Consider the following 1,153,433-nt stretch of genomic DNA (forward strand, 5'->3'; position numbering starts at 1 on the left):
GGTCTCTCCACACTTGACAGCCACAGTACATACCATTCATTGTAGTCTACAGTGGTCCTTTGAAAGGCCCATAAGTACTTAATTCTGAATTTAAATTTAAATTCAGAATTTAATTTGACTCAAGTTATTAATGATAATTAGTGATGATAATAAGTCCCAGATTACTGATGATAATGAACAAATCTAGTCCTTAAAATCCAACCAAATTGCTCTGTTAAATGTTATAGATTTTAGCTTTCAAGTTAGGTAGCATTTCTTGAAAAATTTTCTATTCTTTCTCACTTTAATATTACCTCAATACAGATTAACATCAACCAATTTTTTTAACTTACAACTTTTGTTCATATTATGCACTTGCCAAGGTTCTTGTACAATTTGAAAATTCCATTTACAAAGGAATTAAAGAGTTTATATATGCATTGATGTGAGAATTCGAGGTATAAAATAAAGAGTTATATCCAAGCTTTAGCATGGCATTTCTGTGAAGTGACCTCAATCCTTTGTGAAATGTACCATTTTGATGCTAGGGTCATGATTAAAAATTATAAGAATAGTCTTATTTTTGTGTGTTTTCCCGTGAGTTAAAGTAAATATTAATAAGAAAAGAACTAACTTTCATATTATTCAGCCTAAATGTAATAATCTTTTATGTGAAACACAATGCCTAAACTATAATAGATAGTGGAGATAAAAAATAAACATAATCTGAATTTGCAACGTATACTGAAATTCTTAAAAATTAAGCTAATATAATCTCATCAAAGCATATAGTTGATTGCAAATACCACTGAGGTAAAAAAAAAAAAATGTGTGGGTGTGTATGTGTTCAACTCAATAGTGTTCTTCAGTCTGTAACTTTATATATTAGAATTGAGGTTTTGATTCTTTTTTTTTAAAGATTTTATTTATTTATTTGACAGAGATCACAAGTAGGCAGAGAGGCAGGCAGAGAGACAGGGAAGCAGGCTCCCCGCCAGGCAGAGAGCCCAATGAGGGGCTCCATCCCAGGACCCTGAGACCATGACGTGAGCTGAAGGCAGAGGCTTAACCCACTGAGCCACCCAGGTGCCCTGAGATTTTGGTTCTTATATCTTAAAGCTTATGTACATATTTTAAAGAAAATACATTTGAAAATCCTCTTCAGTGCACGTCCCCTCACATACACATAAAGTGCATTTAAGATGGAAATTCTGGGGGCACCTGGGTGGCTCAGTGGTTAAGCCTCTGACTTCGGCTCAGGTCATGATCTCAGGGTCCTGGGATCGAGCCCCGCATCAGGCTCTCTGTTCAGTAGGGAGCCTGCTTCCCCCTCTCTCTCTCTGCCTGCCTTTCTGACTACTTGTGATCTCTGTAAAATAAATAAAAATCTAAAAAAAAAAAAAAAGATGGAAATTCTGCATTAGCTAAGATGTGTAGATATAAACACATTGTATCAACACGCCAACATTCTTAAATACTGTATTTAAATATCCTAGAACACAACAGACATATCACTAATAAACATTTTATTAATAGAATGTTAAAATAAAAGATAGGTAGAGAGAAGGTCGTAAGAATGTAAAGCTTAGAAAGAAGTAGGGGAAGGAAGTAATGGATGTAGGAAGAAAAACAGTAGAAGTAAGGGAAGAAAAATATATTTTCAAGTGTCATATATTCAAATAATGTGGCAAAACACTGCATATCTGGTTTTTGGAACTGTTATTAAAAAGCTAAAAACCAAGAGCATATATTAAATTTCAGGAATTATTTTTTCCTAAGGACTAATTTTTAAGTGCAGGTTTCATGCTTTAAAAACACTATGGGCATATAATATGTCAGGAGGAAAGCACAATTATATGGAAGCTCACATTGCAAGAGGGTTGAAATCTCTAAGATAGATACATTTTGTGCTTATGTTATAATTTTATGACTCTTTAATTAAGAAAGGCTTGGTCATTTGTGGTTCTGATATTTTTTCCTGGGCCTTGCTTTATTTTGATCTCCCAAAATTAAGAGTGAAAATTACTTAGCATAAAGTAGTGAATATGGGCTTTTCAAAATAAGCATATTCTTAATTCACAGCAAACCTTCTCATAATTGATGCAAAAAGAGAAATTAACAAGGCATACACTGTTATTATCTTTAGAGTATTTATATTTCTGATGTACTACAAATACATTAGAATAATTATAATTCGAAAAGGAGCTTGTAAAATTTGATGATGCTACAGAAGCCCAAAAATAAAGAAGCAAAAAGCAATATGATTAAAAGGTAAATCTTATATACAAGTATAAATACACATTCACAAGGCAACAACACAATGAGCTTCATAATTTCTGTGTATTACATTTTAATATGTTCATGTAAATTACTTAAATTAAAATCCCTGAGTACATGTTGGTCATTCAGCTTTAAGATATTTTCCTTGTTCATATTTACTTAATATTTTAGTCATCTTTCCCATGACAATTTACAACTAAAAATCCACCTAATGACTTTGCATGCATTACATTTTATTGTTGCTTTATAATTATTTAAATATCCTAAACAGTAATTATGAGTATATGTGAGGATATTGTAATATTGCTTATATAAAAGTAACTAACAGACTCCTCCAGTCCTCTCTTACCTATTCTGGATAGGTAAAATTTATTTTTTTTACTTCTTTTAACCTCATCCTTTGTCCTAGTTACTCATCTTCTTTGCACACCTCCCAAACTAATTACCCTAAGGTACCATTTTCACAGTCTTTGTAACCAGATGCCAATTTATCCTACCTAAGGGGAAGGTTCTTGAGATCTTGAATTCTATCACAGTATCACTATAGTATAGAAATTTATGAAGTTTTAAAATTCTACTGTAGAATCACAGGATGACAGATATGTAAGGAACTTTAGAGATAATTTAGTACAATAAAATCCTCAAATTTTACAAATGATGAGTATGATGTAGCAGTTTAAATAACTAGATCTTGGTCAAACAGCTAATTTATGACAGAACAAAACCTAGAATCTCTTAGGAAGATTCAGCCCTCCTAGTTCTATTTCTTTTCTTTTTTTTTTTCCCTTTTATTTTCTCCCCCACCCCCAACACAGTAAGAAAAATGGTTCCTTTTTTTTTTTTTAATATTTGAAACATATTTGTTTTCCTGTTTTATCCCCCTAGGCTTTTGAATAATATTATGCTTGCCTTAATTTAATTCATAGCCCCAAACAATAGATTACTGAAGTGAACTAAAAAATAGTGTCTATTAAACAGCATATGACACGGGCTTTGGTGAAATTTTATAAGAATTTTTATAATTCACACTATATATTTTCACAGTGAACTTTTAAGTCTTCTTGCCATTTTGGCATGCTGGCATGAAGCAGACCAAAATATGCCATGTGACATTTCTAAAAGAAGCATGACATGTGTGCTTTGATCAGCCTAAGTACAGAATATTCATTGTAATTATAATTGTAGAATGCCCTTCTACCCCTAAATACCATCTTTTATGCCCTACATTGGTGTCTGACACCTTTATAAAATCACTTTGGGAACTGAAGTGCTTTTGGGATGTTTGTGTATGAGTGTGTGTGTGTGTGTGTGTGTGCAATGAGCAGTGCAAAAAGGCATTGCACTAGTCATTTATATATTTATATAAAATCAATAGCAGTCAGAGGAAAATAAAATATTGCAGATTACCTGGAATGCAGCCATTACTGCCTAGATATGTTGGGGGATACTCCCAGGGAACTTAATATTTAGGAAAGGAACTGACAAATGCTTTAATAAAGCTGGAAAGGAAAGTTTATGTGAATGCAAAGGAGAAAAAAGATGTTCCCTCAGAAGTAAAGCTATCGTATTTTTTTTCTCAACTTAGCTAACTAACTTTCAGGAAAGGATTTGGGTAAATATACCCACACAATAAATATTCTTCCTCAAATAATTTCTTAAATACTGCAGAAAATCAATTTTATTAATTATGTTTCTTCATAGGAAAATAAACAACTGTACTAATTTCATCAAAGTCCCTGAAAACACTCATGGGTGGATACAGTGCAGAATTGTATTAGACTCTGGGAATATCAGGGTATATATTTTGATGGAAAACAATGTATTGAGTGCTATGATATTTCTTGAATAAATAACTTTGTTTATGAAAATATTTTTTATCCAACTTAAAAAAAATTGGGCTTGATTTTATTTGTCTATTTCTTTGTACAAGTAAGTCCTGATGGCTGTAGGTGAGACATGTGGACAGGATGTGAATAATGACCTTTCTAGATGACTGATTGCTTCAGTTCACTAAAAGTGTTTGTTTACAAGTTTAAGCAGTCAGGAATCTGGCATGGCAACCCCCCTTTCTCTTGCTGTCAAGGCCCTAGAGCCTCAAAGGAACAAGAAACATCACATACACTGAGAGGATTGCTAAAGGCTATGAAGTGCTTCCAGCATACCCCCATCTTTCATAGAACAATTGATATATTAGACATAATAAATATTGCATAACCTTCAGGATTTTGGCAGTCGAAGTTGAAGCTGAGAACTTTCACTTTTTTCATTATTAAATGATTTTTTTTAACCCTGGAATCTCCAACTTCACATAGCTTGATGATGTATTTAAATCATAAGAATGAAGAGGGAAGCTTCCACAGATTTTATAAGAACACGTGAATACTTGATATATACTATACAGCATTCACATAAAAAATAAGAAAAAAATGTTTACGAATGATGATAAGTATAGCCAGTTTTCACATTTTTTTCCAGTGCTCAGAGCATTTTTTTTTTTTTTTTTCCCTCCAGGACAAGTTTCTGCTGCAGCGACTCCCTCTAGCAGCTCCGTGAACCGTGGAAAGGGAACGGAACACCAAACCCATCCTTTCCAGTAAACAAATGGTAGGGAGCAGGAGGAAAGTTTAGCCAGGGAGATCAAAAAGAGCGGGGATTTTTTTTTGGAGTGGTTGGATGGATTCATTCCAATCCCAAATCCCTTCTCCTCCCGCCTCCCCAGCCTCTCCTCTCAGTGCTCCTTTGCCCCCATCCTCCGCCCCTGCTTTCTGCCAGAGCTGTGCCAGCAGCGATCTTTAGAGCGCACAGAAACGGCAGTCCCAGCGAAGGGAAAAGCTCAGGCCACGCCAAAAGCATTTAGTTTATTCAGGACCGATCATGAAGTCCAATGAAACCAACGTTGGTCAATAACCTGGATTTTGTCGTCTCGATTGCCTCAGCTGACCCTAGCAGTAAGCCCAGTCAAAGGGGCGGCCCCGCACCTCTCTGGGAGTTGGTATGCAAAATAGTTACGTCAGATGATGGGGGCGGGGCACGCCCGGGTTGAGTGGCAGCAGCTTTTGCTGTGGGAGGAGGCGCGAGAATCAGCCTGGTTCAGTGACTGAGACAAACTGGAGGTGAGAGGAGCTGGTGCTGTCCACTGCGCTGTCGGTGCTGAACCTGGACGCGAGCGGACGGGTTGCTCTAGCACCTTGAGGCAACGCCCTCTTGCACTCTCTGTGCCCTGCGGGACCCGCTTCACCAGCAGGACCATATCAACTTGACAAAGGAGTGTGGTATCCGACGTGGGAGAGAGTCCTCTGTTTGCCACCTAGGCTCCCGTTCAAGCGTGACTTTGGAGATTTCTATAGTTTTAGACCAAACTATTTTCCTCTTTTCCCAGCTGAAATGATCTTTTAGGGTTTTTTTAAACTATTGTTATTATTGTGATTTATATATCCACACCGTTTAGGAATCTTTCTGGGAGACTTTTCTGACTCTTAAAATAAGGTAAGAAAAAGAATATTATAAATTATTACAAATGGGGGAGAATGCAGAGTACTATAAAAAATTTAAAAAGCAAGTTGTGATTTTTATAATTTGAAACGGGACCTTTGGCAATGATTGCAATAATTATTTTAATAATTACTACTATTGTTTTTATTACAAGAACATCAGTTGGTGATTAAGCACTGAATCCTAGAGGGGAAGTTGAGGTTGTGTGTGTGTGTGTGTGTGTGAAGTTAATGTCATCAGGTTACATCCTGGTTTATAAATACAAATTTGTAGAGCAACACTTCCAGCATGGCTCGAGAAACAAGAAACATTCAATGCAAGCCCCAAATATGTTAGTAAATTACATTAAATAAATCAACCAACAAGTTGTTTAAAACAAATGTAATCTTAAAAAATATTTGAGTGGATTAATCTCTGATTAATCAAGATTACTTCTGAGATCTATGGCATAGACTGCAAAGTACAGAGCTTTCTTAACATTTTTGGAGGGGAGGTCGGAGGGATAAGAGCATTTATACCATGTTGGGTGCATTAGATGTGTTATTATGCAGTAGATCCAAATAAAACTTGTGAAACTCATTCTCTGAGAATTCTACACCCCAAGGTCATGTGTATTTCCAAGTTGGGGGCTGTTTATTCTGCTATTGACTAGTAAATGTCTTCCCCTCCCCACCCCCTCAGGTTAGAGGTGGATGTAAATGGGAAGCTCTGATTTAATAATACAGTATTAGCTTGTATTATAGCCGCTACTGCTGTTGGTAATTGAATGGAACTGGGAAGCGTGGGCTGAGAAAATGTCTCGCTATTTCAGCAATGTTTAACCTCTTGCATGTTTAAGAGAGCTTTTCTCTACTTAGGAGATTTTCTTTTGAAGCTATGTTCCTTTTGTCAATTGGCAATGTGTTTTGAGTGTGTATGAAGAAAGAATTCAGTACAGAAAACCACTGAACAGTACTTCTCATAGTGAACAATTATTAAATGATGGAAGTTAACTGTGCTCTGTGTATTTCTTATTACTATTCATTACTTTATTTGACAGGCATGATGTTTGTCTGAAAAATAGAATTATTAATTTTTGTTTATGTCATTTAGTGACATTAGATTAAGAATAAATGATGGCTGGAAAAATATAGAGGAGAGGTTTACCTTCCAGGGAGAGAGTTCAGGTTGCAACTAGACATCCTATCTTAATAGGAACATGTAAAATATAAGCTGTTTCAGACTTAATAAGTATCATTCAACTGACTAGGGCTATGTTTTTCAGCAACTCAAGAGTATGCTAATTTAAGTGTATATATTTGGCTATTTAAAATGATCATAAAAATTTCTGCTCTAGTTGCATTACACTTACCAAGTATGAACTTTAGCTTTAAAGTTTATGACTTAAAATAGTTCCACTGCATAGAGATTTTTCATTTTATTTACAGCACAGTCCTACATGAGAGTGATTGTTACAGGAAATGGATATTATTGCAAACACTACAGGCTAAATGTAAATCCCCTTAAGTTGTTCTCATGTTTTACCCTGAGCAGATTGTTCTTTGTAGGATTCCTGTCAGTCATGTGATCTGACATTAAATATTGATACAAAATTTTTAAACACTGAACAGGTAGAGAGGCAAAGGAGGATATATGAAACACTGGGTCATGAAACTCCTACCAAACATCCTCCTTTAAATTAATTTAGAATAATTATTTTCTTCAATACATTTTGAAATTTTCTTTTTAAAACTATGTGAGTATAAGCACTCTGACTATGGAATTTCAAATGGCTTCTTTTAATTTCAGTTTTCTTTTCTTTACTGAAATATCAAATGTATTTTTAATTTTATAACTTACTGGAAAGGCAAGAACAGAAATAAACACTATGCTCACCTAAATGTATTTCAGTATCTCATTGATTTCTTTTTGCATAAAGTTTTTTAAGATGTGTATCTTTGTTTGAGTATAAACAGTTCCCCTGATCTACCAGCATCAGAAATTCTTTCAGATGAAGTTTAGTGTTGTCACAGTGAGATGGTTAAGCACTAAAATCAAAGTATGCTATTGTCAATCATGAAACTAGTAAAGTAGTTTCAATGAGATTTAACATTTAAAATATTAGAAACATTTTTCATGATTTTTTGTACATTATTAGCTTTTATATCTTAGTTCTGAGGTAAGGTAAAATTAGATAATTAGATGACCATGATAAGCCCAAACTTAGCACATAAGGGATGCTGTTTGGATACAGAATACAACTCTTACTGTAAACAAATAAAATTGCCAACTTTGAGGACACCTATTAAAGATATTTAAATGTGGTGACTCTTCATAAATTTTTTGCTACACCAAAAAATGACCGTATTTTGGAGTTACAACTTGTCCATGTGAAATTCAAAGGAATATTCAATGGCACTATAGATAGCCTGCTAAAGCATGAATTCATTTCATTACATAGGTTCTATTAAGTACCTGCAGCAGTTTTTACTCCAAGATGATGAAGTTTTACCAAATGTATAGAAAAATTACTGAACTAATATAATCATATGTCACATGACAAGCTCAAGTTGTCTTTCTTAATTGCATCTTGGTTTTCTTAAAACACAGTGAGCTTCTCAAAACTTTAAAAATGATATTACTGGGTAGATGTCTTTTTTTCTTATAGATAAGATGAATAACTATGCAGTTTGATAATATTTAAGACAAAGATGAAACAGTTGTTTTTTTAAAAAATCTATTAACTAACATGTACAGTAGAGAATTAAAGAAAATAATAATAAACCAGAAATGTGTTAAAAAGTTTTAGGGGATTGACTTTTTAAAAGTAATTTTTAAATTATACTTAAGAGATTATGCAAATTATAGTTTATTGAGAATTTTCTTTGAATAATAGCAATTTTTCATGTTTAATTCTCATTTATAAATGAGACCAAAACACCTTCAATAATATATTTCTATCAATTCTGTCCCAAACCCAATCCCCCTAATAACTCTAGTATTTTTATTACTTAATGTATTATAAAGTTTTAAACCCTCATGTGAACTAATTGGCCAGAAAAAAAAGCTTCTTGTTGTTAACATTATTGTAACAGCCATGTGACCAATTATCTTACCAAACAGACTTAATCACCTTCTGCTTCAACACCTCCATTGTCCTTTGGGCCTAGACTAGTTAAGGTGAACTGTGGGGTCCCTTGTGGAAAATCCTAATTTTCCCATTAAATTGGTCACCACACCACAACATTCACAACAAAACAATTGGTCCCTTTGTGCTTTAATCACCTTAGTACTGAGGAAGTTAATATTAGTATAGCAGATGAGAGAGTATTTTTGATAAATTCAGAATTCCAAGGAGTTTTAATGTTTTTTAGAGACAGTATTAAATAATAGTATGAGTGTGTGATATAATGAGTATGTATGTGTGTACATTGTGTGTACAGTGTGTGTGTGTGTGTGTGTGTGTGTGTACATATATATTTCTTGGTGTACTCTACTACAAACCTGCAGTGGGAATGATCTTAAACAAGCAAGTTCAAGAAATGCTACTTAATACAAAAAAAATTCACTTAACAAGCTATAATGCAATATAGATTTTTAGTAGCAAATGTGTCTTTTTGTTGTTATTTTTATTTAGGCTGTTACGCTTTAGTACACACCAATTTTTTGCCATGAAAATGTCATTCATAAGCTCTCATGGCGTGATTGGCAAGGGAAGGGACAACTGGAAATGAAAATTTGCCAGAAATAAAGCAGCAGAATTGATGTGTACGTAATAAAGAGTTTATAGTACCACATCAATTCTGAAAAAAAAAAAATGAGTGCTGGTAAAGGTTTTGAAAGTTTCTATCTCTAAAAGAGATACATCAGGTTTACTTCATATACATTTTGGGGTAATAAGCCATGCACTTCTAAGGGATACAGCTGGAATATCCCTATACCTAAGATATTTTGATTCCTTGTATATCAGTGTTTTCATGCATAGATGTCATAAAATGTGGGAAGAAGAGCAGCTTAACTCTGAACTTTCTTGCTCTAAAACCAAGTAATTAATATTAATTTAATGTAGCTTTTGGTATCAAATTATGTAAATCTCTAAAGCAAAGTAGTTGCTTAGTGAGTTCATTTGCATGTCAATATAGAGAATATTATTCCAACTCATAACTGGTTCATAGCACTGCTAGCAATTCTAAAACACAATGCAAAAGATTTGAAAATACTTTTCTCATTCAGTTTTATTTAAATATATCCATTGTAATTGACAGTTAAGAGAAACTTACTTTAGTGATATATTTTTTCTATGTTAGTAGCACTAAGGTAGCAATTAAAACATACATACAGTAGCAATTAAAACATACAGGTCTGAACTACGTTCCCCAAAGATGATGATGAAATGGAAATAACTTGCCTTTCATGATTGGACCACTTCCACAAAACACATTAGGTAGTGTTCTAATGACCATCAAGGCTTTATCTTTTATAATTTCTAAAACCCTCAAAGTAAAGATGTTTTACTAACATGAAGTGGCAATGCCCCCCCAGGTACTCTGTAGATATGTGCCCCATTTTCTCAAACTATAGTAATTGCTGTGATCCTGACATCAACCAGACTCTGAACTGCCTCATTTAGGATTAAGGAGGGGGGTTCCATTCATCTTTCCGAAGAAAGAAAGAGAGTGATTTGCGACTAATAAACACATTTGCTGTCTCACAGTAAATTGTGTATTGATACTTGAACATAAAGTTTTTGAGCCTGGAGCCTTGCTTATGACAAGAAGAAGACAGAAAGAGATACCATTCAAAGTATTAATACATATATATATATTTTATTCACATATATGTACATACATATTTTACTCATATTAGGCTATTTTATTTACATTAAGTCTAACATTTGTATAACTGAAAAATTCATATTGTCCTCATTTGAAATATGAGAAAATAGACGCTCAGATCAAAATTGTACGCCTCTCCACGTTCTGATCACACAACTAGGAACAGGTGGATTAGACAATCATACCTAATTCATCCCTTTTGCAGCTATACTGTGCACTCCAGCACCTCTGTTTAGGTCAAATATTCAACTTGGTGTGTCTTATTTAAAACTATGCATTTTTTGTGAGACTTTCTTTACTAAACGTGAATCCATCTTTACTCTTTCCCCAAGTCTTTCACTTAATTATTAAGTTATATAGAAATGATTTTATGGCATTTATTTTTTAGTATACACACTTTAGAATGCACAAAGGTTTTAAGAAGTTTTTCCTTTGTATTTAATATTAGAAAGATGCTACATTGCTTGATATCATTTACCATTAATAGCAGTAGGGACAGACAATATTTCCCTTTCCAAGTTAAATAGAATAAGAACAGTAGAATACACTTTAATATGCCCAAAGAGTTCTAGGTTCCCCCCCTAAAAAGTCCTACTGAATATCAAATACAAAGACATCTTGAACTTCAGCCCACTTCAAGCAATTACCACTTGTGTCCTATTCAAACCTTCAGACTAGTTAGCTACTAATATTTTAAATAGACTGTGAGATGAAATCAAGCAATCAAAATAAAAAGAGGTGGTCTAAAGTGGGTTCTTGAACACTTAGGAAACACTAAATACTGCATTTATTGTTTTTTAACTCTATTTGAGGTATGAAGGGAAACATTGACCACTAGCTGATGCTCTTTGTTTTTATAGAGGATTAAGCTCACTGAGTAGAAGAGGTGAATACTGTTGGCCATAATTATAACACACTTCCCAGGTGAGCCACAGAGTTACATCAGATTCCCTAGTGAATCCTCATTACCCAAGTTTTGGGTTGTCCTTATTAAATGGATCCCAAAGGAGATAGAAAAGTTTGATTTATAGAGGAAATTAACTTAAACGTGAAAGACAATACAGCTTTTATTAAATATTTTACATATCAGTTAGCAATATTGGTGCTTTACTTTTGAAATGAAGCCTGGTATAAAAGTTTTTAATCTTGACATTTCTGAACTATTTTGTACACTATTCATTTGACTCGCTGTTCCTCATTCTCTGTGGAGCTCTGCAGGAAGTCTGTTCACTCCAACAGTTACAATTATTCTCTCTTCATAGATATCTTCCAAATATATAGCTCTGGCCCAGATCTGAACTCCATTAATATATTTACAAAGGTCTGCTGGACATTTTAACTCTGATTTCATGGTGACAGCACAAACTCGATGAACTTATCATCTCATCCTTAATGTGGTCTCCCATCCTAATTTTTTTGTCTGTCAGTTAATGACACACTTACCTATTCACCTAGGTCTGAAAAACTCACAGGTGTTTTAAACATACATCATTCTTACCAAACTATATGCAGGGACTCCCCAAGTTTTGACATTCTTCCCTTTGTTATAACTTTACCTAATTCCTATTTGCTATTCCCTCATCTTATCACTTTTACCTTGACCCACAATATCCCATCTCAATAGAAATTATTTTGACACTCTCTACATTGATCTCCCTGATTCTTATTTCTTCCTGCAGTGATAATTACAGATGACAAAAATAGAAAGTAAATTTTTTTAGCAATTCATAGTGTATTATACAATATGCTAAGTATTTATAAACATCATTACATTCTATATGCACAACACCATAGGAGGTAGACAGCAAAAGACCAAAGCTTAAAGAGTGACATTGCCTACAGAGTTGGGACTCAGACCAAGCTCTGTCTGAAACCAGCTGCCTGATTAGTATCACTATTCTCGCTGATACAGACTTCATATCTCTTCTAGATTCCTCTCAGTTAAAGTAAGCTTTTAACTGTCACTGTGTTCTTCAGAAATCATCAGTGGATCTCTACTTTTTACTATATTAAGTTGAAATTCTCTATTTGTTGTTGTTACTGGTTCTATAGCCTGCGAGTAATCAATTTGATTTTCAATTTTCTCATGTGTGCAATGCACATATGTAAAACAGAGATGGATCAAAATATAAAGTATGATTCCTTTCCTCTGTACAAAACCAGTGTCCTGTCTGCACTGTTGTGTGTTCAAGAATCTCCACCTACATCTCACTTCTTTATTTCCAGCCAAGTTTTTTAATAATATAAGAGCACATTGTGCTCATATGTGCTTTCCAGAGGCTCCAGTTTTTGTTGCAATTAATGTCAAGTCAGCATCACCTTGGATATCACCAAGATCTGTATTTTTTTCACATGTACATATTTGTTTTCTATTGTTGTATAAAAATTGCCATAACCTCAGTGGTTTAAGCATTTATTATCTCAGTTTCCATGAGTCACAAGTCTGGGTTCAAACTAGCTGGGTCTTCTGCTTAGAATCTCACATCAAGTTTTCAGCCAGGAATGGGCTCTTATTTGAGACCCAGGTTTCTCCTCTAAGATCACTGGTCATTGGTAAGATTTTTTTCTTCCTCCCTCCCTCTTCCTTTCTCCTTCCTTCCTTCCTTCCTTCCTTCCTTCCTTCCTTCCTTCCTTCTGTCCTTCCTTCCTTTCTTTCTTTCTTCCTTTCTTCTTTCTTTCCTTTTCTTTTCTTTCTTTTCAGCTCAGAATCCATAAAAGTTTATTTTGTCAAGGCCAGATAAAACTTCAACTGATTCCTTCAGTTTCTGATCTATAAATCTGCTTTTAAAGGGCCCACCTCATTAGGTCAGGTCCAACTACAATAACCCCCTTTTTGATAACATAAGGTTAGCTGACTTGGAACCTTAATTATGTCTTAAATCTCTCCTCCTTTCCATATAATGTAATAACCACAAGAACACTGTATCACTTTGTCATCTTCCATTGGTCAAAAGCAAGTTAAAAGTTCTACCTACACACAAGATGAGGGGATTATACAAGACTGTGGGTCATTGGGATGCATGTAAGAATTCTGCCTACTATACCTGACTCAAGTTCTGCTTGAACCTTATAACCTTTTCTCTATTGCTGTTGTCCCACGAATCTCTAGCATTTATGACCTGAACTATGCAATGAACAGTCTGGTGTGGCTTTTGGATTTTTTATGTGTCTTAGGTTGTTCTTCCTAATTAATCTTAAGGTCTTTTTAAAGGAAGAATCCTAGGAATTCCTTCCATGTGTGCAAAACTTTGTGGTTTAAAATTACTCCATTTACATATTTTACAATCATCATTGAAGTTTATCCTTTATGTCTGCCTCTATTATGTTTTGTACATCTAATTTATGCTCATGAATTGGTTAATGTTTTTAGATTCTAGGTTTTGTTAATCTATTCTGTTTTTACTTTTTATTTTTTGGCCTTTGGTCTCTGATGAATTGAAAACCACACAAAGGGTTTATTATTATTATCTTATTTATGCCACATAGAATCTTTCCATGCAAATCAAGGATTTATATTTAATATTATGCTTTATATATTATATGGAAAGTGAAAATGATGCAATAAATTATATTTACTTTGAAAGAAAAACTTTACATTTTAAAAGAATGTCATCTTCAAAAGAATATCACATTTATGATACTAATAATTTTGTTCTTATTTATTTGGTCTAAAAATTGGCAAATATTTAGGTAATTATTTTTATTTACATTTGTTATACAAAAAATTTTATTGTACTTACATCTTTTATAGTTTTCATACAATTATGGTAATTTTATCTTGACAAAAGCTAAAGAAAATTAACTAGTATATCAATTCAATTTTAAATTTAATAAACAGTAATTTTCTTAAAAACATTAAAACATATTTAATATAAAATAATCATTTCAATAAATATAATTAAGTGCTTACTGTGTTTCAGGTGCCCTTTGGGGTGCTGGGAATTGAGTGAGAATGATAGAAAGTTCCCACCCTATTCTTTCTGTGGAAAGACAGACAATAAGCAAACTAATATAGACAGAAGATCATGTTTGTTAGTGGTAAATGTCACAATCAAAAGTTAAACAGGTAAAGGATTACTAAGGAATAAAAGTGGTATCTAAGGTAGGGGTTATCTTGGGTGCAAACTCTGGCATTCTGTGGTGCCCATTAAGTAGTTTCTGATAAACTGACATTCCTTATGGATATTGTGAATAATGTTGCAATGAATGTGAGGATGCATATATCTCTTTGAGATGCTGCTTTTAATTTTTTGGATAAATAGCCAGAAAGAGTTGGATCAGTGGATCATATGATATTTATATTCTAAACTTTTAAGGACTATCCATACTGTTTCCCATAGCACCTGTATCATTTTACATTCTTGTCAACAATGCACAGGGTTATTGTTTTTTTTTTTTTTCTTGTTTGATAATAGACCTCCTAACAGGTGTGAGGTGATAGTTCATAGTGGTTTCAGTCTGCATTTCCCTGATGATTAGTGATGTCGAACAACTTTTCATGTACTGTTGGCCATTTATATATATTCTTTAGCATATCTCTTCCATTTATGAATGTCAAATTATTGCCAAAATCCAAAGGCTCCCATCATGATGAAAATTATTATTTTTTAAATTTTTTTTTTGTTAGTGAAAATTAGCATTCTTCTTTGCTTGGCACTACAATATTTTGAAATGTGTTATTTAGATTAATTTTTCCTTCCACTTTTAAATACACTATACAGAACAGATATTGCAACCAAATTCTGGGATTTGAAGCTAATTTCTGAAAACTAGTTTGTACTCTGTGCATTGTATAGCTTATTTGTTCAGAACTTCACATTCTTTCATAGAAAACTTAAGGGCTTTAAAATCTATGGTCCTTTGAGGCAATGATCCAGTGAGCTGGTATTTATGTCAAGTGATTCATTATCCTAGACACTATGGCATTATTAGGGGAAGAGAAATGCTTAGCATGCCTTTTGCATTTGTGCACATGCTTGAGAAACCACAGTGTTTATTAAAAAGTATGACATCATGGGACCATGTAAGGAAAATGCAAAAGAAATGTGATCTAGATACATCCACAACTTTATGAAATAAATACAGCAATTAGATGCACAACATCTCAGTCTTTTGGCAGAATCTCAAAAGTTGGTGCATTTACAAAAAAACAAAAAGTATGACTTGAAAGAAATTGCACAAATTGTGGCAATGCTTTCCCTAAATTACTTCTTTTGGTGAGATTTCTCATAAAGTTATAATTAACTGAGCTAAAAAATTTTTAAAATGAAGAGAAAAATTCTAGAAATGCTTTGCATTTTAAGTCTATATATTTACAAGTAATGACAACAAATATTTAAAATAAATACCCTCTATGTTTATTTTCTTTGGACAAGTGTCCTATTTTTTATTTACTGAAGCCTGAGGATGGGGAAAATCCTTCATTGAGTTTGTTTTCATGTCTGTGCACAAATAGTACAATTTAATTGATAATGTCTGGAGTAGAATTCTGTGCCCAGCTGTGAAAACAACCCTTGATTTTGGCACTCGATTGGACATCTCGATAATTATATATGTTTTGTTAAAAAATCTCTGTCAGGTTAACAACTATCTAAAAATCAGTAGAGGGAGCTCAAGAAGGCATTAAGGATATTTTGATACTACCTTTCTTTTTTTTTAAGATTTTATTTATTTATTTGACAGAGAGATATCACAAGTAGACGGAGAGGCAGGCAGAGAGAGAGAGAGAGGGAAGCAGGCTTCTTGCTGAGCAGAGAGCCCGATGTGGGACTCGATCCCAGGACCCTGAGATCATGACCTGAGCCGAAGGCAGTGGCTTAACCCACTGAGCCACCCAGGCGCCCCTGATACTACCTTTCTTAGTCACTATACTTTCCTTCAAAAATTGTCTTTTTCACAACTATCATATGATCTCCCTGATATGAGGGAGAGGAGATGCAACATGGGGAGTTAAGGGGGTAGGAGAAGAGTAAATGAAACAAGATGGGATTGGGAGGGAGACAAACCATAAGTGACTCTTAATCTCACAAAACAAACTGAGGGTTGATGGGGGGACGGGGGTTGGTGGGGTGGGGTTATGGACATTGGGGAGGGTATGTGCTATGGTGAGTGCTGTGAAGTGTGTAAACCTGGCAATTCACAGACCTGTACCCCTGGGGATAAAAATATATTATATGTTTACAAAAAAATAAAATAAAAATATACGTAAAAAATTGTCTTTTTCATATGCAGGGAATGGATATATCTTTAAGTGCAACATAACCTTTTTGAAATTGTGAGATTCATGGTTATTTAAACACTTAAAGAATCTTCACCATTTCTCCCAATTTTGGGGGGTCCTATTTGAAATAGAAGGTAAACAGGTTTGATTTATAAATTGTTGGAACACGATAAAGACCCCACTCTGTGATAGCAAATCTTTCCTGACCCAGTTTTTAGATCTTAGCACAGGGTCCTTGATCCAGAAAAAAGAACATCAGAAATAGATGCCTAGTATGCTTGAATGCTTTAATACTATAAAGCATTAGTTGGCTTGAATTAAATCTGTGATAGTCTTTTAAAGATTTTATTTATTTATTTGACAGAGAGAGTACAAGCAGGGAGAAAGTCAGGGAGAAGGAGAAGCAGGCTTCCTTCTGAGCAAGGAGCCTGATGTAGGACTCAATCCCAGGACCCTGGGATCATGACCTAAGCTGAAGGCAGATGCTTAACTGAATGAGCCACCCAGGTGGCCCAATTCTGTGATAGCCTTAAGAATAAATTGGGTCCTCTCCGAAAATGTTACTGGTTAGCTTAGATATACTGGACTTACACATAGGTTTGTGTTCTAGCCAGGACCTGTGGCAGCATCCTTCTAAACTTCCAAAAACCAAAAAGCACAAAGGTAAGGACATCCATCCTTAGAAATTCCTAAGCAGTCCTGATGTTTTCAATTAGCAATTTCATACTGAGAGTCAAGTCCCATTTTTATATATTTCATAAATTTGAAATTAGGAACTCTCAGGTTGTTTTTGATTGGGACTTGCTCCACAATTTTCCAGAGTTTTTCTGAAAATATAAAACTCGGTAATTTAAAACATTTTTTCAAATTAAAATTTTAATTTTTTTTCTCTGCATCAGAAAGTATTAAATATATCCCAAAGGTTCAACTGAAAACTTAGCATGGATTTTTAAGAATGAGTTTTTATATAGCAGCATTCTTGAAAAGGAAAGCAAATTTTATTACTAGTAACTTCTTTTTATTTTATTTTATTTATTTATTTAAGAGAGAGAGAGGATGAGAAAGAGAGAGTATGAGAGGAGAGAGGTCAGAGGGAGATGCAGACTCCTTGCTGAGCAGGGAGCCTGATGTGGGACTTGATCCCAGGACTCCAGGATCATGACCTGAGTCAAAGACAGTTGCTTAACCAACTGAGCCGCCCAGGCATCCTGTACTAGTAACTTCTTAACATGGTTTCAGTGTGATAGTATTATTCTGTCCTGACTAATGATAAATTAATAGATTCTTTTCTTTCATAATGATATTTTTTGGAATTAATTGCCATTTTCCATGGGACAGTTAAATTTAATAGTAATATATATGATTTATTGAGATCATATTAAATATGCATTTTAGTAAAATTTACATATAATTAATTGTTTGCATGCAGTTTTATAATTTTTTTTTTAATTTATCAGAGAGAGAGAGGGCGAGAGAGCGAGCACAGGCAGACAGAATGGCAGGCAGAGGCAGAGAGAGAAGCAGGAGAGAAGCAGGCTCCCTGCCAAGCAAGGAGCCCGATGCGGGACTCGATCCCAGGACGCTGGGATCATGACCTGAGCCGAAGGCAGCTGCTTAACCAACTGAGCCACCCAGGTGTCCCTGCATGCAGTTTTATATGAATGTTGAGTGATGTATAAACTTTGAAAAGGTGTATTTGAAATCCATTCAAAGCTTTTATTGTTATTTTAAAATTTCCCCAGAAGTTGAATAACTTGGTAAAATCAACTGATTATACTTAAGTTTAGAAATGGCTATTGCTGGGCACCTGGGTGGCTCAGTGGGTTAAGCCCCTGCCTTCGGCTCAGGCAATGATCTCAGGGGTCCTGGGATCGAGTCCCGCATCAGGCTCTCTGCTTGGCAGGGAGCCTGCTTCCCTCTCTCTCTCTCTCTCTCTCTGCCTGTCTCTCTGCCTACTTGTGATCTCTCTCTGTCAAATAAATAAATAAATAAAATCTTAAAAAAAAAATTCTCTTAAAAAAAAAAAAGAAAGAGCTATTGCTATATTATTTTCTATAATGATTACAATAGATTTAAGCTAGTAATGCTTGAGATATTTGATCATAGTGTTACATCTTATGATTTTGATAATTTAAGAGCAAAAAAGGTGTGTGCTCTAGGACGATATACTAAGAATTCTATAATTTTAGTCATATTTTCCATGCAAGCTGATTTTTTTCAGTGTTTAAGGTCTTAAATAAAAATACATTAGGCCCACCACATTTTTCTAGAAAGCACTTGGGTTTCTCAAGTAGGTAAGATTTCCTCAAAATGACTCATGTCTTGAATATCTAAGATTCTAAACAAAGATAGTATACCAGTGCAATCTTGGTTATTCATTATTTTTTAATAAAGAAATTCTACAGTTTTGCAAAAGCAAAATCACCATGCATTAAAACTTTCCCTAATTTAAAGGAAAATAAAACTAGATTTATTTATTTATTTATTTATTATTTGAAAGATTTTATTTATTTATTTGACTGATGGAGATCACAAGTAGGCAGAGAAACAGGCAGAGAGAGAGGAGGAAGCAGGCTCCCTGCTGAGCAGAGAGCCAGATATGGAGCTCTGTACCAGCACCCTGGGATCATGATCTGAGCTGAAGGCAGAGGCTTTAACCCACTGAGCCACCCAGGCACCCCTAAAACTAGATTTATTAATGTAATCTTATTTGGGTTTTTCATTCAATTCTTATCATTAAATGAGGGAGTATCAGGACTTCTATTTCTAATATATTTTAAATATTTTATCTTAGAAATATGTCAGACTAGACATTATATTGAAACTGACTTACAAATTAAGTACAATCATAAGGTGTTTTTTTATAGGAACAAAAATATTCTTAAAAATTTTATTATTTTTCTAATAAAAATCAAATATGTATGTATCTATACCAATGTATATAAAATATATAGAAAAATTAACTGAATCTACATTGACTTTTCAGACGAAGGAATCTTTATTATCATCTAATTTAATAATGAGAAAACAGAGATTAAGCCATTTAATTTTAATTGAGGTTAGACTCAGCTGTGTATGGAGTTCATTCCAGTCACTGCACACTTCCAGATTTTTGTGTATAATCCCAAACAAGATACTTTCAGACATTTCATTTCTGGGGTAGAGTTGTACTTGTGAATGCCAGAAGTCTGTTTGTGAACCTTAAACCTGTAATCATATGGTGAAGGTACATACAGAAGGTTTTGATTTTTAATTTGCAATATTTTTCCTGACAAACTTTGGTAGAGTAATGTCAAACACTTTTTTTTTTTTTTTTAATATATATGCTTTTCAGGCTGGGTAATACATGTGGTACTTCTTCAGAATTTACCCTTTGTAATCCTTACAGCACTTAGAATTCAAATTATATAAGTTGTATTCATTTGTAAAGTGGCTTGGTAGTCATTCCTCTGGAAATATAAGTGAATAATGCCTAACTCAAAAATCCAAAGTATGGTACTAAATCACATGGATTTCAAGAAATTTCAGATCATTTTTTTGGCTACCTTGTGGAATACTTTTATATGCTTAAGATAAAAATGATTATTTCTTTGGGGGTTTGAAGGGTGAACTACATACATGATGATTTATTATAGATAGTAAATACTCTTCACTATTATAGATTGTGTATACTCTAATCATGTTTACCTTAAAATAAGTACTATTCTATTTTATATTATATTTATTTATATTTATATGTGATATATCCACTAAAATCCCCAAGTACATTGAAATTTTTATACCTACTAATATGTCAATAAGTACATTTTCAATGGAATGTATTAAAAGTTGATGAGCTGGGGGAACCAGGTGGTGGGTATTAGAGAGGGCACGGATTGCATGGAGCACTGGGTGTGGTGCAAAAACAATGAATACTGTTATGCTGAAAAGAAATAAAAAATTTTTTTAAAAAAGTTGATGAGCCACTAGAGTCATTCACATACTAAATATAATGGTTGAAAATGCAATAGAGTTCTAACTAACTGGAGATATAAAAGGAGTTAATATGACACAATAATTATCACACTAAAAAATACTAATAGTGCATCTTATCTCATTTCATTTTGAATTTTTTAATGGTACACTTACTGTGTTTATCTGAGGGGAGAATTGGTTAACTAGTATGGAATGATCTTTTATAAACTCATCTAGAATGGTAAAGTTCTGATAGTTTCAATTTTTAAGTATATATGTATTAGTTTTAGTTATCAAATTTAGCTTAATGTTGACCAGTAATCTGCCATATTCTAGGTAAGTCAGATTGTGATTTAGGTAATGAGGGTGGGTCAATCATACAGGTACAAATGACTGTCACTTACCTAAGTGGTCTATATAGTTAGAACATTAATTTTGTAAATACAAATGAATAAGAAATAGACAAACTAAGGAAACAGTACAAATAATAAGAAATTCTTCTAGAAAACCTCTTCAGAGAAAGGATAGTGGATTGATATCAAATAGAATTTTAACTTAAATGATGCATAAAAATGTGAATTCAATTTGTACTTTTCACTCTATTTTTAAATTTTCTCATGGCAATAGAGTAAATGTATAATTCTGTACTACAAAGCAATCTTACAGCTTTTATTATAGGACCATTTGGAAAAACCAAGCATCAAAGAACCACCATAGTTTTAAAATCCAGTTTTTGCTTGTTGTTGTGAAAACAGCTTCGTGTGAAATGTTTCTTAATGTTAGACTTGATTGGTATTATTTGAAAAGAAACATTTCAATGTTAAGTGATTCAGAGTGACCTAAAAAGATGTTTGGAAACTAATTGCCAGCTAAGAATATTTACTAAATTTTGAAAAAGTAAAAATTAGAAAATTAGTGAAATCACAGTTAAGAAGGGTCTAGAGAAACATAATAACTAAATGTAATGTGATGTCCTCAATGAGACCTTAGAAAAGGAAAAAGAGGGGTGCCTGGGTGGCTCAGTGGGTTAAAGCCTCTGCCTTCAGCTCAGGTCGTGATCCCAGGGTCCTGGGATCGAGCCCCGCATCGGGCTCACTGCTCAGCGAGGAGCCTGCTTCCTCCTCTTTCTCTGCCTGCTTCTCTTCCTACTTGTGATCTCTGTCTGTCAAATAAATAAATAAAATCTTAAAAAAAAAGAAAAGGAAAAAGACATTAGGTGAAACTAAAGAAGTCAGAATAAAGTATGGACTTTATTAACTTTGGTTAATAGTAATATATTTGTCTTGATTTATTAATTGTGACAAATGTGTCACACTAATATAAGATGTTTACAATAGGGGATCGAATGTTGGCTGGCTACATGGCTATCTAGCATGGGATATGTACTATTTATGCAACCTTCTGCAACCTAAAACTTATAAAATGAGCTAGACATTAAGATAATGTAAAACAAAGCTATTTTTAGCTATAAAACAAAGCTATGTTTAGCTATAAACATAGTGATTTATTTTATGGGTAGTTAGTAATTTTATGGTAGAAAATCACAGATCTGAACATATTTGTTTTTACTCCTCTTTATAAGGAACATGGGAATTATGACAGAATATCATTATTAAGGACTTTATTTTAGAAAGGAAACTCTATATTTGATTTTTCCAAAAAAATAGATTCACCCCAAAATTTAGTTACTTCAGTTAAAGAGGAACCATTCTTTAGATACATTCAGTGATGATGATGATAGATAGAGAGATAAACAGAGACACAGAGAGAGAGATGGAGATGATATAGATATATAGATAGCCCTATTCAAGTATAAGAAAGAAAATAACATTACATGCTTAGTGGGTTAAGGTCTGAATTCCAGAAAATCATTATAATTTCCTTCACTATAATGCTATATGAATAAGGAATTATTATAATTTGATGCATTTCAGTAACAAAAAAGTAAAAATTGTAGTTACTATAGTGCAATTGTAACATATTTTTAGTTTATTTATCTCTATGTTAAAATACAGCATAAACTACTATTTCTAAGTATATTCACAGATATTTAGTGCAAAAATATCCCACATAAAAAGTCATCTTTTTGGGGGTGCCAGGGAGCCACAGTTAGTTAAGCCAGACTTGGTTTTGGATCAGGCCATGATCTCAGGATTCTGATATCAGACCCCACTTCTAGCTCCCTGCTCGAGTTTCCCTTTCCCTCTGCTCCTCCCCTCCATGCTTGTCCTCTGTCTCTGTCTCTCTCAAATAAATAAGTAAATCTTCTTAAAAAATCACTTTTTAAGAAAGTTTAGGAAATCCAGTACAGTCTCACCACAGCCTTTAAGAATCATAATACATTTTAGGGCGTTAAAATCTTTACAATGCAAAAGGGCCTGAGGGGCAACTGGCTGGCTCAGTGGGTAGAACATGCGACTCTTGATCCTGGGGTCATGAGTTCAAGTTCCATGTTGGGAGTTCAGTTTTGTTAAAAAAGAAAAAGATCTTGAAGTATGGTAGAAATTATTATTTCTCACCAAAGTTTTAAAATTCACTTTACTATTTGAGCATACACAGAGATTACACTGTCTCATCCTCTTGAAGTTAGGTGTGTTCATGTGACTTGTTTGGCCAGTGAAAAGGGCACAGACGTAATAGGAGAACTCCTATCTGCCAGTGTTTATTAGCTGGTGCCTGATTGTCTATGTTTTCTTCCCCTGCAATGGCATATCCTGATGCTCATGTTGAGTGACGGTGTCATAAGATGGGGAACTCTTCGTCAGGTCATTTTTATTTATTTATTTATTTTAGTAATTCCACAAAAAGACTTTTTTTCCTGCCAACAATTAATGGATATATAGCACAGGCAAATATTCACTTTGAAAAACAAATAGGTTTCTGAGATTTGGAATTCTTTGTTGTATAAGGTAGGCAATCTAGACTATAAATACTATATAAAAACCTCTATAAACTTGCCCTTTTAAAGATATTTTGAAAATAAAGTTTTATTTCTGTCATATGTACCAACACTATTCTATAAGTATTTTGCCCTAAATATTTCTAAATAGTAATTTTAATTTTCATTTCTTAAAACCCATTAAAATGTTGAGATCATTATAATACTTCCATTTCATTATTTGTTAAAAAATAAATTCCAATTTTATGTGTATGTCTATATATGTAAATATGTATGTTTGTATGGATTTGCACTTGTGTGTTTGTGTGTGTGAATGTGTGTGTACAGGTGCTAGATGTGGGTTTATTCAAAATACTATTGTTGGGGCGCCTGGGTGGCTCAGTGGGTTAAGCCGCTGCCTTCGGCTCAGGTCATGATCCCAGGTCCTGGGTTCGAGCCCCACATCGGGCTTTCTGCTCAGCGGGGAGCCTGCTTCCTCCTCTCTCTCTGTCTGCCTCTCTGCCTACTTGTGATTTCTCTCTGTCAAATAAATAAATAAAATCTTTAAAAAAAAAATACTATTGTATTATACAGAAATTTATGTTTTTTAAAGAATTTTTCAGGATTCTCTCTTCTTAATTTAAAAACTATAACAATAATTCTGTGTGGATATCTCCTTTTTAGAATTAACTTTGCATTCTAAAACATATACTTTTGGGGTCCCTGGGTGGCTCAATGGGTTAAAGCCTCTGTTTTTGGCTCAGGTCATGATCCCAGGGTCCTGGGATTGAGCCCAGCATCAGGCTCTCTGCTCCTGCTTCCTCCCTCTCTCTGCCTGCCTCTCTGCCTACTTGTGATCTTTGTCTGTCGAATAAATAAATAAAATCTTTAAAAAATAAAAATAAAACATATACTTTTATAAGCTTTGTTATAAGAAAACTCCAAAACAAAGAAATAGATTTATAAAAATAAGTTTAACAAGCAATATTACAATAATATGTGTACCATATATCAGATTTTACCCAATTCTTTTTGCTTTTCTGCATTGGTTCCTTGATGAAATATGAATTCACTTTTTTCCTATTGATCATTAGATATGTCTAATCAAATTTTCAAAATAATCATAATGTTTTTGATGTTTACAACCTCATCATGATGAAGCACACCTTTGAATTGGTGTCATTTTCCAGAGCTGACAAAGTTATTTAAAAAATTAAGTTGAGTTTGGTTCCATACTAATCACACAGTCTGAGTGATTGTATGCAACATAGTACACTCTGACATGTTTGATTGTAATGAATGGAATACAGCTCAAATAGTAACGTAGAAATAAATTTCCATTTGGAATAGCCTTGTGGGAGAAAAGTTCAAATTAAATCCTCTTAGTGCATTAAAATGCAAATATAAGAAGGCAATCCAATTGAGTTACATCGATAATAGAACATATAACACAAATGGAAATTCCTCCCAAATAATTAAGTTATAGCTATATAAATCACTGATGTGTGCATTTGAATTTTGTTCCTTTCGTGCATGCTTGAAAGTTCATTAACTTTGGATCACATTAGAATACGTTTTGTTTATCTCCTTCAGACCAGTCACTAGGCAAGTCCTTTCCCCCACTGAAGCCAGTGAAGGCCCTTCGCTGCATTTCATTGCATTCAAAATCCAATAACTTTGAAATCCTAAGCTTTGAACTCTGTCAGCAGGTTCTGCTTTAGACATAATTATGGACCTTCCAAAACTGGGTCATCACCCTGATAGTTTCAATGTCTTGAATTTTCTCAGTAAATAATTTTGACTCCAAAATAGGCAGATATTGTGAGAATAGTAAAGTTTATATACCAATTGTGTAATCTTGAGAGAAAACAAAAAGCTTTAGAGAAATTCTTCTTAGAAACTGTAAAAGCAAGCACTTCCGTGTGTGTGTGTATGTGTGTGTGTGTGTGTGTGTGTCTTTTAGAAGTCAGATAAAATGTCATCTTAGCTGTTGGGATTTGAGATTCTAAGGCTTAGTCTTTTAAAGTGTGTATGATGATTCAAAGATTCAAGTACTTAAAAAATATGCAACTTATAATCACCATGAAAGCCAAGGTACACTTGAAGTAAGAAGAGAAAAATGGAAAGGAAATAATATGCTTTGGACATTTAAATCAGTAATGCCAATAATATGCAATTAAGATGGAGCATTTATGGTTTTTTGACCACTAAATATATATGATTGTCTTTGGTACAAATTCTGATCTTGAAAAAGAATCATCTGCTCCCAGATTTAAATTCTATAAGGAGCACTGGAAGGTAACAATGTGAGCTTATAATTAAAATTTTAAAATAAAATAATTGAATTAAATCAAGTTAAATTTGATGTATAAAACATATATAAATGCCTTGCTACAAATCAAGCTATAGTCAATAACTTTTAAAAGTGGATTTTTTTGGATCATTGCAATTTAATATCTTATAGTGGAAACAAAATGACCCAATTAAGTATAATTTGCAGATGGTTAATTATGAAACATGTAGGTGTTGTTTGAGTTAATATATCTAATGTTATCTATCACTGGATATCAGTATGTGTGTTTTCTTTTGTTTTGTTTTAGCAGAACATAGCCTGTTTTAAGAAACTGTTAAACTGCTATAGACATTGCATTTGAGTCTTTAACTGATTATAACAATCAGAGAAATAGTTCAAGGATGAAGTAATTGATTCTCTCATTAAAAATCAGAATACTAATAGTTGTCATTATTTCAGAGCCCAATGTGTGTCAGAGCAAATTTTTAGGTGTTGTGCATATAGTATCTTATTTAATTCGACAACAGCCTCATAAGATGGTATGATTGCACAGGTGAAAGCTAAAGTAGAGAGAGGCTTAAATAATATGACTAACGTTTTATTATTAATAATTGACAAAAGTCAAAATCAAGTTCATGCATGTCTGAATGCATAGGAATGATAATGCTTATTCTTTCATTTTCTACTTAAAAATACTTTGGAACATATTAATTACTGTATCACATCTTCTCTTAGTTCTCAAGGACATTGCTCACTCTTTCAGCCTCATCATTAGGTTCTGCTTTACTGGATTATTTTTATCAGCATAAAAGAACAATGTAATTTTTCCCATCTTCAAAATCAACAAACAAGCAAAAACACCTTTGACCATGATTATCTTTCATTCTATTTCTCTCCTTTGTCTTGTGGCAAAATTCTTTGTAAATTTCTACCACTCTATCAAATTTCTCTCTTTAAATGTGTCCTCTCTTGAATCTACTTTATTGTTCTCTGAAATCTATCACAAAGTGAGCAATATCCTGCATATTACAAAATGCATGGCTTAGGTTTAGTCTTCAGTATGTTTGAACTATTACATGATTCGTTACTGTCTATCATTTCACTCTTTAAACTTTTTCATCACATCCACACCTAGTCCTCTTTCAGGGATTTTTAGATGTCTTGCCACTTTTTATTTCCATATGCAATGTAAAATCAGCTTATCAAGTTCTGTAAAGAACCTCAATTGGATTTTCATTGGAATTGCACCGATTCTATAGCTCAGTTTGAGGAATAGGGATATATTAATGATGGAGAATTCTTCTTTCCAAAATATTGTCAGTGTTGCCATGTATTTACTTTGCTTGATGTTTTCAGTAAAATATTTAAGTTTCTTCTATAAAGGAGTTTTCTATGTTTTTTATTGATACTCTAAATCAAATCTTAACTTAAAAAATACATTTTCTAACTGAATGTTACGGCCTAAAGAGTTACAATTTTATGTTGCATGTGGACTTTTTCTTTTGGTTCAGCAAATTATTTATTCTAAGAATAAAAATGCAGGGGCACCTGGGTGGCTCAGCAGGTTAAAGCCTCTGCCTTCGGCTCGGGTCGTGGTCCCAGGGTCCTGGGATCGAGCCCCACATTGGGCTCTCTGCTTAGCAGGGAGCCTGCTTCCCTTAAAAAAAAAAAAAAAAAAAAAAAGAATAAAAATGCATTTGGCAGTTTCTATATGGAAAATCACATAACTAAAAGTAGACTTTTGCCTTAACTTTCCGATTATAAGTTTTATTTTATTTTAATTTTTTTAAGATTTTATTTATTTATTTGACAGGCAAAGATCACAAGTAGGCAGAGAGGCATGCAGGGAGAGAGGAGGGGAAGCAGGCTCCCCACTGAGCAGAGACCCGATGCGGGGCTCCATTCCAGGACCCTGGGACCATGACCTGAGCCGAAGGTAGAGGCTTTAACCCACTGACCACCCAGGCGCCCCTATAGGTTTTATTTTATTTTTACTTTTTAATTACATTGACTAGGACTCCAGTACAATCCTTAATATAATTGATAATAGCAGCATTTTTTTGTTGCTGATCTTATTAAGGTTTATTTCAGTAAGTATGACATTCTTAATATTTTTTTTTAAATTGGATGTCCTTTTTTAGGTTAAGTAGTTTCCATCTATTCTTAGTTTGCTAAGAGTTTTTATCATGCATTATCTTAGATTTAATCAAGAGAATTACATCTGTGTGTACTAAGATGAGCTCCAGTATTAGTATCAATGGTCTTTAATCTTTAAATGTGCAGTTATAATACATACTAATCAAATTAATTAATTCGTTAACTACTTAATTGAAGTTTCTATAGCTCTGAAGTGTTCTTTACATCACACCATTATTTATCAAAAAAATTGCTTCATATTTAGATTAGTGTTAATTTGTTGAAGTGCATATATTATTTAGTACATTTAAGAGAGAGAAGGCTTATGTTATATTTATTTATATTCATATCTACTATGTGAATGTGTGTAGAACTGACCCTTGAACAACACAAGTTTGATTTGAATGAATCCACTTATATGTGGATTTTTTAATTTCATTATTATTATTTTTATTTATTTAGAGAGAGAGCACACTAGTGGGGAGAGGGGCTGAAGGAGAGGGAGAGAGACAATCTCAAGCAGACTCTGCCCTGAGCACAGAGCTGGACACCGGGCTTGATCTCATCACCTAAAGGTCATCACCTGCGATGAAATCAAGAATTAGTCACTTGACCGACCGCCCAGGCACCCCATATGTGGATGTTTTGGTAATGCATGTTAAAATTAGGGGGCACATTTTATAATTATTCTCTATGTAGAAAATGCCCACCAGCTTTTATTTATTTTTTGATGGGAGAATTATGATAATAGCTATTGACTTAGAGCCAGCATAGAAAAGTAGCTGAGAAAAAATTAAATTATATTTTAAACATGTTTTTTCATTGTTTGGTATACTCTATTTTTTAAGATCTTATTTTGCTTAGTACCCACTATATGCAACTGGGCTTCATACATTTATTTATAGCAGTCTATTTCAAAGTTTAATCACAAGTCTATTTATCCCTTAATATATTCTTTTTTAAAAAAGTAAGAATTGTTAAGAATATTTAAGAAACCGTGCATACTACAGCTTCCTCTTGGAGTTTCCAATACACATTATCATTTGAAGTCCCTGAGAAATCTTTTATAAAATTATTTTTTATATCAGCTTCCCTAAATTTTATTTGACCATCTAAGTCTGTTTCCTTCTTATATAAACCCAGCTAATATGTCCCTAGTACTCTGCAGGATGCATTTTGGAAAGCATAGTTTGGGGTAAGAAATATATAATTTTTCACTAAAACTTTAAGTTAGATTACTTCCTTTTTGTATATAAATGGCTATATTCACAGGCTAGATTTTCTGGTGGAGTTATAGCTTTTTGTAGCTTGTTTGGCTTATTAATCCAGTATATTGCTGTAGAGTTCTGTTTAGATTTTTGGGTTAATACTCTAACCAAGTCCCTGTTTCAAGGAATTTTTATATCTACAACTTCCCCAACTCAAGAAATACAAAACCTAAACTTAACAGACTCTTAGTAAATAATTTGGTTTGCCCCTACATTTACCTCAAAAGTAATTATCAAGGACATGTCTCTTGACTGTCTTCAATCCCTCTTTTTTTTTTTTACTTTAACTAGGATCTTAACATCTCTCAAAGCCAACCCCACTTCAGTTATGATTATTTCTTAAAGACCTCACAGAAAGATGTAGTTGTTTTTAGGGATGCGAGAGGGTAATTTTTTTGGCTTAGAACATGTTGCTTCTGGGATGCACATGTATCAAAATTTAAAACTACAATAAACAGATACATTTATGAATCTGACAAGGGAATATCTCTGATGGATATTGATTTAGGAAAGATAACAACTGAAATCATAAGATTGCATGGAGAGCCAGATAGAGTGGAAAGATGAAGATGTTGAACAGAAAGTCACTGGTTTTGAAAGTAAAGAAGAACAAGAGAAAAATGAAAGAATTTTTTTTTTAAGATTTTATTTATTTATTTGACAGAGAGAGATCACACGTAGGCAGAGAGGCAGGCAGAGAGAGAAAGGGAGAAGCAGGCTCCCTGCCAAGCAGAGAGCCCCATGCGGGGCTCAATCCCAGGACCCTGAGATCATGACCTGAGCGGAAGGCAGAGGCTTAACCCACTGAGCCACCCAGGCGCTCCAAGAAAAATGAAAGAATTTTAAACACCTTTCTAGATAAGTAATGGAAAGTCCACAAAAGTTATTGCCATAAAATAAAATGGAGGTATTGTTTGAAGATGAGGGATATGATTGTTTATTCAACAAACTATCCAGGGACTTATGTGCCGCGCACTCTACTAGCACTAGACCACAAAGGTAAATAGGATGGGACGATCCCTGACCTCATAGAGTTTGAAATACATAATAGCACCCAATTATTTAGGGAAAGCCAAGGCAGATAAGAAAGTATAAAGAGGTTTTCATTAAAATTAGCAACAATGAGTACGTAAGAGACTCAGTAAGATATGTTTTTGTGAAATAGAAGGGGAAGAAGTCATAATTAAATGGGTTGAACTGTAAGGCATTTATTTTAAACTATATGCATATGAAAAGATTGAAATACATCAAAATATTAAGCATCTTCACTCTGGACTGTGGAATTACAAGTAATTTTTATTCTGTTTTCTCTCATATTCATTTTATAAATGCCTACAATCAAGACACGTCTGTTTTATAATAAGAAAAATTATTTTAGAAATGAACTTTCCAATGATTATTGTAATTAAATTTTAAATGTAAATGTAATGGAGATATAACATTTACCTGAATAATAATATGATAAATATGAAGGAATTAAATAAAATGATTCAAATACTGACAACAAAACCTTGGTAAACTTACTTTGAGGACTTCATTATTCTGATTGGCTCCATAATGATCTAATTAAGTCGATAATTGCCAAAACTCGTTGTTCTATGCTGACGACACATATCTACCAAAAAACTAGAGATGCTTGAATTGCTAGAAGTTTTTAAAAAGTGAAAAGCAAAGCATTAATTTATGTAGCTACTAAGTTGGCACATGCTAATGCTTTAAAAATGTAGAATAGCTTCAATTCCCACCAGTTTAGCAGCTGACATGATTATGTACATGAATCCTCTAGGAAATTGAAGAAACAGTAATAACAAGCCCAGTTAACAAGAGAAGAAAAGGACTGCCTGGCTGACTGTCTAAGTTTCCTGTGTTAACACTGATTATAAACATTAGTGGTGGTAAACACAGCCATTCCATGAGATTGAGCTGTGAACATTTATGGGAAAATGAGATCAGCAGCCATGATTCCATTCTATTAAAACAATTCCTCTGAGGCCTGTGTAGGATAATACCTTTGTTATTCTCCCTTCCCTTCAGCATGGGAAAGGGCTATGGAATTAAAATTTCCAGGAGCTAAATGAGAAGGGGCTACATTGTTAATTTCTCCCAATGTTTTTGTATTGTTAGAAAAAATACACCTTGGAAATCAATGAACTACTAAGTTCTTTTATATTTGTTTTGTTTTCTTTCAGATACCTTTCACAAACAAATTAAAGCATTTTTGAAATATTCTCAGGTGGTTTTCCATGTCATTTAATAGAAAAGAGTGTGTAATTGCTAGCCTGAAGCTCATCAACCAATTACGGATTAAAATACACCTTGTGAGTTGGGAAACTTCAGGGGCAGGATAATCACATATTTTAAAATTGATTATTTAGTATTACTGAGTACACCTCTAAGTCCCCTGACTTTATTTATTTATTTATTTATTTTTAAGATTTATTCATTTATTTATTTATTTGACAGAGAGAGATCACAAGTAGACCGAGAGGCAGGCAGAGAGAGAGAGAGGGAAGCAGGCTCCCTGCTGAGCAGAGAGCCCGATGTGGGCCTCGATCCCAGGACCCTGAGATCATGACCTGAGCCGAAGGCAGCGGCTTAACCCACTGAGCCACCCAGGCGCCCCCAGTCCCCTGACTTTAATTTATTCTCCCCCAAAACACTTCCACGAGGCCTCTGTGGCCGAGATACCACTGTGCTTAAAATTCTCAGGATTATTGTTATTTCTCAATATTACAGTACAGTGTCCCAGAGGTAGACTTGTGAGAAAATCAACTGTACATAGGGAAGAGGGAAGAGAGTGGAAACTATGGATTAGAAATCAGAATTTTGAGCTCCAGGAGACCCAAAGATCATCCATTCCACATCTCATGATTGATCAAAACAATTTCAATGATCTCCCTAACATGACACAAAGCTGGGGCAACACCAGAAGTTCTTCTAGCCATCAGGATTCATTGCACTTCCAAAGTAAGCACAGTAAGTCTGTTTCCTTTAGAGAGAGACAAAGAAGCCAAAGAGCCTGGGAGACTGGCCAGTAGCCCCAGGCCCCCCGTGAAAGTCAGTCATGCCAGAGAAAAAGGGGCTTAATGTGTGTTGTGATCTCCACTCCTTTATATTTTAGAGCTGCTTATGTGAATTCCTTAAAAGGAACTTTACGGCACCAGATATCACAAATATGGGAAGATTCATAGGTCCAAGGGAACTACTTTGACAGAGTTTTGTTTTTTTCACTTTTCAAATATTCAGGGAATCTCCCACCAGCTAAAACACTGATCTAGTCTGAGAAAGGCTACATTTTAAAGTGAGTGTTTTCAGTATTTACATGAAAATAAGATGGTACAGGCCTTCAAAAAGAAAAGAGGAAGGAAGGAGGAGAGGAAGTACAGGGAGTTGGGGGGAAAAAAAGCCATCCATAAACAAGGGTACATGTCAATTTCTTCAATTTCTTCTTCATATGCTGTGGAAAAGATAAGTAAGGAACCATAGAGCTGAGACTGACCTTACATACTCCCTGTATAACCTTGAGGTGGTACTCATCTACTTGTCAGTAGACAACTCAATTGTACACTCTGCAAACCAGAGTTCCAATACTCCCTTACTTGCACTGTTTTTGAGAATCACAAATGCTGTTAAAATGTCAAATGCATGTAAAAATATATTAAGTTCAACCCTAAGCTTTTGAACAACTATTAGAATTATGTTACCACTACTTCTCTGCTACATATTGAAATGATTTTGATCAATTTCTAATAATGAAACAAAAATCAGATTTAAAAAAAAAATAGTTACATTCTCTTAACAGCATCTAAGAGATCAAGGTCGACAATCTTGGGGGACCAAACAACTTTCTCCTCTAAAAGATAAGAAGGAATTTGTTCCTCCTGCAAAGCATATGGCGAAATCTCGACAAAAACAATATAAATAAATATCTGCAATTGTCTTTTTTTTTTTTTAAAGATTTTATTTATTTATTTGTCAGAGAGAGAGAGAGAGAGAACACAAGCAGGGGGAGCAGCAGGCAGAGGCAGAGAGAGAAGCAGGCTCCCTGCTGAGCAAGGAGACCGATGCAGGACTCGATCCCAGGACCCTGGGATCATGACCTGAGCCGAAGGCAGCGGCTTAACCAACTGAGCCACCCAGGCGTCCCATGCAATTGTCTTGATTGTAACTTCTCCTTCATACTTCTGAAGATGGTTTCTTATGCCACCTACGGCAAAGATGCCCTATCTCTAAACTCGGGAACAGTTGTTTTTAATGCCACTAACGATTTCATCTCCAGTTAGAAAGATTATATTTTTAAAAATTATTATTGAGGTATAGTTGACACACAGTGTTACATTAGTTCCAGATGTGTGACATAGTGATTCCACAAGTATATATGTCCATACTATGTTTTCCACAAGCATAGTTACTGTTGTTCATCATACAACACTATCCTAGTACCATTGACTATTCCCTGTGTCATACCATTTACCCCATCATTTATTTCTTCATTCCATAACTGGAAGCCTGTTCCTCACACCCCCATTCACCCTTTTTGCCCCTCCCTCTACCTTCCATCCCTCTGGCAAAATGAGAGATTAAATTTTAAAAATTTTAATGTGCACAATATTTTGCCTCTGTAGTCCCAACATCTTTCCCCCCACTGACCCCTAGCCCTGTAAATGAGAGTATTGAAATAAATGCAATTGTGCCTACCCCTGCTAAGATTAAGAACAAAACCAGTAATCAGGCACTGAAATACCACACTCATTTTCATTAATGAAACAAAAAACAAACAAACAAACAAATAAATACTCCGCTAAGCCTTGGAATGCAAATACAACTGATGTGCTTTGAGGTTAACCTGTTTCCTAAAGCAATGTTTCATAGGTGTGAGGTTTGTAGTCCCAGTGTTGGGATTCCTCTGTGATGCCTGTTTAAAATGCAGATACTTGGATTTTTCTCTAAGACCTCTGGAATCAGAATCTCTCTGGTGGGGCCTAAAATTCTCTTGCCCACCAAAATCTGACAGCGGTAGACATAGTGTAAGGTCTGCTGTTTTAGGAGTGCAGAGAAAGGGAAGCCAAAGGCTAGGAAAGTCAGTGAGCTGGAAACTGGCACAGAACAATGTCAGTACGGACACCCCTGGGCCCTCTCATTATGCCTGCCATTTTTTACTTTTATTCTCATGCTGCTTGCATCCTTCCAGCCCAGGGAACCTTCTCTCAGTGAGAAGCTCCTGCTGTAGAAGGTACTCTCCAATTCCATGGGATAATTTTATATCATTGTGACATTTGATTACTATAATTTCTGGAAATAGAGTTGAATGGCTTAGCCACATCCTCAGAGAATCACAGTACATTTTTTAGAACATGACTTCAATTTGAAATGATGCCACCAGATGGCCAGCTTTAGAGAAGATCAAATGAACTGTCCTTCAGTGGCCAAAGAGTCCCAAATTCTAAAATGTAGTTGCTTTTGATATTAAACAATGTGACCTTGTTATAACCACAATCTATAATTTTTTTTTTTACTATGTGAGTGCAAATGAGTACTGTAGTGTATTAATTCTTTTACTATAACATATTCATGGAGCTCTATTAGCCCACAAATAATGGAACACCCTACTCTATCTCTCCAAAGAGAAATCGTGTTCCATGTTTACTTAAATTACCCAGATGATGTCTGAGATTCTAATTCTACATAAGAAGTGACTGCAGTAATGTGTCCCTGCTTGTTTATGTATGTTCTTAAATCTTCTAGTAGGATTATATTATGGTTACCATGGCAGACAATAGTACATAAACCCATTGGATCACCACATTTGCAGTGAGCATAATCCAAATTGTATTCTAATTCAAATGATATATTTACATAGGGTATAAGTCTTTGCACTAGAAAATGTGGCTCTGTGATACAATAATGATATTTAAAAGTATTTTCCTTTTACACTTAATATGATTCATATATGTAATAAGAAACATGGCTTAAAGTTACCACAATGGTAGGATTGACATGCATGTATTAATACAGAGTAATATGTATGTCTAAGGGAATAAGTCATATAAATAAGCAGGGAAATAGTTTCAATGCATAATTATTTACCATTTTTAGTACTTTATGCCATATTTATATTATGGAAATGCTGATAAGGTGAAGATTTAAAAGTATATAGCCAGTGCCTGTTCCATAGTGAATTGATAATTAGAATCCTTGATTTTTGGTTATCATGAGTAACCAGAATCCAGATCTTTCGTCAATGTAGTCATCTTGGACAAATCACTACACATCATTCTAAGTTGTTTTGTTTGAATTGTTCATATAACCTGCTTAACATAAAGTCTGCAATAAGTAATAATTCAACAAACTTTCGTTATTGTTACTAATTCTTTATTTTTAATTTAAAAAATATTTTTAAAATAAAAAATATTTAATTTTTATTATTTTAATATGTAGCGCTTGACATATTTGGAAGGGCTTTTTCTATAGTTCTCTATGAGATGACACAGCTTATTTAACCACAAAACTAGGAAAAAAAGAAAAACACATTCACTTGGAGTTTTTCCTTATTTAATGTCGACTATCAGTCATTTGAAAAAATCTGATTGTAAAGATAATTAGCTTTTGTTTACATAGGTCATGGAAATTTAGTTCATGCACCTTCCTAATCAGTTGCGTAGGAAGTGCTTACCATCTTCAGTCTTGATTGAGCTTGTTTTAAAAGACTGTAATTTTCAAACCCATGAAACTATTTATTATGCATTTGATGAAGGGTGAAGTTATAGTTATGATGAAACATTTTGTACAGGTAATACTTCACTTACAGATATGGTATATTCTTCCTTCTGTAGAATGAACTCTTATAGACACTGAAAACCCAATACACAGTTAAAGTTTCTCAAAGACCAGACACTGATGATTTTTTCCTAAACTCTTTATCAGATGGTCAGGTAAAGCAGAATACAATCATTTTACTAGACCTTCAGTTTGTTGCTTCAAAGGGCAGGATGATTTCAGAAAATAAAAAAAAGTTCAATACCTGTATGGACTTTATCCCGCTAGGTTTTACAATTCTATTGCTTCATATTTTTAATTTCACTGTATTGTCTTCATAAAATATATTTATAGCACTAGCGTGTTGCCTCTTAAAAAAAAAAAGAATACATTTTGGGCGCCTGGGTGGCTCAGTGGGTTAAGCCACTGCCTTCGGCTCAGGTCATGATCTCAGGGTCCTGGGATCGAGTCCCGCATCGGGCTCTCTGCTCAGCAGGGAGCCTGCTTCCCTCTCTCTCTCTCTCTGCCTGCCTCTCTGTCTACTTGTGATCTCTCTCTGTCAAATAAATAAATAAAAAATCTTTAAAAAAAAAAAAAAAGAATACATTTTAAATCTTGTGAAGAGTAAATCCAAAAGGAATTGATGGTTTTGTTTGATTAAGCTCTTCCCTTCCTCCTTTCATAGCAGGCATGTCATTGAGCACTATTTCTGAGGCTATAAAATTTGGAAAATTATTATTTTTTTAAATTTAGCACTTGCGTAGATATTTATACAAAAATGTATTATTTAAGTTACATTAAATTATTTAATTCAAAGTAACTGTTTTTTTTTTTTTTGTATTCATTTTATTTTGTTTTTTACATGGAGCTGAGAGATGCCCCCACTTTTTTTTGAGAGATGCCTTTTCTTATTAGTACTGCCATGATATAGTTTGATGCCAAATTTGAAAAATTTCACAATCACACAACTTTGGGTTAAGATTCTCAGTGACAGACTATAAATAATATCCTTTTTTTTATTATTATGTGACTGTTGATGACTACATTTTAATTAAGAATTTGTTATGCAACATCAAAGGTATCATCAAAAGTTTTTTTATTACTTTTGCTAAGAATATTAAAACTTGCAGAGATTTACTTGGAAATCGTAAATTCCAACAATTCTCTGGGAGATATTTTCTTTCTTTCTTTTTTTTTTTTTAAGATTTTATTTATTTATTTGACAGAGAGAGAGATCACAAGTATGCAGAGAGGCAGGAGGGGTGGGGGGGCGAAGCAGGCTCCCCGCTGAGCAGAGAGCCTGATGCTATTACCAAGTAATTAGCTAAGTACCATCAGAGTTCAGCTCATGATACTGATCTTGTCCTTCATCTGTGAGAAATGACTTTGGACTACAAAATTCTAATGTATCTTTCAAATATAAAATTCTAGTTTTTCAGGTTTCATGAGACTGGATTTATGTTGGCATTAGATTAAATTTAGCATGTTAATTACTTGCTCTGTAGTTTTTGAGAATTAATACAAATAGAGGGAAATGTTGAAAAAAAATTTGTACGAATCTCCTTAGTGGATCATTTGAATTATTTTCAGGGTTGTAGATCAAATCAAGTCATGATTTTCAAAAGTTCTCACCAATTTTTACCACCCCAGCATTTTTGTTAGTGTAAGAATTTAATAATTATATATCAATTCTTGTCTAATATTTATAAAAGACTCCATTGAGATTGCACTTCTTTTCCCTCTCAGATTTCCTGGTTATATGGCCTTATAGTATGTATACATTAGTGTTTCGGTATTTACATTTGTATTTTTAAGAGCTTAATAGTGCAAAAAAAATTCCACTTAACTTTTATCATGAAAAAGTTAATGAAAATGCTACTAAATTTATCTAAGTAAATTAGAAAACCAAATGGTTTCAAGATATATGTACTCATTAAATGACTTGCAAATGGTATTTCTGTGAGATCCATTTGTTTTTTGAATTCTTGACAACTCAATTTTTTTTTTAATTTACTGAATAATTAGTTAATATTGGTTCTATCCTTGCAAGTCCAATAGTCACAGATAGATTACATTGTGAGCATGCCTTAGGCACACTCAAAAACAAACAAAACCCCATTTCCTTGTTTATCTCGTGAGGGTATTCCTCAGCATAAAACATATAATAATTAAAACAAAAAGGGGGACATCAAAGAGGCATACTTTTGAAGATAAGCAGAAGGTGTTGGTGGCAAAAGCCAGGTTTATATAGGGAAACTGATAAAGTTCCCTGGAGAGTAAGTTCTTTTGGTTAATGGGAAAGAACTTCCAGGCAAATTCTTGAGAGGTGCTGGAACCAAACTGTTGGAATTCAGGGTTTAAGTTAGTATTGTTGTGAGATGGAGGAAAAAAGATTGGTCAGTGATGCAAATTAAATAAAGTTTCGCATTGAGAGAGGGGACTGCTTTAAAAAAAGAAAAAAGACCGGGGCACCTGGGTGGCTCAGTGGGTTAAGCCACTGCTTTCGGCTCGGGTCATGATCCCAGGTCCTGGGTTCGAGCCCCACATCGGGCTTTCTGCTCAGCAGGGAGCCTGCTTCCTCCTCTCTCTCTGCCTGCCTCTCTGCTTACTTGTGATTTCTCTCTGTCAAATAAATAAATAAAATCTTTAAAAAAAAAAAAAAAGAAAAAAGAAAGAAAGAAACCCTCATGATCAGGCAAGCTAATCACAAGCTTGATGACTTACCACACTGCTCTCAGCATAGTCACATGGAAGAAGCCCAAAGCTGCCAGTACTAGACTGGGGATGTAGAATGAGACACAGCAAAACATCCATTTCATCTTGGGCACATGCATGCACACACATCCAACAACATGACAAATAAAGAAGTAAATACATAACTGAAGGTGATTATGTTCCAGAAGAAATGCTATTTAAGAAAAAGGATTGTCAAATTTTTAAATAAATACATTGAGGAACATCAAGTAGATAAGTCATAATGTCCAAAAATAATACATTATAAAATGAAATCAGAGCTAACTAAATAAAAATAAGAACACTTTTAAAGGACAAAATAATTTGAAATCTTGGCAAACATACCTATAAGCATTTAAATAAAAGTTAAATGGAGAAGTTAACACACTAGGTTATACAGAAAAACAAAATATGATGAATTGTAGAATACTACTGAGAAATTTATCAAGAATAAAGTGCTAAAAATAAATAAATAAATTTAAAAAGGAGGGTGTTAAAAGCTACCAAGGAAAAAGAACACATTCCCTACAAAGGAATGGCAAATAGATTAACAGAAGTCTTTTTGTTAAATTAATATAAGCCACAAAACATTTGAAGGTGTTGGAGAGAAAGTATTACCAATTTAAAGTTGCTTACCTATCTAAAATATGATTTAATATTAAGAACAAGATGAGATTTTAAGACACAAAGAACAAGACAATTTGCCTCTATTGACCCACACTGAAATATTTTAGAAAGGTTTTCCTCAACATAGAAGTAAACCATTAGAAATGTATGGTGTGCAAGGAAAAAATGGCAAATACAGAAGTTAAATTAACTATTGACATTAAGTGTAATCTAATATCCTATTGTCTTTTAAAGGTGAAGCTTTTATTATCATTAATTTCATGTAAGGTCTTATATTTTGGAAACATGTTGAAAGCTTAAGTTTTGTTTTTGTTCAGAGGAAAGTCATATTGAATATTTTAGACAGGAGAAATTCATCTTCAGCTTCTAAATAAAGTGAGGAAAGAAGGGAATGTATTAAAAATACATTCAGTCTAAAAGAAAGTATGAAAAGAAACGAAGTAATCAAAGATATACAACAGTTAAAAAATAACAACACACACATATATGGAATAAAAAAAGCTAATTGTAGAAATGTTAGAATATATCAATAATCTTAATAAATGTAAAACTATTATATTTACCTACTAAGGATAGATTTTCATTAAGGTTAACAAAAACATCATGTGCTGCTTTGAAAGTAAATACCTAAAGTAAATTACATTGACAGTCTAGAGGTAAATGCAAACTTAAATATGAATCACAACAAGCTCTGATGAAGAAATTTATATGCTCATTTTTAAAATGGATATGGAAGAGAAAAGAACCAAAGGTTTTCCTTACTCTATATCAAGAATTGTTATCAGCGGGCTCAGTGGGTTAAAGCCTCTGCCTTTGGCTCACGTCATGATCCTAAGGGTCCTGGGATCAAGCCATGCATTGGGCTCTCGGCTCAGCGGGGAGCCTGCTTCCCCCTCTCTGCCTGCCTCTCTGCCTGCTTGTGATCTCTGTCTGTCAAATAAATAAATAAAATCTTAAAAAAAAAAAAGAAAAAGAAAAAGAACTGTTATCAGAGTCTAGTAATTAAAGTCTGTGCTATCTGCATAGGAATAAGGGGGTTAATAGGATCAAATAGAGAATTTAAAAACATAACCATGATACAGGGAAACCCAACATTTAATCAAGACAGAGTTATAAGCCAGCTAAAGTTCTTAAAAAAACTTTGCTTGAGGGACACTGGGTGGCTCAGTTGGCTAAATAACTGCCTTCAGCTCAGGTCAAGTTCCCAGGGTCCTGGGATTGAGTCCCACACCCAGCTCCCCTCCTCTGTGGGCAGCCTGCCTCTCCCTCTCCCTGCCACAACCCCTCTCCCTCTCCCTGCCACAACCCCTTCATTAGTCAAATGAATAAATAAAATCTTTATTTTTTTTTTTAGTTATGTAGAATACAAGTAAAGGTAAAAATAAAATTCAAATACAAAAAAAATTAAAAAATAAAATACAAGAAAATACAAGAAAAATAAAATAAAATCTTGCCCCCATGAGATGCCTCCAAATTAATTCCAGATCTAGAAAAAACTGTAGTGAAAAACTACACATGAAAATATATGTATGAGAATATTTTTATGAAAGGGAGGTTTTCTTCTTAAATAGTAGTTTTATTATGAGCCATTAAACAATAAATAATATACATTATAATTAGAAATTATATATATTAAAAGCAGAAATAGAAAATATAATTAAAATTTTATTTAAAAAGAAATAAGAGGGTGCCTCAGTGGATTAAGCTGCTGCCTTCAGCTCAGGTCATGATCTCAGGGTCCTGGAATCGAGTCCCGCATCGGGCTCTCTGCTTGGCAGGGAGCCTGCTTCCGTCTCTCTCTCTCCGCCTGCCTCTCTGCCTACTTGTGATCTCTCTCTGTCAAATAAATAAATAAAATCTTAAAAAAAAAAAAAAAAAAAAAAAAAAAAAAAAAAAACAAAGAAAGAAATAAGAAGTTCAGAAGCCAAAGTTGAGGGGACGCTATGACCCCTGAGTTAGTTTCCCTTTATGGTTTATAGGCAATTACGCCCCCTTGGGGTTGGCCTCAGCTATTTTTGTGTTTACTGTAGGACAATAAGTGGGCTGAGTCGAGCTTGTAGCTTGCTTTTTTAAGAAAAGTAATGAAATAAAAGAAGCATTTAAGTGTGCTTGAGGGAAGTTTTGATAGATTTTCTAGCTACCGCCCAGTATTTTCTTGGCTGCTCTCTGGGTGTTCAAGGAGCCATTTTGCAATAGATTCCCTTATTAAAGAAGCTTGAGAGGCATTTCTCTCAGCCTCCAGCAGCAGCAAGGAATCATTACGGTCATTTCTGGTTCTAACTCCATGAGAATGGAGGAAGGGAGGTAAATTTTACTGGCAGTCTTGAGCCCAGCCAGTTCTGTTGAGAGTTTGATATTCATTACCCAGAAAAGAAAAATTGGAGAACCAAAGTTGCTAAAAAAAAAAAAAAAAAAAAAAAAAAAAAAAAAAAAAAAAAAAAAAAAAAAAAAAAAAATGGTTGTCAGGGTTACAGGATTTTTGCAAAATTGAAAGTGTCCTGAAGCAGGCCATCTGAGGTTTGGATGTTGCTACTAAATGTTGTTACTTACCTTTAGACTAGACACAGTATCCAGATGGAGTTGCAAGCGAATACCAATTCTATATGGGTAAATTCCTTGAAGTATTTGCCCCTAAATTTAATTAGAAAGAGATACCCCCAAAGACCTCATATGTGAAATTCTCAGATATCAAACTGATACCTGTGCCTTGCCTGTATTTTCTCCTCAAAACATTTGCTTCAAAAGATGTATACCCTGGGAGGTTGATAAGGATGTATTACCTGGATTCACACGTCTAGTCTACCTAAATTAGTGGATTTTGTCTTGATAGATTGTTACCAAGAATGTGAAAGCACATAGTATACTTTGCCTGGAGCACCATAAATATCCAATAAGCACTTTTTACTGTTAATCATAAAACATCCTGTCACTGCTCTTTGTTTTTCATCTTCAGTTTCCTTTCTTTTCAAACTTATTAAGCTTTTTTTCTTAAATCCAACCTTTTACCTGTCATTTATTTTCCAAATCTCAAACACTGGTATAAAATAAAATTCAGGTTCTCTTATGTCACTTAAAACTAACTCAACTTCTGTTGTGTGTTTGCTCATGACTCAGGTTTTAATCCCCAGTCACCATTGCCACATAACTAGCTAGTACAGTTTCTGTTAATTCCTGTTAGACATTTCTTGGAAAGTTTCAACTACTCTTGTCTACATTGGTTCCAATCACTGGCAGTGAATTGAAGTCAACTTCAGTTGATTTAGCTATTTACCTTTACGCCTGGTTTACCCACTGCTTTCTCTATTTTTCATGAAAGCATGGAGATTTTGCTTTTGAGAAACTTTGTGAAAATCCTCATGGTAGAACTAGATCCCATTAATCCATTTTCCCTCTTTCCCTTCCACATCATGGTGGCCTAGACCTCTCCTTCTGAGGAAGCATTAGGTTGTTCTGGAAAATATTCTGGGTCTCCATGACTTCTGCTACTAATTGTGGACTCCATCCTTGGCCTTTACCATATTTGTCTGAATATGAAGTAGAATACCTCTGAGATTCAGCTGACCTAAATGATTGGACAAGTTTTCCCCATGGCATTTCAGTTTTAAATACAGAAGAAATTAAGTTGTTCCCTGTGCAGCACTTCATTGTTAAACCGTGACAGATTTCTTTCCTGTACAATAAATGTAGTCCCTGATTTAAAGAACATAGGCTGCTAGAAACCCTGGTATGGAATAGGTTGAATTTAAAATCTGACATTGACAAAATTGCAATGATTTTTTTTTAATAGCAAATAAAATCTGTAACATAGTACCTTTGGGATTTTAGACAGAGTCAATCCTAAGAGCTGCATTCTTCCTTAATTTACATTTTAAGTGCTCATCAAGGTAGAAGGCAATGAATTCAGAAGACAGTGCCTATAATGATTTTCTCTTCTCTTGAACTAGGGCAATATCCTCAAAGTCATATAACATATTATTATTTTTTAAACTTTAAAACATTATTTTTCGTATTTTGTCAGGCAAACTTACCACTACAGCTTAGCTACAAACTAAGGTAATAGGACTTTAACACCAAACATAACATGAAATTACTTATCGTTAACTAACATTTTGCAAAGTGCAATAAAGTTACATCCAGAGTGTTTAGGAGAAAAAAGCAAACAAAACAAACAATGATCAATGTGATTGATTAGTTTTAGTTTCCATGATTACTTCCAGCTGGTACTTACTTTGAAAAGAAAAATATATATATATTTATAACTCTCCCTTTATATTGCCATGACATATAGATGTTGTTCCTTAAATTTTTCTTGAGAATACAAATTAGAAGACAAAGAAAAAAATGAACTTTATCATTGTGATTAATTTTTTTTAATTTAATAAACAATACCTGTGAGATACAAGCTTTAGAAGAGCAGATTAATGAAGGAGAGTGGGAAAAGAGACTTCAGAAGGATGGCTAGGAAGGTGAAGGGAAATCATGAGAATTTTGTGTGACGGAAGCTAAAAGGAAGAGAGGTCAAGTAAAGCGGTCACTTTCTTGAGAGCAGTTTCAATGGATTAGTTTGGTAGAAGCTGAATTACAGTGGATTGAGACTTAAAGAGCAAGTGTTAAAAAAATCAGTTTATGAACACAGCCACAGGTAGAATCCTTATCTTTTGACTTTAGCTATTCTTTCTGTTACAGCATTCTGCCGCTCAGCATTAAAGATACTTTTGGTACAGTTTTTACAAATGAATGTTTTCAGGTTATCAACCACAAGAAGAAAATTGCCTGTTTGATGTCAGATTTCTCTAAAATTGAGCTAAAATTGAGAAATTCATCATGTCAAATAAACTGCATACAAAAATATAGGAACAATATTGAAGTTGCTTCTTTTTTGAGTTTTCACACGTAAGCCAGGGGGATTTACAGTCCCGAAAAGCTAAGTGAAGTGCTTCATACTATGTTGGTCATATTAGTACATGATTTTCACCAGTCATTTTGCCCCATGTTACAGACTGCGGCTTTCAACAAGGTGGGAAATTGATGCCCTTTTTAAAAAATTGTTCCCTTTTAGGTGTGCATACCAACATATATAATCCAGAATATTGTACCAAATTTATTTAAAAATAACTCCCTTCTGTTCATTTTTCTTAAATTTAATTTTTTCAGTGTTCCAAGATTCATTGTTTACACACCACACCCAGTGCTCCATGGAATACGTGTCCTCCTTAATACCCATCACCAGACCCTCCCAACTCCCCAACCTCCTCCCCTCCAAAACCCTCAGTTTGTTTCTTAGAATCCAAAGTCTCTCATGGTTCTTCTCCCCCTCTCCCAACTCACTTCTCTTCTTCACTCAATGTCCTCTGTGTTATTCCTTATGCTCCACAAGTAACTGAAACCATATGATAACTGACTCTCTCTGCTTGATTTACTTCACTCAGCATAATCTCCTTCAGTCCTGTCCATGTTGATATAAAAGTTGGGTATTCATCCTTTCTGATGGAGGCATAAAGCTCCATTGTAAATCTATTCATTTTGAAGAAGAAACTGACAACAGAAGTTTTGATAAACTGTAAATAAATAATTGCATAAAGTTTATTTTTTAATATCATCTACTGAAGGTCATCATAAAAACTGACATATGGAATTAATTTAATTTCAGCCTACACATAATATACGTTTTTGCTATTGAATCAAAAATGTATTATAAAGTCAAGTCTGGGGACCTGTTTTGGGAGATAGAATATGAGTCATGGGTCACTGTATGTTGTCTTGTTTTTCTGCCTCAGTTTGAAGCACCACTACTTAACAATTTGAAGTCCAGGCTACCATAAGGTTATATAATTTAATAAAATTCCTTGGTAAAGTCAGCTAGACCCAAAGTTTCATTCTGTTCCACAGTTGTCAAACACACTTTTAAAAATATATATATCCTGTACTGTATGTAACCACCCATATACAACTATAAACATCTATAAGTTTATGTATGTTACTATATCTCTCAGAAATTTTATATATATTCATGAAAATTGTTTATTTATATAAAAGTACATATTTATTTATATATAATAAATATATATATATATAAAACTACTGCATCACTACAATTATATAAACACTGCTATAACCATCTATATATAACTTTAACCATAGCCATATATAACTATCTTGCCAGTGAAGATCATTGTGAAAAAATAAATGTACAAAGCAAAAAAAAAAAAAATTCTGAAAATTCTACTTAATCCATATGATTTTGTAGAGATGGTGATGCTGATGTCCTTTCTGTTGGCTTTTGGAAACTCTAGAGAATACTAAATACAAAGTTGTTGGGGTTCACAGAACTGTGGCTTCTAAACAGTGCCTTAGACACTGAAAACAATTGAATGTGTGTGTCCTTTCTTTCCACAGTGAATGGATTCTAGTCAAATATATTGTAGCATTTAAAAGAAAAATATTATATTTGGAATCAGGACAGTGACATTCCAGGCCAGTGATTACCTTCATCGTGGGCCCACCAGTTACTCCTGCTGCGTATCATATTCTTCCCATATAAAAAGAAGGGGTTACACTACATCTCTAATATGATTTTCAGTTCTGTTATCTTATATTCGATGTTGTAGTTAAATTTTTTACTTCAAAAATATTTTAGTGCACTAGAAGTATTAATAGTTTTGTATAAATATTGCAGTATGAATTGTTTTAATAAATAAATAAAATAAAAAAAGATTGCAGCCTAAATAGTTTTGTAAAGCAAAGATAGCTTTGGGAAACAAATATTTACCACCCAACATGCTTTTCATGATGTGGGATTTTCATTTTTTTAAAGCAGAGTACACACATCTTTTTTTGTTTTTAATTAAATGGAATTCAGTGTGAATACTTTCTCCTAATGCAAGCTTAAATTATTATACATTTCACACTGCAGTCCTTCCAAAATGCCAATAAATATATTTTATCTATATTTAGCTTCCTTCTTTTTCAAGTTAAGCTGGCTATTGAAAGGTATAATTGGTGAGAAGCTGGACAGTTTTTGTTCATCCAAATTAATGACTTCGATGTCATTGAAATAGAAGTTCTTCCTTTGAATGTTAAATTAATTTGATGGTCATCATTCTTATTATTTAACAATTATAATTCTATTCTTATCTCAGATGTTAAAGAAAAAGTGTACTGCACATAATATCATCTTTCAACAAGGTATGACATTTCAAAGTTTTGGTCTCTTTCACAATATAAACCAATAAGATAGGGTTAAGAACTAAAGAAACTTCCATTTTTATGTATGTGTCTGTATAGAATTGAAAGACACTTACCCATGAAGTATGGACATAGAAGTCACATAGCTACTGCTCTCTCATGATCCCTGCCTTTGTTTGTTGTATCTGCCTTTGCATTGATCCAAAGTAAATGTAAAGGAAAGATTCTCTCTTCCAGTAGTTTTCAGTCTGATTAAGTAGTTGTTTGCTGTCTATGGCTACTACTTGTACAGGTTTTTCTTCTGTATCTGTGTCATATGTGTGTTTTAAAGGTAGAATTATATGACAGAACCATGGGTCAAATTTGAGTGGAGTCAGCCTTGGATTCAGATACCAGTTTTGACAATGACCAGCTTTCTGAACTTGGACACTTTATCCTGTTATGTTTCTCTTTCATTATATTTAGTTCAATATAAGCAATAATACTTACCAGAAAAAATATTTTTGGATAATTAAGTACTATATGGTGCTCTTCTAATATGCTTAGTAGGATATGCATGATCTATTTTTCCTTTACTATTCTCCAGTATGGTCCTACAGTGTGAAGGCAGTGACTTGTAGCTGTTTTTGTACTGTTTTTAATTATGCTTGTTAGGATGAACATTTGAATATGGGACAATCATTAGGAGAATCCATTGCTCTCATAAGGGTAACTAACTGCTAGGTGAAAAGAATCTACTTCTGTGATAGGGAGAATCCATTGCCCATAATGGAAGTAGATTCTTTAGAATTTTTTTTTTTTCCTAAGAGAGGTATTAAATTAGAACTCAACCACAGAGTTCGAAGTAGTAGGTATGAAGTTAAAGTGGGTCAAAAGATAAAAACAGTTACTCAAGAGATTTGCTCATAGAAAATATTCTTTTACTCCTTTTAGTCTCTCAGGTCCTTCCAATTTCAGTTGAGCTAAAGGAATGAAAAACTCAGTCCTTGACAAAGGAACCTTTTCCACAGGAACTTCTCACTGAAAACCTGGTTTTGATCCAGGTGTAAAAGAAAGGCTTTTTGTAATAATAGCCACTTGAATTCTAGATTGATTTCATAGTCAGTTTTAATGAATATTTTCAATTACATGAAGACTATTAAGAATCCCTTAATGTATACCTACTATTTCAAATTAATTACTTATCACCATTAATTTATTCATTCATTTATCTATCTAAAAATATTTATTGAGCTCATGCTGTCTGCCAGGTACTGCTCAAATTCACACAGGTAATTAACAAAGTCCTGTCTTTATGGAGCTAACATTCTGGTTGGAAACGGAGAATAAACAAACCAGTAGAAATATAGCATGCCAGATGATAAGAGCTATGACTTCCAGTCATTCCATTTCAATGAAAATTTCCATGCATCTTTTTCTCCAAACTTAAAACTTCACTATTTTCATTTTCTCTATCTCCTAGCAGCATTTGATCTTCTGTTTTGACTAAACCTGCCTGAGAACTTAGTCTTTGGACCTTTTCTCTTTTCCAATTTTTTCCTATCTCATACCTAGATTAGATGACATATAAATGCTAAGAACTCCAAATAGGTATATCTAACCCATGCCTCTTTGCTGAACTTCAGGTTCCTATATCCCATGACTAGCTAACATCTCCAGTAGGACTACCAAAAGGTCTCTCAAAAAAGGAATGATAGTTTTGCCCTCAAACCTGTTCTTCCTCATATCCTTTTCCAGATCAATAAATCTACTCAGAAGCAATAATCTGGTACAGATGCTAGACTATATAGGGTCATAAATCCCTTCCTACAGATGAGGTCCAAGTAATGCAATTGGTTTTGCTTAGGTTATACAGTGTGACAGGGTAGGTTAGAAGTCAATTTCTCTGTCTCATAGAATTATAGAATACCAAAAAGGAAAAAGGCACTGGTAATCATTTAGGCCACTTCTCTATTACAGAAGAGAACAAAGGTCTGTGGAATTTAAGAAAGAGATTGTGATAGAACTGGTTTAATGTACACACACATACACACACACACACACACACACACACACACACACACATATAAATCTTCTTAAATCAGTAATCAGCAGTGCAAGGTGAAAAGACACATGAGAGATGTGTGTAAAAATTGCAGCAGAGAGCAGTCAAGTCCAGGCAAAATTGACAGGGAAGATTTCACCAAGCAAGTGGCTGGAACTATCTTGAAAGACCTACAATATTTTTCTAGGCTGGAGTGAGAGGCAGTGAGGGCACTCCAGGAGAAACCCTCAGATACTTGACTTCTCTGCAACATTTGAGAATGTTGTGAATTTGCTTCACCTTGACATTCTTTTCATTCGTATGCATGATACCACAGTTTCCTTCCCCATCTCAAATGCTATATTTCATTCTTAAGGCAGTACTTTAACACTCTTAGTTTGTTTTCCCAAGTGAGGTGAAATTCTAGAGAATGTGTAAACAAATCAAAATCCCTGAAATTTGAATCTTCTAAATCATATAACTAGTCTAAATCCTACTGCCATGAGCTGCACAGCATGTTACACCATATGGTGAATAAAATAGTTTGATTCAAAGATAAACATTATTTTTTGAACAAGAGAAACCTTTTTCCATTCCCCTTACTATTTTCAAGTGTAACTTTGTTAAATCTAATGTTAATCAGATACTTTTTAGATTTGTAAACATTTTGTTTTCTCTAAGCTAATAACGAGGTTGTTTTCTGGTGCTTCCATATAAACGTTGAGGTTGTAAGGAAAAGTCATAGGATCATTATTGCACCATCTGTTCCAGCTGGTTTTGTTTTAGTCATGTGCTTTTCAGTGTTCTTACTGAGCTATCAACAAACTGCCAATTAATTATGAAAACCTAACACGTCGTCAAAGGTTATAGTACTGAGAAAGTGAGATCATGAGTCAGTATATCATGGAATTGATTACTACTGATTTATAATTTCCAGAACACCTTCTGTGAAGGAGTGAACTTTAAAAAACATAATAATGACATCTTTGGATCCTGTAGCTAAAGAGAAATAAGAAAATAATTATTTTCTGAGCGTCTATCAAGAAGTGTCATCTTTTTATTTAGGTTGCTAATTGATGGCTATCTAATTGGATTCAATTATTTTTCTTACTAATATCTTAATGAAGAAAATCTTGCAAGGTAGTCATTCACAGAAGATAAATGATGAAACTTGTCTTTGTTTTTGTCTTGTCTAAAACTTACTGCTGAGCTCAATGCCTATCTACAATAGAAATCAGGGTTCTCCCCACCCTCCCAAAAAGTAGCTGACCTTTTTAAAAAAGATTTAATTAATTAATTAATTAATTAATCTGAGAGAGAGTAGAGGAGGGGCAGAGGGAGAAGAAAAGATAGAGAATCTCAAGCAGAGTCTTCACCTAGTGCAGACCTGACTCACGGCTCGATCTCATGACCCTGAGATCTTGACCTGAGCCAAAACCAGGAGCTGGATGCTCAACTGACCAAGCCACCCAGGTGCTCTGGTATCTGACTTTTAATATCAGTTGTTTCATTTTTTTCTGTGACACCAAATAAATCACTCCAGTTGTCTGATAGCTTTTGAGGAGATAAAAAATATATATTTTTATTTTTATATTTTAAATTTTTGTATAACTTTGTATTAATAAGAAATTTTAGTAATGAAAATATAGGATTATCAATGAAAAAAATTAATCATGACTAATAATATGAGAAGTAAATTAAAATGGTATAAATAAGTTGTATATAATACACTGAAGATTTGCATGTTGACTTGTTATCAACTTTTTGTGAAATTTCTTAAAGCAGACATTCCTAGCCTATTGCTTTTTGGCAGAAAAAAATACCTCAGGAGATTATCGATCTAATTATCAATATGTGGAAGTTTTCTCACCCAAAATTTGTGAGATTTTCTTTTGTCATCTATTAAAATTAAGTAATTGTTTATTTAATCTATATTTTATAGTATATGAAATATTTGTAGCTGTGCAGAGTATATGGGTGTGTGAATGTGTGTGTGTGTGGTGGGGGAGAGAGTGAGAGAGGAAGAGAGAGAGAGGACAGAAAAATAAAAACCCTTAAATGAGGAGCTTAAGAAATTTATGACCCAACATTTACCCTGTCATAATGAGACAAGGTTGTTGCCATGCCTCTTTCCTACCTTTCCTGTTTGACAACCGAAGAAACATAGTATTCAGAACCTCTAATAAAATATCCCTTCAGCTGAGTTGGTCCTGTTTGCTTTATTCTTGGGCTCTATCTTAGATTTAAAATATTCCATCCAGTTGTCTTATAAACAAATATTTACCTCTGAGAGAAGTATTAGACTATACATCAAAAAGACAGCAAAGAAATGGATTGCAAATGAAATTATTTAGTTTTCTGGTTCGGTTTCAGATGTTTTGTAGTGGTAGTGAAATAGGAATTGTATTCAATATTGTCAGAATACAAGAAAACACAATCTTTTTTTTTTTTTCTTGAATGCAGGATGACATTCACTTATGCATTCATTTATTGTGTGTCTAGTAGGTACCAGAAAACTTGCTAGGCCCAGATGATATAATGCTGAGAAAAACAAATGAAAAACCAATCACCAGATCCCTGTATTCATGAAGTTTGAAGGAGAAGAGAGATATATAATGTAGTGAAGAAGTCCACCATTATTTAAATAATCATATTAATGATGTATAATTACAAATGGTTGTTCTGAAATGAAGGAAAACTGATCTATGAGCATGAGTAACTAAAAAATGTAGTTCAAGCTTGATATTAGGGGAAAGATTCTTAAGTGATATGTCTGATATGTGAAGATCTTTGGGAGATAAATGGGGTGGGAAAAGGTATACTTCCAGTAGACGGAAGTAAGGTACAAAAGTCTCATAGTGAGAATGGACCAAGTTCAGAGAACTAAATGAAGGTCAATGTGGCTGGAGAGCAGTTCTCTAGGAAGAGAGAAACATTCAGAGCCTAGACTTTGTGGGCACTTGCAGGATAGGTCAAGGATTTTGGTTTTTATCTTAAGGGTGAATGAGTATATCCTAAAGTTAATAACAAGGGCAATAAAGTTATAATATTTGCCTTTGGCATGACCATGTGGGCTATTGCATGGGGAATGATTCAGGGTGCATAAGCATGAATGGGGATGATCAGTAAGGTTGTGCTTGGGGCAGTTTAGGGGAGATGTGGTGGGGATAGCGTGAACTCAGGTTTTGACAGTAGTCTGGAAAGAAACTGATTTTGGGAGATACATTTTGAAGGCAGAACTAACAGAGTTTAGGGATGAGTTTAGTATGAAAGTTAAGGGAGTCAAAGGTGTCTCTTCATTTCTGGCTTGACTAAATGGGTGAATGAAAGTCTGGGAAAGGGTGACTTTATGTGGGGCTTATATACCATGAGCACTTTTTGAAATATACATGTGGTTGACTCTTCTAATCTGGAGTTTGGATGAGAAGCAATGATGCAAATGTTCCCCCTGCTATCCCAAACTACAGCATACCTATGTATTCTTTCATAAGAAAAAAAAAAGCATAGAAAGAAGCAATTATCATTAATTTATATGAAAAATTTTTGAGTGTTCTCAGACCCCCCTCTTAGGCTTTTCTGATACCTTAGGACATCTCTTACTACTGGATGCCAAAATAAATCCAGATAAAACACAGATGCTCACAGGCACAGTTCAAAAACCTGGTGGCTTGGTGCTGGGATGCTGAGTGTAGTTCTCCCTGGGAAGGAGCTTGGCAGGGCAACACTCTCTACTCCACCTTCCGGAGGAATGCTGCTTCTGGGCTGACTTCAAAACAAATGCTGAGCACTATTTTTAATTCTCATATTTTTGTTTGTTTGTTTGTTTATTTTTGTGAAAACAAAAATCCTTTTCAGATTTCTTTTGGGTAGTAAAAACAGGTACTGCTAGTGTAGTTGTTCCTTAAAAACAAAGTGGTCTAAAAGCATGAGGTAGCTGTAATTAAAATGATAGATGATGTTGAAATGTCTGGCTGGATGGAGGGAGCAGATAAGTGGCTAAGAATGAAATTTGATAAGCTATAATATTTAATGGTGAAGCAAAGGAGTGGGATGAACCTACACAAGGACTGAGAAATTTTCATAAATTCTAGAGAGACAGAAGAGAGGGGTATCTTAAACACCAAGTAAAGTGACCATTTCTTGAAACAAATAAATATTACTCTGTTTTTTTAATTAACATATTTGTTTCGGGAGTACAGATCTGTGAATCATCAGTCTTACCAAAGAAATGTTACTTTGATAGAGTGATAGAAACATGCTTGAGTGAACTAGTTTCGGAAATTAGCTAGAATGATATACACAACTCTTTCAGAATATTCAGGAAGTAGAGGAGAGAAATTATCTTAAAACCTGGATGATTTGAGCATCTTTTAAGATGGAAGTTAATGACTGGGTGGGGACGTTTAGACAACAATAACTATCAGAGTTAATTAATTGGTTAAGTTTCTCAAGAAGTCATATGTACAGAACAGGGGGAGAAAGAGCTTCTTTATTGTCACAATAGGGACAAAGATATGTTGTTGAAAGTGATAAAATGGGATATGGTTTAATTCAAAGCATAGATTTATTTTTTGGAAGAGGGCTTAGAGTTTATATAATAAATTCATGCCATTTTACAATTTCTCTGGTATATTTAAAGACACAGAGCTGTGGACAGACTCACATGGCTTTTAGTTTAAAACACTTAAGAAATTTTTTTTTTAAAGATTTTATTTTTATTTATTTGACAGAGAGAGATCACAAGTAGACAGAGAGGCAGGCAGAGAGAGAGAGAGAGAGAGAGGGAAGCAGGCTCCCTGCTGAGCAGAGAGCCCGATACGGGACTCGATCCCAGGACCCTGAGATCATGACCTGAGCCGAAGGCAGCGGCTTAACCCACTGAGCCACCCAGGTGCCCAACACTTAAGAAATTTTTAGGAAAATATTCTTTTAGCTAGAATTGGGAAAATGTATTCATAACTCAGTATAACCCTCTGCCTTATTTTTGTTGTACCTCAGTTTATTAAGTACCTACCATAGAAGACCACCTTGTCAAACTCTTACCAGCCTTTGCTAGTAAATTATAATAGCTATAGTTTTATTAAGTGTTATTCATCGAATGTACTCAAAAACAAGTTCAAGATTTATAAATATGTTGATAATTGTACTCTATATGGATGCTTAGAAATTTAGCCATGGTTTAAAGTTTTGGGGTTTGGTTTTTTTTTTTTTTTTTTTTTTTTTTTTTTTCATTTTCTTTCAGCTTAATTTTAAAATATTTTTTTAAAGATTTTATTTATTTATTTGAGAGAGAGAGAGAGCATGAGAAGTGGGAGGGTCAGAGGGAGAAGCAGACTCCCTGCCAAGAAGGGAGCCAGATGCAGGACTCGATCCCAGGACTCCAGGATCATGACCTGAGCCGAAGGCAGTCGCTTAACCAACTGAGCCACCCAGGCATCCCCAACTTCATTTTAATTAATTTTCCTTCATAACTTTTGATTGGCATTTATATCTCTATGTATTTAATGTTGCGTAAGGCTGTGTGAGTGAACGAAACAGTGTTTGTTATGATCAAGGGTATCATAATCTTTATTTGGAGATGCTTACCTATTATGGATTCAGTTGGCAATTGCCTACAAGTTTTGATTAGATCTGTGGAGATTTCTATGCACTATTGAATACTTCTTGAAGAATTTTTTCAATATATGAAACATTTTCTGATTACTTCCAATGCTAATTTTCACAGGTGAGAACCAATGAGAATGTTTAAGTGCTGGTCAGCAGTTTTGGTTCTTGGATTCATTTTTCTGGAGTCAGAAGGAAGGCCAACCAAAGAAGCAGGATATGGCCTTCAATCCTACCAACCTCTAATCAGATTGCGACACAAGGTACAGTCAGCATTCTGAATTTGCTCACAGTGCCTAGCAATTATGAACTGAACTATTAGGTGTCTGCCTTATTATTCACTTAGGAGCACTTATTGCAGTATATGCCTTCAGAATATAATTTCTGTATAAAAGTGCACATTTTAAAACATGAAATTGTAGCAATTAGGAAATTTATAATTTGAGGAATTAAATATTTCTTAAAGTATAGAGATGACTCATTGAAAAAAATCATTTAAATTTACATTAAGTCATGGTAATAGTGACATAAAAATAAGTAAATATGTTAAGACCCTATCAACTAGACAGACTAGATAGTTTCTGTTATTTCCATATTAAATTTAGAACTTTTTAAACTAAAACCTTTTTATGTTTTTTAATTTGAAGTAAAAGTAAACAAAAAAGATGTCTATACCATCTGGAGTTATATAGGCTGGTAAAGAAATTAGTATTTATGGAAATCATTAAACGTTTTAATTTCATAAAAAATCATAATTTTAAGTTTTTAATATTGAGGAAATACTTCACTTCCTTATGTTAAATATTTTCAAGTATAAAATAAATAGGCTTTAGGCATACTATAAATTACGTAATGTACTTATATTAATTAAGCTGGTACTTTTATTTTAATAATAGGGCAACTTTAATACTAAAGTAGCTATTTATTCAATCAAATTAAAAGTTTATAATACATTTTGATTTTCATTGAAAGTAGGAATCAAGATGAAAAATGACATATTAATTATGGAGAAAATATATATCTTAAAATTTCTTGTTATTTGTCTTAAAAAAAAACTTGAAATAAATATAAGTAGAGTTGCCCCCTCAACAATATTAAGTGTTAGGGATGCTGGCCCCTGCATAGTTGAAAATCCATGCATAACTTTTTTTTTTTTTTAAGATTTTCTTTATTTATTTGACAGAAAGAGAGAGTGAGAGAGCACAAGTGGGGGGGCGTCAGGCAGAGGCAGAGGGAGAAGCAGGCTCTCTGTTGAGCAGAGAGTCAGCATGGGGCTAGATCCCAGGACCCTGCGATCATGACCTGATCTGAAGGCAAGTGCTTAACACACTGAGCCACTCAGGTGCCCCACACATAACTTTTGACCCCCAGTTCTTAAATATTAATAGCTTACTGTTGACTGAATCCTTACTGATAATATAAACAGTTAATGAACACATATTTTGTATGTTATGTGTGTTATATAGTATATTCTCACAATAAAGTAAGCAAGAGAAAAGAAAATGTTATTGAAAATTAAAGAAAAAATACAGTTATAGTAAAGTACCATATTAATTTAAAAAATTGTGTGTAAGTGGGCCATTCAGTTCAGACCTGTGTTGTACACATACATGTATAATACACATATATTTACATTGCATCTGTACACATTGCATATATTTTGCTGAAATTCTTTCATATTCTAATGTTTTGATAAAATCACTAACCTTGACTGGAATTTTTATGTGCCAGATCATAGGGTAAGCTCTTAAATGTACTATTTTATTTAATCTCCAAAATAGTATTATAAAGATGTACCTTTTTCATTTGATATATGAAAAGCTGCAATTTTTAGAAATGTTAAGGGATTTTATGAATGCCTACATTTATGAAGTATATTAATTGACTAAGGTAACATTCAGTACAGTTTTGATAGCCAGAAAAGAGTAAAAAAAGTAAAATATTTAAATATACTTCAATTACAAAAATCATTGTTGAAATTTAGTTACATGTAAATGTAAGTAAGTTTCTGGATAAATGCAGCTGGAGAATTGACCTTGTTTCACTATCTTTCAGTTATCATTTGTGTCCCCTACCTCATAGACTAACAATCAGTTTTATCCTATTCCAAAGCATAGAGATAAGAACTCATTTATGAACACTCTCAAAACATATTATTAATGCAATATATTGGCTCATTTTGTTGCATACCAATGAGTATGTATTCTGTGCTGTTTGTCTACCCTAAGTTATGTGTCTTGAGGTCAGGAACTATGCCTTTCTAATCCTTTCATTCCTGATGCTCTGAACATAATAGATAAGGTTTAATTGTCTCCATGGCAGAAAAGTAATGGCAGAATGTATGGCTATGCAGTTTTTATTATTCTCCTGCTAAATATAATACCACAGGTTTTTATGTGTCAGTGTACATTTATAAACAAACTATTTTGAATTAAATTTGGATGTTGAAGATAAATTATCATGCATTGCTGTGAGATTTAGTAAACCTTTATTTTTTTTTTAATTTTTAGAAGATTTTATTTATTTATTTGACAGATAGAGATCACAAGTAGGCAGAGAGGCAGGCAGAGAGAGATTGGGGGGAAGCAGGCTTCCTGCTGAGCAGAAAGCCCGATGCGGGGCTCGATGTGGGGCTCCATTCCAGTACCCTGGGATCATGACCTGAGCTGAAAGCAGAGGCTTTAACCCACTGAGCCACCCACGTGCCCCTTTAGTAAACCTTTAAAGAAAAGAAACAACATAATGAATTAAGCCTATTTTAGAAACACTAATAATTACCAAAAATGATCAAAGTTACCTCCCAATCTTTTCCATCTATGTGGCTCTTACCTCTAAATAGTTAAAAGTAATACATGATTACTGGTATTTAAAAGCAGAGAGGTAGAATGTTAGTAATACCTAACTACTAAATGATTTAAGACAGAGGTAAAATTAAGCTATTAAAGTCATTTGTGAAAATGTGTATGTGAAAGCTTGTATTTGACAGGAGTAAAGAAGTACCCAGAGTTGTACAAGTTCCTTTCAAAACCTCACCAAGTACTCTCTGCTCACTAGCAACATCCCCATGCAACTGGGCTCATATGCAACGTTATTGGTGAAAGCTCCCCAAACCGTAATTAAAAATAGAACAGTCACAGACATTGCTTACCTCCCTTTTGAAATATATTTTCACCATTTGTCATGGTTATATGATATATGATATATATATATATGATTTGTTTATTTGTTTTTTGGATGGTTCCTTCCTTCCATTATGATGTGAACTACTACTCATCTTGCTATACCATAACATCTAGAATTGTGTTTGGCCCATAGTCAACACTTCATAAATACATATGGAATTAATGATTCCATCTGCTGACTAGAATAAACTGAAATCATATATATATATCTGATATATAATTATATTATATAGTTTATTATATTATATAGTTTATTACAATGAATAATACATTAATTAGGTATAATTTGTTCTGTTTATGAGAGTAAAATCAACAGAGCAATATGTAATAAAATATTTTAAAATAAATTATTTTAATATCATTACAAAGATAAATTCCCTATTCTTTGTTATTTTTTAACCTTCAGTTTCATTGAAATTGCAAAGAATATGTCTATATTTTTGTAAGACTTAGGGAATGGATAAGAAGATTTTCTATTTGGATTAAACTCCACTGTTTTGAATATATTTATTGACTAGAAAACAATAAAATAAACTAATACATATGATAGATCTTGATATATATTAGCTATTTTCCACATTTTTCCCAGAGAGGTGTCAGTACTTTGGGTGTGAACAAATACACATTTAGAACTCATGTTTACCAAATATTTGCATGCCAACTATATAATGAATCCTCTCTAGGGACCAAAAAGTGAAATGTGGTTTATTTGTCAGATTACATAGAAATGTTGTAGATTTAAATATAAATATATATGTACAAATTTATATCATTTACAACTCAGGTATACATAAATGTGACTGAAAACATGCTTGTGTCATAAATATGAATACCATATACATCCATCATGTTATAGTCCACAGTATATCTGAAGGAGTTGATCATGTGTTTCATCTTTGTGTTTCTCCAACAGGCATTTATGGAATATCAAATGTAGGAATGTAGTAGCTTTATTTTATACATTAGGTCTTTTGATTATTGAATATTCCTAAGTGCTTTTATGGTTTTTCCATAGATGAGGAAACTGGAGTTCACAAATATATAGTAATTTTTGATGCCACGTATCTAGAAAGTCAGAGAAAGGATTTAGGATTTAATACAAAAGACAAAATACTTTTTTTTTTTAAGATTTTATTTATTTATTTGATAGACAGAGATTAGAAGTAGGCAGAGAGGCAGGCAGAGAGAGGAGGAAGCAGGCTCCCTGCTGAGCAGAGAGCCGGATGCGGGGCTCAATCCCAGGACCCTGGAATCATGACCTGAGCCGAAGGCAGAGGCTTTAACCCACTGAGCCACCCAGGAGCCCCTAGAGACTAAATACTTAATGCAGAGTATGCAATGAGAACTTTTCATAGTAATTTGACCTATGTACCATATATTTCCCATTCTCCCCACGTTTTTATCACATGTAGGAAGATGGGATTCTATGTCTCTTTGTGGTTGGATGGGACTATGTGTCTAGTTGTGGCCAATGAGTTAAGAGACGTGCCATGGAATGCATTTGGGCTGAATATTTGATTACAATTATAAAATGTTCCTGAACTCTCTTTTTCATCTAGCATTAAAAACAGCATCTGTTCAAGGTAGTAATTGCTTAATCATCCCAAGTTTCTAAATAACTAGGATTAGTAAAACACCCTGGCAATTAGTGATTGTCTTGAAATGTGAAATGAGAGGGAGAAAAAAACAAAACAAAACAAAACACTTTTGTTTTAAACCACTGAGATTGGGAGTTGTTAACTCCACATTGACTGTAGCCCATCCTCACCAATAAAGACAACTAGAACTTAGACTCACATCACCTCATCAGAAATCCTGGGCTCCTTCTCTGTGCCATCTTGGCTTCTTGTTTCATTTCCACTCTTCAGATTTTTCTTACACTCTTTTCTCTACTTCTATTTTGTCTCTACTACTTGCTGGGTCGTAATGGCCCATCACAATGTAACTTCCTGTTGTATTTACAACCCTGCAATAGGCATGTCCTAATATTCTAGCATATTGTCCCATACTCTGATTGATCGGCTATGAATCCTGTTAGAAACAGGATCATGTATATATTATCTATATATATATATATATCTTACATTGCTTTTCTCACATCATACCCATCACACTGCTGCATTGTTTGCTGCTGATGATAATCAAAGTCAGGCCTGAAAGATGTTATGAAGACAATAGGAATGTTCTTGAGTATACCTAGTGGGACCACTTAGAGACCTTAAAATTCTTACATCTTTATGTGACCAGGGAATGCTATGTCCATTTTATGGTACAAAGCTACCCCTGCAAACCTAAAGTACCCTGTGATTCCTTTACCTTCTGAATCAAAATGTTTGTCTATGAGAGTAGTTACTGTGTAAATGGGCAAAGAGTTGTCATAGCTTAATAAGTCCAGAGAGTGTTGCTATGCCCCATTGTACAGTATAATTCAAAGACATCATTTGTGGGAGAGGATTTTTGACTTTTGGTATAAAAGAATGATAGCTGTGGATTGGTGAAGAGTGGGCAGAAGAGAACTCTAGGGAAAGAGAGAAACATTAAATAATACATCAAAACCATGACCGCTTAGAGCCTGGAAACCTTTAGGCAAACCCAGGAGCATTATTTCCTGACTGAGGAAAAATTGTACCCTTCTATCTGAAACCTCTGACTGCCTGCAGCATGTTCAAGGGAAGGCCCTTAACATGTTAATATATTTTTGTGGAGGTCAGGAAGCAATCTGGCACACTATCTAAGAGCAAAAATGATGGCGATGAAGGGAGTGAAAGACTACTGGTCAAATAATTAAAGACTGTACTGATTAATATATATATTGATATATTTATCCCATATTCATCATAATGGTTGAATATTATTAATAAATCTCAGATTTTTTTCTAATCAAGGAAGTTATGTTTGAAAAATCAGAACATTTTTGAAATTTTATTTCTGAGAAATGGGATTCTGATATTAATTGAGCTAGTTCCTGCAGCCCAGTTTCCACAAGGCAGGATAAATAGGACGAAGTTCCACCAGCACATACCACCAGGAATGTTACATGATCTCTGAGCCGAAAGACACCAGCTTTACTGCATGGGCCATGAGCCTGCCTGTTCTTTGTACCCAAGGAAGACATTATCTCTATAGGAGACAGTAAGCATTCCTGTTTTTTGTTGTGAACGGAGATACAATCTCTCTCTTCTAAGGCTGTAAAGACACTTGCTCTTCTCTCTAGAGAGAGACTTTATCTCCGAGTTTCAAGGAAGTTTTTTAAACAAAAGCCTTGAACAAATGGCAGTCAGTGTCTCAGTTCCTGAGGCCTCAGAACTATGAGGTGCCATCAGGGTTTCCTGATGCACATGGAGAGGACTACCTTTAACAGGAGGTGAGAGTTGCCATCAGGTATATCTATCTAAGGCCTGAAGTAAAGCTGTGTGTGCTTCAAAGTTGATTTGTACACTAAATACATGGTACATGGTTATAACTTCATCCCGCTTTTTGCGTGGTTAACCTTGTCTTTTCTGGAACTTTAAGGGGAAAAATATTTTGCTCACCTTTGGATGTGTTGCATGCATATTTGTTCCTTCAAACCAGGGGCAATTTGATAAACTGGAGGAAATTGGCATGCAATGGACTGAATCATTTTGCTTAACAAAAATAAATAAACAAAGGGATATATTTGCCTTCTAAAATTCTTAAGATGAAGACCTACGATAAAAAGTTGTCATTTGATCTCTTCAAGAACGGATTCTCAAAGCAGAACTATTATTATTGTTTTGTAGGGTGGTGTGCAAGAAGGATGTTCCCTTACACTTCTCTGACTCTACATTAAACTATTGTTATAAAGATTTAACAGTAGCTATCGCTTGAAAAAATAGAGCTACTTTCCATTGAAGATTTAAAGTTTTGAAATATTAAAAATGTGATGTCTTAGTATTCTATTACACCCATTCACAAAGTGTAATAAAGTATACAAATAAAGTCAAATTTATATAGTACATTAAAGCCAAGCTTGTCAGGATTTCAGAAAACTCTACTTATGTGTAACCCTTGGGCACATATCATGCTTTCTACCATCCCAGTATGGATTTTCAAGTGATTTGAGTTACAGTGCTTCCTTTTATCCAATGCCATAATTTAAAAAGATTACCCCTATAGTTAAAAAGCAGCTTTACTGCTGTTTTTCTGAACATTGATCCATCTATGCTGATCAAGAAACACCAGAATGTTAGGACCTAGGTGCTATGAAATAAATTTATCATTACTGTTCATTTTCTTTAGATTGAGTTCCAAAGCTTCCTTATCTTTAGATCTAGTTGTCTTTTCTCACCATTTTTGTCTAAAGGATGTTAGCTATATGATATTAGTTTGCTAGAAAAACAAACTATTAACACACCTTCATTATCTTCTAATTAAGCACATTATGCTACCTCCTATCTAAAAAATAAAATAAATAGGGGAGAGGAGTCAAGATGGCGGAGAAGTAGCAGGCTGAGACTACTTCAGGTAGTGGGAGATCAGCTAGATAGCTTATCTAAAGATTACAAACACCTACAAATCCAATGGGAGATCGAAGAGAAGAAGAACAGCAATTCTAGAAACAGAAAATCAACCACTTTCTGCAAGGTAGGACTGGCGGAGAAGTGAATCCAAAGCGACGGGAAGATAGACTGCGGGGGGAGGGGCCGGCTCCCGGCAAGTGGCGGAGCAACAGAGCACAAAATCAGGACTTTTAAAAGTCTGTTCCACTGAGGGACATCGCTCCAGAGGCTTAACCGGGGTGAAGCCCAGGTGGGGTCAGCATGGCCTCAGGTCCCGCAGGGTCAGAGAAGGATCGGGGGTGTCTGAGTGTCGCAGAGCTTACAGGTATTAGAACGGGGAAGCCGGCTACAGAGACAGAGCCGAGGAGTAAGCTCTAAGCTCGGGGTTACCTTGAACCGGTCACAGGCTTGGTCAGCTCGGAGTGCGGCCGGAGGCCAGGGTGACAGGAGTAATTGGGCGCTGTTCTCTGAGGGCGCACTGAGGAGTGAGGCCCCAGGCTCTCGGCTCCTCCGGGCCAGAGACTGGGAGGCCGCCATCTTCATTCCCGTCCTCCAGACTCTATGGAAAGCACTCAGGGAACAAAAGCTCCCGAAAGCGAACCCGAACGGATTACTCAGCCCGGCCCAGGGTAAGGGCAGTGCAACTCCGCCTGGGACAAAGACGCTTGAGAATCACTACAACAGGCCCCTCCCCAAGAAGAGCAACAAGAAATCCAGCCAGGACAAAGTTCACCTACGAAGGAGTGCAGTTTTAATACCAAGGAGAGCAGCAGAATTCCAGAGGAGGAGAAAGCAAAGCCAGAGCTCATGGCTTTCTCCCCATGATTCTTTAGCCTTGCAGTTAATTTTTTTTCCTTTTTCAATTTTTTCCCTCTTCTTCTGCTAATTTTTTTTAAACTTTTACCCTTTTCTTTTTTAACGTTTTTTAACTAGTTTATCTAATATATTTTTTCCTTTTTATATTTTTCTTTATTCATTTTCCTCTTTTAATTGATTCTTTTTTTTTTTTTTTTTTTTTTTTTTTTTTTTGTCTTTCTGAACCTCTTTTTAATCCCCTTTCTCCCCCCTCATGATTTGGGATCTCTTCTGATTTGGTTAAAGCATATTTTCCTGGGGTTGTTGCCATCCTTCTAGTATTTTACTCGCTCCTTCATATACTCTTATCTGGACAAAATGACGAGGCGGAAAAATTCACCACAAAAAAAAGAACAAGAAGCAGTACCAAAGGCTAGGGACCTAATCAATACAGACATTGGTAATATGGCAGCTCCAGAGTTCAGAATGACAATTCTCAAGGTTCTAGCCGGGCTCGAAAAAGGCATGGAAGATATTAGAGAAACCCTCTCGGGAGATATAAAAGCCCTTTCTGGAGAAATAAAAGAACTAAAATCTAACCAAGTTGAAATCAAAAAAGCTATTAATTAGGTGCAATAAAAAATGGAGGCTCTCACTGCTAGGATAAATGAGGCAGAAGAAAGAATTAGTGATATAGAAGACCAAATGACAGAGAATAAAGAAGCTGAGCAAAAGAGGGACAAACAGCTACTGGACCATGAGGGGAGAATTCGAGAGATAAGTGACAGCATAAGACGAAAGAACATTAGAATAATTGGGATTCCAGAAGAAGAGGAAACAGAGAGGGGAGCAGAAGGTATGTTTGAGAGAATTATTGGAGAGAATTTCCCCAATATGGCAAAGGGAACAAGCATCAAAATCCAGGAGGTTCAGAGAACCCCCCTCAAAATCAATAAGAATAGGTCCACACCCCGTCACCTAATAGTAAAATTTACAAGTCTTAGTGACAAAGAAAAGATCCTGAAAGCAGCCCGGGAAAAGAAGTCTGTAATGTACAATGGTAAAAATATTAGATTGGCAGCAGACTTATCCACAGAGACCTGGCAGGCCAGAAAGAGCTGGCATGATATATTCAGAGCACTAAACGAGAAAAACATGCAGCCAAGAATACTATATCCAGCTAGGCTATCCTTGAAAATAGAAGGAGAGATTAAAAGCTTCCAGGACAAACAAAAACTGAAAGAATTTGCAAACACCAAACCAGCTCTACAGGAAATATTGAAAGGGGTCCTCTAAGCAAAGAGAGACCCTAAAAGTAGTAGATCAGAAAGGAATAGAGTCAATATACAATAACAGTCACCTTACAGGCAATACAATGGCACTAAATTCATATCTCTCAATACTTACCCTGAATGTTAATGGGCTAAATGCCCCAATCAAAAGACACAGGGTATCAGAATGGATAAAAAAACAAAACCCATCTATATGTTGCCAACAAGAAACTCATCTTAAACCCGAAGACACCTTGAGATTTAAAGTGAGGGGGTGGAAAAGAATTTACCATGCTAATGGACATCAGAAGAAAGCAGGAGTGGCAATCCTTATATCAGATCAATTAGATTTTAAGCCAAAGACTATAACAAGAGATGAAAGGACACTATATCATACTCAAAGGATCTGTCCAACAAGAAGATCTAACAATTTTAAATATCTATGCCCCTAACGTGGGAGGAGCCAACTATATAAACCAATTAATAACAAAATCAAAGAAACACATCAACAGTAATACAATAATAGTAGGGGACTTTAACACTCCCCTCACTGAAATGGACAGATCATCCAAGCAAAAGGTCAACAAGGAAATCAAGGCCTTAAATGACACACTGGACCAGATGGACATCACAGATATATTCAGAACATTTCATCCCAAAGCAACAGAATACACATTCTTCTCTAGTGCACATGGAACATTCTCCAGAATAGATCACATCCTCGGTCCTAAATCAGGTCTCAACCAGTATCAAAAAATTGGGATCAGGGATGCCTGGGTGGCTCAGTTGGTTAAGCAGCTGCCTTCGGCTCAGGTCATGATCCCAGCGTCCTGGGATCGAGTCCCACATCGGGCTCCTTGCTCATCAGGGAGCCTGCTTCTCCCTCTGCCTCTGCCTGCCATTCTGTCTGCCTGTGCTTGCTCTCTCTCCCTCTCTCTCTCTGACAAATAAGTAAATAAAATCTTTAAAAAAAAAAAAAATTGGGATCATTCCCTGCATATTTTCAGACCACAACGCTCTGAAGCTAGAACTCAATCACAAGAGGAAATTTGGAAAGAACCCAAATACATGGAGACTAAACAGCAGCCTTCTAAAGAATGAATGGATCAACCAGGAAATTAAAGAAGAATTGAAAAAATTCATGGAAACAAATGATAATGAAAACACAACGGTTCAAAATCTGTGGGACACAACAAAGGCAGTCCTGAGAGGAAAATATATAGCGGTACAAGCCTTTCTCAAGAAATAAGAAAGGTCTCAGGTACACAACCTAACCCTACACCTAAAGGAGCTGGAGAAAGAACAAGAAAGAAAGCCTAAACCCAGCAGGAGAAGAGAAATCATAAAGATCAGAGCAGAAATCAATGAAATAGAAACCAAAAAAAAATAGAACAAATCAATGAAACTAGGAGCTGGTTCTTTGAAAGAATTAATAAGATTGATAAACCCCTGGCCAGACTTATCAAAAAGAAAAGAGAAAGGACCCAAATAAATAAAATTATGAATGAAAGAGGAGAGATCACAACTAACACCAAAGAAGTACAGACAATTATATGAACATACTATGAGCAACTCTACGCCAACAAATTTGACCATCTGGAAGAAATGGATGCATTCCTAGAGACATATAAACTACCACAACTGAACCAGGAAGAAATAGAAAGCCTGAACAGACCCATAACCAGTAAGGAGATTGAAACAGTCATCAAAATCTCCAACAAACAAAAGCCCAGGGCCAGATGGCTTCCCGGGGGAATTCTACCAAACATTTAAAGAAGAACTGATTCCTATTCTCCTGAAACTGTTCCAAAAAATAGAAATGGAAGGAAAACTTCCAAACTCATTTTATGAGGCCAGCATCACCTTGATCCCAAAACCAGACAAGGATCCCATCAAAAAGAGAACTACAGACCAATATCCTTGATGAACACAGATGCAAAAATTCTCACCAAAATACTAGCCAATAGGATTCAACAGTACATTAAAAGGATTATTCACCACGACCAAGTGGGATTTATTCCAGGGCTGCAAGGCTGGTTCAACATCCGCAAATCAATCAATGTGATACAACACATTAATAAAAGAAAGAACAAGAATCATATGATACTCTCCATAGATGCTGAAAAAGCATTTGACAAAGTACAGCATCCCTTCTGATCAAAACTCTTCAAAGTGTAGGGATAGACGGCACATACCTCAATATTATCAAAGCCATCTATGAAAACCCACCGCAAATATCATTCTCAATGGAGAAAAACTGAAAGCTTTTCCGCTAAGGTCAGGAACACGGCAGGGATGTCCGTTATCACCACTGCTATTCAACATAGTACTAGAAGTCCTAGCCTCAGCAATCAGGCAACAAAAGGAAATTAAAGGCATCCAAATCGGCAAAGAAGAAGTCAAACTATCACTCTTCGCAGATGATATGATACTATATGTGGAAAACCCAAAAGACTCCACTCCAAAACTGCTAGAACTTGTACAGGAATTCAGTAAAGTGTCAGGATATAAAATCAATGCACAGAAATCAGTTGCATTTCTCTACACCAACAACAAGACAGAATAAAGAGAAATTAAGGAGTCAATCCCATTTACAATTGCACCCAAACCATAAGATACCTAGGAATAAACTTAACCAAAGAGACTAAGATCGATACTCAGAAACTATAAAGTACTCATGAAAGAAATTGAGGAAGACACAAAGAAATGGAAAAATGTTCCATGCTCCTGGATTGGAAGAAATAAATATAGTGAAAATGTCTATGCTACCTAAAGCAATCTACACATTTAATGCAATCCCAATCAAAGTACCATCCATTTTTTCAAAGAATGGAAACAAATAATCCTAAAACTTTATATGGAACCAGAAAAGACCTTAAATAGCCAAAGGAATATTGAAAAAGAAGCCAAAGTCGGTTGGCATCACAATTCCGGACTTCAAGCTCTATTACAAAGCTGTCATCATCAAGACAGCATGGTACTGGCCACAAAACAGACACATAGATCAATGGAACAGAATAGAGAGCCCAGAAATAGACCCTCAACTCTATGGTCAAACTCATCTTCGACAAAACAGGAGAGAATATCCAATGGAACAAAGAAAGCCTCTTCAATAAATGGTGTTGGGAAAATTGGACAGCCACATGCAGAAAAAATGAAATTGGATCATTTCCTTACACCACACACGAAAATAGACTCAAAGTGGATGAAGGACCTCAAGGTGAGAAAGGAATCCATCAAAATCCTTGAGGAGAACACAGGCAGCAACCTCTTCGACCTCAGCCGCAGCAACATCTTCCTAGGAACATCGCCAAAGGCAAGGGAAGCAAGGGCAAAATGAACTATTGGGATTTTATCAAGATCAAAAGCTTTTGCACAGCAAAGGAAACAGTTAACAAAACCAAAAGACAACTGACAGAATGGGAGAAGATATTTGCAACGACATATCAGATAGAGGGCTAGTGTCCAAATCTATAAAGAACTTAGCAAACTCAACACCCAAAGAACAAATAATCCAATCAAGAAATGGGCAGAGGACATGAACAGACATTTCTGCAAAGAAGACATCCAGATGGCCAACAGACATATGAAAAACGTGCTCCACATCACTCGGCATCAGGGAAATACAAATCAAAACCACAATGAGATATCACCTCACACCAGTCAGAATGGCTAAAATTAACAAGTCAGGAAATGACAGATGCTGGCGAGGATGCGGAGAAAGGGGAACCCTCCTACACTGTTGGTGGGAATGCAAGCTGGTGCAACCACCTCTGGAAAACAGCATGGAGGTTCCTCAAAATGTTGAAAATAGAACTACCCTACGACCAGCAATTGCACTGCTGGGTATTTATCCTAAAGATACAAACGTAGTGATTCGAAGGGGCACGTGCACCCGAATGTTTATAGCAGCAATGTCTACAATAGCCAAACTATGGAATGAACCTAGATGTCCATCAACAGATGAATGGATAAGAAGATGTGGTATATTACACAATGGAATACTATGCAGCCATCAAAAGAAATGAAATCTTTCCATTTGCAATGATGTGGATGGAACTAGAGGGTATCATGCTTAGCGAAATAAGTCAATCGGAGAAAGACAACTATCATATGATCTCCCTCATATCAGGGAGAGAAGATGCAACATGGGGGGTTAAGGGGTAAGAGAAGAGTAAATGAAACAAGATGGGATTGGGAGGGAGACAAACCATAAGTGACTCTTAATCTCACAAAACAAACTGAGGGTTGATGGGGGGAGGAGCGTTGGGAGAGGGGGGGTGGCATTATGGACATTGGGGAGGGTATGTGCTATGGTGAGTGCTGTGAAATGTGTCAACCTGGCGATTCACAGACCTGTACCCCTGGGGATAAAAATATATTATATGTTTAAAAAAATAATAATAAAATTTAAATTAAAAAAAATAAAATAAATAAACTATAGGTATGTTGTTTTAACAGGGTTCAGTGTGGCTATGCTAAACTGTAGATGTAGGAAAAAAGGTTGTGAGTTAGCAGGTGAATGAAGTAAAAATACATTTATCTAATCATTAATATTAATGTATTGCAAGCTAGCATTTGCGTTCACTACTTCAATGTGTAAATTAATTATAAGTTGTTTTGTACATCTTTAATTATTAAAATTCTATTGTGAATTCAATTAGCAAAGCTGTATATTATAAATGAAAGAGAATATCCTGATTTATGAGCTTGACATTCAGCATGTCTAAACAATAAACTACCTATGGTATATGAGCCACAATTGGAAAGTGTGGTATTATTTTTAACTAATATTACTTACTGGTTATTTTGGGCATCAGTTCCCTGTATATGAGCTGAGAGTTAGGTTTTTAGAGTCATATGATAGTGGACAATGCTCATTCCATTTAAATATATATATACATATAATACAGATAAGAAAGCTGAGGGTCTGGGAGGCAAAGTTCTTCATTGAAGTTCATGCAGGTGGGTGCTGCTCAGCTAAGATTAGAACCCGGGTTTCCCATCATCCAAAACAGTTCTGTTTTCCTTTAACATACTGCCCACTTAAATTAACATGTTTTTCGAGTCCGTTTTTTGATCAGCACAAACATGCATTCACTCATTATTTCAACAAGTATCTCTTAAGTAGCTGCTACACACAAGAGACTGACAAAATGATTCAAATTAAATTCTTAAGTACATATGTTGGTTTGCCTGTGATTATTGGTTGAAGTAAATATCTAAATGATTGACTGAAATACAATAAAAGACCTTATTTAATACCCAGCAAGGGGACCAGGCTTCAGGGACAAGCAGAGTTTGCTCCATAGGGTCTAGTCTACAGGGAAATAAATGGGGGTGACTATACGTATTTGCCAGACGAGGTACTGGGAAAAACTTTGCGTGGTTAAGATGTTGAACTAGTCACCAGGCTGTCTGAAAGTGATTGCGAATTTATCAGTTGTGTGGGTTAAACAAACAGCGCATTCAGATATGGGGCCATCAATCGTTACACTAACAATTGGTAGAAATAACGAACAAAAAACAAATGTCTATTTTCAACATTCTGTCAAAAGTTTGCTTACATATGTTATAAGAAATGCTGGCATTGTGGTTTTATTTTCTCCTGAGGTAGAGGCCTCTTTCTCAATTTTTTTCTCAATTTTAATAGGCTTTATTCCCCCCAAATAATTCCTTTTTTATTTATTTTTATATTTGATTGTGGTTGACACACAATGTTTTATTAGTTTCAGGTGTACAGCATAGTAATTCAACAACTCTATATGTTATGCTATGCTCACCACTATTTTTAGAGCAGTTTTAGGGTAACAACCAGTTTGAGCCAAGAGTTTAGAGGACCTATATTCCTCTTGGCACCACACCTGTACACCCCCTCCCCGACTATCAACAATTTGCAGGATATTTTGCCAATGAGCTTTCAAATCTTTTATAAAGACCTCACAAAAATGAGTGTTCTGCCAATGCTGAAACAGATAATTAAACAAATACAACAACATAAAGTTTTAAGGTATATTATTTAAAGTAATATAAACACTTCTCTTCATTGTGTAAAGGTGCAGAAAATTCTTGAAGGGAATTATGTATCCCTTATGTTTTAGTTTTCCCAAATTTGGAATAAAATTTTAAGCATATAGCAAATTTCAGTGAACTATATAATGAATACCCATGTAACCAAAACCTAGATAAATATTTTATTATGCTTGTTTCTCACATATATATGTGTTTGTGTGTATCACCATCCCTCTTTTCATTTATTTATCTATCCTATTTTTTATTCATGTCAAATTATATTATAGACATTAAGATTTTCTTTCTTAAATATTTTGGTACATATCATTAAATTAGAGTTAAGTATTATTTAGAGGGTTTTTTTTTTTTTTGAGATACATTTCATACTCAATGGGAAGGCCCAATCTTAAACCTTTATTTGAATTTTGACAAATGTGTATACTTCCCCAATAAACATCAAAATACAATTGTATCAAGATATTGAAAGTCATCACCAACCCCTGCCGAAAGTTGCCTCATGTCTCTTCCCTGTCAATCTCTGACTCCCTCATTCATTTTGAGCCAACAATATCCTGATATTATTTACCATAGTATAGTTCTGTTTTGAAGTTTCATGTACATGGGATCATGCCATACATACAGATTTGTGTAATATTTGTTTCACTAAAAATACTGTTATTGATATTAATTTATGTTATTGTTTCTCAATAGTGCATTCCCTTTTATTGCTGAGTAACATTTTATCATATGAATGTATCACAGTATTTTGTTTTATTTTTAAATCCATTTCCTGTGGATAAAACCTGGTTGGAAGTCTTATGAATGAAGTGTCTATGAACATTCTTGTACAAGTCTTTTTGGTTATATATTTTCATTATCCTTGGGTTAATAGTTATTAGTGGATTGCTGGTTTGTAAGTTTGGTATTCTTTCCTTTAAAAAGAAACCCCCCCCCCATGGGGCGCCTGGGTGGCTCAGTGGGTTAGGCCGCTGCCTTCGGCTCAGGTCATGATCTCAGGGTCCTGGGATCGAGCCCCGCATTGGGCTCTCTGCTCAGCAGGGAGCCTGCTTCCTCCTCTCTCTCTGCCTGCCTCTCTGCCTGCTTGTGATCTCTCTCTGTCAAATAAATAAATAAAATCTTTAAAAAAAAAAAAAAAAGAAGAAAAAAAGAAACCCCCATGGAGCACCTGGGTGACTCAGTGGTTCCAGCTCTTGATTTTGGCTCAGGTCGTGATCTCAGGGATTGGACCTACCTCGGGCTCCACACTCAGTGGGCAGTCTGCTTGAGGATTCTCTCTCCCTCTGTACCTCCCTCTACATGTTCTCTCTCTCTCTCTCAAATAAATAAATACATCTTTAAAAAAGAAGAGAAAAGAAACCATCAGAACTTCTTCTAAACAAGATGCACAATTTTACATTCTCAACAGAAATGTATAAAATTTCCAGCTACTTTACATTTATGCAACTTTTGCTGTTTTCTGTTTTTAATTTTAGCCATTCTGGAGTGGTATTTATTGTAGTTTTAATACAATTTTTTTAAATTCAAACTTTTTTGATGACTGGTGGTGACATTGAGAATTTTTTCATTTGTGTACTATTCATAAATTTGTTTATGGAGTGTCCGGAATTGTTTGCTTTTTTTTTGTAATTTTTTTTGTTTTTATTTTACTGTCATTCAAATGCTTTATATTTCCTCAGTACTTCAAAAATATGTGATTATTTTATGGAAATATTTATATCATTGTTAAATTTTAAACTACATATAGCCACTGTTGGAGTCTTTAGTGTGATTTCATTAAAAAAATGTGAAGACAATTAAAAAAAAATCTTCCTCTGGACAGAGTTATAAATGTTTAACTAAACAAATAATAATAATCAAAAGCTATAACAACACAAATTAGATGTGGCTAAAATAATGCTGTATTTTATAACAATGCATCTGAAGATATACATAGATATACTTTTAAAATTATGTATTATTATAGATTATATAATTATTATTAATATAAAAAATATATAATTTAAAATATGAGGGAGAGGAGATGCAACATGGGGGGTTAAGGGGGTAGGAGAAGAGTAAATGAAACAAGATGGGATTGGGAGGGAGACAAACCTTAAGTGACTCTTAATCTCACAAAACAAACTGAGGGTTGATGGGGGGAGGGGGGTTGGGAGAGGGGGGTGGGGTCATGGACATTGGGGAGGGTATGTGCTACGGTGAGTGCTGTGAAGTGTGTAAACCTGGCGATTCACAGACCTGTACCCTGGGGATAAAAATATATTATATGTTTATAAAAAATAAAATTTAAAAAAAATCACATTTATTTCACTCATGTTTCATTTTTAACAAATTTAGGAACTTATCTATTGCAGTTAGTCTATGAGCCACTTAAATTAATCAGTCACACCCAATTTAAAATCTAAAAAAACATTTTCCTAGTATATCATCTCTATAACTCACTTTTGTGATATTAACAATAGGTAAACCAGAAATGGCAGAATTAACATTGACAAGAAGGAATTAAAACTCCAGTTAGGAAAAGAAAGAATAAAAGGACATATAAATACTGTAATGAGAAAATATCTCCTGCTTTATCACATTATATTAGAATTTTAACAAGTCTTAAAAATAAAGTGCTATTTCATCTTTGAAGAATAAGAAAACAAAGGATATTTAATCCTACTGGGTTCTACATTCCTGTCAGTACCACAGGTATGTAGCAAGTGTTAATATAGCTTCAATAATACATCACTAATTATATCAATTCTGTTTCAAGTGAATATTGTTAAGTTTTTTATTTTTGTATTTATTCTTTAAGTTTATTTTGGATTTATAGATGTTTAAGAATATATATGATTAAATTTTATAACATTTTTTTCAAGTTTTTAATTTAAATTCCAGTTAACATACAGTGTATTATCAGTTTCAGGTGTGCAATATAGTGATTCAGCAATTCCATGTAACACCTGGTACTCATCACAAGTGCTCTCCTTAATCCCTGTTTAACCCATCCCCCCTGCAAACCTCCCCTCCTGCAACCCTCAGTTAATTCTCTATAATCAAGAGTTTTTTGTTATTCCTCTCTTTCCCTCCCCCATTCATTTTTTTGTTTCTTAAATTCCACATATGAGTGAAATCATATGGTATTTGTCTTTCTATGACTGACTTTGCTTAGCATAATACTCTAGCTCCATCCAAGTCTTTGCAAATGGCAAGATTTAAATCTTTTTCATGGATGACTAATATTCCACTGTGTGTGTGTGTGTGTGTGTGTGTGTGTGTGTATGCATAGGGGTGTGTATATGTGTGTGTGTGTGTGTGTGTGTGTGTGTGTGTATATATATATTATATATATATATTATATATAAATCGATATTGTTTTCCAGAGTCGCTGCACCAGTTTGCATTCCCACCAACAGTGCAGGACAGTTCCCCTTTCCCCACATCCTTGTTAACCCTTGTTCTTGTGTTGTTGGTTTTAGCTCTTCTGACAGTTGTGAGTTGCTATGTCATTGTAGTTTTGATTTTTATTTCCCCAATGATCACTGATGTTGAACATCTTTTCATGTGTATGTTGGCCATCTGCCTTCTTTGGAGGATGTCAATTCATGTCTTCTCTTCATTTTTAAATTGAATTATTTGTTTTTTGGGTGTTGAGTTTTATAAATTCTTCATATATATTTTGGATACTAACACTTTATCAGATACATCATTTGCAAATGTCTTCTCCCATTCCATAGGTTGCCTTTTAGTTTTGCTGATTGTTTCCTTCATTGTAAAAAAGCTTTTTATTTTGATGATGTCCCATCATCATCATTTTTGCTTTTGTTTCCCTTGCCTCAGGAGACATATCTAGAAAGAAGTTTCTATGGCCAATGTCAAAGAGGTTACTACCTGTGTTCTGCTCTAGGATTTTTATGGCTTCAGGTCTCACATATAGGTCTTTAATCCATTTTTAATTGATTTGTGTGTATGGTATAAGAAAGTGTTCCAGTTTCATTCTTTTGCATGTTGCTGTCCAGTTTTTCCAGGGGTATTTATTTATTTATTTTTAAAAGATTTTATTTATTTATTTTGACAGAGAGAGATCACAAGTAGGCAGAGAGACAGGCAGAGAGAGGGGGAAGCAGAGTTCTCACTGAGCAGAGAGCCCGATGTGGGGCTCAATCCCAGGACCTGAGACCATGAACTGAGCCAAAGGCAGAGGCTTAACCCGCTGAGCCACCCAGGTGCCTCAAGGAGCATTTATTTTTTGAAGATACTTTTTCTCATTGGATTTCCTTTCCTGCTTTTTCAAAGATTAATGGACGATACAGTTGTAGGTTCATTTCTGGGTTTTCTATTCTGTTCCATTGATCTACAGGTCTGTTTTTGTTCTATACCATACTGTTTTGATCACTACAGGTTTATAATGTAACTTGAAGTCTGGAATTGTGATGCCTCCAGTTTTGCTTTTCTTTTTCAAGGATACCTTGGTTATTCACAGTCTCTGTGGTTCCATACAAATTTGAGGATACTTGTTCTAATTATGTGAAAATGTTATTGGTATTTTGATAGGGCTTACATTAAATGTATAGATTGCTTTGGGTAGTATTCACATTTTATTTTATTTTATTTTATTTTAAGATTTTATTTATTTATTTGACAGATAGAGATCACAAGTAGGCAGAGAGGCAGGCAGAGAGAGTGAGAGGGAAGCAGGCTCCCTGCCGAGCAGAGAGCCTGATGCGGGGCTCGATCCCAGGACCCTGGGATCATGACCTGAGCTGAAGGCAGAGGCCTAACCCACTGAGCCACTCAGGTGCCCCAGTATTGACATTTTACAATATGTATTCTTCCAATATATGACCATGGAATGTTTTTCCATTTCTTTGTGTCCTCTTCAATTTCTTTCATCAGTTTGATAGATTTCAGAGTACAGGTCTTTCACCTCTTTGATTATGTTTATCCCTATATATCTTATTGTTTTTGGTACAATTGTAAATGTGATCCATTTCTCAATTTCTCTTTCTGGCTTTGTTATTGATATAGAGAAATGCAACAGATTTCTGTATGTTGATTTTGTATTTTGCGACTACACTGTTTTGTTTTTCAGTTCTAGCAGTTTTCTGGTGGAATCTTCTGGGTTTTCTACATAGAGTATCATGTCACCTGCAGCTAGTGAGTTTGACTTCTTCTTTGCTGATCTGGATGCCTTTTATTTCTTTTTCTTTCATGAATTGTATAACTTATTAAGCTTATTTTTCTGTTAAGGCAATATTATTTTGGAAAAAAATTAAGGCTACAATGTCCATGAAATTATTTCTTTCCTTTGAATGGAGAACATGTATTAATCAGGTATTAGAGGTACTACGGGAAAGAGAATGTAGACATCTATGAGTGACTGTACCAGATTACTAGTTTCCATTCCATTTTATGCTTAGCTTATGGTTACAAGGATATGATCAAGAGATAATACATGAAAATGAAAGGCAAGCAGAAGGTTGAACAGAAAGCCCTCCTTATTCTACTCCCTTTTCACCTAGAACATTTCTGATTTATTTTTATATTTATTTTGAGTTATAAACAGTTTCATTTGGATAAAATATGCTTGTTGAATAATAAAAATTATATATTGAAATGGATGGTCTTAATTATCTAGTGATTTTGTGAATTATGGTTTCAAGTGTTTTAGCTAGTTCCAGAACTCAATTTTTTTTTTTAAGATTTATTTATTTATTGAGAGGGAGAGAGGGAGAGCAGAGAGGAGAGGTGGGGAAAGGCAGAGAAAGAATCTCAAGCTGACTCTCTGCTGAGCACAGAGCTTGATGCAGTGCTCAATCCCATGACCCTGAGATCATGACCAAGCTGAAATCTAGAGTCAGATACGTTACATAGACTGAGCTTCCTATGAGCCCCCCTGAACTCAAATTTATCCCCCAGGGATGAAGATGAACTAAAACCAAATATGTTTTAATTAACTGATTAATTAATTTATATATATATATATATATATATATAGAGAGAGAGAGAGAGAGAGAGGAGAGAGAATGTGCAAACAGGGGACAGGGAGAGGAGAGAAGAGATAATTTTTTTCTTAAGATATTATTTATTTATTTGAGAAAACACAGAGCAAGAAAGAGATAGCGAGAGTGGGGCGGGGAGAGGGAGAGGGAAGAAGCAGACTCTATGCTTAGCAGGGAGTCACCTAGGGCTCCCAGGATCCTGAGATTATGACCTCATAAGCCAAAGGCAGACCTGAACCACCCAGGTACCCTGAGAGAGGGAGAGAGAGAGAGAGAGAGAGAATCTCAAGCAGGGTCTGCTTAAATAACTAATGTGCCAAATAACCATGTGTTCTCAAAGGAAAAAAAAAAAAAAAAAGCCAGCAACAATAACAATACCTTTTAGTTCTCCCTGTGGAATCTCGGCCATTGTTTAAGTCCAACATTATAATAAAACCAGCCTCTTTAAAACATAAATAGAATTGGTTTGTGCTATAGTTCAAACCCTGTCATTGTGTCTAGTGTCCTTCTTTTTGGAAAACTGTTCCTTAAGATCTTATGATTTTTACTTTTGATTGATAAAGTCCCTTATTCACCTCTCAGAAGTCTATATTCATTGCCCTTGAGAGCATTATTTCTGTGAAATGTTCTGCTGAAAATGAATTCTAATGACCAAGTCATTTGGTGAAAACTGCATAGTATGTTTCTGTGGAAATCTACAATGCACAAGAGCATATTAAAGTCTGAGAAATATTCTAAACTTTGCTTAACCTAGAATTTCCTGACTAAATGGACTACAGAAAATTTTGAATGCTTTCTGGTATTCTAGGAAACACAATTTGAGGAACTATACTCCAGTGGCTTTAGAATTAATTGTTGCTATACACAACGGCCAGTTATGGCTTCTCTTGAAACTAACAGTATTAAAGATCTGACTTGCTATCATTTTATAGTTATAATGATAAAGTATTATAAATCCATTTTTCCTCTTTTTTAAGAGCCTCTATTTTAGGGTTTATTTTTCTAGAAAGGGAATGTTGACATTATAGTTTAAGAATTATGATACATATATCTTTTCAAATTAATGTTTTTGTTTTCTTTAAATCACATGCTATGTATTAATCACCATTCTTCAAAATCTTGCTATCAGTAATTAGGCTGTATTCTTAAATTAAAATATGAAAATACACCAATTTTTATAATTTTAATTGAGGTAACTTAGTTGCAGTGACGTATACAGATCATCACTGTACACTTAAATACATATGTACATATTTGCAGTGCCACCACTGAGATTATGATACAAAATATTTCTTGCAATCCAGGAATTTCCTTTTGTCAAGTCTAATCAATGCCATCTCCTGAAGGTAACCACTATCCCAGACTTACTGTCATCAATCAATTTTGTTTTCAAAACTCCACATATAAATGGGATCCTGCTACAGGTATTCTTTCATGTATGGCTTTTTTGTTTGTTTATTTTGCTAAACACCGTGTGATGTTTATCCACATTGATAAATGTAACAGAAGCCTATTATTTTTAGTGCTCTGTAGTGCCCTATTACACAAAATTCACAACTCGTTATGCATTCCATTAATGATGGATATTTGAGACTAATATGACATCCTTACATATGCCTTTTGTTGGAAAATATGCATTTATTCCTCTTGAACTGGAGGAATAATTATTTATTTAATTATTTAATAAAAAATAATTAATTGTAAGATCATGGGGTTGGCATATATTTAGCTTTAATAGATAATGCCAGAGAGTTTCCCAAAATGTTTGTTTAACATATTTGTTTTGTAAAATATTTCAGAATGACATAGTGATTATTTTAATTCTAGGATTTTTCTTTTGTCTACCTAGATGGAAAAAAATGAGGTGTGAGCAGATGTTATATTATTGTTGCTGCTGACTAATGGTTGAACAAAACAATTACAGGATGATTAAGTGACTGAATATTCTGCTTTCAAGAAAAAAAAATACTAAAATTGAGGCTCCAAAATTTCTTATTAAGTCCATTTTTGAAAGTTTAGTACAATGTGAATTAGTATTCAGTGTCTGACTCAAAAAGACTCATTCTTCCATTGCGAATTTACTAATTATAAAAAATCACAGAACTATGAGTTTAAATTTTTCTTATATTTTCCCTTCTTGACATGTGAGGAAAATTAATGATTAAAGCTTCCTACAGTTTTTGTACATAATGTAAACACCAAAGTTCCTATTATCTACTTATTTAATATAAATCTCTCAGATATGGCATTTTATATTTATATTCTTCAAAGTGAAGCACTTCAAGCAGTTTCCATCTCTCCTCAATCCCTAGTAAGAATGAATTCAACATCTTATTTTTGTAGTGTTTATTGATAATTAGCAAAAATCGGACTTTACTATAGAAAACTTTATATCTCTGAGAAGAATATTTACCACTGGAAAGGCATAATACTTCATATGTGAGAAGTCTGGAATTTCTCAGCACACATTGACCTGTTACCTCATAGTTTATCACAATTCTGAAGGCTAGAAAGTGAAATATCAAAGTGCCAGTAGATCTGGTGTCTGGTGTCTTACTGGTTCATAGACAACAGTCTTCGTACTATGTCTTCCAATGGCCAAGACAGAGATTGAGGAAGCAAACTCGCTCATATTTCTTTTAATAAGAGAGCTAGTCCCATTTATGAGGGCCCTATCTTCATGGCCTAATTACCATCCATATCCTGCATCTCCAAATACCATTAAACTGGGGATGAGGCATGAACATATGGATTTGAGGGGAAGAGACACACAGATATCAGTCCATAGCAATGATCTGAAAATTAGTGCCATCGTTGTGTTCTTGCTGTTATCAGGAGCATAAGCCATATGAAATGAAATTCTGGCAACAGAAGATCATCTGTTCTGGTAATAGATTCTACTGACTTTTAGCAGAAAACTTGTATTTAGTATCCTTATGATGAAACAGTACACAAACCTGTAGAAGAAGATTGTATATTTCTGTCAAATTTGTTTCTTTTTAACAATAAAAAATATTTCAAGAAAGCAATTATAGGTAGAGGGTGATTCTAAGGGCCTCTAAAGCAATGGTTATCAATCTTGACTGCATATTAGAATCACCTAGGACCATATAAACATGCAGATGTCTTGTCCACTCCCTTAGGAAATTAAATCAGAGCTTCTGGGATTAGGTCTCAGAACATGGATGTTTATAAAGTTTCCTGGATGATTCTAAAGTGTAGTCGGGGTAGACAACCACTGTGCAAATGGCTTAGAAATATTGAAAATTCTATATGATTATAGATTTTATGTTCTTTCCCCATGTATTCTTATTATATCATATAAGATATGATATATATATCATATATATCTCTATATACAATTTTATATCCTTTTTCCATATATTCTTTTCTTCCCATATATTCTTATTGTATAAGAATTTTATATTCTGTCTCCATATATTCTTATAAGACATATATCTTATATAGCTTATATAACATATTCTTATTATTTTCTACCTACAGCACTAAGAAAATTCACAAGCATTACAAAATTTTCACCAAAGTGGGTTTCCTTTTGGACAAAAACATTGAATAATACCAGCAAATAAAAATGTTTTTGTACAAAAAGAAATCCACTTTGGTGAAAATTTTGTAATGCTTGTGAATTTTCTTAGTGCTGTAGGTGTTGGAAGACCAAAGAAAATAATAATGCAACAACATTAAGCAGATAGAATATTTATGTGCAATGCATGAAGTAAGAAGTTGACTATAATATGTTTATGACATTAGCAGAGGAAAATAAAGTCTATAATCTGTCAAGCCACAAACAAGGCCTGGGAGAATGAAGCCCAAACAAATAATAAATACAGAACTTCCAGAGGGAATGTTTGGATCATCCCTTTAATTAACATCAATTTAATTGCAAAGTTGGCTGGGGGAAAATGCTTAGAGACTTTTAATGGCAACTTATGGTGAAAGAAATTCCAGAAGAAGCTAACCCCCTTGTTTAGGATAAGTTGGTTCTGTTTGTAATTAGGAAGTATCTGGTTTAAGCCACAACTGGTAGGGGTTGAAGATTATGAAACACATGCCTATCTAAGGCTTAGATATTTAAAATCTTCCAATATTAATATACTTTTATTTAAGTTTGTATTAATACAGACATTTGGCAGTATAGTACTTACGCCTTCAAGGAGATAATGTATTCACCAAAATCTTGAGGTAACCTTCAGGGTGCAATGGAAGTGCATGGGATGGTCGTTCAACCATCTGCAGAGGTGGCATAAGTGAAGAAATAACTTAGGAAGAAAAAAATGCTGGTGTTACTTCGTAAAAAGAAGGGATGAAAGTGTTCTAAGAAGCAGGAAAGATATATCTGTCCAAAAACTCTGAGAATGGGTTCAGGTGTTTTAAGAATTAATGTATTGGGAAATGTATAGGGAAATGACTCAGTTAAAAAAGTGAGGAGCAGGGGTACCTGGGTGGCTCAGTGGTTAAGCCTCTGCCTTCAGCTCGGGTCGTGATCTCAGGGTCCTGGGATCGAGTCCCACGTCGGGCTCTCTGCTCTTCAGGGAGCCTGCTTCCTCCTCTCTCTCTCTCTCTCTCCTTGCCTCTCTACCCACTTGTGATCTCTCTCTGTCAAATAAATAAAATCTTTAAAAAAAAAAAAAGTGAGGAGCAGAGATGTGATAGAGCTTACTATATAAGCAGTAATAAGAGTTTTGAATTTTAGGGGCACCTGGGTGGCTCAGTGGGTTGGGTCTCTGCCTTTGGCTCAGGTCATGATCCCAGGGTTCTGGGATCAAGCCCCGCATTGGGCTCTCTGCTCAGCAGGGAGCCTGCTTTCGGCTCTCTCTCTGCCTGCCTCTCTGCTTACTTGTGATCTCTCTCTGTGTCAAATAAATAAACAAAATCTTTAAAAAAAAAAAAAAAGAGTTTTGAATTTTATTATAGGATTGACAAAGAGCCAATGGAAAGTATGACTCAGAATCAACTCAATCAACATCCCTTGGGAGCTTGTTAGAGATATGAATTCTCAGATCCCACCCAGATCTGCTAAATCAGTCTTCCTGGTAATTCTAACTCTTGATAAAATTTGAGAACTCTTGCTTAAAGGGAAAAGCATAAGTCAAAGTGTTGCAGTTTTCTTCACATGAGGATTTTAACATAACAATGTAATTCCCTTTCCCCAACATAACAAATAATAATTTCTAATAATAAGTATCTAAGAATTTAAGTCATAATTGTTCCTTCTCTTAACATAAAATAGTTGGCTTATATTATGTCTTTCGGATATGTTAAAGATCATCCAGTTTACCAGATGATTATCCTTTTCTAGATTGAATGCTCTGAAACATGCCTGTTAGATAGTCATTCTGCTTGTACTGTTACTTGTAGTAACTTGCAACCACCTGTAAGTGGGTGAAACTCCTCATTGCAACTTTGAAAATATGCTATTTTGAACTGAAATGTATGTCCTTGTAGCTTTCAATTACTGGTGCTAATTTAACTTTGCAGATTTTTCATAAAGTATCTAATATCCTCTCCACAGAGAAGCCTTGAAATATTTGAACACCGCTGTCATAGCCCCTGAAATTTTCTATTCCTCAAGCTAAACATCTCTTGTTCTGTTAACCATTTTTCGTATGACTTTGGCTTCAAATTCCTCTGCGTTCTTAACTCTGCTGACTGGAGTTCATTTTATTCCTTCCCTGTGAAATGTGGTGCCCGGACTAAAACTCACTTCTCTAGGTGTGATCTTCCTCTAACTAACTCAAACTTACTTCTGAATGTGACATTTGTATCAAATGCTGAGTTATTAATAATGAACTAGTTATTTCTTTTCCTTTTTTCCCCCATCTTACTAAAGACCATCCACCTTAGGAACTCCAGAATTTACAATTCAAAATCTAATTTTGTGGGTTCTCCCCACCCCATGGCTTTTTGTTTGTTTAAGCGGGGATGTTTTTCCTACCTTGTTGTAAGTCTGTTTTATTCTGAATTGGGTAGACCTTGTATATTGAGAATTAAGCCAGTACCTCACTTTTATTTTCATTAAAGATAAAAAATCCTGTTTCTTACATTTTTCTATTTTCATTCATTTTATTCTCAAATCAATATGTCACTTTGTATATGCCTAAGACAATTACTACAGTTTAGAAATTATTGATTCAGCTGTTGATATTGAAAATGTGAATAATTATTCAAGTAAATGCAAGGCACTGAGTTGTTCTAGAATCAACCTGTGTAATTCTGTGTTCCTTAATGATATTATAAAATGTATTCATTACTTTACCAAAATGAAGATAGGGGGAAATAAAGGGAAAATAAAAAAAAATAATATATGGTAACTTTTACTCAACCCATTCTGCTTTTTATAGAATCTCAGCTTCTAGGTGTCCAAAGTATCATTCAATAATTTCTTTTTAAAAAATTGTTTGAAATTAAATTTGAACTTTTCTGTCTGTGATTTTATAAGTCTGTATTTTATTTTGTTTTGTTTTTGGAAGGGAGAGAATGGAAAGGATGGGATTCACTTAGACCACTAAGTTTGAATTCGACTGAAATAGGAATGCTAGTTTTTTTAATTCCTTTAGTATTCCTGAGCTTTTACCTTTTATGAATATTTTTCTAAGATTTCATTCTCTTGATTGAACACAAAATGAAGCAAAAGCAAATTGAGGATGTTTTCTTTCTGCATGACGATCATGACAAAACAATAGACCTGTTATTTGCTTGATTTTCTCCAAATACAAGCAAAATTATAAACCAATAAATAACCAAATGGATTTTTCTCACCCTAACTTTGATTAATTGGAGAAATCTTATGTAGGCCACTATAAGAAATTATCACTGAAGTGTTTCATTTGGGCAGAATATGAATTGCTTTTAAAGTTCTATTATTCAAAGAAAATTTAAAAAATGGTTTATTTCCTCTGAGTAGCAGTAAGGTAGTCATGATGGTGAAGAACTTGAGAATCTAGAGAAAGTTCTAAAAATCTCTGAGCAGGGAGCCTGCTTTCCCCTCTCTCTTTCTGCCTGCCTCTCTGCCTACTTGTGATCTCTGTCAAATAAATGGATAAAAATTTAAAAAAAAAAAAAGATTTTACTTATTTATTTGAGAGAAAGCACAGTAGAGAGAGTGGCAGACAGAGGGAGAGGGAGAAACAGGATCCCTGTTCAGCAGGGAGGTTAATGTGGACTGGATCCAAGGACCCTGGGAAAATGCACAGAGCTGAAGGCAGATGCTCAGCCTACTGAGAAACCAGACACTCCAGAATGCTGAACTTTATATACTCAACACTAGTACATTTATACATAGATTTACTCATATTTGGAGCACTAGTAAATTAAGTCTTTATAGACACAAATGAAAGAAATTTTCTATCAGAAACAAGTTATGTTAAAATCTCCAAAGAATGATTATCCTGATAATTCACAGGATAATGTGCAATGCTTAAATATTATGACATATTGAATTTAACCAAATATTCAGATATACCTTATTCCATTTTCTTTAATTATAAAACATTGCTGAAATATTAACTTAATCTTTTAGAATCTTAAATTATGTTACTGTTTTCTTAAATAGAAGTGTTTATTGAATACATAGGAATGAAGTTTTGAGGTCTTTGAAAAAAGATAAAAATCTATAGCTCCCAGATCAATAAACATTTTAAAAGACATAGGGAAACTAAAAGGGGAAAACTAAATCCCTGAGGCAAAAGACATTTGGAATAAACCACAAAAATTGCCACAAGTTCAGCATTACAAAAGTAATAAAAAAGGAATTACATTTTAGATAGTGTCAATTTTCAAAAGCATCCCACAGAGATATAAGCCATAATGCTTAAAAAATAAATATATAATAGCATCCCACATAGTCAGTTTGCCAGAACTGAAAGTTTTACAAATATTCTATATATTGTTAATGTTGCCAGTGAAATACTAGGTTAGGATGTAATTGAGTAAACAACACCCATTATCAAAACTGAAGCTGGAGAAAGAATAGCATAGGTAAATTTGGGGATATTTAAGAAGAAGGAGAAGGGAGAAGAAAAGAAAGAATGTAAAAGCAAAGGCAACGATATGGGAGGTGCAATGATGTAAAGGAGAGAAAAAATTGGAATATGTTTCCTCTAATTTATGTTATGTTAGTTTGAGAGTTAGCCTGGTGCCGTGTGAAATTAGATATGTGAAACACATATTTTGATAATGATTGAGTAAAGAACACATTAAATTTATTAACTATTAAGGAAAAGAGGGAAAAGTATATTAAATATTGCATGCCTACTTTGACAATGCCCTGAAGCTAATAACAGATTCAATTTCAGAGACCACCTGCTAAACATGCTGTAAATTTTTTTTTCAAAACACGGATTACATTTACACTCTTTATTACTTTGCTTCAGGAGCCCCTATTTAATGGAAATATGATAGTTTGCGATGTAAATTAAATTGTGAAATTTTGTAGAACAAGATCACATAGCATAAGAGTTGGCTATCTTAAAGGTATCCAATTCAAAGTCCTGTATTTTAGTGTCCAGGAGACTGAATCCTTAGAAATAGAATAAACCATCACCCAGGTAACAGAACTATTCAATGGCAGGGCCACCAGGAACAGGCAGGAATTCTGGCTGCCCCATTTCATCTACACAAGTACTGTTCTTTATTTCTCATGCTCCATCCCTGATAACATTCCCTATTAATGACTCAGATGATTTAATACCTAGCTAATGATAACGATCATATATAGGTGTGTGGGTGTGTATATGATCATTATATTATATATATTTTATAAATATATTATAATATAATAGATATTATAAAATATATATTTTATAATATATTTATAAAATATATATAATATGTAATTATGCCATATATAATTATACATGATATACTATATTTATATATGATATATATAAAATGATCATATGCACAAACACACACCTATATATGATCGTTATTATATTATATATAATGACCATATACATACACCCCCACACACAAAGATTATACATTACTCTGACCAATATAATTATGAGAAAATAAATATCTGGTTGATTTTGTTCAGAAATTATAAATATCAGTATATTTTTCTAAGCTTTCCTTATAATGAACCTGAAAATAATCTACTTTATTTATTTTAAGTGACAGTAATTTTTAAATATTTATTGGATACTTAAATTTTCTTTGCTACTTTTCCCTATAGGTATTTTAACTTTTATTAGTTTATAGGAATTACTGCAATATTAAAGACATTTAATCTTTCAGCCCTATTTCTTTTTTCTTTTTTTTTTTTTAGATTTTATTTATTTATTTATTTGTCAGAAAATGAGAGAGAGAGCACACACACAGGCAGAAAGGCAGAGAGAGATGCAGGCTCTCTGCCGAGCAAGGAGCCCGATGGGGAACTCAATCCCAGGACCCTAGGATCATGACCTGAGCCCAAGGCAGCGGCTTAACCCACTGAGCCACCCAGGCATCCCTCAGTCCTATTTATTACAGAAATTTTTCCAGTCTGTTAAATAGCTTCAACGTCTTTTAGTGAATAGCATTTTTAGTGATGGAATTTCAAAATATTTATTGTTCACACTAAATCCCTTTATGTTTTAAAAATATTTTGTCCTATTTACATAAGAATGATTCCCAGTATTTTAGTCCTTATGACAACTGTTATTTGTTAAGAGGTTTTTGTTTTTCTTTTTCCTATGTTGGCACTATGCTATAGTTAAATATTATTCTGGAATATTTATCCTAGAATTAATACAATTTTATAATTTGTATTTACATTTGAAAGGGTAAATATACATTCCAAAAAGTTTGGAATACATTTTGTTGTTTTTGTGTTGATTTTTGGGTCAGAAATCCATTTCTTTTATCCAAACTATTAACTACCTTTTCAAATTTTATTTATAAGTGATTCATATTTTCCAACCTCTTTGAATGCTATCTAACTTATAAATTATATTGCCAGATAAACATGATTCCAGGAGATAATATTCTAAATGTTCAAAAATAAATATGGTATGAGCATATACCAATCAGAAGGACTTTTGTATGGATTTATCAGCTAATAGTTAACCCTGGAAAACTGTATCTAAAATTTATAATTTATACCATTGATGTGTCTGTTTACTCTGGGATGGGTGCAATAGCTTTATTTACCATAGCTTTAGGATATACTTTAATACCCCAATGGACACACATCCACCTTGCTATAATTCATTTTCAGAATGTCTTCTACCTATTGATACTTCCTTCTATGAATATTTTGGAATAATTGATTTACAGAATGATTTATTGATATATTGCATTAAAACTAATAGTTAACTTGTTCTTATATCAAACATTTGTTTACAGCCATGTCAGTCAGTTTTACTTTGAGAAGAATTATCATCTTATAATGAATTTAACTTTTTACAAGAAGAAATAAATATCTCTCAATTAACCTCCTTTTTTATCTCTTAACAATGTTTCACAGTTCTCCTGATATTGGTGCACACATTTTGTTAAGTTGACTTCTAAGAGTTTCATATTTTCTTCTACTGGACATTGGTCTGTTTTGGTAATATTTTGAACATTAAAATTATATTTCTTTAAATTATTCCTTGCAAGGGTATAAAGATCTAGATTTTGTTATAATCTAGATTGCAGTTACTTCTGTTCTTGGATTCTCCTATTGGTTCTGTACATTTTTTTTTAAGATTTTATTTATTTATTTGACAGACAGAGATCACAAGTAGGCAGAGAGGCAGGCAGAGAGAGAGAGAGGAGGAAGCAGGCTCCCCACCAAGCAGAGAGCCCAATGCCCGGCTCGATCCCAGGACCCTGAGATCATGACCCGAGCTGAAGGCAGAGGCTTTAACCCACTGAGCCACCCAGGCACCCTGGTTCTGTACATTTTTCATTGAATATCTTTCTAGGGAGAAAATCTCTTCCTATCAGATGAGATTTATCTGCATTAACTCATTTATTTCTTTCAACAAAGTTCTGTTATCTTGAACTAGCTATTAGAAAGGCAATATTTTATATCCTAAAGCTAAACTATCTCAATTTCTTCGTGCTTTAAATGAAGTGATTTATATGACGTTCATTTCGGAGAGAATTAGAGCATGTCATTTGGTAATGATTGTTCATTGGTTTTTATGATTTCTCCATTTGAAGACTTTCATTACACTTGCTTAGCCATTAAATACAAGACAAGCATCAAATAAATGTTATAGGCCTATGTTTTCTGCATGTTTCCAATAGAACTACCTTAAATCAATATTGGAAAAGAAGTACCCACACATTTTGTTCAAAATGTGAAAAGGGGGATGGCTCAATTGGTTAAGTGTCTGTCTTTAGCTCATGTCATGATCTCAGGGTCCTGGGATCAAGCTCGGAAGGGAACTTGCTTATCCCTCTGCCTCTGCTGCTCCCCTGCTTGTGCTCTCTCTCCCTCTCTCTGTCAAATAAATAAATGTTTTCTAAAAGTGTAAAAAGGAATAAAATAATACATTATCTCTGACATGAATATCTTTATTATAAGCTCTTTTTCAAACAAATGTATCACAAATTTGCCGTTGAGTAAACACTAAATACTGGCAGTAGCTTTTCCTGATACTACCCATTTAGCAGGCTTATACAAATCTCACTATGTGGTGCCTTCAGAATTTTCATTTAGCATTCTATTTGATATTGATTTACTTTGTAGTATGTACTGAAGCATTTTCTCAGTGGTTAGTTTCTGAGTGTGTTTGGATGCCACATGAAGTTGAAAGAATACTTTGTTTTGTCTCAAAAAAAAAGGAAAAAAATATATGTATATTTTATGTGTCTTGGGCTTGGATAGGTATGGATTAAATTTAATATGATAGTAACATCAAAAGACTTACATATTTAATATGCCGGGAGCCATAAGTTCCCATAAATTGATGTGTCAATGTTCAGGACTTAAAAATTCAAATGATTCTGGAAACTAAATAAGTGACAAAATGAACAAATTGGGCCTAGTGAATATTGTAAGAAACTAGAATACTTAAAAAAAAAATATATAGATAATCGCAAATACTGTCTTTATGGCAGATTTTGAAAAAATTAATGACCTTGTTTAGCCTAAAATTGGACAAAGAATAAATCAAATAAAATTAATAATATAGAATTTATAAAGTAAAACAGAAATTGATGTGCTAGATGATAAAAGTCAATAGAATAAGTAAATATATCCAAATCTCTTTCTTTAACTTACTAAGAAAATATGTTATCCCCTTTTAAGCCTGACCAGTATATAAGTGAGCAATAGTAGGAAATATCAGGAGAGATCTAAAGAATCATAAGCAATTTTTAACAGGAATTCAGTTACACAAATTTGAAAATTAAGATAAAATTAGTGATCTTAGAAAAAGGCAAATTTTCAAAATCAACTAAAACGAAGGTGGAAAACTTATTCTCCCACTACTATAAAAGAGATTGGAAAGGAAATTAGAGATCGACATTGATAAAGGGACCAGAACCAGATAGCTCCACAGCTGAGCTATCTATCTATCTAGCTTCATAACTACTTAATTTTTTAAAACCAGGTAATGTCAATGGTATTAAAATAATTCAGTTTTTCATCCTGGTTTAAAAATCCTCCATTGTTAAATGTTGAAATTAACTCAAATTTTATTAAATATTCTGGGCTCAAAATAATTTTGTTGAATGTATTGATTACTTACTTGAAATGTTATGTCATCGGGACTTAGGATTGCTTATTGATTACCGAACTCTGTTTGGGGAATCTTCGAAGTATATATTCTTGCTAATTTTTCTGCCTAAGAAAGTGTGTGTGTGTGTGTGTGTGTGTGTGTGTGTGCACTCACACACACGCGGAGAGAGACAGGGAGAGAGATGGAGAAAGTAAAGAGGATTAAGTGACTTTTTTTCCTGGTTCTGTTTTCATATTATAGACTTCTTTTTTAGTTTATGGTATCTATGGGCAACTAGATGACATGGTATAAATGTGCCCTGGTTTACCAAATTATTATGTTGACTCTACAGTGTTGTAAAATAATACATGGAAGTGGCCTCCTTAGAAATAAAGAAGAGTCTAACAACTTCTCTATAGCCTGACCCCCCTGAGAAAAGTGTGAGCTTTGTTTCCCACCTACGTGTATTTTGCTTTTGGGAAAGCAAAGAGAAAAGATGGACTGTTTTCACTTTCTATATATATTTGATTTACCTGAGTTGTGTTCACTGATAAAGAGAATCACTTTACAAATTGGCCTTTTACTAACCGATTGCTGGGCCAGAAATAAATGAGAACCAAATTGTCCTTACTGGATACCTGCTTCTGATCTGCTTCATTAGCAGAGGACCCTCTCCAGTGGCCCTTTGAACTCCTAGTTACTGTGATCCACTATATTATGTGAGTTGTGATCTACCTACCTGTTAAGAGCATTTTGGTGCCACTGACCCAGGAAAACTCTGGTTTTGTATATACTCCAACATTGCTAGTCTTTGAGATGCTGGTATTAGATGAAAAGTGATTAAATATTCATCTTTAAGAAATTACAATGCTTCCTACAGTGAAAATTATTTAGAGGGCAGGCATAAAGATATTCACTAAAATTAACTTTCTAGATTAATCTAGTGTTATATTTCAATCTTGGAATTTCAGTTCTTATTTTGGACAAAAAATAAGTCCTGTGGACGTAATTTGTGCAGACTAATATTGTCTAAAGCAACAAGGATTATATATGCTTAGTTGATAGCAATGCTTTTAAATTTTGACAATTAAAATACCCTAGGGTTCTTTTAGTCAGATTTTTTTTTTTTAGGAATCACCAGTAAAAAATTATGCTCTGCAAGTCCCTATATTTAATCCACTGCACAAAATTTGTTAAAATCACATTAAAAACTTCAATAGCAGAAAACTTTAGCAAATTTGAAAGCATGAGTAATTTTGCTTAGATTCACTTTCAAATTATTGATACTTAAATTAAACTAAAAAGTAATAATATAGAAACAAGATAATGAAATGAACCATATAATAAAAGAAAGTAGAAAAACTTTGAGAAATTGATTGTTTTATAATTAATTTAAAAGAAAATGCCAATCTATGATACATTTTTAAAGAATATACTTTGTAACACTTTATAAAATGTCTAGAATGGGATGCCTGGGTGGCTCAGTTGGTTAAATGTCCACCTTCAGCTCAGATCATGATCCCAGGGTCCTGGGATGGAGTCCCGCATTGGGCTCCTTTTTCAGTGCAGAGCCTGCTTCTCTCTCTGCCTCTGCCTGCCACTCTATGGGCTTGTGCTCTCTCTCTCTCTCTCTCTCTGACAAATAAATAAATAAATCTTTAAAAAAAATGACATAAAATGTCTGGAATGAACCGCTCCTATAGAATTTTCCAGATTAGTGCTTATATTTCAGTACTTACAGAGTAATGAACAGCAGATTCTCCCTCAGATACCCCTTTTAATTTGTCAATACACAGTTTTGTGCACAGAGGGAAAATACCTCTTTAAAACGCTCTAGCCATCACTGGAAAAAATTAAAAAATAAAAAATAAAACCCTCCAGTGATCAGCTTATGCCCTGCACAATGAGATTTAATTATTCTTTGCAGTTTTAGGACACACATTAAATATATTAACAGAATAAATCCTTATACAATTCACCATAGAAAAATATAATGAAAAATATAAGTAAAATGATCCTTAAAAGTGATTGAAATAAGTCGTATTTGAAGGGGCTTTGGGAACCTGACACACATAGATAACCTCAATACCATGTTGTTTGAAGAGATGTTGCTCAGGTAGTGAGAAATAAGACAGATTATGGAGGTCATGTAGAGCAGCGAAAAAAAAAAAAAAGGAAAAACATTCTAGTATTCTAGGGAGAGGGGTACCTTTTTTCCTGACTGCAATTTGTATCATTTTACTTTTGGAAAAAGTTCTGACACCTTTAAGAATATACACATTGTGGGACGCCTGGGTGGCTCAGTTGGTTGGACGACTGCCTTCGGCTCAGGTCATGATCCTGGAGTCCTGGGATCGAGTCCCGCATTGGGCTCCCGGCTCCGCGGGGAGTCTGCTTCTCTCTCTGACCTTCTCCTTGCTCATGCTCTCTCTCACTGTCTCTCTCTCAAATAAATAAATAAAATCTTAAAAAAAAAAAGAATATATGCATTGCCTTTTTTGTCAACTAATATCATCTCTTGTCTGCTATAATCCCTTAATCATTGTTTTCCTGAAGTGTATACTGTACTCTTTTTTTTTTTTTTTAAGATTTTTTATTTATTTGTCAGAGAGAGAGGGAGAGAGAGCGAGCACAGGCGGACAGAATGGCAGGCAGAGGCAGAGGGAGAAGCAGGCTCCCTGATGAGCAAGGAGCCTGATGTGGGACTCGATCCCAGGACGCTGGGATCATGACCTGAGCCGAAGGCAGCTGCTTAACCAACTGAGCCACCCAGGCGTCCCGTGTATACTGTACTCTTATCTCTTCAACTAGTGTAATGTGTTCCTAATGTTGACAACTTCTTGTTCCTTCAATCACATATTAGTATTACATTAAATCCAAAGAACACTTCATTATTTTAATATTTCTTCCCTATTTTATTGTACTGTATATTATTATTAGGCAATTTCTTTCATTTTTCTTAAATGAATTGAATTTACCTAAATCCTGCTCCAATTCTCATTTACATAATTTTTCTCTTTGGAAATTTAAATGCTTTGAAGTTGCCCTGCTCTCGTCCTGAAGAATTCACCAATTAAAGGGTGGGGCATCTGGGTGGCTCAATCATGTAAGCATTGGACTGTTGGTTTGGCTCAGGTCATGATCTCTGTGTGAAGGGATCAAGCCCCAAGCCAGGCTCTGCACTCGGTTGAGTCTGCTTCAGATTCTTTCTCCATCCCCCTCTGCCCCTCCCTGCTCTCTCTTTCTCCCACTCAAATAAATAAATAAAAATTTAAAAAAATAATTTCACTTATCCAAATACATGCAAGTTTAGGGATAAGTAAACATGAATACATCCTTATTATAGTTTCGTTGATTTTTTTAAAACTTTCAAACACATAGAACAGTACAGAGAAATATGTACTAGAAACTCACACACTCATAACCATATAAGGAGACATTAATGCTTTTCCAGGTTGCTTCCGTATTTCTGTTCACAAAAAAAATAGAAAAAAAAACTCTATTTACCTAAAGACCCTCTCTCCATTCCCCTCCCTTCTCTTCTTCTCCAGAAGTTCTTTTCCCTATAGTGTAATGCAACTAATTATCTTAACAACACAAATCCATATACCTAGAAGGAGACACACTGAGTTCTTTTAGTCATGGAAGGCATCTTGAAATGGAAGGCATCATTGAGATGATAATTAATTCAGTCATACCCTCAACTTGGTGTGCTCTCACCTTAAAGCTAAATTAGAAAGTTAACCATAACCTATATGCCTTGTGTAAAATCATAGAAGAGAGGTAGATTAATAAAAAAAAAAAAAAAGGTTGATATTTACAGGAAGCAAAGAATAGAGCAAAGCAGGAAATACACGGAGTTTCTATAGTCTATAATTTTCAGCCGATCACAATATCATGGTTAGTGTTTATAACCTTCCTCTGTTAACTGTTTCATGTTTTCCAGATCTCTCAATAATACTTCAGCCAATAGAGTCCCTTTGGTATTGTTTTCTCCAGTAAGCTGGGTTCTAACTTCTTTTCTGAAGGTCCTGAGTCTTAAGTGATTTTTTAAAATCTGTATTACGTTGCCATAGCCTTCTTTCAATATTTGGCAGTGTGTATGAAAATACCGAGCTAGTCCAAAGGACCTTCTGAGTTTCAGACAGATGTTTTGTGCCTGCAGCCCTGTTCCCTTGATAATCATAATCAGTCTCCTTATTTTCAGATATACAGTTGTCAAGTAGCAATTTAAACATCTAATTCAATGAAAGAATTTTTTGTGCCTTAGTGAGAGCATTTCTCCCTTGAATACTAAAATAACACAGCTTGAAGTTAGAAAAAGAGTGAACAAAATTTTGAGAATAGATTATTAAATATAATAGTAAGAAATACTTCTCCCATTTTTATTCCTTTGTTCCCTGGTATTCTGATATATGAGAGAACAGCATCATATGTTGGTTTTCAATTGATAATATCCATTTCATCTTGAACCATTAATTCACAAACAATTGTTTCCTCCTATTGGGAAACATAACTAAACACTCAATAAAATAAACCTTGAACTAATCTATAAAGCCAGGTGCTTCTGAATATTAGGATTCATGATAAGGTCAGAGAATTTCATAGTTATGGTAATCATTTCTCTTATATGAAAATTAGTTATTTGGTCCAAAATAATATTATGTAGGATATACAGTAATAAATAAGACATTGGTGACTCCAAAGAAGGTCACAACTTCAAAACTACTGTTGACAGAAAAGTTAAATCTATATCCAGATTACTGTCTATTCCAGTGTGGAAAATATCTACAAACTTCATAATGCAATCTGACCAATGTAATTAACCTACCCCAGGTAATTGGCTGGTTCATCTAGATACAGACGACATATTAGAGACTTAAAAGTCAATTTCTTCTTTGGCATAACCACAGAACTTTTCAAGGGTGCTGGTGATCAACTCAATGCCTTTATAAAGAGTTCACACTCTGATCTTGAGGGGGCATCATTACAGAGCCCGATTATGTACTTTAAGATAAGTCTATTCTAACTTTACTACAGTTTGAGTGTTTTATTTAGCCTTTTGGACTATATAAAAAAAATTTAGGACTTGCAACATTATTCAGTATAAGGCACTGATGAGTATTCTAGTTTTGGTCAATAAATCAAGCAAAATAATCAACTGTCATATTCTGAAGGTAATCTAATAAATCAGAACATTCATAATTATATCCATATTGAAAAATATGACCTAATCTAGTTATTTTCTTTCCTATGTAGGTCACCATTCTTAGACTTCATTTCCACATGTGCCATCCAGGTTTCTGCTGGTATAAATTAGCAACATTTTACAATTATTTTTATGTGTTAGTTACTTCCTCTTTAGTCAGATTTTGTTATTGTTCCCTCTGGGGCATATGGATCTGACAATCAGGGATAGGAAGGGGGTAGAAAAATATTGGTATGTCATTGTAAAATAACTATTACAAGCGAGGTTACTATAATGTCTTAAGCATCTCTGGAGTAATTGGATATGGAATTGATTTTTTGGCAAGGGAGGTACTATAGTGTATACCTGAAACTCTCCATTTGGGCCCATTCTAAATTTTGGAGACCTACTTCCACTTAGTTGTCACATTTAACTTTTGTATGAGAGGCGTGCCTTAGATCCTCATGGAGATGACAGGTGGATACTGAAATGCTAATTCTGGTCACCTCAACTCTATCTATCACTCAATGGCCCACATTGCTTTCTGGCAGTAGCAGGATAAGAAAGGTGGCCTGTGCTATAGCAATTTTGTTCCAAATCTCATGCAAGTGTATCTAATTGGAGAACCCAATTCACATTCAAACCTTCATGGGAAAGAAAGTTTGGGAACTATAAATATATTTCCTATCTATCCAACCAACAGTATGGACAGGAGGTTGAAAAGAGAACTATAAATAGTTCAAGAGAACTATAAATAGTCTGGATATAAATATCAAGGGAACTATAAATATTATATTTCCTATCTATCCAACCAACAGTACGGACAGGAGGTTGAAAATCAAGAGGCTCTGATACAAACTGTTGGAAACATCCCTCTGGAAATCTTTTGCTTTTTATTCTATCTGGCACCTTAACAATATCTAGCCAGGGCCAAACCTACCCTGGTGGGTTTATAGTTATTATTATGTGTTTTCAGAGATTTCCTCAATCCCCTAGAAATCAGAGACAGTTGCCTTGGTTTCTTCATACTCCAGTGGAGACTGTGTGTGTGTATATATAATATTTAATACATTATATATAACTATATAATATATATAAAAATATAAATTATATATAATTTATATATAAATTATATGTAAATTATATATACACATACATAAATATAAATATAAATAAATAAATACATAAATAAATATATATGTATAAAATTTTTCCCCCCTAGTTCAGACTTTCATTAATTGTATAGCCCACTGAAGGTGCAGATTTTTTGCAATCATCGTAGATATGAACCAGTTTTTGGAAGGCCAAAGCTTTATCTCCTGCTTCATATGGGTAATATATTTCAAGCCCCAGAATTGCCATACCAGCATCTTATGGAATGTGCAGTATTCATCTTGAGACTTGCAAATTGATTTTCATTTTCCTATTTGTTTCTAGTACCTTTTGTTTCTCTTTCTTTCTTGAAAGCTCAGATATGCATTTAAATAAAATTTCTCGTGTTTTTTTCCAGAATGTCTACGTGTTCTATGAAGGGGTATGTGTGTGTGTGTGTGAGACAGAGTACTGAACAGATTACTGAAGCTAGGAGCCAAATTAACTTTATTGTAATCATTTCATCCCACTTTGTGGTGCCTGGTAAGTTTCCTTCATCAGATATATATATATATATGTGTGTGTGTATATATATATATACACACATATATATGTGTGTATGTATGTGTGTATATATATATATATACACACACATCAGATATATATATGTATATATATATGTGTGTGTGTGTGTATATATGTGTATATATATATATCTGATGAAGGAAACTTACCAGGCATTTTTGTCTGATGGGAAATTGGTAGTTTTCCCTATAGTTTTCTCCTAAAATGTTTTCTTAATTTTATTACTAGGTTACTTGATATCAATTTCCAGTAACAAATGATTTTCTTTATCAGCTTTGGACCATTTTCTCATTCACATATGGGACAAGTCAAGGGAAGGCAAGCTCTAAAACATGCAAGCTCTAAAGCATCGTACTCGCAACATGAATTCCTTGGAAATATTCTGCTGAAATAATTTCTGATCTACCTAAAGATGAAAATAATGGCTTCCTTTTATTAGTAGTATTTTTTGTTGGTCTCTGATGCTGCTTATTTTGCCATAATTAAAAAGATAAAGGAAAAAATATAGGGAATTTGCTTACAGAGAGTTTATAAAATGGTAAGATAATGATTCTAATAATATATAGTAGGTACACAGTAGGAAGAACAATTTGGTCATATTTTATGGAATTTAATTTTTAATAATTAAGATAATATCTATATATTAATGTTAATTCAAAAGATATTCATTAACACTTGGTACATGGTACCATTGGTATTTCATATGAAATTTACACTCTTTACTGAAAAAATCCTTTGGTTATAATTATAAAATCCACACAGATAAATTTAGGAAGGAACAAAAAATTCAAATTAAAAATAAATAAAACGTAGTAAGCTTTGCTAAGAATACCATCATTTAAATGATAAATACGCAAAGGAAACTGCACAAACAAGTGATAAATGCAAGTGATAGAAAAGTGATTTTAAAATCTCCTTAGGAAAGGAAGAATGACAAATCTATAAATTACTAAATGGTGAGCAAAATACTTGTATTTGGGGAATTAGTTGATGTCACTAAAGGCATAATTTAGAATCACCTAAAATTGGAAAATAGCTGTGTGTAATCCAGCTGATTTTGTAAAGGGCTAATTGTGCTGAACTAATTTAATTTCCTTTTATAGTGGAATAAGAGTTTTCATAAGCAAGGGCCAACTGAGACTTAGAAATACAAGTAAAAAAGGTAGATTTTAGCAGATAAGCCTTCTTACTGACAAGCTGAAATTTATAAAATGCATCATGTTTGTTTTTTAAGTGTGTTGGCTCAAGAATCTCAGATTTCTCTAGAGGTAGCAGTATTGCTTTGCCAAAACTTGAAAACACTGCAAACATTGCCTGACCTATCCTGTCTAATTTTGAAGGGGAGGAGTACAGCAAGAATATTTAATTTTACATATGGGATACAGGAAGAAGTAGAGCATTTTATTTAGAACCATTAATTTCCCTACAACTTTACCCCCTTACATCTTATCATGACAAAAAATAATTCACCAAAGTGAACTATAATACAACAAATATTCATTTTTTATACTTGCTATTATGTCAAATATTTTCTATATACTTTTTAATCGTAGCATGTTTTCAAAGTACAGCACTTAGGTCCTATGCTATGCTGCTTCTTGGCTATTTCTTGATGTAAAATTTTTCTGTTTTTGCAAAGATTAAAGATATATCACAAATAAATATATCACAGTTTGCCTTTATATGAAATAGCTTTACTGTGATGTTTGCAACTTAATCAATTAAATATTTTACTAAAAGAAACAAAGTAACAAGAGAAAATGAGTTTCTTAAACTGGTTAATGTTAAAGAAGTTATTCTTTTTCAAATCAATATAATATTATTATATTGAATTTATACCCATAAAACACACACATGCACATGATAGTGTAATAATGAACCATCATTTATTAGTAACATGCATTTTTACATTCTGTATTAGGGTTCTACGGGGAAATGGAACCAGTAGGTTGTATATTTTGACAGAGATTTATTACAAGGAATTGGCTCACATGATTTAGAGACTGATAAGTCTTAAGTCTGCAGGGTGAGTCAGTAAGCTAGAGACTTAGGAGAGCTGGTGGTGTAGTTCAGAGTCTGAAGGCTTGAGAACCTGAAGAACTGATAGAACAGTTCCTGTGCAAATTTTAATAGGCTTGAGAACCAGAAAAAGCCAATGTTTCAGTTCAAGTCTAAAGGCAAGAAAAAGCTAATGTCCCAGATCTAAGGGAATCAGGCAGGAGAAATTCTCTTTTCTTTGGGGAGGGTAGACCCTTTTGTTCTATTTAGGTCTTCAACTGATTGGATAAGGCTTACCTGCCTTAAGGAGGGCAGTCTTCTTATTCATCCTACCTACTTACGTGCTTATGTCATCCAAAACACTTTATGGAAACACTCCAGGATAATGTTTGACCAAGAATGTCAACTAGGTTTTAACTCAATATATCTTATGTTTCAACACTATTATATTATACACAGCAATTATTTGCTATTGTACCAGAATGCAATTATATTATTAAAATTGTCTTCATTGAAGGGTGTCTATATTTGTCATATAACTATAAAACTTATTTCTGTTCAAAGAACTGATTCCATGCTTAGAAACAAAATCATGTTGTATATTTATCCCCTAAATTAGTAGTGAACAAAAAAATAATTAGTGAATAAATGAATCATTTTTTAATGTATGAGTTCTTCCTTTATAGTAATCCAATAGATTTCAGAGCAACATTATCTTTATCTATAATTTATTATATATTACCTTTTGTTTAAAGAGTAATTCATTTATCATTAATTAAATATTGAACCAAGTTTTTAAGTATTTCAGTAGTAAAGGGCCAGTTATTTACCCATAACATCTTAGAAACTTAATCACACCTATACAAATGCTGGATTCAGTTTCAGAAATTACACAGAAAAATTAGAGGAAAATTTGATTTGAAAATTTTATCTCTACATTTGAGAAGAATAACCATAGCTGGAATTCTCATGGTAAGATTTCATCTTGGTTTTGTTCTATGTGTGTTAATGGTGGAAAAAGAAAGATAAACTTATTAAGTAAGCACTTATACTTTGTTTGTTTAGATGTGAAGTAAAATTATGAGCTCTGATTAGGTATCCCTTATTAACTATGCATTATTCAGTCTGTTGAACCAATATCAACTAAACTGATTTCATTACTGGAAAAAAAAATGACAAGGACAGGCTATTTAAGACTCCTGAATGTATCTTCCATCTAGTAAGACTCCTGGGTATCTCTCCATCATCACTTGCTGTAAATATTTTTGTTATGATATCCTTGTGGCATATATAGTATCTAACCAAACATGCCATTTCATCATAACAGATGCCAAACCTCACCTAATTTTTTTGTTAAAATATAATATCAAAAGTTGATTATTTCATTGTTCTGGTTCAGAAAAATATGCTATATGCATATTATAAATAAAAGGAATAGTGAAATGAGAAACAGAAAAGTCACATTTGAGTCCTATGTTCCCCTAAGCTGCTGGCTGGTTTCTTATAAACCAATGTTATATGTACCAAGTCAGGGTACATTTTCATATGTGGAATATGTCTTTGCAGCTTCACTTTGCATCACCAACTTTGAACTGAGAGAATTTTGCTTCCTCTCAGTGTCTAATCTTTTATTTACTGGCACTTTCTGTTTCCAGGGTTACACCAGACCAAATAGCTGGTATACTTAGAAATTATTGATTTTGGAAACTAAAAAGTGAGAAGTTGTGGAATAGAAATCATATTAATAAATTAAGTGTACACTACTTGGGATGAATTGTGATTGTGTTGAGAACTCTCAAACATGTGTTTCTTAAGTATGCCAAGGAAATCTTAATAAGCCAATCTCAGAAAGAATGAGACCAAGAGGACTCTTATGGGATAAATATGGCGGCAGATATAGTTATGGTGGAGGAAGAGAGAAAGAGTGAGGCTTTTGTACATTCTACCTCTCTATTTATTTCCCTTGCATTCCCATTATACAGTGCAACTCTGAGGAAAGAAAGAAGTTTCATTTTTAAGAAATGAAAACACTATATTTAAAACTGATATATATATATATATATATATATATATATATGCCCATGTGCATATCATTCCCATTGCTTTTTGTTCTTTTATTGTAGATCCATATTTCCAACTAGTGTTGTTTCCTTCTGCCTAGAAGACTAACTTATAACATTTTTTATAGTGAATGAGTTATTTCAGCATAAAGGCTAGAATGCGGAAAATAGGTGTATATTATTGTAAGGTTCTCTTATAGAAGACATAGGTAATATGACTTGATGGTAGATATGTTCAAGCTGTGCATATCCCCCTAATAACCAATAAAATATTTTAAAAGGTGGGGCGCCTGGGTGGCTCAGTGGGTTAAGCCGCTGCCTTCGGCTCAGGTCATGATCCCAGGTCCTGGGTTCAAGCCCCACATCGGGCTCTCTGCTCAGCAGGGAGCCTGCTTCCTCCTCTCTCTCTGCCTGCCTCTCTGCTTACTTGTGATTTCTCTCTGTCAAATAAATAAATAAAATCTTTAAAAAAAAATATTTTAAAAGGTGAAAGAGTTGTAGCTAATAAGCTAAGAATGGAGTTAACTCGGAATGGAATATAGACCAAAATGAGAAACATAAAACTATAAGACTTATAGAAGAAAACATGGAACACTTAGGAGACCTTGGATATGGTGATGGCTTTTTAATTACAACACCAAAGGCACATTCCATGAAATAAATAATTGATAAACTAAACATTAAAATTAGAATCTGTGCTCTTCAAAAGACTCTTGTCTGTCAAGAGAATGAGAAAACAAGGCACATACTGGGAGAGATATTTGCAAAAGACATATCTGATAAAGGCCTTATTTCCAAATATTCAATAATTCTTGAAAGTCAACAATTAGGGGGTGCCTGGGTGGCTCAGAGGGTTAAGTTTCTGCCTTCAGCTCTTGTCATCATCCCAGGGTCCTGGGATCTAGCCTGCATCAGGCTCTCTGCTTAGCAGAGAACCTGCTTCTCCCTCTCTCTGCCTGCTTCTCTGCCTACTTTTGATCTCTGTCAAACAAATAAATAAAATCTTAAAAAAAAAAGAAAGTCACCAATTAGAAAACAAACAACCCAATTAAAAATGACAAAATACCTGAAAAGACACCCTACCAAAGAAGATAAACAGGTGGCAAATCAGCATATGAAAAGATGTTCAATTAATCCAAAAGGAGGGAAAAAAATAAGAAAGCAATCAAACAACAGAAAGGATAAATGCAAAAAATAGTGAGATAAATTCAAATCTGAATACATTAGTGATCACATTAAATATAAATTGTCAAAAAATTATAGTTCAAAGGTAGAGATTGTCATCATTGGATTAAAAAGCAATAATTATATGCCACCTATAAAATGCAATTTAAATATAAATATCCAAATAGATTAAAAGTTAAATGATAGAAAAATGTATCCCATGGTAACATTAACTAAAGAAAAAAGCTAGACTAGCAATATTGTAAGCAGAAAGATTTAGAGGTCTCTGGACAAAGAGAGATAAAACTTTGACAGAAGAAAAGTCATTTTAGGCCCCCAGCTATTTCCCACTCCCACCATTCTATGCCCTACAGGGGTCTACTTGCCTCAGTACTCTCCTTACAGAATTTCCAAGGAGGTGTCAGAATCACAAAGACATGCAAAATCCCAATAGTTAAAGATTTGTGGGGAACAGAGAGAATGCAACAGCTAACACTGTCAGAATTACAAAGAAATGCTAAACCCCAATATTTAAGGATTTGAAGGGAACAGAGGCTAACAGTCTCTACCAGACCAGGAAATAACTTCCAGCAAATAACCTAACTATATCAGAGACAATAAATCAGCTGTTTCAAAGCTAATCAAGACAATAGTGAGCCCAAGACCCTATCTGATTTATACCAGCTCTCAGAATGTGACCAAAGGCCTTTCCCCCTCATCTGACAGTTACCTCTGCTTTATGTTATTATTAAAATCTCTGTTCAAGAAGGAGCACAGGTTTCATTAATATAGCATAAGATACCTGTATCGGCATGTTTTCTAAATATGGGTGAGCAACTTTATGCCTGCCTTTATGTGTAGTGACAAAACTTCTTTTCTGAATATTCATTCTAACCCTAAATAAAAGGAACCCATTCATCCCTCAGGGAGTCATGGCTTGGCTTTGGTAGTTAGTTCCCATGAGTTCCTCATTTGTTGCAAACAGTTTCCTTTGTGGGACAAGTCTACCTGGTGTAGTCTGTCTACCTGTAACTTATCAAAGAGAGAACTCACATTAGTTCAGTTACAATATCACTGTGAGACAAAGCTGATTTCAGGGTAAAGCAGATTACTGTTGATAAAGAAAGTCATTTCATAATGATAAGGGGGTCAATTTATCAAGAGGGAAGAACAATCCTTAATATTCAAGTGTCTACAAATGAAGCTTCCAAATATACAAAGCAAAAAGAGAGAGGGAGAGAGAGGAAGACACTTATCATTAGGAATTGGTTCACAACATTATGGAGGCTAAGTCCCAAGGTCTGTGGTTGGCAAGCTGGAGGACCAGGAACTCAAGAAGAGCCAGTGTTTCAGTTTCAGTGTGAAGGCTGAAAAGACACATATCCCAGGCCAAGTGGTGAGGCAGGAGGATTTCCCTCTTATTCCAGCCTTTTTATTCTGTTTAGTTCTTCAACTGATTGATGAGGTCAGCCACATTAGGGAGAATAATCTGCTTTATTCAGTTCACCAATTTAAATGTTATTTTCATGTAGAAACACCCTCATGCAGAATAATGTTTGAACAAATGTCTGGACACCCTATGGCCCAGACATTTTGACACATAACATTAACTATCACATGTGCCATCTGCTGATAAATGTTCACCTCTTCTACTAACAAGCCAGATACTAACAGCAAAATATACAGTTACTCAAGGGTTACCTTTTTCGGGGGTGAGAGGGAAGGGCAGAAGGAAAAGGAGACAGAAAGAGAGAGAGAATTCTAAGAGGCTCCATGCCCAGTTTGGAGCCCAGCCACTGTGTCACAACCCTGAGATCATGACCTGAGCTGAAATCAAGAGTTTGGTGCTTAATTGACGAACCACCCAGGTGCCCCCACAAAGGTTACTTTTGATCAATAAATTTTCCTCACTAAATAACACTCTTATTTTAAGAACAACTGGGCTGAGGATGAGCAGAAAGGCATATGAGCATAGCAAAAGCTGTTAAAGATTTTTAGACAGGGAGGCCAAGAGAAGGAGAATGAAAAGACCAATGGAAAAATAGCTGAATAATGAAGAAAGAAAGAAAAGATAGAAAAATGTAATTAAGGTAAATAGTGTGGAGGAGAAAAGAAAGAATGTATGTTTCTCGATTTCCTGGTCTGTTTTTTATTAGTCTGCATGATGAAACATAGATTTGGAAAGTTGACACATGTCTCTGAGAAGAAGAACGTAGGACAGGAAAAAAAAAAAAAAACACTTTCAAGGAGAGTTTAATTTTAAGAATTCGCTTCATAAGTAATGAGAATAGCTTCCTAGAAAAGTCTTATGAAGTGAGAACCTTGTTTAATTCCAGAGAGAAATTAAAGGAACATATCTGTCCAAATATAAATCTCTGAGTAAAGCATTTGCTGTTTTAGAAGAGTACAAAAATTCATTTTTTAAAGAGACCACAGTTAGTTTTGATCAAATAATAACAAATCAACAAAATTTTAGAAAAAATAAAAAAGAAATTCAATGATTTAACTGTCTGTGTCAAATTTAAGATAACTAAGTCTTCCATTATAATGATATAAGTTGTTTATCTTAGAAATTAACACCTAAATTTAGAATTTTTACTATGCATCCTAAGATTTGAAAGGATGGTTTTACTGTGGGTTTTTTTTTGTTTGTTTGTTTTTTAATTTCAGTACAAAGTATTTTAGGTGATACAGCACATTGATCAATACAGGCTATCAGTAAAACTCAGGAAGCCATTAAAGTAGGCCTTTGGAGATTAAAATGCAATCATTGTTTTATATGTGGAAAACAGGATCAAGAAAATTCTCTTATGTAAAAAGAAGTATATAAAAACTTAATTGAAAGAGGTTTTACTATGTAAAACTATGTGCATTCAAGTTTGAAAATAGATGGAAAACAAGTATTTCCAAAACTTGTTCATAATTTTACAGATGAGATAAATGAGAAAACAGAGAAAAAATAATGGAACAAGACAATAATAAATGCAAACAGTAATAACCACGCTGTAGTTAAAAGACTAATCCCAGGAACATTAAGGACACTGGTGATTAAATAATGTTAAAATGTAACAGTGGAATTAGAGGAGTCAGTAAGATAATGAGAGGGAATTCAGAATATATCTTGACAAACAAAGGGAAAAGGCCCAATTTAAAATAGTAGCATATAGGGACACCTGGGTGGCTTCAGTCTGTTAAGCATTGAACTCTTGATTTTGGCTCAGGTCATGTCTCAGGGTCGTGAGGTCTAGCCCCAAATTGGGGTCTATGCTGGACATGGGGCCTACTTAAGATTCTCTCTCTCCCTCTTCTTCTGCCCCTACCCAACTCACACCCACCGCTCTTGTTCTTTTCCTCTGACACACACACACAGTAATAGCATATAATACAAATAATAAAGAGGTGAATTTTATGAAGTTAAGGCACTATAATATCAGTATCATTAATAAGAAACTGGATAGAATTCAGATATGAAAATATCTTGTTTTATAGAGAAAAAACGGAGGACCATTTGCAATACTTATGAAAAGAGAATCACATGATTTGTCATTACTTTTATTAGAAAACATGAAGGAATTTGAAAAAATTGCTTAGTATGGGCAAAAAAACTATTATCCAACTAAATTATATAAGTAAAAATACATTTTGTAAATATTATACAAATAAGCTTTATTTTATCCTCCCTTTTAATTACAAAGAGGGGTTGTGAGGAACATAACAAAAATATTATTCAATATTTAATTATAATAACAATTCTAAATTGATTTCTTATTTAGAAGATATATGACAATGGATATGAAACAAGGGCAGGAAATATCAGATTGTGTGAATATAAATTGTTAGAAGAAATGTAAAAAAGGAAAAATATGTTAAGTTTTTGTTTTAGGCATTTACTAAAGCAGATAAAGCAGGCACAGTGTTGAATAGGAAAGATTTTGTTTCTTTTGGGAAATTCTAATAGAAATTGAACTAAGCAAAAAACAACATAAGGATCCTGAATCTCAAGGAAGTGTTAAAAATTCCTATTTCTGTCTATATGGCTTGTCTGCCTACTGTATCTCCATGCTTGAAATAAGAGGACTCAACTACCGCTTAGAATTCATATCAGAGACAGCAGTAAGTTCATGATAAGATAAACAATTGGTTTCTGTTTGCTTCATCTATTATGAAAATGTCAACTTTGTATAAATGTTGCTAATCAGAAATAATATGTGCTATATATCAATTAAGAAGATGTTTGACTTCATGCATATAATTCAGGTAGAGTTTAGAAAACACTTCCTTATTAAATAGTCATTTTAATAAAAAACTGGAAAATAAAATCTCAAAATAGTGAGTCTTTTATTTCTTTAATGCTTTAAAACATATTCTTGAGAGGGACACTCTAAGAGATTCACTATTTTAATTTTTAAGCCAGTTAAAAAACAAAATTAAAATTCCATGCCTTTAAATACTATCATACTTACTAAATAGAGGAATTACAGGGAATTGATAGCATGTTTAATGATAATTTCATTTTGTTATACTGGTATATCATATCAGTTCCTATCCCTTATCTGTCTATCTATGAATCATGTCCAGGGAAGGTGCTTTATGGGCATGTGACCTGTATGATTGCTTGAAACCCCATGCTAGGCCAGGCCACATGTTTGGGTTTATACCGTATGATCACTATTTTGAAATTCTTAATAATTTCTGAGCAAGGGGACTTGTGCTTTCATTTACACAGAACCCTGCAAATTACATAGCTGATCCTGTCTCCAGGCCACAGATATCACCTTCCTTTATTTTAGGGAGTCTTAGGGTGACAGTAGCTTCTGTGTGCTGTCGCTGTGGCTTTTGCTTTTCCATGAGAGCACAAATGGCAGTAGGAAGGATGTTGTTGCTCACTGCTCCTGACATCAGTTTTCAATTGTCTGAATGCCTGAGGTTTGTTGTCTGTTGACCTGGAATGGAGAGAATGAGTCTTCACATATCCCACCTTATTCCAAAGCAGACTCTCAGAAAATCGCTCATCAAAGCAGCGCCTTTGGATTTATCATTCCCTTTGTTACTCTTAGGGAGGCTGGGCAGTGATGTGGCCTCGGTCATAATTCCTCCATTACCTTGGAGGCTGTTCTTTTGCCTTTCATTTTTTCTCATATTCCTCTATCTTATATTTCTTTGTCCCTTTTGTGTGTTCCTTTTATTTTCTACTTCCTCCTTTTCTATTGTGGCATCTTCTTACCTTTTATCTTGAACCAGAACCCTTCATTTTACTTCCAGCAAAACAAAATAAAAAAAACAAAACAAAACAAGCAAGAAAAATAACAACTCAAAACCATCAAAGCATATAAACTCATGTGTAATAGATCTTTAGAAGAGGAAGAACATTGCTCCAATCTTCAAAAATACTCAAGACCCAATTTAGTCACAGGAAAGTTAGTTTGTTACAGTAGCATACACAGAATTTTAAGTGTTTCCTAGATAAATATAAACTGAAAGTTAACGAGTACTTAAAAGGGGAGTATGTTAATTCTCCATAATATTTCAGAAAGTGTTAGTTTTATATACGATGATTTATTGGTTCCAAGCAATAGAGGTCACTCAAGTAAACCCATGTTCCACTTAATAAAAAGGATCATACGGTGTATTCATTTGCTAGACTGCTGTAACAAAATATCATAAACTGCATGGCTAAGAACAACAGAAATGGATTGACCAGCACTTTTGAAGGCCAAGGGTCTGAGACCTTAAAGGAAAATCTGTTCAGTCCTTTCTCTGGAGGTTTGCTTGCAATCTTCAGCATTTTTTGTAAATGATCTTCTCTCTGTATCTTCATATCATATTCCTTCTGTACATGTGTCTCTGCCTGTCCAAGTTTTCCAGTACACCAGTAATATTGGATTAGGTCTACCCTAATGACTCCATTTTAACTTGATTATCTTTGTAAAGGCTCTCTCTCCAATTAAGGTCACATTGAGAAGTACTAGGGTTTAGAACCTCAACATACGCACACAATTCAATCTATAATACATGACAGCATACATAGAAAAGAGGGAAAGGTTCCATATAAATTTTAGGATTATTTGTTCCATTTCTTTGAAAAAAAAATGGATGTTACTTTGATATGAATTGCATTAAATGTGTAGATTGCTTTAGGTAGCATAGACATTTTCACAATATTTATTCTTCCAATCCAGGAGCATGGAACATTTTTCCATTTCTTTGTGTCTTCCTGAATTTCTTTCATGAGTACTTTATAGTTTTCTGAGTATAGATTCTTAGTCTCTTTGGTTAGGTTTATTCCTAGGTATCTTATAGTTTTGGGTGCAATTGTAAATGGGATGGACTCCTTAATTTCTCTTTCTTCTGTCTTGTTGTTGGTGTAGAGAAATGCAACTGATTTCTGTGCATTGATTTTATATCCTGACACTTTACTGAATTCCTGTACAAGTTCTAGCAGTTTTGGAGTGGAGTCTTTTGGGTTTTCCACATAGAGTATCATATCATCTGCAAAGAGTGATAGTTTGACTTCTTCTTTGCCGATTTGGATGCCTTTAATTTCCTTTTGTTGTCTGATTGCTGAGGCTAGGACTTCTAGTACTATGTTGAATAGCAGTGGTGATAACGGACATCCCTGCCGTGTTCCTGACCTTAGCGGAAAAGCTTTCAGTTTTTCTCCATTGAGAATGATATTTGCGGTGGGTTTTTCATAGATGGCTTTGATAATATTGAGGTATGTGCCGTCTATCCCTACACTTTGAAGAGTTTTGATCAGGAAGGGATGCTGTACTTTGTCAAATGCTTTTTCAGCATCTATGGAGAGTATCATATGGTTCTTGTTCTTTCTTTTATTCATGTGTTGTATCACATTGATTGATTTGCGGATGTTGAACCAGCCTTGTAGCCCTGGAATAAATCCCACTTGGTCGTGGTGAATAATCCTTTTAATGTACTGTTGAATCCTATTGGCTAGTATTTTGGCGAGAATTTTTGCATCTGTGTTCATCAAGGATATTGGTCTGTAGTTCTCTTTTTTGTTGGGATCCTTGTCTGGTTTTGGGATCAAGGTGATGCTGGCCTCATAAAATGAGTTTGGAAGTTTTATATGGAACCAGAAAAGACCTCGAATAGCCAAAGGAATATTGAAAAAGAAAGCCAAAGTTGGTGGCATCACAATTCCGGACTTCAAGCTCTATTACAAAGCTGTCATCATCAAGACAGCATGGTACTGGCACAAAAACAGACACATAGATCAATGGAACAGAATAGAAAGCCCAGAAATGGACCCTCAACTCTATGGTCAACTCATCTTCGACAAAGCAGGAAAGAATGTCCAATGGAACAAAGACAGCCTCTTCAATAAATGGTGTTGGGAAAATTGGACAGCCACATGCAGAAAAATGAAATTGGATCATTTCCTTACACCACACACGAAAATAGACTCAAAATGGAGGAAGGATCTCAATGTGAGAAAGGAATCCATCAAAATCCTCGAGGAGAACACAGGCAGCAACCTCTTCGACGTCAGCCGCAGCAACATCTTCCTAGGAACATCACCAAAGGCAAGGGAAGCAAGGGCAAAAATGAACTTTTGGGATTTCATCAAGATCAAAAGCTTTTGCACAGCAAAGGAAACAGTGAACAAAACCAAAAGACAACTGACAGAATGGGAGAAGATATTTGCAAATGACATATCAGATAAAGGGCTAGTGTCCAAAATCTATAAAGAACTTAGCAAACTCAACACCCAAAGAACAAAGAATCCAATCAAGAAATGGGCAGAAGACATGAACAGACATTTCTGCAAAGAAGCCATCCAGATGGCCAACAGACACATGAAAAAGTGCTCCATATCACTCGGCATCAGGGAAATACAAATCAAAACCACAATGAGATATCACCTCACACCAGTCAGAATGGCTAAAATTAACAAGTCAGGAAATGACAGATGCTGGCGAGGATGCGGAGAAAGGGGAACCCTCCTACACTGTTGGTGGGAATGCAAGCTGGTGCAACCACTCTGGAAAACAGCATGGAGGTTCCTCAAAATGTTGAAAATAGAACTACCCTATGACCCAGCAATTGCACTGCTGGGTATTTACCCTAAAGATACAAACGTAGTGATCCGAAGGGGCACATGCACCTGAATGTTTATAGCAGCAATGTCTACAATAGCCAAACTATGGAAAGAACCTAGATGTCCATCTACAGACGAATGGATAAAGAAGATGTGGTATATATACACAATGGAATACTATGCAGCCATCAAAAGAAATGAAATCTTGCCATTTGCGACGACGTGGATGGAATTAGAGGGTATCATGCTTAGCGAAATAAGTCAATCGGAGAAAGACAACTATCATATGATCTCCCTGATATGAGGGAGAGGAGATGCAACATGGGGGGTTGAGGGGGTAGGAGAAGAGTAATTGAAACAAGATGGGATTGGGAGGGAGACAAACCATAAGTGACTCTTAATCTCACAAAACAAACTGAGGGTTGATGGGGGGAGGGGGTTGGGAGAGGGGGTGGGGTTATGGATATTGGGGAGGGTATGTGCTATGGTGAGTGTTGTGAAGTGTGTAAACCTGGCGATTCGCAGACCTGTACCCCTGGGGATAAAAATATATGTTTATAAAGCTGTAAAAAAAAAAAAAAAAAGAAAGAAAGAAAGAAAGGATGAATACCCAAGTTTTGTAGCAACATGGATGGGACTGGAAGAGATTATGCTGAGTGAAATAAGTCAAGCAGAGAGAGTCAATTATCATATGGTTTCACTTATTTGTGGAGCATAACAAATAGCATGGAGGACAAGGGGAGATGGAGAGGAGAAGGGAGTTGAGGGAAATTGGAAGGGGAGGTGAACCATGAGAGACTATGGACTCTGAAAAACGATCTGAGAATTTTGAAGGGGTGGGGGGTGGGAGGTTGGGGGCACCAGGTGGTGGGTATTGTAGAGGGCACGGATTGCATGGAGCACTGGGTGTGGTGCAAAAATAATGAATACTGTTATGCTGAAAAAATAAAAAATTAAAACCAAAAAAAAAAAAAAAAAAAAGAAAAGAGGGAAAGGAACACAAGGTGTATAATGGAAAAGACTTTAATATTACAATGTGGAGTAACCTTATTTTAAAAGAAATCACTAATAGAAAAACCTTAGGTTCACAAATATGTAGTGAAATATTTTATCATTCCTAGTCTCCAATTCATAATTTGGATTCTGAGAAATTGAATATGACTATATTGAAGCAAGAGTATCTCTTTCAGAAATTTTGCTACATTTAAATAATTTTATCAGTAAAAGAACAGTTAACTTTTATGATGTTAAAGTGTGGTCAGATATGTTGAAAAAGTTTCTTAATTTTTTTTCAAAAATGTGTAAAGATTTTAAATAGGATACATGATTTATCTCATGAGGAAATAACTTTTTTTTAAAAGATTTATTTATGTATTTTAGACAGGTAGAGCATGAGTGTGCAAGTGAAGGGAGGTGCAAAGGGAGAGAATCTTCATGCAGGCCTGCCAAGCACACAGTCTGATGTGGGGACTTGATCCGATGACCCATGAGATCATGACCTGAACTGAAACCCAGTTGGATGCTTAACTGACAGCCATCCAGGCACCCCAAGAAATATGGCAAAAAATAGGCAAAAAACAAAATTAATAAAAATCAAGTATCAATCCAGAAAAATTTTAAAAATGTAATACAGACAAAGCCTATAAACCAAAGAAGAACCAATGTAGTATCTAGAGTTCTTATATTCTGAAAAGAGAGGCTAGGGCCTAAACTGATTTAAGAAGTAAAACAAAACCATTGCAATCTGAGCCAACTGAGAAACTCCCAAGATTAAGGAGAAATTCTTGTCAAAAGCAAAATCAGTCAAGATGGAATAGGGTAGAGTTGCAAATTTATCTGGCCTATGGCTACAAATTTTATTTTATTTTTTTTAGGCACATTGAAAGTCAGTGGTTTAAAACCATTCTTTTGTAGCTATGAGTTAAAAATGAAGTAATTGCACATCAAGCAGGGAGAGAAATCATAACTATCACATTTTTCAATATTGATACTACAAAAGGAGAATTTCAATCCTCAGTATTTTAGAAAAAGTGGCCAGAAGGGATATTTCCAAATGCACTGTGAAGACTTTTAGAATGTCTTGATGTGGCTAAACATGGGATCTCAGACACTTGGAAACTGTTTTATGATTGAAGACTTCACATTGTAGCCATGCAATCTTTTGCTTTACAGTCATTTGCTAACTTAGGATGACATAGTCGTCTAAATAGCCTGTACTATTCTGTCTTTACAGATGGGAGGACAGCTTATAAGAACAATGCTTATTGAAACATGACATAATTTCAGACATAGCTGAGATCTAAAAATGACCACTATCAGAAAATAGAAGTAAATGGATGTTATCTAATAAATAGATAACTGCATAAATAAAATTTTAAAAATGTATTTAGAAGTTTAGAAGTTTGTATTTAGAAGTTATAGATATGTACATAACAAAGTTGGCTTTATTCTTATCAGAAACTAATCAGAATACTCTGAAATTTATTTGAGAAAGCCAATCACTATTCCAAAACTCAAAGAAGATACTGTGAAATTCAGAATACTCTGAAATTTATTTGAGAAAGCCAATCACTATTCCAAAACTCAAAGAGCCTCTCCTATACTGTGACATGTATAGTTTTACCAGTTTATCCACAGATTTGCATATAAATCTAACATGAGTCCACTATTACTTCTAAAATTTTACAACTAAAAATTTCAGCTAAATTTTTAAGAAACTTATGGAGTGAAAGACGTTTGGGGACCAGAAAAAAAATAGCAGAACTGAAAATAAGGAATTAATTTAATCCCAAAGAAACAAGCTGATTGCAACCTTCAATTGTGGTATGTTTTTATTCTGTACTTCCAATTTAATCTTGAAAAAACTATAAGAAATGGCTCCCATGAGGAATTTATTTTAAAGATATTTTAGACGAAGTGTACCGAATCAATTCACTTCTCTTAAAGTGGAATCCAGGGAAGTCTGTGGTTTAACAAGTTCCCCAGTGATTCTTATGCACACTAAAATTTGAGAAATTTCAAACTTTTTCCAGACCTGTGACCTTTATTCAGAAGTCAGGCGCCTGTGTGTGTTTCTGATCTCTTAACCTTGATCTTTTTTGCAGCCCATCTTTCCCCACAGTCTACTTAAATTTTGAGCATGATCTTGCTTTGTCTTCCTCATGTTTATAACATAACTGTTTATTTACCTAAGTTATAGATTATGCTATTTATAGACTATTATTAGCATTCTCATTCCACTGTGAGTCTTGACTTTTCTTGACCTTTGTGATTATTTGTGCACTGACATAGCAGATTAATATGTTACATAGTACTTGAAACAGAATGTGGTTTTCACATTGTACTTGAAAATGCTGATGATATTTAATAGACCTGGTAATTTTATTTCAATTTTCTTCTCAGTTTCCAAGATGAAGCTGTAATTTAGAGATTTAAACCTAATATGATTTAATTTATTGAAAATTAATAAATCTAATAAATTGGAAATATGAATGTTTGAACACAACCACAACACTAACATATAAGAATGTATGACTTCTATATATGATGTTCTATAACTAATATTTCACTTTTGCAAAAAGAAAATTTTTGACTACTAATAAGTATCAAATATTAAAATATGACTCCTGGGAGGGCGCCTGGGTGGCTCAGTTGGTTGAGCGACTGCCTTAGGCTCAGTTCATGATCCCGGACTTCCAGGATCGAGTCCCACATCAGGCTCCCAGCTCCTTGGGGAGTCTGCTTCTCCCTCTGACCTTCTCCTCTCTCATGCTCTCTCTCACTCATTCTCTCTCAAATAAATAAATAAAATAAAATAAAATAAAAATAATAAATAAATAAATAAATAAAATATGACTCCTGGGTTTTCCCCTTTCTTCTTTCGCTCCTGTTGTATCACAATATTAGGCACTCAAAATTTGTTGGGATTTAAATATCAAATAGTTTTAGGCTGTCTCAAGCTTCTGATACTTTCTCAGACTTTCAGAAAATTTGGCTATTACTTAAAAGATACACATGTAGCCCTCTGACTAATAAGTCTAAATGTTATGAGATCTCTATGATATTTTAAAAGGATTTCAATTATTTTGAAATGGTATTTCTTTTCTTAAATTTAAAATGGATTAAATCACACCTGTTCAAAGGACTAATAATTAGTGAACTTGCTTTCCAATACAATTATGCCATTCCTTTTGGATATAATAATAAGTTATATCTTTAAAAGCCAATAGGCTCATTGATTTTTTTCTTTTTTTTTTTCTTTTGCCTCTTAACTAAGGGCATATTGTGAATATAGCACACATTCTTTTGACTCTAGTCTTTGATACAAGTAGTATATCCTCCTTGTATTAGTTTACAAATTTAACTCTAAATGTGGGATGTCAATTCTAAATTGTATAACAACATAAAACATATTCTAATCTAGCTTTGTCCCTAACTCTTGGAAAATGAGTTTGGTTCCCCATCACTGATCAAGTAAAAGAGCAAACTATATGGGTTCTTCCTGGGGCGCCTGGGTGGCTCAGTGGGTTAAGCCGCTGCCTTCGGCTCAGGTCATGATCCCAGGTCCTGGGTTCGAGCCCCACATCGGGCTTTCTGCTCAGCAGGGAGCCTGCTTCCTCCTCTCTCTCTGCCTGCCTCTCTGCTTACTTGTGATTTCTCTCTGTCAAATAAATAAATAAAATCTTAAAAAAAAAGATTTATATGGGTTCTTCCTCTATTAATACCCTCACCATTATATATCTCACTACTTACACCCATACTCACAATCATTGTATATTATATCTAATCTAGCCTATAACCATGAATGAAATCAATTGGAAATGCACACACATGTGCAGTTGGTAAAATACTAGAATTTTCTTATAACTTCTATAAAACATCACACTAAGAATGCATTTGTGGTATACTACCTTGTTATTGCCAATACCCCAGCATTGTATCTTTCAAATAAAAAATATTAAATACAAAGTGAAATTAAAGCTAAATTTAAAAGACCAATTGTGGGATGGTTTAGTAAACTCGTGGGTGCATTTCTATTGTGTCTTTAAGCAAAATAGTCCAAGTAATCATAAATGTATTTAAGTTTGCATATTACATTGTGCTTAATGCAAAAAACATTAATGATAATAGAAAATTATAAATTTTAAATCTTCTTAAAATTAGTTTTTACCAGTCTGGATTATTGTCAAATTATTCTTTTTCTTTAATTTGATCTCAGGTTTTTGTTTTGCTTTGTTTTGTTTTTGTTTCTTTTTCCCAGTGACCTAGTGACAGAGGATATAAAGAATATCAGGATTGTAGCCATCTATGAGAAGAGCTCTTGAGAGAAATCTAGATTAAAAAGGAATAAGCAGAGGGAAAGCTTTTACAATCCTACTCGAAAGCTATGATTTAGTGAAATGAGGTTCCTGGAATTTAAAGATTAGATAAAAATAGAAGCTGCTTGTCAGCTCCTTTCAGCCACAGTGCTAATCAGGCAGGTGGGCCACACACTCCAGCTGGGTTGTTCTGTCCCCTCAGGACCTATTTGCAACCTGCTGTACACAGGTCTTTTTTAAGCATCAGTTTAAATCATATGCTTGTGTAGTCACACCATACCAAATGTCTGCATGTATCTATATATTTTTCTCTATGATAATAAAATTAACAATAGCTGTTTTAAGTAAATTATATTTTATTAGTTTATTCCTATTTGTCATTTAGATAAATTTTCTTTCCTTTTAACTTAGTAGAAAATATTTCTGATGTACAATAATGTATAAAAATAATTGAATAAAACTCTATGAATCCAAGACCAAAGTAAGAAATAATATACTGAAAATACTGTTTAGCTCCCCCAAAGCTCCCCCAATCATATTCTTTACCTGACTAACTCTTCAAAAAAAATGTTTTCTTGATTTTGTTTTAAGCACCCCTATAATATGTTTTATCAGTTTAATATATATGGATATTTTGATAATAATAATAATGAGTTTGCATGTTATGAAACTATAAATTGTAACATATTATTTATTCATAGTGATTCCTATAGTTTTATTTATTTATTCTAGAATTAATGCTCCACATATAAATATGTCACATTTGCCATATGAAGGATAGTTTGTTTCACATTTTTGTTATTACAAAGAGTATTGTTAGGAGCATCTTTAGACATTTTTACAAGTACAAATATGCAAAAATTATTCTCGGATACATTATTAAAAGTAGGTTTGTTATCTCATAGGTTATTTGTATATTCAAGCATAACTGATACTCACAAATGACTCTAAGAAATTTTCTCAATTTTTCCCAAATGACAATACTTCTTTTTTTTTTTTTTAAAGATTTTATTTATTTATTTGGCAGACAGATCACAAGTAGGCAGAAAGGCAGGCAGAGAGAGAGGAGGAGAAAGAAGGCTCTCCTTTGAGCCGAGAGCCTGATGTGGGGCTCAATCCCAGGACACTGGGATCATGACCTGAGCTGAAGGCAGAGGCTTTAACCACTGAGCCACCCAGGAGCCCCCCCACACACTTTTTTTTAAGATTTTATTTATTTATTTGTCAGGGAGAGAGAAAGAGAGCACAAGCAGGCAGAGTGGCAGGCAGAGGCAGAGAGAGAAGTAGGCTCCCTGCTGGACAAGGAGCCCGATGTGGGACTCGATCCCAGGAGCCTGGGATTATGACCTGAGCGAAGGGCAGCGGCTTAACCAACTGAGCCACCCAGGCATCCCGCAAACGACAATATTTCTGATCATCCAGTGGAAATCATCTGCTTTGATTCCAATGTTTTTGATGGACCTCTTCAGATTTGTCTCCCAGTTATCCAGTTCTTTTCAGCTTGTTGCTGTTCAACATGCTAACTTATTAGTTTACATTGAACTAGCCTATTCATTTTAAAAAGTATTTAAAAGGGTCCCTTGCCTTTCTTTTATATTCATAATTCTTTACAACTCCCTAAATATTTTTAATTTCCTCAATTTATATCCAATAACCCCAATGTTTGAGATTTGGGACAGCATACTTACTCTATTGTTCCCTCCACTGAGATGTATTTATTTTTAAAGATTTGTTTATTTGTTTGAGAGAGAGAGTGTGTGTGTGTGTGAGTGGGCAGAGGGGCAGAAACAGAGTGAGAAGGTGGGAATCTCAAGCAGACTCCCCACTGAGTGTGGAGGATCCTGATGTGTGATTCAGTCTCATGCCCCTGAGATCATAATAATACATGGATTGCAGGGGATTATTGCTATTTGATTATTCTAGTCTTACACCAAAAACAGTGAATATTTTATATATTTTTTAATTTTTAAAAAAATTTCCTAATACACAAAACATTTACTTCCTGAATGTCTAGTAGAATTTATTCACAAAGGTTTGGGGGTCTGGGTATTTGGAAAGAGATTTTTCATGGCCATTTCAGCCATTTTTTCTTTTGTTTTTGTGCTACTATTTTTACATTTTACTTTTCACTTATCTATGCAAGTTTTCTTATTCTGTGCCATTGTGGTATTTTTAATTTTTTCAGAATTGTATCATTTACATCTAAGATTATTAGATGAGATTTATTAGAATATAACATTTGCCCTTTACATTAAATTACTGCTTTCTATATTTCTAATTTTTTGCATACCACATTCTATTTACTCTAACAGTCTACCTTTTATTTTCAAATTCAGTCTTGGGAAAGATTTGTCAGGGAGAGTTTATTAATCTCAACAAAAAAGAAAATCTTAATTGAAATTGTATTTCTATTCTTCATTTATTTTTGCTCCCTATTTCCTGGATGCCTATTCTTTTGTTTCTTTCTGTTTATGCTGTTACTATCTTTTAACCTCTGAAGTTGAATTCTTATGTTTATATTTTATAACTTTTCCTGTTTCCTGGTAATTAAAGCTATAAATTTCCCACAAATATTGTGTTCCCAGGGTTCCATGACTTTTGTCATGCAGTGCTTTCTTTTGCTTCCATCTAAGTATTTCAGAATTACTGCATGGAATTCTTATTAATCAAAGGATTACTTAGTAATCTAATATTTGTATTCTAGCTGTAGGGTACTAATTTCAGCATGCTTGTGATACTATTCTAATATTACTGACTATTATCTGATAAATTATATGAATAATTTTCCTATTTTATAGTATTTTTATTGTCTTTGTTATTGAGTTATTATTAACATACAATATTATATTCGTTTCAGGTGCACAACATAGAGATTTAATATTTTTATATATTATGAAATGATCAACTTGATAGTTCTAGTTATCTGTCACTATACAAAGTTTTTATAACATTATTGAGTGTATTCCTATGCTGTAAATTGCACACCTATGACATTTCTTTTATAACTGGAAGTTTCTACCTTTTAATCACTTCATCTATTTTGTCTCTCTCCCCTTCACCATACCGCCAGCAACCACTGATTTACTCTCTGTGTCCACAAATCTCTTTCTTTTTGTTTTGTTTGTTGTTTTGTTTTTAGATCAATGGACATATTTTCATCATTGTTTTAGATTCCACCTATAAATTAAGTCATATGTTATTTGTCTTTCTCTGCCTAACTTATTTCACTTAGAATAAGATCCTCTAGGTCCATGTTGCTGCAAATGGCAAGATTTCTTTCTTTTTTATGGCTGAGTAATATTCCATTGTGTATGCATATATCACATCTTCCTTATCTACTCATCTTTTGACAGATGCTTAGGTGCTTCCATATCTTGGCTATTATTAATAATGTTGCAGTGAACATTTAGCTACACATATCTTTTTGAATTAATGTCTTTGTTTTCTTTGGATAAATATCCAGAAGTTGAATTACTGAATTATATGGTAGTTTTATTTTTAATTTTTTGAGGAATTTCTATACTGGTTTTTTAGAGGCTTCAACAATTTAATATTCCCACCAAGAGAACGACAGGGTTCCCTTTTCTCCATAGTCTCACCAATGCTTGTTATTTCTTGTCTTTTTGACAACAGCCATTCTGACAAATGTGGTGTGGTATCTCATTATAATTTGATTTTCATATCTCTGATGATTACTGGTGTTGACTATTTTTTCATGTGTCTGTTGGATATCTGTAGGTCTTCTTGGAAAAATGACTATTTAGATCCATGGTCCATTTTTTAATCAGGTTATTTTGTTGTTGTTGTTGTTATTGTTGTTATTTAGTTGTATGGGTTTTTCATATACTTTAGATTTCAACTTCCTCTCAGATATATCACTTGCAAGTATCTTCTCCCATTTGGTAGATTCCTTTTCATTTGGCTGATTTTTTTTTTTTCTTTCTGTATAAAAGCCTTTACTTTGGTATAGTCCCATGGTTTATTTTTACTGGACTGAGGAGAAACATAAAAATATATATATATTGTTAAACTGATGTCAAAAAGCTAACTGCTTATGTTTTCTTCTGAGAGTTTTAAGGTTTCAGGTTACAACTCTTTAATCTGTTTTGTGTTTATTTTTTTATATGGTTTGAGAAGGTAATCCAGTTTCATTCCTTTGCTGTCCACGCTTTTCAACACCATTTATTGAAGAGATTGTCTTTCCCTCATTGTATTCTCTTGACTCCTTTGCCATAGATTAGTTGAGAGTAACAGGGTTTTATTTCTTGGGTCTCTATTCTGTTCTGTGATCTATATGTTTTTGTGCTAGTATCATTCTCTTTTAATTATTATAGGTGTGTAGTATAGTTTGAAATGGGGGAGCATGATACCTCCAACTTTGTTGTTCTTTCTCAAGATTGCTCTTTTTTCTTTACTCTTTTGTGGTTTCATATGAATTTTAAAATTCTTTCTTCTAGTTTTGTGACAAATGTTATGGGTATTTTGATAGGAATTGTATTAACTGTGTAGATTCCTGGTGTGATAAAGGCAATTTTATAAAACTAATACTTCCAATTCATGAGCACAGTATATATTTTCATTTATTTTTGTTGTCTTCAATTAGTTTCATCAATGTCTCATACTTTTCAATATCTGAATCTTTCTTGCTTAAATTTATTCCTAGGCATTTTGTTGTTTTTTTAAAAGATTTTATTTATTTATTTGACAGACAGAGATCACAAGTAGGTAGAGGCAGGCAGAGAGAGAGGGAAGCAGGCTCCCCACTGAGCGGAGATCCTGACACAGGGCTTGATCCCAGGACCCTGGGATCATGACCCAAGCCAAAGGCAGAGGCTTTAACCCTCTGAGCCACCCAGGTGCCCCCATTTTGTTATTTTTGATGCAATTGCAAATAGGATTATTTTCTTAATTTCTCTTTTTGATAGTTCATTAGTGTATAGACATGCAAGAGATTGCTGTATATTGATTTTGTATCCTGCAAGTTTACTGAATTCATTTTTTAATCCTTGTAGTTTTTTGTAGTCTTTAGGGTTTTCTATATATATAGTATCATATCATCAGCAAATAATGAAACTTCCATTTCTTTTCTTTCTTTCTTTCTTTCTTTCTTTCTTTCTTTCTTTCTTTCTTTTTTTTTTTTTTAATTTGGATGACTTTTACTTCTTTTTCCTGCCTGATTGCCATGGCTGGAAATTCTAATACACGTTGAATAAAAGTGCCAAGAGTGAGATTCCTTGTCTTGTTCTTGATCTTTGAGAAAAATCTTTCACCTTTCACCATTAACTATGATGTTAGCTCTGGGTTTTTTGTATATGACCTTTGTTACGTTAAGGTAGATTCCCTCAATGTCAAATTTATTGAGTATTTATATAAAAAATGGATGTTGAATTTTGTCAGCTGTTTTTTCTGCATAGATTGAGATGATTATATAATTTTTATCTTTCCTTTTACTAATGTTGTATATCATTTTGATTGATATGTGGATGTTAAACAATCCTTGCATCCCTGGAATGAATTCTACTTAGTCATGGTGTATGATCCTGTTAATGTATTGTTAAATTTGGTTTTCTAAAGTTTTTCTGAGTGTTTTTGCATGTATCTTCATCAGAAATGTTGGCCCATAATTCTCTCTCTCTCTCTCTCTTTTTTTTTTTTTTTAAGTATCTTTTGTTTTCTTATCAGGGTAATTCTGTCTTCATAGACTCAGTTGGAAGTGTTCCTTCTTCAATTTTTTTATGGGGGGTAATAATTTGAGGATAGTTATTAACTATTAAGTGTTTGGAAGAACTCATCTGTGAAGTCATCTGTACCTGGATATTTGTTAAGAGGTGTTTTTTGTTTTGTTTTTTTTTGTTTTTTGTTTTTTCTTCCTGATTCTTTATTAAAAATAATTAGTCTATTCAGATTTTTTTCTTTATTTCTTCAGGATTCAGTCTTGGAAGATTATATGTTTCTATTAATTTATCCATTTATTCTAGATTGTCTATTTGTTGGCATATAATTGTTATACTATTCTTTCCTAATTCTTTGTATTTCTCTGCTATTAGTTGTAATTTCTTCTCTTTCATTTCTGATTTTACTCATTTGGGATTTCTTTTTTTTTTTTTTTCTTGATGAATCTGTCTGTAAGCCTATTGATTTTGTTTCTTTTTTCAAAGAACCAGTTCTTAGTTTCATTGATCTTTTCTATTGTATTTTTAGTCTCTATTTCATCTTTATCCACCCTGATTTGTATTGTTTTCCTTTTTCTACTACCTTTGGACTTCATTTTTTTCCTTTTATTAGTTCCTTTAAGTGTAAAGTTAGAGTGTTTATTTGAGATTTTCTTGTTTCTTGAGGTAGGTTTGTATTGCAATGAACTCCCTCTTTGAACTGCTTTTGCTGTGTCCCAAAGATTTTAGAATGTTGTATTTTCAATTGGATTTATTTAATGTATTTTAAAATTTTTCTTTGGTTCATTTATTGACCCATTGTTTAATAGCATGTTGTTTAATCTCCACATATTTGTGTTTTTTTCCAGTTTTCTTTTTATAATTGATTTATAGCTTCATACTGCTTTTCTTCTTATAATTGATTTCTAATTTCATCCTATTATGGTTGGAAGAAATGCTTGATATGATTTCAGTCTTTTTAAATATATCAATTCTTGTTTTATGGCCTAGCATGTGATTTCTCCTAGAGAATGTTCCTTGTGCTTTTGAAGAAGATATATATTCTTCTATTTTGGTTGGAATGTTCTGTGTATATCTGTTAAGTCCATCTGGTCTAATGTGTCATTTAAGGCTAATGTTTCCTTACTGATTTTCTGTGGAACAATCTATCCATTGATATAAATTAGAAGTTAAAGTCCCCCATTATTATTGTATTGCTGTCAATTTACCACTTCTCAATGGATTTTTGCCTTTATCATTATGTAATTCCCTTCTTTTTCTTTTATTACAGTTTTGTTTTAAATTCTATTTTGTCTTATACGAGTATAACTACACCAGTTTTCTTTTTGGTTCCATGTGTGTAGAATAAGTGAGTATCTTGTAGGAAGTATATAGATGAGTCTTGGATTTTTGTTTGACACTCTATATGTACTTTGATTGGAGAATTTAGTCCATTTACATTTAAAGTAATTATCATAAATATGTACTTATTGCTATTTTGGTCATTGTTTTCTGGCTGTTTTTGTTGTTCCTCTCTTTTCTTTCTCTTTTCTCTTGTGGTTTGATTGTTTTCTTCAATGAAATGTCTAGAATCCTTTATTATTTTCTTTTGTGTATTTGCTATAAGTTTTGTGTGTGTGTGTTTGTGTAGTTAACATGAAGTACACATACAACATATAACATCTTATGTATATAATAGTCTCTTTTAATTTGATAGTAATTTTGAACCCATCCAAAGTTTTATATTTTTGCCCCCCATTTTATATTTTTGATGACATGTGTTGCATCTTTTTATTTTACATATCTCTTAACTAGATACTGTGTTTTTAAAAGGTTTTATTTATTTATCTGAGAAAGTGAGAGAGTATGAATGGGGTGGAAGGGCAGAGGTAGAGGGAGAGGTAGAAGCAGACTCCTGGCTGAACAGGGAACCCAACTCAGGGCTCAATCTCAGAACCTTGAGATCATGACCTGAGCAGAAGGAGACTCTTAATTGACTGAGGAGCCTAGGCACTCCTCCCTTAACTAATTACTGTATTTTTAATTAATTTTATAAATTTTGTCTTTTACTCTTTATACTTGTTCTATAAATGATTGATCTACTGCCTTTATTACTTATTTAACTTTTCTGATGAGTTTTTTGACTTTCATATGTTTTCTTAATTAAATAGTACTTTTTCTTCTTAGCTTGGAGACGTCCTTTTAATATTTTTTGTAAAATTAGTTTAGTGGTGAAGAACTCCTTTAGATTTTGCTTATCTGGAAAATTCTTAATCTCTCCTTCAATTCTGAATGATAACCTTGCTGGGTAGAGACTTTTCAGTGGCTTTTGTTTTCTTTTTTTCCATTTCAGGTTTTGGAATACACTATGCCACTCACTTTTGGTTTACAATATTTTTGCTCAGAAATCTGCTGGTAGCCATATGGGGTTTTCTTTATACATAATATATAACTTTTCTCTTACTGCTTTTAAGATTTTTTTTTATTATTCTTAAATTTTGCTGTATAAATATAATGTCTCTTGATTTGTTTCTCTTCGTTTTCATCTTATTTAGAACTCTTTTGTCTTCCTGGACCTGGTAATTTCCTTCCCTAAGTTAGAGGTGTTTTCAGCCATTACGTCTTCAAATATTTTTTTCTGACTTTTTCTTTTTCATCTGGGACCTATAGTGTAAATGTTACTCTGCCTGATGTTGTCCCAGGGGTCCCTAAAGATTTCCTCATTTCTTTCTTTCTTTCTTTCTTTTTTTTTTTTTTTTTGATTTTATATATTTGACAGAGAAAGAGAGACAGCAAGAGAGGGAACACAAGAAGGGGGAGTGGGAGAGAGAGAAGCTGGCTCTCCATTGAGCAGGAGACTTGATGCAGTGCTCAATACCAGGACACTGGGGTCATGATCTCAGCCAAAGTCAGATGCTTAAGGACTGAGCCATCCAGGTGGCCCCTCCTCATTTCTTTTAATTCTTTTTTCTTTCTTTCTTTTTTTTTTTTTTAATTTTGCTGCTCTGTCTGGGTATTTTCCATTGCTCTATCTTACTGCTTACTGATGCAGTAAGCTTCTATTTCATCCATTCTATTGTTGAACTACTCTAATGCATTTTTCAGTTCAGTCATAATTTTTTGGTACTTCTTAATATTTTCTTTCTCTTTTTTGAAGTATTCTCTGTGTTCTTTCATTTTTTCTCCTGAGATCAGTGAACATCTTTATGACAGTTACTTTGGAATCTTTATCAGTGAGGGTGGGACTCAGGGGGCTTGCCTCACCCATTTAGGTCTCAGCTGCTGAGAAAAGAAGGCAGGGCTCAATCATCCTGGTTGTGTCTCAGTCTCTGGGTGGGTTGAGCAGTACTCAGGTACACATCCATCTCTGTTATGGTTTACATGCAGCACAGGATGGGTGTGAAATTGGGCGGATAGTGCATACCTTCCATATACTAGCATACTAGAGGGAGGTCACCAAAAATGATGCTTATGACTCCAAACACCAGCCAGTTAGAATGAGATTGCAAAAGTGTTGTCTACCAATGCTTCCACCCCTAGAAAAGTTTCCTGCCTTTCCAGAAACCACCATAAAATTAGTAAGTTGGTCCCTTTTCTTACAGCCTAGGCACTTATCTATCTGTTTCTCTTGTGCTGGTTGTCAGGGTGAGTAGATTTGCATATAAGCCCTGAAGAGTGGAATCTTTATCCTCTATAGTTCTATGATTCTCCTGGTCTTCATCTCTGTTGATGTTGAAAAACCAGAGGTTTTTGGGGTTTCCCTTTCTGGCACTGTCCCTCAGGATCAGGGTGCCCGATGTGGGTCATAATAATGTCTTTACTTCTCAAGGAAGGGGTCCATATTTTTTTTTTGGATCCCTCTTAATTGTGGGGTCACCTCATTTGGGATGGTGTACTGGAAGAAGCTATGTCTTTGCTTCTCCTACCCTTCTTGATTTGTCTCTTTTTTCTTTCGTTGTGAAGGTGCTGTTAATCTAGTTCTCAGGCTGTTTTCAGAGAAAAATTACCCCATATGTAAAAGCAAGATTTTTGTGTCAGTGGAAGGTGAGTTTAGGGTCTTCCTAGGGTGCCATCTTGAACCCTTCCTTCTGTCTTATGAAGCTTCCTTTAATGCATTCAGTTTGTTTTTTTTTTTTTTTTAAGATTTTATTTATTTATTTGACAGAAAGAGATCACAAGTAGGCAGAGAGGCAGGCAGAGAGAGAGAGACGGAAGCAGGCTCCCTGCTGAGCAGAAAGCCCGATGCGGGACTCAATCCCAGGACCCTGAGATCATGACCTGAGCTGAAGGCAGTGACTTAACCCACTGAGCCACCAGGCACCATAATGTGTTCAGTTTTAAAGCATTTCAGTTTTTGTAAATGTCACATATGTGGTTTAAAATAATGATATTTTTCTTTATTGAGTATAAGCTTTTTATATAATTGCTCAACCTGATTCTCCATAAAACTCTTAATATGGATTATTCTTTATTCTTCACTTGAATTTTCTGTTTCTGGGACGTTGTTAAAAAATGCAACATAACTTGGTTTATTTGTTTGTGTGTGTGTGTCTGCATGTGTATAATCATTTTATATAATTAATTTATATATTAATTTAGCATTGAGTCTGTTATTAGATGAAAATATATTGGCAATAGTTATATCTTCTCATTTTATAGTTCCTATTAAAACTAGTTTTTTTCCCCTAAATCTCTTACCATATTTGTCATATTTTTTATCTGCATTTCATATCAGATTCTAGTATGAGATATTGCATAAAATATCTTCTGTTTCTTGCTTATATATGGGTATACTTATATACAAATATGTACATTTGGGATTACTTGTATATAAATATATTTTTCATATATACTTTTTTCCTTTTAAGTACTTCTTGAAGATGACATATTGCTAGACCTTATTTTTGACCCTTTGGAGTTTTATTTATTTTTTATTATTAACATATAATATGTTATTTGTTTCAGGGGTACAGGTCTGTAAGACTCATCAGAGTTTTAAAAAGTGAATTTAGAACACTTAGTACAATTACGTTTGGTTTTGAAAAGGGAATTTATAGTTATTTGGGGTTGGATAGATGTAGAAGTGAGAGCAGATCTCCAAAAGTTTCTATTAATTTGATATCCAGCCACTTTTCATAAGTCTTCTACACTAGTGATGACAATCTTTGATATTCCCAATAGATTTTACTTTTTTTGGACCCCATAACTCAGAGGTTGGCTTTTTCAGAACATTTAGTTTATATTAGCATAGCTCAATAGCCCCAATACTTTTATGTTACTCATTATTATTATTTTGTTATTTATAATTTTCTTGGTGACCTAAATGTTTTGGTGACTTGAAATCCATAGAAGCTGTGGGTAGAATATTATATGTTTATAAATTCAAAATATTTTAATTGTCAAATTGGAATATATGTGTGTGTGGATGTGTTTATATGTGTGTGTAATGCAAAATGTACTTATGAAGTATGCATTTTCCTAAAAGAGGGGAAAATAATGCTGACAGCAGTGAAGGAATCAGATGAATTATGCACCACCCAAAATGTTTCTTTGTCTACAACATGTTATGGAGTATCACCCATATAAACTGTTCTGAGATTTAATTTTTTCTCTATGTTACATATGTTTTAGTCCTTAGAGTAAATTGTAAGTTTTTTGAGGAAAGAGGTTTTGACATCAGCAACTGTAAATAGAAGATGATGTCAGCAAGATGGAGGTCAAGGAGGGCCCAGTGCAATAAAAATAGTAAATAAACAACCACAAACTGATGAAAAATAGCTCTAGGAAAGCTCTGGACTGTAATGAAGAAACAGCAGAAATCTTATGGAGCTCAAAAACTGAGAGTGGCCACAAAGAAAAGTATAGTAAGGATTTTACTTCCATCACTATGTTCTCAAGTCCAGAGCAGCTCAACATTAAGAGAGATCCCTTGGAAAGATTTTACACAATGTGGAAAAGCAGTCTATTTGTCAACTATTCTTCCATAAAATTGAAAAAAAAGGAAACAATTGTAAACATAATGCCCTAGGCCTCACTCACCTTTCAGTAAAAATTAGTTTGATATTATAATAGCTGCTACCACCCAACTACCCAAGAAGGACTGAAAATCCTATCAAATATTCTTTTACTTATTTTAGGGATATCTCACTTGGGGAATTCGTATTTTTAAAATGGCAGTTTAACCCATGGTTTTGGCTCTGCTCTCATGTTAATCACATTTGCTTGAAAATGGTTGCTGTATATACTATGGTTATCATCCCCTAGAGCCCTCCATGAAACCATAGGTTAAGGATATAAGTAGGTGAGGCTAGATCAGGACTTTTGGTCACCTCAGTGAGATAATATATGCAAAGAACTTAAACATTTCTTGCCATGTAGTAAGACTAATTATGTGTCTTAATCTTTCTCTCCTTTCCCTTCCCCCCAGTCTCCACTCTCCCTTCTAGCGTCCTCTCCCTCCTTTCTCTATTTTTATTCCCAAGCCTTAATTTTTTCATAGACACTTGCAACCAATTTATCCATCCATTGGATAAGCAATGGTTGCATCTATGCTTAGAGACCATCTATTGACCTCTGTTTTGCTTATCTTCCCTAGGAAGTCTTTTCTTTGCTTGTGCCCAGAGTATCCTATACTTTGGGATACTTGGCTGTAAGTCTTTATATTTTCTACATTGCAAAATGTAAATATATTTTTACAAAGTATATTTTCAATATACTTTGTTATACTTCAATATACTTTGTTAGTTATTGGTAGTCTCAGTAAAATTTATATTACTAGAAAAAGTATACTATGCTCCATTGGAAATTTAAAAATCAAATCATTCGATTCTTTTTTTTAAACGATTTTATTTATTTATTTGACAGACAGAGATCACAAGTAGGCAGAGAGGCAGGTAGAGAGAGAGGGGGAAGGAAGCTCCTCGCCGAGTAGAGAGCCCAATGTGGGGCTTGACCCAGGACCCTGGGATCATGACCTGAGCTGAAGGCAGAGGCTTTAACCCACTGAGCCACCCAGGTGCCCCAAATCATTAGATTCTAATAACAAAAATAACTTAGGATCCATTTAGAGACTTGATAAGTTATAAATTGAATCTATTGAGGGATAAACATAGAGAATTGTAATGCAAATGTGTGCATTTTAAATATACAAGTTCACTAATTTCCATGTCAAAATCATTATTAATTAGTGATTTATATTTCTATTTATTCCAAATCCTTTAATTAGTGATTCGTTTTAGGAAAATCATCATTATTTTTCACACTCCAAAAACACACTGAAAACTGTTATAATAAATTGGCATGTTTATTTAATTTATATGGCTCTTTACCAAATAGCTTTAGCTATAACACTTAAATGGGTATAAATTTTCTTCTGGAAATGGGAGAGAAGTTTCTTGAATATATTTTTATATAATCCTCATGTTTAAAGAAGTATGTAGTTGAGCTATGCTTACCTATTCACTATTTCTCCCAAAGGACTAAATATTTTATAATTCTGTGCCTTTGCACAGCTTAATACTCTTTTCCAGAGCAAATTAGTTATACTTTTTCTTTGCTGAAGCAACAATTTTCATGGTGAATTCTCCCTTTGCCCCATACTCAGCATAGACAATTGCTCCTCCTATTCTTGTTTCCAGATCATCCTATAAATTTTTTATCGGTGTGTTATAATTAATAACTATCAGTCTCCTCAGATAGAATCTGAGATAAAAAATTTATATTACCTATCTTTCATTCCTATCTTATAATGTAATTCTGGCCATGTATATTCCAAACAGACCTGTATTCAAGGAGTGAGTTAATATGTTAACACCTTATTAAAGTAGTAACATGATCATAAGATTAATATGTTCTAATTATACTTTGAATTTCTTCACATATTAATGAGATAAATGGATAAAGCAGTTATAATATATATTATCAATTTAAAAAACACAATTAACTCAATATTTTAGAAAAAAATAATCAATATTTCAAAAATTAAGTAAGTATATCTTTTAGATGTTCCCATATTTATGCTTAATATCTTTCACGGTGAAGTATTATCTATAATACAGAACTAAAATTGTCAAAAACTATTTTTTATTTGTTTTTTTTCCATTTCAAATTATAGCTCAAAAAAAGTAGACCATCAACATATATTAATTTTAGATTTTCCCATATTTCCACTCAAAGTCTAATGACGAAACAATGATGCTGTAAGAAGGGACAACAGAATTATCACTTTTATTCTAAGATTGTAGGTTAAGTAAAAGAACATTTTTTTCCTTGTGATTTTTTAAATCCTCAAATCTTATCTATTGTAAAATAAATAAGTAATTTTATACTTTATATGGAGAGGAGTACTCATATATATGTACATCATGTATGGAGTTTTTAGTGAGTACTTTCTTCTTTGACTATTTTAATTATCTTGAGTATTTGCATTATTTTCTACCTAAATGTTTCACTACCTAATTCCTCAATGTCTGCAGGCTGTTTTTTTTTTTTTTTTGCCCTAAATGCCCGTAATGACTTCATCTACTTATATCCAGCTCATCTTTTAAGATCCAGTCTGTTTATGTTTTTCATGAGTGTATGAACGAAAGATGTCTTTTGTGATACATTTGGAAATTCTTATTGATTGTATTTGACGCAATATCTGGTGATAGTTTATGCATACATCTTACCCACTTAACTTAACTACACATTTAAAAAATCAGACAAAAGTATTTCTGGTATTTACATTAGATTTAAACCATGAATGTAATTATATATATTCCATAATAATAATAGATTTTATTTTAAATGTAAATACATATAAATTTCCATCATAAAACTTCTAAATTTAAGATTAAAATTATATGTAACAAAAGCATAATATAAATATTATTAAATATGGATTTGATTTATAAGTAAATTCTGTTCTAGTTTGATTTTTTTTTTTTTTTACTTCCAGTGTATATCTCTTGTTACCTTGCTTAAGGACTTCAGAATTTAAAGTAATACTGAAGATGTCCATCAATGCAATAAGAAGTTCTTTTCATTTTTTTTCTTTAAAATCACATAAATATATCAAATATAATATGAATCTACAATAAGAAGAAACTATGATTTTGACATTGGAATTAATGACCTCACATCAACATATTAAGCCAAATAAGAAGTAGCTCTAGATTGACAATCTATAGCTTTTACAGGTCATGTTTTGAATATCTATATATCTATATCTATACCTATCCATATTAATCTGAATAATATATAATATAACTTATAGCATACATTTCTAATCAAATTATACATATGTTATATATTACTAATATATGTAATAATTCTTTAAAATTCAGAAAATTATATACTTCTTCATGGAAAGGTGAAATCTATTAGTTGGCCAACTGGAATAATTTTATCATCCCATTGTGCACTTAGCACAACACACTATTTCCTGTCTTCCACACACTCTCATAGATGCCTAACTTTGTTCAAGCTATGTCTTCTGATAGAATCCTCTCCTTTCTTTTGCTGTAGAGATCAACTTCTTATTCTTACTATCTCATCTGCTCTCTCATATATTTCCCAGTTCTTCACATTCTCAAAGCTTTCTTTGGCCTACAAAAGAATGCATTGTTCCTTTAAGTACTCTCTAGATTTTATATGTAATCCCACATGCATTCCAGTAAAGGGAACATAAAATGGGCAAATAGGTAACATATTATTCCAGGAAGTAGCAACCTCTGTGCGAAATGAATAAAAAGTTAAGAAAAGCAACTAGTAATGGGTGTGCTGTTTTATAAGGGGGAAGATTATTGGGTGTTATATGCAATTAGTAAATTATTGAACACTACATCGGAAACTAAAGAGATACTGTAAGTTGGCTAACTGAATTTAAATTAAAAAACAGAATGATGAGGGTTGAGGTTTGTTGAGAAGGTTATGATATCGGATCAAGAACATGATTCAAATTCTAAGGGAAGTATTTAAAATAAAAGATGGGAGGATTGATTAAATTAAGTAAAACTGAAAATTCACCATTAGAGTTTACTGAAAACATGTCTGTATCTCCAAGATTTAGGAGACTTAATATACTGCATTTTAATTGCAACTATTTCTTATTTTCTAGGCATTTTATAATTAAATTGCCATGAGCAAAATATTTTTTTGAGAAAGTGTGAGCATATGTGTGTATGTGTGGATATGCACACACACTTGTGCATTGAGGGCCACAGGGAGGAAACTCATGTGTTCATGTGTATGCTTGCTTCAGAATTGAAGAGATTTGCTACAAGATTATGGTGGAGTGGTCTGCTGAAAGTCTCCTATTCTCAGCCTCCATGAATTTAATATTACTTAATATTAAGCATAAATATTACTTAATAGCTCTAATGTTAAAATTAATATTTTATGTTTTAATCACCTAGCACATGGAAATAAAGAAATATAAATGAATATGTAATATTTATATGTAATTACATATATATATATATATATATATATATATATATATATATATGAAACATAAGTATTCCACTGCAAATCAATATTTCACAACTTTTGTTTGGTGGTATTTGTCTGGTAAACAATGACTGCATCAAAGAGAAAGGAAGAATCCTGAGAAGCAATTTAAAATAGAAAACCTTCTAAAATTAATAACCTTAACTTTATGCTTGTTTGCCACAAAAATTTATATTTGAATATCCTTTCTTTCCATCCATTGACTATTTTCACTGTTAGAATCTCTTGGTCTTTATTCTTGACTTTAAAATTATATACTTAAAATTATATAAAATTATGTACATCATACACATATAGAGACATGCATTATATACATATACACAAATTATATATGCATACAAGTATATACATTAGCTTTTATAGCATTACTGTATATAAATACATTATATAAAATATATATGTAAATACAATGCAAATAAATACAAATACAACAGAACTTGCAGCAAATATTTCTAATCAAATTTTATGTGTGCTGCATGTTAGACTACTAATAAATAATGATTCAGCTTTGGCAAATGATGACATCTATTTACTTCAATAACGAGTATGGATCATATGGATCGTGAGCAAGTTTACTTTAATCAAGGACACATCACTTTTGGATACTAATGACTTATTTTTCTCTTTTGTTAATCTTTAAATTTTAAGATTCATTATGGACTTGAGTAAAATTATTCTGCATATTTGATTTGGCTTTTCTTAAGTCCTGTGACTGAAGGTTTATTTTGTTTGTTTTCTCGGTACATGAGTAACCTAAACACAGTCTGAGTGTACTTTATTGTATAATTTGGGCAATGAGAAACAAATAAATAAAAATATCTTCCCCCAATGACTTTAAAGAAGGTCTATAGTCTCTCAGAATGTGTCACCCATTCAACCAAAGGCACTGATATCTTTAAGGGTGAGTCCTTAAGTAGAAAATAACTTTTTAATACTATCTTTGTTATCTAGGTAGCATAGCCTTACCATATGGCTTTTTATTAATGCCCAAAGGCAAACGAGGTCACAGAGACGACACAGTAACCTAGAATCTTTTCTTAACACTCCTGTATTGGAGGGGGAAAGATGCTGCATTTTATAGATGTTCCCTAAGTCCTTCCTGTAGTATAGATGTTATTTTTAAGTACATTCAAAAGAAAGTCTAAGTACATTCTCCCAAAGTAGAGGGAGAATTGTTTTAGCTCTAAGGGACTTGGCACATGCTTCATTCTTATATCCTTCCATGTGAAGGGAAGCTTATGGGATGACCAAAAGGCACATAAGTAGCTTCATTAATCTAGATTTATTCATATGCAAATTTAAAATAAAAGAATATCCATGGATATTACTTGTGTGAGGTTTATGTCTTTTTTTTTTTAAGTAATTTAAGTTTTATAGTATGGAATGAGAGGACAATTCACTATCTAACGTTTATAACTCAATGCTGTTATGATGGAAATGGCTCACTTAGTATTTAGATGGTTTCTTCTCTTTCTAAAGATCTTGTACTTCTTAGTAAGAAGGAAGGAACCAAGTAAACTATGTTTGAAGATATTGTGACCATTTAGTTTTAATGCTGATGAAGAAAGATCAACTGTTATGTTAGAAGCATCATGAGATGTTAGTATATGCCATGCTAAAATGAAAATACTAGATAAGCAACATTCTTTTTAATATCTTCTACAGTGATAGCATTCTGCCTTTAAGTGGTACTAGCAACCTATGCATTAGTGTTATTTGTTATAGTCTTGTTTGCCTAGATGCGTTAGGACCATTGCATCTTATTTTAGAATTACTGTGTACCCCAATGTGACTTAATTTTATGCTAGTTTAGTTAAGTTCCATTTATCATCTTGTATTTTTTTAATATTTGAGACATTCTGTTATACAATCATGTGTTCTTTCTGAATCCACACTACTGCCCAGACTGCCTTTGCCAATCTTTATCATATGGTCTGCAAGGATCTATTTACTCATTTCTACCATTGAGCTGGATGTCATAGAGTCTATTTATGTAATTAATGTAGCACTTTGGGATTCTTCCAAGAAATGGTGTAGTACAAAGTAAAACACAAATGGTTTGCTATTATTTAATTTTGATATGTAGCCAAAATATATTTCTTATTTTAAGACAGGATCAATTAATCAGAAAATCTTTTGAAAGAATATTAAAATTGAGTTATACCAAGGGATTGGGATTCTACCATTGCAGACAAGATCTAAGTTTTCTTAATGTAGGAATGTTTTTCAAATGTATCATGAGGACAGGATAACAAATCTTTCTGACCTCTTAGGAGATTTCACATAATTAAATAATCACAATTTTCTCCTTAACATTTCCCTATTAAAAAAATTAACATTTAAAACATGAAGTAATAGTTTATAAAATAAAATTGAAAAAATATATTGCCAGGTGAATAATACAACATTTTAGACATAGAAGCAAGTTGGAATAGTTATTACTTTGAAAATCCTAAATAATGTTTATTAAACACCTACTGTCATGGTTCTATTTTTTAATATTTTATTTGTTTATTATTTTTAAATATTTTATTTATTTATTTACTTGACACAGAGAGAGAGACTGAGAGAGAGAGATCATGAGCAGGGGCAAGGGGTAGAGGGAGAAGCAGACTCCCTGCTGAGCAGGGAGCCCAATGTGGGACTCGATTCCAGGACCCTGGGATCAAGACCTGAACTGAAGGCAGACTCTCAACTGACTGAGCAACCGAGGCACCCTTCTGTCATGGTTCTAATACAAGTTATGCAGTGAATGAAGTAGTTTATGCTTATTTTCTTCTTACTTTGCAGCTCTGTTATTCTCAGTCTATTAAAATAATTTCTATTTTTTCTTTAAATACATGCTTCTTGAACATTTCCAGTTTGTAGAATATTTAAGAATATTTTCATTGGTAATTTATGACTATATACAATTGTATAAAGAGAGAATTAGGTTTTAAGAAAAAATAAAATAAAATATATCAGTGAGTATTAAACTTATTTGCCTATAATTAAAGTAAGGCTAATATCAATATTATACAAACTTATGATGGCAAATCTGAATTAAGATTTTGACAATACCAGGGGCGCCTGGGTGGCTCAGTGGGTTAAAGCCTCTGCCTTTGGCTCAGGTCATGATCTCAGGGTCCTGGGATTAAGCCCCACATCGGGTTCTCTGCTCAGTCGGGAGCCTACTTCCTCCTCTCTCTGCCTGCCTCTCTGCTTACTTATGATCTCTCTCTGTCAAATAAATAAATAAATAAAATCTTTAAAAAAAAAAGATTTTGACAATACCAAGCTGTTCTACTCACCTACTCTCACAAAAAGCAATGCGTTTATAATCTTCTCTATCTCTTTAAATATCTGAGAAATCATCCTACTTCACCACTCATCTGACTTTCCTTCTAATAGATAAAGAAAATAATCCTCACAGACTAAATTTTTAAATTTAATCATATCAAACTTATAATCGTTTACATCTATGACCCCACTTTTCTGTGTCTACATGTTACATAGCAGGAACTGGTTTTTCTCCTATCTAAATGTTTCCACTTATGTTCTGTGTTACATTCAATAACCTTATGAAATCCATCATATCATCTCTCCCTTTTATCACAATCCTCTCCATTTCTATTATGTATCTCCCACCATTTATATATTCTCAATTCTCATTGATTTAAATAATATATAACTAAAGATGAAATACAGAGATGAACAAAAAACAAACATGATACTTGCGTGGATTTCACTTAATGTCCAGACACATACCGCACCAGGGCTTTCTTTCCTATTTATTTTTCTCCCATTACATTTTTATTAGGTCATACATTTCTCAATTTCCCTCTTTTTCCTTGAGTAACTTCAGTTTTACTTCCAAACATATAACACCACAAAAATGCTTTTTCTTTGAAGTAATGATTCCATCTGTGCCTTTTTTTTTTTTTTTTTAAGAAAGGAAGAGGAGAGAGAGAGAGAGAAAGAGCTAGTGGGTGTAGGGGAGGAGGTTCAGAGGGAGAGGGAGAAAAAGAATCTTAAGCAGGCTCCACACACAGTGCAGAGCCCAAGGCAGGACTGTAGCTCAGGACCCTGAGATCATGACCTGAGCTGGAATCAAGAGTCAAATGCTTAACTGACTGATCACCCAGGCACCCCATACCACTTTTTCTAATGGACATTGCCTTGGATATAATTGTCTTTGATCTGTCAGAAGAATTCTGTGCTATTAAAAACCTCCCCCTACATGATATATTTCCCGAGTTTTTATGATTCTATATGCTATTTTATTCTCCTGTAGTCTATCTTTCTATTCTCTTCTGTTGGCTAATTCACTTAATATTTTTCTCATATTATTTCCAATACTTAGTTCTAGATCATTCAACTCTACTATGTGTTCTCCAGATGCAATACTGATGATTTATACACATGGTGGTGATTTCTAAATTTATATGTCTTGCCGAAATAGCTCTCATGAGTTCCAGACATTTTAACCATCTGCCTACTTTGCATCCTCAGAGTGATATTTAAAGTAAAATCAAAGTCAGCATGTTCAAACATCAAACCTATGAAAAATTCAGACTTTTTACTCTTAAAAGAGGGGGTAGACAAGGATTACTTTAAGTGTCTGAGCACTCGGAGGAGGAAGAGATGAGGAAGATGAAGAAGATGAGAAAGATGGCCAAAGAAGTAAGGGAAGATCAGAAGTTCAGTTTTGGATGTGATAAGTAAGCTGTTATTAGATATCCAAGTAGAAATGTCAAAAATAAAGTCAAGTCCATGAGGCTAAAGTTCAATGGTGAAAATTGGCTAGAGATATAAATTTGAGAGTCTTTAGGAAAAGGATGGTATTTAAGGCCAGAAGACTAGATAAATCACCAAAGCAGTGAAGTATATATGGAAGAAAGGTAAGGGCTCAATGTCTAGGAAACCAGGCTTTAGAAGTTCAGGGGAGGAGGCATCAGTAAAGCAGATAGGAAAGGGGTGGCCAGACAACAATAGAAAAATTCACAGCATGAGGCAGTATTAAAAATCAAGTAATGAAGTATAAAGGTGTTTTTTTTCTTTTTTGCGTATCTTTCTCATTTTACAGGCAACTTCATCCTTATAGTGACTCAGATTCTTGAAATCACCCTCATCTATCCTGCATCTCATATCCCAAATTTATTCTATTGACAGTTCTGATATTCCAACTGCACTGCTACCACACTGTTCTATGCCATTCTTGCTTCCCACCTGGATTGCTGCAATGCCCTTTCCACTAGTCCCTCTAATTTTGTCCTTGCCCTGTTAAACCCATTTTTAATACCCAGAATAATTCTTCCTAAATGCAGTTCAGATAATATTATTCCTCTGAGAAGAAACTTTCAATGTTTTCTCAGCTGTCTCAGTGTAAGAACTAAAGACCCAACAAATGCCCCAGGTGCTAATCTATCTGACCCTTATTGGCTCCCTCATTGCATTTCCTATTAAACTCCCTTACTCAGTCTAGTCTAATCACACTGGCCTCCTTGGTAGTTTTGACAATGCCAAAAAGTTTTGTACCTCGGGAAGTGTGCCATTTTTTTTTTAATCTCCTAGCATATATTTTCCCCAGATAAATCCTCAGAATAGCCTCTCATCTCACTCAAAATTTTATTCAAAAGTCAGTTTTATCAGTAGATTACATTTGGGCACTTTCCATAATTTGACTATTCTTGATAATGCTGCTATAAGAAGTAGGGTGCGGTACCCCTTTGAATTTGTATTTTTGTACACACTTTGGGCATATACCAAGTAATGCAATGCTGGGTCATAGGGTAGTTCTATTTTTAACTTTTGAGGAACCTCCATACTGTTTTCCAGAGTCGCTCTTGCCATTTCCAATGACATGGCTGGAGCTAGATTGTATTATGCTCAATGAAATAAGTCAGTCGGAGAAAGACGGATACCACATGATTTCACTCATGTAGGACTTTAAGAAATAGAAATAATGGATGAAATAGGGGAAAGAAAAAAAGACAGGGAGGCAATCCATAAAAGACTCTCATCTATAGAGAACAAACTGAAGATTGCTGGAGGGGAGGTGGGCTGGGGAATAAGCTAAATGGGTGAAGGATATTAAGGAAGGCACTTGTGATGAGCACTGGGTGTTATATGTAAGTGATGAACCACTAAATTCAACTCCTGAACCTAATTAATACAGCATATATTAACTAACTAAAATTTGAATAAAAACTTAAAACATAAAAAAGTCATTTTGTCATGTAGAACCACGTAAAATTGCAGTCACTTACTCTAAAACTACCTTCTATGTTAGATCTTTTTTCTAAATAGAATTTTTTAACATTTATGCACTATGTTACTTTAAGGACACTTTTTTGGTTTTGTTTTGTTTTATTTATTTATTTTTTGGTTTTATTTCATTTCACTTTTGTGTTGTTCATCCCTTGTAGCCTGATCACCTGGAGAAATGTCTGGCACATAAAAAGCAATCTATACATATTTACTCGAAGACTAAATGACTAAATGAGTGAATGAATGAATGATGAAAGAAAAGGAAAGAAGACAGACATTTTTTTTTCTTTAGTAAATATCTCTTTGGAAAGCTTAAGTTTGCTTATCCTATATCATGAATGGATAATTTATTTTTAAATCAAGTAATTTATATTTAAATTTTAGTTTTAATGAACAACAGTTACTCTAAATTAAAAATAAATCAGGACTGGAAAAAATAAATTAATTAACAAAGGACAGTACAGGAGCCAAAACAAAAGCTGGATAGATTAGGACAAGTGAAGTAGCACACAAAGTATTAGAGTTTAATAGAATCATACACTGGATAAGTGTGTTCCATAAATATACATTTGTCAATATGCATTTTTGTTCTCAAATCTGACTCTGAGATTTATGCTTGCAGCAAAATAAATTCTTTGTATTTTTCACTATTTTCATAAATTGTATCAATATTTATTGGCATTTATACAATTCTGAAGTTCTATTTATATGTATCTGTCATTTTTTATTAGAAATGCGTTTCATAATTATTTTTAGTGTGAGGCCCTGAAACATACACATAGCAAACTGTGCTTGAATATTAATTGAGAAGGTATAGAGAGCACAATTTCTACTTAAAAACTTGAAAGCAAGCTAATTCTTTTGGGGTTGCCTGGTAACTAATAAGGAGTATGTCAAATTGAAAGACAGGTCTGACTGAAGCAGCCTTTGAATAAATAATAGAATTGTTGTCAACTTTAGCCTTCAAGTAGTGAGGAGGGGCCAATTCTTAAAGTGAAGGAAGGCAGTTGAAATGTCTTTTGTGGTCTTTTAGTGAATTGTCCACTCTTTGCCCTTAAACATTTTTCCTCACCAACAATTTCAACGCAGAGATGTTGAAAGTAAATTCTGAAGACATCACTCAATATCTGTTGAAATTAAATGAAATGGCTTAAGGCATTTGAAAGGCATGATTATTTACTATTCATTACCATTTATTTTGAATCCATATTAATATAATGTATTTATTTCTTAAAGAAGTATGTGTACAGTAAGAATGATTACTACTCTGATAAAAGATTGGACATAAGTGTTTTTTTAAGTTGAGATTTGTGTTACAGTGACTCCAGGGTATATGTAGAACAAAATATCTTGACAAGTCTTTAGTTACCATGATCTGTTATATCAGGCTGTTGATCACATACTCAGAGATTTTGACCTATTTCTTTTTAATTCCAGCAGGAAAAGAGTCAAGACAGTTCAAGAATCAAAGGTAAGCAATGACTGTTTTAAGATCATAGTTTCATAAATTCATATAAGGATAGAAGAAGAAAAAAATTGATTTAGCTTTGAAAATATAGCTAAAAATGAGAAAACATTAAGAACTCAAAATCTTCAATTTGGTTTTAAAGCCATCGTGAGCCTTTTGGGAATCCTGCAAGGTCACTGGGGGTCCTCCACTGAGATTTCCTTTCTTCATATAGTGCTATTGGAAATTTCAACACAATTTTTTCTTAACTCTCTGAGTTGTTCTCGTGGAATTCCTCCGTCAGTATTGCCCATAAGAGTTAATATTCTGTTTTATCTAGGATTTAGCAGATGAACTTTAAAAAATATGTCTCATGGGAAACCAAGTATTTAGTTACTGCTATCTCATTATATTTTCTATGAAAAAGCAAGACAATAAATGTTCAAATTTGATGGTGGCTAAATGGCATAGTCAAGTCTAGTCAGACATAGGGAAACAGTTTTCCCCACAATGACATTATTATGTTTTGATGTTTATTGTTGAAATAATAAATTGCTCTAGATAGATTATATCATATAGCAAAATACTTCATTAATTTGTGTGCCCGCTGATTATATAGTGAAATTTAACAATTTTTTCCTTGGTTAATCCTTCTGGGCTCTCCCTTCATGTCCTGGCCCTTCTTACTGTACAAGTTGGATATCCTCACCCATCTATCCCTTTAGTATTTAGTAGTATTTAGTCACAGGCCTGACTATGGAATGAAGGATGATTTCCCTATTTCATTGCATCCTGTTTTGCATAGAAAGTTAGGTTTATTTTTACTTTCTTTTTTTTAGAGTTCTACAAAACCAAAACAAACCAAAATAATAATAAAAAGTTACCACATTTACACATACTTCTGAAAAGATGAAAGACAGTTATTCTTTTGAGGGTCTCTAAATTAACAATATCAGTCTTGCTTATTAATAACAAATCTGAACATAATCTCTGCACATTTCCCTGTAACTAACTGAATTACACAATTTGTTTTCCATGTCCAGTCATCTGTGTGTGCCTGTATCACTGAAGAATGTAAAAAGACATACTTTTTTATTTTGTTAGATATATTTTATTCAAATGAATTATGTAAGACTGCCCTTCCAGGGATTCCCAAACTGTATGTTCTTTTTCAGCGAACTGAAGTATGTCTTGTTATTTTATATGTGAAATTATTACACTTATTTATCCTCAGAGCAGTCATATTAACTCAAAGTTTCATACCTTTGTGTTGCAAAGGGGAATTTCTATTCCAAGATGGGCTGTATGGTGTACATTTAAATGATATATACATTTTAAGCATACTGAGTACACATCTTCCTTCTCAAGAAGGGTCCCAATATTTCAGGTTAATCTTAAATCATATTTATAATTCTGTTACAGTTGAAATAAGTTTAGTATAGCATTCTTCTTGATGCTATATTGTCTTGAGACATATAAATCCTATCATCTGAAGTAATAGAAATTATGTTTTTTCAACTACTGCCTAGAAACATGTTTTCTTTTATAATGTAATAAAATTTCAAGATGATTCTTGTCACTTCTTTTAAGTGGCTGACACATGGTTTCAGAACTCTCACATTATGGCTTCTAGGCTACAGAGTTCTAAGTAAATCAGAGACATACTGTTTTGTCAGGACCTGTTCCCTAACTCTACTTAAACTCAGTATTTTTCTTAACTTTTTATAAAAATCATCTTGAAATGTTGTTTTACTGAAAATTATAAATGATCACTAAAAATGTCTTTAGGGACACCTGGGTGGCCCAGTCGGTTAAGTGTCTGCCTTCAGTTCAGGTCATGATCTCGCGTTCCATATCAGGCTCCTTGTTCAGTGGGGGGTCTGCTTCTCTCTCTCCTTTACCTCCTGCTTATGCTCTTGCTCTCACCCACATAAATCATTAAATAAAATCTTTAAAAAGTCTTTAAATGTCAATATTTGAAAAAAAAAAGAATAAAAGCAAGAGCTTATCCATTAATAGATGAGAAAAATTCTGAAAATGAAGTATTGTACATATTTTGGTAACTAATGATTGAAATGTGAGTTATGTCCTCACTTGACATTAATAATGAATTCTCAAGTAATAATTCCCAAGACTTCCTGATCAGAACATGTTTATTACATAGTTAGCAATGTATGCAAAGGAAGTCTTTAACCATCTAATTTTCTGCATTCTGTGCCTATTTCTGCTTATGACAACAATCCCACCTACATTGTACCAGTGACCTGAAATCACATTAATGCACAAAGCAGTCCAATGAAAATTGACCAGTCTTTCCTCGGTGTACATGGAAATATACGTTGAAATGTTTGGAATTATATATATGTATATGTATATACATATACATATATATATATATACATATATATATATATATATGTATATATATACACACACACACGGAATTCAACTAACAAAATAAATTTTGGTTCAATAGTTAGTAAACCATCGAATTCTCAATTGATTTTCATGTTTAGATTGCCTATTGTTAAATGAGTTAGAGCCTAACCTGTAATTAGCACACAATTTTGAGGTTTACAGTTGTTAGGATGTCCTTTATTAAAATTACATTGACAATTAGTAGGAAAATAAAGATAGTCCTAACAAGCTTAGAAGAATGACCAACTATTCAGAAAGCTCTATTTCCCATTGCTTTTCAGTGATATTACAAATATATTATGTTTTAAAATCCATTAACAATTTGATAAATACTATTAGGAAATAATTTCCTTTGAAGAATCGTTCTAATATAAGGAGCACAAGTCAGTTATCTCTACAAATATTTCTCAGGGGAGTATTTTAATTTGTGATTTGTTTATTCATTTATTTTTTTTTTGTTTATTCATTTATATTTAAGATCATCTCTCTGTAGTTCTCAGTGATAAAACAGTAACAGTTCTTGACAAAAATTGAAATGATTCTTATTTTACAAAAAGCTTAAAAATTCTGTCAGCTTAGTCAAGTTTTTAAATTTCCAAAAATAATTCAAAATACTTACTATAGTCAGAAGGATAATATCACTGTGGAAAGTTTGCATATGATTATGCTGTAGTGTGCTCCTGAGTATCTGCTTACCTCTCACTCTGTCATTAAAAGAATGTTTGTTCCTTCACCAAAAAGATTCAGTTCTTTTATAACGAAAATTTCCCTTCCTCTCTTTTCAAGGGAGACTCTTGGCTCTTCTCATTCAGAAGTGATAATAAAATATATTCTCCTTATATTGCTAGTTACATGTTAGGAGACAAAAGTTGGTTCCCTAATAGTCACTTATATGGTATATTATTGAAAATTTTTTTTTCCATAGCACATGCTATTGACATCTATCTTTTGTTAAGTATCTACTAGATGTCAGACACTGGGCTGAGCTTTTTACATATATTACCTCATTGTAATCCTCAAACATACATTATAAGGTAAGATTTAGCATTCAAACATGCCAGCACATTGAGAAATCACATCAAAAGTAAAAAATTCAGACCAATATTATCATTTTGTCCTATTTTTAAATGGGTCATGTTTTATTTAACCATTTTACAAATTATATATCAGGTACATTTAGCATGTTGTTATTAGCAATGTTTTTGACATTTTCATGAATTTGATATATATGAATTTTATTATTCATACACTATTTTTCTTTGATGGTATGGTGTTACAAATATTTCCCCTACTGCCAATTTGTATAAATACTGCTCAGGGCTTTGTAACATTAAGAAAATTTTGATAATAATAAATGTGGTATAGTAATGTTCTAGGGGTCAGGTGTGAGAATTGTGTCAGTTTGTGCAATAAATGCTTGTGATCTTTGACAAATGACTTAATCCTCCAGAAGTAATTTCTCTTTTATATAATTTCTCTCTCTTTTATAGTTTATATTAACAAAACATACCGTATGATATCAAATGTCCTTTCACATATATAAAATTCTAATGCTTATACTTCCATAAAGACACTGGACAATGCTATTATTACAAACATCTTTCAAAATTCTTAATTCTAAATATGTTCTACGTGGCAAATATTATGTCTTATACATTTGTATATAAGGAAAAGGTAAGCTGCACAATTGTTCTCCCTATGGTACATACATACATTCTTGTATATAGTGAACAAGGAAGAACACTATTATGCTAAGATCATATCTAATCAAATTAAAGATGTGTGTTTGGGACAATGAATGATATTAAAATACTATGGAGCCTGTAGTTTTTACATGTAAACACACACACACACACACACACATGCTATTTACTTTTATACAACCATGCATTCAGACTCTCTTTTATTTCCAAAATTGTCAATTGAGGGCAATGAAAGTGATTGATACATGCAGGGATATATAGATATAGATATAGAGATAGAGAAATAATATAAGTGTGTATGTGTGTGTGTGTGTATGTATGTGTGTGTATCCATGTTATATATATTATATTATACATGATTTTATTATGTATTATATCTAATGTATATTATATTAATTTATATTATATTATATTATATTATTTCTATATATCTGTGCATTATATATATACATATGTATATATTTCTATATAACATAAAATAAAAATATATATGTATATATGTTTGTGTGTATATAAATGTATGTATGTGTGTGTATGCATGTATATGTATGTATGTGTATGTGTGTGTGTGTGTGTATATATATATATATATATATATATATATATATTATATATATAATTGAAATGCTAATAAACTCCTAACCTGGGTTGCCTGACTATTCAGAGCTCTTTTCACTAGACTAATCTTACAGAGCTCCTGACATACATTGACATTAACTCACTTCTTCCAGGTTAGGTATCTAGTCAAGAACAGTTATTAGGTAGGAATAGACCTTCAAATTTGTATTCCTGAAAGTTACTGGACACATTCATTAACAAATGAAACTATAAAACTGAAAGATGCTAATTCTTATATCTGAGACTTTTATGGGACTCCCTCTAAATGTTAGATATCTTTCTGTTTAGGAAATAAGATATAGCCAGTACAATACTAATGCTTGAAATGGAGACTGTTACCACTATAGAAATTCAGAGTTGCTGTATTTTTAATGAATTACAGTATCATACCAATGAACGTTAGGTTTTTTGGTATTCAGTTTATAAAGCTATTGCCGAGACAAATAATTGTAGGATTTACAAAAACTGTGGGTTTTGTCTATCGTTTTCAACAGTTATAGTCCTAGACGGTTTAAGTATCTAAAAGGCAGGAAAACTCACTTCTAGAAAATGTCAACCAAAGGATTGTTTTGTTTATTTATTTGTTTGTTTTGGCAAAGAGTAATGTTGGATAAACCCCAGGCTAGTGGACTTACAGCAATCTGGTGATAATAATTATTGAAAAATAATTAAATGCTGTAAAAACATGTAAGGGAGTGATAATATTTTTATAATAGAATATACCTTGTTTGTTTTATTACACTTCACTTTGTGCTTCACAGATACTGTTTTTTGTTTTGTTTTGTTTTTTATGAATTAAAGGTTTATAGCAACCCTGTATTGAGCAAGTCTATTGGCACCATTTTTCCAATAGCCTTTGCTCACTTTGTGTAACATTTTGGTAATTCTTGTAGTATGTCAAATTTTTTCATGATTATTGTATTTGTTATGGCGTTCTGCAATCAGTGATCACAACTCACTGAAAGCTCAGATGATTTAGTATTTTTTTAGCAACGAACTATTTTTTTTTTTTAAAGATTGCGTTTATTTATTTGAGAGAGAGAGAGAGAGCACGAGGAGGGAGGAGGGGGAGAGGCAGAGGCAGACTTCCTGCTGATCAGGGAGTCCAATATGGTACTCAAACCTAGGACCCTGGGATCATGACCTGAGCCAAAGCCAGACGCTTATCCAACTGAGCCACCTAGGTGCCCAACAAACTATTTTTTAATTAAAATATGTACATTGTTTCTTCAGACATGCTATTGCACTGTTAATAAACTACAGTATAGTATAAACATGACTTTTGCTTGAACTGGGGAATTAAAAAATTAAACTGATTCACTTTACTGCAACATTTATTTGCTTTATTGTGGGTGGTCTGGAAACTAACCCACTGTATCTCTGAGGAATGCCTAACATGTTATAACACAGCAATTGAATTACATCAAAAAATTCTATTTTCACTCTATTTTATTAAAAATGCACTTTTAAAATTAATTGGGGGCAAATGTATTCTCATGAATGATTATAGGTTACCTTGCTGCAAAATATCAATGTCATATATGGACCACTTCTTAGTTTATGATTGACTAACAACTCTTTAATTATTAATATGGGCATATCGCATATTTCAATCTATTTCATTTTACACCCAAAAAAAGTATAAGTATGAAATGACTGCTGAAAAAGAGATAAATTAAAAATGTAATTTCTAGTCACTCTGCCATACTTTAATGATTTTATTAGATGAAGTTGTTATATTTATGATTTTTATTATTAAAAATGGTCATAATTCTTTATCTGAGTGGTGTTTTATGATAATGTGAGTTTCAAAATAAAAATAATAATACATAGATGCAAATTCTAGAAGCCAAATTACTATCATCATGATAGTATTCTTTACTTTGACAAACTTTCAAAAATAAAACAATTTCAGTTCTATTGTATAACTCTATAGAAAAATATAAATTAATAGATATATATTCGTTGTAAATAATCTAAATGATGCTCCCAAATATCCTACTAAATAACTTTTAATTAGTATAGATTTCAATATGAGTACTAACTTTTCTCAGGGAATTAAGATGATATTTGTTATTCATTCTTTAAACTCCATTTGACCAACTCGGTACAATTTGAAATGATTGTGGTGCATGTCCTCCTGCCATGGCAAACAGGAAGACAAACCACTTCACTACCTAAAGATGCTATTATCATCACCCAAAAGAGGTGTCAGAAAGTATCTGATTCTCTATCTATTTCTCGTTTATGCCATGAAGGGCTCATTTTCTATTATGTGAAACACATCACCCCTCTCCCCATTTCGCATACATTCTCTAGCTTTTAAAAGGATACTAATAAATCATCTCGTCCAATAGATCATTTATTTTGGTTTCAGGGTGATTAATTTTGCCACTCACTTTGCCCACCAGGAGGCATTACTAACTAAAAGAGATGGAGACATAATTCTTTTGTTGATACCGGGAAAACAATCCAGAACACTTGCATCTAATTTTTTAAATAAAATAATTAAAAAAATAATAATCTAATGTTGAATGTAATATCAAATTAATATTGTTCAGGTTTTTCTTTATATAACTCAATATTTTATATACCTGTACACTAACATCTCAACATTGATTTTTTCAATCACCAACACAAAATATTTTTATTATTTAGATTTTGCAGAGCTAAATATTTCTGAAGTTTTTAAAAAAAATTCCACAGTCTGAAACAGTTGAATGCCATGTTTCAAGATAAATGAAGTAACATTAACCAAAATGTGTTGATGGTTTCATTTATTTAGTTTAATGAAATCACGTCACTTAGCTGCACTGGGTGGCCTTAATGAAATAGTAATTCCTGAAATTGTTTAGAACATTACATATTTTTTTTGGCCAAAATCCCTGCTTTATCTACCAATGAAAAACTATCAGGTTTCATTTTTACTTTGTTTCCTCACTTTCTATAAACATGAAATTTGACTTTATTAAAGAGACTATATTTACTTAGTTTTTAAAATATATGTTTCGGGGCACCTGGGTGGCTCAGTGGGTTAAACCTCTGCCTTTGGCTCAGGTCATGATCTCAGGGTCCTGGTATAGAGCCCCACATTGGGCTCTCTGCTCAGCAGGGAGCTTGCTGAGGGGGGAACCCTCTCTCTGCCTGCCTCTCTGCCTACTTGTGATCTCTCTCTCTCTGTAAAATAAATAAATAAAATCTTAAAAAAATAAATAAAATATACGTTTCTTCTTTCTTCCCATTTAATATAATAATATATTAAGTATTTTGTGACTATTTGATTTTTTAATTATAAAGTTAGAGATTTTATATAAAATAAGTTGTTACTTTGTGATGTTATTATACTCAGTGACTCCTATGAGGTGGAATAGACATACAATTCTTTGTCTAAAACTGTGATAGATAAGTCAATTTGGAGTTTTACTTATTATGTTAAAGACCAAATAATTTCCCTTTTAAATAATTATAAGATATATTTTGTAGTTTTAATTTTTATATGGGTAACATTTTTTTCAATTACTTAGGTAGCTAGATATAAGTATTTTTATTGGAGAATTCATGCCATCCTACAAAAATAATATCATTGTTTCTTAAATTCTTGGTGCATGGAATCCTTATCCAGTAGACCCTGGAAAACAAGGGAAAATTTTGGCCAAATATGCATTTTGATGCTGCAAAATTTTTACATAGTCCTTTAGTGATGCCTATCTTTGCATCATTAAGCATTTTCATTGTATTTGATCAAGGATCTATTTTCCCCCATCACAGACCTTTCAAGAAACAGTTATTTTGATTCAGAGCACTAAAATTATAAGAACAACATTCTGAAAACTACTGATTTGTGTAACACTTTTTTAAAGATCTATCACAGGGTTTAGACTCAGCATAGCTAGGATCAGTTATTTACAAAAGTCCTGAAAAGAAAGTTTGGAATAATAAAAACAAAACAAAACAAAAAACAAAAAACAAACCCAGAGTGTCTCTTTTTTCAAGACATGCAGAAATGGGACATGCAGGGAAAATTGTCTCTTAGAGCAGTTAGAATAATAGGGGTTTGGAAAAACCTACCCAATAAACATTTTTAACTCTACCACCACTGCCACCACCATCATCATCATCATTCAGAATGTTTTTCTTTTCCGCTTGGTTCTCTTCTGGGGTGCAGTGATATAAAATATAGCAACTGCACTGTTCTCTTGTTTATAGCCTCTCTGTTGATGTTTCATGGAAGGGTACATGTTTCTGAACTTGCTTCTAGGGTAGAAGAACTGCATATGTATATAGGAGATAGATGCAGAGAAAAACAATGATATTTTTTCTTTATATAATGTTAATGCAGTCATTTTGAAAGTCACATTCAGAGAGTGAAAAATAATTACAGTAATTAATGATTGTTGCATAAATAATAAGTGCCAGCCATGTCATTACAAATGGTAAGATACCAAGTTTCTTTGCTGGCTAATACACCAATGTTAATTAATTAAATTTAAATTTAAAATAATAATAATAATGATAAGTGCCAGGCCCTGTGTAAAGTTCTTCACTTGACTTATCTTGACTATATATATTTAACATTTATGAGTACTTCCTTATTGTCAGGTCTTCTGCTCATTGCTTTCCACATATTATTTAATATAACCCTCAGAAGAATTTTATTTACTTAAAAGAGAATAAATTTTGCTGTCAATCCATCTATCTAAAAATGACCATCATTACCCTTTTGGTATATGTGAATTCAAACATTTTTTACATATGCATATATTTCAGCAAAACAAAACAAAACAGAATGAAAAACAACCACCAAAAAAAACCCCACCAACAACTTTGTATTCTTTTGGAAGTGTTAATGGATAGCCTTATATCTGAAAAGTTTGCAAATGCTTTGTGATGGATACCATGAATTGTTCACTCAACAACCATTTCAAACACCAATTAGCATACTTTCTTTTTATAGACTTTTTACAGAATCCAGTAAATTAAAAGCTACATTTCCCAGATTTCCTTATAGTTCGCCTTCTGGATATGTTTTAAGTTCTTCCCATCACATTTCATACCAGCATGGCCTTTATGAAATTCTTATTATAAAGCAAGCACGGTTTTGGGGAAAGAACTTTTCCTTCACAGACAATGGGGAAGGCTGTGTGGTTCTGAACCCAGCAACTAGGGTGACAGCTTCCTTATGTATTTGTTCTGATAATCACAGAGGTAGTGAGCCTTTTGTTACTACAGGTCTGTGGTGGGATTTTAGAAGTTGTTTCTAAGAGCTCAATATACAGCCCTTTCCTTCAATCCTGAACCATTTTCTATATCCTTTAATATATCTCTTTTACTCAAATAGGGCAGAGTCTTTTGTCTAACAAAGAGCCTTGATCCTTGTGTTGTTCCGTCCTGGGATTAAAACAACTAGGGACCTGATATGGATGAGCGTAAGCAAGCAAACCTACCTGCAAGGCAGAAGCCCGCAATGACAGCCAGGGGGCAAACGTTATGCTCAAATTGCAGCGCAAAAAGGCATTGTTCAGGCACATAGTAAAACCAGGTGGTCCTATCTCCCTTGCAAGCAAAGCAGTAGGAAATTCTTAAGTCAGAAGTCATTGCGGTTCATACAGTTGCTTATTCAAATTATTCAAACTATTCAAACTCTTGTGTTGAGTATCAGCTGTGTGCCAGACACAGCTATCCTAGTTCTAGGCACCGGAGAGATAGTAGCCGGTAAACCAGGAGAAATATTCTGCCTTCCTGGATCTTAGATTGTAGTTGGTAGGAAATCTACCCATAGCACAGGATGGTTGGTATCTTCAAAGAACAGCTAAAATCTCATGAAAATCACAGACAACTTTTCTTCTCTGCTTGTCTTCTTACCATCTCCTTTCTCTTCTTTACCCCAGCACCTCTCTAAAATTTAGAGTAAGACACCAGTACCAAAGGGAATGAGGCAGGAGGGTAAAGAGAAAGTGATAAATTAGAATCAACTTGATGAAGGATAAACTCCCTCTCTGAGAAGTTTAACTGCTGCTACGTCTGATATAAACCCCTCCTCCCAGACCTTCAGACCTTAGCAAGAAATAATTTCTGATTAACCAAAATATGTGTTTTTTAATCTTGCCCCCAAATCTCTTCCCAACAATTCAAAATCAGGGGGATTAAGTGGTAATTTTCATGATGTAATTCTCATGAATCCTTAAGAGGAAAGAATTGCATGTCATTTTTTGGGTTTATTTGGTTTTCAATTAAATATTCTCTCAAGGAAATGAAGCAGCAATGCTTTCACAGGATGACTTAGAGCGCACAGCTGTTGGGCTTATGGTTTACCTACAGAGGTGTTGTTACTTATCTTGGTTTCTATGTGGTAATCTTTCTGCTTTATTATGTACATTTCTATCCTCTCACAGGCATGGGAGAATATTATTACCCCAGTATAATTTTTAATAAATAAGGTTTTAAATTTTTCCTTGAAAAATCTTGATGTGGAAGGTACTATATATCTATCTATCTATCTATATATATATATAGTATATATATAGTATATATATGGTATATATAATCATATATATGTATATATAAATGTTAACATAAAATGCTAATAAATAATGTACAGACCATATATGATTTATATGATATATGATGCTTATCATATTATATAAACAATATAATTAATGCCATCATACTATTAAGTGATCATAGATGTGATTTATTTTATATTTGTGTATTTTTTTGTTGTATTTGTGTACAGACTTGAAAGGAGAGCTGATATAGATCAATCTTTTACCATGAATCACACATCTATTTATTTTATTTTTTCAGCTCATTGTATCTATAAAAAAAGATCTGAGAAGTAAGCATCATTTCATATGTATTGAAAATTAATCTTGAAGGTTAAATAGTTCATTGAATATTATCCAGCTAATAAATGCTTAATTTAAAATAAAGGTACTGCTTTTACTTGCTATTGTCATTCTGTTATACATCCTGTTGTATGTGAAATTTTCTATTTTTGGATAAATCTATATATGAGAATATGGTCATTGCAAATGCATTGTAAGTAACATAAACTACATTGTTGCAAGATGGAAAGTCTTGTCTCCTCAAAAACTAAATAAATAAGTTATTTAAATAACAGAATTCAAATGAAAAAATCATGCTTCATAGCCAATAAAAAAAGTGCACAGGTTGGACAAATTAAATGGGAGATAAACATAAACCTTTGTCCCAAAATAGAGAATTTAATTGTTCTATGATTTAAATAAATGAAAGATTTATTTTATTTATGGGGGGCCTGATAAGGCAATAATCACTTGGTTCAATCAGCAAAGGGCACATGCTAAATACATGCTGAAAAAGTGTAACTTTTATTGGAAATACTTTTTGGTTTGTTTGTTCTTTGTGTAGTTTGTTGATGTTATTTTTGTCGAATGGGAAATACCTTCATTCTCTTTTTTGCCCAGTTAAAATACTCAAGTCATAATGCCGTGTGATTAGGTCACACTACCTAGGTGAAACCCGACTTTAACTTTCACTAGCCATGAAACTGTAGACAAATTAGCTCATTAGTTTAAGTCTTATTTTCCTTTTCCTTAAATGAGGGACAGTCAAGAGCACTCATCTAATTAGGCTGATGTGAGGATTAACTATGATTACGTACGGAAGTGTCTAGAAAAGTTTCAGCACGTAGTTGAAACCTTATAACTGTTAGTTTAAATACTATTATACATTATTGAGTGATCTGACATTTGAATTAAGATTTGCCTATATTGTGAATTATCTTGGATAGGAGTAGAAAATATCTGTCATAAGGAAAAGGATTCTTTCCACATTCATATCATTCACAGCAGTAAACTTAATCATCTATTTTTTTCTAAATATTGGATTTAATTTTGATGAAACATTTTTTCAACAACTTAAATCATTAGTTTTTTTTTTTTTTTAAGATTTTATTTATTTATTTGACAGAGAGAGATCACAAGTAGGCAGAGAGGCAGGCAGAGAGAGTGAGAGGGAAGCAGGCTCCCTGCCGAGCAGAGAGCCTGATGCGGGGCTCGATCCAAGGACCCAGAGACCATGACCTGAGCCTAAGGCAGAGGCTTAACCCACTGAGCCACCCAGGCGCCCCTTAAGTCATTAGTTTTACCTATACTGTGAGTTTATCCATAGGATTTGTTTTCTATGGCCCTTGTTAATCAGGAGATGAATGTTAAGTAATATTTATTTAAATTGAGAAAAAGTATAAATCATATATTTTTTTCATTTTCTTTATAAATTTTCTCATTTATAATTTGGGTTTTTTTATAAGTTTTTCTGAGGGTCAAATAAGATAATGAATGTAATAATATATAAAAAGTACTTAGCACATTACCTGGAATCTCATAGGTATTCAATTAATCTTAGATAAGCCTAAATAAAATTATAGTTTATGAATATATATATAGATAACTGTATATGTAAAAATATAGAGTTAATATTATATAGAGTATTAAATACATATAATCCATAATAATTTCAATAAACATCTATAAAATGAAATAAAATTAAAATAAATTGGTTTTTTTTATACATATATTCTTATATAGAGAGAGGTGTAAAATTAAACTACTTTCTACCTTTGGAGAAGCTACTTATAACACACACACACAAACAAAACTAGTTTCTTAATGGTTAAAATCAGAACTTAGCTAGTTTTTGTATCTCTGTTAAAATACTGGAAGTGTATTTTTCATAAAAGCTTTTCAGGAAATATTTGTGAATAAATGATGAATGAACTAAAAGCCATATTCAGTTACAAAATGTCAGTATAATTTTATATAAGAGCATTTCATGCAATCCATGATGAATTATTTAGAATATATCTAATTAGTAATGTGATACATTATTTTTTCTCAAAATTAATTACTTTCACTAGTGTTCTTTGTTAAACAGTAGCAAATATATTACTTTTTCAGTTATCAGTGTATAATCTAGACAAGCAACAGCATAGTTTATTTTTAGCTTTTTGTATTTATGGTCATGCATAGTTTTCATTTAATTTCAAGAGTTGAGGTTCGCAAATGAGGCACACATTTTCATCATGAATTTAAAAAGAATGAATAGGTATGTATGTCATATGTTTAACTAATTTTTTTTTCGTTTTTTAGTTTTTATTAACATATAATGTATTATTAGCCCCAGGGGTACAGGTCTGTGAATCGCCAGGCCTACACATTTCACACTCACCATAGCACATACTTTCCCCAAAGTCCATAACCCAACCACCCTCTCCCCATCTTTAGCTAAATTTGTAATAAGTAATGTAAAAATTGTGATCAGTGGAAAACTTTTTACTTTATAGGAAAATTTAAGGATGATATGTGTATTACCAAAATTTAATTTTCCCCAGTTGAAGGAAAATACGTGCCTTATCATTAAAAAATTCCAAATTTCAGGGGCACATGGGTGGCTCAGTGGGTTGGGCCTCTGCCTTTGGCTCAGGTCATGATCCCAGGGTCCTGGGATCGAGCCCCGCATCGGGCTCTCTGCTCAGCAGGAAGCCTGCTTCCCCTCCTCTCTCTATCTCTCTCTCTCTCTCTGCCTGCTACTCTGCCTACTTGTGATCTCTCTCTCTCTGTCGAATAAATAAATTAAAAATATTAAAAAAAAAAATCCAAATTTCAGATGCAAAGAAAAAAGCTTTATTCATGGCGGACTCACAAAGTCAAATTTGCAGGCCAAAAACAATTTGTGATAACATTAAAGAACTATAGAACCAACAATAGGAAGTTGTTTAAGTGTTGGATTGGGATAAAGGTTTTTACATATCAGTGGAGTAATTACTGCGGCAATGCAAAAAAAAAAATATGTGAACAAGTTAGACTTTTAACAGATTATTTATTTTCATGTTCCATTATTGGAGATATTATTCAGTATGGAATTGATGGAGATAGGAGTGAAAAAGGCAGCTCTATCTACAATGAAATGCAAGAGAGGAAATTATGTTACTACCTCAATATGAAGGATTAACACTGGAGCCCCTAAAGAACAGAAACTGGGTCCGAGCTTATTTAGAATGCCTTCTCAAGTTTTCTGGAATGTAAGAAAGAACACTGAGTTAGCAGATGGCATTGATATATTTTTAATTTTTTATTTAAGGAAGTGCAAAACTACTGGACACAAAACAGAGAAATATTAAGCAGACAGGCAACAAAAAATATGGTAATCTGACTTTAGTACCAATAATAGCAAAGTGAGGAATGATCTAGATTGCATTTATGATTTCCATTATGTACCAAAATATATCGGCAAGAACATCTTACAATATTTAAGAGTTATTTTTTACCCTATATGCTGCAAAATAAGAAAACAATTATTCACAAATAAAATGATTATTGAATTACTGTCACAAATTAATACAATGTTAGGTGTCAATAGGATTTTTGGAAACTAATAAAAAACAATATTCTAACAACAAAAACCTACAAAGTTTGGCTCAACCTGTACTAATTTGCAGTCTTCCTTAATATGTGTTTTAAATGGATCCCACTCTAAATTTTGTGGGCATGTGCCAGGAGCACAGATAAAGCATTTCAGCCACTACCACCACACCTTGGTTTGTTCTTTTCTTCTTCTCTTATACATAATTGCATGCACTTTTTTTATCTTTCCACCTCTCAGAAAAATTTTAAAAACAATATTCCCTGAGAAGTGAACTGGGCAGGTCCAGGAAGCAGGCTTAGAGTCATTGTTAGGGAATTTTGGGGTCTAATCACCATGAGTAAGGCCTGGAAGAGAGCAAGATACATACTTGGACATAGCCCCAAGAACTGCTTGCCTTGCAAGAGATGAACAACATAAGGAGGGCCAGAAAGTTTCTCTAATGCAAGGGGCTCATGACAGTAACCCACTGCCTACTCCCAGTCAGTACTGCTTTAGAAGGGGAAATGAACTGGAAAATACCACTTAGAAAGGGTATGGTGAGTTAGGGAAATCTGCATTAGAGGAAGCTAAGGAAAGTGGACTACACTTAGAAGAACAATGGTTTCCATGAGATAAACTAATATTTTGAAAAACTTCAGAGTTTGATGACCTATTATTAAATCATTCTACTACATTAGGAAAAAGTGCTATCCACTGTTATCTCATTCTTCAACATATTTTACAGTTCTTGCTGACCACATTCTCTGTTGATTTTATTAGGCTGACTTAGAAGTGGTCTGCTGTAAGTGTGAAATAAATAAGTTAATTAAAAAGTGCACAAGATCGGGTGCCTGGGTGGCTCAGTTGATTAGGCATCTGCTTTCGGCTCAGGTCATGATCCCAGGGTACTGGGATCGGGGCCCATGGGCTCCTTGCTCAGCAGGGAGCCTGCTTTTCCCTCTTCCTCTGCCACTCTCCCTATCTGTGTTCTCTGTGTGTGTGTGTGTGTCAAATAAATAAATAAAATCTTTTAAAAAATGCATAAAATCATGAGCCTGATGGCATTGGTATTCTAGGATGAGCCCACTTTAAAACGCTCAAAAGGGCAGTAGAAACTATATGTTGGGTCAGTGTCTTCATTGCATATCTGACACAAGTTCCTCTTTACACGGTCATCTCTCAGGTAACATATCTTTTATAATAATTTTGGTGTGATGTAATAGAATTCAGAAACATTAGGAGATAGTTCATCAGAGAAAAATGCTTTCACTTTACTGGAGAGCTTTGCGTCTTCAGTGAATTTATCTGAAAACAAAACAAACAAAACCAAGGTCAGGTAGAGATGTTGCAAAGAGTTTGGCTATAGTCTGGTCATTCTGGAAAGAACATGCTGGCAGATAGAACATGCAGGATAACAGCATACAGCCCATCTGGTGTGTGGTCTGCACACTGCAGGCCCTATGATCTCAGTCACAGCAGGAACATCCCACACAGAGTAACTACATGGGCACCTGTGAAGACTGACTCGAAGGGAAATTTACTAGAGAATAGGAGGAGAGAAAACTTCCACACTCTCCATCTAGCTTGGTTTTAGCTTTACTTTTAAACCATTTAACTAAATTACTAAACCTATGTTCAATATGCACTGTGAGCATCCTCATTGAAGTTTATCAGGACAGTTACAGGACTTCAGGAAATCAAAACCCACCATCAACCAGGGCTCCTGATGTCTTGGGGTTAGTGTAGATTCTGTCCCCAGAAGATGCCGAAATGAGTCAGAAAAAAATAGCTTTAACTCTAAGACGATTCCCTCCAAACTGAAAATTCATTCCAATTCTCTCACACTTCCTAAACTATGCCCAGCCATGTTGTGAGCTATGTTTCATCCAAAATTCTATATTAAGATTATGTAACATTATAAAGATACTCCAAAGAACGCCAACACCACAGAGATACTCAAATATAATTATAAATCTCATTCTTATTTGAAGCCTGGGGAAGCCATTAGAGAAACTTAATTGGAAAACTAAATTCCCATTTAAAGTTAAAATCCAAAGACACTAAAATCCAAAGGAATTAAAACACCCCAAAATCAATTATTGAACCCCTTTAAATCCAAAGAAAATAGAATGTTCCCTACTCTTCATCCTGCTCAGCATGCACCCTAGGGGAAGCCAGAGCCTGCCTGTAATGCGACTGCTTTCAGCACAGTCTGGGCATCTGTTTTCCACAGGGTTACTGTGGTTCTCTCACAAACTCAGAATCTCAATTAGATCAATATCAGGTCTGATGTGCCTTTCTTTTAGAGAGCCTGAAGACTATCATGGTCTGTATTCCTAGCCAATACATTTGTAAAGAAGCTTATTTCTAGAATGCGAAGTTATTCCACTCAGAATCATATTTGTAGAGCCTAGGACTTAGGTTTGGAAAAGACCCAAACGGAAGCTCAGTTTTACCTGAAGAAATGAAGATAGAGCACAAAAATAAGCTTTGTTTCACCTGCTCTAGAATGCCACTTAATTAATGTCAGTTGCCCACACCTATGAACTTAAATAATTTCAACCAGAAGAAGACTGTGATCAAGAGGTTAAGTATGGCACAGTATTTACCATATCTGGGAGAAAACTAAGCTCTGGTGAACACTCTGTCCTTTCTCGTTAAGGGCCGAGACATGACCATTTTCTCTTGAAGTTTGGAATTATACGATAAAATGGTTTTAGAGAGTATTAATTTGCATAGCTTTCTCTCTCATCCAGCATATTGAACATCTTTTAATTTTCTGTCATCCAAATTTCTTTTAACATGAGAACCTTTGGAAAGGCTTATGTGCTACCATTTAGTGGTGAGGACATCCCCAGCCACTGAGGAGTAAAGGATAAAGTAGAGAGAAAGATGTTGGAGAGCCATAGATGGCAGTATTCTACCAAGCTGGTCATCACACCTCATACTAAGCTAGTTATCTGGTCTCAAAGGACATCTTTAGTGAAACCATATGAAAGTACTCTATCTTCAAATAATCCATCCATGGGAAAGAAGGGAGAAGAATTTATCTGAACTTATCCACTGACCTCCATTAGTCAAACTTGTCAAGAGATGTGAACTGCCCCTCCCTTTCAGGCTGCCTAGGTGTGTATGCAGAGCTGACTCTGGTGCCTTGGTGTACAGTGTGTAGTATGGCATGACATATTATTTTTTTTAAAGATATTTATTTATTTATTTATTTATTTATTTATTTATTTGACAGAGAGAGATCACAAGTAGATGGAGAGGCAGGCAGAGAGAGAGAGGGAAGCAGGCTTCTTACTGAGCAGAGAGCCCAATGTGGGACTCGATCCCAGGACCCTGAGATCATGACCTGAGCCGAAGGCAGCGGCTTAACCCACTGAGCCACCCAGGCACCCGGCATGACATATTATTGATGCAGATGCATGAACATCAGAGAAAAAGGGCAGGAACCAGTGGCTGTGCCAAGGACAATGGCTACTTGCCCCATGACCAGGAAACAGCTAAGTTGGTGTTTGAGTCCCTCAGTCAGAAACCAAATCAAGTAGGCATATCTGGAGCAAGGAATAAAGCGAAATCGGGTACCTTTCCGTTTTCTTGGAGCCCTGTGTTTCCAGCCTACCAATGCTGCAATGAGTGTGCAATCTTTTTAGTGACCAAGACTCCAGCCTCTCTTGTGGACTAACATTTATAGAACTCGGCCACAGGGGGCTCATTATACTGTCTTGTTACTGCAAAATTGTTCAGACCTATGAAACTACTCTCATGGGAAGATTTTACTCCTATTTATGTTCTAACATGACTCTCAGAAGATTCCCAACTTTAACCTACTGTTAATGCTTCAGAGTTTGCACTAAGAACAGTGTGGACAATAGGGCTGCCATGAGTTCTTCAGGTCTCTCTCATCCCTCATATTTTGAATGTTTTAGATCTTGAGTGTTATTTCTAGTTGATTTTTTAAAAATTCAATGATGGAAGATAACTTCTATTGTTTTGTTTTCCTACTCTTTCTCTTCTCCTTTTAGAAAGGCCATCGGTAACCTGTTTATTATAAAGTTGGTCTTTTTCCTTGTCTACCATGTAAAAAAAAAAAAAAAAGCATTCTGTTTCTTGGCTCTAAATGCTTTGCTCTTTTACCATCCTTATGTTTCTGTTTCAGATTTTGTTTTAGGATCTTAAACTCCGTATATTCTGACTCTTCCAAATGCATCCATTGTTCAAGCAAATCTTGTGTACTTTGACTTTCTTGTTTTGGACAATCCCACCCAGGAAATATTGTCATCTCACCATAGCATGAACTGAATCTATCATCATCCCATCTGCCTTCCTGTCATATGCTTCATTTTTATTATGCTTTCATTTAGGATCTCAGTTCTACAGATTGATCATTCATGTCCTCCCAAGACAGAGAAAATTCCTGGATAGCCAACTAAATGTAACTTCATTACCTAAAATTATTTTATTCCTTTTCAAATCTCAGGCATGTGGATTAACTTCATGAATTCAAGCTTCGTTCTTCTATCATTTCCTCTTTAGCCTTGAAAGCAAAATGAAATTTCAAGCATCAAACCTAAGCCTGACAATCATAATTTAAAATCAGAACCTCTTTAGAATGATGCAGCATGCTTGGAATCCAGCTGCTTTGCAGTCTAAAAGTCATTCCCTGTAGACAAGACAGAAAAGCACAGTGCAAATGACAAATAACTTGCTCTGCTTTTTAAAATGTAATGGTAGGTGTTATGGCAAGATTCCCTTTTCCGCACAACTAAACTTTCCCTGGAGTTAAGTCTCATGGCTCAGGCCTCCGTAGCCCCCTGGTGGCATTACCCAGACACCACTGTCTTCACACCTGCACTGAGGCGCTGCAAGTGAGACTGCGCTCAGAGCCAGGATTCAACAGGATTGCCCCTTTACTGAGGCCTGTGAGGCTTTTGAGTGTGCTCTGGAATTTTCTGCCTACAGAGAGTGCATTTTGGTTTCAGAGATCCATGTGGCTTCTATTTTGGTCAATTCCAGGATGCCCAGTACCTTGTCAAGGTCAGAGCACCTTTGCTTAAGACCTGGCGTTTGCAGGCATGTCTTTGAATCTCTTTTAGAAATTGCCCATGGACAAATCCTTCATAAGCTGCAATGACCAGCCAAGGTAGAAAAATAAGCAGAAGTGCTTTTTAAGGCTGTTGACAACCTAAAATTCATTTACATAACCTAATCGAAGCCTCTACAAAAGCAAAATACCTCCTTTTTTTTTTTTTAATTTTATTTATTTATGTGACAGACAGAGATCACAAGTAGGCAGAGAGGCAGGCAGAGAGAGAGGAGGAAGCAGGCTCCCTGCTGAGCAGAGAGCCTGATGCGGGACTGGATCCCAGGATCCTGGGATCATGACCTGAGCTGAAGGCAGAGGCTTTAACCCACTGAGCCACCCAGGCACCCCAAAAGCAAAATACCTCTTGTTTACTATTGTGTGAAGCAAAACCATGTGTGATGATCCTAAGTTGTAAAATAAAAACCATGGAGAGCAGAAGAAATAATAATAATCATAAAAAAAACAAAAAACAGAAAAAACCAACAAACAAAATCAAACACAAAAAAGAAGTAAAACAGAACAAGCCCAAAATTCATCTGTCACATCAATCCTGCTTTCTTCTAAGGATGGATGCAAGGGAGCAGTAAGAAACCAGGAGTAGCATGTGTTGTATTAATGGAGTTCCTCTATATGGAGAGAATATCAGGAGAGGAGGAAGATCCTTCTGCTTCGTCTCTACTCCCTGGTCTTCAACACTATCAGTCTCTAAATCTCAGGAGAACAAATTCACTCCTGAAATGGGCACTGAATGTTTGAAGCATGATAGACACTTGTGAAGCTATTCTGAGAGGTTATATTTTACTGGATAAGATTCATAATACTATAATATTCAAAAATTCTAATAACATATTATACCACATTGAAGAAGGTAGTGAAAAACATGATTCCCCATCCATTCTGGGAAAAAGTCTATAAGTTTCCAATTTAATATTATTAAGTGTTCAGATATTTGGCATTCACTTGAAGTGCATTTGATATATCTAAGTTTCTTCCTATATAATTTAACTTAGAGATCAAATAAACTTTCTATGAGATTTTCAAGTTTTGTCAAATCGGGATTTTCCTATCAAAACTCAGAAAAATTGAATTAAAATTCATATGCTTAGGATTGTTTTGTTTTAGGTAATATTATTCTACAGATTTTTTTAATTGAAGAAATAATCAGAATGTTTTGAATGATGGATTTTTGGGGTCACAGTATTTCATTTTAACTCTGATTTCCTGTTTTCACTAATAATCCATGTTCACTTGAAGAATTTTTGTATCCTGAGAAGGATATCTGAGATTGTATTAAGGTAAGAGAATCAAGTGTTGATAAACTGAAGTTGAGCTAATGTTATTAAAATTCAGTACTTGCACCTCTAGGAAATCATCAAGATTTCCGTGGGTAGCATGTTCCTCAGGATAAACTGCATTTTTCCTTTGCCCTAAACTGAAAGGCGATACTGAAGTTTATGTCTCTCTTCATTCTGCTGCCTTCCAGAGATACCCCCACGGAGGACTGATGCACGTTGTATATCAATATTTGATGTGTGCTGGAGAGTGCTTTTCTGGCTATTACCCTTTGAACACAGTGCATCACACAGGGATTTAGAATCTATATACTTGTTGAACATCAACCTAAGTGCAAAGTACTCACTGAGGCATACCAAAGACACAAACTCATGAAATATTTTACCTGTCCTCTAGAAGATTATGAGGAGTTTATTGCACAAATTCAAGTCAGATCTTTCAGTACATAACCTACTGTAACCCTGGGGGTGAAAATCTTAATGGTTTGATGATGAAAAGATCAAAAGCTCAGCACAAAAGTGACACTTACTTTCTGGCTTGAAAGTTCCCCTAACTCTGAACCTCCAAATTCCAGGCATCATTGTATTCTAGTTTTTGCTGTCATGCACACTTCTCATAACACTATAGCTTGGTAAAAAGACAGTGAAACAGGTGTTTTCTTCCTTCCTGGGAGCAACTATAATCTGATCTGGTGTTTTTGATTTTTATTGTGCTATAGAACATTCCTCAAAATGTGATTAATTTAAATGGTACTACCATATGGCCCAGCAATACAACTCTTAGGTATATATCCAAGAGAATAAAAATACACATCCGGACAAAACTTGCACGCAAATGTTCTTAGCAGCATTACTCCTAATTGGAAAAAAATTGAAATAATCCAGATGCTCACCAACTCATAAGCAGATAAACAAATTTGGTATAATGTAGTGAAATACTATTCTGTAATAAAAAAAGGAATGAAGTACTGATATATGTTACAACACGGATAGATGAGTCTTGAAAACAGTGTATGACATGAAAAAAGCCATGCATGAAAGGCTGTACGTAGTCTGATTGCATTTATATGGAATGTCCAGAGTTGGAAAATTTATAAAGACAGAAAGTGAATTAGCCGTTAATTAGGGAGAAGTATGGGAAGAGGTGGAGATTGAGTGCTGCTGGGTTTGGGGTTTCTTTTCAGGGTAACAAAAATGTTTTAGATTGTAGTGACGGTTGTACAACCCTGTGAATATATTAGAAGACATTGAATTGTGTACTTCAAATGGGTGAAGTGTATTCTGTGAGAATTGTTTCTCATATGTTCCTTCAGCATTTTTTCTCCTTAGCATGATGATCACTATTATATAGGATTATATTTCTTCTTTAACTTCTCTCTGATCTTTAGCATTAATGCATCACCATCTTAGGGTGCTTTGACAAATTTATAATTTTATAGGCATATAAGGGCCTTAGAAAATGGAGAAATAGGTGTGAGACATATTGCAAGATACAACTTTGTTATTTTGAAATAGTGTTGCCTGGTAAACTCCCAAGTTTGGTGTGTTGAACTTTATAAAAAGTGAATTAACCTGCAAGTAGGAAAAAAGCATCAAGAAATGGTTCAGAATCACCACTTATGTTTATATTCTAAACTAGTAAAAATATAGGAAAGTTGTCAAAAAGCGTAATAGGTTCTATTTCTTAAAACAAAACAAAACAAATACCAAGAAAATTTGTCTAAAATTGCAAGTCAAAAACCCAACTCAAACAATAGCATGCTTCTTTTCATCTTTACACACCTAATTTTTAGAAAACTGGTCAGAAGTGTGTTAAGGTGAATGATTATTTATTTATATGGTGTCCGTAGGAAGAAACAAAGTACTAAATGATAACAAAACTTTTATATAGCCACAGAGTAATGTAGGAATAAAAAAATAATTCTTGTTTCCTGTACATAGCAGTTTTATTATTCTTATTTTTATACCACCTATTAGCTTCAAGTCCATGAGTTAATGCTTTTTTTTTTAAAAGATTTTATTTAGTTATTTATTTGACAGACAGAGATCACAAGCAGGCAGAGAGGTAGGCAAAGAGAGAGAGAGGAGGAAGCAGGCACCCCGCTGAGCAGAGAGCCCTGGGATCATGACCTGAGCCGAAGGCAGAGGCTTTAACCCACTGAGCCACCCAGGCGCCCCGAGTTAATGCTTTTAAATATTATTAATTATATATTAAGAAGTATTATTTTCTCTTCTATCGTCTACCAGCAATTTAAAGGGCAATCAGAGCTCACATATAACCTTGAAATATGAATCTAAGGAGTGCTTTTGGGGTGGTATATTTTTACAGTTGTAGCCTTCTGCATTATGCAGGTTTCCACTGAAACAATTATTGTAGTCATTTTGTGCTCTTGCCTTTTCATACAACTGCTGCATTTCATTAACAATTAAGGTCATATTCTGGTTCATTCCAACTATATTCCTTTGCCCTTACCCCAGATCCTAGCATGCTATTAATAGTGCCAGCTCTGGTTAACATTTACGTCAGACTTGAGAGGAGATATTACAGTAAAGTGCAAATTAAAGCCTGCTAAAATGCTGCTGCCAACAATTATACTGGGGCACAAGCACATTTTTCATTTATTTCAATGGGTCACATTAACAAGGCTGCATGCCACATTATCACAAAAGGTGGACCAGGCTGTCGGTTCTGATTATTGTTAAAGGAATGGCATTCTAAGAAGGCTCTGCTAAAAGAGAACACATCCATTGCTAACTAGTAGTTTAAAGGTTTATAATTATTGGACACTTTTTGTAGAATGGTAGAAGTGTCTGTCAATCAAAGGTCAATTTTTTATTTCCCTCCTTTTATTTATTTTTTTCTTTTCAATTTAATTTCTCTACAAAATTAAATCCCTTTATGTAAGCTAAATAGATGGAATAGAAAAAGTCTTTTATTTCAATTGCTTCCTGAATAGTTGAGCCTGTTTAATTTAAAATACTACAATACAAATTACTATCCTAGTAGAGGATTATGTAAATCGAGCCCAAGTTTAGGCAATTTATCCTCCATATTAAATGTTAAAAAAAAAATAAAGAAAACAAAAGAAAAGAAAAAAGGATGACTTAAAATCATTCAAGCTTCAGGAAATTAGAACCCAACACTTTTTTTTTTTTAATCTAGTTTATTGTCTTTTAGGTAAAGATCTCTATTTGTTGGAACATGGATGGAAATTGTATTTAGAAACTCATTTTTTTATTCCTATATAATATGTGCAAGCACCATAGTGATTTTGTCATTGTTTCTACAGAACAGGAAATTCAGATATGATTTTTATGTTCCTGTCAGGAGAAGAGTGCATGAATTATAAACCATCTCTATATTAAAACAAAATTAAAGATGACTTTCCTATTGAATTAACTTTAATCATATAACCACCCTTTACCAAATAGCACTCTTTCTTACCAAAATGAGTTGAACCCAAATATTTGAAAACATGAAAAGATACTGTTGGCAATGAGTAATGGATCTTAAAGTTAGATTTTTAACTTTTTTTCACTCTGTCCAAGCCTTGTCATGGCACTATGGTTCCTTGATCATCTAACCGTTACTACCACTATGTAGAACACTTGCATTTACTTTATTCTATACCAATTTTTTTTTAATCTTGTAAAAATAAAGGTGAAGACAGTTGGAAAGAGTTATCTCATTCAAAGTCATTATGTTAATCCAAACACTCTGAGTTTAAATGTTCAACAATATACTTACAACCAATTTCTAATTATATACAATTTTCATAATATATTTAAATGAATAACTTATTATAACATATTTTATATAAGCAAATAAATAAATATCAAGTTTACAATTTGATGTATACTGCATCACTACGTAGAATATTACCAAAACCCCCTGAGCTCCTCCCATGCCACCCTCTGTCCAGTCACCAGCAAGTTTAAAAGTTAGACATGACTATAAGTTCTAAAATTGAGTTGAATTGTACCTGTTTTAGCCATATATAAGTGAAAAAATTTAATTATTTCATGATCAACATTCTAAGATATTTATTACACTTGTTGCTCAAAGCTGTATTTTGTTCATTTTTATTGCTATTTAGTATTACACTGTATGAACATACCATGTTGTACTTCACCCACTGTGCTGTTGACCAGTATTTGGCTAATACAGAGCAGGGATTCAAACCCAAGCTTGTCTGTCTTTTGAGCCTGCACTATCTCTTCTACACTTTTACTTTTTTGAAAATAAGTCAAATATGATGAAATATTTTATTATGGGCATTGCAGAGTTAACACAAGGAGATAAACATAGCCATACTACGAAACTTACCCAACCACAAAAAAATATTTCAGTGCTAATATTTTTTCCCCCAAATCTAAGTATTCCAAAAGCTGGTGTTCTTATATATGTTTATTGTATACTTTTCAGTATTGCAATTTTAGTAAAGATTTCATTTATTTGTTTGAGATAGAGAGAGAGAGAGGAGAGCAGGAGCACCTATGGGGGGGGCAGTGGTGGAGGGAGAGGAGCGGGGAAACCAAGGGGGGGGCCTCAATCCCAGGACCTTGGGATCATGACCTGAGTTGAAGGCAGATGCTTATCTGACTGAGCCACCCAAGGGCTCCTACACTGTAATTTTATTTGAAAAATAAACTTCCTTGAATTTAAAATATCTTGGTATATATAATGCTTATATATACTATGATTCTTTATAGCGCCTGCATATTAAGAACTTCAGAATGTTGAGTGGAAGAATTATCTCTTTCATTTCCTTCTTTATAATAACTAATATGTTATCAACCACTCATGAAATAGGTTGGCTAATTGTGAGCCTGGCAACAAGTTACAGATAAATGGGGCTATGTCCTTAAATTTCTTGGTGCCTAATCATCTGAAAATAAGGTTCTGATTAGCTATGAGAAAGTCAAAATATTCCAAGGACTGACATGGTAACTAACAGATAGTATACACATCTATATTTTTAATTTAAAAATACTGATCCAATAATGTAAAGATTTTGGCAATCCCCTTCCATAACTATGAGACTATTGTATTGTTTTTGCCACCGTGCATTATTTGAAAAAAAAAAAAAAAAAAACTGCCACAAAAATAGAAAATTGCAATATTGCAAATAGGATCCATAGGAATGGAATAATTTTCAAAGCAGGAAATCCTACTTGAAAAACAACATGAGCATGGCAAAATAAAAGAAATTGTGTTGGCTTATTATTAAGCCACTTAGGGCAGTGAATAACACTGGAACTTAGAAAATATGATTTATTTCTTGTTACCAAAAGAATATGACTTCTAACTCTTGAATAGTCATTCTGCTGTAGAACCATAAGAAAATTGACTTTCATCATATTCTTTGCTTATAAAATGATAACATATAAAATTTCCTTACAAGAAACCCAGAGGGCATGTATAATCTAATATATTTTATGTAATTGGATATTTGATATAAATTATTCATTTATCTGGTTCTCATTTTTTAAGTACCACAATGCCTGATTATTTACCAGTTTAACTTTCCAAATGAAGGTCAGAAAATTATTTTTTAAAACTATACTATTATTTCAATTTCTTCCATTTCCCCTGAATTTACAGGAGTTCTTGGTTAAAAAATTATATTTAGAATAAACACTAATTATGTTTAGAAGAAAACTTTTTAAATATTTAGTCAGGATAGAAATGTTATCAATAGTAAAATTAAATGTTGTGTCATAATAATTATAGGAATCTACCCCCCAAATATAAATCATATGCAATTATAATTATAGCTTTATAGTGGGACACTATAGCAAATCATTATCATAGTTTTTTTTATATTATTCAAAAATAAAAGCTTATGTTAAATTTGATATATGTGATGAAAACTGATAATGCTTAATGTTTATATATATCTGCCACCAGTTAATTGAATGTGTTTGTCTTGGGAGGAGGAATGTGTGTGTGCGTATACACAATGTGAGAATAAAACATGAAAACAGCACAACTCATAGAATTAAAATTCTATAAATTGCAGCAGAAGAAGCAGTGTACAAGGGAATAAGAATCTGCGTTTCTGGGTTTAAATCCTATTTTAGCCACTTACTGAAAGTCTTCCTTTAGGACCCTCCTCTGCCTCAGTGGAGGTATAAATAGTCCCTATCCCACAGTGACACACTGAGGGTTAAATAAGAGAAAATGCATACAAGGATTTAGAATTGTACCTGACACTTAATACCAATATCAGTGTTTCTTCACTTACCAAAACAGGTGAGGTGGAGGAATTAAAAGAGGAAAGAACTAATGTTTTTAGGATTCTCATCCCAAAGTTCTTTGTTTTCTGTATTTCTCCCCCATTTCTTTCACTGACATTAAAGACTTCTCAAACTGAAGGTTCTTGGGCTCCCGCATCCATCTCAGTACTCTCCTCATTTAACTCTCTCTCAGGCAATCTTATTCAATCACATGATTATATCTACCACTCATCTATTTTATAATGCATTAAATAATGCAATAATACAGATAAGCAACTACCAATAATATAGTAATATATAGGATATGACTCATTTAAGTTGTGGTTTAGTAATAAAGATATAAAATAAACACATAAGTGAAGGGTTTTATAGAAACATTAAACATAAACATAAGGGTGTAACCTAATCAGAGAATGTAATGCCTCTGTGTGGAATTTTTATTTAAAGTTGTATAAAGGATATAGCAGGAATGTACTTTAATGCAATAAAAGCCATATATGACAAGCACACAAATAACATCATATTTAACAATAAAAAGTGGAAAGCTTTTCTTCTAAGATTAGGAACAAGACAAGGATACCCACTCTTGCCATTTTTATTTAATATAGTACAGGAAGTTCTAGCCAGAGCAATTATTCAAGAAAAAGGAATAAAAGATATTGAAATCAGAAAGGAAGAAGTGAAACTTCTGTCTCTGTTCACAGATAACATACTATATACAGAAAACCCTGAGGACTCCACCAAAAAGCTATTAAAATTAATAAATGAATCCAGTGAAATTGCTGAATACAAAATCAATACATAGACATCAGTTATATTTTTATACACTAACAACAAACTATCAGAAAGAGAAATTTAGAAAATAATCCCCTTTACAATAGCATCTAATTCAATGTTAATCTCTTCTGGAAACACCTTGAAAACACCCAGAAATAGTATTTTTTTAAAAGATTTTATTTATGTATTTGACAGACAGAGATTACAAGTAGGCAAAGATGCAGGCAGAGAGAGGAGGAAGCAGGCTCCTCGCTGAGCAGAGAGTCTGATGTAGGGCTTGATCCCAGGACCCTGGACCATGATCCGAGCCGAAGGCAGAGGCTTTAACCCACTGAGCCACCCACGTACCCCCAGAAATAGTATTTAATCTGGGCATCCCATAGCCAGTCAAATTGGCCCATAAAATTAATCATGTCCAGTTTGCCTTTTGTCAGCTTACCACCTATATGCATTTCAACCCATACTTGATCTCTACATAAAGACAGTAGCAAAGCTGTAATTCCACCTAACAGGACAACTATGCTGCATAAAACTGAAATGCTCTAATTCCTTCCCCTGAAGAGAAGTTAAAAATCATTGAGTGGTGTTTGCTTTTCTCTTTGATATCCTGTTATATAAATAACATCAATACATTTTATGTTATTTGATAAGGGGATAAGAGAATAAAGAAAGCAAAGATATGATGGGTAGATAGACACATAAATATATTCATAGCAAAATAGGGAGAAAATACTCATGACAATTGCAATACTTATTTCTGTAACTGGTCAGATGATCACAGCTAGTATTTGTAACTACCTTCTTTCATTATTCATTCTGTGTTCTCTTTGCCTTCAGCAAGCACCTCAGTGGGGTGGCCCAGGTTCCTACCTGGGCCATTAATAGTACTTCTTGGATTGAGTTGTGGTTTTACTGTTGACCTTAATCACAGAGCAAGATGATACTAAGTGATGATTTAAGGCATCTCTTATATTCCAGACACACTCTTTATTCAATTATGGAGTAGTAGTCCAATTTATCCTTCATTGTCAAGACCAGTCATGCTAGCTAATATTGTACCTTCCTTTTTACCCTGTTAATTCAGTGGCACGAGAAGCCCAAAGAGCCAGTTGGTGGTTTTAACTTCCAGTTCAATGGAATCATTATTGTGTCTCCTAGTGGAAGCTTATCTCCCTCTGGACTAAGACCGTTAGACCTGAAGAGCACAAGGTGATGGCAACTGGAAGCAAAAATTTTGCTAGTGCATCATTAGGGGTAATGGTGAGTGGTGCCACATCTATTTTCAGCTCTTAATTCGTAATTCCATAATTTATATTATGGCTCTGGAAAAAATAGCACCATATATCAGACGACGTTTCAGAGCATATACAGTCTTCTGGAAAACGTTGCCTCCATCCTACAAGATATTAGCACCTAGTTTTTGTATCTGAGTCCTCAAAAGGCCATCCCACCATTCTTTCAAGCCAACTGCTTCATGATGAGGGGGAACATGGTAAGACCAGTGAATTCTTGCTGTGAAATAAGTTGGATCAGAAGCAATAATATGTGTCATGCATGACAGTGAATAAGGCATTCTGTAAGTCCTAGTTTTGGCAGAAGAATTATATGAAAGAGAAGGCAAATCCTTATCTAAAATAAGTAGCTATTCTAGCAAAAACAAAATGTGACCCCTTCCATATTGGATGCGGTCTGATGTAATCAGCCTGCCACCAGAGAGCTGACTGATCGCCACAGAGAATAGTGTGGGTTGAGAGTGCGGCTCAGTGTTGGTTTCTATTGCTGGCAGAAAGGACGTTCAGCTGTGGCCACAGCCAGGTCAGCTTTGATGATTGGAAGTCCATATTGCTGAGCCCATGAATATCTCCATCCCCACCACTATGGCCAATTTTTTCATGAGCTAATTGGGCAATGATAAAGGTGGCTGGGAAAGAGGTTAATTGTAGTTTAATCCAAATCCAGAGTATATACAGTAATTTTGCCTTCCTTATTATTAAAATCCTCTTCTACTGAGGTCACCCTTTAATGAGTATTCATATGAGACACAAATGTCTTCATATTTTTTGCCTATTTTCAAAAGTCCATCTATGTAACTCTGACCTAATTTTTTTTTTGTAACCAATTTTTCGACAATGATCCTCCGAAGTCTCTTATCATTTAGTCAAACCATTACCCATAGTCCACAAATCAGTCTATAAACACAACTGACCATTCCTTCTTCCAAGCAAAGTATACAGCCAGGTGAACTTCTCAAAGTTTTTTTTCCACTGGGAAAATTCACTTTAGTCCTATTCTTCAGGGATGTCCCCGAAAGAGGCTGTATTACTGTTAGCTATCTACTTTGGGGTAGTGCCTGCATATTCCACTGAACCATCTGTAAATCAGGCCCAAGTTTTCTCTTCCTATGTCAACCTATGATAGGAAACTCCCCATGAGGCTATAGGTGCAGGCTGGTAAAGAGAAGACAATGTAGTAAGCCTGAGAACCATGGGTGCTTGAGCTACATCCCCATAAAACTTGTACCTTCAGGGCTCACTTGGTCCCATTCAAGTACATATCACTCCATTTAATGATGTAATGTTTCTGTATATGCTCAACTTTATGACATGGTGGATCAGATAACACACAGTTTATGATGGGTATCCCAGGTCACACAGTAACTTTGTGACCCATGGTTAAGTTTTAATTTCTAGTAAAGCCAAGTACATTTCAAGAGTTGTCTCTCAAAAGGAGAGTAGTCCTTTGTGGATGATGGCAGGGCCTTATTTCCAAATCCTAAAAGCCTGCACTGTGAGTCACTTATAAGGGCCTTTCAAAGCCTCCAAACAGCATTGCTATCTGCCACTAAGGCTTGAAGCACTATTGCATCTTCTGGATTATATAGCTCAAGTGGTTGATCAGCTTTATAGATTGCCTTACCTCCACAAACTTCTTTTCTGACTGTGGGCCATGGTGACCTTTTGAGTCTTATGAAATTATTGTCAGTGTAGACCCGGTATCCAGTCATCCCTGGAAAGTCCGATTATTTACTTTTCCCTGATATAAAGTTATCTGAGCTGTAGGTCCCTTTGGGAAAGGGTAGGGGAAAGATTAACAGTAAAAATTTTCAATAGTGTCCTTCCTCAAGGTGACCTGGATTCCTCATCATTCCAGGAGTTAGGACACTGTAAATTATCTCAAGTCTAGGAATTGATTGAGGTCCCATGACTCTCTGTTTTTATGATTCAGGTTGGACTTTGTTCACTTGAACTAGAACTTTTTTTTTTGCTTATATAGATCAAGTAAGGATTTAGTAAGTTTCCTATATCATTTATAGGAACACCATAACCAACTCACCAATGCCACAGTCTGCATATGTTGGGTTAATCTGATTGCTAATTTGACTCTGCTATCCATCACAGTAACCATGTTCACCTTGCCTTAGGCAGTTGAGTGCTGCCACTAGGCCCCTGCCACCCCAGGATGCAATTACTCCTATCATATTTAGGTTTCCCAATTCAGAAACTATGGTTCCCATATGAAGTCTCTTCTACAGAGAAATGTTATCACAGAGCTCTTCAAGGATATCAGGACTTTCCTCACAAATCTATTCTTCCCAGCATCAGTAAAAGATATTCTAGAACCTTTCCATTGTAACATTTCAATCTTCCTTTGAATCCCTTTTTCTACGTTAAACCGAGGCATGTCTAGCACTTCAGATTCACTCATGGAGGGACCACCTTTTGGTCCATGTTTCAATCAACCAACCAAACAAACTTTTAGAGCTCTTTCTAATTCTAACAGTCAAAATGACAACATTAAATGTGTAATATCTTCTTAGTGAGCCCAGGTCAATAAATTCAGCCTTATTCAACCTTATGTTCTGTCACCATTATCTCCCACCCTTAATATCTATGCCCACACATGTTCTGCAGATATCTGTCTGTATACACTAGAAAACTCGAGTTGTTCTTTTGGAGTGTAACACACCTCCTTGTGGATCACATTTTGTGCCTTGCCTTTAGGGGCTTGTTGGGACATAAGTGTAGTTAAGGTCTAGAGGCAGAAAAGGTGTGGTGACGGGTGATACTGGGGAGAATTAGGATTGTCTTGTAGGAGGCTGCTATAAATATAGGGTTAATCCCCTACCCCAGCTATATAGCTTGAATGACCAATGGTATTTTAGGTCATTTATGTAATGTTTGAGTTGGAAATTCAAATCCCAGAACTTATCCTTTTCTTTCACCACTTTGTCCAATGACATTAGGAGCAACAAACCAATGACACTGTATTCATCAGTTTAAAAAAAAAAAAAAGTTTGAAAGTATCATACACTAAATCTCCTAGCTCAGAGGTAGGGGGATGAGTGAGCCTGGTGATGGGTATTAAGGAGGTCACAGATTGCACGGAGCACTGGGTGTTTTACACAAACAATCATGGAACACTACATCAAAAACTAATGATGTACTATATGGTGACTAACATAACATAATAAAAATAAAATAAAATAAAGGGTAGTATCACCACAGGTCACTCTTTAAAAAAAAATCTCCTAGCTCTTTGTTTTTTTTTTGTTTTTGTTTTTTGTTTTTTGTTTTTTTTTGACAGACAGAGATCACAAGTAGGCAGAGAGGCAGGCAGAGAGAGAGGAAGGGAAGAAGGCTCCCCACTTAGTAGAGAGCCCGATGCGGGGCTCGATCCCAGGAACCCAAGATCATGACCTGAGCCGAAGGCAGAGGCTTTTAACCACTGAGCCACCCAGGTGCCCCTAGCTCTTTGTTTTTTTATAAGTAGTTGATTAGGAGTATCCTGTAAAATGTGTAGATATTTTGCATGTCTCTATGAACAGTTCGTGCCATTGACTATCAGTATCCCTTTACTGCTGAAACATAGTCATGAGTGTCTTTAAACTTAATCAGCCAACTGGAAATCTCAAAAACCAATTTAGAAAACCCATTCTTACATAATTATGTAGGCGGAGGGGTTGAATAATCTGTTATTTGCAAGCTGGAGACCCAGGAAAGCCATGGTATAATTAATTCTGAGTCCAAAGGCTTGAGAACCAGAGGAGCTGGTGATATAAATTCCAGTCCAAGGACAGGAGAAGATGAAATGATGTCTCAGCTCTAACCATAAGGTAGAAAAAAGAAGTGAATTCTTCCTTTCTCCCTCTTTTTTTCTGTTCAGGCCTTCAGTGGGTTGGATGGTGCCTACTCCCATTGAGAAAGGCAATCTACTTTACTAAATCTACAAATTCAAATGCTTATCTCATCTAGAAACATCTTCAGAGACATTCTGAAAAGTAATATTTAATCTGACACCCCATGACTAGTCATGTTGACACATAAAATTAACTATCACAAGAAGTTTATTTCAAATAGTGATTCAGACCATAAAATAATTAACATAATGTGATTTAACTAAAAAAAGGAAAGAAAAAGGAGATGTGTGATGTTTTAAGTAAATCTCCTCTGAAATTATTTTCAAATGGAATTTTTGAGTTAGTTTGTGAGTTATAACTATTTAATGAAGTAGGCATTCTCATTAGTTATAAAAAGGTGTGTATAAAATCATAATATACCAATCTCTGAGTTTGTGGTAGAGCTGATTTAAATATAGAATTTTTGTATATCATCAACTAAGTACAATATTCCTATAAAAATGTTGAATTTATAACAATTGATCAAACCAAATAATGATATACCTTTTAACAAATGAGTAGGTATTTTCAACTCTATATTACAACCATATAAAATTATGATTACCTTTGTAATAATTTTTTTTGTCCTAATGGATAGACAGTGTCTCCTTATACTTCCTTAAACTATGACAGTATCTGAAATGATATATCCAATTAGGTATAGAATCTTAAATAAAAATGAAGGGAAAGGGGCACCTGGGTGGCTCAGTGGTTTAAAGCCTCTGCCTTCGGCTCAGGTCATGATCTCAGGGTCCTGGGATCGAGCCCCACATCGGGCTCTCTGCTCAGCGGGGAGCCTGCTTCCTCCTCTTTCTCTCTGCCTACTTGTGATCTTTGTCTGTCAAATAAATAAATAAAATCTTTAAAAAAAATGAAGGGAAAGAAGAATAAATCATTTTTCTTAATCTGCATCAAAGCAGTTAAGACAATGAGCATTTCTGGCTTTGGCACTAGTGCAGTGAAAATACTGGTTTGGGTGTAAAAATAATACTGGGCTTGAATCCTGGTGCTAACATTTAGCAATAATGCTATGATTTCCTGAAGTACTGAACATGTTACTAAATGTAACATTTAGTAACCCACAGTTACTGAATGTTATCCCTGTGTATACACAGGCATACAAACATAAGTGCCCTAGGCATGAATTATTTTTTTAAAGATTTTATTTATTTATTTGTCAGAGAGAGAGGGAGAGAGGGAGCACAAGCAGGGAGAGTGGCAGGCAAAGGGAGAAGTAGGCTTCCCACTGAGCAAGGAGCCTGATGTGGGACTCAGTGACAGAACCCTGGGATCATGACCTGAGCCAAAAGCAGATGCTTAACCAATTGAGTCACCCAGGTATTCCTAGTCTTATGCCCTTATCGGGAAACTTCAGTGTATTATGCAGTTGACAGCTCATAACAGATAAATATGCTCACTATCATACACTTCATGTATAATGAGGAAAATGAAAAATCATAGACACTATGCAATGTGTCTTAAGATCTAATGGCCACCAAATGACCGAGTTGTGATTCAAATTCATGACTATGTGGTTCTTTTTTTTTTTTTTTAAAGATTTTATTTATTTATTTGACAGAGAGAGATCACAAGCAGGCAGAGAGGCAGGTAGAGAGAGAGGAGGAAGCAGGCTCCCTGCCGAGCAGAGAGCCCGATGTGGGGCTCGATCCCAGGACCCTGAGATCATGACCCGAGCCGAAGGCAGCGGCTTAACCCACTGAGCCACCCAGGCGCCCCGACTATGTGGTTCTTATCTGTTATTCAGCAATGCCTCATTTTCTCAGTCCTTAGTACTTACTGTGTTCTCGGTTTTACTTCATATCTATGACGTTCTTCTTGTATACAAGAGGAAATAACACCAATCACCTTTCCACGCATGTTGTTAAAAATAAAGGTGATAAGCAGACACACACTGGGGTTTCCACCTATAATTATTTTAACTGGATTGTAATCTTACATCGTATCCAATACACTTTAAAACTTGCTGAGGAGTTTCCCTCTTTAAAAATGATTGTGATACAGATAATAAAGTACAGTATTCAGTTCCCGGCCTGTAGTAGGTAGATAATAACAAGTAGCTACTAATTCTTATTTGTTAGTTATTGTGAAACTAAATCAAGATTTTAAATCTCAGGCTTATCATTATTGTTTGGTATTTTGGGGGATCAAATTAAAAAATGAGCTTATTGATCCACTTAGTTTAAAATATATAGTTTCTAATAGATGTGAATCAATGGAATATCAAGTTAAATTATCTATATACAATTGTATGCTACTTGTACTAACCTCTTTCCAACACTTCCAGTTTTGATAACTTTGGAAGCATTTCCAGGCATATTCTGCCCCCCCCTTTTTCTGTCTCTCTATTTTGGTGCTCCCTGAGATTGTACCAAGGGCTATAATTTCTGCTTTACATCTACTTCCACAACCCCTGTAAGACAGTTAATAATTATGACCCACTTATAGAAAATAAAAGCACGCATTTTAGTAAGAGCTTCTCAATCCCAATTAGACTAGCAAGGTCATTTTACAAAGGTGGTTTTCCACAATAAATCCAAGAATACTACCTTAGCTTCCATAGATATGGAAGTTTTCAGAAGTTTACACTTAAAAAAATGCAGCAAATATGGCATTTTTAGTTCCTTTAAGTTTGTAAGTAGTACAATTTTTTAAAAAGGAAAATATTCAGTGTTCAATTTTAAAGCATGAACTATTGAACCTATGGATACTTGTATCTCTGTGCCTGGCAGGCATCAGTGTAAGCACATGGATTTTGGCTGATGCTTCCAAAAGTCAAACCTCTTGACATCTGTTCTCCTGATAGCCCCTAAGCAAAAGAACTTCAAATCCAATATATCAAATCAGCTTATCAGAATCAATTTCCATCTTCAATCATTTAGTGCAGGCTAGCCTTACGATGCCTGAAATATCCAGCAAAAACAGTTACTTGCGTTGAAAAATCTACTTGTTTTATCTGGGAAATAAGAGCTGGGTTTGACTTCTAAAATCTTTCCTAACTTTTGACTAGACTAAAGGTGACTGTAATGGTTTTCACATGAATTATCTAGACAAGGAGGATAAAAACTATGCCTTTTACATCATTATTTCATGTAGGCTATTAAATTTATAAAATTTATGGATTATACTTGGATTTTTCATTTCTAAAATTAACATATAACTGAGGCATAAATGAAATTTGTTGGCTATCATGGTATTAATTCAGCCACATTAAAATGTTTTATCCAAATGATCATTTGTGCATACATAATGCATTGTAATTTTCCCAGAAGAGTGTAATTCTCTTATTAGACTTTTTTAGACAATCTATTTGCTGATTAGTACAAATATCTTAGTGGCACCATAAAGTGTTTACTATACACAGTTAATTAGAAAGAGATTTACTATACACAAATGAAGATAATTTCAAAGTGAATTTGTTTTCTCATTAATTATCAATTTATATGACCAGATTAAAGTTAATATTCTATTTTCAATGTTTAACTTTATTTTCAGGGGATTGCTTGTTTTTTTTTTTTTAATTATTATTGGTATTTTAAATATCCAGGTATTATGTAACTTTTGGTCCTTGTGGCACAGCATTTATCTATGCAGGTAATATATTTTTATTAAAGCATATAATCTTTATATTAAATAGCTAACTTCATATTACTTTCAGAGTGGAAATAAAATAAATTAATGTTTTTATAAATAACCTTTATTAAAACATGAACATGTCTGAGCACTTGAAATGTAGCAATAATTTGTTATTGATATTTTGGATATTGGACATGCTTTTAATAGAATTCTCAGTTTATTTTGATCAATATATGTTACCTATTATTTTTATAGAAAATAGAAAAATCACATATGCTCTTTCTTATTAGAGTATATCATATTTTTGTATTTTTAGCACCATAATGAATCCAAAGCTCTAACCTCTGCCATCTTTGACATCATCCCAGACATTTCTGAAAGCATTGTTTTAATTTAAACAATATTTTCAGCCCATTGATTTCTTCTTCCCAGATCTTGAATAATTTACTCTTGATAGGAAGCCTCATTCCTTTAATGAAGGTAGTATATGGTAACATAATAATCACAGGTGTATCATCCAATTTGGTTATTGGTTACTGGCAGGGCTGCACCCCTGGTAATTTAAGTTATTTCAGAGACTGGAGTAGGAAAATTTCAGTCAAGAGGGCTTGCCAGTATTCTCGATCTAATTATAGCCTCATTTGTTTTCTTATGTTGTTCTGTAAAGCTTTTTCTCAAGCACTTCACAATTGGCTTTGCATCTAAGCTGTCAGGTGATATTTTATTCTCATTTCTATGTTTTTAATTTTTTCCCTAAAATTAAGTTAGCCAGAAGAGGTAGAATATTTTAAAATAGCTTGTACATGTAGCTGATTTTTTTTTTATGCCTATCTTGGACTATATAACCTTTTGGAAGTTTCATCTAGTTGTATGCCATTGTGGTAATAAACTTATACACCAGAGTAGAAGTCACAAAATCCTGTCACTCATAGAACACTGTGCTTAAAAAACAGTGCAGTTCACAGAAAATTGGAGATAATTTACCTAATAAAAAAACACAGTTTATAAATAAAGCCAGAATTAGAATTTAAAAAGCCATAGATCACCCGCAAACTTATCCAAATAATTGGGAATATTTTTAGAGTGGTATGTTAAAAAGTAAATTTTCTACAAAATAAAGTAATATGACATTTATGTTGAAATGCAACTATAAAACAGAAACAATATAAGAAAAAACATTTAGAATCTAATATTTTATTATAGATATTTCATCTTAATAAGTAAACTGTTATAATTTATTTAATAACATACTAAAAATTATTTATTTCACTTGTACTAGTAAAACGACTTTGCAAACTTATTTTCTAACATGCCACTTTTTGGGGAATAATAGTGTTCATTAGCACATTTGTTCAGGGTTAATCACTTGAACAACTGACAAATAATTTTTTACCTCTTTATATTCCTTTGAAAAATATTTTTGTTTAATAAGTAAATACAATAGTACATATTTCTTTGTGCAATTTATGTTGTATAGAAGGAGCAGCTACAACCTATTTAAGGCCCTGTTAGCATGAATGAATCAATTGACTGAATTGACTGGTTATTCATCTAAAAGCAATTCAATCAAATACTCTTTTAGCTACATGTATTGAATAATTACTGTAAAACAAAGTGCAGTAGATACTTGTTAAAAATGGCAAAATTTTATTTAAGACATTGCAATAGGGGTTAAGAACCTTGCAATAGGGGAGAAACTTCAAACTCAACTTCCCTAAAGCAAAAGGTAAGAGGGCTGTAAATGGTGGAGTGAAGTAATGGAAAAGTACTGGAGGATCTCTTCACAGGAAAGTTGGTCAATGGGATTAGGCCATCTGCATTTGCTAACGTTGCTTATCAAAGTTAGGCCCCTACCTTCTGGAAGTGAGTAGGAGATAAGGACACTAACTTTCTTGACGATGGCATTTTAAAGAGGTAGCTCCCAGGTCCTTTAAAAAGACATTCCTTGACCACTTTCTTACATTATACAAAAATAAATTCAAGGGGCGCCTGGGGGTTAAAGCCTCTGCCTTTGGCTCAGGTCATGATCCCAGGGTCCTGGGATTGAGCCCCACATCGGGCTCTCTGCTCAGCAGAGAGCCTGCTTCCTCTGCCTGTCTCTCTGCCTACTTGTGATCTCTATAAATAAATAAAAATCTTAAAAAAAATAATAAATAAATTCAAAATGGATTAAAGACCTAAATGTGAGACAGGAAATTATTAAAATCCTAGAGAACATAAGAATTATCCTCTTTGACAACCACCATAGTGACTTTTTACTGGATATGTCTCCTAAGGCAAAGGAAACAAAAGCAAAAATAAACTATTGGGACTTTATAAAAATAAAGACTTCTGCACAGCAAATAGTCAACAAAGCTAAAAGGGGACCTACTGAATGGGAGAAGACATTTGCAAATGACATATCTGATAAAGGGTTAGTATCTAAAATATATAAAGAACATATAAAACTCAACACCCAAAAAACAAATAATCCAATTTAAAAATGGACAGCAGACATGAATAGATGTTTTTCCAAAGAGGACATACCGATGGCCAAAAGGCACATGAAAAGATGCTCAACATCATTCATCACCAAGGAAATTAAAGTCAAAACTGCAATGATATGTCAACTCACATGTGTCAGAATGACTAAAATCAAAACCACAAGAAACAACAGGTTTGGCAAGGATGCAGAGAAAGGGAACCCTCTTACACTATTGGTGAGAATGCAAACTGGTACAGCACTCTGGAAAACAGTATGGGATTTCCTCAAAAAGTTAGAAAATAGTACTACCCTACTATCCAGCAATTACACTACTAGGTAATTACTCAATGAATACAAAAGTACTCTTTTAAAGGGAAACATGAATGCTAATGTTTATAGCATCATTACTTACAGTACCCAAATTTTGGAAAGAACCCAAATGTCCGTCTATTGATGAATGGATAAAGAAGAGGTTGTGTATATATACAAGGGAATATTACTCATCCATAAAAAAGAATGAATTTTTGCCATTTGCAATAATATGGGTGGAGCTAGAGAGTTTAATGTGAAGTGAAATAATTCAGAGAAAAAAAAATACCCTATGATTTTTCGTATGTGGCATTTAAGAAACAAAACAAATGAGCAAAGGGACCAAAAAAAGAGAGAGAGAGGCAAACCAAGAATCAGACTCAATAATGGAGAATAAACTGATGGTTACCAGAGGGGAGATGGGTGGAGGAATGAGGGAAATAGGGGACGGGGATTAAGGAGGGAGGGCACTTGTGATGAGCACAGGGGGCTCTATGGATATGTTGAATCACTAAATTGTATACCCAACTAATGTTACACTGTTTGTTAACTAACTGGAATTTAAATAAAAACTTTAAAGCGAAAAAAAATAGAGTCTCTTCCATTGGGCAACTTTAGATAAAAGATTATGACTGACATCCATTATTTATTTATTTTTTCTATGTATGATATATATTTTTTAAGATTTTATTTATTTATTTGACAGAGATCACAAGTAGGCAGAGCAGCAGGCAGAGAGAGAGGGAAACAGGCTCCCCGCTGAGCAGAGAGCCCGATGTGGGGCTCGATCCCAAGACTCTGGGATCATGCCCTGAGCTGAAGGCAGAGGTTTAACCCACTGAGCCACCCAGGTGCCCCAATATTTATTTTTTTAAGTTTATTTTTTAATTTTTTAAATTTTTTCAGTGTTCCAAGATTCATTGTTTTTGCCTGGTTCTAACTGGAGGTATCAAGACAACTGTTGCTTCATTCCTGAACATGGGGCATAATATAGGCCCTATGACCTACACTCACATTCATGCACTTACATGTATGTGCACACACACACATGTGCACACATTGTTAAGTATAGAGACATAAAAAACTTTGTCATTTACAGTATGGTTTATTTGACTTTCTTTCAACTGAAATATCCATTGCAAGGAACATATATACATACATGAGCCTGTATATATATATATCTGCTATAAATGCAGAAGATATTTGGAATTTACATAGGTTGCCTACATTCTTTAGGGATTGAGATTGGATATGTGTTTATCCTGCATTCCTTCCTCAGTGCTTCATGTAAGTTATTCTTTTGTTAATTGTATCCATTTGCACTACTCATCCTCAATATATTCTAAAACTAATAAGGAAAATCTATTAAACCATAAAACTTTTATATGAAAAAATAAGTTGTTTAATTCATCAAATAAGTCCTGTGATGAAAATTATGTTCATAAATATATTTATATTTCCAATCTGAGGACTTCTTTAGCTCAAAATAATTTAAAAAATTTAACTTACGTACTTTATTTGCTCCTCAAAAACGTAATAATAAAAAGTTAAATAAAGCACTGTAAAAGTATAAATTAATAAAATGTACAGACAATATACATTTGTCTGACTCATCCCATGAAAGATCTAATTAGCATGTGTTTTGACTGTACTCACATAAATTTTATTGGAATGGTGATTTCACACTTTAAATATAATTGCCTACTAAAATGTGGTACATATTTTTAACCATAAAAATAAGATTCCCCTGTCATAACAACTATCCCGAGAGAATGATTTTTGTGAGGTTAAAAATATTTTCTAATTAGCAATAGATATTCTTCTTGAAGTACAGTTGGATTCCTTATTTATAATCAAACGTTCAAGACACACAAAAATATAGCCATTCAGTACAATAATTGCAGAAAGCAAATAAAGTTGGCAGATTTATTAAGCAATAATCTGAGCCAGTGGTTCCATAGTGGCGGGGGGGTGGGGGAGGGAGAGTGCACAGCAGGTGGTACATGAAAGGGTGAATTTCCATTTCAGAGGGGGGAAAAAAAAAAGATCCTGTAGGGCAAAGGTTATTGAACGTTTTTTTTTTTTTTTTAAAGATTTTATTTATTTATTTGACAGAGAGAAATCACAAGTAGGCAGAGAGGCAGGCAGAGAGAGAGGAGGAAGCAGGCTCCCTGCTGAGCAGAAAGCCCGATGTGGGGCTCGAACCCAGAACCTGGGATCATGACCTGAGCCGAAGGCAGTGGCTTAACCCACTGAGCCACCCAGGCGCCCCCTATTGAACGGTTTTAAATATAATCATTTTTATATATCCAAAGGAACATATCAGCAGCTATGTGGAATATGGATGAAACAAAGGAAACAGACAAGACAGTTGAAGGGGAGGCTTGTGAGAAATATGAATTCCTAAGTTATGACAATAGCAATGAAATTCGACTGGAGTAGAAGTTAGAGTCGATGGTAACATTTGGATGGGGGAGGACAGGAAAAGATGCTGCAGGGGACGAAAGTGGCGGATGTTCACTGTACATTGTGAAGGTGAATCTTGGAAGGAAAGCACGTTCTGGAGAGAAAAATTATTTCACTGGTGATCAACCTTAGTTTAAAGAGCCTACAGGATACTCACAGATGTTAGATAATTCATGGCTAAGATGTGGCTTGGCCATACACACGATATATTACCTTGGGCTGTTTATGTAATATGTTTGAGTCTCAGGTCCCTTTCTGCATAATGGAGATTGTAGGTGCTAATTCATACAGTTGTTCTCAGGATTGAATTTCTTAGCAAAAGTTACCTTTTTCTAGGCGCCAGCCTTTACCTCTCTGGCACTTTGGGGCCTTGGTTAGCAAGTAATTTTAACAGCCTTAACTCTTGTGTATTTCTCTCTCTCTAACAAAGTGGTTTCAGATCCATCTGAGGTGACTGCTGTTTAAGAGTACCAAGTGGTCTTTCTGGGAGAATAGCAGACCTTAAGATTCTGATAGGTTATCTGAAGTGTGGTATGGGTCACCAGAGAGTTCTTTCGGCTAACTAAAAGTAGTGTGTTTTCATTAGATATCAAAGGGAATATATATCCAAATATCAAAAAACTCACTACATGTTAAATATTTCGGGAACTGTCAACATATTGAAGGAAATATTTAGAAAATGCAAATTAACAATTCATTAACAACTTAGTGGTTTATTCTATTTTATATATTTGATGTGATATAATGTCTTCTGTACAAAAGTACTGATGCTGATTTTTCATTACTGTATTCCTTAGTGCTGACAAATTGGTTAACTCTGGTCCATCTGTTTAAGGCTGATAAGAATAATCTTCCCCTCATGTACTAAGGGAGCATTTGTTCACAGAAGATAGGTCACCCAAAGGATATAGGTAATACATAAAGTCGTGACACATTAATAGCAAGTCAAGTACAGGCTTTAGCGGTAGGCTGTCTGGTTTAGAATCCTCATTCCATTGTCTCTCCACTATGTGAAATTGGACAAGTCACTTTCTTTCTCACTTTTTTTATTGGCAAAAGCACAGAATTCCAAATTTATCTATAGATTGGTTATCAGTAACCCATGCTGTGCATATGAAAGTATGTGTAATCTTACACAGTTTCCTTGGTGTACGATGTATAAAGTATCAATATTATTTTGTCATCATCATTTTTTTTAACTAGAGTGAGAATTGGATTTCCCTCCCTAAACTTGCATCCCAACAGAGTAGCCCTCTTTAAATAACATGTAATCTTAATGCACAAATTGCTAACATTTTGAGTCAATTATGTATTCCAAATAAAACAACTACCTTACCCACAGTCATCTGCACACCACACACAAACACATGCACATACACACACACATTCACACACATTTACAAAAACTGCAAATCAGGTCAAAGTAAATGTAATGTTAATTTTATTCACCACCACTCCTGCCTTTCCCCAACCTACACAAAACAGCATTCCATGGAAGACATTCTTAATTTCAAAAGCCAAGTTTATTTAAAAAGTCTTTCTCTGGTGAGCCTGTAATAAAGTGTGACAAAATCCTATAATCACACAACTTTGAAGTTTTTGATTTCCATACACACTGAAAGCAAATGGTTTATTGTTTTTACTTTTAACTAGTTTACTTTTGACTATTATTAAGATTAAAACTCATGCAAAGGTAAATTTATTGTGTACTATTGAGAAAGATATGAATTTACAGTTTTAAATCATATTCTGTTTTTTCAAACATTATGTACTTTCAAGTATTTTTTTCCTTTTTTTAAGTTGACTTGTTGCTATTTAGTAATAAAGTTGACTCATAAAATAAAGTTGACTCATAAGCCTTTCTTTCTTTCTTTCTTTGAAGCATAATCTACTAAGAGCCTCTGAAATGAATTCTGGAAATGAATTCATATAATGGTATCATGATTTTTTTTCAGTTTGTGCACCAATCATATCGCTAAATTATTAAAAAAATAATTGTTGACAAATTTTGAAAAACATTCATTTACATCTGACATCCAAGCCATAGAATGACCACTTGATATCAAAGGTAGAAAATAAAACATACACACCATTTGTGGGACATATTGAAAAATATCTGTACAGGAACGTCTAAAGACTTCTCAGATTTATTCTATCCAAAGTAGAATACATCTTCTCTTGCTATCTTTCCCTTCTCAATTAATGGCTACTTGTTCCTTTCATGTGTTCAGTCAAATCTTGCAATCAACTTAGATTCTTTTCTTTCACTTAGTCTCTTGGGAAATCTTAGTCTTTATATTCAAAAAATATTGTTGGGGTGCCTGGGTGGCTCAGTTGGTTAGGTGTCTGCCTTGGACTCATGATCTCAGAGTCCTGGGATGAGCCCTGAATGGGACTCTCTGCTCAGTGGAGCCTTTGCTTCTCCCTCTCCCTCCGCCCCTTCCCCCTGCTCATGAGTGCTCTCTTTCTCTCTCACTCGCTCTTGCTCTCTCACTCTATATCAGATAAATAAATAAAAGCTTAAAAACAACAAAAAAACACTCAAAGCTCTGAGTTGCCCCACCAATTTATCGCAGCTGTGTTTGTACAAACCACAATCACCTCTCCTGAGCTTACCCCAATTAGCTCTTCTTGTGCCTGACCTTTCCTTCCTTCAAACTCTTCCCAATTCAGCAGCCAGAGTGATTAAGATGAAGCCACTGCCCTGCTCAGCCCACTCCCAGAGTTCTCCACTGGGCCCTGCAGGAAGGCCAGATCTACTCCCAAGGTCTTGCAGGATGGGCCCCCCTGCCTTTTCTCCCTTACCGCAATCCTATTCTCTTTTCTTTCATGTTGTTCCTGCCACGCCATCCCCCTTGGGACCCTTTTCTTAAAAACTGAAACTTCCTATTCTCTCACTTCCTCTCTTCTATCCCTGTTTTTCTCTTCCTTCATGGCCTTAATCACCGTCTTAAAAAACTATGTATTTTGTTGGTTTATCCTGTTTCTTGTTCACCCCCTCACTATAATGTGAGCTACCTGAAAGCAAGGATTCCATCAGTGTGGGTCACTGTACACCCTGCCTTTAGAATATTAGTAATAAAATGGATCTTTGATGAATATTTTTAAATGGTCAATAATATAGAGGCTTGACTTATATTTATATTTTAAAATATTCAATAGAATACATGAGGAATTTGTCCACATAATTATCTGCCAACAGAAACACTAAAATGACCAAGTGAGAGAGAAGACATGCAGAGTTGAGGAGAGCTGGTGCTCTAGCCACTGACATGATTTTATAATGTTGGTATTCTTTATTCTCTAGGAACTCAGTACTTTCTGCTTTCCCAAAGTTCAATTACCCTAGATAGAAGGTTGGATGCAGATTATAAAATAACATTGATTATTCACAGGTATTAGACAAACAAATTGCATTATGTGAGCTATTTTATGTTAAAATGAAATGAAAATTATATGAAACTAAAACATGGTATTTCCAGTTTGAATGTCTTCATAGCCCTTTTATTTTTAAGTCTTGGTAGTATTTTCAAATCAAATAACAGTGTAATAAATTTTCTTTAGGAAGTTAATATTGGGAATTTAGACCACATGTAGAGGGTTCTCGTTGTTTTGTTTTGGTTTTGTTTTGTTTTGTTTTTTACAAAGTCTATTTCCATTCTCTCACTTCTGGGACTCCATTGTTAACATCCTGATAGTAGCTGCTGTATTTTGACCTGTAGGTCAGTGGAGATAGCAAGTTTGGACATGCATGTCTAACACCCAACTAAAGGAGTAATCACTTGGTAGCTGTGATTCAATTTAAAGCTTTGGGGGTTGTAGCTCATAAATTTCATTCACTAGAAAGAGTTTAGAAGTAAGTTGTTGATTCAGTCATCTCTGACTAAGGTTATGATGCTTCCACAAGGAGCTAAACTAAAAATGTTTGTACAAGAAAATAACAAAATAGTGGCTAAATAGCCTTTCAGTGTAGTATTTATGGTCTTGTCATCCTATGACTTTTCATATCTAATTGTATCATCCATTGTATATCTTGATGAACTATGATGGAAAAAAATATACATAATGGTAATAGAGTTTACATGTATATGAGTTAATGTTAAATTTATAAAAGAAGAATAATTGAGGGGTGCCAGGTGACTTATTCTGTTAAGCATCTAATTGTTGGTTTCAGCTCAGGTCAGGTTCTCAGAGTTGTGAGATTGAGCCCCAAATCAGGCTCCATGCTCAGTGCAAAGTCAGCTTGGCTCTCCCCCTCCTCTCCTTCTGTTTCTCCCTTCCCCAACTTGCTCTCTCTCTGTCTCTCTCAAATAAATAAATAAATAAATAAATAAAATAGAATAATTTATATACTTATCCTATTTTCACCTACTATGTTACATTTTTTATTTTATATATATTCTTTTAATAATTCACTCACATTTATTCATTAACTTTATTGATAATGATTTTATAACATCATTTTTTACGGTGCATCAAAGGAACCCTAAAAATAAAGCTGAGCAGATTTGTTAATAAAGTGTTTACCTAAAGAAGATATTTTATATATAGTCTAATATATCTCTCTTGCAAAAATATCTTATTTTATAGTTTTATTGCAAAATAAAGGTCACATGGAAACTGCTTTAAGATTGTATAAATGTCTAATTTTCTAAAATAGAATTAACTAAATAAACATCCAGCATCACTAGTTTGAATAGAAACCATTAAACTGTGAAGCATGTAAACTTCCTCTTGTTTTGAGTATTTAAATTTTCCTTTAAAAGTATGGGAAGAGATTATCTAAAGTTATTTTCTATATATCTAAGTCTTTTCAATATGCTTTAGTAACAACACTGAGGTATAATTAAATTATTGGTATTGGTAAATACCAATATGACATGCATACAATATTATTGTATATGACATGCATACAATATTATTGTCTCTATACAGAGTAATTCCATTGTAGTTTTGCCTTTTCCAGGATGTCATTTAGTTAGAATCATACAGTATGTAACCTTTTTAGACTGGTTTCTCTTACTCGATAACATTTTCCTCCATGTCTTTTCATGACTGAATAGCTCATTTCTTTTTAGTGCTGAATAATATTCCATTGTTGGGATATACTACAATTTATAAATCTATGTACCTAATGAAGGACATCTTGGTTTCTTCCAAGTTTTGGTAATTATGAATAAAATTCCTGTAAACATTCATGGGCATTTTCTATGAGTTTGACAACATATTCTCATGTATAACCACCATCAACATAATCAAGGGATATATGAGTAAATATCTTTCTTTATCTACCTCTATATTTCTATCTACCCATACACATATACATGAAATGTATCACTTTCACTTATTTTCATTCATTCACAGAGCTGTTTAGCATCCTGTAAATACCACCAAAATCAAGGTACTGAACAGATCCATTACCCAGTAATAACCTGTAATGCCTATCCTTCATAGCCAGATCATCCCCACAACCTCTGCCAACCACAGACTTGTTTTTCTGTCCTTATTCCTTTTCTGGAATAACCTATGAATGGAATCATGTAGTATATATCTTTTTGAGATTGGACTGGAACTTTTACTGTCTAATGCATGTAACATTTCAATAAAATAGCATTTGTTTTTTATTTGTCAGAGTACCTATATCTAAGTCTATTTTCAGTCAGCCATATTTCTTTAAGCTTTGAATCCATAGCTATGCTTTAGCTGCTATTTGAAACATGATAAATCTATGTTCATGAAGTGTAAAACATGTGATATTTTTAACAATATCTTGATTGAAATGTACTAGGATATTTTTCTCATTGAAACATTAAATACTTTAATTGTGTATTATATTTCCAGAGCATATTGATTCCTTGGTTTACAATTGGCTGACCTTTTCTCTTCTCTTCTGTTTATTCAGAGGGAGGAAGATTTTCATGTGCTAGTTTATCTTTTTGAAAAGTCAATCGCAACCTTAGGCCTCCTTGCTTTGGATTGCCTAAGAAACATTGAAACATGAGGTCTGTTTATTTCTTCCAAGCCTTTGTTGTATTGGCAGTGACTGCCATTTTCCAGTTGTCTATTTTATTTCTCAAGTTGTGTAAATTGTTTGAAGGTTAGCAGAATCAGAGATTCAAGTATAATATACCCTTGGCATAGGAGGTATGAAGGTCATTGCTGCATTCCACAAAATGATTATAGTTTCCCATCAGACACTTTTCAATCTGATCCACTTGCTATCAGAAAAGTCAATATTTGCATTCTGTTGAATATGCATAACCACTAGTGTTTGAAGAAAGGGCTATTTGATATATGCACTTCTATGATTATCTTGTTTGCATTCACAAGAAATTATCTGAAAATCCTCTAATCATTCAAAGACTTGCTGTAAGGGATTATTTCATTATTAGAATTAGTTCTACTGAAACTTTAAGCGAAACTGACTTAGCATTTTATATTGCTTAATTTTAAATAAATCATGAGGAAAGGGAAAATTTAAATAACTAAAAATAACTTCTTTATTCATAAAATTTTGGATGTATGTATGGAAAGAACTTTTCAAAATTTTCATATTTCTTATTTTTTAAATCTTAAATGTATTTATTGAAGGAGGTCATTTTCCCAAGGGGACATATTTTAATAAATCCAATTATTTTCTACTAAAATTATAACATGGCAGTTTTTTATTGATAAAATATTTTTCATGCTTTTTTTCTATAGAGTTTTCTTCTCTTAGAGATTTTAACATCTTTTTGAGAATTATTAACTGTCACTATAATTCATTTACATATATTCTGGATTTTTGTTGTTGTTATTGTTTTACCCTGCATGAGGGCAAGTGATCCATTTTTTGTTGTCAGTCATTCTGTGAGTTTAAACCGTGGGAATATATTTGCTTGCTTGGTTGTCTTTGACTTTCCCATTCTAAGCCTCCTATTTTGTGGTTTGTAACCTATGAAAACAAAAAAAATCTTGTAATACCTCATTAACACCAATTTTTTCTACCTTGTCTAGATCCCATTTCCTTTCCAGTTTTGTGAAATCGAAGAAAATACTATACTTTATCTGAAATGGGAAGCGTATTTCAACTCTCACAACTTACCTCTGTTTTTCTTTTAGTAGTTTCTGAATTCACTTATTCTCTCACTATAAAATATGTAGAACCCTTTGTATCTTCAGTTTGAAACTTTAAACTGAAATAACTTAGAAATAGGTTCTTTAGTTCTCTGACATTCATTTTCTAAATTTGTAAAATGATCAAGTTTGAATAGATAAATTCTAATTTTTATTATGACATGGCAGTCTGTGTTTTATTGATCTCTCAAAGTCAAACTAAAGGTGGCAAATCTCTTGCTTAGAGGATATTTTCATGGAAGGCATGCTCAAGTACAGAGTCTTTCACTGAGAACTCAAAGCCTTACAAATTAGAATTTGTTGGAGCCACTGAGTAGGAATATTTCTCCAGATTCTGATTTATTCTGTTAGGCTTCCTAAGCCACCTGGATTCCCTTTTTATGTAATATTTAAGAATCATAAACTTACTCCTGTATTTAGGAATTTTCTTCTCCTTCCCTTACTGTTCCAAAATATCTTCTTCACAGCTTCCTTAACTGTTTCTGAAAATCTGCTAGAGGAGCTATGTTTATTTGGGTTATAGAACTGCTTTTGTGAAGATGAACAAATGAAAACAATCATTACCACCATCATCATGATCTGTGAGGTATAGAACAGAAAGATATAAGTAATTAAAAAAAAGAAACTGACTTATTTTTTAAAACAGGTTTTCTGTATGTGAAAGTTAATGGCTTAACTTTGATACATTAAAACTAGGTGTAGGGCAGGAGATAAATTGGGACAGGAGTAGGAGATTCAGGGAATGTATGCTTCCTTGGAATTACTGCTTCCAGGCTCCCTCCGTCAATGTCAATTTCACAACTTTTAATTTTCAAATATATTTTTAGGATTTAAATTCTAAGGCTTATGATCAGTCTGTGGCAAGATTCCCCAAACTTCAAGTGTTAATTAAATCTGTCAAATAACAAAAATTGAACTAAGTTTTGAAGATCTAATTGGTTTCAACAAACAATTCATGAATCAAGCAGCATACCATCTAGCAAGTAGAAAGGATCATCAAAGGGCTACAGGAAGGGAAAGATTTTTATAGATAGGACAAGGAAGTCTTAAACAACAACAACAAAAGGATATTTTGGCCAAGGTCTCCTCCTTTCAGGGGACAGTGAATCTTATTATGTGGATTACCTCACCAGCAGAGACCAGGAAATTCCAGACTGACCAGTTAAGATTACATTCTTGGGGAACGTTGAAATTGCAGTTAGGATAGGTATTAAATCTCGGTTTTGGTGACATGTGCCTACCACAAGTAACTCTGTTTTGGGCCTGTGGCTTATTTTTTAATAAATCTCATGGTTGTCTCCAGCAGTTACTTGAGCAAGAAGCGCAGACCAGAGCCATAAATGTTAACGGTGGTCCTTGTATCCAGCCTTCTAAAATCTTAGTCACAATCACGTTATGTTTTCTACTTTTCAGAAAGCTTTCGAAGTGAAAATTTTTACCTCCACTCTCCATTCAGTTATCTTAGTTCAAACTAAATTTGAACAAAAATGCCCCTATATTTCAAGAAATTGTGAAACCTCCCAATTATTAATTTTCAAAACTAACTTAATCTGTACATCTTTCCTTATAATTTCTTTAGTCATTCATTCTTTAAATAAATATTTACTTGATGTTTACTACATACCATAATCTTTGGTAAATACTAAGATTACAATTGTCATAGGTCCCATTCCTTACCTCCAAAGACCTTATATTTCAACAGCAAAGGTGTATAAAAATAGCTGTGTGAGGTAATCATGTTAGTACAAAAGTGTGTATATAGGAGCTTGGAGGAGCATGGTCACATTTTTCAATTAAAAATGTGAAACGCTTTGGTTGTCTGGGTGGCTCAGTCAGTTAAGTGTCCTAGTCTTGATTTTGGCTATGGTCATGATCTCGGGGTCATGGGATTGAGTCCCACATTGGGGCTCTGTGCTGAGTGTGGAGCCTGCTTAGGATTCTTTCTCCTACTTTCTCTAAAAACAAACAAATAAACACACAGGCAGACAGACGAAAACATTAATAGCCTTATAAAGAGGTGACAAATTATGATAGATACACATGCTAAGATTAAGTGGTGGAGGAAAATAGTTTCATGGAAGACTTATGTCTCAAGGGAAAGAATGTTAAAATAATGTTTGTTTTATTTAAAAAAATACATGTTCAAACTATAAATATACATGGGGGTGCAGAAAAGTGGATAATAATAAATACTTTATATGCAAATGTTCATAAAATTACCCTTTGCTCAATAATTTTGATGCCATTCAACTTAAGAAACATAATGTGCCATTAAAACCCATTATTAAGTGCCTACAGAATGGCATACGGATATTTAAAAGTATAGTTATAGTCAAAGTTAAATTTATGTATATAACCAAGATTTTTAGCTAGTCTTTGTTTCAGTGAGGTTTTGAGTCAATTATATTTTTAAGAAAGTTATTTTCTTCAAAAACACACATTCACTTATGTCAACAACTGAAATTTGTGGTGAAACTATGCAGTATTAATAATGGAATAATTGGGTAAACCACAAATTTGTCTTATAAAAAATACAAAGTTTTCAAAATAAATACACCCTATTTCCTTTCTTTTTCCTTTCCTTTCCTTTTTTTTTTTTTTTGGTTTACCAATCAATGATGTATTAAACCTTGGTTAATTGAATTTAAATTAAAAAAAAATAAAATACACCCTATTTCTTAAAATGATTCATAACTAACATTATTTCAATAGAGTGTTTCATAAAGTTGCCAAAATGTTAATATTCTTGACAGTGAGATTAAAGAATTTTAAAATATGTTTTATTTTATAATGAGATGTGAAAACAGTGAATCTAATCAATCTTGATGGTACTTTTGGTTTACATGGTGACTATTGTTAGTATTATTTTAATCATTTGGAAATGACTGAGAATCTGGAAATTAAAGTCAGTTAAAAATAGTGAATAGCATTATAGAAACTTGATTGTAAACTGAATGAGATTATTTCTAGGGTTTTCTTTTTATTTGTCCTTATCAAGGTTTATCTAAAAATAATTGGCAGAATAAATAATAAATGTATAACATTCATATTGTAGGTTCTGATTATTGGCATAGTATCTGTAATATAAATAAAATTAAGTATATATCAAAAAAAAGTGAAGTGAAACCTGTAGCAGAAAAGCTTACAGCAAAAGAAAAATAAACAAAGATATGTAGTAGGTGCATTTGAAAGTATATAATACTGATTAATTGCTAATTGATTTCACCTTACATATTACTTGATTAGAAAAAAAAGGCTTTGGTGATTTTGACTCTAAAAATTAAAAAAATATGGAGAAACACAAATATTAAATAGCATCATATGGAAAATAGAAGTTAAATTTCTTTTGTAATACTATAAGATATTACAGTATTTATTATAATTCTTTTAAACTTCATTATGGAAAATTTAAGGAAATATGTTTATCAGAAGTAAAAGAATTTAGGCCTTGGATATTTTGTTGAAGAATAAAAAATTATAAGAGAATGGTATTATATGACAGTTGACTATGGACTCACTTTGTGAGGGGATTTTCTATAGATAGTCAAATACAAGAGGTAAACAATGAGAATATACTTTAATCCAAACAATATAGTTTTGTGTCCTGAGGTTTCAAGAAGTTTGCTTTGCATGTCCCAGGGTTTTCTTGGTGAAAGGCATAATACTGGAAAACAAATAAATTAATAACTTATATTTCACTTTTTTTTTTGGTTGTATAAATGAGTGTCATGGTTCCTAATTTTAATCACCTTTCTGCCCTTTCCATGAAATTTATATATCTTTAAACCTCTCTTAGAGAAGACACATACTTTACATTAGTGCTAAAATAGCAAGTATGTATCTCAAACCACAGACACAAGTATTAAAAATGCACTGATAATTGATATGAATGATGCATGGTTTCCATAAGTGTTCATTCTTTCCCATACTGTAAAAGCCTCCTTGAATATTTTTTCTCTTGTTTTATCCTAATTTTTCAGTGCAATTCATGCAAAAACTTGTATGTTCCTGAATCCTTTTGTTAACTTACTACTTGCTCTAATAATATCCTCCTTTAAAAAAAAAAAAAGATTAAAATAAAAAAAACATAGTATTTGAGTTAGCCTGGAATAACATAACATTGTAGAAGCTTCCAAAACCTAGGGAATGCACTGTATATTTTGATGATATTGAGTACAAATATAGTATCTTTTTTTCATAATACAGTATCTTAAACACTGCTATAATATAGTTAGTATGTTGTTAGCAATATCAAATTCCTAAAAAGTTAAAAAAAATACTACACAGACTAACAAGTAGCCCATAATTATTTCTTAATGAATCAATGACTGAAGAAACTGGCAGTTTATTTTGTAAGTTTTCTTAATTTATTATCAAAGTTAACCATAATAGAATATGAAAGCCCATAATTATTGTGCATATAAAGGAATACTATATTTTTCCATGTTACATATGGAACACCTCTCAAGCATTATTCAAATATTATTAATACTAAGAGAGATAGTCTTTTACAGGTATAGGACAGTTATTCCTAAGCAAAAGAATAAATAATAAAATACAAACGTGGATGTATAAGAGTTAGTAGAACTCAGCAAAAAGGCAGGAGTAGGAGACCATTAATTTTTCTTTTTAAAGATTTATTTATTTATTTATTTATTTATTTAATTATTTCAGAGGGGGAGAGAGAGAGAGAGCATGCACACACATAGACCAGGGGAGGGGCAGAGGGAGAGAGATAAAGAATCCTTAAGCAGACTCCCTTCTAAACCCAGAGACCAACAAGGGGCTTGAACACAAGACCCCAAGGTCATGACCTGAATTGAAATCAAGAGCCAGCAGCTCAACCCACTGAGTCACCCAGGTACCCTAAGCATTCATTTTCCCAAGTGCATCTTTGTTTCCCTTGTCAGTATCTGTGTTGCAGAAAAAGGCAATTATAAATGCAGAACCATTCTGTTTTCTAAAATGAAGTGCCTTTTATCCTTCAGTAGACACTTTTACAATATTGGTCTCCACTTTTGTGGATATTGTTGGTAGAGGAGGGCCAACAACTATTTTCAAAAACAAGACTTAGGGGCACCTGGGTGGCTCAGTAGGTTAAGCCTCTGCCTTCGGCTCAGGTCATGATCTCAAGATCCTGGGATCGAGCCCCACATTGGGCTCTCTGTTCAGCAGGGATCCTGCTTCCCCCACTTTCTCTCTGCCTGCCTCTCTGCCTACTTATGGTCTCTCTCTCTCTCTCTCTCTGTCAAACAAATAAATAAAATCTTTGAAGAAAAAAACAAACAAACAAACAAGACTTATTTCCAAATATTCAATCATTTGGGCAGATCCATTTTTTGTGTAATCCATTCTCACAAGGTGACTTCCTCACCCACCTTCTTTTCTTCCCAGACCAGGTCTCAATCTGTTGTGGCTTTGTTGTTATTTATGAAGTCATGTGTAATAGTTGAAAATCACAGCCTAAACTTCAACAAAATTGCTGTAGCTTAAATTTGATTCTGAGTACCCATTAGAGGCATAAGCATCACAAGGCAGGCTCTAAAATTCCAGTAATCAGGGAGAAATAAATCAAAATTAATGAACTTGTTTTATTGAGGATTTTATAAAAGTTAGATACAACTTACTTCAAAATGTATCCATTTCTAACTGAAGAAAACCAGGACCAACTTAAAGGTACCTATAGAATTGTATATAAATCAATTGTGTTTGCAATTATTATATAAATAAGTCATTTAAATGTATAAAGGGTATATTAACTTTAAAGAGCTCATTCTATATAAACACTAAAATATCAAGTTGAAGCCTATTCCAAGGACCTGAGAGACAAAATCCAAACATTTGTTACAAAGTATCATCAAGATGAACTAGTCGTGTGCTCTGAAGTGAAACTATAATTATATATGATAAGGAAAGATAAGGAAGTAATGGTATATAACTAGGGTGAAAGAGGAAAATATGGGAGAAATATGGCATATATATTTATATTTGTATATTTAATGCATATTTATTTAATTTATACATACACATACATTATATATATATGTATAAAAGTGTGATATTTTATACCAGTTACCTACACTTCCAGAATTACACAAAAACTTCTGAATTAAACAATATACTGAGGATATGAAAGTTTCACATTTTTGGTGTAGCATATCAAAAGGCAGAGTTTTGCTAGATAATCTATGGAAGTCTTCTCACTACTCTGATTTCTTATTGGAAAGTTACTATAAACTGCAAGATCATCATTATAACAGTAAAACATTTTCATTATCTTTTAATGGATCTAACTTCTGGTTTAGAATGTGCACTGTGCATGGTAGTGAATTTCAATTGAAGATGCTAGAATTTTATATCTGTATTTTAGTAAGGAGGTAACAAACGTGTTTTAGTTAGTTGTCTCATCAAATCTTTCCCTATACTAACATTTTAGGAAATGTGTATCTTAGAACTATAAAGTGTTATTTTGATTTTGGCAGAAAAAAAAGAGCAAAGATTTTATACATGCTAAGTTTGTCAAAAATTACTAGAATAAATCACAATCATATTACAATTTTATTAAATGATATGGTGTTAGTTTCTTTCTTTAAGTAACAATTACTATTATAAATTATATAATAATTATAATAATAATATCTTCAGAAGGTTTAGGTGCCCTGAATAAACTAATTTATAGAACAAGCTAGAGTATAAAAATACCACTCACTTTCCCTATAATTTCCATATGATACAGATGATGAATGAGGAATAAGAGATTAAACAAAAAATTATAAGTAAACAAAAAGAAGAAAGAGAAGATGAAAATCTAGCGAAGGAGTCACAATGAGCAAAGAAAGAAATAAATGGGAGAGGGGAAGAAAAACAGCCATGTTTAGGAATAAGGGAAAAGAAAGAACAAATGCCATGGATATAACTTGTCATTTGTTTTTTGGTCTTAAGCAGCTGCTCTTTCCCAGTGTTTCTTTCTAAATCCACCTGTCTCTGGGCGATTTATGCAGTCCTTAAACTTTCTTCTTTCTTTTCTGATGGGAAATGATTCAAGTATATTTCTCTAGAAAATGTTTTGGCCTTTAGATTAAAAAAAAGTATAATGTTGGATTTGCATGAAGGCATTTATATGAAATCATGCATTTTTTAAAAAATATACATTCCTTAGCTCTGTCTTCCAATAGGACTAGAACAATCAATTGCAGTAAGACAGAAGATATATAGAGCCCATATCCTGATTTTTAAATACCATTTCCTACTATCATGGATCAGAGAAATGTGTGATTTCAGGTCTGGGCATCAGTGAATATGCTATTAGTACAGAAAGCAAAGAATTGCTTAAAGACAATAGGGTCATGTTAAAAAAAAAACTAATAATTTATATCTTAAAGGTATCTACTTGTTCAATTTGAGATAATTTAAGTTTCAAAAAGAATTATGATAGAAATGAATATAATAACATATTAAATAAGAAATCTTGGAATTCATAATGACTGATTAAAAAAAACAAGAAGGGGGGCCCCTGGGTGGCTCAGTGGGTTAAAGCCTCTGCTTTCGGCTCAGGTCATGATCCCAGGGTCCTGGGATCGAGCCCCGCATTGGGCTTTCTGCTCAGCGGAGAGCCTGCTTTCCTTCCTCTCTCTCTGCCTGCCTCTCTGCCTACCTGTGATCTCTGTCAAATAAATTTAAAAAAAAAAAATTAAAAAAAAAACAAGAAGGGGGGTAGAGAGATTTTTTTGGGGGGGGTAAGTTAATATGGGGGGGAAGCAAATTTAGAGAATCACTATTTTTCAAACCCCAAAGTAATTACTAAATGAAGTAAAGGTCGTCAGCATTTGCTACATTCGAAGTTAATGCAGTCTTATGTTGCAACATATACAAAGAACATTTATTTCTCCATCATGTGTTTCTTATTCTCCTGGATCAGTGGCTATCTGAGTCACAATTTTTATTTCATGGTGAGAGACAGGAGTGCAAAAGGATAAGCACAGTTTGGCAACAACATTTCAAGCCTCTGTTTTCATCACATCCACTGACATCTCATTGCCAAAGCAAGCCACACAACCAAATCCACATCCAAAAAGAAGAGATAAACACTTTTTTTTCTTTAAGATTTTTATTTATTTATTACAGAGAGAGCACGTGAGCCCATAAGTGGGAGGAGGAGCAGAAGGAGAGGGAGAAGCAGACTCCCCACTGAACAGGGAGCCCAATGAGGAGCTCAATCCCAGGACCCTGAGGTCATGAACTGAGCAGAATGCAGCCACTTAACTGGCTGAGCCACCAAGGTGCCCCAGAAATAGATCATTCTTCTATGATTTATCTATCACAGATTAGATAGATCTAACTAATTAATAGTCTGAAAGCTTGGTGGACATCAGGATATTTATATTCAAACATTACAAATGGATTACTTTTTTGATTCAGAGAGAAAAATAATAATTCAGGGAAGACATCTTGCCATCACCATTTAAGTGATAAAATCAACCTATTACATATCTTCTAAGATGATGTAATAAGTACATAAATAACCTGCATGGTAAACTTGTCCAAAAAAAGTACTTAACTTTAACTTAAATTAACTATGAGAAATCAATAGGCAAATCGAGAATGTAAAATATTCTAGAAGACAAGCAGCATATAGTTTTCAAAACACACTAGAAGATGGGGCTATTACTGTGAAGGGAAAGAAACTAAGGAGCCATACAATGAAACAGAAGATATGCAGCTTGATTGGATCTTGGGTTTAAAAAAAATCAAGGATACTTTGGAAAACTTTGAATACTTTGAAAAAAGGTGTGAACTCTATATTCCATGATATTATAAACTTACATCAATTTCATATGGTGTTATAATAATGCTGTATTATATAGAAGACCATCCCTATTCTTGGGAGATACATGCTGAAATAATTAGGGGTGAAATTCATGACATCTCTGGCTTATTTTCAAATGCATTAGATAGATAGGTAGAATAGATAGATGGATGAAAAGATAAAATAGGGCAAATGTACTGAAATTTAAAATTGTTTTTATATTATGAGTAATTAAATAAGACATTACGAGGGACGCCTGGGTGGCTCAGTTGGTTGGACAACTGCCTTCCGCTCAGGTCATGATCCTTGAGTTCCGGGATTGAGTCCCGCATCGGGCTCCCAGCTCCAAGGGGAGTCTACTTCTCCCTCTGACCTTCTTGCTCATGCTCTCTCTCACTGTCTCTCTCTCAAATAAATAAATAAAATCTTTAAAAAAAAAAAGACATTACGAGCGAATTAAACACTTTGGGGGGGATATTTCTGAATACCTACTTTGTACTATGTCTAAGACTAGATGCTTTCCACACAAACTCATTTTATCTTCAGTATACCTTAAGTGTTATATAAATATAAAGTATTTTTATTGCTAATGAAGAATTCTTCGCTTGTGAAGATATTGAAGTTTTATTGATTTTATTTCTCCAATATTTTGAAATACTTTATTTCCCCATGCATTAAGGATACCTCTTAATTTTATGCTGTTTGTAAAATAAATGTGTATTATTTCCAGTCTCTCTTACATGTTATAGAATATTTAAGAGAATAGGTGAAGCCTATCCTAGAACCCAGTGATATTTTTACAGACACTGCAGGCTCATTTGACACTGTTTATGACAAAATCACCTTTCTTTTCTATGCTTATATCTCAGCATTTAAAACCCCCATGAAACATAACTTTCATTAAGTAATATAAAATATATGGGACACTTTAGCAAATGATTTCTGACTTTGACTGCATGACAGTAAATGGATCTGAAAAATCTTCTCAAGTAAGAATGATCAGACTGGAGACTTAGATGAAGGTCACAGATGTGAGATTTTTAGGTCCTATTGAGGGAATATCATTGGGGTGCTTGGGTGGCTCAGTACATTAAGCATCTGCCTTCAGCTCAGGTAATGATCTCAGGGATCTGGGATTGAGCCCCACCTCAGGCTCCCTGCTCAGTGTGGAGCCTGCTTCTCCCTCTCATACTCCCTCTGCTTGTGTGCTCTCTCTCTTTCTCAAATAAATAAATAAATCCTTAAAAACACTTATTTAAAAAGGGAAGGATTTTAAGCAGTTTGTGGAAAAAGAGAAGGTATTGTGATCAGATTTGCATTTTGTATGAACAGTTGTTGCTGAGTAGAGGAGAATGTTTTGGTCAGTGCTGAGGAGAGGCTATTAAAACATCAGAAGTCCCGGGACTCTTGGGTATCACAGTTGGTTAAGGGTCTGCCTTCCCCTCAGGTCATGATCCCAGGGTCCTGGGACTGAGTCCCATATCGTGCTCCTCTCCCTCTGCATGCGCTTTCTCTCTCACTCACGCTCTCTCTGACAAATAAAGAAATCTTTCGAAAAACAACAACAACAACAGAATATTAGTAGTCCATGTGAAAGTGATGGTAATTGTATTATTTATTTGTCGTGGTGAAGTATCACAGGCAAAGGAGCTTATAATGAAATACATTTTTATCTAACAATTTCTGTGAGTTGAAAGCTGAACTGGGGTCTCTGCATCTGCATCTCTCACATGCAAGGTGTAAAGCATGGCTGGAGTCTCATCTGAAACTTCAAATGGGGAAGGATCCACTTATAAGCTCACTCTGTTGTTGATAGCATTTAGTTTCCTGAGATATTAGAAGCCTGTTTGAATGAGAACCTTGGTTTCTTGCTGTCTTTTAGTCAGAGTGTCTCATCTTCAGTTGCTTGCCACATGTCTCTCCATAGGGCAGCTCCCACCAAGAGAACTTGCTTCAGCAAAGTCAGCAGGGGAAAGATGAGACAGATGTTGGTATCTTATGACATCCCAAAACATTTATCATACTCTATTGTTAAGAAACAAGTCATAGTTTCCTCCCACAGTTAAGCAGGGAGTGGAGGGCAGAGAGAAGGAATTACACAAGTGAGTGAATTCCAGCAGGTAGGGACCATTGAGGACCATCTTAGAGTTTGTGTCCTACAGTATCTTTGACTTGATACAGTTACTATGATGGATGGAAAATAGTATAGAAGAATTTTTGAGATTATTTAATAGGATCCTCAACTTGGCAATGAATTGGATGAGGTAAGAGTAGGGGAATGATTTCAAGAATATTCAGCAATCAGTTGGAGGAAAGATGCTGGTATTTACTGATATATAAATCAATGTTTATTTCTGTGACTGCTTATTTGGATTTTTTGTTTAAGACATGCACAGTTTATAGCTAGAGTTTTTGCATTATGTCAATTGATAGACTATGACTGTTGTCTTTTGCATTCTGACATTTTAAACTCAGGAAATTTATAGTTTTTAAAGAGGAAATCCTTATTATTTATTTCAACATTTTCCTCAAGAATCTTAAGGCAACCAAAATTCTTATTCCATTATCCCAGTCACCTCCTTATAGTGTATTCATGTATGAACATGGTTCTTGGGTTCCTGAGGGAGAATATTTCTGAATATAATTGTTATATTACATCATCCAGGAGTATATAAAATATGTTAGAATCCTTTAAAATAGCTTAGGAATACTTTAATATAGGATTTGTAAAATTAATTTATTGTATATTAAACTAGGACTATATGGTATTTCTTCTATTTCCACTTGTGACCTATTAAAAAGTATTTTTGTATAGTTCAGTATGACATTACACTGCAAGGATCATTGACAATTTGTTATCTGATTTGAGAACTCCTCTTTTTCTCATGAAACTCCATTCTGAGCCATTTTATATCAGCAAAATATAAAAAAAATAAGTGTTTCATGTTTACCACTGCTATTATTATATTATGGCAGTAATTGATATAGGCATTAGTAGAAAGCTATTATTGTTTCCTAGTAAAATAATTCACAGGCCAGGTAGAAAAGTCTTTTCTTAATGATGAACTAGCTCTCTTTTATGTAATTACATCACTTAGAGAGAGTACACAAATGAAATAGAATCCATACCAGGTATTAACTCTAATTTCTACACGATTCGCTTGAATTTCATTGTTCAAATATAACTGATATACTCAGAGTTGCTTGGAATATAAATTAATTTTCAACCATCTATTGAAATCATGTTATTCTTTTTGCATTTCAGAGGTTGTATTATGAATATTTGAATGCATTACCATAGGGATTTTGTTTCTAATATTCTGTCTTTAATGGTCTTTTCCTTAAACCAGGATTAAATCTGTGCCTTTTAGAAAACTTTCTGCTCAGTTTTACAGCCTGAGAGAGTTTTTGTACAGGATGGAAAATCTCTGTTTATCATTGCACAGATGCATTCTCCATAAGGCAACATTTGCTTTTTTTCCTCTTAGTTCAATCTGGGCACCAGATTCCTGAATATTTAAATAATATAATCTTATGTGAATTAACCCTTAAAAATTTTTTTTGTCTTGAGGGAAATGTAATGTGCCCTAATGAATCTTTAGTTGTCACCACAATATTGCATTTCAAAACACTTAGTGCATAAGTCTCTATTCTTATTATTGCTCTTTTCTTCCTAAATCCAAACTCAACTCACAGATATTCTGAATCAGTTAAGGTGTTTCTACACTGCAAAGTTCAATTACTATCTTGAAAAATATTATTATTGATATAGTCAACATAAACTTGCTAAATATAGAACATATTGTGGGATTTTAAATTTTTAGTATTTTTAAAATCTGTTCTTAAACTTTTTTTTTAAAATTTCTACTACCATGATCTTGTTTCAGGTCCTCATTTTCTACATCTGGACTGTTTTATTAAACCAGTTATAATTCACCCTCTCCCCCTCAAAAACATTTTCTACATTTTACAACTATTCTCATTTTTTAAATCACATAATCTTCCTGAATTTCCATCAAACCCCGTCCAAATTTCTTAGCCTTACATGTGAGAGTCTTGTCCTCATCAATTTCGCCAGCTCATGGCCTCTGCTTCTCTGCACTGATACTTACACTATAGGAATAATGAACTAATTACATTTTTTTAAACACACACCATACCCTTTTTCTCCTCTAGCCTTCCTTCATTTCCTCTGTATGTATTACTAGTCATCATTACCACCTCCCTTATTCATTTTTTTTCCTCCTCCTCCTTTCCCTCCTCCTTCGGTTGGGCTAATCAATCATTTCCTCCAAAGAAAGACTTTACTCATGCTGAGACCAAGTTCTTCCTCTTCTGTTTCACTACAGCATCCTATAATACTTCTAAATTAGCAGGTGTTCTCTTTCTTCATTCTGCTGGAAATAAAGGTGTACCGTATAATTGGTTGTATTTTAGATTCGATGAAATAGGGGAAGACATAGTACTAGATTTTGAGGAGTATTTTGTGTCATTGTATTTTCCTTCTCTAAGCCTAACTGCTTGCTTGGCTGGAAGTATAGCACCTTGATTTCTTCCAAAGCAAAAGCATAAATTGATATTTTCATCTTTATGCACTCCCTAACAAAGTCTGCTATTTGGCTTCCTTTTTTCAAAGATTGATTTATTTATTTACAGGAGAGAGAGAATGGGGTATGGCAGGGGGGCAGAGGGAGAAGATGAGAGAAAATCTCAAGCAGATTCCCCGCTGAGTGCAGAGCACAACACAGGGCTTCACCGGCTTTCATTTCCCCCCAAATGCTGCAAATCACAACCAAATAGTGTTGGTTATTATTTTTATTGTGTGTTTCTTTCTTTGGGACAGGAATCTATTTATTGCTTTGGTCCTATCCTCTGCTCTTTTGAACACACTGTCCTATAGACTATAAACATAATCTTAATTATTATCATTTTACTCTTTATTCCAAATGGTTGACTCACCAATGCTTTAAGGTAGGCTTTTGTTAGGAGAGACAGGATATCCATATGATGTATTGATCATTTTCTCAAACTTTCACTGCTTGTTTCCCTTTACCAACATCTGTATCAACAGAGCCCATATGCCAGCTTGTTCCTCTTTATGTCTTCAACCATTCTATTGATGCTATAATGAAATATGTCCTCTGTGCATATGTTATTCTTTCATCTATTACAGGCTGAGTTTCTTAAAGAACTAACTATGATACTCAGTTAAGTATCTTCTGTGTCTGTGATTTTAGCTAATCTCTCCCAATGATACATATGGCCAAAATACATTAAAATATTTCCTTATAAATGCATTTATTTCAAATGCATTTCTTTCAAAATGAAGTATATTTGGACATTTGTGATTTGGTGTTATTTCATATTTTTAGATTACAGAGGAAATGCTTGCCAAATTTGTGTATATCTTGAAATTCTGATAGAAAATAAACTAGGTAAATATTTTGTAGCCTTAAGCCTGTCAACATCTTGGCAAAGCAGTTTTAGTATAACCAGAAAAAATATGTTAGTTCCAGCACTTGGTGAAGAGAACAACTCAAGAAATGTAGAGAAGGCAAACAATGAAGTAACAGAAGAAAGAATAAATAAGACTATTTGTACATACTTAATAGGTCACATAGCAGAATAGGTAAACTGAAAACTGCACTTTTTACCAACACTAAATACAGAGCAATATTTTTACATATAGGTAGGCCTAACTTCCAGGATCGTATAACCTCCCTTCCCCACCCCTGGAAATTGTACAGATAATACCAGTCAACATGGTAAAATGTTTCACAGACAACCCATAAATTCCTGGTTTGTAGACATTTCTTTTGAAGATAAAATACTCTGTGTGTGTGTGTGTGTGTGTGTGTGTGTGTATGTGTGTGTGCACGCATGTGTGAGTGTGTGTGTTATGGGTGTTAGGGGAAATGTTGTTGTCTTTCCTTATTTAAAATCTGTTATGACAAGAGGGATTGGTCCTCTCTTTTAATACCAACAGGATTTTTTTTTTAGGACTTTATGTATTTATTTAGGAGAGAGGGAGAGAGAGAGGAATACCCAACAGGATTAATAAGCAGAGGCTAAGTGAATATATTCTGCTCTATATAAATATTAGCTTTAAATAATTGGGATGCCAGAGACAAACTTGGATGTGTTATTGCTTGTTAGAACAGGTGTTCAAACATATATGGAATAATTGCTTGGCTGAAAAGCTTTGGGGAAGATTAAAATATCAAATGAGTGGCTTGTTTTAGAGTGTCTTTGAGGTCCCTTCTAAACCTCAGATTACCTATTTAAAAAAAAAAAATTATCTTCCCAAGTGGCTAGTTTAAATATTAAATAGGAAATGCCTGTCCTAAATTTCTGGTATAAGAAAAATCTAATATTTTACTTTATATTTATGTGGGTAGTATGTAATACTACATGTATAAAATAATGTATTTATTTGATTTATAAATACACTGTTTTTCAAGTACATGTGTTTTTACCCTTCATAGACTATATTACTTATTTCATTGGTAAGAATGACATTTTTTTAAGAATAGTATGTTTATATTTTATACTTGCATTTAATATTACCCACGTACTTAACATAATAATGAAGGTATATTTCTCCATTAACCAAGTTTTTCTAAAATTTTGCCAGACATTGAACTCTCCTTGTATCCTATCCTATCCTATCTTAGTGTATCATGTAGGTTTAAGAGCAACACATTTTACAGATGAAACATGTGCAGATTAATAAACTAATTACCGGGACGCCTGGGTGGCTCAGTTGGTTGGACAACTGTCTTCGGCTCAGGTCATGATCCCAGGGTTCCAGGATCGAGTCCCACATCGGGCTCCCAGCTCCATGGAGAGTCTGCTTCTCCCTCTGACCTTCTCCTCGCTCATGCTCTCTCTCACTGTCTCTCTCTCAAATAAATAAATCAAATCTTTAAAAAAATAAAATAAAAAATAAACTAATTACCCATAGTCCCTCAATTAGTAAGAGGGTATTTTTTAAAAAAAATCAGAAGTACACCAAACACTTGTTCTTAACAATTACATTGTTTTATTTTATTTTATTTTTTAAAGATTTTTTTTTTTAATCTACTTATTTGAGAGAGAGAGAGAGAGAGTGTAAGCAACAGAAAGCAAGAGCACAGGAGCCAAAGGAGGGCAAAGAAGCATACTCCCTTCTGAGTAGGGAGCTTGATGTGGTACTGGATCCCAGGACCTTAGGATCATGACCTGAGACTAAGGCAGAACTTAACCAACTGAGCCCCCCGAGCACCCAACAATTACATTGTGTTTTAAACAAACAAATAACAACAACAAAGTAGCATTTGTTTTCTTTTTGAAATACCCATAAGCACAAAAGATATTGAAGGCAAACTCTTGGAAAGTTCTTTAGTTTATTTTCAACACAAAATATTCACTTTACTAAAATTGTCTGAAAGAAGATATTTCTTTAAATATGAAGGGTTGAGATTCCTTATTACCCTTTTCAATAATTTCTATTAGCCTTAAAAAATAGAAAAAAAAACTTTTTATTTTCAGAATAAAAAATTAAATTGGGAGCTTCTTTAAACCAGCTACTTCCAATGATTAATAATTTTAAAAAAAGAAAAGTTAACTTATTCTACATAAACTGACTCTTAATAACAGTTTGAGGATGATTTTGTTCTGCTTTTAATTTAAAACTTTTCAATTTAATACAAAAAGTTATCTTTAGTTCCTTTATATCATTTAACGAATCAACAACTTACAAATTTATTTTATATAATTGAATATTTTTTCTCCATCCCTTAGAGCTAGGACCATCCTGTTTTTACTTTTCCTCTTCTTAATGTTTTTCCCCTCCTTTTCTTCTTTAATTTCTTTCCTTTCCTTCCCTTCTGTCTCCCATTTCTTCTTGCTTCCTTTCTTCCCCTTCCTTCATCTTTCTCTCTTTTTTGGGGGGGGAGATGTTTTTTTGAGTAAAGTATAGATTTTATTGATGGTGTACAAAGGCAGCCTTCTTATCTTGTTTCTAGCTCAATAAATCTTTAAGATGATTGAAAAAGAAATTCAGTAAGATGGAGTTTCTCAACAGTACATGACAGAAACATGTCAAACTTCCCTCAAAACTGTGATTGTAAGCTGGAAAATTTTAGGATAGATGTAACTAGATGACTATCTCAGCTAAACTAAAGCCAAAAGTTTTCTTCAAATTTCTATATTTAGATAATTCTATAATGTGGCTTAACTATGAGATATTTTCTGTGTGTTTTAGATATAAAATCTCAAATTATTAAATTAACCAACTTTGTATGAATCTGTTATTTGTAAAAATTAAATATTGAGAGGATTACCTAAAACACAACTTTAATTTTAAAATAAATTTATCTGTATCACCCTTAGCACAGTCAGTAATCTGGTTAGAGACATGAAACTTGATGAAATATGAGAATGTTTATATATATAATAAATTATTCTTATTCATAGAATGAGTTAATTTATTCAAAAATTGTCATGGAATCATTCAAATATAAATCAAGAGAGGGAGTACTAGAATGTACTATATTTTGTTGTATTTTAGTGATGTAATTCCTGACTTTAGAGAGCATACTCTAGTTTTTTCTCATTGACATTTTGAACTCATGAGGCTAGGCTAGTAACTGATTCTATATACAGAATAAAAGGCTGGAGGGGAAATAGAAAACAAGTCTGTTAATCCTATATTATTTTTATGTGGAGATGATTAACAGTTTTTTTATGGCAAAGCCAGTTGTGACCAAGTCCATCCTGTTTAAAAATATTTCCACTGAAAAATTAGATTTTTTTGCATGTCAAGCAATGAGTAGGTCATTAAATGAAATTAAATATTATTTTATAAGGATGAAGTAAATGTACCCAAATGAAATCATGATGGCAAGGAATATGTTCTTATTCTTATAGCTCAGGCTACCATAGCAACGTACCCCAAACAGAGTGGCTTGAATAACAGAAATTTAACTGTCCATTCTCCTGTTAACTTTTCAAGCAAGTGCTTATGAGTATTGCAGTTTTGCCCAGTCCAAAAGTCCAGTTTGTTCAAAACAAACCAAAACAATACAAAACAAAATACAGTTTCTCTTCAGTGGCCACTCAAACTCTATTTTAAAATAGCTCCAGTATAGGGTGCCTGGGTGGCTCAGTTGTTAAGCACCTGCCTTTGGATCAGGTTGTGATCCCAGGATCCTAGGATCAAGCCCCTCATAAGGCTCTCTGCTTGGCAGGAAGCCTGCTTCTCCCTCTCCCACTCCCCCTGCTTGTGTTTCCTCTCTTGTGTCTCTCTCTGTCAAGTAAATAAAAATCTTAAAAAAAAAATAATAATGGCTCCAGTCTTGTCTTTTTTTCAAAATAAGAATAAAAAGTGATGGCCTCCTCAGCAGATATATAGGTCATATTTTTTTTCCAAATTTATTTCTACTGGGCATAGCAAATGCATATCTCAAGACAAATCCCATCTGGACTTACATAAACTCTGAACGACCACTTATTTGCTCTCTCTTTTTCTCTCTCCCCCTCTCCTACACCCCCCACACAAATTAAATGAACAATTAATTACATAAAAAGTAAAAGTGAACAATATCGAGAAATGTTCATTCTCTCTCTAGTTCAGACAAAAGTCCTATTTACTATTCCAAGGGGAAGTTACCAAAACTCTTTGAGCCTCTCTTGGGCTCAAATGAGACTGCTACAAGATATACTCCCTATAATATGTAGAGGTAGACCTATTCTCTAGTCCTATACATTTGAGACACTTGAAAAAGTGTCTGGAGGGTGACTATATGCTTGAGATTCTGAATATAATTTTAAAAGGGACCACAGATATTGAATGGAAGTTAAGGTCAAGTAACAGAGGTAATAGGCCCATTAGAGATATGAAGGATTAAGGTGTAATAAAAAATTCTACATTCTCATGAATAAACATGTGTTTAAAAATATTCAAAACAATTAATGTATGCTTACTAATAGTCAGCTCTCCTTTAGATGCTATAATGCTTTAGGGTATATCTTAATAGTTTTACATTGACTCTGGTTGCTTCCTTGTAATTAGATAAGCATTATCCTACTCTAGAATAAAATGAAACAGTGTAATGAACCAACAGTTAAGGATGGTCTTATTTGTTACAGAGAAATTATTAGCTTTTCTAGGAGCTCAGAAGAAAAAAATCTGAGAAATAGTGACCATATGTGTTATAAAATTAGGAAATGTTTTATTCCAAATGTAACTGTTATAACTAGAAGCCAAAATTCGTGTTTCACAAATTTCTATTACTATCCTGCTGTGTCCTAGAAGGCAAACACAGGAAGCTATTAATATTTATAGACTAAGAATGAGGGAAACATTATAAATTAAATATTACCTGTTTTCATAGAAGAGCACAGTAAACTGACCAAAATCTGGCAGACGATTTCCTATGGTAACAGAAAAACAAGAACCACAGGGAGTCTTTAAAACAGTTAACCTTCCATATTACTAAATCTTTCACATTATTACATGCAAGAGCCTGAGATTTCTTTTTTTTTTTTTTTAAGATTTTATTTATTTATTTGACAGAGAGACATCACAAGTAGACCGAGAGGCAGGCAGAGAGAGAGAGAAAGGGAAGCAGGCTCCCTGCTGAGCAGAGAGCCCGATGCGGGACTCGATCCCAGGACCCTGAGATCATGACCTGAGCTGAAGGCAGCGGTTTAACCCACTGAGCCACCCAGTCGCCCCAAGAGATTTCTTGAGGTAAATAATAAATAGCTAATCCCTAGAATTTCAGCTAAAACTTAGTATTCTTTAATGTAGCTTCATTGTACTATCTGGTTTTCCTCTCAAAATCTACATGTAACTTGTGAATCATATTTAAGGAGTGCTGCAAAGCTCTGTAGAGTCTAATAAAGACTTTGATAAATTGGTTGTTAATTAAATAATTAAAAACCATTATCAGTGAGATGAAGTGTGAAGATGTCATTTACTGCTAGAGGTGAAATCTGACTTGAAATTTTCCACCTCAGTCAAATGATTGCCAATCCAGAACATACTCTCAGAGATATTCTTCAAATTATTATAAAAGCCACCTTCAGTGCAGTGTCTTTACTTGATATCCATCATATTTCAGGGTCACATTAGAATTCAATAGGGATGAAATTCATTCCAAGTGTGAATAGTTAGTATTGAACATTCATAAAATTTAAATAAGACTCGAGAAAAAAAAGGATACTACCTAAAAGTTATCTTTCCTGAAATCTTTTGTCCTAATAATAATAAAAAAAAAACTGTACATAATTTAGAATTCATGGAGATATATTATTATATGAAAGTGCTCTCCTATCACTATTGCAACCAATTTCCAAAGTGTTTTAGTAAGTTTAGAAGTTACTTAAATCACTTATCAGTATATTTTACAATTGGCCATGTGTTAAGTGTGAGTGGGAGAAATGCCTTAAATTTTTTCCACATAGCATAGTATCATGATAATACTTAGGCCAGGCCATTAACTGGTAATAATGTTTGCACTTTGTATTAAAAACAATATTTAGCCAAACTTCTGTGAAAAATATAAACTTTAGGAACTCTTTCTATTAAATTGCATCAATCTCTTGCAAAAGTCAGACATTAGAAATGGAGAGTTCATAAGAGCATACAGTTTAAAGAACCTCATATTTTATGTTACAATTTTCTTTATATGACTTTTCAAGTATAAATCCTAATTTAAGTTTCTGCAATATAATGTTTTGCCCTTTAAAGTTGAAAATGTATTAGAGGGTAGTTAAATTATCTAAGGAAGAGCTGAAGTTACTGTAGTATTTTAGTAGCAGCAAGCATTATGCATAATAAATTGTAACCCTGCAAAGGAGGAAAATAGCTGTGAGGACAGTTTTGATTTCTATTTTAAAAAAAAGAAACTCGAAATCATCTTTTTAAATATACCCTACTTATAAGTATATATAATATATGTGAGATTTCAAAAAAAAAGTATCATCTTATCAAAAAACATTTTTGGTGTCTTGAATGTGACTATTAACTTGCTAAAACAAAGACTTATTTTTTTTTAATATTTTATTTATTTATTTGACAGAGAGAGATATCACAAGTAGGTGGAGAGGCAGGCAGAGAGAGAGAGGCGGAAGCAGGCTCCCTACCGAGCAGAGAGCCCAATGTAGGGCTCAATCCCAGGACCCTGGGATCATGACCTGAGCCAAAGGCAGAGGTTTTAATGCACTGAGCCAGCCAGGCACCCCAAAGAAAGACTTCTTATTTTACATTTATTTTGAATTCATTTAAAAGAAAATACAAGAAAAAAATAGAAACAATCATCTACTATATTCAGATGTCCTGCATAATATTTCACTAAAATGATTTCATTTAAATTTACCACAGATCTGTGCGTTATTGTATTTCCTCTCTATTAGTAGTAAATTGGGCTGGAACAGAATGCAGCTAGCAAGTGGCATAGCTGGAATTAGAGCTTTGTTACATTCCAAAACTTATGCTTCCTTTTTCATAATAAGAACTACCTCTCAAATTACAGTATACAACACACCATACACACCTTTATTTCCTCTCTTGAAATATCCTTGTAATTTAAAACATTCCTTAACTGGGTTCTAAACTTTTTTATAACAATATTTACATATGTACAAACAGCATTTCAAATAATTATATATAGTAACCAAACAATGTCGGTTAATTACATACACACACTTATGAAAATACATATTACTCTTGCTGATAAGATTCAGTTTTTGGAGAAATGGCCACTTTTATCTATAATTATAATAGGGGGGTTAGTTTAGAGGATGGAAAAGTGGATTCTGATCTCCAAATCTCATGTCTAGAATATAAAATTTTTACATCAATTTCCCTCAATTGGAAAATGAGTGTGTTTAAATGATAGTCCTTCACGTGCCTTGAGAAGTGAAAGTCCTTTAGTTCTATGGACATGCCTGAAATTGCAGTTAGTGATTATCTAAATAGTGGTTTAAAGAGTATTAAGGATTCAGTTAATAAGCAGTCTCAGTGACAAAATTCAATTTAATTCATGGGTCCTGCCCTAAAGGAACTTAAAAGACTGGGCATCAACTTATGAAAATTAAAAGACAGATAATCAACAGTAAAGGTAATAATAAAAGATGCTATCATACAATGCCTGTAATCCATTTCAAATGAGCAGCATGGGCAATTATTCTTCCAAGTTCATAGGAAGGTACAAATTGGTATATTGGAGGGTTACAAAGAGGGAAAGAGATTTATTAGATCTCAAAAAAGGAAGCCTTGGCTAGAGTAGTAAGCAGAAAAGACTTTCTAATTCATATCAAAATAATTACACATTGACAACAATGTTAGGTTCTTAGACAAAATATTTAAAAGAACAAATGGGACTCTATTCTTAGGGAGCTTACAATCTATTTAGGAATGTTTATAGAAATAGTCCAATTTTATTGTGTAACTTTCTTAATATTTTAATATAGTAAAATGTTATTAAATTTGAGAGTACACAAATACTTAAGTGCTTCATTTATTAGATTTTACTCACTTTTGACTTTTTCTGTGAATGTTTGGGGCTCAATTTTCATAAAATAGAAGGATTCTATTGCAATAAATGCCAATATTCTGTGCATTAATGTATAATATCAACATATATTGTTACATTTAGTATAAAACAAATGTCAGACTAGTTGGTAAAGAATTAACTTATTTAAAAGTCTGTAAACTCACCCAATTGGGGCAATTAAATAAATTCCAAATTTCAGTGTATGTTTTATGGATTTTAAAATTACTTTGGTGGAATTAGTCCATATAATAAAAATAAGGACCATGATACAGTTGTTTACCAAAGTTGGTAGGAAGAATTTTTTTTATTAGTATTCAAGTACCAATTGACTTCTACAATATGTAAAAAATAAAATTAGCTATCACCAAATTATCACCAAATCATCAACTTTGGAGACATTGATATTGTTCTGTTCTATGGAGAAATCTTTGCTAACAGTTTTGGGGGTGGGAAGAGAATTCACAAGGTTAAGATAATTTTAATTTAGTAAGAAATTATGGCTATTTAATAAAGAGAAGATGTGCTTCAGAATTCAATCTTTATATATATAAAATATTAACATACGTTCCTGTCCAGGGTAAAATGATGAATATAACATTATTTATTTGCTTATTATTTCTTTGGGGCCAAATGTACCCATTAAGGTGGTAATGATGCAATGGTATCATTTAAAATTTTAAGATCTTTTTTAACCAAAGTTATCTCTTAGATTTTGCTTTCCTTTAGAAAATAAAGAGCAAAATAAAACCAATTAAAAACATATAAGCCATATAATCAAATGAATATATTTAAGAAAGCTTCATCAAGTAGTTATATTTAATTAGATATACATGTAAGGTGATAATGAAAGCTTAAAATTTTTTCTTATTCAGGGCGCCTGTCTGAATCAGTTGGAGCATGCGACTCTTGATCTGGTAGTTGCAAGTTTGAGCCCCACACTGGGTGTAGAGATTACTTAAAAATAAAATCTCAAAAAAAAAAAAAAAGCTTTTTATTTACAAATGAATTCACTGTATTTCTTAATTTGTTTTCATCAAGGGTTGATGAATCTTCACAATTTGAGTTGTTAATTTAGTTTTCCCATTCATATCTGAATCTACTAAAATTATTTTTGCTTTAAACTTTCTTCTCAAAATTTCTTACTATTTTAATGCTGTATCAGGCTTGCATTTTTTGGAAAATAGATACTTCAGCAGTAGGTTCATTTCTGTCCATATATATAAAGTATAAATATACTTTATATATAAAATATAAATATATATAATATACTTTATATATAATATAATATAATATAATATATATTTCTATTTATATATAAATATTTATATATATAGCATAAAGTATAAATAATTATTTAGTAATAAATATTTAATTATTTAATGGTAGATATTTAATTATTCAATATTGTTTAATAATATTTAATTATTATTTTAAAATAAATTAATCAATAATAAATAGTATTATTAAAATATTTAATAATAGTTTAATTTACTGAAATGGTTTAAAAATAATACTAGGTATAGATAGTATATAACTATATATATATACTTTATTATATAGGGAGATTTCATTGTTAGTATATTAAAATTTTAAGGGTGCCTGGGTGGCTCAGTATGTTAAGCATTTGCCTTCAGCTCACATCATGATCTTGGGGTTCTGGGATCAAGGCCCACATTGGGCTCTCTGCTGAGCCTGCTTCTACCTCTCCCTCTGTCCCTCCACTCATGCTCTCTATGTCAAATAAATAAAATCTTTAAAAAAATAAAATAAAATTCTGTATATCACCATCTGACTATTTCTGTTTTAGCATAGAACTAAATATTGGAAAAACAAATAAATTGAACATTCAAGTGCCAAACCTATTTTTACTTAACTACATTGTAGATAATAAATGTATAATCTGCTTTCTTTTGTTTGATTTGGCATTTCAATGTGATTTTAGTTTGGGGTTTGGGAATACTTTGAAATGCTAGCTTTCTCATGCTGAGCATACAAGAAGCCAGAATTGGTCTTCTGTGTAAACTGCTCCCTGGATGTAAATTTAAAACATGGTTCATTCTTCTAGGCAACCAGGACACCACTTAGTGAATTACTGCTTGTGTTAAAGGCCAATTCAATAGCACACCTCTGAATTAGCTTTCGCAGACAGCCAATTCTCACCCAATAAATTGTGAGGCACAGAACTCTGAAGGATGAAACGTTTTTGAAAAAAAATCTCCCAAACCATTTATATACCAAGAAACATCTCTAAATAGATGACATTTCTCTCGCATATAAGCTACTTTTTGTTAATGTAATTGGAAATTGTTGAGATTATTAAAATATACTAATTTAAAAGCTTGACTGAACTTGCCATCGTTAACCATTTTAAATCATTATTAGAAGTTCTGTCATATAAGGATCTACATATTTTTAACATGGAAGAGTAGTCATCATGCACTAAATAGTTAAAATGGAAAATAAAATCTGTAAATTAAATCATTATATCTATATTAAAATGTGGGATATTGTGCACCTTAGAATCAAGTAAATGGGTATACTTCTTTGAGAGAAAAGTTTTTCTTCACCATAACATAACAAAAATTCTCATCTTAAATAAAATAAAGGCTATGTAAGAATAAGAATTTAAACCCTATGACAAAACCTGTGCTTCCAGCCAAGATGAAGGACCAGGAGGAGGGTTCAGCCTCCTATATGTAAGGACTAGAAAATCAAGACAAAATATATGACTTTTTTTTTTTTTCCCTAAGAACTTGATCCTCAGGGAACAAAGGACAGTGATCCCCAATTGACCAAAAATCAACAATGTGAGGACTATTCTCTGGCTGTGAAGTTTACATATCATGGCCAACTGAAATTTCAAGAAACCAGAGAAAAGATTTAATGTGTTAACTAGAAATATGGAAGATTTAACTAGGACCCAAATTGACCTTCTAAAGCTGAGAACCACAATGCCTGATACGAAAAATGCAATGGAGGGATTGACAGCAAATCAGACTGCAGAGGAAAAGATTGCTCATATTGAATATATATTAATAAAAATTATCCAAAAAAAAGTTTAGCAAAGGTAGAAATTGGATTTAAAAAAATATTAAGAACATCATTGTACTCTAAGGCAACTTCAGGCAGCCTAATATATGTGTAAATGTAGTCCTAGAAATGCTGTGTAATTGGAGCCCAGAAAATTATTTTTCAAATCTGATGAAAATTGTAAACTAACATATCCATGAAACTCAACAATCCCTAAAGCCTGGAAAAATAAAAATAAGTGTGTATGTTTGTCAAAAATTACAGTTGAATTTTTAAAGCTTATATGTTAAGCTGTAATTTTTCAATTTATAAAATTTTGCAGAAAAATTAAAATTGTATACTTTATTTTTTATTTTTTTTAAAGATTTTTATTTATTTATTTGACAGAGAGAAATCACAAGTAAGCAGAGAGGCAGGCAGAGAGAGAGGAGGAAGCAGGCTCCCTGCTGAACAGAAAGCTCGATGTGGGGCTCGAACCCAGGACCTGGGATCATGACCTGAGCCGAAGGCAGCGGCTTAACCCACTGAGCCAACCAGGCGCCCCAAAATTGTATACTTTAAATGTATGTAGTTAAATGTATGCCAATTATACTTCAAAGCTGTTAAAAAATTACCAGCATACCATATAATGGTTATCTTAAGTACGTATTTCAGGTAGTAGGACTTACTTTATTTTGGCTGCTTTAGGACAGCCTTTTCTACCCCCACATGTCTTTCTTATCCCTTTAGTTGTTATTCTGGGCATGTTTTCATTCATTAAGAAGCAAGAGAAACAAGAGAACAGGACTTTTCAAGTCCCTGTTTGCATCTTGATTTCTAAAAATTCTGTTAGCTAAAGAAAGACATGAATAAGAGGAGCAAAACATATCACCTACTTGTTTTGAGGACTGATATGAGAGTTTAAGTACTACAACCACAATATAAAATGGAAGAATAACATAGTTATGCAAATGCCTGGATTTATGCAAATGTAAATTGTGCTATATGATATGTGTTTATACAGTTTTTAAATTATGTTCATTTACAGAATTAAAAACTGAAAAAAAAATTACCATTCCATCTATCCATTCAATCCAACTATATATTTTCAGAATTTTTTAACTGTTGTTTTTATAGGCCAAGAAAATCTTTTTATCTTTGCAAAACAGTTCATAAAAATCTAATTTAATTTTGTTAAATCAAATACTTTATATAACCAGCCATTTCCCCATGGATATTTTTCACTATTAAAAACAATATTGTGACAAATTCCCTCATGCTTATGCTGATAAAGCTGAGTTATCATTTTTTTTCTGTCAAGAGAGTAAAAGAAAAATTTTCCTTATAGACTTTATGTACTTAAAATTTTGCTAAGTAGTACCACATCACTCTAATAAATAGTACCAACTTAAATGTGTCATTATTTGAGAAATGCCAGTTTAAATACATTTTCTTCAAAATTTAGTGTTAACACCTTTTAAAATTTTAGCCAATCTGACAGATCAGTTTGCATTATTTTGCATGCCTTTATTAGAAATTGTCAGCTTTTTTCACATTGACTTAATGTGTCCTCTTCTATGCATTATTTGGCGGCATCACTTTCATCATTTTTCACTGAATTATGTTAACATTTGTTTGTAAGAATGATTTCTATATTGCAGATACTAATCCTTTGTGTTTTACGTGTCATACATATTTTTTTCTCTTTTTGTATTTTTTGAAATACAGAAATATTGAAATTTCTTTTGCTAAAATCTGTCAATGTCCCCCTTTTTAACTTTGGAGATTGGATGCTTTCATGCATTCCTAAGTATTATTTTTTGTTTCATAGTAGATATAAAGTCATTTTGTGTGTCACTTATCAATTTTCATATATTTTGTCTATATTTCAATTTTATTCTCAGTTTTTATTAAGCAACCTCCAGATTTACATTTTTAGAGAGCTAGACTTTTTGGTATTCCATTTACTTTAGAAATTCATTTATTTCTATCTTACTATTCATTCCTTTCTCAGTTCTACTCAGTTCATTTGGCCATTTGTAATCTAAATTTTTATATAGACTTAAATGAATAAGAGGCTTCATTTGTGTTTCCTGGTAATAACAAAATAGGTAGCTGGGACAACAGCTTCACTATGACGTCAGTCTCCCAAGCTCTTTCTCTTTCTCTGAATGTTATTCTCATTCTTCCGGTTTCAAGGCTTCTGCACTTTCAGGCATTGCTCTGTGTTCCAATAATAAAGAAGGGTAAAAGACAAGCATCTATTTAAATGGTCAAATTTTTTTTTTTAAGATTTTATTTATTTATTTGACAGAGAGAAATCACAAGTAGGCAGAGAGGCAGGCAGAGAGAGAGGAGGAAGCAGGCTCCCTGCTGAGCAGAAAGCCCGATGTGGGGCTTGAACCCAGGACCTGGGATCATGACCTGAGCCGAAGGCAGCGGCTTAACCCACTGAGCCACACAGGCGCCCCTCAAATTTTTAATTCTCTTATCTCTCTCTTATTAATCAAAACCTTGTCACATGAGCACCCCAGCTTCTGGTTTCCAGATGCTGAATATCCTAAGCTTGACTCATATACTCCAAATGCAGGTTCTGTTGGCAGAAGAACAGGTTAATCCTTCCTAGCTAGGCTGTGTCTTTTGCTAGTTGTATATTTTCTGGAGATTCCCTCTTAATATATTTTGTTATTCAATATTTATTTGCATACAAAAAATAATAAATACTTGCTTATTTATATATGAAATTATAATCATATAAATAAAATACTTATTTCAAGATTTTCACTGAACATTAAGGATATAAGGATAAACATTTCCCTTTGTGTGTGATTTCTACATTCTTTGAGTATTGTTATACAGTGCTATTGCTTTGCATTGATTTCTCAAAAGTTCTAATTTTAGTTTTTATTTTTATTTAATGCAAGATTTATTGAGAATGGAGTTTTGGGTTTTATTTAAATTATTTACTTGAACATTCTTCTTCTTATTATTATTATTAATTTACCTTTTAATCATCTTGAGGTCTAATAATATTATATGAAGGAATTCAGGCCTCTGTACTTAATTAAGGGGCCGTATGTGTTTTTGTGTGTATGTTTATGTACGTAATTATTTTAACTGTTCCTTACATATAAAAGAACTTCACTTTTTTGTAAGGGACATAGTATCTCTCTCTCTCTCCCTCTCTCTCTGTTTCTTTCTCCCAGGGATAAATATTGCCTGTAGAAAATTATACATTTTATAATTTTTTAAAGATTTTATTTATTTATTTGACAGACAGAGATCACATGTAGGCAGAGAGGCAGGCAGAGAGAGAGAGAGGAGGAAGCAGGCTCTCCACCGAGCAGAGAGCCCGATGCAGGGCTCGATCCCAGGACCCTGAGATCATGACCTGAGCCGAAGGCAGAGGCTTTAACCCACTGAGCCACCCAGGTGCCCCACATTTTATAATTTTTTAAAGATTTTTTATTTTAAGTAATCTCTACACCCAACATGGGGTTCAAACTCAACCCTGAGATTAAGAGTAGCATGCTTCACAAACTGAGTCAGCCTGACACCCTATATTTTATAATTTGACTCATAAATTAAAACTATAATACTCAAAATACTTTGATGTCAATTGTGGCATAAAATTTCCAGAAGAAAATGTTAAAATTTGGGAGTATGTCTTTCTTTTATTTTTATGCCTTTTGTTCTTGAATGCTTGCAGTTCTCAGTAAATTTTCCTCATGTATTTAATTATATTTTCAGTCTTTTAATATGTATTATGTTTTCATTACATATTAAAACTTTTATCATCATGAAATGTTGCCTCTTTTCCCATTTGCTATCTGGCCCTAAATTCCACATTATCTAACTTTAGTCCTTTCATGTCTTATTTTGTTTATTATATCCTTTTTAATTTTTAATTGCCTATGATATTTATTGAGACATATTTTAAGTGGTGGAATAATATACATATGTATATATACATATATTTATATATGTGTATATATATTGATATGTGTGTGTATATATGTACATATATGTGCATGTGTTTATATGTGTGTGTGTGTATATATATATATATATACATATATCTTATTTTTATTTTTATTTTTATTTTTATTTTTTTTAAAGCAGACTCCACACCCAATGTGTGGTTGAACTCAACCTCGAGATCAAGAGTCACATGCCCTACCAATTGAATTGAGCCAGCCAGGTGCCCCTAGACATATTTTCAATGGTAGACATATTTAAATGATAACTAACTGATTTCACTTCCAGGAGAAATATGTAATATGTTTGACACAAGTTAATAAAACATTGAAAAAAGAAGTAAGAAAGGAAAGATGGAATTGCTTTACAGGAATATAAAACGCAGGCTTGTAATGATGATAGATAGATAGATAGATAGATAGATAGATAGATAGATGTAGATAGACAGATAGGTAGATAGAGATGGATGCATAGATACATTTCATACACAGAGAGACACAAATAAACATGGATACTTTATATGTAGACTCAATCATATAATATATGGCTTGAAGATATCAATAGAATGAGAGCTGAATTTATAGGCACTAATTTCCAAGTAGTTTATAGAAGTATCTGTGCTAATTATACATTGCAAGAAACTGGAGGTATTTGGTCTATGGATACTTTTGGAATTTTGAAATAAATTTTTAAAATATTTTAATAATTTGTATGTATTCTAGTTCTTAATATGTAACTAACTTTATCTTGCTTAAATGATCCATTTAGTAAAATCTACTAAATTAAGAATAATTCATTTCTGTGAAAAATGTCATTGGAATTTGATAAGGATAACACCAAATTTATAGATTACTTTGAGCAGTATAGAAATTTTAGCAGTATTAATTATTCTAATCCATGAACATTGGATATATTTTTATTTGTGTCTTGATTTCAACCTACAAAATTATAGCAATCAAAACAACATGGTACTAGGATAAAAACAGACACATATACCAATAGAACAAAATCAATAGCCCAGAAATAATCCCACAAATATATGGTAAACTAGTATTTGACAAGGGAATCAAAAATACTCAGTGGGGAAAATGTAGCCTCTTCAATAAAAGATATGGGGAGAATTGGATATTCACATGCAAAAGAATTAAATTGAACCCTTACCTTACAGTATACACAAAAGTTAACTTGAATTGATTTAAAATACAAATGTAAGACCTGACAGCATAAAATTTCTGGAAGAAAACAAGGAAAATTCTCAAAGTATTGGCAAAGATTTTTTGGATATGACAACAAACCACAAGCAACAAAGTAAAAACCTTCAAGTGGAATTATGTCATATTAAAAAGTTTCTGCAGAGAAAAAAAAAATCAACACAATAAAAGGACAATTTTACAGAATGGGAAAAATATTTGATAAGATACTAATATCCAAAGTATGTAAGGACCTCCTATAATAAAATAATAAAAATAAGCAAAAAATCCAGTTACAAATGTACAAATGACCTGAATAGACATTTTTCAAAAGAAGATATACAAATGGGAAAACCTACCAACAGCCAACAGGAACTTGAAAAGATGTTCAGCATAACTAATTATCAGGGAAATGCAAATCAAAGCCACTATGGTACATCACCTCACACTGTTAGAATGACTATTATCAAAAAGATGAGATAACTGATGGCAAGGATGTGGAGAAAAGGGAACCCTTGAGCAGTGTTGGTGAGGATGTTAATTGGTGCAGCAGCCATTATAGAAAACAGTATGGAGTTTCCTCAAAAGTTAAAAATAAAACTACTGTATGATCCAGCAATCCCATTTCTGGTTATGTATATGAAAGAAGGAAATTGTTATCTCAAAAAGATCTTTGCAATCCACTCCTATGTTCACTGAAGCATTATTCACAATAACCAAGATGTGGAAACAATCTCAGTACCTGTTGACAGCCAAATGAATAATGAAAATGTGATAGATAGACATGGTATAATATATATGTATACATGCCAAAGAATACTCTTCAGCCATAGAAAAGGAAGGAAGTCTTGCCATCTGTGAGATGAATGGACCTTGAGGTAATTATACCAAGTGTGATAAGCCAGAGAAAGACAAACAGACAAAAGACTGTACTGTATAATTTCACTTATATAGGAATCTAGAAAAGTCAAATTCATAGAAACAGAGGGTAGCATGGTGGTTGCCAGAACCGGGAGGTTGGGAAAAATGGGAAGATGTTTGTAGAGGGCACAGATTTTCATTTATAAGATGGATATGTTCTGGGGAATATAATGTATAGCATGGTGACTGTGGTTAACAATATTGTGTTATATACTTGAAATTTGCTGAGAATATAAATCTCAAGTGTTATCTCCTGGCCCCCACCACATGCATACAAATAGTAACTATGTGAGGTGATAATTGTGTTAACTAACTTTGTCGTGGTAATCATCCCATGATATATATTCATTTGATACATGCTTTTTTATGTTTTAATGATATTATTATTATTATTATTATTATTCTAATGTTTTTCTGTAATATAGATGAATCTTGTAATATGGTCATTTTACATTATTCTCTGATATATAGCACTTAACTGAAAAATGAACATTAATATTCAGTGGACCATCTAGTATATAATATCTCAGTAACTTATATTGCATCATCAATACCAAAATTATTTTAGTTATTAGTGTTATAAGCAATGGATATAAATTACTTACTCTTTGGCAATACAAAGCTCAAATTTAAATGCATTTTTTAAAAAGTGTTCCAGATTGGTGCCTGGGTGGCTCAGTGGGTTAAAGACTCTGCCTTCGGCTCAGGTCATAATCCCAGGGTCCTGGGATCGAGCCCCGCATCTGGCTCTCTGCTTACAGGAAGCCTGCTTCCCCCTCTCTCCCTGTCTGCCTCTCTGCCTACTTGTGATCTCTCTCTGTTAAATAAATAAATAAAACATAAAAAAATAAATAAAAGTGTTCCCAGATCTACCAAGTTTTATACCGTATATCGAAAACAGTTGAAAATCATTAGGAAAAAGAAATTGTGGGATAATTATGGGGTTTGAAATACACAAAATGAAACAATTTTGTTTTTGTTCCCTCTGAATTTAAATTATTTCGACCTAGTTTTTGAAAAGATATGTTTGGTAATTCTGTGGTGACCTAAAATTGTGCAATTTTATTAAAGTAACATAAAATTATTTTTATTTTTCTCTATTGAGGCAAAACTATTTACTTAAAGAAGTATGTCAGTTCTGTTAAATATGTGATGGATTCGTGAATTGAATTCACATAGATCCATACAGTTTATAAGCCAGCAGTGTCCATAATACACTGTCTCATACAGAAAATAAAGGTCCTAAAGGTAAATTTTCCCATAATTCATAATATTTCAAATAACATAAGCATAACTTGCCACAAATTAATGGAATATAGAGTTAAATTTTAAAGTTATGAATAAAAAAGTTGTAGAATAATTTATTTTTTATAGTTATCCAATGAGTTCATTTTAAAGTTAATAGAAAGACTTGTGACATTTATTCTTAAAGTTGTATACTTGAATTGAATCCACAGACTCACACATATTACAGATTAGAGGGCAAACCTTCTAAGTACAGAGAGCAAACAGCCATATTTTTTAAGGTTTGGTGTAAAGGACCTACTTAGATTGCCTGTGATAATACATTCTTAAGGGGATAAAAAGAAGTAAAATAACCCTGTGATAAGCTATCTATCTTTAGGACCTTCAGGCAGATAAAAGTCTAAATCCTTCCTAAGAGTTGTATCTTGTATTCATGAAGATAGGGAACCTTGCCTTGAGCCAACAGTAAATGGTCATATAATTTAATGTATGCTTAGCTCTCAATAAACCCATCATATTTTTGTACATGGTTATGTTTTTAATAAAATGATAATTCTTAAAGTTATGACTGTAATGTCTAAATTTGATTTACATAAAGATATTTTCAGAAGGAGTTAATAGTAAGATTCCATTTACCTGACCTGATCAAAATTAAAAGGTATCATTTAACACTGTGATCATTTTATTCCTTTACTGTGCTTAGTCAATTCTTACATGTTTGCTAAATGAATGAATGAATTCAATTAATGCATTGATTTTTTTAAATTAACCTAAGACATTAACCATATTTATTTCCAAAATCATGTAGCATCTTTCACTGCATAAAAATGTTTATGTTAAAAAAATGAGATAATTTCTTAAACTTTCTAAGTTACTATCTAATACATGAAATAAAGCTTAACTAGAAGCTTTAGATGTTTTTCAAGGCTTTGGCCAAGAGCACTATGCAGTATTTTTATTATTATTATTATTATTATTATTATTATTATTATATGATGAGTTAAGCTATTTTTCAATGACCCCAGATCAGTCTGTAATGATCACTTGAAAACTACTACATCAAATCCTCCCTTCTTTCCCTTGTCCAGATTTTTATCTTCTCTCACTTTCCATCTCTAGTTCTTCTGAGACATATTTTTTAATAAGGTCAAATATAGAACCATTGATTGTGTCTGACAAGTGTTAAAAGTATTTTCTGTTAAAAAGAACAGAAGAGAACAATACCTAAAAGTCTAATCAAAGCTAGTGAGATGGATGGTGTTACATTAGAAAGGAAGATCCATTATTTCCCCACTTACAACCCTTAACCCCTCATTTGTTATATTTATTTGTTATATTTCTGTAAAGCTTTCTTTTTTCAGAGATAATTTTTATTTTAACATTCTATCAAGGAACTTATATTTTCATTATATTCCATGAGTAAACATATAATGCCTTGAAGGCTATATATTACAACCAAATAAGGAATCAGTCAATTTGGCTATACATACATCTAAATCTTTCTTATAAAATGTGAAGCTCTGCTTGATATAACTGAGTTGAGAATTATGTTGATAAAGACATTTCTAAGAAAGGTCATTATTTTCCCAATGTTATTATTCTAAAAAAATGTAATTCTCTTTTAAAAATAAACTGTATTCCCATGTAAAGACATAATGCTATATGAAAATTCCCATGTACAAAATAGATAAATTTAAAATCTTAAAATGTATTTCAATAATTTTTCAGGAAAATATTTTATGAAATTCTTTAGTCAAAAGTTCTAGATCTCAACAAATTTAGTTATTTGACTTTTAAACCTTATTTATACTATTATTTTTAATTTATTTAATATTAATAACTAAGTTAATTTTGATGATAGGCCTTCAGGTGAAAATTACTACACACTTAATATCAAACATTGCAGACTTCTGCTTCTCAGTAAGACATAGAATGTTTCAAGAGAACATCACTTTTACTTTGATAATGAGAAAAAAACTATATAACCTACAAAATCATAGTTTTAACAATCCCTTAGAGAAATGAGGATGCAAGAAATTTTAATGAATGAAAATGTATGAAACAACAAGAGCATCCTAGGGGAAAAAGAGATTCAAGTCTGCTTTTATCCCTGGTGGAGTGGATGGAGCGGGAGGAATTCACCAGAGAATGGGGTAAGGAGAAAGGAGCCAAAATTAAAATACACTAGTAGTAGTAGTAATAGTAGAAGTAGTAGCAACAGCAGCAGCAGTAATGGTGGCCAAGTGGTGTCTGGCATGATGATTTAGAATCCTCAGGAGCTCCACCCTCTAAGCAAGTCTTCATCTACTTCCCAACTCTCCAAATTCTTCAGCGAGACGTGGAGATGGAGCCAAAAGGCTAAAGACAGCAGATGAGTGCCTAGAGAAAACTTTCCTGAGGCATTTGGAATACACTGGAGACTGAGGGCAGGTCAGGATAACTGAGGGAAACCAAAATGAGGCTTCCTGGGTCTTCAGGAACAAGGAGGCTAAGGCTGTTGAACACTGTGGGAGGGAAAAGCAATTAAGATAAACTCCATGGAGGTAAACATTTTGGAAACTATCAGGCAGGGCTGCTATACTGTGTAGCTCCTGAACTGAAGCAATGTCTCTGAGAAGACACAATGTGCCTGTATCCTAAGAATGTGACAGAATAGGAAAGTTTAGAAAAAAATTTTTTTCCAAGACTTTCACTGAATGCTGGACCATAGCCTTTCAAATGGTAACCTCAGGGCAGCAGGGCAGAGGACAGCAAGCAAGAGACGACACCTGAATATCTTATGGACAGAAGTAGGAGTAGATAGCAAATAGAATTTCTTATAACCCAAATAGTTGAGAACCAGATCTCCTGTGGTTTAGAGTGTTGGTTTTGTGTGTAAATCAACAAAGAGATTTTTACAGTGTCCTTGGTAGTAAGATCCCGTGCCCTACTGAAGTAATGAACTTCATCAGTACTGAACTCAGTCTAAGCATTAGTCTAGCCTAGAATTTCTCAACAATGCATTTATTGTCTCAGAGACTCACATTATTGTTCAAAAAGAGAAAGGATTTGCCCTTTTCTGGAACTAATATTATTTCTTTCATTCTGTTTCTAATTTTTTTTAACTTATGAAAGTAGCCATAAAATATAACATCATCAAGGGGTGAAACCATTAATTGAGACCAATGTAGAGATGGCCTAAATATTAGAATTATCAAACAGAGAATTTTAAAAATCTGCAGTAAATATGTTTAAATGTATAGCTGAAGAGAAAATAACTTGAGTGAACAGAGGAAGAAATGAAGCAGAGAATGTCAACTATTTTTAAAAATCCAAATAGAGATTTTAGGAAAGACACATTTCAGTTTGGATATCAGAAAAAAAAAAATGGATGCAGGAAAGGAAATTTGAATAGTGACTTTAAGATGATCTAAACTGAAGCATACAGACTATAATACAAAATATAATACAAATACAAATACAATATAATACAAAATATAATACAAAATATAACTATAGACAGAACATTTTGAGACCTTTTGAGCAATAAGATATATTCTATATTTGTAAACTTGAGCTCCAGAAGAAAAAAGAAGACTGGAATAGGAAAAAATGAATGAAGATATGATTGCTAAGATTCTCAAAATTTGGAAAAGTGCTTGTAGAATCAAGTGTCTCAGCAGGCATTATGGAGGAGGGAAAAAAATGAAACCATACACAGCTATATCAAAGTCAAATTGAAGCAAATCAAGTATAAAGAGAATATTTGTAAAAAGCAAAAAAAAAAAAAAAAAAAAAAAAACCAAAACCAAAACAAAACAAAACAAAACAAAACAGAAAACAACAAAAACAAACAAAACTGTGTGTAGACACAATAGTAACTCCCCAAAGATGTCCATATGTCAATCTCTAAAACCTGTGAATACCTTATGTGGCTAAGGAACTTTGAAGATGACATTGAGAAGGATATGGATATGGGAAGATTATTCTGGATTGTTTGGTAGGCTCAATATAATCACAAAGGTCCTCCTTACAAGGGAAAAAGTGAAACAAGAACATGAGGGTCTAAGAGGAAAGCTGAGAACAGAGAAGAGAGATATTTGAAGATGTGTTGCTGGTTTTAAAGACAAAGGAAGGGACCACAACCAAGGGAATGCAGGCAGTCTCTAGAGGATGCAAAAGGCAGATACTCCCCTACACCCTCCAGAAGAAACACAATACTGCCAGTGGTTAAATTTTAACTCAATAGGTTTGAACTTCTACTTCCAGAATCTTTTTTTTTTTTTTCATTTTGTATCAATTTTATTATTTTTTCAAAATTTTATCTTATTTTTTCAGTGTTACAAGATTCATTGTTCATGCACCACACCCAGTGTTCCATGCAGTACGTGCCTTCCTTAATACCCATCACTAGGCTCACCTATCCCCCACACCCGTCCCTTCCAAAACCCTGTTTGTTTCTCAGAGTCCACAGTTTCTCATGGTTCATCTCCAGCTCCCCTGATTTCCCCCAGTTCACTATTCTTTCCTTCTCCTAATGTCCGCCATGTTATTCCTTATGTTCTGCACGTAAGTGAAACCATATAATTGACTTTCTCTGCTTGACTTATTTCACTCAGCATAATCTCTAGTCCCATCCAGTCCACGTTGATACAAAAGTTGGGTATTCATCCTTTCTGATGAAGGCGTAATATTTCAATGTATATATGGACCATATCTTCTTTAACCATCAGTCTGTTGAAGGGCATCTTGGCTCCTTCCACAGTTTGGCTATTGTAGCCACTGCCGCTATGAACATTGGGGTACAGGTGGCCCTTCTTTTCACTACATCTGTATCTTTGGGGTAAATACCCAGTAGTGAATTCCAGGATCATAGGGAAGCTCTATTTTTAATTTCTTAAGAAATCTCCACACGGCTTTCCAAAGTGGCTGCACCAACCTGCATTCCTGCCAACAGTGTAAGAGGGCTCTCCTTTCTCCACATCCTCTCCTACACTTGTTGTTTCTTGTGTTGTTAATTTTGGCCATTCTAACTGGTGTAAGGTGGTATCTCAATGTGATTTTGATTTGAATTTCCCTGGTTTATTTGAGTCATCCAGTTTGTGGTAATTTGTCACAGTGTTAATAAGATAGTAATATAATCTACCAAAGGAGATTGTATACCACAGATCATATTGAAAAATGTATTGTATACCACAGATCATATTGAAAAATGGTAAGAAGAGAAAAATGACAAAATTTTCAATAGAAAGAATGAATTAAGAATGCGGTGGAATTAACATCTTTAAATGGCTAAATTAAAAAAAAACAAATAAAAATTCAATAACTAATAAACTGCCTATCCAGAATTCAATTTTTAGTAAAAATATAACTCAAAAAAATGTAAAAAACAAGACACTTTCAGAAGGATGAAAAATGAAAACAACTTTCTTTCCTACAGATCTACATTACAAGAATTATTAAAATAACAGAAACAATAGCAACAAAGTTTTACAGGTTGAAGGATAATTGTATTTGATCAAAACCTAGATTTTCAGAAACAAAATAATGAAGAATATTAGAATCAATCTCTTTTTCTTTTTTACTTAGAAGATAAAACAGCATCTAAAATTGCTTTACCATAAATTTAACAAAGCAGTAAAAGACCTCTCTATAGAAAACTTAAATAATGGAAAAGCATACCGCATTAATGGATTGAGAAACTTAATTTTATTATACTGTTTATTCTTCCATATCAATCTATAGACATAAATAAAGCTCAAAATCCTAAAAGAAAGTTTGTTGGTTTGTTTTTTTCTTTCATTTCAATATGATTCTAAATATATATATATGGAAATACAACAAATTTGAGCTGAACAAAACTATTTTGAGAGGAAAAAAAATGAAATGAAACAAAATGCTGTAGCCTTCACTCTACCTCTTAATTTTGATATAGGCAAGAATATCTTATTAGCACCCAAAAGGCAAAATAAAAAGAAGACAAACAAATTAACAGAACTTCATAGAAAATAAATTTATGTTAATTAGAAGATTCCATTAAAGAAATTAATAGGCATAAAACCCCAGAATAGGATACACACCATACATATATATCTGCCAAAGGAATATATACAGAACTTAAAAAAAATCACTATAAAATTATATATGATCCAATAAATATGGACAAAAAGCTATTGAATAGAAACTGAACAATGAACATACAGATGTCCGATAACTACATTAAAAGATGCTCATCATCATCATTCATCAGGAAAGTTACAATGAATATAACTATGAGACACCATTGCACATCTATTGGAAAAGCTAAAATTCAGAGGGATGATAATATGATTTAACAAATATGTAGCACATGTGGAACTCACATGTGAGTGTAAAATAAGCTACATTGAATATTAGCTTGGTAATATTTTATAAAATTTAATATACATCTATCTTATGACAAAGAAATTCCCCACTAAATATTTATTTAATAAATGAAAACATAGTTCCAAAAATATGTGTCCATAAGTGTTCATCACAGCCTTGTTCATAACAGCTCCAAACAGGAAAACAAGTAATTGTCCACAGGAGAGTAGATAAGTAGATATTAATATATTTATATAATAGAATATCACTCATCATTACAAATGGAAGAAAAGATATGGAAACATGGATAATTCTTAAAAAAAAAAAAAAAAGTCTTGAATGAAAGATGCCAAACACGAAAGAAAACATATGGTATGATTGATTTCGTGAAGTCCAAAGAAGACGAAGTTTTCTATGGTGAAAGAAATTGGTTGCATTATGACTTTTGGGGTCTTAAATACATTTACCTTGATTATGGGTTTTTTACCCCACTTGCAAAAAATTAAAATTAAAAAATATATATATACACACAAACACATTTACACTTTATGACTCTTCTAGTGTAATGTCAAAAATAGTAATAAATTTGGCTTAAAACTTATTTTTCTTTCTTGATTTAAAATAAAACATTTCCATGGGCACCAAAGAGTAGAGAGAGCACCAAGCAGTATGTCTTGAATGATGCTTCTGCCTGAGGTTGGGAGTTGAGCTTGGAATTGACAAGACAGATCAGACGTGAGCTTGATGTTGATGGAAATATTATATATAAAGGTAGTGTTGATAGTGTGTAAGATTGTCAACACTCCATTACTTGAGATCTATGCACTTTCTAATATGTAAATTTGATCTCAAAACAAGCTAAATATATAAATCAAATACCCAAATTCAAATTTATCATATACCCAAATATATGCCTAAAGAAAATTATAATAATGGGTGGCATTAGAAATTAATTCTTGCCTTCCTGAAAGACCATTTTATCCCTCATGGCTCTGTGCTTCTTATCCCAGATCTCCCAAGAAATGTTAAAGCCTCACAAAGGCCATGCTTTTGGTCCAGTTTAATATTGTCTGTGTGTATATAATATGATCATTTCAGAGTGGAAACCAATGGCTTAATCTTTATAATTTAGCAGAACTAAACAATAATAAATAATTTAAAAGGAATTTTTCTTTACTTCTCTTTCTCAATACAGAAAATGTGATACTCTTTTTTTTTTTTTTTTTTTTGGTCCTATAATACTTATTTTTAGAAATGGCTGGGTCAAACTGATAAGGCTCTGTAACAACCTGTTTGAGCTTTTTTATAAAGAAGGGGAGTGTATGCCACTCAGCTGACCTATCAGATTACCCCTTTTTTCTAGATAAATGGATTAATCAGGCATGGACATCTGATCCAATTAGGACCAGTTAGAATTATTTTGAAGAGGTTGATATCCCAAATGATGGCTATAGCTTCTATTTAGATAAATGGTGGTTAGCCCCAGGTAAGTCTACAGACACTTGGAATCACCATTTCTGCTGTGTGGAAGGACTACTGCAGAAAATGAGGCCAACAGCAAGCAAAACAGGTTTAGAGGAAAAAAAAAAAAGATTCATGATGGCGTTGAAGAGTATTTGAAAAGAGCATGTCTAATATTAGAAACAACCTTGGGCTTTGAGTTACAAGGGCCAGAGATTCTCTTTTGTGTAGAATGAAAGGAAGGCCATGCACATTTCTACATAATTTTTCTGTCTCTTTTCTTGCAAGAATTGTTAGAAATATAATCTTGTTTACAGCTATAATCATCATTAGCTATTTATAATAAATTCAGCATTGAAATATAACACACATGGCATTTAAAATTTTAATCTTAAATAAGATATATGCAAAAATACTAGTATGAACAATAATTTATGTTTATTTATATGTTTATGCACATTCATATGGGTATAAATAAATGGCATTCATGGGTAAGATATATTAACATATTTGTCATCTATATATTGTTTAAAAATGAAGTTAGCTTTTCTCCGCTAAGTACATTTACATTTTAATTTTTCAGTAGATCCTAAATTTCTATGGTATATTTTATAAACTTTTGCAGGTAAAATTTTAAAACAATATGAAGCAGAACTAAGCAACCATGTAGATACATCAACAGAAATAAACGTGTGGCTTTGTGATGTTATTAGGAGGAAAATTTCTTAACAAGAAAGGCTAAAAGATAAACTATTAGTCCTTGAACATTTTTGTGTGTGCTCTGTACTTCCACATCCATTATGTATATTAGAGTACGGTTTATATTTTTATATCCCAGATATTTATATCCCAGTTCTTTTATATCCCATATTCCTATAGGTATGCTGAACTCAAGGAATGTTATACACATCTAAAGTGTAATATTGAGAATAATTTTCTCCATAGTTACATTAATATAATCTAAAAAAAATGATTGTATTTGCAGGAACAGAAATTAACTCAATTTGTTTTAAGTGATAGCAAGAACAGGAGAATTGTGAGTTAAGCTTGTCTTATGAAACCAGCCAAAGGCATGATGGAGAACTGTACCTGATCCACAAGTAGGGACACGAACAAGGATACATAGAGTTATTAGATATCCAGATAGTATTTATTTTTTTGCCATTGTCAATTCCCTCAGCAGAAAGCTGTCCATGCTTTGTATAGAAGAAGCACTGATAAGTCCATATCCTCCAATTTGCATGTTCGATTTCCTCAACCATGCATAAACCCACATGCATCAGCCCCAAGTTGGACTGAGTCTCTCAGTTCCAATTCCAAATTAGACATAAAACAAAATCTAATGAAGAGATTTGGGTAAGTCCTCTCCCTTCATTAAATTAGCTTATAATCCAGGTGTGTACATTCTTATCTGAGGTTGTTGTAAGACATCTCATACCCACTGCTCATAAATTACATTCTGTAAACCAGATCATATAGTATTAAAAACAAATCCACAACAATCAAATAAACCTATTTTCTCTTTTTGCTAGGTTCTGAATGTTGGTTCTTCTCTAAGCATTCTATCATACGTAAAGTTCAAAATCTGAAGATTAGTTACAACTCTATATAGAACAGTACAGTCCAAACACCTCCCCTTTCCAGATGTGCCTATTAAAGCAAGCAAATGGAATGACTCATTATGTTCTACTTAGAGATTCCACAGAAGGTACGCTAACATGATTTATAGTCAGCTGTGAGACATTTTTATTCTTTGTGGACTTGTAAATTAATAGTATTTTAAGTATAGAATGGAAACAGAATTAGATCTTAAAGAATGGATCTTCAGTCTTCTTGGGTGGTCTTCAAAGCTTTGAAATTGTTACAAGTTACAATGACAATATTTCAAAAAGACAAAGTAATTTAAACTCACAATCTGATTTCATAAAAGTATCTGGAATTCAATAAATATTTTGCATTAGGTAACTCAGTTTTAAAAAACACAGCAACTCTTAAGAGAGTAGCATAAAATCATAGTAATGCTTTAAAGTATAAGAGAGGAAAGCAACTTTACCTCTTTCCTTTTATTTCAGTACCTAGGTGCCTAAGAATTAAGTTGAAGAAAAAGATTAACAGGAAAGAAAGGTTTTTATATATGCATTCTATGCATTAAGGCAACAAAAGAAATAACCCGTTCCTTAAATGATTAGAGTTGCAAGCTTATAGACCTAATGTAGTACGTAAAAAGGAAGGAGAAAAAAGGCTCATTCGTATAAGAATAAAAAGGTTTCTTTAAGAAAGATAAATGGGTCCTTAGGAGAACAAAGGGAAGAATAAGAAAGCTGATACTTGTCTATACAGATATGAGAGGTCTTGCTCTCCTTTGGTGCTTTATGTAGGCTTATTTTTATTCCTCCTTCGGGAGTAGACTCACCTTGAAGAGGGAATTTACAGCAGCCTCATTTCTAGGAAGTTGCTGATTTTAGTCAAATAAGAGAAGCTCAGAGTGGGCTTTCTTCTGCATGTGTTGAATTTCAAATGTCTTCAGTTTAAAAGTAATCTTCATACCAACTCTGGGACTCCCCATAGGTTTTTGCAGAAACAAATGGAAAACACTGAGAAAAGGTAAACTGAGGAATACTAAAAAAATTTCAGTTTATTTGGACAAAATTCAGTTTGAATTGTAAAAACTGGAAGTGTTTAGCAACATTCCACCACTGACAGCCAAGAAAGAATGATAGAGGGAAAGTATGGAAGGAAAGAAAGGAAATCATTTGATTGTTTGTATTCAAAGCCTAGTTGTTTGTGATTGTGACTGGTTATCCTTAGTGTTTTAATTTTGGAGCTTTGAGTCATTTACAGGCTTAGACTTTTGGTTTGCTTATGTAAGCTGTCACAGCATTAGAGCTACCTCAGTCTAATGGTCTCCATGTTTAATTTATTTAACATCTATGATGTAAATTTGCTCATTAGAGTCTTACATTATTTAAAAACTCTATGAAAGTTTTATATCTTCTGAAGCCATATTAATAGAAGAAGGTGAGGGAAGGATAGCAATTAGTGAATACAAAATTAATCACTTAAGACTCAAAGTTCCAAAGTTACCAGGCTGAACTGGAGACCATAAAATTTGGATATGTCATTTTTACTTATTATTAACATATAATGTATTATTTGTCTCAGAGGTACAGGTCTGTGAATCATCAGTTTTACATAATTCACAGCACTCACCATAGCACATACACTCCCCAGTGTTCATCACCACCCCTCCCCCCTTTTACAGCACCCTTCAGTTTGTTTCCTGAGATTAAATGTCTCTTATGGTATATCTCCCTCCCCAGTCCCATCTTGTTTCATTTTTCCCTCTCTGCCTCTCAAATTCTTCATATCAGAGAGATCATAGATAATTGTCTTTCTCTGACTGACTTATTTCGCTCAGCATAATACCCTCTAGTTCCATCCATGTCATTACAAATGGCAAGATTTCTTTTTGATGGCTGCATAGTATTCCACTGTGTATATATATCACATCTTCTTTACCCATTAATCTGTTGATGGACATCTAGGTTCTTTCCATACTTTGGCTATTGTGGACATTATTGCTATAAACATTCAAGTGCATATGCCTCTTCGGATCACTACGTTCGTATCTTAAGGGTAAATACCCAGTAGTGTGATTGCTGGGTCAGAGGGTAGCTCTATTTTCAACTTTTTGGGGAACCTCCATATTGTTTTCAAGAGTGGCTCCATCCGCTTGCATTCCCGCCAGCAATGTATGATGGTTCCCCTTTCTTCGCATTCTCACCAACATCTGTCATTTCCTGACTGGTTAATTTTAGCCATTCAGACTGGTGAGAGGTGGTGTCTCACTGTGGTTTTGATTTGTATTTCCCTGATTCTGAGTGATGTGGAACACTTTTTCATGTGTCTGTTGGCCATTTGGATGTCTTTGCAGAAATGTCTGTTCATGTCTTCTGTTCATTTCTTGACTAGACTCTTTTTTCTTTGGGGGTTGAGTTTGATAAGTTCTTTATAGATTTTGGATACTAGCCCTTTATCTGATATGTTACTTGCAAATATTTTTTTCCTATTTTGTCAGTCTTCTTTTGGTTTTGTTGACTGTTTCCTTTGCTGGGCAAAAGCTTTTGATCTTAATGAAGTCCCAATAGATCATTTTTGCCCTTGCTTTCCTGGCCTTTGTTGATGTTTCTAGGAAGAAGTTGCTGTGGCTGAGGTCAAAGACGTTGCTGCCTGTGTTCTCCTCAAGGATTTTGATGGATTCCTGTCTCACATTGAAGTCTTTCATCCATTTTGAGTCAAATTTTTGTGTCTGGTGTAAGGAAATGGTTCAGTTTCATTTTTCTGCATGTGGATGTCCAATTTTCCCAACACCATTTGTTGAAGAGACTGTCTTTTTTTCCATCAGACATTCTTCCCTACTTTGTCGAAGATTAGTTGACCATAGAATTGAGGGTCCGTTTCTGGGTTTTCATTTCTGTTCCACCACTGTCTTGGTGATTACAACTTTTAAGAGCGCTTGCAGTCTGGAATGGTGATGCCACCAACTTTGGTTTTCTTTTTCAACATTCCTCTGGGTATTTGGGGTCTTTTTTGGTTCCATACAAATTTTAGGATTATTTGTTCCATTTCTTTGAAATAAGTGGATGGTATTTTGATAGGGATTGCATTAAATGTGCAGATGGCTTTAGGTAGCATACACATTTACATAATATCTGTTCTTCAATCCATGAGCATGGAACATTTTTCCATTTCTTTATGTCTTCCTCAATTTCTTTCATGAGTACTTTATAGTTTTCTGAGTACAGATTCTTTAAATCTTTGGTTAGGTTTATTCCTAGGTATCTTATGGTTTGGGGTGCAATTATAAAAGGGATCAACTCCTCAATTTCTCTTTCTTCTGTCTTATTGTTGGTGTATAGAAATGTAACCAGTTTCTGTGCATTGATTTTATATCCTGGCACTTTTCTGAATTCCTATATGAGTTCTAGCAGTTTTGGAGTGGTGTCTTTGGGTTTTCCACATAAAGTATCATATTATCTGCAAAGAATGAGAGTTTGACTTCTTTGCTGACTTGGATGCCTTTTATTTCTTTTTGTTGTCTGATTGCTGAGGCTAGGATTTCTAGTACTATGCTGAATAGCAGTGGTGATAGTGGACAGCTCTGCCATGTTCCTGATCTTAGGGAAAAAGCTCTCAGTTTTTTGTTTGTTTGTTTTTTTGTTTGTTTTTTTTCCCCATTGAGAATGATATTCACTGTGGGTTTTTCATAAACGGTGTGTATGATATTGAGGTATCATGCAAGCTATCCCTCTATCCCTACACGATCCCTACCCTGTGAAGTGTTTTGATCAGAAAAGGATGCGATACTTTGTCAAATGCTTTTTCAGCATCTATTGAGAGTATCATATGATTCTTCTTCATTTATTAATGTATTGTATCACATTGATTGATTTGTGGATGTTGAACTAAACTTGCAGTCCAGAAATAAATCCCATTTGATCATGGTGAATAATCCTTTTAATGTACTGTTGGATCCTATAGACTACTATTTTGGTGAGAATTTTTGCACCCATGTTCATCAGGGATATTGGTCTGTAATTCTTTTTGATGGGGTCTTTGTCTGGTTTTGGGATCAAGGTCATGCTGGCTTCATAAAATGAGTTTGAAAGTTTTCCTTCCATTTCTATTTTTTTTTTTTTTTTTGGAACAGTTTCTGCAGAATACTTATTAATTCTTCTTTAAATGTTTGGTAGAATTCTCCTGAGAAGCCATCTGACCCTGGGCTCCTGTTTGTTGGGAGATATTTGATTATTCCTCAATTTCCTTACTGGTTATGGGTCTGTTCAGGTTTTCTATTTCTTCCAGTTCATTTTAGGTAGTTTATACATCTCTAGGAATGCATCCATTTCTTCCAGATTGTCAAATTTTGCTGGTGTATAGTTGCTCATAATATGTTCTTATAATTGTTTGTATTTCTTTGGTGTTGGTTGTGATCTCTCCCTTTTCATTCATGATTGTATTAATTTGGGTCCTTACTCCTTTCTTTTTGATAAGTCTGGCCTTGGGTTTATCAATCTTATTAATTCTTTCAAAGAACAAGCGCTCAGTTTCATTGATCTGTTCTACTGTTCTTTTGGTTTCTATTTCCTTGATTTCTGCTCTGATCTTTATTATTTCTCTTCTCCTGCTGGGTTTAGGTTTTCTTTGCTGTTCTTTATCCAGCTCCTTTAGGTGTAGGGTTAGGTTTTGTATCTGAGACCTTTCTTGTTTCTTGAGAAAGGCTTGCATTGCTATATACTTTCCTCTCAGGACTATCTTTGCTCTGTCCCAAAGAGTTTGAACAGTTGTGTTTTCATCTTCTTTGTTTCCATGATTTTTTAAAAATTCTTCTTTAATATCCTGGTTGACACATTCATTCTTTAGTAGGAAGCTCTTTAGCCTCCATGTATTTGAGTTTTTTCCAACTTCCTTTTTGTGGTCGAGTTCTAGTTTCAAAGCACTGTGGTCTGCAAATATGCAGGAAATAATCCCAGTATTTTGGTACTGGTTGAGCCCTGATTTGTGACCCAGGATATGATCTATTCTGGAGAATGTTTCCTGTGCACTAGAGAAGAATGTGTATTTGGTTGCTTTGGGATGGAATGTTCTGAATATATCTGTGATGTTATGATGTCCATCTGGTCCAGTGTGTCATTTAAAGCCTTTAATTTCTTGTTGAGTTTTTGCTTAGATGATCTGTCATTTCAGTGAGGGGGGTGTTAAAGTCCTCTACTATTATTGTATTATTGTTGATGTGTTTCTTTGATTTCATTAGTAATTGGTTTATATAATTGGCTGATCCCATGTGAGAGGCATAGATATTTAAAATTGTTAGATCTTCTTGTTGGACAGACCCTTTAAGTATGATATAGTGTCCTTCCTCATCTCTTATTATAGTCTTTGGCTTAAAATCTAATTTATCTGATATATGGATTGCCACCCCAGCTTTCTTTTCATGCCCATTAGCATGGTAAATTGTTTTCCACCCCCTAACTTTAAGTCTAATCCATATTTCAAGTTCCTTTGTCAAACTGGATTATACTATACAGGGAGGAATATATGGTGAGTTTCTAAAGAAACCTTTGACAAACTTGGGTTATATAGTTTTTGTGTAAGTATATACAAAAATTATTTTATTTGTACAAATTTTAATATTAGTAGCATTGATTAGAACAGAAAAAAATTTGCAAAATTTTAAAGAAAATTATAATATGACAATGTTCAGAAATATTCCAAAAAATGTCTTTCACTCCTTTCTTCTCTCTCCTTCCCTTTCCACTTTGAGGTCGTCTCTCATTTTGCTCTTAGTTTTCTGACTCAACTCGAAGAATGTTGTGACATGATGCACCAGGATTTCTTGACTCCTCATCTGTAGTTTATAGATTTGGAAAAGGGAAAAGAAATGTGGATGGTATTCTCCCTCATGTAAAGGAAATCTAAAAATTAGCAATTTTGGTGTTTGACCATGGATAAATTCTAGGAGGAAAGGATTCCAGACATACATATGAGATAGCAGTTAGCTTTGGAAAAGAATATAATAGTTGCCCATTCTTTGACTAATCAGAAGCCTTTAGCCTTCAGTTTTTACTGGATTATTTTAACAACAACAACAACAAAATTTTTTGTGACATAGAGAGTACATTTTTCTTCGATAAAAATAAAAGTGTCACCTGAGATAAACACTATGGAAAGACAGAACTGTGCTAGTTTCCCTATCCCTACTCATTGAATGTTTGGGAATTTTCTACAAACAAAACAAAACAAAACAAAACAAAACAAAAACAACTCCCTACTGCTAGCATCATATCTACTAACCAAATTATAAAGCCAGTAGTATCAAATTTTATATCATTAACTTAACAAGCATTATTTTGCTGAAATAAAATCATTATTTTCAAAATGATACATGATACCATGACAATAGCTCTGAGTATAAAATATGTATGTTCACTTTTTATAAAGCAACTTTTCTACAAGTTTCTCTATTTATAGAACTATATGATGCTTATTACTCTAGCATTCTGTGACACCATGTGTCCTTGTTTGACTAACACACATACTAAATTCTTTATGTCTGCTTCCATACTTTTCTAATTAGCTAAGAAGAGCAAATGAATTACTTCACCATTATGTCATTTCATGATGTCAAATACACCTTATTTTATGAAATAATATAAGATAATGTTTTCATTTTTGAAATTGCTGTTCAATTTTTAATTATACATGTAAAATAGACATTTGTTTTTTAAATTGGCAAAAATATTTCAACATGAGTTCTGAGGCTAATACAGATGATTACTGGCAGTTGATATTAGGGTTTACAAGTATAATGAAAACCATGATTAAATTCTGGAGTCTTTTTGCAAAATAGGTAGATTATGTTGTTATCAGCAAGCAACTTTTTAGCTATAAAAACATTAAATTTCAGAATGAAATACAAGTTGATATAGTGAACCCAAGAGTTTCATATCAAGATAGATAGAATATAGAAGCTGATATTTGTCATTTCAGAGAAAAGAGCAATTAGTTTATACATTAGAAGACTGGAAACTAAGAAGTTGTAGTCCTGAAGAAAGAATGAAGGCTTAAATTGATTCTCTGCCTGTTAAGAGACCCAGAAAAATTCAAAAACTCCAATCCTTAACGTAAGGCACTGGAAAAAGAAAATCAATTCTATTTATGAGAAGTTGATGAAAAGGAAAATTTAAAAAAAGAATAGTTAAAGAGTAAGTAAAGATAGAGAGGTTTTGGTGGGAAATAACCAATAGAAAACTTTAGGACTTCTGGGAATGTGATTGAAGTAATAGCCCCAAGGGATATGAGTCAGTAATTTTTGAGATTTTTTTCAAAATGTGTCAATCATCTAAATGATCATAAAAGAAAACACTTGAGCAAAATAAATGAAAACAAATTCCTATTTAACCATAGCAGGTTAAATCTACAAAAATAACCAGAATATCTTAAAATTAATGACAACTATGCTATAAGCATGTTTCTCATCAGCATTAAAAAAAAGGGGGGGGGGGATAAAACAGGGTCACCAGGGTAGCTCAGTCAGTTAAGCATCCCAGTCTTGATTTCCACTCAGGTTATGATCTCAGAGTCTTAAGATTGAGTCCTGTATTGGGCTTGCACTCAGCCAGAAGTAACCTTCTGATTCCCTCTCTCCCTCTCCTTCTGTCCTTCCTCCTACTCCCCACCGCATATAAATTAATTAATTAATACATAAATACATTTTAATGTTAAAATAATGTAAAATAATAATAATAGCTAGCCACAATGGAAACTTTGGGTACTATTGTGATCTTAACAATATTTAGTCTTCAAATCCATCAACATAGAATATCTTTTTATTGAAGTTGTATCAACCTAAATGCGTCATTTTAAATTTCAGCATTGTGTTTCATTTCTATTGTGTAAGGACATTAAACAAATATTCAAACAAGTAGCCTTATAACCATAATTTTGTTTTAGGTGTTATGGAGAAAAGGCACAGAGTTCTACAAAAGTACGTTGGCACTGATGCCCAGTGGTGGAATTATGTTAGTAGTTAAGTAAAGACAGATGTAAAAAAAGAGTGTGAATGAAAGTCTTTTTGATGAGAAGCCATGTAATGTGAGACCTGTGTAATGAGTGGGAGTTAGACAAAGAATGTTGTGTGTTGGTAAGTAGGTTAGATAATTTTAAAGAGATCACCATATTAGAATATCTAAAGGACCAGGGAGTTTGCAGTAAGGCAGGTGTCAGGGCTGTAGTATGAACCAAGTATTGAAATGCAGCAGACATATGGGCAGAGAGGTCTTTGAATTTTTTTGCTTCACATTTTTCTGTTCCCTAACTCCAGCTCTCAGAAATAAGTCAAAGCAGAAATACCTCTATGGAGAGAAAGAGGTGTCCTCAGGAGCAGGATATGGAGAGGAGAGCAGGTACAGGGACAGCATCCATACAAGGTCCTTTGTCCTTCAGAATTTTATAGTGCTTTATGGACTTTTTGATTTCCCTGTTACTGCTGGGAAATCAGAAGCTGTTCTGTTCCTAATCCACGTTGTGTTACTGAACACTTTTTTTCTTCTCTTTGGGAGCTTGTAAAAAATTCTCTTTGTTTTCAATATTTTTAAATTTCACAATGTCATTGTATTTGTCTATTCTAATTTCTTTTACTGGGTACTGGGTGAACACTGTCAATTTGGAGATAAATGTCCTTTAGTTCTGGGAAATATTTTAATAATTTTATTATTTTCTACCATCTGTTTTTCTTCCCTCTCCATCTGGACCTTCTATTATTTGGACTTTGGAATTCTGGAAGTGGTATCCATTTTGCTTTAAAGTTTTATCTTTTTTAATGTGTTATTTTTTCTATTTATTTTCTGTAAGTTTTTCTTAACTTTCTTATTCAGATTTCCTCTTGAAGTTTTTAATTAACTATCAGAGTCTTAAATTCCAATAACTCTTTTGGTTTAAAAAAATCTTCTTGCTCTTACTTTAGGGATTAACTATTATCTTTTATTTCTATCAGAATATAAATTACAGGTTTGGTTTGGTTTGATTTTTGTGATATTTTTCTCCCTGCACATTCTCATTTCACACTATCTTTGTAAGTATGTTTATTTTGGCTTTATTATCTATGTTAGTTTACTCAGATGTCCAGTTAATGTTGGCTTTCTGCTTCAGATCATAAGAGAGATATCAAAAAGCTGACTTGTAATTTCTGAGTACTGGGTAAGGTTTTTCAACTGTAAATTTCTCTGTGAATGACTGGGGTGGATCAATTTTAGGGAACTCCCAATAGTAGGTTATAAATCCCTCAGAGAAGAATCTTTGAATCACCTGCTTGAGGGCTATGCTTATGATTGCTAATATTCTTGTATGGTGTTAGGATTGAATGTATTGTGGGGAGAGAACTTTTCTTCACTGCATTCAACATTCAGTATTCTTCAGGTACCATATAGTATGATAATGTGGACAGAAAATCTTCTACAAAAGAAGAAATATGGTCATAAGATCCAAAGTTAAACTGTTGGCCACATTTTTGTTGGAGAACATTTTCTGTAATATCAACAATATGGTACCATACTAGTGAGTCATTAAGGGCTAAGTAGAGTTTGTGGGATAGCCTGAGAGGTTATCTTGTTAAATATTGTTCCAGTGAGTATTAAATAGCACATAAACTTTGGATTGCTACTCTTTTGAAAATCTCCTCCTTTTTTGGTTATCCATTAGAATGAAATAAAATAACAATAATAACAACAGTAGTAATAATATTGATATTAATAACAACTAACAGTAGTATGGTATTTATTAACAGACAGGTAGTATTTTAAGGTCTTTACATGCATTAATTTATAATAAATCTATGAAATGAAATAAGTTTTATTACCATCTCCATTTTGCGGATGAGAGAACAAAAGTAAAAAGAAACCAAGAAAAGTTTCAAGATCATATGAGCAGATACTGATGGAGCCAGGTTTTAAACTTAGGCAGTGGGACTCCAGGTCCAATGCTCCTAACTACTAATGAGCAAATAGGACTTTTTTTTTTAATTACAAGTTCTTTTATGACTAAAAGTGAATGTACTCTAAGTTTGTGAAAAACTTTCCAAAATCCAAATTGCTATAATTCCAACTCACCCTTCTATATATACTTTTTACCTTACATTCATTCAGGTTATCACCTATCATTTTATATAGATGACTGTCAAATTCAGACTCCTAGACTTTCTATTAAGCTCAAGTTTTACTTTTTCAGTTGTGTATAATACATACCTCCTATATATAACACCAGAATTCTAAAATACAATAGGAACAAAATCCAGGCAAAATGATGTAATGTTTGAAAATGTGAGTTTGAAGCCTGGTGTCATTGCTTACCAGCTGTGTGACCTAGGACATGATAAGTAACAATTTGAGCTATTTTCTTTTTTATTTGGAAAACAGAAAATGAATAAAACTTAGTTCATAGTTCACAAAGATTAAGAAAGGGAAAATAGGAAAATGCTTTAGTTCGTATTTATAAATGATAGTTATTAGAAAAGAAACTTAGTTTGTAGGTGTTTCTCTGTTTCAGAGCTACCACTCAAAGAACTACATAGAAAAAAAAAAACATATTGTTGCTTTTTATGTAATTTTAAAAATATATGGTGGATAATTACCTAAAAATAAATTATTTAAGAAAAGATATCATAAGTTCTGTTAGCTTTCTTTCATTGGGACAATGATAAGGATTGACTTACCACTTTAGGAAATTATCATTCTGAAACTACTTGTAAGGTTCATATAAAAATGATACAACAGCCAAGTTTTGTGGGACATAAAATGTTGCTCTTTAGTCTTCCCATGCTCTAACTTTTCTAACCAATTTCCACCTGTCAAAATCCTAGCCAATTTTTTAAACTCTTTGATCAAATATGAGTTCTATTAGAAAGCTTTTGTTATTTCTTTCCCTCAAAATAAATCTCCTGCTCTAAAATTTCATATTATCTTGTATTTTCCATGAGATAAGGCTTTTTTTTTACCTTACAAATATTTATGTTTTAATTATCTCATATCCTTATTAAAACATAAGATCCTTTGGAGACTAAATACAAATGACACGTATGTTAGCATACTTTCTAGGACTTGGCTGGTCATCTTTTTGTAGAGAGTTCTGTAACAAAACCTCTACATCCAAGAAAGAGAAGACAGGCAGAGGAAAGAAACAAGGATAGTCATCAAGTTATAAAAACCATATAATATCAGTCCAATGAGATCATGTGGCACTGGTGCCTACAAGCCATAATGAGAGAGAAACCATTGGAAAAGAGTATCAGTGCCAGGTATGTTGGCAGGGTAGGAAAAGTGAGTTGCCAGATCATGAGATAACTTCTAAATTTACACCAAATCTGCCATATCTGTCTGCCAGTGGTGTAAAATGGAAAAGCAATAATATTATCTAAGCAAATTAGACATGATATAAAGGTGTGTGTAGAGATTATCATGTGCAAATGGAAATTAAAACATTTCTAAAACGATAAAAATTTTTTGTATATTGTAGTATAATATTGTCCTTTGTTATATAACTTATAAAGAGTTTATCAGTGCTTTGAAAGTAACCAACATCCAGTGACTAGGAAAACACCAGAATCAAAATATTTGGAATGCTGAGAGAACAACTCACTTATCTAATAAAATTAATAAAATAATCTTTAAAAATAACTGAAAAAAGCTTTTGTATTAGTCACACAATGAATTAAAATATTTATTTCATTTTGTGGAAAAATGAGATTGCAAATATGCAGATGTGATAAATATAGAATGAGCTGAAAAAACAAATTGGTTTTTTAGAAAGTGTGAAATAATAAACAGTGATATGAAGCAAAACAATAACAAAAAAATACATAAACCTAGAAAATAGAGGTAAATTAGTTAAGACCAAAGACCTAAAAATCATAGTGGAACATAGATAAATGAGATTTTAAATAGAAATACATTAAGGTAATTTTAGCCTCATAGAATGAATTTGGAAGTTTTCCTTCCTTTTCTATTTTTTTTTTAATAGTTTGAGAAGAATAGTTATTAACTCCTCTTTAAATGTTTGGTAGCATGCCTCTGTGAAACCATCTGGCCTTCGACTTTTTTGGGGGGAGGCAAATGAGTTCTTTTATTACTGATTCAACTTCTTGGTTGATTATTGGTCTATTCAAATTTTTTTTTTTTTATTTCTTCCTGTTTCAGATTTGGTAGTTTATATGTGTCTATAAGTTTATCCATTTCTTCCAGGTAATCCAATTCATTAGCATAGTTTTTCATAATATTCTCTAATAATTGTTTGTATTTCTGTGGTGTTGTTATTTCTCCTCTCTCATTTGTGGTTTAATTTATTTCAGTCTCTCTCTCTCTCTCTTTTTGATAAGTCTGTGTAGAAGTTTATCTTTTTTTTTTTTTTTTTTTGGTCGAGAACTAACTCCTGTTTTCATTGATCTGTTCTATTGATTTTTTTTTTTTTAGTTTCTATATCATTTATTTCTGCTCTAATTTTTATTATTTCCCTCCTTCTGCTGGCTTTAGATTGTGTTTGTTGTTCTTTTTCTAACTCCTTTATATACAAGGTTAGATTGTTTATTGAGATTTTTCTTGCTTCTTGAGGTGGGGTTGTATTGCTGTATACAATGAGATATCTTTTTATAACTGTCAGAATGGCTAAAATCAACAACAATAAAAGAAACAACAGGTGTTGGGTGAGGATGTGAAGTTAGAGGAAGGAAACTTCTTGCACTGCTGGTGGGGGTACAAATTGGTACAGCCAATCTGGAAAACAGTATGGAGTTCCTCAAAAAGTTAAGAATAGAACTACCTCCAAATCCAGTAATTTTATTACTAGATATCTACAAAAAGGATACAAAAATATTAATTCAAAGAGATATATATAAGAGATTAATTCAAAGAGATATATATGTGTTTATAGGAGCATTATCTGTAATAACCAAATTATGGAAACAGCACGAGTGTCCATCTACTCACTGATGAAAGGATAAAGAAGTGATAGAAGTGACTTATGTATATATTATATACATAATATGTATGTATATATATACACACATAATACATACATATATATGTGTGTGTGTGTGTGTGTGTGTGTATGGCTTCAGTTTTTATAGTTGGTATACATACACACAATGAAATATTACTGAGCTATGAAAAAGAATAAAATCTTGCCATTTGCAATATGGATAGAGCTAGAGAATATTCTGCTAACTGAAATAAGTCAGAGAAAAAGATAATATGTGGAATTTAAGAAACAAAACAAACAAGCAACTGAGAAAAAAGGCAAACAAAGAGGGAGGCAAACCAAGCCCACTGATGATTATCAGAGGAGGAAGTGGGTGGAGGGATGGGTTAAAGAGGTGACAGGGATTAAGGAGAGTGCACTTGCTGGGATGAGCGCTGGGTGTTTTATGAAGTGTCGAGTCACTGTATTGTGTACCTGAAACTAATATTACACTGTATTTTCCTTAATTGGAATTTAAATAAGAACTTATAAAAATTTAAATAAGATTTTAAAACAAATATATTAACAATTCTAGTATGACAATCATTTTTTGTTAGGATAATTAGTTTTAAGCTATGTAAATTATATTTCTGCTATATACAGCTTAATTTTTGGACACATGAAAAAAGCACATATATATTAGAGCTTCCTAATATAAAGGAAATAAAAAACAGTAACTTAAAAAAATAGAACCTCAAGACCTTGGCAATTTTATATATAAAAAGTCTCTTGTTATTTTAGTGGATAGAAAGAGAGTTTTTATTTTCTATATGTATTAGAGAAACATCATGATGGATTGTCATTTCAGCTGGAAAAGAATATGCTAGACTTAACTCTGTGACTATACGTGATATTAAAGTACTAAAACAATTTACCAGGCAAGAACTCAGAAAACTGCCTTTTTCTTCGTATCTGTACTCTTCTTTGTACCTTATTTGCAGCACTTTCTTATAGTTGCTTCTGCTTTTCATACATTCAAATCCTTCCACCACATCATCCTCATCAGTATCATGGTGAGTATCTGTGCATGTCAAATCCTTTCACCACACTTAACAAGTAGAACTATTACTCTGAATAGTGTCATAGTCTTACTTCCTCACTCTTCTATGTGAGATGACAAAATATTGATGAAAAATAATACAATAATGTAAATTGATGCAATTAAAGATATTTGAATTCCACCCTCAATTGTGTTACTTTAATCCAGAACCCATTATTTATTGTGCTTACTGTTATTATTATTCAAGAATATTGAGACTGCTAAGAATTTCTTCAATGGCTTACAATGCTATTCACAAAGTTATCTTTATTTATAACTACTTCTAAACTCTTTCTTCTAATATTCAAAGCTACTCTTTTTGCCTCCTCTCTTTATGACTGATACTATACTGCTCCATAAATTGATTTGCTTATAGCTGTCCTTGTTCTGACTCACATTAGTTCCACAAAGGCCAGGCTGGTAGCTTCCTGACTATTGTTTCTTTTCTATCCAGCATATCGGATCTTTCTTAAAACTATAAAATACCAGCCTCCACTGCCAGAGTAGAACATCCCTAACATAGCGTTCAGGGCTGTTCATAATAATCCTTTTCTTTTTTTTTTTTTTTTAAATACTGAGAACCATATTCTAGTAAATTTTTCAGAGTTCTCTTTTTTTTTTTTTTTAAAGATTTTTATTTATTTGACAGAAAGATCACAAGTAGGCAGAGGCAGGCCGAGAGAGGGAGGAGGAGGAGGCAGGCTCCCTGCCAAGCAGAGAGCCCAATGCGAGGCTCGATCCCAGGACCCTGGGATCATGACCTGAGCCGAAGGCAGAGGCTTTAACCACTGAGCCACCCAGGTGCCCCTTATAATCCTTTTCTAATATGCTAACCACATCTTCTAACAATCTCTGCATTCTTGTAACATGGAATCATCGTGTGCATATATCTACACCTTTGTTCAAGATCTCCTTTTTGGATTCTCTTCTTTACATGACTAATCCCCATACAGTGCCGGCCTTTTCTCCTCCAGAATACTTTCTAGAACCCTACTGGTCTGGATTGCGTGTCCTTCCATTATAAGGTGGTGACATAATACATTTGAGGTAGTATTTTATTTCCTCCTTGAACTTTGTCCAGTTCAAGCTGTGGATTGAACCTGTGTCTGTTACTGCTAAGATGTTAAGTGCATGAAAAACCAAAAACACCTGCTTTTATTGCAAACACCTACATCAGGGGAACTGACAGAATTCAGAAGATAAGATTTATGAAAAAATTGTATAGGAAGCAGATTTAAGCCAGAGTTGATGGAGGGGAGAAGTAAATGGTTTGTTGAAAGAAAATAGTTGATGCAAGTAGAGTGTCTTGTGTTTTCTTTTTCTTTTCTTTTCTTTTCTTTTTTTTTTTTTAACGTGCAAAAAATTTGAGTGACCATGGGAATAGGAGTTAGAGTTGTAAAGTAATGAACTGTGTATTCTGAACTTGACATCAAATGTATTTGATCTCTCATGCTTTGCTGTTTCAGAAAGCCCTCCCTTATGTTGACTTACACCCGCAAAGAGGAAAAAAAAAAAAAAAAAACACAACAAACTCTAAAAATGACAGAGATTGAAGTTTTATAACTTAATCATAGAAGTATAGTGTCCTGGATGTGGTAATAAATTGATTTTTAGGAAACAAAGGCTCTTTGTTGCGAATAGTGGATGATCAAGTTCTGTTGATGGTGGAGAAAGTTGTGTGTTTCGGAAGGAGGGGATATATAGGAACTCTTTGGACTTTCAATTTTTTTCCAAATTTTTATTGTTGTCAAATACATATAAAATTATCTTTTTAATCATTGTTAAGTGTATAACCCAGTGGTTAACTATGCAACCATCACCACCACACTTCAGAATTCTCCAAATCTCTCTTTATTTTTTTTAAGATTTTATTTATATATTTGACAGACAGAGATTACAAGTAGGCAGAGAGGCAGGCAGAGAGAGAGAGAGAGTAGGAAGCAGGCTCCCCGCAGAGCAGAGAGCCCGATGCGGGGCTCGATCCCAGGACCCTGGGACCATGACCTGAGCCGAAGGCAGAGGCTTTAACCCACTGAGCCACCCAGGTGCCCCTCCAAATCTCTTTTCATCTTGCAAAACTGAAGCTGTACCCATTAAGCAACAACTCCCCATTCCCCCTTCCCCAGCCTATTGTCAAACTACCATCCTAGTTTATGTCTGCATGTTTTGTTTCCCTAGGGATCTCATAATTGGAATCATATTGTATTTGCCTTTTTGTCATTATGGAAGTCTATACTTCCACACAATTGTAGGAGGGGCAGAGGGAGAGGGAGAAGTGTATCCCAGCCTAACCAACTGAGCTACTCAGGCACACCAAGAAAAATAATTTTTTCAAAGGAAATGAAGCATATTAAAAGCAATTTATTGAAGTAGATTTTAAATTGGAAACTTTTAAGGTCTAAAAGCAATATTCTTCTAGCAGTCATTCTTACAGTTCTAATAAAAATTTCTGTCTTTTCTCCCTCAATTCCTATTGGCCATTTGGCTGGTCTGACTCCAGCAATCAGCATTATAATTAATCTTTAGGTTTTGTACTCAGATCTATTACAATGTTTGACCTTCCATTACAATGTTTGACCTTCACTTTAAGTATTTTATTTTGTTATTTAATATTCTTCTTCTTCTTTTTTCTTTTTTTTTTTTAGATTATTTATTTAAGAGAGAGAGAAAGAGCACAAGCAAGGGGTAGAGGCAGAGGGAGAGGGAGTAGCAGGCACCCCGTGAAGCAGGGAGATTGATGAGGGGCTGGATCCCAGGACTCTGGATCATGACCTGAGCTGGAGGCAGATGCTTAACCAACAGAGCCAGCCAGGAAGCCATAGTCATTTAATATTCTTTATCAAGTGTGAAAATATCTACATTGTTTGAGAATAATCCATCTACAGCTTTAATTTTTTAAATAAATAAGAAATAAGATATTTTTAAAGTTTTGGGTTTATTCCAAAGCCTGAAATACTTCAAGTATCACAGATGATTGAGCATATGTCTTTACTCTCATTGCATATACTTCTATAAAATAAAGCTTTTATATTATGTCTGCTAATTGATTTATTTTATTTGCTATATCAATCAACATCATTTGTAGAAGACAGTAGCAGCTATTAAACAAAAGAAATACTTCTTTCCTTTAATATCACTCAAAATCTTTACAGAACTAAAATATCTAAACATAAATGTTTTGCTTTTAATTGTCACTGCTATGTAAAGGAAAGGTCTCAAATGCCATATACACACCTACGATCTTTCTGTCTGTTTCTCAAGTTATCTGTCTACTAGCATATCTCTAATGCCATTGCATTCCTAGCTACTGAAGGACACTATTATCAAGTACAGTTTAGCTTCCAACCATTTCCATGATCTAAAAATATCACAGAGAAGATGAGAATATTTTTATTTGCTGAAGTGTATAAACACAAGTTCTCAACAGGATAGAAATATTAAGTTATTAGAGAAATCATGGCTCCTAGATGGGACACGGGAAAAATAAAATTAATGATGAGGAAACATTTTTGTGTGCTCTGTTATCAAGGTCACTAGTTGGGGTGAAAGATTTCTGAGTGCATCTAGCCTCTTTCAGTGTTCTGATGTTGGAATTATACTGCAGTTGAGGACATCAAACAAGAAGTAAATAACTGTTAGCATATTAGCTAGTGATAACTTCTTAAAACAACACATCAAAAATCACCTGTGCTTTCTTTGATTTAAACAGAAACTATATTTTGGATCGTTGGAACTTAACTGAATTCCTGGTTTTGTTTTGTTTTGTTTTACTTATTTTTTTTCATATTTACTTCTTTTAAAATCAATCTGATTGCAGAATTACATGAAGGTGCTTACAGAATTCCAATGAACTGTCTAAAATAAGATGGGGAAGAAGTTTCCAAATTCACTGGAGTACTGACATGTGACCATTTAAACTGTCTTTCAGTAGTAGTGCACTGGGCAAACTATCATTCATGCAGACTTATTTTGATTGACTTCACAAAGCAGCAGCAGGATATACATATCTCAATCATTAAAGGTCATGAAAATATCATATTGTGCTCAATCTTCTGCAGGCATTGGAATATTTACTTGAACTGCTACTTGCCATGAAGTTTGTAAGGACTGACTGTGTTTTGTTAGAGTTTGCCGTGTGCAACAAAAAATTGTATTTTGTATTTACTGAAGAGTTTTGTGATTTTTCTATATGTGGGTAACAAAACCATCACCAAAGTATTATACTTATTTATAAAGCAAAATGTTGTTATATAAATTTGAGGGTGTCTTGTTTTTGCAGATAAGGGAAATTTTTATGAAATGGATATTCTTGAAAATTTTAGACATGTTACTTGGGAAAAACATATTTCCACACTCCCATAAATTCATTCCTAATAGACCTATTAAAGCTAGAGTTGTCAAAAGCTGTTCTTTATTTATTCCAATGATTTTAAGTCAATATATTCTATATGCCAAGTCTACAGTAAGTGATAGTTCTTAATAATTATAACTATATTTGTTAAACACAAACTCTTAAGCCAAGCACGTGCAGTGCATTATCTCACAGAATCCTCTTGTGGGATCAATCATATTATCCTATGGCCATTATTATTATCCTCATTTTATTTATTCATTAAATAATACTTCCAGAGTTTCTTCTTTGTTCTAGTTAGGGAAACTGAGGCACACCAATTTTAACTAATAGCCTAAAAATTGCACTTATAGTGACTGTTGGAATACAAATTAAAGGACTCTGATTTCATGATCCATTGTTGTAATTATTAACATGATTAAAAAATAGAATATATAATGACAAAATCTTAGAAAAGAGAAATTAGAAAATCTAAGTGAAAAATAATTTCACATTTTATATGACTGAGGCTATTTTTAGAATATGAAAATATTTAAACTAGACAATTATATGATTATTCAATGTAGGTGAGTTTAAATATGAAGCATTCTAGAGAAAGCTTATTAATATATTTCTCAGATAACAGCTTTTATTAAAATCAAAATCGTGTTTTGCCAAGCATTCTTAAATGAAGGGATTAGATGAGAGTAAATCTGAAGATAATTTATTACTTCCCTCTTATCTAACTATTTGAATATCGGGCCTGAAGACATTACAACCTGGATGAGGTCAGACAAATAGGTAATAGAAAAGCAAAGACTCTAACCCTGTTCTCTAGCCAAAAATCTTCTGTTTTGTTTAACAAATCAAAGTTATCCTAATACTCATATTTTGGACTCGAACATTATACATTTTTATGAGACAATTAACACCTCAATAACTCGGCATTCTAAATTAATTATGTTTCTATTCCACTGGAATCATTAGAGGTAGTCATTAGCATATCAATATCTGGTTTTTTCCTTCCTCTGCTGTTCCTATTTTCAATTCAGTATCAGTCTATTTCCTACCTTGTCTATTCCTAGAGCAGCCTTCTGAATGTCTAACCCATTTGTAAGACATTACCTCAACTGCGACATGATACATTGCTTGTTAGGTTTTACCTGTTAGTATCCATCTCACTCTCCTTTGTGCCCCTAAATTTTTACCTCACTACTTTGACACACTCAAATTCTGCCATATGCCCTTTGTGAGCCACTAAAAAAAGTGTCAACAATTATCATTTTCGTCTATCCTATAGCAAGTAACATAGAACCTTGCAAATAATAAGTAGAGTTTATTAAAGTTTATTTCAATTTACATCAAATCTATATTAAGTACTGTTTGATAAATTGCATATTTCATATATAAATGACTTGAAGAGGAGTGCATCATGATTGGGAATCTGAAATGACCATCTTTAGAATTCTATATAATTATTTTGCTTTATAATTTGGTGTCTTTTATCTTTTAAGGTTTCATTTTAGTTTTAAATCTGAGGAGTTTTTATAAAGCTCTGAAGGCATAGAATTTATAAAATGATGTAAGTGTTAAATGTACAACACTTTTTTTGGAACAAATGCTATTTTATCAAGTTATGAGAGAGCAGGATATAAGTTCTTGATTAAAATTCATTTAGTGTGTCATCTGACTGAATGTACTTAAAAGAAATCTTTGACATGTTGATCAGATTAAATTGATTTAATCTCAGCTGAAACTTAAGTTCAGCGTTAGTCATGGATAATTACTGTCAGAAAGGATATGTTCTAGCTATTCATTTACATAATATGAGCCTTCTTTTGGATTGCATATGAATTAATTAAATTTCCTTTAATTGTAGCAACTACATGCAACATGCAGCTTCTAGCTAGTTCATTAACTCCTAGAAAATGGCCAATATCCTAATACAAATCTCTGAGCTGGAGTACAGGCTTTGAGAGGAAAAAATTAAGAAGAAAGACTCTAGGAATGCAATTTACCAACCTAGATATATGAAAAATGACTCCATTTTTAGCAGACATTCCTCCCCAAAATGAAAACTACTAATTCAGTTAGCTAACTCATTTGTAACTAAAATGTAAAATGATCAGACTTTCAATAAACATTAGACTCATTCCTTGACAGTAAAAAATTATTCTCTTGATAAATCCTAAACTATTTGATGGCAAAAAAACAACCACTTAGAATTAGATAGTAAGAACACAAAGGAAATATAAGGTATACAAATATGTGAGTCAGATTCCTGAAGTCACATCTTGGACTCTATAAACATTAGATCAACAATTGGCATAAATACTGGCATAAGGATGAGGAAAAGTATTTTCCAAATTGAAATCAGTCATTATTTTACAGTCACAATTGAAATAATTTTCGACTTTTTAAAAATGGAATGCATTGAACATTAGAAAGCAGTAATACCAAGAGAAAACTTTGCCTAGTATTATATCCACCTAGCTGTTTGCTTTTCTCTATCTTTCCTTAGTTAATTCTAAATACTTGCATTATTTTATGCTTTTACTCATAGCTAACCTTCTCATCTTTTCCCTTTAAGAGCATTACCTAATTGTTTACCTAGCTTTTACTTGTGTTGTATTTATTTTAAATATAAATAGAATTTCAATAAATCAAAGACCCTGAAATATGATCCCAGAAACAGCAGTGTAATCATTACATGAGAACTTGGAAATATAAATTTTGGGCTACACATAGTCCAGATCACTGAATTAAAAACTCTGAGGTGGCTTGGAGGCTGAATCAATGTTTTAACAACTATACTAGGCCAGTTTAATGCATGCCAAATTTTAGGAACTACCACATTAAGTATATTTTACAAAATTTACTAAAATATTTCAGTGAGTTATCATATAAAATAACACTATATCGAGAAGATCTATTCAGAAAATTATGTATCTTTTTATTTCTTTTAATTTTTTTAATTTTATAGATTGTTTTCTCAATAATTGGAATGTGGTATCAAAGTTCAAATACTTAAAAATTGCTTTTGAGAAGATTTATTCCAATTTATACCCGTATTAAAAGACATGCTTTTAAAAAAACATAGTTGATAGTATTGGTCTTTTCTTTTTGTAATATTAAATTTGCTACACTCCATTTGGTAATACATGTATATAGTAAAGTAAACTGCTTTATAGGTTTCATTTAAAAACAAATAAATATGATTTTTAAAATACTTGTTCCATTGTATATATCTGTCCTTATGAAAACTAGTCTTTAAAAAGGTAGTTATAATAATAATAATAATAGGCAATTGAATGGAGTTTTACATGTGCCAAGCCCTTTAATTTTGATAATCCTATGAGAATATGGTATTATTCCTATTTTACAGACGAGGAAACTCGGATGTTTAGGTACTTGCCCAAGGTCCTAAAGGTTGTAACTGGTGGGGTTATGGTTTAAACTCTGGATCAGAATCTATGTTCTTAATTATTATGATGTCGTCATGTGGAGAGATGGTTTTAAATCAACAAGCTAAAATTATACACTAAATATCTAAGGAAATTACTGTAGTATATTACCTCACAAATCTTTTCATATGTATATGTATATACACACATGCATTCGTATGTATATGTATATATTATATCTGTGTGTTTTTATATCTTATATCTGTGTGTGTTATTATATCTGTGTGTCTATAAATATATATACTTATATATAAATATATAAAAATAGATATGATATATCTATTTTAATATATTTTATAATTAAATATATTTATAATTAATATATCAAAATATGTGTATAATTAAAATTAAATTAATTACATTAAATTAAAAATACATACACATATATTTTTAATGATTTTTTTAACTTTTTTTTTTTACTGATTTTTTTTACTTTCCAGTCAGATAAATTCTCAAAGGATAAAAGCCAAATCTGGCTTAAAAGTATAGTGATTCAAGCTGATTAGTTTGGTTTTAGTACAAGACTGCTGGATCTACTTACTCTTTTCTGATGCCAATGGAGATTGTTAAACTGAATATGTAGCAATAAAATTGAATTCTTCATGATTTATTCATTTAGTTAAGAAATGTATTTGTAATTGTCCAGTGGCAAAGGTCAAACAAGAAAAGATCAGTACCAGAACCCACCAAGAAGTTTTCAAGGCACAATTATTTCCCATTCTTATTTCTTGCTTTATATACATACATGTCATTTTTCCTACGATTAATGTAAAATTTGACATTTATTTAACATTCACTATATGACAGGGAAGTGATTCCTGTGGATTCTTACATGTAATATTTTGTACAACTTTAGGAGGGAGTCCATACTATTACCATCAGTAACAGATGGGACAACTTGGCACAAAGAAGTAATTTGTCCAAAGACATATAGCTAATAAATGGTAGAATCAGTATTTGAACTCAGGCAGTTCAATTTTGGAGATCATGTTCTTAAGGACCACACTACTCATTGAAGAGGGAGAAAAGAGCTCCACCACAGGGGGGTAGGAGGGAAAGACTATTGAGAATGCTTTCAAAAGGCCATCTACCTGTCTAATGCAAGTCTCTTTTGTATTGAGAACAACTGAACCCTGATTATACTATATTTCTCATAGACTTTTCCTTATTTCATATTTTGACATGCACGTATTATTTAAACATATAAATGCAAATGATTTTCCTCTTCTTTGTCTTCAGGATTCCTGATTCAGGATGGCACTCTGGGGTCTTGTGAAAATAAATACTGTGGTTTGGGAAGGCACTGTGTCATCAGCAGAGAGACAGGGCAACCAGAATGTGCCTGTATGGACATTTGCAAGAGACACTATAAACCTGTGTGTGGATCTGATGGAGAATTTTATGAAAACCACTGTGAGGTGCATAGAGCTGCTTGCCTGAAAAAGCAAAAGATTACCATTGTTCACAACGAAGACTGCTTCTTTAAAGGTAAATACAGGGTGAACCTAAAGTGTCACCTTCTATTCCTTTCCTTCTCTCAACTACTGCCTTTAAGTTTAAACTGTAGCATGATTTCATATCAGCAAGTATTTAAAAAGAGAAAGAAAAAAATGTGAGTTTAATTACATCAATAAGCAGTAAGTATATAGAAATGTACATGGACACAATTCTGAATCTCAATTACGAGTACAAAGTTGGCCAAAATATGACTCAAATTTAATATAGCTTACAGCATTGCACCATATGGCTTCCCAATCACGGCAGTTATCTTAGGACACAGGGAGGCCAATTCAGCCAACAGGCCAAATCTACCCAGTGAAAAGCACCTGGAGTGGAATTGAGTGAATAGTGAATGCCAAGCCATGCTGGGATAACATCTCATTTCTTCCTGATTAAAAACGATGGGTTTCAGTTTGCACCACATAATTTGGGTTAGATGGAACCTGTAAATGTCCATTGAAATAACCCTGAAGAACTCTGCTAAATTTACATAGTAAATGTGGGATTACAACAACCTAAAACCTAAAAATATTGGTATTTATTTTCATGGTACCCAAAACCACTGGTTACTGTTTATGAAAAAGTATTGCTGAATTAGTAATTTTAGAAATTATTTTAATGTGCTATATAAGTACATAAATCATTGAACATTTCTAATGTTATTTATTCATAAGCCTATTTTGTCTTTATTTGTTTCTACTGGAGAAAATATTTGCTTATTTATAGTCAAAACTCAGACTGAAATTCTGAGATGTTAAATATACAGAACATTCGAATAGGTTGGTGATCAACCTGATTTCTAATCTTCACTTGGTTCCCATCCCATTTTTTCATAACTTTCCTCAAGTTTATTTACACCTAAGACTTTTCTGATATTAAGTAAAATGGCTAAAAACTTGCCTTTCTCAAACATGGTAGAATAAATAAAATATTATTTCCAAGGTGATAATAAAATGATATACAGAGCTTTTCAAATGATATAAGGTGAAATACTCTGTAGTCAGTGTGGCTGACTCTGTAGTCAGTGTGGCCCATTGATATAATTGAAGTAAAATGTTAATAGTTTCTTTACGACCGTGAACTAGGTGCACCTTGAATTCATGCACAGAGTATTTTATGATATCAGGTTCTCTTCTTGTACAGAAAGAATAGCATATGTTTTGGCTTCAAGTTCAATTTATTCCCTTCTTCTATCAAATCTATTTTACAATTAACTAAAATTAATTCTATTAGCAATGTGCTTTAAAATTCATGGAAGAGTATGTGTGTGTGTGTGTGTGTGTGTGTGTATTTATTCTGTCATTTCGACCTAAGATGGTATGGTAACAATATTGCTGTGCCACTGATGCATGACATCATACAACTATATACATAATATTCTATTAAGGTAATTTAGATACATTCTCAAAATGAGGTTTTGTCCAACTGACACCCAGCAATCAGTTATGTGAAAACATATGATATTAGATATCATGTGAGAAAAAAACATTTGGTATATTCTAATGTTCAACTTTATTGATGGATACTTAGGCATAATATAAGTCAATGTGTATATCAGCACAGACATAGATGAACTGGATATAGCTAGGAATCTTTTCTGCCCTATGAGTTCACAAAACAATGGTTTGAAAAACTTTTGTCTTTCAGACTTATACCGAGTATATTTATCAAATTTATTGATTTTTTTCAAAAGACTTTCTCATCATATGTAAGTCAAAATGCCTCCTTCACTAATTACACCTAGTATTAAAATTTCATTAGGGGCGCCTGGGTGGCTCAGTGGCTTAAAGCCTCTGCCTTCAGCTCAGGTCATGATTCCCAGGGTTCTGGGATCGAGTCCTGCCTTGGGCTCCCTGCTCACCAGGGAGCCTGCTTCCTCCTCTCTCTCTGCCTGCCTCTCTGCCTACTTGTGATCTTTGTCTGTCAAATAAATAAAATCTTAAAAAAATTTTTTTCATTTATATTATCTGGGTTAATTACCAAGGGTTTATGCATTACTCGGGTCTCAGAATTTGTGTCTTTGGATTATTTATTTTGGGATTTTGCCTAACACATGTATACCTCACAAGAGGAATTTATTTCAGCAGAAAGGAACTAAGTGACAACCAAACAATAAGTTACCTGTCTTACTGGTGTGCAGTTGACCAAGTTTAAGGTGCAAAACAAGATTCATGACAGCTAAATGCCTGACATGGTTGGTTGTCATGGCCCAAATTAATCCTTGTGATTATGAACTTTATTTTCCATAGAATTTCTGCAATTATATAATGGCCCAAAAGAAGAAGCAAATTAAAATATTAAGTTCAAGAACTGCTAAAACCTATGTTTAATTAGATTTTTAATAGAAAAAAATCAAAACAAACTAAATAACAGGAATGATTTTTCCTCCAAAAAAATTTTTGTTTTTAGATCTAATAAAAGATAATTATGAAAGCCTTAGAATAAGAGTCAACAAACAAGAAACTAATGGCCAAACTCAGGTTACAGTCCACTTTTTTTAAAACAATGTGTTATTGGAACAGAGCCACAGCTATTTATTTAGGAATTTCCTTTGGATGTTTTTGCAAAATGAAAGGAGATTTGGGTATTTATAACAGAGATAGTATGGTCTGCAAAGCATAAAAAACATTTTGTCTGGATCTTCCCATAAAAAGTTTGTCAACATCTGCTATAAAAGATTACCAGTGCCTTAAAATTAATTTTTAAAAATACTGAAAGTTCTTCTCTATGTCTTCGTGGTTGTGGTGTTAAATATAGGGACCTACTCATGTGTTACATTACATTAAACTCATGTCCACACACAAATGGTCACATATAAAACAGGAAATCTGAGTAAGATCAGTGGGTAGCGTTAAAGATGATATCCTGGTTATGATATTGCACTAAAGTTTTCAAAATCTTACTATTGGTAGAAACTGGGTAAAGAGTACATAGAATCTCTATTATTTCTTACAACCTCATATGACTCTACAGTTATCTCAAAATAAAAAGAGTTTAATAAGAAAAACTACTGAAAATATGAGCAAATAAGATAATTTTAAAGAAATATGGTTTACATTATTCATTAATTATTTCAACTTTAAGGTTAAGTCCTATTTTACATATCAAATTTATCAGGTTAATGTTTGTCATTTATATTACACTTATTAAAATGAGTTATATCTGTACAATCATGTTTATTGATTATATTAAAATTAAGATTAGAGCTCAAGTTAGGGAGATTTATATCTATATTTACTTTTGCATCTTTATATCTATGCATATGTCTATACCTACAACTGTATCTATTTCTCTCCCTTCTACTGTATGTGTTAAATATTTAAATACCTCAGTAGTGTGCTTAGCACTTGCTATTACTAACTCTTAAATAGAGACAATGATTCACTAAGAATTTTCTTTAGTGATTTATGATATGTGGAACCATAAATAAAACATATAATAGATCTAAGAATATAGCATCTTTAAATTTATTTCTATTCACATTTCTGTGATTACAAAGAAACTGACTATAATAGGATATAGAATATTACAGTATTTTTTTACTGGCACCAAAAACTTTAAGATGATACTTGGCGTATGTTGGGGAGGAAAAAAGTTTTTCTCTATTTCTATTCTTCTGGCTGGCCTAATAATCAAATTGACATGAGACAGGTAAGAGGAGAAAAATAAATTCAATTACATATACATGGGGACCCATAAGAAAATGAGACTCATTGACAGGGAATTGAGGTTTATATGCGTCCTGAAGTAAGAAGAGGGTAAGGGTCTGGGACTTCAAACTGGAGAAGACAATCCACAGGGCAATGGAAGAGAAGAAGTTTGGTCAACAAATGTTTGCCATGTCTTGCTGAGAAGTTTTCCTTATGTTACCAAAAAACCAAAAACAAACAAAAAACCTTCTGTAATAAATACTACTGGTACACGCCCCCTTATCTCAATTCTTTTACGCAGCTGAGGGGAGGAGGGGACCAAAAAGGTCTTCGTGGGTCTGTAGGGCCTTTGTTGTCTTCAAATAAGATTGTCTGGAAATAATCCTCATGCCAAAGTGACACATTCTGAGGTGAACTGTACTGAACCCCATCACATAGCATAAAACACTCTATTTTTGTGTAAGGCCTAGCTGTTCCTTGTGATAGCAGTTTTGGCTTAAAGTCATTTCCCATCCCCACTCTACCCCCAAAGGGCTCCCGCTTCTGCAATTCATGTCATTAATAACAAGTATAATTTTCTCTTACACTTACTCTGGGTCTGTCTGTCTTACACAGCAGAATTTATTTACTCAGACAATAGATATAAGCTAGAGTAAGAAACTCAAGATATAACTTATGCCAAAATGAGTAAGAAATTAAACCTTTTATGAGAAAGTCAATTGAACAGAAACCCTTTTGCTATTTACTGTGCTGAGAATAAAACCGCCATAAAAGCAAATGTTCTGTGCACTTAAATGTGCATCACAAACAATAACAACTTGGGAAATATGGTTTTTATGGCTATGTGTGCACTATGTGAATGAGATCTGACATTGTGTTCTTTTTCTTTGGTATGATTTGGAGAGACATTCATATTCCATTTTTTAATTGGTTCTTTTACCTGATTTTTTTTTTTTTAAAGACAGGATTCCAGAACTTGAGCTAGAAAACTAGGCTGCCAATGATACAATGCTATTTTAAAATATAACTGTAATTATTTTGTTAAAACACATGGGATTTTAGATTACCTTTTCTTTTTTTGAAGGAAGGCTTTGTAAAGTTTCTATTTTATGTTTGTCTTTTATGCCATTTCATGAAAAATAGTAACCTTGATAAATATTTAAACTGTGGAAAGCAACACCTAGATATGTGTTTCTTTGCTTTGGTTTGGGTTTTGGGCAGGATTAGCCAAGTGAAACTGCAGGATGGTAGTGAAATTAATGAATTGGACGACTACAAATTAATGAATTGGACGACTACAAATTGGTTAAGACCATAACATACACACAGATGCTCTAGATCTCTTGAATGCCCTAAGCACAGACAACATCAAACCAATTTGATTAATCCCCGGAATTGGGGTAGATTTACAGTGAAACTTTCTGAATTTGGTGTTATGAAATTGAGTTGTGTTTCACTTTCAAAATTTATCTCACATTTAACATTTAATTAAAGTTAATATAGCTTTGTTGCCGCTCTAATCAAAATGTGAAATACAGAATTCTGTGCATTGCTCATTATATCTGTAGAAATCATTGTAATGTGTACACTCAGAAAGTTACCATTTGTTATTAAAATAATACCAAATGTTTATTTCTCCTCTAATTTTTTAAAATTCTATAAAGGACTCTGTAGACATTATGTATTATATGGGATTTTTATATTTAAAAATTTATTTTTAAATAGTTTTATAGATAGTGGATAAATGAGATTTTACATATAATATGAAAATGATCTAAAAGAAAGAGATTTGGATATTGACTACTTAACAAATACATTAAAAAATATTACCAGAAAGAAAGAGAATATAGGTGATAATAATAGTAATTTGATTATTATTTATTTCAAAACACTGTCACGGTGTTTATTATTATTGGTGTTTTTTATTGTTCCATCATAATAACAATCCAGTGTACTATAAAGAAGGTGAGATTAAGACTTTAAAAATGGCCTGCAAAACACTTGCATAGCAAGTTAATGCTACTTTGTTAAGAACCAAGGGATTCTGTCTTCTTTAGTGCATGTATGCTCCAAATATTTTGCTGAAATATATACCATGATATCTTACTTGCCTAAGATTTTTAAAATTTTACTTTTAATAGTGATTTCCATGAACATGTGACATTATTTAGAAACATTTTTGCTCACTGTGGTATTTTGAAGGATTGATTAAGTAACACATTTGATATAGTTCTTAGCCAACTGAAGAACATAGTAACAGATAATAATTATTTAAGACTGTAACTTTTATACAATAACTGTGAACATTTGATTGCAATAAATTCTCAAATTTGAAACTGTAAAGACACATATATTTTCTTTTAGGCTTATATTAGTTTATAATCTTGCATCAAAAGACTCTGTTGAATTACTACATTATTAAATTTGCCAGGTTATAACAGGTTAATTAAGGTAGTAAATTTCTGATTGTAGGTAAGACTACTTAAAGAAAAAATAACTTGAGGGCGCCTGGGTGGCTCAGTGGGTTAAGCCTCTGCCTTCGGCTCAGGTCATGATCTCAGGGTCCTGAGATCGAGGCCCGCATCGGGCTCTCTGCTCAGCGGGGAGCCTGCTTTCTCCTCTCTCTCTCTATGCCTGCCTCTCTGCATACTTGTGATCTCTCTCTCTGTTTCAAATAAATAAATAAAATCTTAAAAAATAACTTGAGTTTAGAAATATATTTATTATTAATTTCTTGGTTGACATTTGAAGAGTTATCTTATAATAACCTTCCTCATAGATTTTGTTTAGGCTGATTTTGTTTATCTTATGCTATAAATAGAATATCTATTAGATAGGTGACAATGTTATTTTACTCCCCTACCCTCTTCAAACCAAAACTGTAGAAATTAAGTGCATTTCTTGATGCATTTAATTTTTACCAAAATTTCCCTTTTGTTTGCTGTTATAAGAATTTAATTTAACATTAAAAAACTTGGATAGTTTTGTTTTTATATATTTTCATGTGATATAATTTTTCTTCAGTTTCAAGCTATAGAATAAATATTTCAGTTTAACATTTTAGTGTTAAACTAAGCACTTTCAGGTGCAGGTAGATGGACCTATTTTATGATGTAAAAGTTGTTCTTATCTGGTTGCATATGTATATATGCACATACATTCAAATGTACAGATGCAACCAGATAAGAGCATGTTTTCATGTTTTCTATGATTATATGAACATTCCATTAGTAGCTATAAGCACAATATTCAATAATGACAAAAAATGAAACATTTTAACCTTTTATTAGTTCAAATAATGTTTCTTCTATCTTGAGACTGTTGAAATATTTTATCAGTCATTACCAGTCACTGACACCTTCACTTATAATGTTTATTTTCTCAGTATCGTATTTTCAAATGCAGAATGTGACATTTCTGTACCTTACCAAGTGAAGAACATTTTTTACAACCATTATTTTTTTAATGCAATTAAAAATCTTCTCTTTAATATTTCTGTGCAAAATAGGATGATGGAAAACTTTCCATTGATTACATTCAGCATATAAAATTGGGGATAAAATGTTCTAGAAAATGCAACTGAAAATTTTTCTCTATTAGGCTGATTTATATTTCACTTTTAAAATGCCTTCCGAGTGGGTGGTGTCTGGGTGGCTCAGCCAGCTAAGTGTCCAACTCCTGATTTTTGCTCAGGTCATGATCTCAGGGTCATAAGATTGAGCCCTGTATTATGCTTTGCACTGGATGCGGAGTCTGGTTAAGATTCTTTCTCTCCCTCTTCCTTTGTTCCTCCCCTGCATACTCTCTCTGTCTCATAAATAAATAGATAAATAGATTTAAAAAAAGGTAAATAAATAAATAAAATCCTTCCTGAGGAGTGTCTTTAGGTACTTTAGAGGACATTTAAAAAACCTATTAATAATGAAAATTTTAAACCAAATGGGAAAAATGAGAAGCTTTGCCTATGGTTATCATCCAGATAATTACATGAAAAAAATATTTGGAGGGAATCACATTGAAGAAAGGAGATTTGGCATTTTCCAGCACAATGTAAGGCATAGGTAATTAATGATGTTGCTCTTTTGATAACTGGTTAAGGAAAGTATAGGAATTTCAATTAATAAAAAATGTAATTAATTTAATGCAGGTAATATGCAATTTTTTTTTAGTTCATGACACACCATCATCTGGCTATAAATTACTTAGCAACCTCATGGTTACAATAGAGGGTGGTGTGTACTCAGACAAATGTGAAGCATTTCATGTGTTCCTCTATGTGATAATCACTTTAAAGACTTGTTCCTATGTTTCTTTGATCAATATATGAATTTCCAATGATTTGTAGAATGTCTCTCTAAAAGTCTCCCACCAAAATCTAGACATGAGTTGTGATTACATTTTGTCAGTATTTTTTTCCTCTTGATGACAGGTAAAGAGATGTTGGATGAGAATTCATTAGTACAGAAAAGTAAGGTGTAAATTAAGCAAGCAATTAATATCTAGTTGTAGTTACCCAAAAGAGAGATAGATGAGGGTAGTTTGAATCAAGATGACCGCAGTGCCATTGGCAGTACAAAGTTGTCTGGCTATCTGACATATTTTGCTGTGAAGTGGGCATGGAGTTTATGGGAATTAAGAAAAAACAAGCTAACCTAAAAAAAGAAAATTTGAGGAGTCATTTATGGAAATGTGAAACACTGGGGGACTCACACTTTTGAAAGTGGATGTGAGGGGAAAATGTATACACATACATATGCATTTAAGGTTAGTGAAATTTAAATCCCTTTTAGACAAGCAAGGAAAATGCCATTTATTCGGTGGAATATGAGTCAGGAAATCAAAGGAAAATTTGGAGGAAGATATGTACATATAGGATTTTTTAGTATACTAATAAAGAGACAAGGTAAAGGACTCCATAGTTGAGATAAACTAGAGACGGAGTGCGCACTAGGAAGCAAAGAGTGCAGGGATGGAAGTCTGTTGTACTTCAACCTTCAGGGGTCAGAAGATGGAGAAAGACAGGTAAACCAGACATATACATAGTCTGCAATGATAGGGGCAGGAAATCAGGAGAGTATAGATATATAGAAACTAATTAAGAAAGTGTTTCATGGAGGACAGAATAATTAGCTGAATTAATGTTGGTGAAATCAGGTATGATGGAAATTAGGAAATGACCATTGATTTAGTTAACTTGGTTAAGAGAGTCTGTAAAAGAAAATAGGAGCCGAGGAAGTAAGATAGCAAGCACTTTCCAGAAAGCTCTAAAGAGGAGCAGATACATACAGTGATCAGGAGAGAGAGACATGTGGATAGGAATAAGGGAACAGAAAGAAAGAAATTTCATAGGGCAAGAGAAAGTGGAGGTAGCTGTCACAACAGAAGCATTGACTAGGCCAGAGAGAATGGGCTCCAAAGGACAAGGGTTATATTTGACTTTAGATGAGAGCTTGGATTCTTCATTCATTAAACAGACAAGGATTGGAAAACTAAGTACTTCTAGGTTGTGGTAGATGGACCTATTTTATGATGTAAAAGTTGTTCTTATTTGGTTGCATATGTGTATATGCACATACATTCAAATGTACAGATGCAACCAGATAAGAACACATTATGTCTTATATATTTCACTATTTCAAATATATTTCATATATTTTTTTATATGAAATAAGAAATGAAGCATCAGTTGAAAGTGACAGAGGAAAAGGTTTTGGAGATTTGAGAAAAACGAACAAAAGAGCTCGTGAAAAAAATAAAGACAACAGGAGAAAAAAATTAAAGAAATATGGTAGGATTTCCAGCAGTTTTGAAGAACTGCATATCTCTGCTCATAAATTTAAAGAGAGTAGTCTTTTGTGGTTGTGTACTTTTCTACAAATATAGTCAACTTCTTAGATTAAGGCATTGAACAGATGAAAAATTAGGTTTAATCAGACTTTTTTTCACCCAGGAAAAAAGTATACATAAGAATCCAAAGTCAGGGGCGCCTGGGTGGCTCTGGGTTAAAGCTTCTGCCTTCGGCTCAGGTCATGATCCCAGGGTCCTGGGATCGAGCCCCACATCGGGCTCTCTGCTCAGCGGGGAGCTTGCTTCCCTTCCTCTCTCTCTGCCTGTCTGTCTACTTGTAACCTCTGTCTGTCAAATAAATAAATAAAATCTTAAAAAAAAAAAAAAAAGAATCCAAAGTCATATTTTCCATATGGGGCAGTATGATTATGTTTCAGGGTCAGTATGATTATGTTATCTCTGCTCTTTTTTTGTATACCTCCTCTAGTATCCAGAAATCTCCTGGTGGGTATCTTTTGCCTAAGCTTGCATATAGGCGAGAATGAATTTCCCAACCACTTCTACATTCTGGAAATTGTATCACATATTTTGGCTTAACTTCCTTATGCTAACATTCAGTTTACATCTGTGACTCTTGGTCAAAATTTCCAGTAATGGAATCTGTTTAAACTAGTTAGCCAAGTCATACCTTTCCATGATCTTTGGAAAAGGATATAGGCCTATAATAGCTATTTTATTTCAATGACTCTCTACCTCTCTGATCAATTAGCAGTCACTGTGATGGGCATGAAAACAAGATATTTACAACTCTATCTATCTATATCATCTATATCTTTATTTTTGGAAATCTATATTTTTGGAAAAAAAGAGGGACAATTGGAAGGTAATTCTCTGAAATAGAGTGTGGGTGGGAAATTACCTTGAAACATATCTAACATAAGATGACTTTATTATTAATTCTGTAAGTCAGTGTTTTTGATGGTGGAAACTACTTTATTTAGCTAAGCAAATCATTTGAAAATTTGAGGCGGCTCAAAATTTTCTACATAATGTTTCTACATTTGAACATATTCAATTTAACCATTCAAGCTGTCAATAATGTTAGAATATAGACTAATTTAATGTGGATATTTCTGGGGTTGTTGACATTAAATTCATTTTTGAAATTTTTTTCCTAAAAGAAGATGAAAGTGTTACTAAAAATTCAGAAAGATGCATGAGCATTTGATGAATTTAATTGATTATTAGTGTAATTAATTGAAAGGAACAATATGACATGTGCTTGATTTTTTAAAATGCTCAAAATTTTACATACTTGTCAAAAGACTTTAGATAATAATAATATGAAATATCTGTAGAAATGAAATATATACACACACACACACATACACACACACATCATGGATTGGTATGTATGAGCAAATATGATTCTTTTAGCCATTCACAGTGATTATATATTGACATGTAAACCTGTGGCAGACCCACTCTTAATGCTGTGTCCAAAATGTAGATGACAAAGTTGTTACTTTTGCTACCTGGGTGGGATGAGTAGCTAGACAAATCAATTAATGACCAATAGTGATTTCCATTATTTCTGGACTCATGAGGTTAGATTAACATCTATACCTAATATTCAAGTACATGAAATTATTCTGTGTCAAAACAATCCCATTTGCCTTTTGTTTAAGTGAAACATTTTTCCCCCCTCATAGAGTATATGTGCCATATTACATTCAATTGTCTATGGTCATTTAGGGTTTTTTTTGTTTTGTTTTGTTTTGTTTTGTTTTTCCCCTTGGCAGTTTATTCAGTATGCAGTCCAAGTTAAAAGAGAGATCAGGGATCCCTGAGAAATGTATTCAGCAAGAAATAAGAATCAAATTAAAAAAAAAAAACAATGACAGAGAAGTTTGAACTCAAAAAGAATGTATGGAGAGCTCATTTTGCCTTCTCATCCTGTATGTTAACTCCTGCAGCTTCCAAAGTACTGCATATGGTTCTAATTGGCAGACAGTGTTTTTTTATAAGCATTTACATCTTCAGCCCAAGTTTGCTCTCACAACCTAGAAGATACTGGCCATTCACTCTACTTTCAGAAAAGTGACGATATCAAGTAAGGTATAGTAATATTGTATACCCTGAGCTTAATGGATGTCTATTAAAAACCCAGAGAACCTAATGCTGCATATGTAGTACATGGCTTATTTTGACTAAGGGAATATTCCAAGGAGGACAAAGACATTTGGGGCTATTTATTGACATTTTATCTCTGGTCATTAGACCTTTATCTGCTCCCAAACAAGCATAGAATATTAACTCTAGAACTCTAGCTTTGAGGCGGAGTTTTTATGCCTTATCAAAACTCATCATTTCTTTTGTGTATCCCCACATTAACATATTTCCAAAATGAACACGTGCATAAATTAATTATATAAGATAAAATGACTATTGTTTAATTTTCACTCAAAAAACACTGATAGGTCCACAACTACTGCACTTTTAGTGAAACACAAAGGAACCTGTAGGTTGGTATAGGATGTGTTTTCCAGTATTCAGAATAATAACTATGGCATTTAGCTGTGATGACAGTCTACAAAACATAAGAGTAGGATTTGGGGGTTTAATTAAATTTATGTCAAAATTACTTTCAAATCCGGGGGAAAAATATGCTTGAATAATACAGCACATGTTTTGGCCTTTAAAAATTTTAACAAGTGGAAACATTTACATGACACATTGGCACAATCTCCATAGCTCAGAAGCAGCTAGTGTACAGCATAGCAACAGTTTTGTTCATTAGTTCCATGGTAAACACGCACACCGACTCCTGTATAAATTTGTCAGGGCTGTGTCTACCTCCACAGGAAGTAGCAGGCACGGAAGTGAGTTTCATCTCCACATATCAAATAATATATGAAAGAAATATTATGCCATGCCCTTTCTATGTAATTCTAATTATTTCAACATCCGAATACCACAACAAACAAACAAACAAATAAGTATCTTATTTGGACAACCAGACATGATACAGCAAACAATAGGGAGGAGAAGCTTACTATATTTGACCCCAGGTTATCTTAAATATTTAGAAAATTTACTTGTGGATACAGAAAACGTTTTGTTACTCAAAGCCTCTTGTCACCCTATCCTCGCCAGTCCTCCTCGCCTTCCAGCCCAAAGGATTCCATTGTACTCAGACACTTGAAACCAGGGGCCCTGACAAGGAAAAAAAAAAAAAAAGTTATTACACTGTGGCTTTTGGAAGAGTCAAAGGCATCAACCCCATTTATAACCCAATCTCCTGACCCTTTTCATAAGAAAAGTTCAGAAGGAACAAACTGTTAAATTAATAGAAAGCAGTCTCTATTCCATCCTTATTTCCAATCAAATTAAAGTGAGTGGATCAATTTGAGCTAGAGCCTTTAGCTGTTTCAAGGATGTATCTTCTTACAAAAGTGCTTAACCTGAATTCCTTTGTTTTTGTCATTCTACTGTTGTGATTTTTCCTATCCTCGATCAGCATAGTCTCATTACTTCCTCTTGTCACTGACCGCTAGGAATAAAGAAGAAAAAGATAGTTATCGTTAATGGTATCAGTGAGCATTCGTAGGGTATGACTTGGCTGGTTTCTTGTTATTTTCTTGGGCCACTTAAGCACATGTTCTCCTCAAGACACTCAAGTCTTTTTTTTCTACTCTTCTATCACAGAATTTCTGTCTTTTATACTCACAGAGGAGTTTGGGATTTTGATTCTTTGAACTTATCTCAGGTCTGCACATGTTGGGCTCTAATTTCAGAGTTCATATGGCAACATCACAGGTTAAAACATTGTCCAAACTCAGGTTCCCTGGAAACTTTCCATCTCAGCCACGTTCTGGATCAAAAAAGAAAGCCTCTCTCACAAACCTCTCCATTCCTCCTCTTCTGCTTGGTTGTGTTTTAAAGGTCCAGTGTCCTCTGCAGTCAGTAAATCTTAACCAGGACACTACTCGTCCACTTCATCAGGGTGTTCTTTTGAACATCAGTGGTAAAGGTTATGCCTTTCATTCTTACCCACCCGTATATCCTCAGTGTCTCACATCAACAGAGAAAACAGTGTTTTGTGGGAGGTTTTCTTCTTCTTTTTTTCCTTCACATATTCACTAATTTTGATTATAATCCTCTTTCAAAATAAATGTGGCTTTTGAGCTTTGTATTCATATTTTAAAAAGAGGCCACTCAAGGGTCTTTTTCCTGATTACAGAACCTCTGTGACTTGTAGCAGCATCTCTAGGTAAACACACGAAGTTCAGGTATTTCTGACCCAGTATCTATTACACATGAAGTTTCATTACAGATAGATTTTATTGTCTACCACATTTGTCTATGATAATTATATATATAAGTTAAACAATATTTTTAATTTTAAAGGAGCTACAATGTAAAAGAACATATCCTATAAAATGAAAATTACTTAGCAAAATGATCATTTTCTCTTAATTTATTATAAAGTGAATTTTTATATATCAAGTTTTTTAAAGGATGATGTCACCCGACTGACTGTTATTGTAATAGACATATAATAAATTTGTAACAGGAGACAGGTATTAAGTTATTCAAGTATAAATTGAGAAATAAAAGCTATATGTACTTACATACACATTTATATGAAATTATAAAATGTATAGTAATATTGTTAAAATCTTTATTGTTCCACATTTATAACAATAGAACAATAACTTTTTCAAAGACTGCCATCCATGTATACTGATATGCCTCAATGCTTGACTGACTGAGGATCCAGTGATTTTTTAACATGAAATATCAAATTAAATGAGCAGGTATGTTAACATTGGTATTAACACTCAAGCCATTTTTTTTTATGGGGTGAAAATGTGTGTGTAATTCATGGGATTTTTTGTTGTCTTTGGTTTTCTAAGACTAACATATAGTCATCTTTCACTGGTCTGAGTTTCTGTGAATACTAAACATGCCCTCAGCTCTTTAAAATAAAAAGAACTTTAGGAATGCCTGGGTGTCTCAGTCGGTTAAGTGTTCACCTCGGCTCAGGTCATGATCCCTGGGTCCTGGTATGGAGTCCCTGCCCAGTGGGGATCCTGCTTCTCCCTCTGCCTACTGCTCCCCTTGCTTGAACTCTCTCTCTATCTCTGATAAACAAACAAACAAACAAATAAAAATCTTAAAAATAAGATTTAAAAATGCTGGTGGAATTTTGATTGGGATGGCGTTGAAAGTATAGATTGCTCTGGACATTATAGACATTTTAACAATGTTTATTTTTCCAATCCATGAGCATGCAATGCTTTTCCATCTTTTTGTGTCTTTCTCAATTTCTTTCATGAGTGTTCTGTAGTTCCTCGAGTACAGATCCATTACCTCTTTCATTAGCTTTATTCCAAGGTATCTTATGGTTCTTGGGGCTATAGTAAATGGAATCAATTCTCTAATTTCCCTTTCTATATTTTCATTGTTAGTGTATAAGAAAGCAAATGATTTCTGTGCATTGATTTTGTGTCCTGTCACATTACTGTATCCTGCCACATACTTGCTGTATGAGTTCTAGTAATTTGTTTGGAATCAGAAAAGAGCGTGAATCACTAAGGAAATATTGAAAAAGGAAAACAAAGCTGAGTATATCACGTTGCCCGATTTCAAGTTTTACTACAAAGCTATGATCACCAAGACAGCATGGTACTGGCACAAAAACAGACACATAGACCAGTGAAGCACAGTGGAGAACCCAGATATGGACCCTCAACTCTATGGTCAAATAATCTTTGAGGGACACCTGTGTGGCTCAGTTGGTTAAGCAGCTGCCTTCGGCTCAGGTCATGATCCCAGTGTCCTGGGATCGAGTCCCACATCGGGCTCCTTGCTTGGCGGGGAGCCTGCTTCTCCCTCTGCCTCTGCCTGCCATTCTGTCTGCCTGTGCTCGCTCTCTCTCCCTCTCTCTCTGACAAAATAAATAAAAAAAATCTTAAAAAAAAAATAATCTTTGACAAAGCAGGAAAAAATATACAGTGGAAAAGACAGTCACTTCAATAAGTGGTGCTGGGAAAATTGGACAGCTAGGTATAGAAGAATGAAACTCAACCATTCTCTCACCTTATACAAACTCAAAATGGATGAAAGACCTCAATGTGAGGCAGGAATATATCAAAATCCTAGAGGGTAACATAGGCAGTAACCTGTTTGACATCAGCCACAGCAACTTCTTTCAAGGCTCATCTCCAAGGGCAAAGGAAACAAAAGCAAAAATGAACTTTTGGAACTTCATTAAGATCAAAAGCTTCTGCACAACAAAGGAAACAGTCAACAGAACAAAGAAGCAACCTTCAGAATGGGAGAAGATATTCACAAATGACACTACAGACAAAGGGCTGATATCCAAGATCTATATCGAACTCCTCAAACTCAACACCCAAAAAAACAGATAATTATGTCAAAAAATGGGCAGAAGACATAAACCAACACTTCTCCAAAGAAGACATACAAATGGCTAACAAACACATGAAAATATGTTCATCATCATTAGCCATCAGGGAAATTCTAAACAAAACGATACTGAGATACCACCTTATCCCAGTAAGAATGGCCAAAATTAACAGGACAGGAAACAACAAGTGTTGGAGAGGATGTGGAGAAAGGGGAACCCTCTTACACTATTGTTGGGAATGCAAATTGGTGCAGCCACTTTGGAAAACAGTGTGGAGATTCCTTAAGAAATTAAAAATAAATCTACCCTATGATCCTGCAATTGCACTACTGGGTATTTACCCCAAAGATACAGACATAGTGAAAAGAAGGGCCATTTGTACTCCAATGTTCATAGCAGCAATGGCCACAGTCGCCAAACTGTGGAAAGAGCCAAGATGCCCTTCAACAGAGGAATGGATAAAGAAAATATGGTCCATATATACAATGGAATATTGTGCCTCCATCAGAAAGGATGAATATCCAACTTTTGTATCAACATGGACAGCATTAGGGGAGATGATGCTGAGTGAAATAGGTCAAGCAGAGAAAGTCAATTATCATAGGGTTTCACTTACTTGTGGAGCATAAGGAATTACATGGAGGATATTAAGAGAAGGAAAGGAAAAGTGAATTGGGGTAAATCGGAGGAGACAAAACATGAGTGACTGCGGACTCTGAGGAACAAACTGAGGGTTTTGGAGAGGAGAGAGTTGGGGGGTATGGATAAGCCTGGTGGTGTGTATTAAAGAGGGCACGTATTGCATGGAGCACTGGGTGTGGTACATAAACAATGAATCTTGGAACACTGAAAAAAAATAAAATTAAGATGTTAAGAAAAAGATTTAGAAAAATAAATAAATAAATTAAAAATAATTTTATATAAATTGAACACTGTTAGTATTGCTTTGCATGAATTATTTAAAATAAAGTTTTAACAAATTTTCTTATTCTGCAAAAAAGAAGAAAGAGATATTTTAAGTAATTGGCTCTCAGCACTTGCACAAATTAAATTGTGAACCCATTTAAGAATGATCCTCTTGAATCCTTCACTGTGTTAAGGAAAAATCATCATATTCATGTTGTACACCTGTAATTTCATGCTAAGATTGATACTAAACTGCCAAGTCCTGTGAGTTTAAAAGTGACAGAATTGGGGTCTCTGGGTGGCTCAGTCAATGGGACATCTGATTCTTGATTTCTGCTCAGGTCATGATCTCAGGGTCATGAGATCTAGACCTGTATCAGGCTCCATGCTCACAGACTGCTTGAGATTCTCTCTCTCCTTCTCCCTCTGCCCCTCCCCCATTCATGCATGAATGAATAAATAAATAAATAGGGAAAATCTTTGAAAAATAAAAGTGACAGAATTCATCAGGATTTTTTCTGCTTATGAATCTAAGTTAACAGGTATGGAAATTGTAATGAAAGTTGAGAAAGCTTATTTCTTGAAGTTTTAGAATTTAAGACTATCAACAAAAGTGAGCATTTTTTTTTTCGTATAGAACTTTTCTTATGCACATTAGGATATTGAGGAAATTTTTCTTTTTCTTGACTTTTTTCTCCAAAAATTTGGTCCGAGTTTGTCTAGCAATACTGTTTCTATCATTGTCATAAAGTTCTCTTTCACATTCTGCTATCTTTACATGATTGAGGCAAAGATTGATGACTTGGAAGATAAATGAAGGGCCCAGAGTAACACTTTAAGGGTCTGTGTGGCCAAGACATGCAGGGTCCGAATTTTAGTTAGTGATTGATACATGCATATTAGGGTTTTGGGGAAAAAAAGACAAAGTACGCTTTGAGAAAATGTACATACTATTTCCCAAAGAGAAACTTCTTGCCTATAGCTACCCACCCCTCCCCACACACGCCCCATGCCCTCAGTAAAACACTAATGTCTACTTTGGGGGAAATCCACTGTGACATCAATAATTGAGTGATCTGGCTTTTGATAAGAATTTAAGAATATTGAGGTATTTTGCTTAAAATTCATGATGTGTGACTGTAGTTGTTAAAAAAAAACACATTCTACTAATGGTTTATTATAGTTACAACAAGGATGTTTCAATCCATTGTAACTAAAATGGAGTAGGAGTAAAGAAAAAATAAATGAAAGGATGGTTTCACATAATCATAATTGAGGAAATGAATAAAAAAAGGTTTCTTATTTTTCTTATTTTTATGGGACAATGGTGTAACAGCTTTTGAGGGGTCTAGAAAAAGAAAGTTCTTAAATATTATCTCTTTATGCCAGAAGGAAATGAAAATTATGGTTGAATAGAACACTTGGGAGCAGTCACATCAATAGTGTCTTTTAAAATGTGTTAAAAGTGCTGGCACATAAAATAGGAGGGAAAGTTATAGAAGACTTAATAATCTGATCAAAAGGAAAAAAAATGAATGAACTACATGAAAAAAAAATGTTAGAGCTTGGGATTTGATATCCTGTAGGAATAACACCTATTAAAACCATCACAATAAAAATCCTGAAAAGGTGTTTAATATAGTCTACTGTCAACTCTCACTAGGGTGAGTAGCCTGACTTTGCTGATTAATTAGACCTCACCGTTCAAACATCTCAAAGCAGTTATCAAAATCTTAATATTGGTGGGCAAGCTAGCAAAATGCAAGAGAGCAGATATGAGAGTAACAAGGATTAAGTATATTCACAAAATGTATTCTTTTGGAAATAGAAATTTCTTTTGGAAAAAGAAAAGCTTTATGCATTAATCCTTTCATCCACACTTTAATAAGACACAAATTCATTGAAGATGAAGAAAAAAAAAATCACTGTTACATTTAGATTTAGCCTTATTGCCTTTATCTATTTTTTAAATAGGCATATGTTCCTTCCCTGACCATTTAAATATTATGTATTAAAAAAATCTCTACCACTGTAGCACACAGAGAAAAATAATTTGGCTAAGGCTTATTAACACATGAAACATGTCTATGGGATTCTTCGTCTTCTCTTAGTGGACTTGAATAATTATTTATCAGATTAGATATCATATGATTTTATATATCAAATGGATTTTACAGAGTGTCTTTTAGGTAGGTACAATAATCATTAAACTTATTAAAAGCTAGGCAAAATACTGTCGTGGATAATTTATAATTGGTAACCATGTTAAGTTGGTAGGTATTTTAAAGGACTGAGAACAACTAAATTTATCAGAGTACATGTAACAGAGGATATATAAATTTAGAAACTAAAGATAAGACTGGAAATATTCCACATATATACTCATCTTTAGTGGGGGTAATTTATGTAAACCTAGTCTTACCCTAGGTTTTTATTTTCCTAATTACATACCCATTACAAAGACCAGAATAAAATTTATAAAATACAAAATTATGTTACTCTCTCTCTTAAAACACCCCAAATTCATTTTGATACTTCAAACAAAATACAATGGCTTAGCCACAATGTAGAAGGTTTCATGTGATCTGATCAATACCCATATCAATGCCCATCCTCTTTTAGAAGTTTTTCTTTCTTTTTTTTTTTTTTAAGATTTTATTTATTTGAGGGGCGCCTGGGTGGCTCAGTGGGTTAAGCCGCTGCCTTCAGCTCAGGTCATGATCTCAGGGTCCTGGGATGGAGTCCCACATCAGGCTCTCTGCTCAGCAGGGAGCCTGCTTCCCTCCCTCTCTCTCTGCCTGCCTCTCTGTCTACTTGTGATCTCTCTCTGTCAAATAAATTAAAAAAAAATCTTTAAAAAAAAAAGATTTTATTTATTTGACAAACAGAGATCACAAGTAGGCAGAGAGGGAGGCAGAGAGAGAGGAAGGGAAGCAGACTCCTTGCCGAGCAGAGAGCCCGATGCAGGGCTTACTCCCCGGACCGTGGGATCATGACCTGAGCCCAAGGCAGAGGCTTTAAACCACTGAGCCACCCAGGCACCCCTAGAAGTCTTTCTAAATGTTTACTCATTTCAGCCTTCAAATCTATTTTCATTGACACTAAAACAGAGCAAGCTCATTCCTATCTAAGAACCTTTACATTTCCCATTTTTGGACTACTGATAATATTCTTCCTCAGATCAGTGCGTGGCTCATTCCCTTATTCCATTCAGCTCTCATATACCACCTCCTCACAGGATGCTTTTTATAAAATACCTTTGATACATTCTTCAAAATACATTAAGTGTTCTGACTTAATTTTTAAAATACAACCATTTTAAGTATGCATTTAAAACGTTGCCAGAAATGTGACTCTCAATTTACATCTTTTTTTTGGCAGGCTTCACTACTAAGATATAATCTCAGTGAGGGTAGGGACATCTTTCTTGTAGATCATCTATGACAAGTCTAGAATTGAGAGAGTCACTCAGTTAATATGTGATGAATGAAGGAATGAAGGAATGAATGAACACATATTCAAAACTATCCCTTCAGATGTCTTTAATAATGATAATAAAAGTGGTGTAGGAAAACTGTGACAGATTGTGAATAAATGACTGACTGACTTCTAAAGAGTTAAATAGCACAGATAGTATTGAACATATCTAACTATTCGTATGATCTTCTTATAATTAAGAATTGTGCTAACTCATCACAAAGAACCAGACAAACACCACAGTTCTGTTTTGAGTATATTTGCATCTTCTGAAGTTTCAAGGTATACACAGATACCTTTAGCAAGGCTCAGTGTTCACCCATTGCTATCCTTATTAAGGGTCTTCTGTTCTTTCTGAGAACTCATTTTTAGTCACTTTTTTTGGTGGTTCCTGCTACACCCTATGCTTCATTTATTATGTGGTTTTGTTCTGTGACTCTCCAAATGTGTCTTCTGTGGACAACACGACATGCTTGTTCAACTACTGTTTAAAGCTGAGATTTTCTAAACTCACTCTATAGGCTCACTTTTGCATTCCTGGGTTCAGAATTTGGTGGTAATGCTGCTAACATTTTTTTTTTAATGTGGAATTTCTTATCGGCAGGTAGTTTTTGGTGTTTTTTGTTTTGTTTTGTTTTGTTTTGTTTTGTTTCCCACAAAACTCTGGTTATACCAAAGAAGGGATTTACTTGTCTTTGGTTTATTTACCTATTGACATACACTGTCTGTTTTTCTGTTTTTATTTTTCCCCATGAAAATGAAATTTCATGAAGTCAGAGACTTTTTTTTTTAAATTTTTCATCAGTATGTCCTCAAACCCTTGAATAGTGTCTGACACACGGCAGATGTTCAATAAATAAGCATTGGCTTGAATAGCTAGATGAATAGGAAGAGAGAAGCCTCCTGGAAGTTCTACTGTGACTGGCAGAGAAATTTTAGGCCTTCTAATGACACCTATGTTTGAATGTATCTGTTAATAAGAGCTTTCAGAATTGAAAGAAAAATCCAGTGGATTGGATTGAGCAAATAATATGAAATTTAGTGGTATATACAATTAAAATTGCATGAGTAGACTACAGCTGGATACAGGGGTTCTAATAATATCCTAGTGTGTCCACTGTCCATGTCCTGCCTCTGTTCTCCTCTGCATCAACTCTACCTGAGAGGCAGGAAGTAGACATCTCAGCAGAGATTTTCTCATATGTCTGCAGCACCTTGTGACTTTGTTTTTCCTAGTTTCCTGTCCGATGGAAAGGTAGCTTCTCTTTCACATAAATTCCAATGAGAATGTCATAGTTGACAGCGTTGGGTTATATATTATCCCTAATTCTTTGCCTACCACCTCGTTCCCTATGCCAGGCATGCTTCAAACATTAAAGATGGAATTACTCCATCCAAAAGGTTATAGAAGGGAGGAAGAGTATCTTCCTAAAAGAAAACTGTAGTGTAAGTGGCTGAAGAAAAGGGACAGAGATTGAGCAGTGATGGACACCTCAATCAAGGAGATAAGCAGGTGGCAAACAGCGTAAGAAAAGATGCTAGGGTGCCTGGGTGTCTCAGTGGGTTAAGCCTCTGCCTTCAGCTCAGGTTATGATCTCAGGGTGCTGGGATCAAGCCCCGCATCAGTCTCTCTGCTCAGCGGGGAGCCCACTTCCCCCCCCTTCTCTGCCTTCCTCTCTGCTTACTTTTGATCTCTCTCTCTCTCTCTGTCATATAAATAAAATCTTTAAAAAAAAAAAAGAAAAGATGCTAAACATCATTTTTAATTTGGAAATTGCAAATATATAACAAGTAGATACTAATACATGCCTATTTGAATGGCTAAAATAAATAAATACACCCTCAAACTGACAATAACAATGGTGATTTTTTTCTAAAGGACTTGACATAAATTTGAATTCAACATAAAATAGAACCCTTCCAATTTGCTGCCACTTTTGCATTCTGTTAAAAAAAATAAGAAGAATTACACTTTACACTTGAGATCTTGTAGTAATTAAAATCTCAAGACTGAATTACACTTTCTTGCAATCTGAATATAAGAAGATTGAATTACTTTCTGTATCTGTGCAGGTAAGCGTAGACCTGATTTATTGCTGGTAATCGTATTCAATTGTAGATTCGCACTCTGAATATTCAAAATTTAAACACATCTTAATAATTGTTGAAAGTCTCCTGAACTATTATCTGATCTAAAAAAATAAGAAAGCATACTTTGGGTTGACAGATGCAGGTTTTAAAAACATAAATATGTAGACCAGCCAGAAATGTACCCTACTGTTACAATATCCAGTGCTTCAACATTTCAAACTCTCTGACCACAAATAGTTGACAGTTTGGCAGTTTCTTACAAAACTAAACATGCTCTTACCATATGACCTAGGTATTTGTCCACTTGAGTTGAAAACTTAAGTCCACAAAAACAACAAACGTTGCACACAAATATTTATAGCAGTTTTATTCACAGTTGCCTCAAACTGGAAGTAATCAAGATATCTTTTAATGGGTGAATGGATAGAGTACCATATCTTAATGATAAATGCATATATGCATATATAATATAAATATGAATATAAGATATGGATCAAAATTTTAATATATAATACTTATATTTGTTTCATATATTTTAATTATACAAATGATATATCTATACTATATAAAATGTTTATATATTATATATACTTTTAACATGAATACCATAATATCAATAAAATACAATGATATATATGATATATGCATATAAATAATGTATATTTATATATACACATAAATAAATTAATATATATATAGATAAATAAATAAATAGATAAATAAATTATATAGAGAGATATATAGATATATCTATCTAGATAGATAGATATATCTATATTAATATATATATAAAAGATTCCACATGCCAATGGAGTCCTTAACACCTAAGGAAAAAAAAATATATATGTATATTATATATAAAAGATTCCACATGCCAATGGAATCTTTAACAGCTAAGGAAAAATAATTAATACATTTCAGGGTGTAAAATTCATTGATGTTTTCACACTGGAATTAAACATGTGGAATATAAACATAGCACAATAAAATCTCTATCATACAAAAAGTCTTAAGGGAATTAAAAAAAAATATGGAATTGTGTAGATGCCCAATTATCTAATTAAAGATTTTATTTATTTATTTGACAGACAGAAATTACAAATAGGCAGAGAGGCAGGCAGAGAGAGAGAGGAGGAAGCAGGCTCCGCACGGAACAGAAAATCCGATGTGGGGCCGGATCCCAGGACCCTGGGATCATAACCTGAACTGAAGGCAGAGGCTTTAAACCACTGAGCCACCCAGGCACTCCCACCCCTGATTATCTAATTAGAAAAAAATTGGTATTTTTTCAGGTTTAAGATTTTGAAATTCTCATGTTTTATCACCTTTTATGCAGCTGCAGCATTATTAGATGAAAACTCCATTATATATAATTATTAATATTTATTGTGAAAAGAAAACCAATTCTTAATATGATATAAAACAAAACCAAAGATTTTACTTTTATCAGTTGCATTAAACTGCTTTAATACTAATTTGGGTATGTGGGCAGTGGGGTGGGAAACACCTCTCCAGCATTTAAATTAAAACTTTCATAAAACAATATATTAGTGAAGGTCAATTAGGAAAGCACTACCTGATAATCAAGGTTAACATGAACACTTTAGGAAATAATATCATCAGTTCTAAGCCTAAGAAATTGCTTATATTTACCGTTTTCACCTACAAAACAATTTTGTTTGTTTCAGTTTAACTTGTAACATATCATTTTATCATTAAAGAATGAAATAGTTCAAGTAGCAAAACAATGAAGATGTCAAAAGATGTATAAATTATTATTAGCAGTATCTTTGAGAGTTTAGCATTATTATTGAATTCAGAGGTCATTACAATATATCAAAAATATTGTCTAAACTGATATTTAATGATTATCTAGACACATACTGATACTATGTATCAACTGTATATTTCCATGACCATATAGATGGAGGGGGAAAATGCTTTTGTGATTACTCTTTTGTGATTCAGGTGGCTGTTCTGTGTCAGTGAGAAAGTACAATATTATCATATATCTAAGGGAAAATAATATAGGAAGAAAAGCAGTAGATGTGTTCCTCTGTATTTTTGTTTGTTGCTCACCAGAAAATGCAAGCTCTGGATTCCAACATACTCCTTCTGAGACCCACCACTGCCACTTAGAAGCCAGTGGTCCTCTGGTCAATGATTAAGACAAGCAAAAAATATTGTGCCATGTAAAAATAATTGTAATAGTCTGTAGTGAGGACTAAATGACATAACGTGTAAACACCTTTATTATGGTGGCTGGCATAAAGTTAAGCACACTCTAAAGTAAATTAAAATAATTAATGTCATTATTTTCTTTTTTGCTCTTTGCTGTATTTCTGCTCTGATATATGATAGATAGCATCACAGTTATACCTGCTTTGGATGGAGTCTCAGGCCACTCCAAAAACTGTATAAATTTAACTTCACATTTCTTTATTTAAGATAGCTCTGGACTTCAACTCAGAAGATTGGGTTCAGTTTCTGTCCTTGCTACTTATTAACAGTGTAGAAAGTCTTGCAACTTAATTGAGCTCCTCAATTAAATGGAAATCATAAATCTCACTTTAAACCTGTTCCAAATAAAAGAACATGACACATAATAGGTTTTTTCTTAATTAATGCTTCTTTGAGAGGTAGAAAGAACTGTAGCAATAGATTTTTTTTTCTAATTTATGCAGAAAAAAAGGACTTTTTTGGATTTTAAGAGTTTATTTATTTGACAGACAGATCACAACTAGGCAGAGAGGCAGGCAGAGAGAGAGAGAGGGAAGTAGGCTCCCTGCTGAACAGAGAGCCAGATTCAGGGCTCGATCCCAGGACCCTGGGATCATGACTTGAGCAGAGGCTTAACCCACTGAGCCACCCAGGTGCTCCTGTTTTTTGTTTATTTGTTTGTTTTTCAGATTTTTTTATTTGTTTTAGAGAGAGAGCACAGGAGGAGAGGCAGAGAGAGGGAGAAAGAGAATCTCAAGCAGACTCCACGCTGAGCACAGAGCCCCAAGGGGAGCTCAATCTCACTACCATGAGATCATAACCTGAGCCCCCAAAAAAGTCGGATGCTCACCGGACTGCACCACCTAAGCACTGGAGAAAGGACTTTTCTAATATACAATATTGAAATTTTTTAATGGAATTCAGAGGAGCTAAGTGGATAGAAGAAAGGACGCTGGAGTCTGATCACACCTGGTTGTTGTGCTCCTTCCTGTTCCTTCTTAGCTGTGAGATCTTGGGCAAGTTTGCCCACATTCAACTCAGACTTTTCTTATCTGGAAAATGGAGATAACAATACTTATCCCACACAGTTGTTGTGTTGGCTGAACACTCTCTAAGAGTGGAGCTCACAAATCACAGCCCTTGTCACATAGTAAGTACCCTGTACATGCAAGCTATCATTATTATTGATTTCTCTAAGCATTGATTTATTTGTGGCAAGTTCTGATATAGCCAAGAGAGCTTTACTAAATAATGTACACATTCTTGAAGAAAATAATTTCCTGTCTTAGAGAAACTTCCTATACAACATGGGATATAGTATAAATATGCATCACATAAATTAATGTGTGTGCATGCATGTCTCATAAGTATATTGTGAAAAAGCATATGCATCTTTGCCCACAGGCAGACACACAGAAATGACCAAGAAATGGTGTGTGTGTGTGTGTGTGTGTGTGTGTGTGTGTGAGTTGCCCAAATACTACACTCAAATGGATACTGATAGAGGTCCAGTAATAAGGAGAACATGAACCAAGAAGAATTCTGACTTTTCTAAAGTCAGAGCTAATATTTGATAATGTAATGGAGAGGAACTGGAACTCTGGAGTCAGGGAGGCCTGACATTAATCCATGCTCTACCTCCTACTGTGTAATTTTATCCGAACGCTCATCTCAGACTTAAATTTCCACATTTGTGGACATAACTTTGGGTCAGATTATTAATATCCTCTTCCTGTAAAATTCTATAACTGAGAACATATACTAGCCTCTGACTTCATTAAGGTTATAGTGCAGCCTACATAGAAAAACATACCTGTTTTTCTACAATGGATAGAATTTAAGCTCTGCAGGCATTCCCTGGGAAATTCTGACTAACAAGCTTGTGGGAGTAAAAAGGTGGTTTTACCCTCCAGTCTGGAACATCATTAAAATATTTAGGCACTTGTATTATTGAATCTTTACAGAAAGAAAAACTACCAATTAATAAAAATTGCTGATGTCAATTTAGAGCACCAGAAACTCTTAAGTGTGATTTCTAAGGGATTACTGTTCGTATTGTAAATCAGTCAGCAGTATGTTGTGCTCATTTGTTCTGTTTTAATGGACCTTATATAGCTTCTCAGGAATTATCCTGTTAACAGAGAACCCAGTAAATATTCAGTGTTCAGAAACAGCTTTGAATTACCTGATAAGAAAACAAAAGTGAATATCTGCTTATTTTTTTACTAGGCAAAGACATTTGGGGTTTTCTTTCTCTATTGTATTATTTAATTGGAAATATTATGAAAGCATTCTGGTAATTTCAGCGGTTTGGCAGTTAAGGATTATATGATAGCTTTAGCTTACATTGACATTAGAAAAATGAAGCAAAACCATAATCAAAGAATTATGGTAAGATGACAAGTTTAAAATATCAGAATGGAATATAGAACTTGAAATCAATCTTTCCAATGTTAAAAGCTAATTATGACTTAGAAGTTCCATTATCTATCTTAAATTTAAAACAACTGCTAAGTGGATCATTTCTTTTTTATTTAGCCATTCGAGTTCTCTTTGATAAAGGTCCTTGACATCCAAACGGAACATAAAGATTTTATTGGTCTCTAATGATGCCAACTACAGCTGTACAATCATCATTTTAGAGTCCAAGCTCTGTCTGCTCTTAGATCTGCTATCACTTGATCACAATTGCAGAAGTATCTTTAAGTGTATTTGTTTAACCAGATGGTAAATGGCTGTACTGGGATTACATCAATCTTTTTTACTGTATGACTAAGTGTTAAAACAGAAATTTGAGCTATGGTGGCAAAACACAGACTTATGTCATACAAAAGATAGTTTTTCTTCATTTATTGCAAGAAGATATGAATATTTACAGCATAAGAGTACAATATTATGGAAAATATTTTTATAATATGTACTTAAATATATGAATAATACTTTTAGTAAATATTTAAGTAAAGCATAGAATATTGCTATGAAATATTATGCAATGCCTGGCATATTTTTTCAAAAGGAAACCTAAAGAATTTTTACTTACTATATTCTTCTTCTATTGTTAATTTATTGGAATGATAGACTGAGAAATCATGATACTCAAAGCATTTTAATTTTCTACATATAAATAATGACATCTCACATTTGTAAAAGTTAGCAAATAAACTTATATAGTGTGATATGCAAATTATTAAGAGTTTATAGTAAGTACTTGCAGGTGATTCAGAGTTAAGTCCTCAAATTTGAAAAGCTGTGGAAATATGTGCATAGATATATTCAATATATATTTAAGCCTATAGAATTCTACATGGTTTATATATTTTGAGACAGGTAGGACTAAAATCTCTGTGGCAAAGATGAAACTTTGGTGGTGTTCTTTTTTATCATTTTTTTAAATTTAAATTCAATTTATTAACATATAATGTATTATTGGTTTCAGAGGTAGAGGTCAGTGATTCATCAATCTTACATAACACCCAATGCTCATTACATCATGTGCCCTCCTTAATATCCAAAACCCAGTTACCCCATCCTCTCACCCCCCTCCAGCGACCTTCAGTTTTTTTCCTATGATTAAGAGTCTCCGGAGCACCTGGGTGGCTCAGTCGTTAAACGTCTGCCTTCAGCTCAGGTCATGATCCCAGGGTTCTGGGATCGAGCCCCGCATCGGGCTCTCTGCTTGGTGGAAAGCCTGTTTCTCCCTCTCCCACTCCTCGCCTCTCTGCCTACTTGTGCTCTCTCTCTCTCTCTCTGTGTGTCAAATAAATAAATAAAATCTAAAAAAAAAAAAAGAGTCTCTTACAGTTTGTCTCCCTCTCTGATTTCATCTTGTATTGTTTTTATCCTGTGTTCCCTTATTATCTTCTGTTTTGTTTCTTAAATTCCACATGAGTGAAATCACATAATTGTTTTTCTCTGATTGACATTTCACTTAGCATAATATTCTATAGTTCCATCCACATTGTTACAAATGGCAATATTTCATTTTTGATGGCTGAGTAGTATTCCATTGTGTGTGTGACACACATACATCTTCTTTATCCATTCATCTGTCGATGGACATCTGGGCGCTTTCCATAGTTTGGAGATTGTGGACATTGCTGCTATAAACATTGGGGTGCAGGTGCTCCTTTGGATCAATACATTTGTATCTTTGGGGTATATACCTAGTAGTGCCATTGCTAGGTTATAGGGTAACTCTATTTTCAACTTTTTAAGTCACCACCATACTGTTTTCCAGAGTGGCTATACCAGTTTGCATTCCCACCAACAGTGTAATGGAGTTCCCTTTCTCTACATCCTTTCCCATATCTGTCATTTCCTGACTTGTTAATTTTAATTATGACTGTTGTGAGGTAGTATTTCATTGTGGTTTTGAGTTGTATTATTTCCCTGATGCTGAGTGATGTTGAGCATTTTTTTTTTTCATGTCTGTTGGCCATTTGTATGCCATCTTTGGAGAAGTGTCTATTTATGTCTTCTGACCATTTCTTGGTTAGATTATTAGTTCTTTGGGTATTGAATTTGTTAAGTTCTTTATAGATTTTGGAGACTAGCCCTTTATCTGATAAGATGTTTGCAAATATCTTCTTACATTCTGCCCTTTGTCTTTCGGTTTTGTTAACTGTTTCCTTTGTTGTGCAAAAGCTTTTTATCTCGATTAAGTCCTAATAGTTCATTCTTGCCTTTGTTTCTCTTGCCCTTAGAAGCATATCTAGCAAGCAGTTGCTGTGGCCAAAGTCACAGAGGTTGCTGACTGTGTTCTCCTCTAGGATATTGATGGGGTGCTGTTCTATAGCAAGAAGTATGAAATGAAACATTTACAAAATGTTAAATAAACTTAAAAACTTTTGTCCCTTTTTTTTAAAAACTGGGCTAATAGAAGTATAATGTAATGGCAAATGAATGTATCTTGAATTATGTTAATAACTAAAGTAATATGACCAGTAATTTTTATTCCCACATAACTGAATGAACATCCAGCTTCAATAGAGCTATCATTGCAAATGAAAGCAGATTTAAGGTGAAAAGTTAGTAGAAAATGAGAAGGTTATTGGTGGTCAAATTAAAGTCTAAGCTGGTAGTTGTTCAAATAATAAAGTGATTGAAATAAAAGCACAGCAATTTATAATCATAGGATACTGGAGTGTGAGATATTGGAGAACAAGCATATATCAGAAAAACAAAATCCACGATGCATCCATGAACATGGATAGCTAATATGGACTGGAAATAAAACTTCTCAAGTATGAGGGAGTCAAGGAAAATTGAAGTTACACTGCCAATTAAAGTTGGTCATTCAAACGGGCTTCTCTGATGGCAGAAACTCATGTTGAAGGGAAAGATTAATATTGTTTAAACCTTGACTTATGAAAGAAAGTATCAGGCATTTATGAGGTAAATAAGAGAAACACTACACACCTTTTTTCTTCTTGCTGGGCATAAAAAGGTCTTTAATTATCAGGATACACTCAGATTTTTGCAACATTGCTTAAAGTCATACTTTAAAAGTTGGATATAATGGAATCCCTCCCTGACTGGATGAATTGTGCAACATTAGTATTTCGCCAATTCAATCAGAATAAGTAGCCCAAATATGGAATAATTTATTTTTTCAAAGTTTTCCCAAAGTAACTGATAATACATCTATAATTTATTGACTTCTAATTATATGGCTACAAGTGTGATTTTGCCTAAAACTCAAAACATCATCATAAGTTGAGGGTATTATCCACATTTACTTATGAGAGATTATTCCATTTATAAGGGATCAAGTACTTACTACAAGATCAAGAGCTAGTAATTTGAGTAAGTAGAGAAATAGAGATTTGAAATCAGATATGTGAACCATCTTTTTGCATTACTAATATTATTATACCAGACTACTTCTCTAGCAAGCAAAGTGTCTTTTCCCCACTTTGCCCTGATATTTCTGCAAATAGAAAAAGGTTTTGTCTCTAAAGAAAAGAACTTTCTGAATTCTCTTAATCCAATTCTGGGTCTGTAAAAGAACAATTACAAAACTAAGGAAATAAAATTCTAAAATAAGGAGTAAATTCCTCAAGAATGGCATAAAAATAATGAATGAATTAAACAGGGAAATTTTTGATCAAATAAAACAAATAAGATCAAAACAGAATAAATAAAGTGTAAATAAATACAAGCTGCAGGGAAGTACTGAGAACTAAAAATACAAATATGGAAAGAATCATAATTAATGATGATAAAAATATCAAACTGATTAAAGTGATTAGGAAACCGCAGTATTTTAAACTGATAAGTATGTCAGATATTTTTTTCCTGCTCTTGTCCCTAAATTCTATCTTCCAAGTTTTTATTTAAATTCTAGTTAGTTAACACACAGTTTAATATTAGTTTCATGTGTAGGATCCAGTGATTCATCAGTTATATACAACACCCAGTGCTTATCACAACAAATGCTCTCCTTAATACCCATTACCCAAGAATGTCAGATTGTAATGGAGGAAGCTCAGACAACTCTAGTTACTTTATCTATGGACTCAACATTATCAGTAGCCCTACTTGTCAATAGTTGCTTTGCACTTAAGGACACAGCGTATAATTTTATTGTTCAACTGAAGGAAAGTGACAGATAGAAAAAAAGTGAGGGACACAGATGGATATTATTTATTCTAATATAAGTCTTTCTATGATTTTGAATAACTGATTTTTATAAATCATTTTACTGGTTCCAAAGTATTTCCATACATCTTTTTCTTAATTTATGCCAAATGATCCTAGAAATAAAAGAATAGATACATTTTTCTTAAGAAGATTTGTTTCATATTGTTAGTTAATAGGGAAATAAGATTTATTCTAAGGCTCATTCAAACTGAATTTGTGATGTTTGACCTCATCTTACATCTGAACTTTAATATGCCATCAACCCATAGCTTAATAAAGTACATCTATTAAGTGCCAATCAGGCAAATAGTGGCATGTGAGTCTCCTTGGTTTATTTATTTATTTATTTATTTAATTTTTTAGAGAGAGAGAGCAAGAGAATGTGTGTGCAGAGGGGAGAGGCAGAGGGAAAGGGAAAGAGAAAAATCCTAGGCATGCTCCATGCTCCGTGCAGAGCCCAGTTATCTCAGGACCCTTGATCTCAGGACCCTGAGATCATGACCTGAGCCAAAATCAAGTGTCACATAACTAATCAACTGGGCTACCCAGGTGCCCCTGAACTTCTGTTGTTTTATACCTTAACAGAGATCATTGGAACTGATTATGAATATGTTATATAGATGGATTCATTTCCATTTGCTGACACAGACAGCAAAGAGGGACAAAACTGGAGATGTATTACTTTGTAAATTTTTATATTATTCAGAACCATATCAACTAGAATCTCCCCTTCATTGTGTGTGTTACTGACACTAACTCTCTTACCTGCTGATATACTTAAAAAAATTATGAGATCGGGGGATGCCTGGGTGGCTCAGTGAGTTAAGCCTCTGCCTTCAGCTCAGGTCATGATCTCAGGACCCTGGGATCAAGCCCCACATCTGGATCTCTGCTCAGCGGGGAGCCTGCTTCCCCTCTCTTTCTGCCTGCCTCTCTGCCTACTTGTGATCTCTCTCTCTCAAATAAGTAAATAAAATCTTTAAAAAAATTATGAGATCAGGTTATAAACCATAGATTTTGTTATAACAGAAATAAACGACTAAAGTTTTTTTTTTATTTCCTTTTATTAAAAAAAACATCTTATGGTTGTAGGAAAGAGGCAATATTTTTCGTGGAAAGTATAGTAGAGAAAACTTCTGTTTGCAGGTAGGCAAAGATGGCAGGTATTCTTTTTCTTATTAGAGAAATAAGAAATGAAAATATTTCTTCTTCTTTTTCAAACTTTAAGTTCCAGTCAGTTTACATACAGTGTAATACTAGTTTCAGGTATAGAATTTAGTGATTCAAGATGGCAAGACTTCTTAGGCCATTTAAGTCCCAAGTCTATCATATTTTTCAGCTTGCTGGACTACAACCATGTACATCAGAAACAGGAGCAGAAACAACTTACTTACATATAAGTGAATTCACCAATAAGGTTATCATCCTCTTAAAACATACTTATTTTTTGCTTACCCAGAATGTTCAAGGACAAACATGAATTGCCTTCGCCCTGGATATCTTCAGCCAAATGATATACAAATGATTTCATTATATTTCTATAAGATAGAACCTTTTGTCTTTCAACAGACCAAATATTTTTTAAAGAGGCTTCAGACCTTCTCCATGTGATGTGATCATAACTTGCCTTTCAAAGTTTTGCTAAATCTAGGATAGTTTGACTGCTATCTAATTCTGAATGAAAAACAAATTAAATATTTTTCATTCTTCTTAGTTACAAACAAAAAAGGCCACATGTATTTTGTAATCACATCCATAAGAAATTACTTTTTACATCTATAAATAAATCTTAATTGCTACTACAACCAATATCAGAAATTCAAATAATATCTGTTGTAACACAGGAACAGTTCTCTTCATGAAATATTTTATGAAAAGATTAAAAAAAGAATATCCTGTATTCATAGATGACTCATAAGGAAATCCTGAGTTAATTATTCATAAAGGAAATTTGAGTCATCAATGAATTAATTTAAAGTTATAAAAATAATAATCATTTCCCAGTATTTATATCTTATAAGATTCTTTCTTTCTATTGTGTTTTTTTTCCTGATAAAGGATACAATAGTTGAAATGTATAGAAAACTAAACATAAGATCTATAGAAAAATACATATATATTTAGTACTTTATTTTAATCATTCTTATTGTGTAGACAAAACAAAAAGATAACAAAGCTACCAAACATGTCAAGCTAATGGCATTAACTAAATATTTTGTGTTATTTTGTGTTATATTTGTGTTATTGCTTGAGTATAGTCATACAACAAAGCAGTTACAAAATTTGTCACTAATTTGTCTGCCAAAGCATAAAAATTAATTATGAAAATTTGAGTATATATTACATACAATTTCACATTTATGTTGCCCATTTTGTATTAGGATATCACTATTTTTTAATAAAGATAGCATATTCATTAATGTATACTTCAATGAAAGTTTTGACTCCTAAAAATCACCCAGGGCAAAAATCCAAACTAATGTGTATTATCAATACAGATTTATTACTCAAGTATGCTACTTTCTATAACAACAACAACAAAAAATCCCAAATCAGTTGTGATGTAACACAATAATATCACCCAGGGCAAAAATCCAAACTAATGTGTATTATCAATACAGATTTATTACTCAAGTATGCTACTTTCTATAACAACAACAAAAAAAATCCCAAATCAGTTGTGATGTAACACAATAATATGTTATTTCTTATACCTATTATAGTCTGGTATGCATTCTAGGTTTAGATGGACTCTGCTTCATGTTGTAATTCAGAGACCCAGGTTTCTTCCATCCTAGACCCTTGATCTATATTAGATGCTCTAAGTTCTCTCCATTCAGTCAGTGAATGGACAAAGAATGAAGATCACTGCTGGGAGATTCTAATGAGCCAAACTGAAAGTGGCACAGCACATCACATTGACCAATCTTGGTCATTTGGCTGTAGCTCACTTAAAGGGAGGCTGGGAAATGAAGCTTGGTATATACACAGAAGGAAGAGAAACAGGTTTGAGAAACATCAGTTAATGTCTAACAACCACGTGACCTTATCTATTTTACAAGAGTAGAAGTGGGACAACCTCCAGTTGGCCTTTCGTGAAATCAATGGGTTAATGGGGGGGGAAGACAAATTAAAAATAAACTTGAACAGATATTGTACTCAAGGACTGAGTGAGTATTGATACATTAACAAGGCATTAACCTTTCTCGACTTAGATGTCCGCACCTGTGAAATGAATGAACTATACTGTGCCTGTTCCCTACTGAACATTTTTCTGTGGAAGATTAACTGTAGTTAATCAGTCTTATGAAAACTAGTCTAGAGGTGTCTGGATGGCTCAGTCGGTTAAGTGGCTGCCTTTGGCTCAGGTCATGATCCCTACGTGCTGGGATCCAGCCTCACATCAGGGTCCCTGCTGAGCAGAGAACCTACTCTTCCCTCTTCCTCTGCCCCTCCCCCTCCTCATGCTTGATTCTCTCTCTCTTTCTCTCTGCCAAATAAATGAATAAATAAATCTTAAAAAAAAAACTAGTCATAAGGAGAAAGTGAATTAAATTGGAAGATTAATAGTTAAATATGAATGCATAATGCATATTTGGTCAGCTAGTGAGATTGCTGATCAATTTTGCTCATGTATATATTAAAGTAAAAAAAATATCAGAGTAAACTCTAGAAAATATTAAGTGAGATGAATCTATTTTAAAAAAAAACTTTTAAAAGATGCTGTAGGTACTATTAAAAATATTATAGCAAAAAATGAAAAAGGCTGAGAAACATTTAAAATTGGAAAAGTAAGGAGACCTAATAGTATAAACAGGATGGATGGATATATAGATGATGTTAGATAGATAGATATAACAGGTTCGGAAATAGAACACTCATTCATGGAAGAAATTGTAATTGACCAAAAAATGTTCCTACATTTTGGTAAGGGAAGGTTGGCAATAATGGGTAAAGTAGCATTGGTTTTTTTGCTGTTTTTCTTTCTGCTGGGTCTTTCTTTCTTTCTTGGTCAGAGGTCTAAATGTTTACTATAATTTGACTGCACTTAAATAACTGTCAGTTACCCTTGAAAACAAGCAATATTAATTTGGGTTAAATGACTCACAGCCTTACCTGCTAATGCTGTTATGGGATTGGGATTTGCAAATTTGCTGCAGACTTCCTTCAGAACCATTAAATATTGCATTGCTTGTAAATTACCAACAGAATGTTAGTAGTCATGAATTTTCCTATTTTAGAGGTTAACTTGACCGTGCTTGAAAAATATGTTTAAACACTGAAGTTCCAGTCAGTGCTACAATCATTTTGTAGAGGATAGCTTACATTAGGATTGCTTTATTGACAACCCAGGATTCTTGAACTGCTATACAAATGTTCATGATGTCTGTTCATATGAGAGTTAGTATGTGTATATCCTAAAACAGCATGTTCTTTTTCTTCAGTATGAAGCATGTAACACTAGAATATACCACAAAGGTGGTGGGCCTTTCACAATATACTGAACTTTATGATAAATTAATTATTATTAGTGATGACCTTCAGATTCAGATTAAAGTAAATGTGTATGGAGATGTAGTCATTTCTTGTTGTCTACCTCACAATCTATTTATATCTTTTAAAGTACTCGCCCTATTTTATCTAAATATGATTAAAGAATGTGGAAGATGTTTATCTTGAGGACCTCTTGTTTATTAAAATAAAAATTGCTTCTAATGTAAATTTGGATTGATCAGGTATTCATCAATATGAATTATAAAACTTTATTTAATTGTTTCTTTCCCAAAACTAGATAGTCATTTCCTCAAAGCGGGATTTTTATAGTATCCTCAGTTACTTAAACAGTGCCCAGTCCAAGATCTGGTATGTAAAATGTGTTTTAGATAGAACTATTTATTAAAGGAATTAAACAAGAACTGGTTAGGTCTTCTGGCTAATCAGTTACATTATTCTATAATCCTTCAATAACTCTCGGTATTGTTCCTCTGATAGCTTTCATGTTGTTATAACAGTAGAATCCTGTGACAGTAGTTGTGGTTAAATAAACTAAATCTTGCCCAAAGTAAAACACATACACATGCACATACACACGTAGAGCAAAACTAGGAAAGAAACAAAAAGATTAGAAATGCAGTGATTTTTTTATTTGTTGTGTTATTTTCTTGTTTTGTCATTGTATATACACTTCTTCAAGGCTTAATTTGTCTGTGGAATACAAAATGGAGTTAGATTCCCAAAACTCAGTTATACCAGAACAAATGTACTGAGGAAAAAAAATAGCTCAAGTGTCTTCCCTTGTTTACTTTTACTCATCATCCAAATTATATAAATACAAATCAAATATGATTTTAGCTGTTTATTTTTTTTATTTCCAGCTCATGACAATTTAAGTGGCAAGTTTTATAAAAATCATTCTTGAGCATGTTGAAATGCATTGATTTAGACTATACTGCACCCTTCAAGTTATTATACTCAATAATTTTGTTGATAATAACTGCCTTTTACTTTGAACATTTTGGGGAATAGCTGTCAATCAAAATGTTCCCTTAATGGTTATTTATATCGTTTGCACTGATCACTCTTCTTCAGTCATAGAAATTATTCAAATATTTAAAATTGAGATGAGCTGCAAAGGCAATCACAGAATAATTCACCTAAAACTTTCTCCTGAATTTTCTTAGTTTTCAATTGCAGAAATTGAATTCAAACTATATTGTTAACATCTCAAAATATGACAAGGATCAGTTAAAGATTTTTAAAAATGGGTGGTAGACTGACATAAAGACATTCCTGTTTTACTACTGTGTCTGAAAACTATTGACTACCCACAATCTTAAATTCAACTATTATTTGTAAATTAAAATTCTATAGTTTCCATTTATCATAGCATCTTTTAAGGATAAAGTTAATTTAAAATCAAAAGGAAGTATAATTCAAGTTTCAGTTTCAATTTCTACCTGCAACTTTATAACTGACTAGATACAGAAAAAGTATGGGAGTACTTGGGTGGTTCAGATGGTTAAGCTTCTGCCTTTGGCCCAGGTCATGATCCCGGGGTCCTGGGATTGAGCCCCACATTGAGTCTTGCACTAGGCTTCTTGCTCAGCATGGAGCCTGCTTCTCCCTCTCCCTCTGCCTACCTCCCTGCCTACTTGTGCTCTCTCTCTCTTTCTCTGTCACATTAAATAAATGAAGTCTTAAAAAAGAAAGAAAGAAAGAAAGAAAGAAAGAAAGAAAGAAAGATGAAAGAAAGAAAGAAAGAAAGAAAGAGTATGTAAATTCTCACTATTGTTTTGCAGAGTGATTATTTGCTATATAATTTTCATAATATACTGATTTCTCTTTTAATTAAAAAAGTGCTTAGTAAGCTGACGAGAGATAGGAAGACTTCTGTTAACATTTTATTTATTTTTTTTTAAAGATTTTATTTATTTATTTGACAGACAGAGATCACAAGTAGGCAGAGAGGCAGGCAGAGAGAGAGGAAGGGAAGCAGGCTCCCTGCTGAGCAGAGAGCCCGATGCGGGGCTCGATCCCAGGACCCCGGGATCATGACCCGAGCCGAAGGCAGAGGCTTAACCCACTGAGCCACCCAGGCGCCCCATCTGTTAACATTTTAATACTTTTGGAAAATTCTCGTCATAGATACCACACAAACACACATACAAGTATACGACATAGATATAAACAATTTCTTCCATTTGTTCAGTGCAGAAGATTAAGTTGATAAGGATCTATGGCAGTGGTGGCGTAATGACCTCTCTAGAGATTTTTAATTTAAGTGGAAAAAAAATAGGTTTGGGAAATGTGGTGTTATCTAAATATCTTAAAAATGATACATTTACTTAAAATGCATTTTGTTTATAGATATATCTCATTCCTGGAACATTAGATTTTACATAAAAGATGCCTTCTATTAATGAATGCCCAATTAAAATGGTATTTTATATGTTTAAGTAAAACAAGTACATAAATTCTATTGTTTAAACTTATGTCTATGCTCTTTTACTTTCGCTAGAAGGTGAACTCCCTTTTATATTGCATTTTACTTCATTGTGCATAGACATTTCCTAGGAAACAGAATGGAGGAAAAGAAGAAGGAAAGGAGACTTGTTTCTGAAACAGATAGTGGACACATTGTATAGATCTCTTGTCTCATTCTTTTACATCTGCTACCTCATAAGATCCCCAAAATATTTCTATCAGTGTAGATGGGATAGATGCAGACTGAGAATCATGGTGATCAAATCTTATCCTAAGTTCCTCATCTAATAAGAATCAAGTTTAACTATAATTCTTGCCTGTAAGTCTCAAATTCAGCATTCTCTCCTTCCATCTTTTCATTTTAGTTTCCAATGGAGACAGAATGATGCCTGACAGAAACTACATAAATATATTAAAACAATCAGAAATTCAAAGGAATTTCAAAAATTCTGAGCTCTAAGCATAATTTCACAGAAAAAAAATATTGAGTACATTCTGAAATATGTAAAAATTTCTCTTAATAATACCAGAGAAATCTCAGAGAAATAGTCAAAGAAGTGAGGAAAAAAATTATGATACAGAACAAAGAATGATGCATCCTCCACTGTGAGCAAGCTCTTGCCATGCTTCGGAAATCTCTCGCTTTACTGGCAACATCAATCGTTAATGTCAGGGATAGTCTTGGACATACCAACCTCTCATCTCTGGCCTTAGGGAGCTTAATATATCCCTTGGTTTACCAGCACCTGTTTTTGACCCGTAAATGAATTTTTATCTCAGTTTAATTCATTTTTTTTATTAGTAAGTTCTTAATAAAATTTGATTTCAATTAAATGCTAACACAGTCCATGATTATTAAATTTGATATTAGTCATACTGAAACATTTCATTATCCCAGAGGGTTATTTTTGTTTCCTCTTCTCATTATAGCACATATCAAGGGAAATTTTTATTTTTATTTAGATTTTAAGTTACTTAGCAAACAGCTTCATGAGACCAACATAGGACTCGTAATGATGACAGAGTTAATGTGACATTAAGAAATGAAATGGATAAAAGACATCATTTATATATACTTAATACAAAAAAATAAATTGCTGCTATATTAGGAACTTAAAGAATATTTTGTTACTAATTCTTAAGTTATTGTGTCTTGTTCAACCTAGTTTCCTTATTTCTATTCAGTTCAAAATAAATCCTTACTGACATTATCAATGGAGAGTTGAAGAATTTATGCTGTTATTTTCTTAAGAGTATTTTTAGAGCAGTTTTAAGTTTGCAGCAAAATTGAGCTGATAGTACAGAGAGTGCCCATGTTCCTCCTGGCACCATGGCCGGGCAGCCTCCTCCACTAGCAATACCCTATACCAGAGTAGTACATTTGTTACAATCCAGGGACCTGCACTCACCTATCATTATCATTATCATCCAGAATCCATGATTTACCTTAGAATTCACCCTTGGTGTTTTACACTTCATAGATTTTGACAAATGTCTAATAACCTGTATCCACCACTGTAGTGTCACCTATAGTAGTTATATTGTTGTCTGGGCTCTGCCTATTCTCCCCCCTTCGCCCCCACCCCCGCCAATCCCTGGCAATCACTAATCTTTTTTTCTGTTTCCATAGTATTTCCAGAATGTCAGTTAGGTGGATTCATATTGTATGCAACCTTTTCAAATTTGCTTCTTTTAGTTGATATTATGCATTTAAGATTTCTTCTTGTCTTGTTATGGCTTGAGAGCTCATTTCTTTAAAGCACCAGGTAATGTTCTGTTGTCTGGGATGTATCCATTTACCCACAGAAGGTTATTTGATGCTTTCAAGTTTTGGAAATTATAAATAAAGCTGCTATAAACATTTGTGCACAGGATTTTTATGGACATAAGTTTTCAGCTCATTTTGATAGATGCCAATGAGCACACTTGCTGGATGATAGGCTAGGAGTATTTTTTTTTTTAATTTAATTTATTTTATTTCTTTTCAATGTTCCAAAATTCATTGTTTATGCACCATACCACACCCAGTGCTCCATGCAATGGGTATTATGGAGTATGTTTAAATCTGTAAGAAAATGCCAAACTGACTTCGAAAGGGGCTGCACCAGTTAGCATTCCTTCCAATAGTGAATGAGTTTCTGTTGCTCCACATCCTTACACACATTTGTTGTTGTCAAAGTTCTGGATTTTGGCCTTTCAAAATAGGAGTGTAGTGGTACCTGTTCTTGTTTATTTTGCATTTCTCTGATGACATATGATATTTATCATTTTTTCATATGCTTATTTGCCATATGTGTATCTTCTTTTGTGAGGTGGCTGTTACTGGTACTTGGCCCATTTTTTAGTCAGTTTGTTTATTCTCTTATTGTTAAAATTTAAGAGTTCCTTATAGATTTTAGATAACAGTTCTTTTTGAGATGTGTTTCTTGTAAATCTTTTCTCCTATAGCTCTATAGCTTGTCTTCTCATTCCCTTGATACTGTCTTTTTGCAGAACTGAAGTTTCTAATTTGAGTGAAATTCACCTTCTTTATTTCTTTCATGGATCATGGCTTTGGGGGTTGTAACAAAAGGCCATTGCCATACCCAAGGTTATCTTGGTTTACTCCTATGTCATATTTAAGAGTTTCATTGTTTTACATCTTACATTTACATTCATAATCCATAGTTCATTTTTTAGTTAATTCTAGTGAAGCTTGGAAGGTCTGTGTCCAGATTTTTTTTTTTTTTTTTGCATGTGGGTGTTCAGTGTTTCCAGCACTGTTTGTTGAAAAGACATCTTTTTTTCCATTGTATTGTCTTTGTTCCTTTATAAAGATCATCTGTGGGGGTTCCTAGGTGGCTCAGTGGGTTAGGGCCTCTGCCTTCGGCTCAGGTCATGGTCCCAGAGTGCTGGAGTTGAGCCGTGCATTGGGCTTTCTACTCAGCGGGGGCTTTCTGCTCAGAGGGGAGTCTGCCTCTCCCTCTCTCTCTGCCTGCCTCTCTGCCTACTTGTGATTTCTGTCTGTCAAATAAGTAAATAGAATCTTTAAAAAAAAAAAAAGATCATCTGTGTATAGTTAGATGGGTCTCTTCCTGAGCATTCTAGTCTCTTGCATTGATCTACTTGTCTTTTCTTTACCAATACCACACTCTCTTAATTACTGAAGCTTTACAATAGGTCTAGGCATCAGGTTATCAGGCCTCTTCTTCTTCAATATTGTGTTGTCTACTCTGGGTCTTTTACCTCTTCATATAAACTTTGAGCCATTTTGTCAATATTTACGAAATAACTTGCTGGAATTTTAATTGGTATTACATTGAACCTATGGATCACATTGGGAAGAATGGACAGATTGATAATATTGAAGGTTCCTATCCATGAATATATCTTCATTTTTTTAGTTATTCTTTGATAAATTTATTGTAGTTTTGTAGCTTTTCTAAGTATTTCATTTTTGAGGTGTTAATGTAAATTATATTGTGGTTTAATTTCAAACTGTTCATTGCTATTACTTAAGAAAGTGATTGGCTTTTATAATCCACATTTCCTGCAACTTTGCTAAAATGGCTTATTCGTTCCACATTTTTTGTAGTTTCTTTCAGATTTTCTATACAGATGATCATGTCATCTTTGAACAAAGACAGTTTATGTTTTTCTACCCAATCTTATTTCTTTTCCTATGTTATTGCATTGTTAGGAATTCTACTATGACATTTAGGAGTAGTGGTAATAGGAGTCATCTTGCCTTGTTCTTGATTTTAGTGGGAAAGTTTCTCACCATTAAGTATGATGTTAGTGATAGATTTTTGGTAGATAATTTTAAGTTGAAGAAGTTCTTCTCTTACTAGTTTCCTGAGAGGTGTGTGGGTTTTTTTTTTTTTTTTAATCATGAATAGGTGTTGCATTTTGTCAATAACTTTTTCTGCATTTATTGATATGATCATTTTCTTCTTTAGCTCATTTATTCATGAGAGATACTGGTTTGTTGCTTTCTCTTCTTGTAATATCTTTGTCTGGTTTTGGTTTTAGGGTAATGCTGGCCTCACAGAATGAGTTAGGAGTCCTGCTTATATAAGCTCCGAAAGACTGTATAAAATTAATATAGTTTCTTCCTTGAAAGTTTTCAGCAATGAACATATATGGGCCTTGTCCTTTCTGTTTTGAAACATTTAAAATTATTGATTAAATTTTTTAGCTCTATAACTACTCACATTGCTTATTTGTTCTTGTGTGAATCTTGGCAGATTATAACTTTCAATTTGGTGGGCCAATTGTTGCTCATAGTATTACTTTATTAACATTTTAATATCCATGGGATTTGTAGAAGTATCTTTCATTTCTGATGGTATTAATTTGTGTCCTTTCTTCTCTCCCTCTTTCTTGCTCTCATTTTTCTATTTCTCTCTTTCTCTTTTCCCTAAGCCTGGATGGGAACTTACTGATTTTATTCATCTTTTCAAAGAACTAGCTCTGGTTTCTTTGATTTTTTTCTATTTATTTTCTGTTTTAATTTTTTTTAAAGATTTATTTACTTAGTTGAGAGAAGGAAAAGAGGGAGAAGGAAAGAGAGAATCTTAAGTAGATTCCATACAGCGCTCAGCACAGAGCCAACCTGGGGCTCCAGACCAGGACCCTGAAATCATGACCTGAGCCTAAATCAGAAATAGGATTCTTAAACAACTGAGACACCCAGATGCCCCCCATGTTTTCAATTTCTTTGATGGCTGAATTATTTTTATTATTATTTCTTTTCTTCTGATTAATTTAGATTTTTTGCTCTTTTTGTCAAATAGTTCAAATTTCTAGTTATAAGATGAATAAGTTCTGAAGACCTAGTTTCCTGAAGTAGAAACTCAGGTTATTGATTTTAGATATTTCTTCTTCACTATTATATGCATCCAATGGTATGACTATCCCCCTAGAATACTCTCCATCTCCTTTTATGAGGAAATATTATCCAGAAACCAAAGACAAATAATGCACAATAAGAGATCTATAGGTTATATCTCTAATGGACACACACACACACACACACACACACAAATATTCCAAATGAAATACTAGCCAACCAAAATCAACAGCACATTAAAAGATCATACAACATGATCAAGTAGGGTTTATCCCTGAGATCCAAGGATGGGTCAACGTATGCACATTGATAAACTTAATATATCACATTCATAGAATGGAGAATAAAAATCAGAAATAAAGGACCCCCCAAAACACCTATGTATACATAGTCAAATGATATTTGATTAGAGAACCAGGAATACTCAATGGAAAAACGATAGTCTCTTCAAGAAATAGTGTTAGGAAAACAGGATATTCACATGCAAAGGAATGAAATTGAACCCCTAACTTATATCACTCACAAAAATTAACTTAAAATTGATTTAAAAAAAAAAAGCCTACCTTAAATAAGCCATGAAACCATGAAACTACTAAAAGAAAATAGAGAAAAAGCTCCTTGACATTATCTTAGCAATGATTTGCTTGGATATGATAGCAAAAACAGAATAAAAAGACATTAAAGGGAACTATATCAAATTGTAAAGCTCTGCACAGTAAAAAAACAAAAGAAATAAAACAAACAAAAAAAAAAAAACAAAGACAAAACACACACACACACATGCACAATAGTGAAGAGACAACCTAAACAATGGGAGAATATATTTGCAAATCATATATAAGTGGTTAATATTCAAAATATATAAGGAATGCCTACAACTCAATAACAAAAATACTAATAATCTGATTTTTTAGATGGGCAGAGAATTTATTTATTTATCTATTTATTTATTTATTTATTTTTAAGATTTTATTTATTTGACAGAAAGAGAGCACAAGTAGAAAGAGGGGGAAGCAGGCTCCCCGCTGAGCAGAGAGACCGATGGGGGGCTCAATCCCAGGACCCTGAGACCATAACCTGAGCAGAAGGCAGAGGTCCAACCCACTGAACCACCCAGGCTCCCCTGGGCAGGGAATTTAAATAGACATTATTCTAAAGAAGACATAAAAAGGTCAATGAGTACATAAAAAGGTGCTGAACACTGCTAAGCATGATGGAATGCATTATCAAAACCACAATGAGAGATCACCTCACACCTGTTTAGAATGACTGTTATCAAAAAGAAATGAGATAACAAGTGTTGGCAAGGCTGTGAAGGAAAGAGAATGCTTGTGCACTACTGATGGAATTATAAATCAATACAGTCACTATGGAAAAGAGGATAGTGGGTCCTCAAATAACAAATATAAATCAATCAAGCAATCTACCATATGATCTAGTAATCCCACTTCTGGGTATGTAACCAAAGGAAATGAAGTCACTATCTTGAAGAGATGTCTGCATTTTAATGTTTATTGCAGTAGTATTCACAAAACAAAACATGGAAACAACCACAATATGTCTCAGTGGATGATTGGATAAGGGGAATGTGATATTTTCTGTCATTTGTGGCAACATGAATGGAGCTTGAGGGCATTGTGCTCAATGAAATAAATCAGAGAAAGAAAAATTCTGTATATCTTTTATACGTATGTGGAATCTAACAAAAGCCAAACTTCTAGAAACAAAGTGTAGAACATTTCTGTATTATATATTTGGAAGTTGCTGAAAAAGTTAATCTTAAATATCTTCACTATAGTGAGAGGATGGAAATGTTAACTAACCTTATTTTGGTAATCATTTTACAATTTATGCATGTATCAAATCATTACATTGTATACCTTAGACTTACACAATGTTATGTATCTATTATATCTCAGTAAATCTGGAGTAAAAATCCTCTAAGCACTGCTTTAAGAGCATTGCACACATTCTGATAAGCTGTATTTTCATTTTCATTTAGTTCAAAATAATTTTTTAAATTTTGTCTTGAAATTTATTCTTTGATCCAAGTGTTCTTTAGAATTATGTTGTTAATCTCCAAGTTATCTTTTATTTATTGGTTTGTGGTTTAATCCTGCTATGGTCTGAGAGCAGACATTGTATGACTTCTGTATTTTTAAATTCGTTAAGGTGTGTTTTATGGATTAGAATGTGATCTATTGTGTTGAATGTTCCCCAAGAGCTTAAGAAATTTGTTTATTCTGCTGCTTTGGATGAAGTAGTCTGTAGATATCAATTATATCCAGTTGATTGATGTTGTTCTTCAGGTCAACTATGTCCTTACTGAATATTTGCCTGTTGGATTTATTTCTTACAGTGGGGTGTTAAGGTCTCCAGCTTGGAGAGTGGATTCATATTTTTCCTTGTATCCTATCAGTTTTTGCCTCACAGAATGTGATGCTCTGTTGTTAGGTGCATTCACATTAAGGATTATTATGTCTTGGAGAATTGACTCCTTCATCATGACATGGCCTTCTTTATTCCTGACAACTTTCCTTAATTTAAATTTTCTCCTGTCTGAAGTTAATATAGGTATCCCTGCCTTCTTTTGGTTAGTGTTAACATGGTATATTTTCTCCATCCATTTAGTTTTTTTAATCATATTTGTCTGAATTTAATAAATTGAAGAAGAGGAATAAGCTTATTACTTAGTATCATTGATATTACCTCAGATAGCTGAGAGGATGGATTAGACACAAAATTGCTATTTTTCATGAGAAGCTATTCAGTAATATTTAAAGATTACATTGATAATTTTTTTTCTGGTGTTGATTTTATTTTTAATTTTAATTCCATTATAATTAATATATAGCATTGTACTAATTTCAGGTATGAAATATAGTGATTCAACAATTGTATACATTATTCAGTGCTCATCACAATAAAGTTACTTTTAACCCCCTTCACTGATTTTACTCATCTCCCTACTCACCTCCCGTCAGGTAACTACCAGTTTGTTCTCTATAGTTAAGACACTGAGTTTTTGTTTGTTTGGCTGGTTGGTTTTTGTTTTGTTTTGTTTTGTTTTATTTTTCGGTTTGTCTTTATTTCTTCATTTATTTGTTTTGTTTCTTAAAATTACATATAAGTGAAATCATATAGTATTTGTCTTTCTCTTAATGACTTATATCACTTAACAGTTTACACTCTAGATTCCTCCATATTATTGCAAATGACAAGATTTCGTTCTTTTTAAGGTGACTAATATTCCATCATGTATGTGTGTGTGTGTGTATACATATATATGTGTGTGTGTGTGTGTATGTGTATATATATATATATATACATATATATGTGTGTGTGTGTGTGTGTGTATATATATATGTATATATATATATATATATATCTATATATATATATATATATACTGCATCTTCTTTATCCATTCATCTATTGATGGACACTTAGGTTGCTTTCATAATTTGGCTATTACAAATAATGCCATAGTAAACATAGGGGTGCATATATCTTTTCTTTGTAGTTTCAAGGTCTTGTTTAATTTCCAGTTAGTTAACATACAATGTAATGTTAGTTTCATTGTAGAATTTAGTGAATCATCACTTACATACAATAACAAGTGCTCATCACAAGTGTCTTCTTTAACACCCATGACACATTTAACTCATCACCCTGCCCACCTCCCAGCAACTCTCAGTTTGTTCTCTATAGATAAAGTCCATTTTATGGTTTGTCTTTCTCTTTCTCCCCCACCATGTCATCTGTATTGTTTCTTAAACACCACATATGAGTGAAATCATATGGTATTTCTCTTTCTCTGACTGACTTATTTAATTTAGCATAATACTCTCTAGCTCCATCCACATTGTTGCAAATGACAATATTTCATCTTTTTTATGGCTAAGTAATATTTCATTCATATGTACATATGTGTGTGTGTGTGTGTGTGGTATTATTTCAGACAAGTTATTATCTGTTGGATAACTTAAGAATAAGAAAAACAAAAGTTTTTATTTTATTTTTTATTTAGTCCTTTTTGATACTTGCTTTTATCATGTAGATCCAAGATGCTGATCTTTATAATTTTCCTTCTCTCTAAAGAACTATTTTTTTTATTTTTATTTTTTAATTTATTTGACAGACAGAGATCACAAGTAGGCAGAGAGGCAGGCAGAGAGAGAGGAAGGAAAGCAGGTTCCCTGCTGAGCAGAGAGCCAGATGCTGGGCTCAATCCCAGGACCCTGGGATCATGACCTGAGCTGAAAGCAGAGGCTTTAACCCACTTAGCCACCCAGGTGCCCCTAAAGAACTACTTTTAATATGTCTTGCAAAGTGGATCTGTTGACAAGAGATTTCTTCAATTTTTGTTTGTCTGAGAGTCTTTATTTCTCCTTCAGTTTTGAAAGATAATTTTGCAAGATGCAGAATTCTAGGTTGGTGGATTGTTTTTCTCTCAACTCTAAATAAATCACTTCACACCCCTTGCTGTATGGTTTCTGAGAAGTTATCAAATATAATTTCTATCTTTGTTCCTCTGTAGGAAAGGTGTCCCTATACATACACCTTATTTCAGGCTTTTTTTTTCTTTTTCTTTGATTTTTTGTAGTTTGAAAATGATATGCCTAGGTCTAGAGATTCCATTACTTCCTCCCCTCCTCCTTCTCCCTCCTCTTCTCCTTCTTTCTTCTTCTTCTTCTCCTTATTTATTTTGCTTAGTATTCCCTGAGCGTCCTGGATCTATAATTTGGTATCTGTCATTAATTTGGGGAAATTCTCAGTCATTCATTGTTTCAAATATTCTGTTCTTTTTTCTAGTTCTTCTCCATCTGGTATTCCCACTATGTATACATTACACATTTTTGTATTTGTCCCACAGTCCTTGGATATTGGACAGTCTGTTCCTTTTTTTTTTTAATTCTTTGTTTACTTTCCTTTTTAGTTTTTGAGGATTCTAGTGACATAACCCCCAGCTCAGAGAATTTTTTATTCTTCAGCCATGTCCAGGATATTAATAAACCCATCAGAGGCATTCTTCATTCCTGTCACAGTGTTTCTTAAACTCTAGAAATTCATTTTGTTTCTTAGGATTTCTATTTCTCTGCTTAAACTGCCCATTTGTTCTTGCATTCTGTCTACTTTATCCATTAGAGCCCTTAACATATTAATCATAGTTGCTTTAAATTTCTGGTCTGATAATCACATTTCTCCCATGTGTGATTATGCTATTTCTTCTATGTCTTCCACTTCTGTTTTTTGTTTGTAAGTATGCCATGTAAATTTTGTAAAATATTTTTTGTAAAATTTTGTAAAAATTTTGTAAAAAATTTTATAAAACAGACATGATGTACAATGCACTGGGTAAAGAGAAGTGCTGTAATTAAGCCCTTAATAATGTGGAAGAATAATCTAGAAGGAAGAAAATCTTCTATACTCCTCTGATAAGGTCTCAGGCTTCTAGAGAATCTTTGCCTCTGGATTATCAACCTCACATATGCCTCTCAGTTTTTCCCCTTTTCTTAGGTTGGAGAGGATGGTTAGAGTGGGCTAAAGTTGGGTATTTCTTTTTGGCAGGTTATTTAGGATCTAATAAAACCCCAGCAGATTGGGCTACCCTTAAGCAGTTGATTGTGAGGGCAAACGTCATTAAGAAGAACAGAATAGGGACGCCTGGGTGGCTCAGTTGGTTAAGCAGCTGCCTTCGACTCAGGTCATGATCCCAGCGTCCTAGGATCGAGTCCCACATCGGGCTCCTTGCTTGGCGGGGAGCCTGCTTCTCTCTCTGCCTCTGCCTGCCATTCTGTCCGCCTGTGCTCGCTCTCTCTCCCTCTCTCTCTGACAAATAAATAAAAAAAAATCTTAAAAAAAAAAAAAAAGAAGAACAGAATAATTTCTCATTCTTTCAAAGTGGTAGTTCCCCGCCAAGCCCCCCCCACCCAATACTGGAAGCATGGGGAGTTTTTCGCCAATATTTACGGTGAAAATCTGGTGAAGCTCCTACAGATAAAACTCACAAAAAAGCCCCCCTATTTGTGGGTTTTCTGGAAGTTTTTAACTCTCAAACTTGTCTACAGTCAGCCTCAGCAACTTACCATTACAGCTTCAATTTTGGTTTTTGTTTTTTTCTGGCACTCCTTTGGTAGCTTCTGCCAGTGAGTCTCTGCTCTGGAAAACTGTGACTCCCTACACTTGCCTGTCTGTCTTCCCAATCTAGAGGTAGCAATTTCATCGGTATCCTACCTTCTCTAACAGATCCAGAAAGAATTGTGGATTTTTTAATCTGTTCAACTTTTGACTGTTTTTAGGACAGAGTGGTGACTTCCAAGCTCCTTAAAAGAGGGACTAGAAACCAGAAGTCTATATATCCTGGTTTAAAATTGATCTTTCACCCCTTGATTTCAATTTCAATATTGTATTCTAAGCAGGAAGGAAATAATCACACTCCCCTGAATATTATGTGCTTTCCAAACATCCAAAACACATTTTTAATGGCCTTTACCCACAAATAGATCATTCAGTAGTGTTCTCACTGAAAATCCATAATTCAGTATTGACCCAAACAGGATAATACATGGGGCATGTTGGAGTGGTATCTTTTGGAGTCAAAATGAAACCAAACTATTTATACATTTCAGTGAACCATTTAGCAATGAGCTTCATACATGGTTAATCAGAGAATTCTACTGATAATGCTGTCTACTCCATTATGTAGAGTCTGTGGCTCTTTCCTCAACTGGAAAGATAAGTTGAGTTCTGTAAAATGATGATTCCACTATAAATGGAAATAGAAATGTGTAGAAGAAATAAAGATTAAATATGCTTAAAATCATTTTTATTTTTAATTAGTTTTTTTTGATCTATCTAAATCAGAAGTATCCTAGATATGGTATTCTTGTTCATCATTATTTGAAGTTTTTATGTTTTCTTAATAAAGAACTTGCCATGATTACTTCAGATTTATGGATAATAGCTTTGGGTTGAAACATTTAGTCTGGATTTTTAACATAATACTATTGGGATAAACAACTATAAAATAGCAAACAGATAAGAAAATTCTTAGTTAAAAGAGATGCCAAAAGCTGTATGAATGTTTTCAATTTTCCAAATATTACAATTTTGTTTTGGTACAGCAGATGAAGTTTCCAAATAATCTCATGTCAGGAATTAGTTGAGGATTTATGGTTTTCAAGTAGCAGGTCACTAGTGATTTGAGAAAATCCTGAATTAGAAAGGAACAATTTAAGATAAGACAAGTGATCAGCTTAAAGTCCATTACTGTTGGTTTAGGTCTTACAAGATGAAAATAAATGCCTGTATTTCTGATTGCTGTCTTCAGAATCAAGGAATCTTGCAGGAGAAACCAAATAGAGAAAAAAGTATTTTCCGACCCTGACTATAACACAGGATACATGTTGCTTGTGTAACACCTAGTGTGACTGTAATCAAACCAGATGACCTGAGATAAGCCAATGAAAGAGAAAGGAGTTTTCTTTCACAAAAGTAAACAAACCGTTTCAGACAAAACAAAAGGGCAGTGACCTGAGTCCTTTGCCACTATTAGCAGAATGTCTGGACTTGTGCGCTTCTTCGCCAGGGGTATTTTGAACAACACATGGGGTTCAAATGTCAGGATCAGAAAAATCAGCATTTATTTAAACAATAATTTCTAAAACTTTAAAGTGAATGAGAAAGATAGTTGTATACATTTTGTTTTTTGTGTTACTGTCTTATATGGTGTTCCAGGTAATTAGTATAGTGTGCTCTTAAAAATACAAAAAGTACTTGCCAAATACTTTTGAATCCCCAAGTCTTGAAGTTTACTGATGCCACTTCCGTACGTAATTACTCTTACCCTAAGAAAAAAACTGTGTATGCATGTGCGGTGGCTGTGCATGGTGAGTAAACAACAGAATGCTGAGTTGAAACAGTTAACATACTATTGGCTGGATATACTAAAGAGCTAAATTATTTGCTCTTACCAATCAGAGTTGTTAAAATTAAGTTCCATTCCCTAGCAATATTGCAGATTACTATATCATAGAACATTATAAAGATAATATTTTTAAATTTTACAGAGTCAAATTTACTTTTAAATTTTTTGGTGCACAGTCCTATGAGTTGTAATGCATTTATAGATTTGAGTAACCACCTTCATTATCAGGATCCAGAGGAGTTCCCGTATGCACCCCAAATCCCCTTGCTCACTCTGTTGTCACACCTTCTTCCTACCCCAACCTGAGGACAACCGCTCATCACTTTCCCTACAGTTTCCCTATAGTTTTGCCTTTCTCTGAATGTCATATAAATGGAATTATAAGGTATGGGACCATTGAAACTGGCATCTCTCACCAGCATAATGCCTTCAAGATTCATTTATGCTGCTTTGTATTGCAATGGTTTGTTTCTTTTTACTGCTGAATAGTATTCCATCATATGGCTATTGCAATCTGTTTATCCATTTACCCACCAAAGGACAGTTAGGCTGTTCAAAAGGTGAATAAGAGGGGCACCTGGGTGGCTCAGTGGGTTAAGCCGCTGCCTTCGGCTCAGGTCATGATCTCAGGGTCCTGGGATCGAGTCCCGCATCGGGCTCTCTGCTCGGCAGGGAGCCTGCTTCCCTCTCTCTCTCTCTCTCTGCTTGCCTCTCTGTCTACTTGTGATCTCTCTCTGTCAAATAAATAAATAAAATCTTAAAAAAAAAAAAGGTGAATAAGAATAAAGCACTTATAAACATTTGTATACAGGCTTTTGCATGGACATCAGTGTTTATTTCTCCAAACTAAATACCTAGTAAGGATTTGCTAGGTCCTATGGTAAGTGTATGTGTAACTTACTAAGAAACTGTCTGTTTGTCAGTGTTTATACTATTTTACAGTTTAGCAATATATGAGTGTTTGCCTAATATATTTTTTAAAAAGATAAATTTTAGATAGATGAGTCAAGTTTCTAATATATTTAATAGTTCTGTTTTTTGTTTAATCAAAGTGCTAGACAGAATAATGGGCTCCAAAAGATATTTAGGACCTAATCTATAAAAACAAGAAATATTACCACATACAGAAAAAGGTCTTTGCCAATGGGATTAAGGAACTTGAGGATCTATTGATTTGGTTAACAAATAATCATTAATAATTAATGAAAATTAACATTTAGGCAGTTCAGAATCAGGCAGAAGAAACATTCTATTCTTTCTGTAGAACTAATATTCTACTGAGAGAGAATGGTCTAGAAGGAAATAATTAAATATTAAATATAATAGTGGTAAGTATAAGAAAAAGACTTATTTTTAGGATAGGAAAGTGTCCTAGGGTTGCAAGTTTTTGGATGGTCCATCACATAAGATGACATTTGAGCAGAGAACTGAATGAAGTGAGCTATGCTAGTCATGTGACAATACAAGAAAAGTAAGTTCACTACAAAATGTAAAGCTACTGAAAAAGTTCTGAGGTAAAAAACATATGGCATATGTCAGAAAATTACTCCAAGGTCTGTATGACTTGGAGAAGAGTGAAGAGGAGGCTGAACAGAGATGATGTTGGAGGTCTGCCTAAGATGAGCTCTTGCAGAGACCTCGACACTTTCCTGAACAGTCTGTATTTATCCCTTTATATGAGAGAAAGTCCCTGAAATGTTTTGGCTAGGGAAGTACAGTGAATAGATTCAGACAGCTGACTCTTGAACAACCCAAAAGTTAGGGTCGCCAACCACAGCAAAATTGAAAACCCCTGTGCAACTTTTGACTTTCCCCAAACTTTACTGAACAGCCTACTATTGACCCAGAAACCGTACCAATAAATAAAGTCAATTAACACTTATTTATTGTTATATGTATTATATCTTTTATATTCTTTAAAATCTTTTTTATTTTTTATTTTTTTTAAGATTTTATTTATTTATTTGACAGACAGAGATCACAAGTAGGCAGAAAGGCAGGCAGAGAGCAGGGGAAACAGGCTCCCCGCTGAGCAGAGAGCCCAATGTGGGGCTCGATCCCAGGACCCTGGGATCATGACCTGAGCCGAAGGCAGAGGCTTTAATGCACTGAGCCACCCAGGTACCCCATATCTTATATTCTTACAATCAAGTAAGCTGGAGAAAAGAAAATGTTTAAGAAAATCATGAGGAAGAGAAAATACATTTACAGTCCTATACGTAAAAAATCCACACTGTGTGGATCCTGATCTACACAGTACTAACCTATGCTATTATGATAACTAATTTGCAGCTTGAGGAGAGTGAAAGGAAGGGGCCCAAGTAAGAGGCTATTAAAAGTCTATTCACTAGGTGAGAAATGAGGCTGGCTTGAAGCACTGTGATAGCAGTGGGGTGAGAAGAATTTCTTGGGTTCTGAATATAATTTGCAAGTAAATCCAATGAGATTTGCTGCCGCTCGTCAAATATGGGGTGAACGTGGAGTGAGACAAAGATAAAATCAAAGTTTCAGACCTCAAAAATCAGCTAGCTATTTCTCAACCAAGGAAAGAATGTAAAAGAACAAATTCAGGAAAGGGAGAAAGCCACAGTTTGCATTTTATAATGAATATTATATATTCAAATGAAAGTTTTGAATGGGCAATTCAAAATATAAATCTAATATTTAGGGAAGAGATCATCATTGCAGAAAAAATTGAGAATCACCACAAAACATAAATTTCTGGGCCCAGTGACATCATCTGTAAGTTTAGGGTGTTAATATCCATGTTAAAAAATCAATGGCAGGGACGCCTAGGTGGCTCAATTGGTTGGATGACTGCCTTCAGCTCAGGTCATGATCCTGGAGTCCTGGGATCAAGTCCCGCGTCGGGCTCCCAGCTCCGCGGGGAGTCTGCTTCTCTCTCTGACCTTCTCCTCGCTCATGCTCTCTCTCACTGTCTCTCTCTCAAATAAATAAATAAAATCTTAAAAAAAAATCAATGGCAAAATTATTTGAGATTTTATAGAGAGAAGAAATTTCTAGAATTTGCTATCATTCTTATTAATTTCATTTAAATTTATATCCATAGGAATGGACATTAAAATTGAAGAAAACATAGGGACACCTGGGTGGCTCAGTCTGTTAAGTGTCTGACTTCAGTTCAGGTCATGATCTCAGGTTCCTGAAACTGAGACCCATGTGTGGCTCCCTGATTAGCAGGGACTCTGCTTTCCCCTCTCCCTCTGCTCCCCACACTGTGCTCTCTCTCTCAAATAAATAAATAAATAAATAAAATCTTTTAAATATAGAGAGGTGTTTAAATACAAATAGAAATATACTTAACAAAACTGAGCATTGGATTAAATTGTTAGCAAATTACTCAAGACAAGAATATTATTAAATATTTTTTTTAAGTAGAGAAGTATGGAAAATTTAAATGTTTATTTAAGGTAGAAATATTTTCCCACTTACTGGATAAAAATATATTTCTCCACTATATTAATAATGTAATTATATGTAAGCAGAAATATAGAAACACTACTACATGCGTTTCTTATTTATAATAGTGTCATCCATTTTGTGCAGTAACATATAGGAGAAAGTGATAATGGTTTTATATAAGAAATTTAAATAACCTAACTACTATAATTTTCAAAAAATATTAAAATTATTATAAAATGAATGTTTTGATTAGTAGCCACTTTATTTACTTATTTTTAAGATTTTATTTTTATTTATTTGACAGAGATCACAAGTAGGCAGAGAGGCAGGCAGAGAGAGAGAAAGGGAAGCAGGCTCCCTGAGGAGCAGAGAGCCAGATGCAGGGCTCAATCCCAGGGTCCTGGGATCATGACCTGAGCTGAAAGCAGAGGTTTTAACCCACTGAGCCACCCAGGCACCCCTACTAGTCACTTTAAACAACAATGCATTTAAACATTGCACTGGAGCGTAGACATTTTAGTTGTTGTTTTTAGTTAAGATTTATTTTATGATATGAATATTTTAGCAGTCCTAGAGTGCTATTCAAATAGAGATAATTATTGGTGCAACTAACATAAAAGTTAGACAAAGGCATACCATAGTACCCCAATCATCTCTTGAAACTTTTTTTTCTTTATTTAATATTTTTTCATTGATCAAATGTACTTTAATATTTCCTCCTGGTGATAATTTTAAAAATGGATTCAAAAATTATTTGAATGCCATATACACATCCTGTAAAATATTCAAAACAGAACCATAAGTTTGCCTACTGAAATATCTTTAAGAATATTTTTGATGATTTACTTAATAATTCAAAGACTGCTTTTATATAGAATGATAGTTATTTTGCTTGGATTTATGTCTAAAATTCTGTGGTTTTAATTAAAATATTTAATTTGTAACAAATTCATAACAAATTTCATGTTTTCATATCTTTACAGTTTTATGAATAGCGTTATACCAGAAATGAGAAGATACTAATGAATTGAACATTTCTAAAATAGAAAAGGAATGACTTCCAGTTTTGGCTATGTGATGCAATGAATAACATGAACAACCATCCAAATCAAACGTAATGTCACAAATGTCACATTAAAACCCAAAACACTTTTGTAAATCAATTAGTTATATGGCAAAAAAAAAAAAAGGTAATCGCTGTCTTTCAAAATCCATAACGAAATGAAATAAAAATATATCTGCTTTTCAGAGGAAGCCATAAATAACTGTCTGTCTTAATCTTGGCAATAGGTAAGAAAGAAGAAAATACTCTTAAAAATAATCATTACAAACTATCTCTCCACTGAGATTCTGGTTTCAATTCACATAATAGCCACAGCTATGAAAAATATCAGTGACTCCATTTTAAAAGGGATTTGGGATGGTAGTGCCAGGAAATGCAAACAAAACAAAGACTTTCTTTACAAACATTTACCTTAGGCCTGTACGCAGTTCCACAGAGGGGAAAAATATATACATATAACTCCTATTTCAAAAAATATTGTTCACATAATGTCATAAGAGAACTTGAGTGAGAACCAAGAGAGTAAGATATGGTGTAATCATCTCTGCAGATATACAAAATCAAATAAGTATTTTTAATACATATATAAAGAAAAAAGTTATGAAGCATAATAAAAGAAGAACAGAAGCCTATAAAATGAACAAGGAGTTTTTAAAATTAGGTAGAAATTATAGAATCTATACAGTATATATATATGTATATATATATGTGTGTGTGTGTGTGTGTGTACATATATGTGTGTATGTCTATACACATTACATATACATATACATATAAATACATATATATTCTGGTTGAATGGTACATATGCTATCCAACCAGGAAGCTGAATAGTATAAATTCTTGAACAGTACTTTCTCAATCAAATCTTTTCAGAAAAGTGTGCAGGAACATGAAATTTTATAAAGGTCTTGAGTGGATTCTCAAGCATTCTTAAAGCCACCACATTAGACTTATGAAAGGTCTTTTTGGAATAAATAAATTTTGTTTTTCTACAAAGCAATATATTTTGGTGTGAATAAAATGTGTAGTTGTTAAGGGGAGCCTGGGTGGCTCAGCTGGTTAAGCATCTGACCCTTGGTTTTTGCTGAAGTCATGATCTCAGGGTCATGAGAGCCAAGCCCTGTGTTGGGCTCTGCACTCAGTGTGGAATCTCCTTGTCTTTCTCCCTCTGATCCTCTCCCCTCTTGAACTTTCTCTCCACTACCTCTATTTTTTTTTTTAAGTGTTGCCTTTTTTTTTTTTAATTATGTTGTCACTCTAAAAGAAATGAATAAAATCTTTTAAAAATGTGTAGTTGCCAAATGGACAATCAGTAATAGTTTTGTGGTTAAAAAGTTAATCGTATTACATTCTTGAAATAATAATAATAATGATTGTAATACTAGCCTTCAGACTGTGCATTTATGATTGCCAGACACCTTTCTGTGTGCTCTTCAAGAATGAAATGACTAGCTTCATGCAAACACTTTATAAGACAGACACAATATTTATCTCTGTCTTACAAATCAGAGAAGTAAGGTATATTTTAACCTGCCCAAAGTCACACAGATAACAGAAGCAAGAATCATGATTTAAACCTGTTCCTTAGTCACAAATACAACTTACATATTCATTATATTAAAAAACAAATCAGGGGCGCCTGGGTGGCTCAGTGGGTTAAGCCGCTGCCTTCGGCTCAGGTCATGATCTCAGGGTCCTGGGATCGAGTCCCACATCAGGCTCTCTGCTCAGCAAGAAGCCTGCTTCCCTCTCTCTCTCTCTCTCTGCCTTCCTCTCCGTCTACTTGTGATCTCTCTCTGTCAAATAAATAAATAAAATCTTAAAAAAAAAAAAAAACAAATCAGTATGGAAAGTGGATAATCTGCTTGCAGGTGGTCAAATAAACCTTTAACAAGCATTTGTTAAACTTTCCATAGCTAAGGTTTTCCCTGAAAATGGAGATTATTAATCCCTGGGTAGTACATAGTATATTGGGAAATGTTATGATGATCATATGTAAAAATATATGAAGGATTATATTATACATAATATATTTGGTAACTGTCCATTATCATTACTGCACTGCCTTTTGAAATGTTTAGGCAAATTTGCAATTGATGACAGTTCTAATAATTTTTTTTTAAATCACAGATAAAAATTTTCAATACTAAATTTCCCACAAATTAAGAATTCATTTACCTATAAAATAGACTCAGAAATTATTATTGATTTTGAAAGTTGAAAGTAGTTAAATAAATCTATGGAAAATTTTCATTACTGAGAATGCAAAGATGTACAGACTTCAGCTAACATCTGTTACGTTCTACATTCATTACGTGGGGTAAAACTATATTAATGGTATACAGCATGTGCTAATAAATCTCATTATAGAAATTCTTTATAATACCAAACAACTATAATTCATTCATAAAGCCATTTGCTTTTATGAATTGGATAGTTGTACATCACTTGTTTGAAAGATTAATTAGATATTTCTATAATAGTTGATTGTTCTTGACTTAGAAAAAGTAATGTGGATATAGTGTTTTTCTTCTAAGTCCATGATTTTCAAAGATGTGGCTACACATATGTTTTCAAATAAAAATTAAATTATAATTTATTTTTAAGTAAGATTACTGCTTTAAAACATATTTATGAAAAAAATACATATTTATGCATCAACAAGTTTTACTATCTCTTGAGTCTATCAATCCTTTTGGGCTTGTTTTCATTATGTGAAAAATTTGACCCATTTAGTACACTTGATTAGCATCCAGCTGTCTGAAATGTTTCTCAAGCAGAAAATTGTTTGCAAAAATAAAGACAGAAAAGGAATTAATATGTATTGAGCACTTGTAATGTGTCTAATGTTTAGCTTACTTTAATTAATTGAACGAATCCTAATAAAACCTGTAAGTATTGTTAGCCTTATATTACAGAAACAATCATGGCTCAGAAAGGTTAAGTGATTTTTATTAATCCATTAAGAATTTATTGAGGGCCAAGTATATGACAGACATGTCTTCTCCCAGACATTTGGAATACATTGCTTAAAGGAAAAAGAAGAAAAATGTCCTGCATGCATGAACACTATGATGTGATAGGAAATGGGCAAGGCCAAGATCAGAAAGCAGTTTTTTTCTGTTTTGTTTTGTTTTGTTTTTTAAGATTTTATGTATTTACTTGAGAGAGAGAGACAGCATTAGGAAGGGGAGGGAGAGAAACAAACAGACTCCTTGCTGAGCAGGGAGCCTGGTGTGGAACTCGATCCCAAGAATCTAAGTCAGACTTAGTCTCAGATCCCTGAGTCTAAGTCAGACGCTTAATGGACTGAGCCACACAGGCTCCCCTAGAATACTTAGGTTGAAAGTAGTTCAACCTAAAAGTGGTGAACAAATACATGACCTCTCTTACAGCGTTTAGTCTAGGAAGGGCGGTAGCTCATGAAGTCAGTGAGGTCATCAGAAACCCCACACTCTCCCGATCTCTTTTCTCTGTTGTTTCTGCTATAAGAGATTCCCCTTGCAGCCTTAAAGTGAGCGTTGGTATTTATCAGAGCTACAAGACTTCTCGTTCACCTTCAGTGAGAGGATAAAAAATGGGGAAAAGGAGATGGAAGGAGGGGGGAGGGAGAAAGAGATTGAGGAGAAGGGAGGGGGTGGAGAGGATAAGGCAGAGACTTTACTCTGAAATATAATTTTGCATGTAAGTCCAATTATATCAACTTAAGCTACATATAATCTGGACAAATACCTATCTAGGAGAATGCCATGTGCTGATATCTTAAAACTGGCACAGTTCCTAGGATATTCATGATTGATTATTAGGTCATGGTTTCTCAAGCTTTGCAGTATTGATATTTGGAGTTAGAACATTCTTTGTTATGGGAGGCTCTCCTGTGCATTGTAGGAGATTGTCGGCATCCCTGATCTCCACTTATTAGATGCCAGTAACACTTCCAAGTTTGTGACTACCAGGAAGGTCTTCAGACATTGTTAAAAATTCTCTGGAGAGCAAACTCGCAATTGGTTGTGAATCACTGCTGTTAGAATAATCAGAACTTAGACCTGGACATGTGGGATGGGTGGTGGAAGTCAGCATGTCAACAATAGCAGCATTATTTCTCTTTCACTAATAAAGAAACTGAGACTTAGATAAGAAGCTTGTTGTGATTGCATGACTAGCAATCTGAGATCTGCCTAAAAATGAAGCCAATATTCTAATAACTTTAATATATTTTCCCTCCTTAATAGTTATCGCTCTCTAAGTATATTTTATGTTCTAAAACATTTTCATGTAATTACTACATTCTTCCTCACAGGTGCCCAGTGAAATAAGCATCATTATCTTTTCAGAGTCAGATCATTACTGCATGAGATGATTGAGAATACAAGAGTAACACTGTCAAAATCTCCCCAGGAGATGAAAGAAGGTTGCTAAAGGGGATGATAGTTTGTGAGACTAGAGACTAAGTATGGCCTGGAACATATCAAAAAAGGCCATACCAAGAAGAAGGTCTAGGTCTAACATTTGCAAATAGACACAATTGTGAGAGGGTGTTGTATTAAGGAATTACCAGAATTTATTGCAGATAGATTGTACATAAGAGAAGGTGCTTGGAAGAGGCAGAATGTACAATGACCTACATCATGCTGATGGGTTTGGATACTATCCACTTGGTGAAAAGGAGTCACTGAAGGAATATGAGCAAAAAATTAATAGTACCAAGTTGTTAGAAAATAATTTTGACAATATTGTGGAAATTAGATTTCTGAAGGAGATGGGGATAATTTGGCGGAGAGAATAAGAAGCTTCAGACAGGAAAAGGTAAAGGGCGATAAGCACCTAAACTAAAATGACATCAGTGGAATTGAAGAAAAAAACCAAGTTCTAGGCAGACTGAGAAAAGATCTATAATAGATATGAAATAATTTGAAATAGTAAAAGAGAGACAAAGTAACACCCAGATTTTTGGCTTGGCCATCTAATTGGTACAATACAATGATAATGAGATATTGAAAAAAAAAAAAGATGGTTGTGGGGAAGGCGAGGGCTGTTAAGAAGGCACATGGTCATAGACAATGACTAGAAGGAGGAATGGAGAACTTTCTCACGAGGTACTCTTGTCTCATTTGAAACACTATGTTCATTTATCACCCTAATTAAAAAAAATATTTCAGTTAAAATTATGCAATTTCTGCATATATATGTAGAAATGTAAATATACATAATATACAGATAATCACATATATATATTTGATTAGAGTTTGGGTTGGTTACCTTCATCATTTTTTGATGCAGCTTTTGTTTATGTGATGTAGTTGACAGGGTACTACAGGGAGAAATTTGTAGTGTGCTTCTTTCACTTTGCATTATATTATATGTAAATCCCTATAGCCAATATTTCATCTTCTCTAAGCTTTGCACTATAAAATCCTGAAGTAAATATCTTAGAGTATGATTTTTCTTTTTTTCTGTATGTAGAACTCTTTCCTAAGGATAAGGTCTCGGTTAGTTTATAGAACCAAAGTTTACGGATACCTATTGTTCCTACTCTATATCAATTCCTTTCTTTTATAAAGGACTTTGTTAAATTATTTTCACACAAATAATATTTAATTATCCCATATACTTTTCTCCATATCAAATATTAACACAATTATTTTTCATTGTTTAAATGATAGCCAAATACTTACATGCAAAAAATGTATATATGAATTTATGTATATATGAATATATATATTTGATTAGTTCTGAAGTAAAACACAATTTCCGCATATATTTAAAATATCTATATTTCTTTATGTCTAAGTTGCCTGCTCATGTTTTTGCTCAAATGTCCATGTGTCTTTCACATAGAAAGTGCTCATCAAGTTAATTAGTAATTAATGATTTGAGACAATGTTAAATTAAATATATTAATACTGTGTATTACTTAGATCATTAATTTTAAAAGGGTATATTATGTATTTAGAAACATAGATTATAAATAAAAGATAATTTCAAGATGACAATTAAGCAGGAAAATAGAATAATATTGTAAAATTCACAATTATTATGTATATAAATTAAAAGTCATATGGATGAAACTGAGACCACTTAAAAAGTGCCCTCAAATAATAAAGCAAAGGGCTGGGATTTTAACTAAAGCCTAGAATACCTCATACTATTTCTGTCTCTCTCTCCTCCTGAATTAACAATAAACTTCAGTATTTCCAGAGGCAAATAAGAAAAGGCAAAAAGACATTTTATTATCTAAGTATAAATCACACTTGATGCTTGCCTTCATGGTCTTCTCCTTTCTTAGAGCTTAAGACAGGGTGAGAAAAATTGCCATTTAGTTGCATAACACAAATTAACAAATGTGAAAATCATCATTTTTCTAGACTTTTTAGCTTCCTTTATTTGCCCAGCTGCAATATACTGCAAAATGGGTTATTTTGGCATTAGTCTTGTACAGTGGGAAGTAACAATTTAGATATTAGATATTTAGATATTAGATATAACAATTTAGATATTAGAAAATTATTGAAAGAATTTTAATATATAGGAAGGAAAATGTTTATGTAACTAAATATGTTTTATGTTTTGATTTAATCACTACATTTTGACAGCATAAAATATAATTTCATTACATTGCAACCTATGTTAAGGTTACATTGAAAAATGCATCCATTGTTTAGGTACTACATGCTAAGTGTCAAAATATTGTAAAGGCCCATTTTTTTCGGTTTCTCTTTCTCACTTTCCAGTCTTTTCTAGGGTAATAGTTGATTCTCATCTAATGTTATGCTAATTTATTTGGTCCTCTTACATAAATCCATAGGTTTTACCCTTATTATTATGCATCTATACGTGTCTATGGTTCCTGTAACATTCTACAACCCTTTATCTTATGTTTTATTGCCAGAGATCTATTCTGAGATATTTCACCAATATTATAAATATAGTACAACCAAAATCGAACTCATTATTCACCCTTGTTAATATTTTTAAAACAATTTCACTCTGATTTATTGCATTAGCTTCCTACCTTTCCTCCTATATTCAGCTTGGCTTATTCCATTCATTATTAATAACTGTCTCTACTTTAATCTATATACCTAGCTCTGGACTAATTGTTACATGTATGTCATCTAATCCTCACAACTTGTGAGATGTCCTGATACCCCCATTATATTGATGGATAAACTGAGTGTCACGTGTCTTAGATGGCTTATCTATAGTCACCTAGGCAGTCAGAGTCAGGGATGGGATTTGAGGTTTGGTCCACCTGACTCCAAATCCTGAACCTTGGCTGCCAACTACATATTACTGCCAGAATAAAGCTGAAATAAATGTTATTCCTCTTCATAACAGCCTTCCGTGACTCCCATAGTGTCCTCAGAATTCCATAGTGCCCTCATTCATTGGATTAAAAGGCATTTCAGGATATACCTCGAAGGAATTTGTTCCTAAAAGAGGAGTACAAAATACTTTGCTTCACAGCAAACTAACCCACAGGAAAATAAAGGTTGAGACAGTTCCTGGACTCTTCAGGGGGCAGAGGAGGTCCATCTAAATAGAATTCGTATTCTCCACTGGAGTTGTAACAAATTTTAATTCAAAACAAAACAAAACAAAAACCAAAAAAAAAAAAAAAAAAAAAAAAAAAAAAACAACAAAAAAAAACGGAGGCTTTTCTTTCTTCCACTGACAAAATTACGGTTGAAAGACACGGCTTGCAATGTGGAGCCTAATGGTCCTGAAAATCCTGACCACAGAAATTCACCAGCCCTGTCCCGGCGGTGCTGACATCCTTCTCCTGCAGAATGCAAGCTCCTGCCTAAGGAGCTGAGTAGGCTCGCTGCTGGCAGATGTACAGATCCCAGGGGAAAAGTGAGTGGCACTGTGACAAGTTTGCCAAATTATACTTTGTAAATTTACAAACAAGATAAAGAACTCTACTTCCCAAGAGTGGACCAGGTAGGAATGAGAGGGTGAGGTAAATCGCTTCTCATGGAAATCAAGAACTAGAAAAAGCAAACACTCTTATCCCTCTTACACGAGCTGAATTTCTCCGACACCTTTCTTTTTGTTTGCTCACATCATATCCAATCTGTCAATTCTGCTGCCGGCATGCCTAGCACATCTCATTCGGCCTCTCAGTGTACTCTATTTCTGTTGCTGTAACTACTGCAACAACCTCTAACTGATTCTTCTGCTTTTCCCTTTCTTATTCTGTGCCAGCTTTCTCCCTGAGCTGAATACAGACATTCATCCACCTACAAGTGTTGATGCTGAAACCCCTTGATCAAACAAACAAACCAACCAACCTGATCTGTCATCACCTGTAACAAAAATCCATCTGCGATCCAAGGTTTCTATCCTCTGACATCAACCGACCTGTTCTATTATCATTATTCACTGTTTACCTCAAACAAGATCATTTATTTACCCCTAAACACAGCCATTCATTTCCTGAGACATGCCCCTTGATTGTTCTTCCTAGATACTTGTAACAATGCAACAACATAGAGAATTTGTATTTATATTGAAATATGAATACTTAAATGTCATAACCAACAGAAAAATGGCAGGCTGCTTTGTTGCATATAGATGAGGAGTAGGGATTTCTGTAAAATGAGCTTGATGTGTATTTAGGGATTATTACATATGAGAGCCAATTTAATCAAGTCAAATTGTGGCATTATCACAGCATTTGGTACAGAGAATATTTTGTAGTGAATGGAGAATTTATGACACACACTGTCTTCACTCATTCGTAGCTTTATCACTTTTATTTTTCAGAGTTTAAATTACAATACAAAAGCATTTGTAAATTCTCTACTTACTTTCTGAAAAGAGAGAAAGGAGAGCAACTTAGATTTTCCAAGTTCTTTGCAATTTCCAATCCTCTTATACTGGCTTCTTGTAGATCATTCCTGCACACATTGAGTATGGTATCTACACACATTAAATATTGATATTACATGCTTGATTTTGGCTGTGATGTTATTACTTCTTTAAAATTGACATTCTAGCAAAGTGTTGAACTCCTTTTACTGTACCCAAGCTATTAATTGCCTAATAATTATAGATTCAAGTCTTTCATATTCACTCATAGGCGTAATGATTATTTTTTCTCTTTGTTGTATTCTATTTTACTTTTGAAAACAAAAATGAAATACCACTACTTTTAAAAAAGGAATGCATTTCATAAGGTTTTCAAAAGTATATTTTATCTATACATAATTAAATGAATTATTTAAAATGTTTTTTTCTATAGTATTTATCAAATGGGAATTATTTGCATAAAGAATTCATTCCCATTGGCAGTTGATTTGATCTCTGTATTACAGTTCCTTCTAAAGTAGGAAATTGAATTCTCCTGCATATGTTATATCAGTTTTACCAGGTAAAGAAAGACTAATGATGTCAGATTACTTTTCAGTGGGATAGAATGAACTAAATTTGCATCAAGGGAGAAATGATTTCTTAGCCACAGACTCATGCATTGATCAGATTGTCTGTGAGTAGCTTATTCTATGTATTTATATATTTTCTTTCCATCTTCCTGTCAACTATTATTATGCCACATTCATCATCAGAAAATTAAGGGAGAAAGCCACTTACAAGGACTGGTGAAATGAGTTGAAGTTTGCCCACTAAATCCTCCAGCTGCTTCTCTAACAAGAATCCAGAAGGAAGAGTCAAACTCTATGCATGAAAAATATGATACTATCTGAATTTTTTTCTCCAAAACTTGGCCTGCTGAAGTTCTGGTATCATATTTGAATGTGGATTAATATAAGAATGATTCTTTTTTTTTCTTTAATTTGAATGGTGTCATCAAACTATCATTTGGAATTTCTGACAAGAAAAGAAAATTACCTTCTAGCGGAACTAGTAAATAGGCGGTACCAACACAAATATTTACAAATATAACATATAAATCACTGAACAAAGAAATGGCAATTAAGAATACTCATTTGTAATATTGTCTTCAATGTTGTATTTTTGAGAACTATAATATGTTGTGTTGGTGGAGGGGAGGATAGTAATCAATGCATTAATATCCACCCAAGATCTCCTGGGCTATAAAGCAAATAACTTGCACTGTTGTAGGTATATACCTGAGTATTTATCCATTGCTAAACAATAAACTGTCAGCATTTCTTGCAGTGCGGGCCTTGTAAATATAGTAGTATTATGAGATGCTCTGTGGAAAACAAGGAAGGCAAACATGTTAGAAATGTTATATAATGTATACCCTTCTTAGAGATTCACCAGAGAGAATATAAGTGCACAAAACAAGAGGAATTGTTAAATTAAGTTTTATCTATTCCCAGAGTATTTTAGAGCCCCATTATTACTACCTTGATTTATGACACTATTACCTTTAATATGAATTCTTCTTAATTCAGCTTCTTTTTTTTTTTTGATTTTTTAAAAAATTTTATTTTATTTATTTTTTTAAACATATAATATATTTTTATCCCCAGGGGTACAGGTCTGTGAATCACCAGGTTTAGTCTTTTAACTACAGCGTGGTTATCACTACGTTTGTATCTTTAGGATAAATACCCAGCAGTGCAATTGCTGGGTCATAGGGTAGTTCTATTTTCAACATTTTGAGGAACCTCCATGCTGTTTTCCAGAGTGGTTGCACCAGCTTGCATTCCCACCAACAGTGTAGGAGGGTTCCCCTTTCTCTGCATCCTCGCCAGCATCTGTCATTTCCTGACTTGTTAATTTTAGCCATTCTGACTGGTGTGAGGTGATATCTCATTGTGGTTTTGATTTGTATTTCCCTGATGCCGAGTGATGTGGAGCACTTTTTCATATGTCTGTTGGCCATCTGGATGTCTTCTTTGCAGAAATGTCTGTTCATGTCCTCTGCCCATTTCTTGATTGGATTATTTGTTCTTTGGGTGTTGAGTTTGCTAAGTTCTTTATAGATTTTGGACACTAGCCCTCTATCTGATATGTCGTTTGCAAATATCTTCTCCCATTCTGTCAGTTGTCTTTTGGTTTTGTTAACTGTTTCCTTTGCTGTGCAAAAGCTTTTGATCTTGATAAAATCCCAATAGTTCATTTTTGCCCTTGCTTCCCTTGCCTTTGGCGATGTTCCTAGGAAGATGTTGCTGCGGCTGAGGTCGAAGAGGTTGCTGCCTGTGTTCTCCTCAAGGATTTTGATGGATTCCTTTCTCACATTGAGTTCCTTCATCCACTTTGAGTCTATTTTCGTGTGTGGTGTAAGGAAATGATCCAATTTCATTTTTCTGCATGTGGCTGTCCAATTTTCCTAACACCATTTATTGAAGAGGCTGTCTTTTTTCCACTGGACATTCTTTCCTGCTTTGTCGAAGATGAGTTGACCATAGAGTTGAGGGTCTATTTCTGGGCTCTCTATTCTGTTCCATTGATCTATGTGTCTGTTTTCGTGCCAGTACCATGCTGTCTTGATGATGACAGCTTTGTAATAGAGCTTGAAGTCTGGAATTGTGATGCCACCAACTTTGGCTTTCTTTTTCAATATTGCTTTGGCTATTCGAGGTCTTTTCTGGTTCCATATAAATTTTAGGATTATTTGTTCCATTTCTTTGAAAAAAAAATGGATGGTACTTTGATAGGAATTGCATTAAATGTGTAGATTGCTTTAGGTAGCATAGACATTTTCACAATATTTATTCTTCCAATCCAGGAGCATGGAACATTTTTCCATTTCTTTGTGTCTTCCTCAGTTTCTTTCATGAGTACTTTATAGTTTTCTGAGTATCGATTCTTAGTCTCTTTGGTTAGGTTTATTGCTAGGTATCTTATAGTTTTGGGTGCAATTGTAAATGGGATGGACTCCTTAATTTCTCTTTCTTCTGTCTTGTTGTTGGTGTAGAGAAATGCAACTGATTTCTGTGCATTGATTTTATATCCTGACACTTTACTGAATTCCTATACAAGTTCTAACAGTTTTGGAGTGGAGTCTTTTGGGTTTTCCACATATAATATCATATCATCTGCGAAGAGTGATAGTTTGACTTCTTCTTTGCCGATATGGATGCCTTTAATTTCCTTTTGTTGTCTGATTGCTGAGGCTAGGACTTCTAGTACTATGTTGAATAGCAGTGGTGATAACGGACATCCCTGCTGTGTTCCTGACCTTAGCGGAAAAGCTTTCAGTTTTTCTCCATTGAGAATGATATTTGCGGTGGGTTTTTCATAGATGGCTTTGATAATATTGAGGTATGTGCCCTCTATCCCTACACTTTGAAGAGTTTTGATCAGGAAGGGATGCTGTACTTTGTCAAATGCTTTTTCAGCATCTATTGAAAGTATCATATGGTTCTTGTTCTTTCTTTTATTGATGTGTTGTATCACATTGATTGATTTGCAGATGTTGAAACAACCTTGCAGCCCTGGAATAAATCCCACTTGGTCGTGGTGAATAATCCTTTTAATGTACTGTTGAATCCTATTGGCTAGTATTTTGGCGAGAATTTTTGCATCTGTGTTCATCAAGGATATTGGTCTGTAGTTCTCTTTTTTGATGGGATCCTTGTCTGGTTTTGGGATCAAGGTGATGTTGGCCTCATACAATGAGTTTGGAAGTTTTCCTTCTATTTCTATTTTTTGGAACAGTTTTAGGAGAATAGGAATGAGTTCTTCTTTAAATGTTTGTTAGAATTCCCCTGGGAAGCCGTCTGGCCCTGGGCTTTTGTTTGTTTGGAGGTTTTTGATGACTGTTTCAATCTCCTTACTGGTTATGGGTCTGTTCAGGCTTTCTATTTCTTCCTGGTTCAGGTGTGGCAGTTTATATGTCTCTAGGAATGCATCCATTTCTTCCAGATTGTCAAATTTGCTGGCATAGAGTTGCTCATAGTATGTTCTTATAATTGTCTGTATTTCTTTGGTGTTCGTTGTGATCTCTCCTCTTTCATTCATGATTTTATGTATTTGGGTCCTTTCTCTTTTCTTTTTGATAAGTCTAGCCAGGGGTTTATCAATCTTATTAATTCTTTCAAAGAACCAGTTCCTAGTTTCGTTGATTTGTTCTATTTTTTTTTTTTGTTTCTATTTCATTGATTTCTGCTCTGAACTTTATGATTTCTCTTCTCCTGCTGGGTTTAGGGTTTCATTCTTGTTCTTTCTCCAGCTCCTTTAGGTGTAGGGTTAGGTTGTGTACCTGAGACTTTTCTTGTTTCTTGAGAAAGGTTTGTACCACTATATATTTTCCTCTCAGGACTGCCTTCGTTGTGTCCAACAGATTTTGAACCATTGTGTTTTCATTATCATTTGTTTCCATGAATTTTTTTAATTCTTCTTTAATTTCCTGGTTGACCCATTCATTCTTTAGAAGGATGCTGTTTTGTCTCCATGTATTTGGGTTCTTTCCAAATTTCCTCTTGTGATTGAGTTCTACCTTCAGAGCGTTGTAGTCTGAAAATATGCAGGGAATGATCCCAATCTTTTGATACCAGTTGAGACCTGATTTAGGACTGAGGATGTGATCTAATCTGGAGAATGTTCCATGTGCACTAGAGAAGAATGTGTATTCTGTTGCTTTGGGATGAAATGTTCTGAATATATCTGTGATGTCCATCTGGTCCAGTGTATCATTTAAGGCCTTTATTTCCTTGTTGATCTTTTGCTTGGATGATCTGTCCATTTCAGTGAGGGGAGTGTTAAAGTCCCCTACGATTATTGTATTATTGTTGATGTGTTTCTTTGATTTTGTTATTAACTGGTTTATATAGTTGGCTGCTCCCACGTTAGGGGCATAGATATTTAAAATTGTTAGATCTTCTTGTTGGACAGTTCCTTTGAGTATGATATAGTGTCCTTCCTCATCTCTTCTTATAGTCTTTGGCTTAAAATCTAATTGATCTGATATAAGGATTGCCACTCCTGCTTTCTTCTGATGTCCATTAGCATGGTAAATTCTTTTCCACCCCCTCACTTTAAATCTCAAGGTGTCTTCGGGTTTAAGATGCGTTTCTTGTAGGCAACATATAGATGGGTTTTTTTTTTTTTTTTATCCATTCTGATACCCTGTGTCTTTTGATTGGGGCATTTAGCCCATTAACAATCAGGGTAACTATTGAGAGATATGATTTTAGTGCCATTGTATTGCCTGTAAGGTGACTGTTATTGTATATTGTCTCTGTTCCTTTCTGGTCTACTACTTTTAGGGTCTCTCTTTGCTTAGAGGACCCCTTTCAATATTTCCTGTAGAGCTGGTTTGGTGTTTGCAAATTCTTTCAGTTTTTGTTTGTCCTGGAAGATTTTAATCTCTCCTTCTATTTTCAATGACAGCCTAGCTGGATATAGTATTCTTGGCTGCATGTTTTTCTTGTTTAGTGCTCTGAATATATCATGCCAGCTCTTTCTGGCCTGCCAGGTCTCCGTGGATAAGTCTGCTGCCAATCTAATATTTTTACCATTGTATGTTACAGACTTCTTTTCCCGGGCTGCTTTCAGGATCTTCTCTTTGTCACTAAGACTTGTAAATTTTACTATTAGGTGACGGGGTGTGGACCTATTCTTATTGATTTTGAGGGGGGTTCTCTGAACCTCCTGGATTTTGATGCTTGTTCCCTTTGCCATATTGGGGAAATTCTCTCCAATAATTCTCTCCAGTATACCTTCTGCTCCCCTCTCTCTTTCCTCTTCTTCTGGAATCCCAATTATTCTAATGTTGTTTTGTCTTATGGTGTCACTTATCTCTCGAATTCTCCCCTCGTGGTCCAGTAGCTGTTTGTCCCTCTTTTGCTCAGCTTCTTTATTCTCTGTCATTTGGTCTTCTATATTGCTAATTCTTTCTTCTGCCTCATTTATCCTAGCAGTGAGAGCCTCTATTTTTGATTGCACCTCATTAATTTTTTTTTTTTATTTCCACTTGGTTAGATTTTAGTTCTTTTATTTCTCCAGAAAGGGCTTTTAGGTCTCCCGAGAGTGTTTCTCTAATATCTTCCATGCCTTTTTTGAGCCCGGCTAAAACCTTGAGAATCGTCATTCTGAACTCTAGATCTGACATATTACCAATGTCTGTATTGATTAGGTCCCTAGCCTTTGGTACTGCCTCTTGTTCTTTTTTTTGTGGTGAATTTTTCCGCCTTGTCATTTTGTCCAGATAAGAGTATATGAAGGAGCAAGTAAAATACTAGAAGGGTGGGGCGCCTGGGTGGCTCAGTGGGTTAAGCCGCTGCCTTCGGCTCAGGTCATGATCTCAGGGTCCTGGGATCAAGCCTCGAATCGGGCTCTCTGCTCAGCAGGGAGCCTGCTTCCTCCTCTCTCTCTGCCTGCCTCTCTGCCTGCTTGTGCTCTCTGTCAAATAAATAAATAAAAAATCTTAAAAAAAAAAAATAAAATAAAATACTAGAAGGGTGGCAACAACCCCTGGAAAATATGCTTTAACCAAATCAGAAAAGATCCCAAATCGTGAGGGGGGAGAAAGGGGATAAAAAGAGGTTCAGAAAGAAAAAAAAAAATGGAACAATTAAAAGAAGAAAATGAATAAAGAAAAAATATAAAAAGGAAAAAATATATTAGATAAACTAGTTAAAACACGTTAAAAAAGAAAAGGGTAAAAGTTTAAAAAATTTAGCAGAAGAAGAGAAAAAAATTGAAAAAGAAAAAAAATGAAAAAAAAATTAATTGCAAGGCTAAAGAATCATGGGGAGAAAGCCATGAGCTCCGGCTTTGCTTTCTCCTCCTCTGGAATTCCGCTGCTCTCCTTGGTATTGAAACTGCACTCCTTGGTAGGTGAATTTGGTCCTGGCTGGATTTCTTGTTGCTCTTCTGGGGGAGGGGCCTGTTGTAGTGATTCTCAAGTGTCTTTTTCCCAGGCAGAATTGCACTGCCCTTACCAGGTGCCTGGCTGAGTAATCCGCTTGGGTTTGCTTTCGGGAGCTTTTGTTCCCTGAGCACTTTCCGTAGAGTTCTGGAGGACAGGAAGATGGCAGCCTCCCATTCTCCTGCCCGGAGGAGCCGAGAGCCCGGGGCCCCACTCCTCAGTGCGCCCTCAGAGAACAGCGCCCAATTATTCCCCTCACCCTGCCTCTGGCTGCGCTCTGAGCTGACCGAGCCTACAACCGGTTCAAGGTAACCCCGAGTTTAGAGCTCACTCCTCGGCTCTTCTCTGTAGCCGGCTTCCCTGTTCTAATACTGTAAGCTCTGTGACTCTCAGACACCCCCGATCCTTCTGTGACCCTGCGGGACCTGAGGCCATGCTGACCCCGCGCGGGGTTCACCCCAGTTAAGACTCTGGAGCGATGTCCCTCAGTGGAACAGACTTTTAAAAGTCCCGATTTTGTGCTCCGTTGCTCCGCCGCTTGCCGGGAGCCAGCTCCTCCCCCCGAGGTCTATCTTCCCGTCGCTTTGAATTCACTTCTCCGCCAGTCTTACCTTTCAGAAAGTGGTTGATTTTCTGTTTCTAGAATTGCAGTTCTTCTCTTCGATCTCCCATTGGATTTGTAGGTGTTTGCAATCTTTAGATAAGCTATCTAGCTGATTTCCCACTACCTGAAGTAGTCTCAGCCTGCTACTTCTCCGCCATCTTGACTCTTAATTCAGCTTCTTGTCCCCATTTCTAAGCCCCTGGAAACTTTCTCTACCATAAAGCAAAATTGACTAATATAAAAATTTGACCCTAGTATTTCTTAATTCCTCAAAGCCTCGCTGTGCTTTTGTTTTAACATCCAGACTCCTTACCTTGACATGCAATAACATTATTCTTTATTCAACTTCATCTCTCACCTTTAGCTCTGCATTTCAGCCAAACTTGGTTTTCGATCCCATACTCCCTTAAACACCCTGGAAAGCACTGCTGTTTCCTCACTGCCATCTCTCTTTAACACATTCTTCTCATACTATAGCCCTTAATTTAATTGGCATTTAGTCTTAAAAGCCTTCATTGACATCCCACCTTAACCTCTCATTCTGGTTTCCTTTTCCCTCCAACATGTCCCATAGCCCTCTGCACCTGCATATTATAGTTTTAATTGTTGGAATATGACTGTCTGCTTCTGTAAGCCTAGCAATGGTAGGAAACAGGCCTGTCTCATTCATTATTTATTCTCAACAGTTAGTGTTATGCCTTTTACATAGCTGACTTCCCCCCCTCCCAAGTTTTTATTTAAATTCCAGTTAGTTAACATACATTGTAATATCAGTTTCAGGTATAGAATTCTGTGATTCATCATTTACATACAATGCCCTGTGCTCATCACAAGTGCCCTCCTAACATCCATGACCTATTTCACCCACCTTTCCTCTGGTAGCTAACAGATTGTTCCCCATAGTTAAGAGTCTGTTTCTTGGTTTTCCTCCTTATGTTCATTTGTTTTGTTTCCTAAATTTCACATATGAGTGAAATCATACAGTATTTGTCATTCCCTGACTTATTTCACTTAGGATAATACACTCTAGCTCTATCCATGTTGTTGTATTTGCCAAGATTTCATTCTTTTTGATGGCTGAGCAATATTCCAGTTGTGTTGGATGTGTGTGTGTGTGTGTGTGTGTGCGTGTGTGTATCTTTATCCATCCACCAGCTGATGAACATTTGGGCTCTTTCCATTTGGACATCTTAATTTGAATTCATTTCCTAAAGTTTTGAAATTGAACAAGTGTAGCTATTAAAGTAACAAAAATAATTTTTAAATGTTAAGGAAAATAACAAAAGATCTATGAATTGGGAGTTCATATTTTAGAGTAAGATTGTAGAAAACAACTTTAGATAGTTATCATTAAATAAGCTTACAAGGAGATTTAGGTAACCAGATGAGGAATTTGGTAAATGTACTAAAGGTTTAAATAAAATGTTGGAAGTTTTTGAACATGGATGTAACCCAGTGAAATACATTTTACCAAGGTTAGTCTGGTGGTGAGAGGTATGGTTAATGAAAAAGATAAATTCAAGAGCTGAGAGAGCACGTATGAGGTTTGCAAATTAACATTTGTGTAAACCTTAAGAATGTTAATGCAATGTGAAAGAGGGGAGAAGTACCCATCTACTCCTCCAGGATAGAAATGAAGGCAATGGGGAACATTGTGACTATAAGATCGTAAGCAGGTACCAGAGTAAGAAGTTAAGCATTTTGCTTTGATAGGCCAAATGTTCCAAGTAGTGGAGGTAATATCATCTTCAAAGGACTAGGACACAGTATTATGAAAGCTTCCTGTAGGGAGTAGAAATTAGAGGGAGAACTGACAAGGAATACCTAAAAAGTCTACTGAACAACATTTGTCTGAATGGAGATGAGAAACCATAAATTTGCAAACCCACTGATTAAAATTTTTATAAAATATTATCCCTCAGTGTTCAACTGCTCCCAGAGACATGGAGAATGAAAGATACATAAGTGTTTTATAGATTGGGGTTTGCTAAGAATTTGTGGCTCAAAGCAGAATCAAAGGAAATAAAACTCTAAGCAAGAGAGAAGCTCCAAGGGATATCAAGGAAAGAGACAACAGAGAGAAAACCCAGGAGCAATACACTCCTTTAAGAGTGGAAGACATGACCATGAACTAGACATCTCAGTGTATTAACGGAGCAGAACAAGTAGAATGAAAATAGTGGAGGGGGTCAATTTCATGGTCTGAGAACGAGAATTAGAATTGCAGTTAGAGAGGTGAAGCAGTTCAAGGCAGTATCTATGGAAAAAGGTAACCAAAGTAGACCAGAGGTCAAAGTATTTTATGGGATTTTTTTGCTAGTATCTGTTTACTACAATGGAAGCTGATTTGCATAATGACAAAGATTATGTCTGCTTGTGCTACTATGCTATCCTTGGTGCCTATCAGAGTACCTTGAAATAGAAAATGCTCCCTAAATAAGCCTTTTGTGAAAGTGAATGATGCAAATAAATCAAGGACTCTTAGTTTAAGGTATGAATAGCTGCCCAGAAGACTTTAAATTTTGTAGTTGCTTGAAAGTTAGACTAGCAGCCCCTTTGTCACCAACATTGATTGGTAGTTGACAAAAATAGGAAGAGGTAATAGAATAGGTGACAGAAACAGATAGCAGGAGCTCCCATATAAATGAGTGGGGGAAAATAGGAGAAGATACAAGAAGGAGAGGCTTACTTACTCACTCAATAAATATTTATTGGCTTTCCACTGTCTGCAAGGTCCTGGTATTCAGAATAATTTGTAAATATAACAGACACAGTTCCTCCCCTTCTCTCACAATCATAGAGGGGATGCAAACCTTACATTATTACATTTAATTATTAAATTAAAACTCAAGTAATTAAGACAGAGACAGATGCGTTAAAAGATACTTATGTAGGCTTGCAGAGAAATAACCAGTACGAAGATATATTTACACTGAGTAATGAAGATCAAGTAGCAGTTAGATTTATGAGAGGGGTGGAGGTGGCCTGGGAGGAGGTACCATTCCAGGCAGATAAGTATAATGCAGCAGTTAAGAATGTTACAAATAATCACCCCCCCACCCAAATTGTCTTTTGGAGATGTTAAGGGAAAAAAATTCTTAATGGATTGAAATATATTTTCACTAAGGTGCTTAGACCAAAATACAGAAACTATTGTTACTCTGTTCTTCCCTTTTTATCTCACATTCGATCCATCATCGGCTCTTAATAGAAACATCTTCCAAATACATATCCAATTTGAGAATCTGATCAATTCTTATGTCTTCCGTTGCAAGTCACTTCCATCTCTCTCCTGTACTGTAATAGTAGGTTTTTAAATACTGCTCCTCTCCTTCCAGCTTTTACATCAGGTGATCTTGTACAAAGGCAAGTCAGACCATACCACTGCCACTTGTGATCATCCCAACCAATAACTTCCCAACTACTCTGAGAGTAAATCCTAGATTCTAGGCAATGATCTGCAAAGATAAGATATCTGGCTTCTATCTTAATCGCAGAATTTTTTTTTTTTTTTTTTTGCTCTGAATGTATTATCTTTATTTTTTCATTATTATTAACACTCAATGTATTATTTGTTTATTCTATTCTTTAACATGCAAAACTGATTCTGGCCTCAGGACCTTGAGGACTCTTCCCCCACCCTCTTTACTCAGGTCTTTGCCAGTTGCCTTCCTCCTGTCAGTCAGGTTTCTGGACTCATTTATGCCTTCTGTCTTTACTGCCCAACAAAACTTTCAATCCTCCTTCTGAGTTTTATTCTCTATGATACATACTAATATTTGAATTTACATTACTTATTTACCTGAGGATACACATATATACTCATTCATAAATACACAAGCATGCAAATAAATAATAGACACACAGACAGAAAGAGAAACAGTCTTTCTTCCACATTAGAATATACACTCCACTAAGAGACACAAGACTTTGGCTGCTGTATTCATTCTTGTATCTCAAGTACAAGAACTGTATCTAGTCCAGTGTATGCTTAATAACTGGTTGATGAATGCACTTGATTAAACCAAAGGGTATTTCAAAATGGCTTTTTAAAAATGACTACTTTAGGGGAGCCTGGGTGGTTCAGCAGGTTAAAGCCTCTGCCTTCAGCTCAGATCATAATCCCAGGGTCCTGGGATCAAGCCCCGCATAGGGCTCTGTGCTCCGCAGAGAGCCTGCTTCCTCCTCTCTCTCTGCCTGCCTCTCTGCCTACTTGTGTTCTCTGTCTGTCAAATAAATAAATTAATTAAAAATAATAATAATAATAAAATAAAAATGAATACTTTAATGTAGACCTTCCTAAAATCATTATTTTCTTAATTTTATAATTAAATATCTATTAGTATTTCCAAATATCAGTATATTTAAAATATATCTTTGAAAACTATGCATTTTTTTGGTTGTGATAGTCTCCATTCCCTTAATCACACACATTTGCCCACCACCATACCTTTCTCTATGCTGTTCCTCCTCCTTTCCTACCAAGACATTAGGCCTGAATTATCTCTTAAGGAAAATTCATCCTCCTTGTGATCCATGAGAATTTTCCCATCCTCCAAATGAAAGTAATTCGCTCTTCCTTCAGCATTAAAATATTTTGCCTAAGTTTTCACTAGTTATTAGTTCTTTACTATAGATAGATTAGTTACTATGGCTTATATGGTGTTCCTATAAGACTGTAAGCTTCTTGTAGGCATGATGCAGAAAAACATTTAAAAACAAAACAAGCAAACAAACAGCAAGATTTTAAATATCTTACTCTTTATCTTCCTGTTAAAACTTAATTCCTTGTTTGAACCTTAGGATTCGGCCTTTAGCGCCTTTGCCTGCCCTCTGTTGAATCAACCCTTCCTGAGACAGCCAAATTAATACATGGTTTTATACATACAAATATCTACCAAAAAAAAATCCATTGACCTGACATTTCATTCAGTTTTGAAATGTCTATTTACCAATCTAAATGAAACAAATTAAATATGTTATTAAATTAATTTCAGTGTAATATGAATAGCACAATGATCCAATTGCTGCTGTATGACCAGTAAACAAAGTACAGAACAATATTTGAAGTAGATGTTCTACTTTTTCCATAAATTTCAAATATAGTCCTGGAACCAAGTACTGTGCCTCTTTATCTTTTCCTGCACTTCCTATATTTTTTTGGTATTGATGTGATGAATAATTAGGAGCAGATTTCTATGCATTTCTGTGAATTTCCAAACTATAAATTCTGAAACAAATGTGATTCAGTTCTCTGATTGCAAACAAGTGCACATTATATTGAAATAAATGAGTCTTTTTATGCTCAAAGGAGAGGTTTGTTTTGTTTCCATGTATTCCTTATGGACCAGACTATATAATTTTCTTCTATTGTGAAATTTCAAGGGAATACAGAATAACTCTGAATAAACCCATTAGAAAGCTCTCCAAAGATACCTTATGGCAATGTTATCCTATGTTTACATAGCCCAGGGCATAAAACTTCGCTAATCTTAATCTTTGTATTTATTGCAATATAATTAACTTACCCCAAATAACACAATTAGGGCTTAATCAGACTGTCTTCTCTTTAGTATTATCGCCTTGAGTCAAATTTCTGAGAACATTCTCAATCTTTTCTTCCAAACTGTAGAATTTAACGGTAACAAAAGACTAGAAAGAAAAAGACAAAACAAAATCCACAACTATATTTCTCAGGAGGGGAAAAAAAAGGATTGATTTTAGCTACAGTGTTATTTCCATGTTAATTATTAATTAATATCAGGTTTAGATTTAGAAAAATGATTTGGCTTTTCTGTTAGTTTGGTTTGAATATTTTCAAAATCACCTTCTGAGTTTTAGTAATATGTTTGAGGTTACATCTATAAGGTAACTATATGCCTATTTCTTTAAATAGACGTATATAAAACATATTGCATTTTATTTCTTTTTAAATTTATTTTTTAAAGATTTTATTTATTTATTTGACAGACAGAGATCCCAAGTAGGCAGAGAGGCAGGCAGAGAGAGAGAGGGGAGGCAAGCTCCTTGCTGAGCGGAGAGTCTGATGCGGGGCTCGATCCCAGGACCCTGAGACCATGACTTGAGCCGAAGGCAGAAGCTTAACCCACTGAGCCACCCAGGTGCCCCCATATTGCATTTTATATATTATAGTTTATATGGTTCATTATGTCTTACAATTTTTTTAAATATTTCTCATGACCCCTAGATTTTCATTAAAGCCAGTTACTATTTTACACAGTAGCTTTTCCTCACCCATTCATTTGTAATATTTCTCATTTGAGTCACATTCTCTGACTCAAGAAGTCCATGCTTGTCTATAAAATTGGAGTTTTTGTTAGAGTAACATTTGTAATCCCCATGGAGAGTTAAAACCTCCCATCACCCCTATTTGATTTGATATTAAATCAAACATCTTTTGTTCTCTTAGGCCACTGAAGAGGCATGTAATCATTCTCAGTGAATGTGAATGCTTATAATCAAAACCCCTGTCAAGAAGAATTATTATGTAGGTTCTCCCCAGCAGTCCATGGCACTCATCCAGAGAACTAATACTGCCCTTTCCTCTATGCTGAGTGCTGAGACTGTCTACTGGAAGACTCATTCAACACCACAAGTTCCTTCCTAGGACTGAATGTACTCATTTGGGCGATGGCGCTTCTCAATTCAGAAGTGAATGTTAGTCATCTTTTTCCTTTCCTTAATGAAAATAGAACTGTCCAAATCATGCTGAGCTACTCCCAACAACAGCCTCCTTCCTAGGGTTCCAGTAAGTCTTTTTCCTCACATCCTAGACAGCCTATCCTCACCCAACTCTGAGTTCCAGAATAAGTTTGTGTTTAACTCTAAACTCATCACTACAAAGAAATGTATACAGGTTCTGATCTACATTTATAAATATGTCTTCTGATTGTAGTTTTCTTACTTTCTGTCTTATAATGTGGATTTTTTTAAATTTTTATTTATTTGAGAGAGAGCATGAGAGAGCATGAGAGAGAGCACAGGAGGGCCGGTAAGAAGATGCCTGCTGAGTGGGGAGCCCCACACTGGCTTGATCTCAGGAACCTGGGATCATGACCTGAGATGAAGGCGGACATTTAACTGATTGAGCCATGCAGGTGTCCCTAATATGGATTGTTTTATTCAAACCTCATCCTAAGCATATAAAATAAAGATTATCATTTTCATTGAATTAGTGAGGAGAGTCTCAACAATATAAGTTAATGTTACAGAGACAGTGAGTTGTAGAACCTAGTCTTTTTTTTTTTTTTAATTAACATATATTGTATTATTTGCCCCAGAGTACAGGTCTGTGAATCATTAGTCTTACACATTTCACAGCATTCACCATAGTACATACCCTCCCCAGTGTCCATAGCCCGGCCACCCTATCCCTACTCCCCTCACCCCCTAGTAAACCCTCAGTTTGTTTCATGAGATTAAGAGTCTTTTATAGTTTGTCTCCCTCCTGATCCCATCTTGTTTCATTTTTTTCCCTCCCTACTCCCCAAGAACCCCTGCCCTGCCTCTCAAATTCATCATATCATATAATCTCTCTGATATGAGGAATTTGAACCTAGATAGTCTTATCTAATCCCAGAATCCTAATGTTCCCTTGTTTTCTGTCAGAACCTGAGTCAATTATATTCAAATGAGTAAGAACATTTGAAATTGGTACTGTATTTTTTTCTGACCAGGATGAAGAGGAGTAAATACTTACCCAAGAATTAGTTTTGCACCCTTTATCATGTCAATAATATCAAACTTTTCAAAGTGCAAAAAAGCTAACAAGTGTTGGCATATACCCAAGAAAAAGCAAAAGATAAGTAATTAACTTTAAAAAAAATTATTCATTTATTTGAGATAGTGAGAGAGAGCACGAGGTGGGACAGGGCCAGAGCAAAAGGAAGAAGCAGACTCTACAACTGGGCAGGGAGTCTGATGAATGGCTCGATCCCAGAATCCTAGGATCATGACCTAAGCTGAAGACAGATGCCTAACCAACTGAGCCACCCAGGAGTGCTGATATGTGATTAATTTTAAGAAAGACTTTTTAAAGTGAAATGTGAATTTTTTTTAAAAAACAGTAAGTCACTTAACATTCATCTATGTGGTTAAGTTGTATGTTTTTTCTTAAAACTTCCCTTAAAGTGAATTATATTATATTAATATTATTATAGTTAGAAAATTGATGGGCTAGACAAAATGAGAAGCAAATAATTTGATGGACTTTTTCAGAATAATTGTTAGGAAACCAATTTTTTTCTCATTTCAGTAATATAAATAATACATAAATGATGTAAAATATGAGAAAAGAACAAGATTAGATATTCTTTTTTTAAGATTAAAATATTATTAATTTCACCTTTGTTTATTCTGAAGGATAGGATGCCCGCTGGTGTTTTTTTTTTGTTGTTGTTGTTCTTTCTCTTTGTTTGTTTGGCTTGGTTTTTAAGTAATTCCATCATTTTCAAATAAGTTATTTTAGGTCCTCTAGTATTTGGCAGGCTTTTCCCTTAGAATTTATCTGTATAATCTCTAATACATGTATATATTTTACATCTGCTTAAGTTCAAAGAGTGCACTTAATGAGCACTTTAAAAGGTTGAGAGGTCACTTACTAACTTCAATTAACAAAATAAGAAACTATGGTCATTCTTAAAGAAATATATTTCTTAGATAAGTTTCAAAGATGGCATAAATTAAATAATGAACAGTGCATTTTCTAATGTTGTAGCATAACTAAGTGACCAAACTGTCATGAAGAGAAAATACTCATGAGAATGAAACAACATTATTATAAGTTAAATGCTTTGAAAATTGTGTGTGGTCCATATTATAAGCTGGACTTTCCTTTATACTATTTTTCTTTAGCACTTAAGATGGTTGTAGAAGAAAGTAAAAGTATCTTTAACTTAGGTAACTTTGAAAGAAACTAAAATTATAAATAATATAACATTCAAAGCAAAATATACTCAAATAATACGGGGAATATCTATAACATTTGTTTTCTGGGTTACTCTACTGTTTCACTAGCATTTAAATATTCTAATAGTGCCTACACTAACATCCAGAATTGTTATTTTAGATATAAGAATAATCACTGAAAATATATATAATAGTGCTATACATTATATATACACATATTATATGCATATATATAAAATATATGTGTGTATATATGTGTGTACCTTTTGTTTTGCTTTGGAAGTTTGTCATTAGGAAATATATATTGAAATAGTATTTCAATATGCTTGTGACCATGTGCACCCATGTTTGTGTGCTCAGGTAACCTTCAATCTTCATTCAGTGGTGCTGGTTCGAAAACACATTTTTATTAACTGGATACTATTGAAGATACTCTAGACAGATAGGCTTAATGGTGACACTCCAATGACAACACAGACTATATGACAAACTCACATCTGGATTTATGTCCGAAACATTTCGTAAGAAAGTAGTTTCTACATTTCTATATGTTCTGTATGACAGAGAACTAGGGAATCAATATGATCAACTTCCAAATCTTAGTTCTCTCAGTTTTGTTTTTTTTTTTAAGATTTTTTTTTTATTCATTTATTTGACAGAGAGAGATCACAAGCAGGCAGAGAGGCAGGCAGAGAGAGAGGAGGAAGCAGGCTCCCCGCTGAGCAGAGAGCCCGATGCGGGGCTCGATCCCAGGACCCTGAGATCATGACCTGAGCCGAAGGCAGCGGCTTAACCCACTGAGCCACCCAGGTGCCCCAGTTCTCTCAGTTTTTAGCTAAATTATTATGAAAAAGGTATTTACATTTTCTAAGTTTCAACTTTGTCAAGTGCGGTAAATGGGAATAATAATTTCTATCGTAAACAAGATTTTTACTTGAATCATTCTTGCCCTTAAATATATGGGGAGACTTAAAACTTCCAAAATCATATCATTGCTCCTCTTCAAATTTATAGATTTCTGACTTTATTTGTTTACAGTCATTTTGTCTCTTTTCATACTAATACATGGTTCGTAGATTTCCTTTTCTGGTTAACGCTTGAAGATCTTGGGTTATTGGAAGAAGTCACTTTATTTGATGCATAATCAGCACTCTCTCAGGCTTGGAGAGAAGGGGCTGATTATTGTCATCTGGTGGTCTTTGCCACATTCTCCACAACCCCCCAAATGTCTTCGGGCGAGACCCATGATTCTCCTCTACTAAGAAGAGTAGCAGAGTGCCATGCCGACCTCACTCAGCATGCAAGCCCATGTATGTGCACACATAAACATCTCTACTTTGAATGAAACCATTCAATTGTGTTAAAAAACAGTCCCCTCCATCTTGTTTTATTACACTGAATGGGCACTTGGATAATTAAATGGGCTAATGTTTTAAAGCTTCATAGCAGTATACAGCAACACAATCAATGCATTTTAGTTTCCTTTCCCTTCAGACACTGCAGTCTTCATTCAGTGGTGCCTATTCTAAAACACATTATTAATCTTTGTAATTAACAGCTTCTCCCATTTTCTGGCTAAAATCCCCTGAAATCATATCATTCCTTTCTCTAAATAAAAGAATATGTTTTAACTCTGTATTTGAAATGGGTGATGAAATAAATATAAACTGTTAGAACTGAAAGTTTGCATACTGAAAGATACTCATAATTACAGCCTTAGTTTTCTATAATACATATTTTTACCAGCCATTATAGGGTATAAGTATTGTACCACATTTACATAAAATTAACCTTTCCTTTTTTGATCTTGGTGATATCAAACAGTTCAATTTTAGTGGAACAAAATGTATATATTGACACAGAAAATTATTTTCTTAACTTTGTCATATTAAGACCTAGAAGAACTGCTTTTGCCTAGGGATAATTTATGACAGCAGTAATGATATTAAAGAAAACAAAGATAACAGTTTCATGACTATAAAAGATCCTAGACATTTACAGATTATATAGGTTAAATAGGCTGGCAGTATGTTAAAGACATCAATTATTAATACTTTATATTGTTAGAAGCTTTTTTTTTCTCTTATTCAATTAGCTAATTATAACATCTTTATTTCTGTAACATATAGAGAGCTTACCTAATTTTTATTTATAATTATTATCATTAAATAGTGCTATTCTTGTTTAGTGAAGAAAGAAACAGAGAAGGTAAATATACAGTAAATATATACAGTAAAATATCAGGATCCTGTGCATGTGTGTGAGTCATATACAGTAAAATTTCAGTATCCTGTGCATGTGTGTACGTCAAAGAGATAAGATCATGTGAAAGCTCATACCCTATCACTGCTAGATGTTCTAGGGGGCAGAGATCCAAGAAACACTGTCATGCTAGTAGGCGTCATTGTGGCTTCCTTTCTGAGGACACCTCTAGTTTTTCTAGTTTCCTCAGATTTAAAGGTCAATGGACACTTTTTCTAAAGAAAATCTCTTTAATATAGAAACAATTTTACCTTAGTATTGATTCACAAATATTTATTTAGCAACTACTGTGTTGAGTTAGGTACAAATTTGTCACTAACCCCTTTATAAAGGCAGTGGTAGATTGTAATACGTTTAATATATTTCTTATCCCTTAACCAGTGATGGCAGTTCTCATCACATGACTTGCAACATCTCTCAAGCGTCAATGATTATACTTCCACACCCTAATGAACTCAGAAAGTCTATTACTTGCCTTCATAATTTTAAGGGAAGCAAAAGTGATATATGTGTCACATTGTTAGTAGATTAAAAACTGGTTCGTGGTTTGCCAACACTCTCTTTACCTAACTCTGTCATGAGAACCAGAAAATTTCTAGGTAGAGGCAGTATCACAAGTTTGGGTGCCAAATGATGATGATATGTAGCACAGCCTTATCTAACTCACTGTGAGCATGTAGCAAGGGCTTTTCTGAATTTTTTTGCACTGCTGGAAAATGTATCCTTTCCCGACTATTTAACAAGGAAATGAAGTTATATATAATATGCAAATTATGTAAATATACATATGATATTAATTTCTTGAAATCTCATAGCACATGCTAGTATATTAAACACTAATAATTCATTAAGGATTGTTTATCTAGTATATTTAAAAAATAATGATGGGACTCATTTTTTTGAAGTTCCTATTACAGAAAAATAGTTTGGGATAATAGTAGCTTAGAAGAATGAAGAAAGATTTAAATAATGAAAATATCATTTCAAAAATGGTAATCCTCTACCTTCTAAATCAAAGCTAAAATAACCAAGAAATCATGATTCTGAAAATTATAAGGCAGATGAACATTTCATGGTAGCTATTATATTTATGAAAAACCTAATTATATCTGAGATCATTTTTATGGATTATTCTTGGAAAAAATTACATTCCTGATACATACTGAGTCATTTTAGTGTCTTCACATTACTGTAATTTTACAATACTACAAGCTTTCCCTTTCCTTAAAATATTAAGGAAAAATAAAATTGTATGTATTTTTAGATATTTCTTGAAATTTTTTAGGCAGAAATGATTTTAATATTATGCTGAAATGAAAATGTTAAGGTTATTGCTATAAATACTGAGGTAAACCTGGAAGTCATTTTGGTCTTTACTGCGATTCCACTTAAATAGAGAAAGAGAGAAAACAAAATTAAAAAAACAAAACAAAACAACCCTACTTTCTGGAAAAGCCAATGGCAGTGAATCTAGAGGTATCTTGATTCTAGAGTCCATAAACTCTGGTGCTTGAGAGAGCAAGCTCTAGAGCCAGGTTGACTGGCATTAAATTTCAGCTCTGCCACTTTAGTATCTATGAGACCTTGAGGGAATTGCTTAACCATCCTGGGTGTGAGCTTCCTTGTTTATAAAATGAGGATGGTAATAATAGCTCCCTTGTGAAAGAGTTGTATTAACTGGGCTAATCCAATGCTTAGAGCAATAGCTTGTACATTGGATTTACTCAATAAAAGTTATTATAATCATGAGAAGAATTGCCAATTCGTCATTCTCTCTATAATGATTCTCTAATAAAACTTTGGATTAAGCTTTGCACAGACATTTGTTTTGTTTTTTGCCCTCATAGTGATGTTTTCTAAATATTCCCTTCAATAGCTATAATTAGGTGTTCTGAACACAGATAAAAGTAACATAACTATCTTAACATTAAATGTTCTTTTCACTTAAAAAAAATTGTGTGATTTTAAAGCAATCATTCTATAATACTGTCAAATATCTCCTACCTGTTGTTTGAAGTAATAACAGAGTCTAATGTAGATTAGTAGAATAATCAAATATCACTTGAAATCTAGGGGTAATAGTTAAATGTAAGTTTCAAATGACTTTCAGATGACACATGCATGTATTAATTTATTTTTATCAACATTTCTTTAGTTTCTTAATTAGGTTAAAAAAACCAGTAGACTGCTAACTCAGTAATACTTGACTTCATGGTTATGCAGTGAAATGGTATTGGTAGCAGAGAAGAATATGCTTAGGTTCTAATCCCCCATTCAACTTTGACTAGCTTATTGACTTAGATAAATACTCGAACTGTCAGTACCTCTGTTTCATCATCTTACAATGTCAATAATATAAAAACTACTTGATTTAGTATTTAGTATTTTTTTAAGATTTTATTTATTTATTTTTCAGAGAGAGAGAGGGCACCGGTTGGGGAGCGGTAGGCAGAGGGAGAAGCAGGCTCCCTGCTGAGCAAGGAGCCTGATGAGAGCTCCATCCCAGGACCTGGGATGATGACCTGAGTGGAAAGCAGACGGTTTAGCAACTGAGCCACCCCACTGTCCCTTAGTATAGTACTTTTAAGAACAAAATGAAACAATGAAAATGAAAGTCTTTGCAGAATGAATCATGGTTGGTTAACAATTGTAAATCCTCTTCATGGATATCTATGGAGTAAAAGTTGGTATCTGTATAGCATTTGAAGTCATTATTATCAGTGTTTTAGGACTAATGAAAAATTGCTAATGTCTTATACCTTAATTAGTAACCTAACTTTATATTCAAGAATTATGAATTTGTGTGTAGATTGTTTATGATGCAATGACAAGAATTTGTGCCACAAACTTAAATACTAAATTGCTACTTATATGTTTATAGAGTTTAATAGTAAAATGCATAATTTGGAGGTTTTTTTTTTTTAAGATTTTATTTATTTATTTGACAGATAGATATCACAAGTAGACAGACAGGCAGGCAGAGAGAGAGGGGGAAGCAGGCTCCCTGCTGAGCAGAAAGCCCAATGCGGGGCTCAATCTCAGGACCCAGGGATCATGACCTGAGCTGAAGGCAGAGGCTTTAACCCACTGAGCCACCCAGGCGCCCCTAATTTGGGGGTTTTTTAAATTGCATTTAATAAATTGTGTTAGTTAACCTACAGTGCAATATTGGTTTCTTGGGGGGTGCCTGCGTGGCTCAGTTGGTTAAGTGTCTGCCTTTGGCTCAGGTCATGATCCTGAGGTCCTGGGATTGAGCCCCACCTCAGGTTCCCTGCTAAGTGGGGAATCTGCTTCTCCCTTTCCCTCTGCCTCTACCCCTGCTTGTGCTCTCTCTCTCTCTTTTAAATAAATAAATAAATAAAAGCTTTTAAAAAAAATATTGGTTTCTGGAGTAGTGCTTCATCATTTACATAAAACACCCAGTGCTGATCACAACAAATACAGTTTTTAATACCCATCTAGCCCATCCCCCATCTCCCTCCCTCCATCAACCCTTAGTTTATTCTCTATCATTAAGAGTAACTTATGGCTTATTTCCCTCTCCTTTTTTCCTTTTTCCCCTTTCCATATGTTCATCTGTTTTCTTTTTAAATTCCACATATGAGTAAGATCGTATGGTATTTGTCTTTCTTTGACTGACTTATTTCACTTAACATAATATAGTTTAGCTCTTGCAAATGGCAAAATTTCATTCTTTTTGATGGCTGACTAATATTCTAGTGTGTGTGTGTGTGTGTGTCAGTGTGTGTGTGTGTGTGTGTGTGTGTGTGTATCAATCAATGGAAATTTGGGTTCTCTCCATAGTTTGTCCATTCTATTGGTTCTGTTTGTTCGTTTGTTTCTATATTGTTTATTCCTGCTCTAATCTTTATTGTTTCCTTTCTTTTGCTGGTTTAGGCTTTATTTGCTATTTTCTAGCTCTTTTAGGTTCAAGGTTAGATCATGTATTTAAGACTTTTCTTGCTTCTTCAGGTAGTCCTGTATTGCTGTATACTTTCCTTTTTCAACCGCTTTTGCTATATCCCAAAGGTTGTGGACTGTTGTGCTTTCATTTCCATTTGCCTCCATGTATTTTCTTACTTCTTCTTTAATTTCCTGGTTAACCCATTCATTCTTTAGTAGGATGTTTTTTAACCTCCATGTATTTTGGATCCTTCTAATTTTTTTCTTGTGGTTGACTTCAAGTTTCATAGCGTTGTGGTCTGACACCTCAATTTTTTTGTACTTATTGAGGGTTGATTTGTGACCCAGTATGTGATCTATTCTGAAGAATGTTCCATGTGCACTCAAAAAGGATGTAAAATGACACAATTTTGAACAAAAGAAACATTTGAAATACAGACTGATTTAAATGCATTTATTTTTGTTTTTTATTTAATTACAGAAAATAATTTAAAGATTGCTCCAATAATTATAAAACTGTAAACTAGAAATTACATGTCCTTTGCCTCAGTACACACACACACACACACACACATTCATTCACTGTACTTAACATCAGATAAAACACTCAAAGATTCTTGTAAAGAATAACATTACAAATCTGTGAAGTACACAGTGGACCATATAATAAACTAATATACATCACCTATCAAATGAAAATCTATACATGTTGACATTTCTGAAAACATGTCTGAATTTGTCTTTTGCAATTATATTTGAATCCTAAAATAAAAGTGTACAATATATTCAATGGTGACAAATATGTTTTCTTTAAAGTAGAACTCTTGGGGCGCCTGGGTGGCTCAGTGGGTTAAGCCGCTGCCTTCGGCTCCGGTCATGATCTCAGGGTCCTGGGATCGAGTCCCACATCGGGCTCTCTGCTCAGCAGGAAGCCTGCTTCCCTCTCTCTCTCTCTCTGCCTGCCTCTCCGTCTACTTGTGATCTCTCTCTGTCAAATAAATAAATAAAATCTTTAAAAAAAATAAAAAAATAAAGTAGAACTCTTTCATGCCTTATTTCATGTGAGTAAGATGAGTGGTCAACCTTGATAATATCACTTTCAGTCACAAATGCAATAGTTTATTAAAGAATGAGATTGATTTTCCAGTGTGACTTGTAAGTTGGTCCTGAAGACAACTTCTAAGTACTCTCAAGCCTGAAAAGACATACAATATTCATGCCTTTTTTTTTTTTTAAGATTTTTTATTTATTTACTTGACAGACAGAGAGGCAGGCAGAGGGTGGAGGGGCGAAGCTGGCTCCTTGCTGAGCAGAGAGCCTGATGTGGGGCTCAATCCCAGGACCCTAGGATCATGACCTGAGCTGAAGACAGACGTTCTAACCCACTGAGCCACCCAGGCACCCCTCATGCTTGTTTTAAGAGCACATCACCTCCTCACAGCAGGAAAAGACAGCGTGAATAAAAAGAAGCAACAGGTCTTAGTTAAAATAAAACTCAGAAGAAAAAAATGTTGCTTTCACTTGGATTTAAAGATATTTAAGAGTCAATTATTATAGTTTAAAAGATTACATTAATCTCATAGCTTGTGGTACTAAAGTACATTATTTTCTCAAGCATGCATTTGAAGATCTGGTCATTGAACTCAGGAAAGAAAAACATGGTTAAATTCACCTGAACAGCATTTCTTGTTGTTTTATGATCTGTTTCTTCTGTCAGTGTGTGTGTCTGTTTCATTATATTTTTAATGCAAAATCAAGGAACAGCTTTCTAGCTAAATTATTACTACCTAATTCTTAATATCCTAAGACAAAGAGGATAAGTAGTACAACAGAGTTACCTAAATTATAGGATAGTTATTCAACCCTTTAAGTGGATAACCACAAAGTGTGTAAAAGAGGCCTCTGGAAAAATTAAGTAATTAATAATAATAATAATAATAATAATAAAACTTATCAATCCTGAGAAAGAAGAATAAAGCAGAAGGCATCACACTTCTGGATTTCAAACTATTACAAAGCTATACTAATGAAAACTATATGGTACTATGGTAAAAATAGGCACATAGATCAATGAAACAGAATTGAGAGCCCAGAAATAAACCCAACCATACACAGTCCATTTGACAAGAAAGCCAAGAAAACTCATCAGTGAAAGGGCAGTCTCCTTAATAAATGGTGTTAGGAAAACTGGGTATACACATGCCAAAGAGTGGAACCTCTTTCTTATACCACACACAAAAATTAACTATTATTTATAGGGGCACCTGGGTGGCTTAGTCCATCAAGAGCATCTGCCTTTTGTTCAGATCATGATCCCAGGGTCCTGGGATCGAGCCCCACATGAGGCTCCCTGCTCAGCAGAGGGTCTGCTTTTCCTTTTCCCTTTGCCCCTCCCTACCCCTGCTTGTGCTCTCACTCTCTGTCTCCCTCTCAAATAAACAAATAAATAAAATCTTAAAAATGGGATATTTATAAAGTATAACTTAGGAGATGGAGATACTGTTAAACAGAAGAGGTGAGACCACCATTCTCATAGAGCTTCTATTTAGATGAGACAGTATAGGCAATCAATCATTCAATCATAGGTGATGTTACCTGCTGTTCCTAATTCTTTAAAAGAGTTATTTTAAGAATAGAAGAGTGACCAGTGCAGTAGGAGCATTGTGAATAAGAGCACATTTAATATTTTAGTATTTCTTCTTCTACTGGGCTCTTCAATAACTGTTTTTGATGCTGAGAAGGCTTTGGCATCCACTCAATGGGCCTAAAGATCTGCTCCCGGCTGGGCAGCTCGTCTATTCATATTTGAAGGCACGTTGGCACTGAAGGAGGTGAGGCTGTCTTCACAGTGAGCTTTGGGGAAAACACAAAGGGGCTCTTGCGTGGTGTCAACTGTAGGACTCCAGCAGAATGAGGACACCTCGTGACATCAATCTAAATAGCTACAAATTGACAGCTGGTACCAAGTACTCAAAACCAGGTGGCTAAATGTGAACTGAAATGCGATGGCGATTATTGTATTTTGAAGGTACAGTCTGTGAATCGTCCTGTGTGTAATCAGGATGGCTATTTGCATTATACACACTAACGGCTCATTCCAAACCATATCTGTGACTTCACCAAGTCAGCTTCCATACTTGCTTATGTAATATCAAATGTCTGTCCTTTTATACAGTCATTTAAATAGTCATGGATAATGAACTGTGATTCCAAAAGTGGTCTTCTACAAATGAACACTAGTATAATTGTCCTTATAAAACAAAATTAAACACAAATATCCTCATCTAAAATAAAATATATATCTCTTTATACTTGATAAATGGGATACATAAAAACATGCTACTTAATAATTACTATCTATTTCAAGTCTATCATCTTTTTTTAAATTTTATTTTTTATAAACATATATTTTTATCCCCAGGGGTACAGGTCTGTGAATCGCCAGGTTTACACACTTCACAGCACTCACCATAGCACATACCCTCCCTGATGTCCATAACTCCACCCCCCAACCCTCCTCCCCCCATCAACCCTCAGTTTGTTTTGTGAGATTAAGAGTCACTTATGGTTTGTCTCCCTCCCAATCCCATCTTGTTCATTTACTCTTCTCCTATCTCCTTAACCCCCCATGTTGCATCTCCTCTCCCTCATATCAGGGAGATCATATGATAGTTGTCTTTCTCCGATTGGCTTATTTCGCTAAGCATGATGCCCTCTAGTTCCATCCACGTCGTCGTAAATGGCAAGATTTCATTTCTTTTGATGGCTGCATAGTATTCCATTGTGTATATACCACATCTTCTTTACCCGAATGTTTATAGCAGCAATGTCTACAATAGCCAAACTATGGAAAGAACCTAGATGTCCATCAACAGATGAATGGATAAAGAAGATGTGGTCTATCATCTTTTTTAAGTCTAACTTCAACCTTACACCAAATTAATGTCACTAAATAGTTATATATTCCCTTAACAATGCACTATGTCCAAAACAATCTATTAACAAAGTGTTTGAGAAGACTAACTGAGACTTATTCTTGAGAATGGAGATCTTAATATTTTTGGTGTTCTATTTTTTATCCAAATACGAGAAAACTTTATTACACGTTGAGCAATTGACACACAAATTCTGTACAGACTATAGCAGTTACATTGGATATGTAGATATAGATCCAACACAATCCTTTCTGAATTTTTTTTAAAACCTGAGTTTCTTTTTTTCATTTTTTTCTCCTTTCCAAGTTAATCAAGCATATTGAAAATATGAATACTTGCTTATTATCCTAATTCTTAATTTCCCAGTCACATCTCAATGCTCTATTTTCCTTATGCTCCCAAGAATACATGGGGTTCACTATCCCTTAGTTCAGCCAATACTGCTAAATACAACAGATGCTTTTAAGTCATTAACAAAAGAGAATTCTACCAATAACATGATTGAACAATAAAAATATCAACATCTTCAGAAATATTAAAGCTGTATTAAACTTTAGGTTTTATAATAACATAGTTTTGTTGGAATTATATTCCAAACTCAAAAGTTCCCAGTATTCTGTTATCCAAAATTCCAGCCTTTATTTAGTGCTTTCCTCTCTGTATGCTTTTTTTTTTTTTTAAGATTTTATTTATTTATTTGACAGAGAGAGATCACAAGTAGATGGAGAGGCAGGCAGAGAGAGAGAGAGGGGGAAGCAGGCTTCTTGCTGAGCAGAGAGCCCGATGTGGGACTCGATCCCAGGACCCTGAGATCATGACCTGAGCCGAAGGCAGCGGCTTAACCCACTGAGCCACCCAGGCGCCCCTCTGTATGCTTTTCTGAAGCAAGTCCATATATCATCTGCCCTTATATTTTCTTTTCAAAATTGTATTATCGATGTAAAATTTAGATACAATGACACATACTAACCTAAGTGGTTAGTTCCTTGACAAATGTATATACTATGTAATCAACAGTCCAATCAAGATAGAGAATATGTGCATTACTCCAGAATAATCTTTTATTCTTCTTTCTAGTTAAGCCTTCTTTCTCAGCCATTGGTCTTGTTCATTCTTAAATACTGATTATTAGTTCTCTCTCTCACACACACATACATACAACATTGTCTTTTTTTCTCCCTTCCTCTCTCAATTCCTCCCTCCCTCTTTTCTCTATCTCTGCTCTCTCTATGGTCATTCTGTGAGAAATTTAATCATTCCATTAATATCCCAAAGAAATAACCTTTGGCTTTTAAATTCTATTATATGATTTCTATTTTTTGATGTTTACTTTTATTATTATTTATTTTTTCTACATACTTAGGTTACTTTTTTTTCTTTTTTCCAACTTCTTAAGATGAAATTATATCATTGAATTTAAACTTCTTCTTTTTCCTTCTATAAACATTTAAATATCTAGTTTTTTCCTATAACCAGAACACTAAGATTCCTAAGCAACAAAACTTATAATAGCGAAAACAATCTTTATAAAAGAAATAAATTGGGAAAATGATCTTAGCTTATATTAAGACTAGGTTCAATGGCAGAGCCACAGACACATACACTAAGAGAACAGAGTAGAAAAACACCACTCCCCAAACATACATACACACCAACATAAACCTCACAACTAAATTTAAGATGTAAAACTATAAAACTGTTAGGAAAAATTAGGCAAAAATCTTCAGGACTTAGAATTTGATAAAAATTTCTTATACCAAACCAAAATCATGATTCATGAAAGAAAAAAGTGATAAATGTAACTTTATAAAAATTTTTTAAAATGTCTACTCTAAGGAAGTTCATGAGACCAGGATAAAAAGTACAAGTTACAGAGTGGTAGATTATATTTGCAAATTACATATCCAACAAAGGACTAGCACTTAGAAATACAAAGAATGCTCAAAATTCAACAATAAAAATAAACAATTCGATGAAATTTTAAGATAACAAAAGACATGAACAGACATTTCACAAAAAAATATGTTCAAATAAACACACGAAAAGATGTTCAGCACCATTAGTCACCAGGGATATGCAAATTAAAACTGCAAGGAGCTATCACTGCAGACATATCAGAATGGCTAAAATAAAAAATAATGACAACACCAATTCTGGTGAGGATGCAAGAAACTTAGATCACTTACACATTGTTGGATGGAATGTAAAATGGAATAGCCACTCTAGAAAACAGTTTGACAGTGTCTTATAAAATAGAATGCCTAATAACTATATATTGTGGACATATATTGTGGTTTTATCCTTCCCAAATTCATATGTAAAAACCCTAATCTCCCGTATGATTACACTGGGAGATGAGTTCTCTAAAGACTTGAATAATCTTAAATGAGGTCATAAGAATGGAACCCTGAACCAACAAGATTAATGTTTTTATAAGAAGAGACATAAGAAGAGACATCAGAGAAATGTGCCATTTCTCTCCCTGTGCACGTATACATGTGAGCACACAGTGAGAAGATAGACATCTGCAACACAAGTGCAGAGCTTTCATCAGACAACAATCCTGCTGGCACCTTTATCATGGCCTTTCAGCCTCGAGAAATGTGAGAAAATAAATTTCTGTTGTTTAAGCCACCTGGTCTGTGGTATTTGTTCCCACAGCCTTAGCCAACCAATATACTGTATAACCCAGCAATTGCACTGTTGTTCATTTATTGTAGCTAAATGAAGCTTATGCTCGCACAAAGTCTGTAAACAAATATTTCAGCTTTATTTGTAAAAACAAACAACTGGCATCGACCCACATATCCTTCAACAGGTGAATGGTGGAACAAACTCTGCTCCATACATACCATGGAATACTATTCAGCAATAAAAATGAAGCTAGAAACCAGGGTATATCTCCAGGATAAAAAAACAACAAAAACAACATAAATAACTTAAATCTTACATACTGCAATATATTTATTTACATAACAGTTTTAAATGATGAAATTTTAGAACTGGAAGACAGTTTTTGTTTGCCAGTAGGTAGGTTTGTAGTGAGATGGGGAGGACGTGAAGGGTGTTGGGTGTGGAGATTAAACTGCATCACATGGGATCCTTTTAGTATTGGATCTCTTCCTTGCCTATACTGTGGTATTGCATCCAAACCTGCACAAGTGATAATATTGCATAGTACTTACACAGACACACAAAATTATATGTAAGTATAAGTAAAACTGGTAAAAACAAGTAAAATCTGAATAAGATAGGTGGACTGTAATAATGTTAATATTCTAGTTGTGGTATTATACTATAAATTTGCAAGATGTTATCAGTAGGGGAAATAGAGCAAAGTATACCAGGGGATCTCTTTATCATTTATTACAAATGCATGTGAATTTCAATTATCTCCAAAATCAATTTCAATTAAAAAATAAAGATTGCATGGCTCTATGATCACTAATTGTGCATAAAGTTGCCTTTCACAAACAATTTATAAATGTAGAGAACTGGTTACACATCTATCATCAGTACAAGGATAGAGGAATGGAACATGTTGGATATGGAAAAATTTTCAAAGTAAGGAAGAGGGTTTTGAGAAATTTAATTTCTGAATGATTTGAGTTAGAAGATTTCTCTTTCCCTTTCTGTTATTCAGAGAAAATTTCATGTTGGTTGCTGGAATAAGACAGTGGTTGTACAAGCCATGGACTGCATGCTGGTCCAAGGTGGAATACAGTTTGGAAGGAGATTTACATTTCAGAGTGCTATGACTGGTAAAGTGCAAGTAATGCTGTGTGTGTAAATGCTGAATATCCTTTGCTTGACAGAGAGCAAAAGAGGAAAAAAATAAAAGGTCCCGATGTGTAATCTTTGTTAAAAAAACAACAAAACAAAACAAAACCCTTGATTTGTAACCTTTGCTGATTTCAGTTGTGTAAATATCCCCACCATGGACAATTTTTAGCTACCAATGGGTTGTAGTTACTGAGCTTGTGCTAAGAACATGAACAGTTGACTCTTCTGATCTGGTAGGAGCTGGCTCAAGCAAGAAAGAATGAGTAGTAGAAGTAGAAACAAGGGGGTGCGTGGGTGGCTCAGTTGGTTAAGCAACTGCTTTCTGCTTGGGTCATGATCCTGGAGTCCTGGAATCGAGCCTCACATCAGACTCTGCTTCTCCCTCTGACCTCTCCCCTCTCATTCTCTCTCTCTCAAATAAATAAATAAAATCTTGAAAAAAAATAGAAACAAGGTACTTTCAGCAGTATTATGAAGAGGTTGTACAAAACTGAGGACCCGGTTCACTGATGTCCCCATATGTTTGCAAAGGTAGAGATGATTCCATGCAAAGTAACCTGTGGTTACAGTTTCCTTTTTATTGAACTTGAGTCAGAAAGAAAATAAATCTTTCCCATATGACCTCTTTTTTACTATAGCTACATATTTTTAAATGGGTGTGGGAAGATGCTTTACCATTACTCAGAAAAACTCCCAAGTTCACTTTGATAAAGGAATACTGCCTTCTATTAGAGCCAGTTGAGAATGACTGATTTTTCCCCATATCTATGGTTTTATATATAACTTGGTGTAAAAAACAAACAAAAGAAGTTATGGATCAAAAATAAGATTTTTGTGCAGTAGAAGCTGAAGAGCCAAGAAGCACCCTCCTTTTAAACGTAAGAATAGTACATATCTATATATTTTTTTTGAAATACAAATTTATTTCTATTATATTTTTATTCTTCTAACTTCATTTTACTTTCTGAAAATGATGAAGTGTTAAAATTCATTTATATTTTCTCTTTCCTCTTTTTTAATATTAACTTTCACTCCTATTCTTTAAAAGTTTTACTCCTTTGCTCAATTTTTCTCTCTTTTCTTCTCTCTTTATTTACTCAAGAACTCTTTTTATTTTCTTTACTTGCCTTCATTGTTACTGAAAAACAGTGTTTGTTGTAACGGTACGAGTGGGGAAAAAAAAACTAAGTAAAAAAACAGTAGAATGCATTTGTCTTCTACATAAGCCTTATATCTTCCAACATAAATGCTAACATATTATTCTAAACATTTTAATATGTATTCAGCTCAAGTCCACTATAAGTATCAATGAAAAATAAAGTTATTCAACACAGAGTAGAAAAGCTCTGGGCTCCTTTTCTCCCATTAAAACACTGATTCAGAGGCACCTGGGTGGCTCAGTGGGTTAAACCTCTGCCTTGGGCCCAGGTCATGATCTCAGGGTCCTAGGATCAAGCCCCACATCAGACTCTCTGCTGAGCAAGGAACCTGCTTCTTCTCCCTCTCTGCCTGCCTCTCTGCCTGCTTGTGATCTCTCTCTCTATGTCAAATAAATAAAATCTTAAAAAACAAAAAAAACAAAACAAAACAAAAACAACAACAACAACAAAAAAACACTGATTCAATAACAATTCATAGATAAATTTCCTTTGTGAGAAAATCCGGAATTGAAATTGAATGGCTCCTGCATACGGGGTAAATGTGAAATTAGACTAACCAAAAAAGGTAGGGAGATTCAGGACATCCTCTTTCCAGAGGATATCCCTGTCCCTGTGCAACAACCTATAATCAGGAAGAGAAGCCCTAGCTCCCAGATCCTCCCAGAGGAAGGAGATTGGTTCACTTGTTTGGTATCACAAACTTTCCTTATAGGCTCACAGGACTGGCTTCTATCTTACCTTCTTGTGGTTCTGATGGAATCCATAGTCTAGTACCTTGTAGAGAATGAAAACCAGTGTCTTGGGGTAGTAGAAGCCATGTACACTCCCTTCTGTTCAGCACAGAGCAAGCAAATGAAAAATCCTAGCTCTCAGATTCTCCCTGAGGAGGGAAAGAGTTGACTGTCACTTGTCTTGCCAGTCTTGGAGCTCTGATAGCCCCAACATAATTTAGCCCTAAGAGTAGCTTGGGCTGGGAGAGACTATAGATTCATCCTCATCCCGCAACAAGATCCCAGCGACCCACCCCCATCCCTGCCCTGAACACATAGCAAAAAGACCAAAAAAAAAAAAAAAAAAAAAAAAAGTCCCAGTTCTCATCTTCCTCCTGGGGAGGAAAGAGTTGATCAATGTGTCTAACATCCCGCTTTCTCTTGGACTCCCAAAAGAACTAGCACCAGTCTTACAATCTTTACTGTTTTTGTGTTAAGAGAAGAATGAAAATAACCACTTATAAATTTGTAACATAATTTTGTTAAGGCTTTTGAATATTTTAGTAGCACAAAAGTGCCAAACAACTTAATATATTGTGAGAAAGTGTTTTATTATAAAATAAGTTTTTCTCTAAAAATATGAGTAACCCAAAATTGAAACTCCAAGGTAGATAATTGCAATAGAAATAAAGTATATGTTAAATATAAGTAAATTGTAATTATAAAATAAAATATAAAGATAATATCAAGCATTAATATTCTAATAGTTAATAACATGTTTAGCATATTTGTAAACATTATCAACAATAATTTAATAATAAATATATAGGAAATAAAAATTGATAAAATATTTAATAAATATGTTTAATAAAATACTAACTAAATTACTATATAAATATATTTTAAGTTATAAACAAAGTAATAAAGTAAAATCATGAAATATGTGTGTTTTATTCATGTAATCAGTATAACATGACACTGTGCTTCAAGGTGCAATCTTTATGTAGAGTAGTACATTTCTTAACATGAGCATTTATTTTATTTAAATTCCTTAATTTTTCTTTTGGAATTTGAAATGTGCACAATTGCAAAAAGAATGAGCAAAAAAAAAAAAAACAGTTGAAGGCCACTGTGACTCTGTAATATACACTTATATAGAGAGGGAAAGAAAGGTGGAAACACACATGTTTTCATCCACTTCTTCAAGTGTGCCAAGACCGCATCTCTTGGTATCTATGGTTCCCTCTGGACTGCTGACCACACAGGGTAGTCATTGAAAAAAACATATGGATTACAATCACATGTAGCTCAGGAACACATGATGACATCCCCAAAGAAATAAAATCATTTTCTGAGTGACCAGTAATGATTAGCTGTATTGTATTCTGACACAATCCATTCCAATCCAGACCTAAATTACCACTCTCATTAAGGCCGTAATACTTCCCAGTTTTTATGGTAGCATTTACATGCCATCTCTGCATCACTCAAAATCTATTCTACTTCTCTGACATTTTAAATTTCTTATCTGTATTTCTAGATAAATTTTCATGGAGAGATGTTTCTAGGCACTTAATGATATTATTTTTTGATATAAGTAACCAGTTCTGAGGAAAGATGATAACATTCACCAATGTTTTATCTCTTAATAATCTCTTAGATGGATAAAATATAGAAATAAAAAAATTCAATAAAAATTAAATTTTTTTCATACATGGAGTTATAGAGAGACAAACACATAAACATATGCAGTTTTCCATCTTTATCATTATTTGGTAATACCCAGAAGGTGGTATTATTTTAGCTTTTTGTTTGTTTACTTGTTTATTTTGCTTTACTTTTACTTTGAATTTTTTCCTGAATTACTGTTACGTGTGTGTGTGTGTGTGTGTGAAAATCCTGGATATATTTTCTTCAATCCACCCTTGCTTTCTAAAATAAAAAATAACACACAATATTAAAGTCATGAAATAAAAGGAAGGAATTCTTTTAAGCAGATAGATATCAAGTATAAAATAGTTAACATTCTGTGACCTCCATAATGAGATTCTAGTATTTATCTTATTGACCCTAAAGTCAATAATATATGCATTTTACAGAAGAAGAGGTATTCATAATTTCAGGTGGGTCAGCATTGCTTCTGTGTGTAGATAAAAGGGCATTAAATGCATAATGGAGAAAATGCATACATTTCATTGACCATAGAATGTGGTTTTAACCATATTCATAGCTTGCAGTAAAAGTTAACCATTATAAAATATTTTTGTTTTTCTTTATAGTATTTCAAATATTAAGGTTTGTTGTGTAATTGGACTCTTTTCTTCATGAATCATAGATGTACAAAGATAGAACCTCATAGATTAAATAGTGTGATCTTTTTTTTTTTTTAAAGATTTTTTATTTATTTATTTGACAGAGAGAGATCACAAGTAGGCAGAGAGGCAGGCAGAGAGAGAGGAAGGGAAGCAGGCTTCCTGCTGAGCAGCAAGCCCGATGCGGGACTCGATCCCAGGACTCTAGGATCATGACCTGAGCCGAAGGCAGCGGCTTAACCCACTGAGCCACCCAGGCGCCCCAAATAGTGTGATCTTTTTAATTGACTAATGACATGAAAAGGCTTTGTCTAGTTTAAAATATCTTGTCTAATTTCTTTATTTCAATTCCTGACTGTCTTTTCACCTAAAACTAATGCAATGCCATCTACTCTGAAAATCCACTGAAACATCCTTCCCTAATATTAAAGGCATCATACTTAGTTATGCTATAAACCAGGAATTTTTCAGAAATGGATTGATACAACTTTTTATAGCATTTGAAATTCTTAGCACTCTATATATCTGGAAATTCTCAGTGGTATTATTTTCCCTATTTCCTTCAATGTTTCTTTCACTACATCTTATTCTCTTTCATGGGTTCCTATTTTTTTTTTTACCTTTGGTCTTAAGAAAGGGTCTTTCTCAGATACCTTACTTAGTGATCTTCCTTTCCAAGATTTATTCTCTGTTTGGATGACCTCAACATCACTTTTGCTGAGATCCAAAGAATTTTCTATTCATTTTATCCCCTGTCTTCAAACAAATAATAATTTTCTCTGTGACTTCAGCTACATTTACATTTTACTTAACTCTTTTTGAAACTTCCTCCTGAGTTTCCAGGTTCATAGGTCCAGCTACATATTTAGCACCTGCAGTTAGAGGCCAGACAGATGTGTCTCAAACTTAGTAAATCAATAACTGACTCAGTATCATTTCACAAAAAGTGTCCCTCATCCTTTTTTTTTTTTTTTTTTGGTATCTCAAAAAATGGAATCAATATATCTATAGGAAATAAGAAAATATTCCAAATTCATTTAAAAAGTTCTTTCTGACCCTTAAACATACCATAATTATATCTTCTTTTTTACATGCCCAGTCTCACCCTTCATTTTAATACCTGAAAAATGTTCCTAAAGAAGACAAAATTTTACAATATCTCAAATATTCCTCCAGAACAACCTATTCTCAACACTGCTTCTGGAGTACTTTTTTAATGTCCAAATTTGCTTATATAATAGCCTTACAATGCATTCTGCAATCCAATGCCATTTTAAAATCGCCTCCAAACTTCTTAGAAGAGTATATTAAGACTCTCCATGAGCTCTCATTATCCACCAGACTCCATCAGCAGCTTCTACCTGAGGGATAATGCACTATATGCAGGTGTAGGAATACATCTTACTTATTATCAGTTTCATAAAATTCTACTTGTCTTCTGGCTCTCTGGTATGACTCACTCTCCTCATAAAATACACCAACACACTGTCCTATGTTACAGTTCATTTGTTTGGTTCAGTTCTCATATTGTCTGTAAATTCTTCCCTTGTCTTTATCCTGAGATGGTTAGTCATCCCCTCAGCTAAAGAGTCATCAAGACTTACAAATGTATACTATGCTTAAAATTGTCGTGAGTCTATGTTGGTGTTTGTTTTGGTTTGTTTATATGTGGGAATTTCCACTAGCCTTACTAACATACATCTTTCCTCTCTATATTACCTGCTTGCAGCACATACGAAGGAGGAGGCATTAAGAATCTGTTGAATGTAATAGTCTTAATATAGCAATATGTCTTACTGTTATCCAGTCACCTAATAGGTCAGTAAAGTCACAAGTCATTACTATACTAGTTTTATAAAATATGTTTTTCATCAAATTGTCTCTAAAACTCTAAGAATATTTATTTTTATTTTTAGAATAACATATATATCTATTAATATGCTATTCATATATATATTACAAACACAACAGAAGTTAATGAATGACACTACTTAAAGAGATAGTCATAAACAGCTCTTGTTTTTCAAAATGAAAATCATGTGAAAATGCATATTAGAATAAAATACTAGGAGTGTCTGGGTTGTTCAGTCGTTAAGCATCTGCCTTCAGTTCAGGTCATGATCGCAGAGTCCTGAGACTGAGCCACACATCGGGCTCCCTCTTCAGGGGGGAGCTTGCCTCTCTCTCTCCCATTCCCCCTGCTTGTGTTCCCTCTCTCACTGTCTACTTTACTGTCAAATAAATAAAGTCTTAAAAAAATGAATAATACTATATTGAATTTGAATATATAAGAAATTTAACTCTATCTTTTGATCTCAAATATAACTTTTTGGAATCATAGCATATTTTATTGTTTTTATATGAGTCATATGTACTTCCTGATAGTAGAGAGAGTAATCCTAGAAATTTAAAACTTTCCACTTTATTTCAAATTTTGTATTATTTCCTCCTGAAAATGACACAGAAGAACACACTCAGATGATGAAAATGTCAACTTAAAAACCAAGCAGATTGTGCTTGCTTGTCTTATCAGAAGCATAGTATGAGGTATGTTTTAAAGGGGGAAAATTGCACTTAAATGTCCAAATAAGAATTTACAGTATGTCCACTGATTAGATATTTGGGAATGAGTAAAAGAGCCAAATGTTTCTTAATGCTAAGTCATGCAAGTCACATTTCAACTTCTGGAGAACATGTAGAAATTGTTATTTTCAAATATGTTTAGCATCATAGCAATTTATTACCAAAAGGGACCCATAAGCTACCTGATATCACTTTTGCCCTCAGAATAACAATGCCGCATCATAGGGGTTGGAGATATTTTAATATGTTTTCTAACCTTATTTCCCCCATTCCAACTTCTGGACGTGACTCTGGTTAAATGATTTGAGGAAATTATTGTTGTATTTATTGATTCATTCATTCACTCATTCATTTATTCGTTTAGGTTTTTCTTCAAGATTTTTTGAAGACTTTAATATTCTGACGTCATGGGGTCCCTGTTGAGAGACTATACAATTACTGCTTCCCAAACATTGTCAAATAGACACTTTTCATTTAACTTTATGTTTTTGAAACATACAGGGACAGCTTGATTTTAACACTAATGATACTAATGCTTTCACTTTATAAACAAAGAATCTCAAGACCAGATTTTAAGACCTTCTCTCGACTACAAAACAAAGAAACAGAGAGTCTAGGATTCTCTTCACTCATAATCAAATGTTTTACCCACTGCGAAACTATGCCTGAAAACACAATTTCATGTTTATTAAAATTTTTAGTTTAAGGAGGGTAAAGAAAGCATGGTCAAGTTGAATGTTTTCAACAAACACAACAGATATTTAATTTTTTAAAATTTAATTATAGATATCTTTACTTTTAATTCTTACTATCCTCTTAAGAACTAAGAAAGTATATCATAACAGAGAGCAAAGTATTTGGAAGTAATTGGCAACAAGTTCATTTATTTTCAAAGTGCACATCTTTTTTGTTTGCTAGGTGTTTCAAAAGGGCAAAAAAAAGTGTCTGAAAATAATTGGCCAATTGTTCTCTATACTATAATTGAAGACCTTAAGTAACCATACAAAGAATCATGTTTGCACAATATCAAATGTTTTTACTTATGTTTAATCTCAATGAATGCTATTTCATCAGCCAAAAATTTCATAGATATTTGTTCTTTATTTAATCAGTTGTATTTATATCATATATATTTTTAAAACCCTTCAAAACAATAGGATAATTCTGGAATTCTACTGGATCTTTGCTTTCTAGTCTTTATTCATCTCAAAAAATGCTTCTGATTCTAGACTTTCAGTGTTATAAACTTAATTATTGCTCTTTCCTTGTGAACAAAATTGCAAAATGTGTTGGTTCCTTATCATTGTTGCATACAATCATTTAAGGAAAATTGGCAGGATGTATCTGAGATTTTGGCTCTGTGGTTTGAAGACAATCTGCGTACGCTTGTGTAAAGGCAGGTGGCAAAATGTGAATCCAAAACTATATCCATTATGTTCATTTACTTTACCATTTAGAAAGCACAGATGTTAACTATATAACAACAAGGTGGTTTTTATTGTAATCACCTGCTGTTAGGGTCCCTCCTGGCACAGTAGCCAAATGGATTCTTGTTTCCTTCTCATTTACAAGGTGTTTGTTATTTGATGGCTCAAAACAAAACTGGAAATCATTTTTCATTCATAAGAAATGCTTAAAACAAGATAATTTTGAAGAAAAATTGGTGTAACTTTGAATTGCATACTATCATAGTTAATTGTATACATTCATCATAATGTGATTTGTGTTGATTTTCAGCTTGAAAATCTTGTTTTATCTTGGTTTGTCTTTTGATTTGCTATTGTTTGGCAGAATTCTTTCTATTCACTGACAATCCTGAAAATGATTATTTGATTCTTTTTTCCTTCAGCTTTCACCTACCAAGTGGAAAATTTTAATATTTCTTGTGTTACTAATTAAAATTAATATTTTAAGGAGCTTTTGCTCTTAAACATCAGAATACACATAAATATACACTCCTAAGCAAATATTTATGAATATATTAAAATAGTGTATATATATATATATAATGTATACATATATTACAAGGATTTTTTTTCATTAATATACTACCCAGAAGTTTTATTCTCCAAGAAATAATTTATCTAAAATACAGAAAGACTTTGATCCTAGAGGTAGCATCCACTTGCCTTCCCTCTCATTGTGTCTAACGTAACTGAAGCTTTTTTAACTCTTTGTTCAATTTTCCCTCTTTGAAGCTAATTTATTTCTCAAGTATTCTAAATTCACCACCATTGAAATCTACAAAGTACATTGTTCTAAAAGTTCATTCCTCTCATTACTTCACTCTTCACCTGAGGCCTATTGAAGGACACGGCTTCATATTTTGCTTTTACTACCACAGTTTTTGACATATCTTTGTACTGGAATTGAGCCTGTCCATAGTCAGGACAAATCAAAATATTTGTCTCTATTCTCTACTGATTTCCCTTCCTGTTTGCATGTATATCACATTTATAAGAGGTTGTAAAAACAAACAAGCATGTATTATAATAATGATGAATGATAAATACAATGGCTAACATAAAATGAGATAAAAAATGGATAGATTTATTCAACCAGTCAATAAAAATATATTGAACATCTATCATTTGCTAAATATAAGTAAACTCTGGCCTGCAAAAATTAATGATATATGACTCAAAGAATATTTAGTCTAATGGAAGAAATCACAGATTCTAAAATTGTGAGATAATTTTTCTAAATGCCTTTTTTGTAATTAAAAAAAAAAACTCCTCCAAGATAAAACATTAAAAAAAATAAGAATCTTAATATGGCCCAGGAGAATCTACCAAATCTTCATTGTTCTTTAATTAAACCTGTTTTTAATCAAATGCCATTAATCAAAAAAGTTTACAAATATACACATTTTCTATTTGTAAAGCTTTTGTAAATCAACTTTTGAATTCTAATAAAAATAACTGAAATATCATTGCAAAATAATTACTGAATGTTAGAGTGCTGTAACAAATGAAAATATTGTGATGACTCAAATATGATATAGAAACCAAAACAGGACAAGCAGTTCTCCTTGTGGTAATTCAGGGACCAAAGATTCTTCCATTTTATGGCTTCATCTTCAACATATGTCTTCAAAGGAAATGAGCAACAGGGATCACTTACCGGTCCAGGGCTCTAGAATCATCACATATACTTCTGCTCATTTTCCATTGTCTAAATCTCTGTCATTCAACCACAAAATGCTACAGGAAACACTGAAAAATGCACACTGCCATGAATCTGGGAAGAAAAAGAAATCGGTTTGGCAATGAACACAGGCAGTAACCTCTTTGATATTGGCCTTAGCGTCTTCTTTCTAGATATGTTTACTGAGGCAAGGGAGACAAAAACAAGCACAAAACATTGGGACTTTATCAAAATAAAAAACTTCAATCAATAAAATTGCATCAACAGAATCAAAAGGCAACCTACAGACTGGGAGAAGTTGTTTGCAAATGACATATCTAATAAAGAGTTAGTATCTAAAATATATAAAGAATTATGAAACTCAACACCCCCCCAAAAATAATCCAATTAAAAAATGGGCAGAAGACATGAACAGACATTTCTCCAAAGAAGACATCTTGATGACCAACAGACACATGAAAAGATGCTCACTATCACTGATCCTCAGGGAAATACAAATTGAAGCTACAATGAGATATCACCTTACACCTATCAAAATAGCTAAAATCAACAATACAAGAAACAACAGGAATTGGCAAGAATGTGGAAAAAGAAGAAATCTCTTGTATTATTGGAGGGAATTAAAACTGATACAGCCATTGTGGAAAATAGTATGGAGGTTCCTCAAGAAGTTAAAAATAGATCCACCAATTGCACTACTAGGTATTTACCCAACGAATACACAAATACTAATTCAAAGGGATACATGTACTGCAATGTTTATAGCAACATTATGTATAATACCCAAATTATGGGGACAGCCCAAGTGTCCATCCAGTGATGAATGGATAAAAAAGAAGTAACACCACACACACACACACACACACACACACAGGAATATTACTCAGTCATAAAAAAGAATGAAGTCTTGCCATTTGCAACAACATGGATGGATCTAAAGAATATGATGCCAAGTGAAATAGATCAGTCAAAGAAGGACAAATGACATGATTTCACTCAGATGCGACATTTAAGAAACAAAACAAATGAGCAAAGGAACAAAAAAAGAGAGAGGCAAACCAAGAAACAAACTCTTAACTACAGAGAACAAACTGATGGTTATCAGATGGGAGATGGGTGGGGGGATGGGGTAATAGGTGATGGGGATTAAGGAAGGCACCTGTGATGAATACTGGATGTTGCATGGAAGTGTTGAATCACTATATTGTGCACTTGAAACTAATCCTACACTCACTGTATGTTAATTAATTTGAGTTTAAATAAAAACTCAAAAGATTTTAAACAAATTTTAAAAATAAAATAGCTATTTGTTATGTGTCTCAAAGACCTGTTTTTCAATTGAAATGTGTGCGTGTGTGTATGTGTGTAAATAGTATTAAACTGCATACATATTGAAATTAATCCTTAAAATATACCTATTTGAATACTGAGAATCACAAAAAGCTCTTGATGATGATTCTGAATTTCCTTTTTATTCTTCCTTTGATTGTTTTTATTATTGTTCTTCCTTAAATATGGGGGGGGAGGGATACAGAATAAATCACTTCCTGTAATCTTTAGCTTCCAATAATACTTGATAATCTTATTTCTAAGTTACAAAATATTTATATATCAGTTGATACTACTCAAAACAGTAGGCAATGTAAGAGGAAAATTATGGTAAATTTTTGTAAATAGTTTGTTCCTCTGTGTTATTGAGAACAACTTTTGGCAAGCTTCAGGAGATAAATATTTTCCACTTTAAACACATCCCATAATAGAGCAAGAGATTAGAGACTCCAGCACTTTACATCAGTGCCCTTTAGAGAAAAATGCTCTGTAAGTTTTAAAAAGTACCCAAAAGACTCTACTTTGCATTATGACCAACCCCCCAAATAGTATCAGTTTTTGATAGAGACATAACATTTTGAAAAATAATTGACTCAGAAGATGTGAGCTAAATTTCTGCTGAGTTACTATTATTGAAAAGTATGATTAAATCATAGATTTCTCATGCTGACTTTATTAGAATATGGTATTTATACTTAAATTTGAAAGGAGATTGCTACAATTAAAATGTATTTTAAAATGATCAAAACTGATATTTTATTTCCTTTTCTCATTCAAAATTTCCTTCCATCTGATGCAATGACTTGGAAATAAATTACAGTGTATCTGATTGATGTACTTTTGCTAAAAAGGTCACACTCGCTTTGGAATGCTTGAAATTTACAGGGAGAGACAGATGATAAAAACTGGAAACTGAAGATTAATTTTGAGAAACTGTAAACTCTCTTTATGTTAGTTACACAAAATAAGATTTCAGGGAAGTATCTTAACTATCATTGTATAAAATAAAAGGAATCAACTCAGAGAACAAATTACCTGTTGTTTGCTGGTAAGTTATTTGACAAAGAAAGCTATTACTTATTTCCAGAACACATTTTAACTCTCCATGAATACTGAAAAATTCTAGTCTTTCAGTTCTTATAATGAAACACAAAGAAATGTGTTTTTTAACCAAAAACATTATCAAGTTGGTAATTATTATTAGGTAAATACATTACTACTTCATATATTAAAATATAGAAAAGTAAGGTTAATAGTATATTTTATTGCAGTAAGCAAATGAATGCATATGTACCATAGCATAGCCATTTAGAATGTTTAAATTATACTATATGCTTTTCTTTACTTCAGCATATGCATTTTTTTTTTGCCTTTCATCATTAAACAAGGGTTTTATGAAGCTTCAAGTGCATTTGGAAAACAAGAATTACTCAAGGTGTAAAAAAAAAATAAATCTAGCATACATGGAAGTAACAGTTTTGTTGGAAAACCAAATATATCCAGCAAAAATAACAGGTAGACAGATAGAAAGACACCTATCAGTAGATATAAAAATCATATAGCAGAGGTTGTTGTAATTACTGGACAGAGTTTCTTCAGTTTTGGAGTAGTTCTCATTAGCTCAAACTACACTGAAATTTTAGAAGACCTTCAAAGAAAGAGAGATAATTCCTTGCCTAATAATGCATTACTCTAAGATTCATAATGCAAATTTAGATCAGAATATTTGAGAATTTAAAAATAATTTTGATCCAAGGCCCTTTCATCTGAAAGTAAACACACACACACACACACACACACACGAGTCCTTCGCATTTAATTTTTAAGTATGTTCTGTGGTAGCACCATTTAAATTTCTATAAAAGTTGGAAGTAGGTGTTTTAAAAATACATTTAACAAAGCTATTATTCAATAAGTATGTGAAACAGTTGTAGCAAAATCAATAACATAATGAAAGCAATCTTTTAAAACTATATATAGAAAAAGATTACTAAGAAATAAATTATGTGTTGTATATATTAATCTTTCAACAATGTTGAAACCATTCATATTTGAGGTATGAATGTAGCATAAAATGACTCCTATTTAGAAAAGCACTTTTAATAATCCTAATTGGATAATCAAATTGACTTAATTTATTTGGGCATCAGAATAAACAGGCATTTGTATTAGGATATAAGTGATATAAGTGATTAGAATATAAGTGACAAATCTTGTTTTAGGACAATTAAATTACTAGGGTAACAATAATAAATGGTAAACAACAATAATAAACGAGTAAACAACAATAAATGGTTGTTTGTATTCATGGAGTTAAAATTCTAGGCAAATATTTGCTATATATAGAATAATATGTATTATTCTATATATATATAGAAATTCTATATATTCTATATATAGAGAATAATATATATTATAAGGAAAGGACTATTTTTATACCTAGGGTATAAATATTTACATAATTAAATATTATCTTTATCTCTAGGTAGATATGCCATCAATGAAAAGACACAACATACTATTTTCCAGGCATATGCAAATAAGTATCAGCTGAAATTATCCATACTTCTCACGTGATATTGTCAACAGTCTGAACTAAGACACTATGATTCCTCAAAGTATCACATAGGAATGGCGTACCAAAGGGAAATTCTGTTGTATATGCTAATTTTCTCTCTAATTTCATGATTGTTATCCTTCTTTACCTTCTCTCTCTCTTTCCTTTCTTCCCTCTACTCATCTTTATGCATATTTATGTATTCACTCATCTTTCATGTTCCCAAATTTTTGCCTTCTTTCCTTCTCTTACTTTGGCCTTTTACTGTCATTGCTTTCTTTTTTCCTCTTTCTTCTTCCTCAATCATTTGCTGATCTGCTTTTTTCTTTGCAAGCCTTCATTAATTCTTCATTACACAGAGAAATTTCTTTATTGTCTAGGTGCTTTAAATAAAATTTGTGTTTTCTATTTAGCTAACATATAAAAAGAGAGGAAGAACTAAAATAAGATATGCCTTGTACTTGAACTTCTTTCTTTTTTAGTTTTGTAAGGGTCAGAGATCTTGTTGAAAACTTTTTCTTTAATTCCCAATTCCTCATATAAAAGAATAAAATAATCATGATCTTATCATGTATAATTAGCATACATTATCTCCTTTATACTTTGCTAGCAGTGATTTTTAAGGAAGTCATATTTATGAAATACAAAAGCTAAAAATTTCAGTTTCTAGATGTGTTCTATTTTTGAAAAGTAAGATGGTGCTCTACAATATACCAGTATATACCTCACAAAATATTGAGCGCCCACTGGAGATAAAAACCAACTAGCCATTCTCATAACAACCTCAAAATGAAAGTTAGGATTCAAAGAAATTGACCAGCTTTCTCATGATCAGTGCATAAGTGGCTGATCCTGAGGTCCATATTCTTTCTCCACTAGAACATGCCACCTCTAGTAACATTCTATTAGGTACAAATCTCTTAATTATTCACAGTTTAGCATATTTATTAAACATGGCCTTAGAGTAAGCTTATGTGATTGTAAAGAATCTTCCATAATCCTATAACTCCATGCCCTTAATCCTGTCAAAAGACCTGATAGAGTCCATGACTCATCTAAACAGTATCACTGACTTGAGAAAAACTTTTCTACTGGTTCTTATTACTTCTAAAACAGAATCATTTTTGGTGAGATTTGGTATCTTGTTTGGATGAAATTATTCCCTTACACCTAAACATTCACATCTATGCTTACTCAATAAAATACCTACTAGAGTATCCATCATAAGCAGCATGAAGAATAACAAAGGTTGGGCTCATCTTATTGAAAATGTAGAATAGGATAGTAGTGAAATATGATAAAATAGAATTTCCCTTTGGCACACTGCTCCTTAGTGATGTTCTGAGGAATCATAATATCTTAGTTTGGGCTGCTATAACAAAAATACCAAGACTGGAATTCTTAAATAAGACATATATTTCTCACAGTTTTGATGGTGGGAAGTTCAAGATCAAAATGCCAGCAGATTCAATATCTGGTCAGTGCTCCTCTTCCTTTACAGACAGCCACTTTCTTGCTGTCACCATATATAAGAGAGCAGGGGAGGGAAGTGGGATCATTTTATAAGGGGACTAATCTCTTTCATGAGGGCTCCACGCTCCACTCTCATGACCTAATTACCTCTCAAAGACCTCACCTCATACACCAATGACATTGGATTAGGGTTTCTACATATGAATTTAAGGGAGAGAGATTACAAACATTCAATTCATAACACATTGTAACAAAAGCAAACTATTAATGAGAGAGAGACTCCTGTGAGCCAAATAGTACTTAAAATTCTCAAAATATCAATGTTTAGTCATTAGAACCACAGAAGATCATTTTGTTTTCTTTTTATGTATTTTTGTTTTCTTATTTTCAGATGGGAAAGTTGAGACACAAGAAGTTAAATGATTCACACAAAGTCACACACCTAAGAAATGGCGGAGCTGAGTTTTATCCCCAGTGTGGTCCCAGAGCTCAACTCTTGCTATCGCTTCATAGTACTTGTATAAGCACTTGTACCTGGCTCTATGATCAGAGAAAGAAAATGGAGAAAGATATGTTTATGTGATCCTCTTTTGAAAACACATAGTGCCCTTTTAAAAGCCCCAAAAAGTCCCTTTACAGATAATTACTTCAGTATCTCCTTGATGTCTTTGTCCCACAAACTTTTCTTTAATGAAGCATATATTAATATTTTATAGAACTAATGTTTCCTAAAATATAATTTGGGAACAAATCTCTATAATATCTGTTGAATTTTTCAGCTACATTGTGCTTTTATGTAGTTTAATATAAAAACAGAGTTTCTAGAATTCTGAAAGATAAATATTTCTTATTAATATTTATATTCTATCCAAACATTTCCCAGTGATCATTATCAATTATTACTTCAACATTTAACCCACTGGTTAGAAATACCTATAGGGTAGTAATAGAACTGCTTTTAAGAATAGTGATCCTCAGGGCACCTGGGTGGCTCAGTGGGTTAAAGCCTCTGCCTTCTGCTCAGGTCATGATCCCAGGGTCCTGGGATGGAGCCTGCATCCGGCTCTCTGCTCAGCAGGGAGCCTGCTTCCCCCTCTCTCTCTGCCTGCCTCTCTGCCTGTCAAATAAATAAACATCTTAAAAAAAAAAAAAAAAAAAGAAGAAGAAGAATAGTGATCCTCGGGGTACCTTGGTGGCTCAGTGGGTTAAAGCCTCTGCCTTCAGCTCAGGTCATGATCCAGAGTCCTGGGATCGAGCCTCGCATGGGGCTCTCTGCTTGGCAGGGAGCCTGTTTCCCTTCCTCTCTCTCTACCTGCCTCTCTGCCTACCTGTGATCTCTGTCTGTCAAATTAAAAAAAAAAAAAAAGAATCATGATCCTCAAAGCATTTAACTTATAATCAGTGAGGCAGACCCATGATCCAATTGGTGATATTGACTTATTTTAGATAAATTCTATGTTTATACTGAATTCTTAAATATTTGATTGTGAAGCATATTGCATATAACATTAAATTTTAGGTGAATTGTGTATGAAATTTGCTGATTTACAACAGAATAATGGGATCACAGTACAGTATTATGTTTGTAGTGGTTTCATAAATTAGCCATGATTAATGACATATTTTTATTTTTTAAGCCCTGTCTTGATTTTAACATCAAGTAGGATTTGGGTCAAAGTTTCATTTGTGATTTTATCTCCATGTTTTCAGACTTATTGTACACTATGCAAAATTCACTCTCTTCTCAGTAGAGTCATTTTAAGATTAACTCCGTAGCTTGTTTCAGCAAAAGCTGAGTGAAGGAAATTTAGATTCAATTGTAGTGTATGCAGAAAGTCCATTACAATGCTGTCACAATGTACAAGTCACTCAATAATTCAAGTGCTTGGCATGTACATGAAAGGAAAACATTAAAAAAATCTCATTATAAAATAATGTTATAATTTGATTATCCTGCAAGAAAATTCATGTGGTTTATAATTTTTAACTCTCTCATGTTTTGACTTCAGTGAAATTGTACTTGTTCAATCATTTTTGGGACTGCATTGTTCCGTCTTTGGGTGCTCCTGCTTCTCTCATTCTTCCTTTCAAGCAACCAAAAAGTATTCTTCAAGATACTACCCATACGTCTCATCTCCTCTCTATATTTTAACTTCATATTATGGATTTATAAAAATGTGGAAGAGAATAAAAATAGGTCCCAAAGGTTTTTGAAGATAGAGGAGAAAATTCAAGTGAAATGTGAAGAACAGAGTTGACACAGTTATATAGTGAGTGTTCATGCCTTCAGATGGTAACTACTCTTGGTGTTATCAAGTGCTTAAATCACTTAATTTCAAAAGTTATAATTGTTTTTGTTATTGGTACATCTAATCACCTTCTCTATACTAAGAAGTTTATATAAATTACTGTTATTATTACATTATATAAATTACATATCAATTAATCTTATTATAATTATATAAACAAATTAAGTTTAGAACATATAATTATGTAAATAAATTAAGTTTAGAATATATAATTATGTAAATAAATTGTTTAGAATCTATGAAATAAATGTGGTCTTTCTCACTGAGACCTAAGCCATATATTTAAAGTTACACTGGTAGTAGAATTTGAAATCATAATCTATTTATGTCTAGCTATACATTTTAACATTGTAGGAAATTAAAACCTTTTGCCATAACACAACCACCAATTTAATGACTCTGGTCAGAATCATTATCTCAGACCCTGGTCCTGAATTTTCAATTTCCTGTTGACATTTCTATAGCTATCTTTCTTGGCTACTCAAGCAAATGCACTCAACACTAGGGCTATCTTCTCATATAACATTTATTTTTCTCCTCTTGCATTCCCTATTTTATTAGTTTCATTATCATTGCACATATTTTAGTTTTAGAAGCTTGAGGTAATAACAATAATTAAATATTAATTTGTGTTGATTTCTTTCTATGTGCCATGTGTTGTGTTAGGTACTTCATAAGTATTATCTCATTCTGTCCCGCAACACCATCATGGTTTAAGTTTTCATATTATACTCATTTACAGATGTTTAACTGAGTCTTAGAGAGCTTATCTGACTTGACCAGAATCACCAATTTGTAAGCAATTAAATTTTGAGTCAAACCTACACACCCTAACTCCAGAGCCAGTAAATTAGTGATCAAAAATATTTGACTCTATAGAGTTCATTTTTAAGAGAAAGACCTAAGTACATCCACATTATTTTGTGACCATCTTTACCATCCATATCTGGAATTTTTTTGTATTTCTCAACCAAAACTCTGTGCCCATTAATCTTCCACTAATCCTTCATTTCCCTCTTCTCTCTGCCTTGGCAACCACCATTCTACTATTTATTCCTTTTAATGTGACTACTCTAAGTACTGTATATAAATGGAATCATGCAGTATTTGTCTTTTTGTAACTGGCTTATTTCACTTATTGTAATAACTTCTTCAAAGTTCTTCCATGCTGTAGCATGTATCAGATTTTTTTTGCCTTTTTTAAAGCCAAATAATATTCCATTGGATGTATATACCACATTTTGATTATTCACTGCATGGACTAGGTCACATGAGCTGCTTTCACCTCTTCACTATTATAAATAATGCTGCAGATATCTTTTTGATCTGAGATCCTGTTTTCAGTTCTTTCAAATATTAATTGCTAGATCATATGGTAGTTCTATTAATCATTTTTTGAAGAACTGCCATAATGTTTTCCATAGAGGGATGCATCATTTTGCATTCCACCAATAGTGCACAAGAGTTCTAAGTTCACCACATCCTAGCCACAAATTTTGTTGTATATGTATGTGTGTTTTTATTGTAGCCATCCTAATAGGTATAAGGTAATATTGTGATCTTGATTTTTAGTTCCCTAAAGATTATTTTGTTGAGCATCTTTTCATTGCTTGTTAGCCATTTCTGTTTCCTTAGGGAAATGTCTTTTGAAGTCATTTACCCATTTTTTTTAAGTGAGGTTATTTTTGTTGTTAGGTTATAGGAGTTCTTTGTAAATTCTGGATATTAATTGCCTTATCAGATATATTATTTGCAATATTTTCTCATTCAGGTTTTCTTTACACTCTGTTGATTGTGTTTTTTGATGCACAAACTTAATTTTGATACAGTCCATTTTATCTGTTTTTACAGATAAAACAGCTGTTTTTACAGCTTTTGTTGTCGTATAAAAGAAATCATTGCCAAATCCTGTATCATGAAGCTTTCCCCATGTTTCTTCTGAGTTTTATAGTTTTAGGTCTTACATTTATGTCTTTGATCCATTTGGAGTTAATTTTTTACATGGTGTAAAAGTTCAACATTTTGTTTATCCATTTATCTGTTGATGGGCACTTAAGTTTCCATTTTTTGGCTATTGCAAATAATGCTGCTATGAACATGAACAAGTCCCTGCTTTAATTTCTTTTGAGAATATGCCCAGAAGCGGAATTGCTGGATCATATGGTAATTCTATCTTTTATTTTCGGAGGAATTTCTATGCAATCCATTTACTTTGTTATCATACACTTCTGTTTATTTATCTATCATCTATCACTAATTTTTTAGGCCCACATTATTTTTTTATTATTTTAATTTTGTATCAATCCTTTCTCTGAAGGTTATATCACTGAGTTTATTTTCTTGTTTACACTGATAAAAAACATAATCATTTCATTATTTACACACATAGAAAATTGCTATAGCCTGATTTTGCTACATTTTATTTTATCTAGTTCTTTTGTTTCCTTTTCGTCTATCCAGCAACCCCAATGTACATGTTATCTGTCCTCACTGCCTTCTGATCCTTTTAATTAATAGCTGTATATTTGCTTCCTGATTTAACAAGTTCTCACTTCTAGTCCAGTTCATCCAACATGGCCAGTACTTTATTTATTTTAATTATTATGTTTAGTTAGACAGCATATAATATATCATTAGTTTTTGATGTAGTGTTCAACATTCATTAATTGTGTATAACACCCAGTGCTCATCACCACACATAAATACCCTTGCCTACATTCTTGACACCCATGCCTTATTGCCGATCATGTTCACTGGCTAGCAAAATTTATGCAGGGCCAATAAGAGCTTCTGCTTCCTTGTCTATAACCAAATGGATCTACAGTCCTACAGAACAAGGATCTTTAATCTATGGCCCCTGAGCTAACTCTAACCTAACACTTATTTTTACAAATAGGGTTTTATTGGAACACAACCATGTCCATTTATTTATGTATTTTCTATGGCTGCTTTCATGTTAAAACAAAAATTAAGTAATTGCTACAAAGACCTATGACCCACAAATCCTGAAATATTTACTATCTGAACTTTATACAACATGCTTGCAGATCACGCCTATATGGTATCACTAATTTCTCAAAATGATATCATCCCAAATTCAGCCACAACTTCAGTACCAATTCTGCCCAGTAATGTTTCTACATTTTTTTTTTAGTTTTCTCTATCTGCATCGTCCACAGTAACTATTTCAAATGGTCTCCCTTTTTCTTCAGACATTTTTAGTAAATGGCCTTGATTCATATTCCCAAAGTGAAAGTTATTGCCATTAATTTTATGTCTTTAAACCAGCTGATTAACCTATATCCAGACTCATTACTTTTAATTACTTTCTTTTATAATAGGAAATACTCCTCTAACCCAACCATGATTTCTCAACTTGTGTGCAAGCTCATACTCCCTTCTGGTTTTTTATATACTTATTAATCTGCTCTTTCTTAACCTTAATTTCTACAACTTCTTTTCCCATTAATAATCAAACATAGATATGATTACCCTTTATCTATATTTCTATTTATCTATCATCATTTATCATCTATCATCTATATATCTAGTACAGTATATAAAATATATATGTACCCTCCCTTGAACCCATCTCTCTCGACTACTGAACTTTTTATCCCTTTCATAGTCACTCTTGACTGTTTCTACTGCCTCTAACCAACTCAGGTGCTAACTATAATTTTGTCTTACCCCCACTCTTCCAAGGCATTTTTAGATCATCTGCGATTTGCTTCTTGCTATGTCCAACAGCCATTTTCCATCTTTTTCTTTCTGAGATTCAATATCCACTCTTCATTGTTGAACATTTTTTTCAAGCACTCCTCACTTGAATTGACCGATTCCTTTTCCCTCAAACTACTTTTGAGAGTTCTCTGAGTCCTTGATAGACTATATGACTGATGGTGGTATGGCAGTGGGAGAAATGGGCACAAATAAGAACATACTCCACAGAAACATTTTATATACCTTAATGTTAAGAGTGTTCATTCAATGTTTATTCTTCCGATCCAAGAGCATGGAATGGTCTTCCATCTTTTTGTGTCTTCTTCAATTTCTTTCATGAGTGTTCTATAGTTCCTCGAGTACAGATCCTTTACCTCTTTGGTTAGGTTAAAATGTCTATACTGCCTAGAGCAATCTATACTTTTAATGCCATTCCAGTCAAAATTCCACCAGTATTCCTCAAAGAGCTGGAGCAAATAATCCAAAAATTTGTATGGAACCAGAAGATACCCCAATCACTAAGGAAATGTTGAAAAACAAAAATAAAACTGGGGGCATCACGTTACCTGATTTCAAGCTTTACTACAAAGCTGTGATCACCAAGACAGCATGGTACTGGCATAAAAACAGACACATAGACCAGTGGAATAGAGTAGAGAGCCCAGATATGGACCCTCAACTCTATGGTCAGTTAATCTTTGACAAAACAGGAAAAAATATACAGTGGAAAAAAGACAGTCTCTTCAATAAATGGTGCTGGGAAAACTGGGCAGCTATATGTAGAAGAATGAAACTCGACCATTCTCTTACACCGTACACAAAGATAAACTCAAAATGCATAAAAGACCTCAACATGAGACAGGAATCCATCAGAATCCTAGAGGAGAACATAGGCAGTAATCTCTTCGATATCAGCCACAGCAGCTTCTTTCAAGATATGTCTCCAAAGGCAAAGGAAACAAAAGCCAAAATAAACTTTTGGGACTTCATCAAAATCAAAAGCTTCTGCATAGCAAAGGAAACAGTCAAGAAAACAAAGAGGCAACCCACGAAATGGGAGAAGATATTTGCAAATGACAGTACAGACAAAAGATTGATATCCAGGATCTATAAAGAACTCCTCAAACTCAACATGCACAAAACAGATAATCATATCAAAAAATGGGCAGAAGATATGAACAGACACTTCTCCAATGAAGACATACAAATGGCTATCAGACACATGAAAAAATGTTCATCATCACTAGCCATCAGGGAGATTCAAATTAAAACCACATTGAGATATCACCTTACACCAGTTAGAATGGCCAAAATTAGCAAGACAGTAAACAACATGTGTTGGAGGGAATGTGGAGAAAGGGGAACCATCTTACACTGTTGGTGGGAATGCAAGTTGGTGCAGCCTCTTGGGAGAACAGTGTGGAGATTCCTCAAGAAATTAAAAATAGAGCTTCTCTATGACCCTGCAATTGCACTACTGGGTATTTACCCCAAAGATGCAGATGTAGTGAAAAGAAGGGCCATCTGTACCCCAATGTTTACAGCAGCAATGTCCACGGTCGCCAAACTGTGGAAAGAACCAAGATGCCCTTCAACGGATGAATGGATAAGGAAGATGTGATCCATACACAGTATGGAGTATTATGCCTCCATCAGAAAGGATGAATACCCAACTTTTGTAGCAACATGGACGGGACTGGAAGAGATTATGCTGAGTGAAATAAGTCAAGCAGAGAGAGTCAATTATCATATGGTTTCACTTATTTGTGGAGCATAACAAATAGCATGGAGGACATGGGGAGTTAGGAGAAGGCAGTTGGGGGAAATTGGAAGGGGAGGTGAACAATGAGAGACTATGGACTCTGAAAAACAATCTGAAGGGTTTGAAGAGGTGGGGGGGTGGGAGTTTGGGGGAACTAGGTGGTGGGTATTAGAGAGGGCACAGATTGCATGGAGCACTGGGTGTGGTACAAAAACAATGAATACTGTTATGCTGGAAAAAAAAAAAGTGTTCATTCAAGTGTTACCATTACTTGTATAACTTGCGAAAATCTCTTACTTCCATTGGCTTTGTTTCTCGTCTATAAAGTGTAGTTTAATAATCATACCAAACCTTTTTTACGATTAAATGAGTTAAAATATGTGTAAGAACTTCAATAGTGTTGTGCAAATAATGTAAAATAAAAAAACAAAACTTAAATGTCTTAAAATCCCTTCATAGTTTTCATGGTTGACTACACATTCCTGTCCCATATCCTCTGGTACTTAAAAATGAACAATTAATCTTTTTTTTCTATTAAGAAATGGAATTTAATTTTTTTTAAAGATTTTATTTATTTATTTGACAGAGAGAGATCACAAGTAGGCAGAGAGGCAGGCAGAGAGAGAGAGAGAGGAGGAAGCAGGCTCCTTATAGCGCAGAGAGCCCGATGTGGGGCTCGATCCCAGGACCCTGAGATCATGACCTGAGCCGAAGGCAGAGGCTTAACCCACTGAGCCACCCAGGCGCCCCTGGAATTTAATTTTTGAAATATACAATAGGCATACCTCTTTGAAAACCCTTAGCCATCTGTCTGATCAACAAATCTTATTAAATATCTAATAATTTTTATTTAAAAGGTGATAAAAGTCAACCCATAAATATAAGAATAACCTCATAAGCAGGAAAAGTATGATTTTTTAAAAAGATTTTATTTATTTATTTGACAGACAGAGATCACAAGCAGGCAGAGAGGTAGGCAGAGAGAGAGGAAAAAGCAGGCTCCCCGCTCAGCAGAGAGCCCGATGAGGGCTCCACCCCAGGACCCTGGGATCGTGACTTGAGCTGAAGGCAGAGGCTTTAACCCACTGAGTCACCCAGGTGACCCTGAGTGTTGCTTTTTATTTTGAAGAAAAAGGATAATTGTACAGAAAGCATATGGTCTTATTAGAAACAGCTCAATATGTATTTTGATACATGATTTTTTAATGAACTGCAATGAGTACTTAGAGTATGAAAATAAATAAATAAATAAAAATAAATAATAAAATAAATATAAAAATAATAAAATAAATAACTGAAATAATTTAATAGTGAAAAAACACAATATATAAAATAACTAATAACATATCTATGATAAGTAGAAACACTCCTCCACTTTTAAAGATATCTAAATCCCAGGGATGCCTGGGTGGCTCAGTCAGTTGAGTGTCTGACTCTTGATTTCAGCTCAGATCATGATCCTAGAGTCATGGGACTGAGCCCTGTTTTGGACTCTGTGCTCAGTAGGAGTCTGCTTGGGATTCTCTCTCTTTCCCTCTCCTTCTGGCCTTCCCCCAACTCTCTAAAATAAATAATTAAATATTTTTAAAAATGAGTGTTTTAATATGTTTTATGAGAAAATGAACATTACTGATATAGTTATGATTAGGGACCTAAAAATAGAGTCTCCTGCATTATCTTGATAGAGTTAGCTAATCACAAGAGCCCTTAAAAGCAGAGAGCTTAGTTTGGTGAAGCCAAGAAGCCACAGAAAGGAACATCAGAGAGATTTGAAGTATAAGAAAGATTGAACACACTATTGATGGTTCTGAGATTTAGGAAACCCCATGTACATACCATAGACAGGGCCTTTGGAGCTAAGGGTAACAGCAAGGAAACTTTAGTCCTACAATTTCAGGCTAAATTTAGCCAACATCTGCATGAGCTTTGATATGAATCTATCGTAGAGCTTATAGGAAGGAATGCAACCCAACTGACATTCTGACTTTAAGACTTGAGAAACTCAAAACAAAGGACCCAGATGAACTACAGTACACCCAAATGTTTAACCTTGAGAAACTGTGAAATAATAAAATCTGAGTTGTTTCAAACTTCTGTTAGTAATGATTTGTTAAGACAGCAATTGGAAATTAACAAACATCTTATTACTATAACTGTTATATAACTTATTAATCAGTATTTTTGCATATAGAAAATTATCTGTTCATGCAAAGTTATTTGTATGATAAAAATGACCTCCACCATCATAAATATTTTTGAATATGTTGAAATTTGAAACTGAAATTTGGCTATTATGAAGTCAGTAACAGGATATTTGATCATCAGTGTTTTACAGACTCACAGATATTAAAAGACTGTGCAGATTGTATATTTACCTCTCTTCAAGAAGTTGCAACCTATTAAATTCCAATGTTTTATTTATATGGGTCCTTTTAAATGGATTTGAGGCATGACTCTGAAGCTTATTATGCTAGAAGATTAATTTTACCCAGTTAATCAATCACGAAGTCAGTGATAAACACTGAGCAGTATCATGCACAGAAAGAGTATAAAGGTTTAGGGAATTTTCAGAATGCCTTATGCAGAAATCATGTAGTATTCTTCTCAATACAACAGCAAATTAAGTCACTTCTGAATTTGTAAACCAACAAGTATAAAACATAACAGGTACTAGGATACCAGGAAGGCTCAGAGATCAATATATGTGTCTTCTGCCTTAATTATCTCTGGAAATTCTTACCACAATAACAGAAGAAAAACAACTTTGCTCAGGTAGTAAATTATGAAGTTTTAAAAATTATTTTCAAGCTATTGCCGCAAAATATATTCAATCCTTCTATCTTCAAGTGTGACTCTCAGGAAACATCCTTCTATTGAATAATGCCATGGACATCATTAATGATGGAACAGAATTTTTTTTTTTTAATCTTCCCATCCACATATGAATGGAGTTCTTCAACAACAGCATTTGTATTCTTTGTTTCTTATGTTCTAGCAGCAGCAATACATGAATTAAAGACACTCTGACACATAGTGCTTGTGAGGCTTTAATTTTTACTTACAATACAGCTGAGCATCTTAGGTATTGATCTGATAATAAAGATAATTAATACCATAAGATTTGGAAGGATGGAACATACAGGCTTAGCAAAACTGTGCATCTAGTAAAGTTTATTATCTCTTTTTACCTAACTCAACAGATGGTTATCAGAGTAGAGCAAAGTGAGAGTTCCATATCATTTCCCCTAAGTGTATTGCCTATCTTATCATTTGTCAGAGTCCTTTGGTCTGGAAAATTGTAAATGGGCTCACTGTGTTAGATTCAGAAAAATATTATCAATACACACACACACACACACACACACACACACACACACACACACACAGGGTACCATTAAACTAACTGGTTTTAGAAATGCTTAGACCTCAATGACTGTTGTGGAGGGCAGTTAACTTTCTTCATTTCATTAACACAGAAGACTTGTTTAATCACATAATAGAAGTAATATAGGTATGATGTGGCTGCATCTTCAAGTTCATGTTAAGGGAGAATCCATTCTTTTCCTAATGAAGAAAATAGTAAAGATTAACCAAGATGGACTTCTTTCAATGTAAAGAATAGCACACCACTTAAATAATTCAAAAGTATGCATAGACATAGACATGAGACTTTTTGATGACTGCACGATTGTATTCTACTGTCATAAACTGAGTGCCATCATAAAGCAACATTCAATCCTTGAATGCTGTGCAAACAAGGAGAAAGACATCTATAAAGAATGCCATATCTTGCAGTTTATTTGCTGGGGAGAGGGAAGAACGTTAGTACTAGAGGCACAACAGGAATCTCTTTTTAGTCTGTCTTTCATACATTTCAATCACAGCTCATCTGGTGTTCAAGAAATTTGATGGAATGCCTGCCATGTAGAGACATTTTTGTCCAAAGGCTTTTTTTATTATTATTATACATACCATATTAGCTAGGTAAGATACTTACAAATATTTATATATAGCACAGTAATGAATGATATATTCAACTACAGTTTCAGAAGAATGTATCAGTCATACTGAAAATTCTGATTACAGTATTTTTTAAACTGAATGCTATGCTGGATAAGAGATTTTAAATCTGAGACCTAGAATGTCTTCAAAGAGGAGAGGATTTTGCTTTTCCATTAGGAACACAGAATGATAAAAACAGAAGGATCTCTTGATATTGCAGAAATGATTCTTTCTCATATTTCTCTGAGGAGGTTTTCCTATAAAGACAATCCCAGACCCCAGGAAAGCATAAATCTGAGAAAGACTGTCAGTCTCCATTCACTTCTCCACAAAATAAATGTGCATTGAATGACTACATAAATCCAAATGGTATCCCTACTGTTTGCCAATTATGCTGCATACCAGCTGTGAAAAGATTAAAAGGAATAATATAGTTCATATAGGAAATGTATAGTTTGTTCATCACTCTTGTCCTCCCAGAAACATTCCAACCCCGCTCCCCGCAAGAAATGCATCAGTAACAAAAATCTACGCACTTAGATATTTACTAAAGTTTTTCTTTTTTTAAGTGGGACTGCAAAAATGCTGCTTTATTTATTTTTTGTCTCCATAATGTGACAAGTGTAGCACTTTTCATCACCTAATACCAATCCCTGCAGCTGTTTAATGAAACATAGGCACTACCATTTATCATTATTTTCTAACAGTTCTCAGTATTTCCAAATTCCTATCCAATGAAACTAAATTCACATTGACTATGGTAACCTTATCAACTACTTAAAAATATGACCAAAACATAGTTCACAATAGTCACTGATTCTTTTATCAGGAATTGTTTGGGCTCTTCTGAGAATTAAATGAAATATTTGTTTATATTAAAGGTGTTTATACGAAGGTTGTATATACATAGGTTGAAGAGCAACCTATGATGATACTCGTGCTTCTGCAATTTATGTTCACGTGTAAAAAATTATTTTCTGTGACAATTTCTGAATTAAAATATGATTGAAGCTTAAAGGAAGTGAACTTCTTAAATTTCTAATTGCTACTTGACTCGCTTAGAAGTGCTAATTTATCAGTTTTATCCCAACAAAAATTCAAAGTAAAAGTTAACATTACTTAAGAGGTAAAGAAATCAGGGCAATTTTCTCTCAATTGAGAGAAAAAGATAGCCTTTGTATATTCATTTCCATCTGCCAGCTTGAAAATTTTCTTTTTTAAAAGATTCTTTTAAAATTTAAATGTAGTTCCCAAGAAGGATTTAAAATGTCTTTGGACATAAACACTGAAAGGTGAAAACTAGCCAGGCAACCTGGGGACTGCTGCTGAGGGAGGCAGTTCTGGTTCCTCCATGGTAAAGGAAGAAACAAGGGGCATCTAGAAATGTTCCCCTTAGTCTCATCTTGAAGAGGTGCTTCTCTCTGGCTTAAGCTGGTTTTGTGTATTATTTGCTATATTTATCCCATTAAATGAGATTGAAAATTAGAGGCAAAATTTATGATATAAGTTTTTCTCCTGAACCATTTGTTTAAAAATAACAGGTAAACTATTTTTTTTTTCCCAGATCCTAAGAGATTACATCCAAAAAGCTTAGGAACAAACAAGATGAAGATAGGAAAGGGATTTTTATCTCAGGGCTAAAAAGCAAATGTATAATTAGTGCTTTAAGATGAGACATCACTATTTCAATGATAAGTTAGCCAAGTCTAATCTTAGCCTGTCTATGGCATTCTGTACTACATCTGTATGATATGGTAATCTAAATTTGAACAGATGTCCTGAATGTTATGTCAATATTTGAATTGCTGTTATGGCTATGAATCAATATTACTTTGTAAACATCCTTATTTTAAGAGGCTTGAATCATGGCACAGTGATTAAATACACAGACTCTGGAGTTTAATTGCCTGATTTTATAACCCAGCTCCAGTATTCACTGACTATATCTCTTTTGGAGACTTGCTCGACACCCTATTTCCATGGTTTGCCCATCCATGAAAGAGAAGTAATATTCTTCTCATAAAATAGCTGCAAGGATTAAATGTGTTAATATTCAGTTTGAGATCCTGTAACATGACGAACATTCAATTATAATTGTTTGTTGTTATTCATGTATACATTAGGTCTTCCTTCCACATTTCCTTTTTGGAGTCAGGCTAAGTACATTGCACTAAAATGTTGACTATGAGAATGAGATGAAAAGTAGAGTATAGGGATAGAAAGTAAAGCCATTTGAGTCAAGTATCTCTTTGATTCTACTATTAAAATAGCTCAGGTAAAAATTTTCTATTTTATTCCATGGTTTAACTTTTGCAAGCATCAGAACATCATAAGATAGTACCTTCAAATTGAATTAATATCACTAATCTCTACCCAAAATATTTGTAAATAGAGTATCAAATATATATATTTTTTAATCTCCCATAGCTCACTCATCACTATGGTGATGTACTCTGTTTACATTAAAAGGAGAATCTAAATCTAACATTGTGGGGGAGGGAGTCCGTTATGTGTCATAAACTGTGGTGAGCTCTTTACATATAATTTAGTCATTTCAAAAATTCATGAGTTAGGTTTTGATATTTGATATTTAGTATAAATTAAAGAACACTAAGATATAGAAAGAGCCAATGACTAACTCACATGTCCACAGCTAGCATAAATTGGAGTTAAATTCATAACCTAGGCACCTTGTCTTTTAGTAATTGAGAACACTAATTTAAAAATATATGGTCCCAATATACAACCGAATCTAGGGTTCACTTTTTTGAGCTTTCATTTGAGTTTTATTGTAAAGACTTCACAGCCCATCATAATTTCCCTCAGGTGTCTGGTCTGTGTAAATCCCACCCACGCCCCATTCTGGCTCTGCAATTTCCACTTTTCTTTCCCTTTCACACAGTTTAGAATTTCAAATTTCTTTAATGTGTTTTCTTTATTAACTCAGATTATTACAACAAAACACTTAGCATTTGGCATGCCAGGCTACACTAAAATTTAGGCTTAGACTCTTCTCTAATGTACTTAAACTTCCTGTTTTTTATATTTCCAAATGGGCCTCTTAACTGGATTATATCGTTGTGAGTAAAATCAGGTGTTCATCAAACTTGAGTGCTCATCTGAATTACCTGAAGAACTTTCTGAAACACAGACTGTTGTGCCATACACCCAGACTTTCTGATTTGGTATGTATGAATTGACGCTGAGAATTTGCATTTGGGCTACAAAGTGAGTGACCACTGGTATAGACTAATATAGTATATTTTAAAAATTCTTTCAATCACTTTGTTCCCATGAATCCTGAATACTTTTTAAAAATTATTATAACATTACTTTTAACCTTTGACAAAATTCTAACTACCTGTATTAGTTAGGGATTGGTAAAATTTTGATTCTGATTATTGTTTTTCCTTCTCCAATTTTTTGGGTATTTCTATATTTTACAGACTAAAAGAAACATTAGTGGAACAGGAAACTATAGTCAATTTTGTCAGTTACAAATGTCTAACGTCAATCACTATCATTTAGCAGTTTCTAAAGTAATACAGACTCTTAGTCAAACTACCTAAAAGTCAAATTCCAGGTTACCATTTCTGAAATCTGTCACCCTGATGAAATTACTTAACCTCTGTGTGCCACAGCTTCCTAATCCAAAAAGGGAAATAATAGTAGCATCCATTCTATTTGGTAGTTTTAGTATCATGTAGATTAATATGTGAAAGGAAATTAGAATTAATGAGGGATATAGGAGTTTTAACTTTTCTTTGATGGTGGTATTATGCTTTACATAATGTCAAATATTTTTGCTTGCAGAGTTTATTAACTGATAAAGTATGATAAACATAACCACCAAGGATCAAATGGAATTCAAATCTCAGCTTACCATGTTTTGCATTAGTTCTATATTTTTAATTCAACCATAATATTCTTGGAAATGTTATGATTGAAATTTTCCCACACAAAAGCCTCAAAAATACTATATTAATAAAGCAACAAATAGACTTTGCTACTTATGAGAAAATGAATTTCTTATTCTTGAGAGTATTGCATTCGTTAAAAAACCTATTTCAGGGGCACCTGGGTGGCTCAGTGGGTTAAAGCCTCTGCTTTCAGCTCAGGTCATGGTCTCAGGGTCCTGGGATCGAGCCCCACATCGGGCTCCCTGCTCAGCAGGGAGCCTGCTTCCTCCTCTCTCTCTCTCTCTGCCTGCCTCTCTGCCTACTTGTGATCTCTGTCAAATAAATAAATAAAAAATATTAAAAAAAAAAAACTATTTCAAATTCTTCAATGAACACAATACTTCTAAAACAGCATACAGAATCCACCTTTTGTTTTAAAACCAATTTTTTTCAATAGTGTTCTTTGTACTTTATAGTTAAAATACAATCATATAATCATCGAATGGATCGATTTTTTGGCAAAATATGTATTTCTAATTTTGTAGAAGACTTGTCATTTTTATGCAAGAATAGCTAATAGTGCTAGTGTGGTAAAAAGTAGTGTTTTACTTGATTAAAACCAAATTAACATAAGCAAACTACTCTAGGAGAGTTAAATGCTGTACTGAATATCATTAGGCAATTCCCAGAATGTTATAGTGCCCCATTTATAATAATTTCATTATGTGTATGGACATTTAAACAATTTGAGTGAAACATAATGCTTACTCTGCGTCTTCAATATGCTTTTTGTACCATGACCCTGCTGAATAGACAATATGAAATCTTTACTAAAAGAAATAGAATAGCCAATAAGCAGATAGCTCTCAGGAATTTCAAGTATTTGAACTACACTAGAAGTGAGGTTGGTAAGTTGATGAAAGGCAGGGCTGCATCACATTTTTCTGTCTGGATTTAATATAGAAAGGAATGGTAAGGCATTTAAAAGTTTTAAGCAGAAAGCACCTGATAATGTTAATTTATAGATTAACAGTAATTAGACTGAAGTCACCAAGATGGAAATTAAAGAGGGTTGCAAGTTAGGCAGTTAAAAAATTAATGTTAGAATCAGGGGCACCTGGGTGACTCAGTCGGTTAAGCCTCTGCCTTCGACTCAGGTCATGATGCCAGGGTCCTGGGATCCAGCCCCCCATCTGGCTCTCTGCTCAGTGGGGAGACTTCTTCTCCCTCTTCCTCTGCCCCTCCTCCCTGCTTGTGTTCTCTCTCTCTCTCTCTCAAATAAATAAATCTTTAAAAAGAAAAGAAATTAATGCTCAAATCAGATGAATGACAGAGTCCTGAGCTAACTGACCAGCTAGTATGGAGGGAAAAATATAATAGACATTAAGAAGGAAAGGAGGAAGAAATCTAATGAGATTAAACATTTATCTCCTCACCTCCTAAAGACTCTAATAAAATGAGAGTAAAATAATCCCATAAAAGAGTTGGACCATTAATGAAAGCAATCTTAAATAAATTTCTCAATGACACAGAAAAGAATAAAACATATTTCTACAATAAACTTATATGATAAAATACTGAGGGGAAGCACTGCAATAAAAAGACAAAGAGCATAGAGATTCTAAATCAGTAACAGGAAAATGGTAAAATAAAAACAAAACAAAATTTATTCAAAAAGAAGACAGACAAAAGCAAACAATAGCAAACACAATAAAAGTTACAGAAACAAATTTAAAGACACTGATCATCATAATAGTCCACTCTGACTGCTATAACAAAATATCACAGACTGAGTGGTTTATAAACAATATATTTTTTTTTTCTTACAATTCTGGAGGTTGGAAAGTTCAAGATTACAGCACTGACAGATTCAGTGTTTGGTGAGGGGTTCCTCATTCATAAACAGCTGTTTTTCTACTATGTCCTCCTAGGGCAGAATGGCTTAGGGTCTCTTTTATAACAGCATTAATCCCATTCATGAGGGTTTCACTTTCATGACCTACACATCTCCCAAAGGCCCTATCTCCTAATACCATTACACTGAGTAGTGGAAATTCAGCATGGGAATTTTGAGGGGACACAAACATTCAGAACATAACAATAATACATATAAGTGGAGTTATCTTACCAATTAAAAGAAAGAGAATGTCAGATTCTTAAAATATATTTATATGAGATTAGGACGAACATAATACTGTCTTAAAGGTAATTGGATCATTTAAGGCAGAGTTAGTAACTAAGATTGTCAGATAAATTACAATGCGGTATTTGGGAATATGTATGCCAAAAAAATTGTTCATTACTTATCTGAAAAATTTTTAAAGATTTTATATATTTATTTGACAAAGAGAGAGGGAATACAAGCAGGGGAAGCAGGAGAGGGAGAAGCAGGCTTCCTGTGGAGCAGGGAGTCTAATGTGGTGCTTGATCCCAGGACACTGGGATCATGAGCTGAGCCAAAAGCAGATACTTAATGAATAAGCCACCCAGGCGTCCCTACGTATCTGAAATTCTAAATTAACTGGCTGTTCTTCATTTTTATGCCCTAATGGTGGCAATTCTAGTAATAACTGAAATTCTCATTTACTGCACTTTTGTTTTTTGTTTTTTTTAAGATTTTATTTATTGTTTATTTATTTATTTAGAGTGTGTATGTAAGCTGAGGGAAGGGCAGAGGCAGAGGAAGAGAGAACCCAAGTGGACTCTGTGCTTGTGCTAAGCATGGAACTCAATTCAGGGCTTCATTTCACAACCCCGAGATCATGGACCTGAACTAAAACCAAGAGTCAGATGTTCAGCTGACTGAGCTATCAGGTGCCCCTCATTTACTTCACTCTTTTAATCATTTATATATATATTTTTTAAGATTTTATTTATTTGAGAGAGAGAGAATGAGAGCGAGAGAGCACGAGAGTGGAGAGGTCAGAGGGAGAACAGACGCCCTGCGAGCCGAATGCGGGACTCGATTCCAGGACTCCAGAATGACGACCCTAGCCAAAGGCAGTTGCTTAACCAACTGAGCCACCCAGGCGCCCCTAGTCATTTCTATTCTTCCTCAAAGAAGATGTTAAGATATTCAACAAACAGTTAGTAAGCAAATAGGTGTTAGCACTGAGGAAGGTAGTGAAAATACAAGTATATATTTGTATACAAAATACAAATTTTGTATTTGTGTGTGTGTATAGTAAGATAGATGTAGTTGTAGATAGTTTCTTGAATAAGCTGGTCTGAGTTTACCTGATTATAGTAATAAAATATTAAGCCGTGTATACAGTGGAAGAATGGGGGGAAATATAACAACATATTGGTATTTAGTTTATGACAATGTATTAAAATATTATTTTGTATAAAACCTAGTTCATAGTGCCTGGGTGGCTCAGTGGGTTAAGCCTCTGCCTTTAGCTCTGGTCATGATCCCAGGGTCCTGGGATGGAGCCCCTCATCGGGCTCTCTGCTTGGCGGGGAGCCTGCTTCCCTTCCTCTCTCTCTGCCTGCCTCTCTGCCTACTTGTGATCTCTCTCTCTCTGTCAAATAAATAATAAATAAAATCTGACAGAGAGAGAGAGATCACAAGTAGGCAGAGAGGCAGGCAGAGAGAGAGGAAGGGAAGCAGGCTCCCTGCTGAACAGAGAGCCAGACACACGCAGATCCCAGGACTCTGGGATCATGACCGAGCCGAAGGCAGAGGCTTTAACCCACTGAGCCACCCAGGCGCCCCAATAAATAAAATCTTTAAAAAAATAATAAAAAATTATTTAAAAAATAATAGTTCAAGAGCTTGTGAATGGCATAAAATGAATCATAAATGATCCTTACCATCAGCATATCATAGTCCAAAAGAGGGGGGGAAATGTCATATTTTGAAAAATAAAATGTAGGTGGCTCACTCATTTAAGCATCTGACTTCAGCTCAGGTCGTGATTTCTGGGTCCTGGGATGGAGCCCTGCATCGGGCTCCTTGCTCAATAGGGAGTCTACTTGTCCCTTTGTCCCTCCCTCCGCTTGTTTTTTCTCTCTCTCAAATAAATAAAATCTTTAAAATTTAAAAATTAAAAGGTAAAATGAGATAGAGAGTAAGTAAGAAAAAGAGAAATAAAATAAATGTGACTCATACAAAGTACTATAGAAGTTTCAAGGGAGAAACAAACTTAGGGCCCAGGTAGGGCCTCTATGTTTCTGAGCCCTAAGGACTGGGGACATTTCGTCCATCCCCCTAGGCTGGATGAAACATAGAATGCAATTCATTGACAAAAGCATATTTTTCTTCAGATTTACAAATTTAACTCAGATTTACCATACAGAAATCATAAAAAGCCCTGAATGCTCAAGGCATTTTTCTGTTTCATAAGGCCCGTGTGTGCAGAAATAACTAGGAGATCATGGCCTAGATTTAGCACTAATGTCAAGTCTGCTTTTCCTCTTATAGGGATATAGTTATAATCTACTTTATTAAAACTCTGAAACAGTGGTTCACCACCTTGGATGTATGTATGAATCATCTGAAGTGCTTTTTAAAAATATTGATGTCCCATCCCAGCACAGATCAGTTAAATCGGACTCTGAGAAAGAGGCCCAGGCCTTACTTGTTTTAATGCTCCTCAGGTGGCTATAATATGAAACACACACTAAAAGCTGCTGCTTCCAAGAGTCCTATTTTCTCATTTAGTACACCTTAAAAGCAACTTCAAGCTGTGACAACAATACTCTTTGGAGTCTGAATTACCTGTTTGTCTAGCTTTTCTGACCATCCCCACTAGGCAAACAGCAGATCTTTCTTATGTTCACAAGTTAATATAATAACAAATTTATCCCGACTACATTTAACAAAATGCTTTTCCCTCAAACAACCCCTCTTGACCAAGAGGTTACTTCAGTAAAAGTAAAAGGTCTGGTCTACCCTTTTATGACAATAGAGAAAAATCAATGACTTTCCTGGGATATATATGATATAGTAGCCTTCCTTGATTCTGACACTATCCCTTAGTTTTAAATAAAACATTAGTTTATCACACAACTCGGAAATAGATTTACATGACAAGTCAAAGGAGCTTTTGAATTAAGATTTTTTTGTAAATGCTGCTTTTGAATTCAGTATTGAATATATCTGTATCTATGTGGGGTTTTTGTTGTTGTTGTTGTTTTCTGTTTCTCAAAAATGCTACACTTAGATTTCAGAAGAAGAGCCAAAAAATATATTGATATCTATCTGTGCTATGCCATTATTCTATACACCAGGGGTCAGTAAGCTATGGCCCACTGCCTGCTTTGGTATATAATGTTTCATTGGAATGCACCCATAACTATTTGTTCATATACTGCCTATGTCTGCTTTTGCCCTAAGGTAACAAAGCTGAGTGGTGGTAACAGAAACAGCATGGGCCAGAAAGCCTTAATTATTTACTCTCTGGCTCTTTACAGAAGAAGTTTGTCCAAGCCTGATATAGATTTTTTAAAAATCTATTACTTAAGATAACCTGACATAACTAATTCCCTCAGGTAGGTCTTTGACAATTCCCTGTAATAAACAAAGAAGTAAAATGGGTTATTTGTGAAACAAGTTTATTCCTCAGTGTGAAATTGTTTTTCACTTTCTCTTTTTTCTCTCCATCACCCATCCTCTTTTCCCTTGCCCTGTTGTGCTGTGTTTTTTGCTTTTTTTTTTTTCCCCCTTCTATGATACAATTTCCTATCTTTCTTGGACTATTATACTTCCTTGGACTTTTAAAACAATTGCCATCTTTCCAGAAATCAAATGCTGAATTTTCTTTGCTTCCCTTGAGAATATTTTATCAGGTCTGAGAAAGATCATTTAAGGATGATTTAAAGATTTATTAAAATAAAATAAAAATTCAGATCATGCCTCATGTAACTTTCTATTTAGATTTTAAACCTGGCAGAATTCCAAAAAGATGGGTCTGTCCGAGGGACCTGGTCTTGAATTAAGTATTGGGTACCAGCCAAAATGCAGTCATAGTTTAATACATGTTAAATATTTAACTAACTTGTTATTTATGAGAGACCTAGGCAGATGTTATAATCAGTCCAAGGAAGCCAAAGAGCCACATGCTTACATGGAGTAAACAATTGTGGAAATGCACTTACAGGTACACATGAATCTGGCTTTTTCCACAAAAGAGGGGAGAGAAATCAATTGAATTTCTTCTAGTCAGAATTCATTTGCAAGTTCATAGACAAGAATTATTTTTCATTGGTATCAGTTATCTACAATTTACAGAGCAGTAAAATATTTCAAAGGCAGTGAAAGGCTAGTCAGATAACCCTGAAAGCCGTTATAAATAATGAATGATTTTCCATTGTAGACACCTAATAATTTCTTTGCCCATTCCAAACTTATTTACTGAACTGTAGTACTAGAACTCAATATGTGGCCTGAACAACATTAAAATCATACAAAAGGAAAATCTGTAGGCATAAACTACATACGCTACTCTCATTATTTTAATTATGGAGCCCAGAAGAAACCAATTTAATTGAAGAAAAGAAAATATTACTAAACCATTATATAGTTTTTCAATAATATCTACATGGACATATACAAATATAGGTGTATCAATATCAATGCATGTAATATTCAAAGAAAGGGTATTTTTTGTTTTTGCTGCTCATAATAGGTAACTAAATCAAGAAAATAAGTAAGAATTTTAGAGTTAATGTAAAGGCAAACATTATGGCTTTTATTTTCCTTAGAAATTAGGAAGTCAGGCATTGTTTTAAAATATATTTATTAAATAATTTTGCAACTAATTTATAAAAGGATTGTTTTTAAAAATTTGGGGTTTGTAATTCATCATCTGAAAACACACATGAGAAGGACAACTACTTAAGTAATCATCTTTTACTGTTTATTCATAATGTGAAAATTAGGAATTTTTCATCTCTATTGACTTCAGAAATTTCACACATTTAAATGTTTTTTTCTTGTGGAACATATTCATAGCTCATATGCTTGTAAGTAGTAGCAAAATTAACATGAGACTAGTCAATTTAATGAAGGATTAACTTTTTACTGTATAAAGTTATCTTGAACTTACCTTTAATAAAGTAGCCTATAGGCTTTTTCTAAACATTACTCAATACGCTATCAAAGGAATATAAGCATTATTACTCATATAAATATAGCTTCAGATTTTGCTTTATGCAGACACAAACACACATTCTTGCATATGGTGAAAATAAAAATGTCAGCTGAATTTCACAGTAAACTTTGCATTTCAGAGAAAGGCAATATCTCTTTTCCTTATATTCCTCCACGTAATTTGTAGTAGTTATTCAGTTTCTCCATTTTCAAGAAATAGACTTTAGGGGCACCTGGGTGGCTCAGTGGTAAAAGCCTCTGCCTTCGGCTTGGGTCCTGATCCCACGGTCCTGGGATCGAGCCCCACATCAGGCTCTCTGCTCAGTGGGGAGCCTGTTTCCCTTCCTCTCTCTCTGCTGCCTCTCTGCCTACTTGTGATCTCTGTCTGTCAAATAAATAAATAAAAAAAAATCCTAAAAAAAAAAAGACTTTATTGTATAAAGTTGTATAATGAAATTGTCTTCATTTCTTCTCTACCAAACTACTGAGTGCTTTAGCAGTCTCTAAGAAGTCTGTGTCTTTTTTTTTTTTAAGATTTTATTTATTTATTTGACAGAGAGAGATCATAAGCAGGCAGAGAGAGAGGCAGAGAGAGAGGAGGAAGGGGGCTCCCTGCTGAGCAGAGAGCCTGATGTGGGGCTTGAACCCAGGACTCCGAGATCATGACCTGAGCTGAAGGCAGAGGCTTTTTTCCTACTCAGCCACTCAGGCACCCCAAGAGGTCTATGTCTTAATACTCCTTGAAAATGTGTGTGATCATAGTTTGACCATTTCCACCTTCACTTCACATAATTGTCCTCCTTTATTTTTTGTTTGTTTCAAGTTTTTACTTAAATACTAGTAAGTTAACAATATATGTAATACTAGTTTTAAGAGTAGCATTTGGTAATTTATCACTTACATATGATATCTGTGTTCATCACAAGTGCCCTCCTTTATCAATCATATTTCAACTGCCATGTATTTGTCAATGACTCATTAGTCCAATTTATTAAACAGTTTTTTCCTTCTGAAATATAAATCTTCTGAATTTATGATTCCTTTTCCCTCATTGAGACCTCTATCAGGATAATCCAAAATTACCTCAAACTCATTTGATTTAAAAATTAGTTTATCATTTCCTCTATATTTATTTGTTCATTGTCTCACAGGCCCAATTTCACAGGCATTCACAGTCTACACGCAATGTAGAAACCTTCCAGTCCTCCTATTTACAATGCTTATATGTTTTGTCCTCTGTCTTTTCTATTTCCTAAGTATTTTTGGTCAAGATGATGATGAGCTATTGTTAAAACATGAGGTAAATTCATGAGGCACCGAGATGATGTAGTTGTTTAAGTGTCCAACTCTTGATTTCAGCTCAGGTCATGGAGCATTGGGCTCCACACTCAGTTTGGAGTCGGCTTAAAACTCTTTATCCCTCTCTCTCTCTCAAATAAGTTAATTAAAAAACAAAAAAAAACCATGATGTATATCCATAAGAAATTGCATGACTAAATAGATACTTGTTTCTTATCTTATATGACTAAGTATGTGTGAGTTAAGAGAAAATGTCAAATAGTGTCATATTTCTATGATAATATGTAATGCTGAGGAACTGAACAGTTAAAATTTACAATCTTCCAGATACTAAAACAATGAGCATTGCATAAAGGTTATATATAACTAAATGTTTTTAATATACAATACTTTATGTACAAGTTATTGAAATTTCAGACAAACATAGGGTCCACTTTGGAAATACTCTAAAGAATCATTATGTAGTAGAGAGTGACAGATACATGTCTAGTTGAAGAAGTCCTTTCTTGATCATTTAACTACTTAACTACTGAACTGGACTGATTTGAAAATACAAATTGTCTTCTACAGAGGGACACACATTAGTAGAATCATTTCTATTTGTTCATTTGGTTGGTTTGGGGCAGTTGGAAGTAATTAATGCTAGCATCCATGCTATGACCAATCAATATATAAAATATCATAGAACCTTTATAGAATAATATCTCCTGAAGTTCAGCTGTGATTTAAAGAAATAATGACAATAACATATGGTTGTTGCTACTATAGGGACAAGGCTTTTGCATATTGCATCTATTTAGATAAATTATTTATACATGAGCATTGTATTGAGATATAATATTCAATCAGCTGATACCACTGACCCACATACAATATATACAAGAAATCTTTTCCCAAATCCAAAAAGCTATAAATTTATATATATCATATATCTTATATCATATATATATACTTACATATTATATATATAAAAACCCACTCCTAAATTGAACCTATATGAAAGTATTTATCATAAATCACTATCAACACTATGAACATTATTGTTGTGATGTTTAATATATGATAATAGGTGAATATTTACAGTTGATTAGAATTGGATTTATTTTGGAACTAATATTTATTTGGAACTAATATTTCTTGTTACATTTGATAGGATAACATAAAATATTTGGTAGGAATGAATATTTCTTGTTACATTTGATAGGATAAGACACAGCCAGAAGTTGGTGCCCATTCATGACTATTATCTCCTCTGTTTGCTTGGCAAAAAATAATGAATATATTATATATAGAATACACACACACACACACACACACACACATATATATATAGTAATCACAGACAAAAATCTTGTATTCATTATCACTTCTGTAATTTTCTGTGATAAATGAGACAAAAAATAGCGGAGTTACTAGGAAGCAAGATGTATATGAACTCTTGACTTTATTCAGGTTATTTAGTGACCAGAAAAAGACATATACTTATGTTCCTAACTAGTAATTTTAACACCAAACTGTCCAAAGGACCCAGGGCTTATGGAAAATTTCAGGAAGAAATTAACTCAACTTCAAACTTCAAACTTCTACTATAGATAAATTTAGCATTAAAATTAATGCTTAAGGAAGAGTCCTTAATAGTCTTATAGTACTATAGGACTATAGTCCTATAATACTATAGGACTATAGTCCTATAATAGTGCATTTCTGGATTTGTTCCAGACTAAAGTATTAGTGCTCAATGGCTGTTTGATTTACATTTCCCATGTGAAAGTATTACAGTTTTTCTCTGTGGTTTATCAAGCTTGCCTGGTAATTGTATCACCATTTGATTTACATTTTTTGAAGTTGTGAGCATACAAAATCATAATGTTTAGATAGGCTTGGTAAGTCACTCATGTCATTATTAGATAGTGCCCCTAATATTTATTGTGGAAATTAAAAATCCTACCAAGGAAAAGACCTTTCTATCCTGATATAGGAGACAAAAAAATATTTATTATTGAATATGCATATCAGATTTTGTGTATGTAGGCAGTCCTCAGAATACTAAGTTCTTGACAGAATTTCACACAAATTTGTAGAATAAGAAAAGAAAAAAGAGTTAAAAGTTCTCTATCTTCTCAATAGACAAATATAAACTTGTGGGTTCTGTATACCTCATGGGAAATGGGAGTTGATTTCTGAGAGATGGCCTTACAATCCTAGGGTTAGAATTTTCTTAGCCTTTTGTGTAATGTCAAATGTCAAGCCTATTATTGGGCTTATTATGCTTTCAATGATATGGTATGGTAATTGTTCTTACTTCATAGGATCATTATAAAGATTGGAAGTTAGCTGTAAAATACTTAGAACAGTGCTAGCACACAATTGCCATATAGATATTGGATTAGAAATCATTATATGACTATGGCTTCACAGATATGAATAGCATATCCTTTATAACACCAATACAAACTGATTTTTTCATTGGCAACCACATATTTGAGTGATGTGATAAAATTCTGGGGAAAGATTATTTAGGGTTCAAAAGTACTAAGAGATCTATTTCCACTGGAGCTACATAAGACTAACTTTTGATTATATTTGCTGCAGGGATAGATTTACTTTTTGTAATCTGGTTAATTTTAAATGATTTGGTCAAATTCTTGAAAAATTAAGCAGTTTTTACTTAAGCAATCTTTGCTCTGAGAAGTAATATAAATATAGGTAACATAAATGATAATCAATAATCTTCATTAAATACAGGCTTCCACAAGAATTATGTTATATGTTATAATATTTAAGGCAATAATGCACTCATATTTTAACATTTAATTATGAGATTGCAATAAGATGGAAGGACGTACATATCCTGTATAAAATATTTGTAGATAAGTTGCCAGAAAAAAAAAATTAAGTAGGAAAACCTTAATTCATAAATGTTTTAACAGCACTAACTTTCATATGCTGTATGGGAGGCATGCCTTTTCATATGAAACTTATTACATTTTCTTGATTTTTACTATAAAAATAATGCCGTAAAAAACTGTTAAATTCCTGAAGCAATAAAATAACACATTTAGCCAATTTCATGATCATTAATATTATAAGTTGTATCTACTTCAGGTAAGAGAAATGTCCATTTTCCATTTTGTTTTCCAAGCTTTCTACGTTATCAATTCCACCACTGTATTGTGCTGTTTCTTTTCTTTTCTTTTTTTTTTTTTGGATTTTCCATCAACACTCTCTGCATCTTTATAACATGTGATTGTGTTTGTGAGGATGGTGACAGATGATGGTGATAGTAAGTAATGGCTGAGCTGAGGACTTACTCCAATATGTGTCACCTTTGAAGAGTATAGTTGGAAACAGATTAGTGTGCCTAATCTGACCTCTCAAAGGCATTTTAATCAGTGTTCTCACAGGATTAAGAGAGCAAAGTGACCTGGTTACTAGAGCACTTTTGAAATACTAATATACAATCACATTTGCCAAACTAGAAAGCCAAACCCTTTTTAAAATACTGCTTATTAACTTAAAAAAAATTATCTGTAAAACAGCAAGATGCCACCAGACATGTATTAGATGGCAAAAAACCAGAACAACCCAGCAAATGCCAGTGAGGATGTATAACAACAGGAACTCTTAATCATTGCTGATGGGAATACAAAATGGTATAGCCACTTTGGAAGACGGCTTAGTGTTTTCTCACAAAACAACACATTTTACCATATTATCTAGCAATTATGCTTTTTGGTACTTATCCAAAAGAGCTAAAACTCAGGCCACATAAATATCTGAACACGGACGTTTATAGCAGCTTTAGTCATAAATTCCAAAACTTAGAAACATCCTTCAGTATGTTAAAAACTGAATATTTAAATGGATAAATAAACTGTGGTGAATGCAGACAATGGAATATAATTGAACACTAAAAGCAAGTGAATTCTCAAACCATGAGAAAACATGGAAGAATATTAAATGCTTATTTTTAAGTGAAAGAAGGCAAGCTTAGAATGCTACATTCTGTTTGATTTCTAAAGGACTTTTAGGACGTTCACTGATTGTTGCAGGATATTGACAGTGGGGGAGTCGGCAGGGTGGTGGGAGACAGAGGGTAGATGGAAAATCTTTACTTTCTCTCAGTTTAGCTGTGAACCTAAAACTATTTTAAAGAATAAAGTGTATTCTTTGAAAAACTTCCCTGCCTCAAACCAAGAAACAGGTTCTTAACTATAAAAAACAAACTGACAGTTCCCAAAGAAAGGGTGGGTGGGGGATGGGTAAAATAGGTCATGGGTGTTCTGGGAGGGCACTTGGGATGAGCACTGGGTGTTGCATGGAGGTGCTGAGTCACTATATTGTACACCCCAAATTACTGTTACACTGTATGCTAGCTAATTGGAATTTAAATAAAAATTTAAAAATAAAATTCCCTGCGTCTAGGAGAAAATCACAGCTCCTAAAATGTACTAAATTGTTGCAGTGCCTGGGTGGTTCAGTCAGTTGGTGACTGACTCTAGATTTCAGCTTAGGTCGTTGTCTCAGTGTTGTTGAATTTGAGCCCTGCACCAGGCAACATGCTGGGTATGGAGCCTACTTAAAAAAAAAAAAAGTACTAAGTTGTGAAATGGTATGTTTCCATGTGTTTGTATTAGTGAATTCCCAAAATTAGAACAGTATCTGAAACGTAATAAACTTACATTAATTAGAACTAATATATTTTTAATATGAACATTTAAGTAGAGTTCATGTATCACAAAAATATTTATACCCTTACCTTTTTAAATAGATCTTCCAGTTAAAGATTTAAGTCTGTTTTAATTCTGTTCAGACAACTTTTCTTTTTTTTTAAGATTTTATTTATTTATTTGACAGACAGAGATCACAAGTAGGCAGAGAGGCAGGCAGGCAGAGAGAGGAAGGGAAGCAGGCTCCCTGGTGAGCAGGGAGCCCGATGCGGGGCTCCATCCCAGGACCCTGGGATCATGACCTGAGCCAAAGGCAGAGGCTTTAAAAACCCACTGAGCCACCCAGACGCCCCCAAACAACTTTTTATAAAGATGATTTTACCTCCTTCACACATAGTTTAACGACTTACAGATTAACATAATTATAATAGTTTTCCATGTTTAATTTGATTCATATATACATATTAAATCAAACATACTAAGGTTTTAACATATTCTTTATGCTATAAATATAAAATATTTTTCTAAAAATATGTGAAAGGATTTTATTAACAATTATTGAACAGTCTGAGAAAAAAGAACACTTCCAATATATATTCTAATAAATGGATAGAATTAACACTAAAATAAAAATATTCAATTTTTATTCTTTGAATATCTAAGATTTCAGCTTATAGCAGGAAAAAATTAATCATATTATAAATATAAATGGTAAGAGGAAAAATCATATTCTTATATACTTAGATTTCAATATTTTTGTGTTGAAGGGAATAGGTAATTTTTATTGATGGATGCTTGGAGAGAAGGATAAACGTATAATTTCAAAAGATAAAAACAGCCTTTGAAAAACATAATAAAAACATAAATGATATAATCTATAAATTTAAACACTTATCCTGTACTGAAATGGATGCTTGTACTATAGGATATATAAAATGTAATTATCTTTGGTTCTGTAGAAACTTGGAGAAGCACTGCCAACTACACAGGTGCAGCCATTTGAATGTCAGAGAGTCTGCATCTTTCCCAGCCCCCTAAGACCAGATGGATTTTAACTGCCCTTAGAATGTCTCTAAATCAAGAATTGGCACAGCCCCAGCATTCATGGGAAGGATGATGCTATAGATACCATCAAATAGGCATCTCATTTGTCTTGTTCTCAGTGTCTAGAACAAGAACAGCAGAGGAGATTTCTTACTTGCCATCCAGAATAGGAGGTAAATCCAGGAAAATATTTCTTTCCCTTAGCTACACCAATCTAACACTCCCTGTTGATTAAGCTTTGAGAAAGGAACCTTATCAAAGCAGACAAATAAAAATTTCTTACCTTCCTGCCTGACATTATTCATAGATGAGTCCATGATTTCTAAATATCTATTAATGTTCATTTCTAAATATCTATCCTTCTTCATTAATAATTCTAGTACTTTTCCTTCCACTAAAAAGTTAGTAAATATTTAATATTTCCAAATGTTCACTGTTTTTGTTCCTTAACCCACTGTAAAAAGAACTCTGCTCCATTTAGAAGATATTTGCAAATGTCATGTTCAATTAAGGGTCAGTATTCAAAATGAATAAAGGATTTATACAAGTCAACACCCAAGAAACAAATAATCTAGTTAAAGATGGACTGAAGACATGAACAGACATTTCTCCAAAGAAGACATACAGATGGCCAATAGATACATGAAAAGATGTTCAACATCACTTGTCATCAGGGAAATGCAAACTGAAACGACACTGAGATATCACCTAATACCTTTCAGAATGGCTAAAATGAAAATGCTAGAAACAAGTGTTGGTGAGGATATGTAGAAAAAGGAACTCTTATTCACAGTTGGGAAGAATACAAACTGGTGCAGCCACTCCAGAAAAGAATATGGAGTTTCCTCAAAAACTTAAAAATAAAACTACCCTCTGATCCAGTAATTTCATTACTGGATTTACCCCAAAATTTACAAAACAGTAATTTACCCCAAAAATACAAAAAACAGTAATTCAAAAAGAAACATGCATCCCTATGTTTATAACATTATTAATTATAATAACCAAATTACAAAACAGTCCAACTGTACATCAATAAATGAATGAATAAAGAAGATGTGAGATATATATATATATTTTTTCAACATATTTATTCAATATTTATATGATATCAATATAAATATTGAATATTATTCAGCCATAAAAGAATAAACTCTTGTCATTTACAATGACATGGATATAGCTATAGAGTATAATGTTAAAAGAAATAAGTCAAAGAAAGACAAATACCATATTTCATTCATACGTGGAATTTAAGAAACAAAACAAAGGAAAACAAACAAACAAACAAACAAAGAAACAGACTCTGAACTACAGAGAACAAACCAATGGTTACCTTTGTAACTTGCCCTGATGAGCACTGGGTAATTTGTGGAAGTGTTGAATCACTATATTGTACACTTAAAATTAACATACATTGTATGCTAAATATACTGTAATTAAAATAAAATGAAACAAAATAGAAGAAAATACGAATTCTAGTGGAAAAGAGGTCTCTAATAAAAAAGGAGATTCTAGGGGCATCTGGGTGGTTCAGTAGGTTACGTGTCAGACTCTTGTTTTTGGCTCAGGGTCGTGGAATCAAGCCTCACATCGGGCTCTATGCTCAGTGGGGAGTGTGTTGGGACTCTCTCTCCCCCTCTACCTCTGCTCCTCTCCCTAATCTCTTTCTCTCTCTCTCTCTAAAATAAATAAATAAATCTTTAAAAAAAGAAAGATTCTAAATTTTAAAAAAAAGAATTTTACTCAACTTATTTACTAAAATTTTTCTTCACGGTCACCAATTACCTACAATTTAAGGAATTCAATGAGTTTATTTTATTGTTTATCTTACTTTTACTCTGAAATATTTGACATTTCATCATATCCTCTTTCTTGAAAAGTTCTCCCTTTAGCTTCCTCTTCAGTACTTTCTTATTGCCTGTAACTTCTCAGGTAGTCCTTTTTCTTTTTTCCTTTATGAGTTCTTTTTTCTCTATTTGCCTATAGTTTATTATTATGTTTATCTTTCACTTTACAAATAATCCTTGGACAAATTTATAGAATCACATATGTAAGTTGATTTTAAAACTCAGTTCTGGGGGTTCCTGAGTGCCCCAGTAGGTTAAGCCTCTGCCTTTGGCTCAGGTCATGCTCTCAGGATCCTGGGATGGAGCCCCACATCAGGCTCTCTGCTCAGCAGGGAGCCCGCTTCCTCCACCCTCTCTCTGCCTGTCTCTCTGCCTATTTGTGATCTCCGTCTGTCAAAGAAATAAATAAAATCTTTTAAAAAATAAAACTCAGTTCTGAAGATGAGAGAAGTAGAGAATAAAGGGCAAAAGAGATACTGCTTGTATATAAAAATCATTCTGTTCCTTTCTAGCTCTATAACTTTGAACAAATCAATTTTTCAATGCCTTAATTCCTTGTCTATAACATGGTGATAATTGCATTGTCTTTCTTTTGGGACTGTTGTGAGTTAACTGATTTAGCACATACAAAGTTCCAGACACATAAGAAACCTGCATTACATATCACTTATTGTTAATAGCAGATGTTCTCATTTATTACTAAAAATCTATGACAGAAATTTTATTAAATCTATAAATTCCACAAAGTTTTATGTGATTTTATAACTACTTTTTGTACATTTCCATAGACTATAAATCCTTAACTACAATGCTTTTATTTTTATTTTCTTTGGATTACCAATAACCACTTGGATTTTCAAGGAAATTTACAAGTTGGGAAGTGAAAGTATTAATAGAGATCATTATGATGATCACATAACTCAATTAATCAAAATTAGAGTGTAACGACTCAAATGTATCCTCTTCCCTCAAATTGTAAATATTAGTTGAATGTTTCTCAGCATTTAAACCTTAGTTCCTATTGCCTCTCACCAGCATTCTGATCTCCACATTGACTGGAACCCAGGTCAACGTTCCCAAACTCCATCCTACTCACTGTAAGTCAGATGAAAGGAGATACAGACCCAAAGTCAGATACAGAAATCCTGGGTAGGGCTATTGGAATAGTCTATGATGCTTTTTCGATTCCTTTATCACATATTCCTCTCTCTTCCTGATACATGCACATGTGCACGCACACACACACGCACAAGCATGCACATGTTTTAAATCTTTTTTTGTGCCACTTTCATGGACACCAAAATTGCTACCTATCCCTCTAGACTTGATTACTTCTCTCTTTTGTCAGTGATTTCTTTGCTATTATGAGAACGTTCTCAGTATTTTCTTTTTTATAACTGAGAATAGAATAATGCAAAATTGACTTAATCTGCAGCACAAAGTTTACATTTTATTGTAAAAAAAGTTCTTGACAGGATTGCTAAACACTAAAATTGCTGAACAACAGTAGTTACTTCGCTGTCTTTGAAAAATAAAACAGTCTCTCATCTCTCTGGAAGAGATTGTTTTCCATCTTGTCTTGAAAGAGAATAAGACTTCAAATACTGTTTTTCAAATCTGTGCTGTTCAGACATATATTTAAAAATCTTCAGAAATCTTTTTAAATTGTAGATTCTGTTAAAGCCTAATTGTCAAAATTGACAACAATTATAAAGTTAGTACTTTCTGTAAAAATGTGTTCTAAAAATTCTTGGCTAATACAATACCTACTTTTTCATTTACAAGTCACATTAGGCACTGTATTTTCTATAATACATTTTATATCGCATTTCCTATCAATGGTATATACTACTTTTCAATGTACTACTTAAAGACATTATCATGGGAACCAGTGTAAGAAAAATCCTTTGTAAAATAATTGTGTGATGATATTAGAGCAATTGCAGTTATTTTTGAAGACATTAAGCTAAGCAATTATTTTCACTAACTCTGACGTTGCCAAATATTGTCCCCACTACTTTATGGGAAATACTGAAAGTCTGTGATGCATTGTTAGTTCAATGAACTTACACATCATTTGTGGAGATAAAATTTGTAAAGTTAGAATTTCAAGATAAAAATGCAAACATATATCATGTTATACACTGTGTGCTCTAAAAAGAGAAAAATGAATATCAGAAAGAGAAAGACTTTTGTAAGAATACAAATATGAGCTTAGTTTCAAGAATAGAATTTTTAAAAATGCAAACACACACACACACACAAGCTTCTTCAAAACAAATTCAAATATATAAAGATACTTCCACTTAAAAATATGCTATCCTATTTTGATACCAGATATATATGAGTTCAAGTGTAAAATCCAACACAATCTAACCCTTTGCCTTGGGCAAGTCATTTCATCTCCTTGTGCTTCAAAACCTGCGAACTATCCATATAAGAATGTATAGTGAGGATTAAAATTAAGATAACGTATTTAAACAATTGGAGCTATCATGTTTTTCTATTGCTCCTCATAGAACCAATTATTTTGGCATAGAGAAAATACACAGTAAGTATGTTGTTAGTAGATATGATACAAATGAAAGTTTTCTATCTTACCCTGAAAATTTATAGTCCGTTATTTTAACCTTGTATGAATTGTAAAGTATTCAAAGTAGGAAGAGAAAAATCATGTAACAAGTGTGTTATTTTTAGAGATAACGGCTTCTTAACATTAATATAATAAATGATTTCTTTTCAATAACATTGCTTTTAAAATAACTTAGTTCTTTTTTTACAGGAGATAACTGCAAGGCCACTGAATACAGCAAGATGAAAAATATGCTTTTAGATTTACAAAATCAAAAATATATTACACAAGAAAATGAAAACCCTAACGGTGATGACATATCTTGGAAGAAGTTGTTGGTGGATCGAATGTTTAAATATTTTGATGCCGACAGTAATGGACTTGTAGATATTAATGAACTAATTCAGGTATGATTCATGATTGAATTAACAAGTTTATTTAAATGTATCATGTACAATATTTTTACATCTGTGTGAATTTATTCTGTATTAATAAAATGTATGTTTAATCTGTATTATTTGAGAGTGTGGACAAAACATACTTTTAAGGGCAACATTTGATTACTGTTAAATAACAAAGATTCAACTGAGTAAATTTGAAAGATTTAATTGGCTTTATTAAACAAAATTGAATTGGGCAACATCCCATTTGGCAAATAGAGGGGTGCTGGGGCAGTTGTACAAGATGGAAAGTTTTTGTAGAAGGAGAGTGGGGCAGGAAAATTACTATCAAAAGAGAAAGGTTGTTCTAGATAAGGCCACTTTTCCTTAGGGGAAAAGCATGGGCTATTATCATGTAGATTACATCATCTTCTTTTGGGGGCTGGAAAGGACCCAGGTGGTAGACTCATTGGTGCTAATTGAAAAATTCATGATGTACTATTAAGACTACATTTCTGGAAGAGGTTGAACTACAATTAGTTTATTAGCTTATTATAATTTAGTTTATTAAGACATGGCCTAAGTGATGCCATTTTAAGATTTTTTGTTTGTTTGGTTGGTTTTTGGGTTTTGGTATTGTTTTTCTTTCAACACTATTCTATCAGCAATAAAATTTCAAGTAACATTTATATGATATTTTGTAGTTTAAAAATCAGTAACTACTTTTGATAGATTTCTATACCTTAAATACCTAAAGGAATCACTAGTTCTTTATCTTACAAAATGTGTAAGAGATCTTCAGATCTACTCTGGAGCTTTTGTAATGTTTGTCTATTAGTCAATGAGAACTTGTGTACCCAATCTTTAGGGGAATTATTCATCAGCAATTAAGCACATCTATAACATAATGTAAGTAAATCATTTAGGAAGTTATTAAATTACTTTGTTTCAATAACCAAAGATTAATTAGGATACAGTCAATTTAGGTCAAATATTTAGTCCACTTTATTAAATTTCATTTATTTGAAAATTGTCATCAAAATGAAAGATGTAATGAGAAACCAATTACTAAAAAGACTATTTGGATAAGCAAAGGTCTATTTAGATCATTTTGGAAAAACAGAAATGCTTTTATGTGTGTGTCATGGAGAAAAACTAGTTTGAAGGAAAATGTTAACACAGATTCAAGAAACTAAACTAGTTTTAGAAAGTAGTAGAAATGTAAAATAGGAGACACAAGATTTCTTCAAAAATTATACAGGTTTTAGGGAGTAATGAAGAAAAGAAGCCAATCTAGGGTGAACAATCTAGGAAAATGGTGATAGCACTGAGGAATTTTGCTGACTTTTTGATAATCCCTATAGTGACTATGTTGAGGTGAATTTTGCTGTAGTACTTAGCAGTTAATATAGTTATTAAAAAAAATCCAGTAGTCTATAACGTCATGTCATTCATCTCTTATGGTTAATTTCATGGTTTATTTTAAAAATCTGACATTGTGGAATATTGGTTTTATTCTGCAAAGATTTCTAAGATTTGGAATAGTGTAACTTAGTTTAGAACTTTATATCAAAGTAACTGTAAGTAAATTGATTACAGTTCTTGTCATTCTAGTTAATTAAAATATATATCATTTTCATTATCTCCTTTAATCCAGACTGCATTTATTGACTAGTTACTAAATCCAGGCATTGGGATTTAAAGAACCAAAATCTGGAATTTTAGGTAAAATTAATTAAATAAAATAAATTTAAAAATTAAATAAAATAAAAGTAAAATTAATTAAATTTTATAATTAAAATACCTATCTTATCATTTACCTCATGATTTATTTTTCAAGAAAGAAACTGTAGAATTTTATATTTATAATAATTATAAGAAATTACTAGTTAATTAAAATGAATTTATAATTGAGGCATATCACCTTGATCTACATAGACTTGACATATTAGAATATATTGTGCTTTTTGCTTTTGCTTTTATTTTATATATTCTATATGTAATATAATATATGTATTATGTATGTAATACATATATTATTTCTATATATATTAGTTTTATTAACATTTCTACACCACTGTAACCATTGATTAGTTACAAACATGCTTTGACCAAATCCAGTTATTATCATAGTAGCTCCATCTAAATCCAAATGGAAAACTTCTCCTCACTAGAAAATGGCCGTGCCAGCACTTCAATTATACCTGTTTCAAGTTTCTGCCACACCAAGTTTGTATTTATTTCCTAGGGCAGCCTTAACCCTGAAAACCACTGCAAAGTGGGTTTCTAAATCAACCTTTCTCTCCATTCAGCATCTAAAATCAAAGAGTTGGCTATACCATGCTCTCTCTGAAATATCTGGAAGAAGATTCTTGCTTGTCTCTTTCAGTTTCTGGCAGTGTTAGGCATTCATTGGCTTGTAGTAACATCCTTCTGCTTCTATAGTCACATAGCATCCTCTCTGTGTGCCTGTCTTCCCAACACCTTGCCTTTTCTAAAGAACACCAGTCATATTGGATTAAGGAGCCACCCTACTCCAGTATGACCTCATTTTAGGTTATCTAATTACATCTTTAACAGCCCTATTTCCAAAAATATATTACATTCTGAGGCACCAGGATTAAGACTTCAAAATATCTTTTAAGAAGATATAACTCAACCTATAATAAAGTTCATCTGCTACAAAATTAATTTTGTGTTCTCTGTTCCCTTGCTTTGGATTTGCTGTATGTCTGAAAAGTACTCTTCCAATTCATCTGAAAGTTATCCTCAGAAACTTTATATTCAGAAACTTCAGGAATTCTTTTGTATCTCAGGTCTACATGAGGTAAATCCAAGGAAAGTTCTGGGAGGTTTACTAAGATCCTTCTGAATACATCCCATACCACATTAAGTCATTTCCACTTTCAGCAGTGTATTGTGAAAATATCAGTACCTCATCTGTCAGTAATCAACTATGAAATAAAAAAAGGAGAACAACAACAACAGAAGGTTATAACAAACATGCTTGAAAAAATGGGAGTGATGGATGCCTGGGTGGCTCAGTTGGTTAAGCAACTGCTTTTGGCTCAGGATATGATCCTGGAGTACCAGGATCAAGTCCTGCATTGGGTTCCCAGCTCCACAGGGAGTCTGCTTCTCCCTCTGACCTTCTCCTCTTTCATGCTCTCTCTCTCAAATAAATGAATAAAATCTTAAAAAAAAAAAAAAAGAAAAGATAGAATGAATACCTAGATATGTATAGCATAAGTATTATTTTTGACTTGTGTCTTTTGGGGTTACAGTTACTCTTTAAGAACTTTTTGCTAAATATTATAACCAATAATACATATGGCTTTATTAATAAACTTAGAAGCATATAATGTCATAATTTAAAATGGAATTTTGAAATAATTTAACTTAGAAGGATAAAAAGGGAAAGGATCTTAATGGTGTCTTTTAATAATTTACAAGCTATTATTAGTAGAAATATAATACATAGCTCTAAGAAACTGCCAGTGACAAGGAAAAATTAAAGAATATAATTTGGCTTTGAGGTTTTACAATTGCAGCATGAGAGCTGGCTGCATACATTCTATTTTTATTCCACATAATGAATATATATTGTAAAATTTTTCTTGCAGATTTTCAAGTAAATTAGAACCTACAGGCCTTTCTAGTTGAGAGTGAAAATGAATAAAAAATGTAGTAGATAGGGGCGCCTGGATGGCTCAGTGGGTTAAAGCCTCTGCCTTCGGCTTGGGTCATGATCCCAGGGTCCTGGGATCGAGCCCCGCATCCTGGATCGAGCCCCGCATCCGGCTCTCTGCTTGGCAGGGAGCTTGCTTCTCCTCCTCCCCTCTCTCTGCCTGCCTCTCTGCCTATTTTTGATCTCTGTCTGTCAAATAAATAAATAAAATCTTTTTTAAAAAATGTAGTAGATAAAAGGAATAGGATCCTTAGTATCACAGCTAACAATTTGTCTCAGCAAGAAAATATTTACTAAAATAAACTGACCACTTATAGAAATAAATCTTGTTAAATACATCTCTTCAACACTCAACCTTAACATCTGTAACCGCACATTTCATCCTTCAGTCTGAGGCCCATTTTGTATGTTGAAAATACCCAATTATAAGATATAAATTTATAGCAAAGTGAAGTTTTAGATTTTCAAAAGAATTGTGTTTTACTAAGTTAATATATTCAGTGATAGTTCTCTGGTAGATTTGCCATTGGTAACAGAGGATCTGGAAGAGTTAAAAAAGGTAATAACAGAAGAAAAGAAATCAAGAAAGATTAAAATGATGTATGCATTTCAAAAGACCAAAAGAGAATGTTACAAATGGAAGGGCATGAGTGGTTCTAAATTGATAAAGTCCTAGAATTTTTTTTTTCAAAATAATCCTTTTTTTATGACCAAAGTGTAGTAGATAAGAACTTTGTTTTATAGTGCCTGGGTTCAAATCGCATCTTTACTACTTACTACCTCTGAACCTTTGGCCAGTTACTTAAACTTTCTGTGACTCAGTTTTCCTTTCTATATACTGACAATAACACTAGTCCTGACTGTGTAAATTTAATATAATATTTATATCATTTACAATATATATGTTTCTTAGGAACATGATTAGCACACAGAAAATACAGTGTGTTAGCTATAATTATATTTTCAAAGCTAACTTTCATGTGATGACACAGATGATAATGTAAATAAAGAGAACACATATACTTAAGTTATTGAATGAGTGATTGAATAATATTTCCATTATGATCATCCCCCTTTGCATTTTTTTTAATGCTTACACTTGGATGATAGGTGATAACAACTTAAATACCATTAGGTCACAGCCATTATGACACAGAAATCTACATACACATTATTAAACATACAAAAATTTTAATACCAACTTTTATAATGAAAAGAAAAAATGGTCTGGGGTACCTGGTGGCTCAGTGAGTTGAGCATCCAACTCTCAATTTCAACTCAGGTCATGATCTCAGGGTCAGGGATGGAGCCTGTGTTGGGCTCCAGGCTCAGCAGGGAGTCTGCCTGAGATTCTCTCTCTTCCTCTTAGTCTGCCCTTCCTCCACCCCATGCACACGCATGTGCACACTCCCTCTCTCTCTAAAATAAATAAATAAAATATTTTAAAAAAATAAAGAGGGGTGCCTAGGTGGTTCAGTTAGTTAAGTATCTGACTCTTCGTTTTGACTCAGGTCATGATCTCAGGGTCATGAGGTTGAGCCCAAGTGGGGGTCCCTCCTCAGTGGAGAATCAGCTTGAAAATTCTTTCCCTCTGCCCCTCCCCCCACTGACTCATTCTTTCTCTCTCTCTCTCTAAAATAAATAAACATTAAAATTTTTTTTAAAAAAGAAAGAAAAAAGTTTCCTGCAAAAGAAAAGAAATAGTTTTGGTTTTCCCAAGAAATTAGAAAAAATAAACGATGGCGTGTTTTTATTTTGCTCATCTCTTTTGAAGTACTTACATATTTGTCAGCATGAATTGTTAAATCCTGAGTACTATGTTATAGTAACTAATAGTAATAGTATTAATAATAGTAATGATACTTATTTTATTGTTATAATCTAGATGTCTATGTCCCCTTTGTGCTTCTTTTTGAACTCTACAAAAATTTTATGTATATACATGTATAATTTTATATATATATATACACACATATATATATACATATATGTAAAATATATATATTTGCAAGAAACAATGTAGACTTGCTTGAAGATGTGTAAGGGAGTTATAGGGTGTTTACATCACAAATTACTTAAATCCTAAATTGAAATCCAGTTTAGATGAAGTGTTTTGTACACTTTTCCTTTCCTTGTGCTTTGTCCATGATATGCTTTGCATTTCCTACACCATAGATTCAGTGCCTAAATCTCTCTCTCAGCCTGGGGTTCCAAATGCTTTATCATGTAAAACAGTATGTTCTATTTTATATTCTCCTGAATTTGTATGACAAATACATCACATTTCACAGTTGCCAATATCTATCCTTTTAAAAAAACTAATGACAGGTTATAGGATATAATACCAACATCAAAAACCAGTATCTATCATATTCTTCTCTTTAGGAGAAATACATCATCAGTCTTTGAAATGTAAGGAAATTCCTAGCCTCTGTCTTGTGCCTTACTTTTTATACTCTCAGAACCTAATTAAGTCCCGTATCTCTCTCTTTCCTCAAGTGTATGGCCCACTTTCAGCATTTGAGTGAGGATTTCTGTTCCCCAAATGATATGGAGATGGATAGTAGGGAAAGTGTGTTATTTATAAACTTTGTTGTTTTATAGGAACAGAACAGATTACCATTGACTCCTTCCCATATAAGTGTCTTAATTACTGTATGAAAAAGGTAGCATTTCAATCACATTTAAATATTTTTTGTGCATTTTGTCTTTAAATATCTATCCTCTCTTTATGGAAAACAGGTGAATGGGCAGTTATTTTGTTGTAGAGGTCTGTATCTTTTCTCAGATCCACGCTATAGTATCTGGATTCCATTCACAATGAGATTATTAAACTGAGTAGTCCTTGCTGGTAACTAATTCTGTATACTAAAGGTAAAACCAAATGTTCTGCCTTTTTCTGAAGACCGTTTTGATAAAGTGTGAAACCTTATTTGTTTGGTGTTCTTCCTTAGCTCAACTCCCCACATCTAAGCAAATTTCTGAGGTTCATCTCTATTATCTGTATCTCTCTCTCTTTCTTTTCTTAAATTATCTTCCCCAAAAGTGAGAACTTGATGCTATCTTTGGATCTATGGTGAAATCTGAGCTTTACTGATGCTTGCTTCAGTGAAAATCATTCTTATAACAATATGCTCCACATTGGATTATCATATACCAATGTATGACTCATAGAATGATAGCTTACTGCAAAAGCCTCTACAAACATAAAAGTATATTTTTGCATAGCATGATCACAAACCTGATATCTCTCCCAAGTGTTATATATATGATTAGTGTAGTCAGGTGCTCAGCTACATAGTAACATATTTGTGGCTTTCAAAACATATTTTCTCTACAACAGACCTGAATGTGTGATGGATGCTTGAAATAAAGATTTCAGGATGAAGTGACCAAAGGTATGAATATATTCCTCCTGGCCAGTCTATCATGTAGGGAAAGGTCACTAGAAGTGTGAAGGTTAATGATCATTTATTGTTTAAAAGAAAAAAATAAAGTTGGGGGGTGGCTCAGTGTGGTTCTGGGTGGTTTATTCATATGTATAGTGGAACCACTGGGGATATTAAAAGAGTTAAGGTAGGCAGAAAGATTGTGAATCAACAGCTAAATTTATTTGTGAATTATGGGGAGAGAATGGAAGAGAATTATGTAGCTGAATGGCCTGAGATCCAAAGAAGTAGGTCCTTTCTCTCTCTCTCTCTCCATCTATCCATCCATCTCTCATTTTTTATCTATCTAATGAAGACAGGTTTAGGAAGCAGAAAAAATCCAGAAGTGCCAAGAGGGAGCCATTGAGTTATTGACCATCTTCCTTGCTGAGATAGAATGGATATGAGAGAAAAATTGGTCTCCGATTGTTAAAATTATTAGACAAATTGTTTTCTTAAGGGGTAGCCAGAATTCTTAAAGTTAATGTGGTGAAGAACATGTTTTTATAAGAAATGGAAGATAAAAGAGAGTTTTCTGATCAGAGAGCAGGATTTCCAGAGGTCACTATGTTGGGTTTGGGTTGGAAAGGAATGGAAATTGAGCCAGAGAAGGAAACGTGCATAGCAATATGGAGAATTCATAGGGTCACAGAGCTAAATCAGGGTATGAAACACAAAGGAAATTGTCCAGATTGTCCCTTAGAGGGGAATGGACAACTTTGTCTTGCACTGTGGTCTCAAATGTTGGGTCTTTAGGGTAAGATGAAGGGACTAATAAGCAGATTTCACCTGGCAGAATGGCACCCTTGAATTTGTTAGCAGTGTTGAAAGGTAAGCTGAGGCATCATAAAATTTTAAGAATTTATTTGGGCAAAAATCTATTTGAATTGGACTGTGCCAAACTAGCAGTGGTTATGATGCATTCCGCTGAGGGGAGCTAAGGGAAAATTTTTCTAGAGAAAAGGAGAAAGCTAAGTAAGGAAATCATTGATTGGCTATTGCTTAAAGCATACTTGGCTATTTGTGATTGGTTGTCAGTTTTGAAAATTGAGGCATTTACAGGCTTAGATATTGGGTTGCTTACATAGGGGCCAGAGCATTAGATCCAACTCAGTCTAATGGCTTCCTTGTTTAACTTAATAGTAGTAAACATAGGGTTCTTAAAGTGAAATAGTGCTAACAGCTTGGAAAATCTACTCCTTCGGCCTCTCCCTATTTCATAAAATAACCACCCGTAGAATTTAAGTAAGCAAAATCATTCCCTTGTGATTCTGAGTTTAAATAAGCAACTGTATTGAGTATATTGATTTAGCTCTTTCTTCATTTAGATTTTGTCATCTTAATAAGCTGATTCACATTAGGCATGCATATTAGAATGAAATATTTCCCTAATGTGCACACATGCCAACTCTTTATTAAAATAATAAAAAAAGCTACTTGTTCGCAGGATTTAGATTATTATGTTATACATATTTGACTTAAAAAGCTATTTGCTCAATGACTACCATATGTGAATACATTTACAAAATTAAATTAAAAGCAAGAATAAATAAGACCAGATATTTTTAAGCTATCAGAATGGGCATGGCAATGATGTTTTTGCAACTTCTGTACATACAATTTTCTTTAAAAATTATTAGAGCTGTTATATAGGGAATGGACAATTAATCTTTATTTTGAGTTGATGAAGCCTATTACAATTTTCAAGATTTTTTAAAAGGTTCTGGTATCTAGTCAACATATTTATTTACTATAAGATTGGTAAGAATTGTTTTGTCTAATAGATTAAAGCTATTTTAGTGGGAACAAACTAAATGCAAATAAACAAGCTCTTGTCTGGATAGAGAAGGGAGATAAGTGAGGACTTCCAGGGAATGCCATGGTAATTAATCCTATTTAACATTTTAAAGCCCCATAAACCTTCTGGTAGATGAAATAAGGTAGCAGAAACCAGGTGTTTGACTTAGAATGGCAGTGGCAATGCCAGTAGGTAGATCTTTCTAGTACTGGCAATTTCCTTTCAAACGCTACTAAAGATTTCAGAAGGGTAATAACAGCAACAGTTAGCACTTAACAGAGAAAGGTAAGGCTTGTGATTGTTTAGTTGCAGCTTGAGGCTACAATTAAGAAAAAGGACTTTCAATCCTATCTGGAAACATTAGTAAAGAGTTTCAAGTATTCTTTTTTTTTTTTGCTAAATGCTTTTCATAATATGCACAAGACAATTGGGTGGAAAATTTTTAAAAAATTGTTTTTAAAACATTTAAGCATATCATTTATAGAATCTTTCCCTTGGAATATTAATATGCATTTTAAAACGGGGAATTCACATTCAGAAAATCCCTATGAGTCATATAGAATGCCTTAAAAATAAAATATTTTTCTTCCCATTAATGTTATCTCTTCAGCAGGTCCTTCAAAATAATTAACTTTGACCCTATTGATTTTTTAAATGTTACAAAACCTAGAAAAGAACTTAAAAGATGTTAATTAATTTTTATGTAAACCTTTTCTTGTAATACACCTAGTTCAGGATAACATCGGTTATATATAGTTAAACAATTATAATCTGTAATATTAATTATTTACTCTCTGTCCTTTCACTTTGTCTATTTTTTGGAACACTGTTGACAATCTGTAATTATCTTGTTTATTTAATTATTTGATTTCCTGTTCCCACTTATCTTCTCCAGAAAATTAATTCCATGAGGACAAAGGCTATGTCATTCTTATTTACTACCATATCTCCAACCCCTAGCACAGTTCTTGGCACATGTTTGTTGTTACAAAGGGAAAGACAAGAGGAGGGGGTAGGGGGAGGGGAGAAGCAGAAAGGTAGTATACAAGATGTTCAGAGAACCAAGCAGTAGAGAAGCCAACCCATCCATATCAAGTGTGTAGGAGAATCTTAAGGATAATGTCTGAAGAATACATATTTCTATCGAAGTATATTTATTTCCTGACCCCACAGGCTTTGATGCAATTTGTCAAGTAGAGAGTGAATATAACTTCTTCTCCTCAACTTCACAAATGTGATGTACTTTGTATAAACAGAGGAACATTGAGCTCTGATCTACTGGATCACTGTGACTGCGACATGGTTGTAATTAGTTTGAGGAAAAATAGCTTGCAAAGGATCAGGAAGAGCTCAGCCTCTGATGTGCTCTTGAACAAATGATTGGTGTGTCTTTCCATGAGTTTACTGTTGCTGTTTTTCTGTCTCACCAAGGAGAATAAAGAAAAAGACAGAATTGGAAGATTCTACTCCATTGTCCTTCTATACCCTCACCCCTCATCACCATGACCTGACTTGAGACCATCAGAACTGATTCCATATACTTTACCTCTTTTATGAGAGTCAGTATAATAATCTTTGGTTTCTAAGTCATGATATATGCCCAGAAAACTAATATCCACACATCTCCACAGCAGGGAGACAATCCTCTCCACCCACCTCTGGCATTTTCTTTTTTTCTTTCCAGTTTTATTTGTCCTCAAATAAGTTATTGTCTGATATACAATATATTTTACTTATGTATTTATTTGTTCCCCCTTTACTAGCATATAAGTTATACGTGGGAGGGATCTTTATCTTGTTTTCAGAATCTAGGAGTCTGGCACACAGTAGATAGTCAAAAATGATTTGTTGAATAGATATCTAAATAAACAAATGAAAGAGAATAATGAGGAGAATAGTTTACTTTGGGAGGAACTGGGTGTTTTGTTTTTATTTTTGTTTTTGTTGTTGTTTTTGAACAAAAAAGAATATAATACAAAAACACTGAATCATCCCTGAGTTATTACAATTCCTCATGCAACCTTGACAGTTCTATTACTTTGAAATTAAATATGTATCCCCTCTGGGATGCTGTGTATCTGAGCTCCCTGGATGACATACATTCTACTAATACTTCTATTTTGTCATACTGACTCTAATCTCTGTGGAACCCAAGATTCATGAAACTTGATTTTTGATCATTAAAGAATGTGAGACTTTTTGTCTTTTAGCCTTAGAGAGTTCACCAAACACTGGTAAATTTGGGGAAAACACTCAATATTTTACAGTAGATAACAAATGAAATTATGAGTTATCTCCTTGATTAAATCTTCATTGTAGGATATGTAGGATATATAAAAAAATTTAAAAATACATATCCATATATGTATTTTTTTCACAATATATGCAGTGAGTGTGGCTCTGTCATGATCACCAGGTCAAAAATAACACATGTGTTTTGGGAGCCTAGACGGGGAAGCTTTCAGAATCAGTGCCAGACATAAATAAAGGAAATGCTGGCAGCTATGAAAGCCCTAAAAGTTTGGATCCCTGTGTCAAAGAATGCTTAATGTATTACTGTACACTTGGGAAGGAAATCTGCTTACTTTCTTGCAGACAGACACTTTGATAAGCTTATCAAAACTCTAGATATCTAAAGCAATTGATCCATTGAATGAAAGGTCATAGGAAAGTATCTCTCTCTTTTGGAATACCCCAGACTGTACACAGATCCATTAGGAAACCTAAAGGGCAGAAGAAGTTACTAGGAAATATGTTTTAAGTAGGCTGTTTTTTGACCAAAAAATGGAATAAATGAAGAAAATATGTACTTGAAATATTGATGATAAGAATCACCTCTCTCCCGTACATGGACATGGTCCAATATAGGTGAACAGAGGTGGGTTTTTTGCTTTTCGTTTTTGGCTTTAAAAAAACTTCTAGCCAGGACCATTTGTTTTGCTAAGGCACACTCATTAAAACACATCCAGTTTACGTTGTACAATCATGATCAAACGAAGACCAAGATCAAATCAAGTTCTATCTAGTCTTATGCTGGCATTCAGGAAAAAAGGTAGAAGTTCATTCTTTTTGTCTAATACATGACTTAATCTGAGTAAACTATTAAAATAGAAAATATGAAAGAGAAAATGATGAAGATTTTTCTCCTGGTTTTTCCATCTCCTTCTCTTTATGAACATGTATGAGAATAAAAACCACTAAAATATATCCTTAAAATACGTGACCAAAACCTGGTGTCACTGCATCCTTAAAATCACCGCAATGCTTGCATTGTAGTTCTTTAGGAAGAGCCTCGTGAGGTCAGATGAAATATGCCGCCCCCCTACCACCCGGGAAAAAGTCATTTTCCATGATCTAACAAATAACAGATGGAGAATGACGGAGAGCTCTGTTGCTTTCTAAATAGAAAAGCAGTATTAGTTTTTTCACTAGGCTTATGGGAGAGGTGGCTTCAGCCATGAGGTAGTTTTGTTAATCCCTCCAGCTGGACTGTGCAAAAGTGTAGGGCTTAATACTCTCTCTCAACAATATCTATTTATGCGGATCAATTAAAGCAGATAAATGTTTTGCCTGGCACCCCCCGCCCCCAAGGCAGCAAATACGAACTTCACCAATGAAATGTGAATACATTGCACAAGAGTAGATAACTCAGTATATTGTGGAAGTTCTGTTTGGCTATGCTCAGGTGGCTGGGACTGGAGGGGGCTGGAGGCTCTAGGGACCTTTATGCTAAGCTCCATCCTCAGAGCTACCTCTACAGCTCATCCATGCTCAAGAGTAACGGAACTTTTAACATGGGACTGTTCCCAAAAGGGTTATTAAAAAGTAGTTCAGTAGCATCTGAGAATCTTTAGAAGTTGGTATCGCTAATCTGCCATCGATCTAACAAAGGAAGTCTGATGCATACTGCTTTCTCAAAAACAGTAATACATCGTGAACACACAGTAGTGCCTGTGCAAGCTGGTGTGGAAATCGGCAGTGAATTGTTTGAATAAGAAACACATTACATTAATTTTTTTTTTTTTTTTACTTTAAATGATTTACTTTGGAGTGCACATTATGTGTGGTCTTGCATCTATATGAGTGTGTGTGTGCACGTTTATGGACATGCATGCGCGTGCGTGTGTGTGTGTGTGTGTGTAATCTTCAGGGTAGCCATGAGAGATAAGTGTTGCTATCTGCAATTTCTAATTGAGGAAATGTTCAATGGTTTGCCAGAAATTATAGAAGTGACCTTGGCAGGAGCAGAACCCAGACCCGGCTGAATTCAAGAGCCTGCATTTTCTGATTACATGGCACTGCCTTTTAAAAAACACACACTATAATGTGAAATACTGCCTTTGTATGTGGGAGACTATGAAAAGCCATGGACACAGTTCTGCAGCCCCCCAGATGGACAGGAATGTTCGAAAATTCTTGAGGCTCTTTTATTTGAGAGGCAATAGTTAGAGCAGTTGAGTATAAAAAAGCTACAGCTTCAGTCCATAGGACAGAGCACAGAGTAGAAAGGCAGTTTGATGATTTTTCTCACTCACACTTGGGTAGATTTTCATCATCAATTGGAGCATTCATTCTCTCTGGCTCCTGGAAACAGTTATTTGCTTAATAGCTCTTTTGTGACCCCGGGAGTTTACGCACAATCCCAAATGGCTTAACTTCCAGCTGAGGAGGAGTTTAGGCAGAGAAGAAGAAAAAAAAAAAAAAAAGCTAACTTCATTTTTCACAAATAATTTGGAGATGAAAATTGGAACAAACAATCTCACTATTTTTGTTGAAAAAGTGTCCTGTTTTATTTTGACAGAGGTCACTGAGACGTAGGAGGCAATTTTCATGTGGAGATAGTTCCTTGAGTCAGTGTAAATGGAGCAAAGAAAATGAGTAAAATACAAAATGTCCTTGTAAAGTTCAGATTTTTCTGGGTCCTACTGTGAAATTTTTGTATTAGAAAGTTAGGACTAAACTCTAAGTACCTATCTGAACTTTTTAACTTTTTATCTTTGGAATGGTTAAAAATAATTGTCCAGTAACTGAAAATCTGGATTTTTCATAGGTTCGGTTATTTGCCCAATTGCAGACTTAAAATGATCTATTAAATGATTATTATGTATAATGAATTGTGCAATAGAAATGTTAAGAAGGTTATAATTGTATGGTTTCATTTTCCTGTCAGGTGATAAAACAGGAAGAACTTGTCAAGGATCTTTCTGATTGTACTTTGTATGATCTACTGAAATACGACGATTTTAACTCTGACAAGCACCTGGCTCTTGAAGAACTTTATAGAACATTCCGTGAGTATAATATCCATTCTCTAATTCTTCATTCTTTTTCCTGTTTCTTTGCACAATACCGTGTGTTTGCTTGATCTCAGAGTACAAGTTGTTCTTTTTTTAAGAGAAGTGATATATAAGTAAGATAATTTAAGTACTTAAATGTTGTTGAAATATATGTAAAAGCTAAGGAGTTTAATGATTCTAAAATGAAAAACTGGGAATACTTGATAACCCTAGATATCCGTCCTTACTGATTTTAGTTGAAAACATTAATTCCACAATGTTGTTTCTAAGGTTTGGAGTAGGAGCAGTACTTGACTGGCTTTCAATGTATGTCAAAACCAATTTAATTATTTTCACAGTGACTTTTTTGTTTTTACACTATTGGGAAACTAAAGCAGATTCCTAGATAGAGTTTACATTATGGTAACAAGCATAGGAATGGAAAAATTATATTTATGTTAAGGTGTTTGGTATAATGTTAAGGTACTTTGGAATAATTTATATATATTTCAATTGCTTAAAGACTTCTTTTTTAATTTATTTTATTTTATTATTTATTTATTTATTTGACAGATAGAGATCGCAAGTAGGCAGAGAGGCAGGCAGAGAGAGAGAAGGAAGCAGGCTCCCTGCTGAGCAGAGAGCCCAATGTGGGGCTCGATCCCAGAACCCTGGGATCATGACCTGAGCCGAAGGCAGAGGCTTCAACCCACTGAGCCACGCCAGGCGCCCCGCTTTATCAATTCTTAAAATTGATTATATGTGCTTTATAAAAGGGAGTTATGAAGATGACCTGGCTTTAAAAAGTTACCTACTAGGTTATTCTTTAAAAATAATTCAAAACGGAAAGACTAGGAGACAAAAATGAGAAAGGAAAGACATAGGAGATGTATGTAAAAATTAAATGAACTGGCTGGTGTTTGAAAATCACCAAAGAATCAAAGTTCAAAAGGATTTAATTTAGCACTGAAACCAGTATTTTTTATATCTATCTATCATCTATCATCTTTAATATGTTATATGTATACACATGTATATATTACTTTCCAGAAAGGCAGGAAATGATATATGTGCTTGGTGTGAAAAGATCTCTTTTGAATCATACCTCTGCCATCTATCAGTGGTCTAATATTAGAGAAATTACTTAAATTTCTGAAAATTCATATAAACAAGGGTAGTAATTTCCTTGTCATATGATAATTTTATGTTAAACATTAAATTATATGGTATGTAATATTCGGTAAAAGTAAAACAATATATGTGAAATAGTTGCAGGTTACAAAGCTTTAAGGCAAGATATCAGTATGCTCTTCAGATTTAATTAAATTTCATTTCCATTTTAGATTAAAAAGCAGGATCACAAGGGAGGACAACTCCATAAACTGTTAATCTCCTAAAAGTATGTCACAAGGTGAAACTATATTTCAAAGTTAACAACAAGAAAGCAGTATTATTATTCTGTGTTTGTATGGAGAAATTGAAGTACAGAGAAATTAAGAATTAAGTGGCTGAGTTTATTATTAAACCTCTGTCAGACTATGACGTATATGTGCTTTCCACAGAACTTCACTCCATAATAGTCATTAGTTTGTGTGCTCATGGTGGCAAGGAGAAGTTATTATGGTTTATCAAGAAAGAAATTATATTTATATTATTTTATATTTATATTATATTAATATCATCCTATTATATTATTATATAAAGACTATATATGTATATATATATAAACACTAGATACAAGATAGAAGGGATAAATATCATAAAAAGACCTACATAAATTATTAAGTGAATTGAGAAAATACTCTCCAGTTTGGGAAATCAAGGAGACTTTTTGAGGGTGGTAGTTTTTGAATTAGTCTCCAGGATGAGTGGATATGGGCTTTGGTCAGTAGGAGATGGGGAATTGGACAAAAAGAATAGCAAACATAAAAACTCAAATGTGTGACAAACTAGGGTATTTGCAGAAACCAATTCAACTGCAAGATCTGTTCCAGGTCTGAAATTCTATGAAAATATATCAATTATTATTACTATTTTACTAACTTGCTTTGTGAAACAAGCAGTCTAATCTACCAACTCCAATCTCTCACCCTTAAACTGTGTAGATGCATGGATTTGACTAGGTGACTAGTCACTAGGTGACTGAAACTTGTAGCAAGAGCAAAAAATATTTTTAGTGGTATGCAATTGATCAAGCATCATAAGATAAGTGGCTATCTGTGTAGAATTTTTATTTAAAATATGCTTATTATTGATGATGAAATGGTAGAGCTAGAAACTAAAACAATAAAAATAATGTCTAAATAATATGTTTTTCTTGTGACAGCACTGCAAAGACTGAATAATGATCCCCAGCAATATCAGTAAATAAGAATCTAAGAATCTTGTCCAGAATACAGCTGCTTGTACTTATCCTAGGGGAAAAAAATGATACTGCATTTTGAGATATGATTTAATGTTGCTAAGGAAAGCAAGGTGGATCAGCTTATTGTTCTGATAAGGAAAATTCTACAACTCAGAAATCTGTATTATCAATAAAAGTATTCAATAGAGAAATAGTTAAGTTTTGTCTATGAGGGGGCTAAATCATACTAGGAACTGTTGAAGTTGAAAGGGAAAAAATCTATATGATTTGGGTTCACTATTAGAAAGTAATATGCAATGATTTTATGGAAATTATTTATAGTAAATGCAATGAACTTAATGAATATTGTAATGTTTCTGCCATTAGGTCAAAATTATGTATAACACAAAAGGTCTACATTCTTAATATTCTAAGTCATAAAGAGATATTAGATAATGAAAGCACTTGGCAATCAGCAATCATATTATGATCTTTTTTCTTTTTGTATAATCGCAAAACTATCCCTTAACAATGATAAAATGATGTTCACATAATCATTTAGAGAAGATAATGTTTTTCTAAGTAATGCTAGAATTAGATGGAAAATTTTAATATTCTTTCTGGTCTCACCAAGCAATTTTCTGGGAAGTATTCCATTTTCAGTGTTTCACTAATTTAAACAGGTCATCAAACTATACAGTGATCCCTCAGAGATAGCAGAATTAATCTGTATGGAATGTGTCTGCATTAATAAGACATATTTATACGTCTTCAGTAGGAGATATGTATCTATTTCTTTCTTTCCATCTGTTATAATACTTTATAACTAAACCCACTTTGGTTTTGTGAAGTTTAGTGACAGGCTTTTTAAAATGGTGTGTTTCTAAAAGTCACTGTGTTATAAAATATTAAGGTAGTTTCATGAGTAAAAATGTGTAACGATAGTGAGAAAACCAATCTATTCAAAAACCATGTATTAAGTACTCCTGTGTATAGGGTGCTGTGATAGTTAAATCAACGTAAAAAATTATTTTTCTTTCCCTTACGAGTATATACTCACAGACAGATAATGATAAAAATGACAGATTTAGTATGGATATATATATATATATATATATATATATATATATATATTATTTGCATCCAGAATGATTCCCCCCAGATAGTCCCTAAAAACAATACCCAGAAAACTAAAAAGTCCCTAAATGAAGATATGAAGGAATAAACTAAGTCCAGAGAAGTTAAAAAAAATAAAAAACTTGGGGCGCCTGGGTGGCTCAGTGGGTTAAGCCGCTGCCTTCGGCTCAGGTCATGATCTCGGAGTCCTGGGATCGAGTCCCGCATCAGGCTCTCTGCTCAGCAGGGAGCCTGCTTCCTCCTGTCTCTCTGCCTGCCTCTCTGCCTGCTTGTGATCTCTCTGTCAAATGAATAAATAAAATCTTTAAAAAAAAAAATAAAAAAAAAATAAAAAACTTCTCTTGACCCATTGATTATTTGCTTGTGGATACAGATTTTTGGAGTCTAGTTTATCATTCTTTCTGCCATATAAAAGTGGAAGAAAGTAAAGTAAAAGGCAATGTACAAACAAGAAAAGGTTAATGGTAAAAAATACCAAATCATCAACTGTATAAGGTTTTCTGTAAAATAGCCTTTTTTTCTCTTTTTAGATAAGATGAATTATTTTAATATTTTCCAACAGGCATTGGATGGTATTCTTAGTTTTTTTCTTCAGAATTTTTGGCATTATTAAAAAGGTACTTAAAATAAATCCTCAGTGTGAGTATCAAATATGCTAAATTATGCCTTGTTTTGTTTAACAAACTTGGAAATCTATTTAATGGGATCAAATAAATTTTAAATGAGGTCAGTGACATAGTTTTGAATACTTAGAGGAAATACGAAATCCTTTGGTCAGATGGTGAACACCTTTCACCCAGGCATTTTGTTGTCTTGAATATTTTCAGTAAATGTGTAGACTTTTCAGTGCAAAGGTCCCCTGTACAATTAAAAATGAGTCAACAGTGTCATTATTAATCACAAGGACTCGGATTAACATACAAAGAACCAGCACTTTATTTTCTTCCCATTCAAAATTAAATTAAAATGTTTGATTGGTTGATTTACATGGAGCACTATATTTTCACTTTAAATCTAGGTAAATCCGAATGATTTGCCATCAAACATGACCATACACTGAATTAAGGCATCCAATTTCAAAAGTTATATTCAGATAAATGTTTATGTTTACTTATTTTTGTAGTCAAACTCAATTAAGATGATAAAGTGCCATGATAGGATTATTGATTTTAGGAATAGTTTTTATTTCTAGCTAGCAAAAAATGATGCAAGTGGCTATCCAGAAAAGAACATTTTTTGAAAATGTTTTCTATGTACTTTATTTTCTTAAATTATGTTAAGTTATAAATTGAAAGTTAAATTATAAATTGTTTTGACTTGAGTTCCAAGTCTTAAAATTGTATGAAATGAGGAGTTTGCAATTCTGATAGATTCTTGAAATTCGATTAAACTCTTATGAGTTGTAGTTCCCAAAACCATATACATGTATTTCAAAATATATATGTATTCTAGTAGTTCAAGTTCTAATGTCACACTTAATTAAATCTCTATCAATTCGGTATTATCTTTATGTGTGGAAGGATCCAAAAAAAGATGTGTTTCTACTAGGCATAAAATAATTAGTTTTTTGCAAGTGTAATGCATCGACTGTGAGCATTTATATTGAAACTAATTGCATAATAGTTTTCTCTCCTTTCTTAAAAAGAATAATTAGTATTCTGAAACTTTAAAATACTAAAAAAAAATGGAACACTTATTTTAAATTGCCTAACTATTCACGATTATACTCAAAATGTCATCTCTCTTTATAGGAAACACTCTTAATGGGATATAGTTTAGGTAATGACATTATAAGGAAAAAATCATTTTCTAGGAAATCACAATTGCTGTAATAAAAATATTACTTATTACTTATTGGAACCATCTAATAATCAGAGAAATGAAATATGAATATTATGTTAATATTCATAGATATTAGATCATTAGTATATGAAAGACTTTTTTGAGAAAATTAGCAGAGTTTAGTGAGAATTAAGACTCTTACAATAATACAAGTTAAAGGTGATAGGGCCAGGACTAAAGGAACAAAAGTAGTAATACAGAGAAGTGGTCATATTTGGACAATAACTCACAAGTAGAATCCTCTCAACTTGATGAATGATTACATATGCATGGGATAGAGAAGTTAGGGTCAAGGATAATGCCTAGTTCTCTAGCTTGGATACGAAGTTAAACAATGATGCTATTTATTAAAGTAGGGCACACAGGAAGAGAAGCAAGTTTGGGGACATATACTGAGTTAAATTTTCAACATATTGGCATATTTACATAGAAAACTTTGGTTGGAGAATATTGTGGTCTAGAGCTCAAGTGGGAGTTCAGGACCACAAATAGAGATATGGGGCATATAGTTAAAATTTGATACTCAGTGGGTTAAACCTCTGCCTTCGGCTCAGATCATGATCTTGGGGTCCTGGGATCGAGCCCTGCATCGGTCTTTCTGCTCAGTGGGGAGGCTGCTTCCCTCTCTCTCTCTCTCTGTCTGACTCTCTACCTCCTTGTGATCTCTCTCTCTGTCAAATAAATAAATAAAATAAAATAAAAAATTGATACTCTGGCAGGGAATGGGGTAACCAAGGTGAGTATGTAAAGAGAGAAGAGAAGAGCAAAAGAGCAACAGGGAACCAAAACTTAAAATTAATTGATTAATTTAAAAACAAAACAAGCAAACATAAAACAATACTTAGAGAAGTAGGAAGTAAACCAAAGGACTATACCGTCATAAAATTTTAAAAATTGTTGACCAGCAATTTCCTTGACAGAGTTCAGAAGAAGAGAGTATATGACGGATAAATAAATGGCCACTGGATTTGTCAGTAAGGTGGCCATTGGTGACTTTGGGCACAACATTTTCAGCAGAGATGTAGAGGTAGAAGCAAAAGTGTTGGCAGTTGAAACATCATATGTAAAAAAGAAGAAAAGTGAAAGAAAGAAAAAGAAAAAAAAAGTGCTGAGCAAAGAAGCAGAGCATGCAAGCATGCATCGAGTATATATTTAGATAAAATCCAAAATAAGTAAAACTTATCTATGGTTTCAATAGTTCACATGATGGGGCCTTTGGAAGAATTGGCAGGGGATGGGGTGGGAACATAAAGTGAGAAGAAGGCTTCTAGGATGCTCGTAACATTCTACTTTTTATTTTTATTTTTTTTTTTAAAAGCTTTTTTTTTTTTTAAAGACTTTATTTATTTATTTGACAGAGAGAGATCACAAGTAGACGGAGAGGCAGGCAGAGAGAGAGAGAGGGAAGCAGGCTTCTTGCTGAGCAGAGAGCCCGATGTGGGACTCAATCCCAGGACCCTGAGATCATGACCTGAGCCGAAGGCAGCGGCTTAACCCACTGAGCCACCCAGGCGCCCAACATTCTACTTTTTAGCCTTACAAAAAAAACCCCACTGGTTTGGGAAAGGCTATATTGACATTGATATAGCTACTATAGAATAGCCTCACACACATATCATTGTAATATGAAAACTTAGAGCAACTTTAATTGCTGGAAGAGTTGGGAAAACAATTCTTCTTGGCATACTTTGATTAAAATATTAATTCACTTGTAAGTATAATTATAATTTTCTGTGTTAGAGTTTATAGATATACCCTGACAGTTTTGGTAAATAAAGCTCAGTACCATTCACTTAAAGATAATTTCCACCTTATACAACTATTGTTCTAAGTTCTTTAGACCTTACAGGGAAAGAACTATCCAACCTGATTACTGAGACACTACCTATAGACATGTATTCCAAAAGGACAAATTTGGTTCTAAACAAAATAAATTATTTTTACATAACAACTGTGAAGAGAAAGATAAAAGGTAAAGAAATAGCAATTTAAACTATAATTTTAAAGAGAATGAATATATATATTTTTTTTTCATTTTAAGATGACCCTGTCCTTCCAATTGCTAAGGTTACCTTAATCAATGGTAGCTAGTGGAACTTCATTTTTCTTCTTTTACCTATAGCTTCTATTATGATTTCTTACTGGTAATTTTGCTTGCTGACCTAACTATTTGGAACTCCTAAAAGCAGACAATTAGATATTTTAGCTTCTCTTTTATCTCAAGTGAAACACTTGTATTTATTTCTTAAAGTATTGACTCTTTTTGTCACATAGATATTGAGAGTAAGGCCTTTTCTGACGCAAAATAAAACTGAAATAAGAAACAGTAAAATGGAAATTGATTATTCATTCTTACTTTTCTACACTCCATCGTATCTTGTCAATCATAACTTAGCAGGTCTGACTTAAAATTACTTTCCCCTGACTTCAGCATGGTATTCAGCAACAGAGGTAGCCTGAGGCTGTTTCGGACTTTCAAAGTTGTTCTGTAATTCATTGGTACTTTGGCTTTGTTAACCTCTTTCTTTATACTGATTTCTCAGAAACTCCTTGAATTGAGCCTTGCGTTGTGCTTGTGTGGTTCTGAAACCCTCTCTGCATGGTGTCTTGTGCATAATGATTTTCCTGTGGAGATGACGAGCTATATTACTGCTGCAGATCTGATCCATTTGGTCAACAGAGTTGCTGCAGCTTGGCACCAAAGCCTTCATTTCAACTTCAAGTACCTCAGGGGCATCTGGCCGGCTCAAGCAATAGAGCATGTGACTCAATCTCAGGGCCATGAGTTCAAGCCCCTTGTTAGGTGTGGAGCCTATTTAAACAAACAAACAAACAAACAAACAAAGTGTCTCAGATTTCCAAACTGAGTTTCCATGAATGGGATTTAGTTTTTAACTGGCTGTTATTCAATAGTTTAAAACAATTTGAATGTAATGTATAATGTTTTCATTACTAGCTGTTTTCTGAATTCCCTACTCAAGGTTAGTCTGAAAAAATGCATTTCATTAACATTTTTCAGTTGAAATTTTCTTTTTTTTTTTTAAGATTTTATTTATTTGAGAGAGAGAGAAGGCACAAGCTGGGTAGGGACAGAGGGAGAAATAAGCTTCCTGTCAAACAGGGGTTTAATCTCAGGACCCTGGAATCATGACCTGAACTGAAGGTGGATGCTTAACCAACTGAGCGACCCAAGCACCCCAGTTGAAAGTTTCCTTATAAGATTCTGCTCTGTCAATGATCCATTATAGAGGCATTTATCCACAAAGTGAAGGCTATTATATATATAATCAAGTGTTTTTTAAATATATAAGATAATCATATATGTTTAGACAATTAAACTTTTAAAAATATTTTTTTAATTCAAGGGTTTGGAAGCTAGTACTTAGAGAATACCTTTTTGCTAAGTGTATTTTAATATATAGTTATTATTACCTTCATATTTTTTTTAATACCTGCCAGAGGCCTACCGTCTTATTTAAAAGAGTTCTACCACTTTCATAGAGTGGTTACATGGGTGTAAACAGATAAAACAAGAAGTTTTAAGTAGGCCTTATCAACAACATATAGAAATCGTAAGATTTAAGTCAAGTTTCCAAGATTAGAGACTGTGTTGTTTAAAAAAAAAGAAGAAATGAATCAAAACGACATAAATGGATTTTTGAGTTTTAATGAATTTTAAACCAAATCACATTTTTAAAAATTGGCCAACAGACTTTGCTTTCATTAACTACCCTAATTTCATGTCCATTCCATATCATTAACAATGACTATTTTTGTTGTTGTAGTAGTTAAAGAAAACAGAAAGGCATAAAAGAAAAATATGAATTAATTTTAATTCTATCATTCATTTATAATCACTTTGATATACACACATACATATTTTATGAAAATGGGACTACATTAATATTATATCCTCAAGATTTATTTATTTATTTATTTATTTAAAGATTTTATTTATTTATTTGACAGACAGAGATCACAAGTAGGCAGAGTGGCAGGCAGAGAGAAAGAGGAGGAAGCAGGCTCCCTGCTGAGCAGAGAGCCCAATGCGGGGCTTGATCCTAGGACCCTGGGATCATGACCTGAGCCGAAGGCAGAGGCTTTAACCCACTGAGCCACCCAGGTGCCCCCCTCAAGATTTATTTTAATTATACCTTAATTAAGTATGGGAACATATCTCAGTATTAACGAATGTAGCTTAACATATTTTTAATGGCCTACATTGTATGAAGTCACCATAATTATAAAATTATAATCATAACAATCCATTTATTACTATTCCCACGATATTATTTCTCTCTTTAAAAATCAATACTCTCCATTTAACATATAATACAAGCAAAAAATGTTAGTCATCCTAATATCTTTCAGTTTTCTAGCAGTCACATTAAAAAAATGAGTGAAATTTATTTTATTAACATTAAATATATCTGAACATATCCAAAAATATTACTATCCACAACGTATGGTCAATATGAAAATTAAGGAAATACTTTCCATTTTCTTCCTATCAACTTTCAAAATCTAACATTTATAGCATATCTCATTTCTCATTTTGTACTAACCATATTCTGAATAGTCAGTAGTCATTGACTACCATCTTGAACAGTATAATTTTAGAGTGTTAAAAAAAATCTAAAATTCTTCTCCAGTTTTTTTATAAGTAAAATTATATTTATTCAGGGACAACACTGTCATCTATGTAGGAAATCTGCAGATTCTATTTATTTATTTTTTATCATGGAGGTATAATTAACATAAAATGTTATATTAAGTTCAAGTGTACAACATACTGATTTTTTTTTAAAGATTTTATTTATTTACTTGAGAGAGAGAGAGCATGAGAGAAGAGAGGGTTAGAGGGAGAAGCAGACTCCCTGCTGAGCAGGGAGCCTGATGCGGGACTCGATCCTGGGACTCCAGGATCATGACCTGAGCTGAAAGCAGTTGCTCAACCAACTGAGCCACCCAGATGCCCCTAACATACTGATTTGACAATTTAGTTATTTTAAATATGTGTTTAAGCACATATTCCAGTAGTAAGTAAATAACATAGTGTGAATTTCATATCTATTTTTCAGGAAACCAGAAAAAAATACACACTTATAGAATAAATGTAGTCATCTAAGCAAAAAAAATTCATTCTCATAATAAGATATTTATTTAAAAAAAATAGAATTCAAGGAGTGCCTGGGTGGCTCAGTTGGTTGAGTGACAAACTCTTGATTTCAGCTCAGGTCATGATTTCAGGGTCATGGGATCAAGTCCTGTCTCAGGTTCCACTCTCAGCATGGAGTTGGCTTGGGATGCTCTCTATCCCTCTCCCAATGCCCCTCTCTCTGCTCATGTTCTCTCTCTAAATAAATAAATAAAATCTTTAAAAAGTAATAAGAAAATAAAAACAGAATTCAATAAAATATATTTAATGCCATCCACCTTAAACCAGTGCCTCCCAAATGTTGTCTTATCAATGGATTATTTATTTATTTAAAATTTTATTTTATTTATTTTCATTGTTCGAGAGTTCATTGTTTATGCACTACACCCAGTGCTTCATGCAATACATAAACACCATAATGGCCACAAGTCTCACCCAAAACCCTCAGTTTTCCCTCCAAAACCCTCAGTTTCTTTCTGAGTTCACAGTCTCTCACAGTTTGTCTCCCCCACCAATTTCCGCCAACTCACTTTTCTCCATCTCCCAATGTCCTCCATGTTATTCCTCACGCTACACGGGTAAGTGAAAACTATATGATAATTGACTTTCTCTGCTTGACTTATTTCACTCAGCATAATATCTTCCAGTCCTATCCATGTTGATACAAAAGTTGGTATTCATCCTTTCTGATGGAGGCATAATACTCCATTGTATATATGGACCATATATGCTTTATCCATTTGTCCCCTGAAGAGCATCTTGGTTCCTTCCACAGTTCAGCAACTGTGACCATTTCTACAATGAACACTGGGGTTCAGATGGCCCTTCTTTTCATTACACCAGTATCTTTGGGGTAAATACCCAGTAGTGCAATTGCAGGGTCATAGGGAAGCTCTATTTTTAATTTCTTAAGGAATCTCCACACTGTTTTCCAAAGTGGCTGCACCAACTTGCATTCCCACCAACAGTGTAAGAGAGTTCTCCTTTCTCCACAGCATCTCCAACACATGTTGTTTACTGTCTTGTTACTTTTGGCCATTCTAACTGGTGTAAGGTAATATCTCAATGTGGTTTTGATTTGAATTTCCCTGATGACTAATGATGATGAACATTTTTACATGTGTCTGTTAGCCATTTGTATGTCTTCTTTGGAGAAGTGTCTGTTCATGCCTTCTGCCCATTTTTTTGACATGATTATCTGTTTTGTGTATGTTGAGTTTGATGAGTTCTTTTTTTTTTAAGATTTTATTTATTAATTTGACAGAGAGAGATCACAAGGCAGAGAGGCAGGCAGAGAGAGGGGGGGAAGCAGGCTGCTGAGCAGAGAGCCTGATGCTAGATCCCAGGACCCTGAGATCATGACCTGAGCTGAAGGCAGAGGCTTAACCCACTGAGCCACCAAGGTGCCTCTGATGAATTCTTTATAGATCTTGGATATCAGCCCTTTGTCTGTAGTGTCATTTGTGAATATCTTCTCTCATTCTGTGGGTTGCCTCCTTGCTTTGTTGACTGTTTCCTTTGCTGTGCAGAAGCTTTTGATCTTGATGAAGTCCCAAAAGCACATTATTGCTTTTGTTTCCTTTGCCTTTGGAGACATATCTTGAAAGAAGTTGCTGTGGCTGGTGTTGAAGAGATTACTGCCTATGTCCTCCTCTGGGATTTCAATAGATTCCTGACTCATGTTGAAGTCTTTTATCCATTTCGAGTTTATCTTTGTGTATGGTGTAAGAGAATGGTTGAGTTTCATTCTTCTACACATAGCTGTCCAATTTCCCCAGCACCACTTACTGAAGAGACTGTCTTTTTTCCACTGTATATTTTTTCCTGCTTTGTTGAAGATTATTTGGCCATACAGTTGAGGGTCCATATCAGGACTTGCTACTCTGTTCCACTGGTCTATATGTCTTTTTTTTTTTTTTTTTTTGCCAGTACCATGCTGTCTCGTTGATCACAGCTCTGTAGTGAAGCTTTAAATCAGGCAACATGATACCCCCAGTTTTGTTTCTTTTTTTTCAGCATTTCCTTAACAATCTGGGGGCCCTTCTTTTTCCATACAAATTTTAGGATTGTTTGTTCCAGCTCTTTGAAAAATGTCGATGGAATGTTGATTGGGATGGCATTGAAAGTATAGTTTGCTCTAGGCAGTATAGACATTTTAACCACGTTTATTCTTCCAAACCATGAGCATGGAATGCTCTTCCATCTTTTTGTCTTCAATTTCTTTCATGAATTTCCTGTAGTTCCTCGAGTACGGATCCTTTACCTCTTTGGTTAGGTTTATTCCCAAGTAACTTCTGGTTCTTGGTGCTATAGTAAATGGAATCAATTTTCTCATTTCCCTTTCTATTTTTTCATTGTTAGTGTATAAGAAAACAACTATTTCTGTACATAGATTTTGTATCCTGCCACATTACTGAATTGTTATATGAGTTCTAGTAGTTTGGGGGTAGAATCTTTTGGGTTTTCCATATAAAGTGTCATGTCATTTGCTAAAAGAGTTTGATTAATTCATTGCCAATTTGAATATGTTTTATTTCTTTTTGTTGTCTGATTGCTGTTGCTAGGACTTCTAGTACTATGTTGAATAAGAGTGGTAAGAGTGGGCATCCTTGTTGTGTTCCTGATCTCAATGGGAAGGCTGTCAGCTTTTCCCTATAGAGAATGATATTTGCTGTGGGTTTTTCATGGATAGACTTAATGAAGTTGAGGAATGTTCCCTCTATCCCAATACTTTGAATAATTTTAATCAGGAATGAATGCTGTATTTTGCCAAATATATTTTTTCAATTGAGAGAACCATGTGGTTCTTCTCTCTTCTCTTACTGATTTTGTCTATCACACTGATTGATTTGTGAATGTTGAACTACCCTTACTTTCCATTGATAAATCCCACCTGGTCATGGTGGATAAACTTTTTAATGTACAGTTAGATCCTATTAGCTAGAATCTTAGCATCCATATTCATCAGGGATATTTGTCTGAAATTCTCTTTTTTGATGGGGTCTTTGTGTGGTTTGGGGATCAGGGTAATGCTGGCTTCATAGAAAGAGTCTGGAAGTTTTTCTTCTGTTTCTATTTTTTGAAACAGCTTCAAGAGAATAGGTATTATTTCTTCTTTGAATGTTTGGTAGAATTCACCAGGGAATCCTTCAGGGATCTTGTTTTTTGGAAGGTTTTTGATCACTGCTTCAATCTCGTTACTAGATATTGGTCTATTCAGTTTGTCGATTTCTTCCTGATTCAGTTTTGGAAGTTTATTAGGTTTCTAGGAATGCATCCATTTTGTCTAGGTTGCTTATTGTATTGGCATATAACTGTTGATAATAATTTCTGATGATTGTTTCTATTTCTTTGGTGTTAGTCATGATCTCTTCCTTTTCATTCATAATTTTATTAATTTGGATCCTCTCTCTTTTCTTTTGGATTAATTTGGCCAGTGGTTTATCAATCTTATTGATTCTTTCAAAAAAACAGCTTCTAGTTTCATTGATGTGTTCTACTGTTTCTCGAGTTTCTATCTCATTGATCTCTGCTCTAATCTTGATTATTTCCCTTCTTGTGTATGGGGTTGGCCAAATTTGTTGTTGATTCTCCAGTTCTTTAAGGTGTAACAAGAGCTGGTGTATTCTGGATTTTTCAATTTTTTTTGAGGAAACTTGGATGGCTATGTATTTTCCCCTTAGGACCGCCTTTGCTGTATCCCATAGGTTTTGGACCGAAGTGTCTTCATTCTCATTGCTTTCCATGAATTGTTTAAGTTCTTCTTTGATTCCTGGTTGATCCAAACATTCTTAAGCAAGGTGGTCTTTAGCATCCAAGTGTTTGAATTTCTTCCAAACTTTTTCTTATGGTTGAGTTCCAGTTTCAAAGCATTGTGGTCTGAGAATATGCAAGGAATAATCTCAGTCTTTTGGTATTGGTTGAGCCTTTGTTTGTTACCCAGAATGTGGTCTCTTTTAGAGAAATTTCCATGTGCATTCGAGAAGAATGAGTATTCTGTTGTTTTAGGGTGGAATGTTCTGTATATATCTATGAGGTCCACCTGGTCCAATGTGTCATCCAATGCACTTGTTTCTTTATTGATTTATTGATTTTATTGATTGAATGATCTGTCTATTACTGAGAGTGGCATGTTAAGATCCCCTAGTATTAATGTATTCATATCAATATGACTCTTTATCTTGATTATATGACTCGATTAACAATTTTCTTTGTTGGCTACTCCCATATTAGGGGCATAAATATTTACAATTGTTAGATCTTCTTGGTGGACAGACCCTTCAAGAATGATGTAGTGTCCTTCTTTATCTCTGACTATAGTCTTTAGTTTAAAATCTAATTTATCTGATCTGAAAATCACTACCCCACTTTTTTTTGAGACCCATTGACATGAGAGATTCTTCTCCATCCTTTCACTTTCAGTCTGGATGTATTCTTAGGTTCCAAATGGGTCTCTTATAAACAACATATGGACGGGTTCTGTTGTTTTATCTAATCTGCAACCCTGTGCTGTTTTATGGGAGTGTTTATTGAGAGTAATTATTGAAAGATACGTTTTTATTGATATCCTATGGCCTGTGAAGTTCTTGTTTCTCTAGATTGTCTCTATAAATTTCTGTTCTATGACACTCTTGAGTTCTTTCTTCTTTTATAGAACCTCCTTTGGTATTTCTTGTAGTGCCAGCTTGGTGGTCACATACTCTTAAACCTTGCCAGTCTTGGAAACTCTTTATCTTTCCATCCATTTTGATGTTGGCCTTGCTGGATAAAGTATTCTTGGCTGCATGTTCTTCTCATTCAGTGCCCTGAATATATCTTACCAGCCTTTTCTTGCTTCCAGGTTTCTGTGGATAGGTCTGACATTATTCTGATAGACTTTCCTCTGTACATAAGGAATCTCTTCTCCTTAACTGCTCTCAAGAGCTCCTGTCTAAAATTATGATTCATGAGTTTCGCAATCATGTGTCTCTAGTTCTTTCTATAGAATCTATGATCTTGGGGGGTTATCTTTCTGCCTCTAGGACATGAACACAGATTGGGAAAATTTTCATCAAGAATTTGTTCTACTATATCTGCTAGTCTTCCTTCTCTCTCTTCCCCCTCAGGGATCCCATCCTGCCATCTGAACATTTCATGGCGTCATTTATTTCCCTAATTTCAGTTTTCATGGCTTCTAAACTGTTTGTTCTAGGCCTCTTCCTGATCCTTTTTCTCTATCAGTTTGTCCTGTAGATCACTAATTCTATCTTCTGCCTCAGTTACCCTAGCTGTTAGAAAATTTAGATTAGATTGGATCACATCGGTAGCATTTTTAACTTCTTCCCAGGCGGCTTTCACTTCTGCCCTAATAGATTCCATGTTGTCATTAATGGTTTTCTCCAACCTAGCCACTGCCTGGATAATTTTTACCCTGAATTCCGTTTCTGACATACTGTTTATGTCCATATCCTATAGCTCTGATGGAGAGGGCACAGTCTCTTAATTTTTCCTCTGTTGGTTGTTTCTCCTCCTAGTCATTTTGGTGAAAGGTGGTTGAAGGGATGTGTAGCTGAATATATCAACCATGATTCAGGCAAGGTGCACCCTGGAATGCTTCTGAGCAATTGGAAGTCACCACAAAAAGAAAGAAAAAAGAGAAAAAGAGAGAAACATAAGAGAGAGAGAGAGGGAGGGAGGGAGAGAAGACCCAATAAGAATGGGCCCCAGAGGTAAGATTTATAAGGGATATAAGAAAAAAAAAAATGGAGAAAAGAAAGAGCAACAAAAGTAAATGCCAAGAAAGAAAAAGAACCCAGCCAAAATGAACCCAAGGATAAGATTTATATAATACCAGAACAAAAACAAATACACCAAAACACTGACAGAAGATTAAGGTGGGAGGGTGGTTATAAATCCTCAATGTGGATGAGGAAGGTTATTTTGATTCTTCCTGGGTGTATCATGATATATTTGTTAAAGGATTCAATTTTCCAGAGATAAAGGAAGATTGAAACTGTTTATATATAAGGGTAGTATTGATTAGGGAAAGAATATTACCTTGAAGCTTATCTCTATATGTATATTAAAATAAAATAGAAAAGCAAAAGAAAAGCACAGGTACATGTATGAAAAAAGTTCAAGTTAAAAGTTTATTATGGAAATTGTATTGAACTTCTAGTTGTAATGGTAAATAGGTTAAAAAAATTAAAAAGAATGAGAATAGTGAGAATGAATTAAAAATAAAAGTTCATCTATGAAATATACAAGTTTTAGGGCAATACCAGGAGCTTAGCATCTTCTTTTCCCCTAATATTGGGGTTTTACAGTTTTATGGAGACCCTGTGGTGGTTGTCCTCTTGTTCTCTCAGTGGGCTTTCTGGGGAAGGGGCCTGCTGTGTTGTTTTTCAGGCAGTCTTGCTTGGGTTGAGTACTTCTGCCCCCTATCAAGGGGCTGGGCTCTGTGGAAACCGGTTTTTCAGGCTTTTGTTCTCTGGAAGTTTTTGTTCTTTGGCAGCTTTTTGCAGCTTTTCGGAAGTTTAGTGGAAAGCAAACTGCATCCAGACCTCCGTCTCAGAGAGTCAAAGAGAAGCCTCAGTCTGCTCTCCTCTGGGTGATCCAGAACACACAGACTCCCCCTCTGCAAACTCCACTGAACCATGCAACCTCCTATAGGTAGTGCACGTCCCCAGCCATCCTTCTCAGGGGTCAGGGGTCACCCGAAGCACCTGCTTGTCTCTGCACTCCCCTGCTACTAAAACCATGAGTGATATTGGTCCAGGGAGCCTGCTTCCAGTGGCTGCCTTTGCTGGGACTGCTGTCTCGGGTCCAGACCGCCAGAGAGATCCCAACCAGGGAAAGCACGCTGAGATTTTCAAGCCTGGGCTGAGAGTGTTCAGACTCTGCCAGTCCTAGAGACCACTGGCTAGTGCCTGCATGGAGCTCTCTCAGGAGAGTGTGGGAAGCACGGTTCAGTCCCCAGTTGTGCAGTGCACATGCAGAGTGCAAAAGGCTGTGGTTCTAGAGAGCACTGGCTTCCATCCCCACCAGATTCTCTCACGTGTGCCAGTGGCTTAGGGACCACAACCTGGAGGCTTCACTGCATTCTTTCTGGCATGGGTTTTCACTGGCGGTGGCTGTCCTGTATCTGTGGGCTTAGGCCCATGACTGCCCGATTCCACCAGTTTTCCTTAAGATCTTTTGCTCTTTTTGAGTGCTTTTAAACAGACTCCAAGTTAATGCTGGTCCCCAATCACAGGGCACTCTTGTGTTGGGGCATTACTTTCCAATGGGTTGCTTCTGGTGGCTCCTTCCTCCTTCTGTTTATCCTCTGGTATCAGTCAGATTCCCACTCTGCTTTACCTTTCTACTATAGTCTTCTGCCCCCACAGAGATCCAGAAGTGTATAATCCTACATCTCAAGCTGATTTCATAGGTGTTCAGAGTTTTCTGGTAGATAATTAGCCCACTTTAGGGGACCAGTAAAACAGGGTCTCCTACTTCTCTGCAATCTTACCCCTGTCAATGGATCATTTAAATCAGATAACCCCTGCTCACAGTTAGCACCTTTCTATTTTATGAATTTGCAATATCTCATTCTTAAGGACTACTTTTCCCCCATCTGCTTTAAAACAAATGCACCAATCATGTATGTCTTCCAGTGAGAAGCTGTTCAGTGTGAGAATTAAAGGTATTACTAGTCTGAGTTATTTCAGTACAGCACTAAACAGAGTAACACTTTCAGGAAGCCTGTAAAACTTTATATACGGCAAGGATTAATGTTTATATCCAGTTTGTTTTGTTTTTTTCTTTTAGGTATTAAAAACAGCTCCAAGTATTTTTACCTCTGAGAACCCTAGGGGATTTAGTGTACTACACTAAATATAACTTAATATCCTTTAATTCATATGAGTTATTGAAATATTTTATAGTGCCTAGGGTCATCACAATAAAAAAATGCATGTAGGGGCACCTGGGTGGCTCAGTGGGTTAAAGCCTCTGCCTTCAGCCCAGGTCATGATCTCAGTGTCCTGGGATCGAGCCCCGCATCGGGCTCTCTGCTCAGCAGGGAGCTTGCTTCCTCCTCTCTCTCTCTGCCTGCCTCTCTGCCTACTTGTGATCTCTCTCTGTCAAATAAATAAATAAAATCTTTTAAAAAAATAAAAAAATTTAAAAATTCATGTGCATATGTAAGTACTTATGTTAACAAGATATGTTCAAAATATCTCTTAACATACGTTAATAGTAATTCAGTGCTGATACTTCGTATGGCAGTTCCTTTTATAGATATTCCAAAGGAGTAATAAATTACTTTTTAACAAACATTTTAAGAATTAACAGAATGAATTAATACACATCCATCTTTACACTTTCATAGATGTAATTAATTTGGTGAATATTACCTATATAAACTATATATATAATATGTGACAGATTTTCATTTCTTAAAGAAATTCTATTACAGTTCTCTCTCTTAGTTTATGATAGACCTCTAACTCTGCAGTGCTATTTGATGAATGAATATTTAGCATAATCTACTACCATCATTATTAGTAAATTTTGGAATGATGGCTTTTATAAATAGTTTATCTGTCTTGAAATTTTAATGAATATTTGTTGTATCGTTAGGTGATTTAAAAATAGATTGAAATTAAATAAATTTCTTAACAAGAAGGAAAGGAAACATTATACTAAGTGCTGTTTAGCTGCCTGATTGAGGATTTTGTGAGGCATTGAATATGGTATATCATCTGCAATGTACTGACTGAGAAATGTGTACATTCTAATGGAAATAGTTCCTATAAAATTTCAGTAAACTTCAGTAAACTTGTTATTGGTTATTTAAGTAATATAAATAGATTCTTACTGGTGGTGACCAAATAGGATGAAAAAAAATTATGATGTTTCAAGTATTACAGAAATTAAAGATTGCAAATAATCTTGAGAGGCAATGTACATTTATTGCAACTATCTGGAGGACATTGATGGACTAATATTTCTTCTATTAGTTTCATGCACCATTAATGACAGTCATGTATTATTAAATAAATATGGGAATTAAACATTTTAGTGGATGATATATTGTACTTGGTCTATTCCCAAAAGGTAAATAATTTCACTTAAAAATAAAAATTAAAAAGACAAGGTAGGATAGAAGGAGGGGAAAGTGAGAGAGAGAAACAGACAGAGACAAAAGGAAGAAGACAACAAAGAGAGACTAAAGAAAGAAGAGTCAGGCAAAGAAGAGTAAGTGAGGTTTATTTTATGTAAGTATTTTGTAGTTTGAAGCTTAGCTGTGCAATAATCCACTGACACATTTTTACATATTAAGATTAATATTTCAAGTCACAATTATTAACATTATACACAACAACCAATATTTGTTATGCTCATGTGACATTATCAAGGCTCCTTGCTACAAATAAAGAGATAGATATGAAAGTTTCTCTTCTCAACTTTAGAAAATTAAACAAACAAACAAAAAAAAAACAATTAAAAAATAATATGGCATGGAGTAAAAGAGACTTGTATAAAATACAACATATAAAATAAAACGAAAAAGAGACCACTCTCTGGAATGGATTCTCAGCAGAGATATCAGTTGAACTAAGCCTATTCTCTTTATGGGAGTTGTGGAAGAGAAAGTCAGAGCAATCAGGTGCTTTTCTGCTGGGCAGAGCGCATCAGCAAAGACTGAGGTGTGGGAAATTGCAAGCACTGTGATGATGAAGGAGTTGGAAATGCAAAGGGGGAATTACTGAAAAAAGAAGCTTAGGATGGAGGTAGGGGCTAGAGCTTGAAATTCCATAGTATTATCCAGAAACCAAGATAATGTAGTGACAGGCAAGACACTGGCAGCAATATGGAATCATCAGGTCTAAATTTGGAAGGATCACTTAGAAAGCTGAAAGCAAAATGAGGTTAAGAAACAAGATTGGGGGTGCCTGGGTGGCTCAGTTGGTTAAGCGACTGCCTTCAGCTCAGGTCATGATCCCGCAGTTCCGAGACAAGTCCCGCATCTGGCTCCCAGCTCCATGGGGAGTCAGCTTCTCCCTGTGACCTTCTCCCCTCTCATACTCTCTCTCTCATTCTCTCTCTCAAATGAATAAATAAAATCTTAAAAAAAAAAAAGATTCGTAGATTAGTGCAATCAATGGTTGTTGAAGTCAGTGATTACATTTTCAGAAATTTTGCTATCTAGTTGATATCACATTGAAAACTGAAAATTAGCCCATGGTAGGACATTGACCAATGCTACAAATGACAGTCCTACCCCTTGAGCCCACCCCACCTCTGCTCAGAGATCTGTTTTTTTTTTTTCTTTTTTTTTTAAATTTTTATTTATTTATTTGACAGACGGAAATCACAAGTAGGCAGAGAGGCAGGCAGAGAGAGAGGAGGAAGCAGGCTCCCCACTAAACAGAGAGCCTCATGTGGGGCTCGATCCCAGGACCCTGGGATCATGACTTGAGCTGAAGGCAGAGGCCTAAACCCACTGAGCCACCCAGGTGCCCTGAGATCTGTTTTTCTTAATATTTGCTAGAACACTGCTGACTAAAGCTGTAAGCTGCTAGTGATAAATTTGAGGGATTGAACAAGGATAATTGGGTAATTAAGAAGATGCAGATTAAAAAAAAAAAAATTAAAGAAGTGACCCAAAACACTTGGTAAAGGATAAGGCTGACAATTTCTAGAAAAGAACCTTAGAATATATACATTTTGCAATCTAAAATTAGTATTAGTAATAATTGTATCAACAAGGTTGCTATGATTTGCAAAAGACATCTAAATAAATTAATTGGTGACAATTCTTGTTTTGTTCAACTTCACATTCAAAAATATTCTCATTATCTCTAGAAATCTTAATGTGATATTTTATTATAGTAGAAATAATTTATATATGTGATGTAATAGATTTTGGATAATAGAAAGGAATCGTGAGCAATTCGTTACAAAATTTTTGAACTACTCAAGTAAAAAGAAATATATTAACTTTTTTCTTACTGATGAAAAATAGACCTTGAAATGATATCAAACTAAATTAGTTTAGCGAACTAAAGCTCTGAACCAGTGATTGTTTAACGGTATATGTACAATTCATTTCCATTGACACAATTCATTTTATTGGAATCATCTTTTATAAGAATATCCTGTATTAACATTCTGAAAAACCACATAAGTGACAGCTTAACATTTCTTTTAATGATTGAATCTTTGCTATAATATATGAACTAGTAATATTTTCTTTTGATATCCAGAGTTTATCTTACTGCTGTATTGAGTGAGGTTTTTTTTTTGTACTTATGAGTTGACACATTCCTTATATAAAGGATATTATTTTTATGAAGTCTCATTAAAAGCGTAGATTATTATCCTGTCCTTTGTAGATATTTTGACACTCAACTAAAAATCTATAATTAAATATTTAACACCTTTTAACTATGTTTAAACAACACATGAAAGTGCCATATACACCATTCCTCTATATATCCACTTGCTATTATCACCCTATATTGTTAACTGAACAGCTTCATATTAATACCACGTTTGGAAAAGATTTTATATTAGCACTGAATTTCTAGACTTTATAACTTAAAAAGTAACATTTTAATATAACAATAGATGTACAAAATAAACTGTGCCTGTAAAAGATTTTCATGTGAGATCTCACTGCTTCTTTAGTCTGTGTTTTTTCTGTCTTTTGGAACTTATGAACTTTTTCATATTTTGATTTCAAACGACTCATCAAGTTATTACTTGCTGAAGTATTAGTGTATTTGAGACATTATTGTAGCTCATGGAAATAGTAGGATTAATCAATTTTAATTGAAGTCCTTCCTCAAAATCCAAGCTTTGTGGTCACTTTTTAAGCCATTTAAGTAGAGAATTGCATTCTTGTCTCCAGAAACTACTCATCTTGCTGCTGCTAGATCCAATAAAGCAGAATAGTTCCAACTGATATTTCCTATCCCAAAATTTCATAACTCATTTTATAATTTGCATCACTTGGCTTTTTACTTTTTTTTTTAAATGCATGGATAGATTTTTGAAAAATACTGAAACCAAAAATTAAGACTTTCTTTCTAATAGTATGTAACTATCACCACAGAAACAGTTACCAGTCCAAAGAGTATACTTATATTTAGAAGAAATATAGTTCTAAAAGTGTTAGTGTATTTAAACTGAAAGAGTTTTATGAGCAACTTTATCAGGATTTTCTTTCAATTTTAGCTGAGATGTGATATCAGTGTTGAGAACTGACCTGTGCCAATTTGATCATTAAGAACTATTAGTTTTCTTGTAAAGACTATAAGATACCTCAGATGGTTACAGATGGATGAATGTCCAGTCAGCTCCCTTATAGAAAGTGCTTTTCTTGTTGCCAGGTGGCATTTTCTATAAGTGTTGATATGTATGGTGGCATTTGGTATGAGATTTCCTTTCACTTTTCATCATACTTTCATAAATAGAGAAAGATCTAATGTGAATGGAGTTAGATCATCATTGTTACTAATCCATGATATAATGTCTCTTTTTTAAAGATTTTATTCATTTATTTGACAGAGAGTGAAAGAGCACAAACAGGGGGAGTGGAAAGCTGAGAGATCCCCACTGAGCAGGGAGCCCAATTGGGACTCGATCCCAGGACCCTAGGATCATGACAGATGCCTAACTGACTGAGCCACCCAGCACCCCCCATGTTATAATTGTATAGAACATATAACCCAACATTATAATAATTGAAGAAAGATACACAGTGTGTCAGCTTTGACTGAATCAATTCATTGGACCACAAAATATATCAATAGGCATTGAATGCATAATTAAATCACAGTTATAAATTTGTGGTGTAAATTGATTTCTTAAGTTGGATAGGAATCTCAGAGAGTGTTACTTTTCAAAAGAGTCTGCACAATGATGTGCTCATTCCTTATGCTGCACTGACCATATGCTTTTACTTCTCGAGATTATAATGTGAACAAAGTATCTATTAGTGAAAGAATGGAATAATTTTCTAAAAACCTTGTACTTGCCATATTTTTGTAATAGTGATAGAATTTGCACCTGGTTGAGCATAACAGATTAAACAGTTCTGAATTTATCAGCAAGCTAGCAGGTAAATTTACACATTGGATTCTACTAGAAGAGAGAATAGAAACATGTTTGACTCCAAAAAGTCTGCTACTTTTTTGAAAAGTAGGTTCCAGTTAAAACATTATCTCAGATGCAACAGCATAATTCTTCATCTTGAAAAACTTGTGACTATTATTATACTCATCTATCCATTCCACAAGCAACCTGTGAATTTACAATTTTAAAAACAAAACATCTTTATATTAATTTTTATTTGTAAATGTTTCTGAGATCATGGAGAAAGAAGTTGCAAATGTGGTAGATTTAAAATATATCTGCAAGACAGTCCATATTCATGAACTAGAAGACTTAATGGAGTTAAGATGTCAGTACCATCCGAGTGATCTGCAGATGCAATTCAATTCCTATGAACATCTTGATAGTGGGTTGTTGTTCTTGTTTTGTTGTTTTGTTTTGTTTTGTTTTGTTGTAGATATAGAAAAATCCATGCAAAAATTCATCTAAAATTTCAAGAGACCCTGAATAGCCAAAACACTCTTGATAAAGAAGAAAATTGGAGTTCTCATACTTCCTGATTTTAAAGCTTAATATAAAGTCTCATAGTCAAAGCAGTGCAGCACTGACATAAGGACAGACATATGGAATAAAATAGAGAGCCCAGAAACAAACTCTCACATACATGGTCAAATGATTTTCAACAAGAACACCAAAGCCATTCAATGGGTAAAGGGTAGTCTTTTGAACAAATGGTGTTCAAAAAACTGAATATCCACATAGCAAAAAAAAAAAAAAAAAAGTTGGATCCTTAACTTATACCACACTAAAAAAAAAAAACAAAAACAACAAACAAACAAAGAACCCTGATAATGGATCAATGACTTTAAAGTAAGAACTAAAACTACAAAAATATTTGAAGAAAACAGGGGGAAAGCATATGACATTGGATTGGGCAATGATTTTTTGGCTATGATAGAGCAAAGGAAAAAAATAATAAATTGGACTTCATCAAAGAATACTATGAATAGAGTGAAAAGACAACCCAGGGAATGGTAGAAAATATTTGTAAATCGTTTCTCTGATAAGAAGTTAATATCCATAATATATAAAGAACCCTTACTATTCAACAGCAACAACAACAACTACTACTACAAAAAACAATGACCCAATTAACTAAAAAATGGGTTAAGTGTTTGAATAGATATTTCTCTGAAGAAGATATACATATGGTGAGTAGGCACATAAAAAGATACTCATTATGACTGATCTTTCAGGAAATACCAATCAAACCCACAATGAAGTACTCTCTCATGCCCATTAGAATGATTTTTATAAAACAAAATAAGAAATAAACATCAATGAGTATGTGGGAAAATGAGAAATTTGCTGGTGGGAATCTAAATGTATAGCTGCTATGGAAAAAGATAGGTAGTTCCTCAGAAAATAAACATAAAATTACCATATAATCCAGCTATCCCATTTCTTGACATATATTCAAAAGAATTGAAAGCTAAGACTGCAGAGATATTTGTATACCCATGTTCGTAATAGAATTATTCAAAATAGGAAATATGGAAGCAACCCAAGTGTCCATTGATGGATGAATGGATGAACAAATGTGGTATATATGTATAATGGGATATTATTCAACCTCAAAAAGCAAGGAAACACTGACACATCCTTCAAGTGGATGAAACTTGAAGATATTATATTAAGTGAAATAAGTCAGTCACCAAAGAATAATATTGTATGATTATACTTGTATGAAATACCTAAATTCATAGAGACAAAAGGATAGTGGTTTTCAGGGACTAGGACAGGGGAAAATTGGTAGTTGGTGTATAATGATGGAATGGATAATGATGAAAGTCTCACAACAGCGTGAATGTATTCAATACCACAGAAGTGTAGATTTAATAATGATCAAAATGGTAAATTTTACATTATGTATACTTAGTAACAATTTCAAAAGATAATAAAAATAAATATATCCACAAATACTTTGTAATGTGTATGCAGATAATCACAGGACATACTGATTTTTATTATCAATATTTTTATTTACTGAGTAGAATGGAGAATTTGCTACTATTTCCCTGGGTGCCCAAGAAGTATTAGCTATCCTATTTTGTTTATTTTACTTGATTGACATCAATTAGTGCATTGCTATAACTCCCCATGAACAGTGACAGGTTACACATTCTAGACAAATCCATCTTTTTACTTGCATTTGTACTCATCTTCATTATCTCTCGTTATAAGGAAACACATCCATCTTTAATCCTTTGTAATGTTTCTTACACCTGTTCTCTGTGTCCATTTTTTTTCTTACATTTTATAAGACTTGAGTCTAAAAAATATTCCTTCTCTGTAGTATACCTCTGATTTCTCACAGTATGATGGCTACCTGGCATTAATAATTTTAAGAACTTTAAGTTTCTTTCCCATTACACAGCATGTTTTTGTCCAACTGCTATCCTCTTTGTATCCCTTATCCAAACTTACAGTTGCTTATACTCATAGTTCCTTTGCTTACCTCAAAACCTTGTTCCCCTGTCTCCTCTCCAGGGAAGCTGTTCTTGTCAATGGGAACATTAACTTGCTTGTTGCTAGACCCAATGAAATATTGTTAGCTCTATTTTATCTGATGTCTCCTCAGTATGTGAGATTGCCTTATTATTCTCTCCAACTTAAATTCTTGCTCTCCTTGTTTTTTCAGTTACCGTATTTTCAGGTAATCAATTTCTGGTCCCTTCCATTAATTAAGTTCCTTCATATGAAGGTGAAGATTTCTCATAGTTATTCCCTATGACTTTTTCTTCTCATATAACCTGCCTTCCTTTAGGGATTATAACCTATATGTTGTCATAGTATAATACATATCTCCAGACTTGAATTATTAGAACTACAGCCATCCTTGGCCCACTGACTGCTGTCACTTGGATTCTTTTCTTGCACTTCAATACCATTTGTTCAAACCTAAATTCACTGTTTGTGTCCTGTCAAAGGCTACTCCTCTCTGTGTATCTTTCTCAGAGCATGACATGGCTTTTTACCAAGTTGCCAAAGCATTAAAAATATATTCTCCCCTTTGCCCTTGTTCCTCAAAGAATTAAAAAAAAAATCCATGTTGAATCTCTCCCTTAAAAAATTTAAAATCTAGTCCTTTCTCTCTATGCTGTCTACATGTCTCAAACCACCATCATTTCTAAACAAATAATATAGCAGCTTTCTACATGATCTTCCTGCACCCATTGTTGCCTCTTCCTAATCAACTCCCTTTACCAGAATATGCTTCTTAAAATGCAAAGCTCATCCTGAAATCATTTTTAATGGCCTCCCAATCCTCTCAAGTTATCAAATAACCCTCCTTAACAAGTTTATCTCTAACATAACTAGTCCTCATAGTCTAATACTAGTCAGAGTTTTTGGTTTGCTTGTTTGTTTTTGTTGCTTCTTTGTTTGTTTTCTCACAAGCTATAAATTTACCAACTTACTCTCCATGAATGCCACATTCCTTCTTTCTTTTTTTTGAAACTCAATGTTTAGTCATCTTCAGTCATAACACTGATCCACACTTATTTTAATTAAAACACATTCGGCCTTCATGTTCCACTTCTATCCCAGTCCCTAGGTTGTGTTTGGTGGATTTGCATAAATATTCCTGTACTAACTCATACTAATCCCTATACTTATCACAGTCTTTTATAATTCCATTTATTTTTCTGAATTCTGTTTGGTTGTAAGATCCATTTGATCAGGAATATTATCTCTATTTGCTTTCTATTGCTTCCATAATAAATTACCATAAATATACAGGCTTGGAACAACCCAAGGTGATTATCTTAAAGTATGATAGGTAGACAGTCTGATAGGTATCGCTGGGTTAAAATCAAGGTATCAGTGCCAAGGTTGCATCCCTTCTGGATATCCTGGAATAGAATCTGTTTCCTTGTTTTCTTCTTAAGATCATCACATTCCTTGATGTATAGCTCCATTTTCTGTCATCAAGGTCCACAACTTTGGGTCAAGTCTTCCTCAAGCTGCCATCTTTCTGGTTGTCTCCTTTTTGGCCCCCTCCCTTCCACTTATAAAGACCCTTGTGATTATATTGCCCCTCTCCAAATATTCCAGGATAACTTTCCCATTTAAAGGTCAGTTGATCAGGAATCTTAATTCCAACTGCAACTTAAATTCCCCTTTGCCATGTAATCGAACATATTCACAGATTCTGAGGATTAGGATGTAGACATTTTTTTAGGTCAGGGGTACCACACGATCTAAGTAGGTAATGTGTTCTGAATACATATTTTATGAACAAAACAATCAGTGAGTGAATTTCAAGGTATCAAATTCAAAATGATAATTTGGGTATAAAATTAATGTTAATGCAATATTTATGAAAATCATTGCGCAGACGTAGCTCTTCTGTGTGGATCGGTAATTGTGGTATGCTGTAAATAACATGGAAATTAAAAACAAAACACTAGAACTATCTGTCAGCCCTGCTTCTTATTATTCTTGATTTGAGAAAAGTTAATTTATCTTTCTAAGAATCAGGTTTTTGTGTATGTATGTGTTGTAGTGCTTTGTTTACTACTTGAAACATGGAAAGTAAAATAGGGCTTGAATGCTTAGCCAATAAAAAATATAAAAATCAAATTAGATAATATGGTTTAAAACTTGGGCGCCTGGGTGACTCAGTGGGTTAAGCCGCTGCCTTCGGCTCAGGTCATGATCTCGGAGTCCTGGGATGGAGTCCCGCATCGGGCTCTCTGCTCAGCAGGGAGCCTGCTTCCTCCTGTCTCTCTGCCTGCCTCTCTGCCTGCTTGTGATCTCTCTCTGTCAAATAAATAAATAAAATCTTTAAAAAAATTAAAAAAAAAAAAACAACTCTTCTTAAACCTTTATAAATTTTTAGAATATTGTCAATCAAAGCCTAAAAGAGCTGTTATCTTATTTTAGGTATCTTTTTTTTTTAAAGATTTTATTTATTTATTTGACAGAGATTAGAAGTAGGCAGAGAGGCAGTCAGAGAGAGGAGGAAGCAGGCTCCCTGCTGAGCAGAGAGCCCGACATGGGGCCTCGATCCCAGGACCCTGGGATCATGACCTGAGCTGAAAGCAGAGGCTTTAACCCACTGAGCCACCCAGGCACCCCTTATTTTAGGTATCTTAATTGCTATCTGGGATTGTCTTTGATTCATCTTTGGAACTTAAATTTTGGGATTCTTTAAGTTTTAAGGTAGCCTACAAAAGAACACAAGAAAACAATTTTCTTGCTTCTGTGGAGCCCATATATATCTAGTTTCTTTCTCCTCTCCTCCTCCTCCTCCTTCTTTCTCTTCTTCTTCTTTTTTTGTAAGTATACCAGTTTAGATACTTATGTTTTGAATACATGCTTAAATATTGAACTGGGGAAAGAGATATTTTTCACTTATTTAAAACTACTCCCATGCTGGGGCACCTGGGTGGCTCAGTTGGTTAAGCATCTGCCTGCAGCTCAGGTCATGATCTCAGGGTCCTGGGATGGAGTCCTGTGCTCCCTCCTCAGCAGGGAGTCTGCTTCTCCCTCTTCCTCTTCCTCTGCCCCTCTCCTCCCCTCCCTCTCTTTCTCAAATAAATAAATAAAATCCTTAAAAATAAATAAAACAAAACTACCTCCATGTCTATCCTTCCTTCTCTTTACATTTGAACACCTATTTTTGCCCAGATCTAGGACATCAATCTCTGACTCTGGGTCCTTCTCTTAGTGTGTGCCAGTAGTTGCACTGAGCTCGGAGGGGATTTCTGTTCTTGCCCTTCTCTAGCTATAATCATTCCCCATTTAAGTCAGCTTTGTAAAAATGGCTGGACTCAGTGTGTAGAAAATTTGGTAGTTAAATGAGTAATGAACATTTTAAGCATAAAGTAGTATTAACCAGTTATATTGGTTTGCTAGAGTTACCATAAAAATATCACAGATTTGATGACTTCAACAACAGAAATTTATTGTCTCATGGTTCTGGATACTGGAAGCCTAAGATACAAGTTTTAGGCAGTTTAGTTCCTTCTGCGGGCTGAATGGAAGCTCTGTTCCAGGTCTCTCTCCTTGACTTGTAGATAGTTATCTTCATGTTCAAATGATATTTTCTCTATATGCATGTGCCTGTCTCCAAATGCTTCCTTTTTATAAAGACATCAGTAATAAAGGATTAGGACCCCCTCTAATGACCACTTAGAAACTAATAGCGTCGGCAAAATCCTGTTTTCAAATAAGGTCACATTTTCAGGTACTAGGGGTTAATTTCAACATATGAAGTTGACAGGGATACAATTCAACCCATAACACAAGTAGTCATAATTAGAACATTTTTAATAATTGAAGCATATAAATTATGCATACATAAATAAGATGAATATAGTTGTTAGAATTTTCCTATGTCTTGAATGAAATTTGGAGAGGAATGCTATTCTCTGTAAATTTAAAAAAATAATAGAGCACTTATAAAAGAACTTGATTGCAACTTATACCGTTAAGGAAATTGTGCAAGTGATTTAACCAAAATATGCAAATAAACAAGAGTAGTCAGAAAAAAACAAGAAGAGTGTTTTAAGTACTATCAAAAACATGCAACTAATCAAAGGCTTATTTTGTAGTTTAATATTTTGTTAAGCCAAACAGTTTTGATTTTGCATACAATTTTCCAAGTAGGTAAAGCATTATTATTTGAATTTGATTAACACCAATTAATTTGATTATCTTGTAGGTAAGTGTTCCCATCATATTTTTGTTCATTTTGATAGGTTTCAGCATAATACAAGCTACACTTTGATCACATATTATTATATTAATTATCTTTGTCCCTGGATCAGTTCCAATGTCAGTTTTGTTTTTTTTTTAATTTCTATTTTACCCTTATTCATAAATTTTTTTTTCCAATGTGATATCTGAAAGAGTGAATGAACATCTTCTCCCCACGTTCATTCTTGACCCTTCTTATTTTGTCATTGAGAGAAGTTAATATTAAGTATATTATGAGCTACTATTTCACAATTATTGACCCAAATCAAATATATTATAAAAGCTTTTAGGTTTTCAAAAGTCACCAACATAAGCTGATGCATTGTTGAAATTCTTTAGAGGTTAGCAGCTACTTTTGAACACAAAAACTTTGGTTAATGGACCTACTCTCTCTTAATTTCTCAGATTAAAAAAAGACATTCAGAAGAAAAGTAGGTATCCAGAATACATAGTTTGTAAGTCATGTATTCAAGATAACAAGAGAAAAATCTAATATAATTTTTATCAGATAAATAATGACCTTCCTCTTTAAAATATTCTGTTCCTGATTATTCAGAAAACCAACAAAAAACTAGTTTTCTCATTTTTTATTCATAGTCTAAATCTATATGTTCACCTGCTCCTCATATGTTCAAAAAAAGAATATCACTGAAAGTCTAAAGAGGGTCAGTCTTAAATTTTTAACCTTTAAGATTACTCATAATGGTCATATTTAAATGCATCATACTTGGCCATTGTTAAACTTCAAGTTAGAAAACATGTTATGAAGTAGTTATTTCAGAAAAAGCTGGAAGTTGCCCTTATTTTTCTATCATTTTAAAAACCTATCAGTGGGTAGAGGTCCACATTGGTGTTATCAAACATAAAAAAAATGAATTTAACAATGTTTTCTAGTTTGAAAACAAATATATAAATTTTGCTTAACTGGAAGTTTGGCTGTCTTTGACTCTTGATCTTCCTTTGATTCTTTTAACTTAACATAAAATATGCCAAAAATAATGTTTGAGAGCTACTTCCTGTTTGTGCCTAACTGGTAATAAAAAGACCCTGAAAGGTAGAACATGATTTTTTTTTTTTTATTATTATTGCAGAGTGAATTTATAAGGTAGAGCAGTTGTTTTACAAGAACAGTTGTCCAACATTCTGTGATCTTTTCTGCTCTTCCTGCCCTACTGTAGGATCAAATTCTTTTTTCAAGTCATCATTATGATTGCATGTGTCTACCTCAGTATGAAACCACAAAGGTCTATTGATGGCTACACTTTGTTTCCTTCCCTTACCCTTTCCTTGATTTTCCACAAAGCTAACACACAGTTCTTTGTGGACATGCTAGGTAATCATAAAGGGTGAGGTTCAGTAAAGAGAATTAAAAATTGAAATAGAAAAAAGTTAAAACCTGAATTTTAAATCTGACATTTTCCATAAACCAAAGATGAAGCCTACACAGAATTAACAGTGATTCTTTCATTGATTTGTTTGGTCACTAACCCTCCTTGTCTTCCTATTCTCTAATTCGCGTTTCTTTAGGAAATTTTCTCTTTTTTCTGAAAACCATTTTGTTATTCATGACTCACCTTTTGGCAATCTAAATCCCACAGGGTCATCCAGAGTAGTAATGTACACTGTAAATTTTGGTTTCTTCGACTACCGTACACCATTAACTTGAGGTGCAGATGTGACTTTATATAATTTAGATTTTTCCCAAACCAGCAAGTTAATCTAACACACACACACAACACCCAGATACTAGTAGGCTTTTATAGCTGCAGACATTCTCGCCAAGCCCACTCTAAACCCATACAGAAGAATATGTTCCTAACTAACTCTAATTTGCAGGACAGATTCTCTCATAATCACTTTCAGATTATGCACCCCTTCCGCTGGCTCTGCAGAAATAGGAAGAGAACTCTCCTAGTAACTGTTCTTCTGCTGCACACTAGGGAAAAATGAAAATTATTTTACATAATCAATATTATTTTCTTTACTTGTCTTCTGAGAGGGCTATAACAGTTCTACTTTTTCAATTACATTTGATTGTCCAATAGCAAATTGTTATCTATAAGATTGAGGGAGGAAATGAAATAGATATATTTTATGTCCTTCAAAATATATTAAATTGTATTAATAAAGCCCAAATTGGTAGACTTAAGTGGTAGATTCACTCAATTAAATAGATAGCTTTAGGGGAGTTTCATTTCATCTACACAGTAAATTTATGTAATAATACTGCTTTTTCTTAAGCAAGAACATCTGTAATAATGTGAGTTTTTACCAATACAAAATGGTAGTAAAACATGAGCTAGATGGCACAACTATTTTGTAAAGATTTCCACAATATTGAACATGTTTATTTTGGTAATTGTAAGCAAATAACATGCTGTAATCAAAAGTACTATGAGGAGGGGCGCCTGGGTGGCTCAGTGGGTTGAGCCGCTGCCTTCGGCTCAGGTCATGATCTCAGAGTCCTGGGATCGAGCTCCGCATCGGGCTCTCTGCTCAGCGGGGAGCCTGCTTCCTCCTCTCTCTCTGCCTGCCTCTCTGCCTGCTTGTGATCTCTCTCTCTGTCAAATAAATAAATAAAATCTTTAAAAAAAAAAAAAAAAAAAGTACTATGAGGAAATTATAACAGGAGGTTTTTATTTGCTTTTGTTTTTGTTTTTTGCTTGTTTGTTTTTATACTGGGCAATTTATACATTTAGTTACATGCATACAAAAATGCTCAGGGACCAGTAGTTTTAAATTGTCTTCCTGATCGTTGTTGCTGAGATCATTCTTATTTTAACAAGTATAAGTTATACTATAGAAACTATAAATTCTGAATAAAATATAACACTTTCTTAAAAAGTGTATGACATTAACAGATTCAGTTAGACTTTAGCTAATTGATCTTCTCAGAAGATGATAATAACCAATAGGAAAATCACCTATTTTAAAAATTATGTATTTAACTTAATTTATCTAAATTTAATTTAAAGAGTGACTACTTGGTAAGCAAAAAATATTTTATTTTCTCATAAAATCAAAGGGAATTTAGCTAATGGGTCTTGAGACAACCACATTCATTTGTGATACACATAGTTAACTATTTTATTTTTCAGTGAGGCACATTTCAAAAAATTCATTAAATGTATATTCTTAAATTGTCAACCTAACCAGAGATCACAGAAATTTGAATCAAAATCATAACACCTATATTTAAACAGTAAAGGAAATGAGGCCTAGACATAAGAGATAAGTTGTCTAATTTTTCAGAAGTCATTAATATCATCCACTGAAACTTGGTTGCAACTGTCTGGATGCTAAGTTCATGCTTCCCTTGGATACTAAAATGTTTTTTCAAGGTAGCGAAACTACTACCTATCTATTGTGAATGATACAAAATGAAACTGCTCTGAAAATGTTATATTATCATTGCAAAAAGAGCTTTAAATAATGTTGGTTATATTATTGGCACCTAAGTTTTACTTCTTCTTTTGTTGACTGAAAATCTCATTAATATTTATAAAATACATATTTATGAAAGTGCTCATATGAGTATAATGTTTAAAAGAAAAATTACTTTTTACCCATTTAAATGAATTTATATTAGCATTCTTTAATTCTCAAAGATCTGTTCATATTTTCCCACTGAATGTATAACATAGATTAGTAGATTGAAATGTAGATTGAAAATGAAATTCAAAAATACTATTCATTTACTTTAAAGAAAAGAGGAAAATGAAAAGAGAAGAGAATCTATGTATTTACTTTTCATTGCTGAATGACTTTGAAACAGTCATTTTAAAAAAATGGAAATCATAATACTAATCTTTAAATGTACAGTTTAGACTGGGTAATTCCTACAGTTTCCTACATTTCTAAAAGAAGTACCAACTTTCCATATATACAAGAAAATATAATCAGATGTTTTAATAAATTTTAATTACAAAATGAGATAAACATCAGAAAATACGGTAATTTTACTAAAATTACAAATATGAAAATAATTATAATATTCTCATATGCAACAGTGATAAAATCTCAGCAATCTGGATATAGGAGAGGACATCACCACCTGCTGAAAGCATTTAAAAAGCCCTTTAAGGGGGCACCTGGGTGGTTCAGTGGGTTAAGCCGATGCCTTTGGCTCAGGTCATGATCTCAGGGTCCTCGAATCGAGCCCCGCATCGGGCTCTCTGCTCAGCAGGGAGCCTGCTTCCTCCTCTCTCTCTGCCTGCCTCTCTGCCTGCTTGTGATCTCTCTCTGTCAAATAAATAAATAAAATCTAAACAAAATAAAAAAATAAAAATAAATAAACCTTTAAAAAAAAAAAGCCCTTTAAGAATCTATAGAGTACAATAAGGCAAGAAAGGGACTTGAAAGACATACAGATTAGCAATGAAGTAAGACAGTCTTTATTTGAAAACAACGCTATCATCCTAAGAAATCTACCCCAAAAAAGAAAAAAAAAAACAACTAATAAGTTAGTTTTACAAAGACACAGGATATTATACCAGTTATACAAAACTTACTTGATTTCAATAAACTAGCTACAATCAATTGAAGTTAAAATTTTTAAAAATATGTCCAGAATAGCAACAAAAATATTTAGAATAATAACAAAAAAATGTGAACTATGTTAGAGATAAGTCTGATAAGAGATGCACAAAATCTGTGCACTGAAAATGACACTTTTAATGAGAGACCTATCATAAAGACAAATGAATTAGAGAAGTTGAACATGTTCAGGAAATAACAAATGTTAATGTTATCGAAATTGGTCTATGGATCAATACAAACCAAAGCAAAATCTTAGGAGGGTTTTCAGTAAAAATCAAGAGCCTGTTTATAAATTTATATGAAAGTAATGTGTACTTAGAATAGCCCAAACTATTTTTTTTAAAAGAAGAACAAAACTGGGGGATTTATGTCTAATTTTAAAATACTTTATAAAACTATAGTAATAACAACAGTGTGGTATATGTATAAAGATAGACGTACAGAAAAATGGAATAAGAAAAATATAGTCAAGGAGTAGCTCATTATAAGAGCAGTTGGTTTTTGACAAAGATGTTAAGGCTGTATAATAAAGAAAGAACAATCTTTTCAATAAATGGTATTGGAACATACACATAGGCAAAACAAATCATTAAATTTCCATCCTTATGATACACCACAGGTTAAAATTAACTCGAAATTGATCCTTGACCTAAATTTAAGAGCTGAAATTATAAAAATTCCAAGAGAAAATATAGAATAAAATTTTACTTACCTTGGGCTGGTGAAGTTTTCTTTAATATACATATAAACACCAGTCACGAAATTTAAGAAAAAAAAATTGGTGTCATCAAAATCAAAACTTCCAATTATCAAAAAATAACATTACAAAAATGAAAAGACAACTACAGAATGAAACACATTTTTCAAACCATATATCTAACAAGGTCATTATCTAGAAACTATAAAGAATTCTACCAATCTAATAATAGGAAGACAAAAACTCAATTTTAAAAATGGGTAAGTAAAAAGAAATAAGAGGGGTACCTGTGTGCTACAGTGGGTAAACCTCAGCCTTCAGCTCAGGTCATGATCTCAGGGTCCTGGGATAGAGTCCACGTCAGGCTCTCTGCTCAGTGGGGAGCCTGCTTCCCTTCTCTCTCTGCCTGCTGCTCTGCCTACTTGTGATCTCTGTCGGTCAAATAAATAAATAAAAATCTTTAAAGAAAGAAAAAGAAATAACAAGCATTTCACTAAAGAAGATATACAAATGACAAATTAATGTGAAAAAAGTTTTTTTTTAAGATTTTATTTATTGAGAGAGAGTGAAGGAATGCATGCTTGCATGGGTTGGGGGAGGGGCAGAGGAACAAGCAGAGTCCCCACTGAGCTAGACCATTCCTGGGCTCAATCCTGAGACCCTGAGATCATGATCTGAGTCAAAGTCAAACGCTTAGCCAACTGAACCACCGAGATGCCCTAATGTGAAAAATTTTCAATACCCATAATTATTAGGGAGATGAAAATTAAAAGCACAATGAGATGTTGCTATACTCTCACTAGAATAGCTAAAATTACAGATTGACTCTAAGTGTTGACAAAAATACGGAGCAGCTGATATTGTCATACATGGCTGACTGGAATGGGTAATGGAATAACCACTTTGGAAAACAGGAAGCTTCTCAAAAGTTAAACAAACATAGGCTTTACAACCCTACATAGGAGGTAATAAAAATGAAATAATATGTCACACAAATACTTGTACTTAGGTGGGTTTTTATTTTAATTTTATTCTATTTTCAGTGTTCCAAAATTAATTGTTTATGCACCACACCCAGTGCTCCATGCAATGTGTACCCTCCATAATACGCACCACAAAACTCACTACCCCCCCAAACCCTCAGTTTGTATCTCACAGTTCACAGTCTCTCATTGTGTGTTTCTCCCTCTGATTTCCCCTAGCCCACTTCTCCTCTCCATCTCCCAATGTCGTCCGTGTTATTCCTTATGTTCCACAAGTAAGTGAAACCATACGATAATTGACTCTCTCTGCTTGATTTATTTCACTCAGGAAACAACTCAAATGTCTATCAACTGGTAAATGGATACGAAAATTATGGAATGTCCACAAAAAAAGAATGACCCTGAGAATAAAAATTCATCAAGTATTTATACACAACGAGATGGATAAATCAAAATGATTATGGATTTACATACAGAAGTTCAGACAAAAAATAGTACATACTAGACAAACTAATCTATAGTAACAGAAAGAGAGACAGTGTTGGCTTGAGAATACTATAAAGATGAATAGGGAAAGTGCAAGGAAAGGGTTACAAGGGGGCATTAAATACTTTTGGGGTGATAGTTATGTTTATTGTCTTGAATGTGGTGATGTTTTCAGGGTGTGTATACACATTAAAACTCATCTAATTATACACTTAAACATACGTAGTTTCTTCCTTTCTTTTTTTTTTTTCCCCCCTCTTAATTTTGATGTGAATCTAAAACACTCTTTAAAAAACCTTTATGAGTAGCCTGGGTGGCTCCAGTAGGTTAAGCATTAGACTCTTGATTTTGGCTCAGGTCGTGATCTCAGGGTTGTGGGATGGAGCCTGTGACAGCCCCACACTGGGTGTGGAGCCTACTTGAGATTCTCCTTCTGTACCCCACCCTCTCCCTTTCTTTAAAAACAAACAAACAAAAACAGTAATAGATGACCTTAAAATTTATATATATGCACACATACATACACACACGTATTTCCTTTGCATGGGCACTAGCAACGTGATGTTTTGCTTGTTTGGGGAGAGACACCTACATCTTCCCCCAAATTCTCAGTTTCTTCTATTTTGATGAAAATGTTAGAGTTTTCATTAACAATTTTTACTTATCTAGCATAAGATTCCCAGCTCAGTGTTGAGCTGCAAATCTGAAATCCTTCCAAATTCATGTGAAAGCAAGAAAATGGAAATTAATGTTGAGTCAAAATCTGTGAATAATAGACCCATATTCTGGCTAATGAGGCAATGCATCATTTCCAAGAAAGGGTTAGATGTGTGCAAATCCTGCTGAAGGAGAAGTCAAAGGTCGACAACTGAAGATGGATTCCTGACAGCCACAAATTCTTACTACTCACTTTTTATAGGAAGGTAGAGGCCATCTTTTAAGGATACCATCTTAGGTATCCTTAGGTACTGATTTGTGCAATCCATTCTTTATGGAAAGTTATTTTAAATATACCTTAAATAAAATTAAAATTCATTTTAAATTAATAAAATAGACAAAATAAAAATAAAATGGAAAATATTTCCTTCCAGAAGAACTGACTTTAGATTAAGATACTTAATAATATTTTGTCCTTCACATTTGTTGTAAATGAGTTCAGAAGAGAACTATGTACTTTAAAAAATATTTCAAAAGAGTTCCTATTTATAATTCCTTGGATACTATATACTATCAACAAATTTTCCAATATAATATAGATCCTTTATAATTCTTGAAAGAATAAGAGTTTCATGCAAAGCTCTTCTATCATGTGACTCTGTATATATAACACACACACAGACACACACAGAAATGAAACCGGAAAACACAAAAACTGAACAAGATTGTCACAAATCGTATTCACAGACATGACTAGAGCTGTCATAAAATAGTAAAAGCATTCATCTTGGAACACAAACATAGACCACAGACAAGCAATCCCAATGAATCCTGATTTAGAGTATTCTAGGCTGAAATTACTCCTAAATTTTTGTGAATAATAAACATAGACAGAAAAATACTATAGTGTTACATCTACACATACATAGGGCTAATAATGATTTTGCCTTCTTACTCTAGAAGTTCATCACCCCTTTATCTCTGGATCTTCTGTGTAGTGAAGCAGAACCTATGACACCCCTCCATCACTGCCATCTTTCTATACCTGAAATTACTTGAAATTCAGTTTTAATCATGGACCACCTGCTACCACCCAACTTCATCAGAAATGCCTGTAGAAAAAAATGAATAGTTTTACACAGAAGAGTAAGTTTTGGGGTGTTTTCATTTCAGATGTGAAGGAATTCATTTCTTCCATAAGTTTTGTACCTGATTTTCATAATTCAGAATTGCCTTTCCCTAAAATATCTATTTTTGTTCTTCCTTGCAAATCTTTAAATCATGGAAAATAATATAAGGAGGCAAATCATTATGTCACTGAACATGATGAAGTGGTAATTGCCACCCTTTTTAAGACCGCTGGGCTAGAAAGATCAGGTATGAGGGCAGAGTTATTCAGAACTGTGTGTTTAAAACCCATGAAGCTTCAAATCTGACATGCTCAGCATCATAAAGTATCCTCAACTGCCTCTACACCTTTTGGCCCTACACACTTCTAAACTTTTACTTACAGGAAACTGACGGGTAGAGGACAGTAAAACATTCATTTTATGGGAGTTATTTGGGGGTTGTAAAAGTGGAGGAGGTGTAGAGTAGGCACTAAAACTTTCTTACACCTGAATTTTATGAAAACACTTTGGTATTCTGGCCACACTCCCTGAGAGGATATCTCAAGTTGGAGAGGCAGCAGGGGCTCCATCTTATTTAAAGTAAACAACAAGAAGGCACCTGTGAAAAACACAGGCTGTTCTCTGAACTGAGAAGAGAGATGTAGAGCCAGGTGTCTAAGAAGTTGTCTTGTGTAGTGATGGTAGGTTCACTATGCTTTTGTGGCAAACTTCTGGGATTTTAGAGGCCATTCTCAGATTGGTGTTGGGGCAGGTGCCCAAGACTGCTGTGAATGAGTTGAAGAAGCAACAATGTTAACTGAAGGTAGCAGCATAATCTCATCATGTTAGGGAAGACTCCTAAAATAATCTCTGTTTAAAGTGTTACTAGAAGATCTAAAGGGACATTATCTACTGTTAACAGTAGTATCATGTACTACCCGCTTTTTTTTCATATACTTCCCACTTATGTAATAGTTCTCCAAGGCTTAGTCATTTTTTCTTATCTTAATTACACCTAAAATTTGTGTTTTATTGTATAGTTTTCATAGGGTAGCTTACCTGGTGTATATTACTGAATCGTGTCTCTAAGGTAGTTTAAAGTTGTCTTTTTCATCTGAACTTATATTCAGTATTTATTGTTTTGTTAAGTCAGTGGGATACTCAAGGTGAAATAAAATGTGTATCTTGGATTATCTTTCATGAGTGGTAAGAATTTCTTATTATCTTGACTTCATAATTTTTTTTAAAGATTTTATTTATTTATTTGACAGACAGAGATCACAGGTAGGCAGAGAGGTAGACAGAGAGGGAGAGAGGATGAAGCAAGCTCCCTGCTGAGCAGAAAGCCCGATGTGGGCCTTGATCCCAGGACCCTGAGATCATGACCTGAGCTGAAGGCAGAGGCTTTAACCCACTGAGCCACCCAGGTGCCCCTTGACTTCATAATTTTATGTTCCTAAATTCTTAGGAACATCACAAGTTCGTACGTACATACTAGTTTTCTACTGCTGCCATAATGAATTAAATTTAACAGTTTAAAACAACTATTTATTATCCCACAGTTCCGTAAGTCAGAAGTCTTTCTATGGTGTTGTTCGGTTGGGTCCTCTGTGTCAGTCACAAGGCTGAAATCAAGTTCTAGGGATGGCTGTGGTCCTTTCTGGAGGCCATGGGGATGATCTGCTTCCCAGCTCGTTCAGGTTGTTGGCTACATTCAGTTTTTTGCAGTTGAAGGACGGAGGCCTCCATTTTCTTCCTGGCTGTCAGTCTTGGGCCAGTTTTTGCTCCAAGATCTATCCACATTCATTTTCATGTTTTCCATGTAGCCTCCCCTCCAGCAATGGGCAGTTGAGTCCCTCTCCTACTTCCCTTTCTGCTGAGTATCTCCAACTCCAGATGAAGGATGTTCTCTCCTTTTAAGGAGTTATGTGAATAGACTGGGCCCTTCTGGATCCAGGATAAATTCCTTGTTTTAAGGGCCGCATATTAATTACCTCTGCAAAGCCCATTTGCCACATAATGTATCCACCAGGTTCTGGGGATTAGGACACAGAATCTTTGGAGTGTAATTTCTCTGCCTACTCTAGCATCGCATAGCTTTCTAACCTAAATCTCGAGATGTATTTCGTGCATCTACTGTGTAAACACTAGGTCCCACTTCACTAGCTTGAGCTCTACATACAGCCAGATATCTTCTTTGTAGATAGTCTTGCCTGGTGCATCTGCTACAGTGATGTTTTGTGCTTAAGACTCCAAAGTTAGAACTTGATAAAACTTATTAGTTCATCTAGATATTCCCCCCATGGGTAGTGTGCTGCTATCCAGAGGAGTTTCTGGACAGAGATAACCATGGTAGCAGAAGCAGATTTTTTCCTAAAACTCGAGGATTTGTTGACTGTACGTCATCAGCCCAGAACACACATCCATTCACGGTGACTTTTTCTTTTGGACCCTTTTGTGACAGCATACCAGAGTGGCATTCAAATTGTTCAGAGATTATGATAACCTCGACTTTAGAATGAGCATTCTAACATGCCAATTGCTTTCTTAGCTCTCTTCTTACTTCCTTGACAATTTACCCATTCTCCTCTACAATCAGTTTTCTCTATGTTCATGTAGGCAGACCATTGTCTGATAACTCTGACTGCTGCTCTATTAGTTTTTGCCCTCGTTTGTTTTTCTGTTTTTAATACCTCCCTAGGCATTGTTACAACTGTGTGACCTTTCTCATTCCTGTGTGGCACACTAAAGAGACTGATATAGGCTAAGTAGTGGTGGTGAAAATCTAAGTGATGGTGCAGCTACATCATAAAATGCCAGCAAAGATACCTGCAATCAGAGAGTGAATGAAAAGTATTTTCTAGTGTGGACAAGTTTTCAGTACCTGGGAGTTCCAGCCAAGTTTTCTCTCTCCATAATTATTTTGTGAGGGGAGAAGGAAAGGGAAAGAGAGAATATTTTATGGTGTGTGTGTGTGTGTGTGGGGTGTTTGTGTGTGTAGACATATGTTATTGGACAGTTGGACAGTTACAACTGCCATGTGGAGTGTATTGGGCAGTTACAACATTCCCATTCAATTCTTTGAAACAGAAGGAAATTAACATAGACTTGGTTCCATCATGTACCTTTCTTTCTCTTTCTTATTTTTCCATGCTTATTACTTTTCCTGTGACTAATTCATTTGTCCTGTGGGATATATGACTTCAATTATATATGCCCCCATCTTTATTTGTCACTCCCTTCTAAGCTCAAATCCATATATGCACACACATACACACACACACACACACACACACACACACAGAGTTTGATAAATTGCTATACGTGTTCCCTCAAGTGACATCTTAAATCCAAAATAAACCAACATTCTCATCATCTCTTCCAATCCACTGTTCCTCCATTATTTCTTCTATGTAGTAAGCACAGTTTTCCAGGCCCAGATCTTTGCACTGCTCGGAATGAATTATTTCCCTGGCTTCCACAATCAGTTATCAACAATAAAATTTTCCTTCACTAAAATACCTCTCAAAAATGTCCCCTTTCTATCTACATTTTTATTAATTGATTAATCTTATAGCATTTATTGCTTAGATTATTGCAAAGTATCCTAATTATTTTCAAGCTCTAATCTTTAAACTGCCAACAGGGTGATATTTGTAAATTTCAAAACCATTACTATCTTGCTATAAATCCCTCAATGGCTCTCAGTGACTTTGGGAATCAAACTGAGGCTTATGCTGTCTTCTGTGCTAAACTTCTGAGCATCGTTTTATTTGCTTTGCTCTTTTTTCCTACTTGTAACACTTTACATCCTCACAGATTTTGACTCAACACATTTGGAACTTGCCACACTTTGTTTTCAACCATGGTTTTTAAAAAGCTACTCTCTTCCTTGAACACATTTCCCTCTCCTGTGTCTCATTTAAGTTTTGCAAAACTAAGAAGTTACCTCTTCAGAAAGTCTTCTCTTAAATTTACAATTTTATTTGTGCTACTTTTGTGCTGCTATTTTAACAACAAGTAGAGGCTAATGCTGAGGTGGGCAGTGGAAAGGGCATAAGTACTAGATGTGTGTTTTCAATCCACAGTGGACAATATATTAGATTAGAAAAAAACTTTTACACATTTTCATATAAAGACTCGGGGTTCAGGAGCAGAGACAAAAGCCATCAGGAAACAAATGAAAACTGCAAAAACTCTTCAGCAGTTTGGCAGGTTAGTCATTCAGTAAAGTGATTGAGGTGAATAGCTATTCATCAAATTGGCCAGGCTTGCTGTATTCAATAATTTAAATCCCTTCTGAAACTACCAAAGCAGAATCACATGGGGGCTACCTGCAGCTAGAGGTATTTCTGATCCGAGTTGAATCTAAATTAAAAGTAAATATGTTGACCCATAATCAATCTCTCTCTCTCTCTCTCTCTAATTTTGGTGCCCTGCTTGGGAAGGACTAGCAGCAATTCAAATCATTTCAAACTATATTGATACAAAGAATAACTAAAGACAACTATTATTTCAAAATATAGAGTATTACGATGTAAATAAAGAAGTCTGTTGTCAAAAACCCTTTATAAGGTCAAGCAACAGCAGGATCCCTCACTTGGGTAAATCATCTGCTACTTCAAACTGCACCTTTGATTAAGTACAGAAGTATTTTATTTACCTCCTACAGGAACATCATAAGTGGCAGGCAGTATCTCTGACAATCAGATTATCTCCTCAAAATGGCTCACTTTTCCTGAATTTTTAAACTAAAACTTGGACTATACATTATGACCAAGTTGGATTTATCCTGTGAATCTTAGATCAGTTCAATATCTGAAAATCAATTTATGTAATATACCACAGCAATAGCATAAAAAATAGTGTAAAATACATGCTAATTTGAGTAGGTGCAGAAAACATACTTGACATAATCCAAAAACTTCTGTGATAGAAACACTCAACAACTAGAAGTAAGGGGGAACTTCCTAAATCTGATTGATGAAGGATATCTTTGAAAAACCCACAGCTAACATCATACTTAATTTGAAAGACTGAATGGTTTCCTCCCAAGACCAGGAAAAAGAAACAATGTTTTTTAATACTTCTTTTCAATATCATACAGAAGGTTGGGGTGGATGTGGATTGACTAACAATAGGTAAGGCATTTCTTTTTGGAATTGTAGAAATGTTCTAAAATTGATAGTGGTGTATAAATCTTAAAAAAATAATAAAATTGATTGTGGTGATGGTTGCATGTCTCCATGAATATACTTTAAAAAACATTGAATTGTACACTTGAAATGGGTGAATTGAATTGTTTTATGGTCTACGAATTATATCTCAATAAAGGTGCTTTAAAAAGTAATACATATAGAGCTAAGATCTGTTATAATAAAAAAAAATGCTGATAAGCATTCTTAAATTCAGCTAGTTAAATCGTTTGACCATGGGGCGCCTGGGTGGCTCAGTCATAAAGTGTCTGCCTTCTGCTTAGGTCGTGATCCCAGGGTCCTGGGTTTGAGCCCCACATCAGGAGCCTGATGAGGAAGGAAGCCTGCTTCTACCTCTCTCATTCCCCCTGCTTGTGTTCTTTCTCTCGCTGTGTCTCTGTCTATCAAATAAATAAGGAAAAAAAAAAACTTAAAAAAAAAAATCGTTTGACCATTATGTTAACCCTCCCAATAGTGACTGCTGGAACCACTATAGATTTCCCACAGACAATGAAGGTTCCCTCACAAAATTAATTCAGGACTGATGGAGTTTGAAAACCAAAATCAGAGAATTGATGCCAGGGTTTGCCTAATACAAAAACAGAACATGTGTATTTTTCAAATCATACACGGTCACCTTGTCCAAATGCAGTAAGTGTTTAGTAATATAATGTAGAGTTAATTAATTAGGGATTACGTCTGAACACCCCCTAAGCAACCTTGTGATTTAAGAGTCTCATGCTCTACCAACTGAGCTAGCCAGGCGCTGACACAACCTGGTGCTTTAAAGGAGTACCTCTTGGGTGCTTGGCTGGCGCCCAAGTTAAACAACTACCTTCGGCCCAGGTCATGATCCTGGAGTCCCAGGATCTAGTCCCATATCAGGCTCCATGTTCAGTGAGGAATCTGCTTCTCCCACTGACCCTCCCCACTCTCATGCTTTCTCTCTCTCTTTCAAATTAAAAAAATAATAATAATAATCATTCTTTAAAAAAACAAACAAACAAAAACCCAAAGGAGTACCTCTTTTCTGGTTAACATTCTATAAATAAGATATAATTGTACAATAAATTATGGATAATAATAGTTAATAATGTGAGGGGAAAACCCAAATACCCAAACACATTTTACTCATATGCATGTTATTACAGTTCTGCCTAGGGATGTGGAGGTGACACTGCGTGAACAGTTGAGATGTGGAAATTTCAAAAGGTCTTTCTCAGACCATCTTCAATAGAGGCAGTTATGTCAAATGGTGTTTCCTGGTTAAGTAGTTAGAGATATGTTGAGTAATTCAAGGTCACATGGGTTTCTTTGTTTTGTGATATTACTATGAAAAGGTAATAGTCACTAAAACACTCAAAAATTTTTTTTCACAGAGTCACAGAACAGCCTTACATTATTCAAGTGTAAAAATATTGCATGCTTTAAAAAAGGAGGGAAACATGAATAGAACCAGAAATCCCACAAAACAATGAGAAAAACATTGATTATCCATTTAAAAACACACACACACACACACACGCACACATTCTTCCTTAGATATATCTTCACAGATGTTTAGAGTTTTTCATTAATTATTTTCTATATGGTATTTCATATTTTTTCCCTTAACATTAAAAAATAAGCATATTTTTTTTAAGATTTTATTTATTTATTTGACAGAGAGAGCTCACAAGTAGACGGAGAGGCAGGCAGAGAGAGAGAGAGAGGGAAGCAGGCTCCCCGCTGAGCAGAGAGCCCGATGCGGGACTCAATTCCAGGACCCTGAGATCATGACCTGAGCCAAAGGCAGCAGCCCAACCCACTGAGTCACCCAAGCACCCCCCAAAATAAGCATATTTTCATGTAAGTTTCTTTTTGTTTTTGGTAGCTTTTTTTTTTTTTTTTCCTGTAATACATTGTATTTCATTAGTCCACTATCAATGGGTTTAGAATGGTTTCCATTTTCTCCACTTGGAATTGTTTATTAAAGAACATGCATGATGGGGGTGCCTGGGTGGCTCAGAGGGTTAAAGCCTCTGCCTTCAGCTCAGGTCATGATCCCAGGGTCCTGGGATGGAGCCCTGCATTGGGCTCTCTGCTCAGCAAGGAGCCTGCTTTCCACCTCCACCTCCTGCCCTGCCTGCCTCTCTGCCTACTTGTGATCTTCATCTGTCAAATAAATAAGATCTTTAAAAGAAAAAAAATATGCATTATAACTTTTTGACTTTTAATGCTAGATTGCTCCCCAGAAATATACCCTTTTCCACTCCTGGGGAATGATTACCTTTTACCCATAACTTTTTGGAAATTGTGCTGCCACTTTTTTTTAACCTACCACATTTATAAATATTTAAAACAATCTCATCATTTTTTTATTTCTTTTATTTACTAGTGAGCTAAAAAGAATTTCCTATTTCTTGGTCACTTACATTCCTACTTTAGAACCATTTCCTTGGGGTGCCTGAGTGGCTCAGTGGGTAAAAGTTTCTGCCTTCAGCTCAGGTCATGATCCCACAGTCCTGGGATGGAGCCCCGCATCAGACTCTCTGCTCAGCAAAGAGCCTGCTTCCCCCTTTCTCTCTGCCTATTTGTGATCTCTGTCTGTCAAATAAATAAAATCTTAAAAAAATATATAGCATTTCCTCCTTTCCCAAAACTTCCTTTGGGAAAGCTTTTTCAGGAGATTCCCATCCAAAGGGAAGACTCAGAGGGCATGCAGAAACTCATTAAAGTGTGAGAAATGGATGGAGGTCACCTCAAAGAGAATATAAATGAAAACCCCAAATTCTCCTTCAGAACCAGAATACACATAAGAACATTGCATTCTGAGTCCTGTGTTGTGATTGTTGTTGTTGTTTTCAGTTAAAAGTGTACTCAGTCTTCCTTAATGCTACATTCATGTTCTACTTAATGTTCAGACATAAAACATTTCATAATCAATTTACACAATGAAGTCTATTGTGAGGAATAAAAAAGAAAAAGAAAAAAAATGGCATTTGAATCTCTTAATCCTTTAAAAAAATCTTCTAATCCACTAGGCTGTCTCCTATAATGAATGCTCACAGCATGACCAGGATTCACTGGGCTGCTGACTAAATCCTTGCTCCTTGCTTTTTTGTCTAACGCTGTCATCTGCTGAGTTTTGTGGCTCTCCCAACGTCACCTTTACATACTAACCAGTCTCTTCTAGATAGAAGAAAAACAGAAAAAAATACCAGCTCTAATTAAAAATGTTTGTTTTTAGACACAAGCCATAATTTCTGCACTGGGAGAAATAAAGTTTGCTTTGTGCTTTGTTGATTATAGAGACAAACAGGTGCACTTGATTTTAGTAGATAAATTGTTTTTTTTTTTTTTTTTTCAAAGAAAGCCTGAGGGTTATTTCCTCTATCCCACATTTACTAGGTATTAAGACTAGCACTTTTAATGTCAATCTCAATATACCTTTTTCTTTCCAGGTTTGAAGCCTATTTAATAAAGAATAAATTTAAAGAGTTTACTAATTTAAAGCAACACACTTTTGTAGTAAAACGACTAGATAGAATGTTAGAACAAGCAACCGATGATTTTTGATTATTTAAAATAAATAATGTCGCTCTATTATACACACAATCAGGATCACTGGAGCAAGAAATAGATGTTTTAAGGAGGGTAGGAAGAGAAAAGGGAGAAAAATGCCCCGAGAACGTACTTGTCAAGCTTTTAACATAAATGCAGGTTTTTCCTTCCATTGGAAAATGGAAGCCAAAGTGCAAAAAGGGCATTGGGATGATCTAGGGGAAACTGATTATGTACAACCATTTTTTCACTTACAAAAAAGGGCAATTTCAAGAACTTCAGAAAGCAAGATAATTTTGTCTAATGTCCAAGTATTTGATAACAGCTGAGTCTTCTCTTGTTTAGTGAAATATTCTCTTCATTTGGCTTCCTACAGACATATTCTGTAGTTTTGCTTGTTTCCAATTTCACTGGTTACTTGTTCCTCATATTTTTACTGGATGTTTTTCATCTTCTTGACTTTTACACAGTAGAGTACAGAAGTATTCACAATTCAGAATATTCATGTGAGCTCCTCACTCTCTGTTAACTCCTGTTCCATGGTTTAAAATACCACCCGAAAGTTCATTGTTTCCATTTTATGCTTCCAATGACAGCCCTTCTTTTAAATGTCAACTCAATATCTCCACTTGGATGTTTATAGGTACCTAAATGTAATATTTACCAAATCTTCTCCATTTCCAGTCTTTACCCATCTAGGGGAACAACAATTCCATTTGTCCAAATATTCAAAGCAAAGTTTTAAAAGTTATCCTTGATTTTCCTTTTTCACCTATTTTATATCCAATCAAAAGATGTGTTCTAACTCTGATATATGTATCTGAATGAGTTCTAGCCTGGACTACTACCAAAACCACCTTTCCAATTTATCATTTCCATTTCCTTCTCTGCCTTTATTCCATAGACTAGTCTCTACAGAGAAACTCCATTAAAAAGTAAATAATTAGTTTCTTATCACACTCAAAATCAAATCCAAAATTCTTAACAAGGTTTTGCACAACATAATGACCGTTAATTCTTGACTACCCCTCTACCTTGGGTACTTCCTCTACCCATCTTCTCAGTGCATTGATCTCCATGCTGAACCTTGACCATAGGGAGCAAGCTCCTGCCTTAGAAATTTTCTACTTGCTGTATTCTCTTTATCTGATATTACTGTCTCCTCCCCATCACAACATAGATATGCACATAACTTGTTCTTTACTGCATTCAGATCTCTCTTATTTTTCATCACATCCAACAGGTCTTTTTCCCCAACTATCTTATAAATAATGGCACTTTATCAGTCTCTTACTTTACCTTCCTTCATATAATCTCCAGATGATAGCTTATGTACTTTTCAGTCTTCTTCCTCCACCCTCCCACCTAATCCAATAGAATGGCAAGCTCTTTAAGACTTTAGGTATTTCATTCACCTCTTTAACTCAGCACCAATCACAAACCTGGAAAGGACTGATATATGGTACTTGTTAAATGAATTAATAAATGAGATTTATTACTAAAGTCTAAAAAAGAGATTATTCTGACTTTACTCAACTCAGGGCACTGAGGATAGAGATGTGGAAAGAATAATTTAGTGAAGACTTTGAAATTCCCACGAAAGCCACTAGAAATCCAATGTTTATATTCTGAAAATGTTGATCTACCAATAATTCTTGTACAAAGTTTCATTAATAGTGGCATCAAAAACAAAACTCTGAAACTTTAAATGGTTAAATGTTGAGCTGTTTTTTTTTTTTTTTAAGTTTTTGTTTGTTTGTTTTTAACTCATTTAACAGACAGAGATCACAAGTAAGCAGAGAGGCAGGCAGAGAGAGAGGAAGGGAAGCAGATTCCCTGCTGAGCAGAGAGCCTGATGTGGGGCTTGATCCCAGGACCCCCAGGATCCCAGGATCATGAGCTGAGCTGAAGGCAGAGGCTTTAACCCACTGAGCTACCCAGGTGCCCCAAATGTTGAGCTGTTTATGTTGGGTCAGGAAGGGGGTGGTCCAAGTCCCACTTGTCAGGTGTTTTCTCACTTCCAGTAGACAACTTCTGAGCTTTTTCTTGCAATGCAAGGTCTCCTGGAATTATATTTTGGGGACCATGACCTCATGGACTAGGATGGAAGACATACTATATCAGAAAAAGAAAGTGAAAAACATAAAAAAAAACACCATTCCATGAAGACAAGCTTTTCATTGGAATAAAGCTACTTAACTTGGCAGAAGATTTCCACTCCTCTTTTGGCAAAGATTATTCAAAAGAAAAAAAAAAATAGTGAGGGAATTTTAAAATAGTTTGCAAAGGGATAGTCTAAAAGAACATAATCAGGTATCATTATACTGGTGAGCCAGGGGTCAAAGTAATTGAATTTATAAAAAGACACAGAGGATATCTGGTGAATTAAATTATAATTAGAGTGTGATAACATCTTATACATGATATGGATGAAAATATAAATGAAAAAGAAAAAAGACTTTTAAGATGTCTTTTTCTTTCAATTCTTTCTGGAATAACATGTCTAGCTTCTACTTCCTTGCCTTAAGGATTATGTGGGTGTGTGGGATTAGTTCCCAGAAATGTTAATATTGCTTTATTTTCATCCTTTCACTGATGTGAAAACACAGCTGGGAAATTAAATGCAAATGCAAACATTTCCTTAGCAAGTTTCTTTCTACTCTTATAAAAATTTCTTGTATCTATTTGTTTTAATGATTAATCCTATTCAACATTTGTCATTAAGTTTTAATTAATTCACAACATGAAATTGATTCAAAATGATTAGTTGGGTCATCTAAGTCTTTTTTAGAATATTGCTTTCCAGATAATTCTTGCCTATAAAATTATTGAATTTCAAATAATTTTCTCTCCTACACTATAGATGAATCTCATTTGATGTTCAGCTCACATTTCGTTATCTCCTTTTAGTTTGCTTTAGGTGATTTTCCCTACCAGTGTTTCCAGTACCTTTAAATATTCTGATGTATGTAAATTGCAGTGATGTATTTCCTTATAATGGTACCGCTGATCTATCTATATGCAGAACTAACCCTGTGGCACTTAACTAGCTACTTCCTCCATCCAGACAATTTCCATTTTAATCATTCTCACAGCTTTTATTCACTTAAATATATTGAATTATATTCTTGGCCAAACTATTTTTTAAATGGCATATCTCATAAGGCATGATTGATTAACTTTTTAAGCTAAATATACTAAATGTCACTAGTTGAAAATCATGGAGGCATGTTAATCCTTTTGGGTCACTAGAATGCTACTAAGGCTTCTGGGCCCTGAACAGCTACTGTTAAAACTGTCTTTATGAAAAATACTTAGTAGGAGCTATAGGTGACTCTTTGTAAGTGTCAGCCTTACATGTATAGAAAGCCAGCTACATTGCTTTCTAGAGAATACATAATTCCATAAGAATAGGAATCTGCAAGGCCAAGTCATCCAAGGGGCCAGCCAGAAAGTACATTTCTGAATAAGGAGGCATCTTTATAATTTATGAGAACATATAAAATATATTTTTTTTCCTGATGAAACGTTATTTGTAAAGAAATGAGAAAATGTATACATATAAAGCTTTTCAGTTAATAGTCAGGATTATAAACACATATGATTAGCAGCTCCCCCATGCACCAAAATATGTGAAGATAAGAATACCTAAACCAAAATTTAGATTGATAAGAGATCTATTGGCAGAATATTGAAGGATTACCCACTGACTACAAAACTGATGGAGTTGGATGGGAAAAACTATCAGTGGACAACTTATGCTTTTTATAACATAAGCAATTTGTTCTTCTCCCTCTCTCTGTCTTTTAAGTAGGAGATGAAGGATCTGTATCAGACAAAATACTAGGCAGTGTATAACATCTTTAAGGGTGTTAAAATCAAAACCAAATGAAGACCAACCTTGAAAATCCCCTGAACAGACAAAACCAGTTTAGCCACACAAACAAAACTTAATTTAGCCTCTTTTGCAAGACTAACCTGACCTGGGTCATTTCTTGCTTATACTTCTGGAAATCATGAGTAAAACAGACTGTTTCCCAAGGTTGATATGAAGTAACCACTGACCAGTTCCCCATAATTTAAGAAAATTCTAATATTATACCCAATTACTGTGAAGAATAAACAATCACTGCTCTCTCACTGTAGTAAGCTTCTTTATACTCCTGAGCCTCATTCCACATTTTGGTTTGAGTGCTCCCAGTTTGCAAACTGTCTTTTTAGTGTGTACACAATAAACTGTTGCTAATTACTACTTTGATGACTTTTTGGTTTTATTTATGTTATTTCTGAACTTTTGACAAAGGCATTCTAATTATTTTTTTAAAGACATTTAGTTTAAAGAGGGCAGGGAGAGGTAGAGAAGGGGAGACTTAAGCGGATTTTGCACTGAGGCAGGTCTCAATCTCATGCCCCTGAGATCAAGACCTGAGCCTAAAGTAGGAGTGGGAGGCTAAATCAACTGAGCCACCCAGGTTCCCCTCTACATCTTATAATGTCTTTAGTTTTTAATTCCTTCATATACGTATATTACCTATTCACATGCATATGTATATGTGTGAATGTTCTGTCCATTATGGATGTATTTTCATTAATTTATACCATTTATTTTGTATGGGATATGATAAACTTTCTTGACCTATACACATAGGTATTTTTTTCAGTTCCAAAAAGATTTTCTTCCCTATTAAAAATTGCATTATTTATTGACAACACTTATTTCATTGTTCTGGCATCTACTCAGGAACATGAATAATATTTTGGTGTGGCCTACTCTCTGTCCTCCTTATCTAGTACCTCTTTTCATTCGCATTTTATTTTATTTTATTTTTTCTAAATGCTTAGGGAAATTTTCTCAAATTTTTTTCTCAACACCGTTGTTTAAATTTTTCATTATCAAGTCTGATCTTCTGGCAAAGATTATGCAAATAGTTACTGTCTTGAATAGCTTTTAATTCTGTCTTGAATAGTTTTTAATTCTGCTAATGATATTTTGCTTTTTTATGATTTTTTTTTTCCTATGAGCTTATCATTGGTTCTCATTCAGTTTTACTCTTATTTCACCTTTTATATCCTTTCAAAAAGACTATTCTTCTTACGGCCTTCAATTCTCTTTCATGGATTTAATATTATTTTGAATTTCACTGAGCATCCAAAGAATAACTTGTTTTTTTCTGTAAAATTATTTTCAAATTATTTTCTTCTCTCAGACTGTTTTCAGATTATTTTCTCCTTGAGTATCTTTTCCCTCTGATTAAATATCATTTTCAAAATCCTGAGTTTGTTTGTTTTGTTGTTGATTTTCCTTTCACTATACCCTCCATACCCGGGCATCTGTCTAGATATTGGTCCTGTACAGTAGGCACTGGATTGTGGTTAATTCCTACTTTAAGAGAAATAGTTGTGTATATTGATGTTCACATATCTAAAACTCAGTTTGCCAGGGATCATTCTAGCTTTTTTCAGTTGTTCCATCTTTGGAGATTCAATGCGCTTTTAATATCTGCCTTTTGAAAATCTCAGTTGTTGTCTTTTAAATGATCATTTCATGAATGAATATAGAAAGATGAGGACAGAGCAAAGGGAAGACAAGTCTCACTATTTACGATGCCCAGAACACCTAAGTGACAGAGTCAGTAAAGCATCCAACTCTTGGTTTTGTCTCAGGCTCTGATCTTAGGCTTATGAGATCAAGCCCAGCCTCAAGGTCCATGTTAAACAGGGAACCTGTTTAAGATTCTCTCTATTCTTCTCCCTCTCCCTCTGCTCCCCAACCTTAAAAAAGAAAAAAAAAAGACATCGTATGATGTATAGACAATGCCTGTGATGCAAGCTTTTATTTCTATTTGCTTGGTTTACTTTTAAAATGAAAGCAGTAAAAAGATAAATACAGTTACCCAGAAAGGATACTCCCCGATGTCCTATCTGTAAAACTTTCTTGAAGTTATACCCAGGTAAGTGAAATGAATCAAAATTAAATTCTCAGGGATATGGGAAAGGGATATTAAGCATTTAAAAAATGAGGCAGAAACATTTAACATGAAACCTCTCCACAACACAGTTAATAGAAAAAAACAAGATCAAGACCCGAGAACATTATATGGTAACAACTCACAATCTCTTGTTCATGTTTATAATTACAGTGGAAATTCACTTAAGTGACTTGTGAAATGGATGCCTCCAGGAAGGTGAATTATTTGGGCGCCTGGGTGGCTCAGTGGGTTAAGCCGCTGCCTTCGGCTCAGGTCATGATCTCAGGGTCCTGGGATCGAGTTCCGCATCGGGCTCTCTGCTCAGCAGAGAGCCTGCTTCCCTCTCTCTCTCTCTGCCTGCCTCTCTGTCTACTTGTGATCTCTCTCTGTCAAATAAATAAATAAAATCTTTAAAAAAAAAAAAAAAGGAAAAGGCAAAACTCTTGTGTGCCACTGAGCCTATAAATTCTTCAATATTATTTATTTCATACCATGTGCATATAGTTACTTATATATTTATTACTTTTTAAAAAATCACTAAAAAGAAGGAAAATTCAAATTCGCAGTTATCATGAGAGCTTGACTCTATTTGAGGTCTATAAAAATTAAACAGCTAATTTAAACCTAGAATTAAAAATAGTTACCATATAAAAAAATACTTGAAAGGTTAAAGGAATATATAAGCAACATATATGAAAATATCACCTAATACATAATATATAAGCATTTTTTAAAAAATACACTATTTTCATAAGGTTTAGTTTTTTCCATAATGCATCAGTGCATTTGTGAAAAGACAAACTTCATAACATTAAAAAGTCAATACTTCAGTCCTTGGAGTCATCTGGATATTCAAGGAGAAAGAGGAATGATGATAGGAGTCATTGAGTATACTGGGGACTGTTCTAAGCACTTTATATATGTATCTATATATACCTTTATATATATAGGCTCATTTAATTCCCATTACATGCCTATGGGATAAGCAGTATTATTCATAGTTAGGAAAGAGGGGCACAAATTGGTTAAGTAATTTGCCTGAGGTAAAAACGCTAGTGAACAGCATAGTCAGGATGTAAACACAGGTTATCTGGCTCCACATGCACTAAGCTATTCTGCTTCTAGAATAGATTAAAACTAAAAAGACTATTTAATGACATGGAAAATATTGATGTGATAATAACTAAAAAAAAAAAATTGAATGCAACTTTGCTAAACAACCTGAACCTAATCCTGGAAAAAAAAAAAAACAAAACAAATAAATACAATGCACATGAAAATAAGCTGGAAGAAAATATTAATAGAAGTTTTAACTCTGTAGGCATTACCTACGATTATTTTTAATACTATATTTTATGAAGACTTTCAATATCATAAGTGTTAATTAAAAGTACATTATTTGAACACAAATATGTAATTAACTTCTGGATATATATATATATCCGGATTCAGTGTGCTTGTATTTTGTTGATAATTTTTTGCATCCATAATCAAAAGAACTATATCCATAAGAAGTATAACCAAAAGAATATATCATTTTACTGTGTTCTCTAATTATGGCATTAGGATAATATTGACTCTGTAGAGTGAGTTGGAAAGACAGTTGGTCATTTTGGACAATATATAGTAACAACTCTAAATACTGATCCTCCAATCTAGAGTTTCTTGTTCTTTTTTTTTTTGCTTACTATGTTTAGTAGTTTGTACTTAATATTTCAGTAAGCCTCTTTTCTCTGCAAAAGAAAGCTCAGTTTTTGTTATTGCAACTCAAGGGACTTATTCTTGGGCATGCACACATTCCCTCTGATACCCCCATCCCAAGTCTATCAGTGGTTAAAGTAGGGCTCTCTTTGCCTCTCTCCCTGATTTCTGTTCAGCTCAGTCTGTTTTTTTGATATCACTTCCATTTGTTTTTTTTTTCCACTAATTGTTAGCTAATTGTTCTATTGTTTGATGACATCCTAGAGCAGTCAGTGATCCATAATCAGGTACAATTAAATTCGGGTCATTTTGCTAGAGTAATTTTGATGCATTCTTTGAGGCTTGCTTCAATCCTAAGAGGCCTGTTGTTAGCTATTTCTTTCTCTATTTTCTGTTAAGTGTCTCGCTTGCCTATAGTTTCATGTGTTGTAATCATGGAGTTACTAGCCCATCTCAATTGTTCACCACTAAAATATTCATTGTTTTCATCAGCCCCCCTTAGCCTTGAAGTTTCCCATATTCTGTTCTAAAGAATGTTAGCCACCCTAGACACTGCTATGGAAATCCATTTTCCTTGTGGTTTGCCTCTCCCCTTGGGCAGAATTTCTATGCTGTTGCACTGGTCCTGGTGGTGAGAATAGCAGCCTATTTCCCTCTGAGTGACACTCCAGTTCTCTGAGAGATTTATTGGGTTGGGTTTGTTGCCTTGATTGTCTTGCCTTGTGTCTTCTAAGGTGAGGTTTTCACCTGATGTGTGTGTAGGGGTGAGTGCAATTGAGCCTAGCATTCTTGCACCCTAGCAGTGGGGACTGGGTAAAGAAGGGAATTCAGATTTCCCACCCATGCTTGTCTGGAAAAGAGCCTCTCTACTATGGAGCTGAAGGAAAGGAGAAGAGATTACAGCCTTCCTCTCCCAGGAAGAAACTAGCTCTAGACTTCTAGTTGGGGAGGGAGGCAGGGCCATTTTTTTGCTGGATATATCCAGTGTAGAGCTACCATCTTGATGAGTTCAGGAAAGAGGGAAGAGGTCTTGGCTCAAATGCCACAGCCTGTCTCTGGTTTTACAGATATTTAGACCTCCTGATCTCCTAGAATAAGTGTATCTCCATTTGCTATATGCCTTTAGGACAATTAGAAAACATTCATTTTTTTTTTTTTAAAGGTTTTATTTATTTATTAGTCAGAGAGAGAGAAGGAGAGAGAGCACAGGCAGACAGGGTGGCAGGCAGAGGCAGAGAGACAAGCAGGCTCCCTGCTGAGCAAGGAGCCCGATGTGGGACTCGATCCCAGGACGCTGGGATCATGACCTCAGGCGAAGGCAGCCGCTTAACCAACTGAGCCACCTAGGCGTCCCAACATTCATTTTTTAATTATTTTTTTTAAACCAATAATAACCATTACTGTTTTTGTGAAGTGTATCTGTTTTTATGAGGTAGGAGTCCATGGACCTCTCATACTACCATTCCTGAGGTGTTTTCCTCGCACATTTAAAAATAGTAATTAGGAAAACACAGAAAGGAGGGAAATAAATGTGTCAATGTGTCTCATAATTTTTATATATCTGTAATATGTATGAGTTTAATTTATCTTAAAGAAATAAAGTTATAATAATGTAGAAATAAAGTTCAATATTTTATGCAGAAGACTGATATAAACGAATACAGGATTCAATTATCTGTCAGATAACTCAACAAACTATTGTTTAATAATAAAACCACACTTATACACTCACATGCATATTTGCACATCACAAATAGTTTATGGAAGAAATTATTGTGGCTGTTGTTTTTATCACCCATAATCTCTGTATTCTCCTAGTTCTAAAACCCATATTTTATATCAGCACATTGGTTCTCAAACTCAAGCAACTATGGGAATCTCCTGGGTAATGTATTAAAAACCAGATTGCTAAGTCTCATTACAGGAGTTCCTCACTGAATAGGTGTGAAGTATAGCTGAGAATTTGCATTTTTAAGACAAACTTTGAGAAGGATTATTCCAGAGAACTACCTTTTCTCTCATCCTTAGTTCCTGAGGCAGATAGTAACCCAGATGTGGCCCATGTGAAGATCACATTTTTCCTCCACAGTTATGGGGATATGACTCAATAAATACCATTGACATGAGATAATTCTTCTTGCACTATTTGGAGAAAGGCAAATGTTTTGTTTTGTTTTAAGTATTACAGTTTTTATTTATTTATTTATGTATTATTATTCTAAGTATGGTTAAATACAGTGTTTTATTTGTTTTGATTTTAGGTGCACAACAGTTATTTGACAATTCTATGCATCATTATTCTCATTAAAATGTTAATATTGTTTTCTGCTTCCTGTTCTACTTTAGAGGTTCAAAAATAAATCAATGAAATATAATCACCTTTTAAATTTTCTAATTCAATATCATATTTATGTCATATGTGTTTGAGAATTTATTATATCTCTTGATTTCTTTTCTTTTCCTAGCATGTATTCTATGAAAAGCCTTTTAACAAATGGAAGCCAATACAATTTAAATAATTCATTTGATAAATAATAAATAATTTATTTGATGACACACTGAGATTATTTTAAAAGTAAGATTCATTTCTTCAAACTTATATTTCATTTATCTAGGTCTTTGAAATTGTGGATCAAATAGATTTTTTAAAATTCCTATGAAATATGTTAAAAATTAAATTGGTATATGTAAGATAATAAAAGTGGAATAAATTTGTATTTATAAAATAAAAGTTTCTTCAGGCCAACTGAAATTGTTTGAGCTATGTTATGAAAAATAGCCACAGATATGTTAGAGGTAAAATAGTAGCAAATTTTTGTGCCAGTATAGATTATAAATCATCAATGCATACTGGATTTTTCATATATTTACATAATATTATAGCTGTTGTGATAAATGCTCTAAGAAAAAGCAAATTAGCAAATTATTAACATTATTTTGCTTTTGACATTTCATAAATATTCTGAGTAATATTTACATAGTTTTATGTAAATTTAACATATGAAAAAAATCTATTCAGAAGAAATATTCCTAATATATATTTCCATAGATCTAGAATTGGCATCATGTTTGTGCCTGGTAGGCAAGTAATAACATGAAACTCTTTCTTTCATTCTATTATACAATTCATCTTCCTTTCCCCAATTACTATATATATATATACACACACACACATATATACATACATATATCACTGGAAATGGGGAAAAATGTTAGAAACAAAGCCATATCCTCACAAAGAAAGCAAACATAAAATGATGAGGGTTTTTTTGAAAACTTTAAAAATGTATGTAAATATCCTTAAAAGGTATAAGTAAGAAATACCGTCTCTAAATGATGCATAACACTTGAAATAGCTTTAAGGGGATGTTCAACAGTAGAGTCACTTCCCTCTGACTCAGGGCTTACACTTGTTTAGGTTTTTTGTGGATTTCTTATTTTGATTTTTTTTGTGTGTGTTCTTAATATCTTTAATGTATTGGAATACAATTAATGACACATTAAGTATGGAAATATTCTCCTAAAAAATGAGCGTTATTTAGGAAATATTGAGTGCAAATATAAACTGTAAAACAAATACCTCTTATTTTAAGTAAATTCTAAGTAAAGGAGTGATACAATACAAAGGATTAATTATTTTCTATAAGCTTAAACTTTGAGAGGTCTTATAGATTTCTCAAGTAGACAAAGGTAAAAAAATGTAATAGAGAAGAGATATAGACATATTATAAAGGAGCAAGAGTTATAGTCTTTTTTTTTTTTTTTTTTTGCCTCTGAATTTGGGACAGGACCCTGGGTGCCTTCAGTGTTGAACTGTTTAAGCGGGAGATAGAAAATGTCTAACTTTTCTTCTAACTATAAAATTCCTCATTGTAATGATATGTGCTCACTCAGCTTTCTACAATCTGGAATTTTGCAGGCAGGCATTAAAGTTCTGTAATTGATCAAGTATACCTTTACAAAACTTAAAATGTGGTTTTGTGGGGGAAATGAGTATCTTTTACTTTCTACTGTTTTCTTCCTCTTGTCTTTTTTTCTGTATTTCAATGTTATCAGGTTTAAACCCCAAGTATCAATGAAAAAAAGTCACTTTTAAAGACCGAATATTGTCAGAGATTTTTTTATCCTTTGTACAAAAGAATATACTCTCTTATTTGAATCATTTAAAAAATTAGTAATACTTGTTCTCCACTGTGTGATAAAAGAAAATTTACAAAATCTGTTATGTTAGCAAATTAATATGTTCACAAATTAAATATTTTCATAAATCACTATATTTGGTATAACAACATTAGAATAGTGAGGTTTTATGAGGAAACATTGAAGTAAGATCTTAAATTGTTTCATTTTCATTAATAAGTTAGATTATATATACAGAAGTATTATACGTAGGACCTACTTCGACTTTTATGCTTTAAAAAATTTTATGCCATTGAGGCATTTGTAATGAGTAAAATACATTTTCCTTTTTTTCCCAAAGATTTATTTAATTTTGAGAGAGAGAGAGAGAGAGAGAGCACATGTGCACACATCAAGGCCCGGGGAGGGGCAGGGGGAGAGGAAAAATCCCAAGCCAACTTTGCAATGAACGCAGAGCCCAATGCAGGGTTTGATCTCACTACCCTAAGATAATGACCTGAGCTGAAACCAAGAGTCAAAGGCTTGATGGACTGAGACACTCAGGCACACTGAGTGAAATATTTTCAACGTTTTATAGTATTTTCTCTTTTTCAAGTCATATATCTTCTAATAAATGTATTGTCATAATCTGTAAATTTATTAGTAACAAAATAACCGAGTCATTAACTGCATAAACAGGATTTTTTCAAGAATGCATGTCTTGCTTCTATAATAGGAATTTGGCCAAGAAATTAGGTTTAAAATTCATTTCAATACAAAGTTCTTCTGATGTGTGAAAATTAAATTTCTTGCTTGAGAAGTGAAAAGTATCATGTAAGCATCGGTAATTATACTCAATTTGTATTTCTAGAAAAGTATTTCTCTCTGAACAAATTAATTTATAGAAAGAAACAAATTAATTTTTTGTGGAGATGTTTTGGTTAAATAAATGCATTAGACTAGGTATATAGTAAAATGAGTAATATTGTAAAATGAACTACAATCTAAAAAAGTAATATTTATTTAAGAATTGAGGGGCACTTGGGAGGCTCAGTTGTTAAACATCTGCCTTCAGCTTGGGTCATGATCCCAGGGTTCTGGGATTGAGCCCAGCATTGGGCTCAGTGCTCAGCAGAAAGCCGCTTCTCCCTCTCCCTCTCCCCTGGCTTGTGTTCCCCTTCTTGTTGTCAGATAGTTAAATAAAATCTAAAAAACAAACAAAACAAAACAAAGCAAAAACCAGTGTGTGTAGATATTTTACTATTATTCCAAGTCTCCTTTTAGTGAAATACTACTCTACTAGCTATTTGATATTGCTAATGAATTGATTTCAGTCTGCAAAGACTAATTTTGAGGACTCCAAGTTCCTTAAACTTCTATAAGCTAATACATGTTAATTCTTAAACTAATGTTTTTACCTAGTGCTTTTATAGATGTTGTTGGTTAAGCCTCAACAGGTGCCAGTGAAATAAGATTTTTTTTTCTTTTTTTGATCCATCCTTATCTGATTCTAAACTAAACCCAACTCACTGACATGAAGTCAATGATTCACGATAAATAGTTCCATAAACCTATTATTCAAAAAAAGAGAGAGAGAGAGTAAAAAGTGGAATCCTTTCACTTCTATTAAACATAATTGCTGTTATAATCTTCATTAAACCAAAGTTTTTTAAAAATGTTTTTTAATGATAAAGTCTTTTACATACCTTTAAACTTTTGGTATTCACAGGAAGCCTGTAAAGAAAGCTGGCAAGACAGGTGTTCTTTTATTATTTTGTAAAGTGAGTAAACTGAATTCAAGAGATGGGATTTGACCAAATCACACAGCACAAAGCAGTCCAGGTACAGACTTGGAATTCAGACCAAGGCCTTTTGACTTTAGGTCAAAAAATGAATTTCCTTCATGATTTTCTAATATTGTGCTTATTATCCTTTCCAACTGAAGCTTAAATCAATTTAAAACATAGATATTTCTATGAATATTATACATTTTTTTCCCTGTGGCTTCCTAATGAGGCTAATGCAGACCAGCTGGGCCAGAGGATGCAGAGGAGTGTCCCACACTACGTGCTAGGAGGGGTCATTGCTTTATGCAGGATGGAAATCAAATGCAAGCCAGAAAAAGTGAAAGAGAGTTTATTGGCTAGGGTGAGTGGCAGGTGCAGAATAGCAGATGGAGGGCCTAGGATACGTGGGAAGGAAAGGAGAATAAGTCTTGTTGCTTGGGGCTGGGGGTTTACATTGGGAAAAGATCTAGGTTATATGTTTCTTCAGGAATCCATGATAGGGTCCAATCAAAGGTGATTATCAGGTGAACGATAAGTATTTTTCCATAAATTGCAGAAGGTAAAAATATTGATGCCAGCATCAGCCCAGGTTTGTCTGGAACATGTTTGGGATCTGGCTTTTCTTAGGTATTATCAGGTGTTTGGGGTCTGGGACAAATCTCAGAGAATGACTAACTTTCTTGCTTCCCCCTTGAAGTGGGAACATAGCTTCTTTGGCTTATGCAGAGGCAAAATATGGAACGTGAGTAAATGGAGTCTAGCAATAATAGAGATAGAGCCTTTCTAAAATGGAGTCCCTTCAGCTTTCTTACCTCAAGCCCACTCTTTTCTTTCAAAATTAATACATCTTCTGTTAATTTTTGTTTTGTTTTGCTAGTAATACATATAAATATATTTTTGTAAAGAAAAATGCCCATACTTCATAAAAATAAATATTTTCATCTTCTCTAATTTGTTGTCACAAACAAGTTTTGTTCAATATTCATTTAATATCTGTCCACTTTGTTCTTGATATAGAGTTAGAAATATAAATATATGCAAGTTCATTTAAAAAACAGGAATATAGGGGCGCCTGGGTGGCTCAGTGGGTTAGGCCGCTACCTTTGGCTCGGGTCATGATCTCAGAGTCCTGGGATCGAGCCCCGCATCCGGCTCTCTGCTCAGCGGGGAGCCTGCTTCCTCCTCTCTCTCTGTCTGCCTCTCTGCCTGCTTGTGATCTCTCTGTCAAATAAATAAATAAAATCTTTAAAAAAAAAACAAAAAAAAACAGGAATATAGAGTTACAAATATACATAAGATGTTATATCTGTATCTGAGGAATGTACCATTTATTGGGAAAGATTATTGCAAATTATACAATTTTGAGGTGTAATAAAATATTTAAATATTTAAATGTATCTGAAGTTCAAGGAAGACTTGTAGAAGGGATAGATTACTGCTTGAAGAATGTTAAGTAATGTCTGAAAAAAAAGTAAGTTAGATAAGAAAGTTCCAGACACAAAAGCCCAGAAAAACAAACCTCTAGTGGATCATGTCGAGAAAGAAGACAGTCTCAGACCTGAGAAAGGTAATGTTTATGTATCTGTGGGGACTTTGTTGTGTCATATGATTAACAAAGTGTAGCATTACTTAAAATCAAATTAAACAGCTGATTCTGACAGAATTTGTCTTTAAACTACCTAAGTAAACATCAGTCTGTAATGAGCCAAAATTCTTTTCTTTTTTTTTTTTTTTTTTTTTGGTACGTAGTTTACTAGCGTTTTTAATTATCTGGTCTTCCTATAAAAATAATTTGTCAGAAAAGAAATCTTGAATTGTCTTTCTTGTCCCAGGTTTGTAATAAAACTTTGACAAGATTTAGCAATCAGTTCTTCCAAGATTTATTTTCAAATTCCCATTGTGCATTTTCATAGGGTTTTAACACTATGCTCAGATTTTTTTTTTTTTTATGGTTGAATATTCTTAGAAAATTGTGGGTTGGATAAAAATATAGGGATTTATTTTCTATGAAAACCTTTTTGTGTTTTTATATATTTATTTATTTGTGCTTTTAATATATAAAGGAAAAATACATTTTCAAGTTCAAAGAAGAGGAGGAAGATCTATGACTGAAATGAGGTAGAGCTGGATCATTGTCTATACTATCAATCTTAATATTATAGCAGATAATTGAAAAATTGACTTACATTTTATGAAGGTCTGTCTATGGATTCATCATTCATTTAATACATTTAATATTACATATTAAAAAGTATATGTAACCTCTGTAAGTGGTTCAGCAACATGAAGTCTGAGTTTTTCAGAACCTATTTCCTGCCTGGGAAGTAGAGTAATGCCAGTAAGAGTCAGTGTTCCACAAGACAACTCATCAAAAGGTTATTGTTATAAAGGTCCACACATTTGAAGGGAATAAAATTGTTTAAGTTGAAGGAAGGGAAAGAGATATGGGGTTTTTGTTTCAAGAGGTGTTACCTGGCCCTAACAATGGTTTTGAACCTCTGGAATAGGATGATAAAGCCCGTGAGGTAAAGTTTACCAGGAACAAACCTGTAACCAAACAAATCTCAGTTTAGTAACTTGCAGCAATAAGGAAGAATATTGTCAGCTAGGGCTACCATAACAAAAGAGAACAGCCTGGGTGGCTTAAACAACAAGAATATATTTTTTCACCTTTCTAGAGACTAGAATTCCGAGATCAAGGTGTCAGCAGGTTTGGTTTCTCCTGAATTCTCTCTCCCTGTTTATAGATGTCTTGCTCTCCCTGGCCTCATACAATTGTCAGCTCTGTGTATGAACATCTCTGGTGTCTCACTGTCTGTATGGACACAGATAATAATGGATTAAGGCCCCTTCCCAGTGGCCTCATTTCAATGTATTTACCCTTTTCATATGCTGATCTCCAAATATACTTACATTCTGAAGTACTGGAGGTTAGGGTTTCAACATATAAATTGAGGACACAATTCAGTCCATAACAACTATGTATCAGTTGTTTTTCTGAGGAAGGACTGGAGGAAGTGGAGTTCAGCTTTGTATCTTTTTGATGGAAGCAAGAACCACAGGGTAGATATGAAGACATTGGTGGTTGACAGAAGACGTCACTCAATAAAAGGTGGCTGTTTTAAGCATTCTACAGTAAGGGTGGCCTGGGGCCGGGGGGGGGGGGGGGTGGTTGGGGAATTGTTACCTTTGGAGCCAGTCATAACTATGGTTGTTAACACAGTCTCATAATCAGCAGGATTGATTTCATTCTTTCATTCTAGGATGTCCCAAAAAATAAAATGCAGAGTGTGGAAGTCCTGAGTTTACCCTGTAATGGCATAATGGCATTCTGGGATGGCATACTTTTTTGGGGGATGATTGTGTGGCTGCCCATAGATAAATGGCCACTAATAAATTGTTATATCCCTGGGAGCCTCCTAAAGGACTTCATGCCAAAGCATGGCGCTGAGGAATTCGAAATGTTGGAAAAGGCAACTTCAAATAGACTTCAAATGAGCTAAATTGACCTATTAATAAAAAATAAATGATTATCACTATGTAATTAATGTTCCTATCATCCTCATCAGCTGCAGGCACTTAAACTTTCATTTGACTCAAGGAGATTTTTAAATTCCAAAGTGATTTTAGTTACATCCTTAGTATCATACAACAATTATGGTATAAAGTGGCTTACATTTTATTTTGTAAATCAAGGAAAACCATTAATAGTTTTTTTTGTTTTGTTTTGTTTTGTTTTTAACTAATATATAATGTATTATTTGTTTCAGGGGTACAGGTCTGTGATTCATGTCTTGCACAATTCACAGCCCTTAATAATTTTAAGTAGGAGGATGCCATGGTCAACTTTTCAAGACTCCACTATTACCACCAATTTCAGAACATATTTCTGCCTACTTTGAAACAGATTTAAATATGTACTAAGGAAGTATGTAATATACTATGATATGAATAACTCATACAATATTTTATAAAATACATCATTGTAAATAAACATATTAACATATTTATATGTAGGTAATGCACTTATAATATCAATCCCATCACCATTACAACTGTTTCTTATACCAAGCATCGAAGCATAAAGCCATTTTTGAACTGTGACCTAATATTTGGTTATTCCATACACAGAGTATTCAAACATAGTATGAATATCATATCAAAATGAATCAGTTCACAACTATTTAAGTCAAATCATAGTCCTCTAACCACCTGCTCATATAATAAAATCTTGAACTTGAATGAGAGAGACAATGTGAAGAATTTGCTTAAAGCATTACCATTTGCAAGAATAAATGGTCACTATGAAAGTACAGAGTGATACAGGTATCTCCCCCTTTCCAAAAGTTCGCATTGGGCCACTTCACTTTTACAAAAGACTTGCTTGAGTACTTGCTTTTGCTGATTGAAAGAAACCCCCAAAGGATTTTCACTTTTATGAAGAAAGGCACTACAATACTAAGGTAAGTCTTTTGTGAAAATGAAGTTACCTAACACTTCAGAAAGTGGGAGATAGTCTAGCTTTTTGTCACTTTGGTTTACGAAATGTTTTATAGGTGTGTTGTACTTTTTGGATAATAGGGAAAACTATATTGTTTGTAAAGTCACGCCTTGTTTTACCTAAAACTTGTATTGATTTTATACTGGATGATAAAACTATAATTTACAAGTTTCTTCTCAATTCTTACAATCAAATATTAAAATAATTTTCATTTTAGAAAAAAATAATTGCTTTAGTTTTACTTGAAAATGTATCAGGAAGATGTTTTGATTACATTTAAGATTTTTTCTGAGTGAGAATAACATTTAAGACATTTAAGAAAATGCAAATAATTAATTCCACTGAATTCCAAGTTTGTCACCCATATGAATAGAAATTAAAACTATCAATAACAAATATCCCATTAAAGTACATATTTTTTTCCTTTATTGATACTTTGATGCATCAAGATGCATCAAATCATGCACATGCATATGATCAAATATTCATTAAACTTGAAGCATAGCCTGTAGAATAAATGTACTTTCTGTAATTTTAAAAGGTGATTGCTTTTTGGGGGGTGCCTGCCTTCAGGTCAGATCATGATCCCAGGGTTCTGGGATGGAGCCCTGCATCAGGCTCCCTGCTCAGTGGGGAATCTGCTTCTTCCTTTCCCCCTGCCCCTGGTTGTTCTCACTCTCTCTCTTTCTCAAATAAATAAATAAAATCTTTTTTAAAAAGTTGGTTGCTTTTAAATTACATTCTAAAGAGGCAAACCAAATGAATGCAAGCTTAATTTAATCTTAACACCAGATATAAAGAATATGCCTCATTATAGTTTTATTGGTTTAGAATTTTAGCATTATTTTTCAAGGAAACAATGAAATAAAACTTGAAAAAGAAATAGGAAGTTCCAAATCACATCATTGTTAATAGAATATATAATTGAATATGTAATTAAAACATACATTTTATGTAGAAATCTTTTATTTTATAATTAGTAACATGTTATATACATTATAAAAATATGTATATAAATGTACAAATTAACATAAATTTTTGTAATTGTATTCTATAGAAATTCAGTATGTCATGCAGTACAAATGAATTGGCCAAAATTACACTCATTTTCCGTACCTTAAATGTGAATTTATTAATGTGTTTCTTGCAGATCATCTTTGTTAAATAATGAAAATCTATGCCTGAGAGTATCCTGCAACTTAGATAGCAGATTCCAAGTTATCACAACACAGGCTGTTGCTTGGGAAAAAACATTGCTCTCTTTCCATAAAACACATGGGGTGAAAATTGGGGAAAGAAAAATGCAGACCACTTTTGTCTTGCCTTTGAGCTGAAAAGACTAATCATTTCATGTGATTAGCACTAAGTAGCACATACTAAATGTTCAACAAATGTTGAATAATGTACGATTAATAGTAAAAATATTTCTATAACTTATTTACATGGACTATCATCTTATTATGTATGCATTATAGGGTGCAGTAAAGCATGATTCAAAATGAAAACTTAAAAAAATTTAATACTTTTTATTTTTATGTATTTAAATTTCAAAGTTTTAGAGGTGAAAGGAATTATAGAGATCATAATGCCTTTATTCTAAAAAGAAAGAAACAAAGTTTTTAAATATTAAATGTTTCAAAATCTCTCAGCTACTTAAGGACAGACCTCGAACTGGAAGCTGTTTATTGATCCTTTGCTATTCTTTCTGCTTTTCACAGTTCTTTTATTGCTCTTTGGAGTTTTAGACTGTTCCTCAAATTACTTCTTCAGTTCATTCCCTTTCATTCCCCAATTTCCTCTATACTTTCATTACTGTTATGAATTTCAGTTTTTCTAGACTTTCCTATTGATTGGTTTTCATTATTCATTTCAAAATTGCCCTCTGTAATACCACAGAAGATGGTAGAACAAGAAGCTCGCAGAGATCGTCCTGCCACTTGCCACTAAAACAACAAGTGACCTGACAAGAATTGTCAAATTCAATGATTTCAGGCCTCTGGATTCCAACCAAACAATTGTAGTGTCCAGGAGAATGCCTGACAAATACAAAGGCTGGTAAAGTGTGAGGAATTTTGTCATTTCACATAGTAGCCATGGTTCCTATTACCAAGTGCCAGGGTAGGTAGCTACTGTGTGAATGGCAGCACACATTCCTAGTATGGGTTGCCGGTGAGTGTGGACAATTACATTATCTTATAGAGATCAGAAGTACCCTGTTAATTTGCCTGTTGGTTTGCTGGAGTTTGGTGTGTAGGTTGGCTCAAGTGGCTTCCTAATTAGCATTTATAAACATAATTTAAAGAAATAGAAAACATTTTTTTTTCTGACTGTACAGATAATTTGTGATCACATGTGATAAAAAGTACAGTCTTTGCCGGGGCCGAGGGTGGGGGATGTTTCAAAAAGTCGCTAAACACATGGACCACTGCAGCCCTCAACAAGTAATATCAGTAATCTCTGGGGAGAGAGGAGAATGTGATTTACCAACTTACTCTATTATGATATTAAACATATCCAGTTCTCAACAACAACAACAAAAATTTAAAATACCAAAGGAAACATGAAAATATATCCCATTAAGAAGAAACAAAATGTCAGAAATCTCTGAAAAAGCCCAGAAACTAAACTTGTTAATGAAGACTTTAAATAAACCACTTGAAAGATGTTCAAAGAGCTGAAGGAAACCATGAAGAAAGAAATAAAAGTAAATCAGGAGAACGGTGTATGAAAAAGTAGGGAATATCAGTAAGAGATAGAAATTGTAAAAAGACAACAAATAGAACTTTTGTAGTTGAAAAGTTGGAAAGTAACTCTTTTTTTTTTGCTTAAACTCTTTCAAAAACAAATTTATGAAACAATAAATATAAATCTATGTTAATAGCTATACAATGTATAAATATGTATTTGTGACAATATCAGCATGAAGCAGTGGAGGAAAGAGCTGAGAGGAGTAGAGTTAATTTATGATATTTTAACTACTTTGGTTTCAGTTCAAACTTGATTGTATAAATTTAGAACATCAAAATATGGGAATCAAAATATGGGAATGAGAAGGGAATCAATATAATTCACAGTGTACAAGTTCACAGAGCAAATTCACAAGTGCAATTCATGAGTGCACAAAAAAGGCACTAAACACAACAGAAGACAATAATAGAGGAAATGAAGGACAAAGGGGTATACTATATACAGAAACCAAACAGCAAAATAGCAGAGGTCCTTTTTTATCTGTAATTACTTTAAATGAAAGCAGACTAAACTCTCAAGTTAAAGAGACTGGTGGAATGGATTCAAAAAACACAGTCAACTCTATATTGTTTATAAGAGACTAACTGTAGATTAAAAAACATGAATATGTTGAAAGTGAAAGGATGGAAAAAATGTTCCATGTTACTATTTAGAAACCAAGAGAGAGCTGGGATGGCTATATCCATATTTGACAAAAAATATTTTATATCGAAATGTGTTATAGGAGATAAGGAATGGTTTTATATACTGATAAATGTGTCAATTCATCAAAGTGATATAATATTTATAAACATATATACAACAAACAATAGAATCCCAACATACATGAAACAAACATTGACAGAATTAAAGGAAGAGATATATAGTTATAAAATATGTGTCTATAGTGCCGTTGGAGGTGGTATATTAGTTGAAGACTTCACACCTCAATGGGATGAAGTTAAAATCAATAAAAGAAGGAAAAACATCAGAAACAACATGGAAATTAAACAATACACTCTCAAACAACAGTAGGTTAGGAAAAAAAAAAAAAAACCCACTAGATGAATAAAAACTAAAACACACATGCCATAAGTGCCTTTTGTCATGTAAAGAAAGTCCCCATCCATTCCTAGTTCAGTGAGTGTTTTTATCATGAAAACGTACTGAATTTTGTCAAATCCTTTTTCTATATCCTTTCCACAGAATGAACAAAAGTTACCTTAGGAAGAAAAAAAATAGTTTATTCCTATAAAGTTTATTCCATAATAGAGTTTATAATACATGGAAAAAGCAAGATCTGTCCTTCTTTTTCAGGAAAGTGAAGAAAACATTCTTAAGCAAGCTACATTTTTTTCGACTCATATTAGTTATGCCATTTCCATACACTTAACTTATACCAGAAAGATGTAGTATGAACAGATATATATATTTATCTGTGCCTAGTGACATAAATTCTTTCCAACAAAACCTAGTGCTACATGAAATGAAGCAGTTCATGACTTCTGTAACTTGTTTATTTTGCAATTAATTAATCATAATTAGGCTAATAAAATCAGTAAGAAATGATAGAAAAAGTCAATTATTATTTGCAAATGATGTAATTGTATGTCAAGAAAATCTAAAGATCTCCATTAAAAAGCATTTAATTGAGAAGGCTTTTGAGTTCAAGAAGGATACACAAGAAGTACTATTCTTGATTATAGTGCAATAAATGTTTAGAAAATACAGTGAAAGAAAGCGACCATTCACTGCATCAACAATGTAATTAAATATTTCCTATTAACTTATCCATAAAAGTATAGTGACTATAAGAGGGAAAATCCTAAGAATTACAAGGATCATGAAAATATTTTTGTAAGAGAGAAACCATAACATTTTTGAAAGATGTGGTTAAATTGGCAAGCAAGATAAATGTAGCTCCTGTCACTATACAAACTTATTATGATATTTGTGACTATATTCTCTTTAGTTTTTATCACCATTTTATAACTTGAGGCTTATACATCTTAACCCCCTTGACTATTTTGCCTACCACCCACCCTCTGGCAACCATCAGTTGGTTCTCTATATTTGTGAGTCTCTTATTTTTTAGTTGTTCGGGGTTTTTTGGTTTGCTTTTTGCATCACAGTTCAGTGAAATCATATAGCATTTGTCTTTCTCTGTTTGACTTATTTCATTTATCATAATAACCTCTAGGTCCATCTGCATCATGGTAAATGACAAGATCTCATTGGTTTTTTATGGCTAACATTCTATTGTGTGTATAACACATCTTCTTTATGCATTTATCTATTGAAGGACACTTAAGCTGCTTCCATGGCTCAGCTATTGTAAATAATGTTGTAAGAAACATAGAGATGTATGTATCTTTTCAAATTAGTGTTTTTATTTTCTCCAGGTAAGTAATGAGTAATTTTTATATACAGTTTTATTTTTCTGTTTTTTCCCATTATTATAAAAATCATGCACTGAATATGTTTCATATATAAAATTATAAAAGAATTAAAATGTGAAGACAGTAATAGAATTTATATATGTATATATAATCTTTGTATAATTTAGTTTTCTTTTATAAAAGTAATTTGACAATATATATCAGGAATGTTAAACATTCTTATTAATTTTGACCTATTATTAATTTCATGTCCATCTTTTTCCTAATAAGATTTTATATTTCTCAAAATCTGTGATATAGTTTTTTGTTCTTGTGACTTTTCCTTTTATAAAACAGAGACCAAAAATAGTGTCCTAAAGTATTTGTTTGCGGTCCCGGTATGCAAACAGGTTTTAGTGGAGTCATTTCTGTTGTATGAAGATGATTTTTAATTTATGCACACATGCATGCACACACACACCCACACATACACCCAGAGACTATTTTATTTGAGTCACATGACCCAGGGCTGGACTTAGCTGTTCCATTAATTGATTTCCATAATTAGTCTTTCATGTAATGAAACTTTTGCTTTGACTATAATTCAGTTTGATTTTTGGACTACATCCACACATTATTACCATTTGCGGTGTTACACTTCACTGAACTGAATGATTTAATGTGTTTTTCTTTAGTGCCAGAAAGGGACTGACAAACAGAAAAGAGTAGAAAACATGGAATTCCTTTGAATCTTGCTATTTTCAGTCTTTCAGGGCCTCATATTTTTCAAGCCTTCATCAGGCCACTGTTAGCATGTGCTCTAAATTTTGTACTTTATTATTTGCAAATTTCTTGTGCGGCAAAATAGTTGCTTTTCCAAAGGTTTTCTCCCAGGGATATTTAGAAATTTAGAAATATGTATGAAATTATGCATTTTGTAATAATTCTCCCTCCCATTTTTTTCTCACTTAATAGAAAGATAAATCATTCGGATGCCTGCGTGGCTCAGTCCCATAAGCGTCTGCCTGCGGCTCAGGTCATGATCCCAAGGTTCTAGGATAGAGTCTCACATCAGGCTTCTTGCTCAGCAGGGAGCCTGCTTCCTGAATATTATATTCCTGAATATAATCAGGAATAAAAATGTAAATATCTGAGCCTTGGCGAAATGTTATTTAGTATTTTCTGGGAAAGAAGGTCTGTGACTATAGGACCATTTCTGTCTGTTTCAAAAATGTATCCCTCACACCAGAAGAGTATCCAGCATATAATATGTGCCAGTAACTATCGTCAATGAAGGAAGAAAGATAGCATATTGGTTTATTATTTTTATTTTCTCAATGAGTGAATGCTGATTCTAAACTTTACCTAAACTCATTTAGGTTATTTTCTATACATTTAATAAATATTTATTAATAATTACACTATGTATTAGGCATAGTCCTTCTTCAATAACTCCATTTTCTTGCATTTCATCATATTCTACTCTACATTTGCACCCTTTTCCCAATACTAGATTCAATATAACACAGCGATAACTAGCACTGTTCCAGAAGCTAGGAGTGGGATTGCTAGGTTCAAATCTCAGCTCTACCACTTATGTGCACTGTATGACCAAGATGAGTTACACAATTGTTCTCAACTTCAGTTTCCCTAACTTTCAAAATGGAATAATAATTCTAACACGTATGATTTTTGAGGATTAAATAAATAAAAACTAGTAAAGTATGGAAAAGAGTATGTAGCACAAAGTTAATCAATGCTCAATGTATGTTAGCAAATATCACTTGTGAAAATCATAATTTACTAAAACCCTTAATTCCTACATATTAATATCCAGTGCTTTTGTATGCTTCCTTTTATTTTCTCTAATTTAAATTTTATGCTATAAATTTTCAAATTTTATATCATCTTTGCTCCACTACTTATACAACTGTATAACCTTGAAAAATTATTTAACATCTCTAAATCTAACAGTAAAATGAAGAGAGTAACAATACTTCAGATTTCTTTGAGTGTTCAATACTAGATAATTTAATATAATGTCTAGTGTGTATTCAATAACATCTGGCTACTAAAATTATTGTTTTAAAATGATTATTTGTTTGCTAAAAATAAACTCTGGGTATATGGATAAAAAGTTAATAATCCTCTTCATCTACTACAAGATATATTTCATTTAGTTTTTACTTCACTGTCATGTAGCAAAAATTCTCTCTCACAATAAGCCATAGTTAATCTCCAAAAGGAGTTCTCTACCCAATACTCTTCAATTTGTTTCTTTCTCTTGGCATCCCTTCTGTGTATTACCTTACATTTATCTAAATTAAATCTCATCCTGTATTGCTGTTTTCCCATTTCTTACTTTTCATCACTCTGAAAGTTTTCTCCAACTTCCACTGGGTTTACAGTTTATTTTGAAAATATATCTGTAGCTTTGATAAATGCATACTCTTCTTTTGTTGATCAAACGTAATGATAGAGTCCTCTCTGAATTCAACTTGACTCATTTAATTATTACATTCTCTTTCTATATTCTCAATGATTTATTTGTGTAATTTATATTATCAGCAGTAGTAGCAATAATGATTAAAGCAGACCTTAAAGAAAGAGGGCCTTAGATACTTCAAAGATTGGTTTACTGTTCTTTTGTTACATTTTGCCTAGCCCAAATGTCTGCAAATTGGGACTAAAGATTGTTGTGAATATTCTTTCTTAATGAGGGAAAACCAAGACAGCATATTTACAATTATTCCCTTCACACCCCCCGCCAATATTCCTACCTTTAATTAATTTTATTGATTTCTATGAGGGCAGTTTGTGATTTATATCCAAGGTCCTATAACAAGAAAGTGCTAGAGTCAGAATTTAAATTTAGAAACATACCAGGAGCCAGTTCATACTCTTCTAATGTGATTTGTTCTTTATAATCATATCATACAAATTAGTTTATATTGGCTATATGCCACAAAACAAGGTAATATTTCACATGTAATAATATATTACATGGTGTTAAGCCTAATATTTTTTCAATTCTTCCTCTTTTGAGAAAATATGAATTTTATCATTCATATAAAACATATATTAGTAACTTCTAAAGATTTTCTATCATACAGCATCATATTAGCATAAATTACATCATGATTCTAGGTTTTGTTTTGTTTTTAAATTTTTCCTTAAAAGCACATTTGTTTAAGTATTTTGCAGCAATGCAACATGGCTTCAGGGAAAATAATATATTTTTTCTTATCTTACTAGAATTATTTGTACTCCAAAGAAAATTACTACACACAAGTTTATGCTTTTATGGTACACAGTAAATCCCTGCTTCTTAAAACTACCAAATTAGAATTTTGATAAATAAAAAAATGGATTATATGAAAATACTTTCTTAACTGTGCTAATTACACAGCTTTACCTTTATGAGCATAAGAGGAATTAGCTAAGAATCTCAGTATGTTCCTGGGTGTTGCTATTTTAACAAAATGGTGAGCTAAATGTCTGGATTATCTAATATTAAATTGATAATTAAGAGGTACTGGGAAAATATTGTGCTCTGTTGTTCATTTATATTCCAATTTCCAGAATAAATGAAATTCTAGTAAATATGTATTTAGAGACTATGATTTGACATTCTTTATATACCAAGTTCAAAAATAAATAATACCTATATCAGTTTATCAAATTTTCATGGAGGGAATAATACTAACAAAATGCCTCCCATGTATTTTTAAATGATGTATATTATTTAATTAATATTGAGCAATTACATAATTATCAATTACTACATTTTTAACTTTTTTACTGAAGTGATTAGAAGCATATCTATTTAGAGTTATATCTATATGGGGAAATGAAATATTTATGAAGTATCCTGCTATATCTACAGTCTTGTATCTATACCTTTCTTTCTATTTTTATGATGTTAGTTTTGTAACAGATAGCTGAGTAAATCAGAGATTATAAAGTTGAGCTGAGTAAATCAGAGATTATAAAGTTGATCTCAGATACTGTGGCACAAAACTTCTGTATGGGAGAGAGGGGTTTTGTTTCCTGTGGAGTCCCAGAAGTATGGCGACAGCACTGGGTGCTCAAGTTCCGAAGGGTTCTCCCAAAGATAAGATTTATATGCATCCCTCTGTTAAACGGACTGGTACATGTCTTGACTGAAATGTTTCTTTATCAAATTTAATAGTCCCCCTTTTTGCCTTCTGTATATTGATTGCCTTTGTAACCTAACCCAAATCTGCATGATGGAGACCAAAGCCAATCACTGAGACATCAGGGATGAAACAAGGGAAGAGTTTATCTGAGAGGCAGCCAGGAGAGGGAAGACGAAGCTCAAAATCTGCCTCCCCAAATGGGAAGAGAAGGAGTTTTTTGTTTTCTTTTCTTTTTATAATCATAGGGATTGAGATTATATACATATTGATGAAATTTAGGACTCTTCATGAGGGAAGATGGAGCAAGCACACTGAGCAAACTTATATATAACGTACATCCTATGTTCACTTTGAGGGTGGCAACAGCACCAAAATGAGGCAAGGTTCAGTCCCTGACATCAGGAGGGTATCTCAGGACAGGGAGAAGGGGCTATGGTTAGGCTCTCAGAGCTGGTATAAACTGGTGGGGGTCTTGGACTTATTATGTTGGGTAAAGAATGCAGAGCCTTGCTTATTCCTAGGCTCGAAACATACTAGTTGACTTTGAGTCCAGGCTTCTGTAGAGATAGCTAGGGAGTTTATTAGTGGGGTCTGAAAAGACCAATAGCTAATTAGGGGAAAATAGTTCTCTGAAAAACAAGCTTTAAACTTTCCAGTATTTCAACCTCATTAAATCTATGGGGCATGTTTTCACCTTTGTTACATTTTTCTTATAAACTGTTAAGTCACCGACTTCTAGTGCTTATAGTGCTTCAAACTTGGTCACTAGTTATCTCTTTAATATATGACACCTCAATCAAATAAGCCTATCAGGGAGCCTCTTGGTATGGTGACATACTATATGACAACAGTGCCTGGCCCTCCAGTATTGCTTTAGAAAATCCAAATATGCTGCTGGACCAGGCAGCTCTGGTTGTTGTGTGTTGGAGCAATTTGTTTTTTTTCTAAGGCAAATGCAAATATAAAAGAGTTGTGGATTATTCAAATTATTTACATCAAAGGCTAGGGTAGCCTTGAAGAAAAGAAACCAGTAAATAATAAGACGAATCTGCTGTACCAAATCTTTTCATTATTTTCTTTCCTCATTGCTATTCTTTCTACCCATGTTTTCTTCCCAAAGAAATTCTTTCAGTTATGACATTAATGCTATAAAATGTTAGTTTAGTATCCTGCTGAATATATATTTGCATTAAAAAATTTCCATTAATAGTGAAAACCTATAGAGTGCTTTTTTTGCATTACTCCTTCAGTGTCTTTTAGTTTTTTCTAAATATTATCCAACCTAAACAAAATCATTCTTGTGGACAATGCTATATGAAATATACTATTTGTACCTTAAAATAGCTTCAATTCTAAGTGAATTAGATTATAAAGTTTAAAGCAGGGGCGCCTGGGTGGCTCAGTGGGTTAAGCCGCTGCCTTCGGCTCAGGTCATGATCTCGGAGTCCTGGGATCGAGCCCCGCATCGGGCTCTCTGCTCTCTCGGGGAGCCTGCTTCCTCCTCTCTCTCTGCCTGCCTCTCTGCCTGCTTGTGATCTCTCTGTCAAATAAATAAATAAATAAATAAATAAATAAATAAATAAATAAAGTTTAAAGCAGGGATTGGGTGGGTTCAGTCAGTTAAGCTTCTGATTCTTGATATTGGCTCTAGTTGTGATCTCAGGGTGGGGAGATCAAACCCTGCGTTGGGCTCCCCGCTCAGCATAGAGCCTGCTTAAGATGCTCTCTCCTTCTCCTTCTGCTCCTCCTGCTCATGCTCTGTCTCTCTCTCTTTCAAATAAACAGAGTTGAAAAAAAATTATAAATGTTAAAATACTATTGCATTTTTCTTTGACATTTTATAAATATATATTGAAATATTGTACTAATTTCATATAATTTTTAAAACAAGTTGCCTTTTTTCATGAATTTAAAATAAATAGAAAATATATTCTCAAAAATAATTACTTAAAATATAAAGAGATGTTAATTGATAAATTATAAATATTTTCTATCATAAATTTGTAATCGAAAACTCAGACTTAAATATAAAAATAGTGACATTTGACAATTAGTACTTGTTTGTCACAAAGAAATAAATACAGTGTCAGAGGTTGGCATTCATCAGTATTGTGAGTTTGACCCAATCTTTTACCTATTTAACCAAAAAAATGCATGCTTTACTTGTTTGTCCTATGATGCTATAATAATCAATTTTACTATTTAAGAATTACTAAAAAATATTTTTGGATTTACTTGAGCAGCTTCTTTTAAAAAGAAATATGTTTAACTTTTTTAGTCAGTACTGTTGACAAAATTTGCTTAAATGAGCAGGATGAAGACATAGTACCTTAGTAAAATCTTCAACAAAATTGAGAAACTTATTGCAAATATCAAATTCACATAAAAGACTGAGATTTTTGCATGGAAAAGCCACAAAATGTAGATTTTGACATTTATTATACTGAATCCTTTTTCTCAAATAATGTGCTTTAGCAATTAGGAGATTTATACATATAGAATTTCAATTAAAGCCATGCAAGTTCTAATTTACATAAGCACATTTCAGTTTGTATCATTTAAATCTAGTACATTAATTTTAGCCGTCAATGTATAGAGTATCTATTTAAACTTACTGGGTAAAGTACATCATTGTTCACTTCCCTTCTTTGTTTTGTTGATGAAGATAAATGACCCTAAATCTGGGTTCTTAGGCATTAAGACAGTGTTTGATTTACTGGAGAGCTTCCAGTTGTACTGTATTTACATAGGATTTGTAAGGACCTGTAGTTTCCAGGTAGTGATAGTGCTTAAAATTATGCCCAGAAGTTCCTAAGAGAAGTATGTAAAGTAATTTAAATTACATTCATATGCACAGAAGACAGATTCCTAGCTTTGTAAGTGATATAAAACCATTATCGTATAGCAACAATCATAAGCTTGTAAAAATCCTTAAATTTATGGCTTTTGGGGGTATAGGTGAAAACAAATGAGAGCAATCTCTTTTTCTTCAATTCTAGACCTCTCCAGAATGGTAGAACATAAATAAATGTCACTCATCCTCTCAATTTATACTTTGTAAAGTCCCTGTGCTTAAGTGGGATTGGGAAATAGAAAGTAAAGGTAAGCAAATACCATGATTTTTTCAGAAAAGGAAAACTGATTTCTGATTTTCAATGAATAACTGCACCCCACAAGTTAAAAAGGCACAGAAGACAATTGCAATAGGGGGAATGACTGAACTCAACTCTACTGAAGCAAAAGGCAGACAAGTTATAAAGCACCAGGGTGAGCAAATGGAAAGGTACTGAAGGGCAATAGGGTAGAGAAGGTGGTGGTCAACTTGAGGACGCCAAGCATGTCCCCTCTAGGGCGCTAACTGGAGTTAGCCTCACACCCTCTCACAGAGACTGTGATAAGAAAAATCTTCCCTGATGATTACATTTCAAAGGAATGGCTCTGAGGTCCTTGAGAAAGGCGTTCCTGGGTGGTATAACCAGCTGGAGGCTGGGAGAAGATTTACATCTCAAAGGGGCAGAGAAGGAGCTTACAATAGCAATTTTTCAAAGCAAATGCTCTAAGAGAAATGTCAGAGCCCTATAATCTCTACAGGTTTTGTCTCAAGTTTAGTTAAACTGAATCTGTCTTTGTTGATGTAGTTCCCTTCGATTTCTTATTGAGAAAGTGGTGGCAGAGTTGACAAGGGTTCCTTAGAATGTTTTCCTTCTCCGAAGTATTTCTGCTAAGCATTTTGGTGGTTAAAGACACATTTGAATTAAAATGTTCCCTATTAAAATGTAAATTCTCTCTTGGAAATCAGGCTTGTTCACAGATTACTACTGTGAATGACTTACATGGGATAATCAGATTGCTTTCCTTCTGGCTGAGAAATGTGTCCTGAGAATTAGTATTTTGATTGGATGTTAAAAAGAGAGAAGAAATGATCATTGTTCTACGTGATAAACTTGGAGAAGATGGACCCAGGGGGATGTTACTCTCTGGAACAAGAAATTTGTATTTGGTCAAGACAAACTTGACTCACTTTTACATTTTGTTTTGTACTTTAAGAGTAGCAATTGTCATAGTTATTAGAGAAACTCATCCTTTCCTTATTTATAGAAGCTTCAAAGATGATAAAAAATACAGTGGTAGCTTACAAATTCACCCATATATAAATGGGAACAATTTTCATGTATTCTGTAAGTAATTATTTTATGCTTGGTGTTCTGAACCTGGAATATGAGCAAGAATCCAATAGATCACATTTAAATAACTAATGCGTGTTAAAGGGATATAAAATGTGCAAAGTAGTATTTCAATGACTAGGCAACTTTGCACAGAAGGCCAGAGAATAAATATTTTAGGCTTAACCATACCATAAGATTTCTGTAACAACTATTCAGCTCTACCTGTATAACTGAAATCAGACAAAGACAATACAGTAATAAATGAATATAGCTGTGTTCCAATACAAATTTACTTACAAAAACAACCGGTGGGTCTGATTTAGTGCATGGCATCATTTGCCCAGGACTATGGGAACATTTCCTGAGGTGAAGAAGGCTCTTATGTACTCAACTCTTTTATAACCTACCTGAGTTAATGCTCTAGTTGCAAACATATGGTGATTTGCATGGCATAAAACAAAACAAAACAAAACAAAATAAAAAAAACAGGACGCTAAGGGCGAAGAATTTGTCAGTAAACTTGAAAGTGACAAGAAAAGGAAAGGCTCTCTAGACAGAAATGTCTTTAGAGTTGAAAAGGGCAATTCATTAGCTGATTAGAGCTTGACTAGCTTGAGAATAGCTGACTCCCTTTTTTGTAATTTTCTGTTCATCAATCTTGAGAAGCTTTTGACCTGTGCATTAGAAGGGAGATTCCCAGGCTCAGAGCTGACACCACTTACTAAACCTGATGCTTTCCCAATTGTAAATGAATAAATTGGTATTCAGTATAAACAAAGGTATCCTGTGATTTTGATTAGCTCAGTCAATCCCCAATAGCTTAATTAATTCTGGATGAATTGTTAAATTTGTTTCTGAATTTGCATAGCTGAGACCCAGTCTTCTGAAGCTATGAAGAGCTGCCAAAATGAACAGCCAATGTTCAATTCCCCATCTTTCACATCTATTTGCTGAACATAATAGGGAGACTCCAACTCTGTAAAACTTCATAGTGTAGGCTAATGCTCTGGATCCCAGTTTCAGTTTTATCAGTTAATAGCAGTGTGTTATGGCAAACAGCAATCTCCTTTACCTGAATTGTTTTAATTAGGCAAACAATACTAAAATCTTTTTCAGTCTGAAATGCTCAGAAATCTAGCTTACACTGCATGGAGGGAATAGTTCATTTAGCTCTGTCTGACTGACTGTAATCTAAAAAGTAGTGAAAAAATTTCAATTTATTAAAGACAGAGCAAATAATGTGCCATTTGATTGACTCTAACATTAACGTCCTGGGGTTTCCTTGAGATAAGTTGAAGGAATAAACACAGGTTAACATTCTTTCCTTATATCCGTAATAGCTTTTTAACACACCACTGAACACACTGTTATACAGGAAATAGACAGTGATTAGCTGATTGCTTTGCCCTGACTGACAAATGAGGATTCACAGCAAACTCCTCATGTTAGATTCTTTCCTTCGTATGTCTGTGCAATTTCTCCTCCCAATTTACTACATTGAATTCCATTTGTAAGTGATCACACTGAAACTTTTCAAAGATTATTAGAGATAGTAAATTTATTCAGTATTTCATATATTCAGTAATTTAGGCGTTTAGAGAATAATACCAAATTTTCTCAAATCACACATGGCATTTATATCACAAATTGTACAGGAAAAAGATACTTGATTTCTTCAACATTTCATTATATTTTTCATGATTTTTGAAGGTAGGAGAGTGATTATCATTATGTTCAATAGCCTTTTCCTTAGCCTGCATATTAAGTACAACATAAAGGATACTTCGTTTGTATGTAAGAATAGAACCAAAATAGAGCCTAAGTTGCCTTGTGGGCCATGAGCGTGGGTTTTTCTTCTCATGCTTAACTAATATCTATGAAAATTAAACCAGTAGAATTTATATAAGCAGTGCCTTTTTCAAAGCGAACATATTCCTAAGCATGGTAAAACGGTGCCTATCTTAACCTACAAGTACTTCAATAGCTCTCCACTAGTAGAGAGCGGTGTGGCATATCCAGAATTTACTAAAGACCACGCACAGTAGTATTTTAAAATATCATATTTTATCTTCATAGTATTTATAAGAGTTAGCTATCATCCTTATTGTAAAGATGGAAAAATTGAGACTCACAGAGCTTAAATAACTTGTCAAAAGAAGTCTTCGAAAGAGTGTGCATTAGAGATCAAACTGAGGCAAGCATCCCGGTGATGTCACAAATGTGAGTCCTGTTGATGATATTGTCTCAAGGTTTCCAAATTATAATGTTAAAATTAACTTGATTAGTTTGAGTGACCACCTAGTTCTCTCTGGATACAATTTTTGTTAGGTCAAATTTCAAAAGGAAACTATTATTCATTAGAATTATTTTCCAAATTACTGGTGTTATACATATCACTGAATGAATAGACTTATTCTTCACATATTCCAGTTTAAATTCAACTGTATATAAGTTATTTGAAAGAGAGAAATTAAATAAAATTGAACAGAAATGTTGAATGGTAATTGCACTGCATTTATAAGACCACAGAAGGAATATCAAAATCATGAATTAAAAGAAAAGAAAATATGACTTACCATTGTTAACGTTTAAAATGTCTTGAAGTATTATCAAAATACAGTCCTGTCTATAATGCTGTATTGTCCTTATTAAAGAGCTATAAAGAGATTAAAAATGAAATTCCAATTTTGTACAAGAACTTTTGCTTCATTGTCATCTAGAAAAATCTCTTACTGAAGTCTTTTTTTTTTTTTTAAATATCTTCCCATAACTTTAAATCCCTCCAATGACATAAGAAGAAATGATGTTTTTGTTTTAACTAACTGCTGAATATTTATGGTTTTGATTTTAGGTCCTTCTGGTTTCTCTCAGAAGTCATGGCAGAAATAATTCCATTTTCACTTGTATTCTTAGAATTTTCCTGTCTAGCAGGTCTTTTTCTTCAGGATAAACTTGGGAATTTTTTATTCTATTCTATTCTATTCCTCACCAGATTCTTTTCTCCCAATTTAGACCTCTCTTTTTTTCCCCCTCCCTTCTGTCCAGTATATTAAAGGCATCTTCATAATATATGCATTGCTACCTCTGGTATACATATTTTTTAATAACACCTAAACACACTTATACTCTAGGCTTCTGCAAGACATATGGCTAACTTGGAAACATTAATTGGCTGGGCAAGTTTGTGTAGATGAGGCTTTATTTACTAATGAAGAAAGAAAGTATATATATGAATTTACACTCTTTTTCAAGGAATGTAAGAATTTCTGTTGCTTCATATTCTTTCAATACTTATCACTAGACTTTATCATTTATGCCATTCTCAAAGTTTTGGCTTAAATTTTCATCTCTGATTACACACATTGTTAAATACTTTTTCATATTTTCTTAAGCCATATGGATTAACTAATTCATGGAATATTTGTTCAAGTATTTGGTTGGTGGTTCTTTGGAACTGTCTTTTACTTATTAATTTTTAGGAGATCATTATTAATTTTCTATCTGAGATCTTTGTTAGTTTTATGAATTTATTTTCCTGCTTGGTGCCTTGCATTTTTGGTCTGTTAAAGGTACATTTTGAAGAATAAGTGATCTAAATTATGATGTGGTTAAACATATAAATCATTTCCCTTGAGGTGAGTTCATTGCTGCTGCTGTTGTTTGTTTTTTGCTTGTTTGTTTGTTTTGGTTTTAGTGTTCATTTTTGTGTGTGTGTGTGCTTTGAAAAATCTTTCTCTGCCCAGGAATATGGAGATAGTCTTCTATATTATAAGGCACTTTGAAGTAACAAAGTTTAATGTTAAACTTCAACACTTATATTTAAACACCTTCTTTTCTCTCCTTTCCTTCATGCATCTTTGAGCTCCCATCTAAGAGCATTTTCCTTCTGCCAGAAGAATATCCTACAGAGTTTACCTTGAGACAAGTTTACTAGAGATGAACTTTCTAATTGTTTTTAAAAATATATTTATTTTAATTTTTATTTATGTATATAAAATTCTAAGATTGATTTTATTTTGTTTCATCACTTAGAAGATAGCATCCCATTAGCTTCTTGTTCCTATTTTTGCTGGTGACACTGGTTACTTTTCTGGCTCTACTTGCTATAAAGTCAATCTGTATTTTCTTATTTGCATAATTTTAAGGTTTTTCTTTCTCTTTGATTTTTTTTTTCAATTTTACCACTAAGTGTCTAGGTGTAAATCATTGTGGTTTTTCATTTGCTTTGCTAGACATTTGATGATCTCCAATTTATTGATTGGCATCTTTCAACATTTATGGAAAATCCTCAGGTCCTATTTCTTCAAATATTAGTTCTGTTTCATTTTCTTTGCTTTCTCCTTCTGCGGGTTTCACATGAAAGTATTTTTGTTACCCTCACCTGTATTTTTAATTCTTCATCCTTCTATGTTTCATTGGGTAATATTTCTTTTAATCTCTTCCTTAGTTTAGTCATTAACTTTTCTGCTGTGTCTAATCTGTTCTTAAGCCTAATTTAATTCTTATTTCAATTATTACATTTTCTACTTATATAATTTCTATTTGGCTCTTTCATGAATTTATAATGTTTATAGGTTGTTTAAAGTCTTTGTCGAGTTTTCTGAACTGATTTTATTTTCATAAACAATTAATTTTATAATCCTGGTGGATTTATTACTATTGTATCCTCTTTCTGCTTATTCTCATCACACTGTGTATGCCATGTTATCTTTGACTGTTTCTTGGACATTTTATTAAGAATTGTTTGTAATACTGATTAGATAACTAGGATGATACTATCTTACTATAGAGGGGAAGATTTTATATTTTACAAGACACTGGATAAAAGTGAGATAAAAAAGTGAGATAAAAGTGAGCTGCAGTCCATATTCACTTGCATAGTGAGGCATCCTGAAGTCCTAGCAGAGAGAAGGTGGTAGCCCATTACTGTACCCATCCCATATTCCTGAAGGAGCAAAAAGCCACCAAAGGGCATTTAAACCTCAGTCTTCTTCTCTAGTTGAAAAAATTCCCAAAGCACTAAGTGACTCAAGGTGAAATCTTAGGTCTCTAAGTTATAGTTCTCGTCAAGATAGAGACAGGGCAGTTCTTCACGGTCTTATTATCTCTTTCCTGAGATAAGAATGAAAAGAATAAGTCTTTCATATATTATTTTAAGAATATTATTTGTATTTATTCCAGGTTTGTTTGTTGTTTGTTTGTTGCTGTGTTACTTCTTCAGTGGAAGAGTTAGTTCAATCCATTGCTATCAAAGGAACATTTCTAGATCTCTTTTTAAATTTCTTTTGTTTTATTTTTGCAACACACATTCTGATAAGCATATAATAGTGTACAGATAAGCAAGTCTAGACATTTGATCACAGTAAATTAGAATACATCTTGACATGTCTAAATTAGGTAAAAATTAATATTTATTTTGAAATCACTTATTTCTTGACAAAAGATACCATCAGAATTTTCACATTAGTTAAGGGGTGTATCATTGAATAAGTGTAGTTTTATTATGAGAATAATCAATAATTCCACTTGGGATTTCCATCTTTTTTGTGTGTATGATACATTTCTGACTTAAGTATTTTATCTGTTTTTAATTAGTAGCTACTTTTAATGGAGTAGAGAAGGGAAAAATACATGTAATTTGAAAATTTTATTGATAAAATTTCTTCTATATTTCATTACTATAATAATAGTTATGTGTAATTAGGGCAATAAGATTAAAACTAGTATTCAAATATTCAACATAAATAGGTACTTAGGAATTTCAAAAGAAAAGAATCTTGTTTATGATAAATTAAATTTTTCTGATGATTTTAAATGAATTTATTTTAATCAAATTACTACAATTATCTTGTTTTTAATCGGTGTTTCACAAATATTCATATTATTTAATTCCTTTTTTGTACTTTTTTAGAACACATACTACTTACACCCATGTTCCTATTACTATTTCTATCACCTAGTTGCTATTAGAATAAATGCTTCATAAATACTTACCTGCTGTGGTTGAAGTTGGACTCAACTGTATTTGTCTCTCTAGCTTTGGATTCTGCTAGAAGAGACTAAACAATTTTCATTTCTTTGAAAGCAATCTCTTAATATTCCTCTAAGGCAAGTTGTGAAAATGAAAAAAGTGCAGAATGTGTTCCACTCTTTTATTTGCCTCTTCTCTTTCCCAAGTAATCAAAAGAAAAAGCTGATCTAGAGATGGCATTAGTAGTCTTCATAACATGAGATTAGAGGAAACACCACAGCTAGAGCTCTGATTTATTTCCTTGGATACTGAAAGGTCTTCCAATAGGACACAAAGCTCATAGGTCAAAAGAAGTACTGAAGTGTTTCAAAAAACTTAGTACCATCTGTTATACCCGGCCTATGTATTTTAATGCTTTTATCTTTGTTCAAGACATCAACTAACTCTTGATATCATGCAATACATGATTTTACTTAAAGAAGACTTTTCATATGTGTGTTATCATTGGACCTGAAAGGATGGAAGAGGGTTCTAAAACGGTAGATCTTATTTTCTGCAAAGCAGTTGTCTGTACATAACTAGCACAAGATGTAGATAGAATGTTATAGAATGAAATATGCTATCATTAATGTATATCCATGAAAATATAGATTAATATTAATTAATGAGAAATTAAATTTTCAATATTTTTCCTGGAAACTCATTTCTAAAGTGATAACTGTGAACACTAAATATACACAAACACTCAGAGACAACCAACCTATACTAATATCACTTAAAATAAATCTTAAGTTGGCTTATGAATTGATTTGTAGATTTTATTTTAGGTTGTTAATGTGTTTCTAGACATAATCACCATTTTGTTATAAAATAGAAATCTGATAAGTTTTATGTGTACTTTCTCCACCATTAAAGCATGTTTGATGAAAGTTAGAATATAAGAATAAAAGTGTTTAATATTAGTGAATGTGTGTGCTTAAATCTTTCCTTGTTAATAACTATCAGAAAGACTAGTAAAGATAAGCATGACAATTTTGTAGGTAAAAGACATCTTGCTGCTGCATTTACTTAAGGAAAAAAGCTCTTAATTTTGACAAGTAGCTAGTGAACATAATTGGCTTTGTGCATGTAGTCCTATATGATACGTCAGGGAAGAAGAGAAATATATATGTAGCATGAAATATGTAGGAAAAAATTTTGGAGTTTTCAAAATACCCATAATTATCTAAGAATACATATTACTGAGGTAGTTTTTTAAATAATTTCAAAATGTAATCTCCAAATTGAAGAAAAACTTTTTTGCTGTGCAAGTTAATATGCCCTGGGTAAACAGTAATTCTTATTTCTCATTATGTATCTTCTCAAAAAATTACATTTTAGAAAGATGTCTCACATTGTTATGCCAAATCTCCACATTTACTCTAACATGTTCATATTATCTAATTAGCATTGTTAGTGTATAACTACTAAAAGCCCAACTAATTTCAATGGCCTGAGATCTAATACCAGATACAGGAGGTTAGTAAAGAGATTCCAAGGTGACTTAGTAGCAATTGTATTTCTAAATGTCAGAATAGTCAATGCTAACATGCTGATTTTAGAACCAGATGTCACATTATTTCTTACATGATTTTATGATAATCCAGAAGTTGGAATTCAGAAATGTTAATAGAAAATTATTAATAATCCTTATAATAGTCTACATGATGTTATTACTTTTGTAATTCTCCCTTTTTCTATAGGTTTGTAATATTAAAATAAAAAAGACCTAGGGACACCTTGGTGGCTCAGTTGGTTAAGCATCCAACTCTTGACTTTAGCTCAGGTCACGATCTCAGGGTTATGTGATTGAACCCCATGTTGGGGTCCATCCTTATCATGGAGTCTGCTTGAGATTCTCTCTCTCCCTCTCCCTCTGCCCCTACCTCTCTCATTCTCTCTCTCAAATAAATAAATACAATCTTAGAAAAAAAAAAAAGACCTAAAGAAACACTGTGTCTGCAAATTTCAAATATTTTCTATGCCTAATTGGCCAAATATATTTTAGTGGTTTTATAGAAAGAAAGAAAGAGTATGAGTACTAAAGAAAAGAAGATTAAGCATATTGCTTAAGTTCTTTTGGCTCAAGAAACATTGAAATAAAATATGAATATTGATAAATATCATTAGCGAACATTAGGGTGTCAATACAAATGACTGAGCAAGGTCCTTGTTACCCATTTGTATCATTTCTATAGTGATATCATGACAAAAAGAATCAACTTGGCCTGAGTCTCGCTCATAGGGTTTTTCAGTTTCAAAGGCAAGCCCGTCCACCTCTTTAACAATACAAAACCCTGCTCCTTAAGTCTTTAAGACTTTTAGATTTAGGCACTAGATCTTATACAAGGAGTAAAAGTCAGTTTATTTCATTTATATTCATCAGCTAATGGTGTGGAAGACAGGGCTCATGACAACAGAGATCATTTAATGTTAATGCTTACCATGTGGTTGTGGGGGGATTGTATATTCAATCTTTCAATACAAAAATGTATGCTATTTTTGACTTGACAACTTATGATGGTAACAAAAAATAAAGTAACTGTTTATTGAATAGTTACATTCTATAAAATGTATTTGATTGGCATTTATCTTTCTTCTCAAGAGGACACAGGATTCAGAAAGAGAGAGAAAGAAGATAGAAATGTGAAAGGAAAGGAGAGGGGTTTTGGGGGGCAGAGCACAGCAAAGATTGCAACTGATACATATCTATTGCAAATTAAAAGCCACCGCTTTCCTGTACTCAATGCCCCCATGAAACATATCATCCATCACAGCAAACAAAAGACAATCATTGTCTCCACCCCCCACCACCAACATGGAAAGTTCATTACAGAATATTAATTTGTGATATTTTAACCTGGCTAAAACTGAGCAAAGTCAGAATGCAAAACTCAGGGTAGAAAAGTTAGTGTCTGTGAATGTCAGCTGATGAGACATGGGTGAAAACTTGTAGGATTATCCAGTCATCTCTCATGAAAGTGCACAATGACAGACATGTTAATTCCCATAATTGGTAAAGATTGTCTGAAAACAGAAAAGGAAAGCCAGATCCAGATTTCATATTATATTTTCTGGTTTGGCATAATTATTAGGAGAAATGTGTTGAATAGTTAAAAATATTATACTTGACTTTAAAATTTAAGGATTAGGAAGCAACGGTACTGTACCAACACTGACTGTTAAAGGCAGCTGACAGAATTTCACTTAATTGCTGTTTGGTTGGTGAACTTCAGTTTTTCCTTCGTCAACTTCCCAAATAAATCTTATCCCTTTAGAGTAAATTTATGTTTCTCAGCATAATGATGCATTTTACCCATTCAGCTATGCTAGTGTTCTCTGAAGCCAGCCAGCAATGATCTCACTTCACCTACAATATAAATCTATCAGTGAATAAACAACATCATTTTTATTTCAATGCTGATGTCACACTACATGTTGATTTGGCAGTTAAATAATTTATCTCTCTTTTGGGTGCAATCTGCCAGGCTTATTATAACTCTACTTCTGATATTCATTTTATGTTTAATAGTTCTTTGCCTCATGAGGATGCTTGTCAATCAATTAAATTGAAATGTCATTCTGACCTTTTATTGGAAACAATTTATTCCTTTTTTTCATTTCATCACAAGCTTTTTTCCATTTTATTCAAACTAAAAGCCTTAATTACTAGTATTCAGAAACTTTGTACTAATTAACCTTATAAAACTACATGCTCATCAACATTACTGACACTTTATCTTTACAGAGGTTATCCAGTTGAGTCTGCCTGAGGATCAGAAACTAAGCATTACAGCGACAACTGTGGGACAGAGTGCTGTTTTGAGCTGTGCCATTCAGGGGGCACTGAGACCCCCCATCATCTGGAAAAGGAACAATATTATTCTAAATAATTTAGATTTGGAAGACATCAATGTGAGTACTAAATAGATGTTGCTTTATAATTTGTGTATTTCACGCGCTATACTCCAGACTTTGTGAAGTCTGAAGAGCTTAATGAATATTGGACGTAGAGTAGAAGAGGGTTATTGGAACACTTCCATTTCCACACTACTGACTGGGAGGTGCACCACAGATCATTTGAAATTACCCAAATCATGTGAGTAGATGTGGTAAGCAGGTTATGGAGCACTGTATTAGAGAGATCATATCAACTTAAACCAATTCTGTCTGATGGTCAGAATTTCTACAGTTATCAACAATTAATCTTTTTGTATTTGCTATTATGGTTGGGAAATAGCCTAAAGCTTGTGAGGTGTTAGATTGGGTAAGGGCAGTTTTTGCTTCAGATACTTCATAGTGTATTAGAAATAATAAACATTAATCAAGCAATAAATGGTTTATTTTCTAGAATAAAATTGTATAAATTTCTCCACTGAGGTTCACACCTAGAGACTCAGAATCTTAAATGCAATTTGAAAGGGTACAGCTTTGAAAATGAAACAGAAACAGGGTATTCATCTGTTCCTTCCATGCTATGTGTTCCAAGTGAGGGTTAAAAAGTATACATCATCCTAGATGATGAAAAGAAGTAAAAATTGTGTGTTATGGGATGCCCGTGGAAATGACATAGGGCAATCCTTTGTCTTAGTGATTTTGGGATTTTATGATGCATGTAAATTTTAGTTAGTTATTTTTTTATTATTGCTCAAGAAAACCATCACCTATTTGCTCATTCTTTGTTGCTTCATACAGAACTTCCAAACCACAGGTCCAAGAGTCACTCCTATGTGTTCTATCTTACTAAATATTCTTGTTTAATGTTCTCAAATGATTCAAAACAGAAGATTTCCAACTGTAATTTTTTATTTAATATTTTTTTCCTAAATTCGTTTATATCTGTGAAATTTCTTCAGAAAGTATATGAAGATTAATACTTAATTCCTATGATACTAAGAACACTGTGCATCAGAATAGCTATAGTCTCAGCAGTATTCAACAATCTTTGAGAGACATTCTTAACATTCGTTCTGTGATTTTTGTTTCCTTTACATCTGTCTAACCTGTTAGTAATTGTACCTCACACTGAGAAGAGGCCAGGGAAAACAGTAGATTAAATTCAAAGGAGTCTATTCTTTCATAAAATGTACTTTCCATAGCTCACATGATTGCTCCATGAAGCATCTGGATCTCAATCTTCTATTTTCTTTTCTGGTATTCTAAGAGGATAGCTTTTATCTTTAAGGTCATCTCAGGATCAAGCGGGCTGTTGGAGCTCCAGCCACCAATCTATATTCCGTCATTCTACAGTCCGTGTCCACAACAGTACAAAGCAGGTAGAAGATAAAAGAATTTATTCCTGGAAGTCCTGAAACTGTTTATGGGTCACTGATGAGCAATAACTGTAATAATTGTACTAGGGAGACTGGTAAATACCACTGTTTAGCTAGATGTACTGCCTAGCCTTCAGTTACAAAGGTGGAAGAGGACATCAATTTCTATTTCTCTATCCATGGCCATCTAAGAGGATAGAAGATGTTCTGCTTTTGTCTTTATAGTCTGTTTTTTTGTTTGTTTGTTTTTCAGCATTGATTAAATATGATTATCCATCTAAATTCAAATCTGAGCAGTTCTGCACACCACTTCTGCTCCTTTGGTAGTTTCATCAGTCCTCAACTAATTTCTTTGATTGTGTATTTAGTACTAATAGGCCGCTCCTTAAATATTCTACTGTTTTATTTATTTATTTATTTATTTTGATTATTTGGTCTGATTTTTTTTTGCTCATTCTTTTTTAAAAAAATATTTAAATCCAATCAATTAACATATAGTGTATTATTAGTTTCAGAGGTAGAGTTCAGTGGTTCATCAGTTTTTCTGATCATTTTTAAGATAGTTCTATCGCTGTTGCCTATTTGAAGCAATTCTCCCCATGTACAGCTAACATCCATTTAAAGCAAAGTGTCCTCTTGAAACATGGTAAGTCACTCACAGGCAATAAATCAGTTGAAATAATCACTTTAATTCAAATCAGAATCCAATTGTAGGTGTAGCAGTTTGCACATTAGTTTTTGTTTGTTTGTTTTTTGTTTGTTTTTTCAATGCTTGATTTCCTAGTATGTATGTAGCTGGCAAACTAGCACTGAGAGATAGCATATCACAGCATAATCAATAAATTTTATCAAAATTAAAATCTTAATAAAATTTTTATTATTAGTTTTATTTTAATATGTCTGGATTTTTAAAGTAATTAAATGCTTAATATAAACTACTATACCTTATTCTGCTTAAAAAAATGTTTCAGAATAAGTACTGAACTTCAAATTTAAAAATCAAATCCCCAAGTCATACTTCATTCCCAAAGACTGAAAATTATTTTAGTAGTAGAGATATCTGACTCTGTTACTCAGTTTTAATACAGTAGTATGAGGATATAACTTTTTCCCTTAAATCTATGAATTTTAAAGTTCTCATATATACAAAAGGAGCATTTTTACCCTTTAGGCTATTCATTGATAACAGAACCCAAATTATATGCCACCAATAAAAACAATTCAGTTAGCAAGATTTCATTTCAACTTTTTAGAAACATATAGTGTTCTATTTTAACATGGAACATATTAGAGTATAACATCAACACCGGTTATTAAAAAGGAAGTTATCGACTTTTTTCTTCTCTAGACTATAAACAATCCATTTCTTTTTTCCCCTTAACTAAAAATGTAGACATTTAATGTTTGTAATATAATACATCATTCACCATGTAATTTTTATCACTAATTTATTTTTAATATAAGCCGGAGGCCATTGTTGACTCTTAAAATCCAAGGGGAATTTGAGAATATTTATGATTCAAAATCTTCTAAGCCAAAGAAAGCAAGGAGCATTGGCAAGGCTAAAGATGTTGGATTTCTTCCAGAAATATCAAACATCCAACATGCATTCATTTTCCACCTATAACCTATATAGCTGTTAAATTGGTGAATTTGCACGTGATCGTAAACATTGCCTAATAGCTGCTGCTTGAATATTATTTTGGAAAGAAGGTTTCCAGGAACTTGATGGGGCTACTTGTTATTGAGGAAACATCATTTATTACTGTCTAGTAAAACCATGGTCATGAGACCCTTCAGATGTATATTAGTAGGGTCATATGCTTGAAGGATGATTGCCAACATGTATCTTTGGAGTAAAGAAAGTTAAAAAAAAAAAATAAAGGAAGTTTCCAAAGGAATTTTTATATGTTAGATTTATAGGATCCTGGGGGTTGGGCTAGGATTGTCTTTTGCTCTTAGCAAAGTATTAAAATCGAGGCAGCTAAGTTCCTAGAGGAATGTCACCCTGCCTGTTTCAAGGACATGTCAGTGGGCTGTAAGTAGTAAGGAAATGTAATTCTTCTTTCTCCTTTGTTTCCCAAATCAAAATCCAGACCAATTATCTTCATCCCCAAACCTGCAACATTTGCAGTGTTTCCTATTCCATTTCAATGTAGCCAGAAAATTGAGTTCTGGTCAAGTTCTCTCTCAGTTTGTCCCTCAGATCTAATCTACAAAACCTTGTGAATTTAACTTTTTTATTTATCTTAAATCTCTTCTGTCATCTCATTTCCACCATGGCTGCCTTAGTTTAAGCCCTTACCATGTCTCACCTTCGAACTTGATCCTTTCCTACTGGGACTGCCCCTCCAGTTTAAACCTGCACTTCCTATTACAGGCAGAAGGAGCCTCATATAATTTATATTTGGCCACTGTGCATTCCTCTTTAAAAATCCTCTAATGGCTGCTTGTAGCTTTCATGAAAAAAAGAAGTTTCAAATTATTTAGCTTATTCTGGAAAGCCTGTTTCTTTATTAATTATTGGTACTATTCATACATATTCATTCTTTCCTACAACCCCTCCAAACACTAGCTGTTTTCTGACTATTAAGTTGTGTTATTATTACCATTCTCAAACACATTCTTCTCTCTACTGGAAGATCTTCCCTTGTCTTTTTTAATTAATCTAAGTCCAGTGCATTCTTTACAAATAGATAAATGCTTCTTATGCCTAAATTCTTTTTTTTTAAAGTTCTTTGTCTCACAATTACCATACTTGTTGCTTCATAATAGAGCTATTAACATCCTTGCTGTTCTTCTCTAGAAACTCTGAGCTCAGGGACATTTACATATTCAGCTTTGGGTTATGATGTTATAGCCCTGTACTGACACCTAGGAGATAATAAAATTTAAATGTGCAAATAACAAATGACATAGTGATATTTCTAATATTCACAATTATTCATTGTTGAGTTTATTTGTAGACTTTTTATATTCAACATCTTGTTAGAGATTTTATTTACTTACTATAGCCACATGCAGGATTATCAATCAACTGATATTTGTTGGCTATCATTTAAGCCTAACACAGCTCAACAATATCTGGATTCCATTTCTTTAATAACAGTTCTCATTAAGCATATTGATTTTTTACTACGGTTTCAATTTAATCTCAAATGATATGCAATAAGGGGGGAAGAAAAAGATGAGCGGCAACACATATTTGGTCATTGTTAATTCTTCATCGATTAAACAAATATTGCTTTAACTAGTACACTTTTCCAGACACTCAGTTAAATGCTGAGGGTAGGGATCCCTGGGTGGCTCAGTTGGTTAAGCAGCTGCCTTCGGCTCAGGTCATGATCCCAGCGTCCTGGGATCGAGTTCCACATCGGGCTCCTTGCTTGTCAGGGAAACTGCTTCTCCCTCTGCCTCTGCCTGCCATTCTGTCTGCCTGTGCTCGCTCTCTCCCTCTCTCTCTCTGACAAATAAATAAATAAAATCTTTAAAAAAAATAAATAAAATAAAAAAATAAATGCTGAGGGTATACCTATAAGAGACATCATTCCAGGTTGAAAATCTCACAGATAGAAGGAATCAAAAAAGAACACAACTGCATTATATTTAATAATTATATTTTATATACATTATATTTAATTAATTATTTAATATAATATATATTAAGATAATATAATAATATAATATAATTAATATAATTAATTAATTAATATAAAGTACATTATATTTAATAATGCAGTATGAAAGTTTCATAAATGCAGATCTTCCACAACTTATGGTGAGGTTACATCCAATAAAACCAATGTAAATTGAAATTATCTTAAGTGGAAAACACATTTAACTAACCTACTGAATATCATAGCTTTGCCCAGCCTACTGTAAATTCACTCCAAACGCTTACAGGAGCCTACAGTTAGGCAAACTCATCTTACATAAAGCCTATTTGATAATGAAGTGGTGAACAACCCATGTAATTTACTGAAAGTGAAAAACAAAACGACTGTATGTGTGCAGAATGATTTTAAATGTATGGGTTGTTTGTCCTTATGGTTGCATGTTAGACTTGGAGCTGTGGCTCACTGCTGCTGCCCCATATCACTAGGAATATTAGAATGGCACAGTGCTAGCCCAGGAGAACATCAAAATTAAAATTTGAAGTACAGTGTTTACAAGATGTGTATTGCTTTCACACCATGGTGAAGTTGAAAAATAGTAAGTTGGAGGCCATCTATACATATATTTGTTTAATTTATATGCAAATATATAAAGAATAGTAAAGGGAAGTCAAATTTAAGTTGCAGAATCACAGAAGACTTCTAAGAATACACTAGACTTGCAGTGGAGGTAAGAAATAGGTGAAGGGAAAAAAAAAGAACTAGGTGAAGGAGTGACAGACAGGTATTCTGAATAAGAGTACAGCAGGCTTGAGATAGCATGGTATAGTTAATGGAGTTATGCATAAGAGTTAGCAAAGATAATAGATTAATAAAGGGCTTCAAATTATTAATATATCGATAAACGGTTTAAATATATTAAATAAAATCAGGTTTTTGCATTTGATTATAGAGGTTTACATTTATACTTAACAACACATAATGCAATGATGATGATGGATGGATACTTAATATTTACCAAGTATTAAAATGTATCATTTAAAAAATATATAATGTATTAACTTCTCAACACAAGAGAAACAAACATATTTATACTCATAAACAAGATGATGTTTAAATTGATTTTTAACTGCAGAATTTCAATGATAATTTTGGTTCTCTTCAGTCACCTTGGTCCATATTTACAGATAGAACCAAAATTTAAACAAATAATACATCTATAAAATTTTAAGCAACTTTTCAGTTTCATATCAAAGGAGATTAGCAAGTGCCATTTGAAGGATATATAACTAATGCCAGTTGATCTTACAGACCTCCTAAAATACATACCATTCATTTCACAGTAGACTTTTCATTGCCTTCTAATTATAGTTAACTTCTTCTTAACCTTTTAAATAATGCCCAGCTTGTAAGAGCTATATATTGCCACCTAGTTTATTTTAAAAAAACTGATGGGGAATTCTATGGTAGAATTTCTTCACAGCCACCAACAATCATAAGGTTCAAAATAAAAATCTTCTTATATAATTTAAGGCATAATAGGTGAAGATTGTTTAATATAGAAAGGCAACTCATCACTTTAACATTAATCGTTAATTCTTATTTTATTTTTCTTTTTCCTTTTGTTCAAGAGGCAAAAGTTACAGTTTAATCTAAATAAATAGTATCATTGATATCTCTGTCTTGTAACAGTAATTCATATATGCCATCAACATTATCATTCTGAGTACTCAATGTTTTAGAGAGGGAAATTTAAGGTTATTAGAAGTAATTAGCCAAAAAGAAAAAAAAGTTGTAAAATCCAATTTTGTTGTTCCTTCAAGGATTTGTTATTTCATTTCTATTAGCAGGATTTTGACAGAAGTTGGGAATTTATCATATATTTTATTTCTAACTGCATACACTACTAAAATAAGACAAAAACACTACTAATAAAGAACACTTTAAAAAAAACTTTTTTGTTCATTCAAGGAACTTGATACAGAGGTATGTGAAATCAGTTATATTAGTGAAGCATGTTAACTGGCAATTGCTTATATATTACTATTTTTCCTACTGAAAATAAATTATATTTATGATAGATAACTCTAGTAAACATTCTTAAATTTATATAATCAATGTTCAAATATATTTATGCTGACATTATTGTGATTTATAAGACCTCCTTTCAAGAGGGAAAATGCATTGTGATTTTATAATTTTTGTCTAAAAATAATTAACTAGCTATTGTCCCAAAGACAAATATTAATTCCTCCCTTATTTTATTCATTTCTATTCCACTATGGCATAAGTAAGTCTAACTATTTAGCTGGAATGTGATCCTTTGACAACTTACCAATGAATGTTTACAAAGTTAACAAAGATGTATGAGTTAATAGCAGGGGACATATTGTATGGTCTATGATCCTTGAGTTTATAGATATAAGAGTTATTTTAATTTATGGCAAGAAAAACTGGCATCAAAAATAAAGACAATCTTCAGTGTATGAGGTGAACAAGGGCAATATAATTTTTAGAGTAAAACAAACTGGGCTAACCCTGATTGCAAGATGTTATGATGTTGTTTCATATTTTGGGTTAGGGTAAACAAGTGCAGGGGGCATCTTCTGCCTGATGGCCTAGAGTCAATTGCTTGGGACTATGTGTGTTACAAAGATATGTAATAATGACATATCTTTCAAGACCATCTTGACGTATGGGCTAATACTTCCACCTAAAGATTACTCAATTCTCTAGGGTTGTAATTTGTCCATGAACTACTTATTAGGTCACAGACCCTATGAATATGCATGTGAATGCAAATGATTTCTGTTCTATGGAAAAGATAACTCCAAAATAATTATTAACCACTTTGTGTTAAACTTCACAAACTTACATTAGCATGCCTTAAATGATATAAATATCATCTGTTCCAATGGGCTTTAAGCTATGTTTACCATCTTTCTGGTTCCCTCATTAATGAGATAAAAAAAAAAAAAACAAATCTTTGTTTCCTGTTAATTTTATATGTTTATTGGAATTGTGTTTTAACTCTTTTAAAGTTATAGTTCAACAGTATTTTAAGCTCCAAGCATCTACGGTTCCTATAGACTCCAGCACGATATTTTGGTAAAATGTGCTATTCATTTCCAGCAAGTTAGCTGAATAAAAGAAGGAGCTATTATTTATACTATTTAGTGATAAAATTCTGCATTGGAAACAGCATTTTTTTTTTCTTTTTGTGGGGTGGGTGGAAGGAATTTAATTGCCTCTGCTGTGTTGAAACATTAGAGACTTTAACATAATCCTTGGCCCAAAAGAGAGATGCATCCATGAAACACTGAAATTATTGCTCTGTCAGATCCTTGGTAATTGAATGTTGGCAAGGCATGAAATCTCTCTAAGTCACAACTTTTTTATTTGTAAAGAAAATAAAGGTCTTCCAGCAACTTACCTTACAGATTTGTGAAAAATTCTACTAAATGAAACATACATCTTTAAATTAACATAAGATAGGTAGTAAAAATTTAATAAGATTTAGTTTTCCTTCCTTCACAGGAACATTTACTCCATTTATTCCTTTTGTTCTCACTAAAATTCCCTTGTTCATTTGCTAATAAAATTTTATCCTATTATATCTGAATATTTTATTAAACAAAGAACCAAAAAATCAACTATTGAATAAATTAGAAGTATATGTAACACCAATGAGTATTTCATAAGAAAATGTAATATTCACCTTCTAAATGAAAAACACAAAATTAATTGTCAAGAAAATGTTCTTTTTATTTCAGACTCTTAATATTACATGTAATGTGTTTTTCTTGACACAGAGTGGAATATGCAAGTTATAATCTGGTAAAGAATACCCAAAAGAATATAATTACATTAACAGAAAGATATAGTTGGTCATGTAATTTACTTTGAAAAGAAATCTTATTAACCTCTAAATGATACCAATTTTCAAGACTTTGAAACAGTACACACCTATCTCTGAATATACCATTGCAACCATGTTTCCTTGAATCTACTGTCCTCTAAAAAAAACATACAAAAAAAGAAGTTACCTTTGTGCAGTAGAATGGCAATCAGTTAAAATGTGTTGTTTTTGTTGCAGTTGAAGTTGACCTTGTCACACACTAAAATAAATCTCATATGAGCCAACTAAAAATTCAATATATTTCTAAATTGGAAGTAGCTTTAAATGAGAGAAATTAGGTATCAATAAATGAAGAATAAATTGAAACTTAAGAGGAAATGCCTAAGTTCCCGCTTAAATAATATGCTGAAATCCCTTATACAATTTGCTTTAATTACCAAGTTTATTCAGGTAGAAATTCAAATTTGAAACTATACTTCTTAAATCAATAATTAATATAAACTTTTTTTATTATTGAAGTTGTCTAGTCAAAACACTGTGGTAATTATGTAATCCTAAGAAGGCTATGAGGTACTTTGAATAATACTTATGTCGTTAAAAAAGTGAAACAACAAAGCATCAAGTATCAAATTACTGTTGTGGGTCACATGTGGGTTATTCTATGATTGATAGAAGAAAGGATTATGAATTGTGGACCAAAATATTGGTGGGGAAGTTCAAGTTTAAGTTGGCCTTAAAGAATTAAGAGGAACAGAATAATTCTAAATAGTATGCAGAAACTTCAGTTAGAAGGACATTTTATGAAGGCAGATATGGACAAATAATATTCAGGAAACTTAGAATCAACCAGCTCCATTGCCATAGTGACTCTTAGTAGAAGATAACAGTGGAGAATGAAATTTTCTTGACTCTAAATCAATACTGAAAAATGCCTGGGTCTATCTGATAATATTAATTTGGCCTGTAAGGAATTCATTTGCTTAAGTTTTGCTTATTTGTTTGTTATTAAGCAAATATGTTAAAGAAATGTTGGGGAAACACAAGATGACATTTTGTGTCAAATTCCTATTAATATAACAGGTACAGATTACAAGTGAAGGTCTGTCTCTTTCACAAATGCACAAGAAGCTATGTTGTGTCAACAAATCAGGGAAAAAGCAGAAACAAAATAGGACTCAAAAGCTTGGGTCCTAATAACTATTGTGTAGTACTATTAATACTATTATAGTACCTAGTACTATTGGTAAAAATAAAAGACTCTTGTGAGTTGGTTTCTTGTTGGAATTAAAATACGGTTTATATATTTATAAATGTTTATATATATATATATATATATATATATATATATATATATACTTATGTTGACTTTGAAGTCATCCTCTAGAAGATGTTCTACAGGACATCCTCTAGAAAACATGTGTAGGGGCACCTGGGTGGCTCAGTCATTACATGTCTGCCTTCAGCTCAGGTTATGATCCCAGGGTCCTGGAATCAAGCCTTCATCAGGCTCTCTGCTTGGCAGGAAGCCTGCTTTCCCCTCTCCCACTCCCCCTGCTTGTGTTCCCTCTCTCACTGTGTCTGTCAAATAAATAAAATCTTAAAAAAAAAAAAAAGTGTAGTTTGAAGACACAAGATTTATTGTTCATATTTATAAAAATTTAACCAAGTGTAAAATGATTCATACGTTCAATCACTGTTACTTGCTGTCTTGGAGATCCTTCAAGTTTCCAGTTACAGTTATGGTTTCGAGATTGCTATAATTGAGTTTCAGTTTTATCTTAAGAAATCTACTTATATCGTCTCTTATACTTACAATGAGAAAGGTATCAATATCCCAGTGTTATGACAAGAAAGACTCAAAGAAGGTAGATAACTTCAAGGGCTGAGTTGAGCTGGAGCTTCCTCAGCTGCTAGGTGTCATAGAAACTGGTTGACAGAACAAGCCAAAATGACAGTAACATGCAAGTCTTTAGTCACTTAGTGTAAAAATATAAAAAGAGCCTAAATTAAATAAAATGCCAAATGTCTCATTGTTCCATTTTTCTCTGTGATGTGACACCAGTCAAGAGTCAAATGGATCAGTGCAGACATGGTGAATTGCTAGCCAAAATGAAGTAATTGCCTCACTCCCAAAAGAAGCTGAACAAAAGGATCCTGCAGTTTTATGGACTTGGGTAGAGGAGGGGAGGGATGGTTAAGGGCTAGGAGTGACAAAGTACTAAATACTGAGTCCAGAGTAGAAAAAATATCTTCCAGTCCCTGCCCCCACCCTTTTCCCCAAAAAGAGGTCTCAGCAGAGGTGCCTGTCAGAGGTGCTTCTGAGAGAGGTTCCTGATGCAGGTACCTAATGGAGGTGCTTGGGACTAGTAATATAGATAAGAGCATGGCTGGCCAAGTTCTTGACTGTAACTTTCTATAGAGATTGCAGTGCCCAGGCTGTGCTCCAAGTCTGGTGTGGGAAAGGCAGCTTTCCCTTGCAAGGTCTGCCAGGCAGAACCTTTGCTACTGCCTGTGGTCAGACCTGAAAGATCACACATTGATTTCTGACCAGGAAACAGACTCCTCAATAATTTGGCCATAAACTGATTCAACCCAAAACTTATACCTTAGCTTGAAAAAAAAAAATCCATTTTCTTCTACTTAAGATTGCTTTCCTCATCAAAAACATTTTTTATAAGTTACCTATATAATGATTTCCTATAATATCTTCTAATTTTACTCTTCCTTACTAATAAAATATAAGTTTGGAAATGTTTGCTACTACTTGGGATAGAAAACAGAGCTGAAGTAGAGATGTAGATGGTAGTCCCATAAGCCACTTGAAAATGATGAAAGGAGGAAGAAATTCCTTGTGTGAGACCTATGTTAGACATCCATAGGCTTCTGCTACCTGGATGTACCCTAAAGGATTACTGATCTATAGAAATAAAACAAACTTAGATTTTACTAATGATTCATTAATATCATGTCTTTCTACTTTGTCTAACACATATTATATATATGTTGCCTTAGCTCCCTCACTATATTCCAAAGTTTTTGCTCATTGGCAGTGCTTCTCAGTTAAAATATTGTGTACCATACAATAACCAAAGTGATACCTTCATTGGAAGTTCCCAATAAATACTACTGAGTTGGATATACTAAGCAATCAATAAGATATAGAGCTTTATTGGTCCTTGAGACCAGTGACTTTTTTTTTTTTTTTTGTACACCCAGGTAGCAGGATAACATGGCTGTCCATTAGTAGTCTGAATCTTGACATCAGAAATGAGTAAGTGACAAATTGTAATTGAGGGCTTACGACTGGCACAGTTAACCTGATAGGAAGTTCAAAGGAATAAATTACTAATTAGAAATGAAGGTTTCAGATTGAGATGCATTATAAAATTAAAACTTAGATTTCATTGGGATTTAATGTTACCCCTAATGGACTAAAGTGATTTCCAATGTCCTTTTTGGCATCTCTTGGCACATTAAAAGTAATATGGCTGTCATTCATCTTCCGTTAATCTGAGGAAGTAAAATGATTATACTTTGAAATTATGTTTTATATAGTAATTTTTCTTTAAGCATAATTTAAAAACTGGAGTTGCCAATTGTGTGTTTCCTTTAAGCAGTTTTTATAACTGTGATCATGTTTCTGATTGGAGTGTGACATTTCCACCGTAAGAAAGCCTTTAGACTCATCAGGGCCTATTGATATTTTAAGTTCAATTCATTGTGTTTTTGCAACAATTTCCTAAAGCTAAAATATTCTCCATAATTCAAAACATAGAGATTATAGATTTTCAAATCCAATCAGTAAAATAAAAACATGTTAGGGAAATCAACATTTTTGGAGTGCCTATCACATGATAGACACAGTGCTAAAAAAAAGTTATACTAAATTGCTTCATTCAATCACAATATCCAATCATGATATTCAAATTCAGTAAGGAAAGGTGCTCCCCAATTAATGTACGAGAAACTGAGGCTAAGACACCGATTTAACCAAAATCATACAAAGGGGGCTAGAAGTAAAGCCAGAATTTTAAGAACCAGATTTGGTGCTTGCTTGGCAGTGCATAAAACTAAATTGGAATGGCATAGAGAGATTAGCATATCCCTGGTGCAAGAATGACACACAAATGCAGGAAGATTTCCACTTAAAAAAAAAAAAAAGCCAAATTTATTGGCTCCTAAGTCATATCATTTTGTCTATATACAAATGTTTCGATTCATGCTTAATCTTCCTTGTGTATTACATTTGAATCAAAAATGAGTTATTTTGTTATATGTTGCCATCATAAAAATATTCCAATCTATATCTGTGTAATAGTATTAGTATAAATTCAGAATTTTTATAATAATTTATATTTCAGATGTGAAATTATGTTTTGTTATTTATAGAATAGAAATACTATTACTTTAGTCAATCCCATTTTTATACTCCAGAAACATATTTGATAATGTCCAGTGATCATGTGGAAAATCATCTGATTATATACTATTTATGCCTTAGGTGCTATAGTAACAGATATAAAAATATGGTGAATTATGAAAAGTTAATTCAATGTAATTAACCATTAAGTTTTCTGAGGGTCAATATTTTACACAGAGGTATCTGATAAAAACACATTTCCTAAAATTATTATAAAATACTGCTATTAAAAACTGGTAAATATGGAAAAATGGTTAATTTATTAAGACTAAAATTTTCATGTGATTAAAGAGAACTTTTTGAAGGCTATTATTTCCACATGATGGGTATTTTATTGTGTTATCCCATTAATGAAAAATACTGCATGCCATTGACAATCATAGAGTTAGGACTGCTATTCCCTTACTCGACTCCAACTGCAGCTGCTGTGATGCGGGCCAAAGAGGCCCCACACAGTTTACATGTTATTCACCACAACACCTGCTTTTCTGCTTTTTCCAGTCTAGACAGCATCAGGCTTCTGCATAAGATTGCAACTAAAATTTTGTATACAGCAAATATGTCCATAGAACAGACACTGATACAGATTAGAACTAAGAATACTTATTTTAATCTTGCAATAACATCAGTCTTTCTTGTTCTAGATGCTTAACTTACTGCAGAGTATTAGATGACATTTTGTTTCACAAGCAGTGCAAAGTTTTCTATTGCGAAAGGGAGTTCTACTATAAGCACTTTAATGAGCACACAAATTAATTAACTTTACATTGAAGGATGAAAGTTTTTAATGTGCTGTGGTTAAAAAACAACAGACACCTTAACTATAAAGAGCAAACTGATAGTTGCCAGAGATGGGGGCATGGGTGAAATAGGTGATGGGTAGGATTTAAGGAGTGTACTGGTGATGACCACCGGGCGTTGTATGGAAGTATTCAATCACTATATTGTACACTTGAAACTAATATTACACTGGAATTTAATAAAACTAACTGGAATTTAAATAAAAATGTGGGGAAAAAATAAAAAGTAATTTTAAAAAAGAAAAAAAAAGGGGGAAACAATAGAAACCTATTACTATAAATCTGTAACTCTATTCATAATATAAAGCAACTTTCAGTAAGTATCTATATATAAGAATGAAAAAAATACATTATAAAATCATCAAATTGGAAGTGCATGTAACTGTGTATCCCCTCTATTCTCTGAATTATTATATCAGAAGATATCCTGAATTTCACTCTTTAAAATGAATTACATTATTAAGCTATGGATATATGAAGAGAAAAAGACATGAAGAGAAAAATTAAAATATCAAAATCAAAGTGCTTCTCTCTGGATTCCAGGATAGGAAGTCATTTAGGCTTTTAAAACTTCACAAGTAGTCCTATTAATATAAAAAAGTGGGGAGGATCAAATTTAGTGCAGTCAATTATGGAGTAGAGGTCTACACTTCAATTTGGCAGACAGGGGAAAGTCAAAATATGAATGGAGTTACTGCTGTTATCCTTTAGTAATTGCTTCAAATGTATTTTCTTAATTAGTGATAACTACCTTATCTCTTATGAGGAAGCATTTATCTTCTCCACTGTCTTTGCCTTATGTAAAATAGCATGTAATCAGTATTGGAAAATTTCACTTTTGTACATTCATCCTTGTAATCTTTCTCATCACTTAAAAATTTCTCTTGCAAATTTGATTGCTTAAGAGCTTATGCGAGTTTAATTAAAGAGAAATAATAAATTTGTGATGTATAAGCAAGTCCTTGGGAGTTCTACCATATTAAATATCTCAAATATATTAAATTAAGGGTCTCCAAGCAAAAGGTTCAAGATATTCTGGAAAGTCTCCTCTTAGAGGTTGCACTTAATGAGGAAAAGTAATAGCCTTCTTTAACAGAAGAAATAGCTTTCATTAACAGAAATGAAGAGATATTTATAATTGACTTGAAATATATCACGCCAGAAATCAATCTTTTGAGATATGAAATACATTACCATGATTTTATTATTTTTCTTTTTTTTAATTTATTTCTTCTTTTGTGAACCATGTCACACACACACAAATACGTGTATTATTAAAAACTGAAATTAAAACTAATTTAAAATAAACTCTTACCAAAAATTATACAAGGGTGCCTGGGTGGCTTATTCGGTTAAGGGTCCAAGTCTTGGTTTCAGCTCAGGTCATGATCTCATGGGTTGTGGGATTGAGTCCTTGTGGGGCTCACCCTCAGAGGGGAGTTGGCTTAAAGATTCTTTCCCTCTGCCACTCCCCCAGTTCATGGTCCCTCCCAAAATAAATAAATAAATATTTTTAAAACATTACATAGGAAATTGTTTCATCGTTAACATAACACTTCACTTTATTCTGACAAACAGGGACTTCATTTAACCAATATAAAAACTATAAATAATCTTGAACAATCATAATATATTTTATAAGGAGTTCAGGTACAATAAAAAAAATTTAAATTTTTTAAATGCATGATCATTTGGTGGTCGTTTATTTAATCTAATTCCACAGGAATGTTGAAATAAAAATGGAGTAATTTGAATGAATGTATGTTTGTAAATTGTGAGGATTTTAAAATTAAAAAAACAAAATGAAAATTCTCTTTTTAGTCATGGTTTTGTCATTTTTGTTGGTGCACTTGAGAATGAGGACAATGGTCTTCATTAATATAATTTCTAATTGGATCCAGTATCTTATAAAATAAAACATGGGCCAAGAAGTTGGGGAAATTCCTACGGTCTAGGTTACATTCCAGATGTAACTTAAGATACAACTGTGTTTGTGTGTATTTACTTATAATTTTAACTGCCACCACCCCTTGTGATGCTTGATATTTCTGTGAACATATCAGAAAACTCTAGAAATAAAGCTAGGAATGGAACTGAGGCTTTGTGCCTCAAAAATCTATTCATACATTTAAAAAAGAGCACTTTAAGTGTTGATCTAAACAATATTTCTCATGCTGAAGACATAAGTGTCTGAGTTATATGTATTTTCACCTGATACTTCATTGAAACTTCATAATTTGGTCCTAACATCAGTGAATACTGGCATGGCTCTTTCTTTCCTATCTCTGCTTTTATTTCTTTCCCTTGACTTACTGTACCTTTTAGAAACTCCAGTACAATGTTGAATGAAAATGATGATAATGGGAATTTTTCTCTTCTTACCAGTCTCTAAAGGAAGCTTTAAGGCTTTAACCCTTAAATACAACATTTAATTGAGGCATTTTGAATATCTTTTGGCAGATAAAGGATGTTTATTTTATTCTGAATGTTCTGAAAATGTTACCATTGGTGATTTTAACAAATGTGTTATTTTTCAGCAGTTATTAGAATGGTCTTATGAATTTTCTCTTTTAATCTTTCACTGTAAGTTGATTTTTATAATATCTACCAACCTCAATTTCCTGAATAAAGCATCTTTGGCATGATTTATTGTCATGACCAAGATATCCCTTATCAGATTGAGGTAGTTATCTTCTGCTCCTAGTATTCAGAGCATTTTATCATTAATGAGAGTTGAAAATTGTCCAGATATTTTTTCTTCATTTATTAAGGTGATAATGCTGTTCTGATAATTTAGGAGATTATGTTGTATTAAGGTTTAACTAACTTTTCATTCCTGGAATAACTACTTGGTCATACTCTATTATTTTTTATATATTATCATTTACATATGTTGCTACTTTCAAGTACTAATATTTTTTTCCATTTTATTTTATTTTATTTTATTTCTTTCCAGCATTCATTGTTTATGCACCACACCCAGTCTCCATGCAATATGTGCCCTCCATAATACCCTCATCTCAAGTAGTAATATTTTAATAAAGATTATTATGTCTGTATTTATGAAAGTCTATCATTTTTCTATTCTAGTAATGTTTTTGTCATGCTGTGATAGCAAGGTTTTTCTGAGTTCATAATATATATTGAGGTGTGCCTTCTTCTTCTACTTATGGAAGAGTCTGTGTAAGATTGGTATATTAGTTCATTCATTTCACTAGTAAAAATATCTAAACTCTGAACTTTCTTTGTGGGGGAAGATTTTGATAATAAATAAAATTTTTGAGAGACATAGAGCTATTCATATTTTCTATTTCATCTCCTTTTGATTGACTTAAAGAGTGATTTTTAAGCAATTTGTCAAGTATTCTAAATTCCTATTTTTTAATTTATTGACATAAGAGTGTTATGGAAAACATGACTTTATTATAGGCGCACCTGGGTGTCTCAGCCAGTTAAGCATCTGCCTTCAGCTCAGGTCATAATCCCAAGGTCCTGGGATCAAACCCCAAGTCAGGCTCCCTGTTCAGTAGGGAGCTGGTTCCCCCTCTCCCTCTACCCATCTCCCCTCAATGCTTGCTCTCTCTCTTTCTTTCTCTCTCTTTCAAATAAAGCAATAAAATCTTTAAAAAATGACTTTATTATAACTTTAATGTCTTTAGCATCTGTAATAATAGCATCTATTTAATTTAGATATAAGAAGTGTTATCTTTGATCAATTTTATGAATCTTTTCAAATACTAAATTTTGCTTTGCTAATTTTTCTGTTTTTATTTTATTGTATTGGTTGCTGCTTTTGTCTTTATTTTCCCTTCTATTTAATATGGATTTAATTTGCTTATATATTCTATATTCTTAAGGTGTGATCTTAGCTAATTTAAGCTAAATTTTTCTTACTTTCCTATATACCATTTAAATATACATGCACCATATTAGCTGCAACCCATACATTTTGAAATCCTATATTTTAATTATCATTTACCTTGAAACATTTTCTAAGTTGTGTTTTTGGTGATATATATATATATATATATATATATATATATAAATATACACACACACATATATGTGTATATATATAATATATAATGTGGTATATATACTATAATATATATGATTTATATTATATAGATTTATATTTATATATTATATATAATATTTTATATACTATATAAACTTATATATGATATATTTATTACTTATGTGTTTATTTTCATCCTGAAGAACCTCTTTTAGAATTTTTTATACAGTAAATAAGCTTGTAATTCTCCATTTTGTTTATCTGAACATGTCTCTACTCTTCATCTAGAATGGTTATTTTTTATCAGATATATAATTCTGTGCTCATAATTTTATTTTCACTTCCTTTCATAAAACAAAGATTCCATTCTATTGTTTTCTACCTCTTTTTGTTATTTTGTATTCTTGCTAATAAGAATGAAGTAGTCAATCCCATTATTGTTTACTATATCTAGTATGTTACCTCCCCCACCCACCCCCCCCTGCTTTAAACATTTCCTCTTCATCTTTTAATTTCACAGTTTGACTGTAATGTGCCTGGGTATCATTATTGCTTGCTTTACATTTATCAAGTTTCATTTTGTTTAGTTTCTCAGATTCATAAGTTGATATTGTCTTCTAAATTTGGGGCCAGTAAATACTTTTTTCTACTCATATTTCCTCTCTCTGTTGGTATTAAAATTGCATATGTATTTTTAAAAAAATACTTTACTTATTTATTTGAGAGAGAGAAAGAATGAGAGAGAGCATGAGAGGAAGGAGGTCAGCGGGAGAAGCACACACACTGCAGAGCAGAGAGCTCAATGTGGGTCTTGATCCTGGGATTCCAGGATCATGACCTGAGCTGAAGCCAGTCACTTGAACTAAGCCATCCAGGCACCCTAAAATTGCATATATTTTTACACTGTTATTTTTTCCACAGGTCTCCAGGACCCTGTTAAATTTTATTTAATGCTTTTTTCTCTTTATTTTTCTGAGAGCATAATTTCTATTTAAATGAATTCAAGTTACTGATGCTTCCCTAGGAATTATCAATATAATGCTAATTCTATTTGATAGTTAACTATTTAATTCTATATGTTGACTTTTCAGTTCTTATTTTTGTTTTAATTTGGAGTTTTTGTTACAGATATGTATGCATACACACACACACACACGTATATAGGATTGCAGCTGAAATTATTTTTCTTGTCATTCCTTATTTCCTTTTGACTCTTTGATTGTATTTATGATATCTTATGTAAAGTCCTTATTTACCTACTGCATATTTAGGTTATTTAAGTGTCAGTTTTTATTGACAGTTTTTTTTTTTTTTTTTCCCTTGAGTTTGGTCATCTTTTCCTATTTGCCTGTCTGGTTAATTTTTCACTGGATAGTGGACAATAAGAAAAATATGTTATGGACACTCTGGATTCTTTTTTCTTCCTCTGAAGAGTTCCCCCACCCACACCACCACCTAATAGGCAGTTATGTGAGCAGTCTCAAATTCCAAACTCTTGCCTTAGGCAGTAGTGAGAAGTTCAACATAAGCATAGTTCAAAACGGAAGTTATTAAAGGGACTTAGACATAGGAAGAAACAATTGGCTTGAGAATGCAACTGAAGTATTGGAGAGAGAGGATTAAAAAAAAATAGATATTGTAGCATTCCAAGTAAATTTAAAAAGTAAAAACTAAGGTTGTAGTAGAGTAGAAAGTGTTATGTTGTTGTTGTTTTTGTTGTTGTTTTTTAATTTCACTTGCTCAGCATTTCTTTATCTTTATAGATATCCATCTCCATGACTCGGTGTCCAAGCATTTGGATGAAGTTGACTTCATCCTTAGTTCTAGATGGAGCACACATAACTTAGTCTATTCATCAAAACATGCAGTCAATATCAATCCTAGGTTTTGGATGAAATGATCAATCTGTTGAGCACTTTCTGTCCTGCCCAGATTTATAAAGACATACTACAGAGGTCATATCTTGAGAAATTCTGTTATGGAAGCTATCATGTGGATAGAGCCAGCTTAAAAATGAAAATATCATATTAAAAACCAGAACAGAGTTATAGAAACAAAAAAAAATATATATGTTGATAACATTCATTGATATCCAGGATCCATTTGTACCCAGAGGTAATTTCCAGGTGTTAACATTGATATTAACAGAATACCTGAGAAAATGGAAGAAGGATAATGCAGTGAAAATGCCTGAAAAACACTGTGATCAAAACAATTAAAAAATAAAGTAGAAATTGTCCCTGTTTACACACTGTCTTAACTAAGGGTTGAATGCAACTACAAATAGCAGAAAACTCAAAAACCAGTGCCCTAAATAAATAAGGAGGTGTTTATCTTTCATGGGCAGGCTGGGATTTGTAATGATTGATCAGCTATGTCATCAAGAACCAGGCTCTCCATTTCTCATTCTGTACCTTCCTTTGTGAGAGTTGTTGCACTTTAGATATCATGTAGCCATTTTAGGTGAATAAAGAAAGTGGAGGAAGAAATGCTAACAAACTTCCTAATATCTCACTTGGATAGCTTAATCTTTTGGCTAATTTTTCATTTTTGCTTCTAGATCAGATAATGCCATGATAAAAAAGGGCTTGACATGAATATTGCATAAGCCAGTAAATAAGGGCTTTTAAACATGCTGGAGATAAAGGAAGACATTTTAATTTTTTTGTTTTTTATTTTTTTAAGATTTTATCAATTTATTTGAGAGAGAGACCACTGGAGAGATGTGGGGGGAGAGAGAGTAAGTGCAAGTGCAAGTGGAGGACAGAGGGAGAAGCAGGCTTCCCTCTGAACAGGGAACCCAACATGGGGCTCTAACTCAGGACTCTGGGATCATGACCTGAGCTGAAGGCAGAGACTTAACCAACTGAGCCACCCAGGCACTCCAAAGGAGGACATTTTAGAAAAGGAATGACAAAAGGAAATGTGAGATAGTATAGATAAGAAAACTATTTCCTTTGTGGAAATGAAGGGGAGTTAGTTTGCTTGTTTTCCATTAAGAAAGGCAAAAACGGGGGCGTCTTGGTGGCTCAGTGGGTTAAGCCTCTGCCTTTGGCTTGGGTCATGATCCCAGAGTCCTGGGATAGAACCCCGCATCGGACTCTCTGCTCAGCAGAGAGCCTGTTTCCCCCTCTCTCTCTACCTGCCTCTCTGCCTACTTGTAACTTTCTTTAAAATAAATAAATTAAAAAAAAAAAAAAAAAGAAAGGCCAAAATGCAAAAGTATATGGAGAGGGTCTTAAAAATTATGATATGTTAAAAATCACCTCCGGAAGATTTTAATTATGATGTGCTTTATCCTTTCCAAGATCTAATGAGTAGCTGGCCTGGAGAAAGTAATCTATGTTTTTAAACAATCACTCATTAAGATTCTGATATAAGGGGCGCCTGGGTGGCTCAGTGGGTTAAAGCCTCTGCCTTCAGCTCAGGTCATGATCCCAGGGTCCTGGGATCGAGCCCCGCATCAGGCTCTCTGCTCAGCAAGGAGCCTGCTTCCTCCTTTCTCTCTGCCTGCCTCTCTGCCTACTTGTGATCTCTGTCAAATAAATAAATAAAATCTTTAAAAAAAAAAGATTCTGATATAAGTGATATGCACATTACATTAAAAAAAGGAGTATATTTTAAATAAGAGAGGAGAAAAGATACAAGAGCACTACATCTTCTCTGTAAAGTGGATAAAAATTTTCTATGCCTATCATGACAGTTTCATGAGTGAGGCTTGAGGCTTGAGAAAAATTTAAAAAAAAATTGTGAACACTGTGTTAGGACATTCACAAGATGAATATAGCTTTCTTTAGATGGGTAGTGACTTAAATCATTCTGGTCCATGTTTTTCCAGCCACATGTTACAGTCTAGTGTCCACAAAAACAAAAATCAAAATGATTTCGTCTAAGAGTATTGTTGGACTATAATAATGCAAACTTAATTTCTTAAATACAAGGTGACCTATCTTAAGTAAAAAACAAACAAGATGATTATAACTTTTTAACTTAAACTTATTTATGTGCATTCCTAATGTATACTTTGCCTTGCAAACTACATGAATTTTAAACAGTAATGAATATGTTACAATGCTCCCTTCCAGAAACACATATACTAAAATTGGAATGATACAGTGAAGATTACCAATCCCAAGCAGATGCCACACAGAGTGCAGAGCTTGATGTGGGGTCTGAACCTGAGCTGAAATCAAGAGTCAGTTGCCCAAACGACTGAGCCACACTGGTGTCCCAGTAACAGTTTGTTCTTAATCATGATTTCTGTACTGAGCTAAGGCAGTATAGGTCCTTTTCTGACCTTTACTTGATGCGTGATCTAGACTGAGATTTGGAGCCTCTTTCTTCTTTGTCAAATGAAGATGATGAACTTTCAGACATGAAATTAAGTTTGTAAAGTGTTTAGATTGGTTCTCTCCACATTTTCTAATATAAAGTAATAAAATCTGAAGATACAGTTAGTAAAAAAATGAAAAAAGAAAAAGAAAGAATAGAGAATTTATTGCTCTTTTAAAAGTCAGATTACCAGCATAAGAATATATGATTGCTGAGTAGCAAATAGAATCCAAACAATTTTAAAAGTTGGCTTAAAAACATAATTTTTCAAATGGAAGCTAAGTGTGTTACATTTAAAAAAATGTATTGCTATGATAGCCTAGTAAAAAGTTTATATATACATGATTATGGAAAATGTTGATGATGCTGGAAGTATACTGATATGTAAATATAGGTAGAACTGAAGAATGGAGAATATTTGTACCATTTAGTTATAATGTTTATTTGATCCAAGGAGGGTAATTAAATCCCATTGTCACTTCTTCTTTTTTTTTTTTTAAAGATTTAAAAAATATATATTTATTTGACAGAGAGAGAGAGATTACAAGTAGGCAGAGAGGCAGGCAGAGAGAGAGGAAGGGAAGCAGGCTCCCCACTGAGCAGAGAGCCTGATGCAGGGCTCAGTCCCAGACCCTGAGATCTCATGACCTGAGCTGAAGGCAGAGGCTTAATCCACTGAACCACTCAGGTGCTCCCCATTGTCACTTATTCTTAACATTTCTTACTGTGCTACATGGATTGATATGCTTACAATGAAAAAATTAATAATATTTTATTAGATAACAAAAGTATTGCATGATTCTTTAAATGTTTCTCATGTGTAAGATTTTGATATATAAAGAGGCAAAAAAAATCAGAATCTTTTTACCCTAAATATAATTACATTTTTAAAAAATGTGTTTGTACGTAGTTTTTTGTCTAAATCTCAAAGGAGTACATGGATTCCTAATTTGTTCAGGACATTTCTATCCTTTAATCTCACCTGATTGCTTCAGCTTTGTTGATTGACTATAGTTTCTATCATTTCAATAAATCTCTCTAATTGAGGTTCCATAAGAGAGAATAGCAGACACCTCATTTCAGTCCTATATCTCAGTTGAAGTTCTCTTTTACTCCCATATTTTTGAGATTGTCGACATCAGATGATAAAAAGGTGTCGATGAATATGTAGAGATTATGAATACTTAGTCCCTGGGAATAAACTTAGTTTAAACATAGTGTATTGTATAATGGATGGAATATAGAAATGATTTGCTATCAGAGTATAGATAAAAGGTTTATTAGTGAGAATAGATTGTTGGAATATAATTATAAAGACAATGATTGTGATTACTTGCAGTTTACCAGAAACCACATGTGCATGTATCATAAAACATAACATTTTTATTCTTACTGATTGGTGAAGCTAGTTTAACTTGTGAAATGGAACACAAGGGTACAGAAAGGAATCTAAGTCCTTCCTAGGGTTCTGATTGCAAAATCCTTGCTCTTGTCACTCAGCCAAATGCCTTCTTTGCTTCTACTTTAATGGATGCCTATTTTGTGATGGATAGTACACTAGAAGATTTACTGACCTAAACTTATTTAATTAAAATAAATTCAGTTTTACCAACCTTAGTTTAAAGGTGAGAAAACTAAGATTCAAGGAGTCTAACTTTCTCAGGTTCATATAATTATTAAACATCAGATCATTTGGTTCATACTAGAACAAGCCTGGGAAGTTTATCAGAACCAATACAGAATAATTAAGCTTTAATATTTATAGCAATTTTTTTAATTTTATTTTTTATAATTCTAAGACAAGATAATTGTTAAATAAGAATGTCAAAATATCACAGGAAAGATAAGGTTTATCTGACATAAAATCCACACTGTGATGTTTCCACTCTAAGGAGTTTAATAAAATGCAACAAGAGTATTTTAAATTGCGATTATTGAATACAAGCCTATACCATTTTTTTTTTTAAATTTAAGTACTCAGCTGTTTTCTTTCTTTAAACATAAGAAGAATTTGAGGATGGGAGGAGTCAAGATGGTGGAAAAGTAGCAGGCTGAGACTATATCAGGTAGCAGGAGATCAGCTAGATAGCTTATCAAACCATTGCAAACACCTACAAATCCAATGGGAGATCAAAGAGAAGAAGAACAGCAATTCTAGAGACAGAAAATTGACCACTTTCTGAAAGGTAGGACCCGCAGAGAAGTGAATCCAAAGTGACGGGAAGGTAGACCATGGGGAGTGGCCAGCTCCCGGCAAACGGCGGCGCAACGGAGCACAAAATCAGGACTTTTAAAAGTCTTCTCCACTGAAAGACATAGCTCCAGAGGCTAAACCGGATGAAGCCCACACAGGGCCAGCGTGGCCCTAGGTCCCTCAGGGTCACAGAAGGATTGGGGGTGTCTGAGTGTCGCAGAGCTCGCAGGTGTTAGACCGGGGAATACAGCTACAGAGACAGAGCTGAGCAATGAGCTCTCAGCTCGGGGTTACCTTGAACCGGTCATAGGCTGGGTGAGCACGGAGCACAGCCAGAGGCCAGGGAGATGGGAGTGATTGGGCTCTTTTCTCTGAGGGCACACTGAGGAGTGGGGCCCTGAGCTCTCAGCTCCTCCGGGCCAGAGACTGGGAGGCCACCATTTTCATTCCAGTCCTCCGGAACCCTACCGAAAGCATTCAGGGGACAAAAGCTCTGAAAGTGAACCCGAGCAGATTACTTAGCCTGGCCCCTGGTAAGGACGGTGCAATTCCGCCTCGGGTAAAGACACTTGAGAATCACTACAACAGGCCCCTCCCCCAGAAGATCAAGAAGAAATCCAGCCAAGACAAAGTTCACCTACCAAGGAGAGCAGCAGAATTCCAGTGGAGGGGAAAGTAAAGAACAGAACTCATGGCTTTCTCCCCATGATTCTTTAGTCTTGCAGTTAATTTAATTTTTTTAATTTAAATTTATTTTTTTCTTCTGCTAATTTTTTTTAACTTTTATTCTTTTCTTTTTTTAACTTTTTAAACTAGTTTATCTAATATATATATTTTTTCTTTTTTATATTTTTTCTTTATTTGTTTTCTTTTTTCTTTTTTTTTTTTTTTGTTTGTTTTTCTGAACTTCTTTTTATACCCTTTCTTCCTCCCACAATTTGGGGTATCTTCTGATTTGGTTAAAGCACATTTTCCTGGGGTCTTTGCCACACTTTCATTATTTTATTTGCTCCTTCATATACTCTTATCTGGACAAAAGGACAAGGTGGAAGAACTCACCACAAAAAAAAAGAACAAGAGGCAGTACCAAAGGCTAGGGACCTAATCAATACAGACATTGGTAATATGTCAGATATAGAATTCAGAATGATGATTCTCAAGGTTCTAGCCAGGCTTGAAAAAGGCATGGAAAATATTAGAGAAACCCTCTCTGGAGAGGGTTTGGAGAAATAAAAGAACTAAAATTTAACAAAGTTGAAATAAAAAAATGTATTAATGAGGTGCAATAAAAAATGGAGACTCTTACTGCTAGGATAAATGAGGCAGAAGAAAGAATTAGTGATGTAGAAGACCAAATAACAGAATAAAGAAGCTGAGCAAAAGAGGGACAAACAGCTACTGGACCATGAGGGGAGAATTCAAGAGATGAGTGACACCATAAGATAAAACAACATTAGAATAATTGGGATTCCAGAAGAAGAAGAAAGAGAGAGGGGACCAGAAGGTATATTGGAGAAAATTATTGTAGAGAACTTCCCTAATATGGCAATGGGAACAAGCATCAAAATCCAGGAGGTGCAGAGAACCCCCCACCCCCTCAAAATCAACAAGAATAGGTCCACACCCCGTCAACTGATAGTAAAATTTACAAGTCTTAGCAACAAAGAGCCTGAAAGCAGACCGGGAAAAGAAGTCTGTAACATACAATGGTAAAAATATTAGATTGGCAGCGGACTTATCCACAGAGACCTGGCAGGCCAGAAAGAACTGGCATGATATATTCAGAGCAGGAAATGAGAAAAACATGCAGCCAAGAATACTATATCCAGCTATGCTATCATTGAAAATAGAAGGAGAGATAAAAATCTTCCAGGACAAACAAAAACTGAAAGAATTTGCAAACGCCAAACCAGCTCTACAGGAAATATTGAAAGGGGTCCTCTAAGCAAAGAGAGAGCCTAAAAGTAGTAGATCATAAAGGAACAGAGACAATATATAGTAACAGTCATCTTACAGGCAATACAATGTCACTAAATTCATCTCTCTCAATAGTTACCCTGAATGTTAATGGGCTAAACGCCCCAATCAAAAGACACAGGGTATCAGAATGGATAAAAAAACAAAACCATCAATATGTTGCCTACAAGAAACTCATTTTAGACCTGAAGATACCTCCAGATTTAAAGTGAGGGAGTGGAAAACAATTTACCATGCTAATGGACATCAGAAGAAAGCTGGAGTGGCAATACTTATATCAGATCAATTAAATTTTAATCCAAAGACTATAATAAGAGATGAGGAAGGACACTATATCATACTCAAAGGGTCTGTCCAAAAAGAAGATCTAACAATTTTAAATATCTATGTCCCTAACGTGGGAGCAGCCAACTATATAAACCAATTAATAACAAAATAAAAAAAAAAAAACATCAACAATAATACAATAATAGTAGGGGACTTTAACACTCCCCTCACTGAAATGGACAGATCATCTAAGCAAAAGATCAAAAAGGAAATAAAGGCCTTAAATGACACACTCGACCAGGTGGACATCACAGATATATTCAGAACATTTCATCTCAAAGCAACAAAATACACATTCTTCTCTAGTGCACATGGAACATTCTCCAGAAGAGATCACATCCTGGGTCATAAACCAGGTCTCAACCCGTATCAAAAGATTGGGATCATTCCCTGCATATTTTCAGACCACAATGCTCTGAAGCTAGAACTCAATCACAAGAGGAAATTTGGAAAGAACCCAAATACATGGAGACAAAACAGCATCCTTCTAAAGAATGAATGGGTCAACCAGGAAATTAAAGAAGAATTGAAAAAATTCATGGAAACAAAGGATAATGAAAACACAACGGTTCAAAATCTGTAGGACACAGCAAAGGCAATCCTGAGAGGAAAATATATAGTGGTACAAGCCTTTCTCAAGAAACAAGAAAGGTCACAAATACACAACCTAACCCTACACCTAAAGGAGCTGGAGAAAGAACAAGAAAAAAACCCTAAAACCAGCAGGAGAAGAGAAATCATAAAGATCAGAGCAGAAATCAATAAAATAGAAACCAAAAAAACAATATAACAAATCAATGAAACTAGGAGCTGGTTCTTTGAAAGAATTAATAAGATTGATAAACCCCTGGCTAGACTTATCAAAAAGAAAATAGAAAGGACCTAAATAAATAAAATCATGAATGAAAGAGGAGAGATCACAACTAACACCAAAGAAATACAAACAATTATTCGAACATACTAGGAACAACTCTACACCAACAAATTTGACCATCTGGAAGAAATGGATGCATTCCTAGAGGCATATAAACTACCACAACTGAACCAGGAAGAAATAGAAAACCTGAACAGACCCATAACCAGTAAGGAGATTGAAACAGTCATCAAAAATCTCCAAACAAAGAAAAGCCCAGGGCCAGATGGCTTCCCAGGGGAATTCTACCAAACATTTAAAGAAGAACTCATTCCTATTCTCCTGAAACTGTTCCAAAAAATAGAAATGGAAGGAAAACTTCCAAACTCATTTTATGAGGCCAGCATCACCTTGATCCCAAAACCAGACAAGGATCCCATCAAAAAAGAGAACTACAGACCAATATCCTTAATGAACACAGATGCAAAAATTCTCACAAAAATACTAGCCAATAGGATTCAACGGTATATTAAAAGGATTATTCACCACGACCAAGTGGGATTTTTCCAGGGCTGCAAGGTTGGTTCAACATCCACAAATCAATCAATGTGATACAACACTTTAATAAAAGAAAGAACAAGAACCATATGATACTCTCAATAGATGCTGAAAAGCATTTGACAAAGTATAGCATCCTTTCCTGATCAAAACTCTTCAAAGTGTAGGGATAGAGTGCACATACCTCAATATTATCAAAGCCAGCTATGAAAAACCCACTGCAAATATCATTTTCAATGGAGAAAAACTGAAGCTTTTCTGCTAAGGTCAGGAACACGGAAGGGATGTCCATTATCACCACTGCTATTCAACATAGCACTAGAAGTCCTAGCTTCAGTAATCAGACAACAAAAAGAAATTAAAGGCATCCAAATCGGCAAAGAAGAAGTCAAACTATCACTCTTTGGAGATGATATGATACTATATGTGGAAAACCCAAAAGACTCCACTCCAAAACTGCTAGAACTGGTACAGGAATTCAGTAAAGTCTCAGGATATAAAATCAGTTGCATTTCTCTACACCAACAAGAAGACAGAAGAAAGAGAAATTAAGGAATCAATCCCATTTACAATTGCACCCAAAACTGTAAGATACCTAGGAATAAACCTAACAAAAGAGGCTAAGAATCTAAACTCAGAACACTATGAAGTACGCATGAAAGAAATTGAGGAAGACACAAAGAAATGGAAAAATGTTCCATGCTCCTGGATTGGAAGAATAAATATTGCGAAAATGTCTATGCTACCTAAAGCAATCTACACATTGAATGCAATCCCTATCAAAATCCCACCCATTTTTTTTCAAAGAAATGGAACAAATAATCCTAAAATTTATATGGAACCAGAAAAGACCTTGAATAGCCAAAGAAGTATTGAAAAAGAAAGCCAAAGTTGGTGGCATCACAATTCCGGACTTCAAGCTCTATTACAAAGCTTGATGATTTGTCATCATCAAGACAGCATGGTACTGGCACAAAAACAGACACATAGATCAATGGAACAGAATAGAGAGCCCAGAAATAGACCCTCAACTCTATGGGCAACTAATCTTCGACAAAGCAGGAAAGAATGTCCAGTGGAAAAAAGACAGTCTCTTCAACAAATGGTGTTGGGAAAATTGGACAGCCACATGCAGAAAAATGAAATTGGACCACTTCCTTACACCACACACGAAAATAGACTCAAAATGGATGAAGGACCTGAACACAGGCAGCAACTTCTTTGACCTCAGCCACAGCAACATCTTCCTAGGAACATTGCCAAAGGCAAGGGAAGCAAGGGCAAAAATGAACTATTGGGATTTCATCAAGATCAAAAGCTTTTGCACAGCAAAGGAAAGAGTTAACAAAACCAAAAGATAACTGACAAAATGGGAGAAGATATTTGCAAATGACATATCAGATAAAGGGCTACTGTCCAAAATCTATAAAGAACTTAGCAAACTCAACACCCAAAGAACAAATAATACAATAAAGAAATGGGCAGAAGACATGAACAGACATTTCTGCAAAGAAGACATCCAGATGGCCAACAGACACATGAAAATGTGCTCCACATCACTCGGCATCAGGAAAATACAAATCAAAACCACAATGAGATATCACCTCACACCAGTCAGAATGGCTGAAATTAACAAGTCAGGAAGAATACAAACGTAGTGATCCAAAGGAGCACGTGCACCTGAATGTTTATAGCAGCAATGTCTACAATAGCCAAACTATGGAAAGAACCTAGATGTCCATCAACAGATGAATGGAAAAGAAGAAGTGGTATATATACACAATGGAATACAATGTAGCCCTCAAGAGAAATGAAATCTTGCCATTTGCGAAGACGTGGATGGACCTAGAGGGTATCATGCTTAGTGAAATAAGTCAATCAGAGAAAGACAACTATCATATGATCTCCTTGATTATGAAGAAGTGGAGATGTAATGTCGGAGGTTAGGGGTGTAGGAGAAGAATAAATGAAACAAGATGGGATCAGGAGGGAGACAAACCATAAGTGACTCTTAATCTCACAAAACAAACTGAGGGTTGCTGGGGGGAGTGGGGGTTGGGAGAGGTGGGTGGGGTTATGGACATTGGGGAGGGTATGTGCTATGGTGAGTGCTGTGAAGTGTGTAAGCCTGCGATTCATAGACCCGTACCCCTGGGGATAAAAATACATTATATGTTTATAAAAAAACAAAAAATAAAAAAATAAAGATAAAAAAAGAAGAATTTGGGGATGTAATATATAATTATTTAATAATAAAATAAACATAAAATAATTTGATTAGTCAATGATATATGTAGTATAATTGAGCTACATTAATAGTTCATGTTTTGTATATTTTATGTTTGTTTCAATTCAAAGTCTTCACAGAAAACTAATATTTTAAACATGACCTTCAGACTTAATTGTATTTTTTGCATTTTCTATATTTATATTGTTAGTTCACTGACCAGATATGTTTCAGAAAAGTTAAATGTGAAACAAAATTTGTAATTTATAATTTAAAAGATACTGAGGGAATGTATTCTTTAAAGGAGAGCTTAGATGAGTATTTTTAATATGTAAATAAAACCTTTTGCACATGGGGGCATCTGAGTGGCCCCGTAGGTTAAGCATCTTCTTTCAGCTCAGGTCATGATCCCAGAGACCTGGGATCTAAGTTCTAGTCCAGTGGGTCTCCCTACTCAGTGGGGAGGCTGCTTCTCCTTCTGCCTGCTGCTCCCCCTGCTTGTGCTGTCTTTCTCTCTGTCAAATAAATAAAAATCTTTTAAAAAGACCCCACAACTTTTTGCATATGAGTTTACCTATATGTTTTCTTAAACTGGATACTATTTAAAGAAATCATGGAATTTTTCTTCTGGTCTCCTTGTTTTCCCACTGTGCTCGGGAGTCCTCCTACCCCGGGGTCTTTGTTTTTTATCATCAGTGTCATCATCTAGTGAGAACATATATCACCACATTAAGTGTTGGGAGTATTATACTAGATGCTGCATTAGTGAATCATCACATATTAGTTCTGGTTTCCAAGAAAATTTGTGATTATATTTTGAGTTCAACAGATATAATTTCTATCAGGCTTGGTTAACAGATTTGTTAATACCTTAATTAGCTCCAAGCTTGTTTGAAATTCAGTACTCAATTTTTAAGGTATAATTCTTAAACCATGTAAATTAAAATAACAAGACACCAATAATACTTATGGTACAGTTGCAGTGTTGCCGACATACTTGTAAGTATATGTTACAAAAGGAATCAATCTTGCAACATGGTGGTTATACTAACATTCCCGTTTCATAGATGATAATTCTGAGACAAGAGGTGTGTGATTTGCCTTCATCACGTAATTCTTGCTTTTATTATAGATTCTACTTCAACACCTTTCCCTTAGCCCCCAGTTCCTAAACACTGTTAACCAGCTTCTCAGTTCAGAAGCAGGAATTTCCTCTGAAGCTTTATAGCTTTATTTGCCCTCATTGAAGTAATGTCCTAAAAAGATATTGTGTCTTCCGTACTTCTAATCTGCAAGTGAACTACATGACCTTTTATCTTTGTTAAAAGTGTAGAAAATCACATCACAAATTTATGTTAATATACCAGTGGGTGCACTAATGAATATCACAATGGTAGAACATAGTAGTGTGGATTTCAAGCACCAAATTCATTCATCCTGATCACACACTAGTTCTGATGAAGGGCAAAATAGAGAAATCTGACTTTTCTAGCCCTATAAAATGCAACTGATTTTATTTTACTTTAAAATAAATCCTTGTTCTTTTATTACTTTGCCATTGCTACATACCGTTTATTATCCTGAAAACGATAGGTATAAAATATTTTCTCTTAAAAATATGGATACAATATTTCCATTTATTAACTTAAGTTACTTTTATGTATATTTTATTGCTTTTATTTTATTCTAAAGTAACATTAAAGTTGTACTTTGTTTTTTGATTTTGTATTTATTTTCTTCTCATATTTCCCAACTAAGTGAAGTTCTGCATTAGAAGTTCTTAATTATCTGAGGGCACACAAGGTGAGGAATCTCTTTATTCTCTTGGCTTCCTACACATTGCTGGCTTTATTTTTACATTTCTGGCTGATCTTCAGTCTTTTTGTTTGCCAACTCGTCCTTTACTAACAACCTTTAGACTGGCAGTGCCAGCTTTAATCCCCTTCTCTTGTCTCCAGAAGAACTCTTCCAGCCCAAAGTAAGTGCTGTGACATTCACAAAATTAACTTCAGTGTCTCTGGCCTTTGAGGCTTTGAGTTTTAGCATCTTGCTGTTCTTTTTTTTTTTCCCCTTCTCAAGGCTGGTTCCTTTTCAAGCTTATAGTAGTATTAGTAAGGTATGCCCTCATAGGGAGGCCTTGCATGGCCATTTTGTCCAAAGTAATTTTTCCAGCCTAATTTTTCCCTATAATATTGTGCTCAGAATTTAGCTCTTTCGTGTGTTTACTATTTAATTCTTCTCACTGTAATTATGCTTCCTGATAGCAGGCGATTTTTTGGTGAGTTGGTTCGCTTTTATATACACAGGACCTTGAATACTGTATATTCCCTAGTGGGTATTTTATAAATATTTATAATGGATAGAAAAATTCATTTATAAATAAAAACATATAATATATTGCTAACTCCTAGCTAATTTACAATGGAGGCTAGAGTTACTATAACACTTGTTTGTAGTAAGTTATAAATAACTATTTGTTAGATAAACACATACAATGTTACAGAAGAAATTTAAAGAAATAGAAATTTACACCTCCTGGGGCACCTGGGTGGCTCAGTGGGTTAAGCCGCTGCCTTCGGCTCAGGTCATGATCTCAGAGTCCTGGGATCGAGCCCCGCATCGGGCTCTCTGCTCAGCAGGGAGCCTGCTTCCTCCTCTCTCTCTGCCTGCCTCTCTGCCTGCTTGTGATCTCTCTGTCAAATAAATAAATAAAATCTTAAAAAAAAAAAAAAAAAAGAAATTTACACCTCCTGCTCTGGTGGAGAGCCTGCACCTACCCACCTCCAGGTTCCCCATGTGTCAGCTAAGTCCTCTGTTCTAATCATGTCACCATTCATCCTTTCCATCTCCCCAGTGCTGTTTGCCTCACACTCTCACAGGTGTTGCTCCAGAGAACATTCCAGAAGGAGCCTCATAGTGTATTCCTGGAGAAGTCTGATCTATGACCATTTTTTTCTTTTTTTAAAGAGATACAATCCTTGGGGCATCTGGATGGCTCAGTTGGTTGAGCATCTGACTCTTGGTTTCGGCTCAGGTCTTGATCTACTGGGTTATGAGACTGAGCTCTGTGTTAGACTCTGTGCTCAGTGGGGAGTCTGCTTGAAGTTTCTCTCCCTCTGCCCTTCCTCCTACTTATGTACACTTTCTTTCTCAAATAAATAAATAAATCCTTAAAAAACAAACAAACAAAAATATATACTCCTAACTCATGGAGTCCACACCTTAATGGAAAGGCATACCATACCACACATTAACTATTAAGACATGTTCAAATGTCCTCAGACTCACGTGGGAGTTGTGGCCTGTGTGTGGGACTGGTCAGTGCCTTCACCAGCCCACTACATCCTGTGTTGCTCCCAGGGAAGTGGGAGATCAGGCCACCTCAGTGCAGAGGTGTGGTGCTGAGCTGTGGCTGCCTGCCTCTCTAGCCACTGAAGAAAAAGTGCCTTCTCCTCACTTCTCCCCCTCCTTTCCAACTTCTCCCTTTCCCCACCTACTAAACCAGGAATACCACACCAGTGCAGAGCAGAAATGGAAGATCACTTCCCTCCGTTTTTCCTTGATGGTTAGGAAATCCACACACAAACTGAGAATCTAAGAATTCCTCGGCTACTCCTGCCAATGGTAGCTGAGTAGCTGGAGCATCCCACCACATCTTATATTTGTGCCCATTTTCCCAGCTCCATCAGGAAATCACTTCCTCATTCTCTGCCAGGCCAGAGCCATGGTAAATCCCTTCACAATGTCACTACTGTTCTTTGCTTCTTTTATTGTATCCACTGGGCTTCCAACAGCAGGCACCTGTCTATAGGTAACACCTTCTGAAAAAGAATCAAACCTACCAGGAAAGGTTGGCTCAAGCTCTGGGCCCTGCTGCTTCCTAGCAGTAGGAAGTCACCTCTTTGAGCCTCAGTTTTCTCATCTGTTTAATGTCGATCATCTTGCCCATTGCCCAGGAATTTTGTGAGCTTGTGAAAGGTGATCCACATCAGTCACCCACCACTACCTGGCATGCAGTCTCCTCCATTTATGTCTCTTTTTCAGCAGGCATCCCATCTCATGAGTTTGTTTTTTTTTTTAAAGACTTTATTTATTTATTTGGCAGACAGAGATCAGAAGTAGGCAGAGAGGCAGGCAGAGAGAGAGGAGGAAGCAGGCTCCCTGCTGAGCAGAGAGCCCGATGTGGGGCTTGATCCCAGGACCCTGGGATCATGACCTGAGCCAAAGGCAGAGGCTTTAACCCACTGAGCCACCCAGGCACCTCTTCATCTCATGAGTTTTAAAGACATCTAGGAAAGAGCATTTACCTTCTAGTGTTTAAATGTCACTTCCCCTACCTTGGCTTTACAGGCATCTCAGAATGGGTGCGGTATCCCCAATTGTGCTAGATACCCTTCCTCCATTCTTTCTGTCCTCTCTATAGACTCTGCTCTCATAACTTGACTTAGAGATGTTTCTGCTGTTTCTTCATCAATGGCTAAAAGCCTACCATACCCGACCATCATGGCATCTCTGATCCAATGTCCTGTTCTCAGTCAACACTTTGAGTGGTCCACAGTTCTCATTTGGGACACATTATCCCATTGATGCCACACCTGATGCAAGTGGTCTATATTTTCCTTCTAGTCCAACACAAGGTTCTCACTTAGAAGATTAGTTATAATGGCTATCATATGTTCTGTGCCAGGCAAGGGCCTAAAGGGGAAAAAAAAATATATCTCAATTTTCTTGATAAAGTATTAATGATTAAATTACAAAAAAAAACCATTTAGGTGATGAATTAAATAACTGACTGATATTAGGAAGTTTTATATATATATATATATATATATATATATATATATATATATTTATCTCTTGATCTCACCTACTCTATCACCTTGGGCAAATTATTCAGATCTTCTCTGTCCATTTATTTCTTGATAAAATAAATATCTGAATTGGGCTATCTTACAAATAATTTTATATACTTCTTTCATAATGTTAAAAATTATGATGGCTTTTTGGTTATGAATGAGAAAAGAGCCTATAGAAAATAGAAGACAGGCATAGTCAATTTTTTATTATATCTGCACCTGAAATTATCATGCAGAACCTACAGCACATGAAAATCTCTACAGAGAAAGTTCATCCACAACCAAAGTATAAATGAAACAAATTACAGAAGAAAGTGATTTAAGTTAGTAATTCCATATAAATATGAAAGCAAGCTGTCTTATCATTTTCAGAATGAAATTTGTGGCAGAGTCTTCATCTTCAATTTCAACCCCTTATCATTTGATTTTTAATGTAGATTTCCACGGCACGAGCAATGTATTATACCCACTGATATGATCCTCCCCACTCTCTTGTTTAAAGCAGGCTTGCACTAGATTTGGGAAATCTGGATTGCCTTTACTGACCTCAGCCATGCAATCACCTCACATTTCTCACATTTAGAGCAAAATTGGGCTGAAACAGTGATAGAATCAGTTTTCTTCTGAGGCCAATAGCACATGTTGGGAAAGGAAAAGAGATACAAGTGATTTTTGATGTTCTACATAATGTACACTTCTAAATCATCTTTATCACTGCTGCCAGCTTAAGCATTCTGTAATAAACTGTAGTTCTATGATTAGAGCATATGTAAGTCTCACACACCCAATAGAGCACTTGACAAATGTGCAACATGATTGACTCTAGAAATATAATCCAAGAGAAGGAAAGCCGACATTCAACATTTTTGAGATCGCATATTGTTATCTCTTTGTTATTAGCAAGAAGAGTTCCAATAAGCCAGCGCATTTTTTAATTGGTGTAATACTTAGTGGGCCCAAGTTTACCTATTGAAATAAAAATGTTCTGACACATGTGTGTATTATTCTGATAACATCAACAAAATGATTATTTCAAAGTATAAACCGCAAGATCTGCATTAATCTGAGAAGAGTACATTAGAAAATAATTTTCCATGAGTCTTTAATATTTTTGCATGTCTTCTGAACAGAGGCACTGATGGTTTTTGTTCTTGGCTGTATCTGTAAGGGTATTGGTGTAGTATATGGTCTTTGAAAACAGAAATAGTGTCTACCTCCTGAGTTCAGATTTGCTTGCTGTCTGCAGCATTGACCCAGGCTGCTCTGCCTTGCTCCGGTAAGGCTGAGAGGGCAAGGGAAACTGATGCAAGTGGGAGGCTCATACTGCTTGCTGTACCACCTGTAAGAAGGACCTTTGTCTCTGACCCAGGAATCGCATGTCTTCTGCCAGCATTCACAAAAGTAGAGCAGGCTTACATATTAGCTTGTAAGGAGGAAAAAAATATAAGCCATTCAAGTTCTTGACAGCTTGAACTAATATAATCCTGCAAACTAACCACATGACATATCAGAGTTGAATTTAATTTTGATAACCATCTTTAAATAAAATATTTGCCTTGGAATCCAATGAAATCAATAATTTAAGGTTTAAGAATATTTGTTGGTTGTGAAATAAAATAAATCTAAATGACAACACTTGATGATCTATCACTTAATAAAAAAATATAGTCAAAGGTAAAATAAACTTGTTTTCAGCATGACATAGTTTTAAATGTTATTTATGATAAATAATTTTCCAAATAAAAGTCTGGAAAATTTAAAAAAAGAGAAATTACTGTTTTTTTTTTAAATTAACACATTCAAATGCCCATTGCATACTTCCTATATTCCAGACACTGTGGCACATGCTGAAGAAATGCAGTGAACTACATGCTATCTGCCTTCATGGATAAGAGATCGATCATTAAAAGTAGCCACACAAAATTTAAAAGCTAATAGCACTTACACTAAAAATTAAGAATAAAAAGCATAGAGTGATATGACAGGTTATAGAAAGGAGAACTTTTATGTTATCATATGAGATTTAATGTACTATTTCAAGGATTATATGAAATATTTTGAAAAGTGTATGCCAAGCAATAGGTATGAGGACTGCAGGGTGGAAAGGATCCTGGACTGCTGGAAAGAAACCAAAGAGATGATAGGTAGAGCCTGATGGCAGAAGATAAGACTGAGGAAGCAATCAGATATTCTTTTTAGATATAAAATCTAAAACTCTCACATGACATTTTCTAGTAGTGCACCGCCACATGTCTTTTTTCTCCTACAAAAGTTAACATGAGGTGGAAAATGTTTTTATTTTTTAATTTAATTTCACTTTTTAAAGATTTCACTTATTTTTGAGAGAGAGAGAAAGAAAATGTGCACCCACACAAGTGGAGAGAGAGAGAGAGAGGGAGAGTCTGAAGCAGTCTCTTCTCTGAGAACACAGCCAGAGAAGGGGCTCTATCCCATCACCAGGAGACCAAGACCTGAGCCAAAACCAAGAGTCTGATGTTTGATGAGCCACCCAGGTGCCCCCAGATGTCAAACGTTTTTAAAAGAGACATACTAATTGAGATTCATAGTCTCAAATGACTTTTTCCTTCTTGATAATTTTTTAAATGTGTGAAAAATTTCCAAATGAGGAAGTACAGCTTTATTTCCAGTTACTCTTTTCTTTCCAATTGTTCTCTAAATGTGAAACTATCGTCTGAACAATAAAGCTATCTGACCCTATGTAGCCCAAAGAAAAGAAACAGAGAAGCAGTTTCTCCGAACAGAATAAAAGATATACAGCTTCACTTTAAAAAAAACAAACAAACAAACAACAACTTCAGAACATCTTAATTTTACCTACTGTGTGAAAAATATACTGATGGTTGATGTTGGAATGAACTGTTAGAAATAATTATAAAGTTTTATTCCTTGTTGCTTTTTTTAATTTAATTTTTTAATTTTTTTAAATAAACATATAATGTATTTTTATCCCCAGGGGTACAGGTCTGTGAATCGCCAGATTTACACACTTCACAGCACTCATCATAGCACATACCCTCCCCAACGTCCATAACCCCATCCCCCTCCCAACCCCCCTCCCCCCAGCAACCCTCAGTTTGTTTTGTGAGATTGAGTCACTTATGGTTTGTCTCCCTCCCAATCCCATCTTGTTTCATTTATTGTTTTCCTACCCCCCAAACCCCCCACGTTGCATCTCCACTTCCTCATATCAGGGAGGTCATATGATAGTTGTCTTACTTGTTGCTTTAACAACTTTATCTTCCATTTGGAAACCTGCAATGCATGTAAAGTTAGATGTGTCAATATACCAACAATGAATTCCTTATCATTAAGAGGATCATGGTCTCACATTTTATTGTCATTTACAAAGTGTTTTCCAAAGCAGCATTTCATTTTCTTCTTATATCTGCTTGTGAGATAAAGTGAGCAAATGTTTTCATTCCCATTCTGCCTATTTGGAAAATGAAGATAGGAGAAAAGAAACAACTTTCTGGAAAATGAAGATAGGAGAAAAGAAACAACTTTCTCAAGTTTCTTAAAATCAGTCTGTGACAAAGATGGTTTTCAAATCTGAGTTTTGATTTTTCAAAAAGTTGATGACTTATGTAAATAATTAGAATTGAAATGTTGTTAACAAAAGTAACAGCAAGGCTTCTCTAAGAAGTACAGTTTTGGTGGGAAAAGTATACATGTATGGATATCTAATATCATCCAACAATGCTTAAGAAAGCAGAAAGAATAAGTAGAAAGAGAAATAAACATTTCAAGATGATAAATCATCAAATCCTATAAATTCTGTAAATATCTTTGTTCTACATGAGCATACATTGAATTAGAGAGTGGAAAAGTTGTTTTTTGTTTTTTTTTTTGTTTTTTTTTAAGGTTAGAAGTAGAATAAAGAACCATCTTTATTCAGGTCCTCAATACCAATTTTATGTTTTCCTTTGTGATTAGTTAAAAGGAAATTATCACTTCCCATAAGACATCTGAAAGGACAGCTAGGTAGTTTTTGTCAGAGATTCAAGGTGGCTGGTAAAGAGGAACTACCCAATAAACATTTCTGGAAAAAATAAATTGTTTTAGAGAAGGTATTTAATGCTCTTCATTTTTTAAAGTCTTCTTTATTCTTATCTCAGAAACAGAGAGCATTAATATGAAAAACAAACCGATCATTGTTTCGAATAGGATCTATATTTTAGCAGTGGAATGTGCAATTAGCAGAACAATACTTCCCATTCTCTCCTAACTTATCAGAGACAGCTGTGCAGTAAGAAAGGCATCATCTAAGTGCACACAGAAGAAAATGTCAGTAATTAATGTCTCATGTACACAATATTTCTTAACTAATCATGAAATCATAAGTCCTTTCCCCAAGTTTTCAGAATGATTCAGAACTTGAGACTGCCCACTTTGTGCAGCTCTTCATCATTACTACCTCACTGACAGTCATCAAACTTGGTATGTTACTTAATAACAACCTGGTGTTTAGTTCACATATAGTAAAACAGTCTACCTTGACTTTCTTGAATTATAACCTTTATATTGTAAAAGATTTCCAAATGATTTTAATTTGTTCTTTCTTTTTCAGAAAGATTTTATTTATTTGAGATATAGACAGGGAGAAAGAACACAAGCAGGGGGAGGGTCAGAGGGAGAAGCAGGTTCCCTGCTGAGCAGAGAACCCCTCCCTCCCCATGAGGGACTCAATCCCGGGACCCTGGGTTCATGACCTGAGCCAAAGGCAGACACTTAACCAACCAAACCACCCAGGTGTCCTCCAAATGATTTTAAAAACATCTTTTATTCAAACCTTGCAAACTTTCTTAAGAAAATTACTATTGTATATTCAATAAATTAATTTAATTTTTCATCAATTATTTAGCACACTCAACATTCATAGATTTTACATTTAAGCTCTTAACTCATCCTAAGTAATTTTAAAGTTCATGGTATATAATATTCTGCATTTTGATTATAATGCAATTTAGATATACAATCTCTCATTGCTGATATGAAGAAAAATGTTTTCTAGCTATTGAGAAACCAAGTGACCACTTCATATAAAAATCTCAGTGTAGCTTTTAGGTTCTTATTCAGTTTGCCTGTGCAGTAACTCCAGGGAAGTGCTATGAACATAATTTCTTAAGAAAACAAAACAGAATTCTAATAATTAAAATATAATCAAGAGGAAACTTCAGCCAGGGGTAAGAAATTACACTAAGCAGACATTGCTACATGACACATTATTCCAAAATTTAATGAATTAAAATCACCACCATTCAGTATTCCTTGCAAGGTTTTGGGTCGGCTTAGAGGTCCTGCTGATCTAGATTGAACTACACTTACCTTTCTAAATTATCTCACTCCTAAGACATAAACTTGTGTGTAAACTAAGAACTGCTTAGTCTTGAATGGCCTCAGTTGGGATGATTAGCTCTACTCCATGTGTTTTCTCACTTTCTTGTAGGCTAATCTCAGTTTCTGCTCTTGTTGATGGCAAGGATCCAAGAGAGAGCAGGACTGGGCATGGAACAAGGCAAGCAGAAATGTACTTTCCTTTCTTCACTGCCTCTGCTTGCATCACATATGTAACATCACTTAGCCAGAGGAAATCACACAGCAAAACTCATAGTCAAAGAGGAGAAGACTAGAAAGCTATAGAGCAAAGTACATTGCTTAGAAATTTTTTTTTTGATCAATTAATTGAGACCATCAATGAAATCAGTCTACCACAAAAGGGGATTCTTATGTTAACAACAATGTTAAAATGACCCACTTTCTAAGACATGGAGTGATTTTCCACTGAAGAGCAAAGACAATTCAATTTTCCGTTTTGAGGAAGAGTTGGGTGGGTCTCCAACTAGTAAATTTCATTGAAGGGCAAGAACTTAGTGAATGAAATGGGGTCATTTGGTTTTTACCATAAAATAATGAATACTGTTGGTAGCAGCTTCTTGATATATAATGGGTTATCTTCATTTAGAGGAAAAATGGGAAATATCCAAGAAATCATAGAAAAGAACCTGCTTTGAATGACTGACAACTCTTTACTTCCAAAATAAACTCATTCTTCAATTCTTTTTCAACAAACCTTTATTTAGGGCCTGGAAAGAAAATCATTCTCAATTCAGAGCATTTCAATTAAATAGACATTTACAAAAGAGAGACATATCCGTCAATAGGCCTGAGTACATGGATTCTATGGAGTGCTATGTACAGGTACTAATAATCAGAAATTAAACTTTGCAACATGGATATTGTATTTTAAGCATTTTTATTAAAATATAAAAAATGTTACAGACAAGTGCATAAACCATAAATTTACAGCTCGATGAGTTTTCACAAATTAAAATTAATAATGTCGCTAGCTTTGGGATACATTTGAATTTATTTTTCTGTATGTTATCTCCTCTCTTTCCCTTACTGATAAATGATTAGGATAGAAAGTGTGTGCAGTGCAAAACATGTGGTTTGCAGTAGACCAGACAGCTGACTATTTGTTTGCCTAATTTGGCATTTTTCTTGAGAAAATTGATGTACTAGTTATTGATCCATTTTCTCTCCTCTCTAATCACCCTTAAATGACAGTTCTGCAATAATATATGTGTAAACATTTCTCCGGTGGCAGATGGCATGCTTTGTTAGTAGAGAAGACTAGAAGAACACTAGAGTGGAAGGTTTCTCTTCCAAGTTCTGGTGTGTATTTCTTGGCAGACTCCTGCACTACATGCAAATTTCTCAGTGCCTAGACTTCATGAAACTCCTGGCTTAGTCCCTTGGCTCTAAAAGTTGTGATTTATAGCAGCTCATAGTAGTTCCCATGAGCAGATTTCGCCAGCAACACCGTTAAATGGCTTTTCAGTAGGAGGTTCCAGCATGTTACCTCCTATGAACATTTTCTCCTGTAAAAGCTTTACAGCCTCAGTGAATTTTTCTACTCTCTTATGAGCCATAGACATTCCCACCCTCTACAAAGAGGTCCAGGTGTCAACAATGCAGGAGAGGAGTCTCTTCCTTAGGCTTACTATCTCATCTCTTGGAACAATGGTTGCTCCTATACCTGTTATTGCCATATTGTTTAGAGTTCCCTTTATAGCAGATAATCACCCATTACTCTAATTCACTGTTACAGTTAGGAATTTCTTTTTTTCTTTTTTTAATATTTTATTTATTTATTTGACAGACAGAGATTACAAGTAGGCAGAGAGGCAGGCAGAGAGAGAGGGGAAAGTAGGCTCACCACCAAGCAGAGAGCCCAATGTGGGGCTCAATCCCAGGACCCTGAGATCATGACCCAAGCTGAAGGCAGAGGCTTAATCCACTGAGCCACCCAGGCACCCCCAGTTAGGAATTTCTAATTGACATTTCCATGCTCAAATTATTGTGTGATTTCTGCCTCTTGGTTGGTTTTTGAATCATGTGCCTGCTTCCTTCTGGTTCCCAGAGTTCTTTTGATTCAAGACTGACAATCCATGGAAATAATGCTAAGTGGATTTTTGTATAACATTATTTGGTGATTTGGGGGCACCTGGGTGGCTCAATGGGTTAAGCTTCTGCCTTCGGCTCAGGTCATGATCTCAGAGTCCTGGGATCGAGCCCCATATTGGGCTCTCTGCTCAGTGGGGAGCCTGCCTACTTGTGATCTCTGTCTTTCAAATAAATAATAAATAAAAATCTAAAAAAAAAACAAGAATAGTTAATGGTACAATAAGATGGTGCAATAAGAAACTTAGAAACTGGACCCACTTTCCACTTCAGCTCAGGTCGTGATCTCAGGGTCCTGGGATCGAGTCCCGCATAAGGCTCTCTGCTCAGCAGGGGGCCTGTTTCCCCCTCCCCGTCTGCCTGCCCCTCTGACTACTTTTGATCTCTCTATGTCAAATAAATAAATAAAATCTTTAAAAAATATATTTGGTGATTTAATCCAAGAAATTTAAAATATCTGTCAGTGAATATTAAACATAATTTAACTGAATATTAAAATCAACCCCAAACTATATTGAGAAGACAATTATCAAAATTGTATTGAAAATAAGAAGTGAATGCTATTGAAAATAATTAGAAATGAATATTACTTAGGTACAAATACCAAGAGATGATTAGTTTTATGATTTAAATAGCATCATTTCGGGCGCCTGGGTGGCTCAGTGGATTAAGCCGCTGCCTTTGGCTCAGGTCATGATCTCAGGGTCCTGGGATCGAGTCCCGCATCGGGCTCTCTGCTCAGCAGGGAGCCTGCTTCCCTCTCTCTCTCTGCCTACCTCTCCGTCTACTTGTGATCTCTCTCTGTCAAATAAATAAATAAAATCTTTAAAAAAAAAATAAATAAATAGCATCATTTCTGTTAACATTGTATGTGTTTTTATTTATATATGTTCATACATTTAATTGATTGATATTTGCAATGTTATAGATGACTCAGTCGTCCAATTTTCCTTGGCCAGGCAAAGAGAACTTCTTTCATTTTATGTTGGAGAATCCATATTGTTACCTCACTTCTCTGATTTTTCTTAATCTCTCTGGTAGATCATTCACTCCTCTATAATATATGTAATTTTTTTTTTTTCACCAGATAGTTGATACTTTTACTCTGGTTATATTTGGTCTCAAAAATCTCAGATGATTTCCATTTCTTAAAGATGATTATATATATATATATATATATAATTATATATATATTTTTTTTTTCTGATAACTTTTAGCATTTCTCCTTATCTTTGGTCTCCAGCAGTATCAACATATTTCCAGGTTTTTTTGTTTGTTTGTTTGTTTGTTTTAATCTGTCATTTTTGGAAAATTCCTGACTATTCATTAGCAAGTATTTTTTTTCTTTCCATTCTCCCTCTTCCCCCTCCCATCTAGGATTCCCATTACACATATTTCTTTTATTTAATTTTATTTTTTCAGTGTTCCAAGATCATTGTTTATGCACCACACCCATTACACATATTTTAGACTGATATTGGCCTATATCTCTTGGATGCTTCGTTTTCTCTCTCCATTTTATTTCACTAATTTCCTGTGTGTGTTTCCACTTGAGTAAAGTCTATTGATCTATATTCAAGTTCACCGAGTCTTTCTTTGGATGTGTCAGGCATACTGATGAGCCTGTCAAAAACACTTCATCTTTGTTATTATGTGTGTGTTTAAATTTATTTCCAGCATGTCCTTTGACACTTTATTGCTTCTACTTCTCTGCTGAAATTACCCATCTATTCACGAATGTCTTCGAGTTTTTCCACTAGAGCCTGTGACATATTAATCATAGTTATTTTATCCACTATGTGATTTTCCTAACAATAGATTTATATTTGAGATTAGTTCTATTGATTGTTTTGTCTCTCAATAGCAGATCATTTTTCCTTCCAATTTTAGTGTGCCTCATAATTTTTAGTTGAAAGCCACATAGTTCTGTGTGTGGTAGTAGAGACCAAGGTAAATAGTATTTATGCCTGGGAATAGGCATGACTCTTTCTCTGCTAGGCCTTCATGGAGGAGTTGAGCCACATTTCAGTTTTCTTGGTTGCAATCATTATCTTCAATGTGTCACCAGCTTCAAGTCCCTCAACTGGCACTTTTTGGTTAGGGTGGGAACTAGACTGATTATCTGAGAAAATTCTTGATTGTGTTCTGTCCACCATCAGTTTTAGGCTTTTCCTGTGAGCTGGTGACTCAGAGAAGCTGTCTCTCTATGCTCTAGTCCCTCCATTAGTGGTATTCAGTTATTGTGTTACTGCTTATTTCCTGGTTCTTGGTCTAGCCTAGGTGGTGAGGAGCAAGAAAGAATTTATATATATATATATATATATATATATATATATATATTTTTTTTTTTTTTTTTTTTTTTCTCATTCAACCTTAGCTTTGGGCTGTTCATGTGTCTCTGAGTCTTTTGAGTGGAGTTTTCTCAGTGATCCTGCCTGTCCCCAGTGGTAAGGGATCTTTAATTTTCTGGAAGTAGGAGGATTTCTTTCCTTTCTCCCTTTCCCAACTAGTAAGTTTTCACTCACTGAAAATGACAGGATTTGCTGCCTTTCTTCAGCAGTTTAAAACTTTATCCCACTGGGGAGAAGACTCCAGGCAAGAATTGTTGATTTTTTTTTTTTCCTCAGCAGCAGAACTACATTATGTTACACAACTTAGAACTACACTTTAAGAGATGCTTTTCCTGATCTCTATTGCCCGCAGTCTTTTTCATGAACAAATAGTGAGGTCCACAGAGAAAAGGCTCCAAGTGTTTGTGCTCCCAAGGGTCTATACTCAAAATTGTGTATGTTCAACTTTCAGTAATCCATTAAAAATCACTTTTTTTTTTTTTAACACTCATTTGTATGGCAGCCTTGTTTTCTTCCAGTGCTGGGGTCTAGGTGGGTGAATGCTTATGCCTTGTCTCTTTCTGGAGGCTCACTCTAGCTTAATCAGATTTTACCCTAGTCAGTTGCCTTTGAAGTCAGCACTCTGATAAGTTCAAGAACACAGGACAATTTTACAGATTCCCCAGCTTCTTATTGTTTGGATAGATGTGACACTCTTTCCATTTCTTTATTCTAAGATGGAGCCAGACCTTTGTAATATACATTATTAATTCACTAATTATATCCAAGTCACCAGGATTCCAGGTACTTTTGGGTATTATGTTATTAATATTTTTGATGAAATCAAATAAAAGTTGGTCCTCTTTCAGAACATGCCAGAATATAGTTTAGCATCTAAATGTTTATTTTTTCCATTACAATTTTAAGAAGTAAAATTCCAGTCTATTTGAAAGGAATAAGAAGGAGACTTGGAACTTTCTACATACACTTAGGGGAAGCTATATATTTTGAAGTATGTGATTTAAGGTCTAGTAGAATTTTTTATTGAATTGGTTGTCTTATATTTCAATATTACACATACCCAAGAGTGTATACAACTTAAAGCAAAATGATGCACTGGTAATTATAGACTTAATAACCATTTAAAAAATACAGCAGTTACAAGTTTGAGACCCCTCCCTATTATAGGTTCTTTCCTATAATAGTCTCCTCCTGATTATAGTTTTCTTTTTCTGTAGATATAACACTTACCATGAGTTATATATTAAGTAGTTCTTTGCTATTTTTTAAATTGTTTTACCATAAATGCGTGTGTGTGTATATATGTATATATAATATATATATATATAAAATACTGTTTATTTTTACATGCTTGAATTTTATATAAATTGAGTCATATTGTATTCCATATATATTTGCCATTGTTTTTGTGGATTCATCTATATTTATGTCTATATCCATAAGGCATGGACTTTCCCTTTTTTTTTTTTTTTTTAAGATTTTATGTTTTTATTTGAGAGAGTGCGAGCAGGAGAAAGGAGAGGGACAAGCAGACTCTGCACTGGAGCCTGATGCAGGGCTCAGTGCAGGGCTCCATCTCAGGATCCTGAGATCATGACCTAAGCTGCAATCAAGTCAGTGGCTTAACTGACTGAACCACCTGGGCACCCCTTTAAAGCATGGACTTACAGAACTTGGACTCTAGAGCCAGATAGCCTAGTTTTGAATACTGTATCATTAACAAAATATTCTTCATAGAGAAGTCACTTCATCTTTTTGACTTCTGTTTCTTTGTGTGTAAAACATAGTATTGCCAAAATATAAAGAATTTGTAGAATCAGGGGTGGTTCAATGTTATATGACCTTGAAGTTTTAAAGCACCTACATTTTGAAGGTGCTGTATTTCAGTTTGAATACAAATTATAAATAGAAATTAAATATAAACTTAGATATTTATTACAATAAGAAATCAAAGACAATTCAATATAGTTGTAAATTTTATAGAAACACATAATATAAACACATTGTAGGGTTGTTTTCAGATCCTTAGAAAGGGCTTGAATAAATGAGGGACTCTGAAACTTAATCTTTATCAGCTTCATGGCAAATCTGACTCCATATTATGTTAAATCCTTTGAATAGTAGTTCTATGAGAATGATAGATTTTTAAATTTATCTTATTACTTATATCTTATTATTATCTATATTATATCTTATTACTTATATCAGTGGACAATTTTTGTAGATCTCCTTTTTATTATTGAAGAATGATTGACATGCACTGGATGTACAACACAGTGATTCAATATTTGTATACATTACCAAATCATGACTACAACAGGGCTAGCTACCAGCTATCACCATATGAAGTTGTTATGATATTACTGACATTTATCTTATGTTGTGAACTATGTCCTCTTGTTTTATTTATTTTATAACTGAAGTTTGTGCCACTTAATGTCCTTCACCTCATTCACCTGTCTCCCATCTCCCTCCTCTCTGGCAACCATCAGTTTGCAATCAGTATCAGAGTCTGTTTCTGTTTTGCCTTATTTGTTCATTTGTTTTTTTAGATTCCACATATAAATAGAGTCATATGGTGTTTGTCTATAAGTACCATATGACTCTATTTCTGACTCATTTCACTTAGCATAATGCCCTCTAGGTTCATCCATGGTATTACAAATGACAAGATTTCATTCTTTTTTTATGTGTGAGGAATATTCCATTGTATATACATACCACATCTTCTTCATCCTTTTCTCTGTTAATAGACATTTAGGTTACGTCTATATTTTGGAAATCATAAATATGCTACAATAAACACAGGGGTGCTTATATCTTTTCAAATTAGTGCAGGGTTATTTTCTTCAGTGAAATAAAGTATGATTAATCTAATTATTCACACATACATCAAATAATACTGTTACACATGGCTTTCATAATTTTGGTTTTGGTTTTCTCACCCAAGAATGCAGTTGCTTGACTTTTTGCTTTTCAGCTTGAAGTAATAATTTCAGTCCACACTAGGTTACTTATTTTCTAGTGTATCTTTTTAAATTAACACATAAAATGACTGACTTTAGGTGAAAAAAAGATTTGAAAAATAATGCATTTAACAAATTAAATTTATATTATCAGATTTCATATTTCACTATTGTATTTATTGTTGATAGATTAATATCCAATAGACTAGTGAGAAACTACCATAGTTCTTAGAAAAATCACATAAATCATGAGATAATAGTACTTCGTCAATTTCAATATGTAGATGTTTTCTTAAATCACTTATTGCTATTTTATGAAAATACATTTTATATGCATAAAAAGCTAGGAAAATAGCTTGCACGAGATTACAAAGTAAAAGCACACTAACATAATCAGCATTACAAATTACTATAATGTTAGTATGTACCAAAGCAATGAATATTACATAGAAAATCTCATTTAAAGTATAGTAACACTGGTACCATGCAATTTAGAAGTATGGAGAACATAATATGAAATAGGAAAGTAAGTTTTAAATTTCAAAGTTACCATTTTTTAATGGATGGGATTTTCTTTCAGATTGGAACAAATGCTTGTGGTTAAATATAGGTCTGAATTTCAGTTGTTATGCTCTGGTATAATTATCCTTGATGTGTGCTGCCCTGCATATTCAGGGTGATCAATGCTTGTCATTTATAGGTTGTTAAATCTTTTAATTTTTACTCTTACATAATTGATTATAGACAACATAGTAGCCATAAAATTTTTTGAAATTTTAGAAATGTGCTGCAGATTTTCTTTTAAACCACAACTCTCTTCCTTTCTGCTTTGAAAGGATATAAATAATCAACAAAATAAATGATTTTGCTTTTTTCTATTGACTTTCCAGACATCAGTGCCTTGAGGCAATTTTTTAATTTTGTAGAGGCTCATGAAGATTTAATAATTGAAGAAATATTAATAGAATGTCTATTGGCAGCAAAATTATAAAGGTATAATGGGGGCCCAGAATAAGTGCAAGATTTTGTCCCTGAATTCTAAGACTGTATTTTAATGCCATAATTCTCAACCATGATTGTGTATAAAAATTGCACATTTGATTTAAGATTAGAAAAATGGTGAGAAAATGAAAGATTTAAAGATCAGAAGTGCTGAATCAGGATGAGGTAAAGAGGACTGATTTATCAGTGTGTGTGTGTGTGTGTGTGTGTGTGTGTGTGTGTGTGTGTATACAGTGTATATACTTTATATATATATTCTCAAAATTTATATTAAAAAGAACTCAAAGGAATTTTGAGAACTGGCTAAAATAATGGGGAATTTGGGAAGAGGAGGATGTGTTAAGAGTAGTTCAATTCTGCAGTAGTTCCATTCTGCACTAGACCCCTCACTTTGGTGGTGTCTTAGCCCATTAGGCTGCCATAACAAAATTGTACAGACTGGGTAGCATAAACAACAGAAATTTATTTCTCATAGTTCTGGAACTGAGAAATCAAAGATCAAAGCACTATCATATTAGTGTACTGGTGAGAGCCCTCTTCCTGATTCATAGCCAGTGGCTACTCCCTGTGTCTCAAAATGGTGGAAAGGGTAAGGGATCTATGTTAGGTCGTTTCTAAAAGAACACTAATCCCATTCACGAAGGTTCCACTGTCATGACTTAATCACCTCCCAAAGGCCCAATCTCCTTATACCATACTAGGCAAATTAGGATTCCAATATAAGACCTGAGAAGGGGACACAAATATTCAGACCATGGGAGTTGGTAACCCCAAACTTAAAATCAGGGTGTTTCAGTTTTCTTATATATAAAATGGGACTAACAGTAGTGGTTTTGAAAAAGAGTGTATGAAGGATGAAATTTGGTAATTTATATAATTATTTAGCATAGCATCTGACATATTTAAGGGCTCAATAAATATTTATTGGGCTTGATGTTAGCGTAGTGAAAAGATCCATGTCTTACTCAAAGTGATGAGAGAATATTAAAGTCTTGTTTATACAGAAATGCTATCTGAAAAGGTGATTATAAGTTGTATATTGAAAGAAATTGAGACTAGAAGATTTTGCTTCCATTTAGAAGAAAGGGGAAAAAAACATAAGCAAAGATATATATAAACTAAAAGGGGTCACACATATGCTAATTTAGAAAATATTCTAAGTTAAAGCAATTTCATGTTGCAGAATAACACATAGCAATAAGATACTTTAAATAAACATTCTCAAAGTTATATTCTCTGGTAATTTTCATACCATTAGGCAAACGACTCTTGATTGTAGCAGACAAGGAAGAGTCATGCTTTCTAGGTACCTATGTAGAACAACACATGGAAAAGTTTATTTCAGATTTTATGGAGACTTTAAAAAGTATTTTTTTGAAAATATACTTCATGAGATCTAATTACAGTTTGGCATACATGAATATAAAAATAATTACAAATAACAAATATGCTTTGAGTTTTTACAATTACTTCCAGTTTTTCTTGTCCAGTGAAGGGATTCATTTCCGTTCTGATTTGGTCTCCAAGATTTGTTCTGCTTGTGATGAATCTTTCTCATATGTGCTTGCCCCCCTGCCTGCTTGTTTACTTTATGCATACTAGATATCTTACTATCATATCTTAGGTTATCTATCAGTCATTACTTTTGGGTCATAATCTTTTGCAAAATATTTTGTAACTCTGATCAGTATTAGTTGATTTCTATAGAAGTTTGGCTTTTCCACATTTATCCTGTTGAATATCAACTGTCTGCTTCAGTATTAACTAGAATCACAGCTTCAGGTTTATATTTGGCATTTCCATTCTCTAAACAAAGTGCGCTGCCCTAAGAGTGAGCAGTGTTTTTAGTGGTGGTGCGGTGACGCAGGGAGTTTTATCACACATGTGTGTCACAGAGTGATTCCCCTGTTGGGGTTCAAGTTCTAAATCCTCTCCTATTGTGCAGGTCATGAGGCTTTCCCTGTAGCTTTGCGAAAGCTCTCCCTGACAGCTTTGAAATGTGGTATGATTAATCTCATATGATATTGAAGAATTTTATCTGACAGTTATTAAAGAAATATTATTCTTCAGCTAAATGACCTGATGGTCAGAGCATACATTATGTTTCTTCCTTCTTTCCTGTCAGTCCTTTTCTTTACCCTCCAGCTTTCTCTTCCTTCCTGCCCCTCTCCTCTTTATTCTCATTCTTCTCTCTCCCTTTATTCCTTCTTTCTGTCTCTTCCTGTCTTGACTCAGAATGCATTTACCTTATTTTCAGGCCCAGGTTCAATATCTTCAGAGTAATTTTCTTGATTGCAATCAATCTGTATGAGTATCAGTTAGAGGAAAGTTATTTTAAAAAAATGAACATGGTATGAATATAGCTAAAGTAAGAAACATGCAAGGTATTTTTTTGAGCACTGCTATGTGAATACTGGTAAGTCACTAGGTACTATGATATTTTAAAGATACACGGATATTTATTTATTTATTATGTTCAGTTAGCCAACATACAGTATATCATTAGTTTTTGATGTGGTGTTCAATGATTTATTGTGTATAACACCCATTGCTCATCATAGTTACAAATGAGGAAGGGTGTTTCTTGAACAAATGCTGCTGATACAATTAGTTATAGTTTAGAAAAAATGTAAAGATGAATGCTCAGTTCTTTAAAAGATAAAAAGGAAATGTTGAGAGATTAAAATGTAATTTTATAAACATAAAGAAATGAGAAAGAAATGTTGGAAAATATTTATATTAAATCAGAATAAAAAGGCCTTTCTAATCATGAAGTTGATATAAGGAAAGAAACAATTTTCAAACCAAATTATTCTACACAAAAGATAAAGAATGCATTAAAATATTAGGGAATGAATGATAGCAAATTCCAAAGTTAAAAGTTGGAAGAAACAATAAACAAGTAATTCTTTTTTTTTTTAAGATTATTTATTTATTTTAGAGAAAGAGCACACGAGCAAGAGTTGGGGTGGAGGGAGAGGGAGAGAGAATCTCAAACAGACTCCCCGCTGATCATGTGAGGCTTGATCTAAAGACCCTGAGATCATGATCTGAGTCTAAATCAAGAGTTGGCCTCTTAACTGATGGAGCCACCAAGGTGCCCCATCAAACAATTCTTAAAGACTAAGTCTTAACAGTTACCACATACATAAAAACCTTTTACTAGTATTTGTGGTAGAAGATGTTGAAAATATGCCAATTACATCTTGAGAAGAGTGAGTTCAACAACATCCTTATAGTCATCCTCATTTTCTGCTGTTGAGAAAGGAAAGAGACATAGCTGTTGGTTTATTTTATTTTATTTATTTTTTTAAAGATTGTTTTAAAATTTATTTGAGAGAGAGAGAGAAAACATGAGTCGGGGGAGAAGAAGGAGAAGCAGACTCCCCAGTAAGCAGGGAGCCCAATGTGGGACTCAATCCCAGGACCCTGTGACCATGACCCAAGCCAAAGGCAGATGCTTAACCAACTGAGCCACCCAGGTGGCCCATGGCTGTTGACTTATTTTAAGTGTTGTTGTCTTTTGACTTAAGTCTCAGATCTTTCAGCTTTAATTCTTTCTTTTCCATAGGTGCTTTCATTATATTTCTAGCCTTTTTCTCTTCAGACTTAACAGCATAATTGACTTTCTTTGTTTTGGGCATTTTATCATAGCTTTCTTCTTTGTTTCTCTTTTCCTGTCCTTATCCCTACTTGAGTCTGTGATTGACAAGGAAGGCATCATAATGTAGGGTTTAAAGCACAGCCTCCGGAGTAAGCCTACCTTGTTTCAAATCCTAGTTCTACTAATTAGGGGCCAAGAGAAACAAAGGAGATTACTTAACATCTTAGTATCTGCTGCTATAACGTGAGAGGAATTTCCTAGATTCTCTTTAGTAGATTCATGGGTTTATTATATGGATCAAATATGTCAATATTTTTGAATTAATTAGAGCAGTATCTGAAATATAATCACTATATAAATAAGGAATAAAATACATTTTTAAATATTTTGCATATATATAACATGTGGTTCATTTTCTTTCTTTTAAGGCTTACAATGTTTTGTAAAGCCAAAGTGTTTTTTCTTTACATAAGCATATTTTGGTCATTCTTTCTTTCTTGATTTCTAAAAATTTTTATACTAAATTAAGATTCTTTTGGTCAAAGTGATATGAGGTTTTATTTTAACACATATCCATTATATGTTTTTATATATATATATATATATATATATATATATATATATATAAAATCTAAATATTCTATATATAACTTATTTTCAGTAACAGCTTTATTGAAATATAATCTTCATAAATTAACCCCTTTAAAAATGTCTAGTTCAGTGGGTCTTAGTATTTTCTGAAAATTGTGCAGCCATAGTAGCTATCAAAGTTTAGAATATTTTCATCACTCCTAAAAGGACTCCATATTTACTAGCATTCATTTCCTATCACTCCATCCCCTCAGCTCCTCATAACCATTAATCTATTTTCTATTTCTATGGATTTAGCCTTTCCAGACATTCCATATGAATAGACTCATACAATTTGTGCCTTTTTGAGTTTGTTTCTTTTTTTTTCTTTTTTTTAAAGATTTTATTCATTTATTTGACAGAGAGAGATCACAAGTAGGTAGATAGGCAGGCAGAGAGAGAGAGGAGAAAGCAGGTTCCCCGCCAAGCAGAGAGCCCGATGCAGGACTCGATCCCAGGACCCTGAGATCATGACCTGAGCTGAAGGCAGAGGCTCAACCCACTCAGCCCTCCAGGTGCCCTGAGTTTGGTTTCTTTGATTTAGCATGATGTTTTCAACATTCATTCATTCTGTAGTATATATCAGGACTTTATTCTTTTGTACTGACAAACAATTTTCTATTATATATAAATATATCACTTTGTGTTTATCCATTCATCAATTGACAGGTATTTGAGTTTTTCATTATTTGGTTAATATGAGTTATGCTACTATGAATGTTCTTGTACAAGATTTTTTTTGTTGTTGTTCCTTTGGGTATATGCCTAGGAATCAAATTGCTTTAGACATATGAGACTCTGTTTAAGGAAGTTTAACTTTTAATTCTGTTCAAGTTTTTAAGTTTTTGAAGAACTGCCAAAACTGTTATTCCAAGTAGATATCCCATTTAATATTCTCATCAGCAATGTTTGAAGGTTTCAACTTTCCCACATCTTCTTCCACAATTGTTAGTCTTTTTATTTTAGCCATCTTAGTAAGTGTGAAGTGGTATTTCATAGTGGTTTTTATTTGCCTTTCTCTAATGACTAATGATGTTGATTTTCCTTATATGTGCCTATTGCCCATTTGTAATTCATTTTTGATAAATATTTACTTAAATTCTTTGCTCATTGTTTTAACAAAATTGTTTGTCCTTTTATTATTCATATATATGTATGTATTTTTTCTTTTTCCTAGATGCAAGCCCTTATAAGGTAAATGATTTGTAAATATTTTCTCCCATTTTGTTGGAGATCTTTTCACTTTCTTGGTAGTATCCCTTGGGAAGCACAGATTTTTAATTTTGATGAAGGAGAGTTTATTTTTACTCAGTTTCTTATATTTAGTTACTGAAATCTTCACTCAGTTCAGTGATGAGCTAATGATTAAACAGATATTTAATTAAATGTGTTGAATCAATTAGTCTTCCAGACTTGGCCAAGGTGCTCTCTTTCTGTTTTGTGTTATGTACTCAATACTCCCATAGACAGTTACAAGTCTGCCTTAGCCTTCACTTTCTGTCTGTGCAGGACCTCAAAGCCAATCAGAGACGAAAGATTAGGGATTCTCTTCCTAATTCGTATATATTATATATACACACACAGACACACACGCACATACACCTCTTTTGGGCATGCACACATTCTTGCACATTTTTATGGCTTTCTAGATTCCCAGAAATATACAGATCTTTTCATATGCCCCTATTGCTATCTCATTTCCACTTTTCCTTTAAATTTTTTGTTGGTTGGTTGGTTTGGTTTGGTTTGGTGCACCTATTGTTATCTCCAATCAGTATCTCCAACATAATAAGCTGTAATGTTAAACAATTACTATTGTTTCTTTTCAATAAAGGTCTTAGGGATAGGACTGTTTACACAGACTGAACTTAAAGTCTTGCTCAAATAAAAATGAAGTCACAAAAATTGAACTTTTTAGGGGCCTGCTAGATAGGTCAAATGGTGACAGTTCTCCAGGGATGGGAACTTGGAGGAGCTCCAAGCCCTTTTCCCCCCCTCCAGTGTGTGCTAGGATGTTGGTTTTCATAGCAGACAAAATTACAAAGCTGATGGTTCACATCTCTTTGTTCTTACTGAGATTCAGCAATTTTTTGAAGTAAATGCTCTATAGATTGGTGCAAACTCTTTTTATCTATTTCCACTGTTCTGAAAAGTTGGTTTTGACAAGTGCTGCTATGTATTCATTGCCTTTATGGAAGAAGAGATTTTCTAGTGTTTGCTGTTCTAGAGGTGCTTCTTGGTTTGATTTTGATAGAGTGAGATTTTTCTCCTTATTTTTTCCAAAATGGTCATACATTTGTCTCCATAGATTTGAAATAATATGGCTATTTTGTTCTAATATATTGATTGTCCCTAAGGTTTATCAAAAATCACATTCTATCAATTTGACTATAAATGTTATCATTATTTCTGGGTAAATATATAATTAAATTATATAAAAATTAATAGAAAATTACTAATGTAAAAATATAATTAGGGGCTATTTCTTTTAGCTACAAATAAGAAAAAAGTCATTTTAAAACTTTATTAATTAAAAAGGTATAGCCATCCCCTTTTATCCTCAGGAGTTACGTTCCAAGACCCCAAGGGGATACCTGAAACTATGTATAGTATCAAATCCTATATATATTCTATGTTTTTACTATATACACATACCTATGATAGAATTCAATTTATAAATTAAGCATAGTAAGAGCTTAACAACAATAATAATAAAATAGAAAAATTACAACAATATACTGTAATAAAAGCTATGTGAATGTGGTCTCTTTCAAGATCCCTTATTGTATTGTACATCATGCTACTTCTTATAATGTTGTAAGATGATAAAATACCTCCGTGATGAGATGAAGCAAGGTAAATGATGTAGACTTTGTGATTTAGCATGAAGCTATTATTGACCTCCTGATGATACATCAGAAGGTTAATCATCTACTTCCAAACTGCAGTTGACTATGGGTAACTGAAACTGGGGAAAACAGAACCATGGATAAGGGGAGACTGCTGTAACTAAATTAGAAAAAAATGTGGAAATTGAGTTACTTTATATATAAACTCATAATTCAAACAAATACTAAAAAAGCTGCATGTATGAGTAAAGTTATACTTTTTTAAAACAAAACATGTCTTGAGAATATGGTAATTATAGGTCTTCTAACTCTATAAGACTAACAATGATTATTTTGATAATTTAAAAACAATATTTTAGTCTATTTACTTTGCTCCTAAATACACTAAAAAAAGGTGAATTGTTAAAATGCATTTTAAATACAAAGATCTCATTTGATTTCAATTTATTTTATTTTATTTCTATAGGACTTTGGAGATGATGGGTCCTTGTATATTACTAAGGTTACCACAACTCACATGGGCAATTACACCTGCTATGCAGATGGCTATGAACAAGTCTTTCAAACTCACATCTTCCAAGTAAATGGTAAGAAATGTGGAGTTGATATTGTTGCTTTATGCTACACTATGTAATCAAAGAATATCACAATTGATTAGGAAGGCAAGTTTTCAATTTTTTTAGTTTGGCAAAGTCTCAGTTTGTTTTGTTTTGTTTTGTTTTGTTTTGAAACTTATTGTTAATGTAAAACCTTTTTCAATTAAAAAAAAAACAGGTGGTTGGGTGGATAAATGCTATAAATTTTACTTTTCTCATTGTGAAATAGTACAGAATAATTCATTCTAATTGAAAATTAAAGCATAAAAAGCTTATTACTTTCTGAAATTTAAATATCAACAATTAGGCAACCATATGAATTTTAGAAATTGAAAAAATTAAGCATCTTGAAATTTTAATCAGATTATCTGGTTGATCTTAATGATATTAAAAAACTGCTATTTATGTACAGCAAATGTTACTCTTAATTGTTAATTTAATGGCTGTGAACATTGGCCATGTAGGCTGATATTCTATTTTCCTTAAGATTTTTTATTTATTTTATTTTATTAATTTAATTTAATTTAATTTATCCATTTGAGAGAGAAAGAGAGCATGTGGTTGGGGGAGGTGCAGAGGGAGAGAGAAGGAGAAGCTGATTCCTGGTGAACAGGAAGCTGGACTCGGACTTAATCCCAGGACCTGGAGACCTTAACATGAGTTAAAAGCAGATGCTTAACTAAGTCACCCAGGTGCCCCTGATACTATTCTTATAATCAGAGGATGTTTTTCTTTTCCTGATTTAATTCAAATTTTAGCTAATTAGTTCAATTGATGACATAGGATTATATGTATGATACATTAATTCATACTGATTCACTTCCATATTTTGTGTGTGTGTGTGTGTGTGTGTGTATAACTTTATGATTTACTAAAGGAAACAGAAACTTACTTGGCTTGTTGTAGGAACAGCAAGATGGCTTGTGTGGTTTGGATGAATTAAAAGGAGACTGACAGATATGAGCTTGGTGAGGTAGACTGGGGCCAGATCACCTAGATCCCTGGGGACCTAATTAAATATTTGGATTCCCACCCTAAGTATAATGTGAGAAGCTATCAAAGTATTTAGTGTACTAAATGGCATATTCTGATTTGTTTTAAAATGACTGGAAGCATTGAGATCTGTTCAAATATTTTAATAGTCTAGGGAAGAGATAACAGTGGCTAAAAATATGTTAATGATGAAGAGTAAAAAGTGGTTAAATTTAGTGTATTTGCTGAAAGTAGATCTGATGATATTACTGAGGAATGGCATGTAAATATAAGACAGAATTAAAAAAAAAATAAACCCATTAAATTTGAAACATTTAGATATATCTTTGTAACATTAACTGAATATAGAAGAAGCACATTTGGAGACTGAGATTATATATATATATATATATATATATATATATATAATATATTTGGACAAATTAACTTCAATATAATTTCTAGATGGAAATCAAATATGCAATCTAGTATGTAAGTATGGAAATCAGAGGAGAGTGACAGCCTAAAGTTGTATATTTAGATAATATCAATGTGTATAAACTATATTTAAAGCCATAAGTTTGATCTTGATGAGGTCACCTTAGGAATGAGTATAAATATTCATATTGAGGATTGAGCCTTGGAGCTGAGGTTAACAAGTGGAGTAAAGAAGACTTAGAATGAGCACCTTGTGATGGAAAGTATGTCCTGAGAAATCAATTAAAATGTATTGAAAAAAGTTTGAGAAGATTGGAGAGTTGATGGTTTGACTGTTGGGGGCACTCAATAGGAGCAGATCTAGGCCTTGGTTTCTAATACAAACCTAGTTGTAACTATCGATAGGTCAAGGCTTGGAAGCGAACTTTCAAGGACACCAGTGAAAAGAGCATACAAGGTACAAAGGAGGTGATGCATGCTACTCCCAGTGGTCTCAGATGTTTGTAGTTGGACTTTGGATACAGCAATTGTACCTGAGGATGCACAATCTTGGAAGGACAGAACAAGCTTGTTTGGGGGATGTTCTCTATCTAGATGTGGCATCCTGGGGAAATGGTTGTTTTTGCAAATCTGATTCTTAACCTCCCTCTTTGTTGTAACTGTTTACAGACGAATGGCCTCTTTGACAAAACTAAATCTCAAGCTATTTATTTATTTGTTTTGTGAAAGATTCTCCAGTTTTGTTTGGTTAACAATTAGTTCTGTCTTTTATATTCACTCCCAGTTCTAGTTCTCTTAGTCTAAGGACCAGCTGGTTGAGTTCTTAGTAGTCTGTAGAGTAGTGTATGGCTCATGTTCTAGCAACATCAGAATCACATGAAAAAATTATCAAAAGCGTAGAACTCTGGATTCCACTAACACTTTCTGGAACTTGATTTGAATACAGCACTTTGGCAAGCTTCCTAGGTAATTGTGATGCTTGGTAAAACATGAGAACCATTTCAAATAACTGTTCTTTAGGCATTTCTGTTCCCCATTCATGTTTGAAGCAGGCTGCTTGCATAACTTACTCATTTTCAGGCTCCAGCTGGGAAGCCCAGTAAGGGGGTTTTGAGCCAAACTGCAGGCTTTCATGTTGCAAGATGTGCCCTGAACAGCACTGGAGAAATGCACCTTCCCTATTTTATCTCCACCTTGTGAATGAACTGCTTCCTCTCTGATCACAAGGTTTTTCTGAAGATGGAATGTGAGAATGTGGGAACCATGAGGTCTCAGCCGCAGAGCTATGACCATCGGTCTCAGCATTATGAGTTAATTTAGAGGACTCAATATAAGCATTGACTGCTGCTGAGATTTAATGCTTTCTCTCTTCTAGAAACAGATCCCTGAACCTGGGAGAAAAACCGTTCTCTTTCAATTACCTCCCACTACATTTAATCTGCTCCAAAGTTCTTTGTATAAATGTTTTTTATGAAGGCGCGGGGTTTGCAAAGAGGAAAAATGATGACATTACTGCTGAACATCGGTTGAGACTGAACAGAGAGAGAACTGCAGTAGAGAGAGCCGTGGAGTTAAAGCAGGGGGATTTTATAAAAATTGCGGATATGATACTCTTTTACGCTGATGTGAATAATCTGGTAAAGAGGAAATGCAGATCATTTAAGAGGGAAAAAAGGGAAAATTGCAGTAGTCAAGTTTGTAAAAAGTTGATGTAATTAGTACACACATTGAAGGATTGGTCTTTGGAAGTTGAATAGTTAATCTGTTGAAACAGGGAGCAAGACAGACTGGGAACAGATGCTCAGGGTGGAAACATGAGGAAATAATCCTCTTCGCATTGCTTGGATTTCTTCAGTGCAGCCAGGAATACCAACTATTCAAAGTGAGGAGTTTGTAAGAGCTGATTTGAGCAGAGGAAGGGAGATAAAATAATTATCTTGCAGATCAGGAGGGTGATAGAAATAGCAGCTGATAGTTGGTATGTCAGGCAGATCTTTGGATATCCTTGAGGTGATAAATATTAGTATGTTTTCCTTCAGTTGTGGTTGGCTGTGCATTTGCAATCATAGAAAGAAGAGATTTGGGTTAAACCAGCATTTTATTTTGTCAGGTGAGTAAGTGGAAGAGAGACAGGAATGAGGAAAATAAGTTTACAAGAGAATTATTATAATGATGGACCACAGAAGAAGTGGTAAGGTAAGGAAAGGGGTAGGTAAGGAAAACAGTGAGACCATGAGAAATGTGAAATGAACTAAAATAGCGACTGGTGTTTCCAAGTTGATCAAGTACTTCTAAAACGGGGTGCTAGAACCAGCAAAATGCAGTTCCTTCATTCAAAGCACTTTCTTAAGGCATCTAGCAATTTCTCTTTATCAGAAACACATTTAATTAGGTCAAGTTTCTACAAAAGAATGCATGAACCACTAAGGTTTGATAGGTGTTCAGGGAGCCAGCTGTTCTAAATCTAACTTGCCAGTTCTCTTCTTAGCTGAAAAGGAGAAATGAAGTGAAGAATAACATTAATTCATCATTAATTCACACAGTAGATCAAAACTTTGTTCTACGGCATCTTTATCAAGGAGGGAAAATAATAAGTGCATTTCAAGGATCATATTTAATATTTAAACCTATTTGAAGAAACCAGAAAGCAAGTAGAAAATGTATTGTATGTATATCAGTAAGAGATGACCTTTGGGCATGATAACAGAGACCCCAAATAACAGGGGCTTAAAGAAGATACTGCTGTGTTTTCTTACATGTAAAAGAAGCCCAGATAAGGCACTTCAAAAGGCAACTCCATCATGTCATCATTATCGTTTGCTTCCCCTACCATGGTGAGAACATGGTTTCCATTCTCCGTGTCATCCCATGTTTTTCCAAATGGCAGTGGAAATTCCAATTATCATGTTCATATTTCAACAAGGAAAAAGGAAGAAAGAGGGAGGAAAAATAACACCTGTCACCTGAGAGAGCACTTTTGAAATAACTTTAATGGAAGTAACAACAGTAACTTCCATTGACCCTCTCTAAATGCAGAGATTTAAGTATATTTCTTTGGCCTTATTGTTTTGCCATCCACAACAATTAAGGGTTCAATTACTTAAAAGAAGAAATAAATATTGGATAGGTCAGTGGCCATCTTTGTCACAAAAATGTCTGGTGTACCAAAACTTTTTGCAAAACAGTAGTAGAACAATGACACTTTATAAAATTACTTAGAAATGGTAGGATTAGCTGTAAAACAGCAGCAGCTGAACAAATGATTTGCTAAACAAGTGATTTCTTTTTTGTGTGTGTGTTTTCCTTTCCTTTGGTTTTGTGATGTTTCATATTTGCAATAATAACTTTAAATGTATATTTTATGTATAAATAAGTACTCATTTTCTATACTTCATCCACTTTTCAGAAAGGGTTAAAAAGGCCTTTAGAAAATTAAGTTTTCACAGAAAACTTAACATATTTATCTGAGCAATTTTTCAATTAGTAATAAAAATAAAATATATCATCGATTACCATAAAAAGCTCTGAAAATACCACAAGTTATTGGAATTTGTGAAAGTGTTTTTGAAGTGCAAAGTCTATTTAAATATCCCAGGGTGAAAGCCAAATAAGTCTATCAATAGTCCTGTTTCTTTTCAAACAATGCAAAATTAGATTATTGAAATACGAGAGTGCTTCTGTGTCCTTGTCAGAAGCAGCATTATGTATAAATCAAAGGAGCTTGACTCTGCCAGCGGAATTCATTTCATGCTTTTTCTTTTCTTTTTACATAAAGCAAATCGTCTTTAGATCTTCAGCTTATGAAACAGAATGTTTGAAATTTTAAAAGTCATTCAGTGTTTACACTACCCTCTGGGCAGAAAGCTTGTCCATATTCACAATAGACCTCTAATGTATGCTGTAATTTCCTTCTCGTTCATATTGTTTAAGACCTTACACATAATATCAAGTGGATTTTTTTTTTTTCTTGCTCATGGCAGAAATGTGTGCACAAAATTGCTGGTTTTATAGGATGTCTATATAGAACATCCCATTTTTCTCCTTCGAAGTTTGAAAACATCTAAAGGAAGACACTAGAGCCAGATGTATAGGTATGGAAACCTCACCTCCATTACTGACAAAGCTGTTTAGAGAAAGTGGGTTAAGTCTGGGCAACAATGGCCTGCTTTGTCTTGCATCATAGACTTGAACTTCCTTCTCCAGTCACAGGCAGCCTTCCCTGCCAAGGTTTCTGTATAGCCAAAATGCAAATGGGAATAAAATCTTGTTGCAAGCAGTAAGATCTAGAAAGCAGGTGGTGAGAGGCCTACCTCCCCCTTCGCACTCTTCCTCCCTGGATGAGCAGGGGAAAGATGAGAAAGAAAAGCCTTGAAGGTTACTCTGACTCGGAGATTCTCTGTAGTTCTTCGGCAAACAGCATCAGCAACTTGTTTTCAAGGCAAATTCTCAGACTTGCACCCACAACTACCGAATCAGAAACTCTGTGCCTGAAGGAGAGTGATCCGTGTTTTAACAAACTCTCCTCATGATTCTGACCATGTGTGAGAATCACTGCTCTAGAAATCTTAATCCTTAAAGACCTAAGAAGTGGGAGTATGTGTTCCTTCCTCATACACTCCAGCTTTCTTCTCTTAATTTTGACTTGAAGCTAAGCTCACAGTGATCTTGGGAAGTGGCTGTCTCTTAAGGGGTGGGATCAGCCATGTGTCAAATCAGTCATCCCTCTAGGAGGTCTGGCCACAGATGTGTTGATGTTGATGTCTTGCCCAAAAGCCTACCTAGGCCTTCTCAACTGTGGTGGACATCCCCTGATGGCTTGATGCTTCAGGAATGTGTCCCAAACCACTCTCCTAAGAATTTTATTTGACACAGGAAGCTTTATCAGCTGAACTCGAGGGAGTCTAAATGTGCCAGGGATTTAATGTCTTACACGGACAGTCCTTAACCAGTGAGGGACACAAGTGAAAAAGTAAGAATCGCTGTTTCGCACTCACTCAGAGAGAAGATTCTAAGATACATTCCATATGATTCTTCCTTCCTTCTTTCTTTCTTCTCTCTTTCTTTTCCTATTTCTTTCTCCCTTTCTTTCTCTCTTTTTCTTTTTCTTTCTCTTTCTCTCTTCTTCCTTCCTTCCTTCCTTTCCTTCCCCTCCCTTCTCCTCCCCTCCCCTCTCCTTCCTTCCCCCCCTTTTTTTTCTTTTCTTTTCTTTTCCTTTTTATTTTTTTCTTTTCTTTCTTTTCTATTTTTCTTGCATCCATCTTACCTTTCTGGTCTCTAGCTTGTGCTTTCTGGGATCACGTCCCAAATCAGCAACATGAACGTAAGTTCTTTTCTCAAAGCTGCTTTTGGGGACAGTCACATTTAAGAATATCCTTACCTTAATAATAAATGTTGTCCTTTCGTAGCTCACCCTGCAAGCTACTGATAGGCACCATATGTTTGCTTCCAGAAGGCTTTGAAATATGATTAAACATTGTATTAATTCATAGACTCCAGAGTCTGAAAAGTCTGTCTCTATTATCCCCCATGCTAAATTATGTCCAGTTACACTGTTTGATAGAGCTCTTCAGAGCCTCTGCAATTATATTAAATCTTGACATCAAGACACTACTATTATGTAATAGCAAGAGCATATACATGCTCAAACTTCAATATGTAATCTAATTATTAAATTCCCACCGAGAAATAAAACTTCAAAGATTAAAGTTTCAAAGAAATAAATCCAAAGTAATTAATATACAAAATTAAAGTACTCTGCCCTTGCAACATAAAATCTAGAGAAAGTCCAAATGCTTTAATTACAAGTAAAGTTCAAGAATCAAATTCTACCTCTAGTTCTTATTTAATTTCCTTTTGGTGAGAGAGGTCCTTGAAAAGTTTATGGTTTGGGTATAAATTCAACATCTTTATCTTGGGCTAATTCTCATTAGATTTAAGTGTACCATCTTGCTATTTGTTTTCAAATAGTCATGTCTATTCTTTATTATTTCCTTGTATTTTCCTTCTGTTGGATTGCATAACTTTTAGAATTCTATTTTATTTTCAGGATGGACTTGTTAGCTATATATCTTTGCTTAATTTTTTTAGGTGTAGCTGTAAGCTATATTTACAATATGCAACTTTATCCTATTACCACATACCTTCAAATAATATTTTATTACTTCACATTTAAAATAAAACCTTAAAACAGAAATCTTAGGTTTCTCTCTTTCCATCCTTTGTGATAATACTGTTAAATATTTTATTTCTATGTATGTTACAAACTCTATAACACATTGTTTTATTTCTGCTTTCAGTAAGTAAATATTCTGGGGCAACTGGGTGGCTCAGTTGGTTGACACTCAAGAGTTGAGTGTCTGACTCTTGATTACAGCTCAGGTCACGATCTCAGAGTTGTGGGCTTGAGTCCTGAGTGGGGCTCTGCACTCAGCAGAAGTCTGCTTGAGATGCTCCCTCTATTTCTGCCCCTCCCCCCCCCACTTACCCATGCACACATAATAAATATATAAATCTTTAAAAGGAGGTATCAGGGTGGCTCAGTGGGTTAATGCCTCTGCCTTCAGTTCAGGTCATGATTCCAGAGTCCTGGGATGGAGCCCCGCATCAGGCTCTCTGCTCGGCAGAGAGCCTGCTTCCTCCTTTCTCTCTGCCTATTTCTCTGCCTACTTGTGATCTCTGACTGTCAGATAAATAAATTAAAAAAAGAAAAAAAATCTTTAAGTCTTTAAAAGAATAAGTAAATATCCTTCAAAGATATTATTTTTTAAAAAGAAGAGACAAACTTTTACTGTTTCTGATCCTCCTCATTCATTTATGTAAATCCAAATTTCTCCATTTTCTTTTAGTCTAATAAACAGTTTTTTAACAATTTTATCAGCAATTTGTTTGTGGAAAGGTATTTTTTTTCCCCTTCATTTAAGAATATTTCTGCTGGATATTGAAATTTAGGAAAGCAGTTTCTATTTTCTGTTTTTCTTTCAATATTTTACTGTTGCATTATATTCTGGCTTGTAGTTTTTTTTTTTAATTTTTAAATTTAATATTATTTTTTATAAACATATAATGTATTTTTATCCCCAGGGGTACAGGTCTGTGAATCACCAAGTTTACACACTTCACAGCACTCACCATAGCACATACCCTCCCCAATGTCTGAGCAATTTTTCAATTAGTAACCCCACCCTCCTCTCCTGACCCCCCTACCCCCAGCAACCCTCAGTTTGTTTTGTGAGATTAAGAGTCACTTATGGTTTGTCTCCTGCCTGATCCCATCTTGTTTCATTTATTCTTCTCCTACCCCCTAACCCCCCATGTTGCATCTCCACTTCCTCATATCAGGGAGATCATGTGATAGTTGTCTATCTCCGATTGACTTATTTCACTAAGCATGATACCCTCTAGTTCCATCTACATCATCGCAAATGGCAAGATTTCATTTCTTTTGATGGTTGCATAGTATTCCATTGTGTATATATACCACATCTTCTTTATCCATTCATCTGTTGATGGACATCTAGGTTCTTTCCATAGTTTGGCTATTGTAGTCATTGCTGCTATAAACATTCAGGTGCACGTGACCCTTTGGATCACTACGTTTGTATCTTTAGGGTAAATACCCGTTGCACAATTACTGGGTTATAGGGTAGCTCTATTTTCAACTTTTTGAGGAACCTCCATGCTGTTTTCCAGAGTGATTGTACCAGTTTGCATTCCCACCAACAGTGTAGGAGGGTTCCCCTTTCTCCGCATCCTCACCAGCATCTGTCATTTCCCAACTTGTTAATTTCAGCCATTCTGACTGGTGTGAGGTGATATCTCATTGTGGTTTTGATTTGTATTTCCCTGATGCCAAGTGACGTGGAGCACTTTTTCATGTGTCTGTTGGCCATCTGGATGTCTTCCTTGCAGAAATGTCTGTTCATGTCTTCTGCCCATTTCTTGATTGGATTATTTGTTCTTTGGGTGTTGAGTTTGCTAAGTTCTTTATAGATTTTGGACAGTAGCCCTTTATCTGATATGTCATTTGCAAATATCTTCTCCCATTCTGTCAGTTGTCTTTTGGTTTTGTTAACTGTTTCCTTTGCTGTGCAAAAGCTTTTGATCTTGATGAAATCCCAATAGTTCATTTTTGCCCTTGCTTCCCTTGCCTTTGGCGATGTTCCTAGGAAGATGTTGCTGCGGCTGAGGTCGAAGAGGTTGCTGCCTGTGCTCTCCTCAAGGATTTTGATGGATTCCTTTCTCACATTGAGGTTCTTCATCCATTTTGAGTCTATTTTTGTGTGTGGTGGAAGGAAATGGTCCAATTTCATTTTTCTGCATGTGGCTGTCCAATTTTCCGAACACCATTTATTGAAGAGGCTGTCTTTTTTCCATTGGACATTCTTTCCTGCTTTGTCGAAGATTAGTTGACCATAGAGTTGAGGGTCTATTTCTGGGCTCTCTATTCTGTTCCATTGATCTATGTGTCTGTTTTTGTTCCAATACCATGCTGTCTTGATGATGACAGCTTTGTAATAGAGCTTGAAGTCCCGAATTGTGATGCCACCAACTTTGGCTTTCTTTTTCAATATTCCTTTGGCTATTCGAGGTCTTTTCTGGTTCCATATAAATTTTAGGATTATTTGTTCCATTTCTTTGAAAAAAATGGATGGTACTTTGATTGGGATTGCATTAAATGTGTAGATTGCTTTAGGTAGCATAGACATTTTCACAATATTTGTTCTTCCAATCCAGGACCATGGAACATTTTTCTATTTCTTTGTGTCTTCCTCAATTTCTTTCATGAGTACTTTGGCTTGTAGGTTTTAATGCTTTATAAAAGAGAAGTCAGTTATACCTCTTGTCTTTTTTTTTTTTTTTTAATTTTCCTCTGGAAGTTTTTAAGGTTTTCATTTTTCACTGGGTTTCAGCAATTCAATTATTAATATGCTTGGGTTCTGTTTTCTCTACTTGTATTTATCCTGTACGATTATTCAACTTCTTGGAGTTTGGGATATACATTTTTCAGCAAATTTGGAAAAAAAAAGAGCAATCATTTTTAAGTAGATTCCTGCTTTCTGATTCCACTAGGAATTCAAGTACAGATATGCATGGCTGCTTGACATTTTTCTATAGGCCAATAAAATCAGTTTTATTTGTTTCCCTCTTCATGCTTTGCCCTCATTATACTTCAATTTAGATAGTTTTTATTGCTCTGACTTTGAAGTCACAAATCTATTTTGCTGCATATACAATTTGCCATTAAACTCAACCAAAGTATTTTAAAGATATATTTCAGATATCATGTTTTTCGATTTCAGATTTTGATTGTTTTTTATGACCCCCATTTTCTCCTTGATTGTGTTCATGTTCCCCTTAAACATTTGAATCTATCTATACCAGATATTTTGAAGATCATTTCATGGTTTTTGAAATTTTATATCTTTGTCTATTGATCAATATTTTTCTTGAATATGATTTTCCTTCTCACATCTGTCTTCTGTTGTTGTTGTTGTTGTTGTTGTTGTTGTTTTTGTTTGTTTTTGTTTTAGATGATGGAAATTGGTGAGAGAGATTTGTGGGATTCCTTTTAGAAGTGTTTCTTTGGCATTAGCCTATCTGTTAGACCTTTTTTGAAGCTTTCTTTTTAACTCAATTTGAGTATTTCTAGAGTAAACTTTACACTAAGTTTTGCTTCACTATTTTCCTAAGATGTAGTGTTTCTGGGGTCTCTATGAGGTGTTTATTTAAGTTCCTTTAATCTGTTTTTTTTTGTTTGTTTGTTTGTTTTTTGTTTTGTTTTGTTTATTTTTCTATTAGGTCTCTCTAGTTGGGAGTCTGATTAATCTAACTCATATGTCACCTATTCTTGAGTAAGCTCTTGAAGTTTTTAAATTTATAGCTCCCTAGTAGTTGTTCTTTCTATAGCCATTGAACTTTGCATGACTTTGTGGTGTTTCATCCTATGGTTTGAGCTGAAGCCCCAACAGAAACCTGATTCAGATTCATGTAGCTTTTTCTATCACTACATACTTCTGTCCTTTCTGACACTCTTCTTACAAATTCCAGGTCTCAAGGTTTCCTGAATTCCAGGAAATGGAATGAATGTCCTTTCAGTTTCCTGAATTCCAGGAAATACTCTTTTATTTGAGCAAGACCCTTCAATTCTTCTGCCTCATACCAACATAAACTAAATGTCTCTAGGCAGAAAACAGGCAATTACAAGCTCTACCCATTTTCTTCTTTTTTCTTTTTTTTTCCCCTAGGGATCATGATCTTCCGCTGATGGTTTTGCAACATTTGATAATGGTTGTTTCATATTGGCTCTATTTATCTATAGCAGAGGCTTATCTGTTCTACATTTTCTATCATGAACTTATATCTCATATGAACCAAAAAAGAAGATATTCTTTTTTCTTTCTTCAAATTTTTATTTCAATTGCAGTTAGTTAACATACAGTGTATTATTACCTTCAGGTATAGAATTTAGTGACTCATCGCTTACATACAACAGCCAGTGCCCATCACAACAAGTTCCCTCCTTAATACTCATCACTTATTTAACCCATCCCTCTACCCACCTTCCCTTTGGTAACCATCAGTTTGTTCTCTATTGTTAAGAGTCCATTTTATGCTTTGCCTCTCTCTTTTTTTTTCCCTATGTTCATTTGTTTTGTTTATTAAACTACACATATGAGTAAAATCATGTGGTATTTGTCTTTCTCTGACTGACTTATTTTGTTTAGCATAATACATTCTAGCTCCATCCATGTTGTTGCAAATGGCAAGATTTCATTCTTTTTGATGGCTGAAAATAGTCCACTGTGTGTGTGTGTGTGTGTGTGTGTGTGTGTGTGTACCACTTCTTCTTCATCCATCATCAGTTGATGAACATGGGCATTTGCTCTCTTCCCATAATATGACTATTGTTGATAATGTTACTATAAACATTGGGGTGCATGTGCCCCTTTGAATCTCTATTTTTGTATCCTTTGGGTAAATACCCAGTAGTGCAATTGCTGTATCATACGGTAGGTCTAGTTTTAACTTTTTGAGGATGCTCCATACTGTTTTCCAGAGTGGCTGCACGAGTTTACATTCCTTCCAACAAGAGTAAGTGGGTTCACGGAACCATTTTTTAAAAGACTGAGAGGTTTTGTTAGTTAAAGTCAAGCTTTCTCATGACCTTTATTTTGTAAACCTTCTGGAAGTTGGTGAAATGGCTGATGCTGACAGCACCAACACTATAGGAAATAAATTTAGAAATTTTGAGTAATACTTGTTTTATTCTCAATGTCCACTACTTAATTCTGCCACAAGTAGAGCTGGCACTCAGTAGTACATGAAGGGAGGAGAATGAAAAACAACCACAATAGCAACGACAAAAACAACAACAACAACAGCAGCAACAGATTGTGTTTTGGCTGTGGTGGAATATGAGTTTTCCTATATCAATTTCTCAAAGCTAAAGAAATTATTCTGAATTGATCATAACTACCCCAAAATAGGTTAATTTTGTGATTACATGTGAAGAAGAGATTGTTATCTGCCAAATAATTTTCTACAGCTTTCTTCAGTGATAGAGGCCCAGTTTCAGCCAGTTTCATGACTACCCACCTAAACTTACCTTTCTCAGATGTCTTTGAAGCTAAGTATTGTCCTGTAACAAGGTTTTTGCTAATGGAGTATGCTAATAACTAATGTGCTTAATATCTGGAGCTTATTTATTTATTTATTTATTTATGATTTATTTATGATTTTATTTATTTGAGAGAGAGGGTGCACAAGCAGGGTGAGTGGCAGACAAAGGAGAAAAATGCTTCCCACTGAGCAGGGAGCCCAATGTGGGACTCTATCGCAAGATGCTGGTCTCATGACCTGAGTCAAAGGCAGGCACTTAACCAACTGAACCACGAAGATACCCCTAATGTCTGGATTTTAACATAAAAGGGAAGTTATGTGCTTTCCTTTCTCTTTTTCTTCATTTCTGTTTATTAGAATATGGATCTGATAGTGGTAGCTGAGGAGATATGTTGAATTGAGAGAAAGGAAATTATGTTTTAAAGTTAGCAGAAGAAAAAGAAATTTCCTGGGCATGGAAGGCTTAATAATATCTTCACAAAAGATATTCATATCCTAATCTCTGGAACTCGTGAATGTTACCTAATATGGCTTTTGAGGAGAGTTACATATGTGGTTAAGCTAAGGAGCTTGAATTGGAGATACTACCCAGGTAGGTTCTAAATATAAGCACTCACACACAAATGAGGCAAAAAAGTCAAAGAAGGAAATGGGACCTATGATAACAGAAGGAAGTAGTTGGAGTGATTTGATAAAGGGGTCATAGTCCAAGAAATGCAGGTGGTTTCAAGAACCCAGAAATAACAATAGGATGGATTTCCCCTAAGACCCGAAAATGAACCAGCCGTGCCAGCACCTTGACTTTAGTTCCCTAAAATTGTTTTTGGACTTTTAGCTTCTAGAAGTTTAAGAGAATAAATTTTTGTTGCTTTAAGCCACTAAACCTGTGGTAATTGTTTCAGCAACACTGAGTTTTGTACAAGATGAAGTTACCAAATTAACCTTTCACCATTTCAAGGACTTACAGTTCAACCAGTATCTTATATTTATTTATCAGGTTTATTGTCATTTCTCCTACAGTCCAGCTTCAGACTGGTAGAGAGGCTCTCTTTGATGTATTTGATGTATTCAGTGATTCAGGATCCTTCTTTCTATAGGCCACAATATTATGTAAGATGATGCTATTGCCATGGCCTTGTTACAGTCTATGGACTATTTCTCTGAACAGTTATCCATCCATGAAATAAAGTATAGAAATTATTAGTAACCTCAAAAATATTTTTAGAGTAATTGCATATTTCTACACCGTCTATGTAAAGGATTCTATTACCTGGTAACTATAGCTTTGAAAGAAAAAAAAAAAAAAGATCTCCTGATGAGTTTAAGAATCACTTCCCTAAAGCCTTGGGATCCTCCAGTAGAGCCTCTGCTTTTTTTGTTTGTTTGTTTTCTTGTTTGTTTTTTGTTTGTTGTTGGTTTGTTTAGCAGATAACGGAAGAGACAACACTTTAAGGATTGTGTAGGAGGCTTATAAGGGTGGGCCTTGTAGCAGATAGCCCTTTGCCTGCTTACTAGGGTTCACAATTAGTACATTCTGTTGTAAGGGAATTTGAGGAAGAGAAGCTGGCTCTGGGTTCAGAATGAAACAGTAATACTTATAGTACACATCCAGCCTGATTTTGTCATGAGAACACAATGCTCGTAAGCTTTCTGGGAGAAAGACCAAGTAGTGTAGAGTGCCACCTCTTTAAGAAAACATTTAAGACAATCATATTGTCTCTGGGGAATAGGCGTTTTTGGAACCAGTGCCACATGGAATTATTTGTATTTGTGAAACCAGGTCCACAACGATTTCACCAAGGCCCCACATTGCTTCAGCTGACATATAGCCTTTAGCTGATTCTGAGACTAAAATTGAGATTAATGTTTCTGAAAACTATGCCTTCAGGGGACTACTGCTGACCTTAACTTCACCATGAGCTCTACACTGTGTCATTTCCTCAATTTAGAAGGATTGCAGACCTTGTGTAGTATTTATTTCTATTACATTTTCCCCTGCTCTGTTGCTCTCTTTCTCTTTAGTTGTTCCATCATTTATTTCAGGAGTGTTCACCAACTTCATTATCGTCTTAATTTGGATTCTCCCTTTTCCTTCAGCAGGGCGGTATGCTAGAAATAAGTGTCTTCCTTCTTCTTTATTGCTCCCTGCCTTTAGGCCCAAACATTTTGTTCTTGTGTATTTCTTTATTGTTATGCCCCAATAATGGGTCCGTGATTAAAGGAGCAAGACTGATATAAAGCAAAGGTCAAGCAAAGATTTATTTCACGCCAAGCATCAAGAATCTAACCGAACATTCAGGGACGCACCTCTTACAAGAGAGGGCAACCCTTCCCTGTTTCACAGACTAGTTTTTAAGGGCAAAGGCCATGCGGTTGGGCCTGGCCACTCACAGGTGACCAATGAGATTGTAACACACACAGGAAACTCCACAGTGATGCTAGGTGACCAACTGAATTACAATTTACCCTAGTAGACATTTGAACCAGCCTATTACACCTTGATTAGGATTGGTGCCAAAAAGGCTCCCAAAGGGCAGGCCCCATACTCCTTGGTAAGCAGGGAGACAGTATGCAACCCCCCCACTGATCAGAGGTCTCCACCTGGCCTGACACACCCTTGTATCTGGGCTTTGTTACCTGGAATTGGTTTCTGGGACTTGTTTTTAAGTGAATCCCCTGGGGGAAGGGGAGCAGGGACAGTATAACTTTAATGAAAGCCTCTTGCTAAATAGGTCCTTACATTCCCCCCTTTTCTTTGGAGACTAGTCAAATTTTGACTCTTTAGCCAGTTCTATACCCTCCTTTTAATGGCTGCTAGACTGTTTTAATGACTCCAGTGTGATTTACCCAGAAACAGTATTTCTCTTCTAAGGTTATGCAGAGCACCCCCCGACACACACACCGCTTCCCTTTATTTCGCAATTGCTTATACCTCCTGCCTATATCTTAACAACAGAGGCAACAATGAATTTAATGAACTCATTGTTTTTGAGTCTTAGTTTTAGTCCATGATTGGCAGTGTCCAGGGGCAGCGGCATCCACCTCTGGAGGGCATTCTCGTCCTCGGCTTGTTTGATGTGACCCGCATGAATCCAGGTCCTGACGCCATATACTTTTATTGCCATGTGGGTGGTCAGGATGACAGTAAATGGTCCCTTCCAGCGAGGCTCCAAGCCTCCCAGTTGGTGACAGCGCATCCAAACTAAGTCCCTGGGTTGGCGAGGATGTGGCTCCACCTCCGTCTCCAGCCCAGTGTGGGCAGTCTGGATCCCTGCATGGGCTCCCTTTAAGACAGACTGTAATGCCTGCAGTGACTGGAGTACAGATTGATCAGTCATTTCTGCTATAGCAACCTCTTGTAATAGAGGGCGGCGGGGGGGGTGTCTCCTGAACATTATTTTAAATGGGGGTCACCTTATTTAAGTAGAGTGTACATCGCGCCCTGAGGAGGGCAAAGGGAAGGATATCTACCCATCCACTGCCAGTCTCCAGAATTAACTTTGTCAAGGTCTCTTCAAGAGTCCAATTAATTCTTTCTACTTGCCCTGAGCTCCGGGGCCAGTAGGCACAATGTAGTTTCCACTTAGTGCCTACAGCTTTAGCCAATACCTGTGAGACTGAACTCACAAATGCAGGGTCATTGTCTGACCCAATAGCAAGAGGTAACCCAAACCTCTATCTCTTTTCCCTCTTTCCATTTTAGTTTTTCCCGCATTTACCACCTGGCATTGAGTACATCTATCAACCATATCTTGAGCCATACGCCCTAATTTAGAAACCCGGAACTGCTAGCCCATAAGCTCTTTAAGCTTGCATGTCCCCAAATGAGTGCCCTGATGTATTTGGCTTAATAATTTTCTTTCTAGTCTTAGCCCAATCTCCTTCATAGTCTAATTTAGTCCACTTCTGTAAATATACCTGCATCCTTGACCAGGAGGGCTGTGGCAGCAATTATGCAGAGGCAAGGGGGAACCAAGCCACTACTGGATCTAGTTTCTTGCTAAGATAAGCTATTGGCCTTTGCCAAGGCCCCAGAGTCTGAGTCAAAACTCCTTCAGTCACCCTTGCCGTTCCATTCACATACAAGTGGAAGGGCTTGGTAACATCTGGGATGGCCAATGCTGGGGCACTCAGTAAGGCTCTTTGTAATTCCTGAAATGATCCTTCTGCCTCAGCTGTCCACTCTACCATAGTTGAGTCCTCCCTTAGCCAGTTCGTAGAGAGGTTGCACCATCTCCACGAACTGTGGTATCCACAGCCTGCAGTAGCCCACCATTCCAAGGAATTCCCTCATGGAGACCAAAGTCTAAATAAGTGGAGTGGCTCTTACAAAGCTATGTTTTCACTGCTGACACCTGATACCCTTTTCCCTGCAAAGTCTGTGAGACAGCTCTCGTCCCCCACAAGCATGACCCATAGTCCTCAGCGGCTATTTCCACTATTCCCACTAATTCAGTCAGATTCTTCCTTTCAAATTCTTTAATTTTCTGAAGTTTTTCTTCCTTATATCTGGGGCTGACTGACTGGCAAAGGCAAGATCGCTTACGCGAGTTATCCTGCAACTTCTCTGAAGTTTACCTTAAGCTGTTTATCTTAGGCAAACAAACATTTAAAGACAACCAAATCTAGAATTTAACATCCATAAAGGTGTGTTATTAAAACTACTTTTTCTCTCTAAAATAACCCTCATTTCCAGAGATAGCCAAATCAGGACTAATTCACTTGAAAAACAAGTCCAGTTTTAACAAACTTGGCCTAATTATTTACATAAGCTCAGCAAGAACAGTGAGTAATCATATAGATTTAGAATCTGCTTTGCTGGTTCTTATAAGGAATCTCTAGGTTGAACTATTAGTAGCCTCTCCGGGCCAGAAGCCAAGCCACGTACTTGCCATCAGACATGCCTGCAATACCTGTCAGATTTGGGCGAACTCCTGAGGTGCCCAAAGTAATCTGAGGTTCCTCCTCCTACCAGGGAGTGACATTCTTTACTCACCTGGTCAAGCTGCTGGGAACTCTGTAAGCAAGGTATCAGGCCAACAGTTCCAAGAGGCTTTACGGGTCCAGGTTTTATAAAGTCAACCTTAGTTCCTTTAAGCTGGTCATATCTGAGTCTTTTCACATATGACATTCCAGTCAAAGCCTTGATAAAATAACCAGTGTTCCCAATGGTGTCCTGTTACAAGGAGAACAGATTCTTATTGAACTTATGCAAATGACTGATTGCCAAGGAAGAAAGAATACTTAACAAACCTTTTGGTTTCAGAGGGTTCAGATAGAGAGAAAAGTTGAATGCCTTGATTTGTTTACAAATAAGTACTTTTACATCTCTGAAAGTTACAGATAACTTAAGAAAAAGTTTCCCTAGTCTAGAAGAGTAAACATTACAGAGCCAGTCATGTTTCAAACATTGAGACAAAACATTACAACCTTTCAGTTCATCTAGTCCCATGTTACTAATTCTGGTTTAGTCCGAATTTAGCCCTTACTTCTGTAAATTCCTACCCATTTCAGTTCCCAGGATTTAAACATATCAAAGACCTTTATTTGTCCTGAAAGTCTTCCCATATGAATTTCCTTTAAGGCAGAATTCATCTTACAAGAGAACTAAAACAATTACAAATGACAAAAACTCAGAATAGATATGGTTAAATATCAAGTGGTGACCCTTATCAAAACATTAAAATTGTAGGAAATGTATAGAACCTCTAGAATAATTACAGCATTTACCCAAATGCAACCCAAGGTTTATCATTGGATTAGCAGTACTCGCTGAGTAACTTAGCATATCAAGGAAGCCTTAGGAGCCAAAGAGATCTCATTTACAACTCTGGGCAGGCAAGGAGAAAATCATTTACATTTCAATTAACCGAAGAAAACTTTGCCCTTTTAAACAGAGAGAAAACTAGCTTTTCTATACCAGTGTCTTTCCTTTTTTTTATTTTTAAGCGTGCAGTCTTAAGATATGAGTTTTCTGGGTTTCCCTCCCATCGTGAATAATATCGCAGACAAAGGGAGGGGGATCTTTCAGATGCTGTCCTGCTCGCATCCCTCATGGGAACTTAGGAGCATCTTAGCTAAGGTCTGTCCGTATAAACCCCGGACCAGGCTACTCCATGGAGTAGATGACTGTTATGCCATATGACTCCCCGTGAGACTCAGGGTGCAGCCCACTCAGACTCCGTAGCCGAAGTGGTGGAGCCATACAGACACATTCACACAGTCAGGCACTCTTCAGATTCAAACAGGTTGGACACCTCCCCCCACCAGGTCTCCCCTTCCATTCTTTAGGAATGGATCTAGCTCAGACTTCTTATTCAAACAGGATCAGGCACCTGGTATTTTCTCTTTTACATATCTCCTACTTTTACATACAGAGCTGTTTCCCTTATTTCCATCAGTCTTAATTACACTTAACAAACTTTTGTACTCTTAGAAATACCTTAACCTCTACTGAAGATTAAATATAAACCAATTGTGAACTGTTAAAACAGAATTCTTTAGATGGCAAATTAATCAATCAGTTAAGAGCAAAACATGTTTACCAACAGATTTCAAAAGCACAAACCTAGTTCCAGCAACCAGCGCTCTAGCATTTTATCCCATTTGGTTAAAGTTTCAGGTTACCAAAGACTTTGAAAGCTACTTTAACAATTACCCACTAAAACTTTGAGACAGACAATTAACCATCAGTTTAGTCATCTCTTTGGTAATAGATTTAACACAGATTTTAACAAATAACACGAGCTTACTTGACCTTAAGTAAAAACTCTGAAGTTTCGCATTTACTACTGTTAACTCAAAAGACATGTTTATCCTAATTAACCCAACAAACTTAACTTAGTTCAAATACTGATTTACGTTCTACCTGGGCCCACTCCACTTCAAATGTTTACCTGAGACCCGGGTGGGAAGATCCGGAGAGGAGGGTGTTAGGTCCAGGGGGCGCTCTTCTTGTTTCCCGACAGTGAAGAACAGAACGAAGTGCCACCAGGAGGCAGAGAAAGGGTTCCCAGTTCTAGAGCTCATCAGCTCCAAGAGAGGAGCAGGCGCCATGCTTTTTCGTCAGCAAGGGAGAGGGGCTAGGCAGTCTCCGTCAGGCCAGAAAGGGCAAGGAATGTCCCTGAAACAAAGTTGTTTTGGCAGCTGCTTGGGAATATTCCTTAAAGTCTCTGTTTCAAGTTAGACTAACCCCAGTTGGCTCCAGTTATAGCCATTAAGAGTCAGAGTTCCCTTACTCTCTCTTTGCCCCATTCCTTCAAACACAACAAACAGCACAGCAGACAACAAAAAGACAAGACAAAGACAACCACAGGCCACAGTTCTTACCCAGAACCTGCCACCGGTGGGGACTTTTTGATCTTCTGGCCGTCCAGGGGGACTCGAACACACTAGCTGCCTAGGGGGACTCGAACCCCCTGACCGCCTAGGTGACTGCCTAGGGGGAATTGAACCCCCTGAGTACCTAGGGGGACTTGAACCCCCTGACTATCTAGGGGGGGCTCGAACCCCCGGCGATCTACCAGTGGAGGGAAGGGGCATCCCCGCTTCCTCTCCAGCCCTGGGGAGCATGGCCTCATCTGGCTTCACCCTGGTGGGCTATACCTGGAGCTCCACCCAGACAGACCAACCGATCTCACAGAGCACCTGGAGATTGGTGGATCCCACAGAGTAAAATCTGTGAGATTTTACCTCGAGGCTTTTCCCAGAAATTCTGATGCTGGCTCAGTTCTCGTCGTTTAATCCTGGACAAGCCCCCATATGTTATGCCCAATAATGGGTGTGTGATTAAAGGAGCAAGACTGATATAAAGTGAAGATCAAGCAAAGCTTTATTTCGCACTAAGCATCAAGAATCTAACCGAACGTTCGGGGACGCACCTCTTACAAGAGAGGGCAACCCTTCCCTGTTTCACAGACTAGTTTTTAAGGGCAAAGGCCATGTGGTTGGGCCTGGCCACGCACAGGTGACCAATGAGATTGTAACACACACAAGAAGCTCCACAGTGATGCTAGGTGACCAACTGAATTACAATTTACCCTAGTAGACATTTGAACCAGCCTATTACACCTTGATTAGGACTGGCACCAAAAAGGCTCCCAAAGGGCAGGGCCCATACTCCTTGGTAAGCAAGGAGACAGTATGCAACCCCCCCACTGATCGGAGGTCTCCACCTGGCCTGACCCACCCTTGTATATGGCCTTTGTTACCTGGAGTTGGTTTCTGGGACTTGTTTTTAAGTGAATCCCCTGGGGGAAGGGGAGCAGGGACAGTTTAACTTTAATGAAAACCTCTTGCTAAATAGGTCCTTACATTTATATGTTGTCCTGTGGGATCTTTCACAGGGAGAGATTTGAAAATATCACATCTGGATCTGCCAAAAACATTCACAGTCCAGACAAATATTGTCCACCTTCTCCTTCTTGATTCAAGTAATACCAGCCAGAGGTTCTTCTTCCATTAGAACAGCATCTAATCTGTGTCCGGACATGATCCACCATTATTTTGCCTAGATTCCTTTTAGCATGTTTCCTCTTCGCTCTGTTTTCTCTCAGAATCTTTTTTTTCCATAGATTTCCTGGTCATGTGCCCTTAGTTGCAGAGGATAGCTCCATGGCCACCTGCAGTAACTGTCATTTTGAAATACAGCCAGGGATGCTATGAGAATCTGATGCTTCTCTTCTGTCCTTCTAATATTTTTTTTTCCACAGTCAGTGTAAACACTTGATAGATATCTGTGAGATATTATTCTCGTTGTTGTGTATTCCCAACTTACTATGATCATTCCTATTTTTGTGTATCCCTAATTTCACCTTTATGGGATCAGTTCATGTCCCTACTGTGCTTAAAATCCTATCGTAGCCCCCAGTGTCACTCAGATTAAAAGCCAGTCTTTTGAATGTCCATCAAAACACTAAATGTTCTGATTTTTATGGCATCTTCCTATTCTGCTACTCTTCCTTTTGCAAACTTCACTCCAGCTGCATCAAATGCTCTTTTTATCTTTAAGTATAGGAAGCATTTTCAGTTGGCTATTCCCTCTGCCTAAAGATATTTTCCAGATCCCCACCAGGCTCAGTTCCAACCTCCTTCAACTCTTTGGTTAAATGTTCCTTTTTTTAATGAAACGTATGCAGACTACACAATTTAAAATTATACCTAATCCCACCCTCCCACTTGCAGTCACTCTCAACTTTATTTATCGATAGTGCTATTACCCTCTAATAACCTCACACATCCTAACATATTATTTATGCTGTTTTTTTCTGTTATATTTTAATATCCTTGAAATAGGGATACGTTCTACAGTCCAGGGTTATAAGAATCAATGTATCTATTAAACTGGAAGCAATTTTTTCTTTGTTATTAATATATGTTATAGCATCTTAGACTTAAGGCAAATTACTTATTTAATATGTTCATAGTTCATTTTTGGTCTTTCTTTACTGGAGGAGATTATTTCTCTGTCTGCTTTTTGATACCCAGAATGAAGCAATGTGCTGATTAAATACATAGGAATGATAAATACATGTTCCCTTTTGTTTCCTAGTTCAGGATCCCTTTGAGGAATCATTCTAGTCTGCTTTCTCAGATCTTTCCACTCTCTTCAGCTGTCAGATGGCAGGGGGTACTACCTATGGTTTTATTAAATAGACAACTAAAACATTTCCTCGGTTTTTAATGATACCCTTTTTAAGAGCTGGCTGTAGGTGACATGTGCATGCGCATGTGTTGTCTGTGTGTGTATATATTGGACTTCAAGATCTAATTTTTTTTTCATATCAGTCTGCTCTGTCCTCTAAGATGTCCTCCTAAGTAAATCTCTCTTTTCCAGTTTAATTGGTCTTTTCTTCACTTGTATTCATTTGCTGCTATTCACGTCCTGATAGAAAATGACAGGATATTTTTAAATGGCTTCAGTTCCTCCTTGACATCCTAAGCAAACCGAATTCCTAGAGACAATGGGGGTATCGAAGTTTAATTTCCAGTTTAGGTTTTCAGTTGGCAGTATTTTCACCAGCAGTTGCTAGTCTATCCAGCCCTTGAGATTTATTTCTCTAGAATAAAGATAAGATATTTTTTTATTTCCCATTTGTCTGTTTAAAAATATATATCATCTTTCTTTGGGTCAAGACGCACTATAGATCTCTGAAATCTAAAGCCATGATCAGAGTTTATATAATTAAGGAAACCAGAGTACTTGTGACCACTAGCAGTGGGCTGGTACTTAAGTCTTTGAGAAAGCTCCCCGTTTTGTAACAAAAAGGTAGTTAATGGAATTTGGGTAGTCAATTTAGTATTGCCTACCTAGGTATGCCACTAATAATATAAAAGAGTAACCTGTACTTAGGGCTTTGTAACACTAATGGAAATTAGCTGCCTGTGCATTAGAAAAAAAATAAATAAAACAAAACAACAAAAACCCTTCCTACAGACATGTTTGAGAAACAGCAAAAGCCACTTAGTGATACATAAAAAGGATTTACCTTTACTTTGGCTTTGATTAAAATACCCAAACAAAGTGCACCTGTGTAATTCAAAATTGAATTATGACAGTCTATACAAACAGAGTGACCTGCTTCTAAGGTCTGTATTTGTTAGACACAGTTCTGCCTACATAAACACAGCTATTCATTTATGGGGGAAAAAGTCACCCAATGGGATCAAATCTAATTAGCCAGTATTTATTGAAGCTTAAGGCCTAAAGCCACTTGCTAAGGCTGCAGCATATAGAAACCTACTTTCCTACTCTCTCTCTCTCTCAAATCACCCTCAAAGCATGTATTATCTAAGTTACCCACCAGAGCTATTTCAAAAGCTGTGATTCCTCCTGGTGTTATTATGTCAACAAAACTTTGCTCTATAAATTTGTCAAAGTTTCCTAAAGCATCAGATGTTGAGCATCTAAGAGATGGTAAATATCCCCAGTTTCTTCCCCTCCTGATCTGATCTTCAGAAACAATTGAGAGAAAGGTAGTGAGTTATACACATATCAGCATATCATTGTGGAAAACCTGCTTAGAGAATGTGTTTGAGATCTATGACAATTGTTTAATTTCCATAATTTAATACGCTTAATAACTCATGAACATTGTTATAGACCTCAGCACAGGGAAACAAAGCCGAGACCTGATTTTCCCCAGAGCAGAACAACACACATGCTCTTTACACACAGACCCCAGATGTGAGAAGGAAGAACTGAACCAGCTCAGTCTTTCTTCAAGTGTGCCAAGCCGATACTTCCTCCCTCCTCCTACTTGTGGACTTCTGAACATCTTGGGAGAGATACAATCATCTCCATGAATCAGAGTTACTTGGAGTCTTTTGTTAATAGGAGCAAATTTCTCAGGTAGATGACTCATTCTCAGATACTAATGTTTTGTATTCATCCATGATTGACTCAGACCTAAATTTATTCAGCCAGATCTCTTTTAGGTTATAAGTGAATGTATTCATGGACTTTTATGTGTGAGTGAATGTACTAAATCTTATTTTTAAATGCTACAAAATTATCTTTCTTCATAAAATTATAATGATTATATCGACAGGCCCATTTAGATTAGCACAACCTAGTTTACTGGGCTGGTTTACACCTGTCCATAGAAGTGCTGTTTTATAGATGATTTCTGTGTATACAAGTACTAGGTAATGTTACAAAACACTCATGAGGTGGCCAGCACTTAAAGAACAGTATAATGACTAATTAATGTAATGACACTTGTATAACAAGAGAGTTGAAAGAAGGTTAATGTGATAATGAGGCTTATTTGATCTTAAAGATTTAACATGAAGGAACTCTCAAGATAGCTTAATTAGATTTTAAGCACCTTTTGCAATTTACATGTGTACTTGTTAAGCCATATGTTCTAAAAATAAATTTTACTTCATTTAAATTAATAAATTTGTTCATTCTCTTCCCTTGTACTGTTTTACTGTTATTGGCGATGGTGTTTCCCTGAATTTTGCATTTGATATATGTATTATTTACAATTATTTCTTCCATATTATGCTTAAATTGCAGTTCAATCCAAAATAGTAAGATGTTTTAAATTATGAAACGATAGCTTAGTATAATGCAGGCAGTTATAACCAGTCATTACTGGACCAATTTAACTCCTTTATATGTCATTTAGTATACCATATTACATGGTACAATATATCAGTAAATATGATTTCATTATTTGATATTTATATCATTTTTAAACTTGCCAAATGGAAAGAACATTCTAGAAATTAATTTAACAATGAAACAGGACATCATTTGTAGCAGTAATTCAGTTAATTGTAGACTGTTTCTGATATCTTGGGAAAGTATAAAATTATATTTTCACATTCTGTATTTAGGCTTTGACGAGTTCTCCAAATTAATATCTCTTTATGCTTTTTTTTTTTTAAAGATTTTATTTATTTATTTGACAGAGAGAGATCACAAGTAGACAGAGAGGCAGGCAGAGAGAGAGAGGGAAGCAGGCTCCCCGCTGAGCAGAGAGCCTGATGCGGGACTGAATCCCAGGACCCTGAGATCATGACCTGAGCCAAAGGCAGCGGCTTAATCCACTGAGCCACCCAGGCGCCCATCTCTTTATGCTTTTCTTATGAGTGATGGTTGTAATTCATTTACATGATTTTTATTATCCAGTCCTTTTTTTTTTTTTTCAATGCAGTTTACTCTTGTAGCACATTACTTCTTGAAGCCATCAGGGTCGGAGTACAGGCATGGGTGGGCCTCCCATTTTCTCTGACCTCATTCAGATCCATTTGCTAAGGTTCAGTTTGTGTTCCATGCTCATGTCCATGTAGCTACAAGCATTGCAGCTCCCAGTAATTTCTTTCATCTTAGACATCCTGCATTGCCATATATATATATATATATATATATATATATATAAAATTGCATATATATGTATATATATGTGTGTATATATATATGTATATATATTTTTTTTTTTTCATTAGGACTATTAGGTTGATTTTCATAGCATCTTTCTTTAGGGTCTTGATGTATATGGAGCTTTGCAATTAGATATCCAAAGAATGAGGTCCATGTTTCATAAATTCTTTTTTTCCTATACGCTGAATCTTGTACTTTGCAGATAGCACACAGTAAGCAGTTATATATTGATCTATTTTGCTTGTTGAACTGGAAATTTTTTTTTAAGATTTTATTTATTTATCTGAAAGAGAGAGAGATCACATGTAGGCAGAGAGGCAGGCAGAGAGAGAGGGGGAAGCAGGCTCCCTGCCAAGCAGAGAGCCTGATGCGGGGCTTGATCCCAGGACCCTGAGATCATGACCTGAGCCAAAGGCAGAGTCTTAACCCACTGAGCCACCCAGGTACTCTGGAAACTTTTTTGTTTATACTAAAATATAATCAACTACAAGGCTGTGGGCTGATAAAGATTGGCCACTCTACATGTACCATGGTATTTGTATCTCCATATACAGTTGACCCTTGAACAATGTGGAGGTTAGGGGTGCCAACACTCTTACAGTTGAAAATATGTGTATAGCTTTTGACTCCTCCAAAACTTAACAACCAATAGACTACCACTGACTGCAAACCTTACTGATAACATAAGCCATTAGTTAATACATATTTTGCATGTTATATGTTTATATACTGCATTCTTACAATAAAGTAGGCTACAGAAAAGAAAATTTTATTAAGAAAACCATAAGGAAGAGAAAATACATTTATAGTACTGTACTGTATTTACCAGAAAAATTTGCATATAAAGGGACCTGTGCAATTCAAATCTGTGATCTTCAAAGATCAGCTGCATAGTAGTCTCACAATGATGAAAGCAGCGTTTGGATTAAACTCACAGTAGATAAGGTCATTAATTAAATGTGGTGGTATAAATAAGAACATAGCTCCTACCCATGTAGGCTTTTTGAAATTTGGGTGTCAGACAAATCCAAAAAGTTTGTGTAAGGTGCAAAGAAGAACTTTTCCAAAATGAGCCTATGAGCACACCCTAGCTTGAGTACATTTTCTTTTAGTAGCAGGATTGCCACTCATTTGGATTAATAATTTTAGATGAGAGCCAAAGAGAAAGGTGTGGTCATACAATAGCGCTTTTTCCTCAGAAATCTGCATATACATTTATGGCATTATATTTATGGAGATTATATTAAGGACAAGGAGGTTTCAATTTAGTTGAGATGATGAAGCAAGCATACTTCTAGAAGTTTAATGCCACAAATAAAGACTCTATATTGACCACGTGCTAAAAGATGTTGTTGTTACTTGCTAGTTATGATGAATATGATGTTGGTGATAGACAAGATAAGCCAAAAGAAAATGAAAAGACAGTATAGATTTGAAGGCTCTGATTATTTTACTGTTCATAAGGCAGCCCAAGAAGTTCTCTTTTGCTTCTGACTCCACACTTCCAGCTAACACAAATTAGTTTAAGTAGCTTTGCCAGAGGTTAAACAAAGAGAATGCTCTAAACTAACATCTAGAATAGTGACTTGAGAGGCTTCATGAGAGAATACCGATTATTTTACCAGTCATTTAGTTGCACAAGGGATTAACAATAGAAAATAGATCATTTGTGACTATCAGCAGGGCTCTATCACCATTCATAGGTAATATATGCCATCAAATTTTAAAAGTTTCCTCTAAATCACTTTTTAAGACCACTGATTATTTTAAAATAAAAGCAAATAATAAGCAAAACACCCAATGATAGTACTACTCCCAACATATACAACAGTCCTTTTCTCACAAATGCTAAGTCAGAAGGTCTTAAAAATAAAAATAAAAATAAAATATTTCTTAGAAAGTATCTGGGAAACTTTATGGATGAACACAAGCATTTTACAGTAATTATCACAGTTTTAAAAACTACATTAGTTTTGAAAGTGAATATTTTAAAGTAACACATCAATTGTGTCAATGTAATAGTAATTGTTTACTGAAAGTAAGTCTCCAAAAGGAATGTTTCTAGAAAGAATACAAATAATGTGTTATTTGATCAACTGACAGATTTTAGCAAATATTTTAAGGTATAGTGCAGCAAAAAAAAAAAAAAAAAAAAAAAAAAAAGTGGTAAATAGTAGTGCCATCTATTGATAAAACTGAAAACTACAGTTTCTTTTTAAGAAAAACTAAGAATTTATAGGAATATATTTCCAAAAAAAAAAATCTTTATTGTTGCGATTATTTTAAATTATTATTGTATCACGTGAAGTACTGGACTTGTGTTAAAAATAATACTTGTGTGAGTGTGTGTGTATATGTATGTGTGTTTATGTATGTCATTATGTGTGTGCAATTAATAATATTATACTTCACATAATAAATACTGATTATTGATTTAAGTTTAGTTAGGCAATTGAATAATAATAAATTTAATCACTGAAGAAAATTAACTTTAAAATTATACACTTTTTTCTGCTAAAAAATTAAGCAATAAATACCTATATGGTGAGTGATAATCATTGTTTCTTTTTTGTTTATTCTAATTTAACATGCAGAAAATACTTTAACGCATAAAAATTTGAATATTTACCTTTTAGCATACTACTATGACCATTTTAATATTTCTTTTTCTTTTAAATTTTGATTTGATTATATATAATAACAGATTACTGTTTAAAAAAACTTTTAAATTAGATTAGCTAGTCTAAATAATTCTTTTTTTTTTTAAAGATTTTATTTATTTATTTGACAGAGAGAGATCACAAGTAGATGGAGAGGCAGGCAGAGAGAGAGAGAGAGGGAAGCAGGATCCCTGCCGAGCAGAGAACCCGATGCGGGACTCGATCCCAGGACCCTGAGATCATGACCTGAGCTGAAGGCAGCGGCTTAACCCACTGAGCCACCCAGGCGCCCCATCTAGTCTAAATAATTCTAAATTAAACTTTCAATTTTTCCAGTTTGTATATCTGGATAGAATAGTCTATGTCCTTTCTGGCCAAATTATCAAAGATGACACAGAATGGTTTAGGAGAGCTAGATTTTTAAAAAATCTATACTAATTAAGGGACAATACTACAGATAGGAAAGGAGGAGAAGGCAGTGGTAATATCCATTGACCTCTAGGGTTTGATCGGATTTTATGTTGCAGGTGACACATGCCAGAACATTAACAGGTACGGCAGAGAAAGCAATGCATTGACAAGAGCAGAAACAATAAAAACAAACACAGCTTTAAGAGGGAGGAACTAAAATGGAGGCTGAAATGAAACCAGGGCGAACTTTGGCATGCTATTATGGTGATAGAATATAAAGATGTTATCAAGATCCTGTTCATTCATTTATTCACACATATGTAATTTATCTATTTTTAGAACTGTAGATTAGATCTATTATATACTATGCTGGATGCTGAGGACCCAAAAGTGAATTAATGATAATTATATTCTTTGAAGTGCTTTCTGTCATTCTCGATGCTATTTCAACTTCTTGTTAAATACAGCACTTGGGTGGTTCAGTTGGTTAAGCGACTGCCTTCAGCTCAGGTCATTATCCCAGGGTCAGAGGATCAAGCACCAAATCAGACTCCCTGCTCAGTGGGGAGTCTGCTACTCCCTCCACCCCTACCCTACCCATGCTTACTCCTCTCTCTCTCTCTCTCCCCACCTCGGTCTCACTCTCTCTCAAATAAATAAATAAAACTTTAAAAAAATTAAAAAAAAAAAAATCCAAGCTGCCTTCTCCTTAAGAACTTTGCTTTTTAATATATCATTAGTGACATTATAAAAAATAGAGAAATATAGTACAAGCAAAATATGAATGGGATTACAAAGTTACAATAACCAAGATGGTATTATACTGATATTGAATAGACATATAGGTCAATGAAGCAGAACTGGGGGAATTGAAGAGAGGAAAATAGATGTATATTGGAGGAGAACAAGGAAAAATACAAACCTTTGAACTGGAATTCACAATCTTGTCAGTTCTCACTGCCTCCAACCTCAATGAGGTGAGAGTATGAGATTCTGGTCTCTGTTGAACAGAACCAAATGTACACCAAGCCCAGAATTTACCAAGCTGAAGGAAAGGGGAGCAGTTGCAGGCCTGGCTGCTGCCCTTCATCACCAACATCTGAGCCCCAGATAAGCAACACTGTGTGGCTACAAGATCACATGAGGACCCTTTCCCAACTTTCAGAATGGCTTTTGGTTTACTTCTGCCCAACAAACCTCAGGCAAAATTGAACTAACTCTTATTTAAAAAAAAAAAAAACAAAAAACAAAACCCTCTTATCCACCTACTTTAACTGGAAAAATACAAGAAAGGGAATTCTTGGATATGTAGTTCAGCCTAGCTGCATTGAGACACATAAGCCACTAATATTTTATTTATTTTACTTTATTTATTTTATTTTAGTTTAGTTTAATTATTTTACTTTACTTATTATTTTATTTTTAGTTATTTCATTTATTTTAATTTTTCTTCACACAGATGATAATGTACTGTACTTACTGTTCTCCTTTTCATTTTTTTCTTTTGTTTAAGTTGTAATATTTTATAAGATTTTATTTATTTATTTGGGAGAGTGAGACACAGAGAGAGAGAGAGAGAGCACAGTCAGGGGGAACGGGAGGGGGAGAAGCAGGAAGCAGGCTCCCCACTGAGCAGAGATCCTGATGTGGGGCTCGATTCCTAGACCCCAGGATCACAACCTGAGCCAAAGGCAGACGCTTAACCGACTGAGCCAACCAGGCTCCCCTACGCTATAATTCTTATATCATAATTCACTCTTCTAAAGTGCACAATTTAGTGTGTGTTTTTTTTCCAATATATTCCTAGAGCTGTTCAACCATCACCCCTATCTAATTCCAGAGCATTTTTACCATCGCAAAAAGTAACCCTGTACCTATTAGTGGCCATTTGGCATTTACCCTCAATCCTCTAGCCCCAGGCAACCACTAATCTAATTTCTATTTCTATAGATTTACCTATTGTGGTACTTTAAAACTACCTTTCCTCCTTCACTGTCTGTCTTGTGGAATTCAGAATCCAGAATCAGACAGGAAGACAATAGCCTGAGAGGCTGTTTACTCAGTTCACACAATTGAATTGCGTAAGGTCAAACTCCTGTAACAAGATAAATCCATATATATATATATATATAGAGAGAGAGAGAGAGAGAGATGTATATAAGTATATGTATGTAAGTAGCTATGCATATATAGTTGGATGTAGGTAGCTATGCATATATGGTTGGATAATATATTGTCTATTGTATATATGACAGCATATAATATACATTATCATAGAGTATATAAATGTAATATCTCTGTCAAAATGCATGAAAAAACTGGTAACTTTTGTTAGCTGCTTCCGGAGAGAAGAAACCTAGATAACTGGGAGGTAGAGCTGGGAGGGAGACTTTTCACAGTATATTCTTTGTATCTTTCAAATTTTCTATCAAGTGATGTATTGCCTATTTAAAAAATAATGAGGTGGACATTCTGCCCTGGAGGAAGGGGTAGGGAGACCCATCTAGGGGCAGGGAGACCCACCCTTACCCGCATGCTGTGACTGGAAGCCTAATAAAAATGGGGAAGAATATTTCCACTGAGCAATACACCCACCACATCTTCGACACAAAGGTGGCCACCAGATGTGTGCCTTAGGCTTGCCTTTTAACTGACTCAAACCCACATAGCTGAGAATATTCTTTATTTCCCACAGGGACTGCTTCTCACATTTGGAGAGTGTCCCCATGACTGTCTTTTCTGTGGTTTTTATTCAATAAACATTTAATGAACACCTCAAAAATAATGAAGTTAAGAATGAAAGAATAAGTTAAATTTTACAACTAAAACATGGATAGACAAATGGGGAGGAGACTGAAGAAAGAGAAAAAGGAAAATAAGGAAAAGAAGATGGAATATAAAAGGGAAGAGAAAGAAAAAGAGGAGAAAGTGGTGAGGGAGAAAGCAGGCGAAAACAGAAAGGAGATACAGAAATAGAAATAGGAAGAGGAATAGAATGGGAGCAGGAAGAGAAAGAACAGCACCTGATAATTTGGAAACATTAATACAGGTGTTTCAGAAAGGATTGGCAAGATGTAAAATTTGAAAGGCAAGTTCAGACTAGACAGTGAAGGACATTTTGTGTTATGTAGTTTTGATATTATTCTAAAAAGGGGGGGTTAATGTAATAAAGGGTTTTGAGTATATTAGATGCAACATCCTACTTTCAATTTAAACATAATTTTAGCTGTGATGTGGAGAACGGATTTGCACAGGAATGTAGGAAAGACCACTTAATAGATTTTACATTAACAAAGGCTAGAAATAGGAAAGCTGCTAAGTAGACTTAGGGTAGGAAAAGGGAATGCAATTGAGAGAAAATTAGTAGTAAATATGTTGTGGTAAATAATTAGTGGATTGGTTGGGAAGATTACCAATAAATTAGAGGGGCAGGTCACAGATGGCTCACATTTTTTTTTTTAAATTTGGAGATATGTGGTGGCAGCATTATTTGCAAATAAACTTGTAAGAAACATGCCATTTCTGAGTCGAACATGACATTAGCTTGAGACATAACAACCATTAGTTGTTGGTGACAGCAGCCACCATTAGGACTATGGAAACCGCCCCTCCGCCCCTAGCGAGCCTGTCAAGCACAGATCAGTAGTGAGATATTTCAAAGTGCAATATTAGGGAACCAAAGCTATGGAAATTCAGAGAGTATGGAGAAACCAGAAACAAAGGCTTTCCTGGGAAAGTTAGAATGGCATTATAATGGTTACAATGGCATGACTAATTTTCTTTGAGTTACTCAGGGTGGACTTTTCTTCACTATTGAAATAAATCATGTTTTATTGAAAACAGGTCAATAACATTTTCATTAAATTTTTTATTTTGAGATAACTGTAGATTCTTACGACTTAAGAAAATGATGCAAAAACATCTTTTAATCCCTTTCCCCATGTTCTCTGATTGGTAACATCTTGCAAAACTTTAGTACAGCATAAGAACTAGGATACTGATATTGATACAGTCAAGATACAACACAACTGTATCACCACAAGGATCCCTAATGTTGCCTTTTAATTAACCCACTTACTTTTTTCTTGTCTACACCCCCCCCATTAGCCACTGGCAATCACTAATCTGTTCTCGCTTTCTATAATGAGTTATTCTGAGAATGTTATATAAATGGAATTATACAGTATATGTCCTTTTGGGATTGGCTTTTTTTCCTCATTGAGCACAATTTTCTGGAGATTCATCTATATTGTTGTAGGTTTCAATAGTTGTTCTTTTTTTTTTTAAATAGTATTTCATGATGTGAATATGCTAGAGTTTGTTTATTCATTTACCTGTTGAAAGATATTTAGGCTGATTCCAGTTATTTTCTATCACAAATGACACTGCAAAAAGTATTCATCTAGAGGTTTTTATATGAACACAAATTTTCATTTCTCTGGGATAAATACTCAGGAATTTAATTGCTAAGTCATATGGTAGTTTCATAATTAGATTTTTTTTTTTAGAAACTGACAGAGTGCTTGTACCATTGGACATTATCATTAGCAATGCATGAGGGATTACGTTTTATTGTATCTTGGCCAACTTTTGGTATTATCACTGTTTTTCTTTCAGTCATTCTGATATGTGTGGTGAAATCTTATTGTCATATTAATTTGCATTTATGTAATGGCTAATGAAACCAAACATCTTTTCATGTGATTACTTTCCATCTGTATATCATTTCCGATAAAATGTCCTGGTATATCCTTTAACTATTTTCTAATTGAATTCCTTGTTTGTTTGTTTGTTTTTTACTGTTGAGTTTTGATGATTATTTATTCTTTTTTTGTATATCTGTTTTGCAAATACTTTGTCCCAAGCTGTAGCTTATCTCTCTTTTTTTTATTTTTATTTTTTTAAATTTATTTTCAGTGTTCCAGAATTCATTGTTCATGCACCACACCCAGTGCTCCATGCAATACGTGCCCTCCATAATACTCACCACGAGGCTCACCCAAACTCCCACCCCCCACCCCCCAAAACCCTAGATTGTTTTTCAGAGTTCACAGTCTCTCATGGTTCATCTCCCCCTCCAATTTCCCCCAACTACCTTCTCCTCTCCAGCTCTCCATGTCCTCCATGTTATTCCTTATGCTCCACAAATAAGTGAAACCATATGATAATTGACTCTCTCTGCTTGAACTATTTCACTCAGCATAATCTCTTCCAGTCCTGTCCATGTTGATACAAAAGTTGGGTATTTATCCTTTCTGATGGAGGCATAATACTCCATTGTATATATGGACTACATCTTCCTCATCCATTCATCTGTTGAAGGGCATCTTGGCTCTTTCCACAGAAAGAACCAAGAACATTGGTCATTGCTGCTATGAACATCGGGGTACAGATGGCCCTTCTTTTCACTACATCAGTATCTTTGGTGTAAATACCCAGTAGAGCAATTGCTGGGTCATAGGGAAGCTCTATTTTTAATTTCTTAAGGAATCTCCACACTGCTTTCCAAAGTGGCTGCACCAACTTGCATTCCCCCCAACAATGTAAGAGGGTTCCGCTTTCTCCACATCCTCTCCAACACTTGTTTACTGTCTTGTTAATTTTAGCCATTCTAACTGGTGTAAGGTGGTATCTGAATGTGGTTTTTTATAAAGTTTTTTTTTAAAGATTTTATTTATTTATTTGACAGAGAGAAATCACAAGTAAGCAGAGAGGCAGGCAGAGAGAGAGGAGGAAGCAGGCTCCCTGCTGAGCAGAAAGCCCGATGTGGGGCTCGAACCCAGGACCTGGGATCATGACCTGAGCCGAAGGCAGCGGCTTAACCCACTGAGCCACCCAGGCGCCCCTGAATGTGGTTTTGATTTGAATCTCCCTGATGACTAATGATGATGAACATTTTTTCATCTGTCTGTTTGTAGCTTGTCTCGTAATCCATTTCATGGGATATTTTTTCTAGAGCAAAAGTTTTAAATTTTATTGTGGTCAATTCATCTTTTTTTTTTTTAATGAATAGTTCTTTTATGTCAAATCTAAGACTTCTTTGCTGATTCCTAGGTAGTGAAGAATTTTTCCTATGCATTTTCTTAAAGTTTTACAGTTTTATATTCTGCAGTTTAAATACATTTTAAGTTAATTTTTGTATAGGGTATGTGATGTGAATCAATGATAATGCCATGACAGAAGGATAATACATTAACACTAACAAAAGAGAAAATACTAGGGGTATGACCTGATAGGTAGCAGGCAAAGGAAGGGATGACAGCATTCTGTCAAATTGTACCGTCTCTGCTATAGTCGCAAAACTGCTTCTTTCCTGGACAACTCATAGATTTCTAAATTCTAATCCCTAAATAGGCCAGAAAGATAAAAGTATTCCTCTTTCAATGATGTGTTTGAGTTAGTGTTTTTGCTGGTCCTGTTTTACTTTTTCCAGGTTTGAGAGTGGATGTGAGGAGCAAAAAAGAAGTGAAGAAAAAAAAATTCTAAAACTCTATTTTAGATAGAGGTGATCTTACGTCCTGAATTAGGAGTAGATGTTACTTAATTCTTAGATATAACTTGACAAATAAGATTTTCATAAGACAGTTAAAGATGGGAATTTCATGAAGAATGGAAGAAGGAGGAATAAAAAGGAACTTTATTGGTATAGTATAGGTAAGAAAAAGTCAGAAAAAATGGGGAAACAGCAACAGTGTATAATGCAAGTATAAAATTTGATGAAAAATTAAAACAAATATCATGCATATTACAATTGATATATGTGCTTTGAACTCCTGCTTCAGATTTAATGTTTGGATAAAAAAAAAATCAACTATATGATAGTTGCAAGAAAAACCTAAAACGAAATGACAAAACCATATTGATGATAAAGTGATTGGTCAATACATGTGTAAAAAAATAAACTAAATGAAATCAATTGTAGTGTACCTATATTTGCTAAAGTTTTATTTATGCTAAACCCATTGGCTAGAATAAAGAAAAATATTTTCCCATAGTGAAAACATATAAAGGAACATGTAAGAGTTAAAAACTTCTATGTGCCAAATATATACATTAAAATTTCAACAAGCAAAATATAAAAATCAAAGGATTATTTGATAAAGCTATAATGTTAGTGAGGATTTTTAATGTATAGTTAGAAAAAAGTTTGACAGATTAAATGAATAAAATCTAAGGGAAAGTAAACAATATTAAAGCAACTCAATGAATATGTCTGAGATATACATGTTGTGTTTAGATTATAAGTAGAAAGATGGCTGGCTGGCTGGCTGGCTGGATAGCATTTGTGATGTCATATATATACTTTTTTCTCATATATATCCATGTCAAATATATATATATACATGTATATATATATATAATGCTGAAAAGTGGCTGAAATGTAACTGAAAATATTAATATACCATGATGTACTTAGATACCAAAGGAATCAGCCTGTACCTTACAATGCTTACTTTTAAAATGCCAACTAATAAAATGGATATTTCCTTTAACATCTAAACAAGCCAGGGCTATTATGTGTTTTTTCAGGACTATAATTCATTATCCATTTCCACTATTATCCAAATTATTTTGGAGTTTAAACTTATAAATATTACAAGATAGACAATTTTTATATATATCTGCAGATGATATGATGGCTTACTTTTGAAACCCAAGAGATCAAATTCTAAAAGCTTTCTTACTAAAAGAAAATTAGGGCTCATAGACACTTTACTTACGAATATATATAAAGGGATTTTCCATTAACAGCAATAAGCAGATGTTAAAAAAGTTAGTAGAAAAAAATTCAGATTCTACTGAAGGACTTCAAAAATAATATAAACAAATGGAACAATATACTACATTCTTAGGTTGGGAGATATTCAATATTAAAATAACTGCACAACTTCTTCAATTATAAGTTCAATTCAATTTCAACAAGAATTCCAAGAATCTGTTTTCCTTTCTTTTCTCTGTTTCTTTTCTTTCTTCTTTCTTTCCTCCCTACACCTCTCTCTCTCTCTCTTTTTTTTCATTCCGCTCCCCCTAATTCTCCCATCCCACTTCTTTTAATAAAAGAAAAAATGAGGGGAAAAAACTGATAAAATGGACACTAGTGTGCATGAATTTTTTCTAAGGGACAGTAAAACAATTTAAATCTACACTAACCGAAGAATATAGTACAGATTCTTGAAGTGGGTAAAATACCAAAAAAGAGATGCAGTCAGTAAATATGTTAGATAATTTTAAGTTGAAAATATATGTGCATATATATGATACATAAAATAAAAATAAACACTTAAATGTATGATGAAAATATATACTTTGTTGAAAAATTATACACAGTGTGGTGAAGAAAGGATATCCAATTATTGAAAATATATTGTTTCATTCTTAAATGATATATAAAAAAATAAGTCACTGAAAGAAAATTATGTTTCTTCACACATTATGTAAAAATGTTTCCCAGAAACCGGATTGTAAACTAGATTATAATCTAATTAGAAATATTATTGTGTTAAAAAGAAAAATAAATTTAGAACGTTTATTGTTAAGGAAAATATTTAATATATTGAGGATGGCAGTGTGTGTATATTTTTCTCTAGCAAACAAGAAATCCAGTAGTAATAAAAGAGATGTTTTATGGGCTACTGTAAATAAAAAATATGCTGTATTGTAATTACTCAAAATATACTAGATAAAATATTTACAACACAAATAAGGGATAAAGGATATATTTCTCTAGATGAATATTCTTATATATTAACAAGAAAAAAATTGGGCAAAAGCTATGAGCAGGCCATTCATGGAAGGAATCAAAATGACTAATGAGGGACGCCTGGGTGGCTCAGTTGGTTAAGCAGCTGCCTTCCGCTCAGGTCATGATCCCAGCGTCCTGGGATCGAGTCCTGCATCGGGCTCCTTGCTCGTCAGGGAGCCTGCTTCTCCCTCTGCCTCTGCCTGCCATTCTGTCTGCCTGTGCTCGCTCGCTCTCCCTCTCTCTCTCTGACAAATAAATAAATAAAATCTTTAAAAAAAAAAAAGACTAATGAGTATAGGAAAACATATTCAAGTAGCAAACAATGAAATTCAATTTATTTAAAATAAGGAAATATTTGCCAAATTTAAATGATTAATAATACCCATTTCAGGTGAATTTGTGGCAAACGGACCCTCCCATACAGTGGTTAATTTTGGGAGAAGGGATTTCTACAAAATGTTAGCATAGTAATCTAACATTCAATTTTAAATGCATGTACTTTTCAATGTAGCAATTTTTCTTTGACTCAGCTAATCTGAAAAATTGAAAGCAACAGTAGTATGTAGGTACAAGAATGATTTTTATATACAGTTGTGTAAAATAGTGTGAAATTTGACCTGAATCATTATTAAAATTGTTAAATAAATTATCATATACCCTTATGGCAAAAATTATTAATCTATTAAAACAACAAATTTATTTACATATATTGTCCTCAAATATGTCTAAGATGTCTAAAATGAAAAACATCCAAAGTAAAATATAGAGAAGAAGTTCATATTTGAGAAATACATACGTGCATGTATGTTGTGTAAAGATAGAGGTGAAACTTAAAGTACACTGAAAGATTAAAACTGGTCATTTCAAAAATCTGTGGTGAGAAAGGCAATTAATATTTTATATGCCTCCTCTGTATAATGTGTTTTTAATAATAAATACACAGTATATTAAGATATCAATAACAAAAGAAATTAAAGAGAAACAAATTAGAGCCAACATGAGTGAGTAATTTCTATTTTGCAACATTTTAAATGGCTTTTCTACATACATGATCTCTTTCTTTTTCAAAAATCCTTGAGGCAATTATTTCTAATATGCTAATTTTATGACTGACAAAAACAAGACTGAGAAATCTTAAGAAGTTTCTAACTACAGGTGCTTTACATGCTGAACATGGGCCTCAAACTCTGATCGGTCTGGCTTCATGTGGTTCATGGATTTAGCAGATGAAACAGGGATAGATTCTGATAATAGATCCTGTATGAGATGAAATTATTAGGTTTTAACCAGAGAGAAAAAAGCCTTGTCACTGCCCATTAAGTAAGGGGATATTCTAAAAATTATCAAATGCATTAAGTCTAAAATAGCATAGTCCTCCTCTGTGGGAGTTAGCAAGTTTTTATGTATGTCATGAAATGAAATGAAATAAAAAATAAATAAATAAATAAAAATCCTAGTCAATTTAAAAATGAAAAATTTAAGCAATTGTTTTAATAAGACATAGTCATATATTTTGTCTTTGTTTAATAAGGATTACACTTAATGTGATTTTTGCATAGTTTTTAAGGCTACAGTTTTGTTTGTAGTTTTGTAACAAAGTTTTTTTGACAGTTGTTGAGTAAAATATGGGTAAAATAATGTTTGCTTAAAACAAAGCTTACTGCCATTTGCAGTGACATGGATGGTACTAGAGGGTATAATGCTAAGTGAAGTAAGTCAGAGAAAGACAAATACCATATGCTTTCACTCACATGTGGAATTTAAGAAACAACTGATAAAAGGAAGTAAAAATAAAATAGGATAAAAACAGAGAGGGAGACAAGCCATAAGAGACTCTTAACTCTAGGAAACAAACTGAGGGCTGTGTGGAGGGGAGGTGGGTGGAGGGATGGGGGTAATTGGGTGATGGCATTAAGGAGAGGATGAGCTTGTTGGGAACTTGTTGGGATGAGCACTGGGTGTTATATCCAACTGGATGAATCACTAAATTCTACCCCCAAATTAGTAATACATTATATGTTAACTAACTTGAATTTAAATAAAAACTAAAAAACAACAACAAAATAAACCTTACTGCTGTTTTATTCAAGACTGCCTTTTTCAGATGAACTATCTGTACATTTTTAGTAAATTAATATTGTAGTTTAGAATTACATGACTATCTTTAATTATGGTAGATTGCATTTATAATTCCTATCAAAAAGCTCATTCTGAAATTAGGAAATTATATTTATAATCCCCAGTGTGTTAGCACTGTTATAACTATAGATGAATTTAACCTTCTAAACTTACAGATTTTTTGTTTGCCTTTTACATAAAGTAGTTGCAATAAAAAATATCCCTGAGAAAAATTATTGAATATTTGTAATTATCATCATCTACTCTATTGAAAAGATTTTCACCATTTGCCTCAACAATATTATCATAAATTCATTTCTCTCCATTTCTATCTGCAAGGCATTTTCTATTTTAAAATGCCGTCACATTATTTCATCATAACATTTATTTTTCAAATGAAGGAACAGGCACTGCAAGAGTTGGAGTAAGTCTGCCCAAATCATTTCATCCCAAGTTGTGACCTAAGATCTACCTTTTGAGTACAGTAATCCTGCCTGATACAAAGTGTTTTATATTTTATGGTCTTACATGTTTTGAAAGTTCTTCCATTTCATATACAAATGGTGGAAAAAGATAAGTCTAGCTAAACTAATAGCTTTAAGGAAAGTTATGCTTTTTGCTACACATTTTAATATCACAAAGACATATTTTTCTGTATCTTTTTAAGTTTTAACGAATGCAATTGTTTCCCTTACTCTCCAGTCACAAAAACTACCTTTTTATAGGGTATGTGTGCATTAAATGGCCAATGAGCTATAAATGTGATTGAAGAGTTTAAAAGATTCACTTGACCTGTTTAGAATTCTTTTAGTGGCAGCTTTGAATAAATCTAATTATACATTATATTTAGATAGGGCTTATATTTACATCCACTTTTAAACGATTTTATTTATTTATTTGGCAGAGAGAGAGAGACCACAAGTAGGCAGAGGCAGAGAGAGAGAGAGAGGAAAGCAGACTCCTGCTGAGCAGAAAGTCTGAAGTGGGGCTCAATCCCAGGATCCTGAGATCAGGACCTGAGCTGAAGGTAGAGGCTTAACCCACTGAGCCACCCAAATGCCCCCATATTTACATCTTAAACATTAAGCAAGTTTGCAAAATGTGTCTTGTTTCCATTTCCCTTTCTCTAGTCCTGGCAGCTATGGCTTACCAATTATAGCTAGTCTATCCCATTGAACCCATATATGGGTTTAGGCCACTTCCAACCTGGATCTCTAAAAAGTCCATTTCTACTAATCAATTGGTATTGACTAGTGAAAGTACATACATTTGTCATTTCTCCTATTAAGTCTCAGTCATTCTTCATGTAATAGCAAAAATATGATTTCTGGAAACTAAAGTGTGTGAGCTACAACACCTAATATTTCCACTTGCCATACATTGTTTCTTTTAATCAATTTAATTCTAGGAAGGGTTTCAAACTTTATAAATGGGGAATCTGAGACCTAAAGAAATTAGATATTTTATCCCTTAGAGCATAGAGTGTTAGGAATACATTCAGATTTTCAGGTGTGTATGTGGAGAGGTTACTATAACGTATTTACTGAACACTCCCTGCCTCAAATAATTAATTTGATATCTTCTGAAAATTTCTTTAAATTAAATATATATTAAATGTAACATCTAAGAAAAAAACAGTAACCATCATGTGCCAGACATTAAATTATTTATTTCATTAGTTCTTTTTTTCATAGATTTAGAAAAACAACATTCTATATTATTACCTTGAATGCTTTGGCTAGATTTTATTTCAGAGAGCATTTCTATAAATGATGGCCTTTGACATTTTTTAAAAATTAAGAATTAAAAGGGCCACTAACTTTAAGGATTGGTAGGATAGATCTAAGTTCATTAAACTAGGATAGACTGCTGTCCCTTTCAAAATAGCTTAAAAAGTTGTGATCTGTTAAAATACTGTAGGATATATAGGAAGATCCAGTAGAAAAATCACAAAAGTTTATGAGCATAAGTATATTCTTGTTAATTTATATTTTGCCTCCAACATTCATTGCATCTTCTACATTTTTATGAAGGCTGCAATAATGTGATCAGAGAGTTTTGTAATATCGACAAGAGGCAGTGTGAAAGTCATGAATATAAAAAGACTGCTTTGGGACAAAGTTAAAGAGAAATTGATGGCTTTAATAATGTCAGAGACAAAAGGCATTGGACAAGCTCAGTAGCGTTTAAAATATTTATTAAACTCTGTCTGTAATTTTTCATAGGAAAGTTGCTTTAATGACAAAGGAAGTCATAATACAAACAGAAAAATCCAGATGCTGCTGTGAGTCAGCACTACTTCAGAGGCATTTATATTCTTACCCTCAAGCTTTCTTAGAACCTCCTCTAACAGTTGCAGCTGTGTGAATAATTTGTGGAAGAGCAGTGATAGAATCCTTCAAAAGAATACAAGATAATAGTGTTGAGAAAAAAACAAAAAAAACAATGTTTAGTTGTTTACATACCAGTGACCTGACAATTCACCTTAAATTCATTTTTGTTTTTAGTTAGATTTACAGTCACTGTATTGGGTCAGTCATCTCTGCTTCCTGACTCAAAAATCAGGTTTCCAAAGTACGCAGGTTATGCTGTTTTTATACATTCTGGAACAGTGCAGCGATTTCTAAAGAAAGATCACAGAATGAAAGTGAAAGAATGAAAAATCAGGGCTTAGTATTATAGATAGCTATTTTTTCATAAGTTCGTTTCTAATACTAGATTAGAAAGATGATTAGGTTGTATTAGGTAATTCCTACTATTGAGAAAACACTTATTTTTAATACAATGAAGTTATTATAGACCTTTAAGAAATATATCCACCAACCTTAGTACCAAGTTTTATATATGTTAATATTATTCAATACTTTATGGTTTTGAGCTGATAAATATTCACAACTGATTCCATAAAGACCCCAAAGTTTCCAGGAAGAAAGACCTAGAAAAATACACTAGTTATATTGTATTTTCTTTAGCTGAACTGCTTTTTTTTTTTTTAAAAAGATTTTATTTATTTATTTGACAGAGAGATCACAAGTAGATGGAGAGGCAGGCAGAGAGAGAGAGAGAGAGAGAGAGGGAAGCAGGCTCCCTGCTGAGCAGAGAGCCCCATGCGGGACTCGATCCCAGGACCCTGAGATCATGACCTGAGCCGAAGGCAGCGGCTTAACCCACTGAGCCACCCAGGCGCCCTGAACTGCTTTTTTGATTCTAAACTTAATATTTACTATCAGAACCCCATTTTTTATTTTATTTTATTTTATTTTATTTTATTTCTTTTCAGTGTTCCAGAATTCATTGCTAATGCGCCATACCCAGTGGTCCACGCAATACAGGTCCTCCATAATACCCACCATCAGGCTCACCCAGCCCCACATCCTCCTCCCCTCCAAAACCCTCAGTTTGTTTCTCAGAGTCCACAGTCTCTCATGGTTTGTGTACCCCTCCAGTTTCTCCCAACTCACTTCTTTCCATCTCCCAGTGTCCTCTGTGTTATTCCTTAAGCTCCACAAATAAGTAAAACCATATGATACATGACTCTCTCTGCTTGACTTATTTCACTCAGCATAATCAACTCCAGTCCTGTCCATGTTGATACAAAAGTTGGGTATTATTCCTTTCTGATGGAGGCATAATATTCCATTGTATATTGAGACCATATCTTCTTTATCCATTCATCTGTTGAAGGGCATCTTGGTTCTTTCCACAGTTTGGCCACTATGGCCATTGCTGCTATGGACATTGGGGTACAGATGGCCCTTCTTTTCACTACATCAGTATCTTTGGGGCAAATATCCAGTAGTGCAATTGCAGGGTCATAGGGAAGCTCTATTTTTAATTTCTTAAAGAATCTCCACAGTTTTCCAAAGTGGCTGCACCAACTTGCATTCCCACCAACAGTATAATAGGGTTCCACTTTCTCCACATCTTCTCCAACACTTGGTGTTTACTGTCTTGTTGATTTTGGCCATTCTAACTGGTGTAAGGTGATATCTCAATGTGGTTTTGATTTGAATCTCCCTGATGACTAGTGATGATGAACATTTTTTCATGTGTCTGTTAGCTATTTGTATGTCTTTTTTGGAGAAGTGTCTGCAGAACCCCATTTTCATTTTAATTTCTATAACTAGTTAAAAAGTATTAGCCTTAAGTATGTATTCTTAGAGCAACTAGTCCTCTGTATACAATATCTTATTATTTATACTTTATGCTCTAAGAACCATTAGGTAAATTAAATGCAGATTTATTATATCAGTTTAATACAGTCATATGATGATATTTATTTTACCTGGCTTATGGAAAAAAGCGGTTCAGTTTCCTTGAAAAGTTGTAACCATTTGAGATGAATTATTAATACCTCTCCAAATTACTATAAATGCACTGATAATTACTTGAACTTCACATTTTAAAATATAATTTTCTAGGGCCTCAAATATACCTTATATATAATGGCTAAAACACTTAATTCAGATTTTATATTTGGATTCCAAGTCACAAATTCCAGTAGTTACGTGTATGGGAACATTTATTTTATGGTTGGTACAATATAATGCAATTTAGGGTAAGAATCCATTTTTCCAGTGTTTATTTGGCTAATTTCAAAACCTGAGCTCAATACCCAATCAACATGTTAGTGTATAAAACAGAGCATGTAAGAGATGGAGAGAGAAAGTCATTTACCACAATATGCTACACACAGAAGTGCTCAATAAATATTTGTATATTATCCTAAAATTCAGAATAAACAGATCATATTTTATAAGTTTCTTAAATTTTATTCATAAATAAAATTCACATATTTACATCCTTTCAAATCTGTTCCATTTTAAGTGACAAAAACTTATTTGGTTATATTTTATAGGATGCTATTGAACAATATGCAATAATCTCTACTTACATAGATATCATTTGACTTTATTATATAATATTATATCAAATAAACTTCTTCAAGAGTAAATTTGTGAGACACTGGATATCCTTAGGAAATTTTAAGTACATAGACACTTACGTTTAAATATTACCTTTTTCCTTGAGATATTGGGAGCCTTATTTAAATATTTTCATGGTAGCATATGCAGATTGGATTCTAAATCCAATGTGAAAACACTTTGATCCTTTTCATCAGTTTCTTTATTCATGCAATAGCAACAGCAAGGAAAGACAAGTTCATAGAGTACACCTCCTAACTAAAAATGACTGTAACAAATGGCTTGAAATGTTCTCTGGAGGATTATTGACTTTTTAATTCAGGCTGCCATCAATCCTCATTTATATTTCATAATATGTATCCCGGGAAAAATAACCTATTTTTAAATGTGTAGCTTGTCACCGAGGTTAAATAGTTGTTATGCCAATCACTTATCCTTCAATTTTGTGTAAGTTAAGAGATATTTTTCAGACCATCACTTGATACCAATATACTAAGCATATTATATATTATTATTTTTTTCAAAATATCATAGTGTCTATTTGGGTATAAAAGTTCAATGTGGCAAAAATTATTATTCATTGTTTTCCTTTCAGTGCACATGCAAATGTGTCAATAAAGTAGAAAACAACTAGGAACGCAGGGGGAAATTGAATATCTTATTTGAAAAGTTGTCCTTAAGGGAGTATCAGTGACAGTATAGGTGACCCATATAATATCTACATTTTTAAATATAAATGATGTAGAATCTATTGTTATCATTGAGTTGACTGATGTGCTTCGTTTCAAACTAATTTCGATATACTTAGGTCATCTCAATGTTTTGCTGTTCCAAAGAATGTTGTAAGAAACCTTGGTCCTTGCTTTAGCTATAAGTTTTGTGGCAAGATACATTTTCTTCTCTTAAATGTTTATTGAGAGAGTAGTTTTCCATTTTGGCACTCTATGTAAGTCTTTTTAGAAAGCTCATCTCCTAACTCCTGAGTCGTTAAGAGATTAGAGATTAGGTCTGAGTATTTGAAAAAATTCTCTTTACTCCAGATCTTATGGTAATGTGGTTTTGCTGGAAATATATTATTCTATCTCTTTAAAAAGTTATTAAATTGAACTTCCAATATAATAAAATGATACAAAAAATACTCTATCCTTTTAGATGTATACCAAAAGCCTAAATATGTGCTCTATGTTACTAAGAAAGTACGTGCAAAAATTTTATGAGGACTAATTTTGAAAATATATTTGATATTTCAAAATATACCATTTAAGTAGTCATCAAGGTTAAAAAAAAAATCAGAGCCTGCTTTTACTCCTATTATTGTTGTGGATGTTTGTGTATATTGCATTTGTTCTGACTTATATTTAGGAGAGGGTGAAAGGATACAGCAAAAATCTAGTGCTTAGAAATTTGGAAGTTTATTACTTTTCTGTTCCAAAAACTATTAAAGGCAATTCACAAAACAAAGACCCAGCTTCAATTTGAAAGGATTATTGGGCATTTCTGAGTACCACTTCCTTCCCTTTGTCTCCATATAAGAGCTGATATGAGTCCAGTTTAGGATCTCTAGTGTATAGCCAAAATGAACGTGCCAGTAGGATGATATGCATATCTGTAGTCCAATTGTGGCTTCAACTTGTCTCTTGGTTTGAATTGCTTTTATAACTTCAGTAAATCTAGAAGGCTGACGTTTATTCGTTAGTCAATCTAACTTGTGTATACAATGGCTAGAAAAAACAGTGGTGAAATTAACTTGGGTCTCAAGTTGAGAGCCTAAAGAGAGTCTCAGTCTGATTTTTAACTTTGCATCTTTGACAGGCATTCCATTGGGTGAAAAATAAAAGAAACCAGGCAGTTCAAAGTATATTAATTAACCAAAGAGCAGGATGGTCCCGAAGAACATGTGTCTATTGTCTTTAGCTAAGATAGCTTCAGTAGAAAATTCTTGCACTGAGAACCAGAATGTTTCTCCTTATTTACCAAGTCATATTCTTACTAAGGAAAATGCAGAGTACATATGTTCTCATGGTCATTCTAAATAACAAATGCTAAAGTGTGGGTGGGTGTGAATAAAATATATGTGTAATGTGTCTGTAATACGCATTCTGTGGAACACTTCTTGCTCTATAGTGCTTTTGTCACTCAACTATGTAAGGGGATATAAAGATTAAATAAGGCAAAACCTCTTCAACCAAGAAACTTACTATACATATAAGCACACAGTAGGTTATCCTAAAACTTAGTGGTTTAAACCAACAAACATTTTTTTTTTGTCTTATGAGATAATAACAGGGAGTTAGAAATATGAGGTAATAAGTAGAGAAATAAGACAACAAAGGAATTTGAGAACAGCTTAGCCAGGTGGTCCCTGTATTAGACCTTTCTGAGGTTGCAGTTTCTTTGGAAAATGCATATTTATGTACTTTGGGCATTTTTTAATTGCTTTTTCTGTTAAAGTGCATGAGTTCATTGTATATTTTAGATATTGACTACTATCAGATAATCTGGTTTACAAATAGTTTCTACCATTCTATAGGTTCCCTTTCCATTATGTTGACAGTTTCCTTTGCTATGGAAAGGGAGTGATTTGCACTTTGTTCCTGGGTTATAACAGCTCAGTATATATTCTGGATACTACTATGTTATTAGATACAATCTGCAAATATTGTTGTTTGTTTTTTTTTTTTGCAAATATTGTTTTTTGTTTTTTTTTTTAATTTTTTTTTAAATTTTATTTTTTATAAACATATAATATATTTTTATCCCCAGGGGTACAGGTCTGTGAATTGCCAGGTTTACACACTTCACAGCACTCAGCATAGCACATACCCTCCCCAATGTCCATAACCCCACCCCCCCTCCCAAACCCCCTCCCCCCATCCACCCTCAGTTTGTTTTGTGAGATTAAGAGTCACTTATGGTTTGTCTCCCTCCCAATCCCATCTTGTTTCATTTACTCTTCTCCTTAACTCCCTTAACCCCCCATGTTGCATCTCCTCTCCCTCATATCAGGGAGATCATATGATAGTTGTCTTTCTCCGATTGGCTTATTTCGCTAAGCATGATACCCTCTAGTTCCATCCACGTCGTTGCAAATGGCAAGATTTCATTTCTTTTGATGGCTGCATAGTATTCCATTGTGTATATATACCACTTCTTCTTTATCCATTCGTCTGTTGATGGACATCTAGGTTCTTTCCATAGTTTGGCTATCGTAGACATTGCTGCTATAAACATTCGGGAGCACGTGCCCCTTAGGATCACTACATTTGTATCTTTAGGGTAAATACCCAGCAGTGCAATTGCTGGATCATAGGGTAGTTCTATTTTCAACACTTTGAGGAACCTCCATGCTGTTTTCCAGAGTGGTTGCACCAGCTTGCATTCCCACCAACAGTGTAGGAGGGTTCCCCTTTCTCCATATCCTTGCCAGTATCTGTCATTTCCTGACTTTTAATTTTAGCCATTCTGACTGGTGGGAGGTGATATCTCATTGTGGTTTTGATTTGTATTTCCCTGATGCCGCGTGATGTGGAGCACTTTTTCATGTGTCTGTTGGCCATCTGGATGTCTTCTTTGCAGAAATGTCTGTACATGTCTTCTGCCCATTTCTTGATTGGATTATTTGTTCTTTGGGTGTTGAGTTTGCTAAGTTCTTTATAGATTTTGGACACTAGCCCTTTCTCTGATATGTCATTTGCAAATATCTTCTCCCATTCTGTCAGTTGTCTTTTGGTTTTGTTAACTGTTTCCTTTGCTGTGCAAAAGCTTTTGATCTGTGTCTTTTGATTGGCACATTTAGCCCATTAACATTCAGGGTAACTATTGAGAGATATGAATTTAGTGCCATTGTATTGCCTGTAAGGTGACTCTTATTGTATATTGTCTCTGTTCCTTTCTGATCTACTACTTTTAGGCTCTCTCTTTGCTTAGAGGACCCCTTTCAATATTTCCTGTAGAGCTGGTTTGGTGTTTGCAAATTCTTTCAGTTTTTGTTTGTTCTGGAAGCTTTTAATCTCTCCTTCTATTTTCAATGATAGCCTAGCTGGATATAGTATTCTTGGCTGCATGTTTTTCTTGTTTAGTGCTCTGAATATATCATGCCAGCTCTTTCTGGCCTGCCAGATCTCTGTGGATAAGTCTGCTGCCAATCTAATATTTTTACCATTGTATGTTACAGACTTCTTTTCCCGAGCTGCTCTCAGGATTTTCTCTTTGTCACTAAGACTTGTTAATTTTACTATTAGGTGATGGGGTTTGGACCTATTCTTATTGATTTTGAGGGGGGTTCTCTGAACCTCCTGGATTTTGATGCTTGTTCTCTTTGCCATATTGGGAAAATTCTCTCCAATAATTCTCTCCAATATACCTTCTGCTCCCCTCTCACTTTCTTCTTCTTCTGGAATCCCAATTATTCTGATGTTGTTTCGTCTTATGGTGTCACTTATCTCTCGAATTCTCCCCTCGTGGTCCAGTAGCTGTTTGTCCCTCTTTTCCTCAGCTTCTTTTATTCTCTGTCATCTTCTATATCGCTAATTCTTTCTTCTGCCTCATTTATCCTAGCAGTGAGAGCCTCCATTTTTAATTGCACCTCATTAATAGCTTTTTTTATTTCAACTTGATTAGATTTTAGTTCTTTTATTTCTCCAGAAAGGGCTTTTATATCTCCAGAGAGGGTTTCTCTAATATCTTCCATGCCTTTTTCGAGCCCAGCTAGAACCTTGAGAATCATCATTCTGAACTCTAGATCTGACATATTACCAATGTCTGTATTGATTAGGTCCCTAGCCTTTGGTACTGCCTCTTGTTCTTTTTTTTGTGGTGAATTTTTCCGCCTTGTCATTTTGTCCAGATAAGAGTATATGAAGTAGCAAGTAAAATACTAAAAGGGTGGCAACAACCCCAGGAAAATATGCTTTAACCAAATCAGAAGAGATCCCAAATCGTGAGTGGGGAGAAAGGGGATAAAAAGGTTCAGAAAGAAAAAAAAAAAAAAAAGAAGAAACAATTAAAAAAGAAAACCAATAAAGAAAAAATATAAAAGAAAAAAATGTATATATATTAGATAAACTAGTTAAAAAACGTTAAAAAAGAAAAGGGTGAAAGTTAAAAAAATTAGCAGAAGAAGAGAAAAAAAATGAAAAAGAAAAAAAAATTAAATTAACTGCAAGGCTAAAGAATCATGGGGAGAAAGCCATGAGTTCTGTGCTTTGCTTTCTCCTCCTCTGGAATTCTGCTGTTCTCCTTGGTATTGAAACTGCACTCCTTGGTAGGTGAACTTGGTCCTGGCTGGCTTTCTTCTTGATCTTCTGGGGGAGGTGCCTGTTGTAGTGATTCTCAAGTGTCTTTGCCCCAGGCAGAGTTGCACTGCCCTTACCCGGGGCCAGTCTGAGTAATCCGCTCAGGTTTGCTTTTGGGAGCTTTTGTTCCCTGAGCGCTTTCCATAGAGTTCTGGAGGACCGGAATGAAGATGGCGGCCTCCCAGTCTCCGGCCCGGAGGAGCCTAGAGCCCGGGGCCCCACTCCTCAGTGTGCCCTCAGAGAACAATGCCCAATTACTCCCATCACCCTGGCCTCCGGCCGCACTCTGAGCTGACTGAGCCTGCGACCAGTTCAAGGTAACCCCGAGCTTAGAGTTCACTCCTCAGCTCTGTCTCTGTAGCCGGCTTCTCCGTTCTAATACCTGTAAGCTCTGCGACACTCAGACACCCCCGATCCTTCTGTGACCCTGCGGGACCTGAGGCCACGCCGGTTAAGCCTCTGGAGCGATGTCCCTCAGCAGAACAGACTTTTAAAAGTCCTGATTTTGTGCTCCGTTGCTCTGCCGCTTGCCGGGAGCCAGCCCCTCCCCCCGCGGTCTATCTTCCCGTCACTTTGGATTCACTTCTCAGCCAGTCGTACCTTTCAGAAAGTGGTTGATTTTCTGTTTCTAGAATTGCTGTTCTTCTCTTTGATCTCCTGTTGGATTTGTAGGTGTTTGCAATCTTTAGATAGCTATCTAGCTGATCTCCCACTACCTGAAGTAGTCTCAGCCTGCTACTTCTCCGCCATCTTGACTCCTCCCTGCAAATATTGTTTTAATCTGTGAGTTGTATATATACTTTCTTGATAGTGTGTGTCATTTGATGCACCTCCAATTTTAATTTTAATGAGGTTCAATTTATTGATCTTTCTTTTGTTGCTTGGGTTTTGGGGTAATATCTAGGAAGACATAGTAAAACACAAGTTCAGGAAGATTTACCTTTATGTTTTCTTCTAAGTGTTTTATTATTTTAGCTCCTACATTTAGGTCTTTTATTAAATTTGAGTTAATTTTTATATAAGTTGTGAGGTAGTTCATGTTCATTCTTTTGTATATGGATGTTGTTTCAGCATCAATTCTTGAAAAGACTATTTCTTGGCATTTATGTTAAAGTCATTAATTATAGATTAATAGGTTTTTTCTGCATTCCCAACTCAACTCTATTTCATAGATTTGTTTTTTCCTTATGCCAGTATCATATTGTTTTGATTCCTATATATATACTATACACATACTTTATAGTATATTTGGAAATTGAGAGGTATGAGACCTCCAGTGTTACTATTTTTCAAGGTTGTTTTGGTTATTTCAGGGGTCCCTTGTGATTCTATAGAAATCTGAGGATTAGCGCTTCCATTTCTGCAAAAAGAAAAAAAAATGCAGTTGGAATTTCGATAAGGATTACATTGTATTTATAGATCAATTTTGTGGAGTATTATCATCTTATAATTCTTACCAGTTCTTACTATCCTACTAATTAATTATTTCAATTCATAAACTCATGACTTTTCATTATTTTTTTTTAAATATACTTCAACTCATTTTGCAGTGTTCAGTGTGAAAGTCTTGCACCTCCTTGGTGAAATTTATTTCTAAATATTTTCTTTTTGGATGCTTCTGTAAATGTAATTGTTATCCTGATCCTTTATATATGCTATGGTAAGGAAAAAATTTTCATTGTTCCTCATTGTTATATTCATTTACTTATTTATACAATTGAATTCTTTTTTTTTTTTTAAGATTTTATTTATTTATTTGACAGAGAGAAAGATCACAAGTAGGCAGAGAGGCAGGCAGAGAGAGAGGGGGAAGCAGGCTCCCTGATGAGCAGAGAGCCTGATGCAGGGCTCGATCCCAGGACCCTGAGATCATAACCTGAGCTGAAGGCAGAGGCTTAACCCACTGAGCCACCCAGGTGCCCCTACAATTGAATTCTTTAAGTCTTTTTAAATTCCTTATGTTTTTAATAATTGTTCCTTATTTTAATGCTCAAATTTTCTCATATTTGACAAATAAAAGTCCCTTTAAGTTGGCTTCTGTATTTTTTTTTTTTAATGTTTCTATCATACTTTGAAAACTTCTCCTATTACCAACTCAGCTTGTATTTTTCCTGGCACAGTCTCAGAGTAACCTTTATGTACTAAAGCTTACTGGTACAGTTAAAGGTAACTGGTAAATTATTTGGAAACTAAGATCTATAGAAAAATATATCATTAAAATACATAATTAACAATTTTCTCATACTGCAATTTTTAGAAAATCAAAGAATATGGCTTACTAATTCAATTTTTTTTTTCCCCATTTCTTCTTGTAGTCCCTCCAGTAATCCGGGTGTATCCAGAGAGTCAGGCTCGCGAACCTGGGGTAACTGCAAGTCTCAGGTGCCACGCAGAGGGGATACCAAACCCTCAGCTTGGCTGGCTCAAGAATGGAATTGATATAACACCAAAGCTGTCCAAACAACTCACACTTCAAGGTGCTTTTTATTTGCACTTTTTCCTCTTAAATGACCGTGCAGAAATTTTATACTGAAATTTATAACAGAGTTTATATGATTTGAAAAAAAAAAAAAAAAGCTAGTTGATGGCAACCAAATGTCATGTATATGAAAAAAAATATATAGTTGTTCTTAAGACATCTTATTTGAAATAGAGTCCATTAGTATTTTTTTGTGTTTTAAATAATAATGTTGTCATAATAATTAGTTATGCCTTTATTTCAGCAATAAGTAAAATATTATATTATGTATCTTTTAAGTAATTGTTCTATGAATTATAGCAGAAATGCTGAACAGAATAAATGAATTTTTTCATAGAATACACTTTGAAAGGATCATTTAAATATTTAAATCATACTTTAAAAATGAATCCTAGAGAGTATCAATAGTATAGAATCCCTTAGTGAATATTTTGTAGCATAACTTGCAAATGAAGAAAGAAAAAATGTTACTAAATATGTCTTACACTTACATTGTTTGAAAGGTATTTAATGTTATTATTGGATTTTAACATATAAAATATTCAAAGTTTGAATAGTCTAATATGAAACAGAATTATTATACAGATTATAATAATAATGAATATGTGGTAAGTAGAAAACAAACAAAAAAAAAATCTTTGTGATGCCAAATACCTAAATAATGGAAAAGCAGTTGCATATATGTTGATTATACTAGTAAGTTTAAAAATGTATAAATCTTATTTCCACCATCAAGAGTAGAACATGAGGAGTCATTTTACTGGAGTGTATGTTGTATGACACTATATTCTTTATTGCATGCTTTAAATTCCTTTGATTCATACTACAAGTGAATATATTTTCATTTTTGCATTATTTGTATAAGCATAGACTTTACTTCTTATTACACTTTAACAGTGAACATTTTGATATATGTTTTTAAATAAATCTTTTTGAAATATTAACTATTTTATTTTTGTAAGTCAGAAATGACATGAAAGTAATTGTGACCTTTAAAACCTAGATCTTACAAATCTCTATATTAGTAGAAGTAAATTCAAGGAATTTACATGTTTACATCTACTGATTACATCTTTAGTGTCTATAATCTTAGAAAAGGATTGATCTGATTAACAGAAATTAAAGTGAAGAAAGTCCTAATTAGTTTCTGCTTTTATCATCTCTTGCCCATTTAACAGCAGTAAACAGTATTAGATGAGCATATTATATCTTTGTTTCTAGGAATACACACAAAGGCGCATATGAGGGGCTGATTACACTCCAGATTCAATAATGAAAGGGTGGGGGCCCTTGTAAGGTAGCTATTATCATTTTTTTTTTTAATGAGAAAATCACTGAAGTTTTGAGAGAATGAAAAATGAAAAGTGAGTGGAAAGCACAACCTAAGGGATAAATCTGGGTGCATAGGCATGTGAAATCCCTGTGGCTTTCCATATGATTACATGTTACCAAATACTGTAGTTTAATTATCCATTTATTCAACAAATGCTTAGCTAGCGTTTATATGTAAGTCTAGGTATGGACTGAATACATCAATGGATGGGATGATATGTTAATGAGAGGAAGTAAAATCCTAGAAAAGCAGAAATGTTTAATTAGAAGGCAAATCATGATAAATAACACAAGGAGACTAAAAATTAGCAAAATGCAAGAGAAAAAGGTGATCCTACATGAAAGAAAGCAAAGTATGAGAAAGAGTTCAACAATATCAAATGCATAGATAGGTCGAGGAAAGTCACTGAAATGTATTCATGGGTCAGGTGATTAGTTTGACCTTTTGACATTTAGGAAAAACTTTATTCATAGCCATCAGTTTTCTTAGGTTTAGAAGAGAGGAGGTAAGAAAATATAAAAATCTCTTCAGATTTTGAAAGGAGGACAAAAGAAAAGGTAGTTGCTCTTGATGGAAAGGGTTAGGACAAATGATATTTTTTTCTTCTTAGAGCATCGAGTGGAAGAAATACTAAGAGAGAAAAAATATATGCAGAAAATGGAGGTGGGGAATGATGACTAAATAACTGTAGAAATCATAAAGGAAAGAAGGGACATATTATTTGGAAAGAAACAGAGAGCTTCTTTTGAGAAGTAAATACATGTGAAGTTGTAGATGGAAATAAGAAGGTGGATTTACTTGTTTTCTCAGCTTTGACTGGAATATAATTGACAGCATTGTGTAAGATTAAGGTATAAAATGTGATGATTTAGTAAGGATATATACTGCAAAATGATTTGGGTTTACTTGCTAATTACATGTATGCACTTCATGATTTAAAAACAAGGTCACTTGCTTAGGGTGAGAAGTTAGTATTAGGATGGGAAACATCAAACAGAGTAAAGATTTGAAATAAAAACAGAGTAGGAAATGAAAGGCATATACCTATCAAGGTCAAGTGAAGTGAATACCAAGTAGCATGGAACATCCTGCAAACTGAAAACTCTGAATTTGTAAATTTGCTTATGCAGTTGTCTCTTAATGTACTCAGAAAACTAGATGCAGAGACACTAAGTGCAGAGATATGTCTACTTTTTCTAGTTTTGGCATTTGGTAAGGTATATCTGTCAGAATGATAAATGCATGAGGAAATTGTTAGTTCTGACAATAGAGTAGAAAACATCAAGCAATGGCAGATTATGTAGCGAAGGAGGAAGACAGTTGGAGCATGTAGGTTAGGGGGACATACAAAAATATTGAGAAGAGAACATTTGAAAAAGGAGTAAATTGATTTTGATATTTAAAAAAAAAATCTTGGAGAATTTAGGTTGCTAAGTGTGTGGTTCTTAAGAGAAAGTGTGTTCTTTGGAGAGAGCCATATATCATGCAAAACAAGAAGCTGACACAGGCTTAAAAATAGTGTATTTAAGGGGTCTACAAACTAAGGCCCACAGGCCAAATCTGGGAAACTGCCCCTTTTGTAAATAAAGCCACTTGGGGGGCTTTGTTTTTGTTTTTGTCTTTAGAGCACAGCCACACTCATGTTTTAAAATATTGTTCATGGCTGCTTTCATGCTGCTATGACAGAGGTGAGTAGTGTTAAACATACTTTATGGCCTACAAAGCATAGCTACCCAGGCTTTATTGGGAAAACAAAACAAAACAAAACAAAGCACCCACAACCCCAAAACAAATGGTCAACCTTCTGTTTTGGAGTAGTGATTCTCAACAATGGATGGGGGAATGGAGGTGAGTAATGCCATCTGTAATGTGAGAAAAAGGTTCAAGTTATCTGAATCATTATTCCTCCCCCAAACACTCACTGCCTCTCCATATCCCATTCACATCCCTTGAGAGCCACTGGCATTCCCAAGCTCTTTTCCCCATTGGTTTTCCATCTTCTATCCCAAACAGGGTTATGGATTATTTCATCACTTATCTGTCTTAAATAGTCATATTACTCTCTGTCACACATGATGCATGGTGTTCTTGTGATTGGATAATATGAAACACACACAGAAACAAAGAAAGAATAAAAATAAAGTAAGAGAGAGAGAGAAAGAAACCTAAACAAATGAGCACAATGACCACTGAATTTTAGAGTCTGATAGGTGTCTAGCCCTTATGTCTTGAATTGAGTGATTTCCATAAGATCAATCTATGCATTTATGATTCTGCTTCTGAAAATTATGAATTATTTAGGACAATTAAGAAATAAGATATGTTAAGTTACTTGTATATTTCCAACATATTTCCAACACGGTGGTTAATTATGCCCTGATTTCTATATTAGGAAACCAGGTTTTACCTTAAGAAGTTATTATATTAAGAGTTATATTCATCATAGCATTCTTCATAATAGCATTGTCTTAATGAGGGGACTTACTATTTTAAAGGTAAAACTACTAAAGTAGATCCATCTAATGAATTGCTTTGTTGCCCTTAAGAATATGAATTTTTTAGGGGCGCCTGAGTGGCTCAGTGGGTTAAGCCGCTGCCTTCGGCTCAGGTCATGATCTCAGGGTCCTGGGATCGAGTCCCGCGTCGGGCTCTCTGCTCAGCGAGAAGCCTGCTTCCCTCTTTCTCTCTCTCTCTGCCTTCCTCTCCGTCTACTTGTGGTCTCTCTCTGTCAAATAAATAAATAAAATCTTTAAAAAAAAAAAGAATATGTATTTTTTAAATAATGTGTGTGTCTTGAATGAAGAACTGGAAAGTAAAAAAAAAAAAAAAAAAAGACCTTACTAAGATTGAAAAATTGAGCTAATTATTCTCTTAATCCTTTGGTTGTATACTGATTGTATCAATTTATGACTGTATATCTGTACATCAATACAGACTATATCATTATAATATTGTTTATGGATATTTCTGGCAAAAGACTGGAATCTTGCAGACAAATCATGTGTTATTAACTTTCTTTTTTTTTAAGATTTTATTTATTTATTTGACAGATAGAGATCACAAGTAGGCAGAGAGGCAGGCAGAGAGAGAGAAAGGGAAGCAGGTTCTGTGCTGAGCAGAGAGCCCGATGTGGGGCTCGATCCCAGGACCCTGGGATCATGACCTGAGCCGAAGGCAGAGGCTTTAACCCACTGAGCCACCCAGGCACCCTACCTTTCTGTTTTCCTTACTTAATACCTTACCTTATAATTCCAGATGTATAATACGGTCTCAATAATGTACCTAATAGGTGGCAATTGTACTATATTTCATGATGTAGCTCACTGAATTTCTTTATGAAAAGTCTTTTTATCCATATTCTCCTGAGTATGAACAATATTGCTATTATTTTAAAATTTTGTAAAGCGGATTCTGAATATTAAAAATAAATATACAAGTGAAATTATAGTCTTCAATATGAAATACATATGAAATGTGGGAAATAGGAAATAAAGATAAAATATGAAGCTTGTGCATTTGACATAGAGTTTTAGGCTCTCAATAGAATGACAACACAGTTTATGAAACACTTGAATGATTTTGTAATAATTTGGCATGCCTCCAAAGCATGGAAGTAGGAAGGAGAACAGTTTAATTAGGACAAGCTAAGAGAACTGCTTGACTATGTAATCGGAAAGCACTGTACCAAAACTGAAATCATAGTTTACAAGTTGCATTTGCCTTCTGTTTTCAGCAAATGGCAGTGAGGTTCATATAAGCAATGTGCGCTATGAAGATACAGGAGCATACACTTGTATCGCCAAGAATGAAGCAGGAGTGGATGAAGACATCTCTTCTCTTTTTGTGGAAGATTCTGCTAGAAAGACCCGTAAGTATACACCTACAGTGCACTTACACACACATCTTGTACTCTACAATTAGGCTTTTTTTTTCTTCAAAAAGCAAAAGCACCAGAAAATTTGGCAAAATGAAGAATGCATTAAAAAAATTTTCAAGCATAAGAAAGATAAGAATCTTAAAATATTAAAATCAGATTTAAGAATTAAACAAGCTTGTGAAATTTTTAATACAACACTAGAATGATTTTATTTCCTTTGCAAGTATGTCCACTATATTTTAGATCCTGTCTTCCCATTCACACATAGAGGAATTTAGTTTCCCCACAAAATCCCTCTCCCAAACGACATGGCATTTCAAGGTTCCAAGATACAGCAGAGAGGGATCCTATAGGTTTAATAAATTCATATATTTCTTTTTCTCTCAGTTGCCTTGCAACTGGTGGTTCATGAGCCCTAGAGCAGGGCTTCTCTGCAGTAAGCCCTGTTCACCATAAGACACTCACCATAAGACATCAATCCCTGGGATGTTTTCTCCATTTAGGGCTAGAAGTCCTTTGCCATTGCTGTACATGTTTCCCAGTTATACCATGTAATAAGAAAAAAGTGTATCATTCTTAAAAAAAAAAAATTATTACCTAGTGAAAGAGGTATGGATAGGGTAGAGATGGTATAGATGGATTTTTAGTTATAGCTAAATTGCTTGGGACTCAAAGTCCTCTTATAGCATGTATCAAATGAATGTTCAATGGACATCCCGTAGACACTTTCTTTCCTCAGTCTCCATATGCCACAGTTTGATTGCTTTAGGAGTGGGTCTGGATGCATTCGGCATGACTATTTTCTTTGCTTCTCAGTCTGATTTGTTATACTATTTTACAAGTCTTATTAATCTAATTTATTGCAAGGGCCCTATATTTGGAGGACTCTAGTTTGGCTTGCTTATTTCTCTGAATCAAGTTTTTGAACAAGGGTAAAGCATTGTCTTGGAATCTTATTTCTCTTTAAATCAGTGAGTATATGACATATTAGTGGATCCAATGGGGAAGAAGGATCTTATCTAACTCCTGACTACCAATATATCTTTGTCTATATTTGGTCTGCCTAGGACAATGATCATTACAAACAAATATTTAAGAAGAAAATTTTTAAGGTAGAAAAACAGAAAAGAAAGATGGATTTAATAACCTGGATAAGGTCCACCATAATTTGTCTACTCCTTTTATATATTTCTGCTAAATACCAATTTGCAATTCACTTTCTGTTAAAAAATAACTTTAGATGACAAGTAATTGGATACTTTGGCTTTCTTTGTCCTTTATGATGACATTTGTGACACATATTTTAATTTCAACTTTCTATCCTGATTTTCTTTTACTGTTGGTCAAGTATTTTTTTAATATATTTCCTTAGTTACAGGATTAAAATACTTAGCCAGAGTTCCTTTAGTGGGTGAATCACTTAGTATTTACCAGCGTGTAAATTTGAGGATAATTTTAAGGAAGATTTAAAATAATTTGATTCATAAACTTAGTCATATGAATGTTTGCTTAATTATAAATAGTTTCTGAAATCATGTTTTTATTTTATTTTACTTATTACTTTAAGCTTTTAGGTCAAAATAATACATTTAAAAATTATTTTCATTAACATATAATATATTATTTGCCCCAGGGGTACAGGTCTGTGTATCATCAGTCTTACACATTTCACAGCACTCACCATAGCACATACCCTCCCCAGTGTCCATAACCCAACCACCCTCTCCCTACCCTCCCACCCCCCAGCAACCCTCGTTTGTCTCCTTCCCAATCCCATCTTGTTTCATTTTTTCCTTCCCTCCCCCCAAGCCCCCTGCCCTACCTCTCAAATTCCTCATATTAGAGAGATCATATGATAACTGTATTTTTCTGATTGACTTATTTCGCTCAGCATAATACCCTCTAGTTCCATCCACATTGTTGCAAATGGCAAGATTCCATTTCTTTTGATGGTTGCATAGTATTCCATTGTGTGTGTGTGTGTGTATATATACATATATATACACACATACATACACACTACATCTTCTTTATCCATTTTTAATAATTTTTGAGATTGCATGGTATTAAAATAAGAAATAACATTTTTTTCAGTTTTAGTAATTCAGGCCTTACTACATCTATATTTATAGAACTTTCAAAGTCATGTTACAGGAAAATAAAAGTGAAAGATTTGGAGCATTTTGTTCCTAAGTCTGGATATAAATTATTTGTAGATGTTCCTTATGTATTTAAATTATGTAACATTTTCAAAGAGAAAGGAAGAAAACTAGGGGGTGCTTGGGTGGTTCAGTCAGTTAAGTGCCTGCGTCAGTTCAGGGTATGATCCCAGGGTTCTGGGATCGTGACCCGCATGGGTTTCCCTGCTCAGTGGGAGTCTCCTGCTCCTTCCTGCTTCTCCCCTCACCCCTGCTCATTCTCTCTCTCTTTCTCTCTCAAATAAATAAAATCTTTAAAAAAAATGAGAGAGCAAACTAACAGATTTCATTTTTTAACTGAATTAACTCATTTATTTTGGTAAGAGCACAGCATAAATTCTATCTTCTTAAGTTTTTAAGTGCATGACATTTTATTGTTAACTATAGACACTGGGTTGTGTAACAGATCTCTGGAGCTTGTTTATCTTGTATAACTTTGACTTTATACCCACTGAACAACTCTTCATTTTTCCCTCCTCCGCATCACCTCACAACCACCATTCTATTTTGTTTCTATGATATTGACTCTTTTAGATAGTTCACATAAGTACAATTTCACAGTCTTGGTATTTCTGTGGCTGTCTTGCTTCAATTAGCATGATGTCTTTCAGGTCCATTTATGTTGTCATAAATGGTAGGATTTCTTTCTTTTTAAGGTGAAATGATATTCCATTGTATGTATATACGATGTTTTCTTTATCCATTCATTTGTCAGTGGATATTTGAGTTGTTTCCATATGTTGGCTATTGTGAATGATGTTGCAATGAATGTATGAGTACAGATAGCTCTTTGATCATGATTTCAGTTCTTTTGGTTATATTCCCAGAAATTGGGTTACTGGATCATGTGATAGCACCATTGTTATTTTTTGAGGTACCTTTATGCTTTTCATAATGACTATATCATTTTTCATTACCACCAACACGGCACAAAAGTTCCAATTTCTCCACATCCTTGCCCATACTTTTATCTTTTGTTATAATAATAACCATACCAACAAGTGTGAGAGAATATCTCATTGCAGTTTTGATTTGCATTTCTCATGCTCAGTGAAAATGTTTTCTTGCATTCCATAGGTTGACTTCTCACTCTCCTGGTTTTTGTTCATATGATACAGAAAAGAAGAAACTGAAATGTAAGAATGTCTGTGTGGTAGCAGACAAGCTTTCCTTAGGATGTCTCCTAGTACTCAATAAACTGTCAGAATCCTGTATAACAAAAACAAAAGCAAAATCAAGTGGAGATCACATTAGAGAAAGGTGTTGGCTTTTGTAACCTACTTCTTAAGGATTGCTCTGGGTTCTCTTCTAGTAATTCCATGGACAAAGACCAATATTGGTTATACAATATGCATTTTGGATATGTAGATATTTTCAAAAAAGCCAAAGGAAACAGTCACAGAGCCATCAGTGATACTTTCATCTTCTTATTTGCACTTATTAAAAAATTACTGACCGTTCTGCATTCACGAAAAATAAATTCACAGGTCATTTTCCCTTTCAGTAGTGATGGGATACAATGTGCATCCAAAAAAGCAGATTGCTATCACAGAAGAGCACGAACTTTGCCATTAGACATGAGTTAGAGTCATTGTCCTACCACATAATAGTTCTATGATTTGGAGCTATTACATAACCACTCTGAGCTCTAATTTCTTTATCTATAATGATCTGGTATGAATATTAACTCACTAAGGGATATCTGTGTAGATATTATAAAGCACTTTCCATAGTGCTAGACATAAAGTAGCTCTTCCTCCACTTCATGCTTATTTTATGAAAGTAATTATTTATTCCTTGCAAGAAATATTGACAGAAGTTATTCTTTAAAAACTCTAGAGAATCTAGTAATTGTTAGAAATTAGAGTTTCTAAAATGAATGATACATAGAGACAAATAGAGATTGATCCAGATATTAAGATAGATGTAGAGATAAGGGGAGAGAGAGAAAGAGAGAGAGAAATGAGTATATATAGACATCTATGCAATTACATATCCAAATATAAAAATCATTATTTCATTTTACATTAAAACAATTTGACTCAAGTGATTAGAGAATACATTTTTTCTTTAATATAGCTATTAAGATATTTTAAATAATATCTTGTCACCAGAGTCCACTTTTTTCACAGAATGAAAACAAAAGCTACACTTTACTTCTCTTTACACCAGTTTATATTCTTATTACATTTTTTAAATTTTTATTTTATTATTTTTTTCAGTGTTCCAAAATTCATTGTTTAAGCACCACACCCAATACTCCATGCAATACATGATCTCCGTAATACCCACCATCAGGCTCATCCCCCACCCCACTCCCCAAACCTTCAGTTTGTCTCTCAGAGTCCACAGTCTCTCATGGTTTGTGTCCCCTTCCAATTTTCCCCAACTCATTTCTCCTCTCCATCTCCCAATGTCCTCCATGTAATACCTTTTGCTCCACAAGTAAGTGAAACCATATGATAACTGACTCTCTCTGCTTGAATTATCTCTGTTTCACTTATTTCACTCAGCATAATCTCTTCCAGTCCCATCCATGTTGATCCAAAAGTTGGGTATTCATTTCATCCTTTCTGATGGAGGCATAACACTTCATTATATATATGGACCTTATCTTCTTTATCCATTCGTCTGTTGAAGGGCATCTTGGTTCTTTCCACAGTTTGGCCACTGTGGCCATTGCTGCTATGAACACTGGGGTACAAATGGCCCTTCTTTTCACTACATCAGTATCTTTGGGGTAAATACCCAGTAGTGCAATTGCAGGGTCATAGGAAAGCTCTATTTTTAATTTCTTGATGAATCTCTACACTGTTTTCTGAAGTGGCTGCATCAACTTGTATTCCCACCAACAGCGTAATAGGGTTCCTCTTTTTCCACATCCTCTCCAACACTTGTCTTGTTGATTTTGGCCATTCTAACTGGTATAAGGTGATATCTCAATGTGGTTTTGATTTGAATCTCCCTGATGACTAATGATGATGAACATTTTTTCATGTGTCTGTTAGCCATTTGTGTCTTCTTTGGGGAAGTGTCTGTTCATGTCTTCTGCCCATTTTTTGATGTGATTATCTGTTTTTTTTTGTGTGTTGAGTTTGAGGACTTCTTTATAGATCTTGGATATCAGCCTTTGTCTGTAGTGTCATTTGCGAATATCTTCTCACATTCCGTCAGTTGCCTCTTTCTTTTGTTGACTATTTCCTTTGCTTTGCAGAAGCTTTTGATCTTGATGAAGTCCCAAAAGTTCATTTTCATTTTGTTTCCTTTTCCATTGGAGACACAGCTTGAAAGAAGTTGCTGTGGCCGATGTCATAGAGGTTACTGCCTATGTTCTCTAGGATTTTGATAGATTCCTGCCACATGTTGAGGTCTTTTATCCATTCTGAGTTTATCTTTGTGTAGGTGTAAGAGAATGGTCAAGTGTCATTCTTCTACACATAGCTGTCTAATTTCCCCAGCATCATTTATTGAAGAGACTGAGTTTTTTCCAATAGATATTTTTTCCTACTTCATCAAAGATCATTTGACCATAGAGTTGCAGGTCATATCTGGGCTCTCTACTCTGTTCCACTGGTCTACGTGTCTGTTTTTGTGCCAGTACCTTGCTGTCTTGGTGATCACAGTTTTGTAAAAGCTGTAAAAGCTTGAAATCAGGCAACGTGATGCCCCCAGTTTTGTTTCTCTTTTTCAACATTTCCTTAGCAATTCGGGGCCCCTTCTTGTTCCACACAAATTTTAGGATTGTTAGTTCCAGCTCTTTGAAAAATGCCAGTGGAATTTTGATCAGGATGGCATTGAAAGTATAGATTGCTCTAGGTAGTATAGACATTTTGACAATGTTTATTCTTCTGATCCATGCTCATGGAATGGTCTTCCATCTTTTTGTATCTTCTTCAATTTCTTTCATGAGTGTTCTGTAATTCCTCAAGTACAGATCCTTTACCTCTTTGGTTAGGTTTATTCCCAGGTATCTTATGGTTCTTGGTGCTATAGTAAATGGAATAAATTCTCTCATTTCCCTTTCTATTTTTTCATTGTTAGTGTATAAGAAAACAACTGATTTCTGTGCATTGATTTTATATCTCGTCACATTACTGAATTGCTATATGAGTTCTAGTAGTTTGGGGGTAGAGTTTTTTGAGTTTTCCATATAAAGTATCATGTCATCTGTAAAGAGAGAGGGTTTGACTTCTTCTTTGCCAGTTTGAATATCTTTTATTCCTTTTTGTTTTCTGACTGCTATTGCTAGGACTTCTAGTACTATATTGAACAGCAATGGTGAGAGTGGACATCCTTTTCATGTTCCTGATCTCAAAGGAAAGGCTGTCAGCTTTTCCCCATTGAGGATGATATTTGCTATGGGTTTTTCAGGGGTAGATTTTATGAAGTTGAGAAATGTGCCCTCTATCCCTATACTTTGAATCGTTTTAATCAGGAATGGATGCTGTATCTTTTCAAAAGCATTTTCTGCATCAATTGAGAGGACCATGTGGTTCTTTTCTCTTCTCTTACTGATTTGTTCTATCACATCGATTGATTTGCAAATGTTGGATCACCCTTGAATCCCATGGATAAATCCTACCTGGTCATGGTGGATAAACTTTTTAATGTACTGTTGGATCCTATTAGCTACAATCTTATTGAGAATCTTGGCATCCATATTCATCAGAGATATTGGTCTGAAATTCTCCTTATTGGTGGGGTCTTTGCCTGGTTTGGGGATGAGGGTAATGCTGGCTTCATAAAAAGAGTCTTGAAGTTTTCCTTCTGTTGCTATCTTTTAAACAGGTTCAGGAGAATAGGTATTATTTCTTCTTTGAATGTTCAGTAGAATTCTCCAGGGAATCTGTCAGGTCCTGGGCTCTTATGTTCTGGGAGGTTTTTGATCACAGCCTCAAACTCATTACTAGATATTGGTGTATTCAGGTTGTCAATGTTTTCCTGATTCAGTTTTGAAAGTTTATAGGTTTCTAGGAATGCATCCATTTCATCTAGGTTGCTTAACTTATTGGCATATAACTGTTGATAATAATTTCTGATGATTGTTTCTATTTCCTTGGTATTAGACGTGATCTCTCCCCTTTCATTCATAATTTTACTAATTTAGATCCTCTCTCTTTTCTTTTGTATTAGCTTAGCCAATGGTTTATTGATCTTATTGATTCTTTCAAAAAAAAAAAAAAAACACCTTCTGGTTTCATTGATGTGTTCTACTATATCCCTAGTTTCCATCTCATTGATCTCTGCTCTAATCTTGATTATTTCCTTTCTTGTGTATGGGGTTGGCTTAATTTGTAGTTGATTCTCCAGTTCCTTAAGGTGTAACAAGAGCTGGTATAATCTGGCTTTTTCAATTTTTTTTTTCAATTTTTTTTTCAATTTTTTTTTTTTTTTTTTTTTTTTTGAGGGAGGCTTGGATAGCTACGTATCTCCCCCTAGACCACCTTTGCTGTATCCCATAGGTTTTGGGCTAAAGTATCTTAATTCCTTTTGGTTTCCATGAATTGTTTAAGTTCTTCTTCTTTGATTTTCTGGTTGATACAAACATTCTTAATCAGGGTGGTCTTTAGCTTCCAGGTGTTTGAATTCCTTCCAGTTTTTTTCTTGTGGTTGAGTTTCATTTTCAAAGCATTGTGGTCTGAAAATATGCAGGGAATAATCTCAGTCTTTTGGTATTGGTTGAACCTTTTTTTGTGACCCAAAATATGGTCTCTTCTGGAGAAAGATCCATGTGCATTTGAAGAGAATAAGTATTCTGTTGTTTTAGGATGGAGTGTTTTGTATATATCTATGAGGTCCATCTGGTCCAATGTGTCATTCAATACACTTGTTTCCTTTTTGATTTTCTGCTTGCATGATCTGTTTTTTACTGAGAGTGAAGTGTTAAGATCCCCTACTATGAAAGCATTCATATTGATATGAATATCTTGATTAACAGTTGTTTTTTGTAGTTGGTTGCTCCCATATTGGGGGCATAAATATTCATAATTTTTAGATCTTCTCGGTGGATAGATCCTTCAGGAATGATCTAGTGTCCTTTTTATCTCTGACTGCAGTCTTTAGTTTAAAATCGAATTTATCTGATAAATATTTATCACTACCCCACTTTCTTTTGAGGCATGCAAGATGCTTCTCTATCCCTTCACTTTCAGTCTGGATGTAGCCTAAGGTTCCAAATAGGTCTTCTGTAGACAACATATGGACAGGTCCTGTCCTTTTATCCAATCTACAACCCTGTGCTATTTTATGGGAGTGTTCAGGCCATTCAAGTTGAGAATGATTATTGAAAATTATGTTTTTATTGACAGCACATTGCCTGTGAAGTCCTTGTTTCTATAGATTGTCTGTGTTAATTTCTGTTCCATGACACTCTTGGATTCTTTCTTCTTTTATAGAACCCCCCTTAATATTTCTTGTGGTGCTGGCATGGTGGTCATTTACTCTTTTAAACCTTGCCAGTCTTAGAAGCTCTTTATTTCTCCATCCATTTTGAATGTCAGCCTTGCTGGATAAAGTATTCTTGGCTGCATGTTCTTCTCATTTAGTGCCCTGAATATGTCTTGCCAGAACTTTCTGGCTTGCCAAGTTTCTGTGGACAGATCGGACATTATTCTGATGGACCTTCCTCTGTATGTGAGGAATCTCTTCCCTCTAGCTGCTTTTAAGAGCTCTTGTCTAAAATTATTATTCATCAGTTTCACAATAACATGTTTCGAGGTCTTTCTAGATTCATGTCTTGGGGAGGGGTAGTGTTTCTGCCTCTAGGACATGAACGCTGGTTCCATTCCCCAGATTGGGAAAATTTTCATGGGGAATTTGTTCAACTATATCTTCTAGTCTTCTTTCTTTCTCCTCTCCATCAGGGATCCCAATAATTCTGATGTTGGAATGTTTCATAGAGTCATTTACTTCCTAATTCTACTTTCATGGCTTCCAAGCTGTTTGTTCCAGGACTCCTCCTGATCCTTTTTTTTTTTTTTTTTCTATCAGTTTCTCTTCTAGATCAATAATTCTATCTTCTGCCTTGGTTACCCTAGCTGTTAGGGAATTTAAATTAGATTGGAACTCATTAATAGCATTTTTTACTTTCTTCCTGGGCAATTTTCACTTCTGCCTTAAATTGATTCAATGTTGTCATTAATGGTTTTCTCCAACCTCGCCATTGCCTGCATAATTGTTACCCTGAATTCCCTTTCCAAAATACTGTTTATGTCCATATCCAATAGCTCTGATGGAGAGAGCACAGTCACTTAATTTTTCCTCTGTTGGTTGTTCCTCCTCCTAGTCATTTTGGTGAGAGGTGGTTGAGGGGATGTGTAGCTGAATATATCAACCACGATCCAGGCAAGGTGCACCCTGGAATGCTTCTGAGCAATCAAAGTCACCATCAAAAAGGAAGAAAAAAAAAGAGAGAGAGAGAGAGAGAAACAGAAGACCCAACTAAAATATGCCCTAGAAATAAGATTTATGAGGTATATAAACAAATCGGACACACACACACACACACACAAAAGACCAACAAAAGTAAATGACAAGAAAAACAAAACAAAACAAAAAAAACAGCCAACATGAACCCTAAGGATGAGATTTATATAATACCAGAACAAAAACAATTACACAGGAATACTGACTGAAAAAGATGGAAAGGTGGTTATAAATCCTGGATGTGGGCAAGGAAGTTTATTTTGATTCTTCCTGGGTGTATCTTGATATCTTTGTTAAAGGACTCAACTTTCCAGAGATAAAGGGAGATTAAAACTGGTTTATATAAAGAGGTAATATTGATTAGGGAAAGAGTATTACCTTGAAGTTTATATATATGTATATTAAAAAAAATAGAAAAGAAAAAGATGGGTGCCTGGGTAGCTCAGTGGGTTAAGCCTCTGCCTTCAGCTTGGGTTGTGATCCTGGAGTTCTGTGATCAAGCTCCACATTGGGCTCTCTGCTCAACAAGGAGATCTTCCCCTCTCTCTCTGTCTGCCTCTCTGCCTACTTGTGATCTCTCTCTGTCAAATAAGTAAATAAAATCTTTGAAATGGAAAAATACAGGTATATGTATGAAAGAAGTTCAAGTTTAAAGATTATTATGGAATATGTTGTATTAAACCTCTAGTTATAATGGTAAGTAGGTTAAAAAATTTTAAAAAAAGAATAGTGAGAATGAATTAAAAATCAAAGTTGTATCTATGTAATATACTGGTTTTAGGGCAATACCAGGAGCTTAATATATTGTTTTTGCCTGATATTGGGGTTTTACAGTTTTATGGGGCCCCTGTGGTAGTTGTCCTCTCATTCTTTTGTCTGCATTTCTTGGGGAGGGGTCTGCTGTATTGTTTTTCACTCAGTTTTGCTTGGGTTGAGTCTTCCTACTCCTTATCAAGGGGCTGGGCTCTGTGGAAACTGGTTTTAAGCTTTTGTTCTCTGGAAGTTTATGTTCTTTGGCAGATTTTTGCAGCTTTTTGGAGGTTTAGTGGAAAGCAAATTGCACCCAGACCTCCGTCTCAGAGAGAAGCCTCAGTCTGTTCCCCTTTGGGTGGTCCAGAACACACAGACTCCCCTTCTGCAATCTCTGCTGAGCCGTGCAACCTCCCATAGGCAGTACACATCCCCAGCTACCATCTCAGGGGTCACTCAAAGCACCCACCTGTTCCTGCACCCTTGTGCCAAAACCACAAGTGATAATTGTCCAGGGAACCCACTTCCAGTGGCTGCCTTTGCCAGGACTGCTGTCTGGGTTTGTCCATTTCAAGTCTGAGCTGGAAGTGTTCAGACTCTTGGCCAGTCCTAGAGACACTGGCTAGTGCCCACACGGAGCACTCTCAGGCATGGGTGGGGAGTGTGGTTCAGACTGTGGTCACGCAGTGAGCACAGAGTGCAAAAGGCTTGATTCTAGAGAGTGCCCACCAGATTCCCTCAAGCCATGCAACCCTGGGGGTTCTGGGACCAGGAATTGAAGGCTCTGCTGCCGCATTCTCCTTGGCATGGGTGGTCTCTGGCGGTGGCCATCCTGGGTCTGTGGCCTTAGGCCCATGCCCATGACCACCTGATTCCACCAGTTGCCCTTTCAGATCTTTTGCTCTTTGAGTGTTCTTAACCAGACTCTAAGTCAATGCTGGTCCCCAATCATAGAGCACTTTCATATTGGGTTATTACTTTCCAGTGGGTTGCTTCTGGTGGCTCCCTCCCCCTTCTATTTATCCTTTGATATCAGTCTGATCATTCCCAGTATGCTTTACCTGTCCACTGGTGTCTTCTGCCCTCATAGAGATCCAGAAGTGTATAATCCTACATCTGAGGCTGGTTTCATGAGTGTTCAGAGTTTTCTGGGTAGATAATTAGCTCACTTTATGGGATCAGTTGAAACAGGGTCTCCTACTTCTCCACCATCTTGCCCCTCCTCCTATTACATTTTAAAATTCTTCTGTAAAGTTTTCCATTTTCTTTTTTGAAAGATGCAGAGAAGAGAGGTATTAAATTCCATATAGACGGTGATAAACATGGGGGAAGACTTACAACTTTTGGACTAAATGACACAACACTCTTAAGGTTGTTTAGCTACAGCTTCAGAGCAATCATCTGTTATTTTCTACATAATAGAGCAGTCATAGTAATATCAATCACATTTTTTCCCCTTATACTACATTTCCCAACAGGATGATATCATTGAGTGAACAATTCATGCAAAGCATCATATGGCTAAGGAGTTTATGTTTTGCTTGTAACCTAATCTTTGGATTGGAAAACCTTGAGTTACAGTGCCCAACTTTGTCAACAAACCTCATGAAGTTTTCTCATATGACAAATTGAACTACAAAAATGCTTCAGAGTAATCTCATTTACAGGTACATTAGGGATAGGGTTTGAGAACTAAGATTTAATGGGGTGATATACAGAGAGGATTTAAATGTAAAGAAGAGTAGAAATGGGCCATAGGGGATTGTAACAGATGATATGAAATATATGAGGGGGTTTTAGGCAGAGGTAAATGTTATTCATTTGAAAACGGCTTGCAAGTGGCATAAGCACTTGATACATTTCCATTCCCAAACGGAGTTCAATTCCCAGATGATAATAATTCATCTTCAGGATTAAGGTAAATGAAAAGCAGTGTGAGTGTAGGCTGCTATTGAAAGCTTTTAAGCTACTGGCTGCATTAAGCACTGAGCACAGATTATATCACACCTTGCTAGGATTTTAGTAAAGGATATGATTAATCTAGCTTAATGTAAATATTAGGACAGAATGTCAGAATATATTGTAATAGTATATACAACTTTACTTTTTATCATTGTCACAGTCAGCATTATATTTGGAAATACAGAGCCTTTACAACCATCCTTATTTTAGAATTAACTTCAGTAAATTAATATTAGTTGACAATTATAAAATAAATTAATTATAAGATTTTCTAAAACAATATTTTAAATGTGGTAAGTTCAACAAGATTACTTGAATGTACAAATTATATAAATATAGATTGCTAATGTAAATTAGTAATATTACAAAAATACAATGACTAATTAATAGTACATGGACTTTAGAATATGGTAAAATGTAGCCATTCATACCTGAATATTTCAAAAGATAATGTAAATGTTTAAGATGTGTTTGCCTATTTTGGAAGTAGAGGAAAGGGACTTTGAGAACTTCTTTGGATGTTCTAGCAGGGGAGTACAGCTACTCCTATACCCTTGACCAAAATAGCACACCTTGATAAGGTCATCCTTTTCCACTGGGGTGCAGCTTAGGAAGGATGCACATGTAGCAGACAGGGAGGAAAGGGACACATGCCTAGCCAGTCAGATCAGCCAAGTCAACCCTGGCAGTCAATTGGGTGACAGAGAGCCAGATTGCCTACACCTGAAACTAATAGTACACTGTATGTTAACTAAGTAGAATTTAAATAAAAACATGTCAAAAAATAAAAAGAAACTGAAAAAAAGTTGAGTAAAGAATCTTAAAATAGATTAAAACATGGTCTTTTTATATATAAACAGTTTGAGTACAGTATTGCAAACTTTGAAAATAGAATATATTCTGATAATATAGAAAAATTAATTAACTCTCTAGACTTCATTTCTTATTTTTATTACTTTATTATTTTTTTTTAATTTTAAGTAGGCTCCACACCCAACATAGGGCTTGAACTCAAGACCCTTAGATTAAGAGTCCATGTTGTACTGACTGAGCCAACCAAGAACCCCTTTACTTCCTAATTTTTTTTTTTAAGATGTCATTTATTTGACAGAGAGAGATCACAAGCAGACAGGGAGGCAGGCAGAGAGAGCGAGGGAAGCAGGCTCCCTGATGAGCAGAGAGCCCAATGCGGGACTCGATCCCAGGACCCTGAGATCATGACCTGAGCCGAAGGCAGAGGCTTAACCCACTGAGCCACCCAGGTGCCCCTTTACTTCCTATTTTTAAAGAACAGAGAATACCTACTTCAAAAAGGCAGTTGTATAGATTTTTTAAAAATATTTATTTATTTGAGAAAGTGTGTGTGTGTGAGTGGGGGAGGGGCAACAGGAGAGGGAGAGAGAGAATCCTCAAGTGTACTCCCAGCTGAGCCCACAGGCAATGTAGACTAGTTCCCAGGAACCTGAGATGGTGACCTGAGCCAAAATCAAGAGCTGGGTTAGCTGACTGAGCCACCCAGGTGCCCCAGGACAGTTGTATAGATTTAATGAGATCATTTAAGCAGAATCTTATTGATATCTTTAGAGGCTAGAAAGTTAATATAAGTAGATGAGCATAGTCTGTAAACAGGTACAGTGAAGCCAAATGCAGCAGTCATCAATTAATTATAATTTATATACTCGACCAATGTGCGATAGGTAGAATAATTAGGAATAAGAAAAGTCCATAGTTAAAGATAAGGTGTGCCTATGATAAGCAGTGTGAAATTTTAATCCTGATAGTTATAAGCTAAGTGCTTGAATCAAAAAGAATCAAATAAAAACAAATATTTCAGGAAGAATGAAATAAATCAATAAGTGAAAAAAATCATTTTTTAAATTTAACATTCACTGAATATTATTCAGCAGAGAATTTATACTAAAATCATTTAAAGCAGAATGAACAATTCATATACCTTTTGAAAAGTCTCCAAGCCTATTTATTTAATATTTGTCATAGACCTTTACGTATCAGTAAGCTTAGTGTGGAATAAAATGCACTTAGGATAATCAGACTCATGTCAAGGTTAACTGTGCTTGATAAGCAGTTATTATTTTATGAGCTTTTATTATTTATCATAAATTCTAATATTCATAGTCTCAATTTGCCCAATGACATTGTCACATCCTGTGGAGTAACTTGTTCCATAAATCTTTTCATCTGTTGACCCAGAACACACTGAAATTATCTGCCTTGTGATTTCCATATCTGAAGGCTGTATTTTTAAAATAAAATCCTTTTCAATGTCATTAAATAGATCTGTTTAACACATTGCTATTCCATTTTTGCACAATAGTAGAGACTTGTTATCTAACAAGATGCTATGTGATCTGAATGTCATCAGATTGACAGGTTTACAACAATCCTAAGCAATCAGGCATCTCTTTTGCCTAGAAACAAAGTAAGACTCAAAGCTTTCTTAGTTTGATTTATTGTGCACATTTCGTCTGCCAGGCATTATATACCTTCATTGGAATAGTCTCATCTCATCTCATATTACACAATGCCAATTTGCCTAATTTATTTGATGATAAATTAGGCATGCAATGGTGACATCTTATTTATATTACTTCAGGCATGTAGACTAAATAAGCTTCTATACAGTGACAGTGCTATGTATAAAATCTCTATGACACTCTTAGAAAATCTACATATTAGTATTTTGTTGGTGGTGGTCAGGTAAGAATGTTAGAGCTCACTTTAAAATTCTATAATTCCAGAGGCTTTAAGCTTTGTGATTCCTTCGCAAAATAATTGTGCACTTAGTTTCAAAAAGAAGTTAGAATTATCATCACTCTGTGATTTTCTTAGAATTCTCTGATATAGGAATTTGGTTGGAAAACAGTGTAAATGTGTGAAACATTACTAAAATAACTGTGCCCTTCAAATGCACAGGCTCTGGGGTGAGGGGCTGCAGTGACTTACCTTCTTCAAGTTTCATAAATCTAATTTATGCCACACATTTTTATCAACTGTCTGCAGAACCAGATTACACATTTGTGTGTCCTATTGTCCTCTGTTTGTCCAGATCTCTGAATTCTGATTATGAGATGAATAATCTAGGAAGAGTGGGTCTGTTTTATTATTGTTCTGCCTCTTTATTTGCTTTACTTTTCAACTTAGTGCACATTTCCATACCTGTGTTACATATGAAATGTAACACTACATATGAAATGTTATTAAAAATGGAAGTCCTTGGGGAGCCTGGGTGGCTCAGTGGGTTCTGCCTTCGGCTCAGGTCATGATCCCGGGGTCCTGGGATCGAGCCCTGCATCGGGCTTTCTGCTCAGCGGGGAGCCTGCTTCCTCCTCTCTACCTGCTGCCTCTCTGCCTACTTGTGATCTCTGTCTGTCAAATAAATAAATAAAATCTTAAAAAATATAGAAATCTTTTTTAAAAAATGAAAGTCCTTAAAAAACCATTTTCTATTTCATGCAGTAGACTTGTGGTCAATATGAATATCTTTGCCTTATATTGGTCTATCTAATACATATCTTTATACTAAACTCTGGTGTAAACAAAAATAAAATTTTTGGAAAAATTCTAGCAATAGTGAAATTTTAATAGAAAATAAATTATTAGTAAATAAAATATTTCTCTTTTTATCTCAAACTTTTTAAAAATTTTTTTCAAACGTTTTTCAATAGGAAGTCAAAATGTTTCTAGAGACATTTCAGATTCAGATGACTGAGAGTACTATAGAATAAACAATCTCTTTTCCAATTTAATTATTATAATGAAATTTAACTAAAGACTGCATATATATATAGATAGAGATATGTAAACATACTATATATATTACAACTAGTATTATATAAATTACAATTATACTAATGTTAATATCAAAGTGTAATTTTAGGGATGTATTTCAAAAGCAGAATAAACATTGGAGGAAACAGTATGATTATGTTAAAATTAAGAAGTTGTGATCATAAAATTTACTCTCAAGATATTGTCAATACAAATACTTGATAAGAATTTAGTCTCATAGGCAGAAAGATAGACAGATGTTAATGAAACAACCCAAAGGAAAACTAGAGCATAATTTTAAAAAGAGCTTTCAGAGACAAGAAAAATAAATAAATAAAATGGCAATATATATCATGACAAGATGTTATTCCTCATTAGGTGTCAAGGAAAAATACCTTATAATCAGAGAGAAATGTCATTTTGCATGCACTAGAATACCAAAAGTTAAAACACTGCATAATAATAAGACTTGGTGAGATTTGAAAAAATAGGAATCATTACACATTGTTAGTACCACTGTCATCTTACACCTTTTGGAAAGCACTTTGGCATCATTATCTATTAGAGTTGATTTCACACATAACTTGGGAGCCAGCAATCACATGTATTAAAGAAACATTGAATTGCCATTCGTTCAGAAGTTATTTAAGAAGAACCTGCCATGTACTTAATATTTTGATACAGTTTGTAATTTCTTTTTTTATCTGCCTTTTAATTCCATCCGTATTTCTATGGCAACTGAACTAAATTTAATTTAAATACATTTTACAATGGCTGTAATTTAAATGTGTGTGAAGCTGGTTACCCTCCCATGTGCATGAATGTCAGTATTACTTCAAACTTAGCTACTCCTTTCTTAATTATCTATTAGGAAATGGACATTTACAAAATTTACAGTGAATAAGAGGTTTCATTGTAAGGAGAACAAAGAAATCTCTAGGGAACAATAGTTTGTTCATTCATGCTTTCACTTATTAAATATTTACTGAAGTAAAACAAACACAAAAACAAGCATGTTGCTAGCATGCTGTTAATGGTTCTCTACTTTCATAATGGCTATAGTTTAGTGCAAGTAGAAGAAACTACAATGCATGACAAAATAAAATAATTGTTGCACTAGGCATATAACCCAGTTATGATAGGATCGCAGGCACAGAAACAACAAATTCCAACCAAGTTGCATGGCATAGCCCTTCCTTATTGAGGTGATGATATTTGAGCTGATATTTGGTGGCTACCACGATACTTCCATAGTTGGACACTTAAAAGTATGTAAAACTCAGAGAACCATCATAAAGTACATGGTAGGTTTCATGAACTTTGTGTAATATATCACCATAAAAATGCTTGCTGGGAATTTACAATATACATAGTGAGAACAAATCATTGGGTAGAACCAAACTAAAGAAGGCCTTGAACTGAATGAAAAAGTCAAATTAAGAGTGACTTACATGCTATGTTCCTTCAAAGGGAAAATTTATCTATGTATTCATTTTTCAGAGATCACAATAAGCATTTTTTTTTGCTAGATTTTATTGTTAACATATAGGGGACATTTGACCTTGTTTTTTTATTGAGTAGAATTAACCAAAATTCTAATTCCCAGCTTAGTTTATAAGACAAACAAGCTTGTATTTAATCTCAAGACAGAACGTGTATTGTGAAAACTCATTACAGCATGCTGGTGGAACACAATTAATGTGAGCATTCGATGCGAGGTTATCTCCCTTTATCCATCTTTTCAAGAGTATTTGGCATAATAGCATTTCCCAAAAGTAGTGTTACATGGTTCATCAGCCTATTTGAACTTCTAAGAAGAAAACCAGTGCATTCATAAAGCATTGTTTTTCATAATAAATAATCATATTAAAATAGTCAAGGACTAAAATTATGCCTTAGGTGGCTTATGCCTATTAATTTGTAACCATTAAATTACAGCAAAACTGACACTGGAAAGATTTTATTATGATAATAGATAGAAGATAATCTACCATCAACTTAATGTTTTTGTGGCCCCCTGAGCAATCTGTACTTCACCCTGATATAAATATGGTTGGTAGGATGTTGGCCAGATAAACAGCTCTGGCTACAGCCTAATATGAAAACATTTTATGTGATACATTAAAAAGTGGTTGTTCTGTTTCTCAATTTATTTTTCAAATATTATTATTTTACCCCAGACTATGTGATTAGCCTCTTATATTTTTAACAAGTGCTTGCTTTATTTTGCCTTTTTAGAGTAAGCTATTATAGAAATTAACTCAATCGGAGATATTTGCAGATATAACATTTTAATGTATCCAATGCTATAAAATACTTAGCACAGTGTCTAACACATAATGAGGGCTCAGTAAGTATTTGTTTTGATTACCATTATTAGTATTATTTGGGGTCAATGATTATTAAGCTTAAATTTTTCTTAAATACTGAACAATGGATAAAAGTTATGAAAATGGGTAAAAAAAAAAAATGGGTAAATGTGCTAGTGCCATAAACTAGATTTGGGCCCATTCAAGAAAGAGTTCCAAACTAGACATCTCAGATTTATATTTAGAAGCAAAATACTTTGAAATTCAGATATATTTAGAAATTTCTTACATTTTTATTAACAATTGTCACAACTATTTGTTTACTCTTGTATCTTAGATATTCTATCACTTTTTTGTGAAGCTAAATTCTGTTTTTGATTCCCATCCTAACCTTTTATCCTTGAGTTTGAAAAAATGTTCCTAGGACATAAAATTTCAGAGTTTCATTCAAGTCTGATGATTATCCTTGCTGCTTCTTCTGGAAGAGTATGGGAAGAAAGATAAGTTTCATAGGGAATATTAATTAAAAAAAATATATATATACATATATATATGTATATATATATATATATATATATATATATATATATATGAATGTGTTCTTATATAGTATCCTACAAGTCATGTCTCACCACATTTTATTTTCAAGAGTGAGCAATAATTAAAGGTTACACGTGTGCAGAGTCACTGTGATATCAGGAGGTTTCAGCTGAAAATTCTTTCACATTTCGGTGCCAACGTTCATTTTTACCACAGCCACGGGTGGCTACACTGCTACTACTTGGCCTAGTTTAGTGGTTTTTTTTTTTTTTTTTTTCTCTCCCTGTCATTTCTCTGCTGAACATCTTTGACCTCATTCCCTTTTCTCCATGCCAGTGATTGCAGCTGCTAGAGTATCACTGCTGTCTGTTGTCTGTTCTGCCCTTCTTCTTCAGTGTTGACAATGGAAGGAAAAACAGGCAGCTGTCATTGTTCTTATTAATATAGAATCTTCATGGAATAGGGGTGGAGATGGGAAAGAAGAGGAGAGAGGAAAGACAGGACTGAAGAACAGACCACTTTATTCCTTTTACGATTGTCCAGCATTTGTTTCTGTGTTGTAACAGTGGTTAAGCAGTGATGCTGCTCCCCGAGGCAGGAATGATGTTTCAAGTAGAGAAGACAGTGTGTGTTAGAATGATATGGCTGGTAATTACAATTCCTAATCTTTCTTTGTAGTGGCAGGGTACATTCTTGCCTCCTTTACTCAGTCTTCATGCTTTAATTTCCCCTTCTCACATGATGGGAAAGAGTTGTGGTTCTCAAGCTTTTTACAGACATTTAAAACAGTAATGACAGTATTTCCTTGGAGAAGATATGAGCCTTCTGGAAGATTAGAGATTTAAATAAAATTATGATCAGGGATTTTAATGGAACAATGTAAGAAATATGTTAGCCAATTCAGGGAAAAAAGAACTGGGGATGACTGGAGACGTTTTTCTGGTTTCATTATATTTTCCTCTTTAAATAAATTATTGAACCGATTCTTAGTTTATCACATTAGAAACACATGTTTCACTTAGTTCATCTCAATGATATTTTAAAAACATGTGAGTAAAATCCAAGAGTTAGAAGTGTATCTACTGAGAATTTTAGGAAAACATAGACTAGTAAGTGACAGTACCATGGAGAGCTGAGAACAAAATCAGAAGTTTAAGATGTTCTTTTAGGCAGAAGCTGCCATTCCTTTCCCACTAATGCAAGCAAAATCAAGACGATAATTTTTTGAGCAGGTACTATATTCACAATTAAGTCAAAGAGAAGGAAAACTATCCCAGGAGCTAAAAAAAAAAAAACACTTAGAGGGACCTCAGGCTAAAGTTGAATTGGCCAGTGCAAACCAATCTGATTTGACAGGATCACTCTCAATCAACAAAGTGGACATGCAGAGTCCAGTGAGCTCGTCTTGGAACCCTCAGGATACTTTCTAATTTAAGATCACAAATGCTTCCATGATTAAACTGAAATTCTTTTATAAAACATGATTAATTTCTAATTTTCCAATTAACATTTTTACATCAAAACTCTCACTGCATAACACAGATATCTAGGTTCTCTATCATGAAATTGTAGAAGAACTAAGATATATTTAAAATACTTTGAGGAAAATGAATTCAGTTATAGAATTAGTCATCCCTTTAATCCCATTACATGAGAACTTTTAAAAAAGATTTTATTTATTCATTTGAGAGAGAAAGGAGAGAGAGAGCAAGCATGAGCAGGGGAGAGGGGCAGAAGGAGAGGGAGAAGCTGGGTTCCCAGCTGAATAAAAACCCCATTGTGGGGCTGGATCCCAGGACCCCCTCCCAATCATGAACGGGGAGCCAAAGGTAGACGCTTAACTGATTGAGCCATCCAGGCATCCCCTCATGTGACCTTATTGTTATAGAATGGGAATGCAGCAGATTGAGAATATCACATTTTACATTTTTGTAACAGAGTGTGAAGTCTGGTGCTTATTGTGTTTAAAAGCAAATCAAAAGCAATAGTAAATTCACTTTAATCAACAAAATGTAAAAGTTTAAGCAATTACAAGAGACAAATTTGAATTTATTTCAGAACTTGTCATTAGTCTGCTAGGGCTTTTAATACTTGATATTTGGAAAAGAATATTTTAAGGACTGTTGGGGAGAGTCCCTTGGGTAAATAGGTTAAATGCGTGTTCTGCAACTCTGTGTACACACAAACATTATTTTATTTTTCTTAATTAAAAAGACAAGATGTATAGGCTAATGTGTGCTGCAACTTACTTCATATTTGAGTCACAATATCAAGTTCTTACCTTTGAAGTTATGCTTAGGAAAAATGTGTTTCTGTTTTCCAAAAAGATATGTGTCCACATGCATACAAACATACGTGTTGTGTGTGTGCATACATGAGGTTGTCTGAGTATGTGCTAGTCACTGTTCAAAGCAATTTAAAATTTTTATCTCATGGAATTCTCATAAAAGCCTTATACTGTCTAATTTGTCTATATATTTCATGTAATTTCTTTAGAAATCTGTTCTAAGAAGAAGTTAACCTCCGTTTACTTATAATCAGCTTGTGTTATGTCGTTTTCTACATGAACACTTCTCAGACAGTATAAAGTCCAATTTTTTTTTCCTTTCATCCTGTGACTGCTAGAAATTTCAGATGACAAGTTTATAGCTGACTATAGCAGTTATTCGTTTGGATGTCTGATGCCTTTTATTGCACTGCTACTAATCTCTTTTATAATATCTTTAAAGCTGAGGAATTTTAACTGAATTATAAACTATGTGTTTATCCAAAATTCTTAACTATCAAGAGACTTAATTTAATTTAACTTGAGATTTGTAATTATAATTTGTAATTTCCCTCATAAAATATTTACCTAACAACATTTATCTTATTAATAAATGATGTTTTAAGGTAGTCAATTTCCTTCAAAAATTTCGTATCTCTTATTTTACTCTATATTTAAATATAATTCTATTTATATGTTAACATCATATTAACATAAATATATTAAGTAGATATTTGAAAATTAAGTAGTGAGAAATTCAGAAAATGAGAGAAGTAATGAAAATTATTAGTGGGGTACTGGAGTAGCTCAGTTGATTAAGCGTATGACTCTAGGTTTTGACTCAGGTCACAGTCTCATGGGTTTTGAGATCTAGCTTGATTCTCAGTGGGGATTCTGTTGAAGATTGGCTCCCTCTGCCCCTCCCCCCACTCTAGCCCTTGTTCTCTCTCCCTCTTCCTCCCTCTTTATAAAACAAATAAATAAATCTTTTAAAAATATTAGAAATAATACCCTTTTATAAAAATTAGGCGGCACTGAAATAGCTTTAAATTCTATTTTTCATTGTTTTCCTTACACAAAATTCTAATTAATATCTAAGTAGGCTTCTATTTTTCTAATTACTTTGTTCTCTCAAATGATAATAAGGAGAATCCTCTGATAGCCCTAATTATACGTTAAGATATACTTTTATGCAATGTTTTGTTTGGCAACATTTCTATTAATTTAATTTCTATAGGTATGATTGATTATCTTGAGTTGTACTTAGGATGTATGTATATATATATATATCTCATATATATATATATATATATATATATATATGTATGTATATTTACTTAGGATGTATGTACGTATATATATATATAGCCAAGACCTATTGAGCAATTAATTATGTGTCATGTACTATTTAAAATATTTAATAATCATTTTATTTTGTAATTCTCTAATCAACCATTTGGTGTATTTTCTAGCTGAGGAAGTTAAAGCGAAAGAGGAAGTAACTTTGCTTGCCACCTACTTAAAACCATAGTATATATAAGCAAGTTAGAAGGCAAAGATTTTCCCGTGTATCTGCAGCTATTCACTACAATTGTTTAATATTGCCACTGTTTATTGTTAATCATGTAAACATGGCAATCAATCATTCTTGTGAAGAATAATCAAAATCAAGTCACTTTCTGACAGTGGTGGGCTTAGAATTTCTATTAAGAAAAGCTCAGTTGTTGGCAGTGTGCCTGGGAGGATGTTAGCTAGAAAATTTTTCTTGAAGTTATGTTTGCTTAGTAAGCAGTCTGTTACACTAACATTCCCTGGTGTCCAAGATGATCCTAATAATCCTCCTCTTTCTGTGATACATACACCCTTGTATTATTTTCCCACGCTGAAACAGATCAGTTTTCTATCACAAGTAGGGTAGTGTAGAGGTGAAGGTATATGACTTCTGAAGCCAGGTCAAAAAGGGCACTATGGCTTCAGCTTCGCTGTCATCGTTCACTCATTTGGGGGAAGCTAACTGTCTGTATGTGAGAACATGTCAGCTGACTTGGGGAGAGTCCCATAGGTAAAGAACTGGGGCTTTCTGCCAATAGCCAGCACTAAATTAGCAGCCATTTAAGTGACCCACCTCAGAAGTGGATCTTCCAGCCCAAGTTAAGCCCTCAGATAACTCGAGCCTCATGAGATACCCCAAATCAGAATTCTTCTAGCCAACCCACTACCACAAATACCATAACTGTTTTTTTAATTTTTAAGCTGCTAAGTCTTGAGATAATGTTTTATGCATCAGGCAATAACTACTGCAAATATTGGCTTACTTGATTTGTTATTGGAAGGAAAGACAGATATTGTATTTTTTAAGTTTGTTCATATTCATGTATTTATTTATTTATTTATTTATTTATTTATTTAAGTAATCACTACACACATTGTGGTGCTTGAATTCTTGACCCTGAGATCAAGAGTTGCTTGCTCTTCCGACTGAACCAGCCAGGTTCCTGGAAAGATGGATATGGTTTTTATTTGTTTTGTGTTGTGGCTTTAATCTTTTGACATGGCAAAAGTTCTTACATTGTCTTGGTTTCACTCAGGCTATTTGGTTTCCAGAAGTAGGTTCTCTATTTGGCTAAGTATAGGTTATTTTTAAATTGATGTGATTGTTAAACTGGCAATGTGAAGCAGTCTGGGATGTATCCTCATTCAGAACCCAGAAACTGATGTTCCATAGACAACTACTGACTCTCTCTCTTCATGGAAGGGTCCCTTTTGCAATTTTGAGTTACCTTTGTTTTCACAAATCATTAAAGGCCCTGACTCTACGTCATGGTGCCATTTGTTATGCATTCTTACAATTCTGGTTCTCTGTCCTCTCCCTTTTTTTAACATGATTTCTTGACTCAAATTATCCTTGAAAAGAATCTGATTATCCCATTTCATTAGTCTGTAGAAATTAGGAGCACAGATTCCTGGCCAGTTTCTGAGTCGTATTCCCTAAGGTTAGCTGGACACTCTAGCCTAATCAGCTAATGTTAGACACTAGGTTGGGAATCTTTGCAGTCATAGGGGAGAATCATCTTCAATCAGTGCCCAACAAATGACAGTTTTACTTGAAAGTGGCTTTGAATTTGGCACATGGCAGGCAATGTACTTGACATATCTTATATAGCTTTCCATCCTAAAAATAGTCTATTTTAAATGTCTCATTTCATTCTCCATATGCACATTCAAAGAAATTTCAGCTACCATAATACTAACCATACATTTTTTAGACACATTAAATTTTTATTTACATTTTCTTTTAACATTGCCCTTTTCCATTTGCCTTCTGAAGTTAAGTCAACTTCTTAAATCCAAAAGGAGAAGCAGAGAATAAGACATCTAACTAAAATGTTATCCTTACATAAATGCAGTTTATAAAAAAAAAAATGTTTTCCACTAGTGAAAACCTTACACTTTCAAAGACAAGAACAAGCAAAAACTTATTTAATCGCAAAGCCAACCAGTTTCCATGTGAATAAAATATCTGTTCAGTACTATAGCATGTTGCTATGTAGTTAATCATCTTTTGCTGTTACTTATATAACATTCAACTCTTCACATATATTTCCACATACAGATAGCATATTTAACATGAGATCCATCACTTTGAATGTAATCACAAGTCCCTAATATATAAAATAAGGCACTTTATTTAAAAGGGCATTCATAAAAGATTCTGTTACTAGAGTCCAGATATCTGTTTCTTTGGACCACATTTTCATTATAAGGCATATGTTATCTTCAGAAACAATTTTATATTTCAATTAAGTTATGAATAAATACTAAATTATGGGGTGTCCTGCAATTTTGAGGGGTTTGTTGTCCAGTTAAAAATAAAAGATTTCAGAACAGAAATTTCATTTATGCTGTATTAAGGGCATAATAATAGGATTCAATAAGTACAGAAAAAAAAAACCAGTTTCTTTAGCTCAGACTCTGTTTTACAGGATAGCTACAGATTTTAGAAAAAATAATAATAAGCTGGTTTAAAGGAGAATTAGAGGGGAATTAAGTGAATACTTCTGGTAAGAATATTACTATCAGATTTAACATATGGGTAACCATGAAGAAATTCAGAATGTCTTGATGTTCGGAATGTGAGTTTAAAATGACACAGGCATGTCATAAAAGACTGTATGTGCTATACTAAGGACTTTGAGAGTATATACTTACACACACGAATATGCATTATGTTTTTAAGTAAATAAGTGGTGTGATTAAGTCAGCATTCACTATAGATAGCTGTTTTTATTATGTGAAATATAGATCAATATGATAAAGTCATTCCAATATAAGTTGTTGTTAAAATTAAAAAAAAAAAAAAATAGACCTGGGTGGCTCAGTCAGTTAAGTGGCTGACCTTTGGATCAGGTCATGATCCCAGTGTCCTGGGATCAAACACTTGCATCAGGTTCCCTGCTCAAGAGAGAATCTACTTCTCCCTCTGCCCCTCCCTCCATTCATGCTCTTTTCTCTCTCTCAAATAAATAAAATCTTTAAAATGTATATACATACAGAAGAGAAAAGTAATATCCCAATAGAAATAATAGTTTAAAGGCATTAAAAAACAGGAAAATTTTCTTTCAATATTTGCAAAAATAATATAACATAATCAAACTACCATATATTATATGTAACATATATTTATATATTAATATTTGGTAATATTATGCACATGTGCATGCATACACATACATACAGTTTTAGTCTACCTTGAGCGTGGAGGAGTGAATACTTGCACATAATGTTGGTGGTGCTGATAACAATGTTTGGCATTTAACTTGAACATGTGCCAGTGGCTTTAACCATCCCTACACCTCTTGTAGGAATATATAGCAATGGAATTACTACACTGAAGGATGGTCATCACAGTTAAAATACATCCATGCACACATACACACACACATGTGTATGTCAATGTATATGTATATATACATACATCATATAGATGTGTATATGACTGAGAAGTCAATGATACTTACTGAATCTTATAACTTATACTAGCTTCTGGCAGTAGGTATCAAGTTTGGATTGATTATTAATGAACAGTATTATTTTTTAAAGGAAGAAAACCAAATGAAGAAATAGTGTATATTGATTTAAACTGTATATTGAAGACCAAAGTAGAGATATGATAAATAAATATGCAGGATTAAAATTATTTTACATGTTGTATATTCATAGTATCAAAAATACCCCCATTTACATGTACACTTACATAAAAATCAGAAAAATAATAAGACATCTAAGGAAAAGAGGCTTGGTTATTATACCTATGTAATTGAATTCAAACTATTTTTTACACTTAATGTGCATTCCAACTTTATACTATAAAAGTGGAATATGTTCTAAATATACAATAACAATACATGCAGTTTTTAAATTAAGTAATTGCAGAATAAATTCTCTTTATAACATTCACTCTTTTGTTTTAAAAATATATAGCTTTCCATCTAGCATATTTTTAGTGAATGATACACTAGATTTACTGTATTTAGATTATACTTAGTAATAGGAAACACATCTTATCTGATTACAGTTGTTTAGTTAAATTACATTGCTTTTTCTCACTTGATATACTAGTAAAGTACATTAAGTTAATTAAATTTCTTAACTAAATTCTTACAAATACATTCCTTCATTCCAAAGGGATCCTGTCTATGATCAACCTTTAATACCCTGATGAATTTTGTTTACATTTTATCTTTAATTTTTGTCACTAGTGAAATTTTTCTATAATTCCCTTTGATTTGCTACTATGATTAGATATTGGCATTGCTTTTGTTGACTTTATAAAATAAATAGAAATGTTTCCATAGCCTAAACATATTTAACAGAACTGGAATTGTACAAATCTTAAAAGTTAGTAAATATTCATTACAAAACCTCAGACCCTGAGAGGATGTTGGAAAAAAACTATTTTTAAAAATGTTTCAATCAGGGACTTTCCAAGATGGTAGAGGAGTAGGAGACTTTAGTTTTGTCTGGTCCCAGGAATTCAGCTGGATAGCTATCAAATCATTCTGAACACTTGTGAACTCAATTGGAGATCGAAGAAAAGAATTGTTGTAATTATACGAATAGAAAAGCAGCCACTTTCTGCAAGAATGGCAAGATGGAAAAACTCACCTCAGAAAAGGTGAGACTGCCAGGGACCTAATCAATATGGAAACAAGATTTCAGAACTAGAGCTCAGAATCATAATTATAAAGATACTACCTGGGGTTGAAAAAAGCATAGAAGACACTAAAGAATCCCTTTCTGGATAAATAAAAGAACCCAAATCTAATCAAGTCAAAATTAAAAAGGCTATTAATGAAATACAATAAAAAATGAAGGATCTAATTGTTAGGATAAATGAGGCAGAAGAGAGAATTAGTGATATAGAAGGGAAAATAATGAAGAATAAAGAAGCTGAGAAAAAAAAAAAAGAGAGAGAGATAACTCCTGGATCATGAGGGGAGAATTTGAGAGATAAGTGATACCATAAAGTGAAACAATATTAGAATAATTGGGATCCCAGAAGAAAAGGAAAGAGAGAGGCAGAAGATATATTGGAGCAACATATAGTTGAGAATTTCCCTAATCTGGGGAAGGAAACAGATATTGAAGTCCAGAGGGAGGGAACTCCTGCAAAATCACTAAAAATAGGTCAACACTTCAACACATAATAGTGAAACTGGCAAATCTTGGAGACAAAGAGAAAACCCTGAAAGCAGCTCAGGACAAGAGGTCCATAACCGATAAGGGTAGAAACATTAGACTGGCAGCAGGCCTATCCACAGAGACCTGGCAGGGCAGAAAGGACTGGCATGATATATTCAGGGTGCTACATGACAAAAATATGCAACCAAGATTACTTTATTCAACAAAGCTGTTATTTATTCAAAATAGAAGGAGAAATGAAAAGTTTCCAGGAAAAACAGAAACTAAAAGAATTTGTGATCATTAACCTAGCCTGGCAAGAAATATTAAAGGGAATTCTTTAAGCAAAGAAAGACTCCCCCCCAAAAAAAGACTAGAAAGGAACAGAGATAGTATACAGAAACAGTGACTTTACAGGTAATACAATGGAACTAAATTCATATCTTTCAATAGTTACTCTGAAAGTAAATGAGCTAAATGCCTCAATCAAAAGACACAAGTATCAGAATGGATTAAAAAAGTAAGTTCCATGGATATGTTGTCTGTAAGAGACTTGTTTTGGAACCAAAGACACCTCTAGTTTGAGAGTGAGGGGGTGAGAAATAATTTATCATGTTAAAAAACTCCAAAAGAAAGCTGGGGTGGCCATCCTTATATCAGACAAATTAGATTTTAAGACAAAGATTGTAGAATGGGATGAAGAGAGACACTATATCATATATAAAGGGTCTATCCAGCAAGATCTAACAATTGTAAATATTTATGTCTCTAATATGGGAGCAATGAATTTTATGAACCAGTTAATAACCAAATAAAAAATAAAAACTGACATTGATAATAATACATTAATAATAGGGGACTTTAACACCCACTCACTGCAATGGACAGATCATCTAAGCAGAAGGAAAACAAGGAAACAAGGGCTTTGAATAACACTGGACTAGATGGACTTCAGATGTATACAGAGCATTCCATCTTAAAACAACAGAATACACGTTTTTCTCGAGGGCACATGGAACATTCTCCAGCATAGATCACATACTAGATTCCAAATCATGTCTCAAATGATATCAAAAGACTGAGATTATTCCCTGCATATTTTCAGACCACTGTGCTTTGAAACAACAACTTAATCAGAAGAGGAAATTTGGAAGAAACTTGAATAGGAGGTTAAAGAGCATCCTACTGCAGAATGAATGGGTCAACCAGGAAATTAAAGAAGAATTTAAAATTTCATGGAAACAAATGAAAATGAAAACACAACTATTCAAAATCTTTGGGATGCAGCAAAAGCAGTCCTAAGAGGGAAGTACATAGCAATATAAGCCTTTCTCAAGAAATAAGAAAGGTCTCAAATACACAAGCTAACTTTATACCTAAATGAACTAGAAAAAGAACAGCAAAGAACGTCTAAACCAAGCAGGAGAAGAGAACTAATAAATGTTAGAGCAGAAATCAATGAAACAGAAACCAAAAATCAGAAGAACAGATCAATGAAACTAGAAGCTGATTCTTGGAAAGAATTAATAAGATTCTTTATTAGTGGATTAGAATCTTAATAAGATTCTTCAAAGTGGCTTATCAAAGCCACTAGCCAGACTTATCAAAAAGAAACAAAACCCAAATTAACAAAATTGTGAATGATGGAGGAAAGATCTTGACCAACACCAAGGAAATACAAACAATCTTAAGAACATAATATGAGCAAATATATGCCAACAAATTAGGCAACCTGGAAAAAATGGATACATTCCTAGAAACTTATAAACTACCAAAACTCAATTAGGAAGAAATAAAAAACCTGAACAGACCCATAATCATCAGGAAATTGATGCAGTCATCAAAAATCTCCCAATAAACAAGACCCGAGATTGGGCTGGATGGCTTCCTAAGGGAATTCTACCAAACATTTAGAGAACTGATAGCTATTCTTATGAAGGTGTTTCAAAAAATAGAAATGGAAGGAAAACTTAGAAACTCATTCTATGAGGCCAGCATTCCTTTGGTCCCCAAACTAGCAAAAGACCACAACAAAAAGGAAAATTACAGACCGTTATCCCTGATGAGCATAATGCAAAAATTCTCACCAAGATATTACCTAATAGATACAATGATACATTAAAAGGATTATTCACCACAACCAAGCGGGATTTATTCCTGGGTTGCAAGGCTTGCTCAACATCAACAAATCAATGTGATACACTATATTAATAAATAATAGTTAAGAATCTTATGATCCTATTAATAGATGCAAGAAAAACATTTCACAAAGTACAACATCCTTTCTTGATTAAAACTCTTCACAGTTTAGGGATGGAGGGAACATACCTCAGTATCAAAAAGGCCATCTATGTAAAGCCTACAGCGAATATTATTCTTAATGAGGAAAAACTGAGAGCTTTTTCCCTATGGACAGGGATGTCCACTCTTACCACTGTTTTTCAACATAGTACTAGAAGTCATAGCCTCAATAATCAGACAACAACAACAACAAGTCATCCAAATCAACAAAGAAGAAATAAAAATCTCACTCTTCAGAGATGACATGATACTCTATGTGGAAAACCCAAGATACTCCACCCCCAAATTGCAAGAACTCATTCAATAATTCACCAAGGTGATAGATATAAAATCAATGCACCAAAATCAGTTGAATTTCTATACACTGATGATGAGACAGAAGAAAGAAAAATTGAGGAGCTGATCCCATTTATAATTGCACCAAAACCTCTAAGATACCAAGAAATAAACCTAATCAAGGAGGCAAAGGTACTCTACTCAGAAAATTATAGAATGCTCCTGAAAGGAATTGTGGAAGACACAAAGAAATGGAAAAATTTTCCATGATTATGGATTGGAAGAGCAAATATTGTGAAAATGTCCATGTTACTTAGAGCAATCTATACATTCAAAGCAACCCTTATCAAAATACCATCAGCTTTTCTCACAGAGCTGGAACAAATAATCCTAAAACTTGTATGGAACCAGAAAAGACCTTGGATAGCTAAAGGAATATTGAAAAAGAAAATCAAAGCTGGTGACATCACAATCCCAGATTTCAAGCTCTATTACAAAGCTGTAATTATCAAGACAGTATGGTACTGGGGCAAAAACACATCAATCAATGGAACAGAATAGAGAACCCGAAGTGGACCCTCAACTCTATGGTCAAGTAATCTTTGACAAAGTAAGAAAGAATATCCAATAGGAAAAAGACAGTCTCTTCAACAAATTGTCCTGGGAAAATTGGACAGCCACTTGCAGAAAAAATGAAACTAGACCATTTTCTTACACCATACACAAAATGGACTCAAATGGATTAAAGATCTAAATGTGAGAAAGGAATCCATCAAAATTGTAAAGGAAAATACAGGCTGCAACCTCTGTGACCTCAGCTGCAGCAAATTCTTACTAGGCATGCTTCTAAAGGCAAGGGAAATAAAGGCAAAAATGAAATATTGGGACTTCATCAAGATAAAAACTTTTGCATAGCAAAGGAAACAATTGACAAAACCAAAAGACAGTTGACAGAATGGGAGAAGATATTTGCAACTGACATATCAAATAAAGGACTGGTATCCATAATCTCTGAAGAACTTATCAAATTCAACACCCAAAGAACAAATAATCGAATCAAGAATGGGCAGAAGGCATGAACAGACATTTTTCAAAGAATACATACAAATGAACAGACACATGAAAAAATGCTCAGTATCACTTGGTATCAGGGAAATACAAACCCAGACTACAATGAGATACCAGCTTACACCAGTTAGAATGGCCAAAATTAAGAAGACAAAAAGCAACAAGTGTGGGTGAGGATGCAGAGAAAAGGGAACACTTTTATGCTGTTGGTGGGAATGCAAGCTGATATAACACTCTGGAAAACATTATGGAGTTTCCTCAAAAAGTTGAAAATAGAGCTACCCTATGACCTAGCAATTGCACTACTAGGTATTTACCCCAAAGATACAAATGTAGGGATCTGGAGGGGCACCTGCACCCCAATGCTTATTGCAGCTATGTTCACAATAACCAAACTGTGGAAAAAAACAGAGATGTCCTTCGACAGATGAATGGATAAAGAAGATGTGGTATGTATAGACAATGGGATATTAATCAGCCATCAAAAAAGAAATCTTTATTTTTGCAACAACATGGATGGAACTAGAGGGTATTATGCTAGAGAAAAAAATAATCATAGAAAGACAATTATATGATCTCACTCATATGTGGAATTTAAGAGACAAGACAGGGTCATAAGGGAAGGGAGGAAGAAATAAGACACAATCAGAGGGAGATGAACCATAAGAGACTCTTAATCATAGGGGAAAAAACTGTTGCTGGAGGGGAGAGCAGTGGAAGGATAGGGTAACTGGTGATGGACATTAAGGAGAGCACATAATATAATGAGCACTGGGTATTATATAATACTGATAAATCACTAAACTCTAGCTCTGAAACTAATAATATACTATACATTAATTAACTGAATTTAAATTTAAAAAATGTTTCAATCAATACAATGTTTATTTTTATTCATTTTTTTCTTCACTTCAGTTTGGATATTTATATTTCTTTGAATTTTTTTGAGTGAAATCAGGATTACAAAATTTATTAGCAAAAATTCTACATTAAAGTGATGAATCACTAAATTCTACTCCAGAAACTAATATTATACTGTATATTAAATAACTATAATTTAATTTTTTAAAAGATTTTATTTATTTATTTGACAGAAATCACAAGTAGACAGAGAGGCAGGCAGAGAGAGAGAGGAGGAAGCAGGCTCCCTTCTGAGCAGAAAGTCCGATGCAGGTCTCAATCCCAGGACCCTGAGATCATGACCCGAGCTGAAGGCAGAGGTTTAACCCACTGAGCCACTCAGGAGCCCCTAAATAACTGTAAATTAAATAAAAACTTGAAAATACAAAAAAACCTACATTAATTTAAAATCATAGCTATAGTCATTCCTTCTATCTTCCTTGTCTCTCCATTTCTTTCCCTTTTTTCTTCCTTCTGGTTTTGGTTCCACTTCTGCTTTCTCTCTATCATTTTTCCTCTTTCTATTTTGCTCAATAATGCATCAATCAAGTCTCTGTTTTATCTCTTGGCCAAAACTCTTTAGGTCCACATATTGAATATTCATTTTTGTTGTCTTACATGAATCATAGTCATATTTTATTATTTAGTTATTTTTAAAGATTTTATTTATTTATTTTAGGCAGAGAGTGAGAAAGAGAGAGAGAGAGAAAGAGAGATCAGTGGGGAGGTGAAGAGGGAGAGGGAGAGACTCTTAAGCAGACTCTGCACAGAGTATGGAGCCTGATGTGGGGTTCCGTCTCACAACTCTGAGATCAGAGCGAAAACCAAGAGTTGGACATTAACCTACTGCACCAACCAGGTACCCCATATTTGATTTAAAAAAAATAATTTGTGGAAGAATTTTATGTGTTTAAACACATTTCATGGATTTTCATATTTATTTTATTGTCTGAAAATGTTTAAACTATGCTGATTAGAATATACCTACAAAATAGAGAAAGACTTTTCATTTTCTAGTTTACTTTGTGACCACTCTTGAAAATTTTTCTAGAAAATCTGAAAAACACTTATGTTTTTATAGTTCAATGTTCTGTTTGTATAGTACAACACTCATATGAAACTACTAATTCAGTCTTAATAATTATATTATTTAAACTTTGTCTTTTTTCTTTTACTTTTTCAAATACTGAGAGTGATAAGGTAACAAAATAAAATATGATTGTGGATTTATCAATTTGTATCCAGTCCTAATAGCTTTTGCTTCATATTTTAATATGTTGGTTTTAGTTTATATAATATTAATTTCAATATAAAGTGCTTTGAATTTTACCTTGTTTGATGTCAATATCACAAACTATGTATTTTTTGCTACTTTCCCATAAATGATTGCCTACCTTGAAAATATCTTTGTCTTTAACTCCTTTAAACTGGCAGGGCTTTGGTATACCACTAAGGTTTGTGCAGGCTTTTTCTTCCCTCTAGAAACCTACCCTTACAATTCTCACTTGGTTCACTCTAATTCATCTTGTATCCTTCACCTTTGGTATTGCTCTATGTTTAATTCACCTGCTAAAAGCCTTCCCAGTACTGTTCCTCTCTTTTATAACCCATTAAATGTGTAATTTAAAAATTTTTCTCTGTCGTGTGGTGAATAATATTTTTTTCTCAATTAGAATATAAACTCTATAAACAGAGAGAATGGGCCTACATAATCTGTGTATTATATCACTGAATGCAATGTCTGACACATAGTAGGTGGCTCACTCCCTAAGCAAATGAATGGAGATATGAGGAAACATATATCTGTTGCATTTCTTTTTTTAATAAAACAGAAAAAAAGAGAGAGAGAGAGAGAGAGAAGTCATGGCCCAGCCTTTCCTGAACCTACAGAGGAAAATTTACTTTCTTCTGCATTGTGTACAAAAGACTTTCTTAATTTACTCTTGGAAAAATTCTCTGACCCCATCTTCTATCAGTTTTTCTCTCAGACATACTCAATTACTTAAATTTCTCTGAATATAGTAGTTCCCCCTCAGGCGGAGAATATGTTCCAAGACCCCCAGTGGATACATGAAACTACTTATGTACTACACTCCATATATGCTGTTTTTTTTTTCTTATACATACATACCTATGATAAATTTTATTTTATAAATTAGGCACCATAAAATATTGACCATAATAACTAATAAAAATAATTATAATAATATGCTATAATAAATGTTATGTGAATATACTCTCTCTCTCATTGTACTGTACTTACCTTTCTTCTTGTGATAATGTGAGATGATAAAATGCCCTTGTGATGAGATGAAGTGAATGATGTAGGCACTGTGACTACTATTGACATTCTGATGAAACTTTAGGAACAGGATCATCTACTTCCAGACCGAGGTTAACTGCTGATAACTGAGGTCTGTGTCCTTTCCTAGCAAATAGGATCTATCATTTTCATATTCATTTCAAGAACACTGTAGACAACAAGAACAGCACCACAAAATGTTTTGAAGGGATGAATGTCACTTTACAAAAAAATATTTTTTAAATGTTTAGCAGTTTTTGAAACTCGATATGTGGGCCTTCAGCCTCCAACTAGGAACTTTGGACTATAGATTTGGCTCTGTTTCATTCATCAGGGGTTCAGTTAAAAAAAAAAAAAAAGTGTGCTTTTAATATGGTTAAAATACTCAGGGTATACTTAGATGAGATTTTGTTTCAGTTACACTTTCTCTTGATATATTATTTTGCTCTGAAAACAGAATTTGGGTGAATTTGAATTAGTAATGGAGGCAGACACTTCTCTGAGAATATTTCTAATTGGTATTTTTTTCTTTATTTCTATCTCAATATTTTAACTCTATTGATTTAATCTCTACATAGTATTTAATATAACCATTGTCCAGAATCAATTTAATATGAATCATTATTGTGCATTGAACTACACAAGATATATTTAGATGCATTTCATTGTCTGGTTTAAAAAATGAAAACATATATTACTTAAAAATAAGTTATGTCTGTGTTCAAAATCCTTTATTTAAACAACTCTTCTTGCTCAGGAATATTGCATATTATATAAGAATATTGCATATTGTGATTACTGAGAATTTAAATTTTTTTTTTAGTTAACAACTTTTAACGATACTGTCTTAAATAAATAGTTTTAACTACTAGTGTTTGTTCTAAAGATGTATTTTAATAACATAAACTAAATATCCCATTCTTTCCAGTGATGCATAAAATGTTCTTTATTAACAAAAATCTTTATTCCTAAGAATTGGTAATTTTAAGAAATGAAAAGAGCATTATTAGCTAGTACCAGAATTTTGCTGTTTTATTAATTCAAAGTAGTTTGTTGAATTCACCATCACCACTTTTATGTACATGTTCTATCCTAGGGATTGTGACCTCTTTAATAGTTATTTATATTATTATGCAATTGAAGCTCTATTTATTCATTTTTCTTTCTCTCCTTTTCCTTTAACATGCTGCAGTAGCTAACATATTATGGAGAGAAGAAGGTACTAAATTCCATTATTTTTATATTGTGATTATTTTCCCTAATTTTAGTAGATTTGTTGAATATCAGTTTTAATAATTATTTTATTCAATTTTATGTTGACTCAATATTTTTGTTTGATTGTAAATTGATCTTTTTTAGACCTGATACCATTAGAAATATTTAATACTTTTTATCAGTTAGATTTATTATTGATGTATAATCAGTAAAGTACATTATAATATATTGAAATGCTTTTAAGAATTTAAAATTAAGTCAAAGAAATAAAAGCAAACTTAAACATAACTTCCATAATAAACCTTGATTTAGATTAGGGAAAAAAAAACTTTAAAAACCATTGCCTTGTCAAGGGAAGGTAATAAATTATTTAAGAAAATGGGTTGTAAACTTGAAGGACTTAATTTCAAATCTAGTCTCCACCACTGTATAACTGAGGCCTCTTTATGTCTCAATTTGGTTATCTTAAAAATAAGGATAGTCGTTTATACTCAGTAGGGCTGCTACCAGTTCCTTAAATATAGACTACATTCTATAAACAGTATCCACTTCCATTTATTATTATTATTTTTTTTCTTATTTGTGAAGACTGGGGAGAATGTGTTTCACCAGGCACTCACATACTTTAGATAAATTTTTAGAAGTAAAATGTAATAAGTCGCCATTACTGTTCTGGTAAGCAGGGATCAAAATATTGCCTTATAATCCATCCTAGAGGGGCGCCTGGGTGGCTCAGTGGGTTTAAGCCTCTGCCTTCTGCTCAGGTCATGATCCCAGGGTTCCTGGATCGAGACCCACATCGGGCTCTCTGCTCAGCGGGGAGCCTGCTTCTCCTGTCTCTCTCTCTGCCTACTTGTGATCTCTGTCAAATAAATAAATAATAAAAAAACTTAAAAAAAAAATCCATCCTAGATAAACTTTTTCTTCCCTGATTACAGTTTCCCATATCAACTGGAGTCACTGCCACCTGTGAGGGTCCTGTCTCATAAACTTCAACTAATTTGAGAATTGAGGCATCTCAGTTTTGTTCTCAATGATGAGGCGCACCACCATTTCTCCCCTTGGTATCTGTTGCTTCTGAAATTCTTTGTATAGGCTTCTTCAAAGTCTGATTTACTAAAGACATTCTGATATGACTACGCCTTCTCATTTTATTACTTTTTTAAAGATTTTATTTATTTATTTTACAGACAGATCACGAGTAGGCAGAGAGGCAGGCAGAGAGAGAGGAAGGGAAGCAGGCTCCCTGCTGAGCCGAGAGCCCGATGCCGGGCTCGATCCCAGGACCCTGGGATTATGACCCAAGCTGAAAGCAGAGGCTTTAACCCACTGAGCCACCCAGGTGCCCTGACTATGCCTTCTCATTTTAGTCCACTTAGATATTTCACATTTGAACATACAGATGTAGTCATTGCAAAACTAGCATTAATATAGCTGTTAAACAACATTTCTTTACACTCTCTTCCCTCTTCAGATCAAACAAATATATCTCTGCTCATTTTAAAAATTGATTTCATGCTATTGTAATGGAAGGAACAAAAACCCAAGTAATCAGAGACCAGGTAGCACAGATCTGGCTTTGCTGGTTAATTGCTGATAAAAATTAGATACGTTATTTTACTTCTCTGAGTCAGAATTTTCTAATACATTGCTTAAAATACAGCTGGCACTCTCCTTATAAAATTGTGATATGTAAATGTCCTTAAAGCATGTAAAACAATGCTTTCGTGTAATTTGACTGATAACTATGAACATTACTATTGTACAATTTTAATATGTAATAATTATATATTATTCAGGCTACCTTTAAAAATATGAGATCTCCAGATTAATTAGAATCACCCTGAGATTCATACATGAAACTATTTTTATCTATTTAATATTTTCTTCTGTTAGTTTTTTCAACATGTATACTCTCAATAATTATTCTCCATCATCTCCATTAATTAAAGATTTGCTTACTCTTCATAACTTTGTTTGACAGAGAATATGTCCTTGAGAAATAATCATTATTTAATATATTTTGTAGATAAGTTTAAGACATATATAATGAATGCCTTTGGGTAAAGTTTTTAATCTTTTATTTCCTGTGCAATTATCATCAGTGTCCTTTGTTGTGTCTTAGAATAAACAAGATTTAACATAATATACTTGAGAAAACAATATGCCTGATTTAGATTCATAGGCATCTGTAAATTATTGTTTTACAATGCCACACTTATTGGCGAGGCATTACAAGTAGAAATGATTACATATAATAATAGTAATGGTAGCCAGAGATAATAGAGCTGCTTGAGGAATCACTAAATCTTAACAGTGTATACAATTATTTCATAAAAAGTTATTAAACTAATAGCTAACTAAAGTTTCCAAAAATTTTTTACCTTTACTTTTAAAAGACAGAATAGTAACAATGATGAACTGCATAATTCCAAGATCTATTTTTATCTCTGCCATAATAACGTTTTCTGTTTGCATGCTTCGCTCTTTACCATGGCCAAGAGAAATTTATCCCAGCAGTGGCATCCCAATCTCAGACATTCTAAGATAAATCTTGGAAAGAGAGTTAAAAATTATAAACCTCTTATAATGCCATTGTACTTATATGCAAGTATTAAAACCATGAAATTTTGTTTAGCTGAAAAATTATTTTTTAAACATGAGCATCAGAATCTAGCTTAGCCAGGATTTTGTAATCTAAATCGATGTTACTGAATTTAATATGTATTATCTTAGGAATCATATGGATTTTTAAGCTTGAAACACAGTGTCCTCTACTTCTCTGGGTTCTTCCAGTTCTTTTCTAGTCATCATTGTGGTTTGCAGGTGTGTGGAAAGACATTGTTAAGAAAGGAAACATGTCACTTATTTATTGACAAATATTTTAAAGAGCCCTTTAAATGTAAAGCACTTTGAAAATACTGGAATTATAAAGATAGGAATATCTTCCTTAAAGAAAATTTTGATTTAGTAAGTTAAAATCTTAATCATTCTTACTGATAACTAATTTTACTATGTGAGTTCAAAAGACACATTAAAAGATCCACTATTTGGTTTCCTTCTACAATATTTTTTATAATCTTGTAATAAAATATAATCTAATGAAATACATCTTAAAGTTTATTTAGTGGACAACAGTTAAGGAATATGTTATATGGTCTAACTTAATAACACATGTTTTGATTTAGATAAACACCAAATTAAAGAACTTTAAGCCATTTTACTCACTGATGAATTAATCTTAACTTTTAAATATTCAGTTCCAAGGAGAGATGTAAGATGGTTCACTATATAGCATAACATTTCCTAAATTTGTTATAACATGGAATTATTTTGATGAATATCTTTAGGATCAATATTGAATAAAGTCTATTTTGGGAAAAACTGGATGGTTATGACTAATGATTTGAAAGCCAAAAAAAAAATTTCTGTGTTTATAAAAATTGAATGCCTCTTCTATTCTTTGTAAATATTTACGAATCTATTCACATGAAAATATAGAAATGATTGAGGTAAACATTATATTAGTCAGGCTCATTTACACCTACCAATACAAAATGCAAATAAAAATTGCAGGGAAATCTTAAAACAAGATGTACATATTAAAGCATAATCTGATTAACTTTGTGATCTATAATGTCATCAAAGTGGGGCAAAGGGGATATGGCAAGCAGGTCATCTTTTAACTTCTTCATCCTGAAATTATTCACATTTCATTGGCCAGACTATTCTACATTGCAAGGGAGGTTAGGACTAATATATACCAGCTTTGTGAGTTCCATAAGTTTCTCATAAACTTATTTTTAGAGAAAAATAATACTGAGGTTCTCAGGACCAGATTACTGTCTCACAGTAATATTGATGAGTTATTTAAAATAAAAAAGAAATTTTCAGAGCGTAGGCTTCTGAATGCATCAAACTTAGAAAGTTATAGCATTCTGGAGAGGTAGAGACCATGTCTTCTAATGGTCAATATATGATGTCAATTAAATCGTAATCAAGTTCTTGGTATTTTCATTAGCCAGTCTGCTCTCATTGCTTTAAATAATAACATCAACCTAACATTTTTAGTTTTCTATATTCTTCCATTAAAACAATTTTCAAATCAAAATTGTGATCTGGCAAGAGATACACATTTGCAGATATGTGTGTATATACATGCACATAAATATGTATATATACATGCTAGATCTATATATACATACATACATGCATACACATATGAATACATATATAATTTTATATATGATTCCATCTAACATTAATTATATAGCACAAATACTCTATTATGTTATAACCTTTGCTATGTTATTTGTTAAATGTGAAATTAACAATGCAGATTTGCATTCAGCTTTTTCAGCATATCTTTGGAAGTTCAGGAAATGGTATACTGACTCAAAAGGACTGGTTTTAGGTAATATCACTCTGACCAGGCAAATAATACCCAATTTCTGGATTAATAGTGACTAGTAAAGAGCTTGAGACAACCATTCACTTTTTAGCAAGAATGAAATAGTAAGTTTTATTTTAGTTGAACATAATATAAAGATCTTATTGAGGTGCAGTGGAATGATGCTACTTTGTGTGTAAAGACAAAGAAACAAAACATGGGGATATTCATTAACCAACAATATTTCCTCTGCTAAATTATTCAAGATGAGAAACGCAATATGGATTGTCTATCTACTTTTGCCTACATTTTTCTTTAGCTAGAAAAAGAGATTTTTTTTCCAGATTTCAAAAAAAAATGAGTTTAGGATCTCTTAAAAGTGGAAAGAATAAAATCAACTAATAAAGGACTTTATAAGAATAAGATTTATTGAATTATCTTTGATTACCAAATCACTGCATCATATGATTATACTTTGCTCTTGACCACAACTTAAATCTTAAATCAATAGCAATTTAGATCAGAGGAAGACAAACATCACCACAAAATATATTATTAACTTTCTTTTGTTATTGTTGTCCATCCAGTAATCAGAAATTAACTGAATTTCATCACTAATACAAATTATGTAATATATGTGCTAAATAGAAGATATAACATCATTGTATTATCACAATATGCTGTTATTCATGAACAACTATCCTAAAGGATTGAGACAGACATGTGCATTACAAACATTTTTCTCAGACCATTTCACGTATTTAAAGGTTCAGTATTGATTAGAAAATCCTCTGGGAAATACTTCCCTCTTACAAGACTGCAAGTAATTCTTGCTTGCATCCTTTCTCTGTAGAGAAAGAAAAACAAAGCAAAAAGAAAGCTCACAAGGAACAAACAAATTATGGATCACTTTCTGGAGCCACTATACTCCATTAGATTAACAGTCGACCTGGAAAAGACAAAGTACGTGTGTCTGTCTTCACCGGCGATGAAAAAAGAAACTAGAGGCAGCACATCTTGCTGATTCTTACTGTGATGAGAGTGGTGAAGCTTTTGACTGAAGCCAGGAACTTTTGTAATATCCTGCAATACAATGCATGAATAAGGAGAGAACTGTAATTGAAACCTACATGGTTATTAAACTTTTTGGGACTCAGAACCCCTCTGCATTCTTCAAAATTACTGAGAACTTGAAAGTTTATGTTTGTTTGTTTGTTTACCTATATTTACCATATTAAAAATAAAAGTAAAAATTACAGATATTTATTTATTAATTCATTGAAAATAACCATAATAAATTCATTTATAAGTACCCATAAATAGCACAGTTTTCAAGCTATATTTTTTTTAAAAATGAAGAGATTCACATTGCTTTGTATTTTTGAAAATCTTTTTAATGTCTGATTGAATAGAAGATGCTGGATGCCTATATCTGCTTATTCAATGAATTGTTGTGATATCACTCATTACATCATATGTCATGTAGCCTGTCAAAGGTACATTCTACATTTGGAAGGATCTAATTAGTGAGAATGAAAGAGAAAAATGCAAATGACACCTTAGTATTATTATGAAAATTATTTTGACTTTGCAGACCCTCTGAAAGGATCAACTATGAGAATTGCCTACTAGCATATGAAATTGATCTTTTTTTTTAATTTATTTTTTATAAACATGAAGTTGATCTTTTAGCAGGCTCATAGATTCATAGAATATGAAATGTGGCAATAGAAAACTGAATCATAGAAAAAAAAAGATCATAGAAAACTGAAATGTAGCAATATATCTCACAGTATAGATTTGAGGAAAACGTGGAAACAGAAACCAAAATCTGGTTATATACCATTACGTCATTTTTTTTCTACTAATGTTTAAAAGGAAAGATAATGTCAGTCATAAAAATAGTGACAGTACCATTTTTTGAAAATTTTACTATGTGCCAGTCACTCTGCTAAATATTTTACTTTCTCCATCAAATTTCTTACAATAGCTGTATGATATAATTATTAACTCCAAACTTGTGATGGGGAAATTATGACATAGACTGAATAACTTTCTCATGGTACAACAAAGTTCTAGAGCCATGATTGGCCTCTGAGCTGTTCGAACCCAGAGAATGGAGTTTATCTCTCTGTAACATTCTCCCATTAAAAAAAAAAAAAAAAAAGTTCAGACATGGGAACGTAACAGTTATAGTGAGCATACACAAAGACATTATTATTTTGTTTGTAAGTAAAGTTAATGAATGCTCCAAATGAAAATCTACATGTGTCTTTAATTTCCAACATTTTCATTATCAGGTAATTTATATTATTCTGTGCCTAGTGTAATTATTTATATGGCAGTAAATTTAAAAAGAAGCACTTTTGTAGCATATATTCAGATCATAAATTCTGCTGCTAAAACCCACAGAAAACTTGATTTAAAAAATCTCTCTAGCCAAGGGGCACCTGTGTGGCTCAGTCAGTTAAGTATCTGCCTTTGGCTCAGGTCATGATCCCAGGGTTCCAACATCCAGGCCCTCCTATGGGCTCCCTGCTCAGAGGGGAGTCTACTTCTCCCTCTGCCCTTTCCCTTCCCCTGTTCATGCTTATTTTTTCTCTCTTTCTCAAATGAATAAATAAAATCTTAAAAAAAAACAACAACAACTCCCTAGCACCCCCCCCAAAAAAGAAAGTGTAAACATGTGTCTTGTGGGTAGAGAGATGAGGAACTCATAGATGGCTCTAAGGGTATACATAAAATTTTAATTCATAGCAGATTGACTAAAAATAGTTACTTATTTTATAATTATTATTTTACCTAATATATTTAGACATGGTATTTTGTTGTCATTACTATTCATCAACACTGAAAAACTATATTTCCACTGGAAAAAATAAGGTTCAAAAACAAAGTAAACCTTATGTAATGAAATCTGTATTTCTTCAATAACCTGTAATCTGGAAAGTAGTTCATGCTTCATAAAAATGCTGAATGTGTAACTCATATAAAAAGTAAGAAAATAGACTTCAGATTTGAACAAGTGATTTGGATGGATTAAATGGGTTTTAGAGGAAAATACAGCTCAGAAATTTCATTAGTGAAACCATGCAGTGGAATCCTACTGACTGTAGTTTGTACATATTATGGTAAATAACATAATGAAAGTATCCATTTGAATAAGGGCAGAAATATTTCACCAGACTGCAAAAAGTCTGGACTTAGAGTATTTGTCAGGTTCAAACACATTTGAATTCCTAATTGGGGAGCAAACTTTTGCAGCAGCTGAAGGGAGGGAGAGTCATGTTCACTAAAAATTTTAGGAGCTTTGTAATAATCATCAAACATGGGTGTGTAACTGGCACAGCTGAAAACTAGCACCACATTGAGACCTGGTCATGTTCCCAAGTTTCAACAACCAATAATGTTAAATTGAGAGTCACTGACATGTAGCGCATGTCAGTCCTATGTTAATGTTGACATGGAAGCTTGGTAATAAGAATCAATTGTTTTTGAATAAAAACTGACATTTTAAAAGTTTTATCCTTTGGGATAGAACTTATATTCCTTGATGCATAATTATAATAATAAATAAGAGCTGACAACTACTAAATTTATTTTTTTGAAAAATATGAGTTGAATTTGTTTTTGCCACTTCTGTTGTTCAGGAATATTCCATCATAATGTAGTGCTCCCTGGAACTATAGTATGTAATTAACTGATAAAGATTGCATGTTTTAAACTATGAGTACTATAGAATATTTATAAAACAATAAGATGTGTCAAAACAATCTGCAGTCACTTAAAACGCATAAGCATATTAGATGGAAATAATTTCATGTGCTAAAAGAAAATTATAACCACTATGTATAAACATCAACAAAGTCATAATTATGCTTAAATACATTTCCCTCTAAATCATAAATATAGATGGATATATGACTCAATGGACAAAATTGGAGACTTTTGTGTTAACTAGGTACATATTTAATAAGAATATATATGGTTTAAATTGAATAATCAAGTATTTTTATGAATCAGTACACCTTTATCATGGTCCTCAGGGTTGACTTACTAAACCTTGCAGGTATTATCAATCAAAATGAAAATCATACTTGGGGAAAATTGGGGAATTTTTTGTATTTAAGTAAATTCTTTCTTTTTATTGAATTTTCAGAATTTAAATCTTTTAGGCATCAATGGTTTGGCTTTTCAAACTACCAAGATTTGAATACCATTACTTATCTTTTAAAGAACACATGCTATCATTCAATTGTGTATACTATAGTTAGACTGAACAAATATGATTGTACAAACCAGTACAACCAGGCAAAGGATCAAGTGAGGATCAGAAAAGGAAGTGACTGGATGCACTTAGGTCTGGCCATGTTGGAACAAAGCAGAACCAGAAGAGACATAGAAAACAGGTGGAATAAATGAAGATCCCCAGGTGTAGGCATCAGTTAACACCAACTGCATTCCAGGTGTCAAATTTGTAGCATCCTGCACCCATTACGTGTGGCTTGAAAAAGTAAGTGAGATGAATTTCTGAGATACCATACACCCAGATTTGTAGTGTGAACAAAATTAGAAGTATGATTTAAATCATTCATTCAGATTTTTCTAAGACCGTAAATTAATTCAAGTTTTAAAGTACAGAAATGGATCCTAAACTTTGTTGGTATAAAACTGAAATATAAGACCTCTATGTAGGATTATATTTACAAAAGCTATTTTGGAAAATATATATTCTTCAAAATCTGGAGGGCTTGGTCTTCTGTTTTTAACAGTCTTTATGTATAAAGTATATTTCTACAAAGAGTGAAAATCTATTTTCCCTAAGGAACTCTAATAAAAATATACAGTAAATAGGGGTGCCTGGGTGGATCAGTGGGTTAAAGCGTCTGCCTTCAGCTCGGGTCATGGTCCCAGGGTCCTGGGATGGAGCCCCACATCGAGCCCCACATCGGGCTCTCTGCTCAGCACGGAGCCTGCTTCCTCCTCTCTCTCTCTGCCTGCCTCTCTGCCTACTTGTGATCTTTGTCTGTCAAATAAATAAATAAAATCTTTTAAAGAAATATACAGTAAATATAATTCTTCAAAAAATATTTTTATTCCTTAGTCAACACTTAAATTAAGTGGGGGATGGTCTCAGACATAATTTATGTATCAAAGAGTTTATTATTTTCATTTTTATCTGAAATATTTATTGAATTATATTAAAGAAATCACTGAATTGCAGATTAGGGAGAATAAAGTAGAATATCTGCATAATATCAGAAAGTTGCTTTGGTGTATGGTAAAGGCTTCATATGGTTTGCTTTATTAATATTACACAACTTTACAAATTGATTTCCTGCTGGTATTATGAGGAACACTGAGTTTGGGTTGTAAAGATTTCTGATAATTTTATTTTGAACTTTGAATGTGTTTTTATTCCTAAGGTCTGGGAATTGGAAACATGTTCTATGTTTTTTATGAAGATGGAATCAAAGTGATACAACCCATAGAATGTGAATTTCAGAGGCACATTAAGCCTAGTGAAAAGCTCCTTGGATTTCAGGCAAGTATTTAAAAACTTTCTTTGCTGTTTTATGGGGCAGTTTTTGTTAAGTAGAATTACATTTCAGAAACACAAGGAAATCCATGCATATGAGATGTTTGGGGAGGAGAATATTAAAACTGGGATAAGGGCTGTTATTCTATGCAAGTTTAATATTTGAGGAAGAAAAGTGATATGTTGTGGATTCCTAATTACTTGTTCTAATTAAAGAAAGACAATAGAAGTGAAATATGTAGGATGAACACAGTGTAGTAAGTTTACCTACTCCTTAATTTAGGATGTTTTACATTTTGATAGGCAATGGTTACTTTAACAAAATGAAAGAAAATAGCATGCAAATAATCTGATGGGAAATTGGAGGTCTATTAGTTGCTTTATAAAGATAGATTTCTTTTTATTTTTCATCTCATTTTTATGAGGTCTCAATGGAATGAATACTTTAGATTTATATACAAAACATTAGTTTTTTTAATTTATTTATGTGTACCTTACCCATCCAGAAAGATTTTTTTTTCTGTAAAATATTGGTACGAATTCAGAAAATAAAATGATATTTAACAAAATGGGTATTGATTATATAGATTATATAGAGACTATATTTTAATAAGATAATAATAAATTATAATTATTTTTATATTATCATAACTATATGTATCTCTCCACATAAACATGTATACACCAAAATATGTAATATTAAATCATCTATGTTATTTAAGTGTTCCCGTACACATTTGGAAACGCACCAAACACCCCATATAAGATAAGATATTGGTAGACCTCATTATAGACCCTCTCTTGATACTCATTTTTAAGGTTGGTATGGCCATGAGATATGAGTAAAATAAATATTTAATGTCATTATTTAGATTTCTTACTTTGAAGTCCTATTTTCAACCTAGCCACTGTTGTTGTATATTGTTAGATGGAGACAACAATTTATACCTTAAATCTATGCCCTAAAATAAGAAGAAAAAAAGTATATGCGTGAAATAAGATAGTCCAGCTACCCTCCAGATATTTTATAGCAAAAAGACCTCTTGAAATAAAGGAAATAATTTAACTCACTATGTCTATGATTGTTTAAAAGAAATGAAACCATTTTGGAGTGTATGGGTGGCTTAGTCAGTTAAGCATCCAACTCTTGTTTTTCACAGTCATAATCTCATGGGTCATGAGATGGAGCCCCATGCTGGGCTCTACACTAAGCAGGAAGTCTGCTTGAAGGTTCTTGCCCTCTGCCCTTCCCCACGCTGATGTACACTCATGTGCTCTCTCTCACTGTCTCTTAAATAAACAAATCTTTAAGATAAAATAAAATAAAATAAAATAAAAACAAATGAAACCATTTTTAATTTAAAATATTTGTTATAATATAAATTGCTAAATGGAATTATTATTTTTGCTAAGTTACGGTTTAATAAGTCATAATATTTTAAATTGCACATATAATTTTGTTTTGTTTTATAATCATATAACTGAGACCATCTTGAATAAAGTACATATGTGTATGTAAATAAATAAATGTATATATGAAAATATAAATATTTGCTTGTGATAAAGCAAATCATACAATTTTATACCACATTCATATTTTCATAAAAGCATTATGGATGAAAAATCTGGGCTAATTCACAGATATAGGAAATGTAGCATCAAAATGATTCGAATCAAAGTAAAATAATTTTGTAGGAGAATATATCTCTGAGTCTTACAGGATCAGCAGTTTTATAGCTGACACAGATGTGTTGATCATATCACAGAGCTTGAAACTTCAGTTACTAACTAATAAGATAATCTGTGAAACCCATATTATTCATAAGAAAACTGTCACCTCATGAATTTGATTTGTGAATTTAAAGACAAAGAGTTTTCTTCCAGAGTACTGGAATTAAACCATTAACCAGTACTCTGTAATTCCAGAGTTGTTATTTGTAATAACAAATGTTATGTAATTTGGTTCAATGCAAATGGTGAAGAATGTGCTTTTTCAGAACATTTCTTGATGGCTCTGGTTGAGTTAATTTAACTATTTGGAATCTAAAGCTAAAAAAGCGAGAAAAACTTGATGTGACACTGTGACATGTCTGGACAATAGGGATGACTTACCTGAATTCCTCTTTCTTTAAAGCTTTTGAATACATAGGCTTCTCCTAAAACAACTAAAGTAGAAATTACATAGGATTATGTATATCTATCTATCTCTATATATCTGGCTATATATAGTGAGAAATTACATACATACATATATACATTATAGATGATTTTCTCTAAAAATTAAAAATTGAAGAAGTGAAAACCAAACCCCATGATAGCAGTCTTCACTCATTTCCTTCAACCTGAGAACCCCTTATCTGCAAGCGTACATCAACAGTGTATCAAAGCCAGGATAGTTACGAAGAACTAATTTATTGCATCAGATTTTCCAAATCATAGCCTATGGAAACCTTATATTCATGCTACATATGAGTTTATGCTAAGAATGCATAATGCAAAAATGAAAGAAAACATGTTAGCTTACCTATATTATATAAAACAAAAATTTGCAAAAAAGTTAATATTCTAATGGAAGAATAAGCAAAAAGAGTAAGAAACATCAGATTTGTACCTTTGAGAACAAATATCAATGTTTTCTTTTTTAATTTTTTTAAAGACTGATTTATTCATTTTAGAGAGAGAGAGAGACAACATAAATGGTGAGAGGGGCAGAGGGAGAGGGAGCGCATCTTCAAGCAGACTCCCCACTGAGGGCAGAGTCCAAAATGAGTCTGAACCTCATGACACTAAGATCATGACCTGAGTCAAAATCAAAAGTTGGCTGCTTATCTGACTGAGCTAACCAGGTGCCCCAAATGTATGTTCTTTAAGTTATGGCCTTTCTATTGCCTTGGATGTCAAAATTGAAAGATAAATTAATTTCAGCTGACCAATATATATTTTTAAAGCATTAGGAATAATATTGAAAATTGTGACTTAACTAAAACTATGTCCTACTTACAACTGTTAAATGCAGACTATAGAGACATTCTATGAATACCAACAAAGAAAGATATTTCCCATGTAACTAACATAGTCCATATATATATGAAATAAAGATTACAGCAAGTAAACTTTTATTTCATATTGCTCTATTATTTTTTATTCCTAAATAATTATTTCTTATGTGAAGCTATTTTATTTTCTGTTTAAACACAAGAGAGATGTCAGTTTCAGAGTGTGTAAGCTATCTGGTGTTACATTTCTAGATTTACATTTCTTCTAATTATAAAATAATGTCCTGAGGAAATTTTTGAGTATTATGTAAAGAGAAGATTTTTCTCCAGAGAAACAGAACCAATAGAATTAATATCTGTATATATATATATATATCTATCACTGTCTTTATCCCCATCTCCATCTATCTCTGTCTTTATCTCTATTTTTTTTATTACAAGAAATTGTCTCAGGCGATGGTGGGTGGGGTGGCAAGTCTGAAACCCCTAGGGGAGAACAGCCAGCAGGAAATTCAGGTAAGAGTGGATGCTATAATCTGGAGTCTGAAATCCAGAGATGAGGCAAATAGACCGGAAATTCAGACACAAACTCATTTTGAAGCCTTGAGTTAGCAATCTGTAGGCAGACTGGAAACAAGCAGATTTCTGTGTGGAAATCTTTAGGAAGAATTCCTTTGTCTTTGGGAAAACTCATTCTTAAATATTAAGGCCTTTAATCTATTAGATGAGGCCCACTCATATTATGGAAAATGATCTGTTTTGTAAAGAACAGTTATGTTAATCACCTCTAAACAACCTCACAGCAACATCTTGACTGGTGGTTGCCCAAACAATAGAGCACCATAGCCTAGTCGTAGCCTAGTTAATATATAAAGTTAACCGTCACATCTTACTATCGCTTTTGGTCAAGGGCCTATTTAATTCATGTTTGTATTCCCAACATGTTGCGTACAGTGCCTTACACATGGCAGATAGTCAAACAACGTTTGTTAAATGAATTTAATGAAAATTCCATTGCTTAGAGCCTTCATTCTTCTATGCATTCTCTAAGTTTAAACACATATATGTCTAATTTCTTCCTCACCTTAATATTATTCCTTACTTTACAATTCCCACAAAACAGTGTTCTTCTTATGTGTTTGTGGAAAATTGTTCCATAGAATAATTTACCAATAAGTTGTTCAGGGTAAATATAACCTCATGCATCTATTTTTTTTTTTTTTTAAGATTTCATTTATTTATTTGACAGGCAGAGATCACAAGTAGGCAGAGAGGCAGGCAGAGAGAGGGGGGAAGCAGGCTCCCTGCTGAGCAGAGAGCCTGATGCGGGGCTCAATCCCAGGACCCCGAGATCATGACCTGAGCCGAAGGCAGAGACTTAACCCACTGAGCCACCCAGGCGCCCCCCCTCATGCGTCTCTTTAATTCAGGATCACATAGTCAAAATGTACTGTGCAAATATACTGGATAAGATAGTTTGGAGTTCTATTACAGGAAAAAAAAACTATTTCCTTGCGATTTAGAAAATCTCTTGAGCAAGAGTAGCGGAAATGAGTCTATTGAAATTATTTCTTCCCATGAAACGATTAAACATGAATATAATATTTTTCAAAGTCATTGTTGATATGAAGAAAATGGCAATGCAATTTCCACTATAACTCATTAGTTAGTAACATTTAGATAAACACTGAAATACTTAGAATATAGAATTTTCCATCAAACCTCTCAGAAGATGCTATTTGCTTGCTTTAAATAAAAATTCAATTTTTGTGCAATGTCAGATTACATCGGGTTTCAGCTTTTTATAGTGAGTTGGTGAGGATTCGTGCAACATGATTTAGTTATACTTTCATCACTTTTTTTTCTTTTTTGTTATATAGCCTTACTAGATAAGACTCTTGCTATATTTATCCTAGTTGTACACATGATTTCATCTTGTCCCCTACAGTATGAACTTCAAGCAAATAGGATTTCTCATGAATTCAGAAGGCAAACTGAAAAGGGTTGAAAAATGTTTAAATTATAGACTCAGGATGACGGGCTTTTCCAAGATGACTCTCTTCTGCTCCTCTAGTTTTCACCTATTTCGTCATCTTTAACTACTATTCTTTTATTTTTTTAATATTTTTTAATTCCATTCCTTCTGTGTTTGCTTATTAGAGCTCTAGCTATTGTTCTTCACGTATACTACAGTGCTCTTTATTTTTTCATGTGTACTAGGAGAGCTTAAATGACAATCCCATGTATCTTATTGTGCACAGGTCTTATATTTGTAGACATGAAAGTTTTATTACTAGTTTTAATGGTGATTTCAATGGTGCTGAACTGCAGGGGAATGTACTTTCTATAGGAAGTCTGATGTGAATCACCTCTAAAATGTCTATTTTCTAGGTTTGGAATTCCCACATATGAAAATTACTTTACTTTTATAAATAAATACTACTAGAACTCTATTAGAATGGAATTCGTCCTTAGGAACAGATTATGTACAGTGTTCAGAATACTTAGATATCAAGAAATTGAAGCTGAAATTAGAAATAGGCAAACACAACAGTGCACATTTCTTTCTCTCTTGGTGCTCTCCCTTACCTCAAGCACTACAGCTTTCTGGGCATTCAGCCATTCCCTTACTTATTCTTCCACATTTCCCTTTTCAGCATTTCATTCTGTTTCTTATCCAATTACCATTTCTCCAAACTCTGTCCACAAAAATATTGGTTAAAACCCCAGTCCCTTTAGGGGCACCTGGGTGGCTCAGTGGGTTAAGCCTCTGCCTTCAGCTCAGGTCATGATCTTAGGTCCTGGGATGGAGCTCTGCATTGGACTCTCTGCTCAGTGGGGAGCCTGCTTCTCCCTGCCCCTCTGCCTACTTGTGATCTCAGTCTCTCTCTCTCTAATAAATAAATAAAATCTTAAAACAAAACAAAACAAACAAAAAAAGCAGTCCCTTTATTTATTTATTTTTTTATATTTATTTATTTATTTATTTATTTGTCAGAGAGAGAGGAGAGTGCGCGAGCACAGGCAGACAGAATGGCAGGCAGAGGCAGAGGGAGAAGCAGGCTCCCCGCCAAGCAAGGAGCCCGATGAGGGACTCGATCCCAGGATGCAGGGATCATGACCTGAGCAGAAGGCAGCTGCTTAACCAACTGAGCCACCCAGGCGTCCCAAAAGCAGTCCCTTTAAATGACACAGACCATTTCCTCAGGAAGCCACTGAACAAGCTTTTGAATTCAATGCCTACTGTACATTTCAGAGAGGAGTGTTTCCCCACTTACTCTTTTCTCAGTGGGCCTCTATTCTAGCAAGGCTTATCTTAAAAAGAGTTTAGAATGATAAAGATTTAAGCTTTTGTCCCTTAGTGGTTGCAGTGATGTCCTGCAATGAACTTCCTAAAGAGTAGTGTAAACTACCTGTTTCTCAGTAGATTAGTCAGTGGGTGTTGAGAGAAATAAAATTTATGACATCGGTCTTTGAAGCCCTAAGCTTGAAGAGGCCTTAAGATTGTGGATTAAAAATCTAGTGTTTTAAAATTCTTACATTATGGGGTGCCTGGATGGCTCAGTGAGTTAAGCCTCTGCCTTCAGCTCAGGTCATGGTCTCAGGATCGAGCCCCCGCATCAGGCTCTCTGCTCAGCAGGGAGCCTGCTTCCCCCTTTCTCTCTGCTGCCTCTCTGCCAACTTATGATCTCTCTCTGTCAAATAAATAAATAAAATCTTAAAATAAATAAATAAATACATACATACAAAAAACTCTTATATTGTGCTTCTTACAGTCTATAAGTATGTAAGCCTGACGTTGGGAGAACAACAATGGGAAACATGTGAATTGTGCAACAGCCGTGTTAATGGATTTGAGTAACAGGTGATTTTATATAAGAAAGTAGATTAAATCTTCTTCAAGAATTATTAATGAGAACCAGCCAAGTAATTTAGATAATTATGACCAGAATGCTGCTTATGTCTTAGGCAATCTTTTGTCATTTTGAAACATTTTTTTTTTTACATGAGAAATAAGGACTCACTATACACATACAAGTACATTCTATGCACTTCAGAAAGAAATATGTTCATAGTAATTTAGAATTTTCAATGTAAATTTCTTAAGGATAAAATTGAAGTTTAACTTATAAAAATTATTCATTCAGACGTCCTTACACATGAAAACTTTTTACTTGAAATTTATAAAATCACATCAATTTATCTTATATAAATCTTAAACTACAGTTCTGGTCTAAGATTTAGTTTTACTCACAACAAAAGTACCGATTACTTTTTCCAAAGTAATAGATTTGCATGATAAAATAATGCAAAAAAGCATAGATAAAAATTACTAGTTTCTTTCTTCATGTCTCTCTATTCCCAGTCCCACTGTGTGCAATTAATTACATTACATTTATTACTTTACATTTATTCACTTTAAAGATTATGCTCAGTAGTGATAGCTCTTGAATTATATTTTCCATTGGTGTTTCTTTATGGACGATAATAATTTTGCTTATGCATTTCCTAACTTTTCCTCTTTCTAAATATTTTGACAATTATGTCATAATTTTAATGCTTTGGGAATTAAATTTGTAGTTTTAATGATTTATTTAAATCTTTGTCCTTGTTTTTCTTGAAATTTCCTAAAATTTCTATGTAACTTTAATTTTCCAAGCTGTTGATTTCTTATTGTTTGTATTTTTTCTTATTGTTTTATTTCTTATTGTTTGTATTTTATATTTCATACATAGTCAAAACTGCAATTTAACACCAAAGGCTGGTCATTTCTTTAGTATCATTTTCATATTTTAGATAGGTCATAAATCTCAGTTTGCACAATTTAAGAGGTGGTGTAGAAAGAAAAACAACAGCAAATTAATTCCCTCAAGCAATTGCTTTAAAAAAAAAAAAGTATTGCTGAAAGTTTTAAAATGACAATTTTGCATATTTCCATATACTTCTCATATAATGATCTTATATGTTTCTCAGACTGGAGATACAACTATATAACAAGAATAAAAAGAAAACTTAAACTTCAAAATTATTGTTTCTCTCTTAACTATTTAAGATAGTAATGCATTACCCATTAAAACTCCTTTTTTTTTGTATTTTAGTAATTTGTCTTCAAAATTTTATTTAAACAGTTTTAGAGGACACATAGTAAATTAAAGACAAAACCCAAAGTTCATCTTGGACTTGCCAAACAACACAGCAATCTTTCCCTTCACTTTTGAAATCTCATCTGTGCAGTGCTAAAGAAAATGGAGCACAAGCCACTATCCAGTGACACAACTACTAGCAGTCTAAGCTGCCCCAAATCACCACCAAAGTGTTTCGTATTTCAGAAACTGGATCCATTCACTACTCTATCTTCAGTGTTATTTCTTCCATCTCGAAAAAGACCCTAAGGGTCACTTCTACCTCACCTCAATTTTGAGATGAAAAATGTACTCCCTATGATAAGGGCAGAAGAAAATGAGCTTAGCATATTTAAAAATCTACATACTAGTATCATTTTCATTGAAGAATAGTAACTTTTAATGAGAATGTCAAAGGGATAAAAGGTGAAGCACAGGGAATACAGTCAATAGTATTGGAAGAGTGTTGTAGGTGACGGAGGGTAGCTATGCCTGCGGTGAACACAGCATAATGTAGGAAAATTTCAAGTCACTGCACTGTGCACCTGATGCTAGTGTAACATAATGTATCTACTGGATTTCATTTAAAAAGAAGTAACTGTTTAATGTGTAATGTTCGGCATATACTTATCTAGTAATATAATTTCTTAAAAATGTATTTTATTACTGATATCTTACTTATGAAATTATTTGGAAAACTTAAAGGTAGAATAAAATAATAGCAGATCTGCTTAAATAATCCGTATACATTTTAGGGGATTTGCATTGAACTAAATTGCAGAGGCATTTTTGGTGAATTCTCAATATGGTTTTCATGTTATTACTCAAGAATGTTTCTGAAACTGATAGTGTGGCAGAACTCCTATCTAATGCATCAGTAAGAAAGAGACAACAAAAAATACAATTCTGTGGGCAATATAATAAGTAAAGATATAGTTTCAAAGAGAAAGGACAAAGAAAATGTACCTTTAGTTTGTATTTTCTTACTTATAATGAAGGTAGTTATTTTTTAACATAAAATTTATTTCTAAACATTTGCAAAATGAGTCTGTTTTCATGGCTTTTATTTAACGGATACAAACATAATAAAATACATAGGTGTATAAATTATTTGGTCAGCATTTTAGACTATAAGGTCATTTGCAATAATAATTAAACAGTAAATAATATAAATCATAGTAAAATAATTTCAATAGTTTTTTTAATTTTTTATTTTTTTAATTTTAAATTTTAAATTATTTTTTGATTTAATTTTTAATAATTTTTAAAAGAATACTCACCTAAAAGGTAAAGTGTAATGTTATTCAGTATAGATATTCTGATGAGGAACAAATTTATGTGTGTGTTGGAATAAGGCTTAAAAATAGAAATGCATATAGTTATCCTATAAACAGCCCTATACTTTGTAAAGATAAATCTATCACCCTTCAGAATAATTTGTTTCAGTAAATAGTAGTCTTGCAAAAATTATTATGCCTGTCTTCCACATAAGGCGTTTATGTGCTGGACAATATGGGGAGATGGAAGAACTCTATCAAAATGACATGTCACCATCTGCATTGTGAGATTATGTGCTACAGAAAAAAGCTCAATTCCTAAATGATATTACACAGTGTTTGACCAAATGTAGTTACTCCCACAACTGTAAAATTAACTCAATTTATGCTTTTAGGTCAACACTTCGTAAATAGTTACAAGATAAAGTAAGGTATTCACAGGAAGAGATTACATATGCATTTTTTAAATGTAATCAATAAAACCTGTGTTGCTCCTCAACTAATGTCTCCAAAAAGAAAAATTAGTAAAATATGCATTATCAAATCTCATGCATCGCTACTAAAAAAAAAAAAAAGATGACCATTTAAAGAAGGAAAAGACATGTTATATTGTTTTTGATATTATCTCATTACAACTGTTCAATCCTTTTCCTTAAAAGTTTAACTTTGTTTCCTCTTTATCCCATGGACTTATAATGATAATAAATGATTTAATTTACTCCATTTTAATATAAGAATTTCAAAGCATCAAAGTAAATTAATCCAAAGAGATTCACTTACAATGTTTTCTAAAAGCAAGAAATTGTATTTTGATAGATTTCATTTCTCTGTGCTCTGATCATAATACTTAAAGCAATTACAGATTTCAAAATAAATAATACCTATGAAGTGGATAATCAGTAAGCCAAAAGAAATGAGCTCCACAAGTTGGACTGAAGTTAAAAAAACTCAAGTTCAGTTTTGGGAGCCATGTTTTAAAGCCACATTAACAAATTATCATTAACATTTGAAGGACTTTTATGTAAAATTTATGATAAAATGTATTGTTTCAAGAACAAGAACCATATGATACTCTCAATAGATGCTGGAAAAGCATTTGACAAAGTACAGGATCCTTTCCTGATCAAAACTCTTCAAAGTGTAGGGATAGAAAGTACATACCTCAATATCATCAAAGCCACCTATGAAAAACCCACCATGAATATCATTCTCAATGGAGAAAAACTGAAAGCTTCTCTGCTAAGGTCTGGAACACGGCAGGATGTCCATTATCACCGCTGCTATTCAACATAGTACTAGAAGTCCTAGCCTCAGCAATCAGACAACAAAAAGAAATTAAAGGCATCCAAATCGGCAAAGAAGTCAAACTATCACTCTTTGCAGATGATATGATACTATATGTGGAAAACCCAAAAGACTTCACTCCAAAACTGCTAGAACTTGTACAGGAATTCAGTAAAGTGTCAGGATATGAAATCAATGCACAGAAATCAGTTGCAGTTCTCTACACCAACCACAAGACAGAAGAAAGAGAAATTAAGGAGTCAATCGCATTTATAATTGCACCCCAAACCATAAGATACCTAGGAATAAACCTAACCAAAGAGGCAAAGAATCTATACTCAGAAAACTATAAAGTACTCATGAAAGAAATTGAGGAAGACACAAAGAAATGGAAAAATGTCCCATGCTCCTGGATAGGAAGAACAAATATTGTGAAAATGTCTATGCTACCTAAAGCAATCTACACATTTAATGCAATCCCTATCAAAATCCCATCCAATTTTTTTTCAAAGTAAAGGAAGAAACAACCTAAAATTTATATGGAACCAGAAAAGACCTCAAATAGCCAAAGGAATATTGAAAAAGAAAGCCAAAGTTGGTGGCATCACAATTCCAGACTTCAAGCTCTATTACAAAGCTGTCATCATCAAGACAGTATGGTACTGGCACAAAAAGAGACACATAGATCAATGGAACAGAATAGAGAGCCCATAAATAGACCCTCAACTCTATTGTCAACTAATCTTTGACAAAGCAGGAAAGAATGTCCATTGGAAAAAAGGCAACCTCTTCAACAAATTGTGTTGGGAAAATTGGACGACCACATGCAGAAAAATGAAATTGGACCATTTCCTTCCACCACACATGAAAATAGACTCCAAATGGATGAAAGACCTCAATGTGAGAAAGGAATCCATCAAAATCCCTGAGGAGAACACCGGCAGCAACCTCTTCGACCTCAGCCGCAGCAACTTCTTCGTAAGAACATCGCCAAAGGCAAGGGAAGCAAGGGCAAAAATGAACTAGTGGGATTTCTTTGAGATCAAAAGCTTTTGCACAGCAAAGGAAACAGTTAACAAAACCAAAAGACAACTGACAGAATGGGAGAAGATATTGGCAAACGACATATCAGATAAAGGGCTGGTATCCAAAAATCTATAAAGAGCTTAGCAAACTCAACACCCAAAGAACCAATAATCCAATCAAGAAATGGGCAGAAAACATGAACAGATATTTCTGCAAAGAAGACATCCAGATGGCCAATAGACACATGAAAAAATGTTCCACATCACTCAGCATCAGGGAAATACAAATCAAAACCACAATGAGATACCACCTCACACCAGTCAGAATGGCGAAAATTAACAAGTCAGGAAATGACAGATGCTGACAAGGATGCCGAGAAAGAGGAACCCTCCTACACTGTTGGTGGGAATGCAAGCTGTGCAACCACTCTGGAAAACAGCATGGAGGTTTCTCAGAAAGTTAAAAATAGAGCTACCCTACGACCCAGCAATTGCACTACTGGGTATTTACCCTAAAGATACAAACATAGTGATCCGAAGGGGCATGTGCAACCAAGTGTTTATAGCAGCAATGTCCACAATAGCCAAACTATGGAAAGAACCTAGATGTCCATCAACAATAGATAAAGAAGAGATGGTATATATATACAATGGAATACTATGCACCATCAAAAGAAATGAAATCTTCCATTTGTGACGACGTGGATGGAACTAGAGGGTATTATGCTTAGCGAAATAAGTCAATTGGAGAAAGACAACTATCATATGATCTCCCTGATATGAGAAGGGGAGATGCAATGTGGGGGGTTTGGGGGGTAGGAAAAGAATAAATGAAACAAGTTGGGATCAGGAGGGAGACAAACCATAAGAAACTCTTAATCTCACAAAACAAACTGAGGGTTACCAGGGGAAGGGGGTTAGGGAGAGGGTGGTGGGGTTATGGACATTAGGGAGGGTTGTGCTATGGTGATTTCTGTGAAGTATGTAAACCTGGCGATTCACAGACCTTTATCCCTGGGGCTGATAATACATTATATGGTAATAAATAAAAAAAAAAATTTTAAATGTATTGTTTCAAACAAAGAACCAAATTGAATGATGGGAAGCTATTAGGGAGAGATTTATGTTCTTTAGTCAAAATTAAAAAGCCTACCTTACAAAGAAGTCTTCCTCTTCTTGAAGTTAAAAACAACAACAACAACAACAAGACTAGGTATCCAGCCATCAGAAAAATTGTACAAGGGAATGTGTACATTTGGTATTTAAAGAAATGTTTAATTGATCTTTTTATTGATGAGTCTTCTAATCAATAGTTGGAAGGGGCCACTTGAACAAGTATTTTTTGCTGCTACTTAAAGAAACTAGAGTATAGAACATATTAGAAAGAAACAAGCCCCATACTCCCATGATATTCATTAGTATTCATAATGATGTCATGATTATGAGTTTTTCATTATTATTTTTTTTAAGATTTTATTTATTTATTTGAGAGAGAGTGAGAGAGAGCATGAGCGAGGAGAAGGTCAGAGAGAGAAGCAGACTCCCCGTGGAGCTGGGAGCCCGATGTGGGACTCGATCCCGGGACTCTAGGATCATGACCTGAGCTGAAGGCAGTCGTCCAACCAACTAAGCCACCCAGGCGTCCCGGGTTTTTCATTATTTTAAAGAAATGTTTACATACTATGGCTCAGCTTGTTTGCTCTCATTCATTCTTTCTGTCTTTTCCTTTTCTTTTCTTTCTTTCTTTTTTTTTTTTTTTCTTTTCTTTTTTCTTTCTGGTCAGTTAACCTCATGTGTTATTTGATAAGGAAAAATTTTGTTAATCTTATTTTTTTTCCCTCTAGCTAACCACCTTACTAATTGTGTTTTGTAAAACAAAGTCAGGAAAGATGATTATTACTTTTATACAAATCAAATCTTCATTATGTTGGGGAACAAAATTAAACACAACTAATTCTTTAGTTTCAACTATCCCCACTACTATTTAAGTTATCCACCATGAACCAAATTGGTACATATAATTTATACTTTCTGATATCTACCATAATTGTCCAATTGTTTTAGTGCCTGATATTAGTTTTTAATACCAACACTTTTTTGTCAAACACTATTTACTGGTTTTTCAACATAACTTTATACCTTTGGTTTTGATATTTAATTTGTCCTTTCCATTATTCAAATTTGTGCCTTTCCCAACAGACATTAAGTTTCTGCCCCAGGGATTCTCTGTGTCTATTGGCCCCTGGACCAACCCTGAGATAGGATTTCAACTCCTTTACAAGAACCAAGAGAACCAAGACACAAACCGTCTAGTCCTACATTTATAAAAGTTCTACAGTTTTCTTCTTTTATATTCTGTAGACATTTGAAATTTAACACTCTTAAAATTTGTTTTTTAGCTGCTATTCTTATCTAATATAATATTTTTATAAAGTGGGTAAAACATTTTCCATTTAAGCAGAGTAGGAGTAATTCAGAGAGCTTTGTTTTTGTTTTCATTTTCTTTTTTGAAAACAACTGACAAAATCCTATTTTTTTTAAGATATTTTATTTATTTATTTGACAGACAGAGATCACAAGTAGCAGAGAGGCAGGCAGAGAGAGAGGGGGAGGCAGGCTCTCTGCCTAGCAGAGAGCCCGATGCAGAGCTCGATCCCAGGACCCTGGAATCATTATCTGAGCCTGAGCTGAAGACAGAGGCTTTAACCCACTGAGCCACCCAGGTGCCCCCAAAATCCTATTTCAATCCCCTCAGTTTCTAGACAAAATGAGAAAGGTCAAGTGATTCGCTCAATGTCACAGAACTACCAAATGATAGAGGGGGAAAAAATTCTCTTTAATTCTCTCAATGCAACAATTATTCCATACTTCAAGTACCTCTCTGAAACTCTTAAATATTCACAGTGAACTATTCTCCAAATATTATGGAAAATTGAAAAAAAATTGTAAAAATATGTAGGCTATTATAGTTTCATGAAATAGAGCCCCTAGAAAATTTTGTATATGAAAATAACAGGTATGGAACACCTGGGTGGCTCAGTAGTTTACACTTCAGTTCATGTCATGGTCTTGGGATCATAGGATTGAGCCCTGCATGCATCTCCCTGCCAGCCAGGGGATGGGGGGACATCTGATTCTCCCTCTTCCCCTGCCCCTCCACCCTGCTCATGCTCTCTCTCTCTCAAATAAATAAATAAATAAATAAACAAAATATTTAAGAAAAGGAAATAACAAGTAACATCATTGATCACTTGAACTTTTCAAACATGATTTTATTTAATGTGCATAATAATCCCATGTGATAGGTAATATTGTTATACCACTGCAGTAAATGAGGGTCAAAAGGAGTATTTACACAGCTAATGTAAGTGTAAACCTGGACATGACCTCTTGGTCTGGTTGACTTCAAGGACTATTTTCATAACCTCTCTAATACACTGTCCCTAAAGAAACTGATTCTCAATTTATGACAGTGTAATGTTCTCAACTCCATTTTTATTATAACACTGAAAGACATAAATACAATGTTCTTATGTTAAAATAATTGAAAATTTCTGTAATGTTTTCTTTGTACTTTTGATATCCTAGAATCAAAATCATGCTGTATGATGGTTTTCTAAGATAGGCCAAATTAAGACAAATCACCTCTTGCATTTCCATGACTACATATGCTTTGACTAATATGAGCTAGACTGTTTATACACTTTAATATATGAAATGGCAGATAGAATTATATAGATTAATATATGTAATTATAGAAAAAAATCCAATCCAGTTGTATTGCTCAGGTATAACCAGTAATCTCAATTAAAAATTGATGAAAGTATTTAAACTTCAGGTCTTTCTTTTTAAAAAAATGGTCCACCAGGGAGATAACTACTAATATTAAATTAAAATACATTATTGTAAAATCTCATTTTTTTTTAAATATTGTAAAACCTGTTTTACAGGTTTCAGCAGAGTATACTGTTTTTGGTGTATTCAAAAAAGCTTAACCTGGATTACATTAATTTCCAGATGGCTATGAAAAATATCCTAGGAATCCCAACCTAGACATTCCATACAGTACAAAAGAACTTTTGTTTTATTTGTCTTGATTCATGATAACCTGAAGGAAATCTCATTGAGAATAATTATTTGTATTCTATTGATTAAGTGAACACTATTTTTTAAGGTGTTTCATTATTTACTTTTCTATATATCTCAGTAGACTCAGATTATGACAGTTTGGATTTTAAAAAGAGAGAAAGACAGAAAAGAAAGCTCAAAATCAATTGTTTCTCAAACTATTTGCAGGGGAAGAATCACTTTGGTTTTTGTTCAATCTATTTTTTTCTTTTTTAACCAGTAAGTATTTTTCATTCCAAGAAACCTTCCAGGCAATTTTGACACCACCCAAACTGATCTAAATCTTGTTCATAAAGATAAGTTTACTGATCATAGGAGCACATGGCTTTATGGCAATGTCAAATTACTATAAAAGGTTCTAAATGTTTATTTTCAATTTCTATATTATTCTCAGCTTGGTAACAAATGATATGCCAACTGGCATCTGTTTGCAGACATTTTGAATAGTGCTGTTCTAAAATTTAGTTTTTCAATCATTCTGGATGACATGGCATGACTGAGAAGTATACACTTTTGACTTTTTTGTTTCTACAATAAGTGACATTTAAACAAGTATTTACTGAGGAAATATTGTATCTTTACTATTGTGTTTGGAAAAATGTAAAAATATAGGAAGAGCAAAGGCCAACATTTTAACTGAGGATGATAGTACAGGGTTATACGTCAAGTTTTGTGGCACAAAATGTAAATATAATAGAAGTTTAGACAAGAAGAAAATCAGGAAGACCAAAAGTCACATAGGTATTGGAAATATGATGGCCAAATGTAGATTGAAAATAATTTGATTAATAAAATGTGTTGTATGCTCTTTATTTTCTGTGGAAAATCATTGCTTTTTATGAAATTTTGATGTGAATATTTTAGCAAGAACAGACTATTTGTTGGAAAGTAATGAAGATCGTGTTATACATTTTGAATAAGATTTTTACAATCTCTTTCTTTCTTTCTTCCTTCCTTCCTTCCTTCCTTCTCCAATGTTCCTCTACTCCTACCCACTCTCAATTACTGCCAAAGAAGGGAACTATCATGACAGTCTTAAGAACATGACTGGTAAAGAAGCAGAAGAATTTATCAATGCAGAACTACTAAAATCAAATTATTTTCAATAATTAGTGACCAGATCAGTAAGGCAACCAGGTCTACAATATACCTAAAAATTTTCAATTTGAATGCGACATATTGATCATAATATCAAACCATCTTTCTCTCATTCTTTGACTTAATATACATGTCCAGTAGTTCAGTACCTACCTACCTAGGAGTGTCTATCTACCACCATTGGGTGAATCCACATGCTGCCAAAATCAATGCCTAAACTGGGTGAATACATGTTAGATCACATTATATGTTACATATTTATTTCTGCCTTTTTAAATAATACTAATGCCAGTTTATTTTTATTCAAGTTCTGTGTATTACTTACTGTATTTGGAATCCAAATTATGCAAAAGATCAGATATTTACTTTTCTGTATAACTTTAGAGAAGTCTAATCTATTTGTATTTAATTACCTAGGCTTTTTAGTGCTTTTGTTTCCTGTGCTCCTAGGCCTGGCATTCCTTAGACTGCTGTCTACTTCTAAACAAGATACTTTATATACCAACCATATTTATGTTCTGCATATAGCCTTATACATGATTATTATTATTAATTTTACTCTGTTATTTTATCACTCGATACTCTTTCTTTTATTTTATGGAATCGTTTAGGTTTTTTTTTTTTTTCAATAAAGTTTCCTAATATAAACCAAACCTTATATATCTTTACATAGATAATGTCTGTTTATATTATCTGTGTATCTCTCCCTTTCTGTCATCTATCTATCCTCTATCTATAATTTATTTACTTGTGTTCATGTGCATCTGTGTACTTCACCTTTTTTTTCTATTTAGTTTTTAATTACCTTTAATATAGTATACTTTTTTTTTCCTTTGTTTATTTCAAATTGTTCATTTAACAGATTTTTTTCTATGAAGAGACTGATAGAGGAAGGAATGCCTGGTGACTGTCAAGTCACAGATTAATCTCTTTGTATCATTCAACCGTGATTACAACCAGGCAGTAAGAGCGACTGTACTCTTGACTCACCTGGGTGGCTCAGTTGGTTAAGTGTCTGACTCTTGATTTTGGCTCAGGTCATGTTCTCAGGGTCGTAAGCTCGAGCCCTACCTTGGGGTTTATGCTGGACATGGAACTTGATTAAGATTCTCTCCCTCTCTCTCCCACTGCCTCCCACCACCCCCTCTCTAAATCAAATCAATAAATAAAAATGAATTCACTCTAAGAGGAATTTAATGTAAAGGAAATAGAATAGAAAACCAAAGTCTGAGGCTTACCTTTCCTGAATCATAATTAAGGAACATAACATAAAGAAGCCACTATGACAGAATTTCACTAATAGGATTTAAATGATAACTAGGATAGGGAAATATTCAAGAATGAGATCAACAACATTTTATTCTGCAAAGGTTCAGATAGTAAATATCTTAAGCTTTGCAGTCCACAGGATCTTTATCTGCTATTATAGCATGAAAATGGTCATAGACAATATTTAAGTCAATGGATTTGGCTTTGTTCCAATAAACCTTTATGTAAATTTGAATTGAATTCCATATAATTGTTACATGCCACAAAGTAGTATTACTTTGATTTTTGTTCTGACTATTAAGAAATGCAAAAAACATTCTCAGTTTTTGGACCATATACCAGAAAAGGCAATGGTATGAATTTGGCCTGGGGCCATTTTTTGCTGATTTTTACCTTGCAAAAATGAAAGAATATTTTAGGAAGAATAAATGTCTGAATAGCCAAATTCATCAGAAACTATAACTTGAGAGCAGGCATTCTTGTATATTCATAGTTTTATTTCCAAATATAATTTTCACACTATCTTTCACATAGTAAGTACTCAATAAGTGCTTCCCAACAAGAAGTAAAGACTAATGATTGGAAATTCTGAGGCCACTAGTGACCTCTCCAGTTTTGAAAGAAAGAGGATGATGAAAGCTATTTGAAGTATGAACAATTTAGACTGAAAGGTCAGGAAATGGAGGTAAATTTCTAGACAGCTTGTTTAGTGTCTGAAGAGAATTGGATGATTGGAAGGGAAAGAAGATAAATCCAAGTAATGTTTTGTTTTTTTTTCTTCTTAAATTGCAAGGGAATGTTGACATTGGACGTGACTACAATGACAAATTAAATACAGGACAGATCTTTCGGAAGGCAAAGGACAGTGGACAAATCTATGATTGGAGAGAAGGTTGAGAGGAGGGGATAAAGATAGAAACTTACTGAGTTGGATGCAAGGAAAATGGAGGTGCTTGTGACAAATAACATTTGTCCCCGGCATGAATGACAGAATACGTGCTGAAAGAGAGACTATGAGGAAGAAGAGGACAGAGAGATGGGAATTTGGAGATTTGAGGGAAATGCATTTTTTTAAGATTTTATTTATTTCTTTATTCAGAGGAGAGAGAGAGAGAGATTGAATGAGGGGAAGGGCAGAGAGAGAGAATCTTCTCAAGCAGACTCCCCACTAAGTGTGAGTCCAACTTGGAGCTCAGTCTCACCACCTGGAGATCATGACTTGAGCTGAAACCAAGAGTTGGAGGCTCAACGGACTGAGCTACCCAAGCATCCTGGGAAATGTGTTTTTAATAGTCAATCAATACAATAAATAAAAATGGCAAAGTCCTATAGAAGATGAATGCATACATCCACCTAACTGACCTACTTATTTTCAGCAATCAGGTATCATCAGTATTGTTTTAAATGTTAAATCCAAACTAATATCATCACTAGAAACATCTTGTTTGCCTTTAAAATTTTGGAAAGAGATAATGTATACACAGGATGTAATTAAATATGGAAATTACCTAAAGGGAGATAGATAATTTCTAACTATGAACTATAATTTTCTTTTTCTTATTGACTCTTACCCTTATTAGTTCTAATATCTTATTAATTCCTTTTACTCTAAATTGTGGTACACATTTCTATAAAAAGTGATTTAATTAAACTTCTTGATATAATTCCTCACCATTTTCCTCATCAGTGTGTATTATCTTAATTTTATTTTGCATCTTTGGTTTTTTTGAGCTCATCTTTTATCTCATTAAATGCCTAATGCATATGAAAAACATTCCTCTAAAATTCCCGTCCATAGAAGTAAATATTAATCTATGTGATCTGAAAAAATAAAAGTGCCGTTGTAAAATGGAACCTAATAGACTATAATCAGAAATAATGGCATAAAGTGAAGCAAAGAAAACTCAGGGCGGCTGTCAGGAAACTTTTAATGGCTTTGTAAAAATGATTGTGAGGCTGATCAGGGACATCTTATGGAGACAGCATACAAATAGGAAATAATTCCCATCAGAGCAGTTTATTTTACTGTTGAATAGTTTTGTAGCAAACAAAGGGGTGGAAATTGCTCCTGGTTCAGCAGTTGTTTCGCTGACAGTTTTGTGTCAGGTCACTCACACTTCCTATTATTTTGGCAGATTTTCTTTGTAGCTTTTACACAACAGCAAAGAATTTATAAACAATTTCCCTGTGTTCAGAGCCTTTCATCAACCTTAGATCCCACTTTTTTTTCCCCCACATATTCATGCCTCTGAAGTACATATTTTATATTGAGCTGGATTCTCACAAAATAGGTTCTTGTCAAAGATATTTAATATAGTTCTGAAGCAATATATTTGGTATAGAAAGTAATGTTTCAGTGAGTTGATGAGTGAAACTGTTTTGTGCATGTGCTGAGGACAGAGTTCAGGTTTGTGCCAACTTGAGGGTGCCGTGGACATGACTCAGGATGACCCCACTGGTAATCATTTTAAAATGATAGTGGTACATCCCATGTAGTGGAGTTAATTTTCTACCTCCAGAACTACCAGAATCATGCATTAGATGTTTAGTTTTTAATTTGTTTGGTTATATTCTGGAAGCCTGGGAATAACATGTACTGTTTAAAGGAAGACACTATCATATGTTCCGGGTGTTTTGACAGTGCGTGGCAACTTCTGGATTGAATCTTAAAAATCAGTAGACACTCCAGATTCTCCCTGAATCATATCTGAAATTTGGAGAACAAAAACAGCAGACCACACATTGAGCTCTCATTTCAAAGTGCTCTGGTTTTTATATTATTTTCTAAGCTTTTAAGCAAAGAGAAAAACCACCTACTATGTTTGTGCTCCTTCCAAAGGTGTTATTATGGTATATCCATTTTAACTACTATATGTCAAATGTGATTTGCTGTCAGTATTATCTTTAAAAGAAATGCTTAGTTGTGTTGATAATGTAAGCTTTGTTAATTGTAGTTCGTGATTATTCAATACAAATGGTGAATGGAATCTCTGCTGAAAAGAAATGTTTTTATTTGAATTAGAGAAGGAGAGTGTTCTAATTTAACAGTTACTAACTGGAGTATACAAATCAATAAATTAGATATTAGTAATCAGTGATCATACCTAAATCATAAGACAAATGAAACACTAGAATCATTACACAAATATTTTATGTATAGATTAACAAATCTTTCTTCTTAGTAGTTTTCTAACTATAGGTAAAGTGAGAAAATTACAAAACAAAAAGATCAGTGAATAAAAGAAAAACCTGAAAGAAAAATAATGGGCTAAATGACGTTTCTTCCATTTGTGATGTGTCTACCAGCACAGATCACTGGGCCTATACATCCCTTCAACATTCACTTATTAACAAAATTCAGGATAAGAGGGAATAGAAGTTTTTATGTGTGTGTGTGTGTTTTGTTTTTGTTTTTGCCTCATTTATGGCAGTCTGGCACAAACAATATAATATTCAACCAGAAAACAGTTATGGGTGAAGGAGTAGAATAACAATCTGCTTGGACATATTAAAAGATTTTGTAAAATTTGACCTTGATAAAAATTGAAAAATAAAATAAGCCTTCTGAATAACTACCTTTTTATAATTTTTCGAAGCTTCTGATTCTCCACAAATTAGAAAACTTTCAATCACTTCTGGTAGATTTGGTAGCTTTTGAAAAGATCAAGGACAGGGTATGGGGGCAGCCACTGATGTGATAACCTCTAAATATACTCCAGTGTGACATTTAATGTCTGGTAAAGAAGCTTGAGATTGGAGGATTTGAGAGAAAACTTTGAATTTATTATCTATTTCTGAAGTTACTGAGTTATGAACAAGATAGTAACACATGAAGAGGCTATATCCTATTAGAAATAAGTAATTAAGAGCCTGATGAAATTTATATCAAAGGGTTATTTCCATTGATTTACATTTAAGGAGATTGTTTAATTTAGTACACACACTATCTCTGTGTGTGTATATATATATATATATATATATATATATACACATATGTGTGTGTGTGTGTGTATGTTTAATTTTGATGCTGAAAGTAATAAAGCATCAAACATTAATTTTGCTTCTTATATGCCATATCCATCTTAATTTAAAATATTCACTTTTTCCCCTGTTTTCTAAATTATAGGATGAAGTCTGTCCCAAAGCTGAAGATGATGAAGTTCAGAGGTGTGTGTGGGCCTCAGCTGTTAATGTCAAAGACAAGTTCATTTATGTTGCACAGCCAACTCTGGACAGAGTCCTCATTGTTGATGTGCAGTCCCAAAAAGTTGTTCAGGTATGAACGATCCCTGCTTTTGAAGGTGATTTTTTAAAAAATATTTATTTTTTTACAATTCTTTACCAGGTAACTTGTACATTGCCATCTGATTGTCATTGATAACTTGTTTTATTACTTGGATAACTGGATAATGTATACATTTTCTGCAAACTTTCCTCTTAGTCTGTTGCTTGAGTTTAATGAATTAAAAAATAATTTTTCTTATTTTAAAAAATTAGATTCCATAAACACATCATAATATTAACATGATTAGTTCCACAAAAATCAACCTCAGATTTATCTATTCTGTTTAGAGCCAAGAGAGTTCCAGTCAGACGCTAATTAAGGTATTCCCAGTTACCATTCCAGAGACAGTATTATTTCTTCCTTACTTGATTCTTAACAAAAGCCAAGTTAATAGTAGACTGTTAGATAATAATAATTTAGTAAGGTTTTACTATAGTAGTAAAACAAGGAATATGTATATAGGTCAATGACAGAGGAAAAAAAAATGCAAGTAAACATTGTCACGGTCATGGTTATAAAAAAAAATCCTGGTTTGAGTCCCCAAATGTTTCATTCTCAGTTCTTTCCAAAGTTGTTTAACTTGGGCAGTCTATTTGTACTCCATTGCACAACAGCCAGGGATGATATGGGATTTGCTTCTAGGTGGCCTGGCTACAGTAACTGGGCCCTTGACTCTTACTATAATCTCTTGCTTCTCAGATCAGAGGAAACAAACTTAAAACAGCTTTATTAGATATGCATAATCCACTAAATGGGATTAATAATTGTAAGTATCTCATAAAGTTGTATTTAGAATTAACTTAATGCATATAAAACATTTATAGCAGATCTTGGCATATAGAAGTGATTTACATCTACTTACTATCAAAGTTTCTGAGAGACACTAGAAGCTAACCATTCCTTATATTTACCAAGATCTTTTTTGCATCCATATTGGTTTGAAATCTTGAATATTGAAGTAACTCCTCTAATGATTCCTGACTAGAACTACAAAAAGTGGCAATAAGTTCAAAGTTAGGGCTTTTCATTCTAAGAGTCCTTCACAGCTTCACATGATATCATCCAATCATCCATCTACCTATCCATCCACTCTTTGTATACTTATTAATTGCCTACTATGGATATGTTTGGTATGGCAAATAAAAGAGTGAAAAGCGTTTCTACCAAAAAACTCTGTTATCTCTGGTTTTACAAATTTACAGTGGATATTTAGTCTAATGGTTAAATTTCTAATAAGAGAGTGACTGGTATAATCATGAGGAAAAGGATCAGTAATTGTTCTACTTGAAAACTTCTCTAAGGCCTCTAGGGTTGCATGGTTCACATATATATCCAGTCTGATGGTTCAGTATCCACCTTGAGAATATATATTTTTCTGTATTTCACCTCTTATGTCTGAGACTTCTGGATTTTGACCAAGTTAATTTGATCTTGATTTCAGCTATAACATAGGCGATCAAATTATAGGCATTCAGTTTAGGATTATTTAGACTCTATAGCCAGCAGATTAAAATTAGAAGTATGTTTCAGAAATAATCAAATTGGTCTTTAAATTTTGTTTTCAAACTAGAAATCTATGCTAATTATGTATTACCTACTAGATACTCAAAAGCGAGAAAAACTAATATCATTTATCTTCATATCATTTCCATCTTCAGACAACAGTATAAAATTTAAAATTTAAAATTAATTTAAAAATTAAAATTAATAGAAAATATTGATAATGAAATGTAAAAGTCACATAAATTATATTATTTTTCAAAGTGCCTCTAATTGCTATGAAATACCAGGAGAATGTAAAAGATAATATATAATGCTAAAATATTTTTAAAAATCATGTTTATGATATAATCATTATGGAGTATTTTTAGACAAAAATCTAACATTTACTTTTTTATAGGCTAGAAAATTGGGCCTCAGTCCCAATGAGTTCTTCTTATGATCTTATTATTAAAATAATAAAGATGTTTTATTACTCCTTCTAGTCCTTAACTATTCATAGATAATCATTATGTATATTTATGGCACCATAAATAAACATTGACTGATTTTGAATAGTACATCAGTGGAAATATATAGCATTTACTATAAGTATCTGGTTACTTTGCTCTACATTATAATCATATGATCATTTTGTTTAAATGTAGGTGTAGTGTTATTCTTTCTTTGCTGGAGAGAAATCAATTACAGTTAATTATTTGTTGATTCTCATTTGAAAACTCACCTAAATTTATTTAAGACCATAAAATCAATACTCATGTGGCTTTCGTGGTCATGCAAGGACATGAACAGAATGGTTAAAAATTTGTCACCCAACATACACATTTCTAGCTAAAGTTGAATAAGAAGAGACTCTGCATTCTTGTGTCAATTTTTATACTGTAAACAAGTGTCCTTTTCATGGTCTTTTTAGTACTATGTGTTTTGCATTTTTGTGCTTTTGTTGGCAACTCTGTTGCTTAAAATGACTCCTAAGCACAGTGTTGAAATGCCTGTGCAAGAAGGCTGTGATGTACGCAATGGTAAGTTTCATTCAGCCATGAGTCCTAGTGTTATTTGGCTACAAGTTCAATGTTAATTAATGAACAATATATATTAAATAAAGTGTCTTTGCACAGAAACACATATGAAACAAAGTTATCTATTGATCAGTTGATGAAAATCTTGAGACCAGAGGCTCAAAGGAACCTGAGTATATATTTCCCCTAAGAGCGATGGGTCAGTATTCAGAAACTCAGTGTTAGCGGTTACTTTATAGAAACAGCTACTACTGATAAATAATGGTCTATAAATGAAGTTGCAAGAAATAGTAATGAAAGTTACTTCATACCGATTCTCTGACACAATGTTAAGCTAATTATTAATAGCACCCATATAAATGCAAAATATTAATACCAATATCAAGTAATATTGATAATCATGATTAAATATGTTGAATCCAGATAAGACTGTGTGTTTAGGGAATTTTGCTCCTTAATTAAAAAAAAAAGTAATAGATTAATTTAACCAGATAATTTTAGAACTTAGCTGAAGAAAAGGAGAATAATCTGAATGCAAGTATAAGGATATGTATAGAGAGACACAAAGGAATTAATGTATAAAGGTAAAAATTAAGTTATTGAAATTTAATCAAAAGGAAGCTGGGAATTTTTTGCAAAAAATAAGGACAAAAGTCATGATTAACACTATTAGAATTGAGTAAAAGTATATAACCACATTCTTAGCAGAGAGTAAAAGAAACTAAGAAAGTATTAAGGTAAAAGATTATGGTATTGAATTTTAAAAGCAAAATGGGAAAGAACAAATTAAAGGGAAAAGATGTTAATATCATGTAACCAAAATAGGAATAAAAAAGCAATCTTGATTTGAGAGTTCTAAATTAAAACAACAAAAAAAATATTCTGCCCCAGATGCATTTAGAGGTGAAAGCTGACATGGTACTGATTTCCTGCTTTACTCACTCTACCTGCTCTGGCTAGAGCCTCTGTATATTCTCAGATTTTCTATTACCAAAGACAAATTTAAAGCTTCTCTCCATGCCTCTTGCCCCACACCACCATCTATCAACCTATTGCCTCACTTCCTATGGCCTCCTTCTATTTGGAGAACAGTGGGAACCAAGAATAACGTACTAGATTTGTTCCTATTGTCGGAAAAATATGAGAACTTAAACCGTAGCACAAAAAGGCAGAGTGTCATGGGGTTACTTGCACAGCTCTGGTGAGATGTGTGATGGAGTTGAATATTACCCTTCTGTCAATAAAAAGAAAACGTTTTGAATCATAGGGTCTACTGAATACCTTACTGGAAAGAAGGGAAATGAAAGTGCAGTTGCAGTGATTTGGGACATTCTGCAACAATCTGTTCTGTAGAAATGCAGAGATCACCATTGTTTATAAAATGAAAATTTCCATACTGGGTAGAATCAGTTTCCTGTTCTTACTGATAGGAATACTAGTTCTCGAAATCTATTACTGACTGTAAATATCAACCTAAAATTTTAAATCTATACCACAAAAGATTGTCTTTTTAAAAAACTAAAATTTTCTAGGCTTTAATTTGTCTAAGTTTTCACATTCAAAGCCATGTATAATTTCAGTCTTTGAGCTCTTTAGATAATGAATTCCATGTGTCTACTTACCTGCTGGGTGAAAGAACACTGCCTCATATTTGTCTTAACATAACTTAGAATATGTGAATTTTAGTCCTCAAAAGTACACGCTTGAAGGTGAATTATAAATATCACAGTGGTTCTATTTTCATACTTGAAAATACCTCATTTCTTAGAATTATAAATTCCCTCAAGGTTTTCCCAATTTAAAACAGCATTATAGATTTTGCAGATTTAGATATTGTACCCTCTGTTTTATAAATTAACAATCCAAGAAGTTCAAGTTTTTTTTTTTTTTTTTAAAGATTTTATTTATTCATTTGACAGAGAGAAATCACAAGTAGGCAGAGAGAGAGGAGGAAGCAGGCTCCCCGCTGAGCAGAAAGCCCGATGCGGGGCTCGAACCCAGGACCCTGGGATCATGACCTGAGCCGAAGGCAGCGGCTTAACCCACTGAGCCACCCAGGCGCCCCAAGAAGTTCAAGTTTTAAAACTATTTAAAGAAAGAACATTTCTAGCTACTTAAAAGACTATACTGAAACAACAACAACTTTGTGATTTAAAGCTGTACTTATTGGGGTGCCTGGGTGGTTCAGTGGGTTAAGCCTCTGCCTTTGGCTCAGGTCATGGTCTCAGGGTCCTGCCATTGAGCCCTGTATGGAGCCCCATATTGGGTCTCTGCTCAACAGGGAGGGAGACTGCCTCCCCCTCTCTCTCTGCCTGCCTCTCTGCTTACTTTTGATCTCTCTCTCTGTCAAATAAATAAATAAAATCTTTTAAAAAATGAATACAGCTATATTTATCTGCAAGGACAGAGCACACTCAAAGTCAACTGCCAAGTACAAAGTTAATTTTGTAAAAAGTTAAACATTCTTTCTCAACTTGACCACTTTTCTCAACTGAAGCTAGGTTTAAGTCAATCTTTTTCGCATCCAAGTGAAGTTATATTTCTGATTGTGTGCTGTAGGCATTTATTTCTTTCTTTCAAACCTGAGTGTATTATACAGAAACAGCTAAGAATATTAACTATAACAGAAATTTAGTTAACCTTCTCCCAAACATGATAGAAAATGCCATGGAATTTTCTCTGGTGTAGATACAGAAAAGGAACAACGAAGTCCAAAATCAATCTTGAAGAAAAAAAAAAGAAAAGAGACAAAAAAGAACACTACTATTATCTAACTTTGATTTTTCAAGCTTTATTTTTCAATCTAGTTAAAGTAGATCCCTAGTCTTTTATACTGACCTTATCTAAGAAATCATATTTCTTACTACTTCTTTTTCATGCAAATACATGCAAAACAATACATGCAAAAGACTGTGTGGATTGGCAGTAAATGTGCATTTAAGGTTAAAAATTTAAAGATTTGGAACAGCTTTGTTACATTTTATTAGTAAAATGACAAATATTTTCTTGACAACATGATATTTTAGAAAATTCATGATAAAATATTACCAATAGACTATATTTGTTTTCAGTGGGTGCAACAATACCATTTTTATATTTTTATCTGCAGCTTAAAATATAAAAGGTCACAATGTTTTAATGGAATCGGTAAGGTTGCTATTGCTTTAGCCATCAAATGTGTATTGCCTTTCTTACTGTGGAATTTTTGTCAGAGTGGCAGGCAGGTGATATTTGGCTGTATTAAAGACTGACTGGTAAACAACTGACCTCATTTCGTCTTCTGTGGAGTAAAATCAGGTTCTGCTTGGATGCCAAAGTGGCTTGTGACACCTCGGGAGTATTCTTAAGTGTCACAAGCAGTCTCCTCTAGCCATTAGCACATTATCTTGAGAATCAACATCATTAGTTTAAATTAGGTTCACTTAATTAGCCAGCTGGTACTCTCCTTGTTAGGCTGATAAACAAGCTGTGCTTCACTGTACCTTCTTGTTAAGACCAAACCCCAAGTTTTGTTTATCTTTGTTGCTATTATCAGTATAGATGTTCATAGATTATCAGTACCAGATGCAACTGGTCCATGATCATTATAGTGTATACTTTAAATTTTTCTTTTTGTCTCATCTTCTCAAGAAACACTAATAAATTTGTGTAATACTAGGTAGTTGGGGATTATAAAGGAGTTAAGATTTGTGGATTGACAAAAAGGAAAAAAAAAACCCTTATGACAGATGTAAATTATATGCTCAAGCAATGTTTTAAAATATTAAATAAAAACATTTTATTGATATCTTTATAAAGCTACAAATAAGACCTTTTTTATTATTACGTGATATAGTGTATTTTAAACATTTTAAGGAAGGAATAGAAGAAGTTAATTCAACGTGACAATATAACACTCCAAAAATGGTTCTTATATAGGAAGTTAAGAAATGGATTTTCAGACCTGAATATGTAGATCACTACTATTTATTAATTATAATAACAACACATTGTAATTTGAAATATATTTCTTAAAGTGTTTAAAATATCAGTTCATTTTTGAAAGTAAGAATGTGGCTTAATTATCCGAATACCACCAGGCCAAGCAAATACCACTGTGTACAGAAAACCATAGTGTTTATGATACTGGAGAGAAATTTCCAACCTATAGTATCAGAATCTTTAATTTAAACAAATCTTATGGAGTCATTCGGTAGATCCAAACTGATTCTGTTTGTTCTATTATGGCCGAAAGTTGAATCACCTGCTACAAATAAATCTCATTTCCATAGGCTTCTCTAGGCAAAGTCTGAAAACAAGCTTCCTAGCAAAATAATATCAGTAGTTAAATACAAATCTATGCAAAGTAATAGATGAGCAATCTATATAGGTTAATTCTGAGGTGGAAGATGAATATATATGGAATATTTTCTTATAATCCCATATTCTTGAATGTTGTTATTCAACTTATATCATTTCTTCTTGATAAATGGTTGGTGGCTGTAGGAAAAAACAAAACAAGACAAAACAAAACAAGACAAAAAACTATATACACTAGTGGTCTCCAGAATGGAATGAAAGATGCTGACTTGTGAGAAAGAAATACTAGGATGTCATTAATATGTGTTTTTATCTTAAAAAATCATCATATTACATTTTATAATTTCTTAATATATGGACTAACATGGGAATCCTACATCATTTGTATGTTGAATACTGATGTAGTGCTCGGTGGACAGGAGGGCACCTGAAGACGAAAGTAGGAGTTTTACAGTAAGAGGGGATCAATATTGGTACTTTACTTCACTTTTATCTTTACAAAGGAGATAACAGTACTGCATACCTCAACACAAAAATTGTTACGAAGATTAAATTAAAATAATTTTTATTTGTAAAACATTAAAAAACTTCTCTGTTCATAATAAGCATGGTACAGAGTGTAATTGTCTTTCTTAAATAAAATAATAATGATGTTCTTAATAATAATAAGTTTTGGAACGCTGTTTAATTTTGCAATTTGCTTTTCCCAGTCATGTAGATTTAAAGTCCCATTAGTTGTATGTTGAATACTGCTATTTAAAAGTATTGTTCTCGGGCGCCTGGGTGGCTCAGTGGGTTAAGCCGCTGCCTTCGGCTCAGGTCATGATCTCAGGGTCCTGGGATCGAGCCCCGCGTCGGGCTCTCTGCTCAGCGGGGAGCCTGCTTCCTCCTCTCTCTCTGCCTGCCTCTCTGCCTACTTGTGATTTCTCTCTGTCAGATAAATAAATAAAATCTTAAAAAAAATAGCTTTAAAAGTATTGTTCTAAGTGCGTACGTTGTATTATTGACTTAAACAAACAGGAAAAAAAGCTGCTTTCCTGGAACCTAGAATCCATTAGATGAAGATAGACAATGAAAAATAGGAATACTAAACATGCAAATTATAATATGTGGTCAGGTGGTAAGTGCTTTAGAAAAGGTAAAACAGTGGTGTAAGACCAGGTGGAATTAGGAAAACTAAGGATGAGAAGATGTGTACCAAGCGAAGGCTGGTTACAGCATTAAGCAGGATGATCAGACAGGCCTCACTGGGAGCAGGAGTTCTGAGCAGTGAACATGTTGAGGAAGCAGACACTGGGCTGTCTAGGGGAAGACCGTTCAGGGGAAAAGCCCTCTGAAAAGCAGAAGTGTGGCTGGCATGCTGGATGAGCAGCAGGGGGCCCAGAGCACCTCCCCTGGAGTAGCAGGTGAAGGGATCAGAGAAAGAAGACAGAAGGGGCAGGTCAGCCAGGGCATGGTAGTCATTCGAAGGACTTCTGTCTTTACTCTGAGGGAAATGAGAAAACGCTGTAGTGCTTTGAGAAGATTAGTATTATGATCTGTCTAATACTTACCAAAAAATAAAAATCATTTTAACAAATCTGTTGAGAAAGGTGGTGAGTATATATAAAGCTAAAAGTTAGAAACCATGTGTTGAGAGTTGAGAGGATAGAGGCTCTGTTCTTGATGGTATCAGGTAAGGTACTGCCGAGGTCAGTATTTAGAGGGCAGATGGAATTCGGTTTCCTGAGAATGTGAGGCATGGGAGAGAGAGGGCAGTCAAGGATAAGAGAATCTTTACAAAGCCTTGCATAAAATGTGGAGAAATATTTAACTACTTATAACACAGAGACAGGATTAATTGTGGCAAGAAAATAATATTTTAAGTATTAAATATAGTGCCTTTCTCTTTTACAGAAGCTAATGGTCTAAACTTACTCATCATTTAAAGTAATTTCCAGAGTGTACTAGCAGGTATTTTGTGAAATCCAATACGTGCAATTTATTCCTTTCAAAAGTTGACAATATAAGTAGGAAAATATCTGTTTTTTGGCTGAAGATTGGGTACGGCAAGATTATCCTGAAGATGGTTGTTTGGAAATATTTATGTCTTTGTTACATGATCTTGTTGCTGAAAACTTTGTAAATGTTCCCTCAGTAAAATGTGTTACATCTGCACACTTGAAAAGTTGTAAACAGATTTTTTCCCCCTAAGAGTTAAACATTTTCCAAATAAAGTATGTCAGATGCATTTTTCTTCATTTTTGATCTGCATATCTTTTTCAGTTCTGGTGAACTATTATAACCAAAAATCAAAATGTATTGAATTTAATACCAAACCTCTGAAATGCTGAGAGACAAAATGTTCAAACGTTTTGGAGACCACTGAGCAGATATTTTTCAAAATCGAACACTGTTTTGAAAATTGATGTTTTTTTCTTTCAAATACGTATATCTTAATTATTTGAAGGCAGTTATTCATGGACTGCTTTTTGACATCTCCTGAAACATATTCTCATCAGTGAACTTTAAAAAATAGTCTCTGTCTTCCCATTTATAAAAATATTCATACTTAAAAGCTCAATCAAAGCATCACCTCCTCCCCTTATCCTTCATCCAGCTTTGTACTTTTTCCTCTGCACTTTCCCCGGCATTTGGTCCTTATTTTTATTTTGTGACTGGGCATCTAGCTATTTTAAGTTCTTCCACCCTCTAGCCTCTAGTTCTTTAAGGACAGAGATTGTGTTTATTTACTTTCTAAATCTCAGGTTCTTCATTTGCTAAATAAAGATACTGAATCTTCAAACTTTAAAACACTATGAGGCTATTGTCATGAAAATACCTCTAGTTCAATTAGCTTTTCTTAGAGTAATAGTAGTATTTCCATGGTACACCACAGAAAGCTTAGTAACTTCCTGAGGTACTGTTATTTTACTTTTTTTTTTTCACTTAAGTGAGGACCCTAAAATTCACAGTTTGCTTCAGAATGCATGCTGGTAAGCATGGTGTATTCTTTGGGGCACCTGGGTGGCTCAGTGGGTTAAAGCCTCTGCCTTCGGCTCAGGTCATAATTCCCAGGGTTCTGGGATCAAGGCCTGCATCGGGCTCTCTGCTCCACAAGGAGACTGTTTCCTCCTCTCTCTCTCTCTCTTCTCCCTCTCTCTCTCTCTCTTCTCCCCCGCCCTCTCTCTGCCTGCCTCTCTGCCTACTTGTGATCTCTGTCAAATAAATAATAAAATCTTTAAAAAAAAAAAAAAGCATGGTGTTTTCTGCCGTTCATTGGTTCTCGGCTGGGTCTGTACTGCTTATACAGATGATACTGCATATATTTGGACCCTTGAATTCCTTCCACCTTCCAAAAGAGAAAAAGTCCAAAGAATGTTTCTTATACATGAGGGAACAATAGGAGGGCAAGTATGCACGCAGTGTTGGGAATTAAACTAACAACTAGGAAGGATGGTGGCTCATATTCAGAGAGGTTGCACATTGGGGATAAACAGATCATCCAATCCCAGCTCTGCTGATCACCTGCTGGATGACTCCTGGTAAGGCTGTTTCCATTTCTTGCCCTGTTTTATGTGGATATTAACTTAACCATGGACTGTGGTATGCCCTAGAAGTTAATACTTAGGAGAGGAACCAGGGAAAAAAAAGAACCTTATGGCAAGCTGGAAATTTTCATTTAAATTTTTCCTTAATATTTAAAGTTATCTAAAGCTCTTTGCTCTTCGTGTAACTGACTCTTAACAATTGAATAACAGTGAGGTCTTTGTTACTATTGCTTTTGTTGTTAAACTATTTTATCTTTAACATTGTAAATACCTAGAGATTATTTCTTTTTAAGCTGTATGCAAAATAGGGTAACTGTTATAATCACATACAGATCAAGTTTTACATATCAAAGGGAAAATATGAAAAATCAAAGGAATCTTATTGCTTTGTTATTAATGTAATGATTAATGATGGCACTTTTGCTATATACACATTGAAATTATCGATGAGTACATGAAGAATTTAAATGAAACATCTGGCATTCACTGGATTACAATTAACAAAACACCAGACTATTTCTTAAGCAATAAAGCTATTTAATTATCCCAAATAACCTCGTCTAGAGACAGTTACTCTAGGTTTGTGCAGCAACTCAAGGCTGTTATGGAGAATTCATTCTCCTTTCATTTTTCTCCTGCCAAATCCTCAAAGCGTTGTGTGGCTTTTCCTTCTTAAGCTTATTGTTTCAGGCCTCAAAATGACTTTGGAAATGAAGGCTTAATCTTGTTATATGATAGCATTCAAAACAGGAAAAAAGAGAAACTGTGGCATAGTATCATTGTCAAACATGATATCGTTCATCGTGTTAATCCTTATCATGTATAAATGAGACTAGGTCATGTGACCACGGGAGCCACTAGAGAGGCTGGGAAACTTGGCATTTGTGAAAGGGGAATCGGCTTAAATCTCTGGTGCTCGCCAAGTGATCTGCCTTCCCTGAGAAAGTTGTTGGCCACAAGATCCCAAAACAACATAATGGCTCTATTAGCCAGGAAGAAAGTCAGGAAAACATTAATACAGAAATGTTAAAGTAGGCATTTTCAAGAAATTAAATAATTAATTCAGTAATCCAAGAGTATTGCGAATTTTAAATAGATAATATCCAGGGCAAGGCTTTTGAAAATAAATACTTTAGTAAGACTAAGTTGCTAACATTTAGCTAAAATATGAACCTTCACATGTTCAACCACAACTGTACTTTACCTTTAACCCACTGAGAAGAGGATTGCATTATGAACTAGGACTTGGGAAATTCTCTAAGGATATTCACCAGAGCTTCAGAAAGAAATGCTTTCAATATTGAATAAAGGTAGTGTTATTGAATACAATTTGTTTCATGTTATAAAATTAAAAAAATATACATAAAGAACTACTACAGGAAATTACTTAAAAAAGGTATTAGCTTGAAATATAAATAGCTTGAAATAAAGGTAAGCGAAATAACTTCCTGGCAGCAATCTGTTTTCTGAAAGTTTTGTTTTAAGTAAATGCTAAATATTATAAACAGTAGCAGAAAAACACATTCACCATATCAAGGATGGTTAAAAAAATGCATTTATTTCTTTCCGTGATTTTAGATTTCTCGTTAAGGAAATTAAATCAGGTAATCTGTTATTAGGGTTATCACTGTATATCAGACTTAGGCATTTTAGCACTATAGATGGCCAAATCCCATGCCCAGCATTAGAATGAAAAAAACAAAACAAAACAAAACAAAAAAACAAAACAAAAAAACCCCTAATAGTATAAATGTAGTTCTTACCTGTGTTCAACAATTGAATATAATATACATATTAATCATTTATATATCTTAAGTTCCTAAATAGCTTCTCCACAGACACCCAATTCGCATAGGTAATAAAGGAACATAACACTATATGAAATTGTGCAAAAACATGCTGGGTAAAGTATCATATTTCCAAATTAGAAAAATCAAGGTTTAGAAAAATCAGAAAGTTGGCAACATAAATTTTTAATTTGGTGTCTAAATGCTTGTGTTCTTTCATAATGTCTGGCATAGTTTTAAACTAATATTTCAATCTGAAAACATTTTTTTTTCAACTCCCATTTATTACAGGCAGTAAGCACAGACCCTGTACCAGTTAAATTACACTATGACAAATCACATGATCAGGTCTGGGTGCTGAGCTGGGGTACCATGGAAAAGACTTCCCCAACACTGCAGGTAAGCACATCTCAGTATATTTGAGAAAACCGGTGATATTTAAACCTTTAGCTATCTCATTGGATATTTATAACTATTCGAGAGTGATCTTCATCTGAGGACTGTACTTTAATCACTTCTAGATCTGCACAGAAAAGAGTGAAGAAGTTAATACACAGGTACTTGTTTGAATGGAAAATACTGCGTCATTCTTTTTTTTATTTTAAGATTTTATTCTTTTTTTTTTAAGATTTTATTTATTTATTTGACAGAGAGAAATCACAAGTAGGCAGAGAGGCAGGCAGAGAGAGAGAGGAGGAAGCAGGCTCCCTGCTGAGCAGAGAGCCCGATGTGGGGCTCGAACCCAGGACCTGGTATCATGACCTGAGCCGAAGGCAGCGGCCCAACCCACTGAGCCACCCAGGCGCCCCAAGATTTTATTCTTTTATTTGACAGAGATCACAAGTAGGCTGAGAGACAGGCAGAGAGAGAGAGGAGGAAGCAGGCTCCCCACTGAGCAGAAAGCCTGACACGGGGCTCGACTCCAGGATCCTGGGATCATGACCTGAGCCGAAGGCAGAGGCTTTAACCCACTGAGCCACCCAGACGCCCCTTGCATGTCATTCTTATCAAAGTTTAGACTATATGCAAACAGAAAAACCAATGACAGGAAAACCAATGCCATTAGTGAAAAATAGTCATAATTTGTCTTTCAACAATTACCTGCCTCCCTCCAGTTTTCATGAGAATTTTCTTGTTTCCATCTCTTTTTTCAAAATGGGACATGTGAGCTAGAGACCAAGAGAGTTAGATAGTCTCAAGGCAGATCTCTATTTTTCTCCAGACAGGTAGTATGATCTTATCTGAGAACAGACTCATTTCTAATTGGGGAATAAGCGGTATAATCTTTGTAGATTTTGCTTATGTTTTAAAGTTGTTTATATAGAACTTGACAGAGGAAAAATTATATATTTTGACAATGTCTCTTTGGCACAGTTTCAATTATTGGAGTTAAAAGTTTAACAGAAAACTGAGAGGGAATGAGAAGGAACATTCATCCCTGAAAATGTTTTATCTATATCTCAGACTATCTTGTGATTATAGCATGGCTGTGAACATTCCTCTTATTACAAATCATTAAACTTTGGCTGGTTTTCAGTAAGTCAATTGAGTGCCATGTTTTTTATTTTAATCCATTGTCACTACCAATACCTTAAATGTTTTTGAAAGATTTTTAGTTTTGCAATATTTAGCTTACAAAAGACAGTACTATGGAAATCTTTTAAGAGAACTATCAGAATGAAGATTCCTATTATATTTCATTAGAAATATGTGTCATTTGAAACATCTAACATATAATAGTATTCCAGTTATCTATTGTGGCAAATCAAATCATCCTAAAATTTGATGTGTTAAATAGAATTAAAGAATGACTTACTACCCATAGTTTTGTGGTTCAGCAATCTGGGAAGTTTGTGGACATAATTGGGGAACACTCAGATGGCCACACTCATCTTCTTATAGTAGCTGGGTAGTTCAAAATAGCCTCACCCCCACGTCCCTTATGTATTAGTGGTGAATAGTTGGGTGGCTTAGGTCTACTGCATGTGCCTGGTCATACTTTAGACTGGCATGTCAGCATGGTAGTTCCAGGGTATAAAAGAGTGGAAGTTGTGAGGCTAATTAAGATGTAGGCATTAGAATTCTCATTAAGTGACTTCCACCACAACTTCTTTTTGTTGTTGTTGTTTTTTGTTTTGTTTTTTAACTTTTTTTTTATGTTCAGTTAGCCATTGTATAGTACATCATTAGTTTTTGATGTAGTGTTCCATGATTTATTAGTTACGTAAACACCCAGTGCTCATCATAGCACGTCCCCTCCTTAATACCCATCATCCTGTTACCCCTTCCCCCTACCCTTCTTCTCCCTGAAACCCTCAGATTGTTTCCTGGGGTCCATAGTCCCTCATGGTTCTTTTCCCTCTCTGATTTCTCCCCCTTCAGATTTCCCTCCCTTTCCCTATGGTTCTCTGTGCTACTGGTTATGCTCCACATATGAGTGAGACCATATGATAATTATCTTTCTCTGCTTGACTTAACTTCACTTTAAAAATTCCCCTCCAGTTCCATCCATGTTGACATTAATAGTGGGTATTCATCTTTTCTGGTGACTGAGTAATATTCCAGTGCATATATGTACCACATCTTCTTTAATAAGTTTTTTTGTTTTTTTTTTTTGTTTTGTTTTTTTAAGATTTTATTTATTTATTTGACAGAGACCACAGGTAGGCGGAGAGGCAGGCAGAGAGAGGAAGGGAAGCAGACTCCCCGCTGAGCAGAGAGCCCGATGTGGGGCTCGATCACAGGACCCTGGGATCATGATCTGAGCCAAAGGCAGAGGCCCCAACCCACTGAGCCACCCAGGCGCCCCTGTACCACATCTTCTTTATCCATTCATCTGCTGAAGGGCATCTTGGCTCCTTCCACAGGTTGGCTCTTGTGGACAGGGCTGCTATGAACATTGGGATGCATGTGCCCCTTCTTATCACTTCGTCTGTATCATTGGGGTAAATACCTAGTAGTGTAATTGCTGGGTCATAGGGTAGCTCTATTCTTAACATCTTGAGGAACTTCCTACTCTTTTCCAAAGTGGCTGCACCAGCTTGCATTCCCATGAACAGTGTAAGAGGATTCCCCTTTCTCCACATCCTCACCAACATTTTTTGTTTCCTGTTTTATTATTTTTTTGTTGTTATTGTTAATTTTTGCCATTCTCACTGGCATAAGGTGGTATCTCATTGTGGTTTTGATTTGTATTTCCCTGATGGCTAGTGATATGGAGCATTTTTTTGTGTGTTTCTGTTAGACATTTGTCTCCTTTGGAGAAGTGTCTGTTCATGTCTTCTGCCCATTTTTTAACTGGGTTATTTGTTTTTTTGAATGTTGAGTTCGAGAAGTTTTTTATAGATCTTGGATACCAGCCTTTTATCTGTAATGTCATTTACAAATATCATCTCCTATTCCATGGGCTGCCTCTTAGTTTTGTTGACTCTTTCCTTTGCTGTGCAGAAACTTTTATCTTGATGAAGTCCCAAAACCTCATTTTTGCTTTTGTTTCACTTGCCCTTGGAAACGTGTCTTGAAAGAAGTTACTGTGGCCAATGTTGAAGAGGTTACTGCCTATGTTCTCCTCTATGATTTTGATGGATTCTTGTCTCACATTGAGGTCTTTCATTCATTTAGAGTTTATCTTTGTATATGGTGTAAGAGAATGGTCCAATTTCATTTTTCTGCATGTGGTTACCCAATTTTCCACACCACTTATTGAAGAGACTTTTCCATTGGATATTTTTTTTTTCCTGATTTGTCAAAGATTAGTTGACCATAGAGTTGAGGGTCCATTTATGGAGTTTCTATTCTGTTCCATTGGTCTATGTGTCTGTTTTTGTGCCAATACCACCACCACTTCTTGATCAAAGCAAGTCACACTGACTGCCTAGTTTCAAGAGGGTGAAGTAATAGAGCTCATCTTTTGATGGAAAGAATATAGTCTTCATCTATCATCACATTATGGTAATATTATCTAGTTATTTGATATTTTGTACTTAAATCCTGACAAGATAGAACAGGTCTATATCTATGATTTTTTTAAAAAAATTCACTTATGAATTATATTTAATGCTATTACCTTTAAAATAAAATAAACACAGCTTATAAAAGTTAATATATATATATATATTTCTTTTAAAGCTGGATGAATTTTCAATATAGCATATTCTTTGGAACTGAATCCTTCTCCTCCCCTTTGGTACTTGCTACTTTGATAGATTAATAGCTTTCTCAGTGTTGCAAACCTTCCATAAAGCACTTTAGGCAAACTCCTTTAATATCATACAGAAAGGGAGAAAAAGTCTTTGAAAAGGTGTTAAGTAACTTTCCACACATTATTCAGCCATTTAAAAATGGGTTCTTTTTCTCTGAAAGTTCAATAAAAATATGCTTTTAAGATTTAATGAATTTTTAAAATATTTGCTGGGTAGAGGGAAAGGTGAGTCTCACGCCTGAAAATAAAATGTAAGATTTGAGATGTAAATAATGTAAATGTAAAATAAAATGTAAGAAGTACTCTTAAAATAGTACATATAGTAAGATTTATTTGCATAAAGTAACATTTATACACAAATGCATACACATATATATGTGACAGATTAGATAAGATAATATATAGATAGTTAGACAGACTGACAGGAAACACAGGGTCTCTGGATCAGAGAACAGACCATTTCTTACTTAGGAGCGTGCTAGTGTTTATACTCCAGCCCCCATCCCAAGGGTGATGCGGTGAGAGACTAATGTTACTCTGTATGAATAGCATATTTGCACTAACAGAAGAAACCTGGAATTACGTGTCTCAGAGGTTTTTTTTTGTTTTGTTTTGTTTTAGACTGTTGGTATATCAATCTATCTCTCATGACAGATAGAGATTGTTATACTCTGGAATGCAAATTTTACCTGATCAGTGCGCTAGAATGTCAGTAAGGCTCAAGGGAATTAAGTCTCTACTTCTCTCAGGTGCAATACCCCACCTTCATCTTCCAAGGCATTTTTGCTATGCCATCATCCTTTCTCCAACTTTGCTAGAGCTCTTTGCTCAGAAAGACCTGACTCAGCAGAAATATCAGAATATTCAGGATGATTGTCTTCCAACAAGATTCTCAGGAAACATTTGCAAAAGGAAATGGAATTTAAGATTGGTTTGACAAGAGAAACAGACTTTCCTTTGGTGAAATCAAAATCACCAAACCAAAACATGGGCAAAATCCCATTTTTGCCCAAGTGTCCTTGTGCTGTGTTGATAGATCAGATTAGAACTAGAGACATTGATGATAGCTTGTGATGAGTAGTTAGGCAGTAAATTTTTGCCCTAATGTAGTATATAATAGTGGCCACTGAAACCTATCAAGGATCAAAAGTCCTATTTATACTTCTATTTTGTGTTTTCATTTTGACTATAATCCAATCTATACATCTTTGTCAATTATGGAAGCAAAATATATTATTTTCTGTGATTTTTATAATTAACTAATAAAAACCCATAAACTGTCATGGTAGGTGTATAAGAGTGATTTTCCAATTAGTGTTCTCAGATGAATTCTCAAAGATTTATCATAGTTATTTTTTTTTCCTTTTTAAAAGGTGTCTATGCCTAATGAAAATTTAAGACATGCTATTCTAAAAGTCATGTGACTCTCATCTGCACAGTTTTACAATCCATATGCAATGTTTTTTCAAATGCACAAAATTAGAGAAGAAATGTCCTCAGGAAACAACTTGGAATAAAGTCTTTACACCTTGCTGTTGGCCCCAGCCAGATGGGGTGACAGTGGGATGTGGTAGCTGTGGGTATGTGGAAGACATCACATATGGAGGAACCAGCAGCAAGATGTAATTAGGAATGAACCAAGGATTGTCATAAGATTGGGCCTGTTGATTAAGGTGCATCATAGATCAACCTGTGCGTCCTTGCTGTTAGTCAGCTCAGTCCTGAATCTGGCAGTCCACTACATCTTGTTCACCTGCAGCAGTGAGAAGGACCTAGAACCATCAGGGAACAAAGTCCAGACTGAGAAGAACTATGGAAGTGGTATTGTATCTTTTACAACCTAGGACTGTGCCAAACACAAAGGAGATGCTCAGATGCTTAATATACCTTCATTGGCATAAAATATTTTTGCATCAGTAAAGTTGGGATACATTATAGTGTTGTTTGAATATTCAATTATGTGATGCCTTTAGACTACTGAGAACACAATTGGCATATAACAAGCTCTTAGTAAATATTATTATTGCTGTCGTCAGTCTCAGTATTATTATTAATTTTGAATACATGTGCATGCATTTCAGAGCTAGGCACCCCTATACAAACTAAGGGGAAGAAAATTTGAGGAATTCCTTTTCCATTACTTCTGTTGACCTTTATTAAAATCTTATAGACATGAATGGCTAAAATCCACTGAAAACGTCCTCACTGACATTCCTTAATAAAATAGGTATGGTATCTTTCAAGCTTTTATTAAAGACTTTGGTTCTCTCTTCCTCTGGGCACACAATAGGCTCCTTTTGGTTAGGTGAAGCCATATGATTAGTTCTGGCAAATGTGGTCTGTTGTCAGTGGAAACAGTCAAGGTAGTTGGCTGCTTGTTCAGCATGGGATACTAAGTGAAACAGTAGATACCCCACCAAAACCCTCTGGGAAATTAATGGGTGTGAGATGAAATCTTCAAGCCTCTAAGACTTTAGTATATTTTTTCTTCTTTTTTTTTTTAACCACAACGTAACTGAGCCTATCCTGTTATAATCATAATAAACTATTTTCATTGAAAAGGCAATTTCCAGGGGAACTCAATGAAAGCATACTCATATGAGTGAAGAAAAATTAGCTATTCAGAAAAAAAAAAATCAAAGTGCTACTTACTCCTGTCATAAAAACCAAAAACTGCGTTTTGAAGGAGGAAAGTAATTACCTTAAGAGAGTCAGTAAATTATTTAGGAAGTTTAATTTGGGGACCATATATAGAAAGGACTTTAAAGGGGAGAAATAAAGACAGAAAGTGCTTTAAAAGGCTAACACAGAACAATGGTTGACCAGCAGAAACAATAGGAAAACAAATGGAGAGGTGTGAAAACTCTGAAGAAAGAACTGATAGAATTTGGTGCATAATGGGATACAAGGAATAAAAGAATTTAAATGTAGTGATCTTTTCTTTAATGGACTATAAAGGTTTTATTTATTTTTTATTATTTTTTTTCAGATTTTATTTATTTATTTGTCAGAGGGAGGGAGATCATAAGTAGGCAGAGAGGCAGGCAGAGAGAGAGGAAAGCAGGCTCCCCACTCAGCAGAGAGTCCAATGCAGGGTTTAGATCCCAGTACCCTGAGATCGTGACCTGAGCTGAAGACAGAGGCTTAACCCACTGAGCCGCCCCAGCACCCTGGATTATAAAGACTTTAAAAACCAATTAATGATGACTAAGAAGAAGAAATGTCTTTGATTAGAACTTACTTAAATCTGGGGCACCTGGGAGACTCAGTTTGGTTAAACATCCAACTCCTGGTTTTCAGCTCAGGTCAGGATCTCTGAGTTGGAGCCCATGTTGGGCTTCGTGCTCAGCAGGGAGCCGGCTCAAGATTGTCTCTCTCCCCCTTTCCTCCTCCCCACTTCTCACTCTCTCTTCTCTAAACAAATTAAAATAATAATAATAATAAATAATAACTTACTGAACTTTGTTACTTTCAATTTATAGGAGGAAAAAATATTATAATTTAATCTATTCTAAAATTGCTAAGAACTAAAATGATTTCATATGATTTGTTTTGGAGTTTTCAGTTTTGTTCCCAGCTGTGTTCTATATAATGAGGATTTTTGTTGTTGTTGTTACACTTCCACAAAGCTGAAGAAAGAAAGAAAAACCTGTAATACTTGCTTTTATTTACCCCATTCTCCTATTACACATTACTGTATTCAATATACTATCATCAACTCCACAAAGCTGAAGAAAGAGTGGAAGGAAGGAAGGAAAGAAAGAAGGAAGGGAAGGAAAGAGAGAGGGGGAGAGAGAGGAGCAAGAAAGAAAGAAAGAGAAGCAAGCAACCAATAATCTCATTTATATCATATGTACGGTTACTTTATTTTTCTCATTATAGCAAGGTTAATGCTTTTATAATACAGAAGTTGTTTCTACCTATTTTATAATTTAGGCAGAAATTATTCAAGACAAATCATTCTCTATTTTTTATTTCTTTAGAAAAACAAATTTCTATGTTGAAAATAAGCAAACAATTACAAAAATCCAATTTCCTTAATGATATACTAATTTTGAGATGGCAATAAAGAGTCTCTGAAACATTTCCTGATTTGCTTCATCTCTAAACAAAATTAATGCTGGTACTGCTAAGGGAATGCACTGGCAATGTCTAATTGTAGTATGCTCTCTTTAGGTAATAACGCTGGCCAGCGGGAATATGCCACACCATACTATTCACACCCAGCCTGTGGGAAAGCAGTTTGACCGAGTGGATGATTTTTTTATTCCTACTACAACACTCATCATCACCCACATAAGGTAAATGCTAAATGAGTTATCAACTTTTAGATTTCTCTCTGGTTTTGATAGGAAGCCAGGGAAGTCATAAAAAACAAAACGCATTTCTGTTATACACGGATACACACATAATTGCACATGATTTACCTTGTCTCATCTGCTTGATGAACTTTTATCAACATTAGTAATGAATTTCCTGTCATGTATTTCTTTTTATGCCTCAAAAAGGAGTAAATTTTAAATGATCAGTTGCTTTTTTAAATCAATTTTATAGTTAATATTTTTGCAAATTGCCATTGGAGTTTTCTTATTAGGCTTTGTAAAATGCTGATATTCGAATTTGGCATGATGAAAGAAACACTTTCATAGAAACCCATTCAAATATTATAATGACATTCTTTAATCATTTTCCTCTTATAGAAATGAGTATAAAACTGTATTGGAAGCATATAGTAAATTGAAATGAAATGTTTGAGGCCTACACTTTGAAGAAACATGGTGTGTTCTATCCTTGGATGTATTTATAAGAGGTGAAAAGATAATTACTTCTAATGACATCACTCCAAAGTGTCATAGAAGGGTTTAAATGCTTGACACAGAGAGACAGAATATATCATAATTTCAAGTACTATATTTTGACAATTTACTGAAAAACTTTTAAAGTATCACCTAGCAATGATAGTGAATTTGAACCAAACTATCATTTTGTTGTGTTTCTCACATATATATTGAGAGAGAACTGCTCCAGATGTTATATGAGTCATTATTTGATTCTTCTAGATATATATATATTTCTTTTGTATTAAATGGGAAATTATCTTATCTAAGAGTTGGAGTTATAAGAATTCTGAAACTTCCAAAAGTAAAAAAGGGAGTTTAATAAATCAGAATTGTGTTCATCTTCACACTACATAGAAACTGTCATTTGCCTAGCCAAGTATGTTTTCAAAGAGGTTAGTATATTTTTCAAGCAAATGACCATTACTTTCAGAATGTCTATTATGTGCTCAGCAATAAAGTGATTAAAAAACATAATGTCCTGTTATAGTTATTACATGTTTTATGGAAAATAAGTAGAACTTTCTGAAAATGCAGCATATTTTTAAAGTATTGTATCCAAGCCATAATTTTTACATCTGACTGTAAGTGCAATAATAGTACAGACACAAAAGAAACTAGAATATGAACCAAAAATGGGACCGTTTGAGATAGTACCAAAAAAATATACATTTTTATACTTACTCGATAAAGATACAAGTTAATTTATTTGGAATGAGTGTTATAATTAATTCCTTTGTTATTTTCAAGTTGCTGATAAATTATTACTCATCAATAATTTACTGTGTAACACTTGCTTTTTATTTACCCTATTCTCCTATTACACATTACTGTATTCAATATACTATTATCAACTTCACTTTTTTTTTTTTTTTCCTGAATGCACTAGTAACAGAATTATTTGGGGCAAATTTCCTGGTCTACAATACTAGTAGGGTTAATAGTGTATAGTTCGGGCTGTTTCTTTTCCCCTGAAACCAGTAAATTATATCATTGTGGTAAAATAGCTTTCAGGTCAAGCTGACCAGGTCAGCTTTCTTTATTTGACTGAGAAAGAGAGAGAGTACAAGCAGGGGGAGGGGCAGAGATGGAGGGAGAAGCAGACACCCTTCTCAGCAGGGAGCCCAAGCTGGGACTCCATCCCAGGATCCTGGGATCATGACCTGAGCTGAAGGCAGATGCTTAACCAGGTCAAGAGTTTAACTTTGTCTAAATGCAGCAAGTGCTATGTGTAATTCTGGGTTTGTATTTATAATTGATATACAAGATTATATTGCATGATTATAGAATTGCTATATATACAGTCAGAACACAATATCTTCTTAGGGTTGAAATGATTACTATATAGTTTGAGTTGGAGCTAATAATTAGAAGAACATCTAAATAATGGGAACACATATAAGGTAAAATTTTATTTTAGTTATTTCTTTATATTATGAGAAACATTGAAAAGTATGCTTGAGGATATTTTTAAACATCATTTTCCTTTTAGGGATGGATAGGCAGGGTTGTTTTGCCATACTTGTAAAATATAATACATTAAATTATAGCAAGCCTACTTGCATAGCTTGCATATACAGTCCCATTTTCATGAATGTGAATAATGGTCAAATTTTCTACTGCATTTCAAAGTAATTATTCCTATTACTAAGCGAAGAGTGAGAGTAAAAATTAGCATGCATTTTCAAAGTCAAAATATTAAATATAAATTATTTTTAACATAATGAGAATTTTTTTCTACAGCAGGAAAATCTGAGGGACAGATACAGTCTTTTCTCCTACCAATCTCATGTAACATATTTTTCTAACCAAATCTGGCATGTGTTTAAATATGTGTTGCAGAGATTGATCTTGTTTGTAACTTGAGTTTTTCAGAATTTGAGACGATTTTCTGATGCTGGGCTTGGTATATATTTCCAGGCCAGGCAGAAGGTCTGACACAGAGTACGTGTTTAATTAATATGAGTTTCCTTCCTCTGACCCCTCATCACATTAATCTACTTTTCTCTCAGATTGCTACACTCTCGTTTCAAATAATTTATATCTCAAATGTCTGAAAAGATTCTGGACAAGTGTCAGGATTTTATACCCTAAGTGCCTAAAAATTGGTAGGCTCTTCATTCATGTTTCTCACAGGAATGGAAATAAAGAAGAAAGTGCTATGCTATTTCCTAAGCCAGACTATGTCTAAAACAGAGAATTACATAGCATTAAGGGAACTGTATTTCTTATGTACTGAATTTCCCAACATCTAACATGGTATCAGAGATGCAACAAGTACTGTATTAAGTGCACATGAATTATGTGTAAACAGTAAATACAAATAATAAGTACTTACATCTCCTGTCAGATCAAAGCCTGAAGGTCCCAGCAACAACATTTGCCATTGGCTATTGTGAATTTAGCCAGTTTACTTCATTTCTTTCTGAGGACTGGAATGAAATAATGTTTAAATATTAAGTTGCAGGGGCCTGGGTGGCTCATTCAGTTAAGCATCTGCCTTCAGCTCAGGTCATGATCCCAGGATCCTGGGATGGAGTCCCAGCTTGGGCTCCCTGCTGAGAAGGGTGTCTGCTTCTCCCTCCATCTCTGCCCCTCCCCCTGCTTGTACTCTCTCTCTTTCTCAGTCAAATAAATAATAAAATCTTCAAAAAAAAATCGAAAAAATGTTAAGTTGCCCATAATCATGATGTAGATACTACTCATAATCCACACTGTAGCAGAGGCTTCCCTGTGAATAGTGACAATTTTGCTAAAGGTTTGTATTTTCCCTGCTTAACTTCTCCTTTTTTTCTACATTTTTCTCCCTTTTCAATGTCTATAATTCTCAGGGTTGTTTAATCTAGTCTGTAGAGTAAATCAAGACTGAGGAATTTAAGAGAACCAAAATTATTTTATCCATCTATGTTAAAAAACAAGCTTGTAGCTTAAAAAACAATCAATCTTCACAAAATTTATAAAGTTGTTCATTTTTTAAAACAGCTTAAAATTTTCAGCATTTTAAAAATTTTTGGATCTTAATTTATGTCCCTCATTTTTAATTGAAATATAGTTGACATATGATGCTATATTAATTTCAACGTACAACATAGTGATTTGACAATTCTCTTATGTTTTACAATGCTTGCCACGGTAAGTATAGTTACCACCTGTTACCATATGTAAATGCCACAATATTTTTGACTATATTTCCTGTTAGTACTTCTTTTTTTTTTTTTTAAAGATTTTTATTTATTTATTTGACAGAGAGAGATCACAAGTAGGCAGAGAGGCAGGCAGGGAGAGAGGAGGGAGCAAGCTCCCTGCTGAGCAAAGATCCCAATGGGGGCTTGATCCCAGGACCCCGGGATCATGACCTGAGCCGAAAGCAGAGGCTTAACCCACTGAGCCACCCAGGAGGCCCCCTGTTAGTACTTCTTAATCCCCTTCACCTATTTCACCCATCCCCCTTTTTGTCCCCTCCCTGCAACCACATTTACTCTTTGTATTTATGATTCTGTTTGTCTGTTCATTTTGTTTTGATTTTTAGATTCCACATATAAGTGAAATCATTTGATATTTGTCCTTGTTTGACTTATTTCACTTAGCAGAATAACCTCTAAGTCCATTCATGTTGTCATAAAAGACTTCATTTGTTTTAATGGTTGAGTAATATTCCATTGTGTGGAATGTATGTGTGTGTTTATGTGTGTACACGTGTTTCATATCTTTTTTATCCATTTTGAATGACCTGAGAAAGTTTAATTTCGGAAAACTCATTTACATTTAAAAAATATCTGAGAAAGAAGGACTGATTCTATGCACTTATTCAGTTCCTCAGTGAACTCCTTCCCATTCCTTGAGAGACACAGTCCAGACCACATGCAGTTATTCCTATTTTTTTTAAAAGATTTTATTTATTTATTTGACAGACAGAAATCACAAGTAGGCAGAGAGGCAGGCAGAGAGAGAGAGGAGGAAGCAGGCTCCCTGCCGAGCAGAGAGCCAGATGTGGGGCTGGATCCCAGGACTCTGGGATCATGACCTGAGCCAAAGGCAGAGGCTTTAACCCACTGAGCCACCCAGGTGCCCCAGTTATTCCTATTTTTAAGTATATGTGTTGCCTAAGCGAGCACACATACAGTTATTCCCATTTCATCCTATGGAATGGCACTTTAATAGTAAAAAGAATCCCTTTTTGGTTTTATGTATTCCTTCCTTCTCCATAGGAATCAGAAGAGTACCTGAGCCCTAGGCTGAGGATATACCAGATACACTGATGCCATACTTCCTTTGATCTAAATCAAAATGGTGTTCAAAATATTGAGTTCTGGTTACTGGACTCAGCTACAGCTTGTGTCCCTGCCTTACACTCTCTTGAATATGCATGCTTACCAGGGGATAATAACTCTAAACTAGCATGCAGCCATTCTTTAAGATACAGATATGTGAGCCCCAACTGTGAAGTCACTTTGGTTTAATGAAACTAAACTTCTTGGAAGATAAGAGAAGATGTATTATAATCCTGTCTCCCCAAAGTTCCAACTACCTACTCAGCTTCTGAAAGGGACTGACTAAATACTTATTGACTAAAAGTTTGTTTTTAAAAGTTTATTAAAATTCTAACATATGTATTTTTAATATTGAGTGTGAGTTGCTTAATATCTACTTCTCCAATTGTTTAGGGAAAACTTAAATTACTTGATATTTAGCTAATAATACAGATGATACTCTGATGTTTATTGAAATATACTGATTTAAATCACTCTATAATTATGTTTTCTTTTTTGTTTTTAAAGTAAGAATAAAGAAATTATACCTTATATTCTGTTAATTTTCATAAAAACAGATCCATTGAATATTTAATAAGTGATGTACTTTTCATATTAGTAAGTCATAGCACATTTCAGTTAACTGGCAGCATATATTAACTAGATACTCATTTTTCAGACTTGTAGTTAATAAATAATTTTCTTTAAAAACCTTAAACTCCACCAAGTAATTAATTAATCATAAATCATAGTTCTAAATTTGAAGAGATTATGCAGTGCAAAAAGAATGTGTTTTGTAATGACATGAGAAATATAAATTTCTTATATGAGGAATTTCAATTTGCATTTTTATCTTCTTCTATATACAAATATATCCAGAAAGGAAAAATTGAAAGAGACTATTGAAAATGAAAATGCATGTGTAATTCTCAGAAGAATCAGTTATGTCTATTTAATGTATAAAAATTTAAATAATAATTCATTTTCTTTTTTAAGCACAAGTGCTCTACAAATGTAAAGGAAAATGTTTCATTATTGTACTCATAACTTGTATCCAAAGTGCTAAGTTATTATAATATCATTACATGCAAATAGATATGTGAAAGATATAGTTCTACTACTCTTACGTTTTTTATGACATGGATAATGCATGGAGGGATTTAGTAATTTTTGCATCAGTTTTTTAATTAGCTAGAGATTAAAAAGTAATTTCAAAGCAATTTCTTTTTTTTTCCAGAAAAATTGTTGTATCGTAATGGTTGTATTATCTTCAAAGCAACTAAATCTCATAAAGAATGGACATTTACATAATTGATTGTGTTTCATTTTTATACTATTCTGAAGAGAAAAATTTAAATGCCAATTTCTTATTGTGATATATGTAAAGATTACAACTTACTGTGCAAATGCTACTATAATGAGCATAGGAAATGAAAACCAGAGGTTTGGCAGTGATTTATTGCATTATCGTATGTTTATTTTTAAAATATTCCCTTGTGTGAGTTTAGAGGGGTGAGGAGAATTGAGAAAATGAGAGAAGCTAATGAGATGAAAGATATTCAAGCAATGAATGGCACAGTGTTTCCATGGGACTCTCCCCAAAAATACTTCAATAATTTTTCCAAAGAATGATTTATTTTTGGTAGTGGGGTGATGAAAGTGGGATTTACTTAAGGGCCAGCGTGGTTGAGAGCAAGGAAACTTGATAAAGCTTAGTGGAAGATACCGAGAAGGCCAGAAAGTACAAAGTATGACAAATGCAAGAATTTGTGGAAGTCTTTCTGAGAGCTTTTGTCTTGTTATGAATAAAATTAGTGGAAAGATAAGGAAGGGGGGAACAACTAGATATTTTCACCTACATTACAAAGGCACAGCTAATATTCAGGTTCATTAGGGCTCTAAGAAAGTATTTAAATTTTCACTGACCAAAATAATACCTTTGATACAATTTTAAATAGATAAAATACATGAAGAAAAATTGTGTTTTATAGCTTGACCCTTGTAACATCTACAAATCATGTATCTTTCATTTCCTGGCCTCTCTGAAGTTGACTGTAACTACAGGCAAGTTTAATCCCACCTAGTTCACCTGGCACAGAGGAAACTTTTAGTAAAAAAAAGAAGGAAGTTATTTTTGATTTATGTGTTACTTCAGGAGTAGTGCTGTGATAGAAAGGGAAGATAACAACTTCAATGATGCTATTTCAGATTCTTCAAAGGCTTGTCTACATTTGACATCACCTCCAACACCAGCATTTGGTAATATTGCCTGGATTTAAACTACTCTTGTTACTTTGGGTTATGTTTCTCTAGAAATTACCTTTAAAGTACTCCTAGTTCTTGAAAGGAAAATGGAGGGGCAGTTCGGAAATTTGACATTTTTCTTATTGGCATTTTTATTTATGGGTTGATTGGTTGATTATGTAGTCTCTTAAGATTAATGTTTGAACTTGGGAGGATGTGTGTGTGTGTGTGTGTGTGTGTGTATTTATTTCAATCTATGATTACATGATAAGTAATAAGATGAATAGAGTATATATAACAGAAAACTTGAAAGCAATAAGTATTTACATAAAAACTGAGAATGCCAGTTCCAACATTTTTCTCCTCCTCTGGACTTGACCTACTAAACAAAACAAACAAACAAACAATGTTCCAAAAGTTTCCTTGTAACATTCATCCCTTCCCTTCCCTACCACATACCCTAAAATGATGTCAGTGTCAAATAATTATCTCAAATTGGGTAATTCAGGAATTTCATAGAAAGTGGACCTCAGTGTTACTTTTCAGTTTTGGTGGGCTGGAAAGGCAGTTTTAAGAACCTCAAAAGTCAAATGAGTGAGAAGAATGTAATGTAAAAGGGTTGCAGACAAATGTGGAATAAGGGGCTCAGGGCTTATCCTGTTCCAGATGAGTCATAAGTCCTCCCCGCCCAATGGCTATGGCTCCACTGTAAAGGATGAAGAAAGCTGAAATAACAAGTAGCAGGCACCATTCTGGGAGTCTGGAAAGAGGTCTATAGTGCTCCTTTTCTGTTATAAATTACAGCAAGGAAATGATTAAGAAGGGATTGGGTTTGATTTATGTTTCCTTGAAGCTTCTCCAAGGGAAAAATAAACATTCTGTGAAAGTGAAAGTTAAAGTAAAGTATATCATTCTTCCTCATATTTTATCAAATCTGTTAAAGCAAAATTATATATATGGCTAGCCATTTATCAAGACAACCCTACACGTGTGACTTGATTCATGGAGAGGCCAGGTATATGGAGATACAATGTCAGCAGCAAAATTGCCTGGGTAACTGAAATCCTGGCACGTCAGAAATTGAAAATATCAGTTGTTCAATCTTTTTAGGAAAAATATAAACTCAAGATGATAAGCAATAATCAAAATTGTTTCAAAAATGGTTCTTAGATAAAGATCTCACAAAATCACAGTTCAGTGATGTTCTTTTTTTTTTTTTGGGGGGGGGGTTACATCATTCATCCTTATATGCTAATTTCTCCCACAAAGAAATAAACTAACAAACTATAAGGATTCTAAATAAACCAGGAGTGGGAGCTCTCTCTGTCTGTATTCTCACATATAGTGAATACTTGAAACATTTATGAATTCTGAAACTATGATCTTCTCTTCCCCCAGCGTCTCTGAGGTTTTTCATTGCCCTCTCCACAGCACACAAACACAAACTCTAGATTGTCAGGACCTGCAATATCTTGGGACCCTTACATTTGCATAGCCTAGTGCACTATTGAAAAACAGAAGACAATCATAAGTTGCTTATTAAACACAGTACATATGTATATGTTTGGGAGTGTGTATGCAATCCATATACAAAACACGTTGGCAAACTTTCCAACCTTTTTGTGTGGGTGCACAGTGTCTTCTACATAAGCTCTTGATAACTTGTTTCATCTTATTTTTAAAGAAGTAAACACTTATTTTTTCTTTAAGATTTTATTTATTTATTGACAGATTGAGAGCACAAGTAGGCAGAGTGGCAGGCAGAGTCGGCTGCATAGCCGACTATGCCACCCAGATGCCCCTAAACATACTAATTTTTAAAGAAGTAAACACAGGGCACCTGGGTGGCTCAGTCGTTGGACGTCTGCCCTCAGCTCAGGTCCTGGGATCCAGCCCTGCATCAGGCTCTTTGCTCAGCAGGAAGCCGGCTTCTTCCTCTCCCACTCCCCCTGCTTGTGTTCCCTCTCTTCGCTGTGTCTCTCTGTCAAATAAATGAATAAATTCTTAAAAAAAAAAAAAAAGAATAAGTAAACACACCCTTCAATTTGGATCTGTAATGTTATTCTCGTTTTTCATTTTGGTTACTGGATTTGCTTTTTTATTTTCCACTTTCTTAAGCATATTTGTGTACCTAACACATTGAGTATAAAATGCTTAGACAGAAAACCATTGAGCACTTACAGCCAAGTGTTGCGTGTGTATGTGCCTGTGTGTGTGCATGAGTGTGTGCGTGTGTGTGTGTTCAGTTTGTTAATTTCATTATTGCTTGAGTTAGAGAACACTGTCTGTTCCCTGCTTGGTCTCTGCCCTACATTAATAGGTCTCTGCACTATCTGAGTCCTGTAAAAAAAAAGAAAGAATCTAGTGTCCAAGAAGGCCAACTCCTCTTTTGGCAGAATATGCACTTAGCCAGATTAGTAGGCCATATTAGCTATGTAATCTTTTTTTTTATTATTTTATTGTATGGGTAAATGAGTTGGATTTAAAGAGCAAACTATATTTAAAATATGAGGATCTCATTACTTTTTAAAAAGGCAAAGTTTTGTACAGGTGTTATTAGTAGACTCCAAGCTTTAAGATTTAATAAAGCCCCTAAGTAGATTCATTCTACGACATTTTTTACTGAAGAAATCAATGGAGCACTAATAATGTGTAATTTAGAAACACTCTACATTGCAAATCTGCCTCTTGAGTTTTATTATGCAAAGAAAAATAGCTCTTGCTTCTCTCAGAGGTCCTTATGCTAACTCATCAAGGTGTTCAGTAAAACATAGAGCTGTCCATTTGAGAGGACCCAGGATTCTTAGGAGGCAGGTATGGGATATACATAGCAAATTTGTATGGTCTTTTTTTTTTTTTCCTTTGTCACATATGATTTTAAGTTTTGCTGGAATTGTAAATCAAACTTATTTTACCTTAAATGAGTAAATGATATGGTTGTATAGATTACTTCACTTTTTTGCTTGGTAGTAAAAACAAACTCAGATAACAATTAAGGTTAATGAAGAAAAATACCAAAAGTTAAAAAACAATACAATATATCAAGAAAGGGGAAAAATTCATCCTGGGAACCTAACTGATTTCTTATGTGAATTTAATATGTGCACTACATGGCCTATTTCATACATATGTTTAATAGATTATAGTATTTTGAATCAAGTGTATAAGACATTAACTAGTTCTCATAAAATGTATATACAAAAGAATAATGTATATTGGGTTTTCTAATTCTATCTGAAGTGGCTTTGTTACTATTCTGTTAAAAGTTGATATATTTTACCATACTATCTTATTTTATGAATTCATTAATTTTTTTATGAAATGTATTATTAAAATGCTAAAACTTAACATACACTTATAACTTTAACAAAAACTTTTTTGAATGAAAGACTCCTACTGCAGTTCAATAGAGCAATATAGTTGAAAATAAATAATTTTATCTTTGAATATTATGTAAAGTCAATAGAACTGTGGTCAATAGAACATTTTTTTTATAATTTTCTGTGAATGTGACTAAATACATATATATATAAGTATATATATATATATATATACACACACACACACACACACATCACTTCTCAATTTTAATTATAAAAACTTATTTTAAATGTAAAATTAGTGATAGTAGTGGGAGGTGTCTTTAGATGGACAACATGGTGGCACTGATACTCTATTTATAACGATTTAAGACTATAAAAAATATTCATTGTGAATCCACACAAGTTCATATTTTATAGCATTTTTTAAAAGATTTTATTTATTTAGAGACACAGAGAGAGAGAGAGAGACAACTCATACTGTAGTAAGTCGGGGGAGTGCCAGAGTGGAGGGAGGGGCAGAGGGGTGAGAGAGAAAGAGAATCCCAAGCAGACTCCATGTTGAGCATGGAGACCAAGACATGGCTCAATCTCACAGCCCTGAGATCATGCCCTGAACCAAAATCAAGTCAGATGCTTAAGCAACTGAGCCACTCATGTGCTCCTGTGCCATTCTAATTTAGTTGTAAATCTATGGATTTGGCTTCACTATGGCTATCCATGTAAGAAAAAGGTATTGATTATTGTAAGCCAATCAAATATATTTACACAAATGCATTCCTTTTTTTCATTTAAATTAACTACCACTTGTTCTGTAGCAGTGTTATATCTCTTGCTTCTCCTTGTGAAAAAGAAATCCTGCAGCAAAATTTCAGGTTTTAAAATTCCTTGGTTTTAAAGATTTGGTTCAAGCAAAAATGAAGTACATGACAGGATGTCAGAGAGCCTTTAAAAGGTACTGTAACAGAAAAACCCACCAAATTAGTAGATATATAGAGAAACTACCTATTAGGTCTCATCTATCATCTATCATGAGTGGAAATACTCAACATAACTACCTGAGTTGATTAAGAACATTAGGCAACAAATATCAAACTCCCACGGTTTTATCCTTTGGTGTATACACTAGTGCCTTGTAGGATACATAAAACTTACAAAATGGATTGAAATAGACAGCTTCAGGGGAGATAAAAATGACAGTTGCCTTAAGTGATTTTTATGAAACTGCTAGCTGGGTTAGTTATGGTTAAAATCTCTGTATTGGTTTATACTGAGATTAGCTGAATTTTTCTACACTATAGAAAATTTTCCTTTCTTACCTTCCCATTTTTCTGTTATTTGGGAAGTGGATAATGAATCTTTATAGATTTTTTTTTCTATATTCACAACTGATTTTCAAGGAAAACAGTATGAAATTACAGTAATCCATTTGTTGGTTGTAATGTAGAAGCTTATTTTTATGCTCATGTAATTTGAATGCATAAATGTAGTTTTTAGTTCTTTGAAACAAAAGGAAATCAGGGTTTGCATGTGCTATGAGAGTAGTGATGATTTATATAAGTAAGCCAAGAAAATCCTAAAATAACCTAGATTTTCCTCTCATAATGTAAATCAAGATTATTCATCAAATTTGAGTGATAGAAAACATTTTTTATGTTTTTAATTAAAGTATGCATTTTTTAAATTCTGCTTAAAAACCTAGCTGTACAAATATAAAGTAATAGAATATTTGGAAGATCTGTAGAATTTTTATTAAAAAGCTTGAAAAACTAATTTAATTAATATGTGAAAATAATTTGAAAATAGATTATTAGTTTATATAAGAAGATGATGTTAAGAAATACTTTTAATAAATCATAGGTACACTTATCTTTATGTTGACTAAACATGCTTTCCTGATTCTTTATATACAGCCTTAATTTTGTTTGGTAATTTTTGACATCAAAACCCCTACTTCTTTTTTTTTTTTAAAGATTTTATTTATTTATTTGACAGATCACAAGTAGATGGAGAGGCAGGCAGAGAGAGAGAGAGAGAGGGAAGCAGGCTCCCTGCTGAGCAGAGAGCCCGATGTGGGACTCGATCCCAGGACCCTGAGATCATGACCTGAGCCGAAGGCAGCGGCTTAACCCACTGAGCCACCCAGGCGCCCAAAACCCCTACTTCTATCTAAATTTTTATTTGCATTGGAATATAACCGAATCTAGTTCAAAGACATTGTTGGATGCAAATGATTTTTAAAAAATAGACTTAAAGTGGAATAGAAATTATTTAGTAATAGTCCTTTTAGATATACATTTGACAACTTAGTATTTTTTGTTTTGTGAATTAAGAGATATACTTCATGGCTATCATTATAAGAGGTCTTATGAAAAGAGAGGTCACATTAGCCTGTTACATTTTTCATTTCCTGAATCCAGTCTGTGCCCTGTCACAATCAAAGATATATTAATAATCTTTTCGATACTTTTACCACTTACTTAATTTCAGTTTGCTCCATTTGCCATCTTTAAAAATTTTTAAATGCATGAAAACACTTTTGAAAAACCATATGTGGGTTTACAGAAAGCAGATAAATTATATTTATGCTTCCAATTCATGAAGTCGTTATTAAAATTTCAAATTCATCAGGTAAACATTGTTCTTTATTGTATTTATACAAGTGAAACATGCACAATAACTTTACATTTAATTGTAAGTTGTTAATGTAAATAATTTAAAGAGAGTCATTTTTTAAATTATGACAGACTCATAATGATTTCCTAAAAGTTATGCACAGGAATAAATAACAAATTTGAATTTTAGCAGGAAGTAAAGGAATGAAAATGTTAAGGAGAAGAGGACTAGATATATGAGAAAATTATTAGAAATACAGGAAATACACTACCACTTATTCATATTGTCTAATAGTTTCATGAGTAATTTCCATCTTTTCTCTGTTCCTATGTATAGTAGTCATGTATAATAAGTGGTTCCTTATAATTTTATTTTAATATAGAAGCAAAACCCGATTTTCTAAAGTCAGAGCTTACTGTATCATTTATATACCCTCCAGTTGTATTGCTTGGTTACAGTTTTTGTTCTTATTACTATGGTTGTTATATAATATGTTAAGAGTGATGAGGAAACATTGAGCACTTAATCTATGCCAGAAAGTGAGCTCAGAGTTTTTATGCACTGACTCATTTAGAACTAGCAGCTATGTAAATTTTTATCCCTGTTCTACATATGGTGAATCACTTAACTAATAGGTATTGGAACCAGCTATAAACTCTGTTCTGTCTAAATTTAGTTTCTTAGCATTTAATATATTTTAGTGTTCAAGTCCTTTTCTCACTTTTAGGGTAAAACCTAATGACTGATATCTTTTATAAATTATCTCACACTTACCTTTAACACATTCTTTCTCTCACTTTTCTGTTATCTCTGCTACAACAAAACTCGCCTCCTCACAACAAACCTACACCATATTTTCTCACCTATCTGAATTAATTTGCAGAATGCCCTGTTTCTTCATTGTCTGCTTAACAAACTCTCCAGGACTTATCTCAAAGCCACCTTTTATAAAATTTATTATAATCTCCCTAATTGGAATCCCCTTGACATTCTGAATTTTTTTTATTTCTCATTTGTGTTGAGACTCACACAGATCTAGGATGGAAAGTAGCTCTTCAGATCCTTTGGGGTCTTTAGCACAGTACTTAATTTTGCTTAGATCAGTTTGATTTTCCTCTTCGACAAGTAAATGATTTCAGAAGGGATAGAGAAAAAATATGATGTGGTGTCTACAGTCCCTACAGACTCTATAGTAATTTTTTGCTGTCTGTTCATGTCTAACTTCATAATATCTATTTATTAATCTACTCCTTTCTGCTCTCATGACACAGCCTTAAGCTGAGCTTCCTTATGTCCCACCTTACTAATGTAAGGAGCTCCTGACTATTTCTCCATATTTCTTCTTTTCTCCATACTTCAACTCAGTAAACAGAGAACTACTACATTCCTTTTTTTAATTTCTAGCTATGGTACTACAGTTTTGCACTGGAAAGAAAAAAAAATCTATATCTATATCTATATCTATATCTATATCTATATCTGTATCTATATTTCTTACTGCATTTAAGTTGAAGTTAAGCTACACCTAAGCCACTTCCTAAGTGTGTGATCTGCAGACACCCTAGGGTCTAGCCAGTGTGAACCTGAGTAGCTCCTATACTTCCCTGTTTCTACTTAACCCTTCATTTTCTCTAAAGTATTCTTTATGATTTTGATTTAGAACCTCTTAATTCATGCCAATTTCTTGGCCAAACTCAAGTGCATTCTGAGTCATTCAACTTTTTCTATTGCTTTGTCATTTATAATAGCACTCTCCTTAGAATTTACTTCTTGTTAAGGCATCAGCCAATTGTTATTTTATTTCATTCATTCATTCAATACAGTTGAACTGTTCACATAGTAGACACTATTCTAGATTCTAATAGGAGCATGAGTACAGATTTTTGTCCTAACTTCCTATAGTATATTCAATAGTTAATAAAAAAAATTAAAAATACATATTTTTTTAAGAATTTATTTATTTATTTGAGAGTGAGAGAGAGCACAAAAGTGGGGAGAGGCAGAGGAAGATGGAGGGAGAGTCTCAAGCAGACTCCAGTCTGAGCGTGGAGCCCGACACAGGGCTGGATCTTGCAACCCTGAGATCATGATCAAAGTCAAGTCTTAGATGCTTAACCAACTGGGCCACTCAGGTGCCCAAGATGTATTTTTTAAAAGGAACTGGTTTTGGAATGGTAAGAATATAGGTTCAAATTCAGATGCTATCACTTACTACAATGTGATTTTAAGTAAATTAAACTTTGTAAAGGACATTTTAAAAAATTGTCTGCTAAGGATATGTGTCTCATCCAGAAATGCTGCTTGTTTCAAGTATTAGTTTATCTTTTATTTACTGGAATAATTGTGTTACCTTATTCCTCACCCAAGCTCCCACCCCTGTCACCTACAGCTTTACACAATTTATGTCCCTACTCAGGTGAATTGACATCTATTTTTAAAATATTCATGCTCTTTCTTTTTCTCTTCCTTAGAGCAGTGGGACCCTCTGTTGAAGTCTATAATGTAAATGAAATAAATTTCATACTACCCAGGTTAATTAAATGGAGATGGGTGGGGATGGTAGAAGGAGAAAGCCTGACCCACTCACCTTCACTTTCATTTCTTCCCTGATTCTGTATGCAGACTCCAAACTCTATCAAGGCAAATTATTTTTAATTGTCTGCTAGAGGTTCATCCTGCCCTCTTCTTAGGCCTGTGTCTTTTACCTGCCTTGCTTCACTTACTAACCAAAGAGGAAGAGCACCAGAGATAGGCATAGACAAGTAAGTCCCCAAATTCTCTCTGGCCCCAATAATTAGTGTAGACATGGTGTATAACCCATTCTGAACTCATATGTTATAATGAACACTTTTTCTGGGACTTTCTGGAAAGAGACTTTGGTTTTGTGTGTAGACTGGTCTAGGAGATCTAGAGCTTTCAGCAGTTACTTTCACACCATGTGAAGCCTAGACCTGAAATCAATATAGTAGATGGCAGAGCCAATATACACTAAGAAAAAATATGATCTATATTACATTACTGTAGACCAAATTTCAGCTATACTTGAGCTGGTTCTAGAATTCCATCTGCATGAAATCCCATATTTTTGTGGTTTAAAATGTCTGGATTGCATATCCTATTATTTACAGATGAAAGAGTCGAAGAGTAGGTTTTCTTATGTCTAAAATATGCATATTATCCACTTCACACTCTTTTGAGTTGATTGCAAGATCTTGTGCAATTCCTGGCACACAAAACGTGGTTAACAAATGTTATTTTCCTATTCCCTTGGGTTGATGAATTTCTTATCACAGTATAGTTATTATAACCCTAGCAGTTATACTAATTAGCACTCAATAAATATTTGTTAAAAAATAGAGCACTTAGAGGGGCCTGGGTGGCTCAGTCAGCTAAGCATTTACTTGACTCTTGGTTTCGGCTCACGTCATGATCTTAGGGTCATATGATCCAGCCCCCTGTGGGTCTCCATGCTCAGGACAGAGTCTGCTTAAGACTCTGTCCCCTTTTCTCAGGCCCTCCCTCCCTATAAATAAATAAATAAATAGATAGATAGATAAATCTTTAAAAAAATGTAACACACTTAGTAATGTTTCTCTGTCTGTCTAGCATGGTGATTCTGCATAAAAGAAAAAAAAAGGGCCATGAGTCAAGTCCAGTTTGTATCTTACTAAAAACTTCTCCACGGCTTTAGTGCTGTGGAGACAGGGAATTGTTATTTATCAACCACTTGTGTAACACCTTAAGAAGACGACTCAGTTTGGAGATATTTGGACAACTAAGGCAACTCAAGAGTAACGCTAAAACTATAGGGTTTCATCTGTAGAGGTTTCCTCAGAGTCCCTTAAATTACAAGTTATAAGAAAGGCCATTGTTTTTCAGTCTGGATATCTATATCTATGGTTTGCACAAATCCACATTTTCTCTAAGTGCTAAGAAGAGAAATTTCCCTAGGACTTTGTCAAAGGGAAGCTTGTTATTTCTTTTAGGATTTGAGTGAAACTTGTGATTGAACAAACCTGAACTCCAGGAATATTACAGTTCTTCTAAGGTTTAGGGAATCTATTTTTCCCCTCTCCTGGGTAGATTTCATTATAAATCTCCTAGAATGTTTGTTTGAAATTTATGTCTTTCATGAGATTCTGAAAATATTCTAGAGATGTTTACTCAGTGATTTTTTTTTTTTTTTCTGGTTCAAAGCAATATGTATTGGAGTGCATATTTCAGTAGGTGTCTCAGTTTTAATTTAGCATCAGCCTAGTTTATAACAGGGTCAACTGAGTGGCTCAGTCATTAAGCATCTGTCTTGGGTTCAGGTCATGATCCCAGTGTCCTGGGATTGAGCCCTGTGTGGGGTTCCTTGCTCAGCCAGAAGCCTGCTTCTCCCTCTCCCACTCCCCCTGCTTGTGTTCCCTCTCTCGCTGTTACTCTCTGTCAAATAAAATAAATAAATAAATAAAAAACCTTAAAAAAAACCTGATTTGTAACAATACTGAATAATTGGTAAGTTTTATAAGTAAGTTAGAACCCTACCTACCCCATGGCTAATATTTCTGCAAAGAGTGTAGTTCTTTTCTTAAAATTGAATTTATCAAATTGTAACACTACAAAGAAGAATATCATCTGAGGTTGATGTTCAGTATATTTACTGTATTATAGTATTAAGTATATACTCATAGTATATTATGAGTATTATAAAGCTCAGGAAGCTTTGGGTTGTTGTTCATTTTAATTTAGATTTTTAGTATTGGTGTTCTAGAGAAAGCAATTCATACTCTTCTGCAAACAAGATATAGGAAGAAGTTCAAAACCAAGTATAGTTTTGGTTTTTTGGCAATCATGAGTATTGATGATTCACATAACTCCTTTGGAGAGCTGTATTGAGTAACTCATCTCTGGAGAGAAATAGTTCAAGTAAAATAATCCTATAATAAAGATGACATGGAAGAATTCTGAATAAATACCTGTTAAGTGAAATACTGGAGAATTTTTTAAAGTATCAAAGCAATCAAATGATAAGCCTGCAGGCTTTTTACCTGAAGAGCATCAAGCAGGTAAATGTTTGAACACTCTCAAATTTATTACTTAGTTTACTAGGAATATCAGTAATATTCAAAATGAATTAATAAAGAATCACTCACAGTTATTTCTATTATGTCCAGTATGTGCCACCATATATGTCAGTCCTATGTATAGTTCATTTAGACCTTTTGAAGTAAAACATCATTAGTGGTTGAAATCAGAGCCATGACAGAGTCCTTCCTTTTCACAAGGATGAAAGGAAAAATGTGGTAAAAACAAGAACCTCTAAAATAAAAAATCATGGAGAGGTACTAAAAGGCAGGTCCAGAGGCGCATCAGTATTTTATACAGAATGAACAGACCACTGACATAGTAGATGTTCATTAGGAAACTCAGAACAGCATGAGAAAAACAGGACAAAACCCCAGTCTGTTGGAAAATGAGGTTGTCAGAGACTTTCTGTAGGTACAGCGGGAAAGAAAATAAAACACTTCATCAACAAGTCCACATATGTGATTACTCTCACTGTGTTAGCTGCAGTAAATAGATGATAGATGACAGGTAGATAGATAGAAAGACAGATAGATAGATGATAGAGTGGAGCAAAGGTCTGTACGTCAATGAATCCCTTACATGTTCAGTGATGACATGTTTATTTTCAGTACCCCCTAGGAGCATCATGTCTATTCTTTTTTTCTGCTCAAGAAAAGAAAAATAAATAAAATCAAAAGTAGCCCTGTCATTGTGAAGTGAATTGCAAAGTCATCTTATTTTCTCCACGACTCTAATAGCAGATATTGTATTGTTCAACATTATGTATTTCTGTCAGGACCTATAGCTTCTGAAAATGACAATAATCTATCTTCAATCACTTATAGAAAATATGCCAAACTGTAGTATCAATAAATGCCTCTCTCAGAGCCAGCTCATTTTGGCCATTACTTGGAGAACTTTTCTGATAATCTTTAGATGCACTAAAGGATATCTTGATAACTTTTACATGCACAACTTAATTTTTGACTAATACCAATTTAAAAGAGTCAGTTGGTTTCAAATCACTCTGTATGTACATGTATTTTACACATGCATGTATGTGTGTGTATTAAATAATCAGGGTTTGCATTGACAAAGTGGATATCAGGTTGTCATGCATTCCAACTGGCTGGTGCCCATGACCTATCAGATGTCAGATATTTTTAATATCACTTCAGAAATAACTGATGTTTATCGAATGCTTAATCTGTGAAGGGAATGTTTTATCTTGTGCATATTTTAGCCTATTATTAATCAGAACAACCACACTAATCCAATTTCATGCATTAAGAAAACACTCATGGAGAATGTAAATGGCTTACTCAACATCACGCAAGTTATTGCATGATGGAGCTGGGACACAAACATGCATAGTCTGGTTAGAGCGCCTCATTTGAGTGTTCTTAAACATCTTCCTACTGAGGGGCCCTGAGTGATCCACTCCCCACCACACATACACACACAGTTAACCTCCACTTAAAATGTCTCCTTTTGTTTGTTTGCTTTGTGGAGAGATTTTGCACAGTCTACTGTTTAGTCAGATATATTTCTGAAATTTGTTTTATGGGACGCTTTTTGAGAGATGTTCATTAATGCACAAACAGTGGCATACCATGTTAAAAGACATTGAATCAATGAAATTTTATTGATTTGGATGTGTGCTTTATAATAATTGGGTAGTGCTATGTTCTGGTGTTTTCAGTGCTTAAAAATGACTTCCAATGGAAAGAAAGCAAGCTCATTTCTTATTTTAATCATCATCTATGAGCTTTCTGTATAGCTGCCAGTCTGTTAAATACTCTAAAAATAGTCTTTGTACTCACTATCCAAATAGTGCTGGGATAAACTTTAGAAAGAATAAAATATATACTTAAATTTCAAGTATGAGAGACAGGAATTACTATAAAATGATTTTCATTTCTGATTTATTATATCGGGGAAGAGTGCTTATCTCTTCCAAAAACATTCCTTCATACAAGATAATTAAATACTTTGTAAACATATTTAAGCATCTGGAATATCATAGTTCATTACATTAAAGTCATCAATTTAATTTTACTTTTGATCCCTTGTCCAGTAATGATATACCTAATTCAATTCAGTTATCTTTTGTTCATTTAGATTTATGAATTGTAGAGCTGGAAAATAATTCCTATTGTTCTTTAGACTTTTATAAATATTCCCCCCCATGGGACATTGGAAAAATGCCATTCTGTAGCCATATAAAATGATAATTGGGCAGTCTATTTTTTAAATCATCAGCAAGACATAAAGGGTAATTAAAAAGCAACATATGAAAGATTTTAGATCAAATCTTTTCTTGAATGTATATTCATTTTTACCATCAATACATCCCGTACAATAAGCTGTTCACTCATTTCTAAGTAGCAGTTATTTTCTCCCAGTACATTGTGGACATAAAAGAAAAAGGAAAAAAAAAAAACAAAACCTAAGTATAGTCTTTGGCCAACTTAAAGATAAATGTGAAAAACCTCAAATGGACAGATGGGGCTCATAGGCAGAGAATCACTTCAGATGCCTCAACATTATCTTATTTTTATAGACAGCTATTTGAGTTAAATTTCCTTACTTCCACAGACTGTTAAAAGCATTTTTCTTCACCCTCCTTGCCTTTAATGAAATTCCATTCTCCTTCTTGTAGGCTATTTTTGCACACATGCCCGAGTATTCTTATTGTAAACAGACTTGATGTGTGTGGGGCTGAGAAGTGGGAGTTGTTTGCCTCTCCCATTTTTGCCCACAGGTCATCTACAGACAACTGGTCCTTCATTACCATGAAAAAAAGACCTGTGATCCGCTGTAGAAATGTATAATCCTTCATCTCAGCTGAATCACTTCCACTTCTTATTGCTACCTAACAACATCTAAACCACACTTTAACAACAATTACTCTTTAAAAATCTCAGTGAGAACCTTCGTGTCCATGCCCTTTCCAGCCACGTGACTTCTGCATCTGTGTGGACTACTCACCCACCATACTTCACACTTCCACAAGATCAACCAGTGCTATTGATTCTATCTCCAAAATTAATCTAATTTGTCTAATAATTGTCCCTATTGCTCATACTGCAAGTCCTTGCTTCGAATATGACAATAGTACCTATTATCTTTAACAAGAAATACCAGAATATTTTTCATGGGATTAAAGACATTTGTGACCTAGATTTTTCAATTTTTCTTCATCCTCACAATCAGCTACTTCCTAATATTTATCTTGGGCTTCAGACAAACTGTTCCCAGTGTCTCTATTGTGTCAGTCTCACTGATGCTACAGTGTGTCTACACTTCATCTAGTCTGTGGAAACAATTGTAGCCCCTGATAATTGTAATGGAATTCTATGCAAGTTTCTAGAACGGCAGAACTCATTTTTTCAAAAACTATTTGTTTACATAGTTGTCTTCCCTATGAGAATAAGAGAGAATAAGGTCCCTAATAACAGAATCATAATAATCATTGTATTTTTATACCTAACCCATACCTCATTGCCTGGCACATAAGTGCTCAGTAAGGGAATGATTAAATATAATTAGTAGAAGCTACTTGTACAGACTTCAAAAACTTTCCTCTGCAACCTTGAAATTACTTAGGGGAAGACTCTTTGTCTCTATCTCAAAAAAAGCTAATAATTCATATTAATCTTAGTGAAGGAATTATCCCAATTTTTTGATTGGCTTAATCTGACCATCTGCAGCTAAATGTAGGCATAGGTGGAGGAGTTTGATACAGAAATCATAAACACATATGTTTTCATCAAGTTCTTCATAACCTTGTAAAATAGTTTAATATATAAATATAGTTTAAGGCATAATGGTAAGTGCTATCATGGAGGTAGTGCCAAGACATTTCTAACAGAAGTGAAGGACACAATCATTGCAGAAAGGTCAGAGAGTTGGCAGTAGCAATGATACATACAGTTGGTTTTAAAGAAATAAAGAAAGCAAAGCTTGGGACATGAAAATGCTAGCACATAGTTTGCACAGAAAATAAACATCAGCTCGCTCCTTCAGTAAACACTTAGGAATGTTTGTTTATTAGATCAGGTAAGTGGGTGGCAATAGCCAAAATCCGCCAAAGAGTTGGAAGAATCTAGGAAGATATATAGATCTCTTGAGAACTGAAGGAATAAACAGAATGGAGTTGTCTAGATCTTTATTCTATCTTCAGGGTTACCAGCAGGTACATCCTCTTATGGAGACTGGTGGGCTGGTAAAATTACTCCCCCAACTGAAAGCATTCTGTTGTATCTTCTGCAAGAAGTGCTAACCAATCCAGACATGTTCTTAAATTTTTAACTTCATTAAAAAATAAGTGCCCTTTTGCTTGTGTCAAATGGAGAATATCTATCAACCATTGTTACTCTGAGACAGCTATGAAAAGTCGCATAGCTTGTCATACTGAACAAGGGGAAAAACATGAGGAAATTTATTGCTGGTAGAGAAAATGCCATGTTAATTAAAAAAATAACAATAGCATGCTTACTTTTATAATCAGAAAAAAATACACTTAAAAACCTGTTTTGATTCCTTTGGGGGACATCCCATTGGTTCTGTATCGTAGAAGCATAAAGTGTTACATTCATTGACCGATTTGAATAGCTTTTTTGAGAGTTGCCAAGGAACAGTCTAGTTTTGACTGTTTACTATGAGGACTGAACATCTGGTGTAATAATAATTTATTACTTCTGTTGAAATTTTGTCACATTCATGATATAGCTTATTGTAATTGGACATTATTTTTACATATCCTCTATATGTATGTGTCTTATTCTGGATCTTTTGTAAAGCAGACACCAAGCAGAAATGTTTTGTTCCTGTCTGACCCTGAGTGAAGAAGAATTAAAAGAAAGGGAGCGAGGGGCACCTGGGTGGCTCAGTTAGTTAAGTGTTGATTAGTTAAGCTTGATTACAGGACCCTGAGCCAAAAACCCTTAAGCTCAGGGTCCTGAAATCAAGCTCCTGGTCTAGTAGGGCTCCCTGTCTAGTAGGGAGTCTGCCTCTTCCACTTCCCCCTGCTCCTGCTGACTCCATCACTCTCTTTCTCAAATAAAATAAATGAAATCTTATTTAAAAAAAAAAAAAGTGAGTCTGGGTGAAAATCCTAGACTCCCAGAGTCTGCAGAAGATTGAACAGTGCTGTTGAAAGTCCTAGAGCCAAAATCCCCATTCAGAGAAGCCTCTCATCTAGTAGAAATGGGTCTGCTTTCCTATCAGTACTACCCTCCAACACTGGCTCAGAGCAGCATGTGGAAAACATGGTTAGGTCACAAATACAGCTATAGATTTCCAAGCACAGCCACTGAGACCCTTAGTCAATTAGGGTCCCCACAGGAGAAGAACTGATGATCTTATTTTCATGGCTGGCACAGCATGGGACATGGATCCTACCGAAATCAATAGTCAGCAAGGGCTTAATAAAATTAGTTAAATTAAGTTAAATTAAAAGTAACAGTAAAAATGAGGGGACTATCTTTCTAAGGAAGCATTTCAGATCTGGGTAAAATTTTAAAGTTAACTTCTACTATTGAACACTTAGTATCCAATTTAGGGGTTTCCTAATTTCTAGCTAATCTCTATTTTGTATATTTATAATATCTTCATATTAGCAATGCTTGGTTTTCTCTCATAGATAATACCTTATTTGTATTTTAATCTCAACAATAGATGTAGACTTTGAAATCTATTTTCTCAATCTTTGACATGATTTATACTCAACATGATCTTTGCTAGAGAATATAAATCCTTTCAAAAACCATTTTATGATGAATTCATAAACTGAATTCAACTGAGATAGTTGGCAAATATTCTAAGTGTGGTTAGAGATCATTAAGTAACTAGTAAGTTTTATGTATTATTATTATTATTTTCAAGTCACTCATAGCTAAAGATCAGAGAAAGAATGGTTGTTTTACTCCTCTTGATAAATAAAATAAATATTTACCCTCTTATATTGAAAGATTTATGCCCTCGAGCTTGGAAAGGGAAAAGGACATGTAATGAAAGTAAACTTGGAATAATTCCTATGAAAAATGCCCACCTCCATATACCTGCCTACAAGGTTCTGTCTTTTGTTTAAAATTCACATCACATTGTGTCTTTTAGCTTTGAGGATTTTTTTTCCAGATGTTTCAGTACCATTCTGTAGCTACATCTATATTGTTCTGTCCATTTTCTGTGTTCTCAAAGCTGATATGATTACAGCTACTGTAGCACTTATAATATCATATTTTATATCATAGAATTGTATCTTTGCCTTCTAGAAATTAAACTTCTAGAGTTTTATAGAACTTGTTAAACTGTTCACTTATTGTAGTACCTAATAAACAATGGTTGTTAAATATTATTTGGGTAGAATTACTATATATGTATGTTAATCAAATTTATTAAATTTAATATCTACATATAGTAAAAATATGTAGCTACAAAAATGTTTATAAGTTACACAAGACAAATAGTATTATTCAAATAGTATACATTGAGATACTACCTAGAAGGTGGTAGATTTTTTTTCTTAAATATCTTTTTCTGGCACTTTCTGTTGGTTTAGAATTTTCAATCACTATTAAATAATTAATCTTTATTTTTCTTTATGCATTAATTTAAATACATATCTATTATATTATTATATTACATATCTATATTACATCTATATATCTATCTATCTCTATCTTTTTTTTTTTTTTTTTTTTTTTTTTTTTTACCTTATAAGCTTTACTCACAATCATCTCGCTCCTGAGAGGGGAATACAATAGAATTTAAGAACATAGGCTCTAATCCAAGCTCTTCAGTAACTGAGCTGTGTGACTTCAGGTATATCCTTTAATTTCAGTGGGTTTCAAGATTCTCATCTGTGAAATGAAGGGATTGAACCAGATCATGTTTAAAGTTCCTCCAGTTCTAAAGCAAACTCAAGGTCTTAAGATTGTCTCAGACCAGAACATCTGGCTCTCTGCTGTTCTTCTCTCTAATGCCTTGTGATATTATATAAGAATTACAAAGTATTAATCATTCTCTCAAAGGAGGCCAAACAATCTTTGGAATAGGGACTTCCTGGGCAATTAATACCTATTAAAATATAATACATAATTATTCAAAAATCAGTGATATCTATAGCACAGCGGAACTCACCATATTGTCAAGTACAGTCTTAACTACAAATAAATCCTAGCTCAGTTCAACTTATTCCTGTCACATTCCACACATCCCAGAATCTTTGGATTGGTATTTTACATACCTTAATGTAGTTAATATCTAATTATGGAAAGCATGAACAAGATAACAACATTCTATGATATAAAAATGGTTTTCTTTCCTAGCTATACTTTCTCTCTAACTTTAGTGTCTGCCTCTAAAAAACTTCCAAAATTATATAATATTTTTGTCTTTTTAAATTTCTTAAAATTAAAGTTCATTTGCAGAGGGTATCTGCCACTATCTGACTTAATTTCCAATCTCTATACTTAGAGACTGGATATTTACAAAATCTAATCACCATACTGAGTCCTAGAGAAAAAGAAAACAAGAAAGAAGGAAGATTTCATTTATGTAATATATGAAAAAAGAGATAGAATGGGAATACAATACAATACAAAGGAAAATCATTTTTTTTTAAATTTTAGATAAGAGGTATAAACTTTCTTTAAATAAATGACACTGCAAATCTTCTAAAGACACTACTTAGGAAATTTTCTCCCTGCCCCTCAAAAATGAAAAATTTATGCGGGATAGACTATATACCTTTAGGACATTATATCGTTAACTGCCATCCCTTATTCCCCAGTAAATAGTCAGTAAATATTTTGATTATATTAACACCCTATTTCCAATGACAAAATAATTATATTAAAGCTACTTTAAGAATTACTCTCACTGCATGGATAATCTGGGCAATTTTTCAACTTCAATATGAACATTATCTCCTCTCTACCCTCCATCTAATGATAAACCATAAAAAATACTAGAAAAGATCAAACCCTGTCCACTGCCTCAGACAACCTTTAGATTGACTCTGGTTCAATTACTGATGTGTCCATGCTCAGGACTAAGGCATCATATTTGGAAATGAGGGAATTTTCATCTTTGCCTCTACCTGTCCAGTTATCCCAATGATAGGAAGCTCATTTCAGTAATGTATTAGTCTTGGTAAATTCAAGCTAGTAGTGGGACATCTGGGTGGTTCAGTCAGCTGAGCATCCAACTCTTGGTTTCAGTTCAGGTCATGGTCTCAGGGTCCTGGGATTGAGCCTTGTGTTGGGCTCCATGCTTCATTGCGAGTCTGCTTGAGGAGTGTCTCTTTCTCTCTCCATCTTCCTCTGCCACTCGCCCACTCTCTTTCTCTCTCTCTCTCTAAAATAAATAAATCTTCAAAAGAAATTCAAGCTAATAATGAATGAAAAATATAGTGGAAAGAATACTGGTACTTCAAAAACAGTAGATATAAAAATCCAAACATACAAGGCCAACGAAAACAATTAAGAGGATTATTCACATTACAGAAAGATCCAGTTAATTGTTTTTTTTTTTTTTTTTTTAAGATTTTATTTACTTAACAGAGATCACAAGTAGGCAGAGAAGCAGGCAGAAAGAGAGGGGGAAGCAGGCTTCCTGCTGAGCAGAGAGCCTGATGTGGGGCTTGATCCAAGGACCCTGAGATCATGACCTGAGCCTAAGGCAGAGGCTTAACCCACTGAGACACTGAGGTGCCCCAATTGTTTCTTAAGATAGATAGCATTTCTGAGATAAATTATGATATATATTTTACCAAATATTATTCTTTACATCATTTTTCAGGAGAATATTTTCATGAAGTACTTAAAGAAAGAACATAATATTTTACTTCATTCTGAATCAAAGCTAAACTCATTTATTTATTTATTTATTTATTTATTTATTTATTTATTTCTAGCCAGACATGATCCTGGAAAATACTTTCCATATGAGGGAAGTGGTGATTGTCCCATATGCCTTTGAAATCTATTTTGTGTAAAGAAATGGAGTTTTGAGCCTCATCAATTTTTAAACACAAAGAAGTACTTGACATACTGTAGTGAAAAAAAGTTATAGTCCCTCATTATTAATTCACAGATCAGCTGTTCAAGCAAAATTGTTTCTGAATTTATAGCAAACTAAAAGGAGCATAAAAATTATTTCTTCCTTGTGGTCTCCATAAACAGCTTTAACAGGAACTAGGTAATAAGTGCAATATAAATGCCTTTCCAAATAGATAAGTGAAGCTGTGATCAGATTGTAATCTGCTGCAAATGTATTTTCAGGCTATAGATTCTTTCCAAGAGAAGGCTATGCCTTCTTTCGTAGTCTCCTTTTCAAAGACAGAAGTATGCTGCATTACAGTTGGATTTATTTTTGAAAAATAAAATATATTCCCTAGGGCACTTTGAAGGGTAGTATTTAGGCATCCTGCCAGGAATGCTCAAATTGCTTCTTTTATTCATTTGTTTGTTTTTTGGTTACAAAGTCAGCCAGGATAAATCAAGGGAACACAGTATAGGCAATCCTAAGGCCCAGTCTAGATGCTCATTTTTCCTCAGCTGTGCTGCTATCTTCACATTTTTACGTTAGCCCCCTTGGATTCCTAACTTCACTTACTGTGGGATAACTCCAAACCTAACTAATTTCTGGATTAGCCCAGGCAATCTAAATAAGAAAATTAGTTCTGGACCCTTAATAAAATTCTCATTAACTCAGGAGGTAAAACTAGTTTTCCTGTTCAGAAACTCAGGTGCTCATTAGAGCAGCAATCATAGTAATAGTAGACCGTCTTCATTGTTTTGTGCCAGGCAGTCTATCACATACTTTATGTATAATATTTAGTATTCTCAGTAACCCTTCAAACGAGGAATTTGTAGATATTAATAGGATGACATGCAGAAATCATATAATGCCAACCAAAAAGCTGCCTGCTGAGCAGAACCTTACTAAGAAGTTCTTGGATTTGACCACAGAATCCTGGGTTTAGACTCTACTTGCAAGGCCTAGAGACTCTTAGAAGTATCCAGGATGCCCAAAATCTTATCAACTGACTCTAGCTCACTAAAATACATAAAAGGTCAAGGAAGAGATTAGAATGTAAATTTACTGACAATAATTATAGTAGGGTATATTTGTGGAAAGATCATATGAATTAAAAAATAAATAGTGAGAAAACAATCAAGCCAAGTATTTTAGATAGAGGTAATTGAGTGCAAAGTTATTGAACAGAAATCCTGTGGCATGTTTGAGGAACAGCATGGAGACCTCTACAGTTCCAGAGGTAGGAAATTAGTTTGGAGAAGTACTGCCAGTTTCATATTACTCTGAGTGTGATAGAAGCCATTACAAATTTTGATTGAAGATGAGATGGAATCTGATTTTCCCTGAGAAAGTGTGTGGTTGTGGAGATTATTTTCTAAGAGGACAGGTGTATAGCTAATGTAGAAGTCCAAATCCAAGGGCAGGACCTTCAGAACAGTTAACACTCAAGGACATGGTACTAAGAATTGACCAATATTCAAGAAATCTCTTTCCTTTAAGAGCATTTTCTTTTTTGTTTTCTGCTGTTTTCTCTGCTTTTCCAACTGCATTTTTATAAACTTCTAGATTTGGGGGCACCTGGGTGGCTCAGTCAATTAATCATCTAACTCTTGATATTGCCTCAGGTCATGATCCCAGGGTATTGGAATGGAGCCCTATATTGGCTCCCTGCTCAGTGGGGATTCTGCTTCTTCCTCTACCTCTGCTCCTCCCCCTACTTGTGCTCCCCCCGCCTCAAATAAATAAATAACATGTTTTAAAAATTAAAAAAAAAAAAACCTAGTAAAGTATGCCATATAAAATGGATATTTTACAGTTAGAAAATTATTTTGCTTTATATATATAGATAAATATATATGATTGAGACAGAAGAAAAGAGGAGGCTGAATAAAAAGCAAAGAGGCCATAAAGTATGAAAAATATGTTTAGTGTTAGAACAGGAATATGTCTTTAATGCCATTGGTAACAAGCAGCAGCTAATGTTCTTCAGCCTACTCTTTTTTGAGGGATTATGTATATACTGTAGATTATCCTGGAAGCTCTACATGAAGTAGATTGAAATGTGATTGAGAACATGTTTGAGAGAAGTTTAGAAAGCTATCACAGGAATAATGCATGAGATGATGAATATCTTTTATGTAAAGCTCTGGGTTAGAGACTAACAGTACACACATCTGGTAGTCCAAGACTTCCCTCTCAGGGAACTTAGAAACAGAATGAAATAGATGACTATGCTTTACTCTTCAGTTTTGTGATGCAAAGTAGCTTATACTTTCTGTTTTAGACTATGCTGCTTATTTTGTCCCCTTTATTTGAAATGTGTTCTCCTCCTCCTTCATCTGAACACAATTTTCCAACATTTACTTTATTTCCTCCAGTAAGGCATTCAAAATCTCCATCAGTCTGTGTAAATTGCTCATTTTCTAATGTAATTTTGTGTCAAATTATAACACTTAATACATTATATTGATTTGTGTACTCATTAGTGTCTCTGTTTAAATATTCATTGAACAAACATATATGGGAGTAAGTGTGTGCAAGATACAATTTTATTTGTGTTACATGAATTTATTCAGTCCTCACAAAACCCTTATAAATAGATGTCATTGCTAGTCCTGTCTAAAACTAGATTGCTGAGGGCTACACAGTCATATGGGATGGTGGGATTTGAAGCTAGAAAGCTTAGTGTCCAGGTCCAAATTTTTAATCCTCGACTCTACACTCATCAGGAACAGTGACTATTCCATGTTCTGTGATGTATTTCTAGTACCCAAATCACTTTCTGTATAGAACATCATGAGAAGAGTGGGTCAAAAAGTTGGGAGGGTGCCTGGGTGGCTCAGTCAGTTAGGTGTCCAACTCCTAATCACAGCTCAGGTTTTGATCTCAGGGTCATGAGTTCAAGCCCTGTGTTGGGTTCCACACTGGGCATTGGAGCCTACTTAAAAAAAATAATAAAGTTGAAAAATGATGTAACATATTAGACAAATTAGTAACTATAAACTAGCTGGAGTAAAAGATGGCATTATTAAAAATTAGTAGGAAATATGGCACACATTACCCTCTGTGTGGCTGAATTGTTCTGATTATAAGAGAGAGAAAAGTTCACTCAGTTTGTATGACCATTAAGAGTTGTGGATTTTTGAACAAAATTTGCTAGAGTTAAAACAAATAAACCAGTTAAATATCTACTAGATATGCTGCTTGAAAATTAGGCTACTGTTGAAATTTAAAATAGCAATATTTATGTTTGTTAAAGTTGACTTTATATAAAGAGATGCTTTCCAATGCACAGATTTTAGTATAATGTATTGAATATTGAAAGTAAGCATGGGATTCCTTTGGGAAATGGGCAATTTATACAGCCCAGAAAGGCCACCAATGTTGGGTATAATTTTCTGCAGAATATTTTTTAAAACTTACAGAAATTAATTTAGAAGTGTTGGTGAATCCACACTTTGTACGTATCTGAAGCTATGACATGATGAGAGAAGAAGAAATTATTTCAATCATATTTAAAATAAAATGACCAAACAATTCAGGAGCAAAATCTTCAGCAGAAATGAACAGAAAAGGCTTGTGTGAAATATAACAACTTAAACATTGTTAGTTACACCAATAGATCAAGAGTTAAATGGAAGGTCACTGGCTCCATTAATTCTCTAAACCAAATTGTTTATTCTGTAATCAGCCATGAAAACTGGACAATATACTTAATCTTTCATAGTCATCAGAAGAAAAGAGCTGGATTCAATGACCCTATCCTCAAATAAACATTTTACATTTTTCTCTTAGAGGAATAGTAATATAATTATGCATTATACTAGATCATTGTACTTTAGGGAAAATCATTTATTATTCCATATATTAATGCTGATGGATTGGGATTGAAATCAATAAATAAAGATATAGAATCAGGCTTAACGTAAGCATAAGCTCATATGTTTGAATGTGATAAACAGAAATATTTCTCCATATGGCATTTCTAAGTATCTGAGCACTAAGTTCTCTGAATAAAGAAGAGATCTGTGCAGGCCATCCATCACTCACCCACCCATTGTAGACGTAAATTAAAGAATAACATCAAAGCAAATTAGCAACTGTTGCTCTGAAATGCTAGTTAACTCTCATAAAGCAACATGTATCTTTTTGAGTAGGTAAAAGGTGAGGAATTATTTTTAAAGCCAAAGCAGCTAAGTGAACCTCAAAAGAATGTGAGCAGAGAAGAAAACCTGCCGAGGGAAAAAAAAAAAGACCAGAGCTCTTAAATATGGTTATCTTCCCTATTCAGGGCAATGATCTAAATTCTTGAAAAGAAACTGGTGACTTATTTTTGCATTATTTGTAATTTTAACATATGTTCTCGATATTTTTCAATTATAGTTAATGATAATAGCTGTAATTACTAAGTGCCTACAATATATCAGACTTTGTACATGTAATTTCTTTAATATTCACTGGTTTGCATTATTGGAATATTTAACAAAGAGAAGAACCAAAGCTAAAATAAAGTAACTTATTCAAAATTACACAAGAAAAATACTTAAATTCATGTGACTCCAAAACACACCTTTTTACTATATAATCATGAGGAACTTGAACTGGAATATTGTTTCACATTAGAACTCATACCAGTATTTAAAGGAAGGAAATAATAAGTCTGAATTATTTTTCAGTCTTATTTTCAAACTTATTTTTCAATATTTTTTTCCACATGCAGAAAAAAATGTTCAGTTAATACTCTTCTGGGATTGCTGGTGTGGTGTTATTATGGTCTTATTTTATTTGTTTTCTGAATCTTGTTTTTGTTGCTTCCCTCCCTCTCACATCATTTTCCTCCTTTTTTTGAGGAGTTTAAGTAATAAATCTTAGCCAACTATCTAGGTTTTCTTTCGATAAAAAATATAAGGTATGAAAAGATTTAAGATACCTGACTGATATTTCCATGGTAAGTAAATGACTCCTTCTCACTAAATACTAAAATATCTCAAATGTTCTAGAAGCGTGGTTGACTCAGAGAATCTATAAATGCAAACATTAAAAATTTATTTTTTTTACTTCTTTCAGGTGACTAAGCTAAATTATATAGATATTGTCGTTTTCTTTTGTTTCTGTATCTAACGACTATTATGGTCTTTTATAGGATGTTTCTGTTTTTATTGTTTGCTTCCTCCGACCATTAACTAAAATTAAGAATGGGACCAGGGTGTGACAAAACTGCTATTTGATTCAAATATGCCATAAATCAGGGATAGCATTGTTTGATATCATCAATGTTGTCCTGAGTTAGACTGAGTCTGCAATTCCTACTCCTCTTTTGCTATTGGTTGTAGCTTAGCCATCAATTAACATTTAGATTTAGATTGTTTTTTAACTTTGGAGGTGAAATTCACATTATACAAAATTAAACATTTGAAAATGTACAATTCGTAGTATTAGTATATTCAGAATGCTGTGCCACCATCACCTACAGTTTTAAAATATTCCAATTTTTTTTCATTGTCTCTAAAGGAGAACCTGTACCTACTAAGCAATTGTTTCCCATTCCCCCTTGCCTCAGTCCTTAAAAACCACTAATACACTTTCTGTCTGTTGTATGTACCTTTTTGTATTACCTATAAATGGAATATATTTCATACTGATTGTATCATTGACTATGGAACATTTTGTATCTGGTTTCTTTAGCATAGATTAATATTTTCCAGGTTCATCCACATTTTGATTGAATATTCCATTACATGAATATATTACTTTTGTTTATCCATTTATTTTTTCATGGACATGAGTTATTGCTACATTTTGGGTATTGAGAATAGTGCTGCTATGAATACTTTTGTACAGTTTTTGTTTGAATACCTATCTACGGTTTTGGAGGGATATATATCTAGAAATAGAATTCCTGGATCCTATGATAATTCCATGTTTAACTTTTTGAGATATCGCCAGACTGTTTTCTTCAGTGTTGCACCGTCTTACATTCCCACCAGGAAGGCATGAGTTCCAATTTTTCCACATCCTCATCAACATTTGTTATTTTTCAGCTCTTTGATGATAGCCATCCTAATGAATATTAAATGGTATTTCATTGTGGGCTGATTTGCAATTCTAATGTCTAATGATATTGAACACCTTTTTAGTGTTTGTTGGTCATTTGTATATCTTCATTGGAGAAATTTCAGTTTAAGTCTTTTGTCCATTTTTTAATTGGGTTGTTTGTCTTTTTTGCTCTTAAATTCTCAGATTTCTCTATTTATTCTGGATACTAGACAACATCAGATATATGATTCACAAAAATTTTCTCTCATACTGTGGGAGGTCTTTTCACTTTTAATGGTATCTTGATGGTGGTCTGTGATACACAATTTTTTTTTTTAGGATTTTATTTATTTGACAGAGAGACCACAAGTAGGCAGAGAGGCAGGCGGGGGAGGGGAGGATGCAGGCTCCCTGCTGAGCAGAGAGCCCAATGCCGGGTTTGATCCCAGGACCCTGGGATCATGACCTGAGCCAAAGGCAGAGGCTTTAACCCACTGAGCCATCCAGGTGCCCCCAATACACAAAATTTTTAATATTGATATAGTCCAAATTATCTTTTTTTTCTCTTGTTAGTCGTACATTTGAGGTCACATCCAAGAATCTATCACTATATCTGAGGTCATGAAGAATTATACCTAAGTTATCTTCTAAGGTTTTTATAGTTACAGATCTTACTTGTTTCTTTATTTCATTTTTAGTTACCTTTTATATATGGCATGAAGAAGGGAACCAACTTCATTCTTTTGTAAGTGGATATGAATTTTTCACAGCACTATTTGTTGAAGAGACTATCCTACCCAATTGAATAGTCTTAGTATCATTGAAAAAAACAAATTTAGCCATAGAAGTATTGCCATAGTTTTTGACTCAGAATACCCTTCTATTGGCTACAACTTTATTATTATGATGAAACTGCACAGTAGTGAATAAAATAGGTATTTAGAAAGTTTTGGAATCAGGAAATCTGAGTCTGACATCTTTGTTTTTCTCTTGCAAGGTTAATTGCCTATTTTGGAAACCTTGCAATCTTACATGAATATTAGGTTTGCCTCTTCCATTCCCGCAAAAAAAAAAAAAAAAAGGCTATTGGGATTTTGCTGGGGATTGCACTGAATCTCTGGATCACTTTGAGGAGTATTGCCATTTTAACAATATGATGTATTTTAGGCTATGTACAAAAATGACTTTCCACTTATTTAACCTTCTATAAAGTCTGTGAGTAATGCTTTGTGGTTTTCAATGTGAAAGTCTTTCAGTGTTGAAACTTTTATTCTTAGACATTTTATTATTATTATGCAATTGTAAATGAAAACAATTAATTCCATTTTCAGATTGTTTATTGCTACCATATAGAATACAACAGAGTGTTGAATGTTGATCTTGTATCCGCAATTTTGCTGAAATTATTAGTATTGATGGTTTGTGTGTGTACGTGTGTGTATTCTTTAGGAATTTTTTACATATAATATCAAGGCATCTTTGAATTAAGATAGTTTTACTTCTTTTCCAATTTGAATGCATTTCATTTTTTCTTTCTTTCTTTCTTTCTTTTTTTTTTTTTTAAAGACTGCCTTATTGTTCTGGCTTGAAAATCCAATATAATGTTGAATAGAAGTGATGAAAGTAGACACCCTTGGGGCATTTGGCTGGCTCCTTAGTTAAGCCTCCAGTTCTTGGTTTTGGCTCAGGTCATGATCTCATGGGTAGTGAGACTGAGCCACATGTTGGACTCCGTGCTCAGTGGGTAGTCTGCTTGAAGATTCTCTCCTTTTGGCCCTCCCAGCTCTTTCTCTCTCTCAAATAAAATAAACCTTTAAAAAGTAGGCATCCTTGTTTTATCCAGGATCTTAGAGGGAATGTTTTGGTGACAATTGGTATGATGTTAGCTTTAGGTTTTTCATAAATATCCTTTATCAAATTAAAAAGATTTCTTTTTCTTACTAATTTGCTAAGTGTTTTTATTAGGAAAGAGTGTTAGATTTTATGAAATTTCTTTTTTCTGTATCAATTTTAATGACCATGACCCCCTTTATTCCATTAATGTAGACAATTATATTGAATGAGTTTTTCATAACAAACTACCCTTTCAGTCTTAAGATTAATTCACCAGCTCATGGTATATAATCCTTTTACTATGCTTATAGATTTGGTTTGGTAGTATTTTATTCAGAATTTTTCCATCTACATTTAAAGAGATATTGCTTTGTAATTTTCTTCTTTCCCTCCCTCCCTCCTTCCCTTCTTCTTGCCCCCTCTCCCTCCCACTTTTCCTTCCCCTTCCTCCCTCCCTCCCTCCCTCCCTTCCTTCCTTCCCCCTTTCTCTCTCTCTCTCTCTATTTCTTTCTTTCCTTTCTTCTTTCTCCTTTCTTTCATATTTTGACCTCAGTACCAGGGTAATGATGGGCTTTAATATGCAAGGTCTTTTAATATGCCTTGTTGATGGAAGAAGTCCACTACTTTTGTGGAAGATCTTTAGGAACATTGGTGTTAATGTTTCCTCAAATATTTAGTAGAATTTACCAATGAAGCCTTTTGGTCCTGGACTTTTCTTTCTTGGGAAGCTTTTAATTACTGATTCAGTCTCTTTACTAGTTATATGTCTGTTTTGATTTTCTGTTTTTCCTTGAGTGAGTTTTGGAACCTGGTGTTTTTTAGGAATTTATCCATTTTATCTAGTTTATCTATGTTATCTAATTTGTTGACCTATAATTGTTCATAGTATCCTTTTTAATTATTTTTAGTTCTGTAAGGTCAGTAGTACCATCTCACTTTCATTATTGATTTAGAATCTAATTATTTTCTTTTTTTCAGTTTACTAAAATATTTGTCACTTTTTATACTTATACTTTTCAAAGAATCAACTTTTTTTGTTAAATATTATTTTGTTGAACAATAGAAAATTGTTTTCATATTCTCTATATCTTCACCTCTCATTGTTATTTACTTCTGTTGGTTTTAGATTTGGTTTGCTCTTTCCATTTTAGTTCTTAAAGATTTTTTTTTTTTATTTGACAGAGAGAGATCACAAGTGGGCAGAGAGGCAGGCAGAGAGAGAGAGAGAGGAGGAAGCAGGCTCCCTGCAGAGCAGAGAGCCCCATGTGGGACTCGATCCCAGGACCCTGAGATCATGACCTGAGCTGAAGGCAGAGGCTTAAGCACTGAGCCACCCAGGTGCCCCGATCCATTTTAGTTCTTAAAGTGCAAAGTTTGGTGATTATTTTGAAATCTTTCTTCTGAAATAAAAAAAAAAAAAAATTGGTAAGATACCAGTAAAAAATTGCAAGAAAATAACCCACTTTTGATACATTTCAGTATCAGTAAACTAGATCATATCTTCTACAATAATTAGTAGGTCTTTAAATTTTTTAAAACTTCCTCAAATTTATTGACTTCTCAATATTTCTTCTTGTTTTTCATACAAAAGTAAATTGCATAAGTTCTGTGAAAAGAGCAAGAAAATCTTCTCATAAAGCTCAAAAACTAGAAAGTTCTATAGAAAAAAATTAATAGTACTTTTTATGATGTTGAGGTGTTTAGAGGATTCAATATTTTGATTGTCATTTATATTTGTTAATTATTAATACTCCTGGGAAATACAAATCATGATTTTGATTTTGTACCTAAGATGGCATATTGAATGGTGTAAGTGGGATTTGATTCTACATCATCAGAGGTCGCTAAAGGAGTTATTGACCATTACAGATTATACAGCAAATATCAGATTAGGCGCAGTCCAAGAATCTAACATAGAAGGGGGAGTACGCAGTGTACCCAAAACCAACACAAGGAGAAAAAGGAGGCTAGGAATAGAGCCAAAGAGAGCTCTAAATTCTTTCTTCACAGAAACAAATCTTGTTAAATCTATCACTCTAAACAAAAGAAGTTAAATAATCCATAGATTCTACGAACACATTCAGAAAAAAAAAAACAAATACAATGTAACATTGTTTCCAAATGTATTGCTCAGTTCCTAATATTTTAAGTGGTATAAAGTTAAGCTCAGCTATGTGGATTCTTCAAGGGAAGAGTCAGTGTAAGGGCCAAATAATTATATTATTGGTAATACAAATTACTAGTGATAATTCAGGCTGTTGTTTAAAACAATAACTTTCATGTGAAATGCTTCTAAAATACATTGATCATTTTGCCCAAAATGTCCTATTTTTTTGTTGTTGTTTTTATTGAAATATTGTGTTATTTTTGCATTGAGTGTGTGTGTGTGCGTGTTTCACTTTCCCCTTCTATCAGGCTGTCTTCAGGAATGTTAGCTTTACCCAGCTCCTTTCAGTAACAGCTCCTTTGTGCTTTTTACCTACTCTTAATTGACTGATGTTTATACAGAGATATGAAAAAGTCACTTTTGAAAATCTGATGACTGAAAAGTAAGAGAAAATCAAAGTTATAATAAATTGAAATTAAATGTAGTAAAATTAGAAAAATACATGTCATTATTGAACTCTAAATTAATTGGCATTAGTTAAGTTTTCTAAAAAGGCAATAACCACCTAATTTCCATCCAGGTGAAATATTACCATTTGTTCATTATTATAAACATTCTAGTTATATGTACATTGCCCTTGCATAGGAATTTCATGACTTAAAACACTGATATTCCTTTTTTTTTAATTTTATTTTTTATAAACATATAATATATTTTTATCCCCAGGGGTACAGGTCTGTGAATCGCCAGGTTTACACACTTCACAGCACTCACCATAGCACATACCCTCCCCAATGTCCATAATCCCACCCCCACTCTCCCAACCCCCCTCCCCCCAGCAACCCTCAGTTTGTTTTGTGAGATTAAGAGTCACTTATGGTTTGTCTCCCTCCCAATCCCATCTTGTTTCATTTACTCTTCTCATACCCCCTTAACCCCCCATGTTGCATCTCCTCTCCCTCATATCAGGGAGATCATATGATAGTTGTCTTTCTCCGATTGGCTTATTTCGCTAAGCATGATACCCTCTAGTTCCATCCACGTCGTTGCAAATGGCAAGATTTCATTTCTTTTGATGGCTGCATAGTATCCCATTGTGTATATATACCACATCTTCTTTATCCATTCGTCTGTTGATGGACATCTAGGTTCTTTCCATAGTTTGGCTATTGTAGACATTGCTCTATAAACATTCGGGAGCACGTGCCCCTTCGGATCACTACGTTTGTATCTTTAGGGTAAATACCCAGCAGTGCAATTGCTGGGTCATAGGGTAGTTCTATTTTCAACATTTTGAGGAACCTCCATGCTGTTTTCCAGAGTGGTTGCACCAGCTTGCATTCCCACCAACAGTGTAGGAGGGTTCCCCTTTCTCTGCATCCTCGCCAGCATCTGTCATTTCCTGACTTGTTGATTTTAGCCATTCTGACTGGTGTGAGGTGATATCTCATTGTGGTTTTGATTTGTATTTCCCTGATGCCAAGTGACGTGGAGCACTTTTTCATGTGTCTGTTGGCCATCTGGATGTCTCCTTTGCAGAAATGTCTGTTCATGTCCTCTGCCCATTTCTTGATTGGATTATTTGTTCTTTGGGTGTTGAGTTTGCTAAGTTCTTTATAGATTTTGGACACTAGCCCTTTCTCTGATATGTCATTTGCAAATATCTTCTCCCATTCTGTCAGTTGTCTTTTGGTTTTGTTCACTGTTTCCTTTGCTGTGCAAAAGCTTTTGATCTTGATAAAATCCCAATAGTTCATTTTTGCCCTTGCTTCCCTTGCCTTTGGCGATGTTCCTAGGAAGATGTTGTTGCGGCTGAGGTCGAAGAGGTTGCTGCCTGTGTTCTCCTCAAGGATTTTGATGGATTCCTTTCTCACATTGAGGTCCTTCATCCATTTTGAGTCTATTTTCGTGTGTGGTGTAAGGAAATGATCCAATTTCATTTTTCTGCATGCTGCTGTCCAATTTTCCCAACACCATTTATTGAAGAGGCTGTCTTTTTTCCATTGGACATTCTTTCCTGCTTTGTCGAAGATTAGTTGCCCATAGAGTTGAGGGTCTATTTCTGGGCTCTCTATTCTGTTCCATTGATCTATGTGTCTGTTTTTGTGCCAGTACCATACTGTCTTGATGATGACAGCTTTGTAATAGAGCTTGAAGTCCGGAATTGTGATGCCACCAACTTTGGCTTTCTTTTTCAATATTCCTTTGGCTATTCGAGGTCTTTTCTGGTTCCATATAAATTTTAGGATTATTTGTTCCATTTCTTTGAAAAAAATGGGTGATACTTTGATAGGAATTGCATTAAATGAAAACACTGATATTCTTACAACTAATTTATTCGTGTAGTTTTCTGGGAAGTAACTGGCATAATCACCATTGTACAAACAGAAATAAAACCAATGATATTATAGTTTTGGGGCAGACTTACAGGCACACTTTGGTTTTTCTATTTCTACTTTCTTCCTCATAAAACTTCACTACATGTTTCTCTGTAGCAACATCGTGTCAATTAAAAGAAGTCACCAGGGAAAGACTACTAAAGTTAATAAGATTAAATTTTCAAACAGAATTGATGAAGGAGTTATACAAATTCAACTACTTCAGACTTGTATTTCTTTACTTCTCTACTATGTATGCTTGGTTCAATCTCTGAAATAAATATGTCCTTTTAGAGATTTGCAATAAAATCACATTCGATTTTAAATTCTGATGTTCGGTCACCAAATTGCATATAATAGACTTAAAATTGGAAAACCTTCCAGTATTACTGAAATGAGAGTTAAGATGATTATCAAAGGTACTATTTTGAATTTAGAAGTTGTAAAAAATACCTAGTTATCCCATGTTAAATATAAAAGTAGATTTTCAGAGACAGAGTAGTTTAGAGAAATATAAAAAATAACTTCTAATTAACATTGTGGAATGATGTCTTCAGAGGAGAACGCTTTCCTGTTTCCAATTTTTCCATTCAGTTATATTCTGCTATATCTTCTGTTAAGATCACAACTGCAAGTATTTTCTCCAGACAAACTTTTAGTTTCATTCTAGCATGCAAATTCTTTGTTAAAATTATAAATCATAACATCTCCCATTGCTCTTCTAATATTCAGCTACTATGTCATTATTATACTATGAATTTATTGTTGCATTATCTCCTTGTGTGATTCAGTATGGGTATTCTTTGCATTTGCACAATTTTTCATTAAATTTAACATCAAAGTATACTCTGGTATTTTCAGAATTTGTTTCAGTATGTCTATTTCTTTGCAGATTAAGTCTTTACATAGATGAATTTTTAGGGAAGCATGAAGCACAGTCTGTTTATTTATTATTTTAATCCCAGTGTACTTGACATACAGTGTTATATTAGTTACAAGTGTACACTATAGTGATCCAACAGTTCCATATATTACTCAGCACTCATCAAGATTAGTGTACTCTTAATCTCTATCACCTATATCACCCATCTCCCACACCCCTCCCCTCTGGTAACCTACATTTGTTCTCTGTAGTTAAAAATCCATTTTTTGGTTTGTCTCTCTCTCTCTCTCTTTTTTTTTAAATTTGTTCATTTATTTTGTTTCTTAAATTCCACATACAAATGAATTCATATTGTATTTGTCTTTCTCTGATTTTGCTTAATATTATGCTCTCTAGATCTGCTCATGTTCTTGCAAATGGCAAGACTTCATTATTTTTTTTAATGTCTGAATCATATCCCATTGTATATATATACCACATCTTCTTTATCCATTCATCTATTGATGGACACATGAGTTGCTTCCATAGTTTGGTTATTGTAAATAATGCTTCAATAAACATAATATCACATAGCTCTTCAAATTCATGTTTGTTTGTTTTTTTAATATTCTTTGGGTAAATACCCAGTAGTGCAATTACTAAACTGTAGAGTAGTTGTTTTTAACTTTGTAATGAACCCCCATAATGTCTTCCAAAGTGGCTGCCTCAGTTTGTATTCCTACCAACAGTGTAAGAGGATTCCTTTTTCTCCATATCCTTATCAATACATCTCCACATCCTTATCAATACAACTATTCATTGAGATTTTAACCATTCTGACAGGTGTGAGGTGATATTTCACTGTAGTTTCGATTCACAGTTCCCTGATAATGACAATTGATGTTGAACATTTTTTCATGTGTCTGTTGGCTTTCTGGATGTCTTCCTTGGAGAGATGCTTATTCATGTCTTCTGCCCATTTTTAATTGGATTATTTGTTTTTTTTGCTGTTGAGTTGTGTAAGTTCTTTATATGTTTCTGATCTTAACCTTTTACCAGATATGTCACTTAGAAATATCTTGTCCCATTCAATAGGTTGTCTTTTAGTTTTGTTGGTTACTTCCTTTGTTGTACAGATCTTTTTATTTTTATGTAGTCCCCAAAATTTATTTTTGCTTGTGTTTCTCTTATCTCAAGAGATGTATCTAGAAAGATGTTGCTATGGCCAATGTCAGATAAATTACTCTTTGTGCTCTCTTCTAGGATTTCTATAGTTTCAGGTCTCACATTTAGGTCTTTAGTGCATTTTGTGTTTATTTATGTGTATGGTATAAGAAAGTGGTCCAGTTTCATTCTTTTTCATGTAGCTGTCCAGTCTTCCCAAAACCATTTGTTGAAGAGACTGTCTTTTTCCCCATTGAATATTCTTGCCTCTTTTGTTGAAAATTAGTTAACTATATATAATGGTGAGTTTGAGGTCTATACTTTGTTTAGACACCTAGTAAATGTATATTCAAGAATGAAATAATGAGCAATTATCATGAGGATGACCTGAGCTTTTTATTTAGACTTCATAAATAGTGTTTTATTTCTGTTAATATATAGAAATAAAAATATATTTGTTATTAGAAAAAATCACTATGTTCATTTACCAAAGATTGCAAACTTAAGTTTCAGTCTCTAAACTTGACCAAAGTCAAACTTTGTGTGTGTTATCTTCAGTGCATTTGTTTATTTTATTTTTAATGGTTTAATCATATAATTCACATAATATTGTGCTCTTTCCATATAACTTTACTGAATAAACATTAATTCTAAATTAGTGTTTTATATTTCCAACATGTGTAGTCTATTGTATCATGTCTTCATCACCATTTAATATTCACTTATGTATGGGCTCTTGGGTTGTTTATATACCTTTACTACTATACATAATAATATTATGAATATATTTATACACAAAATTTTATTCATATTTATTATTATACTCTCAGGATAGTCAATTGGAAAATGAATTACTGCTAAAAAGGTAGAAATATGTGAAAGAACCTTGTTTCTAATTACTAATTATTTTCTATATGCAAGTTACAGTGTTACTAACAAATTTAGTACCAATTTCATGGAATACTTTAACATTATGTATTCCTAATTTATTAAATGAACATGATGTATCACTGTTTTAATTTTGTTTAGTAGAAAAATAATGGGACTGCATGTTTTCTGTATTATTTTGATACATACATGCTCTATTAAAACCATAAAGAGGTTAATATAGTAATATGTACAAATCTCCTTACAGCAAATCTCCTATAAGCACTCAGCACTTTTCTTTTTAGAAGACTAGACATATTGTTGTGTAACCTCCCAGTCCATTTCTTCTAGCAATTACATATAAATGCATTAAATATATAGTATTCTTTTAAATCTGGTATGTAATTCTTTAAACATTAACTGTTTTGGAGATACCAGTAGGTCATTACTAATAACTTATCATTTTTATAGCTGCAGTATGAGATTTCATTTGGCAGATGCTTCATAGTGTATTTAAGTATTCCTTTATTGTTTGATATTTAAATTATTTCTAAATTTCCTACTGTAACCAGTGCTGGAGTGAATATCCTTGTGCATGCTACTTTGTGGTCATTTATGAGCATTTATTAAGAGGAGACACTGAGAGGCATCATTGCTTCCTTAAAGCAGAGTCATATTTTAATTTTAAGAGGTAATTTTAAATTATTCTCTAAAAAGCCCAAGGTAACTATGCTTCCACCAGTAGCATGTGAGAGAACATATTTGATCACATCTTTATCAGTGTTGGGTTTAAACACACTTTATCACTGTAGATAATGTAGATTGCTAAAAATAAATATCACATTCTTTTTTGTTTTAACTTAATTCACCTAATTCTTTATGAAGTTTTGAAAGTTTGATGTTAAAAGGCCATTAATTCTCCCCTCATGTAAGGAATAGCTATTTGGTGACTAATTTTTCTTTTTAATATTTTGCTTTTTCTGATTTTAGTAATTTCTTATACAGTCAGAATATTGACTTTTTCTGTTATATTTGCTCATTTTATAGTTTGCATTAACCATTGTTCGTTCATTTAAAAACTGTAGTCACTTTTATCAAGTTTCACTTCTAGACTTCTAGAATATGGGATCTTGCTTAAAAAGGTATCATCTTCTTCAATATTTAAATATTTGATGCTTGTAATGCTGTTATAATACTTATGTTTAATACTGATCTGTTATTATTTTATCATAATTTCAACCCTTTCATCTCTCTATATACTACTTTGTGTAAAAAATGAGTTATATATACATTTTTCTGACATAGCTGATTATCTCAAAATATTATATAGCTTATATCTTCTCTACAGATTTCAATAACAATCTTTTTTATATTTTTAACTTTCACATATCATATGAGTCTGCTTCTGAAATTTTTATTCTATTCCACCAATATTCTTATGTATTGCTGAAACACCACTGGATCACGGCCAGTATTGAAATGTGTATTTTATTTTATTTTATTTTTTGAAATGTGTATTTTAAAAATAAGAGGAATGTACTAGCCACTACAATGAAAAATATGAAGACAAGTAGGTTAGAAATTGCAAAGGAGAAATAAATTATTCATCTCTAAAAATGCTATAATTGAATATAAGTAACACTAGAATACCAGCTAAAAACATACTAGGAAAATAGAATAATCCAAATGTTAAGGGGGCACAAATACAATATTCAGATATTAATAACTTTATAAATAAAAACACACAGAAGATATAATGGAAAAAAGAATCCATTAATATTAGCAAGCAAAAGGTAAAATATCTATGAATATATCTAAGAACAAATCAATTTTTCTTGGTAAAGCAATTATATGAATCAAATAAGTAAAAATATATATCACATTATTTTTAAAATATTATAACCTGGTTAATATGTAAATGTAATAAACCCCCTCAAATATATCAACATTTCAAAATTAGATAAGCTGATTCTAAAATGTGAGATAAAAGTACTATTCATGTTCTAACTTGATAAACTGATTGAAAAGTTTATGGAACATCACACAAACTCAACAATAGCCAATAAATTTTGAGGAAAAAAATTGTTAGGTTCATTCTCCTGGATATTTATACATATTATATAGGTTCAATGAATAAAATAGTGCAACATGTATCTATGATGAAAGAAATAGAACAACGGACATAGACTAAATGCCAAGTGACATTCCAAGTCAGTAGAAAGTGATGTACTATCCAATAAAATAGGAGCCTAGATATCTATCTTAAGAATAATTTTAAAAAGGGGGGGCACCTGGGTGTCTTAGTAAGTCATGCGTCTACCATGAGCTCAGGTCATGATCCCAGGGTCCTGGGATGGAGCCTCGAATCTGGCTCTTGGCTCAGCAGGAAGGCTGCTTCTCCCTCTCCTTCTATCCCTCTCCCTACTGTGCTCTCTCGCCTGCTCTCTCTCTCTCTCTCTCAAATAAATAAATAAAATCTTTAAAGAAAATAGTTAAAAAAAAACAACAACAGTCGAACCATTACCTTATATGATAGATTGTTATTCTAATGAGTATCAATGTCTGTGGGTAGTTCCCTTGCACTCTGACCACGGGCATGTGATTTCTTTATGTCCATGCAACATAAGCAAACATGAGTCAAGCAGAGACTTGACAAAAGCTTTCCCTATTAGAACTTGGCAGTCACCTGTAAAAGAAATCTTTGAGCGTCCCTGAGGAGAGAAAACCACATGGAGAGAGGAAGGCTCACCCATCCCAGGCTTCCTTGTTGAGTTCAGCCACCAACCAAACCCCAGTTTAATGAGGCCACATGAGTACACATATTAAGGAAGCTGATTAAGTAAAATATAGCAGATCATACAATCAATTTCCGATGAATGACTATAAGTAGTACAGTAAAAATGCACAGAGCAACATGAATATATCTTTTAAAAATGTAGTGTGAAAGAAAAAAAAGACACAATATGAGATACATATCATATATACTGTCATTTGTATGAATGAAAAATGCAAACAAACAAAAATCCTCCCTTTTGCTTACTCTTACATACCTGAGAACACACACAGATTAATAAAAGTAAAAAAAAAATTACCAAATCCAGATAAATTTTTAAAGATATATTGCAAACCCTTAGTCTGTTAAGTAACAATTACTCAAGCACCTTTGCTCTTACCTGAAAAAAAATGCAGAAGCAATGGGAAAATAATAAAACAACCCTGGTATTAATCGTGTGTGTAACTTTTACCACATGATTTCTAACTTAGTTTTGCTAACATAACAAAATTCCACAGACTGGGTGGTTTAAACAACAGAAGTTTCTTTCTCACAGTTTTAGAGTTTGGGATGTCAGGAATCAGAGTGCCAACATGTTTGGATTCTGGTGAGAGTCCTCTTCCTGGATTATGCCTGATTGCTGCCTTAAGCTGTGTCTCTTATGGCAGAGAGAGAGAGAAAAGGGGTGAGAGAGATCATGTCTTCATGTCTCTTCTATCAAGGGCACCAGTTCCATTCAGAAGGGCTCTACCCTCATGACTTAATTCCCTCCCCCAAATTTCCACCTCCAAATAACATCACTTTGGGAATTAGACCTTCAACATAAGAATTTGAGGTGTGGGGGAGACATAATTCAGTCATAGCTCCCCACCCCTAATCACTCAAAATTCATATCTTTCTCACATGAAAAAAACAAACAAACATTTATTTTATCCTAGAGCCCCAAAGGTCTTAACTAGTTCCAGCATCAATTCTAAAGTTGAACATCCAAAATCTTATCTAAATGTCATCTAAATTAGATATGGGAAAGACTCAGGTCTGATTCACACTGAGGCAAAATTCCTTTCTAGCTGTGAACCTATGAAATCAAATATATTATGTGCTTCCAAAATGAAATAGTGGGGCAGGCAGAAGATAGACATCCTACTCCAAAAGGGAGCAATAACAGAGGAAAAAGTAATGATAAGTCTGAAATAAGTCTAAAATCTGGCAAAGCAACCTCCATGAGATTTTAAGGCTTGAGAATAATTCTCTGACTTGAGTTCTGATTTCCAGCCCCACTGCGGTTGTGGTCTTGCCCCTACAGCTCTGCATGGTGCGGGTTTCATTTCCAAGGCTCTGGGTGATATCTCGGCCCTTTTCAAATTGAGACAGCAGCCCTAATAATCACTGAATCACCTTAGAATCATGTTTCCTTTATCTTGAAGAAGAATGCACATTCGTATAGATATAGAGCTGTGTGGTCTTATCCTGTAAAATTCAAGAAGTCCAGCAATCTTCCTTCATTCCATTCTGTCTCTGTCTCCTCCAGTTCAAACTGGCAGTCTCCCTGCTAGGTGGCTGATTAGTTCTGTGGTTCACAACATGCTAATATCCTTATCAAAATTCTGGTCTTCCACACTGGTAATGTTCTTTTCTGAGTATGCATTCCCTCCCTTCTTTTTTGGTATTATAGACAGGCTAAGATCTCTCCAAATCTTTATGTTCTGGTTCCTTTCACGTAACAATTCATCTTTCAATCTATTTCTTTCTGCTTCCATTTTACTAAAAGCAATCAGAAGGAACCAAATCACTTCTTCAACACTTTGCTTTTAAGTCTCAGCTAAATATATAATTTCATCATTCTAATGTTCTACTTTCCACAAAACACCAGAAATATCACAGCTTAACTAAATCCTCTGTTGCTTTATAGTAAAGATATGTCTTTCCTCCAGTTTCTAATAACATATCCCCCATTGACATCTAAGACCTCATCAGAATGTCCTTTACCAGCCACATTTCTACAATCTGTTCATGATTATTTATGTACTCTCTAAGAAGATAAAGGCTTCCTCTCCAGCTCTCTCCTTTCATTTCTGAGCTCTCACCAAGATCACTTTTAGTGACCCCAACCCAATAATATTGGGTTTTTCTAACGTGCACCTCAAAACGCCTCCAGCCCCTATGCCTTATCTGGTTCCAAAGCCTCATCCACACTTTCAGAAACCTGTTGTAACAGCACCTCATTTCTGGTACCAACGATGTTTTAGTCAGTTCAGGCTGCTTTAACAAAATATCACAGACAGGATGGCTTAAACAACAGAAATGTGTTTATCACAGTTCTGGAGGCTAGGAAGTCAGAGATCAGGATGTCAACCTGTTTAGATTCTGGAGAGAGCCTTCCTTCTAGTTTGCAGAATGCCATCATCTTACTCTGTCCTCATGGCAGAGAGAGAGAGAAAGAGAAAGAGAGAGAGAGAGATCATCTCTCTTATGTCTCTTCTTTTAAGGACACTAATCTAACCCATGAAGGCTCACCTCCATAACCTAATTTATTTCCAAAGGCCCCACCTCCAAATGCCATTACAGTGGGATTTGAACTTCAACATATGAATTTGTTGGGGGTTTGTGGGGGTGGGATACAAACATTTAGTACATAGCAATTATTAAAAATATTTTACCAGTAACTAAAGGTAAGAGACATTTTCTGAAACTTTACAGGAAGTAAGAAAATGCTATCACTTTAGGGGGGGAAATAAATCAAGAATGCTTTCTGCAGCTTGGAAAGTTACAAAATTTTCCTTTATCCATTGTCACGTGATCCCATTTAGGAACTAAACATATATGCCACAATCATCACTCCATATAGCTCTGTATCTTCACTGGAATTGAGTTTTTCAAGACTCTGGCCAAGGAAATCTGTGGTTGCTGTTTTGCATTTCTATTCCCAGGTACACATTTCACCCTTCTCCACCTTGCTTTCTATCCCAGAAGGCTGGCTAATAGGGTTTCTGGTTGGTTGGGCCAATGAAAAGCCTGACTGGAGATTGCACGAAGAAGGAACATGAGACCAGAGTGTAGAATACCCCCTACCGGGGCACCTGGGTGGCTCAGTGGGTTCAGTCTCTGCCTTCGGCTCAGGTCATGATCCCAGAGTCCTGGGATCGAGCCCCACGTCGGGCTCTCTGCTCAGCAGGGAGCCTGCTTCCCTTCCTCTCTCTCTGCCTGCCTCTCTGCCTACTTGTGATCTCTGTCTGTCAAATAAATAAATAAAATCTTTAAAAAAAAAAAAAAAGAATACCCCCTACCTTCCCACTCTCTATCCCCTCACTCCCCACCATGTGTGCTGTTTTGTAGGTAACCAGCTGTTTCTTTAGATCGCAGGTAACAAAACACCACAAGACACATCTCTCCACATAACTCCCTCCTACCCAGATAGAGCAGTGACAACAGCTTTATTGTTACTCTCCACATATTACTACATTATCCCTTGTGACCAGTTTCTTTTTCACTGTAAACAGTCTCTTTATCATACCCTCCTTGATTTATTCTAATTGAAATTTATTCCTTCCCTTCTGGGATCCAGACTAATATAAACTCTCTCTTCACGTGAAAGCATAGCATAACTGAAATGTAAATTAGTAGCTGAAACAGAGATGTAGCTACACCCATCCTTCCTCTCATCTTTGAAGAGGCTCCCTAAACACTTTTTGAAAGTCAGGGCATCCAATTATAAGCACTCCTGTGCTTGACTATAATTACCTTAAGGATAGGAGCCATGTATTTCCTTTCCATTTCCTTCATAAGGTTGTACAAAGTGTGCTGAACATAGCAGCTTGTGAATAATATTGAATTGGGTCACACGGTGTCTGGAACCCAACTCATGACAGACCTAGTTCCTTACTGAATTTTTTTTCACCCATCATTTCTGTTTGCCAGGTATGCAATGGTCACTTTGGTGGTTTTTTTTTTTTTTGATTCACAGATTTTGCTCTTGCCTTTGTTTTACCTTCCTTTTGTATTTCCACGTCTGCGCTCACAAATTATTTCCCATTCTTCTAATTACTATCTCCACTTCTACAATGTCATCCCTGTTCCATTTGCCAATTCCTGCATAAACCATGCCCAGCTTAGAAAAATGGGTAAGATCCATGAGGCTCCTATTCTCAGATTTTCATGTGCTTTCCAAAGCCAGGTCAGAAGAGCAAGCAATCTTTTAAAATGCCATCTGAAAATATAGTTGTCAGTTTTTTCTTTCTTTCTTTCTTTCTTTCTTTCTTTCTCTCTCTCTCTCTTTCTTTCTTTCTTCCATTCTTTCTTTCTTTCTTTCTTTTTCTTTCCTTCTTTCTTTCTTTTCTTTTTTTTTCCCTAAGCTCTTAAGTTCTTCAGAAAGAGGTGGAGGATTTTGGTTTTAGAAATATGGTCTGTAGTATATACGTAGTGCATGGAATTCTTAATAAATCTTTTTTTTTTTTTTTAAATGTCCTGGCCACTAGAAGTGATATACCTTTAGGTACTGTATTAATTCTGTTGAGCCATTAGACATCCTGGATATACTATAATTAAATTATGCATTTATGTTTCAATTTGGCCTACAGATCCAAACAATATGATACCAGAGAAGGAGGAAAATAGGGAATTTAGTGTTCAGAAACACAGTCTACTTTTTAAAGAAAAAAATTTCTAAAACTGAAAGTAGGGAAAGTAACGTTAAAATCTTTAATATAGAATTTCTATAATATACTTATAAAAGGCAGGTAAGGGGCATCCTGTGGCTTATTTTAGCTTTTCCAACCTATGTTTTGAAAACAGAGAACTTCAAAGTTGTATGATCTCTCAAATACATCTAAGCATTAGGTCTATTCAGAAACTGTCCTTGCTCTGGTTGTAAATCTTCACTAAATGTGTCAATTCTATTTCTCTGTGTCTCCCATCTCCCGAATATGAATGTGACCACTGTTTATGAACAGGTATGTTTTACTGAGCTATTTATGTGAAGTTCAGATAAAAACTAAATCCTCTGGTACTTGTGTAGGAATAACATTCAATCTTTTCTTACAAGGGTCAGTCTGGGATAATAGAAAACAACTAAATGTAAAGGAATTCATAAACTAGTGAATGATGGCTCATGTCAGATTTATGCTTTGCGTCCACGAAAACTCTCTTTCAGCTGTAACATAATGGTAGATGTCATTTCAACAGCACATTGCATGTGTGAGTTTATATATTAATTATGTGGAGAAGAGGTTATAATTTCAGTTTCTTTTCTGCTAAGTATCTCTTAGCTTCCAATTGGAAAAACGTGATAACTATAATCCAGTTAGAAAAGCAGAGTCTTAATAATCTTGCTCATTATTATTATGAAACACTAAGTACTAGATCATAAGTTTTAGATGTAGATTTTCACAAGTAAAATCCCATTACAAGTAATTCCTAGGGCTGTTGAAGTTATTCTGTCCTGGAATTTCATATTTTCTATTATTAAGACATCAGAAAAGTTTTGGGAAATGCTTTTGTTTTAGGTGTAGATTGCAGCAGTGTTGTTTTTATTACAGGATAGAGTGTCTGAGTAATCCCGTGTTCAGACACCTCCATTATGCAGGGACATAGCTCAGTGGTAGAGCATTTGATGGCACGTACACCCAGTCTTGCATTTACCACTTCCCATTTGCGTCCATCGATATACATAGAAATGCTTGTTTTAAAATTTAAGGAGGTTTAGAAGATGGGGTATGCGGAAAGCTGTCGTGTACGGATGGATCAGGAACACTTCCCAGCTGGTAGTATGGGGGTTGATCTCAGCGGGTAAATACTGAAAGTCGGCAGTAAAGAGAGTTGTTCGGGTGAGAATCTATGAGGACTCTGGGGAAAGACCATACTATATTAAGACTCAGGAGATTAAAAAAAAATTGTTATTGTGCAAATGTTATGAGATTCTTTCACACCAAGCTTTGGAGTATTAACACTGTTGGCACTGATCATGGCAAATTAATACAGGTTATTAATTGCCATTATGGGATTCTTTCAGTAGCATCTCCGAAAGCAGAATTGGGGTAGAATAACATGGCAGATGCTATGGAGTGACAATAACTGGGAAATTGCTCTGAAAGTTTCTCTGTGACCAGACCCATTCAGGAACTGAGCAAGAGATATGGGGAAATCAGTCATTACTCAGATGCAAGGAATGCACGTGGTCTTGTGGGATGTGGTCTTTGAGCAGCTCTTTAATAGACATCATAGTATTTCAGCCATGCTTCTCTCTAAATACCTGTTCTTTTCCCCTCTCTGCCAAATAACTTCTTTTACAAGTCTCTTGAATTGCCATGATATACTCTGATTGCAATTCTCCATGTCGTTAGATATCCATGTCTTAAAGTCTGCCTCAAAATTTCCTGTTACTCTAAGTGAAAATTCTTGAGTAAGACAGGTATCTATTTCAAATCCCATCCTCTGTGCCGAGGTCAAAATCACCCAGCACACCATGCTCACTGCTTCATGCCCTCAGTGAGAACTGACACAGCACCTCTAAAGAAGATGGAGTGAGCTAGACTGCCTTCCTTCTTAAAAATGTGAGAGATTTGTAATTGGGTAAAGGGTGTACTAGCCATAGAACCTGTTGTCAGTAGTGAGAGCAAGAATAAAAATGTAGATTTCTATTACAAGTGTGATATCTGCTGAATTTGCAAGGGGAAAAATCCTGCCACATTGGAGTAACACAATGTGCTTATTTAAAGAAAAAAAAAAGAAACAAAACTGGGAATACTGGCTATACAGAAAAACTGATAATTTGTTTCTGTTCTTCCCATTTATGAATTGTAATAATCTGTAGTCCCATAGGAAATATCATATTGGGTTCATAAGGGGAAAATTATGTTACTTAATGTATAAAGCATAGGCAAGTTCTGTTTATTGATAATGTACTGTTTGCCTGGTAACACACATTTAACTTCTAAAAGTTAAAAAGTTAAAAGTTAACTTCTAAAAGTTCAAGCAAGGTAATGCTTTTGTCCTTTTTCTTCTAACAAAGGAATTTAAACTCATGGAGGTCAAGGACTTTACATAAGGTCAGCTACCTATTATATCGAAAAACTGGAACATGAAACTAAATCACCCTGGGTTGAAAATTTTTATTGCTTCCAAAATAAGAAGTTCCCTTGTATGAATCACTTCAGGACCTTACCTTAAAGTACAAAAGCAGTAATTAAAGTTGAACTTCTTAAAATCTTTATAATAAATTAGATTGATTACACTTCAGAAAAATAAAATAATTTGTAATATGATTATCTGTTTTGTGTGTGTTGAGTTTGAGGAGTTCTTTATAGATCCTGGATATCAATCTTTTGTCTGTACTGTCATTTGCAAATATCTTCTCCCATTCTGTGGGTTGCCTCTTTGTTTTCTTGACTGTTTCCTTTGCTGTGCAGAAGCTTTTGATTTTGATGAAGTCCCAAAAAGTTTATTTTGGCTTTTGTTTCCTTTGCCTTTGGAGACATATCTTGGTTTTTTTTTTAAAGATTTTATTTATTTATTTGACAGACAGAGACCACAAGCAGGTAGAGACAGGCAGAGAGAGAGGAAGAAGCAGGCTCCCTGCTGAGCAGAGAGCCCAATGCAGGGCTCGATCCCAGGACCCCGGGATCATGACCTGAGCCGAAAGCAGAGGCTTTAACCCACTGAGCCACCCAGGAGCCCCTGGAGACATATCTTGAAAGAAGTTGCTGTGGCTGATATTGAAGAGGTTACTGCCTATGTTCTCCTCTAGGATTCTGATGGATTCCTGTCTCATGTTGAGGTTTTTTATCCATTTTGAGTTTATCTTTGTGTACGGTGTAAGAGAATGGTCGAGTTTCATTCTTCTACATACAGCTGCCCAGTTTTCCCAGCACCATTTATTGAAGAGACTGTCTTTTTTCCACTGTATATTTTTTCCTGTTTTGTCGAAGATTAACTGACCATAGAGTTGAGGGTCCATATCTGGGCTCTCTACTCTGTTCTACTGGTCTATGTGTCTGTTTTTATGCCAGTACCATGCTGTCTTGGTGATCACAGCTTTGTAGTAAAGCTTGAAATCAGGTAACGTGATGCCCCGAGTTTTATTTTTGTTTTTCAGCATTTCCTTAGCGATTTGGGGTCTCTTCTGGTTCCATACAAATTTTTGGATTATTTGCTCCAGCTCTTTGAAGAAAAAATGGGCAGAAGATATGAACAGACACTTCTCCAATGAAGACATACAAATGGCTATCAGACACATGAAAAAATGTTCATCATCACTAGCCATCAGGGAGACTCAAATTAAAACCACATTGAGATATTGAGTAAGAATGGCCAAAATTAGCAAGACAGGAAACAACATGTGTTGGAGGAGATGTGGAGAAAGGGGAACCCTCTTACACTGTTGGTGGGAATGCAAGTTGGTGCAGCCTCTTTGGAGAACAGTGTGGAGATTCCTCAAGAAATTAAAAATAGAGCTTCTCTATGACCCTGCTATTGCACTACTGGGTATTTACCCCAAAGATACAGATGTAGTGAAAAGAAGGGCCATCTGTACCCCAATGTTCATAGCAGCAATGGCCACGGTGGCCAAACTGTGGAAAGAACCAAGATGCCCTTCAACGGACGAATGGATAAGGAAGATGTGGTCCATATACACTATGGAGTATTATATCTCCATCAGAAAGGATGAATACCCAACTTTTGTAGCAACATGGACGGGACTGGAAGAGATTATGCTGAGTGAAATAAGTCAAGCAGAGAGAGTCAATTATCAGATGGTTTCACTTATTTGTGGAGCATAACAAATAGCATGGAGGACATGGGGAGTTAGGAGAAGGCAGTTGGGGGAAATTGGAAGAGGAGGTGAACAATGAGAGACTATGGACTCTGAAAAACAATCTGAAGGGTTTGAAGAGGTGGGGGGGTGGAAGGTTGGGGGAACTAGGTGGTGGGTATTAGAGAGGGCACGGACTGCATGGAGCACTGGGGGTGGTACAAAAACAATGAATACTGTTATGCTGAAAATAATTTTAAAAAATGATTAAAAAAAGAAAAAAATAAAAAGGAAGTATCACAAAAAAAATAAAAAAGAAATAATTTGTAAATGAAAAACATTACCCTGATTCTCCTCACCAAGTCCAGCAACAAATCCACACGATGCCGTTACCGAGGGGGTCACACTTTCCTAGCTTTATTCATTTCCTAGTAAAAGCAGTGATTCCAAGAGTAAGTTTTAACTCTCTTTTTCTTACAGTCTGCAACTTCCTATACATATTCTGACAAATATTAGACAAACTATATTAGGCTTAGTCCGGGGCAGGATTTTATTATACTAAGCAGGCATAAAGTTGAGAACTTCGTAAATATTAATCACAGACTAATGAACAGTGGGAGATTTTTGAATATTAATCTGTACTAGGGGGAAATTTTGAATTACAGGTATCACTTCCTACCCAATAAATCAGCAGTGAAAAATTGAAGGCATTCTCGTGCATCTGCTTATGTAGCTAGATCTCTAGTCCTAAAGGAGCATGCAGCATGGATGCCAAAATAGATGTGATTTTATGGCCCCACATGGAGGTTTTACATTTTTAACTGGACCTTCTCTTAAAATTTTAATTACCTTCAAAAGAAGCTGGGTTGTATCACAGAAAACTTGAGTGCATTCTTCAGTATTAGAGTTAAAATAGTTCAAGAGTAGTTAAAGCTTGTCACACTCTCCTTCATTAGCATTCACAAACCATTGCCCAAAGGAACTGGAAGACTCAAGGTTAAAAAAGGAGCTGAAATGCCAAAACTTGATAGGCTTGTTGCTTTTATTAAATGTTACTATTTAATATTACTGCTTTTGTCTCTGGGAACATGTACAATGCGTAACATAAAAGAAAGACAGTATTTTCCATCATTATTCAAAATCTCATAAATCATACCAGATACAATCATATACATACTTCTGTATCCTTAATGATTGTCCATTAATGGAAAAATATCCCTTTACAGTAATCAGAGTTAATTATTTATTAAGACAAGTATGAGAGTGGATAGTGATATCTAGGATTTTATGATATTTTTGAGGTTGACAAAAAATCACGGGCACAGTTTTTGGTTTGAGGGTTTTGTTTTTGTTTTTGTTTTTCTTATTCTCTAATATTCAGGTAGTATTTGAAACCTGTGCTAGGCATTAATATTTTAATAGAAACATGTGGAAGTGATTTTTAATAGTACAAATTCTTCTTCATACCATTATAATAAAATGAAAATGTTATCCTAAATAGGTATGATGGGAGTTGTGACACAAACACAGTTATTAAGGACACAGGAAAAGAGAAAGATCGAGGAAATGAGCGAGAAATGGCGAATGTCATTCTGAAATACACCAGAAATATTATTTTCAAAATGATTACTTTATTCCATCTCCTGTAAATAGAAAAAGCAATAATCACTAAGTTAAATGATAGTATAGTAAGATGCTATAATTAAACATTGATCACTAAGTTTTCCGTTTTTATTACTAAAATTCCCAGAATCATTGAGAGCAGGGAAAGTTATGTTGATCTGATATATTCCCAGTGCCTCATATTCAGTAGTTGTTTGATAAATATTTTTTAAAAAATTTAAAGGAGTAAGTGTACATTGTAGTTTTTCTTTTGTATGGATGTTGTAATCTCTCTAAAGACAACAAATAGTTTTTTCACAAATGTTTAAATTAGCTAAAATTGTAATATGGGTTTTCCCAACTATATGTAATATAATAACATAGAAGCGGTTACAACTTTACATCTATTTGTAAAATTTCTGCGGATGCACTTGTTGCCTTCCACAATTACAGCACAAAGACTGATTTTTTGAGAACATTCATCTTATCCTTTCTATAATTAAAGATGAGTTTATTTGAGGGGCTTGCCATATGCTTATATTTGAAATTTTAAGGAGTTGTTACCCTGAGTTCATTATATTTATGTATTATGTGTAGAAATGGTTATTTTTACATAAATAAAATTTTGTGTGAGGATTAGCATATTAAAAATGAATTGCACAGGTGAAAGTAATTACCTTTAGAGTTTCTGTTTTACTGTGCCACAAGTCATCTTATGTTTAATTTTTTTTCATTTATGAGCACATTCATTATAACAATAGACCCCCCCATTTTTTTATGGAGTCTTTGAAAATACTAGTATGTGTTTTAATCAATATTATTAAGGGAAACAAAAGTAAGTGTCCTTCAAAATTTTATTGGCCAGTATCCATTTTGGATGTAATTTTCTATACTACTATCCATCTCATTTTATCTTATTTAACTTATTTTTCCTAAGAACCCACTGTTGTTATAGGTCATAGTTACAAAATATATTTATATTTGTCACAGGGACTTAAAATAATTTGCAGCTAGAATTCAGGACAAATGCTTTGAAAAGCACAGAAATAATTAAAGAGACTACCAAAACAAATAAGAAATATTTATTTTTAAATAACTTTAACAGAAAAAATCATAAATCTTTAACGTTCATTGTTGTTCAATATACGATAACAAATATAATGCAGGTATATCACTAAAAATGATAATATAAGTATAGCAAGGTTGAAAAATGTAACCTGTATTTAAAACCTAAAAGAGTGTTAAAGTCATAAAAGTAGTTAATCAAGGCAATCTTAAAATCTAATAAATAGAAGTTTAATAGTTCTATACCCCCCCAAAAAAAAACAAAACTAAAAACCACCACCAACAACAAAAACAAAACAAAAAACCCTCAGATAAAAATGAGAAAGATGTGGATAATTGTCTAAGTAGTAATGAGTGTCAGACTTTTCGGATGGTCTTTGGACAAAATAAGAAGTAAATGAAGCAAGTATAATAGATATATATTTATGTCTTTTATTGTTGACTTTAATAGCAGTAAACCATTCTTATTCAATATCAGAAGGATTAGAGACTCACAAAATAATGTTTACCTTTTTATGTATGGTAAAAGTAAAATCTGTTGTTCCAATTAACTTGATATATTGCTTTTAATTATTTTGTTTTCTACACCATGAGTTACAATTGTTTGACTATAATGAAAAAATGACCTAGAGAAAAGAGGTGAAATGAACACAATTTAAAGTTTAATTCTAACACGATGGTGACACAAATTGCTGCATAGCCTGACAATTAATACCTAGACTAGTGATGACCCTTTCTACCTGCCCACAATACATATTTATAGGGGAACCACTCTGTAGTTTCTTGTCTAACTTTGGTTTTCATCTTTTCAGGTTTGGATTTATTCTTCATAAAGATGAAGCTGCACTACAAAAAATTGATCTTGAAACCATGTCATACATCAAGACAATTAACTTGATGGACTATAAGTGCATTCCTCAGTCATTGGCGTATACACATTTGGGAGGATACTACTTTATTGGCTGCAAACCTGACAGCACTGGGGCAATACCACCACAGCTTATGGTGGATGGTGTAACCGACTCAGTCATTGGATTCAATAGTGATGTGACAGGCACTCCCTATGTCTCTCCAGATGGGCACTATCTTGTCAGCATTAATGATGTGAAAGGTCTTGTAAGGGTCCAGTACATTACCATCAGAGGAGAAATACAAGAGGCTTTTGATATTCACACAAATCTGCACATATCTGATCTGGCATTTCAGCCATCCTTTACTGAAGCCCACCAATACAACATCTATGGTAGTTCAAGCACACAGACTGATGTGCTCTTTGTTGAGCTCTCCTCTGGGAAGGTTAAGATGATAAAGAGTCTTAAGGAACCACTCAAGGCAGAAGAATGGCCTTGGAACCAGAAGAACAGGCAAATCCAGGACAGTGGCTTGTTTGGTCAATACCTGATGACACCTTCCAAGGACTCTCTCTTTATACTAGATGGACGACTCAATAAGTTAAACTGTGAGATCACTGAAGTTGAGAAAGGAAATACAGTCATTTGGGTTGGAGATGCCTAGGAGCCCTATTAGATAACTATTGAATAAAGAGTTTTGCAGTGCATTGCACTTAATCCATTGTTTAAATTTACAGCTTAACTTTTCAAGATGATACCCTAGTCAAGCATAAGTTACTTGGTTGGCCAAATAAAATAGATTTTTTTTTTTTTTTTGCAAAGATACACACAATTAGTACTATTGGTTGATTAGAAATACTTAAAACAACATTAAGAACTACATCAATCACAGGAATCAAATCTATAATTACATTTTAAGCTAATAAAATAGAAATTTAAATACATAAAAATAACTGCAGGGAATTTCAGATGACTTTAAGCACTATTTCATTTTGGGGGTGGCTTATCTCTTATTCTTTTCTCTGTCTTTTGGTATGCTTAAACTAGAAATAAAAAGGTATTGTGGAACCTTAAAATTCTTACTTCAAAATATTTTGTCCCATCCACTGTTTATAATCTTTTGTGCCTTGAAGGGAATGTCACAAGAGGAAAAGGTAGGCTAAATGCTGCATTCTGAACTCCCCCATAACTATAAATCTTTGTCATTAAAAGAGAAAAGTTTAACATCTCTTGCACTAAATCCTGTCTTTGACACTATTTTAAACCTCAGCAAAATATCATTTGAAGGCATAAGTTGGCCTTAGGTTGTATACAGGTAACAAACTCTGATACTTAACTGTATGGTCTGCAGCATGCTATGGAAAATGAGGAGGAAGGGAGGAAAAATAATTATGGAAAAATGTTTGCAATGTATTCTCTACTCATTTTGCTTTTAATCATTGGAGTACATTGTATTTTAATGCAAGTTTGTCTCGGATGTCAACTGCTTACAAATGTTTATTAGTAGCAGAATATGTTTCTTTCTTTTCATCTAGTCCAGTGTTGAAACAGCAGGAACTTTCAGTTTTAAAAAAGAAGTATCATTTGTGTCTGCTGAAAGTAAACCAGGTATAGGGAAATTAACATCAGGGAGAAAATACTGTCTAGAGAACTGATAAGTATTAGTGGTTTAGGAGAATTAGTAGCAGAAATTGAGAGTAAGGGATAACTCCACAGTGGTGAGTAAAGAGATAATTTACTCTTGCATTGGCAATTTAAACATAACACATCAAGGAACTTCATTTCTTAAGAATTTTCCTAAATGAGTTCTGCTCAACTCCTGAATAATACTTAAATGACCCTCTCATTAACTGTGCATATGGATTGAAACCTAACTAATTCTCTTATTTGAGACACTGTATAGAAATAAAAATGATTGCTTCTTTTTTTTTTTTTTTGAAAGGCAAATAAAAGGCTAGTAGAATTGGATTAAAACTAGAGAGTTGGTTTATTGAAATAAGCAGATAATTATCTTGGCTTAAAGTAATAGCTTACATGTTTGGAGAATCTTTTTACTTATTTTTTTTTAATTGTTGCTAAAAATGCTAATGGGCTGTTGAAATGACCTCCGTTTACTGAAGGTAATCCAATAAGGTCTTTTTTAAATACAAATTTTACTCAAGTTTAAATTGTATAAAACTGCTTAGAAACCTGAAATTTTATAGTGTGTGTAATATCTTATGTATATATAGCATCCTGAGCTGTGTGATACAGTAGATTTCTTCTTAGCTTAAGGAAACATTATGGGAGGTAGATTTAATAAACTACCAGCTTATGTTTCTACTTATCTGCTTTCCTTTTTAGCAATTTTCTCCCTTGTGAACATGAACCACATAAAGTGTCTAATGATTTAATGTAAGTCCATCTCATACATCCTTCTTTGGTAGCTTACACCATGTGGATGCTCTGTCTGTAGACAATGCTTGATAAAAAGAGAATAAACCTCTTAAATTTTAACCCTTGAGAGTCCAATGTTTTAATGTGCATATCGATGTTTTGTTTTGTTTCCCAGTGCTTCCAACATAGTCTGGTGTTCTGCATTATTTTGAAAGTTGATCTGTTGGGGTAGAGGGCAAGTAAAGTGAGATCAATCAAGGAAAGGTGTTTGTTTTGTCTTTTTATATAAAATATAAATTGTGTTGCAAATAACGATCTCATCAATAATGTAGGTATGTGTAAAAACTGAAGAAAAAACAGGATAGGGGCACCTGGTTGGCTCAGTTGGTTGAGGGTCTGACTGGCTCAGGTCATGATCTCAGGGTCCTGGGTTTGAGCCCTGCATAGGGCTCCATATCCATGGGGAGTCTTCTCTCTCTCTCCCTCTGCCCCTTTCTCTTCCTCTCCCCTACTTGTACTCTTTTTCTCTCTCTCTCTGTCTTAAATAAATAAAATCTTAAAAAAAAAAAAGGATAAACCAGGATAAAATTATGAGGTGACTGCAAACAAACAAAAACAAAACTCTAACATCAAATAGTAGATTTGTAATAAGCAGGGGCAAAGTGAAGCAATAGCAATTCAGGGCATTGGAATGAGAAAGGTGGGAAATCGAGAATGGAAATAGATGTGAGAGGTCCTTGATGGAGAACTTCGACCTTGACCAAGAAGAAATAAAAGTTTTATGTAAAGGAGGTGATATAGATAAGGCAAGAAAATAGGTTACAATTTGATTATGGAGGGAAGGAGGTGAAGAATGCAAAAAAAAAAAAAAATAAATAAATAAATAAAGGATTTGGATATAATCCAGGTAATAGGGACTCAGTGATTTTTAAAAATAGAAATGGCAGTGGAAACAACACTTTTAAAGTGTATTATTTTGAAATAGGATGAAGATTTGAAGAAAAGGGAAATTGGGGGCAGAGCCACTGCAACAAGGTGAGTTTATGGTTTTTAATACAATTAAATTGAAAGTATATATTTTGAACCAGGGCATATTAAGGAACCAGACATGAAATGCAACTGAATAAGTATGAGACATAATAAGAAGAGACAAACATGAGCAGTCTCATATATGACATCATTGATAAACACAGGAAAACCATGAAAGAGAAACAGATTGGGGTCAGAGAATAAGGATTTAGATAATATTTTAAGTGAAAATATTAGACAATGGAATATATTCCCAGAGAAGTGTTATGATGCATAACAAACCAACCATATTCTGTCTAATTATATCTATGTAAAGTTGAAACACTTTTTAAAAAATGCAATTTAGATCTTATCACCTTTCAGATCCTCACCCAAAATTTCTTCACAGGGTTTTCTTTTGAGAAATAAGTCAGTTTGCCTGGATTTTACATTTGCTAGTGAAGATTTTGTAGGATGAAACAGTATGTTTAGTCATATCTGACAATTTATCATATTATGTAAATTTTAAAGTGAGAAAAATTTTAAGAATACTGCTATGATCGAAATCAATACAAGATGAAAATGGACAACCCAACATTACAACCTTAAAATGTCACCAGGGTTACTTCTAATATCACTTGTTCATATGTCTACCATTTATGTGTTCCTGTATGAATGGAAAAAGAGAACAAAAGCAGCACCTTATCAAAAGCCTATCTTTACTTTCTTTCCAAAAACACACTAATATCATTTACCTCTCCTGGGAAATTTCATAATGGAAATGTATTCTGAAAGTCATGCTATAAAAATTCTTGTCTATATTCTTAAGTTGTGGTAAACTTTTCCCATCTTCTCAGAAGACTAAATCTTAACCAGACCATATGAGCATATTTTTGTTTGTTTGTTTGTTTGCACTTAATAAATTATCTAGTCCTATTAGTAATTGGAAAAACACTTAGCTTTTTAGTAATATTCATCAGCAAAATGTACATGTGTCTGTGGTATTTAATGAGTACACCATAGCTATTTTACAGTGATTTACAGCTACACTTGGTGAAATAGAAAAGTTTTAATTGTTCTTTTTTACTTGAGTTTAGTAATGATAAAATTCTCAATGTTTGGAGACTCATGTTTAGATACATAATTAAATTTTGTATGTAGTATCATTTGGCTGAAATTAAGAAAGAACATACTAAAACACAAAATATATTCTATTTTAGTGTTTGATAAAGGTTTTGAAGACTGTCTGCAAATACACATTTAACCACTTAGAATCAAAATTGTGTCAGTGTCAAAAGAATATACTATTACTTCCATTTAAAATGTCTGTTATTAATGTGTATAAATTATTTTTACACTTCCGTTTTTCATTTCCAAAGAAAATCACAATGTTCTTTTAAACCTGGATCTAAATACTTGTTCAGAGCTATGAAGTTCAAGTGAAAAGTCTCATGATAATCAAGATAGGGACTCAACATACATGAAATTATGTAGCTATTTGAAATCATCACTGAATTACTTTAGTGTGCTTCAGCTTACCCACCTACTTTCAAATCAGTTTTGCTCCTGATTTAAGTTCTTTACTATGGTCAGAACTATTAGCAAGAGTAACATAGCATTCAACATTTGAGCTTGTAAATAAAATATTATTCATGACTTTCTCTAGATCAATAAACATCCTTTGGATACGTTAATTTTTCTTGAAGGAAATATAAATTGAGCAAAAGTAAATATACAGATATAAAGTATTATATTAACATACAGCATATTAATTTTGCATAATTAAAATAATTGTTGACAAAAATATATGATTTCATTTTGTTTATTTTGGTGCAACTGTGCCATGTGCCATGCAGTTTTACAAGTTGCAGCAATTAGACACCTCACTGGATGTGTGTGTGTGTGTGTGTATGTGTGTGTGTGTGTGTGTTCATTGGGCCTATGCAAAACTGGAAGCATATCTGGAAATATTAGAGAATTAAATTTTAATATCCAGACATATCCCATTAGTATTTTAGAATGTCTGTTAGACCTAGAATGACATGATTGTCAAAGTATTTAAAAGTATAAACTACATAGAATAAGGAATATCAAAGAAACAAAATAATAATGAGACTTGATTCTGGAGACTCTGTTAGATCAAGTAAATTAAGAATATATATGTATAAAATCTGAATAATGTAATATTAATAGTTAACAAATGAATCTGTGTGTATACACACACACATACACATATATATATACATTTATATACACATATATACATCACTTCCTTGATTTTTTGAAACTACTAGTAGATTTTAAAATCAATTAAAAACAGGGGCACCTGGGTGGCTCAGTGGGTTAAGCCTCTGCCTTCAGCTCAGGTCATGATCCCAGTGTCCTAGGATCCTCCACCTCTCTCCACCTCCACCTCTCTCTCTCTGCCTGCCTCTCTGCCTACTTGTGATCTCTGTCTGTCAAATAAATAAATAAAATCTTTAAAAAATAAATAAATAAAATAAAAATCAATTAAAAACATACATTTAATAAAGAAAATATTTTTTCATTCTTTATTATGGTCAAGTAATATTCCATCGTGTGTGTGTGCATATGTGTGTGTGTGTGTGTGTGTGTGTGTGCACACCACTTCTTCTTTATCCATTCTTCAGTTGATGGACACTTGGACTGTTTTCATAATTTGGCTACTGTAGATAATGCTAACCAGAAACAGCAAGGTGTATGTAACTCTTTGAATTAATATATGAATTAATATTTTTGTGTTCTTTGGGTGACTACCTAATGGTGCAGTTGCTGGATTATAGGGTAGTTCTATTTTTAACTTTATGAGGAACCTTCATAATACCCTTTTCTGGAGTAGCTGCACCAGTTTGCATTCCCACCAACAATGCAAAAGGATTCCCCTTTCTCCACATCCTCATCAACACCTTGTTGTTTCTTGTGTTGTTGATTTGAGCTATTCTGACAGACATGAGGTGATACCTCATTGCAGTTTTGATTTGTATTTCCCTGATGATCAGTAATGTTGAGCATCTTTTCACTTGTCTGTTAGCCATCTGTATGTCTTCTTTTGAAAATGTCTATTTGTGTCTTCTGCCCATTATTTAATTGGATAAGCTAGAGAGTATTACACTAAGCAAAATAAGTCAGTCAGAGACAAATAACACATGATTTCATTCAGGTGTTGAATTTAAGAAACGTAAAAAGAGTAAAGGGAAAAGAGAGAGAGAAAGAAACCAAGACATTGACTCTTAATGATAGAGTGCAAACTGGTGGTTACCAGAGGGGAAGTAAGTAGGGGATGAGTTAAAGGATGGTGATTAAGGAGTGCACTTGTAATGAGCGCTAGGTGTTGTATGTGTTGAGGTACTATATTGTACACTTGAAATTAGTATAACACTGTATGTTAACTAACTTGAATTTAAATAAAAACTTGAAAAAAAAAAACAGAAAATAGTGCAGAAAACATCCTCAATCCATTTGGAAAAAACTGAGAAATAGCCAAATTTTGCCATCACTTAAGAGGTTATAAGTATATAAATAAATAAGCATAGGCATTTTACAAGTAGTCAAAAACAACACTAAAGAAAAAATCAAATTGAGATATGCACAGTCTGGATTCTCTATATAATAATAAAAATGAAAACAATATACTTCAAAAATAATGTGAAGATTTTGATATTGCTTAGAAAGTACAAATATGCAAAGAAAGTCATTGCCACTCTAGTAAAAAGGAAAAGTTGGACAAATCAACAATATTATAATTTCACCTAAACATATTATAGATCTAGAGTTGCAAGTTCACCAAGTTATCTAATATCTAATGAGGAACAAAGAACTACCTAGCTCTTGTCATGGCACAGGATAAAGAGGTGGCTACCATAAAAGTAGAAATAGTTGCTCCCTACTCTTTGAGTGACACTCCAGCTTTATGAGCAAGGCAATGGATGGAAGATGGTAGCCTCTGTTCCTCTAAACTGACTTCTCCAGTCCTGGAACTTTCTTAAAATTGTCTACATGGAACTTCATGATGTAACATCCAGTTAGCTCTCTGATCACTTGATCACCCCCCTAGAACTTTCTCCCACAATCATTCATCTACAGTCATATAGCTTCCTTTCTTTTCTTTTGAAAGACTACTCCTGACATGGCATTTTACCAATGTTGTTTCTTCCATCTATGATATACGGTCTCAAGATATTCTCATGAATTGTTTATTTACTTTCTTCAGATGGATGTTAACTAGTTGAGATTTGCTGACTATCCTTTTTAAAATTTGAAATCATCTTCCAAAATATGCTCATCTACCTTTGCTGATACGCATTTCCATTATGTATTAGTACCTAACATGCTATAAAATTTATTGTGTAATTATTTATTATCTGTATAACCCCATTCAACATATACACATGATACAACCAAATGAGAGCAAGGAATTTTGTCTGTCTTGTTTATATCATATCCAGAAAAGGGCTTGGAATGTGGTAGGTATGTATTAGGCAGCCAATAAACATATGTGAGACAATTGAATTGTTTTAATTGAACTCAAAATATTTTTGGTCTCTATAGAATATGTTTAACTTTTTGAGAATCTCAAATCATTATGTTAAAATGCATGCCTTGAATGTTATTAAACTGTGATAATTAACTGTAGCAACATTCAGGCAGGTGTTTTCTATTTAATATTCTTTAATTCTCTAAAGTATTAGAGCTAATAGACATATAATGAACATTTGGATAGATGATGTATTTTAAACATTTGCCATCTCAAATGTAAATGCTTATGTAAACATGATGTTTGTTATGTTAAAGATTAGTCCCTTTCAGGTATTATTAAACTCTAAATTAATATATATCATCTTTTAGTTATTTATAGAGGCAGATTGTCCTTTATATATTAACCTTGCCACAAGAAGCATGCTTACATAAAATAAAGGATTCTGCATCTATGGTATCTTAAAGAAATATCAGTGTATTTGTGGATGATGATTATATTTCTGTTTCAGGATTAATTTATGGGATGTCTGGATGGCTCAGTCATTTAAGTGTCTGCATTCACCTTAGGTCATGATCTCAGGGTCCTGGGATCGAACCCCACGTGGGCTCTCTTCTCAGTGGGAAGTCTGCTTCTCCCTCACACTCTCCCTCTGTGCTTTCCCTCTCTCTCTCTCTCAAATAAATAAAATCTTAAAAAAAGACTAACTTATGAAATCAAAAGTATACAACTCCTTGTTGAAAGCAAATACAATTTTATTTAAATTTTATTGTTTGATGAATTCATACTTTCTGTAATATCCAACCTGATACAAATTGCCTCTAATTGCTCTTACTCATGTGTTGTGCATAAAACTAATATTTCCTTCCATTGTTAGCTCAATGTTTATTTTTGCTAATATTATTAGTTATGATTACTTGAACTGAGTATTACCATCCAGAAAGATCATACTAATTAAAGAAAGTTATAGCTAAAAATAAGTAAATGTACACATTATATTTGAAATGCTAAACTATGTTATTTATAAATTGTATTTTTGAATTCTCTTAGACTATTCTCAGACAGAATTAAAGAGAATTTGGGACAAGGAAATTAAACCATTATTATATTATATTATATTTATATTTATCTAAATTATATTTGTTTTTATTATATTTATTATATTTATCTAAATGTAATATTTATCTAAATATAATACTATTATAAATTCTTTTACCTTTTAAAACCAAGCCAAGATGTTTAATAGTCTGAGTCTAAAAGAAATTCATATACTTCAGAGGATTATGGAAGGTGCATATATTCATATATTCAGTAAGGTATGAGGGAAAGTCAGCTACAGACCTAAGGTAAACAAATTTAATTTCAGAATTTAATAATATTGTATTATAAAAGTTTTTAGAATAACATTACTAGTAGTGGTATAAGGTATTAAATTGATTCATAAAAGGTCCAGGTTACAATATAAGATGTACTGCCATGTTGTTTGTATTAAGCCTGTAGTCACAGTGGTACTGGAGAAGAGTCTTTTTATCAGAAAAAAGTTATTTAAATTAAAAGTAGTTTCTTGTTTACTATTGGCTGAGACTAAACACTTGACCATGTGGGACGAAGTTACTATATGACTTAAATTGTGCATTATGAAATTGATATTACCTAACATGTTGAACCAAAAACTGGATATTCATATTACCCCACTCATAGGGCAGAAAAATCTATGCCAGTCTAGGCAAATTGAAAACCCTGGTTTTGCTTGACTTTGCCTGAACTTACTTGCAAGTTAGAGTTTCAGGAAAATTGAGGGAATTCAAAAAGACCAAAAACTACAGTACTAGCCTAGTGTCAACCTGGGAAAATTGAGTCACTATTCTCACTCCCAATTCCAGAGCAGTAACCAGATATTTTGCACAGGAGAAGCAGGCCATAAGAATAGATAGTTCCAAAATTATCCTCAGAAGAACTGACATTTTTGGAAAGAGAATGTGATGAATTGAGCTTGGAGACCTCTCTTACAAACAATAAAAATTTGTAAGTGGAGCTAAGGTACATTGAATGCCAGCTAATTTATGAGAAAGAATTAGAGTTTTCTCAAAAAATTAAATCAAAAGTACAATATGATCCAGCAATGCCACTTCTGGGTATTTATCAAAGAAAATGAAATCACCGTCTCAGAGAGATTGTTCACTTCAGCATTATTTACAGCAGATAAGGTATGGAAAATACTTAAATGTCCATTAGTGGATGAATAGATGAAGAAACTCTGATACACACACACAATGGAATAATAGGAATATTACTGGATAACAAAAAAGGAGGAAATATTGTTATTTGTGACAACATGGATGGATTGTGTCATTATGCTAAGTGAAATAAATCAGAGAAAAACCCTATGTGATTTCACATTTATGTAAAATCCAAAAAAAAAAAAAAAACTGAATTAATAGAACCAGAATATATAGCTATTGCCAGGGACTTGAGGTGGAGGAATGGGGGAAATGAGGAGATGTTGATCAAAGGGTACAAACTTCTAGTTATGAGTGAATAAATTCCAGGTTCTAATGTATAGTAAGGTGACTATAGTTAAAAATCCTGTACTGTATACCTAAACATCCTATGAGAGTAGATCTTAAATGTTCCCACCATAACAGCAACAACAAAAAATCATAATTATAAGAGGTGTGGGGTGTGCTAACTAATCATACCTAATAAATATTTTATACACCTTAAACTTACACAATGTATTATGTCAATTGTATCTCAATAAAGTTGCAAAAACAAACAAGATATAAACATGACCAGTAAGCCCATGAAAATCTACTGACTATCATCAGCTACCAGAGAAATGCCATTAAAAACCATAATGAGATTCCAGTTTACACCAACTAGAATATTAAAAAAAAGAAAAGAACTACCCTATGACCCTGCAATTGCACTGCTGGGTATTTACCCTAAAGATACAAACGTAGTGATCCGAAGGGGCATATGCACCCGAATGTTTATAGCAGCAATGTCTACAATAGCCAAACTATGGAAAGAACCTAGATGTCCATCTACAGACGAATGGATAAAGAAGATATGGTATATATACACAATGGAATACTATGCAGCCATCAAAAGAAATGAAATCTTGCCATTTGCGACGACGTGGATGGAACTAGAGGGTATCATGCTTAGCGAAATAAGTCAATCGGAGAAAGACAACTATCATATGATCTCCCTGATATGAGGGAGAGGAGATGCAACATGGGGGGTTGAGGGGGTAGGAGAAGAGTAAATGAAACAAGATGGGATTGGGAGGGAGACAAACCATAAGTGACTCTTAATCTCACAAAACAAACTGAGGGTTGATGGGGGGAGGGGTTGGGAGAGGGGGTGGGGTTATGGATATTGGGGAGGGTATGTGCTATGGTGAGTGTTGTGAAGTGTGTAAACCTGGCGATTCGCAGACCTGTACCCCTGGGGATAAAAATATATGTTTATAAAGCTGTAAAAAAAAAAAAAAAAGAAAAAGAAAGAAAGAAAGGATGAATCCCCAAGTTTTGTAGCAACATGGACGGGACTGGAAGAGATTATGCTGAGTGAAATAAGTCAAGCAGAGAGAGTCAATTATCATATGGTTTCACTTATTTGTGGAGCATAACAAATAGCATGGAGGACAAGGGGAGATGGAGAGGAGAAGGGAGTTGAGGGAAATTGGAAGGGGAGGTGAACCATGAGAGACTATGGACTCTGAAAAACGATCTGAGAATTTTGAAGGGGTGGGGGGTGGGAGGTTGGGGGCACCAGGTGGTGGGTATTGTAGAGGGCACGGATTGCATGGAGCACTGGGTGTGGTGCAAAAATAATGAATACTGTTATGCTGAAAAAATAAAAAAAATTAAAAAAAATTAAAAATTAAAAAGATAACATAAAAAAAAAAGACACTTGTCAGGGTAGACTTGACGAAATTAGAATGGATTTATACTGCTGGTGGGAATAGAAGATGTTATAGACACTTAGGAAAACAGGCTGAAAATAAAGTATTTTACAGATGTATTGATCACAGAATAACCAAATGACTCAAAGATTCCACTTCTAGAGTTATATCCAAGTAATCTAAAACATAGGTCCACACAAAATCATATACATGATTGTCCATTGCAGTATTATTCTAACCAGAAGGTGGAAACACTTAAATGTTTAGCACCTATTGAATGGATAATTTTCATAGGGTATATCCCGACTAAGTAAATATCATGCATAAAAGAATGAATATTGCTACATGCTTTAACATGGATTAATTTTGAAAGCATTATGCAAATTAGGTGATATTGGCCATGAAGACCATATCTTGAATAATTCCAATCATGTGAAATTTCCAAAATGCAAATCAATGGAGATAGAAAAAAAAACTCATTAGTGGTTGGCGTGGTGGGGAGTTGGAGGGACTTAGAAGGAGTAACTTTTAATGGCCATCGACTTTTTTTTGGGTGACAAAAACATTCTGCAGTTAATTGTAATGGTAATTGCACAACTCCACAATATACTAAAACTATTGATTTATACATATAAATGATTGAATTTATGGCATTTGAAATATATCTCACCAAAGCTGTTACATTAAAAAAATCAAAATATGATGGAATGGAAGGAGAAATATTCAGATAACAAGATTTCTTGGGAGAAAATTCCAAGAAATTTACCAAAAAGTTTCTAGAACTGATAAATGAAATCAGTATGGTCATGGAATACAAGATCAATACACACAAGTCAATTGCATTTTTATGCATTTACAGTGAACAACTGGAGACTGAAATTAAAGATGCAATACCATGTACAACTGCTCCAGAGAAAATGAAATATTAGTTATAAATCTAGCAATGCATTTATAGGACCTATAAGATGAAAATAAAATATTGAAGAAAAGAGTCAAAGAAGTTATAAATACTACAAGAGGCATATTATTTCTATTGATTAGAACATACGCCATGGTAAAGATGTCAATTCTCCTTAATTGATTACAGATTTAACACAGTTATCAAACTCTCAGTAATTTTTGGTAGAGATAAACTTATTCTAAAATTTTTATAAAAATTCTTTAAGACATATAAAAATTAAAAAAAATTGAGAGGAACCATTCTTGCTAGTATGAAGGCTTACTCTATATCTGGAATAATTAAGAGAATGTGGCACCTCTGGAGGGAATGACAGAGATAAATGTAATAGAATACAGAAACTAGAATTAATTTTTGACATAGGGACAAAACAATTTAATTTAGGAGGGTAATCTTTTCAACAAGTTGTGCTAGAGCACCTGGATAGCTATTGGCAAAAAATGAACCTCTGACACTTTATATAAAAATGGATAATGGATTACATATGAAACATAATACTATAAAACTTCAAAAAAATAGGACAAAGTATTTGGGGCCTAGGACTAGGAAAAACATCTCACACTTAACACCAAAATCATGATCCATAAAAGGAAAAATTGATAAACCATTGAAACTTAAATTTTCTCTGTTAAAAACTCTATGATGAAAAAATAATTTACTGGGAAAAAATATTTGCAAATACTAAATCTGACAAAGGGCTCATATACATAATGTGTAAAGAATTCTTAAAACTCAATGTTAGTAAAACAAACAATACCATTAGAAAATGAGGAGAATGATGTGAACAGACATTTCACAGAGGGGATAAATGGATGATAAATAAACATATGGAAAGATGTTCCACATCATTAGCCTTTACAAAAATACAAATGAAAATCACACTATTACTACATAGCTATCAGAATGGCTAAATTAAAAAATAGCAATAACCCCCAGTGCTGGTGAAAATGTGTTGATGCTGGTAACTCATACACTGCTGGCTTGAATGTAAAATGGAAGAGTAATCCGAGACAAGAGTTTGGCAGTTTCTTTTAGAACTAAAAATGTTCTTAATAAATTATCCAAGAATTGCAGTGTTTGGCCTTTATTCCAGAGATACATGCAGAAACTTGTACATAATCACACAAAACAGGAAACTTCTTTAATGTTCTACAATGGGTGAACAGTTAAACGAACTGTGGAACTTCCATATCATGGAGTATTCTTTAGCAATAAAAAGGATCTAATTATTGATATACACAAGAACCTGAATGACCTTCAGGAAAATTATGCTGAGTGGAGAAAGGCAATCATAAAACAACATATATAATGTGATTTTGTTTATATATAAACATTTGTTAAATGATATAATTATATAGATAGGGATGAAATTTGATTGTCATGGTGGGGAGTGGGATAAAATGAACTTGGCTATAACATAAGGGAATTGTGTGATGGTGTAGTTAAGTATCCTTAAGGACGGTGGTTACACTAAGCTACACATGGGTCAAATTGCATAGAGCTACACACATATGCACATACACATACACACTACTGCTGAAATCTGTATAAACTGCACTTTGAATCAAGGTAATTTCCTGGCTTTGATATTTTATTATAGGATGCAAGATGTTAAAATCGGTAGAGCCTGGACGAAGAATACACAGGACTTTACTGTGTATGTTTTTGAAATTTCCTGTGAATCTGTAATTCTTTCAAAGTTAAGTATTTTTAAAAGTTGAATTTTTAGGGGCACCTGTGTGGCTCAGTCTGTTAAGCATCTGTTTTCGGCTCAGGTCATGATCCCAGGGTCCTGGGGTGGAGCTTTGCATCGGGCTCCCTGCTCAGCAGAGAGCCTGCTTCTCCCTTCTGCTGTATCCCCTGTTTCTGTGCTTTCTCTCTCTTTCTCCCTCTGTCAGATAAATAAATAAAATCTTAAAGAAAAAAAGTTGAATTTTTACTGAAATAGAGTACTAAATTTATATGAATGTCAATCTTTAAGGATGTAGTAAGTAAACTATATATTTGCTGATAATGAAATCTTTGGTTTATAATCCAGTCCCACAAATTCTTATTTTGTGATGTATCTGTGGGAGTAAGTGTCACTATGAAGTATCACCATGTACCTAAAGAGATAGAAACAAAAGCAGGAAGTTGCTGTGCTATTTATATTATTTTTAAACCATATTTTTAAATGAAATTCTGTGTAGGAAGCCAAATATGTTAAGTAGAAGGAACTTATAGAAATATTTAATTTGATATGAGTTGTAGCCATCAGCAAACATAATCTTTCGATCTATGCTATCCTAAAGAACATTCTGCACTAATGGAAAAATTCTATACCATCACTGTCCAATATGTAGCCACTAGCCATCTATGGTAGGTAGTATAACTGAGGAACAAAATTTTTAATTTAATTAAATTAACTGAGGGTTTTAGAAAGGAGGGGAGTGGGGGATGGGTTGGCGCAGTGTTGGGTATTAAGGAGGGTACATATTGCATGGAGCACTGGGTGTTATATGCAAGCAATGAATCACTGAACACTACATCAAAAACCAAAGCTGTATTGTTTGGTAACTAACATGACATAATAAAAATAAATAAATAAATAAATAAATAAAATATTTTTAAAATTCTTTAAAATTAAAAAAAATAAATTTTAAAGTTCAGTTTCAGCTGCATGTGAATAGTGCCTACCATATTTGATAGAACCAGCCCTTCAAAATTCTAGTTTTTAAAAATACAGAGGAAACAATCCTTTTATTTATTTATTTATTTTTAAGATTTTTTTAAAAATTAACATATAATTCTTTATTTGTTTCAGGAGTACAGGTCTGTGATTCATCAGTCTTACACAATTCAGAGCGCTCACCATAACACATATGTATATACCACAAAGCACATACCCTCTTAATGTAGTACATAGTATATATATCGCTTCTAATTTACATTGTTTTTTCCTACTAGTTATCTATGTAATCCTTATTGGGCCATAATCTCTTTGGAATTTTTTATCTATCTTTGAAATGAAAAAAATTAGACCACTAAGCTCCCTTGTTTCCTTATCTATCTCACATCCCGCTGTTTCTGTTTTATTTAAAATATTGACGTCTGCCTGTATTACCTGGTATATCATTTCCCCCAGTCTCAGTTGGCTCATATAAATAACACTTTTCAATACAAATCAGACTGTAGCCCAAGGGATGAGAGAACAAGGCTCTCTCATCATGCGGAAGCTGAGCTGTTAGAAGTGGTGCTTCTCTCAACCAGCTGAATCACAGAGGTGTAAATGTGCTTTCTCTCACTGAGCCAACATCTTCTGAGAGGCTGAGAGGCTGACAGGCAGTGGGTGGCAACAAGCTTCTGACAAGACAGATTTGCAGTGCATACCTCAAGTGATACGATTATAGAAGAGAAAACACTTAAAAAAATCAAATTAGTGTCAGTGCTGTGGTTCTTTCAAGCTAGAGGAGGAATTGCCTGAAGTTACCTGTTTTACAGGAGATTTAACAAAGTAACAACACTGGCAATCTTGGCTTGCAAAGATTAGGACAGGCTTTATTTGATCTGGCAGAATGTCTGCTTACTGAGAAAGTTCTTTGGGATTTAGTTCAATTAAATTAATAAATGCATGCTGCCTCTGAATCAGATTCTGTGTGTTACCAGGGAACAAAGATAAATGAGATACTATCACCATCCCTAGAAGTTTTCAATCCAGTGAGGAATAAACAACCAAATAAAATAAGTATTTTGAGACTGATTTGGCAGCTTTTTAACTTCATCAGTGCAATCATTGGCGTTTGTGTTTTGCAGCACTGCTAGTTTGGGCAGTTGCTAACAAGGTGCTATATGAGCCTGAGGTTATCATGTTTTATATAATAACATAACTCCCCCCCCAATATTTACCAAATGATAAATATTTACTCTAGTAACAAATGGACATTGTCTATATTAGCAGCCTGACTTTTTACCAGAAGAATTCACTGTGTCCTTAGCTACATCAATCTTCTAATCTTCAAATGCTACTTTTTTGTGCTGCTTTGGTTTTTTTGTTGATCCATGTATGAAATATTTATCAAGTACCAACTATGGTTAGGTTCTGCTCTAGGTGTTAGCTATGCAGGAACAAAAAAGGCAAAGACTTTTCTTTCTTTCTTTCTTCCTTTTTTCTTTTCTTCTCTTTTCTTTTCTTTTCTTTTTTTTCTTTTCTTTTCCTTTTCTTTTTCTTTCTTAGAGAGAGAGAGAAGTAGTGCACACCTGTGTGTGGGTGGGGAAGAGGGGCAGAAGGAGAGAGAGAATCTAAGCAGCCTCCACATCCAGCATGAAGCCTGTCATGGGACTCTATCCCATGACCCTGAAATCATGACCAGAACCCAAATCAAAAGTCAGACGCTTAACTGACTGAGACACACAGATGCCCCCTACAAAAGACAAAGACTTTTCCTGAAGGGGGTTTGTATAGTGGGGGTGAAGCAGGGAATTAGGAGGACAAAATTCTTCTCTTTGAGTTCTTGCCCCATGTCTTCTGCTAGTCATGGTGGCTTCAATTCCCACTTCTATTTTCTATGTATTATTATGTATCCCTTTCCAGATGATTTTATCATTTCTCCATTTTTTCACTGTAGCTTTCTGTGTACAGGAGTCCTGAGGAAAGCATATAAGTCAAAAACACACCTATACACAAACAAACTGACTCAGTTAAAACACAGAAGATGCATGAAGGTTCATAAAACTAACCTGGAAGGTTAGCAACCAATGCCCTTTTAATCAAGTTTGGCACACTATCCACAATGCATCTTAGAGGCAATGGATATCTTCTAAGTGCAAATGTCCTAACCTAGTTCAAGAAAGTCATTAAACAACAGTATGACTTTCCACCCTACACTAAATTTCAAAAAGTCACAGCATAAATGGGTCATTATAAATAATGTGATCAGATATGATAGGTTCAAAAATTTTATGTTTAACAATTTACTTAAACAGGTTGCGTGCTAAATATAGGCCATGTGATTGCCTAACAGATTGTTAGCCAGACTCTCAGAGACATTTGAGTGTGATGTGACTCTTGTTCTAACTCTATAGCTCTGAGTTCAAGAACACACTTGAACAGGGTTTTATTCACTTCAGAATCTACAGATGGCAAATGAAGAGTGTATTCAAGCCTGTAGTCAAATGGGACACAGCACCTCTCTGATACTCATGAGGTATGTAGTATGTTTCAGATCTTGCTATGTACTACAGTAGCTCTCCCCTTGTATGTATAAGGCTGAGTTTTCATGGCCCATTTGAGCATCCCGGAGATATAATGTGCCTCTCCCTCATATTATTATTTTCCCAAACAGATGAAGATTTTTAAGTTTTAAGAACTTTATACCACTATCACTTATGAAAAATGGTACCTCTCTCTCACATATTCCTACTGCACTGAATTAAGTGTAGTTTAAAGATTTTCCATGGAAACCATAAACCGCTAGAGTAAATCTCAGTGGAAAGATCCCAGGGTGATAAAGGGAGTGGAATTTGGTAAGAACATATGATGCTTGATTGATTGGATGTATCCCCTGTGACTCAGACACTAAGATATATGATGGAAAGTAGAGTTATCAGTGGATTATGAAGACTTATCTCTTAGAGGTCTGCCTCATTAGATTACATTAGAATTTTTAAAAGAAAAAAAAATATTGCATTTCCCTAGTTATTGTTAACTGCTCCGTAGAAGATTGAGATGATGGGATTTGGACAAATACCATGGAGGAGACTCCTGAGCTCTGTGGATTATGCCATTAGTTCTAAACATGGACACTAAAGGCTGGCTGTAACCTTAGACAGCTATGGGACTGTAGTGGTGAACAAGTCAAAAATGAAGAGGAGGTTAAAAATGTCTAGTATGATTTCTGTTCTGAGAGACACAGCACAGACAGTGAGGTGGGAATTATAACCAAATGTTAAAACCTTGCTGATGTGTGGAATGCAAAGTAGTGGGAAATCTGAAACAGTATTGGCTCTAAGAAAGACCTTAGGGAATATGATTTCTAACTAAAGAAGTGGTATATGTAAAATATTAGGGTATAAGAATAATGGCAAATTCTTACATAGCTCTATATAGGCACTCTATATATGCTTTAAGTATTTTAACTGTTTTAATGCTCATGACAACTCTATGAAGTAGGTACTATTAAAACTCACTTTACTGAGGAAAACAAAATGCAGTAAGATTAAGTAACTTGGGCAAAGTCATGCAGCTAATAAAAGGTAGAACTAGACTATGAATCCAGGATGTTTGTCTCCAAAGTCCATGCTTTTAATCACTGGTGTAGTGGAAGCTCGGCTAGATGCAGGACAATGGCATGCTGTTATTGATCTTGTTCATGCTAGCTTTTCCCAGTCTATTATAAAACACAGGAAGAGTTTTCATTGACTTCGGAAAATACTCAATACACCCTTAATGTGTTATCATAGCAATAGGTGAGTCCTACCTTAATGGTATTAATTCTGCATGAAGAAGTATAATCTGTCATGGCAGATCTTGATAATCACCACCTGTACCCTAATAAATTGTATTGATGATGTAATGTACATGTATTGATGATATAATGCACTGCATGTGCACTGCACGACTGGGGACTGCAGTCCCTCATCCATGCTTGTGAGTTCTCTGTGTGGGCACTAGCCAGTATGCGTTAGGACAGCCAAGTGTCTCAACACTCCCAGCCCAGGCTTGAAAGTCTCAGTGTGCTATCTCTGCTTTATCACAGTCCTGGCAAAGACAGCCACTGGAAGCAGGCTCCCTGGACCAATATTGCTTGTGGTTTTAGTGGCATGGGGTGCAGGGACAAATGGGGGTGCTTTTTGCGACCCCTGAGACAGTGGCTGAGGGCGAGCACTGCCTGTGGGAGGTTGCACGGCTCAGTGAAGTTTGCAAAGGGGAGTATGTGTGTTCTGGACCACCGAGAGGGGAGCAGACTGAGGCTTTTCTCTAAGACGAAGGTCTGGGTGCAGTTTGCTTTCCACTAAACCTCTGAAAACCTGCAAAAAGTTACCAAAGAACAAAAACCTCCAGAGAACTAAAGCCTGAAAAACCAGCTTCAACAGAGTCCAGCCCCTTAAGAGGGAGCAGGCCACTCAACCCAAGCAAGACTGACTGAAAAACAATGTGGCAGTCCCCTCCCCCCAAAATTGTTTCAACTGAAACAATGAGAGGACAACCACCACAGGGTTCACATAAAACTGTAAAACCCCAGTATCAGGAGAAAAGAAAACATTAAGCTCCCGGTATTGTCCTAAAACCCATATATTTCATAGATACAACTCTTATTTTTTAATTTGTTCCCACTATTCTCATTCTTTTTTATTTAAACCTCTTTACAATTACAAGAGGTTCAATACAACAAATTCCATAATAACCTTTTAACTTGAACTTTTTTCATACATATACCTGTGTTTTTCTTTGCTTTTCTATTTTTTAAATATACATATAGATATAAGCTTCACGATAATCCTCTTTCCCTAATCAATACTACCCCTATATATAAACCGTTTTAATCTCCCTTTATCTTTGGAAAGTTGAGTCCCTTAACAAAGATATCAAGATACACCCAGGCAGAATCAAAATAACCTTCCTCCCCACATTGAGGATTTAAAACCACCCTCCCATCTTTTTATTCTGTCAGTGTTTCTTTGTATTTGTTTTTGTTCTAGTATTATATAAATCTTATCCTTGGGGTTCATTTTAGCTGGGTTCTTTTTTTTTTTTTTTTCCTTGTCATTTACTTTTGTTGGTCTTTTTGTTTGTCTGTTTTTGTTTGTATATCTTATAAATCTTACCTTTAGGGCCCATTCTGGCAGGGTCTTTTCTCTCTCTCTCTCTCTCTTTTTCCTGTTTCTCTCTTTCTCTCTATATTTTCTATTTCTTTCTTTTTGGTGGTGACATTCGATTCCTCAGATGAATTCCAGGGTACATCTTGTCTGAATCACATTTGACATATTCAGCTACACACACCCTCAACCACCTCTCACCAAAATGACTAGGAAGAGGAACAATGAAAAATTCAGAGACTGTGCCCTCTCCATTAGAGCTATTGGATATGGACATAAGCAGTATGTCGGAAAGGGAATTCAGGGTAACAATTATCCAGGCAATGGCTAGGTTGGAGAAAACCATTAATGACAACATGGAATCAAGGCAGAAGTGAAAGCTGCTGGGGAAGAAGGTAAAAAAGCTATCAATGAGTTCCAATCTAATCTAAATTCTCTAACAGCTAGGGTAAATGAAGCAGATCACTAGATTAGTGATCTAGAGGACAAACTGATAGAGAAAAAGGATCAGGAGGAGGCCTGCAACAAACAGCTTAGAAGCCATGAAAACAGAATTAGGGAAATAAATGACACCATAAAATGTTCCAACATTAGAATTATTGGGATCCCTGAGGGGGAGGAGAAAGAAAGAAGACTAGAAGATACAGTTGATCAAATTCTCCACGGAAATTTTCCCAATCTAGGGAATGGAACCAGTGTTCATGTCCTTGAGGCAGAAAGATCTCCCTCCAAGATCACAAAATCTAGAAAAACCTCAAGAAACCTCATTGTGAAGCTGACAAATCATAATTTTAGACAGGAGCTCTTGGGAGCAGCTAGGGGGAAGAGATTCCTTACCTATAGAGGAAGATCCATCAGAATAATGTCAGACCTATCCACAGAAAAGTAGTAAGACTAGAAAGGGCTGGCAAGACATATTCAGGGCACTAAATGAGAAGAACATGCAGCCAAGAATACTTTATTCAACAACGCTGACATTCAAAATGGATGGTGAGATAAAGAGCTTCCAAGACCAGCAAGGTTTAAAAGAGTATGTGACCACCAAGATGGCACTACAAGAAATACTAAGCAAGGTTCTATAAAAGAAGAAAGAACCCAAGAATGTTATCGGACAGAAATTTACAGAGACAATCTATAGAAACAAGGACTTCAAAGGCAACATATGTCAATAAAAACGTATCTTTCAATGATCACTCTCAATGTGAATGGCCTAAAAGCTCCCATAAAATGGCACAAGGTTGCAGATTGGATAAAATGACAAGCCCTGTCCATATGTTGTCTACAGGAGACCCATTTTGAACCTAGGATACATCCAGACTGAAAGTGAAGGGATGGAGAAGCATCTTTCATGTCAACGGGACTCAAAAGAAAGCTGGGGGAGTGATTCTTATATCAGATAAATTAGATTTTAAACTAAAGACTGTAGTCAGAGGTAAAGAAGGACACTAAATCATTCTTAAAGGGTCTATCCACCAAGAAGATCTAAAAATTGTAAATATTTATGTCTCCAAAACAGGAGTAGCCAACTACATAAGACAACTGTTAATCAAGGTAAAAAGTTATATTGATATGAATACATTAATTGTAGGGATCTTAACATGCCACTCTCAGTAATAGACAGATTATCCAGCAGAAAATCAATAAAGAAACAAGAGCATTTAATGACACATTGGACCAGATGGACCTCATAGATATATACAGAATATTCCATCCTAAAACAACAAAATACTCATTCTTCTCAAGTGCACATGGAACTTTTTCCAGAATAAATCACATACTGGGTCACAAATCAGGACTCAACCAGTACCAAAAGATTGAGATTATTCCCTGCATATTCTCAGACCACAATGCTTTGAAACTGGAACTCAACCATAAGAAAAAGTTTGGAAGGAATTCAAAACTTGGAAGCTAAAGACCACCTTGCTTAAGAATGTTTGGATCAGGGGCACCTGGGTGGCTCAGTGGGTTAAAGCCTCTGCCTTCGGCTCGGGTTGTTGTCCCAGGGTCCTGGGATTGAGCCCCGCATCTGACTCTCTGCTCATCGGGGAGCCTGTTTCCTCCTCTCTCTCTCTGCCTGCCTCTCTGCCTACTTGTGGTCTCTGTTTGTCAAATAAAATAAATAAAAATCTTAAAAAAAAAAAAAGAATGTTTGGATCAACTAGGAAATCAAAGAAGAATGAAACAATTCATGGAAACCAATGAGAATGAAGAGACTTCAGTCCAAAACCTATGAGATACAGCAAAAGCAGTCCTTCAGGGGGAAATACATAGCCATCCAACTGTCCCTCAAAAAAAATTGAAAAATCCAAAATACACCAGCTCTCTTTACACCTTAAAGAACTCTAGGGACAACAACAAATTAAGCCAACCCCACATACAAGAAGGGAAATAATCAAGATTAGAGCAAAAATCAATGAGATAGAAACTAGGGATTCAGTAGAACACATCAATGAAACCAGAAGCTGTTTTTTTGAACAAATCAATAAGATCAATAAACCACTGGCCAAACTAATCCAAAAGAAAAGAGAGAGGACTCAAATTAAGAAAATTATGAATGAAGAGGTAGAGATCATGACTAACACCAAGGAAATAGAAACAGTCATCAGAAATTATTATCAATAGTTATATGTCAATAAGTTAAGCAACCTAGATGAAATGGATGCATTCCTGGAAACCTATAAACTTCCAAAACTGAATCAAGAAGCATTGACAACCTGAATAGACCAATATCTAGTAATGAGATTGAGGCAGTGATCAAAAACCTCCCAAAAAACAAGATCCCAGGACCTGACAGATTTCCTGAAGAATTCTACCAAACATTAAAAGAAGAAATAATACCGATTCTCCTGAAGCTGTTTCAAAAAATAGAAACAGAAGGAAAACTTCCAGACTCTTTATGAAGCCAGCAAACCCCCAAACCAGGCAAAGACACCACCAAAACAGGAATTTCTGACAGATATCCCTGATGAATATGGATGCTAAGATTCTCAACAAGGTCCTAGTTAATAGGATTAAACAGTACATTAAAAAGATTATCCACCATGACCAGGTGGGATTTATCAATGGGATGCAAGGGTGGGTAAATTAATCAATGTGATAGAAGAAATCACTAAGAGAAGAGAGAAGAACCACATGGTCCTCTCAATTGATGGAGAAAAAACATTTGACAGGATACAGCATCTGTTCCTAATTAATACTCTTCAAAGTATAGGGATACAGCGAACATTCCTCAACTTCACAAATCTATGAAAAACCCACAGCAAATATCATCCTCAATGGGGAAAAGCTGACAGTCTTCCCTTTGAGATCAGGCATACAACAAGGATGGCCACTCTCACCACTCTTGTTCAACATAGTATTAGAAGCCCAAGCAACAGCAATTAGATAACAAAGAGAAATAAAAGGTATTCAAATTAGCAATGAAGAACTCAAACTCTCCCTCTTCACAGATGACATGACACTTTATATGGAAAACCCAAAATACTCCACCCCCAAAATACTAAAACGCATACAGCAATTCAGGAAGGTGACAGGATACAAAATTGATGCACAGAAATCAGTTGCTTTCTTACACACTAACAATGAAAATATAGAAAGAGAAATTAGAGAACCGATTCCATTTACCATAGCACCAAGAACCATAAGCTACCTGGGAATAAACCTAACCAACAAGGTAATGGATCTGTACTCAAAGAACTGCAGAACACTCATGAAAGAAATTGAAGAAGACAGAAAAAGATGGGAGAGGATTCCATGAGCATGGATTGGAAGAATAAACATTGTCAAAATGTCTATACTGCCTAAAGCCGTCTATACTTTCAGTGCCATCCCAATCAAAATTCCACCAGCATTTTTCAAACACCTGTAACAAACAATCCTAAAATTTGTGTGGAACCAGAAGAGACTCCAAATTGCTAAGGAAATGTTGAAAAAGAGAAACGAACCCTGGGGGTATCATGTTGCCTGATTTCAAGCTTTACTACAAAGCTGTGATCACCAAGACAGCATGGTACTGCCATAACAACAAACACATAGACTAGTGGAACAGAGTAGACAGCCCAGATATGGACTCTCAACTCTATGGTCAAATAATCTTCGACAAAGCAGGGAATATATCCAGTGTATGGCATTGGGGGGCAATCTCTTCAATAAATGGTGCTAGAAAAACTGGACAGCTACATGTAGAAGAATGACACTTGACCATTCTCTTACACCATACACAAAGATAAATGTGAAATGGATAAAAGACCTCAAGGTGAGGCAGGAATCTATCAAAATCATAAAGGAGAACATAGGCAGTAACCTCTTCAACATCAGCCACAGCAACTTCTTTCAAGCTATGTCTCCAAAGGCAAAGGAAACAAAATGAAAATGAACTTTTGGGACTTCATCAAGATCAAAAGCTTCTGCACAGCAAAGGAAACAGTCAAGAAAACATATAGGCATCCAACGGAATGAGAGAAGATATTTGCAAAAGACATTACAGACAAAGGCTGATATCCAAGATCTATAAAGATTCTTCAAACTCAACACACACTAAACAGATAATCATGTCAAAAAATGGGCAGCAGACATGAACAGACACTTCTCCAAAGAAGATATACAAATGGCTAACAGACACATGAAAAAATGTTCGTCATCATTAGCCATCAGGGAGATTCAAATCAAAACCACATTGAGATACCACCTTCCACCAGTTAGAATGGCCAAAATTAACAAGACAGTAAAAAACATGTGTCAGAGAGGATGTGGAGAAAGGGAAACTCTCTTACACTGTTGGTGGGGATGCAAGTTGGTGCAGTCACTTTGGAAACGGTGTGCAGATTCCTTAAGAAATCAAAAAGAGAGCTACTCTATGATCCTGCAATTACACTATTGGGTATTTACCCCAAAGATACAGATGTAGTGAAAAGAAGGGCCATCTGTACCCCAATGTTCATAGCAGCAATGGCCACAGTCACCAAACTGTGGAAAGAACCAAGATGTTCTTCAACAGACAAATGGATAAGGAAGATGTGGTCCATATATACTATGGAGTATTATGAATCCATCAGAAAGGATGAATACCCAACTTTTGTATCAGCCTGGATGGGACTGGAAGAGATTATGCTGTGTGAAATAAGTCAATCAGAGAGAGTCAAGTATCATATGGTTTCACTTACTTGTGTAGCATAAGGAATAACACAGAGGACATTGGAAGATGCAGAGGAGAATTGAGTTGGGGGAAATTGGAGGGGGAGAAAAGCCATGAGAGACTGTGGACTCTGAGAAACAAGCTGAGGGTTTTGGAGGGGAGGGAGGTGGGGGGTTTGTTGAGTCTGATGGTGGGTATTATGAAGGGCACGTATTGCATGGAGCACTGGATGTAGTACATAAATAATGAATTCTGGAACACTGAAAATAAAATAAAATAAACTGGAAAAAAAAAGAGAAGAGAAAAGAAAAAGTGCATGCAATAATATATAAAAGAGCCCAGGAGCAATCCAACATTTCCAAGTAAGTGTGGTGGATACCTTCTCGGCCCACAACATCCTTTATCCTCCCTCATGTCTGTGTTCTGGGAGAATGACCCATATAGATTCAATCACTGGACTCCCCAGTCCTCTGGTATTCACCATGGGAACTAGAATACCATACAGAAGATAGGAAACAAAAATGAATCAAACAATACAGTATAGGTTAACTAAATAGAATTTAAAAAAAGAAAGCAAAAAAAGAATAAAAGGAATCCAAAGCCAAAATAACAAACAAAACACCCAGGATACTTGTTTTTCTGGCTCCCTATCTACCGCAATACTGTTAAAGGACATGGCTTGAGTCAGAAAGACTTCTCCATTCAGCTCTTTGTTTCCAGTCACTGCTCCCCAACCTTGCCACTCATGCTCAGTGGGGTCTCGCTGATGGTACTATTTTTGGAGTAGGACACCATCCTTTCTTGCTATTTCTAATTAATTCCCACACCTTTCAATGTGCAAACGTTCTTCTAATTGTAACATAACTATTTGTTTCTTTCAGGGCCTTGACTTATACAGAAAGGAATTAGAAAAGGCCTAAGGAAAGTAGAAACTCAAGATGAGAGTTTAGTTTGGTTTTTCTGATTCCAATGAGACTAATAGGACTTAAAAAAATATTTATTTATTTGAGAGAGAGAGCAGAGAGCACAAGCAGGGAGAAGGGGAGAGGGTAGTGAGAGGTGCAGAGGGGGAGGGAGAAGCAGACTCCCCACTGAGCAGGGAGCCTGACTTTGGGCTTTGTCCCAGGACCCTGAGATTATGACCTAAGCCAAAGGCAGATGCTTAACTGACTGAGCCACCCAGGCACCCTGAGATTAATAGGATTCTTGAATGGTACTGAACAACTCCATAAATGTAGTTGGTTTTATTATCAGCAAGTATTTTTAGACATATTATCAAACACAATAGACGTTTCAAGGAAAAAAAATCCTATTTATCTCACTTTGGTTCACAATTTAGCTCTATTACTAAATCACTAATATGTTGATTAGAGAAGCATATTATAATAAACCTACTTAGTTTTTTTTTTTTTTTTTCTTAATGCTATTCCTTTCTTCCTTCATTAGCAAGAATTGTTGGTAGCTCTGAGCCTTCCCTTTGAGTCTGTCCTACTTTGCTCAAGATCTTTCTCTCTCCAGTTCTAGAGGTTAATGACCTACTATTTTGATAATTGACTCTGCTAAACTTAGTCATATAACAAGGACATCCAAAAGCCCCCAAATTCTAAAAATAGTAACATTTTAAAGCCCTTATATATATAGTAAGTTGAATTTGCTCACCTAAACATATCAAATTCTAATCCCTGGAATTTATAAATGTTAACTGATTTGGAAAAGTGTCATTGAAGATACAAATAAATTAAGAATATTAAGTTGGGGAAATAGCTCTGGATTGTCTCAGTAGGCTCTAAATGTTATCACAGTGTTTTTATAAAACAGAAGTAGGTTTCACACAGAGGATACAATGTAGGTGATGTGAGGATAAAGTCAGGGATATGGCCACAAACCCAGGAATGCTGGGGCAGCACCAGAAGACAGAAGAGAAAAGAAATAGCTTGTTCCATAGAGCTCCCAGAAAGAATGTGGACCTACCAGACCTACCTACCTAGACTTCCAGTTTTCTGAACTGAGAGAATAAACTGCTGTTTTAAACTACCAGATTCAGGGTTATTTACTAAAGCAGCCATGGGAAACAGATAAACCCTTATTAGGTGTTAAGTACCATTCTGTGCACTGTTCGTGAATAAAATAAGGTGCTTACAAAAACTCTAAAAAGTATGTACTATTGTTAGGGCCCTTTTACAGATAAAGAAACAAAGATACAGAGAAGGTAAGCTGCCCAAAGTCACACTGATAGTAAGTAACAGAGATGGGATATGAACCCAGGGAGTCTGGCTTCAGAGGTCTCACTCAACCACGGCATCATGTGACTCACAAAAGATTCAGTCTTTTTAACCATCAATGTAAAACAGTGGAAGAACACCATCTTGGGTATTGTGAATCAGGTTTTCATATGTTTGTCACCCTGGCAGTCATTTAACTATGAACTGTAAAGTGAGAGTAGACTGCCCAGTCTTCTCCCATTTATTTCTCTCTTTATACATAAGACTCTGCTTGTTATTACTTCTCTCACACATTTTAGATATCAGTCTTTTGAATATTTATTTCATTTGGTACTTGCATTTATTCATTCCTTACTTTGGATAAAGTAAGGCAAAAGATTTTCCAATAAATGGCATTTGATCTCCCTATCTCCCAAACCAAAGAATCAGAATTTCATAATGGCAAAAGCCACCACTGACGTAAATACAAAATTTTTCTGACATTTTTCAACAAAAACAATATTAATAAATTTTTGTAAATATTTTCTAACTGAAGTAAATATGTTGATAAACATGCCATAAAGTTAGCCATTTTAAAAGCTCTTAAAGAAGAGAAAATCGTAATAACTTTGATTTTATGACAACTGATATAACATCAGATTGAGTAAAAGATGTTGTGAACAATCACACTGTAAACTGGTAAGGCCTACATAAATGAAAAATCTTTTCCTTTACATTTTCTTTTCTTTAACATTAGCAGTTTTCTACCCCACCAGGATTTTAAGCCCCCCAAATTTCAGGATAATTAGACAAGTACATGATTGGAAATTGAAAGACTCCTCAGCATTTCATTTTTGCTTTTGTTTTTGTTTTCTTTTTCTCCTTTTTGTAAGGTTAAAAATATATATATAAAAGGTGGAGAAGGGAAAGATACTCTTTTTTGGGGGGGAGGAAGATAGTCTTAGTAACTATTTCTTATGAGCTCTTAATAATAATATCATTATAATAACCTCTTTCAGAATTTTAATGTAGATTTAACAAATAAGAAGCAAATTGTTTTGAATTATTTTAAAATCCCATTTACTAATATCAGCAAACTCTACTTATTTAAATCAAGTGAAATCTCACTTCTTTGTAAGTAGACTATGTTTATCCTTCTTCATAGTTTTTCCTGCTTGATATATGTTATCATTTTGTCAGCAATTAAATAGTCCCATGCTTCAAGCTTTTTTATTTTATTAATATTAAGTTAATATGAGCAAATACTTCCCTCAGGAAGGCTGAGAAAATCAGTGTACTCAAATATTTTAAGTAATACTTGGTGTTCTTGCATTTCTTTTAGCTATACCAGACTGAATAATTGCTTTTGCTGAATTTTCTGTCCCTAACTTTCTAAATTTCTGTTTTGAATAGTGTTTGGAGCAAGCTTGAGTAAAACTTTGAAATAATGGATTGAGATGTTCATAAAGCAAGGCAACACTTCCTAATATTTTAAGACCGAGTAATAGATATCCCTAACCTGAATGAAACCTAAAATTCCCAGTTTGCCAAGACCACATAGTGAGAATATGACTGAACTTGTATTTGACCTCTGGTGCCCATCACTCTTGAGTAAAGTGCACTGGACTTTGGTATGATAAGTAGACATAGTCAAAATGGTAATGCAGACTTTTTGTTTGTTTGTTTTTGCAATGACTTATCCCTTTGCAATAGTTTTAGAGCATGGATGTTCTTTTTAAAATTTATTTTGGCAATATTTCTTGTACAGATTTATATCATGGTTTTTTTTTGTTTTGTTTTGTTTTGTTTTTTTCCTTTAAAATCTAACAATACATAGCTGGAACTATTTTCATTATACCTTTGTTTTCTGTTTCCAACTTAGCACAATAACATATTAGTTTTGCAAATAATAATGAAATCTACACATTTCATTTACTCATTTATTCCACATTTATTTATTGGCTATTACATCCATAGCACTGAACTTGTTAACATTCAGGGAGCATAGCAATAAATTAGAGCCTCTGCTTTCTAGTAGTTGGGAAATAGAAGAGACACATTTAATACTAAGAAACAATATCCTGAGTGCTATAATAGCTATGTAAACAAATTCTGCCAGGGACATAGAAGGGATAGTGATTAAAGGCCTTGTAATTGAATAGTACCCTGTAGATTTCTTGGCACCATCACATGCACTGGTTTATTTAATCCTTATAACAATTCAATGAGGTAGTTAATGCAGATATTATTTTTTAATATTTAACAAGGGAAGAAAATGTTAAGTGTCCAAAGTATTGAGATTCCAATGGAAACAGCTGGGATCTCGTAATAAAAGATTTATTTCTGCTTTTACATTACCTATCTTTGATATCTAAATTTAAAACCACAGAATGCTAGTCTTATTTCACTTTAAAATAGTGAGTAGTAAAATATATTAAGCCTTGCTAGATGGATACCTACGAATAACAACAAAAATGATGTAAGGCAACCATTCAATCCAGGAATTGTCAGAAAGCACCAAGTGCATGGCATTGTGAAAACTGCCTTTGTAATTTTGAGAAGAAAAAAATGAACATGAGATATTCAGAATGATAATTAGAAAAAATAATTTCTGAATAGCTTCAACATGTGCCTGCCTGAAGGCAAGAAGCTAGATCAGATAGTCTCCCAGGATCCTGTTTTCCTTTCTCCCTAGAACCTAAGTCAAGCTCTGTAAGAATCTTTGGCATCAGGTACATAAATTCTTTAAGCCACTTGGGTGCTGTTTTGAGCATTATACATGCACTGCAAGGGCTAATGGTCCTCTCTAAGTGCCTAATTCACTCTCAGGCAGGGACTTGAGTGCACAGAAGAACAAAATTACACAGTTGGCTAAAACCTTTTAGATTCATTCTCACTAATGGAGTGACAGTATGTAAAAGAAAAAAAAAGAAGAGAGAGAAAGAAAGAAAGAAAGAAAGAAACTAAAAGAAATATGTACAAAATAATGATAAAAATGAAAGGAGTAAATTTTATTAACAAAAAGTTTGCAATTTGTATTGTGGCCTAGAGTTTTTAAAAGTGGCAATGAAACAGTAAAAGTAAATGATTTTTATGAAAAGGAAGGAATGCATATTAAAAGCTTGCATTTACTTTTAAAGTTATTTTACAAATATCAACTCATTTAAGGGAAAGGAATTTATAATCCATCAAAAGAAAGAAAAAATAGCTTTAAATAAATCATATGGAACATCTTAACATAAAGGATAAATACTAAAGATTAAAATTCATAAATTCGAGGAGACATAGGGAGCATGGGAATGGTTTAAACAGAGACTTCGAGAGAAATTTTTAATATGAGTCTTATGAAATGAAACTTTTAAAGTGAAAGAAGGTCAAAAGAGTATAATAGTGTTTGACACTCAAAAAGCTAGATATGAACCCATAGGATATACGAAGCATGATTTCTAGAATATAAGATGGAGGATAAGGATGTTTTTGTCTTGATCACAGATATACATCAAGTGCCTCAGGTATATTAAAAGGGGGGCTGTAACAAGAATTCTAGATCTTCAGTATTCCAAATGGAACAACCTAAACCAAGGATGTTCTATTCATTCACAAACAAAGTGCTAAGAAAAAAGAAGCTAATTATGTACAATATCACTGAAGTCCACTAGTGTACACAGTCAAGACATTTTCTTGCTATCTTTCTGAAGCTGGTGTGTGCTACCAACTACACTTCCCATCTGCCCTATTAAAGCCAGTGAGTATACAAAAACAACAGAAGACACCCCATGTTTGCCTGGCCTTGGTAGCCAAAGTGCCTGGTATTCTTGAACTTCAAAGTAACAATTAAATAACAATCAGAAGGACAGTTCTTGGCAGGGTACAGCACAGATAATAAAACATACCTCCAATTATCCTGTGAAAAAGACCTATTTACTTATCCTGGAGCTTCAGCTTGAGAAACAGACTCCAGGTTTTGCATACATCAATAGGCTATTGAAGAGTTCCCAGGGAATGTAAGAAGGGAGACACCATTCTTTTGTACCCCCTTGGCCTTGCTACAACTTGATAAGAACTTCCAGAAAAAGCCTTATCTGGAGCTCTTATTTTTGCCTAGGGAATATCTCCAGATTGAGAGATCTGGAAAATAGAAGGGTTAACAAGTGGGGCCTCATAAGATTGTATATATTTGAATGCTTTAAAAGTTGCTGCCTAAGGGTCTGGTTTCCAATAGGCCTGAAGCTTCATACAAAATGAGATTCTTCACCTTGGAACAGGAACACATCTTAACACATCCTCAACAATGAAGACATATCAAGAATAAATCAGGTTGTTTAGACAAACACAAAGGTTTGAGAGAAAAATGGTGAACTAAAACAAGGGTGAATGAGAAATTTCATCACCAAATAAGGTCTCTCCTTCAAGACTCAAGGATATAGCCATTTTGTGTAATACATAAAAACAAACAGAAAAAGTCAATGTAAAATGAAGAAAGAGAAAAATATGTTCCAAATGAAAGAATAATACAAAATCTCAGAAAAAGACCTTAATATGATGGAGGTAAGCAAACTACCTGATTTAAGTAAATAAATAAATAAATAAATAAATAAATAAATAAATAAAGTAAGCAAGCAAGCAAGCCATGGTCATAAAGATGCTCACCAAACTCAGAAGATTGGATGGATACAATGAAAACTTCAACAGTGAGCTGGAAAATATAAGAAAGTACCACTGAAAAATATAAAAACTGAACTGAAAAATACAATGAAGGGGTCCAACAGCACACTGGATGAAACAGAAAAATGGATCAAGAGCTGGAAGAGAAAGGATTTTGGGACATACCCAGAGCACCAAAAAGAAAAGAGAAGGAAAAAAAAAATAGATGAAGATAATTTAAGAGACCTGAGAAAACATGAAACAGAGTAACTTATGTATTTATAAGGGTCCCAAGAGGAGAAGAGAGAGAGAAAAGTACAGAAAACTTATTTGAAGAATGGCTGAAAACTTTCATAAGGTACAGAAAGAACAGGTGTCCAAATTCAGAATGCATGAAGAGTCACATAAAATAAACTCAAAGAGAGTGACACCAAGATATATTACAATTAAAACATGAGAAGTCAAAAGCTTCTGCACAGCTAAAGAAACAGTCAACAAAACAAAGAGGCAACCCATGGAATGGGAAAAGATATTTGCAAATGACAGTACAGACAAAAGGTTGATATCCAGGATCTATAAAGAACTCCTCAAACTCAACACACACAAAACAGACAATCATATTAAAAAAAAAATGGGCAGAAGATATGAACAGACACTTCTCCAATGAAGACACACAAATGGCTATTGGACACATGAAAAAGTGTTCATCATCACTAGCCATCAGGGAGATTCACATTAAAACCACATTGAGATACCACCTTACACCAGTTAGAATGGCCAAAATTAGCAAGACAGGAAATAACATATGTTGGAGAGGATGTGGAGAAAGGGGAACCCTCTTACACTGTTGGTGGGAATGCAAGGTGGTGCAGCCACTTTGGAAAACAGTGTGGAGATTCCTCAAGAAATTAAAAATAGAACTTCCCTATGACCCTGCAATTGCACTACTGGGTATTTACCCCAAAGATACAGATGTAGTGAAAAGAAGGGCCATCTGTACCCCAATGTTTATAGAAGCAATGGCCATGGTCACCAAACTGTGGAAAGAACCAAGATGCCCTTCAACAGACGAATGGATAAGGAACATGTAGTCCATATACACTATGGAGTATTATGCCTTCATCAGAAAGGATGAATACCCAACTTTTGTAGCAACATGGACGGTACTGGAAGAGATTATGCTGAGTGAAATAAGTCAAGCAGAGAGAGTCAATTATCAGATGGTTTCACTTATTTGTGGAGCATAACAAATAGCATGGAGGACAAGGGGAGATGGAGAGGAGAAGGGAGTTGAGGGAAATTGGAAGGGGAGGTGAACCATGAGAGACTATGGACTCTGAAAAACGATCTGAGGGTTTTGAAGGGGCGGGAGGTGGGAGGTTGGGGGAACCAGGTGGTGGGTATTAGAGAGGGCATGGATTGCATGGAGCACTGGGTGTGGTGCAAAAACAATGAATACTGTTATGCTGAAAAGAAATTAAAAAAAAAATAATTAAAAAAATGAGAAGTTAAAAATAAAAAGAGAATCTTAAAACCAGCAAGAGAAAAGTAACTTGTCATGTTTAAGAAAAATTCGATAAGTCTTTCAGCAGATTTTTCAGCAATAACTTTGTAGGCCAGAAGGGAGTGGCATGACATATTTAGGACGCTGAGCAGGAAAAACAACAACAACAACAACAACAACAAAAAAAACAACTGCCCATCAATAATACTCTACCAGGTCACAACTGAAGGAGAGATAAAGAGTTTTCCAGGTAAGAAAAAGTCCAATCATCCACACTAACCAGGCCTTACAAGAAATGTTAAAAGGATTTGTTTAAGCTGAAAAGAAATGACACTGTTTAAAAATAAGAAAAAATATGAATGTGAAAATATCCCTTGGAAAAGTAAACATATAAAGGTGGTAGGTATAAGCTAATATGAAGATTAAAAGATAAAAGTAGTAAAATAAGGAATATAGTCAATAACATTGTAATAATGTTGTATGGTGTTAAGCACTGAACAATGTGCAGAATTGTTGAATCAATATGTTGTGCATTTGAAACTGATATAGCATTTCATATAAATTATACTTTAATAAAAAAGTAGTAAGATTAACTAAAACCAAAATAATTAAAGAATACATAAAATATAAAGGAGTAAAATGTACCTGGGTGGCTCAGTTGCTTAAGACTTGATTTAGTTCAGGTCATGATCTCAGGGTCATGAGATTGAGCCCTGTATCAGGCTCTGTGCTGTGTATGGAACGTGTTTGAGATTCTTTCTCTTTCCCTCTCCCTCTATCTCCTCCTTCATATTCTCTCTCTCTCTCCAAAAAAAAAAAAAAAAAAAAAAAAAAAAAAAAACAAGTAAATTTTGCATTAAAAACAAAATGGGAGGCTAAGTAAAAATGTGAAGTTTTGCAATGTATTTTAATTTAAGTTGCTATCAACCTAAAATAGACTGTTATGTATATACGATGTTATACATGAACACAGTCATCACAAAACAAAAACTTATAGCAAACACAAAAAGGGATTTAAATATAACACTAAAGAGAAACATTATAACACAAAGAAAGAAAGATAAAAAAGAAACAGAATAACTACAAAAACAGCCAGAAAACAATGAACAAAATGATAGTAAGTACATACCTATCAATAACTACTTCAAATGTAAATGGACTATATTCTCTAATCAAAAGACACAAGACTGAATCAGGAAGAAATTTAAAATCTGAGTAGACTGAATACTAATAAGGAGGTTGTATCAGTCTCAAAAACCTCCTTAAAAAACAAAAGTCCTCTACCCAAAACCTTCACCAGTGAATCTACAAAACATTGAAAAAAGATTTAATATCTATCCTTCTCAAACTCTTTCAAAAAACTGGAGAGAAGGGAACACTTCCAAACTCATTTTATGAGAGCAGCATTATTTAATACCAAAACAGGACAAAGACAGTATAAAAATAAAAGCAAAAAATCATAGCTCAATATCCTTGATAAACACCAATATAAAAATCCTCAACCAAATATTAGCAAATCAAATTCAGCAATAGATTCAAAGGATCATACACCATGATCAAGTGGGATTTATTTCATGAATGCAAGGATGGTTCAGTATCTGCAAATGAATCAACATGATACGCTATGTTAACAAAATGAAAGGTATAAATTGCATGATTATTTCAAAAGAAGCAGAAAAAGTATTTGAAAAAAAGCAACATCTACTTATAAAATCTCTCAACAAAGTTGGTGCAGAGGGAAGGTACTTCAACATAATAAAGGCCATATAAGACAAACTGATAGCTAATATCATGCTCAGATCAGGAACAAGACAAGGATGCTCATTCTTGCCATTTTTATACATTGAAAATGGTAACCAAAGCAATCAGATAAGAAAAATAAATAAAAGGCATCCAAATCATAAAGAAAAAAGCAAAACTGTCACCATTTGCAGTTGATATGATAATATACAGAAATTCCTAAAAACTCCACCCAAAAATTGTTAGCTAGAACTGGGAAATGAATTTAATAAAGCTTCAGGATATGAAATTAATATACAAAAATCTGTTTTGTTTCTATACACTAATAATGAACTATCAGAAAGAGAACCAAGAAAGCAATTGCACTTACAATTGTGTCAAAAAGAATAAAATACTTAGGAATAAATTTAACCAATGAGGAAAAAGACCTCTACACTGGAAAGTATAAGATATTAAAGAAAGAAGTTGAAGAAAAGCCTAATAAATGGAAAGATATTCTGTGCTCATGGATTAGAATAATTAATACTGTTAAAATGTCTATACTACCCAATGCAATCTACACATTCAATGCAATCCCTACCAAAATTTTAATGGCAGTTTTTCACAGAACTAGAACAAAGTATCCTAAAGTTTGTATTGAACCACAAAAGACCCTAAATATCCAAAACAATATTGAAAAATAAAAACAAAGTCCAATATATTCCCAGATTTCAAGCTATGCTCCAATGCTATAGTAATCAAAAGAGGATGGTATTGGCATAAAAACAGAAACATAAATCAATGGAACAGAAAGCAGAGCTCAGAAATAAACCTGCACATATAGTGTTAATTAATATATGACAAAAGAGGCAAGAATATACAGTGAGGAAAGTATAGTCTTTTCACTAAATCATGTTGGGAAAACTGGACAGCCACCTGTAAAAGACTGAAACTGGAAAAACATCCTACACCACACACAAAAATATTAACTTATGATTTATTAAAGCAAGAACTTAAATCATAACTGTTCTAAAAATATATATATATACATATATATGTATATATATATGCAGTAAACTCCCATTAATCTTAGTGATATGCTGTTTTTGTTGTTGTTGTTTTTTGTTTGTTTGTTTCTTGGTTGGTTTTGGCTCTGACTCCAAAAACAAGGACAAAAAAAGCAAATAAGTAAACGGGACTACAGCAAATTAAAAAATTCTACACAGCAAATAAATAAGTAAATAAATAAATAAAACAATCTACTGAATGGGATAAGATATTTGCAAATGATATATTCACTAAGGGGTAAATATTCAAAATATATAAAGAATTCATAAAACTCAATCACAACAAAAATAAAAATAGAAAATATGATTAAAAAATGGGCAGAGGATCTGAATAGGCATTTTCCCTAAGAAGACATATTGATGGTCAAAAGGCACAGGAAAAGATGTTCAACATCACTAATTGTCAGGGAAATTCACATCAAAACCACAGTAAGATATCACCTTACACCTGTCACAACAATCTATTATGCAAAAGATAAAAAATGACAACTTTTGACAAGGATGTTGAGTAAAGGAAACCCTGGTACACTGTTTTTTGGGAATGTAAGTAGATTCAGACACTGTGGAAAACAGTATTATAATTCCTCAAAAAACAAACAAACAAAAAAACTACCATAAGATCCGGCAATTCAACTTTTGGGTAGCTATCCAAAGAAAATGAAAACACTAATTTGAAAAGATATGTGCACTTCTATATTCATTGAAGAATCATCTACAATACCCAAGATATGGAAACAACTTAAATGTTCATGATAGATAGATAAAGATGATGTGATGTATATACAAATACAATGGATATTGCTCAGCCATTAAAAAGAGTATAATGTTGCATTTGCAACAATGTGGATGGACTTTCAGGGTATTACATTATATGAAATAAGTAAAAAAAAAGGCAAATATTGTATAAATTCAGTTATATGTGGAATCTAAAAAACAAAGCAAAACAAAACAAAACCAAGGCTCATAACTACAGGGAATAGATTGGTAGTTGCTAGTCAGATGAGGGTTGGAGTACAAAATGGGTGAAGGGGATCAAAAAGTGCAAATTTCTAGTTATAAAATAAATAAGCCCTGGGATGCAATGTACAGTAGGAGGAATATAATTAGTAAGATCATGTTAACTTTGTATGGTGACATATAGTATCTAGATTAAGGGAGATGATCATGTCGCAATGCATACAAATGTAAAATCACTTTGTTGTACATCTGAAATTAATATATTGTATATTAATTATACTTCAGTAAAAAAAAGCTAATTATATACAAATGTTTTAATGTTAATAGTGAAAATCAAAAAATAGATAAAATGTTTATTACGAATATTTCAAGAGAAAGGGAAATTATGAAATCTGCATAATAATGAATATTATTATATGAATGTTCTGAGCTCTCAGGAAAGAATTACCATTGATAGTATAAAATACATTAAAACTTAATCTTTAAGGAAAAATAACATATATTCTGTATATATATTTGGGATTCATTAGGAAAAAAACATAAAGAAAAAATCCCTGTCCTTGTGAGGCTCCCAGTTTAGCAGAGAATGACATTCAATAATAAAGATAATCACTAAATGGTATCTTATGGTTAGAAGATGATATGTCCCATTAAAGAAAAATAGAACAGATAAAGACACCACTAAGAAAGAGAACTATAGGCCAATATCCCTGATGAAAATAGATATAAAAATTATCAATAAAATACTAGCAAACTGAATTCAATAATATATTAAAAATAATTTACCACAATCAAGTGGAATTTAATCCTGGATTACAAGTGTGGTTCAATATTTGCAAATCAATCAATGTGATACATCACATCAATCAAAGAAGGGATAAGAATTATAGGATCATTTCAATGGAGCAGAAAACTCAACACCCAAAAAATGAATAATCCAATCAAAAATGGGCAGAAGACATAGACATTTCTCCAAATAAGACATTCAGATGGCCAACAGACACATGAAAAGATATTCAACGTCACTGGATCATCAGGGAAATGCAAATCAAAACTACAATGAGATATCTCCTCACACCTGTCAGAATGGCTCAAATCAACAACACAAGAAACGACCGGTATTGGTGAGAATGTGGAGAAAGGAGGACTCTCTTGCACTGTTGATGGGAATACAACCTGGTGCAGTCACTCTTGAAAATAGGATGGAGGTTCTTCAAAAAGTTAAAAATAGAGCTACCCCATGATCCAGCAATTCCACTACTATCTACCCAAAGAATACAAAAATACTGGTCTGAAAGGATACATGCACCTGGATGATTTAACAACATTGTCTATTATTGACAATAGCCAAATTATGAAAACATCCCAGGTATTCATCAACTGATAAATGGATAAAGATGAAGTCATGTTCGGTGTACATATATGTATACGTATATGTGTATATACGTACACACAAACAAAACATACAATGGAATATTACTCAGCTACAAAAAAAAAGAATGAAATCTTGCCATTTCCAACAACTTGGTTAGAGATAGAGAATATTATATTAAGTCAGTCAGAGAAAGACAATACCATATGATTTCATTCATGTGGAATTTAAGAAACAACACAAATGAGCAAAAGTGGGGTGAGAAAGAAAGAGACAAACCAAGAAACAGACTCTTAACTATAGAAAACAAGCTGATGGTCACCAGAAGGGAGGTGAGTGGGCAGATGGGTGAAATAGGTGATGGGGATGAAGGAGGGGCACTTGTTGTAATGAGAATCACTTGTATGGAAGTGGTCAATTACTATATTGCACACTTGAAACTAATATTACACTGTATGTTAACTAAGTAGAATTTAAATGAAAACTTAACAAAAATAGAACAGAGTAAGGAGGGTGGTTCAGGTGTAAAAGTGGTTGTTTATTGGGCAGGCAGGATTGACTTTGCAAAGCAAGTGGGATTTTGAGCAATGACTTGAAAGAGATAAAATCGTCTGACAAATTAATGTCTTCCAAAACTTTATCTCAAACAAAGAGGATAGATAGAACTAGTTTCTAACATAGGCATTACTTAGTAGATTTAGAATGAATAAGGAGTCTCTGACTGGAGTCAAGGAGATAATAGGATAAAAATTCAGAAAGCTAACAAAGGTCTGTTTTAGTTTGGCCAGCCATAACAAAATAGCACTGACTGGGTTGCTTAAGCGACAGAAATTTATTTTCTCACAGTTTCATGGGCTGAAAGTCCAATATCAGGGTGCTAGCACTGTTGAGTTCTGATGAGGGATGTCTTCCTGGGTTTCAAATAACCACCTTCTGTCTGTGTCTTAACATGGCAGAAGGAAAAAGGATGAATTTTCTGACATCTCTTCTTATAAGGGTACTAATCTCATTATAAGAACTCCACCCTCACGATGTCGTCTAAACCCAACAATTTTTCAAAAGCCTCATTTTCAAATATCATCACACTGTAGTAGAGGGAATCAACATATAAATTATGGGAAGATACAATTCAACCCACAGCAGGACCAGATCTTACAACGCTTTCTAGGTCATGGTTAGGTTTTTGGCTTCTACTTTGAGTGAAATGGAGAATCATTGCTTGGCTTGGGCCAGAGATGAGGTAAGAATTAGGTCACATTTTACAGGACCTATGCAACATCTGTTTTATTACTTTTTTTCTTTTTTCTTTTAAATGTTATGTTAGTCACCATATAGTATATCATTAGTTTTTGATGTAGTGTTCCATCATTCATTATTTGCATATAACACCCAGAGTTCATTACAACATGTGCCCTCCTTAATACCCATCACTGGGCTACACCATCCCCTCATGTCCCACCCCTCTGAAAAACTCAGATTTGTTCCCGGGGTCAACAATCTCTCATGGTTCATCTCCCCCTCTGATTTCCCCCCTTCAGTTTTCCCTTTCTTCCTCTAATGTCTTCTGTGCTATTCCTTATGTTCCACATATGAGTAAAACCATATGATAATTGTCTTTCTCTGCTTTACTTACTTCACTTAGCATAATCCCCTTCGGTTCCAACCATGTTGATGAAAATGGTGGGTATTCAACTTTTCTGATGGTTGAGTAATATTCCAGTATATGTATGAACCACATCTTCTTATCCATTCATCTGTTGAAGGGCATCCCAACTCCTTCCACAGTTTGGCTATTATGGACATTGCTGCTATGAACATTGGGGTTTATGTGCCCCTTCATTTTACTACATCTGTATCTTTGGGTAAATACCCAGTAATGCAATTGCTGGGTCATAAGGTAGCTCTATTTTTAACTTTTTGAGGAACCTCCACACTGTTTTCCAAAGTGGCTGCACCAGCTTGCATCCCTACCAACAGTGTAAGAGGGTTCCCCTTTCTTCACATCCTTGCCAACATTTGTTGTTTCCTGTCTTGTTAATTTTTTCCATTCTAACCGGTATAAGGTGGTATCTCAATGTGGTTTTGATTTGAAATTCCCTGATGGCTAATGATGTTGAACATTTTTTTTATGTGTCTGTTAGCCATTTGTATGTCTTCTTTGGAGAAGTTTCTGCTCATGTCTTCTGCCCATTTTTGACTTGATCATTTATGTTTGGGTGTTGAGTTTGAGAAGTTCTTTATAGATCTTGGATACAAGCCTTTTATCCGTAATGACATTTACAAATATCTCCCCCCTTCCAATGGGCTGCCTTTTAGTTTTGTTGTTTCCTTTTGCAGCATCTATTTTTTAAAAAATATTTTATTTATTTATTTAACACAGAGAGAGAGAGAGAGAGAGAGAGATCACAAGTAGGCAGAGAAGCAGTCAGAGAGAGAGGGAAGCAGGTTCCCTGCTGAACAGAGAGCCTGATGTGGGGCTCTATCCCAGGACCCTGAGATCATGACCTGAGCTGAAGGCAGAGGCTTAACCCACTAAGCCACCCAGGCACACTGCAGTGTCTATTTTAAAAAGAGATTGTAGAGAAGACTAGAAGAACTTGAGACCCAGTGGTTATTACAGCAAATGAAACTTGACACGATAACAACTCAGATCCGAGTTAAGAGATTAACAGGTGAAGAGACTGAGAGAAATGGCTAAAATCTAAATGATAACACGATTTTCAGATGGATATGTTGGTGAGAGAAAAAGTAATTTTAGAATTTTTCTAACTGGGCAACTGAGAGAATGAAGGTATCGTGAAAATAAATCTGTAAGTTGTTAGCTTTTGCCCTATGTTAAACCATGAGATCAATGAGATCATCAAAAGATTATTTATAAATAGAACAAAAAATAAGACGAAGAATTAACATTAACCAGTGTTGAGAGAAACAAAAGGCATCAGAAAAGTAAGTTAGTTGAAGAATAATATAGTATTCTGAACCATGCAAAAAAATGCCTTATCAATGGTACTAAATACACCAAACTTGGCTCATATGCTGTGTAAGATATTTTATTGAGAACTGATAATGTAAATGGTCAATGTGGGTAGTATTAGTGATCTCAAGGAGGCCAGTTTTTATGCAGATGTGACAGAGAGTACTCAGGGACTTCAGGATAAGGGAAAGAGACAGAAATTAGACTGAGCAAAGGAATACATCATGTCATCAAGGAGAAAGTGATTCTTGACAAGAGCTTTGAAATTAGCCATCAAGAGGAAAATGGAAAGAATGCCAGGTAGAGAGAATAGTACAGGTGAACGACTGGTGAGAAAGATCAGGTCATATTTTCAAAATTGTGAGAAATTTGAGTTGGGTCCAATGTAGTGTGAGGATGGCAGCAGAAAAGTTAGATGGAAGATAGCTAATGAGTTTGACTTCTATTGTAAATGAAATGTGAGACTTGCTGTAGAACTTTATTTCAGGTAGGAATATATTTATGCACACACACACACACAAACACAGAGATGTAATACAGAGATGTAGGAGATGTGGGAGAGAAAGATCTTCATTCTTTGCATCACTTCACCACTTTGAGCAAATAAAAACTAAAAGGTAGATTGCAAAGTGGTCAAAAGTTGGGAATCAGAGACAGAGATCAGGGTTCAACTCTTACCCCTTCTACAACATTTTCTGCTCTAAATGTAACTAGAAAAATTGTGACTATTTCCTCTGATATTGCAGAATAGTATCACTATCTGAGACCATGCTAGCTAATGTAGTGTACTTACTTCAGGAAGTGTTTCATTGTATTATTTACCAAGTAATATTACTGAATTTTAAAACAAAAATGGAGTTAAATATTACTTGAATTACTGAAAGTTCACAGAAAGTAAATACACTTATTTGCCTGCATATGAGAGTCATTTATGAAGAAAAAAGGTTTGATGAGCCCGAGAAAGTGATGTTATAATTATAAAACAATCAGAACTTATAAATAATTAAAATATTTTAGCCAAATTCATTGTGTGTCTGCTTGTGAATATCTGTGTGTATTCAAGAGAATATACACCATCCTCACTTGTATTAGGTCAATTGAAACTTATGAGAGTAGCCCTATTGCCCTTTTTACCTTATTTGGAATTGAGTGGAGGAAAATTACAAAAAGACATTACAGTGAAAATTTATCTTAGAACCAAATGTTGTATTCAAAAATAATTTTAGGAATAAAAATTTAAAATTAAAAGTAGATAAAAATCACACTTTCATTAACCCATCACTTATAGTTAATATACTCAATATAATAAGCATTAATAATATGATTATTAATGAAGAATTTATCTAAGAAACAAAACATGTTCATTTGTCATTTAAACACATGGACATGGTATTGAGAATATTACAAAGACATATTCTATTCAGGGCTTTGTGAACTATGTGGGCACATAATACATCACAGATTTCCTCAGGCAGCACATCTTTTTTTTTTTTTTAATTTTTTTATTTAATCTTTTTTATTTATTTATTTTCAGCATAACAGTATTCATTGTTTTTGTACCACACCCAGTGCTCCATGCAGTCTGTGCCCTCTCTAATACCCACCACCTGGTTCCCCCAACCTCCCACCCCCCCACCTCTTCAAACCCTTCAGATTGTTTTTCAGAGTACATAGTCTCTCATTGTTCACCTCCCCTTCCAATTTCCCCCAACTGCCTTCTCCTAACTCCCCATGTCCTTCATGCTATTTGTTATGCTCCACAAATAAGTGAAACCATCTGATAATTGACTCTCTCTGCTTGACTTATTTCACTCAGCATCATCTCTTCCAGTCCCGTCCATGTTGCTACAAAAGTTGGGTATTCATCCTTTCTGATGGAGGCATAATACTCCATAGTGTATATGGACCACATCTTCCTTATCCATTCGTCCATTGAAGGGCATCTTGGTTCTTTCCACAGTTTGGTGACCATGGCCATTGCTTCTATAAACATTGGGGTACAGATGGCCCTTCTTTTCACTACATCTGTATCTTTGGGGTAAATACCCAGTAGTGCAATTGCAGGGTCATAGGGAAGTTCTATTTTTAATTTCTTGAGGAACCTCCACACTGTTCTCCAAAGAGGCTGCACATCTTCTAATTGAGGGAGCAGCAGAAACAGGAGTTGACATTCTATAAGACACACCTTCCTATAACATAGTAATTGAGATCTGTAAAAAAGAATAGTGTAGGGATGGTGGAAGAAGTATATTTATCTGGGCTTAAATGACAAGGTTTGAATAGGTAGAACAGAAGAAATTGAACACTTCAAATCAGGAAAGTGGGTCACGGGAAATCTGGCCTGATTATTGACTAGGAGGGTAGACCCATTAGGAATGGCAGATTAACAGAAGAGAGAGCTTTGAAAAACTGGGTAACAGGTTTAGATTAAATGTGACAGAAAAAAATGGAGTCAGATTACAGTGTGTTCAGGAATGCCTTCAAAAATTGCTGTGTTTTCCAGGCAATTTTCTGCATTGTGGTTTGGAGCACAAATCAGAAAGTCCAAACAAGAAGCCTCATCCATTAATCCTTTAGAAAAAAATTTAAGCTCACTATAACAGGGATCATCTTGCAGCGTGAAGTTGGAAAGATTGACAATTGTTAAATAAACACAATTTTTGTCTCTACTTCCAAGTTGCCAGTATATCATTTTCTTACTGCCTTACCTCTAACAATGTTTATTTCACTTTGGTACAGCTTTCCTACTTTGACTCTGCCTGTCTCAAGTTTTTACTCTCAGACTTAAGCTTCAGGGCAAAGACTATCAACTTCTCATTTTCCACAATGTTTGGTGTCCTGTATCCCAGTGACAAACTGAGAATAGAAGCTGAAGAAGAAAGTTAAACGAACACTGAATTTCACCTTACTAAGCATCAAGAATCATTACTCTTTATAACGATCAAAAAAGGTGTTTATTTTAATTCATTAATCTAAAATATATTTTATTTGCTATTATCAATAAAATAAAAAATATTGTTACTGGGAAATCTAATGCATATCATCTAAAGAAAAGTAGAATGCAGTGTGAGAAGGATCTTGAGAGACAGATTTCTAGCTGAATTTGGAGAGGGTGTATAACTAAAACAGATGGATGGAAAGAAAAAATAAATAAATAAAATAAAGACTTTCTTGCAAAATGACGAGATCTGTGTAGGTTTGTAATTTGTCATCCTTTCTCTCCTTAATGTATTGTGCATAACCATTAGCAGCACGTTTCAGTAGGACAGATTTAAACACAGTATGTTTTGCCACGCAGAATGTGTTGCTACTTTTATGATTCCAAAATGTACTGTGCCCCCGGAAATGCAAATGTTGTCATATTAAAGCACTTGTCATTTGGATTTGCTGAAACAATAGCTTTTGCCAGAATTCGCTCTTTCTGAAAATGATTGCCTTTTAGGAGTTCTCACAAATAGATTTATTAGCTTTCACACTGAATAAACAACCAAGAGCTTGCTATGCAGATCGGCCCCAGAAGCTGTTATAGAGGATATATTTCCAACTTTTATGGCAACATCCTTTACTTTTATGTTCTACCCTCTCTCGAATTGATAAATTGAGTTTTGTTTAAAAAATACAAGAAAATGCAACAGAATCAAGCAGGACAATTTCTCCTGTTATAAACCTAATTCTCAGAGTTTCCTTGGTTTTAATGCAAACAAGCTTTTAGAGGAACAGAAGTTTTCATGGTAAAGTTGCTAGAAGTGAGAATTCAACAGGGATGGATTGAGTGAGTTTAGGAATTAGTAACAAACAAGAACATCAGTATCATTTAGGAAATGTGGTATCCCTGTAACTTCCCCCTCCCACTGGGTTTTTTGCTGATTTGTATTCCTTTCAAGGCTGTTGGTTGCTGTTCTTAAGGAATAAGTAAGCATATAGAATTTTATGACTTGAGATAGCATGCTGCTTGGGCAATTAAAATATTAAATTTTGTGAAACAAAATTCTTTAAATTACGAAGGAAACTTTAGATGTATAAAGAAAGAAAGGGAAGAGGGAATAGGTGAAAGAGAGACAGAGAGGGAAAGAAAAATAAATTTCTAGGACCATACTAATGGATTTTCAGTATGGAAAAGGAAAGGTATATTAACTCTTGAGATGATTACATTTCACACTAGATAAAAAGTGCTGGTATTGCAGTTATGAATGCGTCATATTGTGAGACTGTTCATATAAGTAGATTTCATACCTCTTTACACTTATATTTTTTGTAGAATAGTTGAGGAGTCAGGTTACTCAGTGTGGAATGCTTTCTCTTTATTTCCTGCCTGCCATGTTGTCTTGGCTGCCTGCTCCAGGGAATTCTCTTCTGAAATAGAAATAGAGTCCAAGGGGGCACCTGGGTGGCTCAGTGGGTTAAGCCTCTGCCTTGGGTCAGGTCATGATCTGAGAGTCCTGGGATCGAGCCCTGCATTGGGCTCTCTGCTGAGGGGTGAGCCTGCTCCCCCCCACCCCCACCTACTTGTGATTTCTGTCTGTCGAATAAATAAACAAAATCAAAAAAAAAAAAAAAGAAAAGAAAGAAAGAAAGAAAGAAAATCCAAGAATCTCCAGGACTGGATATATATATGGGCCTAGTGCAGTATGTTTCATATATCTCTGCAACATGTTATGCTCCAAGGGAAATGTAGCACATTTAAATAACTATTTTCCATATTTTTAGTAGAAAATATGTTTAAATTAAAACAACCCCCCCCAAAAAATTGCAGTATCCTGTGATGGGAACCCTATTGGCAAAGTTGAGGTTTTGTGATGTATTTTCTCCAACTTCTGTGTCTCCAATGTATTGAAAAATAATAAAAAATAATAAAATATAATAATATTAAATTATTAAATTTATTAAATAATAATAAAAATAATAATAAATAATTAAAAAACTTTTATTCTGAACTAAATATTTAGTCTTTTTATCTTCTGAGAAGTCTCAGCTAGTCACGGTCAGCACAGAAGATAAGGAGAAATGAAAAACCTCCTTAATCTGAATTACTTGGTTCTCTCCCACCCACAGGGAAATGGGATTAGTACAATAGACCTGAAATGTGTTCACCACATACTAGTAATGAACCCAGTGCAGTCACTATCCCAGTTGCATTCACTATCACCAGTTTCACTAAACCAAACTCAAATCCCAAACTTCCTGTAATATTTAAAATTCTGGTAATTACCAGTTTTTCATCATATATCCATATGTGAATCTAATAAAGGCTGTGCATCCTTGCCCTAGAAAAGGACAAACGTGTACCTCTAACCTAGACATTAACAAAAGATGTCAGGCCGAGGATCAGATCTAGTTTTTGATTGACTCAGTGATTATATTCAGACATTTGGCCTCTAGGATTCAACTCTATTTCTCATAAGGGAGAATGATAACCAAGATCAGTTTGAATAAAGTATAAAAAAATGCATATCCAAAAATAAATGTCAGTTTATATGGAAATCAGAGAAATCCAAGACAAGAAACAAAAGATCTGGCTAGTAATGATATAGATAGACGATAGATAGATAGATAAATAGACACATACATACATATATACATACAGCGCGGGAGCTGGTGTTGAGGGGAAGTGTTCAGTTTCCTGCCAAAGAACTAGAAAACTGTTCTTTACAGGATTGAGAAAATTTGTCTAAATGAAACAAACAATATAGCAACATTGCTTAATCTGTAGTTGTTTTGTATGAATAGTATGAAATTTTTACTTATTTATTTATTTTTCTACTTTATTTATTTTCAGTGTTCCAAAATTCGTTGTTTATGTACCACACCCAGTGCTCCATGCAATACACCCCCTCCATAATACAAAATTTTATATGCTGTTGGCATCAACCTTCACATTGTTTCTAAGAACATATAGTAAGGGAGAAATGAAGGGTAGGGAGGGGAAGAGACTGTTTTCACACATCTTTTTACCAGAGGGGCTCTCTTCTCCAGAAGTGTGAAACAGTTCCACCCAATCAATAAGCCAAATATAAAGGAATATCGAACAAGAAATAATTGAGACTGCAAAGGAAACCAAAAGTTTATTTGGAGGTCTTTAGGAATTTGAATTCAGGAGATACAGATCCAGGGGTACCTGAAATATGCTGTGAAGGGTGAGAGGGGAGACACAGAGTTTATAAAGGCAAAAATTGCAGACTTATATAAGCTGTTTTCCAAGGATTATGACTGGTGTAAGCAAAAATAATTAACATTGGTAGATACCATAATACACGTTACTATGCTAGTTTCTAGGTTGGAGTTTAGCCTCATTCTGAGGATTACAACAGGACATAGCAGTTTGTGGTTGGCACAGTCCAAAAGTTCATGTTCCATCCAGGTAGGGACAGGCATGAGACTAACCTCTCCAATGGCCTGCTGGCTCCATTGACATTCCTGACTTCATTTCAGATATTTCTGTTCACAGGAGAAATTGATAAATTTGTACTCTCCATATTTTTGAGCAAACTGTTTCTAGTTCATGGACATTTCCCTTGCATGTTTGAGAATGCATTATTATTATTTTTTTTTCTAGTACATGTTTGTTTGAGCAATGCCATTCTAGGATGTTATCAGAATAATAGCAACCACATTAGGTGGAATTCATTTAACAATTACCATGTGACAATGCCATTCTAAGCACTTTAAATTTATTAACTCACTTAACTTCACATAATCCTCAATTCAGATACTTTTAAAATCCCCAGTTTAGAGGTGAGGAAACTGTGTGTGGGTTCTGAGTAGTTTATTCAAATCCCAGAACTAATGAATGGTGAAGTCAATTTTGTGCAGCATGGTTAATCCAGATGGGTCAGCTGGACTGGTTAAAACAGAAGGATTACTAAACATGTGGAATTGCCATTGCCTCTCCAACACACACACACACACACACACACATGCATACACTATTTGTATGAGTTATTATATTTGGTAATGCCTAATTTCCTTTTGAACCTTAGCTCTGAATTCAGATTCTAAAAATGGGGTACAGTGAAAAGGAAGGTTGTTGGTGAGGAAAATGTAGATATGGGCATGAGATCTGGATTTTGATTGATGGAGAGCTAAAAAATATTGGCAGGTTCTGGGCACAAATAGTGTTGGTTCAGAACCTGAGAGACCAAGAACCACACAGATATGAGCATAAAGGCTGGCTACTTCCCAATTCTAAGTGGTGTGGTGTTAGCAATGTCAACTCTCAGATCATACATGAGCATATGATAACAATTCTTACTTGAGCATTATTGCCATCCAGGATGTAAGAAGTAGTTGTATTTGTTTATTTATATCAATAATCATTTGAAAATATTATGAAATGGACAATTTTATTTTCACTCCATAAGGGACCTATATTAAGAGATCTAACAATTCGAAGAAATAAGCCAAGAGAGTTTATAAATCAGGAGGCTTGGCAGGAAAAACAGAAACGGAATTAAGTATTTGAAATGAAGAACTTAAGAGAATTGGTTATGTAGGTGCTGAATAAACTGAATGAGTAAAAAAAACAAAAACAAAGGGGTTCCTGGGTAGCTGTTCAGTTAAGGACTATCTGGCTCATGTCATGATCCCATGTCTTGGATTCTAGCCCAACATCAGGCTCCCTGCTCGGCCAGGAGTCTGCTTGTCCCTTTCCCTCTGCTCTGCTCATGCTCGCTCTCTCTCTCTCAAATAAATAAATAAAATCTTAAAACAAAAACAAAGCAAAACAAACAAACAAACAAAAAAAAAACTCTGAGGTAAGTTGGGAATAACTACAAGAAGAATCTATCATCCTTATATCTGGGGGCATAAAGGGGAAAGTTTGGGATTATCATAATATAGATTAGCAAGAACAGTCCTACAGAACAAAAACTCAGAACCTCAAGGAGCCTGTGTGAATGTGCTGCTGCAGGTACCAGGAGGAGTTTCAATAATACTGGTCCTAGGAGAGAAAAAAAGATCTGGAGGCTGGAACCAACTGTTTCTCCTGAGGTGAAGTCTGCTGATTGAGGTGGTGGTGATATAAATAGCAAGCACAGGGCAGAAGGAAGACATTCTTCCCTTTGTTTACCTTGTAATCTCTTTACTGTGCTCCTCTCCCTTGTCAGAATGTAACAAGAAGGCAGTTTGCAGATTTTCAAACTCAGCATCATAATATAGAGATTAGCAAGGTTGACATGATGCAATGAGGTCTATACCTTAATAGTCAGGAAAATATACTAATAGATATTTAACCTGCTTGTGATGCAGTTTTCTCACTTATGAGCTTCTGAATATGGTAGTATCTACCTTAAGATGATGTTATAAATACTAAGTAAGCATTTATATATATATAAATATAATATAGTGGTATGTAGTAAGTGCTTGTTAAATGTTAACTATTAAAATATGTTTTATTCAAAGAGTTCCCTAAAATATATGAAAGTGTGCAAGAGGTAAACAAGAAAACCTTAAAAAAAAAAAACTTACAATGTAGAGGATGAATAGATGAGTATTAAAGTTCTAAGCAAACTCACATATAACCTTGAACTGACAAAGCCTATAGTGTGGTAATCAGCCATCTTCTTTGTGTGTAAGTAGTAAGCAAAGCCAGAAGACAAATCAAATGTATAAAATCTGTTGAGCAGACATTTCTAAGATATCTAAGATATTACTCATTTCTGAAGATTCTGTTAAACTTAAGGAAGAGTGCTTACATAACATTCCTTTTCAAGTGACAGCTCACTGAATTGTACCTTTGAAAATCCTGTTTATTGAAGTTTGAATGTGAGAACTGACATTATATAAAAAAAATAGCATGAATAAAGATCTTACACTTAATCTCAACATTGTTCTCAATACTAAGATTCTTATTTAAAAACTGGTAACTTCTTAACATTTATCATTGATCTATGTAATGGAGAACAAAAAAAACACAACACTACAATCTGTGTACTATCACATATATTTGGAGTGAACATGTGGGCTATATGAGAAGATTAGTGAAATGGTTATATTAAACACAGTAAGCAATATTTATTTCAAGTAGTTATTTAGTCCCTGGAACAAGCAGGGAGCAAACTGCCATTTATTAAGCCTTATACTTTATATAATACTGCATTTAATTAGTGTTATTCCATTTCATTGATGAGCAAAAAACTTGAGAAACATTCTCAAGATCATTTTTTTTAATTTTATTTATTTTTTTTAAAGATTTTATTTATCTATCTGACAGAGAGACAGAGATCACAAGGAGGCAGAGAGGCAGGCAGAGAGAGAGAGGGAGAAGCAGGCTCCCTGCTGAGCCCAATGTGGGGCTCGATCCCAGGACCCTGAGATCATAACCTGAGCCGAAGGCAGAGGCTTAACCCGCTGAGCCACCCAGATGCCCCTCAAGATAATTATTTTTAAGTGATAAAAAAAAAAAAAATTATAACTGGGGGCACCTGGGTAACTCAATGGCTTAAATCCTCTGCCTTCCACTAAGGTCATGATCTCAGGGTCCTGGGATCCAGCCCTGCATTGGGCTCTCTGCTCAGCAGGGAGCCTGCTTCCCCCTCTCTCTCTCCTTGCCTCACTGCCTACTTGTGATCTCTGTCTGTAAATAGATAGATAAAGTCTTTGGGAAAGAAAAAAAAATTATAACTGAAGTCACTGATCCTACTAGTTTTCCATGTAGATTGTTAGTTCATATTTTACATATCCTTAAACAATAAATATTAACTGAATACTTATTAATTTTTCATGAATTAATACATTAAAAGTAAAAAAAAATTAAGCTTCATTCCTTCTTTGAAGACACATCTCTTTTTGGGAAGATATAACATATGACATAATTAGAGAAAAGAAAACTTTTAATAAAAGAGCTTAGTTATTAGTGTAGATAAAAATATACTGTATTGGGCGCTGGGTGGCTCAGTGGGTTAAAGCCGCTGCCTTCAGCTCAGGTCATGATCTCAGGGTCCTGGGATCAAGTCCCGCATCGGGCTCTCTGCTCAGTAGGGAGCCTGCTTCCCTCTCTCTCTCTGCCTGCCTCTCTGTCTACTTGTGATCTCTCTCTGTCAAATAAATAAATAAAATCTTTAAAAATATATATATACTATATTGTCAGATAATCTTAGATATTAGCTGTTACTAAAGTATTTTATTAAGTACTCTGAGTATGAAGAAGAATTTGACTTTAAGTCTGAATAGCATTTTGGCATAAACTAGGGAGGAAATCTCCCCTTGAGTTCTTGCTAATTTGTCTACAATGAAATCAGTTGAGTTATGATCAGGAATCCTTGCCTTTAGCCAGAGATAATTTCACGGTGTTTGTCAAGCAAACTGTGAGAAAGAAGAGGGCTACTGAGTTACAGCCATGTTCCATGCTTAAGTCTGAACCAATTGAAAGATAGGGGTTAAGACATGTGTATGTGAAAATAACAATATCAGTTTAATTCTCAATAGAAATAGTTAAAAATTGACTTCATAGTACTAAACTCCAGAGTAGACCTACTTATTCACTGAGTTACATATTTGCTGACCATCAGGAAAGGTAGAGTCTTCCCTAGTAAAAGTCAAGATTATAAAATCATGTCAGCAAAAATAACAAAGTAAGGACATTTAAAAATTTTCTTTTCCATAAAGCAGTAAGAATACTGGCCAAAAAAAAAGAAAAGACAGAGTCACATCTAGGCATATCATAATCAAATTGCAGAAAACCAAACACAAATAGAGAATAGGAAAAGAAAAGTGATTTGTCATGTTCAAGAAAAAGTTGAAAATCTGGAAAGACATACAAATACGGACATTGGTTTAGTAATCAAAGATATTCCCATAAAGAAAAGTCCAGGTTAGATGGTTTCGCTGATAAGTTCAACCAAATGTTTGAAGAAGAATTAACACTAATTTCACTAATTATATATATATATATATATATATATATATATATGAATATATAATATATTATTTGTTTCAGGGGTACAGGTCTGTAAATCATCAGTCTTACACAATTCACAGCACTCACCATAGCACATAGTGAGAATACTTCTTAATCATTCTGTAAGCCATTATTATACTGAAACCAAAACCAGACAAAAATATCACAAGAAACTACAGGCCAATATCACTTCTTAAAATAGGCACAAAAATACTCAGGAAACTGTTAGCAAATATTAGAATTTAGCAACATGTAAAACAATTATATACAGAGATCAAGTGGAATTAATCCAAGTAATGCAACTTTGGTTCAACATCTGTTTCAGTTCTAGCTGCTATAACAAAATACTGTAATCTTTCTATTAAAAAATAGAAATTTATGTTTCACAGTTTTGGAGGTTGCTAGTCCAAGATCAAGATGCCATTAGGATAGGTTTCTGATAAGTGTCTTCTTGGATTGAAGACCTCTATCTTCTTGCTGTGCCAACACAGAGCAGAAGGATGCTAACTAGCTCTTTGGTCTTTTATAAAGGTACTAGTCTCATTATGAAAAGCTCTAGTTTGAATCTCAATGACCTAAATGCTTCTTATAAATTCTACTTCTGAATATAATCACACTGGGATTAGGGTTTCAACATATGAATGGGGGGTGGGCACAAGAGTTTAGTCCATTGCAATATGAAAGTCAATCAAAGTAAGACACCATATTAATAGAACAAAGAACAAAAAAAGATCATCTCAAAAGATACTGGAAATATTTAACCAAATACAATACCCTTACATTTTCAAACACTTGGGAAACCATAAATAGGAAAGAACTTCCCCACCCCTGGGGATAAAAATATATTATATGTTTATAAAAAATTAAAAATTAAAAATTAAAAAAAAGAAAAGAACCTCCTCAACCTGACAAAGGCCATCTATGAAAAACCCACAGCTACCATCATATTTTATGTTAAAAGACAGAGACAAGACAAGGATGTCCACTTCTATTCAACTTTTTACTAGAAAATTTAACCTGGGCAATTAGGTAAGGAGAATTAAATGAAAGTCTTTAAAACTAGTAAGAAATTAATAAAATAATCTTTTTTCAAAGACATGTTTTTGTACATAGAAAATCCTTAGGAACACACACACACAATATTAGAGTAATAACTTTTACTTAATGAATTAGCAACATTGCATACAAGATCAATATACAAAAATTATCTTTCTATATAACTTTCTATATCACTTTCTATAACAGTGAATAATATAAAAACAAAATTTAGGTAATTCAAATTTCAATAACATCAAACAAATACTCATGAATAAATTAATCTAAAGACATAAAAAACTTGTACACTGAAAGTACAATATCTTGCTGAAGGAAATTAAAAACCTAAAAATGGACAAATGTTTCATGTTCATGATATAGAAAACAATACTGTTAAGATATCAACAACACACAAATTGGCCTACAGATTTATCTTAATCCCCATAAAATTCCATATGTCTTTTTACAGAGTGTGACAAGCTGATTCTAAAATTTATATAGAAATACAGTTGATCTAGAAAATTCAAAACTTGAAAAAGGAGAACAAGTTTAGAAGATCCACACTTTGGGACTGCAAAACAAACTGCAAAGCCAGTGTAAACAAGGCTTAAGGAGAGACACACAGACCAATGAACTAAACTTTGGAATCCAGAAATTAACCCACATGTTAGCAGCCAATTAATTTTTTTATAAGGTTGTTAAAGAAATCAATGTGGAAAGAAAAGTCAACAAATGGTTCTGGGGAAACTAGATATCCACATGCAAATGAACAATGCTAAATCTCTAAGTCATACCATATACAAAAATTAATTCAAAATAGATAGAGATCTAACTATAATAAATAAATCTATTAAAATATTAGAAGAAATTATAAGAATAAATCTTTGTGAGCTTGATTTAGATAAAATATTTTTAGATGTAACAGCAAAAGCACAACAAACAGCAACAAAAACAACATATATAAATTAGGTTCATCAAAAATAAAGACTTCTGCAATTCAGAGGATCAAGAAAGTGAAGTTTATCCATAGACTGGAAGAAAATATTTGCAATTCATTTATTTGATAAGGGACTCATATCTATAAAATATAAAAAACTATTACAATTCAATAATAACAAAGATAAATTAGGCAGTTTACAAATTGGCAAAAAATTGAATAGAAATTCCTCTAAATAAGATATCCAAAGAGCCAATAAGTATATAAAAATGTGCAACATGATTAATCATTAGGGAAATAAAAGTTAAAACCACACTAAATTACTACTCCCCACTCAGTAGAATGACTATAATGGAAAGGATATTTGATATCAAGTGTTGATGAGAATGTGGAGGATTTGGAATCCTCATATATTGATGGCGAGAATTTAAAATTCTACAGCCACTTTGGAAAATAATTTGGCAGTTCCTTTAAGTGTAAACATAGAATTAAAATATGGTTCAGCAATTCCACTACTATGTATATGCCCAAGAGAATGAAAACATATCCACACAAAAACTTCTACATGAAGGCTCATAGCTGTGCTCTCCATAATAGTCAAAAAGTGAGAATAACTTAAATGTCCATTTACCAATTAATGGAGAAACAAAATGTGATATATCCATACAATGAACTATTCTTTAGCATGAAAAGAAATGAAGTACTGGTTGATATTACAACATAAATGAACCTTGAAAGCATTGTGAGAAGAGAAAAGACCCAGACACAAAACACCACAAATTTCATAGTTCCATTTATATGCAATGTTCAGAACAGACAAATTCTGGAAAGAAAAAAAAAAAGTGTTTTAGTGGTTGCTAGGGGCCAGCAGTGGGGATGGTGGGGAAAGGAGAATGACTGCTAACAATTCTGGGGTTTTTCTTTGAAGTAGTGAACATATTCTATAATTTGATAGTGGTACTAGTTGCAGGGCTTTATAAATAAAACCACTAAATTGCACACTTTAAATTTGTAAATATTATATGTGAATTCTATCTCAATATAAAAAGAGACTAACACATAATAATTCAGAGTAGAATAACACCTTCAAATAGCTATTTCCTAAAAGAAATAAGGGAGTATATGGTTGAGACACACATATTAGTTTTTGCTCCCAATTTTACAAATCAGATAATTCACTTTTTGTCACATATATTTATAAATATATGTATAATAAATAAATATAAAATAAAAAAGAAATAAAATATATATCATAAATAAATATATTTATATAAGTACTTATATAAATATATATTTTATATAAATGTATATATTTATAGATATATACTGTTTCATTCATTTGTATTTGAAATTTAGTTTCTGTCTAATGTGGTTTTTCTTTTGCCTTCTTAAATATTAAATACTATACATATATATAGTATTTATATATAGTATTTAAGTATTTAAGTAATGTCTATGTGCCTAATAAGAGAGCTTTAAGATAACACTAAGCAAAAATTGATATAACTGAAGTAGAAATGTAACTGAATCGTAGAAATAGAATAGTAGAAATATAACTGAAAATAGAAATGGTAAAATTCTCAGTTATAGTCCGAGATTTCAGCATCAGCCTCTCAATAATTGATAATAATTATAAAGATACAGAAGATGTGAACAACACTATCAATCAAGTAGCTCTACTTGACATTTATAGAATACTCCACTGAACAACACACACATTCTTCTCAATTGCACAGGAAATTTTTAAAGATAGACTACATTATAATCCATAAAATAACATCCATGTATTTATAAGAGTAAAAGTTATGCAGAGTATGTTGCCTGATTACAACATATTTAAGTTAGCAATCTATAATAGAACAGTCCCTAGAAAAGCCTCATGTAGGTGAGAATTAAATATTATGTTTCTATATAATCCATGGGTCAAAAAGGGCATCAGTGGTAGAATTATAAAGTATTTTAAACTGAAAAAAAAAAAATAGGACATCCTATTTTTTTTTTCAGTAACCCCTGCCACAAGGGTTACTGTTACTGAATTGCCATCAACCTGTTTTGAAGGCCTTTATAAGAAACAATTCCTCAAGTATAAATCAAGTATAGTCAGAATGGCTAAAATTAACAGGTCAGGAAACAAGTGTTGGTGATGCGGAGAAGGGGGAACTCTCTTACACTGTTGGTGGGAATGAAGCTGGTACAGCCACTCTGGAAAACAGTATGGATGTTTCTCAAAAAGTTAAAAATAAAGCTAATTCATTACCCAACAATTGCACTACTAGGTAGTTACCCAAAAGATACAAATATAGTGATCTGAAGGGGCACCTGTACAAGAGCCAAACTATGGAAAGAGCCCAGCTACCCATCAAAAGATGAGTAGACAATATAGTATATATATGGGAATATTACTTAGCCATCAAAAAATTGAAAACTTGTCATTTGCAATGATGTGGATAGACCTAGAAGATATTATGCTAGGTGAAATAAATCAATCAAAGAAAGACAATTATCAAGATTTCACTCATATGTGGAATGTAAGAAACAAAACAGAGGAGCATAGGGGAAGGGAGGGAAAAATAAAACAAGATGAAATCAGAGAGACAAACCGTAAGAGACTTTTAACTGTAGAAAACAAACCAAGGGTTTTTGGAAGAGAGGTGGGTGGGGGGATAGGGAAACTGGGTGATGGGCATTAAAAAGAGCACATGATGTAATGAGCACTGAGTGTTATATACAACTGATGAATCACTGAACTCTACCTCTGAAGTTAATAATACATTATATGTTAATTAATTGAATTTAAATAAAATTTAAAAAAATCTAAAAATATCACATCTAAATGTATAGTATTCAGCTAAAGTGGGACTTAGAGGGATAGTTATGTAGTAAATTTACTAGAATAATGCTTTAGAAACAAAAACATTAGAAAAGAAATCTCGGTACTCCTGGGTCGCTCAGTGGATTAAGCATCTGCCTTTGGTTCAGGTCATGATCCTAGGGTCCTCGGATTGAGCCCCATGTCAGGCTCCCTGCTCAGCGAAAGCCTGCTTCTCCCTCTTCTCCCTGCTTGTGCTCTCTCTTGCTATCTATGTCACTATCTGTCTCATCTGTCTTTCTCTTTAAATAAATAAATAAAATCCTAAAAAAAAAAAAAAAAAGAGAGAGAGAGAGAGAAGAAGTCTCAGGTCAGTTGCTTCAGTTTCCAAACTAAGCAACTAAGAAGTGAAAAGTAAGCAATAAAGCAAAAGAAATAAATTAATAAATATAAAAGGTAAATGGATAATTAGACAAAAAAATGAAACCAAAATCTATCCCATTATAGGGAAGAATTAAATTTATTAATCTCATGTCTGACTAATCAGGGAAAGAAGAGGGAAGACACAAATGACCAGTATTAACAATTAGAGAGGAGACATCAATACAAATTGTGGAGAGACTGAAAGGACAATAAGAAATTATTATGAACAAATATATACCAACATATTAAAAAATTAATGGACATATTCTTTGAAAAGCATAAAGTACCAAAGTTCACAGAAGAAATGAGAGTCTGTATCTATTAAAAAAGTAAAATTACAATTAAAAACTACCCACAAAGAAAAGTCCACACTCTGATGGCTTCATTAATAAATGAAGCAAAGCAAACATAAGAAGAAAAAATAAAATAAAACTCTACATAAACTCTTGCAGAAAACTGAAAGGAATGACTAATTCTAAGTTTATTTTTTGAGTTTATAGCATTGATTTCAAAATTAGGTAAACACATATCAGAAACAAAAATACAGATCAGTGTACAAATGGAGCTTATCTAAAGAATAAAAAGGTTTAACATTTGAATATCAATCAGTGTAATTGAACATATTAAAAAAAAAGCTTGCGGGGTGCCTGGGTGGCTCAGTGGGTTGAGCCTCTGCCTTTGGCTCAGGTCATGATCTCAGGATCCTGGGATCGAGCCCTGCATCTGGCTCTCTGCTCGGCGGGGAGCCTGCTTCCCCCTCTCTCTCTGCCTGCCACTCTGTCTACTTGTGATCTCTCTCTCTCTGTCAAATAAATGAATAAGAATCTTTAAAAAAAAAAAAAAGCTTGCAAACACAAGCTGTATGGTTATGTCAAAAGCTGAAGGAAAAGAAATTTATAATAATAAGGGAGCTCTCTCAACCTGATAAAGGGCATCAGTAAAAATCTACATCTCTTATGCTACTAAATAATGAAAGACCAAATACTCTGTCTTAAGACCAGATAAAGGAAGGTGTTTGCATTCACCATTTCTATTTACCAATGTATTGGAGATTCTTGTCAGTGCAGTAAGGGATGACCAAGGGGCAATGATTTTATCCATTTTGCCTATATAATGAAGCCACTGTATAACCAAAAAAGGATGGGTTTAGAGAACATCCGGATCGGCAAACAAACCTGTGGAGAAGCTGGGATGGTGGCACACCTGGGGAGGTCATGGAAGCTTCTTGCCCTTCCCACACACTTTGTTCTGTCCATCTCTTCTATCTCACTGTTCTTCAATTATATCCTTACATAATAAACTGATAAGCTGGTAAGTAACTGTTTTCCTGAGTGCTGAGAGCCCCTCTAGCAAATTAATGAGCCAGAATAGGGAGTCATGGGGAGCTCCTATTCAGAGCTGGCCAGTCATGAGCACAGGTGACAGCCAGGACTTGTGATTTGTATCTGAAGTGGAGGCATTTTGGGGACTGAGCTCTTAACCTGTGGGTTCTGATGATAACTCTGGGTAGATAGTTCAGAATGGAGTTGAATTGCAGGACCCTCAGCTAGTGTTAGAGAATTGTTGGATGTATGGGAAAATTCACATGTCTGGCTTCAGAAAAGACCTATTGAGAGTAGAGGAGAAACAGGAGAGTTTTCCCTCATGCTCTGGTCATGGATGAGAAGACTAATAGAATGCTAGCAGCTTCCTTTATAAGCTTCAGCTTTTAATAATTGGTGACCAAATAAAGAGGCCCACTCAAAAGGAAGGCAAAGTAAAGACTGTCCTTAGTGAAAAACAAGTTTCAGTAAGGAAAATGCATCTAAGGATGCAGTTAAGGTTTCAAACCTAGAAAATGTTTGAATGTTATTAAGAGAATAGTCGCTGATAGAAACCAACGGGGTAAGCAGGGAGAGAATGGGCTTGGGAGAAGGGCATGGGAGCCTGTCAGGTGCAACAAAGTCTGCTGAGCAAAAAGAATGCATGCTGGGCTGGAACGATGACCTAGTGGGACAGAACAAAACAGTCCAACACTGTGGAGGCCCAGGGGAGCAATTAATTTAGAAAAGATCTAAATCTGTATACTATCATCATATTAAAACAAAGAAGAGTAGTATAAATGATAGCACAGACGATAATAACTTTTCATTTCAAAAGCATTTCAGTAAATTATTATTGTAGTTAAGTAATTTAAATCACTCTAAATTGTGTATGGCTATGTTCTTACCCAAATTTAATAATTCATATCTGATTGTTATTTTATATCAATTAAAACTCCTGACATGTTAGTGATATGCTTGTAGTTTGAACTTTAGGACTAAGTTATTTCTCTTTCTGGGAATGAAGTAGTAATGAAGTAGTAGCCATTTGAGTTTGGGTGAACTTAATCATAAAGAAAGTGCTTGTGCCAGAAGACACAGAGGACCCTTGGCATAGCAGCAGCCTAAAAATCTGTGGGGAAAAAAAAAAAAAAGATGTTTTTATTAAGGTATGGGACACAACTAACCAAAAAAAGGGTTAACATTATTATTATAATTTCATTAGTAAATGTGACATTTTTCTTGAACCAGCGAAAATAAGTCCTTTTTTTAAAAAAATTTTATTTATTTATTTGACAGAGAGAAATCACAAGTAGGCAGAGAGGCAGACAGAGAGAGAGGAGGAAGCAGGCTCCCTGCTGAGCAGAAAGCCCGATGTGGGGCTCGAACCCAGGACCTGGGATCATGACCTGAGCCGAAGGCAGCAGCTTAACCTACTGAGCCACCCAGGCGCCCCGAAAATAAGTCCTTTTAAAATTATATGAAGATTTTTTTTTTACTTGTTCTTTTTTTTTTTTTTTTAAGATTTTATTTATTTATTTGACAGACAGAGATCACAAGTAGGCAGAGAGGCATGCAGAGAGAGAGGTGGAGGCAGGCTTCCTGCAGAGCAGAGAGCCAGATGCGGGGCTCCATCCCAGGACCCTGGGATCATGATCTGAGCTGAAGGCAGAGGCTTAACCCACTGAGCCACCCAGGCGCCACCCCCCTTGACTTGTTCTTAAAGTGAAATACATTTCCCCCAAATAAACCAAATAACAACAAACTGAGATGAAATTCAGTCCTTGCTAGTTAAAGAGATAAAAAACATTCACACACACACACACACATCACACTTACATCCACATATAGACTCTAACATACTCGTATTCACAAGCACACAACTAGGAGTCAAATATGCAAGCATAAACACAAAAACTTGTGCCTTTTCGTTGAGTATCTTGTCTTACCACAATGAAAAGGCACAGGTGTTTCTGGTTACGCATGCGTATTTGTTGTGCGTTTGCAGGGTTACTTACGGAAAACTGTTTATTTATAGAATATCGATATTCTTTTTGTATGAAAAATCTATAGTATGAATGGAGTTCCATAGATGGAATGAAGTTCAAAGATTTATTATAGATTCGTTTTCAATATGTGTACGATGGCTTAAATTTTTTATTAAGCAGCCTATTTAAAACATCAGGAGGTCAAACACACAGACTGGTTCCGTTAAAAATGAAAAAGGAGAAAAAGTATCTCGAGAGAGAATTATAATACTTTTAAGTACATATATTAATTTTTTTCAGAGGCTTTTCAGCATAATGTGTATCTGAACAGGGGCACAATGATGTGTTTGATGATATAATCTTTTATCTAAAGCAAATAGTACTGGCCAAATGTTACCACTAAAACCTTAAAGTCAATAAATATTGTAGTAATCTCTCCAGACACCTCATTCAATACCTTTCATAGAAAAATATTTGTTTATAAGAGAATTTCTTATTTTTAGGATACTTAAAAAATAGTATCCTAAAATACTTATAAACAGTGCATACGATACAAAAGTTAGAAAAAAACATATGTAATAAATAGATAATAAACCATGATAAAATAAGATAATAAACAAATCATGATAAAATAGCTTCATATTATAGTTACATTGGAAAATATTGATTAGAATGAAAAACCATTAAGTCTGATCTAAAACAAGAACAGCTGTGGCAGACATGATGCTCCTGGAACAACTGTTACTAAATACAAAATTCCTTGCTCTTGCAGTTCTTAATTATGAGGGGAAAAGTACTGCACATAAAGAAATATGACACTGGAATGCTCAAAACTCAAAGAAAAGTGAAAATAAGGCAAATATCAAAGTAGGAGTAAATGTCAGATTCTTAAGAATATTTTGGTCTGCTTCAGTTTGTATTAATAAAACTCGGTATTTGTTTATTTGTTTTTAGTTAATTGATTGATAGATTGATTTGACAGAGAAGAGACAGAGAGACAGCAAGCACAAGCAGGCAAAGTGGTAGGCAGAGGCAGAGAGAGAAGCAGGCTCCTGGCTGAGCAAGGAGCTCGATGCAGCACTCGATCCCAGAACCCTGGGATCATAACCTGAGCCAAAGGCAGTGGCTTAACCGACAGCCACCCAGGTGTCCCAAAACTCAGTATTTATTGAATGTTTCCTAAGGGCCAGAAAACGTGTGTAGAGCAAAAGGAAAGCGTCACTTCCTATCATCAGTATAATACTGCCTTCCAGGAGGGGACTATTGGGAACAAAGTTCAGTATAACTATACTAAGGATAGTTAAAAAGAAAAGAGATTAGGGGATTTAAGAAAAAGAAAATCCTAGAGTGTTTAAAGATTACACCTAGAAGGATCTGCAAGTCCTCTTGAAGGTATGTATTAAGTCAGAAGCTATGAAGGGGCTGAGATTTTGCCTTACTTGCAAGTTAACAAGTGAGCCTGCCTCAGTGTTATATACATAGACCCAGAAAATATGAGAACCTATTGTCAGAGACAAAGACTAGTTACAACTCATGATAAAAGCAGTGCCCAGAGCCATATCTTGTATTAGTTTCCTAAACTTAGATCCCCATACAGTAGCACAGTGAGGGGCAGATAAAATCTGCATATATAGTAGGGTACATTACAGGAGAGCAACTCAATTAAATTAAGAAATGCTGATTTTGCCTAGGGCTGCTGGTAACCTACCCATCCTCCCCTTAAATAAGGAAGAAAGAAAAAAGGGCCTTATCTTTACTCTGGAAGGTAAACAAATCTCTGGAGAGGCAAAGGATAATTTACTTTCCTGAAATGATTCCTGGAAAAAAAATATATAATAAAGTTCTCTATCTTTATTATATTTGTCAGGAAACAATGACCTTTGACCTAGAGGGAGAAACTATCTCTATCTCCCAGGGAAGATTTTCAGCAACTTTTGCTCAGAGAACCAGACCATGTGGACATATGAAATATTCATAGAGTGTTATTTACCAAAATAGCAGCTGAATTGGCTTGAAATGGGAAAGCATTTTTAGATGGAAGAGGCCCTTTGAATCAAAATATCCTGCAATGCAAGACTAGGGTTTGTCTATTCAACTCATATTCTGTTGGTTTGTTTACTCAATTCAGGCTGCAGGTGGAAGGAAGGGAGAGGTGGGTGGGATGATCAGGTATAATAAGAATAGGAGAGTCCACAATTGTGCTGATAATTCTCTCCTGGTTTTCGATGTCTTGGACTTTCAGATTTAAAAGCACTGAATGTAGGCTGCTGCTGGTAAGACATTCAGGTATAATTACTGTTGGAATCTGATATCAAAGGAGCGAGACTGATACAAATTGAAAGTAAGGCAAAGCTTTATTTTTATGCCAGGCATCAGAAACCAGACTGACCCATTGAAGAGGGTGACCCCATCCCAATCTCACAGGCTGGTTTTATAGGGCATCACCGCAGACCCAAGGTACGTGGCTTCTATTGTTAAGGCATTTACTCCCGGAATCGACACCCGGAACCGATACCAGGAACTACTGGGGCATTTATTCCTGGAATGAAGTCTAGATGTAAACAACAATGTGGCTACCCAGATAACAGAGTTGTTTTGGCTAAGCAGGCCCTAATAGTTAAACAGGTTTTAGCATTAAATCGGCCCTAACACTTACTTAAATGTCTACTAATATTGTAAATGTCACCTGCAGTTTTAGGAAACAATAGGGCTTAAGATATATAATTAGAATCCTTTACTTGGGCTTATAATTTGATAGCTAGTAGTTATGAAGATCTTGAAGCAAGAATTATATATATTCATGAAGGCCTATTAGATAATGTAGAATTAAATTGGAGACTTGATTGATAAGAACAAGGCTGCTGCTTCGGGATGGTGGAATATGTATTATAATCCATGAAATTCATAACCTGAGTGTAATTGCCATATTCTTTTGCTGCCCAACATGCTTCCTGAACCCAAAGAATACTGTGCCAGATAATTAAAAAATAAATAAATAAAGATTAAGGAATCCTAGTGCTGACAGAAGCTCTGCAGAAAAGAGATGCATATTCTTATCTGGAATATTTGTCAATCTCTCTGAGAACACAGTAATGCTCCTTGGTGATAAGAGGGGTTCACTATAATGAACCAGATACCAGGTAGTCCTCTAGCACCATATTAAGAGCTCATTGTTGGACTTTGCTCTTGGAAGATGATGCATTCATTCAACAGCTCTGGCAGACAAAACAGCCTCAGTGAGGGGAAGATTTTGTTATTAATCCCAAAGAAAGCCTCATCCTTGCATCAAAATTATATAATAAGTCATCTTGTCTGTGATTATTGAGACTCTCCTCCACAGTGGATGTACTTTGGTGGTCATTTATATGTGGCACAAATGCCAACACACGGGGAAACTGGGTGGCTCAGTCAGCTGGGCGTCTGCTTTCGTTTCAGGTCATGAACTCAGGGTCCTGGGACTGAGCCTCCCCTTGTGCTCCCTGCTCAGCTGGGAGCCTACTTCTTCCTCTTCTTCTGCCACTTCCCCTCCCCAAGAGATGCTGTGCTCTCTTGCTCCTGCTGTCTCTGAAATAAATAAATAAAATCTTAAAAAAGAATGCCTACACACTCTGCCTATTCCAAAATGTCCATCAGCATACATTTTTCCACACATATTTGTCACCAACTTTTCAGTTTTGTTGCTTTCCAATTCTGCCCAATGAATTATTGAATGTACTGAAACTCATAAGAAATATCTATTTGATAATAGATATTGGAATTAATATTTAGGGAGTTCTTTCTTGAACTCAGTCACAGTGTTAGAAGTTTTTTATATTACTATAGTTTATCCTCATAAATAACACATGGGATACAGTCATTTCCATTTTACAGAAGAGAAAATTGTGGCTCAAGATAATTAAATATCTTACTAAGGTCACAGTAGAATCATCAACAAAATGTATACATTAAATATGTGCAGTTTTGTATGTCTACCTCAATAATGCTAAAAAATTGGTATAGTCGGAATTTAAATCAAGTTCTGACTCCAAGTCCCATATTTCTGCTAAAACCAACTGCTTTTGAGTCGGTTGAAATTTGATTCATTAAACTTCCTATTGTGCATGCAGCCTACATCTGAATGTGTTCTTATATGTTTAAGAGTAGGGGTTGTACATATTACACACATCAATGCATGTAGTTTTGCAGTAATGTCTTCCCTGCTACCTTTTTTTTGGTGTGGATTTTGTGTTAGAAAATGAAGCAGAACAATACAAAACCTCTAATTCCTCTAATACTTTCAGATTCTCATTGGCTAGAATAGGTAAGTACAGATGATCACGCATGTTAAGCATCAAACTATTTAATATCCTGTCCTTTGAATCCCTCAAAACTCTTTCCCATTAAGTCATATTTTCCCAAATCAAATGATTTGTTTAGCTTAAGAGAACTTTAAAAACTATATTCTTTTCACTATCTTTATTCTGTCACTTAATTATGACTTCAGCTATTATTACTTTGCTAGAATTTATTTATTTACCTCAAAACTAAGGATCAGCTTTTTTCTCTAGAAAATACAACCACAAACAATCCATAATGACTTCCTTGAAGTCTAAAATAGAAGAGAAATGAACAAACCAATAATACCGATAAGGAATTACAGGTAGAGAGGTAAGGTTAAATACAACCGACTAGGTCTAAGAATATAAATGACAAAAAAGATCCAGCCAGTCTCTGCTGTACTCTATTGATCTTTCTCATAGTCTCTTTAATTCACCATTGGATAGCCTTATTTTTACTGACTTAGATAAATGCTAATAGATGTATGTATACTTTTTGCTATACATTATGCCAGGCAAGTGCAAATAAACTGAGTTTATGCCCTCAATGAACTTTAGTGGTAACAAAAAACCTTAAGCTTTTTTTTTTTTTTTCTTTTAGTGTATCTGCACAAATTAGCAGTTGAGAAAAATACCTGAGCTTACATTTTGGAGACTATTCGTCCTTCTGCAAAATAAACATTCATTTTAGTACTACTCAAAGAATAAACTTAACATCAGTGTTCTTCTAACAGAACTCCTATTAATTAAATCTTAGGAGATTTAATGAAGACTATTTCATATTATCATTTCCTTAACTTCTTGGGACACTTCAGCATTTGGCTGTACAGTACTCCATGTAATTCCTGGAAGAAAATCTAGATTTCTCTTACCTCTTGTCCTCTTCCTGGTAGCTTCTCTATACTACTTGCCTTTACCTTCTTACCTGAAAAATTCCTGCTCAATACTAAAGTATCAAATTGAAAAACAACTTCTTGGCATAGCACACACATCTGTAGCACATCAACCAAACCTTTAACATTTCAGGCTTACTTTCTCACTCTTCTCACCTTGATCTTTTTTTTTTCTTTTTTCTTCGGTAAAGGTAACTGGTTTGAGGTTACCATGCAATTTTCTGAAAAACTATTTTCTAAATAAAAAATAGTTTGGTGTTCTAATCAGACTCCCCATAAAAAAAGCTATCTGTCCTTAGCAAAGTAATTCTTAAAATATTTTTGGAATACAATTGTAATACAATAGGATGAAACAAATCATAACAGCGCCATTTGACATTTTACATAATACTTCAAGAAAACGGTGCTATCATTTTCTCTCAAATGCAAAATAGTAACTTTATAGAGATGATAGGCATGCTAGTTAGCTTGATTTGGCGATCTTTCTACAAGATATACATGTATCAGTACATCAAATTGTTCATCTTAAATATACAGCATTTCTAATAAGGTTGTTAAAGTTTGGAAAAGAACATTAAAATTTTTAAGAGAAAATTGTGTTAAACACTTCTAGAATAGAGATAAAGATTCTTTTTTCTGTGGTTAAATGTATTCCAATTATGTTGGAATACTAGGCACTCCGTAATTACTATTGAGTTTTTGACAGATTATATCTCCTCAACTTCAAGTTGCTAGTACTCCTCAAGGCCAGTATTCTTTCATATACGATTTCCTTCAGCACTGAATATGACCTTCTCCTATATTTTGTTTGTTTTCCTTTAAGGTATATGTTCTTCATATCTAAGATTCAGATTAAATTGTTTCCTCATGAAATTATTTTCTCTCTGGTTGAGTTGGTCATGCAACTTGTATTTATGGATCATTTCCTATGTGATAAGTAAATGCTACATCATGAAGTTAATAAATACAAATAATAAAGACTATGTCCTAAAGGAGCAAGGAAACAGTAATCATAATGCCATATGCTAATGTCAACGACAGGCTTAAAGTGGGATAGGCACAGAAAAAAGAAAAAAAAAAGGTTTTTATTGTTCTTTCTTTATTGAACAGTATATTGGTAACTTGTTTCAAACCTCCTAGTTTGCATATAGCAAAAGCATTATCTTACTCATATTTTTATGCCCAACTTTATATAACTGTAGGCCAAAAATATATTTTTAAAAAAGAAATAAAAATTATATCACTGGAAGTACTGAAAGAGTATCAGGATGATGTATAAGAAATATTGTAGAAAATAATTTTCTAAAGAATAGAGTTTTAAACTTAGGTGATTTCTCTGGTTCCTTACACTTCTAATGATTTATGCTTCATTTTCAGAATTACCTTTCCCCTGTAAATTTATTTTTCTTTTTTTGCCTATGCTGAAAATTGTCTGACAACTTCGTTCACTTAGGGATAGCTTTTCAGATATTAGTAAACATTCTCACAGCTTATTAACGTTTGAGGATTATCACAAACATGCAAAAGCCATTAGAGACTTTGCTTTTGAGATCAGTCACTATATTTTTGGCACCGGATGACCAAATAAAGGTTGAACACGTTATTTTCTTTCATTAAAATGCTCCCCCAAAGATCACTGTGGGTCAGAAGTTTACCTATTGACAAGTTGCAAAATATGTTTAGATGTCAGTCATATTCGATCTCACTTTTTCCTGTTATCAGTACAAATTATGGAAGATGCTGTAGACTATCAACATGCTCAGCATAAGTGTATTTATTCAATGTGCTGTTTCCACATCCAACTTCTGCTTCCATAGAAGCTCCTTGTACAGGTGTAATTCTCACACAGTGTCTTAATAGGTAAACTTAAAGAGAAGTAAAACAATTACATAACTTATTCAATGTAGAACAATATGAATCCTTCATGTATGGTAATAATGATACATACCATCTCATGAAAAATTAAATTAATATGAAAATAAAAAAGTAACCATAATTATGAAAATAATGAGTGTTATCCATAAGTTGGAAATTACAAAATAAATGTATGGAGAGTTACATTTGAAATAGATTTTAGAATTGCAAGAAATATTTGTGATGATATTCTGTTTTAGTCAGCTCCAGAATCTCTCACTCTTGACAAAAGAGACTCAGAAAAGAAGAAAGTTCACAACTGAATTATTCAACATAGTTAGCACTTGGACCTGTGCCTTTTGATTCCACATTGATTTTTCATTCTATTAGAATCAAAACTGAGAGAATACAACATTTAGAAACTATCAGTCTATAATTTAAAGAATAAATAATAACTGCCATTTAAAAGAATAATGCATATTTATAATATTAATAAGAGGAACATTATTTGGTGATTATTTAATAGTAGCTTATTAATTTATAATAGAACAATTTTCACAGCATATAATTTCTGGGTTCGGTATCATTATAGAATATTATGCCATCTCAAAAGTACAAAATTTATAGTTACAACACAAAAATCAATGGACTATTGTTCTCAATTTAGCAGTCATTTTTAAGTTCATAATATTGTTCAGGTTGTAAAATTTAAAGACCGAACTGGAAACAAATTTGGTACTAAAAAATAAGAACACAACTATATTGATACAGTTTTCAAAGTAAGAAGTTTCAATTAATACGCTTCAAAGTATTCGAAGACAGATACAAAGTACAGAGTGTGATAAACAGCTAACTTTTATTATCAATTTTAAAATCTTTAAACATTTATAATTTTCATATTTTGTATTGGTTTTCAGAAGTGTAGTACTTACTTCAGGAGTCTTGTAGAATCCTGCAATTGCACAAAAGAATGTGAGTTTACATTCTATTATTTTGAAAGATTGGACTTGTCAGCAAAACACTGCAACTTACAGGCAACTCTACTGATGAGGTATAAATAAACAGTCCTCTACCTTTCATAAAGAGATTTCTTGCCATTCATGAGAGATAGGTTATAGACATTTCTACAAATGATAGAATTGAGAAATGTCATTAGTTAAGTACATGATATATATGGAGTATCCCCAAACATAAAAAGATAGCATTTACAAAAGGATCTTTTGATAATAATGCATGATGATGCACACCAAAGCAGTAAATAAATGATAAAATACTTTCAAGCCACATAAAATAAATAAATCTTAACAATAAAACCTTTCCTCTCTGTTTGGAAAGAGTAACCAAACAATAAGAGAGTCAGCACAGTTCTGCTGGAACTGAGAGTATTAATACACCCACACTGTTATATTATCTAGGACTTGTTCTACTGAGACTTTTAAATGGTTTCACGATGATATTAAATGATATTAAATAGACCTGTGTATGTGACAAAATTAATTAACACATTTTGCTTTTTGTAGTTAATGTTTGTGATCTGCATGTATAGACAGTTTCTTTCTGATACACAGCTAAAATAGATATTGAACACTTTCTCCATATTTTTTAAATTACTGGATTTCAGATCAAAGTAGACATGTTAGCATTTACTGCAATGGAAACTATGGCTTTCTCCTTTTCCTTAATGTTATTTAATATGAGCATTTTGTAAACATACACATTGTGCCACTACTAAATTTCCCCAGTATATTTGATAGGTGTCCTTGTTAATTTTAGTAAGTCTCTCATAAGATCGAAAAACTGCATTTCCATTGATATGCCCTTAGATGCTACTATATATAAAAATAGAGAAATCTCCATCACATTTTTTGTACATTATTTAGAACTAGAGTTCAAGGGATAGAGAACATGAAATTCCAGAATAAGAGGGAATAGTGTGAACTCCAAGGACAGTAAATTTCAGGCCTGATAGTAGTAAACAGTGCTTACTGAGAATGTTTAATATCTCAATTAGTACACAATGGCAAACAGAAATACATAGTTTCATATTGTTCATTAAAAAAAAATTCTTCTGTTTGACTTTGGCATTTTCATGGAATTAAGGTCAGAGGAATAAGGAATAAAGTGTTAAATTTAAAAACAAATCATCTTAGTTGTACCCATTTACAATGTTGGTTTTAATGATGTCACAAATACTACATTACAGGATAACACATTATATACGTTTTTATGTTAAGTTTTCTATATCTTTGGTGTGCTCATTTTGGGTGCATAGTTATTTTTAATCAGGGTCAATTTTATAGTTTCAAATAAATTTCAACGAAACCATAAAATAATCCCATTTGGTACTTCCACAGCACTAATACATAATTCTACATGGTACATATAAAACTTGACTTGTGGTCTTTACCTAAAAACCTGTTCCATCTCCCATTTTCTCCTACTCATGAGTGAAAAGTTCTTAATTAACTACTTTTCACCCTGAACATATTTATCCATCAATCATGCATTGAATAATTTTGCCCTATTGATAATTCTTTTTACAACTCTTGAATATTGCTGCTTCTCTTTTTACTCACTATCCTTACTTTAGTTCAGAGCACATTTTTCCGCATGGACTTTTTAACATTCTCTTGTATCTTGAATTTAGACTTAACCCATTTAATTAAAAGGTTAAAGAGGTCTTTTCAAAATATTGATCCACTATTGTTACTCTTCTGATTTTAACCTATAAAAGTGCCTGTCTTTACAAAACATCACAATTCTTTAATATGGCAAAAAAAAAAAAAAAATCATTATCTAACTTTTGGTTGTATTTACAAGCTTCTATATCACTGTCTCCTCCTTCCTTTTCCCAACTAGCTTTGTCTATATAACCCCTACTTCTTGATGTCTAGCATTGGTCACTTCTCTCTGAAGTCCTTCAAACATCTAGCACTTGTTCGAATGTCCTTCCTTTGCACTTCTCCAGAATTTAAATTCCCTTCACAGTAGCATTTACCACATTCTATTATTACTTTTTATTTATATGAATTCCACTGGGCCCTAAGCTTCTTAAAGACAAATTTCTGTCTTATTCACTTTTTTACGTCCATTACTAGCCCAGTATCACAAAAATCAACTCAAAACTATGTTTTTAATTGAGTGGATTAATTGGAGACATAAAAATTTAATGAAAGGCAGTTTTGCATTAATATATAATACAAAATAATTATAGAATTATAATTAACACAAATTGCATATTGTGTTTTTCTGTTTCATATGTCTGGCAGTAACCTATGTGAAATAGCTAAAGTACAGCTGGAAGATGTAAATAAATAACTTTAAACATATATAAGAACAGTGACTACATAGGTAAGAACATAAAATTAATTCTAGGTTGTTATTTATTGTGTGTTTATCTTAATTATGTATTTTATTTATACTGTTAATTAATTTATATTTTTCTCATATAAAGTCTAAAATTGGTGTTTCTAAGATAGATAATTCAAGGGGTATGACAGTCCCAATTTTTTAGACCCATTATCTTCAACATGTGATTTTCAATGTTGCCATGCATATCTCAATTAAGCTTACTGAAAAGACAAATTATGAAGAATGCACATGGGATGATTTTAGAGGCCAGTTATAGAAGTGGTTCACATAAATTCTGCTTATATTATATTGGTTATATTGGCTATAACTCAATTAAGGAAGTTAGCAAATACTCTAGTTGGTTCTCCAAGAAGAGGAAATGGGTTTAATAAATGATTCTGTCTCTGCCACAGTCAACCCATCTGGTCACAAAATACCAGATTCACTCATGACCCCATATATAGGACAGAATCAATCCCTTTCCATAGAACATAGACTAAGACATTCAATTACTATGCCTAACTTAAAGTTCAAGATGTCTAGACAATCCATTTGGTCTTGGTAAGTTCCTAATTGTCTGATAACATATAAACAAAAGACATTTTATCTGATTTTCACATTTCAGTTTCCAAAACTGAGAAGCAGGGTCTGAATAACCATAATAAAAAATATCATTGGGGAAAGTGGAGAATGGAAGACAACTTGAAATCACTTTTCCAGAGAAATTATAAAATCTTACAGGCCAAGTATTGTTAAGATTTCTTTGGTGCAGAATCACCTTAATAAGACTCTCCTTAACTTTCCTCTTACACATTGTTCTTCATAACTGCTGGCTTTTTAAAATTCCTTTCTTCCTTCCTTCCTCCCTTCCTTCTCTCCTTCCTTCCTTTCTATTGGAGATGAAGAAAGGGGCAGAGGGAGGGGAAGAGAGAGAATCCTAAGCAGGGTCCCCACCTAGTGCAAAGCCTGACATGGGGTTTAATCTCATGACCCTGAGATCATGATGAGCTGAAATCAAGTGTTGGACCCTTAACCAACTGAGCCACCCAAGAACCCCTTTTCTTTCTGAGAAGTATTTCCTTGTTTGTTACTCTCCAAAGCTACATCTGAAGTGGGTGTAATGTGGAGAAAATTACCTATTTGGTAGTGTAGAGTTTTCACAATGTTCTTCCCACTTGTGCAACTCTGAACATCAAGAATTGATTTGAAGAAAAAAGAAAAAAAGTCGAAAGGTTTTTTTAAAACCAGATTTGTTGTTTCTTTGAAAAAAATTTCCTTCAAGATGTTGTAGGTTTTGGATCTGTTTGCTTGCAGGCATTTCATATGTGCCAGTAAATTCACACAAAGTCCTCTTGGTGCATAATTCTAGAGTACAATTTATTTATTTGGTTTATTAATCTTATGCTCCTTTTCCCACTTAATTTTGGCCAATTTGAAGTAGACTGATGGGAGATTCAGATGTGTCCATATTAGCTTCAATGATCACTGTCTCTGGACTGGACATGTTCAATTAGGGAGTATTATTGAATCTTTTTTGCTAACTTTTTTCCATTGTCATATCTTTTTACTTAGGTCCAAAAGGGGTTGGTGGCTTTTCCAAAGACATAATTGTATTTCTATATTTTCTTTATTTATATCTATATTTGAAAACAGTCAAATCTTTTTTTTTATTATTTATTTGTTTGACAGAGAGAGAGAGATCACAAGTAGGCAGAGAGGCAGGCAGAGAGAGAGGAGGAAGTAGGCTCCCTGCTGAGCAGAGAGCCCCATGTGGGGCTCGATCCCAGGATCCTGAGATCATGACCTGAGCTGAAGGCAGAGGCTTAACCCACTGAGCCACCCAGGTGCCCCTGAAACCAGTCAATTCTTGCTTGATCTCATATCTTATATCTTGCTAAAAGCTGCCAATCATAGCTAATATATGGTATATTTGTCTTAACTCCATTTTTCTGAAATCATGCTTAGTGAGCACACGATCTATTTTGAAAATTTTCAACAATTTTATAGGATATAATTTTACTGAGCATTTTTTGATTATCTAACACAGAACATCAATTAACACAGCTTTATAATTTACAAATACAAATTGTATTCTTTTTTTTACCACTTGTCATCCAATCACCAAACCAAACACTTTAGGTGCCTATAAAGGCAGCAATCCATTTCCAGTTACCAGCTTTGGAATAAACTTATGTAATGCTAGCTGCTGTAATACATATATGGACTCAAACATGAGTGAGATTTATTTATTATTTGGGTAAATTCCAAGACTAGTGTTCTTAACTGGTCTGTCTTCCTTCCTAGTACTAATTTACAAATCAGGATTTCTTTTATCTTGAGTCTATGTGCTTTTCAACTCTTGGGAATTCATGCACATTGGATCATGCCAGAAGAAAGGAAAAAAAAATGGAGGATGCTGTAGAGGAAGTTAGATGGGTCAAGCCTAGAAATAGTATCTGACACTTGTACTTACTGTCTGTTGCTCAATCACACTGCACGACTATATCTAACAACAATATAATCTAGCCATTCATCTAGGAAGAAGAATAAACAGTTTTGTATGCATTTTCATATCAGCACATAATTCAATAAATAAATATGGTTTCAAATTCCTTCAGAGAGAAATTTCTGCTTTTCTAACATACCATTTGTATAATACTGGGAAAGAAAGCTTGCGAGTTTGGAAAGATGTTTTAAGTCATTGCATACAGCTGTATTCTGAGGAGGAAATTGGCAACTAGAAAAATTTGAGGAAGTGATAATGGATATATAAACTACATTATTAACCAAGAAAGTGTGCCAAGAGAGTCAACATACAGTTCTTTGAAAAATGAAAGTGAATGTTTAGGAAAAACACAAAAAATAATCCTTCCAGATATGGTTTTACATTAAAACATATCAATTGATCTGCATTTTTTATTTTAGAAAAGAAAATCATTAAAATTTTATTTTTTGTTTTAGAAAAAAATTAATGCAAAAAAAGAAACCTATTTTTGGACACAGTGAACACAATTCTGTATAGATTCGCCATTGCATTATACATGTACCTGTTTTGTTGAATCAAAGATGGAAAGAGGGGCGCCTGGGTGGCTCAGTGGGTTAAGCCTCTGCCTTTGGCTCAGGTCATGATCCCAGGGTCCTGGGATTGAGCCCCGCATCGGGCTCTCTGCTCTGCAGGGAGCCTGCTTCCTCCACTCTCTCTCTCTGCCTGCCTCTCTGCCTACTTGTGATCTCTGTCTGTCAAATAAATAAATAAAATCTTTAAAAAAAAAAAGATGGAATGAGTGGTTCTGGACTTGCATGGAAATAAATGAGTGATGAAAAGAGTGTGTGGATATTGTGGTATAAATCATGCAAAACTTTTAACTGTTACTCATTATATATTTCTCCAAAGTGCCAAGGTGGCATGGCACGGGAGGAATTATTTTGAAGCATATTTTAAGTCAAAGGCATTTAAATAAATTTATTTTTTTTTTTCAAAATAGTATTCCTCCAGCAGTGCATCTGGGTAATGTCATGACTATGCACATTTAAGCTGTACAGATATATTTTTATGCTCTGAGGCTTTTCATTTACTATTATTACTACTCATTATTATTTTCAAATTATATCATCTAACAAAGATTTTTTAAATTAAAAAGTGTTAATGGCAAGCAATTGTATTTTCTGATTCTCAAAATAATATATGAAGGAGAATAATTCGGGCTATAATTAATTTCAGGTTGCCCAAAGGAGTAAGAGAAAATTAGTTTGTGTTGTGAATATTCTTTTTCATACACATTATATTTTAAATTCTTTTTCATCTAGGCACTTCTCATTAGAATAAATATAATTAGTGTAGTGTAGTTATTATTTTTAAAATTTACATTTCCTTTAGATACATTTGAATTTAAAGCATATTTTGAATTTTTTTTAAAGATTATTTATTTATTTATTTGACAGAGAGAGATCACAAGTAGACAGAGAGGCAAGCAGAGAGAGAGGAGGAAGCAGGCTCCCTGCTGAGCAGAGAGCCTGATGCGGGACTCGATCCCAGGACCCTGAGATCATGACCTGAGCCGAAGGCAGCGGCTTAACCCACTGAGCCACCCAGGCACCCTAAAGTATATTTCGAATTATAATTAGGATGTAGAATAAACACCTTGCCATTATAATTGTTTCTCTTTCATATTTGTTGTCAAAAAAATGAGCAATTGTTGGTAACTTGTGTATTTCTATTTCAGATAGGCCAGTTAACGCAACATAGTCAACCATTTCCTGCTTTTGTGTTTTTAGACTAAGTTTTAATTGGCATTTGGAAAGAACATGACACTGAAAATTAAAGCCATAAAAGAAAACCCTATAGAGTTGAGAACACTTGAAAATAGCTTGATAGATCAGAAGTAGCCACAAACAGAGGAAGGAATTCCCTTAGAGGATCTTAAAAGCAAGCAAAAACAAATGCATAAACAAGATAAAAATAATGTGTTCAAAGTCATCTGAAGGATTTAGCATTGGTTTTGGAACAATCTGAGGAACTCTGATAGATTTTAAAGGGCATGTCATTTTGAAACTTGAAGACAAACAACTTTAGAGTTGAATTTTGTTTGGTAGCCATCTTCCCCAAAATTTATTCTTGGTCTTAAAAAAAATAAATAAAATGGCTTTAAGTTTGGAAATCTGCAATGATAATTCAAATTTTGCTAGGCTCATCACTCAAAGCCTGTTGACCTCAGAAGTGCTCTACTCCACCCTTAGTGATTTTACCTTTCTTTTTAAATCATGTAGTTTTTGCTACTTGCAGGCCTATAGGCTTTTAGACGCTCAGTATAACTGACACCTTGTGGCATTCTTCAGAGAACACAACAATATTTTTTTCTTTTCTCTCATGTCGAAAGTTACATGTCTGGTGTTAATTTTCTTTAACAAATTCTCTCTGTCAGCAGGATTTATCCTGGAATTGTTTAGAATGGTCATGTCAATAAACAAGTTTTACTCAACTGTGCTCTCAGTGCTCAAGAATTAAATGACACCCAATATGTCATGTTAAAAAGAATAGTTGTATGACCTACTGCAAAATGTTTGAGGGAGGAAGAGGAGTATTTTGAAGTATAAAATTTCACTGTTGGTGATGAACTAATAGTGATTATAATAGTATTAGAGCCCTCCAATTTTCAATAATTTCTTCTTCCCCATAATATATTACAGAAAGTGGATGGAGGATTAAAAGAAATAAGATTTATGTTGTGAATTAAGGTTTTTTTTTCCCTTGATTCTTTGTATGTTGATGGACTACAGATCACATCTATATGCAAATAATTGTGTCATACTTAACCATGTCCTAAAAACAAATTGTAAAGTATTCCACCTCTTGCTCTATATGGTTTTTATGTAGAATTCAAAGTGAAAAACAAAAGCAATAAGAAAACACAAACTTTACCAAAATTAAGAAAATAAAAGAATAAAAACATAGGCTCTTTAGATTTCATGATTCAGTTGAAGTTCTATGGGTTATTGTATGCCCTAATTGGACAAAAATTACCTGATGGAATTTTACTTAGTTTCATTAAAAAAAAAAAACCTTTTATTATAGTGCTGTAGCACAGTTAGTATTAGAGCAGAAGGGTAAAAAAGTAGTGGATGAAAACAAAACTTGTATAACAGAACAGCCTTGATAAAAAAGAGATATGTACTGACTTTTTATCATAAGCCAGTCAATTCAAAAACACTTCTCTTGAAAGGAAGTCTTGAAATAGGAAAACATTTCTATAAGTACATAATATATATATATATATATATATATATATATATATATATATATATATTATAATGCTATTTCCTGAAGACTTATTGGTCTAAATAATACGGGCAGATTTGCACACTGAAACAATTTCTTTCAGACCAATATGTACATGCATGTGAATGGAAAATAAGACATGAAAATATTCAAAGTTACCCACCCAATCAACATTTAAATACAGAGCAACGCATAAAAATATTATAATATGACAAGAGGAACACTTCACTGTGATAATATGTTCCTTTTTTTTCACTATAATAGGTAGAATGGGATATATTCTTATTTTATCTGTAGAAATTAAATTGAGTATTTGTGTTAGGTAGAGTAGTGCCTCCCTCCAAAGAGATCAACAACCAATCTTCAGAGTCCCTGAATGTTAGATTTTGTGGCAAAGAAGAATCAAGGTACAGATGGGATTAAGTCTTCTAATCAAATGACCTTGTAACAGACAACCTGTTCTGCATTATCTGGATGAGCTCAATGTAATCACAAGGGTCCTTAAAATGGAAAGGGAATTGGGGAAGAAAAAACAAGAGATTGCAACTGTACCGGCTTTTAAGATGGAAAAATGGGCCACAAACCAAGAAATATAGGCCACCTCTAAAAGATTAAAAAGCAAAGGATTGGGTTCTGTCCTGGAGCTTCTAGAAGCCATCCTACCTCAAGGACAACTTGACTTAGTCCAGTAAAATTCATCTGGGGTTTCTACACTCCTAATTATAAGATAATAAATTTGCATTGTTTAAGCCACTAAATTTGTGGTGATTTATTACATTCAGAAGCTAATAAAGATTTGGATAGCTTTTTATCCAGAATTTTCAAAATCCTCCCTTATCCAAATATTTATGGCCATCCAGTTTAATTTTTTCTATATTATAATGTCAGAAAAAATTAAAATGTTGACCTACTGCAGGTAATTAAATTACTTAACAGTTACACCTGAGATTTAGAAGCACATAAATGTACTCAAGTTTATTATCTATAAGCTTTTAGTTAGCCTTTCTATTTATGTTTAGACACTGATGTTAATACATATTTTGTTTTTTACATAAAGATTACCATTCTAGGTGAAATTACATGAAATTTTAGACTTTACCAAGAATTGTAACTTATTTATATGTAATAACCACTTATACATTCCAGCTATTGTTCTCAACGTACATGCCACAACTCATGTAGTTCTCACAACCATCCTCTAAATTTATTTACTCTTGTCCCTTTTAAAAGAGAATCCTAGAGTACAGTGTCAGCAACTTAACCAATGTCATTCACTTAAAAAAATAGTGTGGTTTCCTTTGCTGTGCAGAAGCTTTTTTTCATTGAGCATTATATCAAAAACAAATGATGGAATTTAAATAATAATAAAAAAGAAGATGCCCAATTTCTGTAACCAAATAAAATGTTCTCAAAACGTTAAAAAAAAAATAGTGTGGTTAGAATTAAACACAGTGAGTCTGACTCTAGCTTGACTGACACGAAAGCCTTACACACAGTATTACCTAACTATTGATAGTTATTGCTGTGTGAATGTATAACAAAGAAACCCCAGAGCTGATGGTTTGCAGTAACAAATACTTGTTTTCCTGGCTTATGGATCTTTAGGTTGGATAAAGTTTGGCTGATCTTAACTAGACATATTTGGTTTTAGCAGGGCTCAGCTGAGACTCTAGGTTTCTCGTTCATTTATCTACATTCTGGAGCCCAGCAGTTACCCAGATTATGTTCTTTTCATGGCAGTGGGCAGAAGCCTCGATGACCAACCAAACAAAAGCCCATTTTGAAACATCCGTTTACTTCACATCTATTAACACTTTATTGTCCAAGTGAGTTAGATAATCAATGAGATGGTAATGCATATTCTGCCTGCTCTACTGATAACAACTACAAAGACAAATCGCAAAACTGCGTGGAAGTGTATTTAATTACAGAGAGGTAGTGGAGGCTTGGGAACAATTACCAAATCTAACATAAACTCTCTTACATCAACTCTCTATTTCCACTTTTGGCATTTTAACTTGTTTTTCTCTATAGTCAAGTGTTCTTTATAATATTTCATTTTACTCATAAAGGAAAGGTTTTAAGCTGAATAGTTTAACAATACCTCAGTCAAGTCTCAAAGGACTCAAATGGATTTTATCAAGTTTTAACTCTCACAGAAATCCTGGAGGAGTGATTAATCTTTTCATTATAAAGTTCCAGTGAGACAAAAGGAAAGCATTCTTCACATTCATGTCTCTCTTTGGTCTTCTGAATGAAAGTTGAGTGATGTTAAAAATATATATTTTTTTGCCATTGTTTTCTTATTTACTGAGATTTGCATATTTTTAGCATTTTATACTTTTTAAAACTTATTTTAGACTTATTTTAAATAATTTACTCTTATTATAAGTGCTATTTTGAAAAACAAATACATGCCTATTTTGGAGAGAATACAAACAACTGAATTGTAGCCTGACCATTTGAAACTTATGCTCTTCTTGCATACCATCTCTATTCATAGAAAAATGAATGAATAAAAAAGTATGTGCATGGAAATATTTAGAGAGTTTATTCTAGATTGTGTGTTAAAGAATTTAATTTTTTTTCTGATTTTATTTTAATATTTCAAACATTTACATTAATTTTTACATATGCATATATATTTTAGAAAATGAAATTAAACCAGGTGGGTAGCGTTATTCATATCATACAAATATATTAAATAAGTTTATAAATAACTTTGCTGTTTAATTTCCTGGCCTTATTTAATATTTATTTATTTCTTCAATAGGATTTTGCCCTTTTTTAATCAAACTGGTAATCCTCAATGAAGAATAATTTTCCAACTCTGTTTGAATGTCTGTTGTATCATAAAGTGCTCAATTATGACCCAAACTAGAAGTAGGAAAATGTCTTTCAAACCATAGATAATTAAGAAGCAGCAATAAAAGGATGTCATTCTCAATGACAAATAAAAGTTCAAGTGGAAGCCGATATGTCTTATAGTATATACTTTTTAAAGTGATTACTAATGTATAATTACAGAAACATGTTTCCTTGAGATAACTTTAAATAATTAATTATATTGAATTATAGAGAATACTTCCCATCCCACATATTTTTTCAGAGACAAATATGACAGCAACTAAATGAAAATTTCATAATCTATAATTTGATTTAAATAATCATTTATATTTATATATGATATCCTGCCAAGCATGCAGACTTAGAAGACCCAGGAAAACATTTGGATGTTCTTTTTGTTGTCTTATGTTGCAAATTAAGCACAAATGTTTTCTATATTTTATTTAATTCACTCTCTAGGTTTTCTTATAGAAAGAGCGATATTAAATTTGACTTACTGAATGTGCAGAAAAGAAGTGTTTCAGACAGTTAGACCCTGAGTAAAAACAAAGGCCCCTTAGGAAAACACTCAGCATGACAGTTTGAGAACTCCTCTTCTTCTTTATTCTAAAAACTACCTGAGAGATTTGCTTTCCCTACTCATACTTGCATCTTATTGGTGTTATGATAGACATTCTTAAATACTCAATGGAGCAAGGTGTTTGACTTTATTTCATCCCAGTAATCCTGTTTTTTAGACACTAGAACTATGATAGAGCTCTTTTTACTTTATATGAAAGCCCTTAGAAAAACCTTGTGTTGGCTTCTTCTATGTTTTCTGAAAACAAAACATTACCATTCATGAATTGTAGCATGAAAGACATATAGTGTTATAGAGGATGGTCAAATTGCTTTATTTACATATTATTTTTTATAATTGGACTTTTTGTTTGTTTCATGGTATAGTTTATTAATTTTTGTTAGAAAAGAGTTTTAGATTATTTTAATTGAGATATAAGAGACATATTACATTATATTAGTTTCAAGCATACAACAAAATGATTTGATGTTTGTATATATTATGAAATGATTACTACAATAAGTTTAGCTAATATCCATTACCATATATAGTAATACAATTTTCTCTTTGCAATAAGAACTTTTAAGTTCTATACTTTTAGCAACTTTCAAACATACAATTACAGTGTTATTAACTATAGTCACTTCCTAATTGAATTTTCATTTTTATTATTTCATGGCATTAACATTTGTAATAATCAAAGCTTACACACCTCACAGGTATGAATGTAATGCTGACGATAGTGGAAGCAATGGAAAATAATATTTTAAATGGAGAGAAACATAGAAAACCTCATAAATGTGTTCATAGTGATAAAATGTAGTATTTTATATTAAGTTTCCAAATAAAATAAAGTTCTCATACATAAGATCAAAATTACAACATTTCAAAATAATCTAGAAATATATGTATAGATACATACATATACATATGTGTGTGGATGTGTATATATGTGTGTGTGTGTGTGTGTGTGTGTGTGTGTGTGTGTATTCTGTAGTGGTGCCAGTGTCTGTTTTAAGTTCACTGTGTAATAGTAAATAAATAACATTTTGAGGTAGACTTGAGAAGTTCTTCTTTTATTTTTTTTAACCAGGGAAAATGAAGGCACAGATATAGATTAAATACAATTTCCTGGCTGAAAGGTCAAAGTTCATCAGTATTGCAGCCTGATTACAAGAAAACCCCAGACTAGATTTCCAATAATTTTTATTTGTGTCCAATGCTTTATTAGTATCCCATTCAATGTCTGAAGTAAAGCAGAGACCAAGCTGTGGTAAAATTTCAATAATTTTCCATAATGAAGTTTTCAAAACTATTCTCCTTTTTAGAACCTCTTTTAGGGAAAGAAATTGAACACGATTTCTATTTATTTTCCTGGTGGCAGGTTCTATAAGTAACATTGATGAATCAGTCAAATACGGTTTTGTCCTTGATTTCATTAATTGTATCAGTTATTAAGTTCACAAACTTTATTTGTTTTATAAACAAAATATTTTGTAAGTCATCCATATTTATTTTTTAAATTTCTCTTTAAATTCTCAAAATCAGTAAATTTTTATAGAAATATTTCATGAGTTTTAACATTCACAACTTATTTAGCATCACAGTAGAACCCTTAAATGTATTTGCTATGATATATACCCCCAACTGAAAGTGTAAAACTCACATGTAATTTAATATAATATGAAGCAAAAGATAAGTATCCTACATTGCTGTCATCCATAAGCAAAGACTTTATGTTAAAAGTAACGGGGAAAGAAAAAGAGGTAAACCATAAGAGAAAAAACAGAGGGTTGCTGGAAAGGAGGTGTGTCCGGGGATGGTTAAATAGGTTATGGATATTAAGGAGGGCTCTTGTTATGATGAACACTGGGTCTTGTATGTAAGTGATGAATCACTAAGTTCTACACCTGAAACTACTATTACATTGTATGTTGACTAACTGGAATTTAAATAAAAATTTGAAAAAGAAAAAAAAAAAAGTAATGGTCTGTAAAAAATCAGAGAATATTAGAAATCCAATCACATAAAGTTATTTTTTGAATAGTTCAGGATACTCACAACTGATATGTAACCCTTAAAAAGTATAGTTTTTTAAGCTTGTTATACCAAGTTTAAATCAGTTTAAACTCTATGATGCCTTTTACTACCTCTTATCACTAGACGAGCAAGAATGATTTGCCAGCAACTGATGTAGCTTCCTACTGAGGGTCCTACTGTCAGACTCTCATGAAGAAGACCATTTGAAACAGCTAACTGAACCATGGGGTCACTATGTGTGGAAGATTTCTCACATTGATTGTTGAAACTTTGAGGAATTTGATTCATTACATCATTTTTGTTCTTTAAACACTAAGTTTTCTGTGGATTTTTATTTAGAATCCATGAAGTGTGTCTTTAAAAAATAATAAAGCAAGTAACAGTCTGAACTGATCAATGAATAGCTTTATTTTTATTGGATTCTTTAGTTTCAAAGTGGTTTTCTTGCTTTCTTATTTACTTATTTAATTTTGGTGTGACATTTTAATTTAGTTTTCATTTATAGCCCTCACCTATTGACACTCAACCTCTTATTAAATTATGTTTCCATTTGGGATAAGGTATTTGTAACCACTTAAAGAGGCTTCATCATCTTGCAATCCAAATTTTTTCTGGATAACACCGACGGGAAATGCAGTTACAGCTTTCCTAAGAGTGAGGGGAGGACATAAAAACATAGAAAGCAAAATTTGTAAGTAATATAACATTTGTAAGTAATATAACATAATATAAATTTGTAAGTAATATAGCATCAATTTATAAGTATTTCTCACTTTCCAACCTCATTTCATATCATTAAGGTAAATCTTATTTCTTTAAGTAGCTCTAAAACTTTAATTTTATAGTAAGAACAAATATCCACAACCTCCTGTCAGGTGTATTAACTGTTTCAAAATCACTGACAATGTTAGAGTCAGATTTTCATATAAAAGTAGTTTATAAGTATAAATTTTGTGTTTAATAATTGTTTCTCAAAAGGTTTATTCCTGATATTTTTTATTAAATATATATCTTTAATATGATTTTGCAAAAGTTTTAATATTTCTTATATCAAGCAAGCTTTCCATCTAAATAATTTTATGACTGGGTCAGGACACAACTCTTCAAGCTATACCATGGCAATTGTTTTTTACTTGTCTGAATAAATGAAAGAGAAAAACTCATATTTTTCAGGAAATAAATGTGGACTTTTTTCAACTGAAAACTTCTGCTAACACAATCACTGTGATATTTGGCAAAATATTTTGTCAAAGCAATCCTTTGCTCATCCAAAAACAAACAAACAAACAAACAAAAAGTCATGACTTATACATAATTTATATAACTAAATAGGCAAACAATGTCATGAAATTATGAAGTATTAAATACTCAACAATATTCAAGAGCAGAATGTATTAATTTATTCACTCATTCTGTCATATGTTCATCCATTTATTTAATGACCATTATTAAATGATAAATATTTATTTAATATTTATCAATCACCGACTCTGTACTAGGCACATTTTTTAGTGTTGGGGATATAGTGGTGAGCAAAACTGAAGAGCTCCTGATACCATAAAATTTAGTCATGTGTTGAGAAGAAGGAGAAAACAAACAAGTAATATGTATTTCTATGAAAAATCCTATGAAAAGATAGAATCAATGTCAGACAGATTTACATTACAGTTAAGGATGTTGGATAGCCCTACCTTAGGAGGGGGAACATTGTCCAGAATTAATGTATGAGGGTGACCCAAATATATAAAGAGTTAAGTGAAGAAGCCAAATATGTAAAGAGTTAAGTGAAGCTAAAACAGCACATAAAAAGTACATATAAAGTCAAAGAAGATGTGTCTGAAGAACCAACAGAAGATCATGTTCTATTTTGGAAAGCCTGAAGAGGTTGACAGAAGTCAGAACATTCATGGTGTGTGTGTGTGTGTGTGTGTGTGTGTATAGAACAATAATTTGTTTCCTTATAATAAACAATGAGACAATGTTATAAAAATAAAATATTTATTAATTTTAATGTTTCTATTATGTTCAAGTTACTATTTATTCACATAAATGATATAACATACAGAGGTAAAATTTTACTCTCCCAGAATTGAAAATGAAAACTAGCATTATTTAGTATATATTGGCTGCTAGACATTCTTTCTAAATGTTTTAAATTATTTTTATTCATGACAACTCTGAGAGACAGTTGTTGGCACTATTCACTTTACATATAAGAAAAAAATGCCAAGGAGAGTTCAATAACTTGTCCAGAGTATCACTGGAAGTGGCAAAGGAAGGTTTTGAACCCAGCCCACCTGACTTGAATGTTTCTGCTTATTCTCCTTATTTTCCTTCTCTTTTACCTCATCCTTTTGTATGAATATGGATAAAATTATTCAAAAAACTCTACAATATTTCAAGATTTAATAATTAAATACCCTTCTCCTACCCCCTCAACCCCCCATGTTGCATCTCCTCTCCCTCATATCAGGGAGATCATATGATAGTTGTCTTTCTCCGATTGACTTATTTCGCTAAGCATGATACCCTCTAGTTCCATCCACGTCGTCGCAAATGGCAAGATTTCATTTCTTTTGATGGCTGCATAGTATTCCATTGTGTATATATACCACATCTTCTTTATCCATTCGTCTGTTGATGGACATCTAGGTTCTTTCCATAGTTTGGCTATTGTAGACATTGCTGCTATAAACATTCGGGTGCACGTGCCCCTTCGGATCACTACGTTTGTATCTTTAGGGTAAATACCCAGCAGTGCAGTTGCTGGGTCATAGGGTAGTTCTATTTTCAACATTTTGAGGAACCTCCATGCCGTTTTCCAGAGTGGTTGCACCAGCTTGCATTCCCACCAACAGTGTAGGAGGGTTCCCCTTTCTCCACATCCTCGCCAGCATCTGTCATTTCCTGACTTGTTCATTTTAGCCATTCTGACTGGTGTGAGGTGATATCTCATGGTGGTTTTGATTTGTATTTCCCTGATGCCGAGTGATATGGAGCACTTTTTCATGTGTCTGTTGGCCATCTGGATGTCTTCTTTGCAGAAATGTCTGTTCATGTCCTCTGCCCATTTCTTGATTGGATTATTTGTTCTTTGGGTGTTGAGTTTGCTAAGTTCTTTATAGATTTTGGACACTAGCCCTTTCTCTGATATGTCATTTGCAAATATCTTCTCCCATTCTGTCAGTTGTCTTTTGGTTTTGTTAACTGTTTCCTTTGCTGTGCAAAAGCTTTTGATCTTGATAAAATCCCAAAAGTTCATTTTTTCCCTTGCTTCCCTTGCCTTTGGTGATGTTCCTAGGAAGATGTTGCTGCGGCTGAGGTCGAAGAGGTTGCTGCCTGTGTTCTCCTCGAGGATTTTGATGGATTCCTTTCTCACATTGAGATCCTTCATCCATTTTGAGTCTATTTTCGTGTGTGGTGTAAGGAAATGATCAAGATGGGATTGGGAGGGAGACAAACCATAAGTGACTCTTAATCTCACAAAACAAACTGAGGGTTGATGGGGGGAGGGGGTTGGGAGAGGGGGGTGGGGTTATGGATATTGGGGAGGGTATGTGCTATGGTGAGTGCTGTGAAGTGTGTAAACCTGGTGATTCACAGACCTATACCCCTGGGGATAAAAATATATGTTTATAAAGCTGTAAAAAAAAAAAAAAAAGAAAAGAAAGGATGAATACCCAAGTTTAGTAGCAAAATGGACGGGACTGGAAGAGATTATGCTGAGTGAAATAAGTCAAGCAGAGAGAGTCAATTATCATATGGTTTCACTTATTTGTGGAGCATAACAAATAGCATGGAGGACAAGGGGAGATGGAGAGGAGAAGGGAGTTGAGGGAAATTGGAAGGGGAGGTGAACCATGAGAGACTATGGACTCTGAAAAACGATCTGAGAATTTTGAAGGGGTAGGGGGTGGGAGGTTGGGGGCACCAGGTGGTGGGTATTGTAGAAGGCACGGATTGCATGGAGCACTGGGTGTGGTGCAAAAATAATGAATACTGTTATGCTGAAAAAATAAAAAAATTAAATGTGGAAAAAAAATAATTAAATACCCATCATCACCACTAAACAATACATAAAATATTAACATCACAATCAAATTCCTCAATGGTTCTGTTCTGAAAGGATCCTCTTTCTCCTCTCTGTCCAAGATAATCATCCAAAATACTATTACTTATCCCCTTATATTATTTCATAGTGTTACAGCATAGGTATGCATCTTTAATTAATTTTAAGTTTTTTTCCACAGTTGATCTTCATTTCAATGTGGTGTTCATATGTACTCTTCCATGAGTTGACATTTTTCATTAAACATCTTTTTAGGTTTATATATATTAATGCATATAAAAGAAGATCATTATTTTACACTATTGACTATATTTTGTTGTATAAATCTATAAATTTTATTTATCCATTCAAATACAAATAGACATTTGGTTCTTGCAGTGTTTTTCTTTTAGAAATAAATCTGGTATGTGCATTTTTGTAGGTATCTATTGGTACAGATATGCAAGAATATTTCTAAGAATAAAATTGCATATCTGCAACTTACTTTGGTAATCCCAAATTGCTTTCTAAAGTGTGTATCTCTATTTATATTCTGCCTAAACTATCTATTGTTCTATTCTTTACTAACAACTGTTATTTCTCCAAAACAATTTTTGGTGTTTGTTTTGTTTTTTAATCTGGCAAAAATGAAATGGTATTCAATTCAGTGATATTTAGTTTGTATTTTCCAGATTAATAATTGAATTTTTTTATCTTTATCATTGAGTTATAAATTTTTCTGTTGTGAAAAATTTGACCATGACTTTAGCCCAATGACTTTAGCTTGTGTTTCTTTTGTCAATATGTGGGAAACAATGTATTCTGAAACTACAACTTTTGAAATTATATAAGGCTAATATTTTCTCCCAGTTTATGTTGTGCCTTTTCATCTCTTATGTGTGTCTTTTTTCCTAAAAAGGCTACACATAACAAATGTATCAGTCCTTATTTTTATGATTTGTATGGTAACTCTAAGAAATTCCTTCCCAGGCCTAAATTCATTTAAAGATATTCTCATTTTGGAGAAAATTTTTAAATTTTACTTTTTATATTTAAGTTCTAAATCTATCTGAAAGTTGTTGGATTTTTTTTCATGTGTGACATAGAATTAAATTAGGAGGATGGAATTTAAAGAATTTAAAATAATGGGAAAAGAAAGAATAAAATATATTCAAAAACAGTGGGTGGATTATTTAGACTAAGTTAATGGTTATTTTAAGAAACTTCAAAAGTATTCCAGAAAGATAAGCAGTAACATATAGTAGTGATCTTTAATATGGTATGAGGAATTACAACTTTTTACACTATAACCTATGGTGGTTTTCAGTAGGCCATTTTATAAGTAAACATACAGGAAGGAAAATTGAATCATCTGCAAATTTAATTTGAATAAAACTAAATTAGAGATATATCAAAGGACTGTCCTAAAATTCAGGAAAAAAAGATATTGACAGTGAAATTAGAAAGCAAAAAAAAAAAAGTAAGAAAACTAAACAAGAAAGCAATTTCTAAGAAAGCATAAAGTGATTAATGAGTATATATTTATGATAAGAAATAACATTTGTTTACTAGGTCTATAGGCCATGTGAACAGAAGAATAGAAGTTCAATTAAGTAAGAGCCAAGGATATTTACCTGAAGTGATTTGTGGCTAATATTAAGAGAAGAAAGGAGGGTAGAGAAATTGTGGTAGAAAGTTAATTAAAAGATAAATATCATAAGTGTTGAATACCATCTAAAACCTGGTGTAAAACCTTGTTGAAACTTTTAAATATCTGTCTGGTGATTATCTTTTTTTTTTTCCTTGAAAAAAATCAAAGGCAGAAATTCTCAACTATTTGAAAATAGTATAAAGATGTAATAATAGTTAAGGTAAAAATCTTCATGTGGCTAATGTTGCAAAGTTTAAGCAGAAGACCTACTGTAGTGAAGCATCTAACAGACATATCTACAACAAGATTGTAAGCAGCATTCCTCAAATCTATGTGAGCCATTTGTGATACAGCATTAATAAGAAATTTGAAAATATTAATTTTAGGAACATAAATTTGTCTTAGAAAAAGATTTATTTATTTGAAAGAGTGAGAAAAGAGTGTGAGCAGGGAAAGGGAGAAGCCTGCTTTGTGGCCTCATCCCAGGACTCTGGGACCAGAAGCTGAGCTGAAGGCAGATTCTTAACTGAGGCACCCAAGTGTCCCTGATTGGCTTAATGGCTAAGAGCAAGAATAAAAAAGAATAGAAACTTCTGGTTTATACTTATGCATGTAAGGGGCTTGAATTTGCCACTCTGTTCTAACAAGTAAAAAGTTGAATAGACTGAATAAATACCAGTGCTTCTTAAATATCTAATAGAGGTGAGGGAACAGAGAAAATGCCAGCTGGTGAGACAAACAGGAGAATACAGTTCACCAGAGCAGAGATTCACAAGCGGAAATCTCTGATGGGATAAAAAAAAATATATGAATTATTATTAACAAATTATTGGAGGCTGAGAGAGGACAAGCGTGAACATTAAAAACTCCAGTGGGACCAGTTGTGGAAGGCCCTTCCTTTTGTAAGTTTTGCTTCCAAAACTTTGGTGAAGGTCTCACAGCAAATGTTGGAGAAAAATCCCCTCATACTTCCAGCAGTGGAAGGGAAAAGGAACCATTTTGAAATATGCCAGATCACCATTATTCTTTAAACATTCTGTCCTCAGGAAAAAAATAGTTAACCAGATCCTGACCAGAACAGAACAGATTTCATTATATATATATATATATATATATATATATATATATATATATATATATTTTTTTTTTTTTTTTTTAGAGCAGTGTTAGGTTCACATCAACCTTAACAGGAAGGTGCAGAGATTCCCATGTACCACCTGCCCTTACAGAAATACAAACTAATCCCCCATTACCAATATCATATACCAGAGTAGTAGATTATTACAAATGATGAACCTATATTGCAATCATAATTCCCCAGAGTCCACAGTTTACCTGACAGTTCACTTTTAGAGTTGTACATTCTATTTGAACAAATGTATGACTGATACCCACCTTATTAATATCATACAGAATTTTTTCACTGCCCTAAAAATTCTGTGCACTTTGTTTTGTTTTGTTCTGTGTGCTTTTTAAAAAAGAACTAATAACTGGTCTAACCACATCTAGGTAGGGTATAGAGTTTTCTATAAACGACATAATTCACTGATGATTAGCTATCACGGTGAGAGAAAATGTGAATGTGTTGAAAATAAGAAGTTTTTTTTTTTTTAATAAAGATTTTTATTTATTTATTTGGCAGAGAGAGAACACAAGTAGGCAGAGAGCAGGCAGAGAGAGAGGAGGAAGCAGGCTCCCTGCTGAGCAGAGAGCCCGACGCGGGGCTCGATCCCAGGACCCCGGGATCATGACCTGAGCCGAAGGCAGAGGCTTAAACCACTGAGCCACCCAGGCGCCCCAAATGTGTTGAAAATAAAAACAAATCTGGACATAGATAAATAAAAAGTATATTTTTAAAAGACTTGCAATACAGAGGAAGCTCTGATCTTACTAATTTGCCAGCATCTCAAACTCAAACAAATAAAAAAGGCTTTTCTTTTATATGAGTGCATAAGCAGAGCCAGCAGGAACTCTGTGAGAGAAGAGGTCAAGCAGTGTGAATGCACAAGTGGTAAATCAGTGTGCATCAACAAGAAATGTTTGCTTGTGTGCTCAGCTGATCCTCAGAATGAGCTGGTCAGGAGGAATGTTCCACATCTAGTGCTTTAGTGGTTGCCCAAACATGGAGGCAAGCCAAAGTTTAGGCGCCTGTGGAGAGAAGAGAAGCCTGACTAAAATTTGGTCAAGCCAAAGTTCTGTGGACAAATTTAAGGCCGTTGTGAACACCTGGTCAAGAGGTGATAGAGAAAAGTGACAAAGATTTGTATTTAGAGACAACATGTGTCCAGTCTGAGATCTTTACTGTGAAATTAAACAATGAGGTCCATGAGGGGTAGGTCTTTGAAATGAAGGAATCAAAAAGTCTTTGTTTCCTAGTACAGATTTCCAGAAAGTAAGATTCTCATTTATATAATTTGTGGTTATATCTGTCTACACATTGACTTTATTTGTTTGTTATTTGACTCTTGAGATTTTAATCATACTTCATTGATCTGATGGAGCTTCATGGATTCAGACATTTTTCACCCATAATTTGAATAAATTAATGTAAAATAAGTGTAGTACAAATTATTGCATGTATATATACATATGTATTTATATATATGTATGTATATATATATGATAGAAATCTAGATTAACTCAAGAAAATGCAAAGTATGTGATTTCTATAGAACTTAGAAAGAAAAAAATCATGACTTATAAACATGAAGAGATTATCTCTAAATTTCTAGTTCAATGATGATTTTTTAAACATCCTTTGGATTTTTCTGTTAAAGATGTGTTGCTTGAAACCTTTAGAATTAAAAGCTTTCACAGAAACATGAATCAGATGCCTTCTTTATAGAATTAAAATCTAGCTTTGATAGTCATTTGAATTTGCTTTGAATAGAGGACTTTTTTTCATATTCTCTCTGTGGGTATGAACATAAATATTTTAGCTTTTGAAATTGTGAAATGGGAATACTACAAATACCGTAGTCTATGTGCAAAACTAAAATGCTGTATATAATTTCACTATGGTGTTTGCACTTCAGATTTCCTTCTCTGTCCATTCTTTCAACTTCATTTACATTCAAAATGTAGTGAAGATGCATGTTATAGTAACCTTCAATTCAGTCAAAATTCAATTCAAACTGGAGCCTCAGTGTTTGTTCTATGAATGGGCATTGACCTTCTCTCTGATTTAATGTACTATTTTAATATCACCAATGTCCTATAATACACAATTTGTAATTTACACATCTGTGAGGGTTTTGCACAATCATATACTTAGTTGATCCAAGAAATCTCAGTTCAAATGAATACAGAAAGATAGTCAAACCAGGTAAAGAAATAAGCTGTAAAGGGTCAAATTCTCTCTAAGGAAAAAAAAAAAATCAGAGAAAATCTAATTTAACAGACAAAAAGAAAATGGTCATGTTTACTTCAAGAGAAATTATCATTCTAATGGGAATACTTCATTCAAACTGAATAGACAGGATTTACTGGAGTTTAATTTTATTCATAATATAATGAGTAGGAATTACAATGTACAATTCTAAATGTAATAAACCTTGTTCTAAATTGAGATTAAATAGATTGAAATAGAAATAGTGTTTCATTGAAGAAAACCAGTATCTAAGAAGAGACTCTAATATAATTAAAAATATAAGACTTATCTGGAAATGGCATATATTTTTTTTTAATTTGGGTATTGGTTGAGACTGTAAAGAGTTTGGAAAGGTGCAGTATTGTGAAATGCCCTATTTTATTTTCAACTAAATGGGTATTAGAGTTTTGGCTAAGCATGGATAGATATTGTCTTTAAAAAACGCAAAACAAAACAAAACAAGGGGCGCCTGGGTGGCTCAGTGGGTTAAACCTCTGTCTTTGGCTCAGGTCAAGATCTCAGGGTCCTGGGATTAAGCCCCACATCGGACTCTCTGTCAGTGGGGAGCCTGCTTCCCCCTCTCTCTCTCTGCCTGCCCTTCTGCCTACTTGGGATCTCTCTCTTTCTGTCAAATAAATAAAATCTTAAAAAAAAAATAGACATGTAAACAGAGTTAGATTTCTGTGATGATTTATCTGATCAAATGATATAAGAATGGGGGAGCCTGGGTGGCTCAGTCAGCTAAGTATCTGCCTTCAGCTCAGGTCATGATCTCAGGGTCCTGGAATCAAGCCCCACATCAGGCTCCCTGCTCAGAGGTGGTTCGGCTTCTCCCTTTGCCTCTGCCTCCTGCTCCCCCTGCTTGCACTCTCTCTCTGTGAAATAAATAAATAAATAATCTTAAAAAAAAAAGATATAGGTATGGTTATACAGGCCTGGAAACATAGCATAAGTCTAGAAATACAGTAAGGAACTAACCTGGACAAAATCTATTTGGCATGTAATGAGAGAATAACTAAAGTAACTATGTAGAGAAAAATATAACAGAAAATAGGATAAGTGATATTTATTCAGCAGCTACTATATGCTCGTTTTGTTAATAACCTGATGTACCTTACATCGAATTTTCACAACAAGTCATTTTGAAAGGTATTATGCCAATTTCAAAGATTAGGAAATTAATGTCTATAGAGATGAAATGGTTAGCTAGAAAGTGCTAACACATGTATTCACACCTAAGTCTTGCTCCTAAAATCAGGTATTTTCTACTACCTAATACAGTATGATTATAGAATGAAGATGAATAGGACAGTTTTAGTAATGAAGACTAAGGATTATAAAAGTAGTATGTGGGTTCAGTTTTTATTTTTTTATTTTTTTAAGATTTTATTTATTTATTTGGCAGAGAGAGAGGTAACAAGTAGGCAGAGAGGCAGGCAGAGAAAGAGGGGGAAGCAGGTTCCCTGCTGGGCAGAGAGTCTGATGTGAGGCTCAATCCCAGGACCCTGAGATCATGACCTGAGCCGAAGACTGAGGCTTAACCCACTGAGCCACCCAGGTGCCCTGGGTACAGTTTTTAAATAAACTGAGTGTCAAGAATAAATGAAGCTGTTTCATAGAATTTCTTTGGAAATTTCTAGCCATGTTAAGAAATGTTAAGATGCAAAATATTTTTAAGAATTACACAAATAAATTGATGCTTGATGGCAAGAAAACAAATAAGGTGTCTAGAGCTGTGTTATCCATATGATAGCAAATAATCAAATGTGGCTATAGACCCCTTAAGATGTGGTGAGTCTAAAGAACTGAATTTTAAGTTTGTTCATTTTAATTAATCTAAGCCTCAGTTTAAAAACTGATATTCTACTCAGGTATTGGAAAAACTTTACATATATGCTAACTCTGGTATTAAGTTTATTTTTTCAGTTGAAAATTTGATGGTTCCTGTGAAGGTTATATTTTATATGTCAACTTGTTTAGACTATATTACCCAGTCTATAAAAATGTTTCTAGACATTTAAGGTTGTTTAAAGTTATTTAATCAAACAATACTCTAGGGGTAGCTATGAAAGTATTTTGTAGATATGTAAATATCTATAATCTGTTCACTCTTAGGTAGGGGAAATTACCTTCTGTAATGTGGAAGAGCTTTATCCAATAAATCTAAACATTTTAAGAGCCAGAATATAGGTGTTCCATAGAAGAATAAATTCGGCCTCAAGACCACAGCATCTACTCTTATTTGAGTTTTCAGCCCACTAGTCTTTCCTAAAGATTTCAGACTTACTGACTGCTACCATCCAATGACCCAGTTCCTTAAGATACATATTTTAATATATACATTGTTTTATTTAAAATGTTTTACTAAAACAAATATTCTGATTAATCACTTGTATTCAAAATACATAAAAAATTCTTAATACTCAATGATAAGAAAATGAACAAAAATAAAAATGAGCAAAGATCTGAATAAACACCTCATCAAGACAATATACAGAAAACAAGTATATAAAAGGATATCAAAATATTCTGTCATTAGGGTACTACAGATTAAGTAATAAGATACCTAACATTCATTGAATGACTAAAACCTAAAAAACTGACAAAACCAAATGCTGGTGAGAATATGAAACAGCAGAACCTCTCATGCATTGTGGGTGGAAATGCTAACCAGTATACCACATTTTAAGGGAATTGGGCAGTTTTTTTCAAAGCTAAACATGGCATTAACTTGTAATCCAGCATTTGCACACCTAGGTATTTACTTAACTAATATGAAAACACTTGTCTACACAAAAACCTGAAAATGTATTTATAACAGCTTTATTCATAATTGCCAAAGCTTGAGTACAACCAAAAAAATCCTCCAATAGTTAAGTAGATCAACTTTGGTACATCTATTTAAATACACGGGTAAACCTTAAATGGATTTTCTAAGTGAAAGAAGCCAGTCTATAAACGCTAAATACCATGTAATTCCAATTAGATAGAATTCTTGAAAAGGCAAAATTATAGTCAGTAAAATGATCAGTGGTTTCCAGGAGTTTGGAAGGGCAGTAACAAAAGTTTAAATAGGTAAAATTTGTGGATTTGGGGGGTGTTGAAACTATTCTGACAGTGTAATGGTGGACCCACAGTATTTTGCATTTTCTAAAACCCATAGACATTTTCAGTAGAAAGAGTTGATCTTTATGTAAGCAAATTCTAAAAAATCACTTAGGAAATTGAGAGAATCATAGAAAGGAATTCGTACTCTGATAAGAGAATCTAATTGAGATGCCAAATTTGGAATTCCAAATACATGGAACACCCTCAGTGAAAGAAGATGGAAGGGCTGACCTAAGTAACTTTAGAAACAAGGGCATCTATAAAATCAAAAGCCCAAATAACTGCATATAAGCACTGTATTTTATTTGCTAAAGTTGGTTCCTCCAGCAATACAGGTTAAGTATTCTGATATTGTTATAAATGTATACTGAAAATGTATAATTAAATATATAAACAGTTGATGGTGGGAACCTGATTTCTGACCATTGAAGCATGAATTAATGGGTAAGTAAACATTGAGGGTGCAGTGATCCACGTGGCAATGGAATAAAGTTGGAGAGTATGAATTCATATTCAGCTTAATATAAATATAGTAGTTACATATAGACATTTTTAGATATATATTAACAGAGGGTAATATAGACACATATACTAGTTGATTATGTAAATAAATTAATGTAATACATTATAATAATAGGAAAAAAACCTCAAGAACCTCATGATACTCTCAATAGACAGAAAAATATTTGGCAAAATCCAAATCTTTTCCTGAGGAAATAATCAACAAACTAATAATAGAAGGAAAGTTCATCAACCTGAATAACAGCATTTACGAAAACCCTATAGCTAACAACAAATTAATGGGAAAGACTAGATGGTTTCCTCCTAAGATCAGAAACAAGAGGTAAACATCTGCTACTTATCTCCCGAGTATACCAACTCTGTAGTCATATGTCATAATTTATTCCACAGAGACCTTGATCAATTTTCCCTTCCACAAGATATACCACTAGTCTACTACATTGATGACATTATGCTGTTTGAACCCAGTGACTGAGAATTAGCCAGTGCTTTAGACTTACTGGCAAGACTTTCACATGCCAGATGTTGAGAAATAAATCTGAGAAAAACTTAGTGACTTATACCTCAGTAAAATTTCTAGGGGGCCAGTGGTGTGGAACATGTTGAGGTATCTCTCTCTCTCTCTCTCTTTTTAGAGAGAGAGAGAGAATCTTAAGCAGACTCCATGTGTGAAACCCAATACAGGGCTCAATCTCACAACTCTGAGATCATGACCAAAGGCTTAATCTACTGAGCACACAGGCACCCCTTGAGATATCTCTTCTGAGGTGAAAGTTAAATAATTGCATTTAACATTTCCTATAACCCAAAAATAGACACAACTACTACTGGGCCTCTCTGAATTTTGAAGGCAATGCATTCCTCATCTGGATGTGCTACTCTGGCTCATTTACTAAGTCACTAAAAAAGCTCCTACTTTTGAGTGGGTCCCAGACCAAAAGAAGGTTTGTAAGAGATCTGGGCTGCTACATAAGCTCCTCTTCTACTTGGGCCATATGATCCACTCAGTCCAATTGTGGAATGTCCTTTTGAATATGTAGACTATGCCAGCTGGGTAGTAATAGCTTGCAGGGCAGTGGAAGGTTTCTCTAGAAGGTTGAATATGCTTTGAATTTTTGTGTAATACATGGTGATCCACTAACAATATTTTAATTTCCTGTCCCTCTGGCTTTATGTTTTGTGGGTCCAGTGCTGTTAGTTACAAAGGAAGAGCTCTTGCATCAAGAAGCACATTGATTATTTGAACTGTAAGTTAAAACTTACTTTGGAATCCACCTGTCTATGCATCAATCGGCAGAGAAAGATATTCCTATATGGCTGACTCTGATCACAAAGGGTAAACTGGGATGCTTGCTACTCAAGGGGGCACTTGGGTAGCTCAGTCATTAAGCATCTACTTTCAGGTCAGGTCATGAGCACAGAGTCCTGGGATTGAGCCCTGCATCAGGTTCCCTGTTCAGTGGAGAGCCTGCTTCTCCCTCTCTCTCTCTGCCCCTCCCCTCTGCTTATGTTCTTTCTCTCTCACTCTATCTTAAATAAATAAATAATATCTTTTTTTATTTATAAAAAGGAAGAGTATGTCTGAAATACAGGAGATTTCTTGGGGTCTTCCTTGGTACTGTCATGCTTTGTGACTAAAAGTAATGCAGAAAATGCTTCTAGGGAAGGAGGGAAGATGATAGAAGAGTAGGGGATCTGAATTTCATCTGGTCTTTTGAATTCAACTAGATATGTATCAAGTCACTCTGAACACCTGTGAATTCAACCTGAAATGTAAGAAAAGAATTGCCAGAATTCTACAAATAAAAAAATGACCACATTTTGCAAGGTAGGAAATGCAGAGAAATGAATTTAAGGGGATATATAAGAAGATAAAAGAGTGGGGAGGGAGTCTTCATAAGCTGGCTATTAGAAAGTGATACAACAGCAGAGTACAAAATTGGAACTTTTAGAAGTCTGCTCCCATGAGAGATGTTCCTACCTGAAAGATGTTCAGATGGCAAAGCAAAGCAGACTCGTAGGTGAGACAGTGCGGTCTCAGGATTCCTGGAGTCACAGAAAGAATGGGGGTGCCTAGGTTGGCAGAGTTGCCAAGCAGTGGAGTGGGGAAACCAACTACAATCAGCAAGACTGGGAGAGGGCTCTCAGCTCAGTTTGCCATAAAGTGAGAACCAGGGCACTATTAAGCAATTGCACTCAGAGAAACTCCTATATATCCCCTCAGATTCACTTCTCTGCACTTCCTACCCTGTAAGCAGCAGAAATGTGGGGACACCCCTCCTCTTCCTGGGAGGAATTGTGTGAGTACTTACACAATCCTGGTGCCAGACCCCTTGGCAGGGGCCCTGCAAGTGGAAAAACCACAGCAACCTCCTCTCTCCCCTGAGAGGATTGGTGCAGGAGTGCACTGCAGGAGACTGTAGAGTTTGGTGCACAAAAAAGGGATTGATTGAGTTCCCTGAGGGTTCACTGAAGAGTGGGGACTGTGATCTTTCAGCTCCAGGGCTGGAGATGGGTTGCAACAATTTTTTAATCTTTATTTATTTATTTATTTATTTATATATTTTTTTATAATCTTTAAAGCAGCACAGAAAGTATTTAGGGAACAAAAGCCACATAGAGTAACCTGAAGCAGCTTACACTGAAACTGACCCCCTGACAAGGGACAGTACAACCCTGTGCAAGCAAAGACACCTGAGAATCAGTGCAACAGGACCTTCCTCAAGAAGACTAGCAGGAACATCAGCCACATAACAAGTTTATGGATCACTCAGAATTGAAAAAAATCCCATCCCAGGGGAAAATAGTTATAGAATTTGAGTTTTTTGTTTTTGTTTTTGTTTTCTCATGAATCTTTAATCTTTCAGTTTAATATTTTATTTTTCTATTTCCTTTTCAACTAGTTTCTCATTTTATCAACACTTTGTTTTCAAGTCTTTTTTTTTAATTTTCAGATTTACCTTTATATTTTATACATATATTCTTTATATTTGCCTTCTTTCACTGTATTCAATTTCATATGTGTATATATATATATATATATATATATATACACACACACATATATGTATATATATACAGTAACCTGGAACTATGTAAAGTTTCTCTTTCTTTATAATTTTGGGATTTAGTGTCTTCTAACGAACAGACCAAAATACACCCAGGACCAAATGGATCAACCTGTTTTGTCCACCTAGGAGATTATATTCTCTCTTTTTTCCTTTTTTCCTTTTTGGTTCCTGACCACTACAGATTTGTCTAGTGTATATTTCATTGGGGCCTGTTTTGTCCACCTAGGAGATTCCATTCTCTCATTTTTCCTTTTTTCTTTTTTGGTTTCTGACCACTTCAGATTTGTCTAGTGTGTATTTCATTGGGGCCATGTTTGACATTTTTGATTTTGTCTTTTCATTCATCTCTTCTTTGATGGACAAATGACTATAAGGAGAAAGTCACAGCAAAAGAAAGAACCAGAGGTAATACTTTCTTCCATAGATCTAATTGATATGGATATAAATAAATGTCGGAAATTGAATTGAGAATAAGGATTATAAAGTTACCACCTGGGCTTAAGAAAAGCATAAAAGACTAGAGAATGCCTTAGAGCAGAAGTAAAGCCTAATAAGGCCAAAATTTAAAATGTTTTAACTGAAATAGAGTCTAAAATAGATGCTCTAACAGCCAGGGTAAATGTGGCAGAAGAGAGAGTAAGTGACGGGGAAGACAAAATGATAGGAAAGAAAGGAAGCTGAGGAAAAGACAGGTAAAACAACTAATGGATCATGAGGGAAGCTTTGAGAAATCGGTAATATTATAAAGTGAAATAATATTAAAATTATTGGGGTCCCAGAGGAAGAAGAAAGATACAGAAAAGTAGAAAGTATTTTGGAGCAAATCATAGCTGAGAACTTCCTTAATCTGGGGAAGGAAACAGGCATTCAAGTCCTGGAAACACAGAGAACCCCCCTCAAAATTAATAAAAATTGGTCAATACTCTGATATATAATAGTGAAGCTTGTAAATTTCAGAGATAGAAAATCCTGAAAGCAACTTGAGACAAGAGGTCCTTAACCTACAGAGGCAGAAACATAAGGCTGGAAGAGACCTATCCACAGAGACCTGGTAGGCCAGAAAGGGCTGGAAAGATATATTCAGTGTATAAATGCAAACAAACAAACAAACAAAAAACATGCAGCCAAGAATACCTTATCCAGCCAAGTTATCATTTAGGATAGAAGGAGAGAAAAAGAGCTTCCAAGACAACCAGAATCTAAAAGATTTGTGACACTAAACCAACCCTATGAGAAATATTAAAAGGGATCCTGTAAGAGAAGAGAGAGCCCAAAAGTAACATAAATGAGAAAGAAGCAGAAACAATCTACAGAAACAGAGACTTTACAGTTAATACAATGACACTAAATTCATATCTTTCAATAATTACTCTGAATGAAAGTGGGTTAAATGTTCCAATCAAAAGACACAGGTCAACAAATTGGATAAAAAAGAAAGACCCATCCATATGCTATCTATAAGAGATTCATTTTAGACCCCAAATCACCTCTAGGTTGAAAGTGAGGAGGTGGGAAAGCATTTATCGATCTAATGGACATCAAAAGACAGCTGGGGTAGCTATCATTATATCAGACAAATTAGATTTTAAACAAAAGACTGTAGAAAGGGATGAAAAAAGACATTATATCATATGTAAAGTGTCTATCCAACAAGAAAATGTAATAATTATAAATATTTATGCTCCTAACTTGAGAGCAGCTAATTATGTAAACCAATGAATAACAAAATTAAAGAAACACATTGATATTAATACTAAAATAGTAGGGAACTTTACACCCCACTCACAGCAATGGACAGATCATCTAAGCAGATAATTAGCAAGGAAATAAGGCCTTTGAATGACACATTGAACAAGATGGACTTCACAGATATGCAGAGCATTCCATCCTAAAGCAATAGAATACACATTCTTCTCGAGGGCTCATGGGACATTCTCCAGAATAAATCACATACAGGTCACAAATCAGGTCTCAACTGGGACCAAAAGATTGGGATTATTCCCTGCATACTTTTGGACCACAATGCTTTGAAACTTGAGTTAAATCATAGAGGATATTTGGAAGAAACTCAAATACTTGGAGGTTACAGAGCATCCTACTAAAGAATAAATGGGTCAACCAGGAAATTAAAGAATTAAAGAAGAATTTAAAAAATTCATGGAAACAAATGAAAATGAAACACAACTCTTCAGAACCTTTGGGGTGCAGCAAAGGCAGTCATTAGAGGGAAATACATAGCAACACAAGTCTTTCTCAAGAAACAAAAAAGTCTCAGATACACAACCTAACCTACACCTAAATGAGCTGGAGAAAAAACAGCAAATAAAGCCTAATCCCAGCAGAAGAGACATAATAAGGATTAGAGCAGAAGTCAACGAAATAGAAACCAAAGGAACAGTAGAAATCAACAAAACTAGGAGCTGATTCATTGAAATAATTAATAAGATTGATAAGCCACTGGCCAGACTTATCACAAAGAAAAGAGAAAGGACCCAGATTAATAAAGTTATGAATGAAAGAAGAGAAATCTCAAGCAACACCAAATAAATAAAAACAATTTTAAGAACATGTTATGAGCAGCTACATGTCAGCAATTAGGCAATCTGGAAGAAACAGATGTAATCCTAGAAACTTGTGAACTTCCAAAACTGAACGAGGAAGAAATGGAAAACCTGAAGAGACCCATAATCAGCAAGGAAATTGAAGCAGTCATCAAAAATCTCCCAACAAACAGGAGCCCAGGCGGGGCTGGATGGCTTCCCAAGGGAATTCTACCAAACACTTAAAGAAGAACTAATATATTTTCTTCTGAAACTGTTTCAAAAAATAGAAATAGAAGGAAAACTTACAAACTTGTTCTATGAAGCCAGCATTCCCTTCATCCCAAAATCAAAGACCCCACCAAAAAACAGAATTCCAGACCAATATCCCTGATGAACATGGATGCAAGAATCTCGCCCAGATACTAACCAATAAGATCCAACAGTATATTAAAATGACTATTTACAAGAACCAAGTAGAATTTATTCCTGGGCTGCAGGTTTGATTCAACATCTCCAAATCAATCAATGTGATACACTAAATTAATAAAATAAAGGATAAGAGCCATATGACCCTCTCAATTAATGCAGAAAAAGAAAAATATGAAAAAAATAAAGCATCCTTTCTTGATTAAAGCTCTCCACAGTGTAGGAATAGAGGGAACATACTTCAGTATCATAAAAGCCATCTATAAAAAGCTTGCAGCAAATATCATTCTCAATGGGGAAAAACTGAGATCTTTTCCCCTAAGGTCAGGAAAATGACAGGGATGCCCACTCTCACCATTGTTGTTCAAAATCTTACTAGAAGTCCTAGCCTCAGCAGCTAGACAACAGAAAGAAATAAAAGGTTTTCAAATTGTCCAAGAAGAAATAAAACTCTCACCCTTTGCAGATGATAAGATACTTTATGTGGAAAACTCAAAAGACTCCACCCCAAAATTGCTAGAGCTCATACAATTCAGCAACATGACAAGATACAAAATCAATGCACAGAAATCAGTTGCATTTCTATAAGCTAATAATGACAGAAGAAAGAGATATTAAGGAATTGATTCCATTTATAATTCCACCATAAACCATATAACATCTATGAATAAACCTAACCGAAGTAAAAAATCTGTACTTTAAAAACTATGGAACACTTATGAAAGAAATTGAGGAAGACAGAAAGAAATGGGGAAAAAAATTCGATATTCATGGATTGAAAGAATAAAAATCATTAAAATGTCTATGCTATCCAGAGAAATCTACACATTCAAAGCAATCCCTATCAAAATACCACTGACATTTTTCACAGAACTGGAATAAATAATCCGAAAATTTGTATAGAACCAGAAAAGACACTGAGTAGCTAGAGGAATGTTGAAAAAGAAAAGCTAAGCTCTTAGCATCACAATCCTGGACTTCAAGTTCTATTATAAAAGCTGTAATCATCAAGACAGTCTGGAACTGGCACAAAAACAGACCCATAGATCAATCAAATGGAATAGAGAACCCAGAAATGAACCCTCAACTGTATGGTCAACTAATCTTCAACAAAGAAGGAAAGAATAGCCAATAGAAAAGACAGTCTTTTCCACAAATTGTGTTGGGAAAATTGGACAGCCACATGTTGAAGAATGAAACTGGACCATCTTCATGAAGATAAGCTCATACACAAAGATAAGCTCAAAATGGATTAAACACCTAAATGTGAGATAGGAATCCATCAGAATCCTAAAAGAGAAAACAGAGAACAACCTCTTCGGCCTCAGTTGCTGGAACTTCTTTCTTGACACATCTCTAAAGACAAGGGAAACAGAAACAAAAATAAGCTATTGGGACTTCTTCAAGATAAAAATCTTCTGCACAGCAAAGGAAACAGTCAACAAATGTAAAAGACAATCTATGGAATGGGAGAAGATATTTACAAATGACATACCAGAAAAAGGGCTATTATTAAAGATCTATGAAGAATTTATCAAACCCAACACCCAAAAAATCCAGCCAAGAAATAGGCAGAAGACATGAACAGACATTTCTCCAAAGACTACATACAAATGACCAACAGATACATGAGAAAATGCACTACATCACTTGATATCATGGAAATACAAATCAAAACTACAATAAGATTCCACCTCACACCAGTCAGAATGGCTAAAATTAACAAGTCATGAAACAACAGATGTTGGAAAGGATGCAGAGAAAGGGGAAACCCTCTTCCCCCACACACACTGTTGGTGGGAATGCAAACAGGTACAGCCATTCTGGAAAACATTTTTGGAGTTTCCTCAAGAAATTTAAAATAGAGTTTCCCTAGTACCCAGTAATTGTACTACAAGTATTTACCCCAAAGATACAAGTGTAATGATCTGAAGGGGTACCTGCACCTCAATAATTATAGTAGCAATGTCCACAATAACTAAACTGTGGAAAGAGCCAAGAAGTCCATCGATAGGGTATGGATAAAGAAGATGTGTGGTATATACACATTGGAATTTTACTCAGCCATAAAAAAGGATGAATACTTACCACTTACATTGATGTGGATGGAACTGGAGGGTATTATGCTGAGCTAAATCCGTCAACCAGAGAAAGACAATTATCACATGATTTCATTCATATGTGGAATATAAGAAAAAGCACAGAGGATCTTAGGGGAAGTGAAGGGAAACTGAATGGGGATCATCAGAGAGAAACACAAATGATGAGAGGCTCTTAACTATAGAAAACAGACTGAGGGTTGCTGGAGGGGAGGTTGGTGGGAGTGATGAGCATTAAAGAGGGCGCATGGTGTAATGAGCACTGGGTGTCATATGTAACTGATTATTGAATTCTACATCTGAAATTAATGATATACTACTATATGTTGGCTGGTTGAATTAAAGAAATAAAATCAATGGAAAATTACAACTCAAAACAAGCAGGACTACTTATGCTTCATTTATTTAAGAATTGAAATTTAGGGTCACCCCACCAACTAAAGAACCAAAAATAGCTTAAATAGTTTATGAGAGAAAATGGAATATCAAATCAATAGTAGAAAAAGATGGTTATAAATGCGAGCTATGACCACATGACAAGGTGCATTAGACTAAGATGATAATTATTATGAGTATTTCTTCCTTATTTTGTTATGAATATGTTTGTGTGTGTGTATATGGTATTCATCAGATATATATATGCTTTCTTCTCACTCCTTTATCATACAACATAAGATGTGTTTATAACAGGTAACATCACAATATGTGTTATATCTATGAGAAGAGTGAACATCATCCAAGAACTTTGCTTTTTCTTTTGGGAAAAGGGTTAATACATTTTTGGTCATATGTGCACTGGTTTACCATGTTATGTGGAAATGTGATTTTGCTATTGTCATTACTTATAGATTAATTATAGTTTACAGAGATGTGTATGGGTATTATAATGACAAGGGTTGGAAGGTAATGATTATTTTGATTTTCCAGCTTGGTTAGGCCATAACATCAAGGTATTTGACCACACATCAATTTATTCTTCGGTGTGAAGGTATTTTGTATATGTGGTTAATGTTTATAATCAGCAGATTTTCAGTAAAGGTGATTATAAAAATCAGTTGTACATCTGTACACTTGGAGTGAACATTCCAAAAAGAAAATCAAGACATTTCCCCTTACAATAGCAACAAAAAGAATAAACTACATAGGGATGAATTTAACAAAAGAAATGAAAAAAATATTCTCTACACTAAAAAACAATGCTGTAAGAACTTAAAGAGATTCAAAATAAAAGGAAAAGTATTTCATATTCATGTATTGGTAAACCCAATACTGTTAAAATGACAATACTTTCAAATTAGTCTATGGCTTCAGTGCAATCCCTAAGAGAATATCAGCTGATATATTGGTTCTCCTGTAAATCTAAATCTGTTCTAAAAAATATATCTGTTTTTTCAAAAAGATATTTTATTTTGTTTTCTAATGTGGCTAGTAGAATTGGAAAATATATACATGGCTCACATTATATTTTTACTGGAGACTGTTGACCAAAGGTCAGATAGAAAACCTAAGTGTTTGTGGCCTTCTGCATAGGCTGTAAGCTTGAGAGACTTGCAGTTTCAGATCATTCCAGAAGAGTGAATGTCTATACTGAGGGTAACTGATTAACATGAAAGAACCTGGAAAAATTAAAAATAAAAAAACCCCCAAAACAGAGGAGTTTTTCTTTCATTACCTTAGTCTCCCAAAGGTGGGGGCAAAATCAAACAAAAACAAGCAAATTATAATGGATTCTAAAATATACAAGAATCCACAATTTAGAATTTACTTCAAGAATTTTAATCTATCACTTCATAGAATCACTTTTAATAAGTGAATGATTAAAGTATCTTGCACAATAATCAACTCTGTCAAAATATTAGACATACTAGAACTAGAATGCTATTTATTTTAGAACTCACTTTGGTTCCTTTTCTTGGAAGGGAAATCCCTCAAGGTCAGCAGTTTTGAGAATCATAATTTAGCATTTCTTTTCATTCAGATATTATTAATCAGATGTGACTTATAAAGTGCAGGAATATGACAAATATATTTTCTATGTCCTAAAGTTTTGGTCCATATACTGAACAACTTTGAGTACTTTGTCATTTATAGTATCTTTTCCTTGAAGTATTTTATTTCCTTACATTTGTTTTTTAAATGCTTTAGAGGCTCAAGTATCATAACAATTTATATATATATATATATATATATATATGGACACACACACACGCACATACATATGTACATACATACTTTTCCATTAACATTCATTGAGTGAAATCTCATGTTTAGTAAGTGATTTAAGTGGTTAATTTAGAAAACACATGGGACTTGTTTATGTGGCCATTGGTTGTGTGAGCCTTAAATTATGTAACAAATTTCTTCTGATTACTACCTGGTCCATCTCTCTTCTACACTCTTACCATCTCCTTTTCTACCCACTCTCAACTCCTAAATATCTTTAACTGTCACCTCTTCCCTTCAATGCACATCTGTATTTTCAAAATAGCATCACTTATTTTCTCAGCCAAGCTCCCTTAAATATTAGAATAAATTTGTCTGAAGAATCTTTAAAAATTAATTTATTTAGCACAAATAATTTTAAACAACTGCTTGCTCCTATCAGTATCCCTGACATGGCCTTCAATTTCTAACAGTTATTTGCTATATAAGCATACTTCAGAGACATTGTAGGTTTTGCTCCAGACCACCACAATAAAGCAAATATTGCAGTAGAGGGAGTCAAATGATTTTTTTTGTTTGTTTCCTATCGCATGTAAAATTTTATAAATGTTTAAACCATACTATAATCTATTAAGTGTGCAATAGCATTATGTATTTTTTAAAATATTTTATTTATTTATTTGACAGACAGAGATCACAAGCAGGCAGAGAAGCAGGCAGAGAGAGAGAGGAGGAAGCAGGCTCCCTGCTGAGCAGAGAGCCCAATGCGGGGCTCGATCCCAGGACACTAAGATCATGACCTGGGCTGAAGGCAGAGGCTTTAACCCACTGAGCCACCCAGGGGCCCCTAGCATTATATCTTAAAAAAAGTATACATAACAAGTAAAAATAACACTAAAAATGCTATCATCTGAGCTTTTAGCAGTTGTAATCACTGATCACAGATTAACATATCAAATATAATAATAAAGAAAAAGTTTGAAATATTGGAAGAATCACTAAAATGTGACACAGAGGTATGAAATGAGCAAAGCTGTTGGAAAATGGTACAGATTTGTTGGATGCAGAGTTGCCACAAAACTTCAATCTGTAAAAAACACAGTATCTGCAATAAAATGATATATGTTGTACATGTCTACCTTAGGCAGCTTGACTACAGCATGCCCAAGTTCACACGGTTAGAAAATGGTGGGAATTAAAAAATGGTCACTTCAGTCAACTTTCAATGCCATTTCATTAGTAACTGCACCAAAGCAAGAAACTACCTAACAACCACTGTAATGATATAAGTTGGATAAAGTGATATACTGTAAAAATGAGAAGAGTTACCTAAGGCCAACAGGTCCCTTGGAATAATCAATAAAAGTAGCAGTATACTACATTTTCAACCATTTGTACTATCATTTATTCTTACTTGAAGGTTACATCATGTCTCACCATACCATAACAGCTGTAATTAAAGGAGAAGGGGCAAGAACTTGCAATGTGCCATACACACTCACCAGACAGGTTAAGAGCGGTACTTGTAGTTTGAAAAAGCTCCACGAGTTATTGTGATATGTACCTAGATAGAAAGTGATTTTGTTGAGAATCTCTTCTCAGGGTTGAACACTAAAGTTTCATGAGTTTCTATTTTACTCAGGTGACTTACATTTTTTTAAGAAGTCTTTCCTGTGAGCCAGATCGAATTAATATATTACTTAGGACGCCTGTCTGTGAAGTCATCCTCTGCTGCCCTCAGTGCAAGTTTTACTTAAGCCACAAATATATTTGTAAATTAAAAAAATAAATAAATAACAGACATACACAACAGAAAAGACCAAGACACTTAGATGTCACCCAAAAAGACTTTTAAATCTTTTTATTTTAAAATCTTATTTTGTTTTAAATTTATTTTAAATTCATTTGAATTTATTTTAAATTATTTTAACTTAAATTTATTTAAATTTATAAATAAATAAAATTAATTTATTTTAAAATTTTTAAAAAGATTTTAAATCTTTTAAAATTTATGTTCTGCATTTTTTCTAAAACTATTACATTGCATTTGACATATTATATCATAAATTAATGCTTCTTGTAAGAGGTATGAATAGTATAGTTTATTGCATTTACTGCTTAATTTTTATTGAGGCATGACTAATATAACATTATATTAGTTTCAGAATGTACAGTGTAATGACTCAAAATGTGTATATATTGCAAAATAATCATTACAATAAGTAGTTAATAAATCTCATAAATAAGTAGTTAACAAAATCTCTTTTTTCTTTCTATTGGAACTTTTAAGATCCATGCTCCTAAATACTTTAAAAATGCAATAAAGGAGCACCTGGGTGGCTCAGTTGTTAAGCATCTGCCTTCGACCTGGGTCATGATCCCCGTGTCCTGGGATCAAGCCCCATATCAGGCTCCCTGCTTGGCAGGGAGTCTGCTTCTCCCTCTCCCTCTGCATATATGCCCTCTCTGTCTCTCTCTCTCTGATAAATAAATAAAATCTTAAAAAAATATATATATATTAAAAAAAATACAATAAAGTATTATTAATTATAATCACCATACTGTACATTATATCACCTTGAAGTACTCATTTTATAACTGGAAATTTGTACCTTTGTCATATTTATGCATTTCACCCAATTCTACTCCTTGCCCAAGGCAACCACCAATCTGTTCTCTATATCAATAAGCTTGTCTTTTGTTTCTTTGTTTGTTTTTAGATTTCACATATAAGTGAGATCACATAGTATTTATCTTTTTCTCCCTCACTTATTTCACTTAGTGTAAAGCCCTCGAGGTCCATCTGTGTTGTTGAAAATGGTGAGAGTTCACTCTTTTTTATGGCTAAGGAATATTTCACTATGTATATATATTTCACATTTTCTTTATCCATTCATCTATTGATGGACAGTAGGTTGTTGCCATGTTTTGGTTTTTATACATAATGTTACAATAAACATGGGATGTGTATCTTTTTAAAGTTAGTTTTAATTTTCTTTAAATACCAGGAAAGGGATTTGCTGGATCATATGGTAGTTTTATTCTTAATTTTTTTTTAAGATTTTCTTTTTTTGAGAGAGAGAGTGAGAGTGAGAGAGAGCACGAAAGGGGAGAAGATCAGAGGGAGAAGACTCCCCATGGAGCTGGGAGCCCCATGAGGGACTTGATCCTGGGATTCCAGAATCATGACCTGAGCTGAAAGCAGTGGCTCAACCAACTGAGCAGCCAAGTCTCCATTTTTTTTTTTTTAGATTTTATTTATTTATTTATCACAGAGAGAGAGAGCATAAGCAGGGAAGTGGCAGAGGGAGAGGAAGAAGCATGCTCCCCACTAAGCAGGGAGCCAGATGTGGGACTGGATCCCAGGACCCTGGGATCAAGACTTGAGCTGAAGGCAGCTGCTTAACCAAATGAACCACTCTGGTGTCCCTATTCTTAATTTTTTCAGGAGGCTCCATACTGATTCCCACAGTGGCTGCACCAATTTACATTTCCACCAACAGTGCATAAGGTTTCCCTTTCCTCACATCCTTGCCAACATTTGTTATTTCTTTTCATTTTTTAAAAAATAATAGCCATTCTTAATAAGTGTGAAATTTTGGTTTTGATTTTCATTTCTCTGATGATTAATAATGTTACCTTTCTGTCATCTGTGCCTTCTTTGGGAAAGTGTGTATTCATGTTCCCTGACCATTTTTTAATCAGATTTTTTTTTTTTTTGTCATTGAATTGTGTGAGTTCTTTGTATTTTTAGATATTAACCCTATATCAGACATAATTTGCAAATACTTTTTTTTTTTTTCTTTTCAGTAGGTTGCTTTTCATTTTGTTGATGGCTTCCTTTGCCGTGCACATTTTTAGTTTGGTGTAATCCCACTTGTTTTATTTGTTTATATATTTGTTTGTTTTGTTTTGTTTAGATTGCCAGAGTCCAAATTACAAATGATTACATTATATTAACAGTGGATTTCTTTGTTTGACATTTAGGTATGGATTGAAGAGGGATAAAATATATGGGTGGCCTAGCCATAATGGTAATAAGTAATAGATTAAAGAATAAAAATGCTCCTGAATTCTAACTTCTAGTTTGAACTAAGTGGAATTTAGATTTTTAAAGAGTCACAATTCAGAATATCTTTTTTTAAATTATATATCACTATGCAGTTCAATTATTTCTAGAAATTTCCCTTAAGAATATATTCAAATTGTGTTCAGCCTTTTGGAAGGATGCTTAACTTTCAAATAACTTTATTTTCTTTAAAGATAGTTTGATGTTTTATTTGTTTTTAAAGAATATTATGAGCTTTATATTGATATAGTTAACTTTCAAGATAAGACAGTTTTACAATTAAATGAAATTATGAGGGCAATCCATCATTTCATGAGGCACTATCTTTTGAGACATATTTACTGAATTAAGTGTTTGAGATCTAGGCTTGTTATAGACTCCTAGAACTACAGAATTTCAGGGCTTATACACAATCATATAAATTATTTTCTTAATTTATTAAATTATTAAAAATATGAAAGGAAGATCAGGAAAGTAAGATTTACACAGGATTTTTTAAATTATGGAAATATTTTTGTAGTAATGGGCACTCATGTACAAACTATTAAGCATTCATTTATTTTGCATATTTTTTCTTCAATGTGTTTTCCTATTTTACAATTTTTTACTTATTATTGGTGTGTCAGCAAAATTAACTCCCAGTATGCAAAATATATCTTATACACAAATAGTACTCATTATAGTTGATAGCAGTTAATATGTCATGGAGTATGAAAAAGGGAATTTTCTTTTCATTAAAAAAATGCGTGAAGCAAATAGGTATTCTAGACAAGAAGACATCTAATGTTTCTTTATCCCATGTTTCTGATCTATGTAAACTTCTGGGGAAGCTGTTTTCATTGAAATAGCAAGTCAGGAAGATTTGTTGAGAAATCAAAACCTATAAAATCTATAAAGAGTTTGTGTGCTGTAGAACAGCTTGAAGATTCTTTTAATCAATATTTCTTTTACTCCTAGCATATGAAGTAGTCTGATACTATCTGTTGATAATTATTTAGCTTCATATAAACTTCCAATTGTTCAGGATAAAAAGCTACACATCCAGAAAAACGTGCCTAAATAAATTTTTACATGCTTGAAAGCCATATATCTTGCTCTCAAGGAGTGGAAGATTTATGAGATCTACGGAAAATGAGAGAAAAGGAAAACTGAAATGCTTTCATCATGACCCAGAGAGGAAAAGTTGGCTTTCAGATTTCAATGTTTACAGAAGGGGAAAAAGAGGTATTGAAGCAAATGGGATCCAGTAGTAAGAAGACAGATAAAGATAGCTTCATCTGGAAGGGAGGCCATGTTTGGTGGAATATGGTATTGCAGAGCTGTACTGTTTCCAAGAGGTGATACTTAACTCTGGCTTGGTCGGGGCAGCACTGGAAAGCTGAACAGACCCATTAAAATGATTGAATTATAATACAGTTAGAAGATAGGTGATAAGCAATGCTTGGAATCAGGAGATAGCCTGTTTAGAACAGTTCTACTGTTGAAGGAGCAAAATTTGGAGGAGAGTGACAAAAGGAAGATTGTGTATCAAGGCTCTGACCTGCTTGCTTTTGATTGGTGTAGTACCAGATTTGAACACATAAGTACTGAGCAAGGATATCAAGGGTGGATGAAGTCTAGTTATACTGATGTAGCAATATGTCAGTGGGATGGGTAGTGATTAAAGAGAGAAAAAAAGACAGCGGACTGAACCAGGGCTTTCCTGCACACCAAATACCAGGTCTTCAGCAAGATTAATTGCAGAGCCTATCAGCTGCTGAATATCAAATTGCCAATGTATTGACTACTTTGCTTACGACATGGGCACATTGAGCCTTTAGGTTAATAAACTTAATATATATATATATATATATATATATATATATATATATAAAATATACATCTATATATAAATTTCTATTTTTTAATTTTTTTTTAATTTTAAAAAAAAATTTAACTTAATAAACTTAAAAAAAAATAAACTATGAAAAGCCAAGGAGTAAAGCAAGTTTGGATATCATATTCTGAATTAAAGAAGCCAATCAAAAATTAAATGATTAATATTAAACATAAATAAAACATTATAGTGGTAGGAAAAAAAAACAGATAATAGACCAGTTTTCCATAAATAACTGATTTATTTTAAATAATTTTCCCTATTTGTTTCCTTTTTTTTTTTTTTTAACTGTAGAGTCAAAAATACCTACATTGGTAAGAAGTACTATCACATTACCTTTTAATAACTACAAATGTAATTGTTGAAAGTAACTCATAGTTGCTGCTTAGGAGTAATGCAATGTTCGCACACAACTCGTCTTATTTCTAAGTGCAGATGTTTGGGGAAATTGAGCAAGATCATACAAAGGTTTAAGGCAAGCCCTACTATTCATGTTCTCAGGTTACTTTGATATTTGAAACTATACAGTCATAATCTCACAATCCAACTGGGTATGTTTTCTATTCCAAATCAAGTGGATATTATGTTACAATGTTGTAATTCAGTTTCTACTATGGTGTTTTATTAGGATTCCAGTGTAAACATAATCAAATAAAGATTCTAGGAGGTACCTGAGTATCTGTCAGCATATAATATAAGAAACAGTGTAAGAATCCACTTAAGGTATTTCAACCAATAAAAAATTTAATACAAGAAATTTTGTGGTTATAATATTGATTGAATGGCTAGAGATGCAGAATGTAAGGAATCTTCAGGTACATATCCTCTATGCTTGTTTCTTATCTATGAAACAGCTAAATACAAAAATATGGAATCTTCTACAAATATTCATACATGTCAGATCTTGATTTCCAGATATTAAAAATCCAAATGCAAAATGGTCCAAGTTAAAGTTTTTTCAAATCCCATGAGTGTGTTCTTTATTTCTATAATGTAAATAGATACAGAACTCTAATTTCAAGGGAGAATAACAAATGCTGCTCTGCTCCCCAACCACTGTAATACAAGAGGAAGGTAACGCTTGAAGAGTTGAACATGTCTGATAAATTCCATTTGGTTTATGCAGCACTACATATAAGACTCTTTTCTGGGAGAGACACCAGTTATGGTCAGTTCACATTTGAAAGGCAGCTCAATAAACTGTAAATGTGCTAGTTGTTTAGCAATCACCAATAAGTATGTCAAGATTACTTCCAAATGGTTAGTTGATTTCACTGGGATGAAAAGATTTCTATTTTAACAACAAATGGATTACTTTCAAATTGTGTTTAGGAATTAAACATGAGTTCTAAAATAATATGTAACACCACTATAAGGAAATGATAAAATAATAAATATGGTAAGATATATATTTATTAACATGTATATTTATTTTATGATATATTAGCAGTCTTCTTGTTTAGTAGTTCATTTCTCTTTTATCAAGAATTTTCTAAGCGTTTTAGCAAAAAGTAGCTAAAGGCAATGTTCTGCTCTGTCCCAGTTTTCTGTTTTGTCACTCTGTCCTTTGAATCTCTATTGTCCTCCCAAACTAGTAATTTTCTTCTGAGGCAGTGGTACTTATAAGTTATTGGTCCCAGGGCCTATCAGATACCTTACACACTTATTTCTTTTCTTTTTTAAAACATATTTTTATTTTTATTATTTTTTTAAGATTTCATTTATTTATTTGACACAGAGAGAGAGATCATTAAGTAGGCAGAGAGGCAGGCAGAGAGAGGGGGGGAAGTAGGCTCCCTGCTGAGCAGAGAGCCCAATGCAGGGCTTGATCCCAGGACCCTGAGATCATGACCTGAGCCTTAGGTGGAGGTTTAACTCTCTGAGCCACCCAGGTGCTCCCCTACACACTTATTTCTTTAAGTTGTGTATGCTTTTCCTTCTGTAACAATTAAAGAATAGATTGATCGTAGATGCATGATAATGAATGATGTGGAGGAAGCTATTATTTTTACAAGCTGCAAGCAGTATTTGGAGGCAGGTGATGATTACTCTAGTTAGATGATAAAAAACAAAGTAACTTAATCTTTAATTACAAAGATATGTGAACTTAAAGAGTAAACTTATAAATGTGCTATTTATTGAAATATCCCAAACTATCTTAGAATTAGCTAAGTCAAAGAAAATAAACTTTAAAAGAAAACATAATCTTTAAATATACTGATATATCACGTTTTGCCTTAAAAATTTCTACTTTAATTTAGACCAAAGACATTTTCTAAATGTCCTAGTAGATTACAAGAAAAATAGAAGCTTCCAGAAGTTCCCTCAGGCTGTTTTACTTCACCCCGCCGTTTTCCCTTTCTCAATATAATTATCCCTTACCAAACTGCCAGATCTGGAATTAGTAGTCTCCCAAATTTTCAAAGCATTTTGATTCCTTTTTGCATTGTTACACAATAAGATGCAAAAAAGAAAATAAAAAAAAAAAGAAAAGAAAAGAAAAAAAGCTGCACTTTTTAAAAAAATTATGGATGGATTTTATTTTCTTTATTTTTTTAGAAGATCCTATTTATTTATTTGACAAAGACAGCGAGAGAGAGAGAGAGAGAGAGAGAGAGAGAACCAGCAGGGAGGGGCAGCAGAGGGAGAGGGAGAAGCAGGCTCTCCACTGAGCAGGGAGCCTGATGTGGGGCTAGATCCCATGATCCTGGGATCATGACCAGAGCAGAAGGCTTAACACCTTAAAAACTGAGGCACCCAGGCACCCTAGAAGTTGCACTTTTCTATATAAATAGAAGGATTAGGCCTCAGTCACACTGTCACATTTAAAAATTTAGTCTCTCTTCTTTGATTTAGAGAAAGAATAAGACAACTCTTAGTTGACAATAGTAGTATGTAAGGGATTGCTGTACATTTTTGCTCTTACTTCATCTGGTGGTCTATATTTAAAATACCTTGAGATATTTATTTAAATTGGAAACACGTAAATATTCTTCATCTTGGAATGTTTGAGGATATTATGGTACAGCCATAGGCTGGTATCACATGCATTCATGATTATTATAGCTAATAATTTTAAATAACTCTGAACACAGGTAATTTTAAATATTGCATAAAAATATCCAACATGAAAGATAAACTATATGATATGTACTTGACTCTAAAACATACATACGTTTAAAATAAAACCTAGGTAGAAAAAAACAAAAATAGTAATAGAATTTGATCTAGGTTATATGATTAAGTTACTTTTATTTTTCTTTTTTATAAGGGGCACCTGGGTGGCTCGGTCAGTTATGTGGCCAATTCTTGGTTTGGTTCAGGTTATGCATGTTCTTAGGGTACTGGGATAAAGTCTTACATTGGGCCCCATCCTCAGTGTGGAATCTGCTTGAGATTCTCACCCTCTCATTCTGCCCCTACCCCTACTTGTGTTCTCCCTCTCCTTCTGTCTTGAATAAATAAATACATTTTTAAAAAATTGGAATTATGCACACCTTGTTAAATGCACTGGAAATAAAGAAGACATTTGATACTCAGATGTAGGAAAAGTTATGAAAAAGTTGTTTAACTTACAGCATGCTATGATTTATATTTGGATATACAAGATGAAATTGTTGATGAAGGTTTTAATTTATCTAAATAGATCATTACAGATGTTTTAATACAAATCTCATTTGATAAAAGAGATAACTTTAATAAAGTTTATTAAATTGCCCAAAGTTAGATTGCTATTTGATGCTATTAAAAAAAAAAAACAAAAACAAAACTTGTTATCTGGACTGCTTGAGTAATTCTGTATGTACCATATTCAATTTAATTTGAATAAGAAGAATACAAAAAGGTAAATTGCAGCCTAGAGAATAATTCTTTATATTAATGAATTGCTGAAGCTATATTAATAAGGGTAGAATTCCTGAAGCCGAATAAAGTGTTTAATCATTTGTTTCAGAAAATTGTATTTTTATAGTGGGGATGTTATATATTGTAGTAGGAAGTTAATGGGTTTGAAATGAGTTAAACTGATATGGGAAGCCCAATTATACTACTGAATATCAATGTGACCTTGAGTGAGTTACTAAGAGTTTCTGAAACTGATTTTACTTTGAAAATGAGCATGGTAATTCCTATCATGTGAGATATGGATGAATATTAAATGACATACAAAGTTTCTTAATACGTCTTGAAGACATTCCATAACTGTCAGTTTCCTTCCTAGTTCATTACCTTTTATGTATTCAGTGATTCATTCATACACTTGTTTATTCATATATGCCAGACATTTTAATAGATTTTTAAAATACAACCCCAGAAGGGGGGGCACCTGGGTTGTGACTGACTGCTGATTTTAGCTCAGGTCATGATCTTAGAATTGTGAGATAGAGCCCTGCATCAGGCTGCATGCTCAGCAGGAGTCTGCTTGAGATTCTTTCCCTCTCCCTCTGCCCCTCCTCCCACTCAGGCTCAAAGAATCAAATGACATAGGAACTCTCTGGATTTTCCTTTTTTTCCATTGCTGATACTAGAATTTTAAACATTGCCATTTACATAATATGGGACAATTGATAGGCAGAATAAAAAATGAATAAAACTGAATAAAAATTAAGCAGTTAGATTCCATTTGACTACCTTAAAATATGAATTTTGTATATTCTTAGAAAAAGAGATATTTAAAATCTCAAATATTGTTCTATATAATTGTGAATTTTAAAAGTGAATAAATTCAGAGTGAGTTTTGGAATGATGGAAAGCTGCAATAACATTCACAATAACTAAAAATATTTTAGAAATAATCTTCATTAAAGAAAGTTTATGGTCAGTGATATTTGATTACTTCAAGCTTGATGACATAAGTGCAAATCTTTACAAATGTAATTCAAATCAGTATCCACTATCTCTCCCTGCCTCTTTATTTTTCTCTGAATTTATTTCTCCAGAATTTTATTTCCTTGTTTTTATCTGCTTTAATTTATCTGAATGTAAATACCTATTTTTCTCTATCTTATTCCAAGTCCATGACTATTTATCTTTCTTTTTTATCTTTCTATTCCTCTCAACTTCCTGTTCATTTTGTATCTTACTCAATAGACAACATTTTTGTCTCTGATTACCTTTCTTATTATTCTTGTATTTCCCTTGTCCTCTTCTGTTCCTTGTCTCTTCATTATCTAATAAGTAATGATAACAGCTGATAGCTGTCATACATAGAACAGTTACTATGTGTAAAACAGCTAAGAACATACATGAAATAATTTTAATTGTGTATTATTATTTTTCCCACTTCAAAGTTTTCAAATTAAGACTTAGAAAAGAAAGTGAACCAATTAATTTACAGAATAATTAAGCAAGGAAGTGATGATGGCATAGTTGTCAGTTGAGAATATCCAACATCCTTCTTCAGTTGTATGCTGTGTGAAAGGGCAAAAGTGTCATGGCATTTGCTCTTTTTTTCTATCCCCTATGCATTTAAAGCCAGTAATGAGATTTATTATACTTTGACTCTTAGAAAGAGTGACAAAATAACATTTTGAAATTGATGCTGATAATGGTCATTTGCAATGCAAAATAATACATCCTGCTAAAAACACAATTTTCATTGTATTCCTGAGCTAACAGGAAATTAAGAGACTAAGGAGAAGAGAGACACAGACAGAGAGACTGACTTGAGGTAGAAAAATGAAATCTGCAAATAAGTCATATCAACTGAAAAGGCAAGAGGAAGCAAATACTAACACAAATCATCCCAAAGAAAAGAATGCTGATAGCAACAGTGAGACTAAGCATTTAGCCAGTGGATAAAGCAGAGCGGCAGAACCTGAAACCCTCAGAGTAATTCAGAGGAGTTGGAAGGGGGATATTGTGGTTCTGGTAAGGAGTGTTTAATATGCTTACTCTGTTTTATGTATTGATAAAATAAAATATTTGTACTGTGGTTATTAAAATAAAATTCACTTAAACATATTTTTGAAAACAACTACTCTCAAATGTGAGACTTGCGTGTCTTTGATGTTAAAAAGTGTTGTTTTTAATCTGAATCTGGTTTATATGCAGGTTTAATTATACTAGTTCTTTCTAATTTAGCTTGAGTTATTTGAATGCAAAACCTTTAGGGATAATTTGTGTTTGACACTGATGTAAATTGCTTCTAGGCTCCCCTCTTAGCAACTCTGTTTACACCCCTTACTTCTATTAGAAGCTATTAGGGCTAATTAAAGAAACAGACTTAATTTTCCTTTCAAACTCTGAATCAGTAGAAGCTCCAGGTGTTATTGCTACTGAATATTTCCTGTTATTATTGAAAAGGGAAAAAATTACTCTCATAAGCAATATCATTAGATTTCAGTATATGATATAATTATGACTAAATTGTACCATTTGGAAGAAGGTTATATGAGCCTCTTTGTTGAAAAGGAATCAAATACCCCCTATCGTTTTTATTTCTTTTTTGTTAAGATTTTTTAAATGACAGATGTGGTTTATAAATTTGCCATAGCTACAGAAATCTGTCCTCAGCACAAACTAATTTGAAAGAATTCATAGCTTTTATCATGGATCATTATATTTTGAGTAAATTTTTAAAACAGAAAAAAATTAAAAAAAAAACAACTTTTCAAGCAATGATTTTAAATTGTTTTCACCAGAGTGCCAAACTAAATTTGTTCTACATAGATGAATGATTTTATGATGATTCTGTATCTTACCTTCTTTGCTGTAGAATCAGGGCTACACTAGTGAAATCAGAGTGAGGAAATAGGAATTTGAATTCTTCCCTTGTGGAGTCCAAATTTGAGCATTGAAAGTCTCGTTCAATACCATCAGTAAAGATAGAGCAATATTTTGCCATCAACAGCTAGGAGATCCTGAAATTCACCTTTTAGGGCAAAAAACTAGTATCAAAATATTCCAGAAGATGATTTCATCCTAAACTTTTGTTATTATTTTTACTATTATTACTTAATAAAGATTATATTGAAACTGTAAATCAATTTAGAGAATTCTTCTGATTCAAAAATATGTGATACTTTCCCATTAGTTTTTTATTTAAAAAAAAACATTTTTTAAAGTTAAAAATTGAAAAATTTCAATAAAAATATTTGGTAGTTTTCAATGGACAAGATTTTTGCTATTTGCTAAACTTTTTTCCAAGTATTATATTTTTGATACTATTATAAGTAGAATGGTTTCATTTTTGGATTTTTCATTGCCAATTTATAAAAACACAAATGATTTTTGGATATTGAACTTATTTTCTGTAAACTGACTGACTTATTAGTCCTAATAGTGTTTTCGTGGCTTTCTTAGGATTTTCTATACACAAGTTAATATGCATCACATTATGGGTGAATAGAAATAGAGATAGCTAACTTCCTTTCTAATCTGGAGGTTTTTAAAATTTTTTTCTGCCCAGTTTCTCTGTATAGAATTTCTAATACAATGTTAAACACAAGAGGTGGGAGTGGAAGTTTTTGTCTTGCTCTCTACTGACAGGGAGACTTTCAGTCTTTAAACATTTTTTGTTTTCTGTGGGTAATCTATTAATGACTTTTACTGGGTTAAGGAAGTCTCCTATTTTTAGTCTGTTACCTGTTTATCAGTAAAAGGTGCTATATTTTGTCAAAACCTTTTTTTCTGCATCTCTTGAGAAAATCATGAAGATCTTGTATTTTATTCTATAATATAGTGTATTACATTGACTGATTTTTAGAGGAGGTCAAACTTGCATTTTTATGTCAATTCTACTTCGTCAAGAAATATCCCTCTGATACACTTTTGGATTTGGTTGCTAGCATCTTGTTAGCATGCTGTCTCTATTCTTAAAGGATGTTGCTCTGTATTTTCCTCTTCTTTTGATAACTTTGTCTTGTTTTGGTATCAGGGTAATAATGGTCCATAAAATAAGTGGAAAACTATTTACTGCTCTTATATTTTGGAGATATTTTGTACACTATTCATATTAAATATTCTTTGAATATTTGTTGGAGTAAACCATTGAAGGCATCTTGTGGGAATTTTCAAAATTATTAATTCAATTTCTTTACATTTTATAGAAATATTCAGATTTTCTATTTCTTAATGATTTAGTTATGATAGTTTGTTTCTAGCATTTTTCTGTTTTGTCTTAGTTTTATATACATGTATTTTGTAAATATGTATATTATAATTATGAATATTATATATGTATAAATTTGGTAAATTATTGTTCAAAGTATTTCCTCATAGTTTTTATCTTTATCAAGTTAGTAAAGATGTTCTCTCTTTTATTCCTGATATGAGGAATTTAAATCTTTCCTTTTCCTTGGTCAGTCAAGCTAATATTTTGTCAATGTTGTTCATTTTTTCAAAGCTCTATTGATTTTATTGGTTTTCACTATTTTTTCTATTTTCCATTTCATTTATTTTTGCCCTAATCAATTTTACCACCTTCTTCTGACTGTTTTGAGTTTATCTTACTCTTTATTTTATATTTTGCTCAGGTGAAAAGGTTACATTTGTAATCTTTACTTCATTTTAGTAGTGGTGTTTATAGCTGTTTCCCTTTAAGAAACACTTAAGCTGCATTCCATAATTTTGGTATTTGTATTTTGGTATTTAGTTTTCTTTCATGAAAAAGTACAGCTGAATTTTTCCAAGGGTTTATTCACTGACCCGTTAGGTTTTTAGTTTTTTAAAAAGTTTCCACATATTTATGAGTTTCCCAAATTTCCTTTTGTTATTTAATACTATTATGGTCAGGGAACATATTTTAGATAATATCAATCCTTTTAAGATTATTGTGATTTATTATGTGGTTTAGCAAATGGTATATTCTAAAGAATCCCTCATATTGATTTGAGAAGACTGCATCTTCTGCTGTTGTTGGGTGAAATGTTCTCTAGATGTCTCCTAGTTTAATTTTGATTTATAGTTTTGGTGAAGTCTTTTCTGACTTTGTATTTTTCCACCTATTTGTTCTACTCATTATTGAAAGTAGGATATTTAAACTCCAACTGTTGTTGAATTTTCCATGTTTTTTTTCAATTCTCTCGGTATTTGCTCTATGCATTTTAGAATCTTGTTATTAGCTGCATACTGTTCATAACTGCTGTATCTTCCTAATACTTTGATCCGTTTATTATTCAAAATGTCATCCTTTGGTACTAAAAACATTTTTTCTTAAATTTTATTTGGTTTGATATTAGTATAGTCACTAAAGCTCTCTTTTGTTTCTTATGTGTATGGCATATCTTTTGCTGCCCTTTAATTCAATCTATCATTCTCTACCCTCCCTTGTATTATCTTTGTCATACAATTACATCTTCATACAATATATCCCACTAATGAATTTTTTATAATTATTTGCTTTATGCAGTTGTTTTTTGAGTCAAATAGTTGAAGAAAAATGTAAAATCTAAACACACACATATTGTCTTTCCTGTTTACTTAAGTTATCTTTGTCTTTATCATATATCCTTTTTTTTTTTTTATAGATTGAAGTTACTTTCATGTGTTATTCCAGCCTGAAGGACTCCTTTTAGAGTTTCTTATAATGCACATCTCCTAGCAATAACTTCATTCATTTTTTAAAAATTTTATCTTTATTTTTATTTTATTTTATTTTTTTAAGATTTTATTTATTTATTTGACAGAGAGAGATCACAAGCAGGCAGAGAGGCCGGCAGAGAGAGAGGAGGAAGCAGGCTCCCCGCTGAGCAGAGAGCCCGATGCGGGGCTCAATCCCAGGACTCTGAGATCATGACCTGAGCCGAAGGCAGCAGCTTAACCCACTGAGCCACCCAGGCGCCCCTTTATTTTTATTTTTGAAGAGTTGTTTGCTGGGTATAGAATTCTTTGTTGATGGTTCTTTTCTTTCAACAGTTTGAATATGTCACCCCACTGCTTTCTGACTTCCATGACTTTTATAAGTCTGCTATTCTTCTTACTGAGAATCCTTTACCTTCCTTTAGTCATTTAGACATGATTACCTTTAGTTCTCTGAACATATTTTTATTCCTTAAAATCTTTCTCTGATAAGTCCAACATCTGTCCTTCCTCATCAAGTTGTTCACTTGATAGAGAAACAAACTAATAATTTCTAGTATTTTTTGAAAAATGTTTTTTAAAAGCTGAATGTGACAAACAATATAATTGTCAAGTATGGGTACTGCTTCCCGCCCCCCACCCTCGGTTTTATTGGTGTTGACTTTGTTGATTTTTTTGCTGTTTCTTTAGTGATTTTCCTGAACTAATTCTATAAAGTCTGCATTCCCAGACATTTAGGGCCACTGAAGTCTCTGCTCATTTACATTAGTGGTTAGATAATGATTGGACAGATTTTCTTAAATGGCTTGAATCATTAAGTCTCCCAGATTTTGTCAACATGCTTTTTGATGGGGCCATGCTCAGTGCCTCTGTAGGCAGTTTGCAGCTCTGCTTTACCTCTCATTTCCTGCTTACACAGAGCCTCAAAATTAGCCACAAGTGAAACATCCATGTATTTGGGATTTTCTGGGCATGCAACATCCTTGTACATGCACATGGACTTTTAGATAGCTAGAAAAAATGAGGAGCTTTTCAAAACCACTATGGACATCTTATTGATCATATTTTCCTTTTTAAAAAAGACTTTATCTATTTATTTGAGAAAGAGAGAGAAAGCATGAGTGGGTGTAGGAGGAGAGAGAGAAGCAGACACCTGCTGAGCATGGAGCTAAATGCAGGACTTGATCTCAAAACCCCATGATCATGACCTGAACTGAAGGCAGATGTTTAATTGACTGAGCCACCCAAGCACCCCTCCTCATATTGTTCTTAAAATATTTTACTTCCTTTTTGTTTGGGTCAACATTGTTTGTCTTTGTTTTAGTCTACTCTGATGTTCAATAATTGTCACTATACTTTTTAATCAGCTCCTTGAGGGAGAGAACTTTTTCCACTGAGCAAGCTCAGACTGGGCCTAAGAATGGGACTTTTATAGGGTTCTGACATACATGTCAAATACTGCTCATTTTCTGGAGATGAGGATTTTGGATAAGCTGCATACTAGGCTTCTCCCCTCTGATTACTACAACCAATTACTAGTTTTCACAGCTTTCAGGTTGTAAGGTTGACATTTGAAAGGCTACTATGAACTTAGGGAAGGGGATTGGGGATAGAACAAGTTAAAAATGTCAAAAACTTTCTCTTACAAAATATTAATTGTTAGTACTGAATAACCACTCCTCAGATTATTGAAAGTCTTTGGATAAATCCAGAGTCTTGAGTTGATTTCAACACTTTCTGTCAGTTTTGTCTTGGTTTTTATGGAGAGCTAGATTTTTTTTTTTTTGAGATGTAGATTTTGAAGGGCCTTCCTCTGCCATTCTGAAAATATTGCTTTTCTCCTGAACATTTTATAACTGCATGTAACCTGAATAATTTCTGTTTGTTGAAATGCATGCCATTAAATGTTTTAAGGCTTTCTCTCCATTTTAAATTTAGATAGTTTTTTTCCAGGAAATTTAATGTCTAAATTTTAAGAGTAATTTACTAGATCCCCCACCCAAATTGCTCTTCACCAATATATAGATTTATGCAGGCAAAATAATACATTTATATGCAATATGAAATAATCTGTAACATACCTATGTATAATTCACCCATATATTTATTTTAAGCAAATATTTATTGAGCAATCAAAATATTCTAGATAATGGTCAAACCAGCTGTCATTGCCCCAATAGATTTTATATTTTCAAGTAGATCATCGATGTTGGAAAATTCTTCTTTTGTCTAGTTTTTGTTTTTCACTTCATAGAAAGGTCAAGGTATAGCTTCATTTTCAGTTTTGATATTAAAGTTTAAAATATAAATGTTCTATATGCTCAGAAATTAAATGCTCACTATACAACAAATACATAATATGTAATCCCTGTTGAGGCTATATCCTATGTCAATGTCTCTTACAGGTATGACCTATTTAAATAATAATCAAATTATTGTAAACACCCTGTCCCACAAATAGTTTTATTGAAATATTAAATACAATAATACTTAACATATAAACTCTCATGGTTTCTATGTAGCTATAAAAGCAAAACATATTTATAGATTAAATGTTAATATAACTATAGAAACAATTAAATTTAATTAGTTCATTAATTAAATGTTATGAAAGATGTGCTGAAGCCATATTCTTGATAGAAGCTCAACTATGATATTGATATCTACAGCACAATGTTTTTTTTCAGGTTTGTCATATCTGGAATTATGAGTGACATGTGATGCTTCAATCCTTCTGCATTTTTATAAAATTTGAAATATTGCAGTAGTTTCCTTTGTACTCATGATAACATAACGAAGGCTTCATTTGACATAAAAACATTATTTTATGTCATATTTTTACTGATCATTTATCATTTACCTTTGTAACTTAAAGTAGGACCACTTGTCTCCAAGATAGTTAACAGCATATCAAATATGAACACTGAAATTAAATCACAATGCTCAGTTATAATAAGCAGTTGATCCAGATTATTTTTTTTAAAGATTTTATTTATTTATTTGACAGACAGAGATCACAAGTAGGCAGAGAAGCAAGCAGAGAGAGAGAGGAGGAAGGAGGCTCTCTGCTGAGCAGAGAGCCTGATGTGGGGCTCTATCCCAGGACTCTGGGATCACAACCTGAGCCGAAGGCAGAGGCTTTAACCCACTGAGCCACCCAGGTGCCCCGTTGATCCAGATCCAGATTATTATAGCAAATCTCAGAGAGAAGTCATCTCCTTCTCCATGCTATGTCATACTATAAAACTTCTAAAAAAATGAGCTGGATTTTCATCCATGGACATAGAATGAGTCCCAAGAAATGTTGCTAACTGTAAAGGTAATATTGAGTAATATTGAGCTCTATTTAATTTTTACATAATATAATAATGTACTATATATTAGATATTATGTACATTAGATATGAATAAATATTCACACACATAAAATATCTGTAAGGATAAGCTCCAATCTGTAAGCTGCTTTTATTATTTTACTGTTAGAGAATTCAAGTGGATAGAGGAGCTGAAGAATTATTTTTATTTATTGTTTTTGTACACTCAAATAATGATTACTATCTGTTTATACTACAAATATCTATGTATAAAGAAAGCATATGTTTTAATTTTATGGTATTAGGAAGTTTAGGACAGGTATTAGATATAATTTTTCTAAATACATATTGATAAAATTAGTACTCAAATGAGTGGTTAGATAGTAGACAGTAGTATGAGATTTTGTGTTAAATAAACCTAATGTGGAAAAGTACCAAATAACTGAACCTTAATACATCACAAAAAGCAACGTTTTCCTTTCCTTTATTTTAAAATTTTTAAAGATTTTATTTATTTCTCAGAGAGAGAGCAAGCAAAAATGGGGGAGCAGTGGGCAGAAGGAGAAGCAAGCCTCCTGCTGAGCAAGGAGCCTGATATGGGACTTGATCCCAAACCCTGGAATCAAGACATGAGCCAAAGGCAGATGCTTAACCAACTGAGCCACCCAGGAATCCTTGTTTTCCTTTTCTTTAAAAATTAAACTATAAATTCAAATAATTGAAGTTTATTTAAAATAACTTTTAAAGAAAGTTAAAGTATAAATTAAAATAATTGAAATTTATTTCAGATTTCAGGCCTGGTACCATAGAAATACTCAGTGTGTTTGGTTCAGAATCTGAACATTTAATTAATTTCAGGTAAGATAGAATCATCCCATGCAAAATTATTTATTAAGAAACCACAACTTCTAATACAAGAATATATGGTTTTGTGTCTTATGTGATAGATAGAGCCCACTGCTTTACAGCTAGCAGGTGAACTCTTCCTCTGTTTAATATTGTCTTCATAAACTACTAGATCATTCTATTACCTGGCAGATCTCTTTGTCACAGAGAGTTCAAAACCTAAGTCATAACTTTTTGTTTTCATAATGTTCATGCAAACATGGGATAACTTAGCATAATACAACATATGTATAGATAACTATAACTTTGTGCTTCTTTTCTCAGCAAAATTAATTCCTGAATTTTTTTTCTTGAAAATGTATTCCCTATTTTATCTTTAAGTAATAATTTATAATATTTATATAATAATGCAAATTTTAACTATATATTTATGCATACAGAAGAGCTCTCTTACTTTTATATTATCTACATATAAAAGTGGATGTTTAGACCTTTTATATTCCCTCAAAACAACAACCTTTGAAAAGGAGCCCATTATTTCTTTCAGTCTTCTACATAGGAAAATCTTAACTTATTTTGATGAACTAAATTCCTAATATCAAAGAGAAAAGTCTAGAACCCTGGAAGCAAGACATAACACATTAGAATTCTCTATTCCTAGTAGAATTTTGATAGCTACTTCTTCATACAGGGAATAATTTGAATATCCAGAGCTTACATTTACACCATCTTTTGATGTCTTCTCTTAATTTAACTCAACATCCTCCAGCTTCCATGTGTATAAGACATAATGTACAAAGTCACATTCAAAAACTGAAGAGTAAATATTTATGTGATACAAAGTAAGTAAAATACTAAACTTTTAGTTTGATATTATACCCACCTATTTGCCCAATATTTTATTACAAAAAATTTTATAAATACAGAAAAGTTGAAGAAATAGTATAATAAACACTATTCTACCATCTACCTAGTTTTACCTATATTTGATTATAATACATATTTTGATATATTGACTTCATTTCACTGTATAATGTAGTAGATTTTTTGTTCTTACTGGATCTCTTGAGAGGAAGTTGGAATATCATGACAGTTTACTACAATTTCCTCAAAATGTGTTTCTTTCTTTAAAAAAAATATTTTATGTATGTATGTATGCATTTGAAGGGAGAGGGGCAGAGGGAGGAGTAAGAGAATCTCGAGAAGACTCTGAGCTAAATATGGAGCCCTACACAGAGCTCAGTCTCACAACCTTGGGATTATGATCTGAGTAGAAATCAAAAGTCAGATGCTTAGCTGACTGAACCACCCAGGCACCCCACTCTCTTCCTTCACTCTGCCATTCATACAGATTTTCCAGGCTATGACAATATTAACACCATGAACTGAATTCTTTCAGACAGTACAAAGAGACAGTGTTCCCAAGATGTTTTAGTCTGAAAACAGATATCGTGAAAGTAGGCTACATAATTTAGGATTGACAAAGCAAAAATTAATAACCTAGGACTAAATGGACTAAAAACAATCTTGTAAAATTTGTAATAGTGTATGTGAAAGGCCCACTTATATTTTCTTTATCTGCAACTCACAATTTATTGATTATGATGCAAACAGATGTTAAGTATTTATTTACATAATATCTCTTTCCAACTAAGATACAAAATTAAAATTATTTTGCTAAAATTATTATTGATGTGATAAGTGAATGAATTCTCAGGAAAAACACTGAGTACTTTAGTTAAGAATGAGGAGTCTTAATTGACTCTTTATAAAATAGTTCAAAAACAGTAGCAACAATATTTAAATATTTTCCGACATGCCTCACTATGTTCCTTTACATTGTTTTATTTATTCATTTGTTTTGCTTCATAGACTGCACATTAGTGAAATCATATGGCCTTTGTCTTATGGCAGTCTGACTTATTTCACTTAGCATAATACCTTCTAAGTCCATTAATGCTGTTGTAAATGGCAGAAAAAAATCTCATCTATTTATGGCTGAGTAATACTCATTGTATATATATACTGCATCTTCTTTATCTGTTCATCTATCAATAGACACTTTGATTGCTTCTGTATTTTAGCTATGGTAAGTAGTGCTACAGTAAACATAGTGATGTAGATATTTTTTTTTTAAATAGTGTTTTCATTTCCTTTGGATAATACCCAGTAGTGGAATCATTGAATCATATGGTATTTCTATTTTATTTATTTATTTATTTATTTATTTAACAGATAATGTATAATTTGCCCCAGGGGTACAGATTTGTGAATCATCAGGCTTACACATTTCATAGCACTCACTATAGCACATACCTTCCCCAATGTCCATAACCCAGCCACCCTATCCCTATCCCCCTACCCCAAGCAACCCTCAGTTTGTTTTGTGAGATTAAGGGTCTCTTATGGTTGTTTCCCTCCCCATCCCATCTTGTTTCATCTTTTCCCTCTCTACCCCCCATAACCCTCTGCTCTGCCTCTCAAATTCCTCATATCAGAGAGATCATATGATAATTGTCTTTCTCTGATTGACTTACTTTGCTTATCATAATACTCTCTAGTTCCATCCACATCATTGCAAATGGCAAGATTTTGTTTCTTTTAATGACTGCATAGTATTCTGTTGTATATATATACCACATCTTCTTTATCCATTCATCTGTTGATGGACATTTAGGTTCTTTCTGTAGTTTGGCTATTTTGGACATTGCTGCTATAAACATTCAGGTGCACGTGCCCCCTTGGATCACTACATTTGTATGTTTAGGGTAAATACCCAGGGTTGCGATGGCTGGGTTGTAGGGTAGCTCTATTTTCAACTTTTTGAGGAACCTCTGTGCTATTTTCCAGAGTGGCTGTACCAACTTGAATTCCACCAACAGTGTAGGAGGGTTCCACTTTCTCTGCATCCTTACCAGCATCTGTCATTCCCTGACCTGTTAATTTAGCCATTCTGACTGATGTGAGGTGGTATCTCATTGTGGTTTTGATTTGTATTTCTCTGATGCTGAGTGATGTGGAGCACTTTTCATGTGTCTGTTGGCCATCTGGATGTCTTCTTTGTGGAAGTATCTGTTCATGTCCTCTGCCCATTTCTTAATTGGATTATTTGTTCTTTGGGTGTTGAGTTTGATAAGTTCTTTGTAGATTTTGGATACTAGCCCTTTATCTGATATGCCATTTGTGAATCTCTTCTCCCATTCTGTCAGTCATCTTTTGCTTTTGTTGACTGTTTCTTTTGCTGTGTAAAAGCTTTTGGTCTTTTTTTTTTTTTTAAAGATTTTATTTATTTACTTGACAGATAGAGATCACAAGTAGGCAGAGAGGCAGGCAGAGAGAAAGACGAGAAGGCAGGCTCCCCGCGGAGCAGAGAGCCTGATGTGGGGCTCGATCCCAAGACCCTGGGATCATGACCTGAGCCGAAGGCAGAGGCTTTAACCCACTGAGCCACCCAGGTGCCCCAAGCTTTTGGTCTTGATGAAGTCCCAGTAGTTCATTTTTGCCCTTGATTCCCTTGCCATTGGCGATATTTCTAGGAAGAAGTTGCTGTGCCTGAGGTCGAAGAGGCTGCTGCCCATGTTCTTCTCAAGAATTTTGATGGATTTTTGTCCCACATTGAGGTCTTTCATCCATTTTGAGTCTATTTTTGTGTGTGGTGTAAGAAAATGGTCCAGTTTCATTCTTCTGCATGTGGCTGTCTAATTTTCCCAACACCATTTGTTGAAGAGACTTTCTTTTTTTCCATTGGACATTCTTGCCTGCTTTGTCAAAGATTAGTTGACCATACAGCTGAGGGTCCATTTCTGGGCTCTCTATTCTGCTGCATTGAACTATATGTCCGTTTTCATGCCAGTACCATACTGTATTGATGATTACAGCTTTGTAATAGAGCTTGAAATCTGGATTTGTGATGCCACCAACTTTGGCTTTCTTTTTCAACATTTCTCTGGCTATTCAGGGTCTTTTCTTGTTCCATATAAATTTTAAGATTAAGGAGGGCATATATTGCATGGAGCACTGGGTGTGGTGCATAAACTGAATTTTGGAACACACACACAAAAATAAAATTAAATAAAATTTAAAAAAGACACTTATAAATAAATTTTAGGATTATTACAATTGCACCCAAAACTGTAAGATACCTAGATATAAGCTTAACCAAAGAGGCAAAGAATCTGTACTCAGAAAACTATAAAGTACTCATGAAAGAAATTGAGGAAGACAAAAAGAAATGAAAAAAAAATTCCATGCTCATGGATTGGAATAACAAATATTGTGAAAATAGCTGTGGTATTTCTATTTTTAATATTTTGAGAAATCCCTAAACTGTTCTCCACAGTGGCTGTATCAGTTTACATTCCCACCAACAGTGTAGGAGATTTCTTTTTTCTCCACATTCTCACCAACACTTGTTATTTCTTGTCTTTTTTATTTTAACAATTCTGACGCGTGTAAGGTGATATTTCACTGTGGTTTTGATTTGCATTTCCCTGATGACTAGTGATGTTCAACATCTTTTCATGTGTCTGTTGGCTGTATGTGTGTTTTCTTTAAAAAAAAGTTTATTCAGGGGCTCTGCCTATTTTTTAATTAGATTGTTTGTTTTTGGTGTTGAGTTGTGTAAATTCTTTATATATTTTAGACATTAATCCATTATTAGATATATCATGTATAATTATCTTCTCCCATTCAGTAGGTTGTCTTCTTGACAAAGGAAGCAAGAATATACAATGAGGAAAAGATAGTTTCTTCCATAAGTGGTGCTGGGAAAACTGAAGAGCTAAGTGTACAAGAATAAAACTGGGCCACCCTCTAATACCATACACAAAAATAAACTCAAAATGGATTAAAGACCTAAACAGGAGAAAACCTGAAACCATAAAATCCTAGAAGAAAGCATAAGCAGTGATTTCTTTGACATCAGCCACAGCAATATTTTTCTAGATATGTCTCCTAAGGCAAGGAAAACAAAGCAAAATCAACTATTGGGTGCATCAAAATAAAAAGCTTTTGTATAGCAAATGGAACCATCAATAAAACAAAAATGCAACCTACCAAGTAGGAGAAGACATATTCCTTTACTTTTGATGACCATGTAATTATTTGCTTCAGTTTAAGAATATATCCCTTTCCTCAAATGACATAATTGGATATATCAAATATAACTAAATTTATATACAGTGTAACTAAACTGTGCTAGAAATCCTATTAATTAGTATGATACCTATCACTGTAAGATCCTACTACTCATTTAAAAATAATACTTAAAAAATCTTACCAGAAAACTGGCTTATTATCTATCTGCTTTATATTTAGTGGAATGGCAGGGTTAAGGTATTAAAGAATATCATCTTCTGGCAGGACAAGAATATTGGCAACATTGATATTTTTTAAAGAAAAGAAAATAGGGGTGCCTGGGTGGGTCAGTGGGTTAAAGCCTCTGCCTTAGGCTCAGGTCATGATCCCGGGGTCCTGGGATTGAGCCCCGCATCGGGCTCTCTGCTCTGTGGGGAGCCTGCTTCCTCCTCTCTCTCTGCTGGCCTTTCTGCTTACTTGTGATCTCTGTCTGTCAAATAAATAAATAAAATCTTGAAAAAAAAAAGAAAAGAAAATACTTTTATAGGTATTGTAGGTGAAACAGAAGAGTTGGTATCAATGGTTCTTGGCTTCTTATCTTTTTAATGTAACATTATGGCAAAAAGATATAAACACAATAGTAATACTTGAGCATTGTCATTTTCATGACAGAAATTCCTGTACTACATTTATTATTGAACAGATATAATTTTTATTCAAATAGAATTTTCCTACATTAGTAAGGAGTTCTGGTATCACATTTACAACTCCTTTTGACCTATATAAAAATACTGTTTTTATTGACCATTATTTGTCTTATTTACCAATAGGGGTAAAGAAAGTTTTGAGAATGTGAATGTGAGTATGACTTTAAGTGAAATTCCTTGAAGTCAGACAAGGGATAATCAATGTAATTGTGATTAAAATAGCCTGTTAGGCAAGCTGCTGAGTAGTAAGTCAGTTCTCCTAGGATTTCTAAAAGTAATCTCAAATCAAATTTGCAGCTTTCTTTCAACGTTACATATATAAAAATCTTGCTGAATGATGAATACCATGGCTCTTTAGGTTTTTGCACCTGCTTTGAAAGGATAGTAAAGGCTCAAATAAAATTATTGTAGGCACTTGAAATTTCTCACCTGTGAAAGACAAAATGCTTCAGTAAGTAAGAGTCCTCAGAGACCACTATAAAAGGTTCATTTGCAAATAAGCTCAAGTGCCTAAGAGAGAACTTTTAAGGTATAGGAAAATTTTTGATATCTGAATTTTTTGAATTGCCATAGCAGTTGTGAGAAAAAATGATTCTTCTTTTTGGATATTTCTTTAGGAAGGCACAATTCTTTAAAGATAAATAACATCTTTAAAACCTTATATCTCAATAAAAGCTACAGATTAATAAAAATGAAAATTAAAGAAGAAACTAGAAAGTTTTAAGATTAAAAGTTCATTGTATGACATCATTATTTTGAGTGCTTAATAGAATTTTGAGCTTTCTGGCAATTAACTCTCCATCTCTTCTAATGTCAAACATCTTAATTTTATTGCATGCAAGGTTTTCCATTATTAGGTCCATCCTTACATATTTGCTATTTTTTTAATCTTTCCAATCTCAACTTTATGTTGCCTGCTAAACTTGTTTTCTCTTACTTCCACACTACTTTAATTCTCATTTATATTCTTTTTAGCACCCCTTATTTTATAAGACTTATTAAGATTAAATAATTAAATGCACAATTATCTGGTTAAGTCTGTTTCTACCTCAGAAATGTAAATTCCGGGGAGGAGTCAAGATGGCGGAGAAGTAGCAGGCTGAAACTATTTTAGGTAGCGGGAGATCAGCTAGATAGCTTATCTAAAGATTACAAACACCTACAAATCCAACGGGAGATCAAAGAGAAGAAGAACAGCAACTCTAGAAACAGAGAAATGTGAGTTCCCTCATGTTAAGGACCTTTCTTTGCTAATGCTTCTACTAAATGCCAATCACATTCCCTTATGTATAGAGAATTCTTAAGAAATCTCACATTAAGGATATGTAGTTGTATCATCATACACGGATGTCCCATTGCAAAAGATATCCAGCAAAAATCACTAGAAATGAAGAAAGTGATACCTGTGAGACCCTTCCTTCTTTTATGGTGATAAAAGTTGGCTGGTGATTAGACTTTTTTTTCACTTTGAGTAAAAATGTCTTATTTGTCTTTATTAGTTCAGCACAATTCAAAAATGCATATACATTGAACATTAAAAAAAAAGTATTTTAGCAGTGTTAGTCAAGCTAATGATTAGGCTTATGTTAGCCATCTTCCTTATCTAGTCCTGAGAGATGCCTATAATTGAGGGCAGCGTCAACCACATACTACACATAAATGCTGGTTTATGATATTGAGTAAAAAGAATAGTAATATTGAAAAGAATCCTAACTCCCTTCGCATTGATATTCTTTTAACTTTATAATGTATGCTTGTAAATGGGTACTTACTGCAATTTATATTTGTTATGGAACAGAAATTAAACTTATTGGAAATACATTATTCCTTTATTTTAAATCACCACAATAATAGAAGCTGACTGGCTTACATAAACTGGTAAGGTGCCTTTGCTATCAATAATTAGTCTGCTATATTTAAAGAAAACAAGTTGGAAGATAAGAAGTGTTTTTAAAATTATGTTATTTTAATAGTTTGCATCAAGGAAATTTGTCTGTCCAGTTGGTCTTTTCCATGGTGACATAACTTGAGTTATAGTTTGAAGTTTGATTAGTGAGTCTAGTAATTGTATCTAGACTGGGGGCTGAGCAGTGACCAGACTGACTCAGGAGTATCAAGTTACACTAAGCAAATACTAAGAGAACAATATATAGTATATGATTGTAAGGAGCCCAGAAACCTTTGGCTATTGCTTCATAAATTATTACTCTGTAATAAAAAAACAAACAAAGAAAAAACTACACTGAAATTTATATGATCATGAAATGTATTTGAAAAGCATTGACACAAGGAAATTATTAAGTGACATTAACCAATGCCAGCAATGATAACTTGAGAAAGCTGTCCCTTCAAGAGAATGTGACTGTACCATCTGGAGCAACTGAGCACAGCACTTCATCTCCCAAAGAGTACCAGGCATCTATTGACAGGGCATTTTTTATAGAAGGTCAATTTTTGAGGCCCTGTGAATACAGTCTCATTTTTACTAATAAAAGTTTTCCTTCAAAATGTATATTTATCATGAAATAAATGACACTGGCCTTGCAATTTGAAGATAGCTTAATAAAGAAACCTTTGAAAATGTTGCAGGTGGGAATATGGAAAACCAGTAATGAATAGAAAGGGAGCCTTGGTTTGCAATAAGGAAATCCACCCCACACCTGAAGTTATCGGAACCTGGACAGATTAGTAGCTTTCATTAAAACAACTTAACCCATCTTTAGCAATCTTACAGGAATGGATTCAGGAGAAATATTCCATGACTGACCAAATTCCCACCTGCTGATTTCTTGCTAGTACTTCTTGCTAGTTCAGTTAGATGCCAAGAGCAAGGAGTTCCTTTGATGCATTCCATAAACATTTGTTTCCTTGGCTCAGAGTACATGAGAGAAGAGTGCAAGGTAGATTCTGTGAAGCAGAGAGGTACACGGCCCATACAAATAAATCTGGTGAAGCTATACTTACTAAAATGTTCATGTAAAACAGACTATACATACCTTAGACACCTTGATTAGAATAAGGCTATTCAAAATCCATTTTAGTGAACAATTTATAGATTATTATTTACTTTCAGTAATTTTACTAGAGGGCTGATCTCATTCACTCTGTCAGTTTTTCCAAATTGCATTATTAGAAGGTAACTTTTATTTCCCTTATGTCCTCCTCTATGTACTGATTAAAATTTCCACAGCTTCACATTAGGAAATCACACACACACACACGCAGACACACACACACACACACACAGACATACACACACTCTACACAAACCTAGAGTTTGCTTATGTTTCATTCCAATATTCTGATTAGACAATTGTCCCTTTACTGTGTTTTTCCCTCTCTTTATGTGAGAAATCCATTAGTCTGTGAGTCATCGACTGCCTACCTATTAATATATGTTCTCATTGTAGTGATTGCATTTCAAGCATAGCTGAATTTTGTTTTTCTTCGTAATGTCCTTCACTTTCCATTTACTATTGGCTCTGCAGTGGTATCATTTCTCTGACAAACACAAGGCAATGGTGAATGTGGAGACAGCGTTTTTCACTTCCGCTATTCCAAACAAAGGGTCAAAATCAACTTTGCTTTTAGTGGGATTTGAAGGAAGCATTACCTTGCACTTTGTGTCTTGAAAATGCTACTAACCAGCTCACAAACGCTGTCATTACTGACAGAGTAGGTAATACACAGATGTGATGCTATCATTAACATTCAGTGATATTTTTCCAGGTGAGAATATATCTGTAAAATGTAGGTTCTAAGAATAAGATAAATTTTCTTTCATTCTCAGTGACATTATTGATGACACAAGATATATTTGTGAATTTCTGTAAGCTTTGTTACTCCCTGCCTTTAGGAATCCACAGATATTGGGCTGCTCCTAATTTATTATTTCATCATTCGTACTCATCAACAGAAAACTTCTGACAAATATGGCTTATCTAAGGGATTTCTCATCATCCTAACTTTCCCAGCTCCCCTTTCATGGGAAACCTGCCTAGGAAGCCCATAATCAGCCACTGAACTGTGGACCCATTTCTCTAAACAAGGGATGGTTAGTTTTCTTCCTAGGTGCACTGCTTCCTTTATATAATTTTCTGCCAGTTATCTCTGAAATCAGAGACCATGGGAGCTCTCTTTAGCCTGCTTGCAACACTCCTTCATCTTGTTCTATAAAAGATGGATTTTGCATATCTTTGTTTCACATTCCTTGTGGTACTAGACAATTTGAGAAAAGGAAGGGATCATTCCATTTATACTCTATAATGTAACTACTAAATAAGTTTTTTTTTTTTTTTTTTTTTTTTTGGCGGGGGGGTGCTGTTGTTATCCTGTACTGAGTCCAATAAAAGTAGGTCAGTACATTAAAGCTAAAACTAACAATAAATGAAAAGTAAATGTCTGTGCGCAGTGTGGAAAATACTGTTCAGTATAGTTTTTTCCTTAAAGCAAAGTCATCTTCAAATATGTAATCCAGGGGTAACTAGAGAAAATTAGAGGAATAGGAGATGGAGGAGACTCTGAGTTGCAGAATGGAGAGTGGTCAGAAACATGCAAAGTGGGTGTAGGTCAGGTTTAACTATGTCATTTTTATTAACATACACAGCATAATTTTGGTTGTTTGTTGAACAAATAATTATTATCTAGATATTTTTGCATGACACTGATAAGGTAAATAAGAGATATAAAAGTGAAAATACCCTGAGTTTTCAGTTAGTAGGAGAGATGAGCTAATTTTTGTGAAAGGCAAAAAAATCCTTGTCATTAAAAAAAGAAAAGGATACACTGTGTTACATGCATCCTGAAGATGGAAAGAATGCTTTATTAAAGAGTTGGGTCTTGAAAGTACGAATTATTCAAAACAAGGAAGGGCCAAAATGCTCCTGAAAGAAGAAAGAGCATGGGTGATGAGAAAATACATGGTGCACATATAAGAAGAAAGTAAATAACTTCAGCTGAAACAGAGAAAATATGAAAGGCAGTCGTTGAAAAGAAGTTTGGATAGTTTAGTAGAAACTCTTGAAGTCCATGCAAAGTTATTTTATCCCTTTCTTTAGCCAGTGTTAAAAAAAAATGTTACAAAATACAAAGGCAGTTTTAATTAATGATGTGAACGAATAAGGTTTTCTTTGAATAATTCTAAGGTTCTAAATTATTTGCTTCTTTTTCAAAACTTCTGAAATAAAATAGACCTGAAAGTACCTTACCTGTACAGTTTTCCAGAGGATGATAATTTCCACCTAGGTGCAATGTTAGGAATTCTAATTTTTTCGGTTTTCTATGGATCAATAAGAAGAATAAATGCTCTGAATTTTTGCTGTGTTGCTGCTCATCTCTTGAAGATATGTATGAAAATTCTTATGTTTTCACTCTGTTAGTACCTCCATTAGGGCTTTCCACGAGTAATTAGAAAAATTCTGACCATGCTGTACAAAGCGTATATGATGGTGAATTTGCAGTGAAGCTAATAAAACTCAAACGTTGTGCCTTTCACTTTTGTAGGATTCTTCCAGAGCCCAGGATGAGCTCTGGGTATTTATTCAAACAATATTATGTTTGTTTTGTTTTGTTTTTTTGTAAAATTTGCCCAAGTAAGATTTCAAATGCAATTGTTAAAGTCTACTACCTCTTAACAGTTCATTTTACCATCTGTCATCTTTTTTTTTTTTTTTTTTTTCCCACACTGGCTAATACCAGACTAAATGTAGGCACTTTTGAAGGCATCACTGAAGGAACATTGAATTGGGGAATCTTTGCTTTTGGTTTTGGAAGGATATATCTCCAGTGTTTGCAATGTATGGTTGGCCACCTCCTGTTTAGGAACTGTCCCTCTCTGTGCTGACTCAGCTAGCATTCTGACAGAATTCACCATGCAAATGTGATCTACAGTACCTGGCTCTGGAGTTACATGAATAGTGCAGAAAAAAAATTATAGATATGGATCCAGAAATAGTGTCATGGAAAATTGATGTAATCATGAGCTGTGTAAATTGTTAGGTGTATTATTCACCATCGATCCTTAGAAGAAATAGTCTTTCCTGTGTGGTTATATATATCATTAATTCATTTTCACTATTATATGAGATACATAGGTAGGTCAGTAAAAATAGATGGTAAATAGATAATTTGAGAGTTTGTCAAGAATTGTGTGATACAGAAATCATCAAAACTCATGGGTTCTTGTGGCACAAACCATATTCAGTATTTCAAATAGTGAGTGTGCCTGTATATGGGAGTAACATATTATATACATTTCAATGTATATAATACATTTGATTGCATTTAGCATGCTTCATATGTTTCCCTGCCAAACTCCCAAAAGGAACAGCATGTGAAATTGCTTCTGTAGTGGAAAATGCCCTGAAGATACAAATAGTACAGTGACAGAAGTCTTACACATATAAACAAACAAGCAAAAAATACACAATATTTAAATAATTTTAATGTACATTTCTTAATGGATTTTTTTGTAGCTTAATACACAGTGGCAAATTATAAATGCTTTGAACTATTCTTGTGCATGCCTTGGTTTCAGAATAATTTTAAATATTTTCACAATAATTTAGCCTAAAAAACTTAACTGAAAAGAATCATCCTAATGGAAGCCAAAAATGTTAAGTTAAAGGCTGCCAGAAACATCAAAATATCAAATATTTATTGATTTTGTTTGTATCTTTTAGCAGGCAGTTAACTTGATTTGACTCCAACAGACAACTGCCTTGTGAAGCAGCTCAAATCTAAGTTCAATTTTTTAATGCTTAGCTGCTTCGTATCTGTTCCATGTAAGTATAGCCCAAGGGTAACCCAGATATTTAGACAGAATTCATACACAGATTTCAGGGCTCTCCTTTAGCTCTCTTCTTGGGATTTCTCTCACCATTCAGCCCTGTAGTTGTCTCAAACACTATATACTTTTGTTCATGCCAGAAAGACTTCACATTTTCTTTTGAAGATATAGCCAGAGCCTGCCTCAGGCTAAAAGCCGTAAAAACTAGAAACTCACCAAGAGACACTCCTTTCATTTAAGTGCTACACACAGCCTGCCTGCATTTTGTTCACTCTCCAGTACCTTCAGATAGCCGCTTTTAGTATTTAATCTAGAGTTTATTAGTTATCTGCAAAAGGTTGCTCCTGTAAGAGCTTTTATGACAAAGTCTAAGTATAGATTCTTCTCAGTCTTTTGATTAAGAGCCTAGCAGGTTTCTTTTCTCGCTCTCTTTTTTAAGATTTTGCTTATTTATTTAGACAGAGAGAGAGAGAGAGAGGGAATACAAGCAGAGGGAATGGGAGAGGGAGAAGTAGGCTTCCTGTGGAGCGGGGAGCCTGATGAGGGGCTCAATCCTAGGACCCTGGGATTAAGACCTGAGCTGAAGGCTGAATCTTCAGGACTGAGCCACCCAGGCACCCTGAACCTGGCAGGTTTCTGATTCTTCAGAGTTAACATATTATAGAAGATTCCACTCTATCCCTCTGAGGCCTTGAATTTAACTCTTTGTCCTCATCCTACACATTTTTCACAGTCTGATTTATGTCTTGAGGCAGGAACTCATTGTGCTTGTGTGGCCAGCATATCCTGAGTCCCCTGCACCCTGATTTAACTGGCAGAAAATTATCGAAAGGAAGCAGCACAACTCGGAAGAAAACTAACCATCCCTTGTTTAGAGAAATGTGACCACAGTTCAGTGGCTGATTATGGGCTTCCCTAGGCAAGTTTCCCAGTTGGACTTTGTTTCTTAAGCACTGTGAAACCATGGGTGATTTCACTCTGTCTTTCTGACCCTGACATCTAGCCTCACATGCCACCCTAAAATTCATTATGTGTGCTGGAGTAAATCTGGCTTTATTATGGGTTGACTAATTTCCAAACTGTTAAGGTAGTCCCAGGTAAGATATGAACAATTACTCGGCAAAGAACATATACAGATAGCAAATAATCATAGGAAATTATGCTCAAATCATATATTAGGGAAATGCAAATTAAATAACAGTGAGATACCACTCCACGCCTATTAGAATGACTAAAATCCAAAACACTAATAACATCAAATACTAGTGAGGATGTGGAATGACAAGAACTCTTATTCATTACGCCAGTAGGAATACAAACTGGCTGCCACTTTGTATTGTCACAATACAAACTTTGTCAGAGGGAATGGACAATCTCTTATAAAGGTGAACATACTCTTACCCTATGATCCAGTCATTATATTTTTTGGTATGAGTTGAAAACTTATGATCACACAAGAATCTACACATGATACTTATAGTAGCTTTATTCATAAATATTCATGCCCAAACTTGGAAGCCATCAAGATGTACTTCCATAGGTGAACGTGTAAACAAGCTACATACATCCACAGAGTGGAACATTATTCAGTAATTAAAACAAAACAAAACAAAACAAAACAAAACAACAAGCTCTTGAGCCATGAGAAAGCACGGAGAAAACTTAAAATCTTATTGCTAAGTGAAAGACCCTCATCTGGAAAGACTACATGCTCTATGATTACAACTATATGAAATACTGGAAAAGGCAAAACTATAGCAATAATAAAAAGATCTGTAGATTCCAGAGGTTGTGGAAGAGAAGTAAAGAATGAATAGGTGAAAGACAGGGGATTTTTAGGGCAGTGAAACTATCCTGTGTAATGGTACTTCAGTGCTGGATTCATGACATTATATATTAGGCAAAACCCATAGGACTGTACACCAGAGGTGAATCTTAAGGAAAACTATAGATTTCAATTAATAATGATGTATCGATAATTGTTCAGCAGTTCTAGCAAATGCACCACACCAATTCAAGATGTTAATAATGTGGGAAACTGGGCAGATAAAAGAACTTACTCTATTCTTTTTTTTTTTTTTTTAAGATTTTATTTATTTATTTGACAGAGAGAAATCACAAGTAGGCAGAGAGGCAGGCAGAGAGAGAGAGGAGGAAGCAGGCTTCCTGCCGAGCAGAAAGCCCGATGTGGGGCTCGAACCCAGGACCTGGGATCATGACCTGAGCCGAAGGCAGCGGCTTAACCCACTGAGCCACCCAGGCGCCCCTGGACTTACTCTATTCTTTTTTCCAATCCTTCTGTAGACCTAAAATTGCTCAAAGAAAGAAAAATCTATGAATTAAAAAAATAGTAAATTGCAAAAAATTGATTTTTGTTATATTTTTCCTACTTTATCAGGAATGTTCACCAATCACATCCTCCTACATCTTATTCATATGCGGAAGTCTCAAGTAAGGATAATTTGAAAGTGATACTTCAATAAGTTAAGCTATGGTAGACTTTGAAATCTTATTTTCTGCAAATTACATGGCTTGTATACAAGCACTGTATAAGTACTCTTCACAAAATGAGAACAGACATTTGGAGCACCTGACTTTTTCACCGTTAAAATCTTACTGCATAATACTACCTAAAATATACTAATTTCAGTACATGGAACATTAGGTGAGGAGTCTAGTTGTGTCTTGAATACTTAAATCTGAGGTTGTGATTACAGACTATGTAGCATAGAAATAATATTTAACAGTAGGCATATACAGTATTTTTAATATACTTCAGTTTTTGTAAGTTTTGGATTTACAGAAAATTTGAGAAGAGAGTATAGAGTTCTCATTATAACCTTTACTGATTTTCCCTAATATCAACGTCACATATTAGAATGTTACATTTGTTATAATCCTTTAACCCACATCAATATGCTATGATTAACTAAGGTCTGTAGTTCACTCAGATATCCTCGGTTCTTATCTACTGATCTTTTACTGTTCCAGGATTTTATCCAAGATACATCATATATAGTTTTCACATCGTCTTGGGATCCTTTCGTATGTGACTGTTTCTCACACATTCTTTGTATTTTCTGACCTTGACAATTTTAGTGCTGATCATATGTAGAAGTTATTACTGTTGGAGTTTTTCTGATGTTTTCTTCTCATAGCTATACTGAGATTGTGAGGCTTTGTGAGGAAGATCACTGAGGTAAAGTGCCATTTTCATCATATCATATTGGGGAAACATATTATCAACACAATTTACAATTGTTGCTATTGATTTTGATCACCTAACTGATGTAGTATTTGTTAGGTTTCTTCACTGCAAAGTTACTCTTCCCCCTATCCCTGGTTTTTCCATACTGTCCTCTTTGGAGGAAAGTCATGATGTACAGCTTGCACTAAGAAATAGAGAGTTATGCTTTACTTACTTGAGAGTGAGGTATCTATATGAATTATTTTGAGTTCTTCTGCATGAGATATTTGTCTTTCCTCACTCATTTATTTATTTTTCAATGTTATTTATATCAGCATGGGTTCATGGATATTTAATTTATAATTTAGGTTAAAATCCAATGCACTTTATTTATCTATTTTTAAAGATGTTTGTTTGTTTGTTTAGAGACAACATAAGCAGGAAGCGGGACAGACAGAAGGGGGGAGAATTTCCAGCAGATTCCACACTGAGCACAGAGTACGATGCAGGGCTCCATCCCAGGACCCGGAAATCAGGACCTGAGCTGAAATCAAGAGTAGGACACAACCAACCAAGCCACCCAGGCTCCTCAACTTTGTTTAATCTTTGATCAAATTTTCACAGCTTGATTACTGAGAGCTCTTTCAGTTGTTCCTTGTGCCCCTTTGACACTCTCTCCTCAGTGTCTTGTTGTCATTTGTTTGGTTCTTGAGTAATTATTTTCTGGCACTGTCAGATGCTCCCAGGCTCATTTTATCTATTCCCCATCCCAGATCCTAGACTGGGTTGTATCTCTAATAAGCTCTGGTAACTTTTACTGGATAATGGTATTATAATCTAAGATCTGCCTGCTGCATGTGCTCATTGTTACTGGGGTGTCATATTTTTAAGTCATCTATAGCACTTTTATATGAGTAACAAAAAAGATATTACTATAAAAATGAGTTATATTACTATAAAGATGATACAATATTAGAAGTAAAAGCCAAAATTTAAACTCAAGAATAAAACAAAATAAGGAGGTATGGAGTAGCTAGTTGAAACACAGATTTTAGAGAAAGTCCGTTAGCTAATGAATGGGCAGCTGGGGAGTTGTTTGGGTCCTTGATTAGTGGGGTTTGGTTCATTTTAAAAGCAGAAACTGCATCAAACTTTGGGTACAGTGACATAAAGATAACACCTAAAATTAGATAATTGCTTTCTGCATTATATTATCTCTAAGATGACCCATTTTGCCAATAATTCTCTCTAGATGCCTAAGAGCAGAAATGCATATAGTTTGAAATTCTAAGAATCTGTCAAATCACCCTGATCATGCTATTTTCAATGCTAATTTGTGACCCAATCTATTCATTTGAAAGAAGAATGACTGAGATTATTCTGATCACTTTAATCACTTCTTAAAGCATATGTAATTATAAAACAATACACAACTTGGTCAGGAACATATTTAAGAAATGTATTACTAACAGATTAGTTTAGAAAATAAGGCAATGCTGGTTAAGTTTTTATGAATTATTTATTACATAACATTTATTTTCAATTCTTAGTAACAACTAATGCTAGAATGAAATTTTTTTAAAAAGAGACACTTTCTAAAGCTGCTCAGTAAAATTGTTATAAATGAGAAAATGACTGCTATATCACAATTTTAAATTTGGAAACCACCAGAATTGACTGATAAAAATAAAACTCACAATTGGAGAAAAAAAAATAGAAAATAAAACTGAAAGTGTATGAAAGTACATACTCTAAAATTAGAATTTGTTTAAAACTTAGAAGAATGAGAGGTTTTGATTGAATATATTATCTGTGAAATGTGATCCAGAAATAATAAACTTCTTTGGATGAATGAGCCCAAAATAATATTCACAATGGTACCAATTGTAACTGATCAAAATTGGCATGAATCAAAACTTCTTATTGAATATTCATTTGAAAGTTAATTTGCAACTAAGTGATCCTAAATAACAAATTGGAATAAAATTATGAAGAAAATATATTTAGTTATATTCTTAAGAAAAATATAATCAAATATACCTAATGGAATTTAGCTACAAAAAAATAATTTTCCCTCCAGCATTCAAACTGTTTACATTATTTTGAAAAACAAAACATTAGTTTTCATGTTTATGTTAAACATTTTGTGCAACAAAACATTAAAGTCAATATGTCCACTAAAGATGAAAAAAGAAGATTTTAAACATTTTGGATTCAGAGCTGCCTATAGGTCAACAAAAAAATCCATTTAAGCTACATTATCTGAAGTGATTTTCCTCATTGGAATAGTTTCTCTACTCAGAATTTCTTAGTGCCATTGGTTTCATTTGGATTTCTGTTTCTAGAATCACAACATCTAGTTTAAACGTGTTGAAATTAAAGAAAAATTACATTTATCTTAAGGAATTTAATATAAAACTTCTAGGAATCAACTTTAGAATAGAAATAAGTAAGGACTGAAGTAAATTTATCTATTTTGCATGTTATAAAGAATGAAATGAAGACTGTTGAAGTGTACTGAAACAAATAGGTAAGAAAAAACTATAATCATTTAGGATTTGGCTGAATTAAAACCAGCTTTAGCATTTAAACTTATAGGCAGAGCCTGGATTCATCCAAGAATATTACATGCATATTATTTATTTTCTAGGAGCTGAGAAATTGTTATGTTTATTAGTTATGCAGATATTTAGAAACAAAGATGGAAACTCATAATGAAAAATAAAATAATATTCTTGCATACAGTTTTGTGATTTGTTCATTACTAAACAGTTGAAAGTCAGAAAAAAAAATTCCCAAGAAGTTTACTCTATGATGTAATTTCTCTAGGGGGTATTCAAGCCATTATTTGTAAATACCATCAATTCATGTTTTCATTCAAACAATGTCATCTATTAATTTCTATGTATATTATGTATCCTGCTTTAGTTACTAATTTAACAGAATGTTTTATTTTTAGTATACAAAAATGTATGCATATAATATGTTAAATGATGATTTCTCTTCCACTCTTCCAAAAAATACAGACTTTAGCAAATATATATTCATTCTTGTTGTCATCAGTTAAACATGTTTATTCTTCCTCTTTAATTGCCAGTACATATAACACATAGGCCTTGAGTGTGGGCTAAAGAGTTGTATTTTCTTAAACTATTTCCACACAAAGGAGAATTATTTTCATAGTATTTAGAATAGTAATGAATAGCTATAATAAAGACAATTACATTTTCTGGGATTTTTATTTTTTTATTTTTATTGGCACTAGTTTCATAGGGCCATATGGATAGCTTTATTTTTTATTTCTTTAGCTTCAGCTTCCGTTGTTGACCTTTTCCCCTTCAGGATGCATTAGATCTTGTTTATAATATTTCAAGCAGCTTTGGGTCCAATGAGCTATTGCAACTCTATAGCTCTGACAATAACTAAACCTTTTCTCACCTTGGAATGGCAGGTTAGTGTGAATATATATTCATGATTTAATGAATCTACAATCATGTTTATGTTCCAGCTGTTTGCTTTTTCTCTGCTGCTGTGATATATCTGGCTCTGAATTTTCTCTTGCTTTTTATTAACTTTCTTGGAAAAAGAAAAAAAATAAAAAATCAACAGGATTGGAAAAGTGTCTTTTGATAAATGTAAAGTTCTGACGTTATAACTTTACAAATATATATGTGCCATGATGAAACTCAATATTCTATGTACACCAAATACATCAACTACATTTATTTTTATATGCTAACTTATTTTAGATGGAGATTTTTGTAAATATGCAATTTGTAACTACAAATAAATAAAACTGATTATCATAAAAACATTTTGGTGTTTTCTTCAGTGCACAATCAAAGCTTACCGAAGTTACGCAGTTTCAGTATGTCCCTTATTCCCTTTTCCAGAATCTACTTCTCTAATTTTCTGATCTCAACATAATACATAGTTTCACAAATTTGCTAATATCTTAATTGAATTTGCTGAAACCCCAGTAAATGCATTTGCTGTGTTTATTACAATTGAAATGGTAAAAATTAAAACGGAAGTGCTAATTTATTAGACCAAAACCTTGAAGATTAAACTAAAACCAGTTTGAGATCTACATATGGTTATTTAAAAATTATAGATGTAAGTGTATTTGCTCAGATTCCCACCTAGCCCATGGACTGTGGAAATGTCACCTACCTACTCCAGAGTAAATTCTAGGAGGCTAACATTTTCATGGCTGCCTCAGTTTCTAGTGTATTTATTATATATTAATTAATTAGATATTAATTAATTAGATAATAAATAAGAAAGCCAGCCACATGGAAATATAGTAGGTGCACTAGATCTCCCTCCCTTAGGATTTGGCAGCTGTGGTATAGTGAACATTGAACAACTGTCTCCTTGTTTCACTGGCTGGTAAAACACTCTTCAAAAAGAGGGGGAAAAGGGGGGAAAAATGGTTCTAAGTTGTCCATTAATTAATCCATTGATTCAATAAGTATTTAATGAACACCTGCTAAGGAAGATACTTTACAAGATTCTAAGAATTCAGTAGAGAGAACACAATAACTAATTCTCTTTCCTTGTGATCCAATGTGTGCCACAAACTTAAAAACTTAAAAAGAGTATCTTAATAACTATTTTCTATGGCTTGAATGGGTCCTGGAAATACAAGACCTACCAAATGACTTTCTTTCTTTCTTTTTTTTTTCCACATATATATATGTTTATTTTCTTCATAGGCTACCAATTTCACTTTACGAATTTTGAAAATCCCTTTTTTCTGTTACCAATATTACTTATTTTCTATAGAAATCATTTTCACTCTGGTATTCACTTCAGGTGAATAATCTTGGGCCCTTCCTTCTACCTCCAATTCTTCAATTTTGTTTTTACTTTTTTCTACATTCTGAAACTGACTTTCTTTACACAAGAAATATGAGTATAGAAACATATGATTTTATTAATTTTGTTACAAATATTATGAAGAAAGAGTTAATGATATGGATACTTGACAAAGAATTAATTTGGCTTTCTGCTTATTTGAAACCAATTTTTATTATATTTCATTTTCCAAATGTGTAACTGGAATTCCTTGATTGAATAACCCATCTATATATTTCTAATTTTGAAATCAAGACACAAATTTTTAAATTGCAGGTGCTATATATAATGCAAGTTCAATTTTTAATATTTGTTCTCTAATTTAATCTAAACATATTTAATTTTGATTATTTTGTTGGAATAGATTTTTAAAAGAGGTAATTTGAGATTATTTGACATTTAATGCTTATTTTCTATAAAAGTGAGTATATGGCTTATGTTTTCACTAGCATCACATGGGGATGCTTATCTTATTCTTTCCAGGCTCTTATCTATATCATAAATTGATCCCAGTGTAATTTTAAAAATCCAAGCATTATTTGATTGTGTGTGAATAAATAAATTTTCATGTAGTGTAGAATTTTTTATTTAGTATGTTATCTGCTTTCTTATTATTTTATATATAATGTAGTGATGCTTTTTGAAAGAAAAATAGAATGGTTTTAACAAAATGCAGCTATTTCCCACTACTATCATCTTCCAACTCCTATTACTGCAACTTCCTTTGATTCTTTCAGGTAGTCTTCTGCTAGTTACCACTATATATCAAATTAATATGTCTTTTCATATGTGCTTGGCTTATCAATTTTAGATAGTAGCTATTAGTTTACATTATAATAGATGAAAACTTAGCTCATCTGTATCATCTTGCACCTTTCCTCATCCCAACCATCTTCCTACTGTATATTAATCCCGATTTTAATTTCTTTACTGGTTGCTCAAAAATTTTAAATTACATTAAATTCATATTTTTACTACTTTCAGCTATCATTTAATTCCTATTTTGAAACATTATGAAAGACATTGTATTTATGTGAAAGCTTTTATTGTGGATCCAAGTAACATATTTCAGAAATAAGTCTTTTCTTATAAACTTTTAAAAAGTTAATAATTTATGTTTTTAATGAAATACATATCTTTATATTGGACAATTATTTTCTCAAACTTTCCAATTAATGCAGTCCTATTGAGTTTTCTCTATCTGCTGAAAACACCTCCCTTCACTCTCTAGACTTCTACTCCAATATGCTATTTACTTTCCTAGCCTATCAGCTACCATTCTCTGTTGCCTTTCTAGTTTTGGACCCTAGTTTTCTCTTTTCTTGATTCATCCCTTCATTTGCTGTGGCATATCCTTACTGCAACAAGTTTATGCGATAAAACGTTTTGAGTCCTATTAAGACTTAAAAATGCATCTATTTTACCCATACAATTGATTGGCAAATTAGTTATGTATAACACTTTAAAATACAGTAATGTTTATAACTTGACACTTCTTGAACAGTTAATTATCTTCAGGCACCATCCTAATTGTTTTACATGCATTAACTCATTTAATCTTCAAAACAAACTTCTGAAGTTGGGACTATTGTTGTCTTAAGTGTAAGATGTATAAACAGAAAATTTCAGTAATGTACTGAGGTTCCCATAACTAATAAATGGTATGGGAAAACTCTAGAAGTGTTATCCCAAAAACATTCATCCTCCCATATTCTCCATCATTCCATTTCCCTCTTTGATAACAGCCCAGAGGATTTGTTTTGGCAGGATATACCCCCTTCTATTCCTTCAACACATTTATTCAAACATGCTTTCTAACCAAAAATCTAGGGTTTTCAAAAAATTCTCAAATATGGTTTAATACTCATCTCCATTTCTATACATCATAGCATGAAGATTTTGCTGCTTAGAGGTTGTAGAGAATGTGAACACTATGCTTTTCACCCCCTCTTGTTTATGTGTTTGTACATGTGAGTATAATACATACCAGTGTATACTGATACACACATCAATGTAGGCAGGTATATTCGGTGTGTGTGTGTGCATGCGTTCATGTGTTACACACACTATATATATCACACAGGAGAACACATTAGTTAAAAAATACAAAAAAAAAAAACAAAACAAAACAATGAGGCACCTGGGTGGCTCAGTGGGTTAAGGCCTCTGCCTTCGGCTCAGGTCATGATCCCAGGTTCCTGGGATTGAGCCCAGCATCAGGCTCTATGCTCAGTGGGAAGCCTGCTTCCCCCTTTCTCTCTCTCTGTCTGCTTGTGATCTCTATCTGTCAAATAAATAAATAAAATATTTTAAAAAATACAAAAACCACACCATTTCCAAACTTAAATAATAAAAATTAAACTACAAAAGAAGTTGCATCCCCTAAATATCATGTGAAACAACAAACATACTGAGAAATCCAAATATACACCTGATTTATCTGGTTTTGTCATATCACATTATAGCCCATTTACCAATGGCATTTTTAAAAAATTATACCATATAACCTTTCCAGAGAAAATTTGATTTGTGAGAAAAAAACAGTTTCTTTGGATATATATAGCTTTCTCATCTCCGCATCTTTAATACTCTCAAGTCAAAAATGTTCTTTCTCAAGATTCAGAATCTATATTATGTACGTGAGATAAAAGGCAAGATAACTAATGCTGTTGTTAAGATAGTGTGGTTAATAATTTCTATATCTCCCCTATTTTTTTAATAGAATGTTAGCTCTCTTTTCTCTATTAGGTTTTTCAAGATATTCGATTAGTCTTTTGGCACTCCACATTTTTGCAAAAATGTGGGTGCATTTTAGTTTTATATGCTATTCAGGATATGTCCTGCTTCCTTTGGATTCATATCTTTTATGCATTTTCTTTTCTGGAGTAGGGGGCAGAGAGACATCGAAAATCCCAAGCAGGCTCCACACCCAGTGCAGAGCCCCATGAGGAGCTTGATCTCATGACCCTGAGATCATGAACTGAGCAGAAATCACGAGTTAGCACTTAACCAACTGAGCCCAGGCACACCTCTTATGTGAATTTTCAATCTTTGCCTCTTTAAAGGTTGAATAGTCCACAGCTTTTTTTTTTCCAATTTCTTTTCCTTAAAGTGTTTCTACATCCTCATATTATAATCATAATCAGTGAACTTGAATAAGTTTCATAAGGTTTGAAAAAAAAAGTGGCATTGAAGAAATGTTAATTGACATTATCCAAATTAAAACAAAAAGGAAAATAGAAAAGAAAATGGAAAAGAAAAAAATACTTAAGAAGTAAAGAAAAAATTATAGAACATATTGCTGCTACTCAATATCAAATGGTTTAACATGCATGCAACTGAAATTTCAGGAGTAGAAAAGTAATGGGCAGATTATCCAAAAAAATAATGACAGAAATTACAAAAATTGTGAAAAATAGCTAACAATATTTCCAAGAAGCTCAGAGAGCATCAAGCATCTATTAATTTTTTTTAAAGTTAAGGGAAAAATTAAAATTTCCTAGACACATTATATTCAACTCAAGAGAAAGAGAGAAAGAGATAGATTAAAAACATTCTGAAGGTAGCTAGGGAAAAAAAAAAAAACCTTATATATGGAGGAACAGACATAAGAATTAAATTCTTCTTGTTAAAAATTATACATGAAAAGTGAGTGAACTGAAACATTTAGTGTTGAAAAAAATAAAAGAAAATATATTAACCTAGATTCCTTATTCAAATTTTCATCCTTCATTTTCTTTCTATCTTCCAAAAATGAAGGAGAAAAACAAGCTTTATCAGCTAAAGTAAAACAGGAAGAATTCATTGTAGGCAAACGTATACTGTAAGAAAAATTAACAAAAGTTCTTTAGGCAGAAGGAATACAGTCAACTTATATCACATGAATGATTGTGTGATAGAGTTCATCTACACAAGCCATGGAGAGTGCTAGAAAAGGCAAAAAAAAAAAAAAGGAGGAATAAATTTATTTTTTTAATGTTTAATCTTTCTAAAAGTTAACTGTTAATAATTATTATCATTATTGCCAAAGCAATAATAATATATTGGTGTTTACAGCGTATCTAAAGATGTAACATAAATCACTAGTACCAAAAAGGATGGGAAGCAAAAAGTGTGAGTTTGCTATTGTAAGGTTCTCACACTATGTATGAAGCACCATAATATTATTTTAAAGTAAATTATGGTTAATTAAAGATGTATATTATATATCCTAAGGTTATATCTTAATTTTTTAAAGTTGTATAAATAATAAGCCAATAGTGGACAAGAAATGTAATCATAAAAATACTTAATAAATCTAATATATCACTTTCATAAATAAGATGAATAGTGATACAGTACCTATAGAATCATTTCATAATCTCTACAAAATCAGAGGGATTTAGGGATTTTTTTAAAAAGATTTTATTTATTTATTTGACAGATGGAGATCACAAGTAGGCAGAGAAGCAGGCGGAGAGAGAGGACAAAGCAGACTCCCTGCTGAGCAGAGAGCCTGATGTGGGGCTCAATCCCAGGACCCTGGGATCTTGACCCGAGCTGAAGGCAGAGGCTTTAACCCACTGATCTACCCAGGCAGATAGTTTTGGTTTAGGCATCCAGCACACATACCAGTTCTATCTTTAATCTCCCTAGCCTCTTTCTTAGGTGTACTTCCTTTGCACTGACTGATGATAAATCGCTATCATTGTTCCTTTTGTTATTTATAAATGGGATTAGATTGAGCTATTTCTCCCAGTGGAAACTCTAATTGCAATGAATGCAGTTTTCTGTTCTCCCAGAAATGACCTGAAGGATCTGTCTTTTTCCTTAATTGAAGACTTCAGGGCACCTGCCTTTGTCATGCAGTCACCAAAGCTGCACTCAGATGTCTATAGCTATTAGATCATAACACATACACAAAATAATCATCCTGTTGTTTATCACACAGTAAATCTTCATTTAGTACACATAAAAGGCACTTATGTAATAATACCATTTTGTCTTACTCTATTCATTCTGTAAATGTAATGAAAATTCATCACTGTATGTTATAAAATCTGGAAAACACTTCATTATTTTGAGTTAAAAAAAAAACAAGTCAAATACAAACTAAGAATATAATAATAAATTCTATTTATGCCAAATCTTTATTTTCTCTGAAGCGAGATCAGATCTGGCCCAATATTTGTTCTGATCGATTGGATATTTATGCCAATATATACTTCACAGGTGCCTGAAGTAGGTGTTAAAAGGAATGGAAAAAGGAACAATTCCACTTAAGGGAAGAATGAGTCAAAACAACTTGGAAGCTGGGTAGTAAAGATACAGTAAATCTATAGCAACCTACAGAAGCAAAACGGCAAGTAAAATAATTAGTCTAAACACATTTTAAACTTGCTTTTAAGTGGATATTTCCTAAGTTTCATTATGAAGTGAATTTTTTAAAAGTTTACTATTTTTTTAAAATTTTATGACTATTCAAGACGTTTTCTTTTAGTGCTATCTTATACTCTAGACCTCTAACAATCCAGTGATTATACATATATATATATAATATGCATTATATATAGTCACACACACTTACACATGTGTGCATATATACTCATACTATGTAATTTATAGACTTTACATTAAATATTTTAATAATATATATTATATATAACTATACATACCAACTATGCATATGTCCAATTATGGACATTTTTAGCATTTACTGTGATATAAACCAAGGTTGTTTTTGTTTTTTTTTAATTATTCATCACCAAAAACCTGGATAGTATTTCTGCTTGTGTAATATCCTCCATTGCTTCTCAGAAATCTTTCTCTATAATGTCACCCTGAATAACCTCATCTGGACAATTTTTTGATGTTGTACATATAAAACAAAACTCCTAATAATTCCAAATCTATATCTCATTCTGTCCTTGGAACCAAAGTCGTCTGACCTCCCCACTGAGATGTTGCACTAAAATCTAAAATAAATACATTTAAATCTGAAGACATTTTTACTCTCCAAACGTCCACTCTCCCTGTATTTACCATGCTTGTGAATTGTCCAGTCTCTTCAATCATCCAGGTTAGAAACTCAGAAAACTTGATTCCTTCATCTGTCACAAGCCTGATTATCTACCAGAATCTGTGAATTCTCTTCTTTATTTAATTTTGCATTCCTCTTCCTCCCTGCTTTTCCACTGTCCCAAGTCCTGTTATTCTCCTATTATTATCTAAATATACTGATTTGATTCCCAATTGCACTTGTTCCTTGTACTTTCACAAACCTTCAACCATCTACACATTACCAAAATAATTTCTCTAAGATACAAACATATTTTAATATTTCAATAGCAGTACATTGCATAATATTTAAGTACCTGACTTAAAAGATAAAGCCTTTTGTAAATTGACTGGTGCCATCTCCCAGTGACTCATTTGCCTTCATTTGTCCTTACTTCTTTCCTCACTGTTCATTCAGAAAAATGTCCCATGTCATTTTGTGTCTCACTGACATTACATGTGTTCTTTTCTCTACCTGGATCACACTTCTTCCCTTCTTCATCCAACCGCTTCTAATCTATCTTTAAAAGCACCTACTGCAGTGATTCACCTTGACCCAGTGTGATGGCAAATCTCTCCCTTCCTAAATACAGAATACATAGTGTGACCTTATCACCATACACACTTCACACTCTTGCAGTCATTGACATCTTTGTTTCCTTTTCTCTCTGGGATATAATATCCTTTAAGCCAGTATCTGTCTTCTTCAATTATATCCTTTTAGCAACTAGCATAGTGCCTGACAGATGAAAAGATTTTTAAAATAAATGCTGCAGGTTACAGACTGTTTTCCTTACATTTTACATTAAACAAAACTTAGTCTCCTAGAAGCAATAGTATGGCCAAGGTCACATTGTAAATAAATCGAAAAGCCTAATTTAAATGTAATTTTCTCTGTGGCAAGTCCACAAAATTCTTGTCTACTGTTGTAAACAAAGTATTAAAGAAATATGCCCAATTAAAATGGGCATTCTTTCTATACTTACTTATGATGATGTAGTTGACACTGATATTCCAGGTATTTCCTGCGTATGTGAAATTATTACAATGGGGAAAATAAATTATTTTTGTATAATGTTATGAATACTGAGTGTTCACACTTTGTAGTCATTGTATCAGTAGTGATTATTAACTACTGTATCCTAATGAATGGTTTATTTTAGTTATGAACACAAATGTTTGAGGGATAAAAAATAATTTTTCCTTTTATTTATTAAGCTCTGCAATTAAAATATGTAAGCTAAGTCCTGCTGTCATGGAGAAGTTTAGTGTTACCTTGTACTGAGAAAGACAAATACTGTGATTCCCCTCACAGGTGGAATCAGGAAAAAAAAAAAGAATAAACAAACAAAAAGCAGAAACAGACTTATAAACACAGAGAACATGGGGGTGATGGGCAAAATGGGTGAAGGGAAGTGAGAGGTACAGGCCTCCAGTTATGGAATAAATAAGTTATGGGAATGAATGACACAGCATAAGGAATATAGTCAGTGTTACTGTAATAGCATTGTATGATACAGGATGGTAACTATAGGATAATGTATAGAGAAGCTAAATCACTATGTCTTACACCTGAAACTAATGTAACATTGTGTGTTACTTTATAAACTGTACTTTATAAAAAAAATAAAAAGAAAAAGAACCGGTCTCATTTGCTGTGAGCATCGGGTATTGTATGGAAGTGTTGCATCATGATATTGTACACCTCAAATTAATATTATACTGTATGTTAACTAACTGGAATTTAAATAAAAGCTTAAAATAAAAAAGAACTGATGCTGACCTTACAAACTTTCTTTCTGTAGGTTCTTCTAAAAGCCTTTTGACTTCTGTGTTAAAACATTATTCTTGGGGTGCCTGGGTGGCTCAGTAGTTTAAAGCCTCTGTCTTCAGCTCAGGTCATGATCTCTGGGTCTTGGGATCGAGGCCTGCATCGGGCTCTCTGCTCATCTCTCTTTCTGCCTGCCTCTCTGCCTACTTGTGATCTCTGTCTGTCAAATAAATAAACAAAATCTTTAAAAAAATATCCCTTATTTAGGCATATGAATGTTATATTTTTACCCACTTAGAAATGTTCTAAAATCATACACTAGCTGATTTATTTTGTGGTGCTCTTGGCTTAAATATATTCCTTTATGTACAATTTTTCTTTCAGTAAAGATTTAGCATAGCTATGTGTTCAAATAAATATTCTCAAATTTCATTAATTTTTAAAATACACCATCACCATTGTTTTGATCAACAGATAAAAAACAGATAAATTATTTTATGAGATATTTTAGAAGATTTTATATAATTCAGCAAATGCATTTCTATAATTTGACTGCATATATAAATAGGAAATAATTGTATACAAAATATTAATCATACATAAGGATATAGCTGCAAAATATAGTTTAAAGGACTATACCAAGCAAAGTATCTGTGCACACCAACTTCAAAGGTAAGTCTAAACCTGTTTAAACAGATAAAAGAATTATATGTACTACTTTTTTATTCTGTCAGCTTTGACTAAAATTTTTAATGCATGGTAAGAATATAAAACAACCTCCATAGAGAGATTAAATCTGAGAAGGAGGATGGAATTAACAATAAAAAGAGGACACCTAACTTTCACTTTATATGAAAGTAAGTGGTTGGTGGGTGGGAGGTGGAAGTAACCTCTAAAGTAGGCAAATAGCACCAGAAGATACTTTGCTATGTACCTATTTATCCCAATCTTTTTTTCCCCAGCTTTCTTGAGATATCATGGACATAAAACGTAGTATAAGTTTAGGGTGCATATGTAATGATTACAACAATAAACACAACCATCACCTAACATAGTTATAATTTTAGTGTGTTTATGTGATATGCATTTTTAAATCTTTCTTTGAGCAACTTTCAAATATACAATACAGTATGTTTTCTGTGGTCATCATTCTCTTATAAATAGAATTCTGTACCCCTTGACTACCTTCACCCATAATCCCTACCTCACATCTCTACCCACCCACTCTTGCCCTTGGCAACCACCAATCTGTTCTTCAGTATTTTTGCAGTTAAACATGTCCCTATTAATTAATTTGAAGCAATGTAGTTTCAATAGAATTTGTGTTTACTTTCCAGTTTAATTAGATATGCTAGAAACTACATTATGTCTTCCCATTTTTTCAGACGGTGAGTTTTTTCTGACGTCCTAAATATGTGGCTTGGCTTCTAGCTTTGGGTCTCAGGCTGTGGAAGCAGGGAAGAGGAAGCACGTGATACGGACACATCTATCCTCCTCGATTTCATTGGTCCCATGCTAACTAAGCACAACCTGCACATAATGGCCAGGAAATACAGTCTCTGTTTTAGTGTCAACATTACCAACTACAATTCAGGGATTTTTAAAAACTAGAAGAAAGGAAATAAGAACAGATGCTAAGATGTAGGTAAAAATGCACCATAGCTTTCTTGAATGCTATTTTTCCCACAGGTAGATCTATTTCATCACTCTTTTCAGGGCTGAACTCCTCATGTCCCTATGGGCAGTATCCAGCTTAATTTTTAGGATCTCCAGGTGATGTGCAGTAAATATTCTCTATTAGGTGATACTATGTCTACTTTTTCCCTGATAACCTTAAAAAAAAAAAATCTGTCCTTCCGCAGCTAATGTACAATGATGGAACAGAAATATAATTAACCTACTAAAGTTTCCATTTGGAACAAGGAAGAATGCTGCAATAGTTATAAAGAGTTAATTCGCTCTGATAAAATGTCCCCATTGTAAAAGGGCTAAATTTACATTTTGCTTTCAGCATTAGCATTCTTCAACTGCTGCATGGCAGAGGGTCTATGCTTTCACAAACCTAGATGTTCTGTCATTTTTAATATATGGTCCTGTAACATCAGCCTGCTATTAGCTATGTCAGAAAGCTACAAGGTGGAAAGAGCTTGGAGTAATCTGTGGAAATTTTCTTGTGCCAGACTTAGACATTGTACCCCCTCACTTCTGCTCACGTGTTAGCAGAGAAAACTTAATCACAAAGGAAGGCCTAACTGAAATGAAGCTAGGAAGTTTTAGCTGTCTTTAGTCAGGCATCCATATACTTAGCTTCCAAAGCTGAAGGGGTATAGGATTCTTGTTAGTCAACCAGGACTATCTTCCTAAATGGAATACATACATCAGTCTGTTGTCCACAACAGTCCAAAACTCCTGCCAGTCTGAAAATGTGGACAGTTCCAGACCTGAGAGAAGTAAATTCCTTGGTAAGTCCATCTGCCCAACACTGTTTATGCCCTCTGTGAGGAATTTCTCTGGCCATCCTTTATTAGGAAGTCATTCTGTTGCATAGCTTATTTTCTGCCAATACAAGATTTGGAGTTCCTGAAAGGAAACTTCAAGATGAGGACTTGGGTCCAGAATGTTTAGGACAAAGTAATGCCAAGGAATCCAAATGAGGAAAGTGAAACAAGGAAGTGAGAAAAGTAAAAAAGCATACAAAAAGGAGCACCATGAGAACTGTGAGCAACTGGGGCTCAATTCCACCCTGGATTCCTGAGAAACTACACAAAGATGGTCCCTAAATTGCCTTAACAGGAACTGTTTCACCAGAAGCATTTATCCTTTCAGACCCTAGTTGTTGAGCTTTGCTCTCAGGATCTCCAGACTTTTAATCCCACCTCCAGTTTCCTCCCGTTCTTTATTGTTGCTATTGACTGCAGCGTCAGCTCCCAGTTTGTGGAGAGACAGTGCATGGTAAAGGAGTCTAATGGAAATTGACTTCCATAGCTGCAAGTGAACTCAGAGATGGGGTAGGTATACAATCTGTCACACTGGCTTTCAGAATTTAAGCTTGTGTTTTCTTTTGCAGTAAATTCCCTAAAACACTTACTATGGTTCTTATTGATTTGTTTCTAAATCTCTCCAAGTTAAAGTAATCATAACAAACAATTGCCAAATCTCGTATTAGAAGAGACTATACTCAGCCCTGCTGTGGCTCCCTTTTCCCTCTGATGGGAACACTTATTCACATACTCCTATTGATCAGGTTAAGAGACACCATTCATATTTTAGCTGCCTATCAATTTCCTTGTGTTGTGGGGTGATTCTATTGGCTTATTGATAGTATTAAATCTCTACTTAATTCTTACTTTCTCAAATTCCAGCAAAGATCGTGACATACATGAGAGGCTTACTTTCCTTAGCATCATGACTAGGATCTCTACCCATGACCTCTACATGGAGCATGACTGGGAAAATACTGACAAAGGGATGGGTTACCTTTCTTAAGTAGCTTTCCCTGAAGACTTCTTAAGTCTCTGAACAGCTGGCAGCAACATGAAGTCATCCATACTACTCAAAGAAATAATGGAACCTGGTAAAATCTTCTTTAAATACCATGATCATATTGCCCTGTTCATCAGAGTTTAAGATGCATTGTCATATACTTTGGCCTTATTAAAAGACACTGTCTTGTTATTTTAAAATTCTCAATGTTCTTGGGAAAGAAACGAAGTGCTGGGGTTTCAGAGGGATCACCAATCAATTATATCCCTTCATCTTAAGTATGATGATAATATTTAATGTAAAAGGTCAGTGACTTCACATCTTAAAGAAGTATACTTCTTCTTATTGTTTATTAGTCCTCACTCCATTTCCTAACAAGGAGACAATAACACTAAACAAAGAAACGTATATTAAGACAAGAACTGAAAATTAAGATGCAATGAATAACTAAATTTTCTGTCCCAAATGGTATAATCTCTGTCTTTTTTAACTGTTACCAAATTGATTGGGTTCATATGTTATGGATTATGAACAATTGAAGAAGAATGATTGACATTGGCTACCACTCATTTCTGTTATGGTCTTTGATAGATCTAAGCAATAAATTCTTGGAACAAACTTTGACTCATTTAAACTTTTAAGTTTGAGAATACTTTGGGGAATTATATGTATAGTTTTCTGTCTGTAATACCGGTGGTGTGACAATATGTGTCACATTAACTCTATGGACTTTAAAAAATTGTATGAAGTCAGAGGGATGGATTCTAAATTTTGAGACTCTAAAGGAATAATACCGTCTCAATGAGGAAGAGCAAGGCTCAAGAGGCTGGAGAGACCCCAATACTACCTAGGCATCAGACGTCTCATTTTTCAAATGCAGACCTTGAAGGAATTAAGCTAAAGCTAATTATTCCTATTTTTTTAATTAGCTTTCTTAGGTTTTTTTTTTTTAATTTAATTTTTCAGTTTGGGATCATATAAGAGAAATAAGATCATAATTAAAAAAAATAAATAACCCGTAAGCATTGGTAATAAAATAAGAGAGAAATTAGATAATGATCCCTAGGAAAGGTCATCAAATGCATCCTTTTACTCATATCTGTGAGTTCTATCAATTTATCAATAGAGAAGTTATTGCAAACATGAGTGCATAGAATAAAATCCCTTATACAGTAAAAAGTCATTGCTGCATGGTATACTAATAACTTATAATTATGTGAATATTTTCTCTGTAATTTAAATGTCAGGATAAATAGGAAAATGCATATATAATTATCTAAATAATACATCTGAATAAATTTAAGATTTTAAATTATAATTAACATAACACAACTCAATTGCACAAAACAAAATGAAACCAAAACAAATGATTAAAAACCAAGCAAAGGACCCAAATAACATTTTTCTTAAAAAGATGTATGAAGGGGCGCCTGGGTGGCTCAGCGAGTTAAAGCCTCTGCCTTCGGCTCAGGTCATGATCCCAGGGTCCTGGGATTGAGCTCCACATCAGGCTCTCTGCTCAGCAGGGAGCCTGCTTCCCTTCCTCTCTCTGCCTGTGATCTCTGTCTGTCAAATAAATAAATAAAATCTTAAAAAAAAAAATGTATGAATGGTCAACAGATATACGGAAAGGTGTCAACATCACTAATCACCAGGAAGTGCAAATCAACATCACAGTGAAATATCACCTCAAACTTGTTAGGATAGCTAGCATCAAAAAATAATAATGAACAAGTGTTGACAAAGATGAGGAGAAAAAGGAACCCTCTACACTGTTGATGGGAATATAAGTTGATACAGCTATATGGAGAACAGGATGTAAGTTTCTCAAAACATTAAAAACAGAGCTATCATATGATCCAGCATTCCCTCTTCTAGGTATATATACAAAGGAAATGAAATAAATACTTCAAAGAGATAACTGCACTCCCATGTTTATTTCAGTATTATTCACAATGGCCAAGATATGGAAACCTACATGTCTGTTGACAGATGAATAAAGAAATGAACTTGTGGTGTATATATATATCTACATACACACACACACACATATATATAATTCTTTATCAAAAAAGCAAGAGATGATGGGGCACCTGGGTGGCTCAGTGGGTTAAAGCCTCTGCCTTTGGCTCCGGTCATGATCCCAGAGTCCTGGGATTGAGCCCCACATCGGGCTCTCTGCTCAGCAGGGAGCCTGCTTCCTCCTCTATCTCTCTCTGCCTGCCTCTGCCTACTGTGATCTCTGTCTGTCAAATAAATAAATAAAAAATCTTAAAAAAAAAAAGCAAGAGATGCTGCCATTTGCAACAACATGGATAAAACTGGAGGACACTATGCTAAGTGAAACAAACCAGACACGGGGGAAAAAAAATGTATGATCTCACTTATATGTAGAATCTAAGTGATACATAGAAATAAAGCAGAATTATGGTTATCAGGAGAGAAGAGGTAGAAGAAGTGTGGAGATGTTGATCAAAGAGAATAAAATTGCAGTTATGAGGGATCAATAAGCCTAGAAATCTATTTCCTTCTGCCTAAGGAAATCACTTGTAATTCTACCATGAGAGATAACAACAGATACTCTTTTGATGTATGGCCTTTCAGACGTTTTTAATGCACACACACACACACACACACACACACACATGCATGTGCATTGTGTATATATATATATAATCATATTTTATATCATATATATAATCATATTATAGTAATGCTATTTTCACGTTATCATCTGTTTATTTCAAAAATATCATCTTCATAAATAGCCCCATTGAATTCCATTTTATAGATACGGCCCAATATCATCAGCTTGAACCCAATTTTGTCATTGTTGTTTTTACCTTTATACTCTCTTCACTCATTTCTCCTACCTGCCATCCCCTGTCTCTGGTAATCTCTGTATCTATGAGCTTATCTTGTTTTTAAAGAGTCCATATACAAGAGAGATCATATGTCATTTATCTTTCTCTGTCTGACTTATTTCATTGAGCAGGTTCACCCATGTTGTCACAAATGTCAAAATTTTATTATTTTTTAATGGCTGAATAATATCTCATTGTATATATAAATTTATATATCCTAATTTCTTTCTTCTTTTATCCATTGAACAGAGTCCTCTCTTCTGAACTGTGTCCACCCAACTGAATCCTCTTAACAATGAATTGAGTCTTCTCTCCCTTTTCTCGTGGAAAGTCTAGCAAAAGGACTGTCAATTTTGTTTATTTGAAGAACCAGATCTTGGTTTCATTGATTTTCTCTATTGACTTTTATATCTTTATTTCATTTAGTTTTTTTTTTCTGTTATTTGTTATTTCCTTCCTTCTACTAACTTTAGGTTTCATTTGTTCTTCTTCTCTGTTTCTTGAGGTGTGAAGATGGATTGTTTATTTGAGACTTCTTGTTTCTTGAGGTAGATATTTACCACTGCATACTTTCCTTTTAAGAACTGCTTCTGCTGCACCCCATAAATTTTAGCATGTTACATTTTCACTTTTGTTTGTCCTAATGTATTTTATGACTTTTCTTTTAATTTCTTCTTTGATCCACTGGTCAAAATTCAGTAGCATATTGCTCAGTAGCATGTTGTTTAATGTCCACATAGTTGTGAATTTTCCAACTTTCTTCATTTAATTAATTTCAGGTTTCATAACATTGTGGTTGGAAAAGATGCTTGACATTTTCAATCCTCTTAAATTCATTGACTTGTTTTGTAGCCTAACCTGTGATGTATTCTGGAAAACATTCCAGGTGCACTTGAGAACAGTGTATATTCTGTTGCTTTTGGATTGAATGTTCTATAAATATCTGTTAAGTACATCTGGTCTAATGTGTAGGCTGATGTTTCCTTATTGATTTTCTGTCTGAATAATCTATACATTGATGCAAGTGAGATATTAAAATTCCCTGCTATTATTGTGTTGCTGTCTATTTCTTCATTATTCACAATAGCCAAGATATGGAAAACTTCTCCATTAACAGAAAGAGACAGCACTACAATGAGTCTGTTAATAGCTGCTTTCTAAATTTAGGTGCTCCTCTTTTGGATGCATAAATATTTAGACATATACATCCTTTTGTTACATTGCCTCTTGCTTAATTGACCCTTTTATCATTATGTGGTACCTATCTTTGTCTTTTATTACAGTCTTTGTTTTAAAGTCTATTGTACCTAAGTATATCTACACCAGCTATACTAATGTACAACATGGTGACTATATATCAAAACATCATGTTATACACCTTAAATATATATAATTTCTATTAAAAAGAACATTAAAAATAAAACCATGACATCTTTGAATCAGTCAATGTCTACAAATATTTTTCTTGTATACAATACCAAGGATTATAAAAATAAGGAAAAAAAGGGTAGTGCACTAGAATAAATAAGTTCATTTGATCTTTATTTTAAAACTGAGTAGAAAAAAATATCCATTTTAGGAAAAATTGGGTAGTAATTTGGAGCAAATTATACTGGATGTGTGTTAAATATTCAGATCAGTATGAATAGTGTACACGATTCAATGCATGATCTCTTTAGACTTCTTTCCTATCTGTAATCATTGCCCCAAATTCCATTTTCCTTCCCATTCTCTCCTGTTATGCTATTTTTTCCACCAATCTCAAATGAAGCCCAACTTTTCCCTTTTATTTAGTACCTGACTCCTAATTTAGAACATGTGAGGTTTCTCTTGCTCTTTCAGCAATAACTCAATGATATTTGTCTATAAACTATCAAAATATTAAGTTTTGCTTATATTATTCATAGTCACAACACCCATAATTCTCCTAATTCTATGTAATTCATGTTGGAAAAATTTAAAACTTGATATATTCACAAAAGATATTAAACAATGGTAAATAAGTACTATTAAACATAAATTTGGCACCATTGTTTATAAATATCTATTAAGTTCCTTTTTTTAAATAACATACTTTAAAATGTGGTTGCAATGTAAAGTAATTCATCCAGAAAGTTTATAGATATAATTTAACTTTTAGCTACTGACTTAGATACAGAATAGAAATATTTCAAAAACAATGCAAATATCTAAAGTGTTGTAGTGAAAACTTGCTTGGCAGTAAGAACTGACATAGATTCCACACAGCTCAAACCATAAAGTATATATTAATCTACTAAAAATTTTCAAATGGTCACTAGTATGTCTTTTGGAAATTACTATTGATGATATTTGCAACTTCTGTGGATTGAATAGAACCAATAAAATACAATGTTTTTATACAGAAAAGACAAAATAATATGAAAATAACACTTTCTGAGGTACTAAATAGAAAATGTTAGCACTTATTTCTTTAAATAAAAGTGATATTAATGGTAAAGAAAAAGGTGATTACAACTACACTTTGAAGATTTTGAAACATATTTTGATACTATAATATATATGTGTGAAGTCTTTGAATATAAATTAAGATAATTATGTGACAATACATATTTTTAAATTCGCAAAACATCAGCCTTTGCTAAGAATACCTAAGGGAAAATGTTATAACAAAGTCACATTTAGTAAAATGCAAGATACACTAAAACTAACAAGAAACAGTAATAAAATAAAACAGTATATAATCAGGATAATTCTGGCCAATGTTCTAGTAGATATTAAGGTTTTCTATGATTTTATCTTGCTCAATTCAAGTATCATTATATCTTCATTGTTTTCAATTTCATTTTTTTCCATATAATCAAAATCATTTGCAGAACGGTTTTCTTTTATTCTCTTATCTTTTCTTCTTTTTCCCTTTACCTGTTTTTATTTTAAAATTGCTGCCACCCAGAAGCAAAAATTGCAAATATAGAATATATATATATTTTTGGCAACTGTGATAAATTATGGCTTGTATAGGTACCAGAGGAGTAAGAAAACTATATATAGGTATATGTATGTATAATAATTTTCTTTACTGTTAAGTGAACTGTGTGTATACATATATGTTATACACACATACTATATATACACACACACACATATATATATGTGTATATATAGTTTATTATCCTCTCTTGTGACTTTACTAATAGGGACTCTCAGAAATTCATTATTAAAGGGTTAATCTTTTTTTTTAATTTTTATTATCATATAATGTATTATTTGTTTCAGGGATAATCTTTTTGACTGTTGTTTGATATTTTGACATTTTCTCCATTTCCCAGAAAATATTCCTATACTAAAAACTCTGCCAAACAATATGCTTATATTGCTTCTATTTCTTTTTCTTTTCAGTGCCTCACTTACCTTTCTTTTTCTATTCTTTTATTTTTTTTAAAGATTCTATTTATTTATTTGAGAGACAGAGGACAAGCCAGCGAGGGACAGGACAAACAGACTCTTGCTGAGTTTAAAGCCTTATGTGGGACTGGATACCAGGACCCTGAGATCAGGACCTGAACCAAAAATCAAGTTTCTATCCATAACCAACTGAATCACCCAGGCACCCCACTCACTTACCTTTCTAGTCAACGTCTTTGCTCCATTTGCTGCTGCATCCTCAAAAAAGAGTTATCTTAGTGTATTCTGGTGAAAAAATGTCTAGTTTTTGTCTCCTGTTTTTGGACTAAAAGGGGGTCTTAGAAAAACCCCTCCTCAGGATTTGAAAGGTTCTGTTTTTTGATGATGAGTTTGGAAATTTGGGGAAACTACAGAACCCATATATCTACTTTCAAAATAGGGGGTAAAAACAGCATTGTTTTTAGTGTTAAATGAAACTGGCATTTTATCTACCTTCTGTAGTCCTGCTACTGTTTTTTTTTTTTTTAAGATTTTATTTATTTACTTGACAGAGATCACAAGTAGGCAGAGAGGCAGGCAGAGAGAAAGAGGAGGAAGCAGGCTCCCTGCTGAGCAGAGAGCCTGATGCGGGGCTCGATCCCAGGACCCTGAGATCATGACCTGAGCCGAAGGCAGAGGCTTAACCCACTTAATCACTTAACCCAGGTGCCCCAATTTTTTTTTTTTAAATCCTGATTTCTGATCTTGGAAACCATGATCTGTGATTTATGGATCGTAAGAATTGTTGCTTGTTTCAAATTATGCAACTATGTGTGCAACTGAAGCATGTTTCAGTTGTGAGCATTATTTTTTTGTTTTTTACTTTGCCTCTGGATTAACTGTAATGCTTTATATCATGGTAATGCCAGCTTAATTTTTAACATTGTGTACATTGTGTTTATTTTTTTCTAAGGCTTAAGATAGTGAAAATTGATGATTACCAAGCCAACACCAGGATGACTCAGACACATCAAAAGAAAAAAAAAACATAGAAATAAACAACTATTTATTATTAATAAATAAATAACCATTTACTAATGGCTTATGGAAGAACACATACAACTGGATTAGGGAGGTTAAAAAAAAACACAACAGAGAATATTGGACAATCTGCAGAGTAGAATTTATTATTAGACCTGGTGGAGCAGAGCATAAGAAAGCACATATGGATACAGAAACTCACAGATCCAGGATAAGACAAATAATCACTTCTAAATCAATCAAAAGACTTGTCATCTCCCCAAAAGACACAAATTGTCGGTCGAAAATAGTGACTGCAGAATTAGCTTGGGCACACTACAGGAACCAACAAATAATTATCATATTTTTCTTTTGATTAATCTTAGAAACTGAGTAAAGTTACATTTCCTGATTAAGAGGTCATGACAAAATGCCTTATGGACAAACACAGGGGACATTCTAATAACAAATGTCTTGACCTTTTACACTTTAGTGCTAATTCTGAGGTTTTTACCAATAGCCATATTTTCTCAGGTTTATCAAGTGTGTTGAATCATGGTGAAGGAAAGGAAAGAAAGAAGGAAAGAAAAAGAAAGGAAGAAAGAGAAGGAGTTAAGAAGAAAGGCAAGGGGGCGCCTGGGTGGCTCAGTGGATTAAAGCCTCTGCCTTCAGCTCAGGTCATGATCCCAGGGTCCTGGGATTGGAGCCCCACATCGGGCTCTCTGCTCAGTGGTGAGCCTGCTTCACCCCTCTCACTCTGCCTGCCTCTCTGCCTACTTGTGATCTCTCTCTGTCAAATAAATAAATAAAATCTTTAAAAAAATAAAAAAGAAATCAAAAAGAAAAGAAGGAAGGAAAGAAAAAAGAAAAAAGAAAAATCTCTTTCTAGCTTTAAGGAACTTTGTTTTAAAAAGTGAAGATTCAAGTAATTTTGATTTCTATGAAGATTATAATGAAACTGGAGAAAATATGGAACTAAAGATTGTTATCTTTTTCAAATAAAAACTAAACATTGCTCCTCTATTTGCATGGTTGGCAGACAACACAGATATAAATTTTGGCAAATCCCACTTACTCTATAAACTTTTTTTTTAAATCTTATTTATTTATTTATTTATTTATTTATTTATTTTTATTTGTCAGAGATTGAGTCAGAGACAGAGAGAGAGAAAAGAAGCAAGGTGAGTGGCAGACAGAGAGAGAAGGCTCCCCACTGAACAAGGAGCCAACTGGGGAACTTGATCCCAGGAATATGGGATCATGACCTGAGCCAAAGGCAAATACTTAACCAACTGAACCAGCCAGGCACCCTACTCTATAAACTTCTTACCAAATAAATGAAGAGCTTCCACTTGCTAAATAGCCTGCATATCTTGTATGCAGCCTTGTATGTAGCCTGAGATCAGACCCAAGCCAAAATAAAAAACCAGATGCTCAACCGAATGACCCGCCCAGGCACACTTATTTCTTTCCTTTTAAAAAGCTTACATAATTTATCATATCAATGCTAATAATATGATCTATATAATTTAAATAATATATATTGTACTTTAATTTTTGACAAGTGTTTTATATATGATATATTATTATAATTATTTTTTATTGAATTTCTAATTCTGAAGTATATACTTAAATAATTATGTTAAATTCTCTGTAGGTCTAATACATGAATTCAGCAAAGTTGTAGGATATAAAATCTATGGGCAGAAATCTATTGCATTTCTATACACCATTAATAAAGCAGCAGAAAAATCAAAGAATCAATCCCATTTGCAATTGTATCAAAAGCCATAAAATACCTAGGAATAAACCTGATCAAAGAAGTGAAAGACCTGTATGCTGAAAACTATGGAACACTTATGAAAGAAATTGGAGAAGACACAAAGAAATGGAAAAATCCTCTATGGTCATGGATTAGGAGAAAAAATATTGTTAAAATGTCTATACTACCCAAAGCAATCTATACATTCAATGCAATCCCTATCAAAATAACAACAGCATTTTTTATAGAGCTAGAACAAACAATTCTAAAATTTGTGTGGAACCAAAAAAAACCCCAAATAGCCAAAGGAATGTTGAAAAAGAAAAGTAAAGTGGGAGGCATCATAATTACAGACTTCAGTCTGCATTACAAACCTGTAGTGATCAAGACAGTATGGTACTGGCACAAAAACAGACACATAGATTAGTGGAGCAGACTAGAGAACCCAGAAATAGACCCAGAGCTATATGGTCTACTAATCTTTGACAAAGAAGGAAAGAATATCCAATAGAAAAAACAAACAAACAAACAAACAAAAAACAGTCTCCCAAATGGTGTTGGGAAAACTAGACAGTGACATGCAGAAGAGTAAAATTGGACCATACCCTAGAATAAATTCAAAATGGATTAAAGACATAAACATGAGACAGGAAACCACAAAATCCTACAGAAGAAAAATGCAGTAACCTCTTTGACCTTGGCCTCAGCAACTTCTTATTAGACATGTCTCCAGAAGCAAGTGAAACAAAGCAAAAATGAACTACTGGGACTTCATCAAGATAAGAAACTTCTGCACAGTGAAGGAAACAATCAACAAGACTACAGAAGCAATCAACAGAATGGGAGAAGATATGTGCAAATGACATAGCTAATAAAGGGGTAGTATCTAAAATCTATAAAGAACTTATCAAAATCAACACCCAAAAAAAAAAAAAAAACAAACAAAAAAAACAAATAATCCAGTTAAGAAATGGACAGAAGACAAGAATAGACTTATTTTCCCAAAGAATGCATCTGAGAGCTAACAGACACATAAAAAGATGCCCAACATCATTCATCATCAGGGAAATATAAATCAAAACCATGATGAGTTACCACTTCACACTGGTCAGAGTGGCTAAAATAAACACAAGAAACAACAGGTATTGGTGCACAGAAAGGGGAATCCTCTTGCACTGTTGGTGGAAATGCAAACTGGTGCAACCAATCTGGAGAACTGCATGGCTGTTTCTCAAAAAGTTCAAAAAGAGAACTACCTTTTGATCCAGAAATTGCACTACTAGGTATTTACCCAAAGGATACAAAAATAGAGATCTGAAGGTGTACTTGCCCCCGAATGTTTATAGCAGCATTATCAACAATAGTTAAACTATGGAGAGAGCCCAATGTCCATTAGCTGATGAATGAATATGTGGAAATCACCCAGACATAAAAAAAGAAAAGAAATCTTGCCATTTGCAGCAATACGGATGGAGCTAGACTATGTTATTCTAAGTGAAATAAGCCCATCAGAGAAAGACAAATACCATACAACCTCACTCATATGTGAAATTTAAGAAAGAAAACAGATGAACATATGGGAAGCAGGAAAAGAAAAAAAAGGAGAGAGGGAGGTAGGTAGGGGAGGGACTAGATGGGTGATGGTTATTAAAGAAGGCACTTGTGATAAGCATTGGGTGTTTTATGTAAGTGATGAATCACTGTATTCTACTCCAGAAACCAGTATTGTACTCTATGTTAACTAATTAAAGTAAAACATAAAAAGATCACTATTTAGCAATGCCAGTTGTCTCCACTTTATAAGACAAGGCCATTATTAACATATAAGTTCTCACATTCTACATTCTCGCTTTCGCATCTCACTTTTAGTAAAAGCTACACTTTTACTTTTGCCCCCCATTGTAGTATTCCTCTAGTATTTTCTTCATAAGTTGATCTGTATTTCAAAATAAATAACAGGAAAAATTACACTATTTTGATCATAATTGTTTCATATTCCACTCATAGATTGTTCTGAAGATAGTAGTAGTAAAAGTAGTAGTAATGGGGTAATAATGTTGATATTGTTTTCTGCTGACACTATACAATCTTTTCCTTCACTTCTTTACTTTCATCATGTCTTTGTTTTATTTTCTGCTTACGTAATCAAACTTTCTTATTTACTGAGTTCATTTATTATACTTTTGAGAGAATTTTCTTTCAGTCTCCATTCTTATGGTGAAAACTTGGTTCTCCCAACCTGCAATTGGGTTGTTGCCCTGAAATTACTGATAGTTTAAGTCACTGTTACCTGATATCTAAGACTTTTTCTTCCTTGATTTTAGTGTTAGTTTTCCAAAATACATCTTCAACTATTTTTTTTTAAGATTTATGTATTTATTTCACCAAGACAGAAAGCCAGGGTTGGGGAGATGGTAAAGGGAGAGAGAGAGACAGGATCTCAAGCAAACTCCCTGTTGAATGTGGAGCACAATGTGGGGCTCAATCTCAAGCCCCTGAGACCATGACCAAACCAGAAGCAAGAATCCTGGCTGAGCCACCCAGATGCCCCCAAATATCTTTTTAACAAAGGCTGTTACAAGATAAACTTTCTAAATTCTTACATACCTTCCATTCTTTTTAAAACTTCTTGCATATGAATGGTAGTTTGGTTGAGTTTATACATATCTCATAGAAAATAATTTTGCCTATAAAGTTAAAAGAGCTATTGCTATTTCTTTCTAGCAACGGTATTACTGTTAAGAAACCCATTGACAATCTAGTTTGTATATTTTTCCTGAACACTTGTTTTGTTTTATTTTGTTTTGGGGGGTGTGTGTGTGTGCATTTACTTAATTTTATTATTTTTAATCATCCCCAAGTACTCAGTGAGCCATTTCAATCTGACTACTTGGACATTTCTCAGTTCTGAGTGCATAGAGGTAAAGAGGAATTACACTTTTAAGTAATAATGGTAAATTTAATCAAAATTTGCATATAAAAGAATTATAGAGGGTTAATTCAAATTGTGAATATTACTTCTAAGACAAGGCTTTCAAGCTTTAAGGACACTAAGATCTGGAGAGTAGTGAAAGGAAACCAAGAGACAATGGTACAGAAGAGAAGTTCATAACTATAAAAAGAGTACCAAGAGGGAAAATACCATTGAAGAGGAAGGAAGAGAAATTTATAAGTAATGAGTGATCAGTGGCACCAAATGCTTCAGAGGAATTAGGCAAGAGAAGTTTCATGTAAAAGATTGGAGACATCCAATCTTTTTACTTGTAAATTTCAGGCCACCTTTGTGTAGAGCAGTGTAAGAGTAGAAGCCAAATAGAAGAAAATGAAAATAGGGATCACATGAAGGTTCTAATTAAGCCTCATTTAAAGGAGTTTGAATGAGAGATTAACTAGTCCTGAAAGCATATTTTAAATTAATCATTTAAAAAATATTTGCAACTTAAGAATATTTTAAGATATAAAGGAAGGATTTTTTTTTTCCAAGAGCTTGAACATCTTAGAAACAAAGTGCATTTCCATACAACTAAAGCCTCAGATGCGTTAAAGGTTGATAACCTGAGACCATTTATGATTTTAACTTGATTTACAAATGGGAGGTTTATATTTATTGCTGTACTGAGATGAGATCAGGATATATGAAAAACTCAGCTTTTTCTATTAGGTATGAAGCAACCTATATTATTATTAATAATAGCCCATATTATTAATAACATTATTAAGTGGGAGGTCAAGTGGGAATGAGCTGAAATTGGGAACTTAAATAAAATGAATCTTTGCAATATAACATCAGTGGGTCAGACATGATGGACTCAATTATAAGTAAGTAAAGAGCTAGCTAAGTCTCAATAAGGATAAGTTTGAATAACTATTTGACTTCAGGAAAAATTATTAAGAAAATGTGCATATATATTTAATCAGGTTTTCATTCAAACTAGCTCAAATACCTAAAAGTTTTATATGATACCGTTTTTTTCTATAAGCTCCCAATGTACACTTAAATATTTAATTAATTATAATTATAAATCTCTTTCTTCATCTCTTCTTTGATTAGTATCATATCCATTCCAGGGAAATTGGAGCAATCTATAATAAAGGATTGAGCTACAAAATTCTAAAGCAAATTAAGCTTTGGGAGAGAGTAACATGGTTTCTGTAATTAAAATAATGAGAATTCTAAGAATAATAGTATTTAGATCTTTTCTCTTCTCTATAAATGGAATCCTATTTGGACCCAAGCAGCTAATCAAAATGCAAACTGCAATTGTATATTTCGAAATTCTATCTTTGTGCCTACATGCAAAAATATTTTTCTTTGTAAAAATGATTAGCTTTGGACATAGGTAAATTTGACATTAGCCAAAAATCCTGGCCTCTGCAAAATGTCAATGTTAAACTTTCTTGACTTTGTTTTATATGCAAATGCAGGAAGTTGTTTTTTTTAAACCATATTCAATCTTATCATTTATTTATTTATTTATTTAGAATTTTTTTATTTTATCAATAATCTTTGATTATCTTATGTTCAAGATTTAATTAATTTTGGGATGTTTGAACTTTACTTTTGTTTTTGGACATAAAGCATAAAAGCCTTTTTATAATGTTGGTATAATGCTGGTGACAACCTTATAACATTGGTGTAATGTTGGTGACAACCTTACATTTAGATAGTATGATCAAAGGCCTTAGACGGTAAAACACTATATATAACATGATCAGAAGAGTTTGTCATGGATGAATAATACAGCATGTCATGATGAAAACCATTTTTCAGTGATGGTTTCAGTGTCTGTTGACAATGGAAACCCAGGGAAGAAGTTTAAAAAAAAGATACAATAAGAACTTTACTTTTACCTGTCACAAGTTGTTCTTCTTATGTAAGGTAAAAACAATATAAACATGATATAAATGGTATGAATAAACATAGTGCAAGTTGATAATCACAATAACTGGTATATGATAAGTTAGAAAAATACTTTGAGATTTCCTAAAATATGGAATTTCTTGTGTTGGTAACCACATTAGAACAGTTTAACATGATTTTAAGTAGACATAAAATACATGTGTGTAGTCAAGCCTTTTTTCTGAGGAATGGAGTGAGTGATGACGAGTACTAAGAATTCTGAATTTCCTGGGGAACTTCCAGGAAGGATGATTTTAAGGGACACAAAAGATAAATGCAAACAGATCCAATATTGTATTAAGAATGACTCTCCAATTGTCCTGTGCATCTTAGTAGTTCCAACAATGTACTTAACATTACAGTTATCTACATACACATTTTATTTTATTTATTGTTATCCTTATTGTTATTATTATTATTTATTAATTTAAAGAGAGAGAGCACAGGTCGGGGAAGGGAAAGAGAGAGACGGAATCTTAAGCAGGCTCAATGCCCAGCACAGTGCCCCATGCAGGGTTTGATTTCACAACCTGAGCTAAAATCAAGAGTCAGATGCTTAAACTACTGAGCCACCCTGGCACCCCTGAATACGCATTTTAAATCCCAGTATCATTCATGGATATCAGTGGAAACCGTGTTTGTGAACATGAACTTTCTTGACTCCACACATCCATTAAACCCAAGGTAAGAGCAGATAACAGACACACTTCCAGGAGGCTATGGCCCGAATCTCAACAAGCAGTGTGGAAATGTTTTCTCTACAAACATCTTAAACCCACTTTGCTTATTTTAATTAATTTTTAAAAATCTCAAAAATGTGAACTTTTAGCTATGATGCCTTGCATTTTGCACTTTGCGGAACACATGTGAAAAGAAAAGATGTTTCTCAGTTTTCAAGGTAACAATTTATGAGGAATTGCACTGTGGATAATAAAAACCACAGTACTTTCTGAGACTCATTTATGAAAGGAAAACAAATATCTCCCCCAGAACAGTCATGGACATTCATGTAATAAAAGTGCAGAAACAGGAAAATATGTAGAGGTTATTGCTGTGCTGGTTTTCCACATGATCCCTAACTTCCTAAGCTTTTATTTTCTGAGCACTTTCATTCATAAGAGTTACTGGGTGGCAAATACATGTGGGAACTGAAAAAAAAAATGCATGCAAATATTGAGAGTTGTACCTCTTATTTCTGACCTCTAGACTCACTATATCAGTCTTTAGTGATTTTTCTTCACTGCTTGATGTTCTGAATAAGAAATATTCGTAATCAGTGGAAAGGAGGCTAGGTTGCCAACTTAAAAAAAGGTTCAAGGAGAAAGAAGGAGGCACTAGAGGGAGAACACACTCTTGTGAAATGAGATGGATATTGTTGAGTTGAGATTAAGTTAGATAAGAAGCTTCAGAAGATATGTGTCAAAAAGGTAGAGAAAGGTAAATTCTGAAAAACATTAACATGGATTTTGAGTTAGATACACCTTTTACTAATCTTTCATAGATATAGGCAAAGTATATAATTCCATTTTAATTCTTTTCTGTATGCTTCTTTAGAAGTAATTAAGAGTAGAGGTATAGACATTTGCCCCCTCAGGTTTATTAGTTTTTTGGTTGTTGTTTTTTGTTTTTTTGGTTTTTTTTCTGGGCATTTATCTTTCATTTTAGATCTTAGGTGTAATACCAACCTATTGATTAAACTTTTGTTTTTCAATAATTCAGAAGTCTGAATTATTTCCCTCATAAAATAGCAAACTGGTTATTTTCTCCCACGATTTCAAGAACAAATTCATTTAAGAATTCGGACTTCTTTTTGGATGATGAAATAAGGTCAATATTCAAGATACTTTTAGTTTTCTACCTGGCTTTGTCAGTCAATACCGTAAATTCTAGGATTTGAGAAGGTGCTATGGAAATCATGATGAAGTTACCAGTATTATTATTAGAAATCTGGGTAGGAGTGCCTGGCTGGGAGTTAGTGGAGCATGCAAATTTTGAGCTTGCGGTCCTAATTTCCAGATGCACGTAGGGTCTACCTAGAAAAACAACAACATCAACAAAAAAACAAAAACAAAAACAAAAGACCCAAAACTTTTAAGTAAATGTTATTACATGATGTACCATGAATTGCATGAATTGATATGTGTGTATACTACTATGGTTAGGAAATAGTTTTGCAATTGTTTACATATGAGCTAATTTAGAACATAAAAATTAAATAAGGTCCACGGTAGTGGATGTTCATAGATTTGAGGCCACAAAATGTGTTTTATATGTAACACATTTTACTCACTGGTTCAGGAAGTATATCTCATTCTATTTAAGTGAAAGTACATCCAAAAACTGTTTGTCATCATTCTCTTCCACATTCCTACTCTTAAGTGTCTAGAAGTGTGTTAAAAGTGGAAAATAAATGATTGCAATTTTGGTGGAATTTACAAGAAGAATTTATTATGACATGCTGAAGGAAGAGTTCAGACAAACACTTTCAGGGATCATATTTAGCAATGAGGATTATAAGAATAAGTTATTGACAAATTGCGGGTGGGGGGAGGTCCCTGCTCCCTCAGGATCTTTTGGAGAGGAATGTTTGGGCCAGACTTTTAGAAACAGCATTGTGTTCTAAGAAAGAAATTTTCCTAAAATATGTGATATACAGTTTTTGTACAGAAAATATATGAGTGTTCTCATCACTAGCCATCAGGAAGATTCAAATTAAAACCACATTGAGATATCACCTTACACCAGTTAGAATGGCCAAAATTAGCAAGACAGGAAACAACATGTGTTGGAGAGGATGTGGAGAAAGGGGAACACTCTTACACTGTTGGTGGGAATGCAAGTTGGTGCAGCCTCTTTGGAGAACAGTGTGGAGATTCCTCAAGAAATTAAAAATAGAACTTCCCTATGACCCTGCAATTGCACTACTGGGTATTTACCCCAGAGATACAGATGTAGTGAAAAGAAGGGCCATCTGTACCTCCATGTTTATAGCAGCAATGGCCACGGTTGCCAAACTGTGGAAAGAAGCAAGATGCCCTTCAACGGACGAATGGATAAGGAAGATGTGGTCCATATACACTATGGAGTATTATGCCTCCATCAGAAAGGATGAATACCCAACTTTTGTAGCAACATGGATGGGACTGGAAGAGATTATGCTGAGTGAAATAAGTCAAGAAGAGAGAGTCAATTATCATATGGTTTCACTTATTTGTGGAGCATAACAAATAGCATGAAGGACATGGGGAGTTAGGAGAAGGCAGTTGGGGGAGATTGGAAGGGGAGGTGAACAATGAGAGACTGTGGACTCTGAAAAACAATCTGAAGGGTTTGAAGAGGTGGGGAGGGTGGGAGGTTGGGGGAACCAGGTGGTGGGTATTAGAGAGGGCACGGATTGCATGGAGCACTGGGTGTGGTACAAAAACAATGAATACTGTTATGCTGAAAATAAATTAAAGAAATGATTAATATATATATATATATATATATATATATATATATATATATATATATACTGTAAGAAAAAAAAAACAAACCTACCATTACTAAAGTGAAACAAACTTGCGATTAAACTGTACTTCTTAAAAGGTGAAAAAAAAAAAAAAAGAAAATATATGAGTGTTCTTAAAAAAGGTAAAATAATAGTCTGAACTTGGGTACCAGCTTCTCAGTAGTTGCACTGATATCACTCAAAAATCTAAAAGGATCCTAAGATTCTTTACAGATTTTCCTACTCCCTGGTAATAGAACAAGCTGACATTACTGCATAATACAAAGAGAACTGTGATGGTCATTAATCTTACAGAAAACTTTGTCTTTTCCCAGTCAACCCCTAATCTTAAAGAATAATCAAATACAAACCCTTTTTATTAGGAGGTATAATTAATTGAATTAAGAATAAGAAAAGAGAGTGAGAGAGAGATTATATCCTCTATCCAGTTTCTGGGGTTGGCCATGCTTGACTAATCCATTTTGATTTTATTCCTTACTGACTATTAACCTTCTTTCATACCCAGAACACAGCATGCTTTTACCATATGTGATCTCTGAAAACACAAGAGGGTAGCTTTGGAGTCACCTAAAATGAAATCAGTGTCCAGCTTGTATTCATTCCTCTAGCTTTCATCTAAACAATGGAAATCATACATCTACCACCTAATTTGTTCAAAGAAGTTATGTAAACAGAAAGGGAGAAATATACTATTCCTCAGGATTCTCCACCCTCACAAATCATAGGTTTTCAGTTTTGTCAGAGTAGAGGATCTGAATATTGACTGCCTTTCTCTGGTGGACTTTCACACTAGCATTTTTGTTAGCAATGACTACTCTTTTGAAGCCATCAGCAAAGATCATAACAAGCAATTCCAACTGCCATTTTGGCACATTCACACTGAGCCAACAGAACAGCAGTTACTCTCCACCTCAAGGAACTTTGTATAGTAGATATTTGGAATGACAATCAACAGTTTTGGTTTTGGAGAGGCAGTCCTCTCCAGTGACTACTCTTTCCAATCTCCTAGTTAGTTACTTCTAAAAACTATCCATTTTGCTACTATAACCAACAACATGTTCATCCTTATAAAACTTAGCCTTACTCAGTTCTCTGGTTTTCCTGCAGTCTCCACCCCAGAGAATTAGCTATTGGGAAATTCCCAAGGAAACTATACCACACTAAGGATCATTCCAGTAACTCTCCTCAGCCCCATCCACCTTCTTTACATGTTCTTTCAGACCCATTGGCTTCCATGGGTTTCTCCCATAGAGAAGGCTATCAATAAGATTCTGGGCACCATGCTTGTGAGGAATAAGGCAAGCAAGTGGGAGCACACTACAAAGATACAGTGCTCAATACTCCCAGCTTTGTTGAGCTCAGCTTTCACATAATTTCAAACCTAAAGTATTTAGCTAAACTTAGATAACTAAAATATGTTAGATATCTCATCCACTGGATTCTTAAAGGTAAGGACTTGTGGATGGAAGGAAACATTTTCCATATTCTTGACCTGATTTCCTGTATCTGGGGAAGAGTTGAAGTTTGTGAATATAACCACTAATTTTCTCTCTGTGAACAGGATATGGTGCCACAGAGGAACTACTTTGGCTTTTTGGCCCATCAACACTGGTTTATTTTGATACCAGTATCATGAAGTCATAAATTCTTTGGAGGCTAAAGATGGTTTTGTTCTTGCTTTGGTTGAAATAAAGAAGTTTATCCAATGGCTATCAGTACACGAATCATGTACCTCCTTATGTCTGAGTTGTTTACTTCTAGGAGAAAGTATATGTATATAAATTTTATAGTTTTCTTGTTCATTCCTCAGCAAGTCTTCTACCATTACTAGTCTCCAAGTTTTACCTAAGTGATTCTCATGGACCAGTCAAATTCTTCTGTTAGTGTTATTAAAGTTACCCCAGGGAAATCATTCAAAATCTCAGTAGGAAGACAAACATGAATGTGAAGGAGCTAGGATATAAAGAGAATAGTCTTTGGGTGATGCATTTAAATGTGAAACATCTCTGTGTTGGCATACTGGCTAAGAGAAAAGAGTGCTGATAGAGAGATTAATATGATATTCAATATTTAACAACTGATAGAATATGAACATCACAGTGACAAAGCTGGTTCTCAAAGTTTCATTTTGTGCTAAGGCATTGACTCCTTAAGAATAACAATATTAAGCATGTCAAACCCTTGTTTTGAGTCAGATTTTTGTATACACGTTCCTCTTATTATGCTCTGAAATAAAATTAACCAATGGAAATCAAACAGTAATATGTATAGCTTATACCTATGTTGAGTACTAAAAGTGATTTCTTATAATATGAATTAAGTCATGAATGTGATCTTTCAATAATTTTTAGCAAGAATGCAATCAACAAGAGGTTGTCCTATATCATAGATTAGTCTTGAAATTTGATATAAGTGACCCAAGAAGCTTTGGGTTGTCATTTTATAATAACATTATTAAAAAGTAGTAGTCAAATAATTGGATTTTTCTAGGATTTTTTACTTAAAATTTTTAATGAAAACATAATGAATCATACACAAAAATAAAAAGTTCAGTTTATTTTTCAGATATTCCTAATCATCAAAGGGATTACACTTGCTTTAAAACTGAAAAAATAAAAATGTAGATAACTGGATCCTCATCCCTTATTAGCAGTTATGTTTGACTATGTGCATGTGTTTTTTATCTTTTATAATTTCATTAATTTTTAAGACAAGAGAAATATAGAGGTCACTTTTTTTTACATTTTTATATTATTGATCAATGTACTTCTGGAATACTTAAATCATGTTAGATCATTCCTACAACCTGGATTTAACTTTTATCTTGGTTTATCTTCTGCAAATAATGTCAAATTGTTTTTTAATGTGTATAAATGGGTATAAATAAAAATAATAAAACCACCCCTGGCATTTGCAAAATAGTTACCTTTGTTCTGCTCTTTCTCATGGAATATGCCAACATATCATTCAGCATGACACTTTCATGGTTATTTAGAACACAAGAATCAATTTTATTTTTTTGCCATTAAAGAAGAATATCTTATAACCTAATGGAAACCACACATTTGAAAAAGAAAGTAACCTCTGCAGGTAGTTTGGTTGAGGTGCTGTCTATGAACTTCAGGAGGGAATCCCACCATCCACCACACAATTAAAAACTATCTAGACTCTGTTGGCACCAAATGTTTTTATAATTTTCTTGCCCTAACCGGGGATCCTAAATTGAATAAGAAAAGTGTTGGTGTAGGTATTGGTAGGTAGGATTCAACCAGAGAACCAGAACTAATGGGGTAAAGATTTAGGATATTTATGATATAGATATGCAATTTTACATGGATTACAAGAGATTGGCATATGTAATTGTGAGCTTTAGCTAAGAAAATTTAAAATTCACAGGATTGTTTGTGGACTGAAGTCCTTGCTCTTTTCTTTATTTGTAATCATATTTCCAAGTATATACCTAGATTCTTCTTTATAATAATAGCTCTGTGAGGGTATGCAAGTTCTAGGCTTCAATCTTCAGTTTACTTCAAATTTATCAGAAAACTGCAACAGTTTAAGAACTCTGATTTCTTCTGAGGACGTTAAGGAAAAGGAGATATTTGTCTTTTAAACTCTTCACCTATTTAGTAATTCTACTTGAATTAAGAAAGCTGCAATTCATAATTGTATGTTGTATTACCCAGGAAAATTCTTCTCAGAGTAGAGGTGAATGTGGTAATATATGTTGGTGGGAGCAATTCTTGAATATATAAATCTGATCTTGTTTGCTGGACCCACATGGAGGACAGTGTTGCTTTATGATTATACTATAAACTTTAGAGCAGGAGAGACATGGTTTCAAGTAATGGATCTTTTTCACATTAGTTGCCTGATCATGTACAAATCACTTGTGCCCCGTGATCCATTTCCCATTGTAAAATAAAAAGGAATAATACCTGTTGTTCAGGATGATCTGAAAATTAAGCAGGATAATTGTTTTAACTGTGCCCAGAAGAGAGGATGTAACTGTTATATGATAATTTTATTGTGATGTGCATTAAAGTTGTAAACTTAATAGACACCAAAAATTTGAGAAGTGGACAAATGTATAGTCTAATGAAAATCCAATAGGCTTTAAAGTTTGGGGTTCAAATTACCTTAACTAGTTGCATAACTTTGGCCAAGTCATTTTAATTTTCTGGTCTTCACTTTTCCTAATTTGTATGATAAAGATAACTATATATGTCTCAGGTTTGCTAGGAAGATTAGACAAAATAATAATGAAGTAATGATAGCAAGCACTTTATTGAGTATACTGTAGAAACTTAAAGTTTTATATATTATCTAATACAGAAATCACTTAAGGGGGGCACCTGGGTGGCTCAGTGGGTTAAGCCGCTGCCTTCCGCTCAGGTCATGATCTCAGGGTCCTGGGATCGAGCCCCGCATCGGGCTCTCTGCTCGGCAGGGAGCCTGCTTCCTCCTCTCTCTCTACCTGCCTCTCTGCCTGCTTGTGATCTCTCTCTGTCAAATAAATAAATAAAATCTTTAAAAAAAAAAAAAGAAATCACTTAAGGTAGCGATAGTATTATTTCTATTTTACATTTGAAGGAATGGTGTTTGAAGAGAAGTAAAAAAACTTGCTTAAGGCTACCATACAAGCTAGCTCAAATTTGAAATATGTCTGACTCCAAAGCCTGTGGATTTAAGCCCTTCACTAACATTTCTGACACACTATACTTGATATTTGCTAAGAACCTGGAATTTGGTAAGAACTTAATTTTTTTTATTAGCTTTCTCTTTTCCCTAATTAACTTCATGTCCAGAAAAAAAAAAAAAAATCTCCTGTGTTTATTGGAAACATTGATCTCTCATTATGTTGAGAAAAGAACAACATAGCAGACTATTTTTTTGTGGCTGAAAAAATAGTATTTTAATTGTTAGCTTTGTATACATACACAAAGATGCATAAATTGAATGAATGAATTAAAACATTAACTATTTCTTCTGCACGGAGACAAACACTTGGTTTGGGTTTACTTTCACCCTTTAATTTGTTCAATTGTGGTGGCAATGATTATTTTTCTATCATAAATAATGCCATATATTTTATTTCAAAGTCAGCCTCCTTATTTTTAATACTTTATATATTAGCAAACCAAAATAAAGCTGAATATGAGAAGGGATATATGCATTTAAAATTCATTTATAGATAAATATGCTTTCATTTCTTTAACATATTTCTGAAAGCCAACATAAAACAAGTTTCTATAATCTTTACTAACACATGGAATCTCTTTGAATAATATTGTATAACCAACTTGTTTTTGCATATTTAGTGGCACTTTACCAAACACAGCAAATGAACAAACAGTATTGAAAAAAAGGCAATTAGGATATATTTGACTCTAACCCTCCATTTGGATTTTACAGCTGTTCTGTGTTTGACCAGAGCAAGTCTTTTGATGGATATAACTCTGAAAAATAAGTCATTGACTTTTTTGGTTGGTGTTTTATTTATTTATTTATTTATTTATTTATTTATTTATTTATTTATTTTCGGTTGGTGTTTTAGTTTTGTTTTCTTTTTACACCAAAAGTGGCTCCCTCAAGTGAAAAATGTAAAATTGCCGGACTCTCTGAGGATCCAAAGGAAATTACATGTGGCACAAAATGTGGTGATAAAACACTTTAGCTTTTTATCAAGATGTAATCCAAGAAGTCAGTGGGGATGCGTATGCTTTTGCCGTTGCTATTAAAACATAAAGCAAAATATCACAGTGACCAACTATTTATATGCAACTCTATAAAGAGACCAAAGAGAGTGGACTTTCCTGAGGTCCCTAGGTTTCCGAATTGCTCTAGAAATATAACCATATTCCACAGAGGAATGAAAAAAGACTCCTTTGATATCTCAGTATTTTAAGACCTTGGAAATAACACATTTAGCAAATTTTAACTAAAATATAACTTGACATTTATGAGATGCTACATTTGAACACTGTAATTTTTACTGAAATCAACTTTCTCCTGTAAAAACCTAAGTAATTATCTACTTTACATCTGTAGTTTTATAGCTGTTACAACACACCTCAGTTTTGTCTATATAGAGTGTGACAGAGCTTCCCAAATTAGCATGTTTAGAAGGATATTGCATTATATTCTTTACGTTATTAAAAAAAAATTATACTTTTGCAGAAAAAGAGACTGAATGAAGGCCTATTTAGTATGATTGTTCTTCAGAAACATGATTTCAATTTCGTGGTTTGCTGAGGCATTTTTGGATTTCAAAATTTCTGGCTACTAGTGTGAAGATGAGGTCAAAAATAACAGCAATTCTAATTAACTGTATCATGGAGTTAAGATTTTACATTATTCAAGCAATTACGTAGTGATAGATGACATTTTACGTACTCCTTATGCTGCCCTGAAAGGCAATAGTATAAGGTGAAGAGTATCATAATCCACATTTTTATAACAATGAAACAGAAGCAATGAGATTTTAAATAAATTTAAACCACACAGTAAATAAATTGCAAAATTTGCTTTCATACCCATCCAGGCTTCGAGGTTTCTACATCCACCTTAAGCTACCTCAGTGTGGAACAGTGTGTGTGATAATTGTTTAGGTGTAATTAGTGTCCCCATCATCTATTTTCCTGGTGTTGAAAATCCATTCCATATGATTTATGTGAAGATAATCTTACCCACTGTCCATACCATATAGCCAGACAGTCAAGATCTGCCTCGTTCTTTGACAGATGTTTTGACATATGTACTCAGATAAATAAAAGGTCTTTCTTTCTTGACGATGAATACTTGTGTCAGTAAGTGGATTGCCACAGATTTCCCTGGTCTGATGAAGGAGTCAGAAAGAAAGAACATGCAGAGAAAAGCAGAGTCAATGGATGCACAGAAGAAAATATAAGCCAAAAATACGGTATGTTCAGTCTCTAAATCCAGGTATACCTAAAGTCAGCACTATGTTTTTGTTTTGTGAATAATGTTTTTCTACTTAGTTTAAGGTTAAGGGAGTGCTTACCAGCATCACACCGTCCTTCTACTGATGAGGAGGTGAAGTAAGAAATGCCAACATTAAAAAAAGAAAAAAAAAAAATGCCAACATTAGCTCCACTATCAGCTCTTTATTTTATTATTTTTTGTATTTTTTTTAATTTTTTAATAAACATATAATGTATTATTAGCCCCAGGGGTACAGGTCTGTGAATCTGTGAATCGCCAGGTTTACATACTTCACAGCACTCACCATAGCATATACCCTCCCCAATGTCCATAACCCAACCACCTTCTCCCTCTCCGCCTCCCCCCAGGAACCCTCAGTTTGTTTTGTGAGATTAAGAATCTCTTATGGTGGGATGCCTGGGTGGCTCAGTTGGTTAAGCAGCTGCCTTCGGCTCAGGTCATGATCCCAGCGTCCTGGGATCGAGGCCCACATCGGGCTCCTTGCTTGGCAGCGAGCCTGCTTCTCCCTCTGCCTCTGCCTGCCACTCTGTCTGCCTGTGCTCACTCTCGCTTCTCTCTCTATGACAAATAAATAAATTCTTTAAAAAAAAAAAAAAAGAATCTCTTATGGTTTGTCTCCCTCCCAATCCCATCTTGTTTCATTTATTCTTTTCCTACTCCCCAAACTCCCCACGTTGCATCTCCACTTTCTCATATCAGGGAGATCATATGATAGTTGTCTTTCTCTGATTGACTTATTTCGCTAAGCATAACACCCTCTAGTTCCATCCACATTGTCACAAATGGCAAGATTTCATTTCTTTTGATGGCTGCATAGTATTCCATTATATATATATATATATATATATATATATATATATATATATATCACTTCTTCTTTATCCATTCATCTGTTGATGGACATCTAGGTTCTTTCCATAGTTTGGCTATTGTAGACATTGCTGCTTTAAACATTCGGGTGCATGTGCCCCTTCAGATCACTACATTTGTATCTTTGGGTAAATACCCAGTAGTGCAATCGCTGGGTCATAGGGTAGCTCTATTTTCAACTTTTTGAGGAACCTCCACACTGTTTTCCAGAGTGGTTGCACCAGCTTGCATTCCCACCAACAGTGTAGGAGGGTCCCCCTTTCTCCGCATCCTCGCCAGCATCTGTCATTTCCTCACTTGTTAATTTTAGCTATTCTGACTAGTGTGAGGTGGTATCTCATTGTGGTTTTGATTTGTATTTCCCTGATGCTGAGTGATGTGGAGCACTTTTTCATGTGTCTGTTGGCCATCTGGATGTCTTCTTTGCAGAAATATCTGTTCATGCCCTCTGCCTATTTCTTGATTGGATTACTTGTTCCTTGGGTGTTGAGTTTGATAAGCTCTTTATAGATTTTGGACATTAGCCCTTTATCTGATAATATCATTTGCAAATATCTTCTCCCATTCTGTCAGTTGTCTTTTGGTTTTGTTAACTGTTTCCTTTGCTCTGCAAAAGCTTTTGATCTTGATGAAGTCCCAATAGTTCATTTTAACCCTTGCTTTCCTTGCCTTTGGCAATGTTCCTAGGAAGAAGTTGCTGTGGCTGAGGTCGAAGAGGTTGCTGCCTGTGTTCTCCTCAAGGATTTAGATGGATTCCTTTCTCACATTGAGGTCCTTCATCCATTTGGAGTCTATTTTCGTGTGTGGTATGGGGAAATGGTCCAATTTCATTTTTCTGCATGTGGCTGTCCAATTTTCCCAGCACCATTTGTTGAAGAGGCTGTCATTTTTCCATTGGACATTCTTTCCTGCTTTGTCGAAGATTAGTGGACCCTAGAGTTGAGGGTCTATTTCTGGGCTCTCTATTCTGTTCTATTGATCTATGTATCTGTTTTTGTGCCAGTACCATACTGTCTTGATGATGACAGCTTTGTAATAGGGCTTGAAGTCTGGAATTGTGATGCCACCAACTTTGGCTTTCTTTTTCAATATTCCACTGGCTATTTGAGTTCTTTTCTGGTTCCATATAAATTTTAGGATAATCTGTTCCATTTCTTTGAAAAAAATGGATGGGATTTTGATAGGGATTGCATTGAATGTGTAGATTGTTTTAGGTAGCATAGACATTTTCACAATATTTGTTCTTCCAATCCATGAGCATGGAACATTTTTCCATTTCTTTGTGTCTTCCTCAATTTCTCTCTTGAGTACTTTATAGTTTTCTGAGTATAGAGTCTTTGCCTCTTTGGTTAGGTTTATTCCTAGGTATCTTCTGGTTTTGGGTGCAATTGTAAATCGGATTGACTCCTTAGTTTCTCTTTTCTGTCTTATTGGTGTAAAGAAATGCAACTGATTTCTGTGCATTGATTTTATATCCTATCAGCTCTGTAAAGGCAGGGATTATGCTCTGTTGAACTCTGACATATCAGCACAAGAAGTAACTCAAAAATATATGTGGAGTAAGGGAAGGAAGGAAGGATGAGCTCAAAGCTACTATTTATCACTGTCATAATAGACAAAGTGAGATCAGCCAAGCCCTGACTTCCAATGCTGTCAGTAATTGATTACTATGATACAGTCACTCTATACTTGCTGGAAATTATATTAAATATTTTTATCATCATCATCTCTTTAACAACATTGAGGTAGCACTTACATATAATGAAATTAAGAGATATTAGGGACAAACTGTTAATTTCTGACAAATGTTCCCATCCATTCAACTCATATCATAATATTGAACATTCTCTCACCAGAAATTTCTTTTATCTATCCCTATCACTAAAGTTATCTATTTTGATTTTCTCCAGAGATTCATTTGGCCTGCCACGATATCAACTGTTTTGTGTCTGATTTTTTTTTTCTTTCCAAATACTATTAATATCCCTCTTTCAAAGGGAAAGAAGTGAAATAAAGAGAATAAATAATTAGTCACTAATTATTATGAGATGAAAGTCATCCAGACAATACATGTGAGTTCAGGTTCAAACTTAGCAATTTGATTCCAGAGTCTGTGTCTTTATTGTATGTTCAATAGCCTCCAACTCAAGCTTCAATGTATTTATGTTTCATAATCAAATATATTGTCAAAGGTTTAAGGTTTGATTATTATGCTATATGTATTCTATATTTAAATATGTATAATATGTATAGGTGACATGTAGAATATACTTTTTAAAGTACCTAGCTAATATTAAATCATTTTTTTCTCTTATGTTACTATAGCATACTTTACATATACCAATGAATACAAAACCAAAACAACAACAAAAAATTGACTTCAACTGTATTATCTTACTGTTTGAGGAACTGTATCTGTGAAGGTGTTGAAAATTAGTCTGTAAATATTCTATTACACACTGCATATGTAGACCAGTCTTTGTAGGAAAGTACTACAAAAAAAAAAAAGAGTTAAATTATGTGTTAAAAAGATAAATGTATATCACAATATAATTTACAATGACATTAATAATCTCATTAGTTTAATTCATTCTGACTGAAGCATTGATATAACAAAATTATTAAAAACAATTGGATTCAAGAACATATTATTGCAGGAAGATTTTTAAAAAGACTACCATTAGTTAATTGATGATATAAAGATCAAGAAAACTGTTTACAGAGGTATTTTCTTATTGAATTATTTGAGTAAAATTACTTGGCAAAAATTTTGGTATAACGATGCCATAAAATATTGTCTGGGAATGAATTGCTGCAAACTCTTCCTGAGTTCCCAAATGGAAAAACATTTTTTATTGAAATTTAAAGCTTCTCATTAAGAACTCAGAAGAAAATTATTGACATGCTGTGGGACTTTCTAGGGTGAAGAGAAAATTATCTGTTTTTCTTCAACAGTGTATAAAAAGACATATATAATAAACAGATGTGAATGAGGATAATAATGAATGCACGAAGCTGTTTTTTAGGGAATGAATTATTCCTTTCAATATTTATTCAGTCCCTTTAACTACTTTTATTATGGTCATTGTCCATTATATGTAGATTCATTTAGATAATATTTTTAGGCATAAACATACTAAATTATGTCTTACCTAAGGGTAATCTGAAACTCCGTCACCTCCCCCACAAACTGTCCACTCATCTCCTATCTGACCCTAGTAAACAAGATGGCAGTTTAAATTGGTGAAAGTAATGATGTTTATATAATACATTTGTCAATTAATTGACAAAGGTAGATTTTGTTTTTAAATAAGCCATATTATATAATGTGATTTTTACCTTACCAAAGGAATTATTTAAATCATGTATTCTTAAAGGGAGTCCTATCATCTTTAAGGGAATAAGAATTAGTTCACTGGAGCCATCGTATCTTAAATATTATGATGGTTTATGGCCTTCCAAAGCACCACGGTACATAAACAGATATATATCTATGGTATATTGGTTATAGTATAAAGTAAACTGGATATACAGTATCCCTGTGGTATTAAAATTTCATGATGGAAACTGGATAACTAGGAAAAAACCCTTCTAAAAAGGCTCTGTAGGGTACAGGACTGGTAATGGACTTTTGCTGCAAAACACTGAACAATGATAGTATGTCAAATATAGCAGTGTTGATTCAATAACTGTGACCAAATTTAATTTTTGTGTGTGAATATAGCTACAGATATAATGAAGTTAGATTGCCTGGTGCTGTTGACTGGTTGTTTGTGCTCCTCCCCATTCATATGTTGAAGTCTAATCCCCAATGTGATGGTATTCGGAGGTAGAGACTTTGATAGATAAAGTCATGAAGGTGGTACCCTTGTGAATGGGATTAGTGTCTTTTTTTTTTTTTTTTTTTTAGTTTTAGAGAGAGAGAGAGCACACACATGAGGGGGGTGGGCAGAGGGAGAGAGAAAGAGAGTCTCAAGCTGACTCTGTACCGAGTGCAGAGCCTGACTAGGGCTAGAACTCATAAGCCTGAAATCATGACCTGAGCCAAAACCAAGTGTCATACACTTAACCAACTGTGCCACCCAGACACCCCAGGATTAGTGCCTTTTTAGAAGAGATCCTGGAGATTCCCCTTATCTTTCTACCATATGAAGACACAAACAGAATGAGATAATCTATGAATTAGGAAGTTAGCTCTCACTAGATACTGAATGTCCCAGTGACTTGATCTTGGATTTCCCAGCTTCCAGAACTGTGAGAAATAAATTTTGGTTGTTTATAAGCCACCCAGTCTATGGCATTTCTGTTAGAACAGCCAGAATGAATTAAGACTTTTGGTATGGAGTTGGGACAGTGGGCAGGGATAATCAAAGTCCAAGCAGAGTAGTGCAGTGGAAGCATGCTGGGCCCATCAAAGTCCAACTGCTTAAGTTTCTTGTCCACAAAATGGAAAAACTAAATACATATTTGCAAATATCTCCTTTATTTTCAATAACATACCATGCATTATACTTGAAGAAATCTACATCAAATTATTTTTGTCAATATGTTCTTATGAGCCAATTAAGATTAAAACCTGTCTCTTAATCTATGCTATTACCTTGATTGTAAGTGGGTGTAGAAAATGCTAGATGAATAAGAAGGTTGAACTAATTCCCACACTAAGGGCAGTTTTTAAACTGTTTCTTTATAAAATTATCATAAGAAGTTTTGGTTTTACAAAAATGCATTGGCAATTCTTAGCCTTTAGGCAGAGGTCAAATTGGGCCACATCTCTCATAATTCCCAAAAAGGAGTCATCAAAGAAAGATTGTAGAATTAAATAAGTAAGGAAGACTTTAAAGACCATTGCAATAGGGAAGAAATACTGAATCTAATTCTGCTGAAACCAAAGGCAGGAGAATTTTTAAGTACTGGGATGAGCTAGTGGAAAAGTACAGAAGGACATTAGAGGGAGGTTGATCAATGTGATTAGGTCATCTGTTTTACTATTTTGTGGACAAGAAGCTTAAGCAGTTGGACTTTGATGGGCTCCCACTCTCCATTAAACAGGGAGATAGGGGCCCTATTTTCTTGATGATTACATTAAGGGGTTTGTTCCCAAATCTTTGAGAAAGACATAATTGTGTGGTAAAACTAGCAAGAGGCTAGGAGATTTACATCTCAAAGAAGCATTAAAAGAATTTGCAAGATTTCTTTTTTTTTTTTTTTAATTTTATTTTTTATAAACATATAATATATTTTTATCCCCAGGGGTACAGGTCTGTGAATTGCCAGGTTTACACACTTCACAGCACTCACCATAGCATATACCCTCCCCAATGTCCATAACCCCAACCCCCTTCTCCCAACCCCCCTCCCCCCATCAACCCTCAGTTTGTTTTGTGAGATTAAGAGTCACTTATGGTTTGTCTCCCTCCCAATCCCATCTTGTTTCATTTACTATTCTCCTACCCCCTTAACCCCCCATGTTGCATCTCCTCTCCCTCATATCAGAGAGATCATATGATAGTTGTCTTTCTCCGATTGACTTATTTCGCTAAGCATGATACCCTCTAGTTCCATCCACATCATCGCAAATGGCAAGATTTCATTTCTTTTGATGGCTGCATAGTATTCCATTGTGTATATATAGCACATCTTCTTTATCCATTCTTCTGTTGATGGACATCTAGGTTCTTTCCATAGTTTGGCTATTGTAGACATTGCTGCTATAAACATTCGGGTGCATGTGCCCCTTCAGATCACTATGTTTGTATCTTTAGGGTAAATATCCAGCAGTGCAATTGCTGGGTCATAGGGTAGTTCTACTTTCAACATTTTGAGGAACCTCCATGCTGTTTTCCAGAGCGGTCGCACCAGCTTGCATTCCCAAAACAGTGTAGGAGGGTTCCCCTTTCTCTGAATCCTCATCAGCATCTGTCATTTCCTGACTTGTTAATTTTAGCCATTCTGACTGGTGTGAGGTGATATCTCATTGTGGTTTTGATTTGTATTTCCCTGATGCCGAGTGATATGGAACACTTTTTCATGTGTCTGTTGGCCATCTGGATGTCTTCTTTGCAGAAATGTCTGTACATGTCTTCTGCCCATTTCTTGATTGGATTATTTGTTCTTTGGGTGTTAAGTTTGCTAAGTTCTTTATAGATTTTGGACAATAGCCCTTTATCTGATATGTCATTTGCAAATATCTTCTCCCATTCTGTTAGTTGTCTTTTGGTTTTGTTAACTGTTTCCTTTGTTCTGCAAAAGCTTTTGATCTTGATAAAATCCCAATACTTCATTTTGCCCTTGCTTCCCTTGCCTTTGGCGATGTTCCTAGGAAGATGTTGCTGTGGCTGAGGTCGAAGAGGTTGCTCCCTGTGTTCTCCTCAAGGATTTTGATGGATTCCTTTCTCACGTTGAGGTCCTTCATCCATTTTGAGTCTATTTTCATGTGTGGTGTAAGGAAATGATCCAATTTCATTTTTCTGCATGTGGCTGTCCAATTTTCCCAATACCATTTATTGAAGAGGCTGTCTTTTTTCCATTGGACATTCTTTCCTGCTTTGTCGTAGATTAGTTGACATAGAGTTAAGGGTCTATTTCTGGGCTCTCTATTCTGTTCCATTGATCTATGTGTCTGTTTTCGTGCCAGTACCATGCTGTCTTGATGATGACAGCTTTGTAATAGAGCTTGAAGTCCGGAATTGTGATGCCACCGACTTTGGCTTTCTTTTTCAATATTCCTTTGGCTATTCGAGGTCTTTTCTGGTTCCATATAAATTTTAGGATTATTTGTTCCATTTCTTTGAAAAAAATGGATGGTACTTTGATAGGAATTGCATTAAATGTGTAGATTGCTTTAGGTAGCATAGACATTTTCACAATATTTGTTCTTCCAATCCATGAGCATGGAACGTTTTCCCATTTTTTTGTGTCTTCCTCACTTTCTTTCATGAGTAGTTTATAGTTTTCTGAGTATAGACTCTTTGCCTCTTTGGTTAGGTTTATTGCTAGGTATCTTATTTTTTTGGGTGCAATTGTAAATTTGATTTATTCCTTAATTTGCATTTCTTCTGTCTTGCTGTTGGTGTATAGAAATGCAACTGATTTCTGTGCATTGATTTCATATCCTGACACTTTACTGAATTCCTGTACAAGTTCTAGCAGTTTTGGAGTGGAGTCTTTTGGGTTTTCCACATATAGTATCATATCATCTGCGAAGAGTGATAGTTTGACTTCTTCTTTGCCGATTTGGATGCCTTTAATTTCCTTTTGTTGTCTGATTGCTGAGGCTAGGACTTCTAGTACTATGTTGAATAGCAGTGGTGATAACGGACATCCCTGCCGTGTTCCTTACCTTAGCGGCAAAGCTTTCAGTTTTTCTCCATTGAGAATGGTATTTGTGGTGGGTTTTTCATAGCTGGCTTTGATAATATTGAGGTATGTGCCCTCTATCCCTACACTTTGAAGAGTTTTGATCAGGAAGAGATGCTGTACTTTGTCAAATGCTTTTTCAGCATCTATGGAGAGTATCATATGGTTCTTGTTCTTTCTTTTATTAATGTGTTGTATCACATTGATTGATTTGCGGATGTTGAACCAACCTTGCAGCCCTGGAATACATCCCACTTGGTCGTGGTGAATAATCCTTTTAATGTACTGTTGAATCCTAATTGGATAGTATTTTGGTGAGAATTTTTGCATCTGGTTCATCAAGGATATTGGTCTGTAGTTCTCTTTTTTTATGGGACCCTTGTCTGGTTTTGGGATCAAGGTGATGCTGGCCTCATAAAATGAGTTTGGAAGGTTTCCTTCCATTTCTATTTTTTGGAACAGTTTCAGGAGAATAGGAATTAGTTCTTCTTTAAATGTTTGGTAGAATTCCCCTGGGAAGCCATCTGGCCCTGGGCTTTTGTTTGTTTGGAGATTTTTGATGACTGTTTCAATCTCCTTACTGGTTATGGGTCTGTTCAGGCTTTCTATTTCTTCCTGGTTCAATTGTGATAGTTTATATGTCTCTAGGAATGCATCCATTTCTTCCAGATTGTCAAATTTGTTGGCGTAGAGTTGCTCATAGTATGTTCTTATAATTGTCTGTATTTCTTTGATGTTAGTTGTGATCTCTTCTCTTTCATTCATGATTTATTTATTTGGGTCTTTTCTATTTTCTTTTTGATAAGTCTGGCCAGGGGTTTATCAATCTTATTAATTCTTTCAAAGAACCAGCTCCTAGTTTCGTTGATTTGCTCTATCGTTTTTTTGGTTTCTATTTCATTGATTTCTGCTCTGATCTTTATGATTTCTCTTCTCCTGCTGGGTTTAGGGTTTCTTTCTTGTTTTTTCTCCAGCTCTTTTAGGTGTAGGGTTAGGTTGTGTACCTGAGCCCTTTCTTGTTTCTTGAGAAAGGCTTGTACCGCTATATATTTTCCTCTCAGGACTGCCTTTGTTGTGTCCCACAGATTCTGAACCATTGTGTTTTCATTATCATTTGTTTCCATGAATTTTTTTAATTCTTCTTTAATTTCCTGGTTGACCCATTCATTCTTTAGAAGGATGCTGTTTAGTCTCCATGTATTTGGGTTCTTTCCAAATTTCCTCTTGTGATTGAGTTCTAGCTTCAGAGCACTGTGGTCTGAAAATATGCAGGGAATGATCCCAATCTTTTGATATCGGTTGAGACCTGATTTAAGACTGAGAATGTGATCTATTCTGGAGAATGTTCCATGTGCACCAGAGAAGAATGTGTATTCTGTTGCTTTTGGATGAAATGTTCTGAATATATCTGTGATGTCCCTCTGGTTCAGTGTGTCATTTAAGGCCTTTATTTCCTTGTTGATCTTTTGCTTGGATGATCTGTCTATTTCAGTGAGGGGAGTGTTAAAGTCCCCTACTATTTTTGTATTATTGTTGATGTGTTTCTTTGATTTTGTTATTAATTGGTTTATATAGTTGGCTGCTCCTACGTTAGGGGCATAGATATTTAAAATTGTTAGATCTTCTTGTAGGACAGTTCCTTTGAGTATGATATCGTGTCCTTCCTCATCTTATTTGCAAGATTTCTTAAATAAAAGCCCTAAAGAAATGGAGATCAGGGCCTATAATCAGGAACAAAACTGTCTAAAGTTTAGTCAGACTGAAGGGAATATTAAGGCCATGTTGGTCAAAAGACTATTAATTATGAGATCTATGACCTAATTAGATCATATTTAACACAGAGATGGTGTTACCACTCTGAGAAAAAACTCCAAAGTTAATTCTGTTTTTGGTTTTCACTCTCTTTTTGAGATCATATTTGTTGGTTAATTTATTCTAATCTCCTAATATGGTTAAATGAATCTGAAGATTTTTTTGTGTTTTGTTTTTGTTCTTTGTTTTGTTTGCTTTTTTCATTTCCTTGTTTCTCCTCATTAACTAACACAACTCTGCCTTAGGGCTTCATAATAAATATTTTTTCCTTTGGTACACAAATATTTAGATTATAGTTTTCTTATGTCTAAGATTTCTCAAGAATTTAGTAAAAAGAAAAAAAATAGTGAAAAGGCATCAAAATGCCATTCTGTTGGATTTTTCATATAGGCCTAAGTATATACATAATGGAATACTATTCAGCCATCAAAAAAAAAAAAAAGAAATCTTGCCATTTGCAATGATGTGGATGGAACTAGAGTGTATTTATTATCCTAAATGAAATACGTCAGAGAAAGACAAATACCATGTGATTTTACTCATATGTGGAATTCAAGAAACAAAACAAATGAACATAGGGGGAAAAAAAAGAGAGGGAGGTAAACCATAAGAGACTCAATGACAGAGAACAAACTGAGGGTTGCTGGAGGGGAGGTGGGCAGAGGCTGGGCTAAATGGGTGACAGGTTTTAAGGAGAACCCTCGTGATGATCGCTGGGTATTCTATGTAAGTGATGAATCACTAAATTCTACTCCTGAAACTAAAATTCCCTATACATTAACAAACTAGAATTAAAACAAACAAATGACGACAACAACAACAACAACAAAACTTGAAACAATGACAAAAAGATAAAAGGGATACCTCCACAATAAATTTCCCTATTTACAGGATAGGGAATTCAAGTGAAAAGAAAGGAAAGTCATGTCCCAGGGAGGCCAAGTTTAACTGGCATAACAAATACAGATGTTGTAGAAGAGGTAGTCATGACATCCAAACCTCCTCTAACCCCACAACAGTTTTATAGGGATTCATGTTGTGTCAAAAGTGATGTTGAATTCCTTCAGTCTATTAGTTGTTCAGTTCTCCTCTCCAACATTATATGAATTGAGAGCTTTTGAATTAAATTATACTAACACTTTCTAAAGTGTGTTTCACCAGTTAAGAATTATGAAACAAAGGAATACCTGTGTGGCTCAATCTGTTAAGTGTCTGACTCTTGATTCTGGCTCATGTCATGATCTCAGGGTGGTAAGATCCAGCCCTTGTCAGTCTCCATGCTGGGCAAGGAGCTTGGTTTAGACTCCCTCTCTCCTCACTCTCTGCCTCTCCCCACCCCTAATCCCCCATCCCCACTCAAGTGTGCTCTGTCACTATGAAAAAGAAAAAAAAAAAGCTCAAGTGAAAATAAGGAAGGAGAAACCTTGAATTGCATAAAATTATTACTATTATTATTTTTTTTAACTGAAGGACATCTGGGATATTTTATACTGTGTTCATCCTAAATCTTCATGATGGTTAACATAGTGTGTTGGATTAACATACTTGACTTTTTTTTTTTTTCATGAAACAATACAAGTAGCTCAACACTATTAAATTCATATGCTGCATACTGCCATTTAATTTGAATTTAAATTAATTAGATTTTCAGTAATAGGTGATAAGTGGTTAGAGATACTACTTCCATATTTTAAGAGTATTTTATATATTAAATTTAAAAAAAAGGTTATACATTCTTGGCATATTTTAAGGTTCCTCACAAAAGTCCCATCTTCCTATTATTTGTCATGAACCTACCTTCACACTTTTCAAATATCCTATTGCCATCAAATTCAATTGATTTGAATATTGGAAAAGTGTAATGTGGATTTATTAATATAAGATGATATTTTTTCTTTCTTTTAAAAATTTACTTTTGATTTAGAGCTAGAAATACTAAGTACTTTACAGTTATATAACCCAACCTATCCTTCATAGCTCTCAAAAGAAATTTTAATGAAAATCATGTGTTTTTATTCAGTGAAATTTACCCCCAACACAGGTTTTTTTGTATTTATACACAAGATATAGTTCTTGATTATGGCAATTATGAAAATAATCATGGCAGAAAACAAAACCAACCCAATTCAAGAGTATCCCTTAGAAATCTCATGATTTAGTTTCAAATTTCAGCCTAGCTTTCATGAGGTAATCAATACCTTTAAGAGAATTAGAATGTACATTTACTTTTTCAGTTGATAAATTTCAAATAAATCCCAGGGACTTCAGATCAAAATAAACAAATGCAGATGTCTGCCATTAATTACCTTTTCCCCAAACCAAACTTCTTGTTATTAATCTCATCATTATCCATCTTTTTTTTTTAAGATTTTATTTATTTATTTGACAGACAAAGATCACAAGTATGCAGAGAGGCAGGCATAGACAGAGAGGAGGAAGCAGGCTCCCCACCGAGCAGAGAGCCTGATGCAGGGCTCAATGCCAGGACTCTGAGATCATGACCCGAGCCAAAGGCAGAGGCCCAACCCACTGAGCCACCCAGGCACCCCATTATCCATCTTTTTAATGAAATTATAGAACATTAATTGTTCATGTTATGAAAAAGGATTACTACATGTGAGATACTCTGGCCCCTAATGTTGAGTGCTTCCAATCTGTTTCATAGAATTTAACAAACTTTTTTTTTTTACTTTGGATCACCTAAGTTTGTAAATTATTTTGAAGGAACTTTTACTTAACTTAGTCCTTCTTCAAAATTGACAAAACTTTTAAGGGAGAGCAAAGAGTCTTCTATTAAAAATTGAATTAGTTGAATAAAGACCTTTATTTTAGATATCCCTGGATGTCCTAGAGCTCTTTTTTAAAAATTTTTAAATTTCCTAATATGCAGAATTTCTCAATATTTTTCTGACTTTGTTCTTTAGAAATGTGATGATCAGTTGAATGTTAGAAAGATAACATGCTTATTTGTGAATAAACTTGGTTGTGCCCATAATGTTTGGAAGTAAGAAAAGTCACCCTCCAAAGCCATAAGGAAATCTTATTATGAGATGATGATATATACCTAACAGATTTCAGAGTATGTTGCAAAGTCTTCTTTAAATATTCCTTTGAGTAAGCTCTGAACCCATAAAATATCTACCTCAACTAAGTGTCAAGAAACTCTCCATCTTTTTCAAATCCTTAAAAATACTAGGTCTTCCAGTATTTTTATATGACTCTTCTCCCTTACTTAGCTGATCCTGGTTCTCCCACAGTGGATCAGATGTAGAAATCATGGGAATATTTCAGGCTTTTTTCAGGTCTATCAAATCTTAAAATATTTTCAAACTTAAAAGCTACTAGAATTTCAGGTCCATCTGGTGCATAAATGCTTCTTGCGATAAATCTTCATTTCTCATGTTATTTTTGAACATCTATTTCATCTGAACTTTTTGCATTATGGAAGTAACAGAGTGCTTGTCTCTCTTTGTTTCCCTACCAAAGACTTGTGGAAACTTCCCTTTCCTATATTAGCATGGGTTAGGACACTGAAGTTGGGAGGAAGTGAGGAAAGTGGACTAAGTTCCCAGAAAGGAGGTAGAGAAAATTTTAGCCTTTTAAAATACTCTCCCTAGAGGGTACCTGTGTGGCTCAGTTGGTTGATCAACTGCCTTTGGCTCAGGTCATGACCCTGGAGTCCTGGAATCAAGTCCCGGGATCCAGTCCTGCATCTGACTCCCTGCTCAGCAGGGAAGTCTGCTTCTTCCTCTGACCCTCCTCCTTCTCATGTTCTCTTGTTCTCTCTCTCTCTCAAATAAATAAATAAAATATTAAAAAGAGAAAAGAAAAGACTCTCCCTAGACAAATGCTTTGAATATATCCAAAGTGAGGACACCTTCCCTCCCAGCTTAATGAGTTGGAGAGGACTAGAAAGTACCTCTGTAGGCAGCTTTCAGCTGCTTGTGGGGTGGTGGGGAGAGGTCTCTTCCTAGGATTATCACTTTATTTTAAGTCAGGAAAGTGAGTATATTTTTTGGTGGTTTAAACATGGAACTCTTACTTGCTCCTTTTCTTTGGATCCCAAGAATCCCATATTCCATCCAAATCTCCTCTTTTATATGCCTACGTCATGTTCTGCAACACATTTTGCCACATCTTGAAGCTCAGTACCTGAAGTTCTGTGACTAACCTGTCATTTCAGGTGTTTCTACTAAACTTTCCCACAAAGTCCACTGATAGACTGAGCAAGGTTAGATGCGGGGGAGGGGGGAGACTCTTTGAGTAACGTTTGGAGCACGTGGGGAATTTGAGCATAGTTATTAGGGTCTGAATTCTAAGGTAGATAGGGTTGGATCCACATGACTACTCACCGTTACCATCACTCTTTTTTTTTTTTTTTTTTAGATTTTATTTATTTATTTGACAGAGAGAGATCATAAGTAGGCAGAGAGGAAAGCAGGCGGTGGGGGGTGGGAAGCAGGCTCCCTGCTGAGCAGAGAGCCCGATGCGGGACTTGATGCCAGGACCCTAAGATCATGACCTAAGCTTAAGGCAGAGGCTTAACCCACTGAGCCACCCAGGTGCCCCTCCCTCACTCTTTTAAACAGAATACCCATCATAGAGCTGTAAGTTTTGTCTAGTAAAGGTTAACCTTAACAAAGTGGGTAATTCTTGCTAATTTTAACAAATTACACATGCTCAAAATCTTCTTTTTATTGGAATAGGTAGAAGCCAAGAACCTCAAAATAGAGAATATATTTTTCTTCCCATTATAATCCTATCAAAGTGTTTTGGTCCTATCCTAGACAAAAACTGTACAGGTTCCTATTCTCTTTAAAGAAAGGGGTGGGGGGTGGGGAAGAGTGCTGATGCATGTTAATTCTAGTAGCTTTTTAGTTTGAAAATATTTTAAATAGGTGATCTTAGTGTGAAAAATTTTCCATTGAAGCTAAATTGAACAAAATTTTGCTGAGCATTTGCAGCCACATAGGATGAGAAGAATGACATCTTTATAATTTCTTCTTTTTGTTCTTTCTGAATATGTCCAAAGTCCCCTGCATGATCACTTAGCATCATAGGGCAGTTTTTTTTTTTTTTTTTTTTGAAACAACACCCATATCTTTCTTAGCCCATTTAAAGAATATAGTAAAAATCTACAATTTATATTTACATAAGTCTTTATGAATCTTATATAAATATTTATAAATCATGTATGTATGGGGAATATTTACACATTTCAAATTTCATATTTCAAACTTCTAGCCAGGTGCTCCACCCTATGCATACTTCCATTACTCTCTTCAATTCTATCTTTTCCCACTGATCAAACCTTAATCCAGTTTTGGAAAACTTTTATTCCTATTGGCAGTGCTTTAGGGCTATGTAATTTATATCTACTGTGGCTGCAGCCTCTAAGTAAAGCCATAGTTTGTCAGATGTGGTTCTTTGAATATTTGGATTGGTTCCTCTCTTGCTCACCCACATCCCACTCTTGGAGTAAGAAAGAATACCTTTCCTGTGGTGTCATATTCAATTATTTGAAAACTAAAAGTGATTGTGTCGCAAGTATTGAGACTTTCTTCTTTTGTACTGAACATAAACAGAAGATAAGAAATGTGACTGACTATCACTCCCTTACCCGTATACAACTGGAACTAATCAAATTATAATTTTCTGATAGATAAGCTTAAGGAGTTTATCCCACGAGCTGCAAATTTAATGGGAATGGATTAGAGTCAGTAGGGGAGTTTAACTCTAATGTTGTGTGGGATTCATTGTACCTGACATACTAAGATATTTACCCTCAGTCCTACATCCATCCCAATAATAAGAAGAGATGGTTTAAAATAGTAAAGAGGGGTGTGGTCCTATGGAAGGTATCTTCCTTCCTTTGGTGCAGGCAACAAAGGTGTTACATATTTTATAGAGAATTTGTGAACACAAATCAAACCAACTGAACATTGGTTGGCCTTATATTATCAGCATGTGCTGGCAATTTTAAATAAAGTAAATGACAAAATTAATGTGCCATTTTAAAACAAACACATATATACTTATATGTGTACATATACTTGTGTGTGTTTATTTTAAATAACGCATTTATTTTATTACATATGCCTTAATAATTTGGAAAATTCCCAGTTATAGTTAGTCTTATATTCACACCTATATAAAAGTATACACTTTTTTTTTTTTTTTAAGATTTTATTTATTTATTTGACAGACAGAGATCACAAGTAGGCAGAGAGGCAGGCAGAGAGAGAGGAGGAAGCAGGCTCCCTGCTGAGCAGAAAGCCCGAAGTGGGGCTTGAACCCAGGACCTGGGATCATGACCTGAGCCGAAGGCAGCGGCTCAACCCACTGAGCCACCCAGGCGCCCCAAAAGTATACACCTTTTAAAGAGTAAATTCATCAATGGGCACCTGGGTTGCTCAGTTGGTTAAGTATCTGATTTTGGCTCAGGTCATGATCTTGGGGTCCTGGGATTGAGTCCCATATTGGGGCTCCCCATTCAGTGTGGAGTCTGCTTATCCTTCTCTCTCTCTCTCTCTCTCTGCTCTTCTCTCCTCCCCTGCCTTGTGCTCTCTCTCTCTCTCTCACTCTCTCTCTAAAATAAATAAATAAAATCTTAAAAAAAAAAGTAAATTCATTAAGATTTGAATTTGTTTTGGCTCACTTAAGACTGACTTTTGTCTCTAAAACCTTTGGTGTTAAATTTTCCTGCATTTAAATGGTGGCTTTAAAGTAAATACTGATAAGGCAGTGATTCTAAAGACAATGAAACAGAACTTTAGTTATTTCTATAGAATATACTTGAGTATATTCTATGGACCACTTGGAAATTATGTTTAAAATTTAAAACCATTAATGAGATTTTGGATTATGAAGTATAATAAATTTGTTTGGTAAGCACACAATTTTAGATCATATGTTTAATCTATTTATGTTATCTATGAATGGTGAGCTTCTCTGTATTGCTCACTGCTTTATTCCCAGAACTCTACACAATGCCTGCCATGTAATAGATTCTCCATAAATATTTACTGAATGAACAAATAAATGATTGAATGAATGAGTGTCTCTTTGTTCTTCTAAGTGTCTATCCTGCTGAAAATTTAAAAAAGACTAAGATATAATGCTAGGACTGTGTGACAATTTAAGCCTTTAATTTTGTGTCTATTTCATTGTCTTTTAGTAAACTAAGATATTTTACTTTGAAATCCTATGTGATTATATTCTATGTCAGTAAATACATGAGGAAGAGAATTAACACGTATTTAGAGCTTGTTATTTTTAAGATATTATAGAGAACATTTTTTTTTAATTTTTTTTTAAGATTTTTTATTTATTTATTTGCCAGAGAGAGAGCACAAACAGAGGAAATGACAGGCAGAGGGAGAGGGAGAAGCAGGCTCCCGCTGAGCAGGAGCCCGATGTGGGGCTCGATCCCAGGACCCTGGGACCATGACCTGGGCTGAAAGCAGAGGCTTAACCCTCTGAGCCACCCAGGTGCCCCTATAGAGAACATTTAAAATCCATGTTTTATTCCAATTTTCACTATAACCTTAGGTTATAACCACTACTGTCCCCTTCTTATAAATGATGGAAGTGAAACTGAGCATTAAGTAATAAGTGTCCATGGTCCATGTTTTTTCTTCAGTGATTTTGAAACACTTTTGGGGCCTACTAGGTATAGCCAATACTCAGAGAACATTGATGAAGTCCAAGAGGCACAGTAAGAATGGTAAAACAAAGTACATCCATGTTTTAGCGAAAGCGGCAGATACATGTTTTGAACTTACAGTGAAAATTCATTTGAAGAAAGGTAGAGATAGCTTTAAAATAGTCAAATGACTGTACCATGACATTTCTATCTTCCCACTGCAATCTTCAACAATCCAGACAATTTCAAAACAACTTAACTGTTCTTAGATGAGTTCTCTCCTCTCCAGTAAATCCTACCCATGCACAGAGTTCTTGAAAGACAAAAATAGGAGGAGCTAGAAGCTGCAAATATGTCACAGATGCCAGATACTCCAGGTAATTTTCCATGGACTTAAAGAAAATACACTGGTAAATGCTAATATCCTTTGAATGCTGGTTTGGCTATTCACTTCTCTTCTATATTAATTATTAATAAAACCAACAAAAGAACAAGGGGACGAAAAGGATCTGATGGAGGAAGATTTCTGAACTTATAAGCATTTGAATAAAAATCTTCCTAAGCAATGCATTTTATTGCTGTGTATTTCTAAAATAAAGCAGCACCAGCACATTTGTGCCATTCATTTCCATACAATTTGTAAAGTTATTACCTATTTGGACTATTACCTACTTTTCTTCATGTACAACATAAAAATTTATGATGGATACCCTTTAAATGTGTATCTAAAAGTATGCATTACAATAAAGTATGATTTGTGATGGGAATAAGCATTGTATCTTCATTTTAATTACCTTTCTCTTACAGATGAGCTCAGGAAAGTATCAAAGTAAAATGTATCCTATCACAGATGAACACATCAGAATGACTTGAATACTATACCAAATATTCTCCATATTAATGATCAGAATTATTCCTCTACTAAATAACCACACAAGTCTGAGTTCAGTTGTTTTTTTTTTTATGGAGATGATTATTGAATTACACAATCTATATTCCTTTGCTCATTATTCTGTGATATAGTATTCCACAAAACAGAAATATTTGTAGGATTTAAAATATGCCCACTGAGTTCTGAGAGATTCTTTTATGTGTTTTCTATTATCTTAGATGACAATTATGTTCATATATTCTAAGATACTAAATGATTCATAACTGCACTATCCTAAGATATTTTATTTTGTGTCATAAAATGTGGAGTGGTCTGAAATAAAACTAAGCAAGATAGTCATCTTATGAAAGTGAACTTTCCACTTAAGTTTGGGAGCTACAACTTTATAAATAACATGCAATATCAGCAAGTTTGCAAAGAAATAAAGTTCAAAATTACATGGAAAACACGGTATTTAGAAAAGAGAAGACTGTTAAGTATATATATTCATTTACTTTGTGATATGTTTACAACTTATAGTAGAAGTCAGTAATAGATCATGTAAGGATAACCATACTCTAGCAGAACAGGGGTAAACAAGTCATTGCCAATCCACAGTTCTTGGGAGCATGACTCAACATGCCATCTTCCAGATGGTTATAGAAATTATCCTCTCAGAAAATGCTCTTTTCACTTCCTTTTTTAGCTGTAGAATATCTCTCCAAAGTAATGAGGGCTTATATTATTCTCAGGAGAATACTGAACTGCCACACCTTATTTGTCACCTGCATGTGTCAAATCTAATTCATGGTAGTGAAAAAGATGAAAATCAAAACCATGCCAATCTCTTATTCCTTAAATGCAATAGCCTGCTACAGGGATCCCACATATAGGATGACTCCAGAGTTAAAGGGAAGAAACAAAAAGCAGGTTTAGGGGCTCAAGTCAGCTAACTCTGAATGGATGCCATTCTGAGAGAGATATTTTCATTTCAGTGCAGCAAATGGAATTTTAATCCTTGGTGAAAGCAGGCAATTTTTTAAAAAGATTTTATTTATTTATTTGAGAGAGTGAGCACAAACAGACAGAGCAGCAGGCAGAGAGAGAGGGAGAAGCAGGCTTTCCAAAAAGCAGAGAGCCCAACATGAGGCTTGATCCCAAGACCCAGGGATCATGACCTGAGCCAAAGGTAGATGCTTAACCGACTGAACCACCCAGGTGCCCCATGAGAACGGGCAATTTTCATAACATATCTGGAAGAAATAAGGATTGAGGTGGGATTAGTCTGAGCCCTTGCGTATGCTAAGCACAGTGACTTACCAGAGTCCCGGGGTTATTGAGGAGCCTTAGGGAGACTTACATCCTGCAGATACCCTCAAACATCAAATAGGAAATAAAAAATAGGATCTTTTCAACAATAATCCAGACTTGACCAATTATTATGTGATATATGAATTCTAAAAAATGGGTATGCTTATTTAACATATAGTATTTTGGATGTTTTTAACACACTTAAAATTTCAGTTCATTAGAAAGAAGACAGTTTCCTCTTTATTTTTTCCCATCTTCCTTTTTTTTTTTTTTAAGATTTTATTTATTTGACAGAGAGAGATCACAGGTGGGCGGAGAGGCAGGCAGAGAGAGAGAGAGAGGAGGAAGCAGGCTCCCTGCAGAGCAGAGAGCCCAATGTGGGACTCGATCCCAGGACCCTGAGATCATGACCTGAGCTAAAGGCAGAGGCTTAACCACTGAGCAACCCAGGTGCCCCCCATCTTCCTTTAATAATAATCAGTTCTAGCAATTAATATGTACTACTTCTCATGGCTATTTCCATAGTTTAAATTCTTGGTTTATCAAGATAGATACAATACTTTACTGACTTACTACAAAGAAAGATAGTAATTTATCTTATTAAAATCACTCTGTCCACCCCTGTTTATATTCCATCTAATACAGAATACTTATGTTATTTTTAAAACTTCAGTTGATTTTTAATTGGAACGTCAATTTTAGACAACTTTTAACATTAATCACTGACTCATCTTCTTGCAAGGTGAGGATACAAGCATCTGTGCTCTTTCTGTCATGAGGTTAGATGAGCTGTAACTTTACTTTTATTTAGACAAAGATGAAAACAATTTTATTTTCTTTTGCAAGTCTTAGGTGCTTTATCTGTTAATATCTGTTAATATCAAATGTTACATATCAACACAAAGATTTCACATCCAAGTATGATACAATAAGTGATATTGAATTAGGCCTTCTACTGTAAACCAGTTTAAAAAAATAATAATCAGACAAAACACACAAGGCAACAGTTATAAACTGGGCAGGAGACAGCATTTAACCACAAATTTTGGAAACATGGAAATCATGAGATGTGTTCCACAATCATCGCTCTGCCAGCAGACAATATCCTAATGGTGGTTCAGCAAGCTGGCCTTCAAGAGGAACCACAATGGTTGAATTAAGATAAGGAGCGAGAGGTCAGAATTCATAGGTGCTCAAGTGGCTGAATTCTGTAGAAAAGACTACTGAAAAAAAAGGAGTATGCAAAGCAGATTCCCACAAATATGCACGAAGTTTCCTAACCAGTCATATGTGGAGGACCAGGAATCACATACATAGTAGAAAATTCTACATGATTTACCATGCAGCATTGACTATGGGGTTTAAAGTGAAATAGGCACTAGCCGTCGTCACACATTTCTAGGAGACATTGGGAGTCCCATCCAGCAAAAAGGGACAAATCTCATTACCATCTACTTCACATCATGTACATCTAGCTAAGACATCAGAAAGACCATAGCTTATGAGAGAATATAATGACCTAAGAAAGGCCTTCACCATATTTTTCCTAACACAGTTAAAATCAAGCCTTGACAAGGTCCACAGGAGAGGCAGAGTTTGGAGATTGAATCCTACCAAGTTAGAGGAGCTTGAGAAACATCTTAAGACTTTCCACAGATCTTTCCCAAGAAAGTGTTAGCAAGGCCTACATAACAGTAAGGTGATCAGTGAGTAATTCAACTTCCTACCAGCAGAAAATAAACATACTTATGAAAAAGTTAACAAAATCTAGAGTCTATATGTATGATTGTTTAATCAAACATTTTCAGTATAAAAATAATTTATAATAATTTAAATAATAATTTAAATAGTATAGAAAAGCAGTATAAAATAATAATTTAAAATAATGTTTAAAATTAGATATGCAAAGAATCCAAATATGTGACTAGTAGTCAATAAGACTAGAAATAAATACAAATCAAACCAGTCATGTCTTGTTTTTAGATTCAGCAGACAAGTTTAAGACAAGTATTATTTAGCTCAAAGAAGTAAAGCAGATTTTATAATGATTTTCAAAGAAGTAAACAAAAATAAAAAAAATAAGCTGATAATGAATGCAGTACAGAAAAATGGAATCTATTTTAAACATTGAAAATTCTAGGGGGCTCCTGGGTGGCTCAGTCATTAAGCGTCTGCCTTTGGCTCAGGTTATGATCCCAGGGTCCTGGGATGGAGCCCCGCATCGGGTTCCCTGCTTGGCAGGAAGCCTGCTTCTCCCTCTCCCACTCCCCCTGCTTATGTTCCCTCTCTTGCTGTCTCTCTCTGTCAAGTAAATAAATAAAATCTTTAAAAATCTTTAAAATCTTTAAAAAAAATTGAAAATTCTAAAACTGAAAATTATACTAACTGAAGTAAAATTTTTTCCTATGCTTCATAGTAGGCTGAGGATGAGAAAAGATTCAGTGAACTTGATCACTGATGAAAAAGATTATATTGCTTAGCGAAATAAGTCAATCGGAGAAAGACAACTATCATATGATCTCCCTGATATGAGGGAGAGGAGATGCAACATGGGGGGTTAAGGGGGTAGGAGAATAGTAAATGAAACAAGATGGGATTGGGAGGGAGACAAACCATAAGTGACTCTTAATCTCACAAAACAAACTGAGGGTTGATGGGGGGAGGGGGTTAGGAGAGGGGGGTGGGGTTATGGATATTGGGGAGGGTATGTGCTATGGTGAGTGCTGTGAAGTGTGTAAACCTGGCGATTCGCAGACCTGTACCCCTGGGGATAAAAATATATGTTTATAAAGCTGGTAAAAAAAGAAAAAGAAAAAGAAAAAAGAAAGGATGAATCCCCAAGTTTTGTAGCAACATGGACGGGACTGGAAGAGATTATGCTGAGTGAAATAAGTCAAGCAGAGAGAGTCAATTATCATATGGTTTCACTTATTTGTGGAGCATAACAAATAGCATGGAGGACAAGGGGAGATGGAGAGGAGAAGGGAGTTGAGGGAAATTGGAAGGGGAGGTGAACCATGAGAGACTATGGACTCTGAAAAACGATCTGAGAATTTTGAAGGGGTGGGGGGTGGGAGGTTGGGGGCACCAGGTGGTGGGTATTGTAGAGGGCACGGATTGCATGGAGCACTGGGTGTGGTGCAAAAATAATGAATACTGTTATGCTGAAAAAATAAAAAATTAATTAAAAAAAATATATTGTCTAAGTAAAGAGAGAAATATGAATGAGAGAAACAAGTACAATACAGCCAGCAATTGTCAGACAAAATAAGGCAGTCTAACAGCATAAGAATTCCAGGAAGAGAAGCATGTGAGAACAGGGTATAATATTTTTGAAGAAACAATGTAGAATAATTTCCCAAAGTTAATAGAAATGAATCAACTTGTAGATCCAAATAGATTCAGTAGAAAATCAAAGATAATATGAAAGCATTCTGAGAAAAAAAGAAGTACCACATACAGGAAAACAATAATACAAATTTCTACTTACTCCTCACCAAAAATGATGGAAGCCAGAAGAAAATGGAGTGGTATTTTAACAGGCAGAAAAAAGAAAGAAAGAAAGAAAAACAAAACCATGTTTTGTCCACCCACTGTTCCATACAGTCAAAATATCCTTGAAAACAAGGGTAAAATAAAACCTTTTCAGACAAATGAAAAGTGAGAAATTTGGTTGCCCAAAGACCTGCACTACAAGAAATGGTAAAGGATATTTCTCATGCAGAAGGATAATAACACCTAACAGAAACATAGATCTACCAGAAGGAAAAACAAGTGCCAGTGAAGTAAACATGTAGGTAAGTATAAAGGACTGTGTATTTCTTTTTTCTTTTCATAATATTCCTCAGGGAGAATTGACCAAAAAAAAGCTAGTAAAATGTAAAATGTGATTTATAATACACATTGAAATACAAGGTATGACAATCCTTGGAATTATTCTTCCATGTAGAGGTAAGTGTAGACATAGGGAAATATACACCTGAGACATGATTTCATTATAGAAGTCAGAAACGGGAGGTTGAAACTAAAAATTGACAAATGCGAAGTAGAAGTGTAAAGTGTGAAGTGTAAAGTTTAAATAATACAATACTGATTCTGAATACCCTTTCATAAGTTAGTAATGCATACTTTCAACTCCTAAACAAACACTATACATTTTTAAAAGGTGGTATACATAACAAATATATTAGGAAAAGATACAGCACACTATAAAAATATTAGAATGTGTGCTGCCATCTGCCTTGAAGTGACAGGTACTTGACTTTCCCCCTGGCCTAAAAATCTAAGAAACTGGAAAAAATTAAAAATAAATTTTTAACCTGAGTCTTATTCGTCTTGGATATTATTTTCTTACATGTAAAATGAAAGATTTATTCTTTTTTTTTTTTTTTTTTTTTTTTTTTTTTTGACAGACAGTTCACAAGTAGGCAGAGAGGCAGGCAGAGAGAGACAGGAGGAGGAGGCAGGCTCCCCGCCGAGCAGAGAGCCCGATTCGGGACTCAATCCCAGGACCCTGAGATCACGACCCGAGCCGAAGGCAGAGGCCTTAACCACTGAGCCACCCAGGCACTCCAAAAGATTTATTCTTGAACAGAGATTTTCAAATGCATTAATACAGCCTGGTTATGTCAGAATTATCTGAAGAATTGGTTTAGTTATCATTTTTTTAATTTCTATTTCTTTCTTTCTTTTTTTCTTTTTTTTTTTTTTTGTGGTTTAGTTGACACACATTACATTAGCTTTGGGTGTACAACATAGTGATTTGACGAGCCTATATGTTATGCTATGTTCACAAAGCTTCCATCTGTCGTCATACAATGCTATTATGGTATCATTGACTATATCCCCAATGCTGTACCTTTTATTCCCAGGACTTACTCATGTGGATGCCTGGACCTCCCACTCTCCCTCACCCATTTTGCCCATCCCCACATCTCCTTCCCCTCTGGCAACCAACAGTTTGTTCTCTATATTTATGAATCTGTTAATGTTGTTTGTTTTATTTTTTAGCTTTCACATATTAGTGAAATTATATATTGTCTCTCTTGCCTTACTTTCACCTTCACATATTCTTGCTAGAAAAGACACTTACTGAATAAAAACTTCTAGGAACCAACATATTCGAATGTGCAATCAGGTACTATGAAACTAAACGACCTTCAGTCTCTCTTGCACCTCACACATTCTAATTCACTGGAAAAAAAAAATAGTTTAAGCTTATTTATTTGCTGTTTTACTTCCAGTAATAATACCTCTTTAAGGATATTTCTTATGAACATGCCATTAAAGCATCAATTAAATAGCCTTGCTTATGAATTTAGATGTTTAATGACCTTTTCAATGAAATGTTTCATCTTAATACCCCTTCCCTATAAACGTCTCATTAAAGGGAAAATACTACCAGGAGCATATAGAAGTTCTGAATTTATAGGGTAAGAGCTACAAATGATAAATAGTAGCAACTGGATAGATGCTACAAAATAAATCTTCAGAAACCCAATAATTAGTAACACAGTTTTCTAAACCAAATAATATGTTTGCTAACATAAACACAAATAATTACAGGCCTAGGAATAATTGTGAAATTGTGGACTGTTACACAATGAATGATGATGGTCAAGAATGGTGTGTATTTATCATTTCTTTCCTTTTATTTATCAAAGCATTTAAGTCCATCTGCCAATGGGATGCTACCTTAAGGGCCCATTATCTGTTCCAAAAATTGATTTTCAATTAATCTGCATCTCCACTTCTTACCTTAGCCATATACCTCCAGGAAACACTGCTCACTGAGAACATTAATTCACGAAATTTGATTAGATGACACTTAATGGGCTCAAACAGACACTTCATTCACCTCCTTGGGACATGTTAATTACACATTTGGTTTCTATAAGTATATATAACTAAATATAACTCTTAAGACTGTCTCACAGATCATTGGAAACCAGGTCAAGCCAATTGATGACACTATGCAGAGAGATGAAATGCCCACCTGTGTGTCTGCTAGGGAGAGTAAGACTCTCCCTAGAGTAAGACTAGTTACTTACTCCCTGAGTAAGACTAGTTATTTCTTCACCCCAAATAAAAATCTTTGAAAATATTTCCTAATATAATCTCTTCTCAAATACAAATGTGTTAATCTGTGAATGAATATAAACAATAAGGTCTATTCAAGTGAAACAAACACAAAGAGAAAGGAGAAAAATTATATATGCCAAAGTGATCAGTAATCACCTTTCTCTCCCTTTTGCTATGCCCTTTCTCCACATATATAACGCAACTGAGTCAATGTTGTGGACACACTAACATACTCAAAATTAGCACAAAAAGTGAACCCAGTGACATGTAAAGCAAAGGTATATAGGCTTCGTATTTTCATTCTAACACAATGTAATGATGGCATCCCTCCATGACTAACCTATGGTAGTCTCTTTCCACATCTAGTTCTTAGAAAAGGGAGCTGGCTTCCATAGCTCTGGAACTTCTCTTCAGGCATGATTTTTTTTTTTAAGATTATATTTATTTAATTGACAGTGAGAGATCACAAGTAGGCAGAGAGGCAGGCAGCGAGAGAGGGGGAAGCAGGCTCCCCGCCGAGCAGAGAGCCCGATGCAGGGCTGGATCCCAGTATCCTGAGATCATGACCTGAGCCAAAGGCAGAGGCTTACCCCACTGAGCCACCCAGGTGCCCCATTAGCCATGATCTTTTCTCAATCATCTTTCATGCCAATTTAGGAGGAAAGGGTGTTTAGTTAAGACTTATACTACTATCTTCCTCTTATATATTCCCCCTATGTATCAAATTACTACATAATGAATGCATTTTAATAATTTTATTTTGAATAGGCACAATTTAATTATAAAAGTATTTATTTCAGAAAATGTAGGCTGAGTAATCAAATAATTTAATGTTTAAGCACAAATATTACTGATAAATGACATTGTTATGACTTGAGGGCAATAGATTTAAAGGCTATAGATTCTAAACCTACTGAGTAGATAGGGTCCTTACTGAAACCTGTTTACTTTTTATCATACATTTTCTTTTAACATTAGTTTTAAACACCCTAACAAAATTATTTTTGTAAACAATTATAATTCCAAAAATTTTATATTTGGTCTATTTTTCCATTTTCATAGTTCTTTCCTTATAGGACTCTAAATGCTTATTTGCTATAATTTTCTATCTGAATATTTTATTTTCATATTTGTTTTAGTGCAAGCCTCTTGACCATTAGTTCATTCAGATTTAGTCCGAAAGTTTTTAAATTCATTTTCCTTTGGAATGATATTTTCAATGGGTAGAGATTCTCAAGATGGCAAATTTTTTTTAACACTATAAATGTCATTCCATTATATTGTTTTTCTTTATTTCTTATGAACAATCTGCAGTTATTTTTATTCTACATGTATTGTGTTTTCTTTTTCTAGTTTATTTCAATATTTTCTGTATCGATGGTTTGAGGTAATTTCATTATGATATGCCTTGATATGTATTTATTGATGTGTTTTTTTATATTGTTTGAGGTTTGTAGATGTTCTTAAATATGTGATTTTATAATTTTCACCAAGTTTAGAAAATTTTTGGCCATTACAAAATAGGCCATATTTATATTATGATTAAATTGAGATTATTAAACTCTCAACTATACGTTCTCCTCCCTGCTAGTGCCATTCTTCAGTAATATCAGTTATTCATGAGTTAATAAGCTCATATTTTTTCCTACTAATCTCTTCTTCAAGTCTTAACAACTCTTCCGCCTCCTGGATCATCTAATTCCAGACAGTTGATCTTGGGACTTTCATAGATATTGAGCAAAGCAAGTAGAGAGGAGGATATGGTTCTCTCCTTCATACATCATATATATAGAACTCTCCATTCATTTTGCACACCACTGCTGGTACCACAGGTATAACTTTTCATAACACCATTCAAGATATAATGATAATAGGTGTTAGGAAGTCACATAAAATTTCTACTAGGTATGACTGATTTTTTTTTTAAGATTTTATTTATTTATTTGACAGAGAGAGATCACAGGTAGGCAGAGAGGCAGGCAGAGAGAGAGGAGGAAGCAGGCTCCCCGCTGAGCAGAGAGCCCGATGCGGGGCTGGATCCCAGGACCCTGAGATCATGACCTGAGCCAAAGGCAGCGGCTTAACCCACTGAGCCACCCAGGCACCCCTGATTTTTGTTTTTGCATATGGAAATTCAACTCCAACATTTTCCTTAAAGTTTTTTTTTTTTTTAATTTTTTAATATGGCCCTCAATTTTTTGCTACTATTTCCTCTCAATAAGATTTTGAAAATATATATTTTGGGAATCAATATTGCTCACTTAAAGTGAATATAGTCCCACAGATTTCCAGCCTAGTTTGAAGTTAGGAGAGGACACATAACTTGTTCTGGAAAATGGACTTAAGTAGAATTGATATGCCTTCTGTATATGTATGCTTACTCTTCCCCCCAATGACGAAAGAAGCCCATTTGATTCCAGCTCTGTGTTTGAGTGACAGTGGAGAGCAGACCCCTACTAATGAGCCTCAACAGATATATAACATGACAAGAAGGGTTTTTGTTGTGTTAAGCAACTGAGAATTCAGTACCGGAGGATGTCAGTTACTGCAGCATAGACTGTCTTCTCGTGACAAATAGACCTTAACATATTCCTAAGTTTAGCAGTTTGTTTTTACTAATGGAGATGGAGTATATCAAATAATGAATTTTTTTTAAAACAGTGTGGATGGACAGTATTTAGAATAAATATTTTATAATATGATGTGCTAAATTGATTTTGAATAATCCTTAAAGGCACATACTGAATCTAAAAGAATCTATGCAAATTTTATTTATTTATTTAAATAAATACAGTGTATCCTGAAAAAAGATTATTGGCTCCAGAAAACATTCCAGTTGCAATTAAAAGAGCCAGTGTCGTTGCCTGGATCTGAGACTGGCTAACTATTTTCCAAAGTTGGCATTTCCCTTTAAGCCCACAGTTAACTATATTTCACGTTTTTCTTGCATCTGATTTTTCAATCAGTGGGATATGGGAAAAGGTGATGGAATCCACTTACCGGCCCAGTCCCTCTTTTTTTGTTTTTTTTTTTTTGTTTTTTTTAAATAACCTAAGGTGATCTCTGCAAAGTGGAAGAAGGTAGGGCCACCTTGAATAACTCTATCATTCTGAGCTCCTGAGTAACTTGATGGAGTACAAGTTCCCTATAATAAACTTTATGTGTGACAGTGTTAAGCCACACTTCTCAGTGTTAATGAACTAACTCACTTAAGATGCTGAGATGTCAAGATTTATCTGTAACAGCATTTAACTTACTTTAACAAATTATTTAACCCACATAGCTTCAGCTATTCTTAGTTAAGTTCAGGCAAACACAGGGCAAGTTTCATTCCTAACAGAAATAGGCATTGCAGAGAAAAGATTGAAAGCCCAAAGTGCGAAAGTGCTCTAATTAATCTTTTTAAATGGTTTCAACAACTGATATTTTAATGCCTCTGCTTATCAAGGGATTTTTATATATATATATATATATATTTTTTTTTACATCTCAAAACAATGTATCTTCATATGATTTCTCCTTTCTGAATAATGCATTTATGACTTCTTTTATGTTGTGTCTTTGCCCCTAGGGCTCTTCTTTACATACCTAGTCCTAAATATTCTTTCAAGATTTTGCTTCAATGCTATCTGATTGAAAAAGTTGTCTCCAATCACCCTATCAGAAGTTATCCCCCTTCATTTGATTATTCAATGTGTTTGGTTGTTTTCTATGATAAATTGTCACACTTGCAATTACTGTATTTGTTCTTTTAAGTTTATTTCTGAGTCCTAAGTAGAAAATAAACTACCCAAGGGAAAGCATCACGTCTTCTCGATTTATTAATGGGGTCTAAGTGCCTAGTTTTGGAAGATAATCTTGGACTGTCATTTTGAAGTAGTATAGAGAATAAATCATTAGAAGTGCATGATGAAGCAAAATGGAAGAGGTGGGTGGGGAGGGGCTAAGGAGAGGCAAAGGGAGGCTATTCCATATAAGAAACAAATAAATGTTTAGCAGTGCCACAAATAAGTATATAAGAATAAAATAAATTTAAGTAATCCCTATTTTAGCTGAAATTGAACAGTAATCAAAAAAACAACTGGGAAATCATCCATGGATTAATCTCTGTGTAAACAGAGAGAAAAAAAGGTGGGATCTAATAGTTGAGGAAATAGTAGATATCTGTTACCTTTTTTCTTTCCCTCTGTTATATTGGTCCTTCACTGGCAGAAATAGGTTATCAGTGATGTTTGTTAAGAACAGAATCCTGAAGCCTGAATAGAATACAACAGAATCCAGCAAGCCCGGGTGCAGCTTTTCGGTGTTGCTCCCACAAGCAGTACAGTGATAAGAGCAGGAAAATTGTGTGCCTAGATTAAGAAAGTGATTTATAGTTACAGCACTAAGAGCAACTCAGTTAGCATAGAGTGTCTAAGTGCAAGATATATTTGTCTGTTTAAAGGAGATCACTTCATAGCAGTAGAAACAGCAGGATGGAGTGAGCAGGAAATCATAAAACAGAAGGAAACACATGCAGGAAAATAGAGTGAAGTGCATAAAACCAATGAGCTCTGTAAAGAGGACCATCCACCAGTGATTAAAACAGTAAAAACAACAACAATAACAACCACAAATTTATAATAAATTTGCTAAGTCCAAATAAACATAATGAAGTTTAGATTCTGAATGAGTAAAAGTGAGTTTCTCTACCCCTTATAACATAAAGAAAGATGAATACCACTATGATCCACTTCCATAATTCCAGGTATGCATAGAGTCCTATCTATTTTTATTTTTTCAAATTAATGGCTCAACTCATTCCTTGATTAAATTAACATGAAAATTAATATATTTTTCTTTTGAATTTTATTTCTCTTATTCCTCTTGAGCTATGAAAATATTTTAATGGGATTTATTCATTCTAAAAGAGTTAAATATATTTTTAACCACCAGACCAGAGAAAGTCTTGGAGTAGGAACTCAATACTTGTACTAGTAAAACCTGCTGCCATTTCCATAATGTCCATAATGTGTCACTTTTGTATGCTGGTTTCCCACTGACTGGGGAATTCATTCCATTATGATTACTCTTCCAGATTCTTCCATAAATCAGAAAAATGGCTATAATTGGTCTTTCAAGTTAACAACTCTTTATTTTATATTTAATATGAATAGTAACAGTTTCTAAATTGTTAAGAAGAAAAAAAAAAGAAAAAGAAAAAAGAAAAAAAAGAAAAGAAAACCCACATCTAAGGTAAATGAGTCTAGGGGAGAATGGTAGGAAGAATGATAGTTTTCTAGCCTCAGTTCTATACTCAAAGAGAAACTCAACCTGATCTGCACATTCCACTAGGACAGGATAGGAGCAAATCTGTTCCATGAAAGCTTATTGTCCAGTTTTAAATGGTGTTATTTATCAATAAGGTCTATATAACTTTTTTTTTTTTTTTTTCCCAGAGGAAACATTTGTTTGGTAAGAATAGGGCCACAGGTGGGGAAAAAATGGGAACAGATACACTTTTGCCTTTTTCACCTTATATATACATAGATATAAACCAGTATTTTCCTGAGTTATAAGAAATCAGAAACACACTGATGTAAGTAAAAGGCTGAAAGTTCCCAAATGTCTTTCTACATTGAGTAAAGGTATGAATGGAGTATTGGAGAAAATAGTTTGAATTTAACGATAAAAGTGGGTTTTTTTGTTTTGTTTGTTTGTTTGTTTGTGTTAATTTACTAAACATTTACATGATGCTGCTTCTCTCCCCTGGGTCCCTTCAAAGGGCTTTGCAAACATTAATTGATGCAATCCTCATAACAACCCTATGAGGGCTGCACTACTACTATACCCATTTTACAGACAAGGACACTGAGGCAACAGAGAGCCTCCAGTCACACAGCCTTTGAGTAGCCAATGTAATAATATCAGGTAATAAGATTGTGCTGTTGGAAGTTCATACCTGTGTGGGATATATCTATCTATCTATCTATCTATCTATCTATCTATCTATATAACTTGTAGTTATGTTGTAAAAGTAAACATAAATTTAAAAAACTAACTTTTTAAAAAAGAAACAAAGATTTAAAAAAAGAGAGCTTACTTGTCAAGTCAACAGAAAAAATAAAATTAGCAGACTGAATACTCTCTGTACAAGCAAATTTGTTGGTTAAACCAGATTTTACACATAAAATTATACATTTACTTTCTTTTTGGTGGGATAGTTACATGAAAAGTTGATTAATATCACGAATCATTAGGGAAATCCAAATCAAACCACAATGAGATATCACATCACACTTGTTAAAATAGTAATTATCAAAAAGATAAGAAATAAGTTCTGGCAAAGATGTGGGTAAAAGGGAATGCCTGTTACACTGTTGATGGAAATATAAATTGGTGCAGCCACTGTTGGAGTAGTACGGAAGTTCCTCAAAAATTTAAAAATAGAACTAATATATGATTCAGTAATTTGACTTCTGGATAGTTATCCAAAGAAAGCAGAAACATAAATTTCTTTAAAAAGATATATGCACCCCATATGCATTGCAGCATTACTTACAACAGCCAAGATATGGAAACAACTTAAGTGTCTAACAAAAAAAGGAATGGATAAAGATGTGGTGACTCTGTATAAGTCTATAGACACATCTATATCTATGATTATTATTCAGTCATAAAAAGAATGAAATCTTTCCATTTACAATAATATCAATGAAACTTGAAAGCATTATGCTAAGTGAAACAAATTAGACAGAGAAAGACAAATACCATAAGATCTCACTTATATGTGGAATTTAGTGGCAGTTTTCATGGTGTTCAAATCTGTACTTCTGTATGTAGAAGGGATTAATTTTCTCAGCACTAATCACTAATAAATATTGTATTAAATTGTCAAAACAAAACAAAACAAAATAAAACCAAATTGGTGGTTACCAGAGGTAGGGAATGTGATAGGGTGAAATGAGTGAAGGGAGTCAAAAGTTATAAACTTCCAGTTGTGAAATAAGTAAGTCATGGGTGACAATAGTTACAACAGGGCAACCATAGGTAATAATATTGGATATCTGAGAGTTAGTAAAAGAGTAAATCTTAAAAGTTCTCATTATAAGAAAAATAAAATTTTTGTAACTATGTGTTATGATGGCTATTAGCCAGACTTATTGTGAAGATCATTTCATGACGTATACAAATATAATATCATTTTTGTGTTATACACCTAAAAATAATATGTCATATGTTATTTGTACCTTAGTAAAAATCAAACAAACAAGAAGTTTAAAAGGATTTCGTTCAAAAGAGACTGACTTTCCCAACTGTATGGTCACTATATACTTGATTCAGTATGACTTCAGATACTAAAGTATGTTTATTAAATCAAACAAAACCAAATGTAAAAGTTATTTCAAGTTAAAAATGAAATTCATATTTTAAAATGAATTATAATTTTTCATTATATATTCTGGTTATCAGTCCTTTGTCAGATCATTTTCTTCCAGTATTTAGCTTGCCTTTTTATTTTCTTAACAGTCTCTATTGATCTTTACTTATTTGACAATGTTGTACAATGTCTTTTATTTTTCATGCACCTAAAGTTCTCTTCAGTTCCCAAATGAATTTTCCACCTAAGAATATCCTTTTAAAATTCTTCCAAGCCATCACAATAAACGTCTTTAATAAAAACTATTCAGACCTTTATTTATTTATTTTAGAGAGAGAGGCTGCCTGTGAATGTGCATGAGCCAGGAGGAGGGACAGAGGAAGAAGGAGAGAGAGAATCTTACGCAGGCTCCAAGCTCTGTTGCTCAGTGGACAAAAGAAAATATTTTTAAATTCATTATAGGAAGGCACATTCAGTTTATTAATTATAACTGATTCATCTACTGATATGATGAAACACTGCTTTCTTTCAAGGCCAATATCTCACTTTGGTATTTTATCTAAAAATCTCCTATGATTCTAGGCACCAAAATGATTCTTTGGTAAAAAGGGGGCACTTTCAGTGTTCACTTTCAGTGAACAATGCCATGTTCAGTATCACATTGGCTGTAACCATAGGAACTTAAGCATTCATTTAACATATGTAAGCCTTGGTTTTCTCCTTTGTTAAATGGTAACATAAGGATCCACCTCAGAAAGCTCCTATAAAATGAAATGAAATTCTATTTATAAATGACTTAGAATAGGTTGACACATACAATAAGATTAATAAATGATAACTATCATTACTGTCATGGAGATCCCTAAAAAGAGTAATATATAACTATTAAAGAAAAGCCTAACAATTCTAAATGAAGTAAACAAGTCCTATTTTTCATTGTAAAGTGGCAAAGTGCAGAGAGTATTTTCCTCTTGAGGGAATAAATGGGCTATTACCAGGGAGGCATACACAGTGACCTCTACAGTGATAATAATAGTCTGTTTATTTATTTATTTTTTAAGATTTTATTTGTTTATTTGAGAGAGAGAGAGAGAGAGAGAGCACATGAGCGGGTTGGGAGGAGGGAAAGAGGGAGATAAGAGCGAAGCAGACTCCTGGCTGAGCAGGGAGCCCCATGCCAGGATGTGGGACTCAATCCCAGGATCTTAGGATCATGACCCGATACAAAGGCAGCCACTTAACCGATGGGCCACCCAGATGCCCATGATATTCTGTTTCTTTTATTGGGATTTTATGAGTGGGTAATTTATAATTATTTGTTAAAATTCACATCTTAAGTGGCATGATCCTTTCTTTAGGAATATTTTACAGTAAAATCATATATAAACATGTGTATTTATTACATATATGTAAATATTACATTATATATATTACTCTATTACATTATCTATTATTTATATATTATATATGCTATGTTATATTATATTATATATACCTATGTATTATTCTTAGTGTTTGAAATTTACCTAATAAAATATAAGCTATTTATAGAAATGATATTGCTACCATCACTTTAAAATATATTTATTGAAAAGTTTTGAAATATGTTTAAAAATCAAGGAATAAAAATATATACAAATAAAATCTACTAACTGATTTGCAGAAATTTCAGGCATTCATAATAAGTACTCAATCATTCTTATGTTAGGCTAATGACAAATGCATCAGGCAAAGGTTAAGTTTCAGTGGTGTAATAAAACATATTGTTGCTAATACAAGATAAAAGAATAAGTAGTTCACTAAAATAAAATAAAGTCAATTTTAAAACTCAATTTTAAAAATAAAAATAGCCAGTATGCAGAAGCCAGATGATGGAGGAGAAAAAAGCGCTACATTTTTCTAATTGTATGGAACATCAAGTGGGTGATATTTACTAGCTGACACAACTATTGCTTACCCTTTCAAGCTTCAGTGATCTAAAATTTGGAATGTGCAGTTCAAGTGGCTATCTAATTGCTTAGCCTAGTTAGCAAATCTTTTATGATTTAGGTCTGTATTTGCCAAAATAACTTGCATAATTTTTAACTCATATGCTGTATTCCATCATTTTGCTCTCTTTAGGTAATTAAACTCAATTTTAGATGGCATTAGAGCTAAATTATGTTAGTAATAATAGTACAATGATAAAACCCCAGGCTATTGATCCAAGGATATTTGTACGTTCTTTTATTCAGGGCACTGTTTGAAACATGATTTATTACTGCCTTAGGCAAGTGTTGATAAAATGAAAGATCTGAACTTAGGATATCCATTAAGACCCATTGGGGACCTGAAAAGATGTCTTCAATCTTTGTCCAAAGATCATAGTTAAAACCACTAAGGAAGGAAATTTATTCTCTTCATGTTAAATTAAATATGAGTGTTTTTCAAATAGAAGAAAAGAAGGGGGAAACAGAAAATAAGAAAAAAAAATGAAGAGGAAGAGAAAGAAAGAAAAGGAAAAAGAGTAAGAAAAAAGGGGGGAAGAGGAAGCCAAGAAAGAGGAAGAGGAGTGTAAACAGATGACCTTGAAGTAGAAACAAGAAAAGAAGGAAGGAGAGAATGAAAAGGAGGAGAGGGAGGAGGGAGGAAGGGGGAAGAGGGAGGGAGGAGATTGAAAAACAAGGAAAGAAGGAGTAATCTACAATGTTTGTTGGTTTTTTTTGTTGTTTTTTTTTTTGTTTTGTTTTTCGTTTTTTCTTATGAGAACAGCACACTCAATTTAAAAGTATTTTGGAGGAGCACCTGGGTGACTCAGTCATTTGATTGGCCAGCTCTTGATTTTGGCTCAGGTCATGATCTCAGGGTCTTCATTAGGGAGTGTGGTTGTCTCCCTCTCTCTCTGCCCCTCCCCCTGCTCTCTCTCTCTCTCTCTAAAATAAATAAAACTCTTTTAGAAAATAAAATAAAAGCATTTTAGAATTTCTTTACAGCTTAAGTACTAATTTATTGGGCAATGAGTTTTTAGCTAATTAATTAATGCATATAAATGTTCATTCAAAAATCAGTGTTAAAAATACCAGTTTTCAAGTGGCATGCACATTTAAAACAAAGATAGAATTTAAAAAATTCTATTTCTGATAAATGACTCACTTATTCACATAATAGCCAAGTCCATCTCTTGATTTTATGCTCGTTTTTACTTATATGTTATTGGCTGATTATATTTTACAGCTCAAAATGTATCAAAACTTGTACTTCTGTAAAAATATTCACAAATCCTTATTTATTTAATTATTTATCTGTCTATTTATAAGAGAGAGATAGCATGCATGGGCAGGGGACAAGGGCAGAGAAAGAGAGAGAACCTTAAGCAGGCTCCCTACCTAGCACAGATCCTAACATGGGGCTTGATCTCATAACTCTGAGATCATCACCTGAGCTGAAATCAAGAGTCAGACACTTAATTGTCTGAGCCACCTATGTGCCCCCTAAATTGTTATTTTTGTCTCATAAAATCCTAGTAGATCCCAATTACTAAAGTTCATCGTATAATATGACCTTTTGAGGACAGGCCTTAATTATCCAGAACAATACCTGTAAGGTAATAGTCAATTCATATGTTTTGAATGAATGAATGAAAGGGAAGAAGAAAATGAGGAAAGAGTTTGAGCTTGATGTCTTTTCACCAATGGAATATAGTATATTTAGTATGTATTATTTTGGTAGATATATCATCAACTGTATGATGTCACTATTATGTTTATTCATACTGATTTTAATAGCTTTAAAGATACACTTCAAATTTTTAAAAATGTAGATAGAGGAAATCAGATTTATAGAAACTGAATGTCATCTGATCAAAACATTGTTCTAATGTGAAATGAATTAGGATCTAAGATTTCACAGTCCTCATTGTTAATTTTAGGTAGTTAATTAGTAGAAATTTGTAGATACTGAAATGTTCAGTTGGTAAGTCAAAATGTTGGACATTCTGTACAAACTCACAACATCAGTGAACTATTAAAACAGTCTGAATCATTATGTAAACTATTGCCACTGACATAACAGTTTTAGCTGCAGGCTGTCTTTGCCCTATTTTTAAGTATAAAATTATTTTTTAGATATCAGTATTTTTTTAAAAAGAAGGGCTTATTTATATATTGCTTTTTTCCCCACAAGAGACTACTTAAGTGAAGATGCCAGTGGATAATATTTTATTCAGCCTACTGTCCTTGCAAACCATTAAGCTTAACCCCCGTAGCCTTTTCTACTCATTAGAAAGTTATGAGTTCATTAAATGTCACATTTAATCGATGACATTCTTAATCAGTAATATTTATAAATACAGCATTTAACACAGAGACCACAGGCTAATATTACAATGCAAAATTTTGAATTTTTTCATTAACAGTTTAATACTTCAAGTTAAAAAATACTAAAAACTGTCTAAACTAAATATGAAAAAAGTTGTCACCTACTTTTTCTTTCACACTTTGGCCCAGGAGGAAAAGTCATACAAACTATCCTTGCTTTCCATTCGGTTGGGTGATGGACAATAATATAAATCATTCAAATGAGTAGCTGCTAGGATATTTCTTCTTACTTTTCCTTTTGATTTAGTAGGGAATTGATCACTTGGGTCTTTCTCTTTTTTTAATGCTCACTTATTCTTAGTGCTATTTTTTGTCTACTTTAACTGTAAAAAAAAAAAAAGTAACAAAAAGCATGCCTTCGGTGATATGATGGAAACATAGGCTCCAGAGAGGCTTTTAATTTGATGGACCACTTTTCTTCAATCCATGCTTCCTGTTACCTATCTAATGCTTGCAACATGGAGTTTTTAGGTTTTCTGCATTTTTAACCTTTTTTACTTCTCATGAAGAACAGTAAAGGAGAAGGGCTGCATTTCTTCAACTCCTTTTTAAAAAATCCCAAGATAATAGCAGAAGAGAAATTAAAAATTTACCCCAAACATTTAGTCTGAATTTTAATGTGAAATAGGAAAACATTCAGAATAATAGCAGTTTATTTTGCTTCTTCATCTTTTTCCTGGGATAAAGAGAACAAACAAATAAAACAAAAAACTAAACTTATTTTCAAAAGTTCTACCTTCCTACGATTTTTCTTTCTTCCTTTCTACCTAGTTTTACTATGTTTACTTGGCTGCTTAATTTACTTAGTTAACTAGTTTGTTATGGTCATCTCCTGAAACTTTTGGATATCTTATCCTAGATTGCGGATCTTTTTTAAAGAGGTGTCATTATGGAACAAATATGGAGAAGGGAATAAAAACACTATTTTCCATTGTTGCCTTGTTAATTCAGTTTTCCCTATATATCACAAGCTGTGTAATATATGGTGTGTGTGTGTGTGTGTGTGTGTGTGTATGCACATCCACTTTTATTTAATGAACTGGATTATAACATGAGGAAATTCAGCACTGAAAAACATAGTCCAGTATATAACACAGGAGTCCCACATTGGGTATGTTCGGATTCCCAGTTCATTAACTAGTTCCCTCTCCCTTCAGACTGTGCCTCTTTTTCTCCATGACTTACTCTTCTAAACATCATCTTGTGAACCACCAATCACCCTTTGCTATTGCTAAAGTATATCAAATTCATATAGGTATGATTTGTTTGAAAACCCTAGACTTACCACCAAAGGTCTGAGTCCTTCACTCTGGAATAAAACTTCATGGAAGTAGAATTTAAGGAGGAAAATCAGTCCCTCAGAAGTCCAGATGAGTGACTCTTAGGACAATACATAATCATGACTTTTTAAACTTAGAGGCCCTTTGCTGCCTTTACTGAGTTAGGCCTATTGGGAGAATATCCAGGAGATATCTTTTTAGAAAATTTTTATTTACTTTCTGTGTCTAATTAAGTAAATTCTCTTGTCAGGGGAAATATTAAGTTGTCTAAATATAACTGCAGATCAAAACCATTTCTATCTGCAATCAAACTGTTATTTTGATCAAGAAATGATGCCTGTCAATATTTCTCAATTGTTTCAAACTGGAGGGAGAAGGTGTATGCCTAGCCCTCACGTAGGAAACTTCTACCCCCAAATTAGAAAGTGTATATTCCTGACACTGAAGAGGAGAATCAAAGAAAGCAACTAGGCCACAGGGCAAACCAAAAGTTGGCATGATTAATTGGGAAAAGGTAAATTCAGATAGGAAACAAACAGCTGCACATTAAGAAATAAAGCACCAAAGGGGTATGAAATTACCACCACAAACTAGGTAGAACAAGATGAGTTACAGAGATTTTTGATCCCCTTTAAAAGAGCATTATGATTTTATAGAAATAAGACGAGGATACATTGCAGACTAGGAAAATGATGGCATGTGGGGGGGGTGTTAGGTGTGGAAAAGGATATAAGTTCAAATTCTCAACACAGAGTTTGTATTCAACTTTGTCTTGAACCACATGCATGTATTATATGGAACATTTAACATTAAATTTAAATGAAGAAAAAAAGAACTAAAACTTGCCAGTCCATCAAAGTGGTTCTATGCTAACATGACATAGATAGCAATGGATGCTCTCCATTTGTAGGCAAGCTTATTTAGTTTCTTTGCACTTACATATTTCTGTCTGTGTGTCTTTGCTTATGTATATGCTTTTCTATTCTTTCTATCTTTTAAAGCATTTCCTGGAAGACTGCATCGTTATTCAAAAAGGAACCCATAATTATTTTCATAATGGTGATGCTTTTTAAAAATTTCATAATACTTATGACCACTGTGTATTTATTTTACTTACTATAATAATGATTTTTCATGCATAACTTTGTTTTCCTAAAATAAATTGCAGTTAACAATATTTTGATCTGTTTTTAGATATAAGATAGTTTTAAATGTAGGGAATGTCTAATATATGTAGATGAGTGGACCAGAGAAATACAAGGGACAATCAATTGGCATTCATTTTGAAACTATAGAAATTCTGAGATTCACAGAATGTCAAATGCAAAATCTTTTAGTTTTGTTTTCTGCATGTTTCAAAAGTTTCTCAGAGCAATGTTTGCATAATTACTTTTCAAAGTTGTAGGTTTCCCTCAATCTCATGTTCTCCTACAAAAATGTTCCTATCAGAGAGACCATTACAAATTACCTCTTGGTAATGGGAAAGTTAACCATAATTTGAATATGATTTAGAAAGCTCCTCAGGCATTAAAGTACTTTCCCCCACCTTTCAATGTAATTTGATGAGACTTTCCACTTTCCACTTTTTAGATTTATTCTTTTTTTCTCTTTTATATAATCCAAGATTAGTTTCAAACCTCTAGTTACTAGAGAGAACCATCGAGAACTGCTGATTGAAACAGGTACACCTGGTAAATCAATGTCTTCAGAGCAATACACTTAGTATTGTTTCAGTGAAATTTAGGAATAGTTTTTGGTCAAGTGTAAAGAAACATATTTGTTAAACTCATTGATAGCTAGGTACATCTCCCTTAAAAACAGTTTTTTTTTCCAAAATTATTTGTTTTAATTACACCTATGTTCTTAAAGGAGAAAAAAAACCCCTTTATTATAAGAGCAGTTATGCATTTAACAGGTATCAGTTAGGAGCACTGTGTGTAGTGGTATGCTCTGTGTTGTTTTTATTTTGGATGGCAGTTGATGACTAACATTTTAGTGACAAGTCAGATGATATATTTTCATGGTTCTTTGTGAGACTTATATTGGCTATGAGTAGAATTAAACATATCCAGGATTTGCAATGAAGTCTGATGGGAACAATGTATTATTATGTTCCCAATTCACTGTTCCTAAGGCAAGCAGTGGGCTTATATATTTCCATGGATAGAAAGTGATAATGTCTTGCTGTTTGCTTCAGTTGTGATATTGTAGCTCACCACAGGGACCACACACACACACACACACACACACACACACACACACACAAGCATTCCAATGTTATCTACATTAAAAGAAGATATTTTCTGATCTTAGAAACTATTCTCTTGATCTTGTCAAAAGGTTATAGGAATAGTTTATGTCATTCTGGTTCTTCCTTTAACCAATGATTTTTTTTTCTATTTTATGAGAACATAGATTCCTTTAAGTCTCACTACCATCCGAATGTATAGTTCCTAAAAACAAATAGCATGCCATAGTTATATTCTGGTAATTATGCAAGAATGGCTAGAGTAAGCAACTAATGCAAGCTAGTAAACAAGAAAAAGATCAAAGAAGCATAAGATTATCTGCATTGTGAGGAATATTCCACTCTGCACAGGCTACCTAAATTTGTACAATACATTTTTTGTTTATTACCAATTATATATACTTATACACAGTAGTCAAAATCTATTTATCCCTTAAAAGATAACTAAGGTTGTTTTTCATCCAGCTATTTTTAAAATTGAATAACTATTAAGAAATTTGAAATCAGGTGGTAGGAAAGAAATGAAATAAATGAATCAGAAAAGGTTCAACTAACAAAGAGATGTAACACATATAACACATTATCTGTCATACAAATTTAAAAGGCAATATACTGTCATAATAGATATAAATGCTGTGAGGTCAGCAGAGATAGAGAGGACATTGTGATATCAGAGGCCATATGAGAGGCAATAAGTTATTGTACCCATCATGTTTATATTGAAATCTCTCCTCTGTTTTGATTAGTGATTCATGTTTGGATTTTAGCATTTTGTTTCGGGTAACTCTGTGATTATAGAGTTTTTTACATTTTGGTCTTTTTTCCACATTTTGTAGAAACACAAGCTCAAAACTGTTAGAGTGACCTCAAATGTAGACATCACTTGGTGAAATAGAGAAAAAATGATTTAAATAAAAGATAACTATCATTTTTGCAATTTTCTGCATATAATAAAGCATTACATATAAATATCTTATAAAAATATCTGATATACAATGTACTATGGGGGATCAGGTGAGAATTTTCTATTATGGAATAAGAAAGGTAAAAATGATTACAATGTAGCATATGTGTTCTGCTTCCAGTTCTTAAATAATATAGAAATATCTCCAATCTAGAATGTAGAACTATAAATCATAGTATCTGCTGTTCCAGAAGAGAAAATGAAAAATGTTTTCAGGTAGGATAGCAAATAGCTAAGTCTATTTAGATCAGATATCTTGATCAAATAAATTGACTTTATTCTTGAATTTATAAGAACTTGATCTCTTTAACTTATCAAAGCTTTGCTTTCATTATTTATAAAATGAAGACAGTAATTCTAGATAGAATTGAGGTTAACATAGTATATAAGATAAAAAGGCAGAGGTAATAATTATAGTATAAGAATATTTAAATATATATGTATTATGTATTTTAGATTAGAGAGATAAATATATAAAATATAAATCTGCACCAAATCACTATTATTAAAAAATTTAAATAAACAGAAAACTTAGAGAAATATTAATATCGCTGATTAAATGAACTAGCAGGACATACACATAAATTTGAATTATTCAGTGATGTAATGTGAAATTAGCATAGCTGTTAATTGATCAAGTCTGTATCATCTATTTTCAGTAATGCGCTCAGCATTTTCTAGAACAGCACTCCTTTAACTATGTAGGCCTGTTATGATCTTCATTTGGGATAATTGTTAAAGTGTAGATTTTTGTGCCTTGAGCCATACTTACAGAATCAGATTTTCTCAAGATGGAACCCTGAAATTTGCATTTATAGCAGACATGCCAGTTCATTCTTATATACATTAATCATTGAAAAACATTTAAGTGGGATACTTGAGAACTCTAGCAGAACCACTCAGAATAGAAACTTAAAAAAAATGCAAATATTCTTGGTTACATCTCTATGAATATTAAACATAGTATGTTCAATTAATGTTACTTTATTTTTAACTACTCAATATCCATTCTACTTCCTTTTAAAAGTATGCTGACATTCTTAAAGGAATGGTTTGTTCCCTTTTGAATTCAGTCCACTACATATATAAAATATTATTGTAGTTAAAATAATCATATGCTTCCTTCTTAATTTGAATCTGGAACTGAAAAGAACAAACATCACAGAGTCTGAAGAGGTTTAGCACACTTTACCTTTCTGGTCATGGCATTCTGAAATGATGTTTCCAGCTATGACACTCACTACTCTTTTCATTCCCATTCCCACTTCTGAGCCTCTAGAGCTACATTGGAGGTTTATCATTTCCAAATCTGTTTTCCAACTGTTTATCAGGTTTGTGAGAACTTAATACATTTTACTTAGACAACACTGATTTCTGTTGTTTATAGTCCAAAATAAGCAGATAATTAGAAGAAAATAAACTAATAATATGTTCCTATAAAAAGTGGGTTCAGTCAGGGAAATAGGAAGTATTTTTGAAGAATGGGGCTGAAGCTCTATTCAAATTCAGAAAAATCTCCCAGCCACTATGGTATTCTATGACAAAATAATTAAGTAAGTTATTGCTGGCAGTCTCCTGTAAGCCAGGAAGGTCAGGCTCTGGGAGGATCACAGAGTATCATATTATTAACAGTATGTGACCATCAAGAATGGGATGTTGTGACCTTTTATTATGACACAGCAAAAGAGTGATAAATGCCAATCTCTGAATTCTCACTTCAAGGAGTGATCTGAATCAGAGATAGTCTATGACTATGTTGAAAGAATCTCTTATATATGTCTTTATTCACAAAGCTGTGGTAGCAAAAAATGAGTTTGGAGTTGGTTGGGTTACATTATCAATTCAATTCATATCCTTATTATCCTCTAATGTAAAAGTTGGGGCACTGATGGATGAGGAAGACCTCTGTCTTTAGGTTGGAGCTACATGGAAGGGTTTGAGGAATTCATAGCATTCCTAAATTTGAATATCTCTGGAGGATCCAAATGACCCCGCCTTATCCAATGAAGCAGCTCTTCCCTCTTCACTGATAGCAGTTTCTTTCTTGCTTGAATATATTAATGACAATTTACTTAATTGTCATCAAACTGGAAAATTTCTCAACAACCAAAACCTAATTAATTCTCTTTTTCTAAAATATTTAACTTCTCAGCATTCTTAAATTTATTATAAATGTGGATGTGGCTCTGCCCAAGGCACCATCCCATATACATCATAAACTCTTGCTTTTGGTGGCTTTGTAATATTTTAACTGAGCTTGGCTGCACTACAAGGAAGGATCATCTTTCTTTAGCCATGTCTGGAAACACAGGAATACGAAAAGGCATTTTGTGTAAACTTTGGCAATTAGAGGTGAAGTAGTCATACTGGACAGAGGAACCAGATGCTGTTGTAGCTCACAGGTGTGTCTCTTACTTGCTGAATCACTTTGTTGATGTACAAGGACTGCTACAATTCCAATAAGAGTTGATATAAAGAGTCTTTCTTTTAGATACTCTCTAAATGGCCTTTAGTCATTGGCATGAATCATTGTGCACTGAATAAAACAGGACAATACAATTTTCCAGGGGACACGAAGACAGTAGCTTGGAGCAAATTAATTCCATGATAATAAGAATACCTTTATGGCTCACTATAAGAGTGAGGGCTTGATTGAGGAGCTCAGGTAATGAATTTTTGTACATTTGTTTTATTTGGTTTTGTTTATCTTATTCCTCTTCTTGCAACTTGATGCAGTTATTGATTAGGTACATGATTGATTTTTTCCCTCCATTTTGTTAAAGAGAAAATAATTGAAGTAGTTTTCTTTTACCCACCCAGTGACATATTTTAACCTTACTATTTTATCTCATAGATAAATCAATACCTTATCATAGTGTTAGAATACAACATACATTGACTTTTAACCTATTAATGCTACTGCTGGAAATTTGGAAATATCAGGTATACTATATGACTTGTCAAGGTGCCTGTGTGGCAAATTATATGTCTATATTATTTATAAACATACATAAGTATACATAAATCCCATGTAATATAGCAGCCTGCTGTACCATGTAGTTTGGGGGACTTTGAGATGTAAGTGATATGGAACCACTCATGTAAAGCAAAGAACACATTGCCGAACTTATACTCCCTAATATTAACTAAAAAATGCAGTATGGGGGCACCTGGGTGGCTCAGTGGGTTAAGCCGCTGCCTTCGGCTCGGGTCATGATCTCGGGGTCCTGGGATCGAGGCCCGCATCGGGCTCTCTGCTCGCCAGGGAGCCTGCTTCCCTCTCTCTCTCTCTCTCTGCCTACTTGTGATCTATCTCTGTCAAGTGAATGAATAGATTCTTTAAAAAAAAAATGCAGTATGGTATTTGAATTATGAAGGCAAATATTGGCATAGTTTCACTCTTTTCCTTTATTTTCCCAAAACTGATAACTTTACATAGGGTTTAGATCAAGAAAAGGTATTCCAGGAGGATCAAAGAGAAGAATCCTATTGCTAAGCATCTATGATTATGGGAAGGGCATTATAGGGTTTGTGGGACTCTGCAGACCATAGCAAGTTACAATAGGATAATCATAGCACACACCTCAGAGTTTTAAAAGCAAAGATATTTCCTCTTAATACTGAAAGACCTCCTTTCAAGTAAAAAAAATAATCTCTGACAAATAGCAAAACCCATGTTTTTTTTTAGGAAATTGGGAGACTTTCCCTATCTACAATGTGTTTAACATCACCTAACATGACTGGCCATATAAATATGAGTGCCCAACAGCATTCTATCATCAGTGGAAGAGTTATACAGAAGCCAGGACCTAAACAGATTTTGAAAGTCCAAGTGAATTTCAAAACTAGTTTGTTCAGGGACACCTGAGTGGCTCAGTTGTTTAAGCATCTGCCTTCGGCTCAGGTCATGATCCCAGGGTCCTGAAATCAAGTCCCACATCAGGCTCCTTGCTCAACAGGGAACCTGCTTCTCCCTCTGTCTGCCTTTCCCCTTGCTTGGGCTTGTGCTTTCTCTCTCATTCTTTGACCAAAAAAAAAAAAAAAAAAAAAAAAGTTTGCTCACCTTCCAACATGTCTCTTTTTTCCTGTTATTCTGCTGTCTCTTCCACAACCTATGTCTAAGGACTCATGTGAGGTTTTCGAGACCATTAACAGAGAAAATCCCTAGCATTTCATGACCCTGGCTTAATTGAGACCCAGAATGACTATGTAGAAGGAAAATTTCACATTGACAGAACTTCATCTATTATATCAGTTTTCTTATTGAGTCTGAAAGGGGTAATAACTAGCATAGGTCTATGTCAACTTATAGGAGGGAGCAAAGCATTGTCGTGAAAGAGTCTAAGTATATTTGTCTATTATAAGGTTCATTAATAATGTCCTGCCTGGAGAATACCCTTTATACCTTAGGGGGGATAAACAAAAATAAAAACAAAAACCAATACACTCATGGGTATCAGTTAGCCACAAAGGACTTCACCTATGAAGTGAATATGGTGGCAATATTGCTGGTTATGTATGAGTTCAAAAACATGTTCTACTTACCAAAGCTAAATTGGTTACAAACCCTACTAAGTACCCAGTTTTCCAGCAGCAACCACCAACATTTAGCCACCAGAAGTATGAAACCATAAATAAATAAAACTAGGCAAGTAACCTGTTGTTTTCCACAAGTTTTAAAACAAAACAAAACAAAATCACTTTTTTTTCCTCATGTGGGACATTTCCCTTTTGTAAAGAACCCCTTTCTTAGAGGTCTGAGATAAAACATCCAAGAGAGCACCGTCACTATACATTTTATGTAACAATATGCTCCTGGGACCCAAATCATTTCTGCCTGGGCTACAAAATTTTATAGATTTTTGTTTGCTTATTTGTATAGAGAAACAGCTGTTGCAGCTGTTAATTACAGCCTTCTCTCCTCTTAGGAACCAATTGTGTGCCTGTGAGGGTTGGATAAAGAAAGATTAGAATTATAGCCACCAGGAGATATTCATAATTGCTATCCCATTTTGAAAATTGTGGATCATTTCTTGATTAATTATATTGTACTGATTCTTCCATCTTTTAGGAAAATTTCCTACTCTTGTAGTCCCCAATTTCTTATGCAGAGTTATTAAATAATGTTAAACCTTTTTAATCTACTCAAATCTTTAACAATTTTCCTAAATGCATAGAAATTATAGGTAAGATTCCGGTTAGTAGTGCTTCATATAAAGAAGAATTTGATGTGCTCCTTCCATACAAAAGTAACCAGAAAATCTAATATTTTCTTATTGTATTCTTATAAAAATGAATTTTCAGATCTCCAAAAGTACCTCACATCAATCTATTGAATAAATATCTATTAAGCACTTATTTACAATAGGAATGTTCTAGACTTTGCGACTATGCTGAAAAATGGATTAATTACATAATTTTCTATAGAACAAAAAAAGGTTGATATTTTCTTTCTTTAAAAATATTTTATTTATTTATTTGACAGACAGAGATCACAAGTAGGCAGAGAGGCAGGCAGAGAGAGAGGGAAGAAGCAGGCTCCCTGCCGAGCAGTGAGCCTGATGCGGGGCTCGATCCCAGGACTCTGGGATCATGACCTGAGCCAAAGGCAGTGGCTTAACTCACTGAGCCACCCAGGCACCCCAAGTTTGATATTTTCAAAGATAAACATGGACAAGCAAAGAAAGAATGAAATCTAATGCAGTTAAGGAAGGTTGGCGCACAGTATCTATTCCATTCTTCTTCTACTGTGTCTCCCATTTCTTGTGGAAAGCAGAAAGCTAAAACAAAAATTTCTTCAGTTCATTTTCAGTTGGTGATCCAAGCGTGATTCAGGTTCCACATCAGATACAATCACATGGGACTCAAAATTTTAACTGAGATAAAACACATGCTCAATATCCCATTTATCAATGTGGGATATAGCAAATGTGGCATAGGTCTGGAGCTAAAATCAGTCTCAGGCTTGTTGATTTAACAGAAATGAGCTTTTTTTTTTTTTTTTTTTAATAAAACACTTTTTTTTTTTTAAGTCTATGTAATTACCTTGACTGGTTTTTCACTTTTTTTCTTTTTTCTTTCTTTCTTTCTCTTTCTTTCTTTTTTTTTTTTTTTTTTTTTTTTTTATTACTGAAGCACAGGGGCATCTGGGTGGTTCATTCACTTATTCTGTTAGGCATCTGCCTTCAAATCAGATCATGATCTCAGGGTTCTGGGATGGAGTCCAGAATTGGGCTTTCTGCTCAGTAAGGAGCCTGCTTCTCCCTCTCCCTCTGTACCACCCCCACCTGCCCTGCTTGTGCATGCTCTCTCTTTCTCAAATAAATAAAATCTTAAAAAAAAAAAAAAAAACTGAAGTGCAGTTGAAATATAATGTTACATTAGTTTATAGTGTACAGCATAGTGATTCAACAATTCTTACATTACTCTGTGCTCACCACAATAAGTGTAGTCACCATCTGTCTCCATACAATGTTATTAAAATATTACTGACTATATTCCCTATGCTCTACTTTTCATCTCTGTGACTTATTTTATAACTTAAAGTTTGTACCTCAATGCCCTCCACTATCTCACCCATCTCCCCTCACCCCTGTGCTTTAAGGTGGCACAATGTGGGACCCTGAAGCTATACTGTTAGCTTCCTGATTTGCACATGAGGTGATGCTATTCCAGAAATTACAACTAATTTAGCATATCAGACTAAGACGGTCTTATTAGTTATATATATAATAATAAGAGATGTCTCCTGACTTGACAAGCAGCTTCCTGATCATAAGCAGGAGAAACAGTTCCTTTGGCAGCATGATTTTGAAGTATAGCTTTGAGATTCTAGACTCTCATCCTAGTTTTCTACTCAGCATCTTATTAGTTTTGTAAGCAATCTGGTATGCTGTAATAAATCCTTTGTATTCAAATTGTTCAGAGTGTAACTCATCCTCCACATCAGAATACTGACCAAAACAAACTCCAAAGAGAATATACAGAACACATAAAATGATTAGCTTTTTTTTCTTTTTTTTTAAGATTTTTTTTTATTTATTTGACAGACATATCACAAGTAGGCAGAGAGGCAGGCAGAGAGAGACAGGAGGAGGAGGCAGGCTCCTTGATGAGCAGAGAGCCCAATGCGGGACTCGATCCCAGGACCCTGAGATCATGACCTGAGCCAAAGGCAGAGGCTTTAACCACTGAGCCACCTAGGCACCCCAAAATGATTAGCTTTTAAAGACTATTTTCTAACAGCCTATCAAGTAATAGAGTTGAATAATAATTAACTCTGATGTCTCCTACTGAGTTTTTCTTTTTTTTACTCCCATTCATTTTCTACTTTCTTCTTTCTATTCCTCATCTATTGACTTGCCATTTAGAGGAAAGGCAATAATAGATTATACATTCAGCTACATCTGTGAAGAAATGTTCTTTTGAAATGCAATGACATATTTTTAATTTGCATTGTTTTATTCCTCTTCAGTGTGATGCAAAGATCTTAATTCAAGTCAAACTCATTTTCCATCTTTTTTTCAAGTGCACATTCTTTTTTCTTTTATTTAAAAAATATCCTTACTGTTTAGTTCCTTTCTATTTCTCTTCATTCCCTTTTCCTTCCCTTTTGAAAAAAATGCATTTTTATATGCTAGCGTTCTTTGTTCTTGAAAAACTTTTGATAACTTTTATTTTATAAGATAAAATATGAATTTAAGGCTGGTCCCAAATTTTTTCTTATACAACAAGTTGTCTGCTTATTGCTTTTCAACACATGATATAAATCAACCTCCCAGATTATTGAAATCTACTTTTAAAGAAACTGAATTCATAAAACTAAATTAACTTTAATATATTGATCTATGCATTTTTATAGAAGATTACAAAAGTTACATGGCATAACTATAGCAGTCATTAATATTTAAATTATGGTTCTAATTTAAAAACTGGGTAAAATTTTGTTAAGTGACAAAACTCTGGCTAGACTCAGGGATCATTAGTTAACTTCTCTTTTTATCAGTTTTCTCCTCTGTAAAGTGGGCTAATGATAACATATATTTCACACCATTGCTGCAAAATTAAGTGAATATTCCCACACACATATACACACATACAGGTGCTTATCACACCACAGACATTATGCAACTATTAATTATTATCCTGTTGATGGTTTTTCAGTTTTGTTTTTTTTTTTAAGATTTTATTTATTTACTTGGCAGAGAGAGATACAGCGAGAGAGGGAACACAAACAGTGGAAATGGGAGAGGGAGAAGCAGGTTTCCCACTGAACAGGGAGCCCAGTGTGGGACTCAGTCCCAGGACCCTGAGATCAAGACCTGAGCTGAAAGCAGACACTTAACGACTGAGCTCCCCCAGGTACCCCTTTTCAGTTCTTTCTTTACATTGAAGAGATATTACTGAAGAGAATAAATACATGGCTGAGTGCCAACATAGTCAACATAGGTAGTCACTGTGGTCTTATAATCTCTGGAACTCCCATTCTTGCCACATTCTTTTCTCTCTTCTTAAATTCATGAAAGCATCATAAACTAGAGAAAGTGGTTTGGATCCCACACCAGTGTTCATTACCAGAGAAAGAGAGACTGATAACTCCAAAGAAAGATGAGTCCATTCTTGAAGAGAATTGTCATAAAGCAGACTGAAGAGTTGAAAGAGATAACCAAATAAAATAATGACTGGATACTTAAATTACCTTAAGAAATTAAAAAATCACCTTAAGAAAATTCCCTTAAGAAATTAAGGTAATTAATTACTTAAATGACCTTAAGAAAATAAAAAAATAACAGCAAAGGAGTAAGGAAGCATGTTTGTAATAAGACATAGGAATGAATGTTCATACAACAGAACCAAGTGAAAACAAGAGCTGCATGGGAGAATTAAGTAGACAAAACATAAGCCAGAGAGCAGAACATATACAGGAAAGACCATATTAGTGAGCTGAAGAATTAGAGTGATGAACTCCCAAAAATACATTAGAAAGTTTAAGAATGATTCAAATGAAATTATGCTTAAGAGGCATAAAGATTTATAAGTATCAACATCCCAGATAGTAAGAGTCCCAGAAGGAAAGAGAAACAAATGAAACAAAGGTAATATTCACATAATTTGAATATAATGAAACAAAGGTAATGAAACAAAGGTAATTTCACATAATCAAAGAATGATAAAATAATATACATTAAGGAGGGCAGATGATGTGATGAGCATTGGGTGTTATAGACAAATGATATATTATTGAACACTACATCTGAAACTAAGTGTGTACTATATGTTGGCTAATTGAATTTAAATGAAAAATATATATACATTGAAAGGATTCCCTGTGTCACACAGGATACAAAAGAAAAAGCTGTACCTAAAATTGAAAAATTTGAAATAACTATGGACCAACAATCATATTGAGGGGAAAAGAAGCTTCATAACAAAAATATTGACTATAAAGGTGGAAAAAAATTTTCAGATTATTAGACTTTGCTCTCCACTTAAATGGTCATTTAACGAAAAATACAATAAAGGTATTATTAGTTAAGTTCTCTTATTTTTCTACCAAAAGCCATACTTGAATTCAGAAGGAAGGTTGAAAATTGGAAGCATAATAGAGATGATGCTAGAGGAAATATGTAAATTGAATATAATCAAAGAACCAAACAAATGTAAAGAAAAAAAGAAAAACACACATCCACAAAGCTCCATGTAAAATTCTAGAAAAGATCACTATGGTACTGGAGAAAGAGAGAAGGTAAAAATAATGTAAGACCACATACAAGTTCTTTTCTTCATTCAGAAATTTATACATTTTGATAAATTTCATAAAACAGCAGGGGTAAAAACAGCTTAAACACAGGCCTAAACTAAAGAAAGAATTAAAAAATATATAACTTTTTTTTTTTCAGCAGCAGGAAGGCTGACATATACAACTGATGTACATAAATATATACACCTCAAAGCTGACAAGAAAAACAGAGAAAACAAAATACAGTAAATGGAAATAAGAAATAGCATCTTAGAAGCCAATCTGAAAATAATGGTGATTATGTTGAGTATAACTGGTTTTAACACATTAATTAAAGGATAGAATTCTAAAATTCACAAAAATAGTGAGTCACCAATTTGTACTTTACCAGAGATACATTTAAAAGTATACAGAAAATATGAAAATAGAAGTTGAAAAAATTTATGTGGAAATTAGAAATATATATACTTTTTTAAATTTGGGTATGCAGGAAAAAAAAAACAGGATTATACTAGATTAATTTCTGTTCCTCCTTCAGTGTAGTGTGTATCTCTTGTCTTCTTGATCCCACCACTTGCTCAGTGGTGAGGCCTTCTTCTGCCAACTTGGCTTCATCATCTAGCATCACCAAGTGTCCCTTACTCCCTAAGGCTGGGGCCTGGCTTTTGGTACAGCTTCCATCAGAGCTTCTACAGAGGACATTTAAGTAGCTCTGACATTCTGCTTTCATTGACTCGACTGACAGAGTAAATGAATCCTCCTACCAATTCCCCACTTAGATAAGGCATAAAATCTGGCTACAACCAAGGCAGCTTGGGCAGGGTTACACATGATGGACATGTAGGACACTTAACACACCATGAGGCAAATTAGAAATATGACAAGTAGGAGAAATAAGGTGAATAAAGTAGTCATATTTTCTCCTGATGGACAGTTACCAGATGCATTCACCTAGTCTGTATTTTCTTTTGAAGCTTGGCTAAAGCACCATTTTGTATTTGCTCCCCTTACTTCTTAGTTTCATTTCAGTTTTCCTATCCAAGACATGCTCCAAATAAAGCATTAGTTCCTATATTTTGCCTCGACCCTTTTTTTTCTAGGAAATCAAGACTAAAACGTTTATTAGTCAACAGGCCAGAATCTTATTTTGGAGCTAGCCTTCTCAGTTTTCAAAAAGAAATGAGGATCTTTATTGATGATTGTAATTAGGGTGGGAGTCAACTCTGGTCTGCAGTGACCACACAACACTTACCTGTGGTCAGCTGGAATGAGGTTGTGTGAAAGTTAACACTTTGGTGGGGGGGGAGTGGGGAGTGGTTATTGTATTTGAATAGTAGAGTGGCAATGATAATTGTTCCGTAGAAAACCTGCTTTTTATGGCACTTGGGGCTTTGCAAAAAGAAACCATTAGGTCCAGAGTGTTAATTAGCAATTTAAATCATGCTGTGAAAGTGCGAGTATCCTTATGATGCTTCAGTGGAAATTCTTATATTCTATAGATAATGGTTAGACCCTGCTGAACAGCAGCTTCAGGATCTAATTACAAAGGATGAAGAGTAACCTAAAGTTATGAGATTTACATTATATCTAAATTTGTTCCCTCATCAAGTAGGAGAGGGTCTTTAAGTCCCAGGATAGTAGCCTCTGAGTACACAAATCTGGGAAATTTGAATATTTAAATCCTCTTGAAAGTCCCTGGCTAATAGTAACATCCTTTCTCCTTTTCCAGAAAAAAAAAAAAAAAGTAAAAATGAAAAGCAGATTCGCTTGTCTGCAGACTACAGAGTGACCCCACCTGAAGCAGATACTTCACCTAATAAAGCCTGTTCTTCTCAAGATAGTCAACACTTATTTTTTCTGCTAATGACTACAATGAGAAAATAGCATCACTCTAATTGGGAATACAGTTTCTGTGCCAGAAAAAAAAAAGAACATTTCAATTCTCTTACCATACATGGGGAAAATAGCTTATTAAATATGTACTAGAAGGAACCTGGGTAACCTGAGTGGGGATGTGTCTTTAGGGAGTTAGACCTGAGTGGGAATAACATAAAGCAAGACAAAGAAGTATACACTGAAAAATGGACTTAATGCTAGCTAAAAATTTGGTGTTCTGGCAAGAAAAGACAGAGCTAGCCAAATATACTGCTGTAATATCATCTTGAACCCTGAATATAATGATGCCCTATACTAAATGAGATTGAGATGTTGGTTTATCTTTAGGGAAGCATTAAGAAAGGTTTCTGCAGTTTTAGAGAATAGGGGATGTTACATTTACTATGTAAGAATCTCAGTTCTACTTATTATGTTCTTATTATATTAAATTTCTACTAATTATGTTCCTTGGGAAGGCCCAGAGATCATTCTCTTTAATTAAGCAATAAGAACCGGACTGGTGAGAAAGATACCAACATCATTTGAGAAGTTTGATATTGATGAGGGAACAGAGAGCTGTCTGAGGACAAAGCAGAAGCTGACACCCTGAAACCTTCCCCCACCCCCACTCCTGGGTGGGACCTAAGTGACATTCTTTAGGAATCTCCCAACTATTTTAATGTTAATACCCTGCTAAGAAAGGAAAAAGGAACTTGACAATGGCAAGGCCTCTCCTATCAGGTGTCTTGTAGGTCCTCTTTCACATATGAAAGTTATATTGAAACCTCCCTTTTTCTTTACCTACCCCAGCCCCATCATACAGAACTGCCACCATTCACAACCCCAGGGTTGCAGCTCTCTCTGCCCATGGGTCCTGTCCTCATGCTTTAATAAACCACCATTTTGTACCAAAGATGTCTCAAGAATTTTTTTCTTGGTCATTGGCTCTGGACTCAGAGCCCCATTGAACCTCACTTATATTTTAAAACTTCATCAGTATTGGCTGTCTTCTAGCTAGAGTTAACAATAGAAGATGTTTCCATGAACAGAACTTCTTAATTTCAACATGTATGACAATATCACAGAATGACAACTGTCAGATTATAATATTGTTTTACCTTAATTTATAAGATGGTTTTAATTCCTAATGTGTAGTAGGGCTGTGGGACTAGCACTGTGCTTAGACTCTCAGGACAATACTTTGACATTTAAAAGTTCGTAATATTCCTGGAGGCATAAGTAGGCAGCCAACTAAAAGGCTGCTTAATGTATATAATCAAAATAAAATTGAAGATCATTGAGAAGGTCAATATATCAGCTACTACAACAGAAAATAATGATTCATTATCCTGTTTATACAAATAATCTAGTTTTCAAAAGCAGAGCCCAGCTATTGAAGAAGAGGCAAACTTGTCTTAAGGAAAGATATTGTAATACCACCAAAAATATTTATAGAAGATATACCTCTGATCTTGCAATAAAGGAACCTCTGGCAATTTTCTCAGATGACTGTGCACTTGAGAAAGGGGAATATCCAGAATTTCAAGAAGGGGAAATAGGGCATCTGTGCTAGCATGGGTATCAGATGAACCACAGAAGTTATAAATGGAAATTCCCAACTGTGTAAATGAAATACAAAGCAGGGGAACATATGAGAAATGAAGCAGTGAATACACATTTACATTCAAAGTATATGCCTATTATGGAGCTTTGGGATTTAGGCATCACATAGGTAACAAAAGGCAAAGCTTTGGACTCATGCAAGGTGAGGAGTTAAGAGAGAGATCAGGAATGAAAACTCACTTCCATTACCATGTAAGGCCAAGACCTTTGAAGAAACACAGGCTCACTGAAAGCACAGTGAGGGAAAAAAAAAAAAAAAAAAAAAAAAAAAAAAAAACAACTCTGTATTTCTAGCAAAGGGAGACACACACATATATAAAAACGTGTCTGCTTTGCTTGGGTTCTGGATAGGTTTTTTGTTTGTTTGTTTATTTTTGTTTTGTTTTGTCTTAGTATAAGAATTTGTACATACAGGCCTGTACTTTTAATGATGTGGGGTCTGAGATTATTTGTTGGTGAAGTCCATCGAAACCATCTAGGAACATTATTTTAATTTTTTTTCTAGTGAAAAGTATTTGGAGTGCTTGGCAGAACCAAAAACCAATCTCTATGAAGTAAAAAATCCTAAAACCCAGCCAATCATCAATTCACATAAAACTTTTCAAATGAGCCAAGTAAGATACAGGAGAGACAACAGAGGAGATTAAAGGCAACCTTACCTTAGACCATAGATGCAAACAAAACAAAACAAAACAAAAACCTTAAAGACAAATATAAATTAGAAAACTCTATCAATGTAATAGATTAGAGGATAAAAAACTAATTAACTCAATATCTGGGGGAAAAAATAGCCCTCATTATGTCCTTTGCCTTTTATAAGCTTTTATTTATGTGCTTCATCTACTAAAAAGCAGTTACCAACATCTCAGAGCAAATAAGCGATTTTTAATACTGAAGTATTAGGATCATTTCTTTAATCAGAGATCAGACAAATCACTTGACTTAATGATACTTGACACTTAATGATAAAAATCCTTTTCAAAATTAGTTGAGTTATTCAGTTGGTAATAAAGGACAAGAATAAATCTGACAATAAAATGTGAAAATGATATTAATTATTCACCATGTAAACATATTTGCTACTTAGTATATCTTTCACTGACATAAAGTCCAGCATACATAATTTCTTTCTATTTTTTTTAAGATTTTATTTATTTATATGACAGAGAGAGTGATCACAAGTAGGAAGAGAGGCAGGCAGATAGAGAGAGGAGAAAGCAGGCTCCCTACTGAGCAGAGTACCCAATGTGGGGCTCAATTCCAGGACCCCGAGATCATGACCTGAGCTAAAGGCAGAGACTTAACCCACTGAGCCACCCAGGTGCCCCCATAATTTCTTTCTTATAGCAAAATTTTATTTTTTTTAAAGGTTTTATTTATTTATTTGACAGAGAGAGAGAGCGAGAGCAGGAACACAAGCAGAGGGAGTGGGAGAAGCAGGCTTCCCAATGAGCAGAGATCCTAATGTGGGGGTCGATCCCAGGACCCTGACATCATGACCTGAGTCAAAGGCAGACTCTTAAGGACTGAGCCACCCAGACACCTGATTGTAGCAAACATTTTAAAACACCTTAGGATTTTATGTAATTGCTAAAACTATATTTTTTGGGGACTCCTGGGTGGCTCAGTTGGTTGGACAACAGCCTTCAGCTCAGGTCATGATCCCGGAGTTCCGGGGTCGAGTCCCGCATCGGGCTCCCAGCTCCATGGGGAGTCTGCTTCTCCCTCTGACCTTCTCGCTCATGCTCTCTCTCACTGTCTCTCTCTCAAATAAATAGGATCTTTAAAAACAAAAACAAACAAACAAAAAAAAAAAAACAAAAAAAAAACCAACAACAAAAAAAAACTATATTTTTTGTTTTACCTTCAAATAATTTTCAGTAGCTGTGATCCTGTTACATACATCTGTGATTTATATAATCAATTTCAGTATTATCTCTCAGACATGGATATGCTACTTATATTAGTGTATAACTATTTTTCCCAATGGTTGTGTAAACATAATGTGTGGGAAAAATACAAAATATTTATGTCTCAGTACAGAAATAATAGTTCATTATCATAGTCTCTTTCTAGTTTAGCTTTTTCAGGTAATGCATAGTACATTATTATTTTTTAGTATTATTTATTTATTATTTGGGGGGGGGGAGGGCAGAGGGAGAGAGAGAATCCCAACATTCTGCTGGGAATCTCCATGCCTAGCACAGAGCCCTAAGTGGGGCTCCATGTCACAACCCTGAGATCATGACCTGAGCCAAAATCAAGAGTCAGATGCTTAACCGACTAAGGCACCCAGGCATCCTGCATATTACATTATTTTAGCCATTATTTCTACTGGGAGTTCTATAAATTAGTTGTTTAAGCCTTAACTAGTATATTTCTATTTTATTTTAATCACTGTAATATAAGATCTGTAATACAGCAACACATACACATTTTATAGAGAAACTATTTTCTCTTTTCTGGTATAACAGTAATATTATATTTTTCTTTCATTAGAAGTAAAATTTAAGAATATAACATAGATTCTAGCTTCAGTGAAACCTTGCTTAAAGAACCAGGGAAAGAAAAATTTATAAATCTCTGATTCATACACGGATTTGACCCAAACACTTATTTTTAAGTTGGCAGATTCATATTCAGAAAGATTTTCTCTTGAGCTAGTGTTTACATAGAAGCTAGTCCACAAAATCAGAATACCATCTGATGGAGTCTGTGTACTATATCTCTTCATTGAAGTCAAAGAAAATTATCTAAAAAATGCTAGTTTAATAAAACAGAAATGTTTTCATTGATTGCATTTTGAATTCTATTTTGAATATCTTTTTCTAGAGAGAAAGCAGTTTCAGAATAAATATTTAGATAGAAGTTAATTGAAAATTATCATGAAAGTGCTTATCTCATTCAGGAATTTGAAAAATTAATGATTCTTATTTGGTGTCATGCCTAATTTCATTTAATAATTTTCATATAATTGAAATGTACTTCATTGTTTAAATTGTAAACTAGGATTTAGATATTATCCAGGTTGCTTATGAAATATAATCAGAACTATGTGTTTTCCTTAGGTAATTAGGAAAAAGGAGAAGTTTAGATGGTAACGAAAAACAAAACAAAACAAAATTAAGTAAAATATTTGTGTATATATGAAAGAGAAATAACCTGAAGCTAAATTAGATAGCCCAGGGATAAAAAAGAAAAGGGGAAACCTTTTGTTTCCAATATTAACTCTCCTTTAATTCTGTGTTATGTCTGAGTGATAATAATTTTAAAAATAGGATATTAAAACAGAAAGAAGTTATTAGCCTCCCTCCCCTGCTTTAGGCCCCATTCTTCAGGATTAACTCTCGTTAAAGTTTTCAGGTTTTAGTTATTTGAGAATTAATTGCATAGCTTTGAATCATATTACATCTTTTCCTCTACTTCCTAATTTTAAAATTATTTTGATAAAATGCCTTAATTTGGCACTAAAAAATTGCAAAGCATATACTAAATTTCTCTACCTTGTTTTTTGTTACTTTTGTTATGATTATTACATGGTCAAGTTTTACGACATTGAAACTCTTTCCATACCTCTAATTAAGGCTTCTGTGCTTTTACCTCCGTTTAATACTGAAAATGTAACTCACCACAGCAACATTTACATAATTTTAGTAATGGAATATTGTATAAATATTATGAATAATCCAAAAGAGAATAGATAACAATCTACGCCTCAAGTTTCTGCTGCTCACTAAAGCATTTTCCATTCATGCAGTACACTACAAGGTAGACAGGGATTCTTGCTGTGTGGTCAGGTGAGCGGAGTGATAAGGAACTGTGAGGAGGGGTAGAGACTGAGGCAGGAGGCCTCATGAGAGAGCCTGATGGGGACAGAAAGAGACTCAGGGCACCCCTGGCAAAGGGCGGACAGCTGAGAGCCCTGAAGATCAGAGGCAGTGAGACTGGACAGGCCAGTGTTCCACAGCAAGTCTACATGCTTGCAGCCACACTTTGAAAAGCTCTAAGAATTGTGCCTCTACTCTCAATAAAACCACAAAAGGCAGCTAGAAATCCTTGAGGATCGGCTTTTGGCTAAATTTATATGCAATGTGTATGGAAACATTAGCTACCTGTTACTTACCAGAAGCTTTAGTGCAGCTACCGATCTTTCGCTACGGATTTTTCCCTTTACCAAGAGAAAGAAAGGCATGAACACCTTACTCACCCCAAGACACGAGGTCTATAGTCCAGCAATAGTAACAAAGTTGTTGGTGGAAAGGGGGATTCTCGAAGATTGGGATTGAGATTGGGATAAAGCCACAGGAGCTGCTGAGGGCTGGCCTGGCAAGGTGTGCATGCCCCTGAAGGCTGGCTATCGATATCCTGGGTGATCATCCTAGCTATGAAAGGTTTCAGCAGCATGTCCTGCCTTATGAGCTGCAGACTGATTGGACAGCCAGTAGGATCCGTATCTCTGACCTAGGGAAAAGGTTTCAAATCACCACACACCTGAAGTTGAGCACCCAGCCCTTCCCAGAAAGCCTTTTGTTTTCCTCCACAGGAAGGAGAGGGGAGCTAGGTTGACTGGAGGCCCTGGCCATGGAGACTGAATGGCCAGGATAGCACTACCACTTATCTGGGAATAGCTCAGGTTGCGGTATCTATTCAGCAGAATCCTAACTGGCAACACCCCTTACCTTATTGTGGAAATGTGGTTTCTCAAATCACCAGGCTAAAGGTCATTGCAGGTGCTTTCCTCATGGTGCAGCACATTAGTGATCACATTCTTGCCTCCTTTAGTATAATCATGTCCCTTCAGCTGTGTCACCTAGTCAGCCCTGGTCACGGGAGATCTCAGTCCAGAGCCTCTGCAGAAAGCAGCCCAGATGCACCTGTGCCCATTTGGTTTCCCTGGGCAGTCCTGAGCTTGTTCCCATCTACAGCAGGTATTCAGAGTGGCTGCCATCAGGGTGGGGGGCTGGAGGAGAGCCTATCCTCACACACCCAGCAAACACTGAACAAAGGCCAGTTCTACAGCCTCACCCAGTACTGAGCGGGTGGCCATGACCCCTTTCTCATTTTTCCTTTACTCCAGGCCAAGACCTCAGCTTCAGGCTGGGGCCCTCATAATTTATGAATAATCCTGCCTCTGGAAGAGCTCAGGGGATTCTGGTGGGTTTGGGGACAGCAAGACTGATAGGGCTGCTGAGTGCTGCCCAGGGAGACTTGGGGCTGTGGCTATTGAGTGGTACCCATTGTCTAGTCTGTGGTAATTCCTGGGGCTGAAGAAAGAACAGGCTCATGTAGAACAAAGGGGAATTTCCCTAGGAACCAAAACATTTCCTCTAAGTGCCTGGACTAGCAAACCATCCCCTCCCCCCCTTCCCCCCATCCACATTCACCTCCCTGCCTTGCTGCTGCAGACCAAAGAGATTCAGCCAGAGAACTGAACACCTTAATGTGGGCATGTTGTTGGCTGTGGGTGGTTTGACCCTCCAGGTGTGAGTGGTGTAACTCTTGGGGTTAGATATGCCTTCCAGGCTCACTGGGGCAGCAGGGCATTCCCCTCTGCTATGGTTGCCACATTGCCCCATAGGTACTAGTTGGAGATTGTCTGGTCCCGAGAGGTGGCCCCAACTTCTCAAAAGGAGGAGGAGACAACCTTGAGGAGCTGTGAGACACCTTGAGGTCTTTCTTCCCTCTTCTTGAAGGATAACACAAGTTCACAGTTAAATAGCTCTATTGTGCAGTCCTATAGAATCCCAGAAGTCTAAGAGCCTTCTTTCTCTTTTCTGGTCCGTATCCCCCTTAGTCAAAGCTTCAGTATTTCCACTTGTGTAATCCTATAATCTCCTTATCCAGTAATAGTCCTTAGGTGTTCCCTTTAGAACACTCATTTTTTTTTTTTTGCAATAGGAATAGGCTGAGCATTCTTTAAATCTCCAAGTTCTGCTTCCTTTTTGCTTAATAAGTTTCTTCATTTCTCACATTTTGCTAAAAACAGCAAGGAGAAACCAGGCCACAGATCGACACTTTGCTTAGAAATCTCAGCTCTCAGTTTCTAAATTCTTAGTTCCTAAATTCTGCCTTCCCCCAAACACTAGAATGGGACTTGTTTGAAGTATCGTCTTCTCTTCAGTTTTCAATAACCTGTTCTTATTTACGTCTGAGACTTCATCAGAATGGAATTCAGGGACCACATTTCTACCAAAATTCCATTCAGGACTATTTATGTGTTCTCTAACATGATGGAGGGTTTCTCCACAGCTCTGCTCTTCTTTTTTGATACTCTACAGAATCACCTTTAACATACATATTTCTATCAACATCCACTGCCAAGCAATCAAGGCTTTTTCTTAAATGTACCTCAAAATTCTTCCAGTCTCTACTCATCACCCAGTTCCAAAGTTGTTTCCACAGTTTTCCATATTTGATATAGCAGAACTCACTTCTTTATTTCAAAGTCTGCCTGGACTACTATAACAAATACCAAAGACTGGGTGGCTTAAACAATGGACATTTATTTTTCACCGTTCTAGGGGCTGGAAGTCTGAGATCAATGTTCCAGAAGGTTTGGCTTTTCTTGAAGCTTCTCTTCTTGGCTTATAGATAGCCGTCATCTTGTGTCTCCACATGGTCTTCCCTCTATCCAAAATTACATTTTTATTATAACTTGGCAAGTGTTAATTTACTATCTTCCAATGTTATTGATGAAAATTATGTTAATATAATCCTCTCCTTTTTGTTTGATTTTATCCCTGGTACCTGAGAAGTTTCTCTCTTCATGTTTTCGTCTCTGATATTTTGCTATGTAACTAGGAGTCTTTAATCATTGGTCCTATTCAGCAGTCAGTGGGCCCCATTAATGTAAATATCTTTGTTCTTTCCAGCTCATGGAAAATCTTATTAAAGTGTTTCATCAAATGTAAAGGTGCTGTTGACTGTAAGTCATACCATATTTTGTGTACTCTTAAGAAAGAGAAAACACTGCCAAATAAATGGATATATGCCAGTAATCACAGGATGCATTCTAACTTTTGAGCAATAAAAATGTGGAAAAAAATGTGAGTTCTAGAATCAATGAAAATGGTCTTCACTTTTGTATCTGTTCTCCGTTTCTTCAGTTAACATGGATAGCCAGCTTTTCTTTAATCTATCCCCATATCTCTGAATTCTTTTCTGTCCCATTCTCCTTACTTATACTTATTTCTGTAGGTATAATTTTGCATTATATTATTAACAATGCATATATTATGTTTTTTTCTATATTGACACTTTATGAAGTTCTTTACTTTTTATACTCATAAACCCCATTGTGCTCCATTAGCAAAGCAAATTCTTGGAGTGTATTTAAAGCATACTTATGAAGAAAAATACTGAAAAAATATTAGAAAAAGTATGTGAAGCACTAAATTAATCTTAGGTGATTTTTGTAGAAGTACTAAAAATCAGAAAGAATGATGAGACATACAAATATCCAGCAAATAAATTAAAAGATGTTTAATATCACTAGTCATCAGGGAAATGCAAATCAAAACTTCAATGAGATAGCCCCTCACATGTGTTTGGATGGTTATTATCAAAATCAGAAAAGAACAAGAATAACAACAACAATAAACCCCAAAGTTAACAGGTGTTGGTAAGGATATGGAGAATTTGGTAACCTTATACAGTATTGATGGGAATATAAAAGGTACAACCACAATAGACAACAGTATGGAGATTCCTCAAAAAATGAAAACCAAAACTACCGTATACTTCAGCAATCCAACTTCTGAGTCTGAGTCCAGAAGCACTGAAATTAGGACCTCAAAGAGATTTCTGCACTACTGTGTTCATTGCAGCATTATTCACCGTGGCTAAGAAACAACTGTCCACCAGTGGATGGATGGATGGATAAGAAAAACATGAAAACATACTATAGAATATTATTCAGCCTTACAAAAAAAAAAAAAAAAAAAAAAGGGAATGCTGCCACAATGTGACAACATGGATGAACCTGCAGGACTTCATCACAGGAGCACAAATGGAGTGTGATTCCATTTTTAGGAGGTTTCTATAAAGTGGTCAAACTCATAGACACAGAGAATGGTACTCGCCTGGGGTTGGGCGAGGGTGTGGAAGAGAAGTTGTTCAACAGGTATAAAGTTTCAGTTACTGATGATAAGTTCTAGAAATCTGCTGTACAACATTGTGCTTATAGTTAACAATAATATATTGCTCACTTAAAAATTTGCCAAGCAGTTAGATCTTAAGTTTTGTGTTTGTTTGTTTTATTTTTTTTACAACAGCAACAACAATAAAAATGATAGTTAAGAAATGGGGAGGAAGAGCTAGCCTCTTTTCATCTCTGAGCAAGTAGGGGGAAGTTCTTTAATGAATAAGCCATTACGGGAATCTGGTGAGGTGGGGATATCTCAAGCACTCAGCAAAATGTCAACAGCTATTAAAAGTGTATTTTATATCTTCAACATTATATAATAATAATATAGTTCTGAGTCATTTCTACAATTTGTAAATTTTCTTTATGTTCTTGCTTATTTATCTCTGTGATACATTCACACTTTCATTACATATGGGATTTTTTTTATATTAAAAGTACTTGCTTGTCTACCAAAAAGAAAAAAAAAGAAAGAAAAGGAAAAGTGACAAATCAATCTTCCTTAAAACAAGTTTTTAAAAACATATGCATTACCAAATGTATGAAAAACTAAATTGAAATGAAAGGACCAGTATGAAATGATATTTTATATCTGGAAAATTTAACAAAAAATTGGTATTCAAAATATAGAAAATATATTTTTAAAAAATATTTTATTTGAGAGCGAGAGAGAGAGAGAGAGAGAGAGAGACGGAAACAGAGAGAGGATGGAATGATGGGGGGCAGAGGGAGAGGGAGAAGCTGATTCCCAGCTGAGGAGGGAGCCAAAGGTGGGGCTTCATCCCAGGGCCTTAGGATCAGGACTTGAGATGAGAGCTGACACTTAACTGACTGAGCCACCCAGGTGCCTCACAGAAATATTTTTTCAAATGGTAAAAATACCTGCAAACCAACTGAAAACTAGTCATATCGCATGACTAAAAAAATTCACATTTGTTGACATTAAATATTCATAAAATTGCTTACTAATTAAATATTCTAAAACATGAAAGTAGAAACAATGTTGATTTAATTTTCACACCATGATTAGAGACATATACAAAATGTCCAATAATACCAAACATTGGACACAATGTGGGAAAATGGCATTTCTCTTGGCATTGCTGATTGTAAGGTTAACTGGTAAAAGAAATTTGGAAAATGATTTCAAAATATTTATAAAATTGGAAATGAACGTATTTTACTAGCCACCAGGTTCTACTTCTAGAGAAAGAAAGCCTACATTCATACCAAGAGTTTTAATATGAAATCTATTCCAATATTCAATGTACTATCTGCTAATTTTTTTTTCTCATTTTTAAATTTTTGAGATTTGACAATATTTGCTGTTGAAATCTCCTCCACACCAGGTTTAACAGATATAGTACAGGTTTCACAATGTGATAATATAGCTTTATTATATCGCTCACTTAGACTGACTTACTCAAAGTCTGTTATTAGGCTCTACTTGTTATAATACTAACAAACTTCACAGGTAATATGGAACCCAAATACAAATTGACACCGGTTACAGACATTTCTAATCTTTATTTACCTGTAAATAAAAATAAATAATTTTATAGCTAATTCAGTCTAGAAACAAGTATATTTTCTTTTCACATCTATTTTTTCAGCTCAAGGGAAATTAAGTTTGTAGCTCTTATTATCCTGCAGTACTAGGTTCAAACTTGTCTCAAAGTCCATTTGCACTTTTAGATTTAAACACAATGCAATAAATGCATGTTCATTTAACTAGAAATGAACACTTTCCCTTCTAGCTTTGCCTAACATTACTTCAAGCTATTTCTGAAAGTAAGAAACATAATTGTGTGGAACAATTTTCTCATTTCTTAAATTTCCATATTCAGGTCACATATATATTTCAAAAGTGGTTAAGTTTATTGACCACTTACCTTGTCTGATTGAACTGAGAATCATGTTTTAATATTGGGAAATATTTTATATAATAATAACTTTCCATTTACAATACTTGACAAGTTTCATCTACAAAAGATAGGGACCTCAAATGTAAGATCCTTGGTTATCTTTCCAACTGTTTCTACAAGTATTGAGTTAGTTGGGTTTTCTATCTTTCTTGGTCCAATTTGGACAATTTATTATTCCTTAGAAAATTTCTTGTTTATAATGCTTTCTTAAATATATTGGCATAAATTCAGTAGAATCATAGGTTACATATTGTATAATTTCAGGCTAGCTATAATCTTATCATTGGTTAGCTGTTCATATTCTTTTGATAATGAAAATTCATTTTTTATGCATTTCAAAAAATACTTGTTAATATTGAACACCTTTTATATTTTAATATGTTTCTTAGGACCTTAGAGAATATTTAACACCTAGTGAGAAAATATTCCACTTTACCAAGAAACAAAAAAGGGCTAATGCAGTTTAAATGAGCATGATTTCTAACATTTGTCAATTTTTTGCCTATTCAGTAGTACCAGTTCGTTTGACGATTTGTTTGTTTGTTTGTTTTTACTCATCTTCTCACATGCCATTTTCCTTGAGATCTCCGGTATGTCTTTTTGGGCACTGGATGGAAATGTAATGTATGCTTTTCTGGTGTATACTGTTTGTTTGTTTGTTTGCTTGTTTGTTTGTAATTGTTGTTTTTGTTGTCGTTGTTTTAATAGAAGATAAGATTGGGAGGGGTGCCTGGGTAGCTCAGCCAGTTGGGCATCTAACTGGGTTTTGGCTCCAGTTGTGATCTCAAGGTCCTGAGATGGAGCCTGTATCAGGCTCTGTGTTCAGCAGAGAGTCTACTTGAGATTCTCTCTCTTCCTCTCCCTCTGCTCCTACCCCTGCTTGAGCAATCACTCTCTGTGTCTCTCTCCCTCTAGAATAAATAAATAAATAAATCTTTAAAAAAAGATTTGGAGATTGCATTTACTATGTGGAATATTTTGTTTTCTGTCCCTCCACTTATTCTCCATATATAGCAGGCTATGTGAGACATTGCTCTTTCTTCAATCCCAACTCATATAGTCATTTCTACTCTGTCTAGTTCTATATATAATACCGCTCTCAGGATTAAAACAGGTGAGGAGATCGAATATGCAGGGTTTGATATTCAGGAATCATACTTTATATGCTTTACTAGCACTGATCTTGAGAACTTTTCTCTTTCTTGTCTCCACACCTACTTATGAAAAGGACTATTGATGCCTCTGGCACACACTGCTAGGTATCAATCCAATATCCATTCTAGTCTTCTTCATTAATAATAGAAACTATAAAAACTTCAATTTAGTTTGGAAGGGCAATGTCTAAAGCTAAACAAAGAAAATGAAACCTATATATCACAGAATCTATTTTGAGAGAAATTGCCATAGGACAAATTTTGGCCAAAGAGCTAAAAAAGAAATGAAAAAGCCTGTTTAAAATAAGGTCAGCTGGTACAGGCTTCTGTTCTTTTTCATTTACTTTTCTTTTTTGAACTGCTTATGACATGATTTTGATTCCTGGAGGTAGAGGTACATTCCTGAGGCTAAAAGGAAAAGACCCAACACTAATACCAATTGAACGAAAACATTTAAGAAGCCTAACACAGTAATGAAACCATGAATCTTGAAATTCTTATCTTGGGGAAAAAATATTTGTGTAAACCATTATTGGTTCAAGTATTACATTTGTATAATCCATTATTGGTTCAAGTATTCTATGAGTCATAACCAAATTGAATTATAAATTCATTTGTAATTTTTCTTTAAAAAATTTGTCTTGTTAAGGTTTAATTAACACAAATTAAACTACACATAGTTAAAATGTGAAATTCAATATTTAGTACATATTAAACCATCACTACAATTGATATAATGAATGTATCCAACACACCTGAAAGTTTGTTTACATTCGTATTTCTACCTATCCTTTTATGATCACCATCTAAAGATGACCACTGCTCTTGGGATGCCTGGGTGGCTCAGTTGGTTAAGCAGCTGCCTTCGGCTCAGGCCACATCGGGCTCCTTGCTCATCAGGGAGCCTGCTTCTCCCTCTGCCTCTGCCTGCCATTCTGTCTGCCTGTGCTTGCTCTCTCTCCTTCTCTCTCTCTGACAAATAAATAAATAAAATCTTAAAAAAATAAAAAATAAAATAAAGATGACCACTGCTCTTTATGTCACCATATTTTAGTGTAGGATTTTATATGAATGTTTTCTGAAGGCATTTCACAATGTCACATTCTCATATGCAATGTATCAGAGGTTGAATTACTCCACATCTTAGCCAATACTTGCTATAGAGAGCATTTTAAACTTTAGACTTCCGAATTGGAATATAGTGTTATATCATTAATGGAGTTAATGGGTTTAATTTGTACTGGATTTAATATATCTATACTTTAAATACATTTCATTTGTATTTTCCTAATAATTTTATTGAACATTTTTTATGTTCTTAATTGCTATTTTTATGTTTTTGCTGAAGTATCAGTTGAAATATTTTCCATTTTTTAATCTTTTAAGTAATCTTGGGGCGCCTGGGTGGCTCAGAGGGTTAAAACCTCTGCTTTCAGCTCAGGTCATGGTCCCAGGGTCCTGGGATCAAGCCCCACATCGGGCTCTCTCCTCAGCAGGGAGCCTGCTTCCCTCTCACTCTGCCTGCCTCTCTGCCTACTTGTGATCTCTGTCTGTCAAATAAATAAAATATTAAAAAAAAAAATCTTTTAAGTAGTCTCCACACCAAGTGAAGCATAATGAGGTGCCTGAACCCACAACCCTGAGATCAAGACCTGAGCTGAGAGCTAGTTGGTCAGATGCTCAACCAACTGAGATACCCAGGCATTTTTTAATCTGACGTTTGCTTTCTTATCCCTAAATATTGAAAGCTCTTTAGATATTCTGGATAAAAATCCTTTATCAGACATGAAAATAAAATATTTTCTTTTAGTCGATGGTGTGTCTTTTCATTATTTTTAATGATGTATTTTTGAAAAGCAGTTTTTAATTTAGATGTATTCCACATTATTTATTCTTTTATGAATCATGTATATCAAGACATTCTTTGCCTAAATCATGGTCACAAGGATTTCCTCCTATATGTTCTTTTGGAAGATTTATAGTTTTGGCTTCACATTTAGGCCTAGGATCCATTTTGATTTAAGTTTTCTTTGAGTTATAAGGTATGATCAAACTTAATTTAGTATATGGAAATCTAATATTCTCTGAACTATTTATTAAAAAGACCATCCCTTCTCCATTGAAGTTCCTTTGTGCCACTATCAAAGGTCAGTTGACTATATTTGTGTGAAGCTATTTTTGTATTATCTGTACTGTCCTATTGATCTGCTAAGATTTTCACTTGGGGTTGCTTGAATCTATAATTCAATTTGGGAAGAAGTTCCCAACATACCTCTGCACTGTGAACTCCAATTCCTTTCCCTGTTTGAAATGTTAGCTCTACTCTTTTTACCATAGAAAGGCTACAAGAGTCTGGATTTCTCTGTCCTGCTCCATGGCTTGAAAATTTCTCCTGGTTGAGCCAGGGCAATTCTAGGACTTATTTTCCTTATTTTTCCTATACCAGGGAATTTGTTGTCCAATGTCCATTATTTCAACAACATTTGTTTTATATATTTTGTCTATTTTGCTGCTGCTGTTGTTATTTCAAATGGGAAGATAAATGTGGTCCTTGATACACTATATTGATCATACATACTTTTCTTCTAAGCATTTATTACCGTGATTTTACTCTTCAATAACATGCCATCTGTTTTCCCTATTTAAGATTTCTTGAAATTTCTTGTGCACTAAGCATTCCATTGTTAGCTTTTCAAAAAAAAAAGCTATTAGATATTTAAAAATAATTTTCTAATAATACCACATATTTAAATAGGAAAGGGGCAGCTGAATTATGTGTTCAGCCTATTATCTTGAAATAATAAATTATCTTTCATTAAAACCTAAGGCCAGAATTCAAATCTAGGCGTTCAAGATTTCAAACTCCAAAAAATTAAAATGAAAAAAAAAGAAAAAAGATATTTTATGATATTCTGCTTTTGTTACTTTATGATTCATTGTTGTCATTTGATTTTTAGGAAAAAACAGCAAAGTGAATAACTTTCTACTATACATTGCAAAATGAAATGCTAGCAAATAATAGAAGTGAAGGTATTTTTATTTTAGTTCCATATTTATGTTTGTGATGTGGGGTGGTTCACTTAACTTTTGTAGATCTGTTTCTGCTTATGAGAGCAAAATGGCCATGGCATTTTTGTTCAGTCTATTTAGTGGTTTTTCAGTAGGCAGTAATTGACAATCATTTTATGGGTAAGTCCTACCTGGCTTTCTGTTCTTCTTCAACTCTAAGACATTTTCCTTATAAAGCTATAGATTTGGTGTTTAAAATAAAACTGAGGGAGATTCAGAGTTTCTTCACACCAGGGTTTTTGTTTTTTTCATTTTCTTTTTCAGTTTATCTGATCCATTACTTTTCCTTTTCAAGTTCTTAGTGCCTTCAAAGGACTTGTTATTTAATTTTGCCCTAGAAGAATTGAACTCATCATATTACTTCTCCAAGGAGATATTTGAATTCTTATTTCTCATTGTAGTGTAAAAGATTGATCTCTTGTAAAAGGGATTTCAAATATAGGTTGGAGAAAAGTTACTTTGGAATAAGAGCATTTCCAGAGGCCAATGAAATTATGTCACAATGAAAGGTATTTACTTTAATTAGAAGCAATATGACTTCCATTTGGAATGCAAAAATCAGGGTTAGCATTATAATGGTACATTTTAATATATGATCTTAAAGTTTTAAACATGTTAAATTAATTCTGGACTCTGTAGCTCTATAGATAATTAGAAAACTTACCAGATATTTAGGAGATATCAAAATAATACTTCAGGGAAAAGAAAACAGATGTATTAAAAATAAGCTAATACAGGGGCGCCTGGGTGGCTCAGTGGGTTAAGCCACTGCCTTCGGCTCAGGTCATGATCTCAGGGTCCTGGGATCGAGCCCCGCATTGGGCTCTCTGCTCAGCAGGGAGCCTGCTTCCTCCTCTCTCTCTGCCTGCCTCTCTGCCTGCTTGTGATCTCTCTGTCAAATAAATAAATAAAATCTTTAAAAAATAAGCTAATACATAGGAAGGGTGAATGAAAATGAAATCAGCCAGGGAAAACCAGTAAGAAGAAATGAAGTTGTTCCACCTGTTTGAAAAATGCTGGTGGAATTTTGATCAGGATAGCATTGAAAGTATAGATTGATCTAGGCACTATAGAGATTTCAACAATGTTTATTCTTCCCATCCATGAGCATAGAATGGTCTTCCATCTTTTTGTGTCTTCTTCAATTTCTTTCATGAGTATTCTGTAGTTCCTTGAATAGAGATCCTTTATCTCTTTGGTAAGGTTTATTCCCAGGTATCTTATGGTTCTTGATGCTATAGTAAATGGAATTGATTATCTCATTTCCCTTTCTATTTTTTCATTGTTAGTGTATAGCAAAGCTACTGATTTTTGTACATTGATTTTGTATCCTGCCATGGTACAGAATTGCTATATGAGTTCTAGTAGTTTAGGGGTGGAGTCTTTTGGGTTTTCCATTTAAAGTATCATGTCACCTGTGAAGAGAGAGTTTGACTTCTTCATTGCCAATTTGAATACCTTTTATTTCTTTTTGTTGTCTGATTGCTGTTGCTAGGACCTCAAGTACTATATTGAACAAGAGTGGTGAGAGTGGGCATCCTTGTCGTGTTCCTGATCTCAAAGGAAAGGCTGTCAGATTTTCCCCATTGAGGATGCTATTTGCTGTGGGTTTTTCATAGATCGATTTTGTGAAGTTGAGGAATGTTCCTTCTACCCATATACTTTGAAGGGTTTTAATCAGGAATGGATGCTGTATCTTGTTAAATGATTTTTCTCCATCAATTGAGAGGACAATGTGGTTCTTCTCTCTTCTCTTACTGATTTGTTCTATCATGTTGATTGATTTGCAAATGTTGAACCACCCTTGCATCCCATGGATAAATCCCACCTGGTCATGGTGGATAATCTCTTTAATGTACTGTTGGATCCTATTAGGATCCAACCCTCTTATACTTTTGGTGGGAATGCAAGTTGGTGCATCCACCTTGGAAAACAGTGTGGAGATTCCTTAAGAAATTAAAAATAGAACTACCCTATGACCCTGCAAATTACATTATTGGGTATTTACTTCAAAGATACAGATGTAGTGAAAAGAAGGCCCACCTGTACCCCAATGTTCAAAACTGTTGGATCCTACTAGGATCCAACAGTTAGGATCTTGCAGAGAATTTTAGCATGCATATTCATCAGGGATATTGGTCTGAAATTCTCCTTTTTGGTGGGGCCTTTGCCTGGTTTGGGGATCAGGGTAATCCTAAAATTTGTATGGAACTGGAAGAGACCCTGAATTGCTAAGGAAATGTTGAAAAAGAAAAACAAAACTGGGACATCATATTGCCTGATTTCAAGCTTTATTACAAAACTGTGATCATCAAGACAGTATGGTACTGGCACAGAAACATACACATAGACCAATGGAACAGAGTAGAGAGTCCAGATATGGACTCTCAACTCTATGGTCAAATAATCTTCGACAAAGCAGGAAAAAATATACAGTGGAAAAAAAGACAGTCTCTTCAATAAATGGCGTTGGGAAAATTGGACAGCTATATGTAGAAGAATGAAACTCGACCATTCTCTTACACCATACACAAAGATAAACTCAAAATGGATAAAAGACCTCAATGTGAGGCAGGAATCTATCAAAATTCTAGAGAAGAACATAGATAGTGACCTCTTCAAAACAACAGCCACAGCAACTTCTTCCAAGACATGTCTCCAAAGGCAAAGAAAACAAAAGCAAAAATGAACTTTTGGGACTTCATCCAGATCAAAACCTTCTGCACAGCAAAGGAAACAGTTAAAAAAACAAAGAGGCAACCCATGGAATGGGAGAAGATGTTCCCAAATGACACTACAGACAAAGGGCTGATATCCAAGATCTATAAAGAACTCCTCAAACTCAACACACACAAAACAGACAATCACATCAAAAAATGGGCAGAAGACATGAACAGACACTTCTCCAGAGAACACATACAAACATCTAACAGACACATGAAAAAATGTTCATCATCATTATGCATCACATAGATTCACATCAAAACCACATTGAGATACCACCTTACACCAGTTAGAATGGCCAAAAATCAACAAGACAGTAAACAAGTATTGGAGAGGATGTGGAGAAAAGGGAACCCTCTTATACTTTTGGTGGGAATGCAAGTTTGTGTAGCCACTTTGGAAAACAGTGTGGAGATTCTTTAAGTAATTAAAAATAGAGCTACCCTATGACCCTGCAATTACATTATTGGGTATTTACCTCAAAGATACAGATGCAGTGAAAAGAAGGCCCACCTGTACCCCAATGTTCAAAGCAGCAATGGCCACAGTTTCCAAACTGTTGAAAGAACCAAGATGTCCTTTGACAGATGAATGGATAAAGAAGAAATGTTCCATATATTACAAAGGAGTATTATGCCTCCAGCAGAAAGGATGAATACCCAACATTTGTATCAACATGGATGGGACTGGAGGAGATTATGCTGATTGAAAAAAAAAGTAAAGCAGAGTGTCAAGTGTCATATGGTTTCACTTACTTGTGGATCATAAGGAATAACACAGAGGATATTGGGAGATGGAATGGAGAAATAAGATGGGGGAAATTGGAGGGGCAGACAAACCATGAGAGACTGTGGATTCTGAGAAACAAACTGAGGATTTTGGAGGGGAGAGGGGTGGAGTGTTGGGTGAGCCTGGTGGTGGGTATTATGGAAGGCATGTATTGCATGGAGTACTGGGTGTGGTGCATAAACAATGAATTTTGGACCACTGAAAAGAAATAAAATAAAATAAAATAAAATAAAATAAAATAAAATAAAATAAATAAAAAGAAGAAGTGAAGCTGTGCTTCATTGAAAGAACTTAGTAGTTATCACATTCATCCTCACAAGAAGCAAAACCTCGATAAACTAAAAATCAGTGACTTCTGTTGGACTTGGAGAATTGAATTTGCAGGGGACATTGCCTCCTGGAAAAATGGGGATATACTGGCACATACTGAGAGAAATACTCTAGATAAGCTTACCTAGAAGTGACAATAGAGTCTTAAATAGTAGGAACACTAGACCAGCAATTTTGATGATTATTAGAGGTTGCATATAGACAAGTACAAGAGTGAGAAATTTCTGGGGATTTTGATATGGAAGGGACCCACACTTTCATGTATGTTATTTATAGGAGTACCCCACCCCCATCCCTCATTCCCATGGTGAAGATCAATAAGATCCCATCTTGGTTCTGGCAGATAGAAGGAAAGAAAGGTAATCACTGTGAAATTTACCAAAAGTTTTCTCCATAACATAGGCTTAAATTTCAGGAAAAATACTTTTGCCTAAGCTTTAAGAGAGCCAGGGAAAGACAGTCCTCCCACCCCAGCCTCTTCTAGCCTTCCTTTTACAACTAAAGGGGGAAATAAATAGTCAACAGGCTTCAGGGCTTGAAGGAAATGAATTGGGAACATCGTAGCCCAGGAAAGGAAGTCAGAAAAAAAAAAAAAAAAAAAAGTGTACCTTTGGAAAATTACTAGTGAAAGTCATAGCCTTGATTCACAGTGCCACAAAACCACCATGACTTAATTAGGAAATTGTAGAATGACCTCCTTCCACAGACCTTTCACCATACTGGCAGAGTATCAGTATAATAATTGTGGGTTACAGCTAAAAAAAAAAAAAAAAAAAAAAGAAAGAAAGAAAAAAGGAAAAAAAAGAAAGAAAATAAAAAAAAAGAAAGTAAAGTTGGTCAGCAAAGTAATAAAAACAGACTGTATGGGGTGCCTGGGTGGCTCAGTGGGTTAAAGCTTCTGCCTTTGGCTCAGGTCATGATCCCAGGGTCCTGGGATTGAGTCCTGCATCGGGCTCTCTGCTCAGCAGGGAGCCTGTTTCTTTCTCTTTCTCTGCCTACCTGTGATCTCTCTCTCTGTCAAATAAATCTTTAAAAACAAAACAAAACAAAACAAACAACAACAACAAAACAGTCTGTATTCAAACTATTGTGACAGAGGGAAAGAGACCTCAAAGTAAAACTGAACTCAATTTTGAAAGCAACACATTAAAAGTAAAAATTTATAGTTAAGGCACTGGCTATGGATGGGAAATTAGTGCAAGGAAATATCAAGAGTATTGTGGGGCAGCGTTTACTAATGTTTCTGTCTGAACTTAAGGAGAATCTTGCTGGAGGCAGACTAGTGTGATCAGATATCAGCTGGGTAATGGTGAAGATTGTTGAGAAATTTGGTCATATACTGAGAGTGGGGGATTCCAGATGAGTAACTTAACAGGATCCTTGCAAAAATTAGGCAATGGAAGTCCAAAAGTCTAGTTTCCAATCAAAAATTACAAAAATTACAATAAAAAATCTAGTTTACAATCTTGCTAAAATACAAGAAAGTACATGATCTGAAGAGACAAAGATAACATCAAAACCAGTCTCTGATATGTCAGAGATTTTGAAATTATTAGACTGGGAATTTAAAATAAGTAAGATTAATATGATAAGTGCTCCTATAGAAAACATAAATAACATGTAAGAACAAATAGGCATAAAGAAGGGAACTCCAAGAATCAAAAGAAAATGCTAGAAACCAAAACCAGTGTTGAATGAATAAAGCTTTTAAAGAGCTAAGAAGATTTCACATGGCTGAAAACAAAACTGGTGACTTTGAAAATAGGTCAGTTTTCCTTTCCAAACTAAAATTATAAAAGATGAACCATTGAATAAAATAGAAGAGCACATCTAAGAATGGTGGGACAGCATCAAAAAAAGTGTAACATATGTGGAATTGGAATACCAGAAGAAAGAAAGAAGAAATATTTGAAGTAATGACACACATCAAAACACAGATTAAGGAAGCACAGAAAACTTTAAGAAGAATAAATCATAAAACAGGGGCACCTGAGTGGCTGTCAGTTAAGCGTCCATATCTTGGTTTCAGCTCAAGTCAAGATCTCAGGATCATGAAATTGAGCCTTGTGTTGGGTTCCTTGGTGGGGAGTTTGCTTGAGATTCTCTTCCTCTCCCTCTCCTTCTTTCTTTCCCTTTTGCCCCTCCCCATGCTCATGTGCACAGGTGTTCTCTCTCTCTCTCTCTCTCTCTCTCATATAAATAAATAAAATCTTTTTTATTTTTAAGATTTTATTTATTTATTTGACAGAGAGAGAGATCACAAGTAGGCAGAGAGGCAAGCAGAGAGGGAGAGGGGAAAGGAGGCTCCCTGCTGAGCAGAGAGCCCGATGCGGGGCTCGATTCCAGGACCCTGAGATCATGATCTGAGCTGAAGGCAGAGGCTTAACCCACTGAGCCACCCAGGTGCCCCAATAAATAAAATCTTAGAAAAAAAAAAAAGGTAACAAAACAAAACACCAAAAGGTACACACTGAGGTACATTCAGACAGTAGAAAAGCATATAAATACAATTGAAAAAGAAAAAAAAAAAAGATAAAACACTTTAAATATAGAGAAATGTGAATAAGAATTAAAATAGATTCCTCATGAGAAACTGAGAATAGACTGAAATGTTTATAATGGTGAGAAAACAAAACAAAACAAAACACTCTGACCCCAAATTTTTTATCCAGCAAAATTATCCTTCAAAGTAAGGAGAAATAACATCTTTCCAAACAAACAAATGAACAAATGAAAACAAAACCAAAAAACCTAAAACTAAAACTGAAGGAATTCATCTCCAGCAAAACTGTCCCACAGAAATGTTCACAGAAATTCTTTAGGCAGGGGCACCTGGGTAGCTCAGTTGGTTAAGTGTCCAACTCTTGATTTTGGCTCAGGTCATGATCTCAGGGTTTTGAGGCTTAGCTCTGCTTTGGGCTCCACACTGAGCACTGAACTTGGAGCTTGCTTCAGATTCTCCAACCCCCCACCCCTACTCCTCCCTGCCTGCTCATATGTTCTATCTCTCTCTCAAAAAACTTTTTTTCTTTAGGCAGAAGAAAAATCATGTAAGTCAGATTCTTGGATACATAATAAGAAAAGAAAAACATGGAAAAATAAATCAAGATAAAATATTTTACTTCTCTTATTCTTATTTGATTCAAAAAATAGCTCTTTATTTAAAGCAAAAATAGTACCACTGTACTAGGTGATTATAACATACAGATAGGTGAAGCAAATGGAAGTAATATAAAGTGATATGAGAGGTAGGAGTTGGAAACAGTCTGGTGAAAGTACCTGCACTATATGTGATATGGTGCTATTTGAAGATGGATGTTGATTAATTAAAAATGTTTATTGTAAACTCTAGGACAGCATCAAAAAATTTTCAAATAAGTACCACTCATATGTTAAGTAAGGACATAGAATTAAATCATATAAATTGTTCAACTCAAACCAGAGAAGAGAGAAGGGAGGGCAACTCACAGAAAACAAACATGGCAGATAGTCTAATTATGCCAATGATTGTTTTTAAAATGGTCTAAATATACAAAATAAAAGAAGTTAGATTCAACAACATCAACAAAAATGAGTTCACATGTATCTATATACACACATATTATATATATTATATATATATTTAATATTTGTATATAATTATAATTTATATATATTTATAGATATTTTATATATATAGATATATATAATTTTTAAACAAGAAGTCCACTTTAAATATAAATACTTAGGTTAAAAGTAACATGATAGAGAAATATATACCATGCTAACAATAAAGTTAAACTGGAGTATCTATAAATTTCAGACAACTCCTACCTCAAAAGAGTATTACCTAATGATTAAGAGGTCAATTCTGCAAAAGACATCTTGATCCTAAACATTTATGGATCTATCAATAGAACTTGAAAGCATAGGAAACAGAATTAATAGGAGAAATAAACAAATTCCTTGTCATGGATGGACACTTGCACATTTCCCTATCATTAATGATTAGAACAAATAGGCAGGAAATCAAAAAAGATATATATGATCTGAACAGTGCCATTAATCAACATTATCTAATTAACACTTGTAGAAAAAATCAATAAAATTAATGCAACTTTAGTCAGACTAACAATGAAAATGAGAGAGAAGATATATATTATTAATATCAGAAATGACAGAGGCCATTAATATTGATCTCATGAACATTAAGAGCAATAATGACATTCTGTGAACAACTCACCCAATGCTTACAAATTTGATAACTTAAATGAAATCAACTATTTCTTGAAAGACACAATCAACCAAAGCTCACATAAGGTAAAATTGATAACTTGAATAGCTCCTGAAAATTCTGGCTCCTGGTCAAAAAAATAAAAGTGTCTTTTTTTTTTTTTTCTTTTTCCCAGACTCAACCATAGACAGCCACAAAGGATATACATGGGAGACCTCAGGGGAAAGCTGGTCTCTCTACATCAGACTTGGTGCAGATAATGGATTTGAGGTTCTGAAGTTGACAGCAACTCACCAGCCATGTTCTTATATATAGTTAAATTCTCAGCCCATTTGTTTTAACTTGGAGGCCTCTTTTCCTGAGGACTTTGGCTGAGGACTTCCTCAGATGCCTCTACTCAGACATTCTTACTAGGGGAGTTACACTGGAAGACGCTTTTCAGTAGTTGGTAAATTTCTACTCCTAATCCTCCATCTGTTTCCTCTCTCTAGATTCAGGACCTGTAAAACTCAGAGTTTTTTGTTCCAGACTTCCTTGATTATGAGTTTACACCCTCTTCTGTGCTGATACATCTGACACTGAACCAATACAATGACTAGTTGGGGAAAATGGAACACAGAAGAAGAGGCATTTGGAACTGGCGGGAGGAGGGTAGTCTTGCATTTACACTTCTTCAGTAAATTACTAAAGGCTTCACTGTTACTTTGATTTTGGCAGGTTGGTGCTTTCACTGATGCCTCTGACACATGGCTGCTCAGCTCTCTCTCCAGCTCAGCTGAGGTCTTGACAGCCCTATATCTGTCAAATGAATTGAATCACTAATTAATAACCTTAAAAACAGAAAACATTAGTCCCAGATGATGTCACTGGTGAGTTCTACAAAGTATTTATGAAAGAAATAACATAATTTCTCTCTAATATCCCCCAAAAATAGATGAAGAGGAAACACTTCCCAATTTATGTATGAAACAAATATTATTTAATCTGAAACTGCATAAAGACATTGAAAAAAAATCTAAAACCACAAACCACTGTCTCTCATAAACTTATACAAGAAAAAATCTCAGTAAAGTAATAGCAAATTGAATCAAACAATGCACGAAAAGAATTATACTCCATAAACAAATACAAATTATTCTAGGAACGTAAGGTTAGTTCAATATTTAAAAAATCCATGATGGAACTCACCTTGTAGACAGTGCAATTAAGAAAAATGATATACCAAAGAACAAATAATCCAATCAAGAAATGGGCAGAGGACATGAGCAGACATTTCTGCAAAGGAGACATCCAGATGGCCAAAAGACACATGAAAAAGTGCTCCACATGACTCAGCATCAGGGAAATACAAATCAAAACCACAATGAGATACCACCTCATACCAGTCAGAACAGCTAAAATTAACAAGTCAGGAAATGACAGATACTGGCAAGGATATGGAGAAAGGGGAACCCTCCTACACTGTTGGTGGGAATGCAAGCTGGTGCAACCACTCTGGAAAACAGCATGGAGGTTCCTCAAAAAGTTGAAAATAGAGCTACCCTACGACCCAGCAATCACACTACTGGTATTTACCCTAAAGATACAAATGTAATGATCTGAAGGGGCATGTACACCTGAATGTTTATAGCAACAATGTCCACAATAGCCAAACTACAGAAAGAACCTAGATGTCCATCAACAGATGAATGGATAAAGAAGAGGTGGTACATATATATATATGATGGAATACCATGCAGCCATCAAAAGAAATGAAATCTTGCCATTTGTGACGATGTGGATGGAACTAGAGGGTACTATGCTGAGCGAAATAAGTCAATCAGAGAAAGACAATTATCATATGATCTCCCTGATATGAGGAAGTTGAGAGGCAATGTGGGGAGCTTGGGGGGTAGGAAAAGAATAAATGAAACAAGATGAGATCAGGAGGGAGACAAACCATAAGAGACTCTTAATCTCACAAAACAAACTGAGGGTTGCCGTGGGGAGGGTGATAGGGACAGGGTGGTAGGGTTATGGACATTGGGGAAGGTGTGTGCTATGGTGAGTGCTGTGAATTGTGTAAACCTGGTGATTCACAGACCTGTACCCCTGGGGCTAATAATACATTATATGTTAATAAAAAAATAAAAACTTATATATAAAAAAAAGAAAAAAATAATACGATCTTACCAATTGACACACTAAAAGCATTTGACAAAATCCAGCACCAGTCCCTGAAAATGATTTCAGAATACTAGGATAGAGAATTCTCTTTACTTAATAAAGAATATTTATTTGTTTGTTTGTTGGTTGGTTGGTTGGTTGGTTTTGAGAGAGTGAGAGCAAGATGGGGTGAGGGGCAAAGGGAGAGGGAGAGAGAATCTTAAACAGGCTCCATACTCAGCACAGAGATGGGTGCTGAGATCATGACCTAAGCTGAAATCAAGAGTCTGTCACTTATCTGACTGAGCCACCCAGGGACCCCTTAATAAAGAATATTGAAATAAAACTAATAAAACTAATAGCTAACAGTATATGTAATGGTGAAACATGAACATTTTCCCACTAAGACTGGGAAGAAGACAAGATGTCCTTTCTTATCACTCTTATTCAACATAATACTGAAAGTCCTATTTAATTCAATAACCCTCCCCAAAAAAGAATCAAATAAAAGGCATACAGTTTGTATGGAAAGAAAAGTCAAAATGATTTTTTGCAGGTGCCAAATCATATATATGGAAACCCCAAAGAATCTGTAAGAAAAGCCATAACTAGTATGATAACTAGTATGTGGGTACAAGGTTGCAAGATGTGAGTTCAATATGCAAAAATGTTTGTTTTTCTGTGTAGCACGGATGAACTGGAATTTGAAATTACAAATATACCATTTGCATGAAAATATAAAGTATTTAAGAATAAAACTAAAAAAATGTAAGATTGATATGTGAAAAGTTACAAAAATTTGTCAAGAAAAATCAAATAAATGGAGATATATTCTATGGTCATGAATTAGAATACTTACTATTGTTAGCACGCCAACTGTTCCCAGCTTGATTTATAGAATAAAAATAATTTTGGGGGGCGCCTGGGTGGCTCAGTGGGTTAAGCCACTGCCTTCGGCTCAGGTCATGATCTCAGGGTCCTGGGATCGAGTCCCGCATCGGGCTCTCTGCTCAGCAGGGAGCCTGCTTCCCTCTGTCTCTCTCTCTGCCTGCCTCTCTGTCTACTTGTGATCTCTCTGTCAAATAAATAAATAAAATCTTTAAAAATAATAATAATAATTTTGGGCGCCTGGGTGGCTCAGTGGGTTAAGCCGCTGCCTTCGGCTCAGGTCATGATCTCGGGGTCTTGGGATCGAGTCCCGCATCTGGCTCTCTGCTCAGTAGGGAGCCTGCTTCCCTCTCTCTCTCTCTCTCCCTGCCTGCCTCTCTATTTGTGATTTCTCTCCGTCAAATAAATAAACTCTTTAAAAAAAAAATAATAATAATTTTGACCATTATCCCAGCAAGCTATTTTGAAAATATTAAAGTAATTAAAAATTATATATGGAAAGGCAACGATCTAGAATTTTCAACACAATACTGAAGAATAACAAAGTTAGAAGTCTAATAATACCAGACTTCAAGACTAAACATAATCTAAAATAATCAAGACAACATAGCAAAAGAAAAAAAAAACACATAGATCAGAGGAACAGAATAGAAAACCCAGAAATAGACCATACAACTATAGTTAATTAATTCTTTAAAATGCACAATGACAATTCAATAAAGAAAGAATACTCTTCCAAGAAACTGTGCTTAGAGAATTGGATGTACAATGTGCAACTAATAACAGCAATCATAATAACAATAACATAGAGAAAACCTTAAAATTTGTCCCAAAATTAACTGAAAACATCTCATTCCTAAATGCAACATCCAAAACTCTAAAATTTCTAGAATAAAACAGAATAAAACAGATAAACTCCATGTGACCTTGGTTTTGATGGTAAGAGTTTTCAGATACAACATTAAGAGCAGAGTCCCTGAAATAAGTAATTCATCATTTGAGTTTTATTATAGGAAGAATTTTCTGCTCTGTAAAAGATTCTGTTAAGAGATGAAAAGACAAGCCTGGGAAATTATTTTTTTTTTTTTTTTTTTTTGTTGGTAAAACCTAGATTTGATAAGACTTGTAACAGACTACAAAAAATTCTGAAAACACAATGATGAGAGAACAACTCAATTCAAAGTAGAAAATGATCTGAACTCATTCAGGGTCATATATATATATATGGCTAATAAGCATATAAAAAAGATGCTCAACATCACTTGGAATGTCTTTTGGGAAATATAAATTAAAACAATTATGTGATAACATTTATTAGAAGGCTAAAATCAAAAGAAGTGGTAACTGATGGAGAGAATGTGAGAAACAGAACTATCAATCATTGTTGGTGGGAATTTAATCAGCATGACCACTGTGGAAGACAGTTTGGTGATTTCTTACAAATTAAGTTTTATCATGTTGTGGTGTAATTTGACACTCATGAGTTCTTATTTAACTCCTTTGCAATCTTACGTCCATATAAAACCTTCAGACATATGTTTATAGCAGCTCTATATATAATCAACAAAAACTGGAAGCAAACAAAATGTTCTTCATATCTGAATAGATAATTAAATAGCACAGTGGAATACTACTCAGTTATCGAAAGGAAATTCTCTCAAGCCATGCAGGGCCTGGATGAATTTTAAACGTATATTGCTCAGTGAAAGTAGGCCTTAGGTATTTTGCAGAAAGTAGGCAAGTCTGCAAAGGCCACATTCTGTATGATTCCATTTATATGACAGAATAAGGAAGTTGGTAAACAGATTTATGGCTGCCATGAATAAGGAGAAAAATCATTGAATAGGTGAAGCATAGGGAATCTTTTGAAGCAAAACTTTTAATTTTAGAACATTTTTGGACTTGTAGAAAAATTGTGAAGATAGTACTGAGAGTTCCCAATAATTCCACACCCCAGTTTCTCATACTATTAACTTCTTACATTAGTATGGTACATTTGTTACAATTAATGAAACAATGTTGATGCACAAGTAATGTGTATTGTTATTAACTGAAATCTATACATTGTTTAATATTTTCTTAGGGTTTACTTAATATCCTTTTTCTGTTCAGGAACACATCTAGCATTTTAGCACTCTATTTAGTGGTCATGTCTCCTTAGGCTCTTCAATGTGACAGTTTCTCAGATTTTCCCCTCTTTTGATAACCTTAGCAATTTGGAGAGTACTGGTTAGGTATTTTGCAGAATGCTCCTGAAATGGAATTTGCTTAATGTTTTTCTCATAGCACTGGAATTATGGGTCTTGAGAAAGAAGTCACAGTTAAAAATGCCATTTTTGTCACATTACATCAATGGTGCATACTACCAACATGACTTATCACTGTTGATGTTGACCTTGATGACCTAGCTGAGGTTGTGTTTGTTAGGTTTCTCCATACATAGTTCCCCTCCTCCCTGCCCTTTTTCAACTGTACCCTTTGAAGGAAGCGACGATGTGCACCTTTGGGAAGTGGAGAGTTATCTTCTACCCACACTGGAGCATCTCCAAAAATTATTTGAAATTCTTCTATGATGGAGATTTGTTTCTTCTCCTCCATTTATTTATTTAATCAATTACTCATATAAGTCAGTATGAATGCATGTGTATTTACTTTATATCTCAGGCTATAAGCCAATACATTATTATGGTTATTATTTATTTTTATTATTATTTTCCTCAAATAATTCCATGGCTGGATTTTTGGAGCGCTTTGGTTGACTCCTGTGTCCCTTTGATATACTCCTTTTATTTTGAATTTTTTTAAGGCACATCTTCACCTTCTGGAATTACAGTTGCTCCAGGCCCATGTTGTATATCTTCCACCCAGTCCTATAATCATCCATTTCTCTAAGGAAACTTGGTTCCTTTTATTAGAGAATGATACCAGAAAATAAAATCCAGGTTAGATATGCCAGTTGCTGCTTAAGTGTTGTTGCTTCTAGGAACTCTCTAATGACTAAGAAGATATGCGTGTATGCTACCCTGTATATATACACAAAATAAGCACTTCTATATAAAACCATGTATATCTTTATTAAGCTAAACTGGAATTCACAGTGATTTCTCCAACTCTAATCCATTACCAACCACATAGATCATTTCTGCCTAATAATTTTGCTTTTCTTTAAATTTTACCACAAAAGTTAAAAATGTGGTTCCATCCATTTTCTATTCATTACAATGTCACAAATAATAGGATATTGTAGGGTTAGTTCATAGATAGTTCATAGAAGGAGTTCCCATAAGTTGGAGTTTTAGGGGAGTTTCATATAGGGAAAACTTGCTATGTAGTATATGGGAACTCTGCATTAGCTCTTTAACTTTTCTGTAAGTCTAAAGCTTTTCCATAAATTAAAACTATTACAAAATAAAAAAGATTATTTAAAAAGAATGGTCATTCTAATATACTTTGTTGTCTGTTTTATTTATTTATTTTTTTAATATTTTATTTATTTTACAGAGAGAGAGATCACAAGTAGGCAGAGAGGCGGACAGAGAGAGGGGGGGAAGCAGGCTTCCTGCTGAGCAGAGAGCCCGATGTGGGGCTCGATCCCAGGACCCTGAGATCATAACCCTGGCCGAAGGCAGAGGCTTAACCCACTGAGCCACCCAGGTGCCCCTGCTGTCTGCTTTATTTTTAACAATTTAAATATATTCCAAGATTATTACAGATTTTTAGAAAAATATTATTGGATGGAAACATAATATTGTTTGAAAACTATAATGAATCATTTAAATTAATTGCCATACTTTTAAATGTTCAGTTGTTTTAAATTTGGTGGGATTATGTGTAACAATCTGATGAATATTTGTAAGCATATATCTTTGGCCATAATTTATATTATTTAATTTAGCTAAATTTCTGGAGATGGAAATAACAGAATAAAATATTTGAACATCATAAATTTATATATGTATGTATATAAATATATATATAACTTTTTAAAAGAAGTTTGGGCTTATTCCAATTTTATCTGAGAGCAAGGTGAGTTTTTTTCTAGTGTATACTGGAAAATGCCATTTATCATCTGTATGAAGTATTTGGTACTTTATAGTTTATGTGATTAAATTTCCAATGTTTGATTGTATTGGTGGAGCTGATCATTTTTTGAATAGTTATCAGCCATTTCTAGTCATAGAAATGTACCTTTACTGTACCTTTCAAACTTTATCAGTCTCCTATTCTATTATTATTTTAATGAAAATTTCTCTATTGCTTCTTTTTAAGTTTTCTCAAAGCTTTCATTTTATTAATGTAGTTAAAATATTCTCAGTAAGCTTTCATTTAAATAAGACTTTCACATTAATTAATAGAATTAAACATAATCTCTTACCAAAAAAAGAAAAGTAATCTAATAAAAATTGGCGTCAAATTATTGTGGTTTATTTAATTACATGCTGTTCAGAAGTGTAATGCTTTGTATTTGTGAAATTTTATACCTTACACAAAGGGTTTTCAAATCTCTTATATTTTGCAGAATAGCATAATGTTACAACCCAGATCTCATTCTCAAACTAAACTGTCAATATTAGTAATTTGTGTAATTTCACTGGGTGTCTGTTTCCTCATTTTAGCAAGTTGGAATATATTTATAGTACCTACCCCATAGATTTATTGGAAAGATTTATTGAAAAAATCTTTATATAAGAAACACTCAGTATATGGTATTTGCTGATAATGATGACACAATAGGTGACATCACACAAGAATGCTTAAAATATGCTAAGAATGTATTTCAGACAGTCATTTTATTATTAATACACAGAATTAAAACTTGTAGAGTTAGGTGAGTATCTTGTAGCCTGTAAGCATCAAAACAAAGAGGAGAACACTGGTTCTCTTAATCTTTGCTCTGTGCCCTTTTCCTCCACCACAGTTCCACAGTTCCAAAGAATATATCTCTGAGTGAATATTATCTTTGAGATAAGCTGTACATTGGGTATTCACATGATCATAGTTCATTTGAGACAATTCTCTTGTTGCTTAGGCAATCAGACCCAGAAAATGGATAATTCTTCAGTTTTGGGTCACTGTACTACAAAACTCTAACCTATTTAATGTTTTCAGCAGTTACCTCAGTGATAACATGGCAAATTCTTGTCAGATCCACAGATGATTCTTCCCCCTGAGAGATAAACAGCAATTTGGTGAGTGACACAATCAGGGGCATTTTTTTTTTTTAAGAGGCAAAAACCTTGAATACTAATTGCCACAGACCAGTATAAACAACAATATGAGTATTCTGTAGAATAATAAATTATATTTGTAAATAAATGAGAATGGGGAAGGAAAAAGATTAACAGTAAGAATTGGATGTAGGACAAAAACAAACAAACAAACTTGTATTTGACCAATCATACCATGATTTTAAAATAATACTACAATTTGAGATGCTGCTAAAATATAAAACCAACACAATGTTATTGGCAGTATATTCTAAAAATTGTGTGGAGAAAAGAAGATGGCATAGCTGAAGGTGATCCTAGCACTTGTAAGATATATTATTTATTGATTGTTAGGCACTACATCATAGTGAGAAATTGATAAAGTGAAATGAGTTTGGGTGCTCTAGGATCTCAAACCCTTGTCGTATAACCTTTATAAAATAAATTAGGTATTTTTGATACAAAAACAATAGGCCTTGGATGCCTGGGTGCCTTGGTTGGTTAAGCATCTGCCTTTGGCTCAGGTCATGATCTTAGGGTCCTGGGATTGAGCCCCTGCTCAGTGGGGTGTTTGCTTCTCCCTTTCCCTCTCCCTCTCTTGCCCTGCTCCTGTTTTCTCTCTCTCATGCTCTCTCGCTCTCAAATTAAAAAAAAAAAATTTAAATATTAAGTCTGCAGCATATATTAAATATTTTAAGGTGTACAAATATAATGAAGTTGCCCTTTAACGTAACTATTTTGGGGAAAGTTAGGAAGAAGAAAAGCAAGTCAGGGTAGTAGCAGTGTAACTAGTAACACAAGCACTGTGCCCCACTGTTCACGTTTGAATCCAGCTCTTGTGCCTACTAATTAAGTCACCTTTCTCATTAGACTTTTAGCACTTGGAGCCAACCTGAATCAAACAGATAAAAAACTCATTACAGTTTTGAGAGGGTTATATTTTCTAAATATCTGAGAGTAAACATGACCAAGACCTAAAACAAAATTGTGCCTCCAGATGTCTGTGTTCACGATGTAGACTAAAAAAACACTGCTCAGAACCCACAAAATTGTATTTCACAAAGTCACTTCAGGTAGAACAAAAGGGGATTATGAGAGACAGAGGACCTGCAGAAGAACAGAGCCAGGATGTTTGGGGAGCAAGCAGCTACTCCCAGGGAAGCGGCCTTCATCCTTACTCAACTCTCTGCCCCAGAATGACTCTCAGAATGTCTTTGGCCCCATGCTTTGTTTCCTCTTCTGCACTTACCTGAATGAACGTATTTATTGTACTTATGTTATCTTTATTCCACCTATGTCAATTGAATATCTAAGGAGGAAGCAAATTTATGCTTTTATTTCATAGGCTTCTAGGTTAAAAGAGTACCATCTGGATATGATGAAAATATAATTGTTCATCTTTCAGAGTTTCTAAATTTTAAATTTGATGCCATAATCTTGTATTTGGACTGAACTTTTTGGTGGTTTCCTCTGAGGATGAGGCATTTTTGTCTTTGGGGGAACTATTTAGTGGTAAAATGTAGATTTTTATTAAAACTAGTACATTCATCATACATTTTCCACCATGTTTTCTGGGTATACGGATGCACTTCTTAGCTTCCTTAATTTTGGGTGGTCTTGAAGTTATGGTATGCATATAAAGATATGAATATTACTTCTGGGCCAGAACATTTAAATTGTTTGTCTGTGATCCTTCCAAGATTTCTGCTGTACTGGCATCACAACTGCAACATTGAAGATGGTATCTGCTTTATCACCCTAAAGAAATTCAATGAGCATAGCCTTCTTTCAACTTCTGGCAGGCATACATTATGTAAAGAAAAAATTCTTTGTTGTTTTAAGATATTCATTGAAATTTCAGCATTCCTTTTTACCAAATCATAACTTAGCCTATGCTGACTGATATAAGCAAGATGTTAGATTTAGTTTTAAATATATCTATATATGTGTTTGTTCACATATATAGATACATATTTTGTTTGGTATAAATCTATTTTTATGCTTATGCATATATAGAGACAGATACAGTAACATCTATATCTATATCTATATATATCTAAGATGGAGAAATTCTAATATATTTATAGCCAGTCAGAATTATTTATTAGGGAAAAAAACAGCAGGGAAAAAAAAAAAAACATGGAACTGGTAGAATTGTGCCTTGTGAAGAAGAGGACAAAGAAGATCTAAAGTATAAGTATAGACACTAGCTTTTATAGAAGTCTGGGCAGCTTTTTCATAACAACAGAATGAAATGAAGGGAAAAAGAGAGTGGTACATTATAAACTGGGCAGCAATTGCAAAGAATTCGTGACGGTCTTCATAAGAACAGTAAATATAGTGTTTTTTCAAAGTATATTTTTGTAGTTTGAAGAAAAAAAAACTATGGTCAGGGGAAATTTCAGAAGTTTGTAGAAACTGATTCTATATATAGGTATGAAATACAAGAAGTTGTGTCTAAGTTTCTAGTTTAGGTGACTGGAAACTGTAACCTCATTGATTTAGGTTACACCTAAAGAGAAGTCAAGTCTGGGGTGGGGAAGAGGTAGAATGAATAGTGTACATGGAAAACAATCAGCAGTGAGGAGTACTTACTGCTAGCTGATTAAAAACAAAATATGTAGGCAAAGGGTACTAAAAGGTACAAAGTTTAAAACAGGTAAATCATGGGGATGAAAAGTACAGTATAGGGAATATAGTCAAGAATACTGTAATAATTTTGGTGATGGATGGTAACTACACTTATTATGATGAACATTTTTGTAATGTGTATAATTGTAAAATCACTGTGTTGCAAACCCAAAACTAATTTAAGGTTGTTTGTCAACTATAATTCAATTATACATTTTTAAAAATCAAGTTTTTCTGAAGGTAAACTAAAATTAACTCTCTTCACTATCATCAAGCAAAAAAATAAATTCCGTAATACTTTCAATGAAATGAATTTTTTCCTTCTATATGGTTTACTTCCTTAAGGTTACTTTACAATCATTGAACAAATAAATAAATACAAAAATCGTAATACGTTAATTCTTCCATAGGTTAATTTTAATTAATTTACCTTTTAAAAAAAAAAAAATTATTTATTTATTTACCAGAGATACAACAAGAGCAAGAGAGAGAGCCCAAGCAGGGAGAGCAGCTGCAGAGGGAAAGGGAGGAGCAGGCTCCTTGATGAGCAGGGAGACCGATGTGGGGCTCAGTCCTAGGATCCGGGTATCATGACCTGAGCCAAAGACAGATGCTTAACAGACTGAGTCACCCAGGCGTCCCTAATTAATTTACTTTTTCTCTTATCCTTGAAAGAATCACATAAGAGAAGGAATTATATTCTCATTTTATAAAAATAAAATGAGACAGAGATTAGGTACTTTGTTTAGTTCACACAGTTAATGAAACGTAGAGGTCAGTTTCAAGCTCAAGTCTGAATAATCCTGGATCGCATTGCTGTTAACAGGAAGCTATGCTACCAAATGTCTTAAAATGCTTTTTTCTTAAAAAAAAAAAAAAAAAAGTTATTAAACAAAGGCTTCCACTGGCATTTGGCCCTGCGTACCACCTTGACCGCTGGTTACAAATAACTGCAGTGTTCTGGGACACCTGGGTGGCTCAGCCGGTTAAAGCCTCTGCCTTCGGCTTGGGTCATGATCCCAGGGTCCTGGGATCGAGCCCCGAATTGGGCTCTCTGCTCAGCAAGGAGCCTGCTTCCTCCCTCTCTCTCTGCCTGCCTCTCTGCCTACTTGTGATCTCTGTCTGTCAAATAAATAAAAAATAAAATCTTTAAAAAAAAAAATAATAACTGCAGTGTTCTGTATTACACTGAAAGTGGCAATGCCAACTACTCCAAGAGCAATGCTTCAAATCATGTGACAGGGCTGCTTCTTTCTCCGTGGTGTCCCCATACAGTCTCAGCCCTGCCATCCTTTTGGGAGCAGATGCCTGTATGGATAGTAAAGCCAAGCCTCTGTAATGAACAGATTTGATTGTGTTCATGAATTTATCTTGTTCATCTGGCATAATGAATAACAACTGTATTAACATTTGGATAATGGGATTTTAAGACATAATAGGGCTGACCATTTGTGGTCTGGATGTTTATGCCTTCTCAATATATCCATAATTGGCTATTAAAAAGTAGGATTCTTCTAATCTCATCATAACCATTAACACACATGACATTTTACATTGTAAAATGTGAAGAAACTTTTTACAATAAATCTCATTTGAGAATTTGCAACCCACAACAGACCTCTGAAAAGATTTATATAGCTAAGCTGCATTCTTTTTTCCAGATGAAGAACAAATTGTTAATCATGCCATGTTGAATGTATGGCTTTAAATTGCTCCTGTCTGTGAACTTTAGACCAAGCAAAAGTCCCAGGGAGAATTTCCTTTTTGAACTAAAACTACAACAAATATATTTGATTTAGTCAAATAAATGATAAATAAGAAACAAAAAAAAAACAGCCATTGGAATGGACAAGTCAAGGATGGAAACTTTCCAAATGCTATTCTTCTACAGATGCAACTGCGCTTTTCCAGTTAAAAATTAATGTCCATGTAATTATCCTTTCATTCCTATATTAAACATGGCAAGTTAAACAGGCAAATATCCAAACTTCAATTTATATTAACATTTAAACTGACAATGAATGCACAGAAGAAAATGAGTAAACCAAACACAATTATCTCAATATGAAATAAAAAATGACATCTTCAAACATGATTGACAGATTGTCTAAAGACCTGTGTGTCTCCATGACAAACAATAAATGTTTAAAAAGTAAAATTATATACGCTGAAAAATAGCTAGCAAAGTTATGTTTCATCTGATGCTTGCAAATTAAATAAATGAATTAAAGAAATGAATCAGTATATTTTGGAGTTTTTCTCTTGAACAGGAAAATTATTGAAAAACTGTTCTTCCAAAATGAAGCTATGTTATGATCCACAGTAAAAGGATGGATCACATAAGTTCAGTTTCTTTTACTTTATTTTTTCAAGGTTTTCTTTCTTATTATTAATGAAATGTATAAGAAGTTATTATTATCATTTAATCATAACAATACATAAATTTTCATTTCACAACTTTTTAATTTAAATGATAAAATAATTTTAAAAGTTTATTTTGTAAATAATATTCTAAGCATATAAATAGGTTCTGCTATTGATTCCAATGTAAGAAGTGTTCCCCATGCCAACAAGCAATTCTTTGGACACTGGCTGGGTGTCTAAGAATTCAACTCAATTCTGACACTGTACCTTGCATCAGATTCCACAGGTTAAGCACTCAGTCCTGCAAGACTGCCCTTGCTTCCCTCCAGCTTCCTGCTTGTCAGATGTCAGTTGCAAGCCCAGGTTGTTATCTGTGCCTCTGACTAATGGGGTACAGAATGGGGGTTCCCATGACCTCCTCCTTGGACTTCAAATGCGAGTCACAAGTTCATTCAGGTTGTTACCTGTACTTCTTTCTGACTGGCGATAAATCAAATGTTCCCACAAGCCTCATCTTCATTGGGTTTGGTTAATTTGCTACATTGGGTCACCGAACTCAGAAAAAAACATTTCACCTACTGGATTACCAGTTTACTCTAAAAGGATATAAACATAGATCAGGAGCAGCCAGACAGAAATGATGCTTAGGGCAAGGCATGGGGAAAGGGTGCAGAGCTTTGAACGATGCTTCTCCAGACATTCTACTGTCCAAATACCTCCATATGTTCACCAAACCAAAATCTCCCTGTCTATCCTTTTGGTTTTTTTATGGAGGCTTCATTGCATAGGTGTGGTTGACTAAATCACTGACCATTGGCAATTGACTCAACCTCCAGGCCCTCTCTCCTTCCTGGAGGTCTGGGGTGGGAATCAAAGTTCCAATCCTCTACATGACAAATTTCCTAGCAAGGAGCACGTATCTTTAAGTGAGATTCAAATATCACTTCATTAATATAACAAAATAACCCACAACACTTAAGAAATTCCAAGGGTTTTAGGAGTTCTGTGACAAGGGTGCCTGGGTGGCTCAGTGGGTTAAAGCCTCTGCCTTCGGCTCAGGTCATGATCTCAGGGTCCTAGGATTGAGCCCGTCGTTCAGGGCTTTCTCCTCAGCAGGGAGTCTGCTTCCCTCTCTCTCTGCCTGCCTCTCTGCCTACTTGTGATCTCTGTCAAATAAATAAATAAAATATTAGGAAAAAAAAAGGAGTTCTGTGACAGAAACAGGCCAACAAAATATATATTTCCTAAATAAGTCACAGTATCACAGTGTATTATTTCTTCTTATCATTTTCGTGAAATTCCTTACCACATTTCAAATTTGGCCCATTATTTTTTTTTAAAGATTTATTGATTTATTTTAGAAATAGAGTGTTCACGAACATGGTGTGCATGAGTGATGGGAGGGGCAGTGGGAGAGGGAGAAAGGATCTCAAGTAGACCCCTTGCTGAGCAGGTAACCTGATGTGTGTGACTCATGAAATCATGACCTGAGCTAAAACCAAGAGTTCGATATTTAATTGACTGAGCTACCCAGGCACCTCTTGGTACACTAATTTTAATAAAGTCCTAAGAAAATTTGATGTAGTACGCCAACACTATGCACTATGGAGTAACATCAGGTGATCATGAATAAAATATTATTAAGCCGTATGCATGTCATAAAATTTTATTTATAACCTCTAATTTTTTATAATACTCTCTGAGTTGTTGTTCATTAAAACCATCAAATCTGTTCTACTACATTTATGAATAATCTTGAAATACTATAATTGATTTTGAAAGTGCATCATTGTTTTTATTGGGGGTTTTGGTGTACTACTGAATTTGTTATACTTTTTGAAATACAAAACACAAACAGATAAGTACCAAATCCCCCATAAATATGCACCACAATGAATTAGCACAAAGGAAATACCTAGATAACCACCACCCAGATCAAGAAATAAAATTGTACCATCACCTAGGAAATTCTCACCTGCCCATTCTCTATATAATCTCATGCTTTGCTAAATATTGACACTACTGTGATCTCTCAGAGATTTCTTTTTCCTATGTTTATATAAATCAATCCATAAATTAATATTATCTTGAATAAATTTAATTATACACAAGTGTGTCCTACAGGTCTAACTTCTTTGACTCCCCGTTATAATCATAAACCATTATAGACGTATTAATATTTGATGGTACAAAATATTGCATTTGTTTGATAATTCTTCTTTTACTAGAAATGTAATTTGTTTCTAGTTTAATTCATTATGAATGCTAATACTTTGAACATTCTTGTTTATTCTTCGAATATTTATTTATTTAGAGTATTATCCTAAAATTGAAATTGCTGTAGCTTTAAATCTAGTAGAAACTGCCAGCCTGAATTTCAATGAAAGTATAGCATTTTGTATTCCCAGTAGCAGTGTAGGAAAGTTTACTTACTCTATATCTGCTATATAATTTACTATTTTCAGAATGTTTAATCCTTACCATTCTGATGGGCATGTAGTGGTATTTCATTATAATTTTTAAGTTGAATTTCCTGGTTCAAATCAAGTTGGTCGTTTTTTTATTTCTTTATTGAAGTTAGATATCATCTTTAATAAAGCTCCTAGTCACAAACTTTGCCCAATTTACTAATAGCATGACAATTTTTCTTAATGATTTGTAGAGTTTTACCAATATTCTGGATATCAGTTTAGTTTAATTGGCTTTATTATATCAGTTGTAAATATCCACTCCATTTCGTAACTTGAACTTCAAGTTTTCACTCTCTTAACTATTTCTCCTAATATGCTAAAGGTCATAATTTCAATTTAGTCCTATTTTTCAATCCTTTCTCTATGAATGTATATTTTTAAGTTTTTCAGTAGAAGAACATTTCTTATCTCACATATGAATATATTCTCCTATGTTGTCTTCTAGAAGTTTTATGATTTTGCCTTTCATACTTAGAGCTACATTAATCGGAATTTATTTATATATATAATGTGAGGTAGGGGTCAATTTTTATTTTTAAAATATTGGGGTGTCTGGGTGGCTCAGTCAGCTAAGTGTCTAACTCTTGGTTTTGGCTCAGGTTATGATCTCAGGGTTATGGGATTGGGCCTGTGTTGCACTGGGTGTGGCACCTGCTTGGGATTTTCTCCCCTTCCCCTACCCCTGACCCTTTAAAGGAAGAAAAGTTTAAAAAAATAAAATAAAATATTTTTATACAATTATATAGAAACATATATTTAAAAAGACTTTCTGTGTGCTATTCAATACCACATTTATCAAAAATCAATTTTCAATATGTGGCTAAGGCAAATTCTAGGTTCCACATACCGTTCTCTTAGTCTCTTTGTCCTGCCTTATGATGAGAAAGCACATTTTGTAAATCTAGTTTTTTACAGGTCTTGATACACAGTAGTCTACATCCTCCCACATTAGTTTTCTCTGCAAAAACATCTTAGCTATACTGTGTTATCTGCCTTTTCATTCATGTTGTAAAATCAGCTTGCCAAACACAATCACAAATAAATAAATAAAAACTATGGGGAAATTGGATGTGATTGCATTGAATCTATAGATAAGTTATAGAAGTATTGGTATTTTTACAACATTGAGTTTTCAATGTATAGCCCTGACATTTCTCCCTATTTATTTAGGTATACAAAAATTCTCTGAAATGTTTGATAGATTTCAGTATATAGAAAGATCTTAAGCATTTTTTGTTAGAATAATTTCTAAGTATCTTTTAAAATATCAGTTCTTAAATTATTACATACAAAAATTGATGTAGAAACCTGACATACTAAATTCTGAATCTTTCTAATTTATTGATAGGTATTCTGACTTTTATATTTACATCATTATAATACTTGATAATGTAGTTCTTTGCTTCTTTTTTAATATTTGTATAATTTACTTCTTTTTCTTTCTTTGAGAGAATGTCTAATACACAAAATGTTTGATAGCAGAATTAATAGTAAGCCTCTTTGCCTTTATTCATGATCTCTGAGAGAAAGCTTTAAAAAATTTGCCATCAGGGGCACCTGGGTGGCTCAGTGGGTTAAGCCTCTGCCTTCGGCTCAGGTCATGATCTCAGGGTCCTGGGATCAAGCCCCACATCAGGCTCTCTGCTCAGCAGGGAGCCTGCTTCCCCCCTCTCTCTCTGCCTGTTTCTCTGCCTACCTGTGATCTCTCTCTCTGTCAAGTAAATAAATAAATTCTTTAAAAAATAAAAAAATAAAAAATAAATAAAAAATTTGCCATCAAGTGTGATGTGTAATAGAAACTCTTTATGAAGATTAAAGAGTATGAAGGAAGTTCCCATTTATTTATCAACTAGCTTTCTGTATATCTTTGAAAAGTTTATGGCTTTTTTTGTTTTGTTAATGTGAGAAATTATATAAATACATTTTCTAATACTATCAGAACTTAGCAGTCCATGGATGATCCTGATTTGTTTATGATATGATATAAATATATTTCTTATTTTTGAAAAGAATTGCTTTCTTCATACTCTTTTTAGGGTTATTGCATCTATGTTCATGAAGAATTTGCCACAAATTTGCCTTTGCTGTAATTCTTGCAGGGTTTGGCAGCAAGACAGGATTGATAAAATACTTTGGGGAAAAAAATCAATCTTTTTCTATTCTTTGGAATGGTTTTTGTAAGTTTGGCCTTAAGTGTTTGGTAGAACTGAGCAGTGAGTACACATGAGCTTGGAATTTTCTTTGTTGAAAAGTATATAATTAAGATTTATTTCATATAAAGTTATAAGAAGATTTGTATTTTTTGTATGTCTGTTAGTACTTGTGTACTAAAAATAATGAATTTTATTCATATTTGTTAATTTATTACATAATGTTCTTTATAATATCTTCATTATAGATGCTTTTTAGAATATATTGTCATGTCTCTTCTGTCATTACTGATATGGAGGTTAATATCTTCTCTTTCATTCCTAAATAATCTCCCCAATTCTTTACTGAGTTTTTTATAGTAGTTATTTTAATTTACTTTAATTTTTTATATTTTTATAAATCATTTCATTTTTTAAAATATATTTTCTTTTTTCTTTTCCCCATTTCTTAAATTGATGTTCTTTTTTTCAGTCACACTGGGAATGATACTTAGTTCAATGATTTTTAGCCTTCATCTCTTTTTTTTTTTGGCTTTATTTATTTATATTAGAGAGAGAGAGAATGAGCAGGAGGAGAGGCAGAGGAAGAAGCAGACTCTCTGCTGAGCAGGGAGCCTGATGGGAACACTAGATCCCAGGAGCCTGGAATCAGGATCCAAGTCCAAGGCCAATGCTTAACCAATTGAGCCACCCAGGGATCCCTCATTTGTCCTTTTTAATATACGTAATTAAGAGTCTTAACTTTCTTTCAATCATTTCTGAGTCCCACAATTACAGTTAATTCTATTGAAGTATAACATCCATAAAGTACTTAAAGTTCAATAACTTTATTTGATTTTTTCTTTTTTTAAATTTTATTAAATTTTACTTTTTTCAGTGTTCCAAATTTCATTGTTTATACGCCAAGCAGACTGATGATTCTACAAATAAAATATCTATGTAAATATAACTCAAATAAAAATGTACAGTGTTTTAGAAGTGCCAAAGGTTCTTTTGACCCACTTTCTAAGGACCCTACTATTATTATAATCAACAATCTGATTTCTCTATCTATCCTTAGGTTTTCTTGCACTGAAAGCTTAAATGAATGGAATGTACTCCTTTTTTATTGCAAAATAATATCTATAAAATTTATCCATTTTTTGTATGTATTAGTGTTTGTTTTGTTATTTTGTAATATTCTATTATATAAACATAAGTCATTAGTTAATATTCCTATTGATAGACATTTTGTTATTATGAATAAAGTTATCAACCCCCCCATATGTATCTGTTTTGGTGCACATATGCATTTCTCTTGTTATTTGTTATTTAGGAGTAGAATTTTCTTTGTCATAGTTTGAGTATATATTCACAGATCTTTTCATATTCTAATTGGCTATACAGATATCTTTCTTTATGAAATCCAAGTTTACATTTTTACCTAATATTTAAATTAAATTGTTTGTCTTTTGCTTATGGACATGTAAGAGATCTTTAAGATATCTGGATATGGAGACACCTGGGTGGCTCAGTGGGTTAAGCCTCTGCCTTCAGCTCAGATCATGATCTCAGGGTCCTGGAATCAAGACCGCATCAGGCTCTCTGCTCAGCGGGGAGCCTGCTTCCCTCTTTCTGTCTGCCTGCCTCTCTGCCTACTTGTGATCTCTGTCTGTCAAATAAATAAATAAAATCTTAAAACAAAAGGGGGGGAGAAAAAAAATATATGGATAAGATTCATTTCCTTGATATATGTTGTATGAAAATCTTCCTTCCGTTTTTTTTTCATTCATTCAGTGTTTCTACTGAAGTAAAGATATGTTTAATAGTAATGAATTTTTCCCTTCAATGGTTAATAGTTTGTGCCTTTCACAAAAAATGACTATCCCAAAAATGTCATTTTTAAAATTTTTCTTATAAAGCTTTATGTATTTTATTTCACATTCACTTTAGAGTTTATCATATATTAATTTTTCTGCCAGTAGGAGGTGAAGGTGAAGATTTATTTCTTTTCTCTCCAGACTAACTCAATGCAATTCATAAACAAACTTATTTCCCTTCTGGAATTTATTTCTGCACTCTATTCTATTAAACTTTTCTATTTATTCTTGCACTAATGACATACTGTTGTGATTATTGTAGCTTCATAGTTGTATAAACTCCAACTTTGTTCTGATTCAAGATTGTCCAGAAAAACTCAGTTTTTTTGTGTTTTCATATTATTTCTAAAACAACATATTGCCTTTTGCAAAAAGATCTTCTCAAACATTTATTGGGATTGTACTGAATTTATATACCAATTTGGGAGTTGACATCTTTAAAATACTGAGTTACCAAAATAAACAAATAAAAACAACAAAAATAAAATAAAATACTGAGTTATACAAATTACTAAACAAGGTATAGCTTTCCATTTATTGTCTTCTTTAAATTATTTAATCAATATTTTGTTATTTTCAGTTAGAGATATTGCACCTACTTGATTACATTGATGCCTAGATATTTTATGGTTTCTTTGCTACTATGGTATTTAGTTATTTATTTTTTATGTATTTGTTTAAGTATTTAGAATAGTTAGGCATAGGTCTATCAAATGGTAAGCCTTTCATCTACACATACTTTTGTACTCTCAGCTGAACATTTTCTCTACCAGGTAATGGATTATATAAAATAGACTTTTTGATATTTATTTAAAGGGATTCTTAAATCATTATATACTCTGTACATTTTCTATTTGGGCTATAAAATCTGGTGGATTTTGTGGGCATGTATCAAAGCTAATATATTTTAGCCACATGGCGTCTTTTCAGCTTCTAGATATATATATATATAATACTGCTTAAATATATTCAAAATTTCCCATGAATATATTTCAACTAATATATATATATATATATATATATATATATATACACACACATTTATGCATTTTTAAAATATCTTTATATATATATATGATTTTATTTATTTACTTATTTATTTAGAGTGCACATGAGCAGGGAGAGGGCAGAGGGAGGGAGAGAGGGAGAATCCCAAGCAGACTCCAGGCTAAGCATGGAGTCTGATGTGGGGCTCCATTTCACAACCCTGAGATCATGACCTCAGAGGATATCAAGAGTCAGACGTCTAACTGACTAAGCCACCTGGGAGCCCCTCCACAAAATCGGTTTTTAAAAAACTTAAGAGAATGCAATTCTGTAACACTTCTTCAAGATTTTCAATCTCCTTTAATATTTCTTCCTTCCTTCCTTTCTTTTTTCCCTACTTCTCCTCCTTCCTTCCTTTCTTCCTTCCCCACCCCCTTTCTTTCTTTTAAAATATATTTATGTATTTAGTTCAACAGGAGTTTTGAAACTGGTCAGTCATAAGAAACACTTAGAACACTCTAATAGAATGTAAACTTCATGTCAAATTCATGAAAATACTGAGTAATTTTTATTTAACTATGTCAGTTTCCCCCTTTTCAACCTAATAACAGGCTGACTGCCATTCTTAAGTATTTTTATTTTTGTTAGGTTATTTAGGTGTAAACAGAAATCTTAGGTGGGAACTACCTCCTATGTGCAACAGTGGACATTTTAGTAGTTGCAACATTATTGCCTTGATAAACTATTGAATCTTCAAAGGCAAAAGTAAGTGGCTTCCTTTTTAGAACAGAGCTATTATTTGGTGATGCTATTGTCAGGATCAGAATAAATCTGTCAAAGATGAAGAAATCATATTTGCCACAAGCCAAATTGAGGGTCTTATTTGAAATAAGTTGTAAAATAGGCCGTGGGAGGGGTTTGATTTCCCCATCAATAAGATGATACACTTTAAATCACATTTCATTCTTAGACAAAAGTCAGAATTCCATTCTAAGAAACACTAAAACCTTTTCTGTTATTTTGATGGAGAGCCCTATGCAGCTTATAAATCAGATATAAACTTGGTGTGCTAAGGCAAGCCATATACCCTTTCCATGTATCCAATGTGCCGTACAAGAAGAACAAAATGCTATCAATCTTCAAAATCTACTGTATAGTAAGGTAAATTGCTAGTGCCTCATTCCCTTGCTCAGATTTTTCATCTTAGATGCCAGGGCAGTAAATTCTATAAAGAAAACCTTATTCAGAGTCTCTTGTTCCCACTTCTTTATAATTGTTACTCAAAACTCACTACCATTGTCTCACTTCCCAACAACTAGGTGAGGGGCCAAAAGTCTGTGCCTATGGCAGAGCAAAGTTCTCAAACACCTGAGCTGGAACAGTAAAAACAGAGCCCAAGTGAGTTAAGTTCCAACTTAATGGACACAATTCTGCTATATCTCCATGGTCCCAGTGCCGCATCTATTGGTCCCACAAGCTTGCAGTCTGAAAAGGGCTATGGTTTAGGATGGAAGATTATATTGTCTCCTTGCCATAATCTGCAATCTCTAGTCTTACCTAGGGAGTAGGCAGCATATGGTCTATGACAATTTGAGTGTAATACAAAATTTATGAATCAGATTTTTTTTAAAGATTTTTTTTATTGATTTGACAGAGAGATCACAAGTAGGCAGAGAGGCGGGCAGGTGAGGGAAGCAGACTCCCAGCTGAGCAGGGAGCCCAATGAGGGGCTCAATCCCAGGACCCTGGGATCATGACCTGAGCTGAAGGCAGAGGCTTAACCCACTGAGCCACCCAGGTGCCCCTATGAATTAGATTATTAAGCTATAATATGGGCAACAATTTTTTTAAATTTTTTATTTCTTTTTGGCGTAACAGTATTCATTGTTTTTGCACCACACCCAGTGCTCCATGCAATCCGTGCCCTCTCTAATACCCACCACCTGGTTCCCCCAACCTCACACCCCCACCTCTTAAAAACCCTAAGATTGTTTTTCAGAGTCCATAGTCTCTCATGGTTCACCTCCCCTTCCAATTTCTCTCAACTCCCTTCTCCTCTCCATCTCCCCTTGTCCTCCATGCTATTTGTTATGCTCCACAAATAAGTGAAACCATATGATAATTGACTCTCTCTGCTTGACTTATTTCACTCAGCATAATCTCTTCCAGTCCCGTCCATGTTGCTACAAAAATTGGATATTCATCCTTTCTGATGGAGGCATAATACTCCATAGCGTATATGGACCACATCTTCCTTATCCATTCATCCGTTGAAGGGCATCTTGGTTCTTTCCACAGTTTGGCGACCGTGGCCATTGCTGCTATGGACATTGGGGTACAGATGGCTCTTCTTTTCACTACATCTGTATCTTTGGGGTAAATACCCAGTGTGCAATGGCAGGGTCATAGGGAAACTCTATTTTTAATTTCTTGAGGAATCTCCACACTGTTTTCCAAAATGGCTGCACCAACTTGCATTCCAACCAACAGTGTAAGAGGGTTCCCCTTTCTCCACATCCTCTCCAACACAAGTTGTTTCCTGTCTTGCTAATTTTGGCCATTCTAACTTGTGTAAGGTGGTATCTCAATGTGGTTTTAATTTGAATCTCCCTGATGGCTAGTGATGATTAACATTGTTTCATGTGTCTGATAGCCATTTGTATGTCTTCATTGGAGAAGTGTCTGTTCATATCTTCTGCCCATTTTTTTATATGATTGTCTGTTTTGTGTGTGTTGAGTTTGAGGAGTTCTTTATAGATCCCGGATATCAACCTTTTGTCTGTACTGTCATTTGCAAATATCTTCTCCCATTCCGTGGTTTGCCTCTTTGTTTTGTTAACTGTTTCCTTTGTTGTGCAGAAACTTTTGATCTTGATGAAGTACCAAAAGTTCATTTTCACTTTTGTTTCCTTTGCCTTTGGAGACATATCTTGAAAGAAGTTGCTGTGGCTGATATCGAAGAGGTTACTGCCTATGTTCTCCTCTAGGATTCTGATAGATTCCTGTCTTACGTTGAGGTCTTTTATCCATTTTGAGTTTATCATTGTGTACGGTGTAAGAGAATGGTCGAGTTTCATTCTTCTACATATAGCTGTCCAGTTTTTATGGGCAACAATTTTAATTAAAAAAGTGAATAATGAATTTCAGCTGAAACTTTTCAATAATTTCTGTTTCTATTGAGAAGAAAATAATACAAGAAGAAAGATTTCCCTTGAGTGTACTATATTTGCTTCCCTATTGGTAGAAAAGCTCTACAAATTTCAGAGAAATGTATCCCTGTCAAGTTTTTAGTTATTTAAGTTTTTACATTACCTGGTATGCCAAAAAAGATTAAAATCATGAAAAAACTTTGGATAGCAAGTAAATTTGATTTTCAGTTTTGCAATATTGATATTGATAGCTTCAGAAGAAGGCCTTTATTTTCTTAAGTTAATGAAGATTTTTATTTCATATTCAAAAGTTCATTTTTATTTTTTGTATTTTTTTTTTATTTTTTAAAAGATTTTTTATTTATTACTTGACAGAGAAAGACACAGCAAGAGAGGGAACACAAGATGGGGGAGTGGGAGAGGAGGAAACAGGCTTCCCACTGAGCAGGGAGCCTGATGGAGGGGCTCCATCCCAGGACCCTGGGATCATGACCTGAGCCTAAAGCAAATGCTTAATGACTGAGCCACCCAGGCACCCCAGTGTTTTTGTATTTTAAACGTGTGTAATATTATAATCCACATGATTAATTATAAATATATAGTATAGTGCCAAATAAAAATTAACAGCTGTCTTCATATAAAAATATCTTTTTTAAAATCTACAAAATTAAACACTATAATTCCAAAAATTATATAGTTTTCATTAAGCATTTAATAAACTGGGTTATTGTGACCCTTAGAAAAGCTATGATTATACAAGATCAAACATTTAAAATGAAAATCTGATCCATCAACATTCAATGATAGTGAGTTTAATGTGTCATTTATGCATTTTTAAAATATTTTTTAATTTTATTTTAGTCTTTTGCTGAAAATATATTTTATTTTTCATTACAAAGTTTTTGTTTTGATTACTTATATTCACTGTACAAATCTGAGAAACCAGGGAGGTCTGAAATCACAAAAGGAAGAAGGGACTCTTTACTATGTGACTGTTAGAGAGTTGATGGGCTTGCCAGGCAGGGAGATAAACTTGACCAAATCTTGCCCTTAATTTAAATCATGCTACAACCAATGGGAACTGCTTGTACCTTGGGTCAGTATTAAATACTATGTAGATTGATGCTTCCTTTTCATTGCAGCTGCTCAAACTTTAGTCCTTGAAAGGACAAGGGAGTATTTTTCACTTGCTTCATACACACACTAAGCTAAAGTAACCAAACCTGTTCTGATGGAAGAGTCAGGGTCAAAAAAAAAAAAAAAAAAAAAAAAAAAGTTATTCTCTGAATACATAAGATATTCCAATTCCCAAAACATATTTTCTCCAGGTAGGGGAAAAAAAAAAAGTTCTGCTTATTTTTCTACTTGTATTTGTAGATACAGATCACCTGTGTGTATGTGTATGTGGGGGGAGGGTGCGGGTATGTATTCAGCTCTTACTTATTACATATGCTATTACTTTTCATGAGTCTTCTCAGACTTATATCTTTTACAACGATTCCCTACTTCCTGCTACATTTCTTCTTATATTTGTGGCTGTGACATCCTTAGCTTTAGGTTATCCGTTCTTGTGGTGCTTCAGAGGCCTTTTTTGACATTCTTGCCCTCTACCTGTTCTTCTTCCAGCATATTCCACTCTGACTTGTTACTCAAAGTTTTTTTGATGTAGGGCAGTAGAGGAGGAATTCTCTGTTTTTGTGAGTAAGGCATACTCTTAAAGACATTTCTCTTCATTCTCTCAAGATAAGATTTTAAAAAGACTAGTGACAAGAGATATCCAATATATAAGCAAGCAAACAAACAAACAAAATATATAAGCCAGCAAGCAAACAAACAAAAAGACATGAACACACACACAAAAAAACTCTTTATAGAGAAATAAAGAAGAAATTAGCAGATGCCAAAGGGCAGCTGGTGGGAGGACAGGTGAAATAGGTAAAGGGGATGAAGAGTACACTTGTCATAATGAGCACTGAGTAATATATAGAATTATTGAACCACTCTATTGTACACCTGAAACTAATATAACACTGTATGTAAATTATATTTGAATAAAAAATATGTGATTTACTGATCTTTCTCACTAAATATTTTTTGGTACACTTGACTAAATCATTTACTAAATATATTTAGTGAGAAAGATCAGTAAGTCACATAGTTTCTAGGTAGAGAAATTTAAAATCAGTAAAAAACAACAATAAAGGGGAAAATATCTACTGTTATATATCTTATTATATTCTAGTAGGAAGAGGAAACAAACATCTAAATGTAGACTTCATCTCAGATATTGGTAAGTACTATGAAGAAACATAAAGCAGAGTAAGAAGACAGGGAGTGCTGAGTGAGAAAGGATCCTATTTTAGCTACAGGGTGATGTTGGGATGCTCTCAGAAGTTGGCATTTGAAGACATCGGTAAAATGATAGGATAAAACAGGGGATCTGTTGAAAGAATGTTCCAGGTCAGAGGATTCAAATGCCCTAAGCATGGGGCGCCTGGGTGGCTCAGTTGGTTAATCAACTGCCTTCGGCTTAGGTCATGATCCTGGAGTCCTGGATCGAGTCCCACATCAGACTCCCTGCTCGGCGGGGAGTCTGCTTCTCCCACTGATCTCTCTCTCCTCTCATGCTCTCTCTCTCTCTCTCAAATAAATAAATAAAATCATTAAAAAAAAAATTCAAATGCCCTAAGCAGAGAGGTGAATTTTTAGACAATAGCATATATATATTTTTTAAATATATCATTAACTCACTTAATATTCATAACCCTGAAAAATAACAAAATCATTACTATTCCCAGATGAAAAAAGAGAGGCACATTTGGAACTCACATCTTCTAAATGTCTGACTTTGGATTCAAATCCCAGCAGTCTGACTCTATAATCTTTGATATTATCCACAAAACCATGGACTGCTTAAACCCTATGTGTCTTTTCCTTTTACCACTCATTAACTGTTTCTCACAGACCCTTGCAGCCTTAGAATCTCCAGTACTAAGTTCATTACTTTCATATAATTCACACTCGGTATATTCTATTCAATAGTTTCATACTCTTCCAGACACAGAGATATATCTGAGTCCCTTGTGCCTCTTATATTAAACTAGCTTGTCTGTCTCAACCGAAACTGATATTTCTGACCAACTACATTTTTTAAATCACTTATTGCCTTTTATTTGGAAAGTTTGTTTACTTGATGACTTTTCTTGCTCCTATTTATTTTAATGAGTTTTTCAGATATGTATTAGTAATCTTGTTTTGGCAAATAAGAAAAAAAAATATTGGGGCATAAAATTTTAAAAGTTAAATATACATTTGACTTTGAATTTTTCAGTCTTGAGAAAAGAAGAATTATAAACAGTTATGTGGTTTAGTAGTCCTCAGATTAAAAAAAAAAAAATAAAAGGTGAAAAATATATTCGGATGGTATGCTTCATCTAAGGTGTATGTTCCCTGGGTGATAATGGGGAGTGGCAGACAGGGGGAAGCAATTCTGAAATGCTCAGGGGTCATGAAAGAATATTGATAAAGGGCTATAAAACAACCTTTGAAGGATCATAAATGAAAAATGAAACTTTTCAATTTGGTTCAGGCTGAAAGTCCTTCCTGAGTGAAATTTGGCTTAAAAGGAAAGAGGTTTGTTTGGTTTAGAAAAATCACTAAAGCATGTTTTTGCCATACTTCATGCTAGTGATAATAAGGTTCTGACAAGCAGTGGCCAAAGGGATATAGAAGAGAGAGTTTTTGAAATTTCCAGAACTGCCATAAGCTATAGGTTCCAGTTGGATTTTAATCTAGATTATGAAGAAAAGTGAAAAGCAAGAGGTGATGTTCTTTCCACCTCAACTGACAGGAAGGTGAAATAAATTAACTACCTCAACTTGACTAATTTTCCAAACTTTCAAACACTAAGTTTTAATCTGGAGGATTGGTTCCCTGACTCTATTCACTCCTGCTAACTACCAGCTATAAATATCACTTGTGTCCACCCCCAGATGACCAACAACTGAGGTGAAAATCTAGTAAAAAGGCATCTATTTATACATTTGCCAACTCCTGAGAACACTCTGGTATCACCCTGCATATAAAATAGAATCCCTTCTGGGGTGCCTGAGTAGGTCAGTCAATTAAGCATCTGCCTTGGGCTCAGGTCATGATCTCAGAGTCCAGGGATGGAGCCCCACATCAAGACCTGCATCCAGCCCCATATTGGGCTCCCTGCTCAGCAGGAAGCTTGCTTTTCCCTCTCCCATTACCCTTGCTTATGTTCCCTCTCTCGCTGTGTCTCTCTCTATCAAATAAATAAAATCTTGAATAAAATAAAATAAAATAAAATAGAGCCCTTCTCACTCAGTACTCTGTCTTCTGACTCTGCTTTATATTTCTTCATAGTACTTATGTACATACATATATGTATATAGGTATATATACAATACATGTATTTATACCTATGTATTTGTAGATGATCAATAGATTGTGTGATAGTACTGGGGGATGTTTACAAAGTAGCAGCAAGAAAACAAAACAGAATTATGTCTTAACAAATAAATTTTTTGTTACATTCTCCCAACACCAGGCAAACAGTAGTATACCAATTATCTGTTGCTATGTAACACACCAGTGTAAAACTTGATAGTTTAAAACAACAAACATTAAAAAAAAAGAAAAGAAAAGAAAACAACAAACATTTGGTTAGCTCAGGAGTCACTGAGTCACCGTGGGCCTGTCTGGTCTAGGATAGCCTTGCAGTCAACTTTGGTTGGGGGGGGGGCAGGGGTTAGCTGGAAAGACTGGTGAGGTTTGGCTTTACCAAGGTTCTTTGGGCTCTTTCACATGTGTTGGGCCCTGGCTGAGGCGAATGAGCTGACTGACTCTGCCCTAATCTAATTCAGATGGAGACTGCAGGAGTCCAAGCAACCTAGCAGGGACATGCCAGGCTTCTTGAGTCTGAAGCTAAGGAGTGATATAATCTCACTCTGCCTCTCTCTTGGTGGAAGGAAGACATGGTACCAGTTCAAAATCAAAGAGTAAGGAAAGATACTCTACCTCTTAAAGAAATATCTGCAAAACTACTCTGCAAAGAGCATGGACATAAGGGAGCATGAATAATTGTGGCCAGTTTTCCGATCTATCATGAACAGTCTTTCATATTTGGAAAGAAACTATTAACAAAATTCCATAGCAACTTGTTGCTCTGAGGTTTTCCTTAAAGTATTGAGGGATTTTTGTTGGTATCATTGTAACATTAAAAATAATTTTTTAGATGAAGTTTCCAGTTGCTTACATATAATTTTATTCTTCTGCTATTCCTGCAGCATACTCAACAACAGTACCCAAAACTGTCTCCTCTGGATGTTACTAACCTGCTAACACACTAAACACATTAACACACTAAAAAGTGTGCTCATTACTACCCTAATGTAGCAGTTAATTGAATTTTGGTACTAGTCAACTTCAACCAAGGTCATCTTAAGTCAGCTTCTACTTTGACAGGAATCCATTAGTATCAGGAAACACCAAGCAGTTAATAGTTGTATTTTAAGTTTGGTTATTTTCATTTTTTCACTCCTTACTTCTTAATAAATGGAAACACATATCAAACCTTACAGTTATGAATTAGAATGCCTTTCCTAGTAAATGACTTATTGATGCTGAAGTGATTAACCTTTCATTAAAACTTGTTATAAAATTCTTCCCTCCATATATCTATGTTTATTACTGAAGCCCCAAAGGAAAATACATCAAACACAGGACAGCTTGGTTTTTTAAAACACTTTTGCAACTCAGAGACTCATAAAATCTGGGATTTTCTAATGTGTCCTCTGCTCTATTTTATGATAAAAGAAAATAAGTTCCATAAATGAACACGTACTTTCTTGAAAATGTTTCCTGTTTTTTACCTTTGGGACTGATGTATGAAATCAACTAAGGTAATGCTCTATAATTCACATGTAACATATAAATAAAGAAGTGTAAGTTATTCAGTAGACAGTTTTCTGTTTCCATCCACGTAGAGTATAACTTTGTATCTCTCTTTATAGCAACTCTGTGACATAGTGGAAACAGATTGCATAGGGGCCCCAGGGTTTTTAGGAACTGAACCTAAGTATAGTGTCACAATTTCTGTAACTGAGAGAACTTAATGTGTCTCTATCCAGAGGAGGCTTTCAAAGCCTCTGTCCTATTTATTCCTTCAGATCCACAGGGGTTGTGTTTCTATGATCAGGACACAGCTGTTAGCTCCACGGACCCGTCACCTTTTACCTGGTCTTCTGCTTTGACTCTGCTTCTCTTTGATACCATTCACCTTTCCAGGCCTCTAAAGGCCAGCAAACTCCCCAGCCAATACTTTAGGGGCTGAAGATGTTGCGGAACTGCCTGCGGAGCCAGCTCTGGGGCTGCTGTGGCTGGTGCCAGTGCAGGGCTGGTGATGACAGTAGGCACTAAAATGCTGGGAGGCTGACAACCAGGCTGCTGGGACTTCGAGTCACTGTAATGGAGAGAAACCCTTCCCCTGTACTACAGTCTGCTACATTAGTAAAAATAATTCAGTCTTATTAGCCCAACTTTAAAGAGCTTTTACATGGGGTTCCTGGGTGGCTCAGTGGGTTAAGCCTCTGCCTTTGGCTCAGGTCCTCAGGTCCTGATCTCAGGGTCCTGGGATCTAGCCTCACATAGGGCTCTCTGCTCAGCAGGGGGCCTGTTTCCCCTTCCCCCTCTGTCTGCCTCTCTGCCTACTTGTGATCTTTCTCTCTGTCAAATAGATAAATAAAATCTTAACAACAACAACAAAAAAAAGAAATAAAGAGCTTTCATGTAATATTAGATTTTATGTATATATATATATGTGTGTGTGTATATATATATATATATATATATATATATATATATGCTCTTTTTATAAAACAATAAAAAAAATAAGGAAAGAAAGAAAATCCCAACTCTGGTCATCACTGCCTTTCCTTCCCACCCCACCCTCTCCCCAGCCAGCCCCCCGGTTCTTTCTAGGAATGAGCCTGGGCCTGGCCACCATTGGAGCTTGGAACAAGATGCAGTACTTAGAACCTCATGACTGATGAGCATGGGTAGATGAAGAAATTCAAAGGTGTGTGTTTTTCTTTCCTGGGTGATTTTCTAGACTTCACTGGGTTTAAAGCCTAGGTGACTCAAGACAACCCAAATGAGCTTTGGACACATTCATTTTTTACTAGAGTTTCTTGAAAATGAAAATTAAACTTCATGGCAGCTACTGAGACATTTCCTTAATATTTCCCCCCACAAAAAAAAAGGGTGCCTGGGTGGCTCAGTTGGTTAAGAGTCTGCCTTAGGCTCAGGTCGTTGTGCCAGGGTCCTGGGATGGAGCCCCACATAGGGCTCCCTGCTCAGCGGGAAGCCTGCTTTTCCCTCTCCCATTCCCCATGCTCTGTTCCCTCTCTCACTGTGTCTCTGTTAAATGAATAAAATCTTTAAAAATATATTTTTTCCCAACTTTACTGATATAATTGACCTAACTGAGATGTAATTGCACATAATTGGCCAAACAAGGAGAGGTGAGGAAAAAAGTAAACTCTCATGTTCTTTGTTAAACTGCAGCAAAACGTTTGGTAAGTTATCATCATGGAAACTTGACAGAACATCCACATAAGTGCGAGGTCTGTGGCTTTCTGGGAAGCTCTTGGAATGACCCAGAGTGTTAGTGTATAGTAATTATCCCTACATGCTTTTAGCAAAGTATTATAAGAAAAAAAATGGTCTCATCCAAAACTTGGATTATCTTCTGGGAATGAATGACATGAAGACTGGAGACTGAGAGACAGGGTACTTTTTCCCAGCATGTCAAATATTAAATCACAGACACAGAACAGGATAACCAAAACAAACAGCAAAATTGGCAAAAGGGATAATTGAACCCACACAGTAGTTCCTGGTCCATAGCAGTGATAAAATTAGCAGGCAGAATTAGAAAACCTCTTTGACCAGGCAGTGGACCAAGTCTGTGGCATATTTGTTTCCTATGTCTGCTATAATAATTTTCAAATATATGATGGCTTAACACAATAAAGCTTATTCTCTGGAGTAATTTATCAAAGATTAATAATAATACTTTCAGAGGCCTCATACCATGAGTTCTCATTTACAATGGGCCTCAATCCTGCAATAAAGATCATATTAAATAAAGGTATCACCGTCTAACTCAAGCCTGTTATTTCAGGTAGTTTTATTATAACTACTAATAAAATGTGGAAAAATTATAGGTTTAAGGCACTTAATAAAGCAGGTTTAAGAACCCTGTCCAAAAAAAAAAAAAAAAAAAAAGAGCAGTGTGCATGTTTACTAATGCATGCTACCAGAAGCCTACTGACATATTTTTATTTTTCTTTTTAAGACAATTTTGTGGTTAATGACCATAAGCTTCATCTGAGTAAAACAATTCAGACTTTAATACATGCATCAGAAATAACAGGCCATGAAGACTTCAACCTAAAGGAGAGTTCTCTGGAGTCCACTATAGTCAAAGAAAATATATCAAGGAAAACCTCTAAGAGGTCATGGGTAACAATGGGTTTCTTCTGGGGTTCTCTCCCAGGGAGCAGACACTAAGGTGTGTCCAGATTACTAGCAAAGATGTTCACATCCTAAAAACTCAGAATCTATGAATTAGTTAATTACATCATAAAAGGGACTTGCAGATGGATTTTGAGAAGAGGGAGGGCATCCTAGATTATCTGAGTGGGTTCATTGTCCTTATAAGGGGCAGTGAGAAGGCTCAGACTCAGTAGTAGTTTGTGTGATAATGGGAGCAGAAAGAAAAAGGGCTATGTGGTGCTCTCCAGGAACCAAGATTGTAGGAATCTCTAGAAGCCTCTAGAAATTGGAAAAGGCAAGGGAATAATTCTCCTCTCAAGTATCCAGAAGAAAGCAGCCCTGCTGATACCTTAAGTTTAACCCCAATGACTTCTGATATCCCAAACTGTAAGATAATAAATTTGTCTTGTTTTAAGACAACTGAGCTTGTGGAAATTTTTTACAAAAGCAATAGGAACCTAATATACTAAGGGATTCACTCTGCTGCCAGGTCAAGGAGGGTTCCAAAACCTGCCCAGCTGGATTTAATCATTGCTGTGCACTAGGAACTGCTGTGTGATTTCAATTCTTTTTGCCAAATTCTTGTGGGTTTGTGTCTGTTACTCTGTTCTGACTCCATGATTTTCTATTTCATGGAGTAGGAGCAAATACCTTGTCTTTCAGTCTGTAGTCTCAAGACAATAAGTAGTCAAATCTGGACCTAGTGCAAAGAATAATGCATCACACAGTAATCCCAGACTTTTGCCAAATAACATAATTTAATGGACCCAGTGAAAGGAGAAAGTTGTGTTTGAAGTATGAAAAGGTGACTCCCATGAATTTCTGCATATGCAGAAGATTGGATATAGCTGTCTCCCCAAGTCTATTATTTTCTTTTCTAGGGCACAGAAATTCCCACCTGGGGCTCTATTTTTATTACCCCTCACCACCTTTCAGGAGGCATGGGCATCTGACTAAATTTTTACCAATGGAATAGGAACAGAAAGCAAATTCTACTTTATTTCATAAAAGGAAATTGTTGTCTGTTACGGTTAATTCTATGTGTCAACTTGGATGGTGTTTTTTGAATGAGATTAATATTTAAATCGATGAACTTTGAATAAACAGATTGCTCTCCATAATGTGTTTGGGTTTCATCTAATGAGTTGAAGGCCTGAATAGAGCCCCAAATGGGCCTCCTCCAAGCAAGAGAGAAACATCCAGCAGACTACCTTCAGACTTCATATGCACTAATTGACTCTCTGGGGTCTCTGGCTTGCTGGTCTTTGGACTGGAACTGCATCATCGGTGCTCCTGGATCTCAAGCCTGATTGCCTGTACTGCAGATTTGAACTTGCCAGTTTCCACAATGTCTTGAGCCAAATCTTTACAATAAATTTCTTTCTATAATCCCCTATCTTATTGGTCTGTTTCTCTGGAGAGCTCTAACTAATACACAGCCACTGAACCTTCTGTCCTCTTTCTTCAAGCTGGAATGCAGACATTTCCTTGATCTAGCATAGAACATGATGGAAGGATTAAGTTTTAGGATTGGTGGAAACTCAGTATAGCAGAATAGCTCAATAAATATGTGAACTGTTTCTTGCAGAACTTTTTCAGAATAGAGAAATAACTCATTTCCTTTCCTTGCTCTTTGCATTTGTAAATAAGAGTATACCACTGCCTTCTTATTTTATCTTCTTATTTCCTGGATTGTGTCTACAGATAATTATTCAAGAATGAAATATGGGTGGGTTTTTTTCTGAGTCTCAATATATGAACATTTTTCTACTGTATTCATTCAAAAGAAAAAAAAAGGTTGACAGAAAATATTCTTATTTCACAATTTTGTTTTCCCTGAGAATTGAATTAAAAAAAAAAAAAAAAGAGCCAGCTATGTATGTATGCTGTCCTTTCATATATGAACTAAGTAGAAAACTGGCTGTTATCAGGGAAGCCAAGGACTAGTCACGTTAGTGGTTCAATAATTGACATTCTTTATTTATATGAACAATTTGGGATTTGGTAGGCAGTCTTTGCAAATGTTAGTGATGTTTGGCTTTCCTCCCTGGTGTCTTTATAGGTATTTTATGAGAATTCCCATTTTAATTAAAAATCTAAACCATGAGAATAGGATTCCAAAAGATCCTCAAGACTAATGTATACTCTTTCTAGACTACAGAGATGACTTTTTGAATAAAACATAACATGCTCTACCTATTAATTTATTTTTAAAGATTTTATTTTATTTATTTGAGACAGACAGTGCAGAGTGTGGGGAGGGGCAGAGGGAGAGGGAGAAGGGAAACAAACTCGCTGAGCATACAGAGCTCAATCTCAGGACCGTGAGATCATGATCTGAGCCAAAACCAGAGTTAGACACTTAACTAACTGAACTACCCAGGCACCCCTAAAATATAAGGATTTTTTTTTTTTGCTTGTTTTTCTTTTTGTTTAAAGATTTTATTTATTTATTAGAGAGAGAGCACAAGCTGAGGGAGGGGTAGAGGGAGAAGGAGAGGGACAAGCAGACTCCTTGCTGAGCATAAAACCCATAGCAAGGCTTGATCCCAGAACTCTGAGATTATGACCTGACCCAAAGTCAGACGCTTAACCAACTAAGCCACCCAGGTGCCCCAAAACATAACATATTTTAAAAATACTCATATAATGAGCAGAGGGTTTCTGGGGTGATGAAATCCTACTCAAAAAGGGTATCAAGATTTTAAAAGAGGGGTGCCTGGGTGGCTGGGTGGGTTAAAAGCCTCTGCCTTCGGCTCGGGTCATGATCCCAGGGTCCTGGGATCGAGCCCCACATTGGGCTCTCTGCTCAGCAGGGAGCCTGCTTCCTCCTCTCTCTCTCTCTCTCTGCCTGCCTCTCTGCCTACTTGTGATCTGTCAAATAAATAAATAAATAAAATCTTAAAAAAAAAGATTTTAAAAGAGACATAGAAAGATTGAAAACACAGTCACTAACTCTCAGTTCCTCTCTTGATCTATTGTACATTGAACTGAATACCATAAGAAATGCATATTGCACATTTTGTCAATGTATGTGCATAATTAAATTTGTTATTCTTCTGTTTAAGTGTTTTTGTAAGACACTTCAGAGTCTATGTAGAATGAATAAAGGTGGAAATAAATATAGTACTTAGATATCAACATCATTTTAATTCTAGCTCATAACCTGCCACATTGCAGACAAAATACAAATTTGGTGCAAATACTTATTTTCCAGTATAAACATTAAACAAATATTTGGATTCTAAGATTAAATATACATTAGATACAGAAAATTTGTTGATAAAGTTATTTTCCTTAAGTTACATGAAAGAGTGTCAGTATGAAATATTAACAAGAACATTGCCCCTTATATCAGCAAAACTGAGATTTGCTTACAGAACAATAAGCATATAACTATATTATGGAGGTTCTAAACATTTTACACAGTCCAAGATGTTCAGATGTAAACCTATGACTCGTGTAAATAGGCAAGATTTCTCTATAGAGAAACAATCTACCTTTAAATTGGAAATATTGATAAAACTGCTCTATACCTGTATTTAAGAATGTGTCAAAACATGTTCCATATTTTTAAAATTTGATTGATACTTAGATTCTAGGTTGTATTAAGCATGATGATATGATTTTTGAAGTATGATATTTTGAAATCACATCCACGTTTTACAGTATAACAACTGCATGATAGTACTTATTCTTGGGAAAATGTAGATTGGCTAATAAAATATTTGTAACTTAAATGCATACCCAAATCATCTTGTAAGTACTCTATAACTAGTTACAGAATAGTGTTTTATAATTTTATTTTAGTTCTAATAATAGTTTTAATGATACATAGTTGGAATGTCTTAAAATTGCTTCTCAGAGGTATTAAAAGGCTTTATCTGTACAGATTGATAGTTGGTATGTCCAGAGGGAGTTAAAAGAAATGATGGACTTAAATTTGCATTATTTATTTACTGACTTGAACTCTATATACTTTGATATACAAATCACTCACTTTATATAGAAAATGGAGAGTTTTAGTTGGTTTGGTATCATATGAAGACAAAAGAAAAAATGCTGATTTTTAAAGATAGATTGGCTGATTGATTGATAGATTGATTTTAGAGAGACAGAATGTAAGAGAGTGAGAGAAAGAGCATATGGCAGTGTGGGGAGGGACAGAGAGAAAGAATCTTCAAAGAGATGCCCCATTGAGGCATTGCTAAAGCCTGATGCAGGGCTTTATCTCACAACCAGTGAGATCATGACCTTAACCAAAACAGAGTCAGATGCTCAATCAATGGAGTTACCCAGGCATACCCCAAAATGCTGATTTCTGACTAAGTATTTTAAAAGTAATTTAAAAATTTGCCAAGTCTTTTTGATATAATTTGTCCCTTTTGGATTTCTGATATCAGATGTTGAAGATATCAAACATTTAATGGTGGTTGAGGAAATCATGCTTGGTTTCATTCATGGTGAATATGAATCAAAATCTTGAATTTGCGAGAAATAAAATGAGTTTTGTGGTTGCTGTTTTTAGTCACCCTTTAAGGATTCAGTGAATGATTCTTGAAAAAGTTATGTCACCACTACCTCCACCATCAAGATAGAATAATTTCATCATGCTAGTTTTCTTTGTTCCCCTTTGTAGCAAGTGTCCTCTAACCAACCTCCCCCAACCCATGGCAACTACTTGTTTGATTTCTATCCTTACAGTTGTGCATTCTGTAAAATCATATACATGGGATCATAGAGTATGTAGTTTCAGTGACTAACGGTTTCTTTCACCTTGCTAATGCTTTTGAGATTAATCTTGTTGCATATCTAAGTAGTATTTTTTTAAATCATTGAGTTGTTCCATTATATGAGTATATGAAATTTTTAATGGCTTCAAAAGTTTATGGACATTTGTGATGTTTTTAGATTGCAGTAATTATGGGATTAAGCTACTATAAACATTTGTATGTAGGGCTTTATGTGAAGAACTGTTTTGCTTCCTCTTGGGGAAAGCTTGGTAAAGAGATTATTGGGTTTGATTGTTTATATGGCAGAGCACAGTGTTTTCCATACAAAATAGTTGTACCATTTTGCATTCCCACAAACAATTTGTGAGAGTTCTGATTGTCTGCATCCTTACCTGTACTCAGGTAATTATCAGTCTTTTAAATTTTAATCATTCTATTAAGTGCTAGGTCATATCTCAATGAGGTTTAACTGTGCATCTCCCTAAAGAATAAAGATGCTAAACATTTTTTTTTAACATGCAATTTGTGTCTCTTTTTTTGGTAAAGAGTCTATTCATACATTTTGATTATTATTTTTGTGTAATAAACTTTTTTTTTTTTTAAGATTCTGGACCCAAGTCCTTTATTAAGTATCTATTTTGCAAACAGTTTATCCTAGTGTTTAAAAAAATCGTAACAATGAATTTCAAAGAGCAGACTATTGTTTTGATTTGATAAAGCATAATTTATCAATTTTTATTTATGATTTCTGTATTTTGTGTCATATCTAAAAATTATTTGCCTAAAGTTTTCAGATTTTCTATTACATTTATTTCCTTGTAGAAGATTTGTATTGTTACATCTTGCATTTACTTCTGTAAACCAATTGAGGTAATTTTGTATAGAAGGAGATGTGGATTACATTGATATAAGTGTAAACAAATTGGTTGACCCTTTTTATATGGATTGGTTTCTTAACTCTTTATTTTATCCCAGGATTGATATGTCATAAGAGATAACCCCTTTTCTCAATTACTGTCATTTCATAGGTAGTCTTAAAAATCAAGTAGTGTGAGTTTATTTCTGGGCTTTCTATTCTGTTCCATTGTTGTATGTGTCTATTTTTATACCAGTACCATACTCTCTTACTATAATTACTATATTACTTATAATAATTATTATAACTTACTATAACTTTGTAGTAATTAATTACTATAACTTTGTAGTATAGTTCGAACCAGGAAATATAATGCCTTCATCTTTATTCTTCTTTTTCATGATAGCTTTGTCTATTCAGGGTCTCTTATAAGACCCTGAATATAAACTCTAGAATTGTTTTCTTTTATTTTTGTGTAAAATGCCTTTGGAATTTTTATAGGAATTGCACTGAATCTATAGACCATTTTGGGTGTTATGGACATGTTAACACTATTAATTCTTCTGATCCATGATCTTCCCATGTTTGTGTCTTTTAAATTTTCTTTTATTAGTCCTGTAGTTTACATTATAAACGTCATTCACTTCCTTCATAAAATATATTCCTAAGTATTTGAATGTGTTTGAGACTGTTTTAAATGGAATAGTTTTGTTTCTTTTTCAGATTTTGTTGTTGTTGTTGTTGTTGTTAGTGTATCAAAACACAACTGATTTCTGTATGTTGATTTTATATCCTGGAACTTTACCAAATTCAATGATCAGTTCCAACAGTTTTTGTTGTTGTTGTTGACTCTTTGAGATTGTCTATATAAAAGATCATAACATTTGCAAATAATGATAATTTTACTTTTCACGTATTTGGCCAACTAACATTTGACAAGGAAACCAATAACATTCAATTGGGAAAGGATAGTCTTTTCAATAAATGGTGCTGGGAAAACTGGATAACCACATGCAGAAAGATGTATTAGACCCTTATCTTATACCGCTCACAAAAATTAACTTGAAATGGATTACAGACTTAAACATAAGATCTGATATTATTAAAAAAAAAAAAAGTCATAGGGAAAAATAAACAGAACTAAGAAGCTCTTTCACATTGGCCCTGACAATGATTTTTTGGATGTGACACCAAAAGCACAAATGACAAAAGCAAAAATCACAAATGGGACTATGTTAAACAAAATAGCATCTGCACAGCAAAAGAAACAACAAATAAAAATTTTTAAAAACTACAGTACAGAATAAAATATTTGTAAATTATATCTTGGATAAGGAGTTAATCAAGAAGACATGAGGTAAGTGTTGGTGAGGGTGTGGAAAAAAGGGAACACTTGTGCACTGTTGGTGGGAATGTAGCTTGGTTCTGGCACTGTGGAAACATGGAGTTTCTTCAAAAAATTAAAAATAGGGGCACCTGGGTGGCTCATTCTGTTGAGTGTCTGCCTTCAGCTCAGGTCACCATCTCAGGATCCTGGGATTGAGCCCCGTGTCTGGCTCTGTGCTCAGCGGGGAGTCTGCTTCTTCCTCTGTCTCTGTATTCTCTCTCTCTCTCACTCTCAATTAAAAAAAAATAAAAAATAAAAAGAGAACTACCATTTGTCAGTAATCCCATTTCTCAGTACATACCTAAAGGAAATGAAAACATGATATGTTAAATGTATCTGCACTCCCATTCCTATTGCAGCATTAGTTACAATTGCTAAGATATAGAATCAACCTAAGTTTCTGTCATTAGATGAATGGATAAAGTAGATGTGATGGGGAGCTGTGTGGCTCAGTTAAGCATCTGATTCTTGATTTCCACTCAGGTCATAATCTCAGGGTTGTGAGACTAAGCCCCTTGTCAGGCTCTGGATTGGGCATGGAGTCTGCTTAAGATTCTCTCTTGGGGTGATGGGGTGGCTGGGTGGCTCAGTCAGTTAAACGTCTGTCTTCAGCTCAGGTCATGATCCCAGGGGTCCTCCTGGAATCAGGCTCCCTCTTCGGCGGGGTGTCTAGTTCTCCCTTTGCCCTTCCCCTTGCTCTTGTTCTCTCTCTCTCTAATAAATAAATAAAATCTTAAAGAAAAAAAAAAGATTATATCTCTGCCTCTCTGTCCCTTCTGCCCCCTCTCCCTCCTTCTAAAAAAAAAAAAGTATATGGGTGGATGTTTCTATCAGTTGTTCATTTATTTGTCTCATGTGTTTATGTATTTTACAGGTTTATTGTCACTTTTTTCTCTAGCTTCCTATCATATGAGTATTTTGGTTATAGGTACCAGAGAGTGTTTGTGATTAACCATTCCTTGTCTGGGGACACCAAAACAAAATCAGTCTTTCTATCATCCATATCCTTATTTGCCAAGGGCAAATTTTATACTTATTGTCGAAGAACTGCCTAATGCCATTGCAGTATGAGTCTTCCTGATGAAAGAAAATAAATGCAACAATGAAGTGGGGTGAAAAGCACTAACCACTAAACTGGTTTTAATTGTTGTTGATTTTACTAATAGTTTTTCTCAAAAATTATTATTTACTTGGTGCTAAACTTTCAAAACTCGTTTTTCTTGAATTACTCTCAGTAGGTCATATTTCTACTCTGTTTTTTGTTTTGTTTTGTTTGTTTTCTAATGTTTTATTTTGGGGAGAAAAGTATAAGCAACATTTGAAAGATTTTACAGTAAAAACCCTTATATCTACCATCGAGAATCTACCTTCCTATGTTTCTGTACTTGCTTTCTTATGTATCTGTGTGTTTACTAAATTTTAAATACATATAATTTGTGTTGTAGTTCAAAGCAAATTATTCATATAAGTCCAGTTCTTAAATTCAACACAAATATTTTAAAATAGAGTTCACTATTTGTTTACAGGTTTTTAGTAGAAATCACATTAAATAAAATGCACAAATCTTAATTGATTATTACATGATTGTTGGCAATTGTATTTACTAGTGTAATCTTAATCCCTGTCATAATATAGATTCTTTTTGAAGGTTAGTTAACTTGATAATCCACAGATATGATTAATCAAGAACAAAAGAGAGAATAAAAAACAGAATATCAGGAAGAAGAAAAATCACCATCAATTCTACAGATGTTAAAGGATAATGAGGAAATATTGTGAACAACTTTATTCTAACTAATTCAATAATTTAGATGAAATAGATAAATTGTCCAATAAAATATAATGTACACAAACTGACATATATACAAATAGAAATTCTAAGTAGCCAAATAGAGTTTAAAAAAAATGAATCTGTAGTAAAAATATACCCACAAAAATGCCTTAAGACCAAGATGTTTTCACTGGTGAAGTCTATTAAATATTTAAATAATGGGTGCACTCAATTTTATACAGACAGTAAGGAATTGGGTGGAAGGACACTTCTCAAATAATTTCATGTGTTTAATACAAAACTGGCACCAAAGCTTGACAGAAATGGTAAGGAAAAGAAATTCCAGAGTAACATCTATCAAGGATTTAGATACAAATATCCTAAAAGAAAAATATGAATAGAATTCATACATACATAGAATTCATACATAGAATTCCTATAATATATTTCTGACAAATGACAAATTGAATTGTATCCCAGAAATGGGAGATTGGTTAACTTAATCCATTTAATACCATCATTAATACAACAAAGGGAGCTCTTCATTTATTAGTCTCTACATATGAAGAAAAATACATTTGATTATATTCAATACCCTCACATGATCGACATCCTTAAAAAATTTGAGATAGAAAAACTACCTCAAGTTGATATAGAATACCTACATAAAACCTCAGTTAATAATATCCATAGTGATGAAGTATTACTCTAAGGCTAGAGCAAGATAATGATTTCTTCATATACACTTATATTAAATACAGTATTGAAACCAGAAATCTTTTTAATAAAGTAAATAATAAAATCAAATTAATAAGGACTGGAAAAAAAGAATAAAATCTTTCTCTAACTGAATTAACATGAGTTAGGTATTAACATTGAAGTTATAATCTAACATAACATATAATTCATGGTGTTTTATCATACAATGAAATAAAATTTAAATATCACTTTCATTTACTTGTATAAAATTTAGATGGAAAGATATTTAACATGTATGCTCCTTTAACTGTTGGTTCCTATCAAATTCATTTTAATCAGTACATATTTAATCTTTCTTTTTTTGTTTATTAAAAACTTGTTCATAATACCACTATACCTATTCTATAACTGCAAAAGACATACAATTCCTAGTGCACAATTAAATGTGCATAGCAAAGCATAGCAAACGCATAGCAAAGAGAAGTACATGGAATAACAGAAAATTAATATATTTTATACTTAAGAACTCTTCAGAAGAAGTATCTTTATCTTTCATATCCCTTGTATTCTACTCATATTCTTCATGGGTTTTAGAAGACAGTATCTTGTGAATTCACAGTTGTGAAGATAATGGGAACAAATGAGAAGAGGCATAGGAATTATTAAATTTCACAATCATGACAGCAAATTGTAAAATTTTAAAATTTAAAAGTCATGATATAGGTGACGTGTGTGTGCGTGCACCTGTGTACATGTGTCTTCGACAAATAAGACACGAATATATCATACAGAATAAAAGACATTATATATTTTTTTTCTATTTGTAAAAACATGGAATATTCAGGTGTCTATGTCACAAGAGTTTTTTAAAGTGTTTATAAAATAATTTTTCTTTTCTTTGAATAGGGTCTGTAAATCAAAACCATGTTACATTTTGCCAGTCCTCACTTGAGTTATCTTTTAAAAAACCTTAAACATAGAGATCATGAGTCACATTTCAAAATGTCTATAATTGTTCAAAAGATAAGAAATAAAACTTCATATAATTTGATTTTCATAAAATGGCTAGATGTACAGAAGGATGCTATGTTGTTAAATTTACAGGAATATGAAATTGTGTATCAGTGGTATTGTTTAAAATGTGACATGTGGTTGATATCTTGAAAATACTTAGCTTCTAGTCACCTGCTCTCAAAAAAGCAAGGGATATATGTTCCTGTGGATCTTCTGAAATAGGCTGGAAGAAGAAATAAGGAGAGTTATTTATGTCAAAGAGTTTTAAAATGGAGCCAGGAGGCCATTAAGGATGTGGGTCTCAAGCACACTCTCACTGACTAGAACCATGAACTTTTGAACGGGGCCAAACCACAAATATTTCAAAGACTGCACAAATGCCTGCAATTTTCTTGCTACGGTAATGCACTTTCGCTTAGTGATAGCCTTAGCAACCAATTATGTTTAGGCAAAGATTAATTTTCTGCCACCACCACCACCAATCAAAATTCTATAGAAACAATGTATACAGACATTTCTTCTGACTTTAAAAACCCCAGACTTTTGTTCCCTAGTGTGACACAATTTGGGTTGCTACCCAAATCTGCTACCTTTGAATTTCAATTATGAGACCACAAGTAAATGCTTTTACTTTATTTCAGTTCTGCCTCTTTTCCCCGTTTGCAAAGCTTACACTGATCTGAAATTACAAAGTGACCAGAGTTTTGTAGAGTACAGAAATATGCCTGTGGATCAAAAGCCAAAAAAAAAAAAAAAAAAGAAAGAAAGAATGGAAGCATTATAATTCTAATATTCTATGGGATACTGAAATATCTCCATTTCTTTCAGGTGACCAAAGTGGAGCATGTTTATTATACGTAATGGTATTTCTTTAGTGATAAATTATAGCCACTCTCCCATATAAAAAACCTGCATACTTCTAATGGCACAAGTAAGCAAAAGTAGGGTATAGAGTTAAAATATGGGCAGAGCCTCCCATCTGACCACTGACTGGATATGTAATAAGCAGCATAACACCAAGAGAACAAACTCAGGCATGTCTTTTTTGATATTTGCACAGAAAAATCAAACTTTCTAGACATGAGCAAGAGAGAAAGTGAAAAATTTCCCTTAATAATAAACTAGAAAATTGAAGTGCAAAATATAGGAGACAAATAATATTGAGCAAGATAACCAAAAATATTAAACAATCAGGAGATAAATTCAAAATCAGTGAAATGCAAGATACAGAGACATTTCCATGTAAGAATCAGAAACAGTGGGCATATCTTTGACAATGAAATTACTTATCTTTGTAGAATTTTCTGCAAAAATATTAAAAAGTGCATTTCAGGAACTTGGAAGTGAAGGGAGAAAGAGAGATGAGTAAAAGCAAAACATAGAACAACACACTTTGGTTTTTCAACGTTGGTAGCAAGCACATTTATCAATTGATCACATGGTTCACATTCTTAAAAGCCTTTTATAACTCATAAGTTCAGTCACTTATATATTTAGTCTATAACATTTATGTAGCAGCAACTAGATTCCTACATGCTAAAATCTATTAGAGAGCAAGTCAAACAGAGAAGGATGGTCCTTCCATGATCCGGATTTTTCTTTTCTTTTCTTTTCTTTTAAAGATTTTATTTATTTATTTGACAGGCAGAGATCACAAGTAGGCAGAGTGGCAGGCAGAGAGAGAGAGGAGGAAGCAGGCTCCCTGATGAGCAGAGAGCCGGATGTGGGGCTCAATCGCAGGACCCTGAGACCATGACCTGAGCCAAAGGCAGAGGCTTTAACCCACTGAGCCACCCAGGTGCCCCGATCCTGAATTTTCTATGTAGAAGAAGCTCCATTATTGTATGACTACAAAAGTCTCCCTCCACTCATCTATTCACAAAAGCATTTTGAGAAAGAAAACAGGGACAACTCAGCTCCTCAATGGTTGCTAATGGCTAGTGTGGAGTAAGGGAACAAACTGGAAAGGGACACAAATGAATATTTGGGGTTATGGAAATATTTTATATAGTGTTTTTAGTAGCAGTTACATTTCTACCTTTGTTAAATGCACAATTTGTTCTAGATACATTTGTTACATTTATGAAATTGTTAAAATACACCTTATCATATACTTAACTGAAAGATTTCATGACTATAAACTGCATTTCAATAAAAAAAATGAAATAAATATAATTACACCATCATCAGCTTTTCACAAATTAAACATTTTAACAAGTACAGGTTGGCCATATAGAAAAATTATATTGCTATACATCATGGGAGTATAAATTGATACTTCTTTGATGCCAACTTTAATACCTAGCAAGTTATGGATAATCTAAGACATAATTTTATTTCTGGCTATGTATGTATTAAGCAGAAATATGTAATTATGTTCACTGTATTGTTGTTTCTCATAGAAAAAAGTTTAAAAAGCCAGACAAATTTCCTTCAGCAGATAAGTTGATAAACAGAAATTTATTCATGAAATATACCTTATTTTATTTTTTATTTTTCACTTAAAAAAAAAATAATCTCTACACTCAAAGTGGGCTCAAATTCATGACCCTGGGATCAAGAATCAGATGCTTTACCAACTGAGCCAAACAGGAACCCCAGAAATATATATTATTTTAAAGTTGAGGTTAATAGACTGTTTAACAAATATAAACATCAATAAATCTCATAAAAAACACAGTTAGTGAAAATAGCTATTTTATTTTAATAGCTATTTAAAAAACACTTGAAACCCAAACATGAATGTATAGGGTATATGAACACAAAATACACATTGTAAATGTAGAAAAATGTATATGAGAATGTGATTCAACACTTCCACACAAGTGTAGGGAATATGAAAAATTGAGTGAGTTGAGATTTTAGCGTTAATAGTAATATGATCATTAAAAATAGTTTTATGAAGTAAATATGATATAATAATATTTGAGGGGAGATATATGTGTACTTGCTATATTATTTTGTGCAATTTTCAAATAGTTTAACATTGTATCAACTTTATGTTAAAAATCAATCAATTGTTCTAGAAAAAGGATTTCACTGTAGGAAGTGAGAGATTTGCTGAGGGGAAGAGCCAGGTTCTTAAAAAATAAAGTGAACATGTGTGAAAGGATAAATGAAATATATTTATAATTAATTGCTCCCCAGTATGGAACTGGGGAAGATGAAGGTTCAGAGATTTAATAGTGTATGGACAGGAGGAGTGAAATCTTCCAAGATATTTAAAAAGCTAGCAAGGGGATAATTCTTAGAGATAAAACTATAATTATTCCCTGAGAGACCTCTCACATAAGGAAACTCCTACATATGCTTTCATCTTATAGATGGTCAATAAAAAAGCTATTGATGTTTTCTTCAACAATCGCTTGTCCCTAGCTTTCTTGATTAGGCGGAAACATAAAGGTTCTCCCAAATCAGGTCAACTATATTGGGAAAAGACTGGAATTAGAAGAGATGCAAATCCAAACACTTGATATAAGAGGAAAAACATAATATCTGTACCTAAGGGAAAGTTACGGGTTTAGAAGTATAAGGCATGTTTCAACAAAGATGAAACTCTCTTTGAGAAAGGAAAACAGAATAACAAAAGATTGATTCTCTGTAGGAGATAGATATTAAATGGATAAATGATACCTCTTGGGTGGATTTGAAAGGATAGAAAATATATGTTTGAAAAAAATGAATATTTTTATGAAAATTAAGGTTTGTAGAATTCATAAGCTTTACTGTGAGGAATGGAAAAGATTTTAGAAACAAATGTCTATGTCTGAAAGCAGAGAGAGAGAAATGAAAAAAGGCCCACAGATTTAGGCCTACAGAGAAGGTGAAATCTTAAGAACAGCTACCATTTTAAGAACTCAAAAATATTTCTCATAGATACAGGAGAAAGAAAATGAGAGATGGAACATAGGTGACATATTCTAGTGTTGAATAAAAATGAAGGAATGAATGGCTCTGCTCTTACTGAAGTAGAACAAGTTGTGTACGGTTTGGTAAATTCCAAGAGTGAAGTAAGCCAAGGTCTTAAGAAGAGCTCTTGGCAAAACAACTCTTCTCCTGGGCCTAAGCACCAGAGATATGAAGAATTCTCTAAGTTGGAAATTAGCCAATGCAGATGTGAACACAGGATAAAAGTCTTTTTCTTGAAGGGAGGGTCATACGCTGAAAAAAAAAAAAAAATTACAAAGCATGAGTCTCCATTTTATAGGGGTAAAAACTGTCCAGAGCCCCTATGGGTAGAGAAATTGAGAGACAATAGGAAATCAAGACTGAGAAGTCTTTAGAAAATTTTCTTTTTTTCTTTTCTTTTTTTCAGAGAGAGATAGAGTGAGTGAGAATATGCCTATACAGGGGTAGGAGGGGCAGAAGGAGAGGAAGAGAGAGAATCTTAAGCAGGCTCCACACCATCATGGAGCCCAGTACAGTTCTTGATCTCATAACCCTGAGATCATGATCTGAGCCAAAATCAAGAGTCAGACACTTAACCAAGTCACCCAGGTGCCCCTAGAAAATTTTCTGATAAAAGATGGGGCACATTGTTCACAAAGAAGTGGAGGCTATGACTCTAGAGTACACCTTTTATTTAGCCCTAGTTTACTGGGGACACAAGATAAATACAAATGAAGACATTTAAAATATGTTATGTAGTAAGTAATCTAGAGGTTGACTACATCACTAATATTCTGTCTGTCATCTCTCTCTTTCTAATCTCTATATCCATCTCTGTATTTCTTTCTTAATAGAATTATGATTTTATTTTTCTATTTCCTGATGGACATGAGTTTCCAGAGGAGAATTATTATTCTAAGCCAATTCTATTTTTATTTTGTGATAACAGTTTAAAAATACCATATCTGCGCCATGCGGAATGAGATATGAAGATGACATGCCGATGAGATATGAGGAAGACTTACTGAAATCAACTACTTCTGAAAAATGTGTCTTCAATCTCAGAAAAAAAAAAATCATGCTCCCACAGAATTCCCATAATTTGCACCATCATCCTTGTGAAACTGTCATAATTCCCCAAACCCCATCAACTATTACTTCTCATGGGGAAGAAGACTTATGACTAGCGTCAAATAGTTTTCTATGTATTTTTAAATTGAAATATAATTAACATATAACCTTATATTAGTTTCATCTGTGCAACACAATGATTTGTTATCTAAAACAAACCAAAAACCAAACTCATAGATACAGAGAAGAAATTGGTAGTTGCCAGAGTTGGGGTTGGTGGTGTGGTGGGCAAACTGGGTGGTGGTAGTCAAAATGTACAAACTTTCCATGCTTTCCCCATGCATTCTTCTTACTTAATCTTATCTTTAGGACGAACTCTAGAAACATGCTATAGTATGTTTGAAAAAATTGTCCTTAGATACCTCGCTAAACAGAGGAGGGCAGTCAAATAGCTTGAATTTAAAGATGAAACAAAAGAAATATATAAATTTAAGATATTTAAGGGGCACTTGGATGGCTCAGTCAGTTAGGCATCTGACTCTTGATCTCCACTCAGGTCTTTATCCCAGGGTTATGACTTTGAGCCCCAAGGTGGGCTCCACACTGGGCATGGAGCCTACTTTAAAAAAAAAAAAAAAAAAAAAAAAAAAAGAGAAAGAAAATCATTAAAATATTGAAGATCTAGTGTGTCAAGTTCATGGAGAGTAAAGAATTATAAGTCAAAATCTTCAATTTTTTTTTTTCCCCCTGATTTTAGGACTTAATCATTCCGGGAAGTCCGATTCTTTTGTTGCTGAAAAAAATAGAGAGAAATGAAAGAGCTGTTTTCAGTTTTACCTGTATAAAGCAAAGACCCTTTCTAGTCCAAAGAATAGTCCAAAGCTAGTCCAAAGAATTTTTGGAATAGCTTTAAGAAGCTGAACAAATCAAAACTGCTTTGAGGTCTTTGCTACTTACATGAAGGAGAGATGAGTTTACCTTTAATAGAAATGGATTTTGTGAAGAGAGAAAGGGCAAAGGGAGGACTGTCAGATGAGCATTGCTTACCTATCTGGACCTCTGAACTGATTTAGAGCTTCATTGTCATTTTGACAGCTACAATCAAAACCTAGGGAGTATTCTAGAATCCCTCATAAAACTTCAAATATTTGGATTTCAGGTTTTTTGATTTGTCCAAAGGTTAGAAAATATTTCTGATATTTGTCATTGTGCCATTAAAATTATTGCACCTTTTTCTAGGAAAGAAGGCTATGTAGCTCTCTCATTGTTTTAGAATTATCTTCTGTTTTTTCCATTTGCTATATTTAATCTATATGTTTCAGGTATGTATTTGGACATAGAATAGTCGTACCACCAAGCTATTTTGTAACATTGGATCCTTCAGAGCTCCAGATTTGCAGCATTGTCAATTGTACACAGGGAGGTTAGAAGGGAACCCCCATGTCAGAGTGAGGGTGGCAAGCTGATGTTCCGTCTACTTTGAACAAGCCTCATTTACTCTGCTCCCCCATATCACAACATATTGCAAAGTAGCCTACATGAAATGTGAAGACTAAAATCAATGTAAACTGAAGGCAGTTTTTTTTTTTTTTACCAAATAAAATTGCAAATGTATAATTTTGAAATGCTGCATTGTCCACCTATGAACCTTTCTATGCTACTTGCAATAAATAGAATCCCCTTATTTATTGGTAGAGAGTTGTGCCAATCTGTCTTTGTAGCTTGCTTTAGGAACCTCAAAGAGCCACAAATGGTGAAGAAGGAATATTGACTTTAGGGAGTGAAGACCAGGAACTTTTTCATTGTCGTTGTTTTCACTATTTTTCATTAGAAACTTTTACTGGGATACTGCTCAAGAAGAGCAACTGGAGGCTAAGAAAAGAGTTAGTAAGAACAATTTCAAGGGCTCCTGGGTGACTCAGTGGGTTAAGCCTCTGCCTTCAGCTCAGGTCATGATCTCAGGGTTCTGGGATCGAGCCCCACATCAGGCTATCTGCTCAGCAAGGAGCCTGCTTCCCCCTCTCTCTCAGCCTACTTGTGATCTCTCTCTGTCAAATAAATAAATAAAATCTTAAAAAAAAAAAAAAGAAAAAGAAAACTTTCAAGATGTACCCTGTGGTTTAGGTGGGAAAATATCAGAAATGGGTAGAATGATGTTTTCTCTGCATACAGCCGGAAAAGAAGGTTAGCCTGACACTCAAGATCAATGTCTTAGGCACAGCATTTCTGCTGTAGATCGGAGATTCCCAAACTTTCTCAGCTCACAGACCCTTAGTATATTAAGACCTTTCTCATGGTGGACCTAGTTCAAGAGAAATACCAATCGGTTTCATTTAAATAGTTAATCTAAATTCATATAATCATCTGAAGGTTAATATACATAAATTAAAATGTAAAAAGAATATTTTTATTTCATTCTAAGCATAATTTCTTGTCATTGGATATGTATAACTTTTGTACATTTCATAGCTTCCCAAATACTGAAATTAGTTGAATACCACTACTTTCAAATCGTGTTCCATAGTAACTTTTACACAGTATTTGGTTTTTGCAGCAGCAATTGCTAAAAATCTAGATTTACAAAGATGTGGTGTCATTAAAAGAAATGCTGTGTGGATTATGTTTAACTGTGAACTCTCAAGGGATACCTGATGTTGAGCTGAGTATTACTGTGTTTCCCTTAAAATTTTAAAATACTCAATTGCCATTGGTTGAGTTTACCTGGGCACTTCAGTTTGGGAACTGCAGCATAGACACTGCGATACCCTAGGGAATATAAATTGTAATAATAACAATAAAGTGGGGTTTTTAATGACTTTGCAGTTATGCTAGTGTAGTGTCTGATGGTATGGATGCCAGGAAAAGAAAAACCATATAGAATCCCAGCTCTGTCCATTACCAGCTCTGGTACGTTGAGCTCTTTGTTTTTCTGTACCTTAGTCTCTTCATGTTAAGCTGAAGTTAGGTAAAGCCATTGTTCTCTATAAAGGGCAAAATCCAGATCATACATAGAATGAAAATAAGAAGAATAAATAGTACCTGTCTCATAAAGGTGTTATAAGTAGTAAATGGAATAAATTATACAAGGTTTCTTTAAGTATATGGCAGACTATTCATGCACGGATTTTTATTTGGTATTATTAGTATTGCTGAATCTTTCTGAAGAAATGTTATATTAACAATTACTGCCCCCAGAACCTTGCCAACAATTGGTATGCTACATATAAATATAAATTGAAATAAAAAATCATTAAAAATAAGTCCACATTAGTTACAATGATTTTGGTGATTCAGCATGCCATTATTAGTTTTAACCTTATAGAAGTAAATCACATTAGCAATTAACATTTAAAAATGTTTTGGCTTAATTCTGTTTATTTGTATACACATCCCTTGCCTCATTTAATGGGTTAAATCTTCATTAGAATAATGATCACACCTTGTGAAATTTTAACATTTCTCAAACATCCAGGACTTGTCATATATATATATACACATACATACATATTTTGTTAGATCACTAAGCTTCTTGCATTTTAATAGCCTACAGTACAATTACTGTGATAACACATTAATTTTTTAGATAAACATATCTAGTAGTTGCTGTATATCAGGCATTGTTCTAAATACTTTAAAATATTAATTCATTTATGACTTATAACAACATCCTAAGTTATTGAACACTAGGTTAAGCTACATTAAGCTTTCTTTAAAAGGCAAGATCCAGAACATAAGAATAATTAACAATTACTTATGTTTTATTATATGTGAGGCATTATCTTAAATGCTCTAAATGTATGTAAATAGTTCAATCTTTGTAATAATTTGAAAAAACAGAGACAGAGACAGGCTATAAAACCAAGTGAAGATAAGGAAAAAGTCAAGTACAACTAGAGAAGGATATAGAGAGAAGAAAAGAGGTAGAAAAAGGAGAGAGAAAAAGAAGAGAAGAAAAAGGAGAAGGGGAGGAAGAAGAAGAGGAAGATAATTTGAGGTGGTTTATAAAAGTACTTCTAATGCCAAGTATTGGAAGTAAAAAAATCATGGTCATGAAATGATAACAAAAGAAGATAACTAGATAACTGCTTTTTTAATTACTCAACCTGACATTTTATCACTTCTCCTTAGCCATTACAATAAAACCTAGAGGGATTCTTCCTAAATTTTACCATGAGATTGTCCATTCTTACTTAACTTACTCCCTGCTTTTATTTGTTTTGGCATTGAGAAATTCCATAGAGGTAGCTTGATATTCTTAAGAAACTATAGCTTATTGTCATAAGCTGTCATATAGTTGTCATATAGTCATAGTGATAATTTGATTTTTTAAATTTTATTTACTAAATTCTTGGATTATATGATCTACACTCCTATATTATTAATGAGAGAGACAGGCTCTGGTAATTTAATAAAATAACATGTCTACATTTTTATTACTTAAAATTGTCCTGAATCAAAACCGATTCTTTAGGGGGCGCCTGGGTGGCTCAGTTGGTTAAGCAGCTGCCTTCGGCTCAGGTCATGATCCCAGCGTCCTGGGATCGAGTCCCACATCGGGCTCCTTGCTTGGCGGGGAGCCTGCTTCTCCCTCTGCCTCTGCCTGCCACTCTGTCTGCCTGTGCTCACTCTCGCTTCTCTCTCTATGACAAATAAATAAAATCTTTAAAAAACAAAACAAAACAAAAAAAAAAAACCGATTCTTTAGGATACCATATTGGAAAACTCATTCACTACAAGATTTGTAAATAAAACTTGAGTCTGTGTATGTAGTAGGTAGCTTTTGTGGGGGGGGAGGGAGTAAGGTGACTCTTACAATGTGTTGGTAAATGGCTATCTTGTTCTTAGAATAGTTATAATTTTGTGGTCTAGAAAAGTAAAATTAAAGATTAAATGAACCCTAGAGAGGTCATATAATATTTTATGCTTGCTTATTTGTCTTTTTAACATTCTAAAAAGGCTGTAAACTGGGCACCTGGATGTCTCAGTCAGTTAAGCATCTGTCTTGAGCTCTGGTCATGATTTCAGGTCCTGAGATCAGGCCCTGCAACAGTAGATCCCTGCTCAGTAGGGAGCCTGTTTCTCCCTCTCCCTTTGTCTGCTGCTCCCCCTGCCTGTGTTCTCTCTTTCTCTCTGTGTAAAATAAATAAATAAAATCTTCAAAAAATTAATAAAACAAAAGGCAGTAAACTACCTCAATATGTGATTATCCATCATATTTCAAGACTACAGGAAAAGAACAAGCACATCTTTCTTCAAACGTCTTTTACATTTTTTAATACCACTTATATTCAGAAAATATTTCTTTGCAGTCAATCCAAATATCTTCCACTTTATCTTAACTCTTTCCTCTTATTTTTATCTCAGAGAACCTGAAAAGTAAATCTTCAAACTGAGCTTCATCATGACTAGGGCAACAGGTATTTCCAATTAACAGGTTAAAATCTCAATTTCCATATTTTCTCTTATAAATCTTACATTTTAACCTCTTTATCTACTCTGTATCTCCATTTTAGATTTTTAATATCAGAAACCCAAATGAGAAGAAAATTACTCCTCAAATGTCTAAGTATAAAGGATTATTTTAAGATTCCTAGAAAATATTTAAATAACCAATGCATGAGCTCCCTCCATCTCTCTCTCTCTCTCATTCTCTTTTCTGATCCTTGATCCTTTTCTTGGTACTTTATACAAATATTCAAATAGTACATGAAAATGATAATTGTATTATTTAGTTTGAATTATAATTTTAATTAGCAATGATAGTAATAATAACACCTGCTAGATCAATGAGAAATTTATTTGGTATTCCCCATATGTGACATATGTGTATGCTACTATATATATATACATTGCTTTCTTTTTTTTTTTTTAAAGATTTTATTTATTTATTTGACAGAGAGAGATCACAAGTAAGCAGACAGGCAGGCAGAGAGAGAGGAAGGGAAGCGGGCTTCCTGCTGAGCAGCGAGCCCGATGCGGGACTCGATCCCAGGACTCTGGGATCATGACCTGAGCCGAAGGCAGTGGCTTAACCCACTGAGCCACCCAGGTGCCCCTATACATTGCTTTCATTGCTCACAATAAACTCTACAAAATCCCTGTTATTTGCCAAATATAAAAAAGATAGAAATTAAGATTTGGAATGGTCAACAAAATTGCCTATGATCATGCAGTTATTAACGCAGCTTGGATGTACCCCTGGAATTTGTGAATATTATTTTATTGAAGTAGCCATGTACTCGGAAGGGGACTTGGAATCCTTGCTTTCTATAATGGTGGGTAACAATATAATGTGAATCAAAGCTTCCCTTGAAAACAATAGAACATCAGTAATTATATTTTTTAGTTTTTTTTTAAAGTTTCAAAGAGTTAACAATGCAATGAGGAATTTCTGAATCAAAACTCAAGAAGAATAAAAGAAGAGGAAAAAAGGGAAGAAAGGAAAGGAAAATGGAAAAGGAGAAGGAAGGAAGGAAGAATGTAATCTCAATAACCAAGGCCTTTTATTCTGAAGCCATTTATAATCAAGGAATAAAGAACTTCAAAAAGGATCTGAGTGTTTAGTTCAAGGACCTAGAAGAAGACCACAGTCTGAAAAATTTGGGGATTCTGATTAATCATCCAGTATGTTAAACTAGGTCTTTTAAACTAGTATGTTAAACAAAGGTCTTTGCCATCAAAGTTAAGGTTCAAACAGACTAAAGCACCTATCATGCCTTAGAGCCTATTTTCACGTTGTCTTCTCCTTCTCCTTTCTTCTCCTTTCTCCTCCTCCTCTTCTTCCTCTTTTTCTTCTTCTTCTTCTAATTCTTCTTTTTCTTTCTTTATTTATTTAAGAGAGAGAGAGAATGAGAGAATGAGAGTGAGCATGAGCAGGGGAGGGGGGAGAGGGGAAGAGGGAGAAGGAGAAGCAGACTCCCTGAGGAACAGGGAGCCAGAAGCAATGTGGGACTCCATCTTAGAAACCTAGGATCAGGGGCGCCTGGGTGGCTCAGTGGTTTAAGCCTCTGCCTTCGGCTCGGGTCATGATCCCGGGGTCCTGGGATCGAGCCCCGCATCGGGCTCTCTGCTCGGCAGGGAGCCTGCTTCCCTTCCTCTCTCTCTGCCTGCTCTCTGCCTACTTGTGTTCTCTCTCTGTCAAATAAATAAATAAAAATCTTTAAAAAAAAAAAAAAAGAAACCTAGGATCATGACTTGAGGTGAAAGATGACACTTAACTGACTGGGCCACTCAGGGGCCCTCACATGGTCTTCTAAGGCTTGAATTTAAAAATAAATTCTGAACTTAGATATATATGATCTGAGATTGCAACAAAAACAAGCAAAACATATCATCTTTTAAAGAAAATACAATCCACTAAATTTAAATAAGCAAGTATTATTAGAAATATTTTTTCCAACACAAAATCCGATATAAAGGTAAAAATACCCAAGCACACCAAGAAACGAGACATTGATCAAGAATAAGCAGAATCCACAGATAATTGAAATAGTCTTATATGGACTATTTAGAAATATCGAACAGGCTATAAATTCAAATTACGGTTACTATAAGCTATAACAGTTAAATTTGAATACCTTGACATCTGAAAATAATTATATTTAAAAAGGCATGAAATATTTGAAAAATTAACTGAAATACTCACATAAACATAACCAAAATTAAGAACACAGTTGATGTCTTTTATAACAAATGAGACAGATATGAATGGAAAAGTAATGAACTAGAAGGCAGGACACAAAACACCAAAGTGAAGCATAATTAAAACAAACAAAAAACCAAAAAAACCAAAGCTTTTCTTTAAAGCAAGTATTAAAAATATCACAGGACTAAAAACATACCAAATATTTTTGTTATACGCATTATAGCTAGCTGAAAATATTCATGTACTTGAGCAATAAGAAATATATTTAGAAATACTATATGTACCAAAGAAAAACTTACCAGAAAAAGGGAATTATTTTATTTATTTATTTGTTAAATAGGTTTCACGCTCAGCGTGAGGTCCAATGCCAGACTTGAACTCATGATTGTGAGGTCAAGACCTGAGCTGAGATCAAGAGTCCACACACTTAATCAACTGAAACACCCCAGTGCCCCAGTAGGGAAATATTTTAAATTACAAGATTATTCCTAAGAAGGTAAAAAGAAGGTAAAATTCACAGCTCATTTTCACAGACAGGAACACTTTACTATGAAAACCTAACAGTGAGATTAGGTGAAAGGACAACTATTAGCAGCAACCTCTTTCTGTAAAGGATGATAAAGCAAACGTTTTAAACTTCCCAGGATCTGTGTTAAACAGATTCAAACAGGCTGTTGCATCCTGAAAGCCACCAGAGACAATATATAAACAAAAGGGTGTGGCTGTGCTTCAGTAAACTTTATTTACAAAAATACGTGGTTGTAGGGGGCTGAACTAGATCAAGTTGCCGTAAAATGATGACTCCGGAACTTGAAGCAAAGAATGGTCATCAATCACCATGGGGGAAATTGTATAAGGAACAGTTTATTAGGAATAAAGTTTTTGACATGTTATGTAGGAGATGTTTCTTTAACATCTTAGTAGAGATATTGAGAATGCTCTTGGACAAAATATTCGATCCAGGAGAGGGGTCTGGCTGGATCAGGTGCCATCTGTATGTTTCCTAATGTAAATTATGAGTCATTTGTATAAAAACGTGATACAATGCAGGAAAGTGTATAGTTAAACAGATAATCTGCTCTCTGTTCAGTTTTGCTTTACCAAGAAAAATAAAGAAGTCACATGATGCAGTCAAATCTCCTTATAAATATAATGAGAGTCTTCCTGATAAAGAAACAAATAGTATCTGATAGCAGAAGAATCTTTATCTTTGGAATGGTTTTTTAAAAAAATGCATTTGATCTAAAATTGCTTATAGTACATCTATAATCTGTGAATTTATGTAAGTGGCCTCCAGAATATGTTATGTATCTTATTTATCTGACCAGAAAATGTTCTAATTTCTTGACCAAAATGATCTCTTCTTTGTAAGTGATCTGAACCACATATATCACTTAGAGACCACTTGTAATAATCTTCACTCAGAGCAGCTCCAGGGCAGAATGAAAGAACCTGTGGAGACCCCTATTGATAGTCCTGGACCTCTCTGTGATTCAGTTGTGCCTCAAAATTTATTAGTCATCTTTGACACAGGGTAATATTTCTGAATTATATGAGTCTGAGTTGACAATGTGATCCTGTGTATTTATTGATAATAGCATTATATAAGATCAGATTTCTATGAGGCTGACTTTTCAGAAGAAAAGAGCCAAGAACAGATATCCTTAAGGTATGGCAATGGTAATCATCAAAAGAAGAGGGAGGCATGCAAAGAAGACGGACAGAATAATTAGTGAGGCAGGAGGAAATCCAAGACTGAGGCTAAGCCAGAGGCCAGTGAAGAAAGAGTATCAAAGAGGAGGAAGTATTGACTATGTCAAAACAGCAGGGATAGGCATTAAAATTGAGCATAATACATAAAGCACGTTGGTGACCTTGGCAATAAGAGTAGTTTTAGTGAAATGTCTGGGGTAAATCCTCACCTCAAAAGAAAATGTGAAACAGTTATTTGAAGGTAGTGAATATAGACAACTATTTCACACAGAATTTTGCTGCAAAAAGATCAAGGACATTAGAAAAGTAGGGTTAAAAGGTTTTACTCGAGATAAAATTAAAATATATACATATATATGTGTGTGTGTGTGTGTTTCAGTGCTGGTTGAAATGATTAATCAGAGAAAGACATTTTAATGATGAAGAAAAGAGTAATGTTGGAGCAATGTCTGGGTAGGGAAGAGAAGAGATGATCAAGCATGCAGACTGAGCAATGGACATGAAATAGGTAAATAAATAATTCATTTCTCATGAAAGGCAGAAATTTGCTCCTTTGTGTACAGATTCTCATATATGAGTAGATGTCATGGGGAGACTGTCAATATTTTCTTGTGTGCTTCAATTTTTGTAGTGAATTCAGAAGCAAGATTATTATCTAAGAATGTAGATGGGATAGGAAATGTTGACAGTTTTAGGAGTGAAAAGTTTTGAGATAATACTGTAGAACATGAGGAAAATAAATGGATCAGACAATTATAGTATGATTTCCTGGCAGCATTAAGAACTCAGTTTGCCTTTTTGTCCATATATTTAAATAGGTATGAACATTTTCCTTATTCACAAAAACCAGCACAGGTTTGCAAACTGAAAGAAATTAGAGATTAAATTAAATTGTTATTTTGCCAGCAGTATGAAAAAAGTGAGCCAGGTGCCTGAAATTCAAGTGAAGATGCAAGGGAATACTTATAATGATTGGCCACGGAACTGGGGCTAGTAACGTTTTTTTAAAAGGTGTATTAGAACACACAGACTCATGCACACATGCACACTTAAATCATTAACAGCCTGTATCTATTTTGTCTTCATATTAAGGTTTGCTATCATAGTACACTTTTTTTTTAATTCTATGTTCTTTTTGCTAAGCTAACAAATGAGGAGTTTGTTGACTTAGCCCCCCCCCCTTTTTTAATTTATTCTACTTCTCAGTGAAGAGGAAAGAGCTATTGAAACAATTGCAGGGTCCTATGGATTCTGATGCAAAAAGGCCTAACAGGTGTCTAAATTACTCTTGTAGGTACAGATAAAAGTCTAATTGTCATTGAATGCATCCAAAGGCAAAGGACTTTTCTTCAATGTTTATAAAACAGAAAAATCGAAACAAAACAGTAATGTCAGTTTTATCATTTACCATCCCCAATTCTGCTTCATAGATGAGGCACTAGTGTTTATAGCAACACGATATAGACTTGTGAGCAGAATTCAAGTTCGACTGATATTTTATCTTCAAACATAGCCTCCCCTTTTCTTGGCTAGATGGCTCAAGTAAGCAGAGTTCAGCTGTTGAGTAGATATTCCAAGAACAGAAAATTATGCCATGACAGAGAGCTAGATATCCTAACTATTTACTTGTTTTTCTTACACTGTGTGCATGTGTGCGTGTGTGTGCATGTGTGTGTCAGGCTAGGGGTGGGGTATGGCAAGAAACCAGAAACCCAGGTATTTCTTTTTAAATAATTTGAAATGTTATTTTGAACTAATTTTAAATTTTAGATAATATAATAGATCACAGGAAAAATATGGGTAGGTATGGAACGCAATTTAGAAACCATTAAACTTCATCCCATTTTAGAAACAAGTAAACTAAGCCCCAGAAAGTTTATGTAAATTGTTCAAATTTTGACAGATATTTCTTGACAGTGCCAGAGGGGGACATACAAAATATTGAAGCCTGTTAGTCATTTTTAAACCTTTTAGCAAGATTCATTTGTATACAAACAATGTGATAATTTTACAATTCACATTTATTTATTAGAATAAGTCCAGGAAGAATTATAATAGGCAAAATTCTGCCACCTAATTTTTAGGCTGATTAAAAAAAAAAAGCTTCTTCAATTATTTAAAATGATGAAGTTTTATTCTGTGTTTACAACTAACCTTCAGAAGAAATTTATGAATTGCCTTGCTTTAAAAGTAGCTTTGGGTTTTTATGCCCTTTAGATGAAATTACACCTTGAAATCATTCAGAGATGAAGAACTAAATTATCTTTTATTTCACAGCAGATGACTAATATTCACTAATATTCACAGAATGCTGATTTCTGGGAAAGTGAATGAAGATTTACTAAAATGAAACTACACTGTTGTCAGCTCCCTAGACAATTGTCTATGCTGTAGAGTATCAGCCACTGTCTTCCTCTTTCTCATCCCATCTTCCAAAGGGGCTGTTCCATTTGTATTCCCAACAGCTGAGAATCTGAATTCCTGCCACTCCATGTCCTTCTACCATTTGCACTTGTCTGTGTTCCAGATTTTGGTCATTCTCAGAGGTGTGTAGTGGTAACTCATTGTTGTCTTAATTTTCATTTCACACAGGATGTGGGGCATCTTTTCATATGCTTATTTGCCATCTCTATGTTATCTTTGATAAGGTGCCTGTTAAGGTATTTGAACCATGTTTTAATCAGGTTGTTAGTTTTCTTATTGTTGAGTTTTAAGAGTTATTTGTGTATTTTGAATAAGAGTCATTTATCAGCTGTGTATTTTGCAACTATTTTCTCCCAGTCTGCGGCTTTCTTCTAATTCTCTTGATAATTGTCTTTCGCAGAACAAAAGTTCTTCATTTTAATAAAGTCCAGCAAGATCACATATTTTTTTCAATAGCAATAATAGCAGTGCTACTATAGATGTTGGTCTTTCTATATTTTGGAGTCTCATAGGAGAGAGAATATTTAATAAACTTTTTTGGGCAGCACTTATTTAACAAATACCAATATTGAACTTATTATGTTCCAGCCACTGTTCTGAATGCTTTATAAAGCTAACTCATTTAATTTTCATAAGAACCCATCAGTGGCTTTTTCATAATCCCCATTTCAAAGATGAGAGTACTGTAGAAGTACTGTAGAAGGTACTTAAATTACTTGCCTAAAATGAAGGATCGCAATTACTACTCAGGCAAACAGGCTATGGTCTCTGTATCCTCTGTTACAATATTGTCTCTTTTATGTTGAATATGATTTTTGGAAGCATTGTTTTCCACTCATTGCTTGATAATCAGGTGGTGCATTCCTTCTCTTCCTATTCTTGGGCCTACACCAAATGTCATCTTCAGAATCATGATACTTCATATACAATTCCAGGTGATTCCTTACATTCCATCTTTAGTCCACTATGGTTTTCTCAGAGACCAAAATATTTGTGACTTCAGAAAACAAGTGTTAGTGAAAGAACCTAAAATGGAGAGAGAAATCTGGCATTTCCTTTTCTGAACAGCAGAATTGTAAATTCAATTGCTGTCATGATCCATCTGGTTTATTGGCCAATTTATAACAATTTTTGAGGAACTATTTAACATGCCTAATTTTGAATATCATAACATGAAAAAGAATTGCTGATTACTGAAGGGAGAAAGAAACCCAAAACTATTGATATTTGCATCATCATATAAAAATTCTCTTTTTCAATTCTAACTGAGGATTCAAGGTTGCCGTCAACCCTTCTGGACTTTAGTAAGCTCATTTGATTGGTTTATTTTCCTATTTTCCATGAAGCTATTTTCAACTTCTTTCATTCTTATAAATCTGTAAGAAAGTCCCTTGCTTCTCTGTCCCGTATTTCATTCTTTAGTCAAGATAATGTGGAAACACTGTAATAATCTACTACTGTTTGGGGCAGGTGTTATTGTTCAGCCATTTTACAATGAGCATCTTTTAAGATAATCCGTTCTCATATAAATTAGCAATATTGAGGAAGCCTTGGGACTCTCTTCCCTTCTCCATTTGGAGAATGGAGTATTCTAAAAATATTTTATTAAATATGTTTTAATATTCCTTAATTATAAACTTCTCTGGGAAATTTCAAATAGCAGGAAACTTTAGGTTATATACAGAAATTCTTGAAGAAAACATGACTACTACTTTCTTCATTTAATTTCTTCATCCATCCATAATCTATGCCAGCCATTTCCATAAACTCTTCATAAGTAGCTCATCTGGGATGATGTCTTTCTACTATTCCCCCATGTCACATGAAATGTATTAAATATCACGGATACTGTTGGGTATTGAACACCTAAAATGAAGCCAGAGTTTTCTATTTGTTTTACAATTTTTTTTTCAGAGGCTCAATAGTAACTAACTTGCTTAGAACAATTTAGCTATGCTTCTTACCATCAGTCTTAGGACTAGATCTACCAATATTAATATTTTTTATTCTGTTATGATCCATTGTACTCTTTTTATACCTATTCTATAGACCAGCAACTTATTCTAATGAGTTCTTTAATATGTTTCACCTAGACCTGTTCATTCCATTAGAGTAACTTGAAAATTCATGCCATAAAGAAACATATTGATTTTGGCTCTAGAGGGCTTTTGTAATGAATTTTATAATATTCTTATATCCCTTTTGTAATTAAGCCCACTTTAACTCCAGGTCCATCACCTTCTTAACAACACAGGTGCATATATGAGTAGAATCATACTGCCAGTGGGTATGACTACATATTGAATTTGCAAGTCATTTTCCTGATGAGCTCTTATTTATTTAGTCTGCTCTGTTTGCCTTTGAGGTGATTTTATTAAACAAGTAATAAAGAGGTGTAGGTATAAAAGGGTATATATGGAAACATGTAGGCTACATCACATGTTGAATACAAATGTACTGTTGAGAATGCATAATATCACAAAATAATGAGATGAGAAAATTTTGCTGGTAGATATTTAGAGCAAATATAACAATCTAGTATTGGACTGAATCAACCAACTTCATATGTGACTGGAGACCAAACAGTCTTTACAAACATGAAGATTGTTATTTTTATTGGCCTTTTTTTCATTATATTTAATAGGAATGAATTTGTGTCTTTTGCATATATTAGAGTAGTTACCCAGGAGACAATCAGGGCAGTGGGTGAGGTAGAATGGGGTTAACCATCACTAGTGTAACTTTCATTTGAGTATGCATTCAGGTTTGCATTCAGGTTCAAAAGTGGAGAATGAATAACAATGTTTAGTGTGAATATAAATTGACAGACTATATTAGCATAAACATGCTATTAACATAAAAATACTGTGACATTTTTATTTATTTTGAGGGAAAAGAATAAAATAAATACCCTCATGCTACATTTGTGCTAAGTAATATTATAATGTCCAGAGAATGTCTGGGATTTTGACCTTGAAGGAAAATATCCCATGCACTCATTTAGCCAACTAGAAGTGGGGACATCTATGTACCTTTTAAATAAAACCATAAGATTCTGGTAATGTTTTATCATATTGAGTGTACGCACTTGGTCTGATGTGAATACTGCCACACTCTGCTTCCCACAGCATACAAACAGCAGTTGGCTGCAGGCAAGTTCTCCTCTGATGTCACTTGTAAGCCTGATTGAAACAAAGAACAAAGAAATGATGCAGAGGTGTACTCTCCTCTCAGACATGCCTTTAGTGCATTTAGGCATTCTAGACAGAAAAATAGTCTCTGAAGTTTAACATCTCAGTGTAATTTGGGAAAGACCAGAAAAATAGAGGCCAAGCTTTAATTATATACATGTACAATATTTCTTTCATTTTATGTTTCTCCAAACCTAAGCCTGTGTCTACTTTTCTTTTCTCTAAATCCTTAAAAATCCATAAATACATAAATCACTACAGTATAAAGTGATTTCTGATCACTTCTGATCAGGGAAAAGAAGGGGGATTATTTTGCTTGGATAACTCGAAAATAGTAAAGGTGAAAGAAAATTCACGAGAAGTAATCTCACATACTATAACCATGGCATGACATACAACAAAGAGAAGACAGTACTGTGAGCACTATGATATTTCAGAAAATCATATATTAACTATTTATGAATAAACATCTCTAAGATCATGACTTTAAACAAATAGTTGGGCTTGCTGTTCATTTGAAAAGCCATTTCTTGACTTACGGCATTCTTTTTATCCACTATCTGAGAAACTGCTCTGCCCAGTCTTTCTTGCCAACATAGTCATATATTGCTACCTGCAGCTTTCCAGATGCTTTGTGGACATTTTTAGATGCTAGACAGAGATATCTGCATTTGCAGCTAAAATTTGTATAAAACATCAGGAGTCAGATGTCCAATGTTACTACAGGCTGGTCAAAAAAAAAAAAAATCTAAACTTGTTCTTCTCTTAAATGATCATGTCTAGGGCTGCCTGGGTGGATTAGTCAGTTGAGTGTCCTACTGTTTATTTTGGCTCAGGTCATGATCTCAAGGTCCTGGGATTGAACCCATGTGGGGTTCCGTGCTGGGAAGGGAATCTGCCTGAGAATTCTCTCTCTCCCTCTACTCTCTCTCTCTGAAATAAATAAATCTTTAAAATCAATAAATAAATACATGAAATAAATGATCATCTATTTAGAACAGTGGGTTTCCATTACACATGATATTCCTGAGAGGTACATTGATGAAGAGGAGCAGTCTCGTTTGATATGCACAGCACTAGAATTCATTTCTTTAATCCCTTAACCATCTACTTTTTAAATTGGAAAAGTGATTCAAGAACACAAAATACTTTCTGCTTATGGATACACCACAATTAATCACTGTTTAGTCTCAACAATTAGCGGTTAAGTAAAATAATATGACCACACATAATATAACAATATAATTGAAAAAATATTTTAATAAAAACAACAGATTTGATTAAGTAGTGAAAACAGTTTAAAATGTGATGTCAGTATTTGGAGAAAAATATTCCAATGATAATAATAGTTCAGTTGGGGAGGGTATGTGCTATGGTGAATGCTGTGAATTGTATAAGGCTGTTGATTCACAGAACTATACCCTGAAACAAATAATACATTATAGGTTAATTAAAAACAATAATAGTTCAAAGTTTATCAATAATCCAGGCTACTGTGAAAGAAATATCTTTCCTGATTATATGTTAAACTATATTGTTTTTAACGTTAAAATTTTATGGTCTTACAAAGTTTTTTTTTTTTTTATAGTTAGCATACTTATGTAGTAACTGATACTACCTATTTAAATTTCCTTAAAGTATTTATATTTTATAAATATTTCCACATATATATTATTTAAATTATATTTAATTGTAAGATTATAGCCTCACTGGTGTCATGAAATAGATCTTCCTCATTTTAATAGTAATAATAGTAGTTATAGTATTTGTATACTGGAGTCTGGACATAACTATATGTTAGAGTATTAATTCTTATAAAAATCTTTTCTTGGGGAACCTGGGTGGCTCAGTGGGTTAAAGCTTCTGCCTTCAGCTCGGGTCATGATCCCAGGGTCCTGGGATCGAAGCCCCGCATCGGGCTGTCTGCTCAGTGGAGAGCCTGCTTCCCCCTCTCTGTCTGCCTGTCTCTCTGCCTACTTGTGATCTCTGTCTCTCTGTCAAATAAATAAATAAAATATCTTAAGATTTTTATTTATTTTATTTATTTATTTATTTATTTATTTGTGATCTCTGTCTCTCTGTCAAATAAATAAATAAAATCTTTTAAGTTTTTATTTATTTATTTATTTTTTTGACAGACAGAGATCACAAGTAGGCAGAGAGGCATGCAGACAGAGAGGGGGAAGCAGGCTTCCTGCTGAATAGAGACCCCGATGCGGGGCTCGATCCCAGGACGCTGGGATCATGACCCGAGCTGAAGGCAGAGGCTTAACCTACTGAGCCACCCAAGTGCCCCAATAAATAAAATCTTTAAAAAAAATGTTTTCTTGACTTATGACAAACATTTTTAAGAATGAGAAGACTCTTTTCTTTTAAAGAATAATGATATAAACTGAAAGTTCTCTATCTCATTGTAAAATTAGGTCTGTGAAGTTGCCTGAAGTAATCATTCCTAACCACTATATGGAGTAAGATTGAAGTGGACAAAGAAGATGAGAAGTAAAATGTTTCAATACTCATGACTTGATCCAAAGGCAGATGCTTAACTGCCTGAGTCACCCAGGAACATCACGACATTCATTTTATTTTTTAATTTCTTTTAATTTTTTTTTAGTTTTATGATAGTTTTACTTTTAATAAGATTTTTTTTTTTTAAGAGCAGTTTAATGTGTATAGCAAAACTGAAAGGAAGATGCAGAGATTTTCCATCTACCACCTGGTCCCATACATGCACTATCAAAAATCCTCCACCAAAATGGTCTAATTATTACAATTGATGAACCTACATTGACACATATTAATCACCAAAAATCCATAGTTTACACTAAGTTTTTGACTCTTGTTGTTGTACATTCTATGGGTCTGGAAAAATGGATGATGATTTGTATCAATCATTATATTATGATTTTATAATTATATGTATTATATATAATTATATTATATTATATTGTACAGAGTAGTCTACAGAGTATATTCTACAGAGCATATTATACAGATTATTCTCAGAGCCTAAAAATTCCTCTGTGCTGCAACCTATTCATCTGCCCCTACACCCACCCTCAAAACCATGGCTCTTTTTTTTTTAAATTTTCTTCACAGTTTTACATTTTCTGAAAAGAAATTCATTTTAATTTGATTTTTTGCACTTACTTTCTTATGTTTATTTTAACTGTACTATAATGTAAGATGATGGTCATGATCTCAGGGTCCTGGGTTGGAGCCCTGTGTGGAGCTTCCTGCTCAGCTGAGAGCCTGCTTCTCTGTCTGTCTTCTTCTGCTGCTCCCCCGGCTTGCTGTCCCTTGCTCACGTGCATGTTCTCTCTCTTTCAAATAAATAAAGAAAATCTTTGGAAAAAAAAAAAAATGAATGCCTTCAATGGTGTAAGAAAGGCACCTTAGGAGCATTAAGGAAAGTTTTCTCTTTGGAGGAAGTAGAGAAGTCGCAGCCTTAATATTCAATAGAATTTCTTTCTTTGAAGCAAAAAAGAAAAAGAGATATTCCTTCTGGTGTGTATTACCACTGTCAAGGCAAAACGGAGTTCTAGATAAGTATAGATAAAAATGGTATTTGAAACCAGAAATAAATATAGATTGAAATGATGGTTGATACTAGACTGTCGAAAACTTAATCTCTAGACAAAATAGCTTTTATTTGATAACGTAAGCAATAGGAACTTGGTTAATTAAAGTCTTCTTTCAGGCTTCTTTTCCCACCCGAGTGGATAGTGCTAATTAAACTCAAAATATCACTTAGACCTTCCTCATGACCCATCAAATACCAGGAGAGAGATAAAATAAGTTATCTTCTGCCCTGAAGGGAGCAGCATGCTCAATCACACCTTCTGAGAGATTGTCTTTTGCTTCATTCCCTCCTGAAGAGGTTTCTGGAAAAGCCAATCTACAGACTTTTTACATTTTTCATAGCACAGTAAATGACTTTATGTTACCACATCTCCAGACAACATTGCAGGAAAATAATAAAGTTATTAAAACTGCGGTTCAGGAATGAAGATGTTTGCATGTTATAACAAGAAAATTTCTCCCCATTGTCAAAGAAGTTGGAACTCAGAGTGGCTCTTTTTTTTTTTTTGGTGAATGTGTAAAAATGTCAATCAAGCAATGTTAACTGCTACCCACAGAATTGACTATCTGTCCTATTGGATGTCATCCATATAGAAAATAAATCTCTTTCAATAGAATTAAACTACATGAATGACCCTATTTCAAAAAGTCATATTCATGAATATTTACATAGTTCTGCATTTAAATAAGTTGTCCATGTTCTAGAAAGTCCAAGGGAATGTGCAAGATTATTTCTCAATAGTTAATCTTATTTTATAATCAAATCCTTGTTTTTCAGGCTTTTATCATAAACCATTTAATTATGTCATTATATATTTTTCATATAATTAAATATGGATAATCTACAGTGGAGTAGCAGCATAAAAGCTTCTATTCACTCATCAATAAATTATTTTAGATCGACTGTGTGCCAAGTCCTGCCCTAAGAGCCATGGATACATATAACACAGGCTGAAAACCTTATCTGTATGAATTTTTATTCTATAAGATCCTGCTGGTGTCTTAGTCAGTTTGGGCTGCTATAACAAAATACCATAGCCTGTGGGGCTTAAACAATAAACATTTATTTCTCTCAGCTCTGGAAGCTAGAAAGTCCAAGATAAATGTGCTGGCAGATTTGTTGTCTGGTGAGAGCTCATATCCTGGTTTGCAGGTAGTCACTTCTTGCTGCATCCCTTATATGTTGGAGAAAAGGAACTGGGTTTTCTTCTGGGGCTTATAAGGACACTAATACCCTCATAGGACCTCTACTGTCATGACCTCATTTAAACCTAATTACCTCCTAATGACCCCACTTCCTAATACCATCTGTAATACTGTGATTTTTAATAAGAAATGTATATTTGGTCTTTCACCCACTTTCTAGCACAAAGCTCCTAAAACTGTTGGAATTAATCTAAGTGAGGGAAGCAATAAAGATACCTTTTGTTCTGATAATGAGGGGACTTTTGGAAAGTGCTTAAGAATGTGGGCTAGTTGCCAAGAGAACCAGCTATTTAATTAGAGGATGGAAACTCTCAGTTCCCCCATCCACCTTCAGGGAGGGAATCAGTCACCAATGACCAATAATGTAATCAATCATGTACATGCAATGAAGCCTCTGTAAAAACCTCAAAGGACAGGGTTCAGAAACTTCCAGATGAAAACATGGAGATGTTGGGAGAATGGCAGCTTGGAGAGGATTTCATAGAAACAGTAAAGAATGGTGGTTGCAAAGGCTAGGGAAGAAATGGGGAATGTAGATCAAAGGTTCCAAACTTTCAGTTATAAGAATAAGTTCTGAGGATCTACTGTAAAAGGCATGGCAATTATAGTTACCAGTATGGCATTGTATACTTGAAAGATACTGAGAGCTCAACCTAAGCCTACTGACCATATTTACACACAAAGAGTCAATTATGTGAGGTGATGGATATGTTAATATCTTGAAGTAGATAATCATTCTGCAGTATATATGTATATCCAATCATCACATTGTACACATTAAATATATGCAATTATGCTTGTCAATTAACCCCATTAAGTGGGAAAATAAAATAAAATAAAATGTTAGGAAACAAACAAAAAAAAAAAAAAGGAGAGAAAATGTGAGATAAGCTGTTCTGGTTGGTTCCCAGACAGTCTGCAGGGAAATGATTCAAAGATTTCCAGGCTACACATTTATACTCTTCACTTCAAAAGTTTGGCTGAAAATTGGATATGCATTTCAATGTGCCTCATGGTTTGGATGAGAAGGATATCTAGCAAATGGAGACCAAAACAGGATTAGCAGGTGCCCTAGTCTAAGTGAAGAGGATTAGAACCCAGGGCCCCACAGACATCAACCAGGCCAGGGAAAATAATGACAGACAAAATTTAAGATCCTAAGAAATTAGGTAATCCCCAGCATTGGGGTTAGGAAGATAAGGGGAATAAATTAAACATTCTGAATAAACTAAACATTTATGCAAAAAAAAAATTGGTCTGTAAACATTGATTTTTTTTTTAATTGGAGTGAGGAAAAACATTGACACTGCTAGATTAATTTATTTTGCTAGTGAACTCAACAAGAACTCATGAACCAAGTTAAATTCCATTATAGAACTACAAATAAGGTAGATGCTTTTTTGTGGACATTTGAGATTTGATTGTGGATTACATACCTGCCTTTACTCTGGTTTTACAGTTTTTCCAGGATTAATTCTGTCCTTTAAATTCTCCTTCTGAGTCCCTTTCATTTGCTCTCCACAGGAACTCATTGCCCTCAAGTCTCATGATGCATTGACTGTAACACTCTGATTCTGCCTGGTCCTCTCAAAAAATACCATGTTCTGGACCTTTCTCACCCCTCACCATAATTGCATTCACTCCATCAAAATTTACATGCTCCATGTGCCACTATTTCTGGCTTAGAAAAAATGATAATATCAATCAATTTAAAACCTACCATCTAAAGAATTATAAAAGTATCAGGGTTACTTAGCCTGGAACATTGTGGCCTTTAGATATTTAGATGGTAGTTATTTTGAAGAGGAATTTGTTGAGGATGACTCAATTGAAATTTGTGACATTATATCTGCACTTATTACTTAAATTGTAGAGATGTGCCATGAAAACCACTTTAGGACTAAGTAGTTCTGGAAAGCCCTCTGTGAGTGTGACACTTGGTACAGTTGCAACATACAGTGGGGAGCATTTGAAACACAGCTAGTATGAAGAAGGATCTGAATTTTAATTTATTTAATATATATTAACTTCCACTTCAATTTAGAAACTGAGGAAATATGAGATAACATCCTATAAATTCAAATATTATTTTGTTAACACTACATTTCAGCTTAACTGTTGCACTGTGTATGACATTTTGGCTGTATTGTAGTGTAAGTCTCTGGCTCCAGTGTCTTTTTGGTATTATACAAAAATATATTTAATCAGTATCAATGGATTGATCCAGCTCAAATGTTTTTGTCTATACACTAATGTCTACATCAGTACAAATATTTTATCCTTCTAGATAAAATAGAATACATGTATTGATTTTAAAATGAAGAGATGTTACTGAATCAGAATGGATAAAATGTGGAAAAGCTATTACTACAATGGGAAAAGTAATTAAAAAAAGACTCCAAAAATTATGCAGTTAATTTCATAATAAATGCCAAGTACAAATCACTAGGGAGAATAAAATGAAAACAAAATTATTTATTTGTTGCCTACAGTAAATTTGCACAAAATAACGTTGATAAAATTGAGAAATATCCATTGGATACATACTTAATTCAAAAAGAGGGGCACCTGGGTGGCTCAGTCGTTAAGCGTCTGCCTTCGGCTCGGGTCATGATCCCGGGGTTCTGGAATGGAGCCCCGCATCGGGCTCCCGGCTTGGTGGAAAGCCTGCTTCTCCCTCTCTCACTCCCCCTGCTTATGTTCCCTCTCTCGCTGTGTCTCTCTGTCAAATAAATAAATATATTAAAAAAAATTTTTTTTCCTAAAGTAAAAGAAATAAAAATTTGACAAAATTAGTCACCTGAAATCAGAATTAAATATTACAACAAATTTTAAAAATCATATTTAACAAACCCTAAGTGTGTAACTTTGACCCGCTATCAAATGACTTGGTTCTTACACAAAATAAAAACTATTTTTGAATGGCCAGATAATTAAATATATTACTAATGTATTTTTTGGAAATTTTATAATACGACTATACAATAAAGAGTAAGAAAATATATTTTCACAGAGTGAAACATCTTCATTTAAGCCACTAAACAATTACCTATGCAATATAAATCTTCTTAACAATATTTATAATCAATTGATTAAAAGTATTAAAGTAGCAAGTACTTTGCTGTGGTTTGAATTACTTATGTGGTGCAAGAGACATTGCTTGGCTACAACACTGAGAGTCTGTTTTTTCAAAATACTTCAAAAATAAGAAAAAAATGTTGCCAATTTACAGACTGAAAATCAAGCTCATGGCATAGATGTTTTAGGTTTCATTGTGTTTGTCTGGAAAGAATCTCAACTAGATACAAAATAATTAATTCTTATGGCAGATGATGCTCAAGTTATTTTAGTTTTAAAAATCTGGATTTATTGGAATTTTAAAACAACCAAATGTTAATTTCTGTATTCCTTTACTTCACTTTATAATATGTATTGAAAAAAAAAATTAAACTCTGAAGCAGATTCTAAAGAAAATTTAAGTATATGGTTGTTAATACAATTTGACATATATTTGCAGATGTTATGAATTGTCACTAGTTTATTTAACAATTAAAAGAAGACAGTGAGTTATATAATATTATATTCTTTGTCAGAGGTCATTGGTTGACTCATAGAAGAATATTACTGTGGTGTTAACTCCAACTCTAGATTTTCTTTAAAAAGGGAATGCTTTCTAAATATTAAGTAATCAGGTACAAACATTGCTGTTATTTATATTTTTCCTATCACACTGTGAACATGCAAGTCAAGATTAAAGTTTCAAGAAAAAGTAAATCTTGTTACTTATGTAGAAAATATGAGCAGTTTCATAATTTTAGATGTCTAGTGCAAAATGAAATGCAAGACCACTTGCTAAAAAGCTATCAAGAATTTTAAGATATTAACAACAGAGCATTATATCAAGCAGAGCCTTTCAAAGTGTGAGGTCTGTACAATTGAACAATTTGTGCACTTATGAAGCCAAACTTGCTATACAAGTATAAGAATTTATATTGAAATTGAACTTTAATGGTATACATCAATAATAATTATTTTGCCCATTTTTCTAATATGAATCCATCTGCAGAGGATTGTAATTTCAAACTACAGCATATGTACAATAGCTATAAAAACTACCCAAAATTTATATAACACTTCATTGATATTGATAAATTTGTAGATTCTTTTCAATTTATTTGATACCTTTAAATTTTATTATAGTTTATTATATTATGAATTATATTATATATGATATGTATAATATACATAATATACTATTATATTATAGTTCATTATAGTTAATGAACTTTCTTAATTTGAATAGAAGGTTGAAAACTGATATGTTTTTGCTTAAAAGTCAAATAAATTCTTAGAAAAAAGATGAGTCAGTTTTTTTTAATATGGACCATTAAGATAAGATGATATTTTTATTCAACTATTGATTCAATTATTAGAAAATTTTTAAGTATGTTTGGAACTGTGTGGGAATCTTTATCTACTTTTAACTGTAAATTTTATGAAATCTGAATGTAAATTAAGTATCTCTGATGAAAATTTGTGGTCTTATCAAAATGTGATATAAATGTAAAATGTACATTAAATTTTAAAGTTGTATGAAAGATGAATAGAAAATATCAGTAATCTTGGACTTTATTTAGAATTGATGAAGTTAAATAAACACTATTACTAAAATTTTTATCTGTTTCTTCTCACTTTCTTGCATGAGTCTCCATGAAGAGTTAAATTTACATATGTGACCTATAGGTATTTTTCTTGCACTAGTGTTTTCATACACTACTTTTCACAGCGGTCCCCTAATGATTATTCATGCTATCTTCTATTTCATTAAGGCTTAGAAACTACAGACTGTGGGACAAATTTATTCCACAGCTTCTTTTGTAAATAAAATTTTACTCGGGCGTAGATAGCTTCTCTTTTTATGTATGTCAATGGATGTTTTTATGCCATAACGGTATATCTGAATCATTCTGCTAATGGTAAGTTGAGCCACAGAGACCACAAAGCCTAAAATAGTTACTACCTGACTCTTGATTCCTGTTCTAGATGACGTATAGTATTTGTCTTCTGGGCATTTGGCCAATTAATACTGTACTTGGGGAAAGGATGCAAGCAACAAAAATGCTGAAATGACTATCATAAGACTCAAATCTATCAAAAGACTATCACAAGACTATCAAATCTCAAAGGAAGAGCTGGCTGTGGGGAGATCTTTTGGATATGCATTGGCCATTGTTAGTGTAATAGTGACAAGAGGGTAAGGTGACTTTTCTTGAAGTTTCAGAGGCTAAAACTGGGGAAAAATGTGATTTTTGCAAGGTGACAGAAAAACATTTTTTCTTCTCTACTATACATATTTATTTTAAATCTCTATTTCAGAACTGGATGTGTGCTCATAGTAGTCTCAGCCCCAGAATTTACAGGTATTTGTCATGATAACAATTTTTTTCAAGATTCTAAACTGAAATTTGTCTAACATTAGGTTACCAGGGGCGCCTGGGTGGCTCAGTGGGTTAAGCCTCTGCCTTTGGCTCAGGTCATGATCCCGTGGTCCTGGGATCAAGCCCCGCATCAGGCTCTCTGCTCGGCAGGGAGCCTGCTTCCTCCTCTCTCTCTGCCTGCCTCTCTGTCTACTTGTGATCTCTCTCTGTCAAATAAATAGAATAAATAAAATCTTAAAAAAAAAAAATTCCTGTTAAATTAGGTTACCATAGAAATCCCAAAGCCATGTTACTGGGAAGAGATCTTTGAAATTATTTATGTAATTGACTTTTGGTGTGATCCTAAGGATCAGATAAAAAACCAATAGGTGAAAACTGTACATTTCTGGATCCAATAGCATGAGGCTTTTAAGGAAATGCACATCAAAACCACAATGAGGTACCACTTTATACCTTTGAAAATGCCTGTAATATTTTTAAATGGAAAATAACAAATGTTGACAAGAATGTGGTGAGATTGGAAAATTGGAACCCTCAAAAACTGCTGGTAAGAATGTAAAATGGTGCACAGCTGTTGTGGAAAATAGTTTAGTAATTAAACAACAACAACAACAAATGACTATATGATAGCTATTGTACTCCTAAGTATGTATTCAAAAGAGATGCAAACAAGTGTTGAAATAAAACTTGCATATGAATGTTTATAGCAGCATTATTTATAAAAGTCAAAAGGTGGAAACAATCCCAATATCTGTCAATTACCAAATGGACAAATAGAATGTGGTCTCTCTGTGAAATGGAATCTTCTTCAGTCACACAAAGAAATGAAGTACTGGTATGTGCTACAACATGCATATACCTTGACATTTCTGTCTTAATTTAAAAAGTCAGACAAAAAGCCATATATTGTATGATTCCATTTATATGGAATTATCCAGAACAGGTAAATCCAGAGAGAAGAAAAATGGATTATTGATTGTCAGGGCTTGGGAAGAGGGGAGAATGGGAAATAATGGCTGCAGGGTTTCTTTTGGGAAGATGAAAATGTTCTGGAACTAGATAGTGGTAATAGTTGTACAAGATTGTGAAATGCTAAATGCCACTGTATTATGCACTTTAAGTGGCTAAAATGATAACTTTTCTTTGTATGTATTTTAACCACAATAAAACAATTATAACAATTTAGAATATGAACCAGCATACTGCTAAAAACTCTCAAAATTATCTTACACAAATGGATTCTCTGAAGGATTAATGAACTCCCGAGAAACCAATTGTCAGTATGTTGTCAGTGACACCACGTGTTTGCTTAGCTGTTGGATTTGATGATTCTAAGGATAACATAAAATTAATATTTTAAATAAAAATCTGACTAATTCTGCTGAATAACACTTAAAAATTTTATAAATTTATATTTCTCAACCAGCTGGCTATCTAATTTTGAAAATTTTAAATGTTAAACACGGGGATATATTTTTATTAAAATGGCCATTTTTACATAGCACAAACCATACATTAATGCTATGGGTTAGCTCTTGCCAAATTCTACTGTTTAGCAATGACAGTTTATTTCAGGGAATCTACTAGCTTTGGATGGGGTAAATAATTAGCTTGCATCTCCTGGAAAATCTCATGGTATCATTTATTAGATAGTTTGTGTTATACATGGAATTGGTTGTTTTACTGTTTAGTCTGTGACAAGTGTGTAATTGTTTTAAAACAACAATGACAGTTATTTGCTGGGCTACCCTGGAGAAGGTGGGAATGGGAAGAGGAGGAATTACATAAGGATTGCATAGAGAAGCTATTCTGTATTCTGTCTATACGGTATTAAGGAATGAGAATTATTAGTGTATTTTCAGCATGGACTACAATTCTGGAATGAACTCTCAATAAGTATCCTCATTAAGACTAGAGTAGAATGTTTCTAGTTCCTCAAAAGTATGGGTTCAGAATTCTTAAAGATCCCTGTTGTTGTTCTTATTATTAAACATCTTAAAAGGTATTTAAATAATTCTTTATAGATATTATTATATAAAAGTATGGGGGGGTGAATGAAACCTATATAAATACCACAATTAAGATTATGGGTCCAGTGACACATATAATTCTCCATGAGTATCTTATGTTCACACAGTCTGGGTTTTCCAAGCAAAGGACACTGACAATCTTTGCAACATTATTTCCATATTTGCAAAAATATATTCCCTTTACTAGACTATGCTGTTATGAGTAAACACATTCAATTTTTCTTTTAGACTTAAAATTTTGCTATGCATGAAAATACTCTTTGAAGAAATGCGTGAAAATATTCTTTGAAGATACAGAGAGTGTCTGCCTTCATGCCAGGGAAGGCAGCTTTTTTACAGCACAGATAATGTCTCCCTCCCCAGAACCATTCCAGGAAAGTAAAATACCATTTCCCTATCTGGGGATGTTCTAATATTGCAGAGTAAAGACAAGTTCCTGTCTCTCTCTTTCTCTAATAGATCACCAATAGCCCTACATAAGATCAGTGTTCTCTCATTGGGGGTTCCTCTTCTACGGTGTGTACCCCTGCATGTGCTGATGCCATTTAGCCCTTACCAAGTCACCTGGGGGGGGTGCTGGTACAAAAAACTGATGCAAAATATTGCTATAAGTAATATTATTTCTATGAGTAGTAAATAGTCTTTTTCTCTGTCCTCCAAGTCCTAGATCTTCTGCATACATATACATGGACACACATTCACACCCACACGCATATACATTATATGCATAAATAGTTATAATCACATAGGTACCATAATTATATGCCTATATATAAATGTTAAGTATATATAACATTTATAACTGTGGTAGGCTAACTTGTTAGCTTGCAAGAAGGTAAAATCTCAGAGTCTTTGAAGTTCTGAATAGAGTAGTTAATTTGATATAGTGTTACATTTTATATTCATTTCAGTGAATATGCATTATTAATTTCCATTTCTTTATTAGTATTATTGATGTATATATTTTTAGTTTTTTTTTTCTTTTTTTCAGGTCTGGTACATTTCATAGATGCTTGAAAGCACTATGTCCATTTCACCTAATTAATGGAAAAATATGTCCCTACAGCCCCACTTAAAATCTTGGTTTACTTTAAGGATTTTTAGGATAATTCTATGTTCATAAGAGAGACGTATTTTACTAATTACTATTCCCTGATGGCCTGTGGATTTGTATACCCAAACCCCCAAGGGTACTATAGCTATCATTCTTTTCCAGAGATTATTTCAATAGACAAAGCTTGGGTTCTAATTACACTAACTTTCTAAGAGAACATCAATTCTGTGGCATTTTTTATTTCATCAAAATAATAGGACATGAGTCGTGCACAAAAAAGAAATCTTCAGATTACTTGAGATCAAACTAATAAATCCAGAAGAAATTTATATAGGTCATAAGAGGAAAGACAAAAGACCTGAAGTCTCCTGAGATAGGTTCATATTGCCTAAACATCCAGCCCTAAAATGTGAGAAAATATGGAAAGTGTACAATCTCTCCAGTGATTATACTATTATTATACTATTTCAGGAAAGGAATTATTTTTTTTAAGGCATTACTTTTTTTTTTAAGATTTATTTAGTTATTTGACAGAGATCACAAGTAGGCAGAGAGGCAGGCAGAGAGAGAGGAAGCAGGCTCCTTGCTGAGCAGAGAGCCCGATGTGGGGCTTGATCCCAGGACTCTGGGATCATGACCTAAGCTGAAGACAGAGGCTTTAACCGACTGAGCCACCCAGGCGCCCCAGGAAAGGAATTATTAATGTATTTTATGATTTTCAGGGATGCTTTAGTATAAACCATGAATTCAAAACCTGACGACCACTATAAAAATGTTCTTTGCAATTTGTTTTAAATTTTGTGTTTTGTTTGTATAGAAGAGAGTATTTTTATTTTGCTTTTTAAATTTTGCATATATGAAGTTTAAAAGATTTATAAGAAAAATGATAATTTTATTTTTTTCATAAAATCTCATAATTTCGTAGGACATTACAGTATAAAGGAATTTGCTTCTTTTCTTTATTTATTTGACAGAGATCACAAGTAGGCAGAGAGGTAGAGAGAGAGAGGAGGAAGCAGGCTCCCCGTGGAGCAGAGAGCCCAATGCGGGTCTCGATCCCAGGACCCTGGGACCATTACCTGAGCTAAAGGCAGAGGCTTTAACCCACTGAGCCACCCAGGTGCCCCAAGAATTTGCTTCTTTTTTTAATCCTTAAATGAAAGTACTACTATATCATCTTTAATTTACAAAAAGCCCTTACATTTTGAATAGAGAATTTAAAAAGTTAGTTGCCCTGAAAACTGAAGAAATTCACAGCTTTCTGAATATTTTATTAACCCATTATCATGCAGCTGTGATGCAACAGTTAAATAAATGGCAATTGATTTTATGATTGCAGTTTTTTTTTCTGATGTCAGTTTATATAAAGTATTTTAACTTGAAATCATTGTAGACTTTGAAACACATGAAATTCCTTTCTCCCCCCTTACTAGAAGTTTTTACTTAGGATTTTATACATTCTTATTTTTATTATTTATCATATTTCTGTGCATTGAATTATATTTGTGTGTGTGTGGAATTGTTTTGTATCTACTTTTTAATGTTGTTTGTAAATTGTCCTGAAACAGAATTATTCATTTCTGATCATATTAGATGATACACAGTTTGTACCATTATCTCTAGTTATGCTTTAAAAAACATTCAATTTGGTTATTTTAAGTAATAAGAAAACAAATTGTAACCTAACTCCTTATTGGTCATCTGGATTAAACTGGAATGAATTAGAGAAATTAGTAAATTAGAGGCATCTGGGTGGCTCAGTGGGTTAAAGCCTCTGCCTTCAGCTCAGGTTATGATTTCAGGGTCCTGGGATTGAGCCCAGCATCAGGCTCTCTGCTCAGCAGGGAGCCTGCTTCCCTTCCTCTCTCTCCGCCTGCCTCTCTGCCTACTTGTGATCTCTGTCTGTCAAATAAATAAATAAAATATTTAAAAAAAAAGAAGTTAATAAATCAGTACTTCAAATAATAGTTATTAAAAAAAACATGTTACAATGCTATAGTAATCAAAACAGTATGGGACTGGCACACAAATAGACATAAAGCTCAATGGAACAAGATAGAGACCTCAGAAATAAACCCACATTTCTATAGTCAATTAATCTATGAAAAAAAGAGGCAAGAATATGCAATGGGGAAAAGACAATCTTTTCAATAAATAGTGCTGGGAAGGGGCACCTGGGTGGCTCAGTGGGTTAAGCCGCTGCCTTCGGCTCAGGTCATGATCCCAGGTCCTGGGTTCGAGCCCCACATCGGGCTTTCTGCTCAGCAGGGAGCCTGCTTCCTCCTCTCTCTCTGCCTGCCTCTCTGCCTACTTGTGATTTCTCTCTGTCAAATAAATAAATAAAATCTTTAAAAAAAAATAGTGCTGGGAAAATTGGGAACTGCATGTTAAAAGAATGAAACTGAACTACTTTCAGACACCTTACAAAGTTAAATTCACAATAAGGTACCTGGGTGGCTCATTTGCTAAGTATATGACTTCAGCACAGGTCATAATCCCAGGGTTCTGAGATGGAGCTCCAACCAGGCTCCTTGCTCAGCAGTAAGCCTGCTTCCCCTCGCCTGCTGCTCCCATGTTTGAGCTCTCTCTCTTTCTGATAAATAAATAAATAAATAAATAATAAATCTTTTAAAAAAGAAATAATCTCACACAAGATTAAAAACATAAACATGAGACCTGGAACCCTAAAAAATCTCAGAAAATGTTATAGGCAGTGATTTCTCTGCCATAAACCATAGCAACATATTCTTAGAAAAATCTTTTAAGGCAAGGGAAACAAAAACAAAAAATAAACTATTTGGACTACATCAAAATAAAAAGCTTTTGCACAGCACAGAAAATCATCAAAAAAAAAAAAAAAAAAAAAGAAAACCAAAAAAGATAACTTACTGAATGGGAGAAGATATTTGCAAATAATATACCCAATAAGGGGTTAATGTCCAAAGTATAGAATAACTAAATACAAAGAAAAAACAAGCAGCCTGATTAAGAAATGGGCAGAGGAATGTTGAGGAATGTCTTTACAGGCCTTTTTCCAAAAAAGACGTACAGATAGGCCAACAGACATATGGAAAGATGCTCAAAGTCACTAATGGTCAGGGAAATGGAAATCCAAACCACAATCAGATATCACCTTATACTTGTTAGAATGACGTAAATTGAGAAGACAAGAAACAACTAGTGTTAACAAGGATGTAGGAGAAAAAGGAACGCTATGTACTGTTGGTGAGAATTTAAATTAGTATAGCCACTGTGGAAAACAGTATGGAAATTCCTCAAAAAATTAAAAATAGAAATACTATATGACCCAATAATTCTACTATTGGGTATTCACCCAGGGAAAACAAAACACTAACTCAAAAAGATAAATGCGCCCTTATGTTTACTGAAGCATTATTTATAATAGTCAAGACATGGAAGTAACCTAAGTGTCCATCAGTAGAGTAATGGATAATGAAAATGTGGCATATATGCATAATTGAATAGTACAAAGTCATAAAAAAAAATAAGATCCTGTCATTTGAGACAGCATGGATGAACCTAGAGGGAATTATATTAAGTGAAATAAGTCAGATGAGAAAGGCAAACACAATAAGATTTCCCTCATAAGCAGAATCTAAAAAGTGAATAAGCAAGTGAAAAGCAGAATCAGCACCATAAATACAGACCACAGACGGATGGTTGCCAGAGGAAAGGGGGATGGGAATTGGACAAAATGGATGAAGAGGAGAGGGAAATGCAGGCCTTCAGTTATGAAATGCGTAAGTCATGGGAATAAAAAGCAGAGCATGGGAATAAAAAGGAACACAGTCAATGATATTGTAATAGCAATGTAATGGGACAGATGGCAGCTGTACTTGGTGAACATAGCATAATGTATAAACTTGTCAGATGACTAAGTCATACAAGGGAAATATGTGCCAACAATATTAAAATTTAAAAAAATTTTCAAATAATTTTTGTAGATATTTCTACCTCAAGGACTTGGAGGATAACACCTCACACTTTAAGTGTGGAATGAACATAGTTACTTCTAAAGGGTACAGCATGCAAAGTTGAAAAAGAAAAGTGTGTTTTCTTTTTTTCTTTATTTAATTTTTGTGTGTGTGTGTCCCAAAATTCATTGTTTATGCACCACACCCAGTGTTCCATGCAATACGTGCCCTCCTTAATACCCACCAACAGGTCCATCTAACCCCCCATCCCCATCCCCTCCAAAACCCTCAGCTTGTTTCTCAGAGTCCACAGTCTCTCATGGTTTGTCTTCCCCTATGAATTCCCCCAACTCACTTCTCCTCTCCATCTCCCAATGTCCTCCATGTTATTCCTTATGCTCCACAATTAACTGAAACCATAAAATAATTGACTTTCTCTGCTTGACTTATTTAACTCAGCATAATCTCTTCCAGTCCCATCCATATAGATACAAAAATTGGGTATTTATCCTTTCCGATGGAGGCATAATGCTCCGTTGTATATATGGACCATATCTTCTTTATCCATTCGTCTGTTGAAGGGCATCTTGGTTCTTTCCACAGTTTGGCAACTGTGGCCACTGCTGCTATGAACATTGGGGTACAGATGGGCCTTCTTTTCATTACAGCTGTATCTTTGGGGTAAATACCCATAGTACAATTTCAGGGTCATAGGGAAGCTCTATTTTTATTTTCTTAAGGAATCTCCACACTGTTTTCCAAAGTGGCTGCACCAACTGGCATTCCCACCAATAGTGTAAGAGGATTCAACTTTCTCCACATCCTCTCCAACACTTATTGTTTACTATCTTGTTAATTTTGGCCATTCTAACTGGTGTAAGGTGGTATCTCAATATGGTTTTGATTTGGATTTCACTGATGGCTAATGAAGATGAACATGTTTTCAATGTCTGTTAGCCATTTGTATGTCTTCTTCAGAGAAGTGTCTGTTCATGTCTTCTGCCTATTTTTTGACATGAATTATCTGCTTTGTGTGAGTTGCGTTTGTGAAGTTCTTTAGAGATCTTGGATATCAGCCCTTTGCTGTAGTGTCGTTTGCAAATATCTTCTCCCATTCTTGTGTTGCCTCTTTGTTTTGTTGACTGTTTCCTTTGCCGTGCAGAAGCTTTTGATCTTGATGAAGTTCCAAAAGTTCATTCTTGTTTTGTTTCCTTTGAAAAGAAATAAAATAAAATAAAATGGAAAAAAAAAAGATAAAATGGAATTAGAGTAACCAAAGACTTGAAATTGGATTACATGTCTAAAACACCCTCAGAAAACTTCTTGCTATATTCTCCTTTCCAGAGGCAACTTTTAGTTCAGATTTACTCATTCATGGAGAGAGTCTGATTCAAAATTAAACATACTAGGACAGGATTTCTTGGTAGTGTCAATTTGTGATGATGGCTTCTTTCTCCTTTAACAGTCTCATATTCATTAAGAAATTGTTTTTTAGAAATTAAGAGCCACATGTTAATCTGCTTCCTATATTTCATCTGACCATTGTTTTCTTCTTCTAACTGTAGAACTAGTTAAATGATGTTTATTTCTTCTATGGCTACTGACACACCTAATCTTACCACTTAGAAAATCTTAGGGGAACCTGCGTGGCTCAGTCAGTTAACCTGACTGAAACCATGATTTCAGGGTCCTGGGACGGTTGAAACCCAGCATCAGGCTACCTGCTCAATGGAGAATCTGCTTCTTTATGCCCCTCTCCCCATCTCTCTCTTTTTCAAATAAATAAAATCTTTATAAATAATATAATAAAACAATTTTAGAGTGGGCTGCTGAGTGACACTTCAGAGAATAAAAATGTTTTTTATATTCAAAGTCTGAAAAACTCTTCTTCAATTTGTATCAATCTTCATCATTTTAGTCCACATTACACTATGTATGTTGCATACATAGTGATAGATGTATGGTAGATAAGTGATTGTGTATGATAGACATGTGATAGATAGGTATAGATGTATGATAGGTATATGTAGGTATGATAGACAGTCTTTATACTTTGGGATTTGAAGTTGGAATTTTCTTTACTGTTGCAAATGCAGAACCTAACATTTCTTGCATATAATAGCATTCAATAAATATGCAGTCAATGGCTGAATTAATGAATGCACATTCTTTGCATCACAAGAAACAAGTAATAAAATATCTATGATCATTATGAAAAATGATAGTTAAGCTATATTTAACACACTATTTTCCTGTTGTGATACAATGATTACTTAAGATATTTTAACAATAAAATTTCTAAAAATGTCAGAAACATTATTTAAAGTTGAAGAGATCAAGGAGAGGAGGAGGAGTGAGGAAGAGGAAAAGAAGAAAAGGAAATATTAACTGCCACATATAGGTAGATGTCTACATGGTTGAGACTGCTCTAGAAATTACTAGGTGCTAACATTTAGAATAGCTATGAATTTTGTTTCTATATTATTTCTAGTTTTACTTGACCATGCTGTGTGTTCAGTAAGGAAATAAGTAATGAATAACCAAAACCTCCCCATACAGAAGACAGAGTATCCTATGCAATACCAGAAAGACACTTATGGTTTATTTGTCCAATCCAGAATATATCATGTATTCAGATGAAGTGATAATATGATTGTCTATGTTTGGATCGGCGGACTATCCCCGGGGCCGGTATTTTTTTTTTTTTTTCATTCCTTTGTGTATTTGTATTACAGTTTATATATGAATAATACATACTGAACACTTTTTATTTTGTGTGGCTCATTGAAAAAGAATGAAATCTCTTCGAGCATATTAATAGTCTGAATGATAGCCCAATTTATGTATGTGAAAACATTTTTAGGAGTCTCAAGCTAGAAACTATGTTTGTCAAACACTACCTTGTAGGCTCCCTTTATAGATGGGGAGGAGGGGCTGACTCAGTTTCATTAGAGGCCCAGGAGGACTGTATCCTGGTGTTTATCTTATATGGCTGTTGATATTGGCAGGGAAGGGATTTCTATGGGTTTCTATGCTTGTCACTGACTGCAAGGAACAGCGACACCTGTGGAGAAAGAGAGATACTGCTGAAGAAGACGTTAAGACTGAACTAAATTTTATAGCATTAGAAGGATTTTTTTCCCACTCTTGAGTCCTAAGAGTTTTTATTCTACATTCCATAAGTATGTTATTTACTTTTATCTTAATAGACATATTAACCAGACTATATTACCTGGAAATAAAAAAAATATATTACATGAGCTTTTAAAAGGCTAGATCACAATGCTTTAATTCATAGATAACATAATAACCACCTGAACAATCATAATACAAAATGTGTGTTATTGCTGTTGTTACTAACCTTTAATTGTTGTCATGAAGTTAGTGTCATTAAGTTCTTCAGAAGGAATCAATAAGAATGATTTTTTTGAAAGGTTCAGTTTGATAAAAGATTTGAAGAGAACTTGTGAAAAAAAGATTCAATATAATAGACAAATGATCTAAAAAATCAAATGAATACAGACTTACAGAGTGAGCAGGGGACATGAAAATCCTCCCTCCAGTAGTGTTTGTAGTAGATGGTTTAGTTTGGGATTTTCAACTGATTGATTTCTTTTCATTACTTAATCATTAAAACAAAAATGCAACTATTATCAAAATAAAAATAAGTATATTATTTTATCATTTCAGAAAATATTAAGGACAAATGGAAATGCTAGCATATTTTGAGTGATGACTATTTGAATATGAGGTATTTTAATTTTATGACAAACAGGTTAAAGTCTGTGAGGTGTTTAATTATTACTGGTTAAGAACATATTTCTAAGTGTTAGTGTAATCACATTTTGTTATAGTTAAACTAACATTTGCTGTAACCTCAAACATACCATAGGTCATTTTAAAAAACAGATCATAGTAAAGGGTGATGACTGTTTTCAGGTATCTGCTGTGACATAAAATTTATTCTTGGGAATCAGTAGTGCTGTTTTGCTTTGTTTATTGGTTTGTTTGTTTTCAAATTTTGTGTGTCTGACTGTTTGAACTGATAATATGAGAGGTGTGTCATAAGATTTTACACATTATTTGTTAATGATAGATAGCATTTCAACAAGAAAACTAGCTTTCAAAAGATAATAAGAGAAAATTTTTGATCAAACATATTTTCTCAACCTAATCAAGGCATACATTGCATAAATTAAAATACACACATTAAGTGCACAATTCAATAACTTTTTCCAAATATATACCTTGATGTAATCTCCACCTTAATAAAGATCTAGAACATTTCCTTCATTCAACCAATTTTGTGGTTCCCTTTTGCAATTAATCCCTCCTACCTTGGTACCAGCTATGTGAAAATATTCAAATAACTTCTTTTAATTCTGTCTCTCTCTTTTTTTTTAAAGATTTTATTTATTTATTTGAGAGAGAGAGACAGTGAGAGATTGCATGAGCGAGGAGAAGGTCAGAGAGAGAAGCAGACTCCCCGTGGAGCTGGGAGCCCGATGCGGGATTCGATCCCGGGACTCCAGGATCATGACCTGAGCCGAAGGCAGTTGTCCAACAAACTGAGCCACCCAGGCGTCCCTTAATTCTGTCTCTTATATACAACATCAGAGTCATCTGGTTTAGGTCTCTGATAACAGATTTTTACTCTTGCCTATATATCACATTTAATGTTTTTTCCACATGTATCATTTATTTTTAATTTTGACAAGACATTATTGATGATACATTGAAGACCCCCAGAATTGTTATATTCCTCTAAAGAGTGCTGATTTTTTAAATATATTTTAATAATTTTCCAAGCATTTCAACTCGTACAACTTCCTTTCAGGTTCTACTTATACACATCTGTGAAAAATCCAGTGATTTCCAACTCTCTTTAACACAATAGGATTCAACCTTCAATTTGTCTCCACTCTTGTTTGCAAAACTTGCTCCTAGTCTTTCTTAAAACAGCAATCCATCTAAAATCTAAGACATAATCTTGACTAATAAAGTATAGTGTTTCTGTTGTCACAGTTGAATGCTAGGGGTGATAACATGTGCATTATGACTGGTTCAGAAATCCAGCATTTCCATAGCACTATTTGCCATCTAGTGTCTCTGTTCTGTTTTCAATCCCATGGCAACTTGGTAAGTCTCCTGTAATATTGCACTGAGCTTGTACTGCCCTGCTCAGGGGAATTTCAGGAAATTTCCACACAAGAGTTCTGGAGTTTTTGTCTGGGCAACACCTTCCTTTCTAGTGCTCTACTGAGTTTAGCTACTTCATCTGTCTCTGAACACTGATATCTGCCTCCTCAGCTCACAGGGACCATCACAGTCCATTTGACTAGAGCTCTCTGTGCCTGTCAGGAAATAGAACTATAGAGACCTGGAGTGATCTGTGGGCCTGCATCCTGAGTTTACTTTCCTTCTGGAATTGCAGTTTACACTACCAAATGCTTAAAAGCATTTATCTCATATTTTACCCTGATATATTTTGTCCAGATTTATGTTATTTTAGAGCATGAGAACAACTTGATATCACTTATTCTTTTGTTGCTGGAGCTGTAGTCCCTTCAAGCATGTCTTTAATTATATGATTTCTCACCGAATTACAAAAAATAGGAATGATTCATTACTTATGATGATAGAGAATTGTGCATGTCTTTTCCTTCAAGTAGACTTTTGAATTGTTATATATTTGGCCTTTTAATACTCATCTTAAACGATTTAAGTCATCTTTAAAGATTTATATAAATTATTTAAATAAGATCTATATATTTATTTAAATAATCTTCAAGTATATATAAGATACTAGGATCTTGAGAAGGTTATTACTATTTACTAAAAAAAAAATCAAATAATGACTCTGTGGCTGCTCACACACCAATTCTATCACTAAAGTATTGCAGTGAAAAAGCCCTAAATATCCCATACAAATAAAATTCTAAGTCTATATCATAGATGAGGAATAAAAATGATTTCTTCTGCTTATATACATTAGAACACTACAGCTGCCAACCATTTCCCTCTTTAGAGATTGAAAAATCTTTGCTATTTGGAGTCAAAATGGAAGAACTCTGAGTTCACACACTAACATTTTAGAATGTAAATAGATGTCTCCAAGGACCAGATATGTCTTTGTGTCTCAGAGTTTACAACTTACTGATATCTTTATGTTCCCATCCTCATTTTCCCTTGCAATGTATTTACATACCTTTTGAGTTAGGTAAATCTCTCTGGAGTTCTCACACAATCTATACAGATGTAAATGAACTTCCCAAGGCTTGTTCTTTACCCAGAATCCTCAGTTCTTAGCAAAATTAATGCAGGGAGTCTTTATTCTGCAGAAACACAAAAATATTTCTATACACTCAAAATATCCCAAACAAAGAAAAAATTAAGAAGTACAGAATATTACAAAAAGTTCTGAGATTTTAACTCTGAGTAGTTTTCTGAAACAAATATCTGATACAAGCAAATGGAATATTGCGGTATCCTTGATATTTTACTTGGAATCAAATCATTATGAATATATGTCTCATATAGATACAAATGGTTAGCTCAGTCTGTACTATGAAGATAATTTTTGGGGCGATGAACCTTTTAAACTTGATTGTAAATGTGAGCAATTACGTGATTAAATTCAGAAGTGTTCTTCAAATTATCGGATTTTATTTTTTATAAATAGCAAGTTAGTAAGGAAATATAAAGGTAAAAAAATTTGTTGCCATTTAAGATGTTTTTACTAACTTTTCAGAAAAAAAAAAAAGAATGGTTTTCTAATCCCTTTCATTTAGTTGTGAGCATTAAATAATACCAATGATGTGCAATCCTTTGAAATCACTAAGTATAATATAAATGTTATTTGTAATATCTATTTATGAATTATGGTATAATTCAAATTAACAACAGTAATAATATAAGTACTACCAAAAACTGAATAAGGATTCTAATTCAATATCAAATGAATAGGAATAAATAAGAATAAAAACAATGTCAGGATATCTGTGGTTAATACTTACCCACTGGTAATTCTAAAATTATTTGGAAAGAAGGCATCATCTCCCCTAAATATTAGTCATATTATATTATAGCTTTAAATTACCATACTATCATATTTATTCTACTCCTAAACATTCAATTTATAATGGCATATGTGAAACAGCAGAAAGGTAATTTACCTGTTAAAAAAAAAAAAGAAGTATGATGAGTATGACTCATCTTTCTTGAAACAGTTAACTCAAAATTAATGCTTAAATTTAAGACAAAGACTTTTTGACCATTTGTTTTGATTTTAACAAATGTTTGAAACCACAGTCTTCTAGATATGTGCCTTGTAGAATGATGTAAAGGTCTTCATTGTATGCTGGATTTGGTAAACTTTGATCCTTTCCCCTCCTCTATCTATCTTCCTTTGGTCAATCAAACTTAGTTAACTAAATAGTGTCATGGAAAGATGGAGTTATGCCTTTCAAACTTATTTATAATTCATCGAAGATTCAGTCTTATGTATTGAATGATATAAAGCTGCAAGGCTGTATTTTTTTCTACATGAATACAAAAATGACCTATTATTTTTTTAAAAATACAGGTTTTCTCAATAAATCTCTCTTTCTGCCTCTATCAAATATATGTCCATATATATGTGAGGGTTTTCTTTATATATCTGTGCTTCTATTTGTTTACTTGTCTATCCCCATTATTCTTGTCTTAATTACCATAATTTATATAGACCTTATGTCTGATATAACTGGATCATGAAGGAATCACACCTGTATTTGATGGCAAAAACTACATGTCATGCATAAGGAGTACATTTTCAAATGGTTAAAGTACCTAGATAGTTCTTTGTATTTTGTTTGTTTTGCTTTGCTTGTGTGTGTTTGTGGGAGTGGTGTGTGTGAAATATAACTGTAGTTTGTGTACAAAAGCAAATTACAGGTGGACATGTGTGTGCCAAAGAAGTAGAATGTTCTAGAAACTGCTTATTTTATCACAATATTTTTCTCTCTCTGTCTTTTTGTCTCTTTGTCTCTATCTCTCTGTTTCTCTCTCCTTCTCTCCTTCTCTCCATCCATAGCATTGAGAAACCCCTGATCTTTGTCAAGACACACAACCACTCAGATTCAATTATATACTTCTCTCATGAAGCCAATTGTGGCCATGTTTATATATCTTAACAAATAGTTTGCAAATAAAAAAAACACTTTTTTTTTTTTAAATAATGTGATACCCTTCCTCATCTCATCTTCTTTCCTGTTGACTAAAATGTAAACACAATTCCTGCACCTCTAGGAAATGGAAGTCATAAATGACAGATGAAAGAATGAATGTAATTTGGTCTCTAACAAGAAGAAACATCATAGTTCTAGATTGACTATTGGAAGACTACATGTACTTGAGAAAGCAACATTTAAAAAATAATCTCTTTGTTTAAGAACAGTTTTCTATTTACAGAAAAATTACAAAGATAATACAGAGTTGCCATATACCCCATACTGTTTACCCTATTGTTAACTTATTGAACGTATCACAACTAATAAGCCAAAATCAATTTGTTATTATTAACCAAAGTTTATAATTTACACATATTTCCTTAGTTTTTACTTAATGTGCTTTCTCTGTTTCAGGTCTCATCCAGAACAGTAAAATATCTTAAGTTCTTAGGTCCCCTTAAATTTATCTAGATGATGACAAATTCTCAGCTTTTTTGTGTTTAGGATGACCTTAACAGTTGTGAGGAATATTGCTTGGGATTTTGTAGATCATCCTCTAATTTGAATTTGTCTGATGTTTTCCTCATGGTTAGACTGAAATTAAGGGCTTTTTGAAGGAAGATCATAGTGATAAACTGTTATTCTTATCACATCACATCAACGGTACTTGGTATTAACATGACTGTCACTAATGATATTAATCTTGATCACCTGCCTTTGGGAGTAAGTGTTGATTCTGCACAGAAAACATTACTCTGGGAGGAGGGGCAGGATGGCAGAGCAGTAGGAGACCCTGTTTCATCCAGTCCCCTATAGTGGGCAAATTATCTACCAGAACACTCTGAATACCCATGAAATCAGTCTGAGATGTAAGATTATACACTTTTGGATCTCTATGGGGGCAGAAGACAGTAGTGGAGAGTTAAAATGAAGTGGGAACAATCCTACTGATATTGGAGGATAAAAGAAGGGGGGCAGAGTCACCAGAACTGACCCATTGGAAAGTAATACCCCAATATGAAAGCCCTGTGACTGGAGACCAGCATTAACTTGGAGTCTGGTTAAAAGCACTCAAAAAGAGCAAAAAATCTTAAGGGGAAACTGGTGGAATTGGGTGGTCACAGGCATAGACCTAAGCCCATGGTCCCAGGACGTCCACTAACTGGTGACAGCCCATGCCAAAGAGAATGCGACAGAGCCCATGGGCTGTGCTCCCTGAGTCCCCCTCTTTCTGCTACTTGCACCAGCATTGGGCTAGGCACACTCCCACCAGCACATGTGAGGGAGTCTGATGGGTACACTAGCTGGTGCTCTCTGGAACCACAGCCTTTTGTGCTCTGCATGCACTGCATGAATGGGATCTGAACTGCACTCCCCACTGGCACCTGAGAGAGCTCTGTGGGGGTGCTGGCCGGTGGTCTCTAGGACCAAACAAGAGTCTGAACTCTCCTATCTGGGCTTGAAAAACTCAGCACACTATCTCTGGTTGGGATCTCTGGGACAGGCAGCGACCTATGAAATCCAGAGGTCTGGACCCCAGACAGCAGTCCCAGCAAAGACAACCATCAGAAGCAAGCTTCTTGAACCAATATCATTCACACTTTTAGTGGCACAGGGGTGCAGAGACAAGTAGGCACTTTGGGTGACCTCTGAGACAGTGGCTGGGGATGTGCTCTGCCTGTGGGAGGTTGCATAGCTCAGTGGAGTTTTCACAGGGGGAGTCTCCGTGTTCTGGACCACCCAGAGGGGAGTAGACTGAGGCTTCCCTCTGAGACAGAGGTCTGGGTGTAGTTTGTTTTCCACTAAACCTCAGAAAAGCCACAAAAAGCTGCCAAAGCCCAGAGAACAAAACCCTGAAAAACTGGTTTCCACAGAGCCCAGCCCCATGATAGGGGGCAAAAAGACACAACCCAAGCAAGAGTGACTGAAAAACATGATGTCGCAGGCCACTCTCCCAGGAAGCCAGTCAAAAGAATGAGAGGACAACTGCAGTGTCCCCATAAAACTGAAAAACCCCAATATCAGGGGAAAACAATATATTAAGCTCCTAGTGTTACTCTAAAACCTGTATATTTCATAGATACAACTTTAATTCATTCTTACTATTCTTGTTCTTTTTAATTTTTTTAAGCTACTTACCATTACAATGAGAGGTTCAATACAACATATTCCATAATAACCTTTTAGCTTGAACGTTTTTTCATACATATATCTGTGTTTTTCTTTTGCTTTTCTATTTTTAATATATATATCTATATATAGATAGATAGATAGATAGATAGATATAAATTTCAAGATAATCCTCTTTTCCTAATCAATGCTACCCCTATATATAAATCAGTTTTAATCTCTCTTTATCTCTGGAAAGTTGAGTCCTTTAACAACAATATCAAGATATACCCAGGAAGAATCAAAATAACCTTCCTCCCCACATTGAAGATTTATAACCACCCTCCCATCTTTTTCTTCTGTTAGTGTTTCTGTGGATTTATTTTTGTTCTGACGTTATATAAATCTTATCCTTGGGGTTCATTTTGGCTGGGTCCTTTTTTTTTTTTTTCCTTATCAATTAGTTTTGTCCATCTTTTTGTTTGTCTGTTTTTACTTGTATACCTTATAAGTCTTGTCTTTGGGGCCCATTCTGGCTGGGTCTTATCTTTTCTCTCTCTCTCTCTCTTTTTTTTTTTTTTCCTTTTTTTTTCTTTCTTTTTAGTGGTGAGTTTTATGATTGCTCAGAAGCATTCCAGGGTGCATCTTTCCTAGATCATGGTTAATATGTTCAACTACACATCCCTTCAACCACCTCTCACCAAAATGACTAGAAGAAGGAACACCCAACAAAGGAAAAAATCAGAGACTGTACCCTCTCCATCAGAACTATTGGATATGGACATAAATTGTATGTTGGAAAGGGAATCCAGGGTAACAATAATCCAGGCAATGCCTAGGTTGGAGAAAACCATTAGTGACAACATGGAATCTCTAAGGGCAGAGGTGAAAGCTGCCCAAGAAAAAGTAAAAATGCTATCAATGAGATCCAATCTAATCTAAATACTCTATCAGGTAGGATAACCAAGGCAGAAGAGAGAAATAGTGATCTAGAGGACAAACCGATAAAGGAAAAAGGATCAGGAGGAGGCATGGAAGAAACAGCTTAGAAATTATGAAAACAGAATTAGGGAAATAAATGACGCCATGAAACATTCCATCAGAATTACTGGGATTCCTGAGGGGGAGGAGAAAGAAAGAAGACTAGGAAATAGAGTTGAACAAATTCTCCATGAAAATTTTCCCAGTCTGGGTAATGGAACCAGCATTAGTGTCCTAGAGGCAGAAAGATCACCCCCCCCCAAGATCAACGAATCTAGAAAGACCTCAAGACACTTGTTTGTGAGACTGATGAATCATAATTTTAGACAACAGCTCCTGAGGCAGCCAGGGGGAAGAGATTCCTTACATACAGAGGAAGGTCCATCATAATAATGTCAGACCTGTCCACAGAAACCTGGTAAGCCAGAAAGGGCTGGCAAGACATATTCAGGGCACTAAATGAGAAGAACATGCAGCAAAGAATACTTTATCCAGCAAGGTTGACATACAAAATGGATGGTGAGATAAAGAGCTTCTAAGATTGGCAAAGTTTAAAGCAGTATGTAACCCCCGAGCTGGCACTGCAAGAAATACTAAGGGGGGGGGGTCTATAAGAGAAGAAAGAACCAAAGAGTGACATAGAACAGAAATTTACAGAGATAATCTATAGAAATAAGGACTTCACAGGCAACATGATATCAATAAAAACGTATTTTTCAATAATTACTCTCAACCTGAACCTTCTAAATGCTCCCATAAAATGACACAAGGATTGGATAAAATGACAAGACCTGTCCATGTGCTGTCTACAAAAGACCCATTTGGAACCTAAATATACATCCAGACTGAAAGTGAAGGGATGGAGAAGCATCTTTCATGCCAATGGGCCTCAAAAGAAAGCTGGCATAGCAATTCTCATATCAGTTAAATTAGATTTTAAAGACTATAGTCAGAGAAAGCAGAAAACAGAAAATCAAAAAAGAAACAAGAACATTTAATGACACATTGGAGCAGATGAACCTCATAGATATATACAGAATATTCCACCCTAAAACAACAGAATACTCGTTCTTCTCCAGCACACATGGAACTTTCTCCAGAATAGACCACATACTGGGTCACAAATCAGGATTCAACCAATACCAAAGACTGAGATTCTTCCCTGCATATTCTCAGACCACAACGTTTTGAAACTGGAACTCAGCCACATGAAAAAGTATGGAAGGAATATAAACACGTGTAAGCTAAAGACCACCTTGCTTAAGAATGTTTCGATCAACCAGGAAATCAATGAGGGACTTAAACAATTCATGGAAACCAATGAGAATGAAGACACTTTGGTCCAAAACCTATGGGATACAGCAAAGGTGGTCCTAAGGGAGAAATACATAGCCATCCAAGTTTCCTTAAAAAAAAATTGAAAAATTCAAAATACTCCAGCTGCCTTTGCACCTTAAAGAACTGGAGAATCAACAACAAATTAAGCCAACCCCACACACGAGAAGGGAAATAATGAAGATTAGAGCAGAGACCAATGAGATAGAAACTAGAGATACAGTAGAAAACACCAACAAAACTAGAGCTGGTTTTTTGAAAGAATCAATAAGATTGATAAACCATTGGCCAAACTAATCCAAAAGAAAAGAGAGGATCCAAATTAATAAAATTATGAATGAAAAGAGAGAGATCATGACTAACACTAAGGAAATAGAAACAATCATCAGAAATTATAATCAATAGGTATATGCCAGTAAGTTAGGCAATCTAGATGAAATGGATGCATTCCTGGAAACCAATAAACTTCCAAAACAAAATCAGGAAGAAATTGACAGCCTGAATAGACCAATATCTAGTAATGAGATTGAAGAGGTTATCAAAATCCTCCCAAAAAAAACAAGAGCCCAGGACCTGATGGATTCCCTGGAGAATTCTACCAAACATTCAAAGAAGAAATAATACCTATTCTCCTGAAGCTGTTTCAAAGATAGAAACAGAAGGAAAACTTCCAGACTCTTTTAATGAAGCCAACGTTACCCTGATCCCCAAACAAGGCAAAGGCCCATCAAAAAGGAGAATTTCAGAACAATATTCCTGATGAATATGGATGCTAAGATTCTCAACAAGTTCCTTGTTAATAGGATCCAACAGTATATTAAAAAGATTATCCACCATGACCAGATGGGATTTATCCATGGGAGCAAGGGTGGTTCAAATTTCACAAATGAAGCAATGTGATAGAACAAATCAATAAGAGAAGAGAGAAGAACTGCATGGTCCTCTCAGTTGATGGAGAAAAAGCATTTGACAAGATACAGTGTCTGTTCCTGATTAAAACCCTTCAAAGTTTAAAGATAGAGGGAACATTCCTCAACTTCATAAAATCTGTCTATGAAAAACCCACAGCAAATATCATCCTCAATGGGAAAAAGCTGACAGCCTTCCCTTTGAGATCAGGAACACGACAAGGATGTCCATTCTCACCACTGTTATTTAACATAGTACTAGAAGTCCTAGCAATAGGAATCAGATAATGAAAAGAAATATGAGGTATTCAAATTATCAATGAAGCAGTCAAACTCTCTCTCTTCACAGATGACATGATGCTTTATATGGAAAACTCAAAAGACTCCACCCCCAAACTACTAGAACTCATACAGCAATTCAGTAATGTGGCAGGATACAAAATCAATGCACAGAAATCAGTTGCTTTCTCATACACTAACAATGAAAATAACGAAAGGTAAATGAGAGACTTGATTCCATTTACTATATATAGCACCAAGAACCATAAGATACCTGGGAATAAACCTAACCAAAGAGGCAAAGGATCTGTACTCGAGGAACTACAGAACACTCATGAAAGAAATTGAAGAAGACACAAAAAGATGGAAGAGCATTCCCATGCTCATGGATCAGAAGAATAAACTTTGTTAAAATGTTTATACTGCCTAGAGCCATCTAGACTTTCAATGCCAACCTGGCCAAATTTCCACCGGCAATTTTCAAAGAGCTGGAACAAACAATCCTAAAATTTGTATGGAACCAGAAAAGCCCCCGAATCGCTAAGGAAATGCTGAAAAAGAGAAACAAAACTAGGGGTATCATGGTGCCTGATTTCACGCTTTACTACAAAGCTGTGATCACCAAGATAGCATGGTACTGGCACAAAAACAGACACATAGACCAGTGGAATAGAGTAGAGAGCCCAGATATGGACCCTCAACTCTATGGTCAAATAATCTTTGACAATGCAAGAAAAAATATACAATGGAAAAAACAGTCTCTTCAATAAATGGTTCTGAGAAAATTGGACCGCTACATGTAGAAGAATGACACTTGACCATTCTGTTACACTATACACAAAGATAAACTTGAAATGGATGAAATACCTCAAGGTGAGGCAGGAATCTATCAAAATCGTAGAGGAGAACACAGGCAGTAACCTCTTTGACATTGGCCACAGCAACTTCTTTCAAGCTATGTCTCCAATGGCAAAGGAAACAAAACAAGAATGAACTTTTGGGACTTCATCAAGATCAAAGCTTCTGCACAGCAAAGGAAACAGTCAACAAAAGAAAGAGTCAACGACGGAATGGGAGAAGATATTCGCAAATGACACTACAGCAAAGGGCTGATATCCAAGATCTATAAAGAACTCCTCAAACTCAACTCACACAAAGCAGATAATCTCGTCAAAAAATGGGCAGAAGACAGGAACAGACACTTCCCCATTGTATCTTTTAAGTAGGACTGAAATTACCCCCTAGTGGTGAATTTCTGGCCCCATTGGACTTCAAAAGAATAAGAGAAAACTGTGCTTCCTATTAAAAGAGAAAGATAAGCCAGAGATAAAAGAAATGTGAATGGAGAGCATATGTCAAAAGATGCATACATGAACAAGAAGCAGAGACTTCAAAGAAAATCGAAAAACAGCTTGTGCAGCATTCTACTGCACACATTTGTGAACACACATACACTTGCTGTCACCCATTCACATGCCATGATTAAAACAAGTAAACACAGTATGTTTGATAAAAATATGGTTAGACTAAGATAAAACAAACTCTTCTGTTAAATATCTCCCTTTACAAACATAATAAATGACACACATATGTAATTCATCTTCTTCAGGATGTTATATTTTCTCTCCAGGGAATCATTTGCTAACCAAAAGCTCAAACATGAACCATTCTCATAAAAAATTTCTTAATTCATTTCTCTTCTTTACAAAGCTCCATTTGCTTTCTGCCAACACCATCAGATATCTTAATTACTTTTGAGTTCTTAACACCATTAAACTGCCTTCACTTTTGTATGGCAGAGACCATGACTGAAAGATCTGCATGTCTTCTTGACCAAAGTAGTGTCTAAAACTCTTACAGTGGGTGCTCAATAGGTAATAGCAAATTGAAAACATGAATATTATTTTAATTAAATGACTGGCATAATTTTCCAAGGCTGGTAGATTTTTCTCTCTCCTACTTCTGTGAAGATTGGAGAAGTATTTTCATCATCATTATTATTATTATTTTATCATGAAGTGTATAAAAAATCTCAGAACTGATTGTATTGATATTTTCAATGAGTGAGAATAATTTAGAAAACGCTTTTCACTAAACATTCATTAAATCAAATAAAACTACTTCTTATTCCTTAGCCTGATACCTAAAGATCCTTAAAATTGTCTTTTATCTCCATTATTTAATCTGACCAAAATGGCTGATTCCAAATTTGTCAATAATTTATTTTTGATGAGAAACAAGGATACTTAATAAATAAAGTATCAAAATAGGTTATTTATTAAAAAATCATGACATAAAGGTCTAATATAAAAATAAATGTGATGGGAGGAATCAAGATGGCGGAAAAATAGCAGGCTGAGACTCCTTCAGGTAGCGGGAGATCAGCTAAATAGCTTATCTAAAGATTGCAAACACCTACAAATCCAACGGGAGATTGAAGAGAAGAAGAACAGCAATTCTAGAAACAGAAAATCAACCACTATCTGAAAGGTAGGACTGGCGGAGAAGTGAATCCAAAGCGACTGGAAGATAGACCGCGGGGGGAGAGGCCGGCTCCCAGCGAGCGGCGGAGCAACGGAGCACAAAATCAGGACTTTTATTTTATTTATTTTTTTAAAGATTTTATTTATTTGTCGGAGAGAGAGGAGAGCGAGCGAGCACAGGCAGACAGAATGGCAGGCAGAGGCAGAGGGAGAAGCAGGCTCCCCGCCAAGCAAGGAGCCCGATGTGGGACTCGATCCCAGGACACTGGGATCATGACCTGAGCCGAAGGCAGCTGCTTAACCAACTGAGCCACCCAGGCGTCCCAAAATCAGGACTTTTAAAAGTCTGTTCCCCTGAGGGACATCGCTCCAGAGGCTTAACTGGGGTGAAGCCCAGGTGGGGTCAGCGTGGCCTCTGGTCCCACAGGGTCACAGAAGGATCGGGGGTGTCTGAGTGTCGCAGAGCTTACCGGTATTAGAACGGGGAAGCCGGCTACAGAGACAGAGCCGAGGAGTAAGCTCTAAACTCGGGGTTACCTTGAACCGGTCGCAGGCTTGGTCAGCTCAGAGCACGGCCTGAGGCCAGGGTGATGGGAGTAATTGGGCACTGTTCTCTGAGGGCGCACTGAGGAGTGGGGCGCCGGGCTCCTGGCTCCTCCTGGCCAGAGACCGGGAGGCCACCATCTTCATTCCCGTCTTCCAGAACTCTACGGAAAGCGCTTAGGGAACAAAAGCTCCCGAAAGCAAACCCAGCAAACCCGAGCGGATTACTCAACCCGGCCCTGGGTAAGGGAGGTGCAACTCTGCCTGGGGCAAAGATGCTTGAGAATCACTACAAGAGGCCCCTCCCCCAGAAGATCAACAAGAAACCCAGCCAGAACCAAGTTCACCTACCAAGGAGTGCAGTTTCAATACCAAGGAGAGCGGCGGAATTCCAGAGGAGAAGAAAGCAAAGCATGGAACTCATGGCTTTCTCCCCATGATTCTTTAGCCTTGGAGTTAATTTAATTTTTTTTTTCTTTTTCAATTTTTTTTTTCTTCATCTGCTAAATTTTTTTAACTTTTACCGTTTTCTTTTTTAACGTTTTTTAAATAGTTTATCTAATATATATATATTTTTTCCTTTTCATATTTTTTATTGGCTTTCTTTTTTTAATAGTTTATTTATTTTTTTTTTCTTTCTGAACCTCTTTTTATCCCCTTTCTCCCCCCTCACGATTTGGGATCTCTTCTGATTTGGCTAAAGCATATTTTCCTGGGGTTGTTGCCACCCTTTTAGTATTTTACTTGCTCCTTCACATACTCTTATCGGGACAAAATGACAAGGCGGAAAAATTCACAACAAAAAAAAGAACAAGAGGCAGTACCAAAGGCTAGGGACCTAATCAATACAGACAATGGTAATATGTCAGATATAGAGTTCAGAATGATGATTCTCAAGGTTCTAGCCAGGCTTGAAAAAGGCATGGAAGATATTAAAGCAACCCTCTCGGGAGAAATAAAGGCCCTTTCTGGAGAAATAAAAGAACTAAAATCTAACCAAGTTGAAATAAAAAAAGCTATTAATGAGGTGCAATCAAAAATGGAGGCTCTCACTGCTAGGATAAATGAGGCAGAAGAAAGAATTAGCGATATAGAAGACCAAATGACAGAGAATAAAGAAGCTGAGCAAAAGTGGGACAAACAGCTACTGGACCACGAGGGGAGAATTCAAGAGATAAGTGACACCATAAGACGAAACAACATTAGAATAATTGGGATTCCAGAAGAAGAGGAAACAGAGAGGGGAGCAGAAGGTATATTGGAGAGAATTATTGGAGAGAATTTCCCCAATATGGCAAAGGGAACAAGCATCAAAATCCAGGAGGTTCAGAGAACCCCCCTCAAAATCAATAAGAATAGGTCCACACCCCGTCACCTAATAGTAAAATTTACAAGTCTTAGTGACAAAGAAAAGATCCTGAAAGCAGCCCGGGAAAAGAAGTCTGTAACGTACGATGATAAAAATATTAGATTGGCAGCAGACTTATCCACAGAGACCTGGCAGGCCAGAAAGAGCTGGCATGATATATTCAGAGTACTAAATGAGAAAAACATGCAGCCAAGAATACTATATCCAGCTAGGCTATCATTGAAAATAGAAGGAGAGATTAAAAGCTTCCAGGACAAACAAAAACTGAAAGAATTTGCAAATACCAAACCAGCTCTACAGGAAATATTGAAAGGGGTCCTCTAAGCAAAGAGAGACCCTAAAAGTAGTAGATCAGAAAGAAACAGAGACAATATACAATAACAGTCACCTTACAGGCAATACAATGGCACTAAATTCATATCTCTCAATACTTACCCTGAATGTTAATGGGCTAAATGCCCCAATAAGAAGACACAAGGTATCAGAATGGATCAAAAAACAAAACCCATCTATATGTTGCCTACAAGAAACTCACCTTAAACCCGAAGACAACTCCAGGTTTAAAGTGAGGGGGTGGAAAAGAATTTACCATGCTATTGGACATCAGGAGAAAGGAGGAGTGGAAATCCTTAATTCAGATCAATTAGATTTTAAGCCAAAGACTATAATAAGAGATGAGGAAGGATACTATATCATACTCAAAGGAACTGTCCAACAAGAAGATCTAACAATTTTAAATATCTATGCCCCTAACGTGGGAGCAGCCAACTATATAAACCAATTAATAACAAAATCAAAGAAACACATCGACAAGAATACAATAATAGTAGGGGATTTTAACACTCCCCTCACTGAAATGGACAGATCATCCAAGCAAAAGATCAACAAGGAAATCAAGGCCTTAAATGACACACTGGACCAGATGGACATCACAGATATATTCAGAACATTTCATCCCAAAGCAACAGAATACACATTCTTCTCTAGTGCACATGGAACATTCTCCAGAACAGATCACATTCTTGGTCCTAAATCAAGTCTCAACCGGTATCAAAAGATTGGGATCATTCCCTGCATATTTTCAGACCACAATGCTCTAAAGCTAGAACTCAATCACAAGAGGAAATTTGGAAAGAACCCAAATACATGGAGACTAAACAGCATCCTTCTAAAGAATGAATGGGTCAATCAGGAAATTAAAGTAGAATTGAAAAAATTTATGGAAACAAATGATAATGAAAACACAACGGTTCAGAATCTGTGGGACACAACAAAGGCAGTCCTGAGAGGAAAATATAGAGTGGTACAAGCCTTTCTCAAGAAACAAGAATGGTCTCAGGTACACAACCTAACCCTACACCTAAAGGAGCTGGAGAAAGTACAAGAAAGAAACCCTAAACCCAGCAGGAGAAGAGAAATCATAAAGGTCAGAGCAGAAATCAATGAAATAGAAACCAAAAGAAACAATAGAACAAATCAACGAAACTAGGAGCTGGTTCTTTGAAAGAATTAATAAGATCGATAAACCCCTGGCCAGACTTATCAAAAAGAAAAGAGAAAGGACCCAAATAAATAAAATCATGAATGAAAGAGGAGAGATCACAACGAACACCAAAGAAATACAGACAATTATAAGAACATACTATGAGCAACTCTACGTCAACAAATTTGACAATCTGGAAGAAATGGATGCATTCCTAGAGACATATAAACTACCACAACTGAACCAGGAAGAAATGGAAAGCCTGAACAGACCCATAACCAGTAAGGAGATTGAAACAGTCATCAAAAATCTCCAAACAAACAAAAGCCCAGGGCCAGATGGCTTCCCGGGGGAATTTTACCAAACATTTAAAGAAGAACTAATTCCTATTCTCCTGAAACTGTTCCAAAAAATAGAAATAGAAGGAAACCTTCCAAACTCATTGTATGAGGCCAGCATCACCTTGATCCCAAAACCAGACAAGGATCCCATCAAAAAAGAGAACTACAGACCAATATCCTTGATGAACACAGATGCGAAAATTCTCGCCAAAATACTAGCCAATAGGATTCAACAGTACATTAAAAGGATTATTCACCACGACCAAGTGGGATTTATTCCAGGACTGCAAGGTTGGTTCAACATCCGCAAATCAATCAATGTGATACAACACATTAATAAAAGAAAGAACAAGAACCATATGATACTCTCCATAGATGCTGAAAAAGCATTTGACAAAGTACAGCATCCCTTCCTGATCAAAACTCTTCAAAGTGTAGGGATAGACGGCACATACCTCAATATGATCAAAGCCATCTATGAAAAACCAACTGCAAATATCATTCTCAATGGAGAAAAAATGAAAGCTTTTCCGCTAAGGTCAGGAACACGGCAGGGATGACCGTTATCACCACTGCTATTCAACGTAGTACTAGAATTCCTAGCCTCAGCAATCAGAGAACAAAAGGAAATTAAAGGCATCCAAATCAGCAAAGAAGAAGTCAAACTATCACTCTTTGCAGATGATATGATACTATATGTGGAAAACCCAAAAGACTCCACTCCAAAACTGCTAGAACTTGTATAGGATATCAGTAAAGTGACAGGATATAAAATCAATGCACAGAAATCAGTTGCATTTCTCTACACCAACAACAAGACAGAACAAAGAGAAATTAAGGATTCCATCCCATTTACAATTGCACCCAAAACTATAAGATACATAGGAATAAAACTAACCAAAGAGACTAAGAGTCTATACACAGAAAACTATAAAGTACTCATGAAAGAAACTGAGGAAGACACAAAGAAATGGAAAAATGTTCCATGCTCCTGGATTGGAAGAATAAATATTGTGAAAATGTCTATGCTACCTAAAGCAATCTACACATTTAATGCAATTCCTATCAAAGTAACATCCAATTTTTTCAAAGAAATGGAACAAATAATCCTAAAATTTATATGGAACCAGAAAAGACCTCGAATAGCCAAAGGAATATTGAAAAAGAAAGCCAAAGTTGGTGGCATCACATTTCCGGACTTCAAGCTCTATTACAAAGCTGTCATCATCAACACAGCATGGTACTGGCACAAAAACAGACACATAGATCAATGGAACAGAATAGAGAGCCCAGAAATAGACCCTCAACTCTATGGTCAACTCATCTTTGACAAAGCAGGAAAGAATGTCCAATGGAAAAAAGCCTCTTCAATAAATGATGTTGGGAAAATTGGACAGCCACATGCAGAAAAATGAAATTGGATTATTTCCTTACACCACACACAAAAATAGACTCAAAATGGATGAAGGATCTCAATGTGAGAAAGGAATCCATCAAAATCCTTGAGGAGAACACGGGCAGCAACCTCTTCGACCTCAGCTGCAGCAACATCTTTGTAGGAACATCACCAAAGGCAAGGGAAGCAAGGCAAAAATGAACTATTGGGATTTTGTCAAGATCAAAAGCTTTTGCACAGCAAAGGAAACAGTGAACAAAGCCAAAAGACAACTGACAGAATGGGAGAAGATATTTGCAAACGACATATCAGATAAAGGGCTAGTGTCCAAAATCTATAAAGAACTTAGCAAACTCAACACCCAAAGAACAAATAATCCAATCAAGAAATGGGCAGAGGACATGAACAGACATTTCTGCAAAGAAGACATCCAGATGGCCAACAGACACATGAAAAAGTGCTCCATATCACTCGGCATCAGGGAAATACAAATCAAAACCACAATGAGATATCACCACACACCAGTCAGAATGGCTAAAATTAACAAGTCAGGAAATGACAGATGCTGGCGAGGATGCGGAGAAAGGGGAACCCTCCTACACTGTTGGTGGGAATGCAAGCTGGTGCAACCACTCTGGAAAACCGCATGGAGGTTCCTCAAAATGTTGAAAATAGAACTACCCTATGACCCAGCAATTGCACTGCTGGGTATTTACCCTAAAGATACAAACGTAGTGATCCGAAGGGGCACGTGCACCCGAATGTTTATAGCAGCAATGTCTACAATAGCCAAACTATGGAAAGAACCTAGATGTCCATCAACAGACGAATGGATAAAGAAGATATGCTATATATACACAATGGAATACTATGCAGCCATCAAAAGAAATGAAATCTTGCCATTTGCGACGACGTGGATGGAACTAGAGGGTATCATGCTTAGCGAAATAAGTCAATCGGAGAAAGACAACTATCATATGATCTCCCTGATATGAGGGAGAGGAGATGCAACATGGGGGGTTAAGGGGGTAGGAGAAGAGTAAATGAAACAAGATGGGATTGGGAGGGAGACAAACCATAAGTGACTCTTAATCTCACAAAACAAACTGTGGGTTGATGGGGGGAGGGGGGCTGGGGTTATGGATATTGGGGAGGGTATGTGCTATGGTGAGTGCTGTGAAGTGTGTAAACCTGGCGATTCGCAGACCTGTACCCCTGGGGATAAAAATATATGTTTATAAAAAAAATAAAAATTAAAGACTGAAAAAATAAATAAATGTATAAATATATGTGTGGTTATTAAGCTTGACTTAAATAAAATATATAATTCCATATGAATGTCACGAGAGATTTCCTCATTTTGCCATGTGATTTTGTGGTTTTCAGAAGTATTCGCATTGGTGGTTTGAAGTCACAATATTCTCTCCTTAATATAACAGTATACCTCACTTTAATATAATTTAAATTTTATGATCGCACTGTGTACACATTTTTTTTTTTAATTTGACAGAGAGAGAGAGATCACCAGTAGGCAGAGAGGCAGGCAGAGAGAGCATGGGAAGCTGGCTGTCTGCTGAGCAGAGAGCCTGATGTGGGGTTTGATATCAGGACCCTGGGATCCTGACCCGAGCTGAAGGCAGAGGCTTAACCCGCTGAGACACCCAGGCATCCCTACACATAATTTTTAAAAGTCAATTTTAGTTTTAGTTTTTGGTTGTTGGCTACTTAATGCATGCTTTAGTTTGTTTTTCACATCAGAGCATTTCTTCAAATAGCTGATTATATTTGAACTTTTTTTTTTTTTTTTCATCTTTTAATAGTGAGGCACTCAAAGGTTGCTGGGGTTTTGTGAGGATGTGTGGGACTTAATGACTAGAAAGTTTAATAATAACATGCTAAGCAGACATTCAGCCATTTCCTTCTAGGAGTCCCAGTAGTTGGCATTTTGGACCATAGAGGGATCTTCAACTTTTTGTGGGTAGTGGTAGATGTGGGAAGGAGGCTGGATGTATGAGAAAAGCAGATAAGAGACTGATTCTGTGTTTCCTAATAGCCAAATGAAACAAACTGGGGCAACTGACCATAGACTTTTGCACACTTTTTGTTTTCCTACATAGTACTCTAGGCTTCACTGAGTTTCAGGAGATTTAATCCAATCTATCTCTCATTGGAAGACCTGCAGAGAGTGAAACTCCAGAACTGCAACAGGTAGGGGAAGGAGATGTAATTGTTTTATTTGCAGACTTTAAGCCATAAGCCTTGCAAATCATGTCTTGAGATAACACCTATATACCTGCCTTTCAGATGGATTTATTTTCAGAAATTTCTGAAATCTTCCAGAGTTCTGTTGTGTGATTCAGCTTACTTCCATGCTGTCTACCCTTTACTCCTATTAGGTGTTTAGGTTTGTTTTCTCAGTTTCAATACATCAGTTAACCCATGTGCTACAGTATAATCAAGATACTAAATTTTGCACCAATTGGATACAAAACTTTAATGACAAAGTAGGACAAAAAACTTCTTACTTAATAAAATAAAATATTAAAAATATTTTATTTGGAAAATACTCTATCCCAAGAATGTTTTTCTAATATTTACATATAAATATTTAAATGGCACTATGTCCTCCCATCATAAAAAAAAAAAAAAGCATGTTTTGTTTCTATTTATGAGACTGAGCACAATTGCCATACATACACACATATATATTTTCCATGTGAATTTTAGCTTTAGGTAGGTTAGTTAGACTGCACACTTCAAAGTTTAATATTTAACTGTTTTTCTCAATAATACCTTACCCATTTTAGCAAACAATTCAGTAGAATCTTATTTTAGAGCATGTAGTTCTTGGGGAAAAGACAAAAGCAAAGTTTTACAACTTAAAAAAATAGAGCTTTTTGGTTAAATTTGCATTGACCTTCATTTTATATATAAAGGCATATAATTATATATGAAATACAAATATAATTACTTTTTTCTTCATAGACATGTTCTATAATTAGAAGCACATAGATCTTGGGATGCCTAGGTGGCTTGGTGGGTGGGTTAAGCACCTCAGCTCAGGTCATGATCCCAGCTTCTTGAGATTGAGTCTTGAATCAGACTCCTCACTCAGCAGGGAACCTGCTTCTCCCTCTGCTTGTCACTCCCTCCGTTTATGCTCTCTCTGTCAAATAAATACATAAAATCTTTAAAAAATACAAAAATGAGATATCACCTCACACCAGTCAGAATGGCTAAAATTAACAAGTCAGGAAATGACAGATGCTGGCGAGGATGCGGAGAAAGGGGAACCCTCCTACACTGTTGGTGGGAATGCAAGCTGGTGCAACCACTCTGGAAAACAGCATGGAGGTTCCTCAAAATGTTGAAAATAGAACTGCCCTATGACCCTGCAATTGCACTGCTGGGTATTTACCCTAAAGATACAAATGTAGTGATCCGAAGGGGCACGTGCACCCGAATGTTTATAGCAGCAATGTCTACAATAGCCAAACTATGGAAAGAACCTAGATGTCCATCAACAGACGAATGGATAAAGAAGAAGTGGTATATATACACAATGGAATACTATGCAGCCATCAAAAGAAATGAAATCTTGCCATTTGCGACGACGTGGATGGAACTAGAGGGTATCATGCTTAGCGAAATAAGTCAATCGGAGAAAGACAACTATCATATGATCTCCCTGATATGAGGGAGAGGAGATGCAACATGGGGGGTTAAGGGGGTAGGAGAAGAGTAAATGAAACAAGATGGGATTGGGAGGGAGACAAACCATAAGTGACTCTTTTTTTTTTTTTTTTTTAAAGATTTTATTTATTTATTTGACAGAGATTACAAGTAGGCAGAGAGGCAGGCAGAGAGAGAGAGAGAGAGAGAGAGAGGAAGCAGGCTCCCTGCTGAGCAGAGAGCCCGATGTGGGGCTCGATCCCAGGATCCTGGGATCATGACCTGAGCCGAAGGCAGAGGCTTTAACCCGCTGAGCCACCCAGGCGCCCCTTTTTTTTTTTTTTTAAAGAAACAAGCAATTGAGCAAAGGGCAGAGAGAGACAAACCAAGAACTGGGATTTTTTTTCAAAGATTTTTTTATTTATTTGACCGACAGAGATCACAAGTAGACAGAGAAGCAGACAGAGAGAGAGGGGGAAGCAGGCTCCCTGCAGAGCAGAGAGCTCATGTGGGGCTCGATCCCAGGACACTGGGACCATGACCCGAGCCGAAGGCAGAGGCTTTAACCCACTGAGCCACCCAGGTGCCCCCATATGTGACTCTTAATCTCACAAAACAAACTGAGGGTTGATGGGGGGAGGGGGTTGGGAGAGGGGGGTGGGGTTATGTATATTGGGGAGGGTATGTGCTATGGTGAGTGCTGTGAAGTGTGTAAACCTGGCGATTCGCAGACCTGTACCCCTGGGGATAAAAATATATGTTTATAAAAAATAAAAAAAAATTATAAAAAAAAATACAAAAATAAATAGAAGCATATAAACCACAAATGAAAAAAGGCGTAGCAATGAATGAAAATTTGAAAATGAGAAACGAATACAGATAAATAGTAGTATCTTGGTTTTTAAGCTAATCTATGTTCAAAGTTCATATAAATGTGTCCTGATATTTTTGACGACAAAGAAGGTATGATAGAACACAATATATATGGGCATGGAAATTGTATTATTGAACACTAAGTTTTTGTTTACCTTTAATTTTCTTCACAACCACAGATTTACTTTCAGCATCATTGCAAGTAAAACTCTATCTCTTTCATATGAAGAGTATAAAATATTTTGCATTTAAGAGATAACAGTGATGTCAACATAAAATCAATCTTAAGACTGGAACTTATGGAGCATCTGAACTTCACAAATCAACACTTTAGTCATCTACAACAACATATATTTTTAAATTTATTTTATTTTTTAAAGATTTTATTTATTTATTTGAGAAAGAGAGAGAGAGTATGAGAAGGGTGATGGGCAGAGGAATAAGCAGACCTGAGCCAAAGGCAGACACTTACCCAACTGAGCAACCCAGGCTTTCCCAATGTATCTTCAAAAAAAAAAAAAAAAAAAAAAAACTGTCCATTGGGGCGCCTGGGTGCCTCAGTGGGTTAAAGCCTCTACCTTCAGCTCAGGTCATGATCCCAGGGTCCTGCGATTAAGACCCCCCGCCTCGCGTTGGGCTCTTCACTAAGCAGGGAACCTGCTTCCCTTCCTCTCTCTGCCTGCCTCTTTGCTTACTTGTGATCTCTGTCTATCAAATAAATAAATAAAATCTTTTTAAAAAATTAAAAAATTAAAAACTGTCCATTTAATAGCAAAAACCTACAAATGAAGAGATAAAACACTGAAAAAAAAAGTACACAGTCACATGTGTGTGTATGCATATGTGCCTTTATTTGTTTCTTTAAAGATTTTATTTATTTATTTGACAGAGAGAGAGAGATTACAAGAAGACAGAGAGGCAGGCAGAAGGGGAGGGGGAAGCATGTCCCCTGTTGAGCAGAAAGCCACATGCAGAACTCCATCCTAGGACCCTGAGATCAGGACCTGAGCCTAAGGCAGAGGCTTAACCCACTGAGCCACCCAGGGTGCCCCACATACATGCCTTTAATGCAAAAATATTTCAAGCAAGACTGGGGCATCTGAGAAAAAGAACATACTTGTAAGTGATACATGTTTGAAGAGTGTGGAGCATAAAACTGCCTCACGTTAGTAGCTTCATTAAAGAAGAATTATATTGGTCTATTATCTTGTCTATAAAATTATTATAAATTGAATTTACTTTGGATTTTAACAAAATAATATTAATTTTAGTTGTCTTATATTAGGTAGGAAATATCAAATAAAATATTCTCTAAGACTACAATTAATTAATGAAATTTTGAATAATAATTATTCCAGAAATATGAGAAAATTCAGCACATGGACTTTGTAGTGAAAGTAAGAACAAGCATTTTATTGCATACTTAAATATTTTAAACTTTGTTTCTAACACAGTGGTGACATCCAAAGTTACTTACTAAAGTGAAATTGCTCAGTTATATATATATATACATATATATATGTATATATATATAATTTTATATATGTTATATGTGTTAGATATATTATTTTTTTCTGGTAATTATATTGAAAAAAGTGAAGGAAGCTATAAAGTTTTTACTTTAAGGTCTCTAGGTGTTATGCATATTTTTCTTTACTAACTACATATTATAAATTATGATTATAAAATACAAATAGGAAAACTGCTTATTATACAGTATGTTGACAAGAGTTCTTCTTTTAACCCTCAACAAGTTAAGAAATGTTTTTAGAGTATGAACAAATATAAAAGCTATACTAACCATGAAAAAACTTAGATTAAAAGTGTCAGGGAACTATGTGGCTAGTAAGATTTTAGGAGTTAATATCCAACAGTAAAAGAAAGGACTAGACATTCGCATATTTCCCAACAGATAATTATTGGTTCCAAAATTAGAAAATAAAAGGGTGAAAATTTGAAGGGAGATTTTTATACATTTGTAGCTGAAGAAAAATTGGTATAAGGAGCTCATCAAGAATAAGGACCTCCTTCTTCCTACCATTACTTACTCAGGTTTTATTCGTCTGTTTGTTTTTTTTAATTTGGACACTTAAAGGCTAAGTTATGTTGGCAGAAACTAGTATTACTAGAAATTAATATAGTCACCACAATTTTTACTTACATGTTCAATATGAAATATGGCTAGGAATAGAAATAGATAGGATATTATTGAAAACCCAGAGGAAAAAATCCAAACAATAAAAACTTATCCAAAGGAGATCCAAATATGTGAAAGTGTGAGATATTAACTTTAAAATAAATGTATGAAAATTTATAATAATTAAAGGATAAAAAGCAAAATTTAGGCCTAGAACTGAAAAATATAAATATAAAACAGATAAAAATTCTAAAATAAAACTTAAGTATTTGAAATTAGATATCAGTAGCTAATGAAAATTAAAAAAAAATCATGACAAAATGTTCAGTCAAATATTTGATTTTCATCTTCTCTGTGGCAATATTTTTCTGGAGTCTATTCTCTGCCATTTGTTTTCATGGTCATTTTCTCTTTTTCTTTTTTTTAAGATTTTATTTATTTATTTGATAGAGACAGAGATCACAAACAGGCAGAGAGGCAGGCAGAGAGAGAGGGGGAAACAGGCTCACTGCTGAGCAGAGAGCCTGATGTAGAACTCGATCCCAGGACCCTGAGATCATGTCCTGAGCTGAAGGCAGAGGCTTTAACCACTGAGCCACCCAGGTGCCCCCATTTTCTCTTTTTTTAATTGTGTAGATCTTATGCTGGCTCTTTTTATTTTTAATTTTTAAAATTTTAATCTTATTTTTTCTTTTAAAAGTTACTTCACACTTGTTTAGTATATTACAAGTTAGAAAGTGTAAAGTTCATTTATGGTAATCTTATACATTATCCTCTTAAAAATTTTAATTTGTTTTGTAGGAGTTTCATGTCAGTGAGCATATAACTATTTTTAGTTTAGTAATATATATATTTTTTTCTCATCAGCTAATTTTTTTCTTTGTGTAAGCTTTTTTTTTTTTTTTCTCTTTACCTCTGTGAGCCATTGGAGTTAGGTGATTATGGGATGTACATAATGCAAGAAGATTCCCATTGCTGTCTCCCCTTCATACTGAACAGATAAACTGTTTCTTACAATTTACATTTCTTCTTCTATGATAATTAGTAAAATATCAGAATTGATTTGTACTTATCTTTCTGAATTTTCTCTCTCTTGTTTGTTAAATATGTGCAAAAAATACACCTTCCAGCTTAAAAAAAAAAAAAAGGAAAGAAATCAATGCATAAGAATGGCAGTATGTTAGAAACAGATAAAAAGATTGTTTATTAGGAGGTTGATCAAAAGAAAATTTTCAGAATAAAATACAAAGAGCATGAGAAACAGAAAAACAATGAAGTAATATATGGGACATAGTAACATTGTATAATAGTATATGTGTATAATTTATGTCTTACTAAGAGAAAATAAAATAATGCACAGAAACAATTTAAAAGAGATAATGCCTAGAATCTGTCCAAAACTAATAAAAAATATCAAACCACAGATACAAAGGTTATTAAAAATTTTAAACAGAATATTTATTGTTATTATATTTTCCCCCTTTGTAGTCAAGCTGTCATGTTCTTGTTTTATTTTTATTTATAAAATACACTTGTATACATATTGATTGATATCTGTGCAACTGGTCATGACATTAATGGTAAGTTTGCAACTCATATTATGAAAAAGGAAGGAATTTTTTAGGTAATCTGCTTTAGTGCTATAAATCCTTTATATATGAGAAGATATTAAGATATGTAGTAGTTTACATATTGGGACATTTAAAAGTAGAATAAAATAGGGCCTATTACCTTTATTTCTTCTTGTATAGATTAAGTTTATGGACATTCCCTCAGCTTATATTATTTACTTCATATTCATTGTTTGAAGAGCATCAAATTCTTGTTTTCTCTCTGTCCTTATTCTCTTTTTATATATACAGCTACATGAAAACACCAACTTAACAAGTAGTTTCATGTAAGGCAGATATGCATCAATGACTGCTTCTAGGTTACCATGACAGTAAATTAAAAGTCAAGTAATTTTATCAGAAAGAAACATGATTTTATATTTATATGACAAAACATGATGTTTGTTTTCTGAATATACTGATTCCTGTTATTTTCTTCTTAAAGTTCAAATAATTTTTAAAATAAGTTTTTTTAAAGGTTTTTTTTGTTGTTGTTTGTTTGTTTTAAAGTAGGCTCCACACCCAGCACAGGACCTGAGCTCAGGAAGCTAAGATCAAAAGCCAGAGACTGAGACATTGGCTGAGATCAGAGTCAGACACTCAATGGACTGAGTCACCCAGGCACACCTAGAAGTTTCTTACCACTATAATTTCCTACACTTTTGAATCTTAGAACATTTAATAGTCTTCAGTGAATTCATTTCTCCAGTCAATATCTTTTGTTCATTACTTTCCACAAATTTTATCATTTGAACATTTTAAAATATCAGGAAAAAAGTTGTCTATTTTAAATTAAATAAGAGTTAAGTAGTAGGCTGTTTTAAGAGTGAATAAAAATAACAAAGATCAAGAGCTGGAGAACATAACAAAGTAAACATAAAACTCAAAAATGGGATTTTTCAAATACTTGTTAGTCATTTTATTTCATTTGTTCCTTTCAGCACTAAGTATCCTAATGCAAATAGAATTTAGTCAAAGATTTTTATTACTATTGAAAAGAGAACTTCAGTTTTGTATCTTAGCTGGAAAGAAAATCAAACATGAATATATGTTTTATATGTATTAGTAATTAAGCACAATCAATTTTTAAAACTATAAGGTCATGTACAGAGTGCTAAATTTTAAGTTTTTATTTTTTTTTTTTTTTTGATCATTAACTGAAGGAAACCCTAGACACATGAGTCAATGAGGATGAATTGAAAGTATTTATGTATTTCTCCTCCTTTATCTAACCAGTCCCATTTAGAATACTGCAAATTTATCTCTTAAACAAGGCATAAATTTGTAAATTCAAAAAGAACAGACTATTTGTTGCAAAACAAGAGAAAATGGGAAACAGAATGAAGACTTACTTTCCCATTGAGGAATCCAACCATTTTTTTTAAGTTGTTTTTTAATTTTAATTCCAGTTAGTTAATACATAGTGTTACATTAGTTTAGGTGTGCAATTTAGTGATTTAACACTTCTTTTTTATTATTATTTTTTACATATTTTATTTATTTGTTTGACAGAGAAAGAGAGATATCACAAGAAGGCAGAGAGGCAGACAGAGAGAGAGAGGGGGAAGCAGGCTCCCTGCTGAGTAGAGAATGCAATGCGTGGCTCTATCCCAGGACCCTGAGATCATGACCTGAGCCAAAGGCAGAGGCTTAGCCCACTGAGCCACGTAGGTGCTCCATGATTTAACACTTCTAAACCTTACTCAGTGCTCATCATATGTGTACTCTTTATTTTTTTTTTCCTTTTTCACTTTGCCTTTAAAAAATTTATTATTTTTCTTTTTTTATCCTTAAGTTTTTATTTAAATTCCAGTTAGTAAACATACAGTGTAATATCAGTTTCAAGTGTAGAATTTAGTGATTCCTCCCTTCCATACAACATATGGTGCTCATCACAAGTACACTCCTTAATCCCCATCACCTTTTCACCCATCCCCCACTCAGCTCCCCTCTGGCAACCCTGTTTGTTCTCTAAAGCTGAGAATCTGTTTCTTGGTTTGCCTCTTCTTTTTTTTTTTTTTTTTTTAAATCCCATATTCATTTGCCTTCTTTCTTAAATTTCACCTATGAATGAAATCATATGGTATTTGTCTTTGTCTGACTGACTTATTTCACTTAACATTATGCTCTGTAGCTCCATCATGTCATTGCAAATGGAAAATAATATTATTTTTTTAAAAGATTTATTTATTCATTTTAGATAGAGAGTATTGTGAGTAGGGGGTTATGGGGAGGGCAAAAGGAGAAAATCTTTCAAGCAGACTCCCCACTGAGCAAGGAACCTGACTTGGTGGGTGCTCAATCCCACAACCCATGAGAATAGGACCTGAGCTGAACCGAGAGTCAGATGCTCTACCAACTGAGTCACCCGGTGCCCCAGGAGATTTCATTCTTTTTATGGCTAAATCATGTTATTATAAATACATGATATATGTATTAACTTCTTCTGTATCCATTAATCTACTGATGGACACTTGGGCTGCTTCCATAATTTGACTATTGTAAATAATGCTGCAATAAACATAGGGGTGCATGTGTCCTTTCAAATTAGTGTTTTTGTATTCTTTGGATAAATAGACAGTAGTGCAATTACTGGATTATACGGTAGTTCTGTTTTTTATTTTTGAGAAATCCCATTCTGTTTTCCACAGTAGCTGCACCAGTTTTCATTCCCACCAACAGTACATGGATGTTCTTTTTTCTCTATATCTTCGCCAACACTTCAGAAAGAATATGTTTTAAAGTTCTGAGTAAAGTGCCTTAAATAAACAATGGGAAATCCCTGGAAACAAATAGATTCAAACTCCAGAATCCCAAAGCTTTCCAAGATATCTTAAGTTGGAAGTGAAAATGGAAATTCAAATTGAAGCATTAGTTAAGAGGGAAATAGAACATCATATTCCTCTATGCAAACTACTCAACCAATAAACAATACATCCCACTCTGACTGGATAAAGTAGACCTATTCTTTGGAGATGTAAAAAACGTAGTAATAGAGTAGTGGAATTTCTGAAAATACAAAATTTGGTACGAAGAACCAAATTTAAGATTTCCAGCCAGGTCATTAATAGAATAATTTAAGGAAAGAATATTTAATATTTTTGCTGGGGGCCATACTAGCCCAAGAAAAAAGACCAAAAAAGTCAATTTAAGGATCTGTCAATGAAACAGTCCATATATATTAGGTCTATAATCCATTTGAATTAATTTCTGTTTCAGACATGAAGTATATTAAAGGATTTTTATTAATTATTTTATTAACATATAATGTATTATTTGTCCCAGGGATACAGGTTTGTGAATTGTCAGGCTTACACACTTCACAGCACTCACCATATTACAAACCCTCCCCAATGTCCATAACCCATCCACACTCCCCATCCACCCAGCAACCCTCAGTTTTGTTTTTTTTTTTTGTTTTGTTAGGTTTTATCTGTAAGATTAAGAGTCTCTTATGGTTTGTTTCCCTCTTGACCCATCTTGTTTCATATTTTCCTTCCTTACCCCCCAAACCCCACACCCTGCTTTTCAAAATCCTCATATCAGAGAGATCATATGATAATTGTCTTTCTCTGCTTGACTTATTTCACTCAGCATAATACCCTCTAGTTCCATCCACGTAGTCACAAATGGCAAGATTTCATTTCTTTTGATGGCTGCATAGTATGCATAGTATTCCATTGTGAGATATATGTATATATATATGTATACACACACACACACACACATATACATATACATATATGTATGTGTGTGTGTATATATATATATATATATATATATGTATATACATATATATATATATATAATCTTCTTTATCCATTCATCTGTTGAAGGACATCTAGGTTCTCCCATAGTCTGGCTATTGTGGACACTGCTGCTATAAACATTTGGGTACACGTGCCCCTTTAGATCACTACATTTATATCTTTAGGGCAAATACCCAGTAGTGAGATTGAGATTGCTGGGTCACAGGGTAGCGTTATTTTCAACATTTTGAGGGGACTTCATGCTGTTTTCCAGAGTGGTTGCACCAGCTTGCATTCCCACCAACAGTGTAGGCTGACTTGTTAATTTTATCCATTCTGACTGGTGTGAGGTGGTATCTCATTGTGGTTTTGATTTGTATTTCTCTGATGCCAAGTGATGTGGAGCACTTTTTCATGTGTCTGTTGGGCATCTAGATACCTTGTTTGCAGAAATGTCTGTTCATATCTTCTGTCCATTTCTTGATTGGAGTATTTGCTCTTTTAGTGTTGAGTTTGATAAGTTCTTTATAGATTTTGGATACTAGCCCTTTATCTGATATGTCATTTGAGAACATCTTCTCCCATTCTGTCAGTTGTCTTTTGGTTTTGTTGACTGTTTCTTTTGCTGTGCAAAAGCTTTAGATATTGATGAAGTCCCAAGAGTTCATTTTTGCCCTTGCTTCCCTTGCCTTTGGCAATGTTCCTAGGAAGACGTTGCTGTGCCTGAGGTCAAAGAGGTTGCTTCCTGTGTTCTCCTCAAGGATTTTGATGGATTCCTTTCTCACACTGAGGTCCTTCATCCATTTTGAGTCTATTTTCATGTGTGGTGTAAGGAAATGGTCCAGTTTAATTTTTCTGCTTGTGGCTGTTCAATTTTCCCAACACCATTTGTTGAAGAGACTGTCTTTTTCCATTGGACATTCTTTTCTGCTTTGTCAAAGATTAGTTGTCCATAGAGTTGAAGGTCTATTTCTGAGCTCTCTATTCTGTTCCACTGATCTATGTGTCTGTTTTTGTGCCAGTACCATAATGTCTTGATGATGACAGCTTTGTAATAGAGCTTGAAGTCTGGAATTGTTATGCCACCAACTTTGAGTTTCTTTTTCAACATTCTTCTGGCTATTCGGGGTCTTCTCCATATAAATTTTAGGATTATTTGTTCCATTTCTTTGAAAAAAAAATGGATGGTATTTTGATAGGGATTGCACTAAATGTGTATATTGCTTTTGGTAGCATAGACATTTTCACAATATTTTTTCTTCCAATCCAGGAGCATGGAACATTTTTCCACTTCTTTGTGTCTTACTCAGTTTCTTTCATGAGTACTTTATAGTTTTCCAAGTGCAGATTCTTTGCCTCTTTGGTTAGGTTTATTCCTAGGTAACTTATGGGTGCAATTGTAAATGTCATTGACTCCTTAACTTACCTTTCTTCTGTCATGCTGTTGGTATATAGAAATTGATTTCTGTGCATTGATTTTATATCCTGACACTTTACTGAATTCCTGTACAAGTTCTAGCAGATTTGGAGTGGAGTCTTTTGGGTTTCCCACAGAAAGTATCATATCATCTGCAAAGAGTGATAGTTTGACTTCTTTGCTGATTTAGATGCCTTTTACTTCTTTTTGTTGTATGATTGCTGAAGCTAGGGAATTTAGTACTATGTTGAATAGCAGTGTTAATAGTGGACATCCCTGCCATGTTCTTGACCTTAGGAGAAAAGCTCTCAGTTTTTCTCCATTGAGAATGATATTTGCTGTGGGTTTTTCATAGATGGCTTTGTGGATATTGAGGTATGTGCCTGCCCTCTATCCCTACACTTTGAAGAGTTTTGATCAAGGATGCTGTACCTTGTCAAATGCTTTTTCAGCATCTACTGGGATTACCATATAGTTCTTGCTTTTTCTTTTATTAACATATTGCATCACATTGGTTGATTTGCGGATGTTGAACCTATCCTTGTAGCCCAGGAATAAATCCCACTTGTCATGGTGAATAATCTTTTCATGTACTGTTGGATCCTGTTGGCTAGTATTTTGGCGAGAATTTTTGCATCTGTGTTCATCAAGGATATTGGTCTGTAATTCTTTTTTGATGGGGTCCTTGTCTGGTTTTGAGATCAATGTAATGCTGGCCTCATAAAATGAGTTTGGAAGTTTTCCTCCCATTTCTATTTTTTGGAATAGTTTCAGGAGAATAGGTATGAATTCTTTGAATGTTTGGTAGAATTCCCCTGGGAAGCCATCTGGCCTTGGGCTTTTGTTCTTTGGGAGATTTTTGATGACTGCTTCAATATCCTTACTGGTTTGGGTCTGTTCAGGCCTTCTATGTCTTCCTGGTTCAATTTTGGTAATTTATACATCTCTAGGAATGCATCCATTTCTTCCATAATGTCAAATTTGCTGCTACATAGGTGCTCATATGTTCTTATGATTGTTTTTATTTCTTTGGTGTTGTTGTGATCTCTCCTCTTTTATTCATGATTTTATTTATTTGGGTCCTTTCTCTTTTTTTTTTTTAAGATTTTATTTATTTGTCAGAGAGAGAGGGAGAGAGAGCGAGCACAGGCAGACAGAATGGCAGGCAGAGGCAGAGGGAGAAGCAGGCTCCCTGCTGAGCAAGGAGCCCGATGCGGGACTCGATCCCAGGACGCTGGGATCATGACCTGAGCCGAAGGCAGCTGCTTAACCAACTGAGCCACCCAGGCGTCCCTCTCTTTTCTTTTTGATAAGTCTGGCCAGGGACGTATCCATCTTATTAATTCTTTCAAGGACCCAGCTTCTAGTTTTGTTGATCTGTTCTACTGTTCTTTTGTTTTCTATTTTATTGGTTTCTGCTCTGATCTTTGTGATTTCTCTTCTGATGGGTTTAGGCTTTCTTTGCTGTTCTTTCTCCAGCTCCTTTAGGTGTAGGGTTAAGTTGTGTACTTGAGACCTTTCTTGTTTCTTGAGATAGTCTTGTATTGCTATATACTTTCCACTCAGGACTGCCTTTCCTGTGTCCCACAGATTTTGAACAGTTGTGTTTTCATTTTCATTTGCTTCCATAATTTTTTCAATTCTTCTTTAATTTCCTGGTTGACCCATTCATTCTTTAGAAGGATGCTCTTTAGTCTCTATGTATTTGGGTTCTTTCCAACTTTCCTCTTGTGATTGAGTTCTAGCTTCAGAGCATTGTGGTCTGAAAATATGCAGGTACCAGTTGAGATCTGATTTGGGACCCAGGATGTGATCTATTCTTGAGAATGTTCCATGTGCACTAGAGAAGAATGTGTATTCTGTTGCTTTGGGATGGAATGTCTGAATAGATCTGTGATGTCCATCTGGTCCAGTGTGCCATTTAAGTCCTTTACTTCTTTGTTGATCTTTTGCTTGGATGATCTGTCCATTTCAGTGAGGGGAGTGTTAAAGGCCCCTACTATTATTGTATTATGGCCAATGTTTTTCTTTGATTTTGTTATTAATTGATTAATGTAGTTGCCTGCTCCTATGTTAGGGGCATAGATATTTAAAATTGTTAGATCTTCTTGTTGTACAGACCCTTTGAGTATGATATAGTGTCCTTCCTCATCTCTTATTATAGTCTTTGGCTTAAAATCTAATTGATCTGATATAAGAATTGTCACACCAGCTTTCTTTTCATGTCCATTAGCATGGTACATTGTTTTCCACCTCCTTAGTTTAAATCTGGAGGTGTCTTTTGGTCTAAAATGAGTTTCTTGTAGACTGAATATTGATTTTTTTTTCCCATTCTGATACCTTGTGTCTTTTGATTGGGGTGTTTATCCCATTTACATTCAGGGTAACTATTGAAAGATATGAATTTTCTGCCATTGTATTGCCTGTAAGATGACTGTTACTTGTATATTGCCTCTGTTCCTTTCTGGTCTACTACTTTTAGGCTCTCTTTTTGCTTTCAATATTTCCTATAGGGCTGGTTTGGTGTTTGCAATAATTATAATTAATTTTTGTTTGTCCTGGAAGCTTTTTATCTCTCCTTCTATTTTCAATCATAGACTAGCTGGATATAGTATTCTTGGCTGCATGTTTCTCTCATTTAGTGCTCTGCATATATCATGACAGTCCTTTCTGGCCTACCAGGTCTCTGTTGATAAGTCTGCTGCCAGTCTAATATTTCTACCATTGTATGTTACAGACTTTTTGTCTTGAGATGCTTTTAAGATTTTCTCTTTGTCACTAAGACTAGTAAATTTTACTACTAGATGATGGCATGTGCACCCATATTTATTGATTTTGAGGGGGGTTCTCTGTGTCTCCTGGATTTTGATGCTTGTTCCCTTTGCCATATTAGGGAAATTCTCTATTATAATTTGCTCCAATATACTTTTTGCCCCTCTCTCTCTTCTTCTTCTGGAATCCCAATTATTCTAATATTGTTTCATCTAATGTTATCACTTATCTCTTGAATTCTCCCCTCATGGTCTAGTAGTTGTTTGCCTCTCTTTTGTACAGTTTCTATATTCTCCATCATTTGGTCTTCTATAGCACTAATTCTCTCTTTTGCTTAATTTATCCTAGCAGTAGGAGACTCCATTTTGATTGCACCCCATTAATAACTTTTTTTTCCCCAACTCAGTTATATTTTAGTTCTATTATTTCTCCAGAAAGGGATTTTATTTCTCCAGAAAGTATTATTCTAATCTCTTCCATGCCTTTTATGAGCCCAGGTAGCACCTTGAGAGTCATCATTCTGAACTGTATTTCTGACATATTACCAATGTCTGTATTGATTAAGTCCCTAGTCTTTGGTACTGCCTCTTGTTGTTTTTTCTGCGGTGAGGTTTTCTGCCTTTTCATTTTATCCACATAAGAATATATGAAAGAGAGTATAAAATACTAAAAGGGTGGCAAAGACCCCAGAAAAAATGTATACTAACCAAATCAGAAAAGACCCAAAACTGGAGGGAAAATTAAGAGGAAAAAATTGAAATAAAAATTAAATATATATATATATATATATATATATTTAGACTGGTGCATAGAACAGAGCCACCTACTAGATTTTGGGTGTATTCTGGTCTCTTAGAAGAAACTATCTCCCGAAATTTTAAAGAAAGAGAAACATATATATGCAAATATAAGGGTAACAACAATGAAGGAATGGAATATGACTGTAAAGATGAAAATTAAAAAAAAAAACTAAAAAAGGAATTGATAAGAAAAGTTGGTTGGAAAAAGAAGAAAAAAAAAAGGAGAGAATGTGCTCAGACTGGAGACTAGAACAAAGTTATGTTTGATCTATTAGAAGAAATTGTATCTCAAAATTTTAAAGGAAAAAAAAATCCTGATATGTATACAAAAATTAAGGTTAAATACAATGAAGGGATAAAATATAACAATGAAGGTTTAAAAAAAATTTAGAAAGGTATTGTTAAGATGAACTAGTTAGAAAACATTAAAAGAGGAAAGAGGAAAGGTTAAAAAAATAGAATAAGGAAAAAAATAAATAACTTTGCAAGACTAAAGAATTGTGGGGGAAAGCCATGAAATATATGCTTGCTTTCCCCTAGCTCTGGAGTTCTGCTGTTCTCCTTGAATAATGAGGTTAATCTTAGCTGGATGTTCTTGCTGATCTTCTGGGGGAGGGGCCTGTTGCGGTGAGTGTCAAATGTCTTTGCTCAAGGTGGAAGTGCACTATCCTTGCAGGCTAAGTAATCTGCTTGGGTTTGCTCTTGGTAGCTTTTGTTTCCTGAACACTTTCTGTACAGCTTTGGAAGGATGGGAATGAAGATGGCAGCCTCCCAATCACCAGCCAGAGGAGTAGAGCTTAGGGCCCCACTCCTCACTGTGCTCTCAGAGAAAAGCAATCGATCACTCCTTTCTTCCAGGTCTGTGGCCACGCTTCATGCTCACACAGCCTGTGACCAAGCATTTCTGTCTATGGTGCATGGCCCCATTTGGAGTCTCCAAACCCAGCAGATTCCTGCCATGCATTCCTGTGCCACTCCACTTGGAGGAGGAAGTAGAGAGTCTCTCCAGATCTGCCACTTCTGGGGTCCCTGCTCAAAGAGCAGTAACCTGACTGTGTCTTGGATCACAGTTTAAGGTAACCCCATTCTGAAAGCTCACTCTTTGGCTCTGTCTCTGTAGTCAGCTTCCCTGCTCCGAAACCTGGCAGCTCTGCCACAATCTGACACCCCCGATCTTTCTGTGACCCTGTGCGACCTGAGACCACACTGTCCCAGTGAGGGATCCACCTCCACTTAGCCTCTGGAGTGATGTCCTTCAGTGGAGCAGCTTTTTAAATGTTCTGATTTTGCGTTCCACTGCTCTGCTGCTTCCTGAGAGCCAGCCCCTTCCCCCATGGTCTATCTTCCTGTTGCTTCAGATTCACTTCTCCACATGTCCTACTTTCAGAAAGTGGTCCATTTTCTGTTCCTAGAATTTCTGCTCTTCTTCTCTTCTATCTCCTATTGAATTTATAGGTGTTTGGAATGGTTTGATACCTATCTAGCTGAACTCCTGGTGTCTGATGTCATTTTAGTCTGCCATTCCTCTGCCATCTTGCCTCTCTCCATCTTTATTAAAGGTTTTCTTATTTTCATATGAAAATCAAGTTCTTTCATAATTATTTACTGGTAAAGATTATTATATCTTCCTTGAAATACCTTTTTGTCAAAAATAAGTTAACTAAGACTTTGCAAGTGTCTATTTCTGGAATTTATTCTAGTCTATTGATCTTTGTATTTATTTGCTAATACTATGACTGTCTTTACTGTATTAGCTTTTTAGTAAGTCTTGATAGGGTAGTGTGGGTTCACTTACTTTGTCCTTTTCCTGATGTTGTGGGTATTCAAGCCCTTTCCCTTGTCATGTAATCATTAGAATGAGCTTATTGAAATATGCAAAAATGTTTTCTAGGATTTGAATGTGAATTTGAATCCATAGATCTATTTGGGGAAGACTGGCATATTAACAATATTGCCTTATAATCCATGAACATGTTATAATCTCAATTTATTTAGACTTTTCTGGGGTTTGTTCTAAATGATTTATATTTCAACATGGAGACTCTGTAAATAGTTTGTTAGATTTAAACATCAGTACTGGTTTTGGATTTTGCATGTGGGGGTGGCTGTATACTAATGTAAGATTTTTTTTTTTTATTTTATATTCCATTTTTTCATTGCTGGTATAAAAATATGATTGACATTTGTTTATTGACATTTTATATTGAAACACTGCTAAAGCAAAAAAAAAAAAAAATGAAGATCCAAAGAAGTTACCAGAGCAGACACGTTTTATATCTTTTATTTTTTAATTTAAAAAAATTTGAGAAAAAGAGAAAGAGAGAGCACATGACTGAGGAGAGGAGTAGAAGGAGAGAATCTCCAAAGAGACTTCCTTGTCAACAAGGAGTCTGATGCCAATGCTGGGCTCCATCTCATGAGATCATGACCTGAGCCAAAACTAGGTGTTGGATGCTTAACTGACTGAACCATCAAAGCACCCCACTTTTATACTTTCAGATGAAGATACAAAACATTCTTGTATAATGAACAAGATAAAGAAATTTGGACTGAGGTATTAAGTGGTGAAGAAGTAATCAGGAGGATAAAAGTTAGTTTAACAAGGCTTGTTTGTACAGATCTATCAGCTCTAAATTCCTCATCTGTGGTGATAAGAATGTTTTATTTCCTTCTTGTACAGGAAGTGTAACTTTGACATGGGAGTTTTATCTACTACTTTCAGGAATGAGAAGGAAGTTCAGAACATCCTCTTGTACCTGCAGTTTCTTAAGTGCCTTTAACTCAAAATAATATGTTTAAGAGACATGTTTTAGGATAACATAATCTGGTTTCCTCCATTTCCATGTAAGTTGGCTTTTATCTGGGTTTGAACAGTAGTTGAAACCATTAGCAGGGGAGAAAGAGAAGCCTCTGGTTTTCATTCTCCTTTACTGCCTTTAGCAGTATGTCCAGGATCTACTGCACCTTACTCTATATTCCTTAGCTTCCATAAGAAAGACTTGCCTTTATTTAATCTTTTACCAAGTGACCCACATTTTGAATACAGAAACACTATAATTACACTTTGTCTCTTCAAATCATTGCAGATACTCAGAATGGATTTGTTTAGCAGAATTAGCCCTGACTGATACCCTGCTTGCTATAATGAATCATCCCAGAAAACAGAGCATACCAGGATTTTGAAAGTGGGTTTCTTAATTGTCTGAGTCTGAACATTTTTTTTAAAGATTTTATTTATTTATTTGACAGACAGAGATCACAAGTAGACAGAGAGGCACCCAGAGAGAGAAAGGAGGTAGCAGGCTCCCCGCCGAGCAAAGAGCCGGACGCAGGGCTCGATCCCAGGACCCTGAGATCATGACCTGAGCTGAAGGCAGAGGCTTTAACCCACTGAGCCACCCAGGTGCCCCGAGTCTGAATATTTTAATGACCTCTTTGTGGGAGAAAATATGATGCAAATAATTTATACATTAGTACAATTTTCACTTACTGTTACATGAGTGAAATAGTGGTTGAAGGTGAGAATTAATGATATTAAGTCAATACCAATATCAGCTGCACATAACTGATATAGTACAAGTTGTGGTTACAATTTTACAGAGTGGTTAGGCCATTTCTGAAGTCATTGGAGAGTTTAAGGAAATTAAATTGTAAGCCCGGGACTTTGAATTTTCAGCTAACAGAATGAATGGAGATACCAAGGACTTTGTGGAGATACTAAAAAAAAATCTTATTCTTTATAAGTTCATGTATTTCCACTATAGCCACTAATAGGATATTTGTTTCTGATGAAAATTCATGTGTCAAAATCTTAATATTCAATGCGAAGACATTAGGAGATGAAACCTTTGGGGTGCTATTAAGTCATGAGGTTATATTAAGCTGTGTGGTTAGAGCTCTCATGCATGAGATCAATGCCTCTGAGAGATCCTCATTTCTTCTGCCACATGAAAATACAACCAAAGACTCATCTGAAAGAAGGCCCTTATCTGGCCATGCTGGCACTCTAAACTTGGACTTCCGTCTTTTAAAACTTTGAGAAATAAATGTTTTTTATTTATTTCCCAACCTACCTGATCTGTGGTATTTTCCTATAGCATCTGGAATAGACTAGGATGATATCTGAGCATGGGACCCTAATTTGATTGTGGTTAATGCTGAAGTTATAAATCAAGTTTAATATGTAAATTGCCAAATTTCTTAAGCCAAGGTTGTGACATTAGTATAGTAAGATGAAGTAATTCGGACTTGCTTTGAGGATATTAATGTAGATTTAGATGAACTGAAGACCTTTGAAAACACAAATCACTCATCTTTTATAGCCTCCAAGCCCATAAAGTAAGTCTGATCCCAAGAGGGGAATTGTAAAACCTTGAGCAGAAAACATGGCCTACTCACCAAAGGAATTGAAAGATCTTTCAAGTGTTAATAGCAAGAACTTTATGAACATGTATGGGAATGAATTTAAGAGTATTAAGCTGGAAGATAAGGTTGAAGTTGGTTGAAATTTTCTATATGCAGATAGCTTACCATATTTAGGGATTTTATGTACTATTTTTGGCAGCTAGAAGTACCCTTAACACTGCTTGATTCAATGCATGAAGCCCAGGTTTAGCAGTGTCATTATCTACATCAAATGATGTTAAGATTATTGAGCTCACTTGTTTTTTTGTTGTTGTTGTAGAGAAAAAAATGTGAAAGCACAAATGATGTATTGGACTTATTACATAAAGCTCACTTGCCTTCCACCAATAGGCATTAATAGATGGGACCCTGAAGATAGTCCTTTCTTCAAGACATTGAAAAATGTATCAATGAGGGAGCACCAGCATTCCCCAAAAGCTCTTTAGATTATGAATAAGAATAGGAAATATCACTATTGAAATGGGGGTCCTTCTTCAACAGGAATAATTGCATACTGGAGTGATAGAGGTGAGGTCACTTTGATTAAATATCAGAGACAATGTAGGTGAAATGACTTTGGATGGAATGGCAATTATTGGTTTGACATCCAAAAATCTGTAGCTATTAATTGCTTTCAACACTTTTAAAAATGAACAGATGACAGTCAGTTGCTAAACTAGTTCTTGCATTAAACCATAAACTGACCCACATTTAGTTAAGGAAGAACCACCACACTTCCTTACATATGTCCTGTAAATTTCCTTCCAAGCTTCCCACAAAAGGACCTGAAGCTATGTATCAGAACAACCACTTTGGTGACCTAAACTTATCAGGAATAAATGGATACTAACACTGAGTAGATTCTAATTCCTAAGTATCCAAAATCATATATTGGCATCATTGGTGGGAGTGAATATTTGTGGACACTAAGTGATAAGTAAAGCTTTGTGCAAGTTCTATAGTATAGTAATTCTCACAAAAGGATCGTATGGTTTGAGTAGATTTGCAGAATACCTGCATTTGGCTGCCTGAAAATGAAGGTGCTGTGAAAGGAAGGGAAGAGTTAAGTAGAAGACCCCAGAACTTCCCCTTCTTAAGAAAATTGCAAAAAAAAAAAAAAAATAAAAAATAAGCAGGACCTCATTACTGGAGGAATTTCAGAAATTGGCAGCAATATCTAAGATATGAAAGACATAAGAGTGGTATTTTCTCTCAAATTTCCATTTAATTGATGTGTTTCATTGGTACAAAAGCTAAGTAGATTGTTTGTTATTTAAAACTTGAGCAGATGTTATCTAAATCCAGTTGCTGTTTTACATATTGCACTTTGAACAAATCAATTCAAAATTCACTCCCTGAAAAGTAGTGCAAATTATGTTTTTCTCCAAAGCAGTTAATGGGGATGAGAAGAAGCACTTCACTTTAATTGAGGAGGAATAACAATACATCTTGCTTGTCTTATCTCAGGGTTATATCAGCTCTCATGCTCTTTGTCTTAAGAGTTGTAAGGGAAATCAATTATTACAATATTCTGCAGATTGTCATGCTGTCCCACTATTGGTAACACAGAATGGTGGAATCTGGTAAGAAGAAAGAAGCTAATAATCAGATACTCTCGAGAAACACAAGCATCCTCGTGGTAAAAGATAAACCCAATGAAAATTCCAGGTTCTGTCAAATTACCACAATTTCTAGATGTCCATCAGTTTTGAACTGGGAAACCCCCTTCTAAACTGAGATACTGTTTGTACTGTCTAAAACTGAGAAACTGGAACATTTCATGTTGGGTCTCTTCAGATTTTAGAGGCAACATAAACCACAATTGGCTTCATGTTCCAATTCATTATCAATTAACTCATTTAGCTGAAAATCTTTGAGTGGAGTCAAGAAAAAAAATAAGGCTCTGCAGCAGGTCCAACTGAAATAAAAATCTCCTGAAAATTTTGCCTCATAAGTCAACATTTACAATGGTGCTCTCACTGCCAATCATACATAAGGGTCCTCTGCTTAGTCCCACTACAATAATTTTAGCACAGATTCTGAGGATTTTGCAGAAAAATAATGCCCTCTTCTAGTGATAACTATTCTCTTTTTGAAGGGCAGCTCTTGTCTTTCTCTTCAGTCCTGAGAGAGACTGAACATATAACTGTGATATTCTCTCTATGACACCTAAACTGACATCATGAACAGTGACATTTAATCCACTGAACCATAAAATTGATCTATAGCATGTTTCCTGCTACAAAATTAGCCCAGGATGGAATATATTTGGAACCTGTGGCACTCACTAGGATGCCCCTTAGTACTTCCAAGACCAGATTTACTGGAAATACACAATAGCCCAATAAATCAAGGACCACTGGGGCCTCAGATCCTTCAAAACAAAGGTTTGAATCACCTCACCAGGTAAAGAAACCTGGCCAGCTTAGGTGCTCTGGCTATGCACAAAGTGGCAGATAAAACCCAATAAATGCCAACTAGAGCCTCGTGGCTGGCACAGATATGAAAACTATAACATCTAGATATATTTCTATTAATTGTATATTAACAAAAATGTACTTTTGTCCATTTCTTTTCTTGATATGTGCTACTCAACTAAATGATTTAGACCTTATAGGAAGAGTTTGCACATTACATTTTTTAGGTATGTTGTCTAAGGAAAATTTAGGTTTACTGTTCTCAGAGAATAGGTGAGATCATCTTTGCATGATAGATATTCACCTAAGATTGAATACAAAGGTAAAAAGTTAGATTAAAATAAATAACTTATGTAATGCAATTATAGTGTTTCTGAGTTTCATCTTATTTTTGAGTGTCATACTACATTAAGAGTTTATCTGAAGACCAGAGTAATATTTATTATTAACAGTAAGTTCCTTAGAGACACAAACTCTGTCTTGCTTACTAGTATAGGTACTTCCATGTACTCCAAAATAATTTTAGATTTTAAATCTCATTTCTTCTGTTGGTATGGTATTAATCTATTGATTTACTTGACATATTACAGTCCATTTACTGTAAATATTTCTTAAAGTTTAATATCTCTAAATCATATTCTGAACTCCCATAAACATAATACATATAAGAAGTTGTCAAAATGTACAAAATATAGTAAAGCCAGCTATCAAACATATTTTATTGGAGGCTTAAGTAATTCTTTTTTTAAGTAATTCTTTAATTGCTAAATCCATGGAAAAATATTTTAAGCATAATTGGTAAAAAAGATGACTCTAAATATTATAATTTGAAAGAACTAGTTAATATTGTTTTTTAATTTAAAATTTTTGTTAAATTAAATAAAGATTATGTAGATAAAACTGAAAAGGAAATTTTTATAAGTACAAGTGACAATCTTCATCTTCTTTTAAACTTCATCATAAAAATCAATGAAATGGATAGTGCTGAGTTGTTCTAATAATGCACGGGAAAGCCAACACTATGACGTATAAACTGTGGCATATTCAAAAAATATTTCTCTTCTGTCTCCATGACATTTTGGTTCAAAATACCATACTATTCATGAATACTTACTATTTGCACATCACAGATTATATTCAGAAATAAATGAAGACCATGGTTCCCAAATCTATACACAAGAGTTAATCTCTATTCATACTTATATTACAAAAAATAATACAACAAATAAAGTGAGTGTGACATTTAAATCATCTGCAGATACTTTTGGCAATATTTGGTTGAAAGATTGAAAGGTCCTACCACAGAGAGCTGAAGTTTTTTTATTTTGTTTTGTTTTGTTTTGTTTTAAAGAAATGAGAGGTTTCAGAGCTCAAAGCATACATGGAAGCTAATCTATTATCAACAGGAATGCCATCAATCTGAATCACTTTATGCCTTGTCACTTCTTCTGACATTCTTGTTGAAGCTAACCACAGCAACAAGCTGCAGAGCTGACATTTGTGTTTTTTTTTTTTTTTCATGATGAGTAGTCCTACTAAAGTAAGCTGCCAAAAATTCCAAAAAAAGAATAAATACAACTTCATGTTAATTAATGAAAGAACCTAATGAATAAAATTGAATTACTAAAATTCACTGGAAAAATACTTCTAACCTTAAGAATCACGCAAGTGGGAAAACCAGTTTCATACCACATACTGATAGAAAATTATGCAAGTTCATGTTTTAAATGTTAGAATAGTTAAAGAATATTTTCAGTCCCCTTGTTACAACATGTTTATTTTTGAAGTTATGTAATACAATTATAATGTTCCTGAGTTTCATCAAAAGTAAGTAATTTTTGAAATTACTTAACGTTTGTAAAGTATATTATTCCCTGAGGAAAATGGGTTACATGTATTGGAAATTTTTCCTTCCTTTACAATAAAAGTGGTTATATATTTATGCATCTCTGCAACAGTGAATACCTAACTTGCAAGTAAGTGCCAAAATATGTATATAATGAATGAGTAAATAATACAATGATGTATGAAACAATATAATAGCACTGTGGTTTATTTATTGTAATCCCCTAAATCTTTGATTTGCTATATCATCTTCTTGATTTATTCTACACTCTTTTGAAATGCTACATTTACCTAATAGAAATAACATTTTGGCAAATGCCTCCCAGGAAGAAAAGAGTTCTATTAGATAATTAAGATCATTTATGTAAGGTGTAAAAATATGAGGTAATTAATACAATTCTCATTACAAATGGTACTCCATATAAAATATATCTTTATGATTCAGAAGTGCATTTGCAGAGTGAAGGTCTAATTTCCTATTATAGTCTTGGCTTTAATTATAGGTAAAAAGAGTTTCCCTTGCTCATATGAGTCCTTGTTTTTTATTTACATACTAAGTAAAATTTAACTACTACAGTATTCTTGTTGAAATACATGTAGTTTACAATACAGATAGCTATATATGAACCTGAAATTCTTTATTTCAAAAGATGGTAATTTTGATGGGGGGAATCATGCTTCCTGGATGCAACTGATGCATTTGTTTCTGGGACTTCTGAAAAACAAATTAGTCATCATCTCACATAAACAAGCTTAAACTTTCGAGAAAGGCCTAAACAGCTTCTTTGTTTTCTGAAGAATGGTATGAGCTGGGACGCCTGGGTGGCTCAGTTGGTTGGACGACTGCCTTCGACTGCCTTCGGCTCAGGTCATGATCCCTGGGTCCCGGGATCGAGTCCCACATTGGGCTCCCAGCTCCACGGGGAGTCTGCTTCTCCCTCTGACCTTCTCCTCGCTCATGCTCTCTCTCACTGTCTCTCTCTCAAATAAATAAATAAAATCTTTAAAAAAAAAAAAGATTAAAAAAAAAAAGAATGGTATGAGCTTTTACAGGAGACATACTGGTGTTAATGCAGAGCATGAAATCAGACGTATGCTTGGCTTGCTAAAATGTAACACAGAGGGTGCTGAGGGGGAAGGAAGGTTTCAGAGCAGGGCCTAGGCCTTTGGAATGCTGAGGCCTGCATGACCACACTGAGGTTGGGATGCCAAGGGGAATTGCCTTCTCCAAGACTTTCTTAGCCCAAACAGCCACCCTGTGATCTAAGAGATGTATGCATTGTTCCTTAGGCTATATTCAGCCCTCCTGGAACATGCAGATCAGCATATCTTATCTTTCCTGTAAACAGATCCTCCTAGTTTCTATAAGACCCTGTCATACATCCTGTGCTTGAGAAACAGTGATGAGGATTTGTGATTATCCTGAAGGACCAATAAAAGCCAGAGCAAAGACCAAAGGGTCTTCGTCTCTGAACATTGACCCTCCTTGCTTTCTCTCTTTCACAGCAAATTTTGGGAGTAATCTTTCATCCATTGGTACAGGGATTGCTGGCAATTCCAGGCAGAACCACATGATATAAAATGACTATTTTGGTTAAGAACACAGTTTTTGTCAGAAATACAGAGAAATCATTCTTTCTTTTTCATGTGTAGTATGGACAAGAGATATTTAAGGTGATTGCTTTGCTAATATTACCCCATTTGGAATATATATACACATATATAATCACTGAGGTTATCAAAGTGCTTCAATGTAAAAGCATTAGAATAAAAAAAGAATTTGTGACCCAATGTTATTAATAAAATCATCCTTAGGGGACCTGAGTGGTACAGTTTCTGCTCAATCATGATCATGGAGTCCTGGGATGGAGCCCTACATCAGGCTCTGCACTCAAGGCAAAGCCTCCTTAAATTTCTCTCTCCCTTTCCATCTCTCCCTTCCCTCTACATGTCCCTTTCCTCTCTCACTCTCTCCCAAATAAATAAATAAATCTTAAAAAAGAAATCATCCTTGGTATTTTTTAAAATGTTGTGTTATCCTAAAATCAATATTTAAATATTTTATGTTGCAATTGCAATCATACTGGATACTCTAACACACTGAAAATGTTTGCCATATCATTTACTGGGATAACATTTTTAAGTGTTGTCTTCCAATTCAGGGTCTAGGATGGGGATGCTTAATACAGAAAAAAACTGATTAGCATATGATCATAATAAGCCAGACACTCTGTTGACTTTGTATATATATTATATCACTGTTTATAAATATTTTCTTGGAATTGTGGCATTTTGGGCTATCAGTTAGGGAACACAGTTTAGATAGATTTAATAAATTAAGAAAGCTTGCAAGTTAGGAAGTGATAACACTGATACTTAAGTCAGGGTCCATCTGACTCCAACATTTCACATTTGTCAATTTTGTTAGTGTGATAATTATTTATATACACTAACATTAAATACACTAGCATGTACTTCAGACTTTATTCACTTTTCAGTGTAGAGTATTTTTTAAAAGATTTTTTTTTTAATTTATTTATTTGACAGAGAGAGATCACAAGTAGACGGAGAGGAAGGCAGAGAGAGAGAGAGAGGGAAGCAGGCTTCTTGCTGAGCAGAGAGCCCGATGTGGGACTCGATCCCAGGACCCTGAGATCATGACCTGAGCCGAAGGCAGCGGCCTAACCCACTGAGCCACCCAGGCGCCCCTAAAAGATTTTATTCACTTATTTGACACAGATAGATAGACAGCGAGAGAGAGAATACAAGGAGGGGGAGTGGGAGAGGGAGAAGGAGACTTCTTGCTGAGCAAGGAGTCTGATGCAGGGATCGATCTAAGGACCCTGAGGATCATGACCTGAGCCCAACACAGACGCTTAATGACTGAGCCCCTAAGGCACCCAGTGTAGAAGATTTTGATACACAGTTTTCTAGCTGTCAGATTTATATGCCTCAGGTGGACAGATATTAAACTTAGCTAATATTCATCATATGTGCCATATGGTTATATAGGTCATAAGCCATTATGTCGTCCAAAGGTGAAGGGGGACAGTTGTTCTCATTTTCAAAATTATATGCATTCTTATTTTTCTTTTTGTTGTATGGGTCTGACATATTCTTGACAGTATTATTTAGGTGCATCACAAGTGTTCAAAATGGAATGACTTACCTACAGAAATTTGACTTCTGTGCATATTGACATTGTTTAATGTGGGCTATTGGGATTGTTATTAAAGAAGTGATCATGATCTCTATGCACCTGCAATGAGGTGGTTTATCCCATTCGGATGTCTCAGGAAAATATATTTGGAGTATATTGCTTTTTGCTTAAAATTGTTGAAGACACACTGCTCATTATGATAAATTTTCATGTATAAAATCCCATGGAGAAATAGATTTTCATTCCTTGAATAGCCTCCATTCTTTTTCCTATCTGTTAATAAGAAGTCACGTATGCTCTCTTGAGGTTAACATTCACAAATTTTGCACTTTAATTTAATGATAACTCACTGTTTCATCTGTTAGTCATTCATTCATTCAAAACATTATTATTTTTTTGGGCACCTGGGTGGCTCAGTGGGTTAAGCCGCTGCCTTCAGCTCAGGTCATGATCTCAGGGTCCTGGGATCGAGTCCCGCATAGGGCTCTCTGCTCAGCAGGGAGCCTGCTTCCTCCTCTCTCTCTCTGCTTGCCTCTCTGTCTACTTGTGATCTCTGTCTGTCAAATAAATAAATAAAATCTTTAAAAAAAAAAAAACATATAATGTATTATTAACCCCAGGGGTACAGGTCTGTGAATCACCAGGTTTACATACTTCACAGCACTCACCATAGCATATACCCTTCCCAATGTCCATAACCCCACCACCCTCTCCCTACCCCCCTCTTCCCAGCAGCCCTCAGTTTGTTTTGTGAGATTAAGAGTCTCTTATGGTTTTTCTCCCTCCTGATCCAATCTTGTCTTATATATTCTTTTCCTACACCCCAACCCCCCCACGTTGCATCTCCACTTGCTCATATCAGGGAGATGATATGATAGTTGTCTTTCTCCGATTGACTTATTTCGCTAAGCATAGTACCCTCTAGTTCCACCCATGTCATCACAAGTGGCAAGATTTCACTTCTTTTGATGGCTGTATTATATACACACACACACACACACACACACACACATACATATACATATACATATATATATATACATACATATACACACAAACACACACACACACACACACATATATATATACACACATACACACCACTTCTTCTTCATCCATTCATCTGTTGAAGGACATCTAGGTTCTTTCCATAGTTTGGCTATTGTAGACATTGCTGCTATAAACATTCGGGTGCATGTGCCCCTTCAGATCACTACATTTGTATCTTTGGGGTAAATAACCAGTAGTGCATTGCTGGGTCATAGGGTAGCTCTATTTTCAACTTTTTGAGGAACCTCCATGCTGCTTTCCAGAGTGGCTGCACCAACTTTCATTCCCACCAAAGGTGTAGGAGGGTTCCCCTTTCTCTGCATCCTCGCCAACATCTGTCATTTCCTGACTTGTTAATTTTAGCCATTCTGACTAGTGTGAGGTGGTATCTCACTGTGGTTTTGATTTGTATTTTCCTGATGCCAAGTGACGTGGAGCACTTTTTCATGTGTCTGTTGGCCATCTGGATGTCTTCTTTGCAGAAATGTCTGTTCATGTTTTCTGCCCATTTCTTTTATTTTTTTTAAATATTTTATTTATTCATTG

General features: G+C 34.1%; 1 protein-coding gene, 1 long non-coding RNA gene and 1 other non-coding gene across 6 annotated transcripts; all 3 read left to right on the plus strand.

Moving 5' to 3' along the window:
- Positions 1-5,342: 5,342 nt before the first annotated feature.
- Positions 5,343-764,182, plus strand: FSTL5 (follistatin like 5). Of its 4 annotated transcripts, none has more exons than XM_047717766.1 (16): positions 5,343-5,745; positions 54,364-54,505; positions 137,976-138,009; positions 252,746-252,994; positions 397,323-397,519; positions 411,577-411,697; positions 500,490-500,656; positions 557,403-557,523; positions 609,920-610,081; positions 615,150-615,284; positions 651,253-651,279; positions 661,092-661,210; positions 683,531-683,680; positions 696,116-696,223; positions 704,202-704,326; positions 761,639-764,182. In XM_047717766.1, the coding sequence occupies exons 2-16, from the start codon at positions 54,374-54,376 to the stop codon at positions 762,339-762,341; spliced, it is 2,550 nt and encodes an 849-aa protein (XP_047573722.1). In that variant the 5' UTR covers positions 5,343-5,745; positions 54,364-54,373; the 3' UTR covers positions 762,342-764,182. The 4 variants fall into 4 exon arrangements, with proteins under 4 accessions (XP_047573722.1, XP_047573724.1, XP_047573725.1 ...); XM_047717768.1 differs by having other exon boundaries at positions 137,979-138,009; XM_047717769.1 differs by lacking the exon at positions 651,253-651,279.
- On the plus strand, positions 513,534-513,638 carry LOC125094594 (U6 spliceosomal RNA). The gene has a single exon (XR_007125605.1). It is a non-coding gene; the product is annotated as a U6 spliceosomal RNA (small nuclear RNA).
- Positions 764,183-1,100,633: 336,451 nt separating the features above from the next.
- On the plus strand, positions 1,100,634-1,114,322 carry LOC125094240 (uncharacterized). The gene is made up of 3 exons (XR_007125428.1): positions 1,100,634-1,100,762; positions 1,110,479-1,110,481; positions 1,114,312-1,114,322. It is a non-coding gene; the product is annotated as an uncharacterized LOC125094240 (long non-coding RNA).
- Positions 1,114,323-1,153,433: the final 39,111 nt, after the last annotated feature.

The sequence above is a fragment of the Lutra lutra genome, chromosome 2 (assembly GCF_902655055.1).
Source record: "Lutra lutra chromosome 2, mLutLut1.2, whole genome shotgun sequence".
Taxonomy (NCBI): domain Eukaryota; kingdom Metazoa; phylum Chordata; class Mammalia; order Carnivora; family Mustelidae; genus Lutra; species Lutra lutra.

Excerpts from the sequence above, each read along its gene's own strand:
- FSTL5 (XM_047717766.1), top strand. The coding sequence starts at position 54,374 with ATGAGAATGTTTAAGTGCTGGTCAGCAGTTTTGGTTCTTGGATTCATT. Across the intron at positions 557,524-609,919 it reads TCACATCTTCCAAGTAAATG|TCCCTCCAGTAATCCGGGTG; the intron begins GTAAGAAATGTG and ends TTCTTCTTGTAG. Across the intron at positions 610,082-615,149 it reads CAAACAACTCACACTTCAAG|CAAATGGCAGTGAGGTTCAT; the intron begins GTGCTTTTTATT and ends TTCTGTTTTCAG.